Source organism: Eubalaena glacialis, chromosome 9 (genome assembly GCF_028564815.1).
Source record: "Eubalaena glacialis isolate mEubGla1 chromosome 9, mEubGla1.1.hap2.+ XY, whole genome shotgun sequence".
Taxonomy (NCBI): Eukaryota; Metazoa; Chordata; class Mammalia; order Artiodactyla; family Balaenidae; genus Eubalaena; species Eubalaena glacialis.
Window position 1 is genome coordinate 11,896,866 of NC_083724.1, and position 1,005,048 is coordinate 12,901,913.

Sequence of the window (1,005,048 nt, forward strand, 5' to 3'; positions counted from 1 at the left end):
TGGAATAAAGACAGGAGGGAGAAGAGGTGGCATCCCAGCCTGAGCTGCAGCTCCCAGAAGTGGAGAGAGGTCTGGCTTCCCATGGCCCTCAAAGACCTTGCCAATTCATCTCATACACATTGCTAGAAACTTTACAAATTAAAAACAAATTTTTTTAAGTTGGAGTAAATTTGGTTAGCTCAATGAGCTGGTGATACGGTAAACTGATCCTCTGATGAACTAACTCAGTCATGGTGGAGGTTGAGGGGTGAAGGGTAGTCTCTACTCACGGACTCTGGGGTCCCCTGCATCTAAACCCAGAGTAGCTCTGCTCATTTGCATTAGAACTATTGAGCTTCTGAGTGATCTTTGTTAGGTTTAGAGAGAAAATTGAGCTTGGGTGCAAGCCCTGCTGTGCCTCCAGCTTGCTGTGACCCTGGGCCAGCCTCCTGCCTTCCCTGGGCTTCAGCTCTCCAGCTGGCAAAGAAGAGATTGGGTTCTAAGTTCTGTGCATCTCTGCTTCGGGTGGGTGACACATATAGCTGGGGACCAGTAGAGTCCTCTTTGGCCGTCAGTTCCCAGGGCAAGGGAGACAGAAGCCACCTTCCCCATCCTCCCCAGAGAAACAGGTCAGCCGGCTGGGCCTGGGCTTGCAGCCAAGGGGAAGCTGGAGACAATGAGCCGGGTCACTGGACGCTGGGGCAGGTTTATGCAACTTCCGCCCCGCGCCTGCAAACAAGACTTTGGCCCCAGACTTTGAGCTGGGCAGCCCTTCCCCTTCCCCCAGGACCCGGGTCACCCAGCTTAGGGGACAGGGCTGGGGAGGGGACAAGGTGCTTTCTTAGTCCCAAGGGCAGCCAGGTGGCTACTGGTTCCTTGAGGAGGGTCCCACCAAGAGGTGTCAGAACACACGCCGCAGGGAAAGTGGAGGAGGCTCCTTGTGACTGTGTCTGTGCACGTGGGCAGCTGCACCGTGCCTGCGGCTGTGGTCATCCCCACGGTCACCCGCATGGGAGCAATCCTGGAGGGTTGTCTGCTCGCGTGGGGCACGGGGATGAACGCACCAGCCTGCACGGTGTGAAGTGTATCCTGGTGTTTGAGGGCACCTTGGCGAACTGATGTGTGTGTGCGTGTGTGTGTGTGTGTGTGTGTGTGTGAGCTCTTTGCATGCACACATGTTATGGGACGTGTAGCAGATTGCATACATGTGAGACTGTGCATGTGGATATGATTACCTGGGGGTTTGTGTAGGTGTGTGGCTGTGAGTGTGTGCTGATAAGTGTGCATGTGGGTGTAAATCCATGTATGTGTGTGCATTGGGGGTGGGTGTGTCTGCCCATTGGGGTGCACATGTGTGTGTGCATTTATGCATGTGTGAGTCCCCAGATGGCTGAGCCTGTGGCCTCTGTGGGAGTATGACGGTTTGTGGCCTTGTGTGGCCTCTTTGGTACCTGTGAGTGACGTGAAGTATAGATGCTCGTCCAAGTGCTGGTGCAGGACACGTGTCCCTTGGGCCTTGGTCCAGCTTCTCACATGCTTCACCCCTATGGCTCCCCACAACCTGCCGATGACTCTGCAGACTTCCAGCAAGTCTCTATTCTGAGCCCTCATTTCCCCACTTACCACGGAGGGTGAGGTTAGCCTGGAGGAGTTTTCGGGCTCCTCCTACCTTGTGGGGGCCTGTGCAAGCACCCCAGAAACATGCAAATACGGGAAAATTGAGAGCCCAGAAATCCTAGGATTTACATTGGTCCCTGGGTGAGGGGCAGGAGGCTTCATAGTGACAGATGAAGCCAGGGACCCAGAGCCCCAGATGGGACACACCCAGGAAGGGCCTGTGAGACCCACCAGAGCCTGCCATCTGACCAGCCTCTGCTGTGGCCTAGAGGCAGGGGGCTGGCTAAAGTGACCTCTACCCAGGGCTCTGGAAGGGGAGGAGGGAGGGGAGGACCTCTGTGAGCAGCCCCCAGTAGGAGTCCCAGAGGTATGGTTGGGAGGCAGGGCTCCACCCCTCTACTCACTCAAATGAGTCTGTCCCTGCCTCCTTTGCTCTTTGGGGAGTGGGGCCCCGGGGCAGCTGTCCTGGCTTGGAGAAAGCCTTCATTTCCCTTAGGGCTGGTTTTAACATTCAAGGCTTTGGCCTGAGTCCTAGGGACGATCCTGAAGGGGGAGGACAGGATAGGCTTGCTGAATGGCTGCTCTGTCCAGGTCTGCTGCAAGTGTGGCCGGATGGGGCTTCCTTTGCCTCTTTCACCGCTTTCTCCTCTCCCCCGACTTTGTGCAGGCGGGCCTTTGGGAAGCCATAGTGAAGAGGCAGCCTCGCCGCCCATGACACACTCCAGCTGCAGGAGACGGTGTTAGCACCAGACAGCTTTGTTCGCCTTGGAGCAGGTTCACTGCAGAGAGCTAGAAGGAGCTAAAGCCCTGTCTAGTCGCCCTGTCATGTGCCCTCAGGGGTCTAACTCCAACCCTCCAGGATAAAGACTCTGGGCTTGGAGAAGAGGGAGGATGCCTCTCTCTCTCTCTCTCTCTCTCTCTCTATATATATAGATAGATAGATAGATAGATAGATGCCTGCTATAAGAGTCAGGGCCAGTCAGAAAAACAGAAGCCTCTCTAAGTATTTCAAACAGAAGAAGTTTAATACAGGGAATTGATTACACAGGAGAGGGAAGGGCTGAAAAGTCAGACAGCAAATGGTGAGACTATCCCATTCGGACAATGGCAGAAGCGGCTACCGCTCGTGGGCTGGAGGGACAAATGGGGGAGGTGACGATACTGCCTAGCAGTAGTTTGAATCATGGCAGGAGCCACCACCCACCTGAACCACCGAGGAATGGGTGTTTCTGCAGGCGCTAAAGACACAAAAGACAGCAGCCAGTGCTGGAAAAATGACACGCGCCCCCCCCCCGGCCCCCACTAAGCAGAGAAGGTAGGGGGGAATACCCTGGCTTCTCTCACTCCCCAGTCTCCCACCAGAACTTCCCACTGGCTCACCCTGGCAAAGGAGCCTGGGAAAAGCAGTTTGCAGGAGATGGGCAGTCGCATTTGAAAGCAAACGGGCAGTGGCCAGCATGCTTTCCCATGATGTACTCTGCGGAAGACTTGTTGGGAAAAGCAAAGCGATACCTGGCACCAGCCCCAGGACTGTGGATATGATTAACTTTTGATAAGAGTCTGATGGACCGCACACCCTTCCCAGTGCCACATGCTCCCTGAGTGGAGCTTCATGCCGTCCCCACCACAGTCCAGCAAACTCAGGACAAGACTCCCTGGGCCGTAGGTGAGGAAACTGAGGCTTTCGGAAGGGAAGTGGCTTCTCCCAGGCCCCACAGCCGGAAAAGGCAGAACCAGGGCTCACACCCACATCGCTGTGACTTCGTTCTCTGCCTGGCCCCCCAGACTCTTTCCTCTTTGGCCCACAAGCCCACAACCCCTCCCCACTGTCATGTGGATTCTCTCTACTCCTCTCATACTCCACCCTAAGCCACCTCCACCTGCCGGCCTCCATGCTTCCTGCTGTCGCTGATCTCTGGGTGGTGGCAGCATCCCTCTTATAGCATCTCGGCTCTTCTACACTCGAGTATCTAGTCCCTGTATTAACTTCCATCTATTGAAAACTTAGAGTGTTTCAGTTTTCCTGAGGAGACCCTGCCTGATACAATCGTCACCCCCATTGCGGGTCTCCTTGGACCAGGCCCTCTCTGCACACTTTCCATGTGTTCATGTATTTAATCATGTCGCACTAAGCCTAGGTTAGGTACCGTTACCCCACTCTACAGAAGAGGAAGTAGGGGTATGGAGAGGGGAAGCATCTGCCTGAGGTCGTGCAGCTCATGAGGGGCAGAGCTGGGGCTCCAAGTCAGGAGGTTCAAACCCAGAGCCCACGCCTTGACCACTGCACGGTACTGCCTCACTTGCTGTCAGCCATCGTGACTGCCAGGGACCGCTCAGCCTCAGAGCCCTGCCCCGATGGTGGACAGTGGCCTCTGTGACTTCCCTGTCTAGCCCCAAATGCCCTGCAACAGTCCTCAGAGATACAACAGGATGGTGTCTCCCACATGTTCTCTTCTCCAAGCTGAAGACCCCAGGGTCTGGGGAGGGCCAGGAGGTGATTTCAGGCCCTTCCCCTCCAGGCACGCTCCCAGGTCTTCCTCCAGGGTCCTGGGAAGGCTTCCCGCTCTGGCGTCTCTTCCCGTCCAGGCTTTCCCTCCACGCTGCCCCTGGACACTCCCAGGACCCTCGATGACTCACCCGCACAGCACTTTCACTTCCTCCTTGGCTGGAAGAGGCTTTTGACCTGCCGCAGCTGCAGCAATGAGTCCTCCTCACTGGGGGCTTGAAAAGCCATGAGGGGTGTCTGTGGGCCCAGGCCTGAGGGGCTGGAGCGCTGCCTCTACTGAGGGCAGGGTGGTGGGAGACTTCCTGGGCCTCCTGGCCAGACACTGACCTGAGCTGGACTCTGTCCAAATGATCAGTCACCCCCAGCACCTACGCAGGCTGGCACACAGGGAGGTCAACTTAGCATTTTTTAAAAATTATTTATTTATTTATATATTTTGGCTGCGTCATGCGGCATGTGAGATCTTACGTCCCTGACCAGGGATCAAACCCACGCCCCCTGCTGTGGAAGTGCGGACTCTTAACCACTGGACCACCAGCGAAGTTCCCATCCTAGCATTTTGAAGCTGGAATGATGCCACTCATATTTATTGATGACATTGGAGGCACCCATCTTCATTCATTCGTTCATTCCCTCATTTAACAAATCCATCCTAGCCTCCTGTGTACCAAGCAGGCTCTAGCAGACAAAGAACCCAAGGCTTGGTCTCTGCCCGTGAGCAGCTCACAGTTGGCAGGGTGGTGGGTGGGGTTGGCCGGGGGGCAGATCCATAAACAGAAAACCCAACTCAGTAGGAAAGCCTTGGAGCTATTTCTGAGATCTCTTCACACAGTTTACCAGAAATGTTTACACCGAACTGCTTCCTGATTACAACCTGGCTTCCTTTCTCCCCTTAGAGCACACGATAGCTCCCAGCTACTCCAGCGAGCAGGCAAGGGCAGGGTTGAAAGTTAAGCTTCCTTAGCATCTCAGCCCAGCCTCCTGGGTGCAGGTGTGTTGTACTACTCTGGGGGCAACCATTCACATCCTAGTCTAAGTGGATGGCACCTGGAGAAATGACCCAGTTGTGGAGTTACGTTCTTGGCTCGGCCATTGTCTGACCGTGTGATCTCAAGGAAGTTGGTCATCTTCTCTGAGCCTTGGTTTACTCATCTGTAAAATGAAGCTATTGATAGAACCACAGCATTGTGTTTCTTAAGAAGTCAGTAGATCATCCAGGCAGAGCACCTGGCACTCTAAACATGAAGCACTCAATAAATGCCTGCTGTCACAATGAATGCTACTATTTATGATGAGGGTCTGAGTACCTGATCCTGCATGCTTGCGAGTGTGTGCGTGTGTGTCTAGGGGGTGATCAGGGAAGGCTTCCCAGAAGAGGTGATACTGGTGTTGGGTGTTAAAGGAAAAAGTGGGGAAGAGCATTCCAAGCAGAGAAAAGGGCAGACATGGTTGGGGAGTGAGGAGGCTTTGGGGGATCCCAAGAGTGGCCTGAGGTGTTCTCCAGCTTCTGGGCTGAGTTAGGGCTGGGCCTGAGCTCCCCAGGCCCCAAGGCTGCAGGCTGGCTGAGGGCCCCTGTTGTGTCTGGGTGGGTGGGGGCTGCCCCAGCTTGGTGTCTGAGGTGCTGGCAGCAGTTTCAGGCCTCTCACCTTTCTGCCCCCTCCTGTTTCCGGGCCCTCACTTCCTTCCCCTGCACAGACCGCAGAAGCCCTTCAGAGGAAGCTGCTACTTATTTTAGCAGTGATCCCTGGACCCTCCCACCCACAGCTGCCCCTGCGCCCGGGCCCCTTTAGAGGCACCAAGTTATTCTCTGAGCCTCAGCTCAGAGCACTCAGGGGTGAGGAATATTCTACCTGCTTCCCCTCAGCTGAACCAGCCTGATCTTGGAGCTGGGAGACACGACTCAGGCCCAGCCCTGACACTAACTTACAGTACGCTCTCCAAGTTCATCTTCCAAGCCCCCATGTCCCCATCTGTGCTACAGGACCTGACACTAGGCAGGAACTGACCTCTGGGCAGAGAATGGGGTGGGGTAGGGGGTGGATGTACTGCGAGCCAGCCTGGCGTTTGGCTGGAAGGGCTTGAGAGAGTGTCTTGGGGAAGATCAGATTCGGGGGACCTGAAGCTTGTACTTTGAAAGTCCATCTTTAATAAAAAGAAAAGAATCACAAATACAAATTTACTTACGTAAGTGCATTTTTATTTAGAAAGAACCAGTGCAACCGAGGAACCATGAAGCTTCAGCTTTTCCAGCGTAGCGGCAAAACTGCCTCTGGACAGGGCGCCCAAAGTCCTCAGGAGACAATGGGGAAACTGAGGTAAAGGGAGAGGGCATCACCAGCCCAACGGAGTCACACAGCTGGTGAGCGGCAGACAGGGATTTGAACCCAGATTTGTTAAAAATCGATGCTCATGTTTTACCCACTACCCTCGTAGCCTCACTGGGGTGAGGAGGGCATTAGGGAGGAGGGAAGAGAGATGGACAGACAGGGAGCCAGGGCAGCACAGTGCAGAGAGAACACAGGCTCTGCCCCTTTCCAGCTGCATGACCCTTCCTGAGCCTCGGTGTCCTCATGGTAAAATGGGGCGATGTAGGGCAGTTGTGGCCAGGGGCAGCAGCTGGCACATGGCAGTTCTGTTTCTCCTTCCATTCAGGGCTTCTAAGTTCATTCCGAACCACGTTGATGATAGTAAAGGCTAACACTTACCTAGCGCTTACCTCGTGCCAGGCACTGTTCTAAGTACAGTGTCTTAAACCCTCAGTCATCTAATCCTCACAACAATATGATGAAGTAGGTAAGATAATCAACCCCATGCTCCAGATGAGGAAACTGAGGCCTCAGATCCATGCTGGGCTCTGAGTTGGGCACCAGGACTACAGATGTGACACAGACGTGGTCTTTGTTCTTGAGGAGCCCAAAGCTGGTGGGGACAGAGGTGTCAGCATGTGCATTATTAGAACCCCAGATGGATGCTGGTTTGGGGTCCAAGGAAAATCCTCAGGGAACAGAGGGGAGGGAGGGATTCCTTTTAACCAAGTGGCTTGGTGCAGAAGATGGCATTCGAGGAGAGCCCTGATGGATGCCTAGAGGAATTTTCCAGGTTGATCACAGTGGAAAGACGTTCCAGGCAGAGGGAACAGCACATGCAAAGACAAGGAGGCAGAAGAGTGCTTGTGGGGAAGGGAAAGGAGCCAGGAGGTTACGGATCTGGGGGGTGCGGCCAGGAGTAGCACAGATGAGGCTGAAGAATTAGCTTTTTGACTTCTGCTTTCCTTCTTGGGTTCCACCCCCAAGCAGCAGGTTCAATACTGTGGAAGAAATGTCTGTGAGGGGCAGGCCTGCTGTGTGATGGTCAAGGGCAGGACCTGGCGCCTCAGCCAGAGGCAGTCCCTGACACCAGTCTATTGGACTGGCCCAAAAGTTCATTTGGGTTTTTCCATAACGTCTTATGGAAAAACCTGAAAGAACTTTTGGGCCAATCCAATAGAATGGCCCTTTGCTGCCTCCCCTCCTGCTTTTCTAGCTTTGACAATTCAGGAGCCTTTGCCAGTCCTGCAGGGGAAGATGTGGGCCTCAGGGTCACCCCAATGACCAGCTTCCCTCCTCCCCAGTCAGAGAAAGCTCACCGACCTCCACATGTCCATCCATGTGTCTGTTCACCCTCATGTCCATCTGTGAGTCCATACATGCAGTGCTTACCCAGAGCAGATGATCTTCATGCACTGCCAGTATCCCCTTGGTCCACCTTTGAGGTCCCTGCTCTGCAGTGACGGTGTCCCCACCACAGAGGCATCTTCCCATCCCCAGCTCCCACATCTCCACTTCCCTGCCTGGAACTTTCTCTGGTACCACAGGAACCTGACCGTCTTCTTGCAGGACACTCAGAAATACCAGGGCTGGAAATGTCCCCAGAGGGAGCCCTTGCCCAGTGAGGAACAGAGGACACTGCCAAAACACTCCAGCTTGCCCATCACCAACTCTAGGCACATTTCATAAATCATCCTGCGGGATCCCCATGGGACTGAGCCCCAAGGACCCACCCAGTAACCAGCTCACTTGCATACTTCTACTTCCCGAGATCACTGTCTCCCAAACAATCCACCCGCACCCCTCGCCCACCCCATCCCCCCTCCCGTTCATCTGTCCATGCGTTTGCCCAGGCAGCACATGCTCACGGTGTCTGCTCTGCTGGATACTTTGAGAGGTGAGATGGGCACAGCCTCGCCCTCAGGGCCCACAAGCTTGAGCAGGTGCACGTGGCCTCCCGAGGGGTCCCGAGCACCGCAACCCTCACAAGATGAGCTGGGGCAAGAGGAGAGCACGTGCCGCGCTAAGCCACTTCCTCAGCGACTCGTGGTTCCCCACCCTTGGCTTTCTCCTGCATGTAACTTTCCAAGGAAGTTTCCAGCAGCCTGTGCCATGGCCGAAAGGAAGGAAGGAAGGAAGAACAATAGTTAACACTTGTACCCCCTGCACATGAGCTGCTTGACACGTATTAAAACGCATTCATCTTTCCAGCAGCCCTAGGCAGTAGATACTCTTAATCCGAACACCATTTTACAGATGGGGAAAGTAAGGTACCAAGAGTCTTGCCCACAGTGGCTAGGTAATGAGGCATTTCAATCCAGGCAGTCTGACCTCAGAGCCTGTGGTTTAGCATCTGTGCTTTACTGCTTGAGGAAGGAGGGAAGGCAGGAGGGGAATTGATTTGATGCAGAAGAAATGATTCAAATGCACGTGAGGGTCTGGGAGGAGAAGGCAGGTCAGCTTAGAATAACATGCCTGAACCCACACTTCCACACCAGCGTGCTATGTATACACAAAGACAAGTCTATACAAGCATGTGTGTTTTGCCAATGCAGATGTATCACATAAGTGTGCAAATACACACATGCTTTACGCACTCGGGGATGTGTTTATACATAGGTGCATGCAGCGGGGCGTCCAGAGGTTGCCACACAAACACACATCTGCATGTGCGAACAGGCATCAGCACACGTGCATATGCACAGACAGATGCACACGCGTGTACCATACAACTTTATTTGCACCCATGAATGTCTCACCACCCATGGGCACACACACAGGTACCCGCATCCGTGGACCCCTGTGCACAACGACACACACAAATACAAATTAGTGGCCAGTTCGAATTCTTTGCTTAAAGAAAAGTTGTGACTGTATTAAAAATGTAGGACACATCAGCCAAATAATTAAAGTGAGGAGTGTGGCAGTGGGACTTCCCGCCACTCTCTTGGGGCCACCTGTGCTAGGCTGGGCTCAGCGTGGTTTCGTCCTGTGCATTTGAGGGAGAGGCACTTTATTGCAGTAATTTATCACCCCCATAAATGTGGCTCCTCTGTAACGTGGAATAATTTGGGAAGAAATATGTTTTCAAAATTAAAAATGCAGTCGGCATGTGCCCCGTCAGGTCTGCAGGGAGGCATCGCAGCAACTCCGGTAACTGCCCGTGTAGCTCTAATACCTACAACTTCCATTATTTAAAGTGTGATTATATTTTTCCTGCTTGGAGCTTTGTCAGCTATAAATAAAATATAAGGGTGAATTGTTGTGGGGCCTGGTAAGCACTTCCATTATTGGTACTTAAGGGGGCTTGGGGATGGAGGGAACGGGCAGGGAGTGGGGAAAAGAAAGGAGGCCATTTACGGGGTACCAACTGGGCCCGGAAGCTGAGCTTTGGGTGTGGACGGGCCCAGTCCATTTTCTGGTCGAGAATCCTTCGAATCCAGAGCGACATGACCTCAGGAACCTCGGCTCTGTTGCCCGAGTCCACCTCCAAGCATAGCGGGAAAACCACCCACAGCAGTTGCTGTCTGCAACGTCTCCCTACGGGCCTGTCCGTAGGACTCCCCAGGGAGTCCACAGTCATGGGACGCCCAGGGAGAAGGGGTCTGTAAGAGAAAGGGATTCATCAACTAGAAGATGTTTGTTTTTCCACAACCAGGAGTTGTTGGTTCCAATCGAGTCCAGAGCTGTGGCTGGGTGAGAAAGGGAGATTCACAAGGAAGCATGTATATGGATGGGGGCGTGGGTTGCTGGCTTTGAGTCAGAGAGCTATTCCAGAGAGAGAGCCACTAGGAAGGGAAGGACGCTCTTCCAAGAACGACCAGATAGGAAAACAAATATATTTGTTTTGTCAAAAAGAGAAAAGGAGCAAATCAGAGCTGGATGCAAAAGAAAACTGGAAATCATCTCTTTGCCCTTCCTCCTGTGTCTTGCATGTTTCTCTAAACCTGGAAGCTTGGATTGGTGTCCTGGCTCTGCCAGTTCATAGATACATGACCGGGGGCAAGTTTTTTTTCACTTCCTTGAGCCTCAGTTTGCTCGTCTGTAAATTGGGGATAACAGCGCCCGTTTCCAGGGTTACCGTGGCAGTTAAAGAAGATAACATCTGTAGAGAGTTGGGATTGGCTCTTGCCGCACTCCAGGTGCTCAGTCACGTTGATGAAATAAAGTTGAACAGGGGTCCAGCAATCATGCTCCTTGGTATTTATCCAAATGAGTTGAAAATTTAGGTCCACACAAAAACCTGAAAGCAAATGTTTATAGCTGCTTTATTCATGATTGTCAAAACTTGGAAGCAACCAAGATGTCTTTCAATAAGTGAATGGATAAACAAACTGAAATGAGTTGTAGGAACGGGGAGTTATTGTTTAGTGGGGATGGAGTTTCAGTTCGGGAGAAGTAAAAAATTTCTGGAGAGGGGTAGTGGGGATGGCTGCACAACTTAAGGCAAGGGAACTGTACACTTAAAAGTGGTTAAAATGGAAAACTTTTATGTTATGTATATTTTACTACCAAAAAAAAGAAGAGCTATTAAGCCATGAGAAGACTTGGAGGAAACAAATGCATATTGCTAAATGAAAGAAGCCAGAATGAAAAGGCTATATACTGTATGATTCCAACCATATGACATTCTGGAAAATGCAAAACTGTGGAGACAGTAAAAAAGATCAGTGGTTGCCAGGGGTGGGGAGTGGGGGAGGGGAGGGAGGGATGAGTAGATGAAATACAGAGGATTTTTAGGGCAGTGAAACTATTCCACATGATACTATAATGGTGGATACATGTCATATCATGTTTTCCAGAACCCACAGAATGCACAACACAACGAGTGATCCCTAATGTGAACAACGGACTTTAGTTGATAATAATAATGTATTGATATTGTTTCATCAGTTGTAACAAATATACCACAGTAATGCAAGATAGGGAAAATGGGGGGTTATATACGAATTCTGTGTACTTTCTGTTTCTTTGTAAACCTAAAACTGATCAGAAAATCAAAGTCTCTAAAAGTAAAAAATTAAAACAAAACGTCTTGGGCTTCCCTGGTGGTGCAGTGGTTAAGAATCTGCCTGCCAATTCAGGGGACACAGGTTCGAGCCCTGGTCCGGGAAGATCCGACATGCCGCGGAGCAACTAAGCCCGTGCGCCACAACTACTGAGGCTGCGCTCTAGAGCCCGCGAGCCACAACTACTGAAGCCCGCGGGCCTAGAGCCCGTGCTCTGCAACAAGAGAAACTACCGCAGTGAGAAGCCAGTGCCCTCAACGAAGAGTAGCCCCCGCTCGCCGCAGCTAAAGAAAGGCCATGCAGCAACGAAGACCCAACGCAGCCAAAAATAAATAAATAAAAATAAATAAAGTTCCCTTTAAAAAAAAACCAAAAGGTCTAAAAATTAATAATAAAAAACACTGGGCAGAGGTCAGCACTGGCCTTTTCCTTAGATGCCATAAAGAGCAGGGCTAAAAAAGAGTGGATATATGTACAGGTATAAGTGATTCACTTTGCTGTACACCTGAAACTAACACAACATTGCTAATCAACTATACGCCAATAAAGATTATTAAAAAAAAAAAAAAAGAGCAGGACAGGAAGGCACCTTAAGCAATTGTTCCCCTGGTGGTTTCCAAACACTTTTTTTTTTCCCAAGCAAAAATGTATGGGGTTCCCGATTCACTTAAAAAGTTTACTACGACCAGAGCAAACCGGATGGGACCAGCAAACAGGTTTGGACTGGCTCAAGCCACATGCTATGGCGGGGGGGGCGGGGCTCCCTGACCTTACCTGTCCACAGCTCCCCGGGGTGGCCTGCTTTAGCCCTGCTGGATCAGCGGAATTTTTCTGAGCTACATAAACTGATGCAGCTGATTCAAACCTCTTGGAGCTGGCCCTAGCTGGTTGCATTAGTCCTAAACTAGCTCAAACCACTCTGAACTGGCTGAAATTAGGCCCAGATCTAGAGTCAAGGGGTGTGTCCCCAGATGGAGCCCCAAAGGGAAGAGAAGCTGAGATTCCATTTGGGAGATCAAACAGGGCATCTGGATGACTCAAGCTGGATCAGACCAGTGGAGACAGATGAGCACATTGCTGCTGAAGCTGGAGAGAGAGTGGGGGACACAGGCCTCTCGCCTCTGCCTCACCCCCTGCAGCACCTCCCTGGAGGCCCAGGGCTGGGAGGAACAGAGGCCGTTTGGGTTGGGCAATGGAGAGGATCATGGGAGGTGGGGGAGGAGGAGGAGGAGGAGACTCTCCTGAGGAGATGGGAGGCGGGAGGGATGGGATGGGATGGGGCCCGAGGGAGGGCTTTGTAAAGAGGCAAGACTTGGGGCAGGTCTGTGTGCTGATGGGAAAGGACCAGTGAAGAGGGAGGGGCTGATGATGGAGGAGAGAGGAGACAACATGAGGATTCAAGTCCTTGAAAAGGTGAGAAGGAACAGGACCCAGAGCACAAGAGGCAAGATTGGCCTCTGAGAGGAGAGGGGGCATGGCCTTTGGGTTTCGGGAGTGAGGAAGTGAAGACAAAGGCAGATACAACAGGTCCATGCGATGGGGAGAGACTAGGAGCCAGTCATGGCTCCTGGCACGTGCTCTTTGAACCTATGTCTGGGGCAACGTCATCTACTGAGAGCCAGAGGGGTGGCCAGGGGGTGCTAAGTGTGAAAGAGAGAAGGTAGGAAGTGGTCACCCCAGAGAAGAGATACACAGAGGGCTCCGTGGGGCAGTTCGAAGTGCCCATCTGAGGTCTGGGGTGGTGAATTTAGAGTGAAACCTGATTTAGAGTGAAAGCAGGCAACTTGGCTGTGTGATTTTCTCCAGCAATATTTACCGGTGTGAGATGGCATGGGTGTCTGGAGTCACCAGGGGGATATGGTGATGTGGTGACGGGGCTGATCAAGATGAGAAATGAAGCCAGGCGGGGGTCATCGGAGGGGAGCTGTGGTTAATGGGAAGGGAGCTGGGCTAATATGTTGGAAGGCTCCACGAAAATCTGGAAACTACTGTAGTGGTGGCACTTGAGCAAGCGGCTGGATGGCTAGGAGACGCGGGTCTGCGTGGGGTGTTCATAGGGTGGGGAATTGAGGCCACGCCAGGAAGGAGACTTTTCCAAAGTCACACAATTATTGGTAGCTGAGGAAGAAACTCCTAGTCCTTGGTCTCTTCCTAAGTCATTCACTCATTTATTCAATAAGTTCCTGTCAAGTGCCAGCTATGGGCTAAGAGCTCTGAATACTGAAGCCAAAAGATCTTATTCCTGCCCTCAGAGAATTCACTGCACATAGATACAAGATTAATTCATTCATTTAATGTATTAAGTATATATTCAATATTAGCATATACATTATTAAACAAAACCAGACACAGTTATAGCCTGTGTGGAGCATGAAGTACAGTGATTTACAGCTGCAGCATCTGGGGCCAGTGGCTTAATATCTGTGTCTCAGTTCCTCATCTGTAAAATGGGGTTCCTAATAGCAGTCACCTAACAGTGTTACTATGATGAAATGAGTAACAGCATGTAAAGTGCTTAAACATAGTATGCCCTCAGTAATTCAACTGTTTGTATGCTTTAATAATTTCAGTGCATGTGTATCTTGATTCTCAATGGACTGGTTGCAGCAGCCATTGTGGGTGCCCCACCCATATCCCCTAAGCACTTGCTGATGGTGTCTGATGCAGGCACCTGTGATTTTCTGCCCGAGTGCTTCCTCTTTACCCTGCTGCAGAGTTGATTATCAGAGGCCAGAAGCACTGAGCTGTTCACACCTCGAGGGGCGGCAGTCAGCCAAGGGTGCATAGCAGTGGGAAGATAAATACTCCAGCTTCCTTGCCCTTTGGGCAGGACAACTCTAGGGCATGTTCTACTCTGTCAGTCTCCCAGGGAGACTGAGCCTCAGTTGTCCATAGTGGGAATCTCCTTATTAATACACACTTTACTGCCTTTCCTTCTTCGTGTTCCTTCTCCCATTTCCCTACTGCTGTTTCCTGGGATAAACTTTAAAATAAACTAGCTGCTTCTACTCCATCCTTGTCTCGGGATTTGCTTCCGGGGACACCCAACCAAAGACAGTTGGTAATTCAAATGGTCCTAGGAATAGACTCTCAGGATGGGCTTCGGGAATGGAATCACTGACCAGCCAGATGGCAACAAGGACCATATTGTTGGTGGTGAGAGGAGTGGTGCTGACCCCTGGAGTGCCGTAGCCTCACCTTTGCTGAGACTCTCATCTTATTGGGTTAGAGGTGCAGGTGAAAGGGAAGGCACTGATTTATCCAGTAGCTCTAGCACTTGAGAGATGAGGGGGCAATGGTAACTCAAAGGACTGCAGTTGTTTCGCAACTGCCATGACAGCCCTGAAGGAAGAAAATGACAGGCGCAAGTCAGCCCACTATCAACATGGGGCCCAGTGAGAAAGCCAGAAGGCTGCCAGGGCAGCACTTAATTAATAGCCTTTTAATTCCTGAAGCTGGAGGGCAGACTGTGCTGAAAATCAGACCCAAGACCTAACTGAAAGAGTAGTGGAGGAACAAGGGGCTAAATTCACAGCCCCAATGAGTCTCCTAGGCTGATAGAAGAGCTGGTATAGAAAGGCTGGGACCCCGAGACCTGGGATGGGAACCTGAGCCTCAACGTCCCCTGAACCTCTGGATGGTAGAAATGTTTCCTCCTCTTTGCTAGAGCCTCCCGGTGGTGGGAGGTAATGCAAAGGCCTCACCTGGGGTGGCTGCCTCTCAGAATGATGTGGATTCCTCCACGGCATCCCCTACTTCTCCTAATTGCTATGCAGACTGGTAACTAAAATCAGTTCTCAACATGGTCTGAGGGGGTTAGCATTTCCTCTTTAGTAGGAGGAAACAACTTATCTACCAAAAGAACTGCAGGACCTGGCTCATGTGTAGAACACCCCTGGGAGGGGGTCTCGAAGGTCCTATATCAGGGCAGGGAGGATAGAAGGCTGGCTGGGGAGAGGATTGACAGGGGGCACTGTCTAATGACTCAGGAGCCCTGAGCCACTCCTGACACTGCTGGGATGGCTCCATGAGGCTGAGACAGGTAGACATGAGGTTTAGTTGGTCTGCAGGGAGATGGAAATGACAAAACCACCTTGGCAGAGCCCTGAGGAAGGGATCGGGAGGCTCAGAGGGTGGACATGTGAGAATGGATGCATCATGTAAGACCAGAGAATCACCAACATGCCATCCTGGGGTGGACAGAGGCCACAGATGAGTGCCGGCTTAAGTCCATCTCACAGTGGGTCTAATGGGTCCACCCACCTTCCCATGGTCATCTCTCCAGTCCCTGAGTGTGTAATTGGGACGGATGTACTTAACAGTTGGCAGAACTCTCACTTGGCTCCCTGCCCTGTGGTGTAAAAGACTTCATAATAGGGAAGGTGGAGGGGAGGGCCCTAAACTGCCCCCACCCCAGCCAAGATAGTAAATCAGAGCCAGGAATGGCAGAGGTTAGCGCCACCCTCCAAGATGGGAAGGATACAGGAGTGGTGGCTCCTATTATATCCCCATTCGGTTCAGCAGTGGAGCCCCTGTAAAAACCCAGTGGATCAGAGATGACAGTGAATCACCATAAACTCAAGAGCGCAGTAGCCCCCATCACAGGTGCTGCATCAGAACGTCGTAGCCGCTGGCACCTAGCGTGGCTATTGATCTGCAGAATGTTATTTTCCATCCCCATTGGAGAGGAGGGTCAGAAGCAGTTCATATTCACCTGGGCAGAGGGCAGTACATTTTCACTGATTTACCCCAGATGACGTTAACTCTCCTGCTCTCTGTCACAGTGTCGTCTGAAGGGATCTTGAGCATCTGAACTGGGGTGGTTTTGCACTGTGTCAACTTAATTAAGCCAAACCACATTTCCCAGAATGTCTTTTACTGTGTAACTCTGGGGTAGTGGGTCACAGGACTTGCAGAGGGAGATTTGGAAGGTGGAAGTGAACAGCAGCCGTGTTCACTTCACGCCTGGAAGGTGGGTGCACAGGATGGGGCGCTGGGGCAGCCCACGAGCGGCGTCACTGAGCTGCTGACTCCCGGGCCGCCTGTCGAGGGCAGCAGCCGGGTCCGCGGCTTCTCCGCCTCCTGCCTCTTCTGTGTGCCAGGCACTACTGCAGGTGCTGGGATGTGGCAAGACAGGCCAAGTTCCTGCTTTTTGTCATGCTTATAACTCTCTTGGAGGTCAGTGAGGGGGACAGAAAATGCTTCCAAAACCGGTTCTTCACAGCAAGCCTGTATCCTCAACCACTTCCCTGTACAGTGTGATCCCATTGTTGTGGTTACAACAGTCAAGGCCATTCATCTTCCCATCTCTCTCTATTTCCATCTTTGTTTCTACCTCTCTCTTCTGGGTTTGTATCTGCAAAGAGAAGAATCCAGAAGAACACACTGTGAACCATTAGCAGTGGTTATCTCTGAGAAGTAAAATTGGGAAGGAGAGTTTTCCTGTTTGTTTTACATACAACCGAGGCAAAGAGAAATGACATCATGTGCCCAGGATCACACACCTGGTAAGCGGCAGAGCTGAGGCCTTGTGCCCCCTCCGGCTTACACATCCCATTTCCTCCCCGGCTAGGACGCGGTCCCCGGCCTCTCTCACCCCGTCCAGCCTCGCCTGGCCTCTAGATTTCCAACCCAGACTTTCCCCTGAAAGCCCCTTATGCTGTCACTGCCTTTGTCCTGGCTCTGTGGTGAAAGGACAGAATTAGAACTCGCCTCATGGGGGAGGGGGTGGCGATGGCTGCAGGAGAGAAGTGACTTTCAACTTCTAGGAATCGGCTTTGACAATCAGATAGGGCAAGGGGCTGAGTCACTGGCGGGCCCCACCAGCTGGGTTTTAATCAGGTCAGATGGTGGCAGGGCGCGAGGGTGGGTGGAGGTGCAGAGGTTCCAGATCCACTTCCTCTCTCAGAGGCCCAGGCCCCTCGATGCTACTTCTGCCTCATCGGTGGGGAGGACTTGCCCAGCACGTGTCAATCCAGGCCAGCTGGGATGGCCTAAATGTAGGTCCTAGGACGTCAAAGCTTGAGAACCCGAAATGTCATTTTGCAGATGAGGATACTGAGACCAAGTGAGGTCAGGAGACTTGCCTGAGGCCACACAGCAAGTCAAAGTCACAGCTGGAACTCAAACCCAGGCCTCCCCGAAAGCCGCCACTTGCCTCCAGAATGAGTGCTCTTCCCAAACACCTCACTGCCAGCCTGGGGCACTGTCCTGAGGCCAGTTCCCCTGGGGGGGAGGGGAGGGAATAGGGCACTGCATAAAGGATGTTGTCAGATTAAATGTGCAAATGTATACACAATTGCCTAGAACATAGTAGATACTCAATAAATGTGGCTTTTGTTTTTGCTGTACAATGATTTCCTAACTGACTTTGGCAGAATCCTCTGCTCTCTAACCATATCTCAGCGATCCTGGGTGGGAGGGGGTGAAGAAGGAGGCCGAGAAAATGGGGCTTGGGGCTCCCCGCCATTCTTCTCCCTTCCCCCCACTGCCACACACACATATCGCCTACAAACCAGAGTATTTCTGTCTTTATCTGTCTTATGTTTTGGAGTTCTGCTTAATTTTTTTTAATGGTTCTGCTAACACTCTAGCAGTTCACCTCTGCCTTAAGGTTGCAAACATAGAGAGGACCTACTGAGATCACAGAGAAATAAGAATCACCGTGCTGTTTTAACACATGCATTTGTTAATTATGCATTTGACATACGCATTAAGAAACATTACATTTGATTGTCGGTTTCCTGGGGCCACAGGAGACTGTGGCCGCATCTGTGGGTTCCCACTCAGTTGCTGTGAGCCACTTCCTTCCTGGCTAATGGAACCCTCTCAGTTTGGTTGACCACTGGTCACTGCTATGATTCACGGAGCCCCTTCCCCACCGCGAGGAGGGGGGAGATGTTCTCTAATGAACCAATCTCCGTGATTTCATCCCTCGTGCCAGTGATCAGTTAGAGCACAGGCGACAGGCCCGTGACATGGCTTTGCCCATTAGACAGGAGGAGACATGTATCGGGGAGGAGGCTTCCGGGGAATGTGTCCCCTTTGGTGAAAACCAAAAGATACATGAGGAAAAGCTGCTCCCTTCTCCCGCCTCTCCTCGTGGCTGCGTGAAGACATGACTCCTGCCCCTCCAGCAGCCATCTGAGACCTGAGGGGACAGGCCTGGGGAAACTGACCCCACCGCCCAGAGTGCCCGGACTCGTCAGCTGTTGCTATGATAATGCCACAAAACAACCGTCCCCCAAACTCAGTGAGTGACACCTCAAGGTCCCGGGTCAGCACGTTTACTGTGGTTCAGCTAATTCAGGCTGGGCTGGGCACTCCGCTGCGGGCTGCGTTGGGTTCCGGTCTGTTCAGCACGTGTTTATTCTGGGGTCCGGGCTGAAGGGGCCGCAGTGAGCAGGAGACAGCTCCTCTCCTGGCAGATCACAGGGACCTGAAGACAAAGCAACTCGCACAAGCACTTTTAGAGACTTGGCTCACATTCCAATGGCCAAAGAGCCACACCCAGCACCGCGGGTTGGGATATCCACCCTGCCCGCCAGGGGAGAGGGGGCCAGCAAATATCTGCTGACTGACACACTCCAGCCTAGCACAGAGCCGTGGACCTGGGAGCAGCCCTGCCCCCCTTCAGCTTTCTCATCTGTGAGACAGGACATCTGCCAGCAGAGCTGGGGTTTCTGCTGCTTGCAGATGGGAACGGCCAGCAGAAGCCGGGGTACAGGGAGGGGCTGCAGGGCCTCATAGGGAGAATTAATCTTTAGAAAACATGGATTCTGGAGTAAGCAACAGGGCCTGAGCAAAAAGGAGCATTCCAGATTTGAAGCCCCCCTAATTCTACTATCCCAGTGAGGTGTGTGCCACACAGGACAGGGAGAAAGCTGTCGTGTGGTTTGAACTGAAAGAGCAGCTTCGTCAACATCTGTATCACGTTGGGGCTTAAGTGACTCCACTGTAGGCACCTCCAGACTGAGCATAAAGCGATTTGTCACAGACGTAAGAGCGGCCTGGGCTTTGGGCTGGGAGACTTCAATAGGCTCTGAGGCTGGGCCGAGGCCGAGGCAGGGTCTGGGTGGAGGAGACACTGAGTGCTGTGTCTCAGAGGCCAGCCGAGGTGCCCGCAGGGCCGGAGAGGTCCACGGCCCAGTGAGAGAGGCAGAGGCAACAGAGGCCAACACAGCCCAGTCAGGTTCATGGGCCCACGCAGGACGCCGCTGGGGAACAACCGGAACTGTCCCATGGGGGTGGCAGATGGGGGCTTTGAGGTGGACTGGCATTCTGGGACGAGGAGGTGGCCCGGGGCACTGGGTGTGCATCCTCATGGGATATTTTTGCACCCATAGGCTGGTGAGACCTGGACAGCCTTAGGTCATTGGCTGAGCTTCCCAAGTTCAGCACCCACTCGCTGCACCTCCAAATCTCCAGTGCCCAGCCCCCAGCCAGAAGACAATGGGGAACATTTGCTCAATGGATGAGGAAAGAATAGCAACAACAACAAGAAACATAAAGCAATAGCTGCTTCTGTCCAGGGGTTGTGGAGGGTGTCCCAGGAGGCCTTTAGAGGCACCTGGGGCGTTTGATGTCCTATAGACGCTGGGGTTTCCTGCCTCCCTCCCTTCGATGTCTGGTACCCCCTACCTGATTTCAGGCAGGGGGGCTGGGTGGCAAAGGCTGGTCCACAAGGAGCCCATCCAGGCTGGCCATGAGGCTCAGTGACCGAAACGATGGTCAGAGTTTGTGGTTTCAGTAGCTAAGCACGGGCACCCTGGTGTGTGTCCCAAATTAGTGATACGTGTGTGGTGAGGGGGGCCGGTGTGTCTCACTGAGCATGACCACAGGCATCCGGGGACCACACTGGCAGTGGGGGAGGATGGTGATGGCAGGAGAGGAAAAAGGTGGAGAGGGTAGGTGGGTGAAGACCAGGGGAACTTCTGGGACTTTAGGGAACTCAAATGTGTCATGGTCAATGTGACCAACAGGGCCTTGGGTACCCTGCCCACATGATGTCACGTAAGATCTTGAACTGCCTTGCTTGGAGGGGTCGTTGTCACCATTTCACAGATGAGGAAGCTGAGGCTCCAAGACAGGAAGTAGCTTGTGCTGGAATGAAGAGAATGGGGACCCGCCAGCAGCTCAGATGACAATGGCCAAAGGGCCGGGGGATTCAAGCTTGATTCAAGTCAAAACTGATCGCCAAGAGGGTCCACCTGGGCAGGCAGGTGTGGTGAGCATCCTTTGTGCTCCTCCAGCCTCCCACCTCCCTTCTCTGAGACCTGCTCCCCCCGCACCCGCAGGGCAGAGTCCCACAGATCCTGTTAGTACCCCATCTCTCTGCTCCCCTGACAACAGCTGGCTGGACCAGGGCTGGATGCTGACTCAAGCTGAGCCAATCAGCTTCTCTCTCTTGTGACTTTGGCATTGAGATTCAGAAATTCTGGGCTGCCTTTTTGGCTGGTTATTTGAAATGAGTCATAAAGCTGAGTCGGGGGGCCATATTTGGCCACCTGTTCATAAAATAGCAGAGAAAAGACTCAATCATAGAGAGGCTGAAATGTGCTTACGAGACAGAGAGATGAGAGAGAGAGAGAGAAAGATGGGAGAGAGACAGCCATACAGGAGAGACCATGAGACAAGGAGAGAGACAGAGAAAAGAAAGTGAGACAGAAAGACAGTGAGAGGAAGAGAAAGGCAGACAGAGATGTGTTTGTGAGGAAAAAAATGAGGAGGCAAAAATGTAGAAAACCAGCAGTGTGTGGTATGATGGAAGGTGACGGGGGAGAGGGGGTTTTCAAGACGGAACCATTTCTCAGCCTTGAGTGCTGCCAAGAGGGTGAGGGATGCAACCACTGGGCCAGGAGTGGGGCTGGGGGTGGGGGATGAGGTCCTCGGGGGCAGCACCTCTCAAATTATAATGTGCACAAAATCACCTAGGGGTCTTGTCGACCTTTGAATTCCGATTCCTCAGGCCCAGAGTGGGACCAGAGATTCCACATTTCTAACAAGCTCCCAGGGGATGCTGATGCTGCTGGTCCTCGGACCACACTTTGAGTAGCAAGACCCTAGGGCAGTGGTTTTCACATTTGGCTGCATGGTAGCAACACCTGGGGAGCTTGACCAGCATGGAGCACACCTGGGACTAATTGAATCAGAATCTCCAGGGATGGGGCCAAGGCCTTGGGATGTTTTAAATTTCCACTGGTGATTCTAATGTGTAGCTGGGGTCAAGGACTCTTACTAAGGAGTTCAGAGCAAAAGCCAGTGGTTGTAGATAGCTCTTCCTGTTGAATTCTTACATGTGTATTATTATGATATTTATATTATGTATATTTATTATTATCATTATTTAATACTATTGTTCTTAGCATTACTATTTATTGCAGTGCATTGGTTATCATCATCGATTATCATTATTGTTATTTTAAAAATAAGAAGTGCTGATGTTTATTGAAGGATTGCCCTGTACCAGATACCATGCTATGTGGTTTGCATGTGTTATCATATATCACAAATGAAGAGGTTCAGAGAGGTTAAGAATCTTTCCCATGATGACGCAGCTAATACGTGGTGGAGACAGTTTGCAATCTCAGATCTCTCTGAATCAAAATTTTTTTCCATTATTCTATAAAACTGTGTTTCTCAAATTTTAATGTGTCTCACATTTGAGACACATTAAAATACAGATTCCTAGGACCTTCCTCCTGAGAATTTGATTTATTAGCTCTGATTTAGTAACTCAGGTCTCTATGTTTTGATCCCCAGGAGATTTTATTGCCAGGCAAACTTGAGAAACACTGCTATAATAATTAGTGATAGGGTTGTGGAATATTACTTTATTGTTGACAATTATTCATTCTCTTCCCTGTAAGAGGATTATAAACCCCACCCTTGCCATGCCTCCTAGTAGGTGGGTAGAGTTCTCAGCACCACTGCCAGGCTCAGCTGTGTGAGTTTCTCTGACCTTTGGAAAGTGAGTGACGTGACACCCAAATGTCTAGCACAAGACTTGAATACAGTTGCATGGTTCACCTTGCTCTCTTGCCTTTTGCCCTCTGCCATGGGAATGACATATCCCAGGGAGGAACTGATCCTTCTGCCTGGGTTGCAGAACAAGAAGACACATGGGGCAGGGCTAACCTGCAGTCCTTCTTGTGAGAAATAACAATCTGTTGCTGTAAGCCTTTGAGATTTGGGGGGTTGTTTGTTACACAGCACAGCTGACTAATACAATATTTATTTATAATATTATATAATAATAGTAGTCTCGGGCTTCCCTGGTGGTGCAGTGGTTGAGAATCTGCCTGCCAATGCAGGGGACACGGGTTCGAGCCCTGGTCTGGGAAGATCCCACATGCCACGGAGCAACTGGGCCCGTGAGCCACAATTACTGAGCCTGCACGTCTGGAGCCTGTGCTCCGCAACAAGAGAGGCCGCGACAGTGAGAGGCCCGCGCACCGCGATGAAGAGTGGCCCCCGCTTGCCACAACTAGAGAAAGCCCTTGCACAGAAACGAAGACCCAACACAGCCATAAATAAATAAAAAATAAATTAAAAAAAAAAGTCTCTTAAAAAAAAAAAATAGTAGTCTCTGAGTGCTTTTATGTAGGAAGCACTATATATATAAAAATGATCTCTATTCCTAGCAAAGATAAACTGCGTGCTTAGGGATTATTATCTCCATTTTAGTTATGAGGAAACTGAAGCTCAAAGAGGTGAGGTGACTGCCTAAAGTCACACTGCTAGGACTGACAGAGCCACTGTCTGATTCCAAAGCTCTTCACCCCACAACTGAGCTTTCTTCCCTCCTCCCCTTCCCTCTCTTTCCCACCTCTCCCCTCAGCTTTCTGCCAGCATCAGTCCCAAGTGCAACCTGTTGGCAGAAACAGACATATGCAATGTCTAATTCACTTTAATTAAAATATATTTTAGTGGATTTTTTTTCCTGCGGCATAACTCATTTTGATGGGAACCCATTGGATTTTAATGGGAAACCTATTAGAGGAACATATTGTGATCTTTAATGAAGCTGGGCTGTGTGGAGAACCACCTACAGGTAATTAGAAGCCCTCCAGGCTCTTGGGGAATAAGGTGAAATGAACTTCGGTTTGTTTAAGACAATTAGTGCAGACAATGATCTGGGAACGAATTAAATGGTCCTTGATTAGGAGCAGCTGTGCAGGTGGCATCTTCAGGAAAATGGGACATGCAAGTGGGGCTTTTAAGAAAGAGTGATTATTAGTGCTTATCTGTTGGTATTGGCAGCCAGCACTTCCACCAGGCTGTCGATTTGATCAAGTGGCTCCCTCTCCCCACCCCACCTCTCCACGCTGCCTTCCCTCGTTGGTACATGCTCCTTCTGGGTCTGCCAGGTGTCTCAAAGGACCTGCCTGCCTCTGGTGGCAGAGGGGTGCATCCACATTGGCAAGGCTGGGAGCCTCTACACTCCCACCAGGAAATGCTTCCATATTGATGGGCACTTCTGCACTGGTAGGATTGGGAACCTCTGTATTCTCAAGGATCACTGTTTCTACACTAGTTAGAATGGGTACTTCTATGCTTATATGCGTATATGTTTTTATATTTGAAGCTCTAAGAACCACTGTACTCTTAAGAGGAGGCATTGCCCCAGGTCTGGGATGGGCTCACCCCTGCTGGAACCCTTGGCACATCCACACTGGGAGGACTAATAAATAGTGAATTGACCGTGCTAGGAACTTCTATACTGTAGAGATGAGCATGTTTCTCCTTGGCCCTGAATGAGAGCCTCTGCACATGCAGGGAAGAATGGGAAGGCTGCCTGGAAGAATAGACATCTAAATTGAGTCCTGGTGGGAGTTAGCAAGAGGGCACTGCTGTATTGATGAGAATAGAGGGCACAGCTGTGGATGCTTCTACACCAATCAGAACAAAAGCATCTGCAGTGGTTGAGCTGGGAATGATCATCAGAAAGAATGGGTGAATCTGTACTGGCGGGGAAGGGTGCATCATACAAGTAGAGGTGGGCATTTCTACCTGAGTAGGAATCCCTAAATTTGCTAGAATGATGGACACGTCTGTACTAGCAAGGATGGGCACTTCTATGCTGGCAGGGGTATGGTCCTAGAAAAGAATAAAGTTTTTGCACTGAGAGGGAGGGGATTCTCTTCACTGGTGAGAATGAGCGCTTCTACACTGGTCTCTGACATTTCTTAACTCTTGACCAGTAAAACCAGAGTGATTCCTCTGACTTCCTCAGTCCCAGACCATTCCCTGAGCTTACGGTGTCTCAGCTCACAGCACAGAGGTCCTCTGCCCAGAGATGGAGGAGACAGCCATGCTGTGGATGGCATGGGGCAGGAGAGGAAGAAGGACCACAAGCTGTCTACTTGCCCAGGCACAAACTAGGAAGGGAAGAGCCCCCATCCTGGGAGATGCCCAGAGTGGATTCCAAGCAAACTTTCTGATACTCAGAAAGAGTGAGACCAGAGAGGGTGGCAGCCAGGACCCCCCACCAATACCAAGCAGCTCTGAGCCCCTTCCCAATCCCCTCACAGCTCTAGCTTCTGGCAGAGGCTGCTGTGAGATTCCCCGTGCAACCCTGACACGGGGCTGTAGCTAAAACATTGGTCTGGCAGTTTTCCCTCTTTAAGTTGAAGTGTGATGTTGGCAGGCAGTGAGCTGTGGTGGCAGGCTGCCAGAGGGAGCATGTGTTGGAAATCCTTGTTCCACGTTGCAGCAATCTGGGGCTCCCCCACCCACAAACTGCTCCAGAGCCAGCCAGCAGTGGGGGCCGGAGCCTCCCACTGATGCGGAGCAGCCACTGAGATTAGGGGACAGTGAGGCAGAAAGGCTTAGAGAAACCAAGGAGAAAGATGTAAATAGAGAGAGTCAGAACTGAGATGGAGCCAGAGAAAGACATAGAAACAGAACCACAGTCAGAGACAGAGACACAGAGAGAGACAGAGAGGCCGAAGGACAGAGAGTTCCAAGGAAGACAGAGAAGACAGAATTTAAAGAAGATAAGAAGCATGAGAGGTTGGATTAAAATGACAGGTTGGGTCCAGTCCTATCTCCTCAAATCTCTAGTTATAACAGAAAAAATATATGTATTGATGTAAATGTGTTCTATTGTAATAGTTGTATAAATCAAGAAAGAAAGTCCTCAGTGAACCAGAAACTTTGTGGAATTCCAAAAAGATGGAAAGTAGACAGGCTTGGACTGACACAGGAGCCCATAGCCTAAAACACACGAGGAGGGCATCACTGTGCAAGGAGGCGGGGGGGGGGGGGCTGGCTCCAGGAATGCTCCCAGCTCAGAGTCAACAGGACCTCGGGGTACCCAGAGCAGCAGGGGGACCTGGGCAATCATGAGACTGAGCAATTGCGAAGCTGCGTTTAGAGCAGCCAGGCTGCCCCACCTCTACCCAACTGCCCCCCACTACTCCCCCCCCACCACCATTGCTCATGTGAGCAGCTGACAGCAGGGGAGTTTACCCACAAGCCAGAGCAGTGAGTGGATATATTTGGGTCTGAGAGTGAAGGACATGCCCTGGGGAATCCAGTGACACACTAGGAAGTAGGAAGAAGATCAACTTCTATCACATACCATTGGTGGAACTCCTTCACACTGATGATCAGAGACAAGCTTTTGTGGTTGAAACCATCCTTCAGAGACAGGCAAAAAGGGATTCTCAAAGCAAAGGTGAGCAGAAAGCCAAGAATACCCAAGCATTTGAGGAGAATCAACACTCTGCAAGAGAGGCATCAAACTTAACAAAAAGAAGACCTAAGACCAAAGGGAATAGACCTAAGAGAGCCAACACAAACAAAAAGAAGACTTTAAAGTAGTATAATTACCATCCCTAGGGAGATTGGAGAAGATATCATATCCATAAATTGAGAACAGGCTGTTACTAAAATGACTCACTAAGAGATCTTGAAATTTTAAAATAATTGTTCAAATTTAAAACTCAGTAGGTTGGCTGAATAGTAGAATGAATATAGCCAAAGAGAAATTGGAATAAATTTAAATATATGCAGCCCCTATGCCACTTCTAGGTGTATGCTCAGAGAAACTCTTATGTTTGTGTGTAAGGAAACATATATGTTCACTGCAGAACTGTTTGTAATAGCAAAAAATTGGAAACAGCCAATAATCCAACAGACTGGCTAAACACCTTGTGGTCTGGTCACATTATAGAATCCTATACAACAGACAAAATGAATCATCTAGAGCTATATGTATCCAAAGGGATAAATTTCAGAAATATAATGCTGAGTGAAATAAAAAAGCAATGCAGAATGATAAATTGGTATAATACCTATTATATAAAGTTAAAACATGAATATAATAGTGTATATTTTTTGATGCATTCACTATAACATGGATGATTATACTCCAATAAAATTTACATTAAAAAACATATATGAAAAGTGCATATCCAAAGTACATAAAGAACTCTTATGATGTGAGAGTTCTTTATATAGATTTTAATAAAAGATTTTAACAGAAATTCCACAAAAAAAATATGAGAATGGAAATAGTTACGTGAAAACATGCTCAGCTTCACTAGTCATTAGAGAAATACAAATTAAAATAATAATGAGGTACCATTACATACTAAAGTTAAAAAGACTGGCAATACCAAGTGTTGGCAAGGATATAGAGCAACTGGAATTCTCATATACTGCTGGCAGGAATGCAAAATGGCACAGCCACTTTGGAGAACAGTATGTTAGCATCTTATAAAGTTAAACACACACTTAACATATAACATAGCAATTCGACTTCCAGTTATTTACCCAAGACAAATTAGAACATATATCCACACAAAGATTTGTACATAAATGTTCATAGTTGAATATTACTCCGAACAGACCCAAACAGGAAGTAATCTAAATGTTTATCAACTGGGTAATGGATAAATGAATTATTGTATAGCCATACTTGGGAATACTACCCAGCAATAAAAAGTAATTAAACATTAAATAATGCATGCAAAAACATGGCTGAATCTCAAAAGTATTATGCTAAGTGAAAGAGACCAAACTTAAAAGACCATGCACTGTATAATTCAATTTATATGAAATTATAGAAAAGGCAAAGCTATGAGTACAGAAAGCAATTGTTGTCTAGGACCAGGGTTGGCAAAGAGGATCAACTGCAAAGGGGCACAAGGAGGGACTTCCCTGCTGGCGCAGTGGTTAAGAATCTGCCTGCCAGTGCAGGGGACACAGGTTCAAGCCCTGGTCCTGGAAGATCCCACATGCCGCAGAGCAACTAAGCCCATGCACCACAACTACTGAGCCTGTGCTCTAGGGCCCACGAGCCACATCTACTGAGCCTGCATGCCACAACTATTGAAGCCCACTCACCTAGAGCCCAGAGTGGCTCTTAGCAGTTTATATTCCCAGCATCAGCGTAACAGGATTCCCTTTTCTCCACGCCCTCTCCTGCATTTCTTGTTTTTACACTTTTTGAGGACAGTCATTCTGACTGGTGCAAGGTGATACCTCTTTGTAGTGTTGATTTGCATTTCCTGCATGTCTGATTGGCCAAAAAGGGCATCTGCAACAAAAACAAGCCACCTCAATGAGAAGTCTGTGTACCACAAGGAAGAATAGCGCCCACGCGCCTCAACTAGAGAAAGCCCCACGTGCAGCAACGAAGACCCAACACAGCCAAAAATAAATAAATAAATAAATTAATTAATTAATTTAGAAAAAAGGGGGCACAAGGATACTTTTTGGGGTTATGGAATTGTTTTACATCTTGATTGTGATGGTGGTTACACAATTTCACACAAATGCCAAAATTTATCAAATGGCACACTTAAAGTAAGTGAATTATATACTATAGAAATAATACCTTCATAAAAGTATTTAAAAGTTATAAAGACCAAATTCAACATAACTGTTATCCCTAGACAATGAAGGAAGGGAAAGGAATTGGTAAGAGAACAAAAAGAGCTTCAACCGTATTGGCAATATTTTATTTCTTAAAAATAAAAATATGAAAAAAATAAGGCAAAATTGTAATAACTGGCAAAGTTGGGTGGTGTGTACCAGTATGTTTGTTGTATTATTAATTCTTTATACTTTTCTGTATTATTGAAATACTTCAAAGTTGTTTTCAAAAGAACAAATTAGTGGGAATTCCATGGTGGTCCAGTGGTTAGGATTCAGCACTTTCACTGCCATGGCCCAGGTTCAATCCCTGGTTGGAAAAATGAGATCCTGCAAGCCACACAGCGTGAAAAGAAAGAAAAAGACAGACGAAAAGAAAGAAAAGAACAAATCAGTGAGTTAAAAATAAGCTGAGGGATTCTCTCAGACTGTTGTGCAAAATGACTGAGATAAAGACAATGAAAAAAATAGTTAAATGACATAGAGACTAGATACAGAAGTTTCAACATTCATCCAGTATTTTGTAGGTGTTCCATAAGCAGGAGATGGGGAAAAGAAGACAATTAATTAATCAATAAGAGAACATTTCCATTGAAGAAAGGCAAGAGTCTTCAGGGTGAGAGGATCAATCAAGTGCTAAACAGATAAATGGAGGAGGGGGGTTCACCCCTTGGACACACCGTGGTAAAATTTCAAGGAGAAAAGTCTTAAAAGCTGAAGTTAGAGAGATAAAGAGAGAGAGAGAGAACTGCTCATCCAATTGGCAAATAATTTCTCTTTGGAAGACAATGGTAAAAGAGCTTCAAATTTCTGGAGAAAATTGTTTTGATCCTAAGATCCTATACCCAACCCAACTAGCCTTCAAGAGTGAGAGGAAAATGAAAATGTTTGGGACAGATGCTCTGAACAAAATTTATTATTCACAGAATCTGTGAAGGAACTACTCAAGATTGCACTGTCATAAAAGAAAACAAAACTGAACACAAGGCCAAAAAAGACATGGGATACAGGAAACACTGATTTTAAAAAAGAATAGTAGAGCAGAAGCAAGAAGAACTACAATCCTGCAGCCTGTGGAATGAAAACCACATTTACAGAAAGATAGACAAGATGAAAAGGCAGAGGGCTATGTACCAGATGAAGGAACAAGATAAAACCCCAGAAAAACAACTAAATGAAGTGGAGATAGGCAACCTTCCAGAAAAAGAATTCAGAATAATGATAGTGAAGATGATCCAGGACCTCAGAAAAAGAATGGAGGCAAAGATCGAGAAGATGCAAGAAATGTTTAACAAAGACCTAGAAGAATTAAAGAACAAACAAACAGAGATGAACAATACAATAACTGAAATGAAAACTACACTAGAAGGAATCAATAGCAGAATAACTGAGGCAGAAGGACGGATAAGTGACCTGGAAGACAGAATGGTGAAATTCACTGCTGTGGAACAGAATAAAGGAAAAAGAATGAAAAGAAATGAAGACAGCCTAAGAGACCTCTGGGACAACATTAAATGCAACAACATTCTCATTATAGAGAGAAAGGACCTGAAAAAATATTTGAAGAGATTATAGTTGAAAACTTCCCTAACATGGGAAAGGAAATAGCCACCCAAGTCCAGGAAGCACACAGAGTCCCATACAGGATAAACCCAAGGAGAAACACGCCGAGACACATAGTAATCAAATTGGCAAAAATTAAAGACAAAGAAAAATTATTGAAAGCAGAAAGGGAAAAATGACAAATAACATACAAGGGAACTCCCATAAGGTTAACAGCTGATTTCTCAGGAAAAACTCTACAAGCCAGAAGGTAGTGGCATGATATACTTAAAGTGATGAAAGGGAAGAACCTACAACCAAGACTACTCTACCCGGCAAGGATCTCATTCAGATTCCATGGAGAAATCAAAAGCTTTACAGACAAGTAAAAGCTAAGAGAATTCAGCACCACCAAACCAGCTCTACAACAAATGCTAAAGGAACTTCTCTAAGTGGGAAATACAAGAGAAGAAAAGGACCTACAAAAACAAACCCAAAACAATTAAGAAAATGGTAATAGGAACAGGCATATCGATAATTACCTTAAATGTGAATGGATTAAATGCTACAACCAAAAGACACAGGGTTGCTGAATGGATACAAAAACAAGACCCATATATATACTGTCTACAAGAGACCCACTTCAGACCTAGGGACACATACAGACTGAAAGTGAGGGGATGGAAAAAGGTATTCCATGCAAATGGAAATCAAAAGAAAGCTGGAGTACCAATACTCATATAAGATAAAATTGGACTTTAAAATAAAGAATGTTACAAGAGACAAGGAAGGACACTACATAATGATCAAGGGATCAATCCAAGAAGAAGATATAACAATTATAAATATATATGCACCCAACATAGGAGCACCTCAATACGTAAGGTAACTGCTAACAGCTATAAAAGAGGAAATCGACAGTAACACAGTAATAGTGGGGGACTTTAACTCCTCACTTACACCAATGGACAGATCATCCAAACAGAAAATTAATAAGGAAACACAAGCTTTAAATGACACAATAGACCAGATAGATTTAATTGATATTTATAGGACATTCCATCCAAAAACAGCAGATTACACTTTCTTCTCAAGTGCACACAGAACATTCTCCAGGATAGGTCACATCTTGGGTCACAAATCAAGTCTCAGTAAATTTAAGAAAACTGAAATCATATCAAGCATCTTTTCTGACCACAATGCTATGAGATTAGAAATGAATTACAGGGGAAAAAACGTAAAAAACACAAACACATGGAGGCTAAACAGTACGTTACTAAATAACCAAGAGATCACTGAAGAAATCAATGAGGAAATCAAAAAATACCTAGAGACAAAGGACAATGAAAACACGATGATCCACAACCTATGGGATGCAGCAAAAGCAGTTCTGAGAGGGAAGTTTATAGCTATACAAGGTTACCTCAAGAAACAAGAAAAATCACAAATAAAGAATCTAACCTTACACCTAAAGGAACTAGAGAAAGAAGAACAAACAAAACCCAAAGTTAGCAGGAGGAAAGAAATCATAAAGATCAGAGCAGAAATAAATGAAATAGAAACAAAGAAAACAATAGCAAAGATCAATAAAACTAAAACCTGGTTCTTTGAGAAGATAAAATTGATAAACCATTAGCCAGACTCATCAAGAAAAAGAGGGAGAGGACTCAAATCAATAAAATTCGAAATGAAAAAAGAGAAGTTACAACAGACACCGCAGAAATACAAAGCATCCTAAGAGACTACTACAAGCAACTCTATGCCAATAAAATGGACAACATGGAAGAAATGGACAAATTCTTAGAAAGGTATAACCTTGCAAGACTGAGCCAGGAAGAAATAGAAAATATGAACAGACCAATCTCAAGTAATGAAATTGAAACTGTGATTAAAAATCTTCCCACAAACAAAAGTCCAGGACCAGATGGCTTCACAGGTGAATTCTATCAAACATTTAGAGAAGAACTAACACCCATCCTTCTCAAACTCTTGCAAAAAACTGCAGAGGAAGGAACACTCCCAAACTCATTCTATGAGGCCACCATCACCCTGATACCAAAATCAGACAAAGACACTACAAAAAAAGAAAATTACAGACCGATATCACTGATGAATATAGATGCAAAAATCCTCAACAAAATACTAGCAAACAGAATCCAACAACACATTCAAAGGATCATACACCATGATCAAGTGGGATTTATCCCAGGGATGCAAGGATTCTTCAGTATACGCAAATCAATCAATGTGATACACCATATTAACAAATTAAAGAAGAAAAACCATATGATCATCTCAATAGATGCAGAAAAAGCTTTTGACAAAATTCAACACCCGTTTATGACAAAAACTCTCCAGAAAGTGGGCATAGAGGGAACCTACCTCCACATAATAAAGGCCATATATGACAAACCCACAGCAAACATCATTCTCAATGGTGAAAAACTGAAAGCATTTCCTCTAAGATCAGGAACAAGACAAGGATGTCCACTCTCACCACTATAATTCAACAGAGTTTTGAAAGTCCTAGCCACGGCAATCAGAGAAGAAAAAGAAATAAAAGGAATACAAATTGGAATAGAAGAAGTAAAACTGTCACTGTTTGCAGATGACATGATACTATACATAGAGAATCCTAAAGATGCCACCAGAAAACTACTAGAGCTAATCAATGAATTCGGTAAAGTTGCAGGACACAAAATTAATGCACAGAAATCTCTTGCATTCCTATATACTAATGATGAAAAATCTGAAAGAGAAATTAAGGAAACACTCCCATTTACCATGGCAACAAAAAGAATAAAATACCTAGGAATAAACCTACCTAGGGAGACAAAACACCTGTATGCAGAAAACTATAAGACACTGATGAAAGAAATTAAAGATGATACCAACAGATGGAGAGATATACCATGTTCTTGGATTGGAAGAATCAATATTGTGAAAATGACTCTACTACCCAAAGCAATCTACAGATTCAATGCAATCCCTATCAAATTACCAATGGCATTTTTTACAGAACTAGAAAAAAAAAATCTTAAAATTTGTATGGAGACACAAAAGACCCCGAATAACCAAAGCAGTCTTGAGGGAAAAAAGCAGAGATAGAGGAATCAGACTCCCTGACTTCAGACTATACTACAAAGCTACAGTAATCAAGACAATATGGTACTGACACAAAAACAGAAATATAGATCAATGCAACAAGATAGAAAGCCCAGAAATAAACCCACGCACCTATGGTCAACTAATCTATGACAAAGGAGGCAAGGATATACAATGGAGAAAAGACAGTCTCTTCAATAAGTGGTGCTGCGAAAACTGGACAGCTACATGTAAAAGTTTGAAATTAGAACACTCCCTAACACCATACACAAAAATAAACTCAAAATGGATTTGAGACCTAAATGTAAGACCAGACACTATAAAACTCCTAGAGGAAAACATAGGAAGAACACTCTTTGACATAAATCACAGCAAGATCTTTTTTGATCCACCTCCTAGAGTAATGGAAATAAAAACAAAAATAAACAAGTGGGACCTAATGAAACTTCAAAGCTTTTGCACAGCAAAGGAAACCATAAACAAGATGAAAAGACAACCCTCAGAATGGGAGAAAATATTTGCAAATGAATCAATGGACAAAGGATTAATGTACAAAATATATAAACAGCTCATGCAGCTCAATACTAAAAAAAAACCGGGCTTCCCTGGTGGTACAGTGGTTGAGGATCTGCCTGCCAATGCAGGGGACGTGGGTTCGAGCCCTGGTCTGGGAAGATCCCACATGCCGTGGAGCAACTGGGCCCGTGAGCCAAAACTACTGAGCCTGCGCGTCCGGAGCCTGTGCTCCGCAACAAGAGGGGCCGCGATAGTGAGAGGCCCACACACTGCGATGAAGAGTGGCCCCCACTTGCCGCAACTAGAGAAAGCCCTCACACAGAAACGAAGACCCAACACAGCCAAAAATAAATAAATAAATAAATAAATTTATTAAAAAAACAAAACAAAACAAAATAAAAAAAACCCAACCCAAACCAAAAATGGGCAGAAGACCTAAATAGACATTTCTCCAAAGAAGACATACAGATGGCCAAGAAGCACATGAAAAGCTGCTCAACATCACTAATTATTAGAGAAATGCAAATCAAAACTACAATGAGGTATCACCTCACACCAGTTAGAATGGGCATCGTCAGGAAATCTACAAACAACAAATGCTGGAGAGGGGGTGGAGAAAAGGGAACCCTCTTGCACTGTTGGTGGGAATGTAAATTGATACAGCCACTATGGAGAACAGTATGGAGGTTCCTTTAAAAACTAAAAATAGAATTACCATATGACCCAGGAATCCCACTACTGGGCATATACCCAGAGAAAACGATAATTCAAAAAGACATATGCACCCCAACATTCATTGCAGCACTATTTACAATAGCCAGGTCATGGAAGCAACCTAAATACCCATTGACAGATGAATGGATAAATAAGATGTGATACATATATACAATGGAATATTACTCAGCCACAAAAAGGAACGAAATTGGATCATTTGTTGAGCCGTGGATGGATCTAGAGAATGTCATACAGAGTGAAGTAAGTCAGAAAGAGAAAAACAAATATCGTATATTAACACATATATGTGGAAGCTAGAAAAATGGTACAGATGAACCGGTTTGCAGGGCAGAAATTGAGACACAGATGTAGAGAACAAATGTATGGACACCGAGCGGGGAAAGTGGCTGGGGGGTTGGGTGGTGGTGTGATGAATTGGGAGATTGGGATTGACATGTATACACTGATGTGTATAAAATTGATGACCAATAAGAACCTGCTGTATAAAAAAATAAATAAAATTCAAAAATTCAAAAAAAAAAAAAAAGAATGGACAAACAACAAGGTCTTACTGTTTAACACAGGGAACTATATTCAATATCTTGTGATACACCATAATGGAAAAGAATATGAAAAAAATAATGTATATATAGGTATAACTGAATCACCTTGCTGTATACCTGAAACTAACACAACTATATGTCAATAAAATAAAAAGTTTTTAAAGTAAAACAAAATAAAAAAGAACAGCAAAACTTTGTGGCTAAGTCTAATTTTTAATAGATAATAAAACAGCAGCAGTGGCAATGGCAACAACCACCCAGGAACTAAAACCCCAGATGATCTCAATGTGGGGTGTATTCAGGGGTGGGGATGGGGAGTTAAAGTATTCTTAACTTGTTCAAGGAGAGAGTGTAGATACTGAGGAACCCTAGACACATATAGAAAAATGTAAGTTTAAATATGTGTTAAACATTTAAGAGAAGGAGATTTCTCTTTCTGAGTAGGATGTAGTAGGCTATGGCAGGCCAGGCCTCTCACTACATTAACTAGGAATAAAAGAGATAAATTGCAAAATTGTATTATTAAAAATATCACAGAACTATGGTAATGAGGACTAGATGAACTAAAATCCAGAGGAGTAAGAGCCCTTCCCAGATGAGTTGGTGATCAGCCTCGAGAGAATTTTCCGATTCTGGGCTGGACCTGAGGATCTTATTTAGCTCAGGCTGAGGATCTACGTAAGGAAAGAGAAGAGAACAAAACTTTTGATGATCTTGTAGAGCCAGTGGGATGGGTGGAATCTATAGGAGTACACAATGCAATGTGCCCACAGAACATTTTTTGAGTTCTGGGTTATGTGGAAGGATGAGTGGCTGAGCCCAAAACTTCTAAAAAGTGGAGCGAAATCTGTGCTTTAACAGTGCTTTATTGCACTAGAGGGAGGAGACTGCCACATACACTGGTGCTCTCATCATCAAGAGGCTCAAAACTCCAAAGAGAAAAACTGAATCTCTCATAGTCATTTAGAGCTGAGGAGTCAGAGACATTCCAGTCTCTTAATCAAAAGCCCCCAGGGGTTTGGAAAAATCAGAGATAGGCTGAGACTTACTAAAAGTGCAACTCAGCCCTGACCCAGCTCAATCCCTCATTGTATTGAAGTGATCAGCTCCCCCATTCTATCTGCCTAACAGAGGATTGGGGAAACCTTCATCTGGAGCCTCTATGATTCTTTTATATACAATGTGTGGCATTTTTTAAAAAATTGCTAAACATGTATAAGGGCAGGGAAATGTGACCAATAATCAATTTTTTAAAATAGAAGCAAACACTCAGATAAATGAAATATTGGAATTATCAGACAAGGACTTAATAACTATGAGTAATGTGTTAAATTGAATCATGGAAAAGATGGACAAAATGAATGATAAGATGGAGAATTTCAAGATATTTGAAATTTATATAAGCAATCTAAAACAAAATTATGAAAACGAAAATTAGAACTCATTAAATGGGCTTAACAGCAGTTTAGACACAGCTGAACAGGTAATTAGTGAAGTGGAAAATATGTCAGAAGAAAATATTCAGATAAGTCAGCAGCATGGAAAGAGGCAAAGATGGCAATATATAGAAAAGTGACAAAGAGCTATGGGATACAACAAGAACAGGGAGCCTTCCTCTCTTTTCTCTGTTATAATTGTGTAATTGTTGTTCACAAAGCAGAGAAGAGTGGTAATGGGGCAGAAAAGGTATTTTGGGGAGATAATACCTGAGAATTTTTCAAAGCTAGAAAGGCAGTAACCCCAAAATACAGGAAGTTCAGCAAACTGCAAACATATAAAACCAAGAAAAACCACATCTGAGGGCATTATAGGCAAAGAATTGAAGACAAAAAAGAAAGATCATCTTAAAAGGGAAAAGAGACACTGAAGAGGAAGAGACACGTTACCACATTACCTTCAAAGAATTACAGTAGGACTTACAGCTGACTTTTCAATGGAAACCACAGAAGCCAGAGACAGTGGAATGAAATCCTTAAAGTGTAGGAAGAAAAAATCTGGCAACATAGAATGTTATACACGACAAAAATAGCCTTCAAAACCAAAAATGAGATAATGATATTTCATATAAATATAGGTTGAAAAATTCATTGTCAGCACATTGGTGCTATAAGAAATACTAAAGAAAAAATTTCAGACTACAGAAAGCTTTTTCAGATTAGGAAAATGAGCCCAGATGGGCATATGGAACTGCAGGAACGAATAGAGAATGAAGAAAATGGATAAATATAAGGGTAAAAGCCGTTTATAACAGCAATGATGCAAATGTGTTGTGGAGCTTATAAAATATATTAAAGTAAAATATATGACAACAATACTACAAAGGTCTGGAAGTGATAAACAGGGTTAAATTGCTGTAAGATGCTTGCATCCTTCAGAAAATGGTAAAAGGACCTGCAGCTGTGGGACAATATCAAATGGTCTAATATACATGTAACTGGAATTCCAGAAGTAGAAAAGAGAGAAAAATCAGGTCAGAAGAAGTATTTGAAGAGATAATAACTGAGAATTTCCCAAAATTAATGAAAGACACCAAATCACAGATCCAAGAAGCTCAGAGCACACCAAGGAGGATATTTTTTTTTTTTAAGAGAGAGTTACAACATATTCAAACTGCTAAAAATTAAAGATAAAAAAAATCTTAAATCTTATAGGTGCCAGAGATAAAAGGCACATTGCATACAGAGGAACAAAGATGGGAATTATAGCAGACTTCTCACAGAAACTACATAAGCAAAAGCCCTTAGAATGACATCATTAAGGTTTCAAAAGAAAAAAAAAAAAGTCAACCAAGAATTATCTACTTAATGAGAATATCTTTCAAAAATTTAGGGGAAATTAAAATTTTTTAGATGAACAAAAACTGAGAAAATTCACAATCAGCAGATCCACACTAAAGACATGTTGGAAGATTTTTTTAGGTAGAAGGAATAAAATACCAGACAAGAGCTTGGATCTACACTAATAAATGAAGAACAAAGAAAATAGCATAAGTTAAATACAAAATTCAATGTATTGTGTGTTTATAGCATATAAAAAATAAAATGTATGACTAAATAGCACAATGGATGGGAGAGAGAAATTAGAAATGTACTGTTGTATGATCCTTACACTATGCATGAAACAGTATAATATTCAAAAGAAAAAAGAATCATAAACAAATATTGAATACTAATTAAAAATATGCATGCTAAAGTGCTTAAGGATGAGGTGTACTGATGCCTGAAACTTACCTTTAAAGACATAAAATATAAGATAGATTGATGATTTGGTATTAATATTGAAAAGCAAAGACCAACTATCACTGTTTGAAGGCAATAAGTGTAGAAAATCCAAGAGGGAAAATGATGAAAAGCTGTTATAAACTAGTAGGAGAATTTAGTAAAGAGTCTGGATATTAGAACAACATACAAAAATCAATAACTTTCCAAACCATTAGTACTAACCAATTATAACATTTTACACAGAAAATCCCACTCACAATAGTATCAAAAAGTGTAGAGTACTCAGGAATAGACTTAATAAGAAAGGTGTCTAGCCTCTATAAAGAAAAGTGCACAACTTTATTGATGTAAGTAAAAGAATACTTAAAGAAAGATGTACAGTGTTCCTGAAGGAGAAGATTTTTAAACCACAAAAATTCTGTTCTCCCCAGATTAATTTATAAATTCAATGCAATCCCAATTAAAATTCTAATGGAAATTTTCAAGCTGATTCTAAAGTTTCCTGGAGGAGGCAATATATACAAGAAACCTTAAAAAGAGACTTTTTAAAGAGACTTCACTATAATCTATCCAAATGCAAAGTCATAGCTATGAAAGCTTTGTGGTATTGATGAGGGAAGATATGAGTGGACCACCAAAACATATGGGATTTAAAAAAATAACTATAGGGACTTCCCTGGTGGTGCAGTGGTTAAGAATCCACCTGCCAACGCAGGGGACATGGGTTCAATCCCTGGTCCAGGAAGATCTCACATGCCGCAGGGCAACTAAGCCCATGCGCCACAACTACTGAGCCTGTGCTCTAGAACCCATGAGCCACAACTACTGAGCCCACGTGCCACAACTAATGAAGTCCACACATCTAGAGCCGGTGTTCCACAACAAGAGAAGCCACTGCAATGAGAAACCTGCGCACTGCAATGAAGAGTAACCCCCGCTCGACGCAACTAGAGGAAGCCCGCGTGCAGCAACGAAGACCCAACGCAGCCAAAAATGAAAATAAAAAAACTATAAAATGTTTAGGAAAAAAAAGTAAAAGAATATTTTCATAATCTCATGGCAGGAAAACCTTCATTACAAAAAATAAAATAAAATAAAAAGCAAACAGTACCTAAAAGGAAAATATAGACAGATATAGCAAAACATATATAAAATTTCTATATGTACCTTAAGAGCTAGACTAGACAAACGAATAACAAATGAATAACAAACGTTCCGTGGCTTACTCATTTTCCACCTGTGGCAGACATTATTAATCAATCTTAGAACAATTTCCTGTTGAAACTATACAAGGTTTTACAGTTCTCTCCAATAGAACACTTTGGGCAGCCACTACCAGTCCATTATACTTAGCATAAAAGGTGAAACCCTTTGACACCCCAGTGATATACAATTCTTTCCTGTAGATGTGACCTATAGAGGTATTCATGAGCTTCCCAAGATAAAAAACTTTTGTCAGTAGAGATCATCCTGCTCCCTCAGAGCTCTCCTTGGTGCTGAAACTTGGTCTGAATTTCCCTACTATGGATCCTGCCACTTCTCACGCTGCCACCATTGTTCATTAGGACCAAATTTCCCGACGCTACCAGAGATGCATCTTGTAAATAAACAGGACCCAGACTACGCTAAGGGATGAGAACAGAATAGTTTGAAAGTAAATAATTCTGAAAGGGAAGTGTTAGTATTTGTTATGAAGTAGGATCTAACAAGACCAGAACCCAGGCAATTGTGGGAGTCAGAATCAGAGAAGCTGTGATGAACATTAGAGCATCTTGTAAATCATGAGTGAAAGTGTGGGTAGGGGATGGGAATCCAATAATATCAACCTAGGTATCACACCTGGGACAGAGTGAAGATGGGGCAGGTCTTAGAGACAGGAAATCAGACCCAAGTTCAAGCAGTGGGAAAGGGGGGTTAGAAATAATTATATGGACATTGATTAAATTCAAGTGGACAAACTCTTGCTGGCTAATTGATACTTATTTCTTCATGGATACTTTTTTATCATGTGGCTCAAAGCCTCAACCCTCTAATCACATGGTTGGACTTTCTGGCATGGTCAGCCTCCATCCTGAGTCATCCCATTAGCATAAACTTTCTAAGGGCCCACCACAAGTCACCTTACTAGCATAAACTATCATGTGTCATCTGAGGAGCCCATCATGAATAACAAAGATACTCCTATCACTCAGGAAATGCGAAGGATTTGGTGGTTACCTCCCGGGAACCAGAGATAAAGGCCAGCAAAGTTCTTTATTACACACTGCCCATACCTTCATAAATTGCCCCTATGTTTAGCTCTCCCCAGTTTACCCAATTTGAGGATGCCGTCTCTTTCCTGCTGGGACCCTGACTAGTACAAGTGAAACTGAAATTAAACGCATCACTTCTAGCACTTCCTTTGACAAGAATTTAGTCACATGGCCATACCTAGTTGCAAAGGAGCATGGAAATATAGTCTCTAGGTGGGTGTGCATGTGCCCACCTACAACTCTGCTGTGATGGAAGAAAGAAAGGATGTGTTTGAGGGAATAAATGGCAGCCTGTCACACTGTCTTGGCATTTTTAAAAAAATAAATTTATTTATTATTTTTTATTTTCTTGTCTGCGTTGGGTCTTCGTTGTGGTGCACGGGCTTCTTATTGCAGTGGCTTCTCTTGTTGCGGAGCATGGGCTCTAGGCTCGCAGGCTTCAGTAGTTGTGGCACGTGGGCTCCATAGCTGTGGCTTGTGGGCTATCTAGAGCTCAGGCTCAGTAGTTGTGGCGCACGGGCTTAGTTGCTCCGCGGCATGTGGGATCTTCCCAGACCAGGACTCGAACCTGTGTTCCCTGCATTGGCAGGCAGATTCTTAACCACTGTGCCACCAGGGAAGTCCCTGTCTAGGCATTTTTAACATCTTAAAATCCTAGCCAATTTGATAGACAAAAGACGATATTTTGTCTTTTTTTAAATTTATTTTATTGAAGTTAGAAAGGTATTTTGTCATTTTAATTTGCTTTTTTTTTTTTGCTCACTAAAAAGGAAGGCCACATTTCCACTTTTTACTGGCCATTTGTCTTTATTTTAATGTGATTTATCTTTTAGGTCTTTGGTCTACTTTTCCACTGACTTTTTAGAGAGTTTTACTGATCAAATGAGCTCCTTTAGGTTTAAAAATAATAACTTTTTTGTCAAAGGGACTTAAAAAAAACAACAAACCTAGTTGAAAACTGAAAGGAAGAAAGTAAATATAAAAATCACAAAAAAGGGGGACTTCCCTGGTGGAGCAGTGGTTAAGAATCCGCCTGCCAATGCAGGGGACACGGGTTCGAGCCCTGGTCCGGGAAGATCCCACATGTCGCGGAGCAACTAAGCCCGTGTGCCACAACTACTGAGCCCACGTGCCACAACTACTGAAGCCCATGTGCCACAACAAGAGAAGCCACCGCAATGAGAAGCCCAAGCACCGCAAGGAAGAGTAGCCCCTGCTCGCCACAACTAGAGAAAGCCCGCGAGCAGCAACGAAGACCCAACGCAGCCATAAATAAATAAATAAATATCCTTTAAAAAAAACAATCACAAAAAAGGGACTTCCCTGGTGGTCCAGTGGGTAAGACTCTGTGCTCCCAATGCAGGGGGGGCCCTGGTTCGATCCCTGGTCGGGGAATCCCATATGCATGCCACAACTAAGAGTCTGCATGCCACAACTAAGAAGTCTGCATGCTGCAACTAAAAGATCCCACGTGCCGCAACTAAGACCCAGCGCAGCCAAATAAATAAATATTTTCTAAAAAATTACAAAAGAGACAGACTTCACTGAACCTCATGTTGGCCATGTCGGGCCACTTACTCCTGTTGACTCACAGGCACTTTGCCTTCATCTCTCTCCTCTAGTTCGCGTCCCCACATGGTAATTTTATGTGCCATCACCCGGGAATAGGCAAATTAAACACACTGCTATGTTCTCAGAGAAATGACAAGTCTTCTTTGCCACAAGGTTCGAATCTCATGTTCAGATGGGCAGAAGGTGGGCACCTAACTTGCAACCTGTTTCCCAAGCACAGGAGTTATCATCATTATAGAGATCACTGAGTGTCGGCCCCCTTGGTGCGGGTTCTCAAACTGCCCACTTCTGGAGAATTCTGGTTAGCCCAGTCACCAGGCTGTGATTCACAAAATACTACTCTAATGTCTTAGTTAGAGTTCCCCCCAAAACAGAGCCTGAGACAAGACTTGGGGACCAGGAGTTTAACTGTGAGGTCATACCAGGAGACTGAAGCAAGAGAGAAGGAGGAATGAGACAGGGGAGGAGGGAAGGCCAGGGAAAGGTGCACATTGGACCAGGCAAGCAATGGTCAGCCTGCTGGGGAATCCCTAAGGAAAAGTGTAGAATACACCTGAAAACTGTCTCTCTAAAGGACGGTAAACAGAGGCATTTGTCCACTGGTTCCCTCCACACATTCGTTGAAAGTTGACCACAAGACTGTTAAGTCCCCTACATGACTTCCCAGCTGCCTTGGAAAAACCCTAAGTGGCCACCACAGCTGCAAGTGACATTAGAGGTGGCTCCAGAGGATATGGTGTGGGCCACAAATAGCATAAGCTAGTTTGCATTTTTTTCAATATGTAAATGACTCAACCACATACTAAGAAAAAGATACATGTTGTATTTTTGGGGGAGATCATTCCCAAAGCTGCTGGGACCTCAGAAATATGGGCTGTGGGGAAGGACTAGAAACTAGACCACACGGGATGGGTCTCCCCGTGGCAGAGTGAACCAAACTCAGATGGGGAGGTGGGACACAGAGTGCCATGGAGCTCTGGGCAGCAGCCCTGCTTGCAGGTGAGCTGAGGCTGCTGGTACAGCTCTCAAGGCTGGACAGGCTGACCGGAAGGTGACACCACCTTGTTCCCGACTGAGGACAGTTGGGGTAGGGGAGGGTGACAGGCCCCATCAGAACAAGGTAGCCACAAGCACGCAAAGGGGCATAGACAAGGATGTTCATCTTAGTGGTGTTCGTTATAGCAATTCAAAAAAAATAAGCTGGGCAATCCAAAGGCATTGATTACAAATCATGGCACGACCATTAAAAATGAAGACAATTTGCAGGAAGTCCAGCAGACAGAGGACGCGGTGAATTGTACTGAACAAAATCCAGACTGTGAAAACCCTACAGGCCAAATGGGCAGCTTTCCTCAACACATAGATTTTAAGGAAAAGAACAAGATGAAGGGGGAAGCTGTAGATCAAAAGAATTTAGGCATATTGAATTTTTTTAAATGTCCAACTAAACTGTAGTGTCTAAGTGTATCCACTAGAGTGATAAAACTACAAAGAAATGCAAAGGAGTAACTGACATAAAAATCAGGGTAGTGGCTCTTTTGCAGGGAAGGAAGAAGTTGTGACTGGGCAGGGCACCGGGAGGCATTTGGGAAGCTGGCTAAGTTCTCTTTCTTGAACCAGGTGGTGGCCACAAGGGTGTCTGTTTATTATTTCATGAAGCTATACATTGTGCTGTGCAGCTTCTATCTCTCTATTTTATCTTATAATAAAAAGGTTTTTAAAAAGGAAGCTATGTTTCCCTAAAAATAGGGAAAGGTGTTATAGGAGAATGTTAGATAACATGGGAAATGCTCACACATAACGTGAAAAGGCAGATTGAACTTATCAAGTGATGCCTTTTTGTAGATAGATGGATGGATAGATGGATGGGTGGATAAATGATAGATGGATAGATAGGTATGTTGGTAGATAAGACAGATGAATAGACAGATGACAGATGGATAGATAGATAAATACAGTGAAAGAAATGATTATGGATGAAAATATACCAAAATATTGTTATTAGTTAATGTCTGGACATGGGCTTTTTCTGACTTTTGTTTTCTTTCATGTTTCTGTACAATCTGAACCTTGTCCAGTGAATCTTTTTGTTTCCAAGGAATCTTTTAAATAAATACTACTTTTATTTAAAGATGATTTAATTTTCGGGGGAAACAAGAGAATAAGGCACATACAAGACACCAGGCCAACCCCATGCCACCTGTCCCCGACCGGCCCTGCCCTCCTGCCCTTCCCTCTGTTGACTCTGTGGTTCCAGCAGGCACAGCATTTCACAGCGGCCCGCGTTTCTCGAGCCCTCACTCTGGGCCTCACCCTCTGGCGTTGGCTTCTTTATTCCTCTTGTCTATACTTGTCAGGAGCATCAGGGTGCTGGGAGCGTCCTGGAGAGAGCATGGAAGCTCTGGGCTAACCCCATCCCCATACCCTTATGCATCTCTTTCATTTGGCTGTTCTGGGGTTATAGCCTTTATGATAAACCAGAAAATGCAAGTAAAGTATTCTCCTGAGTTCTGTGAGCTGTTCTAGCAAATTATTGAACTGAAATAGGGGTCGTGAGACCACCAATTTATAGCCAGTCGGTCAGAAATACAGATGCATCTGGCATCGGAGGTGGGGGCAGTCCTGTCAGACCTTCAGCTTGTGGGACCTGATGCTAATTCCAGGTAGGTAGTGTCAGAATTGAGTTGAATTGGGACTTCCCTGGTGGCAAAGTGGTTAAGACTCCGTGCTCCCAATGCAGGCGGCCCGGGTTTGATCCCTGGTCCGGGAAGTAGATCCCACATGCATGCCACAGCTAAGAGTTCTCATGCCACAACTAAGGAGCCTGCCTGCCGCAACGAAGGAGCCTGTGAGCCACAACTAAGGAGCCCACCTACTGCACTTGAGACCCCATGCAACCAAATAAATAAATATAAATTGAGTTGAATTATTAGACACCAGTGGGTGTCTGGAGAACTGGAGAATTGGTTGTTGGGGTGAGAAAATACTGCAGAATTCCCATGCCCATTTAGAGGATAAACAAACTGAGGCTCCAACAGATGAAAATAACTTGCCTGTTGTTCAAGATGTGGAAAGACCTAGCAGGAATTCACAACCAGAGCTGTCCGAATTCAAAAGTGGGTCCTTCATCCCTAATTTACACAACCCCACCCACAGGGACTCTTATTTGGTATATTTTGCCTGATTTTTTTCTTTTAAATTTTTTGTGATGGGATTTATAGTAGAAGGCTCAGAAGAAAGAAACATGTGTGGCTAGGCTTTTTCACAAATATATCTATTCTTTCTAAAACACTGAGAAGGTCTTGGCATCCTAAACACTCCCCAAATGACATATTAGGAGGAAATCTTACATTTTTAAAGAAGCTCTTACCTTTCTGGTAGTGGTATTCATGTTGACTCAGGGAGAACACTGGAATCACACAAGGAAAAGACCCCAGTCCTCTAAGTGCACCTGCCCTGCAGGGGCGCCAGGCCCACTCAGCATGGATCGCTGCTGGGAGTCCAGCAGGGGGCTGGGAGTGTCTCTGAGGCTGGATGGGGGACCCCAGATCTGGCGAGGAGACAGCCTCTGGCTGGCCTTGGTGAGACCAGGTCTGTCCCTAGACTCTGCCAAGGACATGGGGCTCTCCTGGGAGACTCAGCTCAGAATAGGTCATTGTCTGAGTGAGGGTCAGGGCCAGGAGGAAGCTCATGGGTCTTCTCCTAGGCTGCAGAGGCAGGTGGAGACTGGGGGGTGGGTGCAGGATTCTCACAGGAGCTGGAGATGCGGTATCCCCGAGTCGAGCTCCTTCTCCTTCCCTGAATCTGCTCATCCTCCAGCCCCCCAAATGAGTGAAGAGCGCTGCCAGCTGCCCAGAGCCCCGCAAGATAGTCAGGACACACCCTCCACTCCTCCCTCCTTGCCCTCCCACCATGTCCCACACACTCCACCCCCTACATCTCTCAAGTCCTCCCCCTTCTCTCCTGCCCAGAGCCACTTTGCCTGCCCAGGCCGAATAGCTCATGGCTGTGGCTCTGTGATGGGCAGCACGTGACACAGTGGGTGATCACTGCCTGCCAGGCTCTGTGCCAAGCCCTTTACATGGATCAGCTCGCTTGATTCTCAAGCCCCCATGAGGTGGACGCTATTACTAACCTCATTTTACAGATGAGGAGACTGAGGCCCAGAGCTCTGTCAGTTGCCAACATGATGTCAGAGTCACATGCTCTAGTGAAGACTGGAACCCAGGCAGCCTGGACCCAGAGCCCATGCACTTCACCCCAGGCTCAGAGACTGAGAATGAGGGCTGTGGCATCAGACGTGTCTGGGTTGCAAGCTGTGTGACCTTAGGAAATTCACTTCGTCTCTCGAGTCCCGGTTTCTTCATCTATAAAACCAGGATGCTGATCTTACCTTGAGTTGTGGAAAAGATAAGGTGAAATAACACACATAAATCAATGAATGTTTGCTATTATTTCATCACTGACAGCCTTCCTGCCTCCCATCTCCTCTCCTGTGTCCCACCCAGCAGGCTGAGTAATCTTTCTAAAATACCATCTTGATCCCATTATTCCCTGATTAAAACCTTCCACATCTCTCCAAGGCTCCTCATTGCTTCAAGATACAATCCTCTCCCTTTACCCTGGAATTCAAGTGCTCCCTGATATGGCCCCTGATGTTCTTTCCCCAAATCCTCTCCTCCCCCAGCCCCTCCTGATCTGGATTCTCCCTCTCACGTCCCACGCTTCATCCCCCTGCCTTTTCCCTTACGTGCCAGGCTCCTCACACCCCTCCCTCTGCAAAGCCTGTTCCAGCCTCCTCAGAACACATTTCCCCTCCATGTCCTCTTGGCACTCTCTGGCTCAGACCTCAAGACTCAAGTTGAAGGTCACCACCTCTGTGGCTCCCTTTCATTTCCTGGGTGAATTGGCCAACACTTTCCCCTCCACCCAGCCTTGTAACGCCTTTACTGTTACTCTTGCCATGTCTTGCGGAGTTGTGGTTTCTGTCTCTGCTACTAGAATATAAGCTCTTTGAGGCAGAGACCGTATGCAGATGAACCATGCCTGGCTTGAGGTTGGGAGTCCCAAGTGGCCCTACCCCCCAGGGTTCTGAGGGCCACTTGGGACTTCCAACCAGCCTTTCCATCTGTTTCCCTGGGGAGACAGAGAAGCACCTGCCCAGGGAGGATGCTCTGGCACCAAGGGTCGGGAGTGCCCCTCATTGGAAGACACCTTTGGAGGGATCTGCCTAGCTCACAATGATCCCCTTCTCCCCAAACTTCTCTCCCACCAGAGGCAGACTTGGACATAGCTGATTAGACTATAGGTGGTGGCCCCAAATGGTCCAATCTCAGCCCAGAATCACATTCAAAGACACAAGAAACAGCCATCCAATAGGATATTAAGAATTCCAGCCTGTACCTGAATTTCAAGACCATTAAAGGGGATCCAGGTTAGAGCTCACACTGTTACTTCTCACCAACCCCTCTGTTCTCCCCAGTCTCTCACACTGCCTTTTCCACACCCAGTCCCCATGGTGCCCCCTCCAGTTTCCCTCTCCTTCTTCTCCCTTCCTCCCAGTTCTTTATCATGTACATCATCTCAGCCTCTTGCCTCTCCTTCCTTCCCTCTGTTCCTGTCTCCTATACCCATTCTTCTGACTCTTCATGACTCAAGATCTGGGAACCAGGTTGGCAAATGGTGGATGGAGGGCAGGGGCAGGGGATGGTAATGCACTTGACACTGGCACATTAATAAATACTGTCCCCAACATGTACACCAGAGACCGGGCATATTAGGGCCTGGCACTTCCTTCTATTATTCTCTTATTCCTCATACAAGTCTCACATGCGATCTGCATAGTATTACCGTATTTATCCTCAGGACTCACCGCAAGCCCGTATCGCCTGTCTTTTCCCACACCCTGTCAGCCTTTTATAGTTCACAAAGCCCTTTTACATTCACTGTTTCCCTAGAACTCCATGGTAACCCTATGAGGGTGCTACTAGTATTGTCCCCATTTTACAGATGGAAAACTAAAGTTCACAGACACTAAATCACCTGCCCAAGGTGCCACCGGCAGAATTTGAACCCAGGCCTTCCTGAGTCCAGGGTAGAGCTCTTCAACACTGCTCTCCACTGTCTTTTAAATGAAATCCTCTCAACAGCTGATGCTGAGACCACCATCTTTATATTAAGACACACACACGTGCACAATCACACCCACCCACATGGAAATGCACCCAGGTTTACACACACATACACTCCAACATGAAAAATGACTTGCAGACACCCACTGGTGCATACATACACAGAACCCCACAGGGGTGAGGACACACACTTGGGTACACGCGTCCGCATGCAAATGTACAGTCTCAGGCAACACACGTGTATGCATCACTAGAAAGTTTCATTAGTATGGACGAGAGTGGGGCCAACCCCACAGGTCCCCCTGTGGTCCTGTATCGCCTTTGATCACTCCCAGATCCCCCAGTACCATGGCCTGCCCTGCCTGAGCCCCTCCACACCCTCTTCCTCCTGTACATTCTTTGTGCCCCTTCCTGAACTCAGCTCTGCCACCAGACTCTGCTGGGACCTTGTTATTTTTACAGCTGCAGGGAGCAAACTCTTAGAGAGAAGGGAAGGCTTTGCTAAGAGGTCGGGTGCCTAAGGCTCTGAGTCACTGCCAGCCTAGCCCCGCGGGGCAAAGTTTCCCCAGCTCAGCTGAGATGAGGCTGTGGTCAGCCTGGACCAGCTCCAGTGTCTGCCAGAGGGACCTTCCCTGGCAAGCTGGCTCAGTGCTCCTGCCAACTCTCCCCTCAGGGCTGGGGACACCCTGGGTTGGCTCTGGGCCTGGAAAGGTCCCTAGACCAGCAGCCAGGGGAAGGGGATTCTGCATCAGTGAGGGTGGAGGCAGATCCCTGGCGTCTCCCTGATTCACTTCCCCTTTGAGGGCAGAGAGCTTCAGGGCTCTGTCCATTTTTGTGGATCAGAGAAACTACAGGGTGGTTCGTAGAAGGGGCCCACCCAGGAGCCTGGAGGGGGGCAAGCTATTTCTGGGTGGGGATCTTTACAAGAGGGAAGGAGAGAGTGGGGAAGAAGGAGAGGGAGAGACTTGGGGCCTGGGGACAAAAGGAGGGAAGCAGAGTGTGTCTTATCATGGGTGCAGTCTCCTGTTGGATGCAGAGACCAGGGAAGACCAGCTCCTGAAGACACTTTCATCTCGCACCCACCTCCATGACCCCTCACCCATCAGCCTGCCAAGACAGTAGAATGACTTTTTGGATTCATATTGATAACTTCTATTCCACTCAGGGCAATCAGTTTAGCCAAAATGATGTCCTTCCTACCAGCCTGACATCTGGCTGGAAAGACCCTCCCAGGGTCCCTTCCTTGCTCTCCCACCTCTGAGACACACACCCAGCCTCCTGGGTCCCAGAACCTCTGCCAAGAGTTGTCTACAAAGTTGGGCACCTCTGAGTCCTTGGCTGTCAAGGAGCAGCTCCCAGGACAGCCTGGGGGCACCTTTTTGGGCCCAGGGTCTGAGAGAGGTCTCTGAGAGTTCCCCCAACACACCCACCCTCTCTCTGCTGCAGAGAGGGGATGTTGTTGATTTCCATGTAGAGACCTCATTATTTCGCTTTCCAGACCAGAAAGCCCCACATGTGGAGTTAATTCCCCATCCTGACATAGGGCTCTTGCCAGCCAGAATTGGGAAATTTGCTGAATACCCACTGGACACCACTGTTTCCATCACAGGGTTAATTAGTCCCCATGAGCCTCAGCCAAGGGAGGCTGCTTGGGCTGGGAGTCCAGAGACCCAGATGCTAAGTCTGCATCTGCTAGTGACTATCTGGGTGAGCTTCATTAGACAAGCCCCTTTTCTTCTCTGGGCTTCAGTTTTACCATCTGCAAAATGAGCAGGTGAACCTGGAACCCAGAGTCTTTTCCAACTGACTGGAACTTTCCATGACATTCTGTGATGCTGACATTCTCTGATGCTGACATTCTGTAACAGCCTACCATGGTCTAGGAGATCTAGGATGACGTTCTAAGTCATTCCATGACATTTACAGCCATCTACAGCATCCTAAGATGACACTGGAAGGCAGTCCTTGACATCCGATGACATTTACAACCATCTACAACATTCTATGACATCTTTTGACATTTACAACAATTTATGACATTTACAAGAATTCACGATATCCTGTGACATTCTCTGACATTCCAGAGCATTTTACGACATTCCTTGACATTCAACAGCACTCTATGGCATTCTAGCCACGATATTCTGTGACATTATGTGACATCCTAAATTTATATCATGTGGGTTTATCTCTCTTCCAAGGGGTCTCCCTGACGTAGCCGGAGAGACCATATCTCCCCTCAAGACCCTCCTCAATTTTCCTCCTGCCCAAGATGCATGACCCCTCTGTGTGGTCAGAGGTCCTTGAACTGGGGCCTATAGAGCCAACTGGCCATTCCAGAATCCTGATCTGGGCTTTGGGGTTGCAGGAGACAATCCCTCCAGCAACAGCCATCTCCTCAGGGTGTTTTGCTCCCAAAGAAATCTTTCTCCCGTCCCCCGCTGCCACCAGAATATTCCAACTAATGACCCCTTCCTTCAGGATAAGAGAGTCTCTTTGGCATAGTATTAAGCTTAAGCATATAATAGCAGATATTTTAAAAACTTTGACCTATGGGAATGGCAATTTTATATGGTTCTACCTAACAGAACAGAAAGAATGTGGGCATCAGACAGCCCCAGGGACAAATATCAGCGCTGCTACTTCTTAGCTGTGAAACTTTGGGCAACCTCATGTGACCTCACTTTCCTCATCCATAAATGGAGATAACAACTTCTTATTTAAGGGGTTGGTAGAGGATTCAATGAAATAATGCAGGTACAGGGTAAGGCCAAAGATCTGAACAGCATAAGAAGGCCTCGAAAATCTTCCTTCTCCTTTTTTCCTTCCCCTAGAACAAGAGTAAAATAGCTCATGCATGAGATGGCACAAGTTGAAAAAGAGAACCCAGGTTTTGGTCTTGGTCCAGCTACCTCCCCACTGTGTACTCCTGGGGTCTTTTCTGTGGACCTCAGCTTTCTCATCTGTTAAATGGGGTGGGAGACACTCAGATCAACTTGAGGACCTTCTGACTCTGATGGTCTGGGCTTCTCTGTCTGGGGAGGGGAGGGTGACAGAACAGGGAATCCTGAAGTCTGGTGGGGTAAGCACGGGTAGCAGTGGGTCACCATAGTCTGTGAGGACAGGACACTGCAAAGCTGGAGAAGCAGGTCAGACCTGAAAAGTGCTTCTTTCTAACCATTGTGAGATTACAGTCTTGGTTATAATGCTGCTCCTCCACAGCGTTCTAGAAGAATGGCCCCAAGATCTCTGGCTGACGGGGTGGACAGGTCCCTCACCCGGTGAGCGGTACCCTCTCCAGCCCTCCAGGGCCCTGAGGAGTGGGAACGACTACGGCTGTTGTGGAAACCTTAAGAGACTGCGCCCCCTGGTGGCCAGGCGCTGTCGTTGCAGTACAGGGCTCCCAGTCCGGGGAGGTGACACTCGCTGACCAGTGGCTTGGTTTTGGCAAATTTCTTTCCAAGAGAATACTGGTAGCAGGGCTTGGAAAGAGGGTGACCCAAGTTGGGGCAAGCCTATAGGGCGGAAGGCTAGTAAGGACCCTTAAGTAACCTCTTCAACAGCACCTACTGTGTGTCAGGCAGCATGTTGGGCTCTCCAGCCCAGTGGTGAAAGTGAGGCATTGCTCTGCGAGGAGCTCACAGCTCAGCGGGCTGAGGACCTACTGTGTGCCCAGTTCTTATCTCCTGGACTCCTCACAACACTCCTGGGAGGTGAGAATGATCGTTCCCATTTTACAGGTGAGGAAACCTAGGTCCAAGGCCACACAGCTCTAAGGGGCAGAGCTGGGATTCATTCTTAGGTCTGGATGATCCCCAAGCTGCCCATCACATGACGTTTGTGTAGTAGGAAAAGCCCACGTGCTGCCAGGCAAGCGACTCACCCCAGGTGGCCTCCTTCGGGAAATGGGGCCTGTGAGGTGCCTGGGGGTTCCACAGGGGGGGAGGGAGTGTCCTGATGCCCACGCCCTGTGCCCAGTGGGACCTCCTCGCACAAGTGGGATGGTCCCCAGAGCCCGGGCATTGTTCTCATTGTCTCGGCCCTCTCTTTGTCTCAGGAACCTCCGGGGCTGGCTTGGCGGAGATGGGGGCCAGCTGCCTGGAGAGTCGGGCCGCACCGGCTGGCCGCTGCCTCTCATTAGAGTCCTCACAAATGCCTTTCTCACGGGACTCCCCACCCCAGGGTCTGAGGGAGTTTGACACGAATCTACAAATAGCCGCTGTTTTGTTCCTTTGTTGGAAGGGAGGAGCAGGCAGAGGGGCTCCAGCTCCCCTTAATGACCTGCCCACAAAGAACAAAGCCTTTTCTCTGCATTCGCTCTGCTTCCGCAGCAGCGCCCTGGCCTCCTCAGCTCACTGAGATGGAGCCTGAATCGTGGTCCTGCTGGCGGAGGCAGGGCCTGGGTCCAGGCCTCCGAGCCGGAAGACCCAGGCCCCAGGCTGGCCTGCGATGCGGCAGTGCCCAAGGTGTAGTGAGGCCTGTGGGCGGGGCTCCGCGGAGGGAGGGGTCTGCCTGTGTCCCCTGACATCGTGTGTGATGTCATACCACGTGGCACAAAAGATGGAGTATGGGACTGCAAGTCGTTATGTGTGGCTGTTTGTGGGCAGGTGACGGTGGGATTGTGTGTCACTGAGCTGGGGACACTGCATGGCTGTGTGCAGATGACGCCATGAGTGAGTGAGCCTCACCGCACACAGGTGACACATAGTTGGTGTGTGTTGGTTTGACACGGGGTGATGGGGCTGACTCTACAGGTGACACTGTGTGTGACTCTGTATTGCTGACCCTGGAGGTGGGGCTAACTGTGCAGGTGACATCGCAAGTGGCATTGGGGAAAAAAAACTGGGCCAGAGGTAAATACACCACACTCCTGCTGAAGCTTGTGCAGGGGAAAGGGGGGAAGAGTGGGACTTGGGAAGTGGTCAGGAGGGTCCCAGCTTCATCTGCAACGTTTGGGTTCATTTCTCAAAGGAAGAACATATGCATATAATACTGTCTAATTTTAAAAAGATTTGAAGCAGATGTGACCAAAAAGTTATTTGTTATTAATCTAGGTGGTGTGATTCTGAGTAATTATTGTACCGTTCTTTGGGTTTTTCTGAATTTTTAACCTCTCAAAATCATTAAAAGCAATACATGCTCACGATGGAGTTTGTTATACACAAAAGTTAACACTGACTTCATGTCAGGCACTGTGCTACATGCTTTACATAGATTATCTCATTGAATATTTACTACAGTCCTAGGAGGGAGGTACTCTTAGCATCCCCCATTTTATAGATGGGGAAACTGAGGCTCAGAGGCCCTCTGGCAGGTCTGCCAGCTCTCACCTCAACTTCCACACCAATGTGGGATTTCAGGAAAGTTCAGAATCTCCCTCTGCTGGATAACCCTGACACTAAGAGGATGAGGCCTGTGTCCCATGTATTAGTTACCTGTGCTGCATAAAATACCATCCCCAAAAGTAGTGGCTTAAAATACAGTAATCATTTAATATCTCTCATGGTTTCTCTGAGTCAGGAATTTAGAGGTGGCTTGACTGGGCAGTTCTGGCTGAATGACTCCTGAGATTTCAGTAAGATGTTGGAGGGCTGCAGAATTTTGACTGGGGCTGAGGATCCCCTTCCAAGTTGGCTCACTCACATTTCTAACAAGCTGGTGAGGGCTGTGTTGCTGTCTATGTGGGCCCCTCCGTGGGGCAACTTGAACTTCCTCACAGCATGGTGACTGGGATCCAAGCGTGAGCATCCCAGGAGAACCAGGCAGAAGCTGTATCATCTCTTATGACTTGGTCTTGAAGTCACATAACATCACTTCCACAGTATTCTATTGGCCACGGGGGTCAGGTCTGATTCAGTGTCGGGAAGGACTGTCAGGAACTGTGCTGGGTCTGAGATTTTACCCTACGTACAAGCTAAGAATCTAGCCTGCTCCTGCTTCTTGATTGCTGGCAGAAGACATGAGGGTCCTGGGTCAGACTCAGAGGACAATTTATTACAACAATAGCAGTAGCCAGAGAATTAGCATTTTTTTTCACCCAATGCCCAATTCCCACAGATCAACATGACGAGGGCTAGAAATCACCTGCACACACAGTGTGTATTGTAGGTGAGGACTCTGAGCTGAGGAAACCCAGGTCTTCTGTAATGGGCAGTAGCATGCCTGCCCTTTGCCATAGAGGGAGATATTTCTTCCTCTGTCTGTCTTCCAAGGAAGTTTGCCACACAAATATCCTTGACAAGAGACCCCAGAACAAATGACAGTCAGTGCCTTGCTCACAAGTCATATAAAATGTGAGAACTCTGTCTTAGTTTGGGCTGCCATAGCACAGTACCACAGACTGAGAGATGTAAACAACAGAAGTTTATTTCTCACAGTTCCAGAGACTAGAAAGTCCATGGTCAAGGTGCTGGCCAGTTTGGTTCCTTTTGAGAGTTCTTTTCTTGGCTTGTAGAAGGCCACCTTCTCACTGTGTCCTCACATGGCAGAGAGACAGACAGACAGAGACACAGAGAGAAACAGAATGAGATCTCTTATAAGAGATCTCTATAAGGCCACCAGTCCTATGGGATTAGGGTTCCACCCTTATGACTTTGGTTAACCTTAATCCTTATCTCCCTGTCTCCACATACAGTCACATTGTGGGTTAGGGCTCTAACATATGAATTTTGGAGGGACACAATTCAGTCCATAGCAAGCTCCAGGAGAATTGGTCCCAACAGGGACTAGCCAAGAAGGTGACCATGAGGGTCATCTCAGAGGCTGGGCACCACAGCCCAGGTTTTTGTTTTTTTTTTTTTAAACATCTTTATTGGAGTATAATTGCTTTACAATGGTGTGTTAGTTTCTGCTTTATAACAAAGTGAATCAGTTATACATATACATATGTTCCCATATCTCTTCCCTCTTGCATCTCCCTCCCTCCCACCCTCCCTATCCCACCCCACAGCCCAGGTTTTGAGGTGGCATCCTCAGATGATCTCTTCCTGAGGCGAAAATGGGGAGTGGAGGCCATAGCCTCTTTGTTATTAATTATAACATCCCTTCACTTACCCCCTTAACCCACTGCCATCCCTCCTCTAAGCCAGGCCCCAAAAGGTGGAAACTGGGGCCCTCCTGTTTCCCTGCCTCACTGCCTTCCTGCCTTTCTCTCTCTGCTCCATCTCTGGGGTAGGATTTCCCCAATGTCACCTCCTCCTTCCCAACTCTAACCACATGGCTAAATTTTTAATTGATAAATAGGAACTACAGGTAGTTGACTATCGTCTAGCTACAAAATCCTATTTTTGAATGTCTGAAGTTGAATGTGCCTTTCTCTTTTTACTTTTATAATGTTCCCAATTCCCCCCAGGCCAATGGATGTTCCCTGACCAACTATTGCAAAGATCAGAATTTTATTTTTAAAGTACATTAATAATTTTCAAACTATTAAGCCCATTTACACACAGAATTGTTCAGAGGCACAAGTAGAATTATCTAACACATGTTGTAAATTTTGCTTTTCATATTAGAAAACATATTAGAGATTCTATATCAGTAATATAGATCTATTTTATTCTTTTTTGTTAGTGCTATAGTATTCCAGAGTTGTAGATATACCACAATTTATTCAACCATAATTCTTCTGAAGGACATTTAAGTTGTTTCAAATATTTTTGTATTACTGGCAATGCTGTAGGGAGTAACCTGATCCTTGCATGTATGTGCTAGTAATTTTGTAGGATAAATGTTTACAGTGGAATTGCTGGCAGATAGAATACACATACTTTTCATTTTGATAGATATTACTAAATTGCCCCCTTAATTAATTACAATTAATGTAAAATTAATTTACATCCCTCTAACAGCATATGAATGTGCTCATTTCCCCACCCCACTCCATCACTGAATATCACCAGTTTTTTAGTTTAGTAAATCTGTTGGGCAAAAAGTGGTTTCCTCACATGTTTTAATTTTCATTGTTACTAATGAGCTCAAGTTTTCTTCATCTATTTACTGACCATTTGTAATATTTCTTTCTGAAAGACTTGACCATATATCTAGCCCATTTTACTATTGGATTGCTGTTGTTTTCTTATTTGTTTGTGGGAACTCTTTATATATTGTAGATATTACTCTTTGTCTACAATATAAATTACAGATACTTATTCCCAGTCAATTTGTTTGTCTTTTAAATTTCTTTGGTGCCTTTCACTGCATAAAATATGTTATTTTTGTGGAGTTGGATCTGCTTATCATTTTCTTTATAACTCCTGGGTTTCATGGATCTGCTTATCATTTTGTTTATAACTCCTGGGTTTCATGTCTTTCTTGCACAAGCCTTTTATGGAGTAAAGATATTAACCCTTTCAGTAAGAAGGGGTCTTGCTCTCTGAACATTGTCTGATGCTGCACCTGATTTGAGGTCCTGAGACTGCAGCCAAAGGAAGTCACCTCCCCCCAGCCTGGCATGGGGGAGGGGGCATCCCAGAGGGTAGTGATGGAGGCACTGAGGGCCCCCAGTGATGTTTGTTGAACAAAACAAGCTGAACTCCTGGGAGCTGGTCCCTTTGGAAGGGCATGGCTTCTTAAGAGGCCCCAAGGGGGACCCTGGGAGGAGCCACTCGTTGATCCTCAGCTGCCTGGGAGCCTGTAGGAGGAGCCCGTGCCTGCCACTGTCAGGCCTCCTTCCCGTTGTGGCTCTGCCAGCCCACATCCATAGCCACTCACAGTCATTCCCACCCCAAAACACCAAACACAGATGACATACACACGGCCATGCAGAAACACAATAAAAAATGCACATGTGTATACCCACATGGGCATCCATGCCACTCCCAGCCAGAGGAACTTTTCTGAAATGTAAATCAAATCATTTTCCTCTCTTGCTTAAGATCCTTCAAAGGCTCTCCACACCCCGTGCCAGATAAAGTCCCAACTCAGCCTCCTCTTGCACCATCTGGTCCCTGACCTCATTCCCAGCCTCAAGGCTCACCAGCTGCCTCCCTGCCCCATCCCATGCTCCCAGTTCTTTAGGTGTGCCAAGCCCTCTCCTTCCCCTGGGCCTTTGCACGTGTTGTTCTCTCTGCTTAAAAGCCTTTACCCCAATACTTCATCTACTGACTCCTCCCAAACTAGAGCTTCTCAAACTAACTGTGGGGTGGAACCAAGCTGGGTTTCTTTTCCCTTTCCATCCCATGATGGAGAGATGTTTTTGTAGAATACAATAAAATAAGTTACTTAAAAAAACTTAAAAACAAAGTGAGGTATAACCACCTTGGAAAATAGTAGTTTTACATAAAGTCAAATAGTCACTTACCATATGACCCAGCAATCCCACTCCTAAATATGTACCCAAGGGAAATGAAAACCTATGTCCACACAAAACCTATATGATAATATTCACAGTGGTTTTATTTACAATCATTGTAAACTGGAAACAACTCAAATGTCCCTCAATGGTGAATAGATAAAGTATGGTACATCTTATGCACTGGAATACTATTCAGCGATAAAAAGCAAAGAACTATCAATACCCATGGGTGAATGTATGGGTGAATTTCAGATGCATTATGCTAAGTGAAAGAATCCAGACTCAAAAGGCTACATTCTGTATGATTCCATTTATATGACATTAAAGAAGAACAAAACTATCGTGACAGAAAACAGATCAGTGGTTGCCAGGGGCTGGGTTTTGGGGAGGGGAGGGCACTGATGACAAAGGATCATGAAGGAACTTTCGAGAGACGGAAATGTTCCGTATCTTGACTGAGGTGGTAGTTACATGACAGTGTTTGTCAAAATTCATAGAAGGATACATTCAAAATGGTGTATTTTAGTGTATGTAAGTTATACCTCCAATAAATCTGACTTTTAAAAAAATGTAAATACAAACTCCATTTTCTTATTGTGGTAAAATCAACATAATGTAAAATTTATCATTTGAACCCTTTTCGAGTGTACAATTGAGTAGCATTAAGTACTTTTGCATGTACAACCATGTTGCATAACCGTCATTGCCCTCTATCTTCAGAACGTTTTTCATCTTACAAAACTGAAACTCTGTCCCCATTAGACAACAGCTCCCCATTCCCCCTCCCTCCGGCTCCTGGCAATCACCATTCTACTTCTTTCTCTTTGAATTTGACTATTCTAGGTACCTCACATCAGTGGAATCAGGCAGTATTGTCCTTTTGTGTCTGGCTTGTTTCACTTGGCATAACAATATTGTATCATGTGTCAGGATCTCCTTCCTTTTTAAGGCTGAATAATATTTCATTGTATGTATAGACCACATTTTGTTTACCCATTCATCCGTCAACAGATATTTTTGTTGTTTCTGCCTTTTGGCTATTGTGGATAGTCAGACTGTTACAAACATTGATGTACAAATACAAGCCCCATTTTAAAATGTATCAGATTCAACAGACATAAAATTACTCTGTCCGTTTTCTCTCAGTTTCATTATCCATCCCCCTAGTCTGCCTTTTGAGTAGCAAAGCCAGCCTGGTCCCTGGGCTGGCTGGACTCTACCTTTCCTGAGCCCCCAGTCATCCCCTACAATCCCCTGGGTGTGTCACACCTGCTGGGATGGTCTATTTGGGATCCAGAGCCTCTTGAGGTAAGACTAGGTCTGAGTCTCCTCTAGCTTCAGTATTGGGGTTGGGGTCAGGCCCAGGCAAAGGGCTCAGAGAAACTGCAGCCAAGTGCAACACTCCTGTGTCTGGGGGCCAATGCAGGAGCGAGGCTTGAACCCGTGTCTATCTGACTTCAGATCCATGCTGTTTGTTGTAAGGTACATGCGGTGGCACTGGCCCTGAACTGGAGGCAGCGTTCAAGGCCTGCCCCTCTCTAGCGGTCATGCTCAGGACTCTTCCCGCTTGCGGGGACTCCTGCTCCCTTCCAAGCTCAAGATGGAATCACTCAGTCAAGGAGTACTAGTTGTTGCCCACCTTGTGCTGGCTCCTGAGCTGCGGGCTGGGCTACACAGGTGAGCCGTGGACGATCATGGACGTTAATATGTGTATATACGTGTGTACTACATACATGCTTCCTAGGTATGGGGCTTTGATATGGTGTGAGTTCCAGATAACTCAAATTTTGACTTTTTGAAAGAACAATCATCTCCTTTCAAAGACTAGGGGTCAGGGAAGGTGGTTTTAAGGCATGTTAGGAATATAAATCTCATTCCTAGTGGTTGCCCTGGCACCTGAGCTTCCAGGGGACCATAGAGAGGTTTTTTTTTAAAGGTGAAATATAGACGCATGTCCACAGTGACGTATGTGCTTACACATAAACACACAATACTATATGACTAACCCCAGACTGGCCCATAAATGCATGCTTAGATATACATGTAAACTCACAGACAACCACACATAATGCAAAGGCTAATTGCCAATATTTATCATTTGCAATGAACCAAGCACTGTGTTAAGTACTTTACATATACTGCTACCTAATCCCTTTGCAAAAATCAGTCAGGATGAGCATTATAATTTTCACCCCCATTTTACAGATGAGGAAAACAAGGCTCAGAGATGTGAAGTGAATTGCTTAAGGTCACAGAACTCGGAAGTGGTTGAACTGGGATTTGAATCCCAGTGGGTGAAAGTCCGAGGCCAGCATGCGCAATCATTAGACTGTTTGCTAACACACAGCTGCATATGTCACAAACCCATGAGTTCACACACAGATCACAGGTACTGACACATTGACGCACACCTATAGGCACACACGTGCACGTGGGCCCCCACACACGGCATACTTGTGTGCAAAGACACACACAGGCACATGAACACTTAGCCGCTTCCCGGTAGGCTCACAGCCACGCAGTTTAATGCAGGCCACATGCTGCTGCACACGCTGGGTTTACTGACTTGAGTTTGTGCAGAGCTAAGTCCAGACTTAGATCTGAGTCCTCCCGTAGATTTCCTCCCTGCCTGCCCCCTCTTGGCAGGTAGGAGCTCGGGGGTTGGGCAGTGCTGCGTTGAGCCCTGCCAGCTGGCGGCCCCGATCCTCTGAGGATGCCTCCCACTCCGATCCGCCAGGTAAGCAGAGCCACCCTTGGGGCCAGCTTCACAAAGCGCTACCCCTGGGAGCCTCCCAGGAGAGGCTGAGCTCAGGAAACCTTCCAGGCGGCTGCCACAGTGGCGCACCCCGGCCCCAGCCCACACCTCCTGCTGCTTGCAGCTCCCTCTCCAGCCACAGGTGTGGATTATGGAGGCAATGACCCCCACCTCTCCTGCCTCATTTTCCATTCAGCCCCCAAGTCACCCCACTCCCCAGTGCACATGGGGCACAGAGCAGTGACACCTACCCCAGCTAGGAGTCAAGGAAGAGGGGTCTAAGCTGAGGTCTTAACCTGAAGGTGTAACAGGAATTAGCCGGTGAGTCGGAGTGGAGGAGAGCTTTAGCCAGAGGGCAGCATGTGCCAAGTCCCAGAAGTGAGAGAAAATGACACCTCTGGGGACTTGCAATTGATTTGTCATGCCCGAAGGGGAACAAAAAGGATTGCAGAGTGATCAAAAGCTTTGGTTATGGGGTGCTTTGAGTCTTATGAGACTGAAACTTCCCAGGGTGGGTAGGGGTGAGCTCAGAACCACAAAGGCCTTGGGCAGCTGCCAGAGTGGCCACTAATTTAGGCCTCCCTTCTTTGGCCGCCAGACCACAGAGCACGGCCACTGATGCTCTCAGACCCAGAGCACTGACTCACTGTCCTGGGGCCACTTGGCAGCCCAGGGCTTGCCCAGCCAACCCGGTGGCCATGTCTCACCCTCATGAGACAGGCCAGTGACACTTCTGGGTGGATATTACTATTCCCACTTTACAAGTGAGGAAACTGAGTCTTGCAGAGGCATCTTTTTAAAGCAAGAGATTGATCTGTCTAGAGCTGGCCATGAGGAGAAAGATCCCTCTGGGCGTGGCCTGGAAGGACTGTGCTTTCACCTGGGAGGGGCGGGAGAGAATTAGTGGGGCTGGGAGCCCTGGGAACAGAGACTCAAAGACTGAGGCTGGATTCCCTTGGATGGGAGTGGGTCTCTGGTCTTTGGAGTGACCTCTAAGGCACTCCTTTGCTTTACTTCATGCCACTCCCAGCTTTAGCCCCCTCCCTGAGAGTCCGGAGACCACCCCCCCCCGATTGCCGTATAGACAGCCCCAAATAAATCTTTTTAAGAATCCTAGAAAATGCCATTAATTTGTATGGTTCCCAAGTAATTTCCCTGTGAACTAGGTTTATGGCTGCAACTGTGGTGACTCCACCCCTAATGAGAGAGACCCTAAATCCCTCTCTGTCCAGCCTCCAGCTCAAGCTTTCTCCTGAGCCCTAGGTCCTTGGCCCTCAGGGGATCAATGTCCCCTGGCCATGAGAGAGTAAGTGCAGAATTAGGAGTTACACAGGCCAGAGGTTTCATCCTGATTCTGCCCCAGAATCAGCTCTGTGACTTCAACAAGTCCCTTCCCCTCTCTGGACCCCAGTTTCATCAAATGTAAGAATCGGGATGATTGTAACTATTTCATGGTAGTTTATTGCAAGATTGTAGTGATGATTTAATGATAAAATGTATAGAAATGGCCAAGCACCATGCGTGGCTCTTAGTAAAGACTTTAAAAATGGATGGTGATTTTTAGGGGGCTCCATATTTTCTGGGTAAAAGAATCTAAATTCTGTAGCTCAGAATTCAAATCTCTTCTAAATCAGACCTCAGCCCAGCCCTTCAGACTTATCTTTCCCACAGAAAGCAGTAGGGCTCAGCAGTGGGGCTCAGGGAGCAGGAGGTCCTAGATGTCCACTGGGCAGCACCCCTTGGGGGAGAGGGGCTGAGACTGCTAAGGCAGCCTTATAACCACTGCTAGTCTGAAAGGGCTCTGAGATGGGGGATCTGAGCCTGTGGGTGGAGATCTCTGTGCCTCCATTTCAGGTGGCCTGCATGACACCTCTTCCCCTTTATCAGCTAGGGCTGCCACTATCTCCTGCTGATCAAAGTTTTGGCCATGTTTGGAAGACTGGTGTGTGGCTCGGAGTGAATAAGACACTCCATTTCCCAGGGGCCCTGTTCCCAGTACTAAAAGACTCACAAATCAGGTCCTCACCAGCCTGAGCCCAAGATCATCTATGTTTGATGATTGCCCTAGAGAGATCCAAGGTGGACTCCCCACCCTGGTGAGAATGGAGAGTGGGAGGTCTTTAGTGTCTGTGGAGGCAGCAGGGAAGAGGGGCTAGAGCAATAGCCAGATACTTGTAGATTCAGATCCCAGCTCTATTATTTGCTGTGTGCATGTGGACAAGATGCTCTCTGTCAGTGATCTTCAATATTTGCATTCGTAAAGTAGGAGAAATGACATCTACATTGCAGACCCATTGGGCATATTATTTATTTATTTATTTATTATTTTTAAATTTTTGGCTGCATTGTGTGTTCGTTGCTGTGCGCGGCTTTCTCTAGTTGTGGCGAGCAGGAGCTATTCTTCGTTGAGGTGTGCGGGCTTCTCATTGCGGTGGCTTCTCTTGTTGCGGAGCTCAGGCTCTAGGCTCATGGGCTTCAGTAGTTGTGGCACACGGGCTCTAGAGCACAGGCTCAGTATTTGTGGCACACGGGCTTCAGTAGTTGTGGCTCACGGGCTCTAGAGAGCAGGCTCAGTAGTTGTGGCTCACGGGCCTAGTTGCTCTGCAGCATGTGGGATCTTCCCGGACCAGGGCTCAAACCCGTGTCCCCTGCATTGGCAGGCGGATTCCCAACCACTGCGCCACAAGGGAAGCCCCCATTGGGCATATTAAATGAGATGACATATGTACAGCATTGGAATAGTGCCTGGCACATAGCCGACTTGATAAATGTCCTCTTCTCCCAGCTGTTAGCACTAGTACCCAGGACAGCTCCCCATCCTTGCCCTCTCGGCTGCTGTCCACGGTGCTGATAAAAGATTACAGTCTCTTCCATTCTCTACCCCTCGCTCCTCGTCCATTGCCCTCTGTGACATTCTCACAGGTCTTAGAGATCAAGGGTAGTGCTTTCACAATTTTCTCTCAAACCATTATCACCAGGCTTAAAACACAGTTGTAGAATGAAAGCTATCATTCCCACGGTGGGCAGATGTGTGTCTTTTTCCTCCTGTACATTCCATTGAATGTCCATTGTGTTGGGTCCAAGAGCTCCAGCTTAATAAGTAGAATTATAATACAAACAAGAACAAAGCACAGTAATGGTTGTTGACCACGGATTGTTAACCAAGACTTCTCATTACTCCAATCTCATAAACCACTGTCCAGAAATCCAAACATTTTCAACAGCACCTAATAATTCTTGCCTCCTCTCTTCCTTTCCAGTCCTGATAATCTGTAGAAAGAAAGCACCAAGGCTCCCAAATCTCTGTTACTACTCATTTCTCCATTCAGGGGTGTGGTCAAAGCCATGATGATTCTCAGCACATCTTCCAGCAGGACGAGTCAGATACAGACAAAACAAGAAAAGGGCACGGGATTTGGAGTAAGCCAGATCTGGGTTCAAGTCCTAGCTCTGTTACTCACTAGCTCCCTGACTTGGTAACTTCTCTGAGCCTCAGTTTTCTTTTCTTTTCTTTTCTTTTTCTTTCTTTCTTTCTTTTTTTTTTTTTTTTTTGAGCCTCAGTTTTCTTATCTATAAAGTGAAGTTAGTAACTGCACCTCCTCCATAGGGTTATTGGGAGGATCAAAGGAGATGTTGCTCCTAAAGTGTTTAGTAGTATCTCAATAAATGCTCCATTAATTGGTAACTATATTTACTTCAGGTATCTGACTCTGAGGCTCAAAGAGGAGATACCAATCACCATGTGTCCCTTCCAGTGAAGTCAGCTTTAGACTCCTTAATGTTGGAGGCTGTCCTGGGGGCTTGGCTTTCCTCCCACTCCCATGGGCTGTTGTACCTCCCAGAGTACCAGTTTACTCCTCTTTCTTTCCCTGTTCAGTATAACACCCCCACCTCCCCACACACACATACTACCTGTCTTGTCAATTTTTATTTAGTACAAGTCCACCTCTTCCGAATCTCATACAGAGTTTGGTTAATATCTATTGGAGACAGACAGGCAAACTTGGGTTTGAATCCTGGCTCAGCATATACTAGATGTGGCACTTTAGACAAGTCACTTAGCCTCTCTAGCCTCAGTTTCCTCATCTGTAAAATGGTGATGATAATATCTCTTTCCTCATGAGAGTCTTACAAGGAGCAAAGGAGAAAATGCATTAAAGTTCTTAGCACAGATGCACATGGCAAGTGCCAAATACCTATTAGCCATTATTGTTGTTCTTCTTGGTTTCCTGATTTTTGTTTCCATCATTCTTTTCAAGGGATGCTCTGCTTTCTCCCTGACAAGTTGGAGAGTAGAGAGTCTTACCTCAAGCTCTTTGGAAGCAGAGTGAACACCTGTATTTGGAGCCCATCTTGTGTACTCTCATCTCTTCAGGAAAGACATGCATGGAGCACAGCCTGAGTTCTCTGGGACTTACTTAGTGTTGGGATCCTAAGTGGAATACTCAGCCTTTGTGGTTGTCTTTGTTATGTTGTGTGTGTATGCGTGCACATGTCAGATTGTGTGTATGTATATCTGTGAGTGTAGGAATAGGTGTGTCATGTGATTGTGTGTGACTTTTATGGAAGTGCACATGTAATAGGGTATGGAAGAACATGTGCAAATGAGAAATGGTTGTGTGTGTAAGGTTACGTGTATGTGTGTGATGGGGGTGCAGCTGTTGGATGCAATGCCAGCTCTTCAGCCATCTGCAGGCTTGAGGGGTCCTGGGCAATTCACAAGGTTGCCGGTTGCCAGCACCTGCCGCTCTGAGCACCATCCCAAGCCTGTCGTTTTGGAATAGCACGCTTCAATGACTCACAATCCTGCTTACTCGGAATTTTTCATCAGCCGACCTAAGTGGGGTATCATGAAAATATTTGCCAAACACACCAATGGTATACTGGGAAGACGGTTAGCTTTTTTAAGAAATTTTTCCAGTGCTTTAAAAATCACTCAGTTTGTACCCTCTTGTTTATAGTGAATGCTTAATTACCCATGATTCTTATCTGTTCATTAAAGCAATGTTCCTAAGGGACATTGTCTTGACAATACAGGGTTAGTCATTAATTCGCATTAATTTGAAAGTAATAAAAATTTTGCAGTGTCCCATAATTCAGACTTATCACTAATTCACAAACACCTTCCCCCCAATTATTCCAAATCAGGAAAGTTCTATTATTTAACAGTAATATATACAATACTCAAGGGAAATAATTTCTATGTCACCATTTAGAATTCAATAACATAAGATGTTCATCTGAATAGAGCTGAATTCTTTTAAGGCACTTAGCCACCTATTGTTTTCTCTGATTCTCATAACAGGTCGGGGTGATGATGCCTGTTTGTCAGAGGGAAACGGATGCTCACGGTGGTGAAGTGAGCTGCAAACCAGGCTCACAAAGTCAGTTAGTGAAGGCAGTCAGAATTAAATCCAAGGAGTCTCAGTGGACTCAGTTTCTCAAAACACAGTGAGTTGACACCCCAAAAATTCAGAAGGAACTCTCACCCTTGACTGTGGGAGCAGGAAAGATGTAGCTCTCAGCAGTTTGTCATTTCATCTGCCCCAGGGCGTTGTTTCAGGAAAGAGTAAGAAGCAGAAATTTTAGCAACAGGAAGAAATTCCTCAAAAACCTGTTTCTCTGTGCCTCCTTCCATTTTTTCTGCCTGTGCTCAGCCATCTCCTAAATACCTACTGTGTGCTGGCCTTGTGCTAAGGTCAAAGGCAGGCTCCCAAGTGGGTCTGTCAGCTGGACTCAAGGACCTCACAGTCTAATGAGGGGAGGTGGAGACATAAAAAACAGTTACTCCAACCTAGCATGCCCTGGGGGGGCAGGGCAGGCAGTTCAAGGGATCACAGAATAGGGTGGCAGATGCCACCCTTCGGGATGTGGAGTCAGGGAAAGGGAGGGATAGGGAGTTGAGTTAGCCAGGCCAAGTGTCAGGGGCTGAACTGTGTTTCCCAGGAATTCATATTGAAATCCTCAGCCCCGGTACCTCACAATGTGACTGTATTTGGAGACAGGGCCTTTGAAGAGGTAATGAAGGTAAAATGAGGTCCTATGGATGGACCCTAATCCAATATGACTGGTGTCCTTATAAGAAGAGGAAATTAGGACACAGACATGTACAGAGGGAAGACAACGTGAAGACACAGGGAGAAGATAGCTGTTCACAGGCCAAGGAGGGAGGCCTGGAACAGTTCCTTCCCTTAACCCTGCCAACACTTGATCTTGGACTTCTAACTGCCAGAACCACGAGAAAATACATCTCCGTTGATTAAGCCATCCGGTTTGTGATACTATGTTATGGCAGCCTGAGCAAACGAATACACGAGGACAGAATCTGGCATGTGAAGGGAGTTGCACGTGCTCAGATGGCTGTGAAGCACCCTTGGTGGGGGTAAGGGTAAGACTAGAGAAGGACTCCAGGATCAGAAGATGGGGGCATTGTGTATGCCAGGCTCAAGATTTTAGATTTTTCCTAAACGCCATGTGGTACCATGAAAATTTTTAAGCTAGAGAGAAATAGGTCTCTAACCATAAGTACCCAAAAGGGGGGAAAAAACCCAACAAGACCATAACAGAACAAAGAAATCTTAGGAGTGGCCCCCTGAGGCTTCTGGCTCATGGAGATAACTATAAAGAAGGCCTTGCAGCAGAGAGGGAAGGCCACAGGCTATGAAATCAAACAGATCTGGATTTGAATTTCAGTTCCACTATTTTGTTCATGCATTCATTGATTCACTTGGCTCACAAATATTTACTGAGCACCTACTATGTGTTCCAGGCACTGGGAATGTATCCATGACCAAAATATGAAGCCCTTGCCTTCAGAGAGCTTACATTCTGCCATACACAATAAACAAATTTATCAGTAAATGTGTAATATGTCAGGCCGTGATAAGAGCTGTGGGGAGAATAAAGCAGAGAAAGGACACAGAGGGGAAGAGGGACACTTTTTTCAACCAGGTGGTCACTGGAGCAGAAACCTGGAGGAAGTGAGGGATTGCGTCGTACAAAGATCTGGGGTATCTAAGAGTATCCCAGGCGGTGGGACTGTGTGGGGCAAAGTCTCGGCAGGTGTGGCAGACAGACTCGTAGCTGCTTTCCAACACTTCTAGAAATATGCAGAAGCCAAAGAGCCAAAGGCCACAGTTCCTGGACTGGGGTGCCTTGACCAGAGTGTCCTCAGGAGTGGTAGGGATGCAGGTCTAATCAGGTAGGCTGAGGAGTGAACGGAAGAGGAAGGGGCAGAAACAGCAGCTCCAGACCACTCTTGCAAGACTTTTTGCTCAAAAAGAGCTCAGCCAAATGGGGTGGTGCCTGGAGGAGGATGCAGGGTCATGGGAAGGTTTTCTTCCAGGAGATATCACAACATGTTTGTGTGATGATGGGATGGATTGAGTGGAGCGGGAAATTGCTGGCTCAGGAAGGAGAGGCAATACTTGCAGGGGTCCGATCCTTGCTGGGTGAGGGGGAGGGCTCTGGGGCATTCCCATGCAGGCACCTGCCTCACGAAGGAGCAGGGGCAGTGGGGAACACTCTGTGAGAGCAGGGAAGGTGGAGAAAGTGCGAATTCACTGGTGCAAGAAGGTTGGAGGGCCTGGGGCAGGTAGTTTCCGCCTGGTGGTGCCCCGGAGCTGGCTTGGAAGAGCTGAAGGTTACATTTTCAGGAACGTTTTGTGAGCTGGTTAGTAAACCATTGGCAGCTTGAAGTAGGCTACAGTGGGAACAGTTACACCATGGAAATTGGCAAGTGCTATAAATCAATGCCTTCTTATCCAGAGAGCCATTGTTTAACATTTTCCAACACATCCAATCCAAGGAGATGGTTCTCTTCCGATTGCCTCATGCTATCAGTGAGCCAGGAAAGCAAGACAGTGAGCTGAGCATGAGGAAGGGGGAAGGGCGTTAGAGATTTGAGGAGAAAGAGAGAGATGTATGACAGTCATCTTGGAGTCATGGAAAAGTCATGTCGACCAGGAAACTCTCTGGCTTGCACAGCAGTGCTGGGAGCCCACTCCCTAGCCTCATGCCCCTGGGCAATTCGCTTGGTCACTTTGAGCCTCACTTTACACATCTGTAAAATTGGAGTTCTGATTCCAGGGTTATCGGAAGCATGAAGTGAGGTCAGGCACATAAAGCATCTTGCCAGAGAAGGGGGCAATGTACTGGCTGAATGGGCTGTGTTCTGGATCTTGGGTTTGCAAAGGAAGGAAAAGCTGAGGACATCTCTTGCTTTTGGCCATTCGAGGAGGGTGCCTGATGCCCCTCCCCCAGCCAACCTCCTCCATGGATTGGGGTGGATGGAGTCCAGCTTCAGGCTCAGAACATATTACCCCAACTTCCCCTGATCTACATATTTATCACAATACTGCAACTGCATAATTTAAAGTGGGTGTTAAAAAATATTCCAATGTGTTATGTGATTTTTGCATTCCTGGGTGAAGAAAAATTGCTGCAAGAAGGTGGTTAATTATTTCAAAAGGCAAATTCCATGAAATAAAATAAAAATAGACTCCCTGTCCAGAGGGAAAGCGAGAAACAAAGGGGGAAACATGAGGAATGGTCCCCTCTAAATAGAATGTGGATGTTTCAAGTAGTGAGTGAGTACATGGGACGGAGGCAGACTCTGGGGACCTGCCACGTGGCCAGGAGAGAAGAGGACAGTGGGCAGAGCGGGTGCCAGCAGGGAGAACAGTGAGGAAGCTGTGATTGCCTGGGGCATGGTGGCACCCTCGACAAGGGAGAAGGGTGTTGGTGGAGTGAAGTGGTTGAGTCTGGCAAGCATTGTGTTGACAAGCATTGGTTAAACTCGAGGCATGGAGGTGAGGGAAGAGGTAAGGTGGACTTTTTATTTAAGGGAAGGGTGGACGGTGGTGCCTTTGCTGGAGGTCTGGATGAAGTCCAGTAAAGAACCACATTCTTCCCCGTCTGAGTTCTGATCAAATTAAGAAATAAGGCCAAGGCTGATGAAGGCCAGCTGTCACCTTAGTTCCTGACGAAAGCATATTTGTGGGTGACAGCCAAACAGACCTGCAAGCCGAGCCTCAGAATAAGGTCCATGTACCCCTGGGAAGTGCTGAACTGGGGAGCCTGCCCAGGAAGCTCTGAGGGCATAGAGGAGCAGAAGTCCTGCCCCCTGTGGGCAGCTTGCTCCCAGGGATAAAAGGGAAGCACTGAGCCCAGTTGATTCTTCCCAAACTCATCAATCAGAAAAGTTACTCTGCCTCCTCTGGGGCAGGAGAGTGAAGGGAGTGAGGGAGCCTAGAGTTACACTCACTAAGGCACAAGGAAGGCGGCGCCTGGCATTACCCCCAAACACCTTGCACACAAATGGGGCAGCCAGAGAGACAAGCAGGCTTTGGGGAGGACAATGGACTCAGTGTTTGCTGCGGGGCGACCCAGGTGCTATGCGACTGGTGGGTGGAGAAGTTTGCCTTGCCGTAGGGTACAGGAGTCCCAGGGTTGAAGCTTCCCTCTCACTTGCTTCTAAATGATTTCTTGAGCAAAAGACAAAGAAGCGGGAATTCCCCGGTGGTCCAGTGGTTAGGACTCGGGCTTTCATTGAAAAAAAAAAAAAAAAAAGGAAGAAGAAGAAGAGGCTTTAGGAAAAGTGGCAGGAACTTTGCATAAAGCCTCCATCTCCTCTCTCCGTCGCTGCACTGAGGTCGGCTGTGTGTCGCTAACCCACCGGCTCGCTGCTTCTGATTCTTTTCTGCCCGCTTCTCCCAGTCCAGAGGAGTCTCCCCATGTCTGTTGAATGAGTGGATCATTGCTGGAGAGGAAGAGGCAAGCCCTTCTCTCTACGGCAGCATGAAATTTCCTTCTGGAAACGGCTGAGTCTGTCACTGAACACAGAGCTGCTTGCCCCCCACTGCAGGTAGGGGTGTGGGTTCATGTCTCACTTTCTTCTCCAACTCAGATGTGGCCTCAGCCAGGTGAGTTAGATCAGCATTGTTGTGTGATGGGTGGCAAGTCCTGTGTCCTGATGCAATGAGATGGCAGAAATTGCTTTTATGGAAGGTGGCAGTGCTGTGAGCTGGCTGGCCTGGGAGGGTGCAGAAACCCTTCTTGGGGAACTCTGCTCCTTTATTAAGGAGGCACCCCTGTGAGCCCATTTGGTCAGGCAAGGCCTCTGGGCAGGGCCCAGGGGGAGGAGGTCAGACAGTGAAGGGTCAAACGGCTCTGCCTGGAAAGGAGTTCAGAATTGCTCAGGGGCACTGAGAAGGAGGGGCTGGGGAAGAGAAGAGTCTAGAGGGGGCCACCACTGTGATGGGGGGAGATGGCATAGGTGGGAGGTGGGAGGGTTTGATGCCTGCCAGCAGGGACCACCTGACTTCCATGCAAAATTGCTTCCTCTGCACGCAACAGCTTTGCATGGGTCACTCTTTGGGGAATGAAGGAAGAGAGCTGGCAGCGCCAGGGCACCTTGCTGTGCCCAGCAGCCTGGGGAGCCATGGCCCATGAGGGAGCTAGGCACGAAAACATGGAGCCATTGGAGAAACAGGCTGCAGTGTGGGCTTGAGACAAGCCCCACCCCCAAATAGAGTGAAGGAAAGTGACAAGGAGACCGTGAGGGGGCAGAGGCAGGAGGGGGGACTAGGTCCTGCTCTTCAAGGAGTCGGGGTGGTCGTTTTGTCTAGATACTAAGGTTAAAGGTGACTCCAGGGTCCTGAAGGCCTCGGAGGCCCATGGGCAGCACTAATAATGAGTCACGTGCCCGACGGTTTAGGGTCACTGCTATGATGACATCGCTTCCGCTCACTGGCTTTCTGTCACGACTTCTTGAGTGTGAGAGAAAGGGTGGGCCTATCAGCCCGTGCCTGCAAGTGCCAGGGTGTGAGCAGGTGGCTCGTGTGAATGTCACATGTCATGTTTGTGACGGTGGAGAAAATGTCGTGTCTCACTGGCGTGGACGTAGACAAGGGACCAGATTGGTGGTGGACGGTGGGCAGGTTTGGCCATCTCGGGGGCTGTGCGGAACACCGCCTCCTCCAGCCCCTGCAGCCGGGCGGTGGTGAGAACGCCAAGAGCTCGCCGGCCCCACCGCAGGCCCGCAAAGAGGCCAACACAGCCCTGCCCTGAGTGAGTGGGCTGGAGGCAGATCTGTAGGGACTATGTCTGGTCTGTGTTAAGAATTGTAAGAGGTGAGCCCGTGAGGGGTTTTGAGGTTGGGCTCATGCTTTACCATGCTTGCGGTTAGTGCAAGTGGCTGTGTGAGGGGGGATGTGGTGTATTCGCGTTTGAGGGGGAATGTATGTAGGTGGTAGATACACCTGTGTGCTTGAGGGGCCCACATTTGCATGTGTGACCATGTGTGTGTGCGTGTGAGCATTGGTTGGGAAGGCAGACGAGTATTTGGGTGTTTTCGTCAAATGTCTGTGAATATCTGTAAGCGGGAGCGTGTGTGGTGTAATTGGAGGAGCAGGCGTGTTCACATCTGTGTGTGTGTGTGTGTGTGTGTGCGTGCATGTCAGTGCACCGGGGACCATGCATTACTCACTGTGAGCCCTCTGTGCCTTAGTCTCCTGGTGGGTGAAATGGGGGTGGTGAGCACCCACCTCCCGGTTTGTTTCAAGGATCTGATGAGATCGTGTGTACAGAGACTTAGCAGAGTGTCTGGCACGCAGTGGGGCTCTACCAGCACTTGCTACTGTTATTGCAAGTGTGGTTTGCATATGCGGATTAGCATCTGCACGTGTGAGTGGGTGTGTGGATGTGAAGGGGTGGAGGTGCCCAGGTCTCAGGTGCGTGATTCCTGGCACAGGGAAATGGAAGACAGATGGATGGGAGACCCGAGGCCTGGGTGAGGCGCTAGCTAAAGCCCGAGAGGCCAGACCCAGGCTCAGCTAGTGTCCCAAAGGCACTGAACCCTTTCCCGCTGCCTCCTGGGAGGACCGAGGGCCTGGCCAGATGAGGGTTCAAGGGGCCACCCGGCCCTCCTGCCTCTGTACCTACCCAAAGATCTGACAGGAGGTAGTGGCTGGGACAGACCAGCCAAGGGACCAATCCCTTCCCTTGCAAACTGACAGCTGTGGCTCAATTAAAATCAACAGTTCACAGGTGTTCCTGGTAATGACTCATGCACAGAAAGCTCCACTCCCTTTAGGGCTCTTCTAAAACATTTTAGAACTCTTTAAATTTTATTCACCCCCAACATCAAACCCAGGGAGGAAGTAATAAAAGAGGCTGGGGGAGGGGCACTGCACACACTTGTGTGCACGCACATGCCTGCTCACTCATAGACACATACATGTACTAGCACACACAGGCACACCCCTTTGCCACTCCCACACACACGGACCCAAACATCCACACACCAAGATGCACACTCAAACACACAAACACACTTTCCAACACATGCCATCCAAATCCACACCCAAGCTCACAAAGCCCCTGAGTGACCCACACCTCAAACACACTCACCTGTATTGGTGTTCTCTTGCTATATAACAAATGCCCACAAACAGTTGCCTAAAACAATGCATATTTATTATCTCACAGTTTCTGTGAGTTGGGAGTCTGGCATGGCTTAACTCCAGGTCTCAGAAGGCAGCAGACAAGGTGGCTGCTGGGCTGCATTCTCATCTGGAGGCTCAAGTGGGTGGAAATCCCTCTCCAAACTCATTCAGGTTGTTGGCAGCATGCATTTCTTTGCGGCCTGTGATGGAGGGCCCCAGCTGTTTGCTGTCTGTTGGCTGAAAGCTGCCTGCAGCTCCTTGTCTCATGGGTTCCCTCAACGTGTCCACTTACCTCATCCAGCCAGCACAGGTTTGTGCTAGCAAGATGGAACAGTGTGTGTGTGGTGTGTATTATATGTATGTACCTAATCATAGGAGCGACATCCCATTACCTTCGCCATGTTCTATTGGTTAGGAGAAAGTCAGAAGTCCCACTTCACTTGCTCACGTACATGTATCTACCCTGGATGCACACACTCAGAGATCACACACCACATAAGACCATCCACCAACCCCTTTACCAGCCCTGTACACGCACACAGCCATATCCAGGCCACCTTGGAAGATCCCACATAGGCTGGTCAGACAGATGAGCACTTGACACGAAAACCACCCTGGTAGCCAGTGACCCTCAGAAACAAGAAGCAAACCCACTGCCCAGCACCTGCTCCCCATGTCACTGCCTCTTGTGGCCTTTTCTGGTTTCCTGGTTCCTGGTCCCACCTCTTCTCCACCCTCTGTTCATACTCCCAGCAACTGCACAGGCCTGATCCCTTGACTCCACCCCCAGATGGACACCCACCACCCCTCCCCACAGCCTTGGTCTTGTCACAGCCTAGACCCCACCCAGTGTGACTGGCAGTTCCTTTTCAAGTAAAATCCATGACACTTTTTAAAGTCCCAGCACTTGCACCATCCCTTCCAGCTTCATGTCAGCACAGATCCATTTTTTTTTGGTGTCTTTGACAAGTCTATTCAATTGTCTGAAAATGTTGGTTAACAATGTAGAGCCCTATAACACATCACTAGAGACCTCTCCAAAGGCTGATACTGTGGGAGGAGATGACAGAGATTTTGCAGCCACAGGAACCTGGGCATCCTTGGGTGAATCACTTCTCTCTGAGCCTCAGTCCCCTTGTTTATAAAATGTGAATAAGAATTTTTCCTAATCAGTATCAATTAAAGCTAAACCTACACCTACCCCATGTCCAGCAACTCCACTTCTAAGTATCTCCCACAGAAATGCATACACGTTTCCATCAAAGCACAATTATAGAATGTCCACAGCACAGCTATTCATAACAGCCCAAACTGGAAACTACACAAACGTCCCTCAGAATAGAACGGATTCCCTCTCTCTCCCCTTTTTCTCCTTCTCTTTCTCTTTCTCGATATACACACACACATACATACTTTTTTTCTGAACTAACACAAGGACATTCTCTTTCATACCTTTTTCTTACTCAAAAAAATTTAATCCCGATTGAACATGGACTGTAGACTAGAAGGGGAAAAAAGACTAGATTGGATACACACATTGTGGTGTATTCACACAGTACAGCAATGGAAAAGAACCGTCTAGAATTGCAGGCACCAGCGTGTATGAGTCTCGCAATATCAAGTGAAAGAAGCCTGACACAAAAGTGAACGTACTTCGTGATTCCATTTACAGGAAGTTCAAAAAGAAGCAGAACCGATCTAGGGCATTAGAAGTCAGGGTAGTGACTCCCCTTGGGGGAGACAGTGACAGGAAAGGGGACAAAACGGGGGCGGGTCACATGGGTGTGTGCAGTTTGCGAGAAGCCGCTGAGCTGTACACTTATTATTTGTGCAGTTTTCTGTATGGATGTGTTACAGCAACAAAAACTCTAAAATAACAAAAGACTGATGCTGGATGCCTGATGCGCGCCTGGTTCATAAGAGCCACTCCCGTTAGGATGAGCTTTTCCTTCTCTCTGAGAACATTCTCCTTCATGAGGGGGCAGGGAAAAAACCAGAATGTTCTGTTTTCCGTTAGCATTATACTCGTACCCAGTAGTGAGTGTCTACCTCACGTCTCTCTCCCCAGACCCAACCCTGAACCTAAACCCTTTGGTTCTGTTCTAAACATTTTTCACAAGCTTTGACTTTTCCCCCCAGCCTTCAGACCTTCAAACCCTCGTTCCTACCCTGTCGTGCTCCTCCGGATCCTTCTTAATTACTCTCCTCCTACCGTCCTGGCTGGGCTGGGTAGCGCGCCCGGGGTGTTCGCGCTGATGTCTCTGGCTGCCCCTCCCCTCCTCGCCCGGCCCTCACAGTCGGATTGTCAGCATTTCCTCTCTGCCATCTCATTCTGCAACTTCATAATCAGCCTCAGCTTTCCTGTGAATTCTTTGACATCCACTCTCCAAGGGAAGAGAAAGCCCAGGGAGCGGTCTGATCCAGGCGCTGCTGGAATGCTGGCACAGCTGGGGACACCGGGCATCCTATTTGTGTGAGGACTCACCAGGCCTCCAGGGATACAACCCAGTAATGACTTCAGAACTGACAGGTGGGCCCTGGTAAACCAGGACTCACACTTTTGAATTAAAAACAGATTTTAATCTGTGCATCTCGGAGGCTGTCTGGGTCTCAATCTGTGGAACAAGAGATTTGTGGTCCTTGGTCTCTGGGGCTGGGTGACAGTGGCAACGAGAGGGAGCTAGGATCAACTGATATGGAACAAGAGTCAGAAAACTTTCTCTGTAACGAGCAGATAGTAAATATCTGGGGCTTTGCAGGCAAAACAATCTGTAAATGAATGAGTGGGGTTGTGTTCAAATAAAACTGTATTGGACTTCCCTGGTGATGCAGTGGTTAAGAATCCGCCTGCCAATGCAGAGGACACGGGTTCGATCCCTGGTCTGGGAAGATTCCACATGCCGCGGAGCAACTAGGCCCGTGAGCCACGACTACCGAAGCCCGCACGCCTAGAGCCCGTGCTCCGCAACAAGAGAAGCCAACACAATGAGAAGCCCGCACACCTCAACGAAGACCCAATGCAGCCGAAAATAAATACAAATAAATAAGTAAATTTTTAAAAAGAAAAAAAAAAATCTAGCAGTAACAACAACAACAAAAAAAACCCAACTGTATTTACAAGAGTTGTTTTCCAGCTCCTGATACAGAAGATATGCAGCCTTTGAGAACTTCCTTGAGCCTCTTGGCTGTGAAAACGTCAGGCCCGTATTCCCTTCGCAAGATTAACAAGATCCATACCAACTGCTTTCTCCTTGTATTGAGGATTAATCTCAGATCTCCTCTTCTCTTTAACCACCCTGGGAAGGGATTCAGGTAGATTCCAAGTGTGAAATATTGGCCTTCACCAGGGTTCAGACCCATCACCCACCACAGGAATGACTCCCAAAAGTCACCGAGACCACAGACAGGATTCATCCTGACTCCCTCCGGTCACTCACTCCCCAGTGATTTCCTGCATCCCACACCTCTTCTTCCTGCTTTGTTACCCTTAATGCAGGTCCTCATCACTTCTGTCCTGGAAAACTGTAGTGGCCTCCACTGGTCCCTATCTACTCCTTCTTCTTCTACATACCTATGAGAATAATCTTTCCTCATTCAGACGGTGCTATGCCTCCAAAACCTTCCATGGCTTCCCATGGCCTATTTACAAAGCCCACATTCCTTAGTTTAGTCTAGTGGACACATTATTTGGCTGCCCAGCCTCTTCCCATTTCGGGGACCCCTGTCCTCTTTTGGAAACCTCCCCTTAATCTCGCGTTCCCAACACACATGCGCATTTCATCCAGAGGATTACAGCATAAGCAGCTATATTAGGCAGCATGACCCTGCCCTGAGCCACAGTTGATTGGTCCAGTGGTGGGCATGTGACTCAAGCTGGATCAATCAGAGGCCGTCCCTGGAATTTGGGCCCTGAAATTGATGAGAGGTCAGGCTCTTTGGATGGCTGAACCTTAGGACACATAAACTTAAGAGGACTTGTTGGCCACGCCCTGCCATGTGGACCCAGGAGAAGGAAAAGTCAGGTGTCAGAGAGAGCAGACAGAGAAGCAAAGAGAGAAGTGGGGCATGAGACAGAGCTCATTTCCTGGGCTGGCTACTAGGGGCTTCAGGCCCTGGTTATGTCTGCACCCAACCCTTGCCCTCAGGGAGCCAGCCAGGTCCTCCAACTCACCTTCACTTGGACTTGAGTCTCCCAGAGGTGCCTTCTGTTGCTAGCAGCCAAAAGTGAGATTCCAAATACGTAACAGTTGGACCATGTGGCCCTGACAATCAGTGACATTGGCCCTGGAGTAGGGTCTCAAAGATCACCTGGTATTCAGGACATTAACCCTTTAGTTGCTTGAGGATTGAAAGATCCAGCAGTTCCAGGGAGAGCCAGGGTGGCCTGGTGTCAGAGGTGGCAGTGGTTGCTGTCCAGGGATTTGGGCCAGCAGCTATTTACCAACCAAACAGAAGTGTTACAGTATCTGAAGAAAATGCCAGCAGAACAAACCAAACCAATACAGCCAGACCCTTCAGACTCCCCCTATCTTAGTCAGCTTGAGTGGCCATAACAAAAGACCGTAAACTGGGTGGCTCAAACAACAGAAATTATTTTTTCACTGTTCCGGAGGCTGGGAAGCCCAAGATCAAGGTGCCAGTTGATTTGGTCCCTCGCGAGAGCTCTCTTCCTGGCTTACAGATGGCTTTCTCACTGTGGCCTCATATAGCCAGGGAAGGGGAGGCGGGAAGGAGGGGAGAGGAGGGAGAAGGAGAGGGAGAGAGAGAGCCCTCTGGTGTCTCTTCTTATAAAGACACTAATCCCTTCATGAGAGCCCCACCCTCATGGCCTCATCTAATCTCAATTACCACCCAAAGGCCCCACCTCCAAATACATTGGGGGTAGGAATTTCAACATATGAATATTGGAGAGACACAAATATTCATTCCATAACACTACTCTACCTTCAATATTCACTCAGCAAACATTTATTGAGTGCCAGGTGCTGGGAATCAGTAGTTGGGCCCTGCCCTCTACTGATGGTCACCAATGGTCACCATTCTGTCAGCATGCCCCACAGCAGTCCTTTTCCTTTCTTCCCTGACCTCGTACCAGCCTCCAAAGCTCCTCCTCCTCTCAGAAGACCTCTCAGAACCTCCCTCTGCCCCTTTTATTCCCATCACTCTTCATACTCCTCTCCCCGAATCTATTGGAATTCACTTTATATTCATGTCCTCTGGGTGTCTGTCTCTCACCACCCCTCACCCTAAACACACACAGGTCGAGAGCTTTCAGCGGATGGGGATGAGGTCAGGGCTATCTTCACCTCGCAGAGCAGCAGCTAGCCCTGAGCTGTGCGCATAGCGGGGCTTTGATTGCCCTCCTCATTGATTGCTGGTAATCCAGTTGTATTCTGCAGAGATGCTTTGCTGATGGGGTTTGGTGAGAAGCTAGAGCCAGTGGGATGATTGATAATTCTACAAGGCAAAGCTGACTGCTCTCTCCCCACCTTAAGCTTTTCACTGCTTTCCCCATCTATTCCTTTTGGATAAAGGTCAAGCCCTTTAACCTTAAGGGTCAGTAAGCTGCTTCCTGATCTGGGCCCTGTTTACAGATCCAGCTTCACCTGGAAATTCCAGTCACCCTGAACCACTAGCCCTTGCTCCCCTCTCTTGCCTCTGACCCTTTGCACACGCTATTCTGTCTGCCTGCATCAGTCTCCCCAGCAACCCTCCTCTTTCTTCTGGCTAACACGTAGCTTGCTCCAGGAAGTCATTCCTGATGCCCTCCCACCCCCACTCCCGGAGACTGATCTGATGGTCCCCTATGCACTCCCACAGGGCCCTGTACTTCTCTTGTTGTAACCTTTATCATAGTCATCGCCTATTTAATTGTCTGTACTCCTCATAAGATCTATGTAAGCAGTAACTACCTCTGCCCAGCCTAACTTGGTACCCACAGGACCTGACAGTGCCTAAACCTTGCTATTCAAGCGTGGCAGCATCAGCATCACCCATGCACTTGTTGGAAATGCGGCTCTTACTGGCCCTGCCCCAGTCCCCCAACCTACTCTACCACAATCTGTATTTTAACAAATCCCAGGGAACTTGTGTGTACATGAAAGTTTGGGAAGCACTTATCTAGGTCAGTGATTCTCAAACACTGGGGAATTTAAAAAGCTGGTGCCAGGGTCCCCTTGCCCTGAGATTCTGACATACTTGATCTGAGGGGGGCCTTGCACGTCTGGCCTGTTTAAAGCTCTTCTCGTGATCTAATATAGAGCAGGCCTTAAGAATCCCTGATCTGCTCAGTAAATACCCCTGAATGAATGAACTAACATCTAATGAGCATTTCATAGACTCCTCACTACAACCCTGTGGGTAGGAAATAATACTGTCCCCATTTCATAGATGAGGAAAGTAAGGCTCAGGCAGGGGGGAAGAATTGCCAAAAGTAGTGGCAGAGTCCAAAGCGCATGATCTTTGCCCTCCTCTGAGCTGCTTTCCAGGACAAGGACGAGGACAGTCCTCAGGAAGGAGACTCAGTTCCATCCTGCCTGTTCTCCCCGCACAGGCAGCAGCCCCTGTAGGCACATGGGAAAACAAGCCCCTGGGGGCACCAGGAGGCAAAAACACACATAAATAAAACTTGAACCTCAGTGCCCGCCATGAAGATGAGGCATATATTTATAAAAACCACCAGAGCCACTGTTCCTCGGTTTCGTGTTTCATTTACGGCGAACACAAATAGCTTCAGCACGAATATCTGGGATCAAAACAGAGCTGCAGGTTCCGGAGCATCTGTGCTATAGGAGGTGCAGTATGCACTGAGATAATTTTAGCCAAATGTGTTATAAACAAGATCTGCAGAACCGCGCGGCGGGCTGAGTTTTGAAAACTTAGGATTCTAAATGTATAAATTGTTTGGAACATTTAACATCTAGTCATTAAGCAGTCACCCCCTTGCCCTTCGTTTTCAGTGAGAAGCTTGCAGCGCGTCAGCCTCCAGCTGACACCCCCTTCCCAAATATTAAATAGGGACCACTAGGCTGTGATACACACACACACACACACACACACACACACACACACACACACAGAGGCATGAGCGCACACACCAGCTGGTCCAGACCATTCCTTGGAAGGCAAAAGCAGCACCGAGGCAAAACATCCGTTCACCGCTGTGCAGTAAAGAATGTTTCTCAGGGACTGAGGCCTTTTTTTTTTTTCTATTGAATTTTTAAAACAGTCTTACACCTCGGGTTCCAAACAGGCCCCTAGGATGTCAGGAGGGAGGAGGGGAGGCAGGGAGGGAAGAAGGAAGGCACAGGGATAGTTATACATCATGATGTAGTCTACACTACCTGACTAGGCAAGGGTATTGTTCCCCTTTTACAGGAGATAAAACTAAGGCTGAGAGAAGTGACATGCCTAAATCACAGAACTGTCAGGAAGCAAAGCTGGGATTTCAACACAAGGGGAAATTGTTTAAATGGCAGCCAGATGGCAGACAGGGAGCCTTGAATCCACTTGAGTTGTTTCTTTTAGAATACCTGGAACCCTTCTTTTTCCTATTAAACAACACTATGCCTACATAGTAACAAATGGTACAGAAGAGGCTGTGATAAAAAGCAAGTCTTCTACCTTTTCCACCCGACCCCAGCCACCCATCCCACCTGGGAAAAACAACTTTTTAAAAAATAGTTTGTCTTTCTGACTCTCTGGTGGGTAACTCGATATGTCTAGCTAATTTGCTTTTCTGTTTCTTGGTTTGTCATCTTTACACAATATCAACCCCATGATCTGAAAGATGGGAATTTAGCTTTCTTAGTCTACCTCTTTTCTTCTTTTTCTTCCAATGTTTGGAACTTAAATAATTATTTTTAAGTCTTCCAACTGTTAACCTTTGAAACTTTAAATGGTATGTAAATAATTTACTTTAAACCATTTCTTGTTCACTACTGTTAAACCATCGTTTTTTTTTAAGAATATTTCTTGACTCCCTACTTTGAAAGCGAGGACTTTGCACTCCTACCCTTTGTTCCTCCTTTCTTCCAGCTACACTTTTATTTTCACATTGTCAAGGTTGCTAGTATTTATATTCTGATCTTCAGTCACAGCTAATACCTCTGTGCTTTGGCCACAGTTTGACTCTAAAAACTGAAATTCAAGAAAGAGCATTTTATTATTGTGACTGTGTAAATATTATCCATTAATGAGTCAAGTAATATCTTAGGATTCCATTTCTTCTCTTAAAATCCAGTGTCAGGACCCCTGGGTCACTGGTAGGAGACTTTTCCTAGCATCACAGTCAAACTGATTCTCTTTTCTAAGCTCTATCAAACACTCAAAACATCGCCACATTTTAGTTTGCTTTGTATTTGGACCATGACTTTCTTACAAATTTTTGCTTTTCCTGGAGTTTTTAATTGCCTTTTTTTCTTTCATACCTTTATTATATCTTCCTTTTTTTTTTTTTTTTCAAATTACTACTAGTCTATCAAATTCCCCATTTCCTCTTTCTGACCCATCCATTCTCCTTCTTCCTTCTGGACAGGTTGCTTTCTAACCCTGCAAACTCATGGTCATCCTGCTGCCTTGGGTAGGGCCCACTCGTCCTGAGTCTCATGTCTTCCTCTTTCTGGGTGTATTTACTTTTTATTGCTAGAATACATCCTAAAAAGGGGTACATGGAATTATGAATTGTTGCGTGTCTAAAAAATCCTCTCCCTTGTGTTTGACTGACAATAAGGATGGATTTAGAATCTAAGTTGAGAATAATTTTCTTTCAGGATGTTAAAAGTATTTCTCCTTTGTCTTAGAACCCAGTGTTGCTGACGGAATGGCTAGTGCTAGTCTGATTCCATTCTTATGTTGTTGGACTGCTTTTTCTCTCTGAAATTTTTTAAGATTTCTCCTTTACCTTGATATTTCATGAATATGTGCCTAGGTATGGGTATTTTCTCATTCATTGTGCTAGGTACCTTGTGGGTCCTCTCACTGTAAAGATTCTCTTTGGGAAATTCTCTATTTCTTTGGCTATTTCCTCCCTTCTGTTTTCTGTTCACTCTTTCTAGGGCTCAAGATGGTCCATATAGAACTCATCTTTATAATATAATATATATTATATAAATTAAACACTTTGACTTTTTGCTCTGTATTCTGGAATGTATCTTCAACCTTATGTTCCAGGCTTTCTGGTGAAGTTTTTCTCTACAATCATAATTTTAGTCCTTCAGAGTTATTTCTTGTCCTCTGATTATTCATTTTTTCATGACAACCTGACTTGGTTTCATGGCTATAATATTTTCTAACCTGAATATATTAATTAAAGGATCTTTAAAAGTTCTCTTCCATTCTCTGAATTAATTCTATTTCCTCCAGATCAATTCTTTTAAATAGTTGAGGACTTTATTTTTTTTTAACTTTTTATTTTATATTGGTGTATAGCTGATTAACAAGGTTGTGACAGTTTCAGGTGCACAGCAAAGTGACTCAGCCATACATATACATGTATCCATTCTCCCCCAAACCCCCTTCCCATCCAGGCTGCCACATAACACTGAGCAGGGTTCCCTGTACTATACAGTAGGTCCTTGTTGGTTATCCATCTTAAATATAGCAATGTGTACATGTCGATCCCAAACTCCCTAACTATCCCTTCCTCCTACCTTTCCCCGCTGGTAAGCATAAGTTCATTCTCTAAGTCTATGGGTCTGTTTCTGTTTTGTAAATGAGTTCATTTGTATCATTTCTGTTTCGATTCCGCATATAAGGGATATCATACGATATTTCTCTTTTTCTGTCTGACTTACTTCACTCAGTATGGCAATCTCTAGGTCCATCCATGTTGCTGCAAATGGCATTATTTCATTCTTTTTAATGGCTGAGTAATATTCCATTGTATATATGTATCACATCTTCTTAATCCATTCCTCTGTCGATGGACATTTAGGTTGCTTCCACGTCTTGGCTATTGTGAACAGTGCTGCAATGAACTCCAGGTCAATTTTTCTGTTTAACTTCATCTTTCTCTTTCATGATGTTGGTTCTCTTCATATGCCTGCTGCTCTTTGGGTGTCTGTTCATATTTATAAAAGGAATGGGTAACTCATGTGGGTTTCCTCTGCTGTCTTGTAAGGAGATTAGCTTTCTCTGAGGCCTCTCACCAACTGAAGATTTTGACTGTGTGTTCTGGTGGGGTAAGGTGGGGGCATGTGACCTGTGGGCTTTGTTTTAAGGCAAATATGTTGAGAGCCAGCTGGAAGACCCCCCAAATGTCAGAATGAGGAGACCTTCACTCTAGATCACCAAAATGCATACCAGGAGCTTTCCCAGACAACATGCTTACTCTCTTTACAAAAGATCTTTCTGCTTTTCAGCCTGGGGTAAATGCTGCAGGCTACTTTCTACACAAGGTTAAAGACAGAGCTGGAGAGACACACAACTGTAATCCCAGGTCCAGACCTACAGGTAATGCACTGCCTTCAGCCCCTCTTCTGCCTTGACTCTAGGGCAGAATCTCTCCCTTGGCGTCCACTGCCACCTCCTCTGTAACCCTCTTGGAGTGTATTCTAGGCTGTGCCCATTCCATCCATCAGCCCACTCCCATCTGTTTTCTACCTTTCACACATTTGTTGAAATTCCTTGTTTCCAGAGAAAGATGGTGAACCCTCCCCCTCTCAACATTTGCTCCTGTGGACTTACTCTTTGTTTAACTTAACTTTTCTCCTTTTATTTTTATTTTGTCAGGATAGGAGATGGGAGACAAAGGCATGGACCCAGTTGTGCATCTTGGACTGGAAGAGCTGAATGCCTGGATTCTACCAGGAGTGACTGATGACTACCATATTTTACAGGTTCTAAATATTAATGACTTTACATTAAAGTTATTTTGTATAATAAGATAATTTAATATTGTAGAGATTACATTAAGTAAATGACCACCCACCACAATGATGATGCCTTTACACATTTGAAGTAGATTTCAGGTAGATTCCAACTGTAAAGGCTGTCAGGAACTACATTTACCAGTTAGCTTTCATTTCCTTACCACGTTGTTTCTCACAATGACCCTGTGAAGCAGGCATCATGGCCCACCCTTTGCAGATGAGGGAACTGAAGCTCAGAGGAGTTGAGTTACTTGCTCATGACCACACAGTCAGGAAGCAGCATCCCCCAGAGAAGTTTACGGGCTTTAGCAAAGCTGAGATCAGGTGGGATCTGGAAGGAGAAACTCCAATTTAAGAGAGAATGAACCCACAAATGGGAAAAAATATTTGCAAATCATATATCTGATAAGGGATTTGTATTCAGAAGATATAAAGAATGCTTACAACTCAATAATAAAAAGACAAATTAAAAAAATTACAAATTGGGCAAAGGATCTGAATAGACATTTCTTCAGAGAAGATATACAATGGCCGATGTGTGAATTATATCTCAATAGAGATGTTTAAAAATAAGAGGAAAAACAGATGGGAAAAAAAAGATGGAATGAAACCAGAATATCATCGTTTAATTAGTGGTGCAGTGCCAGGACAGAGCAGGAAGGGCCCAGGCCAGCTGCGGTAGGGGTGGGGGACAAGTGAGACCTTATTAGGGGTAGAGGGGTAGGTGGCACAAGAAGGAAAAGAGACAAACAGGGCAGGTCAGTGAACATTTTTAACAGTTACTCCTGACCCTTTGGGTGGCTGCACCTGTTTTAAGGTGACAGTAACCCTGTGTTATAGGGTGTAGTCTCCTGCTGGGAAAGCTCCCCCTCCCCTCCTCCACTCCTGTCCTCCCCCCCGCCTTCCAATAACAGGCTCCACTTATAATAACAGTTAACATTAGTGGCAGGCACTGGTATAAAAAACTCTTTTACAATCTTTTATGATAGAAAATTTAAAACATACATAAAAATAGGATGAACTCCCACGTCCTCATGCCCTAGCTTCAGCAGCTATCGATGTTTTGCTAATCTAGCTCCATTTATGCATCCCCCACCAGCATGCTCTAAACTCTCTACTTATACATAGATCATCTTGTTGAATTCTCACAACAAGCCCATGATGTCGATACTCTGATCATCCCCAGTTTTTAGATGAGGAAACTGAGGCTCAGAGAGGTGAAGTCACTTGCCCAAGGAAGTGGCAATGCTAGGATTTGAACCCAGGACCACATGATTCCAGACCCTGTGTTTTATATTAACCCCAGCTGTGTGCAAAAGAGGAGTAGAGAAGGATGCCCCCATCTTCCTGCAAGCAACCCCCAATCTCAACACTTCCTGCCATCTTGGACCCATCTTGGAATGAGTGTTGACCCAGGGAGGTTAAGTGCTGTCAGTGCCAGAGTAGAAATAGCAGAGTCAGAAGCAGGAGCTCTGCTATAGCTGACTCTGTGACCTTGGGTAAGTCACTGCCCCTCTCTTGACCTCAGGTCCCTCGTGTGTCAAATGGGAATAAGACTCCCTACCTTATAGAATTGTTGTCAGTTTTCACTGACACAAATAATAAAAATGCCCAGCATATAGTAGGTGCTCTACAAATAGTAGTCATTCATTATTTTTTTTAGCAGCAGGAAAGTCCTATGGAAGAGAGGGTGGGCAGTACAATCTACAGGCTAGTCTAAGCTGGGGGTCTGGGGTGTCAGGCAAGCAGAAGAAGGAGGGCCAAACCCATCTGGGGTATCCCTTTTTGGTTGGAGTGGAGCCTCTGTAGAAATCAGGGAGCTTTTTCTCTATGTTTTCTTCTAGGAGTTTTATGGTTTCAGGTCTTTAATCCATTTCGAGTTAATTTTGTGACTGGTGGAAGGTAAGGGGTCTAGTTTCATTCTTTTGCATGTGAATATCCAGTTTCCCCAACACCATTTATTGAAGAGATTGTCTTTTCCTATTGAAGAAAAGTATGATTCTTGGCTCCCTTGTCAAATATTAGTTGACCAAATATGTGTGTGTATGTTTCTGGGTGCTTGATTCTGTTCCATTGATCTATGTGTCTATTTTTATGCCAGTACCATACTGTTTTGATTACAGCTTTGTAGTATAGTTTGAAATCAGGAAGTGTGATGCCTCCAGCTTTGTTCTTCTTTCTCAGGATTGCTTTTGGCTATTTGGGATCTTTTATGGTTCCACACAAATTTTAGGATTTTTTTCTATTTCTGTAAAAAATACCATTGGAATCTTGATAGGGATTGCATTGTATCTTTAGGTTGCTTTGGGTAGTATGGACATTTTTAGCAATATTAATTCTTCCAATCCATGAACACAGGATATCTTTCCATGGGTGTCTTCAATTTCTTTCATCAATGTCTTACAGTTTTTATTATATAGATCTTTCACCTTTGTGGTTTAATTTATTCCTGAACATTTTATTGTTTTTGATGCTATTGTCAATGGGATTATTTTCTTTATTTTTCAGATAGCTCATTGTTAGTGTGTAGAAATGCAACTGATGTTTGTATGTTGTTTTTGTATCCTGCAACTCTACTGAATTTGTTTATTAGTTCTAACAATTTTTTTGGTGGAGTCTTTAGGGCTTTCTACACATCCCAATTGTTCTAAACATCCCATTTTAATGATGTGGAAACTGAGGCTCAGAGTAGTTAAAGAACATGCCCAGAGTCACAGCTAGAACTCATGGTCCTGACTCATTTCAAAGTCTACCTAATTCCAAAGTCTTCCTAACACAAGATATTGCCTCTGCTGTTCAGTCCTTGAAACAGTACGAAGGACTAGATGGTATAACACCCATTTTTGAGAAGTAACAGAGAAGGAGAAAGTTCAGATTATGCACCTCAACACCTGTAGCTTCTTCCCCATCCCAACTGCTCTGCCACTACCTGAATGCATATGTGATGAGTGGCTGTCTATACAGAGATTGGGAGTGACCGTGTGCATCTGTATACGCCTCTGGGTGTTTGTGTATCTGTGAACGTGTGGTGCATATGTGTGTGCTCCCATTGTGGCATGTGTTGATATGTGTCTGTATGATGTGTGTTGGGGGAGTATCTGTGGCATGTGTTGGTATGTGTCTGTGTGATGTGTGTGGTGTGTGGCGTGGTTGGTATGTGTCTGTGTGATGTATGGGGGGAGTATGTGTGGTGTGTGGGTGGTGTGGTATGTGTGGAGATCTGTTTGTATGGGGTGGTATGGGTCTTCAAGGCATGTTGTGCTGTGTGCATGTGAGGGAGAGAGGTGGGAGATGAGTGGCGCAGTGTGTGCTCCAGGAGAGGAGATCCAGCGACTGGTCTCGGGCGTGTTTTCTGTCCTCGAGCATCCCAGCATCTTGCTGACACTGATCTGGGTCTGGGAACATCTTTCCTGAATAAACATGATGTCATTTCCATTCCATTCAGCCTGCGCTGGGACAGCTGCTGTCAGCATCACTGAGGGAAATGCCACCTCGGCCCTGACAGCTGCCACTTGGCACACTTTGTAGAGAGCTTCTCCGGGAAGAAAAAAACCAACCAGTCATGCAGATGCTATTTAAAGTATGTTGCATCTTGATGAGAAATGTAGAGGAAGCTAAAGTGTGCTGGAGGGATGGCTCAGGACCCTGGGCTGGGAGGAGGGGGAAACTTGGGTGCCCATATCACACAGGCGCTATGTATCTTGGGCTAAGTCTTGCCCTACCTCCCATTTTACAGATGAGGAAACTGAGGCCTAGAAAGGGGAAGGGGCTTGCCAAAGATCAGAGAGCAAGTCAGAGTCACAGAACATGAGAGCTATAAGTCATGGTCAAAATTCACAATCTAACTCCCACATTGTACCAATGGGGAAACTTTGGCCCAGAAAGAACAAGCAGTTTGCCCAAGTTCATACAGCAAATCAACAGCAGAGCTGTGGCTAGAACCCAGCTCTCAGGCATGAGTATTTGACCTTTGACTTGAGCACACTGATCTTCTCTGTCTTGCATATAGTAGGAGCTAAACAAATATTTGTTAAATGAGATTTGCATTGCTTTGGATGGCTTAGAAATGCATTGGATTATTCTTTTCTCATCCCTGCCTTTCACAACCAGGAATATCATGTGCCTGCCTTATCCAACTACTCTGGAACCTCTAATATCCTGGAATTAGTTTCTACTGCAGCAGGAAGCATATAAGATGCTCCTGGTCAGGCTGGGGACCTCTCACTCTTTTAAGTTGTTGCCTTGAGTATTCAGCAAACCCAGGTTTGAGTCTGACACTTCCCTGACTTCTCCTCCTCATCCAAACTCCTAATAGTGACATTCAAGGTTTTTCACCACCTGATCTCTTTCCACCTTCCCATGCTCATCCCCATCTCTTCCCATTAACCAGTGATCCTGTAATTTCTCATTCTCCCTGAGTAAGCCATGTCCTTTCACACCTCCATACGTGCTTTTCTCTGGAAGGACCTTTCTCTGCCTGTCAAACTCCTACTCATCCTTCAAGACCCTACTCTAATATCACAGAACAGGCAGAGTAGCTGATCTTGGGCTCACAGCCTCTTGGACATCCCTTGGTCATAAATCTTACCACAATGAGTTGAAGCTGATGATCTGACTCCCCTAAAGGATCAAGAGCAATCAAGGGCAAGAATAGAGACTGAGCGATGTCTACATCCCCAACATCCAACTCAGAGCCTGAAATAAAAAATGTTCTGAAGAAATGTTCATTGAATGAATGCCCTGCACAGTGACTTGCTGACAGGCCATGGCAGAAACCCTGGTCCAGAAGGCCAACCTATCCCTGGAGAAGTGAAAGAAAGAATGGTACCAGCATGGCATTGAATTCCAGGCCAAATTAAGAAGTCACTCTCAAACAATTCATAAAATTCAGCCAAATGTGTCTTTAAGATCTTAGCTCAGTCCTTTCTGGGCCACCCCTCCCACTGTCTGACAACTCCACTCTCACACCCAATCCTGCTACCTCACTGATACCTAAAGCATCCACCAGGCTTGCTTTCTCTTTGTGGCCTAAAGCTCTAAAATAACTTATTTCAACCTTAATCTCCAGAAAAATTCCATTACTCTCATTGAGACAGACTGTCTTGGATGTTGGGAAAGCAATCTGACTCATAAAAATGTGTGAAGGAGTAGGACCTCATTCAACTTTCTTAGAGATCTCTGCAAAGGAGAAGAAAGGAGTTGAGAAATATTAGTAATAAAGGGATTTAGCAATAAAACAGAATTGGAAGTGAACTCAGACAAGAAGCACTTTCCTAATGTTTACAAAAGCTTTGAATGGCAGAAATTTACACAATAGATTCTCTACAGTTCCTTTGCTTTTTCTATCATCACCCTGTCTAACTACTTTAGAATATAGCTGATATTGGCATCCTTCTGATAGACACCAGTCTCATTGATACGTAAAATTCAGATAATCTTTGGAATCTTCAAAAGTGCTTACTTTTAACTTATGGAAAACTTATTATCTTTCTTATTTTTCTTTTAACTTATTGAGAGTACAGCATAGGCAATGCTTTTGGACAAGATAGGAATAGAAATCTCTCCTCCTGCCTCTTTTGAAGTCAATTATCATGGTCACAAAAGGGCAGAATTAGGACAAGACTAAAGAATATATTATAAGATTGAGGCTTATAAAATATTTGTCAAAGTATCTCAGAATCAGGTTAGGACTCAGACATCAGTCAGCTCCAACTATCAATGAATTCTCTGTAGATCTGTGAGTCAAACAGCCTCAGACTTAGGTCTCCCTAGGTCTCCCAAATGTGGGAGAGTGGATAAGCGGGAGGACTGATCCTATCGTTTCTAATTAATAGAGTAAAGGAAGGGGTTGATGAACAGCCTTCTTAAAGAAGGGGTCATAGGGGCATAGCTGGAGAAGAAAAGGAAACAACTTGAGTTGAGAACCTACATGATGCCATTTAAATATATGATCACAGTTATTACAACATCTCACTAAATAGGGTCAGCAATTTTCAAGGTGTGATTTGCAGATCCTAGACATCCCCAAGACTCTTTTGGAGGCTTTGCAAGTCAAACATTTTCACAGCAGTACTTGGAAGTTGTTTGCCTCTCTCTTTTTCCTGCAGTTTGACATTAGTGCTGATGGTGAACAAGCAAAGGTGAATCAAGCCAGTGTCATCAAGCTGTACTAATGATCATTATATTCTTTATCACCACACGCTGCGGTATAAAAAATGTCCCTGATGAATCGGTAAAAATTACTAATATTATTAAGTTTCAACCCTGGAGTAAATATCTTTTTAATATGCTGTGTAAAAAAATGGGAAGTACACAGGAAGCCCTTCTGCTGCATATTTCAATACAACATTTGTCTCAAGGAAAAGAACTGTGTGACCGTTTGAATTGCGAGCTCAACTACCCACTTTTTTTTCATAGAATACCATTTTCACCTGAAAGTTCTTTCACATGGTGTATAAATTTTGATTAATCGGACTTGGGCATTTGACAGACATTTCTTCAAAAATGAAAGAAGTGAGCCTGTCACTTCCAGGAAAACAACTCTTGGTGTTTGTTGCCAATGATAAAATTTGAGCTTTCAAGGGAAAACTGAGTTTGCTTCCTTACACTTAAAGATTAATGAGGTGTTGTCAAGTATAATTTTTTGATATTATATATTGAGATGTGTCACTATTTGGAAGATATGCCTAATACAGTCAACCAATATTTTCCAAATGATGCATGATATTACAAAATCATGTGTAGGTAAAAGATCCATTCAAAATGCAAGACAGGCCAATATATTTTTATGAAACAGAATACAAAATGTTTACTGAAATGATTCAGAGTCTACATTGCAACTAACCTTTAAAAAAAATATTTATTTATTTATTTTTGGCTCCATTGGGTCTTCGTTGCTGCGCGTGGGGGCTACTCTTCGTGGCACTGCGTGAGCTTCTCATTGCAATGGCTTCCCTTGTTGTGGAGCACAGGCTCTAGGCATGCGTGCTTCAGTAGTTGTGGCGCACGGGCTTCATTGTTCCACGGCATGTGGGGTCGTTCTGGACCAGTGCTCAAACCCGTATCCCCTGCATTGGCAGGCAGATTCTTAACCACTGCGCCACCAGGGAAGTCCCTGCAACTAACCTTTTAAAAACTACTACTTGTCAAGTTTTGGTGTAGTATCAAAGAAGAATATCCATAATTATCTGAAAAGTCTATTAAAATACTGCTCCCTTTTTCAACTACATACCTGCATGAGATCAGATTTTTTTTCCACATAATTCAACCAAAACAACATATCACAACAGACTAAATGCCAAAGCAAATACGAATCTAGTTTTCTTCTATTAAGCCAAACATTAAAGAGACTTGCAAACTGTAAAAGAATGCCACACTTTTAACAAATTTTTTTTTAATATACTTATTTTTCATAAAAATTTGCTATTTATGTTACTAGGTAATGGATTTTGTGTTGTTCTTTTTCAATAAATTAATGAATATTCTTAACTTTTTACTTTTAATGTTAATATAGTAAATATCAATAAATATAACTAACAAATTAAAACTCTTCTTGTTTATAAAAACAATAATTTTTAAGAGTGTAAAGGAATCCAGAGACCAAAATGAGATCCACTGCATAGAGTTATTATCTCCACTTTATAGAAGAGGAAACTGAGGTCCAGGGAGGTAAAGGGACTTCTCAACAGTCACCCAACTACTGGGTGATAAACCAAGATTTGAGCTCATCTGATTGCAAAGCCCACATTCTTCATCGTTCTCTACTTTATTGCCTTGACATTCAACAAACATCTCAACAAGCACACGAATCCTGCTTTGCAGCTTTCAAAGAGCTTTCACTTTCGTTATCTGCTTTGATTATCACAACATCTTTTCAAGACTGGGATTATTTACATCTTCTCTGAACAGATAGGGATACTGAGGCTCAGAGCGTTGTAATGACTTTGCCCAAGGCCCCAGCTGGAAGGTGCAGAGCTGGGATTTGAGCCAGGATTTTCCAATCATAGAATTTGCCTTCTTTTCACTACTCTCAGGTGAGCCAGTGTACGTGTCCATCTACACAGGTTCTCATACAATCACTTGTTGGAAACACTTTGACTATTTCAAGTCATTCTGTGATATTTACTTTATTTTTATTGAAGTATAGTTGATTTACAACATTGCGTTAATTCTGCTGTAGAGCAAAGTGATTCAGTTAAACATATCTATATATATCTTTTTAATATTCTTTTCCATTATGGTTTATCACAGGATATTGAATATAGTTCCCTGTGCTGTACAACAGGACCTTGCTGTTTATCCATCCTATATATAATAGTTTGCATGTGATATTTACTTTAAAAGTACTTTATCATTTGGAATTAGGCTGGTTCAAGTTTCTCACATACGGAAAAGTTCTAGTACATTTGGAAGATGGGGGGAGATTATAAATGCCAGGATAAAACACTGGAACTATTTTTGTTCCCTAGAACAATGCGTTGATTCGTAACTACTCAAATAAATTAACTTTCTTACATTGAGTGATTCATGTGCTGAAAGACAAAATTTTCATAACGTTTGTCTTAGTTTGGATTCCTCAAGACAATGATTTGGGTGCAAATAATTTATTTGGGATATGATCCCAGGAAACGTGGTGAGGGGGTAGAGAAGTGACAGAGGGAAAGGAAAAAGCTGATAAAGGAAGGGTCCATTTATGCAGGGGTGACCACTGTGGGCAACTGGGTCTTAATCCCACTGAGGATCCTCAAGAGGCTGTATGGAACATGCCTTAAAAGTGTCCAGCTGAGGGGTAAGGAAGCTGGAGTTTTTGTTTTGTTTTGTTTTATTTTGTTTGTCCGAACCGTGCTGCATGTGGGATTTTAGTTCCCTGACCAGGGATCTAACCCATGCCCCCTGCAATGGAAGCACTGAGTCTTAACCACTGGACCACCAGGGAAATCCCAAGCTGGGGTATTTATCCACTGGTTCCCTTCCCTTGTCGTTGAGGATTTCTGCTAGGGCAGTAACTCTCCATCACTTGTGACTACCCACAGGTGGGCTGAGAATGACCGGAGATGCCCTCGGGTGGAGAGATAGAGTAGGCCCCCAGCTTGTAGGGAATTGTCTGCAGGTGACCTTGGGATAAGCTGATGGGACACGGGTAGGGCGCTGGCAACATGTTCCTAATGGCCACACCGTTCATTCCTTTATTCAACAAATCCATATAGGAGCCTCCTCTGTGCCAGGTCCTGTCCCGGGCACTGGAGCTACAGAGGTGATTGACCACCTCAAGCCCCGCCCTCATGAAGTTGCACATGGGCGGGCTCTCATGACTATACTTCATTGAAACAGAAGAGTAGATCATGCTGCTTTCACAATAGCAACAGATGTTGGTTGAGTTAATGGACAACAAACACTTTAGAAGCAGACTTTATTTAATTAATTTATTTATTTAAATGATGCTTCTGTGAGCCTGTGCCTGGGCATTCTGTTTAAAAGACACACTTGTAAAAGATTAAAGGTTCAATTGAAAAAGAAGAAGAAGAGCTCCAGGGAAAGGGTAGAAAGAATGCAACAGATGGATATTTAGAGTGTGTCATGATACTAATGGTAGCTCTTTTTTTTTTTTTTTTGGTAGTTAGGGTGATATTCTTATAAATGTAAGAGAGGCTGATGATGACAATTGTATTGATAAAAGCAATAACTACAATTTTGCTGTCCCTGTTATGAGACACTTTGCACACATTTTGTCATCTAATTCACACAACAACCCTGATGGTTGGAAACTGTTAGCTCCATTTTACAGATGAGGAAACTGAGGCTCAGAGAGGTGCAGTAACTTGACCAAAGATATAGCAGCTTAAAACCAAAGTTGATCTAAATCCAAAGTCCTGACTCTTCCCCAGCCATGTGGTGAAGGAAAGAGTAAAGAAAGGAGAAGAAATGGGCAAGAGTTGGGGAAGGGGGAGGAGGGGGGAAGAGGAAGAAGACAAGGAGAGGAACAAGGCAGAAGAAGGAGAACCCGTGGGAACAGAGCCACCTGTTACCTAACAGTTGTCTTCATCTAAATTAGGAAAAGGCACCCCTCTGAGCCATCACAGCCCTACAAGCTTGGCTGGGAGGAACACATTGTGTGTAAAGAAAATGATGCCTCTTCCTGTTGATGGATGAAACTCTTACCAAGGCATGCAGCTTGGCAAGCAGAATGAGGACTGGATTTCAGACGTTCTTTGTCCCTTGCTTGGCGATATTGAGGGAGGTGAATCAGAAGAGAAAAAAGGTCCAGTGTGAATGGATTCAAGAGAAGTAGGAGAGCTCCCAAGAGAGGCTGTCTTTGGAGGTCCCTCAAGTAGAATCATGAAGATGTTCAGTGTCCAGAAGTGACAGGAGAGCATTTGATGGAGAGAAACCTTCTCTCATCCACACTTCCATCTCCCATCCATCTTATTCATCTACCCACCATCCACAAACTCATCTGTGCTTCCGTCTCCTTCCCACCATCCGTGCACCCATCCTTTCATTGTTCAGTCACTCCAAAAACCCTTGGAACCCACTCTGTGAAAATGTCTCAGTTGGATTCTGGGGGCCCAGAGGTGACTCAGTCAAGGTTCCTGCCCACCTTAAGTCTGAAGCGGGAGACAGAGGTAGTCAAGAATGCAAGTCCTCAGGGCCTTCAAAAGATGCAAACAACAGACGTTAGGAATCAAAGCAGGAAAATAAAGAGAGAGGATGGGAAGGGAAGGAGGAAGACAAAGAGAGAGAGAAAGAGAGGGGGAGAGAGAGAGAGAGAGAGGGAGAGAGAAAGAGAGAGGGAAAGAGGGAGAGAGGAGAGATCACAGTCTAAGAGGAATTGTGTGGAGACAGGAAGATATGGGAAAACTACATGGAGGAGGTAACATCTGGTCTAAGCTTTGAAGAATGGGTAGGATTTATTAGGGAAATGTAAATCAAAACCACAGTGAGATACCACCTCACACCTATTATGATAGCTACTACTAAAAAAAACATACAATAACAGGTGCTGGAGAGGATGTGGAGAAATTGGAACTCTTGTGCACTGTTTGTAGGAATGTAAAATGGCACGGTCGCTGTGGGAAACAGTACAGAGGAGCCTCAAAATATTAAAAATAGAATTACCACATGATCCAGCAATTTCACTCAAATTAATTAAGAGCAGGGTCTCAAAAAGATATTTTTACACTCATGTTTATAGCAGGATTATTGACAACAGCCAAAAGGTAGAAGCAACCCAAGTGTCCACTGATGAACGAATGAATAAAAAAATACAATACTGTATACACATACAATGAAATAGTATTTAGCCTTAGAAAGGAAGAAAATTCTGATGCATGCTACAGCATGAGTGAATCTTGAGGACATTGTGTTAAGTGAAACAAGCCAGCCACAAAAGGACAAATACTGTATGATTGCACTTATATGAGGTACCTAGAGGTGTTAAATTCTTAGAGACAGAGGTAGAATGGTGGTTGTCTGGGAGTGGGTTGGGGGAGGGGGGACAGTAAGTTGTTTATGGGTATAGAGTTTTAGATGTACAAGATGAAAAGAGTTCAGAAGGTTGGTTGCACAACAATGTGAATGTATGTAATACTATTGGACTGTACACTTAAAATGATTAAGACAGTAAATTTTATGTTATGTATATTTAACCACAATTAAAAAAAAAAAAAAAGAATGGGTAGGATTTAGACATATGGAGATAGGGAAGAAGGAAATTCTAGGCAGAGATAATGTTGAGAAAGTCCTGGAGGTGCAAGATGAAACCTGAAGGCAGAGAAACATTCATTTTACCTTCAGCATAGACAAGAAGAAGGAGGCATGGCTAAGACGCAGCTTCCTCAAGGACCTGGGCAGGTGGCAGAAAGAGGGCTTGGATGGAACTGACAAGGATGCAGGCACAGGAACATGTCTTGATAGAGAGAACACAGGATCCATCACTCCTTAGAGACCTCATAAGGTCTTGGAACTTTGACCAAGTCATCCCAGTTGTTTCCTGCAAGATGGAGATGGGGATACCTACATCATGAGTCTGTTTGTGAATATCAATGACGATCATGGCTGGGAAACGGTTTTTTATGCTAGAAATTCCTGAAGAAGAATAGCTATTGCTGTTATTATGTAGCAGCTAAGTCCAAACCAGAAATTAGTCTGGTTGATTATGGAACTACTAAACTAGTCATCCTTAGCATGGGTTGACATCATGGAAGTTTTAGTATTGTGATTGTTGAATAAGAATAAATTATTTTGATGCAGAGGATCCTAGAAAAGAGAGAGTGGATGTTCAAAGACCTTGTAGCAAAAGGGATGGTTTTCAGCCCTCTATTAGTCAGTTATTGCTATAATAAAGCTGTATAACAAACAGCCCCCAAACTCAATGGCAAGTAACAATAAGTATTTACTTTTTACTCATGAGCCTGTGGCTGTGCTAGCTCTGCTGGGCTCTCCTGTTGTTGGCTGGGTTTGGCTCCAGGCTGCAGGTCAAGTTTAAGTCTGCTCTGTGTGTTTCGCATTCTGGGAGCAGCAGCTACCCAGGGTATACTCCTCTCATGATGGATGGCTAAGATCAGGAGGCCAAGCAAACAACACGAGTACCTTTAAATCTCTGCTGGCATCATGACTGCTAACTCTTCATTGGCTGAAGCATGTTACCAGGAGGCCCAACCCCAAAGCAAGCTGGAATATACACCACCTGCTCTACTGGGAGGCACTGCAGAGTTGGATGGGAAAGGGTGTGACTGTGTATTTCACAGAAGCAATGAAGAGCTAGGAGCAATAATCCAGTCTTCTCTAGGCCTCTATGCCAGAAGGATCAGCCGAAGAGACTGAAGGAACTGGGTTTGGGATAGATCCAATGAGGCCCCCAGCCCAGGTAATGCTGCTTCTGGGCCCAGCAGACAAAAAGTGACCCAGAGACCCAGAGGTGGAGAAAGGAGAATCCTGCTCCCCTGCCCACAGCCCCCATTTCTCCTCCACAAACCAGAATGCAACTTGGCTATCTTGAGGGCTCCTGGCAGCAGGGGACAGCAAAGGACATCTTGCTGTGCCTGACAGGGACCATGAGGGGCACCTGCAGCACAGGTGGCTGTTTCTCCCTTGCTGGCTGGTGAATGGCCATGTGGTGCCTGGGGGGGATGTGTTCTGAGCACTTACCGGTCCTCCCATTGCTGGGGACAAACCAAACAGCTGGGGAGACTGGTGGCATGGCTGAAGTCTTGCAGGCGACTAGGCAGAGACCAGGACCAGTTGGGGATTGGGGGCTAATGTCAGTGGGACGGCTTTTGTATTTACAGGCTGGTGAAGTCTGGGGTGGCCAGGCTGCCACTACAGTTCTACTCTAAAGATAGTTATTTAAAAGAAAAAAAAAATGCATATGCTCTTTGACCCAGCAGTGCCACTTTTCAATTTAACCTACAGAAATACAACAGTGACCGAAAATATGTGTATAGAAGGATGTTCATTGTACTATAGCTTGTAACTTGACAAGACTAGAGACAACTTAAACATCCCTCATTAGGGGGTTAAATTCATTCTGGGAATTCACCTAATGGGAGCCTAGGGCATGCCATCTTAGAAGGTCACAAACCTCAGGGACCACCATGGGGGTACCCAGGTGGAATTGTTTGCCCCAACTGCTTCCTTCCTTCCACTCAGGACCTGGGAGCATAGCTCTAGACATGAGGTCAGCTCAGCCCACCACTGCCTGGGCCCACCTGGGCTGTGGGAACTTCCATGGGGCACTCACAGGGGACCTGGAAACTGGGTGTAAAAGGCAGGGTCTTTCTCTGGTTTCCAGAAGGATGTCTGGCAACAGGCAGTGCTGTTGTGCCTCCAACACACTTATGCATGTGTGTTCAATGGTAAAGAGCACGGGCTTTGGAACCAGACACCATATCAAGTCCTGGCACTGGGCTCTGAAGAGACAGAGAAGAAGACCACGCCCTCAAGACGTCCCCACAGTAGGGAGTCAGTCACGAACCCTCACAAGTCAGGGTGACAAGTGCTATGACAAGATATACAAGGGCAGCAGCCAGGGCCACAGGTCACTGAGTGCCCCCATGGGCTGGACCTAAGTTGTTTCTTATGCTCCCAACAGCCTTGTGACACGTGTTCAGTAAAAGTTATCTTAACTGACCTGCATGTAACCAACTTAGCAGGCTATTGGCTGCCCTCCAGTCCCAGGTCAGAAGACACTGACGCTGCCTGCCGGAGCTGACGGCTCCAGCTTCTGGAGCATTCTTCACCTTACCCAAGCTCTGCTCCCACTGGCTGAGTCAGGAGAGTCTGATCCCCAAAAGGTTTGGCCAATTTGTATTTATTGTTGTGATCATATAATTTAGCTAAATAAAACAAAAATCATGAAATCTGACTGCAAAAAAGAGAGAGAGAAAAAGTAATGTTTTGAGAAAAACTAAGTCCAGTGCTTTGGAAATATGCAATAAAGATGAATTGCTAAAAATAAATCTGTTGATTTCGTGTGGGAGAGATTCTGGGAGGGAGGGGATAATAACAATGTGGAATTCCAAATTCAAATTGCTTCATAAGTGGCCTTGCGTTCCATTTAGTGCTGCTTTGCGGGTACAGGCCAAATAGACAAAGCAGAACTCCAGCCAGAGGACTTGAGCTCAAAGCAGCAGCTTTGGCCTATACTGATTGTTCTACGTTAGAACAAAATGCTTAAGGTATTTATGACTCCATTTTTTTTTTTTCCTCTCTTTTTTTTTTTTTCCCCACACACACACACTGTATTTTCTTTTTACAAGAGATAAATAGACTGACACCAAGCATTGTAAATGGATGACCACAAAAAAGCAACAATGATTGCAATTACCAAACACGAAACACACTCATACTATGTATGACTCCATTTTTAATAACTGCCTTTCTTAGCCAACGTTTTGATTATCTAAACAACTACTTGGACCAATCAGGTTACCTGAGAGCTTTCTACTGGACTATTATGCCCATTTTACAGATAAGGAGAGTAAGGCTGGGAGAGACAAAGTGTCTTGTTCTAGGTCACACAGCCAAGAGGTCCTGGTATTGGAAACCAGGCTGAGTGGCTTCCCAGCCAGGATCCTCTGGTGGGCGAGTCTATTGAGTGTGAACTGGAAACTGAGTGTGAGGGTGTGGGTGTGAGAATGAGTGTGTGTGTGTGTGTGTGTATGCACATGCACATGTTTCTGACATGGGCTCAGTGCCAGCTTGGCCCACCTGAAGTTTCCTTTTACAATTGTGCTCAGACACCACCTGTGTGACCTCCATGCAGAGGCAGGTCTAGATAACCCAAGGGAAGAGCCTAAGGGATCTGGGCTCTAAGGAGCAGGCTTGCACATAAACAATCAGGACACAGCCCAGAACGGCCCCCAGCTCGCCTGTCCTCCTGGTCCAATGAAGGCAGAAGGTGGTCAGCCCTACGAACTCCTACACCCTAAGGAGGGGCCCAGCCATGTTGGCAATCTCGAACCCCGCCCCCTCCTCAACCACGATGAGGCTGCCCACATGGGCCCACTAGGGACCAACACCTTCCCAGGTGGCAGCCTCACCCTTTCCCGAAGGCGGTGGGTGTAGCTTCTGCATGGGATACCTCCAAGCTCAAAGGACCCCAATTGGGAGCCCCTAAACTCTGCTATTCTTCCTGAGAGCATGCAGGTCCCACGGCAAATTGGGATGGTTCGGGAAGAAAGCCAGGCAGGCTGGGCTGAACTCACCTCTGTCCACTCAGGGAGGCCTGGGCAACGTGGGCGTTTGTCCTCCCCAAGGCTGTCTTCTCATCTGTTAAATGGGGGTGGCAGCACCCACCTTACGACAGGCAGGAAAGGCTCACACTCAGACTACCTAGGTCGAAACTCGTGTTCTGACACTTGCCAGCTGTGTAAGCTCGGGCAGGTGACTTAGCCACCTAAGTGTGCTTTAGTTTTTCTCCTTTATAAAGTGGGGATGATAACAGTACCAATCTATTGGGCAACTGTGAACATAAAATGAATTAATATGTGGGCTTCCCTGGCGGCGCAGTGATCGAGAATCTGCCTGCCAATGCAGGGGACATGGGTTCGAGCCCTGGTCTGGGAAGATCCCACATGCCGCGGAGCAACTAGGCCCGTGAGCCACAATTACTGAGCCTGCGCGTCTGGAGCCTGTGCTCCGCAACAAGAGAGGCCGCGATAATGAGAGGCCCGCGCACCGCGATGAAGAATGGCCCCCACTTGCCGCAACTAGAGAAAGCCCTCGCACAGAAACGAAGACCCAACACAGCCATAAATAAATAAATAAATAAATAAATAAATAAATAAATAAATAAATAAATAAATAAATAAAAGAAGCAACAGTGATGAAGCTACAAAGCGGTGGCACTGTTTAAAAAAAAACAAAAAATGAATTAATACGTGTAAAAATCTTAGAATAAGGATGCAAGACACATAGAGCTATATCTGTCTGCTATTACCATCATTATAATAATTTTTAACCTTGTGGGTGAGCAGGAAACTAAATGGGTCCAACATGATGCCCATAGGAGCCCAGGACATCTTGGCTACCCCTCCCAGCCTAGGGAGAAGGTGGGGAAGACACAATGATGATAGACCTGGGAACGGCCCAGCCCCTGAACCAGCCTCTACTGTACTTTCTAGGGCATAAATGTCCTTCCCATGCTCCGTACTGCCTGCTGTGAGCTCATTCCATGTCTTCTCCCTCATTTAGTCTAATAGCAGGCCTCAGAAGGATTCTCATTCCCATTTTCCAGACAAGGTAACTGAGAAAGTTTCCAGGGTGTTTTACTGCCACCCAGAAGTTAGGATCCCAGAACATTCAAGTCAGAAAAACCCTGAGGGCGCATCCATGCCAGGGGTGGATTCATCTCCCATGCAGCTGGGGTTGACTGGTCTCAGAGGCCTGCTTGAGAAGGATTTGGAGGCTAGATGGGACCTGAGACAGAAAATGTTCTGTGATTGATTAGTGATGTCTTCCACGGAGGCAGGCGTGTTATGTGGAGATGTGCGCCCTTGGTCAACCTGTTCTCATCCATCCCCCCTACTTAGTGTATGGCTTAGAGATGGGAGCCACTTGCCCATGGTCTCAAAGAAGACAGTGCACGGTGGAGACAGACACTGCCCAGCCCAGGATCTGTCCCCTGCCTGGCACGGGGTCATTTCTGCTTTCTTGGGGAGATATTTACTTGGTGCTTCTACCATCTGTGGTCCTGGCTTCTAGGAATCAAGGAATTCAGAGTGGACTGAGGAGCCAGTGGGAGGCAGCCCCTGCCTCTGCCGCTGCTCCTGCCAAGTCCAGAGGAGTCTCGTGTGTCCCTGTGGGCTCCCACTCGGGAGGTATTTGTTACAGAAAATTCAGGAGCTGCCCCCAGGGAGACTTATGAAGAAAGCAGGTCTCTGATACACCATCCAGCTGTACTCATCACCCAGAGTCACTGGGTGACCCAACAGGGTTGCTCCCACCGTGCTACAAGCACGATGCAAATGTGTACAGCAGAAGATGCTGGCCAGGCAGCCAGAGCAAGCAGGAACACAGGAAATGCACATAAATGCACACACCCTTAAGCAAAGATTTGAAATTCATCTGTGTACACAGATACATATATAGTCACAGATACTCAACAACAGAGAACCCGGAGAATATAAAGTAACAAATACCCACACACACCTACCACTCTGAGTTAACAAATGTAGATGATTCAACATTTTTGCTTTAGACATTTTTGATAAAAGAACAGGTGTTGAAGATTTTTAAATTGAAGCCCTTTTTTATACCCCTCTCCAGTACCATTCCCTTCCTTACACAGAAGCAACGACCACCAAGAATTTGGTATGCACCCTCCCAGTCCTTTTTTTTTTTTAATTTGGTTGCACCAGGTCTTAGTTGCAGCAGGCGGGCTTCTTAGTTGTGGCATGTGAACTCTTGGTTGCGGCATGCATGTGGGATCTAGTTGCCTGACCAGGGATCGAACCCAGGTCCCGCATTCGGAGCATGGAGTCTTAACCACTTCGCCACCAGGAAAGTCCCACAGTCCATTTTTTAAATCCACAAATAATACATAATATGCTTGTCTTTTAAATTTTTACATAAGTGAGGCCATATGTATTAATGATTCATTAATTCATCTCGTTTATTTTTCTGTATGGTGTGAGATAGGGTCTAATTTTATTTTGTTTCCATTTGGAAAGCTTCTCCAAACCCTAATTTTGAATAGTCCATCCTTTTCCCTCACAAATTTGTAATGCTTTTTGATGATACACCAAGGTCCCATATAACTTGGGTCTGTTTCTGGACTCTCTTTTCTGTTCCATAGATTGTCTACCTCTGTGCTAATAACTAAGATGTGTTCATTATCAAAGCTTTATAATAAATCGGGATTTTTAATGATTTATTTTTATTGAGGTAACATTGGTTTATAATGTTATATGTTTCATGTGCACAATGTTACACTGTATATTTGTTTCTGTATCCCCGAAAGTGTGCTCACCCCCCAAAATTTAGTTTTCATCATCACAGTTGATCCCCTTTACCCATTTCACCCTCCCCCCCACCACTTCTCCTCTAATAACCACTACTCTGCTCTCTGTATCCCTGTGTTGGTTTTTGTTTGGTTAGGTTTGTTCATTTATTTTTGTTTTTTGTTTGTTTTTTTTAATTCCACACATGAGTGAAATCATATGGTATTTGTGTTTCTCCATCTGACTTATCTCACTTGGCATAGTACCCTAAAGGTCCATCCATTTTGTCACAAATGGCAAGATTTCATCTTTTTTTTTTTATGATTGAGTAGTATTCCACTGTATAGATATACCACATCTTCTTTATCCATTCACCTGTTGATGGAAACTTAGGCTGTTTCCATATCTTGGCTATTGTAAATAGTGAAAATAGGGGTGCATATATCTTTTCAAATTAGTGTTTTCCTATTCTTTGGATAAATACCCAGAAGTGAGATAGCTGGATCATATGGTAGTTCTGCTCTTAATTTTTTGAGGAATGTCCAGACTGTTTTCCATAGCAGCGGCACCAATTTACATTCCCACCAACAGTGCCTGCGGGGTCTCATTTCTCTACATCCTTGCCAACACTTGTTGTTTCTTGCCTTTTTGATAATAGCCATTCTAAAAGGCATGAGGTGATATCTCACTGTGGTTTTGACTTGCATTTCCCTAATAATTAGTGATGCTGAACATCTTTTCATGTGCCTATTGGCCATCTGTGTGTCTTTGGGAAAATGTCTATCCAGTTCCTTTGCCTATTTTTTAATTGGGTTGTTTGGGTTTTGTTGTTGTTATTGTTGAGTTGTATAAGTTCTTCATCTATTGTAATTTGGATATTTACTCCTGGTCAAATATATCATTTGCAAATATCTTTTCTTATTCAATAGGTTTTCTTTCCATTTTGTTGATAGTTTGCTTTGCTGTGTAGAAGTTTTTAGTTTGATGTAGTCCCATTTGTTTATTTTTGCTTTTGCTTCCCTTGCCTGAGGAGACATATCTAGAGAGATATTGCTAAGACCAATGTCAAAGAGGATACTGTCTGTTTTCTTCAAGGAGTCTTATGGTTTCAGGTCTTACATTCAAGTCTTTAATCCATTTTGAGTTGATTTTTGTGTATGGTATGAGATAGTGGTCAAGTTTCATTTCTTTGCATGTGGCTGTCCAGTTTTCCCAACACCATTTATTGAAGAGACAATCCTTTCTTCATTGTATGTTTTTTTCTCCTTTATTGTAAATTAATTGGCCATATATGCATGGGTTTGTTTCTGGGCTCTCAATTCTGTTCCATTGACCTATATATCTGTTTTTCTGCCAATACCATGCTGTTCTGTAAATCAGGGTACTTGTTAGGGTAGGACCCCTACCTTACTCTATCTCAGATTTGTCTTAGCTATTTGTGTACTTTCACATTTCTGTGTGAATTTTAGAATCAGTTTAACAAGTTTAATGAGAAATCCTATTGAAATTTTAATTAAAATTACATTGATTTTATTAATTAATTTGAAAATTAAAGTATTTATGATATTGAGTCTTCCTTTCCATAAACATAATACATACCTTCATTTATTTCTTATGTGCATGTGTGTGTTCTTCAATAATATTTTGTATTTTCTCCATTGAGAAACATCTTTTGTTAGTTGATTACTAGTGTTTATAGTTTCAAACCTATCTTTTTTCTGTTACATTTACATTTTAATTGGTTATTGCTGATGGATAAGCACACTATGGATATTTTCTATGCTGATCTCATATCCAGCAACATCAATTCCTTTCCAGTTCCAACCAGAAAGATGGGAAGCTTTGGACTTGGTAATTTGCAGGGCCCAAGGCAGGATGCAGTGTAGGCTAGGTGTTTTGCTTTGTTTTGGTTTTTTGGTTTTTTGGCCGTGCTGCATGGCATGTGGGATCTTACTTCCCCGATCAGGGATCGAACCCACACTCCGTGCAGAGTCTTAACCACTGGGCCACCAGGGAAGTCCCTAGGCTAGGTGTTTAGAGTATGGACTCGGCCATCTGACAGGTAAACAGGGTTTGAATCCTAGATCTGCCACTTACTAATTGGGTAAGTTACTTAATCTCTCTGGACTAATGATCACACCCATTCCCTGGGTTATTTCAAGGAATAAGGCAGATAAAATGCATAAAAGTGCCTAGCACAGAGGAAGAACTGATGCTGGTTCTTGTAATTATTACTAACTGGCTTCTCCTGCATAACCAGGGAGATAATTACCCATAGTAAAATAAATCAATTCCCGACTCTATTCATCATGGAGAAGCTACACAGAGTTGCCAGTGTTTGAAGCAGCTTGATCACAAATTAACCCCCATAATCAGTGATGGCCCTAGTTACTGCTGATTTGGAGCTCACATTTGAAACCCATTTGTTTTCTCTGTCTGTGCCATTTTAATACATGGTCTCCCAATCAGACAGCAAATGGCCTGTCATTGACCGTCGATATGAGAAGCCTGGAGGACACCTGCCCATCTTTCTGACCCTGCCCCATGCCCCCACATCCTGAACCACTCTGAGGAATTTGGTGAACATCAAGTGCTATAGACTGAATGTGCCCCCCACCCCGAATTCATATGCTGAAATCCTAACCCCAATGTGATGGTATTTGAAGGTGGGGCCTTTGGGAGGTGATTAGGCCAAAAGGGTGAAGTCTTCATGAATGGGATTAGTGCCCTTATAAAAGAGCTTTCCAGAGAGCTCCCTCACCCCTTCTGCCATGTGACGACACAGTGAGAAGATGGTTATCTTTGACTCAGGAAGAGGTCTTCACCTGACACTGCATCTTCCAGCTCCTTGATCTTGGACTTATGGATTTCCAGAACTGTGAGAAATAAATTTCTGTTGTTTGTTAGCCTAGTATATGTCATTTTTGTTATAACAGCCCAAGTGAGCTAAGAGACCAACTCAGACCATCCCAAATATACCCTCCAAACAATTCATGTAGCTACTTCTTCATAATGTGGAAACAGACAAATGGGCAGACATGCAATAATATCAATTTTACTGATATTATTAGTAGTACCACTGCTCTTCCTAAGACAGTCTAATCGACTATTTACACAGGGTTCAAGTCCAACATCTATGAAGCCCAATGCCCAGAAGAGAGCTGGACATTGGGTATGGTTGACAAAGCAAGAGAAATGCATCTGGGTGTGAGGCAGGGCTTGGTAAACACAGTCAAAGGAGAACAAGAGAGTACACCAAAAAAGGACTCCAGAACGTCCCATACTGTTTCAAGCTGTGGATAACGTTCATGCGCTTTGCTCATAGAATCCCACCCTGACCAAAGCCCCAACTCCCAGGACTGCCCCCCAAGGGCTGTGGGAATTGCAACAATAGGATCTGGTGTATCATTGCTGACGGCACTAAGAGAAGCACTTTGTAGACATTATCCATTTAATCCTCCCAACAAACCACAAAGGAAGTGAATATCCCTGTAGAGAAAGCATACCTCAAGAAGGGGCAGGACTAGGATGTGAACCCAGAGCCACTCTGAGATTCTTAGTTTAGTTTTTGTTTTTTTCCAAATGAGTGATTGCTATCCTGGACTGCTAAGTATTATCCCAAGTTTAGTGAGTGCCTTCAGCTGACCCTGTAAGTAGTGCCGCCGGGCTGCGGAGTTTTCTGCACTGCTGACTGTTTTCACCAGACCGAAGAGTATTTGATTGAGCTGATGAGTATTTCTGCCCAGCTGCTGGGTATGGGGGCAAGTCCTGAGCTCATCTGGGGGTGATCTGATCACCCAGCCATGGCCAGGGCCCTGGCTCTAGCATTTCCCTTGGGGTGCCCCCCTGGCAGAACAACAACTTCCCAAACTCTGCACGGCAGCTGCTCTGACTTCATGGAAATAGCTGAGGCTGGCACACCTCACCCCTTCTTTCCCTGGGTTCCCAGGGAGCCTGAGACACAGCTGAGGCCTGGGTTGAGGTGGGAAGAGGCCTCTGGGGCCCTGATCACAGAGTTCACCCTGGCAGAAGCTTTGGGGCTCAGAGACCTTCCCCCACCCCTTTAAAATCTGCCAGAGTCAATATTGCCACAGACAGCAGCCTTGGCGATCAGAGGAAAGAGGCTGAAAGAGTGAACTGCCAGGCAGATGCTCAAAGACCCCAAAGCCTCAGAAACCATTGAGTCTACCACTCTAGCCCATTGCACAGGTGGGGAGAGTGAAGCCCCAAATCAGCCTCTTTACAGGAATCTTATAGGATCTGCCCTTGGAGACATACATTAGCAGACCTTGTCCTCTCCTCCCTGGGAGGGGGCCTGAGAGGGTCCAGACACAGCTTATGCCCTCCATGCCCCACCCCCAATGCCTGTGCTTGACCTTCCCCTCCGGAATCGAACCACACACCCCAGATGCTAGAACTGGGGCCCCAGAGAACTCTGGATTCACCTCCCATACAACACTCTCTATGTACTCCTTTTAAAGTGATAACAAATCACTTGTCAATCTTTCCAAATTTATAACAAAGGTAGTATATGCTTTGTTAAATATACACCTACCCTATGACCCAGCAATTCCACTCCTGGGTGTATGCCTGAGACATGAGTGCATATATCCACCAAAAGACCTGATACATGTGTTCATAGCATTCTTGTTCATAACAGGCCCAAACTGGAAACAACTAAATACCATCAACAGGAGATTGGATCAATGAGCTGTGGTGTATTTCTGTGACAGGGTACTACACAGCAATGAGACGAGAATGAACGACCGGCACATGCAACATGGATGAATCACATCTTTTTATGTTGTACCAAGGAAGCCAGACGCAAAAGGGTACTTACTTCAAGTATATGAAGTTCAAGAACAAACAAAACTATTTGAGATGATAGAAGATAAGATAGTGACTACCTCTGGAGGTAACTGGGAAAACTGGGAAGGGGCAGAAGGGAACTTCCTGGGACGCTGGAGATGTCCTACACCTTGATCTGGGTGTGGTTATGTGGGTATACATACATATGTTAAAAAGTTATCAAAACATACACTTATATACACACTTTATGTATGTTATGCCACATTCAAAAATAAAAAAATTTAAAGTACATATAAGCTGAAAAAAACACAAAAAGTGCAGAATTCCTGTCAGGGAGTAACAAATAATTCAGTACTGCAGAGTCTAGGCTGTATGTAGAGGAGGCCAGAGAATTAGGCAGTTGAGAAAGAATTTTTTTCCTTAATAAAATAGGAAAATATTTAAATACAATAGAATATACTTATTTCAATGCAAAAGCCAGCATCATGCTTTAAGGGAAAACATTGAAGGCATTCCCATTATAATGAAAAATAGGAGAAGTGTGTGTATTATCAACACTATTATTTAATATAGTTCTGGAGGTACCAGCCCACACAATTACATAAGAAAAAGAAATGAGAAGTATAAAAATCAGAAAAGAGGAGGAAAATTGATCATTACTTACAGAATCAACTTAAAAACCATTATAAATAATAAGAGAACTCAGTCAGGTAGTGGGTGCAAAATTTATAACCTAAAATTAATAGCCTTTATAAATACAAAACAGCCAGTTAGAAGAGATAATGAAAGAGAAGTCCCTGTTTACAATAGCAGCAAAAAGATAGACTATTTAGAAATGAATTTCACAAAAATAAAATGCATAAGATTTATTAGAAACATACTTTAATAAATTGCTGAGGGGGACAAAAGAAGACCTGAACATTATTGTCATATATATATATATATATATATTTTCTGGTAAAATACCAATAGGAATTTTAAAAGAAGCAAGCTGATTCTGAACTCCTATGGCAACATAAGTAAGGAAATTCTGAGAATTCTGAAAAAGAAGAGTAATGAGTGGGGACTAGTCTTAACAGATATTAGAACATAGTATAAACCTACAGTATTTTAAACAGTGTGCTATTGGTGCATTTTAGACAGATGGATCAATAGAACAGAATAGGAAATTTGAAAGCATATTTGTAGTGGGTAAAACTGTGTCCCCTCAAAATATATGCTCAACTCCTAACCCCTAGTAGTGGGAGTATGATCTTATTGGAAATAGGGTCTTTGCAGATGTAATCAAGTTAAAATGAGGTCATACTGAATTAGGGTCATATTGGATTAGGCCTTAATCCAATGGCTGGTATCATTATAAGAAGAGGGAAATTTGGACATAAACACTGAGAGGAGAGGTCATGTAAAGACCAAAATAGAGATTGGAGTTATGCTGCCACAACCCTAGGAATGCCAAGGGTTGCTGGCAACTACCAGAAGCTAGGATAGACCAACTGGATGGTTTGTTCCACCAGAGTCACCAGAGGGAGCCTGGCCCTGCTAACATCTTATTTATTTATTTATTTATTTATTTTTGGCTGCATTAGGTCTTCGTTGCTGCACGCGGGCTTTCTTTAGTTGTGGCGAGCGGGGGCTACTCTTCGTTGCAGTGCGCGGGCTTCTCATGGAGGTGGCTTCTCTTGTGGGCTCTAGGCACGTGGGCTTCAGTAGTTGTGGCACGAGGGCTCTAGAGCACAGGCTCAGTAGTTGTGGCGCACGGGCTTAGTTCCTCTGCGGCATGTGGGATCTTCCCGGACCAGGGCTCGAACCTGTGTCCCCTGCATTGGCAGGCGGATTCTTAACCACTGTGCCACCAGGGAAACCCCCTGCCAACATCTTGATTTTAGACTTCTAGCCTTCAGAACTTTGAGAGAAAAAGTTTCTGCTGCTTTAAGTTACCCAGTTTGTGCTAATTTGTTACAGCAGCCCTAGGAAACTAATACAGTAGCTAAATGCCTACAGGAATTTATATGACAAATGTAACATTGCTAATCAATAACAAAAAGATGAATTATTCAATAAATAGCACTGGGACAACAAGATAGCCATCCAGAGAAACAGCTTAAACCCTACCTCACATCATACACCAAAGCAAATTCTAGAATGAATAAAACCTGGGAGTAATTTCGAAAGGATTTTTAGAGTAAGGAAAGCCTTTAAAAGTATAATTTGAAAAAATGAATCCATAAATGACAAACTTGATAAATTTGGCCGCACAAAAAATTTTAATTCTTCATGGAAAATAATATAAACAAAGTCAAAAGATAGATAGATAGATAGATAGATATAAAATAGACATATCATATGTTATTGACAAGGGCCTGATATTCTTGTTATTTTAAGAGTTCTTACATATCAGGGAGAAAAAAAAAAAAAACCTAATTAAAAATAGGAAAAGTGTATAAACAAACAGTTCCCAGGAAAGGAAATGTAAATGATTCTTAGTCTTACGAAAACACGGTCAACCTCCCTTGTAGCAGGAGAAATGAAATTACAGCTACTAGATATCATTTTATATCTAACAGATTGACAAAGATCAAAAAGTTTGATAACATGCTGTGTTGGCAAGGGTGTGGGAAACAGGCATTCTCATTCATTGCAAGTGGGAGGGCAAATTGGTACAACCTCCCTGAAGAGTGATTTGGCAAAATGTAAGTAAATTAAAAATCTACATACCCTTTAACCCAGCCATTCCATTTCTAGGAATTTACCATACAGATACACTTGTATATGTGCAAGTTGATGTATGGATGTGGCTATTTATTGCAGGTTTGCTTATCATAACAATAGATTGGAAACAGCCTAATTTCCCATCAGCAGGGCACTAGTGAAATGAATTATGCAACATCTATTTGGTGAAATACTATGGACTGTTTTTTGTGGGGGTTTTTGTTTGTTGCTTGTTTTTCACAGAGGTTTTCTGGATCTTAGCTCCCTGACCAGGGATGGAGGCCGGGCTCTGGCAGTGAAAGCGCCGAGTCCTAACCACTGGATTGCCAGAGAATTCCCTGGACTGTTTTTTTTTTTTTTAATTTTTTATTTATTTATTTATTTATTTACTTATGGCCGTGTTGGGTCCTCGTTTCTGTGCGAGGGCTTTCTCTAGTTGCGGCAAGTGGGGGCCACTCTTCATCGCGGTGCGCGGGCCTCTCATTATCGCGGCCTCTCTTGTTGCGGAGCACAGGCTCCAGACGCGCAGGCTCAGTAGTTGTGGCTCACGGGCCTAGTTGCTCCGCGGCATGTGGGATCTTCCCAGACCAGGGCTCGAACCCGTGTCCCCTGCATTGGCAGGCAGATTCTCAACCACTGCGCCACCAGGGAAGCCCTCCCTGGACTGTTTTAAAAGAATGGAACAGTTTCATATTTACAATGTGGAAAAATCTCTGTGATATGTAGTTAAGGGCAGAGAGGAAACAAAGTGCAGAACAATGTGGACAAAACAATACTATCCGTGGGAAAACTAGTTTCTAGATGTGTTTTCATAGGCATAGAATATCTCTGAACAGATACCCATGAAACCGGTAACAAAGACTGCCTTTAAGTGAGGAACTAAGATGCTGAAGTTAGGAAACGGCATACTTAATACCTTCCAATACAATGTGCAAGTGTTAATCATTCCAAAAATTCCAAACATATTAAACACAAGAAAATCATAAAGAAAGCAAAAACAGTGAAAGTTTTCATTTGAGATCTGAGTTTAAATGTCAGCTCCACCACTTTCCTGGACTAGTTATTTCAGCTCTTAAACTTTAGTTTCTCCCATCTGTGAAGTGGGAATAATACATAATATCATCCACCTCAAGGATGTCGGGGGCGGGAGGAGGGGTGGAGAGAGAGAGAGAGAAAGCAAACGTGGCAAAAGGTTAGCAACTGGTGACTCTAGGAAGGTTATATGGGCGTTCATTGTATTATTGTATTACTACTTTTTCCCGTGATTTTGAAATTTTTTCAAAATAAAATTTTTTTGTTTTTATTTTTTGCTGATAGTGTGTCCCACCCCAGACTCTATTAAATCAGAATCTCTAGAGGTAAAGCTGGTGAGCCAACCTCTTCTCCCAAGCCAGCTGTATTCTGAGAACCACTGGACCAGCACAAATCTGGGGTGACTGGGGCACCCCAGCATCTCACTGCAGGCTGCTTTCCTCTCTCCGTGGGGCGCAGGTAAGGTGGGCACGTGCAGGACTGGGAACTGGGAATCGGGGTCTGGGGGCAGAGACTAGCTCCCCCTGGTTATCTTGGGGGAAGGGGGTCCTGCACTTTCCTGCTCTGGGATTGGGGGAGAGGAGGGGAGCCCAGTGCCAAGCCCCGCCTCCCACCCACAGCCAGGGCTCTCTTCTCGTGGCCTGTGCCGGGACACGCAGGGAACCCCGGCCCTGGCAGAGCCCCTATCAGATAAGGCCGCCTCCCCCGCGCTGGCAGCCCTCGGAGCCGGCGAGAAGTTTACGTAAGCCTGTTGCTGATGGAAAACAAATGCACAAGCGGGCATTTCCTGGCCTGCTCAGAGCCGCGGGGGCCCCAGACGCTGGCTCACCCCAGAGCGGCTCAGTCCTGACAGCTCCCCCGGGGCCTCGGGCGAAACTCTGGGGATCCAATGTGCTGGAAGCCCGGCTCTCAGGAGGCCACCCATAGCCCCTGCCCCCAAGCCCAAGCTACCCTGCACAGGAGCCCAACATGCAGGAGGCGTTTAATTAATGCTTGTTCTTAACCTCTCTCCTGCGTGCGGGCCCTAGCATCAGCCTGGGCCTCCCGAGGACCCAACTCCAGCCCTATCCCCGCCCCAGCCTGGAGCCCAGGTGGGGCCCATCCAGGCATCCATCAGCACCACTCCGTTGAGTGCTTGCTTGTTGCATGCCTGGCCCTGTTCTGGGGCTGCTCGGGCAATGGAGGTATGGGAACCAGGAAAGAACTGAGAATGGGCATAGCTAGCAGGAAATTAGGGGGGAAATCTCATCTATACATGGTGCCTCCTCCCTTGCTTTTAAAAGTAAGGAGAGCTGAGGCAGACCTTCACAGAGCTGTTGGAAAAAAGAAATGAGACAGCTGAAGGGGTCTTTTACCCACTCCCCATCCCATCCCCATCTTTGCCTGGAGGGAGGCAGACGACCAAGGTTCAAATCCCAGCTCCATGATCTCATCACCTTATGCCCAAGTCTCTTTATCTATGAAATAGGGCTAATTCTTGTGCCAACGACCCAGTATTGAGAATTAAATGAGACATTTTGAGGATTAAATGTGGTAATGACTATAAAACCTTTTTTTTTTTTTTTTTTGGCCATGCCGCGTGGCTTGCAGGATCTCAGTTCCCCTACCAGGGATTAAATCTGGGTCTCACTTTGTGACCACCTAGAGGGGTGGGATAGGGAGGGTGGGAGGGAGACGCAAGAGGGAGGGGATGTGGGGATATATGTATACGTATAGCTGACTTACTTTGTTATACAGCAGAAACTAACACACCATTGTAAAGCAATTATACTCCAATAAAGATGTTAAAATTAAAAAAAAAAATCTGGGTCTCAGCAGTGAAGGCCCAGAATCCTAACCACTAGGCCACCAGGGAACTCCCTAAAACTTTAAAATCATAACTATTGTAATGTCAGGCACAAAATATCACACAGAAACATGTCACTATAGATATAAATATATTATGCCCACCTTCCCTTTCCATCTCAACATGGATATCTGCCTTTCAAGGTGGGCTTTCCTGACCCCCACCATGGGTCAGGTGCCCCAGTTACATTCCCTTCCAAGTCCCCCTTCATCCACTCCTTCTGGCAGCCCTCCTCACCCATGTCACCACCCAGATGTGTGTCTTCCCCGTCAGACTCTTCACTCATTTTGTGCCAGGCTCTGTGCTGGCCCTGGGCACCCAGAGGTAAATCACATTCTGGCCCTGTCCTCTAAGGGGACTCAGCCTGGAGGGTAGAGATAGATGTTTACAGAGAGCAAGGAATCACTATGAGAATATTATAAGAATTACAAAGGCTTATGTGGGCACAGTGCTGGCATGCTACCTGACACACAGTAGGTACACCCCGAAACCATAATTACATAAAATGATGCTGTTTAACAGTGGAAAGACCTGGAGTCGAATGCTGGCTCTGCCACTTGCTTGCTGTGTAAACCTTGGGCAAGGCACTTTCTCTGGACCACAGTTTCTCCATTTATCAGGGGAGATGCTAACATTAAATCCCCACCTTAAGGCCCTGGTGGAATTCAAACAAGTTGATGCATGTGGAAGCACTTTCTATCAGAGGTTAACCTTATCAGCTACAAACTATCCTGTCAAGGCCAGTATGGGGAATACAGCCTCGGACAAAGGCTTTGGTATCAGGCCTGGTTTCAGGACCCAGCCTGGACACCCCCTTGTTTTGCAACCTATGGCTAACGGCTCAGCCTCAGTTTCCTCATCTGTAAAGCAATGTTAACAGCGTGTACCTCCTAGGATGCCATGAGGAGCTGAGGAGATCACAATGATAAGAGTTAATATTTGTTGCACATTTAATCAATGCCAGACAGGGTTTTTAAGTGATTTTTGTATGTTAACTCATCTACCGTCATTTTACAGCTGGGAAAATTGAGGCAGGGAGATTTTAAGACCTTGCCCAAGGTCACACAGCTGGGAAGTGTTGCTGGGAAATAATCCTGGCAGTCTGGCTGTCACTGGAGCCCAAGGTCCTAACTACCCTGCATCACTGCCTCCCGGGAACCTGTTTAAAGAGCTTAGAAATGCCACACAGTCAGGCCTCAGCAAACAGTAGCCATTATTATGATTCTATTAATATATGTGTTGATATCATCACGATCTTAATTACTCATCAATCCCTCCTCAGAGCAGGGCAAGCTGAAGCGCTTTGGGCCTGAGTGGGTGCCAGCTGAGAGCTGGCGCCATGAGCCCAAAATGTGGGTAAAGCTTTATTTCCTTGTCACACCCAGTGAGAGTCAGCGCATGGGGCGGTGGGGCAGGTGGGTCCAGCACTGGGGCTGGCCCCCGGTAAGCATGGATGTCACAGGTGGCCCTCTTTGCCCAGCCTGGTGCTGGACACCCACCTGGCTCCTGGAACAGGGCAGGGCCTGGCTGGAGAGGCCGGGGCAGACACTGGGCCTTTTGTGTCCTACTCCCCACACAGCCCAGCCCAGCCCAGAAACCCATCCCCACCCCTGCCCCAGGCTGGGCACAAGGTGTGCAGTGCCCTCCTGGGAGAGGAGAGAATTCAGGCTGGAGTTGGGAGTCCAGCCAGTACCCTGGCTCCACTGCCTTCTGGCTGAGGTCCTTGGTCCAGTCCCTCCCTGCTCTAGGCCTGGTTTCCTCATCTCCAAGGGGAGGCATAGAGAGCTGGACTCAGTACAGGTAGGGCTTAGGGAAGGGGGAGGAAAGGAAAGTAGTGGTCCTGAGGGGCTGCAGTAAGGGAACAGGGCAGGGGCCTGGCCACCCCTCTGTTGGGTGCAAACATGGTTAGTTTTTCACCCCCTCCTCAGACAGGCCCAGATCACCCTCAGCCCCCCCACCCCAGTCTGCAGCACACACACACACCACCTTGAACACCTGTGTTCACCTGAGCTCTCATCCCTGTGTGAACACACAGACTTAAACACACCCCTGAACAAAGACACACACACCTGATCTCACACACACACACACACACACCCTTGATCACAGACATATACAGACACACACTCCTAGTCATAGACACACATGGACAAATGCCCCTGAACACAGACTCACACATGGACACACACACCTGATCACAGACACACACATCTCAACAAAGACATAGACAGCCCCAAATTAGCATACACACCAACACGACTACACACACAGATACACTGACATCCAAACACACCTCCCTCCAACCCACACCCACGACACCTCAGTGCACACCCCACACCCTGCCTACCCATCACACACCAGGCAGACAGGCTTCAGTCCTCATTCGTGGAGGCCACTGGCGGGGGGGCGGGGGGGGGGTAGAGTGATCCCCCCAGGGAACCCAGGATGGGTGCCTGGAATTGCACCTGCTCTTCCCTTCCCATACTTGGGGAGTCCCTCAGGCTTGAGCCCAGCACCTCTGCCCAGAGGCCCGCAGGAATGAGCCTAAAGGAAAGGAGGGCATTTGGGGGCACCTACTGTGTGCCGATCCCTGTGCTGTGTGCTTCCATGCTGTCACAGCCCCTTGACTCTGCCTAACGCAGTGCCTGGCACACGTTAGGGACTCCAAAGCAGAAGCTGAGGAAAGCGTCCAGAGCCCCGAATAGAATAGGTATCGGTCTCTGACCTCCCTGCGGGGCATTTCAACAGTGCAGACCCCACCGGGACAATGCCGCGGTGCACCGCCAGGCGGCGCCCTTCGCCCAGCCCCTGCGGGGGCTCCGACTCCCCACACCCGGCGTCCCTCTTCCAATTCCCGCTGTGCCAGGGCGGCTCCCCCGGGAGCTTCGCTAGGTCCCCGCGGGCGCCCCCGCAGGATGTCTCGGCTCCTCACCCTGCCGGATCTGACCTCAGCTCCGGCTTCCGCCCCCTCCCCACTCCCCAGGGGCCTCCTCAGACAGCTCCGGGCTCGCAGCCACCCCCTCTGCCCGGAACCGCCCCGAAGCCCAGCCCCACCCCAGGCTCTGTCTGAGAAATTCTGAGGCCGTCCCACAGTGGAGCCTCCTCCCTCGCCTCTTCTCTTGGAGCAAAGACTCATAAAGGTGCCTGAAGTGAAAGACCGAATAGAATTGAATAAAGAGCAACGGCTCCCTCGAGCAGAGCAGAGCATCCTACGGGCCAGGCACTCTGAGTTGTATCCTTCAGAGTTCACAAAACTCTATGAAGTAGGTGTTACCATTACCTTCAGAGAGGCTAAGTAATCTGCCCGGGAGCCCAGGAGCAGTAAGTAGCAGCAGAGTCTAGGGCCAAAGCTCTAAAGGCAAGATTCTCAGCCACAGTGAAGGTTCATGCTGACATTTATTCTCTTCAGGACCTAGGAAATATTTTTTAAGGACCCACCATCTGCCAGGCACTGTGCTGGGTGTAATATAAAGAAGAACACAGGGATACTGAGTCATAGACTTACAGTGGCAGGAAAGAGAGTAAAATAGTCCCTAAATATGCACCTACAGATTCATCATTAATTTGCACAATTGCTAAAGATATGTTACCAGGGACCCTGTGCCCAGCAGTGTGCTGGCAGTGCTGACCTAGGCAGGAAGAGGCCAGCCTCGGGTGGCCCTGTTGCAGGGTGGAGGTGAGTGGGGACAAACAGACAATTACTGCCCTGTGTGGTGAGTTCACTCTGAAGGACACAGTTACAGCACAGTCAGGAGGGAAGGAGGCTAAGCAGGAAAGGCTCCAAAAAGGAAGGGGCTTCTGAGCAGGAGTTTTTGAGGCGAGAAGGGGGGTAGGACCCCCATGCAGAGGGCCCACCCAGCATATAAATCATGGATGAGTTTGGTGTGCTTGGCTAGCATTGAGCCCAGAGATGGTCCCGAGTCCTGCACCAGAGAGGTGGATGGAGACCAGATTGTGACTGAGTCTCACACACCAGCTTAAGGACCAACTTGCTCAGGAGGGATGGGAAACCCAAAGCAATGAGTAAATGTCTCAGATCCCTTTCATGCCTCCGTCATGTGACTCAGAGGACCCTGATGGGAAGGACGGGCCAGCACTTTGATGTCTTAGAGGCATCAAAAACTTGACAAGTCCAAACCCCAAATCCCTGGTCATTTTCCCCCATCCTCTTCCCAATGACTTTTCCCACTGCATCGAAGGGTCCCACCAGCCACCCAGTTGTGGCTCTGCCCCCTCTTCGCTCTCCCTCCCCATAGCCAGCCCACCTCCTCTGCTCCCATGCAGTCGGGTGCCCCGTAATTTGAGTGACCACATATTTGTCTCTGTCTCCAACTGCCCTGATTCATCTTTTCCAGTTTCCTGGTTCTCTTGGAATAAAGATACAGGCAAGCTGCCTGGAAAGCCCATGGCCATGTCTCCAGCCCCAACTCCCACCATTCTGGCCCTTGCTCTGAAATCTCCAGTCATACTGGCTACCTTTGAGTGCCTTGGACCTACTGGGCTCAGGGCCTTTGCACATGCTGTTACTCTTTCTTCCCCTCCCCCTCCCACTTGCTGAGTTAATTCCCACTCACTTATCTGATCTCTCAGTGACAACTTCCTCCAGGAAGTTGTCCTTTCCCTCACCTGTGTGTATGGTCTCACATACACCTTATCACATACATCATTAGTTACTTTTGAGGCTATTTGACATTTGTATCCCCCACAAGACTCCGAGTTCCATAAGGGCAGGGACTGTCTTATTCACTGGTATCCCCGGTGACCAGCACAGGACATGGCTCTCAATAAATGTCCTTTAGCAAGATGAACTTCTGCTGCTTACTGGCTGGGTACCCTTAGGTTAGTCCCTTCCCCTCTCTGAGCTTACACTGCTCATCCCTAAAATGAAGGGGCCAGGTGGGTAGTCCCCAACTCAGGCTGCCTATCAGAATCCCTGATTTTAAAAAGATGCACAGATAATCATCATCATCATCATCGAATTGGGAGTGGAGAGTGGGTGGAGGTATGGATGTTACAAGAATGAGTGAACACTGATCCCTATAGAAGCTGGGCAATGAGTACATAGGGGTTCATTATACTTTTCTGTTTACTTCATTGATGTTTGAAATTTTCCATAATAAAAAGCTTTGTGTAAGATACACCAACCTGGGCTCCCCCGCAGTGGAGGTATTTTTGAAAAGCTGCTGGTTCTGAGGAAGCTAGTTCTGAAGCACAGGTCTGGCTAGAGGCTCTCCAAGGCAGCTTCCATCTCCAAAGAATTTTCAGTGATTCTCTCCTGCCCACATGAGTGCCGCTCACTGGTGGAAAAAATCCTACACCCCGAGCACCCTCCTGCACTCTCCCTGGATCCCCCTGTGGCCTCAAACACTTCCAGGTCAGTCGCCTGACCTTCCAACTCAGAAAGTTTCCCAAAACATCCACCCCTGTTAGGACACTCTTCTGGGCTCCCCCTGCCTCTTGAACCTCCAGGCCAGCTGCACAAGACCCCAGGACGGGCCGGAATTGTCTAAGTGCCCCCAGCCACAGTGCCTGGCACGGTGGATGGATTGATAGGTGCTAGCTGAATTTCTAGAACCGCAATGAAAATCTCTTTGTGGCCCCCAAGCTGTGTGATCCTGAGCAAATGACCCCTCCTTGGCTTCCTTCTCTGTGAAATGGAATGACACTCCCTGCCTCATGATGCTGCGGAAAGGGCTCAGTGAGATAATGAGCATAAAGGCATGGCAAGTTGCGTAGGACTTCCATCCCATGCAGAGCCGGACTCTCCTTCCTTGGGGCTCCTGTAAGCCCCCGGGCTTCCCTCATGCTGACAGTGTCTGGCTGTTGACACGTCTGTCTCCCAGAAAGCCTGGGAGCCAGAGGGAGGGGCTGTTGGCCAAATTATCTCCACGTCCCCAGACCTCGATGCCCAGCACTGGGCCATGGAGAAAGGGAGGAAGAGAGGAGGGGGAAGATGGAAAGGAAGGTATGAAGGGCCCACTGGCCCTCCTAGAGTCCCCAGGGGCCAGAGGGTTCAGGGCGGCCCCTCCCTGGGGCCTCAGCTGGCGGATGAAGCCTGGAGGTGTTCATTCTTGCCAGCAGAACACACAAGCCGTAGCAGCCAACACTTCCTCTCCAGGAAGCTGGTTCTGCCATGTGGGACTCCGACCTGAGTACAGGGTGGGGAAGGGGGCCTGCTTGGTTGTATCCTGGGCCTGCAGCCCAGGAAAGAACAGGGGGATCAGAGGCATCTCCCCAAGGCCCCCAGGGCCAAGCTCCAGCTGGTATTCAAGGCTGTCCATGAGCTGAACCTGACCCACCTCCACAGGAGCACCCCCAGCCATTAAATTACTCTCCACTCCCCACTGTTCTCTGTATCCTCTTGCCTGTGCCCGGGCTGTGTCCTCGCCAAGAATTCTCACCCTGCTCCCCTCCTCCACCCCGTCACCTTTGGTTCATCCAAGATCCCAACTCACATAACACCTCCTTGGAGTCTCTCCCAACTTCTTGAGACAATTCCTCACCCCTCCCCTGTAGCTCCCCTCATATTTAGTCAAACACGAATATAGCATATATACATTCTCTCATGGAATCCTAACAATCCTCCTACAAGGCGGATAGCGTTGGCCCCATTTTACAGATTAAGATACTGAGGTTCAGAGTGGCTAAGTACCTTGCCAAAATTCTTGCAAGGCAGAGAAGACTGTGGAAGGTCTCTTCCATCTGCCCCAGGCCTCCTCTCTCTAGGGAAAAGGAGACTTCATAGGATGAGACAGGACAGGGGACAGTCACTGTCAAAACCTCAGTCCCTGCAAACTGCTTAATGCCAGGCCTGGGTATAGGTCCCCAGAACCAGGAGGCTCTCCATGTTCACAGCAGGTTGGAGACCAAAAGGTTTTGGTAATGGTCCCTTGGTCCCCTCTGGAGCCAGCATGCAGGGAGGTGGCAACACTGTGCCAGAGTCTCAGGTAGCAATGATGACAGCATCTTCTCCCTCCCTCCCATCACCAGGGGACAGAGCTGGGCTGGCAGCCTAAGCCCAGCCTCAGCCCCTACCTCACCGAGCACCTGCTTTCCAGTCTGAGTCTCTGTTTATTTCTGCTGTCCTTTTGGTGCCACCTTCTCCCTCTCTGAGTGTCACTCTTCACCAGTTCAAAACGACCATCTCTATTCCTCTCGCTCTGTCTCTCTGTCAAGGTCTCTCTCAGCCTCTGAGTCTGTCCCAGGATCTCCCTTTATCTCTGAGTCTTCGCAATCTCCATCTGCTTTTCTCTCCATCTTGTCATCTCTCCACCTGTGACTTTGTCTCTTAACCTGGATCCCTGTCTCTTGTCTCTCTGCCTCTTCACTGCTCTGTGGCTGTTCTCTCTCTTTCCGTCTCCCTTTCCCTGTCTACTGCGGATCTGCCTCTCCGCCCCTCTGCCCTGTATCTTTGTCCCCATTGTCATCTCTGTCTGTCTCTGCGTCTGTGCGTATCTTTGTCGCTGTCCCTTTCTGCCTCTGCGTCTCACTCTTGCTCTGCCTCTCTCCCTGTCTCCCCGTCTCCGTCACTCTCTCTGAGTGTCTCTGTGTGTGGTGCTCTCAGTCTGGACTCAGGGGAGAGCAGTGCCTTCCCCACAGCACCCCCATCCCTGGCCCAACAGCAGGCCCTGCTTCCAAAGTTGCTCCCATGTAGAGGGCGGGGGACCCCTGGGCATCATTCCAGGGCCTGCTCCCTCTGGGTGGCAGCGCTGACAGACAAGATAGGGATCGGACTCAGGTCTGTCCAGGCCTGAGCAAGGGGCACAGCCGGGTTACGTGGGGGCGTCTGGGTGCCTGCAAATGTTTGCACGTGTGCACACCTGGGTTTGTATGCGGGTCTCCCTGTGTGGGGTGCTCTCGGTGTCTGTCTGGGTATATCTGTGAGCGTCTGGGCCTGTATATGTCTGTCTGCTAGATTTGTGCACGTGCGTCTTTGTGTGGGGCTGTCTGGGTGTGAGCACATTAGCCTGTGGGTCTATCCATCCAGGAGAGCCTCAAGAGAGTACCTGTGTGTGTCTGTGGGTCCCTGGGAGTACCTGGAGTCGGGCTGTATCTGTGCGGTTGTCCACGGCCAGGCCCTCTGCTTGCATTCTCTTACCTAGTCATAAAGGAGGTGTAGATTCTGTTACCCTATTTGACAGATAGAAAAGTTGAGGCTCTTAACCCACATGCTTGGATGTGTGACTACAAATGTGTCTGCTTGAGTTTGAGAGCTTGGCCTCTGGAGACAGACCTGGTTCAAACCCTGGCTCCTCTACCACTAGCTGCCTGACCCCAGGCAGCTAGTGGTTAATCTTGGGCAATCCTGAATTCATTCAGCAAAAATGTATCAATCAAAACCAGATAAAACTAATCCATGGTGCTACAAGTCAGAATAGGAGCTACCTTGGGAGGGGTTGACAGGGAGGGGGCCCAAGGGAGACTTCGGGGTGCTGTAAATGTCCTGTATCTTGATCTGGGTGCTGGTTACATGGGTGTGTTCATTTGGAAAACAGCAATCAAGCTGTTCATTTCAGAAATGCGCCCTTTATGCACATTATACATCAATATAAAAGTTTACCAAAAATCTATTGAGCTCCTACTATTTGCCAGGCATTAAATAGCAATAGAAACAATAGTATTTTGTGTGTGTGTGCAACATTTCAGAAAGTGAGTCACTTCAGGCTTTACATACTTTCAACCCATTCCTGCCCTACTCCCTTTCCCCACATGGTCCCAATCATGATGGCAGGAGGAGGAAGGGAGAGGGACCGCAGTTCTGGGCTGGATTGCTGCCCTGCCCAATCTTGCCTGGCTGTTTTCTCCTCAAAGCAGCTATGATCTTCCCTGTGGGTTTTCAAATTGGTGGGCCACTGTGGGGCATTTTGCTAGACAACGGCTGGCATTCGATCAAGCTGGTAACAGAGTACCCTGCAGTAGGGCTCAGGGCAAGAAATGAGGGGTGTAAGATGCTCAGTGGACAGACGTCACACCTGCTTGATGCATCCAGCAATGACAGGCAGTGCCTGGATACACACATTCCTGCTCTCCACCTGCAAGGTCCTGACGTGTCACTTGTCATTCCATAAAATATATTGAGCTCCTACATGCCAGGCCCTCCGCTGGGCCCTTCAACACACCTCACTTCACCCTCACTACAACTGCCATGTAAAGGTCACGACTGTCACCTTCCAGCTGAGGAAACTGGGGCCTGGAGAGGTGAAATGACTTCCTTCAGCTCACACTGCTCAACAGTAGAGATTCCAACCTCATTCTGCCTGGCTCTCATCCTCCATCCTCTCTGGATGCATCTTTTCTCTGGGTTTCTGAGGTTACCTGAAGCTTTAGTAAAGGAACCAAATTCACTTGGTTTTGCCCTCTTGGAAGATTTTGAAACTTTGCGTCTTATATTAGGAAAACTCGAGCTTATGCTGCCCTTTGGTGACAGCGTTCACTCCTCATGGGGAAAGGCCTCCCTCATTGCCTGACATACCCTTCCAGCCCAGAGAAGAGCAGAAGAGGCAGGTGTAATGACCTTTGAGCTTTGTCAAAGGATCCAGCAGGGCGTGCTTATTTAATATTTGAAAGAACACATGCATGAATGAATGGTATTTTGCTTACATGCTCCCCACTTAGCACATAGCACATGTGCTAAGATGATCTCTTGTCTGTCTCTGCCTCCACTCTAAATTCCTTAAGGGCAGGGACTGTGTCTACTTCATCTCTGGATCCCAACAAGCAGCCCAAAGTCTGGCACAAAAGAGGGTCCCCGCAAATATTATAAATATTTGTTATTATAAATAAATATTATAAATAGGGGAAGACCTTGGAATTGATCTCTGGGCTTCAGTAAGACTCTTAAGTCCTGTGAATTTGGCACACCTCTAAACAGCAGTGGCACCAGCTAGTTTCAATAAGTGGTTTTATTACTGGTTAGATTTTACAAATTCTGATATTTGAACAGACTTCCACCTTAAAATTCTAAAACAACAAAGCGACTGTTGGAGGGGGTTTGATTTTTTTCCTTTTTTTTTTTTTTTTCTTTTTTAGGACTATTCAAAGTAACAAACTTTTTTTTTTTTTTTTTTTACATTTTTGCTCTGGTCATAAATATACAGAGAGAAAAAGAGGGAGAGAAAAATGAACAAGTCATCCAAAGTATGGAGATAAAACAGTATTCCTAAGGCACGTGGCAGTCTTTGAAAATACAGAAGCTCTAGCCAACTTAAATTATTTGTTGTTTTTCCTCGCTCAGTCCACAAAACTGTACAGTGACACAAATGTTGTGTTGCAGATAGATCTTCCAAGTAATTCCACTCCACACCGCTGTGTCAGCAAGGGGCGTAGTTATTTTCTTCCTCATTTTCCAGGCGAGATCCTAAAATGTGGTTAGTTAGTTGCTCAAAGCCTCTATTTTAAAATACACTTGGAATTCAACTAAAGATAATTTCTTTTTTAAAGAAATTGTGGGGCGGGGGCGGGGGGCCGAGAATCATTAGAAAAGGTTGGTAAGAGTCGTTTGCGAGGGGCTGTGAGGCTCGTGGCCCTCCAGGTTGCCAGGCACAGAAGTTAAGACGGACGTCACAGTCGGCAGGGTGGGGCTAGTCAAGTCTGTGAGGGTGGTGGGCGTGCTGGAGGGGCTGAGCGAGGCGTTGGACAGCTCCGAGGCCGGTCCCGACGGCGTCCCCGTCTGCAGCGCCGCCTCCGTCGACTTGTCCACGCCAGTGTTTTCCTGCCGTAAAAGGTTGCGCCTGAACTTGGCCCGGGCGTTCTGAAACCAGACCTGCGTTGGGGAGAGGGAAGGGCTGGTCAGAGGAAGGCGGGCAGGACGAGGAGAAGAAGGGCAGAGCATGCCCCCGGACTGTTTAACTCAGAGATGCCAATCGGTGTTCTGCTGGAATGGAGGGGGGGGGGGGCAGGGGGCATGTATTAAAAAGTTAGGCTGGCAATATTTTGTTTTGTATTTTTATTGTTAATACAATAAAAATGTCCTTTCCTCGAATTGCCTGTTACTGGGTTTCCCCTTCTGTTAGAAGGTCCTCAAATATTGTAGCCACTAGCTACATGTGGCCACCCAGCACTTGAAATGTGCCTAGCCCGAAGACAGCTGGTCTATAGGTGAGAACCACATCAGATTTGAAGGAAGCTGAATATCTCGATGGTAATTTTTATTTTGATTACATGTTGAAATGACAATATATTGGACATATTGGGCCAAACAGGATATATCCTTAAAATTAATTTTACAGGTTTCTTTTTGCTTTTTTAATGTGGCTACCGGAAAGTTTTCAATGTAAAATTACATATGCGGCTCACATAGCATTTCTATTCTGTTCCGGGAGATTCACACAAACCAAATCTCCATCATTTTTCACCATGGTTGAGAGGTTCGTTTTTTGGCAGTCGCCTTTAAGCAGGCAAGAGATCCCACAAATTCTTGTGGGTACCATTTTTCAAGTTTTTCATGGCAAGTCTGGGAAATACCAGAACGATGTAAAGAACACACAGGAATCAGTCAATAAAGAGTTACTAAGAGGAAGAAAAAGACGCAGCTCCTAATCCCCACCACTATGTGCTGGAGAAGCCGCCAGCATCCTGGACCACTGGGTTTCAGGTCTCAGGGCAGAGTGGACAGAATGGGAAGAGCTGCCCGATGAAAGATTCCCTCTCCCGACCTGCCATGTCCCAGTATCCTTTACGAGGGAGGTGGGGTGGGGGGCCCAGTTACTGAGTTCGGTGTGAAAAGAATGCCCAAGAGAGAGAATAAGGGTTTGCTTTCATTTTCCCTTGAGCACTGACACACGCACACATCCGCACCCACACCACTGCACACAAGCCTGTACACACGAAGCATCGATACTTATCTACACAGCACCCCCCAGCCAGTATGCCCACCCATCGAACTGCACAGAGAGATCCCGCTGTACCCCGAGGTCCTCAAAGTACTTTGGGAGAAGCCAAGAAAATCTGGGGGGAGGAGGGCTGGGGGCTGGGGTGGGAGGTTGTATCTCCCAGAGAAAAAAGCCCAAAGGGCAGGGCCCCTTCCCTTCCCTTTGCGTGAAGAAAACACTCGCCGGAAGCCTCCCAGTAAAACAGAGGGCCTTGGGGAACTGAACAGATTCTAGGGTGTCCAGCTGCACCTTTCCAGGTACGCCTGCATCTCCTGTCTTCCCAGTGTCTCAGACAGGGATCAGAAGGGCCAGCCCTCGGCCCCACCCTCCCCTGGGGACCACCCCAGCTACAGGGGCCTGCGGCCTCAAATCCTCTTTTTGGTGGCCTGATACAACTTGGGCTCAATTAAAAAGCACAGCCTTGGGGCTTCCCTGGTGGGGCAGTGGTTGAGAATCTGCCTGCCAATGCAGGGGACACGGGTTCGAGCCCTAGTCTGGGAAGATCCCACATGCCGCGGAGCAACTAGGCCCGTGAGCCACAACTACTGAGCCTGCGTGTCTGGAGCCTGTGCTCCGCAACAAGAGAGGCCGCCACAGTGAGAGGCCCGCGCACCACGATGAAGAGTGGCCCCCGCTCGCCGCAACTAGAGAAAGCCCTCGCACAGAAACGAAGACCCAACACAGCCAAAAATAAATAAATAAATAAATTTAGTAAAAAAAAAAAAAAATCCCAGGAGAATTAAAAAAAAAAAAAAAAGCACAGCCTTTAGAATCCTGGAGTAAGGAGGGAGACACAGACCCTGTGAAGTCGGGAAACAAAGCTCTCTCCCGCTGGATCTTTCCAGGAAGAAAGCACATTTTCCCTGGCCTTTGCCCAAAGCAAGCCCATCACCTCTTCTGGGGGCTTGCAAATAAGTACAGTGCTTCTAAGACCAGCCTCGATAGGCACTTCTTGTGATGGGGGCTTCTTCCCTGCCAGGCCTGCAGAAATCTACAGAGGTGGGACTCTGTGTCCGTCTGGCCCAGAGAATGACCGATGGAGAAAATGATGGAGAAAGCCCCGAGAGACCCTCAGAGACAAGAGGCGACTTCCCCAAAGTAACACTGCAGATTGGGGACGAGGAAGGCTGGAGCCGTGACGCTCTTGCCACCGTCCTGTCCTGAGCATGTGTGGCCCTGTGAGCGTCCTGTGGGCCTGACTCTCCAAGTGGTAGCAGGAGCGGGAAGCCCCGGGGGCAGTGCATCGCCCATCGGTCCGGGGCTCCAAGCCCTTGGGAAGGGCTGGAACCAGTTAGTTGCTGGCTGTTTGCTATTTCTCTGGCGTTGCCTCTAACAGAGGTTTGTAAACAATGACACCATCTTCCACAACTGCCTTCTCTGCTTTACTGAATCTGAGGCGCTGGGAATCTGGTGGATAAAAGTCAACAACTCAACTAAAAGCCAGCTGCTGCGGGGGTTTGTGTGGAGTTTGCTTCTCACCTTACGCCAGGCATCACCAGAATTCTCCTGGGTATTTCAAAAAAAAATCCCCTCCCAAGAGGTTGTTGGGACAGGGACCTTGTCTAAGTCATCTTTATATCCCTGGGGATATGGCAGAGGGACTGGCAAAGATTAAGAATCAGTCACATGCATTGAGTTAATAGTAATACTAACAGATAACATTTACAGACCTCTTCATGCCGGGCACCCAGCCATCCTCTAACATGCACGGTCACAGGTTATCTCCATGATAGGCCAAGTAGGGAGGTACTATCATTATCCCCACTTTATAGATTTAAAACCAGAGAGGCTTGGAGAGGCAAAGTCACTTGCCCAAGGTCACACAGAGGCCAAACTGAGATTAGGATCCAGGATTATCTGCCATAAAAAGTCCATGCTTTCCCTACCACATGATCTGGAGTGAGTCAGTGAATGAATAAATGAATGAGTGAATAAACACAGAAGCAACTACGATGTAGTGGAAAGAGCACAGGCCGTAGCTTCCAGCTCTGGTTCTGCCACTGACCAATCAAGTGACCTCTGCTAGTCCCTTACCTCTGGGTCTGCCTCAGTTTCCCTACCTGTACAACAAGGGGGTTGGACCACACCGTATGATCTCTATGGCCTCTTGGGGTGCTGACAGGCTGCGATTCTCTGGCAGCTGCAACAAGGAAGATGATCTGCTCTACCCACCCATCTTCTTAAACTGACAGCCCTCTCTCTTCATCTCCAGGGAGTGCCTCAGTCAGGTGCCCAGGGGATCCCCAGTAGGTCCTGGGTGGAGGAGGAAGCCCACATGGTTACATGGCTCCTCCTCAGACACCCCCTGGCCCTGAAGGCTGAGCTTTGCCTCGCAAATCCCCTTCCCCAGGATTCTTTCATCGAGGGGACCAGGAGGGGCAGTGGGAAACCCACTCTGCCCCACAGATCCCCTCCAGGGCCACTAAGGAAACCAGACAAAAGACAAACGCTTCAAGCCCAAAAATGTCCACTGGCGGTTTCTTTTTATGACATCAAAACCAATGGCTGCATCCAAAGCATCCGACCAGATGGGACAAGTGGAAGTCACAACACAGCCACTCCACGCAGTCGCAGAGGAAATGTCTTGTGATGAATGTTATGTGAGGAAAAAAAAGAATAACAAAATGACATCCTCTGGTATTGCAACTTCATAAAGCAAATAATAACGACGAATATTATTCACTCAGAAGGCAACGTCTAAGCAAAGTTCTAAGGATTTTACACATGTGAACTCCTGTTAGTGCCTTACAAGGTCAGCACTGATATTATCGTCAGGTGAGGAGACTGAGGCCCAGAGCCCAGCCAAAGACGCAGAGATGAGATGTGCATCCCAGCAAGCTGGGCCTACGCCCCTACCCACTACTTAACTTCTAAACTGCACACCTGGATTACTGGTTTCCTGTGTCTTCATATGGGTAATTTTCCCCCCTAGTCTTCTAACCTGCCTGTATGGTGGTTCTATTATTTTATAAACTTTAAAGAAAGTTTTCTTTAAAGAATAAAAAATAATGAGCAGTGGACTGCATATCAGGACCCCTTGGTTCCAGTTCCAGGGCTACAGCTACTTTGCTCTGGGGCCTTGAACAAGTCACTCCACCTCTCTGGGCTTCAGTTTCCTCTCTTCTAAATGGAGAGATTTGGGCCAAATCACCTATGAAATTCCATCCAACTTCAACCATCCGTGACTAGATCAAACACTCTGTACAGCCCTGTGCAAATGACATGCAGAACAATGCTCACTCTCTCCATTTTACAGGTGGGGAAGCTGAGGCTCAATGAACTGAAGTCCTAGTTTAAACCTCACCTCCTCAGGGAAGCCACTCCTGACCACCTCCCTCCCCAGATCAGGTCCCCGTGTTTATGCTCTCGTTGCACCCCTATATTTTTCCATCCTAGCACTTCTTCTATTTTATTTTTGTCAAGAGTTAAATAAGGTTTCTGTGGCCAAATACACTTGGGAAATGTTGGACTAGACAAAGTTGAATCTCTTCAAGATTTCTCAATGCCTGTATTAATGCCAGTGTGCTCTGATCTCTAAGAGAAGGACGCAGTCAATCTTTGGCATTTCCCAAACTTATTTGGCCCTGGAATCATTTAAAGATATTTTTACTATGAGATATTTCAAATATACAGAAAAATATAGAGGTCAATCTTATCACCATTTTAATTATTTATACAATACCTTGCTGGACATTGTCTCCCCTGTGGACTGTACATTCCAGCCGGGCCTGTTCACTGCCAGGGTCACCGCCAGCGTCACCACTGAATCCTCAGTACCTCATGCCCCGCCCAGAACATGGCAGGTCAGTGTATTTGTTGAGGTGAGTGAACGGAGGAAAGCTAGTGTCCTCAGTTCTTGAGTTCTCACATAGGTTAATGATGACTAACTGGTCATCTGAAGAATGCTTTTAAACTGCTGGTTGTTAAAATGTATTTTCCTTCAAAGTCACACCGGGAACCCCTAAGGAGACGTTCACCCATCCAAATCCATCAGCTCACCAGCCCCTTCCCCAGCCTAGGGCACCTTAATATTCTGCTTTCCTAATCCTTCCCCAGGAAGGAAGAGAGGCAAGGCAGAGGCGCATGGATATGCTGAGCAATGCTCTCCAAGAACTGGTAAAGCTTAATGTCTTAATGGACTTCGGTCCAAGGGGCCATTCTGTCTCCCGGTCACCTTGCCCACTGGTGACAAGTGAGTACTGTGATTGTCATGCTGCTGCTGCTGGTGACAATTTTGAGCACTTTTTATGCCCCTAGGGCTTTACAACAGAATTCCTGCTTTCCTACCAAGACATGGCATCTATGACTCACTCCTCCCCTTGTCCCCCATCTGTCCTGCTGCGTTCGGCAGCTAGATCCAAGGGGAGGGGGTGCTGAGAATCACAATCCCTACACTGTGCCATATTGGAAAGAGCTGTGGAATCAGACCAATCTGGGCTTGACTCCTCCCATCATTTATTAGCTGTGAGACTCAGTGCAAGGGTTTTAGCCTCTCTGAACCTCAGTTTCCTCATCTGCAAAATGAAGATAATTAAAAATTTTAAATGTGTGCAAAAGGGGATGGTAGACTGAACCTTTCTAGGTAAATGTGTATGAAATTAATATGTATTGAGTCCCTCATATATACTTTATAAATTACACTTTATGTCATCTTATTTACTCCTTGCAACCACCTAGTGAAGCACTGTTACCATCCTCATTTTATAGCTGAAGCTCAGGGAGGTTAAGTCACTTGCTCATGACCATTCAGAGAGTAAGTGGGAGGGCTGAGTCTGGACCTCGTATCAGCTCCAAATTCCAGCAGGGATACTGCATCCCGGGCCTGCCATGTTGATGCTTATGCATTACAGATTCAGTAACAGCCTAGAATCCCTAGACACACACACACACACACACACACACACACACACACACACACACACACACACCCTACATCATCCACTTCTGGGAACACAGCCTCAACCTCAACCTGCCCCGCCCTGCAGATTCTCTCCGCAGGGTCGAGGTGGACCACAACCTGCAGGGGGCACCCAAGGTCTAGCACAATTAAGCTTGTGTAGCCAGTGATGAGAAGCCATTTCATGGGCACCTACTTTGTCTACTTTGTACCAGCAGGCACCATGCTGGAGCCTTCCCATTCATTGTCTCAATCCTCAGGAATCCTCAAGGTACAAACTATTATTATCTCCACTTCAAAGACAAGGAATTGGGCTCTGAGAGGAGAAGTTAAAGTGCCCAAATCACATTGTTGTTATGTCAGAAAGGACTTTAATCTATATGGTACCTTCCAAAGCCACACCACCAGCTGCCTTGCTCCAAACTGCCCCCATCCCATCTCCCCCAGCTGGCCCATCAGTAGTCAGAACACCTGGGAGAGAGCCCCACCCTGCCAAAGCCTGGCTCCTGTGTCCTCAAGTAAAACACTTCATCTCACTAGTTCTTAAGCTTCTCATCTGTAAAATGGGCAGGAAAATATTAAGGTAAGGAAGATGAGTGGCTGGAAAGACAATGCTTTGCAAACTGCTGCATAATCATGAGCTGCTGTGCTGTTAGGGAACACCAAGCATTTGTGCAGGAGATTGGGAGATCTGGGAGGAGGGAGAACAGGGGTCTGATGTGTCCTGTCGGTATGACTGCCCTCACCCCAACAACGTACAGGCCATAAATGATACTCACTCTCAGAGGCTGCCACTGCTGGGTTGGCTTAGAGGAGAAAGAGCAATGCCCACTGATCAGATGTGCCTGGATTTGGATCCAGCTCTGCTACTTACCAGCAAAGTGTGACTTGGGGCAAGTGGAAATCATTTGGGCCTCAATGTTCTCATCTGTACAGTGGAGGAGAAGGGATCATGATGCCTGATAGTGAGGACTCAATGAGCAAATGTACTTCATGAGTCTTTCAACACATAGTAGACACATAGTAGAGCACTCAAACATTTATTGATTAGTGCTTCTATCAGTGATTCTCTCTCTCAACTAGTCCCATGCCCTGGCTTTTCTGAGTCCCCATGGTGGAGAGGGCATGCAGGTGTGAACAGCCCTGGCTCAGGATTCTAGGGGAGGAAGGGCAAGTCTAGACCCAGGTCACACAGATGAACCCTTCCTCACACACAGGTAGGTAGTTGGTCTCTCCCCTGGTCTCCCATAGAAACTCCCTCCCGACTGATCACACTATGGGGAAACTGATTGTGGGTCTGTCTCGACACCTAATAGGTGAATTTCTTCAGGGCCAGGACTATGGTTCATTCACCTCTGTGTCTCCAGGGCCTGGTGCCAATAGCTATTTGGTCAGATGAAAGAATGAGAGATAACTATGCTGGAAATCCAATGTGTTCCTAAATCAAGCTTCCTGCCTTACCAAGGCCAGCAGAGATCAGCTCCCCACTCCAGATTCAGACCCAACCATGGACATTTACTCTTTATTTCACTTAATCTGGATAATTGGCAAAGTATGTGCCCTAATGGTGCCCATTTTACAGATGAGAAAGCTATGGCTCAGAGACAGTAACTAATTTGTGCAAGACACACTGCCGGTGAGTAGAGGGGCAGAACGGAACCCAGCTCTGCCTGACTTCAAGCTCCTGTTCTTGCCCCTGCCTGCTCTTAGGGCTTTTTTCACGGATCCCTCTCCCCCCACCAACTCACCATAAGTGCATCTAGAGAGAGGAAGGACTACTAACCAGAGAAGAGGCGGCAACCACAGATCCTCTGTCCAAATTCGCCCAGGGCTGAGGAACAGAGGGGACGCCAAGGAGAGTCGCCCGACCTAATCCCCAAAAGGAAAAGTCGGAGGAAAACGGACCAGCGGGATCTGAGACCCCAACGGGCCGCCTCTTCTCGAGCCCTGGTCAGAGGGACCTTGGGCAAAACGGATCCCAAACAGGAGGGGCGGGGCCCGCGCGGAGCTCCAGGGCGGGGGGCGGGCCCAGAGAGGCGCATCGGTGTTTCATTGGCGGGCCCTCAGCTCCCTCCGCTACGTCACTGAGCCCGCGCGAGACCAAGCTGCGCCAGCCCCGTCGCGGGGCGCCGGGCTGGCAGCAGGGCCTAGCCGGCCTGGAGGCCCGGACTCCAGGCTTCCCGGAGATCTGCGGACCCTCGCCCGCGTCACAGTCCCATCCTGCCACCGCTGTCACCTCCAAAATGCTTTTTTTAAAGTTCTAACAGACTCGCAAGAAAACTTAGGGTGGATCCACAGCCTTCGGTGTCGTCACCATCACCCTCACCCACTCGGTGTCGCCGCCCACCCCCGGGCCCTCAGTCCTCAAAGACTTGGGGCTAGGGGGTCGGTCGGACTGGCCTGCACTCAAATCCCAGCACCACTCCTCCTGCTGTGGGACCATAGTCAACTCACTTCATCTCCCGATTTTCTTACCCAAAAATGTGCATTGTTATCCCTACAGTCACACGTTCTGAGGAATAAATTGGTTAAACTAGCTATAAAGGGAGATATTCTCCCACCTTATCATTGTACAGATGGGGAAACTGAAGTCCAGCCACCAGAATAATTGTTTATACTAGTTAATATCAGTTAACTGATTAATCTAGTTAATGTTATCCTAGCTACCATCCACTGAGCGGTTGTCAGCTACTGTGATGGGCACTTACATTATCTCTCAATTGCTCCTCCAATAAGCCTTCAGTGTAATTTCTTGTGCCCATTTCACATATAAGGAAACTGAGGCTCAGAGGAGTTAGGTGACTTGCCCAGGACCATGAAACGAGTAAGAGGAGGAGCTGAAGATTTAAAAAGTGGTGACCCAAGGCTCTGCCACAAGTTTGGGTCATACAGGCAGCTGGGATGCCTGTATCCCCAAGTGGGGTTCTTAACATTTTGGGGGTGGTGGACAGACCCTTAGGAAATCTGGTGAAAGCTCTGGATCCTCTCTATCAAGAAAGCACCCTCACATACAAGTGCAATGCTGCTTGTTTTCAGAGGCACCCGTCTACTTCCACCCAGGGGATCTGCCCTAATCCCTCTCCCTTACAAACCTTGCTTCTGGGAGAGTCTGAGAAACAACAAAGAAACAGAAGGTAAATCTAGAGAGAGACAGGGAAAAAAAAAGAGAGAGAGAGAGAGAAACTAGAGAGAGCAAGTGAGGAGCAAGAAGCAGAAGGAGAAAACGGCTAACAGCAGGTGCCTTGGACGGGCATCCTGGTTTAAGGGGCCAAGGTTGCCGGTGGGGGGGTGGGGGGAAGCTCTGGTTTAACTGAAATGCTTGAACCTTTTACAACATGAACATATTTGAGTGTCACTTGGGTAATAAATAGCAACTAAGAATTGCTTACAAGAAAGAAAAGAGACTGAGTGTGTAGACAAAGAGAACAGAGGGACACACAGACACAAAACAGAAACACTGAGGGACAAAACTTGAAGGAGAGAAGACAAAGTTAGAATGGAAAAAAAAAATATTGAAATACAGCTAGAGATAGACTGAAGAGATGGAGAAAGAGAACAGAGAAAGATAAAGAGATAGGCGGATGTAGAGTGGAAGGTCCTTCCAAGGCCCACGGCCATTGTGGGATTCCACCCCAGGTCCTGACGCCACAGATGCCCCCACCCCTAGCCCCGGCCCGGCTGACCTGGAGGACCCGCTTGGTGAGGCCCGTCTTTTGCGCGAGCTGCTTCAAGTCCTTGGCGTCGGGGTTGTGGTTAATGGCAAAGTAAGACTTCATGGTCCGAAGCTGGTGGTGCTTGAAGGAGGTGCGCATGCGCTTCGTCTTCTGGCTGCTCGGGTACGGCTGGTCGCGGTCCAGGTGCTCCGCATCGTTCTCGTTGCAGCTCAGGGCTGGGGAAGGAACGCAGAGGCAGCAGGTGAACCTCCTGGCCCGGACCCCCACAACACTGCCAAGTCCACACCCACCCCACGCTTCGCCAAATGTTTCTAGCCTCAGGACCACACGGCGGGTGCCGCACCCCGCTGAGATGGAGATATTATCCCATTTTATAGATTTACAGGGGAGTTTGAGGTTGTGAGAGCCATCTGCCCAGGGTCACTCAGCTAGGAAATGCTGGATTCAAACCCAGCTCTAGGAGAATCCAAAAACCATTCTGAGCCATCATGTTACAATAATAATAGTAATAATAACAACAATAACTACAACTTGTCAATGACATTCAACTCCACAAGATGTGCTAAAGGGCTTTACATGCACATTTTCATCCTCAAAACAACCCTTTGAGCCAAGCATTATTTCCCCCTTTTTACAGATATTGAAACTGAGGCTCCGAAAGGGCAGTCACTTGACTGCAGACGGCAGGCCCATGATCTTCCCGTTTCTCCCTGCACTCCCTAAGGAGGAATGCAGTCTCCAGTCTCCCCTGCCCCTTCCCCCCACAAGTGTCTGGGGCAGGCACCTGGAAGTCACAGACTTCAACTCACTTTCCATACTCTCCACTCACTTTCATTTCTCCCTCATCAGTTCCTACAACCAAAGGTACTGCATGATCCCTTAGCCCTGGGCCGCAGGCACTGGGTTGAAGGTTGGAAACTGTATATTGTAGCTTAATCCTCACCACTGCCCTATGAGGCAGTTGTTTCCCAGTTTGACAAATGAGGTGAATGAGGCAGGGAGGTTAAGCGATCTTTGGAAATCTCATGGAGTGGAAGAGTTCTAACCAAAAGGGGAGGAAGCTGGAGGAAGAAATTAACATGTATGCCACACCCAGGGTATGCCTTTGGCTCTACATACATGGGGGAGGGGGGCTTCACTACTGCTCCAAGAGGTGGCTACTGCTATTCACCCCATTTTAGAGATGAGGAAACTAATGCTAAGGGAAATAAAGCCACACCATTGGTTATGGCTGAGCCTAGATTCAACACTGCAGTGCTTGCCTCCTTGCTGTTTCTTTCCCCTACACCACAAAGGCAGGCAAAGATGAAGCATGACTCTTTGGGGAGCCCGTCCCCATCCAGAAGGGGCCCAGCTGGGCCTGCCAATGCCTGGAAGGCACTGGGGTTGGGGACAGGGATGGAAAACTTGGGCCTCAGAAAGTTGCTTAGCAACCTGGTGGCTGATGGGGACACGCAGGACCCCTCTCCAAGATCCCCTCAATACATCCTGAGCCATCCCACACATAAGGTCTTACTTTGGGGAATGCCTCATAGGAGATTAATTCATTCCCCCTAAAGTGGGCAACTGGGAATATATCTCCTGTCTCATCACATGCCCATAATAGAGCTGCAGATTTAGCAAATAAAAATACAGGTTCTCCAGTTAAATTTGAATTTCAGATAAACAATGAACAATTTTTTAGTATGATGTCTCAAATATTGCATGGGACATACCTATACTGAAAACTGATTTGTTGTTTGCCTAAAATTCAAATATTGCATGGTATACACTCATACTAAAAAATTATTCATTGTTTATTTAAAATTCAAATGTTGTATGGGATACACTTACACTAAAAAAATTTACTTGTCGTTTACCCAAAATTCAAATTTAACTGGGAGTCCTGCATTTTATCTGGCAATACTACCTCAGAAGTACTCCTGCTCTCCTGGTGACCTACTCCTCCCCTGCCCAAGTGAGGAGTGGTCCCTTGCAGAAAAAATTCACAAGTTGCTGGTCTTGTCCCTAACCTAGGAGTTGTCAGCAAGTGGCTACACCTCCTAAGGGCTCCTCCCATAGGCACCCAGGCACCCAAGTCCTCCAGCCGGGCTACTCCCACTGAGAGTGCTCAGAGTGAAGAACGGGGATCCAGCAATTTAAAGGGGATCACAGAATGACTCCAAATGGGATCCATGGAAACTGCCCTGCCCCCGCTGTGGGGAGCAACCCTCTTCTTGCCCCTAGTCCCCAGCTCCACAGGAGTGGGGGGGCAGGCCTCCCCACAGGGGATCTCTGGGCCCATTCCTCCGCCCAGCCCCTGCCTGAGCCTTGCTGCTTTTAATGAGCTCCATGGGGACCCTGGCGCCCCACGAACCCAAGGGACATGCCCTGAGTGAGGCCTAGATGGGGGGAGGTGGTTTGGGGGAGGGAGAAAGAAAGGGCAGAGAAAGGAAAGAAAGAGACAGATGTAGAAAGACAGAGAGAATGGAGAGAAAAGGAGAGATGGTAGGGAGGGAAAATGGACAGAGCCAGGAAAAAAGAGAGACGAGGCAGAGGAAAAGAAAGCAGTGGATATGGAGAGAACCAGAGAGAGACAGCTACAAAGACAGAAAGAAACCAGGAGAGACACAGAGAGAGCCTGAGGGGACAGCAAGGCCCGGAAATAGTAGGGATGTTGTGTGGTGGAGGGTCCAGGCCAAGGAACTGAATCCCAGGTCTCAGGGAGACTGGGTCCCTGCGGGGTGGCTTTTTCGAAGCTGTTACAGGCTGGGGAGTGGGGAAAAGGGGAAACGGGGAAAAGGAGAGGAGAGCAGAAAAGGAGTCGGCCCAAGGCAGGGAGGCCGAGGCCGGCCAGCGGCTGGGTCAGGGGGCTGCGCTGGGGGCAAAGAGGCTGTTGAGCCCAGATTTGGTCGGTGCCCCAGGCCCCGCACTCTCGCCCCCAGCTCCCCAGACAGATCGCGGTTCCCCAGGATCGGGTCCGGGGAGGAGCAAGGGGACGAGGGGAGGGGGAGGACCAAGCTTTCTCTCTCCTTTTTTTTTTTTTTCCTCTCAATTAGGCCGATTCAATGGAGCTAAAGAGCTCGTAAAATCATGAATAATTTACTCGTGATCTGTTATTAACCCATCGGGTTTCGAGCTCTTGTCGCTGGGACTGAACCTGTAATCAAATCTGACTTCGCCTCATTTTACTAAAGACTAGATTGTAGGTTCAATTGTCTATATAATGGATTGGAATCAAATCAGTAATTACGCCGCCAGGCACACACACACACAGAAAGCTGGGGCTGGGGGAGGCCCGGGCATCCGGCCGGTCCGCGCGGGACTCCCGTGGCCGCGGCGCGCAAACCCGGGCGCAAAGCGTGCGGCCCGGGCCCTTCACGGTCTCCGGCGGCCTTGTCTGTGACCCCGGCCGGCGGGCAGCCACGCTCCGGGGTGGGGTAGGTTTCAGTTCCGCCTCCGGGACCTGGGCTGCGCTCTCGGACCAGAGGGGCAGCCAGAGGAGGACCGCCGCGGCCATCGCCCCGGAAGGACTTTCCGACCCTGCGGCCCCGCCGCTCTGACTGCCCTTCCCTAAGCAAAGGGCCGGGCGCACCGACGGCGCCCCCTCGCCACTCTGCCCGAGCTCACCGCGCGGTAGTGAGGTGCAGCCGCTCCTCCACCGGACTGTCCCCCACAGCGATGGGCTTTGCAGGGGGTCCGTGTGGCTGGGCCCCTGGGTGCGGGACACTCACACAAACAAGCTCGAGTCCTCACAGTAAGAATCACGCACACAACGCACACACACACTTGCCCGGACACACCTCCGAAATCTCACCCTCCACGGGGCCCTCTTTCCAGTCCCAGCGACCCCGCGGCCCACACTGCGGCCATTTCTCTCCTGCCAGCGCCGGGAGGGGACGGAGGGGGACAGCAGCCAGACCGGGGGAGGCCTGGCCTGGCAGGAGCGGCCAGGGAGGCTCCCCCTTTTCCCAACCTAGTCCCGGGAGTCCCGAGTAAGCGAGCCGCAAAGCCACCGGCGGCACGCAGTGCGCGGTTAAGCCCGGGCCAAGGCCAGAGACGTGAGCGTCGAGAGAGAAAGAAACAGGAACAGAGAAACGGGAGACGCACGCAGAGAGAGAAAGTGGAGCCTAGAGAGCCGAAAGGAAAAAAAAGGAAGAGAGGGACCAAAGAGAAAATGACGAGATGATATGCGTGGAGAAGTCTCGTAGAGATGCCAGTTCCTCTGAAACTCAGCCTCCAGCCACATCTTGCTCGGTGCAGCGCGGCCTCGCCAGGGAAGGCGGCGGAGCAGCAAAAAGCACAAATACACCTCGGTACCTCCCTACCTTTCAGTTGCAAACCCGGCTGCGAACCTGTCTGCCCGGGAAAACATAATCCCGCTCCCAACCACCGCGCGCCCTGTGGCCCAGCCCGCCTGCTGCTTCCTACTGGAGGCCGACCCCACTTGATAAATAGACCGGCTTTGTTTTGGGGGACCTGATCTGGACTCAGTGCGGTCTATTCAGGGTGGTGGGTGACGGGGGATGGAAGTTTTGGAGAGCCGCATCTCTGGTAGAGCCTTCAACAAATATTAAATCCGCCTCGCAGACCTGGCCGCAGCCACCTCACCATTTACCAGACTGGGGGCTGTATTTTCCTCCCAGCTCCGCACACCAAGACACACATGCCCCACCATCACCCAACAAGCAACTTCGTTGGAGCGAACAGGGGATCCCCACCTGCCTCCCATCCCCTCCCCGCCCCCCGCCAGCTCAGATTTTTAAAGATCCAAATAATCCTGACTTCTTCCCCACCACAGCCCTCTCTGCACAGTTCAGTGTTTTTGTTTTGTTTTGTTTCCACTTGTGCATTAGACTAAGGGGAAAAGGAGGAAGAAAACAAAGTCTCCGAATCCAATTCTGTCGCAGACGAAATAAAGAAAGTAATTGCAAATAAACTCTATCAAGTTCAGAAGCCCGGGGAGTCATAAACCTTTCCCGGCCTTGCAGACTTTGGGCAGATGTTAATGGTTCAATGTGCCGGGCCTCAGAACCTCCGCAGCTGTCCTGAGCGCGGAGGGATGCGGGAGGGGGCAGAGCCTCTCCCGGAACAACCCGGGGTTCAAAGATGCCGGAAATGCGAAACAAGCCCTCCACCCTACCCTGGCCCAAGGCCAGGCCTACTGGGTCCCAACCCGGGGCGCCGGCTTTGGAGGGTCGCGGCTCTCATCCCAGCGCCCCGCTGTCACCCGGAACTCGGAGGAAGAACCCCGGAGGAAAACCGAGACCTGGCGGAGCAGGAGGATCGTGTGGGACACTACGACCCGCTTTTTCTCAAAGGCTCCTGGGCCCAAGTTTCCCGAGCCTGCCGCACTCAGGACACTTCGCATGACCCCGGCCGCAGGCCAGGCCAAGCTCGGTGCCCGAGGCCACAGCCTGTCCTTTCTCTTGGGACCCCCGCTGCTCTGCTTCACTCATCCATCGCCCCAGATCCTCTCCCTCAGCCATGACAACCTAGAGCCTGTTTGGTGTCGGCTCTGCCTTGTTTTCTCTATCCTTGCACTTTCTGCACAGCAAAGTGGGTAAAAGGCCCAAACCAAAAAGCTGCTTCTAAAAAATTTCTCAGCGACGTGATCCTGCACCCAGAGCATCAAGACCATTAATGCACCCTCTCCTCCCGCTCCAGCCGAGAGCGCATGGGCTGGAGCCCAGGGAGCTAATGTCCCTTCTGCCAGGTCGTCCGGTGGGCCTGGGGAAGCTAAAGGCTGGAGTACCCAGAGTGCTATAAGTATACATGTATAAGACACTGAAATTCACTCGGTTCTTGGCCACTGACGCAGTGCACTTCCCCTTAACCCGTCGGGGCGCTCGGGGCGCCTCGCACTCACCAGCGTTGTAGGCCGCCAGGTCCGCCCCGGGCCCGGGGCTCTTGCGCTTCCTCGGCCGCCCCTTCTGCACCGTGCCCACGCCATTGTAGTAGGGAAGACCCAGAGGGTTGGCCCCGGCTGCACCCAACCCCGCGCTCTTGGCCGCGGCAGCTGCCGCTGCTGCGGCTGCGACATCCGCGTGGTTGAAGTGCGCGGTGTACTCGCCCTGCAGCAGCGCCTCGAAGTGCAAGCGGCAGTAGACCAGGCTGTCCTTCATGCCGAAGTGGTCTCCCGTGGTCAGCATCTTGTTACACGTAGTGCACGTGAAGCAGTTGAGGTGATAGACCAAGTCCCGAGCTCGCATCACCATCTCCGAGGCCGAGATGCCTAGGTGGCAGCGGGCGCAGCGCTGCACAGAGAACCGCCTGTAGGGACCATCGAGGGAGGGACTGTGGGGACACACGGTTGGGTACCCCCCCATATCCCTCCTCCAAGTGCCACTGCTGCCACTGGCGGAACTCCACTCCTCAAGACTGGCAACCAGGTCTTAACTTGGAGGATGGGGGGAAGATGGAACTAGATTTTGGCCCAGGTCTGGTCCTACCCTGAAATATAGTTTCCCTTAACCGTTTTCATGCCTACAAAGACTTTACCCAGAGTCTGAGCAAACCCTAGGAAAGCCTTTGCTCGGGAGTAAGGGGAACTTCCCAGTTACCCCTTCCTCAACCTCTAATCCTGCCCTCCACAGCAGTGCCTGGGCATCCTACAGACGTTTGTAATTTGTAAGAAACACAGAGACGGGAGAGAGACAGAGAGAGAGAGACAGAGAGAGAGAGACGGAGAGGAAGAAAGAAAGAAAGAGGGAGAGAGAATAAGCAGACCTAACCCTAAACCCAGAGAGGAGAACCAAGGAACGTGGAGTCTGTCAGTGATTCCCGTTCTTCAGTCCTGGCCAGCTTTCACTCCCATCTCCAGGAAAGACCCGGAAATGCACCCAATCCAATCCCCCAGCTCTCCCTCCAACTTTGTTCCACACCAGCCTAGACTGCTTGGGTTTAGGGAGGGGGTGCCTGTTTCTGTTCCCTCTAGTCGACCCAAGAAACTTCAAAGGGAGAAGGGTGCAAGGACCCCCAACCCGAGCTTATTTTTGGTCTAAGCTAAGAAGAGGACACTTTCTGCTTTTCTCTGGGTCCCTACACTTTGCAGATCTTTCCAAGATTTCCCTCAAATTGCTGTTTAAAAAGGATGTCATCCAATTTGTACTGGCTTGGAGAAGGGAGGACCTAGGTAGGGAACCCTCCCTTGGGACTGGAGGGAAGGCAACCGGAGAAGATTGCATCTGAGATGAGGGGTCCTGGGTGCCCAGGGCAGTGGGTCCCGAGGTGGGGGCTACCTGTAGTAGTCTTCCTTGCAGTAGATGTTTCCATCCTTGCTGAAACAGGTGAGCTCCGACTCCAGGTTGAGCTTGCACTCGCAGCACTTGAGGCAGCGCATGTGCCACTGTTTGTCCACCGCCAGCAGGTAGTAGCGGTCGGAGATCTTGCCCCCGCAGCCGGCGCAGAGCGCAGCGCGGTCACTGCTGATGGACGGCATGGTCTGCGGAGGGAGGGAGGCGCGAGTCCGCAGCGCCTGCGTCAGCCTGCGACCCCGCCGCCACGCCACGGGGAACCGGGCACCCGCAGCTCCCTCCGAGGCTCCAGCTAGCCCTAAACGTGGGGGTGGGGGGATGGGGGTGCCTGCCAGGGTGTGCGGTGCTCTTCCTGCACCCCAAAAGGCCCATATCCAGGGGGCTCAGGACCCAGGCCCGCCCATGCAGCCCAAGCCGGCCACAGGCCCAGGACCGGCTGCTGGCCTGGATAGATCTTCCTCCTTACTTCTCCCCCTTCCTGTCCCCTCTGCTCTTTTCCCAGAAAGGCTCGTGCTGTGTTTGGGGACCGGGGGCAGCAGTGGCTACTTCAGCCAAGCCCTCCAAAAGCTTCCACCAAACTGTTTCTTAAAGGAGCCACTCTGCTGGGCCCCAGGAAAAGGGGTAAGATGACCATTAAAAGTCACCCTCCCCACAGACTCCTCTCCAGAGACTCGGTGGAGTTCCTGGCCCCTAATCCCAGTGATCTCTGGATCCTTAAGCCGAAGGTTCAGGCTAGGGCAAATCGCGGGGCAACCTCTGCCCCTCCACCACCTCTGCCACATTGTCTGGGGCCCTCTTGGGTCCTGGGAGACGGTGAGTGGGGTGCATGGGCACCCTCAAAGTCTCTGAGTGCAGGATAGGCCCAATCCAAATCCTCTCCTAACCAAACTGACAGGCTGAGAGGGTTTAACTGGGGAAGAAGAGCTCAGAAGCAGAGGCACTGGGGCTGCTGCTCTTGCTTTCCAAGCAGAGAAGTTTCGCTCATGCTCCCCACCTCCTTGGCCTCTAAAGGTCACTTCTGGGCCCAGCTTGGGCAGCGTCTGCTCATCGGGCCCCCAGGGAGGTCTAAGGCAAGGAACTGGCTATTTGGGGCTGGGCTGGTGGAGCCAGGTATGGAGATCCGAATGGACTCTCCTTCCACAAGAGCCAGGCCAGAGCCTGAACTCCCGGCCCTAACCGAGCCAAGTCGGGCCAGCCAAGAGGCCCAAGATGCGAACAACGAAAAGCGCTAGCCTAGAAGACTTCGACCCCTGAAATTGCGCTGGGACAGGAACCCCGATTGCCAGGAGGCGGGGAGAGGCCCAAGTCGGCTGGAGCCCCAGTACTGCCGGTTTGTTCGCCTTCCCCGCGCCGCAGGCGGCGCCGCCAGCAGCCAGAGCCGAGTGGTGGAGGAGAGCGCGGGGCTGGCGACCAAAGAGCCCGTTGAAGTGAGAAGAGAGCCATCGGGCCGCGGGTAGGACTTCGCTCCCACTTCGGAAGAAATGCTCTCTTCCACCCTCAGCGTCTGAAATTTCGGTTTCAACCTTGTTTCCCTCCTCCGCCAGCAGCCGGGTTTCCCCTGAGCCGGGAGCTACGGGCCTTGCATCCTGTCCGCGGAGCCCCAGCGTCCAGTCCCGTGCGGCACGAAGGACGCTCCCCAAATTGCCCCCAAACTTAGGAGAGCAGAGGAGCAGACCGAGCCGGTCCCGTCCCAGCTTTTGGCCCCGACCCCGCCGCTGTGCGCCTACCGTCTCCGTGTCGCCGCGGTCGATGGCGGAGCTGATGGCGGGAGCCTCGCTCTTGGCCCTGCGGTCCATCTCGTCGATGACCCCGTGCACCTCGGGGCCCGACAGACTGTGGAACAGCATCGCGGCGGGACCGGCGGGGCCGGGGGCGCGGCTCCTCCGAGGGAGGGCTTGCCCCCCGCCTCAGCTGCCTGGCGCTCCCCGCGCTAACGGGCCCGGTGCATAGCCACCACGGCCCCGGCCCCGCCCGAGCTCGGCTGTGCCCCCAGGCCGGGCTCCGGGCCCCGGGCGCCCGCGGGCCAGGACGCCTCCCGCCGAGGCGCAGGGGCAGCTACATCGCGGGGCGCCTGGGCGGCGGCGCCAAAGCCAGGGTCACAAGGGCACGGGGCGGGTGGGGGGGTGGGTGCGGGAGGGGGCGAGAGACCAGGGCAGAGGTCAGCGCCCGCCGCGGGCGCTTTCACGCCGCGGGCATCGCCCGCCCGTCTTCGGCGCCCCCGGCGCAAAGCAGGAGCGCAAACTCTGCCCGAGGCGGCGACGGCTGCGGTCGGGGCTCACCCGGGAGCGACTAGGTGCCCACGGCCGCCCAGCTGCCTGGACCGCTCCCCTCCCCGGGATGTGCCCCCAGCCCAAGGCAACCCGCCTAGGCGCTGGGTCGGCTACTGAAGTAGGGGTTTCTCGGAAGCCGGCGAGCGGAGCAGAGACACCGGGAGAATTGAAGAAGAGGAGGAGGAGGAAGAGGAGGAGGAGGTGGAGGAGGAGGTGGAGGAGGAGGAGAAGGTGGAGGAGGTGGAGGAGGAGGTGGAGGAGGTGGAGGAGGTGGAGGAGGTGGAGGAGGTGGAGGAGGAGAAAAAGGAGGAGGAGCAGAGCGGGAGGAGGAGCCGCCGGCCGCGGGCCCAGCCGCGCGCAATGCTCTCCAAGAGCGCGCCGAGCCCAGCCCCGGCTCTGCAGTCCGCGCCAGCCAAGCGTCCGCGCCTTTTCTACAGCCGCGCCTGACATCACGTCCTGCCGCCGCGCCATTGGCCGCCCGGCACCCCGGGCCCTGGCAGCGCGTGCTCCGGGAAGGCGGGAGACCCGAGAGGGAGGGGAGCAGCAAGAGGAGGAGAGGAGCGATGAGATGGTGGGAGCTGGTGGGCGAGGCTGGAGGGCGGGGGCGGGAGGGAGGAGGGAGAGCGCGGGGTTTAGAGTTTTAAGCTACAGTTTCCTGCGATTGCTTCGGGAAGGAAATTTAAACCCTCTTTCCCCGCCGTCTCCATCCTATGAAAGCGAAGCCGCCAGAGGATGCTTGAGGAGGTCTCACTCTGGTCTCCCCTCTGCCCGGAGCCGCCCCTCGGGCACCGGCTGGGGAGGCCTGGGAAGGCAGGCCTTGGAGCAGAGCTGGGAGAGCCTTCGGCCGCTTCCCGCCGAGTTCTGCCTTCGGCCCAGGCTCCGCGCCGCGGGCTGCGGACTGCCGCGCAGGATTCCCGCGGACCCGGCTGAGCCAGAGAGGCAAGAACCGGTGGGAGCTGTGGCTCCCGGGGAGTGGGGCCAGTCAGCTTATCCTCCCTTCAAGTGAGCTAGGGCCCAATTAATGGTCCAGCGTGCAGCTCCTCGCTCTTCCCGGTCTCTCTCCAGCCTGGAAGAGTGGGTGCGAGCATGGCTGTAGGAACTAGGAAAGGCATGGGTTCGGATCCTAGTTCTGCCATTTACTTGCAGTGTAACCTTAGGCAAGTGACTTAACTTCCCTAAGCCTGTTTCTCATCTTTTAAGTGAGGGACAGGAAAGCCCTCTCCACTTGGATGTGACGAGTGAAAGAGATCACGGATGTAAAATGCCTGGAACATAGTAGGCACTAAGCAAATTCTTTCATCACTTCCTTTTCCCTCTCCTCCTCCCTTTAAAAACTTTCCCACTCCGAGCTACATTAGGCATCAGTGAGGTTCTTAAAAACCACAGGCCCATTCTCTGTCCGCTGGGTGCCTCATGCCACAGACCCAGTTACTGAAGGGCATCCATCCTGCCGCCTGGCAGCACCACTTCTCCACCAACCTGGCCTGCGGCATAAATCCCAACTGCCACCCCAACCCCCAGACTTCAGGCTCAACCAAGAATCTCTTGGGAGAGATATCCGGGTGTGTGGTGAAGCAGGATTTAGGAAATAAAAGGTGATTGTAGAGAAAAACTGAATGAGCTAGTCAGTTATAGAGTCCCATCTCCTGGCTCTGCTTTGGAGGCGGGTTAGTGTGAAGTGACTTGATTGCCAACGGGAGGTAAGGGGCTAGCCAGGATCTGTGTAGTTTATCTTACAGGGCATAGAATTGAGGCAGCACAAAATCATACTTTACACAAATCTTATATAAGTTTCAGACATAAATATACGTGTGCTTGTAATGCCCAAGCACAGTCATGCTCAAGTGTGCAAATGCACGCGTTCATCTTTGTTGGCAAAAACATGGCCAGCAGAAATGTAGAGCTAGCACGTGCACTTCAAGTATAAGTGTACAGTGCCAGGCAGGAGGGTGCATCTATAAACTGGAAAATTGCAGTTATATGTACAGTTGCACACTCAGGCAACTCTACCTAGATCCCTGCGAAAGATCCTCCGAGGCCACACGATTCTCTGAGGACATGTTTTGCATATTTGCAAAACTCTTGAAGTTACAAGTGTGTGTATTCATGCTGCACATGCACAGATGCCCCAAGGCGAGGCAAGGAAAGGACCATAATCCCAAAGGCGCGCGTGCGCGAGTGTTCACACAGACGTGTGCTCTGGCGCCTGCACACGGCCAGCGCCCAGGCACACGGATGCCTACCTGCATACACAAGCATGTTTTACTGACCCATCTGGGGTACTTTCTTTCAAAGAAAGTAGGGGGTGAAAATCTAATCTGGGAGTCAGTGGGGTTCATTGGGAGGCCGCCCAACGGGTAGGAAAAAAATTGTAACAACGCTGGAGCGTTTGTCCTTGGTGCAGCTCTGCGCCCAGGCTGGTGGTTGCAATACGTTTTCGAGAACTCGAGGGGCTGCCTTAGGAGCTGCGGGGCGGGGGGAGGAGCCCTCGGTAACTCTTGCCGCGGGCTTCCCAAGAAACGTGGAAACACACCCTGCGTCTCTTCACTTCCCCCGTATCTGTAAGCGCACGCTTTCTTCGACACCTCACTGACCAGCAGCCCACACCCATCGCTGACCTACCCCAAATTCCCTGGCCGTCAGGATTCCCGCCGGGAGCGCCCGCCTATTTATCCCTCCGTGGCAGGCTGGGACGGGCTCCGGTCTGCAAAAGCCTCAAACCCATTTCCCGCCACGGGATCTGGGGACCCCCTCCCCGGCCCCGGGTTCAGAGGCCGGTAACTTTGCTAATCTCCCCCAGCGGCTGGGGGACGTCGTACAACCGCTGAGCCCTGTCCGCGGAGACTAAACAAGGAGAGGAACAGGCTGTAAACACACACCCTGACACGTGAGTGACATTTACGCGGTGCGAGAAGCCGCAGCCGAGGGGATGGCAGGGGGTGGGGGGCGCAGGCAACCGCGGGTAAATGGAACCTTCTGGGGCGCCAGAAACAGCGGCCCCTCGACGCCCCTCCCCCAGGTAGGGGAAGAAACTCCCTAGGTCCCTTGAACCTGCCTTTTGTGGGAGGTGACAGGTGAACGGAATTCAGGTCTGGCTACTCTCGCCGCTGCCTACCTCCCCACCATCTGCTTCCTCTCAGACAGACAGACCGGGCGCATAATGAGGTAGCAGCCTCCAGCCGGCCACCGTGACTAACTCAGAACAAAAGCGCTCCCTCCACGCCTCTTCCAACAAAGGGGCCACCAGCCCCGGCGCTCCCCGAAGGCTGCGGGGCTCCCGGCTGCCGGCTGCGGAGCTGCGGGCGCGCAAACTTCCCGGGGCTCCCGGGGCTGCCGGCGCCACAGAGCCGGGGCCGCGGAGGGAGGAAGCACATGCCGCCCAGAGAAAGTGAGGCCGGGCCTGGCGGGGGAAGAGGGGGCGGGAGCCCGGCAGCCGCGGAAGGAGGGTGATTGATCAGTGCGCTGTTCCCGGAGCTCCGTCCCGTTATTAGAGGCGGCCAAAGCAGGGCCACGCAATAACCGCCGAATCGCCAACTAATTGACGCTGCAGGCAACTACTTCATTGTGCGCGCTGGTTTTATGTCTTCATAGCCGGTGATTGACAAGGTGTAATTAGTCATCTCACTCGGTGATAAACATGGGCACCCTCCTCCCGCGGCATCAGGCCGTGTGTACCAGCAGAGGAAGCGATAGTTGACGCTGATATACCATTAAATCAAAATGAAGACGTTCAGAAGTGTGTGTTTGCTGTGACGCTCTGATGGTTTATTTCTCAAATACGGCACCAACAGATTTACTTGATTTGCAAGTTAACTACAACATTAACTGGTTTTATTTATTTTGCCTCTTCTTTCCTTTTCCTAGGCAGGGATGTTGCTCTTGGAGAATGTGAAGACAGTTTGCTTCTTGACAAGCGAGCGAACGGGCGCCCAGATTTTTGCAGCCTCTCGAGTCTCCCCCGAGGGAAATGCAGGCAGAGAAAACGCCTGATTTGGGAGCCACCAGGGAAGGATTCCGCGCAGGGAGAGCCGCCCTCTTTGGCCCCAGACCCGCCTGCCTGGGGAGCCCCTTTGGGCACCGCCAATGGATTATCTGAAACACTGAGGATGGTGCCGGGGACTGGGGTGGGGAAAGCCTCTTGGATAATAACTGCAAAGAAGAAAGAGGCAAAGACAACTGTTTCTTCTCTGCCTTGCAGCAGGAAGAACTGTGTTCTTAAAGCTGTTGGCTGCAGTCACAGGGCCAGTTGCCTGCCTCGGTTCCCTGAGTAAAGTGTAATGTCTCCTGCTCTCAGGGTTGCACCCTTCAGCAAATTATACTCCTTGTTCAGCTTCGAAGTGGGTCTTGCTTAGGGAACTCTGTGTGTGTGTGTGTGTGTGTGTGTGTGTGTGTATGTATGGGGGGTGTGTCCCTCTACAGTGAGGCTGCTACTGGAGGTGCTGGTTATTCATTTCAGAAACCTTGTGGTTTAAATCTTTAAAAGGGAGGGAGCACTCCTGGTTGGGCTCCCTAGAACTGCTGTGGTCTGTCTCAACCCTAGTTCTGGTTAGAGAATGGCAAGGACCGAACAAAGCCACCAATATCTGAAAGTCCTCTTCCAGTGTATCACACATGCCCCCAGGAACCCCCCAGGGGGGTAAGCGCCCTACATTTTCCCCTTCTCTCTAACCTCTGTCTCTCATTTGTATAGCAGAGGAATGGTGATTCCTTGCCACCACGCAGGAATGTGGGGTTGTGGACCTCTCCAAAAAGAGATGGGGTGAAGCTGAGTCACAAGGATGGCAGAAAAGCCCCATATCTTCAACAAGGACCCCCCTTCCCAGGCCTGGGGGAGGAGGTGAAGGGGGAAGTGTTTTATATTGATGTGAGAGGCTGTCAGTTAGCAGCAAATCAGCTCAGGCATGGCCACCTCTTCATGAAATCAACTCATTGCCTTGGTCACACCTTACAGAAAATCTGCTGGTTACCACTATTGACAATAAAAATTAGTGGGGCCTTAGCTGTTTCGAAGAAGAACCCCGTGTCTGTGGATAGATAAGTGGCTTGGCCTGACTCTGGCATGGAGGAGCCCAATTCCTCCTCCTCTTCTCCCTGCAGCGATCTGACCGGTTCCGAAACCGCCTCCCAGAGCGTCAGCTGAGCAGGTTGGGGAACTAACCAGGGCCCTCTCTCTAGGGCCCTGTTAAATGCACTGAACTTAAAATGAAACACGAAGTGTGAATTTCAGGTTTGAACATGATGCATCAGGAAACGTGGAGGTTGGCAGCCCTTTCCTCCCTCCTGCCTTTCGGTAGCAGGTATTAATATTGTATTAAATGTTATGAGAAAGTAAGGGCTGCGGAGAGGAATGTGCTCAGATGCAATTTTGTCAAGGTTTTTATCTGTGATTATGATTCCAGATGTAGAAACTCCCGGAGGAGGGAAATGAGGGGCTGCTGGCGTGTGACATGTGTTTTAAGGTGTTTGGCAGTGTTTCTCAAAGTGGTGACAAAATGTTCAATTTTATTACAGGAAATCGGCAGAAGAAACATGATTATACTAAGTCGGAGATTGTTCATCTCAGCAAAAGGATTTACCATTATTGATTAGGGTGGGGAAAGTTTGTCTCTGGGTCTGCTTAAATCACATTGTCAACAATGTAAATCTGTCAGATCAGATTATTCTTAAAGAACAATTGTAACAAAATACACAATAGCCAATTGCATCTCCCCACCTACTAATTTCCATGCAAAGATGTAAACTATTCTGGAAGAAAAAAAAAAAAGTATTGCAACAAGATGTCATTTTTTTTCCAACGGGTGTAACTACCACCATTCCTTGAGGGTAATTCTTCTTAATCTAACCCAGAATACAACCCAGTCCTAGAAGAGCCCCAGTCCTAGAATTCTGCCCATTTTGTTAATCTGGTTGCTTTTTAAATAGAAGCACAACTAACAGCAGTAAATTTCCTCACACTGGGAACCGCATTTTGCTAAGAGGAGAATCAGGAAGATTGTGTGGAAAAGAAGTGGGGATGGGGGAGGAAGCAGCTGAACTCTTGACTAACTGACAACTCTTGTATTGACATGCATTTGAGACTGGAAAAATTCCTACCACGGTCTTTCTCCATTCAAAGGCATCTCTGCCACCCCTTTCTGACAGCAGGACACCCCTAAACTCTATTTCCAAGCAAGGTTTCCTCATAAACATTTTATGAGCTTCACTTAGACTAATCGACAGGGGTACCCAGCCAGCGCTGACTAGACTGGAGGAGGATTTGGTAAACATTTCCACAGAACAAAAAGAGGGGGTTTTGGCTAAAGATGCTGGACTTGGCTCTCCCCTGAGTCCCCAACCAGAGAATCTCTGCACACTCACAGGATATGGATCGCCCCATACCTAGCACACTCCATACGTCTGTCAGCCCATTTCACGAAGCTCACAAGTATTCAGCCCCAGCCTTTCCTTAATCCAGGCTAAAGAATGTTGATTTTGGTTTCCCAGCCACTGGCACTGTTTTACCATCACAAAAACATACTCGCTCCTAGCACAAATCGCACCTTCTTGGGAAGTAAGAAGGTTCCTCTCCTATGAGGTGATGTAGGACGTGGTACATTTCCGAGGGGAACAGTGAGGTTGCAGCGAAGGGAAAATGCTCAGCGTGGTCACCTTCTCTCACCCTGCACTTTCAGCAGAGCCCTTTCTCTACCCCAGCCCAACTTTCCACTGGCTTGATTAGCAAATCTCTACTGCTATTTGGGGAGCTGGCATTGTCTCCTTAGGTGAGGAGTGAGTCATTTCCCACATAAGCTTCAGCCTTAGCCCAACCTCTTGCCCCCTCCCCCATTTTTATTCTTCCATTAATTAAAACAACTAATGTTCCATCGATTATCTTTGCATGAATGAAAATCGTTACGGGCCCTTGCAGGTATATGGGAAATTCTGTTTGCTTAAGTATTCACACTTTGATTTCCAATAGACTCATTTTCTCAGGCATAAAGAAATTCAAACAAAACAAAACAAAAACAATCTCCTGATACTTTGCAGTAAAGCACAAAGACTAGTAGTAATGAGTTTATGCCGATCTCTTGCAGGAAGAAATGTTCAGATGGCCCCATTTTAGAACTGAATTATACTATCTGGTAAAGGCTTCTAGACAGTTAAGGAAAACATTGATAGGTCATCAGACCTAGGTTTTGAATTTGTGCTTGTGTTGAATCAGATGAGCTCATCCAAATTTACTTTTAAGCTACCATCAGTCCTCAAAAGTAAAAAGGCAGGGGACAATCAGCTCTATTTGGAATTTCCCAGCTAGTTGGCCATTTCAGCTTGCATCTCCATTTCTGGGGGCTGCCATAATTAGAGCGATCTATTTTGCATTTACTTCTCTTTGCAAGCACTACATTATTCACTCTTTCCTGTGCTTATTAAACAGTGCCACCTGCACCAAATTCAACAAAGCTCTTCCATCAGTCAGCCCAGTAAGGATCCCAGACCATATATTATCATTAATTGAAGCTCAATTGAATAGTTGACGATAGAGGCATGAGTAAAAGTAACACATTTTCTAGGACCTGCTTATAAGAATGTTTTAAGCTAAAAAAAAAAAATTCCCCAAATTGTCGTTTTTTACATACTCATTTCATTCTCTCTGTACAGTAATTCAAGCAGCAATTAGCAAGTCTTTTAATTAATGAACTATTCCCTGTATGTCACCAAGGTGCCTCCAGCACAAACGTCCTCCTTCATAAGGTACTAGAAAACGCAGTCAATATTTTGTCACCCAAAGCCTTCGAAGCTGACCACCTCGATAGCCCTAATACTATCAAAAGGATCTGAAGAGCCAGGGACAAAGCTGGGAAACAGAGGACAATTTTCAGAAAACTAGCCATGGATAATCTGAATCCAGAGAGAGGGAGTGGCAGGAGGAAGGGAACCAGAGACAGAAAGGAGAGGCAGAAAATGAATGTAGATAGATACCAGTGGTTAAAGAAAAGCACAGAAAGTTTGTAGCAAAGATGGGACCATCTCTGCGTGTCAGCTATAACAAACTCCATCAAAATGTTGATGATTTACACATTTTTAGGAGCCTGAAACCTCACTGTGCATTGTTCTTTAAAAAGCTTTCTGCTTTGTTCAAAATACTGCTTATCTTTGGCATTGTCAACAGCTCTGCATCTGGGAGAGATTAATTAAGTGATAGGTCAGACACAATGAGGTGAAGGGGCATGTCCACCCAATCAGGACTGATTCATCCATTTCTAGGTGAATCAACTTTGTTGAGGGATGCCAATTTCAGTTCCATTTCCAGGGAGGATTTATCAATAGGAATGCCTGAGCTCCCCCAGTGAGGGGCTCTTAGCTGGAAAAGGTATTTCCAGACAGAAAAATCTAAAATCCACACTCTTTTTCAGATGTGAAACCAAAACATAACTATAAATTGTCTGTATGCTTAAGTTTCACTGATCTGGGTGAAGGCTGATTTTCTTGAACATGATCTTTCTACAAAATAGCTAATTGGATGATTACAAATAAGATTGCCATGCAACACAATAAAAAAAATTAAAAGTCTGCTTTCTCTTCTCCCCCTTCCCAACCATTTCTCATTGCCCCTTCCTTTCAAAGTCCACTTTTAATTTCTAGAAGGCAAAGTGAAAGAAAGAGACAGGAAAAAGAGGAGGAGAGGATGAAAGAGAGAAAGAGAATGAAAGAGAAATAGGTTTTCTAACGTGTCAGCTGAATTTTTCCAGACCAATTAGAGGTTATTGTTAAATCTTCACCCCCCCCCATGCACCCCACACCTTTCTAAAAAATCTTTAGATTAGTGAGAAATTAGCTAATCAGGAAAGGCTATGTGGCCAGTTCACCCTATTCTTAACCAGAAGGGTTTTAAGGACCTTAGACCCTACTCCCCAAAATGACACTCTCCCCATCTCTTCAGCAGCATGTCAGTCTGGGTGAAAATTGTGGTTGCCTCTGTGTGTGTGTGTGTGTGTGTGTGTGTGTGTGTGTGTGTGTGTGTGAGAGAGAGAGACAGAGACAGAGACAGAGACAGAGAGAGACAGAGACAGAGAGAGACAGAGAGGGAAGTAAACTCCCAGCCTGTGAATAATGCTCAAGTAAAGTGACTATTCCAAACAAAACACTTGGAATATTTTTACTCTATTCGTGAACACCCCTGCAAATGAAGTTCACCTTTTCCAAGGCGTGTGTGTCTGTGTGTGTGTGTGTGTATGTGGGAGTAAACAATGGTTTGTGTTTTTTGTAACCAATCAGCCATTTCCCTTCTCCAAAGAAATGTAGAATGCCAGTTTCTTAACTATCCAATTCTTTAAATCATCTGGGATCCATCTATATTTATAAAACTGAGCAGAAACACTTAACAGCCTGATCAATAGCCATTGACCAGCAGTGCACCTCACACCCTAACATGCACAGCTTGATCATGTATATTTGATCATCGAAAAATTCAAAGCATCTTGCAGAGTGTATCAAGCTTCCCATAAAATAGTCTATCTTTTTCTGTGGTCTTAAAAAGAGTGCCGGTTTCTCTCTCCCTTGCATTTATCCATCTATCTATCTATTTACACACACACACACACACACACACCCCTCCCTTCCTGGAGAGTTTATTGCTCATATATTTGATGAAGAACAAGGTAATTAACTGCAAGGTTGTACATCTGGGCGGCACTTCATATCCATTGTAATAATAAAACATTTTTTCCCATTTTAGCAGAAGAAAGGCTAGTCCTGCCCACAGATTCAGAGGACCCCAGCATCTCCGTCTGCAAAGCCTCCTTTTTATAAATCCTGCCTCCCTCTTAAGTGATGGCATGCACAATTGCACCAAGGGGCACTAAGTTTATCTGTAAAAAAAGCATAGTTGGAAAAGCTTGTCCCTTCTCAGACCTTCAGCATCAGCTAGTGGGGGTTTGGAATAGACATGGCTGGCTCCTCCGTCCCTAGTCTCCTTGATAGCAAACAGGGACAAGAGTCCAAAGGGCTTGTCCTACGAAGAGCCACAAGCAGAAGAGGTGTATTTTAGGATCTCAAGGGTTGATGTCCTGAGCACATGCCACTAAGTTCCAGTATCCGAAAAAGGACTCAGCCCTGCAGACTTTTCTGATAGTCTGGGGCCAAAAGGCTGGTTCTAAGTTTCTCCATAAAGTATGCCAGATCTGTCCAAACCGCTCCAATCATCTGGCAGGAGGACTACCAGCTGGCAGGCCTGATCCAAGCCTGCAGCACAGTCTTTCTAACCGCAACCCCAGAGACTACCTCCCACCCCCACCCCCAGCCAGCAAAACAAATTACCTGCAGAACCTCCCATTTCTGGAGTCCCCTGCTCTGTATTCCGAATCGTGCCCAGGACAAATTTCTCAGGGCCCTTCCTTCTAAAAGCAGCAGCATCTGGGCTGAGGCTCCCTCCTTTATGTGTGTGTGTGTGGGAGACTTCGTATGATAATACATGTAATATGATATAGAATGACAGAATGCATGACGGTTGCCCATAATACGGAGAAGTCAGTCAAAGGACAGAGGGGACATTTGGATAATTACCATCCATTGGCTAGTCAATCACTCGAACAGAGAGAAACTGCACAAAACCCACAATGGAGTTGGGAAACAAAAGAGACCCGAGCCAGACTCAGGATTAACCGGTCTAAAGCGATCTAAATGCTTTTGTATCTGAAGAACTGAGGCTCCCGGTTGCCCCCCCTTCCCACTCCCAGGGAACTAATTGCGGGGATCAGAGTTAAAGCCCTCTCCCTCCTTTCCCCTTTCTCTTTGTAGACTGCTCACCACGCAGAAAAGAAAAAAAATGATTTCTCTCTCTGTGTTCATTAAACTATTTTAAAGTTAAAGGGATGGGGGAGGGTGGCTCCAGGTGGGCCCTCAGCCCAGAAGCTGGGGTTCTTCAGCCTTGGAAGAGGCTGGGACAGTCTCAGTCGATCTCAATTCTTTGTTTCTGGGTGAAGTCTTCCCTGCTCGCCCCTGGAAACAAATGCCCCATTCACCTGGGCAGCTGCCCTTTGCCTGGAGGCTAACAGGGATGGCTGGTACCCTGCTTTGGATGAGGAGTCCCCATAATTGGCCCCTGCACTAGAAAAACAGAAGGTCCACCCCCTAGTTGAAAACTCAGATGGAGTCAGCACCCTCAGAATTAAACGGCGTAACGCGTAAAAGGGTGACAGAGAAGGGGGTCTAGCCTTCAAAATGGGTAAGAGAGAAGAAGACGGTGGCAAATTGTGAGCAGACAGAATTTGCTTCCCAACTGGGCAGTGAGAAAGAGAAAGAAAATCCTTCTCAATGGGGCAAGGAGAGACTATGCTTATTTGGGGAAAGGGATGAGAAGAGACTCCTTCTGACTGAGAAAGAGAGAGGTAAAGAGGTGATTCCTCAAAAGCGACATAGGAAAATGGTCCCGTAAATGTTTAGAGACTCCGAGATGAAGGTGAGAGAGGAGGAGAATTCCTTAAAAGAGAAAAGATACAGACCGAGATGTCCGTAGCTGAGAGAGAGACCCCCGAGTCCCGGGACAGAAAGATGGGTAACTATCTCACCCAATTCCCACCGGGTCCTCCCGATGCGATTCTAACTCGCCCAGCGCCCTCCCGGCCCGGCGGAACTCGCTTGTCCCCGCTCCGTGACAGCGGCGGCTCCCGGTCCCCGGCCCGCGGGTGCCCGCCGTGCCCCCGTCCGCACGCGCCCCCATCCGCACGCGCCCCCCGCGCAGCCCCCTGCCCCTCAGGGCGGCCTGGGCGCCTTCTTACCTTTCCGAGTCCTCCGCCGCGGGTGTGGCCGGCTCGGCGGGCGGCCCCGGGCCAGGGCCGGGGGGCGGGGGGCAGGGGCGCCGGGCTGGGGGGGAGCGGCAGGGTGAGGGCTGAGGGGGCTGGCACGGTGCCCAAGGGGGGCGAGGGTGCAGCGGGCAGCCCCAGGGCCCGCGGGCGAGCCCGGCCGAGCCGGAGGAGGGGCGGGGGGCGGGGGCCCGAGGAGGGGCGCCAGGGCCCGGGCCGGTGGGCGGGGAGCTCCAGCCTGCGGAACCTGCCGGGGAGCCGGGCGAGGCGTGGGAGGGAGACCCCGAGCCCGGGGAAGCCTAGGACCAGGCGCGCGGATCGGGGGTGGGGGGACGGTTTTGTCGCCTCGGCTGACAAATCAATCAGGGCCCGCCGAGCCGGGGCACTGCCACCGGCGCTGCGGTGCTCGCGGCTCCCCGGCCAGCCCCGCGCCGCCAGCTGCCGGCCGCCTCGGGTCCGCTCGGGCCGGCGTCGCGGGCGGGGCGGCGGTCATTAGGCTGCGGGCGCGTGCGGCCCGGGCGGGGGCGGGGGCCGAGCGGCGCCGCATGCCGGCCTCCTCCCCCGCCCGCCGCTGGCCCGGGCCCTCTGCGCGCTCCCTCCCACCCCCGCTCCCCCGTCACTGTCACTAGCTCTGGCCGTTCCGTCTGTCCGTCTCTGCCCGCCTCCCTCTGTCTCTCTCCGTCTCCCGGTCTCTGTCGCGTTTCTCTGTCTCCCTTCCTTTCTCGGTCCCTCCCGATGTCCCCAGCTCTCTTGCTCACTGCGCCTCTGTATTCTCTCTTTGCAGCCGTGGTGCTCTCTTACCCTCTCTCCTCGGTCGCTCTCACCATTTTCTCCCACTCTCGCTTCTTTCTTGCTTGCTACCTACCCTCACTCTCCACCCCTTGCTCCCTTTGCTCAAGAGGACTATTTATCTCTCCCTCCTTGGAACAGCAGCCCCAGCCCCAGAATCCAACTTAATGCATTTTCTCTGCTCTGAGACCTCGGACAAGTCACTTCCTCCCTGCCAGCTGCAGTTTCCGTGTTGAAAGGAGTTAATAAGCTGCTCTTGGTGATGTGGTTGGGAGGGGCGCCGCAGGGAAGGCATGCGGGAAGTGCTCAAGGACTCTGGTTCTCCCTCTTGGAGTTCATACTTTCCCAAGTGCAGCAACCACTGTGGCAGCTGCCTGAAGACCAGGGCTCACCAGGTGCCAAGTGGGCCCCACAAAACCTCTGTCGCTGGCTTCCTGGGCCAGGACAAGTACCAAAGTCCAGTTCAGCAGGGAAAGTCAAGGGTGGTTTCTTCTGGGGTCTCGAAAGCCTCTCCTGAGGAGCATCTGTGGTCCCCAGAGCTGGATCTGACATCTCAGGCCCTGTCACCTGCTGGTTCCTCCTTCACTGACACCAAGCAGAAGGGCAATACTCTTTCCTGTCCTTAAACCCAAGCGGGAGAAAGCTTATTCCTCCCTGCCTTCACACACACACACACACACACACACACACACACACACACAAAATGAATGACTTTTAAGCTTCAAAGACGTTTCCTGGGTGGAGTGCGGCTTCAGAGTCAGACAGCCTGCCTTGTGAATTGCTGTACCCTAAGTGTAATCCTCATTATGAATTTGTTGAATAAAAGCTAGACAGAATAAATAACCTTCTACAGGCACATGATGAATACCATGGATGATCCCAACCACAATCCTAAAAGGGAGGTAGTTATTGTTCCCATTTCACAGATGACGAAACCAAAACTTAGAGTGACGTGACTTGCCCAAGGCCACACACTAAGTGGCCTTGAACCCACATCTGTCTGCCTTCATGCAATTTGCAGTCTAGCTGGAGAGACAGACTATGAAAAGCAATTCCATTATTCTTTCATGACAAGTGCCATGAAGGAGTAGAGAGTGCAGTTGAGACCAAACATCCAGGGAAACTGACCTGGGCTGGGGGCTCAGGAAGGGCTTTCTCAAGGTGAAACCTGAAGTCAGGTGTGGGGCTTGCAGTTGGCAGGAAGTGGGAAGGTGCTGCTAAAGGGAAAGTGTTCCTGGAAGAGTGACCAGCATGTGCCGGGGGTGAGAGGCAGCAGGGAACCTCGCTAGTAAGGCCAGTGTAGCTGGAACAGAAGGAATGAGAGGGATGAGGCTGGAGAGGTGGGCGGGGCCAGGCCTAGAGGGGGAGGGGCTTATAGATTGACGGGGAGCCTGCGCCTCAGTACATGCTAACCACGAGTCCTGATTTCCCTTTTCTTGACTGGAAGGGGGAAGCCAGATTCAGTCCCCATACATGTCCTCTGCCTGTCATCTGTCTTGGGGGTTGTCATCTCTTGTCCTGTCCTCTGCTCTGTCCCAGCACTGTCCACCCGCAGTGTCATTGCTTGCCTTGGCATCTGTGTTGCCCCGTGAGTGTGACCTCCCCCAGACCATACATCCAGGCTTGGTTCCTTCCTCTCTGTGCCGCTACAGTCAGCCGCACAGGAGTGTCTTCAGCCGGCATTTGTTGTTGGACCGAACAGTCGGGAGCCGTTGAGTGCCAGCTGTGTGCCAGGTTCTGTGCTGGGCATTGTCCCTGCCTTCCCCAAGTGCTTGTTTCATGGGGAAGACACTTTTGAACACACAGGACGGTAATGACCATTATGAAGGGGACTTGAGGTGTGGGACTGGAAGCTCTTTGAGGGGAGGCCTGTTCTGGTCTGTTCACCTTGTACAGTCTTCAGGGTGTGGCACAGGGCCTGGGACAAATGGGCACTCAGTAATGTGCATTGAGAGGATGAAAAAGAAAAGTGAAGTTTAAATGCAGAAGGACTAAGGATAAATCGGAGTTAAGTGATGCAGGAGAAAGGATGGGGAAACGTGTCTGTGAAGATCTAGCTAAGAGCAATACACAGACAGGAGGAGAGAGGAGGATCTGTACAGAGGGAGGGAGCCAATGCTTATTGAGCTCCTCTTCTGGGCCAGGCAGGATTTGGGCACTTTTGCACAGTTATCTTGACTAACCTTCACAGCACCCCTGCCTTGGAGGCCCCGTTGCTCTCCCTTTTCTGAATAAGCATTGGGGTCCAGAGAGGTTAGGTCACTGGTCTGAGGTCACACAGCTAGTAAGAGCCTGCATCTGGACTTGAACCCAGGTCTGCCTGCTCCCCTCCACTAAAAAGAGGAAGCAAAAGAGGAGGAAAAGGAGGAGGAAGGAGATGACTGAGAACAAAAGAAGAGCGGTGGCAAAGGAGTGAACTCTACGAGGAATTTTTCAGCTTAAAAACAATTCCCATTTCCCAGCTCTGCAGAGGCTGGTTCGGTGGATCTGAGGCGAGCCGGCCCTCTGACTTGCAGGAGCCTGCGGAGGGGCCCCAACGAGCTGCTTCAAAGCCGGCCTCTTCAGTACAGGCGCTTTTAAACTTCACACGGGAAACTTTCCAGGGTTGACTTTTTGCACTTTGTTTCCAAATCAAGGGATGGGGAAGTCCCTGTCAGCCCAGCGGGGAGGAGATCTCACTGAGAGTCTGGCTCTGGGTTTCCAGGCTTGGCATCAAGCTCCCCCACCTCCCAAGGGAACCTGGAGGGTGGGGCAAGGGGGAACCTGTCCCCTGCCCTCAGTGGGTTCCCAGGGAGAATTCAGGGTGTGGGCTTGGCAGCCGATCCCTCCTGGGCGGGGTATGAGGCTTCTCTTCCTGTGTTCTTCCAAGCCTGGTTTCTCACTGGGTTCCTGGTGGTGTTTGCTGACAAGGTGTGACCGGCTCACAAGGGTCACATGTGTGCCTTGCTCTTCTCTGCCCAGCAGCCTCCAAACCACAACACACCGTCTGTCATCTGATCACCATTGTGAGAGGTGGCAAGGGTCTTCCTAACCCTCAGCTCCTTCTGATTTTTGGAATTCAGATTTGGATTTTGGATGTACATCAAGAGGCTGGCTCCATGCATTTTAATTAAGCTGTCTTTTTTCGTTTATTACTAATACACTCCTCTTAACTATGATTTATTTGTTAAACAAAGCACCATAAGCCATCACTTATTCATCTTAATTTCAACAAAATTAAAGTAGTCGCTGTTAGATTGCACCTAATTGCGCTTGCAATGAAGAGAATGGAGATGTTAATCAAAATAAATTGAAGATAAACAATAAAATCATTACATCTTTGCGGCGGTAAGTGTAACTAATCAGTTTTGACTCCAAGCGACCAAATAGGAATAATGAATGTGTCACCAAAGGCACACTCATTAAGGAAAGCCACAGCGGCCTGGGTCCTCGGGGCAGCAGACAGCCATCCTGCCCAGGTGGCCCTGAGAGTTCCTGCCCCCCTCCGCTGGGCAGAGGGGCCCTGAGGAGCAAGGGCAGCGGGGAGGAGGCTCAGAGAACAGGAGAGAGTCTCGGCTGGGAAGCCCCGAGGCTGCCCTGCTACAGAAGGTTTCTCTCAAACTGATGAGAAAACTAGAGGTTCCAGGCCCATCTCTGGACATTGCAAATAACCAAGGATGGGGAGAGAGGCCAGGAGAGAAACAGACAGATATACAAGAGACACAGTCAGACACATGCCAGGGGAGACAGAAGAGATGAGTCCAGCAGAAAGAGACAAGGAGAAAGAGAGACAGGCAGACAGAAAGAGACCAGGATGAGAGACAAGGAGATAGAGGGAGAACAAGTCCAGGATGGACAGAGTAAAGAGTCTGTGAGGAAGAGGCAGCTTAAACAGAGTGATGGAGGAGGGATGGGGACTGAGCCCCGGTGGCAGGAGGGAGACGGAAGAGACAGAATCAGGCGGGTCTGCAGAAGTGGAGGCTCACTGGCCTTAATGAAATAATCTTTCCTGTGAGGACAAGACATAAACACATGTTAATTTCAATCCAGTTAGAACTCAGGAGGTTTCAGGTTAGGATTCTGGACAGAGTGGTCTTCAGGAGTCTGTCCAGGTAAGTGACTATCAGGACAGGACCCCTGTACTGGGCTCTGAGAACACAGAGGAAGAGGGTGGCACTGAGGTGGGGGAGGCCCACCCCCACCTCAGGGAAGAACACCTGGGGTGGTCTCCTGGGCTCATCCTCCAGACTGAGGTCCCTTCCTCATGTCACAGGTTTCTGTGCCAGCCCTTGGGTCGCTAGCCTGGCTCCTGATGCAGAGCCAGAGAGATGCCAGCCCAGGCTGCTCTGGCTGAGGCTGTCCAAGCAGCAACCCTTTCCAGGCTGGGAAAACCAAGAATGTGGGCAACTTTGGGAAATGGGAAAATCCGAGGACGTGGCCATCGTGGTAAGATTGGACAACCAGGAGAGACAACCTGAAAGACACATATGTTTTGAATACCTACCATGTGCCTAGCCCTGAGCTGGGCCCGACAAATACAGAGTTGAATCAGATATAGCCTCCCTATCTCAATTTCCCCATCTTTAAAGTAGGATTAATAATAGAGCCTTCTTTATGTGTTTGTTATAAGATTAAATGTCTTAATATTTGTGAAGAGCTTAGAATGGTGGCTGACCCTTGGAAAGGACTTTGTGTTTGTTAAATAAAAATATAATAAATCCCTGCCCTCAGGGAGTGCAGAGTTCAGTGGAGGAGACAGACTCATTCGCATTCAAGTTCAGTCCAGTGGGTTAAGAGCCATTACAGATACACTTCAGGATGCTCTTGGGGGTCCAGAGTGGAGACGAAGCCCCCAGCAGAGCAATCTTGAAGGAGGAATAGGAATCAGTCAGATGAACGGTGTGGGGATAGGGAAAAGGATATTCTGGGTAAATGGGCCATGTGAACAAAAGCATGTGAGCAAGAAATGACAGGATGTACCTGGAGATGTCAAGCAAATTGGAATAGAGGTGAGGCTGGAGACCAGGGACTGAGATCTTGATGTGTCTTTGCAGAACCAGTGAAGAGCATCTGAGTGGACATTTATGCTTTTTCATTGTTGCTGTTTGTTTGTTTGTTGTTGTTTTGGCTGCTCAGCGTTCGTTTACTATACTTGGAGTGGGACTTTTGGGATTGCATCTTCCCCCTTTTTACCCCTTCTTCCCTCCCAGTCCATGTGGTTCTAGTAGAGGCCATGACTCCAGGGGAAGTCACACCATCATGACTCCAGGGGAAGGAGCATGTGACCTAGACCTAAGGCAGTCAGCACATTCCATTCCTGTGGCCACAGTGATTGGTTGAGGGAAGGCTAAGCAGGCCCAATGGGAGCCAATCTAGGACTTTGGCCTGAGGACCTGACAGAGGTCTTTGAACCTTTCTGCTGGTCTCTAATCTAACAGGATGCAGGGTTTGGGGCTGCTGCCACCATCTTACCATCATGTGGAGCTTGAAACCAAAGCCAACAGAACAGAAGGCAGCATGACAGAGCAAAATGAGTCCCAGTGACATCGTTTGAGTCCTGAATCCAGCCAAGATGAATCTAGCCCTAGCTCTTGGCCTTTTTGGTTTCATGAGCCAATAAATTCCTTTTTGTGTAAGCCAGTTTGGGTTGGGTTTTCTGTCACTTGGAACAGACAGTTCTAGCTGATAGGCTTCAAACAGGAGCGCGATGCTGTCGTGTGTTTAAGTAACATCACTCTGGCGGTCACAGTGCAGCAGAGGGACTGACGGGAGTGAGCTTGGAGGCAAGGAGGCCAGAGGGGAGGCTGGAGTGGTCATCCCAAAGAGGACTTATGATGAAGAGCAGGCCGAGCTAGGGACTTCCGTCACCACCAGTGTGTTAGGTTCTTACTGCTGCCGTAACAAATCACCGCAAACTGGGTGGCTTAAAACAGCAGAGAATTATCCTCTTACAGTTCTGGAGGCTAGAAGTCTCAAATTAAGGTGTCAGCAGGGCTGAACTCCCTCTAAAGACTGTAGGGGAGAATTCTTCTTTGCCTCTTCCAGCTGCTGCTGGCTCCAGGCATTCCTTGGTTTGTGGCTGCATATTCCCACCTCTACCTCCATCTTCACATTGCTTTCTCCTCCTCTGCGTCTGTGTCTTTTCCTCTTCTGCCTCTTCTAAGGACACTTGCCATTGGACTTAGGGTCCACCTGTGTAATCCAAGATGACTTCATCTCAAGTTCTTTAACTTAATTACATCTGCAAAGACCCTTTTTTCCAAATAAGGTCACATTCATAGGTTCCTGGACATGTACATATCATTTTGGAGGTCACCATTCAACCCATTACAGCATCCTTAGTGAGGACTGCCTAAAACAGAAAGAAGTGTTTCCAACTCCAGTTCTCGGTGGAGCCCATTTCACTTCTCAGAGCCTCAGTGTCACCATCTGTAAAGTGGGTCAAGATGACCAACACACTGGGTGACAAAATTGTGTGAACACTAACATCCGGTTCAAATACAGGGATTTAAAGAGAAATGAGAAAGCAACTTCCATATTGCTGACTCCTGTTCATGCCCTTTTAGGAGTATTTTTTTTTTAATTTAATTAATTAATTAATTTATTTTATTTAATTAATTTATTTATTTATGGCTGTGTTGGGTCTTCGTTTCTGTGTGATGGCTCTCTCCAATTGCGGCAAGTGGGGGCCACTCTTCATCGCGGTGCGCGGGCCTCTCACTATCGCGGCCTCTCCTGTTGCGGAGCACAGGCTCCAGACGCGCAGGCTCAGCAATTGTGGCTCACGGGCCCAGCTGCTCCGCGGCATGTGGGATCTTCCTAGACCAGGGCTCGAACCCGTGTCCCCTGCATTGGCAGGCAGACTCTCAACCACCGCGCCACCAGGGAAGCCCCTTTTAGGAGTATTTTGATGGCAAAAAACAGGACCAATTTTCTCATAAAAATTCTTCTATTCAGTTAAAGAAAGATGAAATTGTAAGGACTGACACCTTTTCCCTGAGACACAATGAGGCACAACAATGATATTCCATAAATGTGCACTCCCTTCCCCACCTTCAACTCATAATAAGGACAGGGAATTTAAATTAAGATAGACCCATGGGGAGGAGAGGAGTTGGGCTTCACCAACCTGGAATCTCCTTCCAAGTGTCCTCAGCTGGGACCTTGAGGACCCTGCTCAGAAGTGCTTCGCCATCTCAGCTCCCCTCCATCTGGAAGCTCTGCCTCCTTCAGTCTCCTGCCTGAGCAGTGAAGAGCATGGTCATGACAGCTCCATTTACTGACCATTTGCTCTGTGCCAGGCAGAAGGCTCAAGGATTTCCATGCATTAGCTCAGTTTTCCTATTAACAGAGTCTATTACCATCCCCTTTTTATAGAAGAGGAGACTGAGGCTCAGAGGGGGAAGTGGCTTTCTCAAAGTCACACAGCCAGCAACTGCTAGAGCCAGGTCTCCAGCCCAGATCTGTCTGGTGCCAAAGCCCATGCTTGTAACTAGGGCACTAACCTGCCGGGGTGCAGACTCTGCAGGGCCAGTGAGGCTGGGGTCTCCCAGGCTGGCAGCAGGAAGAGGTAATCCCTCTAATGGTGTTGAGCCAAGGCGGCAGTACTTTAGCTTCATCTAGGGAGCTCTATCAAACAGGAAGGGGCCCCTAAATTCCTCTTTGAAGTGGGAGCCAGAGGCAAGAGCTGCCCTACAGGGGATGGCTGGATGCCACATGTCAATGGAGGGCCAGAAACACACCAGCTACACCCACCACAGGAGAAGTCAGCATAACTCAGAGGAGCCTTGAGTTGGGCACCAAAGCCTGGTGGTGGGCAGAGGGAGGACCTGTTTAAGCTGAAGAAATGGAGGCCTTAAAACCCACTATATAAATATTAAACACAGAATTACCGTATGATCTGGCCATTCCACTCCTAGGTATACGTCCAAAAGAATTGAAAGCAGAGATTCAAACAGGTATCTGTACACTCATGTTCATAGCAGCATTATTCACAATGGCCAAAAGGTAGAAGCAACCCAAGTGTCTGAGATAGATGAATGGATAAGCAAAATACGGTATATATATACAGTGGAATGTTATTCAGTCTTTAACGGAAGGAAATGCTGACAAACGCTACAACATGGATGAACCTTGAGGACATTATGCTAAATGATATATGTAAGCCAGTTACAAAGGGACAAATACTGTATGATTCCACTTGTATGAGGCACCTAGAGTAGTCAAATTCCTAAAGACAGAAAATAGAATGGTGGTTGCCAGGGGCTGGGGAGAGAGGGAATTGGGAGTTACTGTTTAATGAGGGCAGAGGAGAAAGATGAGAAAGTGGAGATGGATGACAGGAATGACTGCGCAATAACTTGAATGTACTTAGTGCCATTGAACTGTATACTTAAAAATGGTTAAAATGATCAATTTTATTTTATGCATATTTTACCACAATTTAAAAAACCAAAGCTGGGAATTCCCTGGTGGTCCACTTGTTAGGAATCCGTGCTTTTACTGCCAAGGGCCCGGGGTTCAATCCCTGGTTGGGGAAGTAGGATCCCACAAGCCACACAGCGCAGCCAGAAAATAAAATAAAATAAAATAAAATAATTTTTAAAACAGTTAAAAACACCCCACAAAGCTGACATTTCCCTTACTTCTAATAAAAACTTCCTAAACTAAAAGGCAAAGGCAACCCCCCCCAAAAATATAATCCTTATTGAGCGCTATGTGCCAGGTATTATGCTGAATGCATTCCATTCATCATCTATTTAGCCCTTTGCAACAATCACAGTGGTAATTATTTCTCCCAGTTTCCACGTGAGGAAACTGAATCTCCCAGAGACTCACCCCAGGCCTTACAGCTAGGAAGGACCTTGAACCCATGCCCTTAAACTACTATGCTCAGAGGGTGAAATCGACTTGGCCAGGAACACACATCCAGAAAGTGGCAGCTCCAGGCTTGGAGCTGCACTTCCTTGGTGCAGGGGCAGAGTGAAAAAAAATGGGAAAAAACAGAAGACTTTGGCATGTTTAACCTCTGGGCAGAGTGGAAAAGCAGCCCGGAGGCTGGCAGAGAGGGTCTATAAGAGGCCAGTAGGGAGCCCAGCCTTACAGCAGATATCTTTCATCTTAGAAAGTTCCTGGGACAGCTTTTCCACCCTGTGTTTTACTGCCTGCTGGGAGTTGCAAGGAATCAGAGCATGTCCAATAAATGTTTTATTCCATCCTGAGCTGGCCCTCCTCTTGGGCAAAATAAGTTCCTTTCTCCAGGTGGAAATGAAGGGGCAAGCATTTCTATGGCAACTACATAGGGAATGGTCTCTTTATTTCACACGGAATAACCAGCTCAGAGACGTAAAGCAGCTTGCCCAGGCCCACACAGCAGATCAGCCCCCAAGGTCCAAACCCAGGGTGCCTGGCTTCTGGCCCAGGACCCAGCATATACTATACTCCACTCCGGAGCTGTCTGAGAGTTGGGGCTGCCTCTGTCTCTGCCTCTGGGTCTCCCTTCTCTGTTCTTCTAATGGAGGAACACTCAGCAGGCTGTGGCCACTGAATCGCCAAGTCATCAAAAATCTATGATGGTGGCTTTTCTTGGGAAGGCCCTCCCTGGTGGGACCTTCTGCCTCCTTCTCCAGCCCCATCTCCCACCAGCCTCTGCCCTCCCTCCTCCCCCAATTCCTCCAAACCACTGTCTTCTTTCTCACTCCAGGCCTTCCCCTCTGCTGCTCCCCCTTCTAGAGTCTACCCTACCCCCTGCTTTGCTGACCTAACCACGGCTCATTCTCAGGTCTAAGCTTGAATGTCTTCTGGGAAGCCTCCCCTGATCTTTACCCTGTCAGCACCTGCACCCTCTACCACACATGCACACACACACACTCCTACACACTCATACATATATACTCACTCTCACACACACACATACACACTCACACTCAGACACACACACACACACCTTATCTAGTGTTCATGGCTGTGTCTCCAGTGCCTAAAACGCCACCTGGCACAGAGCAGGCCCTCAGTAAATTTTGACAGATTGAATAAATACATGAAAAGAATGCCATCAGACTCATTTAACAATCCTGGATTTGTCACCAAGCAAATGAAGAGGCCTTGGGCAAGATGTTTAAGCTCTCCAGGACTCAGTTTTCTCATGAGTAAAATGGGTATAAAAAAGAACCTTCCTCACAAGGTGCGTGGAGTCAATGAGTGATTCTATGTAAAGTGCTTGGCCATGACCTAGGTCATAGCAGGGCCTTAGTGAACCTTATGTACTGCTGTGCCTTGAAGCTTGTGCCCTCACCATAGCCCTCAACTACCCTCTGTTGAGGAGAAAAATCATATGTGCAGAGATCAATATCTGCATCCGAAATCTGTGAGCTCTTGAACTGGAAGTTTGAGGCATACAAGCACCTTGGCCTTCAAGGACTTTGTGATTCAGTGGAGGAGAAAGGCCTTAAATAGACAACGACAGAGTGTTAGCGGGCTGTGGTAGAGGGGGTTCTCATGGGATCCCCAAGGATGGCTTCTCAGATGATGTGAGGCTGGAGCTTTGCCGGGAAGGAAAAGTAAGTTTCCCAGGCAGAGATTTAGGTGGAGGGAAGTCCTGTCTGCAGAGGGAAGAACATGGGCAAAGGCCTGAAGGTATTACTGAGAACGGTGAATCAATCAGAAGGACAAAGTGCCTGCTGCGGGCTGGAGGAGGCTCAGGGGAAGGTTGAGGCCAGCCAGTGAGGGGATGTAAGGGAGCCTCCATCCTAAGAGAGCTTTGACCAGTAGGCCAAAGGGAGCCATGGCTAAGTTCCAAGCAGACTGGGGGTGAATATTAGAGGGTGACATCATCAGATTTACTCTCTGGAAAGAGTGTGAACAGAGCTTAGCCTGGCAGAAGAGATTCCTTAGAACATGTTCCCCCTAAGTTCATAGAAATAAAAGTCAATGGGTTTGGGGATCAGGTAGACCTTGCTTCCTCTGGCTCCTCTCTTTAGGGCTTTGTGGCAAGTGGCTGGCCCTTCCTGAGCCTGGAGTCCCCATCTGTAAGTCAGGGACAAGAAAGGTGACTTGCAAGTGTGGCTGAGAGGATTTGGCGAGATTCTGGCTGTGCAAGTGCCCCACGAAGCAGTCACACAACGAAGGCTGGCTCCTTCCTCTTTGCGCCCAAGGAAAAATTTACCCCAATTATCCCAAGGACTCGGGTATGACCAAAGCTCCAGGTCTGTTTTATGCCCATTAGCCAGGCTCATTCCAGAAGCAGCCTCTGGGACTTTCCAGAGCATACCCCTTATTAAAGACATCCTCCAAAGTGGGTGGGGTGTCATCACCCGTGTAGACCTGGCCATCTCAGGCAGAGGCAGGTGGACCTTTGTAGCTGCACATCAAAGCTGCCCATTCCTGGTCCCAGGGTTTAGAGACAGAGCGACACAGACCCTCGTGCTCAGGGAGACGTCCTTGGTGCAAACCTTCCATCCACCTGGCTAGTCCACAATCCAGGACGCAGGGAGATGAGGGCCTTCAAGGAGATTCAAGGCATACTGGGCACAAGCTACGAGTCCAAAGAGTTTACCAGGTAGCTGGGAATACATAACATTCCCTCCCTCCCAGCACTGTAAACACATTAAACATCGCTCTTGTCCCCTAAGAGGTCATGCTTTGTTAATAATAATCACATCGACCATTCGCTGAGCCTTACTATGTACCAGGCACCTTGCTAAGTTTTTCCTTGGACTGTTCCTCTTTAAACATTGTGAACTATATACGGTTGTCAGTCCCATTTCACAGACAAAGAAACTGAGGCTCACAGAGGTTACTTTACTTGCCAAATCAGCCAGCTGGAAATTGGTTGACTGGGACTTGAATCCGGGTCTGCGGGCTCTAGATCCTTTGCTCATAACTGTTTGTTTAAAAAGCCCCTGTCTAGGAAATTCCCTGGCGGTCCAGTGGTTAAGACTCCGTGCTTCCACTTCAGAGGGTGCGGGTTCAATCCCTGGTTGGGGAACAAAGATCCCACATGCCACGTGGCATGGCAAATAAATAAATAAATAAATCATCCTTCTTAAAAAAAAAAAAAAAAAGCCCCTGTCTAGATAAGGAGATGGAGGAAAAGATGCTATCAGCTGGGCAAAGTCTGGGCTCGGTTGGGATCTGGGAGGCAGGTAAGGGGGTCTGTGGGAGGTTGCTAAGCAACATGATGGACAGACTAGAAACAGAGCAGGGACTGGTCTCACTGGGGCTACACTGCCAGACACCGAGGTGGGAAGAGGGGGCTGGGGGACACCTGCCTGATGCTTCTTACAGCCCAAACTCAGCTCTCACCTAACCCATCTTTTGCCCAAACACCTTTTCTGGCTCTCCATTGATGTTAGGACAAAGTCCAAATCCTTCAGTCTGGCACTCAAGGCCCTTCACGAGCTCTCCATGCCTAACCCTCTGGCTCCACCACTGCCCCTCAGCCCACAGGAGAGCCTCACTTCTCTTTCACAATCCTATGCCTTCTCACATGTTGACTCTTCCTGCCTTTTCCATTTGATGAACTCTGGCCCATTCTTCCACACCTAGCTCACATGTCAGGGAAGCCAACTCAGTCTCTCCTATTCGGTACATCTGTGTGTGTGTGTGTGTGTGTGTGAGAGAGAGAGAGAGACTCTCTCTGTGTCTCTCTGTGTTTTTCTATCTCTAGCAGAGACTAGGTCACAAGAAATGTTTGGGAAACAACGAATGAGCCAATGGAATGGACCAAGGCTACAGCTATGCTCATAGGAAGCTCAAAATGCTGTCCCTGGGAAAGAAGAGAAGTGAAAGCCCATGGGAGAGGTCAGGGTGGCTGGAGGGCTAGTCCAGTTCCCTTTGACTGGCTAAATTAAGAGACTCCAAGATTTTTGTCTCAAGAAGTATTTTTAATGGGCTTCGGATGACTCATTCCTTGACAGCCTCACCATACCCATAACTTCCAAAGGAGCCTCATGCCACTGCCTTAACTCAGAAATCTTCCCTCAGCTCCACTCACTCACTCCATTCTGTAAGTCAGGAGAGGTTGGGTTCTGCTGCAGTAACAGCCCCCCCACCAAGAGTCTTGGTGGTTCATCCTATATGCACACTGCAGGTCGGCTGGGGACCTCTGCTCTACATTGTTCCCCTCAGGGACCCACGCTGAGCAAGGCTCTTTTTCTGAGCTTCTGTGATTGCTGAGGCAGGGAAAAGTGAGCACCGCAAATCACTCACCGGCTCTTAAAGCTTCTGTTCAGAAGTGACTCACATCATTTCTGCTCATATTTTACTGGCCAAGGCAAGTCACATAACCACACCTAATTCCACATAAGGCAGAGAGCTGCAATCCTAGCATGTGCCTTGGAAGCTGAGAGATTGAAATATTTAGCAAATTACATTAAATACCACTCCACCCATCACCTTTTACTGGGCACCTACTACTGCGTGGCATGCATGGCAGGAGTTCCAGAACCGGAGGGGGTGAGTGTTCTGCTCACCTGTTACCTCTGGGACGTCACCTATGACCCCCTTCCATGCTGTTTCATGTCACCGAAACTCTGCACACATAGTTTCTTCTGCTTCAAATGCTCTTTCTCTCTTCAGCACTTGGCAAATTCCTACCTTTTCTTCTTCCTTCTCTTCCTCCCTCCCTTCCTTCTTTCACTTAATAAATATATACTGAGCACCTCGATGTGCCAGCATGGTGCTTCGTGTTTCCAAGATCCAGCTCAAGTATATCATGTGTTCTTGGTGTTCTTGGGGGTCTTCCCCAATCCTCCCCTTCAGAAACAAATGCCCTGGGTTCCTAGCACCTTGAACATCCCTCTGTGTGTCCCTTTGGCTTGTAAGTATCTGTGTCCACACTGTCTGCTCACTAGGCTATGAGCTTTGCAAAGGCAAGGCCTGTCTCTCATTCATCTATCTCCCCAGTCCCTGTGCTTTTGTTCAGAGAAGCATTGTTAACTGACTGGCCAACCGGCTGATTGAATGAATGAATGGATGTTCAACAATAACTTGCATACAAAGTAGGAAATGATTTCCCACTGCATGTAAAACAAAATCCAAACCCTTTCCCACAGCCTACCAGGTCCTGCCTGATCTGACCCCGGCCTACCATGTTCCAGTTCTGATCATCTTTCAGACCATCAAACGCCAAGTTCATTCTTGGATCAGGGCCTTTGCACCTGTCATGCCTTCCTCCAGGAATGCTCTGTTTCCAGTTAACCACCGGGCTGGCTCCGTGGCCTCATTCTAGCCCCAGCTCAAATGCTACCTCCTCGGGGAGGCCTTCCCTGACCACCCAGTCTAAAGGCAGTCCCCACTGTTCTCTTGAGCACATTACCTGTTTTATTCTGTTCAAAACACTCTCCATCTGAAGTTATTTAGTTCATTTATTTGCTTGTGTTCCTACAGTCGGCTCCCTCTTAAAATATGAAGTTCAGGGATCTTATCTGGTCTGTTGACAGTGCTGTCGCCGGAGCCCTGAGGCGTGCCTGGCACAGAGCAGCTGCCCAATTCATATTTGTGGAAAGAATGAGTGAAAGATAAATGTGACATATTATCTAAGAGGGGTGCAGCCTAAATGGGGGGATTCAGCTGTTTCCTGCCTGCCAACCAAGCCAGAAGTCTTGAATCCCTTGGCCTTCCATTGCTTCCTTAGATGTTGGGGGCAGATGCCTGCACCTGTGCTTCTAGGACACTTACACTCTTTTTTTAAAAATTAATTTTTTTTGGAGTATAGTTGATTTACAATGTTGTGTTAGTTTCTGCTGTACAGCAAAGCGAATCAGCTATATACCTACATATAGCCACTCTTTTTTAGATTCTTTTCCCAGATAGGTCATTGAGTAGAGTTCCCTGCGCTATACAGTAGGTCCTTATTAGTTAGCTATTTTATATATAGTAGTTAGGACACTCACACTCATGATGCACACATACACGTGAACCCCATGCAGCCATCCCTTACGTCAGAAGAAAGTACTTGGTCCGGAGCAGAGAGGTCCTGCGGGCCATCTCCTTGCTCACCTAATTCCTGGCTTCAGGCCGCGTTTCTGCCCACTGCCTGAGCTCCCAGCCCCGTGAAGCTGTGGCATAATCCCCAGTTTTAAAGCAGGCCTGGGTGTTGCTCCTATTCTGCCTTTGAGGAGAGGGCACGGGGCAGCCATACCAAAGCTGGCAGGGCAGACAGAGACTTCAAAGGTTGCGTCTTTAACTGCTGGTTGCCAGGCAGCTGGGAGACCAAGGGGCTCGAGGCAGGGTGGGGCACAGCGCCCACACGTGCTGAGTTTGGGAAGGGGGCTGTCTCCCCTGCTGAGGCAAAGCAGCTTCATATTTCCTTTCTTCTCTCCGTAGCAGGTGACAGGTGAGAGCTCCTGAAGGGCAGCCTGGGGAAGATTCATCACTGGGTTCTCTGCACCCTATATGGGACAAAATGGAGTACAACTATACTCTCACGTCCTCCCAAAGTGTGTCTTCCTTGCAGTGTGGGGAAACCAGCCCTCTCCTATGCTCACATTGGTTCATTTTTTTTTTTTCAGAGGACAACTTTGCAGCCTGTAAACACACTTCAAAGACGCACAACCCGTGACCTGTAATGTGCCCTGCAGGCACAAACACCAGTAGGCATAGATCCACTCAGTAATGTGCTCCTTTAGTTGTTCACACAAAATGATCTATTGAGGTTCTACTATGTACCAGGCACTGAGCTAGGCACTGAGACATTCTCATGAACACACAGACATGATCCCTTTAGTTTCCCTTAAAAAATCTCAGAGCTTAGTAAGGGAGAGAAACATTGAATAAGCTATTCACAGAAATCCTTAGTTGAGATTATACTAAGTACTGCAAGTGAGAAGTGCAGGGCACGGTGGGACAAGGTTCAAGAATCCTTCCAGACTAATAAGAACCTGCTGTACAAAAAAATAAAATAAAATAAAATTCAAAAAAAAAAAATCCTTCCAGCAATGTTTTTTGTAAGTGAAAAAAGGCAGCAGGCAAAATATGCATCCATAGGGGAGTGGTGAGAAAAATTGTAGATCTATAATTTGAATTACCATGCACCTATGTCTTGGTCAGTTTGGTCTCCTATAACAAAAATACCATAGACTGGGTGACGGGTGACTTATAAAAATAATTTTATAGAAATTTGTTTCTCACAGTTCTGGAAGCAGAGAAGTCCAAGATCAAGGTGCTGGCAGATTTGGTGTCTGGTGAGGGCCTACTTTCTGGTTCACAGATGGCCATCTTCTCACTATAACCTCACATGACAGAAGGAAGCGGGGAGGGAGATCTCTAGAGTATCTTTTATAAGGGCACTAATCCCATTCATTAGGACTCCACCCTCATGATGTAATCACTTCTCAAAGGCCCACCTCCAAATACCCTCACAATGGAGATTCTGTTTCAACATTTGAATTTTGGGGGGACACAAACATTCAGTCTATAGCAACCTATTAAAAAGAGTGAGGGACTTCCCTGGTGGTGCAGTGATTAAGAATTCACCTGCCAATGCAAGGCACATGGGTTCGAGCCCTGGCCCAGGAAGATCCCACATCTACTGAGCCTGCAGTCTAGAGCCCACGAGCCACAGCTGCTGAAGCCTGTGCACCTAGAGCCTGTGTTCCTCAACAAGAGAAGCCACCGCAGTGAGAGGCCCACTCACCACAACGAAGAGTAGCCCCTGCTCGCCACAACTAGAGAAAGCCTGCACGCAGCAACGAAGACCCAGTGCAGCCAAAAATAAAAAATATAAATAAATAAATAAATTTATTTAAAAAAAAAGAATGAGGCACGTTATATGAACTGACAGTGAACAATGTTCTCAATATAGTGTTAACATTTTTTAAAGGTGTATGGTATGCTTTATTTCTGAAATGCTAACAATTATTATGATATTTGTGTGTGTTATTAATATTTGCATGGGGAAAGACTGGAAGAATATGTTCCATATTGTTAACAGCTGTTATTTCGGGGGAGAGGAATACCTGTGACTCACACTTTTTAAATGTTCCAGTGATATTTGAATTGTTAAAAATAGGCATGAAGTACCTTCATAAAGAGAAAAAATAAAGATTTGGGGCAAAACCTGACGCTGATCATTCTTGAGATGATCCAACCAACCAGAATCAAGGGCATTCAGAGAGTAGAATCTTCCTTCTTGAAGACAAATTTCCTTCCACCTAGGATTAAATTTAAAGAAAGAATCACAGTAAATGGGGCATTGAGGGGACTTTACAGGTCAGCATCATGCAGTGAATGGAATGTGAACTTCAAAGTTGGGGAGAACTGGGTTCTAATCCTGGCTCTTCAATTCTCTAGCTGGTTGATCTGGGTAGGTCACTGGGTCTCGGTTTCCTCTCCTGCAGGAAGGTTAGCATAATCTCTTCCTCACTAGGTTGTTTGCAGATTAAATGGAATGCTACATTAGAATTTTCTTGGAAAGCTACAACTCGGTGATTCTAAATAGAGGGAATGCCTTTGCCAGACCTGGAAGCATCATATGGAATTGTTGGAAGAAAAGAAATAATTTTGCTCTTGGCTCTTCTTGCAGGGAAGTGGAATTTGCTTACATCATCCACCTAGGAAATTTCAGTAACATGCCTGCTCGTTGATAAGAAGCAGTGATTTCAGTGTGCTTCCCTCGGCATCCCTCTCTGGCACAGAGAAAGCATCAGAGTTTGCTGACTGAATAAATGAACGACCTACTCCAACCTAGAAGTGACTTACGGCTCACCCAGTGTGAAACTCAGCTGAAAAATTCACTGAACAAAATCCACACCTCATTCCCCAGATAGTCTTGGTAAAATTGTCTGTGAAATGTCTTAAGCATAATCACACCAGGCACACTTCCACAGCTAATACTTTGCTGTATTATATGGAGTCAGGGGGCTACTTGGACCTAAGCTGTGTCTCAGGGCACTATTCAAGGGGTTCTGGCTTCAGTGGTGATCTCCAAATCAGAGGAAAAAATAGAATTCTTATGAGAAACTCAAATAAGATACTATTTTATGTTTACTACATGCTAGGCATTGTCATAAGCCCTTTACCTGGATTAACTCACAATTCCCTACAATACGTACTGGTATTATTCCCATTTTGCAGGTGAAGAAACAGAGTCCTGCTGAGGGTAATTTGCCCAAGGTCACACTACTAGTAAGGACTCCAGCCAGGGCCATCAGAGAATACAAGGATGACAATCACTGTCCCATTCATTTAGTACCCACACGTGTGTGACTTTGGGCACAATGCTTCCAACGTCTCATGCAAATCTCCCAAGTCTCCAAGGGTGAAGACCAGACTCTCATTTTGCAAGTGAGGAAAGTGGCCCAGAGGTGCAGAGGCTTGCCGAAGCACACACAGTCAATGTGTGACAACAGTGCAGGACAGGAGCCCAGGTCCTTCTGGCAGTCTGAATCTAGATTTTGAGGCTTTTCTACAAAGCTGACTCCCAGCCAGCAGGTGGGTGGGTAAAAACCGCAAATAGGGGGGCACCTGGGGCCTCAGAGCTTCACGCAGACACATGGGTACCAGATGGGTAATGGTCAGACTGATCCTGGGCCACACCTGCCCGAGGGGTTGGGCTTCTGTGTCCCTCCCCTCCCCACCCCACTGAAGTCAGGATCAGTCCAGAAGCCTGGCAGGCTGAGGCTATGGCTGGGGCCAGGAAAACCCAGCTTGGGGCTGCCTGTCCTGGCCCAGTCCTGAAGGCCTTCATGGAGAGGGGAATGTAGCTACCCAGGAACAAGCTGCCCTGGCACACAGCCCAAGGTGGAGACAGAGGCTGATGGAAGGGGGGCCCATGGTCCCCAGTGCAGGGGACAGAGGCACCAGAGAGAGGCAGGGACTCCTCTTTAGTCTCCCTGCGTCCCACTACCCCTTTTCCTATTCCTCTTCTACCCTGAAGCCACAGGGATCTTTTGAAAACACAAATGTGACTCTAGCACTCTCTGTTAATGACCTTTGGAGTAAGGTCCTGGCTATTTAGCTTGGCTTCCAAGGTCCTCAGAGTATGACCTGGCCTTTGCCTTCCTCTCTAGCCTCATCGTCTATATATCTTCCATCCCCCCTACACACACACACACACACACACACACACACACACACACACACACTGTCATTCTGAACGTAGTTTCCTGGAGGTACCAGGCTCTCTTAAGCTTCTATATCTTTCTACCTGTTGTTCCTTTTGCGTAGAATGTTCTGTCCTCCTTCCTTGCCCAGCTAACACCTACCTGACCTTGATGTTGATCTTCACAATTCAGCTCTGGCAACACTTCCTCCAGAAAGCCTCAGGGACCCCAAAGCTGTGTTAGGTGCCCCACTTGGTACTCTAGCAACCCCTCCTCCCCCCATCACTGTGTTTATCAGGCTGGATATGAACTGTTTTGCTGTGTGTCTCCCTCCTTATATTATGAATTCCTCTCAGCCCGGACCAGCCTGCCTGCTTCACCTCTACTTCCCCTGAGCCCAGCCAGGCCCCGTGGAGGGCAGGTTAGGGCTGGACCAGTCGTTGCCGGGTGAATGAATAAACAAATGAGGGAACCCCAAAGGCTTTCCCATACTCTTCTCCTTTCTGTCTCTTCTTTCAAGACTGTGTAACCCGCCCCAAGAGGGTGAAAACATGGAGATGCTCCAACATATTAGCAGCGTGAGGACCAGGTGAAAACAAATGGTTACCAGGCTGCCACGCCACATCCACTAGGCTCCTGCATCACATATGGTCTGTACACCTGCCCGGGAGAGGGGCTGAGCCCAGAGGAGTCTGGGGGCTGCAGAGCTCAGAGTGTGTTGTGTTGTGTGTGTGTGTGTTTGTGTGTGTGTGTGTCTGATAGGGGAGGAGGAGGAGGAGAATAGAGGGGAAGCAGAGAGATAAATGAGGAGGGAAAGAAGGGAGGAGAAAGAGAGAGTGATGGAGAATGAAAGAAACAGAGAAGGCAGAGAAAGTTAGATGGAGACGAGAGGAGAGGGGAGGGGAGATGAGGGAAGGGGAGCTGACTATATACCACTTACCCAAAGGAGAAATGGACATGAAGCTGTGACTTCTTATGAGCTTGAAAGCCAGTAGACCAAGAATTCAGCCAGACAATGGGACTCTCGGGAAACACAGAACCCAAAGAAGAAGGAGAAGAAGACAGGAAACTGGACTGTGAAGGTTTGATCAGGGAAGGTCTCCCAGGGTCCCCTGACCTCACTCTGGTGTCACTGTATCCAGAATTACCCTTAGACCCTCCTCCACACCTGCTCCTCAGAGCATCCTCCTGCTTGAAGTGCCTTGAAATTTTCTAAGCCCCCTTCTGGTGGCTGACACTGGCTAAGCTGGCTGTGCCATCTGGGTGGGGTACTCTGAGCTTAGGGCCTTCATGGACCCTAGGATTCATTTCTCCCCTTAATCAGATGACTGAAGAGCTTCCAGACTTGTGCCCACATGGACCAGACACACTCCAGTTCTAGGAAGACAGTCCGGTGAGTAGATAACTCTTTCCTGGTGGCCCATGTGGAATTTTGCAAAATCTTGTGATATTGGGCCACCAGAATGGTGCTGACTTGCTGATTTTGAGTGACTCAAATTGTTTGTATAGACAGGAGGCCTGCAAAATGTATTTTCCCAGTGCCCTGCACACTCTAGGAGGAGCCCTGACTGCACCTTCAGATCAGCCAGGTTGGAGTGGGGAAGGGGTGTCTCTTTGAAGAGCTAAAGAAATGATTGTTTTAAGCCATTAAGTTTTGGGATTTTTTTTAAAAATAAATTTATTAATTTTATTTATTTATTTTTGGCTGCGTTGGGTCTTCGTTGCTGCATGCGGGCTTTCTCTAGTTGCAGTGAACGGGGGCTACTCTTCGTTTCAGTGCGCGGGCTTCTCATTTCAGTGGCTTATCTTGTTGCGGAGCACGGGCTCTAAGTGCGCGGGCTTCAGTAGTTGTGGCGCATGGGCTTAGTTGCTCCGCAGCATGTGGGATCTTCCCGGACCAGGGCTCGAACCCGTGTCCTCTGCATTGGCAGGTGGATTCTTAACCACTGCGCCACCAAGGAAGCCCTGGGATGGTTTTTAATGCAAAAATAGCTAATAGATATATCCACAAGGCCCTGTATGAGCCTCAGCAAGATGGCCTCTCCTCCCTCAAGTTCCCAAGCGCTATGCAGACATCTCTCTTACCTTGACCTCATGTTACAGTGGCAGGGAGATGCATCCTAACTCTCCTCCTAGACTGTGAACCTCTTGAGGGCAGGGGATCTGGCTTGATGTTTTTGCCTGACTCTGGGGCCCTTAGCAGGCACGTAGGCAACTAATGTTGGTGTGTGAACACAGGGGTGGCATCAATCTATGCATTAACATGTGACACAGCCAATCAGGACAGTCTCATCAAGCTCACAGCAGTAAGCATTCCATGCATATGAGTTTCATTCATTCATTCACAGGCAGGGATGGAGCAGCTCCAAGTCCCCACAGCTGAGGAGCTCATGACCAAGTTGGAGAGATAAACTCATAGAGAATAAATTGCAGCAAAATGAGGTAAGTGCCATGATGTGTAAAGAGCAGCAAGGAATTGCAGTGTGGGGTAGTGGCTAAGAGTGTGGGCTTTGGTGTCAGAAGAGCTGTGAGTTCAAGTCTCAGCTCTGTCATTTACTTGGGCAAGTTACTGAACTTCTTGTACCTCATGGTGGCATACGGATGAGATTATGTATGTCTATTGCTTTGCATAATTCTTAGTGAATAGTAAGTGCTTGTATTGGTCCTCAGGATTGTTGTTACAATGGTAGAACAAAAAATGGAATCATAATAATATAGGTCCACAATTTCAAAATCCTAAATGCTCTGAAAAAGAACACCAACATTTTTTTTTCAGAAGTTTAGTGACAAAACCTTGCCTGACCTGACATGAAACTATTTATAATCTTCATTTAGTGTGTGAATATTCATGCATTTCCTGCAGAAACAGTAATGAGTTTTAATGGTGGCCTGCTCCATGTCCTGCTCAAGCTTTTTTTTTTTATAAGGTATGTTATATGAAATTTAGCTATTTTATGAAATCTGAAAAATTCTGAATTTTGAGGCACATCTAGCTCTAAGGCTTACTGTCCTCAGCATTCCACACATAGTAACTGATGTAGTCGATATGTCAATTCTTCCTGATTGGGTGGAGCAGGAGAAGGGGAAAGGTCTGGGAAGTTTTGTGAGGAGGTGAAAGTTCAGCTGAGTCTCAAAGCTGGGTGCAGATCAACCATGGGAACAAGGCAGGGAAGGGCTGGCGGGAAGAGGGCGAGGGGAGAGCACCAGGATGGGAGTTTGGCAGAGACCAGAACACTGAAGGCCTCGTGTGCAGAGTCGAGGGGTTTCCACCCTATCCAGTTTCAGCAGCGGAAGGGCCAGGTCAGAGATGCATTTTAGGAACATCCAGGTGGGCGAAATACTCCTCCAAGTGTCTTGCTAGAACTCAGAATCACTCTGCCTCCAGCCTCCCCCAATCCACCCAGACCACACATGGAAATGAGGCTGCTTTGGCATGGTTTGCCTGGCACAACTCAACTTCTAGAAAACGTATCTGTAAGAATCGATCATGCCATGGCAGGAAACCAACAAGGAAGCAGGCAAGTGTGGCTCTGGGGAGTGGGGAAGCAAGGCTCTGCGGGCAGTCTCCAACCCTGATTCCCCTGCCGCCCCACGGCTTCTGTGGCATCGTGGCTGACCTGGCCCACAGGACAGGCCCAGCCCCGGAAGGGCTCACAGCTCAGCTGCTCCTGGTCTCTGCTCTGTGACGGCTGCCACACACGCGCGACAGCACCCATTTGCAGCCCAAACAGACACTGTTCACTTCTCAATTTGGTTTCAAATTTTGCTCTTTTTGTTCCTGTTTTTCATTTAGATTTTTGGCTGGTTCAATTTCGACAGGCAATTTCGTCACTGAGATTGAGGGGAGAGAATATAGCCTGTAAAAGAGCAGATGATGTGTGTGTCTTGTGATGTTATTAATTTTAGAGGGGCCCTAGGAGGGCCCTTACACAAATCGAGTCTGTCAGCCAGGTCCCCTGGTTTGTGGCGCCCCACTGTCTTCATCTAGCGTGACCCCCCACCCCTAGTTTTTCAGTCCCCTACCCTTAATTCATAACCCTGCTCCTACCCCCCAAGGCATCCATGCTTATGTATTTAATGTGACCTTTCAATCCATCTTCTATATCTTTATTCACATATATGTAAACATATCGCATTGCTTTGAGTGTGCCTTTAAATTTTTATGGAAGTGATATGTTATACATCTAATTCTGTTTCTTACGTTTTCCTTTTGACATTATGTGTAAGTCAACGTAAGTCATTCCTTTCAACTGGTGTAATATTTCATCTCATGCATTTCCCACATTTTATTTATCCATTTCCTAACCAAAGGACGTACAGGTTGCTTCCAATTCTTTGTCACTTTAAGCACCGTTGCCATGAGCATCTTTGTACTTGGCTAGAACACAAGTTTCACAATCAACCAAACCTGGATTGAATTCTGCTTCCGCTGCCCCTTCATTGTGTGACCTTAAGCCGCAGTTCCATCATCCGTTAAAAAAAGGAGAGGGAGAATAATAGTGACTTCTCACACCAGGCCACATGCCCAGTGAGAACAGGCCCTTACCTGCCTTCTTTACTGCTCCAGCCACAGGCCTCTCAGAGCCTGGCATCAAGTAAGTGCTCAATAAATATGCATTGAATAAAATGAGTGTTGTGAGCACCACCTGACATACTACATATGAAAGCGCCTTGGAAATGCTAAATATACCTATACAAATATGAGTTATTTTTTTTAACAGTTCTCTAAATAAAATTAACAATCCATGTATGATTCCAATAAATTGAAACATATGTAAATAACACCACCACCAGGGTTTACATTCTGCAGGTGTCCCGAGTTCTTCTGCCTCTTCTTCCTACCCACCTTCCTTCACATCCGGAAACAGTTTCTGAAGATTAATCGAATGGGCCTGGTTTGGGACTGGGAAATCCTAGACTGGCCTGCCAGACCATCCAAAGGCCTCCCCTGGGCCACCTTGGCCTATAAAACCCAGGTAATGCCATGCACCCACTTCACTAAGGTGTTCTGAAGATTAATTATGGCTCGTAAAGGGCTTTGAAGATGAAACGCACTTGTTATGGAAATAAATGCCTTGAGAGGCAAAGCTTTCTTCAAGTCTTCCTTCATGCCTTCTCTCTTGCTGTTCTTGCCTTTAAAGAGCCCTGGATGAGTTCAGAGGTAAGGGTAACCTCCCCACGACTCCTGTGGGAAGCCGACTTTGAGTATAGACTTCTGCAAACAACATATAGATGTGACCCCTCGCTGCTAGTTTTAAAATTTAAACTCCTGCTCCATTTCCTAAGTAGCCGAACTAAGCTGGTTCAAAATACATTAAACAGATTCAGCAATGGGGTGGTGAAAAGTATTTCCAATACTGAGCTTTTTGCTTCCAAATTTAATTATTCAAATTGGTTTAAAAAAAATTGGGTTCCTTCTCCCCATGTCTTCCCAGATTTAAATATATTTGAAGTGGAGGAAATGTGAGCCAAATGTCTTCCAATGGTGAGGTGGAGAAAGCATAGGTGTTAGTGTCAGATCCCAGCTTGCTATGGGCAAGTTTTGTAACCTTTTTGAACTTCAGTTTCCCAATATGTCAAATGGGGTTTGTAATAACTCATATTAGGGTTATTGCCAGCATTAATTGAGTGAATGTAGGAAATGCAAGTAAAGTTCACGCAATAAATGTGAGCCATTAATAATAACACAACCAAACATGGTGAGAAAGGTGGTATCATCCCCACTTGACAGATATGGAATCCGAGCTCAGAGGGGTGATGTGCCTTGCCATGATCTTGCAGAGGGAAAGTGGGGTGCCAGGATTCAAACCTGCTCTGCCTGACCCCAAAGCCCTGGTCACCAACCAGTGGCCTCATTCCCTGGATGCAAGTTTGTTTCCTAAAACCAGAGCCTGCAGTATATGCCAACCCAAGCAGAGAGAGAAAGAGGGAGCCCAGTGGAGCCACTGAAGCCTGGAGGGTGGCTGCTCCATGCCACTGAGTTGTTTAATCCCAGGTTTCTGCATTATAATGGCATTCCATATGTTCACTCCTCATTTCTCACTATCCTGTTAACACTTGCTTGCCCAAGTGAGAAGTGCTGACTAGAAGCATGTTTTCTCACACACCATGGTGGCTATAACATCCTGGTGGCTTTGAGGGCTCCTGACACTGAGGGGCGCTCCTACAGTGGAGGGTCTTAAGGCTGCCGAACCTTCCCCTCAGTCTAGGCCCGGGGGCCTCATTTTAGCTCAGATTGAAGTCAGCTTGGCCAGATCCCTCATGCAAGCTCACTTTCATTCGTGTCCGTGCACTGGTCTTCCTTCTTTCTTTCAACAGACATTTATAGAGCTCCTACTACATCCTGAAACACTGCTTGGTCACCCTGTTCAATGTTTCCCACCTGTCAGGCACTGCACTTTTTAGGCATCATCTCATTTAAACCTTACAACAGTGCTTTGAGGTAAATGTTAATATCATCACCGTTCTGCAGTTGAAGAAAAAAGGCTCAAGGGCACAAGCGAGTGTCAAAGTAAGGAATGGACCCCAGGTTTCTCTGACTTCACCGTGTGTGCTCTTAACCATGACAACATACTGCCTTCTTGAGGGCAGGCCCAGCATCTCATTCATTTCTTAGCTCCAGGCCCATAGTGCCATATACAGTAGGTGCTCAATAAATGCTTGCTGTTGAATATATACCTGAAGTACTGGGTGATCACTAACACTTGTATGATGCTCTACAGAGTTTGCAAACTGCTTTTCACAGGGAAGGTCGGTTTCATGACCCCACTTTATAGATGCAGTTTGCAGGGTAAATAACGCATTTCAGGGCCATGAATAGATAAGAGGCTGGAGCTTGGATTCGACTCAAATAAACTCACAGTGAAGACACAGCACGCTATGGAGCTGCAGAGCAGAGAAGTATCTATCTGGTTGAAAAATATGGAAATTACAAAGCACTAGAGCTTAAGCTGAAATCATATGCCCAGCACATGTTTTCTGAAAACATTCACATCACTAACATGGTTGGTGTGAGGTTTCGGATATTAAAATTATGAAAGAGCAAAGCAAGATGTGAGAGGCAGAGATGGAAAGAGGACAAAGTAAAGTTCAACCTTGTCACCACCTCCTAGAAACCTCTCAAGGATCCAAGTTTCTGACCCAAATTCATCTTGAATAGTACAGCGTGTGGCTGGCAACCATGCTATAAACAGGCAGATTTGAAGACTTGAAGCCATGTTCAAGTCCAGACTCAGTTACTTTCCAGCTATGTGACCTTGGACAAGCGTCCTTGACCTCTATGTGTGAGTCTGTAAAATGGAGATAAATTATGGCTTGCTGGGATGACGAGTGTGCTTTGTAAATGAACATGTCACGTGTATATACATATAAAATAGTTTAATATATTAATATTATTAATTTATTAATAAACTAATTAATAGTTTAATTAATAAACTATAGTTTATTATTAATAAACTATTAATATATTAATAGTTTACTATAACTGCTATATAGGTTAAACTACATTTTGTTACAATAATAATAAGCAAGCCTAAAACTTCAGTGGCTTAACACAGTAAATGATTTTTTCTCACTCATGATCCATGTCCGTCATGGGTCAAAATGAGGATGCTGTTCATCTGGTTACAAAGGGACTCAGGTTGAGGAGCAGCCATCTTCTTGTTTATGATTATTGTCTCTAAGGGGAAAAAGGGATTTGGAGGTTTTCCCCTGGGTAATCAGGTGTCCTGGCCTGGAAATGACACATATCACTTTTTACTCACAATTCATTGGCCAGAACATGTCACATGGTCCTACCCAATCATCCGGGGTTCAAGAGGTGCAACTCTACTGTGTGCCTATAAGGGGAGAGAATCAGAAATACTTGTTAAATGGTATCTACCGTTCACTGAGCACTTATCTCGTGCCAGGCTGCATTTATCTTGTGCTGAGGGCACCTCTTAATTCCCTCAACAATCATCCAAAGCAGGGACTTTTATCTTCAGTTACTACTTGGGCAACCTGGCACTCAAAGACGTGAAGTAGCTTGTTCAAAGCTGCACAGTGAGTAACTAGCAGCATCAGAGTTGACAGCTAGGTAAGAACCCCTGCTCGATCCCCTGAGTGAGAGGCAGTTGTTCGGACCAGGTGATCAGACATATTGCTGGAGCAAGAACTAGTATTAACTGAGCTTCTCCTATGTATTAGTCTCTTTGCTGGCATCTTAGTTATGCCTGAGAGTTCATTTCCGTGTTAATGACAAAGAATCTGAGGCTCAGAGCGGTGAAACAACTTGCCCAGGGTCCACAGCAGAGGTAGCTCTTGAACCCAAGTCTTTCTGGGTCTAAAATCTGTGCTTGTTTTACACCCCTCTGCCCCACTCCTCCTTATTATTAATCATAGTAATGATCATTACTTATTGTTTATTATAGTAATGATAGCACTCTGGAGCGGGAGGCAGAGTTCGTAAGAGCATGGATGGCAGAGCTAGATTGAACTTGGGTTCTGCCACTTCCTAGCTGTGTGACCTTGGGTAAGTCTGTCACCTCTCTGGGTCTCAGTTTCCAAATCTGTAACATGGGACTAATAATCGTACCTACTTCATGGAGTTGCAAGGAATAAATGAGATTGTCATCATGATGATAGTAATAACCAACATTTTTCAAGAATTTACTGGGTTAGATACTGTGCTCTGTGCTTTACAGGCATTCCTTTTTAACTTTTTATTTGGGAATAATTTTAGGTTTACAGAAAAGTTGCAAAGATAGTACAAAGTGCTCCTGTATCATCTTCACTCACCTTTCTCCTAATGTTAATATCTTACATAACCAAAGTACATTTGTCAAAACTGAGAAATTAGTATCAGTATAACACTATTAACTAAACTACAGACTTTATTCACATTTCATCAGTTTTCCCACTGTTGTCCTTTTGCTGTCTCATGATTCAGTCCAGGATAAAACATTGCATTTAGTCATGTCTCCTTAGTCTCTGCTGATCTTTACATGTGTTCTTTCATCCTCATTTTCTGTTGAGGAAACTGAGGCTCAGGTGATAAAGTCACTGGTCAAGGTCACAGAGCCCCTAATCTAGCCCCATTCCTAGTGGTGGAATTAGAATTCAACCCCAGGCCTGTCTGATTCAAAGCCCAAGCCTTTACCATTCATAAAGAAATTATCAGAAAGAAATCCAATGTTCTGAATCAGATCAGCACACAGAGAATACGAAGCTCAGAGGGAGAAAAAAGACTAAAGCATAGAGAACTGGCTTCACAGCTTTAGAATACTAACTCAGCATGATCACCTCAAACCACGGCCAAACTCTGGGCAGAATGTTCAGTGAGGAAGAGCCTCAGGCTGGTGACTGTGCACCTCGGGAGCTATGCGAAGGAATCAAGCTAAGCTCTGGCTTAGCCACTAGCAGAGGGGGTTCCCCAAAGGGCCAGGCTGCCCACTTCCTGGCAGCAAAGCCTGCTGCAGAGCATCCTGATAGAGGCAGGAAGTCAGCAGGATGGGGGCCAAAGACAGGACCACAGAATTCATTTAACAGATGTTCTGTGGTGGCTCTCACTGCCCAGAGCACAGAAAGGAGTGGCTGCAACCAAACCAGCCACCGCAAATGTGGCCTTATTAATACCTCCCATAAATCATCTCTGCTTGCCTGGCATTTTATGTCTTTAAGCTGCAGGGAGGAAGGAACAAGAGGAGAGTCCTGGTCTTTTGTTTCTTTAGGGGCAAAGAAGGGATCCAGTTGGAACAGTCAGTGCATGTAAATCCAAGGGAGGGCTCTCTGATCCTTCCTGGACCCCCAAGCCCTGGGTGTCAGGCCCAGGTATGGCTGCTCCAACACAGGGCTGGGCAAACAGCAGGTGCCAGTGACTACATGTTGAGCATGTGAGCAAGTGAACTAACTAACTCGCATGTACTCCAGTACCTGGTACAAAACATGGCACCTAGTAGGGACTCGTGGAAAAAAGAAGAAATTAATCAATTTATTTAGATCTGTGCCAACATGCAGGATTCGAATTGGCACTTGAAATCCTTTAAATGTTTGTTGACCCAATGGATGGGCCATGATTAAGGTCTCCAGGGATAGATTTCTCGTCTGTGGATTGCAATCCGTTAGCACAGAGATGCAGTGGGCCAGAGTGGCTGTGAATACAGAATCTAGGGCTCTTAGGGTTGAGTCCCAGCTCTGCCACCTACCAACTGTCTGACCTTGGGCAGGTCACTTAGCCTTATCTGTCTGTAAAATGGGGGATGAAGATGGTGATAATATTATCTACTTCAGAGAGTTGGTATGAGGATTAAGTGAGTCAAAACACACACACATCCCCAAATGTGTGTGTGTGTGTGTGTGTTTTAATCTGTTCATCTGGAACTTAGCTCAGTTAACTGAGCCTGACACATTGTCAGCACTTCACAGGGTTAGCTATCGTAAGAAACCTTCCCTGCTGCCTCTCTCCCCCCAGCCCAATTCTAATTTAAATGCCCCTCTAAATCTGACTTAGATGCACCCTGTGTGTAATCTATTACAGCATCTATTTAAGTCAGCTAATATTAGTGATTGTGCAATGAATGTTTTTAATGCTCAATAAAACCGAAAATCTTAGGGTGCATCACACAGGGCAGGGAGAATCCCTGTTTTGTGTTTCCATTGTAACACATATGCATGTGTGTGTTCAGGGTGGTGATGTAAAATGAATTTCTTCCAGTGGGTCACAGTAGAAAGTTTGAAAGCCATTGCCTCAGCAGGGGAATGCTAAATGGTCTTCCTCAGCAGAGAAGAGGGCTGGCTAGCCCTCAGATGACCTTCGCTGTTCACTTCCTCCTTCTGGCCTCTGTGGCCAAACGACCACTAGGAAGACTTCACTCCTCTTCTCCACACCCCATGTGCTCGCCCAGTGCTATATATGTAGGTCTATGGTTTATACAGAGAATCACTGAGCAAAGCTCAGACAGGCATTGCACTGGGTCTTTCACACACCTTAGCTCGTGTAATCTGCCCCACCAGGCATGAAAGTGGCTCTCAAGATGTGGTCCCCCTGGGAGCTTGTTAGAAATGCAAATTCTCAGGCCTCCCCCAGACCTACTGAATCAGAAACTCTGGGGCTCAGCAACCTGTGTTTTACAAAGACCTCCAGGTGATTCCGATGTAATCTAAAGTTGGCAAGCCACTGCCCAGTGAGGGAACTCTGTTGCCTTTGGGGAAACAGAGGCTCAGAAAGAGGAAGTGACGTCCCCAAGATCACCCAGGGAGGAAATGACCAAATCAGGATTCCAACGCAGTCACCACCAGGTAGGACAATTGTTCATGTGCCCATCCCTCCCACTAGATACTGAGTCCTTCCTGGCAGAGGCCAATACTGATACATTTCTATTTTCCAGCTTTTATATACAAGTGAGTCTGATCTACAAGTGCTCTGTGACCTCCGATGGTTGGATAAAAATCATACACATCCATTAAAAATCAACCCAGGTGGATGCTCTCATCGGGTTCAAATGGGCATAACCGTCCCAGGCTGGAAAAGGAGATACACATGAGGTTGGGGAGGCCTCACCTCTTGATCAGTAAATCTCCCGAGAGCCCCTCATGCAAGTTGTAGCCCAGAGCCGAGTCATGCTCAGCTTTGACTCCACTCTTGAATGGGTATCAGTTCCAAGAGGCTGTGTGTGTCCGGGGTGGAGTGGGGTAGGAGCCAGGAAATGGTTAACAGTTTGATAAAGTAAAAAAAAATTCTCTAGTGGTTGTGAGACTTTCCAATAATGAGAAGTCAACACAATTAGACAAGGCACTAAATTTGTGTGCAGAATGCCAGCTGTCACTCTTCTTGACTAGCTCAGATCAAAGAAACGTATTTTATCTCCTAAGTTATTAGACATGATAAGGCTATTAAGCGGAGATATTGTCATAAGAAATATAAGAACATAAGAAATACGTTGCTTGCTTTCAAAATAAACATCTCACCTTTGCTTCTTTTTCTCTGTGAAAAGCTGAGAGAAATCAAACTATTAACTTGGGCCTTTCTAACATGCTCGCATCCTGTCATCTTTTCCCCCAATCAGATCTGGGCTTTTAGCTGCAGTCCTTCTCCGTCTCATCCCAGAATGTCTGTATATGTTGGAACTATGGGACCAAGAAGCCGGGCAGAGATGCCTGTTAGCTGTAGTCCATCCCTGCTTTCACCAGTCATAACAAAACTTGCCACTGTTCCAAAGCTCTGTTTGCTTTGAAAGGAGTTCATCCTCAGATGTCTTTCCAAGTGCTTTTCCTTATCCTTTCTTCATCTCTAACCTGGATCTGGAAGAGCTCACTCTTTATTTCTCCAAGTAACAAGGCTGATTGTCTGGACCGAGAAGGGCACTTGAGTTGATGATGTTCTTTGCTTCTTTCACTGATTATGTAGGTGCTGAGGAGCTCTAGGGGGAAAAAGACTTTGTATCACTCAGGGTCTGAGATGGAGAGAGGGGACACGTTCAAGAGGGGATACTGAAAAGGAGTTCAATGAAGAGACTATTTGCATGGGTGGGCAGGGCTATGGGATGCTGAAGCACCCCAGGATTAGCAAGAAGAGGGAGCCATTACTATCCTTGGTGTGAGAGGCAAGGAGAGGGGGGGCTTCCTGAATTTGATGAGAGTTGTAGCTGCGGACAGGTGCCACTGATGTGGAGTCGTGGCCATGGAGAGGAGAGGCAGCCTCTGTCAAACCACAGTGTAGGGGGTGTGAGGCTCCATCCCTCTCCCCTCCCGCCCTCCAATCTTCTGCTGGTGTTCCCCATTGGCTGAACCCAACCAGAAGCCAGAGAGTAGCGGAACCGGGGGCACAGAGCAGAGTGACGGAGAGGGGAGAGTGGATCTGGGAAGCACGTGGAGAATACCCAGTAGGCACTGAGCCCTGCCCCCCACAGAGGTTTGGACTTACCCAGAGTTGGGGTGGTGGAGACCCTGCTACACGGCAGGGGAAGGATGAGGGCTCTTAGAGAACTTCCCATCAAGCTGTTTGGTATAATGAGAGAGACTTTAAAAGGAAGGTGAGCAGGGGCACTAATGAAACCCATCCCGTCGTGCCCCAGAGAGCAAAGGGCTACATCCTTGAATTGAAAGAACCTAAATACTTCACTGAATTGTGTGACACTCAGGCCCCAAACAGCCTTGCTGTGGGGACCCGCCCTCGTCCACTGAGCACATGGAGGGGGGCGTTCTCCTCACTTCACAGGGTGATGAGGATCCCCAGCTGGTGGCTCGAGCTGCAGGCCCAGAGGGACCGGAAGTGCCCTCCGTACAGGGCCCCACCCAGTCCTAGTCTGTCCAGGTGAGACAGTGTGCGATGTCCAGGTCTGGGATGTGGACAAATGTAAGCACTCCTGTGAATCCCAGACCTGCTTGGAACTGTGAAAGCCTGGTTTTCTAGAATCCAGAAAGAGAAGACTTTGTACTAATGCACTTGTTCTCACAGGCTGGCAAAGCCTGGGACCTTTTCCCATCCTTATGGCTGACCTTCAAGGTAGGGATTCTGGCCCATTTTTAGAAATGAGGGTTTGGTTCAGAGGAGGTCATGGGCTGCCCCCTTCCGGACTCTCCCTCGTTCCCTCTGCTTCTGTCACACCAGCCTCCTTGCTGGGCTACAACTTGCCAAGCTCATCCTTCCTCCAGCACCTTTGCACCTGCCCTTCCCTCTGCCTGGAACATTCCTCCCCCGCAGATATCCACATCATTCACCCCTTCACCTCACTTAGCTCTTTGTTAAATGTCATCTCTTCAGAGAGCCCTTCCCCAAGCACATGACCAAAAAAATTCCCCTTCCCACTCAGTTTTTCTCCCTACCCTGCTTTAGCTTTATCACAAGCTGCAATCGTCTAGTTTTTGTTTTGTTTTGTTTACTCATTTGTTGACTGCCTGCCCCAGGCTCCATGGAGGCAGGGATTTTGTCTCATTCTTAGAACAAGTGCCTAATTCCCTAAAAATCAAATAAGGATTTTTTTTAGGTGAAATTCACGCAACATAAAATTAACCATTTAAAAATGTACCATTCAGTGGCATTTGGTATATTGACAATGTTGTGCAATCATCACCTTCATCTAGTTCCAAAACATTTTCATCACCCCAAAAGGATACCCTGCACCCATTAAGTAGTTTCTCCTCATTTCCTCTTCTCTTCAGCCCCTGGCAATCAACAATCTGCTTTTTGTCTCTATGGATTTGCCTATTCTGGACATTTCATATCAGTGGAATCATACAATATGTGACCTTTGTGTCTGGCTTCTTTCACTTTGCATAATGTTTTCAAGGATCATCCATGTTGTAGCGTGTATCAGTGCCTCATTCCTTTCCATGGCTGAATAATAGTCCATTGTACGAATATGCCACATTTTGTTCATTCATTTGTTGGTTGATGGACATTTGGGTTGTTTCCACCTTTTGGCTCTTATGAATAAGGCTGATAAGAACATTCATGAACAAGTATTTGCTTGAATACCTGTTTTCAGTTATTTTGGTTGCATACCTAGGAGTAGAACTGCTAGGTCATAAGATAATTCTATGTTTACATATAAGGGTTTTACATAAATATTTGTAGAATGAATCAGCGAGTGAGTGAATGAAAGAAAGAATGAAAAAAAAATCCAGGTCTTTCCAACTCCCAGGCTCCCTCTATTCTGTCACATTACCTCCCTAGGGAATGAAGGGGACTTAACGGCCCTGGGTAACCTGAGGTCTTATCTACTGCAGGACAGTGCCATGCACTGACTGGCACATAGTAAGTGCTCAGTAAAAAACTGAGACATATATAAGTAATGCTGCAGAGACCGTTTTTGTGCATTTATTTTGTCTCCATCATTGATTGTTGATGTCAGATTTTTGAGAAGGGAAATGACTATATCAAAGAGCATAAACTTTTAAAAGTCTTTTGACACATCCACTAAATTGCTTTCTGAAAAGGCTCAAATTTTTTTCATGACCAGTCTGGAGAGTGTTTGGGCCCATTTAGATTGTTCTAACTGGTGGCTGATTGCTTCCTGTTGGAGGAGACTTTCTTCTGGAACTGTCTCTACCATCATCTCTAGCTAGGTAAATGGTAGCTGGGATGATTATTAGTGTTACTTTGTTTTTCCCATCTCTGGGTCTCAGTTTCCCCACCTGTATGATGCACTCCAGCCAATATGTGCTTCTTGGAGTCGATGATCTTCTTTCTCTTGAACACTGGCCCCCACTTGAGCCCAGGATATACCCCGGCCAGTTCGAGTCTCTGTACTTAGAGGCCTCAGGAATACAGCCTGCCGGAAATGAGGCTAAATTAGTTCTTCCAAAGAAAATGCCCATTCGGAAAATGACTTCCCATGTCTGTGCAGCCATGGGCTTGCCTTTCTAGTCGTGTCAGAATGCGTTGTGCTTGGCAGTAAATGAAAGCTGAGTGGTTTATTACAGCTATTAGTGATTATTTGTGTGGGGCTGTAGGTGTACACAGCACCTTACAACGCCCAGAGGAAACTGGAACAGAGGGCAACGTTTCCACCCTCAAGGTACATCCTGCCTTGCCTGATGGTGAGGATGGGCACCCATTGGAACTGGACAGACTCACACAAACCAAGACTGTCTGAATGACTGGGAAGAGTTGGAGGAAGGGAGCAAAAAAGGATTTCTCAAGTGCCTCTATGTGCCCAGTACCTAGCAGACATGATCTCATTTAATCTGCTAAATAATTCTAGGATTCAAGGGTTTTTATCTCCATTATCAAGTGAGGAGATTGAAGTCTAGGCTGGATGCTCTTTTTTTTTTTTTTTTAATTTATTTATTTATTTAGTTAGTTATTTTTGGCTGCGTTGGGTCTTTGTTGCTGCGCGAGGGCTTTCTTTTTTCTAGTTGCGGTGAGTGGGGGCTACTCTTCCTTGCAGTGCGCAGGCCTTTCATTGTGGTGGCTTCTCTTGTTGCGGAGCACAGGCTCTAGGTGCGCGGGCTTCATTAGTTGTGGCATGTGGGCTCAGTAGTTGTGGCTCACGGACTCTAGAGCGCAGGCTCAGTAGTTGTGGCGCACGGGCTTAGTTGCTCTGCGGCATGTGGGATCTTCCCGGACCAGGGCTCGAACCCGTGTCCCTGCATTGGCAGGTGGATTCTTAACCACTGCGCCACCAGGGAAGCCCTAGGCTGGATGCTCTTTTTCCCAACTGTGTCAGGTGTGATGATACCACTGTGGATACATTTCCTGGGTGAGGACTGCAGGAGACAGTAGCATGCACTAGAATCCTGCCTGACTTGGAAGTTGGGGTGAGCATGTGGGCTTTGCAGTCAAACAGACCAGGGTTTAAGATTTTCTCCAACCCAGGAACATGGGATGAGTCACTTCTCTTTCTGAGCTTCAGTTTTCTTCTCTGTAAAATGGGGATAAGAACCACTTCTAGGGCTTCCCTGGTGGCGCAGTGGTTGAGAATCTGCCTGCCAATGCAGGGGACACGGGTTCGAGCCCTGGTCTGGGAAGATCCCACATGCCGCGGAGCAACTGGGCCCGTGAGCCACAATTACTGAGCCTGCGCGTCTGGAGCCTGTGCTCCGCAACAAGAGAGTGAGAGGACCACGATAGTGAGAGGCCCGCGCACCGCAATTAAGAGTGGCCCCCACTTGCCGCAACTAGAGAAAGCCCTCGCACAGAAACGAAGACCCAACACAGCCATAAATAAATAAATAAAAAAAAAAAAAAAAAAAAAGAACCACTTCTACCTGGTGGTTCATGTGAGGATTAAATGAAACCATGTATGTACAGTGTGTGGTACATAGAAGAGATCAACAATTGTTGATCCACCACCAGAAAGAGTTGAGGAGGGACAAGGGGTGGGGGAAGTACAATGGGTGCTGTTATCCACAAGTCACTTAATAGCTTGATGCCTCAGTTTCCTCATCTGTTAAATGGGAATGATCAAGTGTCTTCCTCACAGGGTGAGTGGGAGGATTAAATGCATTAATACAAGTAACTGCACTTAAAACAGTGCCTGGTGTGGGATAATCGCTCAACACATCTCTGCTAATATTTTCCTAACCCTCTTGACTTTGGGTTGGATCAGGAGGCCCTACAGAATAAATCATTTGTTAGGAGGGGGTGGGGAAAGTAAAAGCCAAAAAATGAGGAATGTTTGATCCCCTAGCAAGGAGGGGAAGGATGTTCTGGCTCTTAGGCCCCAGTGTTTTCTGTCCTACCTCTGGGCTCTGGGCATTGGGGTCTGGCTGGATAATTGGTATCACCCATTCTTGAGATAAGAGCTGTGTTAAGAACCTGGTCTGCCAGGGTGAGGAGGGGGCATGAGCAAATTGTGAGTTATCATCATAAAGGAGCAGAAGAACGCTGAATTGGGAATTTCCCTAACTGTGAGGATGGTGACCTAACCTCATTGAGATGCTGCGAATTTGAACTCTGATTATATACAGAGAGCCACTGCAGGTACATGTTTAACAGTATTGTTTATTGATTTATTGTTAACATTAACACGGTGGGGGGTGGGCACATATTGAGGCTCTGCATATGCTGTTCCCTGCATGAAATTCCTACCCGCACCCCCTCCTATTTTCTTTTTTAACTAACAAATGTGTGTATGTGTACTATATGCCAGACCATGGTATTGACTGGGGATTTGCCTCCTAGAGCTTATCTCAAATAGTCAGGCAGGTATCATCTACTTCCCAGGTTCCATGCAAGATTTCCCTCAGACAGAGGAGAAACCCAAAGACTTTCTTTGGTGTCTTGATAAAATCTGAAACCAAACACATAGGCCCATCGCTCCTTGTCACTCTTCGGTTAGATAACTTCTCTTAATTGGGGTGTCAGCTTCAATCTCACTTTTTCTAGAAGATGCCACTGATGGTCCCTGCCAGAGGTCAAGTCTCCCTGTTACGTGTTTTCATCCTGGACTTCTCCCTCATCCAACTCATCATGAATTGCCATTATGTGTCATATAATTTAATATCACTCCCTCCACTAGACTACCAACTCCAAGAGGGCAGGGGCTGTGTCTTTTCTCACTTCCATACCCCTCAGCAACAATTGTCCGGCAATCAGTAAACCGTCAACAGAAACTTATTGAATGAGGAAATGGACAGAAAAGAAAGCATTCTGAGGGCAATCATTTAAAATAAATGAACATACACATTAAGTACCTCGTCTTTCTTCCCGCTTGAGCAACGGAGATGAGAGAGTAGAGCTTTGGCAAACCAGGTTGAGCTCAGCCTTTTGGGGCCAAGACAAGAAGAGAGATAATTATTTTTTATTTTTCTCATCTGCTTCTTGTTGCCGGATGCGCCAAAGGCAGCTGAACGTAGGCTTTGCTGGGTCCACAAGGGAAGCCCCTAAAGGTCTCCCTGTTGAGGCTGGGCCTCCCCCCTGCTAGGTCTGAACCTCTGTCTGGGGTTTCATCTACTCTTTCGTGTCTGGCTCCTTCCCCCACCCGCCTCCCCCCCCGCTTGAAAATCTTTTTCTGTCTACCTTTGTTTTCAGGAAAGTGCCTCATCTTTCTCAGGGGGGCCCAGGGCCCTGTCTCCACTCAGGGCCTGGAGACCCGGGGCTGGACTTGCCAGCAGGCCCCAGCCACTCAGACCCCCGCACGGCCTTGACTTCTTTCCTCAGAAGCTGTGCTGGCTGGGCTGGTTGGGATCCGGCAACAGTTCCCTCCAAACTCCCAAGCTGACTGCAGACATTTGTGCTGTCAACAGAATTGCAGAAAATGCAATTCGTGTTGTTAATGAGCAGCTTGTTTGGGTAAACAAACCAGGTGAGGTGAAAAAAGTGATGCTCTCCAGTAGAAAACACAAGTGAACATTAGCCAGATGGAGAGCTGCACGCTTCCCTTTCGGAAAGGCTCTGGGTGGCTGGAAAGGACGCCCCCTGCGCTGCACAGGAGTTGGGACTCTGCGCACCTCCTGCCTGGCCTGGATTTCCTCCCAAGGGAGCAGAGACACCTTGTACCCTGCACTACCCTGAGCCTGGCACCGGCCCTCCCATCCTGCTAAGTCTTTACCTGTTTTATCATTAGTTCTCATAGCACCATGCCAGGGGTTGTTAGGAAATCCATTTTACAGCTGGGGAAACCGAGGCTCCGAGATGAGGAAGAGGCTTGCCCAAAGTTAGGATGGTGGATTTGAACCCAGGTCAACCTGACTCTTCAAGTCTGTGGTCTCCCCACCTTTCCACACAGTTCTCTGCCCTCAGCCCTGCCTCCCTGGCCCCTCTCAATCTGATGGAGGTGTCTGTGGCTGCCATGAACTACTTCCTCCCTCAGACTGTGAGGTTGAGGAAAATGTTAACTTCCCACAGCGGGGATTCCCTACCTGACTGGTCAGGATGGCATGGATTTCTAAAAGTCGTGCAGGTGGATCTTTGACCAGCTTCTCCATAACAGTGTGCGTGTGTGTGTCTGTGTGTGTGTGTATGTGTGTGCCTGAGTGTGTACGTTTACCCATCCATTCCAAGGACAACCCATGTGGCTTGTCCCTGGAAAATCAATAATTTAGGGGCATTCACATCCTCTCATAAACTGACTGCGTCCTGCGTCCAGGTCATTCAGGGAAACACACACACACACACGCACACGGCTATGGCTATATTTTACAAACCTGAATGATTTCGTTAATTACAATGGCTAAATCTGTCCCCCATACAGACAGGACCAGGAAGAGGGAGGTTCAGATTGCTGGCTCAAGTCTGCATATGTTTCTGACTCTCTCTACATTGCTCAAGAAGAAGAAGAAAAAAACCCACACTACATTCATATGTTATTATGCCATGAGTTATTTTCCCCTTAGCATTCAAGGGTAAAGAGTCCATTAAGCTGTCATCAGCCACATTACCAGCAGGAGAAGTCGGGGCAGACAGTTTGGCTTTAGCTGCCCGGAGCACACATGCTCTGCCCCAGGATGAGCACTCTGTGGTGTCCGTGTGTGCGCTGCCCTAAAAGCAGAAATCAATTACTCCCACTGCTGTCAGAGAGATGATCTGGTTGGGGAGGCTTGCTGTGAATGCAGCCACTGTTCATTACTGAACTCTTTATATATATTATATCTTTTTTACTACAGGAAAACTGAGGCTTGGGGAGAGAAAGAAACTGTGTCACAGAGCCACAGCCTGGTACATGCTGGGGTTTGATATATCATCCCCCTGACTCCAGACCCTGGGCATTTCATCACTAAGCCATCCTGCCTCTCCTGCAAGTGTTGGTTGTTTATTCTATACAGGATGCCTATGTCGTAGAAGCTCCCAGATTTTGAGGGTCTGTATACTAAATGTCAGGCCCCACATATTATCTCATTTAATCTTCACCACAACTCTAAGGCAAGTGCTTCTAAGAGCTCCATTTAACAGCTGAGGAGACTGACTCTTGGGAAATGGGAAGGGACTTCCCCAAAGTCACTCAGCTCAAATGTGGCGGGAGTGTGTGAATGGAAGGTTTGTTTTCCACTCTGCCACGCTGCCATCCAGCTAGGGACACAAGCCTGGAAACAGAGGGGCTTCCCCAGGCAGCTGACTTTTCTGAATTCAGATGTGTTTTCACAGAGCAGCTCAGCTCCTTCCTTCATGTAGGTGGAAGCCTTCCCTTTGAGCCAATTATGTTCAGAAAGCAAAAAATAATGTATGCATATTAGCTAATGAGGATGCTGCTCAGGATATTTTTAGCTGAGCTGAGAGAGACAGAGAGAAGAGAATGAGGATTGGTAGAAGTTGTTTTGGAAGAAGAGGCAGCTTGGGAATCAGACAGCCCTTTAGCACAACTTTCAGCTCCTAAATTGCTTTTGGCTGGGTGACTGTGGGCAAACCACCTCTCCTCTCTGAAAATGTATATCTGAGTACCAACCTTTCAGGGGTGTTGAAAGATTGAAGATAATGTGAGTAAAGCATGTGGTCAGTGGTCACCAATTGTACCTATGATAATTCTTTTTTCAAATACTTACTGCTGAATCTTCAGTATTTATGGATATAATAATTTTATTCTTGTTACCTACCCATGAAACAAGTACTAACAATACCTCCATTTCCCAGATGAGAAAACTAAGTTAAGGTTAAGTAATTTGCTCTAGTAGGGCCAGGATTCAACCCCAGGCACCCTGTGCCCTAACCATCACACGATACTGTCTCTATTGTTCCTAAAGAGATTTGACTTTCACCACTGGAAGCAGAGATCACAAGAGGTTGGGTCATTATTTTCAGGAGGTAGAGCCACCTTTGAGGACCTCAGTAAGTTACCTACAAATTAAAAACAACTCTGTCATTGAACTGGATCAGAGGATCTCCTCCCCAGTGTCATGGCCACTCTGACTGACCAGCAAAAACTCTGCCCAGGCCAAGAGGTCAAAGAACTGTGGTATTAATCTCCACTCAGATGCTAAGGCAAGTATGTTACCGTCACTCACTTTGTGTGCCTTGATTTGTGAAGTGGGAGATATATTAGGATTGAAACTTTAGAATTCCATCAACTATATTTTCTGCTCACAACCAAAATACTAAAATGGTTATGTGAGCCTTAGGAAAAGGGGCAGTTGAAGTAAGTAGGGAAAATAATTTACTTTATATATATTAGCGATATATATAAATACATACGGGGAAAAGTATAAAATAAAGGAAAACTGGCAAAAGAGTCCAAGAGTACAATGGGGCAGAGTCCTACAAACTCTCCAGCTCACTCCCAAAAGGGTGGGGATATATGGTGACCATTTTCAACATGGAAGAGGAGAACAGGACCTCTGGAGTTTAGGCCTGAGTCTTGCCTAAAATACTGGTAAATCAGGTGGAAGTGGAAGCAGCTCTAGAGCAGGGGTCCCTAGAGCAGAATTAATACCCAAGGTGGTTTGAGAAGAGCCAAGGTCGGGGCTGGGTAGACAATGCACGTATAAAATTTAAAATAGAGGTAAAAATAGAGGTGCAGAGAGAAGGAATGTGGAAGAACAAATTGCAAGGTAGTGAGCTGGAAAACCCAGAGATCTGGGCACCAGGGGCAAGGCAAGGGGGTCAGAAGCAAGTTCAGGAACACAGAGATCCTTTTACAGGGTGTCCACTCTGTACTGTGTCTAATCCACAGACCCTCTTATTTATAGAGGTATCCCCGGCAACAAGCATTAGGCACCAAGCACACAGTAAGGCCACTGAAAATGTTTGCTCAATGCTACACTGAGGGGCTGGGGAGACGAATGGGCCTCAGCTGGGAGCAAAAGAAGAGTTCTAAGCACAGGACCTGGCACATAGGAGGGATTCGGTACGTGAGTGAATGGATTGTTGATGACACCTACCTTGGGTCTCTAAGTACTAACAATGTTAAGCCAGATGCACTGATTGTTTTAGGAAGACAGCAGGAGGAATGCAGGATCCAGAGCTGGAGGCTGGTGACACTTGGGAGAGGAGCCGGTGGCCTGTTGAGGCCCTGTAGGTTCTAATGCGAATTCAATTCATGTTGGCATCTGGGTAAAGCTTAAATCAGTGGTTCCCACAGATCCAGTGATTATGGAGCTGTATCACCTGAGGAACTTGTTAAACCCACAGAGTTTCTGATCTTGCTTCTAAATCAGAATATTCAGGATCAGAACCCTGGACTCCATATTACTAACAAGCATCACAGGTGATGCTGATACACATGGCTAATTATGGGAACCAAGGCCTTAAATCATCAATTCTCACTGGCCTTTCTTAGAATTTGGCTTTTATTGGTTGTTTGTTATTAAGAAGACAATAGTTCACATTGAGCCATTACTAAAAGCAAGGTAAATCTGTGTGCTTCACATGAGTTCACACATTTAATTCTCACAGGGTCATTGTGAGGAAGGCACTATTATCCTCATTTTACAAATGAGGACACTGAGTCTGAGAGAGGTTACTAATTTGCCCATGGTCATGCACACAGAGCCCATGCTCTTAGCTTCTATAACAAAAGACATAAGTACATCAATCTCCATTCGTGTATGGCCAGGAGAGGACTACAAAGGAATTACATGTGCTATTTATTCTTGTTTTTTTATTTTTTAACAATATGAAGTTATTATTATCACTAAAGAAAATATCTGATGAATTAATGAATAAATTGGTGAAAGAAAACCATAGTAAAATAAAACATTATATCTTAGGGAACTAACAAATAAACCCACAATAGTAGTTAGGGCATCTGGGCTGAGTCCTGGTTCCATCACTTTCTGGCTGTTTCACCTCAGGTAAGTCGCTTACGCCTGCTGTGTATCAGCATCTTCATTTCTAAAGCAAGGACGATAGCTCTCCCTGATTATCGAGCAGTTGGAAAAATATAAACCATTAAGCATTTACAAGGTATTGAATAGTATTGTTAACAATAATGGAATAATGAATCATACAATCGGAGAGCAGGTGAGCACCCTGGCTGGGGTTACTAACCACGTAAGGGGAAGGGCTCAGGCACACTTTTAGCCCCCAAAGAAAAGAAAGACCTTTCCCTATAGAAAAATTAACTCAAGTTAGATAAAAACCTAGATGTAAGAGCTAAAATTATAAAAACTCTTAGAAGAAAACATAGGGGGAAAGCTTTACAACATTAGATTTAGCAGTGATTTCTTGGATATGACACCAAATGCACAAGTTACAAGAGAAAAAATAGATAAATTGGACTACATCAAAATTTTAAACTTTTCTGTCAATTACACTTCAACAGAGTGAAAAGGGAACCCACAGAATGGGGGAATGTATTTACAAATCATGTAACTGATAAGAGGTTAATATCCAGAATACATAAATAACTCCTACAACTCAACAACGACAACAACAAAACAACCTGATTAAAAAATGAGCAAAGGACTTAGATAGACATTTCTCCAAATAAGGTATACAAATGGCCAATAAGCACATGAAAAGATGCTCAGCATCACTAATTAGGGAAATGCAAATCAAAACCACCTCACACCCATTAGGATGGCTACTATTAAAAAAAAACAAAGAACTGGACTTCCCTGGTGGCACAGTGGTTAAGAATCCGCCTGCCAGTGCAGGGGACATGGGTTTGATCCCTGGTCCGGGAAGATCCCACATGCCGCAGCGCAACTAAGCCCGTGCGCCACAACTACTGAGCATGCGCTCTAGAGCCCTGGAGTCACAACTACTGAAGCCTGCATGCCACAACTACTGAAGCCCACTTGCCTAGAGCCCGTGCTCTGCAACAAGAGAAACCCGCGCACCGCAATGAAGAGTAGCCCAGGCTCGCCGCAACTAGAGAAAGCCCACGCGCAGTAACGAAGACCAAACGCAGCCAGAATAAAAATAAATACATAAAAAAACCAAAAAACAAACACACACACACACACACACAGAAAATAACAAGTGTTGGTGAGGAGGTGGAGAAATTGGAACCCTTATGCCCTGCTGGTGGGAATGTAAGACAGTATGGCGGTTCCTCAAAAAAAATTAAAAATAGAATTACCCCATGATCCAGCAATTTCACTTCTGAGTATACTCAAAAGAACTGAAAGCATGGACACAAACAGTTATCTGTACACCCATGTTCATAGTAGCATTGTTCACAATAGCCAAAAGGTGGAAGCAACCCAAGTGACAGATGACTGGATAAACAATGGAAAGGAAGGAGATTCTGATATATGTTTCACCATGAATGAACCTTGAAGACATTATGCTAAGTGTGATAAGCCAATCACAGAAGGACAAATACTGTATGATTCCACTTATATGAGGTACTTACAGTAGTCAAGTTCATAGAGACAGAAAGTAGGATGTGACTGCCAGGGGCTGGGGGTGGGAGGAATGGGATATATTGTTTAATAGGTAAGTTTCAGTTTAGGACGATTTTGGAGAAAGTTCTGGAGATGGGTGATGGCGATAGTTGCATAATAATGTGAATATACATACTACCACTGAACTATACACTTAAAAATGGTTAAAGTGGTAAATTTTATGTTATGCATATTTTACCACAATGTAAAAAAGAAAATATGAAAAATAGAAGGTAAAGATGTACTAATTCAGTATACTAAGTTCAAATGTAAGAAAAAAATTAGTACCAAATCTTGTTCTGAGGCTTATTATTCCTAGGAAATGTGCCTCGAATGAGTAACTAATTCAATATTTATTAGTCACTGCCTGCATGCCAGGCTCTGTACTAGATGGTGAGGTCTAGATATGGACAAGCCAATATTTTTCCTGTCTTTATCAATAGGACAGTTTAGAAGAATAATAATCTCAGGAATTCCCTGGCGGTCCAGCAGTTAGGACTCAGCACTTTCACTGCTGCGGGCTCTGGTTCAATCCCTGGTCAGTGAACTAAGATCCTGCAAGCCGCACGACAAGGCCAAAAAGAAACAAACAAAAAAACAAAACAAGAACAATAATCTCATTTATTAAATACCAAATATAAAGTAGGAATCTTACATTCTTGATTTCATCTTCATGAGGTGGGTATTATAATCCCCTTATTAAAGATGAGGAAACTAAGGCTCAGAGAGTTTAACTTTCTCCAAGTTCACTCAACTAGCAAGTTGGGTCTGCCTAATTCCAGAGTTGGTTCTCTTAACGACTGGTATGTATTGCCTACGTTCACCTCTTAGGCGATCCACAATGCACTTTGCCAACCTGAAAGTTCACGAGAAGTTCCGTAAAGAAACCCATTTAACTTGGTATGATTCTGCATATCCCAAATTTACCTCATTACATAACCCTCCTTTTTTGGGTGAGGGGAGCAGCACCCCTATTTAATTGAGCTGTGGATTCTTCCTGCAGAATATAACCACAACACCCAAGAGAATTAGAAACATATGTCCACACAAAAATAATCATAGGAATCATAATCGCCAAAAAGTGGAAACAACCCCAATATCCATCAATAACAATTGTGCACAAACAAAATGTGGCCTCTCCACACAATAGAATATTATTACACAATAAAAAAGAATGAAGTACTGATAGATGGTACATGGATGAAGTTTGAAAATATTATATTAAGCACAAGAAGCCAGACAGAAAGGCCATATTATTAAATGATTTCACTTGTATGAATAGGCAAATCCACAGAGGCAGAAAGTAGATTCATGGTTGCCAGGGGCTCGGGGGAGGGCAGGAAAGGTGAGTGACTGCTAATGGGTGCAGGGTTTCTTTTTGGGATGAAGTGTTCTAGAATTAGACATTGGTGCTAGTTGCACAACTTTGTGACTATGCTAACAACCACTGAATTGTACACATTAAAATGGTGAATTTTATGACATGTAAATTATATCTCAATTAAAAAATATATATAATCACAACTAAGTATACTAGGAATAATAGACCACTGGCCCAGCAGTCCTGCCGTTTCATACTGTATCATTAGTGGGGTATTAAAACTCCTTGGGGTTGCTCTTCTCCCCTCAGTAGACACAGTCCTTTAAATCCTAAGCAGAAAAACCAAACAGGTACAGAGGAGTGAGAGCCAGCTTGGAAACCCAGGAGCATCAGTGTCTGCATGGGTGGTATCACACACACTGTTGGACTTCTTATCTGCTAGATGTGCTTAGTTAGCCTATTTTGACAATAGTCTAGAAGGTAAAGTTCCTAAACCCCTTCTCATCACCAGCAGGTTTTAATTCCAACAGTTGATTCTGCCATGTACTTGGCAGAGAGGTCTCTTTTTGTTTGAACGACATCAGATTCACCTAGGTTTAAAGGAATTATAAAACAGTAAGCTACTGATTAGAGAATTTTGGAACTGAAAAGGACTTTGGAGAGAGGTTATCTGGCCTGAATCTCTTACTTTGGATATAGGGAAACTGAGGGCCAGAGAAAGTCAGGGGCTTGTCCAAGGTCACATAGCCAAGCATGGCTTGGCTGAGATTGCAATGTCTGTACTCTCCTTCTTCCTTGGAAACACACCACCCACCCCGGCTTCAGCAGTGCACATGATTTCTGAAATAAAGTCTATATTTCCTAGTGAGATGTGGTTGTATAACTAAGTTCTGACCCATGGAATGTAAATGGAGCAGTAGGTGCAACTCCAGGGAAATGTACTTAAAGATTAGGGCTTGGGGTGGGGCATGACCGTCTTCCTTTCCTTTGGCTTGGTCGCAGATTAGAAGGCGAGGTAGTTCAAGCAGCCATCTTGGACCATGAGGTGGAAGCTGCATCTGGAGAATAGGGGAGCAATAAGGTAGAATTCTGGCTAACCAGCCTCAAAGAGGTCACAGTCTGAGGAACAGAAGACACGTTTACAACCTAATGCAGAATAAACACCAACCAAGACCAAATCAGCTGCCCTGTCCTGTCGATATGCCTTCAAATCTTAGAATGGATTTATGGAATTGTCATGCCAGCTCTGGAATGTTCATCTCCTGACCTTATGTGAAAGAGAAATAACCTTCTATTTTTTTCAGCCACTGTTATTTCAGTCTTCTATCATTCACAGTTGAACTGACTTCTAATTGTTTCAGAATGTAAACAATTACATCCTGGGCTGGGAACTCAGGTCTACTGAATTCAAGTACAGGACTATTTATTATGAAGATTATTACTATTAATAATAGAAGCCAAACTGTGCTAACTGTCTTGCATATAATAGTTGCTGATAATTTTTGAGTGCTTACTATATATTAGTCACTGTTTACGTACATTGTGTCATTAACTCATTTAATTCCCATGCCACCTCAGTAAGATAGAGCCATTACCATAATTTCCATTTTACGGACAAAGAACCTGAGGCACAGAGAAAGGGAATAACTTACCCGAGGGCACATATTTAGTAAGAGACAGAGCTGAGATTTGAACGCAGGCAGTCTGGCTCCAGAGCCTGCCCTCTTAATTCCTCCATCACACTCTCTCTTGTGATGTGAGCTCCTCCTTGAGCTCTCTACCCCATTCTACTGAGGAGGAAACTGAAGCAGACGATTGTCTAACCATTTGCTTAAAATCTCTCTGCTAGTCAGTGATGGAGCTAGCATTAGAAGCTAGGCTCCTAACTCCCAGTTCAATGCGTTTTCCCCAGACCACCCTGCAGTCTCAGAGGCCACCTGGACAGATATATAACCCTCCCTATCCAGTCTCCCCCTCTGTCATACACACACACACCACCACCACCACCACCACCCAGCAGGCACTCAGACATTTTTGTGGCCAGGATGGCTACAACCTCCTTTGAAAAGCAGCCAGCTTTGCCCTCCACCAAATAACTCTGTTTTATTTATAGTCTCCTGCTCAGAGCTTTTGAACTGGCTGCTCATTCCAGGCAAGATCTTGATAACAACTGTTCCTTGGACAGGGTTCATAGGAAACTAGGTGAATAAACACCAAAGAGGCCCTGCCTGTCTAGCAGAGCTTTGCTCCTGGGGTTGTTTATAAGTCACTGTTGGTGTCTGGATGCAAAAGACTTTGAATTCAAAATGGCAGTTTGGACATTTTAAATTTTTGTTTGTTTGTTTGAATTCAAAAAACTTCATTCTATGCCTTCAACAACCTCAGGGCATAGGCAAAAGAGAGACATTATCTTTATCCAGAATGTAACTCCAAAAGGAGTTCTTGCTTTCTTTGCTCCCTGCCTGGCTGGGACTAGTTACTGTAGTGACTGTGGGGTGGGGAGCCACTCCATGAATTTATAAGAGCTAAAATGTTAGAAGAGATGAATGGAATTTCAGAACAGAAAAGTGCAAAAAAGAGAAGAAAAGCCTAATTTCAAAAGTGAACCATGAACCTACAGTGTCTTCTGACTTGTGGCCAAAGGTGCCATCCTAAAGCATAACTATGTCACGTGTCTGGAGTTATTCAGCCCGGATGCTAATCTGCACTCCACCAGTTGCTAGCTATGTAACCTTGAACACATGCCTCAGTTTCCTCTTTGTGAAAAGAGGGGGTAAACTCACAAGATTATTGTGAGCATTGGTGCTAACCATGTAGGGGAAATAGAGTGCCTGCTTCAGAGAGGGCACTCACTCACCCATGCACTGACCAGTAGCTAATGGTAGTGATCATTACTGCTGCCTTTGTGATTCCTCCAGGCCTAGAGGGGATGATATTGGGGCATTCATTAAAATGAGCCCCAAGGGGGAGCAAATTGGTGATCTTGGCTCTCAAGTCCCTTCATTTGCCTTGACTTAGTCTCTATCAGGGACTGTTATGGTGACATGAGATTTCTCTACTGGAGCCCCCCAAATGGCTAACAAAGGGAGGCAGAGATCCTCAAGGGTAGGGCAGAGCAGAGCCACTGAATGGGTCCTATGAAGCCCTCAGGTGGCTTTCCTGTGGGGATATGAGGTCTCCTTAAAGGTCTAAGAGGTTTAAGGTCTAAGGGGGTCTCCATCAAGAACCATGTTGGGGAAGTGGCTGTGTGACACAGAAGAGGGGCTATGGCTCCCTTAAGGAACTTACTGAAAGGTATGGGATTTTCAAAGGAAAAAGTTGTCTTCCTGGAGGCCTGAATGGGAGACAGATTATCTCTACGCCAGAGCCACTGGGTGGGAGGACTCCACAGGAGAGGAATGGGTAAAGGTTTCTTCAGGTGAGCTTGGGGGTCTCTATGGGATGAAGATCTTTTCAGAGGGGTTGTAGGTGTTGGTTTCTGTAGGAGAACAGTGAGAGGGGAGCTCTTTAGGTGTCTGCACCCGGAAAGCACCATGCACCGAGCTCCGGGAGTCCACCCCGGCAGATGCGCGGTTCCCGCCGCCGCAACCGCCCTCAGGCGGCACTGCCTCCCGCGAGCGGACTACACTTCCCGGCAGCCCCCAAGGGCGGCGGCGGTGCGGGCGGGAGGGGGCGGCGGTGTGAGAGGCGGAGGGGGCGGCGCGCGCCGGGCACGCGCGCCGGCGACCATGGCGTTCGCCGGGCTGAAGCGAGTGCATTAACCCCGGGAGGCGGCGGCGGGGGAGCGAGCCTCGAGCGCGCGGGCCCCAGCCTGAGGGAAGGGAGGAAGGGGCGGGGAGAACGCCGGAGGGAGGCCGGTCGGCCGCGGGCGGGCGGGCAGCGCAGCGCCGAGCGGGGCCCGCGGGCCCATGAGGAGGCCCGGGGACCATGGGCTCCAGGATCAAGTGAGTGCGGCCGGGCCGGGCGGAGCCGGGCCGGGCGAGGGGCGGCGAGGCCGGGCAAGGGCTGCAGGGCAAGGGCTGCAGGCCTCGGGCCGCGCGGGGGACTTGTTGCCGGGGCCCAAGGGGCTCCCCGCGTGCCGGCGTCACGCGGGGAGGGGGACGGTTGCCATGACGATCCAGGGAGGCTCGGGGGCGGGGTGCGCGCGGGGTGGAAGGGCGCTGGTGGTCAGTTGTCCCCTCCTCACCTGAGGGCGGGAACAGCTGAGATTACAAGGTGGCCTCCTCCCCGGGGTTACAGAGAGCCTCTGAAAACGGTCACACAACTGTTGGGGGGAGGGCGAGAAATCTCTAGAAGCAACTCCCCAAATGGGTGTTTGGGGCGCCCCTGAGAGTCGGGCAGGTCCTGAGGTGGCAGCCTGGCTGCTTAAGGCCTGCGGGTCCCCATAAAAGTCGCGTGAGATTTTCAGAGGGAGGGGCCACTCAAGGACTGAAGGTCTGGATGGCCTGGGGAGGAAGGCCCTTTTCTCTCTTCTCCTGTTTCCCCCTCCTGTCTATGCAAGTCTCCCCACAGCGAGGGCCAAAGGCTGTGAGGGAAGATACCTCTGTGCTGTAACCGAGCACCTGATCTTGATAATCGTTGGAAAGGTTTTGTAATTCAATCTGGCAAATTCCCTCACTCATTCATTCATCTGGGGTCCCTGGTGAGGGGTTAGTTTTCCCGGGAAAATGTTGATACATCTGACTTGGGAACCCATTGAAACATTGTTGCCCTCTTTCTAGACCTAGAAGTTGACTTTGGAAAGTGCAACTTTTATGCAGTCCCATTTGGGTGTGTTGGTTTGGACTCTATCTCCCCTCCCAGCCAGGTCCTCTTTTGGCCTCTCCCTTCCTCAGTTCCAGAACATGAGATGCCTTATCTCTAATCACGAACAAATGTTCACTTTTTCTCTATGAGTAATAGAATTGTTTAACGGCACTTAAAAACCCAGTTAGCAGCACAGGCTTTTCCTTAAAACAGCTTTCATAGGATACTTTAAACCAGCTTACAAGAAAGTCTGAGACGTGTTTACTTCAGCATTTTGAGAGTTATGCTAGGGAAGTTTGAAAGGGGAAGGGCCTTATGGGTGAAATCTAATAATTATTCAAGCATTGCATCTCTTGTCCCGTCGATGTCCATGCAGTGTGTCCTTTGCCCAGCCTTGTAGTCCCCTGACCGGCTTAGGCCTCCATTCACAAAATGTGTCTTAACAGGCTGCAGCAGCCCGGAGACTAGAAAAGTTTGCTTACGATAATGAAAATGGAAGAGTTGGATGAGTACACTGTTAATTCTTGATTTTTGTGGAAATGAGGGGAAAACGAAGCATGCTCCAAATAAGAGCTTAGGAAGCTTGGGAGGTAAAAAGACGTAGTGTGTGAAGCACTGGGATTAAAGAGGCACTCCAAGTTTAGCTCCTGCTTCCAAGTAAGAGTTGTAAACTTGGGATTTCAATAGCACTTAGAAACACTTCACAAAAGCCACCATAGAGTCGCAGAGTATACTTGTGAGGATGCTTACCTTTCTTGTTACAGAGAAGTTCAGAAACTTGCCAGATATGAGGCAAGTCAGTGTCAGAATCAGCCTGAAGATCCAACAAGTGGAAGTTCGGATGACTAGGCATCAGGTCTCTGTCTTGCTCTTGAACGTTGCAGGTTGACAAATACATTTCTTAAGACTGTTTTGTGGAGCCTATCTCTTTATCTGAGCGCTTGGGCAAGAGAACTTATACTAATGCATGAAATTCTATTAAGCAAATTAGTGTAAAGAATAGCCTTCTTGATCTTGAAACTAGACTGCTCGGTGATAAAAACTTAGACATGGGAATTATGTTAGCTTGTGGTGAGGCTGAAAGAGAGTATGAAGAGAGAAATTCTGAGAAGTAGTTGTGATTTATGGTGACTGTTGACTGTGTAGCTTCTGCCTGCAGGTAGGAATGAGGATGGGCAGGTGGTGAGGAAGCCATCTTCTTAGGCGCTGCCTTAATTTTGGGGGGAAACAGGGCTTTGATTACTACTGACCGTCTGTTCCATCCTGACAGGAAAGAACAGACTGAGCTCAAGGTGTCCACCCGGCTGAGGTGAAGTCTAAGTGTGCGGGCTGTGTTGTGTAGGACAGTCTTGGGGGTGGGGGAGGAGAGCATGGGGTGCCCCTCTGAGCAGCAGAGCGCTCTGGCCGCCTGTGCTTTCTCTCCTCATCTCTGATATTGTGTGGTCCAGTCAGGCTAACAATGTGGAATCAGATTTGGATTCCTATTCCGGTTCTTTTGCCTGCTGACTACGAAACTTTGTACAAAATACCTCTTTCTGCCTCAGTTGCTCTGAGGGTAAAATGGGGAAGACTATATGTTGCAGGGTCATTATGCACAATAAACACAGTATCAACATGACTGCTGGGCCCATATTAAAAAGTCGGTAATTGTTAGTTTCTTTTACACCTTCTCCATCAAAAGACTAAGAAAACTGCTATATTTTATACCAGAAATGTCAGAGAACTGTGAGTTTCAGGTAATGGAGAAAAAGGTTTTGATGATCCAGGAATTAGACTGAACATGCAGAGCAGGACTCAACATTCTCTCATTAAAACATAAAAATTGATTAAAAACAATACTCTGTGTAACTGTGAAGCTGGTGTCTGTTATATGATCAGTAGTAAAGCAGGTGAGTTGCTAGGCACAGGTGTTGAGGTTCAGTGCTTGTTCAGTCTTTCCTTTTAAGCTAAGGCTGGTTGAGCACAATCTCTGTGTCAGGCATGGTGGTAGTGCTTTATGTGAACCATTTTATCAAATCCTCACAACTGTCCAATGATGTAGCTACTGTTAGCTACATTTTTCAAATGAGAGAATGGGGGTTTATAGGCCTTAGATCAGATGCCATCCCGAGGAATCCTACCCTGATGCCAGTGCCCTGCCCCCAACCCTCCTTGGCCTAGGCCAGGTGTCCTTCATCCATGCCCCCTTATTCCCAACCTAGGCCAGTGTCCTTCATCCGTGCGCTCTCTTCCCCAACCTAGGCCAAGTGTCCTTCATCCGTGCCCCCTTATCCCCAACCTAGGCCAGTGTCCTTCATCCGTGCCCCCTCTTCCCCAACCTAGGCCAGGTGTCCTTCATCCGTGCCCCCTTATCCCCAACCTAGGCCAGTGTCCTTCATCCGTGCCCCCTCGTCCCCAACCTAGGCCAGGTGTCCTTCATCCGTGCCCCCTTATCCCCAACCTAGGCCAGTGTCCTTCATCCGTGCCCCCTCTTCCCCAACCTAGGCCAGGTGTCCTTCATCCGTGCCCCCTCTTCCCCAACCTAGGCCAGTGTCCTTCATCCGTGCCCCCTCTTCCCCAACCTAGGCCAGGTGTCTTTCATCCGTGCCCCCTCGTCCCCAACCTAGGCCAGGTGTCCTTCATCTGTGCCCCCTCGTCCCCAACCTAGGCCAGGTGTCCTTCATCTGTGGACCCCCCAGCATAGGCCAGGTGTCCTTCATATGTGCACCCTCACCCCCCACCTAGGCCAGGTGTCCTTCATCTGTGTACCCCCCAGCATAGGCCAGGTGTCCTTCATCTGTGGACCGCCCAGCACAGGCCAGGTGTCCTTCATATGTGCACCCTCTCCCCCCACCTAGGCCAGGTGTCCTTCGTCTGTTTCTGTGGCTCCCTGTGTTTATCACTGTCATAGCACTAAATCCAGTTCCTTGTGCGTCTCCTATTCTAAGCCTGACATAAACTTCTTGAGAGCAGGGACTGTCTTATTTGTCTTTGAGTTCCCTGTGTCAAACCCAGTACCTGACACATAATGTTGTTTAGGAAGAGTTTATGGAATGCTTTTAAGAAATATGTTAGGATCTGAATTAAGTTCCTAACTAAAGGTTCTGGGTTGAATGTACATAGAGCTAAAAAATAACAGTTTGCTATTTGAACTCTTGAGGAGGAAGAGTGTTTAAGTGTTAAGTTTTTAAGCCAAATTGTCCTGGTCTAGGCAGCAGTTCCTTATTTTTTCTGAAGAGTGTTTAGTTCATGTTCATTTTAATAAAGGAAACTTGTCTTGCCTCAGACCAAACATCTACTTGACAAAGGAAAGAAAAGGTCACCAGTATGCAGGTAGCACTCTGGAAAGCTCCTAAACCTTAAACCTGAGCAGACATTTATTTATCTAGAGAGATAAAAGGAGCAATGGTAACTGCCAGTCTTCAACAGGTATGTTTAAATCTTATTTAGTGTTTGAGTGATCCCAGTGGACTGGAATGTGGTTAATACGAAGCAATTTAACTGATAATGTAGACACACAGCAGGAAACTGTGGCAGTTTAATATTGCTTGTGGTGACATCCTAGAAATTGTTTCCAGGCACCAAGGGCAGGAGGTGGATTGTAAGTAATTGAAGGAAGTATTCTAAGTGAGTTTGAAGAGACCTGACATTTGTGGACTTGGAGAAAAGCATACTCAAAGATATGAAGGCATATAGACAGGACAGGGCAGCTGATTTGGCTTTGTGGTGGTGTTTATTCTGCATTAGCCTGTATACCTGTCTTAAGTACTATGTTATGTGCCCGGTAGTATGCTAAGTACTAGGGACACAAAAATGAAAAGATTTTGCTTTAAGGCTCTCCAAAGTAGTAGTGAGACAGGAGTGTAAAACAAAACCAACTCCCTCCAGGTCCCCTCCCCACCAGGAAACCTGAGTGTCGGACAATAAGTTCATTGCTATAGTGGAGATGGAGCCCGTGATGAATAGGTGAATAAGTGAAGGAGAGACTGTCTCCTAAGGAGGGCTTCCAAAGGAAGAGTGCTTCATCAAGATGATGTTTCAGTTGAGACAGGAGAGATGAGTAAGGGTGTGAAAAGGGTAAGAATGGTGGCAGAGGGAGTAGAAGCCATGGTGATGGCTGTGCTGATCATGGTGGTGACGGTGGTGGTGGCAAAGTAGTGGTAGTAGTCTCAAAAGAGGGAGCAGTATGTGTGAAGACAGGACACATTAGGGAAATAAAAATGTTAATTACCACCTAATAGACACTAAAATGCCAGGAATTGTTAGACATTGGGAGTTAATGGGAATAATATTTATTCCTACTTTCATGGAGTTTACAATCTGGTGGACCTGACAGATTAAAAAAAATCAGTTCACGTAAAGCTATGTGGATGTGCTATAAACACAAGATGCTGAGAGGATGATGGGAGCGGCTGTCCTATTTTAGATAAGAGTAGTGAGGGAGGACTTACTGTGGAGATGACATTTGAGCTGAGACTTAAAGGATGAGAAGTCATTAGTCATGTAAAGAAACTCACAAGACTTTTCATTCCAGGCAGAGTGGAGCATATACCGAGGCCTCGAGGCAAGAAAACCCTAGACGGATTTCAGGAACTGATAGTGGGTTTGGGTAGTGACTGATGGCAGGGAGGCTGGGGTGAGGTCAGAGAGAGACTGGAGCCCTGAGCAGAGCCTTGTAGGCTGTGGTAATCTGCAAACAACTTTATTAAATAAACCGTATTATAAAACTTATTCTTTTACAGTATATAATTAAATGGTTTTCAGTATACTCCAAATACCACTATCCAAATCCAGAACATTTTCATCACTCCAGAAAGAAACCCCATACCCATTAGTGGTCACTCCCCATTCCCCCCAAACCCTCTCAGCCCTAGGCAAGCACTAACCTAGTTATTGTTGCTATAGATTTGTCAATTCTGGGCATTTCATATAAATGGAATCATATAAAATATAATCCTTTGTCTTTCCCTAAACATAATGGTTCCCAAGTTTATTCATGATATAGCATATATGAGCATTTCATTACTTTTTATCATTGAATAATATTGTATGGTTAAACCACATTTTATTCATCCATTCATCAGTTGTTAGGTATTTGGGTTGTTTCCACTTTTTCACTGTTAGGAATAATGTTGATGTGAACATTTTGTGTGGACGTATGTTTTCATTTCTCTTGGGTATATACCTAGGAGTGGAATTGCTAGATCATATGGTAACCCTTTATAAGGAACTGTTAAACTGTTTTCCAAAGCAGTTGCACCACTTTGTGTAAAGTGATATCTCATTGTGGTTATGATTTGGCCCACATGAGTTGTGTAGAAAACGAAAGATCAGAGTAGACAGGTTCTCAGAAGAGGGTGAAACTGGAACTGAAAGAAAAGTAAGATTTGGAGAGGGGAGGAGGGATTTCTGGAGGAAGAACAGCAGAAGTTTTATGACTTGGAAATGGGGATAAGCCCATCATTGTTTTCTGATACAGAGAAGCAGCCTTGGCTTTTTAAGATTGCTCTGCTCCAGGCTTTTTTTGGATAGCCCATTAAAGGATTCCATTACCAAAATGCACCACAGGCTGGCTTCTTCTTGAGGCCTGTTGTGTAGCCCAACTGACGTATCTTCCTTCTGTGGGGTGAGAATAGGGAGTTGAAATGTGACTTCCTCTCCAGGGCCCTCCCCTGCCTCTTTTTCCTCTTTCCACCTCGGCGCTCCCCTCCCAGTCTCCATAGAAGAGAGTACAAAGACTTGGGGTGGCGGAACAGAAGTCTTGCTGGAGACTGAGCTCCCCATTATTAGTACCGAGAGTCCCTTGAATTTTCATGACTTTTCTGGGAAATGTTTTGCTGCATCTCCATCATTCTAATCTGAGTCATTGCAGTCAACTTGGAGGGGTTTGCACAGGAGATAGGAAGGTTGAAACAGGGAGGATAAAAACCTGGAGTATTGCTGTAGGAAAACATGTTTTTATTCAGGCTGTTAAATCTGTGTGTAAGTTCCTGGCAGGAATTCTTGTGGGTTCCAAAGGTTCAGCCTTTTACCTGGCCCTAGGGGGAACTAATCTCTGGATTTGAAACATCCTTTTTGCTTAAAAGGATTTTGTTCTAAAATGGAAAGATAAACAAGGAAGTAAACCAAAGGAAACAAAGCAAAGTTGGTCTCCTCTACTTTAATTGAAATCCATACCCATTCTAAGTATTTCTAAGGATGGACTTGAAAAGGAGCCAAATAAAGGAAGTAACAAAATATATGTTCAAAATATATGAGTTCTTGTAGAAAAGGTAGGTTACATCCCAAAAGTTTATTTGTAATTTGGTTATGGCAGTTAGAATGTATTTTTGGGATTTCCTTGGCGGTCCAGTGGTTAAGACATCACGCTTCTAATGCAGGGGGAACAGTTTCGATCCCTGGTTGGGGAACTAAGACCCCACATGTGGCACGGTGCAGCCAAAACCAAAACAAAACAAACAAAAAAAGAATGTATTTTTCTCTTAGAGATACTGTTATGTATGTCAGGCATAAGGACATTCCAGATGAAAGGAACTGTGTGTGTAAAAGAGATAGGGAGATTACAGGTATAGCTGAAATACAGAATATGTGGAAAAAGATTATAGGTGATGAAGTTGAAAAAGCAGGTTTGTGCTACTGGGACCTCATGCCATTGAAGGATTGAGTTGGGAATGAAGTATGATCAGACTTGGGTTTTTAGGAAGATTACTCTGGCAGCAGTAGTTTAGAATAGTGATATCTCTGGGTTGTGCAGCATGATCCACATGCTGGGGGTGTGATAAAAATATGTTAGAACCTCTATTTGTTTCTATATCAATCTTCAAAGTTTGTTTTTGTGTTTTCTAATAATATACTATAGATGACTGTAGTAAGACATTCTTATAATTTATAAATGAAAATACATATATCAGATGTATGCTCAAATTTTTTTACTGATAGAGAGGAATGCATGGGAAAAAATTGGAGACCACTGGTTTATGGAAGTGTTATAGTTTGTACTGCAGAAGATCAAGGTCCAAAGTGAGGTTTTAGTTTTCAAAAGAAAAAGGACGACTTTGAGAGAGATTTTAGGGAGAATTGACAAGACCTGGTGACAAATTACATGTAAGAGGTGAGAGAAGAATCAAAGATGACTTGCCAAGGTTAGCAAAGTTATATTATAAATGAGTGTTTGGAAGGTGAGGACTGGTTATATAGTGTGTTTGCTTTTCTGAGGAAAAATGAAAAGTTATAATTGGGAGAAGGCATTTTAGTCTGTGGTGAGAAAGGAAGAAATCTTTAAGGGCGCCGTAGTGAATGTGTGTGCTTGGTTAGATGAGTAAGATTTCAAGTGGGCTGGGCCGAGTTGCTGAGGGGAAATTTGTCCATGTTAGATTTAGGAAGAGAAAAAATAAACTTCTGAACTCACTTTAGCCACAGGAGAGGTTTCAGGGATGTTGCATTGATCTCGCCTAGACTGTATGAATAAATAGGAGGAAGGAAACCAATCTAGAGAAAGATACTGTTTGACTTCAAGCAAACAGTTCTTGTACTCCAGGGCGTGAGAGGAGCGAGGGGGATGTGGGCCTCGGAGACACTAGGGTTTGAGTCCCCACAAACACGCACGATCCCCATCTGAGTTCTAAGTTTCTGAGCCTCAGTTTTTTAATTTATAAAAGGAAGCTAATAAATTCACCTCTAGTGTTGTTGTGAGGATTAAAAGCAACCTTATGTTTAGCCCTCAGCAGAAAAATGACCATTTAGTAAATGGCAGCTGTCATTAATATTGTTTGGAGTGGATGGGACACTCTTGTCTGAAGAACCTAGAGTTAAAAAAAAAAGTCAAAAGAAAACAAGTGTTCCTTTTTATAGTTTTTTTTTTTTTTTTTTAAAGACAAAGTATTTGCTTTTTCTCTATGAGTATGTTAGGATGATGTGTTGTATATTTTACTGAATTTATTTGAAGATTTGTGATCCTGGTATGTGCAAAGCATTATTTCTCTTACTGGTTGGGAGAAAAGAAGCTTAAAGTCTACTAAGAGAGATAAGATGAGCATGCAAATAATTAAAATGATAATATTTAAGAATATTTTATGCCTCCTCTCTCACCAATAACTAAAAATTTTATTCAGTTTTAGAAAAGATTTACCCCATTTATATTTATCTGTTTAGCTGGTATCAGTGTTCACTTCTTGTCTTTTTAATATAACTTCATTCCTTTTTTTCTGAGTGCTAAAATTATTTAAATTTTTTTATTTTGGAAAAATTTAAACATTATAATAGTAGAGAGAATAGTATAATGAGCCCCCAAATGCCCATCACTCAGTTTCAGCACTTACTAATTTATGGCTTTCTTAGTTCCATATATAGATAACTGACCATAACGCTCCTCTGCCTCCTAGTCCTAGATTATTTTGAAGTAAAGTATGTCTGGTTATCTCTTTTTGATCCATTAATTTATTAGGGGCTATAAAATGGTGATATTTTATTTCCACCATTTCTTCTTGATATTAGCTAGAATACTTCTGTAAAGAAAAACTTCTGCATATCAACTATTTGGTTACTCTAAGGTGCAGTTCATATAGGAAAGGCAGAATAAATATTTGATTCAGTTTATTCGTTTTTCAGACTGAGTTAGTTTCCTAGCATTTTCCCAAGGTGACTGATTCTTTTCTTTCTATCATTTGAAACGCATAGATTTAAACCTGTGTGCTATATTTCACTCTACTGTAGTTATCCTCATTGATGTTAATTTGCCCTATCTTTGTGTAGTGGAAGCTTCTTTAAGTTAATTTCTAGAGTCCTTTTGACAGAATCTCAGTAGTTTTTAGTAGCTCCCTTGCCTTTTGGTATGATGACATGTTGCAGACTCATCTTGCATGTTTCCTGCTCCAGACCTGTTTTCTGCTGTTCCTCTAAGGAGTCTTGCTTCCTTTTGGTGGGAAATGGTGTTAGAGATTAGAGTCTGGGTTTTAGAACTTTTTTTTTTTTTTTTTTGCTACTAGGTTATTTCTAGTAGCAAATATTATTATTTGCTACTAGAAATAACCTAGTAGCATTATTTCTAGGCTTCTCCAGGGGTCAGAACTAGGAAGAGTGTGTGTGTGTGTGTGTGTGTGTTTAAGGTAACTACATCACATGTTCACATTGGTACTTACAATTCAAGACCATGGCATTTTAATTTAACCTCATTATTCTTATATCTGAATCTCTTATCACTCATGTCGAAAGTCCTGATTTCCAATGACACCAACAGAAGTACTCTTTTTGCTTTATCCCACAATATCCAAAAACTCAACAGCAATACCAAAAACTCAACAGCAACCACCAACAGTATGTACTGAAAACAGGTTTTTGGTTTTTTTTTTCAATTTGGCGATTCTTTTTGTCCTTAGAGTATATCACATTAGGAATATATAGTAGTTACTGTTTTAAAACCACTAGAAATAGTTTCTCTGTGGTTGTGTCACCAACTCAATTCATAGTGCTTTTTTTTTTCTCTTTCAATCTTTTGGGATTGCTTTTTAAAAATAATTTTGTTTTATAATTATATAAAAAACTTCTATGGTTTCAAAGCCAAATCTACAAAAAAGGTATATTCAGAAAAGTCTAACTTCTGTCCTTCCCACACCACCCTGTTCCTTCCCTCCTCTGTAGGTAGCTAGTTTAAAAAATTTTTTTTCATTTTTAATTTCATTAGAAAAAAGGTAAACACGTAAGTATATTCACACTTCCCCTCACCAACCCTTCAGACAAATGATAGCATTCTGTGTGCACTTTTCTCTCCTTTACTTTTCTCGTTTTATACCCTCTAAAGAGATCACTTGTAGTAGTACATTGAGGTCATCCTTATTCTCTGTAGCGGTAGCATAGTACTCCATTGGATGGATGGTCCATGGGTTATTCAACCAGTCTCATGCTGATGGTCATTTAGGTTGCTTCCAGTGTTTTATGATGCTACAATGAATAGTCTTGTGTATGTGCCTTTTTTGTATTTATACCATTATATCATGGGGATAGATTTTTAGAAGTGGGATTGCTGGGTCATAGAGTAAATTTATATGTAATTTCACTTTAGTAAAATTGTAAAATAGTAAAGTAAAATTTTACTTTAGTGAATTCTCCTCCACACAGGTTGAGCCAGTTCATATTCCCATATATGATAGTGCCTTGTTGCCTTACAGCTTCACCAACAGAATGTGTTTGTCAAGCGTTAAAAATTATTTTAGTCAAAGCTATAAATGCACGTGTTAACAAATCAAATAGTTGTAAGAGCTCATGATGAGCAGTAATTCTCTACCCTACCCCACACTCATTCAGGAACAGCCTCTACTAACTGATTTTATTTTCAGTTCTTCTGGTGGTTAACCCATAACCCTTAGATACATCTCTATCTTTTAATTTAATTAACTTTAGACAGTATTTGTTGATACCCTGAAATGAAAGATGATGAGTACCTTTATAATACTTCTCTCTTTCCTCTTCCACTGTTTTTTTTTGAATTTTTGAATTTTATTTTATTTATTTTTTTATACAGCAGGTTCTTATTAGTTATCCATTTTATACATATTAGTGTATACATGTCAATCCCAATCGCCCAATTCATCACACCACCACCACTACCCCCCTGCCACTTTCCCCCCTTGGTGTCCATACACTTGTTCTCTACATCTGTGTCTCTATTTCTGCCCTGCAAACTGGTTCATCTGTACCATTTTTCTAGTTTCCACATATATGTGTTAATATACGATATTTGTTTTTCTCTTGCTGACTTACTTCAGTATATGACGGTCTCTAGATCCGTCCACTTCTCTACAAATGACCCAATTTCGTTCCTTTTTATGGCAGAGTAATATTCCGTCGTATATATGTACCACATCTTCTTTATCCATTCGTCTGTCGATGGGCATTTAGGTTGCTTCCATGACCTGGCTATTGTAAATAGTGCTGCAATGAACATTGGGGTGCATGTGTCTTTTTGAATTATGGTTTTCTCTGGGTATATGCCCAGTAGTGGAATTGCTGGGTCATATGGTAATTCTGATTTTAGTTTTTTTAAGGAACCTCCATACTGTTCTCCATAGTGGCTGTATCAATTTCCATTCCCACCAGCAATGCAAGAGGGTTCCCTTTTCTCCACCCCCTCTCCAGCATTTGTTGTTTGTAGATTTTCTGATGATCCCCATTCTAACTGGTGTGAGGTAATACCTCACTGTAGTTTTGATTTGCATTTCTCTAATAATTAGTGATGTTGAGCAGCTTTTCATGTGCTTCTTGGCCATCTGTATGTCTTCTTTGGAGAAATGTCTATTTAGGTCTTCTGCCCATTTTTTGATTGGGTTGTTTTTTTTTGGTATTGAGCTGCATGAGCTGTTTATATATTTTGGAGATTAATCCTTTGTTGATTCGTTTCCAAATATTTTCTCCCATTCTGAGGGTTGTCTTTTCGTCTTGTTTATGGTTTCCTTTGCTGTGCAAAAGCTTTGAAGTTTCATTAGGTCCCATTTGTTTATTTTTGTTTTTATTTCCATTACTCTAGGAGGTGGATCAGAAAAGATCTTGCTGTGATTTATGTCAAAGAGTGTTCTTCCTATGTTTTCCTCTAAGAGTTTTATAGTGTCCGGTCTTAACATTTAGGTCTCTAATCCATTTTGAGTTTATTTTTGTGTATGGTGTTAGGGAGTGTTCTAATTTCATTCTTTTACATGTAGCTGTCCAGTTTTCCCAGCACCACTTATTGAAGAGACTGTCTTTTCTCCGTTGTATATCCTTGCCTCCTTTGTCATAGATTAGTTGACCATAGGTGCGTCGGTTTATCTCTGGGCTTTCTATCCTGTTCCATTGATCTATGTTTCTGTTTCTGTGCCAGTACCATATTGTCTTGATTACTGTAGCTTTGTAGTGTAGTCAGAAGTCAGGGAGTCTGATTCCTCCAGCTCTGTTTTTTTTCCCCTCAAGACTGCTTTGGCTATTCGGGGTCTTTTGTGTCTCCATACAAATTTTAAGATTTTTTGTTCTGGTTCCGTAAAAAATGCCATTGGTAATTTGATAGTGATTGCATTGAATCTGTAGATTGCTTTGGGTAGTATAGTCATTTTCACAATATTGATTCTTCCAATCCAAGAACATGGTATATCTCTCCATCTGTTGGTATCATCTTTAATTTCTTTCATCAGTGTCTTATAGTTTTCTGCATACAGGTCTTTTGTCTCCCTAGATAGGTTTATTCCTAGATATTTTATTCTTTTTGTTGCAGTGGTAAATGGAAGTGTTTCCTTAATTTCTCTTTCAGATTTTTCATCATTAGTGTAGAGGAATGCAAGAGATTTCTGTGCATTAATTTTGTATCCTGAAACTTTACCGAATTCATTGATTAGCTCTAGTAGTTTTCTGGTGGCATCTTTAGGATTCTCTATGTATAGTATCATGTCATCTGCAAACAGTGACAGTTTTACTTCTTCTTTTCCAATTTGTATTCCTTTTATTTCTTTTTCTTCTCTGATTGCCATGACTAGGACTTCCAGAACTATGTTGAATAATTGTGGTGAGAGTGGACATCCTTGTGTTGTTCCTGATCTTAGAGGAAATGCTTTCAGTTTTTCACCATTGAGAATGACGTTTGCTGTGGGTTTGTCATATATGGCCTTTATTATGTTGAGGTAGGTTCCCTCTATGCCCACTTTCTGGAGAGTTTTTTATCATAAATAGGTGTTGAATTTTGTCAAAAGCTTTTTCTGCATCTATTGAGATGGTCATATGGTTTTTATTCTTCAATTTGTTAATATGGTGTATCACATTGATTGATTTGCATATATTGAAGAATCCTTGCATCCCTGGGATAAATCCCACTTGATCATGGTGTATGATCCTTTGAATGTGTTGTTGGATTCTGTTTGCTAGTATTTTGTTGAGGATTTTTGCATCTATATTTATCAGTGATATTGGTCTGTAATTTTCTTTTTTTGTAGTATCTTTGTCTGGTTTTGGTATCAGGGTGATGGTGGCCTCATAGAATGAGTTTGGGAGTGTTCCTTCCTCTGCAATTTTTTGGAAGAGTTTGAGAAGGATGGGTGTTAGCTCTTCTCTAAATGTTTGATAGAGTTCACCTGTGACGCCATCTGGTCCTGGACTTTTGTTTTTTGGAAGATTTTTAAACAGTTTCAATTTCATTACTTGTGATTGATGTGTTCATATTTTTTATTTCTTCCTGGTTTAGTCTTGGAAGGTTACACTTTTCTAAGAATTTGTCCATTTCTTCCAGGTTGTCCATTTTATTGGCATAGAGTTGCTTGTAGTAGTCTCTTAGGATGCTTTGTATTTCTGCGGTGTCTGTTGTAACTTCTCCTTTTTCATTTCGAATTTTATTGATTTGACTCCTCTCCCTCTTTTTCTTTTTTTTTTTTTACACTAGACAAAGTGCATGTGTTATTGTTCTTTTTTTTTTTCTTCCCAAAATTTGGCTTTAATTTTGTTTTTTTATTTGTATTTTTTTATTTGTATTTTTTTCACATACACACACTGTATTTTATTTTTACAAGAGATAAATAGACTGACACCAAGCATTGTACATGGATGACCACAACAAAAGCAACAATGAATGCAATTACCAAACATGAAACACACTCATACTATGTCATAATATTGACATTCAGTCCAGTAATCCTCCACTGTAACAGCTCCTTTACTTTGCAGTGAAAATTGATTTGTATATTCTTTGCCTCTGAGTCCTTGTGGGATTTTTTTTTTTTAATTCAAACAGAAAGTCACAAAAATTATACTCATCCTCATCAGTTCACTCAGTCCCATGTAATTAATTTTTTTTTTGTCTTGATCTTTTGTTAGCACTTTTATGAGTTCATCAGTTTTTCATTAGAGTCCTGAAAATGCTTATTCATTCAGTTCAGCAGTATAGTCAGTTACCAGAAACCTGTACTTGTCAGAGTCTTTTCCATGAATTTCTTGAAGATGAAACCCTTTTATAGGAACACATTTGCAAAAGCATCAGAGTACACCCAGAACTGTCTGTAAATGACAAAAGACTTAAAAATGACCACGGTTAAAGATTTGATGAAAGTTCATAATAATGCAGTTGACAAGAAAATTAGTTATTTCTGAGATATACATTTTAAAGTAATAACTAGGATTATGACTTATAACATTATACCAGAACATATAAGATTCTTAGAAATTTCATGTAATGTCTGAAACATTTATATTAACATATTTCCATACAAATAACCCAATGAAAGTTTAATATTAGTTGTTTTGTTTGTTTGTTTTTTTATACTGCAGGTTCTTATTAGTCATCAATTTCATACACATCAGTGTATACATGTCAATCCCAATCGCCCAATTCAGCACACCACCATCCCCACCCCACCGCAGTTTTCCCCCCTTCTTGTCCATATGTCTGTTCTCTACATCTGTGTCTCAACTTCTGTCCTGCAAACTGGCTCATCTGTACCATTTTTCTAGGTTCCACATACATGCGTTAATATACGATATTTGTTTTTCTCTTTCTGACTTACTTCACTCTGTATGACAGTCTCTAGATCCATCCACGTCTCAACTAATGACTCAATTTCGTTCCTTTTTATGGCTGAGTAATATTCCATTGTATATATGTACCACAACTTCCTTATCCATTCGTCTGTCGATGGGCATTTAGGTTGCTTCCATGACCTGGCTATTGTAAACAGTGCTGCAGTGAACATTGGGGTGCATGTGTCTTTTTGACTTATGGTTTTCTCTGGGTATATGCCCAGTAGTGGGATTGCTGGGTCATATGATAGTTCTATTTTTAGTTTTTTAAGGAACCTCCATACTGTTCTCCATAGTGGCTGTATCAATTTCCATTCCCACCAACAGTGCAAGAGGGTTCCCTTTTCTCCACCCCCTCTCCAGCATTTGTTGTTTGTAGATTTTCTGATGATGCCCATTCTAACTGGTGTGAGGTGATACCTCATTGTAGTTTTGATTTGCATTTCTCTAATAATTAGTGATGTTGAGCATCTTTTCATGTGCTTCGTGGCCGTCTGTATGTCTTCTTTGGAGAAATGTCTATTTAGGTCTTCTGCCCATTTTTGGATTGGGGTGTTTGTTTCTTTAATATTGAGCTGAATGAGCTGTTTATATATTTTGGAGATTAATCCTTTGTCCGTTGATTCATTTGCAAATATTTTCTCCCATTCTGAGGGTTGTCTTTTCGTCTTGTTTATGGTTTCCTTTGCTGTGCAAAAGCTTTGAAGTTTCATTAGGTCCCATTTGTTTATTTTTGTTTTTATTTCCATTACTCTAGGAGGTGGATCAAAAAAGATCTTGCTGTGATTTATGTCAAAGAGTGTTCTTCCTATGTTTTCCTCTAAGAGTTTTATAGTGTCCAGTCTTACATTTAGGTCTCTAATCCATTTTGAGTTTATTTTTGTGTATGGTGTTAGGGAGTATTCTAATTTTATTCTTTTACATGTAGCTGTCCAGTTTTCCCAGCACCACTTATTGAAGAGACTGTCTTTTCTCCATTGTATATCTTTGCCTCCTTTGTCATAGATTAGTTGACCATAGGTGCGTGGGTTTATCTCTGGGCTTTCTATCTTGTTCCATTGATCTATGTTTCTGTTTTTGTGCCAGTACCATATTGTCTTGATTACTGTAGCTTTGTAGTATAGTCTGAAGTCAGGGAGTCTGATTCCTCCAGCTCCATTTTTTCCCCTCAAGACTGCTTTGGCTATTCGGGGTCTTTTGTGTCTCCATACAAATTTTAAGATGATTTGTTCTAGCTCCGTAAAAAATGCCATTGGTAATTTGATAGGGATTGCATTGAATCTGTAGATTGCTTTGGGTAGTATAGTCATTTTCACAATGTTGATTCTTCCAATCCAAGAACATGGTATATCTCTCCATCTGTTGGTATCATCTTTAATTTCTTTCATCAGTGTCTTATAGTTTTCTGCATACAGGTCTTTTGTCTCCCTAGATAGGTTTATTCCTAGGTATTTTATTCTTTTCGTTGCAATGGTAAATGGGAGTGTTTCCATAATTTCTCTTTCAGATTTTTCATCATTAGTGTATAGGAATGCAAGAGATTTCTGTGCATTAATTTTGTATCCTGCAACTATACCATATTCATTAATTAGCTCTAGCAGTTTTCTGGTGGCAGTTTTAGGATTCTCTATGTATCGTATCATGTCATCTGCAAACAGTGACAGTTTTACTTCTTCTTTTCCAATTTGTATTCCTTTTATTTCTTTTTCTTCTGTGATTGCCGTGGCTAGGACTTCCAGAACTATGTTGAATAATAGTGGTGAGAGTGGACATCCTTGTGTTGTTCCTGATCTTAGAGGAAATGCTTTCAGTTTTTCACCATTGAGAATGATGTTTGCTGTGGGTTTGTCATATATGGCCTTTATTATGTTGAGGTAGGTTCCCTCTATGCCCACTTTCTGGAGAGTTTTTATCATAAATGGGTGTTGAATTTTGTCAAAAGCTTTTTCCTGCATCTATTGACTCATCAAGAAAAACAGGGAGAGGACTCAAATCAATAAAATCAGAAATGAAAAAGGAGAAGTTACAACAGACACCGCAGAAATACAAAGCATCCTAAGAGACTATTACAAGCAACTTTATGCCAATAAAATGGACAACCTGGAAGAAATGGACAAATTCTTAGAAAGGTATAACCTTCTCCCTCTTTCTTGATGAGTCTGGCTAATGGTTTATCAATGTTGTTTATCTTCTCAAACAACCAGGTTTTAGTTTTATTGATCTTTGCTATTGTTTTCTTTGTTTCTATTTCATTTATTTCTGCTCTGATCTTTATGATTTCTTTCCTTCTGCTAACTTTGGGTTTTGTTTGTTCTTCTTTCTCTAGTTCCTTTAGGTGTAAGTTTAGATTGTTTATTTGCGATTTTTCTTGTTTCTTGCGGTAGGCTTGTATAGCTAGAAACTTCCCTCTTAGAACTGCTTTTGCTGCATCCCATAGGTTTTGGATCATCGTGTTTTCATTGTCATTTGTCTTTGGGTATTTTTTGATTTCCTCTTTGATTTCTTCAGTGATCTCTTGGTTATTTAGTAACGTGTTGTTTAGCCTCCATGTGTTTGTGTGTTTTACGTTTTTTTCCCTGTAATTCATTTCTAATATCATAGTGTTGTGGTCAGAAAAGATGCTTGATATGATTTAGTTTTCCTAAATTTACTGTGGCTTGATTTGTGACCCAAGATGTGATCTATCCTGGAGAATGTTCCGTGCGCACTTGAGAAGAAAGTGTAATCTGCTGTTTCTGGATGGAATGTCCTATAAATATCAATTAAATCTATCTGGTCTATTGTGTCATTTAAAGCTTCTGTTTCCTTATTTATTTTCATTTTGGATGATCTGTCCATTGGTGTAAGTGAGGTGTTAAAGTCCCCCACTATTATGGTGTTACTGTCGATTTCCTCTTTTATAGCTGTTAACAGTTGCCTTATGTATTGAGGTGCTCCTATGTTGGCTGCATATATATTTATAATTGTTATATCTTCTTCTTGGATTGATCCCTTGATCATTATGTAGTGTCCTTCCTTGTCTCTTGTAACATTCTTTATTTTAAAGTCTCTTTTATCTGATATGAGTATTGCTCCTCCAGCTTTCTTTTGATTTCCATTTGCATGGAATATCTTTTTCCAGCCCATCACTTTCAGTCTGTATGTGTCCCTTGGTCTGAAGTGGGTCTCTTGTAGACAGCGTATATATGGGTCTTGTTTTTGTATCCATTCAGCAAGCCTGTGTCTTCTGGTTGGAGCATTTAATCCATTCACGTTTAAGGTAATTATTGATATGTATGTTCCTATGACCATTTTGTTAATTGTTTTGGGTTTGTTTTTGTAGTTCCTTTTCTTCTCTTGTGTTTCCTACTTAGAGAAGTTCCTTTAGCATTTGTTGTAGACCTGGTTTGGTGGTGCTGAATTCTCTTAGCCTTTGCTTGTCTGTAAAGCTTTTGATTTCTCCATCGAATCTGAATGAGATCCTTGCCGGGTAGAGTAATCTTTGTTGTAGGTTCTTCCCTTTCATCACTTAAATATATCATGCCACTCCGTTCTGGCTTGTAGAGTTTCTGCTGAGAAATCAGCTGTTAACCTTATGGGAGTTCCCTTGTATGTTATTTGTCGTTTTTCCCTTGCTGCTTTCAATAATTTTTCTTTGTCTTTAATTTTTGCCAATTTGATTATTATGTGTCTCGGCGTGTTTCTCCTTGGGTTTATCCTGTATGGGACTCTCTGCCCTCCTGGACTTGGGTGGCTGTTTCCTTTCCCATGTTAGGTAAGTTTTTGACTAAAATCTCTTCAAATATTTTCTCTGGTCCTTTCTCTCTCTCTTCTCCTTCTGGGACCCCTGTAATGCAAACGTTGTTGCATTTAATGTTGTCCCAGAGGTCTCTTAGGCTGTCTTCATTTCTTTTCATTTTTTTTTTCTATATTCTGTTCCACGGCAGTGAATTCCACCATTCTGTCTTCCAGGTCACTTATCCGTTCTGCCTCAGTTACTCTGCTCTTGATTCCTTGTAGTGTAGTTTTCATTTCAGTTATTGTATTGTTCGTCTCTGTTTGTTCTTTAATTCTTCTAGGTCTTTGTTAAACATTTCTTGCATCTTCTCGATCTTAGCCTCTATTCTTTTTCTGAGGTCCTGGATCATCTTCACTATCATTATTCTGAATTCTTTTTCTAGAAGGTTGCCTATCTCCACTTCATTTAGTTGTTTTTCTGGGGTTTTATCTTGTTCCTTCATCTGGTGCATAGCTCTCTGCCTTTTCATCTTGTCTATTTTTCTGTGAATGTGGTTTTTGTTCCACAGGCTACAGGATTGTAGTTCTTCTTGCTTCTGCTGTCTGCCCTCTCCACTGTTTTATACATTTATATTATTTCTAATTTTTATAATGGTTACATTTTTATGTAATATACTTAATACTCTTTATTTCATTAACTTTCTTTTTTTAAAATTTTATTTTATTTATTATTTTTGGCTGCATTGGGTCTTTGTTGCTGCGTGTGGGCTTTCTCTAGTTGTGGAGAGCCGGGGCTACTCTTCGTTGCGGTGTGCGACCTTCTCATTGCGGTGGCTTCTCTTGTTGTGGAACACGGGCTCTAGAGTGCAGTCTCAGTAGTTGTGGCACATGGGCTCAGTAGTTGTGGCGCATGGGCTTAGTTGCTCCGCAGCATGTGGGATCTTCCTGGACCAGGCCTCAAACCCTTGTCCCCTGCCTTGGCAGGTGGATTCTTGACTACTGCGCCACCAGGGCGCAGTTAACTTTCAATAGTGTCTTTGATGCCCCACTTTCTAAGGGAAGGATAGCTCTTCTACTTTCTCTAAGCTTATACTTTTACTTTTATGTGGTCATTTTCATTCTGATCCATGACCAGAACCAAGTTTTCCTTTATTTATCCTTAGGTTAACTCTGAAAATTGTGTTATTATGAATATTTAAATATTGTTTAACAGAGGTCATGTAGGGTGCTAGAATAACATTTTCTTCCTTTTTGGTGCATTGTCATGATCCCATTTGAAGGAGCATGTTCTTAACATCAGGGTCATATAACTTTTTATAATCCATTCAGAATTTAAAATTATGCTAAATTTCTTTTGTTCTGTATCTGGATATGTATCTATATTTTACATTTATATGCACAAAACATCACCGAACAACAGCCTTGTGTAAAGAGCAGCCCAGGGCACCACATGAGTACTTCCATCCTCATGTTGGCAAACTGAAACCTCTACTTTGCAGCCTCTGTGGGGGCTGGGACACCTTTGGGAGCCTGAGCTCTGGCTTTGACTTTGGCCTTGGTAGAAGCCTTAGATCAGCAGAGGAGTGTCATTAGAAGCATGTCTCCCAAGCTTTTAGGACCTTGAGCTTGACAGAGGCCTTGATGGTCTTAGTTTTATTGGTGTGCATCTTCTTTAGACCATTCTTGTGTTTCTTGAAAAAGTTCAAGATCCTTAGGAACTTAGGTTCCTCCTCCTTAAAAGATGTCTTTATGATTAGGGTTTATTGATGCCATTTTGGAAGTAGTTATACGTGGTGTGGTTCTTGGACTTGGCCATACGTGCACTGCTGTTTGTAGCGCAGAAAGTGCTTGAGACTGGAAAAGAGTCATATCTGAATTTTGATTTTTAAAAATCGTATTCTCTCCCTTCTCCCTCCCCTAGTTTTTAAATCCCTTTTTTCTCCCTTGCATTATTTGCTTCACCATATCCTTAATTTTTTCCAAAGTTGCAATCATACTTGCAGTTTTATCGGGGTTTTTTTCTTTTTTTTCCTTTTTCCTGATGATTTCTTCCTAACTTCCTGTTCTGATCTGTATAAAGTCAGCTATATTCTTGTAATTCTGAAATGTCCCTTCACCACTCTCCCATTTCATTATTTCCTGGCCCCTGTGTAATTTTAATTTGTTTGCTGGAGGACAGATTTAAGTTCTTGTAGGAGACGGTCACATCAGTGGATTTGCCTAAAGCGTGCATTTGAGTTCTTGCAAGTCTTTTCATTTCTGAAAAATATCTCCTTTCTCACACTTGATCAATAGTTTGTATGGTCATCGAGTTCTAGGTTGGAAAAATTTCCTGCAGAGCTTTGAAGGTATTTTCCCACTGTCCTTTAGCTGGCTTCCTGTGACACTGCTCTGGAAGGGGAAGGGGGCACTCTGCCTTCGTATTGCCAGGTTGGGGTATATGACTAGGTTCCCTGTTAAGCCTTCCTTCACACCCAGGATGTGGAATTCCCCTTTATTGCAGGGTTGGGATGGGAGTTCTGGTTGCCAGGATATCTCCCTGGCTGGGTGCAGTGGTGCCTTGTTGCTGTTCCCTCCATGGCCTCATTTACTGCCACATGAGAGTGGCAGGCTCTCCACAGCCTACACTGAAACCACATTGAGAGAGTCTTCGTTACTGTGCAGTGGGGATAATGAAAACCGGGGCTCCCTACTTGGCTTCCTCTAACACCAACCTGTCAGGGGGTGGGTGGATGGGATACAGTACAGCCTGGCAAGGGTAGAAATCTAAGTTCCCTCCCTGCTCGTCCTTTGCTGACTTGAGTGGGGTGAGACCACACAGGTTTCTCTGTGGTGTTTGGCTGTATTGTTTGGTGCTTATTTTCTGAAAGTTTTCTGACTTGTTAGGCTGCCCCTTTTCAGATTATTTAGTTAGAGAGAGCTGACTTTTGTTGGAGCTCTTTTTGGTCTTCATCAATTGGTGTTTCAGGTTGCCAGCTGCTGTAGTCATGAATGGATGTTCAATTTTATCAAATGCTTTTTCTCCATCTATTGAGATGATCATATGATTTCTCCCTTTGTTAATGTAGTGAATTACATTTATTTTCAAATGTTTAACTTCGCATTGCTGTGATAAACCCATTTAGTCACGATATCCTTTTTATACATATTGCTGGATTCAATTAACTAATATTTTATTTTTTTGTTTGCATCTATAGTCATAGGATATTTTGGCTATAATTTTTCTTTTTTGTAATGTTCTTGTTAGATTTCGGTATCAAGGTCATACTGGCCTCATGAGAAAGAGGACTATATTAAAAAACTATTAAAAAAATGGTATGATTTTTAGTGTAAAAAGAAGTTATCGGTGGTTACTGATTTTTTGGATAAACAAGGGAGGTGTCTATATTGAATTTAAGAAAATTAAGTATTACTCATAAGTAATGAGAATAGGAAACTGCTTATATGTGTTTCCCTAAAATATGAGGGGATAGGTAATCCCTCCCTTCCCCCTTCCACGTTCACCCTCACTCTCCCTTCTCAGTTTTATTTACACGGATTTATTTTACTTTTTTTGGCTGAACAATTCAATATCAAGTTATGGTCATCATGATGTTTTATCTCTTAGTATTTTAGCATATATCTCCTAAGAACAAGTATATTCTTCTATATAACTACAATTCTTTTATCACCATAAAGAGATTTTACATTCATACAATAATGTTATCTAACAAAATTCATATTTAAATTTTCCTAGTTCCAATAATGTCCTTTGTAGCTGTTGGCTTTTGAGTCTGAGTCCAGTTAGGGATCATATGTTGCTTTTAACTGTCGTGTTTCTAGTTTCCTTTCATCTATAACAGTTCTTCTGCCTTTTTTTTTTGTCTTTGACATTGACTTTTTAAAGAATCCTGATCATTGTTTTGTGTAATGTTCTACATTTAGGATTTGTCTCATCGTTGCCTCGTGCTTAAGTTCATGTTTAAATATTTTGGCAGGAATGCCACATACCATAGGTAATGTGTCTAATACTATGCATTTTTATTCTGCTTGGAAGTCACCATTTTTTCTTTCATCCTTATTTAAAAGGCTCTCATTTGTTGTCTTTTTATCCTCTTCTTTTCTCTCCCTTGTAGCTTTCTGTTGCTGTTTTGTTGAAGTCATGTTTCTGTTCTACTTAAGTATGCCACTTTCCTGACATAATATTAATGTTTTTCAGAAGTATGTTTGTTCTCCAAGAGATGATATTCTCTTTCCCCCATTTGCAATATTTTTAACAGGTCTTTTATTTTCCATATGCTCTTGAACAAGGGGGGCTCTGTCTAGATTTGCTGTTTGCCACAGGTGGGATGAATGGGGTACCATGGGCACTGTTCTTTATTCCCACGGGTGACAGTGAGATCCCCTTCTCAGATCTGTAGTTGAAGAACTCGTTCATGTTCATTGCTCCCAGTTGAATTCCTAGTGACTAGCAGGTGTTTGCACTACTGAGGTAGTAAATACTGATTATCAGCAGAGAAAGACAATTCAGAATGTGCTGGTTTAACTGGAGGATGCAGCCTGGGGTGTCTCACTTGCTGTGACTAGTATATAAAGTTAGTCATTCTAACACTGATCAATGAAAGTTGTTTCTCCTCTGCCTATTAGCTGGTTATTCTCTTTGGTGCCAGAGGATAGGTAGTCATAGCCTGGAATTAAGAAGGAAGAAATTATAGAGTGTTCTGATGGCCTACTTCTTCTTTTTTTTTTTAAATTAATTTTTATTGAAGTATGGTTGCAGCCTACTTCTTAATCTTTTCTCAGGCAAATTGGTCTGACCTTTCCCACCTTGGTCTGACTTCCTCATAGGAAAAGTTCCATATTGCACAGGAAAGAACAATTTAGCAGGAATATGAGTTGCACATTATTAGTTCAGTGGTGCTCAAACATGTTCAGGTGATGGAGTACCTAAAAGTAATGGTATTCTGAGGAATACTATGAAATATTTATGTATTAAATTTCAAACTACATTTTTTTTCCTAAGTCAGATACTGCTTTATATTATATTCTAAAATAGACAGGGAATAGCAGGTGAAAGAGGTTTAAGAAAAATTTATAGTAGGAAAACTTAAAATTATATTACCTTAGTTTTTTCATGCAAATTGGGAAAAGGCCATATTTGGCACCTTAGTCTGTTTCCCAGACCACCAGTGTTTCAGGTAACATAGTTGGAGAACTACTAAATTAATTGAATATGGGGAGACAGGAGAAGCTAAAGTGATAGGTGATAATATCAAGGTTTCCGATTTGGGAGCATCAACATACCACTGACAGAAACTGGTGTGTCAGGATGGAGAACTGGCACTGAGGTCAAGAACGATGAATTGGGTTGAGTGTAAACTAATGATAGGCTGAAGAGTAGTATATGCAGTAGGCATTCAGAAAACAGGCTTAGTGCCTGTCACAGAGTAAGGCCCTCCATAAATGTTGGATGCCACTGTTACCTGAAAGAGAGGGTGGAGATTTGGAAATCATTGGCATGGATAAGAAAGGTGAAGCTATGAGAGTTGTTTTCAAACTGAATATATCAAAGCAAGGTTCAAGGTTTGAACCTAGGGGAAAAGAAGGGACATAAGTAAGCAATGTAGAATGCTGTTGGGAGGTCAGTGGAAAATGGGAATCCAGCACAGATGATTTGGTTTAATGGCGGGTTATGGATGTCGTTTGAGAGGATAGTCTCAGTTTGGTGTTGCATTTATTCATTCATCCAGGGCAGAAATCTAGGAGTTTTTTCTGACTCCTCCCACATCACTTGTCCCACCAATCTATTGATAAAGTGCTGTCAAACTTCTTGAGTAGGACCCAAAAAGCAAACTATGTAAGAATAATTGACTACTGGTTCTGAAAGAGGTATCCTCTATCAGTGAATGACAGCAGTATGTTAAATCTCCTATTATGATAGTGAATTTGTCTATTTTTTCCTTGTAGCTGTATTGCTCTATATAATTTGAAGTTAAGTGCATACAAATTTAAAACTTCCTAGTAAATTGGACTTGTTGATATGAAGTGCCCTTGTTTATTTCTAGTAATGCTTTTGCTTTCAAGTCTACTGTATCTGTTCTTATATAATTTCCTTTTGGTTTATATTTGCACAGTATATCTTTTCCAGTTCTTTTACTTTCAACCTTTTTGTACCATTATGCTTTATTTTTTAAATAAATTAAAAAAATTAATTAATTGAAAAAAAGACTCTGATAGGGCAGTTAATGTTTTATGTACTTTAAAATTTCATTGTTAAGAATGATAACTATTAAATGTTAAATATTTATGGTATTTCAATATTTTAAATGATTTTTATTTGGAATTTATTTTAAGGGACCCTTCTTTTAATATTTTCTGTTATCAAATGTCAACATCAGATAAAAATCCATTTTATATTTTATTGAAATACAAAAAAAAAGAATAATTGAGAAATTGGACTTTATCAAATTTAAAATCTTTTACTTGTCAAAAGACACTTTAAGAAAATGAAAAGACAAGCCACAGACTTCTAAAAACTCACACATTTGACCAGTTCTTTCTATTTCCACTGCTGCCTTCATATAAAACATTTGTCTAACATATATATTTATATATAAACTCAGTATATAGACTTTTACAACTCAGTAAGACAGAATCCAATAGAGAAAAATGGACAAAAGATTTGAACACTTTATCAAAGATGATATACAGATGGCGAATAAACTTGTGAAAAATGCTTAGTATCATTAATCATTAGGAAAATACAAATTAAAACAATATTGAGAATGCCCTAACACACCCAATAGAATGGCTAAAATTAAAAAGACTGACAGTATCAAGTGTTGGTGAGGATTTGGACCAACTGGAACCCTCATACATTGCTGATGGACTCAGAAGTAAGCCTTGAAGTTCAAAGCTAACTTTATGGGGTCATTTTTCTGAGCTTTCCTCTCTCTACTATCTCCCCAGTTCCCTAGGGCTCCCTTTTTGTTCTGCTGGTCAGAAAGTAGGGGCTTTATTAACCCTGTTCTGCTTTGCTCTTCCCATGACTGCATCTATAGTCTGGACCTAGCAGTAGGAGGACTGAGAGGATTAATTGCATTAATTGGGCTTCTTGAATGTGTGAATGTGTATCTGTTGTCAGTTATGGAAAATTTTCAGCTATTTTCAGACCCAGTACTAAGTGAAGAGGGGAACCCAAAAGGGTAAACAGAGTATTAAAACCAGCTTTCTAAAACCTGCTATTGGTTATAACCCATTCTTTTCTCCTCTTCTAGAATATTGACTAGTTTTATATTATATTTTCTGTGTCTATCTTCTGTGTCTTTAGCTTTTATTAAAAAAATATTATCTCTCTTTCTGAATACTGTTCTATATAGTTTCTGTATATTCACTAATTCTCTTTGGTTGTATCTTTTCTGCTCCTAAGGCATCCATTGTGTTACTCTCTCTTATTTTGAGAAATTTTTTGTTCTTTCTCAGTTTTGCTTGATCATGTCATAGTGTCTTACTCTTTATTAATTTTCAATCCCTTTTATTTCTTTAAGTTTATTAAACACATTGCATATCCGGACTTATAATTCAGGTATCTGAAGTCTTTGAAAGTCTGATTCTGCCATTTTTTATTTCTGAAGTTCTTATTTATGGGCTTTGTTTCCCTGAGGGTTTTCAAATTTTTGCCCATGAGCTCATTATTCCTGGAACTTTTTGTGAAAATTATTTTGAGGCCAAGGTTGAAGTGAATTTTTCCAGAGATTATGTAATTCTTTTGTTAGTGTCCTATGGCCACTTTTAGTTTGTGACCATTTCAACTTAAATTCCTGGGTTGAGGTTTTTTTTTTTGACCATTCAGTAGGAATCCCTTGTGAGAGCCAGCTTGTGGTTGAACTTGCAGAAAGATTTTCCTTTTTTTTCAATACCAAGTTTTGAGACTAGTGGTTTTCACTATAGTTCCTGAATGTGTACATGTGTGGGTGGGTTTCTATCTTTATCACCTTTGTAGTTCAAGTTTAAATTATGAGGGAGGGGTATCTATTACACTTTCCACCTTAGGTTGAACCTTAGTTTTGTATTGCATTCCTTGAACCCCATTAGATTGGGAGAATGAAGCTTGCATTGGTCTATGTAAATGCCCTCAAGGAGAAAGCTAGTTTGTGTGTTTTGATTGCCTTCTTGGGTTTCAATCTTCACTTAGTTCTTTATCTGAATCTTCCTTATTTTCTTGTAAGCTCATCAGTGTGTTTATTTGAGGAGATGAAAAAATCCAATATTTATACTTGTTTTCAGTGGAAGTTGAGAAAGGTACTTAGCTTGTCATATTGCCAGAAATGGAATTTGCAGCTGCAATTTTTCCAAGTTTTAATGAGGCACTTTTAGTTGCTATTTTTCAAACTTTACATGAACATTCATACCTCTGTACTTTATGCAGACTGTTCCCCCTGCTTAAAATCTCTCTCCTCCCCAACTAGCTAAATCCTGTTCATCCTGCAGTGTTTGCTTCAGGTTCTACCTCTTTCTGATGCTTCTCTTGAATGCTTTAGCTCAGCAGTTCCCAAATGCTTGGAATGTTTATACCAATAAAATTTTTAAAACAAGTTTTGTGGAACTGCATAAAAATGGTCATCTCCTCTCACCATTATTTTTGAAAAGAAATTACATTTTTACATCAAGAAAGCAGGAGGAACATGATGTCAGATTAGAGACAGTTTTAAAAATTCAATTAAATACCTTTCTATGGAAAACACACTGCAGTGTCCCATTTCCCCCCTCATTTTGCAACTGACTGGAAATAGCCTCAGTGCCTACTGTCCACAGATAATCCGACCCACAGCCTTAGCCCAGAATGTGGTCTTCAACTTGCAAACCCACAGCATTTTTTTGTACCTTTTATGTGACATCTAGTCATGTATTTCCTCATGGTAGCTCATGTTTGACTGTTTGCCTTTATATTTTATTATGTTTTGTCTCCTTGACTAGATTGTAAGCTCCTTAAGAGCCATTATATGTATGTATTTAGATTACTCATAAATGTGTTGAATGAGTTAAATTTAGATGCCTCAGATGATAGCTGAAACCTAGAAATAGGTACAGAGCACACATTCGAGTGTATCACAGCTCTGAATGTTGTTTATTTCCTAAGAAAAAAGAAGTTTTAATAGGAATTGTGAATCTCTTACTCATCTCTCTTTGCCTCCTCAGGGAAATTCGTTCAGTTAACAAACTTAGTGCTTGTTAAAAGCCAAGCCTTTTGTTAGGGGGCTGAGAATAGAACCGAAGTGAACCAAGGTTCCCAGCCTAGTGGATAATATGTACATAAAAGTAGAAAGTGTAGCCTACCTCCTGGGAAGCCTTATAATAGAGCTTTGAAACAAGTCTTGTGACAATGTAGAGAGAGCAACTGAGTTTTGTAAGGGAATCAGAGGAGCCTCCAGAGAGGACGCATTCATTCATTCATTCATTCATTCATTCAGCACATATCTCTTAAATGCCAACTACTTGCCAACCACTGTTCTAGATGCATCTTGAATGAATTGGACATTGTTTGGAAATAGAGCAAATTTAGGCAGGGAAATTGGGATCCAGAGCATGTCCTTTGAAGTAAGAACAGACCTGGGTTTAAGTTCATATACTCAAGATATTTGTCCTTGGGCAAGCTATACAGTTTCTCTGAGACAATTTTGTAAAATTCAGAAATACTCCTTACCTCACAGCATTGTCATGTGGATAAAATGAGGTGTGGTGTATAAAGTGCTTTGTTCAGTGCCCTGCCCTTCTGAAATAGCTCAATAAATGGTAAATGCACATACACGGCATGCGGGGTGATTAAGGCCTGATGAGAAGCGCAATTGTGACTGTAATACTTGTGTGTGTGTGTATGTGTGTTGGTAGGGGGTGGTGGCAGATGAGGCTGCAGGGTCTAGCCAAGGCTGAATTGCAAACAACCTTGCCTGTCATGCTAATGAGTATCTTTTTATTCCTGAATGCATTTGGGAGCCTTGGAGTTTATATTTTTGTCTTTATTTTCTAAACTGTGTTGTGGCATGCTGAGCTGTAGCATAGTAGTTAAGAGCATGGACTTGAGCTAAAATGCCTGGGTTCTAGTCCCAGCGTCCTCATTTCCTACATGCCTGACCTCAGGCAAGTACTTTAACCTCTCTGTACCTTAGCTTCTTCATTGGTAAACTGGATAATAAACATGCCTATCTTATATGTTTGTTTTGTTTGCATGTATTCTCTTTGAGCCACTTTTGTTTTTAAAGCTATGGAACTCTTTGTCAGAGGAAACCTTATTTGAAAGTTAGACATCTAAAACAGTAAAAGTGGTTCTGTGTAGTGGGTCCCTTTCATTTCTCTCCCTTTCCCGGTAAGACATATCTGCCCTACACAGTGAAAACCATCGCCCCAGAGCAAGTGACCGAATGTCTTCCACTTAAGTATTTGTTGAATTGATACTCAGGGCAGAGAACTTTTATAAGTTGGGAACTTGGGAAGTTATCATTTGTATTAATCTAAATCAATATTTTGATACAGAAATTATGAACCTTCATATTAACAACTAAAATATGACTGTATTTTGCAAAAAAGATTGCAAATCTTTTTGATTTAGAATAATAGAGCTACAAGATGTCAGAACTGGAAGAGATGATTCGTAGAGATCTGTTTAGAGATGGGGAAATTGAATTCTAGAGAGAGAAGTCTTTTTTTTTTTTTTAATTTTATTTATTTATTTATTTATTTATGGCTGTATTGGGTCTTCGTTTCTGTGCGAGGGCTTTTCTCTAGTTGCGGCAATTGGGGGCCACTCTTCATCGCGGTGCGCGGGCCTCTCACTATCGCGGCCTCTCTTGTTGCGGAGCACAGGCTCCAGACGCGCAGGCTCAGCAATTGTGGCTCACGGGCCTAGTTGCTCCGCGGCATGTGGGATCTTCCCAGACCAGGGCTCGAACCCGTGTCCCCTGCATCGTCGGCAGGCAGATTCTCACCCACTGCGCCACCAGGGAAGCCCCCGAGAAGTCTTTAAAGCTATGTTACAGCCAGTCCACGTGTGCTCATGTGTTAGTCCTCCTAGCCCACTGTTTTCTCTCATTTCTTGCTCAAAGCTGCACAGTCAGTTCATGGCCAGAACCAGGGCAAGCAGAGAGTTTTCATCACTCTAGGACTCATGTTTCTTTACCTACTGTGAAACAGCAAGAGATTTTCTTGGCTTTAATGTTGACTTTGCTCTGAACGGTTATTTGGTGGTCTATGGATTGTTTTCTGTTCTTCTAGTTGGTCTTGAAGTTCTCTGAAGGACCTTGGACTTGGGCTGCTTAGGTATTCCAAGATGCCTTTCGTTATATCGATAAGTTTTTATGTCTGTGTAAGTGCCGTCTATCAATAAATCTAGAGCATAGGCAAACTATATGAAAAGTTTTAAATTTTTATGTTTTAAGTTTTTTAAATTTTTAAGTTTTAAATTAAAAATGGGCATTTTATTATTTACCTGGCTGAGTAAGCAGGCCAACTGTAGCTGAAAATCTTATGGAAAATTAAAGTTTTCCTGTCTGTCAGTGATCTTTATATTAAGAGAATAGCAGACACTTGAATAGGTGTCCTTGGGAGGTCACATAGAGCCTGGACCTGAACACTTGGGGGAGCTGAGGTTCCACAGTCAGTCTCTCAGGCACTCCCACAGCCTCCAGGCTCTTCTACTCTCTCAAGGACCAAATAGACTCTTGTATTGGGTTTTCTCTATCTCCCTCCTCTCTATGGGCTCTTCCTACTTGTGATCAGTGTTGGCACTATTACTTAAGTAGGTCCCAAACCCACTGGCTATGTACTAGAATCACCTGGGGAAGTTAACACTTTTTTCAGGGACCCCATCATGGACCCTCTGAATGACAATCTCTGGAACCTGGGAATCTGTATTTTCAAAAAGATTCCTCAGGTGATTTTGGTCAGTTAATAGACCTAAGTTCTAGAACAAGTCATATAACTGACTCCAGCTCTGTGACTCAGTGCTGGATTCCAGGGGAGAGAATCTGACTGACTCAGCATGTCAGATATCAATCCTGGTCCCTCCCCACCTTTTTAAAAGGGGAGGGGTGTGTGTGTGTGTATGTGTGTGTGTGTGTGTATATAAATATATATATGTATATATATATACACATGGATATAGCATGTATATATCCACTTCTTAGTGATGGATGAATTAATAGCAGTTTTCAAGGTTGCTGTTAAAATTGAATGTTGCTAGATGTTTTCCCCCAAGTCACAGAAAAAAATAACTAAATGGAGAGAATACTTCAATTTTAAGCAAAATTTTCCTTTTTTGAACAGAAATTCTTAATTTGATGTAATCAAATCCATCAAATTTTCACATTATAGTTTGTGCTTTTGAAGTCTCAAATCCTTAGCTATCCAAGTCTATGGTTTTGACTTCGGACACCATTAGGGAACGGTTACAGAGAGAAATTCCTAGAAGGAGGTCAGCTGGAAATGGAAAAATTGTAGATAGAAAAGGGAGAATGAGATTACCTCTATTGAAATTCCAGATTCTCTTCTACGTAGATGGTTGTGTTGTCTTCAAATAGGAGCAATTTAATTTTTTCCTTTCCAGTTCTTGTGACTTTTCTTTTTCTTGCCTTATTGCCCTGGCTAGGCTCTCTAGTGTTATAGAGAAGTGGTGAGGGTGGACATCCTTGCCCTGTTCCCAATCCTAGAGGGAATATAGTTAGTTTTTCACCACTAAGTATAATGCTAACTGTAGTTTTTTTTGTGGAGGTCCTTTATTAGGTTGAGGAAGCTAGTTTTCTGAACTTTTTTTTTTAAATCATGAATGTGTTGAATTTTATTAAGTGCTTTGCATAAATTGATATAATTATGATTTTTCTTCTTTAGCTTATTAACATGGTGTAGACTTCATTGATTTTTTTCAATATTAAGCCAGCCTTGCATCCCAGGAGTAAACTTTACTTGGTCATGTTGTATATTATTGAATTTCCTAAAATTTTGTTAAGGATTTGCATGTCTATATTTGGGAAGGATATTGGTCTATAGTGTGTGTGTGTAGAATTTATTTTATTTTTTGGTACTGTCTTTGTCTGCTTTTGGTATCAGAGTAGTACAGGCCTTGTAAAATGAGTTGGGAAGTGTTTCTTCCTCTTGTTTTCTGGAAGATATTGTATAGAATTGGTATTAATTCTTTAAATGTTTAGTAGAATTCTCCAGTGAAACTGTCTGCATCTATTGAGATGATCATTTGACTTCAGTTCATGTTGTTACATTTCTGATGTTCTTTATTCCTTGGTACAGGTTTGTATTTCCATCTAGCATCTCTTCTTTCCGCTTGAAGGACTTCTAACATTTCTCGTAGTGCAGGTTTGTTGGTGATGAATTCTTGCAGCATTTGTAATGTCTGAAAAATCTTTATTTTGCCTTCTCTTTTGAAATATTCTCTGGGAATAGAATTCAATGTTGTCAGTTTTTTCTTTCAGTATTTAAAAGATGTTGCTCTGCTGTCTTCTCATTTGCCTTGTTTCTGACAAGAAATCTGCTGTCATTCTATTCTTTGTTCCTCTGAATGTAACACGTGTTTTTTGTTCTGCTTTTAAGATTTTCTCTTTATTACTGGTTTTGAGCAATTTGCTTATCATCTGTCTTAGATTTCTTCATGTTTCTTGTGCTTGGGGTTTGTTGAGCTTTTTGGATTTGTGCATTTATAGTGTTCATCAAATTTAGAAAGTTTTTGGCCATTATTTTTTTTCAAATATCTTTTCTGCTCCTTACCCCCTTTGGGGATTCCAGTTACTGATATTTGAGGCTGCTTTAAGTTGCCCTACAGGTCATGATGCTCTTTTTTGTTTTGTTCTTGAAGGTTTTTTTTCCCTCAGTTTCATCTTGGATAATTTTTAAAACAATGTCTTCAAGTTTACTAATCTTCTGCAGTGTTTACGCTGTAGTTAGTCCCATTTAGTGCATTTTCCACCTAGTATGTTGTAGTTTTTGTCTCTAGAAATTCATTTGGGTCTTTTTAAAATCTCCCATGTCTCTAACTTTTTGAACACATAGAATACAGTTATAACAACTTTGAATGTCCCGACTGCTAATTGTAACATCTATGTAGTTCCAGGTTGGCTTCAATTAACTTTTTTCTCTTCATTATGGGTGTATTTTCCTGATTCTTTGCATGCCTGGTAAATTTTTATTGACTGCCAGACATTGTGTATTGTACCTTGTAAGGTGCTGGGTATTTTTGTATTCTTATAAATATTCTTGGGCTTACTCAGTATAGTAATGTGAGGTAACCATAGGCTCATCTCATTTGTTTTCCATATCTCAAGGGATTGCTGTGCTATGTTGCCTAATGTTTTGAAAACCATTGTTTCATATATTTTGTCAGTTAAGTTACTTTTAAAGAGTTTGATCCTTCTGAGTCTTGCTTTTAAGATTTGTTAGGTGGGACTGAAGCAGTACTTGGTCTGGGGATAATTATTGCCCATTGCTAAGGTAATACCCTACTAGGTACTTTACCCCATGCATTGTGAATCATGAGGGTTTTTTGTTTTTGTTTTTGTTTTTTAACCTTGGTTGGTGGGAACAGGCATTATTTCTGGCCCTTTGTGAGTACCAGGCACTGCTACCTGTAATCTTTTCTGATGATTTTTCTTCTAGCCACAAGTAATTTCCTCACACACATGTACTAATCAATACTTAAGCTATATACTCAAGGGAGGGCTTTTGCAGGTCTCTGGGGTTCTCTTTCTATGCAGCTCTCTCCAGTACTCTGCTGAGAAAAAGCAGATCTACTCTGTCATTCCTGAATACCCTGGAACTTGGGTAATCACCTCTCAGGGAGGCCCAAAGGACTGCCCATGGAGTGCTCAGGACCTTGAGCCCAGTGTTCTGAAGACCTTTTCAGTTGTCCTTAGGTGTTAGCAGTGCACCTGGATTGCTTTTTGAAGGCGGTGGAGGAGGAAAATAAATTGGCTATAGTAAGTTTCATTAAAAAACAACAACAACAACAAAATTCAGCAATGTATAAAAAGAATTATACACCACAGTCAAGTGGGATTTATCCTAGTTATGCAAAGCTCATTTGACATTTGAAAATCAGTTAATGTAATCCATCACATCAACAGGTTAAAGAAGAAAAATCACATGATCATATCAATAGATGCAGAAAAAGCATTTGATAAAATTCAACATCCATTTATTATAAAAACTCTTAGTAAATGAGGAACAGAGGGGAACTTCCTCAACTTGATAAAGAATATCTATGAAAAATCTACAGCTAACATCATACTTAATGTTGAGACAATAGAAGCTTTCTCATTAAGAACAAGGACAAGACAAGGATATCCCCTCTCACCACTCCTTTTCAACATTGTACTGGAAGTACTAGCTAATGCAATAAAACAAGAAAGGGAAATAAAATGTATACAGAATGGGAAGGAAGAAATAAAACTGTCTTTGCAGAAGACATAGTCGTCTATGTAGAAAATCTGAAAGAATTTACCAAAAAAAACAAAAATTGCATAGAACTGGTAAGTGATTATAGCAAAATTGCAGGATACAAGGTTAGTATACAAAAGTTAATTGCTTTCCTATATACTAGAAATGAGCAAGTGGAACTTGAAATTAAAAACACAATACCATTTACATTAGCACCCCCCCCAATGAAACAGGTGTTAATCTAACAAAATATATACCACATCTGTATGAGGAATATTTCAAAACCCTGAATGAAATCAAAGAACTAAATAAATGGAGAGAGATTTCGTGGGTAGGAAGATTCAATATTGTCAAAAATGTCAGTTTTTCCCAACTTGATTTATAGATTCAATGCAGTTGCAGTCAAAATACCAGCAAATTATTATGTGGATATTGACAGACTCTTTCTAAAGTTTATATGGAGAGGCAGAAGACTCAGAATAGCCAACATAATATAGAAGGAAAAGAACAAGATCATATGACTGACACCAGCTGACTTCAAGACTTACTATAAAGCTATAGAGAACAGCAAAGTGAAAGAATAGGCAAATGGATCAATGGATCAACAGAGCGCCCAGAAATAGATCCACAGAATATAGGCAACTGATGTTTGCCAAAGGAGCAAAGGCAATACAATGGAGCAAAAATGATCTTTCCAACAAACAGTGCTGGAACAACTGGATATCCACATGCAAAATACTGAGTCTAGACACAGACCTTTCTTACATCCCTCACAAAAATTAACTCAAAATGGGTCATGACCTAAATGTAAAACACAAAGCTATAGAACTCCTGGAAAATAACATAGGAGAAAATCTACATGATCTTGAGTATGATGATGACTTTTTAGACACAAAATGAAACATGATCCATGAAAGAAAGAATTGATAAGCTGGACTTCATTAAAATTAAAAACTTCTGCTCTGCCAAAGACAATATCAAGAGAATGAGGGAACAAGCTATAGACTGGAAGAAAATACTTACAAAAGATACATTTGATAAAGGACCACTATCCAAAATATACCAAGAACTCTTAAAACTCAAAAATAAGAAAACAACCCAATTAAAAAACTGGGCCAAAGGTCTTAACAGACACCTCACCAAAGAAGATACACAGATGGCAAATAAACATATGAAAAGATGCTCCACATCATATGTAATCAGGGAGATGCAAAGTAAAACAATGGTGTACCACTGTATACCCATTAGAATGGCCAAAATCCAGAATACTGACACCACCAAATGCTGGTGAGGATATGGAGCAGTAGGAACTCTCATTCATTGCTAGCGGGAGTGCAAAATGGTACAGCCACTTTGATTTTTGCTTTTTAATTTTTTTTTAATATTTTTATTTGGTTGCGCTGGGTCTTAGTTGCGGCAGGAGGGCTCCTTAGTTGTGGCATGCAAACTCTTAGTTGCAGCATGCAGGTGGGATCTAGTTCCCTGACCAGGGATCAAACCCAGGCCCCCTGCATTGGGACCGCGGAGTCTTAACCACTGTGCCACCAGGGAAGTCCCAGTACAGCCAATTTGGTGGTTTCTTACAAAACTAAACATACTCTTGCCATACAATCCAGCAATCAGGCTCCTTGGTATTTATTTACCCAAAGGAGTTGCAAACTTATGTCCACACAAACACCTGCACGTGGATGTTTGTAGCAGCTTTATTCATAATAGTTAATACTTGGGAGCAACCAAGATGTCCTTCTGTGGGTGAATGGATAAACTATGACATGTCCAGGCAAATGGAATATGATTCAGCACTAATAGGAAATGAACTCTCAAGCCATGAAAAGACACAGGAATATGAAACGCATATTACTAACTTAAAGAAACCCATCTGAAAAGGCTACGTACTGTATCATTCCAACTATGACATTCTGGAAAAGGCAAAATTATGGAAACAGTAAAAAGATCAGTGTTTGCCAGGGGTTGGGGGGGGTTGGTGGTACATGGAGGGATGAATAGGTGGAGCACAGAGGATTTTTAGGGCAGTGAAAATACTCTGTATACTATAAAGATGGATACATGTCATTAGACATTTGTCCAAACCCATAGAATATAGAACACCTAGAGTGAACTGTAATGTAAACAGTGGACTTTGGGTGATAATGATGTATCAATGTAGGTTCATCAACTGTTATGAATGTACCACTCTGGTGGGAGATGTTGATAATGCAGACGACTGTGCGTGTGTGAAGGCAGTAAGTATGTAGGAAATTAAAAATTTTTCCTTTCAACTTTGTTACAAACCTAAAACTTCTCTTTAAAAAAAAAAAGTCTTAAAAAATCAATGGAGTAGGGACTTCCCTGGTGGCACAGTGGTTAAGAATCTGCCTGCCAGTGCAGGGGACACAGGTTTGAGCCCTGGTCTAGGAAGATCCCACATGCCGTGGAGCAACTAAGCCCGTGCGCCACAACTACTGAGCCTGTGCTCTAGAGCTTGTGAGCCACAACTACTGAGCCCGTGTGCCACAACTACTGAAACCCACACGCCTAGAGCCCGTGCTCCACAACAAGAGAAGCCACTGCAATGAGAAGTCCACGCACCGCAAGGAAGAGTAGCCCCCGCTTGCCACCACTAGAGAAAGCCCGTGCGCAGCAATGAAGACCCAACATAGCCAATCAATCAATCAATCAATCAATAAATTTATTTAAAAAAATCAATAGAGTATAAGTTACATGAATGTATACAGTTGCAAAAACTCCTAGAACTGTACACTTAAATGGGTGCATTTTAGTGTGTATATATTAATATAGATAGAATTGTATATTATATATGTAGAGTTGGTTTAAAAAATAGGAACTCGAGCCACACTGAGTTCATATCCCAGCTTTGTCTCTTACAAGCTGTTGACCTTGGGAAGTTAAGCTTTTATTTTTATTTTATTTCAGTTTCCTCACCTGTAAAATAGGAATGATAATAGTAGCTGTTTCACAGGTTGTTGGGAAGATTAAATGAGATAATACATAAAAAGGTGCTTAGAACAGTATATGACACATAGTTAAGTGTTTAGTAAGTATTAACAAGGTTTAGAAGCTGCTTGCTCTTGTGCAGGGTATCTGCTCTTTTTTGTTTGTTTTTATTTATTTATTTTTGGCTGTGTTGGGTCTTCGTTTCTGTGCGAGGGCTTTCTCTAGTTGTGGCACGCGGGGGCCACTCTTCATCGCGGTGCGTGGGCCTGTCACCGTCGCGGCCTCTCTTGTTGCGGAGCACAGGCTCCAGACGCGCAGGCTCAGTAGTTGTGACTCACGGGCCTAGCCGCTGCGCGGCATGGGGGATCCTCCCAGACCAGGGCTCGAACCCGTGTCCCCTGCATTGGCAGGCAGATTCTCAACCACTGTGCCACCAGGGAAGCCCTACCTGCTCTTTTTAAATGGGGTAATGATATTAACCTTCCTCTCATAGGCTTGGCTTGAAGATTAAATGAGAAAGAACATAAAAACAAGTCATCAGTGATATAAGCTATTTATTTCCATAAGTAGCCTCATGAGCTCCCTGAAAATTATATGTAATTTTCCCTGGGAAGTTAGTGAAGCTTTTCATGAGCTCTTTGGAATGGTCTGTCCCCTCCACCCCTAATCTAGGATTAAGAGTTGCTACTTTAAACAACCTGGGAGTAATTTTTGAAAAGTCATGGAAAAGTTATGGGCTTTGTAATCTGAAAACCAGGAATCAGCTGGAGTATTACCATGTCCTAGCCTCAGTTTCTTTTTCTATTAAACAGGGAGGGTAATACTATCCCACTACCTTGACAAGGTTTTGACAGTCAGGTTCAGAAATGTAGGTGAGAGTTCCACATTAACCATAAAAGTATACAAATAGTCACAGTATTACTGATTGAGAAGTAAAGTTGTATATCAGAGACTCTTGATTTTCATATATTGCATTTGTTCAGTATTTTTTCCCTGTAGAGAGGAGATATTTTTTTAATTCACTTTTTGTTAAGTGTCAACTCTTACCCCTTGTTCTTAAAATTCATTTATTCCCTAGACTAATGTTTCTATTTGGATAGTTCCTTATTTTCTGGATTGCTTTTAGTAACAGTGTTTGAAAGCTTAAGAGTTTTGAATCTTTGAAATACACAATAATGTCTGGATTACTTACAAAGCCTGTGATTTGTAAGGTGAAGCAATTTTATTTTTTTTATAATAAATAATACTCTTTACCTTGGTTTAGTATCTTTTAGTTCACAAAGCACTTGCTTGTTTTTCTTTCATTTGATCCCTAAGACAACTTTTGAGATGAGCAGGACAGATGTTATCTCTTGATGGGGGAGGAAGCTGATGTGTGAAAGGGTAAATGGCTTGTTCTAATCCCATAGTGAGTAAGGGATTTACCTGGGATTGGAACCCAGACTCTCTGATATTTAGTCTGGGGCTCTTTCCATAGAACCACATATTATTTTTGTGAGAACGTCTTGGTAAAAAACAGCTCAGGGAAATTGCTATTAATGGTTGTTTTTGTTTTATTAAATTTTTTAAAAAATCAGAATCTTACAGAAAAGTTGGCAATATAGAGAACTTTTCTAAAAACCAGTTTTAAGTGAGGTGCTGACCTGATGCCTCATCACCCCTGAATACTTCAGTGTGCTTTTCCTACAAACAAGGACATTCTCCTGTATAACCACAATACAACCATCAAAATCAGGAAATTAACATTGATTCATTACTATCTCTAGTCATTAGACCTCGTTCATATTTCAGTCGTTGTCTCAATAACATTCTTTAGAGCAAAACAATCCAGTTCAGAATTATACATTGCATTTATTTGCCATGTCTCTTTAGTTTCCTTCAGTCTGGAAAGATCTTCAGTCTTTCCTTGATTTTCATGACATTGACACTTTTGAAAATTACAGGTCAAATATTTTTTAGATGGTCCCTCAATTTGAGTTTGTCTGATGTTTCCTCAAGATTAGATTCAGGTTAAGCATCTTGGACAGGACTATCGTGGGCGTGATGCTATGCTCTTCTCATTGCATTCTAGTAGTTTGTCCATTCCTGATGGTGATCACTTTAATGACTTGATTAAGGTAGTTTCTGCCAAACTTCTACACTGAAAAGTTACTCTTCGTCATTGCAATTAGTAAAGATTTTGTGGGAAGATACTTTAAAACTACGTAAATACTCCATTTCTCATTAAATTGTCAATTTATTCATTTATATCAATGTGGGCTCACAGTTTTCTGTTTATTTGATGGGTTAATAATCTGTTAATATCATTATTGATTTTGATGCTCACATTACCCAGATTGGCAGTGGGAGCCTTTTTAAGCTGTCTCCTGTATCCTTTTGACATGTCCCCATCATTCTTTGAGCACTTCTTTGCTTGCTGGCACAATAGGATGTTTCAGTCTCATCTTGTACTTTCTCTGCCCCAGCCCTGGAATCAGGTATTTCTCCAAGGACCCCCGGTTCCTTTTAGAGGATGGTTGTATTTAGAAGCCAAGGTCTGGGTCCTAGATATGCTCATTGCTAGTGGGGTGTTGCTCCTGCCAAGGCCCTTTCAGTAGACAGAGCCAGGAAGTATGTGTGTGTTAAAAGTCAGTTCATATTTACAGTTCTCTATTATATATTTACTGAAAACCTTGAATTCACATGAGTATCTCCAATTCAAATTCAACTCCGTAGAACTCATTCTATTATAGTTTTCTGCTAACCTCAACTGTGAGAAAGCAGGTCTTCCTTACTGGTCTTGGGCTTGCGTTAGGCATGCTCCCCCATCACCTTCCACCCCATGTGGATGCTCTACTCATTTACCTTGCTTTCCTGGGATTACAGTGGTTTGACATGCCCCTGCTCTCCCACTGCCCTGTGGATGCCCTGCTTGCCCTCTGATTCCCCATGATGCTAGGCAAGTCTCCTCTCACCCCACATAGTCAGCCTCCTCTTACCTGCCCTGGCTCCCCACCCCACTCTAGGGTCCCTCGTGCTTGCACATGCTCCTTACCCTCTTGGGCTCTGATACCCGTGTTGGGCTGTCCCTCCATGGGGCACCTTTCACACTCCTTGTGTTTCAACATCCTGGTTGTGGCTGCCCTTGAGCATGAATGCTTTTTCCACCCAGCTCAGGTTCTGGCTCCGCATGCCAGGGTGCTTCCCCTCAGTGGATGCCTTCCTCATTCACTCTGATTTGACATCATATTGGCCAGGCCACCTCTTACCGTGGACGTTCTCCTACCTCGCTCATGATCTGACACCTCTTGTCAGGTCACCCCCTCTGAGGGACATTTTCCTCACCCTGCTCAGGCTTTGACATCTCACGCTGAGCCATCGCCGACGTGGGCATCTACCCTGCTCTGCCCACATGATAGTTTTGGGAGTAAATTGTTCAGAAAGAGCAGAGGAAAACTTAGGGAAGGGGAGGCTCTTAAAATTATTTTAAGGACAAAAATATTTATTGACAAGGAAATGGATGCCATCTTTGCAAATGCCATTAATATGACTGGAGAGTCTAGATTTTACAGTGCTGCTCAGCACAGGAGGGAATTTATTAAAAGTGCATGGAGTACCGCACATTGTGGAGGGGTGTGCAGGCTCTGTCTTTCTGCTTGGGATCCAGCTCTGCTTCTTCCAGTTAACTTGCTTTGCACATTGTGGCATAAGAATCTTTCCATAGGAATCTATGGTAAGGTAAAACTTTGTAACTCCTCTCATAGTTGTATCTGTGTATCTTTATTAATCTGATCCTGAGAACAGTATTAGAAATGGAAAGTTAAGTGCAAAATCTTGAAATGACTTGTCTGTATAATTACACAACTAAGTTAATCATTTTCTGACAAGTCTCAACAGTGACAGCGTTCTTCTGTGGAGGTGTTAACTTGTTATGGGTTAGAAAGCACCCTTTGGTACAGCATTTTCAGCCTGGAAAAACGGCTTTAATTTCAGAGTCTACTGAAACAAATGGAGACTTGTTGGAAATATTAACACTACCTTTTTTGCTTGTATATCTAGCTCAAAGGAATCAGTGTTTATTAGGTGATGTTTGCTAGCACATTCTGAAGTGTATACAGTTACTTTTGACCATGTTGTCAACTTTAAGACAGTTCAGTTGGTATGAATTTTGAAATACTATATCTCAGCCCCCTCAGCATATAAGTTTGTAACTAAGGAGACAGTGTGCTGAAGTTTTACCCTAGTCCCTAGAGAATAGGTTGCTATTTTGCTTTAGAATACTAGCTGGTGTGAAGATTTGATAGCTGTGAAATGAGTAAGGGATCCCAGTACTGTGTGTGTCTCAGTTTGTACTTCTAAATAACACTTAAAGGGTTGAGGGCCTAGCATGATGGCATGGTTATCATATGCAGCAGGTTCATTTTGTGAGGAGTTATTGTTACATTTTTCTCCTAATCTCATAATATGTTGTAATTGAAGAAAAGTAGGTCCTAATTGAAAGCTGATGATCCAGCAGAGTGATCAATAGCATGATGCTCTTTAAAAAAAAAATTAGCTTTCCCGCTGCCTGAATATTGTCAAAGCCTTTGTCTGTTTCATGACTTCAAGCTGAGTGTACTTAATCATTTTGAGAACATGGCCCTGAGCACAGAGCATGGCCCTTCCAGTGAATCACTGAGAATTGTGTTCAGAAGAGTGTGGTATTGAATAGAAATGCTCTCTTGCTTTACTCTCAGGCTTCATTCTCCCAGAGGCAAAGAACCGACCAGACCTCCCTTCTTTCAAACACATTTTAACTGCTTGTGTGTCGTTTTTTCGTATTTAAGAGCCAAGGCTGTTGTCAGCAGGTGTGACTTATTGATACCTTTGACTCCAAAGGAAAACATCTTTAAAGAATAACAGTCAGGTGTAAGCAGTGTGTATTCAGTAAGCTACCTCTTGTTAGAGAAAGAGAAACAGTTACTGGGAACTGGAAACTATGTGTCAGATGTTGGAGGAAAACTCATTCATCAAACATTTATTGTGCCAGGTGTAGGACTAGGATATGAGAAGACAGTTGGTGCCCTCAGGGAGCTGCCAGTCTAGTGGGGGAGACATATTTAATTAGAGGGACACGGGTGGTTCTCCACCTTGGCTGCACACTGGAATAAGTTGGGGAGGTTTTAAAAAAAAAAAACAATACCTGGAGATTCTGATTTAATTGTTCTGGGGTGTGGCCTGGGCGTCAGGACTTTTAAAAGCTCCCCAGGTAGTTGTGATTGTGTCAGGGTCGAATGTGGTAAGAGCTGGAAAAGTGGGGAAGTTCAGGGTGCCTTGGGAGCACGGAGGAGGGGCACTTAACCCAGTCTAGGATGTGAGTGTGGGGGATTGAGAAGGCTTCCCAGGGAGGAGGAAATGCCTGAGCTAAGGCTTGATGAAAAAGACTGGACAGATAGTTCCTTCCAGAAGAGCAGCTGAATAAGGTAGAAGAGTAAAGTGGTTAGTGCCTTTGGATGATCCATGCTGATTCTGCCACTTCCTTGCTTTGACTTTGGCTAGTTTATCCTCTGAGTTTCAGTGTCCTCATCTCTAAACTGGGGGTAATAATACTTACAGGGTTGTTGAAGATTAACTGAGATAATGCAGGTACAGTGCTTAGGATCATGCCTGGCACCTAGGAAACAGTAGGTACGGGCAGTGGTATGGTAATGATGTTATCATTAGAGAATCAGAGCATGGTTTGTTCAGAGAGCTACAAGTAGTTCTCTATGGCTGGATCTTAGGGTGCAAGACTGCACGAGGTAAGGGTGGGTGGCAAAAAAGAGCTTGGCAGATGGGCAGAGTTCCAGATCATGGAGGTATAGGAGTGTAAGGCAACTAATAATGGGATATCATGGCAGAACCAGGACATTTCCATGGTAATATGTTAAGATATGATGTGCTCTGGGAAAGCTTGGGTCTGTATTGGAAAATGGCTCGGAATATAGTATTTTTAACTTCATTACATGTACTGAATTAGCAGGAGTGTTAATAGGACAGAAATAGGATTTTCAGTTCCTTTAGCCAAGTAGTTAAAAATATTAAGCATCTTAAAGAGTACTGGAGGAAATAAGTAGTCTCAAGGTATTCAGTAGTTCCAGAGAGTCTCTGGAAATTGTTACAGTATTAGTGGTTTAATAAAAATATTAAGTAAGAGTCGCTTGGCCATTTACATTTAGAGGAGACACTTTAAAACTTATTTTTTGATGTGCAGAGAAATAGAAAATGCTTCCATCTGCATTGGCTTCACTGGCCCTTACGTATATTTGTTGGTATGTTATATAACTTGTCACAATGTCACAACATTAGTCACTACTTCTTCTGTAATGTAACATGTAAATGATCATGGATGAGCATGACTATAACTTGTATAGTCCAGTTTGTTTTTAGGGTTGTAGTCAGCTTTTTGCTTTTTTTTTTTTTTTTCCCTAAAGAGACTGTCATAATCTTTGGCTCCATGTAATAGAGCTCTGGCAGCTATTTGAACTGAGTAAGAAACTTAGGCAGTTTTATTATGCATTACAATGAGGCAGTAACTATGGGTAACACTAGAAGAGAAGTTAGCTTCATTGCTTCCACGAATGCTTATTTTCTTTGAAATCTTTTATTGCAAAAACATTGTTGGAATGATGGATTATTGAGGTATACCTTATGTTTATGTTATATGTACAAATTATTTGGAAGAAGAATTCCATTTAACTAGATCAGTGGTTCTTAAAGTGTGATCACTAGTCCAGCAGCATCACTATTACCTGGGTACTTATTGGAAATGCTAATTCTTGGGTCCTACCCCAGAAGCCCTGGAGGTGGGGCTTCAAATCTATCTTTTAATATGCTAAAGTTTGAGTCATAAAAGTGTATAATCACTCCAGTCATTTATTGAAATCCTTTAGACCCCAGGAAAGCTAGTCTGTACTTCCTTTATTCCTTCTCAATATTTATTTGATTCTGGCTATGTGCCAGGCACTGTTTAGGTACCTGGGAAAAACTCGTGGGTATGACAGACAAAAATCCCTGCTCTCCTGCAGTTTACATTTAGAGGAGGGAAACAGGTTGTGATTGGTGTGATGTGGAGAATTAAAATTTGATGGTAGAGAGTGTGTTGGGGAGGGCCTTTCTGAGGAGGTCAGGCATAAGCCTTATTTTGAATGACAGGAAGGACCACCTATATGAAGATCAATACAAAAGGCTATAAGATAGGAATGAATTAGGTGTGTTGAGGAGCAGACAGAAGGCCAGTATGGCTAGAGTGCAGTGGGCAAGGAGAGAGAGGTATGAAATGAAATTGGAGAGACAGGCAGAGGCCAAATAATGTAGGACCTTGTAAGGACTTTTTTCCTTCTCATTTTTTTAATTATAGTAAAATGCACATAACATAAAATTTACCAGCCTAACCATTTTTCAGTGTATGGTTCAGTGATATTAAGTACACTCATTTTCTTGTGCAACCATCACCACCATCCATCTCCAGAACTGAGTTTGGTGTTTTTGTTTTTTTTTTCCTGCTTAACTGGTGGATATCAGGAAATGCAGGTCTGAGGAAGAAAAGTGCCATTTGTTAAGTTAGAAATGCTTCTTAGAAATCCAGATGGGGATGTTGAACAGGCAGTTGGCTAAGGGAATCTGGGGTCAGGGAAGAAGTCGGGTTGGAGACAGGACTTTGGGGCTCATCAGCATTTGCCTGGTAATTAATGCTGTGAGACTGAATGAGATCATTTAAGTAATGAGTGTAGACAGGGAGAGGTCCAGCACTAAGTTCGAGGGTAGGAGAGCTTATGTGAGAAGGAATCAGCAAAGGAGCAGCCAGTAAGGCAGGAAGAATACCAGTTGAGAGTGATGTCCTGGCAGGCAAGTGAAGAAAGTGTTTGGAGAAGGAGGGCAAATCAATCAGCTGTGTCAAATGCTGCTGAGAGGTTAAGACAAGCATCGAGAATTGACCATTTTGGCACATTTTAGCAATGTGGAGGTCATTGGTGATCATGACAAGTTGTTTTAGTGGTGTGGTGGGTTCAGAAGCTGGTTGAAGTGTGTTAAAGAGAAAGGGAGGAGAAGAAGCAGAGATAATGAGTTTAGACAACATTAGGATGTTCTTCGCTTAGAGAGATAGCAGATCTGTCCAAACCACCTTAATTTAGTGGCACATATTAACATGTCGGAGCTCCAGTGTTAAAAAATTTGGTATGTAACACCTTTGTATGCTCATGTTTTTTCCTTTCAATTTTTTAAATGGGGAAAAATAAACTTAAAAGTGGACATTTGGGTAAAAAATGCATGGAATCTCCATGGAGTCCTAGGGTCCTGCAGAATACATTTTGAAAGCCATTATCTTAATCCAGAGGAATGAAATTCTGAGATGAAATTCAGCCAGTTGCAAAATAGGCTTAAAGATATTTTTAGGTTTTAGAGGGAATCTTCCTGGTACTCTTCAGATGACCTTAGAACATTCCTTTCTTTCAACAAACCCTCTACTTTGAGATTATTTGAATGAAGGGGATGTTCCATATGGTATTTTCCACAAATGTTTTGGTGACCAAATGATGCTGACCTTGTAGGTCTTTTTTTACTCTCTTGCAGGAAAAAAAAAAGCACAAAAACATTTTTAAACAGCTTTCTTAAAACTTGAGTTTACTTTTATTTAGTTAAGTAAGATACTCTGATTTAATGTCTAATTTAAAAATTATATTTGACAAAGGTATATTTAAATTCCTTGATTTTTAGAGCAGCCAACTCTTTTCACTCTAGGTACTTATTTAAAGCACAAGCCCAAATTTCTTCTCAGTGAGGAAGTAATGATCCTTCACATGAAAAATAAGTAGATCCCTGATTGACAGACAACTACCCCTGAGGAAGTAGAGGGAGTATTACCATATTTTACTGAGTCTAAGATGCCATTATTTATAAGATGTACTGTTATTATATGTACTACTAAGAAAGAAAAAAAATGTTGCCATTTAGAATTGTAAGATGCAATAGATTGTAAGACTTGGGAAAATGTGGGGAAAAAACTTCATCTTAGAATCACTGAAACACAGTTTGAGCGCCAGGAGGTCTGAGTTGCAGCTCTGGCTGTGTTTCTAACTAGTTGTGAGACTACTGACGAGTCACTTAGAATCTCTTTGCTTCAGGTTTCTCACCTGTATGGTGAGGGTGATGACTGATCCACATACCTCATAGGATTATAATGAGGATGAAATGAGATAAATGAGATAGTTATTTTGAAAAGTGGAATCTACTGGGCAAATTCAGGATATTTAGTTGATTGAAATTAAGCCTTAGATCTGATTAGGCAACTCAGAAAGTTTCTTCTCTGAGCTTTGTTGTCAGGTTTAAAATAGAATTCAGTCATAGATGTTTGAATGTGTAACATTTTCTTCTACTAAATGATTTTCATGCAATCTGGAAATAATCTTTTTATTGTAGTTTTAGAATCAAAGAGAAAATATGAAGATACTATAACTCCGATGTTCTTATCACTCAGAATGAACAACTGTTAACATTCTCTTAGTGCTATGATCTTTTAAAAACTTAATATAAAATATTTATGACATAAAAAGGTAAAAGGATATAATAATGAACATTCATATACTTGCCATTGCCAGTTTAGGCAAAGCCCCCTATTAGCATCCTATCTTTATTATAGCCTAATGAGATAGGATACTGTTTCTCTTGAGTCTTTAAAACCTGTAAATAAGCAAGTTAACTTCATCTGAATATTTTGTCCTGGTGTATGAGGGAGAAGGTTACTTTGTGCTAGTGTTGCCTTGATTTGAGTTTCCTCAAAATTCTGTTTATGGTTTTGGAGATCCAGCTGTGTAAACTGGAAATATGACATCTGTAAAATCATAATAATGGCTAAGCTATTATGTGCCAAACATTGTATCTAGGCAATTTTTTTTAAATTAATTAATTAATTTATTTTTGGCTTGTGTTGGGTCTTTGTTTCTGTGCGAGGGCTTTCTCTAGTTGTGGCAAGCGGGGGCCACTCTTCATCGCGGTGTGCGGGCCTCTCACTGTCGTGGCCTCTCTTGTTGCGGAGCACAAGCTCCAGACGCGCAGGCTCAGTAGTTGTGGCTCACGGGCCTAGTTGCTCCGTGGCATGTGGGATCTTCCCAGACCAGGGCTCGAACCCGTGTCCCCTGCATCGTCGGCAGGCAGATTCTCAACCACTGCGCCACCAGGGAAGCCCCTAGGCAATTTTTGTGTGTTTTCTTTACGTTTCACAATAATTCTTCTTGTTAGGTATTTTCATTTCATAGATTAGGAGGGCGTGGCTCAGAGAAGTTGAGTAACTTGTCCAAAGTTCCACAGCCATTAAGTTGTGGAGCTAATGATTTTAATCAAGGTCTGCCCTATACCACAGCCTGCATATTCCATACCATGCTCCCTCAATACTTGTCAGTAATCACAATCTGTTTCTTTTATAGGCAAAACCCAGAGACCATGTTTGAAGTGTATGTTGAAGTGGCCTATCCTAGGACAGGTGGCACTGTTTCAGGTATTTGCATGTTCCATTATGATATGGCGTGTTTGTTTATTGTATGAGCTAGCCATGCATATCGGATAATATGTGAATATTCTAAACTGTTACTTATCTTTAAGTATGTTTAAGTGTCTTTCCCTTTTATCTGTGACCACATCATCCTAGGGAATGGAGAATAATTGCAGTGAACAATTTAAATTAAGAGTTTTACTATAACAGCCTTGAAATATAGCTTTATTCATTGTAATCATTGGGTTTTGGTTTGTATCTTTCGGAGATGCCTGGAAGTCAACTGTTTAGTATGAAATATTGTCTCCTTGCTAATAAGGAAGGTTTAAAATTAGGTTACAAAATAATATAAAGGGAAATCTCTGCCACTAAACTGGAAGGAGATGTTTGAAATGGATTTAGTTCAGTAAATTTTGTCAGCTGGTTAAAAAAAGGTTGGAAATTAGTTGAAGGAAACACCTCCTCTGGCTTTAGCTTTTGGACTAATTTGGACATGTATTCCTGAACAACAGGGTCTTGGATAAGGTTAGAGTATCTTGTGCAGGCTGAGTAAATCACTTCTTGACCTAAAATCCTTCTTGGTTAATGAGAAAAGATAACCTTCTGACCTAGTGTTCTTTTTCCTGGTGCCTAAGAGAGTGATGCATTTGCCAAAGGTATGTTAGGGAGCAACTCTCGGTCCACACACCAACAGTTGCATGTATTATTTGGTGTTTATGGAGAATGAATTTATTTGGATTAGAAACTTGGAGTAATCAGGATTCCAATGGTAGTTATGCCCGTAATTGGCTATACAAACCTTGGACATATTTTCTACTTAATTATTTTAATTAGATTGTAATACTCATAAAATAGTTACCTTTTATTGAGTATCTGTTGTTCTGTTGTCCTACATGCTTGACATACATAGTCAGTCCTTACAGTACAACCCTTAAAGATAGTTGGATGGTATCAACATTATGCCTATGAGAAAACAGAATCTGAGAGGTCAAATAACTTACCAAGATTATACAGCTACTGTGTGGAATAGCCAGGGTTTTAGGTTCAAGTCCTCTTCACTCTGCTAAGTTGCCTTCTTGAGGGCAGTGACCATGTTGTACACATCTCTCCATGTCATCTGCAGGGCTTTGCACAATGTCACCAATATTTGTTAAAATGAATGCATTTCTCAATATCAAAAGTGAGAATTGCGTGAGCTCCACTTTCTGGATTATTTCATGAAGGCTGTGAAACATGCTATAAACTTATGGTCATTCTAGAAGTAGAATGTTAATATTCATCTTAAGTTATGCCTCTAATTGTGCAAACCATTGGATTGGGAAGGAAAGTAGCTGATACTAGGTGTGTTCGTGCAGCAGTACCTCTGTGAAGTGACTCGTCAGAGTAACCAGTTGGTGACGCCTGTGATTTGACAGATTTAAGGACAAAAGCTTTTATTTCTACAGTTGCTAATGTTCCCCCTTTCAGTGCTGTAGGATTTTTTCCCCCAAAGTTAAAATGAATTTTCTTGGGGAATGTGAACAAAGTTTGATGAGTACAAATAAGAAAAAGGAACAAAATGAAAAGTCTTTACCTTATCCTCTTCTTTCAGTCATCTAATTCCTCTCCCCGTAGACAACTCTTTTCTTGTTTAACCCTTTAGTTTACTTTTTAAAAAACTTTAAGTTTTGAAAATATTTTAAAAGATAAAAGTTACAAGAATAGTTAAGTGCATACCCCCCTTTCCTTAGATTCATCAGTTGTTACTATTTTGCCACATTTGCTTTATTACTGTGTGTATTTTTTGCTGAACCTTTTGAGAATAAGTTGCAGACATTGTGACCCTTCAACCCTAAATACTTCAGGATATATCTCCTAAGAATAAGGACATTTTCTTAAATAACTCCAATACAGTTACCAAAATAAGAAAGTTAATGTCATTTGTCCATGTTTAATCAGTTGTCCCAATAATATCCTTTATAGCACTTTCGCCTCTGATCCAGAATTCAGGATCATGTAATCCATTTAGTTTTCACATCTGTTTAGTTTTTTTCAGTCTGGAACAGTTTTGCAACCTTGTTTTTTTTTAAACCCTTTATGAAATGTTTTTGAAGAAATTAGGTCTCTTGTTTTGTAGAAAGTCCCTGGGTTTGAATCTGATTGTATCCTCATGATTAGATTAGGTTATGGATTTTGTGTGGGAGTATTTCAAACGTGATATTGTATCCTTCTCAGTGTATCATATCAGCAGGGACATGATGTCCATCCCATTATTTGTGGAAAAATGTGCATAAAACTTTTGTGTACAGTTTAATAATTATAAAATGAGTACCCATGTTACTGCTATTCAGGTTAAGACAAATAATATTGCCTGGTTCTAAGGAAATTCTGGTCCTGGCAAGAAGACCCCTGCCCTAGCCCTATACTTTAGAGGGCCCTGCTTTGGCCCTCTTCTGAAGTGCCCCTTTCAGGCAAGGAGTCTGTGGGGCCTATGGGACATGCCCATTTACAGCCCAAACCCTTCCATCCTAGACAAACTTTGAATACCTAGGATCTAAGAATTTCTTGACCCAATGGCCCCAGGCTTATTTCCAGAGTCTGTGTGAGTCTTCCCTAGGGTTTGTCCTTCTGAGGGTAGACTGGCTACTGGTGTACACACCCTTAGGCCCAAGGGGTGGCCTAAGGGTATCTGTTTGTGGGGAGTAGGATATGCGATGGAGCTTGGGCTTGTGAGTAGAGGTGACTGCATCCCTGTGTGTGAGGTTCCTGGCAGTGTGGGATGGAAAAGGGGGAGATGGACAGTGGGCCAGGGGCCAGTTTTCCCTGAACCATGTTTCTACGTGGAACTCTAAGGAATCCAAGAAGTTTCAGTGTGAATCTGGCCTTCCAAGTAGTTATGATAGGAGGATGGAACGTATTTTATTTAATAGTTTGTTAGCTTATTTCATATCTTGTAAATATTTAGACATATGGTTTGTGGGCCTCTGTTTGTACTCTTGCCAAGGCCCTGTAAATGTTAGAGGTGGGGCTGGCCAGTGCCCCAGAAGTCCCTCCACTCCCCTTCTCCAGAGGTAACTACTATCCTGACTTTTATGATACTCATTTCTTTGTTTTTCTTTGTAGTTTTACCACATAAGTATAGTTCCTTGAAAAATTTAATTTAGTAGTGCCTGTTTCTGAATTTTATAGAATTATTCTGTATGTAGTTTTGCTGCTTGTTTGCTCAAGTCTGTAAGGGTCCTCTGTGTTGTTGTGTGTCATTTATTTTCATTGCAGTGTAATACACTTTAAGATTATATCACAGTTTTATTCATTCTACAGTTAAAGCACTTGAAGTTGTTTGCAGTTTTTGGCTATTACAAGCAATGCTGCTGTGATCTTTATACATAAATCCTGGAGCATGTAAACATACTTTTACATAGGATATATACCATATTTGATTACTGGATGATGCTAAACTGTTTTTCAAAGTTGATTGTGCTTGTCTACACTCCCTCCAGCAGTGTTTGATAGTCTTTATTGTTCAACATCTTCATTAGTCCTTAATACAATTAAATTTGTTGGGTTTGGCCAACCTGATAGTTGTGTGGTAGTATCTCCTTGTTGTTTTTATTTGCATTTTCCTGGTGACTAATGAGATTGAGCACCTTTTCATACGCTTATTGACCTCGTGAATACCTTTCTTTTTAAAGTGCCTGTTCAAAGCTTACTCATTTTTTAATTGTTTTCTATCTTTTCCTTGTTGATTTATAAGAAATTGTTTGTCCTGCTACTATTAATTATCTGGTCAAGTGTGTTGTAGATATTGTCTCCTACTCTATGGTTTGTCTTTCCCTCTCTTTCTGGTATCTTTGGTCAAAACTTCTTGATTTTCATATCTACAGTTTATCAATGTTTTCCTACCCTACAGATATGAAGCTATTATCCTATATTTTCTTCTGAGAAATTTATAGTTTTGTCTTTCACATTCTTTAATATATCAAGGATTTTAATTTTCTATTAGATGATTAATATCCAGAAAAGCTAAACTTAAATTTGATTCCTTATCCATGATTTTTAAAAATTGGGAAACTAAATAAAGCCAAATTACTAAGATATGCTATTCCTCTACATAAAATGTGTTTTTATAAAATGGTCAGGTGCTTCTAAATAATAAATACCTAAAAAATTACCTCACAATGAAAGGATGACAAATGTGAGAAAGGCTGGTAAGAAATACTACTAGACGTTAAAGACAGTTCTTTTTCCCATCGATTACTTTTTTTTTTTTTTTTTAATAAATTTATTTATTTATTTATTTATTTTTGGCTGTGTTGTGTCTTCGTTTCTGTGCGAGGGCTTTCTCTAGTTGCGGCAAGCGGGGGCCACTCTTCATCGCGGTGCGCGGGCCTCTCACTGTCGCGGCCTCTCTTGTTGCGGAGCGCAGGCTCAGTAGTTGTGGCTCACGGGCTTAGTTGCTCCGCGGCATGTGGGATCTTCCCAGACCAGGGCTCGAACCCGTGTCCCCTGCATTAGCAGGCAGATTCTCAACCACTGCGCCACCAGGGAAGCCCCCCCATCGATTACTTTTAACGTCTGAACTAGTGAAGGTATTGTCAACTCTCATGTGTTCTTTGCTCTGAAAGCATTCCATGACATCCATGGAAGGGACATGTATTCTGTCAGTTCTACTTAGATATTGCATCCAGACCTGGGGCACTGAGTGGGACATCTTCCAAAGATTGTGCAAATAAAATTTGGGTACACAAACTGAACTCATGGTGCTGCTTACTTTCTTTGGGAATTCGTAAGATTTCCTAGTTGCTAATACCAGTGAATAAGCTGTCACTTAGTATTTGATTTTAGGTAACTTTTGTCTACTTCTACAACCTTTTTTTTTTTTATACAACTTATTATATCTGCCTTTTTCTGATACTATTTAAGCCTTATTTTTGCCATCTAGATGATTGCAAAGAATGTGTCTTAAAATTAGTCTTTGTTCATTGGATCTGCATCTCTGATCTCTGCCAAAATATCTGAGCAAACTTAAATACAAACCTTACGCTATACAGTACTAGTGTCTGGGCATAATCTTCTCTTTGAAGTTTGTTTGCATCACCCAGAGGGCTTAATTCCCTGCTGTGAGAAGGTGGGTTAGAAAGCACTGAAACTACTTTATGGGTCTTTAATTGGAGGATTTAGTATACATTTTGTTGTATAAATTTCTGTGAGAGTTTCATTCTTATGATTTTTTCTTATACTGTGGTATATTATGTTCTCATTGTAAATAAAAAAAATATACTAAAAATTTTCCAATTATTTGAGTACATATTGGCAGATTATCCCTGGTGTGTATTTTTTTCTATTCATCTTTAAATTTTTTTTTAAAATTTATTTTATTTATTTATTTTTTGGCTGTGTTGGGTCTTCATTGCTTCCCGTGGGCTTTCTCTAATTGAGGTGAGCGGGGGCTACTCTTTGTTGTGGTGCGCGGGCTTCTCATTGTGGTGGCTTCTCTTGTTGCAGAGCATGGGCTCTAGGTGCACGGGCTTCAGTAGTTGTGGCACATGGGCTCAGTAGTTGCGGCTCGCGGGCTCTAGAGTGCAGGCTCAGTAGTTGTGGCGCACGGGCTTAGTTGCTCCGCGGCATGTGGGATCTTCCTGGACCAGGGCTCGAACCCATGTGCCCTGCAATGGCAGGCGGATTCTTAACCACTGAGCCACCAGGGAAGCCCATATTCATCTTTAAATTTTTAGTAGCTTGTTTTCTTACTAGTTTTTGACTATGTATAAATTTTTAGAAATTTTTAAAAATTATAAAGAAGAGAAAAATTATTACTCAGTAATAACTACTGTTAATGTTTTGATTTATTTCCTTGTAGCCTTCTTTTGTGTGTTTATGTGTGTGTGTGTAAATATATAAACTTTTCCCCCCAACTTCTGCTACATGTGTGTGTTTTCCTCGTTTGTTCTCCCTCAAATCATTAAACTTTTCCTAAAATTATTAATATAGCTTTGTAAAAATCATTTTAGTTGCTATAAATTATGACATCATGTTTATGTGCTGTATTTACTCGTAATTACATCTTTAGGTTGTTTCCAGGGTTCTTCTGTTGTAAATAATGCCAGTGAACATCTTTTGTGTATAATCTTGTTATTTACGTACGTGAGTTTAATGTTTTAAAAAGAAGTAGGATCATTTTGAGTAGATCTTTGATCTATCTTGTTCTTACTTTTTTAGTGCTTTCTTTTTTTTTTTGCCAGTTTCATTTTGTGTACTCCAATTTATGTATTTGTTCAAGAACCCACCAGAAAATGAATACAGTCACCTCCAGTTGTGAAAGCTCCCAGAGCTGAGTTCAGCCTGTCTGACTGAAGGTCTCGAAAGAGGGTGCTCTTGCAAGAGGGATGAGCTTGCCCAGTCCAATGATCAGATGGTACTGGCATGCTGAAACTCTGGAATGCATTTCAAATACAAGTGTCTCGTTACAGCTGGCATCTCTGAGCCTGCTGCAGGCACTCTTGGGCAGCCACTTTGCACTGGGAGTGGCAGCATCAGGTTCTCAAGGCTGTTCCCCAGACCAGCCTCCCTCTGTGTCTGCTCTCCTCCCAGTGTGTTTAATACCTTAGTCCAATGGCCACTTTTTAAAAAAGTAGTCAAGTTAAGAAACTATTGTGAGTACCGTGTGAAAAGAACGCTTAAGACATGGTGCTTTGGTTAACTAAGTTTTTTCAGCTACCTCGGAGTTGAGTAGTAACCTTAAAAAAAAAAACAACAAAAAACCACATGGCTTTAAAATCTCTGTTAAGTATCTGTTCACATTTCTGTATTAGCAATTTCATGAAGAAAACTGAGTCTTGGCCAACTTAAGGTATTGAGAGCCTGATTTGTTGCTCTGCATTTAAGCTTACATTTTATAGGACTCAGGTTCTGGGATCTTTGCCTGTGATCAGTGTATGATCAACATCATTAGATATCTTTTAAAAATTGACTTGAAAAATAAACAATTTATGTTTTCTCTTTAAAGATGAAGTGGAGGAGGAAAAAAGCCCTTTTGAGAGTTGTTTTACCTCAGATTAAAATATTCTTAGAGGTATTAACAAAATTTTATCATCTTATTTCTTTTCAGTAATAGGATAATAAATCACAGCAAACTTTTGAAGAATGGTGGTAAAATAGCTAACTTTTATTGAGTCCTTATTATGTCCCAGTCACTTTTCTTTTAGTATTCCTTTTTAAGCCTTGAACAACCCTCTAAGATGGGTCTTATTTTTGAGGAAACTGAGGCTCAAAGAGGTTAATGCAGTTGTCCAAGTTGGACAACCACAAGTGGTAGAAACAGGATTTTAACTTCATTCCTGTGGCATCTTCCCCAAAATAACTGGCTAATATGACCTGCGCATGCAGTAAGAAAAATAAGATAATGTAGGGGAAGAAAAATTAGGCTTATAGAGAAAATTAGGGGAGAGGCAGTTATCATTCATGAAAGGTACAAGGGTTTCTTTTTTTTTTTTTAAATTGAAGTATAGTTGATTTACAATATTGTGTTAGTTTCAGGTGTATAGCAGTGATTCAGTTATACGAATATATATATTTGAATATATATATTTTTTGAGACTATTTTCCATTATAGATTATTACAAGATATTGAATATAGGTCCCTGTGCCATATAGTAAATCCTTATTGCTTATCTGTTTTATATATAGTAGTTTGTATCTGTTAATTGCATACTCCTAATTTATCCCTCCCCCTCCCTCTTTCCCTTTGGTAACCATAAGTTTGTTTTCTATATCCGAGTCTGTTTCTGTTTTGTATATAGATTCATTTGTGCTATTTTTTAGATTCCACATATAAGTGATATTGTATATCGTCTTTCTTTGACTTACTATGATATTCTCTAGGTCCATCCATGTTGCTGCAAATGGCAATATTTCATTCTTTTTTTATGGCTGAGTAGTATTCTACTATATATATATACCACATCTTCCTAAACCAGTCGTCTGTTGATGGGCACTTCGGTTGTCTCCATGTCTTGGCTATTGTAAATAGTGCTGCTATGAACATTGGGGTGCATGTATCTTTTTGAATTAGAGCTTTTGTCTTTTCCTATGTACAAGGGTTTCTTCTAGGGTTTTTTTTTTTTTTTTTTTTATTCAGCACGATTACTTTAGCTTTTGTTTTGCTTCTCCTGACTTTCCAGTGAAATTGAATCCACTTTATGGAGTATTAAGGTATGGATCCCGATTTGTAGTAGTATAGTAGGGACGAATTACCACTCACTCAAAAGACACAGATTATTTAAAAATCTTTGTAATTTCTCTTGACTCTAAGTACCTGATATGCCAGTTAGGAAATATCTTGTTTGGGATAGAGGCGTGGAACCTCATCTCACTGTACTTTTTAAGCTGATTTTAAAAAGTCAGTGGTAGCTTTGAGAATTACAGTGTGCCTTATATCTTAGGATTGTTACAGTGATTATTTCTTTAAACTAGAGGTGAGCCTAGTGAGAGCTCATTGTAATAAAGCTTTTGCCCACCATCTAATGAAGTAAGAAGTATTATCTCAATTGCATGGGTAAGAAAAGTGGGGTTCCATGAGAGCAGAAATTGTTTCTTGTACCTGTATATTCTAACATCTATTGAATAGAACAGTACTTGGCACGTAGTAGACCCTCAGTAAGTATTGAATGATTAAAACTTACAGATAGGAAATGACTTGTTCAGAGTTGGGATTTGAACTCTAGTATGACTGTATTCTTTAAACAAGTTTGTGAAAACTGTGACACAACTTAGAATAAAGATAAATGCATGCACCTACCACTCAAGAAATAAAACATTTTGTATCTCTGAAGCCCTCCTGCATGCCTCTCAAGTTGCTTTTTTCTACTGAAACCACATTTTGAATTTTACCTTAGTTGTATATCCTTGCTTAAAGCTTGTGTTTTTTTATTACACTGTGTTGATGCTCTAAATTGATATTTAGAATGACTTTGAATTGCGGTTCTTACAAAGTAACCAAAAGTGAGCAATATATTTTCTTAATGTTTAGTTATTTGAAGCTGATTCCCAATTTCTTCTTGTTTCTAACGTGTGTGATTTAGGGGCCATCTGGGTCTAAATTGCAAAATAGGGACGCCTCGCAATTTTTGGTTTATTCACAACAGTGTGGTTCTTCTTGCTGTAACTGTGGTTCATCCTGTTAGGGCTATGGCCCTCTAGGTGGAGTAGGAATTCATTGATCCACTAAACAATAAAATCCGTGTGAGCAGCGAGTTTTTTTTTTTTTTAATTGCCACAAAATGCCAATCTCAGAGCCTCATTTTTCTCAACTATAAAATTGGGGTTCTAATAGTACCTACTTCATTCAGTCAAAAGGATTAAAGTAAAATGCACAGTGCGTGGGACATGGAAAGTTCTTAATTAATGGGAGCTGTTGTTATTTATCATTTATTTTGAAAGATTTAATTTTTTTAAGAGAAGATTTAGGTTCACAGCAAAATTGAGAGGATGATACAGAGATTTCCTGTATACGCCTGCCCCACACATGCACAGCCTTCCCTATTATCAATATTCCCCACGAGAGTGGTATGTTTGTTACAATTGATGAACCTACACTGACACGTCATAATCACCCAAAGTCCGTTGTTTATGTCATGGTTCACTCTTGGTGTTGTATATTCTGTGGGTTTGGACGAATGTATAATGACATGTATCCATCATTATAGTATACAGAGTATTTTCACTGCTCTAAAAATTCTCTGTGCTCTACCTGTTTAGCCCCCCTTGCCCTCCACACACTGTCCCCTTCCCACCAACCACTGATCTTTTTACTGTCTCCAGTTTTGCCTTTTCCAGAATGTCATATAGTTGGAATCATACTTGTATGTAGCCTTTTCAGATGGGTTTCTTTCACTTAGTCATATGCATTTAATGTCCCTCCATGTCTTTTCATGGCTTGATGCCTCATTTCTTTTTAGTGCTGAATAATATTCCATTGCCTGGATGTGCCACAGTTTATGTATCCATTTACTTACTAAAGGACATCTTGGTTGCTTCCAGGTATTGGCAATTATGAATAAAGCTGCTAATAAACATTCATGTGCTGGTTTTCATGTGGACATAAGTTTGCAACTCCTTTGGGTAAATACCAAGGAGCCTGATTGCTGGATTGTATGGCGAGAGTATGTTCAGTTTTGTAAGAAACCACCAAACTGTCTTCCAAGGTGGCTGTACCCTTTTACACTCCCACCAGCAATGAATGAGAGTTCCTGCTGCTTCATATCCTCATCAGCACTTGGTGTTGTCTGTGTTCTGGATTTTGGCTTTCTAATAGGTGTATGGTAGTATAACATTGTTTTGATTTGCATCTCCCTGATTACATATGATGTGGAGCATCTTTTCATATGTTTATTTACCATCTGTGTATCTTCTTTGGTGAGGGGGTTTCTGTTAAGACCTTTGGCCCATTTTAAAAATTGGGTTGTTTGTTTTCTTATTTTTGAGCTTTAAGAATTCATTGTATATTTTGGATAACAGTCCTTTATCAAATGTGTCTTTTGTAAATATTTTCTTCCAATCTATAGCTTGTTTTCTCATTGTCCTGATATTCTGTCTTCGGCAGAGCAGAAGTTTTTAATTTTAATGAAATCTGGCTTATCAATTATTTCTTTCTTGGGTCATGTTTGTGGTCATCACCATAACCAAGATCATGTAGGTTTTCTCCTATGTTATCTTCTAGGAGTTCTATAGTTTTGTGTTTTACATTTAGGTCATGATCCATTTTGAGAGAATTTTTGTGAGAGATGTAAGAAAGGTCTGTGTCTAGATTCAGTATTTTGAATGTGGATGTCCAGCTGTTCCAGCACTGTTTGTTGAAGAGACCATTTTTGCTCCGTTGTATTGCCTTTGTTGCTTCGGCAAAGATCAGTTGACTAATTTCTGTGGGTCTATTTCTGGGCTGTCTGTTGATCCATTGATCCATTTGTCTATTCTTTCACCAATGCCATCCTGTGTTGGTTTCTATAGCTTTATGGTCAGTCTTGAAGTCAGTTAGTGTCAGTCTTTGAACTTTGTTCTTTTCCTTCATATTGTGTTGGCTATTCTGGGCCTTTTGCCTTTCTCTGTAAACTTCAGAATTAGTTTGTTGATATCCATAAAGTAACTTGCTGGTATTTTGTTCGTTTTTGTATTGAATCTTTAGATCAAGTTGGGAAGAACTGACATCTTGACAATATTGAGTCGTCTGATCTGTGAACATGGAATATATCTCCATTTATTTAATTCTATGATTTCGTTCATCAGAGTTTTTTGTAGTTCCCCTCATATAGTTCTTGTATGTATTTTTGTTAGATTTATTCCAGAGTAGCTGTTATTTTAAATTACGATGTTATTTTTATTTAAGGCAAGAGTTCCTATCTGTGTAGAACTCTGCTGTCCAACAATTGTTATCAGTCTTAACACAGCTGAAAAATGGGAAGTAAGTAAAAGTAACTAGCCAAAGTAGATTTCTCAGAATCCATGCATTCAAACTTAAATCTTTTATTCATGGGAAAGCACTTAGCTTATGCCCTATGTGCTTTGGTTTGCCCTGAGGATTCTTCTGTACTATATTGATCAGCACAGTTACTGATTATGGTGATGACATTAAATCATTGTATCAGGACTCTTTGTTGTAAGTGGCAGAAACCCAACGAAATCTGGCTTGAGCAAAAAAGGGAATTTGTTGGCTCTCAATACTGAGAAGTTGCAGTGGTAAAACTGGCTTTGGGTTTTGCTGGATCTAGGTGTTCTACATATATTTTCATAGATTTGTCATATCTTTATCTCTTGGTTTTCTGTTGTCTGTGTTTGGTTCATTTCTGGGCAAGTGCTCCCTATATAATGGCAAAGATGGCTACTAGCAAATTGAAGATTATATTCTACCAATTTAGTCACCCAAGTGGAAGAAGAGTGTTTTATGTTTTTCTGAGCCATTAACCCAAGGACCATTGTAATAGGCCTCGTTTGGGTCATAGACTGATCTATGAACCAATCATTATGGTTTTGGGTAGGTGACTCAGATGGTGATTGGGGAATGAGGGAGTATGTATGTGGGAGGCCTATTCAGTGCCACTTGGATTCTCTAGCCTGAGAATGGGGCAGGGTAGTTACTCAGAGGAAAATCTGGTGCTTTTACCAGAGGAAGGGAGAATGGATGCTAGGCAGCCAAAATAAATGTCCATTGCAGTCATCAAGAAAATGTTTTATTCAAAATATTCTTTTCAAAAAAGCAGTGAGATATATAATGTAGTTTGGAATTACAACCAAAAAGTTAAAGTTTCAATGCTGAAAAATGTAGGTCTTCAGCTTTCTCAAACACTGCCACATAAACCTCGTTTCCCCAGGAGTGTACATGACTGAGGTCTTATTATCATACGTCTAATTTTTGGTTAGAGTTCTTTAATCACTTATTCTTTGAGCACTCACTTTAGGTTCAGCACTGTGCTGGACTCTATAGAAAGTGGAATGTGAGCTCCGTAAGACAGGAACTGAACCTCATGTTTTAAATGCTTAGGACACTTTTTTTTTTAACTTTTAGGAAATTATATTCTAGCCTTTGAATTTATTTTGGTATTATTTCACAACACATTTTGCATTTCCTTCTTTATGTTACATTGAAAACATGCAGTCTCCTCAAAGGCTTTCATTAGAAAAAGAAATCTTCAGAAAAGCTATCGCTATAAGCTTGCTTTGCCCAGCAGGAAACTTTAATAAGTCGCTTGATTTAAGACAGTTTTTTTTTTTTTTTAACCTTTAATGTGTTCTTAGGCATTAGAATTTTATGTTATCACAAAGCCTTATTTGAAGAGAAAATAGATGCAGATGAATTGCTGTCTAGATTATCACAATGTCAGTATCTTCATGGATAATTTGTAATAGAAACAATGTAATGGAAAGACTGTAGGCTTTGAAGTCAGATTTCTTCTGCCACCAACTAATTGTTTGACCTTGGGAAAGTTATTTAAACTGATTCTAGTTTGCTTCTTGTTTAAATGGGACTTATATCTATTTCTGAATTAGAGACAATATGTATTAAAATGTCTAACACACAAATAAGTACAAATTAGGCATTCTTGTGATGACTTAATTCAACATCATCCTTAAATGAAAAATAAAACCAAAAACCCAAACTTCAAACCAAAACAAACTCCAAACAATAAAACTTCCTGCAATTGTGATTTTGTTAAGAGATTAAATTTTCCTTCTGATATAATTAATTTAAATTCCTTTTTGAAACGGTTCAGATACTAGAACAATAGTGAGGTGAAGATATTGAACTCACTTGATGAAAAGAAAACTGTCTGAATAACCAGTTTTCTCTTTCAGAAAATGTAGGATTAGTTCTGAGTTCTTTCCAGAAAAGCACACTTTGGACACATGGATAATTCCGAATGATTAACCTACATATTTTTTTCCTCTACTCATGTCACAGTTCAACTTTAACAAGAACCCAGTGATCAGACCTCAGTTACCAGAATTTTTTCTTTTTTTGTTTTGTTTTAACTGTCTAGTTGTGAGAAGAGCCAAATGCCAAGAAAGTAAGCTGGTATCAGAGATTTATTAAAAGAGCCCATTTCTGGAATATGGTCTATAGTTAGTGTATATTTAGCTCAGTTTTCTGTCCTCAGTGGTAATCATCACTGATACTCAGAATGTTGCAGCTGACTTCTAGAACATCACAGGAAAAGGGTTCCATTAGTTTGTTAGGTTGTACTTAGTATGAAAGGAAAATTGACAGAAGTATATGGGAAAGATTTTCTACAAAGACTGAAATGAAAAATATTTTCATCATGGCTCTCAATGAAGTAGAAAATCAGCTCAGCAGAACATTTAATTTATTCCCTCTTCCTGCTAAATATTTTGGTTCGTAGGAGTTCCTGCCCCTCTTCCCCCTAAAACTTCAAAAATATAATTAGCAAAAGTCTAGTTAAGAGCATGGTTTCTAGGATCAGATCATCTGGGTTCAAATTCCAACTCCACCTCTGACTTAATTCCCTGTGTGATTTTGGGCAAATTACTTAGTCCTATCCTTGTCTTATTTAGTTTCCTAAATTGTAAAATGGGGATGATGATGGTAGTACCTCATAGTGTTATTGTAAAGATTAAATGAGAAAAAAAATACTAAAGAATTAAGCACAGGACACAGCACAGAGCACCCCTCAGTTTGAACTATTATTAAAAAAAAGTTGGATTCATTTGTTTTGATCCTTCAAACTAGAAGTTGAGGGTCATCGGGGGTCTGAACTGGGGAAATGTCATCTGTTCCTACTGAAGGCTCATTCCTTCTACACTGCGATAGCAGGGCACTGGGACCAGATCTAAGGCAGTTCTAGGCCCAGGGCATTTGGAAGCCTTCACTAGGTCCTTTCTTGCCTCTAGTAGCCCTAGCAAGTCCGGATTAGGTTTTGAAAAAATTCTTAGTGCTGGGGGTTGGACCCTGGAACAAGCCGACCTAATTTTTCTTGGGTTTGCTGAATGGAGATTGAATTTACTCAGGTTTTATTTGGACTTCTCTGGGTCTGCTGTAGGATGAAAGTTCAGGCCTAGACCCAATTTAAATTGAGATCTAGGTCTGTCCACTACTACATTTCCCCCATTTTGTTTAGAAAGGTGTTTTTGTATCATACTTCACCCATTCAGCAATGTTTATTTTTTTATTTTATTTTTAAAATTTATTTATTTGTTTTTTTTTTTATTTTTGGCTGCATTGGGTCTTTGTTGCGGTGCGCGGGCTTCTCATTGCGGTGGCTTCTCTTGTTGCGGAGCACAGGCTCTAGGCACATGGGCTCAGTAGTTGTGGCTTGCAGGCTCTAGGGCGCAGGCCCAGTAGTTGTGGCGCACGGGCTTAATTGCTCCACGGCATGTGGGATCTTTCCGGACCAGGGCTCGAACCCGTGTCCCCTGCATTGGCAGGTGGATTCTTAACCACTGAGCCACCAGGGAAGTCCCTCAGCAATGTTTATTAAAGCTTGCTGTGTGATAGGTACTGGGGAAGAGAGGAGACATTTCAGACAGGAGACAAAGCATTTGCAAAGCCATGGAGGAATAGTTTATTTCTTTTTATTAATAAGGAATCTGACTTTTAGGCAGATTCTGATCAGCTTGAGGGACCCTGTGTGATCACACTCAGTCTGTCAGTTCCTCGAGGGCAGAGGTCTTTGTTTATTCAGTTCATTGATGTGCGCCCAGCACCTAGAACAGTGAGTGGGATGTGGTAGGCACTCAGTACCTATTTGTTGGACAAATGAATGAACTGACACAATTCCAGCTGTTTACAGTGAACCTTGATATTTTGATTAGTCTCTGCAGTTTTATTGTTGATAAATATCTCACATCCAGTAGGTTGAATGGCTGCTCAATTTGCTATATTTTGTTTTTTAATGGAAATCCTTGGGTAGAACTAGGAGGAGGGCATTTATTTTAGAAGCAAGAGTTATCTTGCAGTTTTCTCTCTAGTGATTTTTCTGGAAGATGTTATTCTGCCTTTTCTTCGAGCAGATGTGCTCAGGATGAGAAGTTTAAAGGAAGGCGCACTTACATTTGTCCCAGTAGGCGAGGAATGCCTTTTCCTCTCCATTTAGTACGTGTCCATCAGACTTCCCAGAGTACAATGAGGCATTTACTCCAGGCCTCGGTGACAGCCCATACTTTTTGCATTTTAGGCTTTTTCTGCCACCCCTGGGAAACTGCCTGGTGGTCCGGCATCATGAGAACTTGTCTTACTAAAAGCTGCCCACCCTCTCCTCTAGCAGAAGCAGCGGGTGCAGTGGAAGGAGCTTTGGAGTTGGGTCTGAATTATGGCTCTGCAACTAATAGCGATCTGACCTTGGGGAAGTTACTCATCTTTTTTGTTTTTGCACTTGCATATATGAGTTTGTTAATGCTTATCTTTTAGAGTTGCTGTGAAGATTAAATAAAACACTACCTATAAAATAATTAACAGTGCCTAGTTTGTTTTCTTTCTTCTGTCAAGTCATTGTTTTCTACTCTTTCAGCCTCCTGACATGAAAGAACACCTATATTATTTTTCATAGCTTGGAGGACTATAGAGTCTTTGAAATGCTTGATAACAATTTTCTGTGTTATTTTTTCTTTTTATTTTGATGAGCAATGTGGAGTTTTGTTAATGTATTTCCAAAGACATGGAAAAACTACTTCACAAAAAGACTTACATACTTAATTTGAAAAACTTATATACATAATTTAAAAGTTTTCCAGATATGAACTTAAACTAAGGGTCTTTCAAGGGTCCTCCTTTGCCTATGGAGGGCATAGCATGGTTTCATGTTTACATGTTGGTGAGTGTGTGAGTGAGAGAGGGAGTGGGGAGGAAGAGAGAGAGGAAAAGAGAATGAAAATATATGTGTGGTGAAAGATATTTTAGCCTGCTTTTGTAACTTTAGCTTTGCTATGCAATGTGCCAAAAGTTATTTCTCCCTAGGGAGTGTCTCTTTCAACAGTTTGTGAAGGCAGCATAAATTCTCACTTGGTGTTCAAGGAAGATGGTAATACAATTTAGTACAACCACAGTATTTTTTTTAACTTGTTAGAAACCAAAATGTGATTGCAGTGGCAAAGTTGTCAGCGCGCTCAAGTTTAACAAGTGTTCGAAGGATTAGTGAAGGAAATGTAGTTTACTCTGCAGCTTTTATGACAAAGAATTTAAAAGGTTTTTGCTCTAAGCCCCACCATGTGTTTCTTCCTTTTCTCCAAAACATACCTCTAAGCTGAAAAGAGAGATGAATCTCTTAGGGAGAAACTATTAACTCTGAGGGAGTTTATCATTGTTTGAGAGGAAGCAGAGCATTTACATTTGAATCGACTCTGAGTGTAGTTTGTGCCCTAATCTCGTTCGTCCTAGAAGTTGGTGAGGAGTTTAAGTACTTCCTACTTTGTGTTCTGATCCTTGTAGTGCCATCCTAATTTTCTCAGGGATCATAAATTTCCTAATTCAAAGTAAGCAAACTTCTGAGACACTGTGCTTTGGCTTTGTATGGAAGTACTTTCTGTAGTTGTCATAGTCATCTAAGTAGGGCCATTGGCCAGAATTGTCTCATTTTCACAGCATTAATGATTGCACTAAAAATACTATAAAAAAGACAAAATATTACAGGAAGTTTGAAAGAGAGAGAATAAAATCACCTCCATTGCAATCCCACTTTCAAGTTTCGAATACTCCCATTTGACAACCTTGCAGTTGGTGTACATTTTAATTAAAAAAATTTTTTTTACTTTATTTATTTATTTTTTGGTGTACATTTTTAAATGAGAGAAAGTAAGACCTTAAGATGGTTATCACAGGAACTTCCCTGGCGGTCCAGTGGTTAAGACTTCGAGCCTCCACTGCAGGGGGCACAGGTTCCATCGCTGGTTGGGGGGAACTAAGATCCCGCATGTCGTGCGACATGGCCAAAAAAAAGATGGTTATCTTCAACATTTCAATTAATTTTTGAAGGGTCCATCAGAGTCTTATAGTTTGATTAACCAGTTGTCTGTTATTATACATATAAATTCAGCCCCTTTTAAAACAAGACAAATTATATCATTCTCAAGTTATAAACATTTGTGACCAAAATTTTGGTATTACCTTTTTAAAATTTTTTTTTGTTTTTGGGCTGGGGGGACAGGGAGAGATCAGGGAGATGGAGAGGCAGATAGAAGAATAGAGAGAGGGCTGAGAAAGGCTGTGTCAAAGATAAACTGTTACAGATGGAAATGTTTTTCTAAGTCCAAAATTTGTAAGAACCCTTAAATTGAGCCATTTTCTGAGATCAAGATAAAGTATTATTATCTTAGTATTTTGCTCTATGGTGAATTAAAGTACCCTTTCTTTTAAAAAATTAGTTATATTTTAGGGATTCTTAGGTGTGCTTTTAGTGCTTTTTTCTGATTATTTTACTTTCTTATTTTACTTGAAGGGCATTCTTCTGATGGTGGATTTAGGTCATTTTAGCCTAAAAAGAATAGAAATCATTTACCTAAAAGACTTGTTGTTGGGAGAAATTCTTTGTATTTGCTCTCATAAATTGTTAGACAGCTGTGTCCTGGACTGGAGTTAGCTTTTGTAGCAGCTGTGGAGTCCTCACCTTACATAAAATGTTCCCAGTGAAAGTTTGTTGCTGTGACTTGGGACTGTCATTCAAACCCACCCCAAAGAAACAAGGTGTGTATAATACTTCATGGGTGTCAGATGAGGAAATCTTGTTGGAGCTATGGTTTAATTAAATCCAATGTTTTTTTTTTTTTTTCCTCTCTCTTTTTCAGAGGAATTAGTAAGTTAGGGGTTGGGGAGGTAGCCTATGCTTGTTCCTTAGAGATTGGGACAAGAATTTTGCCTTTGCTGAAAGAGCTTGTGTGGTAAGGGACTAGCTTGAAAATGATTTGCCTGGCATTTGCACTGGGCATATTTGGAAAGGAAAGCCTCTTTGCATTGTGCGTTTAAAAAAGTGTCTGTAAGCGTGCATAGAAAATGGCAGCATTTGCTGGTCTTGGCTGTCAATGTCTTGCTGCTATGGACTGTGTTTAACCAGAAAGGGAAACTCAGAGTAGAAAAAGTCTCACTCCCAAGACTTTACAAGAAAACCCCTCTTTGTTGATTTATATATATATTTTTTAAAGGAGCTTGACATCTTCATCAAGTTCACAGTGGGCTTGCTTTGTTTGCTTTCTCTTGAATGCTTGATAAGATTTTTCTTCTATTGTTTTGTGCAGCAAGAACAGATCTTTCCACGGCTGGGGTGGGTTTTTTGTAAATCCACAATATGGTCATTGTCTGGTGGTGAATAATTGTGGCTGCTTTTTGTACAACCAGAACTAAGGCTTTGGCTGTGAACAGATTCCTTCTTAGCGTGAAAAGGGACTAATCCATGTAAATACAGCCCCAAAATAAAGCTTTACAGAAAAAGGGGAAGGCCGCTAAGCAGGAGGGCACAGGTCAGCAATTTAACCTTTAACCTAACAAATAAGAAGCATGAAAGTTCCAGAATTGGTTTACAAAAGAAAGCTCCTGTGATCTGTCAGTTTTTCTTTTCAGGAGGGAACTGGGTGAGAGATCTGACTGACAGCTAGTGCCTTTTAACTGCAGACTGAAATTAACTGCCAAATTGAAACTTGAATATTTGAAGGAGAATTTTTCTTAAATAAATTGAGATGTCAGAATAGGCTGCATAAGCATTGGTCAGGTCTTACATAGGATTTTTATCCTTGAAGTGGGGGCATAGGCATGGACTGGACTACCTTTAAGATCCCTTCCAAGTTTAATAGTCTGTGGTCTGACTCTTACCAGTCAAATTAGACATGAACTTTGCAGTTTAAGGCCAGATGAAACTCTTTCTCTTTTCTAGTATTATCACTGATACCCTTTGTAGACTTTTCATGGCTCCATAAATTAATTGCAGCCTTTACTAAAGATTTGTTAAGAACTTTTTGTAAATATAATTAATGTTTTCCACAAAATAGCCGTCTTGAGATTTCATAATATGTACAACTTTTACGACCTGATGCACTATTAGAAACTCTATTGTGCCATGCGGAGCACTGTAAAGCGGAGGACGCAGGCTTTCTTTCATGTGCTGCTGTTTTGTTCAACATGCTTAGGCATTATTAGCAGATACAATTGAGGAAGTTAAAGCAGCAGAAAGTGGAGTATAGGTGTTTATTAGGCAATGCAGTGGGGAAATGGGAAACTGAAAAATGAGGGCTTGCCCTATTTCCTACATGGACTTGAAGAGTTAAGAAAATAAGGTTTGTGCTAAGTGGAAAGTTTTACTTTTATGCTGTTGTACTCATTTACAAACTTTGCAAACAGTTTGTATTTATTTAATCACAACAGGTAATCTTATTAACGAGTGTTAGTTTTTGCTTAAAGCATAATGCATCCGAAGTCAGCTGTTTTATTTCACTATAGAGAATTCTGTAACTGATAAAAACTTTAATGACTGAGAATCATTCAGATTAAAAAGAAACAATGAACTAATGGCTTTAAAGTAGGCTCCCTGTAGATTAATAAGAATAGTAATTATACTGTGTAACTCCATTGCAGAAACAAAGTCCCAGGGATGATTCTGTTTTAGTTTTTCAGTTGTCCATAGTATGACTTGCAGCTTGTTTAAAACTTGTTGTAAGGGCCTATTGGGCTGTCTCAGTTTCCCTTAGGTCTTTAGAGGCCAGAGACAACGTAATGTTACAGATTAAAATTAGCTGAAAGTTAAGTGGCTACCTTCAATTAGCTCACCCTCTTTTTCCTAGCTCATTACTATAGCCTCCTAACTGGCCTTTATGCTTTCCTTCACATCCATATTTAATGTTGTCATCTGAGGGATCTTTCAAAAGCACAGCTGAGACCACAGCACTCCCCTTCTTACATTTTTCTGTGTCCTCTTTTCACCACAAGCTAAAGTCAAGCTCATTAGCAGGGCAAATGAGGTCTTCCGTGATCTGTCCTCTACCTATGCCAGCTTCATCTTGGCACACTCCTCTACTTCTAGATATGCATTTTCCTATATGTCCCAACCAAATTTCATGTGTGTTTTCTATTTCCACATCATATTTAGTTTCCCAAAAATGTATGAAGGGCTGATATCTTTAAAAGGGGGATCTAATGATGATGCTTTGAAAATAGCTACCATTTTTTAGGCTTCATACTTTGTAAACAGTCCCATGTTCTTTTATTTGATCTTCACAGCAACAGTACAGAATAGGCAGTGTTCTCTGAGAGGTGCTCCATAAATATTTGGATGGATGAATAAATGAATGAGTGAACTATGGAGTCAGAAAACTGGAATTATAGTCCAAATTCTCTTATTAGCCATGTAATTTTGGATACGTAATTTAACCTCTTTGAACCTATTTGCTAATCTGTGAAATTAAGTCTGCACCGGTCTTGATTGTCACAGTAGATGGTATGCAGACTGAATGAAATAATGTACAGTAAATACAAATGCTTTTCAAACTGTAAACCCCATGCAAGTGTTCGTTACTGTTGTTAATCTTCTTAATTTATTCCAGGTCCTATAAATGAAGAGAAAGCATTCATGGTTGTAGATAAATTTGTGCGTGTTTTTTTTTTTTTTAATTAATGAATTTATTTATTTATTTATTGCTGCGTTGAGTCTTCGTTGCTGCACGCGGGCTTTCTCTAGTTGTGATGAGCGGTGGCTTCTCTTTGTTGCGGAGCCCGGAGCCCGGGCTCTAGGTGCGCGGGCTTCAGTAGTTGTGGCACGTGGGCTCAGTAATTGTGGCTCGCAGGGTCTAGAGCGCAGGCTCAGTAGCTGTGGCGCAGGGGCTTAGTTGCCCTGTGGCATGTGGGATCTTCCCGGACCAGGGCTCGAACCTGTGTCCCCTGCACTGGCAGGCGGATTCTTAACAACTGCACCACCAGGGAAGTCCAGATTTGTGTTTTAATGACTGAAAAAACATCAGAACTGTTTTATTCATATCATGTTAAAATATAAGCCTATTTTCATAGCAAACAGAAAATGGTACACTGTAGTTTTCTTTCAAAAGGAAAATGTCAGATTTATACTGTTGGTAAATGCTAACAAAAGAAGTGCATACTGTATTGTAAATGGGTGTCCATGCAGCGTTTATGGTCTCTTTGCTGTATGTTCTCTTTGGCCTCTCAGGAACCTTAGGGCTATATTTGCCTTCTAGCTCTGTGAGCTATATGCAACTTTCTTAGTAAGCTATTATTTTTATATGCATTTTTTATTATGCGTTTTTGTATGCTATTATTTTCCCTGGCTTTACTTTTCCCCCTTTTAACCTTCCCTTTGTCCTTCGTCCCTCAGTTTACATGTGTATTTTTTTAATCCTTTTAACTTCATGTATTTTTTAAAAAGTCATCTCAGATTGTTTCTGGAATGTGGTGGAGTTTAAACTCTCCCAGTGTGATCTCAGTCACACCTTGGTTTCTGCTATCACCTACAGACGGATAGTTTCTGTCTGTGTCTTTGACCCAGACTCCTGAGTGCCAGACTTGGCTCCTCTGCCAGCAGCTGCTGCTTCTCAATGTCCCACAGGTTCCTCAAATTGAATATAGCAGCCCTTCCCCCCAATCTTCTACACTCAATCCTGGCCACTCAGCAAAGAAAAACTGAAAAGCCAATCCTAAAACTGTTCCATCTATTCTGAGGTCTTGCTGAATAGCATTAGTACTTGTTCATTTGCTCACTTCCAGAAGCCTGAAAGTAGTACTAGGCTCTCCCTACATCCATTTGAACCACAGTATTTTTTTCCCCCATGTTTTTAAAAAGCTTTGAAAATATTTTAAACAATCTCAAAGTTATAGAAAAGTTGTAATTATACTTCAAGCAAGTCCCTCCCTCCCTCCAACCTGAGCCATTTGAGAATAAGTTGCAGACCTCCCCCTCAAATAATTCAGTATTTGCTGCAAACAGGGCGATTCTCCTGTATATAACCACAATATACACATCAAAATGAGGAAATTAACCTTGATATAGTTCTGCCATCTAATTCCCAGTTTTGCCAGTTTTCCCAGTAATGGTCTTTAAAGCAATAGGATTCAATTCAGAATCACAAATTGCATTTAGTTTTAGGTCTCTTCAGTCTCCCTCAGTCTAGAACAGTTCTCAGTCTTTCCTTGATTTGCATTATCTTGACATTTGAGGATTGTAGGCCTCAATTTGTGTTTGTCTGATGTTTCCTTACGATTAGATTTAAGTTAAGTATCTCTCTTTGGCAGGAAAATCATAAAAGTAATGCTGTGTTCTCATTATGTCAGGTAGTGCACAGTTTTGACTTGTACCATTGCTGAGGGTGATTACTTGATCACTTGATTAGGGTAGTGTTTGCCAGGCTTCTCTATTGAAAAGTTACTCTTTACCTCTTTGTAATAAGTGTTTTGGGGGAAAGTATTTTGAAATGATATAAATATTCCATTCCTCATTACACTTTCAGTTTATTTGTATATTTGACTTTGGATTCATCATTTCCTTTTTTATTCAAGGTTATTATCGAATTACCCAGACTATTTTAATAAATTGCATTATTCAGTTTGTTCCAGCTTTGATCAGTAGGAACCAGCTTGAAGGGGCACTTATGCTCTTTTGACACATCCTCACCATTCCTTGAGTACTTCTTTGCTTTCTGGCACAAGATGTTCCATGCTCATCTTTTACTTTTTTTCTTAGCTCTGAAATCTGCCATATTTCCAAGGAGCTTTGGTTCCTTTTAGTGGAGAATGCTATTTAAAAGCCAAAATCTCGGACTTCCCTGGCAGTCCAGTGGTTAAGTCTCTGTGCTTCCACTGCAGGGGACATGGGTTTGATCCCTGGTCGGGGAAGTAAGATCCCACATGCCACGAGGCACGGCCAAAAAAAAAAAAAAGAAAAAGCCAAAATCTGGATGCTGGGTGTGCTCATTGCTCTTGAGGTGTTGCTGCCCCTAGGCCTTCCTGGTGGACAGAACTAGAGAGTACGTGATGTGTATGTGAACACACATACATTTACATCTACATGTATTTCTGTATCCATCTGTGAATATTAATGTACTTCCAGTACTTCCAATTTCAATCCAACACCCCAAGATTCATTCTGGTTTTCTCCCTTTCCATATTATTAACTTCTTTTTTTGGCAGCAAGCAGCCTGGTTCCCATTATTCTTAATACACTAACTTATTTTATTATTCTCTTGTACATGACCAATCTCTCATCATGGATGCCACCACCTCCTTCCCAGCATGGATGCCCTCCTTACTCCACGAGGGTTCTGATACCATATTGCCACTCTGCCTCTGCCATATGAATGCCTACCTCATCCAGCTTGGGCTTTCATAATGCATGACAGGCTGGCCCTTCATTGTGGATGCCTTGTTCACCTTGGGTTTGGACACCCCATACATGACTGCCACCTTCTTCCATGTTGTTGCCCTCCTCCTCCTGCTCAGGATCTGATCCCCTATATTAGGCGGCCTCTGCTTGGAAGTCCCTTTACCCTGCTTAGGTGCTCTGACACCTCATCAGTTCACCTTTTTGCATGGAAACTCTTTTCAAACTGTTTTGGCTCTGATAACCCGTATCAGCCAGCTGCTCCCTGTGGACTCCTTCTTCTCCCTGGTTGGGCTTTGACTTCCAGTGCTGGGCAACTCCCCTGTGTGTATGCCCTCGTTATTCTTCTTGGGTTCTGACACCACATACTGGATTGCCCCTTACAGTATGGACACTTCTCATATGCTTGGACTCACTCTCTCTGTGTTGGGTGCCCTTCTATGTGGACACTACTCTGGACCACTGTGGTTACTTCTCACCAACTGTGGATGTGTACCTTGGCTTTAGGATTAAACTGTTGATTAGGAAGAGGGGGAGAGAAAGGGGAAGTCTAATTTCTTGATCTCTTTCCTATCTTTCTTCTTCATCATCCAGCTTTGCCTTTGTCTTAGTTCTGGCTCTCCTTATTCCTCCTTGAATTATTGCCACTTAATTGGTTTCCTAGACTGGAGTCTTCCCCCTTCTAACCCATCTTCTGTCCTGCTGTCAGTGAGATGTGTATGTTAAACAGACGTAATCATGATCATATCTTGCTTAAACTCTGTAATGCCTTTCCATTACCTATATGGTAATACTCAAATCCTTAGCATCATACAAGGCCCTTCATGACTTGGTGCCCACTCTTCCCTCTTCTCTCACCACCTGTCATTGACCTTGTGCTCTAGCTGAATCACTTAAATCTCTTCTGCTTCCTCCTTTTTCTGTACCATCTTCTTTCTCCTTTCCCGCTGGTTTACTTGCATTTAAGACTCAGATCAGGTGCCCCCTCTTCCAGAAGACCTTCTTTAATCATCCCTTTTCTCTGTCTACCCTTACCTCTTCTTCTCCCTGACCCCGTTCAAACTTGGTTAGATGACTTTCCTTTTGATACCCTGCATATTGTATCATAACTGTCTTTTCTTTTATTCTTTAGGTCAGGAATGAAGTTGCTTAAATTCTTTCCAAAGGATAACCCTATTCAGTAGGTAGCTACCTAAATGAAGAGACATTTAAAAATATTTGTTTTAGAGAATTTCTCATTCTGTAGAAGTTATTTTGTCCAAATAAGCAAGGCAATGTTAGTATCAGTTGTTTGTGAGGCTTTTGAAATGGCCCCATTTACTCTGAACTAGACATTACAATTGTGTTTTTTAGAGTGGGATTTTACCTGTAGTTACATTTACTTCTAGAATATCTCCAGGGACTTACCCTTGTTTTTCCTAGCAGGGTGGAAAAGAGATTTAGTGTGTATAAAGCATTGGTTCATTATCTTCTATTTCCCATCCACTGCATTTATTACCACTATGTATGCAGTAGGCTGTGCAGTGTCTGATATTATCTAGGTAACTGATAAAGATATGCTTGACCAAGAGACAGAAGAGGAGAGACAGACTTCATTTGGATTGTTAACCATTTGCCTAAATTGATTAAATCACTCAATTTATTTGGTTTTTGGTTTGCTTTCTGGGTTAGTTTGAATTTTATTTTTTTGATATGAGGCAAAGTATTAAACCTCAAGGGTCTCAGTAGTTCTTTAGGAAAGCTATGATTGGGGTCAAGCAACAGTCTTAGGTTCCTGGGCAGAAGAGTTAGCTGAGGGCTGGAATGAATGTTCACTACTTGCCATTTGTTTAAGAGAGACCAGGAGGGTTGATTTGCCAGAAGAGAAGTACTAAGAATGATCAGGCTTAAAATGAGGTACTGCAACAAATTCAAAACTGATTTATAAATATTTTCATCTGACTCAGTTATTGCTGCCCAATATTTATTTCACCCAAGGTTTCCCTTTTCTTGCAAATTACATGCTCAGACAATAGAAGTGACTTTTTGAAGGTGAAGGTATATACTTAATTTTCCCAGAAAGATATCTTAGAAGTTGCTCTTTTAGGTGTACTGCAGTAATTATCTAAAAGAGGTTCTGCTGCTTCTGAGAAATCTTCCAGCCCAGTGAAAGGAACAGTAGTCTTACTGAGAAGCTAGCATCTCAAGACAGAAAGATGTCTCTAAGTGCTGCCCTGGAGTGGTGCTGAATGGTTTCTTTACTCTGTCATTGAGCCCTTATTGTGTCAAAAAAGAAATCTCCTGAAAACGCTCATGGAAGGATTTGTTCCCTCAAACCTGAGTGTTAGCAGAGTAAACTAGCTGGAGCTCATAATTTCAATGTCTTCCATTCAGGAGCCTTTTACGAAAGTGTTGTTTTAAGTGAAATATTTCCTTCCCCTTTCCTTCCCTCCTTTTTTCCCTCCTTCCTCCTCTTTTACACAACAGCTGGGGAGTCAACTCTACTCTTCCCTGTTGATAACCTATCACTTATTATTTACAGTAAAATTAAAAATGAAAAAAAAATCACCTTTGGAAGGTTTTTTTCTTTAACCAGTTGTACTCTGATCAGATAATGCTTTTGAGCTGTGTCGGGCTACTAAAATACAGGTTTAAAGGGTGATGTTTTCAGGATGTTCTTGAGAATCAGTTCTAATTTTCAGTATTCCATACATTGCTATGGTCTATAAAGTGATCATTCTTGTTTTTAACTGCTTAGTGTTCCTGACTGTTTCATTGAGGGCTGTCTCACAAGTGCCCTGGAAACGTGGCCTTGTCTCTATCAGTGTGGATCTGCATGACCTGAATCCCTGACATCCTGGGCTTGCTTCATATACTGATTAATACAAACAAGTAATTTGAGGGACTATTCAATGTTACGGATATAAATAAAATACTTTGTTTTTTAAGGAGTTTAAATTTGGTGAGGGAAACAAATTGTAAACCAGCAACTATAAATATTTGGGATAAATATATTAAAGATAGGCACAAGGTGCTGTGGGAGCTCAGTAGAGGAGTAGCGAGCAATTTTTTACCCAGTTGCTATGGAAATATATGTACACTCAGTCTCCCCCAAGGCATCCCCCAAATTTAATCCCATTACAGCATCAGCTTATACCCCTCAGTCTCCTGAACTATGTATCAGGCCTAGATGAGAATGAGGTGCCTTAGATATAGTTCCTTAACTACAGCTTCTCAAGCGCAGGTCCTCTTAATTTGTGAACTAAAGAGAGAAGTTATTTGTCCCCATCACCCCCACTTCCTCCTTTATTCCTTCCCCAACATATAATGGTGGGACAGGCATAAGACAACTACTGGAGACACCCATCTAATAAAAAGGGGCAGTGGGAAGTACATAGGAGCACACAGGAGGCTGTGCTCCATAGCAGTTCTGAAATACAGCTGGGCAAATGGTGGAAGTTTCTTGATGGAGACTCACTCAGTACTCTCCCTGCCTGAAAACAATTATCCATGGCTCTTAGTTCCACCTTCTAGGCATTTGGGTTTTGAGTCATCTTTTCTTTTTCAATAAAAGGGAACCTGTGCTAGCAACTCAGTAATTTTCTCAGCCTGCTTCAGGCCTGTAGAGTTTGGTGATTCAAATGCATTTTTTTTCCATTTTGTATTTTCTCTGTTCCTTTTAGGCCAAGCTGGCAGTTTTTCTGCCAATACAATTCTCTAAAAATCCTTGGTTCTCCTGTGAATCTATTGGAATTACTCCTTTGTATAATATTCATATCTACAAATGAGATGAGCCCATTTCTACTTTGGGTTTCTAATTAGACCACTGACGAGCTATACTCTTAAACTTCCTAAAAGCCCTGTTTTTGACTGAATGATTCTCTACAGTACCACATTGGATCTTTTGGAGGTCTTACAAAGAATTTTAAAATTATGCCCTCAGCTTCATCTTGAGACAGTGGTATCCTAAGAGTGCCCTGGGTTTGATCTTTACCCAGAAGCTATTTCTTAATTTTTACATCATTTGTTGTTGGGAGAAGCTGGGAATGGATAAACAAATTGCGTTATGTACATACAATGGAATCCTAGTAAGTAATAAAAAGGAACAAATTGTTGAGCGACTTGGATGGATCTCAACATGATTATGCTGAGTGAAAGAAGCCAGACTACAAAAGAGTACATACTCTCTGATTCCGTTTATATAAAATCCTAGAAAGTGAAAACTAATCTATAGTTTGTGACAGAAAGCACCTCTGATTCCATTTATATAAAATCCTAGAAAGTGAAAACTAATCTATAGTTTGTGACAGAAAGCCCATCAGTGATTTCCTAGGGATGGGTGGTGGAGAGTGGAGAGGGAGGGATAGATTTCAAAGGAGCAGGAGGAAACTTTTGGGGGCGACTGATTGTAGTCATGGTTTCATGTGTTAATACATATGTCAAAATTATACATTTCCATTGTTTTATTTTCTTACTTTTTCAGTCTTGTTATTAAGTATGTCTCTTGTAAGCAGCACATAACTGGATCTTTTAAAATGCAGTCTGATATCTGTGTCTTTCACTGGGAATGCTTTTTAAGTTTTCTTCCCCTCTTTGGATTAATCAAGCATTTTTATTCTATTTTTTTCCTCTTATAATTGGAATTTAGATGCTTTTTCTATGCTTTTAATAGTTAAACTAAAAATCATGGTGGCTATGACCTACATAGAACTCACTATGTAACCAGATGTTGTTCTATGTGCTTTACCTGTAACTCATTTAATCCTCACAAAAACCCTAGGAGATACTATTTTTTAAAAATTAATTAATTCAGTAAGTAAGTTTTGGCTGCCTTGGGTCTTTGTTGCTGTGCTTTCTCTAGTTGCGACGAGTGGGGGCTACTCTTCGTTGCGGCGCGTGGGCTTCTCATTGCAGTGGCTTCTCTTGTTGCACAGCACGGGCTCTAGGCATGCGGGCTTCAGTAGTTGTGGCACACGGGCTTAGTTGCTCCGTGGCATGTGGGATCTTCCCAGACCAGAGATCTAACCCGTGTCTCCTGCATTGGCAGGTGTATTCTTAACCACTGCGCCACCAGGGAAGTCCCGGAGATACTATTTTTGTCTCAGTTTTACGTATGGGAAAACTGTGGGATGGAGACATTATTTAACTGCCAAGGCCACATGACTATTAAGTAGTAGAGGCACTACTTTACTACTACACTACTGAGGTAGTGTGCTTTCAGAATCTGTGATATTAACTGATAGAAATATACAGTCTCTCTGAGAAATTTTAGCATGCTTATGTAACCTAGCAAAGTTAATTGGCATCTTTACCCTCCTCCTTAATAATACTTTATATAGTTTAACTTTAATCACTCCTCTCCCAGTTTAAATGCTTTTATATGCTAATATACGATATTTGTTTTTCTCTTGCTGACTTACTTCAGTATATCATGGTCTCTAGATCCATCCAATTCTCTACAAATGACCCAATTTCGTTCCTTTTTATGGCAGAGTGATATTCCGTCGTATATCTGTACCACATCTTCTTTATCCATTCGTCTGTCGATGGGCATTTAGGTTGCTTCCATGACCTGGCTATTGTAAATAGTGCTGCAATGAATACTGGGGTGCATGTGTCTTTTTGAATTATGGTTTTCTCTGGGTATATGCCCAGTAGTGGGATTGCTGGGTCATATGGTAATTCTATTTTTAGTTTTTTAAGGAACCTCCATACTGTTCTCCATAGTGGCTGTATCAATTTCCATTCACCAACAGTGCAAGAGGGTTCCCTTTTCTCCACCCCCTCTCCAGCATTTGTTGTTTGTAGATTTTCTGATGATGCCCATTCTGACTGGTGTGAGGTGATACCTCATTGTAGTTCTGATTTGCATTTCTCTAAAAATTAGTGATGTTGAGCAGCTTTTCATGTGCTTCTTGGCCATCTGTATGTCTTCCTTGGAGAAATGTCTGTTAGGTGTTCTGCCCATTTTTTGATTGGGTTGCTTGCTTTTTTAATATTGAGCTGCATGAGCTGTTTATATATTTTGGAGATTAATCCTTTGTCTGTTGATTCGTTTGCAAATATCTTCTCCCATTCTGAGGGTTACCTTTTTGTCTTGTTTGTAGTTTCCTTAGCTTTGCAAAAGCTTTTAAGTTTCATTAGGTCCCACTTGTTTATTTTTGCTTTTATTTCCGTTACTCTAGGAGGTGGATCAAAAAAAATCTTGCTGTGATTTATGTCAAAGGGTGTTCTTCCTATGTTTTCCTCTAAGAGTTTTATAGTGTCCAGTCTTACGTTTAGGTCTGTAATCCATTTGGAGTTTATTTTTGTGTATGGTGTTAGGGAGTGTTCTAATTTCATTCTTTTACATGTAGCTGTCCAGTTTTCCCAGCACCACTTATTGAAGAGACTGTCTTTTCTCCATTGTATATCCTTGCCTCCTTTGTCATATATTAGTTGACCATAGGTGCGTGGGTTTATCTCTGGGCTTTCTATCTTGTTCCATTGATCTATGTTTCTGTTTTTGTGCCAGTACCATATTGTCTTGATTACTGTAGCTTTGTAGTATAGTCTAAAGTCAGGGAGTCTGATTCCTCCAGCTCTGTTTTTTCCCTCAAGACTGCTTTGGCCATTCGTGGTCTTTAGTGTCTCCATACAAATTTTAAGATTTTTTGTTCTAGTTCCGTAAAAAATGCCATTGGTAATATGATAGGGATTGCATTGAATCTGTAGATTGCTTTGGATAGTATAGTCATTTTCACAATATTGATCCTTCCAATCCAAGAACATGGTATATCTCTCCGTCTGTTGGTATCATCTTTAATTTCATTCATCAGTGTCTTATAGTTTTGTGCATACAGGTCTTTTGTCTCCCTAGGTAGGTTTATTCCTAGATATTTTATTTTTAATATTTTTTAAAATTAATTTATTTATTTTTGGCTGTGTTGGGTCTTCGTTTCTGTGTGAGGGCTTTCTCCAGTTGCAGCAAGCAGGGGCCACTCTTCATTGCGGTGCGCGGGCCTCTCACTATCGTGGCCTCTCTTGTTGCGGAGCACAGGCTCCAGATGCGCAGGCTCAGTAGTTGTGGCCCATGGGTCCAGTCGCTCCGCGGCATGTGGGATCCTCCCAGACCAGGGCTCGAACCCGTGTCCCCTGCATTGGCAGGCAGATTCTCAACCACTGCGCCACCAGGGAAGCCCCCTAGATATTTTATTCTTTTTGTTGCAATGGTAAATGGGAGTGTTACCTTAATTTCTCTTTCAGATTTTTCATCATTAGTGTAGAGGAATGCAAGAGATTTCTTTGCATTAATTTTGTATCCTGAAACTTTACCAAATTCATTGATTAGCTCTAGTAGTTTTCTGGTGGCATCTTTAGGATTCTCTGCGTGTAGTATCATGTCATCTGCAAGCAGTGACAGTTTTACTTCTTCTATTCCAATTTGTATTCCTTTTATTTGTTTTTCTTCTCTGATTCCCGTAGCTGGGACTTCCAAAACTATGTTGAATAATAGTGGTGAGAGTGGACATCCTTGTCTTGGTCCTGATCTTAGAGGAAATGCTTTCAGTTTTTCACCATTGAGAATGATGTTTGCTGTGGGTTTGTCGTATATGGCCTTTATTATGTTGAGGTAGGTTCCCTCTATGCCCACTTTCTGGAGGGTTTTTATCATAAATGGGTGTTGGATTTGTCAAAAGCTTTTTCTGCATCTATTGAGACGGTCATATGGTTTTTAGTCTTCAATTTGTTAATATGGTGTATCACATTGATTGATTTGCATATATTGAAGAATCCTTGCATCCCTGGGATAAATCCCACTTGATCATGGTGTATGGTCCTTTGAATGTGTTGTTGGATTCTGTTTGCTAGTATTTTGTTGAGGCTTTTTGCATCTATATTCATCAGTGATATTGGTCTGTAATTTTCTTTTTTTGTAGTATCTTTGTCTGGTTTTGGTATCAGGTTGATGGTGGCCTCATAGAATGAGTTTGGGAGTGTTCCTTCCTCTGCAATTTTTTGCAAGAGTTTGAGAAGGATGGGTGTTAGCTCTTCTCTAAATGTTTGAAAGCATTCACCTGTGAAGCCATCTAGTCCTGGACTTTTGTTTGTTGGAAGATTTTTAATCACAGTTTCAATTTCATTACTTGTGATTGGTCTGTTCATATTTTCTATTTCTTCCTGGTTCAGTCTTGGAAGGTTATACTTTTCTAAGAATTTGTCCATTTCTTCCAGGTTGTCCATTTTATTGGCATAGAGTTGCTTGTAGTAGTGTCTTAGGACCATATTTCTGCGGTGTCTGTTGTAACTTCTCCTTTTTCATTTTTCATTTTATAGATTTGAGTCCTCTCTTTTTCTTGATGAGTCTGGCTAATGGTTTATCAATTTTGTTTCTCTTCTCAAAGAACCAGCTTTTAGTTTTGATCTTTGCTATTGTTTTCTTTGTTTCTATTTCCTTTATTTCTGCTCTGATCTTTATGATTTCTTTCCTTCTAACTTTGGGTTTTGTTTGTTCTTCTTTCTCTAGTTCCTTTAGATGTAAAGTTAGATTGTTTACTTGAGATTTTTCTTGTTTCTTGAGGTAGACTTGCATAGCTATAAACTTCCCTCTTAGAACTGCTTTTGCTGCATCCCATAGGTTTTGGATTGTTGTGTTTTCATTGTCATTTGTCTTTAGGTATTTTATGAATTCCTCTTTGATTTCTTCAGTGATCTCTTGGTTATTTAGTAACGTATTGTTTAACCCCCATGTGTTTGTGTTTTTTACATTTTTTCCCCGTAATTAATTGCTAATCTCATAGTGTTGTGGTCAGAAAAGATGATTAATATGATTTCAATTTTCTTAAATTTACTGAGGCTTGATTTGTGACCCAAGATGTGATCTATCCTGGAGAATGTTCCGTGCGCACTTGAGAAGAAAGTGTAATGTGCTGTTTTTGGATGGAATGTCCTATAAATATCAATTAAATCTATCTGGTCTTTTGTGTCATTTAAAACTAGTGTTTCCTTATTAATTTTCTGTCTGGATGATCTGTCCATTGGTGTAAGTAAGGTCTTAAAGTCCCCCATTATTATGATGTTACTGTCGATTTCCTCTTTTATAGCTGTTAGCAGTTGCTTTATGTATTGAGGTGCTCCTATGTTGGGTGCATAGATATTTATACTTGTTATATCTTCTTCTTGGATTGATCCCTTGATCATTATGTAGTATCCTTCCTTGTCTCTTATAACATTCTTTATTTTAAAGTCCATTTTATCTGATATGAGTATTGCTCCTCCATCTTTCTTTTGGTTTCCATTTGCATGGAATGTCTTTCCATCCCCTCACTTTCAGTCTGTGTGTGTCCCTAGGTCTGAAATGGGTCCTTGTAGACAGCATATATATGGGTCTCTTTTTTGTATCCATTCAGCGAGCCTGTGTCTTTTGGTTGGGGCATTTAATCCATTCACGTTTAAGGTAATTATCAATATGTATGTTCCTATGACCATTTTCTTAATTGTTATGGGTTTGTTTTTGTAGGTCCTTTTCTTCTCTTGTATTTCCCACGTAGAGAAGTTCCTTTAGCATTTGTTGTAGAGCTGGTTTGGTGGTGCTGAATTCTCTTAGCCTTTGCTTGTCTGTAAAGCTTTTGATTTCTCCATCGAATCTGAATGAGATCCTTGCTGGGTAGAGTAATCTTTGTTGTAGGTTCTTCCCTTTCATCCCTTTAAATATATCATGCCACTCCGTTCTGGCTTGTAGAGTTTCTGCTGAGAAATCAGCTGTTAACCTTATGGGAGTTCCCTTGTATGTTATTTGTCGTTTTTCCCTTGTTGCTTTCAATAATTTTTCTTTGTCTTTAATTTTTGCCAATTTGATTACTATGTGTCTCGGTGTGTCTCTCCTTGGGTTTATGCTGCCTGGGACTCTCTGCCCTTCCTGGACTTGGGTGGCTATTTCCTTTCCCATGTTAGGGAAGTTTTTGACTGTAATGTCTTCAAATATTTTCTTGGGTCCTTTCTCTGTGTCTTCTCCTTCTGGGACCCCTGTAATGTGAATGTTGTTGCGTTTAATGTTGTCCCAGAGGTTTCTTAGGTTGTCTTCATTTCTTTTCATCCTTTTTTCTTTATTCTGTTCTGCGGCAGTGAATTCCACCATTCTATCTTCCAGGCTACTTATCTGTTCTTCTGCCTCAGTTATTGTGCTATTGATTCCTTCTAGTGTATTTTTTATTTCAGTTATTGTATTGTTCATCTCTGTTTGTTTGTTCTTTAATTCTTCTGGGTGTTTGTTCTTTAATTCTTCTAGGTCTTTGTTAAACATTTCTTGCATCTTCTTGATCTTTGCCTCCATTCTTTGTCCGAGGTCCTGTATCAGCGTCACTATCATTATTCTGAATTCTTTTTCTGGAATGTTGCCTATCTCCACTTCATTTAGTTGTTTTTCTGGGGTATTATCTTGTTCCTTCATCTGGTACAAAGTCGTCTGCCTTTTCATTTTGTCTGTGAACAAAATTATCACAGACAAAATTATTAAATTTTAAAAAGATAAAAAGATAACCATATTATCTTTCTGTGAATGTGGTTTTCCTTCCACAGGCTGCAGAACTGTAGTTCTTCTTGCTTCTGCTGTCTGCCGTCTGGTGGATGAGGCTATCTAAGAGCCTGATATATGTTCTGTTCCTATGAATTTGCCTAATCTAGGTTCCTCATATTAGTGGAACAATGCAATATTTATTGTTTTGTGTTTGGTTTATTTCACTTATGGTGTTTTCATGGTTTGTCTATGTTGCAGTATGTATCAGAACTTCGTACCTTTTTGTGACTGAATAATATTCCATTGTATGTATATACTGTATGTTTATCCATTGATGGACATTTGGGTTTTTTCTGCCTTTGGCTATTTTGAATAATGCTGCAGTGAATAGTGGCATCCAAGTATCTGTTTGAGTCTCTGCTTTCAATTCCTTTGGGTATATACCTAGAAGTGGAATTTCTGGATCATATGGTAATTCTGTTTTTAGCTTTTTTGAGGAACTGCCAAGTTGTTTCCAAAGCAGATGCAGCATTTTACATTCTATGAAATAAAAAGAAATATATGTCTCTGCTTCCAGTTTTTGACACAGGGCTCCTTGGAATTTCCTGGGAGACAGGAGTATCTTTTGTTCTAATGAGGCAACTCTGAGTGTGCTCCTGGGTGGCTCCTGGCCATCAGAAAGACCAAGCTATGATTTGAAGCTTAGAATTTTCAGCCCATTCACCAGAGAGGGGAGAGGGACTAGAAATGGAGTTAATAATTGATCATGCCTACATGATGAAGCCTCCATAAAAGTCCCCATACTACAGGATCAGAGAACTTCCAGGTTGGTGAGCACACCTGTGTACTGGGAGCATGATGTACCCGAACTCCATGGGGCCAGAAGCTCCTGCGCTTGGGACCCTCCCAGACCTACATCTGGCTGTTCAGCTGTATCATTTATTACATCCTTTATTAAATAATAAATTGGTAAACATAAGTGTTTCCCTGAGTTCTGTGAGCTGTTCTGGCAAATAACTGAATCCAAGTGGAAGAGGTCATGGGAACCTCTACTTTACAGCCAAGTTGGGCAGAGGGTGTGGATAATCTGGGGACCTACTACTTGTGATTGGCAAATGAGGTGGGTGGCAGTCTTGTTGGGCTGAGTCCTTAACCTGTGGGCTCTCATGCTATCTCCCGGGAGATAGTGTCAGAATTGAGTTAAATTGTAGCTGATATCGTAGAGAATTGCTTGGCGTGGGGAAAAAACACACACATTTGGTGACAGAAGTGTTGTGAGTGTGGTAGTAGTGTGAGAATAAAGGAGAGAGACCTAGGAAGAATGGGTTTTTCCTAAGCGCATTCCCACCAGCAATGTACAGGACTTCCAGTTTCTTCACATCCTCGTCAATAACTTGCTATTCTCTGTGTGTCTTATTATAGTCATCCTAATGGGTGTGAAGTAGTATTTCATAGTGGTTTTTATCTGCGTTGTCTATTGACTAATGGTGAAAAGTATCTTTTCATGTGCTTATTGGGCATTTGTATATGTTCTTATAGTCTTTGTTCTTTAGACCCTTTGCCTATGTATTGGGTTACTTTTTTTGTTGTTGTTATTCTAAGAGTTCTTTGTATATTTTGGATACAAGTCCCCAATCAGATATATGATTTTCAAATACTTTCTTTCATTTTGTAGGTTACCTTTTACCTTTCTTTTTTTTTTTTTTTAACAGGTGTTTTATTAATTAATTATTTTTTATTTATTTATTTTTGGCTGTGTTGGGTCTTCGTTTCTGTGAGAGGGCTTTCTCTAGTTGCGGCAAGCGGGGGCCACTCTTCATCGCGGTGCATGGGCCTCTCACTGTTGCGGCCTCTCTTGCTGCGGAGCACAGGCTCCAGACGCGCAGGCTCAGTAGTTGTGGCTCACGGGCCCAGTTGCTCCGCGGCATGTGGGATCCTCCCAGACCAGGGCTCGAACCCGTGTCCCCTGCATTAGCAGGCAGACTCTCAACCACTGCGCCACCAGGGAAGCCCACCTTTTACCTTTCTTGATAGTGTCCTCTGAAGCACAAAAGTTTTTGATTTCAAAGTCCTATTTACTTTTGTTGTTTGTGCTTAGGTGTTGTATCTAAAATAGTCATTGTCCATCCAAAGGGCAAGAAGATTTACTCATGTTTTCTTCTAAGATGTTAATAGCTTTATTTTATATATTTGGTTCTGTGATCCATTTTGAGTTGATTTTTGTATATGGTATAAGGAAGGAGTCTAACTTCATTTTTTTGCATGTAGATATCCAGTTGTCCTAGCACCGTTTGTTGAAAAGACTGTTCTTTCCCCATTGAATTGTCTTGCCTCCTTTGTTTAAAATCAGTTGACAATTACAATTGTAAATGTTTATTTCTGGACTCTTTTTTTTTTTTTGGTCAATTAATAGAGATTTATTTTATCATGTTGATTCCATCAGATTATCATGTATGACTATGCCATCATTTGTTTAATGCATTGACTACTGATGAGCAATTGGATTACTTTTTAAAAAATTTTTTAATTTATTTTTTTATACAGCAGGTTCTTATTAGTTACCCATTTTATACATATTAGTGTATATATGTCAATCCCAATCTCCCAGTTCATCACACCACCACCCCCTCACCCCGCCACTTTCCCCCCTTGGTGTCCAAATGTTTGTGCTCTACATCTGTGTCTCTATTTCTGCCCTGCAAACCAGTTCATGTGTACCATTTTTCTAGGTTCCACATATATGCGTTAATATACGATATTTGTTTTTCTCTTGCTGACTTACTTAACTCTCTATGATAGTCCCTAGATCCATCCACGTCTCTACAAATGACCCAATTTCGTTCCTTTTTATGGCTGAGTAATATTCCATTGTGTATATGTACCACATCATCTTTATCCATTTGTCTGTCGATGGGCATTTAGGTTGCTTCCATGACCTGGCTATTGTAAACAGTGCTGCAGTGAACATCGGGGTGCATGTGTCTTTTTGAATTATGGTTTTCTCTGGGTATATGCCCAGTAGTGGGATTGCTGGGTCATATGGGTAATTCTATATTTAGCTTTTTAAGGAACCTCCATACTGTTCTCCATAGTGGCTGTATCAATTTCCTTTCCCACCAACAGTGCAAGAGGGTTCCCTTTTCTCCTCCCCCTCTCCAGCATTTGTTGTTTGTAGATTTTCTGATGATGCCCATTCTGACTGGTGTGAGGTGATACCTCATTGTAGTTCTGATTTGCATTTCTCTAAAAATTAGTGATGTTGAGCAGCTTTTCATGTGCTTCTTGGCCATCTGTATGTCTTCCTTGGAGAAATGTCTGTTAGGTGTTCTGCCCATTTTTTGATTGGGTTGCTTGCTATTTTAATATTGAGCTGCATGAGCTGTTTATATATTTTGGAGATTAATCCTTTGTCCGTTGATTCGTTTGCAAATATCTTCTCCCATTCTGAGGGTTGTCTTTTTGTCTTGTTTGTAGTTTCCTTAGCTTTGCAAAAGCTTTTAAGTTTCATTAGGTCCCACTTGTTTATTTATTTATTTATTTATTTATTTATTTTTTTTTTAAAGGAATTCCTTTATTTTTATTATTTATTTATTTATTTATTCATTTTTGGCTGTGTTGGGTCTTCGTTTCTGTGCGAGGGCCTTCTCTAGTTGCGGCAAGCGGGGGCCACTCCTCATCGCGGTGCGTGGGCCTCTCACTATCGCGGCCTCTCTTGTTGCGGAGCACAGGCTCCAGACGCGCAGGCTCAGTAATTGTGGCTCACGGGCCCAGTTGCTCCGCGGCATGCGGGATCTTCCCAGACCAGGGCTCGAACCCGTGTCCCCCGCACTGGCAGGCAGACTCTCAACCACTGTGCCACCAGGGAAGCCCCACTTGTTTATTTTTGCTTTTATTTCCATTACTCTAGGAGGTGGATCAAAAAAAATCTTGCTGTGATTTATGTCAAAGGATGTTCTTCCTATGTTTTCCTCTAAGAGTTTTATAGTATCCAGTCTTACATTTAGGTCTGTAATCCATTTGGAGTTTATTTTTGTGTATGGTGTTAGGGAGTGTTCTAATTTCATTCTTTTACATGTAGCTGTCCAGTTTTCCCAGCACCACTTATTGAAGAGACTGTCTTTTCTCCATTGTATATCCTTGCCTCCTTTGTCATAGATTAGTTGACCATAGGTGCGTTGGTTTACCTTTGTATCCTGTTGCATTGATTTATATTTCTGTTTTTGTAACAGTACCATACTGTATTGATTACTGTAGCTTTGTAGTATAGTCTAAAGTCACGGGGCCTGATTTCTCCAGCTCCGTTTTTCTTTCTCAAGATTGCTTTGGCTATTTGGGGTCTTTTGTGTCTCCATACAAATTTTCAGAGTTTTTTGTTCTAGTTCCGTAAAAAATGCCATTGGTAATTTGGTAGGGATTGCATTGAATCTGTAGATTGCTTTGGGTAGTAGAGTCATTTTCACAATATTGATTCTTCCAATCCAAGAACATGGTATATCTCTCCATCTGTTTGTGTCATCTTTAATTTCTTTCATCAGTGTCTTATAGTTTTCTGAGTACAGGTCTTTTAGCTCCTTAGGTAGGTTTATTCCTAGGTATTTTATTCTTTTTGTTGCAATGGTCAATGGGATTGTTACCTTAATTTGTCTTTCAGATTTTTCATCATTAGTGCAGAGGAATGCAGGAGATTTCTTTGCATGAATTTTGTATCCTGAAACTTTACCAAATTCATTGATTAGCTCTAGTAGTTTTCTGGTGGCATCTTTAGGATTCTCTAGGTATAGTATCATGTCATCTGCAAACAGTGACAGTTTTACTTCTTCTTTTCCAATTTGTATTCCTTTTATTTCTTTTTCTTCCCTGATTGCCGTGGCTAAGACTTCCAAAACTCTGTTGAATAATAGTGGTGAGAGTGGACATCCTTGTCTTGTTCCTGATCTTAGAGGAAATGCTTTCAGTTTTTCACCATTGAGAATGATGTTTGCTGTGGGTTTGTCGTATATGGCCTTTATTATGTTGAGGTAGGTTCCCTCTATGCCCACTTTCTGGAGAGTTTTTATCATAAATGGGTGTTGCATTTTGTCAAAAGCTTTTTCTGCATCTATTGAGACGGTCATATGGTTTTTAGTCTTCAATTTGTTAATATGGTGTATCACATTGATTGATTTGCATATATTGAAGAATCCTTGCATCCCTGGGATAAATCCCACTTGATCATGGTGTATGATCCTTTGAATGTGTTGTTGGATTCTGTTTGCTAGTATTTTGTTGAGGCTTTTTGCATCTATATTCATCAGTGATATTGGTCTGTAATTTTCTTTTTTTGTAGTATCTTTGTCTGGTTTTGGTATCAGGTTGATGGTGGCCTCATAGAATGAGTTTGGGAGTGTTCCTTCCTCTGCAATTTTTTGCAAGAGTTTGAGAAGGATGGGTGTTAGCTCTTCTCTAAATGTTTGAAAGCATTCACCTGTGAAGCCATCTAGTCCTGGACTTTTGTTTGTTGGAAGATTTTTAATCACAGTTTCAATTTCATTACTTGTGATTGGTCTGTTCATATTTTCTATTTCTTCTTGGTTCAGTCTTGGAAGATTATACCTTTCTAAGAATTTGTCCATTTCTTCCAGGTTGTCCATTTTATTGTCATAGAGTTGCTTGTAGTAGCCTCTTAGGATTCTTTGTATTTCTGCGGTGTCTGTTGTAACTTCTCCTTTTTCATTTCGAATTTTATTGATTTGAGTCTTCTCCCTCTTTTTCTTGATGAGTCTGGCTAATGGTTTATCAATTTTGTTTATCTTCTCAAAGAACCAGCTTTTAGTTTTATTGATCTTTGCTATTGTTTTCTTTGTTTCTATTTCATTTATTTCTGCTCTGATCTTTATGATTTCTTTCCTTCTACTAACTTTGGGTTTTGTTTGTTATTCTTTCTCTAGTTCCTTTAGGTGTAAGTTTAGATTGTTTTTTTGAGATTTTTCTTGTTTCTTGAGGTAGGCTTGTATTGCTATAAATCCCTCTTAGAACTTCTTTTGCTGCCTCCCATAGGTTTTGGATCGGTGTGGTTTCGTTGTCATTTGTCTCTAGGTATTTTCTGATTTCCTCTTTGATTTCTTTAGTGCTCTCTTGGTTATTTAGTAACGTATTGTTTAACCCCCATGTGTTTGTGTTTTTTATGTTTTTTTCCCCATAATTCCTTTCTAATCTCAGAGTGTTATGGTCAGAAATGATGATTGATATGATTTCAATTTTCTTAGATTTACTGAGGCTTGATTTGTGACCCAAGATGTGATCTATCCTGGAGAATGTTCCGTGCACACTTGAGAAGAAAGTGTAATGTGCTGTTTTTGGATGGAATGTCCTATAAATATCAATTAAATCTATCTGGTCTTTTGTGTCATTTAAAACTTGTGATTCCTTATTAATTTTCTGTCTGGATGATCTGTCCATTGGTGTAAGTAAGGTCTTAAAGTCCCCCACTATTACGGTGTTACTGTCGATTTCCTCTTTTATAGCTGTTAGCAGTTGCTTTATGTATTGAGGTGCTCCTATGTTAGGTGCATAGATATTTATAATTGTTATATCTTCTTCTTGGATTGATCTCTTGATCATTATGTAGTGTCCTTCCTTGTCTCTTATAACATTCTTTATTTTAAAGTCCATTTTATCTGATGTGAGTATTGCTCCTCCATCTTTCTTTTGGTTTCCATTTGCATGGAATATCTTTTTCCATCCCCTCATTTTCAGTCTGTATGTGTCCCTAGGTCTGAAGTGGGTCCTTGTAGACAGCATATATATGGGTCTCTTTTTTGTATCCATTCAGCAAGCCTGTGTCTTTTGGTTGGAGCATTTAATCCATTCACGTTTAGGGTAATTATCAATATGTATGTTCCTATGACCATTTTCTTAATTGTTATGGGTTTGTTTTTGTAGGTCCTTTTCTTCTTTTGTATTTCCCACGTAGAGAAGTTCCTTTAGCATTTGTTGTAGAGCTGGTTTGGTGGTGCTGAATTCTCTTAGCCTTTGCTTGTCTGTAAAGCTTTTGATTTCTCCATCGAATCTGAATGAGATCCTTGCTGGGTAGAGTAATCTTTGTTGTAGGTTCTTCCCTTTCATCCCTTTAAATATATCATGCCACTCCGTTCTGGCTTGTAGAGTTTCTGCTGAGAAATCAGCTGTTAACCTTATGGGAGTTCACTTGTATGTTATTTGTCATTTTTCCCTTGTTGCTTTCAATAACTTTTATGTCTTCAATTTTTGTTAGTTTGATTACTATGTGTCTTGGTGTGTTTCTCCTTGGGTTTATGCTGCCTGGGACTCTCTGCCCTTCCTGAACTTGGGTGGCTATTTCCTTTCCCATGTTAGGGAAGTTTTTGACTGTAATGTCTTCAAATATTTTCTTGGGTCCTTTCTCTGTGTCTTCTCCTTCTGGGACCCCTGTAATGTGAATGTTGTTGCGTTTAATGTTGTCCCAGAGGTCTCTTAGTTTGTCTTCATTTCTTTTCATCCTTTTTTCTTTATTCTGTTCCACAGCTGTGAATTCTACCATTCTATCTTCCAGGCTACTTATCTGTTCTTCTGCCTCAGTTATTCGGCTATTGTTTCCTTCTAGCATGTTTTTCATTTCAGTTATTGTATTGTTCATCTCTGTTTGTTGTTTAATTTTTCTAGGTCCTTGTTAAACATTTCTTGCATCTTCTCGATCTTTGCCTCCTTTATTTTTTTTTTTAGGGAAATGAATTTACTGATTTAATTTATTTAAAAACTATTCACCACTTTTTTCCACTGCATAGCATCAATAAACTTAAAAAATATAGAAGATGATAATGGTACTGCATTTCAAAACAACTTTCCAAGCCACTACTTTTGGCTATTAGAAGTAATTTTGTTCAACTTTAGAGTGCTCACGATTCAAATAACACTGAAGATAATAGATAAAGGTAGGTAAGGAAATGTCAGGGAAAGACTGACAGAAGAGTTGATAGAAGATATCAAAGGAACAAGAATGGAAATCCATGTTGGGCAGATAACAGTAAACAAGCAGAAGTGGTAACCATACGAAATCAACGTGGACAAAATTGGCAATGGAATGGAATGAACTATTCTTGGCAGAAATCCTCCCCTACCTAAACAATTTCAGTAATGTTGGTGATTTCCTGTGTGGTATCAGGATTATGGAGTAAGAAATGGAATGCTCAGAATAATCAATGAGGAAATTAGTTTATCTAGGCCTCAATCCCTTCATTTGGAAAATGAATAAATGTATATATGACTGCTGCACAAGAGGCAAGATGTGTAACAGTTAAAAGTGCAGGCTGTGACTATCATTATATAAGATGTTACTAATGGAGATAGCTGGGTGATGGGTACATGGAACTTCTTGTAGTATTTTTGCAACTTTCTGAGAGTCTGTAATTATTTCAAAACAAAAGTTTTTAAAAGTATTATACAGGCATGAAAGCAGACCACCAGGGTTTAAATAGGGGCACAACCAATTATTGGCTGTGTGCCCTCAATCAAGTTATTTATTTTCTCATCTGTAAAATGAGGATAAAATCAGTATTTACCTCAGAAGGTGCTGTTTGAATTAAATAAGCTAATACATGTAAACCATTCACAACAGTGCTTGTCACATATTTTTGCCTCCATTCGTTTTCCGAGGTCCTGTATCATCTTCACTATCAGTATTCTGAATTCTTTTTCTGGAAGGTTGCCTATGTCCACTTCATTTAGTTGTTTTTTCTGGGGTTTTATCTTGTTCCTTCATCTGGTACATAGCCCTCTGCCTTTTCATCTTGTCTGTCTTTCTGTGAATGTCGTTTTTGTTCCACAGGCTGCAGGATTGTAGGTCCTCTTTCTTTTGCTGTCTGCCCTCTGGTGGATGAGGCTATCTAAGAGGCTTGTGCAAGTTTCCTGATGGGAGGGACTGGTGGTGGGTAGAGCTGGGTGTTGCTTTGGTGGGCAGAGCTCAGTAAAACTTTAATCCAGTTGTTTGCTGATTGGTGGGTCTGGGTTCCCTCCCTGTTGGTTGTTTGACCTGAGGCGACACCACACTGGAGCCTTCCCGGCTCTTTGGTGGGGTTAATGGCGGACTCTGGGAGGGCTCACGCCAAGGAATACCTCCGATAACTTCTCCTGCCAGTGTCCTTGTCCTCACGTGAGCCACAGCCATCCCCCACCTCTGCAGGAGACCCTCCAACAGTAGCAGGTAGGTCTGGTTTAGTCTCCTATGGGGTTACTGTTCGTTCCTCCGGGTCCTGATGTGTACACTACTTTGTGTGTGCCCTCCAAGAGTGGAGTCTCTGTTTCCCCCAGTCCTGTCGAAGTCCTGCAGTCAAATCCCGCTAGCTTTCGAAGTCTGATTCTGTAGGAATTCCTCTTCCCATTGCTGGACCCCCGGGTTGGGAAGCCTGATGTGGGGCTCAGAACCTTCACTCCAGTGGGTGGACTTCTGTGGTATAAGTGTTATCCAGTTTGTGAGTCACCCACCCAGCAGTTATGGGATTTGATATTATTGTGATTGCACCCCTCATACTGTTTCATTGTGGCTTTTCCTTCATCTTTGGATGTCGGGTATCTTTTTTGGTGAGTTCCAGTGTCTTCCTGTTGATGATTGTTCAGCAGTTAGTTGTGATTCCGGTGCTCTCGCAAGACGGAGTGAGTGCACGTCCTTCTACTCTGCGCCATCTTGAACCAATCTCCTCTATTTCTGGACTCTTAATTCTATTCTTATCCTCTGCTAGTACTGTGCTGTCTGTTTTCTTTCTTTCTTTTTTTTTTCCACACTGTCTTGATTACTGTAGCTTTGTAGGAAATTTCAAAATTGAGAAGTGTGAGTCTCCCAATTTTGTTCTTTTTTTGAAATCGTTTTGGCCCTTCTGGGTCCCTTGCATTTCCATATGAATTTTAGGATCAGCTTATTAATTTCTGCAAGTAAGCCAGCTGAGATTTTGATAGGGAGTGAGTTGAATTTGTAGATCCATTTGGGGAACATTGACACCTTAACAATATTAAGGCTTACAGTCCATGCACATAGAGTGATTTCAAGTTATTTAGGTCTTATTTTCTTCCTATAATGTTTTATAGTTTTCACAGTACAAGTTTTGCAATTCTCTTGTTATATTTATTCCTATGTATCTCATTCTTTTTGATGTTATTCTAAATGGAATTTTCTTAATTTCATTTTCATATTGTTTATTTGTAGTGAATAGAAATAAGAATTTATTCTTGTATAGTGATTATTTTAATCCCGCTGCAACTTTGCTGAAGTAGTTTACTAGTTCTAGTAGTTTTTTAATGGATTTCTTACGATTTTCTTTATATAAGATCATGTCATGTGCAAATACAGTTTTACTTCTTTCATTCCAATCTGGATGACTTCTTTTTCTTGCCTAATTGCCCTGGCTAGCACCTCTAATACAATTTTGAATAGAAGTTGTAGCAGTGAATATCCTTGTCTTGTTCCTTATCTTGAAGGGAAATATTTAGTGTTTCACTCTTAAGTATGGTATCAGATGTAGGTTTTTGTAGATGCCTTTCATCAGTTTGATGAAGTTCTTTTCTATTCCTAGTTTGTTGAATGCTTTTTTATCATGAAATGATGTTGCGTTTTGTTAAATGTGTTTTCTGTGTCTGTTGAGGTGGTCATGTTATTTTGTTCTTTATTCTCTTGATATGATTTATTACATTCATCTATTTTTGGATGTTAAACCAACCTTGCATTTTTGGGATAAATATCAGTTGGTCATGGTGTATGCGTCTTTTTTTTTTTCCCCATCGTTTCTTCAACTGGAATATAGTTGACATACAATATTATGTTAGTTTCAGTTTCACTACATAGTGATTTGACTTATGATTACCATGATAAGTCTAGTAACAATTTGTTCCCATGCAAAGTTATTACAATATTATTGACCATATTCCTTATGCTGTAGATTACATCCCCACAGCTTATTTATTTTATAACTGGAGGCTTGTACCTCTTAATCCCTTTCACCTATTCTGCCCACCCTGTGTATAATTTTTTTTTTTTTTTTTTTTAAATCAGCAGTTTGGCTGTGGCTGCTGTACCTCCAGGTGCGGTAGTCGTGCTGCATCACTGAGTCTGTTAGCCCTCTGCTGGGTGGAGATGGAGCTGCTCAGCCCTGGCTTAATTTTTTTTTTATGTGTTGCTAGATTTGGTTTGCTGATACCTTGTTGATGATTTTTGCGTTTCTATACTTATCTTGTGATGTGTTTGTTTGGTTCTGATATCAGCATTAATTCTGTCCTCATAGAAGAGTTGGAAAGTTTTTCTTCCTATTCTATTTTTTGAAAGACTTTGTGAAGAATTTGTATTAATTATTCTTTAAATGTATGGTAGGATTCATCAGTGAAGTCATGTGAGTCTGGGCTTTTTTGGTTTATTTGGTGGACGTTTTAAAATTAGTAAGTCATTGTCTTTACTTGTTATAGGTCTATTCTGATAATCTGTTTCTTCCTGAGTTTTGGTAGTTTGTGATTTTCTAGGAATTTGTCCATTTCATCTAAATTATCTAATTTGTTTTCATACATTTGTTCATAGGATTCACTTATAATCCTTTTATTTGTGCAAATTTGGTCCTTATGTTTTTTCCTTTTATTACTCACTCACACAGTTTGTACTTGCAGCCACTGCAAACTATCATTTTCAAATGCTTTTCCTCTGTCTAAAATGCCTTTTGCCTTTCTCCATTTGAGAGATTGTTGTTTATCTTTCAAGATAATTTTCTTCATGTAATCTTACCTGATGGTCCAGGCAGACTTTTTTTCTCCTTCCTTTGAATTTCAGTGCACTTCTGCACCTTTGTTATTGTGTTTGTTTCTTTCAAAGAGCAGCTCAGCATCTTGTTCATCTCCTTTTCCTTCATGAGGAGCATGGGGCCTGATACAAATTGTTTCTTAGGAATTGCATGTCGAATAAATGAATGAGGTACGAAATTCTTCCTCTGAGCTCCCATTCCATTTGGATGCCTCAGAGGCATCTGAAATTCAAAATGTCTAAATCCTAACTCATGATCTCCCCACTAACCCTGTTGAAGATCTGGTCTACTTCCAGTGAGCAACACTTTTAAAAATTGTAATCCAGTTCTGCATGCTAGAAACCTACTGCGTTTATGCTGGTCACCTACCTTCCCACTCAGCCTGTTCAATGTATCACAGATATTTGATTGATTTACCTAAATGTCTTTAAAAACTAGTTATTTCTTTCCATCTCAAGCATCACTGTCCTGAAACTTTCTCACCTTTTATTTTTTATTTTTTTAAACTAGGCAACTCCCATTCCTTTAGCTCTTACCTCAGACATTACTTCCTAAGGGAACCCTTTTGAGATCACCAAAGTGAACTTGTTGCATATACTGTATCCTCTTGTAGCATTTATCACAGCTTGTATAATTAAGTTACTTGTGTGGTTATTCGTTTGTTTGAGCTTCTCCACTGGAGCTAAAACTCTGTGAGGGTAGGATTCCCTGCTGTTTTCTTTACCACTGTATGACCAGTGCTCAGTACTAAGAAGATAATAAATGCTTATGGAATGAATGAATCAGTGACAATGAGATAACTTATATGGAAATGCTTTTAAAATGAAATTTGCTAAGGAAACATTGTTTTGATCTCTTAACATTTAGAAAACTGATTAGTTTATTGAATTTACAATTTCTTTGTTTGGATGTAGAGAAATTCTAAATTCTAGTGTTAATTCTAGTGTTATTTAAGGGTGGATCATCTTTGATAGATCCACTTATTGCTGATTAGGTTTTGTTTACTGGGATTATGGAATTGGTATAGCTGTTACAAAGTATATGATAAAGTCTCTCTGGAAAGCACTATAATACTTCTTAAATAACACCTTCTTGGTAATTATCATATTTGGTTTAAGATTTCACTTAGCACAAAATGGGTTGCAGAAAGCCAAATCCTCGTATATATTCAAGTAAAGGTGATGACTTTCTTCACAATAGAGCAGAGATGAAATAGCTCCCACATTTGATATTCTGAATGGAGCCCTGGGATAAAATTCCAAGCAGCAGAATGCCACTTAACATTCTGCATGCTATTTTGCTCTTTAGTAGTATAATTGTAGAATGAGGCAATAAAACCAGAGAGGATATAATATTTATACCTGTGCAGGCACTTCACATGATAAAATGTCACACGGGACTGTTTACTCCATGCTGGTTATTTGGATAATGCCCCACCTGCCTAGAGACAGGAGGTGCTGAGTCTTGCATAAATCTTGAAGAGAAGGTTAGGGTTAATTTAGTGAATTTTTCAGCAAGAAAAAGGAATACATCATGTGTGATAATAATAATGGCTATTCTTTGAGCACTATTTTTGTGCCAGCACCATACTGGGCCTTTGGAGACCAGGGAGGGACAAAAGGGGAGAGAATTAATATCAGTGAGTACCTTCCATGTGTCAGTTACTGTGCTATACACTTTACTTACAATATCTCTAAACTTTATAACAATTCTGCCAGGTAGGTGGTGTTATCCCCATTTGTACATGACTGACTGTTGTTTATCTCATAAAAAAATTCTAATGACCTCACTGGAGTTCTGTTATAATTATCGTATTTAAACTTTGGTATGTATGTATATATATAACTTTTTTTTTTTTTTTAGTTTAAATAGTCGTCTTTTTTTTTTTTCTGAGACAAAAATGATTAATGAGAAGAGACAAAGAAACATCAAAGAGCTTTTTCCTCTGATTGCTGTGTTAGAACTTTTGCCTGAAAATAGGTTACATTCCTTCTGTTTTCAGAATCCTCATTAACTTTACATTTTAATGATGTTCAAGGCAAATTACACCATTTATGGTCAGTGCCATAAAGGGATGCTTAAAGGGGACTTAGAAAAAAAATTTTTTTTGAATGGTGGATGTATTTACTCCAGGAATATAAATTGATGCAGAATTCTTAAGAAGATAAATAGACAAAAATTCTTGAAATGTGGGGTTGGTTTTCCATTTCCGACTATCCTAACAACTTAATTCAGAGGAAATTATTTGCAGCTTAAGGTAAATTAATCATTGAAAAGCATATTTATAATACTCAGGAGCATGTATATGGAACCAGTGTCCTACATTTATTTTCAAAAATAGTTCCAGTTTCTCATTTACTTGGATTTAAATTGAATTTTACTGCTTAGCTTTAGAAATAATTCATAGGTGGTATATGCTCAACAGGAATAAATGAAGACAGCTTCTCCCAGTTACGAAAAAAGCAAAGGTGATTGAAATGCTAATATGTTGATAGACAGATTGTATTTGCACAAGAATGAGGGAATATGCTGTAAGGTGGAACTCTTCACAGGATTCCAAATTATTTAATTTAAAAGAACAATATGAACTGCAGAGCTGTGCTTTCATTGTAAGCTTCGCCTGCTTAATTATTATTGGATGATAAATTAGAATAAATTGTCATGTTGTGTCAAATACTGTTTATTTCCTCAACAATTATTTGGTAAGTGAATTAAGGGAAATTGGCCTGTCTGTTGAGGGAACTGTAATTATGGGACTGCCCATCTAACATCAGGTATTTTATAAGGTTTGTACTCCTGTTTTTAAATGTTTAATTGAATCCCTTTTGTGTGCCAGGCAATGGGCTAATGTCCTTGTTAAGGCTTTTTTGAATGCAAGGAGTGGAATTTCACTAAAACTAGCTCAAGAAGGCAGGGATGGAAGTAGAGGAGTCTATTGTACAGGGAAGAACAGGAAGCAAAATGTAGCTGGGCTTCATGAGGACAAACTAGAACTGGAAAGTCATGGACTGGGGTGATTCCATCTCTTTAATCATGGCTTTGCTCATTCTCCTTTCTTTCACTACTGGCTTCCTTGGTTCACTACTTATCTTGATAATGGTTCAAATTGGCATCCTCAGACTATATGACCTTTCAAGCTTGGCTTCCCATGGCTAACAGACATTTTCTGTGTCTGTTCCCAGCATAGAGCATGTGGCTCAGCCCAGGCCTGGGATGATACCTGTGGTCACCCAGGTGTGTTATGCTACACTGCCTTTTCTGGGGTCCATGGGTGAGCAGAGAGTGAAACATGGCTGGATTGATAAGGCATGACTCTTGCTCATGTGTGCCTTTTGTGGAGATGATATACATGTAAAGATAATTTCTACTTAATGTGCTGAGGACTTCCCTGTAAATAAGTGTTTGAACTCCCTCAGTCATCTGCAGTGTTTGGAAACTGAGGAAATGGTTGGAGGTTTTGGGGTTTACCATTGAGGACAGGTGATGTGATTTTCTTTTGGAATTAGATTTCTAAGGTAGGACTCCCCAAGAGTCCATAGCTGTAATTGGATCCTGCTTGCCACTATGCAAGGAAACTGAGTTTAGAAAGAAAAATAAATTTTCTTAGTTGGGTTTTCTTTCCAGGTGCCACATTGAATGATTGGCAGAAATATCTAATGCAGTTTAAGGAAGTTTTTGCAGTGTTTGGGTTTGGTCCATTGTGGCTAATGACTCTTGATATGGCTACTTCCTTGTCAACATTTCAGTTTTCTGATGACCTGGTTAAAAGTGCTGGTAGGTTCTGCATTTGCTTTTTAACAGTCATCATCATTTTTCTTCTGAGTACTGAAATGGAGCAAACTTAAGAGGTAGATGAGCGTGGATATGACAGCATTTGTTGAGCTTCTATTTGCTATATATATATATATATATATATATATATATATATACACACACACACACATACACATATATACACCCACATATGTGTACACACATGTATATGCACACATGTGTGTATTTATTCTTCCTGGAGCCCATAAGATATGAATTATTGTCTTTATTTTTATATTTGTTCCAAACCAAGGCACAGAGAAATTAACTTACCCTAAGATAATATAGTTAGTAGGTAGTAGATTGGTGATTTGATTCTAGGCCTGCTTCTTCCCACTATACCATGCTGCTTCCAAAAGAATATGCCTATGTCTGCGATATCTCTGTTTAAAGATAATGGTTCAGGTGTGTTCTGAACTTCTCTGTTGGAACAAGGTTTTGCTTTAGTATGGTTCAGTTAAAAACATAAGTTCTAGTTCAGTTACTACCATTTATAAGCTGTGTGATGATAGGCTGGGTGAGTTAGCTTTTTATTTTTTAATATGTAAAATGGGATTATTAATGGGGCCCATCCTAGAGGCTTGGTATGAGGAATAAAGGAGCTAGTACAGTTTTTTGTTACAACATGTATTTCTGTAACGCAAGTTCACTCGTAGGCAATCAGAAAGAGGAATGTGTGAGTGTCGGAATAATGTAGAAGTTGCATTGGTTTGTATGTTTTATGCCTCCAACTTACATTAGCTGAATTCAAAGTAGACTAACAGTTTCTCTTGGTCTTTACATTTGAGCACATTTTCAACTTTCTTTATTTTTGCCTTTTCTTGGAGCTCTTTAGGAAGAGAGATTCTGACCGGGAGGTTTGGGGTGAGATTGGCAATGATAGAGTCAAGGACTCTTGAGTTGTGCTTGCAGCCTTTCCTGATAGAAATTATATAGTCTTGGAAGATAATTTTAAAATAGTTTAGTTTTTCAATTTCCAGAAAAGCTATATATGTCTGTATGTTTGTATCCATATTTTTAACCCTGGATAGAAGAATCTGGTTGCTTCTGGGTTGTGCTGATGCAACAAGACTGTTTTAAAGTTGTGTTTTCTTCTCCTTTAACTTGACCTGGTTTGTTGAAAGATGCTCAGTCCTTTTGAGAGCAGGCAAAGGGGGCTAATTGTGCAGTATCTTTGTTGAGTGATGAGACACTGGTGTCTGTGAAGGCAGTGGGATGGTGTATCTCTTTGATTATTTTAATAACCGAGAAGGTAGAAATATGGGAAAGCAGCCTGCATAGTCTAAGATGCACGGGTTTTTATGCTCAGTTTAGAGTTTAAATCCTGGCCCTTCAATGGTCAGTATACTAATGTGGGTGAGGCACTTAATCTTTTTGGATCTCAGTTTTCTCATCAGTAATACAGAATTATTGCCATCTGCCTCCTAAGGTTGTTTTGAGAATTTAATGTCATAAGACCTTTAATGATATAAGGTATTCAGAGCACCTCACTTACTGTAAGTATTCAATAAATGTTTAGTAAGGGAACTATAGAAGATAATAGAAATATAGTTGTAGCCTGTTTTGTGCAATAAATATCCCAAAGCATTTTATAGTATTAGTGTTTTTTGTAAACTAGCCACTGTTAAATGAAACAGAACTTCTTTTGAAAAAGTAGTGAATTTTGTAATGTGAATAAACAACTATTTTAAAGACAGCATTAAATATTATTTTTAAAAAAGCTTTGTATACCTGTATGGAAAATTGTTATAATGCAATAGTATTTTAGTATTTCCTCAAACTTGAAATAAATAGTGTATGATATTGTCACTTTGAAAGAATTCTATAATATGAAATACTAAAAAACTTAAACCCAAAGTATAATACATTTTACCTACCTACCTACCTTTTGGGCCACTTTTCTTTTGGAAATTTTATGATATATCCTCTCATTTTTTTGAAAACTGTATTCTTTTTTTAACCATATTTTTCTTCATTATAATTTTATTTGAAAAAATAAATTTGTGTTTTTGTTTTTTTTTTTCCTCTTACAGGCAGCCAAGTTTAGTGAATAAAACACCTATAGTCAGGAAATTTACATGAGCTTGGATGCACTGTTAACTCTCTGATTTCCTCAAGTCTTGTTAATTCATATGTGAATTGAATTGATATGCCAGGGGTATCATTGCCTATTATCCTTTCCTCACAGTTATTTTGTAAAAGTGCACGATTGGTGTGAGAGTGCTGTGAACTCTTTGGAAACACAGTGTCTTGGACATACTGGGATAAATTTTGTTCATGACCAGCATGACCTACCATAATCTGCCAGTGCCTTGTTTATGTAATTGTCAATAAAATTTCAGATCCAGCAAAGAATCTGTATTATCCTTGAAACTTTACATACCATATGCCTAGAGCCAAGAAGAAATAATAGTAGTAACTGTTAAACACCTACTTTGTGTCAGACACACTTTTGGATACTTTACAAATAGTATCTTTAATCCTTATACTGCTTCAAGATGGAGCATATTTATCATTTAATTGATGGAGGCTAAGAAAACTGCCCCCAACCATACTGCTTTTGCCAAGCTTCATAGCTGGAGCTCTTCCCCACTTTTATACCATATATTCATAGAAACCCTACTGTAGATAATGGAAATCAGAATGTATTTTGATGGAAAGTAAGTGATTACCTTCTACTTATTTTTTCCCCCCATTGGAATAAATGAAGTGCATTGTGGAGTAGGGAATTTTGAGTTTTTGCTGTAGAAAGGTACTTAGATTTCTCTAACCCTTTAGGGAAATTAAGAGGAAAATTCAGAGATATCCAAGATAGAGTGAGGGCAATTAATAGTTTGTGAGCAGAGTCTAGATTAACTAGACTTGTGGAAGGACCCTTTGATTTTTGAGTTTATTATTTTGATTGGGTATTTGTGTGTGGTGGAGTTGGAGGAGGGATTGTGTTGTATGTGCTTGGCCCTCATAAAACTAGAATTTTTTTTCCCCTCCATGATTGTGTCGTTGGAAGCTTTCTTTTATCATTTTGCTGCCATATGTGTTGTGAAAATCAGTTGCATTGTAAAAATTCTTACTTCCTGGAAACCAGAAACCCATTCAGTAAGTGTCCCTACCCTGACCACTTCCTCTTCGTTATTTCTAAATGATAATGCTGTTCTTGTAGCATTCCAGGCGTTCATCTAGCTAGGATTCCTTTTTCACATTTGCTCTTTGGTGCATTTTCTCCCGTTTTATTTTGTTTCTTTGTCCTGATAGGTCACCAAGTATAATAGAAGAGACATTTGCTTTGTTTTTTTCTCTAAAGCAAGTTATTTTAGAGGGAGAGTTTACCAGTGATAAGAGCTGTTTATGTCCTAAGCGATTGATTTGTAATTAATATTGCCTGGGCTCTCGCATGTTGGCAGAATTGGTAACAGCTTGCAGCATTTTTTTTAATTCACTTTTCTTTTTGGTATTTTGACAATGTCATTCGTATTTAATGAACAAGTACCTCAGACAGGTTAAATGTGTTAAAACACGGAACGAAAAGGATGGAAGGAGACCCAGTGCTGCCTAGAAACCTTGATCTTTTGCCAAAGTATTTAAACAATTTAGTGTTTTGGTTTCCTAGCTCCAAGCTTCTCCTCAAATCCCTTGCTAATTAATCCAGTTAATGCTTTGTAGACTTACTATATGCAGTGCTTTGGCTTGTTCGTCTATAATTGAGAAGTCCATTTTGTTTCTTGGAGCAAACCTAAGCTCTGTTCTGGCGCAGCGCTACACAGCGGGCTTGCAGATGTGAGTAGTTTTTTGTCTTTAAAACCCTTTTGAGTGTGTATGTATGTACATATATTTGCACGTTCCCTGCCCTACATAATACTTAGGCTCAAAATTTCAAGATAAAAAGAATGATACAAAATAGAAAATATAAATAGAAAACTGATCTTTCACGCCAAACTAAAGAACTGATTAAATGCCCCCTCTGCTCCTTACTGTGTACAAATTATTTGACTCTTCTAAGCCTCAATTTCCTCATCTATAAAATGGGAAAAGTAATCCTATCTTTCTCATAGTGGTGTTGTTATGATAAAATAAGTATCTTAAATGCTTAGCAAGTGCCCAGCACATAATAAAACTCAGTAAATGATACTGATTTTTTTTTTATTATTGTTATGCTGTGATCCTTATGTGTTGAATAAATTATTTTGGTGCTTGCTAAATTTTGGAGTAGGTAGATACCTTTCATCTATTTTTCTTTTGGCAAAGGAATTTCAAATGTCTTAATTTGTGTCAAGGATATAAGAATCAAACACGCATTCTTTTAACAGTAGTAATAATAAGAAATAAGCAACTGTATTCTGCTTAAACTGTGGTTTTGAGACCCACTGTTGTGTGTTATCAATACAAATTATCTTTTTAAAGTTTAAAAGATGAATTTCTCTCATTTGCCCACCGGAAAGCTTATGTGCAGAAAAATATATGGTCTGTTTTTTTCCCCCAGTTAAATCAAACATGGAGGCAAATGCAGGAACCTTCACTGCTGGTGAAGCTGATGATGACTTTCTGCTAACCCATTTCTGAAATCCAAATATTATGCCTTTTAAGCTCAGACTATATCCTGTTGATTCAGAATTAATAGGGTCCTCATTTGATCATTATAGGAAATTTCACATTCCCTCCCCCACCCTCAAGGATTTTAGAGAAGAAAATTGGCTGACAAAACATGTTACATTCTAATTTTTTTCCAGCTGATCATTTTTGTTTTTATGTTTAGAAAAAGTTTATTTAAGCACAGAGACAGGAAAGTAAGAAATTATAAGTTAAAAACTTGATTAATTATAACAAAGTTAAACCATCCATGTTACTCTCACCCAGGTAAAGAAAGAGAACATTTACCAGCATCTTGCAAGCCATCTGTATGGGTCCTTCCAATCATCGCCCCCTCCATTTTCCCTAAAGAGAACCGTTATCTTAACTTCTAATAACATTGATCATTTTTGCCTGTTTTTGAACATATATAAGTGAAATCATATAAATAGAGTCATGAGTGTATTTATTTCTTCACTTGACTTCTTTTGCTCACATTACATTTATGAGATTATCCTTGTTGTGTGGTACTATAGTTTGCTCATTTCTTTCCTAGCTATACAGTATTCCATTATATGAATATGCCATAATTGATCCATTCTATTGTCTATAGACTTTAACACTCCTCCCTTGTTTTTGGCTATTTCAAATAATGAAGCATATGTCATCATTTTTTTTTTCTTTAAAAATTTATTTATTATTTATTTTTGGCTGTGTTGGGTCTTCCTTGTTGCACGCGGGCATTCTCTAGTTTCGGCGAGCGGGGGCTGCTCTTTGTTGCAGTGCACGGGCTTCTCACTGCGGTGGCTTCTCTCGTTGAGGAGCACGGGCTCTAGGCGCGCAGGCTTCAGTAGTTGTGGTGCAGGGGCTTAGTTGGTCCGCGGCATGTGGGATCTTCCCTGACCAGGGCTCGAACCCGTGTCCCCTGCCTTGGCAGGCGAATTCTTAACCACTGTGCCACCAGGGAAGCCCCATATGTCATCATTTTGAATATATTTGGTGCTTATGTACTCACATTTCTGTTCTTTTGATATACTTAGGAGTGAAATTGCTAGGTCATAGAGTGTGTGCATATTTAACTTTAGCATAAAATGCCAAGCAGTTTTCCCAAAGTGGTTAAACCAATTTGCTTCTCATCTAACTATGTGTGAGAGTTTCTGTTGCTCCGCATCTTCACCAACACTTAATATCAAAAGTCTTTTCAATTTTAGCCATTCTGGGTGGTTGTATAGTGTATTTCATTATAGTTTAAATTGCATTTTCCTGATTAGTAATGAAGTTGTCCATCTTTTAATATATTTATTGGTTATCTGGGTATCTTGTTTTTCTTTTAGGCGTTTTTTGTATATTCTGATTATAAGTCCTTTGATGGTTGTATTTGTTACAGTTATCTTCTATTCTGTGGCTTATCTTTCCACTCTTTTTTAAAAAATTGAGGTAATATTGGTTTATAACATTAAGTTTCATGTGTATAACATTATATTTCTACTTCTTTATACCCTACAATATGCTCACCATCAAAAATTTGGTTTCCATTCATCACTACAGTTGATCCCCTTTACCCATTTCATACCCCCCACACCTTTCCCCTCTGGTAACCACTACTCTGTTCTTTGTATCTACGTGTTTTGTTTCCATTCATCACTACAGTTGATCCCCTTTACCCATTTCATACCCCCCACACCTTTCCCCTCTGGTAACCACTACTCTGTTCTTTGTATCTACGTGTTTTTGTTTGGTTTGGTTTGTTCATTAACTTTGTTTCTTTGTTTTTAATATTCTACATATGAGAGAGATCATATGGTTTTTGTCTTTCTCCACCTGACTTACTTCACTTAGCTTAATACCCTCAAGGTCCATCCATATTGTCAAAAACAGCAAGATTTCATCTTTTTTTTAAAAAAATTTTTATGACCGAATAGTATTCTATCGTATACATCTACCACATCTTTTTTATCTATCCATCCATGGATGGACACGTAGGTTGTTTCCATATCTTGGCTATTATAAATAATGCTGCAATGAAAATACGGGTGCATATATCTTTTTGAATTAGTGTATTTGTATTCTTTGGATAAATACCCAGAAGTGGAATTGCTGGATTGTATGGTATGTCTATTCTTAATTTTTTGAGGAATCTCCGTACTGGTTTCTATGGGTGGCTGCACCAATTTACATTCCTGCCAACAGTGCATGAGGATTCTCTTTTCTCCATATCCTTGCCTACACTTGTTATTTCTTGCCTTTCTGATAATAGGCATTGTAGCAGGTGTGAGGCAATTGTGGTTGTGATTTGCATTTTTCTAATAATTAGTGCTGTTGAACATCTTTTCATGTGCCTGTTGGCCATCCGTATGTCTTCTTTGAGAAAATGTCTATTCAGTTTCTCTGCCCATTTTTTAAATTGGGGTTTTTGTTTTGTTTTTGAGTTGTATGAGTTCTTTATATATTTTGTATATTACCCCTTTATTAGATATATCATTTGCAAATATCTTCTCCCATTTGGTAGGTTGTCTTTTCACTTTGTTGATGGTTTCCCTTGCTGTACAGAAGCTTTTTAGTTTGATGTAGTCCCATTTGTTTATTTTTGCTTTTGTTTCCCTTGCCTGAGGAGACATATCTAGAAATATATTGATAAAACTGATATCAGTGAGCATATTGTCTATGTTTTCTTCTAGGGGTTTTATAGTTTCAGGTCTTACATTCAAGTGTCTAATCTATTTTGAGTTGAGTTTTGTGTATAGTGTGAGATAGTGATCTAGTTTCATTTTTTTTGCATGTGGCTGTCCAGTTTTCCCAACACCATTTATTGAAGAGATTATCCTTTCTTCATTGTATGTTTTTTGCTCCTTTTTTGTAAATTAATTGTCCATATGTGTATGGGTTTATTTCTGGGCTCTCAGTTCTGCTCATTGATCTATGTATCTGTTTTTCTGCCAATACCATGCTGTTTTGATTACTGTGGTTTTGTAATACAGTTTGAAATCAGGGAGTGTGATACCTCCAGCTTTGTTCTTTTTTCTCAGGGTTGCTTTGGCTGTTTGAGGTCTTTTGTGTTTTCATCTAAATTTTAGAAATTTTTGTTTTATTTCTGTGAAAAATGTCCTTGGGATTTTGATAGGAATTGCATTGAATCTGTAGATTGCTTTAGGTAATATGGACATTTTAACAATGTTAATTCTTTCAATCCATGAGCATGGAATACCTTTCTGGTTATGTGTGTCATCTTCAATTTCTTTCAATAATGTCTTACAGTTTTCAGTGTATTGGTCTTTCATCTCTTTGGTTAAATTCATTTCCTGGGTATTTTATTCTCTTGATATGAGTATAAATGGAATTGTTTTCTTAACTCTGTCTCTGCTAGCTCATTGTTGGCATATAGAAATGCAAATATAGATTTTTGTATGTTGATTTTGTACCCTGCAACTTTACTGTATTCATTTATTCTAATATTTTTGGTGGAGTCTTCAGGGTTTTCTATATATAAAATTATGTCATCTGCAGATAGGACATTTTTACTTCTTCCTTTCCAATTTGCCTTTTATTTCTTCTTGCCTAACTGCTCTGGCTAGGACTTCCAATGTTATGTTGAATAAGAATGGAAAGAGTGGGCTGTCTTTCTACTCTTGATGGGGTCTTTTGCTGAGTAGAAATTTTTACTTTTCATGTAGTCCAATTTATTAATATTTTCTTTATGATTTGTGCTTTTTGTGTCCTATTTTAAAACTCTTTCCCTATTCCAAGATTTAAAAGATTTTCTTCTATATTTACACTAGAAGTTTTAGCATTCAATTTTACCTTTCATATATAGTCTGTAATGCACCTGGAATTGATTTTTTTGGTGGGGGGGAGGGGAGTATGGTATGAGGTGTAGGGCAGCTGTTCCACTGCCTATGCCACCTTTCCCTCCCCCCCCTTGTCTCCCCTATTTTTCATTAATCAAAAGTCCATATATGGATGAGTCTCTTCCTGATGTAGTCATCTTTGCTTGTATGAATATCAACTGAATGAATACTGAAGTTTTAAAATAAGTTGTATTATCTAGTAGAGTAAGTTCTTCCATTCCGTTATTGTTAAACATTTTTCTTGGTTATTGTTGGTCTTTGTAGTTTCATATAAATTTTCAATTGGCTTGTTAATTTCCTTAAAACACCCTGCTAGAATTTTGATTAGGATTTTGTTGAATTGGTAAATTTGGAGCAGGTTGATTATTTACATATTTAGTTTTCACATGGAGAATATGTAATGAACATGACATATTTCTCCATTTAAGTCTTTTGTAAGTTCTCTCAATTATTACAGCTATCTGCATAGGGGTCTTGTTCATCTTTCATTAGACCTGTTCCTGGGTATTTGGTATTCTCTGCTATTCTAAATGGTGTCTTTTAATTAGAATTTTTGACTTTATGGGTTCTATTACAATTCTATTACAACTGTTCACCTCTGCTGCTGTAAAAGGGAAGCAACCATAGACAATATATAAACAAAGGACAGGGCTGTGTTCCAATAAAACTTTATATACAACAACAGATGATGGGCTGGATTTGATTCTGGAACTATAATTTGCCTATCCTGCCTTACATCATTGATTTCCAGCCTTTCTTGCTTTCTGGTAAATCTTTTAAAAAATAAAGGCTACATTTTCCCCTATAATCATGATTTTGGTTGTATCACACAAGATTTATTAATGTTTTAATTTTAAAATTCAGTGTATCTTCTAATTTTTATTTTGACTTTAACCCACATGTTATTTAGAAGTGTATTGTTCAATTTCCAACTATCTAGAGATTTTTCTAATTATTATTTATTTTTTAGCTTGATTTCAATTTGGTCAGAGTACATAGTCTGTTGGGGGTTGGCAAACTATGGCCCAGGGGGTCAGACATCTGTTTTTATAAGTGACATTTTATTGGAATACAGCCATACTCATTTGTTTATGTATTATCTATGACTGCTTTCTTGCTACGACAGCAGAATGAATAGTTATGACATAGGCCATTTAGTCCATGAGCCTAAAATAATTAACTGTGTGGCCCTTTAAGAAAAATGTTACTGATCCCCTGTTCTTTGTGATTTTAATCATGTGAAATTTGTTGCGACCTGGTTTATGGCCCAGAATTTGGTCATTTTTTGTAAATGTTCCATGTGTCCTTTAAAATATATGTATTGTGCAGTTGTGGTTGCAGTGTTTTATCTATGTCAACTAGGTCAAGATCTTTTCAATTCGTCTATGCCCTTACTAATTTTTTGTTGTCTTGTTCTTTTAGTTGAGGAAGAAATGTATATTAACCATAATCATGGAATGATATTTTGTTTTTTCATTTATCCTCGTAGTTCTGTCAACTTTTGCTTTATACATTTTAGGTGGTGGTATTAGGGGTGCATACTAATTGAGAATTATTTCTTCCTTGAAAATTGAACTTTTCATCGTTATGAAAGGACCATTTTCATATCTAGTAATGATTTTTGTCTTAAAGTTTACATCATCTGATATTTTAAAAATTGAGATTTAATTCACATACCATGAAATTCACCATTTTAAAGTGTACTATTCAGTGATTTTTTGCGGGGGGGAGTGTATTCACAAGGTTGTGCAATCATCACCACTATCTAATTCTAGAACGTTTTTATCACCCTTAAAAAGGAACCTCATGCCCATTAGCAGTCACTCTCCATTTCACCTTTCTCCCCATCCCCTGGCAACCATTAATCTACTTTTGTCTCTATGGATTTGCCTATTCTGAACATTTCATATAAATGGAATCATACAGGATATGGCTTTTTGTGTCTGGCTTCTTCTACTTAGCATAATGTTTTCAAGTTTCATCAATATTATAGAATGTATCACCACCACATTCCTTTTTAATGGTTGAAATAATATTCCATGTGGCCCATCCCAATCTTAACTCTCTCCTCCCTTAAAATAACCACTATCCTAACTTTATAGTAATCACTTTCTTGTGTTTCTTTATAACTTTATCACTCAGGTGTGCCTTCCTAGGCAGTGTAGTTTAGTCTCATACATTTAAAGTTTTTTAATGTGTCCCTTTAAATTTCTTTTAAACTAGAAGCTAACCTTACATCCTGTTCATTTTATTGAAATTTATCTGCTGAAGAACACCAGGCATGTGACTTATTAGTTTCCCATAGTCTGTATTTTGCTGATTGCATACTCATGGTGCACTTTAAAATGTTCCTCTCTCCTTCGTATTTTCTGCAAATTGGCTTCTGGGTCCAAAGGCTTGATTAGAATCATGTTTGATCTCTTTGTCAAGACATAGGTGGTGGTGTGTTTTTTTTCGTGGGGAGGCGCAGAATGTCCAGTTGTCTCCCTTTATGTTAACAGCTGTTGTTGTTCACTGCCTAGATCCATTAATTTATTAGTAGGAATACTTGTACAAAGAGATACTATTTGTCTACTATTTGGTCAATGTGTTACTGTTCATAATTAAATGCAAGGTAAATGGTGGTTTCTTCCCCTTTGTTTACCAATTTTCAGGATAATGAATTAGTTTGTATTTTCCTCCTTCTTTGTATGCCTGGTAACCTTTGATTGGATGCCAGAGATAATGAATTTTACCTTGTTGGGTGCTGGATATTTTTGTATTCCTATAAATATTCTTGAGCTTTTTTCTGAGACATAGTTAATTTACTTGGAAACAATTTGATACTTTGGGGTGTTGCTTTTAAGATTTGTTAGTGCCAAAAGCAACATTTAATCTGGGACTAATTATTCCCCATTACTGAGGTAAGACCCTTCTTTGTACTCCACCTAGTGTCCAGTGGATTATGAGTGTTTTTCCAGTCTAGCTGGGAGGAACAGTCACTGTTTTTGGCCTTGTATAAGTGTGGGCATTCTTCCCTTTAAACCTCTTGGATGATTTTTCCCCATCCTTGGATAATTTCCTCACATGCATGTGCAGATCAGCACTGTCCTGAATACTCAAGGGGGACCCTCTGAAGATTTCCAGAGTTTTCTGTGCATTTCTTTCCTCTTTGGTACTCTGCCATGCTAACTGTAGCCACCTTGATTTTCCTTGACTTCCTTAGCTGTGTCTCTTCAACTGAAGGAGTCTGCTGGGATTCTCCTGGCTTTACCTTCCAGTGCCTTGGCCTGGAAACTTTCTTTAGGCAGCAAGCTGGTACAACTGTAGGCTTACTTTGTTTGTCTCTCATTCTCATGGACAACTGTCCTTCACTTCCTGATGTCTAGTGTCTTGAAAACTGTTGTTTCATTCTTTTTGGCTTGTTTTTGTTTTTTGTTTTTTTTGGTTCAGGCTGGAAGTAAATCCTGTCTTTGTAATTATTCCATCTTGACCCAAAGCCAAGTAATTTTACTAGACTATGTCTTGGTGTTAGATGTGCTAGGTCAATATTCTCAGGTACTTGTGCTTATTCAATATGTAATTTCAAATATTTAATTAATTAATTTATTTTACATTTTAAGAAGTTTTCTTGAATTAAATATTTTTGGTATTTTTTCTCTTGCTTTTGTTTTCCTTTTGTCCTTTATTATGCATCTGTTTGATTTTCTTTGTCTCTCTCTTCAACATTTGCTACTTTATTTTGAATTCTTTCTATTTCCTCATTCCTTTGGACTCCCCCCACCTTATGTTTCTCTTCATGCGTTACCTGTTGTTTGAGTTTGTTTTCATGTTTCCTCTAATTAGTTTTCATATCTGAAATGATTTTTTTCTTTTAATTCTAATTCTTTCCTGAGTTCATTACCTCATTTGTACACTTTTATAGTTCTGACTTCCGTTCTTTTGTGTCTTGTACAATTTTCTTTTTTTTTTTTAATGTTGTTTTTAAACTTTATTTATTTATTTTTGGCTGCGTTGGGTCTTTGTTGCCGCATGCGGGCTTTCTTCTAGTTATATGTGAAGTTAATTTTACTGAACTTGTAGAAGGATGAGTGGTTAGGGAGCTTTTATAACTTCACTAAGCTCTGTCTTCTGGTGTTTGCATTTGGTAGTTAAAAGCATGTAATGGTTTTCTACCTAATCTTTCCTGGCTCTGTTCTTCTCTCTCACTTCTCTTTGCTTCCTCTCTAGTTTTTCTGTTCAATTTTAATTTCACCCCCAAGTTTCCCTTCAGTGTAGGGCCTTATCCTGGAAGAAGGCCCTAGATGAATATTCAGAGTTTCAAAAACTGTGCCGCTGTCCCCCAACCTTCTTCCCACAATATCACTTTCTTTTTTTTTTTTTTAATAAATTTATTTATTTATTCTTGGCTGTGTTGAGTCTTCGTTACTGTGTGTGGGCTTTCCTTAGCTGCGGTGAGCGGGGGCTACTCTGCATTGCGGTGTGTGGGCTTCTCATTTTCGTGGCTTCTCTTGTTGCAGAGCACGGGCTCTAGGTGCGCAGGCTTCAGTAGTTGTGGCATGTGGGCTCAGTAGTTGTGGCTTGCAGGCTCTAGAGCTCAGGCTCAGTAGTTGTGGAGCATGGGCTTAGTTGCTCCGCGGCATGTGTGATCTTCTAGGGCCAGGGCTTGAACCTGTGTCCCTTGCATTGGCAGGCAGATTCTTAACCACTGCGCCACCAGGAAAGCTCCAGAATATCACTTTCATCTTTGATATTTTCATTGGGTGTAAAAGTCTAGTTTGGCAGCTAATTTTTTCCAGAATCTTAACAGTATTATCTCATTATCTTCTGGCTTCCATTTCTTCTCCTGGAAAGTCAGTTATAAGTCGTATTGTTATTCCTTTGATGGTAGTTTTTCTTCTTTTTTTCTGGCTGGTTTTAAGATTTTCCTCTTCATCTTTCGTTTTCAACAGTTGTACTGTGCTGTATTTGTATTTGTCCTGCTTGAGGTTTAGAGTGTTTCTTGAATCTAGGATTTGATTTTTCACATTAATTTTCACACAATTCTTACCATTATTTATCTATTGGCCTGTAACCCTATTGCCCCCACCCCCCTGCCCTGGGAATCCAATTACATATAAGTTAGACCTATTCACAGTAGGTCCTATATTTCTTATTCTTTCTTTTCTATATTCCATATTTATATTTTCTATATTGTCTTTTTGGACTTAATGTGAATATTTTCTTCTGGCCTATCTACCATTTTACTGATTTTTCTTTTCAACTAATTGAGTTTTCTGTTAAACCTGTCCATTGAGTTATTACTTAATTATATTTCCAGTTCTGAAATTTCAGTTCTTTATCATCTCTAATTTTCTGCATAATCCTTCCTTTCTTCCTTCCTCCCTCCCTCCCTCCCTCCCTCCCTCCCTCCCTCCCTTCCTCCCTTCCTTCCTTCCTTCTTCCCTCCCTTCCTTCGTCTCTTCCTTTGTCCTTCCCATTTAGGTTAGGAGCACTAGCAATCTCCAGTTCCTTCACCTCATCCTTCTTATCTCCCAGTCAGGGATTTAGATCATTTGACGATGGGCTTCAGTCTCTGAGGATTCATTTATTTCCTTTTCAGTTTTATCATGGGGTATAATTATTTGGGGTTCATGCCTGAAGCCTGAGGTGCTTCCTGAGATGACCTCCCTTTTATGGGCCCTGAATTCCAGTTTCATCCTGTTAACCTGTTGGTGATTTGAAAACTCTGATCACCTTTTAGCCTCTTACTTGCCTTTCCTGGAATCAGCCCACATCTTTAGGAGAAATGTGGCCTCAAAGGTAGAATAATTTTTTTTTTTTTTTAAAAGGATCTCTGGGATCCTGGCTCAATGTAATTTGATACTTTTTTGGTAATTCTTTGATGCCTTTGAACAGTTGTTCTTTTTTATATTTTATTCATCTGTTCTATTTTTTCTGAATAGAAACATAGATCTAAATCCTAGTTCTCCTTAACTGGAGTGGAAATTCAGCTAGCTTTTTTAAAAGGAGCCCTTTATTCAGGCACTGGTTTAAGTTTGTTATAATGTTTCATAATCATAACATTCATTCCTTGAGGAAGATGGTACTATCCCCATTTTCCTTATGAGGAAATAGATGTTTGAATAGGCTAATGAAGTTGTCCAAGATCACAACAAAATCTTTCCCTTGAGGCAGTAAATAATCCTGTTCTAGTCCACCTTCTCTTTCAGAATTTGGACTTAAGGTTAACAAGTACCTTGGTATTAAATGGCAGGTACACAGGAAATCTAAGTGATAGAGAAACAAGTCCAAATAGAATCAGTATTATGTGGGTGTATATATGTAATATAGACTATAGAAACCTGTAATTAATTTTGTATGCATGAATAATTGGATGTGAATCCACCCACACAATTAGTTGAGTTGTATTTCACTATTTTTCAATGGAAAAATACTTTCCAAGTATTTGCCATACATTACAAGCTTTGATTTCTTGTTAAATATCTATGTATGTATAATTTTCAATCCATAATGTATGATTAATTATGGGTTTGTTAGAATTTTAGAAGTTATTTTCCAGCTTTAAGTTAGGTTTAAATTATTATTTCTAGAGTCATACTTTACACTTTTTTTTAATTTTCATTTTGCTTTGGATCATATTCAGTTTGAAAGAGGAATTTTTAAAGTACTTCTTGATAGACCTCCAACTAAGAGAATCTAGTTGGTGTTTGAGCCTCACGTCTGATGAATGAGTGAGATGGTTGTCCACAGAATATGTGCCAAAGTTGGTGGGTTCTGGGACATGACAGATGGGATGGCAGGCCATGGCAGAGAACAGAAATAGATTAGATGGGGATCCAAGGGAAGATGGTATCTTGAATCAAGCCTGAGGAGCAAGATGAAAATGAAAAGAGGAGAGCTAGTAATGAGAAGCTTAGCCAAGAGAATCAAGGAACGTGGTGTGAGGAGTGGTTTGATCCAAGTAGTCTGGAAGTAAGGTGACGAGGGGGAAGTGTGCGCCGCAACGGTGACTGGAGGATCACAGGGGAGGACCCAGTGGCCTAGAGGAGGCTTTCTGGCCCAGACACTTGGAAATAAGTTTTTAGAGTCCATAGTTCATATCAGGAATCTTCTGTTCTAATAAGCTTTCCCTAGGTTCTGCTGCCTTAACAAATTAACAGAAAGGACCCCAGAAATCTCAGTAGCTGAGAAAAACAAGTTTATTACTTTCCCACAGTATGTTTTGGTTGTAGCTCTGCTCCAGGGTCAGCTTTGTATCTCAGTCAGGGACCCAGACTGAAGGAGCAACGTTCAACTGAGACATGCCTTTCTCATGGTGAAAGGAAAAGAGAAACAATGCAGTTGTAATGGCCTGTACAGCTTTGGCTTCGAATTGGCACAGGTCACTTGCATTCGCATTTCTTTGGCCACTACTTCCACAGAGAAGGGCACTGCAAGTCATGTGCCAACAGGCAGGGATGTATAATCTCTCCAGGAAGGAGCAGTGAAAAATTGGGTACAAAATTACAATCAGCCACATCTTCCTTTCCAGGTGAGACTTTTGTGTGATAAGTGTGCCATCTTGTAGAATTAGAGCCAATTTACCTTATTTCATTACTTCTGGAACACATTTTCTCCCATAGTTTAATGTCTGAAATCATGATGCATCTTACAATAGATGGGGTCTTATAATCACTGCAAGCCAGGCAGCTGTCATGATGTCATTGCTGAAGCATGGAAGAACTTAGCTCTTAGTCCTGGTGATATGGTTGGACACCTGCAACTACTGACATTTCAGAACCATTTGAGAAAGGAATATGAATCTAGATTTTCATCTGAAAACTATCTATTGACATCCTCTAGTGAGATCAGCATCCATTGTGGAATGGGTGTCAGCAGCTTGGAAAAAAATCTTGGAGGCAGTAGTGGAACATTAAAAAAAAATTTTTTTTTGTTTTGTTTTGAAAAGCTGCATCACTGAGTGCTCCTGGTAGCACAGGGGATGATACTGTTAGAAAAAGTCTGGATTGAGGACTTTGAGTTGAAAAGTGATTCAGAAGAGTTGCTCTCTGAGTGTGAAGAACTTTTAGAAATACTGTCACTAATTTATTGTGGTTATATTTTACTTATTATGTATGTACAATAGTGTTAGATGAAAAAATCTGTTCTGAAGAAATAAGTTAATTTTACATGGTAAGAAACCATTATACTGTAATTTAATTCCCCCTACTTTTTTTTTTTTTTTGGATAGTAATAGACTGGTGGTGCATCTTACTCTCAGTGGCTTATTAAGGTCTATGGAATGTGGTAAAAATGCTTCCTGCACATTAAAAAAATGCTCAATATTTATTGGGTAAATGGAGCCAAGGTGTCTTTCTTAGAAGGCCTTCTTATAGCACATACCTTGAAATTAACTTTGAACTAATTTTATTCATTCTAGTTGTAAATAAGATTTATATAAGATGTGTAAGTAATACCAATGTTCTTGAACTGAAATTTCACTCCATTGTTTGGGACTACACAGTGAAGTTAACCTTTTTCTCCAAATGGTAAAATTTTGGTAAGGAGAGTTTTGTTTTATTTTCTAAGTATTTAATCTTATACTAGAGTAGGTGGCTAAAACCTTCACTTTTAAAACAAAATAACAGCTTATAGTAGTACCTTAGATATAGATTGTAAGGTGTGCTGGTGTCAGGAAAAAATTGCATAGAATATCTAACTTGTCTGGAAGAGTATTTTTGCCATTTTGACATCTTTCACTTACTTTGTGACCCTCTCAGTTTTGAAGTTACCTAAGTGTTTTTAATTTAAATTATACACATTAGAAAAAAAGTTAATAATATGTCATCTCTTGGTGATTTTCCAAATCTAAAAAAAAAAATAGATTTAACAGCAAATTGAGTACATACTTCTTCACATTGCATTCAGCAAACCACTAATGAGGCATTGTGGTAGAGTTTACAAAGATGAATCAGCACTGCTCTGCCTTCAAAGAACTTTCATTCTCTTGTTGGCAAGTGATTGGGAGTTAAAGGTATTGGTATCCCCATTCTGGATTTGAGAGGCACTGTGGTTTGGAGTTCAAGAGCATAAGTTTTAGAGTCTTTCTAGATCTGAGTTTAAATCTTGGTGTTGCTCCTTTGTCAACTTCTGCGAAGCACTTCACCTTTCTAGGCCTCAGCAGCTTCAATAGAGTGGTTGTGAGTACCTAGAACACAGTAGAAGTTCAATTACTGTTAGCTGATGCTGTATCATATTCATCATTGTCATAATCATAATTCTCATCTTTATTTGGATGTAGTGAAAGAATTTTGATTTTGGTGTTAAATAGCCCTGGCAGGATTCCAGTCTGTCTCTGACATTTTAGGTGTGTAATATCACACTGTCTGTTGAATGGCTTCTCTTGAATTTCTCCTTATAGGCATCTCAAACTGAACTTAGGATCTTTCCCCCAAATTTTGTTCATTCTATAGCTTGCCTATCATAGAGTTGTTTGTACCAGAAACCTGGGAGTCATTCTCTCCCTGTCTCTCTGTCTTGGTCTCTCTGTCTCACTCACTCACTCACTCACTTACTTTTATCTCTCCAATTCTACCTCTTATCTCAAGTCTGCTAACTTCTCTTCACCTCCATTGCCGTGACCTGTGTCAAAGTGAGAAGCAGTATGATCAGACTACTGTTATGGCCACCTAACTAAACTTAGGTTCAACTTTGCCTAATTCTAGTTCATTGTCCATATCTGATCCCCTTCCCTACCTCCCACTCCTTCTTGTTCAGAACTTGTCCGTGCCTTCCTTCTACACCTGAATAAAGTCCGAAGTCCTTAATGTGTCCCGTGAGATCCCACGTGGCTTGGCACCAGACTCCTTCCCTGGCTTCATTTCCCTTCCCCTCAGTGATCATTACATTGGCCTTCTTTATTTCTTCTTTTGACCCAAATTCCTTCCTGACTCAGGTCTTCCCCTAGTCAGTGCTATTTCCTCTGCCGCTACCACTTTCCTTTTCCCTACTTTTGTCTAATTCCTTTGCATCCTTGAAGTCTGTACTCAAGTGATAATTCTTTCGGGAAGCCTTTTGTAATCTCTCAGGGTAAATTGGGTCTGTCTGTTACATGGTCTCATAGCATGCTGTGGTTTTTCTTTGTAACATTTACCTCCCATTTAGTATCTTCCTTCCATGGACTCTAGTTTTTTGAGGGCATAGACTGTATGTTTTGTTCACTGCTCAGTTATTTCCAGAGTTTAGCACAGTACCTGACACACAGTAAGTACTCAGTAAATATTTGTTGAAAGGATGAATATTTGTTGAAATCAATGAACATTACCTGCCTAATAGGGTTGGTGTGAAAATTAAATTAGGACACAAATGATGTCTTATTGCATATTACGTGGTACATAATGGGTTTCTGGTATTAGTTTCTTTCTTTTTTCCCCCTAAGCATTAAGAAAGGCCTACCAGTGGTTTTAAACTATAGGTTATGGCCCACTAGTGGGTAATGAAATCAACTGAGTGGGTCAGGAAGTGAATTTTAAAACATGAAAAGGAGTAGAATAACAATTATCAGAGAAAATAACATAGGGTAAGGAAAAGTAATGTTTCCTGGAACTTGTGGTCTGTGGATGTTATGTATGTACCAGTTGGAGATAAAACATATTTCTTAATATGGATAACAGGTAAAAGGAAAAAGTTTGAAAGCTACTGTTGTAGCTGTAGCACAGTGTAGTGTATTGTAGCCTATAGGCAACAACACTGTGTTTAAGTTAGGGCAGCTAAATGAGGATATATCCAGTTCTTAAAGAAATGTTATTCCCTATGCCTTGCTGACTTGTTACACTGTTCAAGGCCCTAGAATCCTCCTTAGGCATCAATGCCATCATCACCAAAACTTCTGGGATTACTAATTTCCCCCCTTTATATGGAGCCTGTATCTATCTATTTCTAACCTGTGTATTTTTTGAAGTAATTTTTACTTCTCTATATTGTGTACCATGGCCTTTTCCACTGTATTGAAAACATATCTCCAATATTGTTAATATTTATTATGGTGACATCTGTCTTATACAAACTATATAATGATGATGTTAACATATTATGTCTGTCATAATGACATTCTCTAATAGCTCAAATTACTGCTCTTATTAAATTTTATTGCCCTAGTGACTTTATAGGCTGTTATTAAATAGTTTGGTAAAATCTAGTGCTATACAGATGTACAAAAATCCAGATTATATGTAGGGTTATAGAAAGACAGACCCTGATAAAAGGAAACCACAGCATTTAAGGATTAAGATGATAATAGTTATGATTGTGGTAGCTTGGTAAGTGATTTCATTTTTCAATGGACTTTTAAAATACAGGTTTGATAAACATTTGTGTAACTGAATTATGATTTTCTTCCTTAAGGCCAATGGTCAGTTCCAACCTTTGATGCTATTGACTTTCTCAGCATTAATCATTGTTTTATATTCCAGTCTCCAAGGATGCATAAATTATGATAATAGAAGCTAGGGGAGGGCTGAAGCTTGTGGTTGCTGCTGCATTATTGTGTCCACTGGGATGGTATTTTGTGTGCTTGTCCTCTGCAGATTGTTGGGCTGAGGAACTGGATTCCGTACCCCGCAAAGCTAGAGACAACAATGAATTTTAAAAGGCATGAGAAAGCAGTCCTATTAAGAGGTCTGTTTGGAACTTTTACAGACTTGATGGAACAGAATATTCTGGGTATCTTGTAAAATCTCATGCAAGCACAGATTGCCCCCTTCCTTACAGTTAATCTGTTTTGTAGGTATTAGGGGCAAATGCTCAAATAATACAAATTTTTTCCTGTAATCCACCATAAGGAAAGACTGTGGTCAAGTTACAGAGTTCAGTTTTCACATTTTCTTATTACGAATTTCTGTCAGCCGTTGCAGACTGGGGAGCTAGATGCTGTCCTACTCTTAGGACAGGAGCTATACAATGGTTTCTTGTTTATTCTTTACATTCTTTTTCATTTTAAAACTGTGACATTTATTTTGGCAAATTTGGGAGATAAATTTAAATTGCAATATAAAAATTTCCCAACACTCAGAGAGATAATTCCTGTTATTTTATTATATATATATTCAGTCTATTTTCTGTTTATACATGAGAATACTGTGGGGTTTTTTATGAATTTGAGATGAAATGAGTACTTTAGAGGAAAATACATATTACCAAAGTAGAAGAAGAAGAAGAGGTAGAAAAATTACCTGGAACAACATTCATGGAGGAATTTGATAAAGTTGTCAAAACACTACTCCTAAAAAAAAAAAAAAAAAAAAAACACTACTCCTAAAAAGTTGCCAGTTCCAGATGGTTTGGCTAGTCACTCTTCACATCTTTGCACAGATGCCTGTGCTATTTAAACTGTTATAAATGTTTTTCAATGGCATGCTTCTTCATCTTACTACATTGTTGTAATCCAAACACAAAAATATTAGGACAAAAAGATAAGACAAAAGAAAAGTACAGACTAATCTTATTTATGACAAGGAAATTGACATGGATAATCAGGGATAATGCTGTTCTTCCGGCTATTTTTTGAAATCCCACGAGAAAATCAGTTTTGTATATTTTGAATATAAAATGCTATTACATTATTCACTCTGAATATAAACAACTTATGAATTAAAACTTTAATCCTACAAAAGATTAGTTATTACTTGTAAGATATAGAAAACAGCAGTAAACATTTTTTTATTTTCGGTTATCTATTGCTACCTAGAAAAATCACCCCAAAATTTAGCTACTTAACCCAACACTGATTTATTATTTCTCGTGTTTCCGTGAATTGGCTGGGCTCCCCTAGGCAGTTCTGCTGCTCCGCAAGGTATCAGCTGGAGTTGCTCATTCAGCCGGGAGCTCAAATGTCCAAGATGGCTTCACTCCTGTGTCTCATGCTTCACCTGGGTGGCTGGAGCAGCTGGGTCCTGGCTGGGCCTTTCTCTGTCCATGTGCCCTCTCTTCATTCAGAAGTCCAGCCTGAGATAACATGGAAGCCAGATCCCAAAAGGATGAAAGCAGAAACTGCCAAGCTTCTAAAGGCCTAGGCCCCAAAATGGCTGCATAATTTCCACTGCATTCTGTTGTTCAAAGCAAGTCATGAAGTCAGCCCAGTTGAAGGAGAGGGCAAACTGACTCCATGACTTGGTGGAAGAGTGGCATGTGCCAAAGGGATGGTAGTAATTGTTGGTGACATCTTTGGAGACAAACTACCACATTAGCTTAAATAGAACATTGCTAAGGCCTTGAAGCCCTCTGTTTGCTCCTTCCCTGAATCTGCCCTCCTATTGTCCCTCATTCCCACCCTCAGATAACCCCCCCATTTTTTTTCACATTTTCTTGCTTTTCATGATTATTTTACCATGTATGTAGGTATCTCTAAATAATGTATTATTTAGTTTGCATGTTGATATGAATTTATTTCTTAAGATAATCTTTTAAGTTTTAATTTAGAATACCTACATTGAAGATTATTTATGAAACTCAGAAAAGCAAAAGGAAAAAACTAAAATAGCTTCTAATCTCAGTTCCTAGGTATAATCATTGGTAAGGTTCTGGGATATGTTAACATACATGTACACCCCCCCCCCCAATTTATATCAAATATTTCTTGTTCTCTGAATCTCTTTTTTCTTGAGTTTGGATGGCAAGGCTACTGCATTATCTGAATCTATAATATTTGGTTCCTGAATTTTGGATGACAAATAGTAAGAACTTGGATTTTCGAGAGACTCATCCAGACATTTATTTGACTGTTAAGATGGTTAGAGTTTGGATAGTGAAGGCTACCTCTGTACGTGTACATATGTGTGCATGTCGTTGAATGGTGTGTAATTTTAAGCAAAGGAGGCAAAGGATCGATTGTATAGTAATGCTGCTCTTTAAAATTTAGAATGGAGAAATGGTCTCAGTAGATAGTTGTTAAATACTATTCTGCCACAATTCTCAAACTTTAGTGTGCATGATAATCACCTGGAGAGACTGTGAAAGCACAGCTTGCTGGAACCCATGCCCAGAGTTTGATTAAGTAGGTCTGGTGTAGGCCTGAGAACTTGTATTTTTAATAAGTTTCTTTTTCTTTTTTGGGGACTTCCCTGGTGATCCAGTGGTTAAGACTCCACGCTCTCAATGCAGGGGGCCTGGGTTCGATCCCTGGTCAGGGAACTAGATCCCGCGTGCCACAACTAAGACCCAGCGCAGCCAAATAAATAAATAAAAAAAATTTTGTCTACGGCCATACCACCCTGAACGCGCCCGATCTCGTCTTTTTTTTTTTTTTAATTTATTTTTGGCTGCGTCGGGTCTCTTAGTTGCAGTATGTGGGATCTTCGTTGAGGCATGCGGGTTCTTTCGCTGTCGCAGGCTCTTTGCTGCAGTGCGTGGGCTTCTCTCTAGTTGTGGTGTGCAGGCTCCAGGGTGCATGGGTCTGTAGTTTGCTGCATGCAGGCTCTCTCGTTGAGGCGCGTGAGCTCAGTAGTTGTGGCGCATGGGCTTAGTTGCCCGCAGCATGTGGGATCTTAGTTCCCTGACCAGGGATTGAACCCGTGTCCCCTGCACTGTAAGGCGGATTCTTTACCACTGGACCACCTGGGAAGTCCCAATAAGTTCCTAAGTGATGATGATTCTGCTGGTCCAGGGACCACACTTTGAGAACTTCTATTCTACCATATGATTTTTGATGGATGTATTTTAGTTCATCACATAAATGTATCATTATTTAGTCAATCCCTTGTAAGACAGGTTGTCTAGTTTTGCTGTTATAAACAATATGATAATGACCATCATTATGTACATTTATTAACGTTTCCTTTTAATATGTTTCTAGAAGTTGAATTACCTGGTCAAAGAGTTGGCACATTCTTAAGGCCTTTATTATGTAATGCCTAATCATATTCTGACTGTATCCATTATATTCCATCTACGAAGGTATGAGTGATTTAAATGAACATTCTAAAGTCTCTGAGGAAAGTTACTCCCAAAATAATTTAGCACTGAAATAAGTGTTTAGCCTTGTTATTATTTTGTGAGGGTAATAGTCATTTGGATGTAAAAATTCCAGTATATTAAAAAGTTGATCAACTTATATTACAATTATACCTTACATATGGATGATTAGCATTTTTAAGTGTATGTCTTCAGATAAAAGGATCTGTTCTTCCTCAAGCCTCCCAACATGTGGACCAACATGCTATTTATTATTTATAATCTCCTACAGTGAAATCTCTGTAATTTTACATTTCCTATTATAATTTGGTATAAAGATGAGTTATCTTTCAAAGCAGTTATAGAGATGGTAATAATCTCTGATCTTGAAGGCCAAAGATTGGTTCTGAATCTTGTCCCTGCCACTTAGTTTGTGACCTCATTAATAATCTAAGCTCTAAACCTCAACCTTGTCATTTCTGAAAGGATGATAGTAACACCTGGAGTTGTTTATATAGAGAGTTTGGATATTTTTAAAACAGGGCAGTATTCTCTTGCTGTAGCCCATGGAGTTCTGCCAGAAATGACCTGCTCCCTCAGCCTTGAGGGAGGATCACAGGCAAGAGACCAGTTAGCCATCAACAGCTCTTTCCATCCCAGTGGCCGTGTTTTTGCCTCTGAGAAGATGTGGGGATAGAGTTAGTGGGACTGATGAGTACTACTGTCTGCATTTAGAATACCTCTCTTTATTTTCCTCTTTTATGTATCCACTATATTCCTTTAACTTTTTCACTGGATTGTTTTGAGGATTTTATGAATTCTAAAGCTTGTGAAAGCTCTTTGAAAACTGTCCAGTCCTTTGTGAATTCAAAGTAACATGATGTTTTTCTCTATTCAAGGAACTATTGAAATGAATCACTCCGTGGCCCCCAAGGGTAGTTTTAGAGAGATAGGTAGTTATTTATATTCCTCCAAATTGTCTTCTGGTATTTGTTATAGATTTTTGATTCCCAAATTAATGTTCCCAGTTAACAAAGGGTCATGTTGAATAAGTTTGTAAAATACTTATTTGAAATTATAAATCTCCTTAGAAAGAACTTCATCCACAGCATTTAACTTCTCAGCCTAGCGCATAAAGCCTATTTCACCTTCTTCTTCCTTTTTTTTTTTTTTTAATGGGGCTCGATTGGTGCAGATGAAAGTTTGGACTTTGAAGTCATACAAATTTGAGATTAAATCTTAACTCTGTCACTTAATAGCTGCATAACCTTGGGGAAATCAGTTAACCTCTAAGATTTGGTTTCTTCATCTGTAAATTAAGAATGATAGTGCCTATCTCATAGGATTGTTGTGAAGATTAAAAAAGAAAATGTTAAGTCAGTTTGAGGCCTGTTGCCAAATAGGTCCTCAATAATTGTTTCCATTCTCTTTATCCTCTGGATATATTGCTGTAAGTTTTCCTTATTTATTTATTTATGTATGTATGTATGTATGTATGTATTTATTTATGGCTGTGTTGGGTCTTCGTTTCTGTGCGAGGGCTTTCTCTAGTTGCAGCAAGTGGGGACCACTCTTCATCGTGGTGCGCCGGCCTCTCACTATCGCGGCCTCTCTTGTTGCGGAGCACAGGCTCCAGATGCGCAGGCTCAGTAGTTGTGGCTCACGGGCCCAGTTGCTCCGCGGCATGTGGGATCTTCCCAGACCAGGGCTCGAACCCGTGTCCCCTGCATTGGCAGGCGGACTCTCAACCACTGCGCCACCAGGGAAGCCCAAGTTTTCCTTTTGAATTATTACACCAGTTTTGTGTGTGTGTGTGTGTGTGTGTGCAGAGTGCTAGATTGTCCTGAAAGACTAAATTATAGATATGTTTTAGCCTCCCCATATGTTAGATATTAGGTAATAAAGGAGAATAAAGTCAGTTTGGAAGTTAGATAGGTCATAACATTGTGTATCTCTAGGAATTATCTTAGAAAACATGCTTTTAATAAATTAAAACCATTTCCCCCTTTTGTGGTGGTGGGAGTTATTAGAGGTTATCCCTGATCTACAGTACAATGGCTATTTGCAGTAAGTGACTTTCTGATCCTTTTTTTGATTAGACTTGTTCAGTGTGTTGCAATTGTCTGTAGTCATGTGAATTTATTAAAGTAGTTATATGGTCAAATGTATATTTGAGGTGGGTGTCAGACTTTATACATTTGCTGAATATCTAGTTAGGAATACTGCTTATGCTGGTCAGTGGTTCCTGCTGATTTAAAAACAGAAGGTGCATATGTTGACAGTGCTTAGATTGTATAAAATTGGTTGCGTTGGCATCTGACCCTGCAGGAGAGCTAATTATATCTTGAACGAATAATTTTAAAGAATAAAGCTGTTTGTGATATCTTTGTTGTGAAAGTACTGTTTCATTTCCATCATCTTAGTTTTAATAACATTTAATTTCCTACCCAACCACAACACTTCTTTTCTAGTGGGGTTTGGCCTTTATAGATTGAATCATTTTCAGTTTTATATTTTTAATGAAAAAGATTGTCAGCATTAGGATTTCCTTTAAGAAATTGGAATTCATTTGTTTTCAGCTAAAGTTGGAATCATTGCTAGACTCACAAAAATATCATTCAGTGAATGAGATCTAACTGATCAGTTTAAAAAATATTTTATTAGTATTAATATTATTCCAATTATTGCCTCTTTAGTTTTTCTTTAAATATTTTTAGGTAGCATCACTTGGACACAGGAAACTAGTGTGCATTGTTCTGTTAATAAAGAAGTGGTTGTTCTCTGATTTGATTGTTTGAATTGTGTGAATTGGAGAGTAATGTTTTTTTAGCATGACACTTTGGGAACTGCTACTTGGTTAGGATACTTTTGTTTCAAGGTCTCTTTGAGTCAGTTCCTATTAAAAGTGAAATGTGACAACCTGCATAACAATGAGAATATTTGAACAATACAATACTTGTATTATTATTGTATGGCTTTGAGGAGAACCTCATACTGTGTCTAATTGAATTTATTATGCTTAATGAATTTTTAAAACCAAAGAGTACCTTTTTTGTTTTCTTGACCATTGCGTTTACATTTTTAAGTGGATATAAAATATACTATAAAGTATGTAGAATGAAAATGTGCAGCCTAAAAGGTAATTATACAGCAGTTGCAGTTTAGCATTTGCAAAGAAATGCCATTAAACATTATATTCTCAATAAGTTAGGTTTTAATAGATGGCAGGAGAAGGAAGGGGTAAAAATATTGAATTAACATTTGCTTTCATTAACAGTTCCTGTGAATTTTTATAAAAGAATTGATCACAGTGAATTTATTTAGTAAATTATCAATGTTCGTATTACATACCTCCTGAAGAATGCCGTATAGTGTCATATTCAGAAACATATCATTAACTAAGAAGGTGTTCTTTCCCTTTTTCAAGAGAACAAAGAATTCAGATTTAGCTGCTTGATACTAGCTACATTATGTAAATTATTGTGGTAAATGTAACATTATGTAAAAATCTCCAAAGTAGCTACATGAGGATTTATATCGGTGAAATAATTTTTGTTTATGTAAGTATCTCTATGGATGAAGTTTAGAGGTGATTGCAGCAGTGTTAAATGAGCCATTTCTTTTCTCTTAATATTGTAATTTTTGAAATAAGCATTTACCTTGTGGCCTTTTTCTAAACCTAAGCTTTGGAAAGGAGAGGGAAGCTGTGAGATTGTGAAGTTTGAGGGCTAGGTAAAAGTTTGGATTTGTGTCCCCATGAAATGCTCTTAAAACTTGGTATTTCATGATTCATGAAAGAAAGCTGGTAGAAGTATCTTACCACTTTGCTGTTGCCTAGTATTTTCACTTGCTAGGTGGTCCAGTTATCTGTTTGGATTCATTGTGCTTTTGTTGGATAAAGGTGAAACAGGTCTTTCTTTGGGTCTAAGAAAAATTGACCCAATGTATTCTGGTATATTCTGTCCTACCAAATATCACTAGCTATGACTTGTCATATTTAAAGGAATTAAGACATATCAAACTCTCTAAGCATTTTTTGGATGAGGAGGGCTTTGCCAGCTGCCCTTAGGAGTTAAGGAGCAAAATGGCTGTCACCAGGCAGTTCTATTTGAGAGACAACTGGCTGTCCATTTGAAACAAGTTTCCTGCCTGCTCATACCATTCATAAAAATAAATTGCAGCTGGATTAAAGAACTATTTTAAAAGCAAAAGTTCATAACTTTTGAAAGAAAATGTGAGGATATTTTTAAAGGTATGGATAGGAAAGGATTTCTTAAATAAGATACGGAAAAGCACAAATCATGATGTAAAAGACTTGACTACACTAAAATTTAAAATTTTGGTATGGCAAAAGTAACTATAAACAAAACAAAAAGAAAATGATCAGACTGAAGGAAATATTTTGCAAGGCTTGGGATCCAGAATATATAAGAAACTTGAAAGAAATAAGTAGAAAAATAGGCAAAAATATTAAATAGCAAGTCACAAAAGAAGAAATTCAAATGGTTAATAATCATATGAAAAGATTACTTCACTAAAAATCAAGGAAAAATACAAATCAAAACCATGAGATACTATTTCATATGTGAGACTGGCAGAAAATTTTAAAAGTTGAATAATACCAAGTATCAGTGAGCATGTTGGGGAACAAAAATTCTTAAGTGCTTTGGCAATACCTAGTAAAAGTAAGTGGAGGGTTTTCATATACTAGGAACCAGCAGTGTCATTTATATATAGGTAATGTAGAGATATTCTCACATGTGCACAAAGAGACATAATCAAATGTTTATAGCTTTTTTTTTTTGTAGTAGAAAAATATTGAAAACTTAAATGGCCATCAGTAGGGGGAATGGATAAATTATGACTTATTCATAGTTGGAGAATATTATAGCAATTAAAATGAATGAATCCAATCTACTTGAGACAAAATGAACAAACCTCAAAAATATAATTGTGAGTAAAAAAAGCAAGTTGAAAAATATTACATATAGTAAACCAGATATGGAAATGTTAAAAGCACAAAACAACTCTATATTTTGTCATGGGTACATTCGTATGTATTAAAAGTATAAAAGAGTGAAGTGGAAGGCTGCATACCAACCTCAAGACAATGGTGACTTCTGGGAAGGGGAGGAGGAGGAGAATGGGATGAGGGCGGGAGGTGGTGCTTTAGCTATATTTGTAAATAGGAATGTTGCAAAAGTTAATATTTGTGTCCATCAACTGGTGAGTTAATAGACAAAATGTGGTATATTCATATAATGGGAAACTATTCAACTATAAAAAGGAACAAACTACTGATATATGCCATGACGTGGACGAACTTGAAAAACATTATGCTAAGGGAAAGAAGCAAGTTGCAGAGACCACACATTGTATGATCCCATTTAGATGAATGTCCAGAAAAAGCAAATCTAGAGGGGCAGATAGATTAATGGTTGTTTGGAACAGGAGTAGGAAAATAGATTAACAATAAAGGGGCATGAGAGACTTCATTAGGTTGATGAAAATGTTCTAAAACTGACTTAATGATGATGGTTGTACAACTTGGTAAATTTACTAATAATCGTTGAATTATATACTTAAAATGGGTGAATTATGTGATATGTGAAATATACCAAAGTCAAGTTATAAAAAAGTTAATATTTGTTAAATCTCTATGGCAGTCAATATAAGAGTATTTCAGAGGTTCAATTAAAAATTATTGAAAAGGATACCTTTTCATGTCACTTTTACGTGTTCTGATCACTTCATTATTTTAAAAAAGGTATTGCAGTTTACAAAGAGGTAAATCCACAAAGTTAAGTGTACGGCTTGATGTATGTATATACTTGTGTAACCCTTACCAAGATCAAGTTCAGTTATGGTACAGCAGTGCGACTATAGTTAACAGTACTGAATTGTATACCTAGTTGAAATTTGCTGAGAGGGTAGATCTTAAGTGTTCTTACCACACACAAAAAAGGTAACTTTGTTAGTTAATGGATAGATTATTTAGCTTGATTGATTATTTCACAGTGTTTACATATATCAAAACATCAAGTTGTACCTTAAATATATACAATTTTTATTTGTCAATTATACCTCAGTAAAGCTGGGGAAAACACCAGTTGTGGCACCCTAGAAGGTTCCCTTGTGTGTCCTCCTAGTCAGTATCCTCCCTTCTCCTCCTGCCCCCAGAGGCAACTACTGTTTTGATTGTTATCACTCTATATTAGTCTTGGTTTTGAATTTCATATAAATGGGATCATCTCCTGTCTTTTGATCAAAATTCATCCATGTTGTTGCATGTAGTGCATTCTTTCTGATTGCTATATAGTATTCCACTGTAGGAATATACCACAATTTATCCATCCTTCTGTTGATTGACACTTTTGTTTTACCATTAGCAATAAAGCTACCATGAATATTCTTGTATATGTCTTTTGGTAAACATGTACACTTATTTCTCTTGGCTATATGCCAGTGATCTCCCTGAATGCCATGGATGCTTTTCTAGAAGTAAAATTGGTGGTTTAAAAGGCATAGACAGGGCTTCGCTGGTGGCACAGTGGTTAAGAATCCGCCTGCCAATGCAGGGGACACGGGTTCGAGCCCTGGTCTGGGAAGATCCCACATGCTGTGGAGCAACTAAGCCCGTGCACCACAACTACTGAGCCTGCGCTCTAGAGCCCACGAGCCACAACTACTGAGCCCGCGTGCCACAACTACTGAAGCCCGTGCGCCTAGAGCCCGTGCTCGGCAACAAGAGAAGCCACCTCCATGAGAAGCCCGCACACCACAACGTAGAGTAGCCCCCACTCGCCGCAACTAGAGAAAGCCCACGCGCAGCAACGAAGACCCAACACAGCCAAAAATAAATAAATAAAATAAATAAATTAAAAAAATAAATAAATAAAAGGCATAGACATTTAAAATTGATTCTATTTGTGCTGGTGAAAATTATACTAAATTACTTTCCATCCAACCACACTCTTAATTACCAAGTATATGAGAGTGATTATTTCCCCAGATTTTCAATTTCCAGATGTTTCCCATACTTTGAACCTTTGCTAATCTGCTGAGGGGGCGGGGGAAAAGACAGCAGGTAAGAGATTGTAAAACTTCAGCATCTCTTTGCCACCCTCTTCTGGCATCTTTCAGGGTGGTACGGTATGGGGTTTGGTGTCCCATCTCTTTGGGAAATGCTTTCAATTTTGGAAGCTGTGAGGGGAAGGAGAGGCCCAGTTGATTGTTTAACAGGGTCTGGTCAAGGCTTAAGGCAAGAAGGGTGAAAGAATTCAAGTTCAAATTGAAATGTTGGTTACCTAGGTAACTCCAGATTATGTTGATGTGAAAGGAGAGCGAATGCAGTTCTCTAGTAGAGGCTACTACTTTCTTATAATTCACCTACTCACTCTTCCTTTCCAAACTTTAATTTCTGTTGCCATTTTAGGAGAGTATTTGTTGTGTTTTATCAAGGAGAGACTACAAGATCATGTCTCTTGATGCCCTCTTAATGCCTAACACACCACTAGTAGTGAGTGCATAAAAACAATCTTGCAGTGAATGACCCACTAGTGCACTGGACCCCTTTTTTTCACTTGGGAAGGGAAATGTTGTCAGGAAAGTTTGACAACCTCACATTGCTGGTTCTCAAGATTGGACCTTCTTGGATAGGGCCAATGATGGGCAACTGAGGGCAAGGACAGGCTAGGAGCCCAGCATGAATTAGTAAGGGCTCCTGTTAGGTGTAACCAGGATAACAGGACAAATGTAAAAGATAAGACATCTCACTTGGAAAGGAATGGGAGCCGCAAATACTGCAGGGTTGACTGGGAAAGGTCAGGATTTCCAGTACAGCTTGGAAATAAAGCTTTGGTAAAAACTCCAGTGCTACATAAACAGAAAGTCACAGTCAGAGGAACTGTATAGTTGGTTACCTCAGAAGTTGTTTATAGTTTTTATATGCTTTCTACATGTGAGTGGCCTTGGGAGGAAAAAGAGTGTTAGGCATCTACTAGATGCCAGTCATTGTTCAAAGTGCTTCACGTCCATTATTTTACTTAATCCCGAAAATTCTACGAGGCAGACTTAATCCTGTAAGTGCCAGGGGACCCCAGAAAGGAGTGTAGCTGAACTTGGTTTTGTATGTTGAGCTACTGTGGCAGCAGTACATGGGTTGTCTTCCATAGAGTGAGATACTGCCTGGACGTAGAACAGGGCTGTGGTGGTACAGTGGGGTGCAGGGCTGGTTTGTCCCTACTAGGATGTGTAGGGAGAATGTGTGGTCAGTGTCTTGGGAAAGGATTCTCCAATCTGTGTTTGCTGCATCCTGTGAATTCAGTAACCCACAGACTGCAGCTGGGAAGAACCAACCCAGACAAAGCCTCATTCCTATTTTCAGGGATGAGTTGTTTGTTTATTCAAAGGTATCTGTGTGAGGGACTGTGTGAACAAGTCTTTGAGAGGCAATAAGATGACAGCTTTTGCTGTTATACCTTTGTCTCAGTGCACCCTGAGCACAGGCTAGTTCTCTGAGAATCCTAGTGTATTCGGGCTTGGAGAAGAGCTGGAAAAAGTTACTGAAACTTTGACAATGGTTAGCTTTAGGCACCGTGGGGTTTGGATTGTTTTTCTTCCCTCCCCTTCCCCTTGTGTACCAGTCTCTGCTGCCCACTTAACTGCCCTTCTACCCCCGACCTCCAACAACCCACACATCCTGTATGCCCTGCTTATCAAGCCCTGGTTCCTCACCTGGCTCCACTGAGCCATGCCCTTAGCGTGATTGTAGAGCCCAGAAGCTAGGGGAACCTTGATGAATTCAACCCAGGAAGAAATGCCTTGTAACATGAAAGCACACAGGTGATGGTGTTTATAAGACGACTGTGGAAATGCAAATTGCGGAGGAGAGGTATCATAGAATTACTCCAAACCAAGAATCCTGTTATCTCCTACAAGGTTTTATTGGTTCTTGAAATGGAGGCTGGGCCTTTACAGAACGCAAGTTTCATAGTAATGGCAAGAGAGAGGAAACCCCTCCACTTTATGAAGTGAAACCATGGAAGCAAAGTTGTGGAGCCAGTCAGAGAAGATGAGTGGAGTCTTCAAAATTCTCATTGTTATGTCAAGTGTGTAGGTCTGGTTTAGGATAATTATTGAGTTAATTGCTTCTTAACGGGGAATATGTATTTTAGTGTTCAGACTTCCTAAATCCTTAATTTAAAAATCATAAGTAGAATGATATTTAAGTAGCCGTGCTGCTTAAATTTAGAATTTTGCTTCATTGAAAGGACTTTAGAATTGTTTTCTGTCCCTTGTGAGAGTCTTATTTACTCTGTAGGGTGGTTGGCCACAGGGAAAACCAGAAAGAAGTGCTTTCCTCAGGGCCACTCTGCTTTAAAGGTTATTTAAAGACATGGATGTCTTACCAAAGCAATGAGTTGTCTAAGGATTTTAGATCATAGAATCATAGAATTTGAGAGTCAAGAAACATCGTTTAGTAAAAAATTTCAGTTTGTATTTGAGAGAATTCAGGCTCAGAGACTTATTAATGATCACATAGTGGCAGAATCTAGGCCTGCTGATTCCCAGGCCAGCACTTTAATATTCATGCCAAATCTTTCTCATGTTATAATGGCTATTGCAATTGTCTAAAAGCTTACTAAAAAAATGACTGTGTGCTGTGAGTCAGATATTGTTCTAGGTATAGAGGATTCAAAGATAGTTAAAAGTGGTTCCGTCAAGAAAGCTAGGGTTAGGCAGGGAAGGTCAGTAGTAAATGGAAGATTACAGTCCAGTGTGATAAATACAGGACAGAGGTATGCACGAGATGTGTATCAGTCAAAGTCCAGTTGAAGATAAGAGAAACTACTCTATCAGAAAAAGGATTGAATACAGAGAATTCTGTCTTACAGAATAATTGGAAAGGGTGGAAGAACAGGCTTTAGGCTGAATCTCCAGGAATAACTTGCAGAGGAACACTACAGAAGTAACACACCAAGAGAACTACTACCTCTGCCACGTCAGGAAGCTGGGGCAATCTGAAAGCTGTCATCCCAAATGTCAGCCCCAGGATATTCCTACCTTTGCCCTCTGGGCTCAGGAAGTCTCCATCAGGGTTGTGCCTCCAGAGCCATCATGCCATTCCTGCTAGTTCTGCATCAGAAAAGTAGATTCTTCATGTTACCTCCTGGCTCCCCACTTGCCTGTGCTGTATTCAAGTCTCACCAGGTGGATGTGATGGGCAGAACCTGATTCACACCTGGTATCCTAGTTGCAGGCTCCTGTAAGAAATAGTTTTTAGCCCAACAACCTCTCTAATACTGGAGGGCCCATAGAGGGAGATTATAAGAGGTGTCAAAATAGTAATGTAAAAGTAGTAGTAATAATAGTAACAGTAACATAATGTAATAATAACATATATATAATATATAGAACATATATGATGTAAATAATACATTATGTATATATATATATACACACATGCTTTGGAAATATATTACCAAATTATTTGCCAGAAGGAGTAGTTGAATTTTTGTTCCCTTCCTTCATTCCCTCTTTCATTCATTCAGTATTTATTTGCTAGGCTCTATTCCAGGTTCTGGGGATAGAGTAGTGAACAAAAAAGGCAAAAATCCCTTCCCTTTTAAATCATACACAGCAGTAAGGCAAAACATAATAAGAAAGTATATAGTATGTTGGGTGGTAAAATGTGCTAAGGAGAAAAATAACTCAGGAAAAGAGACTATGGTATGGCGGGGGTAGGGAAAAATTATAATTTTAAATAAGGTGATTGGGGAAGACCACACTGGGAAAGTAACTTGTGAATGAAGACTTATAGGACATGCCTCATTCCTTGATGTTTATCTGACAGGGTGAATGGCAAGGGCAAAGGTCATGAAGTGGAAGCATGGCTTGCTTGTTTGAGGACAACAAATAGACCAGCCTGGCTGGAACAGAATTAGGAGGGGAGAGTATGAGGAAGTGAGGTCAGAGAATTGCTGGTGAAGGGAAGACATAAGAGGACCTGGCTTAAGTTTAACAGAATTACTGTGGCTGCTGTTTCGAGAAGAGTCTATAAGGAATCAGAAGCAGAAGCAGGGAAACCTTTCAGGAGACTGTTGTGGTAATCCAAGAGGGAAATGATGGTGACTTAAACCAGAGTGGTAGTGGAGGAGGTAGAGAGAAATGGTCAGAATTTGAATATATTTTGAAGGTTTAGTTGACAGGATTGGCTGACAGATTGGATCTGAATGTGAGGGAAAGATCAGGAGTTCAGTTATGGACATGTTAAATTTGAGATGTCTGTTAGACATCTGAGTGAAGGTGTTGAGTAGACAGTTAAATGAGTCTGGAGTTGGGAGAGGTCTGAGCTGGAGAAATATAAAGTTGACAGTGCCTATTTGTATTTGAAGTGATGAAACTGAAAGAGACCAGCAAAGGAGGACATCAAGAAGAAAAAGTGAAGAAGTCCAAGGACTAAACTGTGGGGCTCTTCAATAGGAAGAGGTCAACGAGAAGCCCAAGGAGCAGCAGTGAGATAGGGAAGTGGGATGCTCTGGAAGCCACATGAAGAAAGTGGTTCAATCCGCCTGCCAATGCAGGGGACACGGGTTCGAGCCCTGGTCCGGGAAGATCCCACATGCCGCGGAACAACTAAGCCCATGCACCACAACTACTGAGCCTGTGCTCTAGAGCCTGCGAGCCACAACTACTGAGCCCGCATGCCACAACTACTGAAACCTGCGCACCTAGAGCCCATGCTCCGCGACAAGAGAAGCCACCACAATGAGAAGCCTGCGCACCACAACGAAGAGTAGCCCTTGCTCGCCACAACTAGAGAAAGCCCACGCACAGCAACGAAGACCCAACGCAGCCAAAAATAAATAAATAAATAAATAAATGAAAATGGTTCAAGGAGGGAGAAGCAATCAAGGGTGTCAATGGTGCTAAAGGTCAAGTAAGATGAGGACTGAGGATTAATAGTTGATGTCAACAGTAAGAAGGTCATTGGTATATGAGTCGTTTCAGAGAAGTGGGGAGTTGAAAGCTTGGTTGGCATGAGTTCCAGAGAGTAGGAGGACAGGAATTGGTGACAGTGAGTATAGATACTGTTTTGAGGAATATAGTTTTAAAGAGAATGAGAGAAATGGGGTGGTAGCCATGGTGGGGAGGTGGGCTTGACCTTTTAAAAAATATTTGTAGAAGTAACAGTTTGTGTGCATGCTGATGGGAAAGATCTAGCAGAGAGGTAAAATTAATAGAACAAGAGAATTGGTAGAGCAATGACTGAGTTGCTGAGAGGAGATGGGATCCTAGTTCACAAGTGGAGGAGGGGCCTTTGCAAGGGGCATGAACGGTTCTTCATGGTAATGGGATGAAGGCAGAGTCTGTGGGGTCAGAGATAATAAGTGGTAGAGTGGCGGAGGAAGCTTGTGAGAGCTCTCTTCTGATTGCTCGGTTTTCTCAGTGAAGGGGCAAATAAGATAAATGGTGGCAGTTGAGGCTGGGGAAAGTTGGAGGTTTGATGGGAGAGGAGAAAGTATGAAATAGTCACTAAGGAGAGTGAGAGAGTAATGACTTAAGGAAAATGTGGTATAATTACTAAGTTGCATTAAAGCTCACTTACAGTGAGTAATCCAGATTTAAAGTTAGATTAGTCAGCACAGTTGTGTGGTTTTCTTCAGCCACAGTCAGGCACAGGGGTGCAGGTAGATAGCTGGATTTAACAAGGATCGTGGTTTTGCCAAGGGAGGATGACAAAGTAAGAGAGGCATGAAGGAGTCAAGGATGTATGTAAAGGAACAGTTACAAAATAGAATTTAAGCTAGGTAAGGAGGATAGTGTAGACCCGAGGTGGATGAAGGACAGAGAAAAGATTGATAGAGTGAATGTCTCTGTGGGATTGAAGAATGAAGTTGGGATGCTATAGGGAATGAACTAGAAGGAAAGGACGTAGGTCATGGTTGGAGACTGAGGTACTTGAAATTGTGATTATTGAGGGGGTTTCAGTTATTGGTAACTGTAGAGTTTGGGTGTGACCATGGTAGTGAGTAGCTGAGATTGGGTAGAGGGCAAGTTCCTTGGTGGGGAGGAGGCCAAGGAATCAAGAATTCCAGGATTTAGAAAGATCATCTATGTGAATATGTAGTAAAATCGGTAGGATGGTGGTGGGAGTAGTGGTAGAGTGAGGGGCAATGCACCAGGATCCATAAGATTCAAGGAATGAGGAGTGACCCTGGGATCAGTAGATGACAGCAGAGTGGGGAGGGGGGTGTAGTCTGGTGACTTGAGGCTGAAATCTGGGGTTTTGGAAAATGAGGGAGAAAGTTCTGGAAGTGTCAGCAAGGAGCAGAGGCCACCTACCCCACCTCCAGGCCAGCCTGAGGAGGGGTGGAGAGGAAACGTTTCACCACTTGAGAGGGCTGCAGAGGAAGCCAGCTTTTGGCCACAGTAAGAATGTGATAATGTGAAGGGAACTTAGAAGAGGTTGAGAATTTTGCTGCCAGCTGAGCATGACTGCTAGAAAGCAAGTAAAGGAGCTTCTTGAGTTGGGGAGCAGTGTAAGTGAATGTGCCAGCTTTGCTGTTCCTTTACCAGCTACATGTAAAATTCATTGCACTTTTGACAGAGGACATGGTTCCTTGTTTTTTTAATTTTTTTAAGTACTAGGGTGATTGAATGTTAATTCATTTAAGAATATATATTTGGCCACATTTATAAATTCTGATGCCTAATAGCATGTTTTGGAAGCATCTGATTTAGATGTGAAAAGAGGAGAAAGATGAGCAAAGCGTGTCAATTTTTGTGGGAAAGTGAATTGATCAGGCAGTCTAGATTTGGGGATTTATTTTTAAGAAATAGAGATGAAATGGGGTGGGTTGGTTTTAATGGCCAGGCTAAGGATTCTAGCTTTTTAATAACATAAAGGTCTTAAAACATATCAGAAGTGATATAGGTCCTCAAAAGAATTAAATGTAGGGCTTCCCTGGTGGCGCAGTGGCTGAGAATCTGCCTGCCAATGCAGGGGACACGGGTTCGAGCCCTGGTCTGGGAAGATCCCACATGCCGCGGAGCAACTAGGCCCGTGAGCCACAACTACTGAGCCTGCACGTCTGGAGCCTGTGCTCCGCAACAAGAGAGGCTGCGATAGTGAGAGGCCCGCGCACCGCGATGAAGAGTGGCCCCCACTTGCCACAACTAGAGAAAGCCCTCGCACAGAAACGAAGACCCAAGACAGCCAAAAAAATAAATAAAATTAAAAAAAATAGTAAAAAAAAAAAAAAAAGAATTAAATGTAGAATTGCCATCTGATCCAGCACTTCCACATCTGGATAAATATCCAAAAGAAGTGAACGCAGGAATTCGAACAAATATCTGTATACCCATGTTCATAGCAACATTATTCACGATAGCAAGAAGATAGAAGAAACTCGTGTCCATAGATAGATGAATGGATAAACAAGATGTGACATGTACATACAATGGAATATTATTCAGCCTTAAAAAGAAAGGAGGGCTTCCCTGGTGGCGCAGTGGTTGAAAATCCGCCTGCCGGTGCAGGGGACGCGGGTTCGAGCCCTGGTCTGGGAAGATCCCACATGCCGCGGAGCGGCTGGGCCCGTGAGCCACAACTACTGAGCTTGCGCGTCTGGAGCCTGTGCTCCGCAACGGGAGAGGCCGCGATGGTGAGAGGCCCGCGCACCACGATGAGGAGTGGCCCCCGCTTGCCACAGCTGGAGAAAGCCCTCGCACAGAAACGAAGACCCAACACAGCCAAAATAAATAAATAAATAAATAATAATTTAAAAAAAAAAAAAAAAAGAAAGGAAATTCTGACACATTCTACAACATGGATGAGCCTTGAAGACATTCTGCCAAGTGAAATAAGCCAGTCACAAAAGGACAAATATTGTATGACTCCACTAACATGATGTACTTCAAGTAGTTAAATTCATGGAGGCAGAAAGAAGCATGGTGGTTACCAGGGGCTGGGGGGAGGGAGGGAACATTGGGGAGTTTTTTAATGGGCTCAGAGTTTCAGCTGGGGAAGATGAAAAAGTTTTGGAAATGGATGGTGGTGATGGTTGTACAATAATGTGAATATGCTTAATGCCACTGAAGTGTACTCTATTTATTTGTTTGTTTATTTTTGGCTGCGTTGGGTCTTCTTTGCTGCGCACGGTCTTTCTCTAGTTGCAGCGAGCGGTGGCTTCTCTTGTTGCGGAGCATGGGCTCTAGAGCGCGGCCGCATGGGCTTAGTTGCTCCGCGGCATGTGGGATCTTCCCGGACCAGGGATTGAACCCATTTCCCCTGCATTGGCAGGTGGATTCTTAACCACTGTGCCACCAGGGAAGTCCCTGAAATATACCCTTAATGGTTAAAATGGCAAATTTTATGTTATGTATATTTTACCATGCACACACACAAAAGTGATAAAGGATGTAGGTACTGCTTCTCTAATGATACAGATAACAACTAGGCAACAATGACTTGTTTCTCCGGGGAAGAGAGGTGGAATTTTGGTATAAGAGTCTTCTGGTTGACGGGCATAGTATGTTTCCCTTGCTGGCGTGTCAGCTTTATCTATACTGTATGTACTAGTTTGGCCTTAGTTCTCAGTGTGGTTTAGAGGTACTTGGAAACGCATTTTCTTACATAGGAAAACATTTTTTTGTGTTCTTATTCATTCTGTTTAACCAATGACTTTTTTCATAGATGATACAAGGATAACCTCTAGCTTTCAAAATTACTCTAAGTTTTTTAATATGAATTTATCTTTGAAATACTGTATTTACTAGTTGAATTGAGTGCTAGTTACTTTGGAGTCATTTTATTTATATCCTGAACTTGACAAATAAATTTAAATAGAGAAATTGGAAAGCTCTCATTCATAATCTGTTAGGCCTGTTTCATGACAACATGTTTTAGTTATTTGTCCAGATGTATTCTTATTGTTGAGTCACAATAATGACTAGAAGACAGATCAACAGGAGGACATAAATAAATAAAGCCGAAAAGGAAAACCAGTGTTGGATTCTTAGGAGTCTGATAATTCTAGGCTGAATCCCAGCTCTGTTACTTAACTCTGAATTTGTTCTTAGTGAGCCTCACTTTTCTTATTTATAAAAAAAGGATACATCTACTTACCTGGTGGAGTTGTTGTTAGGATTAAATAAGATGATAAACTACCTTTGGCAACGACTGGTATACCTAGGCATTCAGTAAGTGGTAGCTGATAGCATTATAATTATTACTACAAAAATCTTTAATGAAACTCTGTTTCTGAAATCCAGAATGCAAGCTTAGAAAGCAAAGGAATTAGCAGAAAGGTCCTTCAATTTATACAAAGATTCACCTCAGGGTTTCGGTAAGTCTGGGAGAGTCCCTAGTGCGTTTGATGTTTACACATCATTAGCAAACAGATGCCAGGAGGCAAATAAACTGTATCTAAAGTATTTTTGAACCACTGATGATGGAGAGAAAATCAGTTTCTGATAAAGTTATAACATTTCTAAGTAAGTAATAGCAGGCCATGGGAAATTTTTAATTGGGCTTATAAAAGTTTATTTCAGGAACACATGTATTTCCAATTTGAGGCACACCTATACATCTGTAGCCATCTAATTTATAGTGCTTGCTTATTTCTCCACTGGGGTTAATAATATTTAACAACTAATATTTATTGTGCGCCTACTATATAAGCCAATGTATCTTTAGGAAGCCTGTAGCATTCAAAGGCTTCTTTTCAATTGGATGTTTTGAAATTGGCCTTTCATCCATTTGGAGAGACAGGGTATTTAATGAATTTATTTTATTCTATTTTATTTATTCTATTATGCCAGCGTATCTGTTGGGTATGTATAATCGGCAAGACATTTTGTAGGAGACAAAGCTAAGTAAAACATGGGCCCTGGACTCACAAAATACTTATTCACTGTCCCCTAGGCTGTTCAGAAGGGGCGTGTGGTGGTATGACATGAACCCTGGTGTAGTCCTGGACTCTACACCTGGCTCTGCCACTTCTTCCCTGAAGCTTTTTCTGTCTTGGCCAGGACTAGGCTCAGTGCCCCTCTGCTAATCCCTACCAGGCCCTGTGATGATTGCTTGTTTAATTCTTTGTATTCTCTTTTAGAGTTAGATTGTAAACTCCCGGAGAGTAAAGACTATGGCTTATTCATCAACTGGGCCAGTCACATCAGAGTATTCGTGCTGTGTATAAATACTAACTTTCTAACTTTGGACTAGTGATAACCTATTGCTTTCTTTAACTATGATAAAATTGATTGTGATAGTCCCAATATCATAGGTTTGTCATGAAGATAAAATCAGATATTTTATGTAAAATGCCTATTATAGTGCCTGGCACATAGTGGGTACTCAGTCAAGAGTTGTATTTGGGTAGGTAATTATCTCTTTTCACCAAATTTGACAAATGTGATATATCTATTAATGAAGACCATATGCAGTGATATCACTTTTGTAGTACATAAAGGGCACAGCTGTCATTCAGGTTAAGTCTGAAGTAATTATTCATATTGGAATAAAAATTTTATACTTACGGTACTTATTCAAAAAGGTGGAGTAAAACTAATCTTAACTCATAGAGAAATTAAATGGAAGCCTGAGATTATAACCATTAAAAACCTTCATCAGTATTTATCAGTTTGATAGATTTTTACAGATTAGTGTTCCAAACTTTGAACCAATGTAAGAAACCCTAAATACTTAAATAATAATGAAAGTTGAAAACTAATATATTCAGTAGGGAAAAAGGTAAGTGTAAGTGAGCATGTTCTTTTGATTTTTTTTCCCTTCCAGCACACCCTCTCTTTTCCATTTAAAATCTCCCTTTGGAATTTGACTTAGGTTTGATTTTTGGGTTTATGCAGCAAAGGTTTGGTTAACGATCAGATGTATATTCCTGTAGGTGAAATTGGTTATGAGAAATATTTCAAATTATCAGTAAGTAGTGGCATTTACTGGTCAAAAGTTATCAGCATTCTCTAGAAAGAAAGATGAAACTCCCTAGATTTTACTGCGTAATGTCAATGGACTCATTATTTGTAGAACAGCTGATGCATTTAGTACTTGTTGATTCACTTAACTGGTAACTGTACTATATTCATAACTCCAACAACTGAAAACAATAGGTCAGTGTCCGCTGTTTATTCATAAATAGTCACATCAGAGCAGGGTGTATCTGAAAGGCAGGATACGTTAGTTAGAGGAGGAATCTGGCACATGAATGGTTCCATTGCTTGCCATACTGAGGTGGGTTGTGCTTTCCTTTACTGAATAATGCTGTTTGGATTTTCATTATAGGTGTAGATGGTGAACTGTTCCTGTGTTTGTCAGGCTGATTGCTGTGAAGTAGTATTTGAATGTATTTTAAATGCCAATGTTGAGGGAAAAGGCTAGAATAGAAACATGGTTTAAAATTGGTGATGACTCAAAGTTTTTATGTCTTACAGTCTTCATGTTTTATAGCAAAAAGGTTATACCTAGAATAGATTTTTAAAGTAAGAAATTCCATTTGTACATGCAGTACTTCATTTAAAGTACTTTGAAATGATTTTTTAAAAATTAGTGAAGTATACTCCTTCGTAATTTCAGAATAAAACCTGCATTTTGGAATCAGTAATTTTTTTTTGAAATGAGTTATTTTCAATTTAAAAAAATTTTAAAAAAAAGACAACATAAACCATTTTGTTTTATTGTCATGGAAAAGGAAAACGTGTTTTTTGTTTGTTTTGTTTTGTTTTTACTATGTGAAACATCCCTTTCAAAAATATTTTTTTAATAAGTGAATTTTAACTATCATAAATGAAATAATTTACTAGAATAATTGTATTAATGGTTCAAGTATTTTATAATATAAAGTAAGTGAAGCTGACTTTTTATAGCTATAACATTTAATAGGTAGTGTCCTTGAAGCTCTTTATTAGTTTAGTGCAGTCCAGTTTGCAATCATACTGTCAAGAAACTTTAATTCTACATTATACAAAAGATTAACTTTTCTTCTTGAAGATGAAAAGAAAGTTTATTTTTAATTGTGTTTGGAGGAAGATTGAGTTTGTCCTCAAAATGTACAACTTCTCGGACTATTTTCTGAGGGTCTACATTTTTAGTATATAAAAACTGAAAATGTCATTAGGGAAAGAGCAGTGTAATGGACTCTTACCCGTTTGCAGCATATTCCCATCTTTTCATCTGGAAAATTAGATCTGATTGCAGCTGGGATTAACATTTATGGTTTTTGGGGAGAGGAAGGATAGTATCTTAAACTCCATGAAACTGAACAATGAAATTATGTTGTTTATAGCTAATTTTATTTTTAAAAGTTTTTTTAGTTTTTAAAAATTTACTATCATAACATTTATCATCATAACCATTTTATTTTATTTTTTAATACATTTATTTATTTATTTTTGGCTGCGTTGGGTCTTCGTTGCTGTGTGCAGGCTTTCTCTAATTGTGGCGAGCAGGGGCTACTCTTCGTTGCGGTGAGTTGGCTTCTCATTGCGGTGGCTTCTCTTTGTTGTGGCGCACGGGCTCTAGGTGCGCGGTCTTCAGTAGTTGCAGCACGCGGGCTCAGTAGTTGTGGCTTGTGGGCTCTGGAGCGCAGGCTCAGTAGTTGTGGCCCACGGGCTTAGTTGCTCTGCAGCATGTGGGATTTTCCCAAACCAGGGCTCAAACCTGTGTCCCCTGCATTGGCAGGCAGATTCTTAACCACTGTGCCACCAGGGAAGTCCTATAGCTAATTTTAAAGTCTCACTTTTAAGGGGCAGATTTTTATCATTGTAAGCTTTAAATGTGTTCAGTATTTTGTCTCTTATTGACTGAAATATCCTAGAGATAATGACTGGATAAATTTAGTAGGCATTAAATGTAATGTTTTCTGCCTTGATACCTAGCATGCTAAAAGTGAAAGCAGTGTAGATTCCCATGTTAATGGCTATATTTGCAGTTTCTCTTATATTTCTTAAAAGAGCTCCAGTTATATAAGACTGTGACATTTGACAGCTTTCACAGAAAATGAAGTCAGTGTATTTTTCAATAATCAGTTAAAGTGTCATGCCTTGACCCTTCAGATGGAGTCAGTCATTGGTGTGACAGAGAACAACAGGAAAATAATTTCGTAAGGTGTGTGTGTTTGTGTGTGTGTATGCTTATTGGTTACCAATCTACAAATGAGTCCTCATGCATAAGCACAGTACTTTTATGAATTATTTTGCATTTCTGTTGTAAAAGATCTGTCTACCACGTTTTCTAGAAACTTTAAGCCTAAGGCAGGACTCAAGGTTTTTTGGATCCTGTGTAAAATAATTTATAGTGCCTTTCCAGTAAGTCTTGCCCAAACTCTTATTCTATTAATTAAACATCCTGTGGCAATCTGGTATATCTTAAAGATTTAAAAGTATGTTATAGTAAAAGACTAGAAAACATGGACTATTGAGATTGAAGAAAATTAGCTTTTCTTTACAAAAAAAAGTAAGGCGTTTGTTCTGAGATCAGTTTTTTTTTTTGGTTTGTTTTTTGTTTTTGTATTTTTTGTTGTGAAGATACAGGCTTTTAAGCATGGTCATGTTCTGCGCCTGAATGAGACTGTGCTGTTGGGGGTCCTGTACTGTGAAATGTCTGTTTTAAGTATGGAAATGCTTTTGTGACCTCCAGTGGAAGTGGTGCACATGTGTCTGTGTGGGGTCAGCCTCTTGCATGGTTGCGGTGCTGGGAGAAGGTACTGGCTGGTCAGATTGACATAATGTGAAACCTTGTTCTAGAGCCAGCTGTCTCTTTTAGCCTTATATGGTTAAGTCATGTGTGGACTTTTCTATACCATACATCTTGCTAGCAAGATATTTTAAATACTTTTCAACAAAAAGATTGTATTTTCCTGGGAGATGATGAAGTTGATTTTTAATTTTGTAAGAAGCTGTTACTTGAACCTGGAGAAAGTTGCTGAGAAAGAAGGGTAATGCATTACTGTATGTTCTTAATTTTCTGTCAGAGGGACAGTTCTTAGAGAGAAAGCTTGACATATGCTGATAACTCTATTCTTACTGCCAATTGCCTAAACAAATTGTTATGTTACTTTTTTCCATGGTAGTACTCTCATCTGCAGATTTTTGTGTTGAAAGTTAGCTGTTTGGTGACACTGTATTTGGCAGTGAGGGTATGAATGTGAGAAGAAGTTTTGGAGCATTAGCAATTATAGTATTGGATAGTGGGTAAAGAAATAGATATATAAATGTTAGATCGATACACAGTTTTCCAGTGTTTTATTTTCCATATAAAGATATAGAACATTTCATAAAATGTTCCCAGACCATTTAAAACTCAAAGAAATGCAGCTGATGCAATGAAATACATAGAGTACTTGTAAAAACATACAGACACGAAAGTGGATTGCTGCCAGACAGAAAATTTAAAGGCGGTTTGCTGAACTGCAGGGTGCTAGGTTTTGTACATGTGCCATGCTGAAACTGTTAGTAAGGCGGGTGTTGTGTTGCTTGAGAAAAGCAGATTGTATTTGGACCTTTTTAACTCAGATGTTTCCAATGTCGATATTTTGGTGACATTATGGCATTATGATCGACTCAATGTGAAACATGATTTCAACCTCCTGTGCAAAATAGACATTTTAAGAAAATTCATACAAATTATTTTTAGTTTTTGTGTTAATTTTTACAAAATGGCTTTCATAGTTTTGTTAACTATCAGACTGGATCTTTGAGCTAATTGAATGGAACTTTATATAGGTTGGGCTTTGGTTTTAAAAAGCATTGCCTTTTTTTTTTTTCATGTTGCTTTTGAGAGTGTTAAAGACCCATGTAGTTTGCTTTTGTAAATCTCAGGGCCTTAAAGAAAGGGAATCAAAAGCTTTATGCTTGAATCATAGTAAATAATAATCCATGTATTATCTTGCAACATGATTTTGTTAAAATCTGGGAATCTCACTCTAGGGGTAGTCTTAGGGCAGTTGAAGGGATTTAGTTGATGAAGGTGTTTAGTTGATGTTGCCTACCACTGAGGCAGTGTTTAGGATGATATGGTTTGAATGACCCCCATCTTGGGGTTCCATGGTCATCTTTACCTTCAGTGTATTAAAACAAGTTGATTTTTCTTTTCACCTATTTTCCTTCTCTTTTTTCAATTCTATGTTGTATATATGAATAAAATACATTTAAAAAATGACAAGTTAATTATTAATGTAGTTTCTTGTTAACAGTTGGTTTAGCTCGTTAAAGAGATTTAAAGACCTTCCCTTTCCCACTTACAAGCAAGAAACATTTTTTTAAATTGGAGAATATACCACAAATTTTGGTTTCTGATATTCATCCCCTCAGAAAATGGTGATAAAAAATAGTCTTTGGTTTTATTCCCTCTTTATTTCCATTGGTATTTTGTGGTTCCCAAGAAGCAAACTATTGCAGGAAAGAGGACCTGATATTAAAGATTTATATGTGAGTCATTTCTGTGTGAAGTTTTCTGGGTAAAGAGTAATTGTTAACCACATGACAACTGGAAGAAAAAGAAAATAAGCCTTAGATTATTTTGTGGCTTTTCCAGCCTCTGTTTTACTGTGTCCCTCAGGGACTTAGAGCTGCATTTTTGTGGGGGGTGGGGGCAGGTCTCAGTACCAAATTTTAAATCCTAAAATACCAGTTATTTTACTGGACAAAGTCATTTACATATGTGTTAGGAATCACAACCACTGCCCTCTTTTTGGATCCTCTACCCCAACCCCACAGCACACTTTTAGAGGTTTGCTGGGCTCGTTGCTGTCTCTTTGCATCCTGCTGGTCCCCCCCACTTCCCCGCCTAGACCTAGTGCTTTTCATGCCACACCATTAGCGCCCTCTGGCCTCCTGTCACAAGAGGACCAAGTCTTTGTGTGTTTTCAGCCCTTTAAGCCAGAGAGAAGCAACAGCTACTTCCTCTGACTTACCAGGGCAACCCTGCAAGGTACTGCAGGGGGGATTACGCCAGAATTCTACTAGTCCCAGTCTAGACATGTCATTGGTCTCTTCCTAGTATTTGAAGATGAGGGTAAAGAAAGTCAACCAGAAGACACTTCAAGAGCCGAAGTAATCTACAGATAGTTTCAACTTTTCTGCACCACCCATTTTGGGAAGCTCTTCATTTGGTGTGACCTTTTGAATATTCCTACTTTTGTTATTAGTCTTGAGTTTTGAAAAATAATATCCATTGACTTCAATGACTTGAAAACTGGTATTTCTAAGATTTAAATGTAGTTTGTGAATAGGCCCATTATTTTCTCCCTTTTTGATTCTTTAATTGCAGAACAGTTAACCGCATTTTTATCTTGTGGCATGGAGGGCTTTAACTTTTACATGGATTCACTTTCATGGAGAAGTAAACTGGTATTTTAAAAGATAGATATGAAAACTGAGTAGTATATATTGTGATCACTGTGGTTGGGGACCTTCAAATATTGTGCTTTTCCACAAGCCTTTTGCATTGATACATGATTTCTCAAATAGATATTATTCTGATCACTCTTCTTAATGTGTCTCTGAGGAACCAGATCTCTCTCTTATTAGAAAAGATTGAATGTTTTCCTAATCAATAGCAAATGGAGTGCTAATAGCTTTTAATTAGTACACTTCTGTATTGACTTACATACGATGGCATTGGATTATCTTGCAATTGTGATTGAAGAATCAAGTGACCCCTTTCCTAATTCCATTTTAAACAGATGGTCATGAAAGATATCTTCACCTATGTATTTTTATAGTTTCTGAGCAAGTCTAATTATGTTAGAACATAATATCTCATATCATGATATTTTGTTAACTCTGACAAGCTAAAAGTGTATTGTTTTCTTTTGAAGAAAACTTCATCTATTTTCAAGAGACCATAAGTATTTTGAGAAGCATATATTTTATTTTTAAAAGCAGGGAGTTTTGCATTTGTTCCTTGAAAGAATTCTTATCTGATCCTTCCCTCCACCCTGCCCTCTCCCCCACCCCACCCCACCCCCCGCCCCGCCCAAACACACACAAGATCTGAAACCGGCCTTTAAGGTGGTTTATCAAGCCCACATCTGTAACTATGAAAAGGAGGCCTCTGATAAGAAAAGTCAAGCAGGTTTCAGACTGACTTTCTCTGGAAAAATATATCGAGGGCAATTTGCAGCTGGCAAAATTTTTTGCATTAGGTAATAGTCTAAAGTTAACAGTAGCATCAGGTCTTTAAATTTTTTCTTTTTTATATTTCTGGAGGAGGGTAATGGGAGTGCCTTGCCGAGTCCTTCCTTGTGCTCATCAACATAGCAGCCTCAGCTGCCCCCCTTGGATCCCCTGCCAGGGCTGCTATCATCTTCTGATCAAATATTAATGTGTGATCCTCTGCTTGCTCACTAATCCAAAGCCAATTAATATTATCTGTCAATTATTTACAGATCCTGAGGTGCAGAGGCAATTCCCGGAGGACTACAGTGACCAGGTTCGGAATGCGTAATTAATTTTTTACATGACAAAATTTATTTCAGAGTCGTTCAACATATTATTACTGTTCTTTTTACTGAAAGAGATAAATGAATTTTTAGAACGGAAGAGAAACAGTAATTAGGAACCCAAGACAAAAAGTAAAACGTATTGAAGTAGGATCGAAAATATTGGTGCTAGATTTGGGGTGTTACCTTCAGGGGAAAAATGCACAGAAAGTAAGGAAGAAAACCTATCACAAATTTTACTTTTTATTTTGCTGCAGTCTGCAGTTCATTAGCAAATCCTTTTTGGATTGCCTGTGAACTTTTTTTTTTTATGCTATTTAAGCAGGCAAGAACCGGCATAACAAAAAGGTAAGGATGGAAGTTTATAACATTTCCTGGAATTGGAAATAGATTATGAAACTGTGTTATGGTAGTCCTTGAAGGAGAAGATACACATGCAGGAATGGTCTTTAGGGTGAGGGTGGTTCTAATGATGGTAGTGAAAGTTGTTTGGCCAGTTGGTCTTGCCATCTTGAATTTCCTGCATTCTGCAAGCATGGAATGAATGGAGTGGAAGGAACTATTTTACTCACAAAATACTGCTGAAGTTCCAAAGCTGCTCTACTCTTTATAATTAGATCCAGGTTATACATTCTGGATTCCAGTTTCTATCTTGAGAAATATTAGTAATGTTTTGTACCTTTTTGGGGAACCTTACATTTTTAGTTCAAACATGCAATTTGGTATGCTTTTTAAAGCAGTTTTGAAATAAAAGCATTCTTGATTACACAATAAAACAACTTTATAAAGCCTTTCACATGTGGCATATTGTACATAATAAAAACATTTTTCTGAAGTACATTCATTTAATTTTGTGTATTAAAAAAATGTCCTTGAATGAGGATAAGTACAATGGAATATAAATATCCAGTACAGTAGTAGTAACACCTTTGCAATGTGGCTTGCTGTATAGAGGGCAAGGCATCTGATACATCTTTAGGAATATAAATGGATAATCAGGATAATGAGATGCTTTGTCATGAGATTTTACTGTACAAGAGCCCAGGAAAACTGGTATGGATTGCTTTGCATGTGATCTCAAGACTTTAAAATGAGATTTAACAAAAATAGTAATTTTCTCACTCTACCCCTTGCCTCATCTTCCAACAGGAGAGTTAGATTTTTATCTTACCCTAAGTTGGTATGGGATTGAGCCCTTTGGATTTAATTTACACAATCCAAAGATTATAGGACCTTTTTATTAATGGTTTTTTTCTTTAGACAATGTTTAAAGGGTGGAAGATCTTAAAGTATTACTTAGAATAGACTTGAGGCCATAGCTCTTAAGAAAATCATTCTTTTAAAATGTTGTTGTCTAGGTAAATAACCTTTGGGGTTTCATGATCTGAATTACCCAATGAGAAAAAATTATGTAGGAGAAAACTTAAAATAACATAGTTAACATCTGGGTTTATTCCTTTAAACATAGTTTCTTGCTATATCTGAAAATTTGTGAGCACCATGATCTTTTTTTTTTTTTTTTTTTGGTGTAACTTAAAAAAAATTGCATGGTAATATGTTCATGAGCAAAAAGCAATTTAGGAAATAAAAATAAAGCAAAAATAAAAGAAAGAATGAAAAGAAAGAAAATACAAGTCATCGAAATTTTACTACTCAGAGATAACTACTGTGACAATTTGGTGTTTATTTTTTCATGTTTAGTTCTTTGAGTATATATATATGTGTTTATGTTTGGGTAGAGTATGTATATATACAGGTACTCCACATACAAACACGTGAAATAGGAGATAGAAATAGAAATATAGATTATCATCAATTCTGTCACTGCATATAGAACCCAGTTAACTGATTAAGTATTGTTGTGTTGTGAACTTAGTTCTCTTTACTTTAGTTAATGGATGATCTTACAAGTATTTTATATACTGAAGTTGGAATTCAATTATAGTAGGAATCTAAAAAATAACTTTTCGCTATTTTAAAGTGCTCTTAGGATAGGCATTTGTTTTCTTTGTCTAGATCAGTGACTTAGTTTTGAAATTTGGAGGATGATGCTCATAGGCTGGATGTAGACTTATGAGGGTATGCACATCACTGCCTTATTTAGCATCTCTTCCAACTTGACACACAGAGTTTCCCTTCTTTACCACATATAACTCAAGAATGAAGGATGAATGAAAGCTCTACTTTGTTTGGAGAAGTTACCTCAAAATTCCAAGAAATTTGAGAGTTGATCTATTAGTAAAGGAAATGAGACCTGCATATTTCTTACTTACCTTTCTATAATTTGGATTCTGATCTTATGTGTTTTCTTTTTAGCATTTGTTGGATTATGCCAAATTATCTTTCCCTTTGGTGTGCTATTATAAAGGAATTCTTAGAAATACTTCTATTACATACAAGCTTTAAATGCTGAATGTGTACTTAATCTAGACAACATTTCTAGTATTAAAAGATTTATGATGCAATCCATAAGGAATATTTGAGATAATTCACCACAAAATATAGCACTTATTACTACACACACACACAACCCCCCCGCCCCCCCAGTTTTTCTCCCCATTCGCTTAAACTACTAGTGCTTGTTTTTACATATAGTGTATTTCCCATGTACCAGCACACTTGATCAGAGACGCTTGCTGCTGCTAGATGTTTTATTCTGTGTGTTCTTTGTACCTTACAGTAAAAGAATCTGTCACAAATTATTGTGGCTCACTGCTTTAGAAACTGAGAAAAAAGGGAGGTTAGATTGACATCTGTGACTGAATAATGATGACCAGCCTTTTGGCTCTCCTTGAGCCACAAAGCTAGCACTGCCTTTAGAGTGGAAAAAGAAGTAAGAAGAAAGGGGAGGGATAAAAGAGAGTTACAAATCTGTGGTCCCAGAGATGTATTACTGTTGGGCCAGTTGTCTGTGTGGTATGATAATCCATTTTGATCTTCTCTGTCTTAATTGTCTGCTAAAGACAAATGGGCAGTAAAAGTTCATCAGTTTCATCTTTTTGCTTCTCGTTTAGAAGCAGAATAAATGATCCATCACTACAGAAGTAGCCTTTCTTTCTGACACGGAAGTAATGCAGACCCAACACGTTTTATTAAAATGTTTTTCCCTCATTATTTCAGTCCTCTCAGCTCTGATAGATCTTACTGTTTCATAAAAAATGTAATCTGAAATGTAAATAAGGGTCTTGATACAGAAGGAAGAAGTAATGAGCAGCCTGAGCCACATTTTAGGACTCTTGATTGTAATTACTGACAAAGTGATTTCTCTGTGCCCCATTTTTTTTTTCTTCCTTAAGTTGTCTGTGACACCCTCAGACTGCAATGACATCTATGGTTTAAAACCATTAAACCACTGTAGCACTCAATATTTCATTTAAAATCTGGTAGGCCTGCTATCTTAAAACCTGAAAGTACAGGCTTTGTTAATTCCTGAAAGATATGCAATGCCTATGTTTTTTAAAAGAGAAAAACAAACAACAACAAAGGCAAAAGCAAGGTCTTTTCATAGTTCATATTATTTATTCATCTGCTTTTGTTTAATGTTTACCTAGTTTAAATACTAAAACATTAACATTGGTAGGATCCTGACTTGGAAAGGATCCTGCATTTAAAAAAAAAGAACGTCTAACAACTTACTTGTGAAATTTAAAAGATTGTATCTCTCATAAGCGTAATCCGAATTAGTCTAAATCATTTTTTTAAGGTTAAGATTACTAAATTACAGACACAATTTTCAAGTTACTTTGGGTTTGGTAGCTTAAACCAGATTCTTTTCATTCTCTTACTACAAGTTTAGATAATGTGGCTCTTAATAAAGCCTGTCTAATAGAAAATTTTTGTTAAAGAAGAACAGAATCACAATAATGTGTTTCTTTCATTTCTAGAAATGGTTTCTCAAAGATACCAACATGTCAATCTAGCATTAAAAATAAGAAAACAAAACATGAATATCTTTCCCTGCTAGAAACAGCCTTGTAATTAATTAAATGGATTTATAATTATTCTATTATGTTTACTGTATTCATTCATAATTATGGAAATAAATGGTAAAACTTTATTCATTGTGATTAGTGCAGTTTTAATGAATATTAATTGAATTAAAGGAGAAAAGGATAAATGAACGTGTTAGCGAATTATGGTCACCACTCTCATCAAAACCCCATCTTTGGCTTCAAAACATATGATTTTTCAGATTAAAAAAAGAGCCTTTAGTAACTATAACATGTAGTATGGGATAATTTAGAATAAAGATATAATAACATATCACAGAGATTTCCATAAATAGCCTTGTAATGTGTCAAGTACAATAGGCATTACACCTACCATTTAAAAATGCATTAGTTATATGATTTTCTTCTTGTACTAAAACATTAAGAATTAATAATTTGTTCTCACAATTGCACTTTTTATAGCCTGTTTGTTCTAAGAGTGGCGATTAGAGTTTGGTGTGCTAGAAGTTGCTTCTCCACTGTGCTCATCTATATTTTGATGAAATATAGCAAGTGTCTTAGAGCTCTTTAACTAGAGGTCTGAACATACCCACCCGTCCCTGTACATGTAGATCACTGTTTAGAGCTGCAGGTAATTTTTCTTTCCACTGGCACTGAAACAGAGGTTATAATGAAACCAACAGTCTTTATGCATTTATAGAAACTATAAAAATTTTATGGAAATCTTTATATAGAAACTAATAGTGTTTCTTGTATAAGCTCTATAAGCAATGTAGAAACATGGTACATTGGGAAAAATAAAAAGGTACCCTTTCTTTTATGGTTATATATGGTCTGTGTGATTTTTAAAATTTCACTATAGGCAGTTAAGCAAAGTGGAAAAACATGCATCACCCATATACTAAAAAGGAACAAAAATATGTTGCATAACTTAGGCTAATTGTGATGGAAATCGGCATTTCTGAGTTGCACGTAATTGCTTAAATATGGAGTTTTCATTTGTTCATGCTTCAGGTATGCTCTAAAAAAAACATTTAAACTCAGTTATTCACAGTGTAACCTATGTAAGTGGATTGAAAGATTCTGATTTGAAAGACAGCGGAGATAATATTTAATCAAGGCTCCCTACTTAAGTGTTGGTGATTGCCTCCTTCTTTTAGTGAGCAGCTGTGTATGGAAACTTCCAAGTTACTTTCTTCAAAATCTTGATAATCCAGAGACTAAACATTTCTATTCAAAACTTGTTCATGTCCTGATGCATTGAAAGAATACTATCTAATAGGAAAATTATAGATAAAATCCACAGCTCCTACATTTTTTTGTTACTGTGAAAGGAAGCTTCATTGCACCAACATTGTGTAATATGACGTACATGTACAATATTTACACAAAATGGAAAACATGATAAAATTTGATTTTCCCATTATTGTTAGGCAGAGAAACATAAGCAGTGGTGTACCTGGTCTGTATAAAATGTGACATTGATTCCACAAAGGTTCCACCAGTCTTTCTATAGTGACTTGTCTAAGCCATAGAATCTTCAAGTTGGAATTGAAAATTTGGGTTTGTGGGTTTTTGGGCCATGCATTCACCAAGCTCACAAAGAATGGAATTGGACCTGGGTGTATCCTGTTCCTCTTGGAAACTTTTGAGCTTTCTTTTTTTTCCCCATTCTTCTCCAAAGTAGGTGCTGTCATGCTTCCAGCCTACTCATGCAGTCCGTTCAGATTTGATCCACTTTAAATGGTGAAGTCAAGTTTGGTCCTGGAAACTTTTCATGACACCATATGACATGGAATAGAATTTGTCATTTCATTTGAATATTATCCAAAGGATTTACTTATATAAGGTTCAAATGGGTCACCATTTAAAATGGCTCCACAACCCAGCCCTAAAAAAGACTAACTTATAAGTGGCTAAACTTTCTGGGTTTTTTTCCCCCTCGTGTCTGTTTTTGGTGGCAGAAACTGTGTTGGAGACGAGATACGATTTAGTGCGTTAATTGCGTGAGAGATTAATAAGTGTAGTGTCTGCAGAGTATGAGCTGGATACCATACCAGGTAAAGATGAAGGAAGATATAGAAGATTTCATCTCCCCCTTGAAAAACCTTACTGTCTACTAGGCTACAAAGGTAACGCATGTTCAGGTTGTCTCAATAGCTTGTAGAACAATGGCAAGGCCAGAAATTGGGGATATCTCTTTGAAAACTAGGACCTTTGGGTAGTGATGCCACAATGTAATCACATTTCTGCAATTTCTTGTTTTTTTTGTTGTGAAGCCATAGAAGTTAGTAAGTTAGCAAGAGTGGTACAGAGAAACCCAAGTGGAAAGTCTTGGGGCTGCCTTTAAAGAAAATCATCTTTTAAGTCTGTTTTAGATGTGTGCTTTTCTAAAAGTCACTGTTGATTCATGGATATTTTTGAAACCTCTTGCTCAAAAAGGTCCGTTTCCATATTTCTTAGTAACTTGTCAGTCTGGGATTGTAGGTAGAAATGTAATTTTCTCATCCACAGATAGAAACTCTTAATTTCTTCAGACCCTAAAACCTGGGAGGTGACTGTTTAGTGTAATGGCAACAAAGCACCCTGCTGAAGCCGCTTTCTTCAAGTAGTGGGTCAGTATCCACAATTGCCACCAAATGCAGCCATTTTGAGGGACCACATTACAGATTCAAAGAGGTTCATTGATAGATTGCAGATGTATAAATGCATCCCAGATTAAATGTCTACTTCTTTTTATATGTTTAAAAGTGTCCCATTCTTGATGATTGGCTTGTTTAAATGTTTTTCAAGTTATAGGCTTATGAATGGGGAAAAATAATCCTAAAAAATAATCTATCACGGGTTGCCTCTTATTTCTCCCCGTGCTGTTACAAGTCAAATTTATCACCTTGGATGAACGCTTTTAAAGTGTTTGCTGAAGAAAAACCACTTTGTATATAATAGATGCTATTCTGTCATATCTATATCTTTCATTCCCCCCCCGCCCCCATTTTCAGAAAAGGGTGAATTTAAGAATGGGATGGGGTTGGACTGGCTTCTTAATGAAACTGTATTTCAAAACCTTAAACATTTAGCCAAACTCAGTTGAAAAAGTGATACATTTTCTGATTTAAGGCTCTTCTTTTGAGTTGAAGATTTCTTCCCAATTTGGTCACTTCCCAGCTGTTACAGTTATATAGAAGGAACCCATTAAAAAGACAAATTCTTTTTGAGCTATTCTTTCTGAAGGCATGCCAGGCTATACAGCTATGTTGTACTACTACTTACTTGGATCTGACTCTAGGAAATGGAAGTAGGCAATCCCTATTTATACATTCTTATTAGAAGTGTTCTCCTGGTTTTATTCTGGCTCCAAAAAAGCCCCGGTAAATTTTAGACATCTCTGACTACTACTGGATGGTCTTATTTCTGGTGAGTTACTCAGTGATGATAACTAAGTGGACTGTGGCTGCTTTTGAGAGCTGTAGTCTGAGTCTTAACTTTAACCTCATTTAATCAGTCGCTGTTGCTTGTTTGGATGGACCTGCAAGTCTGCAGTCATCAAGCCCTGTTCATTATCCCTCCTAAATTGCTCTCTAGTCTGTCCTAGTCTGCTGTTTCCCTCTGCATTCACACTCTCAGCTTCTCTCCTGTGGAGTTTTCCTAATGACCTGCAACCTAATGACCTTGTAATCACTACATTCTATAAGATGGCCAGAGATGTCTTTCTAAAACCTAAATCAAATCACACCATTTCTCTTAAGTCAAAACTCCTGATGGTTCCCTGGTGCCTTCAAGATCTACTACAAATTTCTTTACTTGGATTTAAGGCCCATCACAGTCTGTCCTTACCCCAACCTCCAGCCTGGTTTCCTACTACTTCCCTTCATAACCAGACATAGAATGTCTATTTCCCAGCATGATTAGCTCTCTCCCATCTCTATATTTTTGCCCAAGATGTTTTTTTTCTGTTTGTTTGTTTGTTTTTTTGTGTGTTGCTACTATTCATTTATTTATTTATTTTTCACATCTTTATTGGAGTATAAATGCTTTACAATGTTGTGTTAGTCATCACTAATCATTAGAGAAATGCAAATCAAAACCACAATGAGGTATCACCTCACACTGGTCAGAAAGGCCATCATCAAAAAATCGAGAAACAATAAATGCTGGAGAGGGTGTGGAGAAAAGGGGCCCCTCCTGCACTCTTGGTGGGAATGTAAATTGATACAACCACTATGGAGACCAGTGTGGAGGTTCCATAAAAAACTAAAAATAGAACTACCATATGACCCAGCAAGCTCAAGATGTTTTTATGGTTGAAATGCCTTCCTCAGTTCCCCCTCCCACCCAATATACTTCTTTTCAGCATTAAATGCCCTGCTTATATCACTTCCTCTGTGAAACTTGCCCTGACTGAATTAGTCACTCTATCCTCAGCACTTGGAGAGCACTTGGAGCATTGACTCCTTACATTGTATTGTTTATTTACTATGAACTCTTCAAGTACAGGAATGACTATAGTCAGTGTTACTGGCTCTTCTCAGCAGCTAGGATAAATTAGGGGCCAGTGAATAATTGTGAATATAAAGTATGTAATACACAGACACAATTGCTAAGGAGTTCAGATTCCAGAAAGGATAGTACAGAGCATGGCCTTTGGAGCCAGACTGGGTTTGAATCCCGGCTCTGTCATTCACTGGGGTTTACCTCTTTGGGGTTTCATTTTCTCACCTGTAAACTAGAGATAATCATAGTAAAGATATCATAGGATTCTTGTGAGGTTTAAGTGATTTTAAATGTGCAGAGTGCTCAGAATAATACCTGGCATTTAATAATAACCAATTATTATAGAGTGCCTATTGTTTTTAGGGGGTAGATTCAAGGTAGCAGGGTAGCCTGGTTTTGGTGCTTTTGTTTTGTCAGGTATTAGGATTATGTGTGATAAATTTGCCTCTAGAATTTCAGACTGATCCTAGGAAGAATTCTGAAAAATCTTTTCTTTCTAAGCCCACACTGTTCTACAGCAAAATTTAGAGAAGTCACAAAGGTAAGAGAAATTTGTCAAGTAAAGATGAGGAGATAACCAGAAACAGTTTCTGAATATTTATGTTCTAAAATGTACGGAAAATATGGAAACTCTTTAAATGGTGATGAAGGGATTTTAAATAACTAATTACTTTTATTTCTGTTGTGAAAGCTGTATTGAGACTTTCCATTTTCAAAACCTCAGAATTTAGTAATGGGTCCCACTGTCCTTGTAAATTAGCCTTTTTGGTTGCATGTAGTACTTTTTATTATTGTGTTAACTTTCATTTTAAAAATACTTATATGCAGTAGAGTTAAGATTCCTCTAGCTACGATAATTTCAAGCTGTCTAGCTTTGGTCAGTTTCAGATTTCAAATGTGATATAACATGGAGCCCAGACTTTGAACTATGTATGTATATGTCTGTATGTGTGTGTGGGTAGAAATGGAAAGGATAATTAAGATTGTTTTTAAATAAAATTGAGCTTACCAAAAATCATTTACTTTCATATCAACCTTGTGAAATATATAATATTGTTTCATATTGCTTTTATCCCTGGAATATTTTTATGTAATATTTTATACTTTTATTTATACAGTATTCTAAGTATTATTAAATATTAGATATTTATATAATATTTTAAATATCTAGTCTGCTTGTCTAGTAAATGCTGACCCAGCTCTCAAAAGTCAGCTCAAATGTCACCAGCTCTGAGGAGTCTTTTAATTTTATTTATTTATTTATTTGTTTGTTTGTTTATGGCTGTGTTGGGTCTTCGTTTCTGTGCGAGGGCTTTCTCTAGTTGCGGCAAGCGGGGGCCACTCTTCATCGCGGTGCGCGGGCCTCTCACTGTCGCGGCCTCTCTTGTTGCGGAACACAGGCTCCAGACGCGCAGGCTCAGCAATTGTGGCTCACGGGCCTAGTTGCTCCGTGGCATGTGGGATCTTCCCAGACCAGGGCTCGAACCCGTGTCCCCTGCATTGGCAGGCAGATTCTCAACCACTGCGCCACCAGGGAAGCCCTCTGAGGAGTCTTTGATATCCCCTGGGTAGACCTGACAGTGCCTGCCTTTTTTCCTTGACCATGCTTTCAGAAAACTTAAAACCCTTTATTACACATACTTGTTTATGTATCCTTTCTCTCTCCCAGGCAGAAAGTCAGGGATTCTTGCCTGCTACATGTCCACATCTGTAGGACCTGGTACTGTACATAGATGCTAATAGGCCAAATATTTGATATATAATAATAAACACCCAAATAGTGTTCACACTGTGACCTTTGGGCTCAGAATTTGAACAAAGTAGGACAAACCAAAACATACATTTATTAAATCTCACCTTGCCTAACAGAGAGGAATTTAAGATTCTTATATTTGAATATATTTCAAACATGATGCCTCGTTAGTAACATCTAGTTTTAGAAGTGTCAGCAGTAATTGATAAGAACATTATTTTTATTAGAGAACTCTTCCAACCTGCCAGATGCTTATCATTCCTAGAGATCTAAACCCCTGGTAAATTGAGAAATATTTTTGCATTTTTAAAATGTATCTGTTATAATAAACAGATTTAATGGCAGCTAAAATACTTTTCATTATTCACTTATTTCTTAACAAATATCATCCCCCCTAAAAATTTTAAGTGCCTTGTTTTGGGTATGTTTGGCCCAAAGAAAAGTAGAAGGCAAGTATCCCCATGTTATATGAGATTTGGCTTTGGAAATGTTACTTTGGGGAAAGGCTTTACTTTTTCAGCATCATTTTTTTCCATCTGTAAAACAAGGAAGTAATGCGGATTTTGTAGAATTTGTAGGAGAATTAGGCATGATGCGTACACAATACCTGAATTAGTCTAGTTTAATAAATGTTTTCTAATGTAGCGTGAGGAAAATGAAGCAAAGAGAAGATTTTGCTGTTTCCATGTAATTGTTGATGTCTAGTATTGCACTAAGCCCTAGAATGTAGATAACTCCTTAATGTGGATAAAGAGCCTGGAGTCAAGTGATAAAAACTAACTCTTCTAACACCACTCCCCAGTTTCCCATTACAAGGCAGATGGAACATCTATTTGTTCTTTCAGTACCCTTCAGACAAGCCATGGTTTTCCCTCTCTCTAAGACTAATGACCATAGCGTCCAATCCAGGACACTTGTGAGAGCAAAAGGGGGCACCATGATTACACAGAGATAATGAGCATAACCAGGATGTTCTGGGCAAGCTGGCACGTAACGTTACCCTAACCTAAGACCTTCTGATACAACAACAAAAATCTTTTACTCCACTGCTGCAATTGGAAAGCAAGGTGGGAAGAGCTTGAGCTCCCAGGAGAATGAAGTTGGGTTTGAATCTTAGCTTTTCCATCACTATCTATTTCCAATTAGGCAAGCTACTTCACCATTCTACCTGAAAGTAATTTTACTTGGCTTTCAAGGCCTCAGTTCATGTGTAAGAGGGTGATAATATCAACATCAGATTACTGGTAGGATCACTGAGTATATGTAAAGCTTCTAGCACAGGATGTGACACTTATTAACTGCTTTGTCAGTCTCCTTCCACTTGTCACTTAACCCCCTCCAGAGAGCAGATGACCATTGGTATTTGGGAAACAAAATACAGGCTGAAACAGAAGAAACTTAGGTAAATCAATTGGGTACCTTAAATTGTATACATAATTCTTAGCTTTTAAGTCATAAATGGTAAACCCTTGACAGGAATGACTAATATTACATTTATACAGACTTTAATAGTTTTCTCTATTCCTTTCATTTTCTACATCAAGAATAAATATTGATTCTCTGACAAACTCAGTTCTCCTTTGGTCCATGTGGTCTCACTGCTTTCCTATGAAGATTAAACAAGAAGACATGTAGACTGTTAGGTTCTGAAGAGAGATTTAAGCTGGTCCTATTCAAATCTATTACAGTTCCTATGTTGCTGTCTTCAACCACAACCCCTCTCCCTGCTGCCAGGGTTATTATTAAGGCTCCTGTGTGAGGCTCCTCTTCCATCTCAGTGGCCTGACAGGCATCCAGTTGTGTGTCTGTCCCTTCCTGTGGAAATGGAGGGTCTTGAGATCTATGGACAGTCTGATGATAGGAATGACGGCAATAGGAGTAGCATGGGAATTCAGGAGACAAGAGGAGCTCAGTGAGAATAGCTTCTGAATCCCCCTGGAATCTAGAAGACTTGGGAGTAGATAGAGGGGTTAGGAAATGACATTCAAGTGGGATGCAAAAGATTCAAACCCTCCTAGTGACTTCCAGTGCACAAGAATCAAGTCCAGACTCCTTAACATGCCCTCTAAGGCGCCACGTAATTTGGCCTCTGCCAACCTGTCTAACCCCATCTTCTGCCACTCTCTCCCTTGCCTCCTCTGATCCAACATGCCAGGCTTATTTTAATTCTTTGAATGTGCCAAGGGCTGTTGTTCAGTGGCCCTTGCTCATGCTGTTATTTATTTATTTATTTTTGGCCTTCCTCTCCCTATCCCTCTTGCAATCTTTGGCTGGTAAACACCTGCTCATTCCTCAAGTCTCAGCTCAAAATGTCGCTTCCTGAGATGCCTTTCTTGACCCTTCCATCTAAATTCAGGCCCCTGTCATTTTTTCTTAGAGCACTTTCTTCTGTTCTTTCACAGCTTCTGTCACAGTTCCAACAATGTATTAGCATATTCCTTTGCATAGCATCTGTCTTTCCAACTAGATCAAAAGCTCCGTGCAGACAGGGTCTTTAGCACGTTGTCTGGTACTAAATATATTATCTTGCCTAGGGAAATATATCAGTTTTCTTTTCTAAGATAACTTGGAAATATTCTTGATTTCTGGGGCTCCCTTGTCTCCTTTCTTGTTAATTGACACTTGGGAAGGTTTCTTCAGAGTTATTTTGAAATTCAACAACCACAGCAAATATTTGAATCAAAGTCACATGAGTGGATCATCTGTCCCCCAGCAAGTGTTAGTAGTGAGATTCTTTCTTGTTCTGATGGGGTTGAAAGGGATTAGCAGGCAGGAGCTTACCAAGACCTAGATGGTACGTCTGGATTTTCGACGTGTTGTGCTTGAAGTACCTATGGGACATGGGGCAGAACTGTCAAAAGACAGTTGGAACGGGCGCCTGGAGCTGGAGAGGTAGTTTATAAATGAAGATTTGAATTTGATTCATTTACACAGTGATGGTAATTGAAATTAAAGTATAAGTAGACTATGTTAATGGAGGAGGATACAGAGAGAGAAGAAGGAAGATAAATTCCTGGGAACACATATAAGGGAAAGGAGTTGGGGGGGTGGTAGAAATTGAGAAGTGAGAGAGGCAGGAAGAGGCCCTTCTGCATCTAACAGAATGTTGGGTGTACATATAACATATTTGAGTGAATATGGCGAGGAAAGCACCAGAAAAAGCTTTCTTCTCTTTTAATATTGCTTTTTAAAATATGGTAAACAATGGAATCACTTTGCTGTACAGCAGAAATTAACACAACATTGTAAATCAACTATACTTCAGTAAAATAAATTTTAAAAATATTATAAACAAAATAACTCTCAAATTGAAGAGCTCTTCGGAATCCGGAGAGCATGATTTATCTGTCAAGAAAACTCCTGGACCTAAACTGTAGTAGTGAACTGTTAATATAAGAAGGAATTGTTTCTCTGAAGAGTCCATGCCACAAAACAGCTGTGAATTCTGAGTAGTGGAAATATGTTTTCTTTTTAATTCTTTGTATTTTTTTGTATTTTAAGTAATTTTTCCAAAAGAGAGTATGTTTGTATGCAGTAGACATTTGGCCATTTAGCAATAATCATGTGTGAATTGTTGGATTGCCAGAGAACCAACATGATTGGCATTGGCATTTTACCTTTCAGGAATTTCTAAATTTGAGTTTTGGGGTGTTCGTGAGTTTGTTTGGGTAATGCTGTGTGACCAGCTCCTTGACACTCTAGATCAGAGGTTGGGGCTGGTTTTTTGTGGCCTTTGAGCTAAGATGATTTTTATCTTTTTTGAAGAGTTGGAAAAAAAAAAAACCCAGAAGAATCTGTGACAAAGACCATAAGTGGCCCACAAAGCCTAAAATACTTACTACCTGACCCTTTATAGAAAAAGTTTGCTGAGTCTTTCTTTAGTTTGTAAGTTGTATATGAAATAAACCAAAAATTTCATAAGAAAACCTCAAATGATGACTGCAGTTCCAGAATGTCTTACATGTCTTAAGGCTTTTCTTTTAAATAGTGACTTAGCTGTTAAATTATGAGAGCACATTTTCTTTGGTGATATATGAACTTGATTGATTGAAGACTGCCTTATGTGACTTGACAGTATGGTCAGAGGCCTTCTGTACTGTATGGTTTATCATAGAATAGTTCTGGAAAATGTTTAAACCTATTTCGGTTGTGCTTAGTTTATCCCAGGCAGCCTCAGGTAAACACTAGCATTGACGTGTTGGAGCACGATATGTAAAGTGAAATAAAACATATATGTGGAATTGAATTATTTTCTTTGTATTTTGCTGGCCCTCTGAAGAGACATTTTCTAGTTGCAAAAGAGTAAAATCTTTGAGTATTAGATTTTAGAAAACTATTTGAATTGTATACTTTTTTATATCAATAGTGTTTCATATCACTTGCCTTCTGTCTTTGTAATGAGATGTCGTCGATCTGTTCTGTTCTGAGTATAAATTTCCTCAGTTCTTGAATCCTCCTGATATTGTTCCATCAGAATTTGCAAGTTGTGGGAAATAAAAGTTGATTATGAAACAGTTCTGTAATTGGAAATGACTGTGTACCAAGGCCCTGTCTAATCAATTGCTAAATAATTCCCTCTCAAAAGCGGATTTGATATTTACATTTTGATTTTCATATTCTGCTCACAGTGTTTGTTGACAGTGTCTGACATCCCCTGCCACTGGATAAATAAAGCCTGTTATTTCCTTTTTAACATTTTAGGTGATTACTCTCATACAAGAGCTAAGAAGCAGAAGGTTAAGTATATTATCAAACTATCATTCTGTCTATTTGAAGAAGCTGGGAATCTTGATTAATATGCCTTGTTAACTGATGATTTCAGTTCCATACTGGTAGTGCTAGAATAATTTGTATAAACCAAGCAGTACAGATTCCTTATTTTAGCACTAAGACTTACAAAGGCTTCTTTTAGCAGCCTTTAATTTTGTACCTTTGTATGTGACATAGCCTGTGGCTGTGATAGCTACTGTGAATCTCCAGTTGTTTGGGGATGAAAGGAGGAGGCAGCTGGAAACTCGGTAGCTGCATCTAGCTGTCTACCTAGAGAAGGCCTTGATTTCAAGTTTATCTAAACAAGCTCGACTAATCCCAACTATCTAGGGGGATCCACTGTCAAAACAAGCAGCGTGGCCCTGAGGCAAACACAGCTATACAGAAATGAAGGCTGGGGCTTCCAATACTCCGATGACTGCATACTGGAGGCTTTTTTCCCCCCTGAAAGAGGGTAAGAGAGGTAGAATTTGCATAATGCCTTTTCATTGGAAACTTTTGGAAGGCTGACAGACCTCCAGCTTATAGATCTGTAGCCACAATACATAGTCTATAGGAGAATCCTTGAATGACCTAACCATATTGAAAGAAAATATAAAAGCGTCCAAGTATAGCCAAGTGAGAGAGGAAAAGAGGCTGATGCATTGTCTAACATCTGCTGTACTTCTCGTTAGTTTTGTTCTTTGCTATTCTGTGTGGACTTTGGAGAAGCCTAAGACAGCCTAACATGAATCCTATAATCTTCCTTCTGAATATTTATGTAGCGTGCCAGCTTCTAAGCTGTCCTTTGCGTTTTCCTACTTCCCCCTCATTTTCATGCTCTCAAATGAGGCCAACATTTCAAAAGCTAAATAAATGTTTGTGAATGTTTATAAAAGATTTGCATAAATTTGTCCTTGTCTGACAAAGATCACTTTTTTCTTATGCCAGTTCTGAAAAAATATTTTTTAAGGTTTTGGTGCTTGTCTTGACAACAAAGTCCTGCATCCCAGAACAATGATTGCTGATTAAGTGGGTATGCAATTGTGATTGAATAGGCTTTCAAGATACTGGGTAAAAAGGCCTATCATCTGAAGGCTGAATTATAGAATTTAGAAAATGTTATCAGAAGTACACATTTAAATCTGTTTTTTTGGTACCATATCATTAGGTTAGACAAAGGGTTCTTACAAGTTAAAGTATAACTACCCATGGTTTTAAAAATCCACTGTATAAAATTTAATAGTTAGAATGTTTCAGTAACTCAGAATATCACTTTTCTTTCCTATGGTTGCACATATTTAAAAATAACTGTTAGACCTTTAGGGGCTTTTGGGAAACTGTAAGGCTACCAGTTGTACGTGTTAGTATGGTTATTGGGATGGTAATCAGAGGAAATATACCAGGCAGTCCTTTAAGATATCTGAATGTACAATCATACCTTGAGAAAATATAAACTACATGGAATATGTGTTAAGGCTTAATTATAGGACACACACACACACACACACACACACATACATATGCACAGAGCCCAGATACTCATGCCGCCGATGTGTTTGCTGAATTCATTTATTTTTAAAAATTAGAATGGATTTTGTGGGGTGGCAAGGGATGTTGTGGGTAGAGGTGCTAATTTAGTTCAGAGATATTCGAAGATTGGCAGGAGAGAGAGGTAACAGCCAGTTCTGTTAGTCCTTTGGTTGTATTGGTTTAGAGGTTTAAGTTGTCATTAAGGCACAAACTAGAGCCACTTCTCTGACACAGTTTTTATCACATCTGCTAGGCTTGTGTCCCAAGAGGAGACGTGGAGAGCAGTGAATTCAGCATGGGCCCATTATCGACTGCTTTTTCGCGTGTTGTAAAAGGAGTGAGACCTCAGGGAGGCTTGGAGCCTCCTCCCGTGTAATGTCCAAGTCAGATTTGAAGGACTGGTGGCAGGAAAGCTTTGGCCTTGGGGTGTGAATTCTAAGAAATAGAAGCACAATTAAGTTTAAAAAATTCAAGGACTTTGAGCTTGATAATGAAAGATTTTTTCTAGACAAATGTAAGTAAAAAAGTTGCCCATCTGTGCACATTTTTGTGTGCATTTAAAATATTTAAAAGCTGACAGGTTTTAATATGCTTATAAAATAGTATTTCTATTAGTGCTCTTTTTTTTTTTTTTTTAAATAGTATCTTCCTGAGGGCAAGTTGCTTCTTCAGTGAAATCATGTTTGCAGTTTCACTGTTGGGACTCTATTCCTTTGGTATGTGCTGACTTGTGTGTCCCCCACCAACCATTCCTCCCCCCCGCCCCCGCATTTTCCCCAACCTTTCTTTCTTTTAGATAAATTCATAACATAAATGTTCAGATAATAGGATTTCAAATGTCTAAGGAAATGAACAAAGCAAAATATTGTAGAGTAATACTATTAAGTGCAAGGAATTATATTACCGATACCACTGAATGCTAATTGCAAGAGATTCAAACCAAATCGTTTATTCATTTTGGAAGTATTTGAAACAGTATCACAAAGTTTATTGGTGTTTAACATTGACCTTATAAATATAGCTCTCTCATTTTCAAACCTTTTGCTGTAAGGTTTAAAGTTAATAAAATGAAATCAGAGAATATAGGATGTTATATAATATCGTAATTTGGGGACAACTTTAAGTAATTTTTGAAGAAAGGGAAGGATACAAAAGGATAAAGTGATTGTGTTAAATTAAAAAAATTTTTTTATAAGATTCAGTATTTTTACTTTAGACTTCAAAGGTCATGAAGATTTACACTTAAAAGTAGTTCTAGAGGTGGCTCTTCTACTGTTGTAAGCATTCCACCTATATACTTAGTGTCCTTGATAACTTAGATATAAAGTTTACATGATACATGGTATAGAAAATGGTGAATTTCTATATCTTATTGTAATTTAATTTTTGAATTACAACATTGACTATGCATATTAGATATTACACAAGTTAGCATAATGATAACATATGCATGACTCAAAATTAAAGTTTATAAAAAGTGAACTGAGAGCAAATATTGAAGTATACCAAAGAAAAGAAGCAGACTCTGTAGCATTTGAGCAGCGTTGTTAGAAATTTGACCCGGCTTTTATGTTCGGGTGTTGAAAGGCCTTTCTGTAAATTCCCTTATTCAAAGCCTTTTCTCACTGGAAAAAAAAAAATAAAAGTTTGGTTATACCTATAGTATGGATCTTGGGTTTAATTTGACATTTATAGGGAAGGAGAAAAATTGTATTTCCTGTTTTCATATTTAGGAAATTTCTGATCAACATTGTTGAACTTGGTGCTAATTAAGCTTCTGAGAACTTCTTACCATTCTGTTTTACTCTTCTTAATCATAAGCATTAAAACCTCTGTTAGCTTTCACTTGGAGTCCCTGGTTTTAACTTGAAATGGCTTAAGGTAGAAATTTTGTTAGCTTTTTTTGTATGTTTGGATTTTGTGTGTGTTCTGTTTTTAACTTTCAGCTTGAGTTTTGAGATCATCAATCAAAGCCTTTTCTTTCAAGTCAGTTGCACTGATCTCACTTGCAGGACTTAGAGGGTCAGCATTTACCTCATGCTATTAAAAATTTTTTTTAAACATAGAAATAGAGTATTTTAGGAATTTGGGCTCCACTGATCTTTTCATCACACATCTACATTCTGAAATGAACAAATAAATTAGATATGAGAGACTCAGGAAATGCTCTCCTACTGTCTTCCTGCTTCTTCCTCCTTCACTCCTTTTTGGACAAAGGTGAATTATTGACCGCTATACCAGCAATCTCCAAAGAGGGTGATTGTAGCTTTACATATTTTAAAATACATTAATTTATTCAAGCAGTCTCTTTGCTCTATTTAAATGTTTTCCTGCACACATTTTCTTTTTCCTTTTGAACTACTGAGAACGTGCCTCGTCTCCCAACATTCTGTAACCCCAGTGGACCTTATAATCAGCCTGCACTTTTGTCTTTCAGATGGCATTTATTTGTGGGGTGCGTATGTCTGTGTTTGACTGTCATTTGTTTTCATCTGCCAAATACAACTAATTTTTGTTTGTGGGTTTCAATGAAGTAATGAAAACAAAGTATTTGACATCTGAACTGATGGCTGTTGCAGGATCTCATACACCTTCCCACCCCGCACTCCAAATTCAGGGGGAATTGGTTTAGCCTCTCATTATTAATAAGCCTTGTTAACTACATCAAATTTAGTCTTCGAAGTTTTGCCTCCAGATAGGATTCTATTATGGATAATATTATAAATGTAAAATTTTACCAGGTTTTTAAGGGACTAGCTCGGTTTCATCAGAACATAATCGACTTTGTCCAGATTGGAATAAGTTCCCTTGATGGGCCTTCTGACTGCATGAGAATTCAAATTGGGTGAAATGAATCCAAAGAAGACTGAGATGAATCTTGAATTCATTTCTGATTTTCACTTGCAAATGAATCCAGTGTTAGGGTTGTTGATTTCATATTTTGGTTCACACTCTGAGATTTGGTATCTCCTTGTGGGCAGAGCTTTGTAGATGTTGTTGCTTTTCTACTGCATTGTGCGATCTGCTGCTTAATATACCCATAACTGAAAGGTTAGTGCAACTGCCTGCCCTCCACGCTCCCCCCCTGCCCCTTCTGCTCTTACTTATTCCCACATGAAGTATTGTATATTGTGTTGGGAAGAAAAGCCCTTTTGGAAATTGCCTATTTCATAAATTGTCTGGTGACACAAAGGGGTTGAATGCTGTATTCTTGTCTCATTTATTCTGAAAACTTTGCTACTGAACTCACCTTAATCAATGAGCTCAGTGTTGTCTCCAATAAGTTATGTGTTGGATATATTGATTGGGAGGGATTTTAGAAAACCCGTCTGGGGTTTATAATGTCAGCAGTGTTTTGATTATGAAAAGAGTTGGAACCTGGGGACATGGAACCAGGTGGCAAATGTCCTAAAGCCAGTGGTGACATGGTGGACTGGTTCCCTCCTGGGATCTAGTTCATGCCCTGCACTTTGACTGTGGTGACTGGCTACTATAGATGCACTTTTTGCTCATTAAAATGTTAAAAAATCAAACTGTACATAAAAAGATTTGTGAAAATATAAACTTGGGAATTGATCTGGAGAGCTGGCACAATCTTCCCCACCCACTGCCTTAGCAACGAGGTCATTTACATTTCATCAGCTGTATTGCATCTCCAAGATCCGATTTATGATTTACGTGGCATCTCCAAGATCCGATTTATGATTTACGTGGCCGTTGAGGTTGTACTGAGGCTGGTTGTCTGAAAGAGCTTGTGTAGGCAAGGGAGGGAGGGAGGGAGAAAGAGAGAGAGAGGAGAGAGAGAGAGAGAGAGAGAAGAAAACAGGAGAATTACTTTCTACAAAGAAAGTTCCCTAGCCAAAGACACAGGTTCAAGAGAGAAAAATGGGTTGGTAACTGGCTAGTGACTGTTTTCCCAGTAAAGTTAATATTGAAAGACTGTGGGACACTCTGCTATAAGCATGATGCTCAAAATATGTTTAAATCAGGGTTTTAAAGTCCCCTCTCTCAGAGAGTGGTACTTTTCATATTGAAGTAATTGTGTTTTTCTTTGGAAAGAGAGGATAAGGTAGTTAGTTACCTGTTCATGTATAGGGAAAACATCAGTATTAAGAAAAATTGGTTTATTTCAGCAGTTTTTATTTACAGGAAACATTACTTGTTTTCCCCTCCCTGTTCCTGTCCTCCCCTTCCCAAACTGAGAAGTTTGATTTTTCAGTTCTGATTGAGATAATGTGTGAATTTGCCTAACACAGAGCAATGCTCATTTTTGTTTTCTCCTCTGACAGCACACTACCGTGCTGTTTGACTTAAATTGGAATATCAAACTCTTGTAATATCACAAACATGAAGAAACATATTGTAATGCACAAACATGTGCCTACATTTGCCGATGTTCCCTTCCCTCCTCCCCTCCCCCTGCCCCATTGCTTAATTAGACTTATCACTGCTTTCTTGGGTAAAAAGGAAAGCTCTTGGGAGGTGGGTTATACTCAGCCTACATTGGGTATTTTGATATTTGTTCTAATATTATCTGACAGACAAGTTCATGGTTCCTTATTACTCTTGACATTAGAAAGTGGTAAGTAGTTTCTGTATTGTAGTGAGTAATAAGTTGGGCATATTAGATTTCTCTGACTCTGCTGTAGCCATGGGGGTCCTTTCTTTCAAAAATCTTGAGGGCTTTTGTCAGCTCAACTCCAGCATAGAGTAGAGGAGTACGTCTGCATCTGTAACTTTTGAAGGGTAAAGGATAAATGTCTTTGTAGCTGGTGTTCGCAATGAGTGAGCACTGGGGACTGAGTTTTAAAGAATGCTTGGTACATAAACTAAAGTCAAGCAATGCTTTGTGGTATTTGAAACTTGATGTGAAAGGAATTTGTAAGGAATTTTTTTTGTGTGTAAATCCTAAGAGTTTTGTTTATGGGGGTTATAATATATTTTATAATTAAAACTGCAGACATTAAAATGAATGTGTTGTATGATCTCTTTGCCAATATTTGCCTGATAATAACATTATGCATTGAAAAATTGCTATTGTTCTTCTGATTCCCCATTACCTATTGCAATTTATTTTACTATGAGTTTTAAAACAGTATGTGTATGGTCTTATGAATATGCCACATTATGAAATTAACTAATGTATCAATAATGCCTCAGGATATGCTAAAGTATTCGTACCCACCCTTTTTCATTTTTCACTTTTCTATTCCTTTACTGTATCATGACATGCCTTAACAGTGCTGTGATATACATCCAGCCCAAAATGATATTAAAAAAATAGGATATGCTCAATTGAATTATGTAGGCAGAACATGCTCTGGCAGAGAAAGTCAATGTGCTTTCTGCTTCATTGAGTGGGTTATTAGATTGATGTGGTTTATTTCTTGAGTGATAGAACTGGTTTTAAAAATAAATGAAGCGAGAAGCATCAATTCAGTTAGCATTGATAATTCATTATTATTGGTTAGAAAAGTGCTACATTTGTAAACTGATCTTTAATTTATCACTTGGATTAGGATTTGCTATGGGCAGGTTTGTTTTAATTTGAACCAGCTTCTCAATGACTGAAAAATGTGTTCTTCATTTTGTCTTGAAGTTGGATTTTAAATAAGCAAATTAAATAAGCAAAAGTTAAAAAGCAAATCAAATGCATGAAAGGAATACTTTTTTAAAATTTATAACATTGGTCTATGAACTTATGATAAGCACCAACTGTGGTCTGTCCAAGTCTGCAGTTAAAATTAAGTCAAGTTAGAGGAAATTCTATGAAGGAAGTAATGATTAATTACTTGGGTCTGTGTGTTGCTGTTTGTATATATTCTGTGTACGTGAAATGTATCTATTGGGAAAAGTCACACACCACTGTATGTTATGTCTCACATAGTATTCTTAATGTTAGAAGTTTCTCTTTTATGAATAAGTCTTTGAAATGTCACTCTGGGTTTTTTTTTGTACCCTTTTTGTATACTTCCCCTGAGTAATGTGCTTGGTTTTATGTACCTACATATTTGTAAAAAGACATTTAAACTGGTAGTTTGCTTTGGATTTTTATAAATTACAAGCAGGTAAGTGTGTTCCATTTTGATAATGACGTTTAATGATAATGACTAAAAATACTGCACACTTAAAATTGTTATTGTTTGATTACAAAATAAATTCATGCCAGAAATGGCAACTTCTTTATAAATTAAGTAAATAAAGTTTTAAACTCTAAAAAAATGTAGTTGACAGTGTTCGGGGACAATTATCTTCCAGTTGGTTTTCTATTTTGCTTGTGATTTGGCCTATTGATGTTGGGAAGCGTTGTCTAATCCTGGCCCCCTCTGTTCCTAGGTAACAGGCAAAAGCGGTGCCAGCAACAGCGGCCCTGCCAGGCCAAACCCATGTGGCTCGGTGTTATTCACTCTGATCCATATGGTCAGGCTGGAGATGGTCCCTGGAGGAGTGTTAACACTCAGCAACCCACCCGCCTCCCTCCCTTCAGAGCTTTCCTGCACGGCTCCTGCTGCTTGCCCATGTGTGATTCTTGATTAATTTTTCATTTTTAATGAAGTTTGATCATGTTTATTATTTCTCATGATTGACTGCCTGGTACTCCTCCCATGTAATTGATAAAGCCCATATTTCTTCATCTGTCTCCTCTTTCTTTAGGGTAAAGTTGCTAGGTTGTGTGCCATGGTTAATGTTAGATTTATTGGTCCCATTAGATGTATAAATTATCTCTCTTTCTCTCCACAGGAAGTTCTACAGACTTTGACCAAGTTTTGTTTCCCCTTCTATGTGGACAGGTAGTGTCAGATTTTCAAACTTTACTAGAAAAGAAAGTGTCAATAAACCTGCTATGGAAAATAAAAACCATACCATTCTTAACATTCTGTCTGTTTAACCATGATTTAAAACACCTATGTTCCAAGGAGAGTTGCAGTATTCTCCTTTCCTGGGGATTTTATTGACACTGTCAAAAAGTTTAAAGCCTAGAGCTTTGCATTGATTAGTTTGTGAGATATATTTTGCATGACATTAAATTTTTTATTTTGGTTATCAGACTCAAACCATGATTAAGAATGGTTGGTATTTAATCCAGTGCTATTTAATTTTTATTAAAATAGGAATATATTTGACTTAAGCAAGTAGTATTACATAACTCCATGGCCTTATGAGTATTATATAGACTTTGTTTTTCTTAGACTTCAACTTAAAATTTAAATCAGCATAGGCCCAACTTGTTTAAAGGTGTTCAGCTATTTAAAAAGCACATTGCCAAATAGTGTCTTGCATTTTGTTTAGGTGTCTAAGAATGGTATCTCTGGGGAAATAAGCATTTTCAGTAGATTTCTAGACTAAAAAATAAAAATCATCTAAACATTTCCTTAGCACTTGCATTATGATTAACTGTTTCTTGAAGTGATACGAATATCAGAACTTGAAGATAATTAGTCTGAGGGTCTTTTTTTGTTTTTTTATTTTTAAATAAGCCAATAGCTTATTTTTAAATAGCTTATTTTTTAAAACAATTTTAGAAGAGCTTTTTTAACTTATAAAACTATAATTTACTAATAATGCTAATGAAATGACAAAACAGTCATCTTAATCTTATTTTCAAGGAAGGTCTATTGTATTTTTCATTACAGTTTAAGCATTGTTTTTGCAATCATTTATTTTTTCACTTGATTGCTACCTATTCGTAATGTTGTCTTCATGGAAAATTGAACTATTAGACTGTATAAATGTTAAGTTCCACTTTTAGCGACAGAGGTTTTAGAAAATATCATTATAAATAATAAGTGCCATAATCTGTTCCAAGAAAGCTATGCAATGTGCCCATCTTCAGGAAGGTTCTATCATATATTTTAGTATACCCGGACGAGGCAGGCCTGAAAGAGTTTAGTGATTTAGAGTGCATGTGGGTAGTATACTGTTTGGATCTTTTCTACACTTTGTAGTAGCAGTGTCCTGGTTTATTTGGCATAAACCTAAAAATGGTGTGAGATGAGAACTGGTAGCCAAAGGAGTTTAAAAGAATACTAAAAAGCAAAGGAGTACTAAAAAGCAGCTTTGGAATGTTGCCAGCCACTTATAATCACTGTTTTCTGTGGTTCTAACATGTTATTTTTTAAAGCCAATCAACCATTGTAGTATTTCCAGACTCGGGCCTTTTAAAATCCTGGTACCAGGGCTGTTTTAGTAGCAGGTTGATGCTCAAAACAGAATAGCCTTAATTTTAAGAGGGTCAGCCTTTGTAATGAGAGTCTTCTTGTCTCTTCTTTATCCTATTCCTTCTAAAAATAGCAAGGAAGTAGGGTTTTGTTTAGAGACGTTTAATGCAAACTTCACATTTATATGTATGAATTAGTGATGCATGAAATCTCCTCCAGTTGCTTATAAAATGTATTACAAATTATGGCAAGGGCATATTTATACAAATAAATAAAGCTGAAATGTTTTTAAAATGTGGCTAGGTATTTAACAAAGAAAGATAAGAATATATTTTTACATGACTCCTTCATGAGAGTGGTGATCTGTTTTGGATAGGTATTCCTTAATTGACTTTATAAACTAGTATTAGAAGAAATAAGCAATGAGATTAAATCCCTCCCAACACACACACACACACACACACACACACACACACACACACACACACACACACACACCCCTCCCTATCTCATGCCACACACACATCTTTACTTACCTACCTGTCTGAGTGATTACATTCTGAAATGGAAGAAAAACAGAGTCCTTAAGTTATAGTGCTAAAATCTGTTTTGTCACCAGTAACGGCTGATGTCTTTATTTTGTTAGAAAAACATCTTTCTTCTAAAACGCTTCTCTCCAAATTACCTTCCCCTAATCGTGTTCCTCATTTTTTTTTCACAAAACAATTTGGGACAGAAATGTCTCTTTATGGATAAATTTTAATCTTTACTGTATACAATGGTTCTTTCTTACATTGTATTGTATTATGCACCCTGTAGGCATTGATAACTTTTATTGATACAAAAAAATCACTTTAGTTGGGGGACTATATTTTTTCTCTTCTGTTGCCCCACTTCTAACTGTGGCATACTTCACTGCAGAAGAGATAATAATAATTAAGTTTGTTTACAAAAAATACAAAGGTTCTAATGTCACTGTTTTTTATTAGCTCGCAGTTAGCACTGTCAAATAGATATGCCCAGATTCCGAGGCCCACAAAGCCCCCCAGAGGTATTTATGATGTTGTTTGACTTAGAAAATATGTCGGCATGCGAGATGAGTAATGCCCCGGGTGATTACGTTCAAAAAAGAAAGCTACCTAATCTTTTCAGTATCTGTGCTTTTCTACCTCAAGGAACAGTAAATACAACTTTCTGACATTTCTAGTCTATATCAAGAGTGGGATTTTCACAGTCGTCATCAAATCACCCATTAACATTGACATCTTGCTGTCTCTTCTGTTGTTTTAAGGTTTTTCTTTCTGAAACTAGGACTTATGAAAAATAATAATGCTGGTAGCTCTTCAAAAGAAAGTGCTTTCTCATGTGTTATCTCATTTTATTCTCCTGTCATAAAAGATGAGAACAAGTGCTGTTATCGTCATTGGAAGAAATCTAAGCTGTAGAGAAATTGTGACTTGCCCAAGGTCCGCTTAGGCTGCTAGCACAGTCTAGACATCCATCTCCCAAATGAGTACATTTCTCAGTAGACCACCTTGTGGGAAGACTAGTCACCAAATAGAGGGAGGTAAAGAAGGAAATTAGTATTTCAGTTCTTAATTGATTCTAGTCAACATGCTGGACATTTTTACAGTAATACCTCATTTATTCTTCCCAGCAACTCTAGGAGATAGGTGGTGCTGGTATCTTTTTTACAAAAGAGCAAAGGAAGGTTCAGAATGTGTAGCATTATGTTGGGTGGTATGGAAATTGTATCAGACTTGGAGCTCTGCTGTCCATGCGTTTCTCAGTCTAGTCCAGAATGTATTGTAAAGGCACAGTAAACAATATCTATCCAAAAGGATAATGAGGTTGGGAAAGACTGAGATGGTCAGAGAAAACATCATATAGTGGGTGAGGCTTGTGTTGAGACTGCAAGGACAGCAAGAAGGGGGTAAGTGGAAGGGAGAGCCCAACACCCCACATGCGCTGAAGAGCAAGGTAGAGGAGAAACCGCGAATGAGCCTAGAGATCTAGAGGTCATTTGGCCAGAGCAGATGGAACCTCCTGCTGAGAGGGTACTGTGTGCCTGAGAGCTTGCGCTCTGACTACAGGAGGCCTTGAAAATGTGTGGGAATGAGACCACAGGATTTTAAAGCTGAAATTCATCTGGCTGAAGCATCCCATTTTACAGAAGGGAAAGTAAGATCCATAGAGGCGAAATGACTTCCTTATGTCACAGCTATGTAATTACAGAGCTGGGGGGTGGGGGGACGGATAATCTTATTCCCAAGCCAGAGTTATTTCTACCGTACCCTGTACTTGAAGCACTTGGTGGAAAGGAGCAGTGAAATGACAGTTCTGAGATCCCTGTGTCACTCTCAAAAAGTTTTTCTTATTGATGAAAGCAGTCTCTTCAAAAAAATAAAAAAGATTTGAATGCCATTTCATATTGTGGTGCTACTTACTTGCTCTTGATAGCTGGCAACCTGCTTCAGTTAGTCAAAGCACTCAAGAGACTCACTGGATGATGGAAAAGCTATTCTTCTCCATGTTTGTGCTTATCTTCTTTCAGAACCCAGAAAACCAGCTACGATTCAGTTGTCCTATTAATTATACTAGTACACACAAGTGACATGAGCATGAAGTGAAATGACATCTTTTCAAGGGCAGAGGCGTAGTTTAATGATTTAGGATGTAATCACAGGTGCAAATGTGGTTCAAATGCTATTTACCATTTTATTATGTATCTGTTATGTGCCACGCATTGTGTTGTGTTCTTTTCCTGCATCAAAATCTTACACATTTGCAAGGTTGCCATTATCATAATGCCACATATGAGGAAACAGAGGCTCAGATAGGTTCGCTAATGTGCCCAAGGTCCCACCATTGGTAAGTGGCGGAGCTGCTGTGGGAACCCACGTTTGTCTGACTTCCAGTTCCATCATACTTGTTCTATATCATACTGCCGTTGTTAGATCCATCACACCGCAAAGAAAGTCACCAAGCAAACTCTTAACACTTATTTCAAAGGCAATATGTAGTTATTGTAAAAAAGTAGAAAATTCAGATAACTGAAGACAATGAAACCCATTTTTATTCAGATTATTGAAAGAAAATGAAACTAAGGCGCATGATTAGTGCATCAGTGTGTGTCTGCCCAGACCTCTCCTCTCGCTTCCACTTCTATACATTCATCCTGCTGTGCTTTTCAAAACTGAATCCATTTGGCCACTTGCATCCCTTGTTTTCTACCCTTGGTTTAGTCCCTTGGTTTAGCATAAGCTCTTGGTTAAGCTGTGCCCCATGGTCATTTTCTGTAGCATTTGAGAACGATGAAGCAATTGGGCTTTAGTGGACAAAGCATCGAGGGTATCAACCAGGAGACCTAGGTTACAGTTTTGGTTCTGCCGTTGACTTGCTCTGTGCCGTGAGGCAAGTGGCCTCTCCCATGAGTACCTTAGTTTCTTCATGGATGAAATGAGGGAATTGAACTAGATCTCTGCTGTTCCTTCTAGTTTTGATTCTTTGTTTTGTTTTGATACTTTTTCATTCTCCAGTTATGATTCATTTTTACATTGTCAGGCTCATGTAGATAAGGGAGTGGAGGGATCTCTGTTCTTAGAATTATCCAGTGAGTTTCTCGAGCAGAGTGTGTGACATACTCTTGGTCCCCAGGCATTTTGGGTCAATGCCATTTTTGCCACTTGGATCTTTGAGCAGGGAATGTGAAAAACTCGAGTCTTAGGCAGATGAAAGTTGTGTTTATGGAAAGAAACTTTGAGGCTTATGTAACTAAAGGTTGGGAGATGTGGTAGTTTGATAAAACTTGATTCCTGCCTGATGTCTCATATACAGTGAAGGAAAGGCGAAGCAGCTCTTATGGATGCCTTGCAGTGGATGGCCCAACAGGTAATTGCCAGGAAGCTGTAATAAACAGAACAGCAAAATATTTCTATTCCATCTCTCAAATTTTATAATTTCATAACAATAGTAATTATTTTCATTGTGTACCTATTAGATGCCAGTTACTTTGTATACATTATTTCTAATCCTCAAAACCACTTTGCAAGGTAAGTATTATTCCCATTTTAGAGATGAGGCTCAGAGAGGTGCAGTAACTTGCCTGTGCTCACATCCGTAGTGAGTGGCATATCTGGGATTCTAATCCAAAGTCCACACCTTACTGTTTCATCTTCTTTCTCCTGCATCATAAGTCTCTGCCTCTATTGAATCATTCCCAACAGCTTAAAAACAAGCTCTGGTATTCCTCCATCCTAAAAATAATACCCATCTTTGACTCTTCATTCCCATTCAATTACTGCTTAATTCTCCACTTCTTGGAAGAGTTACCTACACATTTTAATTTATTACTCAGCCCTCTTCAGCTTCATTCTCCTAGAGCTTTTCTTATCAAGACTGTCTAAAACCTCCATGTTGCTCAATTCAATCGACACTTTTTTCTCTTATCTTGATGCCTGTGGATTTGGTCGACCACTCCCTCCTGCTTGTTCTGCCTGGTGGTTCTTCTTTTCTTCTTTGATGGTCTCTTCTCTACCCATCCTCTAAATTGGTATTTCTGTAACTTAGTCCTGGATCCTCTTCTGTTTCTCTCAATTCTCTTCCTAAGTGATGTTATCCTTTACCATGGTGTTAAATACCATCTTTGTATAGATGATTTCCAAATTTATAGCTCCAGCCCAAACTTTTCCCCTGATTTCCTACGTAGTATGTTCAGCTATGTACTGGACATTTCTATTTACAGGTTTCTTAGACTTAACATGTCCCAAATAAAACTCTTGGAACTCTTCCCAAACACGTTAGACTTTCCTACCATTAAATGGTAATATGCTGCCTTTTTACTCCATCTCAGTCCATCTGCTGGCTCTAACTTGGATCTGTCCACCTGATCCATTTTCACTCTCACTACAAGAGTTAAGCCACCATCCAGTCTCACCTGGACTATTGCTCTAGCCTCCTGACTGTTTCCTCTGTTTCTACTTTTGCCTTCTTCCAAACTGTTCTCCACGTAAGAGTCAGATAAAAATTTTAGAACTGTAGACCAGACTGTTATTCTCTTGATTAAAATCATTCAATACCTTTCCATTGCCCTTATTATTCAATCAATCAGCCAATCCTAATTCTTTACCATGGTCTATGGGGCTCTCTTCATGATCTGGTGGTTGCTTTATCTAGCACCTTCTTTTTTTTTTTTTTTAAACAATGAAATCATATCAAATGTTTATAAGAACATGAGTATTTGCAATTTTTTTTTTAATTTATTTTTTTTTATATTTATTTTTGGCTGTGTTGGGTCTTCGTTTATGTGCGAGGGCTTTCTCTAGTTGTGGCAAGCGGGGGCCACTCTTCATCGCGGTGCGCGGGCCTCTCACTATCGCGGCCTCTCTTGTTGCGGAGCACAGGCTCCAGACGCGCAGGCTCAGTAGTTGTGGCTCACGGGCCTAGTTGCTCCGCGGCATGTGGGACCTTCCCAGACCAGGGCTCGAACCCGTGTCCCGTGCATTAGCAGGCAGATTCTCAGCCACTGCGCCACCAGGGAAGCCCAATCTAGCACCTTCTTAAGCCACTTCCTCCATGTCTCTGGGGCCTTAACTGTACTGGTGACCTTTTAGTATCTTGAACATGCCCAGCTCTTTCCAGCTGAAGAATCTCTGTGCAGCTCTTTCTCTGCCTGAAACACCCAGTGCCCTGCTTGTGGAGTGGCTGCTCCATCCCATCCTTTAGGTCAGTATTGTCATCATTTTTGAAAAGCTGTCTCTGACCACATTGTCTCAGTAGGGCTTTTCCTTCTCTTCCATTTTCTTCTGTCTTTGTTCTTTCTTTCGTTTCATATAACACTAACACAAGCTGTATGCTTTGAGTTTATTATGCTTCTCCAACTAGACAGGAAGCTCCACAGCAGGATGGATGTTATGGTGCCCAATATAGTTGCTCAGTTTGTAAGATGGGTAACTAAACTTAAAAGTGAGGCTGTTATAGAAAATCTGATTTCTCACTGGAAGATTGGAATCAAACTATCCACCCACTTGCTTCATGCCATTTATACACTGAACCTATAAATAACTTGAATATTAGGCAAAATGCTGTAGGAGGGGTCTTGAGTGGCTGACAGGCATTTAAGAGGCAGCATGAATTTTAAAGTCTGTGGTTGGAATGGTCATTACTTTTCTCCTCTGTTTTCCGTATTCACCTAGGCATGGGAAGCACAGCTGAGGGTGATTTTGGTCCTGGTCTCCTGGCTTAATTCTGGAAATACTCAAATTTGGTTTCTCCTGCTTAGTGGGAAGTGTAGTTAGTCTGTTTGATGAGACAACTATTTGAATTCCTCACATACCTGATTTCCTTAAACCGAGTTGACAACTTTTTGGGAGGGTTTTCATTGTGTTTGGTGCAGCATGGCAGAATGGAAAGGACTTTGAACCAGAATTGGCCTTGGGTTTTTATTTTGGTCCTGGTTACTTTGAAAAAAGCAAACGCAAACCACCACCACAACAAAACACCCTGAGCCTCAGTTTCCCCATCTATGAAACAAGAGAATTGGACGAGATGGTTTCTAAGATTCCTGCTACCTTTAATCATCATGAAATCTCTGATTCCTGTAAAAAATGCATGGATTCTGATCCTGGAGGTAATCACAAAAACTGCAGCCTTTAAGGAAACCAACCCTTTCCCCAAAGTCATTTTTATGGAGAAATAGTAGAGAGGGAATGACAAATTCCTTGAAGATTCAGACTCCTTTGAGTTAATCTGAACTCAATTTGACTGTTAATTTGAGTGTCCAAGGAAAAAATATTTTAGAGTTTAATGGTCTGGGGCTCTTAATGACTTGTACTTCACCCTACTAGGAATTTAAAAGGTGAATCAACTGAGAATGATGTGTCCCCTTCTAAGTTGTGGCACCCCAAAAAGAATCTTTTTCACTTTAATGCAAGAATGAGTAACTCACTTGGTCACCCAGAGGACTCCCCCTTGCTGAAAAGATGCGATAGAGAGGAAAGAAAGGCAGCCTTCCTTTCTCCACTTACAAGTATTACAAAGCTGAGTCAGTCAGGAAGATTCTAAGCAAATGGATGATTTTAATATGAATTTTAGTTTTCATTCAGATGGTAGCAGCTTGTATCTCTTTTATTAATTGTTCCTACTATGGTCTAGCCTTTATACCAAATGCTTATCTCACTTATTCCTCAAATATGCTTTGGGTTGGGTGGTAGTTTCCAGGAGAAGAAACTGAGCTACTTAGAGGTTAAGTAACTTGCTAAATTAAGGCCCAGTTAGCAAGTGATTGAATTGGGATTTGAACGAAGTAAATGAGTAATGAATCTTTCTTTGAGCCTACAATGTAGCTGAAAGAATTTTCAGCCTTTTTAAAGGTAGTGAAAAGATAATAGAGAAATTAATGACATTCAAATCACAAACCAAGTTGTGTTCCTTCTGTGTCCTTTTCCTAGAAATCCTGGGTGTTTTCTTTTCATCTAGTCCTATCAATACCCTTTCCTTCTAGGATGCTTCTTTTTAAACAGTCTAGAAGTGAAATCAAACCCTGAGTTAAAATAATGAACAGTCATATTTTATATGATCACATAATAGTATTTCATAAAAGCATGACCTTATTTGTAACTTAGAATCATCCTGACCTGTTGGTTTAAATATTTCAGTAATACAGGTTTTCCCCCTCCCCCAATGAGGCCCACTTTTTTCCCCAATCACTTTAATTATGTGAGCTAGAATCCTGTTTCTCACACATCTTTAGTTCTCAACCTTGTTAAAATTAATCATATAATCCCCCTTTAAAACATAGTATTAAATCACCATAGTAACACAGTATCCAAGCTTTATAGATAAAACATAACAGCCATAAGAAGGTAGTTTGGTGTCCCCTTGACAGCTCTATAACTTTTATAGAAATGTGTTCCTTCTCCTGGCTTGTGTAAGGTGGAGGGATAGCATTACTTACTTACACCTGTTTTATTACCACATTGCTTTTAAATTGCTACCTTGTTTTTGTTCACCTTCCTAGTTAAAAAGGAGAGTTGGAACATTCTTTTCTTTCTGAATTATTTTCTTGTACTCTCTAACCACCCCTCGAGGGCTGGAATTGTTTCCTTTAATATGACCAGTAGGGTCCATTGACCTTTTGTCCTGGAATACCTTGAAAGTCTCTTTAATTTTCTTATGTGGCCTGTATAAGGGAGTTTTTAAAAAAAGGCTATCCATATTTGAAAACTTAATTCACATCCTATCAAAAAACTCAATCAGTCTGCCTTTGGAAAAGGCCTGGTGAACCATGATTTTTCATTTCTACTGACAATTTATAGCAGATTATAGGTGAGAGCATCAATTTGAATATTTTATCAATTTGAGTATATTTTGTAAAATATGTTCTGTATAAGATACAATACTAATGAGTTCCTTTGAATAATTCAATGTCACATTCTAAAATATTATGTTAGCATAAATTTGTGTATTAGAATTTGTAATATTTAACTTCTTTTTAAAAAGGAAACTAAGCTAACTGGTAAACTGATTTTAAAAAGTGGATTTTTTAAACATTTTATAACTTTAAGAAAGAGTTTCTAGATTAATGTGATTAGTAATATGCTTTTTAATTTTTTGAAGCAGATGTTTTCTATTTTATGTGTGGTTTGCTGATTTTTGTGTTGATGCAGGAATTTTTAGCTTTTATCTTAAATGTTTTTCTTTAAAACCTTGTTTCCATTTCTTAGAAAATACCTTGCATTGATAAGACATTTGCTATTTCTGTCCTGTAAAATATAAAATATATTCCTCATAAATTTGGAAATTATGAAAGATACAGGAATTTAGGAAAATAACAGCTAACCTTGCCCTCTTGAATTCCAGGTCCTCCCCTTAGTAGCTATGTGAACTTGATTCAGTTATTTACCTATTCAGTTCTGTAGTTTCCTTTTCTGTAAAATGGGAACATCCTCTAAATTCCAGAGTTGCTGGGAGAGTAAATGAGATGGTGTCTAACTTTGTGGCTGGCACTTCAATTCTGCTTTTGCAATCCCTGTTATTTTCTGAACTAGAGGAATGATCAAGTGAGCAGCATTACCAGCGAGCTGGCAGAGAGGGCTTTGGCGTCAGATAGGTCTAGGTTTAAAATTCAGCTTTTTGCAGTTTACCAGCTGGCACCTTAGGCAGTGCCACTCTAGGTTATTTCTTCATCTATAAAATGAGGTTAATAGAATGCACCTTTCAGAACTGGATGCAGTGTTCAACAGGGACACCTGCCTGAGCTCAGTAAGTAGGAGGTTTGGTAGCTGTGATGACGTGGTCACTGCTTGCTGTCTTTTTTTTTTTTTTTTTTAAATACTAGCTCACAGTCTGTTCCCTTGAAGTGTGTAAATTTTAAGTTCATTTATAAAGAATTCCACTGAGAAAGGAAATGTTACAGGTTCAACGACTTGTTGTGATTAGATACTTTATCAGGAAACTTACTGCACATTCATTTTTCCCTTTGTTCTGTCTTTGCCGCAGCCTCACAGTTAGCCAAGTTGGCCAGAACTTCACGTTTGTGCTCACTGACATTGACAGCAAACAGAGATTCGGGTTCTGCCGCTTATCTTCAGGAGCCAAGAGTTGCTTCTGTATCTTAAGGTAAAGAAAATGGCTTTGGCTATTGGCTAGTTCTGTGAAACAGTGTCAGCATTTGCGTTGTTCTTCTGTAATTAAATTTTCCAGCTGTTCTTTTTATTTTCCTATCTGTTTCCCAAAAGTCACTGCACTTGGGGCGAAGGACTTCACAATGTTGTCCTTGCACTTTAAGTTCTACAGATAATTGTATTTATTTATTTGTATCACATCCCTTGGGTGGGAAAAGGGATCATTGCTTCTGGGGAGTGTGTAGAAGCTGGAGAATCAGCATGGCTTCAGTTCCTCCTGCTGTTATCTGGAGCTGTCAGAAATTAGCCTGTTAGGCTTTCCCTTGGACATTTTGTGTATGTAAGATTATTAATAAAGTATGTGTCTGTAGCTCAGGACGTCTTGCAGACACTGATTGTGTCCTTCTCAGAGTAACACCCCTGCCCCCTTTGGGTCAATGAGTGAGTAACTGTTTCCCAACTTGGCTCCCTCTGTAGAGGTTTGAAAAAAGTGCAGAATCCTGTAAGAAGGCTTCTTTAGGTCTTCTAAAACCCCCTTCATACACTAGAATCATACTTGCTTACTGCTCCGTTTCCTCCTGCCAGAGACGTAAGGCATGTTCTGGGGTGCGAGGATGTGTGGAAATCTGATTTTGGAGCTGCTGGCTCTGGGCTCCTGCTGGGGAGGTAAAGGCATCCCACACACCCTCCTCCCCATCTGCCTCGGTTAAGTAGGTGTCAGAGGGGCCTGCCTCCTGTTTCTCTCTGCTCATGTGCAACCGCTCAGGGCAGGACAGCAGGGAGGCGCCCCTGACAAAACCCGGGTCCCCAGGCTTGGGCCTGGGGATAAGAGGCCAGACCCTCTATGAATTCCAGAAAGGGTAGTTCTCTGGTGTACTAGTCTCTGCACTTTCTTCTCCTCCTCACTAAGAAGAGACCCCCCCTGCCCCCCAAACACGCACACCCTCACAGCATGAGGGGGTGAGGGCTGACTTTCAAAGTGCCTGAGCTCGATAACTCTCAGTCAGGACTGCTACTTCTGCATTTCTCTACACAAATCTTATTATCATTATTATTTTTAATCAGTGAAATGAACTTTCTTCTTCATCAAGCATAGCATCTGATTTGGGCGCTAGAGAACAACTGCTGGAAAGACCTTAAGAAGGAGGCGCAAACCCGGCTGCCTTGTGAGGCTGCTGCTCTCAAGCACACCTCGGTAGTCTAGGCCCAGGGATGTAATTTATTACTTACTTTTTTATTTAACAGTGTTTTTTTAAAGAAAATTTTCTCTTCCATTTTTGTCTAATGTTATATTTCAGCCTTGCCTAGGACACTGCATATTTATGTAGTCATTCAGAGGAGATGAGGGTTTAAACCAAGTTCTTGAAGTTTTGCAGAAAGGTTTTTGTCCCATGGTGTTTTGGGTTACGATGTTTCTTTCAAAGCTTGGATGTGTGTGTTGGGGGAAAGGGGACTCTTGAAATGCCATTATTGCATTCTCTCAGCAAATTTCAGAGAGTGGAAAGCTGTTTATTTAAAAATTTAAATTTAAAGATTGCTCGCATCTGATTCTGGCGTTTGACTCTGTGTGTCTACATGTAGGGCCATGGACTTCATGTTTGCGAGAAGCTAGTTGAATAGCCTCTTGCTGTCATCATTTAGAATGAAAAATAACAGCAATTTGTGTGTTTTCTGTCTGTTATACTAGCTTGGAACTATGGAAAAATATTTGGTGGGTTAATTCATTAATTTGTTTGTCAGCCCTTAATTGAATGCCTACTATTAGCCAGTCCCTGTCCTTGAAGAGTTCCCAAGATGAGCTGGGGAGACAGATGATCATGCTATAATATGCTATATATAACACATAGAATGATCCCATGGCATAGTGTCTTCTTACTATTGATAATCTAGTGCCAGAGGATAGTGGCTGTAGTTAAAAATAGTCTTCTGTGAATTCTGGGACATGCATTTCATGGGTATTTAACATGAGGGCGGAAGGCTCTCTTTATCTTATCCAGCTTTTGCTTATATACAGGGCACACAAAATGGCACTTTCCCTGTGCTTGGTTTGGAAACATTGCTGGGTCGAGACTAGCATATGAGTGGAACGGCTTCTGTTAACCCTGGATGACTGGTTGGTGACATGTCCAGTGCAGAGTGGAGAAGTCTGCCAAGAGAACATGGGTGGGATTTGGGTCTGGGTTACATTATAAGTATCATCCTCTTCTGCTGTTTGATCTCCTTCCTTTAGTTAACCTGTGTCTTGAGGTCCAGTCACCTTTCTCAGTGTGCCTAGTACTCTAGCTCAGGTCTGCTCGGAAGCCACCTTTACTTTTGTTTTCCATTTTTTCCCATGAGGGGTGTAGTTCCTAGTGATGGCATCTGTGCAGACATAGCCTCCGCTCTTCTAGGATTTAGCTTCTTAGGGTCACTTTCTGTCCGGCTGCTGTCCCAAGCTCATATGCTTCCTGGCCCATATGAACGACTGGACCTTTCTGCCTTCACACATTTACCCATCCTCCCAGACTCAGCTTGGGCTCTTCTCAGAGTAGCCTTCTCCAGGCAGAGGTAATCATCCCATCCTCTGGATGCACCCAGCATGCTTTGCACACTTCAGTTACACACTCATAAGCCTTGATCTTCCTTTGTCTTTCTCCTATTGAACAGTTAACTCTTTAGGGGTAAAGATTGTGTCTTAAACAACTCTGCATCCCCAGCACTTAGTGTGGGGCTCGACCAAGATATTGTGTGCATGGCTTTCAGAGACAGGGAGATCCATTCCATTCGGTTGGAAGAACAGGAAACGGATACTGAGGGCTCTGAGTGAGAGGACAGGCCACATTGGACACTAGTTCAAAGAGAAAATATGAAATCCAGTTATTGGTTCATATTACCAAACAATTCATGTTAGTCATAAGAGGTGCACCTTTGAGTGTCACAGTGGAGATTCAATGGCACAGTGGACAGACATTATGTCCATAAAGGACTAGGTCATCAGTATTTACAAAATTTGAACTTAATTTCACAATGAAAGGTTCTTAGACATCCTTTATTCAATATAACTTTTTAGGTTCATTGTTAGGGGCATTGTCTGTTCCTCCCCCCTAGAATGTAAGCTCCATGAAGGCTTGGAATTCTTACCTTTGTTTGTTTTGTTCACAAATACACCCAAAGTGTATTTAAGAATGTCTGCATATAGTAGACACTTAGTAATACTTGTTTTATGAAAGGTTGAATCTCTGAGTTTATTTTTAAACATTTTTTCAAAGTTGGTTTGAACTCTTGTCACCAGCTAACCTTGACAGAGATGTAGTTGTACTGAAGTATAAGTCTTGTTAATGAAAGTACCATGGTATATAAAGTCAAATGCACTATTTCTTCCCACAATTGACTGGTTCTCTCTATTAAAGCATTTTAATTTACCTTGAGAGTCACCATTATATTATTTAACTAGCTGCTTGTTAAATAATCTAGTTAATACTAGATTAAAAGCACCAGCTAGGAGAACAGGAGTTACGGGTAAGTTAGTTGTTCTTCATTATAAACCCAGGAATCTGAGAAAGTATTTTAGCATTTTTGGATAGCACCATCTGAGTCTAAGATATAATAAGTATTTACCTCTGAGATCTTTCAAATATCATAAGGCAGAGTGACCTAGATCACTTTTTTCGTGGCTTCTATTTGCCCAAATAACACATGACCCATCAAGGCTAAAACTGTAATGAAATATGCTATTTATAGCCAACTTCTGGTTTTGGATGAACAGAAGGAACGCCAGAGTTCAAAGCCATAACTGTATTGCTTGGGGTTGGGGGGAGTAGATTATGGAAGATAAGCCATACAATATTAAATTTCTTTACTCTTTATAAAGGAACTTTAAAAATATTTGTGTTCTACAATTTTCTCCTGTATATATAGGGATCTTATTTCAGCTCTTGAGAAAGCTTGAGTAACTATCTTTATACCCAAATAGGATTGTTCAGAACCTATTATACATTTTGGGAAGAAATAACTTGTTTCATCAAGATGGTATCTAAAATTTTTTTAGTTTAACATTTAAAGTTTTTATTCAATTAGTATCTTTGTATCTAGTATATACCAGGAATGAGCAATGTATAACACGTGGTCTTTGGCCTTTATTTACCTCGGGGTCCCTTAAAATAGACACAGAGATCTAGCCCCAGCTCCCCATATGAGAACCTTTCAGATGTCATATTCATCCAAGATTTTGGTGAGCTGAATTTTCTGAACTTGGTATTTCAAACTGAAAACAATGTATACTTTTTGTCCTTTACCAAATATAAAGTTGAATATATTTCTGGGTGCACTGTTCCCAGGCCACCTCTGATTTTGATACCCACTTCCCATTTCACTTCTACTACCCTTACTGTCTTAGGAGCCACTTAATCTTTGGGAAGGGACTCTGTAAACAAGTAATTAAAATATAATGTGATAAGTGCTATTTTAAAAAATATGTATGTGTAGGGTTCTTTGGGGTCACAGATTAGGCAGTGCCCATGTCTGACTTGGAGAATTAGAGAAAGTGTTGCTGATGGGTTCCAGTTAAACTGGGTCTTAGAGAATCAATGGGGGCTTGCCTGGAGGAAAAAGGGAGAAAAGCTCTCTGGGCAGTGAGAACTGGTACACAAAGGCCCAGAGAAATGAAAGGTATAGCAAGATGAAAGAATGATGAGAATTCTGATGAGAGGGTGATAGCAAGAGATGATGCCATAAAAGTCTTGGGGCCAGGCTGTGAAAGCCCTTGTGGGACATGCTCAAGATTTTGGATTTATCCCATAGAAAATGGTGTGCCATGCGATGGTCTGGGGCAGGCGTTAGAAATATTGTTTTTACACCAAGGGTAAAGTGGCTTTTGTGCATGAAATTGCTATCTACACAGTCTTGGGATTTTCTGGTTATTGTTAGAGGAATGCTGTACTCACTTTGGGAGTAACACCTGATTTGGATTGGAATTTTCAAGCCTCAACTTTAGTGGGTTTTTTTTTTTTCTTTTTTAATTATACCTTAATGAAATGTGTTCCTTGGCCCTCGTTGGGGAGTTATTGTCCTTCTTTCCATGCAAGTTGGCATGTGGGCTTATGTTTAAACGTTAATTGTGTTAAGTGAGAACCATCCTCCTTCTGGAACACTTTCTGTCTTAATGGCAGGAACAACTGTCGCATCCTTTTTTCATCTGTATTGTACTCATTTCTACTATAAACAGGAAAGCTCAGTTTTCTCAGAGAAAAAGAAGCTAGAAGTAATAGAGTCTGCTTTTGAGAACTTTGGCTTCTCTCTCTGACTGCTCCAACACATACAGTTTAGGAGAAAAATCAAAGGACTCTTTCCTTAGGCAGGTGCAGTGGCAGAAGCCCTTTTGGATTGTGTTTTAGCTGCTTTGGTTTAAAATAAGTCAATGGGGGATGGGGAAGGGAGTTGGGAAGGAAGGCTGTGGGGACAGCTCCCAGATTTTTACCTTGAAAGCAGGTGCTGCTGAAATACTCCAGAAACAGATGGAATCTCCTATTCTTGTTTTAAGCTATTTATGGTTGTCTCGCCTGAGGGTATCCTGCTATACAAAAATGCACACAGCCTGATGTTTGAGGGCAGTTTGGGCATCAAAGCTGGGGCCCCTCTGGGAGAAATCAGCCTTTCTTCCCAATGCCTTAAATGCCATTTGGGAAACCTGGATCTTTCATACTACTTAACAGAAGACTTTCCTCTGGTTTTCGAATGTTTCCATCTCTCTGGGGCTGTTTGGTTTCTTTTTAATTTCCTTCCCTTAAAAGTATGATGGGTACAATGTTGTTTTCTGGATGGTCAGCTGGGAGAAGACCTGGTTGCTATGCAGATTATAATTCCACTCATTGTGGGTCCTGGCACATGGCTTCTGTCAGAAACTGAACCCATGGGATGGGGCTTGCAGAGGCTCTGGTTTACTAGGCCCAGGGCCCTTTCTCAGAGTATTTTGAAAGGCTTGCGGGGGGATGTGCTCATCGGAACATCACTTTGTGGGAGGCTGTAACTTTTTTTTTCTTAATTAAAAAAAAATGAAGTGGTTGGGGAATGTTGCATGTTTTATTGCCACACAGATGCTTTCATGCTTAGAAATGTATAATCCTCTAGGGAGTCACAACTCAACAATAGTAACAAGCTGTACAGTTTTAAGAAAATCATCTTTAAAGAGGAGAAAGGAAAATAAATAAAATTGCCCTTGCTCTCCTAGCACCCTGCTGTTTGATGGCTGGGCAGCTGGACAGTTGGAAGGACAAGTGTGTCTTCTGCACCAGCAGCCAGCCTCAGGGCCGTCCACCATAGGAGAAAGCTTCTTTTCTCCTCCTGGTCCTTTACAAAGGAAACCAGCCTGTGAGTTGTGAGTTGTAAGTATTTGAAAATCCAAGACTTTGGCTGAAAGAAAATTTTCATTTTGAGATTGAATGAGTTGGGCATTACAATAGACATGGTATCTTCTCACTCTGTTTTGAAGGCAGAGCACTTCCTTTTCTTAATGCTCGCGAAGCTTAGTGCAGGGCAGCAAGTGAAACCGCCCTAGGAACTCCAGGAGTGCACTTTTTTGTTGTTTTTTCCCCTCCATAGCCTATTCATCTTGCTGCCTCTAGCAACTGCTGCTGATGGCTAATGTTATACCGTTTTGTAGATGGATAGAGTTAAGTCAGGAGAGCTCACTGTAGAGGATTTGGAAGGGAAGGGAGGAATCAGCATTTATTTAATATGCCAGGTGGTTTACATAATTCTCATTTATTCTTATTGCAACCTTATGAAATTATCTCCCTTGTAGAGATAAAGGGCTGGAGACTGAAAGAGATACAGTGGCTTGGCCAAGATCTCACAAAGAGTAAGTGAAGGAATTTGGTTTGGAACCCAAAATCCAACCCAGAGCTCATAGTCTCAACTGCTTTGGGCTTATTGCCATACCTTTCTTTTGTGTCTGATTCAAAACTTCAAATTTTATTTTCTTGCCACCAAGCAATCTTTACGGGTTTCAAAAGTTTGTTTCTCTTCATATATATTTAGATAAAAGAGCCATGATCGGTTGTTTGCCTTTGCAGAATGATCTCAGAGGTGAGTTTAAAGAGCTCTTAAGAATAATGTACTACAGCCCATCCTCATTCTATATATGATGAAATTGAGACCTGAAGAGGAAAGATTTTTTGTTCCAAGTTCTTTAGCTGGCTAATAGCAATCTTCTGACCCGCAATCCAGAGTCTTGTCCAGGATATGGCAATGATTTTTCCAACTCTGGAGAATAAGCCCAAGACCACCTGTGACTAAGGTTTTTCAGGACTCAGTAACCTCCAGTTAGCATCAAAAAGTCACATCCGCTTTTGGCCAGCGTCATTGCAATCTGTGTGAACAATCCAACCATACTATTATAGAGTAAAGAAAATGATACAGTTTTGTTTAAATCTGATGCAGGGTATGTTTGAATGGAAAACCAGTAAAACTGATCCTGCCTTCTGAGAGAAAGAGAGTCTTAAGAATTCCATATGAGGGACGCTTTCTGGGAGACAGGGAGAACATTGTATAGGAGAGGCCAGTTGGTGCTTTTTGGTTGAGTCTGAGTGTCAGCAATTTTTATTGGACCTCCCTGCAAGCAAACCACTTTCCTACAACAGCAACAATAAGCAGAATGTATTTATTTGAGCCTTATCTTTGCTTCTCACTGGGCAGGGGGTAGAAAGGAAAATAACTCAATATGCTTCACACCTAAAATTGCCCTTTGGATCTAAGCTGCACTCTTATTTTAAGAGCAAGATAGATTTGTGAATACAAAGAAGAGTCTGAATTTAGGTTTTCTGGCCCTTCCAATGATCAGTTTTAGAAGCAGTAGGAGGCCTAACATTTATCCCTCGTGGAAAGGCCCCGGAAGACTGAGATAATAGTGTACCTCTTTACATCATTTCAAGCAGAAAACTCATTATGCCATCTGAAGTTTGAAGAGCCCACAATTCTTACAATCAATTATGAGTCACTTATTTTTAAGCTGTAATTTTTTTTGAGATTATGAAGATATACTTCCTCATTAGAGGACTTTAGAAAATTTCAGAAAAGTAAGAAAAGCAGTCTATCATCTTATGACTCTAATAATGACTAGATGTGTTTCTTTCCTTGAAATGGGATCATGCTGTAGGTATAGTTTTCTACCTAGCTTTTTCATTTATCATATTGTAAGCAAGCATCTTTCCATCTCATTAAATATTCTTTCCTGAGAATCTTATTGACTTTATAACTTATTTTTGTGAGATTGATTTATAAGGGAAGAAGCTCTTAGTTATCTAAAAAAAAAATTTCTTGCTAAGACTTACGTTCTTTTAAAAAATGCATTTGTTCCAGTGAATTTGTCATTCAGCTAATTACTTTGGTATTTTTGTTTAAAAAAAAAAAAGCTCAGCTACTTTTTATCTTAACGTGTGAGCTCTTACCCAATTCTTGACAATGAAGAATAATTATTAACTTCTGAAAACAGTGAACATAAAAGTATGGAAATAGTATCAAAAGTCTTATTTAAATCAAATGACAAATAATGTATTTAGTTTACTTTTCCTTTCCATATTTTCACTTTGACATATCTTCAAAGTAATCCTTTTTATTAGTGTGAGTTGTGTTGTAAATTGCAAAAAATAATGTAGCATAAAGGGAATACTTTTAAAGTTACATAGCAATATAAATTTTGATTTTTAATATATTACATTCTGAATGAAAAGAAAGTATATGCATCTTAAAACTTTATGTAAAAATAACTTAGGGAATTTTTAAACGTTGTAGGTAAAATTAAGTTCTGTGCTGTAGTATGCAATGGAAATTGAATAGGTGTTTATTTCTCATTCATGGGACATGTAACTACCAATAACCTTCAGCAAAACTAAGGGCAGTTATCCTCTAACTCAATTCACAAGTGTTAGACCGCCACTACGGAGATTTTTAATCCCTTATCTATAATATAAAACAATATTTATTACAAAATTAATTCTGAGAGGCATTATTTATGGTTTCTAATCCATTGTATTTCAGATGTCTTTGAAGTAAGGTGGGTGGAGCTTCGTATGTGGGGTTAATTGTCCCATTGTTCATTTATTCAGTCTGGTATTTTAACTAGCTCTTTATATGTATTAATGAGCCCAAAATGCAGCAAAAAATGCTGGGCTCTAAAAAAACTTGACATTTTAAAACTTACTTAAACGTGTGGTGGAAAAAGAAGTTGGGTGAAATTCAGTGCCCTGTAGTTTTTTTGCCTGAGCTCCTAATGACTGGTTTCCTTTAAAAAATTATTTTTTATTTTTTAAATTCTAGCCCATAAGAAAATGAGAAGTCTTTGGGGGGATAAAAAACTAAAAGCCACAAAAAAAAACCCAAGCCAAAAAGACTCTAAAGAAACTATATTTGCTAGTGTCCAGTTTTCTGCTGAGCTAGGATTTTTACCATCATCTGTTTAAAAAAAACCACATATATAGTAATTTTAGTTATCATTTTAAAGAAATTTTTAATTTGTACTTTTTCTTTTTTATTAGTATGTGGAAATATACTAAATGTTGATTATCCTCATTAAGTAAGGGTAGCCATTGTTCCCTAACTACTGGAAACAATACTTGTTTTTATCTTTTTTCTCTTTATTAAAATTCCCCAGAGATTATAATTCCAGGTCTTTTTATTTGAAGAGATAGTTTAACTTTCATACAATGGGACTCCCTGAATTTGTCCTCTCCTCAGATTTAGTACTTAAATTGTAATGGAATGAACATTGGTACTATATTTGATTTTTTTAATCTTCTTAAAAATTGGATTAATAATATAAAATGTTTTCACTTACCCATCATTCATCTTTTTTCTTTTTTTAAAGGAACATCTATTTATTTATTTATTTATTTATTGTCTGCGTTGGGTCTTCGTTGCTGCGCACAGGCTTTCCCTAGCTTGGGTGAGCGGGGGCTACTCTTCGTTGTGGTGCGCGGGCTTCTCGTTGCGGAGCACGGGCTCTAGGTGCGTGGGCTTCAGTAGTTGTGGCACGTGGGCTCAGTAGTTGTGGCTCGCGGGCTCTAGAGCACAGGCTTAGTAGTTGTGGCACAAGGGCTTAGTTGCTCCGCAGCATGTGGGATCTTCCCAGACCAGGGATGGAACCCGCATCCCTTGTGTTGGCAGGCGGATTCTTAACCACTGCACCACTAGGGGAGTCCCCTCATCATTCATCTTTGTCTCAGTTATTTCAATGGTGAATTGAGGATAGTACTAACTGAGAATTTTGTTGTGATGACTAATAAAACAGCACTTGATAAAGTTCTTTGTGTGTTATATCTACTGTGTAAGTGTTTAACTACAACCCTGTGCCTTTCTTTTGTAAACTGTGAACTGTAACCTGCAATAAGAAAGTGCACTGATTTTAACTGTATGTACACACATAAGTATATATACATAAGTGTACATATATATTATATATACTCACATAAGTACACACTTACATAACAAATACTCAAGTAATCACTAAGTTAAGAAATTTCCAGCACCCCAGAATAATTTTTTCGCCTATGTATGTATCCCTGAATAATATGGTATGGTTTTGTCTGGCTTGGAACCTGTACGAATTGAATTATACAATTTGGAATTGTTATTTTAAGTCTTCTTTTGCTTAATTTTTGAGATTTATCTATGCTGTTTCTTTTCTTTGCTATATAGGTGTTCCATATTGTATGACCATACTACAGTTTGTTCCTACATTCAACTGTAGGTAGCCATTTGGGCTGTTTCCAGTTCATGGCATTAATGAACATTTTTGAACAGATATCCTGGTACACAAAGGCACTAGGTTCTTTGGTGTATGAACCTAGGAGTTGAATAGCCAAATGTCTTGGGTACATACATCTTCAACTTTATTGGATAACGCCACATTGTTTTCTAAGGTGGCTGTGCCGTTTTATGGTTCTGCCAGCTGTGTATAAGCGTCCTTATAGTCCTACACTGCTTCCCCGTCTTGCTTTTTAAAGAAGACATGCAGCTTGCTATTCTCCTTTCACAAAGTCTGTGAGATCTAGGTGTTGTCCCTCTTTATTTCCCTAAAGATTAGTCTGGCCTCATTGTCTGAAGAGGCATTGCTAGAGAAAGAGACAGTGCTGGGGTTGGAAGAGGCAAGTTGATCATCTCTGACGTAAAATGAGCTGTAAGGTGGCACGGCATAAAGAGCATGGTCTGGAGTCAGAGCAGGACTTGAATCCTAGTCCAGCTGATGTAGAAGTGTGGTTTTAGGTGCTCCATTTCCTCTTTTTGAGCCTTAATTTCCTCATATCTGCTTTTTTTGGGGTGAGGACTAGAGATAATATAGGCAAAAAATCTTGGTAAGGTAGTCACTGGTACCTTACAACATTACATAGTGCGGGAGTTATCAAAAGAAGGATAGACCAGTTGTAACACATACATGTCATTGTCATAGATGTGATTTGTGTGGGCATGTACATAACCAAGTCTGTGTGAGCCTGGTCGCGTCAACTTGAAGATGATACTTGGTGACCATGAGGTGGGCACTTACACACAGTGGGTCAGGGTGGAAAATGATGCAACATTCCTGGAAAACAATTGGCAATGTATATTCAAAACTTTAAAAATTATTCCCATTTTTGGAATCTTCTAAGGAAAACTCAAATATTTGTGTAGATACATGTATGAGGATGTCTATTATAGCACATAGAATGAAAAATTAGAAACAATTAATGGAGGGAGATAGCTAGGTTAATACCATTAAAATTATGTTTTCGGTGATTAATGACATGGAAAATATCTAGGACATAGTGTTATGCAAAAAAAGCAAGAGATGAATTTTCATATATGATATCTCTATTTTGTAAGAAATTTATAGAAAAAAAACCTGGTGGTTGAATATCAAAGCATTAACAATGAGACTAGTTAGGTAATGGGATCACGGGTGTTTTAAATTTTCTTTTTTGTATTTTTTAATGAAGTGGTTCTTGCAGTTTTATCCTGTCAAGTTCAATCCAAATATTTATTGCACCACAGTTTATGTGTTTTTTAATTTAGAAAAATGATAACTACCTTCATATAGAACATGATTCCCAGTATAGAATGCCACGAATGGTAGTACTTTAACTACCAAAATGACCACTGATGCTCTAGTATGTGTTTTTCTCCTCCTAAGTTTGCAGAATGGACTTGAGCTCTGGAATCAGACCTGTGTTCAAATTTTGGTTCTGCTACTTACTAGCCATAGGAATGGAAGAAAGTCACTTCACCTTTCTGAGCCTCAGTTTCCTCATCCGTAAAACAGAAAATACTTCCCATAGTAGCTGTGAAGATTAAATGAGATTTTTGGTGCTCAATTCCAAGTAATTATTCCCATGTTGCCTTGCAAGATTTAAAAATGCTATCAGCTATAAAGTGTACCATAGAGGTAAAAACAGATTTTCAGGGGCAAAAAAGGGGCTATACTGAATTTTCAGATTGATTTCAAGAAGCATCTTGATTTTAGAAACATTAAAAATGAGTAAGAGTTCATCTTAATTGAGAAATGATTGCATTAATTTCACAGTGGGATATTTAGCACCTATCCTATAGATTATCACTGTTTTATACTCACCTAGTTGACCTTTTAATTTTCTCAGAAATTTCTATCTTATTTGTGTGAAAGCACTAGGAACCTATTCCCAATTCGTGCCTCAAACCTGCTTTTTGTGGCCTCAGGATCTCTGTCATAACCCGTTTTATTCTTTCACAAACTGAGCCCCTGGGGAGCTGTCTGCACTTTTCAGTGTGATCCAGCTGAATTCCTTCCCTTCCCCACTTGAGCCCTTTGATTTGCCAGGTTTTTGTTCATCTACCCTAAGGATGGACTGAGATTGCTGAGCACGGCCTCTCTGTGGTGCAAAGTGAGAATTGTTTCTAATTGAGCAGAAACATGTGGAAGGATCAGGAATATCTCAAGGGATTACAGAAAAATTCCAAATTTGTACTACTTACAGCTTGTGTTTAGAACAGGGTCTGCTGGGAATAAATGTTAGTTAGTGTGGCCTGTGACCTTAAAAACTGTTGACATGGACTTCAGCCAGAAACTAGCCACAGACCTCCTTTGTTAAACTCATTCATAGCTCTTTGAAAACTCTAGTCAGTGAAAGTTGCCAGCTCCAATCTAAGCAGAGCCCCCTTTTTTTTTTTTTCCCATGCTTTGGAAACAGAGGACGCCCCTTAACCAGCAAGGCTTCTTTAATAAGACTACATGGCCTTAAACGCAATTGGAATTGACAACTTCCTGGCTTGGGTTTGCCAACTGGCAGGGCTGTGAAGCCGAGGGGACAAACAGCGTTGGGGCGCTGTGCACTTGTGTTTGTGTATGTGCAGAGGAAACTGAACTCCAGAGCACTGCGATACCCCTTCACTCCAAAAGCAACACTGTGGCCTGAATTGGACACATCTTCCTAGTGTTCTGGCAAGGGTAGACAATTCAGAATTCTCTCTCAGCATAAGGAAAAAGAGAAAATGACTGCACTTTCTTTTTGATGGCAATGATTCTGGCCTTTCCCTTCTTTCCTCAAAACCCTTGTTTTGATCTTTTCATCAGAGTTGTGTTGCTCAAATATAGAACAACACATTTTTGCATGGTACTCAGCATCCACTCTGGAGTTTTACTTAACAAATTTCAGTTTCTATCAAGCTGAAGGGGTAGTCAGGATATCTCTTCATTTCACTGGTTGAGGAAACTGAGGCATGAGGATGTTAAGCAGTTTCTTCTCCCTTGCTCTCTATCAAAAGGAATCATAAGAAAAGGCCTTAAATGATTTGCTGCCCCTGCAAACCAGCATAGTAATTGAGACTAGAGACTAATATTTTCTCTAGTTTTTGTCTTTAATCCAAAGACTACATTATCTGAATTTAAAGACAGGGAGGCAAATAGAATGTTTTGAAAAAATGAATAAGTTAATCAGACTAGAAAGAGAAAGCAGTTATTCTGCTTACAAAGTTGATTTATTTTAATACTGTAACATGTTGATGGTGGCTGGGAAAGCTATCTTGGTTATCAACTGTCATCCTGAGATATACAGTCATATCAGTCTACATCTCTGTCTACTTGACTACTTGTTAAATTTTGGTTGTTGGAATATAATATTTATTTCTAGTTAAGCTGTTGAAGTTGTTATTTTTAACATAAATACTCCAACAAACGCATCACTTCTAAAAGCTGCTGAGGTTTGTTGTGATTTCAGTCAGGCATGTGTGAGGAGAAAAAGGAATGTCACATTGGCCTAAGAATCAATGGCACATAGGCTAGGAATACGGAAACTCTACAAAGAGAAATTATATAATTTCCTAGAGACTTTATAAGAATTTAGATGTGATTAAAAGAGAACGCATAAGAGTACCTGATCTATCGTAGGTGCTCCATAAGTATTTGTTGAATGAATAAAATTGGTAAAGAAAACTTATTTCCCAGTCTCAGTATTTGCCCGTTCACACACACACAAATAATATCTCTTCCTCAAAACCCTTACCTCAGAGCATTTACTACTCCCACAGAAGGTAGATGATGCCCTCGTGTTTTAATTACCTAAAGTTCTAACGCAAAGCTTTTAGATTTAGTCAGAACTAGATTCAAATTCAAATTAGCCACATGACAAATCAAATCACTTAACTTTTTCTGTTCCTCATTTCCCACATCTATAAAATAAAGATAATGAGATCTACTTTGTAAAGTTGTTAACATATAGGTAAAAATGTTCTATGAAACACCTGATTTAGGCGTTAGAAACACAGAATTGTTTTTCAGAAAGGAACTTATTATTTTCATCATTTATTTCTCTCCTACCCTCTATCAGAGGGAGTCGTAAGAAAAGGTCTCAAATACTTTGCTGAGTCTAAGACTCTCCCTGCTCATACAGGGAATGTAGTTACTCTGAAGACCAGCTAAGAGTGCTTGAAAGTGTCCCAAACTCTAAATACAATAGAAAATCTTTACTAGCCTATGGAAATGATGGTTGTTTTCTGTGCCTATGCGCTATACTAAGAGTAGATTAGATTGTTAGAAAATATATTTAGATAAATAGATGATTAAGAAAGCCAGATTCTATTTTTCCTTGCTTTTTGTCAGTTAAGAAGTTGCTAGTAAGTTTAGAACGTTACACAGTACAGAGACTTACGTAGAATTCTTTAAACTTGTGTTGAGTTCCCTTTCACACAGGATTTCACTGTAAGTGCTCCCATTCTTAAACACACTTAAAGGTTGTTTTACAAGTATTAATTCTGAAGCTCTCCCCCATTTGAGCTGATGAATCCGTTGGTTTTTATAACCTCTCTATTTATTTTGAGTCTCAACCTTGGTGTTTTGTGTGAATAGCAAATTATATGAAGCCCTTTTTTCTGTCTCCTACATTCCAGGGGTTTAAGAATGTGCTCTGAACAAGGTGGAGGAGGGTGAACAACTCTCATGTGTAGAAGAGGGAAGATTATTTGTCAGATTTTATTTTAAGGGAATATTTTCCCCTAAGAGTTCATAAAATGAGAGTATGTCATCTTTTCTTCTAAAGATTTTCCCCCTAATGCTACCTCATTTTCTAAACTTTCATTAATAGCTCTTTGCAGCTGAAGCAAATATTTTAGATCTTTCTTGTACTCTCCTCCAGCTGGGAGTGTCTCTCACACATCAAAGGCAGATATGAGCCTCTCATTAAAAGATACTATGAGTTCATCATCTCAGAAGAGTGGGACCTGAAAACCTGAGATAACTTTCAGCTACAAGTCATATCTAAGCTGGAGTGAGATTTTTCCGTGGTTTACCACATTTCTTTTCTCAATTTGTCACTCCCAGATGCTTTAAAGTCTGGTTTTCTCTCTTGGTTTTATTATATCTGAAGATTATCCTTATTCAGAATAGGAACTTAGTTGTAGGGCTTAGGAAAGATAAATGCTTTAAAATTTATTTTTAATAAGAAAATAAAGAATCCTCACACTTAGGAAGGAAGCCCGAAGTTTGCTTGTTATTTTCTCTCCCTCCTCGCCTACATGTGTTTTGTGCTAGGCCTTCTTAGTCCCTCACTGCACTAACTGCTCTAGGGTCTATAAGGTAATTATTTGAAACTTAAGTCAGCTCTGAAAATTCTACAAATCCCTCTTTTCCTACCTTTTGCTAATGAAAAACAACACTGAAATCAGAGTTATTCAACAGATTTCTTGAGAGTATGGCAGAAAACTGGTTACATCCTTCAGATTTTATTTTTGAAAGCATTTCTAGATTAGGGTGAAGGCTGGAATGTTATACTCTAGCTAAAAGACATACTAAATGTTTTTAGCTTCTTTTATATTTATATGTGCACAAGCATACATGCGAACGTGTTATAACAAAATATTGCAGGTTTCATCATTTGAGTAATAGCCACAGCAAATCCAGATTATGTTTTTTCCATAGTATTTACTTTCCTTACTTTGGTCATTTTCAAGCTCTCTGTTAGTGTTTTCTAGCCAAAGGTGAAAGTTGTCCTCAGATAAATATTAGGATGGCCTGCCAGCCAAATCCTAGGCAACCCAGTGAATTACTCTCTTTGATAGTAGAAGGGTCTAGTTCAAGTTGCTCTGAATGGCATTTAACTATAAAACAATAGCCTTAACAAAAGTTGCTGGTGTCCTTCAAATTGTTTCTGTACCAGTAGCCAATTCTTTTGGCACTTTAGGATATGAGGTTTGTTCCATTAATAATTTGGAGTGCAAGTTTTCAGAGCATTACAAAGCCAATGAATGGAGGGGCGGGGGGTGGACAGAAAAGTATATAGATGGATTGAACATGCATGAAGTAAAAACTGAAAAGCAAGCAAACAAAAACATCACTTCCCCCCCGCCCCCCCAACACACGTACACACGCACGCACAAACCCAGAAGCTGTTGACTTGGCAGTTTTTCATTTTTTATGGCTCTAGGGACAGGTTTAAATTGGGAATTTTTTTTTTTTTATTCTCTTGTGCTGTGTTGAACCGGAAGGCAGTGTTTGATGTAATCTGGCCCAGATGTCAGCAGTGTGCAGCTTTGTGATGATTATTTATCTTCAAGTTTTTACTTTGTAAAAGGAGAATCAGCAAACAGTTGTTTAGGGTCGTAAGTTTTATTTAGTGACTGTTTTTGAGATTCTGTGTGTGTGTACAAACTAACGTAGATTAGTTTAAATATGCTTTAAATGTAATTTCATTTTAGCTATTAATCTTAAAATCCTCTTTAACAAATGCTGGTTACGAGTCCCCTGATAAATGTTAATATGTTTAGCGCTTTACATTCTGGATATTGTTCCTCTTATTTCAGTTTCTCGTTCTTCTAGGAAGTTTTCTCAGCTAAGACCATTAAATTAGTGGGCTCTTTTAAATGGTCTTGGAAAAAATTTTCTCAGAATGTTAATTTCCCAGGATATTTGTATTTCTTGGTTACATAATAGCTTAGAATGTAAATGGCAAAACTTCAGTAATAGTTACCAAATAGCAGTCCATTTAGTCACTTGGATTTCAGGTGTATTTGTTTTAAGAGTATTGTTTTCAAAATATTTCCAAAGGATGGGAGTTGCTCAATCCACTGTTTGCCCCCTTTGAAGTGCTATGATGGCTGCTAAATCCCCTGAAGAAAATGGAGTTTGAAATCTCTTCCTGGGACGTCCTGTTATCCTATAATACTATTTTAAAGATCAAGGGATGCACATGAAAAATCTTTGCGTCTGTTATGTTTTTTCCAAACACAACTAGGTTTTCTTAGTAATTTTAATTCAAACTACACAATTACATAGTGACTGATTTCAATTCAAGGATAAATTTTTAAATTTTTATAAATGTTTTCCATATTGATGCCAAGAGTAATTCTAACCTAGTATAATAATAATTCTAACTCAGGCAGGATTAACTACTATACTCCCTTAGCTCACCTCACTGGCTTTAATAAAATTTTTGTCTGTCTTAAAAATGCCAATAAATTACATTGAAATTCTATAACTTTAAGATCAATAGCATCACAGCATTGGTAGTTAATTAAGACAGTCTTCATTGGCAGCAGTGTAGTATATAGGAAAGATTAGTTTTAGGACTTGGGTTCAAGTTTTGTATGCACTTCTGATAGGCCAGGTGACATTGGGCAAGGTGTCTGACCTGTATCAACCACATCTATAAAATGAGGGAGTTGGACTAGATAGTTGTCAACGTCCCTTGAGACTCAAATTTTATGTGGGCTGTTTTTTTTTTTTTTATTCAAGTCGTCTTATTAAATTCCAGTGAGTTCATTAGGGCTTTATTGCTATAATTCATGTTTCTTGGATGATTCTTTCCTTATTCCCCTGAATGCGTTTGAGATGCATGATCAGAGGGATTCTAGAAGTTTCAGTACAGTCTTGCCAATGCATGGAAGTATTTAAAATTTTTTTAAATTGCTTTTGATTCTTAGCATTTTTGTCACTTTTAGATGGAACATTAAATATGAAACCTCTTTCATTCTTAAAGTAGGTAGGGACAGTGGATCTACGCTATTACTGTCTTTCCCCTAATAGCTCTCCCTGGGGAAACTAAGAGGGCAGGGCACTTTTTCCTTGCAACGTTGTAGAATGACCTAGCCTGGAACCCTGGCGTAGTAAGAGAATAACCACTGGATCAGGAGAGGAAAGACCTTGGATCTAGACCCCACTCTGAGACTCATGCACTATGTGCCTTTGGGTAAGGTGCTGGGGTTTTCTCCCTGTTTAAAATGGTAAATGATAATGTTAGCCCTTCTAAGCTCACGGTACAGCTCTTACAGATCATCTGTTCTCAAATACTTACTGAGACGTCCTTTTCAATTTTTTCTTTGTGCTTTTAGCCTCAATAAAGACAAAATTGCTATTAGTATGTATAATTATTATAAGGAATTTTATTTCTCATCAGAACTACATGTCCAGCTATGAGTATAATTGTAGAAAAAGTGTGTTCTAACTGTCTTCAGTGATTTTTGTAAAAGGTCAAAAGGTTGTTTTGCGAATTCAGAATTCTTGGTTAATAATAAAACTTATTAAAAGGAAATATACCTCAACACTTACCATTTTGAAAGGATAATTTATAGAAGTTCAGGTAAATACCGAGTGCTATGTATGCAGTGAGGGTGATGAGAGGAGATCAGGAAGCCAGCTTCTCAAAGTCTGCGGCATCTTAAAGCTTCTGGCAGTGAGTGCTGTGATAGAGTAGAAAGAGAGGAGCTTTGGAATCAGACAGGTTTGGGTTTGCTTGCCAGCTGCCCACTTGCCAGCTTATGATCTTTGTTAAGTTACCTCGCTTCTTGAAACTAAGTTTTTTTTTTTCATCTCTGAAATTCAGATACAAGGACCCACCTCGAAGTGTTGTTGTATGAGATAGTGTTTGCAAATCAGCAGAGTCCTGGTAAACAGTAGGGGCTCTCTGTGAATGGTAATTACTCAATCCTCCCTGGATGAACAGGTTTAGAGCATCTAGAAACAGTTATAGTAGGATTGGAGTATTTTAATTTTCATCAACTGGTTAATATTGGGAAGGTCACTGAGCCCTTAGATGAATGTGTCCTTTGATTTGTCCCTTGATTCTCCTGGGGAAAAAAGCCCAGAATATAAACTCAGAAGGTTCAAGTCCCAGCTCTTATTTTTTCAGCTACATCTCCATGAGTGTATCCTAACTTTTCTGGACTTCTTTTCCTCCATCTATATAATGAGGACAATCACAAGTCCTTCAAAGTATTGTTATGGGGATCAAATAATAACACATGACACTTCTTTGTAAGAATTGAATTGATCCCTATACAAGTTTTACCTGGTGGCCAACTTGAAACCTAATAGGGCTTTTTTTTTTTTTTTAACTTTCTCAAGCTTTGTTCCCAAGCCCTTCCCTTTCTTGGGATGTGTTAACATAAGACAATGAGACAGAGATTTGCCATAGTAGAAGCCCATCACGTTTAGGGAACTGAGTGCTCTGTATATTCACATACATTATCTTAAACAGCTCTGCAAGGGAAACAATATCTTTATTTTATAGAAGAGGAAAGGGAGCCTAGGCAAATAGTTACTAGCTAATAAGTTAATATTAGTTATTAATATTATATTGTCAGTATTTGAACTTAGCTCATCTGATTCTAAAATCCATATTCCTCCCACTTTTATGTGCTGCTTCCATCACATACTTTCTGCCTTATCTGACTTAGGTTACGGAGACATTTATTGGGTGTCTATAGGTGCTGGGTATTGCACTGTAGGCACTGGTGATGCAGTCTTGTACAAGACACTCCCATTCACCATCTTCACATGGCCCAGGGTCTGAAGGCAGACACATAATTAAACAATAAGTTGTAATATTGAGCCCTGCTAAAGAAAGCACAGGATATTAGATGACTATGTAAATGGTTCGTCATCTGTGTATATTGAACAGTTTCCTCTGAATAGTTGACTTCTCTTGGTTTCAGGTATCACAATATAATCTTACCACATTATAATCTTAAAGTAGTTCTGGCTTGGGGGTGAATGTAACATCGTTTATTTCCATAATTTAAAAAAACTTGCTAAAATATGCATAAAAGTAAATAACAGCTCATATTTATTAAATGCTTACAATTTGCTGAGTGCTTTCCATGCATGCTCTCATTAAATCCTCATAATAACCTTGGGAGAGGGCACTATGGTCCCCATGGTACAGATGAAGAAACTGAGGCTTGCAGACATGAAGTTGCTTGCCTAAAGTGATACAACTAAAAAGTGGCAGAATTCTTCTGATTCCAGAGCCTATATTCCTAAACAAATTCAATCAGATAGGTGTATGTATTAGAAAAGTTTAAATCTATTTCTTTTTCAAAATTAAGAGATACCATGACTTTTAATCCTATTTTGTCATTTTTAGTTTACAGAAAATTCACTTTTTGTAACGTACGGTTTTATGAGTTTTGACAAATGCAGGGTCACGTATCTACTACTGCAATCAAACTAGAGTTCCGTTAAGTCCTTGCAAATTCCCTTTGTAGTTAAACCCTCCTCCTATTCCCAGCCCTGGACAATGACTGATCTGTTCTCCATCCCTAGAGTTTTGTCTTTTATAAAATGCCACAAAGTGTAATCATATGATCTGTACCTTTTGGGGCCTGGCTCTTTCACATAGCTAAATGCGATTAAGTTTCACCCATGTTGTGTGTATCAGTGACTCATTCTTTTTATTGTTGAGTAGGTATTCTATTGTATGGCTGTTACCACAGTTTATTTATCTATTCACAAAGGATGTTTGGTTTGTTCCAGTTTTTATGATGGTGAATAAAGTTGTTGTAAACATTTGCATAAAGGTTTTTGTGTGAACACAAGTTTTTGTTTCTCTTGGGATTGCTAGATCATATGCTGAGTATATATTCAGTTTTACCAGAAACTGCCAAACTGGTTCTCAGAGTGGCTGTATCATTTTGCATGTCTACCAGCAACGTATGAGAGTTCCAGTTGCTCCTCATTTTCACTAGTATTTGGTATTATCACTATTTTAAAATTTGGCTATTCTCTTAGGTGTTAGTGGGATCCATTGTGGTTTTAATTTGCATTTCCCTAATGAGTGGTTTATTTTAAGCATCTATTCATGTGCTTATTTGCCATCTGTGTATCATCTTTGGTAAAGTGTCTGTTGAGTTTTAAGAGTTTTTAAAGTATTCTTGATAACAAATCTTTTGTCAGATATGCGATTTGCATATATTTTCTCTGAGTCTGTGGCTTGTCTATTCAAAGATTTTAATTTTGATTAAGTCTTCACACATCAGTCTTTTATGGATCATGCTTTAGGTGTCGTATGTAGGAACTATTGCCTAACTTAAGGCTACAAGATTTTCTCCTATTTTTCTTTTTTGGAAGTTTTATAGTTTTATATTTTACATTTAGGTCTATGATCCATTTTGAGTTATTTTTTTCAAGGTATGAGGTTGAGGTTTTTTTTTTTTTCTTCTTTGCATACAGATGTCTAGTTGTTCCAGCAACATTTGTTGAAAAGTCCATCTTTTTCTCCATTGAATTACCTTTGCACCTTTGTCAAAAATTGACATTATTTGTGGGATCTGTTTCTGAACTCAATCCTGTCTAAGTGTCTATCAACACCAGACTGTCTTGATTACTTTAGCTTTGTAGTAACTCTTGAAATCAGCGTGAGTCTTCCAGCTGTGTTCTTTTCAAAATTGTGTTTGCCATTCTAGTTCCTCTGCCTTACTACATAAATTTTGCTCTTTTAGCTCCTTGGCTTTTGATATCTACAGAAAATCCTACTGGGATTTGGATTAATACTGGGTTGAATATGTAAATCAGTTTGGGGAAAGTTGACATTTTAACAAAATTTTCAGGTCTTTCAATCCATGAAACAGTACATCTTTCTCTTTAGGACTTCTTTAATTGCTTTCTTTTGTGTTTTATAGTTTTCAGTGTACAACTCCCACAATATATTGTTAGCTTTATACCTAAATGTTTCCTTCCTGTTTGTTGTTGTTGCTAATGTAAATGATACAGTGAAAAAATTAAATACTAATTTTTCATGACTTTCACACTAATTTATAGTCTTTGTTTTCTGAAGGTATTTTCCCATCATTTAGGGTCTTTAGCAAGTAAAAGATTGTTTCTTGATGTTTCTTCTTTGAGTCTTCATCTGCTTGTGATCTCATAGCCCTTGCACCATTTTGTAACTATGATGTCAAAGAAGACAGCTTCAAAGGATATATCTGGGAGCATCTGAAAAAGAGGATCTTCTCTGTACAGGTGGATTAATTTTGAGACAGAATCCATGTTTCCTTCTTTCAACAGCTGTCACAGGCATTGCAGAATTTCTTTTGTTTTGCTTTGCGTATGAGAATACAGTTCAACTTCTTTTACTTCAGAAAATCTAGTTTAAAGTATGGATATTAACTTTTAGCGTGATAAAAATGAGGCCCTATAGTAGACACTCTGGAAAAAAGAGGACATTTTCTGGGTTTTTACTCTTTGACAACTAAGCAGTTTCCGGGAAGAAAAAGCAGCTGTTACCTTCATTATATTCCCTTCTGTGGCTCTGTACCATCTCCTGCTCATGTGTTATTGTTGTGTACTATACATACTCAGAGTGCAGCCAGGCAGAGAGAAGGTACCATGCCTAGTACTTTTAACATCCATTATCCCATTTAATTCTTATGATGACTATGTATCAATAAATTACAGATGACAACACTGAGCTTCAGAGTGACAGTGATTGACCAAGGTTCAATGGCTGCTCTGAGGGCATGTCTTGAACACAGGCCCTTGACCACCAGAGTCCCTGGTCTTACCCACTCTGCTCTCCAAAAGGTCCTCTCCATTTTTTTTTTTTTTTAAATAAATTTATTTATTTATTTATTTATTTTTGGCTGAGTTGCCTCTTTGTTGCTGCGCGCGGGCTTTCTCCCGTTGAGGCGAGTGGGAGCCACTCCTCGCCGCGGCGCGTGGGCCTCTCATTGCGGTGGCCTCTCCTGTTGTGGAGCACAGGCTCCAGGTGCGGGGGCCTCAGCAGTTGTGGCACGTGGGCTTAGTAGTTGTGGCTCGCGGGCTCTAGAGCACAACCTCAGTAGTTGTGGCTCACGGGCTTCGTTGCTCCAGGGCATGTGGGATCCTCCCGGACCACGGCTCGAACCCGTGTCCCCTGCACTGGCAGGCAGATTCCCAACCACTGCACCACCAGGGAAGCCCCCTCTCCATTTTTATTACCTCACAGGGCTAACTTTTTTGAGTGATGGGTATCCTTTGAAAATCTGCTGAAAGCTCCAGCAACTATCTTAAAAAAAAAAAAGTTTTTGGATGTCCTTATAAAGTTTTATAGACATTAAGGGTTTTCACAAAACCCTTTCTGTGGTCTCTGGAGCCCAGGTTAAAAATCCATACTCAAGACCTCTTTTATATGCACTAATTCCCCCCCCCACCCCAGTTATCAAAACCACCCAGTTCTGTATTCTCTCCTTTGACACTTGGAGTCAACACTACCTATCCTGGGTGCTTGCATGTGGGCAACAGGTAAAAGCCCGAGGCTCTTCCTTCTACTACTCTTCATTCATTCTTTTCATCCTTTCATGCTGGGTACTGGGGATTCAGCTATGAATAAAGCCCTATCCCTGTCCTCAAGGGCTTCACGGTCCAGTGCATTTCGGAAATAGCCATGCTTGGAATGGCTAAAGTTCGTTCAAATGATGTGGAGAGGCAGCATGGAGTAGTGGAACAATCTGGATTCGTAGTCAGACTTAGATTAAATCTCAGGCAAGTTATTACTGAATTATCCTAGGCCTTTGTGTAGAGGGAATAATGATATTAACACCTGTCTTACATCATTTCTAAATGAGAGCTTTTCTTGGTAAAATGACTTTTTCCAGAAATTTAATACACATAAAGCTTCAGAAGAATGCCTGTTGAAATCTAAGCCTTTAATAAAGTTTAGTCATTATTAGCAATTAAAACTTTTTATTCAACAAATATTTGAGGGTGAGTCAATGCTGTGAGTCGGGACCTGTTAATGGAGACAGACGTAGAAAGAAATGTCATAGTGCAACCCAAACTTTTTAAATTTGAGGTCTAATAAAAATATCCAGCAAGATTTTACTGAAAATTGGTTTAAATAGTGAGTAGAAATTATATTTGGCTGTGCAGTTTTTCTTCCTTGCTAAAAGTTGTGCTTGTTTTTCTTCTGTTGTTTGCTGTTTACCTGTTAGAATCCAGTTTATTAGCGACCGCATAGGTATTTATTTCCTCAGGAAGAAAACTGCCTTAAGATTTCCATGGCATAATTTGTGACAGGATTAAGTTATGCAACCTTTGAAGTCAGTCACAGCCTGAAAGCACAAGAAGTTGTTTACAAAGGAGCCCATCGATTCTCCCTCTTTCTCTGGAAGCATCCGAGCAGTGAGACTCGCACAGTCTGTTTGGCACAGTGGCCGCTCTCAGCTGGCCTGGGGCCCTCCTGCTGCTGGGCAGAGAGGATGTGCCAGAGCTCTGCTTGTAGCTGAGCAGAGCCCACCTGCAGGTCTGCTTGTGGTTAACTGGGGGCTTGCAACTGTGTACCACAGCCTCTGGTTTTGTTGCAATATCTTGTCCTTAATATTTTCCATCTGCCCGACCATGACCTATAAAGACAGACACAAACCAGGGTTTGAATTATGAGGAGTGTGATGCTAAAATGCTTCCAAATCACACTCTAGAACCTGTAGTCATGGGCAGCTGCCTTTGCATGCTGGAGAGAAGGAAACTTTTCTCCAATTGGTTTGCAAAGCATTCAGTCACATCAAAGACCTGAGCCACTCAGCTTTTAAGTGTCTTAAAAGGCTTCGTAAATTCTGTCTCTGAATGTCGCTGAATTTTAGCATTTAACTCACAATTATGCGACTAATATTGAACCTTTTTGAAGAAAAATATAATGAGGGTCATGAGAGAGTTTTATATTCAACTTCTAAATTTTTAGCCATATCAAAATCTTTAACAATTACTGAGGCTTGGGGCATACTTAATTGGTGTCATTGCTCTCTGAATGGTATTACAATTGCAGAGATGTTTTACTATAAACTTAGAACTCATTGAAACTGAGATCTCAGAAATGACTAAGAGTTGCTTTTGAATTTCTCTTTGCTAGGAATTTTCTTGTAGATAGATTTGTTAATGGCTTTTGAGCCAGATTGAAATGGTATACAATAAAGCCAATTTCATGTTTTTGAGTCATTAGAAATCAATTTAGAATATTAGTCAAAATTAGAATGCAAGTTCAGATTTTGACAATTTTGTATCAGCTGTGAAAGCACTGGGAGTTGATTTGTATTTTTACAGCTTGATTCTTATAGGAATTGCTAACCATCTTTTGTCTTTTTATTCTTAGAACATCCTTTAGACTAAGAAAAGTGAGTTGCTCCTCCCTTTTTTAGAGGACAGACCTGTGCTCAGAGAGGTTATGCTCTGGCTTCAGTGGCACAGCCTTGAAGAAAAGGCTCGGGAGGCCTGGCCAGGCATTTTGATGCTCAGACCTCAAGTCCATGCTGCCACCTCCTGTCTGCATCCTAGCTTTCATTTTAAATCAACCAGGCTTTTCTTCTCAAGTGTGCTCAATGGATAGTTTTGCAATTTTATGGTCCTCTGCTTCTCTTCCTGTTCTCTTCTCCTCCCCTTTCCTCCTCCTCACTTCAGGTGGTGAACTCTCAGTGCCAAAGTTGAGGACAGATTTGGCCTGGAGCCAGCATTGAGAATGCAGTGTTTATTTTTCAGTACTTCTAAAGGATGAAGTTCATACTAATGTCTCATTAGGAAAGTTTAGGTATGTGTGATTTTAGAAGTTGATTAGATGTTCCACACGTGTGATCTCTGGGATCCTCCCTCTCTTCTGAGGAGTGGTGCTTGTTTTATATCGTGGCTCTCAGTTTCCAACTCCAGGGGTAAGGATGAGAAATGCAGGTTCAGTGGAAGATCTCAAATGACTTTAAAGATGAGAGTGAGCACCAACTGCTAAGACTACAAAGGCTGGACTAGTTCAAGGAAGGAAGAAGAATGAAGGAAGGAAGGAAAATTTGGAATTTTCTTTTTTAACAATCTGGGCAGCAAGCAAAGGTCATACCAGAGTAGTGTGTGATTGCTGTATAAAATCGATAGTGTGTTATAGTTATATATGCTGTAGCTCGTTATAGTCCTTTCATTTATTCAATAAATATCAGTTCAATAAACATATATTGCATTCTACTATGGACGAGGCAATGCAAAGATGGGGTTCTTGTGGGAGAAGATGGTAAAGCTAACAATTTGAGTGTCATAAACGTACAAAACAACCAAGCCCTAGGGAAGGGCACTTAACTTGATGAAGTCAGGAAGTGAGATGACATGAAAAGGGCAAGTGAGAGTGTTACCCAGGTAGCTGGGGATTGGGGTAGGAACAAAGATTAGAAAGAGCAAGCAGAGGACCGGAACCAGGGGACCACAGTGCTACTGCAGAGCAGCAAGTCACTCAGTGTGCCTGCAGCAGAGTGGCCCTGGGTGGGGAGGAACAGAGAGCAAGGACCTCACATGCCATGTGTGGCTTTTGGACTTGAACCTGACGTCAGTGAAGCGTGACCCGGAGAATCTTGGGGCAGTGGCACAATCAGACGTGTGTGTTGGAAATTCTTTTGGCTCCATTTTAGAGGAATTAGTTAATAGGACAGAAGGGAAGCTCTGGGGGCCTGCATTAGGGCAGAGAGGGAGGGGAAGAGTTGAGGTGCAGAGTAAGTGAGCAAGTGAGTGAGCTTTGCAGTCTAAGGCAGAAGATAGTTCTCACTTAGTTATACGGTTGGAAGGACTATCATTTATAATCTAAATCTTGAAGGCTTATAATCTAAAAGGCCTATTTTTTGTACTTAAATCCCTAGCATTTGCCTTTAAATGCTCATGGGATGTTTTGTTGAATGAATGAATGAATGAATGCCGTTTCTTTTGGGCAAAGGCGACTAATTTAGCCTTTTGATTCCATCTTGCTTAAACTAGTGTTGTTTGTCTTCCCCAAGTGTACACTCACAAACAGCAGGACTGAGGCAGTCCACACGGATACTGAGTGGCAGCAGGAAGCCAGTCCTGGATTTTAAAACTTGCCATAGAAAAGCACGAGTCAGTTGTAAATAACCACGGACCAAACCATTTAAAAAAAAAAAAAAAGTGAAATTAACTCTGCCGTGATTAGTCTGAAAAGGTTTGAATGTATTTTAAATAGCCCTGATAGTTAGAAAAGCGAACATTTGTACTAGTTGCGGGCCAAGTGAAAAGACTGTATTTTGGTGACTGAAAGGATTGGAGGGGCAATTCTTCTGATCTTTTGCTAGACTGAGCTGGTCCTCTACTTTGATGACATTTGAAGTTGCAGGCCCATTAATGAGAGTAACTGGTCTCAACCTTTCTTCCTCCTCTTTTCACCTTTGTTCATCTGCCCCCCAACCCCTCCCACCACCACCTTGGCCCCTCAGCATGCACAGACCTTCCTCCCTTAAAGAATAAGAGCATTTCCCCTAGGACCTCAGGCCATCGGAGACTGCTGCCTCTTCTGGCCCCCCAACCCCTCTTGTTTTCTCTGTTTCCTTCAAGACTTAGCTGTGGGTTGCGGGGAGAAAAACCTTTTTTCCTCTCTTGCCAATCCATTACACCTGCTTTCAGGGACCTTCCCCTGTCTGAATAGGTGGTGATTTTGAGCTATATTCTGGTGTAGGAGGTACACTCTTTAAAGAAACGTTCACATATTTAATTGATGATCATGGCATGGAGGGAACAGAGTAATTGAGTATACTGTCCATTTTCAGGATGGAAATTAGAGCCAGCCCTTAATTAAGAGCTGAGGTAGTGCGGCTCAGTGAAAGGAGAGCGGCTTTGAACCTGCAGACTTGAGTTCAAGTGTTGGCTTCCCCATTTACCAGATTTGTGACTTTGGGCGGATACCTAACTGAGTTCCATTTTCCTTCTCTTTAAAATGGAGATTAATAATTCCAGCAGAATCTCCGTTGCTATAAGGATGAAGATCAAATAAAATAGTAGATGTTAAGTACTAGTTCTGTGTTTGACACCAAGTGAGTACTCTCAGGAGGGCAGTTGTCATCATGATGTCATCCATAGCACTGGCAGCATAGCATGCTGTGGAGAGAATGGGCTTGGGAGTCAGGACAGGGTTTGAATCCTGGCTCAGCCACATTCTGGCAGTGTGTGTGATATTGAGCAAGGTACTTAGTGTCTCAGAGCCTTAGCTTATAAAGTGAGAGTGGCGATTCCTACCTTACAGGGCTGTGGAAAGTAGAGATAATGAATGTAAAGCACTAGTACAGACCCTTGGCAAGTTGTGGACACTCCCATTGTAGTCCTTTGTTACTGTCATCTGAAAAGAACATTTTCGCAACAAAGCCTCTAATTTCAGTGGCATTCAATTTTGACCCCAAATTTTGATTACTCTTAATGTTACTGAAGCAAAAGAGTGCTCAGAAAATAACCATCCCAGTGTTCCTCTGGACCTGGAATGTATGAGGAATCAAATGCAAGCATATAATCCCCGATATGAATCTTTGTAGGAGACTCTTGTTTCAACTGACTTGAGAAATTGCCCTGAGTATGGAATGGATGTCAAAACTTTAGCCAGAGCTGCAACTATAATCACATTATTTTGCTGCTACTCAGTGGAGCTAAGAAAGCTTAAGAGTATTACCATCTGGGCAAAGCCAACCAATGGTGAACTGTGAACTGCTTACCAAGTTAACAGAAACTCTTGCTACCTCATTCATTAATTAGGCCTTTATGGCACACCTTCTCTTGGTAGCCTGGCAACCGTAATAGCAGTCATTAAATTCTGTCATTTTGTATTAACCCTTTGGCCCTGGGTGGATTGGGAGCCCCCACCTTAACACTAATGCATTTTACATTAGTACATCTACCTGGGAAATCCCATTCCCTTGACACATAAGCTGTAAAGAGCAAATAGCCAGATTCCAAAAACAGAAAAATTTTCTTTTTTTTCTTCACATTAGTGTATGTGCTTTTAAGGCTTTGCAAAGTATCTGTCAGGATGGAGGCCATCTCCCAATTTGCTGACAGACAGACATAGCATACACCCAGCAAGATGAAAAGACAGCTAGTTTCCCAGAAAACAGGAGCTGCCTGTGACTTCTGCGGGCTTATGGAGGAAGGAGCCGGTGTGAAAACCAGATGGGAGAGTTGTTAAGAGTTGTATGTTTCCAAATTTGCTTTTGTAGCTGCTTTGCAAAAATTTGGACCATGCATGCTAGAGTGATAGGGCCATTCCAACAGCACAGTGTTTGGCATTTCAGCAATGGATTAGAATGGTAGGAAAGAAACTGTGCACTCTGGCAAAAGCTGGAGGAAATGAAGTGGCCAAAGGGCACCCTGTGGGAGAGTGTGAAAGGCTCTTGCAATGCTCTGTCCATTAGGTTACTCACAACTCCATAAATGTAAGCAAAGTGTAAAAGTCCTAAATTAAAATGGGGTTTAGGAGTTAAAAATGATGTATATATCCTGTTTTCTTGAGTGGACTAAAATGATATGGGACATGTGTGGTATAGGTGAAATAATTCAATTTCACAGAAATACTTACTTTTCTCTTAGTGGAAAAAAAAATGCGAAGTTAGGTTTTGGTGTTAGACAAATCCCCACTCCACTCAGTGGCTGTGTGATCTTGCACAGTTGCCTTTCTTTTTAAACTCCATTTCTTTATCTATGAAATGGGGGTAATCATTTCCCTTCATGGTGTTGTTATAGGGATTAAATGAGTTACACTATATACATCTTGTAGTCAGGATTTGGCCCATGGTATGGACTTGGTTCATTTTTTCAACAAATGAATATTGGGGCTACAGTGGTAATCGAGAAAATCGCCACTCTCATGAAATTTACAGCCGCACTTAGTATCAGAGCCTCTTTGTCCCTCAGTTTCCCAAAGAGACCCAGAGAAGGTGTTACTTGTCCAAGGTTGTTTGATCAGAGCTGAGAGTGGTATCTGGGTCACCTGACTCATCTGATGGTCTCTTAATTAAATCTTATGTAGACTGCCACCAAACACTGCCAAGTTTCTTGGGCTGTAATGTAACTGCATATTTACTCTTTCTTGGTATATTTTACATAGTAACAGCAGGCAAAAGGAAAAGTAAAATAAGAAGTAGCCATATTCACTCACCAAGACAGAGTTATTTGTATCAGACTTAAAAACTAGATTATGGGGGCTTCCCTGGTGGTAAGTGGTTAAGAATCTGCCTGCCAATGCAGGGGACATGGATTCGATCTCTGGTCCGGGAAGATCCCACATGCCGCGGAGCAACTAAGCCCGTGCGCCACAACTACGGAGCCTGTGCTCTAGAGCCTGCGAGCCACAACTACTGAAGGCCGCACACCTAGAGCCTGTGCTCTGCAACAAGAGAAGCCGCTGCAATGAGAAGCCCGCGCACTGCCATGAAGAGTAGCCCCCGCTCACCAAAACTAGAGAAAGCCCGCGCGCAGCAACGGAGACCCAACACAACCAAAAAACAAAAAAAAGCAAAAAACTAGATTATGTATTTGTATTTATGGTTCATGTGGTTATGGTAAGGTGGTCCCCACTTTAAAATGTTGGCATAGTTTATTGAGAACAAAAATTTATTCCTTATTCCTCTGTCCCACCAAGAATATATGTGATACTAACAGCATCTGGGATTTTAAGTGGCTACTGTTTGTAACAAAGCGGTAACTTCCCTGAAGGAGTTTTGTGAGTTGGGAGAACTCACAAAGGCAATTAATTTTGTTCTTCAGAGCAGTGCCTCCACTGACTTAGTTTGCACTTCATGCAAGCTTAAATTATAACCCAGGAGCCAGCCGTACCATGATCCGATTTGATATTTAGTTTTGATTTTATTAGTAGTTGTCTTTAATGGATGTCTTGTCATGTCGGTTTTCTGATTGTTAGTAATTTAAATGGACTCTGAGAATGAAAGGAAACCACGGGCATGAAACTGATGGACTGTGACTCCAGCGGTCTTCCAGCTTTCAAAGCAGCTGCGATGCCCCGGCAGGCTCCCTCCTCCCGCCCTTCTCCCTTTTCAGGCTTTGAACACTCCTTCGTCTAATGCTGAAAATGAGAGCTTAATACTGTTACCGTATGGGAACCTTTAAAACACAAATGAGCATCATAAGTGTTCTTTCCTCTTTGAAGGTAAGTGTTGTCCATGGGTCCACTCTCTACTTGATCAGATCTAATTTGACCCAGGAGTAGAGATCTGTGAAGATGCTAACTGAGAAACAATGATTGCAGGAAAGGTAATTTCCCTTGTTCTTATGCTGTGCCTTTCCATCACTCTCTCGAATTTCTTACGGTGTCTTTGTTAAGAGAATACATGAAAATATGCTTTTCTCTGCTGTGCTTTTGGTAGTGACCAAGATCACCTATATCCTGAAAGAGGCTTCTCCCTAGAGTGGTCCAGGGCAGCACAAGGCGTGCTCTTAAGGGACAGTTGTTGTGGCTTTAAAATCCAGTGTTGGTCGGGCTTCCCTGGTGGCGCAGTGGTTAAGAATCTGCCTGCCAATGCAGGGGACACGGGTTCAAGCCCTGGTCCGGAAGATCCCACATGCCGCGGAGCAGCTAAGCCCGTGTGCCACAACTACTGAGCCTGCGCTCTAGAGCCCTCGAGACACAACTACTGAGCCCATGTGCCACAACTACTGAAGCCCGTGCGCCTAGAGCCCGTGCTCCGCAACAAGAGAAGCCACTGCAATGAGAAGCCCGCGCACCGCAACGAAGAGTAGCCCCCACTCACCGCAACTAGAGACAGCCCGCGCGCAGCAACGAAGACCCAGCGCAGCCAAAAATAAATAAAAAATAATAATGATAATAATAAAATAAATAAATTTTTAAAAAAATCCAGTGTTGGAGCATTAATTTCCCTGAGCTCCAGTCCTGAAGTTGATGGCCCTAGAATCTGGGCACCTTGGGTTAGAATCAGCTGAGTTTAAATCCAGAGAAATGCTGCTTAACCTCTGAAAACCAACCCTAGGTAGTTTGCTAAAGAATTCTCCTCACTCACCCACTAACCAAGCATGTGTTGAACACCTCTTTTGTTCAGGTGTCTCTGTAGGGGAAGGAAGGAAGTTAGTAAAAGGGTGAATGAAGAATGGAGGAACTGTGCTTTCTGTCTTCAGGCAGCTCAGTCTCTGATAGGATCATCTGACCAAGGCAGGTGTTATATGAGTGAATTTTAGAACCTCATGCTAGTGATATACTGCCAACCCAGGGTCTGTAAGCCTCAGAGTTACTTTTTGCAACAATGTTGTATTCTCATTTCTCTTGCTAATCCAGAAAAGTTAAGCTGTGAACAAAACATATATTGGAAGTCAGTGAAAAAATAATTTTTAAGAAGTCAGTGAAATCTGTTACTGAGAAATGTTTGTTCCTGGCAACCAACTTGTGGACTCTAATTAAGAAGAGAGAGCCTAGAGTGGAATCCATTTCAATTTATCTGTTCTCCACAATTTCCCCCGTTGTTTTATAGTTATGGTAATATACAGGCATGTAAAAGTGTGTGAAATTGTGCTGCTTTTTTCATCCCAGACCACTTATGGCGCTCTCTTATGATAGTGCTGGCTCTGAGGGTTTTTGTCCCTCCAAGGCAGTGAACAAGGAGGCTTGGAGGGAGCCACTTGCACACTTTCTCAGCCTCCCCCACCACTGGTGCTAGTATCTGTGACTGAAGCATCGTACAGAAGAGAACACCAGTCCCAGCCCACCAGAATCACTTTTGGGAGTGTTCTAATGAAACAGTGCTGAGGGTGAGTGCTGGTCACCACCACCCAGGCTGATCCAGCCAGCTGTACATTCTCCACCATAAAATGCCACTACTTTGTCCTTCCTTTATTTGATCAATTCCAACATGCCTGCTAGGCAAGAATGCTTCTAATTAAACACATTACTTTCTAAGTAATTTTAAAAGTAAATTCCAGTTTTTAGATGACTTTTGTCTGTAAGCCATTGGTCTAGCTTTATAAAGGGACATCATTTTGTGACTTTTTTTTTCCCTCCTCTCCCTATATGGAAAGGTATAGTGGCAAAGTCAGATAGATCAAGGGTCAAATCTCAGCTCATCTTTTATGAACCGTATGTCCCTGGGCAGGATGTTTCACTTCCGAATGTCAGTTCAGAGATAATAACATTATTAATTAATCAACTAAATAATTATTATCCTCTCATTGTGAGAATTAAATATACTGTATATGAGAATTACTGGCATATTAGGATGTTTTAACATAGTCTAGTTTTTTTAATACTCTCACTCTTTGTCTTAATTTTAAAATTTATTCATTGTATTTACCCTGATTTGTGGGAGAACTATATAGTTTTAAATGCCATAATAAGGAATTTGTGTAAAGCTGTGATGAAAAGCCCGAAGTCCCATAGCCCTACTCGTATGAACAGTTTCTGCGGAGAAATGGAAATGCTATTCTGAATTGACCTAAACCAGTGGTCCTGTGCTCTAATCTCTGATTCCCAGATGATAACAGATGTCTCTTAAGTGATTCCAGGTGTTCTGAACATAGTGAAATCTCTTATCTGCCACCTCCACAGTTACTCCTTAAAGTTCTTTTATATTACCTCTTTAATAGTATTTGAAGGATCGGGATTCCTTGACAGCTGTTGGAACTCTAACTCCCTACTTGAAGGGACGCTGCTTTTAGTCCTCAGGTGATCTCCAGACTTTCATGCTCTACCGTTTGATTCGGGCCCACATGCCAAATAGTTTTAATATGTTCTCCTTTTTTATTAAACAGATTTTGTCATGTCCAGGAGATTTCCTGCTGGTAGCAGCTCTAACTTTTTCTCACCATCAAGGCATTCCCTGCCCCTTGTTAACACTCAGCCAGGGATTTTCTGCATACTTCTGTTCACACACAGTATTCCCCTTGGCATCCTGTAGACTGTGAAGCCTTCTCTGACCACCTTCAGATTCAGTACTCCCTCTTCCATAATTTAGAGTGTTTTATGCATACTTGTAGTTTCAGGCCTTTAAAGGCCCATATTTACTTTGGAGGAAATACTCATTTGTCAGATCTGAGCTTCACTTCTGTAGCAGGAGCTGAAGTATTTAGGGAGAACTTTCTGTCAAATCTGAAGGAAATGTGGAAGGCAGAATGATGTAGTTACAGAGTTGGACTTGATTTCTAATCCCAGCTCTACATTTTAATAGCCTTATGACCTTGGGCTAGTTACTTTTGCCTTTCAAGTCTTCTCACATTAGGCTGTATTTATTTTGGTTTTTATCCTATTCTAAACCCAGTTGAAAGAAAGAGAGTGGAGGTATTGGCCTTAGATAGAGAAGGCACAGACATTTCTTAACGTTGTAACAGAAGGGGAGGAGGAAAGATTGGGTATAGATTTGTATACATCTGGTGCCTGGCCCATGTAGTTGTCATCATGGTGGTAGTAATGGCTAAAATTTATGGCATGCTTACTCTGTGCCAGGCACCATTCTAAAAGCTCTAAATATGCTTCTTATTTAACTTTCACAACTACCCTGTGAAGTTGGTACTATTCTTATCTCCAATTTAGAAATGAATAAACGGAAGCACAGAGAGGTTAAGTGACTTATCCAAAGGACAAAACTAGAATAAGAATGTAGGTGATCTGGTTCCAGAGCCCAGATATCCAGTGGTGTTTAATAAATACTGAGTGAATGAATGACTATTGTTGGAAAGTTGAGGCAACTCCTGTCTGTTAGTTTCTATTTTCTTGATGAAGCAGATGGTGAGATCAGATACTGAGAGTAAGGAGGAGAGTATATGGAGAGTAGATGTTTGAGTGGATAACGGAGAAGATTTAAAATAGTCGTGTAGGCTGACTAGTGAAAAAAGAATTGCTGGGTGGTGTTGAAGGCTTAGTTGATGCTGTAGAATTTTTACATGTAGAATTTTTAGAGGTATAACATTGGTGGGGAATTTTTTCCCAGCTGTGCATATCAGCCTAAATGTAGATAGGTACAGAGAAGGTAGATAGTTGGATTCATTCAGGGATAAGGCATTTCCATGCATACGTGATGAAAGGACAGGAGACATGGACCTTTAGGGTCTTAATGTGATGGACCTCCTGGATAAGGCAGGAGTGAAGAAGATAGGGTCTGATAAAGGGAGAGAATGAAGAGACTATCAGTGATGAGGGTTAAGAATGAGTATAGCAGGAGTTGTAAGGTGAACAAACACCAAGGATAGGAAAGTAGGTTTAGAACTGGGAAGTCTTAATTTGGCAATGGGAAGGTCAAGGGGAGACCAAAGGAATAGATGGCCTGAGGTGCAGTAAAGAAGGTGGTCAGAAAGATGACGGGTCACTGAAATACCTGAAAGGCCAGGGTGTTGGATGTCTGTTTCTGTCAGATGTACAAATGGTATTTCTGCTTTTTGGTGGTATTTCACAGTAGCAGTGGAGTTGGAAGACATAATTTTATTAAATTCATGTATAAATATTGATGGATATTTGTTTATTCCTTTTTGTATAAACATTCTCAAATACCTGTTACTCATCCAAGGTAGATGGGAGAGATAAATTGAAATGATCTCTTTCAAGATTTTTTAGTTATGTTATAATTTTTAGAGGGTGTGAGGACCCTAGCAACATTTTTAAGTTATCAGAATTTCCTAAAAGCACAAACCAAATTTGTATGATGCTGAATTTTCTTTAGATAAATCACCTTTACATGACTTGACAGTAAAACTGCACTTGGGTTATCTTTCCTTGCCTGGTGAATGATCAAAAAGGATTGCCTAGAGTGATAGTTTTGTTGAAATCGGCCTTCAGAATTTGCCATTCAAACTCTGATAGTGATTTCCCAATTGCTTGTTACCTGTAACCAAACAAAAGGCTCTTAATACATGGTGCCTTGTTACGAAATCTGCTTAGCAGTATAAAAAACAAACAGAACAAACTCTTTCATTATATTGTTCTGTAATTACCTTTCCTTCGTTTTTATAATTTTAGATGAATGCTTTTTAGCAAAAATAAACGTACGAATCTGAATATTATTTATATAGCTAAGGAATTATTTATATAGGTAAGGAATTTGGACTTTGAAATCAGAAAGACCTGAGTTCAAAACGTTGTCTACCAGTTGCTGGCAACTTTGAGAAAGTTATTAAACCTTTCTGAGTGTTGGCTTCTTTATCCGTAGTGGTAATTCTTAATTCATTGAATTGTGTCAAGGATTAAATAGCTTGTATAGGTAAATGTCTGGCACATAGTAGTTGCTGAACAAATGTTAATTTTCCCTTTAAAATACCTCTCTCCCCATATTCCATTGAATTTTAGATCATTTGGCTTGAGGAAACCTTGGTTTCAGGTTCCTTAGATTCTAGGTGGAAAATTTGTCATACATTTTCTATCTCTCATGAGTATGGCCAAGTTTTAGGGGAAACTTCAGTAGGTACTATCAGAAATACAGTCCACAATGTAGGTACATTATATCTGGCAGAACTGGCTCCTGCAGAGTTGGTGGGTGGACAGTAGCCATTGTTGAGCAGTAGGTCATGTACCAAGGACATAGTAAGCTTTGATGCTAGCGGAAGGCAGGCCTTTGCAGAAAACTTAATGGGATATGGGAAAGTGCCTGGAGGTGGGGGGCGGAGGGTGGGGCGTAAGAGGCCTCTGGCTTTCTGAGGTCAAGTTCAGAAGTTTAGCAAAACAGAATCAGTGCCAGGCCAGTCATAGAGACCTGAGGGTAATCTAGTCTGGAGAGAATGAGGCAGCAAAGCCTTCAGAGCAGAGCTGATCCCTATATGAGAAATGATGCTTGATGAATACAAGAAATCCATCCCAAAGACACCAGAACAAAGAGCATACCTTCTCACCTGGAAACTGGGGCACTAGTGCTCAGAGAGGGGCCAGAGGCGGGGATAGGGCTGGGGAAAAGAAGTCCCAGGAATTGAGGAGGCCGATATAGAGGGCCCACTGAGCCAACAGGACACTTGTCTGCACCATTTAGGCCTTCTCCCTGGTCTGGTTGCATAAATGCTTGGCATCTTCACTTTTAGACGGAACAGACGTGACCATTTAAAACCTGCTGGTTTGTGGAGTGATAGCTCTTGACATGCTAACCGGGTGGCTTAAGGTCGATTCCAGAGGAACAGAAGGCAACCTACCGATAGCCAAAAGGGCCTGAGGCAGGAGTGGTTATCCCAATGCTGTAAATGAAATTCAAGTCATGTGTTTAACCCAGTGTCACCCATTTAGTAGGTAATACCTGAAAGTGGAGTGCTAGCCAGTGACATCATGAGGAAATCGAGTGATCATTTGTTAAGAGATTAGAATCCAGTTAAAAACAAAATTCAATTTTGGGTACTGAGAATGCTAAAAGAGATGGAAAACAGAGTCTCCAGGAGTTTTCCTTTTTTTAAATTTTATTCCCAATTATGTAATCAGTACATGCTGATTGCTCTTCCTACTGCCCCTGCCAAAGTGAAGGTACTATAAGAAAATAGAAGGGAAAAACCCCCCCACATAACCCTCTACTGTGTGTAACAATTATGGCATATTATTCTTTTAGGGTTTTTTCATATACATACTTACAATATTTTATATATGGTTATTGAAATTTTATTTTTCCAGCCATGAATATATTTAGGCTCTGATGCAAATGTACAGCATACCAGAAAATTGAAGAAAATGACCCATAATGTCATCTACCCAGAAAACTTAGGTGTTCAAAAATGTTATACAAGCAATTTATCAACGTTTTCTTTGTAAATCATTTAAATCATGCATAAATATTTAAATAATATAGACATAAAGCAAGTCTCCTTTGACTACCCTTCAATTCCAGTGCCCTATCCAGAACAGAACTACATAAATAGTTATTGTATGTATTATTTGATGCACAAGAAAGAATAAAATATATAAGGAATGATCAAATGAACACCTGAGAATCTACTGCCTTACTTGAGAACATGACCAACGGCATTAAAAGTACTCCTGTTGATGGACACGTGTCTTTTCCACGTGTGTGTGTGTATGTGTATGTGTGTATGTTTACTAGAATAAACACTGCTGTTACGAACAATCAGAAGATAAATTCTGCGAGCTGCTGCTACCACATCTTCTGACCCACCTGCAAGTTTGTCCATATTTTCTGCTTTCTCTCCTGTTATCACAGATGTACTTTCCAGATTCTCAGCAAGAACAGAACCCTGCATCTGTATACTAGATCCCATCCCCTCTTACCTACTCAAGATATGATTCCATTAACTCTTCTCTTTCTATTCTGGATTGTCATTTTACCCCCTCTCTCCTGTATCTTTCCCATCATTGTTCAGGCATGTGGCTATTTCTCCCGTCTTAGAGGGGGAAGTAGGAAACCACTCTGTTGAACCAATTTTTGATACATTTCATCATATCATCTCCAGGGAACTCTACTTTCCTGTTTTCCTACTATCTCCCAGCCTTTTCTTTCTGTCTCTTTTTCTGGTTCTTCTCTAGGTCCCCAAATCTTTTAACAGTGGTGTGCTCCAGGGCTCAGTCCTTGTTGTCTTTTCTTAAAATATATTTACTCCCTTGATTACATACAGTGTGGTGTCATGGCTATAAATACCATCTGACAATTCCCCAAATTAAATAACAACCTCAAACCTGGGCTTTCCCTTGATCTCCAGTTGTCTGCAGCAGCTCTTGGCTGTCCGAAAGGCAGTTTTACATAACAAAGTTGAGCTTCTGATTTTCTCAGTCTTCCCCATCTCAGTTAATGGCAATGCCATCTTTGCATTCAATCATGCCAAACACCTTGAGCTGTCCTTGACTTCTCTTCAATATGCTGTGTATCAAATCCATTGGCAGAGTCAGCTTTAGCTTATATTCAAGTATATCTAGGACCTGATCACTCTCTTCACCTCCACTGCTACCACCCTAGTCCAAGTCACCACCGTTTCTTGCTGGATTGCTACAGCTATTTTCCCTGATTCCAGTCTTAACCTCCCAGATGCGACTGTTCCAAAAAGCATTCCTCATTTGATCCCAGAACACAGAAAAGGATTTAAATGACTATTTTCTCAGTTCTCCCAAGGTTGGTCATAACTTGTATTATTCTTGATGTATAGAAGAGTAGTTAGTTCATTACATACAAAGGAATACTTAAGGCGTTAAGCTTAACCCCCCCCACCCCCAGTTTATTGAGATATAATTGACTTGTGACACTGTACTGGTTTAAGGTGTACGACATACATAATGATTTGACATATGTATGTATTGTGAAATGATTATCACAGTGCATTGAGGCATAATTCTTTTCTTAAAATCCCGGTTGAGAAAGAATGATAATGTCTGTATTTGGCACAGCATCTAGAGGGGGCCTTTGAAAAGGCTGTCAAATTAGACCACTCCTTGGCCCCACGTCCTCCAGTGGTTTCCTTCTGAAGAAAAAGTCTTCCCATTACAAGGCCCTAGGCAATCTGGCTGCCTATTTACCTCTCCTTACTTCATTTCTATTACTCTTCATCTCACCCATTCTGCTCCAGCCATACTGACCTCTGTGTTGTTCCATCCACTTGGATACTCTTCCGGATACGTGACTCGCTCTCTCCTCTTCTTCAGTTTTGGGTACTGAGAATGCCACCTTCTTAGTGAGGCCTTCTCTGACCCACCTGTTTAAAATTACCCCTTTATAAAAATGCCCCTATCCCCTTGCCCCGATTTATTTGTTTAACGCTATCTTTATTTTCTTTTTCTTTTCCTTTCATTTGCTCTCAATATCCTAGGAAATTTGATTTCCCTGTTACCACTTACCTCTTCACTTAGGGTTGTCTTTCTCCTTCCAGTATTTAACACTCATGTCCATCACCTAGATTTTACAATTGACGTTTTATTATACTTGCTCTATCACATGTCTATCTATCCGTCAATATATCTTTTTTTATGCATTTAAAAGTAAGTTGCAGACATTAGTACACTTCACCTCTAAACACTTCTACTTGAATGTTATTAACTAGAATTCAGTAATTTGTTTCCCATTCTTTTTTCTTTCCCTTCGTAGAGAAAAGTTATATACTGTTTGGTGAGTTGACAATTGCATACACTTGTGTGATCCAAACCCTTATCAAGACATAGAACATTACCATCACCCCAGAAAGTTACTATATGGTCTTTCACAGTCAGTCCCTATGCCTATCCCCTAAAGGAAGCTACTTCTATGATTTTTATTCAGCAGGTGTTTTCCCTGTTCTAGAACTTCATATAACTGAAATCGTATGTACTCTTTTGTGTAAGACTTCTTTCACTCAGTGTTATGTTTTTGAGATTTATGCAGGTTGTTGGTTTATTAATAGTTCTTTGCTTTTTGTTGATGAATATCCATCCATTGTGTGATTATATCACAGTTTGTTTACCCTTTCTCCTATTTGATGGACAGCTGGGCAGTTCCAGTTTTTGGCTATCATGAACAAAGCTGCTATGAACATTCTTGTACAAATCTTTCTGTGACCACATATTTTCATTCTCTTAGGTAAATGCAGGAGTAAAAATGCTTCATCATAGGATAGTTGTATGTTTAGTTTTATAAGAAGTTGCCAGATCTTTTCCCTAAATGATTGTGCCATTTTGCACTGTCACCAACTACGTATGAGAGGTCCAGTTGTTCTATATCTTCACCAATATTTCATGTTGTCAGTCCGTTTATTTTTAGCCATTCTGGTGGGTGTAGCTCATTGTGGTTTTAATTTGCATTTCCCTGGTAACTAATGAGCATTTTTAAAAATTAATTAATTTATTTATTTATTTTCATTTTTGGCTGCATTGGGTCTTCGTTGCTGCGCGTGGGCTTTCTCTAGTTGCGGCGAGCGGGGGCTACTCTTCGTTGTAGTGCACGGGCTTGTCATTGTGGTGGCTTCTCTTATTATGGAGTACGGGCTCTAGGCACGCAGGCTTCAGTAGTTGTGGCATGCTGGCTCAGTAGTTGTGGCTCGCGGGCTCTAGAGCGCAGGCTCAATAGTTGTGGCGCACGGACTTAGCTGCTCCACACATGTGGGATCTTCCTGGGCCAGGACTTGAACCCGTGTCCCCTGCATTGGCAGGCGGATTCTTTTTTTTTTTTTAAACATCTTTATTGGAGTATAATTGCTTTACAATGGTGTGTTAGTTTCTGCTCAGAAGCTAAGCAGGGTCAGGCCTGGTTAGTACTTGGATGGGAGAGGGCAGGCAGATTCTTAACCACTGCGCCACCGGGGAAGTCCTAATGAGCATTTTTTAATGTGTTTATTGGCACATGAAGAAAATGTTTAAATCTTTGATTTTTTTTTTTGAGTTGTAGCAATTCTTTATATATTTTAATGATACTGATCCTTTGTCAGATATATATTTTGCAAATATTTTCTCCCATTCTAGAGCTTGCCTATTTTCTTTCTTTTTTTAAAGCAGAGATGGCAGTTTTAAAAAAAAATATTTATCTATCTATCTATTTATTTATTGGCTGTGTTGGGTCTTAGTTGTGGCACGTGGGCTTCTCTTTAGTTGTGGCACGAGGGCTCTGTAGTTACGGTGTGTGGGCTCTCTAGTTGTGGCACGCAGGCTCAGTAGTAGCGGCGTGCAGGTTTAGTTGACCTGTGGCACATGGGATCTTAGTTCCCTGACCAGGGATGGAACCTGCATCCTCTGCGTTGGAAGGTGGATTCTTAACCACTGGACCACCAGGGAAGTCCCTTGCCTGTTTTCTTAATACTGCCTTTTGGGGAGCAGAAGTTTTTTATGTTGATGAAGTTTATTTATCAATATTTTCCTTTTATGCTTAATGCTTTCGCTGTCCTAAGAAACTTTTGCTTACCCGCAAGTCATGCTCTTATGTTTTTTCTTATTTTCTCATTTAGAACATATGTTCTTTTATGTTTTCATCTAGAAACTTTATAATTTTACCTTTTGCATTTAAGTCTGTGGTCTATATGCAATTCACTTTTGTACATGCTGCAAGGTATGGGGTCAATGTTCATTTTTTTCCCATGTGGTTATCCAGTCATTTTAGCCTCATTCGTTGTGAAGACTTTCTTTCCCCTATTGGATTACTTCAGTGCCTTTGTAGTGATTGTGTTAAGTATGAATCAATTCTATGCCATTGATATATTTATTTATCCTTATGCCATGCTGTCTTGATTATTATCGCTTTTTTTTGAATTTTTGAATTTTATTTATTTTTCTATACAGCAGTTCTTATTAGTCATCAATTTTACACACATCAGTGTATACATTGCAATCCCAATCACCCAATTCATCACACCACCACACCCACCCCCCTGCCACTTTCCACCCTTGGTGTCCATACATTTGTTCTCTGCATCTGTGTCTCAATTTCTGCCCTGCAAACCCGTTCATCTGTACCATTTTTCTAGGTTCCACATATATGTGTTAATATACGATATATGTTTTTCTCTTTCTAACTTACTTCACTCTGTATGATAGTCTCTAGATCCGTCCACGTCTCTACAAATGACCCAATTTCGTTCTTTTTTATGAGTAATATTCGATTGTATATATGTACCGTATCTTCTTTATACATTCGTCTGTCAGTGGGCATTTAGATTGCTTCCATGACCTGGCTATTGTAAATAGTGCTGCAGTGAACAACGGGGTGCATGTGTCTTTTTGAATTATGGTTTTCTCTGGGTATATGCCCAGTAGTGGGATTCCTGGGTCATATGGTAATTCTATTTTTAGTTTTTTAAGGAACCTCCATACAGTTCTCCATAGTGGCTGTATCAATTTCCATTCCCACCAACAGTGCAAGAGGGTTCCCTTTTCTCCACACCCTCTCCAGCATTTATTGTTTGTAGATTTTCTGATGATGCCCATTCTAACTTGTGTGAGATGATACCTCATTGTAGTTTTGATTTGCATTTCTCTAATAATTAGTGATGTTGAGCAGCTTTTCATGTGCTTCTTGGCCATCTGCATGTCTTCTTTGGAGAAATGTCTAATTAGGTCTTCTGCCCATTTTTGGATTGGGTTGTTTGGTATTTTAATATTGAGCTGCATGAGCTGTTTATATATTTTGGAGATTAATCCTTTGTCCGTTGATTCGTTTGCACATATTTTCTTCCATTCTGAGGGTTGTCTTTTCATCTTGTTTATGGTTTCCTTTGCTGTGCAAAAGCTTTGAAGTTTCATTAGGTCCCATTTGTTTATTTTTGTTTTTATTTCCATTACTCTAGGATGTGGATCAAAAAAGATCTTGCTGTGATTTATGTCAAAGAGTGTTCTTCCTATGTTTTCCTCTAGGAGTTTTATAGTGTCCGGTCTTACATTTAGGTCTCTAATCCACTTTGAGTTTATTTTTGTGTATTGTGTCAGGGAGTGTTCTAATTTCATTCTTTTACATGTAGCTGTCCAGTTTTCCCAGCACCACTTATTGAAGAGACTGTCTTTTCTCCCTTGTATATCCTTGACTCCTTTGTCATAGATTAGTTGACTAGGTGCGTGGGTTTATCTCTGGGCTTTCTATCCTGTTCCACTGATCTATGTTTCTGTTTTTGTGCCAGTACCATATTGTCTTGATTACTGTAGCTTTGTAGTATAGTCTAAAGTCAGGGAGTCTGATTCCTCTAGCTCCGCTTTTTTTCCTCAAGACTGCTTTGGCTATTTGGGGTCTTTTGTGTCTCCATACAAATTTAAAAATTTTTTGTTCTAGTTCTGTAACAAATGCCATTGGTAATTTGATAGGGATTGCATTGAATCTGTAGATTGCTTTGGGTAGTAGAGTCATTTTCACAATATTGATTCTTCCAATCCAAGAACATGGTATATCTCTCTATCTGTTGATATCATCTTTAATTTCTTTCATCAGTGTCTTATAGTTTTCTGCATACAGGTCTTTTGTCTCCCTAGGTATGTTTATTCCTAGATATTTTATTCTTTTTGTTGCAGTGGTAAATGGGAGTGTTTTCTTAATTTCTCTTTCAGGTTTTTCATCATTAGTGTAGAGGAATGCAAGAGATTTCTTTGCATTAATTTTGTATCCTGAAACTTTACCAAATTCATTGATTAGCTCTAGTAGTTTTCTGGTGGCACCTTTAGGATTCTCTATGTATAGTGTCATGTCATCTGCAAACAGTGACAGTTTTATTTCTTCTTTTCCAATTTGTATTCCTTTTATTTCTTTTTCTTCTCTGATTGCTGTGGCTAGGACTTCCAAAACTGTGTTGAATAATAGTGGTGAGAGTGGACATCCTTGTCTTGTTCCTGATCTTAAGGAAATGCTTTCAGTTTTTCACCATTGAGAATGATGTTGGCTGTGGGTTTGTCGTATATAGCCTTTATTATGTTGAGGTAGGTTCCCTCTATGCCCACTTTCTGGAGAGTTTTTATCATAAATCGGTGTTGAATTTTGTCAAAAGCTTTTTCTGCATCTATTGAGATGATCATATGGTTTTTATTCTTCAATTTGTTAATATGGTGTATCACATTGATCGATTTGCGTATATTGAAGAATCCTTGCATCCCTGGGATAAATCCCACTTGATCATGGTGTATGATTCTTTGAATGTGTTGTTGGATTCTGTTTGCTAGTATTTTGTTGAGGATTTTTGCATCTATATTAATCAGTGATATTGGTCTGTAATTTTCTTTTTTTTGTAGTATCTTTGTCTGGTTTTGGTATCAGGGTGATGGTGGCCTCATAGAATGAGTTTGGGAGTGTTCCTTCCTCCACAGGTTTTTGCAAGAGTTTGAGAAGGATGGGTGTTAGCTCTTCTCTAAATGTTTGATAGAATTCACCTGTGAAGCCATCTGGTCCTGGACTTCTGTTTGTTGGAAGATTGTTAGTCACAGTTTCAATTTCATTACTTGTGATTGGTCTGTTCATATTTTCTATTTCTTCCTGGTTCAGTCTTGGAAGGTTATACCTTTCTAAGGATTTGTCCATTTCTTCCAGGTTGTCCATTTTATTGTCATAGAGTTGCTTGTAGTAGTCTCTTAGGATGCTTTGTATTTCTGCGGTGTCTGTTGTAACTTCTCCTTTTTCATTTTTAATTTTATTGATTTGAGTCCTCTCTTTTTCTTGATGAGTCTGACTAATGGTTTATCAATTTTGTTTATCTTCTCAAAGAACCAGCTTTTAGTTTTGATCTTTGTTATTGTTTTCTTTGTTTCTATTTCATTTATTTCTGCTCTGATCTTTATGATTTCTTTCCTTCTGCTAACTTCGGGTTTTGTTTGTTCTTCTTTCTCTAGTTCCTTTAGATGTAAAGTTAGATTGTTTACTTGAGGTTTTTCTTGTTTCTTGAGGTAGACTTGTATAGCTATAAACTTCCCTCTTAGAACTGCTTTTGCTGCATCCCATAGGTTTTGGATCGTCGTGTTTTCATTGTCATTTGTCTTTAGGTATTTTTTGATTTCCTCTTTGATTTCTTCAGTGATCTCTTGGTTATTTAGTAACGTATTGTTTAGCCTCCATGTGTTTGTGTGTTTTACGTTTTTTTCCTTGTAATTCATTTCTAATCTCATAGTGTTTTGGTCAGAAAAGATGCTTGATATGATTTCAATTTTCTTAAATTTACTGAGGCATGATTTGTGACCCAAGATGTGATCTATCCTGGAGAACGTTCCATGCGCACTTGAGAAGAAAGTGTACTCTGCTGTTTTTGGATGGAATGTCCTATAAATATCAATTAAATCTATCTGGTCTGTTGTGTCATATAAAGCTTGTGTTTCCTTATAAATTTTCTGTCTGGATGATCTGTCCATTGGTGTAAGTGAGGTGTTAAAGTCCCCCACTATTACTGTGTTACTGTCGATTTCCTCCTTTTTAGCTGTTAGCAGTTACCTTATGTATTGAGGTGCTCCTATGTTGGGTGCATATATATTTATAATTGTTATATCTTCTTCTTGGATTGATCCCTTGATCATTATGTAGTGTCCTTCCTTGTCTCTTGTAACATTCTTTATTTTAAAGTCTATTTTATCTGATATGAGTATTGCTACTCCAGCTTTCTTCTGATTTCCATTTGCATGGAGTACCTTTTTCCATCCCCTCACTTTCAGTCTGTATGTGTCCCTAGGTCTGAAGTGGGTCTCTTGTAGACAGCATATAGATGCGTCTTGTTTTTGTATCCATTCAGCAAGCCTGTGTCTTTTGGTTGGAGCATTTAATCCATTCACGTTTAAGGTAATTATTGATATGTATGTTCCTATGACCATTTTCTTAATTGTTTTGGGTTTGTTTTTGTAGGTTCTTTTCTTCTCTTGTGTTTCCTACTTAGAGAAGTTCCTTTAGCATTTGTTGTAGAGCTGGTTTGGTGTTGCTGAATTCTCTTAGCTTTTGCTTGTGTGTAAAGCTTTTGATTTCTCCATGGAATCTGAATGAGATCCTTGCTGGGTAGGGTAATCTTGGTTGTAGTTTCTTCCCTTTCATCACTTTAAGTATATCATGCCACTCCCTTCTGGCCTGTAGAGTTTCTGCTGAGAAATCAGCTGTTAACATTATGGGAGTTCCCTTGTATGTTATTTGTCGTTTTTCCCTTGCTGCTTTCAATAATTTTTCTTTGTCTTTAATTTTTGCCAATTTGATTATTATGTGTCTCGGCGTGTTTCTCCTCGGGGTTATCCTGTATGGGACTCTCTGCGCTTCCTGGACTTGGGTGGATATTTCCTTTCCCATGTTAGGGAAGTTTTCGACTATAATCTCTTCAAATATTTTCTCAGGTCCTTTCTCTCTCTCTCTTCCTTCTGGGACCCCTATAATGCGAATGTTGTTGCATTTAATGTTGTCCCAGAGGTCTCTTAGGCTGTCTTCATTTCTTTTCATTCTTTTTTCTTTATTCTGTTCTGCAGCAGTGAATTCCACCATTCTGTCTTCCAGGTCACTTATCCATTCTTCTGCCTCAGTTATTCTGCTCTTGATTCCTTCTAGTGTAGTTTTCATTTCAGTTATTGTATTGTTCATCTCTCTTTGTTTGTTCTGTAATTCTTCTAGGTCTTTGTTAAACATTTCTTGCATCTTCTCGACCTTAGCCTCTATTCTTTTTCTGAGGTCCTGGATCATCTTCACTATCATTATTCTGAATTCTTTTTCTGGAAGGTTGCCTATCTCCACTTTGTTTAGTTGTTTTTCTGGTGTTTTATCTTGTTCCTTCATCTGGTATATAGCCCTCTGCCTTTTCATCTTGTCTATCTTTCTGTGAATCTTGATTATTATTATAGCTTTAAAGTGAGTATTAAAGATTGGTAGTAAATATGGTCCAACTGTTGTGGTCTTTTTCTAGATTGCTTTAGATATATTAGATCCTTTGCATTTCCATGTACGTTATAGAATCAGCTTGCCAGTTTCTATAAAAACATCTGGTGGGATTTTGATTAGAATTGTCTTGAATCTGTAGCCCAATTTAGAGAGAAAACATTATAACAGTATTGAATCTTAATCCTTGAACATGGCATATCTTTCCATTTATTTATGTCTTTAATTTCTGTCAGCAGTGTTTTTATTTTTCAGTTTAAAGGGCTTGCTTGTCTTTTGTTACACTTATTCCTATGTATTTTATGTTTTTTTTACAATGCTACAAATAGAATTGTTTATTTTATTGTATTTGCCAATTGTTTGCTGTATATAATACACAATTGACTTTTTGTATATTGAGCCTGTATCCTGTATTCTTATATCCTTTGACCTTGCTAATTTCAGTTATTAGTTCTTATAGTTCTTTTATAGATTCTCTAGGTAAAGTAAACAATCATGTCATCTACATATAGCGACAGTTTTACTTCTTCCTGTTGGATTTTTATGTTTTCCATTTCTATATCTTTCTTTATTACACTGGCTAGGACCTCCTGTGCCATGTGGAATGTTAAACAGAAGTGGTAAGAGAGAATATCTTTGTCTTGTTCTCCGTCTTAGGGGGGAACAGTGTTTTACCATAAAGTAAGAGCTGTAGATTATTTTAGAGATGCCCTTAAATTGAGGAGGTTTCCTTCTATTCGTAGTTTACTGACGGTTTTTGTCATGAATGCATGTTGAGTTTTGTTGTTTATTCTGCATCTATTGCTATAAACATCTCTTTTTTCCTTTATTCTTTTAAAACGGTAACTTACCATTGATTTTTTAATGTTCTACCAATCCACTTGATAATTATATTTTGGTCTTTTTATATATTACTTGTCTTGGTTGGCTAATATTTGATTTAGAATTTTTTTTTTAAATTTATTTTATTTATTTATTTTTGGCTGCGTTGGGTCTTCGTTGCTGCACGCAGGCTTTCTCTAGTTGTGGTGAGTGGGGGCTACTCTTCGTTGCGGTGCGCATGATTCTCACTGCGGCGGCTTCTCTTGTTGCAGAGCACGGGCTCTAGGCACGCGGGCTTCAGTAGCTGTGGCTCACGGGCTCTAGAGCGCAGGCTCAGTAGTCGTGGTACATGGGCTTAGTGGCTCCGTGGCATGTGGGATCTTCCCAGACCAGGGATCGAACCCGTGTCCCCTGCATTGGCACGCGGATTCTTAACCGCTGCGCCACCAGGGAAGTCCCTGATTTAGAATTCTTGTGTCTGTGTTCATGAGAGATATTAGGTTATATGTATTTTTATAATGTCTTTGTTCTGTGTTGTTATCAGAGTTATTTTTCTTCCAAAAGTTTGACATTTCTTCCTTTCACATTTAAATCTTTACTCCACCTGGAATTGCTTTTTACGGATACTATACAGTTGGGATCCATTTTCTTCCCCCCACCGCGTACGCAGTTTGGATATCCAATTGTCCCTGTAACATGTCTTGAATATCCCGTCTTTCCCCTAGTGATTTGCAGTGCCCTGTCATAGGTCAAGTTTTCCTACATGCCTGGTCTTATTTCCGGCTTTTCATTCTGTTCTGTTAGTTAATTTGTCTATCCTTGTGCCAATAACTTGCTGTGTTGATTATGATAGTCTTAATTAATACCTGTCAGGAAAGTTTCCTCTCTTTTCTCAAAAAAATATCCTGCTTTTCTTGTTCCTCTACCCTTCCATGTAAATTTTAGACTGATATTATCAAGTTTCATAAAAAATCCTGGTGATATTTTGATTGGACTTTTCCTTGAATAAAGTCTGGGGTGAATTGACATCGTTCATAATTGAGTCTTCCTACCCAATTTTTGAACATGATGTAAGATTCTTTAGGTCTTATCGTTTAGTAACATTTAAAAGTTTCTTGGGAATACCCTGGCAGTCCAGTGGTTAGGACTTGGCGCTTTCACTGCTGTGGCCCGGGTTCCATCCCTGGTTGGGGAACTAAGATCCTGCAAGCTGCGTGGCACTCCAAAAAAAAGAAAAAAAAATTCTTCCATAATGACCCTGCATATCTTTGTATCATTTTTCCCCTAAGAACTTTTTTTTAATATCTTTTATAAGTGGCATATACCTTTAATTGCATCTTCTGTTCTTCTGTTGTTTAGAAATTTAATTGATTTTTGAATATTGATCTTTTTGCCCAGTTACCTAATTAATTCTAGTAATTTATTATAGTTTCTTTTGGTTTTCTGATAGAAAATCGTGTAACTTATAAATGACTGTTTTGTCTTTTTTTTCCTTTCTATTCTTTATACCCTTTATTTTATTTTCATGTTCAATTGTGGTGCCCTGTATCTCCAGGGCAATGTTGAGGAGAAACAGATAGTGAATATCCTTTTATTGTTCCTGATTTTAAAGGAAGTATTTTAACATTTTTCCAGTAAGATGGGTCTTAAATATTATTCTTTATTAGATTAAGGAGGTCCATTGGTGTTTCTAATTTGCTTTTACTTGTTTGTTTAATTTACTTGCCACAAATGAGTTATATCTAATTGTTGTTCTTAAATGAAATCACTTATTCTCTCATGCTGTTTTTATTTCGAGTTCTGCAGTTTCACAGTGCTTTGCCTCTGGTATGGATTTCTTTTGTCTTGCTTGGGATTTCTGGATCAGCAATTCTGGAATAGCAATTCTGGAATGTTCTCAGCCATTATTTCTTTAACTATTGCCTCTTCTCCATTCTTTTTATTATATCCTTCTGGAAATCTGATTAGAATGTGTTTAACTTTGTCACTCTCTTTCATGTTGTTTATCTTTTTTCTTATTTTTTTCTTCTATTTGTCTATTTAAACCATGTTATGGGTAGTGTATCTCGGTTTATTTTTCACTACACTAATTCTACCTTTACTTGTATCTAATCTTTTCATTTTGTGAAGTTCCATTTCATTCTTTTATAAATCTACATGGCTGTTCATAGTCTTCTGTTTTCTACTCATTTCCATTCTTTCTTTAGTTTTTTAACACATTAAACAGTTTTTTATATGCTGTACCTGATTATTTTAGTTATTCATAAAGCCATATTTGGAGGTTTGTTTTTTTTTTTTTTTTTTTGAGGCCTTGGTTAAATTTTAGTCCCTCTCTTCTGGCTGTCACCTAGGAGTCCTAATGATTACGGTGCTCTATATATTATCTGATTGCCATTTTATCTGACTTTGTAGGTAAATTTGGATTGCAGATCTCTGTGAGAGCATACTTTTAGTTAGAAATTGTCAGTGGAGATGTTTGCCTTCCACCCTGTGAGAGCCTCAAGAATGAAAAATTCTCTACTGGCAGAATGCATTCAAATTTTTTTTATCCTTCCACTAAAGATGTAGACCACAAGCTTTAGGTTGTAGTGTCCTTAGGAGGTTTCTAGGCTTTATCTCCTTTCAATTCTGCCTTCTATCTGTATTATTTGGGAGCTCAAAGTGCCCATAGTTTGGCAAAGAGCTTCAGGGTAAAAGCCAACTTTGTTGCTAATTTTCCTCTCTGAGTTCGAGTTTCCATTTCATTTTTTTTGCTCTCTGGAGCCTTTACTTTTTGCCAGATTAGCAGTGTGTTTAAAGTGTGTGTGTGTGTCTGTGTATATATATAATCTGTAATTTTAATTGTATTGATTGGGAGGGTTTTTCAAAATATCTTCATATGCCAAAATGAAAGATCTAAAGAAATGTAAACACACACACAAACACACACACGCTCTTTCTCTCTCTCTCACCAGTTTTAAGTGTATACTTTAGCGAGTTTGACAAATGTATACAGATGTGTAACCACGACTATAGTCAAGATATACAACATTTCTGTTCCCTCAGAAGTTCCTTGTTCCCCTTTTAGTCACCCCCAGCAACCCTATGCAACCATGGATCTGTTTTCCTTCACTATAGATTTGCTTAGTCTTTCCTAGGATTTCACATAAATGGAATCATACATTATGTTCTCTTTCAGGTCTAGCTTCTTTTGCTCAGCATAACATTTTGTGATTCATCCATGTTACATTTATGAGTAGTTTGTTCTTTTTTATCGCTGAGTAGTATTCTGTTGTGTGGATATATCCCAGTTTATTTACTTCTTGATAGACATTTGTGTTGTTTCCAGGTTTTGGTTGCTGTGCATAAGACTGATGGAAACATTCATGTTTAAGTTTTTGTATGGACATATGATTTTTCTGGGTCTTATGGTATGATAACATTATAGGAAACTGCAGAATTGTTTTCCAACAATATACAAGAGTTTCGGTTACTCCTCTTCTTCACCAACTGTTGATACTGTCAGTCTTTTTCATTTTAGTCATTCTACTGAATTATGGCAGTATCTCATTGTGGCTTTAATTTGCATTTCCCTGATGACTTATTATGTTGAAAGTCTTTTCATGTGCTTATTTACTAAAAGATATTGCATATCATCTTTGGTAAAGCATCTGTTTAAATCTATTGATCATTTTTAAGATTGGGTTCTTTGCCTTATGATTACTGAACTAGGATAGTTTTTTTTTTAATATGTTCTGGCTGTAAGTCTTTTATTAGATATGTGCTTTGCAAATATTTCTGCAGTCTGTGGCTTGCCCTTTCATTTTCTTAACAGCATCTTTCACGTATCGTAAGGTTTTAATTTCAAAGTCCAGTTTATTGATTTTTTTTTTCTTTTATGGTTCATGTTTTTTGTGTCCTGTGAAATCTTTGCATAATACAAGAGCACAAAGATTTTCTCCTATATTTTCTTCTAGACACTTTATAGATTTATCTCATATTTAGGTCTTTGATCCATTTCTATTAATTTTGTATATGATGTGAGTTAAGGAAATTGGTATTAAAAGTATAAATTATAATTAATAAAACTGTGCTTTTATAATAGCATCAAAATAGTAAATACTTAGGGGTAAACTGAACAAAATATTTTCATGACCTGTACACCAAAAAGTATAAAACATTGCTGAGATATGTTAAAAGAAGATCTAAATAAGTAAAGAGATAAACCATGCTCCTGGATTCAAAGACTCACTGTTGTCAGGATGCTGTGATGCCTAATTTGGCTAGGCTCTGGTGCCCAGTTGTTTGGTCTAATACTAGTATGGATGACGCTGTGATTAACGTTTATAATCAGTTGACTTTAAATAAAGGAGAAAACCCTCCATAATGTGGGTGGGCTTCAACCAATCAGTTGAAGGCCTAAGAGCCAAAAACAGGTTTCCCAAAGAAGAAGGAATTCTGCCTCACAATTGTAAGAGAAATCCTGCCTGAGGGACTTCCCTGGTGGCACAGTGGTTAAGAATCTGCCTGCCAATGCAGGGGACATGGGTTCGATCCCTGGTCCGGGAAGATCCCACATGCCGCGGAACAGCTAAGCCCGTGCGCCACAACTACTGAGCCTGTGCTCTAGAGCCTGCGAGCCACAACTGCTGAGCCCGTGCTCTGCAACAAGAGAAGCTACCGCAATGAGAAGCCTGCACACTGCGGTGAAGAGTAGCCCCCACTCGCTGCAACTAGAGAAAGCCCATGCACAGCAATGAAGACCCAATGCAGCCAAAAATAAATAAATAAATTAATTAATTAAAAAAAAAGAAATCCTGCCTCAGTTTCCAGCTTGCTGACTTGCCCAGCATATTTTTGACTTGCTTGAACCAATTCCTTAAAATAAATCTCTTTATTTATATACGTCCTATTGATTCTGTTTCTGTGGAAGACCATTAATGATATAGATGTCAGTTCCCCCAAATTGATCTACAGGGTCAGTGCAATACCACTAGGCTTTTTAAATAGAATTTGACAAGCTGGATTTTAAAATTTGTATGGAAATTCATATGGCAAAGGACTTAGCCAAAATAAGTTTGAAAAAATAGAATAAGTTTGGAAGAACCATATTGCCTGATTTCAAGTCTTATTGTAAAGCTGTAGTAATCAATAGTAGACATTGTGGTATTGGCACAAGGATAGACATATAGATCAATGGAACAGAATAGAGAATCAATTGATTTTTTTTTTTTTTTAATAAAGGTGCCAGGATGATTGAAAGGGATAGGGGAGGATCGTCTATTGGGAGAAAATGTTGATGGAACAGTTGGATATCCACAGGAAAAAAACGCAGCTGACTTTTGAATGAATGTGTTTTTCAGTACAGAAGAAGAAAATATCTTTAATTCCACCATCCAAAAGTAGAAATTGTGGTGTATTTCCTTTTAGTCCTTTACTAATAATATATGTAATATGCATATAATACATATGCACATATTAAAATTTTTTTCCACCTTTATGTGGCTACTAGTAAATTTTAATTGACGTATAGTTGATTTATAATATATTAGTTTCAGGTTGTACAACATAGTGATTCAATATTTTTATAGATTGTACTCCATTTAAAGTTATTATAAGATATTGGCTATATTCCTGTGTTGTACAATACATCCTTGTTTATTATTTATTTTATACATAGTAGTTTGTACCTCTTAATCCTCTATGCCTAACTTGCCCCTTCCTCCACATATTCTAAAATTTACATATTTGAGATCATATACAGTTTTTATTTGATATTCTTTTTACATATTTTTGTAACATTAAAATTTTCTCTCTGAAGGACATTTTAATGGCCACATAATACTAAATCGCAAAGGAGGCCCATACTTAATCTCATGATCTTTACTGTTGGAATTAATAATTATAGTAATAGTAGCTGCCATTTATTGATTACTTTCCATGTGGAAACTGTGCTGAGCATGTCACATGAATTATACTGTTGAATCCTTATGACAACTCTTTCAGGCAGTTAGTTCCATTTTAAAGAAAAGGAAACCAAGGGTTTTTAAGTAACTTGCACATCTCTAATGTGTGAAGCTTGGGTTTATAATCAGATGTCTTTTATTCCAGTCCCTAAGAAAAACACGCTGCTAATTTTTAAGCTCTTTACATTTTTTTGCTGTCATAAGCAGCTCTGAGGTAGATATCATTGCGTAAAAATCATTGTCTGCATTTCAGACATCTGAACTTCTTTTCCCCTGCCAATCCTTCATATATTTTATCCATCCTCATCTAATGAAATATTTTCAAAGCCAGTGTGGTTTCCAACATAGCACGCAGGGCGAAACAGCGTGCAAACTGCAGAGCTGTCCTTTTGGTTGATGAAGGCCGAGGCCAAATAAGCACCAGGCCAGGACAGGCATTTCTGTAGGAATACACATCTGCAGGGGAACGGATCTAACTAAATATTTGGAACTAACTATGTGGTGGTTACTCGTTTTGGAAAACAAAGGGGGAATAATTTTTAGTAGTCTGCCCCCTAGGACATTTAGTTCCACTTTAAAATGGAATTACGTAATGTTGGTCAAGTCACTTAACCCCTCTCTCTCTACCTTGTTTTCTCCACACCAGAGAAGGCCACTAAGTTTATGGCCAAGTGAAATGTACTAAAGAGGTAGTGTAGCCCAGTGGACAGACTCTTCTCTGTGATTTAGAAGTCACTAGGGAGGCAATAAGATCTTGTGGCTTTGGAGGGACTTGGGTTCAAATATTTAACATTTATCAAGTGATCTGAGCCTTTTTGAGCCCCCCTGTTCTAATTACTTAGAATGTAGCTCACAGACACAGTGATCTTTTAGCAAAGGGATCTTTTCTCAAAACTCCTCGGTTTGTTCCCTGGATTCATCCTTATTAGGGCTTTGATTCTGTAGAAGAAGCAGGGTAATCTACCACTCCCACTCATGTGATTCAAGTCTTCTTTCCTCTAAGGAGTTACTGAGTTCCACCTCTTCTGTATGACTTGGTAATGATAGAGTTAAATCATCTTGGTCCTTAATTTCTGTTTTCTGCAGGTCCACCTATCCCTTGCATTCTCTTAACCTGTTGTTGAGAGCACAAGTGACCTGAGATAGGAGGTCATGTCTAAGTTTGTTAAAAGGGTTGTTTTTAAGCAGCCTAAAGATGGTGTTTGTGTTTAGAATGTCCTTTCATTTTCATTTCCAAGTTTAAGGCTTAAGTACCATTGGTGTTAGGGGAGAAAGACGAAGCAGCTTTAATAGTCTCTGTGTTATTCCTTGTGTCACTCTACAACCCCTGGGGCTCTTGGTTTTTATACTGAGTACTGAGACTCCAAGAATCCTGGAAACCCACCATTGAAGAAGAGGAGGAAGACTGATAGATTAAAAGTTGGAGAAAAGTGGTGGGTAGAATAATGTCCATCCAGTTTCTCTCACCTCTGCTAATGGGAAGATGTCCCTTTAAATTTTCTGTCTGTATTGATAGGAACACAGTGAGTTTTGCTTGGAGAAACCTCTGTTAAAATGGCTGTTTTTAAATGCAAGGAAAAAAAAAAAAGTAATATGGAACCTAGGTGGAGATGAAATAAATATGTATGTGTACATATTTATAAATATGCATAATTTTTTTCCTTTTCTCTTCTTAAAATGGCAAGAGGGATATCTGGGGAACAGGATATACTCTGCAAGCAGCTCTTCACTATGATGGAATTTGGGGATTCCTTTTAATGAATGCAAAAGACATGCCTCTTTCATTGTTTGTATAGCTCTGATTTCATTTTAAACTTAACTGGCACTTGTTAAGTTAGTGTAGTAGCAGGTATTTTGTAAGGCGTGCTGTTAACATAGCATCTTACAAAGTTTGTTTGGAGTGAGTCACAACGGGGTGCTGGTCAGTAGAAACCGTTTTAAATTTGTGTTTTTTATTTTTTGTTTTCCTGTGCCCCGCCTAACTAACCTTGGCAGGATATGATATGGATAAGATCTCCATCATAATTTAGAAAGGAACATGCTCGATCCTTGCCTCTTCTCCGTCTAATGAGTTCGTGTAAAAAATATATCAAAAGAAATTCTCATAGCGAATCCTCACATTTCAAAGGGGAGTATATTTATTATAAGAACTGCTGATTCATTAAGAATGCTTCCTAATTCGAACAGCAACAGCTGCTTCTGGTTAGAATAAACTCCATCTCTTTTGTGCCCTCTCTCTCCAAGGAGAAGTTAAATTTTGGTTTAAGATTTTTCTCCTGCATTAGCTTTTCTTCTCCCTTTTTTCACTCTTTCTTAATTATGATGCTTTATCCTCCACAGTATTCACAACCCACTATACCCAGCCCCCACCCTTAAAAATGACTTTCGTTAAGATTATAAATGCTAATAAGACTCTTCTGATAATGTGGGTTTCTTTTGCATTCACAGTGGCAATGGAGTGTATTGTACAGCAGTAAAGAAAAAAGTTGAGACACGTTGTAGTCATGAATTCTAAGTGTAACAATTTAAAGTACAGGGAGCATTTCAGAAACTGCCATTGTCCATTAAATGAAACCACTGTATTAACGTATCATAGCATGCTGTTCTAATCACTTTTCTCCAAATACCAGCTTTTGAAAGAAACATGGCTGTATTTTTTATACAAAATCTGAAATCGTGTAATTGAATGGCTTGGCAGAATAGGTAAATGAATGTAGCAACATGCATTCAAATATGTCCCTTTGGTTTGTAATGAGCTGATTGAAGTTCACAGTTGTAAGACTTGCCATTTTATTTCCTGATTTTACATTCTGGACCCAGACAAAGGTGCCAGTTTTTCTGTATTAAGAGGAAAAGGAAGAAGAAAATTGTTCATAAAAATCAAGTGGCCCTGTTTGGGGGTCACTATTGGATCCTGAGCTCCAGTAGCCTTTGTTCAACTGTTCTCTGTAAAATAAAGGTTCTTCTAATGTGACCATTTCTATTTGATTTTAGAATTATTAAGCCCTGTTAGGATTTAAAGAAATTCTGTCACATATGATGGGGCTGGTCATCTGCTGTGTGTGTGTGTGTACACGCGCGCACGCAAGCTCGTGTGAGAGATAATCGGTGCCTATGCACACTTCTCTCATAGCACTTATCTCAGTAATTACCCTTGTTGATTTATGTGTCTTATTTCCCCTCTAGACACTGAGCTCCTTAAAACTAGAAACTACATCTGATTCACCTGTTAGCCCCAGGACCCAGCAAAGGGCCTCACAGTCAACACATTTTTGATGTCCAAATGAGCCATAGAATACTAAAACCAGAGGTGTGTCAGAACAGATATCAAAATATACAGTAGACAGAAAGATCCTCAGGTTTGGAGCTAAACAGACATTATTTCAAATCCTGGTTAATAAGAGACTGTGGGGGGCTTCCCTGGTGGCACAGTGGTTGAGAATCCGCCTGCCAATGCAGGGGACGTGGGTTCGAGCCCTGGTCTGGGAGGATCCCACATGCCGCGGAGCAACTAGGCCCGTGAGCCACAACTACTGAGCCTGCGCGTCTGGAGCCTGTGCTCCGCAACAAGAGAGGCCGCGACAGTGAGAGGCCCGCGCACCGCGATGAAGAGTGGCCCCCGCTCGCCACAACTAGAGAAAGCCCTCGCACAGAAACGAAGACCCAACACAGCCAAAAATAAATAAATGAATAAATAAATAAATAATTAAAAAAAAAAAAATAAGAGACTGTGGGACTTCTCTGTGGAATCCAATTGAAATTTTGATGTTTCAGGACAATTCCAGATATTGAAGACAGCAACTACACTAGATTCTCTCACACAAGAGAAGCCATGTTCTTTTGCACCCTGGTTGGTAGGAAGTATAGCAGAAAAAGAAAGGAGAGAGTAATACTGAGGGATTGCTAATCCATTCAGTGAGGACAACATTCTGGGTTTGTTGAGATACCCTTTTGATTCTGCAAATGGGTGGCTCTGGGTAAATCCCTTCCACTCTCTGGACTTCCCTTCCTTCTGCTACAAAATGAGAAGGTTGAGCAGTTTAGAGCAACTGGCTGCTCTCACACCCCTTTTGCCTCATCTGGTTGGGCAGGTGGCAGAGAGCTTGGGTTCTGCTTTTTCTGGTCATGGAGCAAACCCTTGGCACTACCCATAGTATTATGGTCAGACCTCCGGGCTGGGCATGGTTTCATAGCTAGGAGAAAGCATGGTGCTACAGAGGTAGGATGTACTACAACCCCAGTGTAGGCAGATTAGTTTCTTTCATTCACATGTGAGATGTGTCTTAAGTAATTTATTAGTATTAAATAACATAGCTAATGAAGTTTGTAGATAACATACTGTTTTAATGCATTAGGTGGACTGAAGGTATTCCTATAACATTTCCTCACTTGGGGCAGAGCAATAGCTCTAGTGCCTAGGTGTTGTGATATATCGGAATGTCCATGGGAATATGTCACTATAAAAATTTGTCTTTCATTGGTCAGCAGTGGGGAAAAGGCTAAAATATACAGTGTGGCTTAAAAGTCATGACAGAAGCCATGATAGATCATGATAGTGACTACATACTATTTCATTTATATGGCATTCTGAAAAAGGCACAATTATAGGAATAGGAAACAGATCAGGTGCTGGGAGTGGGGGAAGTGTTGACTACAAAAGGGCAGCATAAGCAAATTGGGTGGTGTGGGATAGAAGTGTTCTGTGTCTCGATTGTCTGTGGCTGTTACACAACTGTGTGCGTTTGTCAAAATTCATAGAACTATACAACCAAAAGAGTGAATTTTAATTGATGTTAAAAGGAAGTAAATTTTAAAATGGTAATGGTGGGAAGAACAGGTGGTAAAGAGGTGATCTCAGTATAGTGTGGTAGACACCCTGCAGGGGGTGAGGGGGATTGATGGGGGTACAGGGGAGCATTTTGGGGTCCTGGAAATGTATATACTGATCGTGGTGGTGGTTAAACAGATGTATATAGTTATCAAAACTCCTCTAAATGTACACATAGAATGGGTGGGCTTTATTGTATGTAAATTATAATTTGAAGTTGGTTTATGAAAAAGAAAAAGGACCATGAGCTTTGGAACCAGAAGACCTTACTTCAAATGCTGACCGCTGCTTTACTAGCTTGGTGATCTTGAGCAAGTCGCTGTACATCTTTGAGCCTCCATTTCTTCATCTATTAGTTATAGGTGAAGATCCCCATGTCATGTAGCTCAGGTAAGGAGTAGAGATGGGGAGTAGAGATAATGCCCTTGAACTGCTTGGTCACTGCCTGACATAGCTGAGGGACTAGATATTTTCATCCCGTGAATGGCTCAATGTGGAGAACTGATCTTTAAATTAACTGAAGCTGCTCTATTTTAGAATAGAAGTTAAGTTCAAACATTTGTGAAAGGTAAAAATGTTAACATCCATATGTTTAACGACAGCTCTTAGAGTCTTATTACTGTTGCTGTCTTTTATATCATTATAGTATACTAAATCTTCTAGGCTTAAGTCTTATTTAATTAGTCAAGAACAATACGTAATATTCCTTCAGTCAGGAAAGCCTAAGGAACTATTTACAGTGTTATCTTGAGAAGAGTCATTCATTGAGGAAAGATTGAAAAAATACTGGTGACACACATTTATGATCCCTATCTTTTTTTCCTTTGTTTTCTTTCTGTCTTTGAAATGAAATCGTCTTGTATCAAGTGGATAAATATTTTTTTCCTTTTTTGCGGGGGAGGGATAGTGTATTTATTTTTATTGAAGTATAGTTGCTGTATACTACTATATAATTTATAGGTATACAATATAGTGATTCACAGTTTTAAAGGTTATACTCCATTTATAGTCATATTCCCCATGTTGTACAGTATGTCCTTGCAGCTTACTTTGTACCTGGTAATTTGTACCTCTTAATCCCCTATCCTGTTATTGCCCTCCTTTCCCTCTCCCCAGTGGTGACCACTCGTTTGTTCTCTATATCTGTGAGTCTACTTCTTTTTTGTTATATTCACTAGTTTGTTGTGTTTTTTTAGATTCCACTTATAAGTGATATCATACAGTATTTGTCTTTCTCTGTCTGACTTATTTCACTTAGCATAATGACTTCTATGTCCGTCCACATTGCTGCAAGTGGCAAAATTTCATTCTTTTTCATGGCTGAGTAGTATTTCAAGTGGATAAATATTAATAAAATTTCTATTGGCCCTAGTACCCTCTTTTATGACAAATACAGTGTGAAAAGTAATTGTAAGGAATACGCATATGCTTGTGGTGCTCAGCATTTTAAAGGCATTTAAAATAATCCAAAATATGGCTTAGAACCACTCCTTCTCCTGAGAGAGCAGGTAGACATCTCCTACCTAACAATCATAACAGAAGCCATCTGTTTGTGAGTGCCTGGTATGGTCTGTGAACTCTGATGGGCACTCTGTATTATTTGTATTAGAAAGTTATCATTAAATTTGTATTAAGTTGCCTAATTCGTTCCATACCAATGGCCTTGTTAGGTAAATAGGAAGTATTGCCCTTTGGCAGAGGAAAGTGGGCTTGGAGAGATGAAGTCACAGCTCAGGGGGAGCCCTCTGATAGGTTGGGGAAGCACACCTGTTGCTCCGGGCTGTCCTCCTCTCCTACCATATCACACAGTGGATGCTGCTTCTGCAAGAGGCTCACTCTTCAGGCCAGCCTTTGCCTAATAGGAACTCATTTTTTAGTTCTTCTCTTGGAGCCAAATCCTCTTTTTAATTGCATTCAGCAGTCTCTTTAAGTGATTAAAAGAGCATTGACATAAGCCTTCACTATTAGAACCTTCTTCCTAGAGGACTTTGCCAGCTACCTGGGTCTTAGAACCTTTGAGTTTATCTGCTTCCAGACTTCCCCTTTCAGTTCACCTCCCACTCTGCCATTAAAGTGTGCTTCTAAAAAGACAAAACTGATCAAATCCCTCCTCTGCTTAAAACTCTTTTTTGCTTTTAGGAAAAGAGCTAAACTCTCTAGTCTTGCACATAAAACTCCTCACAAGCCGGTCTTTCTGGATTTCTCTAGTCTCATCTTCTTCTGCCAAGAATCCCATCTGCACCCCCAACAGAACCTCCTCCCCAAAAATCACACAGAGAAACATCTTGCCCTTACCTTTAAATGGAAACCAACCACCCCAAGCCATTTGTAGTCCATTGTCTCTATGCCTCTGGAATATTTTGTCCCCTCCAGATGGAAGTGCACTTTTCTTTCATCTAACTTCTCTTCCTCATTTAGCTAATACCCCAGTCTGGTTGAGACGCTTTTCCTCAGTATTCCCACAGCTGTCAGTGCCCCGTTGTATCACAGCAGCCTCACATTGCGTTGAGATTAACCGTTTACATGTTTGTCTTACCCTGAGAGACCTAGGTTCCTTGAGGACAGACAGTGCTGTGTTTCGCTCATGTATTTATCCTGGCGGTCTAGCACAGGCTGGCATGTATTGATGCTTGCTAAATGTTTATATGAACCATCCAGCCTTGAGGATTTGGCCTCAAAATCTAACAGGGATAAAAAAGACTCTGACCCTTTTTTCTTCCCCCTCTCAACTTAGGGTGGCCTTGCACAAGTGAGTGTGTCTCCTTTCTGAGATCCACCAGGGTTTATGGAAGCTGACTGCTCCCACAGTAAGGAAGGTCACTGAAAACCTTATTAACCCACCACCCCTCCCTGGAGCTGAGATCCATGTTAAGCATGGTGCAGTGGAAAGAGCATGAGACTGGTGTGACCAGTTTGTTAAAGAGTGCAAACTTCCATTTCATCTAGAGAACCTCTTTGGGAACTGAGTCATCACAGTTATTAAGCACACTTAAGGAAACAAGAGGATAGGCTTTCGATTCTGCTCTCCCTAACCAATCCACCTCCCTACCACCAAACAAGATGACTTGGAAGTTGGTAGGCAGGGAGGATCACACATGTTGCTTTTTTTTAACTTAAAAGTGCATAAAAATAATACCTATTTATTGTAGAAAGTTTGGAAAATAAAGGAAAACACACAAAATGAAAAATCATCTATATATATTATAGAGCCTGCTTTTATATCTAAATATATAGTAAATATTTTTTTCCATGTTGAAATACTTTTCTGTAGTCTGATTTTAATGAATATATAATATTCCAAGGGGGGAGGGGCAGTATAGGGGTAGGGGATTAAGAGGTACAAACTATTATATACAAAACTACAAGGATATATTGTACAACACAGGGAATATAGCCAGTACTTTATAATAACTATAAATGGAGCATAACCTTAAAAAATTGTGAATCACTATATTGTACACCTGGAACTTATATTGTATATTAACTATACTTCAGTAAAAAACAAATAAAGTAAAAAATAAAATTTTATGCTTATAATTATAAGCTTGTGATTTTTTCTAATAATATCAAACTTTTAAAAAAATAAATTTTACACTTGAAAGTTTTAAAAAATATTCCATTATTTTGATGGTCCAAATTTGTGAACTATTATTGTACCTTTAGCTTGGTTCCAAGTATTTGCAACCATGAATAAGACAAAGTACTTAAAATGCAACACAACCTTTTTCTAATTTTTAAGGCACTGCATGCTCAATACATAAGCCATAGAAAATGTAGAGAAGAATGTAGAAGGAAACAAAGGTTATCTGTAATCCCACAACCTAGAGATAACCACTATTAATTTTTTATCTTCTGATCTTTCTATGAGTGTGTATGATTGCATGTGATACATAATTGCGAACATTGCTTCTTTTCAATCTACAGTTGACCCTTGAACAACATGGGGTTAGGGGTGCAACCCCCATCGCACGTTGAAGATCCACATACTGCTATCTCTGCCTCAAAAACAGAGGAAATGATAAAAGACTCACCCAAGGGCAGGAAGCTGAAACAGTTTGGATAGAAGCAGGATAGAAGCAGGGTTCAAACCCTAGTTCTTTTGATTCCACATACTGTGATCAGTAATTGAACGCAGACTTTTCCCTGCAGTTAGTTAAAGATCTGTAAAATGAAAATACAGGTACTGTATTTATTGGAAAAAATTCATGTATAAATGGACCTGTGCAGTTGAGTCAACTTTATATTATTTCATGGGCATTTTCCTATAGTATTACTAAAAATATTCTAAACCCTAATTTTCTGTTGCCTGGATTTATCATAATTTATTTAGCCATTCTCTTAGTACATACTTAGATGTGAGTACATATGTTTCGCTATTATACACATGGTAAAGAACTTCCATTTACAATATAGTACCAAAAAATTGTTACAGCATTTAATGCTGGTGGAAATAAAGTAAAAATAATTCCTGCATACATTTTTTTAACCTTCATATTCTGCTTTTAAAAAATAATTAATTAATTAATTAATTAATTAATCTTTGGCTGCGTTGGGTCTTCGTTGCTGTGCGCGGGCTTTCTCTAGTTGTGGCGAGCGGGGGCTACTCTTTGTTGTGGTGCACAGGCTTCTCATTGCAGTGGCTTCTCTTGTTGCAGAGCACGGGCTCTAGAGCACAGGCTCAGTAGTTGTGGCTCACGGGCTTAGTTGCTCTGCGGCATGTGGGATCTTCCCGGACCAGGGCTCGAACCCGTGTCCCCTGCATTGGCAGGCGGATTCTTAACCACTGCGCCACCAGGGAAGTCCCCATATTTTGCTTTTAATAGTTACTCACTGAAAGACAATTTTCCTGCTCTCTTTCATATTATATGAGTTTAAGAATTTATGTCAGAGAAACCTGTTTCTGCCAGCTTTGCTGGCCGAGCTTCCTTTCTCTAAAGATTAGTTTTTAGGGTTTCTTTTGAGGGAGACACACAACTGGTGGTGCTACTGGGGACTGATGACTTATGACTTGTTTAACCAAACACTTGACCTTCCTCTAACCTACCATACTTTAAGAGTTAATAACACCAATTTTAGGCTTTTTTAGCATTACGGACTCCTCCTGGATTATAATAAAACAATAAGCCATAAGCACAAAGGTTGTTTTAAAAATAAGGAGTGGCCGAGGGGCAGGATTTTTTGTCAGGGAAACAACAGAGAGTGACTAACAGCGCTTTATGTTTCAAATCTGATCACCTGGTAATGGACCCCCACCTTCTTAGGTTGCTCAGGATTGGGTTCCTCCATCCTGTTGAAGGGCTCAGCTGAGGAAACTACTCCAGGCTCTGGCTGTGTTCTGTGATTATGGTACAGAGAAAAACGCATGCCTTAGCTCCTTGCACGGAGGCCCAGCCATTGCTTCCCACATTTTCCAAGTTTTGTTTTTGTTGCCTCTATCAGATCATTCCTAATGCCATAATGGTTTCACATACAAATTTAAATCAGGGACCTACTTTAGTGGAAGCTATGCCTTAGTCAGCTCTCTGTCCAGTGCCTGGCTTATATCAGGCAATGAATGAATGAAGGAAAGAAGGAACGAACGAACGAGAGCTAGCTATAAAACAAATGAGCATTGTCCCATTTTGACAATTTGAAAACACCTGATCACATGTAAAGTGTATGTGCTGTCTAGTGTGTACTTCACTGATAACTGTTCCCTGAGGAAGATTTTTTTCAGAAAAGTACCTACTGGTATAGCAAGTCGCATAGACCTGTATCCAACCCTGATCTACTCTGTGGCTGTGTGAGTCTGAGCAAGTTATTTACTTTTTCTGTGCTTCAGTTTCCTCATGTTATCTGGGGATGTAATGGTACCTACTTAATAAATTACTATGAGGAGTAAATAAGCAAATGCATGTAAAGCTCCTGGCATTTGGTATTCCAGAATAAATGGTGGTCTCTACTATTATTTTTTTTAATCAGTTTGGTGCATGATGAGTGGTAAAGGTACTTGGTACGAGGTGGATCTTGCAGTTGGACAGATTATACCCTGTTCAGCAGGGTAGCTGTGCCTCTGTGTGTGTAAGAAATTTGCTTCCCTTGTGCTAGCCATGGAGGTTTTCTTTGGAGTAGGAGAATCTGGTGGGCAAGACAGATGCCTGTGGCAGAATGAAGCAAGGAGAAGGGTTGTTTGGCTTATACAAATTCCTGTTTTACCTTCCCTTAAAACCTCAGTCTCATTTCCAAAAACATTTTGGGAGAAACCTCTTGGTGAGAGAGTTGCTCTGTCACGAAAGGTAACTTGAGAGCAGTTTCCTGTCCACCTTTCTTGCCAGCTCTCTAGTCGCAAGATCCTGCTTTGTACCCAAAGGAGGCTTTGAACATCAGCTGTCTTGAGCAATCTCTAGTCTTATCACTTATTTTAATGTTCCTTGCGCAGGTCACTCTTGGATGTGGTGCTCTGGGCAATCTCACCCCAGAATGCTTCCCTTCCTTTATTTAACCTCTGACCTGTGAAAACAGGAGTTAATCAAGAGTTCTAAGGTAGCAAAGAGGAAGGGGAAGTGTTTGGTTACAAATTAAATATGAACAAGTCATAAGTCATAAATCCCCAGTAGTGCTACCAGTTGTGTGTCTCAAGTTGCATATGGTACAGGGTGTTTGGGTTATAAATTCAAGTTCAGGGCTCTCTGATTGCTTGGGGGTAGGTGGTTGGTTAGTTTTCTTTTGGCCTAAAACTCTTTGCCTTCTAAAACATTACTTTTATTGGACCGGCTACATTTATATTCTACTTTCTCTCTATGTGCCCGTCTCTCCTTTTTCCTTTCTTTACCTGCCTGCTTGCTTGTGTTGATTGGTGTGCTGTCCTGTGAATTGAGACAGAACTGCTTTCCTGAAAGAAGTTAAGCATATGGAAAAAGTTGCCAAGGAAAGGCATTGAAGCATAGAGCGTAAATGGTTTTAAGAGACAGCCAGACACTTTTATAGAGAGATTTGTGATTGAATGACATAACAGAGATCTGCAGAGATCTGGGGTGGAAATGAACTTAAATGAGTGCTATTCGTGGAAAACTGATGCCCTGTCTAATCTAGCATTTCCTTAATTGTCACCATAAGCATACATTTAAACCTTTATGCTTTAAATTTTAAAAAAGGCAACAGTCTGTTTAAGAATCTATGACACAGGCCATTGTTTTTTTAGATAAGTTCTTAAAAATACACCTCTAAGGTAGCAGAGGCATTGGGTTTTGACACGCAGCACTGGAAGCTTAAAATATCTCTTTTGCCATGCTTGATTAAAACATTTTAAATTGAGCTATTTATATTTGTGTTTCCGAATATAACATGTACGCTAATTCCTAAAGCAATAAAGAGCTGACACATGACTAGTGTCCCTGGAGCTGGCAAAGTAAGAAAACATGCTGAACTGTTGGGAGGCAGCCAAAGTTGGATTGCTCAGAACGCTTTGAGCTGAGGGACCTTTGGAGGCAAGCTTTCATTTTATCAGGGCATTACAGTGAGAACTGCAAGGTAAGGATTTTAAATCCTAATCTCAGGATTGACTGTTGTACTTGATCAGGTTGTACAACTGATACTGTGTTGTATGGAGTGAATAGGATAGAAATCACATGGGACTAGTTTTGTGTCTGAGCTGTGCTTTTAGTAACTGTGCTGTCCTAGGTAAGTCACTTCACTTCTCTGAGACTCAGTTTTCTCATCTGTAAAATGGAATGATACATCTCATAGAGTTGTTGTAAAGAATAGTAGTTCAAAGCACCTATTGCTTGATAAATTTCCCCCTTTTCCCCATTAGCTTCCACTTCCTAGCTCTGAAATGAGAATAATATCAAATGGTGTCTCAGTGGGACACTTAATTTTGTTGTTTACTACTGAAAGTAGGACAGGACTTCTTGTGTAGCCATTTCTTCCTTTTGTTGTGTTTTTCATTTTCAGTAGAGACAATGTGTTTCTCTTTTAGTCTGTGAAAGCTTCTGTAAGGTGGGCCATGGTTAGACCCTCACTAACCCATTACATTATATTACAGTAGTAATTTAAACCATAAAATAAGATGCTCTGAATGGGGAAAAAAACTTGCAGGTGTGTGAATACAGGAGTGGGCTGCATCATAAACTCTCTTAGGAAAATGATGAAAGGCCTATGTGCTCATCCTCTCTGGGCTCAATGGAAAATATCTGAGAATTACACTGAATTGTCAGTGCAGGTGTCATTACTCCACAGATCTTCTGTTACCAACACTTCACCGGTGATAACAGAAAAGTGCCTCCTTGCTTTCCTCCTGAGCAATCTCCCTCAATCATAGTAATACTGTCATAGAAAAGAAGACGACACATCCGCTGTCTAAAAGCAACAATTATTGAATACCCATCAAGAGAGAAAAGAGCCTTGTTTCCAAAATCAAATCCAAGTGTATGTTTGGGTAGATTTATGTAAGCACAGATGTTTTACGGGAGCTTGTTGGTTTTTTTCCTAATGCAAATTAATATTTCTGCTCATTCAGTGCATATAACATATTTTCCTGCATAGATGTAATAGGTATCACAATGGGATGTTAATTATGGACACAAGTCAGAGATTCTTGAGCTTAACCAGATGCCATAATAAATTTACAATTTGAGATTAGCAACTGTGAGCAAAGCGGAATGCTCAGATTGAGTGAGACTTGCTCTGACTCCCAAAGGGGATTGTTTGGTTTTTTTTTCTTATTTAGGTTCCTCCAACTTTTAATCTTAATGGCAAAAGAGTACAATTTCATCAAGGAAAACCATTGTTTATTCTGTTCCAGGCTCAGCGGTGGGTGCATACGTTTCCCCCTAACAACAGCCACGTGAGTGTAGATAGTACATCCCCATTTCACACGTGGCGTAGAAGAAACCCAGTTCAGGCCACAGCTAGTGACAGAACAGTGGGTCTCCTGACTTTGCAGTCTGTGTAAAGTTGATCAGCGAAGTGTCATTTCCTGTGGGAAGACTTTCCAGAACCTCTCCTATGTTCCCTCTATGAACCTCTGTCATAGCACTGACCCAGTGCTGCTGACAGTACTTGCCAATGTGTCTGCTTCCTTCATGAGACAGTGAGCTCTCCAAATGCTGGGTCCTGGGTCTCATTCCCCATGCATCTTGCAGAGTGCCAGCCATATATTGGATGCGGCTTAATAAATATGGAGGAATATGTGATTTCATGGATGATTGACTGCAACATTTGAAAAGTGAATGATCTGGAAATGTGTGATGTTTGGACTGTAAACGTCACCTCAATTTTAAATTCCAGAGTATGTTCATTGAAGTTTAGTGTGGTTAGCTCAGGAGGATGTGGTATGTTTTTCTCATAGGGAGGAATGTGTGCACATTGGTGCTAAGGCTGTAGTTTGAGAACTGTAGACTAGCATACAAGGGGGGGTTTGTTGGGCTTAAAGATGGGAATGCTTGTTGGCTGAGTGTAATGAGAGAGAAGATAAGTCTTATAGAAGGCAGTGTGGTTGGAGACTAGAGTCTTCCCACTTTCCATCTCCAGTTGGGAGGGAAAGGGGAGGGCATGAGAGGTGTAAGAGTGGGAGAAAGGAAAGCTCATGTTAGAGCTTTTCTCTTCAGTAAGTTTGGAGAGAAGAATATCTTCTGAAGAGCAGGAGAAATGGATTAGAGATGGGAGAAAAAGAATAAGTTTAGAGCAGACTCTGTGGGAACGCGGGGCCTGATACACTAATGGATTAGAGGATTCTGGAGCAGTTTTAGAGGTTCACCTGTGCTTGAAAAATTAAGTTGCCAAACTACAATAATCAGCTTGGTTTTTGACATTTTCCCATATTACATCTTCCCATAGTACTTGAAGTAGAAACAGAAAAAGTAGATAGCAGGGTTTACTTGCGTTGAAGGGATGGACAAGGAGCAAGAAATCTTAAGTTTGTGGGTACTTCTTGATCTACTTTGAATATTTATTTGCTCACTCTATTTTAAATTATTTGTCACTCCAGCAGTCCATTGATAGGAATTGTTTTTGGTTCTGGATCATTTTTCTAACCAAAATGCTGCCTCCTAAATTTGGAGCCCCACCTCCCAATAAGAGTTGGTTGACTGTTTCTCTGTGGCTCTAGTGGTAATGGCCTTAGTAGAAACTATAGGGATGAGTTACATCTGTCAAGGGAAGTTCTGACTTAGTGGATGTCTAACATGTGCCAGGCACACATTAGAGATTAAACAGTCAACACACAGTCATGATCCTTGCTCTCGTGGAGTTGATACTAGTCAAGAACTGAGGTGAGTCTTCATATAGGGTAAGCCCAGGAGGGCCTCATATTCTGGGACTAAAATGCATTTATTTAAGTGGGACCAAAATTTTATAGTAAAAATGGGGGGGGTTATTTAGAATTTTTATCTAGAAAAAATGAAACAAACTTTGAAAATAAATTCATTTTGACAAAATCTAGCTTTTATTCCAACAACACATTAATTCTTAGAATAATGAGTCAAGTGGGTTTTTTGTCAGGGGGGTATGAGTTTTCAGACATAATAACACTTCATGTTTGACTTTCATAGCATAATCATAAAAGGAGTTATTTTTCCAAAAGTTTTTGAGGACGTCATCAATTTCCCCAAGGCCTCTCTTAACCCTTTGATATTGAATTCATTTTCTTTTGATGTGCCACCATCCTTGTTTTTCTTGATTTTTCTCTTCGTCTCTTGTTACCTGGTCTAATGCTGCCAGGTCTTCTATTTAGATCAGTCACTTTGCCTTAGCTCTGTGCGGTTGTCCAGCATCTCTAACAAGGGCTTCATGAAATCCTGCATCCTTTGCAAAGGTTGTACGTTTATTTGCATTTTTTAAAAATAAATTTATTTATTTATTATTTATTTATATTTTTGGCTGTGTTGGGTCTTTGTTGCGGTGCACGGGCTTCTCATTGTCGTGGCTTTTCTTGTTGTGCAGCACAGGCTCTAGGCACACGGGCTTCAATAGTTGTGGCACACGGGCTCAGTAGTTGTGGCTCGTGGGCTCTAGAGCGCAGTCTCAGTAGTTGGGGCGCACAGGCTTAGTTGCTCCACAGAATGTGGGATCTTCCCGGGCCAGGGCTCGAACCTGTGCCCCTGCATTGGCAGGAGGATTCTTAACCACTGCGCCACCAGGGAAGTCCTTTATTTGCATTTTACTGTAGACATTTGACCAACGAGACACTGACAGAGGAGTAGGTATAGATGCTAGTCAAACTGGAAGGGCTAAGTGGGGACTTACTGGTTTAAGCGGTCATATCATTTGTGAGTATCTTCCTCTTATAACAGGTTGTAATTTCCTGTCTGCTCTGGTGACTGCGGGGCATGATGAATTCCTATACAGAGTCCTGGAGGAACCTCTGAAGCAGACACCAGGAATGTTAGGAAGAGAGGGACAGGAAGAGTATTCCAGGCCCGGGGTTGGGTGTCTCTGTATACATCAGTTACATTAGTTAGATGGTGTGTATCTTTTTGTAGAAGAGGAAACTGAGTCTTTGAGAGATTGCTTCCCTGAGGTGTCACAGCTACTAAGTATCAGAACTGAGATTCATACAAGGTTATTCGACTCAAGTCAGTGTTCTCCCGATGTCCCATGCTGCTCTGCTTGTTTAAATTTGGGGGGTGGGGGTTGGTAATACGCCAAGTAGCCTTAGCCAAGGGATGCTTTGTCATCCAATGAATCTTGGCAAAATCTGCTGGCAGGAAGTAAGAAAAGAAGGGATACCTGTCTTAGAGTACCTGCAATGGAGTTTTAAGAGCTTCTGAGGCAGTGGAAATCACAAAGAAAAATTGAAAGACTGTATTGCATGTCACTCTTCTTAGCTTTAAACTCATCATTCCAAACATGAGTAGATGCACATCTGCGGCAAGCCCTCAGGGAGGTACTATTTCATTATATCTTCTAATATAATGGTGCCTGAGTGTTTAAATGTTAAACTTTTTATTATAAAGTACTTTTTCATTTCTCTTTCATACTACAGCCAGAGCATTTTGTTGATCTTTTTCAAATTATGTGTATAACTAGATCATATATATATATATATATATATATATATTTTTTTTTTTTTTTGGCTTTGTTGGGTCTTCATTGCTGCGCACGGGCTTTCTCTAGTCGTGGCGAGCGGGAGCTACTATTCCTTGCGGACTTCTCATTGTGGTGGCTTCTCTTGTTGTGGAGCACAGGCTCTAGGCGTGCGGGCTTCAGTAGTTGTGGCATGCGGGCTTCAGTAGTTGTGGCTCACGGGCTCTAGAGTGCAGGCCCAGTAGTTGTGGCGCACAGGCTTAGTTGCTCCTTGGCATGTGGGATCTTCCCAGGCCAGGGACCGAACCTGTGTCCCCTGCATTGGCAGGCGGATTCTCAACCACTGTGCCACCAGGGAAGCCCATAACTAGATCATATTATCCAAGTTTTTCTTTTTAGGGTAGCAAAGTGGACAGTGGTTCTGGTAAGGCTGAGAAGACCCACTGGGCTATGGTGAGGGGGAGATCATCACTTTCTGCCTGGCTCTAAATACTCATCTTCAGAATGTTACTTCTCTTTAACTGGCCCTTTGGTTCCCCACCGATTCCAGAATAAAAGGGAGGCCCGTGGGTTTGGCATATGAGAGCCCCTCCAGAGCCTGGCCCTTCTGCCCCCTGCCTCATCTTTGTCCTCCTGCAGCCTGCACACCCTACTCTCTGGCTATTCCAACTGCACCAGTGGTTTGTGCCTACAAGCCCTTGCTCATGAGTTTTCCCTGCCTCTAATGCTCTTTATCCCCACCCATTCCAACCTTCTTCCCTTAGGCAGAGAGCAACCTCTTTCAAGACTTAGCTGAAGCCCAACCTTCTCTCTGTGATGCATATTGACTCCCACTCACAGTTGCAACCAGCTCTTCTCTCCATTGCATGCCCCTCCCTATAGCCATGGTTTTAAATTTTTTATTTTATTTTCCCAACTCATGTCATTATTCTGTATACTCTAGTTGGTCTACTGTTTATTTATTTATTTGGCTGCGCTGGGTCTTAGTTGTGGCACATGGGATCTTCTTTGCGGCATGTGGGATTTTATTTTATTTTTTTTGCAGCATGCGGAATCTTTGTTGTGGCATGTGGGATCTAGTTCCCTGACCAGGGATCGAACCCAGGCCCCCTGCATTGGGAGTGCAGAGTCTTAACCACCAGGGAAGTCCCTGCTTATGGTAGTTTTTATGGAAGAAGAGACTCTTTAGATTCTCTCCTCCCCATTTTATTTTAATTTTGAAACAATAACAAACATACAGAAAAGTTGTGCATATAATACAAATGCCCCATTTGGGAGATGTTGCCAAAATAATACCCAGTAACCCTCAAATACTTTAGTATGTGTTAAAAAGATTTTTTTTTTTACATAGCTACATTACAATCATCAAAATCAGAAAATTAGTATTAATTTTGATGCAGTACTACCATGTAATACTTGGACCTCCCATTTGTGTGTGTGTGTGTAAGTGTGAGTGTATATAAAAGATATAGTTCAGAATCACATGTTGCATTTTGTTGTCATGTCTCTTTAGTCTTCTTATTCTGAAATAACTCCTCAATGTTTCCTAGACTTTTATGAACTTGACATTTAGGCTATTAATTTGTAAAAGGTTCTTCAGTTTGGGTTTATCTGATGTTTCCTCAGGAATTAAGTTCTACTCTGTGACAGGAATATAATAGTATTCTGTGTTCTTTTCATTGCATTCTTCCAGGTGGTACACTATTTCAATTAGTCCCACTACTTGATTGAGGACATGTCTCCCAGGATTCTCCATTCTTTTTCCCTTTGTAATTAAGAAGTATACTAGGAATATCCTCATCCTATCCTTACCAAACTTTTAATTTGCTTATTTATTCCAGCATAGACTCATGATTTCCTATTTTAGTTATTATTAAATGATCTCTATCATTATTTGTTTTGATGCTCAAATTGTCACAGATTTGGTCAGTAGGAACCCATCCATACTAGCTTTTGTGTCCCATTGGTATGTCCTAAGCATATGTTGAGCACTGCCTTTTTTCTAGCACAAGGTATTTCCCAGCCCTGGCCCTGGAATCAGACATTTCTTCCAGGAGCCCTGGTTCCTTCTAGTGGAGAATGGTACTTAGAAGCCAGGATTTGGGCATTAAGTGTGCTTATTATAATTGGGATGTCTGTGCCAGGCCCTTCAGTGGCTAGAGCTAGAGAATATATGTATCTGTATATGTAGCTGTAATATCTGTAATAATGTACATACATACATTTGTATTTGTATTTCTTTTATCTCTTTCTCTCCATGATTTCACATAGTTACATCTAATTCCAGTTCAGTGTGGTAGGGTTCATTCTTATTTTCTCCCTATCCATATTTGTAACTCTCTTCTCTAATAGTAATAAGCTTGGTTTTCATTATATATTTACTTACTTGATCAGTCTTGATCTATTCCCCTGTGTGTAACGAATCTCCCTCTGTTGTAGCCCCCCTCCTCTGGGGCTGCCGTCCTCACCCCATTTGAACTCTGACATCGTAGGCAAGGCAGTCACTGCTGTCTCCTCCTGCCATAGACATCCTTCTCAACTGCTTGGACTCTGCCTGGCCATCCTTCATGGAAACCCTCCTGTCCACTTAGGCTCTGGCATCCCACACTGGACTGCCTTCCAGATGCTCTTTTTTAATCCTCTTGGGTTCTAATACTAGTCTAGTCAACTTCTTTCTACGGACATAGATGCTTTCGTTACCCAGTGCCAGGCCTTTCCCCTACTTATACACCCTTCTTACCCCTTTTGAGTTCTGACACTCCAAGCCAGGCCACCTCCTGTGTAGACACCCTCCTTATCCTCCTGGAGCCCTGACTTTTCCTTACCAGGGAACCCTCCTCACCCCACTTAGGCTCCAAAACTCTGTGCCAGTTTGTTCCATCTGGGGGATATCATCCTCTCCATGCTTGTGCTGTGACATCCTGCTCATGACTACTCTTCTCCCAGGTGGTCACCTTTCTCAATTTGGTCTGCTTCTGCCACCATTGCACCCCATCTCGCTGTCTCTGTCTCTCTCTGTCTCTGTCTCTCTGTCTCTCTGTCTGTCTCTCTCTCTCTCTCTCACACACACACACACACACACACACACACACACACACACACACCCCTCTACCTTGCTTGGGCTCATTTAATGGCTTTGAACTGAACTATTAGCAAGTGAAGTGGGAGAGCTTTTTAAAATTTGTAATGGTTTTCTATTTTAGTACTTAAGACACTGGAGTGGAATCCCATCATATACACACTATTCCAGGTCACTCATACATGTGTGGGAATGATTATACTGAAAGTCCATTCAGTGGAGTGAGATTAGAAAAGTGAGTCATCTATCTACCCTCTGTTGGACTCAGTTCCTAAGTTCACCTGGAGGGTAAGCAGCTCACCAAGCTGACAGATTTGAACAGAGGCAGTTTGCATTCAATAGGTCCCCCAAGCTTGGGCCATCTGCTTTGTTTCTATACAAACCAAGTCTGCTGTACATTGGAGTCATCTTAAGGGCATTTTTACAGGTGATTTTGACTGTGAGCCATTTGACTCTATGTGCAATCTCTGGGACCTGCCCCTGCACTTCTCACAAAGGCTTGTGATAGCCCACATTAGTGAGGTCATGTGTGTAGGAATCCTTGAGTGCTGCCTGAGCTGTTCTCAAGTTTAAGAATTTGTATTGCCTCACACAATACAAAAGCCCCTTCATTTGACTGTCAGGTCAGGGAGTAAGGACAGACCCTGGGACAAAGTTACCTGACCCATGATTTGGCAAGAGAAGCTTGGATCAAGGCCGGTGCCTGGGAAGCAGACTTTTCCCATTTTGGCTTTTTCCCATCAAGGCTCTGCTGATTGGGTCATGATAATGCTCCTTTTAATTTAATAATTTGATCCAAAAGCCTACGCTAAATAAAACACTTGGGAAAGAGTTCCAGCTCCACCACCTAAACTATTACTCCTTGTTGTATATGTCTTTTTCCCACGTAGGACCGTGGCCTTCTTAAGTGCAGGGACCCTTTGTGATTGGGATTTTTGGCCCCAGCCTTGGACTGAGCCCACCACATATTGATGCTCTGCATTGCAAACTCGAGCAGTTGCATTAAGGTAGCAAGTTGAGCAGGCGCTGAGATGTTTGGAACTCCTTTAGCTGTCCCGGGAGGAGCAGTGTAATGGAGTGTTTGTTTCCTGTCTCTGGATTGGGAAGTAGTGTTTACTCCATGCTGACAGACAAGTACAGAATGGAGTGGAGGGTCTCCATATCCTCACCTGCACCCTTGCAGGCAGCGTGAAGCTGTTGTGTCCGCACTAATGAAGCAGTACAGGAAACGCCACTGGATAAAGTTCAGCTGTGAACCCTGGCCTCCCAACAGGGGAAAAGAGGGATCCTTTGAAGAAGACAGCTGGGTTTTGGTTTCAGGACCTTAACACTGGCATCACTAGATATTCATCTGTCAGTGCACAGGGGACAACATGTGGGGAACAGTTGTGTCCAGTCAGGCTGAAGGAAGAAAGAGATGGCTGATTTCCAGGGTAACTACAAAACCTCCCATGGCTGAGGGTTCTGCTTAGCGTAGCCAAAAAGAATCGATTTGGTGAGGTCGAGGCTGAGTGTGAGAACCTGGGCACAGTCTGCTGTGGGCTGGGTGGCCGTACCATGTCAACCTCCTGCATCCTCACAGCCCGGGAGGACGCGGAGGTGTGAGGTTCTGGGCCCAAACTATGTTGGTCAGTTGAACCTAGTGGGCAAAACTGCTTCCTGTATACCACAGTCCTAAGTTATCAGAGAAGACAGCCTGTCCCAAGTCACTTGATCAGGACTTACTAAAATAACTTCAGCTTTTCTCTCATTTGCTTGAAGCCATGGTTTCCTTACAAGAAAATATTTTCTCTTCTTGCTTCCCCTCGTCCCCTTCCTGCTGGATTTAACTAGTGGTATTTTTTTCTTTCAGGGAAAAAAAAAAGATATTTGTAATCCCTGGTTGAATTTGTTTACTACCAGCCCTCTAATCTGGGCAGGAGTTTTCTTCTGAGGGGATTTATTGTTCCTTCTATAATGGCTTTTAACTCAGCTGAGGTTTATTTAACAGAATAGGAAGGGAGAAACTTATCTCCTCCCTAATCCCTCTTGAATGTTTACATTACTCTGCCAAAGTAAATGCTGTGTAAAGTGGCAGCAGTCATTTGCTCTGTAATAATCAATATGCAGCTGCCAGAGCTGATTGAAACATATTAACATAAGTGATAATACTGTCATAGAAGTGAAAAGTTAAGTTGCTTATCAGTATATTGTGATAAGCTACTTAAATTTTACAGTAGCATGTGCTGGCTTCAGACAGACGTTAATGACAGAGAACTGTGCGCTTTATCTGTCCTCTCTATTGCCTCTCACTTCATTTATTACCCTCAACGGTACAGCTGGTAATCTGTCCAGGGCGCTGATTTCCCTCTGCTTGGCAGGATGGAGTCAGTGCTCCACTCTATCAGTAACGGATACTGTTAGCGCAGCGGGGCAGATGTGAGCAGGACGGCAAGCGCTTGGTATGACGCTCTTCCCACATGAGTATTTGATATTGCTTTGGAAAAGTTTCTTATGGAGAACAAAGCCATTTAAATTTTAAGTGAAAAAACTTCTTGGGAGTAGGGGTATGTTTCAACAATAATTCTATAGCAACAATGCACCTTCGTTGTTAGTCTTTGTTTGGTTTTGTTTGTTCTGTCAACACTGAGCACTGAGGGTCTGCCAGGCTCCATGCTTGGTCCTGGGAAGACAAAGTAAAGAAAGATGTGATCCTTCCTCTTCGTCATGCTCAGTCTGCTGCGAAGACAGACACGCCATTGAGTGCCACATGGTGTGTGGACTGTTTTAACAGGAGTTTGCACGTGACAGGGCAGCACAGAAAAAAGGGAATTAGGGCATGAGAGGCAGGGATGGGGAGGGGGTGGGGGACTGTTAGGAGGATGAGTAGAAATCAGCTAGACTAGATCATGAAGGTCAGAGGGAGAAAAGTGCCAAGTGTATGCAGTGCAAGCTCAGGCAGGCTTGAGGATGCCTGGACATTCCTCGGAGCGTGGCTGCAATGAGAGGAATATGTATGTGGGGCTGCAGGGCAAGGACAGCCGGAGACACAGTCAAGGACCTGGCAGAGGAGCCTTGAACACTGTCCTAAGAAGTCCCGTAGTGATGGGGCACCACTGCAGGAACTTAATCCAACGTGCTACTTAGATTCACATTTTAGAAAGACCATTCTATGAGCCACACAGAGGGTGGAGTAAGGTCAGGACCAGGCTGTCATCAGAGTTAAGGGACATGATGGTCAGAACCCGGTGGAGGGCAGGGTGGGGTGCAGAGTTAGAGCTCTTTCTGCAGTAAGTACAGGGAAGGGTGCATTGTAATAGAAGGTTTGATGAGTGGTTTCAGGCTCATGGGGCCTTTGGGACACCTTGCACATGGCAGCAGTGGAAGTGCTGTATGTGTGTGTGGCTGTGTGTGTCCAATCATGAGAAACTTGAACAGAAGCTTTCCTGGAAGGGGTGGGTGTGAGGCCTGGGGGGCTATTCAGAGATGGTTCCTGATTGCAGAGTCTGCTCTGAATTTCTTCTCTGTGAACCTGTTCTAGCTCTGAGGCATGGGAATAATTTATAATGGACATTCAATCTTCTGCCTTACACAGGCAATTTTTTAAAATCTCAGAAATAACTAGCATTTTACCAGTCTGTGTTTCCAGCACAGCCTATGACAGGAAGGCTCTTCACAATGTAGAGAGAAACGGAAATGTACCGTCTTGAATTAGCTCCTGGTTAAAGTTTTTGACCTGCGTACTAATATTCCATGTGTTTCCTCTTCTTCCCCCAGCTATCTCCCCTGGTTCGAAGTATTTTATAAGCTGCTTAACATCTTGGCAGATTACACGACAAAAGGACAGGTATTTGCCTTTTATTTTATTCTTTTTAACAAGTAAACTTTAACTTTCATGCCTTGTATTTCACTAAAACATTTACTAAAAAAGTAATGCATTCCCGTTACAGAAAGTTTGGGAAATTCAGAAAGCAGTAGGAAGGAAGAGAAAAAGCACTCCTAATATGTGTCCCTACCCCACCCCCTCCCCCCCAAATAAATATTGCTAGCATTTGGCGATGTTTTCTTCCTTTACTTTTTGAATTAAATAAATAATAAATAGACCCTTAGCATTCAGAGTTAATAGTCACCATCTTACATTCCCAAGCAGCTCCACAAGTTCATCGTATGTATTAAATAATAATTTTGCTGAGGCACAAATTTGAATTGCTGGGATTTGTGAGTAAAACACTTAACTGGCAAGTGACCTAACCAGCTGTCTCAGTTCCCATTTCAGTAGGGCTTTCTTGTGCTTTTACAGTAATTTTTTTTAGGGTCTGAAAATCACTTTAAAAGTTCAGCTCTACCTCACTGTACTTTTGGAAGAAATGGTATGTTGAAGTATCCTCCATGGGCGTCAAGGGGCAACTGGATCTGTATTTAGACTTTTGACGCCCACAGTTTTTAGGTACCATAATAATAGAAGCATTTCCCCCATGCTAATAAAAACATTGTAAATCTTTTTCACGGCTGCATGTCATGTACCATGTACCTTGGTTTACTGAGACATTTCCCTATTACTGGAAATTTTCATTATTTGGGATTTTTTTTCACTATTATAAGTATAGCTATTAGCATCTTTGAGCATAAACATTTTCTTCATTTTGGAATGTTTCCTTAAGAAGAGAATCTCAGATGGGCCATTTTAAGGTTAGTGGACATAAACATTTCAAAAACATTTGCCAAACTGCTTTCCAAAAGAACTGTACTGTTTTCTTAAAAGATAGATACCCTTTACTGGCAAAGTACAAGAGTGCCTGGGTCACCGTACTCTCACCAGTATCATTTGTTGAACTCACTGTGCTCTTGACAAGTGAACAGTTCTCATTGTTTTAATTGCATTTCTTTGATTATTCGTAAGTTGAATATTTGTCCATATATCTAACTTCTTATATTTTCCTTTTTTGTAAATGGGCTAAGATTTTTAATTAAAGAGATATATTATTATTAAATGTTAGAGAATTTTTTTCATCATATTTTCTACAGAACATTAGTTCTAAGAAATGCTCCATTCAAAAAGGGTTACCATAGTTGAGTGATATTGGGGTCAGGGAAAGGGAAAGCTGTTTCTCATTTTTGTCTCCTTAAGATTCATGTAATATAGGCTCTGAAAAGTCCTACAGTGGAGAAATCTGTGTTACCCAAATATTCCCAACTTATTTGGCCCCATATGCTTTCAATTCCATGACAAGTATTAACATTCTGAGACGCCAGTGTTTCCTGGAACACATTTTGGGAAATGCTATTTTTGGAGAAAAGGTGGAAATTGTGTGAATAATGGATAAATCTTTAAGTTAGATTTACTTACTGGCAAATGTATTCCAGAGACCACAGTAAATGGAAGGAATAACTAATAGAAATGGCTCCCTAGATCACTACACTCACTCTGAAAGGATGCTTAGGTATCAGGGAATTCTGTCCTAAAAGAAGTGATGTACTCTTTGATGAATGAGTTAAGAGGCCACCTTGGATCTGTTCACTGATTGCTGATTCACAGTTCACTTTTGTCAAACATTCAGTTTTTCATTCAAAATTGAAAGGAGTCTTTAGTAAATAAAATTATATAGCATGTAGGCTCTTAACAGTCTTAGAACTGGAAGTTAACTCACATTTTTTTCCTCCCATATATAAGCTCCAGTCAGTTAAAAAAAAAACCAAAAACTTACTAGACTTTGGAAAACATGTCTTGGGATACAGGAAAGATTGGGTAGGTACAAACTCTGCATAGGGGAGATAGGATTATTACCCTGTAAAATTGGTGTATCCATCCTCTGTGCTGTTGCCCCAAATAAGGACCCTGCCTCTTGGAGTGTTAAAGACTGAGATCAGTGATGTGTTTTAGTGAAGTCTGTTTCCCTTATACAAGGGACTCTTTTTATTAAATTTCTTCTGGTTAAAGGAATTATGACACACATGATAGGTAGTCTGCCTACAACTGGCTTAATTGTTTGCAAGGTGTGGGTTATCAGATTAGAACATGAGGAAAGAGCTTTCATTAAAAAAAACAGAATCCCTTCCCCAAGTCCAGAAGTCATTGGGAAAGTTGGGCAGGGTAGGTAGGCTTCAGCTGGAGGCGTGGGGAGTGACCATGATGGCTCAGCATGGAGTGCCTGAGCCTAAGCTACATTATAAGAGTGTCTGTTTAATTCATTGACACAACAGGGTTATCAGGCCCTGAATAGGGCAATGATGGCATCCCTGTGGAAGGGATGGCAGAGGGTGAGGCGGGCATCTAAGCCAGAGAGCAACCTGGCTGAGGGTGTTGGAGGCTGAGGAGTGAGGCATTTATTTATGTGGAACAGTGGTGACAGTGGCTTGGCATCATCTGGGCACCAGATATCAGAACTTCAATGGGATCTAGAGGAGCCACGTGGGAAAGAGGACAGCAGCAGTGGCCCAGCACTAGGGTGTTGGAGCCTGGGGTGAGGAGGGCACTTTTTATTGGTGGGAGGTCTGAGGGGGGGAGGCAGAAATTGGTGGCCTAGCATTGGATGTCAGTGTTCGAGCAGGGCAAGGAGGGCATCTAGATGGAGAGGGAGGTAGAGGCAGTGAAAAAAGATTGCTTACATACAAGCAAGTAAATATATTAAGAAAATAGGGGCAGAATTTTTCACTTTTGTTAGATTATTGTTACAAATATGTAAAGGGAGGAAACTAGAATGATTCCCATGTTGGATTAGAATTAGAGCCATTGGTATGAACCCATGGCTTTCAACATATGTGAAATAGAAAACGGAGATGTAACTGTGTATTGTAGGTGTGTGTGTGTGTGTGTGTGTGTGTGTGTGTGTGTGATATTCCCTGTCTCTATCCACGGAAAGGGTCTGGGGTCAACTATACAGAAGTAGCAATGAGCACACCAAAGTGCCCAAATCTTGGTTTCTAAATTCATTTTCTACTAAAAGGAACCAGGACTCCCTGAAGAAATGTCTAGTTCCAGAGCTGAGGCAGGGAAAAGTGTGAGTCTGGAATACCTTTTTGTGCCAAAAGTAATGTAGTGCTCAAAACATGGAGAGAGGGGAGGAGTCAAGATAGCAGAAGAGGAGGACGTAGAATTCACCTCTCCTCATAAGGACATCAAGAATACATCTACAAATGGAACAGTTCTCACAGAGCACCTGCTGAACACTAGTGGAAGACTTCGGACACCTAAAAGGACCAGAAGAATCCCCACGCAACTGGGTAGGACGAAAGAAAGACAAAAAGAAAAGAGGAAACAGAAAGGGACCAGCACCCCTGGTGGGGAGTTGAAGGTGAGGAGAGGTTCCTGCACTCAGAGAAACCCCCTCAGGGCAGGTAACTCAGCTGGGACAGAGAAGGAGCTTCAGGGCATCGGAGGGGAAGGCAGGAGAGGGTAAGATGTGCGTGTGTGGTCTGTGCTGCAGCCCTGCGCACCCCAGCCTGAGTCGTGTGTCTCCTGGTGTGGAGGGGTGCTGGGTGCTGGAAAGTGGGGTTTGGAGAGTGGACCCAGGGAGGGGACACCTGTTGTCTGTGAAGAGACAGCCTGAAGGGACGGGAGTACGGAACTCCACAACGGGGAAAGTTTGCGGAAGCCCAGGCCACCGTAGAAGCAAGGCGCCATTGTTGAGTGGTGCACAAGGGGCGGGGCGGCCAGGGCAACCCCCTTCCCCACCCATCGGCCCCTGCCTCCACGGGCACTGAGAGGGTCACCCATCTGAGCAGGATTGCCCTTCCCTCAAGCCAAGGCCCCCTCTGCCTGCGCAGGCTCCGGGATCCTGAGTGCTGCCTCCACCAAAGCCTCCTCGGGAATCAGCCCTGGGCACCCCAGCCTGAGACAGGAACCGGCCAAGGCAGGCAGGGGCTGAGTGCTAAAGCGTGGGGTTAGGAGAGCGGACCCAGGGTGAGAACTGCTATTGGCTGCATGGAGACGGGCGGAAGGGACTGGAGTGAGGAGCTCAGCTGTGTGGAGACAACCTGAGGGGATGGGAGTGAGGGGCTCCGCGGCCAGGAACACTTCTGAGGAAGAGTGGTCTGCCTTGGAAGCCAGGCGCCATGGTTGAGTGGCACACAATGGGCGGGGCCGCCATTTTCGGACTCTCTCCCCGCACGCCAGCCCTGCCTCCGCAGGAACTGGGAGGGACTCCCACCAGAGCGAGCACGCCCCAGTCTGTTGCAACTTCCTGCCGGTCTCGCCACTGCAGGCACTAGAGGGGGATCCCATTGGAGCAAGCGCATGCACCCCACTTGTACTTATGCCTCCGCGGCCTGAGCAAGCAAGTGTGCCCCAGTCAGCCACTGCTTTCGTCCCCTCTCACCTGGGCGAGGACCGGATGCCTGAGGGTGGCCCACATGCAGAGGCAGAGGTGGGACCAAAACCAAAGCTGACTCCCAGGGGCTGTGCAACGAAGGCAGAGAAACAGAAATCTCTCCCTGCAGCTGCACAAGCTGCAGATTAAATCCCCGCCATCGGCTTGGTAAACCCTGCGTCTGTGGAATATCTGAAGGGACAACGAGTGCTCCCACAACTAGGACTGGTCTAGCTTTAGCAGCTGTGGACTTTGGGGGCAAGTACACGCGGGAGTTGGACCTGGTCAGAGTCTGAGCTGCCCCCACTGTGCCCACAGCGGGCCCAGAGACCTGCCTAAAGGTATTGGAGGGCCTCACTGGAGAGGCGGGGGGTGCTGTGGCTCACTGTGGGGGCAAAGACACTGACCGCAGAGGCCCCAGGAAAATATGTGGTTTTGGTTTCATTTTGTTCTGTTGTTGTTTTATTTATTTTTATTTTTTTAACATCTTTATTGGAGTATAACTGCTTTACAGTGGTGTGTTAGTTTCTACTTTATAACAAAGTGTATCAGCTACACATATACATATATCCCCATATCTCCTCCCTCTTGCATCTCCCTCCCACCCTCCCTATCCCACCCCTCTAGATGGTCACAAAGCACCGAGCTGATCTCCCTGTGCTATGCGGCTGCTTCCCACTAGCTATCTATTTTACATTTGGTAGTGTATATATGTCCATGCCACTCTCTCACTTCGTCCCAGCTACCCTTCCCCCTCCCTGTGTCCTCAAGTCCATTCTCTACGTCTGTGTCTTTATTCCTGTCCTGCCCCTAGGTTAGAACCATTTTTTTTTTTTTTTTTAGATTCCATTTATATGTGTTAGCATACAGTATTTGTTTTTCTCTTTTTGACTTATTTCACTCTGTATGACAGACTCTAGGTCCATCCACCTCACTACAAATAACTCAATTTTGTTTCTTTTTATGGCTGAGTAATATTGCATTGTATATATGTGCCAAATCCATTCATCTGTCGATGGACACTTAGGTTGCTTCCATGTCCTGGCTATTGTAAATAGAGCTGCAGTGAACATTGTGGTACATGACTCTTTTTGAATTATGGTTTTCTCAGGGTATATGCCCAGTAGTGGGATTGATGGGTCGTATGGTAGTTCTATTTTTAGTTTTTTAAGGAACCTCCATACTGTTCTCCATAGTGGCTGTATCAATTTACATTCCCACCAACAGTGCAAGAGGGTTCCCTTTTCTCCACACCCTCTCCAGCATTTATTGTTTGTAGATTTTTTGATGATGGCCATTCTGACTGGTGTGAGGTGATACCTCATTGTCGTTTTGATTTGCATTTCTCTAATGATTAGTGATGTTGCGTATCCTTTCATGTGTTTGTTGGCAATCTGTATATCTTCTTTGGAGAAATGTCTATTTAGGTCTTCTGCCCATTTTTGGATTGGGTTGTTTGTTTTTTTTGATATTGAGCTGCATGAGCTGCTTGTAAATTTGGAGATTAATCCTTTGTCAGTTGCTTCATTTGCAAATATTTTCTCCCATTCTGAGAGCTGTCTTTTCGTCTTGTTTATGGTTTCCTTTGCTGTGCAAAAAGCTTTTAAGTTTAATTAGGTGCCATTTGTTTATTTTTGTTTTTATTTCCATTTCTCTAGGAGGTGGGTCAAAAAGGATCTTGCTGTGATTTATGTCATAGAGTGTTCTGCCTATGTTGTCCTCCAAGAGTTTTATAGTGTCTGGCTTTACATTTAGGTCTTTAATCCATTTTGAGTTTATCTTTGTGTATGGTATTAGGGAGTGTTCTAATTTCATTCTTTTACATGTAGCTGTCCAGTTTTCCCAGCACCACTTATTGAAGAGGCTGTCTTTTCTCCATTGTATATTTTTGCCTCCTTTATCAAAAATAAGGTGACCATATGTGCGTGGGTTTATCTCTGGGCTTTCTATCCTGTTCCATTGATTTATATTTCTGTTTTTGTGCCAGTACCATACTGGCTTGATTACTGTAGCTTTGTAGTACAGTCTGAAGTCAGGGAGCCTGATTCCTCCAGCTCCATTTTTCTTTTTCAAGACTGCTTTGGCTATTCGGGGTCTTTCATGTTTCCATACAAATTGTGACATTTTTTGTTCTAGTTCTGTGAAAAATGCCATTGGTAGTTTGATAGGGATTGCATTGAATCTGTAGATTGCCTTGGGTAGTATAGTCATTTTCACAATGTTGATTCTTCCAATCCAAGAACATGGTAGATCTCTCCATCTGTTTGTATTATCTTTAATTTCTTTCATCAGTGTCTTACAGTTTTCTGCATACAGGTCTTTTCTCTCCTTAGGTAGGTTTATTCCTAGGTATTTTATTCTTTTTGTTGCAGTGGTAAATGGGAGTGTTTCCTTAATTTCTCTTTCAGATTTTTCATCATTAGTGTAGAGGAATGCCAGAGATTTCTGTGCATTAATTTTGTATCCTGCTACTTTACCAAATTCATTGATTAGCTCTAGTAGTTTTCTGGTAGCATCTTTAGGATTCTCTATGTATAGAATCATGTCATCTGCAAACAGTAACAGCTTTACTTCTTCTTTTCTGATTTGGATTCCTTTTATTACTTTTTCTTCTCTGATTGCTGTGGCTAAAACTTCCAAAACTATATTGAATAATAGTGGTGAGAGTGGACAACCTTGTCTTGTTTCTGAGGAAATGGTTTCAGTTTTTCACCATTGAGAATGATGTTGGCTGTGGGTTTGTCATATATGGCCTTTATTATGTTGAGGTAAGTTCCCTCTATGCCTACTTTCTGGAGGGTTTTTATCATAAATGGGTGTTGAATTTTGTCAAAAGCTTTTTCTCCATCTATTGAGTTGATCATATGGTTTTTCTCCTTCAATTTGTTAATATGATTTATCACATTGATTGATTTGCATATATTGAAGAATCCTTTCATTCCTGAGATAAATCCCAGTTGATCACGGTATATGATCCTTTTAATGTGCTCTTGGATTCTGTTTGCTAGTATTTTGTTGAGAATTTTTGCATCTATGTTCATCAGTGATATTGGCCTGTAGTTTTCTTTCTTTGTGACATCTTTGCCTGGTTTTGGTGTCAGAGTGATGGTGGCCTCGTAGAATGAATTTGGGAGTGTTCCTCCCTCTACTATATTTTGGAAGAGTTTGAGAAGGATAGGTGTTAGCTCTTCTCTAAATGTTTGATAGAATTCACCTGTGTAGCCATCAGGTCCTGGGCTTTTGTGTGTTGGAAGATTTTTAGTCACAGTATCAGTTTCAGTGCTTGTGATTGGTCTGTTCAGATTTTCTATTTCTTACTGGTTCAGTCTCAGAAGGTTGTGCTTTTCTAAGAATTTGTCCATTTCTTCGAAGTTGTCCATTTTATTGGCATATAGCGGCTTGTAGTAATCTCTCATGATCCTTTGTATTTCTGCAGTGTCAGTTGTTACTTCTCCTTCTTCATTTCTAATTCTATTGATTTGAGTCTTCTCCCTTTTTTTCTTGATGAGTCTGGCTAATGGTTTATCAATTTTGTTTATCTTCTCAAAGAACCAGCTTTTAGTTTTATTGATCTTTGCTATTGTTTCCTTCATTTCTTTTTCATTTATTTCTGATCTGATCTTCATGATTTCTTTCCTTCTACTAACTTTGGGGTTTTTTCTTCTTTCTCTAATTGCTTTAGGTTTAAGGTTAGGTTGTTTATTTGAGATGTTTCTTGTTTCTTGAGGTAGGATTATATTGCTATAAACTTCCCTCTTAGGACTGCTTTTGCTGCCTCCCATAGGTTTTGGGTCATCATGTTTTCACTGTCATTTGTTTCTAGGTATTTTTTGATTTCCCCTTTGATTTCTTCGGTGATCTCTTGGTTATTTAGTAGTGTATTGTTTAACCTCCATGTGTTTGTATTTTTTACAGATTTTTTTTTCCTGTAGTTGACATCTACTCTCATAACATTGTGGTCGGAAAAGATACTTGATACGGTTTCAATTTTCTTAAATTTACTAAGGCTTGATTTGTGACCCAAGATATGATCTATCCTGGAGAATGTTCCATGAGCACTTGAGAAGAATGTGTATTCTGTTGTTTTTGGGTGGAATGTCCTATAAATATCAATTAAGTCCATCTTGTTTAATGTATCATTTAAAGCTTCTGTTTCCTTATTTATTTTCATTTTGGATGATCTGTCCATTGGTGAAAGTGGGGTGTTAAAGTCCCCTACTATGATTGTGTTACTGTTGATTTCCACTTTAATGGCTGTTAGCATTTGCCTTATGTATTGAGGTGCTCCTATGTTGGGTGCATAAATATTTACAATTGTTATATCTTCTTCTTGGATTGATCCCTTGATCAGTATGTAGTGTCCTTCTTTGTCTCTTGTGATAGTCTTTATTTTAAAGGCTATATTGTCTGATATGAGAATTGCTCCTCCAGCTTTCTTTTGATTTCCATGTGCATGGAATATCTTTTTCCATCCCCTCACTTTCAGTCTGTGTGTGTCCCTAGGTCTGAAGTGGGTCTCTTGTAGACAGCATATATATGGGTCTTGTTTTTGATCCATTCAGCCACTCTATGTCTTTCGTTGGAGCATTTAATGCATTTACATTTAAGGTAGTTATCTATATGTATGTTCCTATTACCATTTTCTTAATTGTTTTGGGTTTGTTATTGTAGGTCTTCTCCTTCTGTTGTGTTTCCTGCCTAGAGAAGTTCCTTTAGCATTTGATGTAAAGCTGGTTTGGTGGTGCTGAATTCTCTTAGCCTTTGCTTGTCTGTAAAGCTTTTGATTTATCCGTTGAAGCTGAATGAGACCCTTGCTGGTTAGAATCATCTTGGTTGTAGGCTTTTCCCTTTCATCACTTTAAATATGTCCTGCTACTCCCTTCTGGCTTGCAGAGTTTCTGCTGAAAGATCAGCTTTTAACCTATGGGGATTCTCTTGTATGTTATTTGTTGTTTTTCCCTTGCTGCTTTTAATATTTTTTTTTGTATTTAGTTTTTGATAGTTTGATTAATATCTCTCTTGGTCTGTTTCTCCTTGGATTTATCCTGTATGGGACTCTCTGCGCTTCCTGGGCTTGACTGACTATTTCCTTTCCCATATTAGGGAAGTTTTGAACTATCATCTGTTGAAATATTATCTCAGTCCCTTTCTTTTTCTCTTCTTCTTCTGGGACCCTTATAATTTGAATGTTGGTGCATTTAATATTATCCCAGAGGTCTCTGAGACTGTTCTCAATTCTTTTCATTCTTTTTTCTTTATTCTGCTCTGCAGTACTTATTTCCACTATTTTGTCTTCCAGGTCACTTATCCGTTCTGACTCAGTTATTCTGCTATTGATTCCTTCTAGAGAATTTTTAATTTCATTTATTATGTTGTTCATCATTGTTTGTTTGCTCTTTAGTTCTTCTAGGTCCTTGTTAAACGTTTCTTGTATTTTCTCCATTCTATTTCCAAGATTTTGGATCATTTTTACTATCATTACTCTAAATTCTTTTTCAGGTAAACTGCTTATTTCTTCTTCATTTGTTTGGTCTGGTGGGTTTTTACCTTGCTCCTTCATCTGCTGTGTGTTTCTGTCTCTTCTCATTTTGCTTAACTTACTGTGTTTGGGGTCTCCTTTTAGCAGGCTGCAGGTTCATAGTTCTTGTTGTTTTTGGTGTCTGCCCCCAGTGGCTAAGGTTGGTTCAGTGGGTTGTGTAGGCTTCCTGGTGGAGGGGACTGGTGCCTGTGTTCTGGTGGATGAGGCTGGATCTTGTCTTTCTGGTGGTCAGGACCGTGTCTGGTGGTGTGTTTTGGGGGTGTCTGTGACCTTATTATGATTTTAGGCAGCCTCTCTGCTAATGGGTGGGGTTGTGTTTCTGTCTTGCTAGTTGTTTGGCATAGGGTGTCCAGCACTGTAGCTTGATGGTTTTTGAGTGGAGCTGGGTCTTAGCGTTGAGATGGAGATCTCTGGGAGAGCTTTTGCCATTTGATAGTACGTGGAGCCGGGAGGTCTCTGGTGGACCAATGTCCTGAACTAGGCTCTCCCACCTCAGAGGCACAGGCCTGACACCCGACAGGAGCATCAAGACCCTGTCAGCCACACGGCTCCAAAGAGAAGGGAGAAAGAAAGAAAGAAAGAAAAAAATAAAATAAAGTTATTAAAATTTAAAAAATTATTAAAAATTAAAAAGTAATTTAAAAAAAGGAAAGAAAAAACAGAAAGAAGAGAGCAACCAAATCAAAAAATAAATCCACCAATGATAACAAGCTCTAAAAACTATACTAAAAAAAAAAAAAAAGAAAGAAAGAACCCTAGGACAAATGGTAAAAGCAAAGCTATACAGACAAAATCACACAAAGAAGCATACACATACTCACTTACAAAAAGAGAAAAAGGAAAAAATATATATCTATATGTAAAAAAAAAAAGAGAGCAACCAAATCAATAAACAAATCTACCAATGATAATAAACTCTAAATACTAAATTAAGATAACCATAAAACCAGAAACAAATTAGATGCAGAAAGCAAACCCCAAGTCTACAGTTGCATCTGAAGTCCACCACCTCAATTTTGGGATGATTCTTTGTCTATTCAGGTATTCCAGATATGCAGGGTACATCAAGTTGATTGTGGAGATATAATCCGCTGCTCCTGAGGCTGCTGGGAGAAATTTCCCTTTCTCTTCTTTGTTCACACAGCTCCTGGGGTTCAGCTTTGGATTTGGCCCCACCTCTGCATGTAGGTCACCTGAGGGCATATATGTTCTTTGCTCAGACAGGCGAGGGTTAAAGTAGCAGCCAATTAGGGGGCTCTGGCTCACTCAGGCCGGAGGGAGGGAGGGGTACGGAATGTGGGGTGAGCGTGCGGCAGCAGAGGCCAACGTGATGTTGCAGCAGCCTGAGGCGCGCCATGTGTTCTCCCGCGGAAGTTGTCCCCGGATCACGGGACCCTGGCAGTGGCAGGGAGCACAGGCTCCCGGGAGGGGAGGTGTGGATAGAGACCTGTGCTTGCACACAGGCTTCTTGGTGGTTGCAGCACCAGCCTTAGTGTTTCATGCCTGTCTCTGGTGTCTGCGCTGATAGCCACGGCTCGTGCCCATCTCTGGAGCTCCTTTACGCGGTTCTCTGTATCCCCTCTCCTCGCACACCCCAAAACAATGGTCTCTTGCCTCTTAGGCAGTTCCAGACTTTTTCCTGGACTTCCTCCCGGCTAGCTGTGGCGCACTAGCCCCTTGAGGCTGTTTTCACGCAGCCAACCCCAGTCCTCTCTCTGGGTTCTGACCTCCAAAGCAGGAGCCTCAGCTCCCAGCCCCCACCTGCCCCAGCGGATGAGCAGACAAGTCTCTCAGGCTGGTGAGTGCTGGTCGGCACCAATCCTTTGTGCGAGAATCTCTCCACTTTGCCCTCTGCACTGCTACTGCTGCACTCTCCTCCATGGCTCTGAAGCTTCCCCCTGCCCACCCTCCATCTCCACCAGTGAAGGGGCTTCCCAGTGTATGAAAACTTTTCCTCCTTCACAGCTCCCTCCCAGAGGTGCAGGTCCTGTTCCTATTCTTCTGTCTCTGTTTTTTCTTTTTTTCTTTTGCCCTACCCAGGTACGTGGGGAGTTTCTTGCCTTTTGGGAAGTCTGAGGTCTTCTGCCAGCATTCAGTAGGTGTTCCATAGGAGTTGTTCCACGTGTAGATGTATTTCTGTTGTATTTGTGGGGAGGAAGGTGATCTCCACTCTTACATTTCTGCCATCTTGAAGGTCTTTCCCTGTTTTTTATTTATGTTTTCTTTAAGAAAAACGTTTTAAAATATATTTTTTATTTTTCTATCTTTATTTTACTTTTTTCTTGTTTTGTGTTTTTCTGGTTTTGTTTTTGTTCTTTGTTTTCTGTTTTTATTAGTTTTGTTTTTATTGTTTTCATTTTTGGGTTCAGTTGTTTGGTTGTTTTCTTGTTTTTGGGGGGGTTTTGGCCTTTTTTTTGCTTGTTTTTGTTTGGTTTTGTTTGTCTGTTTCTCTTCTTTTCCTTTTTTTCTTTTCTTTTCTTTTTTTTATTTTTATTTTTTCTGGCCGTGCCATGCAACTTGCAGGGTCTTAGTTTCCCAGCCAGGGGTCAGGCCTCAGCCCCTAGGGTGGGAGCGCCAAGTCCAGGACTGCCAGAGAATTCCCGGCCCCGGGAAATATTAATTGGCGTGAGCTTTCACGAGGTCTCCACTGAGATCTAAGATCTCACAACTGCCTGCAGGCTCCAGTGCTGGATGCCTCAGGCCAAACAACCACCAAGACAGGAACACAGCCCCACCCATCAGCAGACAGCCTGCTTAAAGTCGTACTAAGCTCACAGACACCCCAAAAAATACCCCCTGACGCAGCCCTGCCCATCAGAGGGACAAGACTCAGCTCCACCCACCAGAGCTCAGGCACCAGTCCCTCTCACGAGGAAGCCTACACAAGCCCCTGGACCAACCTCACCCACCAGAGGGCAGACACCAGAAACAAGAGGAGCTAAGACCCTGCAGCCTGTGGAAAGCAGACCACAAACACAGTAAGTTAGACAAAATGAGACGACAGAGAAATATATTTCAGAGAAAGAAGCAAGGTAAAAACCCACAGGACCAAATAAATGAAGAGGAAATAGGCAATCTACCTGAAAAAGAATTCAGAGTAATGATAGTAAAGATGATCCAAGATCTCAGAAATAGAATGGAGGCAGAGATCGAGAAGATACAAGAAATATTTAACAAGGATCTAGAAAAACTAAAGAACAAACAAACAGTGATGAAGAGCACAATAACTGAAATGAAAAACAGACTAGAAGGAATCAGTAACAGAATAACTGAGGCAGAAGAACGGGTAAGTGAGCTGGAAGATAGAATAGTGGAAATAACTGCCACGGAGCAGAATAAAGAAAAAAGAATGAAAAGAAAGGAGGAAAGTCTCAGAGACCTCTGGGACAACATTAAACAAACGAACATTCAAATTATAGGTGTCCTAGAAGAAGAAGAGAAAGAGAGAGGGTCTGAGAAAATATTTGAAGAGATTATAGTTGAAAACTTCCCTAACATGGGAAAGGAAATAGTCACCCAAATCCAGGAAGCACGGAGAGTCCCAAACAGGATAAACCCAAGAAGAAACACACCAAGACATATTATTCAAACTAACAAAAATTAAATACAAAGAAAAACTAAAAGCAACAAGGGAAAAGCAAAAAATAACGTACAAGGGAATCCCCATAAGGTTATCAGCTGATTTTTCAGCAGAAACTCTGCAGGCCAAAAGGGAGTAGCAGGATATATTTAAAGTGACGAAAGGGAAAAACCTACAACCAAGATGACGCTACCCAGCAAGGATCTCATTCAGATTTGACAGAGAAATCAAAAGCTTTACAGACAAGCAAAAGCTACGAGAATTCAGCACCACCAAACCAGCTTTACAACAAATGCTAAAGGAACTTCTCTAGGCGGGAAACACAAGAGAAGAAAAAGACCTACAAAGACAAACCCAAAACAATTAAGAAAATGGCAACAGGAACGTATATATTGATAATTATGTAAATGGATTAAATGCTCCAACCGAAAGACACAGACTGGCTGAATGGATTAAAAAAAAAAGACGCGTATATATGTTGTCTACAAGAGACCCACTTCAGACCTAGGGACACATACAGACTGAAAGTGAGGGGATGGAAAATGATATTCCATGCAAATGGAAATCAAAAGAAAGCTGGAGTAGCAATACTCATATCTGACAAAATATATTTTAAAATAAAGACTGTTACAAGAGACGAGGAAGGACACTCCACAGTAATCAAGGGATCAATCCAAGAAGATATAACAATTGTAAATATTTATGCACCCAACATAGGAGCACCTCAATACATAAGGCAAATGCTAACAGCCATAAAAGGCAAAATCGACAGTAACTCAGTAATGGTGGGGGACTTTAACACCCCACTCACACCAATGGACAGATCATCCAGACAGAAAGTTAATAAGGAAACACAAGCCTTAAATGACACGGTAGACCAATTACGATAGACTTACTTGATATTTATAGCACATTCCATACAAAAGCAGCAGAATACACATTCTTCTCAAGTGCACATGGGACATTCTCCAGGATCGATCACATCTTGGGTCACAAATCAAGCCTCAGTAAATTTAAGAAAATTGAAATTGTATCAAGCATCTTTTCTGACCAGAACACTGTGAGATTAGAAATCAGTTACAGGAAAAAGAAAAACTGTAAAAAACACAAACATGTGGATGCTAAACAACATGCTACTAAATAACCAATGGATCACTGAAGAAATCAAAGAGGAAATAAAGAAACAAATGACAGTGAAAACATGATGACCCAAAACCTATGGGATGCAGGAAAAGCAGTTCTAAGAGGGAAGTTTATAGCAATACAATACCACCTCAAGAAACAAGAAACATCTCAAATAAACAACCTAACTTTACACCTAAAGCAACTAGAGAAAGAAGAACAAACAAAACCCAAAGGTAGTAGAAGGAAAGAAATCATAAAGATCAGAACAGAAATAAATGAAATAGAAACGAAGAAAACAATAGCAAGGATCAATGAAATTAAAAGCTGTTCTTTGAGAAGATAAACAAAATTGATAAACCGGTAGCCAGACTCACCAAGAAAGAAAGGGAGAGGACTCAAATCAATAAAATTAGAAGTGAAAAAGAAGAAGTTAAAACTGACACCACAGAAATACAAAGTATCATAAGAGAGTACTACAAGCAACTCTGTGCCAGTGAAATGGACAATCTGGAAGAAATGGACAAATTTTTAGAAAGGTACAACTTTCCAAGACTGAACCAGGAAAAAATAGAAAATATGAACAGACCAATCACAAGTAATGAAATTGAAACTGTGATTTAAAAATCTTCCAACAAACAAAAGTCCAGGACCATATGGCTTCACTGGTGAATTCTATCAAACATTTAGAGAAGAGCTAACACCCATCCTTCTCAAACTCTTTCAACAATTGCAGAGGGAGGAACACTCCCAAGCTCATTCTATGAGGCCACCATCACCCTGATACCAAAACCAGAGAAAGATGTCACACACACAAAAAGAAAATCACAGAACATAATTTTCTGATGAACATAGAGGCAAAAATCCTCAACAAAATACTAGCAAACAGAATCCAACAACACATTAAAAGGATCATGCACCATGATCAAGTGGGATTTATCCAAGGGATACAAGGATTCTTCAATATACACAAATCAATCAGTGTGATACATCATATTAGCAAACTGAAGAATAAAAACCATATGATCATCCCAATAGATACAGAAAAATCTTTTGCCAAAGTTCAACACCCATTTATGATAAAAACTCTCCAAAAAGTGGGCATAAAGGGAACCTACCTCAGCATAATAAAGGCCATATATGACAGACCCACAGCAAACATCATTCTCAGTGGTGAAAAACTGAAAGCATTTCCTCTTAGATCAGGAACAAAACAAGGATGTCCACTCTTATTCAATATAGTTTTGGAAGTCCTAGCCACGGCAATCAGGGAAGAAAAAGAAATAAAAGGATTACAAATTGAAAAAGAAGAAGTAAAACTGTCACTGTATGCAGATGACATGATACTATACATAGAGAATCCTAAAGATGCCACCAGAAAACTACTAGAGCTAATCAGTGAATTTAGTAAAGTTGCAGGATACAAAATTACTGCACAGAAATCTCTTGCATTCCTCTACACTAATGATGAAAAATCTGAAAGAGAAATTAAGGAGACACTCCCATTTACCACTGCAACAAAAAGAATAAAATATCTAGGAATAAACCTACCTAGGGAGACAAAAGACCTGTATGCAGAAAACTATAAGACACTGATGAAAGAAATTAAAGATGATACCAACAGATGGAGAGATGTTCTTGGATTGGAAGGATCAATATTGTGAAAATGACTATACTACCCAAAGCAATCTACAGATTCAGTACAATCCCTATCAAATTACCAAGGGCATTTTTCACAGAATTAGAACAAAAAATTTTACAATTTGTATGGAAACACAAAAGACCCAGAATAGCCAAAGCAATCTTGAGAAAGAAAAATGGAGCTGGAGGAATCAGCCTCCCCAACTTTATACTACGAAGCTACAGTAATCAAGACAGTATGGAACTGGCACAAAAACAGAAGTATAGATCAGTGGAACAGGATAGAAAGTCCAGAGATAAACTCACACACTTATGGTCACCTAATCTATGACAAAGGAGGCCAGAATATACAATGAAGCAAAGACAGCCTCTTCAATAAGTGGTGCTGGGAAAACTGGACAGCTACATGTAAAAGAATGAAATTAGAACACTCCCTAACTCCATACACAAAAATAAACCCAAAATGGATTAAAGACCTAAATGTAAGGCCAGAAACTATAAAACTTTTAGAGGAAAACATAGGCAGAACACTCTGACATAAATCGCAGCAAGATCTTTCTTGACCCACCTCCTAGAGTAATGAAGATAAAAACAAAAATAAACAAATGGGACCTAATTAAACTTAAAAGCTTTTGCACAGCAAACGAAACTATGAATAAGACGAAAAGACAACCCTCAGAATAGGAGAAGATATTTGCCAACGAACCAACTGACAGGGATTAATCTCCAAAATTTACAAACAGCTCATGCAGCTCAATATCAAAAACACAAACAACCCAATCAAAAAATGGGCAGAAGACCTAAATACACATTTCTCCAAAGAAGATGTAGAGATGGGCAACAAACACATGAAAAGATGCTTGACATCACTAATTGTTAGAGAATGCAAGTCAAAACTACGAGGGGGCTTCCCTGGTGGCACAGTGGTTAAGAATCTGCCTGCCAATGCAGGAGACATGGGTTCGAGCCCTGGTCCAAGAAGATCCCACATGCCACGGAGCAACTAAGCCCGTGCACCACAACTACTGAGCCTGCGCTCTAGAGCCTTCGAGCCACAGCTGCTGAAGCCCACGCACCTAGAGCCCGTGCTCTGCAACAAAAGAAGACACCTCAATGAGAAGCCTGCACACCGCAACGAAGAGTAGCCCCCGCTCGCCGCAACTAGAGAAAGCCTGCGCACGGCAACAAAGACCCAACACAGCCATAAATAAGTACATACATACGTACATACATACTACAATGAGGTATCACCTCACACCAGTCAGAATGGCCATCATCAAAAAATCTACAAACAGTAAATTGCTGGAGAGGGTTTGGAGAAAAGAGAACTCTCCTACAGTGTTGGTGGGAATGTAAATTGGTACAGCCACTATGGAGAACAGCATGGAGGTTCCTTAAAAAACTAAAAATAGATATATGCACCCCCGTGTTCATTGCAGCACTATTTACAATAGCCAGGACACGGAAGCAACCTAAATGTTCATCAGCAGAGGAATGGATAAAGAAGATGTGACACATATATACAGTGGAATATTAGCCAGAAAAAGGAACGAAATCGTGCCATTTGCAGAGATGTGGATGGACCTAGAGACTCATACAGAGTGAAGTAAGTCAGAAAGAGAAAAACAAATATCATATAACATCGCTTATATGTGGAATCTAGAAAAATGGTACAGATGAACTTATTTGTAAAGAGAATATAGATACACAGATGTAGAGAACAAACATATGGATACCAAGGGGGGAAGGGAGGGTGGGATGAATTGGGAGATTGGGATTGACATATATACACTACTATATATAAAATAGATAACTAATGAGAACCTACGCACAGGGAACTCTACTCAATGCTCTGTGGTGACCTAAATGGGAAGGAAATCCAAAAAAGAGGGGATATATGTATATGTATAGCTGATTCACTTTAGGGAAAATGAGTGATCTCACAATAGAGACCTCAGATGAATTAATCAAATGATTAAAGTGAATATCATCAGAAATGGGATGAATTGAAATCTGAATCAATAGAAAACATCAAACAAGTGAGTGTTATTTTACAAAATGGTTGGTCTCACTGTAAGGTTCATACAAATCTAGGAAAGACTTAGGAACTGTTTCTGACTGATGAAAACTAGAGAGTCACAGCATTTGAAGGCAACATGTGATTCTGAACTGGATAATTTTGCTATCCAAGGACATTATTGGCACAGTTGGCAACACTTGGTGGGATCTGAGGATTAGATGGTGATGTTGTTTCAGTGTTAATTTCCTGATTTTGATGATTAATTGTTGTTATGTAGGAGAATGTCCTTTGTATTTATGGATGTTGTGGCATAATGTTGGTAACTCACTCTCAAATGGAAATAAAGTTTTTTTGTACTGTCATATGATTATTCTGTAAATTTGAGATTGTTTCAGAGCAAAATTAAACTTGTGTACCTGCAAATGTTCATTTCTACCCCCTGAGAAATTTGAGTAACTTATGAATTCAGATTGAAACAGGATTTTGCTTTGGGCCCATCCTCTTTTTCCTCTCCTTTAAATTCACTAACAAAGACAGCTGTGGAACAGCGGAGCGGGCTCTGGGTTTGAACACAGAAAACCTGTGATTAGCTCCTGGCTGTGCAACTTACCAGCTGGATGATTTGAGTCAAGTTCCTTTACCCTTCGGAGCCTTAGTTTTCAACCTGTAAAGTGAGGTAGTTGTGAGGCTCAAACAGCTACCAAATGGGTACAAATGTAAGTTTATTACTATTTTATCAGCACAGAGAATTCCACAGGGTGGGAGACATAGCTTTTGGATAATTCTGTAAACAGTGTTCTTTTGAGCATTTTAAAGGTGAACCTGTTTTCAATCGAAGAATTTGTACTGCTTTGCATTTCATTTTGTGGCTCAATTTCACTAATTAAAATGCACAGCCACCATCCTGTATTGCATGCTGTTGTAGTAGTTCATTTTTAACTTTCCATAATTGGAGGCCGCTGTGTATCCAGTGAACACTCAATAAAATTAATTGAGGGTAATGATGATGAAGACAAGATCTATAGTGTCATCGTTATTTCTCCCTACCACCCCCGCCTTGTAAGCTGGGGTTGTTTGCATTTAAAAGTTGTTGCTATGGAGTTGAGAGGATAGATTTGCTGAGAGCTTATGGTATATGATCCATAAAAGGCGGTCATGGTAGGTGTCTCACTAAGTAGAAAATGTCAAACTTGGTGTGGGCGGATCTGTTTGGCTCTTTTATTGAGCCGTAAGCAGTGTCTTTTGTCCAACCCTACTTGAATATCAAACCTATTTCTGTTGTGTGCCCAGACCTCCCTGCAGGTCTCTGACTAAGGGCTCAGCCCTGCCTTTGTTACTTAGGCCTTTTATTTCTTTCAGGAGAGTCAGTGGAATGAGCTTCTTGAAACTCTGCACAAACTTCCTATCCCTGACCCAGGAGTGTCTGTTCATCTCAGCGTGGTAAGTGGCGGCAGAATATTAGCAATCACTGAGAAACCTTTCCATTATTAACAGTAAGAAAGAGCCAAATGGGATTGTCTTCTGTCATCCGCACCTTCCCCACCTCCAAGTACTCTGAGACCTCAAGACAGGCCAGGGAGATGTATTTCTTTCTTTCTCTGGGATTGCATGAGAAATGGATCGCAAATGCCCCCAGGCTCCTCTCTTCCTGGCTGTCATCCCGTCACTAGCATCTCCTGAATGGCAGATGCTGGGCTTGGAATGGGATGGCTGACCCCTGCCTCCTCAACCCCTGTGGGGCTCCCTGCCTCATGCTTTGCCCCCTAGCACTGCTGTGTCTGCCCCTTCACTGAAGCCCATCCTGCCACCCCCGAACCTTCAACACCGCCTTTCCCCTGTTTACCAGGGTAACCCCCCCTTAGCTAAGGTTTTCATTTTTTGCCCCAAGCATCTTGTACACTTTGCAGTACTTAGTCATAAAACACATTGGAACAACCTGTTTTCCTATCTCCGCCACTGGACTGTACGCCCTCAAGGACAGGGATAGAGACTGTCTAGCACAGTTCCTGGCCAGATTGTTTCCTTGAACTCTTTTATGTACATGCTATGTGGTCTGTAGTGTGCCAGGGTGGAAAAGCCTCTGAATTACAAATTGGGAGATTTCAATCCCCAAGTCATAGTTTTGCCAATGACCTGAGTGATCTTAATCAAAACCTTTAACTTCGTAGGTCTCAATTTCCTCATCTGTCAGATAAGGCATCAGATAAGGAGATCTTTTCCATATTTCAGTTACTGCAATTCTCTGGGTCAAACCCTTGTCACCACCTTCATCAGAATTCTCAGATGGATCCCCTTTGACCAGCTATTGATTATCCAGGGGCTATTTCCCCCATGTTGTGGGGTCTGAATGTTTAAGAAGTTTTGTCTTTCAGCTTCAGTAGAACCAGGTACAGTGTTGGTATTCAGTGGTAATTAACTTGGTATTTTCCCTCTTAAAGAAAATGAACATATAGGTTTTTTTTTTTTCATGATGATCACATTGAAAGCAATATTACTGCCAATAACTAATAATAAATCTGCTATATACTAAGTTCCTAATTTATGCCAAGTATGCATCTCTGATGTTCAAAACAACTCTACAAATAGATATTAGCATTCTCATTTCATAGATGAGGCTTAGAGAGAAAAAGATTCTTGCGCATCCAAGGTCGTGTGGTTAATAAGTGAGATCGGGGCTTTTAAACCCAGGGCTGACTTCCAAGCCTATGTTCTTTCCACTAGGCCATGAGTGTTGAAAGAAAGGGAGGAAAGAAGGAACTGGTAGAGGTTTTTGCTCATTTTAATGGAGCATAGGAAGGAAAGAAACCTTCTTCCAGAAATTTGTGTAAGGAAGAGTGTCTGGAAAAGATGAAGAAATGAACTTTAAACCTGCCCCAGTCATTGCCGCATAGCGAAGCAACTTTGCCTTTGTCTCTGTCCCTTTTCCTAAGCAGCTTGATCTCACCATTTCAGTCTGTAATGACATCTGACAGGTAGCTGGGGAGTAGCCTGGGTGGGTCACCAGCTACTGGGGAGGAAGGGCCTCTCCTTCCTTTGAGTGGCTGCCAGGCCTCAAGGACAAGCCATCGCAGGGGCAGGAAGAACTGTTGCGGGAGGTGGGGGGTGCAGCTGTTTCATGCCAGTGGTTTCTAGGAATGTTTCTGACCTCCTCTGGTCCCAGCATTTCATGGGCGATGGAGCAAGGCAGAATCTCAAAGGACAGCCTGGGGAGTACTTGGTTTTGGAATTGCGTAGGCTCACTATTTACAATCTGTTGCATTTGTAAAGGCAGATATTTTCTTCTTTCCTCTTCACAAGGAATTCCTCTCTCCATGTTGCATTTCTGAAGGGTTAGTCTCAACTGTATCATAGAGCCTGAAAAACTGATAAAATGGCAGTCTTGGACTTTCTGTCTTTAGTCACAAGAGAATGTTTCTGTGTGTCTTCTATAGGTGATTGAGAAAAATAGGAATATAAACTAACAGTTGAGAGAGTTATAATAATTTACTATTAAAATACCATTTATGGAATGCTAGGCACTTCACATATATAACATTTATTCTTCACAACAGTTCTGAAGTAGATATTACAATTCCCATTTACAGGTTAAAAAACTGAGGTTCTGAGCTATTAAGTGAAGTGGCCTAAGATCACATAACGATTAAGTGGCTGACTCTGTGGTCCCTGTCCTTTCTCCTTCACTGTGCCGATCCTTATTCTGTGACTCCATCACCATGTGCACTGCCATTACTGAACATTTCCTGGGACTCCCTTCTAGCCATTTGGTATAGAATTTGGTACCTCATGGCATCAAATTTAACCTTGTATTTTGCTTTTATTATTTTAATCCTCATTGTTGACTTGAATTAATTAACTAGTTTCCAATTAGTTTCCTATAACTGATACGCTACATAATCTCTGTCATAATACTTCATAGATAATGTTTTGGCACAAACCCACAGATTTTGGAATAGCGCACTGCAGGGGGTGTTTTTTAAGTTATCTTTTAATTTTTTTTCTCTTTTTACTTTTCAGTTTATTAGTTTAATTCAAATGGCTTTAGGTATAATTTGCTCATTAAAAAGCACAGGTATAACAGTCTGTTATCGTGGAAAGAGCATAGCTCTAGTTATGCAGACCTGATTTCAATCCTAGTTCTGTCACCTACTAGCTGTATGACCTTAAGTCACTTTACCTCTCTAAGCCTTAATTTATCCATTTGTAATATGGAGATAATATCTATCTTAAATTTTGGTATGGAAATTAGAGATACTATTTATAAAGTACCTGGTATAAAGCCTTCCATGCAGCAGGTGTTCATAAATATCTGCTGAATATTAGACAAATAGCTTATACTGTTATTGTTGCTATTTTCGTTATCGCAATTGTCCCCCACGCCTTTCATTTCAGGAAGCCTGTACAACTCATTTTTCCAGAGACCTACTTATTTTGCAATTATCCAAGAATGAGGAGTGGGGAGAACTTCCTGAAATGTCACTTGGGGGTCTAGGTTTGAACTTTGGCCATGGCTAAGCTGACTTTCTCTGTATGTGACCTTTCCTGGCCTTTGCACAATCCCTTCTTTAATTGGCCAGCACCAGGCTCTTTCCATTCCTGCTTGCCATTGTTCTCTGAGTCTTTAGTAGCACGGAGGAGGTGTCATCAGTTCAGCCTGTTTTCATTTAACTCAGAGACACATGCTTGTTACAAGCATGGAGATGCCTCCTTGAAAGTTCTCTGAACAGGTCAGGTTTTCAACTCCACTGAGTCTCCAGCTCCCTTCACTGGAATTTGCACTGGAAATCAGGAGGCTTATTTGCAGAGCATGCATAGTGGAGAGACTTTCTCCACTGTCAGCCATCTGCAATGTCTCAGTGCAGCAGTCCTTCCCCTGGAGCTGTCCTTAACATCCCTTGGGCCTTCGGGGCAGATTTGGCCTGCAGCTTGTAGATGGATATAATCTCAGATGCTGAAATGAAATGGCCGGTTTGGTTGGTGAAGACCATTCCTGAGTGAACCTAGTGATATTTGGTCCCTAGAGTCCACTTGCCTCACTGAACAATAAATTATGAAGTCTGCAGCTTTCATGTGTTCAGAAACCTGCAAACATCGTAAAAGAATTTAGCCTTTAACTTCTTTGAGCTGTTCTTTTGTATCTCAAAGAAGTTCCTCTCTCATAGAAAAGAACTCCATCTACCAAACCAATGATTTAATGCATCTGGCTTTAATCCAACATTATCCTTAGGAAATATTCCATAGACTATTCTCTATGAGTGAAACTCTGTTTCTTCATCTGAGTGAGGAATTATCTTCAGATCATTTACCTGGTTTCTGAATAATGTGCTTGTTGCATACTTTTGCAGAAATAAATAGCTTTTGTTTTTCTTTTCCAGCATTCTTATTTTACTGTGCCTGACACCAGAGAACTTCCCAGCATCCCTGAGAATGTGAGTACTTGGGCAGGGGTGGATTAAATTTTTATTCCTCTTTGTTTTTTTACTAATTTTGAAAGAAAATAAAAGGATATATTTTCCCATTATAAAAATAATGTATTATGAAAGTAAAACCAAATAGAGAATATTTTAAAAATATAGAAAGTATAAAGACAAGGAAAGATCATTATTCATACTTCTCAAAGGTAATCACCTATTAACATGTTGATGTCTCATTGTAGTCTTTTTAGAATGTATTATTTACATAGTTAGAATCACCTATTACATAAGCATTTTGCCATTTCATTCACAATCATTTTTGTTGGCTGCATAATATTCAATTTGCTATGTAGCTTACTTAGCTATTTCCTCGCTGTTGTGAATTTAGGGGTTTTTAGTTTTTGCTGTTGTAAATAAAATGCTTCTATGTAAAGAACTTCCCATATAAACATTTCTTTATTAGGGTAGATATACTCAAGTAGAATTATGCTCCTACTACATTTCTATATTGACTTTTAAGAAAGTAAATGTATTTGTGGGTAGAAGTGTGAGGACCCCCATCCCCACCTCTTAAAGGCTTAGCAGTGAACTTGAGTCTGAGGGAGCAGAGGGTAATTGCCCTCTGAACAAGCCGAATGATGTATCTAGCCTAGGCTTAAGACGTATTTTCAAACTGTTTTACTCGGATTGTAAATAGTACTATGTAGAATTAAATATAGAATCACCACCACTAAGGCAGTTGGTTGCTTTTTTTTTTTTTTTTAAACATCTTTATTGAAGTATAATTGCTTTACAATGGTGTGTTAGTTTCTGCTTTATAACAAAGTGAATCAGTTATACATATACATATGTTCCCATATCTCTTCCCTCTTGCATCTCCCTCCCTCCCACCCTCCCTATCCCACCCCTCTAGGTGGTCACAAAGCACCGAGCTGATCTCCCTGTGCTATGCGGCTGCTTCCCACTAGCTATCTATTTTACATTTGGTAGTGTATATATGTCCATGACACTCTCTCACCCTGTCACATCTCACCCCTCCCCCTCCCCATATCCTCAAGTCCATTCTCTAGGAGGTCTGTGTCTTTATTCCCATCTTGCCACTAGGTTCTTCATGACCTTTTTTTTTTTCCTTAGATTCCATATATATGTGTTAGCATACTGTATTTGTTTTTCTCTTTCTGACTTACTTCACTCTGTATGACAGACTCTAGCTCCATCCACCTCATTACAAATACCTCCATTTCATTTCTTTTTATGGCTGAGTAATATTCCATTGTATATATGTGCCACATCTTCTTTATCCATTCATCCGATGATGGACACTTAGGTTGCTTCCATGTCCTGGCTATTGTAAATAGAGCTGCAATGAACATTTTGGTACATGACTCTTCTTGAATTATGGTTTTCTCAGGATATATGCCCAGTAGTGGGATTGCTGGGTCGTATGGTAGTTCTATTTGTAGTTTTTTAAGGAACCTCCATACTGTTCTCCATAGTGGCTGTATCAATTTACATTCCCACCAACAGTGCAAGAGTGTTCCCTTTTCTCCACACCCTCTCCAGCATTTATTGTTTCTAGATTTTTTGATGATGGCCATTGTGACCGGTGTGAGATTATACCTCATTGTAGTTTTGATTTGCATTTCTCTAATGATTAATGATGTTGAGCATTCTTTCATGTGTCTGTTGGCAATCTGTATATCTTCTTTGGAGAAATGTCTATTTAGGTCTTCTGCCCATTTTTGGATTGGGTTGTTTGTTTTTTTGTAATTGAGCTGCATGAGCTGCTTGTAAATCTTGGAGATTAATCCTTTGTCAGTTGCTTCATTTGCAAATATTTTCTCCCATTCTGAGGGTTGTCTTTTGGTCTTGTTTATGGTTTCCTTTGCTGTGCAAAAGCTTTTAAGTTTCATTAGGTCCCATTTGTTTATTTGTGTTTTTATTTCCATTTCTCTAGGAGCGGGTCAAAAAGGATCTTGCTGTGATTTATGTCATAGAGTGTTCTGCCTATGTTTTCCTCTAAGAGTTTGATAGTGTCTGGCCTTACACTTAGGTCTTTAATCCATTTTGAGTTTATTTTTGTGTATGGTGTCAGGGAGTGTTCTAATTTCATACTTTTACATGTACCTGTCCAGTTTTCCCAGCACCACTTATTGAAGAGGCTGTCTTTTCTCCACTGTATATGCTTGCCTCCTTTATCAAAGATAAGGTGACCATATGTGCGTGGGTTTATCTCTGGGCTTTCTATCCTGTTCCATTGATCTATATTTCTGTTTTTGTGCCAGTACCAAACTGTCTTGATTACTGTAGCTTTGTAGTATAGTCTGAAGTCAGGGAGCCTGATTCCTCCAGCTCCATTTTTCGTTCTCAAGATTGCTTTGGCTATTCGGGGTCTTTTGTGTTTCCATACAAATTGTGAAATTTTTTGTTCTAGTTCTGTGAAAAATGCCAGTGGTAGTTTGATAGGGATTGCATTGAATCTGTAGATTGCTTTGGGTAGTAGAGTCATTTTCAAAATGTTGATTCTTCCAATCCAAGAACATTGTATATCTCTCCATCTATTTGTGTCATCTTTAATTTCTTTCATCAGTGTCCTATAATTTTCTGCATACAGGTCTTTTGTCTCCTTAGTAGGCTTATTCCTAGATATTTTATTCTTTTTGTTGCAATGGTAAACGGGAGTGTTTTCTTAATTTCACTTTCAGATTTTTCATCATTAGTATATAGGAATTCAAGAGATTTCTGTGCATTAATTTTGTATCCTGCTACTTTACCAAATTCATTGATTAGCTCTAGTAGTTTTCTGGTAGCATCTTTAGGATTCTCTATGTATAGTATCATGTCATCTGCAAACAGTGACAGCTTTACTTCTTCTTTTCCGATTTGGATTCCTTTTATTTCTTTTTCTTCTCTGATTGCTGTGGCTAACACTTCCAAAACTATGTTGAATAATAGTGGTGAGAGTGGGCAACCTTGTCTTGTTCCTGATCTTAGTGGAAATGGTTTCAGTTTTTCACCATTGAGAATGATGTTGGCTGTGGGTTTGTCATATATGGCCTTTATTATGTTGAGGAAAGTTCCCTCTATGCCTATTTTCTGGAGGGTTTTTATCATAAATGGGTGTTGAATTTTGTCGAAAGCTTTCTCTGCATCTATTGAGATGATCATATGGTTTTTCTCCTTCAGTTTGTTAATATGATGTATCACGTTGATTGATTTGCATATATTGAAGAATCCTTGCATTCCTGGAATAAACCCCACTTGATCATGGTGTATAATCCTTTTAATGTGCTGTTGGATTCTGTTTGCTAGTATTTTGTTGAGGATTTTTGCATCTATGTTCATCAGTGATATTGGCCTGTAGTTTTCTTTCTTTGTGACATCTTTGTCTGGTTTTGGTATCAGGGTGATGGTGGCCTCGTAGAATGAGTTGGGGAGTGTTCCTCCCTCTGCAATATTTTGGAAGAGTTTGAGAAGGATAGGTGTTAGCTCTTCTCTAAATGTTTGATAGAATTCGCCTGTGAAGCCATCTGGTCCTGGACTTTTGTTTGTTGGAAGATTTTTAATCACAGTTTCAATTTCAGTGCTTGTGATAGGTCTGTTCATATTTTCTATTTCTTTCTGGTTAAGTCTTGGCAGGTTGTGCATTTCTGAGAATCTGTCCATTTCTTCCAGGTTGTCCATTTTATTGGCATAGAGTTGCTTGTAGTGATCTCTCATGATAGTTTTTATTTCTGCGGTGTCAGTGGTTACTTCTCCTTTTTCATTTCTAATTCTATTGATTTGAGTCTTCTCCCTTTTTCTCTTGATGAGTCTGGCTAATGGTTTATCAATTTTGTTTATCTTCTCAAAGAACCAGCTTTTAGTTTCATTGATTTTTGCTATTGTTGCCTTCATTTCTTTTTCATTTATTTCTGATCTGATCTTTATGATTTCTTTCCTTCTGCTAGCTTTGGGGTTTTTTTGTTCTTCTTTCTCTAATTGCTTTAGGTGCAAGGTTAGGTTGTTTATTCGAGATGTTTCCTGTTTCTTGATGTAGGCTTGTATTGCTATAAACTTCCCTCTTAGAACTGCTTTTGCTGCATCCCATAGGTTTTGGGTCGTCGTGTCTCCATTGTCATTTGTTTCTAGGTATTTTTTGATTTCCCCTTTGATTTCTTCAGTGATCACTTCGTTATTAAGTACTGTATTGTGTAGCCTCCATGTGTTTGTACTTTTTACAGATCTTTTCCTGTAATTGATATCTAGTCTCATAGCGTTGTGGTCAGAAAAGATACTTGATACGATTTCAATTTTCTTAAATTTACCAAGGCTTGATTTGTGACCCAAGATATGACCTATCCTGGAGAATGTTCCATGAGCACTTGAGAAAAATGTGTATTCTGTTGTTTTTGGGTGGAATGTCCTATAAATATCCATTAAGTCCATCTTGTTTAATGTATCATTTAAAGCTTGTGTTTCCTTATTTATTTTCATTTTGGATGATCTGTCCATTGGTGAAAGTGGGGTGTTAAAAGTCCCCTACTATGATTGTGTTACTGTCGATTTCCCCTTTTATGGCTGTTAGTATTTGCCTTATGTATTGAGGTGCTCCTATGTTGGGTGCATAAATATTTACAATTGTTATACCTTCCTCTTGGATCGATCCCTTGATCATTATATAGTGTCCTTCTTTGTCTCTTGTAATAGTCTTTATTTTAAAGTCTATTTTGTCCGATATGAGAATTGCTACTCCAGCTTTCTTTTGATTTCCATTTGCATGGAATATCTTTTTCCATCCCCTCACTTTCAGTCTGTATGTGTCTCTAGGTCTGAAGTGGGTCTCTTGTAGACAGCATATATATGGGTCTTGTTTTTGTATCCATTCAGCCAGTCTGTGTCTTTTGGTGGGAGCATTTAATCCATTTACATTTAAGGTAATTATCGATATGTATGTTCCTATTCCCATTTTCTTAAATGTTTTGGGTTTGTTATTGTAGGTGTTTTCCTTCTCTTGTGTTTCTTGCCTAGAGAAGTTCCTTTAGCATTTGTTGTAAAGCTGGTTTGGTGGTGCTGAACTCTCTCAGCTTTTGCTTGTCTGTAAAGGTTTTAATTTCTCCATCAAATCTGAATGAGATCCTTGCTGGGTAGAGTAACCTTGGTTGTAGGTTTTTCTCCTTCATCACTTTAAGTATATCCTGCCACTCCCTTCTGGCTTGCAGAGTTTCTGCTGAAAGATCAGCTGTTAACCTTATGGGCATTCCCTTGTGTGTTATTTGTTGTTTTTCCCTTGCTGCTTTTAATATGTTTTCTTTATATTTAATTTTTGATAGTTTGATTAATATGTGTCTTGGCGTGTTTCTCCTTGGATTTATCCTGTATGGGACTCTCTGTGCTTCCAGGACTTGATTAACTATTTCCTTTCCCATATTAGGGAAGTTTTCAACTATAATCTCTTCAAATATTTTCTCAGTCCCTTTCTTTTTCTCTTCTTCTTCTGGGACCCCTATGATTCGAATGTTGGTGCGTTTAATGTTGTCCCAGAGGTCTCTGAGACTGTCCTCAGTTCTTTTCATTCTTTTTTCTTTATTCTGCTCTGCAGTAGTTATTTCCACCATTTTATCTTCCAGGTCACTTATCCGTTCTTCTGCCTCAGTTATTCTGCTATTGATCCCGTCTAGAGTATTTTTAATCTCATTTTTTGTGTTTTTCATCATTGCTTGGTTCCTCTTTAGTTCTTCTACGTCCTTGTTAAATGTTTCTTGCATTTTGTCTATTCTATTTCCAAGATTTTGGATCATCTTTACTATCATTATTCTGAATTCTTTTTCAGGTAGACTGCCTATTTCCTCTTCATTTGTTAGGTCTGGTATGTTTTGACCCTGCTCCTTCACCTGCTGTGTGTTTTTTTGTCTTCTCATTTTGCTTATCTTACTGTGTTTGGGGTCTCCTTTTCACAGGCTGCAGGTTCGTAGTTCCCGTTGTTTTTGGTATCTGTCCCCAGTGGCTAAGGTTGGTTCAGTGGGTTTTGTAGGCTTCCTGGTGGAGGGGACTAGTGCCTGTGTTCTGGTGGATGAGGTTGGATCTTGTCTTTCTGGTGGGCACGTCCACGTCTGGTGGTGTGTTTTGGGGTGTCTGTGGCCTTATTATGATTTTAGGCAGCCTCTCTGCTAATGGATGGGGCTGTGTTCTTGTCTTGCTAGTTGTTTGGCATAGGGTGTCCAGCACTGTAGCTTGCTGGTCGTTGAGTGAAGCTGGGTCTTGATGTTGAGATGGAGATCTCTGAGAGATTTTTGCCGTTTGGTATTACGTGGAGCTGGGAGGTCTCTTGTGGACCAGTGTCCTGAAGTTGGCTCTCCCACCTCAGAGGCACAGCCCTGATGCCTGGCTGGAGCACCAAGAGCCTTTCATCCACACGGCTCAGAATAAAAGGGAGAAAAAATAGAAAGAAAGAAAGAAAGAAAGAGAATAAAATAAAATAAAATAAAGCTATTATAATAAAAAAATAAGAAAAAAAATTACTAAGAATAAATTTATTAAGAAAAAAATTTTTTTTAATTTTTAAAAATAAATTTAGTAATTTTTTATAATAAAAAATAAGAAAAAATTAAGTAAAAAATTTTTTAAGAAAAAAATTTTTTTAATTTTTTAAAATAAAAAATATGAAAAAACTTACTAAAAAAATTTTTTTTAATTTTTTAGAAATAGAAAATAAGGAAAAAATTATTAAGAAAACATTTATTAGGGAAAAAAATTTTTTAAGTAAAAAAAAAAAAAAAAAAATGGATGGACCTAACCCTAGGACTAACGGTGAAAGCAAAGCTATACAGACAAAATCTCACCCAGAAGCATACACATATACACTCACAAAAAAAGGAAAAGGAAAAATTAATATACCCTGCTCCCAAAGTCCACCTCCTGAATTTGGGATGATTCGTTGTCTATTCAGGTATTCAACAGATGCAGGCACATCAAGCTGTTTGTGGAGCTTTAATCCGCTGCTTCTGAGGCTGCTGGGAGAGATTTCCCTTTCTCTTCTTTGTTCGTACAGCTCCCGGGGTTCAGCTTTGGATTTGGACCCGCCTCTGCAAGTAGGTCGCCTGAGGGCATCTGTTCCCCACCCAGACAGAACGGGGTTAAAGGAGCAGCTGCTTCGGGGGCTCTGGCTCACTTAGGTCAGGGGGAGGGAGGGGTACGGATGCGGGGCGAGCCTGCGGCGGCAGAAGCCGGCGTGACGTTGCAGCAGCCTGAGGCGCGCCGTGCGTTCTCCCGGAGAAGTTGTCCCCGGATCACGGGACCCTGGCAGTGGCGGGCTGCAGCGGCTCCCGGGAGGGGCGGTGTGGAGAGTGACCTGTGCTCGCACACAGGCTTCTTGGTGGCGGCAGCAGCAGCCTTAGCGTCTCATGCCCATCTCTGGGGTCCGCGCTGATAACCGCGGCTCGCGCCCGTCTCTGGAGTTCGTTTAGGCGGTGCTGTGAATCCCCTCTCCTCGCGCACCGGGTAACAAAGAGGCAAGAAAAAGTCTCTTGCCTCTTCGGCAGCTGCAGACTTTTTCCCGGACTCCCTCCCGGCTAGCTGTGCTGCGCTAACCCCTTCAGGCTGTGTTCACGCCGCCAACCCCAGTCCTCTCCCCGCGATCCGACCGAAGCCCGAGCCTCAGCTCCCAGCCCCCGCCCGCCCCGGCGGGTGAGCAGACAAGCCTCTCGGGATGGTGAGTGCTGCTTGGCGCCGAGCCTCTGTGCGGGAATCTCTCCGCTTTGCCCTCCGCACCCCTGTGGCTGCACTCTCCTCCGTGGCTCCGAAGCTTCCCCCCTCTGCCACCCGCAGTCTCCGCCCACGAAGGGGCTTCCTAGTGTGTGGAAACCTTTCCTCTTTCACAGCTCCCTCCCACTGGTGCAGGTCGCGTCCCTATTCTTTTGTCTCTGTTATTTCTTTTTTCTTTTGCCCTACCCAAGTACGTGGGGATTTTCTTGCCTTTGGGAGGTCTGACGTCTTCTACCAGCGTTCAGTGGGTGTTCTGTAGGAGCAGTTCCACGTGTAGATGTATTTCTACTGTATCTGTGGGAAGGAAGGTGATCTCCGCGTCTTACTCTTCCGCCATCTTGCCTCTGGTTGCTTTTTAAATTGTGGCAAAATGTACATAAAGTAACATTTACTGTTTTAACCATCTTTAAGTATATATTTCATTGGTAAACACATTCACATTGTTGTGCAACTGTCACCAACATCCATCTCCAGCATTTTTTCATCTTTCCCAACTGAAACTCTGTACCCATTAAATAACCCTTTAAACAACAACTCATTTCCCTCCTCCTCCCATCACCTGGCAACCACTATTCTTTCTGTCTCTATGAATTTGATTACTCTAGGCACCTCATTTAAGTAGAATCATACAATATTTGTCCTTTTGTGTTTGGTGTATTTCACTTAGCATAATGCCTGTGTGGTTCATCCATGTTGTAGCATGTGTCAGAATTTCCTTCTTTTTTAAGGCTGAATAATATTTCATTATATATACGTAACATACTACATTTCACTTATCTGTCGATGGACGCTTGTGTTGCTTCCACCTTTAGGCTATTGTGAATAATGCTGCTTTGAACTTTGGTGTACAGATTGAACTTTGTGTTCCATCCTTTTGATTCTTTTGGGTATGTACTTGATTACTTTTTTAAAGTACTGGAATAAGTCAGGTAATCACATTTAATTAATGAAGTTAGGCTATAGTGTTGTGATTAGGTAACAGTCTTAATAAACTGGGATTGTCGAAGATATTCACAAAGTTTACTATCTGTGTGATTAGGCTCTGGTGGAAAATATTGCTTTTTTTTTTGTTTGACATTAAGTAATAAAAAAATCCAGACCACAGTTACCTTTTTAACAACAATAGCTAATGTTCATTGAGTACTAGTGCTTGTCAAATAATGTATTCAGTGCTTTACCTGTATTTTCTCATTTACCTCTCTTAATAAGCTTAGGTAGTCAGTACCCTAATTATTATTTTATATAAGGAAACAGAGGTCCTGAAAACTTAAGTAACATATTCAAGGTCCTACAGCACAGAAATGGTAGAACTGGAATTCAAACATTGATCTTTCTGATACTAGAAACTGAGTTCTCATATATTGTGCTACACTTTGAGCCCATAATTTTACCTTTCATCTCTCAAAAAATGCCGTTGAAATGATAAGAGAACTGTAAAATTAAGGAGAAAAACGTCCACGTAATGGCAGAAGGAGCCACCATGAGCTAGAAAATTTGAGGAATTTCTGCAACATAAAGGAGATGGTTATTGAGCAGTCAATAAGGTGTAGACAATGAAGGAACCCAAAAAGAACTGGAAAAGTCCTGCAGAAAGAGCAGAAGCCAGGGGTGTGGCATGGAACATTTATAAAAATTGATTATGTGCTAGATTGCACTGAAGAATTCAAAATAGGAAAACTGAAACTCTTACAGCCCACTGTCTTTTATTACAATGAAATAAACCTAGAAATTAATGATGAATAAAGATTTTTAAAATATTCATCTACTTGAAGGAGTGGTTGGGTCAAAGAAGATAAAACATTGAAATTGGATATTATTTAGATATTGATGACAGTGAGAACACTGAACAACAAAAACCTAACAGATGTGGCCAAAACTACTCTTGTGAAAATTCATAGCTTTGGATGCTTTCATTATAAATAATAAATTTAGAAAATCATGAACTTGACTTGCAATTCAAGAAGCCAGAAGAAGAATAGCAATAAAAAAAACCCAAACTAGAAGAATAAGTTACAATTTAATTAGTTAGAAAATATTGTTAAAGTAAAACTGAAAAATAGACTTTTTAAAAACTAAATTTCTAAAAAGAACAAAATAATCTTAGACGTATCCAATAAATTTGAAAATTGTGATAATATAAAATTTTCTAGAAAAATGTAACTGATCAAAGTCACCCTAAGAAATAGGAAATATGAGTATAGAATCATAACTTGGAAAGATTAATGAAGTTCTGTTGACCTTCTCCACCCCTCGCTGCTATGAATGTGTCAGGTTTAGGTGGTTATATAGGCATGGTAAGGAATAGATATTATTACTGTTTAAACTGTTCCAAGTCATAGGAATGGTATGTATATATGTGTATTACAAGAAGCAAAAGAAAAATCATTGTAATCCCTGAGAAAGTCACGTTCTGAGTTTTTCTTTTCTTCATTTCTGTGATAGTAGTAGTTTTCAAATTGTTCTGCCTGGAGCCCTGCCTGAGGTCCTTTGGGACATGGGAAGGACTGAGGGGGCTAAATGGCTGACCCACCAGGGCATGGATGCTTCTGCTTTATTCAGAGCAGGTTCATTTCTATCTACTTAAATTGGGAATTTGGTAATATTTTGTTTGAGATAAAAGGGTTCTTTTGTTTTTGTTTTTGTTTTTAAAGCTTGGAAGCTACATTTTAAAAAACACAATGGGGGGGATCATATCAATTATATACCTTTATACCTGCTTTTTCTATGACAATGTATTATGAACATTTACCTGTGTTATGAAAAATTGTTTACAAATATCTTTGTTGTAAAAAAAATTAAACAATTCAGAAGTACATATTAAAAAAAGTGAAAGGTCCCACATTACCACCATCCCAGCCCCACCATCCCTCCCCCACCCCTAATCCCATTCTCCATCCAGAGTTTGATGAGTGTCATTTCAGACCTTTCTCTATGAATTTACATGTTAAATGTATGAACCCCTGTGTGTTGTAGACATTTTTTAGACATAAAACAGTACTATTCATACTGTTTTGCAACTCATTTTTTTAATGTACTCTCAAAACTGTTCATATCTTTCATCTATGTTAAGTGATATTTTTATTTAATGGTATTTTATTCTTATGAAAGTAATACACATTAATGGCTTAAAAAAAATGTAGTATCACATAATTGTTGGTGAAATTTCCAAATTTTCCTTTATTTCCATTCCCCAGAGGCAGCTACCTTCAAGTTTTTAGCAGTTGTAGTATTTCTCTCCATATTTTTAACTGACATGCTCATATTGCTGTTCTTAATTTTTCTGTTTCAGATAACAGTTATTGATTTTCTCATAGAAGATGAATTTAGGTCTTTTATTACCTCTGATCCCCTCTCCCCCAGAAACACACATATACATAAAGTATCTTTTTCTCACTCACTCTCCCCTCCCCCATCCTTTCTCTGTCTTCAGGAAAAAATTTAAATCAAAAGTTAATGTTTATATTTCAATGAGCAAGCTGAATCATATGATAGATTATGATATGTTTTCTTTCTTATACATTTGTCAAGTAAGAGTTCCTGGATTTCACATCTTACTGCTTATCTTATTCCTTTATTTTGGTGAAACATTTTCCAGTAGTTTCCTGACAGTGTTGGAGGCAACATGTTTAGACCTTGCATGACTGCAAATGATTTTATTCTACTCTTGACAGAGTTGGGAATTACCTTCAGAGCTTTGAAGACGTAGCTCCATTGACTTCTAGATTTCACGTTGAAGCTTAGAAGTCTTGATCCATTCTGATTGCTGGGGTTTCTTTTTGTTTTTTATTTTGGGTGGGTTTTTTTTGGATCCTTTATTTGTCTCTAGTATCTTGAAATTGTACAGTGATTTGCCTTGCTCTGGGTCCATTTTCATCTACTGTGCTGGACATTTGGTGGACCCATACAGTCTGAAAATTCATGTCCTTTAGAGCTGGGAAATGTTCTCACATTATTTCTTTGAAAAAATTCTTCTTTATTTTTTTCTCTTTTCTTTCTCTGGGGTCTCTATGGTGGCATGTTAAGCTTCCTAGTGTTGATCCTTTAATTTTCATAACTTTTCTATTTTCCATCTCTCTTTTGGTCTTCTTTCTACTTTCTTCAACTAATCTTTCCACCCTTTTGAATTCTTCTGCCATCATTGTTAATATCCAAGAGCTTTTTGGTGTTGTACAATAGATTACTCATTTTTTAATGGCATCTTGTTTCATGGGTGCAACATTTCTTCTTATTTCTTTGACACTGTTATTCATAAATTTAAAAAATTGTTCTTCTCTATGCATTGTTTTCTTCCTTAGTGGTCCTCTCTTCTGTTTGTTTTGTTCTGTATCTTTGATTGTAGAGGCCTTTCCTCAAATAGCTGCCCAGTCCTATCTGCGTGTGGCCTTAAAAAGCTAATTGAAAGCTCTGTGTTCATGAATGGGGCTTGTTACCTGGTGGGCTTTACTGTAGATCATGGCTTAGAGGCCTGGCTGCTGGGGAGGAGGGGAGGATTTTAAACATCAGTATCAGAATCTTTTCTTTTGGACTAGTCAGTTTTCTCTTGCCAGTGAGTGTAAGCTTTATAACATGTGTTCTGGAAGCTGAGTGGGGTGGTAAGTTATAGAATATGAACATTTAGCATGTATACTTTAAGCTCCCCTCCCATTTTTTATTTAATTCTTTATCCCCTGTCCTCAGCTGTACCCAGTGTTCCCAAACCTTTCTGGTTACTAGAAAGTAAACAGTTTTTCCTCAGGAGGGGTGCCAAAAGGCCAGTTGACTAGCTGAGTGAGCTGGGAGAGGAGAATCTTGGGATCGAATTACTTGGGATCGAGAATCTTGGGATCGAATTTTTATTGGCACCCTTCCCCTAGCCTTTAGAGGTGCTTGGTGTCTCCAGTTCCTGAACTTTTTTGGAGTTTGGTGGTGTGAGTTGGGTTGGATGCTTGCTGCCCTGTGCCCTGGGCCCAGCCTTTTCTGGGCTGCCAAGTCAGTCTTCTTTAGTTTCTCAACTAAAGTTTCGGTTGACACTCTTGACACCTTGGACCAGATCATTCTTTGTTGTGCAGGATTGTTTTGTATGTTGTGGGGTGTTTAACAGCATCCCTGGGCTCTCTCTACCCACTGTAAGATGGTATCCCCCCCACCCCGCTGTGACAACCAAAAATGTCTTCAGACATTGCCAGAAGTCCACTGGGGCGAATGACCCAGGTTGAGAACCATTTCTTTAGTAACATCTGGCTTCCAAAAAATTTGACATCTCTCTTCCATTACTATCTTTTCTCCTGTTCTTTGAGGTTTACATCTTTTAAAATTATTTCGTTGTGACTTTTCCTGGCAGGGGGTGGTGAGGATTGCATGGTATCAGGAGAGAGAAAAGGCAAATACATGTGTTTAATCCACCATATTTTACTGGAAATCCCCACATATTTTAACTATGTTTCACCTACTAACAGACATTTAGATTGTCTCTAATGTTTTGCTATTATAATAATGTTATAATAACAATTATTGCCTAGGTTAAGTTCATCTTTCTATTTTTTAATTTTAAGGACTGAGAATTACTCAAGAACTTTAAGGTACCTGAAAGTCCTGACAGTTTCTCAATTTTCAAAACCACAATTACTGAGATTAGAAATAGTGTAGGAAAAAAATTTTATCTTCTTCATAACCCCACCTCCAATTCCTGTTTGCACTGTGTGCTACCTCCCCTGCCCCCGCCATTTAAAAAAATTTGCATTCCCTCTGCTGGTTTTGCCACTAATGAACCAATTCCCTGTGTATGACCCATTGTCCCCTAAATCTTCCTTTGCAGACCAGTAAAAGGCTGGCCTTGTTTGTTTCTAAGTGAGAATAATAAAAACAATCTGCCAGACTCCTAACATACATGGTTCCATTTAAATCCTTACAGCTATTCTGTGAGAGGTAGACGTGAGCCTCATTTTACATGTGGGGACCCAGGGCTCACAGGCCTGAGGTTATAGCCCAAGGTCTGCTTCCAAATGGGGTGTAGTGACCCAGGTTTGTAAGGAACCAAAACATTTTGTTTCCATTTTACCTCCCTGCCTCCCTACAGTTGACTTTTGATATTCATGAGGAATGGAAAAAGGAAAAGAAATGATTTTTCATATTTCAAGTATGAAATGAAGCAGGAAAGCTTTTCCTCTAAGGAGAATCTGAACTTTTGTAGGACCAATTTGTGTGATTTTTTGACATAGAATCACTATTGAGCTCTAGCCATGTTGAAATTTGCATTTTAATCTCTTGGCAGTTTTTCAAGGATTAATTTAAAATGACTAAATTGCTGCATTGCAAATTGAAACAAGCAATAACGAAGGGGTTGTTAATATGATATAGTCTGCTGTAGTGGAAAGAACATGAGTTTCGGAGACAGCCAGACACTGGGCTCCACCACTCTGGGACCTTGGGATACTTACTTATATTCTCAAGCCTCCTTATCTAATAAAGGAAAGTGGGAAGAACAAGTGAACTATTACATGTAAAGTTCCAAGTTCAATGCCTGGTGCAAAGAGATACTGCTTTTGATGGTCCTTTCTTTCCCTTTGTGCTTCAGCTTTCCTAAAATTCTAGTCTTAACCTCTCTTGAGTTGTGGCCAAGGGCTAGGGAGCATTACTTCTTGGAGCTTATCTTTTCTTGGTTTTTGCTGACATTTTTGGTTGTGAAGAGCAACACTTTTCATGGAGTGTATGTTTGGCCACAAAAGTCTCTTAGCAGCCACCATTGACTGGAAATGGTACAGGAAATAGAGTCCAGGACTCTAGTGCCTGTCATGTGGGAGATGTTGTATACACATTTATTGATTATCTCCTCTTAGGGACTTCTGAACTAAGAGAATAAGCAAAGAAAAGGGTAAAAGGACTTTGGGATATGGAACTTGATTGTGTCAGCAGATAATTATATTCTTCTGGACAGCTTCAGAGAAGGGTTAATGTGAGAGAGAGAAAGGAGGTAGTGTTGACTGAACACCCACCATGGATCAGATCAGGTACTATTTGTTGTATCATGAAATCTTCACAGCAGCCTTACAGTATGGTTGTTATCCGTGCTCTGAAGAGGAGATAGCCCAGAGACGTGAAGTAACTTACCCCTAGCCACCCAGCCAGTAAACGCTAAACCAGCAGTCACACTCAGGTCAGTCTGATTCCAGCACCGAGATGCTGCTGGGTCCTGGGCCTCTGCTCCTTGGCTCCCAGTACCTTCCTAAGAAATCACTCATCCTAAGTGTAAATTATATAATTAATTGTGTGACTGTTTTTATCAGTTCTCCTTCCATAAGGATAGGGATCAGAATTTTTTCATCACTGCATCTCCGTAATTAGCACTGTACCTAGAACAGAGTAGATATTCAGTATTTATGGACTGACTGAATGATTGAATGAATGAATGAATGAATTAGCAATGCAGTCACTCCAGGAGAAGGAAAAATAACAGTTCCTTTCACTTGGCTTTTGGGCCAGTGAGTCTGCAAGATGTTAATGAAAAGCAAATGGAGAAAATTAAGTCTTGCCACTTTCAGATCCCTGTTGAACTTAATTCTCATTATTTCTACAATTTCTGTGTAAAAATATTTTCTTCTTTTTCACTGAAAAACTATCATCACTATATAATTGCTCTTCAGGGTTTTTTCTGTCTATCAAGATAACACATGTAGGAGTGAATTTTATACAGGCAATAATTAAATGAGCATAAATCTTTATACATTTAAACAGTTGACCTGCATTTAAAAACAGTCACAGATCATGAACAGATATGTATTCATAATTACATTGTAAACTGGCTCTATAAGGGATTTTTTTACTGGCCAGGGTTTGAAGTTTACTTTTGATTAATGGATAATCATATAGACCTTCTTTTAGAATATTAAACAAACCTGTCTTAATTATCTGGCCTGTGTCATACCAAGTGGTTAATGATGCGAGGAAAGCATTTAGAATGGACAGTTACATATAACATTGCCCAGACTCCACTTTGTCAAAAGATGCACCATGATATAGAAAAGATTTATGAACTCATCGTGACTTTCAAAAATAAACAAAGTTGAAGTGGTAGTAGAAGACCTATTATCAAGTACTGAGATTATAGAGAATTCCATTGTTGCTGTTAAGAGTTGTCAGGTAATTGTTTATTCTAATGGTTTTTCCATTCATACAGAGGGATAAAAGTTGACCTCCGGGTAAACTCTGCTTTCTTTCCTATAAGATACTTCTCTGATTTGATTGCTTATGTGAGTTTGTGGGATTCTTTCTCAAACAGATTATTTTAGAATCCAAATTTATAATTCCTTTTTAAGAATCCTACACAACTAAAATAACCTAAATTCTTATTTAAAAAAATTAATTGAGGATTTTAAAGGTTTACATTATGGTAAAATAATCTGAGCAAGAGTTATTTCAGGAAATAAGGCCCACGGACAAAACCAGCCTCTTGCCTTAGAAACCTCCTCCAGACACGGTACAGTAAGTCTTTATCATCTATACTGTGTATAAAGCTGAGAGTGACAAAGACTAATAAAATGACAGACCGTGGGGCGGACTAGCATCTGTTTCGAAGGCTCCAAGGAGTACCCAGCTTAGAGTCAGTTCTTTAGTTTGGGGATTATCTCATTTCCCTAAGGTACTGAACCTAAGACCCCTTTTCTCTGAGCCCCACTGTATCCCCTCCCATCCGAGGCCCATTCCACCTCCCATCACCACCCCCACCCCCACCTGCTTCCTCACCCGGGGCGTGGATCGCAGTGAGCCTGAAGTCCCCAGCCACCTGGATCGGCACAGGAGCCAGCAGGGACAACTAGAAGGGAGCAGCCATTATGGGGCTTCTCCTGGGGGAAATGGGGTTTTGCCAAGTGTCTTCCTTTCTTCTTTGTCTGGATTTAGAGCCACAGAGAGTTAGAGCTGGAAGTGTTCTTCCCCGCTGTTGCTTTGTAGAAATGAAAAGCCTGGAGAGCCATGTACGTGCCTCTTCTGAAGCTCAACTTCCGGGCTGCTCTTTGTCTGTTAACCAGAGACCTTCCTCGGACTTGAGCCCTGTTCGGCCTGGGAAGTGGTCAGCTTTGTGTCCCTGCTACCCAGCCCTACAGAGTGGGCCCAAATAATAATTACTAGGCATATAGGAGGATGCTCAGAGGCACATAACTATATGTAACTGAAAATATGCTTAAACTCCATGAATAGAAAAGGAATGTTCTTCCTTAAGCCTAAAAACTTACTAGCACTGAGAAAACAGCCCTTTGGAGCATGGACACTGGGAAGTAGTCCGTCTAAGCAAGGTTTTCCTTTTTAGCAGGTGAGTCAGTCACATGGAGGAGTAATTGCCAGGGAATAAAGGGGGTGGTTATTTAGGCTTAGCCATGATGGCATTATAACCCAGGACACTAGGCCTAAGACTAGGTGGACAGCAATACCATGTTTGACAGGATTGATGGTTCTTTAGAAGAAGGATTGATCCTTCATTAAAAGACTGGACTCTCCCTTTAAAAAAAACTTGTTGGGCAAGTGGACAGATGTGGAGCACAGGAACCTGGAAGTCTGGGCCTTGTCCCAGATCCTTCCTACCCCCTTTCAAAGTCTGACCCATTGTCAAGTCCTGTGATTCCACTTTACAGAGATCTGTGACATTCATATTCAAAGCTTTTATCTGAATAGCTTGTAATCATTCTTTCCCTGAATGTGGCAGTAGCCTGTTAGCTGCTTGCCCTGCCTCCTGCTTTCCCTCTCTTGTGCATCCTCTACAGGACCTCTAGGAAGATCTTTCTGCAACACAGATAGGACCATCCTGATTCTTCAGCAGCTCCCTGTTACCTGTGGAGAAAGTCTAGGCTCCCACAGGATCTGAACCCAGCTCCCCTGCCCTTCACTCCACTGACCTGCATAGAGCTGCTCTCTCCCCCTTGCCTCTGGCTGGGACACGCTTCTCCCCCTGTCCCCTAAGTGAACCCCCTGTTGGGAGGCCCAGAGAAGTATCTTCTCCTCTGTCAAGTCTTCCCCAGCCTTCCCCCCATATCCATCTGGCAAAGTTGAATCTTCCCTTCTCAGCCAGCCCTGGCGCGTGTCTAGCCTGGATCACAGTTCTTGGCATATGAGGTTTCTGGGTCTAACGCTGCTCCTAGAAAATGGGGATCATGTTTAGTTAATCTCTGCAGGCCTAGCTCCCAGGGTGGTACTAAGCACTTAGTAGGAGTCAAACAGGTGTTTGTTGACTGGCTGATTATGGGATACAGAAATGGAAGATTGAAGACTTAGTTCCACTGAAGCCAAGTGCTGGGAGAAAGTGGCATACCTGTGTTTTTTATAAATATAAGCTCACAATATGTTCTGGCTACAGTCTTAACTTAGGACAACTTGCCATGGAAGCCTTCTCTTCTTATTCCTCGTTCCCTGTACTGTGTTCTTGCCTGTCTGAGAAATATGATTGACCTGGCTGTGAAATGGACACCTGCCTCTGTGTACAGTTCTCCCTGCCCCCCTGCCCCAGCTACCTGAAGAACAAACCACCTATTTCTTTACATTTTAAATGAATGTAGGGACTTCCCTGGTGGTGCAGTGGTTAAGACTCCGCACTCCCAATGCAGGGGGCCCGGGTTCGATCCCTGGTCCGGGAACTAGATCCCATATGCATGCCACAACTGAGAGTTTGAATGCTGCAACTAAGGAGCCTGCCTGCTGCAACTAAGACCCAACACAACCAAATAAATAAATAAACAAACAAACAAAAATGAATGTAGCCACTGATACCTTTAACAGCTCCCCCGGGCTTCCCTGGTGGCACAGTGGTTGAGAATCTGCCTGCCAATGCAGGGGACACGGGTTCGAGCCCTGGTCTGGGAAGATCCCACATGCCGCGGAGCAACTAGGCCCGTGAGCCACAACTACTGAGCCTGCGCGTCTGGAGCCTGTGCTCCGCAACAAGAGAGGCCGCGATAGTGAGAGGCCCGCACACCGCGATGAAGAGTGGCCCCCGCTTGCCGCAACTAGAGAAAGCCCTCGCACAGAAACGAAGACCCAACACAGCCAAAAATAAATAAATAAATAAATAAATTTAAAAAGCTCCCCCTCCTCCAGCTACCTTACCTGACTTTGTGAGTCTCCAATGTCAGTTCTTTTCCTGTGGGCCCTTCATCATTACTAAGTAATTGATCACTTCATCCAACTCAGACCCAGGTTTTCTGAAGTCAAGCGGTCCATTCTTCCTAACATACCACGTTGTCCCCCCTTCGAGGCCCTCGTGTTTCTCTTATACCACCCTGCTCACGCCTGAGCTAATGAGCAGTAGTCTTCAGTCAGTTGCTTTCTCCACTCATTGATTCTCTCTTTCATCAAACTGCTAAGATGATGGGATACATCATTTTACCCAAAGGGATCTCAGTCTGGTGGCAAAAACATACTTGTAACTGAGTGATTATAAGATAGAGACAAATTGTCATGGAAGCACAAAGGGCAGCTTGACAAATGAGTTGAGGAAGCCTTTCAGGAGAAGGTGACATTTGAGCTGAGTCATGAAAAGTAAATGGGTGTCCTCAAGGAAGAGAAGAGCCTTCTAGGCAGAGGAAACAGAGGAAGTAAAGGCCTGGCGGTGTGAAAAGCATGGCAGGTCTGAGAAATTGAGGGTGGTTGTAGCTTAAGCCACCGGATTCTTAAAGGCAGGGGGAAGGAGGCCCCTCTCTCTGAGGGGTTTTCTTCTGAGATAAGGCTTGATGGGAGCTGCAAGGGCTCCCTCCAGGTGTTCCCAAGGTCCGTTCTGCCCCACAGGTGCTCCTATGGCTGATCGAGGTTCCCAGTCCATTCCCACCCACTCCCGCTGCCTAGGCGGGTGGCGTCCCAGAAGGAAAGAGGCAGGGAGGAAGCAGATAAGAAAGACAGCTTCTGTTTAGACACAAATATCTTGGTAATCAGCACAGATGGGATGAGAAATACCAAAAAAAGTACATGACAGTTTAGAGAGAATTTGGTTAAATGTTACATATTTTTAACATACCTGTGTAGAGTTTTTGGACCAAGCACCTGAATCCTTCAGAACCTGGTTGGCCTGGGGGTTATGCCTCAACCAAGTGGTGTTTTTATTTCAGAAATGTTCCCTTCCCCATCCACAAAAGTATCCTTGTGATTTTTTTTTTCTCCCACCAAAATAAGGCGCAGGATTTGTCTCTGACGCTGTGTCTCCCTATTTGGACGGCAAGCTGTGTAACATATTTCTACCCAGCGTGAAGCTTCTTGGCAGACTCTTGAGGCCACGTTTTGGTGGCTTCAGAGTTATCTTTGGATCTGTCAAAAGTGCTAATGGGCTTTCTGGCCTTCTTTAAGCTCCTCATTTCTATTTTCTTTTTACTTCCATCCTCTCCTAAAAGAAAAATTCATGTAATTCATCAGCAGTTAAGCATTTTACTGAAATGCTCAGCTGAGGGCCTTGTATTTTTGTTTGCGAGAATAACTCTGCCATGTCACTGTCTTCAGAACAAACCCCACCCTGACTTCATTAGCTCAGCACTCCTCAGTCCACTGGGCCAGAGGTACACTTGTTGACTAATTTATACTGCCTTTCTTGTTTGCTCAGTTTTGTTTTTCAAGTTTGTGTGGCGGTTAGAGCAAGAGTTTGGGGTTCAGGAAACCTGGTTTTGAAACTTGGCCCTTTCCAGCTGGGTGACCTTTGGAAGACTGTTTAACATTCCTGAGCCTCAGTTTTCCCATCTATAAAATGGAGATGATAATGCCTTCCTCAGGGTTGTTGAGAAGATTAGAGAGAACGCAGGTAAAATACCTATTTTCTGGCCCACAAGGATTTCTCAATAAATGGAATAACAATTTTTAACAGAAACACTTTTTCTTCTGCCATACTTTGATCCTGCATGTTCTTTCCAAATACAAGTTTTATCTACTATTTTTAGTGGTGGTTAAAAAAAAGAAAAAAACCCCACAGGTTTAAAGACAAAACCACCCAAGACTGAACAATGCCTTATCCGCTTACTATATGACCTTGGTCAAGTTACTTCTCTGTGCCTCTGTTTTCTTATCTGTATATAGAGATGATAATATTTGTTCAAGGAGTGGCTTCAAGATGAGTGAAATAATATATGTAAAGCCTCATATATTGTAGATATTTAAAAGTATTTAAGAGGGAGAATGTAATGTAAGGGAAAGTATAGGGCTGTGGTGTTGCATCTGTGTCCAAAATCTGACTGTACCAGGTACTGAATCTCTCCCAGACTTAGTTTACCTATATGTTGGAAAGAATAATACCTCATTGGATTTTTGTGAAGATTGCTTAAAATTACACGTTTAAGAGTACCTGGTCCAGTGCCTGGGACTTGGTAGGTAGTCAGTATGCAGACCTATTAATTCACTCATGCTTTATTTATAAAGGTTGATAGTTAACCTGGTTCTCAAATCAAACAATAATAAATCATAAGTGCCCATTCTTATTCCCAACCCATAATATTGTCGAAAAGCACTTTATGCTATTTTGCATATAAAATCAACCTGGTTTACTTGAATTTATGGGTTATGGATCTTTCATCATTATAAACTGCAACCCCTGGCAATAGCGTTCCTTCCCTCTCCAACCCCCTTCATTTTCAGAGGATTATATTGTGTGGCATTGAAAACCTGTAACATTGAAGAAATTAGCATATTCATATGCATTATTAAAGTCAGGTGGGTATAGAAAAGGTTGCAGAAATGAAACACATTACATTTTTTCTGAAATCTGAAGAGTACCAATCTACAGTACTAATTAAAGGAATGAAGCCCAGGCTACACACAAAAGCTAGTTTAAAACACTGCTTTGTCGCAACTTGCTACTGCTTGTCTTCGATGGTTTTTTCCCCCTTTTGAGTGAAATACCTGGAAATTGTAGATCTTGGAAATTGCTTTACTTCCAGCCGAGGCATTTTAGAGAATGTAAACTGTGGAGGAGGGGACCGCAGCAGTGATGACAGGAGAGGAGCATGCCTGGCCTTTGCAGGTGGGGCCTGTTGGACAGAAACAGGCTCTGTGCCAGAAGCATTTTGGTCCCCGGGTACTTTCTTTTGCTTAGACGTATGACACAGTGCATTGGGAAAGTTCTAGGACCCAGGGTCAGAGGATATGAGCTGCAGTCTCATCTTCACTGCTCATTAGGTTTTTTGATCTTGGCATCTCTCTCTTGCCTTGGTTTCCTCATTTTTAAGATTGCAGACTTCTTGTCCTGCTCACCTTTCGGAGCTGACGTGAGGAGCAAGCACAGTGCTGCATGTGACTTCACGTTGCAAACTGTAATCGCCACCCAGAGGTGTGCTTGCTCAGACTCCTTCATCTCTAAGGTCTCTTCCAACTTTACATTTCACGACTTACATGTGAGTGAGATTTGGTCTCCCAGGGAGAAAGCATAGGACTGGGGAAGAGGGGAGTATACTTTCTGATTATTTTCTGTTTCTCGTGCTTCTGTTAGATACCGTTTGTAATAAGAACAAACAAAGTAAGCCCCAAACCTCCCTTCTTCTTTCTCCTAGAGAAATCTGACAGAGTATTTTGTGGCTGTGGATGTAAACAACATGCTGCATCTGTACGCAAGCATGCTCTGCGAGCGCCGGATCCTCATCATCTGCAGCAAACTCAGCACTGTGAGTAGACAGTCGAGGCGGGCTTTTGAATTTTATTTTAATTGAAAGATGTATCGGAAAGATTAAAGAAAAGTTTAGAAAAAGAAATCAGCCACAATCCCCTCAGGTAGTAACATGTCATTTTCATTAATTATTCATGTTCCTTCACATTGTCAATGCACATTTCATTTATTCTTGTAGTTTCACAATCAATTATAAATAGTTTCCCATTTGATCGTGTGTTATGAACACTTTACATATTTCCACATTCTTCCATTATTGTCATTTTGTATATGTCCGTATCATATTCCATTATACTGATGTGTCATCGCTTGGTAAATCTTTCTTCTCTTCATGGCCATTTAGGTAGTTCATAGTTTAATCCTTTAGTAGGTAACACTGCAGTGAACATCTTTTGGCTGCATTTGACTGATACAGTTTGTATTCTAAGCATTGGGACCACTGGGTCAAAGGACTGAATAAGTGCTATGACTTATGGATGCCAAATTGCTTCCCAAACAGGCTATGCTTTTTTATAGTGGATGCTGCCAGCTGTGCATGAGTGTACCATTTGCACTGCAGCCTTGCCAGAATTGTGTGTGTGCTCGTGGACGTGTGCTTTAGTTTTCCTAATAAAATAGGCATAAAATGGTATTGCAGGTTTGCTTTATTTTTAATTTCTTTGGTTAGAGGTAACTGAACATTTTCCATGCATTTTTTTCCCCCCCCATTTGCATTTTGTTAATGTCTTTTCTCATTTATCTTATAGGGCTCTTGATTTAAAAAAAATAAATTGGGATGAGCTCTTTTTAACTTTTACTATATAATATAAATATTTTTCATATTCTTTTTATGTTAGCTTTTTTAACTTGCTAAGTATAGGAGTTTATATTTTTCCCAGTATCTATTATGAAAATTCTCAAACACAGAAAATTGAAATCAGTTTGCAGTGAACATCCACGTAATTCCATCTAGATTCTGCCATTAACATATTTCTGTGCTTGCTTTGGCCCATCTTTATCCATCTATCCATCCCTCATACCATCCATCAAGCCATCTTATTTGTTGATGCATTTCAAAGTAAATCACAGACATCACTATGCTTGTACCCAATAATTGCGTATGTTTGTTCTTAACTAAAGTTCAATATCTGTTTACAGTATTTTTTTTTCTTTTTGAGGTAAAACTTACAAAAAGATATTGACTAGGAGAAGTTGACTGTTTGAGAGGGTAGAAAGACCTTCTTACGGTGGGAATTTCCCTGTTGACATTCCTATGGATAGAATCGTAGGCCTATGATTTACCTATGTGTTTACCCATGAATTCAAGGCACCTAATAATGCAAACTTAGTGAGACCATTAGAGTTTTCTTTATGGTTTTCATTGTAATTTTATTATTTTATTTTTTTGGTATTGTTTGCTTGTCAAGAATGCACAATTTTTTAATTGCCTGCTAGGCGCTAGGCTTACAACGCATAGTAGGTGATAAAAGCACGGCCCTTGCCCTCAAGGGAAAAACAGCCCATAATAGACCTCTTGCTTTGTTTTGCATTTGGTTTTAAACTCGTAAGTGTAGTTCGTAATCTCAGGGCCTGAACACCCAGACTGAGGTTCAGAATGAGAATATTGCCAACCAGATTTATCATTGCCTCTTTATGAGGCTGGATAGATTAAGAGTACATTTGAAAGAGTCTAGTCCATAACCAGTTACTGTTGCTTTGAAGTATTAAACTTAAGTAGAACAAAAATAGGACATCATAACAGTGGAATTGAATTCCCATGATGTTTTTGAGCCTTTAATATGTGCCAGGCACTGTGCTAAGCCCTCTTCATCTATTAACTCATTTAATTGTCACTACAATAGTTTGTAGTAGGTTCTGTTATTTCTCCATATTATAGATAAGGAAGGATGTATCTTCTGTGTGATTTTGTTTAGATAAATGTAGGGGATTAAACACACAAAGTTATTTCTGCTCCTTCCCAAAACTAAAATGAAATAAAGGAGTAAATCAACAAGCACAAAGAGCAGATGCAGCAGAAATCTTAGATATTAAGAAAATGCTGTTATCGATGTTACGCCAACATTCAAAAACTAAGGTGAAATGAACAGAAAAATATAATTTACCAAAATTGAATTAAGAAGATATATAAAAATTGAATTGGTCATTTAATTTACAGAAATTGAATCAATATATAAATTTTTTTTTTTACAAGACACTCAGCCCGGATGGTTTTACAGGTATTATCAAATATCTCAAGGAACAGGTAATTTCAATCTTAGACAAACTCCTTAAGAGTCTAGAAAAAAGAAGGAACACCCCCTGAGCTTTTCTTGTGACACTTGTATAATTTTGACATTCAACTACACGAAGAGACACTACAAGAAAGAAAAGTTATCAGCCAATCTCACTCAGTAACATAGCTGTAGAAATCTTAAACAAAACAGTAGCAAATACATAAAAAATATAATTCATAATAACTGAGTTGACTTTATTCCAGAAATGTAAGGCTGATAATACTAGAAAATCTGTCACTATAGCTCACCACATTAACATATTGAAAGGGAAAATTCAAATGTTCAATATGAATTTTCAATAGAGAAAAAGCATGACCATGTTCATGAATAGGAAGACTCATTATATTAAAGGTATAAATGATGTATATTATAGATTGCATACAATTCCATTCAAAAATCCCAATAGGATTTTACATAGTACTTGGCAACCTGATTCTAAAATTAATATGGAAAGCCAAAGGGAGAGCCAAGATATACTTGAAGAAAAAGAATGGGTGATAAAGCTTGCTTTACCAGACATCAAGACTTTTTATAGACCTCTAGTAACTAAGATGCTAGTAACGGCATAGGGATACACAAATAGACTGATGGAACGGAATAGAGATTGCAAAAACGGACCATGTGTGTGGGTTCTTCATATACAACAGAGGTGGCATTGTAAAATCTGGGGGAACGGATGGACTTTTCAATAATTGATTATCCACATGGGGAAGAAAAGGGAGATAATTTATATCTTATACAACTTGCAAAACTGAATTCCAAATGGATCAAGGACTTAAATGTCAAAGGCAAAATTTTAAAACTTTAGAAGACAAAATAGGAGAATAATCTCTGTGATCTTGGAGTAGAAATGGATTCAGTTAAATAATCCAAAATATGCATTGTATAAAGGAAAAGATTACAATTGTGAATTTTGTTCATTAAAAAATACCATTCAGAGAATGGAAAGACAAGGCACAAGCTGAGATGAGGTATTTGCTATATATAAAACTGACAGAAGATTAATATCTGAAATATATAAAGAACTACTACAGTAAAAACAAAAAAAAGCAGAAGACAAATCTATCAATAGAAACATTGGCAAAAAGCACAAATAGGCATTTCACGGAAGAAACACAAATGGCTAATAAATATATGGAAAGATGCTCAACCACATTAGTAATCACAGAAAAGCAAATTAAAACTACAGTAATTAAAACACTAGGTTTGCAAAAATTAGATGTCTGATAAAGCCAAGTGTTATATTGCAGATGTCTTGGAGAATTTCATGTACTACTATTTGAAGAGTATGTGGCACAGAACTATTTGCATATGCCCAACACTCAGCAGTTCCACTCCTGGGTGGAATTGTGTGTGTGTGTGTGTGTGTGTGTGTGTGTGTCTGTGTGTGTACATACACATACCTACACGCTCTTTTTGGTCATGTATAGTGGGATACATGTGCAAGCATGTTCATAGCAGCATTGTTGTTTTGGGTTTTGTTTTTTAAACCTGGAAAGAGCCCACATGACCATCAACAGAGAACTCATAAATTGTTGCATAGTCATACGGTAGAATACTGTGTAAGTGAAGATGAACTACACTATCAGCATGGTGGGGTCTCTAATACAGAATTCTGAGTAGAAGAAACAAGCTACAGAAGAATATACAGTATGATTTCATTAATATAAAATTCAAGTAAGAAAAACTGAATGGTATATTATTTAGGGATACATACAAACTACGGAGGGGGGAAATGATTAACACAAAATTTAGGTAGTAGTTTCCTCAAAGGGAGTGAAAGGAGTATAGTTGGGAAGAGGCATACGTGGGACATCAGAAGTATTATTTTCTGTCTTGAGCTAGGTTAGGGATCAGCAAACCTTTCTGTAAAGGGTCCAATAGTAAATACAGTCATTATTGCAACTACTGGACTCTGACCTTGTAGTTTACAATCAGTAACTAGTGAGTGTGACTGTGTTACAAGAAGCTTTATTTACAAAAATAGGAGGCACACCAGACTTAGCCTTTGGGCTGTAGTTGGCCAACCCTAAACTGGGTGCTGGGTTTTGGCATCTTAAGTTTTTCTCCTTTAAATGTCACTTATATGATCTACATACTTTTATATGTATATAGTTTTTAGAATTCTTGAAAAGTTAAAAAAGAAGATACCAAGCCCTTTTATCATGAAATTTTACAATACAGGGATAGAGACAAAGTAGTTCTTGTACAAAGGTTAAGAATCAAACTTGCACAAGATTTTGCCATGGCAATTGTAGAAACCAGAAGATAGTGAAGCAGTGTCTAAACTTCTAAGGGAAAATTATTTCTAACCTGAAATTCTATCCTTATCTAACGGAAGTGCTCAAGAGAGAGTGGCACCAGCCCCTACCACACCTGTCAACCTCCTGTCGTCACTAGTCCTCCACTCACCTTCTCTGTTGTGGATGCGCTGTCCATCCTTTCTAGGCCAGCCACTCCGCGTGTCCACCTGACTTCATTCAACAAATATTTTTTGTGGTACTTTCATAGGTACTGGTGATACAACAGTGAACAAAATAGGCAAAAATCCCTGTCCTCACATGAAGCTTACATTCTAGTAGGGTAGATCTTCAATAAATGAGGTGAATTAAATATATGGTACAGTAGCTAGTTCTAAGTACAAGGAGTACAGTAAAGCAGAGGAGGAGAGTGGATAGGGACTGGGGAGGCGGCAGGGATTGCAGTTTAGGTAGATGGCCAAGGAGTGCCACATAGAGAAAGTAACACTTCAGCGTCCTTCCTGTTACCTTACGGAAATTCCTCCAGCATTGCGTTCCTCTCTCCTGCATCATTATTTGTTCTTCTCTACTGGTACATTCTTAGGCACTTGCTAACACGGTATAGTGTCTCCCAAACTTCAAAACAAAACATCCTTAACCACATTCCTTTTATCCCATTTGTTTTCTTCCTTTTAGAATAAAATTCCTCAAGAGAGTTATTTCTGTTTCCTGTCTAATTCCTCTCCTCTCATTCTCTCCTCTGTCTTGTGTTAGGAGTTAGCCCCCACCTCCACTGAAACGGCTTTTGTTCAGTCACCAATGACCTCATGTCAAATAAAACGAGTTGATATTAATACTTGCAAAACTCTTAGAACAGAGTCTGGCATAAGGTGTATGTGTATGTTTTTGATAAATTATTAACATCTGTAATGGGAAGTCAAATGTTAATGTTTAAAAAATTTTTTTAATAAATTTATTTTATTTATTTTTGGCTGCATTGGGTCTTCATTGCTGTCCGCGGCTTTGTCTAGTTGCGGCAAGCGGGGGCTGCTCTTTGTTGCGGTGCGCGGACTTCTCATTGCGGTGGCTTCTCTTGTTGCGGAGCACGGGCTCTAGGTCCCGCGGGCTTCAGTAGTTGTGGCTCACGGGCTTACTTGCTCTGCGGCATGTGGGATCTTCCCGGACTAGGGCCCGAACCCGTGTCCCCTGCATTGGCAGGCAGATTCTTAACCACTGCGCCACCAGGGAAGCCCTAATGTTTAAAATTTTAAATCAAGAAATAGTTATTTAGAAATAAGGAGATAAATACTGTGTTGAATGGGATTACTTTGAATTAAGGGTAAGGAGTATCACGAGATGGACTGCTACTTGCCAGTAGTATAAGCCTTTAGCAGTTTTTGTTTTGTTTTTCAGACTATAAACACATTACTTTGACTCAAAAAATTTTTTTTTAACAAACAGTTGGTTCTTAACTGAGTTCTGAGTTTTACTAACTGATGGTAGAAATCTCTTTAGGGAAGGGGAGGGGGTCTCCTTATGCCTCACATGGGACCAGCAGCATCCTGATGAGTTACGTTCAGTTTCTCTGGGGATAAGTAGCTGAGCAGACATCAGTTTTATCCAAGCCTCTGTACCCCTTCAATTTCAGAATTAAAAAGTTTTCTAATTGTTGTCTTTTACTTCCTTAATAGTGGCTTTTTATTATCTTCTCTATGAAGGAGAATGCAAAGGCTACTTTAGCCTGAAGTTTCTGATGACCCTCTCTTGACAGATCCAGATGTGGCCTGTCATACCTTGACAAACCAGATTTTTCTCAATTTTGTTTGATAAGATGTAGGCTTAATGCTTCTCAGAGCCATCAAGAATCTGAAAGATAAAAGCTGTTGAACACCCCAGAGTGCCGTCTTCCATAAAAATGACTGTGCGTCAATAGAGACAAACCCAGCCATGTTTAGTCCAGAGTCAGGTAATATTCATTTCAGGCTTTCTCGGTCAATAATGTTGTCATATTCTGTATAAGAAAAATGTTAAGTTTTTGTTCTTTTTGTGCAGTTAATGTATATTGATTGTTTTCCTTTATAGATGATAAATAGGGAAGGCTTAACTACATCTTGTTCTCTAATGTAAATACTTCAGTGAGATTTCTTCTAACACAAAGGCCCTATTTTTCTTACAGATTTTCATATCTGAGTTTAACTCATATTGCTTTTTTGATAACTCTTGTGGATAGCAAGTAGGTCTAAAATAAGACCTTTATAGCGATAATATCATCTAATTGCAACAGAAGTCCTAGAAGAGCAATATTATCCCATTTTACAGACTGGCCCATCCACTCAGAGAGATGGGTTAACTTGCCCAAGGTCACGTCCTAGTCACAGAAGAGACAGATATTGCAGGTGGGTTATTATGATGCAGTGTCAGGGGAAGGGAGCCTTTGGCTTCAGGAAAGGGAGAAACAACCAATAATTACACGTACAGATGAGTCTTAGCCCCTTCAAAGTGCTTGCTGTGGGGACCAGGTTATGTTTATTGGGTGCCACCTCTCAAATGAACATCAGAATCCTTGTGTGGGAACTGTCACAAGAACCAGAGACACATTGTTAAGAATATCTGTCACACTTGAGGGAATCTGAAAATTCTCATAAACAGCCAAAAAGATACTCTGAGTCAAAGCTGGTGGATAATGTGGCTGGTGGAGCTGGTAAGGCTGGTTTGGGTAAAAGGTATATCCTGATTGTATAGTATTTAGGGAAGCTTCTTATGTAGCCTGTAAATAGCTCCAAGACTACCAAAGGCGTATTGACAGCATCCGTAGATTAAGCATGTAGGACACCCTTCTTTAGATTTGCTCTATATTTTATATGGCAGGTCCCCAATTATACCCCACACCCGTTAAAAATTCTCTTAAGTTAACATTTTTGAGCCACCTACTATGTGCCAGTCACTGTGCTAATCTTTTTTTTTTTTTTTTTCTCATTTGGTCTTGCAGGAACCCTAAGAACTAGTTGGTTTTATTTTCCTTTTTCAGATGAGAATATTGGCACTTGGAAAGTTGTAGTGCCTTGTCTGAAATGAGCAGCGGAGATGGGATTAAAACCGCCTTCTCTTGGCTCCAAGCCAGCCCCCTTCTTACTCTCTCATACTGCCCCCTTGGTAACTCACTGTTTGTCATTAGTTCCCTTTGACACTTGTACCCAGAGAAATATTTTTGGTATGATTCTGTTGACCATGGATCTGAAATCACAGAAAGAATTTCAGTCTGGATATTGCCTTGGAATGCACACCTAAGCTTTCCACTTCAGATTTAGTGAGCATTTTCTATGTGCCTGGCACCAGGGAAGCAGAAGGCCAATATGTGAATTTCTAACTGGCATACTGACCCTATTGGCCAAAGCCCCATTTCCATGAGTGCCATTCAGATTCAGTCCACTCTGTCTGCATGTTGTTAGACTCTCCCAGCCCCACCTGCGCCGCTCCTCTGCTGTGAGCCCAGCCTTGGTGCTTCCCTGGGGCATGTCTCCCCCAACTCACTGTGGCTTCAGGTTTTGTGTACTGCAGTTCCTTTCAGCCCCCGTGTATCTTGGCCCTAATCGCTCCCTCTATGACATAGGGGTGCTGCAAGAAGTTGTGAAGACTAAGAATATCCAGTTAAATGATGACAAAAGCATATTTACTTTACAAAGGAGTGTGTATTTGTTTTATTCAGCAGATGCTTTTTAAAACAAGTTCTTAGGAAGGAAGCACAGTTTAGTGGCAAGACTGTTACCTAATTAATTGAGCCTCCACACCTAATTATTTGTGTGGTACCCATAACTGTGAAAAGAATTACTACTTTTCTGATAGTACGTCATGTAAGGAAGGAAAAAAAAAAAAAAAAAAAAAACCTAATATCTTCTCCCTGTCAGTGTCTTCCTGTTAGTCCCAGAGAATGTGGGCTTTGGGCAGGTCTTGGACATTGGTGGCCTGGGGAGTGGTGGGTGATACTTCTGTCTCTCCCCCACCCCACCCCACCCCCCGCACCCTCAGGTCTGACCCTTAGTAGACACTTCAGTGTTGGCGTGAAGGGACGGGTAACTTCCCAGCCTTGCTCCAGTCCTGTCCCATCCACTTCCACTGACAGCATCCACTATCTTATCACCACCTGGTCTTGTGACCTAAGAAGGGCCAGCTTGTGGACTAGGGAGTTTTCCAGATTTACCTTCATCGTTACTTCTTTTCTGATGAATTCCACCTGGCCGTGACTACCCCAGCCTGTGTAGTGGGTTGGGTACCTAAATGATGTGTGTAAAGCTTTCCTAGCTCTTCTGGGCTAGAAGTAACTAATCCTGTTTGCTTATCTGCAGCCCTTGAAGCCTAGATGAGAGTGGCAGTTTAAGAAGGTTTGAAATACTGGACTAGAGCCAGGGCCTCTTTGCCTGCGCACTCCACTCTGCGTGTTCCAGCCGTAGGAACAAACGGCATTATTTTGTTTCAAACTGTGCTCAAGGGAAGCCAAGACCTTGTAACTGGAAACTTACCAAACAGAGAATTCTAAGACTAAATTTAGTGTTCCATTTAAAAAATAAAATAAATCGAACATTTTGTCTGTTCATCTTTTATATGTTAAAAAAGAGAGAGATTAACCTAGTTCACACTAACAACCTAAGAAGAGTATTCAAAGAAGTGAGAAGAAAACTAATCCCTTTTGGTGAAGAGGGAAATCCTTAACAAAATGTAATGAAGTGGCATGAAATACAGACTCTGCAGCCAAACTTTCAAATAGCATAGCCTGTCTAATCTCCATCACTTAAAATTTTATTGTGGCTCAGAGAATATTAAAAACTGTTAGAAATAGATGAAAGGAACTTCCATTGGCAGGAAATAGGAGTAGAGATTGGTATGTTTTATTTATGTGGTTTTTCTCTGGTTTTTAAATGTAAATACAATTAACTGCTTTTTGAACTATGTTCTCCATGTAATTATGTGTGAGTTCGTTTTCTCTTGTTCATGTTGAACTATAACTAGAATGAAGAACCTTGATGTTATGGAGACTATATAAACTATGTAGTGTATAGAGTAACAACAGTTTAATTTGCAATACTTTAAAAATTGTTGTGACATCAACCAGCCATGGTCTCCCTACTAGTTCTTACCTTCCTCTCCTGCCTCTTGCTCAACACATTGAGCACATGTTTTGGACTAGCCAGAGGATTCAGAGTGTTAGTGATTCCCAAATTCTGATCCATGGATTAGTTGTGTTAGAAATCACTGAGAGAATTTGTTAAAAATTCAAGTTCTTGGGCACCACCTCCAGACATTCTGATTCAAAAGATCTAACATGGGACCGTGGGATGTCTATTTTTTTAAGGTTCCCCAAATGATTGATACACAAGCAGATTCAGAACCAGTGAATAGACAGTTCTCTAAGACAGTATTTATTCTTTGATTATTTTGCATCATTAGAGTTCTTTTCATTTTGAGACTATGTAATAGAGGCTGATTAAGTTTGTTTAGAAAATATTTGTGAGTACAGATTAGCACTAAAAAATTCTTTGTTTCCATATTTCTCTTTGAGAGAGCTCTGATTTTGACATTGGCTAGGCTAGAACAGGACAGAGCTACGTATAATCTATTTAAGGTCTCAGTAATGTTGGGTGCTGATGTAGTCCACCAGTGTAATTTTAGATGCATGTGTATAAATTGATCTAGAGAGGTGATGTTTCTTTTTAGCCATTGCATTGAGAACACTGGCAGGGTATCTTGTTTATTATTTTAGTAGTGTGGTCAATTTGTGAAACAAATGGTATGTTCTTTAGATTATAAGACTGATAGCTTTTTTATATGACTCTTACGAATCAAATCTCTACTAAAAAACACTAACAGGTAATATTCAAGTCACTGACATCTTAATATACTTGCAAAAGCCCTAAGTGGCACTCACATTGGCAGGCATCTGTGTGGATTTCGTTAAAGACATTGGAGCACCTACTATGTGCTGAGTCAGGGAGAACAAGAACTCAGAATTTCCTATGGCTTCTGCAAGCTGAAAGTGTGGTCACTGGTGAGCAAGTGTCGTGTGATGTGAGGTTAGACTAGGTAGTTAGGGGCTAGTATAGACCTTGTAAAAAGTTCACATTTTTTCTCTTCTGCTATCTCGATATCTATGTGTTCTCCCAGCTAGATGATTCAGACAGCCCTGTTTCTGCTGTCTTTTCCCAAGAAAAAGGGCAGCAGGGCTGAAGGAGAGAGCACCAGACTTCAAGTCAGGATGGTTTTGTTCAGTTTCTACCTGTGTCACTGAATCCTCCCAGCCGTGTCGCCTTGGGCAGTTTACTTAATCCTTCTGAGTCTCTCTGTTCTCTTCTGTAAAAAGAGGGTAGTAGTAATACCCCCTCAGGGTTGTTGAAAGGATTCAGTGGTCATAGATATGAAAGCAGGTAGCCCATTGCTGGGCATGTACTACTCATTTAGTAAATGTTGACTCTGAATCCTACCTTTTCAGGGCAATAAGGTCTGATTTGACTTTCAGAAGCAAAGAAGGCAGTAGAGATCCTGGAAGAGCTCTGAAGATTTAATTAGTACAACTGGTGAGAGTGGATGGTGAATGAATCCAAGCAACAGAGAATAGTCATGGCAACTCGTATGAGATTTTCCATATCCACCCACTTCTCACTAGTCACATAGTCATTGACTAAATTGTCATTTCTTGTTCAAGTCTCCAGTCATCACTATGTAGAGCTGGAGTGGCCTAAGAAGCTGCTGTTCACTTGACCTAGCATTACCACCTGACCAGCCTCCCAGGGAGGAAGACTAACTGCTTCCTCTCTTCATCTTTCCGGGCTCTGCTCTCCTGCCTCTCTCTCTGGGAAGCAGGCCTGATTCTTGCCCCAGGCAGAATTAACGATTCCTTCTTTATATGCTAGCACACTTGAACCTCTGTTACAGCACCTCTTTCATAATGCGTTTGTGTTGAAGTTGATTGTTTGCATTTTGATCTTTTTCTATTTTAAATTGCTTGAGGGCGTGGCATGTACACATAGTGGATACTCAGTAATTGTCGGATTAATACAGATCTTAGCACTGAGGCAGTTTCCTTTGAGCTAAGAGCACGAACTCCAGAGCTAGACTCCCTAGGTTTATAGCCTACTTCTGCCACTACTGTGACCTTACACGAGGTCCTTAACATCTAGGAATCTTAGTTTCCTCATCTGTAAATGGGAACAATAATGCTACCTACCTTTATAGGGTTGCTGTGAAGATTAAGTGAGTTAAGTAGTACATGTAAAGCACTTAGAACAGTGCTTGGCAGATAGTAAATGCTGAGTAAGTGGCTGTGGTGGTGTCTGTTTATAGCTTCAGTCTTTCTGAATTTACTATCACTTTCTGAGGTTGGATTTGTCTGACAAAACTATGCAGGGGAAATTTTTTTTTTTCGCTATGCCTTCAAATCTAGTAACTCCTACCACCTGAAGGTTTCTTAGTTTCTTTTTCACGTGTGGATGCCTGATAGATAGGTTCTCATGATTCTATGTTCAGTTATGCTTTCTTTCTTTTAAAAAATGAGATTCTTTATTAAAGCAATATACAAATTAGCTAAACATAAATTATCTTAGAAATATTTTCAAAGAAATGTCAATATCCACTTATACTAGACTTGGGGACGAAAATAGATTTCTTCTTGAGTGCCAACTTGGATCCACTGCCAATGGTTGCACATTCAGAGGGATCCGCAGGCCATGTCCTCACTCCACAATCAGTTAGAGTATCTGTCATAGGCACAGAATAGAGAAGTAGCTGTCCATGTATTTAAATGAATTGTTATCAATCCCAATGTAATTTTACCTTTTTCTTTTTCATCTTAAAAAAAAAGTCTGCAGTTTCCTCACGTATGGTGCTATAGGCTTATTTACACTGTAGTTTACAATACCATGGTATCTGCCTCTGCTTTGGTAGCTAAAGCTTTTCTCTGGCAGTTTTATTTGCTTTGATGTTTTGAAGTGTCAGATCTTGGCATGAAACTTGTTGCCCTTGTTAATAACTTACTCTGATTACTCTAGTTAGTAGTTAGCTTTAAGAAAAAAGAAGAGAAGGCGGAAAGAGAAGTGATTGAGTAGGCAGGTGATTGCCTGGAAAAGCTTCCTTCTTGCCTGGATGACCTTTCTCTTAGTGTAGGGCACTCGACTTGACTCCATGTTGCTGTGTTGGTTTTTGTGGGAATTTTTTCCTTCCCTTTCCCCAGAGAATAGTGGAGAAGCAAGAGGTATGATGAGTTCCACCCAACTGAATGAAAAACTACTTGAAGATAGATTGCCCTTCCCACCCTACAAAAAATAAATACAGAAGCATTACATTTCAACTTCTAAAAAAAGCAGGACATTCCTTCTTTCTACTCACATGTCCGGCATCTGTCTAGAATAGCTGAAGGCCTTTGATTTCTGAGGCTTTCTAATTTCTCTTCTGCTACGGCATCTTTGATAGTTTCTTAAAAAGCCAACTCTCCCCTCACTAACTATAGTAAACACAATTGGAACCATTTATAATTAAAGGTTTTTCTCATACTCTTCGAAGGGTTGAGTACATTAACTTTCAGAGTCCCTGAAGGTTTTACTTAAAACTTTTTGCTGATCTTATAGTGGGTTTTACATGTACGAATAAATAAAAATCAAAACACTGTTTGAATCACATTGTCTGAATCATGGCACCATTTATTTCCTTATGACCACAAGGGTGGTTTATAATTAAATAGAAGAATCTAGTTCTCAAATTGAGAAAGCTAACAACTTCTCTAAGACACATACGGTTTTCTACAATTGTTCTACATAGGATTATTTTTGGTTGAAATGGGTAGACTGAAAAGTGACCCGTCCTTAAGGTTAATAATGTGGTACTCTTTCTATATTCTTTGTTTTATCAGTTTCCTGATGTTTGTGTTCAGAGGAGAAATCCAAATGGCTCTAACCCTGTGATGAAGCAGGTGTCAGTTTAATCTTTTAACATTCTGAGTTCTTGGATGTGAATAGTGACTCTGACCTCTGATTTTTTTTTTTTTTTCCTCTTTCAACTTTTGGAACTTGGAATCTCATACCTCTTCGGAATTTACAGCTTCTAGTTGTGATCTGTTAAGCAATTGCAATTTGTTAAATGTCTGATAATCTTGTCTACCATTCCTCATGATGTTAAGCTGGAGGCATTCTAACATTCCCCAAACACTCAGCACCTGCTCTGTGTCAAGCATAGTTAGAGATAAGGAGAGAATCAAATGTGGTCTCTGTCCTTGTGGAGCTCACATCTTTAGTCTCATGCCCCTGGTCTCCTGAGATTATCTACCTCTGAGATCTTTAGAGTGTCAGGGGCCAAGCATGGAGGAAGGCTGTGCTCTCCACAGTCAGGTGATGGAGATGGGGTGGCTGAAAGGTGGTGGTTCCTGGATAGCACATGAATTTCAGGTGCGCCCCTGTGACTGCAGAGATGAGAAAGCAAGACCAACTTTGAGACTGAGTCTGTTGTACTTATGCTTAGTCAAGTATGGCTGAGGAAGGGAGCTGGGGCAGGGGAGGAGAATTCTTTACGTCAAAGGATGGCAATTGCTCTAGGTCAAAGTTGTCAAAGCTGGAAGAGGGTGGGGGACAGGGATCATGTAGTCCAGCCTCTTGTTTTCCATACTGAGACCCAGGAGAGGAAGTGACCTGCTCAGATCAAAAAGAGATTTAGTGGAAACTCCATGAAAGTATGTGAAAAGGAACATGACAGAAAGCCCGACTTTCCAGTAGGTGTGCCCACATTGGAATCTAAACCTTTCCTTTTAACACTCGTTACTTCATTGTCTAGAATTTCCTATGGATTAAAGATACTATACCACCTTACTTAAATGTAACTAATCCTCAGGAAGTGATCAGCTCTGTGTTTGTTTTTAAAATGATTATTTTCTGTTAATTGGCATTTTGCTTTAGATGTTTGGTCGTCTAACAGCAAGGCAAATTCTACGTAATTTTCTACATAATTTGGCCATGCCAACAGGGATAATATTTCACCTAGCTCAGAATCCTGAGCATAATGTATTGGCACAGCGCAGGCACTCAACACAATAGTTAACTTATGCATTGTGGAAATGGCCATTATAGTCTGACAGACCTGGCTTACTAGCTGTGTGGCCTTGGGCAAATTATTTCACCTCTGAAACTGTTTCCTTATCTGTGAAATGTGGTGTTGAGTGTATACGTGTGTGTACGTACACACACACACACACACACCTACCTCTAAGATAGTACTTTGCAAGATCCTAAACCCCCAGCATGGTGCATGGCACATACACTGTTGAAATTCCTTTTTTTTTTTTTTCCATGCTAAATTGCAGAGTTACTCTTAGGAATCAGCTGAATTGGTATCTAAGATTGTGACAGTCTGGGCATTATCCCTAAGTAATACCTCAAACTGAAAAAAAAAAAAATGTGTCTTTGTGATTTTTCAAACCCTATCATTGATGGCTCTCCATTCATGTCCTACCTCCACTGCCTTCTCCTTTCTCTCCCTTTGCCTCAAAGGAAACTATGGAGCCATATAGAAAGCTCCAAAATCAGACTGACCTTATGTACCTTTAATTGAGGACAGAATTTGCTAAAAGTGAGTCCAAAAACCCACCAGTGGTTTACTTTACAATTTGTGTCCTGGCTAGACTGGCTGTTGGCTGTGTAATTTGTCTAGTTTTGTCTGGAGTCTTAGACCATTCAGCTGCTTCAGGGCAAAATCTTTTGGGGTGTCATTAAATGGGATTGATAATTGGCTTCTGATGAATATTCATTGTGACTAATGACTTTGGGCAAATTTTACACATACTATCTTTCTATTCTCCCACTGAGTGAGATTTTGATAGGATCATTTTCCTCAACTTGCACTTCAATTAAATATTCACAATACCCCTTTGTTGACTACAATCCAAATTGTATACTTTCATTACTTTTAAATTTTGTATTCTGTAAGGAATGAACATAGGCCTTTAGGACCCTTCTTTTTTCTAATGGGGTTGGTTTTAGAGTTTTGTTTTGTTTTTTTTAAGTAAGTGGCTAATGATAATTTATGGGATGTATGTTATTTCTGATTAAGCATAGATATGTCATGACACTTTTCTGTGGTCCACTTAGCCACTATTTCTAAGAAATGATGCACATTGTTTGTGCCATTTAGTATTTTGGAAAAGAGCCAAACAGCTCCTTGTTTGTTTTCTTAATCAAATGGGTAAAAGCATTTTACTCCAATTGCAGAGATTTGGCCCTCAGAAAACCCCACAATGGAAATGATGATCAGACATCTTAAAAGTTTGATTTTTATGAGGGATAAGTAATTTTAAAACCTTGTCATTTAGCTTGCTACGTTTTTTTTTTGAGGCTAAGGAGACATGAAAAGAACATTGTCTGAAGATAAGATCTCTGCCACTGTGTCGCTTGAAATAGGATTTTGACTCAAACCGATTTAAGCTAAAAAGAGGCAGGTATTCAAGTTCTGTCTCAACCAGGAACATTCTATTGAATGACTTTTTCAAAGAGAATTACCAATGAATACATGTGATGATGATACCTTACATTTGTATGGCACCATATAGATTTTTAAGTGCTTTTATTTATTTATTTGTTGTGTTGTAGAGTTACAGAGTAGGCATATTATTGAGTAAATGGACGGATGAATCCATTGACTTGATTTTCCAGAAGTGGCATATTTGTATGTCTAAGCTTGCTGTTATTGTGTTGGAATTTGAGTCATATATATATATACCCTACTCTGTGAGACTCATGAAAATGTTGGTCCAGTACTATGAAAAGCCAAGCCACTAACTATCTTTATATTGTGAATATATTCTAAGTGTGAATTGTTTTTTATTTATTCAAGAAACATTGCATTATCTAGCACATATACATACATGCATATGTATATATACATTGTGCCACTGAGCAAAAGAGAGACAGGGTCTTTCTGTACTTTACAGTGAGAGGACAAACATACAGTCATAGTCCCATTAATAATGGGGGCACATGCCCAGTGGAACCATGCAAGGCTTTGCAGAGGAAGGTAGTGCACAGAGACCCGGGGCAGGAGGAGTTCGCTAGGGGCGCAGATCTGGGCCAGTGGGAATACAGAAGGGAGGAAAAGGAGTACATAACTACTCCTAAATCTGCAAATGATTTATTCCAAGGATAAACTTGGAGGAAGTAGTAGAGATTGTGGCTGGAGATGCTTCTCTACAGGTAGACAGGGAGCTGGTGAAGACATGAAGACATGCCTGTTCCAGGTGTGCCCCCAAGTACATTTCCGAGCAGGATGTTACATGACTGGACCTGCACTTTAGTAAGAGTACTTTGGCCGTTGGTTAATGGATAGGGAGGAAGAGCTGGGGCCAAAGGCCAGTGTAACCCTCCAGCCTGACTTGAGGGTGGAGTTGGAGTAAAGTTGGTTCATTTTCCATTCACTCAATACCAGCAAAGATTTTTTATCTCTTCTAAGCCCAAAGAGATTAGTCATGTATACTATGACAGACAGCCTCCGTTATGCTGTAACCTACTGAAATGGGTTGAGAAAAAATGGATTAAACCTACAAGCCTTGGCAGAGTCACTGGGAACTGCTCTTGCGAGCTTGTTGGATAAGCTCCTGTTCATGGCATGTACCTGATTTAAAGAACAGGGTCTGGAGGGAAAAGGAGGGGGAAAATTAGGCCCTGGATTTAATACACAGCTCTCACAACTGTGAACCATCAGCAGAATATCCAATTTAAAGCTGTTCATGTTACACTAACCTCTGGGATTCTTTTAACTGGGCCTTGGCGCGTCACTCTTTTGCCACGTAAATGTCCTTCTGTCAGCAAAGGCCAGTTAACAGCTTCCAAAAGAAGCAAAGTCCTCAGGGGAACAGGCTTCCCAGAAACCAAAGAAACATTAAAGAAAAAAGGCAGAAAGAAACATGTGTTGTTGACTTTTGTCACTTCATAGTCCTATCTCCAAAGGTGTTGGTTTTTTTCCTTCTTTCACTATATTGAATTTTGTAGCAATTTTATTCCATTGTATCTTTGTTTCCTAATTTTTCTGTTATATCAAATACTGATTGTATGATGTGTCTAGCTCTTAAGAAAAAAAAGAAATATGAAATAGGGACAAGTCAAAAGAGGAGGGAGTGGAAGGATTAGTCAGTAAACAGTGCTGGAGCAATTGATTAGCTGTGCGGAAAAAATAAATTCTCACCTCAGTCCTCAAACCTAAATTAATTCCAGCTGGATTAAAGAGTTAAATGCTGAGGAAAAATTTGGAGGACTTTCTTAGTATAAAAGCAGTGGAAACCATCATGAAGGAAAATATTTGCCCATGTAATTATTTAAGCCTTCTCTTTACCCAAAAATTCAAAGAAAATTAAATAAGGATAAGTTATTTTCAAAAACATTGCAAAGGATTACTATCCTTTGCATATCCGGTATTTGCTTTTAAATCAATTTAAAAATGCTAATTCTCATTAGAAAAAGTGGACTAAGAATATGAACAGACCATTTACTTAAGAAATATAGTTTAGAACATATAACAAGATGTTCAGCTTCAGTCATGATCAGAGAAATAAAAATAAAATGAAGATAGGTACAGTGAGGTACAGGGAGGCCAGCATTCCAGTACATGGGTGGGGGGGTAGAAAGAGCCTCAATCCTTCATCTATTTATTATATTAATACATTTATTATATTTATTAAGTGCCTTAAAATATTTATAACCTTTGTCTTTAAATTCTGCATCTAGGAACCATATATAAAAATTATTGACCTGATCCGATTATATGAATTAATGATGGAAGAGTGGTTAAATATAGTATGGGAAATTCATTGAGTGGCATGAAAAGATGTTTTCTAAGAATGTTTAAAGATATGGGGAAAATGCCAGCAAATAATGTTAACTTAAGGGCAAATCAACACTGTATTTACAGTAATCCTGATTTTTATTAGAAAAATCCATATGCATGTAATACCCCAAAATGTTAAATTATTTTCAGATGGTGAAGACTTTCCTTTATTTTTTTTTTATAGGGAGCATTTTCTTTTTTTTTTTTAATTTTATTTATTTATTTTATTTATGGCTGTGTTGGGTCTTCGCTTCTGTGCGAGGGCTTTCTCTAGTTGTGGCAAGCGGGGGCCACTCTTCATCGCGGTGCGCAGGCCTCTCACTATTGCGGCCTCTCTTCTTGCGGAGCACAGGCTCCAGACGCGCAGGCTCAGTAATTGTGGCTCACGGGCCCAGTTGCTCCGCGGCATGTGGGATCTTCCCAGACCAGGGCTCGAACCCATGTCCCCTGCATTGGCAGGCAGATTCTCAACCACTGCGCCACCAGGGAAGCCCGAAGACTTTCCTTTTATCCCTTTCTCCATTTTCTAGATTTTTCTACCGTCATTGTTAATTAGCTTCATAATCATGAAAAAAATACATTTTTTGGAAAAGGAAGCTCTTATTAAATCTGAATTAGGGTTACTGAGTTAACTTATAATTTTAAATATGTTGATAAGTATATATTTAGTTTTATTGCTGAACTCAAATGATAGTGTCTCCTGACTTTAATTGTTTAGCTCTGAATCTCTAATTTGCTTCCGTTGCAGTTGACTGCCTGCATCCACGGGTCTGCTGCGATGCTGTACCCCATGTTCTGGCAGCACGTGTACATCCCCGTCCTGCCTCCACATCTGCTGGACTACTGCTGGTAAGGCCACTGCTTACCCTGTCCTCTGCTTTTCCTTCTCCAGAGAATGACCAGGCAAGTTAGGTCTATAACTTGTAATGCAGTTGGTGACTCTAAATTAAAAATACTAACTTCAAAGTGATCTGAATTTTAGATCACCTGATTGCGTGGCCTGTTTGTTTCCAAACAGCTTTTCATATATGTCATGGCATTCTTAAGAGTTCAAGTGGGTAGATAATACCTTCTGCGTTCCTCAGTGTAGGGAAACCAAAGCACCAAGCAGTTGTGTGATTTTTTTTTTCTCCTAAGACACGATGGAAACTGGTGTCAAGAACAATTGAGATCCCCAAGGTCTTCAAGTTTCAGCCGTTTTCAGCCTGGCACGTTTTGTAAGACTTGCCCTCAGCTGTGGTTTGGGAGCACAAACCAGCCTTCAAAACTCTCTGAAGTCTTTTGAGGGGAATTTCACTGTTCAGTGAAATGTGTTTTAGTGGAAGGAGGGAGGGAAGGAAGAGAGGGGAGGAGGGAGGGAGGGAGGCTGACTTGCTTTAGAGTCAGCTAACCACTTGGGCAAGTCACTTGGCTAAAAGCTTTGTTTTCTCATCTGCAAAATAAAGTTGTTCTATACATAATTATGTAAAGATGGAATGAAATAACATGAAAAGATAGCATGTAGAAAAGCTGGCTCATAGTAGATGCTCAGTAAATGTTTCTGCAGAAGCATCATCTTCATCACTATCTGTCTCCAATAGATTAACAAAAAAGACTGTGTGATCTAATGTCCTTATAAATGATTTCTTTCTCCAGTGTATTATGATTAAAGACATTATCTCCATACAGCTCAAGTCAGCAGAAGTTGATAAGGGAGCGATACACATGTATAGAAAAGGCTCTGCACTGTCTGCCAGCAATTGAGAGCTTCAGGACAAAGGGCCCCATTTGAGGGGTCACAGCCCTGTCACTTAAGAACAGATGATTCAGGACATTTACCATTGGTTCAGAGAGATCGAGTCCAGGTCAGTCATAATTTTTGCCGGTATCTCCAGCCCGTTTTGCAGTCCTCTCAGTGAAAAGGTTCACCCAGGTAGCCAAATTATCCTGGGAATTTAAAGGTATTCAGGAGTCCTTCTCATGTTATGTGTTGGGCTCATCCTCATCCCAAGAAGCCATGGGTTCAGCAAAGATGTAGCTCAGGGCCGTGAAGTGAAGATCAGCGGTCCTCTCTAGTGCATAGCACTAAGTGAATTGGCTCATTTCTCTCTTTAGTGTGTATCTTTCTTATCAAGGTGGATCTCTTTATCCATGCCTTTCTCCTACCTCTCATGAGATTAAAGGGCAATTTCTCTGCATAGATTTGTTGCTTCTTTTGAGCTTCTGAACCAACTCTATTGGTTTTTTCTGCTGTCACGTATCTCAAAGGAAAGGACCGTGTTCTCTATCCAGTTCGCTGTTTGAATGAAAGATTGGGGGGCTGGGCAGAGGCAGACACAGCCGCCAGAGAGGAGGAAAGAGGCAAGGGGAGAGAAAGAACAGGCACACCCAGGGAAGGTGGAAGGGAGATAGAAAGAAAAGGTGGGAAAGGGGACATATGTCCCCTTAGACAGACTCACACAGTGACACCCCGTCCCCTTAAGCACAGAGGATCTGCTGACACAGTGCCCCGGCCCTGACATACAGCACCCTTCACAGGCACGCACCGCCCTCCCGCCCCAGTACATGGCCCCATACTCACACACACAGACAGAGGTCCCTTCCCTACAGACATGTGCCTCAGGGTCCCCCACACACCTCACCCCAGACGTGTGCTCTACAGGGAAACCTTAGAGTTCTCCCTGGAAGAGACTCACCTGTGTGTCTCGATGCTTCAGGTAGGAACACCCAGGGGCTTTTGTGTGCAGGGATTGGTGGAGCTGAGAAAGTCATTGGAGTCCCTCTGCCTCCCTAATGGTACAGCTTTCACTTTCCATTATTTGGAAAGTTTCAGTTGCCAAATTGTTAGCTAGTTGAAAACCAGCAGCTTAGAGCCCCAAAACTATGGAGAAGAAAATGCTCTGTCAGTAACATCAGTGATAACAATAGTTGCCACTGCTGAATCTCTCCTTTGGCCCCCACTCGTTGGACCAGCTCCTTACATCTGTGATCTCATTTAATTCTTCCAGCAACCCTGTAAGGCAGGTATTATTAGCTCCATTTCATAGGTCAGTAAACTGAGGCCCCTAGAGGCTTAATAACGTACCCTAAAATAGATGTTATATATGTATAATTCCATTTTTACAAAAACAAATGAAAATTATGTGTATATATAACACAAAAATTAGATACACACACACACACACATACATACATACGTATAGAGAGGCAGAAATCTGAAAGGAAATACACCAAAATGTTAACAGTGATTTGTGTTGGGGAGGAGGGGAGGAATTCCGCATGATCTTTATTTTCCATGCTTTCAAATATTTCTATCGACACAATGAAAAAGTATAGTTTTTTTATAATTGAAAAGTTTCATTTAAGAAAAAAATCAATGTTTATTCTGTCCAGTTGTTCTTTCCAGCTGCCATCTCAGGTCGCAGCCCTCCTTTTTTGTTTGCTTAGAGGATTTATTAGCTGTTTCACTCTTTCCCGTGGAAGCTGACCCGAGATCCTCTTTTCAACTTCCTCTCAAACTCTAACCCTTTCAAGAACTGTCACCAGCCTGACCGAGGGCAACGGTGCTGACAGCTCTAACGGAGAAGGGGAGACTTGGCAAGGACGGCTGTGAAGCCCTTGTCACCCCAAACTTTCACTCCGGAAACTCAGAGTTAAGGCTGGTAATTTTTGGAGCCTGAGTGGGTTTTGTGATTAGGCTCCATATTGGAAGTTTCTGTTTGTGTGATAGCAGTCTCTCTCCTGATCTCTTGTTTTCATGAAAGGACTTTTTGACATCTGACCTAAGGATGATTACAGGCCTGTGGAGATTGATATCTGTTTATTAACTGCAAGATATAGGAATGATGAAATAAAAGACCCCAAGAGAAAAAACAGATCCTCTATTCAAGGCTTGATTTGATCACCTTCAGCCTGCTACCACTGCTTTGGTCAGAAACTACAAATGTCATGAAATTTGAGTCAATGCTAATAACTTTATTCTATTGTGCTCGGTGACTTTCACCACCGTAGAGTTTAATCTTTGGTGGTAAGAGCCAGCAGGAATAACTAGCATTTTAAATAATGTGCTAGGAGCCTGAAACATGTAGATTTGAAGGAGGTTTGTTCCTCTGCAGATGATTTAAATGTTAAGTACGTCCCCATGCAGGGGATACACGAAATGGAATCTGAAAACTATTATCTCCTGTAGAAATGAACTCTCAATTTACTCACTGCACAGGAAGGGCAGATTCTAGTCATTTTCACTGCCAGCAGGTGCCCTTTCTATGCATAATAGACTTCGCAAGTGTAATTAACACATGAAGACCACTGCTGCCAGTTTTTCTTCAGGTACATGCTGCTAGGAGTTTTCAGGACAACAGTGTAGGTTGTAAGAGCTTTCTACATTGCAATTGAAGATGAGGTGTTCATTGACTTTTGGACAAAGACATGCTAAATGGGGCTGAGCCTAGACCCTACTATGGGTGTCATAGGTCACGGTCCTTGGACCCAGAGACCCTGAGAGCTGTAATGTGGCCTTTGGTAGAACAGAAGTCAGTGTAGCAAAGCTCTGGGATGCAGTGAATAAATGGAAAGTATGATGCTGAAACCCTGCAATTATGTGGAAGACTAATTGCACATTCACAAATACAACAACCAGTTATTTAAGTTAACTTTAATTAGAGCTATAATCACAGATTTTAATTATCTGAATAAATCCATTAAATACAAATAGTCTGCCCTAAATATTTCCCAAATTAATTTTTTTTCATGTTCCTTCCCATTTTTGGGGAGAGTGGTCAAGAAAGTGCCTGGGCTTTGTATTCAGACACACCCAAGTTCAAATCTGTTTCATCTCTTATTAGCTGTGTAACCATTAAAAGTCTGTTTTACCTCTCTGATCTGCCATTTTGTTTTCTGTGAAATGGGTTCGATTTACCTACTTTGAAGAGTGGCTTTAGGAATTAGAGATACTGATCATCAAGTGGCACATAGGGGCCATTTAATAAATGGTGGTTGCTCTTATGGTTATTATAAACATGGGGCATGGATTTTGGTTTCCAGAAGGTCTAACTCACATCAAACGTTCTTCTTGCTTCTGCTGCCTTGTGAACTCAAGGGAAAACTTTATAATTCATCTTCTCTTTTTACCCATCAGATTGTTTTTATTTTGATTTTTTTTTTATTTAACTTGGGTTATTGTATGGTTGTTTTCATTTGCAGCTGTGGCATAAGAATGAAAAGAAAAGAAACAAAAGCAGATGGCAGAGAAAACGAAAGGAGTAAGACATTTCCAGCCCTTATGAATATTTAAAAACATGTGCTGCTGGTTCCTTTCTACTTAGATCTGTGCCATTCTCTTGATTTTGAAAGTGAAAATGAGAATTTTCCCTACCTTGGCTGATGGCAGCCCTGACCTTGGCCAGTGTTGGAAGAGCTTTCCCATTTCTGGGACAAAAGGATTAACTTGCTGATGAAAATCAGTGTTCCCTTTCATAATAATAATCACCATCTATCGAGTACAGCCTGCAAGTCAAGCTCTTTATAAACATTATTGCAAATCTTTAAAATCAAACTGTAAGGTAAATACTAGCTCCATTGTATAGGTTAGAAAATTGAAGCTCAGAGGGGTTTAGTGACTTACCCACCATGACACAACTAAGAAATGGTAGAGCCTGCGCTTGAAATCCAAGGCCATCTCATATTAAAGCGTTCCTTAGTAATATCCTTTAAAGAATTATGGAATAAGTTGTACCTATCACCAAGATTTTGTGAAAAAAATCCTTTACATAGGCTTTTTGATGACTTGCTAATAATTGTGGACTTATGTTATCATTCATTATTATTCATTCGTTCAGCAAATATTTATAGAGCACTTAATATGTACCAGGCTCTATGCTATGCTATGCTAATTAAATGTTGCTAATAAAAGGTCCCAGTAGAAGCCATATGGTATTTCCCATGTAAATACCTTTTTCTCCCTACTCCTTCAGAAGTAGTCCTAAATGAGGACCACAAATCAGTTCCCAAATTGAATTGCATATTTGGGTTATTCTGGACACCTGTTAACATATTTCCAAATATGTGATAAAATATTTCCAAAGCAGATCAGGACAAGTTCATATTTTACCCCAAAAAAGGCAGCCAGGCCAAGAGCTAAGTTAGTAGCTAACTCCTGATGTTCTCTGAGGGCATGGTTGAACCGAAAAGTTAAATCAAGTGTGTACAATTAAGGTTTGGATTTTGTATGTGACTTTGTAAAATACTTCATATTTTCCGACATTTCTAGGTGCCTCTGGAATCCATTCTTCCACCCAGAGTGGAAGATTCTCTGTGAGACAGATTCTCTGTGAGACGTACTAGTTCTAGGCTCTTTATCTGTGCTGTATGTGGGGTTCTGAATCAACCCCCACAGGCTGCATCATGTATTCCATCTAGGATTTTTAGCAAACAGTCTTAATATGCCTTTTCACAGGGTGTGTAGTCCATGTGGGTGATGGGGCATCAGTCCAGACACAGCTGTGAAGTGACAGCTGGATGATCAGAGCTGGGTCCATTCTAATCTGTCTTCATTGATGCCATGAAATTTTGCACAGGGAATAGATTGCTGCTAAAGTAAGTGGGATTGTTGATATTCTTGGTGGCAGTGATAGAAATCAACGAAGTGTGGTGTGGTAGAAACAGAAAAACCCGGCTTTGGTTCTGGCTTCCCCATTTACTAGTTTTGAGGTCGCTGAACACCTCTGAGCCTGTTTTCTCTTCTGTTGAATGTGAATGGTAATAGCTACTGATAAAAAGCAGGTGTTCCATAAATAGTAGGTACTATTTTTGTTATTACTGACTATGTGTATGTATTTGTAGTCAATATATATTAACGTGTATGTGTTTGTATATGTGTATATATATAAATGATCCAACAATCCAATTCAAGTTCACAAGACCTAGGTAGGATAGAAGTGGATTAGGTAGACAGGTATGACCGAAATTCTTTTCTATTTATCAAACTCTGGGCTGTGCAAGTTTTGTTCAAGATTGAATTCTAACACATAAGTAAAAACTGTGTCGTTTCCATTTTGCAGCAAGTATTTGAGTGCCTTGTATGTTCCTGGCATTGGGCATAGGGAGATAGGAGCTTATAGATGGTTCTGGATCTGAGGAAACACTGCTTCACAAAAGAACTCAGGTGTCCAGGCAAGAGTTGGGAGGTGTTTTTTTTTAAGCTAGGAGGCATCAAGGGGCCATGATAGGTCCATTGCTCTGGGGGTACAACCACTGCAACAGGAACTCATCTGGGAAGGTAGGAGGGGATAAGGACCAGGATTTCGGTTTCAGACGGAAGGAGGAGGGAAGTTGGGTCTGTGCTGGGCCTGATGGTTAGAAAGTGCACAATGTGTGTTGGTTGAACAAAGTGAAATTATAGATTCCTGGGTAAATCCCTTAGTAAGAGTTGGCTGAACTTGACCTTGAGGTTTGAGCAGAGAGGGTAAGGAGTAGAAAATAATTCAGGCTTGGAAGTCAAAGCTCTGGGTCCAAATGCTGGTTCTGGTCCTACTGAATTTATGTCTTTGGGTGAATCACACAGTCTCTCTTTCCTCATCCACAGAATATAGCTAAAAATATAGTTCTCCGTAAAGAGCCTGGCATCAAGTAGGCACCTAAAAAGAAGTTGTTAGGTGATGACAGTCACTGAGCCCTATATTGAGATACACCTTCATTTCCTTCAGCAGCACCTAAAACTGAAAATGCCAAGAGCCTTTGGAGGAAGCTTTGGACAATTTCTGAGTAAACTGTCTCCCTGGTAGAAAAATGGGAGAGAGAAGAGATGGCTCTTTGCATTATCTATGCTGTGGATTCTGTAGGAATCTATATCTATACTGTATAGGTTCTATAGGAAAACTGCCTTTTCAAGTTCTCCATTTGATTTTTAAAAATTGAAATGTAATTCATATACCATAAAATTCATCCTTTTAAAAGTGTACAATTCAGTGGTTTTTAGTATATTCACAAGGTTGTGCAGCCATCACCACTATCTAATTCCAGATCCATTAGGTTTTTAATACCTAATTTTTATTGTTGTTAATAAGGTAATCCACCCTTATTAGTTAAAATAATACTTTTTAACCTTTCAGAAGTATATATAGCAAAAAGCAAATGTTCTATAAAAGTGAGTAGTCTATGTAGATGGTTGGCATCAGACCCTTAATCTGATCCCTCCAAGGTGCCCCTGCTGGCACAGATGCTAGGAGTAGAGTGTGTGACAGCTCTCATCCAGCCTCAGCATTGACATTCCTGTGAGGGTGCTGAGGCTTGCAGGGTTAGAGAAGACATAGTGTCTCTTTCCCATGGGAGTGACCCTTCCGCAGTTGGGGATGGTGGTTGTTGGCTTGCCCACCCACCCTTCAGGGAGCTCTCCCGACTGCAGCCCACCGCCCCATGGTCCTTCACATCCTTTGCTGCAGCATCTACATCTGAGTGTCTGGACCCACCCTGCCAGTCCCACCTTCCCAGTCCCCTTTCTGCTGCCTGATGTGGTAAGGGGCAGCAGCCTGCCTCCCTTGCCCCAGTTTCTGCCTGGCCTCCATGGGACATAGCTGGCTCTTATCTGTACTTATATCAAGCCTTGGCCTGATTTTCCATTTCTTGTGACACATCCTGTATGTAATTCCTCACTCCTCCCTGACCTGGAGCCTGTCTTGAATCCAACACTTAGAAAACTCTGGAATTTCTAAGACATAGTTTAGTGGTCTCTGCAGCAAAGACATTCTACATATGTTCATGGTCACCAGTAGAGCAGGAGCCACAGACCATGTAATGTCATCCTCAGAGAAGCTTCAGCTCTGGAGGAGGTTACCTTGTGGCAGGGATTTGGGGATGTGTCGCTACCTCTCCCACAACGAGAATCCATGAAGCACCAGCGTAGTGCTAGGCTCAGAGTTATCTCTCAACAAATGTGGGTTTGTCTTCCCTGTGAATATTTGAAAGACTGAGAGACTAGGCTAAGAAGGTAATTGGACGCTATGCACCTTGGCATGTGACGTATCTTAGTCCTGGAAAAACAAGAAAATTTTTTCCCCCTTGTTACCACTTGGGTTTTCAACGTTTACACTCTTTTTTGGGGTTACTTTCTCTTGGTTTATTTATCCATAAACCTCTTTTTCTCTTCTTATTTCTTCTGTACATCATTCTTTCCTGGATTTCTACGAGGGTCTCATGGGTTGCTGGTGGCTCAAACCTGAGACTTCCTTTTGCGACCTGGCTCTGGCTGTTAACGGTTCTCACTGAACTCTCTGGGGCGATAGGTCTCCTGACCTTTCCTCTGTGATTAACTTCTCCTGCTGCAGTGGTCTTAGCCATGGAGCCCTTCCTGATGTTTTCCAAGTCTGTCTCCTTCCGGTAGACTGAGGAGGCATAAAAGGGAGGACTACTCTAGGCTTTGATGTTGACCTCTCTGGGTTTTCGTCCAGGCGTTATCTTTATAACTTTTGTGTTTGTTTCGGTTGGGTTTGGTGGCTTGGAGCGCTCTCCCTACCCCCAAGGTTACCCCAGGAAGCCACAGGGCCACACTCAGGAGGGCATCGTCCCCCCTCCCCACTTTCACCATCAGCTCAGATACACACGTGTCTCGCATTAGCAGGCCATTCCCAGTGACCAGCACCGCACGCCCAGTTCCTCCACTGCTGTGAGCCCCATGCTCTGGCTGCCGAAACCACAGATGGAAATGAGGCAGTCTGTGCCGCCTCTCCTAATCGGGGGTTGCTCCTGTCCTCATACGTAGGGATCCTCATCCTCTGCTATCGCTCATAAATCAGGGAGGGCCGGTTGGAAACCAGGCAAGAACTTAAATACTTTTTCCCCTAAGAAAACCTCGATTAACTAATGGCATTCGCACCCCTTCTACCTTTCAAGTCATATTTTCTGCCTCTTACCAGCTGTGACCTTTGTCAAGTCACTTAACCTCTTGGAGCCATGGGTTCCTCTGTGAATTACGGAGATCAGCCTTTCAAGATTGCTGTGGGAATGAGATGAGGTCATCTTAGGTCCGCCCCACAGCACTTTGTAAGTCTCCTCGCGGCAGCCTACACACATACAAGAACATGCTTATTGGCTGTCCGCTATTAATTGTAATCTCCAAACAGGTAGGGATCAGAACTAGTTTTTCTCTCCTCTATCCTCAGCCCAAGGTGGTGCCCAACACATAGTAATATTTACTGACTGACTGACCGGCACACGGAAAACACTGAGCACGTAGTAAATGCACCATAAGTTGTTAGTTTTCTCTCTTTCCCCTCCCTGGTTGCCTTTTTAAAATGGAAGCTCCTGAGTGACTAGTTTATTTCTCTCTATGGACACCGTGAATCACATTGCAATCCTGTTTCCCTCTTTGGGTTGGCAGCTGGAGGACTCAGAGCCAAACTTGCGACCATCCCAGCAGGTGTGCAGAACCTCACAACACACATTGAAGTACTCACCTCACTCCGGCTTATGTTTTTTCCCTTTGCCCCTATTTTTGTTCCTATTTTTGCTGCTGTATTGAACATATTTCTATAAACTGCCTTAAATTCTATTTAGAACAAGAAAGGGTGTCAATTCATTTAAGCTAGTTGGCAAATGTAGTTTTATTCTGGCTACAAAATGTCCACTTGCTATTTTATTTTTCAGCTGTAATTATCAAATACCCATTTTTTTTCTTAAGTGTAACATAATGGTTAAGTGTAACATAATGGTTTAAAAAAGTTAATGTAGAGCAACAGTAGTATAAGAGACTCTGAAGTAGGAGGATGTGGGCTGGAATCACCGTTAACTGTGACCATGGGCAAGTTTCTGAGAATCCCTTTTTTAATCTATAAAATGGATGGTATAAGTTGGATTATTTGAGGATTAAGTGAGATAAGGGCTCCCGCACAGCCCTTGGTACTTGGTGAGCACTCAGCACATACCCGCCTCTTTATTCCTCCAGCTCTGCACACAGCCCCGCCATAGACTCTAGGGAATCAGAAACAAAGTTTGGTTCTCCTGTGACTGACAGTCTGGAATAACCATACAAATTAGCGCGTGCTTTATGCCAAATGGGCAACCCAGACAAAAGCCTCTGAATAGGGAGGTGTTAGCAACCCCGGGGTGATCTGAGAAGTGGTGCTTGGCGGACAGCACAGGTTCAGTAGGACTTAGAGGAGGCGTGGACTGGGGCCCACAGGGACACTCGTGGCTCGGCTCAGAGGCAAGTTGGGGTTCCTGTGGTGAGGGGCTGGCCGGAGTCTCGGACAGAACGTGGAGGGGCCCGGGACTTGGCACAGCTGCTGGCGGGCCCCCAGGGAGCAGGTTAGAGAAAACCTCCGAACCTCCTTCCACTTTTCTTCCACAGCCGGGCACGTGCTGGGCTCCTGGGAAGCAGTGAGCTTGCTCTCTCTCAGTGTGACAGACTTGGGTTCTAGTCTCAGGGCTGCTGTGCGACCTCAGTGAGTTGTTTAGCTTCCCAGCCCTCGTTTCCTCATCTGTATGGAGGGCGGTGGTGGTACCTACCTCATACCGTGGTCCTGAGGGTCCAGTGAGAAAGTGCCTGTCAAGCCCTTAGCCTAGTGCTGGCTATGGCAAGTGCACCATGGACAGCACTGGCTCTTCCTGGCTCCCTGTGCGGCACTGGCCATCGCATTAGCCTGCGGCCCATCTGTCTGGTCACTTTCAGGAAGATGAAGACTAGGATTATCTGTGTTCTCCAACAAGGTGTGTTGTATGGTCTTTGTTCGCTTTCTTTCCCCTGTTCTGTTGTCCTTTAACCTCTCTAGCCATGCCGGGCTTCGTTATTTCAGAGCAGAATTTTAAACTGTAAGACAAACTGTGTTTACACGTTTGTTTCTTTTCAAAAAAGAAGGAGGGGCAGGAGGGAGGGAGAGAGGAGGGAGGAAGGAAGGAAGGAAGGAAGAAAAGCTCAAATGAGTAAGACCAAGAGTTTTCCTTTCCTTTAAAGACAGTGAACTGAGGAAGGACTTGTGGGCTTCCTTTGCAGATCTGGGTATTTGGCTAAAAAGGTGGAGTGCCTCTGAGAGGCGAGATGGGTGCTGTGATGTGTACACTGTAATGCTCACTATGCTTTAATATGGGAAAAGAAAAAGAGTAGACCTTCCAAACCCCTGGGTAGCTCTATGCTATATCCTTGCTGAGGTCAAAGAGGTGTTGCTCCTGGGGAGGCGGGGGTGGGGGCCCTCCTACCTCTCTCCACATCTCATCTCTCCTCCCCTCCCCTCCTCTCCCTCTTTGTCTTGGGAAGCTGCCTTTTATATATTTGAGCAGCCAGTGTTCCTTTATTTCACCTGACTCTTTTCCAATTAGTAGCCGCTCACCTCAGGGGAACATAATTAAAAGGGCTCTAGTTATCTGGGGGAAAGGAATTAACAAATTGAGAAAGTGCAGTAATAATGAACGGGGACTATAGGATCATTAATAAGTCTGCAGTATCCATATTCATGCCTGTCCATTGCTAGGAATGAGCTCATGCTGCAGGACTTACCTATAAGAGCCGTGCTCTGCATTGCAGGTCTGGAGTTGGTGAGAGGATTGGGCAAATAGCCCCCTTGGTTTTCCAGCACTCCTTTTCTTTTGGCTTAAGTACTGAGTATGTGCTGTGGGACAGTGTAGGCTTTCAGTCCAACAGCCCTGACTTTGAATTACAGCTTCACTACTTACTAGCTTTGTGACCCTGGGGCAAGTTACTTCACCTTTCCAAGCCTGTTTCCCAATCTGAAAATGTGGATAGTAGTGATACCTTGCAGAGTTGCCTTGAGAATTATGTATAAGTGATGCACAAAAGCACCCAGGTTATAGTAGCTCAATTGATACTAGTTCCTTTTCCCCTTAAGAGGATTCAAAGTAAACATACCTTTCAGGTTAAGGTCATTATATTGTCACTGCCTTGACACTAGCAATGTAACCCCTCTCCTTTTCAGGGGAGAAGGAAGAAAGAATAGCTTTTACTCTTCCAAGATGACAGTGATGAAGTCAGATAGTGCCATAATTCCCAGAGAACAAAGGCCTAGGGCAGATACACTCTATCCCGCTACTCAGAGATGTACAGTGGCATCCCACAATCGCCGTCAGCCATAGGGCAGTTGTGACACAGTTGTGATGGCCCGCCTATGCATGAACTTGGTCATAGCTGTTAATATTATCACCCCTTTAATTTAATTATGTGCACTGTTGGTTCTGCACATGTTGTGTCTAATTGCCATTTGAAATGTCTTCCAAATTGCAGTCAGATTCAGCATTGAAATGTAAAGTCAGTGTGAATGTTGAAAGGCACCAGAGCAGAGAAGCATGGTGTTCATTTACTATTGGTGAAACAGATATTTGCGTTGATATTTTCTTGATAAGCAATAAACAAGTTCTTTCTGGGACCTAACAAATGAAGATAGCATCTAGATAAAGTATTATGTTTTGTTACTGAGATACCTTGGAAAAAACATGGGCATTGATGACTCTGAATCAGAAAATGATTCAGAAGAGTCAGGTTCTGAATGTGAAGTTTTTTAGGACTAGCTTAACCAATTTTTTGCTATATTTTCTTTTTAAGAAAGCGTGATGAGTGGTTTTACAAATTTGTCATTCTGTGTGATAAGCAAGTAATGAGTCATAGTTTACTTGGTGGTTTTTGCATTTTGGGTGGTACATAAAATCGAGTTTAAATGTTACCCTCTGAAGAAAGTGATAAACAACCCTACTGAACTCAGTAAGTAGACAAGTGACAAGGGAGTGTGCTTGGGGTCAGAAACTCATGTATAGAGGTGATGCCTGTCAAACACCTCACACTCATCACGGAGTCTCGACTGTCCTCACCAACACTGTGCCAGGTGTCCTTCAGAACCAGGGAAGGAACAAGAAACCATTCTTTGGGCACTAAGAGAATGGGTCCAGTCATACCAGCCATGCCAGGGCTGTGAAGAGAACCCCCTTGGACATAATAGCTTACTGAGCCTACCATGTGCTGCTCCTGTGCTAGGCACTTCATGGGTTCTCTCTAATCCTTGCAACAATCTTGAAAGATTTCCACTGGGGCTGGTACTGCCCTTTTAAAAGACACTTTGCCAAGATATAACAAAAGATATCAAAAACAGTCCTGCCCTTTGACTTGGTAATTCCATATTGGGGAATTCACACACATGAAGTTGTTCATTTTCATTACGATGTTACTTATGGTGAAAAGTTGGAAGTGACTTAACGTCTAACTCTAGCAATAGGGTTCAGCAAATTAAGGGACATCCATACTTGGTTGAGTATTACATAGTCTTTAAAATAATCACAAAGGTTACAGTATAATATGGGAAATGTTAATGTAGCCAATGAGAAAACAGTAAAATATATGCACTCTATAATTTCAAAGATATTTTTAAATATTAATGTTAATATTGGAGGAGAATAATACAAAAATAAAAGTAGTTGTGATAAGATGACTTGATCATGGGTGAGTGTCCCCCCCCCCAAAATTTCTCTTTACAACAACAACAAAAAGCAAACAAAAGAGAATGATTCAGTAGCTGCAAAAACTATTGAGGTATATTGAGAATACAAATTGTTTTCAGAATGCAGGTAGAATTACCCAGTTACATATTTGCTACATTGAGATGTTAAGGAGTCTCTGGGGTTTCTTTTTTCCTCTCTCCTTCTCCCCACTTGAAATTTGTAATCAGTATATTTGCAGAGCAAAAAAGCAGTAGATTCAGGGACACATTTGAGGTTTTGTAAGCAAATGATGACACAGTAAAAGGTATTTGTCCAAATTTGCATTCACACAAAACGTGGCGTGCTGTGATTTCAGAATAAATGTGTTTTAAATATTTTCTAAATACAGAGCTGTTGCAGCCCTAAGTTGGCTAAGAAACTACATTTCTATGACAGGCCATAATTACTCTTTGGTAAATTATTGGGCTTAAAAAAAAAGAAAAAAGCCTACCTAATGGTACCTGAAGAGTGAGTCTCACTTTGTCCCTTTCTACATCTGCCATCACTTCTAAGACTCCTTTTTACTCTCTTTCATTGATTTTTATTGCAGGACAAAAGGGCATGGCATTAAAACCTACATATTTAAAATTCTAGAAATTTTTTTTTTCAGATAAGAGCCTATAATCTCAGATAAGAGCCTAAATTATACAGAGGCTTTTGCTGTAGGTATTTATTTTTACCTTTTTCTCACAGTTGTTTGAATGTCCTTTTCTATACATTAATTCATTTGTTGGAATTTCAGTTCTGAAATTCTAATTAAAACTCAGGGTCATTTGTCACTTGCATGACAGTGCTGGTAGGAGCTGGGAAAGTTTATAAGATTTGGTTAAATATTATGGATTTGAGTTTTCTCCCTTCTATGTGTTTGGCTGTACTTCTGGGCACATTAATAAGTGGCCATTTTTCTGGAATTCTGCACTCTTCCTGCTTCCTTTCATTACATTAGGCAAGGTTCCACTAGATGAGGCATTTGCAGTCTTAAGACTTCCTGCCAGGGTTCAGACTTTGTATTTTTGACATTGAAGCTGTCGTGTTCCTGAAGCTACTTAATTAGAAACACATTCATTTCAGTGTACACTGGAGAAAGCTTGGACAGCAACGCCAGGCACACTGGGAAGTTTGAGCATTTGTGTAGCTGGCAGCTAAACTAATGGTTTACAGTTTAAGGGGAAAAAATATCGTAGGACATTTCCTTGCCCCTAGAAGCGAAGGGAAGCTGAATGTGCACAGCAGATACCTTTTTTTAAAAGGAGAGAAGAAGAAGAAAGGAAAGACAACTCCACTTTCACTGCAGTTTTGTGTCTAATTCTTTCTTTGGCTATTATCAAATACAAAAGTCTTCTAGAAGAATAGTTCCCAAACTGTGCTGCTAATATTCAAGACTGGTTTACAGGCTCCCAAGATATATTACTGCAGCAGCAGAGGTCTGTAGTAAGGAGAACATTTTATATTCTGGGGAAGGATTTTTGCTTGAAGAATTTTATTTGTTGAATGGTAATGAGGGAATTGTGCTCTTTCTTATTTTTAAATGTTTGAGCAATTTTAAAATGCACATATGATGTTTAAAAAACCTTCGTTGCCCATCCATTGCTTTCAGGATAAAGCCTAAACTCCTCAGCATTCTGTGGAAAGCAAACCTCTCCTTTTTCATTTCTTACCACTCCTCGTTTCCCTACCCTGTCCCCAAGAAAGCCACCCTCCTAGGTCCACTTCCATGCCACCAGCTGCCCCGGAGGAAAGGTACCTGGGCACCTCAAGTCTGAGCCAGGTATCTTTCCACTGGGCTCATAAAATACCTTTTTGCACCTTTCTCAGGATGTGTCCCATGCTGGAGAGACAGATGGAAACATTGTCAATGTCTCGCTTCCTCTCTACTCCTTGACCTCCCTACCTGCAGGAAAAACACTGGGTGGGAGGCGGGCCTGGGGATTTTAGGTCCAATATTACAAAGTCAGTGTGGCACAGAGGAAGAAGGTTTGGAGTCAAATCCTAGGGTTGCCGCTTGTTTTATGGCATTAGAGAAGTGATTTAAGCTCTCTGGGCCTATTTCCTCCTCTGTAAAATGGGTATAATACCTACCTTGTGAGGTTGTGTGGGTTAGGAAAGATGAATTTCAAGTTCCTTGTATAATGGCTAGCCCATTTGTCGTTGGTAAGTAGCATCATAATGATAATGTATGTGTGTGCCCCTGAAACCAAAGGAAGTCAATCCATAATGCCCAGGTTTTAAAGCCCCTGGAGTCGGGTTCTCATCTCCTGCTCAGTCACTAACTAAGGGAACCCATTGCTCTGGGAATGAAGCAGTTGGAAGGGGCTTTTTGAATTACAGTGTCATCAGATGGCATGTGTGCAATTGGGGTGGAGATGCTTGCTGGCTTTGATGCACTTTGTCCAATCAGAATGGAGTTAGATCACATCTCTTGATGGCAGGAGGAAACAGCAAATAAAAAATCATTCCTCTTTGAAGCACATCATGCCCTCCGTCTGACATTGTTAACTGCTTTTTCTGTTGTAATCATGGCAACAGTGGTTCCCATTTGTACCAGAAACTGTACTAATCACTCGACGTGTATTTTCTCATTCTGATAGCAAGCTGCCAGTTAGATTCCAAAGTGCCATTTTAAAGATAAGGCAACTGAGGCTATGCAATCGCATGGCTGCTATTTAGGGACTAACGCCAGGGTCAGTGCTCTTCCCGCCACCCATGCTTTTAAGGCTGCCCGCATTTTGAAATTCTGCCGAAGTTTCTAAGCTTGGGAACAAAATGTCACATTAGGATTTTTGTTGTGAAAGGAAATGTAACTGTGCATACGTTTATTAAAACAGTTTTTCTCCAAATAGTGAACCATCTGTAATTTTCTGTCAGAAGCAACAGACATTAAAGCAGCTGTGTGTCTCTGTTTCTCTTCACAGTGCTCCCATGCCCTACCTCATAGGAATCCATTTAAGTTTAATGGAGGTAAGTTGGCTCCTCTCCTCCCCAGATATCTCTACTTGCGGTTGTGTTTTGCTATGTGGCAGTGGAAAAGATGCAGTCTCTGGATTCACAGCTCTACACACGGGAGCGTGTCAGAGCAACACCTCATGCACAGAGCTGAGCGTTCAGCTTAGACCCTTTCCACTGGGCTCCTGTTTCCAGTGTTTTTCCACTTTGTTTGGAGATTGTCAATTTTCATGGGTGAGGGAGTGAGGTTCAAAGAGGCAGGAGGAAAGGGTTCTTTAAGGGTTTGAACGAGGGAAGGGAAATGATTCACTTTTCAAAATGATGTTTATTCTAAAACACTGCAACAATATTATATTACATTTTTTCTCTGTAGAAAATGTGGTATAGGAAATATACAGAAGTATAAATAGGAAAATTAAAATTATCCACAATACCATTATTCCAGATTCAACCACTGTTAGCATTTTATTTTTCTTCATCCTCGTCTTTATTCTGTGAATATATATTTTGTATAAATGTACTTCACTGATATGGTATAGAATTTTATGTCTTTATTTCATTTAATATTATGGCATGGGGATTTCTACATGTTTTTGTCTACTCTCAGTAATAATTTTTAATTTGCTACCGGTCCTTCCACTGTTTGGATATGCCACAACTTAGCCATTTTCCTATTACTGTTGGACACTTAACGCTGTTTATAATTTTTCACTATTATAAATAGCATTTCAGTGAACATCTTTATGCATAAGGCTTAATCTGCATCTTGACTTACTTCCTTAGTGTAGAACCCCTAAAGTAGAAATGCTTGGTCAAAGCTATGAATCTAAGGCCAGATTGCTTTCTGCATGGCTGTACTGGTTAGATAGCAATTCTTTTAAAGGACTTTTCTGTGCTTTTGTAAGTGCCACTGGTTTGTAGACATGAACCCTAGGCTTTTCCCTCCTCAGGAGAGAGCTGAAATTTGCACTAGAGCAAAATGGGGCAGGAGGTAGGGGACTTGCCTGTTTTGCACAGGAGATAAGCTCTCAGAGGGAAAAGCTAAAGCCATGTCCGTCTGTGATGATGCTTTGCATGTCTTAAAGGAAGTGCTACTTCTCTTCTTCTGTTGCCTTCATTTCACGTCGACGAGGACCACCTGCTTCTTCACTGTTGCACACTGTGCTATTGTGCTTACGAAAATGAAACAAGTTGGTTATCGAAAAACCTGTTTGTTTGACATTGAGAATCTTGATCAAAATAGACCACAGAAATCTGCTCAAATTTCTAATTTGACAGGACGGCCATGTGGCTCCTACATTCTGTTAACAGTTCCTCCTTGTCATCACCCAGCCCTGAGCACATACAGTACACAGTTTATGGACTATCTTGGATGGTGTATTTAGATCAGCTTGAAGAGATTTCTTCTGTGTTTTACCTTTGTTTGTCAAGTTTGGGGGTGTATTCAAAGCTCCTGTGTGAAAAATTGAAAGTGAGTACTTGCTAATAGAACTTTCATGTCAATTGTTGTACAGTTGGAAACTCTAATCTAAAGACCATTTGGTCTCTCGGCATCCACAGCTCTTTCCTGCCTCTTCTGCCTTCCAGGCTGTTCCAGCACGGGTTTTTTCAGACTCCTTTTCACAGCCCTTTACCTTGAGCATTGTCCAGGATTCTAGTCTTGGCTTGCTTTTCTTTTCTATATGCCCTCTGGCCATCTTTTTTAAGGCTTTTTGCTTTTGCCACCAAGGTAATGTCAGTGACTCACGACTGTGATTCTAACACTGGCATGCCTCTCTCTGAACTTAAGGCCCAGAGTTGCAAATACCAGTTGAAGGTCACCAAGATGTACTGTCGATGTCTCAAACTCAGTCTCCCCCAAACCCCTTATTATCTGTACACACACACCCGTCAAGTTACTCCACTCCCCTTCCGCTGTTCCCGGTCCCTGTGAGTGGCACCACTGCCTGAAAAGGCACCAAAGTGGGTCACGCTGAGCATGGCTGAGTGTCCTCTTTCTCTTTTCTTTCTCTCTAAATAGTCACCAAGTCTCTGACATGTCTCTCGCCCTGTTCCTTCCTCGCTGCCTTCGTTGACATTTTACCTTGCTTTCTTAGATTTTTGCAAAGTCTTATTCGTTCATTCGAGAAGCAATATCAAGGCCTCTTATTTTCCAAACATTTTGCTAGGTCATGGAGGTATGACGATGAGTATGAAATTCAGTCCCTGGTTCCAGCATTTAGGGGTTGCCTTCTGCCTGGTCACTCTGCCTTTAATAGCCTGCCTTCCAGCCTCCTCTGCCCTACCCCCGAGTTCTGCTCAGTCTCCCTGCTGCTGTCAAACCTTCTGTCCTCTCACTGTCCCTTGTTAGCCAGTGCTCTGGCTGGTCTCTAAAACACCCCCATCCCCACGCCCCTGCGTGGCTAAACCTTCTCTTCCCCAGCTGTTTGAGGAAGTCCTCCCGTTGGCCGTTGTCTTTGCTTACTGTACCTCTTGCTCAGGATGACAGCTGTTTGCTTCCCTGTCCTCTCCATCAGCCCTAGGAGCAGGAGCTCTTTGGGAACAAGGACTAGGCTTCATTCACTGTGGTGTCCTCAGCACCTCGCAGGATGCCCAGCAGGTGCTTTCTGAAAAGAAGGATTGAGTGAGTGCTTGGAAAGCTGGAATTTGGAACACATTTAGAGCCCACCAGTAGGCATTGCTGTTGTCAGGGAACCCAGCACCATAATTTTACTTAAAGGTGGAGGGAGTAAATTTTTTTACTTTTTATGTGATTGTAAGTAATTTAAAACAAGGGTTTTTTGTAGTAAAACATGCAGTGCACAACAGGCATAAATTTTGAAGCTAAAACTTGAGACAGAGTTTTGCACTTAGGTGAATGGGTGCAAGTCCGCTCTCCTTGGCCTTTGAAGGGTTTTAAATGAGAAGGTTCGGGAAGCACTGGCCAAGGTAATTCTTAGCCCTGCTGATTTAAATTAGGGAGGGTTTGCCATGCTGAACTACTATGTGGTCAGCACTAAAAGAAAAACAAAAATAGTAGTTGCCCCACTCTTGAAGCCAGCTAAGACACTTTCCAAACAAAATAGTGTTTCCTGCATGTGTGAGGCAGCTGTGAACTACCAAGTCATGAAATACAGTCTCCTGATCTCCTCCCGTGGATTTCAGCCCAGACTCGGAGTGCTCCAGTCATGCTTTTTGATTGGGCTTATCTGGTTCTATTATACCTTCAAGTGAGAGAGATGGTTCCCTGAGATTTCTTCCAGGAACCATGGGCTATAATGCTTGGGGGTGGAGCTCATACCTGGGGCCAAAGGAAAGCTCTTTAGGGAAGGAGCTTGGGAAGGCCCATCTCCTCTCGCACACTAGTTTTCTTACTGGCAATTCAGCAAAAGGCTTATTTTTGACTGTCTTGTTATTTTTTCTTGAAAGCTATAGGCACCTTATTATGCCTTTGCATATGTGCCAGAATTTTTTAAACTTCAAATGAATGTGGCAGATGTTCATAAAAGTTTAGAAAAAGCTACCATAGGAAGACTTTTTAACCATTTTTATGACACTCAAATTTGTTGCACAAAAAGAAATATAAATTATAACCTACTGTTCTCATTTGAAAGAAGGTTATTTGGGGGGAGGATCTAATTCTAGCCTTCAAGCTCTTACAGGCTGTCCTGTTTGTTAAGTGGTGACCTAGTCACCTAGAAGAGTCCACCTTCCTTCTAAAGTGACAAGTTTCTAGCTGATCGTCATTCTTATACCTCCACTGCCTTTTTATATCCTTTCTCTCATTTAAGCAAACACTAATTTGAGGCTGATGGTAAGTTAGCAGGATAGCCAAGGGTTTTGGCATAGACCTAGTTTCTTCTTAGAGAGAATGATCATGTTAGCTGGCAGCTAGGAAACACCAAAACGCGGCCAGATTACACAGTGACTGTTTCCTTTCATTCCCTCCACCTCAGTTGAGTTCAGGAGATGCTCTGCAGCTCCTCTGCTGTGCCATGTCTGGTAGCAGGTGCCAGGTCAGTTCTGGTAGATGGGTTCCTTCTCCTTTTTGATAAATGAAGACCTTCCTTTCCAAGCCTCACAAATAATGCTTTGTGTACAGACCTCAGAGCCACATGAGGGATGCATGCAGAAGGTGTTTTGTATCATTCCTGGTGATGGAATGGTCAGGAAGGAGGAAGGAAAGGTGATAGCAGTGACACAGTGCAGACAGAGGCTCAGGTTAGACTGCAAATGAAGCTCCACCTATATACAGAGGCAGTAAAGTGTGGTGGTTAGAATGTGGGCTCTGGGTTCTGGCTCCCCTACTTCCTGCTTGTTTGATCTTGGGCAAGGTCATGGACCTCTGCACCTCTGTTTTCTCACCTGTAAAATAAGGGCCATAAAATAAGGCCATAGCTCCCCGCTATAGTATCATTGAGGGATCAAGTGAGATAATGCTTATCAGGTACCCAGCACAGTGCCTGGCACATAAAGAGTTCAACAGAGGTCAGCAACCATTGCCATTTTTATTTCCTCAGTGGCCTTAAAGCCATTTACATTGTTAAGTTGATGCCTTTGAAATTGTGTTTTAGGGACTCTTGGGTTCCAGGGATCATCATCTTCATTCCCTAGGGAAAGAATTTCACTAGAATTGGCTTGTGCCTGCGCTGTTTTCTTCTGGTTGACAATGCTGGGGGCACTGTGTCAGGGATGGGAGTGGCACTTTTAAGGAACTTGATAAATGCACTTCCAGTTCCCTGCTTGACCACTCCCCTGCAGTAGTAATTTCAGGTGTGGTACTTTGTCTCTGTATCTTACTTTCTTCATCTATAGGAGTGGTTAGTCCCCATCTCTTAAGATTGTGGTAAAGATTAAATAAATGAGTCCTGTATATGTCCAGCATATCCCAGTGTCTGGCCTGTGGTCGGTACACAATACACATCTCCTTCTATAGTAATGTTTTGGTAGCCTTCTGTGTACCAGGCATTGTATCACACTAGGGGTTCTATATAAAATGGTGAATGTGACATAATCTGTGCCTTCAGAGTTCTGTCTAGAACATATGCAGACAAGGAGAAAGTAATTGCAGGGAATTTGAGAGGCTATAGGCTCTGGTAGGGAAGACAGTGAACTGAGCCTTGTGGGCTCTGCTTCTCAGAGGAGAGGAATGCCTAAATGGAAACCTAGCAGATAAATTTGAGTTCCACCAGGAGGACAGGGAACAGCATCTACAAAGACTTACGGTGTAGACCGTGGTGTTTCCCAGGAAGTATGAGCAGTTCAGTGTCTGACAGGAGCGCGGGGCTAAAGGGGGAGAGGAGCACGGAGGCAGGCAGGCAAGCGCCAGGCCATCCAGGGCCTTGTAAGCCGTGTTAAAGAGTTTCAACTTTATAGGGCAATGGAGAGCCACTGAAGGGTGTAAATAGGGGAGGGTCAGGCCTCCTCCTCCTGGGCCGTTAGAAACACGGTCCTTCCATATAAAATGCTTCGAAACTGCTTAACCATGTTAATAAAGTAAATTGTTGTTTGTAAGGATCAAGGTAATTCTTAAGTAAATTACACACCACAACCATGTACATAAAATTCAGATGTGTTAGCGTCCCAAACCCAAGCTTCCGAATGGTTTCCTTGCTACCAAACTACCAAACTGTGGCAGAGGTGTTTGTAGTGATGACTTACTTTGAGGTTTCAAGCACCATTTTTACTAGATTTTTGTTTCCTCTCTGTTTCCAAGTACTTTTTATGAATTAGATAATCTTTTTACAGTGCAGTTTGAGAGGATAAATTTAGGTTATATACTAAGTGCTAAGTTCCAGGCAGTAGGAACAGGGGAGTGAGACCCAGGTACCAAGTTCACAGGCCTCTACCTACCTCTCCCACCAATGCAATTTCAAGAGACATGTGATGGGAGCATGAGAAGACAGGCCCAGCTCACAGCTTTCCTCTCTTCCTCACCATCCTTCATGTAGGAAGGCTTAGCTGGAGCGCCTGGAAGCCTGCTTTTACAAATGCACCAAGTGCTTGGGGCAGCGCTGAGCCACCACTCCAGGGGCACATCCCTGTCTACACTGAAGCACCTCTCCGTCTCTGGGATCCAGAGGCCATATTTGTCTGTGTCTGCAGTGGTTTAACTGTGGAGCTTTTACACAAAATAACAGCATTGACTTATTTATAGACAAAGAAAAATAACTTTTTTTTTTCCCTTTACCTCTCAAAGAACCTGAATTGCTGTCAACTGAACTGGTGCCATTTTAACTAGTTTTTTCTTTTCATTTTTCTCTGGCATAGGAAGTCTTTAATCCCTTGTTCATTTTTTTATGTTTATTTTTTTAAAGTTTCATGGTCAGTGTAGAAGAGTGTTTCTTGTTTACCATTGTACCATTTTGCTTCTTCACAGGACTCCACAGGTAGACAGTATAAGATGTAGTTTGCCCTTGTTAATACTGTGATTCATGCAAAACTCTCAGCCATAATTATATGCAGGTATAGGTGGTGACTTGTGCATGTGCTCTCACGAGAACTGAGAAACTCCATGTGAGATCTCTTTGTTAGTGATAAGTAATCAAAGTCCTGCTTTGTAAGAAGGTGATATTTGCATGAAAAATTCCACCTGGTAGTTTCAGTCATAGGTTCATGGGAAGAGATTTAGCAAGAAAGGGAGAGGGTTGGGAAGAAACTGCCGTCCCTCTTCTGTGTCCTTGTTCAATGCCAGACACAGTGCCCGGTGCTGTACCTGTTCTCACTTTTGCACATCCTAAGAATCTCTCTGCCAAGGAGGAGACATCCATATTTGCAAATGGGGAAGCTGAGGCTCAGAGAGAGAGAGTAATTTGCATCTGGTCCCTCTGCTGTGCTGGGTTTGTCAGACCCCAGAGCCCCTGGATCAGGCTGTGTGGGTTACGCCTAACCCTGCCGCAGTCCCGGCAGAGGTTCCCAGGACCTTTGCCTGAGCTCTTCCTTCTCGGCGCGGCCTCCAGGCCATGCCCTGAGCACTGTGGTGAGGGGACGGAGGGCTCACGTCTGGCAGCCTCATATTTCTCCAGAGGAAAGCTCTGAGTACACTTGCGCCTGGGGCTGGGTTACTGAGCCTCTCCGCGGCTCCATTCTCTCATCAGAGAAACTAAGGTAATATTATCCATCTCAGAGAGTTGTGAGAACTAACTGATATAATGGATGTGAAGAGCTTTTTAAAAAACTCTACCAAACATCATTCTTCATAGTGAGTAGTAAAAACAAGAGGCAAAGTTTAGATCAATGAAACCCTGACGCTTGCTTAATTATATAAAGAGAAAAGTAATTGGACAGTAGCTTGGTCTTGCTGGAATTTCCTTAGCGTGCTGTTGTCAAGTGATATCATCACATGTGAATCTGTCACATCCAGTGCATTCAGAGTGAAAATTCAGCAGCTCTGTTCAACTTAGGGCCTGAAGAATGTTCTGGATTTCACCTGATGGATTTCCCCTGGAAGCTCTCTCCTCCTCATGTGGCGTCTGCTTTTAAAATGAGTGTGGTTCTTAAATGCCACTTATCCTAATGTTGGAATTAGTTAATATGAAACAACTTAAAGCCCTAGTAGTAATTTATGTTATCAAAGGGAACAAGTACTTCTGGCTGATTTAAGTATCTCTTGCAGTCAGTACATTTTCAGTCTAATTTGTCATGACTGAAATGTTCTCTTGTGAGATGAGATAGCCCTCTGTTATAGATTAGAAAAATTGAGTAATTTATGAGGGAGAATCCCAGTAGAAAATGTGAAACCATCATTGATGCTTTTGTTTTCCAGTTTTCCTATCATCACTTAGCCAGTCAATTTAGCAACGTTAAAACTGACTTCAAAGAAGACCCAAAGTTTCTAAATTGTTACTAAGAGAAGCTTAAACTAACCAAATTCCTGTCAGGTTAACACAAGGAGCAGCATACAGGAGGCTGTGGAGCAGAGTGGAAAGAACTCTTGAGCTCTAGAGTTGTGGGGACCTGGATTCCAATTCCAGCTCCACCACCACTAGAAGACTTTAAACAAGCTCCTTTGTTTAAAGAAGAAATCAGTTTAGCAGGGGGAAAGGTACGGTTACTACATCTCACAGTTCGACCACTCTGTACAAAACTACTATTATGTTATCCTCTGAAGAGATGCCTATTGGAAATATTTAATAATAATATCAACCATTGAATGAGCTTCTACCAATACACATGGCACTTGAGCTATATAATTTTTAATTGTCACGCCTTTGTGAGGGGTGCTCCTGTTTTGCAGATGGGGATATAAAGGTGTCTCTTTGAGCTTCAGACTCCTTGGATAGATTCTCCACTTCATAGGAGTTTTTTAATGAGGAGTAAATGAGAAAATTGGTACCTGACACGTTGTAGGCGCCAAGTAAATGGAAGTGATTATCAGTATTATGTGTGTGTAGAACTGGTAAATTTTCTTTAAAATAAGCTGAGACATCTACCTAAAATTGGCTCTGCCCTTTTTTTCAGCCTCCTTTTGTAGTTTTTATTGAATGACTTTTTCTAAATCAACATTAGCTTAAAGGCACTCTCAACTGAATACAGCCACATGGGACTGGTGACTTCTTTTCATAAACTCCTTGCAAGTGATTAGGGGCGGGGCCGTTGTGGGCTCTCAGAGACCAGCAGCATGATGATTGAAAAGCGGCGCCCTTGGCCTAGTCAAATCCCACTTGGAATCAGGGCACATGTGGTTTTGTTTAACACCATGCTCAGCAGACTCATGGTACAGGTTTGTGACCATGAGACATTTGTTGTTGATATGTGAGGTCACCACAGTAGGGGTGTTTGTCAACCAAATTAAACTTCCTCTTAATGACCTAAAATAATTGATTCGGAAGGCCTTTAAATGGGCCGTGGCAATGTGTAAGCAAGCTGAAATCTGGCATTTTCTGCACAAATTATTGCATGTTGTTGTTTTGTTTTGTTTGTTTTGCTTTTGTTGGGAAAAATGTGGATGGACCAAGGGCTGAGAAGGCAGGCAGTGATCCTGAGTTTGAATCCCAGCTCCACTATTTGTCCCTCTGTAACTTGGGCAAGTCACTGAGCATCTGTGCGTGTATGCCTTAACATCTCCATCTGCAAAATGGGGTCACCTGCCTCAAAGTGATGACAATTAGAAATAATATGGCTAAAGTTCCGTGCACATTAGTAGGCCCTCACGCAATGGTAGCTATTATTATTAATAAAGTATTTCCAACAGGCATCTCTGAAGAAGAGAGCTTACTAATAATTTTATACAAAGTGGTCAAACTGTGATATAGTAACTATTCCTTTTTTTTCCCTTTACTAAACTGATTTCTCCATAAACTGCTCTCTGTGCTAAACTTAAACATCCATAGAGAAAAGTGTGACTAAAATTGGAGCCTATAAACCTCTCTCTACATACTGTCTGATTCTCAGCTGATTTCAAAATGAATTTAAAGTTGAATATTTAAAATATATGCCATTTAGGCTACAAAAGAAGTGGGTTTTTTCTTTGCCCATTGGGTTCAGACATTTATGACCTAAGCTCAGGCCATTGCAGGTAAGGAATGGGACCACCGTACTATTTTTGTTTAGAAACAAAGGCATGGGCTCAGGGCTTTTCCTAAGTATGATCAACAGTGGCAATTAAGTTGGACGTTATCAACATCCCACAGAATGGTTTATGTGCCCTGCCTAAAATCCTTTCCTCCATAAACCCAAATATCTGACAAAATTAAAAGCTTCAGACTGGGGCTACCAAGACTCCTGGACACGTCCTTAACCAAACAGAATATCTGTTAAACCCTGGTGCCTGGGAGTCAATTGTTTTAAAAGATGCAGTGGTAATAAATTTATATCCTGCCTCTTCAGCATTTTATTGAAAGTATTTTGTACTGACCGAATGGGTTAAATTATGAAGCTTGATAAGTACATATGCACATTACCCATCCTTAGCTTTAGAAGAAAAAAAAAGGAAGAAAAAGATAGCTATGATTTTGGAAGTCATCCCAATTTTTAAAAATAAGAGAATTTGGACATTTTGGCATATGGGGTTTTTTAAATGAAATTTCATGGAACTGAAAACAGTCAATTTTAGGTTTCCAAAAATTGTTTTGATTTTCATTGGTATAAATTTGCTGCACATGGTTTTAGGGAAGTTCTGAGAGATGCATTTGGGACTTCGGGGTTGATTTTTTTTTTTTTTTTTTTTTTTTTTGAGATTTGCGATTTATTTTTAAAAGGTGATTTTTTTTCTAACTCAAAGTATAAATCGGAGGAGACCAGAGTTCCATTTCTAGGACAGTTTTTGGTAATGACATCGTTAAGCATTTCCAAACAACTGGACTTGGGGCTGAACTATTGGGTATCATTTCAGCACCGTTTGGACACTGCACAGCAGATCCCTCTCCCCCTCATCTCGGAGTTAGAATCTCGAGGCCAAGTGATTTGGGCCATTCCATTAGCAGCAGCTGCTGGTGATAAGCACTGTGAGAGTCACCTGTGTAGGGTCAGGCTTATTGCACATCAAGGTTCAGCAGTGTCGGAAGAGAGGGAAGATGCCCAGGAGGGGGCTCCAGGCCACCTGCTGTGTGAGGATCAAAGGGTTGAAAGGTCAGAAGGCACAGCTTCCTTAACCATATCTGTCTGTGCAATAGCTATTTCAGATTGTAAATCTTGGCGATTTCATTAAGTCCTCCTGGCTGCTACTGGGGCATTGAAATAATAAAATTTTATATCTGTTGCCTTTCCTGCCTCTGGCAGCCAGGCTGATACATTCTCTGCAAAATGGGGCATCTTTATGAAAACCTTTCCTGGAATGATCAGAGCAGCCTTAATGAAGCCTCCCTCAAATTAGGAAGTTGGGGTTCCTAGGACCTCATCCTCATGTTTTTTAAAAAGAAAAAAAAAATCACACAAACTGTTTAGCAGCCTTTGGGATTTGTGTAGCACCTCTCTTCTGAAAAGCTGGTCCCAAAATATTGCCTATTGCTAAATGCTTAATCGTACAAACAGGATGAGAGGTGAGCTTTCCCAGTGCTGCTGCTTATTAAACAGCCCCTGTTCTAATGACCACAGGGTCCTTTCTTCTGGGCAGCCCCAAGCAACTATACAGATATTACTTCCCACTCAGCAGACCTTTCGGGTGTTTTGAGAGACATGTCTCCTGAATATGATTTTCCAAATATTTTTCCTAGATCTTAAAGTTGTTATGGACCTTTAGGGCTCCTTGGCTCTCGGGCAAGACAAGTCACAGTAATGGCTGCCCCTTTACTGCCCATATGTTTAAGACCCCCTGTAGTTTGTTTGAAAAGTTAAGAGATTTTCACAATGAAGGTGCCATTTCTGAAATTTAAAGTGTTCCTTTTCACTGGGAGATAAGTTCACTCTGATTAAGTCCGTAATTCTCACTAAGCCATGTTTATGGGGGCAATAAACAATGTTTCAGCATGCTTGTTAAATTGGGTTTCCAACCTCTCCACTCTTTAAAAATTGACATTTCAAATAAAAGGCAGGTGGAGATGGGAGTCCAGGTTTGCTGTGCTTAGTGATGAATGAATGAATGATGGCAAGTGGCAGTTGTGGGGGAAGAAGGAAGGCCCTATTTTATGAGAGGGTGACTCCAAACCATTTTGGGACTAGGGAATCAACATCCCCTTAAACCCCAAGTGAAACTCTTAAATTCAAGTTTCGTTATTTCATATTGGATGGATACTATTTTTGAAATACTGCTGGACGCACTACACTCATGATTTAATTTTCACAACAAGTCTCTGCTATAGAAGTGGTGGCTTTGCTTTACAGATGATGAAATTTGGGCACAGAAAGGTTAAGTAACTTGTCCAAAGTCACACAGCTAATAATTAGCAGGACCAGGATTCAAACCCAGTTATTTTGTTGTCTGAAGTATTTTAGTGTGTACAAAAAATAATAATAATAATAATACTGGCCCTGCCTTTAGGGTCTTTTTGTTATTATATATCTAGCCTATGATAAGTCTATGTATGGAGGTTACAAAAGAAATATGTGATCTGGTCACTGTCCTCAGTATTTGCTAAACCAGGAAAGTAGACGGGGCTCCACAGAGAGGAGAAGGGGCCCAGGCTTTGGGGACTGGCAGTCCAAACAAAGCTCAAATCCTGGCTCTGTTATTACTCTGGACCTGGAACAAGAGCTTCATTTTTCTCTTCTGTGAAATGAGAATAATAATGCCTATTCCATGAGGATCAAATGAAATCAGGTATTTAAAAATATAGTGTTTTCAAACTCGATATTTTATAGATGACAGTGGTGAGTGTTATTGCAGTATATGTAAATATAGTACGGTTAAACCAGTTACTTTAAGGGAAAAGTGACAGGTACACATGAAACAATTAGAAACATCACTAATCAGGTTTTAATTGAGGACCCAAGTATGTGTTGCCCGCTGTACTTGCTTAGGACCAAAGCAGGCCGCTTGCTGTGGGAGCAGGAATAGTCAGGAAGGTTTCGTAGAAGAGCAGGGTTTTGCAGGATGGAGATAATCATGGTGATCCATGTCTGGGCCATCTTCACATCTTACCAAGTGCTCTGCCACCTCATCTCTCGTTTGCATTTTGCAGCAGTGGTGAAAGGTGTTGACACCTTCCTTGTCCTCTTTTTACACATGAGGAAACTGAATCTCTAGCAGTAGGAAAGGTGTTTCAATTTGGGGCAAAACCCCAGCAGTGTCAGGTGTGTACATGGGCTCACCCTTCCATTTCGGGGGCCAGAGTGGAGGCCAGAGTGGATGGTGGTGCTGTGTTGGGTGGACTTGTAGAGTGAGCCCCAGAGCTGGCAGAGCCAAAATCTCAGAGGGAGACTGGCTGGCACTGACTGAGCTGCTGCCCTGTGGCTGGCCCTTTATGAAGCACATGTCCTACCGTAACTCCTTTTAATCTTCTCAACAATCCTGAAGGTGGGGATCAAGACCCAGTCTCCCAGAGAAGGAAACTGATGCTAGAGGAGGCAAAGGGCCTTGCCTAAAGCTACCTGGTGAGTAAGTGAGTGAGCCAGGACACCAACCTTGGGACTCTGCAGCTCTGGGCCATGACCATCCTGAGGAGGCAGCTAGGCAAGCTCTGTGTGAATGGAGATGTTCCACCAGATTGAGATCTTTTCCACTCCATATGACTATTCCTTTTCTTATTGATTATAATTTATTGATTTATAATTTCTTATTGATTATAATTTACCCCACCCTGCCCTGCCCACACTCCCACACACAAGTAGGCCGGAAGCCCCTTGAGTTTAGAGATCATGTTTTAGTCATCCATCAGTTTGACATGACTAACCAAATGGGTGAATGAATGAATGTCCAATGTATGGATGGTCAGGAAAGGAGGGAAAGCACATTGAAGAAATAGCCCCTTTGCTGACCTGGATTGAAAATCTCTGGACCTGTTAATGAGAGTCAGTGCTTACTACCTTGTGAGGAGTGGATTTGGCCTGACCTGTGAGGTGCTTACACCACTTCCCTCCCCTGCCAAGCTTCTGTTTCTGTTTAAAGCACACTGGGAAATTCCAGCAGTGTTTTCAGGGGTCCTCTGAACTGTCAGGCTTAGATTTTTAATTTTGCAGAGCAGGAAGGAGCAAATCAGTGACTCCTGGCTCCAAAGAAAAGCCACTACGTTTATCAACTGCTTGGCAGCTCAGTGACCTTTGCGGCCAGAGGAGGGGAAGGAAAATATCACTCTTCCCTCTGTGTGTATCTGAGATTTCAGGAGGGAATAGAGAGTTTAGACTACCTGCATATTTGCCTTTCCTCTTCTTGTCCTTTCCACTTTCCTTCTGATTTCTCTTTCCCTTCCTCCTAGGAGGCCAGCAGCTCCCCATGCTGTTCTTTGTTATGTTCTCATATACATGCGCATGCATTTGAGTACATTTGATGTGGGCTGTATAGTGGAAAGAACGTTGGCAAGGAGAACCCAGATTCAGATCCTTTCTCTCACAAACATGTGAGAACATGGGCAAACTGTTTAATCTCTTTAGCCTCAGTGTCCTCATCCATCCAATGGGTACAATATTCCATAGGAAACCCTCTCCCTTGAGAATTTTAATGGAGTCTGGACCAACCATCAAGCTACTTGCTATGTCCCTGACAAACATCTATTAAATTACAGTTGCTCAGTATGTTTGTGATGGAAACAACGTGTCAGAGCAATTAGTAAGGTGCACTGGGTAATACAGAGTTTTTGGTGTCCATCTGGGTTCAACATTAGCTCCACTGCTGCTAAGCCATAGGACTTTGGACAAGTTATTTCACCTCTCTGCCCCTGCATTTCCTTGTCTCTTCACAAGGGTGTCGTGAGGATTGCGTTAAATGGTACGGCGTGTAAGGGCTGGGCCGCAGGAGGAGCACATCAGCTAGCAGCTCTCATTTTGTTACTGTGGGCGTCAGACATGTGATGGATGCGGAGCGTGTAACACAGTTCCAGGCCGTGCAGGCCCCTGGGAAGTTAGCTGTACCTCAGCTCACACGTAACCAGGAGTATAGGCAGCCTAAGAGGTGACTGTGTGAAGGCCAGCAATAGTCGTTTAGGGTAAAGTTTAGATGGACGAACTATTAAGATGTAATTTTTGGTTTTGTTTTAACCATATTCCCTACCTTTCAAAACTTTAAAAAAAAAAACTGCCAAGAAGTCATACTTACGTGAGACATAAACTATAATGCCAGGAGCCATATTAGTGTGCCTTTTTCAGAGAGAAACGAACACTGGACTTTCTCTGAGCCAAAGCAAAGCACTCTGTGGGCTTCGTAATGCTCTGATTTAAGAGGATGATGCATCCCCTTGAAGCAAAGTGTCTTTGCAGGAAGTCGGTGTAGACCCGTCCCCTTTGCTTGGTGGTCTAGATGCTGGTGTCAGAGGTGCTGTCTCAGGTGCTGGCGTGGCCATAGGAGAGGAGACTCCTTACAGGCCTCCGGGGTCACTCCAGCAAGGAGAAGGCCTGCCTGTATAAAATGAAGAGCAAGGATTTGTGCTGGTGATGTAATCCAGGGGATCCAAAGAATGGTCAGGAGCATGTGCTGTCTCCCTGGCTGAGCACGGGCCTGCCTGTAGCCAAGACCAGTACCCTGGGCAGATGGGAACATGGCCATGTAGGTATAAAATAAATTTTTCCATTTTTTTTCTTTTTACTTAATCCTGTCACAACCCTATGTAGCACGTGGTCATAGCCCCATTTTATAGAGGAAGAAACTGAGGTTCAACTGTGTTTAAATAACCTGCCCTGGGTCCTGTAAGTAGGTCGGCATTAAAGAAGATAAAGCTCAAAGCCCAATCTGACTCCTACGCAGTTCTGCTGCTCTCCCAAAGCAGGCTGACTCAGGACTGCAAATGTCCCTCGGAAGGTACCCAATAATATTGCTGCTTTGCTCCTCACTGGAGAAGGGGACAGGACTGATTGGAGAAGCAATAGGTGTCCAGGAAGTGTCTACCTTTGCAAACAAATTTTCTGACAGTGAGATATATTCTAGATTGAATCCTTTTTATCCATAGAATTATTGCTATGTTGTTTTCATAATAGTAATAGTCAATAGCCAGTGCTTATTATATGCCAGGCACTATTCTAAGTACTATACATATATTAACTCATTTAACCACCATAACAATCCAGTGAAATCCATATTATTTGCTTTTCCTAAACATTTCACTGAAGTATGAGATTTATGGGAAAGGTACACTCATCCAAAGTATAGAGCAGGATGAGTTCTTACAAGGCAGGCATGCCATGTAACCGCCACCCGATCAAGAAACAAAATGTCACCAGCCCCCGGAAGCCCCTCTTGTGCCTCCTTGTAGTCATTCTCCCTCTGACCCAAGAGTAACCGTTATCCTGGGTGTCAGTACTATGTTAATCTCATCAGACACATGCGGAAACTGAGGCACAAAGAGGTTAAAGGGTTTGCCCAAAGTAGCACAATTATAACTGGCGGAGTTGGGATTCGGACTCGGGCAGTCTGGCTCCAGAGAGTGTGCTCATGCTCATGTCCCCGAGACATAGCCAGGAAAAAACAATAGGTTGGTGGTAGTTTTTAATGGCACAGAATCATAATAGTGGAGTCATTAGCCTTTGCCTTTGGTCTGAAAATCAGTTGTTCAAATTCGTATAGTCTTGGAACTCTAATCCTACTTTCAAATCGCAAGGCTAGAAACTCACTTTTCAGAGCCTCCCATTCATTGTACTTACTGCAATCAGGTACTGTGTCAAATTCTTTACAAGTATTATCCCACTTAAACCTCCAAACACAGCTGGACAGTAGGTAGTATTATCCCCATTTTATAGATGAGAAAACTGAGGCTCGAAAGTGAAGAACTAACTGAAGGATACTCTGTGGCAGAGGCAAGGCTTGAATCTGGCTGTCTCATTCCAGAACCCACGTCTTAAGCTACCATGGTAATGCCTATCTTACTTTCTGTGTCAACTGTGAATTAATTCTACACACATTAATCATGATAATTTTATGTGATTATTGTCACTGTCATTATTATTGTTATTCCCATCACACTTCCTTGTGCAGACTCTTACATTGGGCTTACATTGTCTATTTGGGCTCACATGGACATCTGTGCCAGGCCTGCCTCCCAGTAGAGTGAGAGGCCACAATATTTAATTCATTCTCCAATTAATGAGCCTTTGCCCTGTGTCAGGCACTGTGCTGGGCACTGGGGATGCAGAGACAAATAAGACATAGCTCTGCCCTGACGATGGTCCTGGTGAAAGGACAACAGAAAAGATTCACCGTGTGCTGGCTCATTTATTCCATGCATGCCACCTCACGGACACCCCCACAACAACTCCCATACAAGATAAGGACCCCCGTTCTCAGCTGAGGCAGCAGAGGTGGATCTGGGCCCCTGCTCCTCAAGGTCCAGGACCAGCTTCTTTCCTCCACCTCCAGCCCCTGGCTTCCTCAGCCAGGGAGACAGCACCTGCTCCTGACCATTCTTTGGATCCCCTGGATTACATCACCAGCGCAAATCCTTGCTCTTCATTTTATGACCTGGTTCTAAGTCCTGTCTTTGTCACTAGCTGCCCAATCCCCTCCCTAGATAGGCAGGGTGAGCCCCATCTGTGTAGAGGACTGGTGTGGTTTGAGCAAGTGCAGCTGATACTTTATATTTTAGCGCAGGAGTTGAGGGGACCCATTGTTTTCATACAACCAACTTTAGAAAGTAAGGTTCAGTAGAATCTTCTTGACTCGAGAAGATACACCGAAGGTACAGGGATCCTCAAGTGGACCCCACTTTTACGTAGGGTTGTATATCATGGGCATTGGATTCTATATTTATCCTAGGAGGGTATGGGTAGAAAAAAAAAGTTTTAAAAACCCTAGGCTAGACAAAAAAGGAAGGAGGCAGGGAGCCAAACACAGCTGCAAATCAGAATGTACATTGGTGATGGTTCAGGGCAGAATTACCCTATCGTGTAGCATTTGGTCACCATCATTCATGCGTTGTTATTTTTCACTGTCTGTTATGACTTTATTCTGTGTTCTGGACATAACACTAATATGTTTATCAACTCATTGTGTTGTAATTTATACACAGCAAACCATCCATTTAAAGTGTACGATTCAATGAATTCTGAGTTTTATACATTCATGAAACCACTACCAATAATGATATAGAATATTTCCATCACCCTCAAAAGACCATTCTTTTTTTTAAAAAATATTTTGTTGCAGTGTTTTGGGTTTTTTTAAATACATTTATTTATTTTATTTTATTTTTTGGCTGCTTTGGGTCTCCGTTGCTGTGCGTGGGCTTTCTCTAGTTGCGGCGAGTGGGGGCTCCTCTTCGTTGCGGTGCGCGGGCTTCTCTTTGCGGCGGCTTCTCTTGTTGCGGAGCACGGGCTCTAGGCACGCAGGCTTCAGTAGTTGTGGCTCGCGGGCTCTAGAGCGCAGGCTCAGTAGCTGTGGCGCACGGGCTTAGGTGCTCCGCGGCATGTGGGATCTTCCCGGACCAGGGCTCGAACCCGTGTCCCCTGCATTGGCAGGCAGATTCTTAACCACTGCGCCACCAGGGAAGCCCCATTCATTTTTGTTTAAATTTTATTTTATCTTGAGCTTCTCATGTGCCAATCACTAGTCTACGTGCTTTAAAAATGTTAACCCATGTAATCCTCATCACACGCATGAAATGTAAGCACTGTTTACAGAGGAGAAAACTGAGGCACAGAGAGATGAAGTGAAGTGCCCAAGTTTACACAGCTGGTGAGTGGCGGAGCTAAGTGAGAACTCAGACAGACTGGCTTCCGGATCCTGTGCGCTTCCTCTGTAGGCTCTACTGTCTCTCGTTCATTCATGCATTCATTCAGAAATTGCCTGCTGTGGGCCAAATATTGAGGTAGGAGCTGAGAATACAGAGATCTGTCTTGGTGACCCCAAGAAGCCCACAGACCAGGGAAGGAATCAAATGCCTGTATTAATGACTCTAGATTGACGTATTTTTCTGGTTGTGGGAGTAAACCATAGGCTACCATGGGGAAAGGCACACTTTCTGCTCCCGCGGGTCCTTTGGGGTAAGGTTAGCCAGACTCCACTGAGGTTCCAAGAAACATTGAGGGAGACGGGACAGATGGGCAAGAGAGCTGCTGTTGGTTGAACGCCTCTTATGGATGTCCTGGCAGTCTTGCTAACTCTTCTACGTACATTCACTTATCTAATCCTCACGACAACTCTATGAGGTGGGTACTACCGTGATCCCCATTTTACAGATGAAAACCTGGAGGATTTATGAGGTTGAGCCTGTATCCACTCAGCCACCCTGACCACCTCCCATATTCTGATTTTTCCCTTTCTTGTCCCGAAAGGCAGAGGTCAGACTAAGTCTGTCCGTGACAAAGTATAAAGGGAAAGACATTTTTGATTAATAATATTTATGGGAAGATGCCATTTTTGTGTGTTTCTCTGTGTAAGAAATGCCATTTGGAAAGCCGGTGTGCATGTCAGTATCATTTTTTTTTTTTTTTTCATTCTGAGAAAAAGCCTATAGAGTCTGGTGGGGGGAGGGTTTGCAGCTGGCAGGAGCTTTGGCATATGTTGTAACTAAAAAGAGAGGGAATGTGTTGGTGGGACGAGCTACCGGAGAGCTGTCTCGGTGTGCTGCGGTACTAGTAAGTGTTTTAATTGGGTAGGGTTTTTGGAGGACTATTTTGACATCTGCTCGTGTCTTTGCTGATTTTTCTTCACTTAGAGTAGGAAACACAAGCTGTGGATAAAATGACTTTAAAATAATTGGAAGTAAAGATATCTCTCTCAAAGTCGAATTTGAGAGGGACACTCTTTAAGAAGTGGAAAGGAAATTCTACTTCTAGGAATCCATCCTAAAGCACAAGGCTTTATGCCTACAGATTTCACAACAATATTATTGTTGTGAAAGGGGCGTGATTGGGTTTGTTTCTATGAAGTGCAACATTTTGTAGCAATTAGCAATGATCTTTACGAAGCTTTTAATGAAGTGAAATATTGCTTATATTGTAATAAGTGAGAAAATCAGAAAGAAACATTACGAATTGTTTCAACTGTGTTTTAAAAAGTAGGGATTGGGGCAGAGGGTTGTGGAAGGAAATACACTGAAACATTATCTCCAGGTAGAGGGATTAGGATAACCACAATTTTCTTCTTTGAACTTTTTTGTCTTTTCCATTTTCTTTTACATTTGTAATTTTTATGATACAAAAGACATGTCATTTTGCGTAAGAGAAAGCAAGCCCTCAGAGTGCTGGTGTAGCTGCATGCCCTATGTAGATACTTGTTCTGAAGTCTGAGCAGCTGGTTTGAGGACGTCTTCAGAAGAGTCAGACTGGGTTCAAAAGTCAACTCTGCCACTCCCTAGCTGTGTGATTTGGACCAGTTTCTTTGACCTCTCTGAGCCTCCTCCGTACCACAGAGCTGGTGATACCTCCCTCATAGCACGGTCAGGGTTAAATGCGGTCACCCAGTACTGGCCCAGTTTCCTTCTCCATCAGCACCGCCCACTCCATCCCGCAGTTTGAGGGGTTTTGTTTTGTTTTTTGCCTTTCTTCATTCCTCTTGTTTCCTTGAGCCTTTCAGGGATAGGGCACCATCCGGCCAAGCTGGCCTCCGATTCTTTCCCTGGGAACATGAGCTTCAGGAAGGCCCTTGAGTCCACGCCAGCCCCTTTGGAAGAGGCCTTACCACCAGGAGGGCAGCATTGTCCTATGAGAGGAAACTGTGCCGACCCAGCTCCTCCTGGAGCCTGGTGCACGGGCATTTTGGTTACTAAGGGGACCCTGGCCTGCTAAGTCAGAAGAAAGAGCCAGGTTTTTTCCTCTTCTTCAGCCTGCTGCCATTGTTCAAAAAGTAAACACTCCACACAGCTTAAGCGGCAAGTCCTCCAACCAGGAGTGGGAAGAAATCAAAAGCCCATTCCAGCCCAGCCGTGGAGAGCCCACAAGGGCTGGTCTGTGTCACTGGGCCCCCACTGGGAACGCAGAAACAACACCCAATTCTGGTCCAGAATCAACAGCCCTGTCGCTGGGCCTTTCAGCCCGAGGCTTCTCTCCAGTGGCCGGGCCCCTTGCCCCCATCTGTTAGGGGCTCTCTGGAGCTCTTTGGAGGTCAGATGAGGCAAAATTGGCAGTTGTGGGCTACAGCGACCCTCAGCTCAGTCCTCAAGGCCTGGAGTCACCGGCTGAGTTCCGGAGCCCCTCGTGGCCCCTTCTCCGATTCCGTGTCCAGTGCCAGTCTCAGCCTTTGAAGTGAGAGCCCAGCAGTTACCAAGAGGGGCCAGAGGATTTTTGCCCTTAGGCCACTGCCACTACAGTTTCCAGACTGGCCGTGGGTGACGTGTATATTGTAAAAGCAATAATAATAGCGACTGTAAGGCCTACTGTGTGCCCAGTGCTGTGCACACACCACCTCTAATTCGCACAGCAGCCCCGGGGAAGAGGGCTGGGGTGGGGTGAGCAGTCACAGTTATCTTCTCGATTTTACAGATGAAGAGGCCAGTTAGTAGCCACATAACCTTGGGCAAGCCACTTCATCTCTCTGAGCCTCAGTTTTTCGTCTCTGAAATGGTGATCCCTCACCTCCAGCTACTGTTGAAAATGAAAGAATCTGTGTGAAAGTACTTTGAGAGCTCTGAAGTGTGATGTAAGTGAAAAAGTTTCTTGTTGAGGCTGTTTTGTAACTTCCTGCTCGTGCACTGCGAAGTATTTAACCTGTTGGACTGCAAAGTGAGGCAGCTAAGGAGCCCTGGACAATTCACCATGAGTCTTAATGTTCTCAACTGTAAAATGGGATTGTGCTTTGTAAAACACTAGTTATCAGTGCTGTTTGCTGATAGCTTTTTACCCTGTGAATAAAGCAGTCAGTTAATATCAGTTTTGGGGTTTGGAGGAAAGAATAAACTTCTAAGTAGGCAAACCTGTCCCTCCCCTGCGGCTCTCAGCCCACAGGAAGCATTTAGTAAATGTATGAATTGATTGATAGTTTTGTGGACTGACTAGCCGCTGGAAAAGTCAACAGCAGAAGAAATTTGAGGCTCCTGGTCTTGTTGAGCAGATGGGTTCCAGGATCCTGCCCTCTGGGAGTGTCATTTCAACCCTGACCAGCATGGTTCCAACCCGCCTGCTGGGAAGAATCTCAAAATGTTTGCTTAGGTACGAAATTCTGTCCTAGAGGCTGGGATTTGAGACAACAAACATCAACCAATATTAATGAGCCCTTACCAAGTGCCAATCATTTTGTTGGGTGCTGGTTATTATGCAGTGCTGAACCAAACTGATGAGCCCCTGAGGGAACCCACACCCCAGCAGGGGGAGGCAGGCAGGCAAAGGGGTGCTAGGGCTCAGAGCGACAAGGGTGGCAGAGGTCAGTTTCACTGGGGGTGTCTGATGACGAAGAGGTTGAGGTGCAGTGCAAGAACATGAGCTGTGGAGGTGGCCGGTGCTGTGTTACCTCTGCCTCTCACCTCCCCTCTCTGAACCTCATTTTCCTCAAGTTACCTAAAAGGAAGGTAATGGTGTGTACCTTGCAGGATTTGATAAGCATTAAATGAGAATTAGTAAGTAAAACATAGAGCAAGCACTAGTAGGCATCTACTACACTTTAATTGTTGCCCATTTCCAGGGCATTAGCAAACTTAGGCTTAAGCAGCCATTGGGACGTCCAGCTCCATCGCTAACCTATACAGTGCTCTTGGATGAATTAGGAAAAGGCGTCCTCATTCCCTCCCTCCACCAGCACCCACCCCCGCCTTCAACTGTTGCCACTCAGCAAGCACATGGGTTGGCCGATCTCAGCCTCACCTTGGCTGGCTGGGCGTGCTTAGGCAGTGCACACCTGCACAGTCGTACCCAGTAGCTCAGAGGGTGGCTAACAATGAAACTGACCCCTTCTACATAGGGTCACCACTTAGCCTGTCTTATGCTGCTGCCCTGGTGTAATATGCTCTTTCACATCCACAAGTGTCCCAGTTTGGACCACAAATTATAGGGTCTTTCTGCTTAATCAGGACAAAATGAAAGTTCTAGACTCTAAAGAAATGAGCTTTGATATATGATGGGGTAAGAGGATTGAATGAGATTGGAAGTGGTAGGTAGGCAGGAGGAAAGTAGAGATGGATTCTAGCGGTGGGTAAACAGTGTGATTGAAAACTAGCTTACATACAGTCTTATACTTCTACAGACAATGGACAGTTGCTGCCAGATGGTGGGTTCTTCTTTTCTCCATACTGTACCTTCATCCTCTCACCAAACACGAACACCTAGTAGGCACAAGTCTCCCTTACCCTTCCTATTACTGTACCAGTAGAATAACGGGTTATGGCCAGAGCCTCGGAGCCATGATTCACTAGCTGGATTTCTATGGAAAATGGAACCAATTTGAAAGTGTGACCTTTCTACTTAATGTTAAAGAGAAATGTTAATGTGTTAACACTAGGCTGTACACGTATTCCATACCCAAAAATGCCAAGATCCGACAGAGATGGGCAGGTGGTCTTTGGTAAATGAGAGGGGATGGATTGAATGGGGCTGTCATAAGACCCTATTGCTGTACATCAGAGTTCCTGGAGCCAGAGGTTTAGACTTCAGCTTCTTCTTCTTCTTTTTTTTTTCTTTAATTTGAAAATATAGGGAAAGAAATAATGTTGGGGTATAAACATCTCTCCCCCTAGCTGTGTGACCTAGGGCATGTTAACTTAGTCTCTGAAACCCTTTCCACTCCTGGGGCTTGGGGATGACCATACAAGCTCTCAGAGTTTTTGTGACAGTTAAATGGCCTCACACATGTGAACTGCCTGGCATTGAGCCTGCCACGGAGTATACCTTTGTCAAATGTCACTTTTCTTCCTTACTCCCCTTTCCCAGAGAAAGCCAGAGAAGTATCTGTGTCTTCGTGGGGCTTCAATGATTTTCTCTTCTGGATTTTTTTCTTACTTGCAGAAAGTCAGAAACATGGCCCTGGATGATGTCGTGATTCTGAATGTGGACACCAACACCCTGGAAACCCCCTTTGATGACCTCCAGAGCCTCCCAAATGATGTGGTGGGTAATGAGCTCTTGAGTTCTGACTCCCGGGAGCTCATGCAGTGGACGGGAACATGCCTTTGGGGAGGAGGAGGGATGGATACAGCTGTGGTTTTCCTGTGGCCTAAGAACTGCGGTTGGTTTCTGTTACCTCTGGAACCTTTGTCTCAGTGAAGCAAGTTGGGAGGTGGTTCATTTTTTTAGTCTTGTTTTGCTCTCATAACCCTCATCTGAAGTGGCCCCAGGGTCTAGACGGCCCCTCTTTCTGTGGAGCCTGGGGGTCTTGCCATCCTCATTGCCATTGCCGTGTCCAGAGAGCAGGACAGCCTCCCGGGGTAACCCCACTGAAGGCAGGTGGAAGGGCTTCAGTGTGAGCAATTTGGGGCACTTCAGACCTACATTTTTCTTCCTGTGCCATCATCAAACGCAGCTGTTTCCCACGCAGCAGGGTATCTGCTGCCAGTGCTCTGAATGTGGCTCCGCGTGCCCTAGATCTTTCTTAGTTACCTCAGGTCTAGACAGAAGGTGGGCCTATTTAGCGAAAAGCAACTGGCTGCCACATTTGCCACACTGACATCTGACCACACACCTGTCTCATGTTGCCACTCAGAGCTGCCTTGTGGGTGGCTATTCGAAGTAGACCCAGCCTCCCCCATTGTTCATACGAATGAGGGGGGTCGGGGTTCCCTGGGAAGTACAGTTCTGATGTTTGTGGTTTGGCCTCCATAACTCTGCTTGCGAGAAAGTCTGTAAAGTCACACTGGCTTCCAGACTGGAAGGAGTGGGTGTTCCTGGCCGTGTGTGCCGATGTGGGGCTGGGCTTGCATGGTGGCAGGTGGCCACTGCCGCTGCATTACTGCCAGGAGTCCCAGTGGCACTTGGGGGTTAGCTGTCTGGGAGAGATCGCTGCTTGTTGGTGAATGGTTTGCAGCAGGGTTTCAGACTCCTCTGCTCTTAACTCACTGTGAGATTTTGGGGGGTCCTTTGTGTTCTGTAAGGATGTGTCATTTGTGCCATGATTAAACAGTGGCTACAATTCATTGACTTCTATGTGCTAAACACTCATCACTGACTTCCCATTTACTCTTCACACAACTCTGAGGAAGGTGTTTTTCTTATCCTCTCTTTACCCACAGAGCTAAAAAGAGGGGGAGCCAAGAAGTGAACCCAACTCTGTCACTCCACAGACCCCCCGAGCCCCACTGCCCCCTAGGTGCCTTCTGCATTCGGGGTCTCATTCAGTTGGCATCCTAACCCCATGGAGTAGGTGAGGGAGAAAAGAACCTCAGGGAGCACATGTCTTGCCACAGATCATACGGCTGGTGGGGGCAGAGCTGTGATTGGAGCCTAGTCTGGATGACACCCAGCCCGTGCTGTCTCCAATCCGTGTACACGGTCCCACTCTGAGGCAGAGAGAGATGACAGCGTAGGAGAAATAAAAGTGCCAGACCCTATGAGGTTTGCTGTTGATCATGTCAGGACAGGGTATGTGGTTGGTGTCTCAGGGCCTCTGGGCTGTAATTTGAGTTCTTTTTGGTCCAAGGAGTTTGAGCTTCCTATTCCGGTTCCCTTTCAGTGGAAAAGTTCTCCCTTTAAGTCATGGGTGTCTTAGGTATGGACCTTGCAAGTGCTGAATATATGTGGCAAGTGAGCCTGGGGTACTTGAAGTACAAGGAATGGCCAGGGGCCCCAGGCAGCCCAAGATGAGTGACTGATGGCTCAGAAACCATGGAATGGACTGACTATCCCATATGCAGTGCTCTGAGCCAGGGCTGGGCATCGAACAGCGAAGATGAAGCAGATCTAGTCCTTTCCTTCAAAGAGCATATTCCAGTGGGGGAAACAGTCATGTGAATCACGTATATCTCAGGGTATAGCATAACAGGGGCCACAAAGAAAATAGGAATCAGGCACAGAGGAGCCCAGGGAGAGGGTAATGAAGGCTTCCTGAAGATGGCACATTCCAAGATGCCTTTCAAACCATCGGTGAGGTAGCCTCAGGGAACCAAGGAAACTTGAGCAAGTTATTTTCCCTCTCTGAGCTTCAGTTTCCCATCCTCAAAAGAGGACTGCTAAGCCTGTCATTAGATCGTTGTGGCAGGTAAATGAGATGGGGGTGTTCATCAGATGCTTGACACCGTGCTCACTTGTTGTCAGTGTTTGATAAATGGTGCTACATTTGTTCTTAATAAAATCATTGTCAATAATTACAGCCAGAGTTAGAGGACGGTTGGTTCCCTCCATGTCCTAACAGTTCTCAGCCCACATGAAAAGGACCTCCCATTTGCAAGCTGGTTTGTGGAGGGTTGAGAATGTTCCACAGCAGTTGTTTCCAGAATGGGGCTTTAGACTCATCAAAGATTCCAAGATAGTAGTGAGGAGGGAATATGGTCAATATAGTACTTACTGTGTTTCAGTGGAATTCATAGATTTGATTTTTTTTAGCTCAGAAAACCAATTTTTTATTTTTAAAGCTCTGCCATATATTTCTAGTGGGTGTCGATGGTCACCTGCCACACTTGTTCCAGGTTGTCCGTGTAGCCAGCAAACAGAGTCTGGCCAACAGCAGACGAAGCCAGAGAGTCACACTGGGGCGGCCGTGCCTTGCTGCTGGTACTGATAACTTGTTGCTTCAGTTCATCTACAATGACCTTGCCCTTCAAGTCCCAGATCTGGATGCTGGGCCTGTGGCAGCAGAGCCAGTATCTGTTGGGGCTGAAGCACAGGGCGCTGATGATGTCCACACCATCTAGTGTTGAAAGGTGCTTGCCTTCATTGAGGCTACATGAGCTGTCAAGTCCTTGAGAGGGGAAATCTTGTCCGGTACACCTTTGCATCCTCTACTCGTGGTACAGGACCAGGTCCTTTCAGTGTATCAGCATGTCCACAATTGACCTCACAATCTCCCCTTTTGCCAAAGCTACTTGTTTACTGCATCTGACAGATTCTGCTTCTTAAACTTTCCCAAATCCTTGTCTCCATCCCTCCTAAACACCGCCTAATCCAAGCTCTTATTTCTCTCCTGTACTGTTTCCAGCAGCCTCTGAACTGGTTCTTCAGACTCCAGCCCTTCTTCCTCATATACTAGAGAGCCCTTTCTAAAACATAAATTTAACTTTATTTCTTCCTACTGAAAACCATTTCATCAATGAATATGATTTTAAAAACAAAAAACAAGTTCTGAAGACAAAAACATCCTTCTATAACTTCCCAGTGCCTATAGATTAGAGGCAGGTTCCTTTTGTTGGCTTTGGAATCAGACCTTTGTTTAAATTCTGGCTTCTTCACTTACTAATCATGTGATCTTGGGCAAAATTATGTAAGCTCTCTGAGCCTTAGTTTCCTTATAAGATGTGGTTGTGAGAATTAAATGTAATGAATATAATATGTATAAAGCAGTTATCCTATGAGCTCTGTAGGTGGTAGTCAATGATGATGAATTACGGATGCAAATGATGGTTAGCATGGCATGCAGGGCCCTCCTTTATGATAGGATCCTCCCATTTTTTTCTCATAACTTTAGCTCTTTTCTGTTCCTGCTTCAAACCCTATGTTATAGGTGTTTGGAATCAATAGTTCTCCCAAGCTTACATGTTGTTTCATAACTTTATACTTCGCATACAGTTTCTTTTGTCCCAAATGTCCTACCCCATCTGTCAATCACTAATGAAAAGTGAAACTCATTTTTCAAAACTTAGGCTAAACCTAAGTCTGTAAAAACCTTCCCTGACCTCTCCAAGTAGATTTGACCGTACCTTTCTCTTTGTCCTCACAAACCTTTATATTGCTTATAAAATTATACTTACCATCCAGCGGTATAATTTATTACACATTTCCGGCTTTCTCTTTTAATTGTGAGTTCTTTGAGGGCAGGAATCAAGTTTTATTCATCTTTGTTTCCGAGGGATGTAGCAGCCACTGAATAGATAGATGGAAGGATGGAAGGGACATATGGATTGGGTTATTTTGGTAGATGAAATCTTGCAAAACATGGCATCCATGCTGGAAATTTTATTAAAAGAGGCCTTTGTTCTGCTACTAGCCATGATGGAATAATTGGAACTGAATTTCTCCTCCCTCCATTTACAAATAAAACTCTGGGCAAATATGAAAACAGCTGTTTTCACATATTGGACAACAAGCAGTGCGGGAATATAATCCCTGAGAGAAAGGAAGCAACTGAGATGAGGCCCAGGATCCCCCTGGCTTTCTGCCTTGAGGCATTTTCTGGACCCTGTTGCCAGAGGGGACTCCCCAGCAAAGCACACAATCTTGCTGAATCAAGGGGGTAGAGATCTGGGTTTGAGGGAGAGGTGGTTTAAATCTGTGGGTCAGAGCACCAGATAGGAGGGAGCTACTCAGCAAAAATCTGAATTGAGTCCTCTTCACTAATCTTCTGTAGGCTGATCTGCCCATGTGTAGAGGGGAGCTCCTAAGAGTAGGAGTCATTCAGGCTCCAGCCAGCCAGAGTAAGATCTTGTTGATCACTCAGGCAATCGTTAGAGACCCCAGGAGGCCATGCCTTGGTGTAGTAGTCTAAATTAGCTCTAGAGTAAAGATGATTTTAGCCCTGCCCTCACACAGCTTAAAATCAAGCCTTGAGGAACACAAGACAGAGCTTCTGTGATGCTGGTAATGTGCTGGCTTTTGATCTGAGTGCCAAGTACATGGGCAAGAATTTATCAAGCTGTACACAAATGATAATGTGTACTTTTATGTATGTATGTATGTATGTTAAACTTCAGTAAAAACTTTTAAACAAAACCATTTCTTTTTAAGCCTTATCAGGATCAACCTGATATACAGGAAAATTAACCTGTCAAAGTAAACTTCAACCCTCTTTTAAAAAAGACAACAAAATCTGACACCCAACAATGTAACATTCACAGTATCTAGCATCCTATCAAAAAAAATACTAGGCAGGTGGGAATGTAAATTGATACAGCCACTATGGAGAACAGTATGGAGGTTCCTTAAAAAACTAAAAATAGAACTACCATACGACCCAGCAATCCCACTACTGGACATATACCCTGAGAAAACCATAATTCAAAAAGAGTCATGTACCAAAATGTTCATTGCAGCTCTATTTACAATAGCCAGGACATGGAAGCAACCTAAGTGTCCATCAACAGATGAATGGATAAAGAAGATGTGGCACATATATACAATGGAATATTACTCAGCCATAAAAAGGAACGAAATTGAGTTATTTGTAGTGAGGTGGATGGACCTAGAGACTGTCATACAGGGTGAAGTAAGTCAGAAAGAGAAAAACAAATACCATATGCTAACACATATATATGGAATCTTAAAAAAAAAAAAAAAAAGGTCAGAAAAACCTAGGGGCAAGATGGGAATAAAGATGCAGACCTACTAGAGAATGGACTTGAGGATACGGGGAGGGGGAAGGGTAAGCTGGGACAAAGTGAGAGAGTGGCATGGACATATATACACTACCAAACGTAAAATAGATAGCTAGTGGGAAGCAGCCACATAGCAGCAGGAGATCAGTTCGGTGCTTTGTGACCACCTAGAGGGGTGGGATAGGGAGGGTGGGAGGGAGGGAGATGCAAGAGGGAAGAGATATGGGAACATATGTATATGTATAACTGATTCACTTTGTTATAAAGCAGAAACTAACACACCATTGTAAAGCAATTATACTCTAATAAAGATGTTAAAAAAAAAATACTAGACATGTTGAGAATCAGGAAAAATGTAACCCGTAACAAAGAGAAAAATTAGTTAACAGAAACAAACTCAAAAATGACAGATATGATGGAATTAGCAGATGAGAACCTTAAGACAGACATTATAAAAGTTATAAGTATGCTCATGAATTTAAAGGAAGACTTGAACTACATGAGGAGAGAAATGGAAGATATAAAAAGAATGAATGAAAGGGAATATCTAGAAGTGAAAGATATAATCCCTGGAATGAAAATTTCACTGATAGGATTAAAAGGATATTAGACACTACAGCATAAATGATCAATGAACTCAAAGACATAGCAATAAAAACTATCCATTATGAAGCATAGAAAGGAAAAAGACTGAAAAAAGGTTAACAGAACCTGGAGGACCCATAGCACAATATCAAGAGGACTAACATACATGTAATTAGAATCCTAGAAGGAGAGGAGGGTGGAGAGAGACAGAAAAAATATTTAATGAGATTATAGCCAATTTTTTTTTCAGTTTTGATGAAAACAATAAACTCAGAGTTCCAGGAAGCTCAATGACCGTCGAGCATAATAGACCCAAACAAAACCACACAAAGGTGCATCATGATAATTACTCAAAACAAGTGATACAAAGAAAAGTTTAAAATTAGCTAAAGAAGAAAGACACATTATGTAAAAGAAAAAAGTGATTGCGGAAGACTTCTTGTAAGAAACAACATGAACCAGAAGATACTGGAATGACATTTTTAAAGTAATGAAGAAAATTTTTCTTCAACCTCGAAATCTATATCCAGTGAAAATATCCTTCAAAAATAAAGGCAAAATTAAAATTTCTTCAGACAAATAAAAAGTGAAAGAAGTCATTGTCAACAGACCTGCACTGCAAGAAGTGTTAAAGGAGGTTCTTCACGTGGCAGAAAAATACCATAGAGAAACTTGGACAATAAGGGAGTGAAGAGTGCCAGGAGTAGTAAATATGTGGGTAAATGTAAGAGACTTCTTTTCTCATTTTTAATTTCTATAAAAGATAATTGAGAATTTAAATAATATCAGTGTATTATGTGCTGTACGTAGAAGTAAAATGTGTGACAACAGTAGGACAAAGGACAGGGGGAGAATGGAAGTATACTGTTTTAAGGTTCTTAAATTACATGTAAACTGGTATAATATAATTTGAAAGTAGACTATTAAGTTAAAAATGTATATTGTAGGACTTCCCTCGTGTCACAGTGGTTAAGAATCCGCCTGCCAACGCAGGGGACACAGATTCGAGCCCTGGTCTGGGAAGATCCCACATGCCACAGAGCAGCTAAGCCCGTGTGCCACAACTACTGAGCCTGCACTCTAGAGCCCACGAGCCACAACTACTGAGCCTGCGCGCCTAGAGCCTGTGCTCTGCAACAAGAGAAGCCACCACAATGAGAAGCCCGCACACTGCAACAAAGAACAGCCCCCGCTCGACACAACTAGAGAAAGCCCATGCACAGCAATGAAGACCCAACGCAGCCAAAAATAAATAAATAAAAATTTAAAAAATGTATATTGTAAACCTTAGAAGAGCCGCTAAGGAAAAAAAAATAAGACAGTGATATATAGCTAATAAGCCAATATTGAAGATCCAAAAGATTTTGGAGGCGGGAAGGATAAAGGAACCAAACACAGATGGAACAAATAGAAAAGTTAGCAAGATGATAGAGTTACCCAGCTATAGTGATTATTACATTAAATGTACATGGCCTAAATACTCCACTTATTGGAGATTATTAAATTATATTTTAAAAGTAAGACCCAATTATATGCTGTCTACAAGAATTCCACTTTAAAGAGTCAGATGAAAAGTAAAAGGGTAGAGAAGATATACCATACAAACACTAATGAAGAGAATTGGTAGGGGAGAAGAGACAAATCTTCCTTATAGAAGAATTTCAAATTAATATCTGTAGATATTGTCCTGTCTAGGAGAAGGAGCTTAATCTCTGTGTCCGTACCACACACACACGCACACGCACACACACACACCCCACACTTGAGTGTGGGCTGGACTTAGTGACTCACTTCCAAAACTAGTGTATATAAAGGGAAAAAGAGTAACTTTAGTGGAGAAACGGCAGAAACTACCTTAACCAAGTGATGTCATGTGAATATCATTGTAAACTTGATATGATGTGATGAGGAGGATATGTCACCTTTGTGTTATTCTTTCCAGAAACCCAGTAAAATCATGACAGAACCTTCAGATAAACTCAAATTGAAGGACGTTCTATCAAATACCTGACCAGTACTTCTCAAAACTGTCAAGGTCAGGGACTTCCCTGGCGGTCCAGTGGTTAAGACTCCGTGCTTCCACTGCAGGGGGCACGGATTCAATCCCTGGTCGGGGAACTAAGATACCGCATGCCGCGCAGTGCAGCCAAAATAAAAAAAAAAAATTTTTTTTTAATTTTTAAAGAAATCTATCAAGGTCATAAAAAACATAGACTGAGGAACTGTCACAGACCAGAGGGGACTAAGGAGACATGACAACTAAATGCAGTGTGGAATTCTGGATTGGATTCTAGGATAGAAAAGACGCATTAATGGAAAAACTGGTGAAATCACAATAAAGTTTGGAGTTTAGTTAATAATAATGTACCAATGTCAGTTTCTTAGTTTTGACAAATGCACCATGGTAATGTAAGATATGGGAAACTGAAACTGCGTGAGGAGTATCTGGGCGCTCTCTCTACTATCTTTGCAACTTTTCTGTGAATCTAAGAATATTCCAAAATGTATATTTTTTGAAAAAGAGAAACAGAAAAAAAGAATGAAGAGAGTATTAGGAACAATTTGATGCCTATAATTTTGACAAATTGGATGAAATGAACAAATGCCTTGAAATACACAAATTACATAAAGTGACTGAAGAAGGAATAGAAAATTGAAAAATAGTAGTGTTTCTATTAAAGAAATTTGAATTTGTAATTAAAACTTTCCCACAAAGAAAACTCCAGGCCCAGATAGCTTCACTGATTAATTCTATCATATATTTTAGGATACATCTTACACTAACTTTTTCAGAAAATAGAGAGGAAAGGAACACCTTCCACCTTATTTTAGGAGGTCAGCATTACCCTGACATGAAAATCAAACAAAGAATTTACAAGAAAAAAAAATATTGACCAATATACCTAATAAATATAGATGTAAAAACCTTTAACAAAATATTAGCAAATTGAATCCAGCAATATATAAAAAGGATAATATATCATGATCAAGTGTGTACAGATTGGTTAAATATTTGAAAATAAATCAGTGTAATTTACCATATCAACAGACTAAAAAAGGAAAACTATATCAAAACATAAGCCAAAAAAGTATTTTAGGAAAAATTCAACATCTGTCCTTGATAAAAGCTCTTAGCAAACCTAGGTATCCTCATAGTGATAAAGAGCATCTAGGAAGAACTTACAGCTAACATCATACTTCATGGTGAAAGACTGAATGCATTCCCCTTGAGAACGAGAACAAAAAAAGGATGTTTGCTCTTCCCATTTCTATTCAGCATTGTACTGGAGGTTCTAACCACTCAATAAGACAAGGAAAAGAAATAAAAGCCCTAAAGGTTAGAAAAAAGGAAGAAAAATTGTCTTTATTCAGACAACATGATCATGTATATGGAAAATCCAAAGGGGGTCTCATAAACAAATTTAGCAAAGGTACAGGATAAGGTTAGTATACAAAAATCAAATGTACTTCTATATACTAGTAATGAGCAATTGAAAAATGGAATATTTTAAAGTACCATTTTAAATAGCATACAAAACACAGAATACTTAGGAATACATTTAACAAAATATGTGCAAGATTTGTATACTGAAAGCTATAAAACATTTCTCAGAAAATAATTTAAAAGACCTAAACAAATGGAGAGATACTCCACTTTTTGGATTGGAAGACTCAATATTTTTAAGATGTTAATTTTTCCTAAATTGATCTATAGATTCAATATAATCCCAGCCCAAATTCCAGATGGCTTTAAAAAAAAAACAACTTGAGCTGATTCTAAAATGCACATGAATATGCGAAAGATCTAGAATAGCCAAAACAATGTTTATAAAGAACAAAGTTGTAGGACTTATATTACCTACTTTTAAGACTTCCAATAAAGTTATAGTAAATGTAGATCAACATTGTTGGTAAACATAGAGTTCAGTAGAACAGAATAAATAGTTCAGAATTAGGCCCACACATAAATGGTTAATTGATCTTCAACAAACATGCCAAAGTAATTCAATTGAGAAAGGATAGTTTGCTTCAACAAATGCTACTGGAAGAACTGGGTATCTATATGGAAAAAAATGAGTGTTGACTTTTACCTCCTGCAAATATTAGCCCAAAATGGATTATAGACCTAAACTTAGAGGCAAAAACTATAAAATGAATAGAAGAAAAGATAGGAGAAAATCTTCATGAACTTAAGGTAGGCAAAGTTTTCTTAGCTAAGACATAAAACACAGGGACTTCCCTGGTGGCGCAGTGGTTAAGAATCTGCCTGCCAATGCAAGGGGCATGGGTTCGAGCCCTGGTCCGGGAAGATCCCACATGCTGCGGAGCATCTAAGCCCATGCACCACACCTACTGAGCCTGCGCTCTAGAGCCCTCGAGACACAACTACTGAGCCCATGTGCCACAGCTACTGAAGCTTGCGCGCCTAGAGCCTGTGCTCCACAACAAGAGAGGCCACCGCAATGAGAAGCCCGCGCACCGCAACAGAGAGTAGCCCCCACTCACCGCAACTAGAGAAAGCCCGCGCACAGCAACGAAGACCCAATGCAGCCAAAAAAAAAGTCGCCATTTTAAAAATGAAGGAGCAAGCCACAGACTGAGAGAAAATATTCTCGATATTTATATCTGCAAAAGGACTTTTTCCCCAGAATATATAAAGAACCCTTGAACTGAATAATAAGACAGCAGCCCAATTAAAAAGTAGGCAAAAGACTTGAAGAGACACTCAACAATAAAAGATATTCAAATGGCCAATAAGGCTGTGGTAGGAGGGGCCGTGAGGAAGATAAGTCTGGTGTTTCTTAAGATGGCCTGATATTAAGGCTTCATGCCTCCTGCCACCCCAAGCCTCCAGAGCTGCCCTGTGGCTGCCTTGTCCTTCAAGTGCAGGGGCCAGTTGAAATGTCAGGAATGGAGGCCAATGTGACCATCCCAATCTGGCAAAACAAGCCGCATGGAGCTGCTCGAAGTGTAGTGAGAAGAATCGGGACCAACCTGCCCCTGAAGCCATGTCCCCGGGCAACCTTTGAGACCCTGCCCAACATCTCTGACCTGTGTCTGAGGGATGTACCCCCAGTCCCTACTCTGGCTGACATCGCCTGGATTGCTGCAGATGTAGAGGAGACTTATGCCCTGGTCAGGAGCGATACACGCCCCCTGAGGCACACCTGGAAGCCCAGCCCTCTGATCGTCATTCAGCGCAATGCCTCAGTGCCCAAACTGCGTGGGTTGGAGGAGAGGCTTCTGGCCTTGAAGAAGCCAGCCCTGCCAGCCCTTAGCTGCACCAAAGAGCTGCAGGATGAGCTGAGCCACCGGCGCAGCCAGATTGCTAAAATAGTGGCAGCTGATGCAGGAAGTTCAAATGTCTCTTCTCCCTTACCTTGTTTTGGATCCTCATTCCACTCTACAACTTCCTTTGTCATTAGTGACATCACCGAGGAGACCAAGGTACAGGTCCCTGAGCTTCCATCAGTCCCCCTGCTTTGTTCTGCCAGCCCTGAATGTTGCAAACCGGAACACAAAGCTACCTGCCGCTCGTCTGAAGAAGATGACTGCGTCTCTCTGTCCAAGGCCAGCAGCTTTGCAGACATGATGGGTATCCTAAAGGACTTCCACCGGGTGAAGCAGAGCCAAGACCTGAACTGGAGTTTATTGAGGGAGGAAGACCCTGCCGTGCTTATCTCTGAGGTCCTAAAGAGGAAGTTTGCTCTGAAGGAAGAAGATGCCAGTAGAAAAGGAAACTGATAGCCCTCAGCTCTGCAAACTCAGTCTCAGGCTCCTGGAATTCCTTCAATAGCTGCCTTCCTCACCGCAGATGCTTCTGCCTCTCAATTAGAAATCTTCTGCAACAGTCTTGCCAAAAGCTAGAGCTTGGACCAAGAGAAGAGCCGCACTGTATGTTTTCCATACTTCAAACCTTAGCAGAAGCTAAGGCCTGTTTTGAGCTGAGACACGTTACAGGTAATTGTGTAGGTTGGAATGTCCCAGTTTAAAGGGTGAGATAGAAGTTTCTGGTTTTTCCTTGCCCCTGTGTGAAAATAGGTCCTAAATGAATGACTGACTTCACTGCACTAGACCCCATAACTGGTCTTAACTGAACACTTCGTGCCCAGCTGTCACTTACTCTGAGTGGCTTCCTTGCAGCAGAGCAGGGCTGAGGGCAGGGGGCTATGTTTATGTACACGTTCACAGGGCGGGGAAAATCTTATGCTGCTCCATCGTGAACTGACACCAGTGCCCAGCAATCACTCTCTCCCCTTCCCTGTCCAACACCTACATGTAGAGGTCGGGCCGCTGGACCAGCTGACACTTGGGCTGCTGGGAGGCCTGGGCTGTTTTTTTCTTAAATATATTTTGTAATACTGTACAAGCAAATCTACCCTCCAAGGCCCTGGGGCCTCATTGGTTCCACTAATTGAAAGCTCTTTCTCTTCCACAAACTTTAGTTTAAGCCCAGTAGGAAAGAGAAATGGAGAGGGGAAAGAGAGTACCATCCTTCTTCCAGGCCCTTGACTGCTCCTTTGCATTGGGCCAAGGTTTTTACCTACCACACCGTGCATGACTCGGATGCCCTCAGGTCCGTTTTCTCTACAGTATGTATCCTGTGTGTGTTTAGGTTGAAGCACTACCTGACATTAAAGGAAGGATTTGGAGAGAAAAAAAAACAAAAAATGGCCAATAAGCACAGGGAAAGATGCTCCATGAGGGTGTAAATTGGTACCACAAGGAAGGTACTGCTATATACCCAGTGGTATGGCTAAAATAAAAAGACTGTGCATTTCTTATAAATGAGTATCTTAAACAAATGTTTACTATGTGACCAAGTAATTGCAGTCTTAGGTATGCACCCAAGAAGATGAAAACTTATGTACACACAAACACATGTACGTGAATGTTTTTAGCAGCTTTGTTCATAATTGCCAAAAACTGGAAACATTCCAGATGTCCTTCAACTGGTGAAGGACAGTGGTATGCCTGTAAAATGGAGTACTACTTGGCAATCAAAAGAAACTAAGTACTGATCTATCCAACAAAATGGATGAATCTCACATTATGCTAAGTGAAATAATCCATTTATTTGACATTTTGGAATAGGCAAAACTGTTGCGAGAGAAATCGGATGAGTGGTTGTCAGGAGCAGGGGGTGGGAGGAGCACTGACTATAAAGGGGTACAAGGGAAATTGGGGGGATGATGGAACTGTTCTATATCTTGATTGTGGGGATGGTTACATGGCTATATGCATCTTTCAGAATTCATAAAACTAGCCACCAAAAGTGGTAAATTTTACTGTGTGTAAGTCATACCTGACTTAAAAAAATTTTTTTAAAGACTGACAATAACAAGTGTTAGGAAGGATGTGGAACAACCGATCTGAAACTTTCATCACTGGTAATGGGAGCATAAAACAGTACAACCACTTTGGAAAACAGTTTGGCAGTTTTCTCTGAAGTTAAATGTACACCAGCAATATAACCCTATAACCCCACTCCTAGGTATTTATCCAAGAGAAATGAAAATATATATCCAAACAGGTTTGTACATGAGTGTTTATAGCAGCTTTATTCGCAGTAAACAATACCTGGTAATAATCCTAATGTCCATCAGCTGATAGATGGATAAACAATATGTTTTATCCCTACTTTTTACTACATGAGTCATTATACATTGTAACATACTTGTGATACACAAAACAACATGGATGAATCTTGAATATATTACACTGAGCAAAAAAAGCCAGACACATGAGAATGTACTATATGATTTCATGTATTTAAAATCTAAAAGAGAGAAAACTACTCTACAGTGGGTGAAAGCAGGCCAGTGGTTGCCTCGGCCTGGGATGGAGAAGGCAGGAACTGATTGAAAAGGGCAGGAAGGAACATTTTGAGGTGAAGGAAATGTTCTATTTCTTGATTGTGGTGATGGTTACACAGATGTATATATTTGTCAAAACTCATTGAACTGTGCTTTTTAAATATATGCATTCTATTGTATATTAGTTTTGACTTGATAAAGTAAATTTTAAAAAGGAAGAGGACTTGGAAATTAATTTTAAAAAGGAAGTTCTAATATTGATTAGCTTTCAGAACAGCTGATTTTCACATGATTTATGAACATGGGTTAAGGGGTAACTTTGGAGGCAGGGTGGCTCTGGCTTTCTACTAGTTACCTAGACAATTTAGTCTTAAATTTTGTAATCTTATCTCAGTTAGCTTTTTGTACCATTAAAAAAAAAAAAAAAAAAGGGAGTTGGCAAGGTTAATACTGTTGTACTTTGCTGGGTTCCATGAAACTTGCAAATGTATTGCTTTCACTGACAATATTGTATTGTTCCCTAGCTATGGATTTGGGGGAAGGAATATGGCAAGAATAGTCCATCATTTATTGGTGTAAAGGCCTGTTTACATACTTCATTTTTTTTTAATAAATTTATTTATTATTTATTTATTTTGGGCTGCATTGGGTCTTCGTTGCTGATGTTTATCTCAAGCCCATGTGGATGCTTTGAACAGAAACATAATGTCCCTCCCTCCGCAGCCATTTAACCAAGCACTCTTCATCTGTTTCTCTCTTAAAATTTAAAGAACATCTCTTGTTCCTTCAAGAGTGTTAAGTATACACTGTTTAGCCAACGGGTAAGATTTGTAGGGCTTTTTAAAAGCTTGGCGAAAGAGAGCTCAGACGCTTCCAGGCTTCCAGTGAGGTGAACATACCACACCTCATCACTGATTTCCCAGAGCTCAGTCGGGGCCCTTTCTAATATTCTTTGGCCTGAAACTCACAGGTTTTTGTGTATGCACATGTAAGCGGAGACCTTTACCATCTGCTTACACTCTCCTTTCTTTTACTTCATGCTTTCTGTAACCTGATTGATGCTCTTCTAAATCAGCCTTTCTTATGTGGTGATATATGTAATAGGACATTAAAATACGTATTCCCTTTTGACTCAATAATTCTACTTTTAAGGTTTTTTTTCTGGCAAAAACTTCTAAATGGAGAAAGCCACCTAACCAAATAACATTGTTTATGTTAACTGAAGTTGGAAACAACCTTAATATCCAAAATTAAGGGGAGCGTTTAAGGTGATCTGTTCCACTGCTATTCAATGGACTGTACCATACAGTCACTAAAAATGATGGTTATGAAGAATGTGGGCAACACAGGAAATGCTAAGGATACAATTCAGTGGAAAAAGCAGAATATTGAATGATATATCTACCATGACTATAATTAAGGAAAACAGCCAGATACTCAGAAGTAAGATTTTTAAAAGAACTTCCAAATTATCAACAGTGGTATATTAGGATAGTAAAGTTATGAGTTAACATTTTTTTCTCTCATTTTCTAAATTTTCTGTGATATGATTATTACTAGTTTTATGATGGAAAAATCATCTTTCCTCCTCTCTCCTGAAACACTTGAATCTTGGCTTTTGGCTTTATGGTTTGTATGTCTTCAGGACTGTAGTTTCTCTTTCTTCTCCATATTCTTTGGATAAAAAGATCACAAATGACTTAATGATGCATTTTAAATCACTTAAACTTCTTGTTCTTCCTTGGTGGAATTTTTGAGGGATATCCAAGAGGTTTCTAAGCATGTGAAGAGAGAGAAACCATCTTGAGCAGTCTTCATTGGTGTGAGAAGGGGGAGACGGTAAGGGGAGAAAGATACTGTATACAGAGCACCTACAGTGCCCCAGGCCAGAGTAGTTTCCAGTCCTTCTGTGCTGCATCCAAGCTTCTTCACAAGCTGGACGCTGACCCCAGGCAACCTCTCAGCCTCATCTTGCATCACTTCACTACTCATACCCCGTTTCCCAGCCACTAGGAGAGTGATCCCATTCCCCAAGGCCTCATGCTCTTTCACATCTCTATGCTTCTTTCCATGCTATTCCCTCTGGTTAGGATACCGTTCCTTCTCTGCTTGGCTAAACCTATTTGCTCTATAGGGCACTCCTCAAATGTCACTTCTGTGATGCTTCCACAGCTTGGCACTGGGATTTCATAACATTTTTCCCATACTTCTTTTATACCACGTACTATATCATAACTCTTTCCCCTCCTAAGCATTTGGGCTCTACATGGTTGTGAACACAGCCCTGACACAATGCATGACTCACAGGGGCATTCAATGAATGTTTGTGGAATGAGTGAATGAATGAAAGAGTGAGCAAAATATGCAATCTGCTTTGAACTCTAGATCTTGGAAAACTCATTTATTCAACATTTGACTCTTCACTTTGTACAGGTATCTGGAAAAGCAAAGATCTGCAAAGATCAGAGTTCCCTTTTTAAAAGAGACAGGAGAAATTCAGTGTACATTACAGCTACAATTTACTGGGTAAATTGAGTGCCAAGCATTTTGACTCTTTGGTCATGATTACTAAATGCCATTGGGATTTTACTTTACACCCTAAAAATGGATTTCTTCAAATTGCAAGTAGTTACCCATTAGTGAAACCATAAAATCAACTTAGTGGGTCACAGCAAGCATTTTTTTAAATGGAGTTGAACAAGGAATATCAGAGTATATCTCAAATAATATGGGTAAGCATCAATTCATGAAACTCTTAAATATACATAATATACATATAATACTGGTTTACAAAGTATGATACATTCATTACTCTGCAACACAGTAAAAAAAAAAAAAAAAAAGGAAAACCATTGATATTATTGTGACCATTTTAATCATTAAAATTCATACCTTTTAATGTGTGAACTACCATTTCATTGTATGGATATATACCATAATATATTTGACCTGATAATTTCAAGTTTTGCATTCTTTTTTTTTTTTTTAATATATTTATTTATTTATTTGTTTTTGGCTGTGTTGGGTCTTCGTTGCTGCTCACAGGCTTTCTCTAGTTGCAGCGAGCGGGCGCTACTCTTTGTTGCGGTGTGCAGGCTTCTCATTGCGGTGGCTTCTCTTGTTGCGGAGCACGGCTCTAGGCACATGGACTTCAGTAGTTGTGGCTCGTGGGCTCCAGAGCGCAGGCTCAGTAGTTGTGGCGCATGGGCTTAGTTGCTCTGCGGCATATGGGATCTTCCCAGACCAGGGCTTGAACCCATGTCCCCTGCATTAGCAGGGAGATTCTTAACCACTGAGTCACCGGAGAAGTCCCCCAAGTTTTGTATTCTTTTAAACAGCAGTATGATGGACATATTTGTAGCTAAATCTCTATATCATTTACTTGAATTCCATGAATTGCTAGAAGTAGAATTTCTGAATCATATAAAAATTTATATAAAAATTTAAGGCTTTTGATACATACTTTTTAATACCACCACCTCTGCCAAAAGATTATACCAGTTTTCACTTTTATCAGTAACATGAAAGTTAGCACCTACTTTTGAAAAATTGTTTAAAATTCATATAATTTTTTTTTGGTGGAAACTATATGCATGTGTAGCTATCCCAGTCACCTGTGTGAGGCCCAGCAGTCATTTGGACCCTGTACTTCTCTTCTGTGCTGTGACACTGGGAAATGGACAATGGCTTCCTAATTACATTCCTGTCTTCAGTCTCTTCTAACTCCAATCAGTTTTCTGGTCTTTCTAGAGTAAAGTCTTCCTTGACCCTCCCTCAGTAGTTGATTGCTCTATCCTTTGTATTCTCAAAGCACATGACACATCCTTCTGTTACAGCACTCGTCATGTTATATCGGAATTATTTTTGTCTTCTTGTGTCCTCTCTTCCAACCCCTCTAGGGTAGGGACTAAAAACTCTTCCTTCTTTACGTTTATATCTGCCCCAGAGTTAAATATATAGCATGTACTCAGTAAATTTTCACTGAGTGAATGACAGCATCTTGTTTAATTGCGACCTCAGGACTGGTTCAAATCACATTAAAATTGGGCTATACCATGTAGCTGACTGTCTGTGGGAGTCCAAAGGCGAAACTGGTTCGGGAGGGCCCAGATTCAAGTTAAGCCCAGAGCCTGCTTGCTGCCTCTCCTCTGGAGTACCCCCGCTTAGCATGCTGGTTGGAGAGAGAGCAGTCTGCTCAGAGATGGCCTTGCTTTGTTAGGCCATTGCTAACAGCTTTGTTGGCTGGACCTTCTCTATGCCATGTTTTTTCCAAGGCCCGGAAACCTCAGACTCTAGAGATGCTGCTCCAGGGCCTCCTAGGTGCTGGTGTGCCATCCTACCTTGTGAGTCAACAATGCATTTAATCCCAGAAGCAAGGGACCAGACATCACAGGCTGTCTGGCTTAGTAGTCTGGCCCGGGAAATGTCTGAGCTAATAGTAAACCTTGCAAAAAACCCATTCTTAAAATCCCAATAGGAAGAAAAATGCCGAGTGGGGAGATGGGCGGGCTGTGACTGTCTTGAGTATCTTATGTAACTCTTTATGTGTATAGGCCTTGTAGACTTAGTACCCTTGTGGAATTGATCCTTCTGCCACGTTAAAACATATATTGTTAGTATTCTCTAATAGAATGTTTATTCATTCAACAGGTATTTCCTATGGGGAAATGTTGGTCAAAGGTTACAAACTATAACATGAATAAGTTCCAAGGATCTAATGTACATTATGGTGACTGTAGTTAGTAATACTCTATTGCATACTTGAAATTTGCTAAGAGAGTAGATCTTAAGTGTCCTTATCACATACAAAGAAAAAGTAACTGTGTGAAGTGATGAATATGTTAATTAACTTAATTGTGATGATTATTTCAGAATATATACATTTATCAAATCATCACCTTGTGCACTTCAAATATGTATAATTTTATTTGTCAGTTAGACCTCAGTAAAGCCAGAAAAGACAAAAGAAACCAAAACAGGCATTCCCTGAGCACCTACTATGTGTCAGGCTTTGTATTGGGTATAATGGATGCAGAGATGATTAAGACATGCACCTTATTCCCAGTGAGGTCACTGGCTGGTTAGTAGAAGAGGTAACAGAAGGCTGGGCTGCCAGTATTGCCCCCACTTCTCCAATCACAGACCATTCTCTATTGCTGTAAATGAAGGCATAATCTGGAACATGAATGTCACTCTTCAACTTAAAACCCTTTAATGGTTCCTCATTTTCCTCTGGGTAAAATTCAAGTTCCATAATATGGCCTTTTATAATCTAGTTTCTGCCTGCCTCTCCTGGCACATCTCTTGCCGCTCTCCTACCCACTTATACCAGCAACTTTGTTTCTATCCACAGGAACCATTCAGAGTGTCCCAAAGGGCAGACGCTTCTGGTTCAGAGTGTCCCAAAAGGGCAAATCAATAGCCAGTTCAGGATTGGAGATTATTTATCCAGCCAAAGTTTCTGGATGTGTGCTCAGTGTGTTGGACCATAGGAACATAAAGATGTACAAAAAACAGTCACTGTTCCTGGAAAAGGAGAGATGAGCATACTGGGAGGCGGGAATGGAATGCATTGAGGCTGGAGGTGTGAACAAAAGTATAATGCGTTTGGGCAGGGAATAATAGTTTAGTCCAGCTGGAGCACAGGGTGTGTGTTTGGGAGGGACAAAAGATGAGACCAAAGAAGTAGATGGGAAGGACCAGATGGGAAATGGTCTTCTGTCATAAAAACAAGTCTGGACTTCATATTTTGGGCAGTGGGTAATCAACTAAGGTAGTTAGGTCAGGTAATGACTAGACTAAGGGTGGAATGTTGGACCCAACCTCTTGTTGCTTCTCTGGTTCCTAGAATCTAGCCAAGCTCTCCCCACCCCAAATCTGATATTGGACTTGGGTCAGGGGACAGTTTGCTGAAGAGAATTCTTATCAGTATCACCTATCATCATTATCCAGTCATTCGTCCCTCATGCTTTAGGGGATTGTCTGTTGGTCTCTCTTCTGTGTTGGACCACTCTCCATGACAGTGTCCACTCCGTGACTTCTAAATTTCATGTAGGAAAGAAAGGATCATCGTGATCCAGTGGGCCTTGCCCTGAGTGTGTGTGTGTATGATTTGTCAACAGTCGAGTATTTTATGGGAGTTTATGGGACTTAATTAAAGATGCTGGAGCAGGAGCGCTGTGGGACATCAGCAGAGACCTCAGCAATAAACCGCAACTCCAGGCTCTGGAATGCAGTAAATGTTTAAGAGACTTCCTTCCTTTCATTACTGAATTTTACTTTACTTTTATACCAGTAAAGAGTTGTGTTTTATTGGTTGAAATTTCTTGATTCCGTTTTCCCCAGGTCTGTTTAAAAGCTACATTTTATCCTTGAGGATGTTTGGCTCGTGATAGGGGAAGTGCTGCCAGCGAATTCAATTAACTGGCAGAGCTCACAGATATTATACACGGATTTCTTTTTTTCCTTCTTTTTCACAACTGCTACATAAACACAGCTGGGTTTAATATTTGTCGTAACAAAGATTTAACTTGAATCGTTTTACTCTGGGTAATTAATGCTTGGAATCTCGGCTACTTCTTCGTTCATTTGTGATCTGCATTTTTGACTCTGGCTATCTAGATAATGAAGTGTGCTCCTCTAGGTCTTTGCCCTGCCTTAAAACTGCTTAATATTTGGCCGTTCCCACTAGAGAGCAGATGCTTTTCTTTGCAAGAATTGAATTTCTGTCAGCTCTTTTATGCATCATGTGTTTGGAACTGTAAGTGGATCAAGTTGTTCATCACAGCAGGGACACTGTGAAACACATCTATTATACACACTTCCCACCACCCCCCTTCCTGTTTTGTTTTGTTTTTTTTTCTCCCCTGAGGAGGTGGAGATGCCCAGATCCCCTTGGGAGATATCTCACTCTGTGTGGATGTATCCATGTGATCCACCATGGATCCGGCCTGGCTACATCCCTAAGCATGGAAATCTATATCCATTCAGCCCAGGATTGTTGCTGAGACGAATCCTGCTTTTTATCTTTGTAAACACCAAGCACTTCATTAACTCCCAAATACACATAAGTTTGGGTCACTAGATAAACCCACTAGGCTTAGCATAATGAGTGACATTTCAGTCATTGATGCCCCAGAAAATGTTAATTGTGAGCCCATTATTCTTTTTTATGCTAAAATAATGGCTTGGGTAGTTTTGGCTTTGGAGTTGGGTTAATGTGGAAGAATAGTCAGCATCTATTAGGCTCCTGCTGTGTGCCAGGTACTGTGTGAGAGGCTTTGAAAATCTTGACATTTAATCTACATAATAATCCTTAGGGGAAGGGGAGGTACTTTACCCCTTTTTTGTTAAATGAAGAGAAGAAAATAAGATGCCTAAAGACATCCAGCTAATAGCAAGCAGCTGAGTCAGAATCTGAACTCAGAGTTTGCTAGACATACATTCATTGGTTGATCAATGCATGGATTTATTATACATGTTCATTACATGCAGCCATTGCTCCATTTGGGTTGTCCCATTCCACGTCAAGTCTCAGGCCAGCTGATTGGCTTTTATGAACACCTTTGTATCCATCTAAATCTGAACTATTGGTGGTGATTGGAATCATTTATTTAGTTTTGCTTTTTCCATCAAGCTCAATGCAAATACAATCCAACTTCCCAAAGCAACCTACCATTTTCTTGCAGTTTTCATCTGTGAATTTCAATCCCTAGATTCAGCTTTGAGCTGACAGCTGAGAATTCCAAATCTAAATAGTTTAGTTTGTCAACACAGCTTTGAAAAGCAGGAGTCTTGATGATGTTCCTACTGTGATATGCTCATCGTTTGGGCCTCAGATAATGCTAAAGGCAAAAGTGTATTCTGGTGCATTTTTCATCGATATCATTCAATTTGCAGGAGTCATTATGGGACATTCACATGTCTGAGTGAAAGACCGCTGATCTGTAGGATTAATTATAGTTAAATGGAAAGGTGGCTTTTGCTCATGAAGAAAGTCAGTCTCTTGGTAAACATTTTTAGTTATGAATAACTTTAGTCTTCCTCCAAATACTTTTCATTAGAAGCAAGCATTAGTGTCCTGGTTCATTAGCAATAGAGTAACTGCTTTATTGTTGATCTGCAGTCCATTTTGTTGTTGAAAGATGTTGGTATTTTTTTTTAAAAAATTGAAGTATATGTTGTAAAAAAACATGCATTATAACTTTCCTTTTACAAGTGTGTATCTGTCTTTTCAAAGGTAACTTACATTTGTATTTTGTGCCTTGTGTTTGCAAGAGACTGGTTCTTGGTTTATTCATGTTGACAACTGAAAAGCCTTAGACCTAATTAAAAGAATTTCCACGAGCACCTTTACTGAACCATTTCATTACGCGGCACTGCACAGATTGCATTGTGAAACATGGTGATAGTTTAAATCTGACCTTTAAACCTAAACTGCCAGAAGTAAGGGGGAGAAAACCCTTCTTTGAAAATACTCCATGGATACATACATACACAGGCATACGTGCATGAACATATATGGATAGAAATAATCTTTTTATTGAATGACCACCTAATATTATAAATACACATTTACTTTGAGCTCAAGTCTTGTAACCTTCTTTAGTGTTCAGCTGCATTAATTGTGTGTGTGTGTGTGTGTGTGTGTGTGTGTGTGTGTGTGTGTGGTGTGTTAAAACTAAATTGTTTTTTAGGGAAAACAAAGACAATTTCACTTCGGGCAAAAAAATAAAAATGTGTTTGGAGGCAGATGAGTATTACAAATAGATAGAAAAATGCGAAAATCTTTGCTCCTGTGTGTTTCCATTTACAATGCTGAGGTGCTGGGATTAACCAGGCAGGGAGGGGGCTGGAGTGCACTGTGAGTGCAAGACTCCTCCTGAGCTTTATTTGGCAGAGAGTAGAAATGGACCTTTTTGTTTTAAAATTGTACTTTTTTACTCCAAGAATGTCATCCTGAGAACTTGATAGTTTGTTCTCAGGATGCTCAACAAAGCCATTATAACATGTAGTGAAGTAGCCGCTCACATAATGAAAATTGATCCTTTTGTCTGACAAAAAGCTGCTTAGAATTGTAATGCTCACCTCTTAACTTTCTGACTTAATACTCGGCCCACAAGATGTCAGGAGAGACAGAGGGAGCAAAGACCTGGGCCCCTGGGGTCATAGCCAGCCCCAGCTTGGAGCTCCGCATAACCAGCACAGCCCCCACTCCCCCATGGAGAACCAGGCTCTTTGAGGGGAAAATCGGATGCAGAAGAAGCAATTAAAGCCAACCGAGGTCAAGGTACAACCATGTTCTCGAGTAAGAAACAGAAAAGCAAGGAATGAAAGGAGGCAATAATGGAGATATATTAAGTTGTGGAAAAAAATAAACCAGTATCGTGGACAAATCTAATTTGCTGGTCTAAGAAATCCTGGCAGCAGTAAGAATTAATGGAATAGCACAGACTTTGGAGTAAGACAGACTTGTGCTTGACTTTAGCCTCTGCCCCTTGCTGTACTATCTGTGTGAGATGGGGCTGAGGCTCACTTTTCTCATCTGTATAGTGGGGATAACTGTCCCTGCCTGGCCCACTTGTTCTGAAATTTTAATACAGTGCTGGGCATGAAAACACCTACCATGGCTTTTGGTACCTAGTAAAGTGCTTGATAAATACTAGTTCCTGTTCCTTTTTCCTGATGCATTCCTGGTTTTCTCCGAAACTATTCCTGGGAATGAGAGTGGGGTGAGATTGCCTTTACATATCAAGACTTTTTGCTTCAAATTTAGGCAAGAACTAACTAAGGCACAGAGAGATGCACCGTGCCATTTCATTGCCCACGTGAAGGTAGCAGAGGAGCCAATATACACATGCCCCTGAGGATGGGAAAACAAGGCAATAGTTCCTCCTCCCCTCTCCAGACCCAGACGTTCCCCAGGAGATCTTATAACAAAGCCTTGATGTCTAGTTTATTCAGGAAAGGAAGAATCAATTTGCCTTAGTCCTTAAGGGCTATTTTTTAAACAGGGAGAGAAAGTAATTCTATTGCCCCCCTTCCAGCTGCTGCAGGTGTCTGATTTGTCAAAAAAAAACTTTTAACTTCAGTTCTGACACTGAGCAGTTAATGCAAGCGGACCCCCTGCCCAGGCTGACTTGAGTCAGAGTTTGAGAAGAGCTATATCTCTACTTGCAGTGTTGTGCCAGCACTGAGGGTGGCCATGGTCCCTGCCTCCCTAGAACCTTCAGTCTAATGGAAGAGACAGACGTTAATGGACTGTCACATAATACATCATCACTTTGCTGTTTGTCTCTGAAGGAAAGGTACAGGGAGAGTATATGACAAGGGAACCTTGGCCTAATCTGAGTGGGTCAGACCGAGGCAGTGGTATTTGAGCTGAGATCTAAAGGATGAATAGTAGTTGATCTAGGGCCTTGGGTTGTCCAGTATGGTAGCTACTATCCACATGTGGCTATTTAAATTTAAATTGATTAAAATGAAATAAAATTCAGTTCCTCAGTCGAAGCAGCTACATTTCAAGTGCTCAATAGCAGCTACCACACTGGACAACACAGGTGACCGATTATCTGTGGAAAGGCCTGTTGCACGGTGCTGAATGCTAGGCAAGGGGATGATGGTGGAGAGAGCACTCCAAACAGAGGAGTTAGCCTATCCAAAGGTCCTGGAGTATAAGAGAGGCCAGGGCAACTGGAACCCAGTTGGTGTGGCCGAAGCCATGGAGGGGGTGCAGGAGCCTCGGATCTGAAAAAGGCTGGAGCCTTGCAGGCCAGGCTAGGACTGTCTTTATCCTCAGAGCAATAGGGAAGCTGCTGAAAGATCTTAAGGTGCCAGCACTGATGGAAAGAGGTGGATAGGAGTGTCTCAGAGGTGGCTAGGTGAATAGCATGCCGTCCTTATTCTCCTCTCCCCCTACAAATTGCAACCAAGTGATGAAGAAATAATCTTATTCTTGTTGAGTGGTATAAATTGTAAGGGTTATCTTCATCGTAGCGGGAAGGAAGATATGTAAGCTGCTGGTTATACAAAAAAAGCTAAATATGATGATGAATACAATGGGAGAGCCCCTTTTGAAGTAGTAATAAGCTAACTTGCGGCTGGTCTGGGGGAGCTTGACTGCAAGCCCTCGGGAGCTGGGCCCTGATCATATGCAGCTCTGTTCCCAGCACATCTCCAGCATGGGGCCTGCAAAGATTAGGCCTCAACCAAAGTAACAGACTAATGTGTCCGGAGAAAGAGCTATTTGTTCTGACAGGGCATCACAGAAAGTCAGCAGCTTTTTAAAATTTTTTTAATAGAAGAGTTTTGTTAGAGAATGAGAGAAAGAGTATCCCAGGCTTAGGGATAGTTTTGAGGCCTCTGAGATTGAGTAGAAGATAAAGTTGGAAACAGAGCTGGAGCCAAACCCATAGAAGGCCTTGAATATTGTGCTAAGGAACTTGGACTTTATATGTTAGCACCATGGAGTCACTGAAAATTTTAGAAGAAGGAAGTGATATGATTCAACCTCTCGTTTTAGAAAGATAATTCAAAGTGCAAAGGATGGATTAGACCAGGAAGAAAATAGGAGAAGGGCCACCAGTTGAAAGACTGGTGCAGTAGTCCAGGTACTAATTAAACAAAACACAAAGCCAGGCAGTTTGTTATGTCTGTTCTCCATTTACATCCATTATATTTTAATCCTCACAATGTATGTATGTTACAAATACCTCATTTTACAGCAAAGGAAACTGAAGCTCAGAAAGGTTAAGAAAGTAAGGAAGACTGATTTCTAATCTTAGACTTGGCTTTTGTGACTCAAGCTCTACACTCTACTGCCTGAGGAGTGCACGGGGATAGAGGAGCAAGTGAAGCCAAGAGACCCCAGAGGCAGAGCCTGCAGTGACCAGGGCAAACAGGAAGAGGGTGCAGGACGGGGTGGGGAACGCTGCATATGTTACTGGACATGTGGCACGTGCAGTGTTGTGTAAGACTGGCCCCGTTGTCCACTTTAATTCATTCAGCGACCAGGGCTTCATTTGCCTTGCAATTTTGGGTGCATCTTAGTGATGACCTTCTGCAAAAGGGAAATGGATGAGTATCAGTTTCTCCCCCAATCCTTCCCAACTGAGACCATTTCTTCCAATGATCATTCACTGAAGAATGTGATCCTAGACTTTCCTCCAAGCACGGAGGCTCGGCCATTGGAAATGCCTTTTAAGATGTCAAAACACTCGCTCGTCTGTTCTTTTATTTAGCAAAAAGTGCTGAATGATGACACTGGGCCAAGTACTGCTGGACCACTGCTGGCCCTTCTAGGAACTCACAGTCTAGCAGGAAAGGTAGTAGACACTACAATTCACTGACAACTCGCAGTCCAAGGGGGCCCAGGCAGGGCGTCATTAAGCCTGTCTTAGTGGTCAGGGAAGGCTTCACAAAGGAGGGGACATTTGGATTCCCTCTTTCCCTTAACCCAAGGCAATGTTTAATTTGACTATTGAAGAAAAATACCTCATTTAAATTCTTTATTATAAAAGTAACATGCTTTTTTATAAAGCATAATCAAAACAATCAGAAGTGCATAAAATAGAAAGTGAAAGCATCCCTACATGGTTAAAGTTTGATACGTGGCATTTTAGATTCTTACTACATATATGTAAACATCCATATATATAAATGATTTTTATACATATATATATATTTTTTTAATGATTTATGTTGTATACATTGCTCTGTAACTTGTGTTTTCTCCCCATTTGGGTGTAGTTTGTGGACATCTTTTCATGTTAGTTCACAGAGTACTGCCACTTTTTTTTTTTTTTTTTTTTAGTAGCTATGCAATATTTCAAGGATGTGGTGTAATTTACTTAATAGGCGCCTACTCATGGACACTTGGATGGTCTTTCAAAGGGTAAATAGATGTTCACAAGTAGGACAGAAAGGGACAAGGGACAACTCCATCTGAGTTGTCAGCATGTGTTTGGGCTGGAGGGTAGTATATGCTCCTAGATAGCAATTCAGTATCAGTCAAATACCCATTAAGGGGGGCCAAGGGAAGCGAGACCAGCTGAGGAAAGCGTCACAGACTACTCTGAGGAGTTGGGATGTTTTCCTGCAGGTGGTGATGGCCAAGGGTGGGGGCACTGAAGGATTTTGATAGAGATCAGATTCATATATTTCCAAGAATACTAGGACAGCTATGGGTGGATGACATTGAAGGAAAACTAAAGACAGAGAGCCCATCTGATCTGGGAAACTACTCCACTGATCTGGGCCAGAGAAGATGGGCAGCACAGGGCCAAGGTCATGGGCACTGAGAGATTCAGGAAATATTGGCAAGAGGGTGGTAAGATGTGGAGAATGGTTGTGGGAAGGGAAGGAGAAGAATGGAATCTAACATCTGAATCTAGCCTAGGAGACTGGCTGGATGATGCTGCGGTATCCAAGATGGGAAAAGAGGAGGAGGAGGGAAGTTAAGATGCTGACAAGTTCGATTTTGTACTCTCTTCCCTTTGTTTTCTATCTCCCTCCTGATACCTCATTAAAGGAGGAAGCCACCCTCGCTGGCTTTTCTGTCCCCCCAAATTATGCCTGATGATCCCTGATGTTAATGATTTGACCAGCACCCCCAGGAGCACTCAGAGCAAGTTGGGTTTTAGACGTATGACTGGGGGTTATTTAGCCTTAGATTTTCCTTCCTCACTTTTATTTAAAGGACAGTATGCTATCACCAGTTATCAGTTGTGCATATACTTGAAGTTTCAAAGTTTGAAGTGCTGACAAAAGCTTCTCCTTGTTGTAGGGTGAGGAGAGGTCTTCAGAAGTCTTGGCCTGAGTGGTCACAGGGGCACCAAGAGCCCAGGACCACTTGGCTGGTTTCAGAGCAGCTGGGGCGGGCAGGAAGGCACACACTCCTATTTGCTTAGTTACAATCAGCAACGACTTCTTTGTGTAAAATGGTAATGAGGCCATTAGGAGAGGCTCACCTGAAGTGCAGCCTTGTGAGTCCAAGGTAATTAAACACCTCCCGAACGAAAGCAAAAGGCCAGGGAAGGTTAAGTGAGGAATAATCTGCGGCACAGGTGGCCCAAGGGCTTTGAGGAGACAAAAGAGAGACACTGGCTTGTACTGTTTCAAAGGATGGAAATGTCACCCTCGTCCCCGGGAAAGGCAGGACTTTTATTGTTTGGAGGGTGGGAAGTGGGCAATATTTTTAACATTTTAATAAAGCATATTTCTTTTCACATTGCTATTTCAAGTTGGAGGTCCATGACAGACTGCCGGGGCACTGAGTGGCCTGCGTTGCTTCTCGTGGGCTCTCACCACTGCGATGCTGGGGCGCATGTGTGCCAGAATGGGGTGGGGGGGGGTGGTCACGATAAAACGAATATTTCCACCCAGGTGTCATGACAGACTCCAAGCTGCTTCCAGAGGAAAATTGTTTTCCTTGGCCCACCTCTGAGTGGAGATGGGGTGGCTGCCCGCTCAACGCATGTTCCCGTCCCTTCTGACTTAGCTGAGAAGTAGATCATCCCACCTTCACTCACTAGATTGTCCAAGCATGTGGCACGCCCCTTGAGCAGCAGCACAGGATTTCTTCCCCTACGCTCAGTAAACACGGATTATTTTTATTTTAAAAGATCTGGCAAAAGAGGATTTTTGCCATTCGGTTTCTTGCCTCAAAATCTCTGCTGTCTCCACATAAAAGCTTATACATGAATGTTTTTAGCAGCGTTAATAATAATAGCCAAAAAGTAGAAACAACCCAGGTGCCCGTCAACTGATGAAGAGATAAAATCTGGTCTTTCCATACGATGAAATATTATTCAACTGTGAAAAAGAAGGAAGTACTAATAAGTGCTACAATGTGGATGAAACATGTTTATAATGAGCAGTATGCTAAGTGAAAGAAGCCAGTCACAAAAAAAAGACCACCTATTGTATGATTCCATTTGTAAGAAATGTCCAGAATAGGCAAATTCATAGAGACAGAAAGTGGATCAATGGTTACCTAGGACCGGGGTGAGGGAGGAGGGAGCAGGATTAGTGGGGAGTGAGAAGTACCTGCCAATAAGATGCGTTTTCTTTTTGGGGTGATGAAAGTGTTCTGGAATTAGATAATAGTGATAGTTCTACAACATTGTCACTGTACTAAACTACTGAATTATATATTTTAAATGAATGAATTTTATAATATGTAAAATATATCTTAATAAGCTATTACAAACCCCTTATCAGAAGCTTGGTAATAAGAAATAATGTCCATGGAGCATTTCAAGAGTGTATGTAATCCATCCCAGATTCTTAATATTTTTAGGTTCACAGGCACCTTTAGGAACCTGAGGATAGCTATACAGCCTGTACCCAGAAAAATGATCATTACTCATTCATATTAAAAATTTGTAGATGATTCATGGACCACCTGCATCTAATTTCCTATTTCATCTTTAAATTTTACCCTAAATTTTATCCTTAAATAGTGTCAGGCCGTTAGGTAGTCCTATATCTAAGCCCCATACAGATTCCTGAAATGTGCTCTTCATATGTCACCTACATGCTTAAAAACAGTCATTAGCTTTACATTTATCTCAAAATGAAGGAAAAAATTTCTTAATGTATTCACAGCTCTTGACCCCTGCCTTTCCCTCTATCCTCATTCTAAGCCATATTCTCCATTCTCTCCACTGAAGCCACAGTTCTCCCTAGTCTCTGAACTCCTCCTCACTACAGTGTCTTTGCAAATGCTGATCCCCGTGTTTGGTACACTGTTCCTTTCCCTCTTCGCGAGTTAACTACTTCAGCTCATCCTTCAGATCTCAGTCTAAGCCTGTTTCTCTCCGGGAAGCCTTCCTTGACCTCCTTGGTGAGCTCTATCACAGGCTTGTCATGGTAGCAATGTCATATGTATTGGTATTTTCTTCATGAGAATATAAGTTTAATGAGGGGAGGGCCCTTGTCTGGTTTTGCTCACCGTTGTATCACCATTGACTCAAGGCTACCAAGTTGCACAATTCCAGGGACACTTTTCACATGGAACATAGTGTGAGTGGTGTGCCCAGAAGTTGTGCAACATGGCTTCCTGAGATGGATGGCATATTGGAAACAGACCAGGAAACTTAATGTTGTCTCTGATGTTGAGGGCAACAACCGTCATGTCACACAATCTTTCCTACATTGAGGACTCATAGGAAAAAATCTCTTTTCATTCTCACTTTCAGGAAATGCATGTGTTCATGTGTGCAACTGCTTTGGACCCAAAGAATCTCACAACTTCTCATGTTTCCCTTTTTGCTTTGCCATGACTTTCTTGTCTATTTTGTTTTAATCTGTTGGGTGCCTATCTATAAGCTATATAAGTGTGTTTCTGTAAGTCTATATAATGACTATTCCTTTAGAATATGAGGTTTATAATAATATACATATTATATATACTTTATATATATTTAATAAATATATAATTTATAGTACATTTAATAAATATATATTTAGAGTATGAGGTATATGATAATATATAATCTGTTATAAATAAGCCATTTATTTCTAATATTTGTAAGTAATCTGAAGAGGAAATGGAATTGGAACTAAAAAAATTTGTGTATCTTGGGCTCAGATTATAAGACTTCAATTAATATTCCAACTTGGTCACTTCTTGGGTTTGTTACTAGGCATGTAATATAACCTCTCTGAGACTGTTTCACCCTTGTAAGATGGGAGCACAATCCCTTTCCTACAGGATTGTTGAAAGAATTAAGTAAGAAAATTTATGTGAAAGCAATTAACCTGGCACATTGAAACTGCTTAGAAAGTGGTTTTGTTTTTGTTTTTATTAGATACTCTCTAATAGGAGCAAGATTTATTTAAATTTCAAAAACCTGCCCTAATACTGAATGTGTGTTTGTTCTCCCAGCAGTTGATGTGTCAAATCCATCTCCATCCCGGGGGTTTTCTAGAGCTCTGTGTGTGTTGGGCGTAGCCAGCCATCCTCCTCCGACCCTGCCCTCAGCCTCTGTCTCCTTTGTGTCACCAGATCTCTTCACTGAAGAACCGGCTGAAGAAGGTCTCCACAACAACTGGCGATGGTGTGGCCAGAGCCTTCCTCAAGGCCCAGGCCGCTTTCTTCGGCAGCTACCGAAACGCTCTGAAAATAGAGCCGGTGAGTAGCTTCTTGGCATGTCACGAATCTATGTTTGGTCGGGGCCACAGGAAACCTGCTATTCATCTGGTTGTTGAATTCACCAAAAGAAGTTGTGTGTGTGTGTGTGTGTGTGTGTGTGTGTGTGTGTGTGTTGGAGGGCTGGGGGAGTGTCCTCCCCTCGCGCTACCTCTTAGCACGAGGAAGCCGAGCTGCCCTGTGTGACGCACTCTGCTCCTGTGGATGTTAGGGCCCCTCCCCTCCCTGGTCAGTAGCAGCCTCTGCGGGTCACAGTGCTCAGCACTGCACGCACACCTGCTCTCACTGAGGAGTCCCAGTAAGCCTGAGAGGTAGCAGTGATCATCTCCACTTGACAGATGGGGAAACCGAGGCTCACAGAAGCAATGACTTGCTGACCAGTGGAGGGGCCAGGTAGGTCGGCCCAGTGCCCATGCTTTCCCACTGTGCCTCACCGCCCTTTTCCTGCACGGGGACCTCTACTCCACACTTGAGAAAGCAAGGCATCCAGGGGGCTCAGTTCTTAGAGGTTCCCAGAGTGGTCTTGATGTATTGACTACAAAGTATACTGAGGACTGGGGAATAATGTCTTCTGCCTCCATGGCCCTTCAACCTTTCTGAGCTTCTGTTGCCTCATCCGTGAGGTGATTAGTTATTGTGCGGATATGAAGACACCAGGTCATCCCTAAAACCAAAGAAGCTACTAGCTCTCCCAGCTTCAGTGAGAAGTTTTCATCGGATATCTGCCTCCTCGTAGCCTCTTGGCCAAGGAGAATGGAGAAATTGGCCCAGGGACCTGGGTCGCTGCATACGAGAGGACATTGGAGGGGACCTTGCTGGCAGCCCTTTTCTCTAGGGAGCACGGAGCTCCCTTCATCCTGAACAGGCGGAGATGGCAGCCACACCCAGCCTAGTCAGAGTGGCTGTGAGGGACCAGCCCAGGTCACACCGCCTGTAGGTCAGGATGTTTGTTTTTGTTTTAACCCGTAGCATTTTATTAGATTAAATGACGGAAGATGAGTAGATATCAGGCAGTGCATTTCATGTGCAAACTCTGACAGTGAATCTTGACCATGCTTCCTCATAAGCCACAGTTATACCTTGCTAAGTACTTTTTCACTATTATGACTCCATTGCGTGTGTAAGTGAAGCACAGAGTGATAGCAAACACCTTGTTTTCCCTTCACCCAGGGCGCATGCTCTGTGAAGTGGCTGGGGCGATGGGTGCTCAGGGAGCAGCAGCCTGATGCCACCTTGTTCCTTGTCTTCCATCCAGCACTTGGACCTGACTCGCTAGGCTGCCTCAGCTTCAGGCAATGTCATGGTCACGTAATAGAAGGGATGCACTCTTTTTCCTTCCAAAGAAATACTTCCCTTAGGTCCTAAAAAGCCCTTCAGCTTAAAGCAAGTTTCTCACGTCCTGCTTGTCTCCAAGACAGATGGCTCTGATTCTTTGTCCTGACCTTGGGCCCGTCCAAACCAGTCAGGTTCAGTGCTGTTTTGAGAGCTGGTATAATTCAAGGAAAAGTCTGTCTTCTTCCCATCTTTAAAGTGAGAATGGGACAACTGGCCCAGTCCTTTCCTTAGGCTGCTGGGAACTGATAGACATGAAGTATTTCCACTCTTACAATGACATCATTGTTGTCATGTATACGTCTAGAATCCAGAGGCTGTTGAGTCTGGTACATATTGCTGGGTATATGATCTGGGCAAAAGTTGCTCCTCCAGAGAAGTTTATGGTTGTACTTGCACTTGGCTCTCAAAGGCATCGGATTTAAGGATGGAAGTCCTGGAGTTTAAAGCCTGGCTCTGTACTTGGGCACTTAATCTCTCTAAACTTCAGTTTCTTCACTGTGAAATGAGAATAAGCATACCTATCATTCTACATTTCCAGATGGTTATAAGGAGCAAGTGAGCCATAAAACCTCTCATAGGAAAGGTGAAACTTGCAAAAAGAAAGACAGCAGCATCCTTTCCTGTGGTGGGCGTGGAGTTATCTGAGTGAGCAAAGGCTTGGAGGCAGGACCCGTCATGGCCCCTTTGTCTGGAGTCATGGGTTTGGGTGGGGAGATGGGGCTGCAGGAAAGGTTGGAGCCAGATTTGACAGAGCCTTGGATGGTAGGTTAGGAGTGTGAGCAGAGGTGAGATGTGACTGAAGTCATGTTTGACCAGTAATCCAGTGCTGGACTGAAAAGGAAACTGGAAGCAGAGACCAGGGGACAGTTGGGGAACTCAGAAGAAAGCCCTCCAGTGGTTACACCAGGAAAAGGTACCACGAAGAAGAAATGACTAGATGAGTCTAGAAATAGAAAAAATATGGGCGATGAGGGGAAAGAAATGTCATAATGTCTCCCAAGATTTGGATCAGGGAGAGAATGATGATGCCCATAGTAGAAAAAGGGAAAGCTTGAAGTAAAGGTGTCCCCAGTAGCAGATTAATAATGGTAAAAACATGGAATGGACTAAGTGTCCATAATGATAAACAACTGGTTAAGTAAATTAAAATATATCCATATGATAGAATATTATATAGCCATTAAAAGTAGCATTTTGAGGATAGGCTGATGAGTTTGGTTGTAAACATGGTACATTTCATTGAATTTTAGCTGTCATTCCATCATAAGATGTACCACTATTGCATGTATCATTAAGAAAGGGTGCTGCCAATTATAATTGAAGGATGCCGTCAGTTGTAAGACATCCAGATTTCAGAGATGTTAAGATGTGAAGAAATTTGTGTCTTAGAATCAATGAAATAAGGCAGACTTGTCGTGCTTTTGGTCTGATTTATCTGTACTAGAATGGCTTTTTTCTGTAAGGCCAAGAGGGAAGCCAGAGGGCCTGAAAGTTTCTGACCAAGCCTCATCATGTTATCTAGATGGTTTTTAAACCATAGATTTAATTATAGCCAATTTTCCTCACCTAAAAAATGGAATAACAACACTTCCAATGCCAGATTGTTTGTGAGATTAATTAAAATAATGACTGCAGAGTGCATGTGAGCTCAAGAAGGGGTCAGGGGTTTTAGAGTCAGGCCACATGGTGGGGGTGGTGCATGGGGAACGGTGACTGGGTGAGCCTGCTTGGGTGACAGGCAGCACAGTGCTGAGGGGATAGGGTGTCTTTCATGGGGCCACTTGTCTTTAGTTGTTTCTCTGATTATTTTAAAAAACAAAAAACAAAAAAACCCTGCTCTTGGTTTAAAAAAAAAAAAAAGGTTTAAAGTAACAGGACTAGGGACTTCCCTGGTGGCGCAGTGGATAAGAATCCACCTGCAGTGCAGGGGACACGGGTTTGAGCCCTGGTCCGGGAAGATCCCACATGCCACAGAGCAGCTAACAACTACTGAGCCTGCACTCTAGAGCCCGCAAGCCACAACTACTGAGCCCGCGTGCCACAACTACTGAAGCCCGCGCACCTAGAGCCCGTGCTCTGCAACAAGAGAAGCCACCGCAATGAGAAGCCCGTGCACTGCAACGAAGAGTAGCCCCCGCTCGCCACAACTAGAGAAAGCCTGCGCGCAGCAACGAAGACCCAACACAGCCAAAAATAAAATTAAATCTTTTAAAAAATAAAATAAAGTAACAGGCCTAGAAATGAGAAAATACCCATAATCCTATCATCTGGAGTTGAGATAACATGTTAACATGTTTCCACCAAGGTTCTAGGGTTTGGGGGGTTTTTTGTTTTGTTTTGTTTTGTCTATTTGTTTTTGAGCCTGTTTGCCTCATCTTTTTTTTAAAATTTTTATTGGTGTATAGTTGATTTATAATGTTGTGTTAGTTTCAGGTGTACAGCAAAGTGACTCAGTTATACATATACATATATCCACTCTTTTTAGATTCTTTTCCCATATAGGCCATTACAGAGTATCGTGTAGAGTTCCCTGTGCTATACAGTAGGTCCTTATTAGTTATCTCTTCTATATATAAGGGGGAGGGGGGATAAGTTGGAAGATTGGGGTTGTTTTTGTTTCATTTCGGTTTGGGGTTTTGATTTTTTACTTTTAGATAGTTGAGATATTCCTGGCAAAGCAATCCAGTTCCCTGTTATTTAGTTTTGTCTTTTAGTGTATCGTAAGCATTTTTTCATATCATATAAAAACTCTTAAACATTGGCTGCACATCTCCCATCAGGTGACGCCAGTCGGTCTCAACCCTGGCTGTGGATCAGAATCACCTGTGGGGCTCTTAAAAAGGCAGATGTCTGGGCCCTACTCACAGAGATTTTTATCAGGTTCTTGCCATCTGAAACCAGTGCTGAGGCCCCCCACATTATCCCAGCACTGGTCCTTTTGATTGTCAGTAACCTTTCACCATCTTAAACCACACTGTGGTGAACATCTTTATATAAACCTTCATTCCATGGTCTGAATTATTTCCCTTGGCGGCATCCCCAACGTGGTTTTACTGGGTCAAAGGACCCGAATACATTTAAGGCCTTCGATTCATAAAGTGAAGGAGAAAGCTGGTGGCCAGAAGTGGTTGGTAGCCTCGAGGGGAGACTCTGGGACAGGTCAAGTGGAGAACGGTCCGTGGCTGAGGACGAAGACTGCCTGCAGGGGCGGGCTGGGAGGAGCGTGCGGGGCACAGAGGCTGCCCACGGGGCACCCCGCACAGTGCAGCCTGGGGGCTTTTCCCACCTGGGCCCGCGGCTGCCATCATGGGACTTGGGTCACTGAAAAGTCACAGGGTTTGGGTTTTTTAAAACATGAAACATCACAGACTCGACGGTGCTCCTTTCTGCTCGGCTCCCGCAGGACCCCTCAGGAGGGGCCAACCCCAGACCAAGAAGCAGAGATGGGCCACAGCTCCTCTGCGGCCCAGAGCTTACTTGAGATTTTCAACTCCTTGGCCTTTTTTTTCTCTCCTACTGGAAAAAATTTAAAACGCAGCTGGCTGGGGAGTCTCAAGCTTCATTTTCTTTCCCCTGCCTGGAAGGGAAGAGGACGGTGGCCCCCTTGCTGAGGCCCGGCCACGTGCCAGGTGCCAGGCTGCTCTTCTCCGTCCGTGCCTTCTGCCGTGTGCCTGTTCCAGAGCCAGAGGGCCTTTGTGGGCTCCCCGGTAGGGTCTCTCTTCAGGGCCAAGTGACTTATTCCTCCCGAGTATCAGAAAGTGAGACGCCAGGGTGTCCAGCTACAGCCAAGTCTCCTACCTGCTCAGCGGCCTCCAACAGGCTTCATCCCTGAGTTGCTTTGCATCCGTGGTCTCAGTAATTCCCCGTGACTGCCCCTTGCTGTCCACGTTACAGATTGGGGAGAGGGGCTGAGGTTGCCTTGACTTCCTGGCAAGTAGCAGAGGCCAGGAATCGGACTCAGGTCGGCCTGACTCAAAAACCCAGGTTTCTTCCACCCCACCCTCTCGCCTGCCTTTGTTCTGGTTTCCTGGTGTTCCACGTTAACAACTCTTTCTCTGCATTTCCAGCGCCGGGCATGGGTCATAGCATAGCAGAGGCATCAATGCATGTATTTTGGAACAGTGGTTGGAAGGATGGGTGAAAGAAATGGAAGAACAGAGAAGTGTGTGGGGCCGGGGTTGGCCCTTGACCCCTGTTCAGTGCATACACATTGCTCCTGCCCTGTCTTTAGGCTTTGGAGATTGGTGCTGCCTGGCAGAGGGGAGAGTGTAGGCAAATCACAAGGGCATGTGACCCATTTTTCAATCACTCAGAATATCAGGTGCAAAGCCCAAGGTATTTAACAATATCGGCCAAGCCAACTTGTTCTTCTCCACTTAAATGACAGAACCACAGGCAGCCAGGCAGCTCCATTTGGAAAAACCCCCTTTATCCGTGTCAAGCGACAGCCCAGGCTCCAGCTCATTTATTTAGGCCTTTCTTGCTCTCTGACACGCCTCCTAGCAGTTGCCAGGCAACTCTGGGAGTAGCAGTGTGTGTTAGGGATTAACTAGTTAGGGCTGGGGTCCTTTTTGGCAGGAAGGGGATAAAAGACAAATGATTTTAATTGCTAGGCCAAGCATCCTTTCTCTGCTGGGTAGAAGATTGCAACTTTGGGAGGATGTGTATAGCAGTGTGGGTCTTGAATTTGCCTCGAGTCCCCTTTTCTCCCTCCTAGGGAGAACGAATGAATTTTAAAAAGAATCTTACTTTACCTCACTCCTTTGTTTAAAATTATATCATCTTGAAATCTGAATAAGACTAAACCACCACCCTCTCTTTGGAAGACACAGTGCCCTCAGTTTTAAAGAACTTTCAAAAATAGAATTGTGTGCTTTAATTGCATCCTTTTTTCTGCCCATAGTTTCTTATTTCATAGCTCATGGCTACGTGGAATCATCTTAAGGCAGTGCATGTGAAGGTGCTTTTCCCATGCCTGGCCCATTGCAGGTCCCTGGTGAATGTTAGATCAAAGAGCAAAACTGATGGGAATTGGTGCTTTAAGATGCGTTCTGTTCTGTGCCAGTAGCTGCGGAAAGGCCAGTATAGATGGAGCACTGTGAGAGTTGTTTATTCAACAAGCTCGTGTGGCTCTCTCTGGGCCAGTGTGCTGGCTGGGCTTCCCCAGGATGAATGGAGCCCAGCCCTGCCCACAGGGAGCGATGGCCGAGGTGGGGACAGTAAACTGACAGTCAGCGTCAGTAGCGCGAAGGAGGCTGTGAAGGCAGCAGCCAGCTCCTCCAGTGCTGCTTGCTTAGTCCTTCCCAAGAGGCCCGGCTTCCAGATTCAGCTGTGGGTACACTGGCCTCATCCACCATACAGCCCCTGATTTTGCACGTGATTCTGCTGAGTCATATTTATCCACCCGAAACTGTTGAAGACAGAGAAGTTAAGATAAAAGCAGATTGATAGCCTGGCTTGCAAGCATGAATGGACAGGGTTATGTTGGAGCAGGTCAGAAAAATACTATGTATATCTCTCTCCTGGTTGAGTAACACCATTGATCTCATGGTTAAAAAAAAACCCCCAAACTGTATTTATATGCTTTTAGTGTAACAGAAGTAGAAAAATATGTACAAACTAGAAAAATTAAAATATCACTGTAGTTCCACTGAACTAACGCAGCTACCTCAACTACAGTTTGTATATTCTTATTATTTTTCATTATGCCAAGTGTTTACAAAGTTACTTTCAAATCTAAGTTAAAAGTTTTTTTCTCCTCCATTTAACATTATTACATCCTAGGCTTTTTTACATGGCTGCAGAATAGTCTATCAAGTACAGCTACCTTAATTTCTGTAAACACTCTCTCACATCGGACATTTAGATTGTTCCCAGTTTTTTGAGATTATCATTAATATTCCACCAAACATCTTTGTGAATAAAGCTTTGATATGCTTTATTTCGATGTCTTCTGAGTAGAAGAAATACAAGTCTGCATGCAAGAGCCTGACTTTGGGTGCTAACTTGTCACAACATGGTAAGGAAGCAGATTTCTGTTGACTCAGCCTAGGAGCAGCTCAAAATGGAAAGAATTAAGAATGCTTCGTGGTGTGTGATCCCTGCCCTCCACAGAGGCAAGCAGAGTATACCCAGAACATATATAAAGGATGTTACTAATTTGTCTGTGCCTCTATCTTGTGCTAAAAAAGAAAAAGCTTGAGGAACCTTAAAGCAATATGTACAGTACAAGATGAGATAAGGAAGTGACCAAGGGAAAGGAGAAATTAGATGAAGCCTGGAAGGGGCTGATATGCATGCCTCTGGGCTGGCTCTGAGATTCTCCACACAGCTTGGCAATGGTAAAGCTGGGAGTCAAATCCATGTCTGTCTCCAGAGCCCTTGCTTTTTTTCTTTTTTTAAATTGTGGTAAAACATAAATAACATAAAATTTGCCATTTTAACCGTTGTTAAGTTACAATTCAGTGACATTAATTACATTAACAATGTTGTACAACCACCAATCACTATGTATTTTCAAAATTTTTCGTCACCGCAAACAGAAACTCTGAATCATTAAGCAGTAACTCTCAATTCCCCCATTCCACCAGCCCTTGGTAACCTCTAATCTACTTTCTGTCTCTCTGAATTTGCCTATTCTAGATATTTCATATAAAGGAAATTATATTTGTCCTTCTGTGTTTGGCTTATTTCAGCTAGCATAATGTTTTCAAGGCTCATCCACATTGTAGCATGTGTCAGAACTTCATCCCCTTTTACAGCTGAATAATATTCTACCGTATGTATGTATATATCCACACTTTGTGTATGCATTCATCTGTTAATAGACACTGGGTTGTTTTTACCTTTTGGCTATTAGGAATAATGCTATTGGCTATTTGGCTATTAAGAATCTGAACCCCTGTTTTCAGTTCTTTGGGGAATATACTTAGGAGTGGAATTGCTGGGTAATATAGTAATTTTATGTTTACCTTTTTGAGGAACCACCAAATTGTTTTCCACACAGAGCCCGTGCTGTTTGTAAGTGGACACTGGTATGTTTGTGAAGCGTGGATAGGTACCCATGAATGTTCTGTAGGAAAAGTTGGTGAAAGATTTTCTTATTTCCCGGTTTGTTTTAGGCAAGTAGGTAGGGTATTATAGCCAAAACCTACAGGCCTCAGCTAAATAGATGCATTGACACAGGAGTCTATGGTGGACTAGAGAAGGGGCTGGTGAATTACTGGTTACCATTTTTTCTCATTTCATTGTTCATCCCAAGTCAAGATCATGTGCTGGGAATGAAGCAGCGTTAAGGGGAGGGGCTCCCAACACCAGGGCTCCGGGGACCAGCACTGTAGCTCTGTGACTCTGAGTGGCTAAGAAGGCTCCTGCGTGTGATGGAAAGAGTGTGGTCTTTGGAGTCACCTGAGTTTTAATCCTGGCTCAGTCATCTGCCAGAAGATGACCTGAGTCTCAATTTTCTCATCTGTAAAATGGAAATAATGCCTACCTTGTAGGACTATTGAGAAAAATAGCAATAATGTAGCTTTTTGTTGATAGCAGATTTTAACTAAATGAGGATGACCTTTCCTGGGTGACAAAAAGGTAAAGGAGGAAGGGGAGGAGATGAGACTGCCACATTCTAGAACAGTGGTGGTGGCCATAGTTGTTCAGCAGGTGTCAGGCTACCTGGAACCAGTGGAAACACGAGATTCTGGCCCGTTTATTCCTGTCTTTTGAAGTAACTATGAAAGTTCAGCTTTTATCTCAAATAATGCATAAAGGATTTGTAAGAAATCCCATTTAATTATTTCCTTCAGCATTTATTTGATATTTATTCATTCATGTTACTACTCACCAGCACTTACAGGCAAATGGGAGTGGTGGTACCAAGGTTTTAAAATTCAGAAATGCATTAATTTCTAAAATGCATAAGAGAAAATATAATTGAGAATCTTTTTTCCTATTTCATCAAAACATTTTTTGCCTATTGGGAGATGACCCTTGTTCGATATTGGCACGAAATCTCCACTGTCCACTTCCCAGGGACACTGATGTGGCTTGGGAACACAATTTGGGAGTACTGGCACCTTGAGCCCCACAGTGAATGCTCACTGAACTAAGAGCTGTTGTTCTAGAAGTAGACTGCCCAAGTAAAAAGTTGGTCCTTAAGTGAGAGAAGATGAGAACTGGCAGAAAATCCGCTTAAACACAATGATCAAGCTTAACTGTATGATTTCAAAGAGCATCACTGAATATGATCAAAATGAAATCCCCATATGTGCTAAAATACTTGAAAAATAAAACACAGCTAGTGTATCTTAGACTATCCAGGAGGAATTCCAGACTTTAACTTGATCTCATTTAATAATCCTGGCTCCTTTCATACTTTGTTCCTATAGGAAGGGACCATGTTTGGTACTCCTTGGTGTCCTTTACATAGTCTAATATTTAGTAAGTGCTCATTAAATGTTTGTTGAATAAATGGATGAACAGACGAATGAATGATACCCTTTTCCGCCATACTATGCATCAGAAAGACTGGTGGTCATATTTCAGTGTTGCACAATATAGATGCTTAGTTTTAAAAAATTATCCATCCACAGCTTCATCTTAGAGCATGAGAAGAAGAAGCTGACACAAACGCCACACCGTGAACATGTAAATGTAAAACAAGGGCACAGCCAGCATCTGCATGGTAGCTAACCCCAGGCAGTTAGGATCTGGAGAGGATCATCCTCTGAAATCACCACATGCAGTAAATATTCAGTTCTAGTTAGGAAAATACATGAGGCGAGTATATTAATGGAGTAAGCTGAATCCATGGTGGCAGTTTTATTTTTTTTAACATAGTTTTTATATTTATTTATTTATTTATTTATTTGGTTGGTTGGTTGCGCCAGGTCTTCATTGCAGCAGGCGGGCTCCTTAGTTGTGGCAGGCGGGCTCCTTAGTTGCAGCATGTGAACTCTTAGTTGTGGCATGCATGTGGGATCTAGTTCCCTGACCAGGGATCGAACCCAGGCCCCCTGCATCAGGAGCACGGAGTCTTAACCACTGTGCCAGATACAGTTTTAAATACTGTATCTTTGTGGAAGCAGTGGCAAAGAGAAATGGTTATTGTTACCAGTGTTTTAAGTCAAATGATCTCGCTTTAGGGTCTCTTACTTTTTCAGTGAGACTCTGAAAAAGAAACCTTTCTGATCCATTTTCAAGCAGTTACAACATTTGACAATTTAGAGCCTGAAGCAGTGTTATATGACTTCACGTACATAGCTAGACTGTGAGCTTCTTGAGAACAGGATTTTGTCTTATTCCTTCTTATACCCCCAGCACACAGTAGAGGTTCAGTAACGTAAGGAGGAGTGATAGTGGGTTTTTTTCTGTGGAGGACATTATGGTATTTATGATGATTAGAGGATAAAATTGTAGATTTCCTTCCCCCACCACGCAACCCCTCAGACATGCATCCACACTGATCTTCTATGAGGTGTGGGTATAGTCTCAGAAATAGACAGTCACACTCAGCCTTATGCTACCCTTTCACAAAGGAATGGAAGCCACAGTGGAGTGTCGTGATTACTCATGTATCCCTGGCACAGAGCCTGGTACATAGAAGGTGCTTGATAATTCTCTGTGGAGTGAATGAAATTAGAATAGTCCCTAGTTACAGTGTCCTTAGTAGTTTGGGAGCTGAAATACAGTTTTGTTAAATAAATCATTGAGACTTGAAATACTAAGAAAAAGAAAATAATATGAAGCATCTGTTCTATGCTACATTCTTTATATATATGTTCCCTTATTTGATTTTTACAGTCCTCGTATGGAGGAAGTGGTGTGGTCCCATTTTACTGATGAGAAACCAAGGCTAGGAAAGATTATGTCACTTTTTTAAGAAGTGGCAGAGCCAAGATTCGGACCTTCCATCTGTCTGATTCTAGCAACAATGCTCTTTCCTCTGACCACTCACCCCAATGGTGATTGCCATATGGTCTGTGTTATGTACAATTTGAGGTCATTTCAGAAGAATACTGAGCTGGTCTCCTCTTAGGAGTCATTGTCTCTAATCTGTGCAAATGTTTCTTGAAAATACAGGTAAACTAAAACCATTTATAAACAATTTTGCAAAGGGGAAATTTCAAAATTTTAGATATATTCTTAAAAACATCGCTTTAATAGATAATTTTAGTTGCCTAATATTTTGTTGTTTAAATATTTGATATTTATGGCGATAATTGGATGAAAAAGTAACACTTTTAGGTACAGCCCTTCCTCCTCTTTTCCTTGGCTGACACCTAGTGGCGAGCTTTCTGGTAGCAGTGTTAATCCAGGTGCTAAATATTCCTGATGGTAGTTGTTTTTCAATTGATATTAGGATTTTTAAGAAAATCAATTATTTTCATCATAATAAAGGCTACATTAATATAAGGTTAATTTTTTATGGGTCATCATAACAATGGAACTTTTATTTGATTTAACATGAATTTTAAGTCAATTATAAGCAAACCTTAGCAGGAAGTGGTTACAAGTATTTAAAATCTTGGTGTACTTGTTCCCCCCACAAACCTGACCTGGAGACCACCTGCCCAGGGCACTGGCTAGCGCACACTGACAAGTGAGACTCGGTCCTGTTCTTAAGGGCCGTGAGGGGCAGAGACAGAAGGTAAGCAGAGAGTTGCGCTAAGTGTGGTAACTGCTATAGTGGAACGTTGTACAAGGTGGTAGACATCCAAAGGCACGACCAGTCTCTTCCGCCTGGATGCTGAAGGCAAGCTTCCCAGGGAAGGATGCACCTGGGATGGTGCCTTGCAGGAGGAATAGCAGTTCCCCAGGAGCAGGGGCAGAAAGTAGCCCTTGCAAAGGCAAGGGGCATTGAAACTACATGGCATGGTCAGGTATTGTGAGCAGTCGTGTGTCTGGAGCATAGGCAGGAAGGAGCATGGCTGAGGTCAAAGTGAAGAAGGGGTCAGCTCTAGTCCATGAAAGACCTTGAAGGCCACAAAGGGGTTTAGCATTAATACCATAAACCAGCATTTCTAGAAGAGTGGTCCTTGCAATATTAGATTCACAAGATATTGATATGTTTTCTGATCACATAAAATTTGTGATCGTCACATATTGCATACTATAACTTTCTTTTAAAAGATATTTACAATGTACATTACTACAGCCCTGCTGTAAAGAAATCAGGTTAACTTTGCTTAACCCAGCATTTTTCAAAACCCTTTTCCCCACAGACTACCTATTAACATTCCATGCATCTACTACTTCTCACCACAGTTTGGGAAACACTGCTGTAGCTAAAGATTGATGATGAATTTTTCTTGCTATTAGGCCATGGAATTAGGATACCAAATGCGTTCATTTCACCCCAGTTTCATTGCTATGAGCCTCAGGGAAAAAATGCATGTTCCTTTTCCAAAGCATTTCTTGTCTAGTCAGACAGAGGATTGTGGCCAACAGGTGGTCTTGCGACATAGAGCCCAGCCATCACTCAGCTTTCTCAGCACAGGGCCGCAGGCCACCGGTCCCTGTCCCCTCAGTCCAGCTACTTGATCCGTGTATCAGTCAGGATCTAACCAGGACGACAGGAACCCCTTCATATGTTTACAGGAGGGAAAACAAGGAAATGGTTATCCAGCTGACAGGGAGCAGAGAGGTAATCCAGAGATTAGCAACAGCAGAGGCGGTGGCCTGTGTCCAGGGCCAGGGTCACCTGATGAAAGCTGGGACCTGTGGGTCTGTGTCGTGGGCGCTTGGGTCAGAGAGGAGGTGAGCCACTGCTGGACAGCCCACCCCAGCAGGGTAGAGAGGAGAAGCACTCCGCCTCTCCCTCTCTTCTTCCTCCTCCTCCTCCTCCTCCTCCTCCTCCTCCTCATCTCCCACCAGCACCTCACATGTGCCAAACCAAGCAGGAAGCCAGCTGACTCGGGAGCCCAGGGAACTCAGCCTGCTCTCTGTACAGAATAGAGAAGAGTGGAGAGTGGGTCTGAGGTCAGACGGGCTCAGAACCAGCACTCCCAGATCCCAGATATTAAGGCTAGTTGGTGACACCCCCCACCCCTGGCAAATAATAAACAACATGGTGAAGTTAAAAAAAACACCTGATTTATAGTTAGACCTGGTACCAACCTGGACTCTGCCTCCTCCCAGCCGTGTGACTCTAGGCAAGTTACTATCCTTTCATGAACCTTAGTTCTTGAATTGTGAAATAGGAAGGAGAATCTCTACATAATGATACCTTCACAGGGCATCTTTGACATATGTCTGGCTGGTTCCTATTTTATAGTGAAACAAGAACAAGGTATTTAAAACTTTTGGGGCTTAGCCTGGAACTAACAGGAGTATTAGAAATCCACATATGTTGATTGACTACTCCAGACTTCAGTGAATTGGCTGATGTTTTATTAGTTAGCAACTATTATCTAGTAGATGTCTAATTTCTTAATATATTCACTTCCTAGGGGCTTTGGAGCGGGGGGCAGCTTCTAAAGTGTGCAGTGGAATATTCCAGTGTTGGCGAGGTACCCCGCATACATTGTAGTTACCAGTTCAGTACAGGCTAAAGAAAGTTGCAATTCCAGGAAAGCCACCACTTAAGAGATGTGAAACCTCTGGAAGCCCTTCCCTGCTGAACCACAGGTTTTTAATTTGTTTTATGGGGATAAAAATGCCACCCTCCTAAAATTACTTTCAGAATTAAATGAGATGGTGGATGTAAAGCACTTGTTCTCTATTAATCCACCCCCCCCCCCCCACCCTCCACAACAGACTACGGAGGCAGCTTCCCTTTTATCCAGTGAATGCCCAATTCACCAGCAGTCACATTCCATGGAAGTGTGGCAGGAATTTTGGAAAGCCTTTAACCGGAGATTATTTATGTTTGGTTTGCTAGTCCCTGTTAGTGATGTGATCTGGCAGATCTCCACTCACCCTGCTCTCCTCAGTCACAGCTCATTGGCATTATTCATGAGCCATTTGCTTGAGACTTTCTCTGCCCATATTCCTACTGTGATGCACTTTTACTCTCATCTTCAACAGCATTAAAAATGGTCTGTGGGTTTGAGGGTGTCCTGAGCAAGTCAGTTGCCAGCTTAAAAGGTCATTATCCCTTTGAAGGGAACTTTTATCCTGAGTTGATTAGTTTTATCCTCCGTTTTGGAATGTTAGGCAAAAGAAATATGGGAGGGAATACCCGCTATCTACTGAACCCCTACTTCTTGCCCTTTACTTATATTTTCTTGGTTAAATGTGCATGGTATGTATCCCCGGTTTGATAGGGAACTTAAAGCATAGAGAGTTGAAATAATTTAAACCAACAACTTTGAACAAACATTTAACAAGACGCTACTATGCCAGACACTGTTCTAGGTGCTCGGAGATGCAGCAGTGAACAAAATAAAGTTCCAGCCCTCATATCTCTTATATTCTAGGCAGACACAGACAGGAAACAAAGGTGAAAGTCAATATATACTGTATCAGGTGGTGATAAGTGTTGTTCAGAAAAAGAAAGCCAAGGAAAGGGATAAAGAGAGCTCCCAGGTGAGGCGGATGCTGGTGGGAGACGGAGCCAGGACTGGGGGCCCTGGCTGGCTGCCTCTAGAACTCCCAGGTGAGGTGGATGCTGGTGGGAGATGGAGCCAGGACTGGGGGCCCTGGCTGGCTGCCTCTAGAACTCACGTTTTTCCACTGGTCCCATGCTGCTTCTGATCCTCTTTGGTGATGGTTTCCAGCATCTAGTGAAGAAACGTGAACTCTAACATCTCGCCTCTTAGTCTGGAGTTGATAATTCAATGTCTCAGGGTGGTGACTTTGCATTCCTAGGGTACAGAAAACATTTTTGCTGCACTCCCTGCTGTCAGCAGCATGGAGCTGTTTCTTTCATCTCTCTGGTTTCCCAAACACATTTAATCTTGATGCAGAAAGCATCTTGCCAGCTTGGACTCAAGCCCTCGTGCTGGGGAGATCAGTCTGTCCTAGAAGAGGGTCTCTGTGACTACCGGCCTCAAAGGAACTCATGCCTCTTTTCTCTCTACTTCCAAGAGGTGATGCTATAGGTAGTAGCTTATGTAACCTTAATATCTGTTTCCTGATCTTTAGTATTCAGTAAGTCAGTTTAATTCTAAAAGTAGAGACTGGGCACCAAGAGATGGATCAAATATGGAACCTGCCCACAGGAGTCAGATAGACCTGGGTTCTACTTTTCTATTGATGTAATTCTGAGCAAGTTTATTAACCCCTTTGTGCTTTAGTTTCCTCATCTGTAAAAGGGGGAGAACAAATGTAATCTGTCTCATAGGATTGTTGTGAAGATTAAATGAGATAATACAGCATGGGGCCTGGCACGTGAAAAGAACTTAATATTAGGTGGGTTTTTTAAAAAAAATAAACTTTGTATTTTAGAGCAGTTTTAGGTTCACAAAAAAATTAAGTGGAAGGTACAGAGATTTCCCATATAACCTCCGGTCCCCACTCATGCAGAGCTTCCTCCATTATCAACAATATTAGTTTTTAAGTAGACAAAAATAACTCTTTAATTTATAGCTGAGTTTTCTCTACATTCTATCCTATGAGGAAACAGTGGAGTTGATATGAAGGTTTCTTTTTCAGAGACAAGATAGTGTATTTTAATGAAAAAGATAGTAAGAATTCTCATCATGATGACACTATTTACAAAGAAATGTTGACGTTCAATCATTACAATATTTCCCACTAGATAGGTATCATTATACATTTAAAAAAATCTTTCTATTGTAAAACAAATTGTAAAACAGATAAAGAAAACTGCCTTAATCAAATAAACGACTAAAGACCAGCACTACCCAGGACAAGAAGTGGAGTTTTACCACCCACTCTGGAAACCCCTTCAATCAAAATCCTTTTCCTCCTGCCAAAAGTAACCACCATCCTGACTTTAGAATTTTTTAAAAATAGTTTTATTACCCAAATGTGTATCCCTAGATGCTATAGTTTAGACTTGTCCATTTTTTAAAAAGTATATGGCTTTTAAAATTCTCTTTTAACTTATAGTTTCCTCCTCCACCCTTTCTGGCTGATTGCCTGATCTCGGTGTTCTTCACCATGTTCCTCTGTCCTCTGTATTTCCTGCTGATTGGCGACTGGGTTTTGAGATTGGATAGACTAAGGTTCAGTCTTTTTGGTGAGATTGCAAGTGGTATTTGGCACGTCTATGTGAGACATATTAAGTCTGGTTGCATTTTTTTTTTGGTGATTTTTAGTAGCCAGTGATGCTTAATACCTATATCTCTTTATTCATTGGGAGTTATAAAATGATGTTCTCAGTTTATTGTTTATTTTTCCTTTATTGGTTGGAATATTTTTATAAAGAGACACTTTCCTTCATTTACTATTATATGTTCTTACCCAGTGTCACAGTTCATATAGCAAAGACAAGATAAATGCTTGATTCTTTCCTATATTTACCAGTTTTTAGTATAAGAATTAGTTCCCTAACACCCTCAACACATGACAATTCTTTTGTATGTGTATTATTGTAACCTGGTGGATTTAAACATATTTTATGGGTTTGGGTTCATTGCAATTATTATTGTTATTGAAACTCACACTGTACCATTTTGGCCAGTGAGAATTTCTTCAGTTTGGCCCTGAGTATTTTTTTTTTTTTTAACATGACCCTAGCTCCCTTGTTATCTGAAATTACAAGATGCTCCAGGCCTATCTTGTGCCTTTCCTGCCCCCAAACCTAGAATCAGACAATTCTTCAGGAAGCACTGGTTTATTTCAGTGAGAAGTAATGTCTCGAGACCAAAACCTGGGTGCTTAGGATACTCACTGCTACTGGGTTGGTCATTGTTTCCAGGCCTTTTCAGTGGACAGAGGAGGGAGCTACACACACATATACATGTATACATGTGCATATGTGTATATATATAGTTACCTCCAGTCCAAATTCAAAACTACAGACCTTTTGCTTAACCTCTTCCCTATTACATTTGTACTTCCTTTCTTCTATGCTGAGAATTCTGGTTCTAAAGGGCACAAGGGATAATAGAATTACAATATCCCATAATTACTAATTTATTTTCATATACAGCAGCTTCAGTAAACACTGCAAATGTTACCACCAGCATGATTACAGATTATCTTTTAACTTTGTTTTGCATATTCTCTCCCTATTCTCCCAGCAGATTTTGGCTAGTTGAACTGGATTTACTTTGCTAGAACACACAGCCATTACACACTAGACTCTCTCCCTCTCAGCCCTCATTTAGTCTCAGGCTTCAGGTAACTGTAACCAGTTCTAATGATGATAACTCTTTGGCCATTTCTGGTTGTCTGAAACTGGCTCCCTAGTAGATTCCTCAGGAAGGCTCATGAGAACAATATTCCCTCTATAGTTAAAGGTTGATAACAATTTTTCTGTGCCCTTTCTAGATGAGCCAGTTTTGCTGGATATAAAATCCTTGGCTTATACTTTCTTTCTTTGAATATCTTAAATGTATTACTACATTTTCTTTTGGCAAAGAGTGTTGCTGTCAAAGTCTGATGATAATCTTAATTTTCTTTCTTTAATAAATCACATGTTCTTTTTTATATTAGAGCCTAAGTATTTTTTTCTCTTCTGAAGTCCAGTAATTTTATTAGACTGTCTTGGATGGTCATTTTGGGTCTGCCATCTCAGGTTTATAATGTGGTCTTTCAACATATATGAAACATACAATTTCAAGTCTTTTTTTCAATACCAAGAAAATTTTCTTGAATGATAGGTTCTAGCATTGGTTCCGTTCTTTTGCTTTATTTTTCTTCTTCAGGGCCTCCAATTATTTGTGTATTTGATCTTCTTTGCCTATCTTCAATATTTTTCACTTTCTTTAAAATCTTTTTATCTCAATTGCTTCTTAAACTTTATATTATTATTGAGATGGAATTCATCTTTATTTTTTATTTTTAAAGTTTTTCTCTTTTTATTTTGTTTTTCTTAAAGCATCATCTTTTGAGTTGATATGCTCTTGTATTCCCTCTAGTTTAGTCTTCATTTCAGAAAAGTTTTTCTTTTGTTTCTAATTCTTTCCTGAGTTCTATCCCCTCATTTCTAAGTTTTTATAATTCGTATGTACGTTGTTCTTTCATACTTTGTATAATCTTATTAACGTCTTTAGCTCATTTTGAAATAGTAGATTGCAGGGGTTTTTTTATAGCTCAATTTTTATTTTATTTTATTTTATTTTTAATTTTTGAATTTTATTTTATTTATTTTTTTATACAGCAGGTTCTTATTAGCCATCAGTTTTACACACATCAGTGTATACATGTCAATCCCAGTCTCCCAATTCATCACACCACCACCCCCGCCCCCCCGCCGCTTTCCCCGCTTGGTGTCCATACGTTTGTTCTCTACATCTGTGTCTCTATTTCTGCCCTGCAAACCGGTTCATCTGTACCATTTTTCTAGGTTCCACATATATGCGTTAATATACGATATTTGTTTTTCTCTTTCTGACTTACTTCACTCTGTATGACAGTCTCTAGAGCCATCCACGTCTCTACAAATGACCTAATTTCGTTCCTTTTTATGGCTGAGTAATATTCCATTGTATATATGTACCACATCTTCTTTATCCATTCGTCTGTTGATGGGCATTTAGGTTGCTTCCATGACCTGGCTATTGTAAATAGGGCTGCAGTGAACATTGGGGTGCATGTGTCTTTTTGAATTATGGTTTTCTCTGTGTATATGCCCAGTAGTGGGATTGCTGGATCATATGGTAATTCTATTTTTAGTTTTTTAAGGAACCTTCATACTGTTCTCCATAGTGGCTGTATCAATTTACATTCCCAGCAACAATGCAAGAGGGTTCCCTTTTCTCCACACCCTCTCCAGCATTTGTTGTTTGTAGATTTTCTGATGATGCCCATTCTAACTGGTGTGAGGTGATACCTCATTGTAGTTTTGATTTGCATTTCTCTAATAATTAGTGATGTTGAGCAGCTTTTCATGTGCTTCTTGGCCATCTGTATGTCTTCTTTGGAGAAATGTCTATTTAGGTCCTCTGCCGATTTTTGGATTGGGTTGTTTGTTTATTTAATATTGAGCTGCATGAGCTGTTTATATATTTTGGAGATTAATCCTTTGTTGATTCATTTGCAAATATTTTAATCTATTTTTTGAAGTTTTAATCTATTTGTGGGCATATCTTTCAGGATATATTTTTGTGGACATATCTTTCCCCTTTTTTTCTTATAACTTTGTGGAGGATGTTACCTCAATGCCTTTATGTAGGATTTTACCTCAATACCTCCTGCCTTTAGGCAAGAGTTCATATCTAGGCTCGGTTTCCTTATCTGTAAAACTGGAACATTAATACCAATTTCACGGAGCTGTTATGAGGATTAAATGCATATTACCATAATGTGTATAATTACCACGTTGTAGATACTCAAAAAAATGTTAGTTCCCAACCTTCCTCCTCCAGTCACAATAGCCTTCCTAAAATATTAGTGTGAATGTCAGACTTCTAAAAATGACTGTTCGGTGAGTGACATGTACTTCCGTACTTTGGAGTATGGTAAGCCAATTACCTTCTGTGGTAGATGGGCTTTCTGTGTGTCTTTTAGTTTTTAATTCTCTTAAAAGAAGGGATTTTTATTTTAAGGACAGTTAGGTAACTGCCATTTTCTAGGTTTCCCAATGCAGATTTTACTTGATTTTTCAAAGGGAGCTATGATAAAAGACGCAGACCCTACCTCCACACTTGAATTGCATTCAGGAAGATTTCAGACGTTAATAGTGCTTCAGCTAACAGTGATAGATTGAAGTAAGAGTAGAGGGTTTGACCTGAATTGAGGAACATTCTACAAAATAGTTGGCCTGTATTCTTCAAAAATGTTAATGTCTTACAACAAAGAAAGACCCAAGAACTATTCTAGATTAAAGGAGACTAAGAGACAGGACAACTGCATGCAGTATATGAGCCAGGATTTTCTTTTGCTGTAAAAAGACATTATTGAGACAATTGGTTAATTCCGAGTAAAGTCTGTAGATTAGATTTTTACTGTACCATTGTTAATTTCCTGATTTTGATCATTATACTGTGGTTATATAAGACACTTCTTGATTTTAGGAAATACAGTTTGCTGTAATGCCTGTTTGTTTTTTTTATAAATTTATTTTTTTATCTTTATTTTATTTTTGGCTGCATTGGGTCTTCGTTGCTGCACACGGGCTTTCTCTAGTTGCGGTGAGTGGGGGTTACTCTTCGTTGTGGTGTGTGGGCTCCTCATCGCGGTGGCTTCTTTTGTTGCGGAGCATGGGCTCTAGGTGCGCAGGCTTCAGTAGTTGTGGCTCGCAGGCTCAGTAGTTGTGGCGCACGGGCTTAGTTGCTCCGCGGCATGTGGGATCTTCCCAGACCAGGGCTCGAATACGTGTCCCCTGCATTGGCAGGCGGATTCTTAACCACTGCACCACCAGGGAAGCCCTGTAATGCCTGTTTTAACAACACAAGATTGTTCGAATGCAATTGATATATTAGGGAACAATTTGAGCATAACGTGTTCAATTATGTTTGATTATGCATGATATCCATGAGAAATAGTAGGTGAATGCAGAAAACTCCACCCAAATTAACCAAAATTTCAAATTAACCAAGACATGTAGCAATACACAGAATGCACACATGCACACACCTCTAACAGCTACCTCAGTTCACCATGTGTGTGACGAGCCACACACTTCCTGTCCACAGTGGTCTTTCAGTTCTTCATCCTTCTTCCACCACTTCAGAATCTACCCACATGCTGCAGTCCTTCTGATGCCCACTTCCACAGCAAATTTCAGGTTTTTTAAAGGTAAAGATGACATTTATTGTAGTATTTATATATTTCTTACCCACTGAACATGTATAAAATGGTGTACTGTTCTTATCAGGTTTCTGTCTTATTTCTGGCATATCACTGATGAAGTTTTTGAGCATTGTGCCCCAAGCATGGTGAGTTTTAGGAAGATATATGTCACATTATAGCAGAACTGACTATACTTAAGTATGTAGGGGTAAAGGGACATCATGTCTTAAATTTATTCTCAAATGGTTCAGAAAAACATTTTATGCAGATAAAACATACATGTAATATAATAATATGTGTGTGGGAAGAGAGAGAAGGTAAAGCCATTGTGGTAAAATGTTGACATTTGGGGAATCTAGGTGATGGGTAAATAGGAGTTCTTTATACACTGTTCTTGCAACTTTTCTATAAATCTGAAATTATGTCAAAATAAAAAGTTGAAAAAGAAAAAAAGAGTAGAGGGTTGGGGAAGCTTTTTTTTTTAATTGAAGTTCAAATGTGAAAAATGAAGGAAGTTAAAAGGGAAGGGAAATGACTCAGCTGGGAAAAAGACCAAAGCAGAGGGGGAGAGAGATCCTAGACAAAACTTCTACAGAGTAGCTTGAAACATGAGCTTAGTTTAAGGCAAGCTGTTTACAAAATATGATAGGAAGACTACATCTACAAAATGGAAAAGGGAGACATTTTGCTTTTCCAGGAAGATTTTTTTGGGAGTCTAGCCCAGAATACTGAAAAACCTACATATATGGAAGTTACATAAATTAACAATTCTAAATTATTTACCATCTTTTTTCTCTTCCTAAACAATATAAGGATTTTAATATACTTTAACTACTCATTGTGCACCTGTATCTACAAATCTTAACATTATTAGAATATTAACTTTTTTTTAAAAAACACTAACAATAAAACAGACTGTAGTTGTACAATTTATCAGCATCTGTGTTTACCATTGTTTCCTTGTGGGTTCACTTTTCTTCTTGCTGAATTGTATCTTTAATACTTTGTTCAGTGAGGATCTACAAACCCCTTTCATCTTTGTATGCCTGAAGTATCTTTATTTTGCTATGACTCTTAAAGGATAGTTTATCTGGATATGAAACTGTACATTGACAATTTTCCTTCTTCCTTTGAAAAATTTGTCTTTTCTCATCTCTTGTTATTGGTGAAAAGTCTGTGATCAATCACTTGTCATTCTTTTATAAAAATCCATCTCTTCTCTCTGGGAACTTCTTTCGCCTTATATTCTGCAATTTTACTATCATGTATCTAGGGATGGGTTTATTCATGTTCCTTGGTACTCACAGTTTTCAGTCTGAGGGCTCATCTTTCTTCAATTCTGGAATATTCTCAGCCCTTATCTTTTTAAATATTACTTCTCTGCCAAACCTAGGGTTTGTTTGTTTGGTTTTGGTTTTTATTCTGGAAACTCCTATATAAATATGTTGGTACTTTTCAATCTATTATCCAACTACTCTTTCATCTTCTTTTACTCTTGATCTCTCTCTGCTTTGTTCTACTGAACTCTTCAGTATTATCTCCAGAATAGGGGATATTCTCCTAATTTTGTGGATTTTTTTTTAAAAAACTGAGATTGGAATTTGCCCTAGGTAAAATAGCTAATAAGAGGTAAGAGCGTGGATTTGAACCCAGATCTACCTAACTTCTGACCTCAGTTCAATCATTTGTGAATTAATGAGTTCATCCCAGAAGTTAAAACCCCAGAACAGTGAAATAGCTTCAGATCACTGCATTATCCTGTCATGTGGGTGGATGTAAGTGGGAGGATGAATATGACTTCAGCCTCAGCCTGTGCAAGATGCCACATGCTAGAAGACCTGAGAAGTGTCAAGAGTTATATTTGGCCTCTTTTCCATTTCCATCCTATGTTGTTTCTGAGAAAGGAAACTTTAGTTCCTTTTTATCTTTCATGGTGCACAAAATTTTCCATCTTTCCCATTCTTTTGGCTGTCTAAATAGACTGTTCACCAAGGTTTGTTTGTGTACCACTTATCTCTTCTCAGTAGCAGAATTTTGGTTTTGTTTTACTGGGCAGATGTTGTTAAACTTAGAATTTTTCAGCCACAGGGAAGTGCTGAAATGTTTACAATGTTATTCTATAAGTAAGAAAAGTCTATTGTTATTATTCAACATTTGTTAAGCACCCACAGAATGCTGGGTGTTGAGTATCACTATGGTGGGGGGAGGAAGGATCCAAACTCACACAGATTCTTTTGTGTGCAAATCACATCACTTGTAATTTCTTTGTAATATTGTATCTGCTGTTTATCTCGAGTAGCTCAGTAACATTTTGTAGGAGCTCACACCACCCAGCTTGGGCATTACAGCCAAAGATGAGGGTGACACATACATTATTTTGTCATTCATTCATTCATTTTAAAAATATTATATTGATCATGTTATTTGACAGGGGAACTCAAAGGTCCATGAGGGAAACAAACATGAAAAACAGTTGTAATGCAGTAAGATGAAGGAAAGTTCTAGATAAGGGAATGGCACAAAAGAGGATGTGATTAACTCTGCCAGGATACGTTAAGAGTGGCTTCCCAGGGGAGTAGATTACTCACTTGAAATGGATCTTGAAAGAGTTTTCCAGAAAGCAAAAGATTACTTTAAATAGGTGGAACAGCGAGAGTAGTAACCCTTTAGAAAAGACTCATTTGTTCCACATGACCCATGGGAACGCATGGGTTCGCCATGGTGCATAGGCTGGGTTATAGGGTGTGTCTTTGAATGATAACACTAGGAGGCAGGGGCCAGTTTGTGGAATCCTTTAACTGCTTCACTTGAGGTTTGGGTGTCCTCCTGCAGTCAGTCAGTCAGTGGAGCCACCTAAGGATTTGAAGTAGGGAACATTTGCATTTCTGAAGGCATCAAGAAAGTTGGTTGGAAGGAAATGAGACCAAAGCAGAGGCTAGTGAGAAGGCTGTTAATAGTTCTGGGAAGAAAAACTGAACTCAGAACTCTAAAGCAGTGGAAATGGAGCAAAGAGAACAAATCTGAGAGAGAGTTAAGAGATAGAATCAGTGAGTCGAAAAAATGTAGGGCTGGGACTTCCCTGGCAGTCCAGTGGTTAAGACTTCGCCTTCCAATGCAGGGGATGCGGGTTTGATCCCTGCTCGGGAAGCTAAGATTCCCCATGCCTCCTGGCCAAATAACCAAAACACACACAAAAAAGAAGCAATATTGTAACAAATTCAATAAAGACTTAAAAAAAAAATGTAGGGCTAGCTGGAAGGGGAGTGATCTAGGGTGACTTCTAGGCTCCCAGCTTGGGAGCCTGTGTGGAGAGTTTTTTCACACCATCAGGCTCCAGCAATGAATATGGCAAATACTTCTTTTCATCTTGGTTTCTGTCAAGCAACCCCCAGTCCTGGAGGAAATCAACAACATTGGTTTTCTGCAAGAACAGTGTACTAGAGAAGCTGCCCAAGAAAAATGGCTTCACGTTCTCAGCAGCTTGCTAGGAAAGTAATGAGAACAACGTGTGGAAACTTAGTTCTAATTTAACGTCTTTGGAGGAATCCTCTCCTTTGCACAGAATAGCTTTGATATTGAGTTCGTGACTCCTGCCTTTAGCTCTCTTTCATCATTGCAGATAGAGTGCTGGTCATGTGTCTTACCAGCCAGCTCTATTGTCATATACCTCGAAATGTTCTTTTTGAATAATTAGACTTATTCACTTAATTTTAAAAAACATTTCTGATGCCTATTATGCACCCTGCATGGTGGCAGGTGCTTTTACATGTCATCTCATTTAATACAGCAACCTGAGAGATAGGTGGTAACATCAGTTTTACAGATGAGGAACTGAGATTCCAAGACATTAAACAATCAATCCAGGTCACAAAGCAAGTCACTTGCAGAATCAAGGTTAGAAGCTGATTCATACCAGAAATCTGGTGTTTTTTTCCCTACCATCCTATGGCCATCCACTCTTTTTTTTTTTTTTCCATTTATTTTTAAATTTTTATTTATTTATTTTTGGCTGCATTGGGTCTTCGTTGCTGCACACGGGCTTTCTCTAGTTGCGGCAAGCAGGGGCTACCCTTCATTGAGGTGTGTGGGCTTCTCATTGTGGTGGCTTCTCATTGCGGAGCACAGGCTCTAGGCACGCGGGCTTCAGTAGTTGTGGCATGCGGGCTCAGTAGTTGTGGCTCGTGGGCTCTAGAGTGCAGGCTCATTCGTTGTGGCGCAGGGGCTTAGTTGCTCCGCGGTATGTGGGATCTTCCCAGACCAGGGCTCGAACCCGTGTCTCCTGCATTGGCAGGCAGATTCTTAACCACTGCGCCACCAGGGAAGCCCCGTCCACTCTTACAGCATAAACTTTTTTTTAAAACAAATGCACCTTTCTTTGAGCTCTCTATTCACTCATCCGTTCATCGTTTTAACCACAAATAGCCCCTCCTATGTCTCAGTAATCACACTGGGCACTGGGTTAGCAACAGGAAATGAGACAGACCAGTGGCAAGAATGACAAGCAAATAGGCAATTATAATACAGTTTAATGAGTGCTCCAAAGGGGAAGTAGAGGATGAGGTTGGGCCCTAGGAGAGGCACCCAACTGGGAACTAGGGCTCAGTGAAGGTGCCCCCGGAGAAGTGATATCCAAGCTGAGACTTGAGACGTGAGAGTTAGCCAGGGAAAGGAGAGAGGAAGGCATCCTCTGAGGGTAACAGACTTTGGCACAGGGAGCGACGTGGTGAGAAGTGAAATTTAAAGGCAGGTTTGGGCCAGATCAGGGAGGACCTTATAAGCCATGTCAGGAAGCTTAAAATGAATTCTGATATCATTGGGGCAGCTATGGAAGAGTTGTTAAAGCAAGGAAGCTGCATGAATATGCAGGCATTTTTTAAAGGCAACTGTGGTGGTAGTGTGAAAAGAGAACCGATTAATAGGAAGGCAAGCTTGAAGGCAGAGACCACCCAGGAGGCTGTTACCATAACCCAGGGGAAAGATGATGGTGACCTGGACTGGGGAAGGGACTGAAGGGGTGGAGAGAAGTGGATGGGCTTGAGAAACATGATGAGATAGAATCCCCAGGTCTCGGTAATTGAGTGAATGGAGAGAAGAGAGAAGAAAAGCAAGACTGAGCCAGGTGACTGGGTAGGGCTATTCCTGTTCCCTCGGATGAAGGAAGAACCAGTTTGGGAAGGAAAATGAGTTTAATTCTATACATGTTGAGTTTGACTTGTCAGTGGACATCCATCCAAGAAATGTCCATGAGATGAGAAGAGAGGGGTGGGATGGAGATAGAGATTTGAGAGATGTCAATATATGGGTGGTAAATATTTAACCAGGGGAAGTATATGACATAAGAGATAAAGAAAGCATGAGACAAAGAACGTCTGTATGTAAGAGGCTAGCAAAAAAAGGGGAGCCAGTGAAGGAGCCAGAGAAGGCGCATCCAGAGAGATGAGAATAAAACCGGGCTAACACAGCAAAGCCCAGAGATGAGAGTGCTTAGTAAACGTGTGTAGCCACTGAAGAGAAGTTAATTAGATAAAGACAGAGACTCTCCTGTGGGTTTTAGCCACAAGAAGGTCTTGGGAATCTTGGGTGAGATTAGACAACTCCTCTGGACAGTTTGGCTGGTAGGAAGTGGAGAGAGGGGATCGTGATAGCCAGGCGGCTCTATAGGAAGGAGGGAAAACTGGGGACAAGGAGGAGAGTATTTGTTTGTTTTCACATCGGAAGAAACATGAGCACATTGAAATGCTGATGAGAAAGAAAGGGGAGGTAAGGGTATTTGACAGAACCAAGGCCCTGAAAAGGAAGGAATTTGGCAAAGCAGGGTGGTTAGATTGGCCTTGGAGCAGAGAACAGGCCCTCTGCCTGAGTATCAGTGGGGAAGGAAGCCTGAAGGGTGGGGATTCTGGTGAAGGAAGAGGGGGAGGGGAAGGGGGTCCATCTGATGGTTTTAACGTTCTCTGCGATGTTCTCTCTGCAATGTTCAGGCAGGCGTGGGTGTGTGTGTGTGTGTGTGTGTGTGTGTGTGTGTTGGGCAGCGGTTGGGGACAAGAGGGACAGATCAGCAGCTGGAGAGAGGAGAGAAGGTTTGACTAGAGAATGATGGAGAGCACTCACTGGGTGAACCTGGAAGGTGTATGGTTTTCTTTGACCTAATGCTGGGGGATTTGCCCATTAATGAGGAGGAATTGGACTTTCCATGGCCTGCCTGTTTTGTCCTGTGTTTGGAGGATGTTCTTAAATTCTTTTCCGCTGTGACTCCTGTGGAGAAGGGTCAGAATGCCAGCTGATTATTGTGCAGTGAGTTATCGATCAGAAAGAGAGGGATCCGGTTAAAGCAGTCTTCTCTCTGCCCCCGGCTTGTGGCATTTGTCTGCCACCCACCTACGTACACAGGCGATTGAGGCAAGCTCTCAAATAGTGTCTTCTCTCCTGGAATTTAGATGGTTAGCACATATTTCAAGGAAGGCCTCAAAAAAGGAGGCTGGAATCCTTGCTATGCTCCTTCCTGTAGTCACCTTCCCACTCGCCAGTGAGGGTGCATTGAACCCAGCAGGCCGGATTGTGCCTAACAGCGGCCCTGAGAGCAGGAGAAGAACCCCTTCTACACAGACTCTCTCTGAAGAGACTGCTCCACTTGTCTAGGTTCCAGTACCAACCTCTACTATTCCACGAACTAGCTGTGAACTTTCCAACTAGTGACCTGTCAATCTGAATCTATTCAGCATGCCAAGTAAACAGGACAGGTTTTCTAATCAGGATGGCTTGGGTTCCCATCTCTAACTTATTAGCTGTATGACCCTAAAAGCAAGTCACAGCTAGCTGAGCTCTGGTTCCACATCTTACTGTACACATGAAGTTGGACTTACCACTTCCCATGGTTCTTGTTGGGTGAGGAAGAGCACGTGGCGTGCAGTCGGGGATCAGCCTGTCATGTAAGGGGGTTGTAATATTGTCCATGTGTAACGTAGCTAAGGGACCTAGCCCATCAGCTGTCAGGAGGCAGCTCTCCCTAAACGTTCAACCTTCCCCACACACCTCTCCTGAAATCTGTTTTGTTTTGTCAAGTAAATTACTGAATGTGATCTCCTAACTCCAGATGTAAGCAATTAGATGTGGCCTCACATTAATGCTTTACCTCCATATTTCTCCCCCACACTAGATTGTGAGCTTTTTGAAGAAAAAGAGAGTTTCTTATTCATCTCTATATCCCTAGCACATAGAGTGGCCACTGAGTGTTCATTCAAGACTTGGCTCAGATGCCACCCCAACTCATAAACAAATTTGCATATGGCTCCATCTCACTTGCAGGCGGGGACAATGTCCAGGACATCTCACGTCCCCAGTGCAGATATAGTGTGCACTCAGTAAATGCCAGTTGCTAGAATTATTAGGTGAAGTTTTCATCAGCCCAGGGCCCAGGACATAGTAGGAGATCATTAAAAGGTAGCTGCTGTTATTAACACAAAAAAAAAAAAAAAAGAGGAAGAAGAAGAAGAAGAAAGATGGGCACCTAGTCACCCACTTTGGCATGAAGTATGGACATCGATTGGAAGACTATTTTAGAGAAACAAGATGGCCCTTTATTCATTTTGGGGAGGGGAGGAGGGTTAACAAGAGAGTCTTTTTCAAGTGTTTGCTCCGTCTTGCTGCTCCTTTACTATGTGTGGCTGCTGTTGCTATGGCAATTCTTTAAGCAGTCGAATAGAACAGCCCTGAGTTGTTGCAAACCTGCTCTAATTGTTCCCATGCACCAGGCCTGCCCACACGACCACTCTCTGCACAGCATTCCCTTTTTCAGATGCGTATTTTCATAAATCTCTGGGCATTGTGCAGCTCCCTTGCTCCTGTGACATTGCCATCCTCGGGTAGAGGGCAGAAGAAGCAGCTCTGGGTGGGGGAGAGCAGTCTGCCAATTTTCCCCGTGTGAGTGAGCCGTAGAGACCCCTGTGTTCAAGGGGGTAGTGGGATGCAGGCACAGCAGGGCCTTAAAACCAAACAAAACATTTGTGGGATAGGTTTATTATATGTATGTGCCATTGTTGGGCAATTTAGTCATCTTTTTAAAGCCAACTTACCAGTCCTGCGCCCTCCTGCCAGGGGGGCCCAGTTCATTGTGTAGTGAGAACTTCTGGTTTCAACCTGAATTTGATTAGGAAGAGCTGATACTAAAAGACATGGAAGGGAGTTAGTGTGTATTGTGTCCCTCCTGTGTGCCAGGTACAGGACAATTTCTATGTGCTCTGTCACTCAGTCCACAAAGACGTTGGGCAGGAGGTAGGGATGGGAATAGTAGGACCCCAGTTACAGATGAGGAAACTGAAGAGTGGAGATTTCATGTCAGACCTAAGGTCATAGCCATTGAGTGCATGGCTGGGACTAGAGCCCAGTTCTCACTGATTCCAAGGCCTGTGCTCTTTTCAGTGGGCCACACTGTCTCCCAGGAAGGTGGCCAGCCTTTGGCAACCCTGGAAAGCCAGATCTCAATTGACTTGTGGCACATGGCATTTAGGCAACACCTGTGTCCTTCAACATGAAAGGCGCTTCTTTAAGGAATCATAAAACTTAAGGACTATCATAGGAACAATTTCATCATAACTATAACTAATTTTGAGCATTAACAATATATTAAACTCCAAGCTAAGGTCCATATGAGTATCACATTTAATCTTACCAAAAATCAAACTATGAATTAGGTATTATTCCCATTTTATAGATGGGGAAGTTGAAGCTCAGAGACGGTAAGTGACTTGCACAAGGTCACACAACTAGGGGTGGCAGAGCCAGGATTCAAATCCAGGTCTGACTCCAAAGCCTCTTAACCACTAGGCTGCTTATTTGGAAATGGATGTTCCATATACATTAAAAACTTTTCCTGTGAATATTCCAGGAAGCTTAATAGACAATGGAAATTTTTTCTTTCTATTCCTAAGAAATGTAAAAAAAATTTAAACTCATACTGCACTAGTGCCTAAAGGAACTGGGGAACTGCATCTCTTCGAGCTGCCTCGGTGCAAGAAGTCCGTGTTTACGGTAGGAACCCTTTACTATAACGGCTCAATCCTATACTACATTAGGATGGTAGAATTGTATTTTAAATTTTTTCTTTGTCTCTTTTTTCTTTTTTTCTTTTAATGTAGTTTGTTTAATTAAAAAAAAAACGTGGGAGAGGGAAGAAACAAAAACAACACATTTATCATAGAAATGGTATGAATCCTACTGCAGAAGTGAGTTTTTTTTTCTTAATACTTTACAACAAACACTCTCATTCATTCATTCAAATAAGTTTTATTGAGGGCCTACTATGTGCTAAACACTACACTGGATTGCGGGCGGGAGAGAACAGATTAATGTACCAGGAAGTTTTCAGCTGCTGGTGGCAGAAATCTGGCTGAAATAATAACTTTATTATCAATCATAGAAAGGTCAGAGGTAGGCAGTTCTGTGACTGGCTTATTGAGCAACTCACTGATGATATCAAGAACCCCATTCTTTCATTCTTGAGGCTGCTGATTCCAGCCTACTGGCCATGCCACCAGATGGCTTCCCTCATGGTCTCAAGATGACTGTGTCACTTGCAGGCATTACATCCTCACAACAATCTCAAAAGGCAGCAAAAGGACCTTCTCTTCCTGGTATCTCTTAAGATTCAGAAAACCTTTGCCAGAAGCTCTCCTGGTGACTTCTCATGCATCATTGAACAGAATTGAGTCACATGCCCATACCCTAACCAATCACTGATAAGGAAATTGAGACCACTGGGATTGGCTTAAATGTGAGGACCCACCCCCTGCCTCTGGGATGGGGCCTGAAACACTTATCCTCATGGAGGAGGATGGGGGCATGAACAAATTGGGTTTGTGTTAGAAAAGAGAGAAGAGGGAATGAGGCAACCAATAGTAGTGACTAGAGATAGATATCCTCAAGAAGCTTACAGTCTAGTGAAATAGACACAGTAAACAAGGAGATGGACATCTATGTCATTTAAAATGTTTCCTCTGAGTTATACTTCAGTGCTTCTACTTCACATGGAGTAGTTGAGGAAGTCTTCTTGGAGCTGACCTTTCACCTGAGAGGTGAAGGGTGAGAATCAGCCAACCAGGTTGAGTGGGGGCAAGAAAATGTTCCAGGCACAGGGAAAGGGTTAACACTGCACCAAACCAGAAGGAACTAGGGAGCCCAGGATGTAGCACTGGAGGAGGCACGTGGCCTGAGTTGAAGCTGAAGATTTAGGCAGGGCCAGATCACACAGGTCTTGGAGGCCATGGAAAGGAGTTTGGATTTTATTTAAAGTCAGTGGAAATCCAGTGAAGGGTTTTTAAGATAGGTGTGACACAATCAATCTTTTTTTTTTTTTTTTTTTTCAAATCATGCTGGCTGCTGGGAGGGGGACCTTAACGGAAGCACAGAGAGCAATTAGAAGGTCACTGTGATCGCCCAGGCAGGAGATGGGGGTGACTTGGACTTGCATGGTGGCAGTAGGAACGGAGGGGAATGAGTTCTTTTGAGATGGGATCAGTGTTACTTACCAGGCAGTGTGCTAGGTGCGTCCCCATGCCTCTTGTTCAGTCTTCTCTGTACTCCTATACAATAAATTTTTTTTGTAGAGTAGATTATTATACCCACTTTATAAATAAGAAAGTTCCAAAAAGTGGCCTGCACTGGGTCATAGCGTTCAGACCGAGCCAGAGCGGGGAGGAAGAGAGCTGGATTCTGAGAGAAGTAGGCAGGACCAACTGAATTAGCATTGCACTGGGATTGTTTTCCTAGATGAAGCTTTTGTTTTTGAGGGTGATATTTTGAGAACTGCTGTCTCCGTGGGAATATCTTAGTTGTGTACAGCAGAGCCATCTCTGCATCTAACATTTTCTTGTTTAACCCATGGCTGTCTTTATAATGAGTGCCTTCTTTATATGGGGTTATCAGAGTAACTCTGAATCTGTTTTACAACTAAATTAATGATATCCAGCAAACATTTATTTGGCTCCTTTTCTATTTATAATATTGTTACCAGCTAATTGCCTTTGAATGTTCCTACTTATAGGGTCCTTTGTGCTAGATAAAATCCAACCCATGAAGGTGAATCCCTAATGCCACTCAGGGCTACCCAGTCACGATGTTTCTCTTCTTGTTGTAATAACAGTAGCAACCATAAAAATTTACACCAGGGCAAAGGGCCAGGTTGAAACAACATCCAAAAAATAATAATGTATATTGTTTTTTCTGATTGTCAATGTAATGTATTTTCATTGTAGAAAATTTGGAAAAAACAGAAAAACATGAGGGAAAAATGTCACTCACATTCCCACCACCCTAAGGCAACCAGCGTTAAATTTTGGTGCATTTCTTTCCCGGTGTTTTTATGCGTTTTTACATAATTGAGCTCATATAGTCAGTACATTTTTTTTCTTCTTTTTTCATGTGATCCTCATCATACCGATTTTCCTCAGGCCATGAGATAGTGTCTTTATAAATGGCTGTATAATTCCTTTGCTTAGATTTGCCACAGTTTACTTAACTGTGCCCCTCTGGAGGGAAATTTAAATCTTTGTTGGTGGTGGTAGTTTGATGTGAACAACTTTATATAGAGAGATTCATTGGCATTTGAGTTTTTCCTAAACTAAATTCCCAGCAATTTCAATGCCAGATTAAAGGATATGCATATTTTTAAGGTTCTTGATATACTTGTCAAATTACTTTTCATAAATGTTTTACTGTTGTCCATTCTTATCTACACTCTACCCTGGGCTACAACTAGGAGTCTTTATTTTTTATCTTTGTTAATTTAATGTGTGAAAATAATTGAATTCTGTTTTAATTTTCATTTCTTTTGATTACTAGTGACATTGAACTTCTTCTCATGTGTATGAACCAGATACTTACTTTTCTGCTACGAAACCTGCCTTTTGCCCATTTATCTGCTGGGCTCTCATTGTTTTTTATTTTTTATTTACGTGAGCTCTTTATGTAAAGATTTCCAAATATACACAGAAGTACAGAGTACAGATCCCTCATCTATCCATCACACAGCTTCAACAGCCATCAACATTTTGTCTTATTTTTTTCACTTATTTCCTCTTTTACTCTGCCCACTTTTTTTGCTGAACTATCTTAAGGCAAATTCAGGTATTGTATTTCATTTTACCCTTAAGTTATATTAGTAAGCACTGTAAAAAAAAATAAGAATTTGACATTTTCTTTTTCCTTCAACTTTTTTATTTAAAAGAAATTCAATCCTATGGGAAAGCTGAAAGAACAGTACAACGAGTACCCATTTAACCCTTCACCTAAGTTCACCAACACTTAATGTTTTACACATTTACATTGCCTTTCTAAATATGTATACACACCTCACTTCTTGTTTATTTTTTGCTGAATCATTTGAAAGTAAGTTGCAGATGTCATGATACTTCACTCCTAAATATTTTAGCCTCTGTCTCCTCAGAAGCAGTACATTCTCTACCATAACTACAAAGCCATTATTACTCTCAAGAAATGTGACATTGATATAAAAATATTATCAAATTTACAGTCTGTATTCAGTTTTCCCAGTTGGCACCAAAATCTTTTATAACTATCTTTCTTTTTTTATATACCTGAGCTCAAAACAAGGTTGATACACTGTATTTGGTTGTTATTGTCTCTTTAGTGACCTTGAATCTAGTAGGGTCCCCTTGCTTTTTGTTTGTTTATTTTGGTCTTCAGTGACATTGACATTTTTGAAGATTCCAGGCCACTTGTCTTATAGAATGTCCCATAATGTGGATTTTCTGATTGTTAACTCATGACTATATGCCAGCATGACAAGATGCCTCAGGTTCATCTTGTAAATTTCCTGTCCCAGATCTGGAATCAGTCCTTTCTTCAGTGAGCCCTGGTTCTTATTAGTGGGGAGTGGCATTTAGAGACCATTTTCTGAATACTGGGGGTAGTCATTGCTACTGGTCTGTCATTACTTCTAGAGCTTTTCAGTGGACAGAGTCTAGATGTATATATATATACATATATATATATATATATGTATATATATATATGTATATATATATATATTTTGTTTTTTATGGTTTTTTTTTCTTTTGGTTTTTTGGCCGTGAGGCATGTGGGATCTTAGCTCCCCGACCAGAGATCGAACCCGCATCCCCTGCACCGGAAGGCGAAGTCTTAACCACTGAACTGCCAGGGAACTCCCTAGATGTATATTTTTAAAAGAAGGAAGAATAATGAGTTCATACTGATTTTCTTTTCAAATTTAAAATTTCATAAGTTTTACTTTTTAAATTTTATACTTATATGTTTATTCTATCTTGAAATTCTTGGTTCCTAAAAAATGTTCATACAATGTAATTATTTGTTTTATCAATATTTATGTAATAGTTTTAAAACTAAAACATCAAATTTATTGCTGCCAGTAATTTTCAAATTATGATTTTTTTTTTTTGGTTCTTATTGTCATTAAAGAATGCCCCTTGAAGATATACAGTTAGAATATTGTCTGTAGGGTCTGTTGTAGTAATTCTTTTCTCCAAGTGGTTATGTCACCAATGTAATATATAGTTAGGTTCATTTGTTTCAGTATCTTTTCAATTCTTAGGAATTCTTTAAAATTTAATTTTTTTTTTTTTATCTTATGAGCTCTTTACATAATTTAGAATATATAACAAGATTCATTCAGAGACATCAGGCTTTCATCCCCATTCCTTCAACCCTTATACTTCCCTCCCCCATAACCTCTATTTGTTACTTAAAAAAAAGTAACTGCTGCATACATTGTTCTGCATCTTACCTTTTTTGCACTTAATCTTTTCTGGAAATCAGTCCATCACAGTGTATAAGGATCGTCATCATTCTTTTTTCACCACTACCTAATGCTTCATAGAATGGATGAGTCACAGTTTTTTTCAGCCAGTACCACGTTGATGTTCTTTGGATGTTGCTATTAGATGTCACAGTGAATTACCTTGTACATATATCATTTCGTATTTTTCTAAGTATATCTTTGGGTTAGGTCCTAGAAGTGAGGTTGTTGGGTCAAATGGTAATTGCATATGTAATTTTGCTAGATATTGCCAAATTCCTCTCCATAGGGGTTGCATTTTTTCCTGTTCCTATCCTGTTATCCCACAGCTTCACCAGTAGACTATATTGCTAACTTATGGATTATTTCCAATCTGGTGGGTAAGAAGTGATACCTCAGTGAAATTTTATATACATCCCTATTATACAAGTGAGGTTGAATATCTTTTCTTACATTTAAGAGTAATTTGTGGGGGGGGGGTTCTATAAACTATATGACTCTGTCTATTTTCTATTGGGTAATTATTCTTTTTCTCCTTGATTTTTTTTAGGAACATTTTATATATTGGGTTGAATAAGCCTTTTGTTTATGATATACGTTACAAATATTTTTTTCAGACCCGGGAATCTTTTAGATGATTGTTGACATTTCGTTTCTTGAGTGTCATGTATACTCTTTGTCCCCAGCTGATTCCTTCCTATCTTTTTCATCCTAGAGAATAGAGGCTTTGGGAATAGGTGTTGGGCAAGGCTGCAATGAGATGAGGAAGGTTTTGAGTTTTCATCTAAGATATATCTCAAGCAGACACCCTAGTGGGTAGTGCAGGCAATTATCAACAGGGGTGTGTCCCGCTCTTCTGTAGTCATTTGCCTTCCAGGCAGCAGCAGGCTCGGCTGTACTGACCAACGCATCCTGCCCATGAAGCAGCCAGCTAGTCCCTTCTTACCAGTGGTCAAGGGCAACGCTCTATGTGTTGACTTCGGAGCCAGCTCAGGGCGGCACCAACCCAAAGCAGTACTTCCAGATCCTTGTGTAACCTGGGTGCAAATTGCCTAGTCCTTTTGGGCCTCCGTTTCTCCAACAGTAAAAGGAAGAGATTGACTGGATGTAGCCCAGAGACTCTTCCAGCTCTGATGTCCTCAGACCCTGGGCCTTAGTTGGCTTCCTGGCAAGCAGGGAAAAACGTGGAGATCTTGACAGAAAATTACAGTGTAGCACTGAGGTGTATAAAGAATCTTCCATTTGCATCAGTTCTGTTGAATCTCACTTGTCCCATTGGGACTGACCCTAAAAAAAAAATGTATTTCCTTCTTGAAATTTCCAGTAACACAGGCATACAAGGTGTATAGACAACTTAGAAACACCTTTACCACTGAGTCAGTGGTAGACTTGGGCTTCCCACCTGAGTCTCTGACCCCAAAGCCTGAGCTTTTTCCCCTGTGCCAGGCTCATTCTGGGTGTGGAGTAAACAAGGAGGCCTGGGCTGCAATGAGAATCAGAGTCAACAGAGAAGCGAGCCCTGAGCTCTTCCATCCCAGAGTTCAGGCCAGGCCGCCTCACAGGTCACCAGAGAAGAAAGGCCAAAGGTAAACAGGCCTCAGAGTGACATTTCAATGGTTGTAAACTTGAATGATCCAAGTTCCTGTAGCCCATTCAGAGAAGAGCCACAAGTTATATGTAGCTCATTCTCTAGTTTCCAGAATACCAGACATGTTTTAAAATATGGCAGCATGTCTTCTTCAGATTACGTAAATTGCACAACAGTGAGGCAAACACACTTCCAGGCATCTTCACATCTCGTTTAATTTAATCCTCACAGCATCCCTTAAGGTGTGTATCATTCATTATCCCCATTTTCCAGTTTAAGAAACCGAGTCTCAGAGAGATGAGGTAATTTGGCCAAGATCACATAACCATTAATGGCAAAGCTAGTATTAGAACCAACATCTGCTGGCTCCAAATCTGCTGCTCCTTCCACTGTTCCAAGCTGCCTACATTTCTTTATTGTTGCCAACCAAACTTACATACACCCTTTCTGGGGCCACCCCACACATTTGGGAGTCTTCCAGTTGCATCATTTCTGCTAAGTTTCTGGCTTCTGCTTTGTAGAGATTTGCAGCGCTCTGTCATTGCCGGCTGCCGGAGTAACCAGTGGGCCCGTGCAGCAAGGAAGGAGCGCTGAAAAGAGAAGCGAAGGAACTCTAGTCCCCATGGTGCTAAGAAGGACACTCACCTTTCCTCATTTGAATCTATAAGTCCACGTCCCAGGATGCTGTTCTTGCCCGAGATCTGCGTCTATAGAGGCCTCCGAGCTTTCAAGTGAAGTGAGCCGAGTGCTGGCCCATTCACTCGCACCCCACTCCCGTGGCCAGGGGCCACGCTCCCCCTCGAAGCCAGCACAAGGCGAGGTCCTCATGGGGCCGGGCCCTCTGCGTTCACAGAGGAAAAATGAAAGTTGCTTTATTCCCCGGTTTCTTCATAGCTCCCATTATGCCGAGAGGGCTCCACAGTGAGGAGCCTGGGCTGTGATATTTCTGCTTCAGCGTGAGAGATTCATATGTTTGACTAATCAATTCTTTGGCACTGACTTCCCGGCCTGCATTTTGTTCTCTTGCTTTTGATCGTCTGTTTGCCTTTTTGCTATTCTGCTGGCTCTTGTTTGGAGCTTTTATTTTCCAGGAACACTTTGACCTCCTCGATCTTCTGTATTCTTCTCTCTCTCTCCCTTTGTCATTTTCCTCTCTGATTTTGGTTTCCCGTGTGATTGACCGCACACAGCTTCCACATACGAGCAAAGCAGAGACCCTCGAGTCACGAGGCCCCAGTAACTGCTGAGTTTTGTTGTGAGAGCCAAGGACCCCAAACCACAGCCAGCCCCCAGCCCCCCAGCCCAGCTGCACTGCAGCTCTTCTGCCTCTCCTGTCCCCATCCCAGCCTCACCCTGCAGCATCCATCACTGGTGTTGGCTTGGGCTCTGTGGTTCACAAAGCCCTCCTAACACATGCAGCCGACTGTCAGGGAGGAGGCGCAAGTACCAGTATTGGTCACATTCCTCAATTGAAGAAACTGGGGATTGGACGTAAGAGGTGACTTTCCCAGTGTTCAGAGCTAGTAAGCGGCCAAGCAGGGACCAGACCCAGGTCTGCGCTGAAGCCGGGCCTCATTCTGCTGCGCTGCTGCTACTTCTACAGTCGTCGGTTGCAGCTGGGGGCACTCTCCTCTGAATTCTTCTGGTTTCAGTGTTTTCTTCAAGTTTGAGAATGTGCTAGGAATAAGACAACATTATGATAATTGGAAATTCAGTCTTTTTTCTCTATTCTTTTATACTTTTTTAGATACAGTTTAACACTTCACACTTCACCTGGTTCCACCTTCGTTACCTTTGACCCTTCCTTGACATTTATTTAGATGTTCATGGCACCTTCGCTTTGAACTCTGGTTAAGAGAATCAATAACTTTTAAAATAAGCATTTTCCCTCACTGAAGATGTGCAATTAGTGAATTACATACATGTGGATGTCCACTTATCTTTTTTTATTTGTCGAAAGATTGTGGCACAATTATATGAAAATAGTAAAGGAAAGTGATTTGCCATCAAATTAAATTACCTGCTGTGAAGTTGCAGAAACAGCTCATCTTATTACATTTTCCAGAACAGAGCATTTCACAGAAGATGGGAAATGTAGAGCGAGAACTTCATAGGTGTCGTCTTAGAATTTATGAACCATGAATGATGCATTTAATTTGAAATGGCTGTATTTTCTGTAAGCATGTGTGAATGCAAATTTCAAAGACATACTGGAATTTGACTCGCTCCTATCAGGTGCAGACACTGAAAATGAAAGTAAAAAATGTGCCTTTTGCCAAACTTTGCTACTTTCATTTTAGGAGCCTTGTCGAGTGTAACATTGGCTCTGGACTTGCCAAGTCTAGCTGAGGCAGTATTTTCTTGATTAGTTCCATCTCTCTGCCTGTGTTATTTGGGAGCTGTCAGATAATGTCATCATTAACCCATTGCCAATGTGCTTGAAAAAGAATCCTGAAACTCTAGCTGGATTTCTGTGCTAGAAGTTAAAAGATGAAAAGCAAGTTGTTTTCTGAGTGAATATATTTTATGGGGAACTGAGTAAAGCCAAATGAAACTTCACAGGGGAAATGGAAACTGTCTTTTGACTCTCTGAACACTATTATTTTAAGTTATTTTAAGACAAGAAGTAGTATTTCTATATTAATATTTTCCTGCCTTAATCCATTTGGGGGGAGGGAAATCATAATCTCACAGAATCAACTTGAATGGCTCTCAGCCTAGAACCTTGCACATAAACACATAATGAATGAGTTAATATACTTAATCATAAGTAATGTTATCCTCAGTTATAATAAAGATGCCAATTTTTAAATTTGAATCATTTACTGTATTAGATGACGTAGGTCATCTTTTTGTAGATAATAAGATCTATTTAGAATTCCCTTTGGGACACAAGTTATAAGAAAAAATGGTAGTGGTTACAAATTTGTTCTCCTCTTCCCGGTTACCCATGCAGAAATGTTATGTGTTTCTTTTCAAAGAGTATATAGAAATTTCGAGCCATCTCTGGGTTCTAAAGTTCGAACGTGTGTTTATTCTGTTTGTCCTGAAAGCAACATCTCTTTGTGGAAAGAGCCTTGAACTTAAGACAAGCCTGGGTTGAAGTGGCTATGTGACCCTGGACAAATAACTTACCCTCTCTGAGCCTGTTTCCTCGTTTGTGAAAGGGCCTTGCTTACCCTTACCTCAGTAAGTTGTTATGAGGGCAAATGTGGAAATATTTATTAACAGTAATCATAATAATACTCTGTGTCAGGCACTCTTAAAGCACTTGACACATGTTACTCATTTATCCTCACAACAACCCTGTAAGGTGAATACTATTCTTTTTCCTTTTGTACAGATGAGAGAACTGAAGCATGGAAAGCCTAAATGACTTGCCCAAGGTCACACAGTATTAGTGTCTAGCTCCAGAGTCCTTGCTCTTAATCACCATAGTGTGCTGTCTCTCAGAGCCTGGCATACAGTACGTGTTTGATAAATGCTCGTTGATAAATCTGGAACCTGTCCGCTCAGGTGCCTGAAGGGCACACACTCATTCATGCTGAGGGGCAGTGGCACAGTGATGGCTTCCTAGCCTACTCTTCTCCACCACAGGGCCCTTGTCTAAGGGAAGCCACGTTGCTAGATAGAAGAACTAGCACCTCTGACCCAAGGCCATCTGGGATCATCATGTTGCTGGGGAATCTTTAAGTATTCTATTTCTAAATTTCAAAGCAAGCTTAGGCTATATTTACAGCATTTAACATATGAAAAATCGTTGGGAAAGTGGGCTTTTAAGTGGAACGGTTGTGTAATGGAATATTTCACATTCCGGTTCAGCCATAAAGCTCAGGGCTGATAAACAAAGCATCTGAAGCCAAATGGCTCCTCATCTGACCCCAATTAAAATAAAGATTTCATTCCATTCTGTCCTGACAAAGAGGAACATATTGTTGCCTTTAAGGGAGTTTGGTTTAGTTAATGAAAGAATTTTATTTCATTTTTCCCCCCAAATACATTATCTAATTAAATAAGATTCAATTTGTTAAGACTTCTGGTAGAGACATGTTAACTCTTTTAAAGCTGTGTTGCTTACATGCCTCACGATGTAGAGGATACTTGTAAATCCCACTTCACAATCCGTTGTTTAAAGAAATAAGCCCAAGTCATGCTGAAGACAAACATTATCTTCTCCAACGTATGTCTGTTTACACATCTATTACAGCAACCTGTGTATGTAGGTAACATGGATTCTGTATAAAATATCACATATTTACATAAAGTTCTGTTTCCTTAGAGGCATTTGTACTTGTACATATTGTAATTTACCAATCACCATACATCTGTCCATATAGAATATCTCATGCAAGGAGTTGTAGCTCTTAAAATATGTTAGGTAACATAAGTTGGATATTGATGCCAAATTATCACGAAGTTCCTTCAGAGTTACATTGAAGAAATATGTGACTGCCATCATTTAACATTAAGAGTGAACACCAGCCAACGCTTTTGGGTGTGCGGAGTCGGGGGTGGGGGGTGGCTTTTCTTGTGTCATGCTGTCACTGCTTTTTTGTAGCCATTTCTGTGTGTGCCACAGCTCATCATGACTGTTGAGTCCGTAATTACCAGGCAGCACATTTTGGTGTCATTACAGAGAAGTTCTCTTCAGCTCAGCTAGGCATGAGGAGGCAGTTGGATTGCGAGACCCTGATTGGTCACCTCCATACCCCCAAGGAATTGCCTGTATAGTCCACGGAGCTGCAGGGAAAGAGGGCTGGCCTGGGCATCAGGAGAGCTGCCCCTGGGAGAGCCCCTCCCTTCTCTGGGCTTCGGTTTCTTCATCTTTAAAATGACAGAGCAGAGTCAGCAGATCTCTGAAGGCCCCTTGGCTCTGCCTTTCTCAGATTCTGTATTCAGTAGAGCAGAAAGTACATGATGCTTTTAAATCCACTAAGAATTTATAGTCAGATGCTAAGGATTTATGTTCTGAGAAATAAAAAGTCTAAGTCTATAAAACCTAAGGCATTTAAACCACATTAAAAAAAATTCTGTTACTTTGCATGCAATGGCTCCTTCTGACTGAATAGCAAGTATTTACTCAGCATAATTGAGCACCTATCCTGTGTAGGCCTGGCACCAGGTGTTCAAAGCTGTATCATTCATGGCCCTGCCCTGCAGGAGCTTATCTCCTTTGGTGGGAGGCTGGGGGTTGTATGAAAAGCAAGTAAAGAGGTCATCCCTTTGTTAAAAGGGATCCCTATAGCATACTCTGTGGGGAGGGGCAGGGGTCACAGAGGAGGGGATATTTCGGCTGGACCTTGAAAGGCAAGTGCAGTTTCACCAAATGGAGAAGGGGTACTCTTTCTAGGAGGGAAGGGAGGGTGCAACATATTGGAGCAAAGCAATGGGTTCTGCAGTATTGAAACATGGCGGTGGGCTGAGGAAGGGCCAGAGGGAGGGATAAAACTAGAAAGGAAGGTTTGTGAAAAGTCTCAGACCCTTAGCAGTTCCATTCCAAGGAGTATGCCCAGTGTTTTTCAAACTGGTGGTAATGGGTGTTCTTGCAATAAAAAGGGTTCTGTGGCCAAGAGACTCTGGGACTACAGTTGACTTGATTCACCTCTTGGAAGTACACCGTGTACAATAAAGACTCTATGTGTGCTCAGCAATGACCCATACTGAATTTGGTTTAACCCAGTATTTCTCAAACTTTTAACCATCAAACCCTTCTGAGGCAGAAGTCCTGTTGATGCTGTGGAGCTAACTTTAGGACATAGAGCTTGAGATGGGAAGTCCCACTGGAGAGCTGCAGTCGGGAGAAATACAAGATCTGGTCAGCATTTTAGAAAGATCACTCTGGCCTGGAGGAGGGACTGGCGCTGGGGGAGAATGGCAGGGGAGCATCACCAGTATCTGATTAGACACCTGGTTACACCTGGAGGTGTTCAAGGTGCATTTCAAGGAGAGCCCCCTCTGGATACAATCCACACCTTCTCCACGGATGTGGGCCTTCCAGGAGTCCTACAGGCAGGAGGCTGGCCAGATGGTGATAGTCAAAGTCATCTGCCTGGCAGCCTTGCCAGAGCCCGCAGATAGAGTTGGTGACCGACACAGGATGGCCTCAGGGTTAGGACGTTGGAGGCAGAAGATGAAGACTTCTGCTAAAGACTGATGCTAAAGGTTTCCCTGGTCCCCTGAAGCCATTTGTTGGGGGCCTACTGTGTGCCAGGGACTGCGCCAGGTACTTTTACATACACTCCCGACTATTCCTTGAAACCATCTGACAGGTATTGCTGTTGTTTCACTTTGATGAGTAAGGAGAAAGAAGCAGAGAGAGGGTGGTTGACTCTCCCGATGTCACGTGGCTGATAGGCCTCAAACCCATCCAGTTGACTCCCAAGTCCATGATCTTAACACTGAGCTGTACTGCCTGCCCCAGAAAGCCTCCATTTAAGAGCCCTGACCAACTGCCAGGCACTGTGCAAATCACCTTGCATGCATTATTTAATTTACTCTCCCCAGCAGCGCTACAAGGTAAGTGGTGTTATCCCTGCTTAATCGATGAGCAAACTAAGGCTTTGCTTAGTAGCCAAGGTCACAACTAGATGTTGCAAAGCCAGGTACTGAACTTCAGTCAGCCTGCTCACTACTCCTCCTTAATAATTCTGAGGAGGTTGTTCAAGAAATTGCTCAGAAATATTTCTCTGTAGACATATTAGAAAGTTGGTGGGCTTTATTTTTGGTGCAACAGTACTCTGGCTCTGAGCTGAGTTGAGCCCAATGGTTAGATCCTGACCTTGACGCTGGAGATGAGAAACCCAGATCTGAGTGAAGACTTTTTACATTAAATTCAGCATATGTTATCAAGTCCCTACTCTAGTCCTGCCACTGAGCTCAGAGCTGGAGACTGGGACATGAGCAGAACCCTGCCTTTGCCCTCACTGTCATGTGGGAGAGACATGTGGAGAACTCTCAGTGCGGCATACGTGTGGTTATTGAAGCCTATTCAGGGAACCCAGAAGAGGGGTTAGGGCAGGCTTCACAGGAGGTGTGTCTACAGTGGGTTTTAAAGGATAAATAGGAGTTTGCCAAACTGTGAAGGGGAAACATGTCTGAGCTTATTTTTCTCTCTTGGATTGAATGTTGATGATCCACTGAGGAACAGCAGCAGAATTCATGGAGAGCTTGAAACTGGTACTCTTGGTGCTCTTGGTGCCTTGATTTGCTTTTAAGGAAATCTAATCCCACCCTGCCTGCCAACCTGACATGATTGGAATCCTGAGATGTAGGAACCTGCAGAGGCCTTCTGCCTCTGTCTTCTCTGAGTGGCATTTACAAATGTTTATTCATTCAGAGACCATGGTGTATCCAGGTGACCTGCTTCATTTAAAATCATACAAATGGTGAAACCTAAGGGGAAAAAATAAGTAAATTTTCAGGCTTTCTGCTTTTTTATTAAACTTTCCCCTCCCATGTAGGCTGAGTGGCTGATATAAGCGTGGGGCTTTTGTTTGCCCAGGTGTGAAGGGAGGATGCTTGCTCTGTGCTGGGCTCTGAGGGTGCAGAGAAGGGAGGACCCAGGTCATGCTTGCCTGGTGCTCAGAGATGAGTAGAGGAGTCAGAGGTGTTTACTGTGGGCAAGAAGTGCCCTGAGGCACTTTCCTGAGGAGGTGACAGAGCTGAGCCTTGAAGGATGAATTACCACCATCCATCAACCTGTAAGCAGGAGAAAGTGGTTGGATAAAATTATAGGGATCCCCTTATGATACGTGCTTTTATGCCATAATTCAGGTGCGGAAACGAAGTACTGGAGACAGCTAAGTGATTTGCCCAAGACCATGCATCTAGTAAGTGAATGAGCTGGGAATTGAACGCCAACCTGTTGGGCCTCAAAGCCCTGGCCTCCTTCGTTACACCTTCTGCTCACATCTTTACTGTGTACCTTCTTCTTCCAAGCTCCTGGATATTTTGAGTAGTATTTTTGCTTTAATGGTGGTTAAAACTCTTTTCACAAAAGAAAAATCGTTGACCTTTGCTAAGATATGGCATGGAGAGAAAGGATGGGCTAGAACAAGGGAGACCTGGGTTCAAATCCCAGCTCTGCTCCTGACTAGCACACTGGTGATCTTGAACAAGACACTTTACTTCCTTGAGCCTCGTCAGTAAAACAGGGACAATCATTCCTGCCTCACAGGGATGGTTTTGGAGACTGACTGAGAGATGCGTGTAAAGTGAGCCTGTGCAGAATCACCTAGTGGCCGCTCTGTAAACGGTGTGTTCTCCTTCCCCACCCTCCTGTGTTGTACAGAACTCTTCTTTATAATCAGAACTTCCCAGCAGTTATTTCACCCAAGGCTTTGCATATTTAAACCATCTCTTAGTTGTCAGCATTTAAATTCTTCTATTAAAAGTGTCTTTCTGACATGAACCCTAAAATTGCACACATCTTGTTTCATACCCTGTTTCATACCACGTCCACTCTTAAGGCTCCTTGCACAGTAATTACCACCTTTCCCTCTCCCAGCGTGGGGTCTGGGTTGATGTGGCAACTGCTACTTTTTTGGTGTTGCTTATAAAACCAATGTCCCATTTCCCAAGGTTTGGGTGGGACTTAACTTGAGAGGTGGAGTTTGTGTGTGTGTTTGTTTTCGGTGGAAGGGAGATGGGTCTATGGAAATAAAACTAGAAACAGCCAGTATTTGTGAGGTGAGCCACAGAAGATAGAATCAGCACACCCAGTTTTTAACAACTGAAATAATTCCTACAAGGCACTCTCCTATGCTGCTGAGAGGAGTGTGGAAGCAGCGTGGCAGTTTACATCAAGAGCTTTAAAGATACTCAGGCTCTGTTGGATTCAGCAAGCTTTTCCTGAGTCACTGCTGCGTGCCGGGCCCTACGCTAGGTGGTCATCTCTACGCTGTAGCTGCGCACGCTCAGGTAAAGGAAGTCAGCCTGGGACCAGGCACTTCCCACACAGTGTTGGTAGGTGCTGTGCTAGCGGGAAGCGTGGGGGTCACGGAGCCCCACAGAAAGCTTACCAACCCCGGCTCGAGAAAGGGATGCCGGGGCTCAGTGTTGAAGGTTGTCACTCAAAGAAAATTGGTAGAGGGACCCACCATGGAGGTGAGCAGCACTGGGTGCTGTGTGTCTGGAACATACCAGAGGAGGCGGGGGAGTGCTGGGGGATGCACGTTCCGGTCCTCAACCCAAAAATGAGCTTGATCTCAGCATGGTGCAGTCAGCCCCACCAAGACGGTTCTCGTCAAGGGCACGGGCAATACATAGGCTGCAGTCTCATCTCTGCGTGCTCTAGCACATCAATAACAGCGTCCTAACAGCAGCTTCTAATTAAATTTTATCACAGTCCTGAATGCACCAGTGACCTGCACACTCTTCCAAGTAGGTCTGATTCATAGGACATTTGTGCAATTCTGCAGATTTGAAGAGGTATTTATTCTCATTTTTGCCTTCCCAGTCTGGCAGAAGTTCTAATGTGTGTAAGGCAGCTTTGATCATTAACAAAGTGTGTTGTGGGGACTGAAGCAGGAGAACTCAGGACTGGGCCATCTCGCACTGTGTACTTATGCATTTAAGCTGTGAATACTAGTGAAATCCTTAAAATGAAGACCTGTTTGCATTAAAAGTAAAAAAGAATCCATGCCAAACGTGTCTTGTTCAAAATCACTTGATGAAGCTGAGCTTTTCGAACTCTGACTAGTACTTAATTTTAGCTACTTTTTTGTTAAACATACCAGGGAAAGCAGTGAGGCTTTCAGATCTTTAAATTTCCTTTTTTGGGAGAGATGACAGTGCTTCTCTAAAGTTTGTTTCTTACCTTTCCACCTTTGAACAATTGATTTTGATTAGAAACATTACACCCAGCATTTACTTTGACATCCCAGAGTACAAACAGTCATTTTAATGATTTTTTTTTAAAACAAAATCATGACAGGGACATCAATCCTTTGCCTGGTGTATGAAGGCCTGGTATATTAATTGGCTGTCAGATTCTGAAGAAATATTGGATTAATGTGCTTGATCGTAGCGCTCTGTTCTGAGTCTGAAGTTTGATCCTGATGTCCCAGTCTCTCTGCTTAATGCAATTACAGATATGCATTCAGGACATTTGAGTGGATTGCATTTCATTAATGTGATTTGAGGGGACAGCACGAGGCTGCTGTTGGGTCCTCTCTGACAGCTAATTATAGAATGAAGCGTGTATTCCGCTAAGGAACAGTGGTGCCCTTAGTGGGGCCATTAAAACAATAGAAACATAGTGCTTAAAAACTCTCAGAGAGTTACTTTCCATACTTGTCATGGGCCAGCAAGATGGCTCAGAGGGGGAAGTTAGAAGGAAAGAAATGGATGGGAACTGGAGGGCTCTCTGATAGCAGGACTTTTGCTTGTCTTTGAAAGAATCCAAAAGTCTAACCTATTGTCCTTCTGTTGGGACATTGCTTGCTTAATATTGGTCAGGGGTTCTTTCAGGGTAAGTAAAAATCATGATCTTTGACCACACAGACCTGATATTTTGCCCCTCCCCTTTGCCTCCTCCCCAACACCCCTCCTCAAGGTGTCTTTCATAAAGTGGAGAAAGTGACCATTTGGAGCACCCATATTTTATTAAATTATTCCTTTGAGGAGAAAAAGGGGCCTTGTCTTGTAGGGTTGTGACTCAGCCACATGGGCCATTCAAATGTCTACCCGTGGAGGGAAGAGCTGCGGGGTATTAATGAAAGTGTGTCCTCCTAGGGCTATTTCCAGCTCCCGGAACCCCGGCCTAACTAAGACCGTCCATTCGAGAAGCATTCAGTTGACTCCCACTGTGTGTCACCACTGCTGGCTGTTGGCAGTAAAAAGATGAATAGGGTGTAGCCCCTTGTCCCTGAGCTCAAGTCCTGTGAGGGAAACAGACATTTTTAAAAAATACATGAATGAGACAGTGATGGGTTGGAGTAGATGGATGTATAGAAGAAGTACAAAAAAAAAAAGGAAGTCTGAAGAGAAGGTAACACATGAGGCGGGCCTTAAAAGTTAAGTAGAAGTTTGCTAACAAGTTAGGAGGTGAGGTGGAGCTTCTAGAGAGAGGGCAGCTATGCAGAGGCTAGAAAGTGGGATTGTCAGACTGTGTGTCCTTAATAGAGAGGATCTGGCTTGATGACCTGTCCAAGGACCAAACTGAAATAGTATTCTTAGCTGCTCTCTTGAGGGTGTGTTCTTCAACCTTGAGTCACCTTTGCCAAGGCTCCCCAGAGGCTATGGAAAAATCTTGAACTCAGTATCAAGAGTCTTGGATTCTAGCCCTAAATCTACCCCTAAAAGCTGTGTATATCCCCCAAAAGTCACTTGGCCTGTTTTCTCATCAATGGAACTGAGATTCCACCAACTCTGCCAGCCTCCTGGGTGGATCAGGTTTGATTAAGGAGGGTGCAGTTACCTGCCCGGGCCCCCCCAGCTGCTGGGGAGCGTCAGAACCAAGAGCCACACTCAGATGAGGCCAGCTGCAGGGCCCGCCTCCGCCATGCTGCTCCAGCTTCCTTTGGAGCAGCGGTAAAAAGTTGGTATTATTGGCTAAGTAGGAAGCTTTAGGGTATCTAGCCTCATATTTGGAACTGCTTCCAGCAGTACAAGGTGACACGAAAATTCCTGGCACTGAAGCAGCTGTCAGCTAAGAGACCCTCAGGCCTGGCCCACTCAGAAATGTGCTCTACCATCCCACCAGGAAAGGGGAAGAGCGCCTGGCTGCATGTCCAGATCCCCGTTTTCCCGGGATACAGCACCCTCAGCGGAGGGGATTTCCCCAGCAACCTTTGCAGAATGTTTTTAGAGTCCCAGAGACAGATTATCCCAACTACCCGCCCCCCCAACCCCCTGCCAAGATGTCTGCTTCTCTTTCAGACTGCTATCAGGAGAGAGAAGCGAAGTGTTCATGAAGTGATGGTGGTGCAAGCAGTCACCCTGCAGTCCCCCGGCCTTTACTCTCTCCCCACAAGCTGTTCTCCACGCCCTGTCCTCCTCCCACCTGTAACCCTTAAGCAGTTCCTCATCACCCAGCAGTGCTTCTCAGAAGGCAGTGCATCCCTAAGGCAGAATGCCCAACTTCGACCCCCCAGGACTCAGACCCCTGGCCCCGGCTGAATTCCTTCAGGGATGCATACCCCTGTTAGAAGCGCCGGACTGGACTGTACGGCGTAGGGCAGCGGCTGTGACTCTTCTCTGGCTCCTGGCTTGTCACACAGGCACTCCATGAAATCTTGGGTGAAGGAGTATCTGAAACCTAAGAGAATTAGGAAGGGAAGAGAGTTATCACTGTGATGGCACCACCCTCTGGGTCACCCCTCTTTGCCATGAAAACTGAGGGTTGGCAGCTCCAACCCTCAGTTTTCATTCTGACCAGTGAGTCACCTCCCCTTTTTTACGCTCTTGGTATTCTGAGTGATCGCTTCGACAAGAGGAACTTGGGGCTCAGCAAAGTGGCAGGGAACGGATGCATGACTAACCCGAGTCCCTCCCTCCCTACTGCCCACAGTGGTGGAATGGGGATGACAGGCCCGCCCTGCCTCCCTCAAGGCTCAAATGCCACCACATCGGGGAGTGTTAGCTTCCTGGGTCATCACACCATCCCTGGTGCATCACCTGGTGGCTGGGAGAGTGGTTCGGGGGTGAAAGGCCAACCCTTGAGAGGGGCCTGGGGATCGCGGCCCTGCCTGGGAAGTCTGCTTCTGCCCACCTGAAGCCTGCTGCAGAATGCCGGACAAGTCTTCGGTCTCATCAAGAGTTCGTCGGATGGCAGTGCTGTTATTCCCCAAGAAACTCAATGGGCAAGCACAGAAGCCCCTGCCTTCTCTGAATTTTATTTGCTAATTTCTCCGTGGGTAACACAGCCCTACCAAGACCTGTTTCCCTCCTATTACCTGGCTGGTGTTTTTCTAATGGCTCCTTTCCTAATGATGCTCAAACAAAGAGACTATGGCGGAGGGTAATGCACCACCCCTGCCTCTCACTCCCTGGTCATTCTTGCTAACAGGCTCAGCCTCCTTCACAGTCATTATCACATGTCGCACTGTCTTTGGGATGCAGAGATGATTTGCCAGCTCCATAATGCTTCATTTTTACTAAAATGAAGGCAGAGCAAAAAAAATTCTTGCATTAAAAAAAATGTACACTTACTCCTGACAGATCTGATCTTAAAACCCTCCTGTGCCCCCCAGTCTGTGGAGGATAGCATCTCAACTCCTTGGCCTGGCATCTAAGACCTTCACGATCTGGCCGGTGATTGCCTCTTTTCACTTCCCTTCACATTCTCCTCTCTCCCGCACATCCTCTTGTGGAGAGACTTGCTCCTTGGGGCCCTGGGCCCCGGGCTACTCTGCTCCATGCTCTGGCTCGTGCACTCTTTGCCTGGAACACCCTCCAGACTCCATCCGACCAGGTTCAAGGCTCAGCATGAGCATCCCACCCTCTGTTCCTCTGTGTCGCTTTTCCACGACAGCCCGGGTGGGATCCACCCCTTCCTCTTTCAGGCCTTCTTTATGCCCAGGCAAGCCTCTGTCCTCTCACCTAAACCCTTTATCGCCCTTATTTGTGTGCCCGTCCCTCCCAGGAGGCTGCAGGCGCCTCAAGGGCAGAAGCCCCATCAGAGTCCTTGGCGGCCCCCAGTGTCCAGTACACAGCTGACAGACGTTCCCCTATGAACGTCAGGGGAAGGAAAGGAAGCCCTCTCTTCCAGCCAGTTTTCTTTATATTAGAGTTACGTGTGCCTCTCCCACCAGGTTGTGAGAGCCAGTACCCAGGTCAGAGACAGCCGACTGGCTCAGCAGAGAACTCAGCCAAATCCGGGCTCACAGAGGAACAGGGTGCGGGTTGGGGTAGGAGATAAAGGGTTGAGTTGGGGACATGTTGATGTTGGGGTGTCCGCGGTACATGCAGGTAGAGGCGACCGGTGGGTAGTGAGACGTCCAAAGCAGAGCTCTGGGCTTCCCAGGATCTTCCATGGGCTGGAGGCCTCTCTAGCCTTGGCATCCACGGGGAACTGGAGGTGTCCTTTTCCCATGACATGGCAGATGGAGTGCTCACACAGAGACCCTTCTGGCGGTACTTCTGTTCACCATAGTCAGCTGGGAGCCAGCAAGTTGACAACATTAACGAGGAATGTTCACTGCACACCCTCACTTGTAAGCTCCTTGATGGCAGGGGCCATGCGAATTCAGGCCCCCCAGTGCCTTTATCTGACAACCAGAACCACACGGGCAGCCCATGAGGGTCAGTCAGAATAAATCTATACCCGCAAGAAGACTGCTCAACGGAGAAAACAGCTTTGGAAGTGTACGTTCTGGGTTGTCAGCTAGACAGACAGCCATTCTACTTGATGGTCACACTTAGATCTCGGAGTTGACAGGGACCTTAGAGGACATCCACTTCTACGTACATCCTCTTCTGCAGGTCAGCTGGCTTGTGCTTACACACTCCTGGTGCGAGAAAAACTCGCTCTTAAAGAGCCAGATCTTCTCATCACAGTTTTCATCCTCTAGTCCTAGTTTTGTGCTCTGTAGCCACATAACACTAGTATCACTTGGTTGTGATTTTCCTACCAGTCCTAGAAGTCCTTCTGCACTCAGCCTTCTCATCCCAGTTCTTCAGCTAGTCTCTGGAGGGCTCTAGTTTGTCATTGTCCCTCCTAAATGCCTAAAATACCAGATATTCCACACGCGGTCTGATGAGAAGAGAACTTGGTGGACCTGTCCCCACTCTTACTCAAGACATGTGATGTCCAATACAGTAGCCACTGGCTACAGGCGGCCCTCGGACACTTGAAATGTGACTAGCCCGAACGGAGATGGGCTGTAAGGGCAAAATATACACCAGATTTCTAAGACTTAGTAAGAAAAAAGAATGTAAAACTCAATTTTACGTATTGGTTACGTGTTGAAATTATAATTACTTTATTTATTGGGTAAAATATAACACATTATTAGAATTAATTTCCCCTGTTTCTTTTTTTACTCTTTAAATGTGCTACTAGAGAATTTTTTTTTTCTTTTCAATTGTTTATTTCTCTTGTCTGTACAGGGTGAGGCAGAAATTTGCCCCAGAACCAAATTAGAGAATTTTAAATTTCATATATGACTGGCATTATATCTCTATTGGACTCTATTGCCCTGAGTGCAGCTCTAGATTTTCTACTTCTGTGAATGTAGCAGGTTGCATTATTCTTTTTTTGAACCATATCAACCATTGCTGAACATGTACTGAACATAAAATTCTGCCACTTTTACACCTGCCATATAAATTTCTTTTAAAACGGGTCAGCCTTGACTAGTACTTGTAGAGTTGATTTTTTGAACTTAAGTGTCGGAAATTACATTTGTCCCAAATACATCTCAACTTGTTAGTTTCAGCCCATTGTTCCTGTCTCCTGAGAATTTTTTTTAATCCTTGCTGTCACCATGTCCCTTACAGATTTGATCAGCGTTTTCTATGCTTCTATCTAAGTCGCTATTGATGATGTTGGTTGGCATCAGAACAAAGTAGAGAGTTCTACCGCACACAAAGCACATTGGCCAACAGTTTTGACAACAGCTACAAACCCACCATTTAGCTGTGGTTGTTCAGCCCATGTTTCTCCATTTTGCCCACATGGAGACTAATTTTTTCCAAATGTCTCACTAACAGCAGCCTGTATTGTGCCTAAAGTAGCCACCTCCCCTTCCGCCCCAGCCTTACCCCCAAGCTACCTCACCACCTATTAGGAAAAGAAACACAAAATCTGATAGGACTTATTCTCCTGCTTTTAGACACCAAATGGATTAACTAATTTTCACTAAAGTGTTAGCGACTAATAGGGGCTGAACATGACTTTTGTCTTTTAAAAGAGAGCATACAACATTTAACTGGGACCTTCAGTACTACAGGCAGACAGAGAACTTTATTTGGAGCCATACTGCTGAGGCAGAGTCAATAGGGAAGAAGTTTGGGGCCTTAGGTGAGGAGGAATGGGGCCTTGTCCAGTGCCCCTCAAGACCTTCCTCATTAGTTGTTACTGAAGAATGGTCTTTCCTACAGTTGGTAATGAAGACCCAGTCAATGCAATCTAGTGAGTGCTAGGATCTGTAGGTGTGTATGCCCACTGCTGTGCTAGCAGTTCATGTGGAGTGCCTCTTCCCACACTCTCTCTTAATCTCCTTTAGTCCTAGTAAGTTTCAGAAATAGGACTTGAACCTCTCACTTTAGATCACGTGCTTTTGGCATGACTTTCATCTATGGTCTCAAACCCAATCCCCTCCTTTCTAGCAAGGTGTGTAGTTTTGGTTTTCTCCTGTAGCTCTGTGTGTGTGTGTGTGTGTGTGTGTGTGTGTGTGTGTGTGTGTGTGTGTCAGAGGGAACAGAAAGATATTCTCTTGGCTGGCATAGGGCAGAGGGGAAATCTTTTTTCCCCTTTCTACCTTTGAAGCCCTCACTGTAGGAAATGTTTTGAGTGTGGGAGGCTAGAGGGGAGTGTTTGCAGACCTCCTGCCTGCCTGAATTGTAAGCATTAGCTGTCTTTCCTGGGTGGCTCGCCAGGCCCTTTCTCCCTTTCTTTGGGCTGACAGATGAAGGCAGGCACCACACGAAGGTGCCTGTTTTCAGGTGCACTGCATGAGGGATATTCACTTTATTTCTGGTTTATGGAGCATTTTCCCCCCAGAGGACAGAGTTTACTTTGTGTAATGTTAACATCTTGCTGTAACACTGTCTCTTTAAGAGAATTAACATCCTCCACTTTGCAGATTTTGAGATTCCTGACCAGAGAGTCTCTAGTTCAGAGACATCCGGTGGCGAGACCTCTCAGGGACCAAAAGGAGGATCTTTTACAGAACTGAAACTGAGATGGGGTGGGGGATGATCCCTTGGACACAAAATTAGTGGAGGATGGAGAGCCTCGTGGATACCTTGCCCATCAAGAAGAGAATGATTTCTTAAGTCGGAGCAAACAATTCTGGTCCACCCCTCCGGCCGGAAACCAGACTCCTTCATTTGGGTCTGTCTCAGAGGATGTGGTGTCTTTCGCATTTGGAATTAGCTGGATGTAATGAATTCTGGGTTTTACATATTTATTACCATTGTCCATGCTCCCTCTGGTCTTGTAACCACTTCTCCTACCCAGCCTGACTCCCTCCAGGGAGAACAAGAGGCAGTCACGGAGGCAGCTGGGGGAGGGGAAGCTCTGTCTGGCTTACAGTTGAACAGGCGGGGTTCAAATCACGACTCCTTCAGCCATTCATTTACTCCAGCAAAGATTTATTTCAGTCGTGCCCAGGGCCAGGCCCTGTGCTGATGCACAGAGTGTGGAGATGAATGAAAAGGTCTCTGCCTCGAGATCTCGCCTACTGTGGAGGCCCACCTGTAACCATGAGGAGGACACCCCATGGTAACTGCTGGATGGAGGGCTGTGGGAGCTCTGCTGGAGACGCCAGGAAGAATGCTTCAGGTCACAGGGCAGACGACACTCGAGCTGGGCCTTAAACGGGGAGAAGTAGGCATTTGCCAAGCTGTGTGATGGGAAGCAACTTACTTCACCCTCTCTGAGCCTCAGTTTCTTCATCTGTGAAATGGGGATTATAATATGTACATAAAGCACCGGAGCTCCAGACATACCAGCACCCCTTTCAGAGTGCTTCATACTGTTACTGGGGACAGGATTTGGGCTCCTCTGCTCCCCTTTTTAATTCCAATTATTTTAAAGCTATTGATTTTACAGGACATTGTGTATATTGATATTTTCGTGATTTTTGTTGTTCAGACCGAGAAAATGGTGGAAAACATTCTAAGGGATCTCAGGAAAAAACTCTGAGAAGCAAACAGTGGTGGTTTTTTGTTTGTTTGTTTGTTTTTTAAACCTCTTGAACAGATGATTAATTGTCAGAGGAGATGAGCAAAGATGGCTTCCCACAGAGGATGATATCTCAACTGGGTTTTTTTGGTTTTTTGGGTTTTTTTTAACTTTTTGGGTTTATTTATTTATTTATTTATTTATTTATTTATTTATTTATGGCTGTGTTGGGTCTTCGTTTCTGTGCGAGGGCTTTCCTTAGTTGCGGCAAGCGGGGGCCACTCTTCATCGTGGTGCGCGGGCCTCTCATTATCACGGCCTCTCTTGTTGCGGAGCACAGGCTCCAGACGCGCAGGCTCAGTAGTTGTGGCTCACGGGCCTAGTTGCTCCGCGGCATGTGGGATCTTCCCAGACCAGGGCTCGAACCCGTGTCCCCTGCACTGGCAGGCTGATTCTCAACCACTGAGCCACCAGGGAAGCCCCCAAACAGTGGTTTTTATAAGGAGCATGTGGCGCCAGAAGATGTCCACAGGACAGCTACAACCAGGAGAGCCATTTGGAGGCTGCAGGCATTGGTCTGAGAGCAGCCTCGGGTCCTGCCATGTCTTTGCTTGTCTCTGGTCTAGAACTGTGATCTTGCCTCATAACTAAAAGGCAAGAGGGAGAGAAATGAATATGGAGTCTGTTCTAGTTAGGACAATAGCAGCAATAATATTGGGGAGGAAAAAAACCCTGCAGGCTGACTAAAACGGCCCTAGACCTGGTTAAACCCTGGCTTGGCCTCTCTTGGTTGTAGATGGTAGAACTTTAACTTGGGCAAAAAAGTCAGGAGGGAGAATTTCTTGGCTCACATAGCTGAGAACCCCAAGTCTTCCCTTGCTACAGCCATGGCTGGATTCAGGAGCTCAGATGATGTTATCTCATCTCTCATCGATCACTCTTTGGCTTGGCTTGGCCTGGCCTGGCTTGGCTTTGCCTGTTAGTTTTTATTTCAAACGTTCTCTTGCTTTGCAATAGAGGCATAAGGGCCTGTGTGGTCCTTAGAGCTTGAAGTGAGTCTCCACCCCTTGTGTCTGTGCATCAACTCTCAGAGGAGACTGCTTAGCCCAGCTTGGCTACATCTGGGCCACCCTAAGCCAATCACTGACCAGAGGATGGGGGCCTCCAGTTGGCCAGACACAGGTCACATGCCTGCCCTTTGGCTGGTTGGAGGTTGGCAAGATCAGCTCCATTAGGAAGAAGGAGTTTTCTTACTTCCCATTCACGATGGAATGGGAGAGAAAAACATGGGAACAAGTGGTCAGTGGTGGGGTGGAGGGTGCCCAGAAGATGGAAGGACTACACAGGATTGGTGGGGGGAGGGATGGAGTTGGATATCAGGGGAGACTTCACCAAGGTGCTCATGGCAGAGCTGAGGCTCTAAGGGCAAGGAGGGTGTCACCAGCAAACTGACCCTCAGGGTGTGTTGGCTGGACACTTGCGGCTTGGTTGGCGCCGGCTTTGAGGGTTCCTGTTGGACACGGCTGCAGGTGTAGAAGGTTGAAGGGGGGCTGTGTGGAGTGGGTCTCATGGGGGAGACAAGGAGCCAAGCTGCTTCCTTCCCTGCTTCCCAGGAGTCTCTGAGGGCACGTCACTGAGATGGAGAGCCTCCTGGGAGGCTGGCAGCCGGGCCGAAGCCGGTGAGAGCTCTGTAAACAGTGCAGACACTCCTCTGCGCCAGCATCCAAGAGCCCAGTTTTCCAGGTGCGAGCCTCTGTGCCCTTGTGGCCCTGCCCAGGGATGCCCTGCCCTTTGGCGAGCTCAAGCCCAGAGTGGGGACTTTATTGGAATTATTTTCCCACTCCCCTGATGATCAGCCTCTCTCTTCTTTTACCGAAATTTTAAACACACAATAATTATATGTGAACTACTTTTATACGTGGTTTATACTTTTGAAAATGCTCTTGCGCCCATGATCTTCTTACGCTCCTTTCACAGATGAGGGAATTAGGGCTCAGGGCTGTGACTTGACCAAAGCCACAGAGCTGAGAAAAGTGGCAGTGCCACAATCCATCCATCTGTTCTCTCCCCACTGCCCTCCCTGCCGTCCATCCCACCACGCATCCAATGTATCCATGACATCTTGGGATGCCAGCCACTGAAGATCCCAGGGAACCAGCCCCTGGCCCACAGGTCACTGAGCTCACAGGCCAGCAAGGAGAAGGATACAGAAAGAGAAATCCTCCCAGTGCCAGCTAAACATTAATGGTGGCTAGAAAATCTGGAATTCTAGGCATGAGAGTTTCATCTTCCACATGTGGAGGCCAAGAAGGAGATTCTTTGATCCATTCCTTATATCCAGGAAAACTTGTAAAACCCAAGGCACAACTTCCCAGCACATGCTCTTCAGGGGTGAGGGAACACTGAAAGAAAAGCCTCTTCTTGGATGAGCTGGCCCCTTTCCCTGGAAGCTGACCCCACGGGGGCGGGGGTGGGGTGGGGTGTGTGTGTGTGTGTGTGCATGTGCGTGCGTGTGCGTGTGTGTGTGTGTGTGATCTCCTGGTGGAGCACGGCAGGGGGAGAGGTAAGGCCTTTCAGCCTCTCCAAAGGCCATGGTCAGGTACTCAGGTGGGGGAGCCTGCTCACAGCCCCTGAGCCTGATCTGCTTGTGTTCAGTGGAGGAGATTACAGAGCTTAATGATTAGCTCCCGCAAGCTGCAGCTGATGCCAGCCTCTACCCCCTTTACACCTAATTAGTCTCATTAATGAGCTCCTCTGCTCTCCATAGAGAGAGTTTCCTCTTTGGAATAAGAGGCAAAAATACCTTGCCCAGGTAGATTGCTGAAGCCTTTAATTATTGCCCACACCTGCTTAGCCTTGTGACTCACACCCAGTGATAGTGCTGAGCTGAAGTGGGGCTTGTTTATAAGCATGAGCAGATTTTAACTCCTTCAACACCAAAGAGGCTTTTGATTTCAAGAGACGCATTTCCCCAAGACTTGTCACTTGCTCATTTCAAGTGCGCCAGACTCTGCCCCTCACAAGGAGTGTCCCGAGATGGCAGAGGCACAGCTCCTGCCCTCAGGAAGCTCAGAGTTTAGAGTGACAGGCAAGAAACTGCGGAGACAGTTACAATGGCTGCCATTTACCACACCCCTACCACGGGTCTCCTGTAATCCTTGAAATGAAACTTTGAGGCAGACATTACCACCTCTGTGTTACAGAAGAGGAGATTGGGGGCAGAGTGGTGATGTCACGTGCCCCAGGTGCCACAGGTGGGAAGGTATGGAGCTGAGTAGGACCAGGTCTGCCGGCCGCTATGGCCAGCGGACTCCCCGCGCTTGCCCAGGGTCTCCCTTTCGTGCCATACCGTTCACTGAGGGCCCCGGAGGGGGCAAGAGTCACAGTCAGGCAGGTGGATGTTGTGTGCAAGGACCATCCAAGCAGAAGGAACCTGGCAGAGACTCAGTGGTGAGAGCACACCCTGTGTGCATTCCCCGACCCGAAGGCACTTAGTACGGCCGCGGAGTAGGGAACGAGGGGCAGCAAGGCAGGAAGGGCAGGAATGGGCCAGAGCGGGAGGCCCTCAAATGCAGGGTGAAGACTTCGGACTTCCTGACACTGCACCCTCCCTGGGACCTAGATAGCACCCAGTACGTAGTAGGCTGTCAATCAGTGTTGGTGAATGGAGGGACCTAGATAGCACCCAGTACGTAGTAGGCTGTCAATCAGTGTTGGTGAATGGAGGGACAGTCACCATGAAGGCGGGACAATCACTGTAAGTTAAAGGCAGGGAAGGGACAGTATCAGAGGGCTGGCTGGAAGAATCCCTGGGTGGCGCTGTCTGCACATGCTCTGATGGGTCAGATGACACTGGGATCCGAGGGTCAAGTCCTCATCACTGCCCTTTGCCTCCACGTGAGAGATTTGCTCTAAGCTGCCCAGGCGCTAGGGAGTCGAGGTGGGATTCAAACCCAGATCCATCTGTCTCCAGAAACCAAGCCCCCTCCCTTCACCATGTGGCCCGCTAGATAGAAGTTTACTAAATGAATGGGGACACGAAGAGTTTCCTGGCGTGGGCTCCTTGGATTCTGAATAGGGAACTTTTAGGATAGACACTCGGGCTTCCCAAAGACCAGAGCTGCCAACTCAACATAACCAAGTCACTCTGACCAGATTTAGACAAATTTTTAAATGAATAAAGTAATATTTAATAGCTTATATTGGATGACCACAGTTACTAGGAGATAACCCGTTTACTATGCAGTCCTAGGAGACTGGGAATGAATAGGACATTAATAACAACTACCAACCATGAGTCTCCATTACATGTCTGGCCCTGAGTCAAGTACTTTGACATAAAATCTGTCTGTTCCCCATGACAACGCTGTGAGGTAGGTTGCATTGTTTCCGTTTTACAAACGACAAACTGAGGCTTGGTTAGTTTGAAAACGTTCCCCCAGCCACATGAATAGTGAGTGACAGAGCCGGGATGCCCCGCCCAGCCCAGCCCACTGCGGAGCCTGAACCACCCCAGAACACACCCTCCCTCAGAGGCCATCAGAGTGGAGCTTCAGTCAACACAGGGCACTTCCTTCATGATAGATGGAGCGCAGGACAGACTCTGACAAACACCAATTTTCAAACATCGGGTCGACTAAAAGCTGGGGAACCCACAGAGCCCCGGGCCTGGGCTGGGAATCCTCAGCTTTCCAGATAGAGAGTCTGCACGCAGAAGCAAGCATTGCACGGCCCAGGCTTTGCTTGCTGAGTTCCTGGAGGCCGCCGTGGGGGGTCATCAGCAGCCAGGTGGAGGGGCTGAGGAGCCCCTCAGCCATGCATTCACCGGCAGCTCTGGAGCACCTTCCATGTGCCATGCCCTGCCCTTGGGGTTGGGGATTCAGTGGTGAACAAAACGTAGTCCTGACTCAAGGCCTCTGCGGGACTCTCAGAATGGAGGGGGCACCGTGCAAATTTGGGACAGGCTTCTTTTTTTTTTTTTTTAATAACATCTTTATTGGAGTATAATTGCTTTACAGTGGTGTGGGACAGGCTTCTTAAAGGCATAGTTTCCTGAGCTGGGTCCTGATGGATGAGTACACAATTGCCATGTCAAGGGAACAATCGAAAACGTGTATAATGTTTGTGTTAAAAAGGAAAAATAGTGTTCACAGTGGATTCCAACCACGCGCTAGTGCTTTCATCCTCACGGCATCCCCATGAGGCTGGCGGCATCAGCTCCATCTTCTTGGGGAGGTAGCTGGGCTCAGACTGGCCCAAGTTCACTTGGCTTAAAGGTACAAGAGCCAGGATGCAGAGTACCTGCTGGCTGGCTCAGCAGGGGCACAGAATTTGCCGTGGAGGACAGGTACCTCACACACCCCAGGGTGGGGGTCCACTCAGGAGGCTTTGCTGAGGTCCGGCTCACTTTCCTAAGCTGACAGCTCTCTTCTGAGCAGCAACAAAGAAGCATAATCAGCTTCAGCTAAAGTGTTCCCCCTCCAGGAAGCCCTCCCTGATCACCCTCCTCTGGCAAATAGCAGGGACAGTGATGCCTACTGCAAACTTGTCTTAGTCACTAGCTGGTGGCAGGGTGGCTGGTAGACACTGACACACACACCCCCACTTCCTTATTTGGGTTTCTTCATCTCTCGGAAGCTCAGCATCTTCACCTTTACAACAGGAATAATGTAGCTAGTGGGCAAAGGCTGAACAAGCAAGGCCACCTTGCACAGTACCTGGCACAGGTGGGCATCAGTAAACGTGCGCTTCCTTCCTGTTGCTTAGACTCCCCCCCCATTTCATTCTCCCACTCCCTCAGCCCTGTTTCCACTTCTTCCTGTGCATCCTCGCTGTTCTGGTAGGTTTCTAGGTAGTTGCTGTCCTGCCTTCACCATTTCCACCAACTAATAGCTGCTGTTTAGCTCACCCGTGCATATTTTAGCCTCATAATTTTTCCTCCTGAATCAGCCTGTGCAGATTCTAATCACCTCCCGTTCTCTTCCCTGAATTCCCTCCAATTTAGAGCTTCAAAAGAGGTGCTTCTCTGCATGAACATGCTGTGATTCAATTTGAAAATAAATTTCTCCTGGCAGCAGCCATCTTTCTGAAAAGTGACATTTAAGACTGACAGTGGACAAGATTGTAAACAGGTTTCCAATAAGAAAAAAAAAGTCAGTGTTAAGTGCATTCTATGAATTTTTTTAAACAATGTGTGCTCGTGTGTGTGTGCGTGTCTATAATTGCAGCCTTGCTGTGCGGCCGTCTGCTCCAGGAAGAATTCTGGGATGGTGTGGGTCTGTTTCGAACTATCTTGGTATTCTTTTACTTTTTGGAAAGCGGCTTCATTTCATGGGACTCACTCCCGTGTAGGATTGTAGACGGTTCATTCATTCGTTCATTCATTTATTCATTCATTCAACACACAGGTATTCAGTGCCACTTGTGTGCCAGGCTGTGTGCTCGCTAAGGGAACTGTGGGCCAATAAGACAGTTCACTCCCTACCCATAAGGAGCTCACGTCCCCAAGGGGGAGGCCGGTGGGTGAGCAGGGAACTGTATGAGGTGATAGAGGTCGGCTCGGGGTGCCATGGGAGCCCACGGAAGTTCCAGAGAGGGGGGCCCTGGGGACAGGGGCTGCTCCTGCAGGCCATGACACCTGAGTTTGGCCTTGTAGGATGAGTAGCCGTTAGCCTGATGAAGAAGGGAGGAGAGAGAAGAGCAGGGGGGTCCAAAACAGTATGGTCGGTGCAGGGGAGCTGCAGGTAGCTTGCAGTGACTGAGACTTCTGGTCTGCAGGGGGAAGCATCAGGATGTGTGGCTGGAGGTGCCTTTGGGCACATGCCCAATTGAGGGGAGCCTCGGAGCCCTCACAGAGGCAGCCGGAGCCGGGCAGTGCTTTCAGCGGGTGTGATGTGATCAGATGGTGGGAGTGGTGCATTAGTGGTGCACCTCCGGGTGGTGGTCAGCAGGATGGGATGTTTAGGAAGTAAAGCCCTGCAGCAGAAAGTCTGTTATCTTGTGTTTCTCTTAACACAACTTTGTTCATAAGTACCTCAGATTACCAGCTCTCTTTCCCCCCCGCCCCGTCTATCCTGACACGGGGAATGTATTGCTAGTAAAATGAACTCAGCTGACATTTGCTTTCCCCATTCATCATTACCAAATAAAAGCTCTTTCCAGGGGTTCTTGGGATAGTCTTTTAACAGTCCCCCTGTCTGGAACCACACATGACCCTGCAGTTATCTTCTAAAGGAAGCAAGAAGTGAGAGGCTCCCAGTGTACCACCAGAGCAAGAGGGAGAATCGTTTGTTCCCTGTGAAGAGGTTATTGGCAAAATGCCTTTGGGGTCCTGAAGGGGCAGACAGGCCAGTGGGCAGTGAAAGGCCTGGAACAGTCCAGTCAAAACTCTGTCAACCACGTGCTCTCTTTGGGCAGCTTCTCTTTTCCTTCTGCCAAACTCACCAGCCCCCACTAACGCTGGGACAGAGGGAAGGGAGGGCTGAGCAGACAGCCTGTCGCAGGTCAGACGGAATTCCAGAGTCATCTTTCGGGGTCACATAAGCATTAAATAAGGTAACGATTGGGAAGCCACCTTAAAAGCCGAAAGAATTCCCAAGTGAAGAGAATTAAAAGTTGGTTGCTGGTAATCTGGGACCCAGTCTGATGAGGGGCAGGGTTGAAAAGAATAATTGGAATGAAACTTGTACGTGATCTTGGAATGTCAGTTTTCTGTGTAGCTCCTCTCATCAAGAGCAGATGAGATTCGATGATGTTAGCGACCTTTTGAAAGGTGGCAGAAGCAACCGAGCCTTTACACTTAGACGTGCCTAGATGTGAGTCCTCACCCACCACCTACTTGTTACATGGTCTTGGGCAAGTCGCTTGACCTTTCAGAGCTTTATTTCCAGATCTGTAAAAAGAGGGGGGGGGGGTGCCTTCAAGTGCCTGTCACGTACACGTCTGTGTGCGGGGGGGGGAGGGGCAGGGAGGGGGTGACCTCCCCACACTCTCCGAGGGGAGAGAGACCGACCAGTCTAATCATTACTCTTCCAGTGCCTGGCTCATAGTAGATGTGCAATAAATAGTTAGTTTTTCATTTATAACTCACTTTTAATACTTCCCTGTCACTAGATCAGCAATAAATTGGATAACCCAATGTCATGTTTGGTGTCCCCTCAAGACTAGTTGATTGTGGAATAATACATCCTGCCTGCCACCACCCTTGCCCCTCTGAAGTCTAATATTTCACGTCCCCCTATGGGGTTTTTTTCCCCAACATTTTGTTGCAAAATGTTTCAAGCATACAGAAAAATCGAAAGAATTTTACAGTGAATACCTACATACCTACCAACTAGGTTGTACCATTAACATTCTACTATGCTTGCTTTATCACGTATCTGTCCATCTATCACTGCATCTGTTTTTTGATGCATTTTCAGAGTAAGTTGCGGATATCAGTACAATTTCCCCTAAACAATTCAGCATGTTAATCGCTAACTAGAATAAATACTGTTTGTGAAGAGCAGACAGTAAGTGGTTACTGCTATTACTATTATTATTATTATTATTATTATTATTATTATTATTATTATTATTCAGGAAAGAAGGACAGTCATGGTGATTTGATATTCCCGAAGATAAGACACCTGCTAGCCACACGTTGGGAGGGGCCTGCCATTTCCTGGGAACCAAACTGTCCTTATTTTGTGGACTGGTCTCAGGCAGGGAAATGGCTGGAAGTCACAGCCACCATGGTGCCCCTGGCACAGACTTCAGCCCATGCCCTGGATGCTCATCCCTTTGACAACCTCCAAAAGCCTTTGGAAGACTTAATAACCCAACTGTGACAATGGAGGTTGAGACTGGGCACTGAGGACAGAGTGGTGATGAAGAGAAGCAGAGCTACTGTTCCCTTAGCACTTACAGTCTAGGTCAAGCACAGACCCGAGCCAGACCACCTGGGTCAGATCCTGCCTGTGCGAACCTAGAAAAGTTAACTCACATTTCTGTGCCTCCATTTCCCAACTGTAAAACAGGACAGCAGCAATATCTACCTCATGGGGTTGTTATGAGGATTAAATGAGTGCATACATGTAAAACGCCTACAAAGGTACCTGGCACCTGGTAAGCAAGTGTAAGTGTCTACTACTCTTGTTACTGCTACTCCCCCCACCCAGGTTCCCAAATGCGTTAGAATCATCTGAGCAGCTTTGTAAAGGTCTGAGCCACAGCCCAGGAATGTGCATTAAAAAGACCCTCCCTAGGTGACTCTCCTTGCAATACCGGATGTAGGAACCATTGATCAAAGTGATCACCAAATGTTAGCTTCCCATACAGGTGATGAAACTGAGACTCAGAGAGGGAAGGAGCATGCCCAAGGGGACACAGGTAGTAAAGCACTAGAACCAGAACACCATCTCAGACTGGTGACCCCACCTCCAGGCTCTTGGGCAGATACTTGCCCCAGATCGGCTGGCCAGTGCTGGGCCTTGAACCAAATGTGGGTTCTCCACACCACTGTGACAATTTTTCATGGTAAAGGGTCCGGTAGAACTGAATCAGCTATTTGGTCTGGAGAAGATCATCTCTCAAATAGGAAAATCCCTATATATCACATATTAAGACATTTCCCAAATCTTTTAACCAGGAATCGCCCAAATATTTAGAGTCCTCCCATCATTAAATAACTCCTTGGAGGAGGTGTGTAAGAAGTTATCTCCCCACATGGGCTCTTCACCTGCATATGTAGATGCAGAAATATTCATGCCACTCCAGCACTCTATCTGGGTGACTCTTACAATTAATATTTACTTAAAACAATCATTAGTCTCTGCTGGGCGACATTAAACCCACGTTAGCAATATTTTTAGCCGGGCCTTCCCCACACCTGCGATGGCAGGCAAGTGTGGCAGCGGGAAGCCCTGCAGTGCTTTATAAATAAGCCTCCACGCACCTGGACAAGCCCGCCCCACACGCCACTCAGGCAGCAGGCTGGGCCGGGACGCCATCCTGATGGGAGCCCGAAGCAGCCCACACCTCCAGTCTGGGTCCTCACTTCACTTTATGCCCCGTCCACCAAAAAGGAAACTCATTTCTCTTGAGATAGCATGGCAATATGGGCCCCAGGCTAGACCCACATGAAAGGTGTAATTTTTCCCAAAAGGGTTGAGAATTTCGCCAGTAAGAGTGAGGAGGATCATGACGACCTTTATTGGATACTAACTGCTTTATGTTCATTGTTCCTTTAAACCACACAACAGCGTGACAGGTATGTCCTGTTCTCCTCCTTTTCCGGAAGAGGAAACTGAGGCTCAGAAAAGATGACTGCTTCCCCAAGGCCACACAGCCAGGAGGTGGGACTCCAGCCTGCTCTAACTGAACCCACGCTTTTCACTACACTCTTTCTCACCCTCAGTCTTACTTGATTCTGTTAAATGATCAGGAAGAAGGGAAACATTTATTGAGTGCCTACTATGTGCCTACATATATTGTCCCAACTGGAATTAGCTCGTAGGCGGTAAAAATGATTATTCCCATTTAATGGATAAAGAAACCGAGCCTCTAGAGAATTCTCAGTTGCTTCCTAAAGATCACACTGCTAGTAAGCATCAGAGCCAGAATTCAAACCCAACCTGATTCTCCAACACTAGGTGCTTTCCCACCTTGCCAAAGGCATAAATGAGAAATTTGCCATATACATGGGTAATGAAGCGTCATATAGAACCTAAGATTTTGTCATTTTTCTACTCCTCAGATGATAATGAGCTTTCTGCCTAAAATGTTTGAAGTTTATAAAGAACTTTTATCCTGGTAAAAATTTTATATAAGATTCTATTATCTTCAGGGATCTTCCATAATTATTTAATTTAATCCTTGAAATAACTCTGTGAAAGTAGGTGTTACAAAGCCCACTTTAAAGAGAAGTAAACCGAGCTTGGAGAGGCCCAGTGCTTCCCCCAGGTGAGTACCGGCCCAGCAGGAGCTCAGCCACAAAGCCCCTGTTCTCCCCACACTTGCTCAGCATTGCTCCCAAGCCAGGATCCGTTTAGTGGGGCCTAAAGAGTGAGGAATTTAGACACTTTTCATTAAGAAAGAGATTGGAAGGGGGAGGAGCCTTGTGGCAGTGGAGCCCAACGTAGAGGACCCCTTCATTAAAGGTGGTGACATTTCCTCACCCACAGGAGCGGGCTGGAAGTTGTGATGGTCGTAGAACTACAGAAATAGCAGCTTTCACACTGATTCCTACATGGGAGGAACTGGTGGTTCCAGGGCAGATAAGAATGACTTTACAAGATGAAAATGATCAGTGAGGGCACACAGGTCTGGAGGGGAGCGGAGTTGGCATTTTTTGGCCCTGCAAATAGCTGCCCATCTGCTCTCTGTCAGAATATGTTAGGAGTGCATCTGGATTGCTGCCCCTGAGTCTCAGCTCCAGGCTGGTCATGTGGTTGTCTCCACGACAACTCCAGGAGCGGTGTAAACTGCTGCGCTTTGAGCCAGATGCTGCTCTGCACATGTGGTCTAATTAGATGGTGTTCCCGGCCTCCTGCCTCCCTCCGCTACCCCTCCCAACATACACACCACGTTCCCTCTTCCCTTCCTCCTGCTAACCCTCATCCTCGCATCCTCAGTCTGTCTTGCTCTCCACCCCGTTGGCGTCTTTCTCAGAAATGTTCCTGTTGCCTTATCTGCAGTGAATAATTCATTCAACAAGCATCACAGTGCCTGAGCTGACCCAGGCACTGTGCTAGGAACTGGAGATGCAGAGCCAGGTAAGACTCTGCCTGTACCCACGCGGAGTCCACATCTAGCGAGGGAACGCCCGGGCAGCCGGGAGTGCAAAACTGGCAGGAAGGGCTATAGTAGAGGTGAGCACAGGAGCTGCGGAACCCCGAGCAGGGACACCCAACCCAACCAAGGCAGGAAGCAGGAAGGCGAGGGGGAGTGTCCCAGGGCAGCTGTCCCCCAGTTAATCCTTGAAAGGCGAGGGGGGGACTTCTGCAGCCTGGCGTGTAGGGGGTGGATTCGAAGGTGAGGCTCTGAGAAAATGAAGGCCTTTGTCCCTGTGAATGAAGTCTGCTCCTCGGACATGGGAAGCTCAGCTCAGGGCCGGGTGGGTGGCTCAGGGGCGAGCCACCAGCATGTGCTGAGTAATTATTTTTTGCACCTTTCTTGGCAGTTGTGTATTCTAGGGGTCCAGCATTCACCACTCCTCAGATCTCTGGCTCTCAGGGAAGTTGCCCCCAAATGAGGAAGGAGAGAGTCAGCATCCCTCTCACTCACACCATCTGTGACGTGCCCCTTGAACCCCAGGGGCATCACCTCCTCACTGGGCACCGCCTCGTCGCGCCCCGCTCCTCTGCTCATGGCCGCCTCCGCGTTTCCGTCTAGCTAGTGCCTGCTCCTCCTTGGAGCCTGGTTTTTATATCAGCGCCGCGCCCCACTCCACAACCCGTATAGCCTTTCTTGGAGCCCGCCCAGCCCCAGCATAGGCACCCTGTCTGTGCTCTCCCAGCACCCCGTCAAAGGTATTTGTTGAGGGAAAGATGTAGAAGGTCCCGCACAAGACGAAACACCCAGCTCTCAAAGGGCATCTGGAAAGTGCTGTTGGGACCTGATCTGCCATTGTGCACCTGCTGTGTGCCCCTCAGAATTGGCACCTGGACAAATATTGTACCATTTCAAACCTCTTGATATAGAGTAGGTAATATCCCCAATTCACAGATGAGGAAACGGGGCTCAAAGAGGCTCACTTGCTTCCCTATTCATGGAGCTCTGGGCTGCACTGAGCCTCTTTTGAATCCCCGGGCAGTACATAACCCCCATCTAGAGACTCCAGACTCTTTGGACTGGGGCTGCAGTACGTGGGAAAGGATTTTTGTTGTGTGAGAAATCATCTTCTGTATCTCAAATTCCCCCAGAAACCCAGAGGGGAAAAAAAAAAGTTCAGGCAACTGAGCATGCTCAGAGTGCCCCGGGGTGTTGTAGGAAGAGCCTGCCCGGGCTTTGGGGACAGGCAGAAGGGGCTTCAAGTACAGCTCTGGCACTTTGCAGCACTGTGGCCTTGGGCAAGTCATGTCCCTCTGTAAGATGAGGACAAAGAGCTTCTCTTAATAGGGTTGTTACGCAGATCCAGCCTTCAGCCAGGCAGGGGCGCCGTCCGCAGAGACAGCTGGGGTGGGGGGGGGGGTGATCCCTTTTCTCCTCGCTCCACGTCGTGGTCCTGACTCCACTGACCCGACACATGTCCTGGGCAGGTAGTGCACGTCACGTGCCTTGAAGTTAATCACGGAAAGCATGCTCTGGGCAGAGAACTACCATTATTTGGGGTAGAAGACCAGGGGTTTTTTGCCCCTCTAGGAGTCAAGCCCTGAGCTAACTGTTGTACGCGAATCACCTATTGATCCCCACATAGCCCCGGGAGGTAAGAAGTATGTCTTACATTTTGGGAATAAGAAAACTGTCTCAGAGGGCTCAGGGCCTTCCACCGTGCTCTCGATGTAGTAAGTGGCAGAGCGGTCATTCCCACTCGAGTTCATTCCCTGTTCCCAACTCTGCACCGAGGGCTGTGCACACATTCTCTGTGAGGGGCTGTTGGGGACCTCATAGAGAAAGGCCCTTTTTAGAAAGGCCTAGTTGGGTGTCTAGAAACAGCACGTGTTAGCTCAGCACCTTCCCATCTTACAGATGAAGAAATTGAGGCCCAGACAAGGAAAAGGAATCAAGGCCAAGTCGAGTGTTTCAACTCTTCTCCTTGTGCCCTTTCCCCTTCACAATGCTGCCATTTATTCATGACTAAAAACTTGCTGCCAAAGCCTCCTGGGCAGCACACCCCATCCAGACACCGGAGGTTGGCCCTGAATAAGTGATGTTCGAGAGAGGGCTGGTCATAAATCAGTGGCCCAGTAAGTGAGCCCGATAACCCAGCGTGTGGACAGTGCTGTGACGAGCTCCTCGGAGCCGTGTCGCCAAGCCCTGGCAGACTGCGCATCTTACGTGAGGTCCGTCTGTTTTCCCCTCCCTTAACTCAGCTAGGGGGTTGGGATTTTTCCTCTCTACACACTAATTTGTGTTCCTCCAGTTTTATCTCCATGTCCTTTAAAAACCTTTCCATCCGTGAGTCCCATGTTCCCATTGCCACAGCTAACGTTGGTTCTCCTGCTGGTCACTCTTCAGATTGATTTATGTTTCTCAAAGGGGCCCACCAGGCCCTCCAAACCCACCCGCTCTCCAGTACGCGCTCTCGAACTGTCTTCTCCTCACTCTCAGGAAACGAAATCCTCTTCTCTAGTCAGTTTGGCACATCCTTTCCTGGGATTTGGAATGCACGGGTCATTGTGTTAAAACCCAGAATCTGGCTCTCAGTGACAGCAAGGCACGCTCTGGTGGCCAAGCAGAAGGTTGTTTGACACAGAGATCTCAGCCTGTCCCTGTTTGGTGTCCTGCTGGGGAGAGCACGGCGCTCCGCTGCAGTGAGGGGTGGTCACCAGCTCTCACTGACCCAGCCGCTGCTCCTTGGACCTGCCAGCATCATGATGTGAATGCTCGGAGGATGACGATAGGGATTATTTCTGGCATATTGGTAAGAAAACGGAGGCTCCAGGGTGGATGGCCCCTGCAAGCATGGAGTGGAGCCCCGACTCACTCATCTCTCCAGAGACCGCTCTCTTCATTGCCACCTTCTACTCCATCTCCGAATTGCTAGGGCAGCCCCAGGGGCGGCTGATAGGTCAAATACTATCTCGTGGTTATTTATTTTAAATAACATTGTGTCGCATGAGCCCCAGGGGCCAGTCAGACTTGGCTTCAAAGTCTGGCTGTGTCAGTGACCAGCTCTGCAGCCTAAGGCTGGTGACTTCCCCTTTCTGAGCCTCAGTAGCATATCTGTAAAATGGAGGTCGCGGCGACACCTACCTCACAGGTTGCCTTGAGTCAGCGAGATAATGCACGCGACAGCACCCAGGGCAGGTGGCGCTCAGTGAGCGGCCTCTGTTTTAATCGCCGCACCTGCTTTCCCCATCGAGCCGCCCCCATCTGCATTCTTATGGGAAGGAAATCTTCAACGGGTATGCACGAGAACCTGCTTCATTTTGTCTCCTCGGCTGGCTTCTGCAGGCCTCCCCGCTCGTCTGCCATCCCGCACTAATCAGGATTTCCTGACTTCCCCCCGTTTGTCTCGGTTAATGCAGAAGGAAGGGGCTGCTGGCCCAGAGGAGCCGGGCGTGGGCCGCTGCGCCTGTGATTTGAATGTCTTTACTGTAATCTAGTGAGTGTGGGGGGGGGCTTCTGTCAATACCGAGCGGCTGGCCCGCCTCAATGGGCGAGTACTGTCAGCCCGGCTGTCCCTGCCCCTGCAAATCATCCGAGCAGCTCCCGTCGGGCACCCACATTTCCCCCGACTTAAATCATCCCAACAGTGAGCCGCCTTCACAGTGACACATTGATTCTTTGTTTAGGGCTTATTATAGTCACAGGGGCCCAGGCTGAGAGGCTGTCCCCGGTGTACCTGGACTACCACAACCGTGGTTCAGAAGGCCATCTTGGCCCTGTCATCCCCAAACATGGCGCAGCACAACCCAGCCAGAGCCATGACCGTGGCTGTGCAGGGACCACCTTCCAGTACCCCTGGCGGCCCTCGAGCACATACCACAGCGTGCCTCTGAAGCTGGGGGAGAGCGCGCTTGCACTTGGGAGTCATTCAGACCCACCAGCTCTGGAACCATGGGCAAAACATTTCACTTGCATGGGCATCCTTTCCTCATCTGTAAAATGGGAGTCATTTATGGATGCCCCCAGCTCTGGTGAGGGTTCAGGGAAGGGAAGGTACACATTGGTCCAGAGCAAGTGCTCAGCTGACATCGGCTCCCTCTCCCTAAACTCGTGCCTGCTTCTGGCTAACATGAAGTGATTGGATCCTGCTAATCCTGCTGTCCCAGCTCTCCCACCCTCCTTCCCTGCTTTCCAGTAAGTAAGAATTTGGCATTCTCTAGGCTGTATATCACGCTAAGCCTTTTCCGTGTTGCCTGGGAGCTCACCCAGGTTTCTTGGCCCCCACCACAGCTGACCCCATGAGGAGCAGCCCTTCAGACCCAGCTCTGGGAGTGGTGCTGAGGCCCGGAGCAGGGGCCAGTAGGGAGGTACTGGCTGCCCAGGGGAGGCTACAGAAGCACCCTTCAGACTTCAGAGCAAGGTTTTGGCTATGCTGCACTTTGGCCAATGACTTGGGTATTTTATTAGGAATTTGGAGGTATTTAAACAAAATGCAGAGAGGGCAGACAGCAGAAGCAAGAAGAACTACAATCCTGCAGCCTGTGGAACAAAAACCACATTCACAGAAATATAGACAAGATGAAAAGGCAGAGGACTATGTACCAGATGAAGGAACAAAATAAAACCCCAGAAAAACAACTAAATGAAGTGGAGATAGGCAACCTTCCAGAAAAAGAATTCAGAATAATGATAGTGAAGATGATCCAGGACCTCGGAAAAAGAATGGAGGCAAAGATCGAGAAGATGCAAGAAATGTTTAACAAAGACCTAGAAGAATTAAAGAACAAACAAACAGAGATGAACAATACAATAACTGAAATGAAAATTACACTAGAAGGAATCAGTAGCAGAATAACTGAGGCAGAAGGACGGATAAGTGACCTGGAAGACAGAATGGTGGAATTCACTGCCGCAGAACAGAATAAAGAAAAAAGAATGAAAAGAAATGAAGACAGCCTAAGAGACCTCTGGGACAACATTAAATGCAACAACATTCGCATTATAGGGGTCCCAGAAGAAGAGAGAGAGGAAGGACCTGAGAAAATATTTGAAGAGATTATAGTTGAAAACTTCCCTAACATGGGAAAGGAAATAGCCACCCAAGTCCAGGAAGCGCAGAGAGTCCCAGGCAGGATAAACCCAAGGAGAAGCACACCGAGACACATAGTAATCAAATTGACAAAAAATAAAGGCAAAGAAAAATTATTGAAAGCAACAAGGGAAAAACAACAAATAACATACAAGGGAACTCCCATAAGGTTAACAGCTGATGTCTCAGCAGAAACTACAAGCCAGAAGGGAGTGGCATGATATATTTAAAGTGATGAACGGGAAGAACACACAACCAAGATTACTCTACCCGGCAAGGATCTCATTCAGATTCGATGGAGAAATCAAAAGCTTTACAGACAAGCAAAAGCTAAGAGAATTCAGCACCACCAAACCAGCTCTCCAACAAATGCTAAAGGAAGTTCTCTAAGTGCGAAGCACAAGAGAAGAAAAGGACCTACAAAAACAAAGTCTTAAAATTTGTATGGAGACACAAAAGACCCTGAATAGCCAAAGCAGTCTTGAGGGAAAAAAATGGAGCTGGAGGAATCAGACTCCCTGACTTCAGACTATACTACAAAGCTACAGTAATCAAGACAATATGGTACTGGCACAAAAACAGAAATATAGATCAATGGGACAGTATAGAAAGCCCAGAGATAAACCCACACACCTGTGGTCAACTAATCTATGACAAAGGAGGCAAGCATATGCAATGGAGAAAAGACAGTCTCTTCAATAAGTGGTGCTGAGAAAACTGGACAGCTACATGTAAAAGAATGAAATTAGAACACTCCCTAACACCATACACAAAAATAAACTCAAAATGGATTAGAGACCTAAATGTAAGACAGGACACTATAAAACTCTTAGAGGAAAAAATAGGAAGAACACTCTTTGATATAAATCACAGCAAGATCTTTTTTGACCCACCTCCTTGAGTAATGGAAATAAGAACAAAAAATAAACAAATGGGACCTAATGAAACTTAAAAGCTTTTGCAAAGCAAAGGAAACTACAAACAAGACGAAAAGACAACCCTCAGAATGCGAGAAAATATTTGCAAACGAATCAATGGACAAAGGATTAATCTCTAAAATATATAAATAGCTCATGCAGCTCAATACTAAAAAAACAAACAACCCAATGAAAAAATGGGCAGAAAACCTAAATAGACATTTCTCCAAAGAAGACATACAGATGGCCAAGAAGCACATGAAAAGCTGCGCAACATCACTATTAGAGAAATGCAAATCAAAACTACAGTGAGGTATCACCGCACACCAGTAAGAATGGGCATCATCAGAAAATCTACAAACAACAAATACTGGAGAGGGTGTGGAGAAAAGGGAACCCTTTTGCACTGTTGTTGGGAATGTAAATTGATACAGCCACTATGGAGAACCGTATGGAGGTTCCTTAAAAAACTAAAAATAGAATTACCATATGACCCAGCAATCCCACTACTGGGCATATACCCAGAGAAAACCGTAATTCAAAGACCCATGCACCCCAGTGTTCATTGCAGCACTATTTACAATAGCCAGGTCATGGAAGCAACCTAAATGCCCATCGACAGACAAATGTATAAAGAAGATACGGTACATATATACAATGGAATATTACTCAGCCATAAAAAGGAACGAAATTGGGTCATTTGTAGAGACGTGGATGGATCTAGAGACTATCATACAGAGTGAAGTAAGTCAGAAAGAGAAAAACAAATATCGTATATTAACACATATATGTGGAACCTAGAAAAATGGTACAGATGTACTGGTTTGCACGGCAGAAATAGAGACACAGATGTAGAGAACAAACGTATGGACATCAAGGGGGGAGAGTGGCTGGGGGGGTGGTGGTGGTGGTGGGATGAATTGGGAGATTGGGATTGACATGTATACACTGATGTGTATAAAATGGATAACTAATAAGAACCTGCTGTATAAAAAAAAATAAACAAAATGCAATTGGGTTGGGACTGCTGGTGATAAATGGGGTCAGATTCTGTGGCTTTCTTTATAATATTTCTTTATTCTTAAATTTTTAAAAATGAGTGTTGATTGGTCTGGCTGCTGTGCTGGTCACTTTCACCTACACCCGTGGTTCTCAACCTTGGCTACATTAGAGTCACCTGGGGAGTTTTAGAAACTACTGAAAAAGTGCCCCGGGTGATTCTAATGCATGGCCAAGGTTGAGCATTGCTAAATACACTATCACATTCATCCCTGTTTAACCCCCCAGCTATCCCCATGTGACAGGTGGTGAGAAGGGGGATCTGAGAGGTGCAGCCGTTTGCACACAGGGGCAGAGCTGGGACTGGAGCCCAGCTCTGTGTCCCACTCCCCCATCTGCCTCTTCCTGGAGTGACTCAGCTGTTGTCCGTTGCATGCCAGCCGCGGGGAGTAGATCAGAGCCTCCAGGAGCCTGCAGTGGGCTGGGAGTGGCCGGTAGGCACAGGTGGTGTTGGTGTGGAGGATTGGAGGAGGAACGGGGGGCCCTCTTCACCTGAAGGGTTCTCACAGGAAGTAACGTGAAGAAGGAAGCCAGAGGAGTGAGAGTGTGTAAAGTGGTTGGGGGGTGGTCAACAGTCCAGAATTTCTGGAAGGGAATGAGTTATGTGGAGAAAGGTGGACAGCGTCGTAAGCAAAAAAACATCAGCTGGGGAAGGTCACAAAGAGCCTTGAGTGTCATGCTCAGGAGTTTAGAAACCCCACCTCCATCAACCCACAAACTTGCCTGAAGCTGTGCTATGCTGCCCAGTCAGATGGCAAACAGAGTCAATAACCAGAGTCCCTATGGGGTATTAGCCTCTGAAGGGAGAGAGGAGAAGAGAAATGTGAGATCAGCTGGGCCTCACTGGTGTATGGTGTGGGACTGGGGCCCCGCGCTCAGAAAGGCCCGTGCCTGGTTTGCGCTCTGCTGTCACCGTCTCGAAATTCTTAGTAATTTTACCTTCAAACTTGTGCTTTGTGAATGGAGTCCGATGGGACAGTGGAGCATGTGCAGGAACAGAGGAGATCTGCACAGACACCCTCCTAAGAGCCTTGCCTTCCTACTCTCACAGAGCTGCTCCAGCCCACCCAGCGTGAGTGGAGCTCACTTGCAGGGTAAGCGCGTCAGTGTCTGCGGCGGAGGCACGGGGCACTGACAGCCCCCGGAGGCCGCACTCTGCGTCAGAACTAGAACTTCTTCACACTGAGAGAAGGCAGTGGTGTTCTAGGAAGCACCAATGACCACGGAAACCTATCACATTCCTTACTCATCCGTGTGTTAGCCAACCGCTTCTTGCGAAAATGATGACATGGAAGGAGAGGAAAAGGTGGGGCAACCATGGTCCCTTTTCCTTTCTCATCAGTAAGCCGAAGACAGAGAATGTTAATAAAATGTGCGTATATCAAGAACTGAAATAAAAACAGTTGAGTTAGTTTTGCGCAGCATTTCCACTGTCTGGTAAGAGCAAAATACAAATGCATATATGATTTACAAAATACGATTCCACATATGTTAGCATTCAGAACTGGCATTGCACGATACAAAGCTGAACAATAAAAGCTATGCTAATAATTTAAATTCTTATTTTTTCTTTACATGGAATGACATTAAATAGCAAACTTAAAAAACACCATAAAGGGTCTAGAAAGAGACCATAAAAAAAGAAAAAAGCTTCATATTTTAGTACTCAACAGTGCTTTTTTCCTGCATATTCATTTTGCACTGGGTCCCCTAAATTATGTTACCAGCCTCAGTAAAACTCAATCTCTGCCCTCAAGAAATGGTTATTTGTGCAAAATTTACTTGCTGTCATCTGTCTTAATCTTCTAAGCAGCCCTAAGAGATGGGCCAGCCTTGAGTAATTGTCGCAGGTGAGGGAAGACAAGTCACTTGAGACCACGTGGCCAGTATCATCAGAGTCCAGGTTCAAGTCCAGGTCTTTCTGACCCCAAGACATGTTCTCTCCCCACCATGTTGTGTTACCTCAAATGGATCAGAGTTTCTTTTTTAATTTTTTTAAGTTTTTTTAAAGATGGCTTTACCCAAAAAAAACCAAAACCAGCCCTCTGGTGTGCCAGTTGTCACGCTGTACTGTACTTATTTGTTCCCTGAAGTAGGCAAGATTCCTTGGTAACAGGAGCTTTTCTTTTTGTTACGGAAAATTCAAATATATACAAAATAAATAAACTCCTATGTATCCACTGCCCAGCTTCTACAACTATAAACATTCTATCATTTAAAAATTTTTTAATTATGGTAAAATATATATAACATAAATTTTACCACTTTAACCATTTTTAGGCGGACAGCTCAGTGGCATGAAGTCCATTCGCACTGTTGTGCAACCATCACCACCATCCATCTCTAGAACTTTTTTCATCTTGCAAAACTGAAAGTCTATACCCTTTAAGCAACAGCTCCCCGTCTCTCCCGCCAGCCCCTGGCAACCACCATTCTACTTTCGGCCCCTATGAAGTTGACAACTCTAGAGATAAGTGGAATCAGACAGTATTTGCCCTTTTGTTACTGGCTTATTTCACTTAGCGTAATGCCTTCAAGTTTCATTCATATTGTAGCATGTACCATAAATTCCTTCCTTTTGAAGGCTGAATAATATTTCATTATATGTATATTTTGTTTATGCATTCATCTGTAGACATTTGGATTGCATCCATCATTTGGCTTTTGTGAATAATGCTGCTATAAACATAACATTCTGCCATTCTTGTATCATCTACACATACCTTCATCTACTCCCCACCCCTCATTTGATTATTCGTATTACTTGTAGGAACTGTGTTTTATTCATCTTTGTATTCCCCTAACTCAGAGCCTGGCACACAGTAGGTGTTTTAAAAATGTTTGGATGGATGAATCTTCCAAAATTATCATTTTTTAAAAATTTAAGCAGGGTCCATAAAGAGTGGACACCTCCTCTTTTCCTTAGAATTTCCGGGTAAATGTGCGCATAAAATTTTGATAAAAATTACATTTGTGAAGGAAAATAAGAATTTGATACTTTGAGTATGGATCAGCAGAACAAGGAAAGAAGCTAAAGAATCTGAGGGGAGATTTTATTTTTATGCCCGGACCCGCAATGCTGTGGATAAAAGCCATTTATTTCTGGAAGTATCAGAAACCTTTGGAATCACCAACTTCACCTGTTAACATAGATGGACTCATTAATAATGGAATTTCCAATTGATTCCATGTGTCAAGAAGATAATCCAAGAGTAAAACTTGTCTTTCCATAACAAAGTCCTTGATAGGGTTAAGCAGCTGTGTTTAACTGTCCTTCGGGTCATAGATGGAAAACTCTACTAATGCGATCTGAGCTTGAACGCTCACGGCCTGACTTGCCTGAATTAACGTCGCTATCAGTCAGTAACCCCAGCGCCTAGCGTGTCGCCCAAGAAGACAAAAGGTTTGATCAGCCTAACAGGAGAACTAAATCGGCACTTCTTGTAAAGGAGGGAGTTAACGAGACACCTTGCCTTCTCCCCTCCGCTGCAGAGAGCAGAGTGGGGGCAGCCGTTTCAACCGCAGGAGGAGCTGGACAAGTGGGTGCAAATGGTTAGGTGCTGAGTTGGTTCCATGGCAGAAGGAGCCTTCACAGCGGCTCGCCCACTCCCTCCCGGGAGTTGTTTGTCTCTGAGGGGCTGGTGCTCTGAGTGTCCACTAGGAGAACATGAGGGGCTCCCACTTTAAAGAGAACGCTTGTGCTCCCCAGCAGGTGTCACAGAGCAAGCAAAACTGAGGCCTCAGAGAAAACCCAAGTCTATAGCAGACCATGCATGAGATGGCTGAGCTTTGGAGGCCACCTTGTATTAAACCCCAACTCTGCCATGTGTGGGTCATGTGACCTCAGGCAAGGTACCCTACCTGCTGTTCTGTAAGGATCAGGTGAACCGCGATTATCATCATTTCCTTAGAAGATGAGTAGTGCAGGGGAATGCGCCCTCTGTGCCTGCTGCCGGTCAGACCTTTGTCCATGACTCTGAGTGACAGTGCAGGGTTAGGGTAGAACACTTGCCCTGAATGGGTGGGAAACGGCTCACCTAACTTATTCACCCTTCCAGACTCCACTGAACGTGCCGACTTCTCTTCATATGTTCGCACCTGCTGCCCTGCAAGGACCAGCCTTTTCCTCTCTGACTCCAGTGCATGTTTTGCCACCCACCCCAGCAGCACGACACTGTGGGCAGTACTTGTTTCCACGTCCAGCTGACACTGCTGATGTTGTTCTTTAAGCTGTCTGCGGAAAAAGCCCCCGTTGTCAGCATTTCCCCTGAGTCTTTCCCATCCGTGCCCATGTCCTTCTGTTCGTTTTTATGGCACAGACATCTGACCAGGGGATGTCATCTCCAATAAGTAGACAATGGGCCCCAAAATGTTCTTGTCTCCCCAAAGATGAGATTCTTTCTGCTCTCCTACAGCTAAAGCCTGCCTCAGGCTACTCTTCCATGCAAATTTGGTTGCAAACTCTCTTGAATTTATTGGTCCCTCGGCAGATTTCTCCTTCCTGGCAACACTGGACCAAAGCTCCAGGAGTGAATGCTAACAGCTCCAATGAGCATTTCCTCTGAGCAGCTCTAAGCTCCCTGGACATAAGCATCACTCAGCCTGGCCTCGTACTCTGAGACCTCTCCACCATCAGACTAAGCGGTGTCTCAGCCACACGGAGATCGCAGGGCTCCTGTGACAGGAACCAGGCCAAGCACATTCTGCGGTTCTTTAACCAACATCCTCGAGCTTCTACCTGGGGGCTGGGCGCTGCACTGTCCCCAGGGAGTATAGTGATGCATCCAGCAGGGCCTCTGCCCTCTCGAGCTTCTGGTCACAGGGACACCAGTGACGATTACCCAGCACCCAGGGTGCACAAGGCACTGTGGGAGCACTGAGCAGGGGTAAGTGACTGCCGCACACAGGCCTGTGTTTAAAGGATGATAGTCCAGGTGGAAGGAGTAGAACTGGCAAAAGCACGGAAGAAAGTGGGAAAGGACATGGCCTGTGATTAGGAGATACCTCTGAAGCATAAGGTGTTCGGGGGAGCATAGGAAAGTGACACAAAAGGACTCTGGAAAAACAAGGACTCTCTCAGCTTAGGAAAGGTTTGTTTGCCTGACTAAGGAGCAAGGACTTGTTCTTTCCTCCCCCACACAGGAGCTCGCGTGTGTGACACATGCTGTTAGACAAACGGGGACTGTTCCTGCCCCCATGAAGCTTATAGTCTAGTGCAAGAATTAAATAATCACACAAATGTAACATCTCCACAAACAAAGTTCTTGAGTAGGATAAGGACATGATCCAATTTGCATTTTAGAAATCACTCTGGCCAGAAGGATTGAAGTGGACGGGGAGGAACGAAACAAGAGAGGGACATAAAGTTGAACATCCACCATGGCAGTCAGGCCCGTGCCAAGGGATAGAGAGCAGGGGACAGACAGATGAGACGTTGCAGTGGGAAAATGGGAAAGACTAGGGAATTGATAGGTCTGCTGTGAGTAGCTATGGATAATGACAACTTCAGAAAGAAAAAAAGATTTAGAGTGCAGTCCAGATGGGAGAGTAATTGGGAGTTTTGGCCATTCTGAGTTTGAGGTTCTAGTGGGCCATCCAGGTGGGGATTGAGACAGATGGGTTTGGAACAAGAGACGTCTGAGCTGACAGTGTTTATTAGGAGTGATCAGTGTATGGGTGACACTGTGCTGGTGGATGAGACCTCCTGGAGAGAGAATTAATTGCCCTGCTGTGGTTCCGAGGGTGAGGAGCAAAACCTCCAGGCCACAGGAATGCAGTTCCCGGTGGGCTTCTGTTGGTTCTCACCAACAGCTGATCTTTCCAGTGTTCAGCAAGGAAGGTATAAATCCATGCCAAAGTAATAAATGTCATGAAAACTCTTTTTCCTGAGGAACTGGTGCGTGTTTTTTCCTCATAGACAGTGTAACATTTGCATTGTTCCCTGCTTGCTTCGGTGGCAGCCAGGAAGCTCAGAGCTAATTTTGTAACTGAATTTTAGAAGCCGTGTAGGACCTGCATATCCAGATACTATTTTCCCAAATAAATACGTTTTACATATTTATGTATTCTCCAGCGCTGATTTTTTTCTTTGTTTTAGGTGCTCATGTAAGCTGCCTCAGATCCGTTGTAAAATTAGGTGTGGTGTGACTGTATAAAAATAAATATTCCCCTCACCCTAGTATTTTAGGGTCATCCTTATCACCCTGGAGCAGTAGGTCTGCCCAGTTGCTGAGCTAATATTGGCTGGATTTAAGCAGGAGGGACTCTTGGAATTTACAGCCGCTACACAGGAACTTTAACACTCACCTAACTCATTAAAGCAGGATAGAAGTAGAGCTTCAAACATCTGTGTTTGCCACCAAGTCTGTGAAGGGAGAGGTACCTTTAATTTAGTTCAACATGTAAAAGTCTGATCTTTCAGAACTGAGAATACACGGTTGAAATTAAAGACTCGTCTGTGTAGACGAGTACTCCAAATACCTTCAAAGGAGGAGTGAGGAGCTCACTACAAAGATGGGTGGTTTTTAAGCTTAGGGTGTCTTTTCTCGACTCATAAGATGTAGTCCTCATCAAGCAGCATAAGCACAAAGCTGACTGGATGATAAATCTTACTTTTGATCATCCCTGGTTTTTAATATAATTAATTATTTTAAAATGATAACTCGCTACTGGTTAAGCTCACTCTGTAAACGGTTTCCACGCTGTGTTCCACGGCTGGTGCCTTAGGGACTGCAAAGGTGCAAGTGGGGGGCGGGGGGACCGCCCAGCAAGGAGAGCCCAGCCTCCATCCCTGCCCCCAGCCCTCCCAGAGCAGCTGGGCTGTTGAAGGCGGCAGGGCTCCTTCTGCCTAAGGTGCTGTCCAAAGAAAGGGTTCCTCTCCTAAAAGTGAAAAGAAGACTTTGGAAATCCTCCCCCGGAAGGGCACATCCCACTAACTTGCGGTTGGGGTGTGCCTGTGGCTAATATGGAAGGGGCCGGGGCGGGGTTTGGAATCCTGCCTTTGGTTCCCACCCTGCCTCTTACCCTGCGACCTTGGGAGATGTCTTTTCCTCTCTGAAATAACTTCCTCATCCATAGAGTAGAATGCCATCGAGCATAACAGCCACTTCACAGGTAAGTGAGGATTAGATAAATCAGCAGATATAGAAGCGCCACCTAGCAGAGTTCAAGCACTGATCTCTCTCACTCCATCCCTTTAACCCTCCTCTCCCCGTCTCATCTCTGTCTCCCAGGAGGAGCCAATCACCTTTTGCGAGGAAGCCTTCGTGTCCCACTATCGCTCCGGAGCCATGAGGCAGTTCCTGCAGAACGCCACACAGCTGCAGCTCTTCAAACAGGTGCCCGGCACCCTCGCCTGTTCTGCACCTGGGTCCCTGGTGGGGTTTCTGCAGCTGCCTCCACTCTGAGCACTGAGGCTGCAGGCATGGGTGGAACTCAGGCCTCAGCCCAGAGAGGCCCAGAGTCTGGGGAGGGAGATTGGGTGAGAAGGGAGCTCAGCCACCAGACGGAGCCTTTGCAAATATGCCGTGCAGTTTTATAAGTTATAAACACGCGGCGAGTTTTTCAGAAACTCGCCTTTTTAAGCTCACAAATCCAAAGACCCTTTCCTGTCTTGGTTCTTTGGTCATATACTGAGGAGCCCAGCTGAACGGCCTTTCCCCGTTCCTTTGTACTAGCTGTTATGCTTTTGTTCTTTCTTTGTATAGTTTATCGATGGTAGATTAGACCTTCTCAATTCCGGTGAGGGCTTCAGTGATGTTTTTGAAGAGGAGATCAACATGGGCGAGGATGCTGGTGAGGGCATTTCGTTTTTCTTTCTGAGCTGTGGGCTGTCTGTGGGATTGGGGTGTGTTCGCTAGGAGTGGCAATGACTTCTTTTTTCCTTCACTGGGGATTAGAGAGACTGATTTCAACCTTGGCCTTGAAGTGTTGGAATTCCTCTTCACGTTCTGATGAGATGCACATTGGCGCATCTGAAGTCCTCTGTCCTGGGGTCACTTGCTTCTCCTGGGTGGGCGAAGTCTAGGTAACGTAGTGGCCTGCACGATGCAGTGGAAAGCACATGAGGAATCGAATTAGGAGACCTGGATTCACTGCCCAGCAGTGAGAACTTGGTCGAGTCATTTCACCTTTTTCAGCTGAAGTGTTCTTATCTGTGCACGGAGTGTAACAATGCCTACCTCACAGGAGTCCTGTTGAGATTAAATCAGAGACCCCAAGGAAAGGTTTGTGCAGTCGCCCAGGACAGACCCTGGCAGAGGATCGCGGCTTAGTAGATGTTTCTTTAAAATGTGAAGATCATCGCGGGTGCCCTGTCTCTGCAGGCCTTTAGAACCAGAGGAATCATCCTCTCATTTTTCAAAGGAGGCATCTGAGGCCCAGAGAAATGTTAGTGGCTGACCCTGCCTCCTGAATCCCAATCTGGCTGCCTTTCCAAGACCCAAAGCCTCAGTCTCTGTCAGCAAAGTAAAACTAAATGCAAAACAGTAATAATCACGCTACTAGCCCCCTCTTATTGCTGGGCGTGTGTCTGGTCTCGACTGTGCTGATAATCCAACTGGCAGTCCATAAACTCATAGAGCCAGGTGTGATCTCACCTACAGACCCCTTTGTCAGGCCCTACCAGCCTGTGCTGCATGGAGAGCACAGTAATCAATAAAACCGGTGTGTGAGTCGTCGATGAGCATTTCCTGGACGTTTGCTGTGTCCACAGCCCTGTACAGTAAGAATGGGGGGCCCAGTTCTGCCCTCAGGGAACTTTTAGACTGATAGGAGAAAGCTCATAACTAAAGACAAATACAGACTAAGCCACTGCAGGAAAAGGAGGAGACACAGGTTTTTGTGCAGGTAGAATAGGGCTCTATTAATGCTCACTCTGTAACATGAGAGCTTCACAAAGGAGGCGGGTTTTGAGTAGCGTTCTAACAGTTGAATATGGGTTCTGGGGAGAAGACAGGCTATATGTGTTGCTAAACTAAGTCTAGTCATTCGGACTCCTAGAAAAGCTGTCTGCTGCTAAGACCTCCTTATCCCACCAGATAAAATGAATCAGTTGCCCACAGCACCTCCTTTTTCTTTCCCTGTCACTGTTTAAGCGTAAGAAGGGCTGAGTGTGTGTCCAGCAGTGTGCTTATGCTGGACACACGGCCCTGTGGTTCCTGCCCTGGCGTGGCTCACAGAACTTTAGAGAACGTGGACCTCTGAATGGGTGTTACCTATTCTAGAGGGCTGTTGAGAGGAAGGAGTAAGAGAAACTTACAGAGGAAATGACTGAGCTGGTCCCTGAGTGTGCGCAGCAGAGAGAGCAGGGAACGGTGGCCAGGCAAGGGGAACAGCATTTGCGAGGGCATGGACGGCTTGGAGGAGGTGTGGTCAGGGAGCCTGAGGTTGTGCAGGATGGTAGCACAGGTTGGAGAGGCAGAGGGTGGGCAGTGCCAAGACAGGACAGGGGAAGAGAGGCAGGGTTGCTAAGGGGCCTGACCTCTATCCAGTAGGCGAGGAGGAGGATTTGGGTTTGTACTCGGGGCACTGATAGGATCAGATCTCACTTTGAGAAAGAAAACCTGTGGCAGCAACTCCTTCAGGGAGTGGTGCATGGGAGCCTCCACGTGATTCTCCAGATTTTGAACTTTCCAAGTCCTGCATGCTGAAAGCAACTTGAGGAACTCCTGAGGGCATACACGTGACTTCTTTAAATACCAGCTTCTCTGCTTCCTCTTTCCCCAGGGAGCGATAAACTGTACCACCAGTGGCTCTCCACAGTCCGGGTAAGTGTCACCCCCGCAGAGCCACCTGGGCCCCTCCTTAGCCTCCTGGCAGCCCTCCTCTTCCCCTGCCACCCACAAGGCTGTCATTTGGCCCAGGGCACTCTGTTCTCCCAGCTGAAGATGCTTCTGTTTGTAAAGCCAGGCCGTTCTCGTGCCAGGTGGAGACTCGCAGGATGAGACTGTCCAAGGCCATCCCTCAGTGAGGATGATGAGAGCCAGGAGAAGCTTCCTTGTCTCAGGAAGCAGGCCAAGGCGTGTTGAAAGGATGTGGCCGTCTTAGAGCATTTCGGGGGGTCTCCTTCTAGGGCCAGACCAATTGGGAACTCTCCATGGGAAAACCAAAAATTCGTCCCTCTTGCTGCTCTGAATATGTTTCACAGCAAAGGCTCCTGAGAGAATGGAAAATGCATCACTGAGAGTTTTCATCCCCTCGCTGTTGTTGTGAACAGTTTTTTATTGTGTTGGAAGCCAGGTGCTTAGGGCTTCAGAAGCCACTAAAGAATTCAGATGCTTGCCTTTCCTTTACGTGGGTTCATTAGTGAGTATGTACCAAAGGCCTTCTGTGTGCCGGGCGCCACGCTGGGTACTGGGGAGGCAGTGGGGAGCAGGACGCAGGCCCTGCCCTGGGGGAGCTCCCGGTCTTACTGGGGAGGCAGGCACATAAATGGGCAACTCCAACAGACTGTGATAAGTGTTCTCTCCTGCTTGTGGGCCAAGTGCGCTACTGCCAAGGCGGGTCCCTTGGAAGTGGCTGCAGTTGGCCGAGAGTAAGCAATTCCTCAATGAAAGGGTTCTTTTGTTCTTCTCGTATGGCCAAACACGGCACTTGGCAAATCACAGACAAGCAATAAGGACTTGTTGATTGATTGATAAAGGGAGTTTTAATACTCTAAAGGACCATTGAAATAGGATACTGAGTAATTTTGGAAAGCAGTGTGGAATATATGCGTGGGTGAAAATTTCCTATTATCCTACAACAGAGAATGCTTTCTAGGTCAAATTTTGAAGTTTTTAATTAAAGCTCAAATTTTCTAATACAGGCAGTTACCAAAAATTGTGCTAAAAGTTAATCCTAATAATTACATAGCGTATCTTACTCTGTTGTATATGCACTGGATCAGGTCTCTCTCTCCATTCACATCAGTTGGAATTACCACAGATCTGATTATGTGATGCATTTGGTTAAAAATCTTCTGGAGCTTGGACTCCTTGTGCTGGCCCTCCGTGGGCTGACCCTGTCTGGCTCTCAGCCCCACTTGCCAGTCCTCCCGTGATGCACGGCCCTTGTTACTCGCAGAACACACCATGGCTTTGCAGCTTCTGCACTTATTTATGTGCTGTTTCCTGTCCCTAGAATGTTCTTATCCTTCCTCTCCCCACCATGAGCTCCTACTCATCCTTCATGGACCAAATATTTCATCCTCTAAAGCCTTCTCCGCCCTTCCACACAGTGAGCTGCCACCACCCTCCTTGTGCACATGGCCAGTGCGGCTCTCACCATCTTGGGTTGCACTTGTTTACCCCCCAGACTGGAGGTCTTTGAAGGCAGAGACCGGTCCTCTGGTGGCTCGGTACCCTCAGAGCCTAAGCCAGGACGTCCCCACAGTGAGCCCTCACAAAACGTCTAGAGCCTGTGCGCTTCATATACATTCATTGCCTCCTCTGTGTACTGGGAAAGCCTTCCCTCCTCCTTTTGCTCCCCTGCTCTCCTGAAAAAACAGAGCCAAAGAATCGGTATGTTGGACTTATACTAAAGTAAAAACGATGAACATCTATGGCTATTCATTCTTTCCCTTTGTCAAGATGTACATGTTAGGGAGGCAGCCTACCAGAGTGATTTTTAAAAAACAACGCAGAAAACCAGGGCGAGGAAAGGAGGGTTCATGGCTTAAGGTAGCCACAGTAGCCCGATAATCTTGCCTAAGTGGGCCCCCAGTCTCCTGCCCTGGCTCGGTGTTAGTTATCTAGAGTCCACTGTTATTAAACTTACCTGAATGTTGTCCATGGTAACTGGAATTTCTTGAGAAGCTGTAGATTACTCTGAGGAAACCCTTGCCTCAGAGAGCCTGTGATGAGCTTTCCTCCCAGCCAGCAGACAGGTGCCAAGCAAAATACTGAGCCTGGGGTCCCCCCGCTCAGCTAGTTTATCGCCATCCTCATTCCCCACCCGCTCCCATACCCCCCCAGAGGGATTCTGCCGTGGCCATAACTTAATTGCCTGGGACCAGTCACCATCTAGGGCTGTTTCTCTAATTGTTACACACTTTTGAAATGTGGCTTAACTTGATTAAAGAGAAGAGGTCTTTGTTGGTGTTGCCCTACTATATCTTCAGTCCAAATTGCTAACTGCCGTTTTTATTATAGAAAGGAAGTGGAGCAATTCTGAATACTGTAAAAACGAAAGCAAACCCGGCCATGAAGACTGTCTATAAGTTCGTAAGTACTGGTCTTGGTCTCAGGATCCAAACAAATCTGTTCCTTAGCATGATGAAACTCTTATATAGCCCTGATCCTATGTTGCAGAGATGATTCGGGAGCTGCTGTGTTATTTCCTAAAGCTCTCAATGCTCTTAGAATTATTTGGCGTTGATGTTTTATGACCAGGTCAGTGACATTTTTAATTTAAAATGTTTCTGCACACAGTTGCTGCAATAGAGAAATGGGAGGCTACTGGTCTTAGCTTTTAAAATGTAGACAGGGTGGCTAAAATTCAGGCTGCTCCACGCCTGCATCCCTGAGAACCAGAGGTGGTGGTCTGTCAGGTGTTCTGGCAGACCTTTCCTGCGCGTATCCTTGTTATAATGTTAGAATAAAGCAGCTCCTTTACAAGTTACTGAAGAGTGCTCGTGGTGGGACACACCCCTGAATTTTTGTCCCAAATTCTTCATCATCTCTCTCATCACTGCCCTATAGGAAATGCATTGTTTGTGAAACTCGTGCCCACAGCAGAGTGAAAATAAGAGAACACACCAGTTCCCGATGCTGCATCTTTTACGGGCCTCAAGTATTTTTTCTCATGATTTCTCTTGCTTGCTAATTTGACTCTGAGCCACTTAACTGGGGTGGTTTTGTTTTATTTCCATTTTTAATTTTGTTAGTCCTTTCTGTGCTTAAATTGTAGCTATTTTAATGGGGCGGGTGGCTGCCAAGAGAACCACACAGGTCTTAGAATGACAGAAAATAAAAGCCAGGGTGTCTGCCGAAATGAGATTTAAGAAATGGCACCAGAGAAACCCAGCGATGTGTCTCTTCAGCCTGGGCAGAAAATTGGTCCTGAGGCCCTGCCCTGGTGAAGTGTAATAGATATTCTGAATCTTGCAGCTGAAGAAGCTGCTGCTCTCCTCTTACTGGTAGCTGTCACCAGGCTGCGGAGATAAATAATTACAGAGAGCAGAAGAAGGGCTTCGGAGGGGAAAAAAAATCAGTCCCATCAAAATGCAGAAAATAAAATCTGTGTAGCCTCTTTAAGGGATTTTTTTTTTTTTAACCTTTCAACATTGTATTTGTTTTCATAGCCATTATGTTTTCAACTTGATGATCCCATTTTTCCTTCCTTTTTCTAGTAATCAGAGAAGGTGAATCACGATGGACTGAAATCAAGCATAGTCCCTGCTGGAAACAGAGAGGGAATCTTAACTTAAATTAATTTTTCATGCAGGCAAAAGATCATGCAAAAATGGGAATAAAAGAGGTGAAAAACCGCTTGAAGCAAAAGGTACTTGAAGTTCTTATTCAAAATGTATAAGCACCATGTATGAAATGCGTGGCCACAGAAAAGTACGATGTGATCAATAGAGGCTGTTTGATACAGTGTTGTTAGCACACTTCAAAATGCATTACCAGCTGTCCGGGAGTTTTCACACTGTTATAAATATTCACAGACAAAAAACTGTCTTCAAATAACATTAAGACTGGCTTAAACCCACAAAGGCAAGCAAGTTCAGAGTTAACCACTGTCAGTCTGTCCCCTGCCCGCCCCACCGGGCCTGAGCTTCACCAGGGTCCATACAGATTAGCTCGGCCTCCCCATCCCGGCACCCCCACCTCCTACAGCTGACCTCTGCCCTGGGGCTGATTGTAACCAAAACCAAGAAGCATCTGCAGGGAAATGACTGCCGTGGTTCTGGCATGCACGTGGCCACCACACAGAACAGGGCACAGAGGGTGGGTGTGAGGAGGACACTTCGGGCTCTGCTCACCGTTCACGTGTGAGACTCAGGGGGGCAGGGAGAGGCTCTGCTTGTCTTCTTGGACCATCAGTAAAATCGTATGAAATCATACAAACTACGTCCTGACTAAGAGTCCCCCTACCTGATTCTCTGGACTTGTACAGAGAGGTTCATATAACAGAGAGGACATCTTTATATTGTTATGAATATCATCATCATTAATAGCATTGCCAACCTTCGTTAAGCACTTTCTAAGGATGGTCCAGGCCAGGAGCTTTCACATTTAATCTATAGAACAACACTGGGGGGTATTATTCTCGTTTCATGTGTAAGGGGACCACGGTTCAAAGGTGGAGTAATTTGCCCAAGGTCATGCTGTTCGAGCCTGGCAGAGCCGGGATTCGATACCAGATCCATCTACCTCAGTGTTTGCTCTTACCACTATAGTATTTCATACTGCCTTCCTGAAACAAGTGTTTTGTTTTCCAAAAGGTGTTTGAGATCACTTATTTCATTATTCCCACACCCCCGAAATTTACCAGGCTAATAAGGGCCTTTGTCTATCTCGGCAGTTTTTTAAAAATTGAAAGCAGTTTTAATTTTAGGAAGTCAGAAAGGACCTCTCATTAACTTGAAATGGTCAAAGGAATTGATTCCTTAACTTTAATTGCAAAGTAATTTGTTCTGACTAAGCATTCAAATGCTTAGTTTCAGCTGAGAGTGAATTTTTAGCAGCTGAGATTCAAGTCCTGAAATTAAAATCTTGCTGATGTAAATTCACATAGACCTTAACTGTGGTCTGTTGCACCCTGCCAGAGACTGGCAGGTGGAATTCTTTACTTGGATGTTATTTAAGGCCCTAAATATACCTTTTTATCTCCTATCCCAGTCACATGTGACTGAATTGGACTACTGATATAAAATGGAGGGGCAGGGAGGGCGGAGCTCTCACCAGGTTTTCCCTCCTTGATAACTGCATCGGACTAGTATTAGTATTAGAATATTACCTGAAGTAAGCAAAGAAAGGGTCCCTCCTCAGGCAGAGGACACGTGTGCCTCCTTGGTCAGATCCGCTCTCTGCAGGCCATTGCCTCCCTCCTCGTATGCGTAAGCATCGGGCCTTAAGAAAATCCCCTTTTTATGATACGTAACATTTCTGCAAATAACCAGTTAAGCTCAGGTTTTTGATGTTGTTCAAAGGTTCACTTAAACAATCTAGATCACTCTCCTTCACGCCATCTCCCTTTCCTTTCCTTGATGGTATCTGAGGCAGAGCCTTTTCTCCCCTTCTCCTCTTCCCCCTGCCAGTCTTTTCAAGAATAGCTTCAGGAGATAATGTTCTATAGAGAGTGTCAGTACATTTCAGGTGACACAAATGGTGAAGGCATTTCATAGAAATGTGGCTTGTCACCATTGGACTGTTGACAGATCTATTAGTGCACCCTTTTCAATTTTCACTTCCCCCCCCCGCTTCGGTTTTACAGATTTCTTCAGACTTGATATTTTGCAGTTGTTCTTGGAAGAGCTATTTTGTAATTGAAACTCTAGCATTGTTGGGACAGATGGGACCAGGTCTTCCATAGTGCTGCAGCTCCCTTCCCTGAGCTAATTTAGGATTTGGCTTTGTCTGACCTCTCTCACTGCGGTAGAAAATATTTCCTTGGCTTTTTTGTTCCCCTCCTCTGCCCCTTCCCCTTTACGTGGCAACATATCTGTGTGGCTCCCTAGATGCGTCCAATACAGACATCTCAAGTTTGGTTTCTGCTATGAAATTGAGGCAATTCCCAACAAAGACCCAATTTTCAAATGTACTGGGTTGCCACCTGGCCTCCTCTAACTGCATAGCAATGGTGACCCCTCAGGTATAATCAAGAACCCAACCTTGCCCTCTTCACTCTCGCCTTGGGTTTGAATTGCAAATAGAAAATGTGGGGCTGACCTGTGGAGAGGTCACCATGGTGTGTGGAGGGTCCATCTCTAATACGACTGAGCAGGGCCCCTTCTCCATCCCTCGTTCATTTGTGCTGCAGACTTTCAAAGCATCTGAAAGAGGCGCTTTCAGGGTATCCGTGTGACCATTGGCAAATAATTGTTAATAGAGACTGTAGTGTGGCTTTATTCCATACCTGCTCTGCTTCAGCCCAACAACAAAAAAAGAAGGAGGGATAACACATTTCTCTGGATAAATGGAACAAGGTGGTCAAGTTCTTCTATAGCTTGGCCTTCTTTGAAGTTTAACTTGCTCAAAATTAGGAAGAAGAAGAAATGGCAAAGAATGCTACCCAGCCGTCGCTTTCTAAAGTGAGAATACAGTGCTTTTGTCCAGAGCACCTCCCTGCCAGACCTGGCCTGCAGGAGGATGCTGTGTGGCTGGGCTTGCGGCTCTCAACAAATCACATTCTATCGCAGTGCCGTACGCAGCTGGCACCAGAATGCCCTGTTTTAAAAGCGGTGGCTGCACACACATTTCTTTCTCACCTACAGGAAACGTTAAGATATTTACATAAGGATGTCATTTTTTTGCCTGTTGGGGAACCCCTAAAAAATTATCTTTTTTCTTCAGTATCAAAATCAAAATGACTGAATCAACTGTGTCCATTTCACAGCCCCTTTTTTTTTTGGCCGCGCCACGCAGCTTGCAGTATCTCAGTTGCCGGACCAGGGATTGAACCTGGGCCACAGCAGTGAACGGGCTGGCCGAGTCTTAACCATTGGACCACTAGGGAATTCCCTCACAGCCCTTTTTAAATCTTTGATCTTTTAAAGATAAATCGAGCTTGTTGATTTACAGTCTGTGTGATTGAAAGGAGCAAATTCACAGTTGGGTTAGTGAAGGCTTGAGTTTCTGGCTAAACATTTCCTAGTGTATTGAAGAGAGTGAGGAAGCACGTGTAGCGCAGGGAGATCCAGGTAGACTCTTGTAGAACAGACGTTTTCACACCGTATCACACAACTGTCAGCTCCCTGTCTCCGCTGCAACCTCAATCACAGAAATTCCAACTCTGGATACTATTTCGATATCAATATTCATATTTTAATTTGCATTTGCTGTAGTGTGACGTAGACTGGAAAAGAAGGGCACTGCACAAATCCGAACATGGAGACCAGCAAGCTGAGTCAGAGATGGGAGGCCTCGGCCTCACACCCACAGGAGGCTTTAAAGCTCCCCCCTGCAATGTGGAGTGGTGTTTAGGCTTCTGAGGCAGATGGATGAACCGAGTTCAGTGCTGGTTGTGTAAGATATTAACTGTGTGACCTTGAGTAAGTTACTAGACCTCTCTGAACTTAGTTTTTCTCATTTATAAAGTAGGAGAAATAGAGATTTTTACTGGATTGTTGTAAGGATTAGAAGAGGTAATGGATTTAAACAGCAACACATAGTAGCCACTCGGCAAATGGGAGTTGCCATCCCATCTGTCCTCTCACATCCCACACCTGGAGCAACCAATCTGCCCACACACCTGTGGGCACAAACCCTGAGAACATGGCTGGCGTGGGATCCTCTCCCTTTTGGTCCTCCACACAGCCACCGGAGTAGTCTTCCAGGCACCCTGCTCCCTACCTCCCCTGGGCCAGGAATGTTCTCCTCGAATCTCTGCCTCATGAAGTCACATCCTCAGCTCCTTCACCCCAGCTCCCACCCAAGGCCACACAGAGCCCCCTTCCTTCTCTGGGTTCCTGCCTCCAGACTTCTCCTGGGGACACTTGGCCCTGCCTTCTCCGCAGACAGGTGGAAATTAGATCCCAGTCATGATTTTTTATTCCAGCTTGGGGAAGGTGATACGAATTGGATTATTTTCTGACTCCTTTGCTTTACCAAGGGATGGGAACTAATAGTGTCCCAGCTCTGAGCCGAGCTGTGGAGGCTTCTGGGAAGAAATCGGCCGCCCTGCAGTGGCCTCTGATCTGCAGCTCTGTCTAGTGTCTTCCTCCTGTGTGACTCTTCAGGAAGGAACAGATTTACCCTTCCCACCAGATTCATGATTTTGGTGTTTTTTTTTAATGACATTTTAAACATTTATAAATGAAAAACATGTTTATTGGAGAAAATTCAACAAATCAGGCAAGCAAAAAGAAAATAACCTCATTTTATAAACTGCATTTTCACTAACTGTATCCTGACCATTTCTCAGACCACTAAATGTTTCCTGCACATGTTGTTGTTTTAAATGGCTACATATAATTTTATCTGATGGACATACATACATTCATTAATCCCATTATTGGACACTTTAGTTCCCATTTTTTCTAGGCAAACGTCCTCATAGGTAAATCCATGCGGGAATTCTTAATTATTTCATCCAGATAAATTTCTGGAAGTGGAATTAGTGGGCCAAAGGCCCTTTACCTCTTTTAGGGTTTTGATAGGAATTGCAGTTTGTGTTCCCACCAGAAGGGTGTGAGAGTGCCCGTTTTCCCGTACTCTTTGCTGATGGCATCTTAGTTCATTCTTAGAACACAGTTTCTTTAATCATGAGTACCAAGAGTTGTGTTTTTGGATCCCTACAGTGTGTAAGGTCTCTACTGGCACCTACAGCAGAGGACGTAAACAGGCCCTATTTCTTTCCTGACTAGGGCTCCTCCCGCTCTGCTCTCTAGGACCCTGGGAGGAAGCAGCTATCCTTCCCCAGGTGGAGGAAATAGTGAAGAAGTTAACAGACTGGTGGGGCGAGCCACAGGACTTTGTAAGAAGCCTTGGGCACCTTTGGCTCTTCTAACTAAAGAAAATTAGCGTGCAGCACTGCTTACTGATGCACAAGCACATGTGTATATTGGACACATTTGCCTTCCAAATGTTCAATTCAACAAAGATTCGTCAGAAAGCGTGCACTATATTCCAGGCTCTGGGGCAGAGAACCCAAACCCCAAGGCATTCAGTCTATAGGGATAAGATAAGTGCACAGATAGCACACAGCATGGCAGCTTAGGATCAGTGTGACAAAGGGGTTTCTGAGGATGAGGTCACATCTGATGATTTGCTGAGCACCTCCTCAACTCAGAATACCTTCTCTTGTGCTATTGTCATGGGTCGATATGGTATAAATGCCAGAAATCACATCGCTCTGGGCTCCTCCACTTTCTAGCCATGTAGCCTTGGGTAACTTGCCCTCTCTGAGCCCTGTTTCGTCACCTATAAAAGAGCGATAATCCTATTTACCTTGTGGTTCTTCTGGAAACTAAGTGTGATAGTGAAGGTCAAGGGTCTGGGGAAGTGACTTCAGGTAGTAGACACTCAGCACAGGGAAGCTCTTCCTTTTAGATGGTGCTTTTTCCATTTTGCAGGGAATAAGGCTCTAACGTTCAATTTGTGCAGGACTTTGACGTTTTTCAAAGCTTCCTCACATCTCATCTCATTTAACCCATTCTCTTAGTAGCTTTGAAGTTCGCCAAGCAGATGGTGGTCTCTCCGTTGCAAAAATAAAGAAATAGGTGCAGAGAGGTTGAATGAATTGGAAAGATCAGACAGCTAGTTAATGGTAAAAACAAAACCTAAGAAATTTTTACTTAAAATTTTAACTTAAAAACTTAAGACATTTTTCCCAAAGCTACCACAGACATTTTCAAAAATAGTTATCATCTTATAGTTTTCATTACTATCAATATTTTCTTTCTAGATTACCCTACTGCGTCATGTCTTTATTTTTCTCCCCAACCAATCACACACACATGCAATATTTTTCCTGAACTAAAAGTGAATTTTTTTTTTTTTTGCTGTTTGGCTTTACTCAATCTCTTATGTCTGTCCTCTCGGTAACCCCACTGGATCCAAAATGCCTCTTTTGCCCTTTGTTACTTTCTGACACAGAAGGAGCCCCTCCCCCTCTTTGTTCCACTTGACCTGAGCACCTTAGGGCAGCCCCTTTCCAAGAGAGCTGTTTCTAATTGGCTGGCGGCAACTTCTCTCATCACTGAGCCTCAGCCAGGCTAAGACTCGGGGGCCACTTGATGCAACCCCTCCCCGCAAAACCAAGAGGTCACCATCTCCCTGTGTTGTTACCAAGCAGTGCAGAGACTCAGCTGGGTGTGTGGAGTTGAACATATAGAGAAGAGGGGTGGGGGAGGGACCCCTATTGTTTATTTATTTTTATTATTAAAGTGTAGTTGATTTACTCCCTATAGTTTATTGAATACCTTATTAGTAGGTACTCAGTTATTATTATTGAGTACTGTATATAGGACACTATTGAGTAAAAATGTTCAAGACACATATGTTGCTTAATCTCCTTTACTCCTCATAGCTGCCATAGCTCCATCTTACAGATGAGGAGACTGAGGCTCAAAGATGTTACATGTGTTTCTTCCTTAATGCATTATTATTTAGTAAGGGATCACTTTCCTCCATGTGTCACCGTTCTATTTGACTGAGTAAGAACAACCAATTGTCTTTTATGTGCAGAATTTAGTGAGTACTAAGGGTGTGTGTTTTGTTGACCAAAATGTGTATTTGTTTTTGCAATGAAAATAATTGGAAACTGTATTTATTATTTTATTCTAGCTGTTATTTTTACTTAGAAAAAAACAATGATTTAAATGTTTTTTACTTGTACATTTAATCTCTGCCTTGCTTAAATGAAGATGTAAGCAACTTTCATGACTTGAATAAAGCCATATGATCCATATTGCACAACTCGGCACCATCCATGTCCCAGAGAACCCATGGGTATAGTCAGCTGCCAGCGTTAGGCAAAGGAGCCGTTACCTGCCTTTTGCACATTGGGATTTTTCTTTACCTTAAAATTTGACTTCATTCATCACAAGCACAAATTAAATGTAAATTTCTGATTTTAAAAAAATGACATTGGCTCCCTAAATACTCTCCAGGTCATAGAATCCTAACTTAGACTTCAGTCTCTTTCTTCACTCTCTTCCAGAAAGACTAGGGCTAAGAAAGAGGGAGCAGAAACACATCGTTTTCACAAATAGTAACATCATCAGTAGACAAATGTGGAGAAAGTGTCCACGCTCACAAATAATCAAAGTAATGCAAATTAAAACAACAATGAGGTCTAATTTTTCACCTCTTAAATTAGCAATACATTTTTAAAACGATGAGGCTAACACGCACGGTGAAACTGATAACACATCCATTGCTGGTAGTTGGTGTAAATTGGAAAGCAGTTTGGTAGAATGAATAAAAAGCCTTAAAAATGTTTATATCTTTTGATCAAGCAGTTTCATTCCTAGGGATTTCTGTAAAAGAAATAATCCAAAAGAAAGAAAGACTGCAGTGCTTATCACTGTGATGTTTAGAAAGTTAAAAAAAAAAAAAATTAGGAACAATCTAAATGCCCAATAGTAGTAAGAATGGTTTATTAAATTATTGAGTATCTGCTCAGTGAAATATTATGCATCCATTAAAATTATCATTCTAATGACTATGGAGCACCATGGAGATGCTTATAGTAGAAAAAAACAGAATGTAAAACTATGCACGAGCTATGATTGCAAGTAATTTTTAAATGTCTGCATGTGGACAGAGTGAATATTTAAAAATTAAAATAGCCATGTAAGGTAGTAGGATGAAAGATTTCCCCCCCACACACTATTGTGAATTATTATGTTATCTTCGTAATTTAATATGCGTGATTTTGGTTTCTCTACTCCTTAAAAGTCAAAGGGCCAAGTTAGCCTTCCGTTTCCTCCATCTTTAGCAGCGGGATAGGCTCAGAATGTCCCAGAGGGAGTTCCCTGGCAGGCCTCTTAGCGATGGGGTTGGATGGAGCCCCTGTGCTCATGGCAGGGGTCATGACCCTGACACCAACCCCCCGACCGGGCTTCTCCCTGCAGGACATCACCGAGAATGGCTGTGTCCCCACCACAGAAGAGCAGCTGCCAAAGACTGCGCCGTCCCCACTGGTGGAGGCCAAGGACCCCAAGTTCCGAGAAGACCGGAGGCCAATCACGGTCCACTTTGGACAGGTATGTACCCTGGCCCTTCCGTCTGGGCTTTTTGTTATGTTTCAGCAGACGATATAGCACATGTAACAGTTTTTCATTTCGGCTCTCTCTGGCAAAACAAAACAACTCCATGGAGTTTTGCACGTCTCAAAGGTTCGCTTGGTGCAAACATGTTTCAAAAAGGTGAATTTTCAGAAATTTTGAGGAGACAGCATGGCTCTGGTCATAAACCAGCTGAACTGTTGAATGAAGTCATTAAATGCAGCTGCTGCCTCCCCACTCCAAGGCACTCCGTTTAAGGTGCCTCTGTTAGCTAAGCATCTCATTAGAACACTTTAGCATCCCAGGCCCTTCTTTGCACCTTCAAATAAAAGGTAACAAGCAAAGTCTTAAAAAAAATCAATTAGGAGTTCTTTATTAATGTACTTCCTGAAAATCAATTCTGGGGGTCGTGCTTCTCAGAGTAAACACTCACGCTACGATTCTCATGGTCCGATTCTGTAACCAACTGTTTTCGACCTGAGCGTTTAAAAATTGTCCAGTTGTTTGATTTTTTTCTCTTAAGTAAAACATACAGAAACTGAAAATTTTCTTATCCATTTCCTATCAGTGGTTATATTTTTGGTTGAAAAAGGTTGTATACCCTTCTCTACTCTTGAATTAACTCTCTTGATTAGCAAAAGTCATAATTTTTTTATTTGTGAGAAATGGCTCTGTTAGCAAGCTATGACTGTAACAAGAATTTTGCAAGGTTATTCATTCTTAAATCACCTGATTCTTTAACCATTTATTAGATGAAGCATGATTAAAATAATCTTCATGATTTTATCTTAAATATGATGCTATTTTATCACCTAAATGATCTAGAAGCATGCATTTAAAACGTTCCTGCTTTTAGCAGACATTTATCAAGTGCCTGCTATGTACCAGGCTTTGAGCTATTCAGAAATGAAGGGAACTAATGAAATTGTTACTGTGGGTTATTATTGTGAGGGATGAGTTTGTTGAAACATAAGAATCTTCCTCTGTAATCGATATTTTTAGATAATACATTCATACATCTTAAACTTGGGGACATCCATCCCCCTTTTCTGATTTCACACTTAAAAGGGATGTTATAAAAATGGAAAGAAACGTCCACAGGGCAGTGCTCATCTGATTAATGATTATCTTCAAATTGCGTCAGTGTTTGCACCCCTGAGGAGCTGCCTCCTCCCGGGGCTCAGGCCCTGCTGGAGAAATCTGCGCCCCAGTTCCCTGGCTGTGTTTGCTGAAAGCACAGCCTCGGTCGTCGCCAGCATGGCATTCCAGAGCCAGCTTCCTGCTTTCCTTTGTCCTCATTCCTGCACACACTAACCTTCCCATGAAAAGAGCCCCTCTCTGGAGTTTGGAGCCCATTACAGAGAAAGAGGGGGCGGGGGGGGGGAGGGATTTCATGGTGTTAAACATTCCGTTTTCGAAACACAAAAAAGGAGGCCCTATTTGAAATGGAGAAAGACCTTCTTTCCATTTCAGCGAGAAGTAGAGATGCTTTAATGTCATTCCCAGCTAAATGCAGAATAAGAGCGTGTGTGCGCACGGGTGGGGGATAAACAATTAAAAAAGCCACCCCAAACTCTGTTGAAATAAGAGCTGTCTGTGCCTTCACAGGTCTGTAAACTGGAGAGGATGAAAGTGGCTTTTTCTCCCCAGTTTGTCACTTCCCTCACGTGGCTGCCAGCATTATGCAAGTGTACAGGAAGGCAGGGTTTTTTTAATGCATGCATGCGGATTAAGGTCAAGCCCCAAGTATCAGCCATGCAGCGGGCTCTCCCTTACAGCTGCAGCCTCAGAGCCTCCCCACAGCCGCGAGATGCCTTAATTGAGACGTGCTGTCAAAGTGACAAACACATTTGCATACAGTCTACACTCTATTTATTTTCTCTGGAAAGGTCTACAGTCTGCTGTTGGTTGAACATTCTTAATCAGTTTGCTGTAAGTGAACTGCCAGCCAGCTCACTTGTGCCGGCCGCTTCTTCATTAGGTGACAGATTAGCTGCAGGGGGGATGGGCCACAGAAACCGCAGACCTCTTTCTTTTAACTCTTTCCAGCTTTGCCCTGGTACTAGCTTGTCCTTCAGTCCTTCCCTGGGCGCCTGCTTTGATGGGCCATTGACCGGAACACGTAGCGTTTCTAGAGCACCTACTACCGGCAGACATGAGTTTTAGGGGCTAGGTATTCTCAAAGAAGTCCTTCGAGTTCCATTTCAGAATTTTTTGCCACACTCTCCTCTGTACTCCATCTGTACCATTTTTTTTTTACTTGATATTTTTCTTTAAACAGACTCCAACCTGACATTTATACCAACTTTACCCTCATCTTATGCAATGATTGTTGATAAAACCATAGTCTGATGTACTGGTCCAGTTTTTTTCAAAGGTGTATCCAAAAAAAAATTTTTAAGTGTCCATCCATGTATCACCTAAACTACTCATGTAGCCCCAACAGTACATATTCTCCTCTTGGAAAACATGTGTCATCTCTGCCATAGTCCTTTGAGGAAAGGATCATTAGCTGTATTTTATGGACCCAGAGCCAGAGCTCAGGGACCTTCCCAGGGCCACATTGCCAGCACAGAAACCCAGGACGGTTCAACTTCAGAACCCATTTCAGGTCCGTCACCAAGCAGAGACATCAGCTTCTGTTTGAAATGTCTAGTAAAACTAATGTGTCCTGGAAAAATAATTTAAGCTAGCCACAGTGCACACTAACCTCAGAAAAACCCTTGCCTTGAGTCTGTGTTCCTATGGATTTCATTCTTTAAGAACAGTTAGCTTTCCACTGGGGGCAGAGACTGTTGAGATCTTTATTACATTAATCCCTCCACCTTGCAAAGCTAGTGCCCATGGAGCCAGCCAGGGGACTCCATGAAGACGTTTGGCAGGGTGGCAGGGAGCCCGGGGGAGGCCTTTACAGACCCCCTGGGGGAGAAAAGGTGCTCTCTTGCCTCTGCTGCACCAGAGCTTCCTCTTTCAAGGCTATGACCATTCCTCCCTTTAATTCTGCATCTATTCATCCATGTATTGAGACCTACCATGTGCTTAAAAAAAAAAAAAAAAAGTACTTGTGGGGCGTTATAAGGGTGACAGAACAGCAAGTGGTCAGCCCAACTCAGAGTGATGAGAACAGTGGGAGAGGTGAGCTCAGGGCACTCTGAGGGTCCCACAGGGGCAGCCGCTTCACCTGCAGGGCCACTGTCTGTAGACCTAAGCTGAACCCTATAACTAAAAGATATTTTGTCAACAAGCTGAACTCACTAGCATTTCATTTGTTTTCTAAAGCAGACATACATAACGCCCCTCAGAGCTCATCATGAGCCATGTCAGTGGTTCCAGACAAGGGCAAATCAAGGGATTTTTAGTTGGCCTCTCCATCCATATCATGTCTAATTTCTTTAAAGAGTTCAAAAGTCTGTGACTTGAGGGACTTCCCTGGTGGTCCAGTGGTTAAGACTCTGCACTCCCAATGCAGGGGGCCCGGGTTTGATCCCTGGTCAGAGAACTAGATCCCACATGTCACAGCTAAAGATCCCACATGCTGCAACTAAAAGATCCTGCGTGCTGCAACTAAGACCCGGCACAGCCAAATAAATAAATTTTTTTTTTTAAAAAAAGTCTCTGACTTGAGAATACCTATTCCTACCTTGGAAAATGTTTAGGTTTAGGGAGGCTGTAAATAGCTTTCCTTTGTTATTTTTTTAGCAGTATTTTTGGTTTTTTTTAAATATTATTTATTTTTGGGTGCGTTGGGTCTTCGTTGCTGCACGCGGGCTTTCTCTAGTTGCGGTGAGCGGGGCTACTCTTGGTTGAGGTGCTTGGGCTTTTCATTGCGGTGGCTTCTCTTGTTGTGGAGCAGGGGCTCTAGGTGCACGGGCTTCAGTAGCTGTGGCGCTCGCGGGCTCTAGAGCGCAGGCTCAGTAGTTGTGGCGCACGGGCTTAGTTGCTCCGCGGCATGTGGGATCTTCCCGGACCAGGGATCAAACCTGTGTCCCCTGCATTGGCAGGCGGATTCTTAACCACCGCGCCACCAGGGAAGCCCCCTATAAATAACTTTTTTTATTCTCCCAAGTTCAGAATCAAATGAGAAATAAGGCCCAGGAGACAGTCAAATGAGATAAAAATGCCAGCTTTTTTACCAATAGGCTAAAAGGAGAATACTGCTTTAGACCTGAGGCCAAATGGGCTTGCTGAAACCTCACCTCCGAATTGAAAAGACTGAGCTACTCCCCACAGTAGACGTGGGCAATTGCAGGCAGCACCCAGGGTGCCTGTGGACCGACTGCTGGGCGGGGGCGGGGGCACCGGGAGCACAGAGCATGCTCAGTTCCTTCTCCCAAACTCAGAGGGAAGCACTCCTCCTCCCCTGGGCAGCCGAGAGCCAGAGGGCGCAGAGAGAAGCTAAGGGCTCCCCCACGCTTTTCTCTCCTGGGCAGGGAAGTGGACATTCTCTCTTTTCTGTGGCTGGGGAAAGAGTGAGGAAGCCCTGCCCTCCCCAGGAGGGTCTGGGCGCCCCTCAGCCAGACATCTTGGCTTGACCCTTCCCCATCTGAGAAATCAGAAGAGGCAGCACCCCCATGGAACCTGCCCTGCTGCCTGCGTTTAATAAGTGGACAGGCCAGGCGCTTTCACTTCTGTACTCATTTAATCGAATCGACGTTAGCTGGTAAGGAAGAAGGCCTCATACCCATTGTACGGCTGGGGAAACAGGCCCAGAAGACGTTTACTTGAATTAGGAGCTAATTCATACTCCACCACCAGCAGCACCCCTGCTTCTCTCGGCTGAGTGCAGCTCTCCCTCCCTGGCTTGAGGAACTGGACTGGCAGTGGCACCCAGTGACACAGGGTTCTCGTCCTGCACACGTGCTGCCACATGCTGTGGGCCTCGGCCAGGGACTGGGCCTTCCCAGGAGGTGGGAGGACAGGGCAAACCCGCTCCAACGCCCCCTTCGTTGTGTTCCCCCCCAGTTGATCCTACAAACAAAGTAATTGCCTGCCTTCCAATCTGCTAGATTCCAAAAAGTGTGCATTGAAACGTGTCTATTCTTCCGGTTGAGCAAAGCTCTCTAAACCTCTTTAACATAAAGTTTGAAAAGCCAGTTAAACCAAAGCTCAAACTAAGCGCTACCAGGCTTCCAGAGACCTGGGACGGAGTGGTTTGGATACACCCCCAGAAGCAGCTCTTGGAATGCGGTTGCCTGCTTATCTGTGCATACGGAGAGTTCTGGCTTTATAAGCGTGAGCTGGGTCATTTAGTGCCAGTCTCATGCTGCTTTGGAGAGGCTGCCCAGCCAGCGAATGCCTTCTCAGCACCCTCAGCTCTGAGCGCCCTGAGAAACCCCTTCTGTCCCAGTGAGTCTGGAAGTCACACACGATTCCCTTCAACTCAGCCGTTGCCTCCCAAACACGTCGGACAGATGTTCGCATGTTTCCAGACACCTCACACCACAGGCCTGCAGTCTGAATGTGCACTCCCGCCACAGTCGCCCTCCTCCTCCATCTCCCACCACAGCGAGGTCCATCCACAAGCCCAGGTCCACTCCCCACCCCCCAGAGCCTCTCCCTTCTGCCCTCTGCCACTGCCCAGTCCCCCTCCTCTCCAGCGCCTCTGTGACAGCTTTGGTTCAGGCTGCATTATCGCTCACCTGGACCGCTCCGCAGCTTCCTAACTGGCCTCCGGGCCTCCAGACTCCCCCGCACTGCATTCCCCACACAGCCTCACACACAAGTGGCCGTGCCACCTCCCTGCGCCTCGTCTCCCCTGAAGATTCCACCTTCACCCTTGGCAGAGCCCGCGAGGCCCGGGGTGATCTGCCTGTCCGCCCTCAGAGCATGTCCCTTTGGTAAATCCTCCCAACTGATTTGGTCGCTCCTGTGTTTGTGCTGCCCCAGAACTTGGCACATGCAGTGCATCTCACGCAGCCATGTAATTATACCGTTAGGCCCATGAGAATGTGAGCCTGGAACATCCATCATAGGGCTCGGCACTGACCTGGCAGTCAGTAGATGTCTTGAGGTTTTATTATTGATGTGGATTTTCAAATTGATTAATAATTGATTGATTATTGTTTAAGTACTTGTTGTGTGTCCAGGTTATTTGGTTTTATTTCTGTTGCTATGCTTGTAATTCCATTCATTTGAAAAAGGAAAATGAATATTCCATTAGTGGTCAAAAACTACTTCCAAATCACTTTCCATAAATAAGGGTTCTGTTTCCAAGTAGAAACAGATTTGTATTATAGGAATTTAGATACTGTCTCATTATATTTTGTGTTTTTATGAGCTCCTAAGGTCTAGTCCTAAATGCCCCAGGAATGGAGGGGAGGGGAGAGAGGCGGGCACTGGGACACCCCCAGACTTCCAGGATGGGTCGACCTGGAAAGGAAGAAAGCTGGGGAGAGAGCAGGCAAGGGAAGGAAAGGCCCGGTGTCCCTTGAATTCTATCAAAAAAGCAAAGATTTTATCTGTAAAAAAGACTGAGCTGTATAACCAAATGCAAAGTATGAACTTGGATTTTTTTTTTTTAAAAGCTTCCAAGATATTCTTGGGAAAGTTGGAAGATCTGAAGATGGGCTGGGATGTTAGGTGATACGTTAGAGCTGTTGTTGACGTCATGGTTTTTAGGGGCTTATCTTTATGCCTCAGGGGTACACACTGCAGTATTTAGGTGATGTCTGAAACTTGCTTTCAAATGGTATGGCCAAAAAATTACACACATGCACATGCACGGGCACGCACATATGTAACAGCCATTCACAGAGAGAGAAAGCAAATACAGCCCCCATCCCCCCAAGTATGTAGCTGCTGAAAGGCAGAGGCTGATCAGCTGATGAAAGCAGTGTGGTTGAGGGTAAAGCACAGATTTTATCATCAGGCAGCTGTGGACTTAAATTTCAGTTCTGGCCTAAAAAGCTGGTAACCTTCACTACGTAACTTAACCTCAGTGAAATCAGTTTTCTCAGCTTTAGGGTGGGGATAATAATACTCACGTCATAGGTCTTTATACGGATTGAGTGAGGTACTGTCTGCCTGGATCAGCGCTACACGTGGGCGCTCGGTAAACATCAGTCTCTTTCTCCAGTGCAGCAAAAGCAGAGCCAGACGTCAGTCACCCACTGACATGGCCTCCCAGTCAGCCTGTCTTCCCAGCGCCCATCACACCGCGGCTCTCAGAACACACACCCCTCAGTGGCAGCCCCCCTGCACGTGCACACGTGTAACTGACCCTCGTGCCTACAGCTCTTGTGGGAAAGTCAACACCTAAACCGAGGAGGGCTGGCATCGTGGGGCAGGGGGAGGGCTGGGGGTATGGCAGGGAGATGGTGCCCAAGTCTGCCTCACACACGTGAGGGGAAGGGGCCAGGGGGCAGGTTGGGGCACCAGGCGTGAGTGAGCAGAGGAGTGTCGTGGTCTGCCATCCAAAGTCGTTTTCTTGGCCTAACTTATCAGCTGTGCCTTCACAGACCACAAGGCAGAGCTCTCTGCACGATGCTCCTTCAAACCCTGTTGTTTTCAAATCGTTATTTCCCCCTCTTCCATTGCCCCTTTTTCCACTCTTTCAACCAGATTTTTGCGTGAGAAAGCGAGCACCACTGGGGTGGCCTCCTGCTCCATTCCCTCCAGCTCCTGCGTGCCGTCTACAGGGTGACCAGAAGGCAGCTCTGCCTTCAGTGCAGGCTGGTGGCTGTGCAGAGTTGTTCTGACTCATCCCCTGCCATTACCGAAGCAGTGTGGTCCCTAACTGGTAGTGGGTTTGTCAGGTCTTCTGGCGAGGGTGGCTGGCTGGGCCTGTCTTTCCATGTGGCCTCACTTTCTCATAGCCCAGGTAGCCCAGAGACAGCTTTCTGATGCAAGGTTAACAAGGCCAGGCTTTGCTCCGCAGAGCAGACATGTTCGATTTCAAGAGGAAAAACTTGCCAGTCAAAAAAGAGAAATCAGATTCTGGAAGTTCATAAGGATTGGGTTGAAAATCCAGGCGATTTCTGATTAAGCGTGTGATGTTGCCTTCTCAGCTAGTATGCCACAGGTAGCTCAGGGGCTCCCGATGTGCCACGGAAGGGCTGAGAAATGTCAGCGGCCAAATGAAAATCCAGGTTCAAAATAGCAATTTGCTTTCTAAGCTCCACCACCGGACCTCCATTCAGCACAAGTTAAGGAGGACTGCAAAGGGCCAACGACCATAGTCCACGCCCCTCCTGCTAGGTCTTGGGCACTTTCACAGCAGTTTGAGCACTTCTCATGGTCGAAGAGCAGTGAGGGAGGGGAGGGGGGCCATGAGGCTGAATTGCTCGCCACATCCCAGGCACCGTGCTGAGACCTGGAAAAGGGGGTCTGTGTTCCAACTCCAGTTCCTACGAGTTAGTCCACTGAGTCCTTTTAACCAGCCTACTGGGTCTCAGGTATCATCTCCTCTTGCAGAGGAGACAGGCTCAGAGAGATTGGGGGCTTAGCCAAGGTTTACAGCTCAGAAGCAACAGTCAGGATTCAAAGCCATGTTGTCTGTTACTAGACCTCAGGTTCACGCTCCAGCTCTGTGCTAAGAACATGGCAGTTTCCTGCTGAGTTTGTAGTGATGGGGCCAGTGCAGCAGCCTCGGCAGGTGGCCCAGGATCCCAGGATGTTGGACCACAGGTAAGGCCTTGTTCCTGGTTTCCTTCCAGATCCCAGGCCTTCCTTACTGTTTCTGGGCCTCGGTTGGCACCAAGACAAGAAAGTTAGTATTCTGCACCCAGCGTAGACTCTGCACACCAAACCCATCACTAGACACCAGAGGCACGCTGGGTGCTTTCTTCGTATGTGTGAGGGATTAGAATGCAGGATAGAAACTGGGCATGTGTAGGAGTTAGTATTGGGGTGTCAGGGGCCAGCCCAGCCCCCAAAGACCAGGGGCAGGGCTTATACTGGGAATCTCCATCAGATAGGTTACTTTGGGTTGCAAGAGACAAAACCCCAAAAGAAAAATTGTTCATTCATAACAGCTTCAAGTATGACTTGATCCAGGCATTAAATCATGTCAATCAGACCCAGTTTTTTGCTGCATTCTCCCGCCTTGGCCTCCTCTGCTGGTACCATTCTCAGGGAGGCTTTCCCTGGCTGCAGCAGCTCCAGACTGTATCCTTCCAGGGGCAAGACGAGCAGGAGGGTGTCACTTCCTAGTGACTACCACACAAGGCATGGGTTCACTCATTGAACCAACTTTGATCATATGCCTGTCTTAGAACCCATCATTGTGGCCAGGGGTTTTCTGTTGGCCACAAGTAAGGCTCTACCTGAAATACATACCTAAGAAGTACAGGAGGGGTAGTTCCTGGAAAGGAAATCAGGGGGCTATTATCAAAAGAAGGGAAAACAGGTTAAATTAATAAATGTGCACAGAAGCCAAACAGGAGACATTGTCCCAGGCCCTTGTCCTCTTGTCTGATGGCAGAGAAAGGTTCACACCCAGAGTGGTGGGGATCTTGAAATCAAGAGTATACATGGTGGAGAGCCAAGGTCAGAGGTCACCCAGGGCACCAGATGGAGAGGGGACAGGTGAGTGCATGGCAGGGAGGTATGAATCAGGGCTTGCAGGTTACAGAGATGGGCACAGTTGCCTGTGACAGCTTCTGGGGAGTGGAGTGTGCCAAGTCAGCTGCAACCCAGGGCCCAGAGGTGGAGAAAGAGCCAAGAACCTAGGTCACTTGTTCAGCAGATAATCACGGATACCTATTCTGTGCCACATCTGTGAAAACAGGGTGCTGATCGCAAGGCCCCTGCCTTCAGGGAGACCACGGTGTCACAGTGAGTGGTTCAGCTTAATCCTGGTGGACAGAATCCATCTGGTGGTTTTGAAAGGCACAGACCTGTGCTGTATGATCATGCCACAGAGCATCTCAAAGTCCCTTTTCGTTTGTTTTAAACTCCAACCAGTTTGGTCCTCGGGGTGATTCCCCACCAGCATGCTCAGGAGGTGCCCATCACCTCATCACTGCTGACTTGCTGGAGATCACTGCAGAGTAGATGCAATGTTTAATTATTGCCCTTGCTCTCCATCAGCTTCAAGGACTAGGCAGAGAGCTCCTTGTCCTCGTTTAGGTGGGAGCAGCCTCTCCAGGCTGTGTCTCAGATACCTGATGATGGTTCTGAACCTGAGAGACCAAACAGAGCTGCTGTTCTAGCCTGTTCTAGGATGGGGTGGCAACTGACTTCAGGTGGAATTCCCTGCACCTTGCCCCATGGCTTTCTCTGGCTGGTTGCAGTAGAGAATTCTTGCCTTTTAAATCAGTCCTTTGGCCCAAGGTAGAGTCTCCAGAAAGGTCCAAGTAAAATACACCGAGGCATGGAAATTGGGCTGGCCGGCAGGAGCCTGGTGGATGGATGAAGTGTCGAGTCCAGCAGGGCAGGAGGTCTGAACTGGACTTTGCACCAAGGGAGCTGTCTTTGGTCCTCCTTCCCTTGGACAGAGCTCTTCCCCAGCTCTGGCCTGTCCCCTCTGACTCTCCACTCAGTGGGGAGCTCGGCTACCCCTGTGGTTTCCAGCACCACCTTTGCTCTGGCAGCTCCAGTGTCCGCTTTTCATCCATCCCTGCCTCACGAGCTCCACTTGCTGCAATGTCTTAGTCTGTCCTTGGCCTTCCCCAGACTTGCGCCACCCCAGTTGCCCTTGGATGTCAGCCCCACCGCACCCATACATCCCTCATATTCCTGGGGTCACCCGTCGCTCTCCTCCACTGGTCTGTGAGGCACAAGGGGCATCAGAAAACATCAGCAAGTAGTGAGATAGGAGGGCCCGTCAGCCCTCCACAATGTGGGTCCCTCTCCAGGATTCTCTCCCCGGGGCACAGACTTGCTGGATGATCAGGAGAACTTACCCAGCCACCAGGGCCCCCTCCCAGCCCCCTGCCCACGGCTGGGCCTGCTGGGCTGGAGGTACCTGCAGTCCTTGACGTTTGGCCAGTTCCTTCTCACCCTGCGAGACTCTGCTAAGTGCCCCCACCCCAGGCAGAGTCCCTTCCTCTCCTCTAGTGCGCAGCACAATTCCGTGTTCACTCCTTCACCAGCTCTTCATGGGCGTCTGCTCCGGGCCAGGCCTCGTGCTGGGTGCTGGGGGAACCCAGAGATGAATGGGCTCCTACTGTCTCCAGTGCCAGGAATGGCCTTCCTCTTCTGCTCCAGCTGACAAAATGCCATCAGCCTTTCAGGGCCCGCTCAAGCGCCTCTTGCCCCACGAGCCCTCCCTGACTCCTCCAAGCAGAGCCATCCCTCCCTGCTCTGGGCCACCACTGTCCCGCGCCTGACACACTGTCCCCAGACAGGGATAGTGTCAGCCTCATCTCCATGACCTTAGCACCCTTGCAGGGCCTGGTGCAGATGAGTTGCCCAGTGAGTCTGGGGAGTGACTGAGTGGTGAGCGGTGAATACACGGAAGGCGGTGGGTCATAGGAGGTAAGGGCAGCTCTGTGCATTCCCCATGCCCTTGAGCCACCAGTCAGTTCAGCAGAGCAGGAGAAATCAAACAAGGGAGGTGACTCTTGGTCTGCAGGCCTGAGTTCACTTGAGGACCCCTGCATGCAGTGCCGTGTGTGCGTGACAGGCCTCCTGCGTCCCCCAAGCCTGTCTACGTTCAGCAGTGTGACAGCAGGGTCTCTTTGCCAGAGGACTGACCAGAGCCTAAAAACAGAATTTCTTTTAAGGTCTGTGCTGGAGCAGCTGGGAATGCAGCTCCCTGCCAGGGAGAGATTGAGCCCAGCGGGACAAGAGCAGGAAATCTGATTCAGCGAGACCAGAGGAGGCATTTTCTCAGATTAGAATTCTATGTGCCAAAGGTGGAGAGTTTATCCCAGTAGGGAAGGGGAAATAGAACATAAAATATTGAAAATAAATTCTATCCCACAAGCACGATCCTCCGGGAGAATCAGCTCAGTGTCACTGCCGGTGTGGGGAGTCCCCGCCCTGTGGCCACGGGAGCGCTGTGCCCGGAGCTGCCTGTCACATTGTCCCCCATCAATCCCTGAGCCCTGCTGTGGACGAGGTAAATGATTAACCTGGCCGTGCCTGGGGGAAGGGGTGTCAAGGACTACCTGAGAAGTGGCAGGCTGAGGAGGGGTCGGATGGGTCGGGTCGGTTTTCATTCTAATGCAAACCCCTCCACAAGTATCATCTCACTGCATCTTCTCAACAACCCTGTGAGATTGATACGGTTATTATTATCCCCAGAAAGCTGATGCTCAGAGAAGTTAAGCAACTTGCCCAAGGTCACACAGTAAGTGGCAGAGCAAGATTTCCAAACCAGGTCTACCTGATGCTGGACCCCAGGCCCTCCCCTCACTGTACCCCTCTCATCGAGCCTTCTGCCTCAGTTCCTTCTGGTTCCTGGGGTATCTGGCTGTGGCTGCCAGTGGTTTGGGGCACGCTTAGACTCCAGCAGTGTGGCTTAGGGTGGCTAGGGAGGTCAAGGTCACTATTATGCTTCTCCCCCACTCCTGGCTAAGGTTGATGGCTGCTTCCTGGATTTGAGACTTTGCTTCCTCCCCAGAGCAAACCTAACAGAGCCCTGGATTCCTTAACACAGGGGTGAGAACAACAGTGGTGCTGCCCTTCTGAGTGCCTGCTGGGCGCCGTGCAGCATGCTCAGCAGGTGTCTGCACCTTCTCACGTCGTCTTCCCCACACGGACGCAGGAGGCACCACGAGTGCCCCGCTTTTCACGAGCGTCCGGCGTAGTCCCCTGGCTGGTAGGATGGATTCAGATTCAAGACCCTGGCTTCTTCCATCATACTGCCCAGCTCACCTGACCTGGGACAGCTTGGTGGTGACGGCAGCTCCCTGGCAGCCAAGGCTGCTTGCCAGCCTCCTGCACACTGGATCTGAGATGGCACTGACCGTGTCCCTAATTTAGGTCATTGTTTTTGCCAGCTTAGTTTTATTGTCAGTCTGCTTAGTTCCATGTCTTCTGGAATATTGAATCACATTTAGTTTATACTGCAAAGAATTTTAAAATGTAATAAAAGTACTAAAAGAGAATGTATAAAAGGGACCTCTCCCAAGGGATCGCTGATTATATCCCACTTAACATGCAAAATGTGATGGGGGATTAACATTGCCTGGCAGCAGTTTAAACTGAATTTCTGAGATGTTACTGCCCATCAGCCGTATGGTTCCATGGTTACAGCTACCTCTCAGCCCTCCTTGGGATGCCCTACTCCCTAACGCGTTCTAGATGGATCCCTGTTCGCACTTTCTGGAGAGGTTGATAGAGAGTGTTTCCAGAGGGGCAGTAAATTGAGCCTTGGCAAGATGGTGCCTCGGGAGGCCAGATGGAGTGAAGCGGTCAGCAGAGATGGGGGCTCTCCAGGTGTGCTGACCAGGGGATAGTTCTCTCCACAGAGACAGGGCAGGACAGAGGGCCACTTTCACCCCAGAGCTATCTACCAAACACTTTCCATTGCCCAAACCATGATGACCAGCTAAGAATTCTTCCCCTGCTGCCCTCCTATCTTTGTGATTAAAAATCCTGATGCCTTGGAGTTTTTTGCCAGGCAGAACTCTGAGTTACTTTTTTACGCCTTCATTAATTCCTTCCTTCAGTTATCCAACATATTATGAGGCACGTCAAACTCCAAGCCCTGTCCAAGTCCCCAGGGTTGCGAAGGAATGAGATGTGTGCCTTGCCTTCATGGCACTCTTTGTCTGGGAGAGACAGTGAAGAAACCATACAGAAAGAGAAATGCTAGTAGAGGTAGCTGGTGAGGGCCAGGAGCTAAACTGCGGAGGTAGGCAGGGGCCAGGCCCTGGGGGAGCTTGAATCATATCTTGTGGGTGTCAGGAGCCAGTGAGGGATTATACTCAAGAGAATGGCATCTGGGAACATTCACTGTGGGCCACTGCTAGAAGGGGTGGAAGCAGGTGAGGCCAGGAGACCACTAACAATGCTGCCAGCATTCAGACGAGAGCTCGTGGGATGTGAGGATGAGGGAACGATGGGAGAGAAGTCCAGGAGACCAAAGGGACAGAGCGCCGTGGTCCGCTGGATGCCCTCCGTGGGAGCTGTTGAGGTTCACCTTGGAATGGCACAGGGCTGGACGCAGGCTGAATTTCTCTTCCTCTAGCCAGCATGCTCTAATGAGATTTGAGGCACAGCCCATGATGAAAGGAGTGTCTGTTGGGATATACGGGGTCAATGTGGAAAGGCTCTGCAGAAGGACAAAATGGCCAGCTGAGAGGAACAGGGCACCTCCACCCTCACTGTCCTGCTTTTGCCCTGGGGCTGTCTATCCTCCTTCCTTTCCCCCCTTGCTCTGGGACCTGTAACCAGGGTACCCATGGCTTACTCTACCCCATGCCCCATCCCAGGGTAGGAAAGGTTAGGGCTCCTTCTCGCTGGGTTGCCAGCTCTTCAGCATCCCAGGGCATTTCTGCCAAGGATGATGTACAGTATTACGCTAAACCAGCTTTACAGACAGCCCCTTAAAATGCAAGCCTCTGTCTATGATGGATGGAGAACATCCAGTTGTTTAGCCAACCACGTACGGTTTGTTGCAAACCTGCAAGAACCACACATGGGCATCTTGTTAGGCCCGTTATGCCAAGGACCCCATAAATAAATAGCAGAGTATGTCTTGGTGCATCAGGGCTGGAGTATGGAAATAGAGGCACTGCATAAATAATACATGTTTACAAGGTAAATACATCAGTACGTTAGCGTGTGCAGCCATAACCAAACCACCCCACGTAACAACCACGATAAGCTCCAAGGTCTACCATGTGATTGGCTTCCATCCATCAGGGTGCATCCGGATTCAAAATGACCGCTGAAGGGAGGGGTCCCCCTGCACACTGATCTTGAGGCCTTGGAATCGAGGCGAGTGGTGAGATTGCAGGTGGGCACCCTGACACACAGCTTTGCTGCCGAGGTGTGAAACCTACCACGGCCATGTGTTCCTGCAGATGTCTTAAGGTCTGCCGCCAAGCAGCAGGCTGATTAGCACCAAGGTGCAGGATGCGATGGGTTGCACCTACAGGAAGACGGCCGGCTGGGGGAAACGGATTTTCTCATTATGCAGATTCGCTCAGACTTAGGAGGGAGCCAGTGGATCGACTTCCCAAGTTTAAGTGACTCTCACCAGAGCCCTGTAACTTTCAGCCTTTCACCCTGAAGGTTGGGCTGGGTTTTCAGAAAGTCAGTTTCCCATCTCGGCCACCCCTTTTTCAGCCCTGAACCCCACTGGGCATCTGGAGCTCCGAAGAGGCAGCTGAGAGAATGGCCGCTGGAGTGGGTGCCCCTCCCCTCGGTTGTAATGGCACAATGCTGGATTTCAGTATTTTAAATGAAAAATATATGCAGTTAGCTGTGCACTGACAATGTCCTTGAGGATTTGACAGTGAGATTTTCCAGCAGTTGGTCTTCGTTAGGATCCTGGCGGTGTTTAATAAGGCAGTCGAACTGCTGGCACCTTGGGTTCCTGTTTGTTCTCCGAGGGCTCTGGGGCTGCTGCGGTAAGCACATCGACCAGAGCTGATCATTACAAGGGCGTACGCCACCATGAATAAAAATGTCACACGTTTTCCCATCTCACAGCGGTACAGAATGTCAGTCCTGTCAAACACACGTTGCAGGGAGCTGTGTGCAGTCCGTACAAATTGGAGAGCTGCATTCCCCCCCAGCCTTCTGATATTCTTCATTTGAAGCTGAAGAAAAACAGTTGTTAACCTATTAGCTAGGATTTTAAACTCTGCTGAGGCGGTGGAGGGCTAGACTTTGACACAGATAGAAATGTATGCCAGGGTCCAGGAATTTTAAAAACAGGTTCTCCATCCATTTGTTCTGAGGGAAGGAAAAAAAAAAAAAAAAACCTCTGTCTGGCGAACCTGACTGTCTGTCTTTAACAGACACTGGGGAAATTTGGGGATATTTCACATCTAAGCTTCCCACCTTTGCATTCTCCTCGAAAAGTCTCTTGCTCTTCAGGGTGGCCTTGGGCTCAACCTGTTAGACCAGGATATCTCTAGGTTGGGAGTTTTTCCTGATCAGAAACATTGCCAGCCTTGTGGACAGTGCGACTCAGTGATAGGATGACAACTAGTTGGTCCACGTTAGTCAAATGCTGGGCAACGGCCTTACTGACCATTTGAGGCTAGTCCCACAGTCTTGGGTGAGCATTTACTTTGCACTCACCGTGTGCAGGCCTTGTGCCTAGAGCCCAGGATCCAGATGTGACCAGGATCCAGATGTGACCAAGATGCCACGGCACTCTCGAGGAACCCCTCGTCTTTAGGGGAGGGACAGAAGAAAGAAGCCAGGCTCTATCCAGCCAGGAAGAGAGGGATAGCTTCCAGGGAAGGGATGGAGGCTTGAGGGATGAGCTGAATCCACCAGGTAGGCAGGTGCAGGAAGGGCACCCAGGACGAGCACGTGCGTTGTGAAGGGCTGTGGCACATGAGTGGCTGGGCAGGTCTTCGCAGGGCTGGAAAAATGGGCTGCTTGTGGTGAGGTGGAATATGGGGTGGGTGGGCCAGGGACTGGGTCTCGAATGGCCTGCCGAGAACCATCTGCAGGACATGACCAGCTCCCCGAGCTGCGGGTGGACTGGGGCGGGGGGAGCTGGTGGCAGGGAGAACAGCGCGGAAGCTGTCGTAATCACCAGACTCCCTTTCCGGAAGATGCTATGCGATCCTATCCGTACTACTGCAAAATCGGGAGAAGATCTTTATTTTAATTTCCTAGTGGTAGTACTGCTTGGGGTGGACACCATTCCAGAGATAATAAATTAGCCTTGGTTTTGCTGAGCTGGCCCGGCCCTTAAATGCACCGAGCAAACCCTCCCCAAGTCAGGACACAGGCCTGGTGAAATGTAGGCGGCTGCAAAGACAAACCTTTCTGTGTGGTCAGAATGGACTTAGCAAGACAAAAAACTCAGAGGATATTGGGGGGAAGAACTCCCCAGGGAGAGGGAAGCGCCCCCATTCTCAAGGGGATAAGATTCAGCATCTTCCTTCTGCCGTTTGTGTATCGGGTCTGATGGAAGGAGCGTGGGCTTCTTTGGGGTCAGACTTACCTGGGTCTGGAGCCTGGTTCGGCCACCTGTTAGCGGTGAGGCGTGGGCAAGTCACTGAGCCATGCAGACTCAGTTTCTTCATCTGCCAAATGGGGATTTTACCTTCTCTGCAGGGTTGTTGGGTTCATTAGAGACCTTACAGGTAGAGCTTCTAGTACAGAACCTGGAACATAGCAAGTGCCTCAAAACAGCCCCCCTGCCTCTGTCAGAGGGGGATTCTCTCTCCCAACATCTGGAAGCCCCTCCTGGCATCCCCAACCTCCTGGGAATGTCACCCAGGCACCCTTGTTGGCATCCCAGATGGCTGCCCCCATGTAGGTAGCAGTGAAGCCCCCGCGTCCTGTTTCTGTCTGGGCAGAGAATGGCACGCGTCAGCACGGCTCCCTGCCCCTGCCCAGCCACAGCCCGCATCTGCTGCCTGACCTCGGGCCGCCAATGGGATGCCACCTATTCAGACCGAGCAGCTGCACCTGACTAAAAACAAAGGGCTCCCCTCCCCCGCCCCACTGCTGGCCCCCTCCCTCCCCCGCCTCTGTCCCCCAAGCGGCCTGGGGTCACCCGGCCCCCTCGCAGCCTTCCCTCACAGCTGCCTCGCTGCTTTTGTTCAGCATGTGAACTTCCCCATCAGCCGAGCTCCTTGCACGGGAAGTAATCAGGGATCTTGACAAGGCTTCAAACCACAAATGCCACTACAAATTAACCAGCACCACTACAAAATACTACTCCTGTCAACATCGGGGAAGAATGCACTGCTCTCAGGACCAGGAGGAGCCGCCTCTCAGCTCAGCTCTCACTCGCCGCAGCGTGCCGGGGCCCAGCAGAGAGAATGGCCTCGCAAGGTGACTTGTTGGGGCGGCTGAGTCCCCGGCAGCCCCTCTCCAGAGACGACAGCAGGTGCTACAGCTTTTCTTCGAGGGCCACCTTCAGCCCCCAGCACCCCTGCAGAGGGTGCCTCAGGACGGCGAGTTGCAGACACGTGGGAACCTCCCCCCGGAGTCCGACAACCAGCTTCCTAACGTATTGTGCAAATTGGGGCCGGAGGGATTATGGCAGGGCTTCTATGCAGAGTTTTAGGACTGACTGAGATATACTGGGTAGCACCTGGCCCGTTGAGGGTGCTCCAGGATGAGGCCCCTCCCAGCCTCCCTTTCCCATGAAGAAGCACCTTGTCATCATGTACGAGCAGGATGGAAACTTCTTCCTCAGCTCTGATGCAGAGGTCCATCCTGTGCAGTGTCTTTCCATGAGCATCCCTCCCAGATTAGAGCCTGGAGCTGAGAGTTACCTCTGCGGATGCTGCAGGGCCCGAGGACCCCAGGGTCCCCGGTGGGGGCCCAGGGCCTGCCCAGTGCTGTTGGCACAGAGCGAGTGCTGTAGGACACCAGCGCTCAGTCTTCTCCAGCATCCTTGCTGACACTCTGAAGCGAAGGCAAGCATTTGATCCTCCCCAACAAGCAGGATCAGCTCTATCAAGTGCGGACGAGAGGATTCAAGATAATGACAGGAGTTGGGGGACAGGCGAGAGCTGTGCCTGAGTGAGCTGGTTGGGCATTTCAAAGGAGACACTCCACACAAATATAGCTTCAATACACTCCTTTTTGGAGGCCTATCAAAAGAAGCCCTCTTTTATTTTCATACCTTGCATAATAGCGGCTCTCCCTTCCCGAGGAGTAGAGGAGCCTTGCTCTCAGCCCAGAGGCCTTTTGTAAAGCCACAGAAAGCTTTGTCTTCCTCTCCCAACCAGGGCCATTTCATGCACAGGTCAGAGCATTGATGTGGCTACTAGCCAGGAAAATTAACCAGGTGAACTCTTCCCTCGTTAAACAGTAACAGGGTTTAGTTGTGAATTTTCTCTTTCACCCTCTCCATTCCTGGAAGCGTATCTGGTTGGGCACATCCCTGGCACAGAGAAGCCCCCAGCATCTACCCAGCCTCCCCTTTGGGGATGCCAGGGCCTCTTCCAGGTGAGCTAGATGGGAGTCTGACAGAAAAGAGACAGTTCAGAACACCATTCAGACCCAAAGGACCTGAGACCCCCTTTGAGGCTGACCTTGGAGGCCACCGTTCTCATGCCTCCAGCTGCCATGGGGCACGCCCCACCTTCTCTGGCCCTCAGAAAGGGTCACGGCGGGGTCTCTTGCTGCCACCTCAAGCAGGTTGCCTCCCCACCCCAAGCTTTGCACGCATAGACCTCGGCCTTCAATGAAGCTGCTTGATCCCTGAGGCCTCGGGTATCTCTGATCTTCTGCCCCCTTCCCCACACCACCGGTCCCCGCTTGGGGTCTGGCCTGTCCGCCCACTGACTTTGACATTTCACCTTCTGTGTGGCCTTAGGTAGCGCCTGTTTGCCCTCCCTGAGTCTGCTCTACCAGCTGTGAAAACGGGAGGCTGATTCTGACCTTAAAGGGATGTTAAAGGGATAGTCCAAGGTGTGTCCTCCATGGGGACTGAGGAAATCTGTGCACCGGTTCCCAAACAGCCGGCCCCTCCCAAATCCATCACAGGACTCCTGCCCCAGTGCGCAATTAACTTGAGACGAGCTCTTTGATCCTCTTCCGAAGGCCTGTCATCCACCGCTCGGTGTGACCCTGGGCAAGTCTTTGCCTCCCCTCATCTGTGAAATGGAATAATGACCCTCATTCCCGGGACAGCAAATGCGCTGGTTAGGTGTTAGAACACAGCGGGCCACCAGAGCTTCGGTTCTGCCCACCTCGCAGGCTGCCCCCGCTTCACTGTCTGCCCCAAGTCCACGCCTGGCAGTGAAGCATTTTCCACCCTGCAGCCCCGTGTAGGGCGCCCGCTCATCCATGCCACCCAGGTAATTAAGTTGATATTCCAACACGGCTTCCCCTCCTGACCTTTTGGAAACAATGTGTTTTGCTGCATCAACAAATTAACTGCAAATCAGATGCTGTCCTCATAAATGTGGGTTTCATATCCAATGAGCATACTCACCTGGCCCACACGGCTGACAGATATAAACGCCAAGGGTCAGGCAGAGACCGTCAGAGGCCAAAAGAGTTCCTCTCTTCTCTGGGACTTCCATGTCAATCACACTTTGGAGCTTACCCTCTCATGTTCACATCTCCCAGCAGTCACATGCCAGCTGGCGAGTTGACAACATGGAGGTCTGGGCAGGCCCCCTTGGCCGGAAGGGAGTGTCTGTCCTTAGGAGCCCACCCATCCTCCTCCCATCCATCTTTGACACCAAGGCCTCTGATATGTCCGTCCCTGCCTAAATCCCTCCCACTGCGCTCAGTAGGAAATCCACACTTCTTAGGCTGACGTTCAAGGCCTTGTATTATGTGACCCCACTCACCCACCCACCCACCAGCCGTTCCTCCTGGCCTGCCCCATCCTCATATTCACCCTCACTTGGTTTTGTTGGATCACTGGGGTTCCCATCTCATGCACCTAAATTCTGTACCACCCCCATCGGGTAGAAGAGCCCCTCCTTGGTACCTCCACAGACCTCAGCACCCCTCTTTCCACCTGTATTATAACCCCACCATCAGAGTGGGAGCCCTTTGAGGGCAGGACTGGGTCTTATTCACTGGTGTGCCCCTTGCCTGTACAAAGTATACTGCATTGTTTGTTGAATGAATCAACACGTGAATCTCCTTTGGAAAGCACTGGAAAGAGATGCTCAAATAAGGAAGGAAGGGGAGGATGTCAGTCATTCTCTCACCAGCCTTTTCTCTAAGGCACAGATCTCTTTTTTTTTTTTTTTTTAATTTATTTATTTATCTATTTATGGCTGTGTTGGGTCTTTGTTTCTGTGCGAGGGCTTTCTCTAGTTGTGGCAAGCGGGGGCCACTCTTCATCGCGGTGCGCGGGCCTCTCACTATCGCGGCCTCTCTTGTTGCGGAGCACAGGCTCCAGACACGCAGGCTCAGTAATTGTGGCTCACAGGCCCAGTTGCTCCACAGCATGTGGGATCTTCCCAGACCAGGGCTCGAACCCGTGTCCCCTGCATTGGCAGACAGATTCTCAACCACTGCGCCACCAGGGAAGCCCGGCACAGATCTCTTAACAACACCGTCCAACTTCGGAAGGGATAAGGGTTAGAAAAACCGAATCAGAAAGGATTCCAGATGACTTTGGAAGTTTTGGTTGACAAGGATAGCACAACGGACTAAGGATACCTGCTTGTTTTAGTTCCTGCTACTAGCTCTGTGACCTCATACTAGTCACTTAACCTCTCTGGGCCTCCTGTTTCTTGCCTCTATTGCAGGGAAATAACCCTCCTCTAACTTGCCTCACCAGGGAATGTGAGGCTCAAAGGAAAGAAGGGAAGTAGAAATGCTTTGAAAGGAAAACGCACCATGTAAATAGAAGAGATTAGTAAAATCCAGTCCGTTTCAACAGCGCCTTGCTCACAGCACACTCCCTTGAAAAACCAAGGTCCTCACATTCACAGGACTCTTCTGGGAAGACTGATGGGTTTAAGGGAAGGACAGAGGATTGGATGGTCTCGTTTCATCAGCAGGTTGCCAGACCAGAGCCTCCCACAGCTGTAATGCACTCGTGTAGCACCCTCACACCAGTGCTTGTGACTCAGGAGTTATTTCCATTTTACAGAAGAGTTAACTGAGGCTTAGATTAAATAACTTGCCAAATGGCAGAGCCAGTATTGAACTCAACTAAAAAATGACAGAGCCAAGACATGCACGTGAGTCTTTCCACCCAAAGTATGTTTCTTGGGGTTTTAGCCCAAATGCTCTTTGTACTCTAAGAAAGGTATTTTTCCGTGATGTGGGTCAAATTCCATTAGACCATACACTCCTTAAGGACAGACTGTGTCTTAGTCTCCTGAATCCCCAGGCCCTGGCCCCAGGTAGTTTTTCCATCACTGTGCATGGGAGAGTGAATCTGCTTCCCGACTACACGTGACCTTCAGGAAGGCAGGTGCCAGCACCCCCATCCCTCCTGCCACAGCTCAGCTCAGGAAGTGCCAGATGAACTGTTGAACAGAACTCTTCTTAGCCAAAGATTGCCAAAGGCCCAGCCTTTTTGAACTCGCTTAAGAAGCAGCAGTCAGTGTATCTAGGGTACTGAGGATCACATGTGACATGATTTCTCTGCAAAAGTGCCCAGACCTCTTGATTTCTCAGCTCCAAGGCTCCTCTGGTTTTGCCTCCTCTTCCTCCAGCAGTGGGAGGAGCCCTGGGTTGGCAGTCAGGCGGCCTGGGAGCAGGTCACTTTCCCCTCCTCCAGTCTGTCTCCTTGTCCGTGGAAGGATAAGCTCCTGGCACCAGAGCCGTGGGAAGAGACAGACAAGCGCGCACTGGCCCTGGCCCTCAGGGAGTGTGGTTGAGGGTGGGGACCCCGGCTCACGGAAATGACTTTCACTGTGTCTGGCTGGCTCCGCAGTCGTGTCGGACCTCACCCTGTTATAGCCCCACATTCAGTTACTCCCTGATTCAGCTTCCCCAGCACTGGAGCCACGTTCTAGAAAACGGTATGTTGAGTTGATTCTCCCCTAGCTTCTCTCTTCACCCCCTCCTCCCGCCAAGTCACCACCACCCCACCTTATGGGCTGTTCTAACTGTCCCCAGAGTACTCAGCTCTCCCCAACCTGTGTCCCCCACTGTCATGCCACCCAGCATATTTGGGAAACTGCAACCACCATGACCCAACAGCCCTACTACTTCCTCCCCTCCAAGAAGCAGAAGCCTCTTAGCAGCGCATGCACTGTGTGCCTTGCCCTGAGGGAGCTGCCGTGATACACCCGGCATCCCTGCAGTGGGTCCTCACGGCCACACTCAGGACATTTGTACCACGTTACCATTTCTTGGTGTCTATAAATTCCCCTGGTTTACTAGCTTCTAGGTTAGGTGTGGTCAAGAGGCTGCTTTCCTCCCACCGTTTATGAATTCAGTTGCAAAAGAAGTAGCACTTCCTGATGACAATCAAAGCAAAATAAATTAATCACAGAATCTAGAGAACTAACATGTGTTGAGTTTCTACATGTGCCAGGAAGCTTCAGCCAAAAATCTTTGCTGAGCACCTATTTAGCCAGTACCATACTAGATAAACAGAGAAATGAGATGAGTGAGCTGATAATTACAACCTTTGTGCTGTGAATACATGGGGGGCAGAGCACCTGACCCATGCTCCTCAGGGAAGGGCAGGGAGGGCCTCCTGGGGGAGGCAGTGCTTGAGCCAGACAGTGAAGGACAAATAAGAGGCACAGTGAAGGCACAAATAAGAGTGAGACAAAAGGAGATGCAAGGTGTTTCAAGAACACCTGAGGGACTCCCGTGGTGGCGCAGTGGTTAAGAATCTGCCTGCCAATGCAGGGGACACGGGTTCGAGCCCTGGTCTGGGAAGATCCCACATGCCGCAGAGCAACTAAGCCCGTGCGCCACAACTACTCAGCCTGCGCTCTAGAGCCCGCGAGCCACAACTACTGAGCCCACGCACCACAACTACTGAGGCCCGCACGCTCTAGGGCTCGCGTGCTGCAACTACTGAAGCCCTTGCGCCTAGAGCCCGTGCTCTGCAACAAGAGAAGCCACCACAGTGAGAAGCCCACGCTCCGCAACGAAGAGTAGCCCCCGCTCGCCGCAACTAGAGAAAGCCCGCGCGCAGCAACGAGGACCCATTGCAGCCAAAAATAAAAAAAATAAAAAATAAAAAAAAAACACCTGAGCTTTCAGGGAGAGCAAGGGGCTGAGCGGGGCGGGGTTGGTAGGGGAGATGCACCAGAGATGAGATTGCAGAGGCTTATGGGTGGGGCCCAGAATCCGGAGGGCTTTGAGCACTTCAGTTAACATTTTCCAGGGGATATTAACAGGTGTTATAGGGGAAGTGAGTCTATATTCAAATAAATGTGGGAAACAGGACTTTTACAAAAAAAAAAAAAGGAGTTAATAGTGTTTTGCCTGTTTACAGTAGGGTGTTTTATTGCAAGGGTTGGCAGCCTTTGCTGTGCTAACCAGCCTTGTGAATCCCCAAATGGAGCAAGACACAGCACTTCCCAGACTTGTCTGGCTGGGGAACCCCCTTTTCTTCTTTCATACAATGCATCTCCCAGGATGGTTTCTCAGAAGACACCTTGGGAGATGCCGGCCTTCCACTGAGATGCTTTAGGCTAGCAAATGACATAATTGGGCGTGTATTTTTTTAAGTCCACTCTGGAATAAGCATGGAAGATAGATTGGGAAGGGGAGAGGCTGGAGGCAGGGAAACCTGATAATGGTGATAGTTGCTGGCGTCTACGGGCTAAAGATCTTGGCGAGCATCTTCTCATTGAAACTTCCTAACAGCCCCCTTGGGTAGGTAGTGCCATTACCTGCATTTACAAATGAGGAAAGTAAGACTTGATGGTTAAATCTTGGGCCACAGGATGAGTGGAGGGATGGGGTTCAGTCTGAGATTGGCTGACCCCAGAGGTGACCTCCTGAATGCTGCCACCCCCGCCAGCAGGGACAGAAATGCAGGTCAGAGGTGACTAGTGGTGAGGGCTCTGGGGCTAGAGAAGGAGGTCACCCAGAAGCAGAGTGGCCGAGGACAAGGGAAGCTGAGGGTGATGGGGGAAGTGGGGGTTGTGTGTGAGAGTCAGGGGGTTGGGACGAGGGCAGCAGCCTATGCACTTGTGGGTGGCCATGCTCATCTCGTTGGGTGGCATCCTAACCCCAGATAGCCTCCAACTGAAGAAGGGTCACCGAGCATGGGTTGGCCTACACTCCTAACAGCACAGGATCTGGGAAACCAGACTTTATTTCCATCCATATATGCTCTCGATGTGCCATGAGGGACCCCAATTCTCCACCAAGTCTGTCAGCCAGTTTTCTCCATAGGCCACTCTGACAGGCCCTGTGCTGACACCAGGGGTCCAGGGACGCCTGAAACATGACCCCTCTCTCCGGGAGTCGGTTGTAGAGAATGAGTTCTGAGGCAAGTTTACTACCTGGAGGACCACTCCAACCAAGTGAAGCTCTGAAGTGATGTCCACGAGAAACCTAACAGGAGCCACACATGCAAGTCACATATGGAATTCCAAATGTTTTAGTAACTGCATTAAAAAAGTAAAAAGAAACAGATGAGATTAATTTTCATAATATATTTAACTGAAATATCCAAAACATTTTCATTTCAACATATAATCAATATAAAAAATTATTGAGATATTTTACATTCTCTTTTCAAACTAAGTCTCTGAAATCCAGCGTGCATTTTACACTTACAGCGCGTCTTAATTTGGACTCGCCACATGTGGCCATTGGCTCCTGTAGTGGGCGGTGCAGGTCTGGACTTTGTGGCGTACTGATGGACCTCTGTGAACCGCGAGGTTGATGGAGGAACCAACTGGAAGCCTCCCAGGGCTCACCGAGTGTCCGTGACCTTGGTCTAGTGTGGACCTTTACTCTCCTTACTCTGTCTGCCCATCCGCCCCACTGTCCAGGGCATCTAGATGGGCAGGCCATTGACAGAACAAAGCTTGACTTTCAAGTTAAAGGGTTTGAGGAGGGAGCTAAGAGGTCTGTGCTCTATTGATTTTTATTCAAGTCCTGAGTTCAAAAGTCAAGCATTTTGTGCAAATTTTATTTGTTCATCAGACATTTACTGAGCAGATATTTTTTCCCGAGGCACAGGGATGAATCCCTTAAGGAAATGAACATTTGAAGGAGAATGGGGGGTGGGGAGGGGAAGATACGTGGTGGTAGTGAGTGATAAGTCAGAGCACTGAAGGCAGCATCTGACCTGGGCGAATTCTTGAAGGACAAGTAAAGGTTTGCCAGGCAAATCAGGATGGGGTTGGTCATTCCACCTGCTGGGCAGGCAGGAAGCAGGCATGAGAGCCTCAGGCCATTCGAGGGTCTGCTGGTGAGCACAGGTTGGGAGGGGTCTGGGTGGGGCACGGCAGAACCCAGGTCTCGGAGGATTTGGAATGCCAGCCCAGGGCCTTGTTGAACTGTGGCCCCAGGACAGGCGGGGACAGCAGAGGTCTCGAAGCTGGGGTGTGGCAGGGTCACATTGCATTTTAGAAGATCCCCCTTGGCCTGTATGGAGAATGGCTGAGGAGATCCAGGTGGGGGCCCTGTTGGGAGGTGATTACAGTGATCCAGGCTCGAAGTGGAGAGGAGGGCCTCAGACATGGGATGTGCAGGAGCCGGTGACCAGCCGAGGGAGCAGGAGGCGTCGAGGATGGCCCTTGGGCTCCCGCTTGGGTGGCTGAATGCTTGGAGCCGTGTGTGGAAATGCATCAAACCATCTTCGTGTGTACTGATTCCTTAAGTTTCCGCTTTAATGCAGCCACAGAGACTCCATCCCACTCGCCCGCCGCCTCCCAAGATACAGCGCTCAAGGCCCGTGAGTAGCTGGTGGTACTACCCTCCCGCCTAACACTGCCTGAGCCATCTCCCCGCCTGACTAAACCTCGGGGGTCTGAACTCAGCTGCCTTGCCAAAGAAAACCATGAAGTGGGTTATTCAGCTTCCCTCTGTGTGGCATGTCCCTGGACTTGCATTTTCTGGGCTTCTCTCTCCTTTTTCTGAATCAGTTTGGTGACTCGCAGGTCAGAGCTGTAGGCAGCAGGGTCGCTGTGTGGTGTGCTTGCCGTGTGTGCATCGTTTGAGCGCATCTCCTGGGTTGAGCCACGTTGCTAACCAATGAGCTTTAAAGGCTGCAGCTGCCTCTTCCTCACAAAGGAAGCAGAAATCTGGCAGCAGGGGTCTGTTCCGCCAGATCTCGGTTTGCAGATGCATTTGATACCCCTTCCTGGGGGGTGGAGGCTACGCCCAGAGAATATTGAGCCAGCTCAGATGGAGACCGGGTTGCCTCATCTCCTGGGCCTCACGTGGGGCTCCACCTTCCCAAGCGAAGCTCCAAGTAAGGGCAGAAAAGCAGGATGAGATGTGATAAACCCACCAACACCTGGGATTGGGTGGGCGAGGGAAAGAGACCCATCCGTGTTTTCTCAAGAGAAATACCTTGGGAACATATAGGGTGTGGGTCCCATGTTTAGCATCGGTGAAGTCCTTTTTCTTGTGGGCTCAGACTTTGGTCATGCTGAGAGGCCTGATAACTTTAGCAGGTTCCCTTAAAGTGGGAAGGAAACTTGCCGGGACCATTGAGTGAGGGCTGTTTACCAAGAGAAGAGTCTCTCTGTTTCTTGTTCAAAGCGGCCACCACTCTTGCAGTCAAGCAAAAGCAGCCCTCAGAGTTCCCCACGAACCCGAGTCCCAGCCCCTCCCGCTCTCCCCACTGCGGTGTCCACATCCATCTCGAAAGGTGTGGCAGCCCAGGGGTGCAGGTGACTAGGCTGAACTGCATCTGTTTCTTTTTTTTTTTAATTTAAGAGTTTATTTGAGCAAAAATTGATTCGAATCGGGCAGCACCAAACTGGAAGTGGTTAGGAGCGCTCTCGAACTGTGTCTGTTTTGAATCCTAGGCGCACGTACCCAGCATCGGTTGGGTGGCCGCTCTCTGCGCGGATATTGGAAAGTTCTGTGGCACTGTTTCCCTTCCCTTCCCTACCGCATGCGGGAGTTAGAGGGCTGGGGTGGAGGCAGCCGTGTCACTGCAGTTCCAACCACGTGTGACAGATCCATCCTGTACCCCAGTCAAACCGTGATCAGCACTGCTGTCGAGGGGCTGGAATGTTTCTGCTCACCGTCTTTGGAAGGAAGTCACAAACGGCAAAAAGAAACCGCTTTGGGGGACAGGAAGCCAACTTCTGGGTCAAAGCTTGTGTGATTTAGTGAGAATTTCAGTACAGTCATTAGCAACATGGCTTTGGGGAGTAGACAGAGCCAGGCTTGAGACCAAAGTTGTGTGACTCTGGGCAGGTCCTGAAGCTCTCTGAGCCTCTCTCCTCTCTCTCTAATACACCCTCATTCATGGAGGATTTTGTGAGCATGATATAGATGACATTTGTAAAGCACCTAGCACAGTGCCTGGCACACAGTAGCAGTTCTTACTCTACTTAACAGGTTTCTAAATCTTACAGCTTCTAAGGAATGACCCAGTTTCTTAATAACCATCATTCACCTAGGATTTTCATAGTCGGCAAATCATTCTTGGCCACCTCAACCCAGCTGAGCCTCACAGTAACGCTATGAAGTAGGCATTGCCTCCACCTGTTTTAGAGATGAGACAACCAAAGCCCAGTAACTTAACCCAAGTCCCTCAACTACACAAAGGGGTCACCAGACTCTAGAACCCATGGTCTTTTCAGCATACCAAGCTCCCCGGACCCTTCATCTCCATTTCCACAGAGTACAAAGGACTGGGGCAGAGCCTTCAGGTGAGAAAAAATTCATCAGCAGCCGGCTGGGCTTCCTGTGGAATCTCTACGGCAGTGTTAGATCCTGGCAGGCATGCAGAGGTGAAGAGAACTGACATTTACTGAGCACCTTTTATGTGCCTAGACTGTGCTCCTTTGTCCTTACAACAGCCTGGAGGAGGCAGATGCTGTTTCCCCAAATGGCAGCTGAGACCACAGAGATGATAAGAGGCCACGCTGGCCTTTGAGCCCAGGCCTGCCTCTCTGCCCTGCCTCTCCCCACTCCTCACCAAGCAGCCTCTCCCAAGCCAAAGTCATCCAGAGGGTAGCTCTCAGAAGTCCTTGGAGAGACCTAGGATCCAAGACAGTCAGGGAATCTCTTAGAAAGTGTGATCCGGGGCAGGATTGCTCCCCTTGGAAGAACTCAGGTACTGGAGACAGCTACTGTGGGCTCCACGTTGTGTCACCAGTGTGGGGACCCGTACAGATTGGGGGGCGAGGGGCTGGAATTCAGCCACATCCGTTGGCGACTGAGGACTTGGGAAGGCAAGTATTGCCCTGAGCAAAGCCTGAGCAGCAGCTGCCTCTGCCACCGCCCTGGTGCAGGAGGTGACCAGCCCGGCACACGGGGCTGCACCCCCCTTGGGTTATGAGACTTTGAAGAGGCAGGTACCTAGCAGAACTGATTCTCCTGGGCCTGGAAGTCAGAGAGGCCTGTCCTGGTTTGAATCACAGCTTGGACACTTCTTGACTGTGTGATGTTAGGCCAGACGCATACCTTCTCTGAGCCTTAGTTTCATGATCTGTAGAATGGCTTGCTACACCTACCTGGTGGGGTATGAGGTCATATATGTGTAGCACCTAGCACAGTCCCTGGCAAGAGGTGGGTACATGTACCCCAGTTCTGCCAACCCAAACACCTTCTGCCAAGCAGGGTCACTATGGGACTAATTTGGGAGCCTTAGAAGTTTTGTGCTTTCTTGGCCTTGCGTTCCCCAGTGCCCCAGGGTCTGTTCACTCCGAGTGCATTCATGCAAGCATTTCCAATGGGCACCACTGCACACTAGGGGTGAACCTGGGGCACATGGGCTATGGAAACCCTCAAGGGCCTCAAAGAAGATGGCCTGACAAGCTCCCATGTCAGGAGCCACTGGCCCATAGCCACGCTTTGCCGGGTCACTTAGCTGCAGACATTCTGGGCAGAAGTGTGGCCATCGGCCCAGGGTAGTGGGAGCATGGGGGCTAGCCATTCAGCCTTTCTGGAAGGAGCTTTGTAGCCTGGCACCTGTGGCTGGAGTTCAGATGTGACCAGAGGGTTTAGATTTTCTTTTTAAAAAGAAGAAAAAGGAAAAAGCAGAAGAAAGCCTTGCCAGTGTCTGGTGGGCTCAGGGGAGTGGGCCGGGGCGTGCAGGGGAGAGGCAGGCTGTGGTCGGCTGCATGTGAAGCGCTTTATAAGCTCTGTATTTATTATTTCTTGCTCACCATTAAAATCAAATGTACTCGGTGCTTTTGTATTCAATACACATTTAACCCTGCCGACTTAGATTTCTCAGGTTTTAAATCCAGTGGGGAATTGGCTGGTTTCCCAACTTTCCCCTCAAGTCCCCCTTGAACAGAGCTCCAAATCCCTGTTTAGCATTTTCTCCCCCAGCGCTGCTGGGATCCTAGCACTGGTGGGGCCGGTCGTAGTTGTGTGTGCATGTGGTTTCTTCCCTCATCCCCAGCCCCCACCCTTCCTAAGCACCCCGGAAAGACGGATGTGATCGCTGAAATATGACAGGCCAGTTGTCTGTATCGTCTTGTGATTCAGGCTTAATTAAACCATTTTGTCTGTGTGTGTCTGTGCCTGGTTACGGCTCTAGCTGTACGTCTGCGGCCGTGTGTGTGTGTGTGTGTGTGTGTGTGTGAGAGAGAGAGAGATTTGTGCATGTGCCTTCTCCTCCTGTGTGTGCCTCTGTGAGTGTGTATTTGTGAAACTGGGTATGTTGGTATCTCGAGGCCTGTGCGTGTCTCTGGGTGGTTGTCTGTCCATGAGTACAATTTTGTGTCTGCTGTTTTGTGTCTGCTTTGTCCACACCAGTCAGATGTGTGTGTGACTCTGGGTGTGTCTGCAGCCACGCGGGTGACTGTCTCTGGGTCCGCCGTGCCTTTCTCCCTCCCCCGCTTTTCTGCCTCCCTCCCCCCCCGCCCCCCCCCCTTCCTCCTCTGTCTGGTTTATCATCCCTAATGAAGCAGTCTTCTCCATCGATCCTGCTGATTGCCAACCCATTCCTTTTGTTTGCTGGCGCTGAGCCATTCAGCGGCACTCTGACAGCTCAGCTCGTCTAATTAGCTCTGTTGTTCTTTTTCCCCATGTTTCACCACGTTGCAAGTTCAGTTGAAGTTGCCACAAACTTAATCCCCCCATTTCAGCCACAAGTTCACATTCCTAACCTGCCTCTATTGTACGAGGAGCAGCTGTGGGCGAGGACAGGCGAATGGGCCTTAATGTCTGACCTTCCCAAAGCCCCACCCTGGGACCTCCGGGGCAGGGCAGCGCTGCCCTGACTGCACCCCGCCTTTGTGGTGCAAAGTCAGGTGCAAACCAGGTGATCCTGTGTACCAGCTGCAAGAGGAGTCCGGTTCTAGGCCGGGAAACCAGTTCAGGGTTCGCACGAGTGGGGGACGGATCCACTCGTTTATTCAGCAGCCAGTGACTGGATGTCTGCTTTGTGGCAGGCACTGTTATAATAACAGTGATCATAATAGCAACATTATTATACACTTCTTAGGTTCCAAGCAGCAGCATCCATTTCTAAAAATCTTGCTGAGGGGTCACTGTAAACCAGGCAGTGAGCACGGTGCTAGGCAAGGGTAGGACCATCACAGATCCATCTTCTAATTTGGAGACACCCACACCCCGTCTTCTTTTTGTTACTGATAAGGTCACAGAGAAACAAGGTGAGCGTTTATTGAGCCCCCACTGTGTGCCAGGCCCCGCGCCGGCACTTTCCCCGCATCATCTCATTGGATCTTCACAGTAATCCCAGAGCAGACAGCAAGTTTGGTGGAACGCACTTGGCTCTTACCACGTCTCTGATTTGCCAAACCAGGCTGAGATCAGGCCGTTCCACAGGAGAAACTCTGGTTAGGTCAGATGTGTGGGGACGTGAGGACTTGATGAGACTCTTAAAGACTTGCCTCTTATACAGCCAACTTCTGTAACCTGTGTTACGAAGCCATTGTGTTGTGTCGCCCACCAGTGCTGGGTTGGGGGCTGGTGGGAGGGTGGGTTCAGGGAAGAGGGCGGCAGGGATTGGAGCGTGTATGTGCTCTTCTTCCCTGTCTTGCCTGCTAAGCTCAGCGTCCGTGGCGTTTCCTGCCATGGTCCCTCATCTGCAGAGAGAAAGCGGCCCCCGCACTGGGCTGCTCATTCATTCTTACTGGCAACAAAATTCACAGATAGGCTTTCTTCGCTTTCTCCAGTCCCTCTCTGGTGTTGTTCAGATGATGGTGCCAGATTTAAAGCCAGGTAATGTTGATTGGACCAAATGAGTATCCTTCTAAGGACGCCTAGAAATTCTTAGCCTAACTCTCATCACGGGCTCTGGTGGGAGAAGGGGGTGTCTTTTTATATGATCCCTCATCTTGGCTTTCAGAGGCCTCAGGTCAGAAAAAAAACTACCTTGCCGCTGCAGCCTGGTTGTGGACAAGGCAGCTGTGTACTTCACTGTCAATATGCCCACCTCCAGCCCTTGAGCTAGGCCCGCGTGGTGCGTGCAGTGCCCACACAGGCTGTGTGACTTCCAGGCCGAGCCCTGCTCAGGAGGACTGCACAGGGATGCCCAGGGGAGCAGAAAGACGACTTTTCTTGGCGCTCTAAAGCTGTTAGTATTTGCTTCTCCCCACTCCCACTTAGAGAGGAAAATAGGCCTCCTGTAATTCAGTTGTAAAAAGAACAAAATAGGCATATGTACCCCAAAAACAAAGTCTGAGTGAAACCTTTTTGTTCTACCAAACTGGTTTCCGGGTTCCAGGAGAAGGCAAGAGGGACTCATCATTAATGAGAGCCTCTTTGTTCCGGGTCCTGCCCAAACAATGTCTCACTGAACCCTCGCGGCAGCCCTGAGAGGAGGCAGGTGGTACCACCCCCGACCTGCAGACGAGGACACCCAGCCCTGCAGAAGAGCCTTTCCCCTTTGAGTAGGCCACAGAATTCCAGTTCACGGGTCGGCTGCAAATTCAACGGCCGTGTCTCCACGATAAGCAGAGCCTTTGAACCTATGCTGTGAAAATTCCTCAGCGTTTGTTTTAGGGCCACTTATCTGCATCTTGAGAATGTTCCTGTACGGCTTTTCCAACTGAGCCCTTCTTGGGGATTTCCCCCTGTGCCCATTCCAGGTGCGCCCTCCCCGGCCACACGTCAGTAAGAGACCGAAGAGCAACATGGCAGTGGAAGGCCGGAGGATGTCCGTCTCGAGCCCCGAACAGTGAGTAGTACCCTGCTCTCCCCTCCCCTGTGTCTGCAGGAGCCCAGCGGGGCCAGCGCTTTGTGGAGACCATGTGGCAGCCCCGGCCTTTGAAAGGCCTCCCTGGAGCCCCAAGCGGGTGTTTCACAAAGAGGTCAGTCGGGGAACACGGCTTGATCTTCAGTGTCAGTTCTGTTGGCAGTTGTCACAGCAGCAGGAGGCCCCAGAGGCCAGGGAGCCGGGCACCCGGGCTGGGTTTTGAGTGGTGACGCCCAAGGGGTACTCAAACAAGCTCGGAAAAGGATTCTAGGCCTTTTCTTATGCTGAAGATAGCTGGTCAGAAAAAGAGAGTTAGGAACCTGGTCGAGGAGGCAACCTATTTAACGAGGGCCACCACCTTCCTAGGCCTGGGCTGCTCCAGGTCTCCAGAGCTCCGATTTATACACAGGACTGTCCTCATCCACTGCCCCTCCCCCACCAGTACCTTTGCTCACCTGTGCCTTAGCATTTATTTTATTATGACTTTGCTTTCCTACCTCCCCTTGGGCCCAGAGCTCCACAGGACAGGCGCTGGGTTTTATGCCCAGTGCCAAGCATAGGACCCGGCTTAGAGTCCCTTGCTGGGTAGACATTGGGTAGATGAGGGGAATGACGAGGCAGGCGGACAAGCAGTGGCCAGAGGCTGAGCCATCTGAATGCGGGAGGCTTAAAGCTGCTCACGGCCCCGACTTCAGAGCCATCTGGAGAAGGTAGCACTGCTTCCATCGGAGGAGTGCAGTGCTTCCCTCCGTCCCCAAGGCACACGGCCGGTGGTTTCTGCCCAGACAGCTCAGCAGCTACACACTGGATTCCAGTGATGCCCTGAAAAAGTGCATGAAACCATCTTGGTCTGGGGTTGTTGGGGGAACCAAAAAAAAAATTGCCCCTGGGACCCTGAGGTCCCGTGGGTGAAGAGGGGAATGCTCCTCGTGTCGGCCTCATTTTCAGAAAAGTTCTCAGGGAAGGAAGTTAAGGGAGACGGGAGACGGCACGTCCTAGCCAGAAAAGGAGCCCAAAGGAAGAAATAATTCCCAGATGTCGGGCTGTGGCCTCGCTCGGGCTGCAGTCCACTTCAGCTCTTCCAGGATTCTCTGGTTTATAGGATGGTATCACTTGAGACTCTCATGTTGTTACAGAACCAGCCCACCTAGACAGCCCTCAAACCTGTGTGTGTCTGTGTGTCTGTGTGTCTTGGGAGATGCTTGGTGACGCAGAATTTGGAAGTAGGACTCCAGAAGTTGGGTGTAGGTTTAACTTTTGCTGTGCACAATAGGACGGTGGGAATCTTGAGGACTATTTCCCTGCCATGGATTATGATTGCCCCCTTGTGGAGAAAATGCTGCATGTCTTCAGAGTGCCTCAGACCCCAAAGATTTCTCCTTAGGGGAATGAAATTAGTCACTTTTCTTTAGAGCCATCTCTTTAAAACTGGACTAAATATTTTAGACACTGTACTGGGATACAGGGTCATGGTCCTGTAGATATTGAAATGCAAATCCAGAATATCCTTGCTTTGCACCAAAAACACCCTGGACCAACAACACTTCCCATTCTACAGAAAAGCATTACCCATTTTGTGGCCGGGTTCCCGATTAGAGCTCGGACTTCATCACCACATTTATTTACACTGTTGCTTTTCCAGCCCAGTGATAGGGGATAGCTTCGTCAGTATATGCAAAGAGCCAGTGTCTGGTAACCCCATCATTCTGGAGATTACCAGAACTATGTCAGTACCACTTTTTGTGGGTTTTTTTGTTTTTGGGGGGTTTTTTTTTGCAGTACGCCTTGTTTTAGATTTCTTTTGGGGAAACATTTGGGGTTGAAATGAACCAGTGGGAGCAGGGGTGGCTAGTTTAGTGGGTTGGCAAACTGGCAGTGATAGAAAACAAATGACAGGTTCTCTGTGATTGTACGTAACGGTGACCTGGGTCCGCCAGGAGATAGGGAGGTATGTTTTAGAACATCATTCCGAGAGTTTCTGTTCACATTTTTTTAATGTGATTGGGGGGGGGCATGGGGGACCGGCAGAGCTGTTCTCCCATAATGCCAGTGACATTTCTGGTGCAACGCGGGTGTTTTCCTGCGTCTCTTCCCATGCTGCCTTCTCCCCCCACCCCACCCCCCGTTGTGCTCCTCCACTTCCAAATGCCATGTCACAACAGCACTTGGATGTGTTTTTCTCAACTGTCATCAGCTGCAGCTGGCAAGACCAACTTCTTGAAACACAGGAAGCATCCAGCGGAAAATATTTTAATAAAACCGACTCCTCGTAAAATATTGTTTTGGGGAGGAAGGAACCAGCCCCACCGATCTGTCAGCATTGTGTCGGGAGACACAAGAAGACAAGCTGGCGGGCAGGAGCCACATCCTAATGGGCCTTTGTTGCTGGTGGTTCAGTGTTGGGCACACGGACTCGGTGCCTGGCCCTTTAATCTGGCCTGGATTTTCTTGAATCACAGATCTCTGTCTCCACTGGGAATATCAAAGCGCGTCGGAAACTTAGAGGATTTGGGCGGCAGAAAGAGACACAGGATCTTTGAAGTTGAGGGAAGGATTCAGTCCTCCCGACTTCTTGCCCCAACTCTCACTTCCAAAGAAGCACATTAAGTAATTAACTTTGTGGACAGCAAAATGGAGCTGATTAAGAATCAGACAGTCTCCACGGCCTCCTGCAGCAGCTCAGCATCTGGAGTTCGTCGAGGCCCAGTAGCGTCGCCAGCAGCTCTAAGGCCACTCCATCCGCTTAGGTCCGTTTTTTGCTTTCTAGCTCACGTCCATTCTTGCATCCATTCATTCAGCAAATATCTTCAAAAACCTACTAGGTGTGAGCTTCTTAGGACTTTTAAAGGAGGCCCCAAAGGGAATCCCAGTGCCGACTTCTTTTGACTTGCATTTTCCCAAAAAAAAATTTTTCCCATATCAAATTTTCTTCCCCAGTGGAAGGTAGGTGTCCTAGCCCCTCAAAACCATGTGATAGCAATTGGAAGAACAATTTACAAAGACTTCTGGGGAAAACATTCCCTCTGTTTTTCTGTTAACATTAGCTAATTAATATTCAGTGACTACTTCTCTTCAAGAAGTATTAGCTACTTACATTATTATTCAGAACAGGGCTGATGGTATGCCCCGAGGATCCCCTAGGGTAAGAGTTGGGGTTAGGAGGAATCAGACAGCTCAGGCTGTGGGTCAGAAGCCAGTTGGCAGTGAGTACAGTGGAGCACCTCATGTGTTCTAGGTCCTCTTAGGCGTCCCTTCCACAGAACAGGAACGCTGGCTCTGAAAATGTATTGACCAGTGTTCCAGGGTCATCCAGTTAGAAAGCGGCATGGCCAGGACTCCAAATGCTGCTCAATTTCATTCTCTCCATTGCACTCTGCTGTCCATGGGGGTCCGTTGTTCTCCTGGCTTTGCCCAGAGAGACAGCTTTGTGTCCTGAGATGACTTGCCCCGCACACCACCTTCCTCTCTGCTTGCCTGGGGTTGGGAACCAGAGCTGTTCAGTCCTCTTCCTGCCAAGGAGGCAGTGTTCCCTGGTGCCTGAGTGTTCCTATCTGGGGAAGGAAAGAGAAGTAACATTTACTGAACATCGCTTAAGATCGTGAAGGGTAGGTGGTAGCTTTACCATTTAACAGATGGGGAAACTGAGGCTCAGAGAGAGACTTTCCATAACTTGCCCAAGGTCTCAGGACTGGAAAGTGGGGAGGGCCTGGCCCTTTCTTCTTCAGCATCCAGGCTTTTTGTTAAGAAGCTAATTATGACTGTGAGCTACTCTGAGTGGTGAGGATGATGGTGGCTGCAGCGGGCACGGTGAGGTCCCAGCTCCCCACCTGTTAAAGGTGGGCTTTGGTTATTTCAGCGGGAGCGTGCATGGCTGCCAGGCCCCAGCTTATCTTCCCTTCGGCTTGTTAGATATAGGGCAATTTCCCATCGAATGTGAGACTTTGAAAGAGCTGACAGCAAGCCCTAAAAGGCAGTGCTGTGCTAAGTACTGCCCGCCCCTCAGGACCACACACAGCGAGCAGACAGAGGCCAAAGGCGGGGGGTGACCTACTGGTCCCCAGGCGCCTCTCTCTTTCACTCTTTTTCACTCTTTCACTGCTATGAGAGTTGGGAGGGAGATAGTCACAAGCAGCCTCCACCTTCTTTAATCTTCGCAATAACCCAGAAGGGTAGGGCTGTCTTCCAAGTCCTAATGGTGACGGGGCTCGTGCTCAGTGTGGACCTGAGGCGTGCCCAGTCCCAGGCAGCTGCAGAGCCCGACCTCTTCCAACGCGCACCTTGTCCGCTAAAGGTGGCACACAGAACACCCTCCAGTCGCCCGTGTCTTGACTGGCTGCAGGCTGGTTATTTGGAGTTCCATTGTACTAAGTGAGAATGGTCCAGATTCAGCCACCAGGGGCCCATAAGCCACTGCTCTGTCACCTCCCTGGCCAGATCCATGCAAAAACCTGCTGTTTTCCAGTAATTTTGTTTGTTTGTAAAAATAACCCAATAGCCTTATAGGCAGGCTGGAAGTTAGGGAGAAGAGACAAGTTCATTCTGAATCCCACTACTTCAGCTCACCTATGTACTAGCATTTCTGCAGATTCCTGTCCAGTCTTTTTTCTAGATATATTTTGCAGAGCTGCCAGCTTCCTTGCAATATCCCATAGTACAGACTTGCCTCATGTCCTTGTAAGCCCCATTGGTGGTGACCACGGAAGCTCTCACTGTGTGTATGTGTGTGGTCTGCCTGACCACGCTCCTCTTACGGGATTTGTAGATTGTTTCAGGTTTTCACAAATGTGAAAAATGCCAAAGTGAATGTCCTTGTTCTCCAAGTTTTTTCTAGTTTTATATCATTATAAGAACAACTACCATTAACTGAGCACTTTACGTATGTTGTTTCATTAAATCCTCACAAGAACTCTGGGGGCGGGGATAGGTGTCATTAGCTCTATTTTATAGAAGTAGCTGCCACTCTGAGAGGTGGTCACTGCCCTTGGTCACACAACTAGTTAGTGGCAGAGCTGAGCTTCAAACGTCTCTAACGCCAAAGCCCAACCCTTAACCAGTCTTACAGGCAGATTTCTGCTCCGTGTTACTAAATAACTTTCTGAAAGAGTTGTACCACTTCACACTCCCATCAGAACTGTGGACTCCCTGGGAATCTGGGTCTGGGAGACCCAGAGGAACGTGTGGCTGGCGTTAGAAATCCTTCTGGCCAAGGAGAACTTCTGCAGGTTGCGCTGCCTGGGCAGGCTGTGTGTGCACCAAACGACCAGCCCAGACTTCTCAGGAATTGGAGAATCTGCTCGTCTGAATTGCACTGCGTGACCCCAGCACCCAAAGCCCCAGAAGATTAAAATAAGATCAGAAGAAGCTGCCAGAAGCGTTTAGTGGGAGCTCTGCCCAGAGACCAGGTCTCAGAACACTTTGCAATTGTATCTCTTCATGCTGGTTGCACACATGCGCTGGCAGGAGATGACATGCTGTTCCACCCCCACTTCCCCCAGCCCCGGCCTCCTCGAGACCTGGGCTCAGCACAGCCCCCTGGCTGAGGGTCACAGCCGGACCCCTCTCCCTCCTGCACAGACCCAGAGCTGCCCGAGGGTGGGGTCCTGGTGCACAGGCCTGGCTGGGCGTCCGCAGACCCGGGCAGCATCCTGGCCCACCAGCTGCCAGTCTGAGACCGTGGGCAAGTCTCTTTGCCTTCCTTTTTTTTTTTTAACGCAATGCCTGTTAACATCTCAAAGAACACAATTTGGGAAACTGCCCACAGGAGCCACACTAGCATCCTCAGCAGCAGTGACTGCTGCGGCCTCACCAATCTGACACTCCCCCCAACACCTCCCCCACGAGCTGCACGCTCCCTCCTCCCAAGGTCACCATGCCTGGGAATTCTGGTGTAGCCGTGACCTGCCACATTGTACGTCACCCGCACGCACCCACACACGCTTGCACACCCCGGTAGCCTATGAGCAGGGCAGGGTTGTGTGACCTTCAGCTTTGACTCTTCAACTCCCCGACCAGAGCCTGGCCCAGCTCTGCTCAGGGATATTTACAGAATGAGTGAACAAAGGAATCACTGAGGGCAGCTTACAGCCCAGCATCCTGGAGATGGGGGAGGGTATCAGTTAACAACCGCAAGTATGTAAAGAGCACCTACTATGAGCCAAGTGTGATCAGGATGTGAATCTGAAGCTACCAGCACCTGCCCAGCCTGGCGCTCTAAGAGCCAGAAACTGATCAGCCCCGGGAGCAAATCTCCAAGATGCCAGCTGGGCCCTGAGCCCCAGGGGGAGGGGCAGCTGTCTGGGCACTACCCCCCGGCAAGCCGCCAGGACACCAAGCAGAAGGGCGCAGACCCAGTTAGCAAGGTGAGAGGCTCCTGACCTGACTCGGGCCCCCTCCCCTCTCCAACGGTGGGTTTTGGGCCCCGGAGACAAAGCCAAGCCAGAGGCCAGGCATGGAGCCTGAGCTCAGACTGGAAAAGCAGGAGCTGCCGCAGAGCCTCCGGGGATGTGCAGGGCCCAGGAAAACACAGGACCCCCTTGTCTCCACCACTTCTGCCTGCTGCTTGGAAGGAGGGACTCTCCCAGGAGCTGTCACAGTAGGGCGAGTTAGTTCCAGCTGAAAAGCCAAGCCTTTAGGAAGCCCTCAGAAGAGGTGCCCCATCCTCAAGGTGTCACTGAGCTCAGTCTCCTCCGAAAGCCTTCGCCACCCCAACAAGCACCCTCCCCATTCCAGATTTCACGTCACTATTTCCCAAGTGCCTGTTTCAGGCCCGGTACTTCGATATATGTCATCTTGGTGAACCACCCCTGCTCCCCAAAAGTCTTCATAGTGAAGGCACTGTTAGCCCTTCAGCCACGGGGGAACCAAGGCTCTGACAGGTGCCGTGACCTGCCCTGGGTCCAGCACATATACCAGGGTCTTCTGGGTCCCACATCCATGTCCACTGCTTTCTCACCAGCCGCCCCCCACCAACTGCTGCCACGGTCCCTAGAAAAGACTCGGGCTCTCAGCAGGCAGAGACTGTCCTCGGGGCGAGGGGCAGTTGTTCCTCACAATCTACACAATTGCTCTTCCAGGTAGGGAAAGTGCCCCCAACATGTCCCCTTCCCCGTCTTCCCTCCAGCAAAGAGCATGAAGGGTGGGAAAGTGAAGGCAGACCTCTGCGCCTACGTGAGTGTCCACCCAGCTCCTGGGAAAGGCTTCTCAGCCTGCTGGGCGTGGGTGTGGACAGGGGAAGTCGACACTAGTGATCTCTGTGGAAGGAAGGAAGGAAGGAAGGAAGATAGACAGACAGAGACGGGTTGATAAATAAATGGATGGATGAACGAAGGTTGCAAAGGCAAAGGGCACCACCAATCCAAGAGACGGAGATCAGGGCAGCTGAGCCCCCCATCACCCCCTGACCTCGCACATGGCCTTCAGCCCTCACGCTGGGGGGAGGCCCTCCTCCAGCTGGTCCCTGCCAACCCTGCCTGCCTCTTCTCTTGAAACCCCACCCCAGCCTCAAGCCCCTGTGCCCCCTCCTCCACAGAGACACCTCCAGGCCATTGTGCGGCCTCTACTGGACTCAGATTAAAAGCCTCATGTCACCTCCCAAATGGAGGCTTGTCCAGCAGCCCCTGAGCCAGGCACGCCCACCACTGCATTCTGGCAGAGCAAGTCCCTAAAGGGTGGGCAGGACCTGGCCTCACACTCATCCGTCCCCTCTGGACCAGTCCGTGTGACAGGAAGACACCTTCTCATTGGTGATCACGACTCATTACAGCAGTGAGTCTCTCATTACTGTTCTTAAGTAGATATTCACATACTGCTGAGTACAAAGATCCCATGTCCAACAGGTTCCCATATCTGTCATCAGTCCTTCCTCCCTGGGAACAATCCCAGCCTGGCCCCAGGCCACACAGGGAATAGCTCCAGTGCAAGTTCCGGAGCGTCCCCCGTGGGTCCTGCACCAAGCTTGTTTCCCCCAGAGACCCCTCTGACTTGCTTCAGAGGCTTTTTCTCTGTTTTTAACCCATGCACGTGCTAAGGTGTGCTCTAGAGTGTCGGCCCTGTGTAATGGTGCTGGAGGTGAGGCATGGCGGCATCTCTAGGCGGTGGGTGCTCTCAGATCATTCTGATGTGCTGTGACATGCCCAGCTGGGCACCGGTGACTTTGACCAGGAAGGTCTTTGAAAGCAGGGACCACCCTATTTGTCCTTTAACACCTAGGGGAGACTCTGCTCAGGGTGAAGAGGCCCAGAATTTATTTGTTGGCAGGTGAGTGTGGCATCTGGGTAGTAACTGAACATGCACTGGGCACTGTGCGAAGCCCTTTACGAATATTTTCATTCAACTTTTGTGGTAAGACTAACAGGAGGGCTATAGAATCCCCATTTTGCAGCTAAGAAACTGAGGTTCAGGGAGGCACAATGACTTTCCTGAGGTCATCTGGCTGGCACGTGGGGATTGGTGGAAGGCTGGACAGACGGGCCTCGTCCAGGGGCCTGTCCCTGCCTGTCAGCCCCACAGGAGCCTTGTAATCAGGGATGCCAGAGCGGCCAAGACATTTAAAAGTAAAGATCCTTTGTGCAGGAGTGAAATGATCCTTTAAAAAATGATCACCAGCTCCCCTCGTTACCTCTGGAGACCAAGTCCTTGCTGACTTTTTCCCCTTCTTTATCTCAAGTACATTTAAATGTCAATTAAATTTGAAATATCTACATTTGTCAGCATTTCATTTTGGGCCAGCGTGACGTGCTGCTGATTTGTCCACGCGATGTGACACATGAAAAAAACTCTCGAGATGCAGATCTTCCTCATTAAAAAATAAGCCTGTACGATCCCGGCACGGCAGAGAGCCACAGAGCACGTCCCCGCTTCCTGACGCCGTGTCTCTGACATGGTATTTAAAAAGGAACAGCCGCGCCTGTCACCACTGTCACATGCACGCGCTAGCCAGCGACACGTTAAACCAAGCATTAGAAAGGGTTCGGGGAGTCATCTGCATGGGAACTCCGTGCCGAGATGAGGTGGGCAGAGGCGGGAGCAGCCGTGGGAGGTGATGGGGTCTGAACGTGATGGACAGCGGGCCTTTCTTTCTCGCCAAGACTCCGGCAGTCCTTGCTGGGTAGCCAAGTTCGCCACGACCTGCCTTTTCACAGACAGCTCTTTGTGTATAATAAAATCCAGGCAAGTGGTGGGTGGCAGACTGCAGGGTAGTAGCTGAATTGGGTTAATGAGGGAAGAGGTACGCGCTTTTTTTTTCATATTCTGCCTTAAGCTAATAAAAAATTTAAACCTGGACATATTCGACGGTTCGTCCTTTATCTCTGACAAATATCTAACTGTATGTTTCATGGGAGAACATGAGCAGCTGAATTTAAATAAGTTTATTTTGAAATCTCACCTTTTATCAAAAGCAGAAGGGGAAACACCCTACCCCTTATTTCACCGTTTCAGGTCCACAGAACTGAAGAGGCAGGATCACAGAGTGGTTCAGAGTTAGGCATATCTGGATTCCATGCTCTACCCTTAACTTCTGTGTGACACTGGGCAAGTGACCTCCCCTCTCTGAGCCTTGGCTGCTTTATCTGCCAAATGAGGATGAGATGAGTAATTAATCAGAAACTGTACGGACAGCATTTAGCCCAACACTTGTAAATACTGCTAGTGTCATCATCCTTATCCATGTGGCCCAAAGCCTGGACCTGAAGAAACTGATCAAACCACATGGCAGAGTTCTCATCTGGGTGTTCCATCACTCTTGAGAGACAGATGGTGTGTCCAGGAGACACCCTGGACCTCTTGTTGACGTCAAGACTGCCCGACCAGCCTGGCCTGGCCAGAAGAGCTGGCTGGAGAGGAAAATGGTGAGCTGTAAAGTGAGGCTCCCTGTCTCCCCCCACCTCACCCCCATGCGCCCTCCGTGATCTCGCGTGTGGGAGGCACTGGATTTTGACAGTGATGGGAGGTGCAGCAGCCTGAGCTGATGAAGCCAAGGTCCAGTCCAGCACAAAGGCTCTTTGCTCTTGTGTGAATCCAGACATTCCTGGCATTCAGCTAACGTGCCAAGCTGTGCTCTCTGCTTACTTGTCAAAGCCAGAGGAGGGGGCTGTGCTTGGATGGGTGTTGGAAAGGCATTCAAGATGGATTTGAGGGCCACCCAGAGCCTCATTCAGTTTGACCCAAGCAGAGGTGTGGGTCCCCCTCATACACATCTACCACCAGCCCAGGGGACAGGAAAGAGAGGGCCCCGGACTGGAATCCCTGCTCATCACTTCCTGGCTGGTGGCTTGCTCGCGCCTCTCCCCTTCAGCGTGGAGTGCTCAGCTGGGACTGGGTCTGCTCGCTACAAGCACTCGGGAGGTGCCTCTCGGTTGGGTGCGTGGATGAACGGACGGACAGATGGATGGATGGACTAATGACAGTCTCATCCTCTGCAAAATCTGTACAGCGACGCCTTCCTGCTTCCTGCTGGGGGGAGTGGTAGAAATAACCTATGTAAAGCCCGTGGCACAGTGCCTACTTGTGGATATTATTTTAAGCATTTTTCTGAGACTCCCACCTGCCCCAATATACCTAACACGCTCACCCCCAAACGTGGTCCCGTTCTACAGGTCTATATTCTTTTTCATATTCTTTTCCATTATGGTTTATTACAAGATATTAAATATAGTTCCCTGTGCTATACAGTAAGACCTTGTTGTTTATCTATTTTATATATAGTAGTTTGTATCTGCTGATTCCCAAACTCCTGATTTATCCCCCCCCCTTCCCCTTTGGTAACCATAAGTTTTTCTATGTCTGTGAGTCTGTTTCTGTTTTGTAAATAAGTTCATTTTTATCATATTTTAGGTTCCACATATAAGTGATATCATGTGATATTTGTCTTTCTCTGTCTGATTTACTTCCCTTAGTACGATAATCTCTAGGTCCATCCATGTTGCTGCAAATGGCATTATTTCATTCCTTCTTATGGCTGAGTAGTATTCCATTGTATATATGTACCACATCTTCTTTATCCATTCATTTATCGATGGACATCTAGGTTGCTTCCATGTCTTGGGCTATTGTGAATAGTGCTGCTATGAACATTGGGGTGCATGTGTCCTTTCACATTAGCGTTTTCTCTGGATATATGCCCAGGAGTGGGATTGCAGGATCACGTGACAACTCTAGTTTTTTAAGGAACCTCCATAACATTCTCCATAATGGCTGCACCAATTTACATTCCCACCAACAGTGTAGGAGTGTTCCCTTTTTTCCACACCAGAGAGGGGACCCTCTTATACTGCAGCCACGAGCTGAAAAAAGGGGCATGCGCCTGACGGGGATCCAGAAGAGGGGTGAAGCGGGTGTGTGCGGGGCCTTGTTTCTCCAGTACGCTGGCTTCCGCTCATTCCCTCAGCAAACTTCCCTCTGCACTAACGCTGTGCCATGGGTGGGGAGAGAAAGAAGAACGTGCCAGGGCCCCTGCCCTTGAGGACCTCCACTCAGAAATAGAATTGCAAGAGGTTCAACTGTATTAACGAAGCGCTAAACCACACAGCCCAAGGAGAAGCCAGCTCTATCTAGGGAGAAGACTCTGCTGGGAGCTCCAGGAAAGCTTTGTAGGAGTGCGGTTTGAGCTGAGTCTTGCAGGCCAAGGGCAATCAGTGCACCAGGCAAAGGCAAGGGCAGGTGGCAGGAGGTGGCAGGGAAGGCGCGCAGAGGTGGGCGGGGCCAGGCACAAAGCACGGTGTCTGCCCTGCTTGGAGCTTGGACTTGGCGGCCCTCACCCCGCCCACCCAGTGTGTTCCATGAGCTCCCCAGAATGCAGCCTGAGGCAGGGTGCCTGCCCCCCTGCTCGGGAGAACAGTCCAGTGCTGGCAAGTGAGAGCGGGTCCCCCGAACTTTTAAACTTTTAAACAGTCATTCCAGACACACCTAAACATTAGTATTGCTGACATTTTACCCACCGCATGAAATCGCAGCTCAGAGCAGCAGGTTTGCAGGTGTGAAGCGGGAGAGTGATGAGGTCAGGGCTGTGATCCAGTGGCCATGTGGAAAGTGGCCCTTCTGCTGGGCCTTGTTTTATGTCCCGGTGGACGAGGCAGGAACTGGGCAGCCTAGCCCCTGTGCTGGCCAGGGCACATTTCTGCAGGTCAGGTCTTCCCCCCTGTCTGCTGAGTTCAGAGGAGAATGAGCCTCCTGGGCCATGCGGCCACCAGTCCAGGACAGACTGAGATGCGTCTTGTCCCTGACACCCAGCAAGGCAGCCTGGGAGAGGACGGGAGCGCTGTGACCTCCCTGTGCAACCCCGGGCAAGTGGCTTCCCCTCTCTGAGCCTCAACCTCCCCTTCAGTAAGAGGACAAAAGTCTTTGCCTGGCTAACTTCCAGGGACAATGCGAGGAAATGAAGGGTTCAGGTGTGACAGTGCTGGGGAACTCACAGCCCTGGGCGCCAGCTTTGGTTCCACTTTTAAAAGGGCAGCATATATTTGGGTAACAACTGGCTTATGACTGGTGATGGTGGATCATAGCAGCAGCCGGTCACAATCCACTCTCCCAGTCCCCCCAGGGATAGCTGCTGTCCCTCACTTACCCTCCAGCCCTGGTTCCCATGCACTTTTTTGGACATGTTTCCTCTTCCTGAAATGAAACCGGAAAGGAATTGTGTCATATAAGGCAAAGAAAGGAGACTGCTCTGGCTGGAGGTGGAGGGGAGAGGAGATAGCTCCCCATCAGGTACCCCTGTGTCTCCTACGCCACCCACCTCCCCAAAGTTCATCATTGCCCCTGGGATCCTCGGTGCACGTCCAGCCCGCTATACAGGGCAGAGGCGTGGGCTGCCCGCTCCCCAGCCGCGTCCCGGAGCAGCAGCCGTGGGGCCGGGATTTGAACCAAGGGCTGCGGGGTCCAGCTCCCCTCTCCCGAGCACACGCCTCTCGCAGGCCCTGGTCAGTGTATAATTCATAAAAGCCGGCGTGGAGTTTCTCTGGGCTGTGTATGTGTTTGTGTTTATAGAGGTAGAGCTCACAGGTGGCTGACAAGGGAGATGTATTTTTTATAACAATGAATATTTAATTTCCACATCACAGATGAAAAAGACTCTGAAGAGGCATCTGAGGGAGACTCCAGAGAGCGGCCGCTAATCAGAAAAGGGCCTTCTCGCGAGTGCTCTTCCACATGGCTCACTTTCTTCTTTAGTTTTTTTATTTTTTATTTTTTCCTGATTATTGAAGTAGATATGCACATTGGAGAAAACGTAGAAGACACAAAAATAAAATTTGGCAGAGGGGAAAAAATCATCCATAATCCACTAGCTTTTTAAATTTTTTATTTATTTATTTTTGGGGGCTGCTTTGGGTCTTCGTTGCTGCGCGTGGACTTTCCCTAGTTGCGGCGAGCGGGGGCTACTCTTCGTTGTGGTGCGTGGGCTCCTCACTGCAGTGGCTTCTCCGATGCAGGGGACATGGGCCCCCTAGCTTTTGTTGACATTTAGACACATACCTTTCCAGTCTTTTTTCTGTGCATTTTTCCATAAGCAGATGAGAGAGAATGCAGTATAACTGCAATTCTGCATCCTGATTTTTAGATTTTTCTTTATAAACATTATAGTTAATGGGAGGATACTCTTCAGCCAACCATACCATAATTCACCTCACCAGATTCCTACTGCGGAAATTTAGGTTGTGTCATGTTTTATAAACATAGCAGTAATGAACATCTTTGTGCATAATTTGTTGCTACATTGGGGTTATCTAAATGGAAGTGGAATCACGAGGCCAGAGATGCATTTAAGGCTCTTGACACAGGTGGCAAACCCACAGTTTCTTTTCTGTTTGGGACCAGCTTCCTCACTGTGGGGCCCATCTCGGGCCTTCTCCAGGCAGCCTCCTCCCCGGCCGGCAGAGGGAGGCCAGGGTCAGGTGCTGAGCCTTAGGCCTCCTTCCCACTCCGCCATGTGGAGTCCTGAGGTGCCTCCTAACTGTTTTCTCTCTTGTCTTCCTCCGCCCCAGCCTCGTAAAGCCCTTGCGACACTATGCTGTCTTCCTCTCCGAAGACTCCTCTGACGATGAATGCCAGCGGGAAGAGGGCCCGAGCTCTGGCTTCACTGAAAGCTTTTTCTTCTCCACTCCCTTTGAATGGTCTCTCCTTCCTTCTTCCATTTCCCTGAGCTCGGCTTGGTGACTCTCCGGGGCCACTTGGAGGGCTGGGGGTGGCCAGCTTGCGCTTGTGTGTGGGGAGGGGGTCTGGGGCTGCTGCCTTCCGGTGCCAGCTTGCAGGATGGACGCCCCCTCTGTGTGCCTCCTCTCAGGGCGTCATTCTGCCAGCCCCATGGGGGCTGTGGCCATGGGGTGAGGTGACAAGAGTGGCTGGGCTCTGGAGGTGTGAGACAGGAGCATGGGTCTCATTCCTTTGGGGAATATGCACTTGACTGTGTAAATGGAATTGGTGGCTGCGGTTTCAGCTACAGTTGGCCTGGTTGTTGCCGCCCGAGTCTTCCTTTATCTCAGCACATCTTGGAAAGCCATGGAGATGGAGCGTCAGATTTTAAGTTTTCAAACAACGTTACCAATGAGGAATGTATATATTAATGCTGGCATATCCAAAGGTTTTACTGACCTGCCTGACTTTAAGATAATTTTTATCATTATTATTTATAGCCTAAGCCTTCTTCTAATTACAAATTGCAATAAAGAAAGAAAGAGAAAAAGAAGGTTCACCACGATCCAGCCACCCCTGGAATTGGGCTTTGGTGGCTGCCCTTTCTTTGCCAATTCTTCCCTCTCCACACACAGGCTTTTCAGAGCTGGGATTGAGCAAAGGGACAGCTTTGGTTTTGTGTGTATTTGTTTGCATGGTGTTTTTAATGGAAGCCTCTAGGAGAAGGGAACTGCCCATTGCTGAACACCCACAGCAACCCTTCGAGGCGTAAACCGTTACAGCCAGATTACAGAAGAAGGACTCTTCCCCCACCTTCCCCCTCCCAGCCCCCTTCACCATCTCCCTGCTCCCGGTCCCTCCCCCGAGGCTGGGCCTGTGAGTTCCTCGGGGCACCTGATAAACCCAACAGCTCTGCTCCTGCCACTGCCCCCCCAGGGGAGGAGGGTTCTGGCCCTTTCTGCCACCAGCTCACCTGTGACCACGGGCAAGTCAGTCCCCTCCTGATGTCCTCACCTAGAGCAGTGGCCTAAGCCAGTGTTGCCCAAGCTTGGCATGCCGCCTGGTCTGTACAGTGAATCTTCTTGTTTAACACTAGAAGAAAAGCCTTGTCCTAAGCAATAATATTCATGATATCATAGGCTTAATATATGTTATTTCTATTATTAATTAAAGTAAAGATAGCATCATTGGAATAAGAAATGTTCATCCATGTATCAACTTAAAATCACCTTGCAGGTAAAGGCACCCACACAGGTGATGTCCAAGGACTCTCCCACCACGGAGTCCAGCAGGTCACGTTCTTTTTAAATTAATTGATGCCTTAATTATTTAAAATAATCCTCACTTCCTGAGCCATGATCTATGAAAAGCATAGGCTTTTGTGTGTGTTTAAATGGGAAGTGGCCATCTTAACTCAAAACAAAATGGGTTCCTTCTAAAAAACTCTACTTCCTTAACTACGAAGCACACTGGCTTTTCTTTATCTCCTTCACTGTGTTCAAACTTGGTTAAAGGAGCTTGGTCAGATGGCTTAGTCAGAACAAGTGAGGGACTTTAGAAGTCTCTCATACTTGTCTTCCATTTCCACCTCTTGCCAGGTGCTGTGTGACACACGTTCCGTTACTTAGCCTCTCTGAGCTTCAGTTTCCTCATCTATAAAGTGGGGGTTGTGAGTCCTACTTCATGGGCTGCCTGTGTGGCTTCAGGGAGTTAGTACAGTCTGATGCAGTCCTTGCCAAGAGTCAGGGCTATTAGTTGAGCCCCTTCCCTCTGCCGACTGTTCCCAGCCCAGGTTCGTGCAAGTGGGCCTCCAGGACCAGCAGGTGGCACCCTTCCCCCACTTCACCAGAGCCATGGGCAGTTTCTGCCTGACCCAGGAGCCAGAGCCTCATGTTTGGAGGAGGTGGGATGCTGCTCTGGCCCGGGCTCCACTAGAGGTCTGGGCACCATTCTCCAGGTACCCCGGGGCTCAGGCTTGTGAGAAAGGATAGCAAGAGGCACCCTGTGTCACCTGCACCTGGGTCGGCTGCAAGGTTTTGGTGCATGAATGCTGTTAACAGCCTCAGCTTGCCTGCTGGGCACCAGGCACTGTATTTGCTCATGTAGTCTCCACCACCAGCTGCAAGGGAGTGCACTCTGGAATGGGGGAGCGGCTGAGGCTCAGAGAGGTTAAGTGACTTGCCCAAGGTCCCACAGGAAAAGATGGCACCAGGGCTGGAACCGAGGTCTGCACAGGCTGAGGCCCAGATGGTTCCCCACTGAGGATCCTGGGGTGCACTGGGCAGCTCCCTGGGGAGAGTTCTCCCAGCTCAGTTCCCACGAGCTGTTCCCAGGACGTGCTGCAGGGGTGGGAGTGCAGACAGTGGGCTCAGGATTGAGTCTTCCTGCCTGTTCCCTCTCCAGACGTGTCCTGTTCCTCACGCCTTGTGTGAATGGCGTGTGAGCCCACTAGCCAGTTCTACGGTGGGTCCTGTGGTTTGGAGGAAACTAAGTGGGCCCCCCAGTGCAAGCTAGAGCCAGAGCAACTTGCCCAAGGTCCCTGAGTGAGCAGAAGCCATGTTCAGCCCAGGTCTGTCAGAGAGCCGCTGCCCAGACGCCTACACTCTCAGGGGCCCGGGACAGCTCTCCTCTCCCAAGGCTCCCGGGGGGGCTCCCGAGGCCTGGAGGTTCTCGGGGTGAGGGCTGCTTGCTCCTCCCGGGGAGGCTCTGAGTAGGAGAATCCAGCCTGCTCTGCCTCCTCCCAGGCCGCAGCCGTATCGGACACTCAAGGAGTCAGACAGCGCGGGAGACGAGGCGGAGAGCCCGGAGCAGCGAGCGCGGGAGCCCGTGGGCCCCACCCCAGCTCAGCCCGACCGGGCTGCCAGCATCGACCTCCTGGAGGACGTCTTCAGCAGCCTCGACATGGAGGCCCCACTGCAGCCGCTGGGCCAGGCCAAAAGCTTGGAGGACCTTCGGCCCCCCAAAGACCTGAGGGAGCAGCCGGGGACCTTTGACTATCAGGTATGGTGGGGGGGGCGGGGGGGTGCAGGCTGGGGGCACTTTCTGCACATGAGGCAGGTTTCCCCACGTGACAGTAAAAGACACCAAGGGAGAAACAGCGACTTTTCTGAGGTCCTCAGCCAACACTCAGAGTCACTCTGACTGCAAATCTTGCCAGGCCGGCCAACGGCCAGACCCCCCCCTCACAGGGATCACTGGAGAAGATGCTGGAGCCTGATGGAAATCTGGCTGGAGCTTGGCCGGGCGGGCAGTGGGGGGCGGGGGCACTTCCTGCCTGAAATAAACTTCTGTTTATGCATCAGAGGTGGGCAGGGCTATGACCCCTGGTGGAACTGGGATTAATTATCCCAACCCCACCAAGGCTCCTTGGAGAGCCTGTGAATCAAAGTTCCTGGGCTCTGGATATTAGCGTGTGACCCCTGATCTTCCTTGTGACTTTCAGTCAGGCACACCTCCTCTCTGTGCCTCGGTTTCCTCACTTGTGACTGGGGGCTGCTGACTCTGCAGTCCTTGGGTCACAGTGTGGAATTCACAAAGCTCCCACGTATCTGATGATTCACGCTTGCCGCTCTGCAGGGAATTGCTATTCCCAGGCTGCCCACGAGGGAGCTCAGGCCAGGAGAAGGGATGTGACGCCCAGGTCGTGGGCCCTGTAGGTGGCAGAGCTGGGACTTGAGCCCAGCCCTCCTATTTCCTTCCCAGCCAGTGTGCCTTCACCCAGGCCCCGAGCCTCACTTGCCCTCTTGGGCTCATGGGTGGTTGAAAGTGCCCGCACGCTTTGAAAAGTAAAATGGACCACCCCAGTAGAGGGTCAGTAGGTGGAGTCCTTTTCCTAAAATTACTTGGCAGCGCTGGTTTGAAAAGACAGAGCTTTCTCTGGAGGCCCTTTGTGCCACCCAGTGAGAGAATCCCGGCCTCGAGTGCAGACAGACCTGGGCTTGCTTTCTGCCGCTGACCTGGGCCGAGCCTCCAACTGCTCTGGGTCCCAGGGGCTAGTCAGCCACACTCTCGGGACCACAGTCCCAGTGTCCACCTGGCACACAGGAGGGCGGAGGGGGAGGGGCACATGCTGCCTGCCAGTCTGTCCCAGGTCAGCCTGTGGTCATTGCCTCCCTCGTTCCCTCTAACAGAGGCTGGACCTGGGCAGGAGTGAGAGGAGCCGTGGGACGCCAGGAGCCTTGAAGCTCGCCCACCCGCACAACAAGCTCTGGAGCCTGGGCCAGGACGACATGGCCATCCCCAGCAAGCCTCCTGCCACCTCCCCCGAGAAGCCCTCGGCCCTGCTTGGGAAATCCCCGGCCCTGCCCAGCAGGCCCCAGAACCGGGACGGCATCCTGAACCCCACCGACAAGGAGGAGGTGCCCACCCCTACTCTGGGCAGCATCACCATCCCCCGGCCCCAGGGCAGGAAGACCCCGGAGCTGGGCATCGTGCCCCCACCCCCCACTGCCCGCCCGGCCAAGCTCCAGGCTGCTGGCACTGCCCTCGGTGACTTCTCCTCAGAGCGGCTGCAGGCGGGGCAGGAAAGGCGGGCTGCCCTGGGCTCAGCCGCGATCCCCGGGCTCCACCCCAGTGCTGCCCCCCAAGACCCCACCGAACTGCTCCAGCCGCTCAGCCTGGCCCCGGGGGCTGCAGGCACAGGCAGTGATGCCCTGCTGGCCCTCCTGGACCCACTTAGCACAGCCTGGTCAGGCAGTACCCTTCCACCAGGTCCTACAGCCCCAAATGTAGCCACCCCATTTACTCCCCAATTTAGCTTCCCCCCCATGGGGACCCCCACCCCATTTCCACAGCCATCACTCAACCCCTTTGTCCCATCTGTGCCAGCGACACTGCCTGCCATGCCCCTGGTCTCCACACCAGCGGGGCCTTTTGGGGCCCCTCCTGCTTCCCTGGGGCCAGCTTTTGCCCCCAGCCTCCTGCTGTCCAGTTCTGGCTTCTGTGCCCCACAGAGATCTCAGCCCAACCTGTCTGCCCTCTCCATGCCCAACCTCTTTGGCCAGATGCCCATGGGTGCCCACTCCCTGCAGCCCCTGGGTCCCCCAGCAGTCGCCCCTTCAAGGATCCGAACATTGCCCCTGGCCCGCGCAAGTGCCAGGGCTGCCGAGGCCAAGCAAGGGCTGGCGCTAAGGCCTGGAGACGCCCCACTCCTTCCTCCCAGAGCCCCCCAGGGCCTGGAGCCAGCACTGCAGCCATCTGCTCCACGAGAGGCCAGAGACCCCTTTGAGGATTTGTTACGGAAAACCAAGCAAGATGTGAGCCCGGCCCCAGCCCCCGGCTCAGTGGAGCAGCTCAGGAAGCAGTGGGAGACCTTCGAGTGAGCAGGCGCTGAGTGCTGGGGGCGAGCTGAGGCCCGGCTGCCTGCCGCGGCAGCTCTGCGGCTGGCCAGCCCTGCTTCCCCTGCTGCTCTGTTTCTGTTCAGGTTCTACTGGTGGGAAGGGTTGGGAGCCCTCTCTACTGCCCCTCCTCCTCTCCACACTGCCCATCTCTGGAGAATGGCACCAGTTCCAGCCTGGGAATCAACCCAGCTCCTGGGCACCTGTCCCACCCTGCCACCACCCCTCCCCTGCACCCCTGATTGGGTTTTGCACTAGAGAGGTCATCTGGGCCGATGATTGCCCCAGACCCCATCCTACCCACCTTCCCTCTGGAAACCGCCCACCAGGAGCCCCACGCCTCCTCAGGATGCCTCTCTCCTCCTGAGCCCTGTTCTCCTGCCCCAACTGCAGCCCAGCCCTGCACACGCCACCTTGATGGGCGCAGGCGTTGGCAGTACCCTCGGCATGAGCTCATCTGCACGAGACGCACGTGGTTTGGAGTTTGAAGTAAGGAACCCCCCTCCCAGGCTGGAGGAGCTACCTGGCAAGGCATTTCCAAACCCTCTCTAGCAATATGCACACTCGGTTCTTTCCTGAGTCTTCACCCCAACCCCCGAACTTCCGTTTTTCTGGCTTGGTAGGGATTTGGGGGCCGAGGCATCCTTGCAATCCCTCCTGGTAGCCAAACCAAGCCCCAGACAGCCCTGCGTGGGGCCCGGGAGCACCAGCAACTCTGATCTGTAGACGACAAGATGGCAACAGGTAAATCTGAGAGCAGCAGGAGGAGTCAGGCTGCCGCCCCGCACTCTCCCTCTGGTCCCCACAGGTTCTCCTAGTCTTGAGTCACTGTCAAGTGGGACTCGGCCTCTTGTTGAGTGGGTCTAAGGGGGCAGAGCTGAGGAGCAGACACCCAGATTCCCACTGGAAGACCAAGCTTAACACCACAGAGATGCAGGAGTCCCAGCTGCCTGGCAGCTTGGGGCAGGAGGGGCACCGAGCCCCTCTCCAGGCCCCTGGGGAGTGGGCGGGCCTGGCCTCTTGCACTTCTTGCAGCCTGGAGGCAGGAGAAGGGCTTGGAGCCGACCCGGAGGCCAGCATCCCCAAAGCTAAATTGAAACGTTTTGTTATTGTTTCTTTTATCTTTGTTTTCCTTTTTACTTTATTGATTTGATGAATCTTGAAATTGACTAGTTTCAATAAACCAAGTTAAAATGTGGCCCAACCATTTAAGAAAACAACCATCTGAGACATGCAGGAAATTGTGAGCATTTTGACCTGATTTCTCATTTCCTATTTGTGAATGGTCAGACATACAGTCTCAGGGGTGTCTGGCGGGTCAGGGGAGTTCCTGGAGACCTCGTAACCCCAGGGAGCCTGGTCAGCATCTGAGGGGCTAGGAGACCACCCACACGGGAGTGACTGAGGCCTGGAGGGTGGCCCTCAGGTTTGCTCTGACGTGGGGTGTGAAGAGCTGCTGGCCCAGCACGCAGCCCCTTCCTCAGTCAGTCATAGCCCCTCAGGCAAGTCTTCTGTCTAAATCTCGGCAATGTTCTCTGGCTGCTGGAAGGGGGGGGAGCCGTGTCATGTCTGGGCCATGTGGGCACCTCCAGGACACTCAGGTGTTTCAGTAGAGATTCCAGATCCACCCACCCTGGGAAGACCCCTGAGCCCCATCAGGTATAGGGTAGCCCACCCAGTGGGCAGAGTCTAAGGCACGAGGTACCAGGTGGCCCCAGGGAAGCGGAGCCCACCCCCTGGTCTCCCTGGCTGTGCTGGGGCCTGGTGGCAAGTGCTCCATGTTCACATGAGCACTGCTGTCTCTTCACTGGCTGGATTGAATGTGAAAATCCAAGGATGAATTGTGTGTGTGCGTTCAATAAAATCTTCTTGGGGAGAAGGCTGGTATCCCTGTGTCCTGAGGAAGCTCTGCGGGGAGGCGAGGCCTCAGGCATCTTCAGCATCCCTGTTTGTAGAGGTAGAGGCCAGGCTTGGAGCAGTCAGGGAAGGCTTTGACGCCTGGCCCACTCCTAAGCCTGTTCCCATTCGGGCCTCTGAGCCCAGCTTAGCCCCTTCTCCTTACAAGCAGGACCCAGAGGCTGGACTGGTCACAGGTGTGCACAGGCCTGCCGGGTCCACGGAGCAGGGCTGCAGGTCACCAATGCTGTTGAAGGCACCCAGGGTCCAGGAAAGAACAAGTTCAAGGGGACACCTGGAGCTTTACCCCCACAGACCTCTCAGTAGCAAGGGCAGAGCCTGGGAATCTGCATCTCTGTTGGCTGTGTTGGGGAGGGACACCTGGACCAAGCACCCAGAGAGGGTGTTAGACACACCCCGTCCCCCCATCTGCCCTTCATTCGGCTCCCTGGGCTGTGTCCCCCTCCCTGGGCTGCGCTTAAAAATGACAGGTACCCAGAACCCTTAGAAGCAAGAGGAGGACAAAAAAGAACAGCCCAGCTTTTATATATTGGGGCTCCACCCAGAATGTCTTGTCTTAGGAGTCTGCAAGAACACAGGTTTGCCAAATCTCTGACTTAATAAACTAACCAAGGCACCAGCTGGGGCTAAGTTGTTGCTACCAGATGTTTTCTCCCCCACTTTTCCAGGAGTCAGGGAGAAAGTTGGGGGAAAAGGTGGTCCCACCTCCTACAGGATAAGGACCAAGCAAGCCCCCTAACCTAGTGTTCAGGGCCCTTCCCATCCCAGTCTCAGCCCGCTCCCTTGCCTCCATCACCACGTCTCCACCTCACATTTGACTCCTGTGCCTCTGGAAGCTGGCTGAGACCCCCTAGGGGAGATGGGTAAAGTCCATCTCCAGTCAAGAAGTGGAAAGGGGTCTCCTGGCCTTGGCACAGGGGGCGCTGGCCTGGGAAATGGGAAAGACCAAAGGGCACATCTCCAGGTCAGGGACCAAGGGACTGAAGCTCAGAGGCCAGGCCCTCAGGCAAGTGCCCCTCAGAGATCAGAGAGCCCAGTGTGATGGCATCACCAGGGAAGGGACTGGAGGCAAAGCGGCCAGTTCTTCCCTTCATCTGTGTCTGTCCGCAGGACCAGCCCCGACACAGAGACAGTGCCAACATTTGCCGAGCACCTGCCTCAGCAAACAACCCTGAGGGCTTCCTGCGAGTCCCTGCTCGAATCCTCCCAGCGGCCATTAGCGAGGTGACTGGTCTGCAGGTGAAAGAGCGGACTCGCCAGGCAGCCTGGAGAGGAGAGCGCTGACGCCGGAGGGGCTGGAGAACCACAAGGTGGGCAGGGAGGGTCGCTCCTCTGTCCTCATCGCCACCCCCTCAGGGAGGCCCCTTCCCCGCTCTCTCCCTCTCCCTTCCCGACACCTTGGGATGACCCGGGCAGCCCTCACAGCGGACTGGACTTTAACGAATTCCAGAGCGCCTTCCTCACTGTTGCCCTGCCCATCCTCACAGCAGCCCCGTGAGGTAGGCAAGGGCTGCTTCCCCCATTCTATAAGTGACAGGCCTGCAGGAGGAAGGCTGCAGTGGCCCAGGACCCTCCCCCCGCCCCCACCCCGGCTCCTCAGGTCTGCCCCTCAGTCTGCATCCCGGCGGGTACCTGGCTGCCAGAGGGCAGAGACAGACCTGCCTCAGGGAGCATTTGTTTGGGGAGCCAGGAGCTCACACATTACTCTCTGGCTCATGCCCCCCACCCCACTGATTTCCAGCTGCCTCCAGGGCCGGGGCAGCCTCCGGAGGTGGGAGAAGTTGCCGGAGCTGGGGCTTTGGTCCTTGGGCAAGCCCTGGCCTGGCCTCCAGGAGAACTCATGGCCCTGGGCTGCCCCTGCCCCGGGGCTGAGAAGGTGGTCTCCACTGCCCAGCTGCCCCTCCATGGGGTCACCTGTACCCACTACACAGTCACGTGCACAAACAGCAAAGACGTGGACATGCCCATGAGCCCCATCCGTAACACTCACACTGGTATCTGCAGACCAACAGTCCCAGGTACAAACACACATGTGCACGCGCACACTCACACACACTCCTGAACACATTGTGTGCACCCACAGGTGCTCCTCCCGGCACAGCCGTGTGCCTGCCAAGGCAAGACCGGGCGGCTGGATGGAGAATGTCCACAACCTCGCCAGGCCTCTCTGCTTCCCTGAGCGCGCCCCTTCCCCTCGGTCCAGGACGGGGCAGGGGCTCCCAGCAAAGGGGACACTTCCCCAGCAGGTATCCTGGGCCCTGCAGCAGCTCCGCAAGGCCCGGAAGGCTCCCGGAAGTGGCCTCCTTGGGTCTCCAGGTAGAAGTTGAGGACCTCACAGGTGCTGGAGCCACAGCCAGGTGGGCCTAGATGAGTCTCTCCTCAGGTGGCACCTTGAGGACACTGTCCATCTCCAGCCGGGCTCCGGCCACCTCCTGCTGGCTCGGGCTGTAGGTGCCCTCTGACTGGCGGCGCTTTCTGGCCGCCAGGATCCCTGAGAGGAGGCCCAAGAGGAGGAGGAGGAGGCAGGCGCAGGCCGCAGGCACTGCCACCTCCAGCAGCGGGAACGGCAGCGGCAGCGATAGGCCCTTCTGGAAGAGATGCGATAACACGCCTAAGACCATGGAGGCGGGAAGACCCCCCAGTTCCTTCAGAGGACAGGAAAAAAGCATCGCTGGGCGGAGGCTTCCCTGGGAGGTAGTGAGAGACCTGGCCCCAGAGGTATGCGAGCAAGTGCCTGGGAGCCACCTATTGGAGGCACCGCTAGGGGATTCCTGTACAACAAAAGGTTTCTGGCTAGGAGGAGAGAAAACACATTTATTGAATGCCTACTAGGAGCTCAGCACCATGTGTGGGATTTCATGTAAACCTTACAATGATCTGATGAAGCGGGAGCGAGGACACCCCCTTTCTTCCGTGAGGACAGGAATCTTTGGTTTATTTTGTTTACCCGTGTATCCCACAACGCACAGCAGAGCCTGCTCAGTCGGCACTCGATAAATATTAGAGGAGAAAACAGAGGCTTTGCCCAGATCCCCCCAGATACATGACTAGTGGGTGTCAAGCCAGGACTGGCACTGCCCTCCATCCGCCCCCAACGCCATGCCCATGCCCAGCTCACACCACCATTCTTCAGTCTCGAATTCCAGCCGAAGGTCCTTCCTTCAACTGGCCAAGGTGGGCCTCAGTGCCCAGCCCTGCCACCCTGCCTCTCTCAATAAACACCCAATCTGAAGTGATGGGACTTGATCCCTCCCGAACCCAAAGGGCAGTCTGGGTTTTTAAGTGTCTGTGGAGACCATGCTCAACCCCCAAGTGGGAGGCATCTCAGGCAGCAGCAGGAGAGGCTCCCCAGCCAGGGGGCCCGTGCAGGGCATGAGCTGCAGCAGGCTGACCTGGCTGCTGGCGGGCTCAGAATCCACCAGGGCCGGCCCCCACCCCCAGGAGACTCAGACCAGGCTCTGGGGGCCCAGGAAACCACATCTCTGTCTCGTCACAGACACCGGGATGCCCCCATCAAAGATTCTACAGACCTGGAGTTCTGAAGCTCCAGAATCACAGATTTCCAGGGGGCAGAGGCCCAGGGCCTCAGATTCACCGGCCCTCCCTCTGTCCCATGAGACGTCTCAGCCCACTGTGACCTGGGTCCCAAGTCTCAGCCCCCAGCCCTAAAGAAGGTGCCCAAGACTGTAGAGAAAAATTCATCCCAGCCCTGAATGGGCCCTCCCCAGGCTCCAGCCCTGGGCACTTCAGGAGGAGCCGTAAAGCCATTTCCTCCCTAGGAGGAGGGGGGGGGGAGCCAGAGGCTGTAAAGTTCAACTTGAAAGGAAACATTCCCCAGAAGCAGAGAGATTTGGGGTTTATGACCCAGGCCGCCAGAAGCCTGTGGAGATCAAGGCTCCTCCCCAGGCTTCGTCCCTCGCTGCTGTGCCCACTCTGGGCTTACTTCCCGCTGGGCCTGCAGAGTCTGTGCTGCCCCTTAGTGGGGGAGGGGGCCAGAGGGAGGTTCAAGCTCAAGCTTCCTGCTGGCCTCCATCTATTCGGACCCCTCCTCAGCTGAGCCTCCCTGGGGTCAGGGGCTGCCTTCACAGCAGCCAAGCCTTCCCAAGCCTTCTCTGGCTCAGAATCCCGGGCTCCCCACATCTTCCTACTCCAGAATTCTGGCTCAGAAACCACCAGAGATTACAGGCTCTCGTATTCACCAACGTAAATCCCAGAATTCCAAGATCCTGTGGGCCCTGAATCCTGGCCCAGATCAGACTTGGCAAAGCCCAGCTGTTTCACTGCAGCCCCCAGAGGGATGTTGGGGGCCCCTCCTGTGTGGGCGTGTGGAAGCGGCCTGAGTCTCCTTTCCCTGCTCCTCCCCACCCCATGACAGGGTTGGCCCAGGAACAGCTCCACAGGTGCTGTATACGCTCCCCCGTAACATCATCTCACTAAAGTCCAAAACAGGGCACCCACCCCCTCGGGCATCACTCACCACCACTTCGCAGAACTGGCCTGAGAAGCTTGCACTGCAGATACATTCATATACCCCACCAGCTGTCCGGCAGGTGCCGCCATTCAAGCAAGGGTTGGCTTCACAGGGGATCTGACACCTGGGAGGCAGGGACAAGGGTGGGGCTGAGAAAGCTGCTCCCTCCCAGGCTGCCTCTTGATCCCCCAGCTCCTTTACTTCCTCAAACCCTCCCCCACCCCCTACACACACAGGCATCAAAGCTCATTCATCCACTGTCCCCAGCACTGTCCCTACCTGGCTGGGCCCTGCCAGGTGACTGAAGCTGAATGTGATCTCCATCACCTACCATGCCCCTTCACCCCAGCATTCATGACAGAATGACTGTCACTCCATCAGAAGCACAGGGGAAGCCTGTGTAAAGGCACCTGCCCAGGGATGCTGACTCTGTCTGGAGTGGGCCCAGAACCTGCATTTTTACAGTCTCCCCAGGTGGAGGAGTGGGAGGTGGGCTGAGCACGGAGCTCTAAGGAACACCACCAGGCAACTACTTCCCAGCAGGTGTCTGCATAACAGAGGATGGTCTTGGAAGCCCCAGAGGGAAAGAATTCAAGCAAGAGAGGTACACTGTCTGGCACTGGGACCACAGTGAGGGCTGAGAAGGTGAGCAAGGATCCATACCCCACTTCACCTGCCCCGGCTGGAGGGGATCCAGAGGCCCGCCCTGCCCGACTCTCCACACTCAGCAGCCCACCTCCCAGGCCCCTGGACCCCAGACCCACCTCTGGCCAGCAAAGCTCTCCTGGCAGCTGCAGTTGGCACCCTGGGGCCCACCCTCACACGGGCCACCACTGAGGCAGGTGACATTCAGGCTGCACTCCTCTGGCAGGACAGGCAACCTGAGGAGAAAGCACAGAGGCTGGCCTGGGGACAGGACACCTAGGACCTGGCCCACCCCCACGCCCGTGGGTCACTCAGGTGACCTGAGCCTCTGCACTGTCATCCAAGGAATTCAGAGCCACCTCCCGGAGACCCTGCCGTCAGTCATGGAAGCTGTTTGTAGGGTGGAAGGGGTGGGACATAGGGCTGCCACTCTGCGACTCCAGCCCCACCCCCAACAAGGCGTACAACATCAGGCTGAACCCTTCGAGGCTGAGTCCTCCGAGGAGCTGATGAAATGTAAGTAGTCTCTCGGGGCAAGAGCAGGCTCCTAGACATAGAGCTTGGGCCTGACATTCTTTGCGTAGAGAGGGGGATTCAGGCCTCTGCCAGATACCACTCCGTAAGCTTGGCTCCAAAAGGAGTGGGGAGTCATAGCCAGACTGAATAAGGGAAGCGGCCAAGACTCGGACCATCTCTGCCTGCCCCTGTCCCACGGGACTGACAAAGGCGGGCATCCGTGGTGGGCAGCTCGGCAGGAGAGCCTCTAGGTTTTCTTCCGACACTAGCTCGGGGTTCCCCCACGCCGACTCCCAGACGACAGCGTTGTTTATCTCAAATTCAAATTTACCCGGGTGTCCTGTATTTTTTCTGGCAACTCTAGGGGGCTGTTGTTCCCAAGTTACAGATAACAGCGCGGTGGCTCAGAGAAGGGGCGTGGCTGGCTCACGGAACCAGCGCATCCACACCCGGGCTTCCGGACTAGTCTGCCCCACCCACCGCCCCCGGGGTCCCCACCCCTGCCCCGTAACCGCCGGACCCCTCGGACCCAGACCGCCCCCGGCTGGCCGTGCGCACCGGCAGCGCGGGCCCGCGAAGCCAGGCGGGCAGCGGCACTCGAAGCGGCCGTCTGGGCGCGCGTGGCAGCGGCCGCGGGCACAGGGCGCTGAGCGACACGGGTCGGCGCGGGCCTCGCAGCGCGGACCCTCCCAGCCCAGGCCGCAGGCGCAGGCGAAGGCATCGAAGAGGTCGCGGCAGACGCCGCCGTGCAGGCAGGGCGAAGGGACACACACGGGCGCACCGCGGCAGCCGAGGCGCGGAAGCGGCGCGCCGGGCCAGGCCGAGAAGGGCTCCCGGGAGCCGGGGGCCGCGTCGGGCCGCGGGCCTGCCAGGGGCAGCGGGAGGCCGCCGAGCGCCACGCGGCCCAGGCAGCCCGTGAAGTTCTCGGCCAGCAGGACGCGCGCGCCGCCCGGGCCGCGCAGGAAGTCCAGGTCGCCGGCCAGGCCCCGCAGCGCCACGGGCGTCGCCGCGCCGTCCAGCCACAGCAGCCAGCGCGACGCGGAGGCCGCGGGGCGCTCCATGGTCAGGCGCACGCGGTGCCAGGCGCCGTCGGCCACGCGCGGCCCGGGCGCCGGCAGCACCGCGCCGGGCAGGCCGGGGCCACTGCGCACGCCGGCCGCCAGCGAGCCGTTGCGCACGGCCAGCCAGACGGTGTCGGGGGTGTCCGCGGCGCGCAACAGCCCGGCCTCGGGGTCGCGCGTGCGGAAGGCCAGAGAGAGGCCGCTGAGCGCGCGCCCGGATGACGCGTTGTGCCCGCTGAATTCCGCCGGGGGTCCCTCGCGGAACGTGGCCTCAGCCACACCTGCAGGGAGAGAGAGCGTCGGAAGACGGCCTATCGGCACCCAGCCCAGCCCAAGCACACCTGGGTGATGCGGGGACCAGCCCGCCGCCCCCACTCCCCGCACCCCCGCGGTCTGGGGGCGGGGGCACGCACACACACCCACCTATCATCTAATCCCAGGAACTGTTCCCCCCACCTCATAACTCTCTACCTCCAAAGAACCAGCTCTGGGCTGGGGAGACCTACCCTACTGTGCCCACCCTGCCCTCCAGGTCACAGACCAGGCAATAATAACACCTTGGAAAATCTGCCTCCTTCTCTCCTTAGTGAAGTGGCCCTGTGTCATCACTGTGGCTCACTCTTCACTGAAATCATTTTAATATTATAACACCGTCATCTTTTAAAATTGCTGACCATGGCCTTCTCCTGCTGGTCCTCCCATGGCTCCCCATTGCCCTTGGCAAAAAGTCCCAAGCTGCCTGGCCTAGCATTCAAGGACCCTAGCAACGCTGATACCTCTACTTGTGTTTCAGTTCTTATAAACCTCATGCCTTTGCACATGCTTTGCCCCCTTCCTGAAATGTCCTTCCCTGTGCCCGGTCAGTCTTATTTGCCCTTGAAAACCTAGCAAGTGCTCTCTTCCTCCAAAAAGCCTGTCCTTCTGGATGCAGTGGCCCAACCACACTGGGCTGGGGCTGTTGGCATCCTGGTCCACTGTCTCCGAATCCTGAAGGCAGGGGTGGGACCTAACCCAGCTTGGGTGTCCAGCACCCAGCATGTGGGCTGTCCAGGACAGGCACTCACAGACAAAGCCATCAGGGACCTCCTCACAGGTGGCAGGCGGGAGACAGGGCTGGCCAGGACACCACAGCTGCTGGGCACATGTGGGCCCAGTGAAGTTAGCAGGGCAGGCGCAATGGAAGTCATTCCAGGAGACAAGGCAAGTCCCACCATTGAGACAGGGCTGAGGCTGCAGGAGAATCAGGGCAGGGACTGGCTCAGGCCTGGGGTTAGCATCGCCCCACCATAACCATCCTTGCAGTGATTCTTCATTGAGCATCTAGTACAGATACATTACCTCCTCACAAACAAACAGAAAAGTAACTAGCGTTCCCATTTTACAGATGAGGAAACTGAGGCTCAGAAAGGAGAAACCACTTGCTGAATCACCTAGCCAGTAAATAGAGGAGCCAGAGTTCACACCCAGGCTATTCCAATCCTAGAGCTGGTGCTTTGTTCATGAACTTGGGTGTCCCTGTGCCCCAAGCAACTCCCGCAGAAAGGCTTGGGCAGCCCTCTGCCTGGGTCAGGGTGTCTGTCTCAGATTAGGACTGAGAGGGGAGGTATGGGGACTACCATAGGGCAAGAGCAGCTGGCCAGAGAGGAGATGAAAGTGAACCCTGCTCTGTCTCTCTCCAGCACTGGGACCTTGGGCGGGCGCTCCACCTCCTGGTGCTGACCTGACCAGTAGAAGGACATGCTAACCCCCAGCGAAGCAGGGTGGATCCCAGAAAAAGGACCCACCCTTTCCCCCTGGCACTCACACTGCACGTGTCCTCGGAGACACAGCCCATGGTGAGGTTCCAGGACTGCCTGCTGCCCGGCATACTGGGCAGGCTGGAGTTCTCCAGCAGCGGTGGAAAGAAGGGGAGGTGGAGGCTGTTGAGTCGCAGGTCCTGAATGCAGCCTCGGAAGGGCCCACCCCAGGGCTGGGCGTCAGCAGGGAGGAGCCTCCCACCCACGTGCACCTGCTGCCCCAAGCCCTGCAGCTGATCAGGCCCAAAGCTGAGCGTCACCAGGTGGCGAAGCCCATCATCCCAGCGCCCGGGAAGCACCAGGGCAGGACTGCCCAGCACCTCAGCCCGGATCTGGCCCTCGCGCAGGAACACTGTCAGGCCAGCTACTGAATCGTTGGCAAGTTGGAGCAGAAGGCCAGCACGTTCCCGGGTGCGGAGGAGGAAGGACATGGTGAGGTTGGGGCCTGGCAGCTGGTCGAGCAGGAAGGAGGCAGAGCTCAGGGTGCCCCCCAAGCCAAAGGTGGCAGCAGGAGCCTCTGCAGGGAGAGAGGGTGCCGGGCATGAGGCCTGTGGGCTGGGGGCAGGCACAGCCCCTGCCCTGGGGCCCACCTGGCTCGTTCCTCACCATCAGCACATGTGGGACCGCTATAGGGCCGGAGGCAGTCACAACGGAAGTGAGTCCACAGGTCCACGCAGACCCCTGCGTGGGCACAAGGCGGAGGCTGACACTGCTCCTGGCGCCCGCAGCCCAGGAGGACATTCTCGCCGAGATCCTCAGGCAGCAGGAGGTGCCCGTCCACGTGCACGTCCTGGAGGCAGCCCGTAAAGGCCACGCCACCCAGCTGCGTGGAGCAGAACCCAGCAGGCTTCGGGGCCGGGGAAGCCGTAGGAAGCGGGGCCACAGGACTGGAGGCCACACAGAGGTGGGCAGGGCAGCCCTCGTGCCAGAGCCGCATCTCCAGGACCCCAAGGCGGAGCATCACCTCCACTCGGTGCCAGTGGCCGTCATTTAGGGGCAGATCCAGCAGCCTCAGGATGCACACACTGTTGCTGTGGCTCCAGAGTGTGGCCTGAAGCGTGGCCTCCACCAGTGCCAGCTCCAAGCTGCCCTGAGTATCAGAGCGAGTGGCCAAGGCACCAGCAGGTATCGTAGTACGAAACCTCAGTGCCAGACTCAGGGAGCCACCAGCTGGCACCGAAGCCCGCACAGGGTTCCCAGCCACAACGGAGAAGGTGGTATTCTGGCCACAAAAAGGTCCATGGGTACCAGGTGGGCAGCGGCAAGCATAACTGTGGACCCCTGACTGGAAGGTGGGGATGCAGGTGGCAGCCAGCGGACAAGTGTGGCCCTGGCAGCCAGTGAGCTGCACGGAACAGTCACGTCCACCCCAGGCCTCTGGGCACCAACAGATGTAGCCCGCCACGGTGTCTTCGCAGGTCCCGCCATGGAGGCAGGGCTCCGACAGGCATTCGTCCACATCTTCCTGACATGTCAGGCCTTTAGGAGAGACCAGGCCAAGGCTCAGCACCCAAGGCCAGAACCACAGTCTTGACCCAGAGCTTAGCTGCCTCTTGGGACGGGGACCTCAGTATCTATCAACCAAACCCATTCCCAATTTCCAAAGGATTTCTCAAGGTCCCCTGAAGTCCCCAGAGGCTGAAATCCAAGGTACTCCTTCCTTTACCATATCTTGTGAGTCAATTCAATCCCCTAAATACTCTCCAATGCCCCCTTTCCTCCCACCTCACCTCCCCTGCCTCACCAGCTCTCCAGGCCATAGTCTAGTGTCCTCTAGTTCACCAGCCTCCATCATCCATCTCTACAAGTAGCCAGAGATCTCTTTCTAAAGCATCACTTGGCCAGGTTCCTCTGCTACTTAAGGTCCGATCACTCACCCTGGCATTCGAGATTCCTCGTGGCCTGGGTCCTACCAGGAGTTCATATCTCAACCCTGCTCCCTGCAAACCTTGAGCTGCCTGTTCCTCCAAACATTTCCTGGGAAGTCCTGCCTCTGGGGCTTTGCCCATGTTGCTCTCTCTGGAATGCCTCGTTCTCCCTAACCCTGCCTTTCAAACTCCGACTCATCCAGCAAAGCCCAAATTCAAATGGCCAGTACCCTAGGAGGCTTTCTCTGACTCCCAACTCCAAGCTGCTGTGTCACTCCCAACTCCTTGCCCACTCCCAGGCACAGCTCCCCAGAACCCAGTATTGAAAATATCTGTTTACTCAGCTGAGATCTCCTCCAGGGGCCTGGACATGTCACTGGTGCCCAGCAAAGGACTTGGCATGGCCTTTGTGGCAGAGAGATGAAATGGGAGGAGGGAGTGGGGATGGATGTATGCATCTGTGGCACTCGAGTAGCCCCTGGTTCTAACCCCCCACCCCCGTCCCTCTGCCCTAGGGCCCTGGCACTGGCTGTGAGGTCACCCTCCCCTCCAGGGGCTCCCATGCCAGGTGCTCTGGCCCCAGCGTGGGTCAAGAGGCCACTGCCCAACCCCTGCTCAGCCAGAGCCTCCACAAAACCACTGAGGCCAGCCCTGCCCACGGAACCCAGCCAGCGGAACCCAAGCCCGGAGAAGCCGCCAGGATTTGAATCCTGGCCCCATTCAGCCCACAAACACCACTGCCTCCTTCTAGGGACGGCCAGTCCCACCTCCCCCTGCCCAAGGCCCCAGCCCTGCATACCTGCCAGGAGCCACAACACCCCCAGGAAGGTCCGCAGAGCCCGCAGCCCCATTGCATTTCCCCACAGACAGGCTGAGAGTGGTGGGCAGGCACCAAGGCTGGGGAGCAGAGCTCCCCGCCTGGCCAGCCGCCTCCTTCAGAGCTGGCTCAGGAATGCCAGGCACTGGCCTCCCCCACGCCCAGCACAACCCCAAGGGAGGATGGGGGCGGACCAGCCCCACAGCCGGGGTTCCCCCTCCCGGTCCTTGACCTCAGAGGTCTGACCACCCTGTCACCCATCAGCTGAGCTCAGCTTGGGGAGGAGCTGGGCTCCCGCTAACACTGTCGAACCTGGGGGGATGACATGCTCTCTCTAAAGCCTCTATGGCTTCATCTGTAAGATGGGGATTTAGAACCCTACCTCGTGGGGCTTTGGTGAGGAGGAAAACAATGCAGAGAATACTCTTCAGATGCAAGGCATGCTGCAGTGGGCCCACCGTGTGCCAGGCACCCACGAGGCCACTGTTTCTGGGGCAGGACTCAGGGAACCTCAGCCCATGGGGGCAGGAGATGGGTTTTCAGGGTGCCCAGAGGTTTTGGCCACCCAGAAGTAGGATGCTGAACCCCCAGCACATTTGGGGGGTGAGAATGGAAGGGACGGTGGTGATCACCACCTCCTTCCCCCAGGCAGGGGAGCCTGTGCCCAGGAGCCGTGCCAGGGAGAGGAGGCAGCTTGTCGGAGCAGGAATGCGGGCGGGTGTGGGGGAAGCGTCACAGGCATTCCAGAGGGGGCAGGGACACTCCCTGCTGTGTGAGGAGTTCCTCAGGTTCATCAGTATCCGCAGGGAAGGGTGTCTGTGTGTCTCCGCATCCTCTGTACCCAAGGCAGGGAGAGGCTTTCTGCAGGCCCAGCTCCTGCCCAACACGCCACAGCTCTCCAAAGGTCAAGCTCATCCTTCTCCAGACACTGCCCGCAGCTTTCCGTAACAGCCCCCGCCGTCCACCACACTCCCCCCACCTCCACCACACACACCCCCACCACACTCCCCCCACCTCCACAAGACACACTCCCTCCACCACACACCCAACCACACACACACACCCCCCACCTCCACCACACACACCCCTACCTTTTTTACCTCCTCTGTCCTGGCCGAACTGCCCTGTCCTCCCTGCAGGCCCCTCGGCCTCTGCCCAGCCCCTTGATGTCAGGTGTCTAGGGCTCTCTCTGCCCAACACTCCACACTTTCTCCTGGATAACCTTGGCTGCCTGAGACTCCAGCTGCCAGGACCCCCAGTCTCAGGCCCCTCTCCTGGGCCACAGACCCCAGATCACCAGCGCCCACCCAGGCTCCTCCCTGTAGGTGCTCCACAGACACTCAGACTCAGTATGGACAAGGCTGAACTCACCATCCTCTACCCAATGTCACCCAGGGCAGAAACTCGGCTGGCATCCCTGCCACCTCCCACTCACACCTGGAAAAACCCTCAGGGCCTGTAGCGTGCCCCTCATAAATATTTCTCAATCTCCACTCCAGAATGTTTTCCCTCCACTCCCACCTCCAAAGCCCAGGTCCCAGCTCAGCCCTCTTACCTGTCGCCTGGGCCACCACACCCACCTCCTCCCTAATGTCCTTGACCCCATCAATCCAGCCTCCACACATCAGCCAGAAGGAACCTTCTCACCCCAGGTCCACCAACTCTGACCTTGCCCTGCCCCAGTGCCCACCGCACCCCAGGCACCTGTGTAGCCATCTGAACAGTGGCACTGGAAGCCATTGGGCAGGTCCTGGCAGAGGCCTCCACTGAGGCATGGCCGTGAGGCACACTCGTCCACGTCCACACCGCAGTCGTCCCCTGCAAGAAGCCCAGCTGTGGTTCCCACAGCTCCCTCAGAGCCAGACTGGAACTGGAAAGGGCCCATTTTATAGCTAGGGAGACTGAGGCCAGAGAGAGGTGCTTGAACCCAGCTTCGGCATCCCTCCCGTGCATCTGGACACTACAGACCTGCTTCCCTGGAAGGGGGCTCACCCTCAAAGCCCGGAGGGCAGCGGCACAAGAAGCCAGCGGCATGGCGGAAGCTGAAGGCACCTGGGAAGGCGGCCTGGATGCCCCCATAGAGGGTTGGGTCGGAGCGCTGAAGGCACTGGCCCCCGTGCTGACAGGGGCCCACTGCACATTCATCCTCATCCACCTCGCACCGCTCGCCGCTGTAGCCTGGGGACACACACAGGTGGGCGTCAGGTCACAGGGGGTCACCAAGCAGCACCCCTCCACTGCTGCCAGGCCAGCCCAGGGCCAGGCGGGGACAACAGCTCAGAATATGGTCACGGATATTCCAAGGGAGGGACACGCGGAGGGGGTAGAAATGACCAGTGCAGCCTTCACCAGCATCAGCATCATGTTACTATTATTACTAGTATTACTGAGCACTCTGCACGTGCGGGGCCCTGTACCGAGGCTTGATGGGCGCTACACCTTTACTCTCCTCAGAACAGCCCAGGAGCAGGTGCTGTGATTAGCCCTGTTTAGCAGATCAGGAAACTGAGGCTCAGAGAAGTTGCAGTCACAGGCACACAGTGGGCTTAGTCCACTCAGGGTGTGTGCGCACCGCCAGGTTGTCCCAGGGCGGTCCTCCCCGGCCTGCGCCGCCGCCCCGCTGGGCGTGCGAGCGCGCACGCGCACACGCTCTCGCGCACGCGCACACACACCTGGCCAGCAGAGGCAGCGGAAGCTCCCGAGGCCCTCGAGGCAGGACGCGTTGTGCGCGCAGGGCGCCGACGCGCACTCCAGCACCTCCTGCTCGCAGCGCGCGCCCTCGTAGCCCGTGTCCGCGCAGTCGCACCGGAACCTGCGGGGGGGCGCGTGACCGGAGCTGAGCACGCGCCCGAACCTCCAGCTCCCCCTGTGTCCATCGCGCCCCCCACCCCGCCGCCCACCGCGCAGCCTCCCCGCTTGAAGGCACCCGGCCGCCCGCTCACCCGTTGACCAGGTCGTGGCATACGCCCCCGTGCACGCACGGCTGGCTCTGGCACTCGTCCAGGTCCAGCTGGCAGCTGGCGCCCCCGAAGCCCGGCGCGCACACGCAGCGGTAGGAGCCCAAGCCATCCAGGCACGAGCCCCCGTGCAGGCAGGGCGCCGAGGCACACTCGTCCACCTCCGCCTCGCAGGTCACGCCTGGACAGGGCCCGAGACAGACAGAGAGATGGCCGCCCAGAGGGAGAGCGAATGAGGCCGAGCCAGGCTGACCCGAAACCTGCTCCAGACAGTGACCAGAAGCTGAACGTCAGGATCCAAAGAGAGAATCCGTTGTTCCATTCATCCAGAGCAGGTGTTTCTTGCGCGAGCAGTAACAGTGGGGTTGGAACAACACAGACATCCCTGCCCCCTTGAGCTCATACCAGTCTAGCCCAGGAGACGGGGATTAGGTCAATATTACATAAATGAGGACTGATTTTTACTTTTGATAAGCTCAACAGTGGGTACGTGCTAGATCCTGTGACAGCAAGAGGCAGGGTCTTAGCCTGGGGAATTGAGAGTCAGGGAAGGCTTCTTGGAAGAAGAGACTTGAAGGATGAGGGGGCATTCGCTAGACTAGGATAGGGGGCTCTGTGAGCAGTTGGGTTCCAGAGAGACTGTAGGTCTCTCCAGAGAGACTATTGCTGAAGACCTGCTTGGGGCAGGGGCCTGATGCCCTAGGGCAGGGGCGCATGGAGGGTCGGGAGCAAAGGGGAGAGTGAAGGAGGTGGGGCAGGAGTGGGGAGAGTGAAGGAGGTGGGGCAGGAGTGGGGAGAGTGAAGGAGGTGGGGCAGGAGTGGGGAGTGTCAGGCCTTGGGGGCCAAGTAACACAATCCGAGCTTATCCTAAAAGTTTTAAGCAGCTGATATATAGCCCTCTCTACATTTCGCTCTGCTGGCTTTTTGTGGAGGGTGTAAGGAGGGACCCCAGCAAGGAGGGGCATACCCGGTGGGAGATGCTGGACCAAAGTAGCCAGCTCCTTCAGGCTTTCCCTGCACTGTCTTGCTTTTAAAACTGGAAGTCCTGTGTCTTGGGAACCCTCTCAATCCTGGATAAAACCAAGACGGTTGGGAGGCTCTCAGGGGAGGGGCTGTGGAGATGAAGGGAGATGGAGGATCTCAGGGTTTGGAAATGTACTGCCCGAGCTCATCGTGGAGCCCGCTTGTCATTGTACACTCCAGTGGCCCTGCCTCTGCCCCTCCAAGTGGGATTGGTCGTGGGGGGCTGGGGACCCAGCTGGCTCCAGCTGGAACCTTCCCCCCTTCGTGGCTCAGTGAGCACAAAACAGGGCCCCTCCTTCCTGTGACCCAGCACCACTCCCACCCTCTGTGCCAGGGGGAGCCAGGCCCAGGCCGCCTGGAATCCCAACCTCCCCCGCCTGGCCGGGAAGAGAAGGAGGAGGAAATGAATCACAGCGGACGCTGCGCCCACTCACATCCACAACTCACCCAGAAAGCATTACCCAAAGTGTCTGAGCACCACACATCTGGGCGCGCACACACCTGCTGGCACCCACACACAGACTTTCCCACAAACGCATTCAGGGATCCCAGACACCCGTGGATACTGGCAGACACAGAGGCCTTTACATGACCTACTCACACAACCACAACTAATCTATCCAGACACCTGAACTCTCAAATGATGAGAAAGGTACATGGAACCTGTTTCCAAAGTTCATGTTCATCTGTGTGCTGAGATCCATCTCTCCATTGTATGCCCCGTCTCCCGGAGCCCAGCCCCCAAGTCTGTGCCCCTTACTCTGAGGTGACCTCAAACTGCCCTCTGCCCTCAGAGAGAGTCATCTGAATTCAGGGTTGAATAGAACCCGGAGTGTCCACACTGCAGGCTCCCAGCTGCCCTAGACCTAGCCTCGCTCCCAGACCTGTCCCTAGCTGCGCCCTCCTTCCCGACTTCCAGGCAGTTGCTCCAGGATGCTCTCGCCGTGGAGGGTGGATGGGACTGGGACAGGGCCATACTCTGGAGGAGGGAACTGTCCCCCTCAAGACAGCAGAGATCCCTGGGGGTACATCTACATTACAGTTTGAGCAAGACCACCAGTGTCTCTATGCAGGAACTCTGGGGGCTCCCGCCCCCAGGGGAGAGGGTCCACATGACAACCTGAACCATAGCGGGGTGTCGTGCTCCAGAACCATCAGACGAGCCACCAGAGGATGTCTGTGCTACAGCCTGACGGGTCTGGAGTGAGTCGATGCTAGAAGCACTGTCTAGATGTGTCCTCATTAAAGCCAAGCCAGGCATATCTGCACTCTAGTCCCAGAGATGCCTGAGGGGTGTCTCCACTACCAGCACCACCTGAACCCTACAAGGGACTGAAATAACATTTGTCCAGTGTCTGTAGTGTGCCAGGCACCGTGCCAGCGCTCACTCATCACACTCTCATCCAGAGCTGCCAGGTTAGCCCGAGAAGCATTAATTCCGCAGCATGACCAAGAGTGGGTACACCCTAGAGCTGCCAGGATGCCTGGGGGTGTCTCTCCGCTAAGGTCAAAGCTGAATTTGTGATTTGACAACTCTTGAGTCGCTGTTGGGGTCGACATTACACACGCCTCCGGAAACAGTTGGGGCCATTACCTGCATAGCCGAGGGGGCAGTGGCACTCGTAGCGATCGGCCAGGTTGTGGCAGGTGGCCCCGTGGTGGCAGGGCCGGGACGCACACTCATCGATGTCCAGCTCACAGCGTGGGCCCTGGAATCCAGGCACACAGTAGCAGCGGAAGCCACTGGGGTCTGGACCCTGGGGCACACACAGAGCGCCGTGGTGGCATGGCTGACTGGCACAGCCCCGGGGCTCCAGGGGCCCACAGGTATAGCCACCATTCTCTGTAGCCTGGCACTCGGTCCCTGGAGCACATGGGTCTGAGGCACAGGCACCCGGGGGGTCCGAAGGCGCTGTTCCTGTAGAGAGAGGAAACTGGCTGGGCAGGGTGGACAGGGGCTACCAGGACACTCCCCTCCCCACACCCAGGCCCATCCCCCGATCCCAGAGTCAGTACACAGGAGGATGGAGGGAGTGCCGGGGGTCTACACACCAGGTCCCAGCAGGCTGCACGCATCTGCACCCAGAACTGGGAATGGTTTCAGGGGTGCCTCCATAGCAGGGAAATAGGATGCCTGGCTCCCCGGGCAGGATTAGTGAGCAGACGCCCACTAACCCTGTGAGCTTTTCGCTCCACTGTGTCAGTGCATCCCCGCAGCGCCCCTTGGAAGCAGGCCCTGTCAGGCCCGTTTTACAAGAGAGCGGATCCAGGCTCGGGAGTGAAAGTGAGGACTCTTGCCTGAGGTCACACAGCAAGTTAGTGCTGGCTTAGCCCTCAGGGTCTGTCCCTGTGCTCCAGCCCCACCCGGGGAGGGCATCCCCGGCCTGCTCCCTCCCAGGAGGGCGTCTCCTCCCACTGCCCACTCCACTGCTCCTGCTGGGGGTCTGGGAACTCCATCCCTGCGTGAAACTGGAGATGGAGGACTTCAAAGGCCCCTCTCCCCCCTCCACCCCTCCTCCCCTCCTGGCCCTGCCGGCCTGGGAACTCAGAGGATCCCTGGCCCTCACTGTATCTACCGCCATCAGCAAGTGTGAGTGGCCAGACTGGCCGAGGTCACAGGGTTCAGGGCAGGTATTGAGACGAGCTGACTGAACTCCCAGCTCCGGCCACTGCGACATCTCCACAAGGCAGAGCTCCCTCAGTTAGAGGGTCACCTCCTGATCTGGAGCCTGCCTCCCTCCCACCCTCCCTTCCTAAGAGCCTGTCAGTGTCATGCCGGTGTAAGAACTTTTGAAGCTTTGAAGTCAAACAGCCCTGGGTTCAAATCTCCACTCGGCCAACAAGCTATGAGACCTTGGGCAAGTCATTTCTCCTACTGAGCCTTCGTTCCCCAATCTGAAGAGGGTTGATAACAGTACGTGCCTCATAGGATATGGAAGGATTGAAAGCCTCAGGGACGGCAGTCAAGTGCCCACTCGGGGTAGGAACTCAGTAAGTGATGGAGGAACGGGAGCCGCCCGCAAGAAGAAGGCACCTCGGACGGACCTGGGGCTCCGAGAGGCGCCCCTCCCCCACCCAGGTTGTCATCCAGACACTAACCAGGCCCCGGAACAGCTTCGGGCCCTGTGCCTCCCCTCCCCCACCCAGCGAAGACCCCCAGATAAGGCTCGACAGCCTCTCAGGCGTCATCCACATTCCACCAGGCAGGGCTGTCCACCAGCCAGCCCCCACCCTTGCCAGCCAGGGCCAAGCAGGATGGGGGACAGGGAGACAGAGGTACCGACCAGCCGATGGACCCAGGGAGAGAGCCCAGCTGTCAGCCCCACCGCCCAGCTCCCAAAGCACCTGGTACAGCTCAACATGGGCTCGCTCTCCAAGATTCTCACCAAGAGGGGCTAGGGGCAAGCACCCACCCAGGGCCAGGTGTGTGGCAAGGGGGACAGAGGGTCTGAAACACTGTCAGGCCAAGATGACCTTTTAGGGCTCTGGGTTCCACAGACCCTCTCTGCCCACAGCTCCCCTCCCCAAAGCCTGGTCTCATCAGTGAGGGCAGGGGCCATCTGGGCCTCTCTGAGGGGCTTATGGGCAGCTTGTCTTTCTTCTTCCCACCCTGAGCCGTGGTGGCGGATCAGTATAGAGCCTGGCCCTCCAGGGCTAAATAGTCTGATGGGGGTGGGAAGATGGTCTAATTGGGAGGGGGAGAGGCTCTGATGGGGGTGAGTGGATCAGGCTTCCTTGGGAAAGGACACAGGTTTGGGCATCAGACCCGGCTTGTATCTGGGGTGTGAACAGTGCCCACCTTGTGAGTGTTGTGAGGAGCCACTGAGGGAACGTGAGTGAAGCCCTGGCACCAGCGAGCCTTCAGTGAGGGCTCTGGCCATTACAGTCAGGGTCCCTGGACCCAGCACACACAGGAGGAGCAGCACAGTGGTCACAGCTCCCACTTGAAGGGCCCTGGCTGTTGGGGCCTATGCCAACAGGCCCTTCGTTTAATCCCGGCAAGCGCCACCCCTCATCTGTGTGACCCAAGGGACTCCACCCCAATCTGGAGCTTTGCCCCTGATTCAGAGCAGGCTGAGGAGGCAGCACCTGGGGGGACAGGGGAAGGTGCTTCATCACTGTGGGAACAGGTGGACCATGACCCTATATGACGGAGCCCCAAGGAGACAGAGCCCAGCCCCACTGGAGGAAGGAGTTCCTGCAGGCAGAGAGGGAGGGAGCTGTCTGTCCTAGGAGGCCTGCGGTGGTGCCAGAAGGCTGCATGTGAGGCACAGCCATCTCTCTTGTGTAATCTCTGTCTTCACAGTTACCTTAGGGGGTGGATAGTGCTATCATTCATTTTTTACAGTTGAGGAAAGTGAGGCTCAGAGATAAGCGACTTCACAGTTCCCTAGGAGGGGGCTGGCATCCAAACCCAGGTCTCACTGCTCCAGAGCCTCCACTCTGGGGGTTCCAGAATCACCCCAGGGCCTATATAAAGAATACGGATTCCTGGGCCCCACTCCAGACCCAGAGATGCAGAACTCTTGGGCCTGGGGCCCAAGAATCTGCATTGCAACATGCTCCCTGGGGACTCCTTTGCACATTGAAACCTGGGAACAAGCACTGACGTTGGGCTCTCTGCCTCCAGGGAGTGAGCCCAGGAGGCCTGGCTAGCCCAGGGCTGAGAGGAGGAGAGGTGAGGATGGCGGGACGGAGAAGGGGCCTTCCCAGCCTGGCTGGAGGGGCGTGGCCTGTTGCCAGGGTGACGAGGGGCCTGTGCTTATCTTTACAAATCCGTCCTGACCTCTCAGGCTGCCTGGGACGACCTGGCGGGGGAAGGATTAACGGACACCCGCCCCTCCCCTTGGACCTGCTGCCCTGCCCTGGGAAGGCCCAGAACCCACCTCTGGGAAGAGAATTTTCTTCATGGAAAGGACAAGATTATAATAACAGGAACCATTTCGTGAGTGCACGTGTAGCTGTGCTACACATCTTGCATCTATTATTACATTATTGTGTTTGATTCAAACTGGAAAAGGTGGAAAGAAAGAAAGTAAGAAAACTGTTTCTCTAACTCAGAGAGGTTGATAAACTTGCCCAGGATCATTCCTCAAAAAACTCAGAAGCAGATTATTTCCAGACTTCTGTGAAGTCCAAATCTCCCAATGCATGTGAAATTCCCACTTTGCAAACTCTAAATTGCCACCCATGTTTTGTCATTTTAGAGCATTCTAGCCCAGCCTCCCCCAGGCACTGAAAGAGTCTCGGAAGGCTTGCCTGAGAGTGAAGGTTCCAATATCAGCCTGGGCAGAGCGGGCAGTCTTCCCTGTCTATCCAGAACCCAGCTGCTAGCAATTGCATGGTGCTTCAGGCTTCACTCAGTGCCTAGTTACTCCTACTTTATTTGCACTTGTAACAGGCCTAATGAGAACTGCCAACGACTAATGAGAAGTGTTTGCTGAGGGTGGGTTTTGTACAGCTTCGCATCTTGACAAGGCAAAAAAGAGAATATATCTGAGAAGCCACCCAAGATCCCGTAAGATGTGCTTCTGGCATAGGGAAAAAACTGCCCATCTAATAGCACGAGGCCCCAAGGGTGGGACTGAATAACAGTGCAGCGCAGCTGAGGCAGAGCCATCGGGAAAGAGCTAAATGCCTCTAACAAGGCAGGAGAGTTTGGAATAGTCTTTTACAAAAATGTTTATCACCTGAGGTTAAAAGACATAATTTTGATAATCCCCACAACAGCTGTCACGGATCCACTGCCTACCCTTTGCCTGGCGTTGGCAAATTCCAGTGTTTCCAGACCATGGTCTCAGAGGGCTGGGGCCATGGAGGCACTTCCTGGAACGGTCTCCATGAGACCCGGCAGATGGGTTCCCAGGCCTGCCATCCCAACAGGCCACTTTTAACTATTAGTGGCTTCCGGCTCCTTTCTAAAATTTCCTTTGAAATGGGATTCCATGCCAAACCTAAGTTGGAGAACTGCTGCATTTTCTTATTGGATTCTTGTAGCAGCCCTGAGAGTGAGCTGGTTTGCCCCCTTTAGACAGAAGCACAGAGAGGAGATGTGACTTTACATAGACTAGTCCCATAGGCGCCTGTGAAATCCTGGCCCTGCCACACACAAGCTGTGACTCTGGGCAAGTTACTGACCCTCTCTGGGCCTCGCTTTCCTCCTCGGTAAGCTGGGGGTATCAGAGTCGACTTCATAGGGCTGTTGTGAGAATTAAATTCGATCCTGTTAGTCCAGGAGCAGCACGTACAGGCTGATGGTATTATTTATTCACTTGCCAACAAATCTTTACTTGGGGCAAACACTGACTATCCAACAAATCCTGACGTTAGAGCATTTGTGTGTGGCTCCCTGCTCCCTGCCTCTGTCCTGCAAGCCCCCACCCAGCTCTGGCTGGAGGAGGGGCCGGACTTGGGGGCTGGACTTGCTGCCCCTTTGTCAGCTGGTCTCCCTGGTGTGCAGGCAGCCGGGAAGGATGTGAGAGCCCGATGTGCCCCATTGTGCTCCAAGATGCTTGGTGCTCTCCTAGCAACCAGCCGGGCCTTTGTGGCAGAGTAGGCCCAGGAGGGAGGGGCCCCGCTCAGGGCCTGGCAGGGGTGGGCAGCAGAGCCAGGGGCCCAGGGCATCCAGAACCCCCATCCCCTCTGGAATGGAAATTACTTTTCAAGTGACATCATCCCTGGCCCCTCTCCTCCTGGCAGTCAGGCCTTGGGTCCTGGCATCCAGAAATGTTCATGCCCATAGCACTGCACCCCAGCTTTCGGGGATCCCCAGGGAGGGGGCTCCCTGTGCCGAAATTGCAGGGGGAAAGGCTGGTCCTGGGAATCCCAGCAGGGCTGCGTGCGGGTGAGTGTATATATCAGCGTCCGCTCCCTTCTGTAGCATCCATCTATTTAGTGTTCACTCTGCCACAAGGTTCATGTGATGGTACATCTGAGTGTGAGTGTACACCTGTGTGCAGGCATGTGTCACGTACAGGTAGGTGTGTGTGCTCGAGTGCATGTGTGGTGGATCTACACGTGCCTCTGTGTGCCCTTGTACATGCCATACCACTGTGCTGGTGTGGGGGCAGTGCACGTGTGTGTGTGCAGGTGCATTTGTGCGATCTGTGCGTGCACGTGCCTGTGCGTGTGTGCGCTGTACGGTAGGGGACAGACCAGGATTTCATGCCCCTTGTGCAGAGAGCAGGCCCCCAGCTCCTCTTCAATTTGCCTCAGGGGCCCAGCTTGCCAGCCCCCATCCTTCCCTGAGCCTCAGTTTCCTCCCTTGCAAAACAGGGGCCTTGTCCTCCGCAAGGGCCCTGCGGAGAGGAGAGGAGACGAAGGTTTTGTGAGCCGGGCCCTGCGAGAGGCTGAGGAAGGCCCCAGGGAGGGGCCTGGGGGGGGTTGGACCCACATCCTGGGACTCTGAGGAGGTGGGAGCTCCCCCACTGCAGCGGAGCCCAGGCCACCCTCCTGCACAGGACTTCCCAGGCCTGGCCCGGTAGCTATAGTGACCAAGACAAAGCATCCCCAGACCCCCCAGGAAGAATTCCAGGCCGGCGCACACACACGTGAATCCACTTGGACAAAAGCAAAAACCTCTTGGTGAACGGTGTCTGGCTTCACGAAGCCCTTTCAGCTTGATCTGGGAACGCTGGGGGGAGGGGAGGGGGCAGCAGTGGACACATGTGTTCCCAGATGCCCAGCCACTCCCCAGGGACGCCAGAGCACCCCCAGCCCCGCAGTGCAGGCAGGGCGATCACCAAATGGAGGGGATGCAGGCAGAAGCCCTGGGTCTCCTTCCCTCTTCTCCACCCCAATCCACTGGGCTGGGGTCTGCTGCCCCCACCCCATGTCCCCGTGTCGAGAGCAAGGACACAGTTCAACCCACTCAGTAACTTGCACCCCGCAACTCGCGCTGGGATATAGCCCACCACACGCACAGAGCCTCAGACACAACTCCTGGCTCGCGCGGGACAGCTGCCCCGCCTCACAGCTTAGACGCACCCACAGCCCACAGCCCATAACCTGCGCACAACTCACATGAGAGCCCCCAGACTCGGGCCTCACAGGCCAGAACACCCCAGCCCAACACCCCTCCCTTACAGGGTACAGCACCCCTCCAAGGCACACGGCCCACCCGTTACCCGGACCCCGGCCGGTGGCGATCCCCCCACGAAGTCCGCCGTGACCACGCGAGCTCCAGTGGCCCCCACCTGCGCATCCCCCTGCACCCTGCAATCGGGCCCGGCACCCACACGGACACCCCACGGCCTGGGGTGCTGCTTTGTGGACAGACCCAGCCCTGGGTCCCCCAAGGCTCGGCCCCCAACTCACCGGCCGGGAGGGCGAGGGCAGACCCCCCAGGCAGCAGCAGCAGCAGCAGCAGGAGAGGGGCCAGGGGCCTGGGGTCCCGGGTCCCAGGCCGGGCCAGCGCCATGGCAGCGCTTTGCTCGGCGGCTGTGGGAACGGGCGGCCTGGCTGGCTCCACACCCCCGTCTCCCTCCAACCAGCACTAATGCCGTGGACAGAGGCCCGGCCCCTCCCGCCTGCCCCTCCCCCCTCCTCCCCCTCCCCTGCCCTCCCTGGCGGCTCCACCTTGAGTAGGGTCTAGAGGAGGGGTCTGACCCACCCCGCTCCCCAAGCCCAGGGCTCCAGACTCCAGAGGAGGCCTCGGGGGCCCCCATGGGTCTGACCTTGTCCAAGGGCCCACCCTTCTCTCCCTCCCGACCTCCCCCCCCCTTCTCCTCCCACCTCTCAGGTCCTGCTGCCTCAGCCTCCTCAGAGACATTTCTGTTCTGGGGGCTGTTATTCTCACCAGATGATACCAGCTACTCCCAAGTCCTCAGTGATCCCACCCTGCCCACCCCCATCTTCTCTTAGCCCGGGCCTCCCTCCCCAGCCCAGCTCAAGCTCCCCTCCCGACCTCCTCTCTGCTGGAAGCCCCAGCCCCTCCCACTCAGCTTGTTCCTCCCAGCCTGCACCCTCCCAGGGCTGCCCACCTGAGAGGCATCCCGCCTCCCCCCCACCCCTCCAGCACCCCCTGCAGCTGACGCCTCCCTCTCCACTCCCCACGTTCAATCCACCACAGCTCCTGGCCGCTCCTTCTCCTCCATGTCCCTCGGTCCCACCCCACCTCTTCACTCCCATGGGCCCCACAGTGCCACACACAGCCCCTCTCACCTCCGCCCTCAGGATGAGGGCCCCGGCTCCCCCGACCCTCACCATCCCTTCAACCGCCAAACTGAGTCTTTTCTATTTCTCCCCTTTGGCCTAGATCTTCCGCCTTTGCTGTTTACAACTCCAAAAACCTCATAACGATCCAAGGCAGCCCATTCTACGGAACTGGCAGCTCTAACTAAGCAGCAAGCTTTCCCTCTCCACTGGCTGGGAAGTCCTTCTTGTTGTCTAACCTTACAGTCTCCTGCTGCACTTGATGTTTGCTTGCTCCAGGCTGGAGAGGGGAATGTTGTTTGGGTGGAGAGGAGGAGTTCTTGCGGGGACCTGGACCCAGGAATCTAGGTCATCTCAAAGGCACTACAACATCAAAAAACAGCCCATTCTTCCACTGCCCTCAGCTCCAGTGAAAGGAGAATCCCCTTGCTGAAAGGACTTCCTGAAATGAGCAACTGGCCCCTGCCAACTCATCCCTGTTTGGCCCAATTCAGTGACCATGGACTCAGGCCACCCAGGCCCTATGCTGGGCTCTGGATGTGTCCCTGACACCTCGAGGGCACAGTCTGGAGAGACAGAACTGAGTAAATTGATGGAGCTCCAGGCTGAGCTCGAGGGATGGGCAATGGCCCGTGGAAGTTCCAGGAAGGGAAGAGTGGGCATCACACAGGGCATAGGCAAGGCAGCGGTGCTGGTTCTCCAGTGCTGGGGAAGTGCTCAGAGAGGACACCAAAGGCCTGGGTGGACCCCTTGTCCTCATCCCTGCTCCATCTCCACCCTCCAGTCTTGGTCCTCTGGGGTAGGAGTTGCTCCTTGGTTTCTGGAGCTCCCCGCACTCCCAAATCACCTTTAATTCCCGGCCTCTCACATATACCAGGAGCCCCTCCCCCTCCACGTGGCGGCCCCTCTCCACTCTGTTGGGAAAAGCACAGTGTCGTCAGCCGAATAGATCCAGGTTTGAGCTCAGCTCCACCACTGACTAGGGAGTGACCCCAGCACGTGAATCCCTTTTCTGGCCTCACTTTCCTCATCTGTAACATGGGGGTGATAATGAGTTGAAGCAGCAGTGCAAGTTCTCTTTATTCTGCTTCTCAGAGATCCAGGCAGCCCCAAGCAGAGAACAGGAGGACCACGAGGCTCCCACAGCCCCCTGGGTCTCTGGATACACAGACACAAACACCCACGTTTTTACAAGGAGCTCCGAGGTCAGAAGGGCGCCTGAGCTCTCATTCCAAGCCCCGCCCCCTGCCCCCCGCCCGGGTCCTGCAGCCGCCACGCGCCACCTTGTGGCCAGAACTGGGAGTGTCCTGCGAGGTCTGTGGGGCACCCTGGCGAGCGATGAGGACGCTGAGGGAGGGATGCGGGAACTAAACTGCATCCGCAGAAGGAAACGGGTGAGCGGGAAGGAGGGGCCCGGGAGGCAGGTGGGCGGCAGGCAGGACTGAGGTTAGACAGGGCCGATCATCCTGACGCACTTCCCGTCCTGGATCTGGAGAAGAGACAGTAAGAGTGGGCCAGCCCCTCTGAGAAGATGGTCCCTCAGGAGAGTCCACTTTCCCCATCGTCCCGACCTGGGGGTGGGACTGAGGAAGGGGAAAGGAAGCCAACATAATCTCATCTTACCTCCTCAACGACACTGGAAGGTCAGCATTGACCCCATTTTACAGATGAGGAAACTGAGGTTGGGGGAGGTGAGATTGGCCTCTCAGGGTCCCACAGCTAATCAGTGCAGGGGCGGGATTCGAACTGGGGGCTGCCCAATGCCACCCCTTTTCCCTCCCCAACCTCTGACTGTAGGTTGACCAACTGTGCTCCATTCAACTCAGGAATTATTTGCTGCCTGCTCCCTGGTCAAGGGCACCCAGTCCTGGGGCAGGTGCCCACCAGCCTTATGGAGATGTGACAGTAAAGTTTAGTGGTTTGGTAATGCCTGCTTTGGTACCAGGCCCCTTGATTTGAATCCTAATTCTGCCCTGTGCCCTTAGGCAAGGTTTTGTTGGTCTGTCTTTACTTTTCTGAACCTTAGTTTCCCCATCTGTAAATTGGGGTAATACCAGTATCAACCTCAGAGTTCTGTGACGAGTGGGCTGCTGCCCGCAGGGCCCAGGTGGGGGAGGGGATGGTGGGGGAGGGGATGGTGACGCGGGGCTGCTTCCCACTCAGGAGAGGCCTCCAGACTCTTCCAAGGTGACCTCTGCCCTGGATGCCCCCACCAGGGTCCTGCATCTCCCTTCTCAGGGGCTGTGTGATTATTCTGTCTGTCGCCCACTCCCCATCCAGATCCACCCTCTTCCCTCTCTGCCCTGCTGATCCCCTGGCCTTCCTCACGGCTCCCTTCCCCCCCACCCACCCCACCCCGGGAGGCAGCAGGAGCAGGGAGGGCTCCCGCCGCTCTTTCTTCCTGCACTGGGTGCACCGCTGACTACAGGGGAGGCCCCTCTGCTGCTTCAGCTCTCACTGCTCAGGTAATGCTGTTCTCTCTGTGGCCAGCTGCGGGGCCACCTTCAGGCCTGACCTGACCGGGTCTCTCCAAAGCCTTCCCCACTGTCATCCACTCTCTCCCTCTGGGAATCCTCTCCCCTGGCTTCCCTCCTACCTGCCTGGCTGTTCCTTGCTCCCTTTCCCCCCAGAATGTTGGGGTGTGTCCAGGTCTGCTCCCAGCCCCCTGCCCTTCTCAAATGACCCTCCCTGGGTGAACTTCCTGACCAACCCAGCTCTCTCACGAGCCCTCTACCTGTGGTTCTTAACCCTGTTTCAACTCCCCCTTGGTAACAAATATCTTGTATCACTCCTTATTACCCTGAAATGAAATGATGTGCATATGCATACAATTCCCCAACAGAAAACGATCCCAATGCCCGGACTGAAATATCAGAGCGAGCCATTGTAGGCTAGCGGTGAAGTGCACAGACACTGGTTCAAATCCTGGCTTCTCTACTTCCCAGCTGTGTGACCTTAGGTAAGTTACTTAACTTCTCTGTGCTCAGTTAGCGCCCCAGTCAAAAAGGTTTTTTTTTCCTCTATGCAGCACTTTACTGCATAGAGTTGTTATCAGGATTAAATGAGTAATTATTCATGAAGCATTTAGAACAGTGCCTGGCGTATGTTACAAGCTGAATGAGTGTTGGTTAAATTTAAGATGATAGGTCTTTCAAGTTGTAAATACTCTTATTGACTACACTAGAAGACATGATAAAATAATGAGAAGCTTGCACCTATTCATAGAACCCCCCTGAATGCAACAGCCCCAAATGCAGACCTATGCAGAGTGATGTATTGGCAACTCAAATACCACAAGCACTGTTGAAATTAAGTAGGTAATTTTCCCAAATGGTGGCAACTCTGGGTAAGGTTCTGAACAAAATAAAGAGCAATCTTCCTTCAATTTACATGGAAGTTGTATTTCTGGCAAATTCAGTGTATGTTAAAGCTCAGAGCATTCATGCAAAAGTGCTCTTATTTCTATGCAAACCAGACCTGGGTTCTGGGCTCAGACACAAGTGTTTTTCCTTCATGTGAATGTCTGGCAGGACATTCAAAAGTCAAAAGGCATGTGGAACTTCTTCCTCCATGGTGTGGAATGTCCTGCACGTTGCAGGGCAGCCAGCATCCAGGGCCCACCCACTAAATGCCAGTGGGGCCCCCAGTCATCATGAAAACTGAAGGCACCCTCACAAATTCCCAAAACAGCACCCAGGAGGCTCCTGGGTTCTACACCAACTGCCAGAGGGACTTTTCCAAATCCCAGACTGTCGACTCCCAGTTACCCTCAGGCCAAGTCCAAATTCCTGAACCTGATGCCCAAATCCTCGTCATGCAGCTGCCGGCTTACCTCCACAGATGCGGACCCATACTACCAGCATACCACCCATACCACCCTACACCCAGCTGTGCCGTGTCCCCAACCCCAACTGAACACACACATGCACACACACATGCACACGCACATGCACACACACACGTGCACACACACACTCCCTGGCTGGTTTCTGGCTGACTAGTCTTTGCTCTTGGGGTCTGCTCCCTGGAAAGCCCACCCTGGCTGAATTCTGTGCTGACATCTGGCTGATCCTTTAAGACCCGGTTCTGACATCACTTCCTCAGAGCAGCCTTGGTCACCCACAGGCTTGGTTAGGGCCTCTTCTGTGCTCCCACATACCCCACAGCTTCGATCAAAGCCCCCAGGACTGATTGACCATGCGCTGTTCTAGTTGCCAGTATAGATGTCTGTACCCTCCTGAGCAAGGGCACGTAGTAGGTGATTAATACGCAAACAAGGTCCATTGAGCCCTTGCCCTTGGGGAGCTCACATCTAGTAGAAAGACAGACGCACAGACAGTGCTGGGAGGCGGTTGCTCAGAGCCTGGTGAGAGCCCTAAGGACAGAGAGGCCAGCTGTCGGAGGGCAACTTCCCAGAGGAGGTAGGAGTTTTCCAGGTAGAGGGGAGGCAGAAGACATATCTGGCTGGAGACCCAGCGTGGGCAAAGGTCAGGTGTGGGAGAAGGCATTGTGCCATTGTACCTTCAGGACGGCAGACGGGTGAATCTTGCCCAAGGTCAGATGTGGAGGGCCTGTGGTCAGAGGTGAGGCTGGTGAGTCAGCAGAGGACAGCTCATGAAGAGCTTGTAAGGTACCAAGAAGGTTGGGCTTTGTGCCGGGGGTACCGGGGAGCCATAGAAGGGGTTAAAGCAGGGGGGTGACATGATCAGGTTTGCATGTGGCAGAGTGTCCTCTGGGAGGAGTGTGGAAGATGCACTGCAGGAGGGCAAGGGTAGAAATATTCCAGGGAAAGGTCACGGGGTCTGAATTAGGACAGGGAGGAAAGTAGAGGACAAGGATGAGGGTGGGCATTTGAGTGGCAGAAAAAACAGAATATGGTGTCTTCTGGGGCTGAGAAAGAGGGAGAAGGCTGGAGTGTACCCCGGCATCCCAGTGGTGGATAAGGGTGGAGACGAGCTGGCAGGATGCCTCGGGGAGGGTGATCCAGACAAACCCCGTCCTCTCCACTCTAAAGGACAGGCTGCAGGCCCCTCTGGAGACACTAGAGGGAGCTCCAGGATAGGCCAGGCCCCTCTCCCACCAGCCGCCAGCCTCCACCCGCTTCTCAGAGGGGGACTGGACCCGCCCCACGGCTCAGATGCAGGCTCTGGGGTTCCTGCCAGGGCCTGGCCCAAGTCCAGTGGCTCACAGTCTCGGGGCCGCCTCGTCCTCCAGCCACTGGCTTGCAGGGGTGGGGGGCCATCTTGTGAGGGTAGGCAGGTGGGGACAGAGGTTGGGGATTGCAGGCAAGAAGGACTGACAGCCTGTCCCGTCTCACTCTGTGCCCCATCTCCTTCTCCCCGCGGGAGTAGGGGAGCGACCCACCCAAGGTCACACCACTGTCACAGCAGTTGGGGGATGGGAATGGACCAGAGCTCCCCAGGTCAGAGCAGCTCGGGAACTAGAAGAGTACAAGCCACTTGTCTACCCCCCACCCTTCCTACAAAATGCTGGGGTTGGAGGAGGGTCCTGTGAGCCACCTCCCACATCACCTGGGACCCCCAGAGGCAGGGGAGATAGCATTCCAGGCAGAGGGGGTCCATGGGCAGAGGCATGGAGGCAGGGGGAGGCTGGCAGTTTCCAGGAGTGGGGCAGAAGGCAATGTGGCAGAATTGCAGGGAGTAGGGGTGGCCCAGAGGCGACCGGGAGGATGGGGCACCATTAGGGAGGCTGGGTGCCGCCAGGGAGCAGGGGGTAGCCTCGGTGGCAATGCCAGGACAGCTGGGCATTTGTGATGGGTGGAAGGATCGTTCTGGCTGCAGGCAAGGGTGTGGCAGAATTACAATGTTTGGAAAAGTGATCAGCCTCTCCAGTTGAGTCTAAATAGTACAATCTTTTAAACTTTTATGAAAACAAAGAATGAATAACAAATGGAGACACTGAAACAGGAAATCCATTTACTTTTGAATCTGATGGAAAGAGCAAATCCAAGCCCAAAATAATGCTAACAGGATTTTAATAACCTGTAACAAAACCTGCCCACAACACCATCAGAGCTCACTTCCAGCTGCCTCCTCGGCTGAACCAGGAGCCCGGAATCCGGAATCCGAGGCCTAATGAACAACAAAGCTTCACAAGGGGAGACTGAGGCTTAGATGGGGCGGGGTCTATATGAGGTCACACAACAGAGCTGGACCTGGAACAAAGACTCCCGACTCCCAAGCTTGGGGCTCTCTCTGTACACTCCTGTGTGTCTGCACACATCACACACCAAGCACACACACCCCACAGGAAATGCTCTACAAACTCAGATATGCAAATACCTGGACGGATGCAAGATTCCACAGGCTCACAGATTCGCTCACATAGACCTACACCTGCCTGGATAGAAGTGCAGACGTCCCCATAGTGCCCCCCAAGAGCACCCCGATACATACAGGAACATGCTCACATTCATACACAGGTGCTCACACACGTACATCTGATCATTCCAAATTAAAGCTCAGATATGTACAGACAGACACGCACATGGAACACACCCCCCCCCCCCCCCCGCAGATAGCTACACATAGACACAAGATTCAGAAATATCCTTCAACGCACATCTACAAACACACCACTCACACATCACAGACACACAGACTCCCATTCGTTCACAGACACACACAGTCCTATGGCCACAGGCCGGCACTCTGGGCTAAACAGCCATATCCCCATGCTCACATCAGGGTCAGCGTGGAGTGTCCAGAGACCACGCCTTGCCTCGGCAAGGGCCTGGGAAACTGAGCTGGGCAAACTGCTGCCCCCTGTGGGAGCCCAAGGACCACACCCTTCGGAAGAGCCAGGGTGGTTCATTGCAAGTGTGCAGGCAGCTCTGTCCCCCCGCCCCAGCTCCGCCCCCACCCCCTCCTCACCCCAAAGGAGTGCGTGAGCGGGTGTGTTCCAGTGTGTCCTATGGGGGCGGGGCAGGGCAATGTAACAGTGGAAGGAGAGAGCTCATCTACCACCTGGGTTTAGGATTCCTTCCCTCCCTCTCTCCCTCTCTCCCTCCCTCTCTCCCTCTCTCCCTCCCTCTCTCCCTCCCTCCCTTCCTTCCTTCCTCCATCTGATATTTAATGAGGACCTTCTGTGAATCAGGCAAAAACAAGACGTAGCCTCTGCACCCAGGAGTGCTGTCCAGGGGTGAGCAGGCACACCCAGAGCTGACCTGTTACATTACAATTGTGATGATGGCTGTGAGGCCTCAGAGAGACCTGGGTTCCACCTGGGGCTGTGGGACACTGAGTGATTCACATCCTTCTCTGAGCCTCAGATTCCTCATCTGAGAAATGGGGACCACGATCTCCCTGACCACCTGTTGGATTTGTTATTAGAATCAAATTCAATAGTGGACGTGGGGAGAAAGGGGAAGTTTCAGTAAAATAAGAGTTGGATGTTTATTAGACACCAGCTGTGTGCCGGGCCCATGATATGGGAATGTGGATAAGTGCGCAGGCCCTGGAGTCAGAGAGGCCTGGCTGGGTTCAAATCCCTGCTTTTCAAGGACTAGCTCTGTGAGCTTGAGCAGGTTACTTAACCTCTCTGAGCTCCTACTTTCTCACCTGTAACATAGGTATAATAAGAATGCCCACTTTATATGAGTGCTGTGGGATAGTGCCTGTAAAGTTTTTGGCATGAGGCCTGGCACAAAACAGGTGGTCATTAAGTTAGTTCCTATTATTATGTATAAGCTTTCCTTTATTTGGTCACCTACTAGCACCTACTATGAGCCAGATATGATTTGAAGCACTCTCCAAATTCTGCCTCATTTAATCCTTCTAACAACTCTATTATCCCTGTTTTACAACTGAGGAAACTGAGGCACAGAGAGGTCAAGTCACTTATTCAAGGTCACACAGCTGGTAGGAGGCAGAACTGGAATTGGAAGCCAGGTCTGTAGGCCTCTCTAAATCTATCTACAAGGCATGCACTTTCCTCTTATAGTTCAAAGTCCTCCTCCCCTCTCCCCAGCAGCAGCCCCTGGTAAATAAATCATCCATTAACAGTTTCTAATTCCCAGACTTGGCTGCAAATGAATTATTCACATTGTAAGGCCTGCAAACCGCTGGCTGGGCCTTATTACCCAAGAAGGGCCACCCACCCACAAGATGCCACTCCCTCCCCTGGGCATGGGTCCTGGTGGGCCAGCCAGAGGTCGCCAGAGTTGGCGAACGCCGGGGCACTGCACCAAGAACTGGGCAGAGTGTCTTTCCTCCTCCCATTCCCAGTCTTTGCTTTCTAATAAGCTCATAGCTTGGTGTTGTCAAGAGAACAGAAGCTCTGGACTCAGGCAGTCCTGGATTCCAGGCCTGGCTCTGCCCTAAGCAGCTGTGTGACCTCAGGCAGGTGGCCTACCCTCTCTGAGCCTCTGGGGAAGGCTGACCAGCTGGCCCCCCTTCACACTTTCTCTTCTCCCTGCATTTGTGAGCTGAGGCCTGTGCTGCTCAGCCAGGCCCTATGCTGGAGGCTGGGGACAGAGATCCTGTCCTGTGGGGATGTCCAATCTCCATGTGTCATTCTTCTACTCCCAGTATCCGGCTGAGACCCTGGTCTGACCCAGAGCCCTGAGGCGGGTTGTAGGGGATCCTGGGGGCTCCAGAGTCCCCTTCAGGGCCGATTACCCACCCCAGCTGCTGATGGCTCACGGGGTTATGCCCCCTGCCCGGGGCAGCTGGAGGCCAGTGCCTGACTGATGTGAGGGTACAAAGGCCCAGCTCCCAGTTGAGACTGGGACAACTGTGAAGGGTTGTCACAGCACCAGGGAACCCTGCAGGGGCCTCTGTTGTAACCTCATCGCCGGTCAGCCTATCTCTCTGCCCGGTCCTGCCTTCCCATTTCCTTCCAGGTGGGCACGCCCCAGTAAACCTGCACACAATCCTCCAGCTCAGAGTCGCTTTCCAGGAACCCAGCCTACGGTACTTGTCACAGACAGGGCCCAACCTCAGCACTGAATGAGACCCAATCCAGGTCACCAATACTCAGTACTGCTTCAAGGCTGAGCCTGTGTCCTGCCCCGGTCCACGCTCTGACCCTGGTCCCACGCTGAGCCCTGCTGTCAGTCGCAGGCTGAGCCCTGACTTTAACCACAGACCTGGTCCCAGGCTGAGCCCTGATCCTGGTTCCAGATTCCGCCCTGAGCCTGAACGGAGGCTGAGCCCAAGTAGCCCATGGAAATCAGAGGACACTTAAGACAGAGCTACGGGACAGTAAGTTGGAGGTAGGAAGAAACTGGAGTCTGGCTGAGACCGAGGGTAGGACCAGAGTAAACCTCACCAGAGGAGACCGACTGACAACCCCGTCAGCCATGACGGCGGAGTCACAGAATCTCACTTCCCAGAGAGGTATTTTCAGAAACAGCTAACCAGGATCTTCTTCGTGGAACAAAAATATGAACCAGGAATAATAAGAATCATCAGTCACTGCCCTTTCTCAAGCAGGGAGTGTCCTGGGCACCACAGAATCATACATCATGGCCCTGCTGTCTCCTCAGGACAACCACGTGGGGTTCTCTTGTCACCCATTTGACAGATGAGGAAGCCTCAGCTGTGGCAGAACCGGCATTCAAACCCTGGACCATTCTGTGCTTCTGTGGGATCTAGGCTCAGGCAGAAACTGGTCTCCCAGAGAAAGGCCCCCATATCCCCGAGCCTGCCCAGGGCAGCAGTGGGGTGAGGAACAGAGTGGTGGGCAGTCCGTCAATCTGTGTTACTGCAATCAGCCCCAACTGCAGGCAGGCCGCTCCTCCTCTCAGGGCCCTCCGATTCACCTGCTCTGATTCCCACACCCATCTCCTTGAGGTAGGCACGATGGTTATAGGCATGGCACAGATGAGGAAACAGGCTCAGGGAGGGGACACCGCTTGCCCAGGTTTGCAGAGCTGGGATTCACTTTGAGAATTCCTGACCGAGGTCTTCCATCCTCTGTTCATCTATATGGAAGAACAAAGGCCATAGCTAACAGAGTGAATGTTTGGATCCTCCAAAATTCATATGCTGAAACCTAACCCCCAATGTGAGGGTATTTAGAGGTGGGACTTTTGGGAGGTGATGAGGTCTTAAGAGTGGAGCCCTCAGGAATGGGATTAGTGCTCTTATAAAAGAAGCCCCAGAGAGATCCCTGGCTCCTTCCATCTGTGAGGTTATAGCAAAAAGATGGCTGAACCAGGAAGTGGGCTCTTACCACACACTGAATCTGGTACCACCTTGATCTTGGACTTCTCAGCTTCCAGAACTATGAGAAAAAGTTATGCTGTTTAAAGCCACTCAATCTGTGGTATTTTTTTTATAGCTGCCTGAATGGGCTAAGTGGCTAAGGCAGTCACTTTCCCCATCTGTTCCACACTGTTGATTCTTCCATCCATCTATCCACCCATCCATGCATCCCTCCATCCATCCGTGCATCTATCCATCTCTCTATCCATGCATCCACCCATCCATGCATCTATCTACCTCTCTATCCATGCATCCACCTATCCATCCACAGCTGTGCAGTGATCATCCTCTATGTACCAGGTCTGGGCTGGGTATGGGGACAGGGTGGGCAGAGCCTACCCTTTGTGGCATGTACAGGCTGGCAAAGGAGCCACATATTAAACAAACACACTCACAAAAAACGAATGCATCACCATTGTGCTAAGTGCTGGGAAGAAGCAGCCCAGGACGCTGTGAGTGGGTGTAACAGGGACCATCTCTCCTGGGAGTGTTCCCTGGGCCTCAGGGAGCTGGTAGGCAGGAAACCTGCCGAGATGGCCCTGTAGCCTTGGCCTCAGGGGACAGAAGCTCCCAGAAAAGCGTGAATAATGCCCCAGCTGAGCCAGCTGGCTTGGTGAGGCTGCAGCCAGCCCACCTGGCTCCTCCAGCAGGTAGGGTCCTGGGGGCTTGGCTGCAGCAGGAAGTAAGTCAGGAGGTGAATGGTGGGTGGGGGCCTTTTGAAAATCTCCCCCCCAGATTTGCTTTGCAAACCACGCCAGCTGGGGCCTGAAGCCCCCAAGAACTGTATCAGAGCTTTAGGAGACAGGAGAAAGGTTATTTCAGGAGGAAGGAACGGCATGAGCGTCTGAATGGAGGTGGGAAACAGTAGGCAGACCTGGGACAGTGGAGCAAGGAGAGGAAAGGGGGGTGGGAAACTGGGTCTTGGCCCTCGGGGATTTCATAGCACCCTGGGGAGCCTCGGGTCCCACAGGACACCAGTAGCAGTAACTGCTGCTGTTGTTGAAAGCTGACTACTGTGTGCCCCAGGAGGGTCACGCTTGATCTCATTTCCTCCTCACTAGATCCAGTAAGATGGTTACTGCTAGGTCCCTTTTTACAGATGGAAAAACTGAGGTCATGGTGAATTCCCTGGCGGTCCAGTGGTTAGGACTCTGCACTTCCAATGCAGGGGGCGCAGGTTTGATCCCTGGTCGGGGAACTAAGATCCCACATGCCGCACCTCACAGCCGAAAAATAAAGATAAATAAATAAATTAATTTAATTAAATTTTAAAAAGAAAAAAGAAAAACTGAGGTCAGGAGGGGTGCAATCTGTCACCTAAGAGCACAGAGTTAGCAAGTAAAGGATCAGCCCGTGCTCTTAACCCTCACCTGTCGTGCCCTGGAAACAAAGGGAGGAAATCCACACACAGGGTGGGCAAGGCCCACGCTGGCTCCACCTGTGGTCTTGTCCGTCTCTCACCCTAAACAGAGAGCTTCTTTACCTCTGTCACCACATGACACGAGGAACAGAATTGGTGCTTAGAAAGTACTGTGAATGAATAATCATCCTAAGAGCAGACACTCATAAAGTGCTCACCATGTGCCATGTGACCACAAGCCTTTGAGGTAGGTACTATTATTACCCCCATTTCACAGATAGGGAAACTGAGACACAGCTGGGAAGTGATGAAGCTGTGATTCACCAGGCAGCAAGTAAATGCATAAATTAACGAACTAATTGATAAATAAATGAGCGTGAGCCAGGATGAGGGAATAAAGGAGAGAAAAGGTGAGTAAGCATGTGAGGTTTTGAAGGAGGGACGGAGCAGCCAGGGTGAGAGGTTGGTCTTGCAGATTGGAGCAGAAGTGGAGGCCATCACCGCTGTTCCACCTCCAGCTCCCAGGAAAAGGCCCCTTTCCCCTCCTCTCAGGGAGGCTTGAAGCCTTTCCACGCTGTTGCCCAGCAACAGTGCCCTCATTACCGACCCCCCCCGGGCCCCACCCCACTTCAGTCAGCCAGAGCTGGGGGGCTGGGGCCCTGGCAGGTGGGGTTCCGGGCTGGGGGAAGGAAGCTCAGAGGCCGGAGAGGTGGGCCTGGGTGGGCTTCAAGACCGGGAGAAGAGCCCCGAGTCCTGTGGGGAAGGGCTGTTTAGACCAACCTTTATTCTGAGGGCATCTGCCTGGCACAGGGCAGGTGGAGATGCCCAAGACTGCTCATGGCAATGACCACGGGCCTCAAGTTTGAAGTCCTGATTGGAGGAGATCTTGGATGACTCACTTTCCCTCCTGAATCCACTTCCTCATCTGCAGAATGGGGATACGTACCTGCTTCCCAGAGGGATGGTGCGAGGATAGGACCGGCACGGGAAGGCTTTGCACTGGGAGGGGACAGGCTATTTTTATAAGCAAGGCGTGTGTAAACTACCTCTAGAAGACAAAGAATACTGGGGCAAAGAACTCTCAGAGTTCCTCTCCAAGAGAGGATGGGTTGCCCTGCGGGAACCCTGGAGGGCTCCCTGAAGAGGCGGGCCCTGAAAGACTTTTCCAAGTGGAGATGGGGGTCAGAAGGAGGAGAGAATTCCTGGCAGGGAGGGGGGCGGGAGAACAGCCCGGTGCAAAGGCCTGGAGGCACGAGACCTGAGCCCATTCAATGACAGCTACTGTTCATTCACGTTTGCCTTTAACCCTCACAGCAGCTCCACGAGGCTGAGAGTACTGCTCCCATTTCACAGGACAGGAAACTTGGCTCAGAGAGGGTAAGGCACTTGCTCCAGGTGGCACAGCTGGTGAATGGCAGAGCTAAGTCCAGCGCACTTTCTCCTGCATCGTGCACTTCCAGGGAAGCAAGCGGCTCAGAGGAGTGGAGCAAAGAGGGCAAGGGGAGAGAAATGCCGTGGGGCCCGGGGGCCTCCTCACGCCACAGGGAAGGGGCTGACTCTGTGCAGAGGGTGCTGGGGAGCCATTGATGGTTTCTAAGCTGGAGAGAAATGACCCAGGCTAGGTCCTCGGGTGCCCAGGTGCTGTCCAGGCCATCTGTCTCCACCTCCTACACCTCCACCCTGTGTATCCATCCACCCCCACTGTTTCTCAGCCACGTTGAGAAACCATGTGTGATGGAGGAGAATGTAAAAATATATATGCAACCGAAAAACAACGAGCTGACAGAACACAGCTATAAATACTCTGACGGGTGCGGAAACGTTCCTGCAATCCTGCTTCCTGCTGCCTGAGGAGCGGGGGCACGGAGTTTGACAGGTGGGGTGGGAACTCAGGGAAGGGAACGGGAAAGGGGACAACCATGTGTGGACCTACTTTGTGCCAAGCGCTTCACAAGTGGCACATCTCTGGGTCTTCACAAAAACCGTCTCAGAGAATCACCACTGTCATCCCGATTCACAGATAAGGAAACTGAAGCGCAGAGAGGTACGTCATCTGGCCAAGGTCACACAGTAGTGGACCTTGGGAAGCAGTGGAGCTGGGATTCCAACAAGCCCTGCAAAAGGGCCAACTTCTGAAGAAGAGAGAGCCAGCTTCAGGCTCCGCCTCCCTTGATCCTCGCCCAGGGCCAGAGAAAGCTTCAGGCTTCCAGGAACTCCCCTGCTTACATACCTTCCATGGCTCCCCAGAGCCCTCCAGATAAAGACCAAATTCAAGGCCTTTAAGGCCCTGTGATCTGGCCTCTGCCCACTCCCAGAGCCCACCTCCCGCCACTGCCCCGGATTTCTGAGCCACAGTCAGGCCACGCTGACCTGCTCTCAGGACCCCTTCAGGGCCCAGCACTCTCAGCCTTGGCACCTCCTGCTCCCTGAAGTTCCATCTACCTACACCGGGGCCTCAGCTCAAGTGCTGCCTCCTGCTGGCCGCCTCCACTGGTCAGATCCTCCTGTGCTTTCCCTGCAAGGCCTGAAGTTCAACTGTAATCAGGTGGGTCATTACAGGTGATGGGCCGCAGCTGTGAGGACAGGGCCAGGCCCGGGCGCAGGCGGTGTGGCCACAGAGGGTTTGCCCCCAAGGGCTCAGCTGCTCAGGAGGGCCTGTGAGAGGTGAAGTAGGTGCCTACCATGTAGGTACTCCTCTCTGATGGCCTTGCAGCTGCTGGGGAGCCTAGATGTGGTGATGTGAAATGGGACTGAAGGGGAGCTGGCCTCAGGCTCTGGGAGGAGAAGGAAAAACGGGAGGAAGAAAGATGAAAGGGACTCCTGGGGCCCCCAGGAGAAGAAGAACTGAGAAGAACTGGAGATAAGTTGGCCCCGTCTCTCGGACCTTCATCGTGTCCCGGGTCAGCTTTCCACGAGTGGACTGAGCCTGTTTGCACCTCTGGCCAGTGTGAGCATAAAGGTAAGGCTGCCAAAGGGGTTATTTGCTCCTTTTCAGACTTTCCCTATAGGCCAGCGCTGCCCAATAGGAACATAATATGAGCCACTTATGTAATTTTTAATTTTAATTTTCTAGTAGCCACTTAAAAAAAAGAAGCAGCTGAAGTTAATTTTAATGTTTTATTTCACCCAAAATATCCCAAATATCATTTTTACATGTAATCAAGATAATTACTGAGATTGTTTTTTTTTTAATTTTATTTATTTATTTATTTTATGGCTGTATTGGGTCTTCGTTTCTGTGCGAGGGCTTTCTCTAGTTGCGGCAAGCGGGGGCCACTCTTCATCGCGGTGCGCGGGCCTCTCACTATCGCGGCCTCTCTTGTTGTGGAGCACAGGCTCCAGACGCGCAGGCTTAGTAATTGTGGCTCATGGACCTAGTTGCTCCGCGGCATGTGGGATCTTCCCAGACCAGGGCTAGAACCCGTGTCCCCTGCATTGGCAGGCAGACTCTCAACCACTGCACCACCAGGGAAGCCCCACTGAGATTGTTTTTTAAACTTTTTTTTTTTCTACTAAATCTTCAAAATCCAGTGTGTCTTTTACACTTACATTTTGGACAGGCTGCATTTCAAGTGCCTAAGAGAGCTCGGCTCTAGACTGTAAACTCCATGAGAGTTGGGACCATGATTGTACCCGCCGCTATTATTTCCAGGGTCTGGCATGTAATGGAGACTAAGGGAATGTTTGTTGAATGACTGGCTGACTGATTGGCTGAATGAATGAATGAATAAATGCCTGAGGCCTTGTTAGATCAAAAGCCAAGTCCCCTCATGGGCCATGGAAGAGCCTAGAAATAAATTCTAGTCCCACCTCTGCGTCCAGTCCTCTGCATGACCGTAAATGGGTCCCTTGCCTCTTGGGCCTCAGTTTCCCCATCTGTACAATGGGTTGGGGGATTGGACTGTATGATTTTTTTTTTCCCCCAGGCTCTCAGTACAGTTTCTCCAAGGGAGCCCACTCTCCTCTCTGCAGCTCCCTTCCCTGAGTCAGGCCTCCAGAGAAGTTCCCTGCTCCCTCCACCCCCCTCACCCTTCCCTCCCTCCTCCTGTGGGTGAGACAGGAGGTCTCGTGACAGGCCTCCAGGTGACCTTCTGTGCAGAGCAGAGCCGAGCCCTAGAGGGGGAAACCAAGGTAGGGCTCCTGCCACACGGCAGCCACACAGGGAGCAAGGCCAAGGTGGGTGCTCAGGCCTGGCCCTGCTCCAGCTGCCCCTGTCACTGCCGAGCCTGACATCTGTTCAGAGCGGGGAAGAGACCGGGGCAGGCTTAACCCTTTGATTCTGCAGAGAAGGAAAAGGGAAGCCAAGAGATGTTCCAAGACACAGTGAGCGGGGCAGAGCTGGGCCTTTGTTTTCCTCATCTGAAATATGGACACAAAACCTGCCTTCATCCCATCAAACATCAATGCCTCAAATCCAGGCTCTGCTACTTAACAGCCCTGTGACCTTGGGCAAGCCGCTTTACCTCACTGTACCCCAGAGTCCTTATTTGTAAACAGGGATGAGAAGGATGCCAGCTTCACCAGTTGTTGTGCCCATGAAGTGTGTTAACGGACAGAAAGCTTTCATATGGCTGCCAGGCACACTCTAAGTGCTGTACAAGGGGTAGATATTATTAGCCTTCACCATGGTGCTAATTCTACAGTTCAGATGAGGCGATGGGTGTGACCAGGGTTTGCAAACTATAAAGGTTTCTCCGGAGAGGCAAACATTTTGGGGTTGCAAAGGACGATGCAAACTATAGAACACGTTGTGACTTGCAAAGTGTTTTGTAAATGTTGCCGCATTAAGGAGGCTACTGTGGATTAGCTTTTTATAATCCAAAAAGCACTTCAGAATCATAAACCACTTTAGAGGCCGTGGAACTCTTTGTAAGGGCTTTCTAGACTGTTGAGTGCTGTGAAGTCTGAAACAAATGGCCTTTCAAAGGCATGGGCGAGTCGCAGGGTGGGAGTGGGTAGAGAGACCAACCAGAACTAGAGGAGAAGAACAGCAGCCCGTTTCCCCTTGTTCTCCCGTTTCCCCTTGTTCTCATCACCGTCACCACCCCTGCCTTTGCTGGTCATGCTGAGAAACTCCAGCCTATCTGCAGATCCCTGCGATTCTGTTCTGAGGCCAGGGAGGCCTCTCGGCATTGCTGACTCAGCCAGACAGGAGGAGTTCGGCAGGAATCAGCCCCATCTTCCTTGCGTTCCTGCCTTGTCTTTTTTCTTTTTTCTACCACAAAGGCAATGAACCTGATGCCCTGTAAAGATTTCCCTGGGGTGACTGGGAAGGTGGCAGGCTCCCGGGCGGCCCGATGACCTTGCTCTGAGGCCCAGACTGGGGCCTGTTCCGGAGACCCAGGCCGAGCACCTGCTGCCTCATCGCTGGCAGAGCAGCAGGGGTTCATGGGCTGAGGACAGGTGAGGGCTGCCGCCTTCCGACAGCTGTGGGGGCAGAGCGAAGGCCTGGCCTGTGACTTCCTGGGTTCCCATCCCAGCTCAGCCACTTTCTCATGGGTGACCGTGGGCAAGTTCTCTCACTTCTCTGAGCCAGAGTTCCTCAGCCATAACGTGGACCGATACCCCTCTTTGTGTGTATGTCACCGGGTGGCCTGGTGTGCATGCAAGTTCTGTCCCTTCTTTTGTCCATAGGCCTGTGGGCCTTCTAATGAAAGAGAAATAGAAGGTGAGGCAGCTTCAACAGGGTAGGAGTGATGAGCATGGGTTTTCAAATCACAAAGACCTGGATTCAGGGAATTCCCTGGTGGTGCAGTGGTTAGGACTCTGCGCTTTCACTGCTGAGGGCCCAGGTTCAATCCCCAGTCGGGGAACTAAGATCCCACAAGCCACATGGTGCAGCCAAAACAAACAAACAAGCAAACAAAAAAGACCTGGATTCAAATCCTGACCCTGCCACATACCAGCTGTGTGCCTTTAGGCCTGTCACATCACCTCTCTGAGCCTCCATTTCCTCGTCTATAAAATGGGCATAATGATAGTTGCTACCGCATAAAAAGTTGGTGAGGATTCAAAGACGTGATGTGTATGGCACGCAATCTGCAAGATCCAGAGCACAAGACCTTCTCAGTCAGTGGTGACTGCGATCTCCCCTCCCCAGATTATTCTGTACTCCATAACGCCACACTGCTCCTTCACGGGCCTCCTCACATTTGCAATTACTTGACAAAAAGCCCACCTTCCCCTGTCATCCTGATGGCAGCTGGGGCCCTGGGCCCTCTGGATCCAGCTAAAGTCTTCCATTCCTGGACTTTCTTCAGAGTAACTTCTTTTTTCCCAGCCCCTCTCCTTCTTGTCCCTCGGCTGGGTGGTGTTGACCCCAAAGTGCCACTCAGCTCTCTGAGACCCCCACACAAACCATGCGCGAGCAACGCGCCCTTTGCCCTAGATTTCCTAGACCAGAGAGGGTCTGCACCGCAGCTACGTGTGTGAGTTGAACAGATGCTTTCGGAACCCTGCTCCTGCAGAGGCCTGGCTCTGATCGCCCTGCCCCTGAGCTCAACCCAGGCTCTCTCCCTCCTGCCCTACCTTCTTCTCTTCCTCTCCTTCCTTTTCAGAAGCAAGACATCAACATTGCCCTCCTGCCTCCTGCAGTGTAATTCATTTTTCTGAACAAAGCCAGAAAATTCCTAGCAATTGTGAATACAGGTTTCTTCCTCTGGTTGCATGCACTGGTCTGTACATTCCTCGAGGGCCAGTACTGTGCCCCTTGGTCACCGTTGTACCCCAGCACTCAACCCAGTGTTTGACCCTATGAACATGTGCTGAGTAAATGAATAAATGAGTGCGGTGGGCTACAGAGTCAGGGGGAGAATGGAAACTGCCCTGTATGCTAGTCCAGTGCCTGCAGCTCTCAGAGGTCAGTTCTCTGACAAGAGGACTAATTCAGGAAGAGGCTGAAGCTGGTGTGTGTCCATTTAAGACCCAGAACAATCCTCCACCGACACATCCTTGGCATCTTCGAAAGCCATGGGAGTTTTGGCACTTGAGGTCCTTCTCTAGGGTCTGACGCTTCCCCGTTAGCCACTGCCTCTTCCGAGGGGCACCGGGGGTGACAGAGAAATAGGACCGTGGTTCCCAGGACCAGCTGCACGTCAGAATCCCCTGGAAAGCTTTTAAACACCAGGGCCACTTGGTTCTCGTTCCTCTTCCGGGAGGTTCTGATTCAAATGATCCAACAGGGGTCCTGATGATTAATTTCTTTAAAATCCTAGTTGATTCAAATCTACACCACTGAGACAGAGCAAGAGAGTGAGTTTTGGAAACAAATGGGTCTATGAATGCCCATGGGGTTCCCACATGGATCCCTCCATGGATCAGGCAGTCTGGGGACTGGTGTCCAGGGGGAAGGTCTGGCCGGATGGTGGAGAGGAAGTTACGTGGGCTTTATAGTCATTGGAGGCCTGGGTTCAATTTCCCAATTCTACTTCGTTCCAGCGCTGTTGCCTTGGACAAGTCACTTCACCCATCTAAGCTCGTTTCCTTCCTCCATTAATTGGCGATCAGAATTCCTGCCTCACAGGCTGTTGGCTTCAAGCAGTAAGAGAATGTCCTCTCTAATTACCTGGCACAGGGCACAGCTTGGAGCCGGTGCTCCGTGAAGTGTGGTTCTCTTGGCTTCCTGAACAAGCTTTGGGGTGGAAGGGGGGGACAAGGTGGCCCCAACGCTGGCCTGAGTACCTGATGGGAGGAGCACTGGACTGGGAGAAAGGAGGTGTGGACTGTCCTGGTTCTGGCCCATCATGATGAGTGACCTGGGCCAAGTCATTCAACCTCTCTGAGCCTCAGTTTCCTCATCTGTAAATAGAGATCCAGTGGTGCCTACATCTCATTGTAACTCTGTTCAGTGACATCATGCTGGCAGTCGGCCATGGTGGGAGTATTTACATTAGGAAAATTGGCAAACATTACAAATCAGGACTCCCCTGCCCCACTCCCACCAGTCAGTTTACCAGCAAGCCACTGGGACTCAGATAATAATACCTTTCACCACAGCTGTTGGTAGATTCTGAGAGCTAGTGCCTGTTAAGCCCTTAGCATAGTACCTGGGACTTAGCACAGCACCTGGGCACTAGTACATGATAGTTAAACACACTTAACACTTATCAGCCTTCCCTTTGTCTCTGGCCTGGTATAAGGTGATCACATCTGTCATCTCATTTACCTTTAACAACCCTAGGAAATTTCTAGAGGAGGAAATTCAGTTTTAGAGAGGCTTGCTGACTTTATTTATTGTATTTTATTTTATTTTTATAAATTTATTTATTTTATTTATATATTTTTGGCTGCATTGGGTCTTCGTTGCTGTGCGCAGGCTTTCTCTAGTTGTGGCGAGCGGGGGCTACTCTTCATTGCAGTGCACAGGCTTCTCATTGCAGTGGCTTCTCTTGTTGCAGAGCATGGGCTCTAGGCGTGCGGGCTTCAGTAGTTGTGGCACGTGGGCTCAGTAGTTGTGACTCAAGGGCTCTAGAGCGCAGGCTCAGTAGTTGCGGTGCACGGGCTTAGTTGCTCCGTGGCACGTGGGATCTTCCCGGACCAGGGCTCGAACCCGTGTCCCCTGCATTGGCAGGCGGATTCTTAACCACTGTGCCAGGGAAGCCCAGAGGCTTGCTGACTTTAAATGCAGTTAAATTTTGCAGGCCTACTATGTGCTACGTTTATTCTTCTATATCCATTTCATTTCAGCCTCACAACCCCCTTTTTCTCATTACGGTTGAGGAATCAAAGGCCCAGAATGGGCAAGTGACCTGCCCAAGGTCACACAGTGAGCCCGAGGCCTTGGTATCTGTCTTGAATGCTCATGTGCTGGCCTCCCTTCCCACCACACCCAGCTGCATCCCCTTCTGGATGAGGGCGAGCTTTGCTGATATGATCTCTCTGGCTCTTTCCAGCTCTGACATCCTCGGTATTTAAATCAGCACATGAATATTTCATGAGCATCCCCGGCACAAATAACCCCCTGCCTGGTTATGTCAGGCTGCAGCCCCAGTCGCTAGGCCAGGGTACACCTGCTCTTTGCGAGACAGGCAATTCCGCGAGGCCTCCCAGCAGCAGCCAAGGAATCAATAGCCTTTAAATAAGTAATTAGAGGAGCTAAGCCGTCGGCACATCCAGGAGCAATCAGGGAAATATAAACTCCTAACTCTCCCAGGCTCACTGGGAAGGGCCTGGTTCTGTTTCTTGGTCAAGAAATGTGACAGGGCCTGGGACGGGTGAGGATGCAGAGGTGCAGGGAAGAATAAGATGGAGACAACAAGAGTTGGCATTTATTGAGCACTTCCTATGTGTCAGGCTTTGTCTTGTTAAATACACTACCCAACAGTCTCCTAAAGACATTGAGGCTCAGAGAGAGTGAGCCAGTTGCCCAGGGCCACACAGCTAGGAAGTGGCCCAGGTCTCAGGCCTGCCTGACCTCAGAGCAGTGTTTCTCAACTTAGGTGCTGTTGACATTTGGGGCTGGATAATTCTTTGTTGGGGGCTGGGGCTGTCCAGGGCATTGTAGGATGTTTAGCAGCCCTGGCCTCTACCCTCTAGATGTCAGCAGCCCATCCTCCCGACTTGTGACAACCAAAAATGTCTCCAGACATTGCCAAATGTCCCCTGGGGGCAAAATTGCCCCCAGCAGAGAATCTGTGTTCACTTTACTACTCCTTTCCTCTGCTTCTGGTGGCTTTTATGATAAGGATCAGAATCTTTCTCCCAACCTAGAGAGGCAGCTCTGGAGCCAGAGCTGGCTAGGTGAGAATATCAACTTGTTTACTCACTGGCTGTGTGACCTTGGACAAGTTCTCAACCTCTCTGTGCCTCAGTTTCCCTATCTGTAAAATGCCCCCCCGGCAAAAGTAATATCTCATGAGGTTTAAATGAGTTCCTACTATATGCAAAGCACATAGAGCAGTGCCTGGCCGATAAGTGTGAGCCATCGTTACCATCCAAGGGCCTTTGTGACTAAGGGCCAGCCCAAGACCGCAGCCTCACTGGTACCGCTCTCTCCGTAAGAAAAGGGAGAAGGGCCATAGCTGGAGCCTGGGAAGAAATCATCTTCGACAGCATTTGCTCTTCTTCCCTTCCTGCCATACCCCTCCTCCCACCAGCCCTGGAGGAGTCAGAGAAAACAGCCAACAAGGATGGCCATTTAGTCCCCACAGGATCACGAGGTTATAAGAACAAAAGCTGCCACTTCCTCTCTCCCTGCAGTGCTGTCTGTGCATGGACACCATCTGATGAGAATATAATTCCTTTTATGATCCAGGAAGGTACGAAAATACATATAAACAAACACATTTTATCACTGGAGTTGGTCATCGCATTTTATTGGTCTACAGCATGTGTTTTTGTTATACTGATACTTGTTAGAAATGAGGTTCCGGAATGCTGTCCTCATTTGGGTGCTTGAGAGAAATAGTATCAAGAAGCCATTCCAGGGCCTATCCTTACAGACACAGCCCCCAGTGCAAGGAGTGTGTGTGCATGTGTGTGTGTGTGTGTGTGAGCAAGTGAGTAGCTAAAATTCTCCCTTGCCCCAGAAGGAAGGGTCCCTAGAGGCTACCTGGTCCAGGCTGTCATATAGTCAAGGAATCTTGTGTGTGCGTGTGTGTGTGACTTTTTTTTTCATTGGAGTATAATTGATTTACAATGTTGTGTTAGTTTCAGGTGTACAGCATAGTGCTTCAGTTATACATGTATTCATTCTTTTTCAGATTCTTTCCCCATATAGGTTATTATAGAATATTGAGTAGAGTTCCCTGCGCTATACAGTAGGTCCTTGTTGGTAGCCAAGGAATCTGAGGCCCAGGACAGGGCAGTGCTTTGTCCAGGATCATGGAGCAGCTTGGTTCAGCAGCCATCTGCAGAGCGTATCAGTGATTCCCCAGCTGCTGCTATAGCTAGGCCCCCAGTCTCTGTGGTGCAGTGGAGTTGTCTTTCTGGCTCACATGGCAGGTATTGTGGTGGATGATGGGTGGATGGGCCTTCCACGTGGTGATTCAGGGACCCAGGCTCCCTCCTTCTTGTGGCTACACCCTCCCCTAGAGCCTCAGAAGCACCTGCTTTCGGCTGGATGGGGGAAGAATTCGGAGGCTTGCAGGGTTTTATGGATTTTTATGGAGACTTTTATGTTGGGCCTGGAAGTGTCTCAGACCACTTCTGTCCATGTTCCATCAGCCGACCCAAGGTCACATTCGATACCTAACTGCAAGGAAGGTTGGGAAGTATAGCCTAGCTGTGTGCCCAGGAGGAAGAGGAGACAGACGGGTGAACAGCTAGCCGGGTCTCGGTGCCGGGCCCTGGGCTGGAAGCTGCCTGGGCAGAGATGGCTGAGATGGGGACACAGGTGACCCCCAGTTTGAGGTTCTGAGTAAGGACTCATCTTTCTGAGCCCCGTCCATTGATCACTGGAAGCCCATGACTTCTCTCTAGAGAGACCCCACCCCATGATAAGTCTAAGACTCCCGGGGTCCTTGCTAACTCATTCCAAACGGTGTCAGCAACCCTTGTTCCTAAAGGGTTGCAGAGAAGAAATGGGGAAACCAGTTTCATTTCCTGAAAGGCCCTATTCTCTGCCTCAGGCCTCAGTATTTCCTTTTCTGGGGAGGCGGGAGCCTCTCTCCCCAGGGTTACATGTCACTTCACACCACCCCAGGTCTGGGCTCTCAACAGAACAGCACTGAAGAGATGACCCAGCACCTCAGTTCACACACACACACGCATGCATGCACATCTCAGAACCAGCCATAGCAGACATTTGTTGCTTTGGGGAACCAGTATCTATTTGGGGGATCCCAAGATGGTGAAAGAACCCCACCACCACCACAGACGCTGACCGGGGCACGTATTCTGCACCCCCAGCAACTAGAATATGACCTAAAGTGTGGCGAAGTGACACACGCTCCCGGGACTTTGAATCGTTACAGTGACACAGAGGCCCAGTGTCAGGCAGAACTTTAAAGGCCACTGCAGCAGAATGGCACTGTCTCCGGGTGCCAGCAGGAGCCATGGTGACCAGCTGGTAGGCGTGGCCTTTAGCGTGGCACCTTGGCTGGGCCTTCACTCTCTGGGTTCCCGTCGAGCCTGTTTGTCAAGTCCCCCCCGCCCCGCCCCCTTCAGTTGCACACGCCACCTGACACTTTCCCAGACACCTCCTTTAGGTTAACCAGAGTCAGTCTCCGCTGATGGCTGCCAAGAACCCTGCCTGCTGTAGCCTCAGCGCTGCATCTGGTCACCGACCCACTCCCTGCAAGGATCTCCTTTGCTACCAGCTTCCTCCAGGGCCATCCCAGGCCCCAGACAGGTCTAACAGCTTCCACCCTCAAGGGAAAGGCCAAGGTTCCCATCTCTTCCCTCCAGGAGATTTCAGAGCAAATTTCTAATGTGTTTTTACACTCCTTCCACAGTTAAGGTCCTCAAGAGGGCTGTGGACAGAACCAGCATAATTGGTGTTCTTTGTAATCCCATGTATTTTATTTTATGCATCTAAAACAATTATTCTGAGAAGAGGCCTACAGTCTTCATTTGATGCCAGTGGGGTCCAGGGCCCCAAGAAGGTGAGGATCTCTCTGGACTGTTGACCCCAAACTGCTGGTACCAGGATTCCTTCCTCCACAACATGGGGCTCCTTTGCCTTATGAGACCCCTACTGGTTTGAGGACCAACCCATCCTCCCTGCATGGTTCCTACTGGAAAAAGATCCCTACTTTTTTGGGGGGGCCAGCTGCTCTCCCCACCCTAAAGAGCTTGGTGGGCCCAGCAAGAGTTGCCACATTGTCACATGACCTCACTCTCTAGCTTTGGCTGATTGGTTAAGGAGGGGTGGGCTCCTGACCCAAACCTGGCCAACCAGCTCCTTCTCTGCAGTTGTCTTTTTAAAACCGGAACTGGGGGAAATAGTTATACCCTCCCTGGTGGGGATTCGGGAGCTAAGAGCAGTTCTGTTTTCCACAAAGTAGGGGAAGCCAATTTGAGTAGGAAGGGAAGCTGAAGAGAGAGAGACAGAGACAGAGAGACAGAGGAGAGGAGAAAGAGAAGAGAAGGGGAGGGGAGGGGGCTGGCAGCATCCTAGCCCCTGGTCCAGCTGTGACCCTGCCCCCCTGGCAATCTGGTTATTCATTGCCTCCTTGAGTTGCCCCCTTTTTGCCTTGGCTAGTTGGAAATGGAGTATGTCACTATCTGTCTTGTTCCCACTGAATCCCCAGGGTCCTCACAGAGCCTGGCACATAGTAGGTGTACAGTCAACACCTATCAATGAATGAATGAACACATGCAAAAGAAGAAAGGATGTCCAAGGTACAGAGGGGAGAGGGATTAACTCTACGTGGGCAGATGTCAGGAACTGCCTGGGGTGGAAGGTGATATTTGAAGTGGGATTTGAAGGGCGAATAGGAGTTTTCCAGATGACGATTGTGGGGGGAAGAGGCTAGAGAAGACAACAGGGACTAGGTTGGAAAAGGATTAAGTATCAGACAAAAAATTAGGACTTGTACAAGTAGGGGCTGATCTAGGTCTAAATCCTCAGTGGTCCTGATGATGCCAGAGCTGCCTCCGGGTATCACCCACGTAAGTGAGTGCCTGGGCACCCTTAAGCTCCCCTGTGGCCCTGTTTCTATCAGGAAAATCGGGTTCCCTCACCCACCCAACAACTCTCCTACAGCTACCCTCACAGGGGGAACGCATAAGCCCCCTAGATCCGGAAGACAGACCCCTTTCAGTCCTGATCCTCCCTGACCTCTGAGCAGCTTTCCACATTCTGACCTTGCCCCACACTGCTCCTCCCCAGCAGCTCCTTCTCTGTCCCCCCGGGGTCTCCTCTCCCTGGGCCCATCGCTGTTCCTTAACTGTAAGTGGCCTCCCAGTCGCCTTGCTCTACACTCACCCTGGACACTCTCATCCACTCCTGTGGCTTTGGGAACCACTTAGAGGTGGGGACTCCTGAAGTTCCACCTCCCATCAGCTCCAGACCCAATTACCCAGTGACTGGACCTTCTTTGCCCGGCTGTGCGGCAGGCACCTCAGACTCAAACACCTCCCAGATCAGACTCTTCATCCTCCCCCTCCCACCCACTGTTTGTATCTGCGTTCTGATTACGGGCACTTTCCTGTTCTACCTGCCGGTGAGGAGCAGATGCCTGGTCCCACAGAAGAGAAGGAAACAGGCTGGCAGAAGGGCAGGACTGAGCACACAGACGGGTCTGCCTGACTCCATTCACACTGCTTGGTTAGGACTCAGGACCTTGGTTAGGGTCAGTTTCTCACCTCTGACCCCCAGGCCTCCCGGGGCTGGGGCAGTAAATGTCGACCTGATCGATTTCCACCATGCTTGGAAGTAGCGGTCAGCTGCTGACCACACTGTCAATTATTCAGGCTCCCTGGGACTCCAGCAAGAGCGACGGTTTAACTAAAACACAGCTCTGTTGTCCTCACACCCCCCACTTGCCCTCAGAGGCCTGGGCAGGGATGGCCAGCCAGCCCAGGGCATCTCCCCAGGCCCTTGCTCCACTGCCCAACACGCACCTCTGTCCAGGATTTGCAAGCTTCTCTGTCCTCAAATCTCTTGCAGGTATTCTCAGGCCCAGGCCTAAAGGACAGAACTGGGACCAGTGGCAGGAAGTGACCTGAGGCACATTTCAGTTCAGTTCCATGGGACACAGACTTTTCTTGTAACCAGAAACAGATACTCTGGGAGGGAGGGAGCCCCAGTGCCAGTGGGTGCTTGCCAGTCCGTAGCAGGCTATGACTGGGAGGGATGGTTATCCATGAGGAGAGAGCAGGGCTGCCAAAGAGAAATGAGTAACATTTTAAGCTTGTTTTAAAACTTGCAAAACTCTCAGTAACATATGTCATCATGTGGCCTTAAGTCTTTTTTTGGAACCAGGTGGTACATAAATAAAAATGCGTTCGTTTGATAAACAAGCCAGGCATTTTATTAGGGGCTACAGGGTGAGGCAAGAATATCAATTCAGCCCTGCCCTCAAGTAATAGTAGTACTGAATGCTAATAATAAGGGGACTTACAATGTGTCTGGGAAGGTTCTAGACATGCGACCTGCTTCAAAGCACACTACCGTCATAACCACCCAGCAAGGTGGCTGCTGGAACTGTCTCCATTTTATAGGCGAGGAAAGATTTTACAGATGAGGCACAGAGCGATGCAGCCCAAGGCCACACAGCTGGAATTTGAGCCCAGGTGCCTGACTTCAAGCCGTCTGACCAACGTTGTATGAGGGGCTTTGGTCAAGGTTAGTCAGACGATCGCATAAGTAATGATCTAAGGACAGAGCCATGGAGGAGAGATCAGAACCAATCTATCCAGGTAGGGGGAAGGGGCGATGGGTCAGAGAAGGCTTTCTAGAAGTGTCCTTGGAGCTGAGAACTTCCAGAAGGGGAGTTGGATAGGGAAAGAGTCCAGGGAAGGAGGGACCTTCTGAGCTGGGAACACTACCAGAGTGAAGACCCTGGGGCACCAGTGCTCCCGCCAGGACACCCTCAGGGCAGCAGGCAGTGCAGAACAATAGCTGTGCCTCAGCCGCCCCGGCACTTCCTCTTTGTCTGCCGGCTGTATTTTTAGATCTCTTACTTTCCCTCGGTCAGTTTTTTATAGTCTCCCACCATGGTGTCTCTGTCTCTGCCTCTCCCCACAAGGACCTGAGTTGCGGGGCTGATGGGAAGACCCGGCTTCCTCTGAGGCAGGTACTGACTGGTTCCCTGGGGTCCCAGGGCCCCCACTCCAACGCCAATCAACACCGGCTTTCTCCACCTCTCACCCTGCCCTCTGCTTTCTCTCTTTCTTCCTGCCAGTTCAGTTCCACTCCAGTCCAAGACCCCTCTCTGGGCACTGGCAAGACAGACCTAAAAATGACACAGGCACCTTTAGCATCATATGTGCTAGAGTCAGGGTGAGCATACTTGATTCATAGTGCAGACTGGGACATGCATGAGAGTAAAGGGATTCTGCTAATAATTATGATGGGGGCACAGCATAGACCTGAGCAAACCAAGATTTAAGGTCACCCCAGTTAAATAGAAAGACAGAAAAGTGAGGGGCGACTTGACAGATGGAGGACCCATAGAGGGGAGTCTCGCCAGGGGTAATGGCGTGTGCAAGGGTGGGGACAAGTGGAGAGTTTACGGTGGCAATAACGCAGTATATGTGCTGTGGCGAGTCCAGGGTGGACTGCAGGTGGGAAAAGGTGCACAGTTTGGAACAACTAGAACAGGGTGGCAGAAACCCTGCAGCTCTGCCAACCCTGGGCCCGTGGCAGGCATCACTAATTGATCACAGCCCTCAACACAGATCCAGGGGCCGGTCACTACCAGTTGTCAAGCTGTGCACTAGATGAAGCCACCAGGGGCTAAGCAGTGGGTACGAGTGTGGATTTAGCTGGAGCTGAGGCTGGACTTCAAATTGAGAGAGGCCTAGAATATTCTCTAGGTATTAGGGAACCATCAGAGGATGTTAGGGGGAGGGATATAACTAGACTAACATTTTAAGAGTTTTAGGAAGGTCACTGCCATTGATGGAAGGAACTGGGGCAGGGGAAGCATTGAGGGGCCTGTCCAGGTGAGAATGGGTGGGGCCCCGATTGAATGGGGAGCAGAGAAGTGGGTCTGATGGCTGAGGAGAGTTTGTCATGGGGCAGCAAAAAGAAGAGGAAGGTGGTTAGGATGACTCCTGGGCCTCTGGGGTCCCAGCCCAGCGTGGGCAGACGCTGTCAGCCAGGCAGGTGTAACAGCACAGTAGGAGGTCCTGATAGGAATCTTCGTCCCAGAGATCACCCCGAGACTCTGAGCCTCCAGAGGGAGAGAGGCCCAACAGATTTGGTGGGTTTTACCGTGGAGAGCATCAGAGCCTGGAGAAACTCCTCGCCTTTTGAGGGAATGACCAATCACAAAATGCCCTCCTCCCCAACTCAGGGCCCTGCAGGGGAGAGGAAGTGCCGTGGTGGCTCTCCTCCCCCAAGTGGAGAAATGGGAGCCCAAGGGTACTGCCTGTAAAGTCTGGGGGTGACTGCGAGAGGGGAGATTGACACGTCATTCCCCGGTTGGATGTCTGCTTAGCCATGGGCTGCCACCTGCCCCAGGGCCACCAGAGGGGGATGTGGTGGCACAATGCCAGGGTGAAGTCCTTTGGGTTCTGGCTCCTGGGAGGCAGAGAGGTTGAGCAGAGCACAGGAGTGGAGGTTGAAGGGGCTGGAGGCGGCAGGCTCCCTGGAACCTTCTCAGCTTGGGGCTGGAGTCTTGGCACTGGAGAGATGTGGCTGAGGGGTCCCTGGAAGGTGTAGTTTGTCTGGGGAGGGACCACCAGTGCCTGGGGGAGGGGCTGGAAATTGAGTCCCTGGTCAGTGGGACCCTGGGGGCCTCCACCTACTACCAGCAGACCTGCAGGCATTGAACTAATTCCACCACAGACACGACTCACAAAAGGGGAACCGCAGCCTGGCCAGGTGCCACTGGAGGGACAGCCATTTCCCTCCTTCTTCTCCCCTAACCCCAGCCCTGGGGGTGAGCCCAGAGGAAGGGTGTGTGTGTGTGTGTTTGTGTGTGTGTGTTTGGGTGACAGACCACACATTCACGTGCACACACACTCACACCTCAAGCCCCCAGAGCTACCAGCTTACCTTACCTTGTGGAGGAAGAAGCAAGTTTAGAATAAAATCTGAGCCCAAAGTTTTAAAACGACCCGATCTTAACCAGAATGAGATTGCTTTTATAACCAAAAGTGTCTGAATGTTAGAAACTGGATCAAATACTGTCAAAGGTGCATAACTCCCCACTGGTGGAGGGGTTCACAGAGTCCAGCTGGTAGCCTTTATTAGAAAAATAAAACTGTGCCATAATTGTAACCCAATGACCTAAAAGTCCTTAATAAACCATTTACAAGGGGAACACAAAAAGGGAATCGGATTTGAAGGGGAAAGACTGTTAGAAATCAGGATGGAATGAGACGTTACTGAATGTGTCAGACAGAGGGACCCAGGAAGGACACCTGTCTCTCCTCCACTCACCCATCCATGCACGGTCTGGGAGAGCTGTATCACAGGAAACGCGGGGTCACTGTGTTATTGGTTGGGCTTCTGCCCTCAACCCAATGCCAAGCACCCTCACCCAGGTCAGTTTAAGGCCCAAGGAGACCTCTCCCTCCAAGGCCAAGCCCAAAGTGGGACAGGCCTGAAGCAGCAAAGTCATGCCAATGACCTTCCAGAGAGGAAGGAGCCTGCAGCAGCGAGCTTGGGCCACACTTAGCCAACCACCTCTGCAGCAGGGATGGGAAGGCAGCAGAGGGAGAGCACAGATTCGAAGGCACAGGAAGAGGAACGCTTCAGCCAAGTGGGGGACACGGCCTAGTGTGGGATTGGATTCCCCCAGCGCCCACCCACTGATAAACGTGGCTCTATCGGGGGACCTGACCCCGAGGTCTAGCTCTCTCCTGGCGGGGTGGGGGCTAAGGAAAGGAAGGGGCTGAAGAAAGGAGTCCTGCTCCCAATGCCTAGAGCTGCAGAGAGGAGTGTGGATCGGGGCCTCTGGTGTGAGGGGTGTGTGGCAATCCGGGAGAGGGGGGTGGACACGAGGTCGGGGACTCTCAGGAGGTGGACACCTGGGCGTCATCAGGTAGAGGGGATGCTGCAGCCTTGGAGGGAAAGCAGAGGACGGGAAGAGGCAGCGAGGAGAAGGGAGCCTCGGAGAAGCCAACATAACATTTAGAAGAGGAAGGAAAAGCTGCAGGAACTCGCCTAAGAGCCCTGCAGCGGCCAGATCCTGGCCGTGCTCCGGGCCCCTCTGGCAGCTGACAAGATGCGTCTCTCAGCTGCTCTGGGAAACCTAGTGGCCTTGAGTCTGCCCAGGTGGGCAGCGGGACAAGTTTACCTCCCTGCTCCCTGCATCCCCCTCCTCTGGCTCTGGCTGCTGCTGAGGGCCGCCTCTGAGACAGCCCCTGCCCCGGCCAGCGGTGCCCTCCCCCGGGGGGCCCAGCGTTCCAGAGTTTCTCCTCATTAGAGTTTACTAGGCAGGTCTGAATCTCTCTCTTAAGTCCCTGGCCAAGTTCAGCCTGGCTCCCTGCCCCTCTCCTCTCCTTATAGCAGGAGCCATTTGAGGCCCGTCTACAGGTATAGCCACATGCCAGGCCCTGGGACCCTTCCCACCTAAGGCAGCAATGTATGTATGTAACCGATTCGTCAGCTGGAGCCTCCCATCCCTTATGATTTCAAAAATATCAGTTCAAATCTGGGACTTCCCTGGTGGTCCAGTGGTTAAGACTCTGCACTTCCAATGTAGGGGACACGGGTTTCATCCCTGGTCAGGGAACTAGGATCCCACATGCGGTGCAGCCAAAAAAAAAAAAAAAAAAATCAGTTCAAATCTATATTCCATACCCTGTGGAAATGCAAAGATATCCCCAATGCTTTGGAACGTTCTGGAATGATTTACATTTTGATACACTCCCCTCTGCATCAGAGTGGCGACTTCTGCTAAATTCGTTTAGTGTCTGGATTGGGCCTCTGACCCAGGTCTGCTGTTTTGTTTCCACACAGCTCTGACTGAGACGTGGAATGTGGCCGTCGCCTCCTGCTATTTCTACCAGAAACCCACCACAGAAGGTATTTGTGTGTAAGGCCGGCAGAGGGAGATTTAAGGAAGTCAGAGGGATGGTTTCAAGTGCTACGATATAAACAACTTCAAACGGACATTGGACAATCCTGTTCTTAAAAGTTCTTTGGTCAACCTACCCCTGAGAAGCTTTCATGGGCCCCTTTACCTCACCCAGTTCCCCGGTCTCATCCTGGCTCTTGTAGTGTTTTTTTTTTTTTTTAATCGAAGTATAGTTGATGTACAATATTATATGTTACAGGTGTACAATATAGTGATTCACAATTTTTAAAGGTTATACTTCATTTATAGTTACTATAAAATATTGGCTATATTCCCTGTGTTGTACAATAGTTCTGGCTCTTTTCTTCATCTTCCTTTTCACATCTCTCTTCCTTGAGAGTCAAAATAGTCCAGTAGTTAAATGCAAGAGTTCTGTTCCCAGATGGCCTGGCTCTGTGAGCCTGGCTTTGCATCTTGTCAGCTGTGTGATAAGATGGGAGTTACCTAACCTCTTTGAACTTCAATTTCATCTGTTAATGAGGATAATAAAAGCTGAATAGGCTTAGTGGTGAGGATTTCATAAAGCAGTCCATGGGAAGCACTTAGAAGAGTGTTAATAATGTCAGCTGCTATTATTATTATTATTATTATTTACCCCCCCCCAAATTCTTCTACTCTCCTAGGCAGAACAATTCAACCTTCTCAGGCCCTGTCCCAAACCCAGCCTGTCTTTGCATATTCAAGCCCAGGAAGTCTCAGGCACAGGAAGGAGCCTTCTTTGAACAGGATAGGCCCTCCTCTAGGCAGTCAGCTGAGGCTGTGAATGGACTCCACCACAGGTAAATGAGCTGAACAGTGACCCCCCACGTTGGTAGATACTAAACAAATGCTATGCCCTTTCTTCCTCTTTCTCTCCTCCTCCCCTCCCTCCCCCAGCCCCATTAGGCTGAAAGTAAACAGCAGTGACAGCAGTGGCAGATCCAAGGCCTAATGGGAATCTGTCTCCAACCTTACTGAACTATTGGGAAAGAGCTGCTGTCTTTCAGGGGTCTCTACACAGCCTGGAGTTGCTGGGGCCATTTTATCTACCTCATTGGAAAACCTACCTAACAAGGAAGACAACACAAAGAAAGAGACAGCTTCTTGGTGTGTCATTTGAGAATTTGAGGTCCTAAATTTCACCATACCTGGATTTATCCCTTGAGTTTTCCAATTTTGTGAGCCCGGAAATCCCCTTTTTCTTGTTTAAACTAATTTGATTTGAGCTTCTGTTGTGTAAAATTGAATGAATCTTGACTAATCAAGAATTTCAACTAGGGGCTTCCCTGGTGGTGCAGTGGTTAAGAATCCGCCTGCCAATGCGGGGGACACGGGTTTGAGCCCTGGTCCGGGAAGATCCCACATGCCGCGGAGCACCTAAGCCCGTGCGCCACAGCTACTGAGCCTGCGCTCTAGAGCCCGAGAGCCACAACTACTGAGCACGCATGACACAACTACTGAAGCCCACGCGCCTAGAGCCTGTGCTCTGCAACAAGAGAAGCCACGGCAATGAGAAGCCCGCGCACCGCAATGAAGAGTAGCCCCCACTCACTGCAACTAGAGAAAGCCTGCGCACAGCAACGAAGACCCAATGCAGCCAAAAATATAAAAATAAATAAATAAATTTATTTTTTAAAAAAATTCAACTAAAAATGGGGTGTATTATAAAATGGCGGGGGGAGCTTCCCTGGTGGCGCAGTGGTTAAGAATCCACCTGCCAATGCAGGAAACATGGGTTCGAGCCCTGGTCCAGGAAGACCCCGCATGCCGCGGAGCAACGAAGCCCGTGCGCCACAACTACTGAGCCTGCGCTTTACAGCCTGCAAGCCACAACTACTGAGCCCGTGTGCCACAACTACTGAAGCCCGTGCGCCTAGAGCCCGTGCTCCCAACAAGAGAAGCCACCGCAATGAGAAGCCCGCGCACCATAATGAAGAGTAGCCCCTGCTCACCACAACCAGAGAAAAGCCCGAGTGCAGCAACAAAGACCCAACGCAGCCAAAAATAAAATAAATAAATTTATAAAAAAAAAAGGGGGGGAATGTCATAGAATCCACTGCAGAAAGCATAACCAGAAACCACAGGAATGAAAAGGCTGCCTCTGACTCCATGTCTCTCTATGGATCTCTTTCCCTGAAGCCAATCTCCCATTTCTGCTTTTTCTCTGCATATCCCCTTCTTTTTCTTCCCCTCTGAAGACCAGTGTTTCTGCTGACTCATTTGCTCATCTAGAAAAGGTCCCAGGGCTGATTATCACTGGCCCAGATTGGGTCATGTGACCACCCTGAACCATTCACTGTGATTGGCCAAACAGGGGCCATTACCTCTGGATGGGTCCAGGCCCACCTAAACCAAATAGACTAAGAGAGGGTGAAGAATGGATTTTCTTTAAAAAAATCAAAGTGCTGTTTTTGGAACAATGGAGAATGAGTGCCAAATACCACCCCCCCACTCCCCAAAAGTCTCTAACATGGTGCTGAGTGAATTTCTGTTTTACAGACCAATCAAGCCCTGAGTAAGCTCAGGCCCAGCCCCCTGTCCCAGAGGAACAGCTCTAATGGAAGCTTTCACCTGTGACAGCAGCTTCTGGAGAGCTGGTTTGCTTGGGCTTTGTCTAATCTCTGTTCAAATCATACCACATGCCAGAGGGGAACTGGTTCTGACTCTGGCCCCAGCATGAGGCCCTTCCATGGCATCATTTGAGTTTTATAAAGGCCCCATTACATGGAATCATAAGGAGGTGGGGGAGTTCCAAGGCAAGAAGCCAGGGAGTAAGGAGGGGATCGTGGAAGAGGTGGCCTCAGAACGAGGCCTTTGAGGATGGACAGTAAGAACTTCTCAAGGCTGCAATCAAGAAGACAAATAATTGCAAGTGTTGGTGAGGATGTGGAGAACTTGGAGCCCTCGTACACTGCTGGTGGGAAAGCAAAATGACACATCTGCTGTGGAAAACAGTCTGGCAGGTCGTCAAAAAGTTGAACGTAGAGCTACTGTATGACCCATTCATTCCACTCCTAGCTATATACCCAAGAGAAATGAAAACATGTGTCCACACAAAAACTTGTACATGAATCTTCACAGCAGCATTATTCATAACTGCCAAAAAGTAGAAACAACCCAAATGTCTACCAGCTGCTGAATGGATAAATAAAATGCGGTTTGTCCATACAATGGGATATTATTCCACCATAAGAAGAAATCAAGTACTGATATCTGCTACAATGTGGATGAACCTTGAAAATCTTAAGTGAAAGAAGCCAGTCACAAAAGACCGTATATTGTATGATTCCATTTACCTGAAATATTAGGCATAGACAAATACATAGAGACAGAATGTAGGGACTTCCCTGGTGGTCCAGTGGTAAAGAATCCACCTTCCAATGCAGGGGACGTGGGTTCAATCCCTGGTCGGGGAACTAAGATCCCACATGCTGTGGGGCAACTAAGCCCGTGTGACACAGCTACTGAGCTCGTGCGCCTCAACTAGAGAGCCCACGTGCCACAAACTACAGAGCCCACGTGCCCTGGAGCCCGTGCACCACAACTAGAGAGAGAAAACCCTCACGCCACAACTAGAGAGAATCCTGCGCACCGCAACTAGAGAGAAGCCTGAGCACTGCCACGAAGACCCAACGCAGCCAAAAAAAAAAAATTGAAAAAAAAAAAAAAGAGAGACAGAATGTAGATTAGGGATTGTCTATAGCTGCGGGGGAAGGAATTGGGGTGAATAAAGGGAATGATGCTAATGGGGATTTGGAGGGAGATGCTGCAAATTGACTGTAGTGATGGTTTCATAATTTTGAATACAAATTATGCAACAAAACATTGAATTGTATACTTTAAACAGGTGAATTGTATTGTACGTGAATTATATCTCAGGACAGCTATTACCAAAAAAGAAGAAAAAAGAATATACTGGAAGTAGGAGAAGGGGGTCTAAGCCGCATAGCAGCCTGGGAACCCTGGGATGTCAGGGCCAACTGTCTGATAAACTGGCTGCCCTTCCTGCCCCTCACCCCTTGGATTCCAAAACACGTGAAGGGAATTTGGGGCCTGAGAGTCCAGCCCTGGAGTGTAAAGAATAGCCCTCAAACGAAAAAGGGGAGAGAAGAAAGTCTGTCTCCAAGGCCCGAGGTGGGCAGGACGCTCCAGGAGGAAGCAGAGAATCCAGGTGACTGCTGCCAGCTTGGGTCACTGGCTCAAGTGCCGGGGAGAGATCAGAGACCTGGTGGCACAGGGCAGCATGGTGACATGTGCCGGGTTCCTTGGTGTGAAGGCTTGGCCCTGGATGACCCCCTCCACTCTTCCCCAGTCCCTGTCTATGGAGATGGTTATGACACGGCCCTTGGCTGTAGCTGATCGTGCAGGTATGGACCTCTGACCCCAGCTGAACCAGTCATGGTCCTTTCTCTGGAATTTGGGATCTTGACAGAGGACGAGGCCTTCTCTCCAAAGGGCTAGAATATGTGAGCTAGAAGGTTACGAACGGCCATAGCCGGCCTGACCAACTCCCTGTGGGCGGGGCTCAAAAGAAGAGGAAGCTGGTTCCCCAGCTGATGGGAATGTTCCAAGTTCCCAGCAGCAGGAGCTCTAAAGTGAAAGCACCTGGGAGCACTTAGGCAGCGTGGGGATCTGCGTGCCTTGTCGGGAGAGCCCTGAGCAGCCAGAGCGGCAGCAGAGAAGCAGGTAAGGAGGATTCTTGGTGAAGCAGCGCTAAGGGGAGGAGGTGGAGGGAGGCTGGGTGTCCCAGCAACTTCCCTGGAGAGGGGTTTGGAAATCAAAGACCAGGCCATTGATAACCACTGCCCTTGGCCAAGAAGTTCTAGGGAAGGAAAGCTTCCATGAGTAGTGACATCATGGCCTTGTTAATGTTGTAAATAATAAATATATTGTGCCAGCAGGCCCATTATACTTTTCAATGCACATTCACCTCCGCACTCTCATTTGCTCCTTCCCCATGTATACTGGAGAAAGATGTATCATGCTCTGGGAGCTGCCAGGCCCACAGCCCCTTCTAGAATAAAGCTACCTGGGTGACCCACCCTTGCATACTGGATTAAGGTGTGTACCTGACACAAGGGCAGCCAGTGGCCTGGGAGCCCAGTACCCAGCATGGATAACAGTGACCAAATGAGCCAACATGCCTCTCTCTCGGGGTTTGAGAGGGAGCCTCTGGAGAGAGGCAGAGCTCTGTTTTTGCAAGGCAAGAAGCCAAGAGACACAGAAAGAAAGCAGAGGGCAGAAGCCGAGAATGAATAAGAAGTGGTGGTGGCAGCCAGGAGGGGGGATGAAGGTAGGAGAGAGACTTTAGTGGGGCAGGGCAGGGAGCAGGATGGCTGAGATGGAGGACCCAGTGCAGGGGCCCTAGAACACACCAGCTTTGGCAGGCGGCAACCCATGGCCTGGCACCAGAACTGCACTGGACCCTCAAGGGTGTTCCTGGCCCTGTCTGCACAAAATGGAGTCAGGAGGCTTCGATTCCGGTCTTCCTTGTTGTCCTGGGCATCCTCATGAGGAACCCTCAACAGGTACCACCTGAGTCATCGCTAGTCCTTAAGGCAGCCACACACCCCCTGGTTAATCTCTGACCTAGCAGGAGGAGGCCATTCCTGGCCAATGTCAACACATCTTGGCAGGGTCCTTCCTCTTGTCTGCCCCTGAACCCTCTGTTCCTCAAAGGGGTTCCTGTCAGGGGCAGACCACAGGAAAGACCCTCTGTGATGTGGTGACATCAGTCAGGCCTTCAGCCTGGACAGTTCAGGGATAAGTCTCAGGAGAGGTACCCAAAGCCTGGGTTAGTAGCTGATCAAATTAAGTCAAGGCATTAAGAAATCTTCCCTTCCTTCCTTCCTACATTCCTTCCTTCCTTCCTTCCTTCCTTCCTTCCTCCCTCCCTCCCATTCTCCCTCATTCTCTCCCTTTCTCCCTCCCTTCCTTTGTTTCCTCAAGCAAACTTGACTCTCAAATGTGTCACTTGCTGGCTCAAGCACCCAGCAGAGTCTGACTGGTGTCTCTTGCCCCAATTCCAAATTCAATCTGATTGGCCCAGTTTGGGTCAGGGGACCACCTTGGTCCAATCAGCTATGACCAAGGGAACAGGGTTATGTAATATTCATATGGCTGCTGGGGTTCAACCCTGGTGCTAGGGCTTCTCAGAGGAAAAGGGAACATGGTGCAGATTAAGACCTAAAATATGTGCACTAAACAGAGAGAAATAAGATCAGGGGATGGGAATTAACATTTTCAAAAACTGACATAGGTTGAGTGCCCTACATACAGTTTTTAGTTTACCTAAATCCTCACAACAACTCTATGAGATAAGCGTTAATAACCTTATTGTGCAGTGACGGAAATTAGACTTGGGAAGTTAAGGCACTTGCCCAAGACATTGGGTCTAGGGAGGGCTGTGTCTGTACGAGAGTCCAGGACGGTGTGAGTCCCGGGATTATGCTCTTTTCCTCTTTCCTCTGTCCCGCACTGCCTGGCACGAATTTGAAATGATATTTCTGCCCCTGCTTTGCTGAGTCTCAAGACTCCACCAACTCAGTTTCACTGAAGGGCCTTTGAAACTTTCAAGCTCATCATACAGACAAGGAAGTAGAGTCCAGAGAGGGTTAGTGTCTAGCCCATAGTTACACAGGGATTCAAACGCAGAAAAGGGACAAGCACCTAGGTCTCCTAAGTCCCAGGCCAGGGCCCTCCCCAGACAGCATGCCACCTTGAGGGTGTCCTATTTCATGGCTTCTTTTTCCCTGCAGAGCTAAGGGGTGAGGCTACCTCAGACTGGTTCCTGCCTATCTCTCTGATTCCACCTTCTCCTCCAGTTCCTCCTTCTCTGTCCATCCCTAAATGTAACCATTGGTTCCTCCCCTGGGAAGTACCCTAGCAGCAAGAGTAATGTAGCTCCACAGCTGACCCTTTGCTCTGTACTTAGGACTGCAAACTCCCCAGGGGGCATGCTGTGTCTTTCATCTTTGACGTTCCCTAAGTTCCTGACCCAAACATCAAGGGTGTGCTCCATAAAGACTGAGATAAGTGTTGGATACGATAAGATAATTAGGTTATGTGTGCCTATGTTGCCACTGCATCCATACACCCACCATCCATTCATCCACCATCTATCTATTCACCCATCCATCCACCCGTCCGTTCATCCATCTGTCCATTCATCTGTCTAACAATCATCTATCAAGCCCTGGATCCAGGCAGACTGGGCCCAGGAGGGGAGCTCTGGGGATGCCATGCTTATTCATACCTCCATATCTTTATTCACACTGTTCCCTCTGCCTGGAATACCCTTTCCATCTTCCTTCATTTGACATTTAACTCATCTTTCAGCCATGACCATAGCATCATCTGGACAGCCTTTCCCAAAGCCCAGACTTGACTAAGAGACTTCTTCTGTGTCTCAAAACACCTTTTACACTTATCACATTTTAAAAAGTAATAACCTTATTGAGATATAATTCACATACTGTTACCGAGTCCAAGTTCGTACTGCTGGTTGCACGACAGGCCAGTAAATCTAGGGACTAGTTGTTGGGGCAGGGAATAGCGACTTTATTTGGAAAGCCAGCAGACCGAGAAGATGCTGGACCAGTGTCCCAAAGAATCATCTTCTCTGAGTTAGAATTCAGGCTTCTAAAAGGGGAAGAGGTAAAGTCCTGGTTCCAGTCAGACTCCGAAGGGGATATGTTGATTTCTTCCTTCCTGCAGCCATTCACATGTGGGCCTGGTAAGGGGGTTTCCTGTGAGCTAAACAAAGGTATTTTATCTTAATGCTCATTACATGGGTGGCAGGGTTCCCAGAGATGGGCCATTATGTATAATTTAAGCTTATAGGCAACATCCCTTTGGTGATTAACTTGTAGCAAAAGCAATAGAATACAAAGATTAAAGTAAAAGAAACATCCAATATGGAGTCAGATTTGTTCTTCCCTATTACAGTACCACAAAACTCATCCTTTTAAAGTGTCTAGTTCAGTGGTATATTCAAAGTTGTGCACTAATTTCAGAATACTTTCCTCGCTCCATGAAGAAACCCTGTATGTATTAGCAGTCATTCACCATTTCCCCTCAACTCCTCCAAACCTTGGCAGTCAGGAATCTACTTTCTGTCTCTATAGATTTACCTACTCTGGAGATTTCATATAAATGGAATCATACATCATGTGGCCTTTCATTCAGCATAATGTTTTCAAGGTTCACCCATGTTGTAGCATGTGTCAAGACACTTCCACATTTTTAATAAGGGTTGAGAACCTAGATCCCTTTTTGGTAGCTCTGGCCCTTTCTGGTCCTCAGGGGAGCTAAATTAAAAAAAAAAAAATCCATATGGTTGCAGAGTCTTAAGAGTCCTAGAAAAATTATTGGAAAACCAAAGACAGAAAGAAGCCATTTCTGGCTTTGAAGATGGAGGAAGGGGCCACGAGCAAAGGAACACAGGCAGCCTGCAGAGAGAGATTGGACATGAGAAAATGGATTCTCTCACCGAGCCTCCAGAAAGAATGCAGCTCTGCCCAGCTCACATTTTTCATTTTAGCCTTGTAAGACCCTCTGGAGACTCTGACCTCCAGAACCATAAGATAATTAGTTTGTGCTGTTTTAAGTTTGTGTGTAACTAAGTTTGCATTAATTTGTTACAGCACCAATAGGAAACTAATACAGATTTTGGTACCTGGAAATGGAGAGCAGGACCGCACCTAATTCATCTCTGAAGCATAGGGAGGCACTATATACCAAGTAAGCATTTAGATTCTGCCTCAGATGATCAGCGTTTATATTACAGTGTTTGCATGTGTGTGTCCTTGAGCAAGTGATTTGTCCTCTCAACAGAACTTCCTCATTGGTGAGATGGAAATGATAACTATATTCCTTCATAAGATTGTTGTAAAGATTAATAAAGAGCATATGTGTCAGTGCTGAGCACCGTGCCAGGCCCATGGGGAGCACTGAACAAATAAATGTTAACCAGTATTACCACTATCACCATGCATCATTAACTGTTTCTTGAACTGACCTTAATCAGGGCTAACTCCTCCTCCCCTTGCAGTATCTAAAGGGATGGGGTACTTGGGCTTAATGTGGGCTGGACTCTGTAGCCAAGAATATTGGTTCCTAACACCTGAGGCTTCAGACAACAACCATATTCCTCAGGCAGTTGGCTGTACTTGGTTCTAGATGTTTGCCTAGTTGGGAGTGGGACCGCCACCAAGGGCACGGAGACAAGGGTGTCTCAGTGCATAAGAAGGTGAGGGATGGAGCCAGGAGAAGGATGAGGCATGCTAGGTGTAAGCAGAGTTGGCTGAGATGGGGCAATATGGTGAAGGATGGGCGACAGGGAGGCTGGGTGGACTCCTGAGTACCCAACATTTACCCCAGACACCACAATGAATATTATGTGCTACCTCTGCTAGGATGGCTAAAACAAAAAAGACAGACAATAACAAGTGCTGATAAGGATGTGGAGAAATTAGAACCCTCCTACATTGCTGTTGGGAATGTAAAATGCTACAACCACTTTTTTTTTGGCCACACCGTGTGGCTGGTGGGATCTTAGTTCCCGACTAGGGATTGAACCCGAGCCCTCGGCAGTGAAAGCTCAGAGTCCTAACCACTGGGCCGCCAGGGAATTCCCAACTAAAACCACTTTTGAAAACAGTTTGGCATTTCCTCAGCTAGTAAAATATACAGTTACCATATGACCCAGCAATTCTACTACTATTATATGCCCACATCCACACATTTGTCCACACAAAAACTTGTACATGAGTGTTCACAGAAGCATTTTTCATGATAGCCAAAAAGCAGAAACAACCCAATGTCCATCAAATGAGGAATGGATAGAAACAGAATGTGATATATCCATACAATAGAATATTATTGGCAATAGAAAGGAATGAATTACTGAGACATGCTACAACATGGATGAACCTTGAAAACATGTTGCTAAATTAAAGAACACAGACACAAAAGACCCCATGTTGTATGATATTTTTTAATATGAAATGTCCAGAATAGGCAAATCCATAGAGACAGAAAGCAGGTTAGTGGTTACCAGGGACTGGAGAGAGGGCAGAAAGGAGAGGGGACTGCTAATGCCTACAGGGTTTTTTTTGGGGTGATAAAAATGTTCTGAAAAACAGGTAATGGTAATTGTTGCACAACTCAATATATCACTGAATTGCACACTTTAAAGGGGTGAATTTTGTGGTGTGTGAATTATAATCTCGGTAAAACTGTTATTAAATAAATCTTTGAGCACTTACAGTGTGCCAGCAAATGAGCTGAGTACACGTTTGAGCTCATTTCATTACCAGGTTTTGGGGACAGGGCTGACCTATTGATGAGCCTGAGCTGGACCCATGTGAATCCTACCTTCTTGGAGGGAGGTGAGGAGGAAAGAGGGAGAGAGGCCCAGTTTGGCTGACAGGTGCCCCCAGATGGATAAGGGATCACTCACCCAAGGGAGTGACGCTGAAATCATGCGGATGAGCATCCCTGAGACATGAGGCCACCTGGAGAAAAGTCAAATCACCTAAGTCAGAGAGCGGGTCAGATGTCTCCATCTGTGGCTGCCTAAAGTCAGGTCTCCAGAACAGGGAGCCTGGCCGTCTCTCACTCTATGGCCCTCTCTACCCCAGAGGAAACACTGATGTCTTTAAGCAGGAGAATGACACACCCAATTGGTGGAAAATGGATTGGGGAGGAGGCAAAAGCAGAACCAGAGAGATGAATTAGGAGGCTGGAGCCATCACCTGAAGTGAGGTGAGATAGCTTACACTCCAGTAGGGGAGATGGGAATATAGTAGGTTTCCCCAGAGAAACAGAACCAATGGGATATATACCTATATCTACACCTCTATCTCTATCTCTATCATCTGTATTTATATCTCTATCTATATCAAGAGATTTAGTATAAGGAATTGGCTCGTGCAATTTACGGAGGCTAAGAACTCCCCAAATCTGCATTTGTCAAGCTGGAGACCCAGGAAAGCCCGTGATATAATTCCAGTCTGAGTCCAAAGTCCTGAAATTCAGGAGAGTCCATGGTGTAAGTTCCAGTCTGAGGGCAGAAAAAAAGCAATGTCCCAGCTCAAACAATCAAGAAGGCAAAGTTCCCACTTCCTTGGTCTTTTTCTTCTACTCGTCTCTTCATTGACTGGATGAGGGCCACCCACATTAGGGAGAACAACCTGCTTTACTCAGTCCATTGATTCAAATGTTCATCTCATCCAAAAACACTCTTACAGACACCCCCAGAACAATGTTTGACCAAATGTCTGGGCACTCTGTGGCCCAGTCAAGTTGACACATAAAATTAACCATCACAGGTAAATATAATATATGCTCAGGGAGCAATAAGAAAGAAAAAAATGAAGCAAGGTGAGAAACTCGAGAACAGTGGGGACAGACAGGCAGAGAGAGTGTCAAAAATAAATATTTGTTAAATGAAAGACTGAATCTTGCACTCCTCCAAATGCTACTTTTTTCTTTATGCCCCAAATCACTTTGCCTTCTGTTAGGTTTTAACTGTAGTGAATGCTATGGTCACTGGGAAATAAGGTATTTTCTATTTTTTTTAAAGAATCAGCAGCTTGAAAGATACCACGTTCACACATTCTGGAGGAATGTCACATTTGATATGGCCACTGGACACGCTTGACTTTTTCTTTATTTATGATTTCTGGCGCTTTTCCTTTGAGGCCGCTCAGAATAGCTTCTGATCCTGCTCGCTCACAGAAACGGTGAAATCAAATCTTCCTGCGCTCACCCCATCAGAGGCCAGTTTGCTTATGTAAGCTGCTCCCGCCCTCACTGAGTAACTGGATGGTGAGAGCAGAGCCCCATACAGATTTCAAATGCGGCTCTCTTCACATAAACATCTTTGACTTGCATACTATTCTTCTGGTAAATTGCATTTGGTCGCAATCAATAGAAGTTGTGTGCGCCCTACGGGAGACCACATTCGAGCCATTTGCTCTTCACTAACCTCTTTATACCCCTTTAAATGTTTTTGGTCTTTCCCTCAGTGATATTCAAATCAATGTCCTGACTTATTTATCCTTTGGACATCTCAGTATCTCCCTCAGTATCGCACCACTTCTGTTTGATTGCTTTTGTTGAACTTCTGCACCCTGGGCAAAACAACAGGCTCAAAGAACTATCTGTCGTGCAGGTGTGACGTGTGTAAGTGTGAACGAGTTTGCATGAATGTGAGTGTGTATAGCCTAATAGAGTTGAAAGACCTTTGAGTTTGAAATCAAACAGTTCTAAGTTGGAGGGGCAGTTCTTCCATGCTCTAGCTGGTAACCTTGGGCAAGTCGTCTCATAGGGGCTCAGTTTCCGCAGCTGGAAAAGAGAAATATAGGTCTATACCCAAGAGAAATGAAAACCTATGTCCATATAAAAACTTGTACATGAATGTTCATAGCAGCATTTTTCGTAATAGCAAATAAGACCCAAATTACATCAATGGATGAATGGATAAATAAAATGTGGTATATATCCATACAATAAAATCCATACAATAGAATATGATTTGGTCTTCAAAGGAATAAAGTACTGATACATGCTACAACATGGATGAACCTTGAAAACATGATGCTACATGAAAGAAGCTAGCCACTAAAGACCCTGTGTATTAGAGTGCCAGGGCTGCCATAACAAAGTACCATAGACTAGGTGGCTTAACTAACAGAAATTTATTGTCTCCTAGTTCTGGAGGCTAGAAGCCCAAGATGAAGGTGTCGGCAGCATTGCTTTCTTCTCAGGAAATCTGTTCATGCCTCTTGTAGCTTTTGGTGGTTTGCTGGCAATCTTCGGTGTTCCTGGGCTTGTAGAAACATCACCTCAATCTCTGCCTTCATCTTCACATTGCGTTCTCCCTGTGTCCAAATTTCCCCTTTTTATAAGGACACCAGTCATTGGATTACGGTCCACCCTAAGACCTCATTTTAACTAATTACGTCTGCAACACAACCCTATTTCTAAACAGGGTCACATTCTGAGGTACTGAGGGTTAGGACTTCAACATATGAATTTTGTGGGGAGGAGACACAATTCAGCCCGTTAATACCACATATTCTATGATTCCATTAATATGAAATGTCTGGAATAGGTAAGCCCATAGAGACAGAAAGTAGATTAGTGGTTGCCAGGGGCTGAGAGAAAGAAGGAATTTGGAATGACCGCTAATGGATACAGGGTTTATTTTTGAAAGTGTTCTGAAATTAGATAGCGGTGGTGATTGCACAACTCTGTGAATATACTAAAAACTAATGAACTGTACCCTTTACATGGGTGAACTGTATGGCATGTGGATTATATCTCAAAAAAGCTGTTTTTGTTTTGTTTTGTTTTGTTTTGTTTAAAGAAAACGTGTAATGCTGGCCACTCTTTCCTGCCCTGTTAGGGTTCTGCAGATCATGTGATTTAATGCAAGTGAGAGTGTTTGGGAAACTCTCCAAAGATAAAATACAACTGTAACCTTTGGTCTTCAATTTTTAAATGCCTTTGGCATTTGTTAAGTGCATTCCACCCTGCATGGTGGATTCCCTATTAATTCCAAACCTTTCTAATGTAATAAGGAGAATTCCAGCTCTCCTTAACAGCCAACTTGAACAGTTGCTGCAAGCTCACTGTCATATTACTGAGAAAAACATCTTTCCTAAACCTGTGATTCCCACGAGACGGTCATCCCTTCCGAACGGATGTCTCTTTTACCACTGAATTTATCTCAGTGCCATCTCTGGAAAGCACCTTCAAGCCTTCGCATTTTGAGAGACTAGTTTTTTTTCCTGCAGCTGCATTTTTGCCCTTGTTGGATCACAGCTAGTTCTTTCCCCAGAGGCCAAATAAAATTTCATGAAACAGTTGGGATTTCAGCGGCTAGCAAAGTCCTTTCTTGTCCTCTGAGACGCCTTCATGCGTCTGCCCCTCCCTAACCCCCAGGGGTTGCTGCACAGAGCCTAGCACCTCTTAAGGCTCAAGCCTTAGGGACCACTATGTAGGCAGCCAGCCTGTTCAGCTGCCTCTGGCCACAGGAGCAGTGGGTATCCTCCTCTTACTCATGACCTTGGCTGTATGCTTCATGCCTGCTGCAAGGTGAATTGTCTGAGTTGCAGGTCTCTCAGGCAGCCTGTCTCCCGTTCTGTGGTGTGAGGGATCTCTGGAATGAAGTGCATATAGATTAATAGGTTGTAGGTAAACAGTGCAGTTGCCGAATCCAATTTGGCAAAACTTAATTTACAATCCCTCCAATGTCCTCTTCTCCTATCTACCTGCTAGATTTTATGCTTTGGGGCCATTTCAAATTGGCCCCCTCCTAGCTCTCCGCTCCCATGCTGTGTGACTTTGGCTGAGCTGCTTAACCTCTCTGGGCCTCAGTTTCTTCAACTTTCAAAGGGGGTAATGATCTTTTTCTCATAAGGCTGTGAAGAGAATGGAATGAGGTTTTTCTGGTACGTACTGAGAGCCTGACTTAATGTTGGCTCTCTCTCTCTCTCTCTCTCTCCCTCCCCCTTCTCTCTCGCCAGCCCTGAGGGAAAGCAAGGTTGCTCTGCATCCTGACTGAGGACTGAGACACAGTGGAAAGAGCACTGCCCTCAGGGTCACACACACCTAATTTGAAGTCCCAGCTCTGTTGTGACCCTGGGCAGACTCGTCTCTTCCCATGTCACTGGGGTTGGGGAAGGGACCATGAGAGGCACATGGGATCACGGATAAGAAGCTGCTTAGAAGCCTGTAAGGAGCTGTCTGGCTGGGAGAGTCTGTTGTCACAACTGCCCTTCCAGAAATCATGTGACCTGACACCCTTCACACCCACCCAGGCTGCTCCTCACAGGACCCCACATTCAGCTCCACTTATCTAAGACCTGGGCAGGTTTCCCGGCTCGCAGGAGGGCAGCCTCCAGGTCCCTCTCTGCAGCCTCGTTTCTCACCACCCTCTCAGCAGATGGCTTCCTAGCCCAAGGTGGCTTGGAGGAGCCCTGGGCCAGCTGAGCCTCCATTTTCGCCTGGTTTATGGGGGCGTGGCGCTCCTGAGGGACCAGGGTAGGTCCTCTCGATCATTCCCCACTCGGCCACTTAGAGCAGTGAGGCCCTGGGCACGTTCCTGAAGTCCTCTCTGCTTTGGATGCCTCCTCTGTATGTTGCAGATAATGATAGCGCCTCCCTCGTGGGTGGCCGTGTAGATTAAATGTCATCATGCGTAAAGAATTTAGATCAGAGTCTGGCACATAGTAAGCAGTCAACAAATATTTGAGATTACTGTTGCTTATTCACTCAATTATTCATTCACTGGACACCACTCTGCTGGGTGCTAGGCACACAGATGAACCAGATGGAGACCTCGCCTTCACGGGGCTCCCAGGCCAGAGGGGCAGGCAGACAAAACCCCGGGGCCACTAGTGGGTGCAGTGATAGCACAGGGTCGGTGCAGTGGGAACTCCTGCACAAGTGATAAGGAGAGTGGGTGGTATGGGGCCGCTGGGAGAGGCACGGACTCTTCCGGGGTGGGTCAGGAGAAGCCTCTGGAGAGAGACCATGTGGCTGGGCCATGTAGGGGTGTAGGAAGTCACCTCCTGGTGGGAAAGGCCCGGAAGAGGGTGGTCCAGGAATGGGAACAGCACAGGCAAAGGTGCAGAGGCTAGGAGAGCGGGGCCCACATTTGGAGGTGAAGCCTGTGAAGGTGAAGCTGCACACCCTCACCCCTCCTACTCATCTGGAACCTGCCCGTGGGGTCCTGCTGTGAGCAGCTGTGTGGCCAGGAGCAGGCCACAGGTGCCCAGGAGTAAACCCCCCAGAACTGCCCTCAGCCAAGACGAAAGGGCGATGGCAGGGAAATACCCTGGAGTCCTTGCCCCTTGCAGTGGCAGCAACTCAAACTGGTGTTTCATCCCACTTCCTAGAAGTCCCCAGAGGGACGGAGCCCCAGTTGCTAGGAATGTGACCTGCTTATGAAAGCACGCTATACTGACGCTCACCTCCAAAATGCACCGTTTGGATCCCAGTCCTTTTCTCAGAGGCTGCTTCCCGGGAACCCCAGCCTAAGACATCCAGCTACGAAAGAGCTGACCAGACAGGTGGATTGTCCAGAACCCTCTCCACCGTTCTGGCTACTTGATTAGTTCTTCTGGCAATTACTGAGGATTTGGTGCATGGCCAGCACCAGACTAGACCCTGAGGGAGAGTTAAGCCGTGGAGAAAAGAGTCCCTCGAGATGCTCTTTGAGGGGGTAAGACATAGCTGTGAAGAAGAAAAAATACAAAGACTGGGAAAGGTAGAGATCATTTAGGGAAGAGCATGCAGTTGGGTGCATTAGATCCCAGCCTGGTGCCACAGAGAGAGGGGGCAACGAAAAGCTGAAAGGACACGGAGGGCTGGGGCCGGTGTGTGGACACAGAAGCCTGGAACGCTTCATCTGGATGGTTCTCTAAATGATAGGCAATAGCGAGCCCCGGAAGGATTTTGAGCAGCGGGGGGATGGGGCAATCTCTCTGTTAGAAGGAACCCTTGGGACCCAGTGCAGGATGGCAAGGAGGGGGCAGCTTGGGAGGCGGCTGCTGGAGCAGGGTGGGCTCGGTGCTGTCTCAGCCAGCCCGGCTCCAAACGGATCTCCCCCCAGACTCAGAAGGGCCATCTTTTCATAAAAGCTCGGAAAGCTTCCTGCTTTCCCACCCTTCCTTTCAGACCTGTTTCCTGCTTGGCCTCCAAACCTATTCCCATTCCTCCTACCTTCTCCCATTATCTCTGACTTCAGAATGTTTGCTTTGGCTCCCACTGTCTCCTGCCCGCTCTCTCCTGCGGTTCGTGGTGGATACTCAGCAAAAAAACGCTCCTTCCTGCAAGCCGGCTCAGACTCATTGGGGCGGGATTGTCTTCTTTCTACTTTAAGTAAACAGAATTGGAGCAACCTTGGCCTTGGAAGACAGACTTTGTCTTCTAACGACTTTCGTTCAAAACCACAAATGCATTTTGTCTCGATTTGAGGTGGTTCTTGCCTATCGGCTCAGCAACCTCAGGGCGAGTGCGAAGCGGCAACTGGCAGCCTTAAGATTTCACAGCGGATGCTGTGCTTTTGTGAGAAGTCGATTTCTCTGTGAACAAGCCGAGAGGGCAAAGATAGCACAATTCTCTGTCCATTCAATAAACGTCTAAGAACCAGGCCTTGAGCTGGGTGTCCGAGAATGAGACATCTCCTCTCCAGGTGCCCATGGCCTTGTCGGGGAGATGGACAGAGAGACTGGTCACAGGGAAAGGTACAAAGTACCGCAGGGTCCACACTGACCTTGCACCTGCACTGCAAGGATCTGTACAACCTCGGGCGAGTTATTGAACTTCCCTCTGCCTCAGTTTCCTCATCTACAAAAAAGGAATAATGAGAGTCCTTCCCTTAGAGGGCTGTTGGGAGGATTAAGGTAAGATGCAGGAAGGGCTTAGCACAGAGCTGGGAGGAGTAAGCACCAAGTCAGTGCCAGTTCTTCCTCTTCTTTTTAATTCTCATACCATAAAATTCTCCCTTTTAAAGTGTACAGTGGTTTTTAGTATATTCTCAAGGTTGTGCACCCATCACCACTATTTCCAGAACATTCTCATTATCCCAAAGAAACCCTGTACCCATTAGCAATCACTCCCCCCAATTTCCCCTGCCCCAGGCAACCACTAGTCTACTTTCTGTCTCTATGGACTTGCCTATTCTGGATACATATATACTTTTTAATATTTATTTATTTGGTTGCACTGGGTCTTAGTTGTGGCAGGTGGGCCCCTTAGTTGTGGCACACAGGCTCCTTAGTTGTGGCATGCGAACTCTTAGTTGCGGCACGCATGTGGGCTCTACTTCCCTGGCCAGGGATCGAACCTGGCCCCCTGCATTGGGAGCACGGAGTGCCAACCACTGCGCCACCTGGGAAGTCACTATTGCGGATATTTTATATAAATGGAATCATATATATGTGGCCTTTTGTGCCTGACTTCTTTCACTTATAATGTTTTCAAGTTTCATCCATTTTTGTAGCATGTAGGCAGTACTTTATTCTTTTTTATGGCTGAATAATATTCTACTATTTTAAGGATATTTTGTTTATTCGTTCATCAGCTGATGGACATTTGGGTTATTTCCGCTTTGGGGCTGAGTAATGCTGCTATGAATGTTCGTGTACCAGTTTTTGTGTGGATATCTGTTTTTGTTTCTTTCGGGTGTGTACCTAGGGGTGTGATGCTGGGTCACATGGCAACTCTATGTTTAACTTTTTGAGGAACTGCCAGGCTGTTTTCCAGAACGGCTGCACCAGCTATTCTTGACTCCACATCTCAAAACACTTTCCCACACACCATCATGCCACAGCCTAAAGGGGAGCTATTATAGCACCAGCGGGGAAAGTAATAAGCTCAAAGCCCCAGGGAAAGTTAGTGACAGAGCCAGGAGCTGAACCAAGAACTTTGGGGCCCAGATTTACCGTGTCACCCTTGGCACCCAGGATCCATCACCTGGATTTTTTATTATGCCCCCAGTGGGTGAGAAGTGGTATGAGGCATGGCCTCTGTTCGTGGCAGCTCGCTTTCTAGCAGGTCAACAGTGACAGCCCTAGCTTATCTGAGCTCCCCCAGATGCCAGAAGGCCCTGAGCACCCCACCTCCATCCCTCTCAGCAGACCCCTGAGCCCAAGGCCAAGGGGAACAGTGGCAGGTATGACCTAAGAATAGCTTTGCTGTACCAGACAGGTAGGTGGTGTTTCTGTGGTGGAGGGGAGCCCTGGGAAGCTCCCCTTCCCAGCTTTTACTTCTCTTGCCAAGATTGGAGCCCAGCACTGGATCTGAGCCTTCCTGGTGGGGACCTTAGCCCCATTCCTCACCCCCACCAGACTCTCCCCTTTTGTGACCTTCCTATTCATCCAGTGCCTCACCAAGACCAGACCTGGGCTAAACTCCCAGGCCCCTCTGATGCTTTGCTGAAATGACCTTGAACCGTAACTTAACCTTATCAAAACTCAGTTTGCTCATCTCTCACACCTATCTCAGAGGGTAGCTGTAGGAGCAGCAAAGGGTACCAGTTAAGGGGATGAATTTGGTGCCCAGACAAGGATTGGTTTGAGATGGGGCACAGCCCCTTCCTTACTAGCTCTGTGACCTTGGGCAACTCACCCTACCTCTCTGAGACTCTCTTTCATGCTTGGGAGAATGGGGGTGCCTGTAAAGAGTTGAGCAAGGACTCAGTAAAGGACAGCTATAGTTATTATTATTATGCAGATTAAAGGAGATTGGCCAGAGAAGCACCTGGCAGAGTGCCTGGCACATAGTAAATATTTGGTACATGAAAGCTATGGTCATTATCCACCCCTGACTTTGTGCAAGTGATTGGTGAAGGGCTTGAGGACCAGAAGGAAGGTGGCCTTGCTTATTACCCAGACATCACTGCAACCGGAAGGTGAACTCCAAAGCATGGGCAGACAAGTGGTCAGAGCAAGGCAAGCCCACAGGGTGCTGGGAGTTTGGGGACAGAACCAAGAGATTAGTGAGCTGAGCATGAAGAACAGAGTGAGGCTGGTTGAGTGGGAGAGCCGCTGATGAAAGCCCGTGGAGGGACTTTGAGGGCTGCTGGGCTTTAAGGTACCCAAATGCCTGATGTGTAAGCCAGATCTATTTAAAGGACCGGGGACTGAGTGCCTGCTTTGGAGATGCCTTAAGCTTCCTGGGCTGATGAGCCACTTCCCAGCGTACTTTGGCGGTGTCACATGACACTGTGTCTCATGAAAGAAGAACAGAAAGCTGAGTGTGAGCTAGGGAGCCCAGAAGCCAGCAGAGATCATGGCAGGCTTCCTGGAGGAGCTGGCCTTGCAGAATGAGCAGTGTTTGCCAGGAGTAGAGAGGGCAGGGATCTGGGAGGGAGGAAGGCACAAAGGCAGGACCACAAAAGTTGCTGCAGGGGGAAGAGCAAGGAGATGAATCTCCTTTAAAAAATGTAATACAATTCAAAATGATGCACTTTCATTGTAGGACATTTAGCAAGGGGGAGTTATAAAAATACAATTATGAAAAGGAGTCAAGTAAACAATCTTCAGTAGTCTCACTTCCCGGAGGTAACTAGTACTAACATTTTGGTATGCTTTTTTCCACCTTTTCTCTATGTGTGTATATTACATATGTTCCTTTTTTCTTTCTTTTTTTAAAAGCAAAAATAGACTCATGTAATACATACTGTTTGTGACCCATTTTTAAAAATGCATCATGAACTCTGTTCCCTGTCATTAAACATTCTTCTTCACCACTATTTAATGAACTTATAATATTCTCTCATATGAAGGGAACATAATTTATTCAAGTAATTTTCTATTCTTGGGTATTTAAGTGGTTTCTAATTTTTCAGTATCATAAGCATCTTCTAAATGAACATCCTTGTGGCTGAAACTCTGTGCATGTCCTTAATTATATCCTTGGGATAAATTTCTAGAAAAGGAATTGCTAAGATAAAGGGATGTAGGTTTAAAAAAATTTTAATACATATTGTCAAATTGCTCCCCGGAAAGCTTGTACCGACTTACACTCCTGCTAGCAGAATACAGGGAGCCCATTCTATCATTTCCACTAGCATTGTATAATTTTTTTTCTTTGTGAATTTGATAAATTCAAGACACTCATGAATCCAAGTTTCCTGAGATGTAAGATGGTGGTGATAATAAAGATGTCTATCATGGGTTTGTTGTGACAATCAAAACACATAGCAGCAGGTAGGATACGCTTGAAAAGAAAACATAACTGACAGTTGTTAGTGATTATTCTAACTCGATTATCCCTGGAATGGGGAAGCCCTGTGAGTCAAGACTGAGAAGATACTTGGAAGCCAGCTTGGTAAAGGGCTTTATCTTCCCTTTAACTACAAAATTAATATATGCTTGTAAAAATGGAAACCACCCACAGCTGGGATGGTAAAAAAGTGAACGTACTCCTTCCCTCCCCCACAATTCTCTCCTCAGAGATTAGATGTGTAGCCTGCTACATCTTCTCTAATACCTTTACAAACTCTGTATGTGTGTGTGTACACCCATGTATATAATTTACTGTTGTTGTTGTTTTGCAAAATGGAACCCTATATAGGATTTCACTCCCATCTCATGACAGACAGATCTACCTTACTTTTTTAAACATCTGTTTGGATTCTACGGCTGGATAAGGCATGATTTGCTTATCTTTCCCCCTAACAACGCAGTAAGAGCTCATCCTCACATGCGTGTCCTTGCTCAATGAGCTGGTATCTCTCTAGTTTGGGTTCCTAGCAGTGGGATGCGAGGTCAAAGTGGTTAGACATTGTCATACTGTCAAATTGCTCTTTTAACTCTAAAAGTTCTGAAAGAAACCTGAAGCGAAGCTGGGATCTGTCTCCAGCACCAGCTTCTGGCTGCCCTCCGCTTTGAAGCAAACCACAAAGGAATCTTTTTCTTGTTAATTAACTGGGGTTTTTATTAAACACCTTAACAGCTAGCCAACCGCTCTGACCCAGCCATTCCTGGGAGACATCTTGATGAGAAGTTTTGTGTTTTAATTTATACATCTTTGATGACAGCTTTTGTGTCAGAGTGCGTGCTCTATAATCAAATATTAAATTATCAGAGAAACACTGTTCTTCAACAGAAAACATGTATGAAGCCCTTACTCTCTGCCAGGGGAGGGAGATGTAGGCACTAAGTTTCTGCCCCTAAGGATGCAGAGTGCAGTGGAGGAGCTGGGGACTCATGCAGAGAATGATGACAAGGCGTGATCATTGTATTACGGGGGCACTGGGACGGGACCAAAGCTCTCTCTCTTTCGGGAATCAGGAAAGTGGATGTTCAGCTAGATCGCAAAGGCTCAGGAGGGCTTTGCCAGGTGAGGAAGGGAGAAGGGATTCCGGGCAAGGAGAACAGTGTGGGTGAATGCCCTCCGTTTGAATGGGAAGCAGCAAGTTGGAGTCCCGTGTGGCTGAGAGATTAGCTGTGGGGTCGGGGAGGTAAGGTCTGGGGGAAGTCCATAGGAGATGAGACTAGAAAGGGAGGTTGAGGTAAAACCATAGGGGCCACAAATGTCAGGTCGAGGAGCTTACACTTTATCCAGTAGGGGATAGCGAGCCATTGAAGGTTTTAGAAAGAGGTGACACCATCAGACCTATGTTTTTGAAAGATCGCGCTGATGATATTCGGAGAGTGACTCACAAGAGGGCAAAACTAGAGGCAGAAAAGACCCATAATTTTTTTTAAATAAATTTATTTATTTTATTTATTTATTTTTGCCTGTGTTGGGTCTTCGTTGCTATGCGTGGACGCATACTCTTCGTTGCGGTGCATGGGCTTCTTACTGCTGTGGCTTCTCTCGTTGTGGAGCACGGTCTCTAGGCGTGCGGGTTTCAGTAGTTGCGGCACATGAGCTCAGTAGTTGTGGCTCATGGGCTCCAGAGCGCAGGCTCAGTAGTTGTAGCGCACAGGCTTAGTTGCTCCGCAGCATGTGGGATCTTCCCAGACCAGGGATCAAACCCGTGTCCCCAGCATTGGCAGGAGGATTCTCAACCACTGCGCCACCAGGGAAGCCCCGACCCATATGTTTTTAACTAAAGCTATTAATATTACTAAAATTGTATAAAAATGCGAATTAAACAACAAAGACCGTTTAAAAAGCTGTGCCTAGTTCTATGATAAAAGGTGGAGGAGACCCCAAGCCTAGAGAACGCAGTTCCTCCAGACCCCATCACCGCCAGCTGGACTGGAAAAATAAGACACACCATCAGTTCATGACACGGGCTCATTTGTAATCAAAAGAACAAAACTGAAAATAACAATGAGATGCCTTATTTCACTTAGTATTTCAATACCCAGTTTGGCAAGAGTGTCAAGAAACAGGCACTTTTTTATATGGTAATGGCAGTGTACGTTGAAACAGAGTTTAAGTTATGGAAAACCTTAAAAAAAATTATTTGTGGGAATTCCCTGGTGGTCCAGTGGTTAGGACTCTGCACTCTCACTGCCAAGGGGTTTGATCCTTAGTCAAGGAACTAAAATCCCACAAGCCGTGCAGTGCGGGCAAAAAAAAAAAAAAAACCAGAAAAGTATTTGTGCCTTTTTATCTAGAAATTTTGCCTCCAGGAGTTTATGCTAAACATAATAATAAAAAAATGAAAAAAACTTGAGGATAAAGATGTTTATTACTCTGTTATTTATGACAGCAAAAGATTGGAAGGACTTAAATGTCTCAGTTAGGGCAATTATTAAGTAAATTATGGTATAACTACATTTTTGCACATATTAAAATCATCGTTTTTTAAAATTAATTAATTAATTTATTTATTTATTTTGGCTGTGTTGGGTCTTCGTTTCTGTGCGAGGGCTTTCTTTAGTTGCGGCGAGCGGGGGCCACTCTTCATCGCGGTGCGCGTGCCTCTCACTGTCGTGGCCTCTCTTGTTGCGAAGCACAGGCTCCAGACGCACAGGCTCAGTAGTTGTGGCTCACGGGCTCCAGACGCACAGGCTCAGTAGTTGTGGCTCACGGGCTCCAGACGCACAGGCTCAGTAGTTGTGGCTCATGGGCCTAGTTGCTCCGAGGCATGTGGGATCGTCCCAGACCAGGGCTCGAACCCGTGTCCTCTGCATTGGCAGGCAGATTCTCAACCACTGCGCCACCAGGGAAGCCCTAAAATCATGTTTTTAAAACAATACCTAATAGCATAGGAAAATGACTGCTCTATAATGCATTTAAAAGCAGTATATAAAGCTATATAGAGCATGATCCTATTTTGGTTTTCTAAATATGTGATCTGTTTCTAACCCTCTCTATCTGGAAAAAATCCACAATATGGTTAATTGTGGGTATCTGACTAAATTTTATTTTCTTCTTTATAGTTATTATTTTCTAAATTTTCTGTAGTCAGAATGTAGTGCTTTAATAATTAGAAAAAGCAATGAAATTTTTTCTTACATTAAAAAAAGGCAAAGGAAGTCCATGCAAGTAGAAATGATACAAATGACTAATAAACATGAAAAATGCTCAATCTTGCTAGCTATTAAAAATGCACATTAAAGCAGCTTTGTGATGCCATGTTTTAACTGACCAACTTTAGAAGAAAAACCTGCTAGTACACAATATGCATTGGCAACAGTTTGGTAAGAGAAACACTCATATACTGAAAATTTGAGTCAGGCTTTCTGAAGAGCAGTTTGGCAATATATATCAAAATCATTAAAAATGTGTAATTTTTCAAAAAAGTTGATTTTAAAGATGTATAACTGTGTTCCTTGGATATCTTAAGGAAATAATTAAGGAATTGTGTACAGGTGTATAAGCAAGAAAGCTTATCACAGCACTTTTTAAAAATACAATAATAAAGAGTTGTTTGTTATAGAACTGTATTTATAGACATGGAAATGTGTATAACATATCGTTAAATTTTAAAATATGGATAAAAACCTGCCCTTGGTGTTATCCGTTAAAAAATTATATATATATACAAAATACATACTCTCTCTCTCTCTCTCTCTCTCTCTCTCTCTCTCTCTATATATATATATATATATATAATAATTAGGTATGGAAAAGGGTCTGGAAGAATATATGCCTAAATGCTAATATTGGTCATATCTGGGTAGGTGGGATTATGGCTATTTTTAAATATCTTCAAAATAAGAACTTCAAAACCAATTTAAAAACGTTTACAGATTTTGAAATACAGATTAAAAATTCAAAAACCTACCAGTTAACACGCAGGCTGAGTGCTCAGAGCTAAGTGTTACCATGGGTTCTGCAGGGTTAGCCTCTAGAAATAGGCTACAGGAGCCTCCCTGGCTGAGAGAGGGCCCTGCTCTCGGTCCACGGAGAAAACGTTTCCAATTTGCCTTCCTCCTTGGGACCAACCCGACCTGGAGCAGGATGAGGAGGCTGGGAGAGGCCTAGCACAGGGCGGGGCCAGTGCAGGCGCTTGTAATCTGACCCCTTGGAAGTGCTCCTGCCCCCTTTTCTCTGCTCCCTACCCCCCAACACTGCACTCCAGCAATTCGGAGCTTCTTTGTGTTTCTCAGCTGAAACTTGCTTTTTCTTTCCAAAGGACCTTAGCTGGAAGAGTCCCTTCTCCCTGAAGTATTCTTCCCTTCCCCTTCCCACTCCTCCATCACCTGGGCAACTTCTGCTTCCTGTTTCATCTTAAAAGTTATCTTGGGCTTCCCTGGTGGCACAGTGGTTAAGAATCCCCCTGCCAATGCAGGGGACACAGGTTGGAGCCCTGGCCTGGGAAGATCCCACATGCCTCGGAGCAACTAAGCCCGTGCACCACAACTACTGAGCCTGTGCTCTAGAGCCCGAGAGCCACAACTACTGAGCCCGTGTGCCACAACTACTGAAGCCCACACGCCTAGAGCCCGTGCTCTGCAACAAGAGAAGCCACGACAATGAGAAGCCCGTGCACCGCAACGAAGGGTAGCCCCCGCTCGCCGCAACTAGAGAAAGCCGGCACACAGCAACGAAGACCCAATGCAGCCAAAAATAAATAAATAAATTTATTAAAAAAAATATTTATCTCCTTCTTTTGGAGATGATGGTTATGTTTATTATCTTGAGTGTGGTGATGGTTTATGGGCATCGATATATGTCAAAACACACCGAATTGTACACCTTCAATATATGTGTAGTTTATTGCATATTAATTATACTTCAACAAAGCTGGAAAAAAAGGTCACTTCCCCAGTAAGGCAGGTCTTGAACTCCCTCTGTCCCCACGTGCAATCCCCCAAACCACATTAACCTTCTTTAGTCTGTACCGTGAATAGGAGTAAATGGCTCATGTTTTGCATGGTGATGAACGAGTGAATGAGGGCAAAGGAGGTCCAGCCTGTGTTTAGAGGGCAGTGGAGCAGCGGGGACTCCAGGGGGGAGGAGGGGGCGTAGTAGGAAGTCTGGAAATGACAAGTCCAGAGAGGTACTCAGAAGTTGGAGGTCAAGCCAGAATCTGGGTGTCCCATCATTTGTGGGGTCAGGTGGGCAGGTAGTCTGCCCCAGTCTGAAAATTGAGGAGAATAATAATATTAGTAACTATCATATTAATGTTAAGCATTATTTTTGTTGAAAATTAAATGATTTAATCCACGTACAGGGCTGAGAACAGTGCCTGACCTATTGGAGATGCTAAGTGTTCATATTGAGCCTTGTTTGGCTGTGAATAGCCCTGGTGATCGATAAGTCTGGGAGATCCTGGCATAAACCTTTGGTCAATTTGGATTCAGGTTGATGGTGGGTGACTTCAGGGGTCATCTCCTCTCCCTAAGAGACCCGTCTCATCCTCTGTCCTCTTTCACCCAGCTGCTGGACAACCCCCATCCCTTCAACCCTCTCTGCAGTGCTTGGAACCCCTGCCAGTTTCCCTACATTATTTTGCAAAGCTGTCTTTCTAAAGCCTCCTCTCTCCTAACGACAGGGAAGCACATATGTTGCAGCTTATGCTTCTATTTAGAGTTGGGAATTTGAAAAGAGAGTGCACGCACACATGGACAAGCATTTGTGTGCATTCTCGTGTGGGCTTGTGGTTGTGAACACGTGTGTGCCTGTGCACGCACATGTGCTTGCATGTAGCCACATGGTTGTGGGTTTACCCATGTTCATGGGCACATGAGCTTCTGAATGACTGCATGAGCACGTGGATGAGTATGCGTTTGGAGTACGTACACACATACTTGTGAGCAAACAAAGGTACCCACGACCATGTGCTTTTCTGTGTGTGGTGTGGTAGGGTGTATCCCATGTGCATCTGGGTTTGTGTGCATGTTTGCACATATGTGGTTTTGTGTATCTGTGTGCATATGGTGTGAGTTTGCCTCTCCTTATGCCCCAGGAGGCACGGAGGCAAGTGCAAACTACAAGAAGCAAAGGAATAATCTGCATAATTTAGCCTTTGATCTCTGCCACCCCCAATCCTCCTTTGCTCTCACTCAGCTGCCAAGCTGTTTCCCCAGCCCTGCGGGCTCCATCTTTGAGCTTTGTCTTCTAGAAACCTTAGCCTCTCCTTGCCACCCCATGAGAGAAACAGGGCTAGAGAAAGGTAATGAGCATTCATTGAGCGCCTATAGTGCACCAGGCACCTGTACCAGATGCTTGACATACATTCTCAAATCTCTGCAGCAATCCTGCAAAGTATAACCATTTTCCTCACTTGACGTTTGAAGAAGCTGAGAATCAGGGGAATGAAGCCATTTCTCTATGTGCTGGAGCTACAATTTGAACTCAGGACTTCAAAGCCTACACTCTTTCCACTCCACCAAGTTGTCTCCCTGGAGCATGCCTAGCGGCCAGGTACTGAGAAGTCAAAGCTGCAGCCAGAGCTCCTGAGGGAGGAGATGTCCTGGGAGACACAGTCTGATGCGGAGGGAAAGGGAGCATAAGCCGGGAATCAGTAGGGGCCCCAAAGGCTGGCACTTACTCAGTTTTCATAAGGAGGGCAGAGTGGAGAAATCCCAGGTGTCTGAGTGGTCCACGGACGGAGTGGGGAGAGCAAGGGATGGACCAATAACAGAAAGAGCAAAGATGAAAAAGCATCACCTTTTCCACTGCTATCTTCAGGACCCTGGATAAGCTACATCAAATTTCTCCATTTTCTCAGCTGGAAAATGTGTGTGGGAGATGGGCTTTAGGTTTTTACAAGCTCTTGTTAAAACTAGTATTTGTTGATCTCTTATTGGGCTAACTCATGCAATCTCATAATCATTTCATAAGATAGTTACTATTATTGTTCCCATTTTATGGATGAGAATATTGAGGCTCAGAGGGGTTACATTGCTTGCCCAAGTGGCAGGGCAGGACACAAACCTGGGGGCTGTCTGACCCCAAAACCCTCACTAGGCTTCCCTGTTTTAACGTTCATAGGTATAAAATACCAGTGACATAGCAGGCACTCAACAAATAGTAGCTAAAAGTAATCACGGTAATGATGATGATGATGAAAGTGTGTTTTGCTGAGAGTTGAAGCGGCATTAAATTCCTCAGGTGTCAAATTTTCTGAAAAATCCCACACTATTAGTGATCTTTTTTAGAACAAAGGCTTCTTTCCTTTCTGTTCCTGTGACAGCCAGACCAGACTCAAAGCCCAGCCACCACTTTTAAGCCTTGTAGCTCTGAGTGCCCTAACCAATCTGGGCACCATTTTCTTATCTATAGTGTGAGGATAATAATAGCCCTGGACAGTTCCTCAAAAGTTTAAACGTAGAGTTAGCATATAACCCAGTCATTCCATTCCTAGGCGTTTACCCAAGACAAATGAAAATAGATGTCCACACAAAAACTTGTACATGAATCTTCCCAGCAGTGTTATTCATAATTGCCAAAAAGTGCAAACAGCTCAAATCTTCATCAGCTGATGACTAGATAAACAAAATGCAGTATATCCATACAATGGACTATTATTCAGCAATAAAAGGGAGTGAAGTATTAATATGTGCTGCAGCGTGTATGAACCTTGAAGACATTATGCTAAGTGAAGGAAGCCAGTCATAAGAGATCGCATATCGTATGATTCCACTGATATGAAATGTCCAGAATAGGCAAATCCTTAGAGACAGAAAGTAGATTAGTGGTTGCCAGAGAGAAGAATGGAGAATGACTGCTAATGGGTACGGGATTTCCTTTCTGGGTGACGAAAATGTTCTGGAATGAGATCGTGGTGATAGGTATACCACTTTGTGAATATACTAAAAACCACTGAAATATACACTTTAAAAGAAGGAATTCTGTGGCATGTGAATTATATCTCAATTAAAAAACCCAGCTTGATCTCATAGGGGGGTTGTGAAGTTTGAATGAGATAATTTATGTAGATCATTTAGCACAGAGCCTGCTTTGTAGCAAGCACTCATTAAATGGTAAATATTTTTTTTAAATGCTAGCTACTGTGACTTTTGTTGTTATTACTAAATAATAGGCGTTGCTTTTAGTTGCCTAACCTCCTCAGGGCTTCAGAATCCTCACCTACAAGCAGAAGCAATACTCCTTTAATTGGTTAGGGTTTCTTAGTCATATACACCTACTCTGGCTCACGAGTAAAAAGGGAATTTATTGGAAGGCTGCAGTGTGGGTGACTTTGAGGCAAGGACAAAGAGCCAGGCTCAGAAAGAAAAGGCCCAAGGGAGGGAATCTAAAGAAGAGTACAACTGAGAAGCAATGGAGTTACTGGTGAAGCCTGGGGTCCCACAGTCAGGCTGTCCGGGTTCGAATCTAGCTCTGCCCAGAAAGGCTGTGCAGCCTCTCTTTGTTGCCTCGGTTTGTTCAGCTGCTAGACAAGGAAGACAGGGAGTGTATCAGGGCCTCCTTTGTAGGATCCTTGTGAGGGTTCAATGAATTAATGTCCGTACAACACTTATCTTAGTGCCTTGCACTCTAAACACTCAAATATTTTTGGTATTGACGGGGCCTTGTCACTGGGATGATTCAACTTGACCCAGTTTTTCTGACCGTGCCTGGCTCTGTTCAAGGCTCAGGTCCCTAGAGAGGGTGATGGGTCTACCTTGGGTCACTCACCTACTCTTTGGCCAGGGGAGGGTGGGGCATCTTGATTGACAGCCCCACTAAGACTACAAGCTATGGGACAGAGGTGATACCCAAAGGAGTATCTGGCACATAGGGGCTCTTAATTACTGGGATTCTTCTCAGCTGATGATTGTTCTCTACCCAAGGGCTCTGGATTTTTCATTACCATTGAAATATAAGTTTGGGATGGATTATAAAAGGCCTTGAATGCTGTGTCAAGGCATTTGCCCTTTATTCTAAGAAATAATCAGGGAGGACCATCTCCTGAAAACCCCACAGCATGCTCAGAGCCCCTGTGGGCTGTGGTCCACATTCCCCAAGCCTTTCAGCTGTGTGACCCCTAAACAACTTACTTAACATCTTCAGCCTTCTGTTTCCCTGGGCATAAAAGGTGGTCACATTTTGGGTCACTGTGGGGCTTAAATGAGATAGTATATTCGCAAAATACTTGGAGAAGTGTCTGGCCCAAGGGAGATGCTCAAAAAATCATAGCAGTTATTTATATATAAAACATAATTAAAAACTCTGCCGCACCAGGTTGGTGGGAAAATCAACTGGGATCAAAGAAGTTATAGCACTTTGCACATGTACAGCGCTGTGTCCCGGAAAGAGGTTTCCTTGATTGGGATCACCACTGGCAATAAGACATACCGTCAGGGACTTCTCTGGTGGTGCGGTGGTTAAGAATCCTCCTGCCAATGCAAGGGACACAGATTCGAGCCCTGGTCCGGGAAGATCCCACATGTCGCAGAGCAACTAAGCCCGTGCGCCACAACTACTGAGCCTGTGCTCTAGAGCCCGCGAGCCACAACTGCTGAGCCCATGTGCCACAACTACTGAGCCCATGCACTGCAACTACTGAAACCTGCGAGACTAGAGCCCGTGCTCTGCAACAAGAGAAGCCACCGCGATGAGAAGCCCACGCATCGCAACGAAGAGTAGTCCCCACTCGCCGCAACTAGAGAAAGCCCGCATGCAGCAACAAAGACCCAACACAGCCAAAAGTAAATAAATAAAATAAATAAATTTATTCAAAAAAAAGACACACCTTTAGTCTAATTATGGTTTTTTGGTAAAATAAAGTAACATTAAATGTACACATTAATGATAAGATGGAGCCTGATTTCAGAAATATTAAACTATGAAAAGGGTGTGTCTTAGAATGGAGGAAATGAAGTATTGATAATTCAATGTTTCAAATAATTAAAGAATGTTCTCATAGAGTCTATTACCAATTTCCCAAAACTTAGAACACAATATTGCTTACTTAATGCTAAAAGGACACTGAGCATAATTTAATCTTTCCTTGAAGCTTCTGAATTTCCTTGAAGGCAAGATCAGCAATTTTAAAATACACTTTTAGATCCTCTAGCTCAATGGTTCTCAACTCTGACTGCACATTAGTATCCCCCTGGGAGCTTTTAAAAAATACTGTTGCCTGGGTCCCATTTCAGACCAATTAAATCTGAGTCTCTGGGGGAGGAGCCTGAGCCCTGGAATTTCTCGAAGCTCCCTGAGTAATTCTGAGGCATAGAGAGTCTGAGAACTGCTCTTCCCAGCAGAGGTTGCCGTTGTGTTTGGAGATGAGGCTGAAGAGGTCTGTGGAGGCTGGATCACAGAGGGTTTCACACACTGCAACACAGAGGCTTGGGGCTTCCCTGGTGGCGCAGTGGTTAAGAATCCGCCTGCCAATGCAGGGGACACGGGTTCGAGCCCTGGTCCGGGAAGATCCCACATGCCACGGAGCAACTAAGCCCATGCGCCACAACTACTGAGCCTGCGCTCTAGAGCCCACGAGCCACAACTACTGAGCCCAAGTGCCACAACTACTGCAGCCCGCACGGCTAGAGCCCATGCTCTGCAACAAGAGAAGCCACTGCAGTGAGAAGCCCACACACCACAAAGAAGAGTAGTCCCCACTCGCCGCAACTAGAGAAAGCCCGCGTGCAGCAACAAAGACCCAACACAGCCAAAATAAATAAATAAAATTAAATTAAATAAAAATTAAAAAACAAAAACAAAAACACAGAGGCTCACTGTTACCCTGTAAGATGGGGAGTTACTGAAGACTTAACAAAATTGTTCATCCAGTGTGAGTTCAAGTTAGAATGACCACTCTAGTGACCTGTGGGGCTGAACTGGAGTTGATAAGTTTGGAGGAAGAGAACCTAGAGTAAAGGCCACTGTAACTATCCAGACTGTATCAGTTATCTATTGCTGTGTAACAAAACAGCCCCCAAATCTAGTGGCTTAAAGCAATGATTTGTTATTTCTTATGATTCCGTGGATTGGCTGGGCAGTTCTTCTGCAGGTCTCACCTATGCTCCCTCATGCAGCTGCATTCAGTTGGTGGGTTGGTTGGGAGCCAGGCTGGCTGGAGCAGCTGAACCTCTCTCCAAATGGTCTTTCATCCTTGACTTCTTCTCAGCATGGTGCTCTCAGGGCAGTGTTTTAAGAGAGTGGAGATAGAAACTGCAAAGTCTCTTAAGGCCTAGCCTTGGCAGTCATACAACAATACTTCTGCTTGATTCCGTCGGCCAAAACAATTCACAAGGCCAGCCCGGATTCAAAGGGTAGGGAAAGAGGCTCCACCCCTTGATGGGAGGCAGGGCAAAGTCACATTGCAAAGGGGTGTGTGTGTGATAAGAGGAATTTGTAGCCATATTTCACAGTCTACCATACAGATGGAAGATGCTGAAGCCTGGCCTATGGCAGGGCAGTAAAAAGAAGTGAATACATTCATTCAGTCAGTCAGGTAGCCGTTCATTCAATAAGTATTTATTGAACACCTCCTGTATATCAGGCTCTTTTCTAGGCACTGAGGGGGATAAAGCTGTAGCTGATGATGGTAGAGTACTACTCTTATGGAGCTTACAGTCTAGGGGTAGGGGAGACATACAATAATACTATGGTACAAGGTGAAACTGAAAAGTGCTGTGAAGAAATATAAAGTGGGATAAAGGATGAGAGAGAACTATTTTAGATGGGGTAGTCCAGGAAAGCCTCTTTAAGTAAGTAAAATCTGAGCAGAAACCTGAATGAAGTGAGGGGGAGAACCACGCATATGTTTACAGGTTGGGAGGAGACCAGCAAGTGCAAAGACCCTGAGGCAGGAGCATTCTTCATCTGTTTGAGAAATGGCAAAGAGTCCCATGTGGCTGGGACACAGTGAGTGAGGGAGAGATTGAAAGACTGAGATGGGAGAGGCAGGTAGGGGTCAGAGGGTGTGGGACTCTGTAGGACATGATAAAGACTTTTGGTAAAGGGAGAAGCCATTGGAATTGTATGTAAGACTGAGCATAATCCTTTGTTCCCAGAGGCTGATTCTAGCTACTGGGTTGAAAAGACTGAAATCAGGGTGACCAATTAAGAGGTTATCGCTGGGCTTCCCTGGTGGCGCAGTGGTTGAGAATCTGCCTGCCAATGCAGGGGACACGGGTTCGAGCCCTGGTCTGGGAAGATCCCACATGCCACGGAGCAACTGGGCCCGTGAGCCACAGTTACTGAGCCTGCACATCTGGAGCCTGTGCTCCGCAACAAGAGAGGCTGCCATAGTGAGAGGTCTGCGCACCGCGATGAAGAGTGGCCCCCACTTGCCGCAACTAGAGAAAGCCCTCGCACAGAAACGAAGACCCAACACAACCATAAATTAAAAAAAATAAAATAATTAAAAAAAAAAAAGAGATTATTGCTTGGGCAACAGTTGTAGTGGAGAAAGTGGTGAATAAACATCAGTCTCCAGGTATATTTTGAAGACGGAGCCAACAGAATTTTCTGAACTATTGGATATGGGGTGTGGGAGAAGGAGGAATTAAAGAGCAGTCCAAAGATTTTGGCTTGAGCAGCTGGGTGAACTGTGGTGTCATTTACTTTACCGTGATGTGGGGATCCCTGGGGGAAGAATAGATGAGTTGATGGGAATCACAAGTTTGGCTTTATATTTTTAATTTTAATTTTTTAAACATTTCTTTATTTTTATTTTATTATTTTTGTTGTTGTTGCTTGGCCACACCACACGGCTTGCGGGATCTTAGTTCCCTGACCAGGGATCGAACCCTGGGTCCCCTGCAGTGGAAGGGCAGAATCCTAACCACTGGCCCGCCAGGGAATTCCCACAAGTTTGGTTTTAGATGTCTGAAGCTTGAGATGCCTTTGAGATGTCCAAGTGAAGTTACTGAGTAGGCAGTTAGCCCTCGAGTCTGGAGTCCAAGTTGGGGTTGCAGATGGCAATCTGAGCGTTCTACGTCAGACCTTGAGACTGGATGGATCACTTAGGGAGTAGGTTTGATAGTGAGGAGATCTAAAGACTGAGCCCTAGGGCACTCCAACATTTAGAAGTAGGGTTGAGGGGAAGGATGCAGCCCAATGAGATTGCGAAGGAGTGGCCAGTGAGGTGGAAAGATAAGGAAGGCGTGTGGAGTCCTGGAAGCCCAGGAAGAAAATGTTTCTAGAAAAGAGCAGGAACAATGGTGTTGAATGCTGCTGCGGCCTGGCAGAGTCACAGTGCCAAGATAGGATAGGTGCATTAGATAGGAGGTAAACTGAGGCAGAGAAAAAACTGACCATTGGGATTTGACAACATGGAAGCCACAGATGACCTTTTTTTTTTTAACTTTTTTTTTTGTTGGCTGCACCGCACAGCATGTGGGATCTTAGCTCCCTAGCCAGGGATCAAACCCGTGTCCCCTGCAGGGGAAGCATGGGGTCTTAACCATTGGACCACCGGGGAAGTCCCAAGCCACAGATGACCTTGATAAGATTAAGTGGAACAGAATGCAGTGGAATGAGGAGGGAATAGGGTAATTGCAGAGAAAGGCGTCTCTGTGTGTGTGTGTGTGTGTGTGTTTAGCTGAGAAAAAGTGGAGTATTTGTGTGTTGGTGGAATAATTTACCAGAAAGGGAAAGTTATCAATGATGCAGGAGAAAGGGGGTCGATTGCAGAAACAAAGGGCACGTGATCCAGTGGTCACGGGCAGCAGCTGGCCTTAGGTAGCAGCGAGGACAGTTGCTCCTTTGTATCCAGAATGAGGGCAGAGCTCAGAAAGGGCTCAGAGGCAGGTAGATTGAAAGATCTGGCATTAGGAGGGTGTGGAGAGTCAGGAGGCATTTGAAAAGTGGAACGAGGAATGAAAGCAGTGACTTTAGGATTGAAGGCGGCTCCCAGCAAGACCATCTCTTATCAACAACCTCTCCCAACACCCCATCCGTGCCAGGCCTGGTGCCAGGCAGAGGGGGTCATGGATGACTCACCCAGTGTCCCTGCTGATGAGACGATCACAGTCTAAGGGAGACAGACCTGTAAACTGACAACTTCAGTACAACGTGCTAATAATAAAGACACGTTCAAAGTGTTTTGAGAACAAAGAGGGAGGGAGTAACTCTGCCTGGAGGGGTCAGAGAAGGCTTCACAGAGGTGAAATTTAAATGAGGTTTCAAGGAGGATGAGAATATTATCAGGCCGGCTGGAGGAGGAAGGTCGTTCAAGGTGGAAGGAACGGCACGTGAAAGCCGCCTTCACATGATGAGAAAGATCCTTTTACTGCTTTTCTCCCTGCTCCACCTGTCTGTCTCTTTTCTTCTTGCCGCTCCCCCCTCCCCACTCCCAAGCTGTTGTCTCTCAGGCTTTCTCGGTTCAAGAGGAAATTTTTCTTTTTGGAAAGTTTAATAAACTTCCGTTCAGCCTGTACTGAGTCATGACAAAGGTGTGTTTCACACTTAAACAAACGTCTCAGATGTTATTTTTTGCACTTGAAGAACAAGCTATTTTTAAAGAAATCCAAACTCACTGGGACTCAGCAAGGACGATTTCTGTGACCTGTTTTTAAGAAGTGAGCTTTGGAAAGGAACATAGTGGCCAGCGGTGGCAGCATCAGAGGACCTCCTGGCAATTCTTTCCTTTAAATGTTTCAGTGAGCCAGTGAGTAGTTTCACCTTACTAAGGTGCTCATTTTATCTTGGCTATCTGGTCTTCTGGAAAAGTCTCAGGGAGTATGCAACAATTATTGAATAACAGAATGAGGGGAGATGAGGCCACCACCCTCTTAGAGGTAGTGGTGGGGAGAGATGGAGAGAAGAGGGTGGATTTGAGAGAAGTTTAAACAGAGCAAGGAACAAGGGGCAAGGCCATTTCCCCATGCTTTGGAAGTGTCACTGTACTCAGATCTGTACTGGTAGCCTGTCGTGGCCGTCAGTTTCTTCCCTCTTTGAACATGCATACAACCCTCCCCCACCATGGAGTCTATACCTCCACCCACCTTGAATCTGGTCAGGCCTGTGACTACTGTGATCCATTGAACACAGGGAAAGTGACGCTGGGCCAGTCCTGGGACTAGCTTTAAAAGCAACTGCTGTGAGAAGCTTGAGACATATGAAGAGGCTACATATAGGTAGTCCAGTTAACAATTCAGTTGAGCTCCCTAGCCAACAGCATGAGTGCACCATCTTGGACTTTGAGCCCCATTGAACCTTCAGATGAATCCAGCCCCAGCTGACCTCTGACTGCAACTGCATGAGAGACCCCAAGTGAGAACCACTCAGTTAAGCCCAGTCAACCTACAGGGCCATGAGAGATAATAATTACCAATATGTTTTATTCCATGATAGACATATTTTAAAATAGCAACACTAATATCATTACTAACAATAAGATTATTGAGAGGAATTTAAGATTTGTTATTGGTTTTTTCCCTTTATCCTTAGAATATATCTCATGGAAGATGTATGGTTGAAAGTACTTTGTTTTAAGGTCAATTGGGGTAATTCTTTTCTTTATCTGGGCATGTTAGCAACCTCATATAAAGTTATGTTCATGTTTTGGCTTGTTTTTCATTTTAGGGATTATTTAAAAATTTATATCACTTAATGATTTAAATATTTACATGAATCATTTATGAGATTTCAAAGTCAAAGCTATCTAACAAGGCTCATTCAGAGAAGCCTCACTTCCAATCCTTTCCCCTCTACTCTGTTCTCTTTCGTCCCTGTAAAACTCCATTTATTTTTTATTTTTAAAAATTTATTTATTTATTTATTTATGGCTGTGTTGGGTCTTCGTTGCTGCACGCGGGCTTTCTCTAGTTGTGGCGAGCGGGGGCTACTCTTCGTTGTAGTGCGCGGGCTTCTCATTGTCGTGGCTTCTCTTGTTGCGGAGCACGGGCTCTAGGCACGCGGGCTTCAGTAGTTGTGGCACGCGGGCTCAGTAGTTGTGGCTCGCGGGCTCAGTAGTTGTGGCTCGCGGGCTCAGTAGTTGTGGCTCGCGGGCTCTAGAGCACAGGCTCAGTAGTCGTGGCGCACGGGCTTAGTTGCTCCGCGGCATGTGGAATCTTCCCGGATCAGGGCTCGAACCCATGTCCCCTGCATTGGCAGGCGGATTCTTAACCACTGCGCCACCAGGGAAGTCCCAGAACTGCTTTTAAAGCTTGGTTTCTCACCCTTGGCACCACGACATTTTGGGCTGGATTATCCTTTGTTATGGGGGCCGGAGCCTATCCTGTGTATTGTGGGATATTTAGCAACATTCTTGGATCCTACCCACTAGATGCCAGTTGTTATAACAACCAAAAAATGTCTCCAGACATTGCTAAATGTCCTAAAGGAGGGGTTGGGGGGATGGGGAGGGAATTACACCTAGCTGAGAATCTCTGTTTTAAGGGAAACGATTTCTTGCTGGCTTGAAAATTTGACCTCTAGTCTAAGATATCTGCATTTAATGTTAAACTCATCATTTTAGGCAATACCTTTGCACCAACATGAGCACTAAATTTGGGGCATCAGGAATCATTTACAGGATGGCTGTCCCAGTGATCCAGAATATGCTTTTATTATTATTATTTGTAGATTATATTTGAAGCCAAGACACGCATTTAGAAACTTCTCTTAGAACTTGTGGACCCTAAAAATGTGTCCATTCAGAGATCCAGACAGCTCAGTGCTTTCCCTGGTTTGCAAAGTACACGGGTTGGGTGATTTCTTACGGCCTTCCTGCTGTCTGAAAGTATTCTTGTTCTAAAAGTCTAGAAACTTGCTTTTCAAACTGGGGTGGACAGCACAGTGATTGAGGACAGCAAGTTGAATCCCAGGTCTTCATCAGCTCTGTGACATAGTGCAGGTTACTTACTTTCCGGGAGCCTTAAATTAAGATGAAAATTGTGCCTACTTTATAGGATAGTTGCAAGGACTAAAGACATAATGCATGTTAAGTGCTTAATGTACTGCCTGGCATATAGTAAGTGCTTAATAAATGTTGGCTGTTAGTATAATTACCATCAGGGCTAGATGGTGATGTGCCAGGGAATATTCAGAGCCACCTGATAGATAAGGAACATCTTCCTAGAGTGTGAATTTCTTTTTGAAGTGTTGGAAAAATGGGCTTTGAATTTTTCTCCTAAAGGGAAGTAATTTAAAATGTTATTTTCATGTTAAAACAAACATGGGAATAAAAAGTGAAATGTGCATGAATTTAAAAGATAAAATGTGAGACTTCAAAGAAATTTTATGCTTGAGGCTGATGAATTTGGGCTTCATCCTCAAACCTCCAGGGAGGCTGTCTTTCCCTCCTTTGGTGGGAAAGTTTCAGCAGTAGATGTGGGCTGTTTTGCATCTTTCACTGATATAAGCATCAGGGATATTAGAAGACATTCTGTAAGACGTGGGGACTTTCTGACCAGGAATCACTGGTATCTTCATGTCTTCTTTGAGGTTTGTTACCTGAGGAAGGGGACTGGGAAAATTTGCTGCGCACACATTCAGTAAATATTTAAGTGACTACTCTATGCCTGGCACTATTCTAAGGCATACAAAGAGAACAAATCAAAGAAACATTCTACCCCTGTGAAACCTTCAGTCTACTGGTCATTCAATATCAATAGCTATCATAGCCTCAACAAGAGAGCTGAAATGGGGAACAGTAGGGGCAATAAGTTTGGGTTTTAGGGGAAAGATCCATCACTTATGGACAGTTGAGTAGCATGTGAGACATCCAAATAGAGATCCTGAATAGGCTGTTGAATGAGAGTCTAGAGCCATAGTTCTCACTTGGAGCTTTTAGACATTTGTGGTGGAGTTTGGGTAGGCATAATGGCATTTATTGGGGGGAAGCTCAGAATGCTAGATGCCCTGCAATGTATGGACAATTACACATCTTGAATTTTTGTATTGATTTTTTTTTTTTTTTTTTTTTGGTGCACTGCGGCATGTGGGATCTTAGTTCCCTGACCAGGGATCGAACCCGTGCCCCCTGCAGTGGATGCGTGGAGTCCTAACCACTGGACCACCAGGGAATTCCCTGCATCATGATTTTTTGAATGTCACACTGAACATTTACATAGGTGAAAGTCCTGTGTACAATTATCTGAGCCTAACAACTAACTCCCTTTTTCAAACAGAGTATATTCTAGCATGATTTTAATATTCCAGGGAGGCAAATACTATGCAAAGTGAATGAAGATTACACCATTGTTGTGTTCAGACTCTACCAAGAGTTATTCACCATTTCAGAAAACCGTGTCAGCAATGGCAATTTTGCTGTGATAGTCGAGTCTCCTCCAATTGACACCTGAAGCTGTTGATTTTGGGTCAGTTGTTCTCAAACTACAAGGTGCATGTGATCACCTGGGGATCTAGTTTCTTTTCTTCTTCTTTTTTTTAAGAATAGAAGAGACTGTTTGGATAATAATGGAAGGAATCCAGGAGAGAAGGAGAGGCTGACCACAGCAGAGAGGGGCACATTAAGGCATGAAGTTCCTTAGAGGGTAGGTAAGGAGGGCGTCCAGACGCAGGGGAAGGACCTGGCCTTGGTTGAGAAGAGCCCGTTTTTGTAAAAGGAGGGAAGGAGGAGAGAATGGCTGGAGATACATGTAGATTTAGAAACATGATGGCACAAAGTTGAGAGATGTCACATCCCCTAGGTCCCACCCCACCCCCCCCCCCCGACCTAGGGCACAACTAGCCACCTTTCTGTCTTCAGCTTCTTTCTATAGAACTGGCCTATGGTGGGGAAATGAAGAAGAGGGAGACCAGACTGACCTGTACCTCCCAGGGCAAGTGCTTTGGAAAATAATATACAAGTTAGATATTACTATTACTACGAATATATTATTATTGTTCCTCTAGGTCAGCCCTGACCGATAGGACTTTCTACAATGATGGAAAAGTTTTATATCAGAGCCATTCAATATGGGAGCCACTAGCCACATGTAGCTATGGAGCACTTAAAATATATCTAATGCAGGAGAGAAATTGAATATTAAATTATTGGCTATTGTATTGGATAGTGCGGCTCCATGTGTTTTCTGCCTCTGTCTCAATGTGGTCCTTCAAATATGAGCGCCCTCTCTAGAGGCTAGTGTCCTTTGGGACCAAGAGCACTGGGCTAGGAGTCAGACCAGAGTCTAATTTCAGCTGTGCCCTTCTTTCCTGGCCTGGTGACTTGGGGCAATTCACTTCCTTCTCTGGGCCTCGATGTCCTCTGTTTTCTTCTCTTCCATGGGGAGATGAGAGGGTCAAATGAGCTAAGAATGTGAAAGCACCAGGAACTGTGAAGGGCTGCACATCGCTCAGGCAGGGCAGCCGATCCACCTCCCTTTCTTAGGTGCCTTCTGGAAGAATAGCACAGCGCTATGCCAAGGATATGCTCCAAAGACGCCTCCTCAGAGGACCCTACTTCTCCCCTCCCCTCCCCATTGCCCGGAGGCTCCCCTCTCTGCGGGCCATTCAGTGTTATTATTTGATTAAAGTACGTCTCTCTCCCACTGGCCTTGAGCCCCATGAGGGTAGGGCTGGGTAGCTGTTTGCTTGCTTTTGTGTTCCTAGGGACTAGCACATAGTAGGTTCCCAGTATATATTTGCGCAGCCAATGGATGAAACAAGAAGTGCTAGTATTTGAACTTAGGTGTGACATCAAAGCTCACTGAGCTCTAGAACTTTACAACATCTATTACCTTCCCCTGTTTATAACAGTGAAAATACTGGAAAAGACCCAAATACCCAACATAGAGATTTGGTTTAATGAAATCATTCTTAAGATACAACATTATGCCAAAGAGTATTCAGTGACACAAAGAGAGGTGTAATTACTTTATATTAAGTGAAAAAAAACCCCAGAAGGTATACTATAATCTCACTTCATAAAAGTTATATATTTTTATACATAGGAAAAGCTTGGAACAACAGATACAAATATTAACAGTGATTACTATCACCGGGTGGGCTTAGGAGGTGATACTTTTATTCTTTTTTTTTTTCCTAAAACATCTATTTGATTAAAAAATGTACCTAGTATAGCTAGAAAAGCAAAAATAGAGCGACAGAGTAGACTAGTCATTGCCTGTGGCTAAGGGTGGGAATGCGGATTAACAGTAAATGGGAATGAAGGGTTTATGGGGAATCTAAAATGATCTGAAACTGATTTATATTGACGTTGCACCACTTGGTAAAGTTACTAAAAATCCCTGATTTGTATACCTGAGATGCATGAATTTTATGTGTAAATATACCTCAGTAAAATTTTTAAAATGTGCTTTATGTATAATGTATATGTACTCTTAAGAAATTAAAACAATGCAGAAGTATTTAGTCCCCCAACTCCACGCCCAATTCTACTTTCCAGGCATAACAGTAGTAACTGCTGTTTAATCCTTTCCAACCTTTTTCTATGCAGAATACAAGTATACATACACATTATAAGTACATAATTTTCTGCAATCTTCTTCTTTCTCTGGACATACATTATAGGACATGGAAAACTTAAAAGTAGCTGCCTTGGAAGGTGGGATTAGGGGTAAAGGGAGTGGAGGGGGGACAGGAAGGAAGAGGCATACTTGAAAAATTTTACTTTCTTTACTGTGGTTTCATTTGCATGTTTTTGTCAGGAATGTTTGGAATTCTAAATCCAATAAAGATATTGGAATAAGAGAAAACAGAAACAGACTCACAGACACAGAAAACAAACTTTTGGTTACTAAAGGGGAGGGGAGAAGGGAGGGATAAATTGGGAGTATAGGTTTAACAGATACATACTACCATATATAAAATAGATAAACAACAAGGATTTACTGTATAGCACAGGGAACTACATTCAATATCTTGTAATAAATTACAACAAAAAAGAATTAATCACTTTGCTGTACACCTGAACCTAACATAATATTGTAAATCAGCTATACTTCAACTAAAAAAGATATTGGAGGGGACTTCCCTGGTGGTCCAGTGGCTAAAACTCCGCGCTCCCAATGCAGGGGCCCGGGTTTGATCCCTGGTCAGGGAACTAGATCCCACATGCCACAACTAAGACTTCGCATGTCGCAATGAAGATCCCGCACACAGCAACGAAGATCCTGCCTGCCGCAGCTAAGACCAGGCACAGCCAAATAAATAAATAAATATTTTGAAAAATATTGGACTAAGAGATACCATTAAATGCTTAACGCTGTCCAATCCTCCTATTTAAAAAAAATTTAAAATTTTACCAAGTGCCAAGCACCATACTTAGTGCCTGAGATATATTTCTCATTGGATCCTTAGGACAACCTTTTGCAGATTGTTAGGTATGAAATATTATTATCTCACTTGACCCCAGACTTTTTTAGTGCAGCTTGTCTCTCCTCCCCCAACAGACTCATGTCCTTCCTGCAAAGCCCAGCTTTAATGATCTCATCTCATGTCCTTCCTACCCGATGAAGGTAGAGAGATGACGCTGTCCTCAAGGTACTTACAGTCCAGGGAGGTGACAGACAGCAAAAAAACTACAATCTAGTGTTATAAGAATTCATGGTTTCATGGGGCTACGTGCAAAGCAGAGGGAGTTTAGGCAATGTGTTGAAGGCAGCCAAGGAGTTCTGCAGAGAATACATTCTGAGCTGACTGATAAGAACACCAAGGAGTTTTTCAGGAGGATAAAGAAAGGTATGGTGGTTGGAGGTGGGGAGAGGGTATAGAAAAGGATTTGGGGCCTAGCACTGGACTCAGGAGGCTCAGAAGTGCCATACTATGTCAACCACAGTTCTCAAGTTCAGTGTAACTGGAGGGTCAAGTTGGCCTGAAGGAGGGGGCAAAGGCAAGGGTGTGTAACTTGAAACTTAAGGCCAGATCGTCAAAGCCCTTTTTTAAAAAAAAATGTAATTAATTAATTAATTAATTAATATATTTATTTATGGCTGCATTGGGTCTTCGTTGCTGCGCGTGGGCTTTCTCTAGTTGCAGTGCGCAGGCTTCTCATTGTGGTGGCTTCTTTTGTTGTGGAGCACAGGCTCTAGGTGTGTGGGCTTCAGTAGCTGTGGCGTGTGGACTCAGTAGTTGTGGCGCATGGGCTTTGTTGCTCTGCATCATGTGGGATCTTCCCAGACCAGGGCTCTAACCCGTGTCCCTCGCATTGGCAGGCAGATTCTTAACCACTGAGCCACCAGGGAAGCCCATCAAAGCCTTTTAAGTTGAGTTAGGGTGTTTACACTTTACCCTGTGAATGAAGCAAAGCTGTTAAAATATTTGAGCCTACTATGTTAGAAAGATGGAAAGGCCCTGGATGGAGCCGCTGTGGGAGATCCCTCCCGTACCCCCAGCTCTCCAAGCCTTGGCTCTGTGTGGTCAGGTCATTTCCACCCTAGGCTGGGAATTCCTTTAAGGTAAGGACCTGTCTCATTCACCGGTGCATCCCAGCCCCCAGTACAGCCCCTGTCATGCATGAGGTACTCAGTAGTAGGGGCCCACCTCGCTGGCAGAATTCTGGGTACCAAGAAGGTGCCGGCTAGTGAACTTAAGTAAAAAGCAAACCTTCATTTCTTCCCCAGCACAGGCTGGGCAGGGGTTCAGCCAAAGTCTGACCTAACTCTAAGGAGGTCAGAGAGGTCCTGGCCCCAACTCAGTCCCAGGGAGGTCCATGAAGAGTGGGAGAAGGAGAGGCACTGGCCTCCCCCTCCTCCACCTGGAGAGGCATTATGGCACCTACTCCGTTTGCGTAACTGCTTGAGTTGGCGGATACCGAGCACTGGGGCGCTGGGCGGGAAAGGCCGGCTCGCCCCGGCGGCGGCCGGGAGCCGCTCCCAGATTCGGAAGTTACGAAGTTTCCGTGCATTTCGCTCGCCTCCCTGCGCAGCTCGTCCCCGCTCCGCAGCAGTTACGCCGCTAGCGCAGCGGGGCTCAGGTGCTGCAGCAGGAGGGGGCCTGGCGCTGGGAGGAAGGCGGGGACGCAGTTTACGTAAGCGTCCGCTCGCAGGTGCATGCGGCCGCCACCAGCGTGTGCTCCCTGCGCGCTCCCAGGTGCGCAGTTGGCGCAGGCGGTGGCGCGACACGGCGGCGCCGGGCGCTGGCAGGCGCTCTCAGGTGCGGCAGAGCGCGCGTGGAGGGGGCGCGCGGCGAGCGAGGGGGCGGGCTTTCCGTTTCCCAGCAGCCGCGGGGCCCGCCCCCCGGCCCGGCCAATGGGCGCGCTCGGAGGCGTCACGTGCTCGCTGCCGCCGCCGCCGCCGCCGCCGCCGCCGCCGAAGGGGAGACCGGAGCCGCGAGCGCCACCAGGGCAGCAACCGCCGCAGCCGCCGCCGCTGGGCTGAGGAGTCGGAGACGCAGGCGGACGAGGTGGCGGCGGCGGCGGAGCGGGAGCGGGGACCGGGCGCGGGCAGAGCGCGGCGGCGCGGGTAGGCTGCGGCGGAGGGGCAGGCGCCTGCGCGGCTGGCCGTCCCGGGCGGGCGGCGGTTAAGGCGGCGGTTGAGGCGGTTGGCGGTGCCGGCCCGGGCCCCGCATTGTTTGTTGTGCGTCCTTAGCAGCGGCGGCGGTGGCGGCAGCGGCGGCCGGGGCGGAGAGCAGGGAGCAATCCCGGCCCCCGTGGCTCCGGCATTGTGGCGGCCGCCGCCGCCGCCGCAGCAGTTGCGGTGCCCCGGCCGCTTCGGGCAAGGGCAGCGGGCAGCCTTCCTCACCTTCGGGGGGCACAGCGTCCCGGCCCCGAGCGAAGGGAGGGCGTGGGCAGTGTGGGGGGACCCGGCACCGGGGGCTCTGGGTGGGATGGAGGGCGAAGGGTTCTGGGCAGGTGTTGGAGGACGTTGGGGGCAGGGGCTGGGGGAGAGGCTGCGCGGGGGCGGGCGGAGGGTGTGGGCAGATTTGGGGGAGAAGGAAGGGTGAGGGATCCGGCCCAGTGGAGGCTGAGGGCCTTCGGGCAGGTTCTGGGGACCCATGGGGGCCGGGTCGAGCGCGGAAGGGCTGGAGGGCAGTCGGGCGAGTGGGGGGCAGCCCGTGGGGGTTCGGGAGGGTGTGAGGGAGGCTTGGGGAGGGCAGGGGCGAGTGTGATGGGAATGGAAGGAGAAGACTGGGGACTCGAGGGAGTCGCGGAAGAGACGATGTCCCGGCCAGGGCTGCGTGCGAGGGGCAGGGACTGGGGGCAAGATAATCAGGAAGACCGCGGACAAATGTGAAGGGAAATGCGGAGGTGTCCGGCTCGGGGGCAGTGTGGCAGGGTGAGCCTGGAAAGGGTTGGGGGGGGAAGGAGGGTGTCGGGGGGGGTCTCTGGAGTGATGGTGAGGTGTTCAGGCAGGAGGTGCGGCCCAGAGACTTCAAGAGACCTGTGAGAGGTGTGAGGGCAGTGTCTGGCCAGGAGGGAGGCAGGAGGGTGTTGAGCCTGGATAGATAGGCCCTGCCAGGGGAAAGCATGTGAGGGCAGAAGGCAGGTAGCTCTCTGGTAGCCGTGCTCAGGGGAGATGAGTAGAGGGTAGAAGGGGGAGGGCGTTTGGAGCAGGGTCTGAGTTTGAGGGGTTTGACAGAGAAGTGGGGACAGTGGGAGAGAGTGTTGGGGATGGAGAGGAGATGTCTGGGCAGGAGATGCCGGGGCATTTAGCGAAGAACAGGACAAGTGAGTGAAATAATGGAAGGTGTTCTTTTTTTTTTTTTTTTTGGGCCATGCCACATGGCATATGGGATCTTAGTTCCCCCACCAGGGATCAGACCCGTGTCCCCTGCATTGCAAGTGTGGAGTCTTACCCCCTGGACCACCAGGGAAGTCCCTGGAGGGTGTTCTTGAAGGAAGTATGGATGAAGATGGGGGAGCAGCGAGAGAGGGGACTTTGGGGTTGGGGAGACCTTGGAGGGGGCAGATGGAGTGGAGTGTGTGTGAGGTGAAGGGCCAGAGGTGCGGGGGAAGGGAGATGTTCTTGGAGTGGCAGGTGAGGCGGGGAGGGGGAGCAGATGGAAGGAAATGTTTCTGGGGCAGGACGTGTGGAGGGAAGCTGGGGACAAGGAAAGAGAGGTGGGTGGAGTGTGTGGGAGGGAAATCAGTAGAGGGGATGCAGTAGGGAATAGGTTTGAAGACAAGTATGCAATATGTGCAGGGAGGGAAGCATGGGTTTGGGGGGCTAGATTTTGTCTGGTAAAGGGAAGGGGGTAGGTAGGGAACAAAGGGAAGGAAAGGGGGAAGACAGGATATCTTTGGGTAGAGGATGTGGAAGAATGCGTAGTGCCTGTAGTGGGGTAACGAAAGGGTAAGGTGGGGATGTGCGTGGACACGTCTGTTACTAGAAAGGGGTAGGTTGTATATTGGATTGGGGCAATGGTGGGGGAAGTAGGAGGCCCAGGTTTAGAGCAGGAAGTGAGCATTCAGGCAGGAGAGAATTAGGAAATCAGGTTGCTTTAAAAGAGTATGGAAAGAGCGGGGTCCTGAAGTGTGGAGACAGGTGGGAAAACTTGGGGTCTTGAGAGATTAAAAGGGCCACAGTTTTTTAGGTCACTGTAAGTATATAGAAGGACGGAGTGTAGAAGTTGGAAAAAAAAAAGAAACTAAAGAGGAGGGGATTAAATTCTGACCTTCAGAGGAACTGGAGAGTGTGTGGGGTTGTGTGTGTGGATCCTGGAATGATGGTACTGGAAAATGGAGAACATTAAGACCTTTACCATATATGAAAGTTCATGCTTCTAGGATCAGAGAGATCGTGAAGCCTGATTTTAGTTCCAGAACCCAGTGAATGGGGAAGGGATAAGGGAGAGCTGAGTACACACTCCCAAATTGGAAGTTGTGTGGTGGAGTATCATCCTAGCGCATTGGCCAGATGAGTGGGCAAATAGAAGAGCCATACAGAGTCAAGAGGAGTACACCAGGAGTGAACAGAAACAGAATTGCAGCAGGTGCAGGGCAGATGTCTTTGTGAAGATACTGCAAGGGAGCAGGGCCCAGCGTGTTTGAGGGCTGTGTATCAGAGGGAGGAAGGGATACCTTGGTGCAGTGTCTCAGATAACCTGGTGCTTTCTGGGTAATAGGGCAGTTTTCAGGCATTTGAGTGATGTAATATCTGAGTCCCATGCTAGAGGCAGACAGAGGTAATGTACATTCAGCTTCTGAAAGTGTTAAGAATGGAGCTTTATGGCTCTTCAAGGTGCAGATAACAGATCCTTTGTTGTCAGCTTTTATCCCCAAATAGTTCATGTAAAATTTAGTTAGAGGCTTTTGGATTTTCTGGTATTTTAATTTAAGTTGGGGAGTGCAGTGTTAGCTTTATTTAGGAAAGACTGGGGGTTGTGTGGACATATGAAATAACCTTTAGGGGTTTGAGCACAGACATTTCAGCAGGTCTCATTCAGTGTTCTGTGGCTTGTGTTAGATTCTTTGGGATTTGGAAGGATTAAGGAAACTGCTTTGAGACTGCCTCGGTAAGCAGGGTTTTCTCCAATCTTGGAAAACGATTTCCCTTTTGACAGTTGAAAATTCAGTCTTGTCAGATTTTGCAAAAAAAATAATTTCATAATGTTGCAGAGATAACTTCAATTATTGCTTTGTGGGCTTCATGTATTGTATAATGTGGTACCTAGTATGATCTCAAATAAAAGGTCCTCTTTGGTACCTTGGGAAGCTTTCTGGGTTGATTAGTTTTCTTCTTTTGTCCATTTAGGAAGTATCTAAATTGTAAGTTTGAATAATGCAGCCATTGTAAGTTCAAATAATAAGTTTGAGTGGAAGTGGGAATCTTGCCTAAACATAATGAGGGCTGAGCAGAACACCACATTTTAAGTAATCTGTATCTAAATATAAATATTTAAAAAATAAACTGGAAGCTAATCATTTTTAAAATTCAAATTTGAAGTGTATACTGAAGCATATCATGAAGGCAGCAAAGTAACGCTCTAAAGACATTGCTATAAGATTTTATTTTTGGAGGGCAAAGTTTTAAAAATATAAATGGCTTTGATTGAAACTCTTAGCAGTATTTTGAGATTTGATATATGTGTTGAATATAATTATAAGGATCATGCTTGACCCCTTTGGCTTCCTGGCAGAGAATTTGAGCAGTCAGATATAAGATGAATAGAGTGACCTTTGAAAATTCTCTCCCATATAACTATTGTTTCCTCCTTGTATTTTTAAAGTCCATTGTGTTGGTTCATTTCATTGATTTGGGGCAAGCAGTACTTTCTTGTTCAGAATACTCAATTCTGGCATAGTGTTCTGATTATATGTATTGTTCCGTGAAGTTCTATGGTTTGGGATAATTTGTAGGCACTTTAAAATATTACGAACCAAGGAAAGCAGGTTGTTTAGACTTTGTAGGCTAAATAATTGGGTCTGGTTTTATTTTCACTGGTGACTTGCTGGACAAGATACTTAATCCCTTTGTGCTTGTTTCTCCTCCAGAAACCTGACTCTTTATCTATCTCCCATGAGAATTGAGATGGTTTATATAAAACAAGTTTAAACCTTTCAGGAAGATTAGGACTATGTAAATAGGGGTAATAGATATTATTTCTTTGGTTCTTTTTTTCCTTTTAGCCTGGTCAAATAATAATTAGTACTTCAGAGTTTGGCATTAGGTAGGTTAATTTGTAATGAGAAACTTGGATAGAGATGAAACTTCTGTGAATATCAGAGATATCTGCAAATTGAAGTTTGTTCATTCTTTACTCTACTGTCTACATATCTTTCCTGGCTCATTTCTGCAGCTGAGTGTTGGTGCTGATTTGAATTCTTGAGTCAAGCAGAAACTTGTGAGAGACATTCTGAGTTCTAAGCATGACTTTCCAGAGACAGAGTACTTTTCTCACTCAGTGAATTCAATTTTTAAATCAGGAATAATAAATATAATACATTTCCCTATGTTTTTTGCAGAAAATTGATTAATTCTGAGTGACTTGAACAGAAACATGGAGCTATCCCTTCTAGTGGCATTGAGCCTCCTTTTTCAGATTTATTGCATACTTTTTCCTTTTTTAAGTTTTAGTTAGCAAATAATTACCTATCCATTTCACATTTCCAAGCCCATTGACAGGTTATGCTCTATTTGAGGGGAAATGATTTTCATTTTATTTTTATTTATTTATTTTTAAAATTTATTTGTTTATTTTTGGCTGCATTGGGTCTTCGTTGCTGCACGCGGGCTTTCTCTAGTTGCAGCGAGTGGGGGCTACTCTTCGTTGCGGTGCGAGGGCTTCTCATTTTGGTGGCTTCTGTTGTTGCGGAGCACGGGCTCTAGGCGCGTGGGCTTCAGTAGTTGTGGCACATGGGCTCAGTAGTTGTGGCTCACGGCCTCTTGAGCTCAGGCTCAGTAGTTGTGACGCATGGGCTTAGTTGCTCTGCGGCATGTGGGGATCTTCCTGGACCAGGGCTCGAACCCATGTCCCCTGCATTGGCAGGCAGATTCTTAACCACTGCGCCACCAGAGAAGTCCCAGGAATGATTTTTAAATGTTTATTTAATGTTGTGTTTGGTTTATTAGTTGTAAAAAGCCTCCAGATCTGGTCCTGATTGACATTGCAAAAATGTAAATAGTAAGTTGATTTATTAGGCATTAATTTGCTTGAGCTTGGTAATACCCAGCCCTGATAGTCTTTCTATGCTAGCCGATCTATTCTTAATAGTTTACTCTCTTTTATAACATGTTTGGACACCATTACCCATCTTACTGCTCTTCTGCTTTCATTTGTTTTGCATAGACCCTTTTATTGGAAAATTGGTTGTTTTTAAAATTCTGTTCAGGTGTAGAAAAACTTTCTTACAGGTAATTATGAGAGGCTTCATAATTCAGTTTAATTTTAGAAAACTGTTTATTGAGAGATGTAAGTTAAATTTATACGTCAGTTAAAACAGAAAGGAATAAAGTAATGAGACCAGATTAATGGTGAGCTGAATATTTAAATGGTTTGAGCCTGAAAGATCTGCAAATCTTTAACTTTTAGGTCTTGCATTAAATAGTGAGGTGACCAAATGACCTGATCTCTCACCTTCATGTCTTTTATTTCTTGTCCTGAGGGTCCTTTAAGTGTATCATTTTTGAGAAGTATGGTGTCTGTCTCAACAATATGTGTGTTGTGGAGTGAATGAAGCAGTCCTAAATTTTAGTTATTTGATATTCAAATTCTCTTAACTTCTGACATAACTAACACTATGTAGAACATCTGCTTTCTTTAGTTAACTTTAGCACAACTCAAAAGGGTGCAGTTGATTATATCAATAACAAAATCGCAGCTTTGCGTTGGGTGACTTCATGGTTCATTTCCATTTGAAAAGTGAGAATTCTGCAGCACGTTGTGTGACAAATTCTAAGGCATTTCTGGGTCATGGATAAGATGTAGTTTCTTACTGCACCTGCAGAATTTCCTGTTCTTTGCAGTTTTCCAGGTGCCAGGGCTTTTCATGATATCCAGTTGGTTAGATCAGCATTTTGTTTATGAGTTGAATTTAACGATATTAATACCATTAACCTAAACCACAAAGTAATTGTCCTAAATACTCTATTTAGATTTTTATTTATTTTTTTATGATGCTTACCTGTTTTGTCAGTTTACGTCAGCAAACATGTGCTGGCTTTAGGCTCAAAGGCATGTTTTGTGCCAGACCTGAGATTTCTTAGTAGGGCTCAATAATATTGTGGTTTTTTTTAAATTTATTTATTTATTTTATTTATTTATTTTTGGCTGCGTTGGCTCTTCCTTGCTGCGTGTGTGCTTCCTCCAGTTGCGGCGAACGGGGGCTACTCTTAGTTGCAGTGTGTGGGCTTCTCATTGCAGTGGCTTCTCTTGTTGCGGAGCACGGGCTCTAGGCATGCGGGCGGCCGTAGTTGTGGCTCGCGGGCTCTGGAGCACAGGCTCAGTAGTTGTGGCGCACGGGCTTCGTTGCTCCGCGGCGTGTGGGAACTTCCTGGACCAGGGCTTGAACCCTTGTCACCTGCATTGGCAGGCGGATTCTTAACCACTGCGCCACCAGGGAAGCCCAATAATATTGTTTTGAGTAAAGAACAAGTCCTTCCCTAGATAGATTGGCCCTTAATGTGAAAATGGAGTCCGTAACTTTGGTTACCTGTGTTCAGTCAGCCTAACTGAAAATCAGTACATTTTAAGACAGCTGGGTAGTGTTTTGTTTCTAAAAGGTAAGATGAAGGCAGTTCATTCTTTTTTTTAAAAATTATTTATTTATTTATTTAGTTTTGGCTGCGTTGGGTCTTCGTTGCTGCGCGTGGGCTTTCTCTAGTTGTGGCGAGCGGTAGCTACTCTTCGTTGCGATGTGCAGGCTTCTCATTGCAGTGGCTTCTCATTGTTGCGGAGCGCGGGCTCTAGGCGCGCGGGCTTCAGTAGTTGTGGCGCGCAGGCTCAGTAGTTGTGGTGCGAGGGCTTGGTTGCTCCGTGGCATGTGGGATCTTCCCGGACCAGGGCTCGAACCCGTGTGTCCTGCATTAGCAGGCGGATTCTTAACCACTCCGCCACCAGGGAAGTCCCAAGGCAGTTCATTCTTATGATGTTTATAATTCCAAGTAAGTCTGAAACTCCTCAAACATTGCATCTAATCATGCAGTGATTAGGCTTTTATAGAGCTTAGGCAACCTACATTTTAACCTAATGGAACTATTGGATACTGGGTGGCTCTTGACTTAACTCTGGACAGCTCAGTTTTAGTTAGCAAAGTTAATGAACTAGAGGGAAAAGGTGTTGCAATTTTGGTAGTGTAGGTTAGCAGCTGGAGAGAATAAACATGTGGTGCCCTTGGTATACATATTTTCGGTTGTTTTTGTTTTTAAAAATGTATTTATTTACTTATTTGGCTGCATTGGGCCCTAGTTGTGGCACGTGGGATCTTTGTTGCAGCACGCAGGATCTTCGTTGGGACATGCGGGATCTTTCATTGTGGCGCGCGGGCTCTTTTTTGTGGCGTGGGCTTCTCTCTAGTGGCGTGTGCTTCTCTCTAGTGGCGTGTGGGCTCTGTAGTTTGCGGCGCTCGGGCTCAGTAGTTGCCACACGTGGGCTTAGTTGCCCCATGGCATGTGGCATCTTAGTTCGCCAACCAGGGCTCGAACCCGCGTCCCCTGCATTGGAAGGCGGATTCTTAACCACTGGAGCACCAGGGAAGTCCCTTTTGGTTGTTTTTAAAGTAAGCTATAAATACGCTTATAATGTGAAGTTTAGCATGGGAGGACAGATATCAAAAATAGTAGTGATGAGGCTTTTTAAAAGATGGTATCTTAAAAATAAGTATCAACTGTGATGCTTTCTGATAAGCCAGCTTTGTGGTAAATGTTGTGGAGTTACACAAAATTGGCTTTTGAAATTGGTCAGTATTGTTTAGTAGTGTCATTTATTTTTAGAGCTCAGGGTTCACATACCTGGACTTTGGTCCCTATGATAGTTGTGTAGGTGAACAGCAGAGTATTACATTTGAAGAAGTGGAGGCACAAAGAGTTGACCCTAGAGCAGAGATAAGCAGGCTTTCAGAACACCCTTTCAGAAGTTGTATATCAAATTCCTGATAGTCCCCAAATTTGGCAAGGAAGGTTGATGGCTGGGGAAATTTGAAACCTGCCTCCTGCCTCTTTTAGTCAAGCACCTGAGTACAAGTCTTTTTAAGGCTACCTGGAATAATGCTTGTCTTTCTTAGGAAACTCAGGGTCCTAGGATTATGCAGTAGCAATGAATCTGAGGGAAAGGGCTAGCACTTGGGTGAACTCTCCTTATAGGTATGCCCAGAGGTGACCCTGGTGCAACATCGATTGCTGTATTGGGTAGTAGAAGAATGTTTTTGACACAAAAAGACTTGGCTCAGAGGTCTGATCCTGCTATTTACTAGTCATAGATCTCTTTCCTCGTGTATAAAATTGGAATAAGACCCCTCATTTACAGATTTATAGTGAGGATTAAAGAAGATAAGAAAATTGTTTGTAAGCTGTGAAGCACATAACTTTTTTTGAAAGGAGGTTTGAGCAGAAATTAAGGACAGGCTTTGAAGTAATGAGCAATTTAACTCAGAGGACCTGGATTTTTTTTTTTTTTCTTTTTTAATCATGGCATTTTCAGATGTACATAAAAGGGAACAGTACGGTGAACGTCCATGTACCCATCATGTAGCTTCAACAGTTACCAGCATCTTGTTGCTCTTGTCTCATCTGTCCCTCATTCACAATTTTTGTTGTTGTTTTTGCTGGAGTATTTACAGCAGATCTTAGACATCATACGCTTTCATCCATAAATACTTCAGTGTGTATTTCTAACAGAGAAGAACCTCAAAAAAAACCCCACAAAACTATTTTAACCCTCTAAATTAACAATAATTCCTTATCTAATACTTAGAAGGAGCTGAATTTGAAACATAGCTCTACCACTCACCAGCTTTGTGTGTTAATCAAATTACTAGCTCTCTCTGAGCTTCTGGTTCCTTATCTGTAACATAAAGATAATACCTCATGAAGTTATTTTGAGCTTAAATGAAATAACGTATAAAATGCCTAACATGAAGTTTCTCAGTAAATGGCCCAGCCTCTCTCTCTTCTGAGCCTCCTATGGCATGTGAATTAGAATTATGGGTTGCCCTCCTCCCTTCTTGAATATCCCAAAGAATAACAGTACTCTGAAATTATTGCCCACTAACCTAGTGAAATTTCTCGTCATTGAGCTATTTGACTTTTCTGGTGAAATTCTGTTAGCAGTTGAAATCATGTCTGTTCTTCCTTCTTTCGTGCAACATCATTATTCTCCTGTCTACAGGCTCATTCCAGTCAGCATATATATGCTATTATTTAATCTATTATTTTTTTGAATGACCTTTTCTTGACCACACTGTCTCTTCTAGCTACAACCCAATTTCTCAACTTCTTGAAAAAGTTGTTTCTACTCATCTACAGTTTTCCTGTCCTCTCCTGAACCTACTGCAGTGAGACTTTAACTCCATCACCGTACTGAAACTGCTGTTGTCAAAACTACCAAGTTTAATTCTTACTTGATCTTTTAGCAGCATTTGGTGCAGTAGATGCCTCCTTCCTTGAAATACCTTATGCTCTGCTTTCTAGGACACCACACTCTGCTGGTTTTCCTTCTACCTCCTTGGCTTCTTCTCAGTCTCCTTTGTTGGTTCTTCCTCATAACTCCTGCCTCTTAATATTGGACTGCCCCATGGGATCTCTGCTCTTTATTCTCATTCTCTTGGTGATCTCATTCAACCTCACGACTTTAAATACCATATATGTGCTGATGACTCCCAAATTTTTATCTGAAACTGCAGGTTACTGCCTATTTTGATACCTCCACTTACATATTTCATTGGCATCTCAGACTGAACTTGTCCTAAATCAGACTCCCTATTTCCTCTGCCCCTCTTGTCGTCTTCCACATCTTAGTAAATAGCAATTTCCTCCGTCTTTTCAGTTGCTCAGGCCAAAACTTGGAGTCATCCTTGACTCTCTTCCTCTCACGCACATCTGACCCACCAGGAAATCTTGCCAGTCCTTTCTTCAGAATATATCCAGACTCTGACCGCTTTTCATCACCTCTACTGAGTTAAGTCTACATCAGCTCCTCTGAATTACTGCAGTAGCTCTTTTTGCTTTTGCCCCCTTATAGTCTGCTTGCAATACCGTAGCAAGAATGATCCTTTTAAAAATGTAAGTCAGGTTTTGTCTCCTTCTGGTCAGAACCCTCAGTGATTCCCCATCTTTTTCAGAGTAAAAGGTCAAGTCCTATCAAGGCTGTAAGTGATCGGATCCCTTCTTTCCTCTTTGTTTGTTTGTTTATTTATTTATGGCTGCATTGGGTCTTCGTTGCTGCGCGTGGGCTTTCTCTAGTTGTGGTGAGCGACGGCTTCTCATTGTGGTGGCTTCTCTTGTTGTGGAGCACGGACTCTAGGCACGCGGGCTTCAGTAGTTGTGGTGCACGGGCTTACTTGCTTTGCGGCATGTGGGATCTTCCCGGACCAGGGATCGAACCTGTGTTCCCAGCATTGGCAGGCGGATTCTTAACCATTGCGCCGCCACGGAAGTCCCCCTTCTTTCCTCTCTGACCTATTACTTTTCTTTTTGCTTACTCCATTCTGGCCACAATGGCCTTCTTCTTGTTCCTTTAACGTGCCAGGCATATTCCTGTCTCAGGTCCTTTGCATTTGCTGTTTGCCCTGCCTAGAATGCTGTTTCTCAGATATATGCGTGGCTCCATCCTTTTCAGGTCTTTGTGCATATCTCCCCTTTCCAGTGAGGCCTTCCCTTCCCACTCTGTTAAAATGGCAGTTCGTCCATTTCTGGCCCTCCCTAGCCTCCTTTTCCCAGCCTCTTTTTCTGCATACCACTTAAACCATTTAACTTATAGTATATTTTGCTTGCTTATTTTGTTTATTGCCTTTTCCCCTTCACTAGTGTATAAGCTCCATAAAGGCAAGGATTAATGTTGGTTTTGTGTTCTGTAGATTCTAAAGCATCTAGAATAGTGCCTGGCACTAAGTAGGCACTTGAGTATTTGTTCAGTGAACTATTCTTTTATTAGTTGTAGTCTATTACTTTGGTAAAGGATATTATAGTTATAGTGTGTAGTTGGAATTCTGGTTTTTCCTATGGAATACTGTGCACCTTGACGTCTTTATGATGTATTTCTGATTCTTCTTCTGAATATCCTTTCTTGAGACTGCTAATAGGGTTTATTATTTATTCGTTATAATTTTGAGTACTTGTTATGTACTATGCTAGTTGCATTGGGGGATACAAAGATAAAACATAGACGCTGAACTTTAAGAGCTTACGGTCTATGAGGGGAGGTGATGGTATGATTTTGAGATATCTATAAAATTTTTTTTAAAGTAAGTACTTAAAATGGTCCAGAAATTTAGAAGAGCAAGGAATTATTTCTGCTAAGGGGAATAAGGGAGATACTTCAGAGAGGATGTGGTATGTGGTACCTGTGCTGAGTCACAGGAAGAAGTGGGATTAGATTATGAGGTAATGCAGAAGAGAATTCCATACGGAGGGAACTGTGTAGGCAAAATAAGAATGCTCAACATTTCTATGGAAAAGAACAAGTGGTTCACTTAATTAAAGATAAGGGAATATGAAGGGAATTGGTAGAGTGTAAGTTTGGAGTGGAATATTGGAGTCACTGATACAGGCCTTGAATGTAAGAATGAGGAATTCAGACTTTTTTCTGTCGACAGTGAGGCTTCAGTGAAAGGTTTTGATTGAGCAAGAGTGGAGGGATGACATTATTAGAGCTACCTTTATGAATTTGACAACTTTATGTGAAAAGAGGCTGGAACACATATACTGATTAAGACCAGATGATTATTGTTCTGATAGAAAGAAAATCAGGAATCTTTTTGCAAAGGATGTGCATCTGTGGCTTTATGCCTTCATTTTGATACAACTAATGGCAGAAAAGAAGTAAGATTCAATTCTGAATCTATTATTGAGGTCTGAATCTAGATAATTGATTTGGGAAACTTCTGATAAGTCATCCAAACTTTTCTTTTGATTTGTAAGTGGCTCCACTTGTTTCACTAAGTTTGTTAGATAAGCTGCTTTACGTCGTAAAGCACTTCAGCTGCTTGATACAACCTAAATGTTATCCTTTGAGTGTCCCTTTACTGCTGATTCATTGGCTGTGGATATCTAAGGAGTGTCTGTCTTACCCCTTTGAAAACAACAGAATGAGAGTTCTGAACTAGTTAACCTCGATCACTTTGTTGAGATCACTTTGAGTTAAAAGGTTTGCATGATCATGCCATAGCCCTCTTTTTTCCCTTAGGACTTAGAGGTGTATTGGAGGAAGACAAGCCCTCTATGCTAATTAATGGCAGTTAAGGTGTTAGTTGCCAAAACATTTCTTTAACAACCTACACTTAACAAAATACCAGAAGATATCAGAGGATTTAGCTTCTATTCCAGGCAAATTCAAGAACAGAATAAAGTCCTTTTAGATTTATATCCTTTTCAAGAGCCTTGTAGCAGGAGGAGTTTTTAACCCCAAGGTTATTTATAGGAAAAAAGAATTATTTGCAAAATACTGTTGATTAATGTATACGATTTTTATTTATAGGCTATCTAATGATGCATGATATTTATATTTCTATACTTAATGCATTTTTATATTTTTTTAAAATAAATTTATTTTATCTATTTATTTTTGGCTGCGTTGGGTCTTCGTTGCTGCACGTGGGCTTTCTCTAGTTGCGGTGAGTGGGGGCTACTCTTCATTGCGGTGCGTGGGCTTCTCATTGCGGTGGCTTCTCTTTGTTGCGGAGCACGGGCTCTAGACACGCGGGCTTCAGTAGTTGTGGCACGTGGGCTCAGTAGTTGTGGCTCGAGGGCTCTTGAGCGCAGGCTCAGTAGTTGTGGCGCACGGGCTTAGTTGCTCCACAGCATGTGGGATCTTCCCGGACCAGGGCTCGAACTCATGTCCCCTGCATTGGCAGGAGGATTCTTAACCACTGCGTCACCAGGGAAGTCCTCTTAATGCATTTTTAAATAGTTGAATAAAAAGACATCATTGAGTTTGTTAGTTGAAAACTTGCAGTTCACCAGCTTGGTTTAGAATGACCTTGAGCTTACCACATTAGTCATCTCTGAATTCTCTTCCTTTATGCTTAGATCATCGTGTCAGTGAATATGATTTTGGCAATATCCTTATGGAGCTTGTTCTTGTTTTCCAGTAAATAGGAGTCAACAGGACCCAATTACCCTGAAATGAGAAAGTTTTCCTATTTAGGATAACTTACATTTTTCAGTCCAATGGAGGTGTGGAGGCTTTTAGTTTGTATTATATATGTTGTAGTTAATTTTGCAGATGTAGCATATATTGTAATTTTTTTTTATCTAGGCAATTTTATTTCACATAATTTGTTTGCCAGGACTGTAACGTGTAACATCTTAATCTTGTGAGGAACCTGTGAGATTCTTTTAGTCTTGCTTTGTTCTTTGACAGATGTAGAACTCAAGATACATCCAGAGTGGTTAAGGCACTTGTCCAAAATCACACACCTCACTGGTGGCAGAGTTGGGATGAGAAGTGGATTTCTTGACCTCCAGGCTTGGGCTCCTTCCACCGTGTCAGGCTGCTGCATTAGAAATGTAGACCAGAAAACTTTGAATAAACTTAGTTCAACTTGTCACATTGCTGGCACCTAATGACGTTCAGTAGGAACAATTAGGGTATTTTTTTTCCTTGTTCCTTCTGAAAATTAACATTTTTAGATTAATCATTTTAAAGTGAACAGTTTGGTGACATTTAGTACATTCACAGTGTTGAGCAACCACTACCCTACCTAGTTCAAAACATTTCCATCACTTCAAAGTGAAACTCCTGACCCATTAAGCAGTTTGAAAATTTTTTAAGTGATTACAATAAAAATCTTTAAACAATTAAAATAAAAATCTTTACTATGACCAGGTCAACGATAGCAGGTTTGTATTAGAGGTCACCCATCTCTGATTTGCCAGTGAGAAATGAAGAGAATCATCTTTAATGATATTTAGTAGTGGATGTTATTATACTTACAAACAACAGCATTACAAAGAAAGTGTCAGGCACATAATAATTAACAGTACTAATAGCAGACAAGCATTATGCATATTATCTCTAATCTTTACACTGGCCTTTCAGAAAGGTTCCTCTATTTCAGATAAGAAAACTAAGGCTTCGTTCAGTAACTCTGAAATCACTTAACTGTTAAGTTTGGACTTGGGATTTGAATCCATGTCTATTTGGTTCCAAAAGTTTGCAAAAAGCAGCAAATGGAAGGGATCATCTTCCCTGGTCCTAGGGGACCAAGACTGTTTTAGCAGGACAGCATACAAGGGAAGGGGAGTTGAGTTTGCTGGTCTTGTTAGTGTCTGCAGTAATAACCACTTTCTCCTGACCAATTGATATCCATATTCCATAGGGGAAAAGCGAAATAGGAAATAACCTTTGGAACTTTTTAATGGACATTATTATAAACAATTAGAAGAAATTGCATTGTAGCTACTGAGATGTGTTCTTAGAAATTCTGTATTTCTTTTTTTCCTTTCCATTTATTTTTAGTGAATTGTTATTTGATTTTAAAATCATAAGTTGATTTGCTTGAGTAATTAGTGATTAGTCATAACAATATTGGAACTTGATTGACTTTCCATTTTAAGATACTTTAAAAAAGTGGTCGTTCACTTCCAAAGAAGGATAACTCAAATTGTGTGTGTTGAAGGATTTTGTAATTACACTTTTGCCCCTGTTGAAAAAAACCCTAATTGTATCTTTTTTAAAGTTTGAAAGAACTTTAGTAGGCCCGTTTTCAGTTATTCCCCTGGAAGTGGCAAGTCACCTCATAAACCTTGTCACTTTTTACTGTGTTTTGAATGACGTGACTTCTCCTAAGTAATAGGCACTGGAGTAATTTGCTTCGATATGCTGGATTTTGGGTAAAAAGGATGTAAAAGATAGCTTCCTGGCTACTTTGGACAAAAGAGTTTTCTTTTTAGGTTATGTGAGCATAAAAAGAATATAAGCTGTAGCAACAGCAGCCATCTCAAACATCCTGAGTTTAAGTGTATTGATAGATGTCCAAAGAAGTATAGATTTTTGACAGTGACCTTGTGACTTTTGCTAATATCTAAACAGTAGGTACTTACATAAATGGATTTCAAGCTTTTAAAAACTTTTTATTTAAAATTTTTAAAATGCCCTTTTAACTTGGCTCAAATATTACACATCATTTTTCTCCTTTGACCAAGGGATGAGTTTTTTTCTCTCTGGAACCAGCAAAAACATGTCATAAAGAGTACAGGCTTTGGAATTGGTCAGATTTCAAATCCTTTCTCTGCCACTTACTAGCTGTAATACCTTCTCTCACCTTTTAAAATGAATATAATACCTCACAACTCTGCAGAGTAGGATTAGAGGGTGATGTCTCTAAAGGGCTCAGCACAGTGTCTGGCACACATTAAACTGTGTTCAAATTGTAGTTTTTGTAGAAAGAAGTCTAAATTTTGCTAGCCTAGACAAATATCAATGCAATGCAAATACAGTAAAACCTCGTAACGTATACTGTTCTGCAATCAATACATTTCTTCTTGGTTTTCTTTTTTTTTAATGTTGAAGTGCCATGTGTCAGTTTTCACAGCTTCCTGCAGCTTGCCCTCCTTTTCTCAGAAATGCTTGGCCAATATCTCCATTGATTATTGTATGATTTACCTCACAGAAGAGATGGTGCTCCCTATACAAGCTAACGATGAGGTATTTGCTCCTCATAGCAATCCTTCACTGAGGTGTTCGTGTGTTACATGCTGACAGGTTCTTACCACCTTCAGAGATGTCTGCTGGCTAAATGCCCAAGCTTATGTCAGAGAAGGAAGCTCTGGTTGCTTGGAATGAAAGAGGTACACAGTGCCTGCTTAGTGTTTATAGTATATTTTATGATGATTGTTAGTATTAAAGCATGAAAATCTATATCCTAGTCTATTAATTTTACTCATTACTTCCCCATTACTTGTTTCGCTTCTCTTGTTCTGTTCAGAAAAGCGTACAAAAGGCCTTTTACTCTAAACTGTAGGCTTGAGGTTGTGATGAATTATAATCTAAGAATATTAGTTATGGAGGGGACTTTGGAGATCAGCTCGACTTACTCTTTTATCTTGTAGATGAGAAAACTGGCTGAGAGAAGTTGTGACTTGCTCAAGGACGAAGAGAGCAGGCGACAGGTCTGATTGCCAGTCTAGTGTTATGAGCTAACCTGGTAGAGTGGGGAGAACACTGGACTTTGAGTCACACAGTCCTGATTTTGAGCCCCGGTTCCACCATTTATTAACAGTATGACCTTTGTCAAGTGCATCCGAGTCTCTTTCCTGCCCTGTTATACTTTGTTTGCAGGGTTGTGAGGATTATGAAGTAATGTAAGTAAAGCACAGTGCCCGGCATAGGCTATGGACTCAATAAGTACTGTATGCTATGTTGTACTGTTTTTCTTGATTACTTAAAACAGGTCATATGGCTAAGTGATTATTCTTAATGAAATGGGAATCAGTGAGAATGGTTGATGTTTTTGCCAAATCCTTTCACTGAAAATCTAAGTAGTAGTTCATTGTAAGAGGACTGCTTACTGCAAAATGAGAGCAAAATTCATTTTGCGCTCAAGAGCTGCTCCGAGTCGTACAGTGTTGATATGGTTCCTTCCTGGGAAATGTCTTCATTTCCCAGGGACAATGGGCATAGTATGGGAACACGAAAATCAGCCTACATGTAGTTAGGCTAGCAGTTCTCAAACTTACTAAACTTAAGATTCCTTTACACACTTAAAAATTGTTGAGGACCCCAAAGATCTCTTGTTTATGTGAGTTACATCTGTTGAAGTTTATATTATTAGAAATTATATCAGCTAAAAATGTATATATTTATTAATTCATTTAAAAGTAATAACAAATGTTAAATTATATATGTGTAAATATATTTTTTAAAATTTTAGGTTTTAAATTTTTGTTTCAAATTACAAAAGTAATACATGCAAATTAAAGTAATATAGAATCAAAATAAAAATGAAATTATTTAATTACTGTCATATACAGACTGCAACCCCTGTGGTCAAGAGTTTAGCATGTATTCTTCCAGAACTATTACTGTGCAGTTATAAATTCTCTCTCTCTCTCATACTACAAATGTTGATTGGTGACTTTGTTTAAAATAAAAATTGTATATATTTAAGGTGCACAACATGATGTTTTGATAAACATATACCTATTGAAATGATTATTGTAGTCGAGCTAATTACCATATCCATCTTTGGTATAGTTACCTTTTTTTTCTTTTGGTGGTGCGACCACCTGAAATCTACTGTCTTAGCAAATTTCTAGTATCCAGTACAGTATTATTAGCTATAGCCATCAGGCTTGACATTAAATTACTAGGTTTATTCATCCTACATAACTATAACTTTGTACCCTTTGACTGACATCTACCCATTTCCCCCACTTCCCGCGAATGATACATTTTAAGTGAAAAATAACTCTTTCCCAAAACACAAAATAATTTAGCAAGAAGAGTGGCATTGCTTTTACATTTTTGCAAATCTCATTAATGTGTAGCTTAATAGAAGACAGCTGGGTTCTGATAGCTGCTTCTGCATTTAGTCTGTTGTGGTATGTTGTTCTGGTTGAATTTGGCTTCACACAGATTTGAATTTGAAACAGGGAGGTGTATTTTAATAGCCTTTTCTGATAATTGTGGATATTCTTCTATAATACTATACCAGTCCCTCTTCGGACTTCCCTAGTGGTGCAGTGGTTAAGAATCCACCTGCCAATGCAGGGGACATGGGTTCGAGCCCTGGTCCGGAAGATCGCACATGCCTTGGAGCAACTAAGCCCATGAGACACAACTCCTGAAGCCCACACGCCTAGAGCCCGTGCTCCGCAACAAGAGAAGCCCGCGCAGCGAAGACCCAACTCAGCCAAAAATAAATAAATTAAATAAATAAATTTATTAACAAAAAAAAAAATACCAAAACTTGACAAATGGTCGTTTCTTAATGGAATTTGAAACCAGATCAGTGAGCTTTTCATATTTTGTCACATTAAAATTTATTGATCTGTTGCATTAAAAAAAAAAATTATTATATTTCTGCTGCATCTGGTCTTACTCGCGGCACGCGGGCTCTTAATTGCAGTGCACAGCTTCTCTCTGGTTGTGTCGCGCGGGCTTATTTGCCCTGCAGCATGTGGGATCTTAGTTCCCCGACCAGGGATCGAACTTGCATCCCCTGCATTGCAAGATGGATTCTTAACCACTGGACCACCAGGGAAGTACCTGATCTGTTGCATTTTGAATGGATCTTTATCCATACATAGTTCTGTAACATTGTTACATTGGTCATTTGGAAAATGTTGGTTCACTGAGTTATGTTGAGCTTCAAAATGTGATGCATTTCATTTTGTTATATCTCTGTACATTATGTAGCCTCTGGAAAACTCTACATTTGTGAGAGAATGAGAGTTAAAAAGGCATGTAATGCCTTAGTACTACTGTGAAAATACTTTTGGCCTTGTAGACCCCTGAAAGGGTCTTTAAGACCTCCAGGGGTCCCTGGATCACAGTTAGAGAACTGTAAAGTTAGACAAATTGGTAAATTAAAGATAGTGACTAGATTTGCAGACTGCTGCTTAATAATGGGTAATCTGGAAATTAAGATGGAATGGATTGTTGTATAAGTCTTAGAAACTATCTTTTTCCTTGAAATAAGAAGTGGCTTAATTTTGAAATGCAGCGAATTGGTCATTGAATATTTAAGTGCTTTTTATAGATAAGACTTTGTGTTAAGGTACTACTAAAGTGTGCATTATGAAAATGGATTCCTTCTCTTCAGTAGTTTATAGTCTAACTAGAGAGGTTAGACATACAATTTCATGACAAGATAACTAATGCAGTGTTCTCTGTAACAAGGGTGACATACAGTGTTGGGTAGAATGAGTTTTAAATAGGTGAGGGAGGGACTTCCCTGACAGTCCAGTGGTTAAGACTTTGCCTTCCAATGCAGGGGGTTGCAGGTTCGATCCCTGGTCGGGGAGCTGGGATCCCATATGCCTCATGGCCAAAAAACCAAGACACAAAAAACAGAAGCAATATTATAATATTGCTACAAATTTAATAAAGACTTAAAAAATGGTCCACATCAAAAAAAAAAAAAATCTAAAAATAGGTGAGGGAAAGAGGAGGCCATTGTCTTTATGGGGGAAAAGTGTAGTGCTTATTCAGATAGTCGTAATGTCAGGCTAGACTGGAGAATTCATATAGAATAATTAGGCTTGCAAAATTAAATTGCAGTTTATATTTTTATTCTCACATTGTTACCCTATTTTTTTAGGATTGTATGTTTTCCAGTATTTTTATAGCTTCTTATTTGTCTTTTTTAAAAAAAACTAATTCACTGTGATGTGGGACTAGTTATCTATCAAACATCTATTGAAAAGTTGTAACTATTTGATAAATAAGAAAACAAGATGAAGTAAAATGTGCCAAGAACACTAGATATGAGTAATATGTTATTGACACATATTAGAATGTATATATATATATTATATATTCTCAGAATAGAATGAAAAATATTCAGATCCCTTTCTTTGGGGCAAAAGTATGTATGTATGGGTATACACAGTAAATATCTCCACTCAAGACGTTCCAGGAATATTTTAGTGCTGCCTAAAGTACCTTGTGTACACCTTGTGCTTGGTTCTTCCCTTATTAGGTGTTAACAAAGATTTTTTAAAAATTTATAAAATGCCTAGCACGAGAAGGCACTCATATGGCAGCTATTATTATTGTTGTTGTTGTTATTACAGCTTTTTCAATTCAGAGTTATCTCTAATGTACCCCTTAGATAAGACGTCAGACTTCTCAATAGTGTGAGTGTTCTGACTAGTCCCTTTGTTTGAATATAGTAATTAAACTATGTTGGCCTCCATTTATGGAGTGCTCATCACTTTTTCAGGCACTGTGCTAAGCACTTTTACATGTGTTGCTTCTTTAGATCTTTATAACAGTTTCACTGTGAGGTGAATAGTGGTGTTTCCATTTTATAAATGAAAAAAGTGAGGCCTGGAATGGTTAATTGAGCAAGGTACTTACTAGCTAAGAAGTTGTGTGGCTGGGATTTGAACCCTCGTCTGTCTCCAAAGTGAATTTTACATTTCTATTTGGGCAGTAACTTTTAAGGAAATATTTTTAGATTGTAGTGGGAATTTTGCTATTTTTCAATGGACAACTATTAATAAGGGGGAGGATGGTAGTTGGATGGTGGTTATTCTCCTCCTTTAAAGGTATTGATTGGTATTTGGATTCCAAACTTAAAAAATTATTTTTACTTAGTTGCGTGATGAAATTATGGTAAAATAGTAATGAATTGAAATTTTTCAAGGTGACGTTTTGCTGTGTTGGTGAACAGTTTGTGGATTTTTACAGCTTGTTTTAGGCCAACAATTAACTTACCTTTATTGTCTAATAATTACTCTTTGATTGAATAGTATGGTTATAGTCACATTTGAAAGAGTATTGTGGCTTACAAAACTGGTTTGAGGGAAAAAAATTCATTTGTACTGGCAGTCAGCCAGTATATTATAAGCTACAATTTTCTTTTGAACAGCTGGTGGTTTGTAGCTCCATAATTTGTGGTTCTTCTGAACTTGTAAAAAGATTACACATACTTAAAAATGACCTTATCACTTTAATGTTTTAAGCAACATACAGCTGTCGAATTCTGTTATGGTATAGGGTTCTTGTGTTTTTACTTAATTTACCTGGGCTGAGAATCTGTTTTAAATTAATAATTTATACAGTGGAATTCCCTGCCCCCGCCCCCCGGCCCCCAAACCTCCAAACAAACCTAAAACCAAAAGCTATTCGGGTAATGTAACAGGCAGTTAAAGGCGAAGGAAATGTAAATCTCTGTACATCAGTCTGCCAAATTCTTGCAGTATCTATGCTATTCCATTTCCTAGACACTGCTACTTGGATGTGTTAAATCATGTGGTATGTGGGTTTGTTTGGGTGTGTTTAGTGTTCCTGCATGACATTTAGTTTTAAATCGTTTTTTTTTGTGATGCTGCCACTGCTGCTTTTCCACATGCAGGTGGAAAAGAGCACTTCATTTGAAATGCTTCGTGTTCTGTGCCTTGTTCTCATGGTTTGTGTGTAGGTAGTTAAATTTATGAAAGTCATGAGATTGTTTCAAATCCTTCCTATTGATTTTAGGTTAAATCTTAAATGGAATATGGTAACCTTTTTTGCTTGAAAGATTTTGGAAAGCCAGATTAATAGTTCCATTTTTACATCTGTAGAAGTTTCACAGATGAAAATGAATCTAGAATTCAACTTCTGACTCAAACTCCATTACCAAGGAAGGACGTTATTTAAAAATATACCATAATGAACTGTTGTCTTTCTTGGGCTAATTCTTTGAGTCTTCTGTTTTTGGAAGGTGGGTGAGATTTGGGTTAAAGTTTCCATTTATCAGTGGAATGATTTTTGTAGCTAAGATTTTAACAAATTGTTAATGGCCAGATCCTTAACACTTGTTAATAATCTTGGCATGCTAATAAGGGTTGCTTTTGAAAAGACTCTCTTACTCTGGCAGATACTGGTGCTCAATCTTAACTGCACATTGGAATTATCTGAGAGCTTAAAAAAATGCAGATGCCTGGGTTTCACCTTGAGGGAGTCTAATTGAGTTGGTCTAGGATACTGCCTAAGCATCGGAACTTTTAGAGGTGATTCTTATGTGCACCTGAGGCTGAGACCCACTGCTCTGGGAAATTTGTCAGCCCACCCAAGGGGAAATACTTGATTTTGGAGAGTATATCTTTTTCTTTGGAGCATAAAAAACTTCTTTTTTTGAGATAATTGTAGATTCACTTGCTGTCGTAAGAAATAAAAAATTCATTAATAATCCATCAGTATAATTTGGTCATTTCAAGAATGTTATAAAAGTGGAATCATATACTATGTAATCTTTTCAGATTGGCTTTTTTTACTTAGCATAATTCCATTGAGATCCATCCAGGTTGTTTCAATAGTATCCATAGTTTGTTCATTTTTATAGCTGAGTGGTATTCCATGGTAGGTAGGTGTGTCTCAGTTTGTTTAATTGGGGGACATTTAGATTGTTTCCAGTTTTTGGCTGTTACCAATAAAGCTGATGTGAACATTTGTATACAGGTTTTTGTGTATACATTTTCATTTATCTGGGATTAACGCCCAAGAGTGCAATTGCTTTGTTGTGTGGTAAATATAATAGTTTTGTAAGACACTGCTGTACTTTTTCAGAGAGGCTGTAGCATTACATTTCCACCAGGAAATGTATGAGTGGCTCAGTTTCTCTACACCTTTACCAGTATTTGATGTTATTCCTGTTTTTTAAGGAAAATTAATAGACTTTATTATTTAGGGCAGCTGTAGGTTTACAGAAAGTTGAACAGATAATACAGAGTTCCCATATGTATCTTCCTTCCTCACTGGTTCCCCCTTTTATTAATATCTTGCAGTAGTTAAATTGATGGACCAATATTGGTACATTATTAACTAAAGTCCATAGTTTACATTAGGGTTCACTATTTGTGTTGTTCATTTTATGGGTTTTCACAAGTACATATACATCCACCATATCATACAGAATAGTTTCACTGTCCTAAAAAAATCTCCTGTGTTCTATCTATTCATCCCTCCCCAACCCCCAGCCCCTGGCAACCACTGATCTTTTTCCTGTCTCTATAGTTTTCCCTTTTCTAGAATATCATATATTTGTGGGTTATTAACCTTGGAATTTCAATCTTCAGTTGGTTGAATCCACAGATGTGGAACCCAACGGGCTTAAGCATAGTGGATACCAAGGGATGACTGTAATTGGAATTATATGTTTATATAGCCTTTTCAGATTGGCTTCTTTCACTTAGCAATATGCATTTAAGGTTCCTCCATGTCTTTTGGTGGTTTGATAGCTCATCTTTTTAATTGCTGAATAATATTCCACTGGGTGGATATATCACAGTTTGTTTACTTATTCACCTATTGAGAGACATCTTATTTCCAGTTTTTGAAAATTATGAATAAAGCTGCTATAAACATTTGTGTCCAGGTATTTGTGTGGACATAAATTTTCAACTCATTTGGGTAAATATCTAGCAGCGCGATTCCTGGATTGTATGAGACTGTACTTAGCTTTGTAAGAAACTACCAAATGGTTTTCCAAAGTGGCTGTACTATTTTGCATTCCCACTATTTTGCAATGAATTATTTTTTATTTTAGCAATTCAGATCAATATGTAGTGATATCTCATTGTGGCTTTAATTTGTATTTCTCTGATGGCTAATGTTATTGAACATCTTTTTATGTGCTTATTTGCCATCTATATGTCCTTTCTAGTGAAATGTCTTTTACTCATTTTCTAATTGGATTGCTTGTTTTTGTTTTTTTACTGTTGAGTTTTGAGCATTCTTTGTATATTTTAGATAGAAGTCTTGTTGGATATATGGTTTGCAAATATTTTCTCCCAGTCTTTAGCTTTCTTTTTTTTTTGTTTAAATCTTCTTAACCGGGTCTTTCATAGAACAAAGGTTTTTAGTTTTGATGAGGTCCGGTTCAGGTTTCCTTTTACACGTCTTGCTTTTGGTGTCAAATCTGAGAACTATAGGCCTAGCTCTATGTCCTGAAGATTTTCTATAGTTTTACATTTAAGTCTGTGATCCATTTGAATTAGTTTTTTTGTATAAGATGTGAGATTTAGATCAAAGTTCTTTTTTTTTTTTTTTTTTTTTTTGCCTATGAATGTCCAGTTCCTCCAGCATCATTTGTTGAAAAGGCTATCCTTCCTCCATTGAATTACTTTTGCACCTTTTTCAAAACTCAGTTGGACATGTTTGTGTGGTTCTAATACTGGGTCTCTATTCTGTTCCATTGATCTATGTGTATCCTTCTGCCAATACCATACAGTCTTTTTTTTTTTTTAATATTTATTTATTTGGCTGCATCCGGTCTTTTGGCGCAGTTGTGGCACGCGGGATCTTTCATTGCAGGGCGCGGGCTCTTTGTTGCGGCACGTGGGCTTCTCTCTAGTTGTGGTGTGTGGGCTCTGTAGTTGTGGCACATGGGCTCCAGAGCGTGGCTCAGTAGTTGCGGCACGTGGGCTCTGTAGTTGTGGCTCGCGTGCTCAGTAGTTGCAGCGTGTGGGCTTAGTTGCTCATGGCATGTGGGATCCTAGTTCCCCGACCAGGGATCAAACTGTGTCCCTTGCATTGGAAGGTGGATTCTTAACCACTGGACCATCAGGGAAGTCCTCCCCATGCAGTCTTCATTACTGTAACTATATAATAAATCTCTAAATTGGGTGGAGTGACTCCTCACCTTTTATTCTTTTTCAAAATTGTTGTAGCAATTCTAGATCTTGTGCTTTTCCATACAAATTTTAGAATAAGTTTGTCTGTGTCTAAGAAAAATCTTGATAGGAATTTAATTAAATCTACAGATTAGTTTGGGGAAAATTGACAGCTTTACTATGGTGCATCTTTACCATTCGTTTTATTTATTTTTTAATAAATTTATTTATTTATTTATTTATTTTTGGCTGAGTTGGGTCTTTGTTATTGCACGTGGGCTTTCTCTAGTTGCGGTGAGTGGGGGCTACTCTTTGTTGCGGTACGCGGGCTTCTCATTGCTGTGGCTTCTCTTGTTGCAGAGCATGGGCTCTAGGCACACGGGCTTCAGTAGTTGTGGTGCAAGGGCTCAGTAGTTGTGGCTCGCGGGTTCTAGAGAGCAGGCTCAGTAGTTGTGGTGTGAAGGCTTAGGTGCTCCGCGGCATGTGGGATCTTCCTGGATCAGGGCTCGGACCCGTGTTCCATGCATTGGCAGGCGGATTCTTAACCACTGTGCCACCAGGGAAGTCCCACTATTCATTTTAAATAGATTGGAATGAGATTAGAGAGAAGGAGTTCTGTAGAAAAAGTACTCACACTACTTCAATTGGGTGGAGAGATTTGTTTATAACTAGCAAAATGTTAACTTTTTAAGCCCCCCCCCCTTTTGGTGCTAAAAAACACCATTAATAGAGTGATGGAAATAGAAGTAATTGTTAATTTACTCATAAATATATTCACTCAACACCTTTATGAATATCTATTGTGGGCCAGGCACTGTTTTAGGCTCTGCAATACAGTGGTAAATAAGACAGGCAAGGTCCCTACTTTTGTTGACCTTGTGTTCCTGTGTGGAAATAGAAAGCAAATAATCAAGAAGTACACCAGTTAAGTGCTATGCAGAGAATTAAAATACAGGTTGATATTAAGATAGGAGAGTGATGGGGTGGCTAGTTGATTGGATGATTAGGGAAGGCCTCTGAAGAGATCCCGTTTATGGTTAGATCTGAAGGTTAAGAAACAGTAAGCCTTAAAAAGAAAAGGAAGACTCTTCCAGTCAGAGGGGACTGCTAGTGCAGTGCAGGGACACAATTGGTATGTGGGAGGAACCAAAAAGGAGGACAGAGTAATTGAAGTGTAATAACCAAGAAGAAGAGAGAGGAAGAGCGAGAGAGCGAGATACAGATGAGAGTTTGGTGAGGTAGGCAGGGCCCAGATCAGCTGAGACTTTATAAACCTGGGTGAGGAGTAAGTATGATTTTTATTCTAAGGATGATGAGAAACCATTGGAAGATTTTGAATAGGGGAATGAACAGGTGTGACGTTTTAGACAATGACTCAGTTGTTTGGAGAAAGGATTGTACATTGGGGCCAGAATAAAAGCAGGAAGATGATAAGGAGCCTATTTCAATTTAGGTGAAAGATGATGCTAGAAAAAGGATTCAGGATATATTTTAGAAGTTGAGTTATGAGATATATTGATAATCTACGTCAGGACTGAATTTTTCCCTTTTAGAGCTTGCGTGGATGGTTATTACTGTTTAGTGAGATGGTTAAGACTTGGGAGAGGAGTAGGTTTTTGGAGGAAAAATTACAGTGTTTTTCAGTGCTTGTCAGGCATCAATTGGTTAGAGAAGTCTAGTTCATGTAGAGGCCAGGATTATAGGTATAGTGTGCTGATCTGTATATAGACATTATTTAGAGTCATGAAACTGGGGTAGGCCACTGAGAAGAAAGTATGATGAAAGACAAGGGGGCCAGGACAGAGCCTTGGAGCACTGGAACATTATGAGGTCTGGAAGAGGTGGAAGCAGAGCCAGCAAAGACTAAGAAGGTTTAGTCATTGGTGCCTGGCTCTTTAGTTTGCTCCCTTGAATTCATAGACTTGATAACATTAAAGAAAATGCAATATCCCTAGATTTTGGTGTGGTGGGCAGGCAATGCTTAGAATTTTTATATGTAACAGTATAACAGTTTCATCAAGAAAGCATCATGTATGTATACAGTGTGTATATATATTCACATATATATGACAATTTTATATATACATATATAAAACAATTAAGTAACTGCTCCGGGTCTAGTGTTGTGCTAAAATTAGGGGCGACAACAAAGGAAGTGTAAAATATAGACCTTGCTTTCATTGAACTCTGATGAAAAGAGAAGTAAAAAAAGGTAATTAAGTGTAAGCTATGGTAGTTGGAGAGGATTTCTTAGAGGAGTTGGGGCTTAAAGAGTAAGTAGGACTTAAGTAGGGAGAGGAGAAGAGCAAATCCAGGTAATAGAATAGATATGGTGGAAAGAAAATTGGCTTTTTAGACAGAAGACTTGGTTTGAATGTTGGCTCTATCACTTAATAGCTTTGAGACTTTGGTTTAGTCCCTTTGAGCCTGTGTCCCCCTTGGGGGCATAACTGCCTCCTCAGGGCTGCTGTGAAGATGAAGACTGTATAGGTTACTTCCACTGTAATAGTAATGCATTAGTTCTGTTGTTGGATGGCTGGTTCACAGATGCTTTTTTTATTAACATGCTTCATAAATTCAAATGTGTCATTTAGTAATTTGTATTTATCAAATATTTTATAACTTTCAATTAAAAATTATTTAGGGGGCTTCCCTGGTGGTGCAGTGGTTAGGAATCCGCCTGCCAGTGCAGGGGACACGGGTTTGAGCCTTGGTCCGGGAAGATCCCACATGCCACAGAGCAGCTAAGCCCGTGAGCCACAACTACTGAGCCTGCACTCTAGAGCCTGAGAGCCAAAACTACTGAGCCTACGCACCACAACTACTGAAGCCCAGTACCTAGAGCCCACGCTCTGCAACAAGCGAAGCCACCGCAGTGAGAAGCCCGCACACCGCAACAAAGAGTAGCCTCCGCTCGCTGCAACTAGAGAAAGCCTGTGCACAGCAACAAAGACCCAACGCAGCCAAAAATAAATAAATAAAAATAAATAAATTTAAAAATTATTTAGAGTGCCTAGCTCAGTGTGAGGCATTCAGTAAATTGTAGGTGATAATCATTATTGTTACTCAGCTCAGGCTGTAAGAATAGCATGGCAAAACAAGATGACAGTCCCTGCCATTCAGGAGTTTTGCTCTTGTTATTAAGTCATACTCATATGAATGCAAGGCATTAAATGCCCTGGAGTCTAAATTTGTGGTACAGGTACAGATAAAGAGGTCAGGATAAGCATCTTCCCTAGGCCTCATTGTGGCGGTGACACTAAATGTGGCCGAGGAAAAAAATTAAGATTTGGATAGGCAGAGAGGGCAGGGTAGGCATTCTATATACTAAGAGGGCTTTTATTTTATTTTATTTTATTTATTTTATTTCATGTATTTATATTTAGGGGTAGCAAAGCATAAGTGTTACTGCCACTGCTGAGGAAATCATTAGTAACACTTAAAAGATTCTCGTTCTGAAAGTTGTGTAATGTTTTAATTGAATTTACCTTTTTCCTTATACAGTTTATTGAATTTGTGCCTGCTCTCCAGATGGCATTATAGTGTAGAATTTATTTTTGGAGTGTCCTTTTTAAAAATACGGAATTGCTTTTATGATATACCTAGGTTTAATGTCTGTTACCAGTTTTTGCTTGTATGTGTATAAAAAACAAAACTCTATTTTTTGCTGTAAGATTTATTGTTACAAAGGCAGGGCAGATTTCTGAAGTTTCCTTGGTAATCTCCCTTCACATCTTTGGATTATTTGTTTCTCAACTGTTTATAAATTCATGTGCATATGTGGGCTGCTAGTATGACTCTGTTTTGCAAGACAGTGCCATTAGAGTCCCTGTACAGCCTGTCCTGAAATTGGGTTGTCTTAATACAATTCACTGTTCTCTCTCGGTCACTGTAATGGTTTGCAAATTGCCAGACCCCAGGTCATGCTTCTTGAATGCAGCTGTCTTTCTTGATTTCTGGAAGTGAAATGAATGGCATCCTACCTCCTAGTCAGCAAGGAGCTCTTAATTTGCCTTTCAGAGAATCTAGGTTTAATTGCATATCTACTAGAATACTTTGCACCACTAACTAGACTGTAGAGAATCTTTGATAGCATTCCAGTAACCTTCCTTACTGATACGTGATCAGCTCAGTGAAATTGTACAGAATCATGATTTTTATAGTTTTAATAATAAAAGCTGACATTTACTGAGTGTTCTTGTGCCATGCACTCTGCTAAGCAGCTTTAAAACATGGAATTTTTTTTTCACTTAAACATCACCACACGTATTGAGGTGAGTACCGTTTTTATTCCCACTCTACATGTGAGACAGAGAGGTTAATTTCCTGTCCCAACGTTATACACTTAGCAAGTGGTAGAGCAGGGATTTGAACCCAGGCAGTCCGATTTCAGGGCCAATTCTCTTATGCACCGTGCTTTACAGTCTTCTCAGATAATGTCCATCTGGGAAACTGTCATATTGGGAATTTTATCTTTTATGTGTTACTTTGTGGGAAGGCATTGGAAGCTTGTTAAGTTCTTGTTAGGGATTTTTTAGTTGCACCCATCACCTTGTGTGAGGGGTTGGCCATTGTATTAGTTAAGGAACCCCAGCTGCTGAATTAGAGCCCTGAAATACGTTGGCTAAAATGCCAAAATACAGTGCATAATAGCCCAGAGCAGGTGTCCACCTCAGCATGTGGCTCTCCTTTATATAGGTATTTAAGGACCTCAGACATTAGGGCTGATGGGGATTCTACCATCTTTAGTGCCTGGCTTCCAAGGCTGTTTTTGTTGGAAGCATTCTCTAAGTAAGTGAGTTGGACGTTGCAAATATAATTTCTGCCCACTTTGATTGCTGAGGGCTTAATCTCATTGCCTTATCTAGCTGCAGAGGGATTGGGAAATGTCACATCCTTTCTCCTTGCTGACTAGGAGGTAGGATGCCATTCTGTAGTATTTTGAGTATTTCGTCAGTGTTGAAATGTTCTTGGGAGGAACTCATTTTCAGCTACAGAATGTGAAGGTGGGGAACCTTTTCCCAGCTACAACTCTCTTACTTTGGAAGAAACAGTGGATTTTGGTGGATAGTTAGCAGTCTCCTCCACGGTTGTAATGCTGTAGATTTCAATAGGAATGCCAGAGCAGCCTGGTGCTAACGTTTACAAAGTATGCTTGCACACATACAACTCTTGCTTCTTGGACCAGCTCTGTGAGGTAAGTAGATAAAGTAAATAGTGGTATTCCCATTGCAAATGAGAGAACTGAGACTCGGGTGATTAACATTGAAGGAAACCAGCTAGGAAGTTGTAGAACTGGGACTTAAATCCAGATCTCATGGCTTCAAAGTCAGTGCAGTTTGTATAACACACCATTTTGGGGGCAGAAAATGCTATCCAACATTTTTTATGCTTACTGCTATCACTGTTCTTACATCTTTCCTTAACAGTGTGTCCAATATAATATTACTGATGTCCAGTATAATATACTGACAAATTACTGGTACAATTTGGTCTTATTTTGAAGATTCAGAAAGTACATCAAGAACTTGCATTGCTTCATTGTCATCATTACATTCATAAATGACATCATACTTTAGGTATGCCAGTTAATGAAATACCAGGCAGCAGAGGTTTTACTCTCTTTAGAAGTTACATTTTATAGCCTTGCTTCTGGTAGATAAAATGATGTGTAAAATGAGCAAAGGAAATAAAAAAGAAAATAAAAAACAAAATAATTGAGGCAGTTACATTTTCTCTCAGTAGGAAAAATATATTCCTTTTGAAACACAGTGCTTATCTGTGTAATTTCACAGATAATTCTGCTGTACTTACTATGTGGTAAAAAACATTTTAGTACATGCTACTCAAGAAATTGGGAACATTTTCTGCTTTGTAGCAGTGAGGGCCTTTTCCCTTGCTGACACACTACAGGTAAGATGCCATTCTGTAGTATTTTGAGTTTTTCATCAGTGTTGAGATGTTCTTGGTGAGGTGATTTCAGCAGCAGCGCTTGTGGGAGTCTGATTTAGGGGTTGGAAGCTGTGGACTACGATAGAATGTTAAGTATTTGTACAGATGGATTATTAATCAGAGAGTAAGCTGGAGACTTCTACACATCCCCATTTTAATATAACAGAGACAGCAAGCTTATTCTGGTTGACTTATTTTTGGTTATTTTTCTTGAAACCCTTGGAATTATTTCAGAGGAGGTGACTTTAGTACAGCTGAATTTTAATAAATAGAAGTAACATGATTTAAATTTATTTTACATATAGCAAACTACCCTTTCAGCATTCCTTACAGCTTTAGTTTTGTTATGAAAGGGACAGAGATCAGACAAAGAAACACCATTCTGTTTGCATCTGACTGGTGATCTGTAGCTCTACGGGATAAAGTGTATTTTGCTGAAGTTGTACCTTAGGGATCCAGTCTTTGCTTAGATTTTCAGTTGTCTGACAAAATATGAATAGAAATATAGTAATTGCATCATAATTCACTGAAGCCTAACTGCAGTCTTTATACAGTACAGACTAGCATTCCTTGAATGCTTTTGTAAGAATAAATGGTTATCCAGATCTGTAACCCATTATTTTAGTGTATACACTCTGAATAAAAAGATAGACTAAAAAATAGGATGAATTAAGGCTTATCCTCCAACTTCTGTAGCTTTGAGTTATTCACTTTTGGGGAAAGTACATGTTAAACTTTGACCTTCTACCACAGGCAAGGAATGCAGGCAAATGTACTGCTAAAATTCTGTCAGTGCCACTTTATTTGCCTAAAATGGTGGGACAGCACTTTCAGGCCATTTTAATGAAGTTCAGTTATAGTGAATGACACGGTATGTCATTTGAATCCTGGTCATAATATGATTCTTGTATTCACTTGTATTTATAATGTGAATGTGTAGTACAAAAAAATTAAGCCAGTTGGACAAATACAAAATATTTAAGCTGAGATGAGGCACTTCATGTAATATTACTCTTTGAAAAAAAAGATCTAAGACTACAAAGGAGGCTGGAAGGAGCACTGGGCTCTTAGTCATGAGTCCAGGGTTTGAGTCTGAGCCTTGCTAAAAAGTTGTTTGGTGACTTCGGGCAAGATACTTCACCTCTTTGGGTCTTAGTTTTCTCTTTGAGAAATAAGGATCTTGTATTAGTCTTTTTGACCATTTTCAGCAGTTTGTGATTTTATGATTCTTATCTCCTTATTCTCCTAGTGTGTTTTTCTGTCTTGTCAAGAGAAGGTTTACGGTATAAAGCTGCTAGCTCTTTTTCTTTTGTCTTGATGAATGGTCTTGATAGTAGAAAACATGATTTGAATTTTCCCATCTAGCTTTATTGTATTTTCTAAAACTAGTTTTAAAGGAGGCATGAAATTAGAAGTATTTAGTTTTACATTTTAATTGTGCCTCACTGTCATAAAACAAGCATGTGAACTGGAAGGACAAAACACTTTTAAAACCTCTTAATCAGTGAAAGGAAAACACCTAGGTACCTATTGTATCTATTAAAGTCCTTTGAAATTTCATTTCAAGGCAGAGAGCAATACAATCAGTTAATGTGAGTATATGTATAGACTTTGTCTGTATAAGTCATTGCAGATGTATTGCTGAAAAATGTTTTTCTCTAAGCATTTTGTTATTAAAGTTTAAACATGCAAAAAAGTTGAAGGAATTGTACGGTGAACACCTATATATTCTACAGTTAGCTCAACCTCAGCAATTAACATTTTCTTTTATTTGCTTTATCATGTTATCTGTCTATCAATCCATCTTATTTTTGATGTATTTCAAAATAAGTTGCAGACATTCTTACAGTTTATTCCTAAGCACTTTGACATACATGTAACTAGCTGGACTTCAAACTTGTTACACTTTTTTAAAAGTTAAAATTTACATATGTAAAAATGCACAACTCTGCCATGGATGGCATTTATTAATTGAGCACCTGACATTTCCAGGGCCTGTGCTAGGCTGGCAGATAGATAGAAGAAACAGCCTCTGCCTTCATGGTGCTAATAGGAGAGATATGTGTAAGAAAGTAAATTCAGTATTTCTTGGACCTTTTAGTTGCAAGTGATAGAAATCTGTAGGATCTCAATATATAGGTCTTGCTTTCAAAACTCAAGGGCAGGAATCAGAGGGGCTTCTAGGAATAACTGGAACCAAGAACTGGAAGGCCGATAGGACTGTCACTTCTTACCTCTGCTTTACTCTGCCCATCTGTTCCTTTCTGTTTGGAGATCTGCTCTCTTCTCTTTTTAGTACATATGGTAGAATATGGCTTCTTCCATAGCCTTTCTTTTAAAACTAACAGTTCTCAGCCACACAGACACCAATTTTCTACTTTAATTTCAATTCCAAATTCCTGGGAGGGGGAATCTGATTGGCCCAATCTGGTTCACCTATGCTTGAGCGCAGAGTTTTGAAGTACATATCTCCTGTTGGAAGCCTACCTTTGTGTAAGGAGCTAAGTAATGGGGATAGAAGAGACTGTTCCCGGAGCGAGCGTGGGGCTATTGTAAGGAGGCTGACATTGAAAAATGTTTCTAACTACAAGTGTGATAAGTAATTCTACAGACAAGCACAGCATACAGAAATAGCATAGAGGGGGAATGAATCACTATTTAGGGATGGAGTGGTGGTCTGAGACAGCTTCCTGAAGAAATTGGTGGCTGAGTTGGGTTTTGACAGATAAATTCAAGTACAACAGTGGGAAAGAAGGATATGTGCTACAGAAGAACAGCAGTAGAAAGATAGGAAATGGCATAGCGTGTTTAGGTAATTGTAAGCACATTAGTACATTTGTAGTATACTTTTTGAAGTGGGGCAGGTTTGTTAGCGGCAGGGGAGAGAGAGAGGTAGGTAGGGAGATAGATAGATATTTAGGTATTTAGATAGATCAGGGCCAGTTCAAAGGAGAATCTTACCTTGCTAAGATGGGAAACCAGGAGGAGTAGATGACGATCAGATTTATTTTCTTAAGCGATCATTTCATTGGCTAAACTGGAGGCAAGTTCATCCTCATGAGAGCCTGTACTAAGAAAATGGCAGTGAAAAAGAAGAGGGGAGATATTTAGGCAGTAAAATCTTCAGTACTTGGGATTTATTGAATGTAGGGGGAGAAGGAGAAATCTTAAGATGATGCCCCCTGGTCTTCTGATGGTGACTGGACGAATTGGGATACCAGCCAAGATAAGAAATACAGGATACTGAGGTGCTGTTCGTTGTGCATTTCTTGATCTGGCTGATAATTACAGGCGTAGTTTTTTAGGACTGTTAAATTGTGCATATATGTTTTATGCATTTTTCCGTACATAAGTTATATTTCATAATCTAAAATGTTACAGAATAAAAAGAAACAGAAAATATGCTTTGGGAAAAAGATGCTGACTTTAGGAGTGGACATTTGCATTTGGGATGTCCATGCGACCTTCCAGATGGAGATGTGTAGAAGGCAGTTGGATATGAAATTTGAAGTATGGGAGAGAAGTATGGGCTGCCAATGAAACGATTAGATTAGGTTTGTAGTTCGCCTGCCTGGCTGTGAGTTAGGATCTCCTGGAGAGTTAAAAAAAAAATACTGACAACCTAGATCCCACCCCAGCCCAATTAAATCAGTCCTTGGTGATTTATGGTGGTATGAGGGCACAACATCTAGCTTACAAAGCTCCCTGTGCTGCTTATTCTAATGCACAGAGATGAGAGCCACTGGGTTGCAGGGAAATTACTTATTTCCTATGTTTTGTGATGGGGAGGTAGAGTTGAGCAGAGAGGATTTTGTAATTGCTTTAGACTTCAATATAGGTTTATATTTTGGGGGACATAATTCTTAAGCCTTGTGCTTTCCCGCCATTATTACCTGAAGTTAAAAAAGGTATGCTTTTTGTTAAAATAATGATGCACATGTGTTCTTGAAGAAAAACATGTGGAAGATGCAAGCTGTTTTAGTTAAAACAGTTTTAAAACAGATTTCCTTTGATGAAGTGGCTATGTCTTCTCTAATTTTAATTATTAATAATGTATAGTCTTTGCAGCCAAACACAGAAAATCGCCTCATCAGCTGCAGTGTCTTTGAATAGTAAATATGAAGGACAATGATTGTTAAATGAGTTGTGTGTGTGATGTAGTCTGAAAGGCAGACAGCTGTAAATCCTGAGAAACTGTCTCTGATATATGTGATATGGAAAGGACAATTGTTCACTGGTTTGTCTTTTCATTTTCTCACTGCATAGCTTTGTAACTCATCAGGGTCCTGTATCCATCAATAAGTATTTATTAGCACATGGAATATGCCACGGGTATATTAGGAAATTTATGTAAGTTACTAAATAAGTAGATAAATAGATAAAAATGCATGGGACTTGCACCAGGCATGCCAGTGTTTGAGTTTTGGATGGCATATAAAGGGCTGCAGAGTGCAAAATTATTTGATAGTTACAAGAATCCATTTGCTATTCAGAAACTGGAATGATTTCTTGGGTTTGAGCATTTAGGTATGACTTAACACATAGACGATTCTTCTAACTCACTGGCCTCTAGTCCCTTGAACTCTCCTCCTCTAGTGATTTTGTTTTCTATGGACCTCCTTCAGACCATGGACCTCAGGTCCATGATCTTACCACTTTTTTCATTGTGTTTTATCTTCTTGATGTTCTCACTCTCTTCCTCACCCAGTGTAAATTCCATAGCCAGTCATCATACAAACTGTTCTGCATATACCCTCAATTCCCATGCCCTTCTTGCTTTACATATTATCATAAATTTGGCAAAATTTATAATCCTGGTGAAGTCTGACTCTCCTACTCTGTACCTGTACTTGTGCATCTGAACATAGCTGGAAAAAGCATGTGTGCACATGCATGCGTGCACACACACACTCCCATAACTGTGTTGACTGATCTTAAAATTCATGCCCTTGAACCTCAAGGGGTCCTTAATGCTGCCAGGCAGTCATATGTACGTAGTCCATTCACTCTGTCACTCTTCTAGACAACTCTTTTACACTATCACCTTTCTCTTTACACCCATAACACATTCTCTCCCATTCATCTGATGATCTTACTTCCTAAGAAACTTCCTACTTCATTAAGAAAACTCAAGCACTCTGTGCATATGCATTCTGCCCTCACTCCTGTTAACATAGATAAACTATCTGTGCATCTATCAAAGGTAATTCCTTTACTTGTGTACCAAATACCATCCGCTCTCAACTACTCAAGGATATTGCTCCAAGAATCACCGCCCCCCTCCAATTTCCTGCATCACTATTTTGCTTTCTATTAGGTCATTCATCAGCATATAAACATGTTATTTTTCCCAGTTTAAATAATACTTTTTCTTGACCCCACTTTCATTGCCAGGTACTGTCCCACATATTTGCCCTCCTTTGTAGCAGAACTTCTAGAAAGTTGTCTCTATTCAACTGTTTCTAATTTCTTTCCTCCCATTCTCTCCTATTTTTTTTTGTTGAGATATAATTCACATACCATAAAATTCACCACTTTACGTGTACAGTTCAGTGGGTTTTAGTATATTCACAAAGTTGTGCCTCTGTCACCACTGTCTAATTACAGAACATTTTCATCATCCTATAAGAAACCCTACACCACTTAACAGTCACTCACTATTCCTTCTGTTCCCCAGTCTGTGGCTCTGCCTATTCTGTTGGAATCTGCCTATGTCTCTATGGATCTGCCTATCCTGGAAATTTCACATAAAGGGAATCATTTATGTGACCTTTTGTGTCTGGCTTCTTTTACTTAGCATGTTTTCAAGGTTCACCATGTTGTAACATCTATCAGTACTACATTCCTTTTTATGGCCTAGTAACATTCCATTGTATGGATGAATACCACGTCTTGTTTATCTATGAGTTTTTGGACATTTGGGTTGTTTCCACTTTTGGGCTCCTATGAAATACACTGATATGAACATTCATATTCAGGTTTTTGTGTGAATGTGTTTTCAGTTCTCTTGGGTGCATACCTAATTGCTAGATTATATGGGTAACCTTATGTTTAACATTTTGAGGAACTATCACACTGTTTTCCAAAAGGACTGCATTTTACATTCCCACCAGCAATGTATGAGGGTTCCAGTTTCTCCATTTCATTCTCACTTAAGCCAACTTGATTCAATCAGGCCTTTCTCCTACTTCTTGACTGAAACTGCCTTTGGCAAGGTCATCGGGAACATCAGAGTACCAAAATTCAGAGTATGTTCTCAGTCATCATTGTGTTTGACCTATAAACAGCATTTGACACAGTTGATTACTCATTCCTCCTTGGTACATTTTTTTTACTTTTGGCTTCCAGAATACCACACACATTCTTTTCCCTCCCTCTTACCCCCCATTTTATTGGCCAGTCCTTCTCAGTTTCTTTTTTTTTTTTTTTTTTAATTAATAGCTACTCTATTTATTTATTTATTTATTTATGTATTTTTAGCTGTGTTGGGTCTTCGTTTCGTGCGAGGGCTTTCTCTAGTTGCGGCAAGCGGGGGCCACTCTTCATCGCGGTGCGCAGGCCTCTCACCATCACGGCCCCTCCCGTTGCGGGGCACAGGCTCCAGACGCGCAGGCTCAGCAGTTGTGGCTCACGGGCCCAGTTGCTCTGCGGCATGTGGGATCTTCCCAGACCAGGGCTCGAACCCGTGTCCCCTGCATTAGCAGGCAGATTCTCAACCACTGCGCCACCAGGGAAGCCCTCTCAGTTTCTTTTGTTGTTTCCTCCTTTCTCCCTGCTTTTTAAAATGGAGTTTCCATTGGGGATCCTGTCTATACTTATACATCTTTTAATACTGTCCTACACTTGCTCCCAAGTTGATAACTCTGAAATCTCTTTTTTTGTATTTCAGAGCCAAATATCCAACTGCCTCCTCAGCCTCACCAGGATGTCTAATAAACATCTTAAATGGAACATGTCTAAAGCCAAACCCCTTTCCTGCTGTGTCTAATATGCTCCACCTACAGGTCTCTCTGTCTTTGATGAAGACAATTTCGTCCTTCAGTTGTTCAGGCCAAACACCACGGCATTAACTTTGCTCCTCCTTTCTCACATGCCACATTCAGTCACATGCTAGGAAGTCCTTTTGGCCTTACCTTCAAAGTATACGCAGAGTTGGAACACTTCTCCCCACCTCCACTGTTGCCATCTTCTTGGTCCCATCATCATCTCTCACCTGGAATTTTGTAAAAAGATTCCTCATCAGACCCTCTGCTATATGTATCTTTGCCTCCAACAGGCTAGCTCAACACAGTAGCTGGAAGAATCCTTCAGGAGTATGTCAGAACATAATCATTTTCTGTCCAAACACTACTTTGGCTGCCCACTTCACTCAGTAATAGCCAAACAAGGCCCTGTTTCATCTGACCCCATTATTTGTCCAGCCCCATCTACTATTGTTCTCCCTGGTTCACTCTGTTCACCTTCTTGCTACTTTTCAAGCAGGCCAGGCATGTTTTAGATTTAGGGCCTTTGCATTTGCTGTTCCTTCCACTTGAAATATTCTTCACTTCTTTCAGATCTGCTCAAAACTTATCTTGTCAATTAAGCTTACTCTAATTTTTAATTCCATAACTTGCTTTTCCTATACTTTGGGTTCCTCTTACTCTGCCTTTTTTTTTTTTTTTTGCATAGCACTTGACGGTAATATTGACTGCCTTATTGACTTATTTATGATGGTTATGATATATTGCTCTCCCTCCCAACCCCTCTGCTAGGATGAAGCTCTATGTGGGCAGGGATTTTTGTTTTGTTCACTGATGTGTCTTAAGTGTTTAGAACAGGGGATGGCACATACTAGCCATTCAAGAAATATTTGTGGAATGAGCAAATAATGGATAGCTTTATGAGGGAGGTGGTATCAGAGGCAGGCCTTGAAAATTTTTGATAAGCAAAGTTTTGGGGAGAAGAGAACAGCTTGGAATATAATTTTTCCCACTCCCTTCTTTGTGTCTTTAGCAAAATCTCCTTATCTTTCAAGGCATGGGCATGTGAATTAGCACCTGAGTTTGAATCTGCTTCTTACTGTATATGACCTTGAGCAGGATTTGTGGCCACTCTTGAGTCTTTTTTAAAGTCATTTTTATTGAGGTATACTTTACAGAGAGTAAAATTCACCCTTTTTGGGTATACAATTCTATGAATTTTGACAGATTTTTTCAGTCATGTAACCACCACCACAATCAAGATATGAAATACTTCCATCACTGCAAGAAGTTCCTTGGGTTCCTTTGTAGTCGGTTCCCTTCCTTTATCTCATGCCCCTGACAACCTGATGTAATTTCTGTCCCTATAGTTATCTTTTTTTCCAGAATGTCATATACACGGAGTCATTTAAGTATGACTTCTGTTTTTTTTTTGTCTGTGCCACGTGGCATGTGGGATCCTAGTTCCCCGATCAGGGATCGAACCTCTTTCCCCTGCAGTGGAAGCATGCAGTCTTAACCACTGGACCACCAGGGAAGTCCCAAGTATGACTTCTTTTGAGTCAAGCCTCTTTCATTTAGCCTAATGCTTTTGAGGTTCATACATGTTATGGCATGTTTCAGGAGTTGATTTTTTAAAAATTTTATTTACAATGATTTACAGTGTTGTGTTAATTTCTGCCGTATGGCAAAGTGATTCAGTTGTACATATATATTCTTTTTCATATTCTTTTCCATTATGGTTTATTACAGGATATTGAATATAGTTCCCTGTGCTATACAGTTAGGACCTTGTTGTTTATCCATCCTATATATACTAGTTTGCCCATCTGCTAATCCCAAACTCCCAATTTATCCGCCCCCTACCAGCCACTTTGGCAACCACAAGTCTGTACTCTATGTCTGTGAGTTTGTTTCTGTTTCGTAGAATAGTTCATTTGTGTCCCATTTTAGATTCCACATATAAGTGATAGGCATTGATATCTTTTTACTGCTGAGTAGTATTCTAGTGTATGGTTATACTGCAATTTGTTTATTCATTCACCAGTTGATGGACTTTTCAGTTTCTAGTTTTTAGTCATTATTAGTAAAGTTGCTCTAAACATTTTCATGTATCATCTATCTATCTATCTATCTATCTATCATCTCTATATTTATGTCTGTGCTGAACCTGTATATATATAGTATACATATATTTTTTGCGGTGGGGGGGAGTTGCGGACATACATCTTCATTTCTCATGGGTAAATACCTGGGAGTGGGATTGCTGGGCTGTATGGTAAGTGACTTTAACTTTATGAAAACTACCAAACTGTTTTTCAAAGTGGTGAATCTTTTTTCACTTTTATCAAATGAGACTATTTGGGACTAGTTAGGACTCGTAGTTGGAAACAACAGAAATTGACTCTGGCAAGGAAACTTCTGAATAGAATATTTTTAGGTGGCTCATAGATTCCCTTGGAGGGCTGGAGAGACAGGCTCAGAAGTTCTGTATCCCACAGTGTTATCCTAGGCACAGATACTGGAGTTTCAACTGCCAATACTGTTGGGGAATGCTGGACGCTGTAAGTAGAACTGTGGTCTCTAGAAACCAGATGAAGCTGCTCTGCTGCTAGCACTTGCCAGAATGGATTCTCTGAGGACCCAGCTTCTTTGAGTCATTATTTTTGCATCACCTTCTGGAGGTGGGCTCTGTCTCATGAGGTGGGAGACTCCCTAAACATGGAAAGGGGGTTCAGATGTGGGGCTGCTAAAAGTAATGACACACATATACCCCAAATACCTAACTCCAGAGGTGGTTGTGATTGGATAAAATAATGTCTGTACAGTGTCTAGTACTAGATGCTTCCTACTTAGTAGGTTGCAAATGTTAGTCTGCTTTCCTGTCTGCTTCTTTCCCATCTGTCTTTTTTAGGTAAATTTTTAGTTGAGCTTTAATAAAACAAAGTACATAAATTGTAAGCATATACAGCTTGATGCATTATCATGAAGTGAATTCATCCTGTTAACATCCAGAAGAAGAAATAGAACATTACCAGCACCCCAGAAATCTCTCATGTTGCCCCTCCTGGAAACTGCCCACTCCCTCCCAACCCCCTGCCCTGTCAGGTAACCACTATCCTAACTTTGACTAGTTTGCCTGTTTTCAAACTTTATATAATCAAAGCTGTATGTTGTGTTTTGTGTGTGTGATTTCTTTCAGTATTTGTGAGCTACATCCATGTTCTTGTGCATGGCAGGAGTTGATTTCACATTGTCCCGTTGTATGAATGTAACAGTCTATTGATGGACATATGGGTTACTTCCAGTTTTTGACTAATACATGTAAGTGCTGCTATGAATATGAACATTCTTGCACATGTCTTTTGGTTTACATATGTGCACATTTCTGTGGGTGTGTAACATGGAGTGGAGTTACTGGGTCATGGGTTCTGTGTATGTTCAGCTTTAGGAGAGAATGCCAAAAAGTTTTCTAAAGTAGTTTTCCCACTCCGCACTCCTGTTAGCAGTACATGTGAGTTTCAGTTGGTCACATCTATCTTTTTGACGTGTCCCTTCAGTAAGAGTTTTTACCCCAGTGTAATATTTGTTTGATTCTACCTAATCTTATGCTTCTATTATGTTACTGACTCTTTGATGTGAGATTCCATGTTTCATTTATATCTGTCTTCTTAGTATTAAGTACAGAGTATAAGATATACATAGTAGATGCTCAGTGAAAGTTTCATGAAAAAAGTGAAAAAATAATATGTCTGTAGGCTGGAATAATCCTGGCATTTTTGGTGGGAGAGAGACTTCAGTGATCTGACTGGAATTAGAAATGGATGGTATATTGGAAACAGTGGTGGGATAGGGTGGAATTAAGTCAGGCGGAATCTGATTGGATTCTGTAGGTAATAAATAGCCCTTTTTGGTTCCTGAACTGGGAGAGAATTAAAGCTGTTTTGTTCTGTGAATGAAGAATTGTGTTTTTCTTCAAAGGTGTGCCCAGCTTTTAGGAAACAGTTACAAAAAAAGATTTGGACCTGTGATTGGACACAGATTAGACAAGGCATGGGTTGGTGTTTGTTTAGCTTTATCTCTTAGATCTTAGTTTCTTTATAAATGGAGCTCACATCTTTCTTACAAAGATTATAACTAATATAAAAATATGAGTAGATTTTTTTTCTTATTCTCTGCATATTATGTGGCAGTCCAAGATTCAGAACTTTTATTTTTTTTTAATTAAAAAAATTCTTTTACTTTCAGATTGAGTTCTTTTTTTCTTATCTTAAAAAAAATTTTTTTTATTGAAATATAGTTGATTTACAATGTTGTGTTAGTTTCAGGTATACAGCAAAGTGATTCAGTTACACATAACTATCTGTCTGTTCTTTTTTAGATTCTTTTCCAGTATAGGTTACTATAATATATTGAGTATAGTTCCCTGTGCTATACAGTAGGTCCTTTCAGAACTTTTAAAATGTATGTTGTAGAGTATAACTTATGACAGAGGAAATTCAGCTTCTGCCAGTGTAAATCCATTTGGAATTTTGACTGACTGTAGTTATCTCCAGAGTGGCTTGCCCACCTTCTCTTCTGCCTTGTTGTTGTTCTTCTACACTAGCACCTTTGTTTTTTTGTGTGTGTCAGAAATCAAAAATAAAACATTTATAAAGTGGCTTGAAGCTTCTTCCCTCTGAAGGCTTATACCACAGAAGGGAGGGGAAGGGGAAGTGGGGGAGGAAAGTCTTCTTTGGATAAGAAGGGAAAATAACTACATGGGCTAAGAAGGGAAACTCTTTACAGAAGGGAAAAATAACCTTACAATATGGCTAGCATTCACCACCTTAACCAAGTGATTAAACTTAGGATCACTATCAGGTACTCCCTCACTTGGTACAGTAGAACTACATAACATCACCTCTGGTTGTATTATTGCCAGAAATGAGGAAATAATCAGAGAAGTTGTAATGTGGGGTATTTGATAAGACACTTGGCCTGGACTCCTAAAAAAATACTGACATGAAAAACAAAAACAAAGATGAGACTGGAATTTTTTAAAATAAATTTATTTATTTATTTATTTATTTATTTTTGGCTGCATTGGGTCTTTGTTACTGTGTGCAGGTTTTTCTCTAGTTGCGGCGAGCGGGGGCTATTCTTTGTTCCGGAGCACGGGCTCTAGGCGCGCAGGCTTCAGTAGTTGTGGCTTGCGGGCTCTAGAGCGCAGGCTCAGTAGTTGTGGCGCACGGGCTTACTTGCTCCGCGGCATGTGGGATCTTCCCCGACCAGGGCTTGAACCCGGAACCCCTGCATTGGCAGGCGGATTCTCAACCACTGCGCCACCAGGGGAGCCCAAGACCGGAATATTTTTATAAATCATTTTAAAATTTTATTTATTTATTTATTTTATTTATGGCTGTGCTGGGTCTTCGCCTCTGTGCGAGGGCTCTCTCCAGCTGCGGCAAGCGGGGGCCACTCCTCATTGCGATGCGCGGGCCTCCCACTGTCGCGGCCTCTCCCGTTGCGGAGCACAGGCTCCAGACGCGCAGGCCCAGCAATTGTGGCCCACGGGCCCAGTCGCTCCGCGGCATGTGGGATCCTCCCAGACCAGGGCTCGAACCCGCGTCCCCTACATCGGCAGGCAGACTCCCAACCACTGCGCCACCAGGGAAGCCCTATAAATCATTTTTTCCTCTCAGTTACTTTGGAAGTTATACAGTCTTTTCCAGTTCTTTTGTGGGTTTTCTTAGAAAATTCAGTCATACGTCTTTGACTTATTAGAGTCTATCATTAGTTGATACCATTACCCTTTATACTGGCAATGTATGCGTCTTAGAACACTTTAACTTTCTTTACCCTCATCTCAACTTTTATGCTATTATAGCTGTATACTTTATTCTGTATATTAAAGCCCCACAAGTCAGTAACTGTTAATACTCATTTGGGTTTACCCATATATATTTATCACTTTCTTTGCTCTTTTCCTGTCTGGATCTCTGATCTTGTGTCTCTGATAATTTTCTTTCTGCTTTAAAGAACAGCCTTTAGAGTTTCTTTTAGTATATAGGTCTGCTGGTAGCAAACTCTGTCAGTGTTTGTTTTTCTGAAAGTGCCTGTATTTGCATTCATTCCTGAAGGATACATTCCTTGGGTATAGAATTCTGTATTGGAAGTTATTTTCTTTAAGCATATTGAAGATACCATTCCCTGGTTTTCTGGTTTCCATTATAAATATTGAGAGCTGTTAGTCTGTCTCTCCTTTGAAGGTGATCTGTCTTTTTTTTTTTCCTCTCATTTAAGTTTTTTAACAACCCTGTGAGATGAAGGTTTTATTTTTGTTTGTACAGATGAGACTAGAAACTCAGGACAACTTGCTAGTATCAAACAGCTAGCAAACGGTGGATTAAAATCCAGGTCTGTTGGACATAAACACCTGTACTTTTCCCACTTTGTTTTACTGCCTCTCACTAAATAAAAGTACATGTTCATCTATTCAGTGGTATTTATTGAGTTTCTGTTATATGTATTGCATATAATACTGTGCTATGGACCGAGGTGGATACCAGATTTTGAGACACATTTCTGACCCTTAATTTATAGTTCGGAGAAAAGCATGCCAAAAACATTCAGGTTGCAGTATAAGATAGTGTATGATTAATAGCTAAAATGGTGATATCCTGCAGTAATTACTGAAAGAGTTTATGCAAAGGGAATTTCACAATTGGCTGGAAGTGTGTCAGAGAGTGTCCTGTGAAGGGGGTGGATTTGTCTGAACTCTGGGCAGAGGGTGAACTTTGTTGAGGGTGGAGATTGTAGAGGCTGTTTTAGGCAGGGGTAAATCACATGAAAAGAGGCATGGAAGGATGAAAGATGGGTTGGGGAAATAGCAGCAAGGTTGATTTGGCTCTAGCTGAAGTTTATAAATGTTGTTGGAGATACGGTTGTATGTAAATGGTGCCTCATTGGGGAGAACTATGAGGGAGTCACAGTCATAGTCACAGGGAGTCTTTGAAGAGTTGTTTGGGGTGGGGTGATACAATGAAAGTGGAAAGTATTACTTAGAGGGTAAGAGCTCGGCTTGACTCCATATTCTAACCTAAATTTCAGTTATGACTCTATCACTTCCTCACTTGTACTTGTGAATAAGTTAACTTTTTAAAGGCTGTTTCCTGTGAATTTGAAATAATAATAGTACTTACCTCATAGAGTTGTTGTGAGGATTAAATAAAGTAATATGTGCAATGTACTTAGGACAGTATCTGGAACATAGTAAACACAATTTAAGTGTTAGGTGTGATTTTATTATTATTGTTATTATTAAATAAAGTTATGCATGTTAGTAACCAGTTCCTGGCACAGGGTTAATTGCAATTCTAGTCACCAGTAGAATGTGTATAGGATAAATGTTATTAACCAAGTTGTATTTTTATATCTCTGCACCTAGGTATAGGGAACATAAAACCTTTGAAGTTGTATTAATGTATGTAGATGAGCTATATAATTCACTTAGGTCTTTTCCCCATTGTATCATTTTTGATGACATATTATATATCATTCCTAATCCACTCCTCAGTTAATTCATTTTGTCATTAAAAATAAGAATGAAGAAGACATTCTGTGTTAAGAATCTGTAGTCAGAAGAGAGGGAAGGAGGTAGTGTTAGTTAAATCTCTGATGAAACAGCATATCATAGAAGGAAGCTATAAAGATGCCATAGGAAAGATGCAGGAATTGTGCTGGTTGCTGAATTTAGAAACATTGTTTAACTTAGTTTCTTCAGGAAATTGTGTGCAACCTGAGGATGCTAACTAAGCTTCCGCCACAGGTGTAAAGAATAAAAAAACTGCCTTCTCTGTTAAAATTTTATTCCGAGGGAAATTGTAAAGCCATTGAAGCATCAGGACTGACAGACTAGAAATGCATTCAAGTGAAGGCTCATTAATCTTTAAGAAGAAGAAAAGCAAACATGTGTCAGAGAAGCAGTGTGGATTTGCAGTATTAAAATGCCAGTGTCTTCAATTATTGTCATAAAGGACAATGGGAAATAATTTAAGAATGGACATCACTTACACATTTCTTTTAAGGTTAGAATAGTTACGCATTAAATCAGATGTTTTTAGTGACGATAACCTAACAAGTAGCTAATTGTAATTTTAAGTGAGGCTTAACTTTAGTGACTTTATTAAAAATTATGTAGCTATGCATTGATTGGATTGATTTCACTAGAGAAATTGTTCTACAGGTGCTTACAAGTGCTGTTACTAGTGCTAATTAATAATGATTTGAACCTTTTTCTTTTAATTGGCTTTTTTTTTTAATAAAAAGAGAATTCCTGTAAAAACTCTTACATTTTCCCTATTTTCTGTATTCTTTGTGTTTCTTATAAATTGGCAAGGGACTGACTTTGCATATGGTCTGTTATTTTTGGAATAAGAGACTTTTTTTTCCTCTCTTCTTTCTGGTCTGCTTCCCTAACCTTTAACCACCCTGTTAACAGATGTTCATTTTATCCTTCTGCTCCGTCGTTTTGAATAACTGTTTTTGAAAAAGGCCACCTTCTAACAGTGACTTAAATTTTCTTATGACAGCATCATTTAGGATTGTATAACTCTTATTCATCATGACAATTTTGATTCTTGAAGTTCCTTTTATCTTTTTGGTTGAGTTCGTATCTGTATATAATACTGCATGGAAAGCCTGTCCTTACATTTTAAGTTATTGGATGATCATCTCTTCCAGACTGCTTAGCTTAATTTTTAGTTGGTTGACAATACCTTATGAAGCAGATAAAGCAGGTGTCTTTTACTTGAGGGATCTTTAGTGTAGGGATCCACAGATTTAGGTGCACTTAACAGATTTGGGTGCAAACTATAGATTTGCCTTGTGGTGCTGTTGGACAATTTACTTAACCATCTGAGTCTCAGTTCCTCAACCTTAAAATGGAGACTGATCATATGCTTTTTTTTTTTACCTTGTAGGGCTGATGTAAATATTAAAGTAGATGATTAGTGTAAAATGTCTTGTACAGTCTGTGGAACATAGGGGTCAAAAATAGAGGCATAACTGCCAAGGTGATCATTTTACACGATTGGTCGTGTAATTGTGTATGATATAGCAGCAGTGTTTACAATTTATATGAGCAGTTTCCTTAAATGAATTATCTGGGAATAAAGCACCTTTAGGATGAATTGTGGTCAGCATTTCAGTTGAAGCACACTCTTAAGAGCTTGAATTTGATTCTCAGCAACCAAAGGGTACACAGTAGCTGTGATCTTAGCACCTCCTTGCCTATAGCCTGGTAGAGAGATAGCCCTATGGCAGGTTGTCTGTTATAAGTTATGCGTCTAGCTGTGCTGCAGCTATGGAGAATGATGAGGAGCTGTTCATATGGCCTACTAGAAGCACCAAGACAGAGTCATAATTGAGTCGTTAGTCATTTATTCATTTGACAAACGTTTGAGAGCTTACTGTCCAGGCACTGTGATATGCACTAGGAATACAGCAGAGGACAAAACACGGTATCTGCCTTCAAGGAACATGTAGTTACAAAACTGGTAAGTGGTGAAACATAAGGCAAAACTGGTGTAATGTAGTGTACTGTAATCAGCCCAAGCTTGGCAAAGGGTTGAGAAGGAGTAGAGGTGGAGGTCAAGATTGGGGAAGGCTTCCTACCGGAGGTGCTGTTTAAGCTGAGTGCCTAGTGAGGGTAGAGGGTTTAAGAAGTTAAGGATGGTATTTTGAAAATTTCATTCCACGAGTTCAGCATCTTATTTCTGAGAATAGGTTATTGATTAAGCATGCTTGAATCTAATTTCTAGCAGAAAAGTGGGAAATCAGATTTCAGAGAGCCTTTGTTTCTCTCCATATTATTGGGCATGGGGAGTAGACCTAACTTTTTGCTCTGGAAAGACAAGAGCCCAGGATCACTCTTGGAAGCTGACGGCCTTCTCTCTCATGGAGTTTTAGAACATTACCAGCAATGTATGTATTGAGTTTTTAAAATTCGGTTACAGTAAATATTTGTTGACTGAGTAGCAAATGGGATTGGCATGGTTCTGGTCTGTAGCCCAACTTCAGCCTTATGATCTGAGAGGCTCAGAGATTGGGTGAGCTGGTAGACAGTACTTAGAACATTGGGCTTTGGAATCAGTCAGCTGACTTAGTAACATTGGTTATTAAACATAAATAAACATGAATTCATATCTTGGCTCTGTCACTCACCCTATGGTATTGGGCAGTTAACTTAATGTCTCTGTTAAGCACTTTAAAGACATTCTTATTTAGTTTGAAAACAATTCTCGTTGAAGCAGATGGTTCCTCAGGGATGAGAAACCCAAGACTCAGATGAGTTACATGCTTATTCTTTTATACATATATATGTGTGTGTGTGTGTGTGTATGTATAAATGTGTATATATACAAATATATGTATGCGTATGAGGGAGAATTAGTTTTACACTTTGGTTAGGATGAAGGAAGCCTTCCTGGAGAGGTAGCTTTTGAGATCGGTGGGCCTTTTTGGCAGATGCTTTATAGCATAGTGAGTCACAAAGAGCTCCAGTTCTGTAGACAGGTGGTCTGGTTTGAATCCTGGCTTTGCCACTGACTAGCTGCTTGATCTCAGATAAGTTATTTCACTCCTTTGGACTGTTGTTTCCTCTGTAAAATTGATATAGTCACATCTCCCGCAGAGGGTTTTTTTTTTTTTTAACATCTTTATTGGAGTATAACTGCTTTACAATGGTGTGTTAGTTTCTGCTGTATAACACAGTGAATCAGCTATACATATACTTACATCCCCTTATCTCCTCCCTCTTGCGTCTCCCTCCCACCCTCCCTATCCCACCCCTCTAGGTGGTCACAAAGCACCAAGCTGATCTCCCTGTGCTGCGGCAGAGGGTTTTTGAGGATTAAATGAAGTGATGCATGTAAGATGCTTAGCCAAGTGCTTGGCATACAGCAAGCACTTGCTATTATTACTGTGGCAACAAGCTCATGGTACTGTATTGCTGTCTCTTGAGTTCAGGACTCACTGTCATTGGTTCGATTGGAAGGGTAAACTCCCCTGTTTATATAACACTGTGCTTTTCAGAGTACTTCTGCAACTGTTAGTCAGTTGATCCTCACAGTAGCCTTGTGAGGCAGGCATATAGGGCAAGAGGTATTATTTTTCAGGAAGCAGAATCCACAGGGCCAGGGGAAAGGCCTTTATGGCTGTTAGTGGCCATTCCAACATTATAGCCCTGGTCTCCTGACTTACACTCTGCTTCTTTTTCTTTAGTTTTCTGTGAATAGAAGTCATTCAGCAGACCTGAGTTTGCATTTAATCACTGACATTTACTGGTTACATGATCTTGTCAGAGTTATTTAATTTGAGTCTGTTTTACCGTCTGTCAAGTGATGAAACTTTGAACCACGCAGGATTGTCTGTCATGCTAAATTTACTTTGCGTAATGCTTTATAAGAATTGCTTTGTGCAAACTACTATATATAAAATAGATAAACAACGAGGTCTTACTGTATAGCACGGGGAACTATGTTCCATATCTTGTAATAACCTATAATGGAAAAGAATATGAAAAAAATATGTATGTATAACTGAATCACTTTGCTGTATACCAGAAACTAACACAACATTGTAAGTCAACTATACTTCAATTAAAAAAAAAAAAAGAATTGCTTTGTGTAATGTTGTAGGGGAATGTGTATTAAGATGCAAGTTTATTCACTAATTGGTGTCTTATTTGCCTAGTGATAATGCCGGTAAGAAATATTCCTATTTCAGTATTGCCTTTAATGTTCTTATCCTGCTTATTTAAGGGTTATATCTTTGATAGTGATGTGAGGACTCCATCTTGGAAAAACCTAGGAGACCTAGGAGTGTTTTGATGGGTTTATAATAACACTTCACAAAGTAATTGAATTCATTTTTCACATTATTACTTGCATTGCTTGGTCTTTCCCTTTTGTGTGTCTCTGTCTCTCTGTTTCCCTTTCTCTTTCTCTCTCTCTCAGCTTAATATTACTCAGATGGTTGAACACTTTAAAGCTTTTCAGCTAATAATAAAGTACATCATTTTAGAAGCTTGAAGTTTGTTTCCCACTGGAAATTCACACAAGGGGATGCTTTTTACATATGAAGATCATTCTTCATGAGTGTTTATCAGTTGTTTATTACTGTCTTCCTTGTGAACCTCTGTCAGAGGTAGGTGAATATGTAGTTTTGTAAATACCATATTAACTGGAAATTATGAAATGTAGAAATTAAGTAGAACAAATTGTTTTTATATTCTTAATTTTTTCTTGAAATATTAAATATATACATATGCATTTGTCTATGAAGTGGTTGAGTTAGTTGTTATGAAACCCCCAATTTTAAGTTTTCTAATAACAGAATATCTGCATTAAGGAAGAAATGTTGCATTTTACTTGTTCTTTTTCTGTACAGAAGGTTGGGGAAAATTGCTGAGGTTAACTTGAAAGTGTCACTTAAGAGTAAGAAGACTCTTTTGAGTTGGCATCTATATTTTAAGAGCTGGTGAGAAACAAGTCATCCTGTGAAAAGTAAGGATGTTTTCTGTGGATCATGGAAGTTTTTGTTCCCTTTCCAGTATGTAGCAAGCTAAGAGCACTTACTACATTGCAGTTTCATGAATACTGTTGTACTGAATATACCATGAGTTGAGTCATAGTATGTGACTTTTACATAATAATAGGCATAATATCTTAGGATACTATATCAGAAATTCATATTTTTTGTTATCCACATTAGGAAAATAGCTTAATAACTGTTTATAGCTGAGTGGGTTTGATTTAAATAAAAAAATTGTACCCCAATCAGGAAGATCAAAACTCAGTTTAGTAAAAAATTTAACATAGGCTAAGAAGCTTTTTAAAAAATTGGATAATGTGCACAGAATTGGATAATGGATTAGACATAAACATTGTTTATGACATGCTCTCATTTGCCCATGGATTGTCTGTTTTTATGTTATTTTAAAAAATTTAATAAGCTCCTGTAAACCCACCATCAGAACAGAAGCTAGCCCTTAATAACCTACATCTTACTTTATAGGTTCCCCCAACCATCCTTATCCCAGTTCCTACCCCCAACAGAATTCACAGCTGGAATTCTGTATTCATCATTCCCTTGCTTTCTGGTTTTGTATGTACCTTTATCATATCTTTATGGATTCTTAGACAGTATATCTTCTTATTCTGGTTTTAATTTTACAAAAAAGATATCATTCTATATGTAATCATTTGGGACATAGTATTTTCACTTAATATTGTACTGCTAAGATTTATCCATATTGCTGCATGTCACTGTAGTTCCTTCACTTTGCTGAATAATAATCCACTGCATTAATATACCATAGTGTATTCATTTATTCTCCTGTGAATGGGCATTTTGCATGTATTCCAGGATTTTGCTGTTTTGAACAGTTTTGCTGTGAACATGCTAATGTACATGTCTTGTCGCTTGTGCGTGTGTAAGTTTCTCTTCATGTATGCTTAGGAGTAAAATCCCTGAGTAACAGAGTATGGGATTATTCGATTTGTGGAAATTATGCCAAACATTTTTTCCCCAACATCCATCATAAAAGTCCCTATGGATCTGTACCCTTTCCAACACTTGGTATTGCCAGACTTCTTAATTTTTGCAGCTTTAATGGGTATAAAGTGGTTGTCATTTTTATTGGTCTTGCGGTGTTTTTTTTTTTCCCCCCTGTGAAATGCTTGTTTATGACTTTTTTCTGTCCACCCTCCTTTAAAAAAAAGTATTTATTTATTTAGCTGCGCCAGGTCTTAGTTACAGCACACGGGATATTCGTTGCAGCATGAGGGATCTTTTAGTTGCAGCATGCGGGCTCTTAGTTGAGGTGTGTGGGATCTAGTTCCCTGACCAGAGATTGAACCCGGGCCCCCTGCTGCATTGGGAATCTTAGCCACTGGATTGCCAGGGAAATCCCTCCCCACTTCTTCTGTGTTGTCTGTGCTTTTCATTTGGATTTTAAGTCGTCTTGGTATATTTTTGCTACTTTTGTTGTATGTATGTTTTCCAGAAGTCTTTTCAGTTTGTAACTTGTTCTTTTTTTTTTTTTAATGTCTTTATTGGAGTATAATTGCTTTACAATGTTGTGTTAATTTCTGCTGTATAACAAAGTGAATCACCTATACGTACACATGTATCCCCATATCCCCTCCCTCTCGTGTCTCCCTCCCACCCTCCCTATCCCGCCCCTCTAGGTGGTCACAAAGCACTGAGCTGATCTCCCTATGCTATGCGGCTGCTTCCCACTAGCTATCTGTTTTCCATTTGGTAGTGTGTATATGTCAGTGCCACTCTCTCACTTTGTCCCAGCTTACCCTTCCCCCTCCGCGTGTCCTCAAGTCCATTCTCTATGTCCGCGTCTTTTTTTTTTTTTTTTAAACATCTTTATTGAAGTATAATTGCTTTACAATGGTGTGTTAGCTTCTGCTTTATAACAAAGTGAATCAGTTATACATATACATATGTTCCCATATCTCTTCCCTCTTGCATCTCCCTCCCTCCCACCCTCCCTATCCCACCCCTCTAGGTGGTCACAAAGCACTGAGCTGATCTCCCTGTGCTATGCGGCTGCTTCCCACTAGCTATCTATTTTACATTTGGTAGTGTATATATGTCCATGACACTCTCTCACCCTGTCACATCTCACCCCTCCCCCTCCCCATATCCTCAAGTCCATTCTCTAGTAGGTCTGTGTCTTTATTCCCATCTTGCCACTAGGTTCTTCATGACCTTTTTTTTTTTTCCTTAGATTCCATATATATGTGTTAGCATACTGTATTTGTTTTTCTCTTTCTGACTTACTTCACTCTGTATGACAGACTCTAACTCCATCCACCTCATTACAAACACCTCCATTTCATTTCTTTTTATGGCTGAGTAATATTCCATTGTATATATGTGCCACATCTTCTTTATCCATTCATCCGATGATGGACACCTAGGTTGCTTCCATGGCCTGGCTATCGTAAACAGAGCTGCAATGAATATTTTGGTACATGACTCTTTCTGAATTATGGTTTTCTCAGGGTATATGCCCAGTAGTGGGATTGCTGGGTCGTATGGTAGTTCTATTTTTAGTTTTTTAAGGAACCTCCATACTGTTCTCCATAGTGGCTGTATCAATTTACATTCCCACCAACAGTGCAAGAGTGTTCCCTTTTCTCCACACCCTCTCCAGCATTTATTGTTTCTAGATTTTTTGATGATGGCCATTCTGACCGGTGTGAGATGATACCTCATTGTAGTTTTGATGTGCATTTCTCTAATGATTAATGATGTTGAGCATTCTTTCATGTGTCTGTTGGCAATCTGTATATCTTCTTTGGAGAAATGTCTATTTAGGTCTTCTTTTTTTTTTTTTTTTTTAAACATCTTTATTGAAGTATAATTGCTTTACAATGGTGTGCTAGCTTCTGCTTTACAACAAAGTGAATCAGTTACACATATACATATGTTGCCATATCTCTTCCCTCTTGCATCTCCCTCCCTCCCACCCTCCCTATCCCACCCCTCTAGGTGGTCACAAAGCACCGAGCTGATCTCCCTGTGCTATGCGGCTGCTTCCCACTAGTTATCTATTTTACATTTGGTAGTGTATATATGTCCATGACACTCTCTCACCCTGTCACATCTCACCCCTCCCCCTCCCCATATCCTCAAGTCCATTCTCTAGTAGGTCTGTGTCTTTATTCCCATCTTGCCACTAGGTTCTTCATGACCTCTTTTTTTTTTTTTTTTTTTTCCCTTAGATTCCATATATATGTGTTAGCATACTGTATTTGTTTTTCTCTTTCTGACTTACTTCACTCTGTATGACAGACTCTAACTCCATCCACCTCATTACAAACACCTCCATTTCATTTCTTTTTATGGCTGAGTAATATTCCATTGTATATATGTGCCACATCTTCTTTATCCATTCATCCGATGATGGACACCTAGGTTGCTTCCATGTCCTGGCTATTGTAAACAGAGCTGCAATGAATATTTTGGTACATGACTCTTTCTGAATTATGGTTTTCTCAGGGTATATGCCCAGTAGTGGGATTGCTGGGTCATATGGTAGTTCTATTTTTAGTTTTTTAAGGAACCTCCATACTGTTCTCCATAGTGGCTGTATCAATTTACATTCCCACCAACAGTGCAAGAGTGTTCCCTTTTCTCCACACCCTCTCCAGCATTTATTGTTTCTAGATTTTTTGATGATGGCCATTCTGACCGGTGTGAGATGATACCTCATTGTAGTTTTGATTTGCATTTCTCTAATGATTAATGATGTTGAGCATTCTTTCATGTGTCTGTTGGCAATCTGTATCTCTTCTTTGGAGAAATGTCTATTTAGGTCTTCTGCCCATTTTTGGATTGGGTTGTTTGTTTTTTTGTTATTGAGCTGCATGAGCTGCTTGTAAATCTTGGAGATTAATCCTTTGTCCGTTGCTTCATTTGCAAATATTTTCTCCCATTCTGAGGGTTGTCTTTTGGTCTTGTTTATGGTTTCCTTTGCTGTGCAAAAGCTTTTAAGTTTCATTAGGTCCCATTTGTTTATTTGTGTTTTTATTTCCATTTCTCTAGGAGCTGGGTCAAAAAGGATCTTGCTGTGATTTATGTCATAGAGTGTTCTGCCTATGTTTTCCTCTAAGAGTTTGATAGTGTCTGGCCTTACACTTAGGTCTTTAATCCATTTTGAGTTTATTTTTGTGTATGGTGTCAGGGAGTGTTCTAATTTCATACTTTTACATGTACCTGTCCAATTTTCCCAGCACCACTTATTGAAGAGGCTGTCTTTTCTCCACTGTATATGCTTGCCTCCTTTATCAAAGATAAGGTGACCATATGTGCGTGGGCTTATCTCTGGGCTTTCTATCCTGTTCCATTGATCTATATTTCTGTTTTTGTGCCAGTACCAAACTGTCTTAATTACTGTAGCTTTGTAATATAGTCTGAAGTCAGGGAGCCTGATTCCTCCAGCTCCATTTTTCTTTCTCAAGATTGCTTTGGCTATTCGGGGTCTTTTGTGTTTCCATACAAATTGTGAAATTTTTTGTTCTAGTTCTGTGAAAAATGCCAGTGGTAGTTTGATAGGGATTGCATTGAATCTGTAGATTGCTTTGGGTAGCAGAGTCATTTTCACAATGTTGATTCTTCCAATCCAAGAACATGGTATATCTCTCCATCTATTTGTATCATCTTTAATTTCTTTCATCAGTGTCCTATAATTTTCTGCATACAGGTCTTTTGTCTCCCTAGGTAGGTTTATTCCTAGATATTTTATTCTTTTTGTTGCAATGGTAAACGGGAGTGTTTTCTTAATTTCACTTTCAGATTTTTCATCATTAGTATACAGGAATGCAAGAGATTTCTGTGCATTAATTTTGTATCCTGCTACTTTACCAAATTCATTGATTAGCTCTAGTAGTTTTCTGGTAGCATCTTTTGGATTCTCTATGTATAGTATCATGTCATCTGCAAACAGTGACAGCTTTACTTCTTCTTTTCCGATTTGGATTCCTTTTATTTCTTTTTCTTCTTTGATTGCTGTGGCTAAAACTTCCAAAACTCTGTTGAATAATAGTGGTGAGAGTGGGCAACCTTGTCTTGTTCCTGATCTTAGTGGAAATGGTTTCAGTTTTTCACCATTGAGGACAATGTTGGCTGTGGGTTTGTCATATACGGCCTTTATTATGTTGAGGAAAGTTCCCTCTATGCCTACTTTCTGCAGGACTTTTATCATAAATGGGTGTTGAATTTTGTCGAAAGCTTTCTCTGCATCTATTGAGATGATCATATGGTTTTTCTCCTTCAATTTGTTAATATGATGTATCACGTTGATTGATTTGCGTATATTGAAGAATCCTTGCATTCCTGGAATAAACCCCACTTGATCATAATGTATAATCCTTTTAATGTGCTGTTGGATTCTGTTTGCTAGTATTTTGTTGAGGATTTTTGCATCTATGTTCATCAGTGATATTGGCCTGTAGTTTTCTTTCCTTGTGACATCTTTGTCTGGTTTTGGTATCAGGGTGATGGTGGCCTCGTAGAATGAGTTGGGGAGTGTTCCTCCCTCTGCAATATTTTGGAAGAGTTTGAGAAGGATAGGTGTTAGCTCTTCTCTAAATGTTTGATAGAATTCTCCTGTGAAGCCATCTGGTCCTGGGCTTTTGTGTGTTGGAAGATCTTTAATCACAGTTTCAATTTCAGTGCTTGTGATTGGTCTGTTCATATTTTCTATTCCTGGTTCAGTCTTGGCAGGTTGTGCATTTCTAAGAATCTGTCCATTTCTTCCAGGTTGTCCATTTTATTGGCATAGAGTTGCTTGTAGTAATCTCTCATGATCGTTTGTATTTCTGCAGTGTCAGTGGTTACTTCTCCTTTTTCATTTCTAATTCTATTAATTTGAGTCTTCTCCCTTTTTCTCTTGATGAGTCTGGCTAATGGTTTATCAATTTTGTTTATCTTCTCAAAGAACCAGCTTTTAGTTTCATTGATTTTTGCTATTGTTGCCTTCATTTCTTTTTCATTTATTTCTGATCTGATCTTTATGATTTCTTTCCTTCTGCTAGCTTTGGGGTTTTTTTGTTCTTCTTTCTCTAATTGCTTAAGGTGCAAGGTTAGGTTGTTTATTCGAGATGTTTCCTGTTTCTTGATGTAGGCTTGTATTGCTATAAACTTCCCTCTTAGAACTGCTTTTGCTGCATCCCATAGGTTTTGGGTCGTCGTGTCTCCATTGTCATTTGTTTCTAGGTATTTTTTGATTTCCCCTTTGATTTCTTCAGTGATCACTTCGTTATTAAGTAGTGTATTGTGTAGCCTCCACGTGTTTGTATTTTTTACAGATCTTTTCCTGTAATTGATATCTAGTCTCATAGCGTTGTGGTCAGAAAAAGATACTTGATACGATTTCAATTTTCTTATATTTACCAAGGCTTGATTTGTGACCCAAGATATGATCTATCCTGGAGAATGTTCCATGAGCACTTGAGAAAAATGTGTATTCTGTTGTTTTTGGGTGGAATGTCCTATGAATATCAATTAAGTCCATCTTGTTTAATGTATCATTTAAAGCTTGTGTTTTCTTATTTATTTTCATTTTGGATGATCTGTCCATTGGTGAAAGTGGGGTGTTAAAGTCCCCTACTATGATTGTGTTACTGTCGATTTCCCCTTTTATGGCTGTTAGTATTTGCCTTATGTATTGAGGTGCTCCTCTTTTGGGTGCATAAATATTTACAATTGTTATACCTTCCTCTTGGATCGATCCCTTGATCATTATATAGTGTCCTTCTTTGTCTCTTGTAATAGTCTTTATTTTAAAGTCTATTTTGTCTGATATGAGAATTGCTACTCCAGCTTTCTTTTGATTTCCATTTGCATGGAATATCTTTTTCCATCCCCTCACTTTCAGTCTGTATGTGTCTCTAGGTCTGAAGTGGGTCTCTTGTAGACAGCATATATATGGGTCTTGTTTTTGTATCCATTCAGCCAGTCTGTGTCTTTTGGTGGGAGCATTTAATCCATTTACATTTAAGGTAATTATCGATATGTATGTTCCTATTCCCATTTTCTTAAATGTTTTGGGTTTGTTATTGTAGGTGTTTTCCTTCACTTGTGTTTCTTGCCTAGAGAAGTTCCTTTAGCATTTGTTGTAAAGCTGGTTTGGTGGTGCTGAACTCTCTCAGCTTTTGCTTGTCTGTAAAGGTTTTAATTTCTCCATCAAATCTGAATGAGATCCTTGCTGGGTAGAGTAACCTTGGTTGTAGGTTTTTCTCCTTCATCACTTTAAGTATATCCTGCCACTCCCTTCTGGCTTGCAGAGTTTCTGCTGAAAGATCAGCTGTTAACCTTATGGGGATTCCCTTGTGTGTTATTTGTTGTTTTTCCCTTGCTGCTTTTAATATGTTTTCTTTATATTTAATTTTTGCTAGTTTGATTAATATGTGTCTTGGTGTGTTTCTCCTTGGATTTATCCTGTATGGGACTCTCTGTGCTTCCAGGACTTGATTAACTATTTCCTTTCCCATATTAGGGAAGTTTTCAACTATAATCTCTTCAAATATTTTCTCAGTCCCTTTCTTTTTCTCTTCTTCTTCTGGGACCCCTATAATTCGAATGTTGGTGCGTTTAATGTTGTCCCAGAGGTCTCTGAGACTGTCCTCAGTTCTTTTCATTCTTTTTTCTTTATTCTGGTCTGCAGTAGTTATTTCCACCATTTTATCTTCCAGGTCACTTATCCGTTATTCTGCCTCAGTTATTCTGCTATTGATGCCATCTAGAGTATTTTTAATTTCGTTTATTGTGCTTTTCATCATTGCTTGGTTCCTCTTTAGTTCTTCTACATCCTTGTTAAATGTTTCTTGCATTTTGTCTATTCTATTTCCAAGATTTTGGATCATCCTTACTATCATTATTCTGAATTCTTATTCAGGTAGACTACCTATTTCCTCTTCATTTGTTACGTCTGGTGTGTTTTGACCCTGCTCCTTCATCTGCTGTGTGTTTTTCTGTCTTCTCATTTTGCTTATCTTACTGTGTTTGGGGTCTCCTTTTCACAGGCTACAGGTTCGTAGTTCCCATTGTTTTTGGTATCTGTCCCCAGTGGCTAAGGTTGGTTCAGTGGGTTGTGTAAGTTTCCTGGTGGAGGGAACTAGTGCCTGTGTTCTGGTGGATGAGGCTGGATGTTGTCTTTCTGGTGGGCTCGTCCACGTCTGGTGGTGTGTTTTGGGGTGTCTGTGGCCTTATTATGATTTTAGGCAGCCTCTCTGCTAATGGATGGGGCTGTGTTCCTGTTTTGCTAGTTGTTTGGCATAGGGTGTCCAGCACTGTAGCTTGCTGGTCATTGAGTGAAGCTGGGTCTTGATGTTGAGATGGAGATCTCTGAGAGATTTTCGCCGTTTGGTATTACGTGGAGCTGGGAGGTCTCTTGTGGACCAGTGTCCTGAAGTTGGCTCTCCCACCTCAGAGGCACAGTCCTGATGCCTGGCTGGAGCACCAAGAGCCTTTCATCCACACGGCTCAGAATAAAAGGGAGAAAAAATGGAAAGAAAGAAAGAAAGAGGATAAAATAAAATAAAATAAAGCAATTATAAAAAATAAGAAAAAAAATTATTAAGAATAAATTTATTAAGAAAAAATTTTTTTTTAATTTTTAAAAATAGATTTATTAATTTTTTATACTAAAAATAAGAAAAAAATGATTAAGAAAAAATTTATTAAGAAAAAATTTTTTAATTTTTTAAAATAAAAAATATGAAAAAACTTATTAAAAAATTTTTTTTAAATTTTTTAAAAATAGAAAATAAGGAAAAAATTATTAAGAAAACATTTATTAGGGAAAAAAAAATTTTTTTAAGCAAAAAAAACAAAAAAACAAAAAAAACGGACGGACCTAACCCTAGGACTAACGGTGAGAGCAAAGCTATACAGACAAAATCTCACCCAGAAGCATACACATATACACTCACAAAAAAAGGAAAAGGGGAAAAGTTAATATATCCTGCTCCCAAAGTCCACCTCCTAAATTTGGGATGATTCGTTGTCTATTCAGGTATTCAACAGATGCAGGCACATCAAGTTGTTTGTGGAGCTTTAATCCGCTGCTTCTGAGGCTGCTGGGAGAGATTTCCCTTTCTCTTCTTTGTTCGTACAGCTCCCGGGGTTCAGCTTTGGATTTGGACCCGCCTCTGCATGTAGGTCGCCTGAGGGCGTCTGTTCCCCGCCCAGACAGAACGGGGTTAAAGGAGCAGCTGATTCGGGGGCTCTGGCTCAGTCAGGCCCGGGGGAGGGAGCGGTACGGAGGAGGCGGGGCGAGCCTGCAGCGGCAGAAGCCAGCGTGACGTTGCAGCAGCCTGAGGCGCACCGTGCGCTCTCCCGGGGAAGTTGTCCCCAGATTACGGGAGCCTGGCCGTGGCGGGCTGCACAGGCTCCCGGGAGGGGCGGTGTGGAGAATGACCTGTGCTCGCCCACAGGCTTTTTGGTGGCGGCAGCAGCAGCAGCCTTAGCGTCTCATGCCCGTCTCTGGGGTCCGCGCTGATAGCCGCGGCTCGCGCCCGTCTCTGGAGTTCGTTTAAGTGGCGCTCTGAATCCCCTCTCCTTGCGCGCCGCGAAACAAAGAGGCAAGAAAAAGTCTCTTGCCTCTTCGGCAGCTGCAGTCTTTTTCCCGGACTCCCTCCCGGCTAGCACCGAAGCCCGAGCTCCAGCTCCCAGCCCCCGCCCGCCCCGGCGGCTGAGCAGACAAGCCTCTCGGGCTGGTGAGTGCTGGTCGGCACCGCTCCTCTGTGCGGGAATCTCTCCGCTTTGCCCTCCGCACCAATGTGGCTGCGCTCTCCTCCGTGGCTCTGAAGCTTCCCCCCTCTGCTACCCGCAGTCTCTGCCCACGAAGGGGCTTCCTAGTGTGTGGAAACCTTTCCTCCTTCACAGCTCCCTCCCACTGGTGCAGGTCCCGTTCCCTATTCTTTTGTCTCTGTTATTTCTTTTTTCTTTTGCCCTACCCAAGTACGTGGGGATTTTCTTGCCTTTTGGGAGGTCTGACGTCTTCTGCCAGCGTTCAGTGGGTGTTCTGTAGGAGCAGTTCCACGCGTAGATGTATTTCTCATGTATCTGTGGGGAGGAAGGTGATCTCTGCGTCTTACTCTTCCGCCATCTTGCCCCTCCCCTGTCCGCGTCTTTATTCCTGTCTTGCCCCTAGGTTCTTCAGAACCTTTTTTTTTTTTAGATTCCGTATATATGTGTTAGCATACGGTATTTGTTTTTTTCTTTCTAACTTACTTCACTCTGTATGACAGACTCTCGGTCCATCCACTTCACTACAGATAACTCCATTTCATTTCTTTTTATGGCTGAGTAATATTCCATTGTATATATGTGCCACATCTTCTTTATCCATTCATCTGTTGATGGACACTTAGGTTGCTTCCATGTCCTGGCTATTGTAAATAGTGCTGCAGTGAACATTGTGGTACATGACTCTTTGAATTATGGTTTTCTCAGGGTATATGCCCACTAGTGGGATTGCTGGGTCGTATGGTAGTTCTGTTTTTAGTTTTTTAAGGAACCTCCATACTGTTCTCCATAGTGGCTGTACCAATTTGCATTCCCATCAACAGTGCAGGAGGGTTCCCTTTTCTCCACACCCTCTCCACCATTTATTGTTTGTAGGTTTTTTGATGATGGCCATTCTGACTGGTGTGAGGTGATACCTCATTGTAGTTTTGATTTGCATTTCTCTAACGATTAGTGATGTTGAGCATCCTTTCTTTTTTTTGAATTTTATTATTATTTTTTTTTGTACAGCAGGTTCTATTATCCATTTTATACATATCCATTTTATCCATTTTATACATATTAGTGTATATATGTCAATCCCAATCTCCCAATTCATCCCACCACCCCCACCACCACCACCACCACCACCACTTTCCCCCCTTGGTGTCCATACGATTGTTCCCTGCATCTGTGTCTCAATTTCTCCCCTGCAAACCGGTTCATCTGTACCATTTTTCTAGATTCCACATATATGCGTTAATATATGATATTTGTTTTTCTCTTTCTGACTTACTTCACTCTGTATGACAGTCTCTAGGTTCATCCACATCTCTACAAATGACCCAATTTCGTTCCTTTTTATGGCTGAGTAATATTCCATTGTATGTATGTACCGTGATGTTGAGCATCCTTTCATGTGTTTGTTGGCAATCTGTATGTCTTCTTTGGAGAAATGCCTATTTAGGTCTTCTGCCCATTTTTGGATTGGGTTGTTTGTTTTTTTGATATTGAGCTGCATGAACTGCTTGTATATTTTGGAGATTAGTCCTTTGTCAGTTGCTTCGTTTGCAAATATTTTCACCCATTCTGAGGATTGTCTTTTCGTCTTCTTTATGGTTTCTTTTGCTGTGCGAAAGCTTTTAAGTTTCATTAGGTCCCATTTGTTTATTTTTGTTTTTATTTCCATTTCTGTAGGAGGTGGGTCAAAAAGGCTCTTGCTGTGATTTATGTCATAGAGTGTTCTGCGCATGTTTTCCTCTAAGACTTTTAGAGTGTCTGGCCTTACATTTAGGTCTTTAATCCATTTTGAGTTTATTTTTGTGTATGGTGTTAGGGACTGTTCTAATTTCATTCTTTTACATGTACCTGTCCACTTTTCCCAGCACCACTTATTGAAGAGGCTGTCTTTTCTCCACTGTATATTCTTGCCTCCTTTATCAAAGATAAGGTGACCATATGTGCGTGGGTTTATCTCTGGGCTTTCTATCCTGTTCCATTGATCTATATTTCTGTTTTTGTGCCAGTACCATACTGTCTTGATTACTGTAGCTGTGTAGTATAGTCTGAAGTCAGGGAGCCTGATTCCTCCAGCTCCGTTTTTCTTCCTCAAGATTGCTTTGGCTATTCGGGGTCTTTTGCCTTTCCATACAAATTGTGAAATTTTTTGTTCTAGTTCTGTGAAAAATGCCAGTGGTAGTTTGATAGGGATTGCATTGAATCTGTAGATTGCTTTGGGTAGTAGAGTCATTTTCACAATGTTGATTCTTCCAATCCAAGAACATGGTATATCTCTCCATCTATTTGTATCACCTTTCATTTCTTTCATCAGTGTCTTATAGTTTTCTGCATACAGGTGTTTTTTTCTCCTTAGGTAGGTTTATTCCTAGATTTTTTTTTTTTTTTTAAATAAATTTATTTATTTATTTATGGCTGTGTTGGGTCTTCGTTGCTGCTCATGGGCTTTCTCTAGTTGCGGAGAGCAGGAGCTACTCTTCATTGCAGTGCGCGGGCTTCTCATTGCGGTGGCTTCTCTTGTTGCAGAGCACGAGCTCTAGGCACGCAGTCTTCAGTAGTTGTGGCACGCGGGCTCTAGAGCGCAGGCTCAGTAGTTGTGGCGCATTGGCTTAGGTGCTCCGCGGCATGTGGGATCTTCCGGGACCAGGGCTCGAACCCGTGTCGCCTGCATTGGCAGGTGGATTCTTAACCACTGCGCCACCAGAGAAGTCCCTATTCCTAGGTATTTTATTCTTTTTGTTGCAGTGGTAAATGGGAGTGTTTCCTTAATTTCTCTTTCAGATTTTTCATCATTAGTGTGTAGGAATGCGAGAGATTTCTGTGCATTCATTTTGTATCTTGCTACTTTACCAGATTCATTGATTAGCTCTAGTAGTTTTCTGTTAGCATCTTTAGGATTCTCTATGTATAGTATCATGTCATCTGCAAACAGTGACAGTTTTACTTCTACTTTTCCAATTTGGATTCCTTTTATTTCTTTTTCTTCTCTGATTGCTGTGGCTAACACTTCCAAAACTATGTTGAATAATAGCGGTGAGAATGGGCAACCTTGTCTTGTTCCTGATCTTAGTAGAAATGGTTTCAGTTTTTCACCATTGGGAACGATGTTGGCTGTGGGTTTGTCCTATATGGCCTTTATTATGTTGAGGAAAGTTCCCTCTATGCCTACTTTCCGGAGGGTTTTTATCATAAATGGGTGTTGAATTTTGTCAAAACCTTTTTTTGCATTTATTGAGATGATCATATGGTTTTTATTCTTCAATTTGGTAATATGGTATATCACATTGATTGATTTGTGTATATTGAAGAATCCTTGCATCCCTGGGATAAATCCCACTTGATCATGGTGTATGATCCTTTTAATGTGCTGTTGGATTCTGTTTGCTAGTATTTTGTTGAGGATTTTTGCATCTATGTTCATCAGTGATATTGGCCTGTAGTTTTCTTTTTTTGTAGTACCTCTGTCTGGTTTTGGTATCAGGGTGATGGTGGCCTTGTAGAATGAGTTTGGGAGTGTTCCTCCCTCTGCTGTATTTTGGAAGAGTTTGAGAGGGATAGGTGTTAGCTCTTCTCTAAATGTCTGATAGAATTCACCTGTGAAGCCATCTGGTCCTGGGCTTTTGTTTGTTGGAAGATTTTTAATCACAGTTTCAATTTCAGTGCTTGTGATTGGTTGGTTCATACTTTCTCTTTCTTCCTGGTTCAGTGTCGAAAGGTTGTGCTTTTCTAAGAATTTGTCCATTTCTTACAGGTTGTCCATTTTATTGGCATATAGATGCTTGTAGTAATCTCTCATGATCCTTTGTATTTCTGCAGTGTCAGTTGTTACTTCTCCTTTTCGTTTCTAATTCTGTTGATGTGAGACTTCTCCCTTTTTTTCTTGATGAGTCTGGCTAATGGTTTATCAATTTTGTTTATCTTCTCAAAGAACCAGCTTTTAGTATTATTGATCTTTGCTCTCGTTTCCTTCATTTCTTTTCATTTATTTCTGATCTGATCTTTATAATTTCTTTCCTTCTGCTAACTTTGGGCTTTTTTTTGTTTTTCTTTCTCTAATTGCTTTAGGTGTACAGCTAGGTTGTTTATTTGAGATTTTTTTTAGTTCCTTGAGGTGGGATTGTATTTCTGTAAACTTCCCTCTTAGAACTGCTTTTGCTGCATCCCATAGGTCTTGGGTCATTGTGTTTTCATTGTCATTTGTTTCTAGGTATTTTTTGATTTCCTCAGTGATTTCTTGGTTATTTAGTAGTGTATTGTTTAGCCTCCATGTGTTTGTATTTTTTACAGTTTTTTTCCTGTAATTGATATCTAGTCTCATAGCGTTGTGGTCAGAAAAGATACTTGATACGATTTCAGTTTTCTTAAATTTACCAAGGCTTGATTTGTGACCCAAGATATGATTTATCCTGGAGAATGTTCCATGAGCACTTGAGAAGAAAGTGTATTCCGTTGTTTTTGGATGGAATGTCCTATAAATATCAATTAAGTCCATCTTGTCTAATGTGTCATTTAAAGCTTGTGTTTTCTTATTTATTTTCATTTTGGATGATCTGTCCATTGGTGAAAGTGAGTTGTTAGCATCCCCTACTCTTATTGTGTTACTGTCAATTTCCCCTTTTATGGCTGTTAGCGTTTGCCTTATGTATTGAGGTGGTCCTCTTTTGGGTGCATAAATATTTACAATTGTTATATCTTCTTCTTGGATTGATCCCTTGATGATTATGTAGGGTCCTCTTTGCCTCTTGTAATAGTCTTTATTTTAAAGTTTGTTTTGTCTGATACGAGAATTGTTACTCCAGCTTTCTTTTGATTTCCATTTGCATGGAATATCTTTTTCCATCCCCTAACTTTCAGTTTGTATGTGTTCCTAAGTCTGAAGTGGGTCTCTTGTAGACAGCATATATACGGGTCTTGTTTTTATATCCATTCAGCCAGTCTATGTCTTTTGGTTGGAACATTTAGTCCATTTGCACTTAAGGTAATTATTGATATGTATATTCCTATTACCATTATCTTAATTGTTTTGCATTTGTTATTGTAAGTCTTTTCCTTCTGTTGTGTTTCCTGCCTAGAGAAGTTCCTTTAGCATTTGTTGTAAAGCTGGTTTGGTGGTGCTGAATTCTCTTAGCTTTTGCTTGTCTGTAAAGATTTTAATTTCTCTGTCGAATCTGAATGAGATCCTTCCTGGGTAGAGTCATCTTGGTTGTAGGTTTTTCCCTTTCATCACTGTAAATTCGTCCTGCCACTCCCTTTTGGCTTTCAGAGTTTCTGCTGAAAGGTCAGCTGTTAACCTTATGGGGATTCGCTTGTATGTTATTGTTGCTTTTCCCTTGCTGCTTTTAATATTTTTTCTTCGTATTTAATTTTTGCTAGTTTGATTAATATGTGTCTTGGTGTGTTTCTCCTTGGATTTATCCTGTATGGGAATCTGCGCTTCCTGGACTTGATTGACTGTTTCCTTTCCCATGTTGGGAGGTTTTCAACTATAATCTCTTCATATATTTTCTCAGTCCCTTTCTTTTTCTCTTTATCTTCTTGGACCCCTATAATTCGAATGTTGGTGCGTTTAATGTTGTCCCAGAGGTCTCTGAGACTGTCCTCAATTCTTTTCATTGTTTTTTCTTTATTCTGCTCTGTGGTAGTTATTTCCACTATTTTATCATCCAGGTCACTTATTCGTTCTTCTGCCTCAGTTATTCTGCTATTGATTCCTTCTAGAGCATTTTAAATTTCATTTATTGTGTTGTTCATCATGTTTGTTTGCTCTTTAGTTCTTCTAGGTCTTTGTTAAACGTTTCTTGTATTTTCCCCATTCTATTTCCAAGATTTTGGATCATCTTTACTATCATTACGCTGAATTCTTTTTCAGGTAGGCTGCCTATTTCTTCTTCATTTGTTTGGTCTGGTGGGTTTTTACTTTGCTCCTTCATCTGCTGCGTATTTCTCTGTCTTCTCATTTTGCTTAACTTACTGTGTTTGCGGTCTCCTTTTCGCAGGCTGCAGGTTCAGAGTTCCTGTGTTTTTGGTGTCTGTCCCCAGTGGGTAAGGTTGGTTCAGTGGGTTGTGGAGGGGACTGGTGCCTGTGTTCTGGTGGATGAAGCTGAATCTTGTCTTTCTGGTGGCCAGGACAGCATCTGGTAGTGTATTTTGGGGTGTCTGTGAACTTATGGTTTTAGGCAGCCTGTCTGCTAATGGGTGGGGTTGTGTTCCTGTCTTGCTAGTTGTTTGGCATGGGGTGTCCAGCCCCGGAGCTTGCTGGTTGTTGAGTGGAGCTGAGTCTTAGCGTTGGGACAGAGATCTCTGGGAGAGCTCTTGCCGATTGATATTATGTGGGGCCGGGATGTCTCTGGTGGTCCAGTGTCCTGAACTCAGCTCTTCCACCTCAGAGTCTCAGGCCTGACAGCCGGCCGGAGCACCAAGACCCTGTCAGCCACACAGCTGCTAGTGTTGGAGGGTCTCCTGCAGAGCTGGGGGGTGGCTGTCACTCACCGCGAGGACAAGGACACTGGCAACAGAAGTTCTGGGAAGTACTCCTTGGCGTGAGCCCTCCTAGAGTCCTCTGTAACTTGTTCTTTCAACTTTCTTTAGGGTTTTTTTTGATGAACAGAAGTTCTAGGTTTTAATATACTCAACTATATTTTATTTTATGGTCAACACTTTTGTGTCTTTAAGGAATCGTTTGCTTTTCTTTTTTTCATTTTATATGCCAATATCTGTTAACATTAAAGCTGACATTTATTTAAAGTGCTGAGATTGCGGTGGTAGAATAACAGTGAAGGAAGAAGATAGTTTAGGAAAATGAAAGCAGAATGAGAAGGATTTTGGAATATACCCATGTGTATAACTAGTCATTGCTCATTCCCAACCCCCAATAGAAAATAAGTCATTTTTAAAAAGCTGAATTCACGTTTGTGCTTTAAACTCAGGTACCTATGTAGGGATCACAGGTCTACTAGTCAGCATGACTTTTCCCTAAACTCTCACCAGCCTATGTTTCTTGAATGATTTACCCTTTCTCTGGACTTTATTATATATTTCAGTTTTTTTTTTTTTGTGTAATGACGGTGAGAAAATGATTATGACCTTTGTGATTCATTTAGACAAATATTAAAAGGATGTTACATGAATGTATTATTTATATTAGAAATTATTTCTATTCTTGAATTTGAAAATGGTTGGAATAAAGCTTAACCTAAAGAAATTTGTGGTAAAGCATTCTATAGTAAAACATTTTCAAAAATTATTTTTTCTATACCCTGATTTTAAATTTCAGAAAAGTGCTTCACTTAAATGCTATTCTGCTCCTCGTTCAGCTTATCAGAAGCATTGTATGACAGATACCCATATCTCCTGTCACTTCTATAAATGTGCTCTGTTTTCTAGCAGATTTGAATTCTGGAATCCCTTCACCTCCAGGGAATGTCTGCGCAAGCATACACACGGACACACACACACTCATAATAGACACCATATTCTTTCACAGCTATCCTTTTACATGCAGTTTCTGCTGCTGGGAGAACTTCTTGTGCCTTATTAATAAGGGTATAGTTGTTGCCATCACAGAAATAACCTGTATTCGTGTAGTGCTTTACCAAGTGCTTTTATGTACATTTTCTCAACTTTAACCCTTACCTAAAGCCTATGTGTTTGGCAGGGCAAGTTTTAGTCCTACTTTGGGCTGGGCTAATACTAAGGCTCAAAGACATAAAGTCAGCACTTTCCTGGTACAGTAAGATGCTTAGTAAGTATTTATTGGATGGAGGAATGGATGAATGAATGAATGGCCATTCTCACCCTCATGCCCTTTGGATTACATCATGGCTGCAGATTTAGTTATACCCCAGCAGAGAACTTGGTATATAGTAGAAACTAGAATGTTTATTGACTACAACTTCCGCTTCTGGCTATGTTGGAGTAACTGGTTCTGGACTAGCCTTCTTGCCATAAAAAAACTGTAAAACTGGACAGAATATATGAGGCAGCTCTTTTAGCCTTTGGGCAACAGGCCTGTGATCTTGAAATTCATAGAATGAGCCCCATGATTGACCCTGATTTCTACCTGAAAATTTCCTGAGCTGGAGTCCAGGCAGAGCATAGTGGCCTTACTGTTCTGAGCTCAGAATTTGGGACAGCTAAAATGTCTAGCATCTTCAGGGCAGGACCTTGGAGAAGAGGAAGATGTGTAGGAGGGGCGCTCAGATGTTTGTGTGTGGGTCCCTTGTGAATTCTTGGCAGAGGGTTGGGCGTCCATGAATGAGAAAGACCAGAAGGGTGCCTTAGGGTTGGGAATGGAACAGAGATACTAGAGGTTGTACAGGTGGGGGATATTGGAGCTCTGGCCCAGACGGATTTGAGAGACATGATGGACACCCCAGGCAACTGATGAAACACTGGAAAGAACATGAGATAAAGCAGGGATTGGCAAACCGTGTCTGTAAAGTTTTGTTAAAACATATCCACGCCCATCATTTACATATTGTCTGGTTGCTTTCACTCTACAATGGCAAAGTTCAGTATTTGCCACAGAGACATTAGGGCCGGCAAGGCCACAATATTTACTATTTGGCTCTTTAAGAAAAAGTTTTCTGACTACTGCCCTAGAGTTAAAGCCTATTCTAGACCTTCCCATAACAAAGCCTATGACCAAATCTAGATCTTCCTGTAACAAAGCCTATAAGGCAAAATCTGCAGGGGAGACAGAACTTGGAGGTTGAGTTCTGCCAGGTTAGAGAAACTTGGGAAGCATCTTGAACTTTCCATAGGTACCCTAACAAAAGTATTACTTGACTTTTTGTTTAAAATTAGAATGTTCCTGAGCAGTATTGCCTCCTGTAGTGCTTTGGGACCTTTCTAACAGTGACAGTGGCTTTAGCCTACACTCTGATACTTTGAAAGTCTTTGGTTACTCCCCTGGACAAATTCTATGTAAGAATATGTCTCATTCCACTTTAAAAGAAAAACCCTGTAATCTTTCTTGATGATGGAACTTTCTAGGATCTTCTATCCAATGTCAGTATTTAGTTTAAATTGAAAAAGTTGCTAATCCCCAAAGGCTAGAACCAGAGCTAAAGTAGCTTCCTGTTTAAGAGGAACAAGCAAGGTTCCTTTTGTTTCTAAATATTTTAAATTTAAAAAATATTTTGAACTTACAAATTGTTTCATGCATATAGACAAAACAGAATGTAACAAAAAACTGGATGCTCACCACACATAGCTTTTTTTACATGTTAATGTTTTGCCAAATTTGCTTCACATTATTTTTCTAAGAAATAGTATCTCAGATACATACTGTGTGTGTATCCTCCCTGATCCTGTTCTGTCCCTTCTTTTCCCAGTGATAACTACTCTTGAATCTTTTGCTTGTCATTACGTTAGATGTTTTTATACCAACAAAGTGTGTGTGTTTGTATCTATAAATTATATGTAATATTTTATGCATTTTCAAGTTTAAATAAAAGCCATCATTTTGTACCTATTATTCTGCAACTACTAGCTTTTCCACTCAACCTTGTTTTGAATTTAGACATGGTAAAATGTATCATTGTAATTCATTTACTACATGATTTGTATCTTCATTCTTTTGTTGATGGACATTTAGGTTTCCAGTATTTTATGATTATAAACAGTGCTGAAGTGAATATTGGTGTTTTCTGTCTTACTGTGTTTATGTATTGGAGTTTCTCTAGATAATGTAACCAGAAGTAGTATTGTTGCTTGTAGTATATCCACATCTTTGACTATCAGTTATTACTGAATTGCTTCCCAAAATGGTTTTATCCTTTTATAATTTCACCTGCTTTGGTTTGCACAATTACATCCTGGGTACTCTAAAGCAGACACGTTGTACCTGAAGAAAATATGACATATGACAATCTCATTTTACTACAGATAAATTGAAAGTTGATTGTTTAGATTCTTGATAAATTTATTCCTGTTTAAAAACCTTCTTATGGAAATGTTCAAACCTGTACAAGTAGAGAGAACCCCTGTGAACCATAGAGAAAACCTCCATCATCAATTTTCAGTAATTATTAACATATGGCAGGCCTTATTTCATTCTCCCTCATCCCCTCAACTAGATTATTTTAGAGATCACAGATTTTCATTTAATTTCATCTGTAAATACTTTAGTGTATATACTAATCTTTATATAGTATATATCTCCTACCCCCCCCAAAAGAAACCCACAATACCATTGTCACCACACAATACCATTATCACCCTCCAGAAATAATTCCATAATGTTATCAAATATTCAGCATTCAAATTTTCCCAATTATCTGTTTTCTCGTTTTTTCTACACTATTTAAAATAACGATTACATTGTGAAAATATATACTTTTAAGGAATATATTTAAGCAGTGTCATATAAAATGTACTCTTAAATTTCTGGTTTTTCATAGAATCATGTTTAAACAGATGGTACCTATAAAGTAATCTAGGTGTAGTCTAACCGTTTTACTTTATAAATGAAAGAATTGAGGCTCAGAGAGGTTGAAATTTATTTAAAATTGGCCAGCTCACTGTAGCAGAGTTGGAATTAGAAGGCAGATCTTCTGACCCTAAATCCATTGCTCTTACACTAATTACATTGTGTTGCCTGTCTCATGTTTTTCATCAGTTTTCTAAATCTGGCATTTAAGTATTTTTTCCAGTGGCTTTTTATAAATATCAGACTACTGTACTGTCTGTACAGTACTAATCTTGTGATTTACAACAGGTTGTATTTTAAAAGGAGTTTGTGAAAGGGTTGAATTATAATATCAACACTTGTGCCAAAGATACTGAGCTGTTCTGAAAAGCTGCTTGTCTTTTCTGACCTAGATACACAGTTTCCAACTGTGGCAGAGGATGCCAGAAAGGGAGAATGAGTGCTGGCAAGAGGCTAGAAATTAAATAATTATATTACTGAGGAATCTAATATAGTTCTTCATTTTTAGCACTGTTGTATGTGAAATATTTTCTGTATTGCTGTAATACTTGGTGAATCTGTGTACTTTTTTGGCATACAAGACCTATTGTTTATTTTGCTAAGGTGAAAACAAAATGACTTCTTTTTGTTTTAAAGTTGGTGGTTTTTAACATTACTCCTTGTTTATTACTAGATTGCAGGTTCTGAGGTCATTTTGCAAACCTAACTAATTAAGAGAAATAATCTTGTCCTTTCTATCTCCAGATATGGTTTCTTTGTGATGCTCTGTCCTGTAGAATAACAACAAAAAGTCTTTTGGGAACCAAAGACAATGTTTGAACCTTGTTTACCAAGGTGCTGGTTTTCCCTTCAGTGTTAAGTGTGCTGCAGCGGGCACAGTAGGGCAGAGAATACTGTTTCTTGCTACATTCATTACCACTTTTTTCTTTTGATCAGAATTGTCACCAGATCTGTAAATTCTAAAGATACTCTGATGACCTCTATCACAGCCATTTAGTGAGAAGGCAATTAATAGGTACTGAGGCACATGTAGTTCAGGTACTACTTCATGTTTGATTGTGATTTAAAGGACTAGATCTTTTAAAGATCACTGTGCAAAATTAAATATATACCTGCTCTTTGATTTGCTTGTGGACACGGTGATATGAATCGTAAAGATGCCGGAGACCCAACCCGAGTTTTAGGGATAGCTCTGCCAATGTGTGATCATAGACAAATCATTTAACATCTTTGTATATTTGTGCTTTCACATTTTAAAAGTTTAAAAAACGAAATTTATACCATTCTGTTTTTTACTACTTTTCAGGGCTGTTGTAAGCACTGAATGTGATGCTATGTAAGAAAATATTTTGAGAAATTCATTTGAGTTTCTCCTTTGTGCCAGGTATTGTTCTATGTATACAAAACAAAAAGTAAGCAAAGTAAAGATATCATATGGCAATAGTAAATCCTATGGAGAGAACAGGGTCAGAAGTGTGCTGGAGGAGGGCCTGCTATTTTATATAGGGTAATCAGGGATGGGCTTATGATAAGTTGACATTTGAGCAGACACCTGAAGAAGTAAGAGGAGTTGTGTGGATGTCAGGGGTAAACTAGCTAGGTTCCAAGGGTGGGGAATTGTGTGCCTTGTTTGAGAAATAGCAAGATACCAGTGTGGGTGGAACACAGTGAGTGAGGAGGGGAGTGATGGGGGATGAGGCCAAGAAGTTAATGGGAATCAGATTATTGGAGATGTATAGGCCATTATGAGGTGTTTACTCAGAGACCAGAAGCATTGGAAGGTTCTGAGCAGAGGAATGACATGACCTTTTTTTTTTTTTAATTTTAATTTTATATTGGGATATAGTTGATTTACAATGTTGTGTTAGTTTCAGGTGTACAGCAAAGTGATTAAGTTTTATTAATACATATATATCTATTCTTTTTCAGATTCTTTTCCCATATAGGTTATTATAAAGTATTGAGTAGAGTTCCCTGTGCTATACAGTAGGTCCTTGTTGACTAATTTTTTAAAAAAATATTTTATTTATTTGGTTGCGCCAGGTCTTAGTTGCAGCCAGTGGGCTCATTAGTTGTGGCTTGCCAGCTCCCCACTTGTGGCATGCGAACTCTAAGTTGCAGCATGCATGTGGGATCTAGTTCCCTGACCAGGGATTGAACCTGGGCCCCCTGCATTGGGAGCGTGGAGTCTCAACCACTGTGCCACCAGGGAAGTCCCTGGTTATCTATTTCATATATAGTAGTGTGTATATGTTAATCTCAACTCCTAATTTATCCCTCCCCCCCCAACCATTCCCCTTTGGTGACCATAAGTTTTTCTATGTCTGTGAGTCTGTTTCTATTTTGTAAATATGTTCATTTGTTTCATTTTTTAGATTCCACAATATAAGTGATATCATATGATATTTATCTTTCTGTGTCTGACTTACTTCACTTAGTATGATAATCTCTAGGTCCATCCATGTTGCTGCAAATGGCATTATTTCATTCTTTTTTATGGCTGAGTAATATTCCATTGTATATATGTACCACATCTTCTTTATCCATTTGTCTATTGGTGGACATTTAGGTTGCTTTCATGTCTTGGCTGTGACATGACATAATTTAAATTTTAAAGGGAACACTGTGGTTACTCTTGCTGAGAATAAACTCTAGGTGGGGAAGCAAGAGAAGAAGGTAAAAGTGAAGGAGTTGGTGATGGATCAGATGTGGATGTGAGAGGAAGAGAGGTGTCAAGGATGACTCCCCCAAGTTTTTGGCATGAGCTGTTGTAGGATGGGGTATTTGCCCTCTTTTGAGAGAGGGAAGACTGGGAGTGAGTAGCAAAGCTCGTTTTAGTTTTGTTTTTTTGAGGGAGGAGGTCACTAGTTGGTTTGGGACATATTAAGTTTAAGATGTTTATTAGACATCTAGGTGGGTATGTTGATTGTGTACTTGAGTGTGAGTCTGAAACTCAGGGTGATATAAATTTGGGAGTCCTCAGTGTATACATGGTATTTTAAAGCATCAAGCCTGGATGATATTGCCAAGGGAGTGTGTGTAGGATAGTAAAGAGATTAAGAGTGAGGTGTGTGTCCAGAGGCACTCCAGCATTTAGGTTGTGGATATCAGAAAGAAGGGAGACGGCAGAGTAATTTATGAAGTAGGGGGAGAACAAAGAGGGTAGTGTACTGGATGGGAGCCAAGGGAAGTTAAATGGTTTAGCAGGGAGCAGTCAGCTGTGTCACCTGTTGCTGAGAGGTCGACTAAAATGAGGGCTGAGAATTGTTCAAAGCATTAAACTCCATGGAAGTCCTATGGGACTTGACAAGAGCTGTTTCAGTGGAGCATTGGGTTGAGAGGCTGATTGGGGTGAATTTAAAGAGAGAATGGGAGGAGAGGAAATGGAAAACAAAAGTGTGAACTCAAAGAATTATGCCTTGAGAGGGGCAGAGAATCCGGCCGTGGGGAGGCAAGAGGTCAAGGAAAGTTATTCAAGAGAGAGGAGGGGGGTGATTACTGGAGTGATATTCTTGAGGGGATAGGATCTAGAGGATTTGAGTGGAAAGATTTCCATTAGATAGGAATAGGGACAGTTCATTTGTAAAACAGGAAAGAAGGAAGACTATATGGGAAAAGATGCAGCAAGGTTGATATTTTGCATGAAATAGGAAGCAGGATGATGACCAGTTGAATGCGAGGATATGGGAAGAAAATACAGATGTGATGAGACAAGAGAAGATGTGAAATAATCATTAGGAAAGTGGGAAGTGAATGAATATTTGTTTTTTTTCAATGGGGCTCCTTGGACGTTGCAGGTGTTTAGCATTCCAGGGTACCAAATGCCAGGATTACCCACCTAGTCATTGTGACAACCAGAAAACTTTACCTCATGTTTTTAAATCCCCCAGGGTTGCAGTACCACTCCTGTTTGGGAACTGTTGATTATTGGGCCTTTTGAGGTTAAATCATGAATTTAGAGAAAGAACTGGGACTTCCCTGGCGGTCCAGTGGTTAAGACTTTGCCTTCCAATGCAGAGGGTGTGGGTTTGATCCCTTGTCAGGGAGCTAAGCTCCCACATGCCTCGCGGCCAAAAAAACCAAAACATAAAACAGAAGCAATTCTGTAACAAATTCAATAAGGACTTTAAAAATGGTCCACATCAAAAAAAAAAAAAAAACCTTAAAAAAAAGAAAGAACCAATTAGCACTATTGTGTGATTTCCCCCTCACCCCCCTGCCACATTCCAGGGTTACTGGTGGGGTATAGTTAAGAGTGTTGGGTATGATCAGGGTTGGGATTTTGCCAGGGTAGGATAACAAAGGCAATTGCTGGTGAAAGGCAGTGATAGATGATGGATTGTGTAATTTCAGTTGGATAAGGACAGAAGTGAGGGCATGCAAAGGGTGAGGGACTCTGAAAGGTGGTTGGGTTAGTAGATTATGGGCCCTGGTGGGGAGTGGGTACCTAGGGTAGGAAAGGAGATGAGAACATTGGAGGAAAAGAATACAAGGATTTTAGAATTTTAGAAGGATCATCTATGCGATTCTGGAAATTACTAAGAATTATGCCAGGAATTAGAGATGAGCTAAGTATTAAAGTCCTGAAGGAGTGGAAGGGAGTTTCGGGGATTAATCCAAGATGGGTGAAATAAGGCAAATAAACAGTGGAAATTGTGCTTATGGAAGAAGAGTCAGAAATTGCCTGTAAGTCACTATGATGATGACAGCCATGGAAATATATGGGAAGAGATGGTGACATTTCAGATGGAGCCTTCTTGGATTCTACAGTTAATGGCACTCTCTAAGGAAAGAGAAATCTAGGGTTGAATTCAGATTTTTATTGAGCCTCTCCTGAGTGCAGGGCATGGTAGTAGGTGCTGTGGAGATAAAGATAAGTAATTTCATTAAGGAGCTTGTGATAAAAATAACTAAAACTGAGTAATAGAAATGTCATAAAGGAAGTTGAAAAAGGACTGGATGGCTCAAAGAAAGAAGAAATTATATTAACCTCAAGTATTAGGTAAGGCCTCCTGGAAGGGTAGATTTGAGATGGACATTTGATGAGTAGAACAAGGGCAAATCATAGTGGAGTAGAGGTTGCAGTCCAGGTAAGGGAAAGGTTTAACTTGGAGCTTAGCGGTAGCACATTGTATGGTATTCTGGGGAAGATTCATTATTCTCTTTTTGGCTGGAACTACAGTGATGAGAGAAATGACAGGGACAGAATTGCATTCGTGTTGTATTATGGAGGGCCTTGGTGACACCCAGTATTTGAGTGGAATGCCAGTTGTTTAGCTATTGAGTAGTCAAAATTTTTCTAAAATTTTATTTATTTATTATTTTATTTTATTTCATTAATTAATTTGCACTGGTCTTAGTTGCGGCAGGTGGGCTCCTTAGTTGCAGCTCGCTGGCTCCTTAGTTGTGGCACGCGGGCTTAGTTCAGGCATTCATGTGGGATATGGTTCCCTGACCAGGGATCGAACCCAGGCCCCCTGCATTGGGAGCGCGGAGTCTTAACCCCTGCGCCACCAGGGAAGTCCCCATCATTGAAGGTTTTGAAGGGGAGCTTGATGTTCTCAAAGTAAAATTTTCTCCAAAGATGGGCTGAAGTGGGGATAGAATAGTTTAGGAGAGGGTAAATTCCTGTAAATAGTAAAACATGGCAAAACTATTCACAGTAGTATACAAGACTTCCATATCTTTGAATTATAAACCTCTTTAGTAGTAAAACAAGGACTGAAACTCAGGATTTCCATTCTCATGCTGTATCTCTTTTCCTGTTTTGAATTCAGAGAGCTTGCCTCATTTATGTTTTCTTTACGTGGCTCTCAGAACAGCACAGTCTTCGTTTTCCTAGTATCTCTCAGGCACTTCTCTGGCTAGTTGTGCCTCTTTTTCCCGTTCATTGGTACACCTACTCCCTTGGTGATCTTGTGGCTTTGCATACTACCTATATGCTGAAAAGTACCAAATTTATATCCTAATCCAGATCTCTCTTCTAAACTATAGGTTCATATGCTATAGTTGCCTACTTCTATATCTAATAATTATCTCAAGCTCAACATGTCCAAAACTGAATTCCTGTTCTTAATCCCCAAACCGCCTCTCCCTGCACCTTCCCTAACTCAGTTGCTCAGGCCAAAAACCTTGAAGTCAATCCTGACGCCTCCACCTCGCTCCCACTCCACACCCATTCTACTAGGAAGACATGCCATCTTTCCCTTCAGAATATATCTATACTCTGATTGCTAAACTTTCTTAGTGGTCTCCTTCCTTCCACCCTTGCCCTCTCTACAATGTATTTCAACATAGCAAGCATAGTGATCTTTTAAAAACATGAGCCAGATACTGTCAGTGCTCTGCTCAAAACCTTCTAAGGGCTCCGTGTCTCACTCAGAGTAAAAGCTATAGTCCTTAAGATGACTGGAAGGACCTCCTATATTAGGAATTGACAAACGGTGGCCCCTGGACCACATTTGGATCCATTGCCTGTTTTTGTGTGACCTGTGGGCTAAGAATGATTTTTGCATTTTTAACTGGTTAAAAAAAAAAACTAATACTTTGTGACATGAACATTATATGAAGTTGAAATTTCAGTGCCCATAAATAAAGTTGTATTGGAATACAGCCATACCCATTTGTTTGCACACTGTGTTATGGCTACATTTGCACTACAAAGGCAGAGTTGAGTAGTAGAGAGAGACCTTATGGCTCGAAAGCCTAAAGAACTTTTTATCTGGTCCTTTAAAGAAAAAGTTTGCCAACCTCTGCCCTGTATGATCTGGTTCCTCACTCCCACCCTCAGTCCTCATTGCCCTTCTCTCCCCACCCAGCCTACTCCAGCCATCCAGTCACAATGGCCTCCTGTGCCTCTGTCTGACCAGGCACAGTCTTCGTCCCCTGCCAGGAATGCTCGTTCCTGAGATCTCTGCGTGGCTCACTCCCTCACCCCATCAGGGTTTGCTCAGGCATCACCTTCTCCATGAGGACTGACCATCTATTTAAAATCGCACCCTCCTCTGTATAGTACCTGCATGTACTTGTGCTGTCCCCTGCTCTTTCTTTTCCATAACACCTCACACCTTCTCACATACTGTTTAAATTACTTGTTTTTACATTTACTGTTTTTTGGTTGTTTCCCCCACTCTGGACTTAAACACAAGGACAGGGATTTTTGTCTGTTTTGTTCACTGATGCATCCTAAGTGCCTAGAACAGTGGCTGGCTTATTATAGGTGCTCAATAAAGACTTGTTGAGATGCACTGAATTTTGGTTCTTTAACCAAATGAGTCGTCTAACTGGTGGATAGAGTTCTTTCACTTCTGTCACTATTCCATCAGGAATGGGGAAGGGCTAGCGTGTGTGCTTTCAGTGAGGAGATGTGTTTTCCTGTCACCACTTCCTTGGATTGGTTACTTGATAACATCTTTTTCATCCTGCTCACTGACAGTAAGTGTTCAGAAAGCATTCTGATAGACCTAGCCAGCTTGTACAGTGCATTTTATGTTAGGGCTGCAGCCGTTGTGCCATCCTTGTTTAAACTGTTAATTGAGCAGGGACCTTTTGGCCTGAGCCCAGTGTTGCAAGGCTTCAAGTGATGTGGTGGGATTGAGCTTTTCCATCATTATAGGTGTTTTGGGGTAGGGATGAAGAGCTGGATTTTTGGAGTAGGTATATGTAATTTATAGGTTTTTCAGTTTAGCATTCCCCTAGTACTGTTTTAATATAGAAAATAAAAGGAAATTTTCAGAGGAAAGTACGGAAATTCAGTATTCTTTTCACATTAGTATCGTACAGAAACTGAATGCCACCACGTAGGGAAAGTTTAGTTTATTTGAAGGGATTTGGAGGAAGTATTGAATTTATATGTATTTGCTCTTTTCTTAATGTACCTGAATTGGTTCATTTTCATATGCCCTGTGCTATCAAGCACAGTACCAAGTACAGAACAGGCAATTAGTAAGTATGTATTTACTGGTAAATCTCTTTATCTTAAAGTAATCCTCTTGGCGTATCAGTGAGGTATCTTTTTCTAATTTTATTTGCCCATCTTTAATATAGTGGACATGTGATTGTTCTTTTGTAATGGAGAAGTAGAGCCTGGATATTTGATTTTCACATAGCTCCTTCTGGAGAGGTTGCAGATGTTATTAGTATTAGCAAAATTTAAAGTTTTCTATTCAGTTATTATTTTGAGAGTAAATAATTTCTTGGATTCTGTGTCACACTGTTTACAAGACATTATTTGGAATCTTTTAAGAAAGTAAGTATATTTAAATATTTTTTGCCTTAATTTTTAATATTTTCTCCTAATTTCATTTCAGAAAAATTCCTAAATATTTGACTAAATTTTATATTTTGAATATAGAAAGCATCGTCATTCTCCAGTTTTGAGATTTGCTCCTAAGAAAAGGGTCTAATATTCATACATACAAAAACCTAGCTTTGTGGGCTGGGTAGCCTGACAACTAAAGCTTTCACCTTTAAAGGTCAGTTAAAAAGGACATACAATGCCACCAAAAATATGATCCATGAAAGAAAAATTTGATAAGCTGGGATTTATTAAAACTAAAAACTTCTGCTTTTTGAAAGACACTCTTAAGAGGATGAGAAGACAAGTACCAGATTGGGAGAAAATCTTTGCAAAACACATATCAGATAAAGGACTGGTATCCAAAATATACAAAGAAGTCATAAAATTAAACAGACAACCCAATTAAAAAAAGGGTAGAAGACCTGAACAGATACCTCACTAAAGAAGATATACACATGGCAAATAAGCATATGAAAAGATGCTCAACATCATACGTCATCAAGGAATTTCAATTTCAGATGATAGTGAGATACCATTACACACCTATTAGAATGGCTGAAGACCCAAACTTTGACAGCACCAAATGCTGATGAGGATGTGGAGCAGCAGGAACTCTCATTCTTTCCCGGTGGGAATGCAAAATGGTACAGCTACTTTGGATGAAAGACAGTCTGGAAGTTTCTTACAAAACTAAACATGGTTTCACCATATGATCCTGTGGTCAAAGTCCTTGGTATTTACCCAAATGGGTTGAAAACCTGCACACGAATGTTTACAGCAGCTTTATTCATAATTGCCAAAACTTGGTAGGTGAATGGATAAACAAACTGTGGTATATCCAGACAGTGGAATATTTTTCAGTGATAAAAAGAAATGACATGGAGGAATCTTTTTAAAAAATATTTATTTATTTATTTAATTTATGGCTGCATTGGGTCTTCGTTGCTGCGCGCGGGCTTTCTCTGGTTGTGGTGAGCGGGGGCTACTCTTCGTTGCGGTGCGGAGGCTTCTCATTGCGGTGGTTTCTCTTGTTGCTGAGCACAGGCTCTAAGCACATGGGCTTCAGTAGTTGTGGCACGTGGGCTCTAGAGCGCGAGATCTAGATCGCAGGCTCAGTAGTTGTGGCTCACGAGCTTAGTTGCCCTGCAGCATGTGGGATCTTCCCGGACCAGGGCTCGAACCCGTGTCCCCTGCCTTTGGCAGGCAGATTCTTAACCACTGCTCTACCAAGGAAGTCCTGGCATGGAGGAATCTTAAGTGCATATGGCTTAGTGAAAAGACTACATACTGTATGATTTCAACTATGTGACATTTGGAAGAGGGAGGGTCAAATAGGTGGAGCCTGGGATTTTTAGGGCAGTGAAAGTGTTCTGGATGATTCTGTAATGGTGGGTGCATGTCATAATCCTTTTGTCAAGACTCAGAGAACGTATAACACAAAGAATGAACCCTGATGTAAACTGTGGTCTTTAGTTAATAATATTGTATTAACATTGGTTCATTAATTGTAACAAATGTACCACACTAATGCAAGATGTTAATAATAGGGGAAACTGTGTGTGTGTGTGTGTGTTAGGGAGAAGTGGTATATGGGATTCTTTCTATTTCCTGCTCAGTTTTTCTGTAAACCTAAGGCTGCTCTAAAAAAACAATGTCTATTAATTGAAAAAATAGTAGTTAATAGAAAAAGTGATACACAGGCACACACGTGCCCATATATACACACTCCACCCTCTGCATACAACTACTCTTACTTAGTAAGTAGAACACAGCTAATGTTTTTCTGAGCTCTGTTTTTCAGAGAAATATATATCTGAGATATATATCAGAGAACGTATATCTGATATATAAGCAAAACATTTTATTTGATACTTGAGGTTTTTTCCCTTCTGAAGCCATATATTGAGCATGTACTATATGCCAGATACTTTTAAGTATTTTTAATAACCTGTCTCATTTAGTTTGAAGTAAATACTGTTCACCTCATTGCACAGGTGAGAAAGCTCTGGCTAAGAGAAGTTGGTAGTTGAATCTAGACCTGACTCCAAAGCCTGTGTCCTATATGGCCTTTGTAATTCACATAGACATATTTTTTTGAAAGAGCTAAAGTTTATCCACTAACATAAGTGTAAGTGCCTTTAGAGCAAAAATATTATGGAAAGGGATTGTCTTGGTTTGAATCTTAGCTCTGCTATGTACTTTTGCTTTGTGATTTTAATTAGATTATATTGTCTCTTTACGCTCTAGCTTCCTTATATATATATTTTTTTTTAATAAATTTATTTTATTATTTATTTTTGGCTTCACTGGGTCTCTGTTGCTGCGCGTGGCTCTCTCTAGTTGCGGCGAGCGGGGGCCACTCTTCGTTGCGGTGCGCGGGCTTCTTTTGTTGCGGTGGCTTCTCTTGTAGCGGAGCACGGGCTCTAGGCATGCGGGCTTCAGTAGTTGTGGCTTGCGGGCTCCAGAGCGCAGGCTCAGTAGTTGTGGCGCACAGGCTTAGTTGCTCCGTGGCATGTGGGATGCTCCTGGACCAGGGCTCGAACCCGTGTCCCCTGCATTGGCAGGCGGACTCCCAACCACTGTGCCACCAGGGAAGTCCCTTCCTTATATTTTAAGTGGAGATATTAAGATTGTTGTGGGACTTCCCTGGTGGTCCAGTGGTTAAGAATCTACCTTCCAATGTAGGGGACTCGGGTTCAATCCCTCATTGGGGAACTAAGATCCCACATGCCACAGGACGTCTAAGCCCGCGCGCCACAGCTACTGAGCCTGTGCGCTCTGGAGCCCACGCACCGCAACCTGCATGCTGCAATGAAGATCCCGCGTGCCGCAGCTGGGACCCGATACAGGCAAATAAATTTTAAAAAAAAGATTGTTGTGAGGATTAAATGAATTAATATATCAAAAGCTCTTAGAACAGTGCCTGGTACAGAATGTGAGTCCCATAACTGTTAGCTGTTAATTAGTAGTGGAATATTTTCTCACTGTTTAGGTTAAGGAAACTGAGACCCAAGGAAATTAAGTGATTTTGAGTCACATAACTTTCTAAGGTCACAGAGCTATTAAATGGTGAAGTTGAGTCTTTTTTTAAATTTCAAGGCCAGAATTTTATCTACTAAGTTAATCATTTTTTTAGAGAGAAACTCTTCAAAAATGTGTTGCAGTTTCTATCAGCTCACAGTCTACCAAATATAACTTTTTTTTTTTCAATCAGATATCGTAGGGAAAAGTCACTGGGCTATGACTTAGGTTTTGGACAACACTTTGTCCCTGATTAGTTGTGTGACTTCTTTGGTATCTCTGATTGTAGTTCACTTTAAACTGAGGGGTGGGTGGAATTGGACCAGATGATTTCTAAGTTCCTTTTACAGCATCGACAGAATATGATTCTGAGGTGATATCATGAATTATTGCACTATGCTATAATACCCTGAAGTTCCCAGAGCTGCTTTTTAAGAAAAAATTTTTAATTTTTAATTTTTTATACAATTTTAAAAGGCTACACTCCATTTACAGTTATTACAAAATATTGGCTATATTCCCCGTGTTGTACAGTACATCCTTGTGGCCTATCTTATACCCAATAGCTTGTATCTCCTACTCCCCTACCACTGTTTTGTCCCCCCACCCACTGCCAGTAACCACTAGTTTATTCTCTGTATCTGTGAGTCTGCTTCTTGTTGTGTTATGTTCACTAGTTTGTTGTATTTTTTAGATTCCACATATAAGTGATATCATACAGTATTTGTCTTTCTCTTTCTGACTTATTTCACTTAGCATAATGCCCTCTAAGTCCATCCATGTTGCAATAAAGGGCAAAATTTTGTTCTTTTTTATGGCTGAGTAGTATTCCATTGTATTGGGTTGGCCAAAAAGTTCCTTTGATTTTTAAGTAAAATAATAGACACATTTTTCACTTTCACCAAGAACTTTATTGAACAACATATTCACCATTTTGTTCCACTACCTTTGCCATTTTTCAGGCAAATTCATAATTCCATCTTCCCAAAACTTTTTATATTTTTGAGCAAAGAACTGTTCCAGGTGCCTTTACAGTCTTCCAGGGAATTGAAATTTTTTCCATTAAGAGAATTTTGTGAAGACCAAAATAAATGGAAATCCGAAGATTCAATGTCTGTATATGGCGGATGAATCAGAACTTCCCAGCCAAACAGTAACAGTTTTTGCCTGGTCATGAAAGAAACATGCAGTCTTGTGTTATCCTGATGGAAGATTATGTGTTTTCTGTTGACTAATTCTGGACACTTCGTCAAGTGCCGCTTTCAGTTGGTCTGATTGGGAGCAGTACTTGTTGGAATTAATCATTTGGTTTTCCAGAAGGAGCTCATAATAGAGGACTCCCTTCCAGTCCCACCATATACACAACATCACCTTCTTTGGTGTGGTTGGTGGTGGTTCATCTCGCTTGCCCCATGATCTCTTCCATTCCACATTATTGTACAGTATCCACTTTTCATCATCCATCACAATTTGTTTTAAAAACGGAACGTTTTCATTATGTTTAAGTAGAGAATTGCTGCAGAAATACGGTCAAGAAGGTTTTTTTCGCTTAACCTATGTGGAACGCAAACATCAAAGTGATGAGCATAACCAAGCTGGTGCAAATGATTTTCAGCGCTTGATTTGGGTACTTTGAGTATGTCCGCTATCTCCCATGTGGTATAACGTTCACTTCTCAAGTATTGTTTCAGTTTGATCGCTATCAACTTCAGCTGGTCTACCTGACCGTGGAGCATCGTCCAGCAAGAAATCTCCAGCACGAAACTTCGCAAACCACTCTGACACGTTTGATCAGTCACAGCACCTTCTCCATACAGTGCACAAATCTTTTTTTTTTGCGTTTCAGTGCGTTTTTACCTTTCTTGAAATAATAAAGCACAATATGCGAAAATGTTGCTTTTTTCTTCCATCTTCAGTATTAAAATGGCTACACAAAAATTCACCCATTTTGATAAGTCTTTATTTATTTATTTAAAACTCCCAAGTGTTTTTAATTTTTTTATTTTTAAAATTATTTATTTATTGGCTGTGTTGGGTCTTCATTGCTGCGTGTGGGCTTTCTCTAGTTGTGGAGAGCGGGGGCTACTCTTTGTTGTGGTGCGTGAGCTTCTCAGAGTGTAGTCTCAGTAGTTGTGGCTCACGGGCTTAGTTGCTCTGCGGCATGTGGGATCCTCTGGGACCAGGGCTCAAACCTGTGTCCCCTTAAGTCTTTTTTTAAATGCACGCTGATATGACAGCTGTCACATACAATCTAACAAAATTGTTCTGAATGAAGTTAAAGACAACTAAGTGCTACTAGAGCCGTCTTACGGGAAAAAACCAGATGAACCTTTTGGCCAACCCAATACATATATACCACATCTTCTTTATCCATTCATCTGTTGGTGGACACTTATGTTGCTTCCATATCTTGGCAATTGTAAATAATTCTGCTGTGAACATTCGGGTGTGTGTATCTTTTCGAATTAGTGTTTTTGGTTTTTTTTTAGATGTATTCCCAGGACTGGAATTGCTGGGTCATAAGGTAGTTCTATTTTTAGTTTTTTGAGAAACCTCTACACTGTTTTCCACAGTGGCTGCACCAGTTTACATTCCCTCCAACGGTGTTTGAGGGGTCCCTTTTCTCAGGGGTCCCTTTTCTCAACCTCCTCACCAACATTTGTTATTTGTGTTCTTTGTGATGATAGCCATTCTAACAGGTGTGAGATGATATCTCATTGTGGTTTTGATTTGCATTTCACTGATGATTAGCTATGTTGAGCATCTTTTCATGTGCCTGTTGGCCATCTGCATTTCCTCTTTAGAAAAATGTCTATTCATTTCTTCTGCCACTTTTAAATTGGGTTGTCTGTTTATTTGATACTGAGTTGTGTGAGCCATTTACATATGTTGGTTATTAACCCCTTATCCATCATATGGTTTGCAAATATTCTCTGCCATTCAGTAGGTTGTCTTTTTGTTTTGTCGATGGTTTCCTTTGCTATGCAAAAGCTTTTAAGTTTAACTAGGTCCCATTTGTTTATTTTTGCTTTTATTTCCTTTACTTTAGAAGACGGATCCAAAAAAACATTGCTGCAGTTTATGTCAAAGAGTGTTCTGCCTATGTTTTTCTCTAGGAGTTTTATAGTATCCAGTCTTATATACAGGTCTTTAATCCATTTTGAGTTTATTTTTGTGTATGGTGTTAGAGAATGTTCTAATTTTATTCTTTTACATGCAGCTGTCCAGTTTTCCCAGCACCACTTATTGAAGAGACTGTCTTTTCTCCATTGAATATTCTTGCCTCCTTTGTCATACATTAACTGACCATAAGTGCATGGGTTTATTTCTGGGCTCTCTACCCTGTTCCATTGATCTATGTGTCTGTTTTTGTGGCAGTACCATACTGTTTTGATTACTGTAGCTTTGTAGCATAGTCTGAAGCCAGGGAGCTTGATTCCTCCAGCTCTGTTCTTTCTCAAGATTATTTTGGCTATTCGGGGTCTTTTGTGTTTCCATACAAATTAAAAAATTTTTTGTTCTAGTTCTGTGGAAAATGCCATTGGTAATTTGATAGGAATTGTATTGAGTCTGTAGATTGCCTTGGGTAGTATGGCCATTTTAATAGTATTGATTCTTCCAATCCAAGAACATGGTATATCTTTCTATCTGTTTGTGTCATCTTCAGTTTCTGTCATCAGTGTCTTGTAGTTTTCAGAGTACAGGTCTTCTGCCTTCTTAGGTAGATTTATTCCTAGGTATTTTATTCTTTTTGATGCGATAGTAAATGGGGTTGTTTCCTTAATTTCTCTTTTTGATACTTCATTGTTAGTGTATAGAAATGCAACAGATTTCCATATTAATTTTGTATCCTGCAACTTTACCAAATTCACTGATGAGCTCTAGTAGTTTTCTGGTGATATCTTTAGGGTTTTCCATGTATAGTATCATGTCATCTGCAAACAGTGATGGTTTTACTTCCTTTCTAGTTTGGATTCCTTTTATTTCTTTTTCTTCACTGATTGCTGTGGCTAGGACTTCCAAAACTATGTTGAATAAAAGCGGCAAGAATGAGCCCAGAGCTTCTTGATGTATAGGTAGGGTGGTTACTCTCCATACTGATGACTGAAAAGTGCTATTGGTGATCCACAATTTCTCCACTACATCAGCTTTTACTTAACATTCTTCCCTCTTTTTCTGCTTTCAGTTAACTTTCTTAATATGCTTGACTTATTGGTTTTACCTTTTTATAGCGAGCAGCTTGTGGACTTTGTTTTCAGTTCTCACCTGTGAGCAGTTCAGTTCAGTTCTCATCAGTGCAGCAATCTTTGGCTGCAGGATTCACAGCTAAGTACTGAATGGTTGAATCTTCTAGAATGGAGTAGGGTTGGGAGTGGGAAGTGCCAAAGACTCTAAATTGTATAGTACGATCTTTATACAAAAGGTATAATTTTAGTGACAGGAGGATCTTTGAGATATCTCTTACCATGGGATCATGTTTTAGTTTGTTTCTTAACTTTGTTGTATAAAAGGACCCTATGAATTGCAGCATTATGTGTTCCCTCCTTACCTTGGTTTGATATGTGTAGTAATCAAAGTAAGTTCTGTCTATTAGTTGTTACATAATTAAAAAAAAATCAATCTTCACTAGCTTATTTCAGGTGGATTTTGTAAGTCAGAGTCAGGGAAGTTGGTTATAAGATATGAATAGTGTTGCATGTAGGTCACAACTGAGTATCATTTGACTATAAATGTGGGTCTGTTTTTTCATTTGTAGTGTTGGGGAGAGTTAAATGTCACCTTTAACTTTCCTGGTCCCAAGAATTCAAAAAGGATTTTTTTCCTTAAGAGAGCAACTGATAGGAAATTATTGTAGATAAAAGTAAAAGGGGGTTTCATTATTTAAGGGAAAATTTAAAGGAAAGATATTGAGATGAAGAGGGAGCTCTTTCTTTGTGGGTGTTTACATATCCTTTGGTGTGTGTTACTCCTGATAACCATGTAAAGCATATGTTCTATTTTAGTGGTCTCTCTCTAGTTTTTTTGTTTTTTACCACTGGGCTTATATAAAGACTTCAGTGCTCAGAAAAGCTTATTTTTTACCTTATCTGGAATAAAATCTTATAAAAGTGGAACAAAGGGTTAATAGAATGGTGTTTAGGCCTCTGGGCAGAAATATACTGTGGGATTCTGGTGAGAGTCATCCATGGGTAATGAAATCAGGATTTAGTGAATATTCAGGAGTCTGGCATAACAGTGCATATAGGTTGAGAGGGAAGTAGGGTCTCTTGGGGGTTAGGGGAGCAGAGCCAAAAAAGCATTCTGAATTTTAGGCCTAAAATGATTAAAGATGAAACATGGTTCCAACATTTGCTGTAAATCTGATGGCAGTATCAAATGGAAAAGCTTCATGGTTACAATCAACAGTGTTATATTTTCAGGTGTCTTATCTACTTTTCAGATAGGTCTGACTAATGCCAATTTCTGTTGAAAATCTCATGGTTAATTGCAACATTTTTGCCACCAGTAGTAGTATTACTTTTTCAGGTTGTACTTCTTTAATGAATCTATGTCTGTTAATGTATTCATCTCATTGAGTGCAAGTCAGCCAGCTGCCACATTGTGGCTACCAGGGGGGTTATTTTTCTGGCCATATCACTTAGGCTCTTAGGCCCGGGCCCTCAAAGGATGTATTAGCTTTTTGTTTAAAATGAAGTAATTTTCCTCTATAAAGATTGTTTCATTTTAGTCAATAACATGTTTATGGGTTCCGCACTCTGATATGAAACTAATTGTAAATAAGCATTTTTGAAAAGTTGTTTTTCTTTTTCTCTTGCAGGTGTATTCTACAGAACAATTCTTCAAACACCTTTGCCATATTGACTCTGAGCTGTCAGGGGACTCAGGCTTATGAGGAGGTACTGTCACAGAAAACAGTGTCTAGTGAAGACGACAAGAAAGAGGGAAAAGGATCGGAAGAAGAAGCTAAAATACTGTAGAAAACCATGGTAGGTTATTATTTATGTTTCCTTAATTTAGTTACCAGAGATCTCAATCGCTTAAAGTTGGAACCGTTAACAGTGAGGGCAAGTGAAAAACAGTGGTGGTAATTTTTTGCTCCAGTGTATCAGCTAAAGATGGCATTCTACTATTTAAGCAAAGCAAATGAGTTCAGATTTATTACGAGCCCTTTAAACCACAAGATGGAGCCCCATGAGCCTGCAGGCCGTAAATTATTAAATACAAAGGAGGGAATGCTCATAAATAATATTTTCTAATAAAACTGGCATTAGCAAACATACACATGGCTAAGGTGACCTTGAACTTGAAATTATGTAATTTTTCTCTAGCTTTCTGCCTGAAACTCAGTTTTTTTCCCATGGAAATTAAAAATCCTGAACCAGTCCTTTAAGTAATGATATGTAGGGTTTGGAGTTTATAAAATGTGTGAGTATTTAACTCAAAAAGACACCTTTTTTCACATGCTTTTAATTTTAAAATAATAGAGTCAGGTGTTGAGTGTATTGGGGGCACTGAACTGAATATCATGGAAACCTTGCTTTTTGTGGAAAGTTAATACTTAAATTGAATTTGAGATGTTACATGAGGTCATAACATCTGGTGCCTAACTTTTTAATTGGTAAAATGTGCTGAATATTTTTCTCCTCGTATTTTGGTTCTGGAGGATGCTGTGTGAATTTTTCCATAAGTGAGAAAAGGCTTAAAAAAGATGTTGTAAGTGGGAAAAAGCACAAAAATATTAATCATCAGTATGTTTGAAATATGTTGTTCAGCAAGTCTGATGGTATTTCTTTAAATGACATTTGATTTTTTAAAAATTTGTTTTAGAGGTTATAACTTAGTTGACTTACTCTTTAAAGAAGGAATTCTACTAATATTTTAGTTCTGGATGGTGCGGAAAAATGTTAACTTGGGATTTTCTCTGTCATTTACTTTTATGGTGAGATGTGAAAAATGACAGTGTAACTTGTGTTTCTTCCCATATGAATTATTTGCCTTTTCAGCTTATTTATCTACTGTAGTCTTGATATTCTTAGAACTTAAAGAAATGCTTTATATGTATTACTTGTCATAATTGATGAAAATTCCTTTCCTAGTTTATTCATTTTAAATGTAGCTTTAGATGTCTGGTGTAGAAATTTTGTGTTTACGTAGTTTAATTGGTCAGTAGGTATTTTCCAGTTTCTCCTGTTCCTTTGCCTTAGATCTCAGGTATGAAAGAGAACTTTCTGTTTCTGCATAGTTCTTCCAATTTAATTTTTTAATACTTAAAATCAATATGGAGCTTATTTGGGTAAATATAAGGTAGCTTTCTTTTTTGGGGGTGGTAATACCATTCATTCAGTTCTTTCATCACTGTTTCATGATGTTTGTCCTATCACATCCAGTAGATTCTTGGATTTAACATTGGCAGTCTTATGTTTTTTGTGAGAGAAAGGCCAAAGGTTTGTGTTAGGTAGCAGTATGTAATTGTCCTAAGGTGTGGCCAGTGTGCAGGACTGAGTAACTTAATTTAGTAACTTAGTAACTCAACATAAAACTAAATGACAGAGAAAATCTCAAGTTAACATTTTTTCCCCCACCATCCAGAACTAAAATATTAGTGGAATTTTTTCTTTAAAGAGCAAGTTAACTATCAATAAGTTATAATCCCTAGAACAACCTAGCATCTCCAATTTGTTACATGGCTCTTTTGTTTTCTTGTTAACTTATTTTGGGATATATAAGTAAATCTCATGAAGTGGTTAAAAAGTTTTTTTCTTTGTAGCAAAAGACTTCTCCAGTTGGAAAACTGGTCATGGACTTTGAGAGCAAGAAAGAAATCTAGACAGAGATGGCTTTTATCTAGAAAAAAAGAAAGCTTCATGATTGATTTTAGTACTTTTATTAAGTAATAATTGAGGGTTTCAAAGGATTACTTACCTTTTTAGTTATAGCTTGTTTCATTTTGTAGGGAACAGTGATACTGTGGTATTAATTTACTAGTGTCCAAATTAATCTGATTTTAAAACATTGACATTCAAACAAAAACAAAAGAGACAAGACTGATAAAGCGTTGCAAGTATTTTATTTTGCAGTAAAGACTTTAAAACATAATATTTACTGTCTGCTAGCACATAATTTCATGTAAGTTAGGGCACTGTAGCCACCCTTTAAGTCAAATACTTTTGGCTTTATGGAAACTCACCAAGTTTTCCTTGTTCATTTTGCTCTGTACTGGTACAAGTGTCTTTATGGTATTTGTAAATTTGGAAATATTCAAAGGTTTTTGGATGTGTGACTCATGAGTGTGAAGGACCTACTCTATTAAATTTTCATGAAATTCATTCTGTTTCTAGGCTGTAATCTGTTCCACTGATTTCTGGGCTAGCATGTCATTTTAATTATTGCTTTTAAAATTTTTGATATTTTATTTTAGCATAATGGTACCACCCATCCACCTTTGTAGAATAGTTCTTGATACACTCATGACTTCCCTCCCCGCCCCCCCAAAATGAGCTTTAAAATTATTTTTGATGAGTATTAAAGTAAATCTATCTTGAGGGGATTTTGATTGAGAATGTGAATACATTTGTAAATTAGTTTGGGAAATTAATTCTTTTACAATATGTATTTTCCCCATTCTGGAATTTGGAATATCTCCTACTAATCTATTTAAAAAATTAAAGCTTCACACCAAAGTTTGAATGCCAAATAATAAATAATATTCTAATGTGGTCCATAGTTTTACTATCTTGTTCACACATAACTTTGTATTTTGTGTTATTACTATATTACAAAATCTCAATTTTTCTAGATGCAGAAGTGTCCAGGAGTTTGGAAAGGAGTGACTGGGTATCATGAGTCACCCATATGCATTTCTAGATACTCTGTCGAAGCTAGGAAGTATCTTGTTTCTTGCAGATGATGTGTGATATGGATGACCTTTTTTGACGTGGTATTGAAAACACATAGATTGAGCTAAAATGTGGCATATACATAATACTGAATGTAACTTGGGTGAACTCTTCCAAAATATGAATGAAAGGTCTCTAATTTTCTGGTGTGGAGTTTGGTAGGATGGGGTTTTACTTCCTTTCTTGAGCAGTTTTTCATTGTCTCGGTGTTAACTGTTTCACAACAGTTTGACAATTAATGCTATGACTTGATTTAAAAATATTTGGAAGTCATCCTTTTCAGGTAATATTTCTTTTATTGAAGTAATAGTTTCCTTTCACCTTCTGACAGAGATCTATTAGATCTTTTGCCAATGATGATCGCCATGTTATGGTGAAACATTCAACAATTTATCCATCTCCGGAGGAACTTGAAGCTGTTCAGAATATGGTGTCTACTGTTGAGTGTGCTCTTAAACATGTCTCGGATTGGCTGGATGAAACAAATAAAGGCACAAAAGCAGAGGGTGAGACAGAAGTGAAGAAGGATGAGGCTGTAGACTCCTATTCCAAGTGAGTGTGACCTGACATTTGTGGTGCTGTCCTATAATGCCCAGGGTCCCGTCCTACTGGGTTACATTTGCTATTTGGTGTTCTTTGGGTTCTCTCATTTATATGACTGTAAACAAGGAAGTAAATGTTTGTGGAATTTTTCTGAGTTAAATTTGCAGGGAAAGCAAGAAAGGAATAATGATTAGACCAGAAAAAGAAGATAGACCTGTTCAGGATGCCTTTTGAGGGAGCAAGCACCAAGCCCTTTTAAAAAAACTTCTCTTTTTTGGAGGTTATGATATGTCATCTTTTTCATGTGTTGGTTCAGCCTCCTAAATTCAGAAATAAATAGTAGTGTTTTTGGTCTCTGGGAAAATCATAGAATGTCATTTTTGTCCGGTATTTAAAAATCCTGGTGTAGAAGAAAGAGTGCAGGAGAATATACTCTAAAGGTTTTTATGACTGTATCTGCCTTGTTGATTTCCAGGATCCAGTACAGTATCTTGCATATAGTAAATGCTCATTGGGTATTTGTGGAATGAATGAAGGCCTAATGGGAGCCAGACCCTTCAACAATTATAGCACAGTATTCCCAGTGCTGCAACAACAGTAAGAGATTAATGAGATGAAGCTGAATGATAACTAGGAAACTTTTTATGCCTTGCTAAGCTTAGAGTTATTGTTTTGAGCAATGTCACTATGATTGGAATAATTGTATGGTTTATTTCGAAAAATATAGCTCAGTTGACTCTATTGTATTAATAGGATTAAGAACATTACTTTGGCTGCAACTGGTAAATTGAGGATAGAAGTTACAGAATTTTTTCTCAGGCTTTCAATTCTAAATCTGTGATAAGTAGATAATAGTGGGAAAGTAGTAATAAATTGATATCTTTAACTGAAAGATAGTGTAACCTTTCCATCTTCAGATGAAAGAAAATCAGTATCAGTTTTTAGCTGAAGAATGTATTTTCTTGACTTTGTTAGCTTTTTACAGGTAATATATACATTGTGTCTAGTCAGGGACTTGTCAGCTAGAAGTTTCTTGGCAGTAATTCACTTTTTCTTGCATATGATGGCTTTAAAAAAGATACTGTCAAATTTGGGGGTTCATGGTAATTAATAGTATCATCCAGTAATCTAGCCCAGTCCCAGTGCAAGTTAAATCCCAGTCCCTGTGCAAGTTAAATAGTCATGCATTCCTTATTTATTGATTGACTGATTGGCGACGCTGTGTGGTTTTCGTGGTCTTAGTTCGTGGACCAGGGATTGAACTCCGGCCATGGCAGTGAACATGCTGAATCCTAACCACTGGACCGCCAGGGAGTTACCACATTACATATTTAAATTGCATGTTGGAATGTGTTTATACCCTTTTAAAAACTTTTTTTTATTGTGGTAAAATACATATAACATAAAATTTGCTATTTTTACTATTTCTAAGTGGAGTTTTATTTTTCAGTGAAGTTCAGGCCTTCTAATACATCTTCTGTTTGCTGTCAAGGCTGAGCAGACCTTTGGAAAGTGCTCCAGTAGACTTTTGCTTAACTGGATCAGGTCACTGAGTTTTCAAGGTTTTTAAAAGATAACATACTCCTGTGCTTTGTTTGGATCTTTAAACAGAGTGCTCTGTGTGCATGCTATTGATTGTCTCTGTAAAGTGTTTCCAGTTTGCGAAATATTCCGGGGTTGAGCACTTGTGTATGGTTCTTCCCATGTGGTAGAACTCAAGGAGTGCAGAACGATTGTGTCCTTATTTTATATAAAACATAAGCAGGAACGGCGTCCAAGAACAGAGCTGTGTTCTGGTCATAGATACGTATTATGCTGCTGAAGTATGCTAAGCACTACAGAGGGCATAGAGATGGGGAAGGCTAGCTTATATTTATTAAGCACCTTCTATTGCCAGAGACCGTTAGGTAGCTTTTACCTGTGTGCTGTTATTTTACCTCTTTACAAGCTGACTCACAAGTCAAATAAATTGAATAAGTTCATACTATTTGTATTTTAGGAATTTTAGCTTAGTTTTAATTAGTTTCCTGTATCTGGGTCACTTGCGTTATAATACGTCATATTCAAATTCATTATTAAAATTCAGAACTGAATTAGGACTTAAGCTTCTCTGCTCAGTCATGCTGTCTTGTACATGGTAAGACCAAGTATATCATAATTATGATATAGAATTTAATAAGCCAGCTAATAATGGCTAGTTAAGAATATTTACCATTTATTGAGTGCTAATTACTGTACCAGATTACTTTTCACATTATTTTACAACACACCTGCTAGTCTCTGTTATTGTTATCCCCCTTCTCCACCCCCATTTTACTTAAGAGATTTCCACTGCTTATGAAAAAAGAGGAACTCAGAATCATTAACAAACTTTAACTTGCTTAAGGTCAGTGAATGAGTGTGTGGTGGAGTCAGGATTCACATTCAAGTCTGTCGGACTCCTGATCCAGTTTTCTTAGCATCTTTACTTCACGTATCCGTGACAAAAATGTGAAAATACAGAGCAGGGAGAGACTATATGCTGGTTCGGGGGATCAGAAAAAACTTTATGAAGGAGGTAGCGTTTGCAGTAGGTCCAGAGGATGAGTAGGGTTTTGTCAGGCAGTGGAAGTGGAAGAAGAAATAAATCTCAGCAAAGATCTAGGTGTGAGAAAGTATAGGGACTGTTTAAGGAATAATAGCTATTGTTTATTGAGCTATTAATATATGCCAGGCTCTGGGCTAAGTTCATTACTTACACTAATTAAATGGTATTCTCAGTACCACTCTGAGGAAGGTATTATTTCTTTTTTACAAATGAGAAGGCAGGCTCAAAAGAGTCAAGTAATTTGTAGTTTGTCCAATGTCACACAGTAAGTGGCAGAGCTGGGATTCGAAGCAGGAAGTCATGCTGTCTCCTCAATTGCCTCCCAATATGCTCATGTCTAAGTGTTAGTGGGATACCAGGAAACAGGCAGAGTTCCATCCATGTGGTGCTTTTGGAAGACTGTTCTGGTTGCAACATACTGTATACATACAGTAGCTGAGATAGATGGACATACAGTAGCTGAGATAGATGGTAGGGGTTAGTTTTAGTAAGGCCAGTGGAGAGGAAGTTATTGAGGTGGTCTAGGTGAGAGGTAGTAAGAGCCTGAAAAGAAACTAGTTTGAAGGCAGGGGTTCGAGGGTGATTACAGAGGGGGAATTTAAAAACTGTTAATAGATTTGGGAGAATGAGAAGATGAAAGAACAGGGATATAGAAGAAAAAAGAATCAAAGATGAGACTCTATTCTTAATATCAAATAATTCCATACTTGGTTCACTTCCTTCAAAATGCTTTTTCTTTCTTTCTATACTTGTACCACCCTTATAGTTTTTCATTGATTTAACGTTTACTGAATCTCTAAGGAGTGTCAGGCACTGAGCCGTGGCTGGGTTATTTATAACTTCCTGTCTTGTTTCCACTGCCACAATTTCCTTCTCTCCCTTCTCCTTTCTCTAGTTCATTCCACACTCTGCTGACTTGGGCCAAACTCTGCTGATTCTTTGCCTCCAGCTAGAATGACCTTTTTTCCTATTTAACCAAATCACGACTCTGCTGAAGTCACACTTGCAGGTTGCCTTGCTTGACCTCTCTAATTTTGACCTCTCTCTTTTCTGAAATTGGGAAGCAGCTGTAATTATATAAAGAACTTGAGTGTTATGGTCAGACCAACTTGAGTTTGAATCTCGGCTTTGCCATTTTACTCTCTCTGTGAACTTGAGCAATTAATCACTTTTTCTGAGAGTCGCATTCCTTGTCTTTCAAATGCAGGGCTCTCTTTGTAAGGTTTAATGAGATCTGTGGCACTCAGTTTATTCTCAGATGTCACCTTTCTCTTCCCTTTTAAGCAGGTTTTAAACAGCTTTTGTACTTAATCTGCAGTGTGAGCCTCAGGAGCAGGAGAGTTTGGAGCTCCTTTAGTATGTTTTCTATACTCAAAACAGTTGCTTGCTTGTTGAATGACTGCTCAGTTCAGTTACATTTTCACTTGTGATTGAGGGAAATGAACCAATAAGAAACTTTTGGTATTAAAATCAAGGATAGATGTTAACAGTATTCTTACGCACTATTCATGACTTGATGTTCTTTGAATGTTTGTTCTTTTAGCTACCACTGGATATGGAATGCCTGTGTTGGCAGATCATCTTTGGGTTCCTCAGCTCTTTACTTTTATCACATTATTCTGCTTTCCCCAGAAACTTTTATGGATTCCTAGAATGCTACAGCTAGAAGGGATGAGCTAAGGCTTATCTAGCGGATAGCCATTTTACAGTTACATATACTGAGCCAGCAGGCACCACCAGGAGTAGAGTTCAGGTCTTTTAATTTCCACCCTGATGCTCTTTCTTAGTATACCACGGTGTTCATGTTTCTCACAATTCTTTAATTACTTAATTAAAAGACAGAAGGAGGAAGTTAGAAAAATTGAAAAGATATTTAAGGGGATTTCCTAAACAATATAGATTTAATAAAGTATTGAAAGATCTATAGTCTGCAATATTCTCCCTATTGATTCTTTGTGGTAGATAGTTTATGAGCCTTAAATCTGAGATGTACTTTTGCGGAATTTTGGATATTTGGATTTATGTTCTCCCTTATCAATTCATATGGATAGCCAGAAAGCCAAGTGATGATGAAGTTATAGTTTGGGAAATAGGTTGTGAAAGTAATCATTCAGACTTTTATTTTTAGGGATCAAGGTGGTCGGACATTATGTGGTGTAATGAGGATTGGCCTGGTTGCAAAAGGCTTGCTGATTAAAGATGATATGGACTTGGAGCTGGTTTTAATGTGCAAAGACAAACCCACAGAGACCCTGTTAAATACAGTCAAAGATAATCTTCCTATTCAGATTCAGGTGAGTACAGTTTAATTGTACCTCTAGAAGAATTTGTAAAAAGGTAAAAATAGGTAGTGACCTTGATAAATTTAATAAGAAATTGGTAATAGTAAAGGGTAGGTACAGACAACAGGAATACTGCTACTCTGGGTCAGTGACTCATCCATCACATCTAAGGCAAACTTCTGGTGATTAGTATTCAGGATATATTTACCAAATTAAGATGGCTCTTAAAGTACAGTCTTAAATTTTTCAGATGTGTCTTGGTGAGAGTCTTCATGTTTTCCAGACTAGGCCTCTCAGCATTATAAAACTCTTAAAAAGGTTGGTATAATGCAGAAAAGAATTGAAAGATCAAAAAGAGCCTAGACAACTGGAGACTTTCATAGATGATAATTTTTTAAATTGAAGACTGTTAATTTAACTTCACTCATTCATTCTGTTAATGGAAAGTCACTATTAATTCCTTGTTTCCAAACCTTTTTCACATTGGGATGCATTTAGAAAATTTTAATGTTGGCATGCTTCCTGGAGGATGCTGCTGGAGGCTGAGGGCTCCTCAGGGCTAAAGTCAACCGGTTCACCTTAGGACCTGCTCTGCCAGCCTGCTCCAAGGGCTAGTTGCATCACTAATTGGGAAGCAGTGATCACCTTTCAATTTCAGATGTGTTAACTGTGGTATAATTAGATTATAGCTTTTTGATGATTTCATATCAGTTAGTCCTTACATCCATGTCACATAAATAGATACCAGTACACAAGGTCAAACTGTTGAGTTGTTGAATGCTCTCTTTTTTTGTTGTAGGTTTCCTGTATTTGTATTTCTTCTAAAGAGACTTTTTCCCCCCAAGTAATATGAATTCTAAATTTGGTTTTATTAGCTTTGTTACTGGATCATTTTCTTTCATATTCACCAATTGATCTTCAAAACCATCTTCCTGATTTTTTAATCTACCGTTCCTGACACTCAAATTTGTGTCACTTGTTGACACATTCTCCTGTATTAATTTCTGGAGCACTGTTTTATCATTTTTAGATCTTAAGGTTTTCTAAGAGACTGAACAAACATTTGGCTTTTCCATTTTCAATTCTGATTGAAGAAAGGTTTCTGTTCTTTCAAGGGTTAAATTCATTTCTTTTAAAAAATTATTTTAAATCCTTATGTGATCATTTGGGGAGGGAAAGTGGTAAGCAACATGGAGCACAATAAAGCTTTAAGAAATGGAAAGCTCAGTAACAGGGGTTTCTGATTAACTATACTTTTTGTTATCAGAATGTTAACAAAATTCGTCTTTTTTCCATTATTTTTTATATTGTTTTAAAATTTAATCTTTATTTCTGCTTTTATTGTAGTGAACATTGTTACTCTTAGATCTATGCTAAAGCAGTGATCAAAGGGTTGGACATAGAGGCTTTTCCAACCATCTCACCCCCTTTTCTGTTCCCCTTAGTGAGTCCTGTTTATGAGAGTGGTCATATTTTCAGGTATGTCAGGATGGAAAAAGGGTTGAGAACCAGTGCACTAAGAAACTGAAGTTCTTTTCCTGACAATCTGTCATATTTCTTGAGTATTGAAGATAGAGGGGATTGGAGCTTCAGTTGCATTAATAGAACTTTCTCTGGGTAGATCACAACTGTGTGAACTCTGCATTTTCTCTCCTGAGTGAGGGTCTTTATTTCTGGGCCCCACAGTTTTAAAATGTTCTTGTCGAGCTAGCAGGTGTTCAAGGGAGGGACCCAGGAGAGAGTGTGGGCTGTGTAAACTGTTTCAAAGTTGAAGAGACTAGGGCTTTTTAGCCTAGAGAAGCCAAAAAAAGACACAAATATCTTTAGATCTTTGAAGAGCTTCTTGGAAAAGGTAAAAGTGGCCTGAACTCTTAAGACCAGTGGTGGACATTATAAGAAACAACAGAAACTAACACAGCATTGTGAAGCAATTATACTCCAATAAAGATGTATTAAAAAAAATTTTTTTTTTTAAAAACCGCTGGAAAAAAAAAAAAAAAGAAACATATTTGAATTTAACACAGCCAATAGAGTTATCCGGCAGTGAAACCGGCTGCTTTGTGTGATGGTTAGATCCATGACCATAGGTGTTTGGGTAAAGGTCCCCAAATAAAATGGGGATGTAATTGTACACCCATTTTATATTAAATTGTATACATGTACACACATATATACACCCACATATGTACACATAAGCACAGACATAGTTTTATTACTAATAATATTTCAGAAAATCATTTTAAATGTGATTTTTACCTTTACTTCCTACCTCCCCCTTGTTTTCTTGGTGTTTGTTTGGAAAATCAATCTCTGATATGATATGATCTTATTTTCTTGTGAATTAAAAATCTTTTTCCTGAGCACTTATTATAGCAAAACTTTCAGTTATCAAAGTACCTTAATTAATTGGGGTTGTACTATACCTTTTCTCTACATACTCTTTTCTAGGGTGATTTTAGTACTTCCTTGAGCAAGGGAGAAGGATGACCAAAACCAGAATCACTTAGAATTAGTCTAGCCCAAAACTCATACCATATGTTTATTACTTTGGATGTGTCTTATGGAGATCTGCACGTATAATTTTTTTTAAAGACATATACGTGAGACCTATTTATTATTTTTATTTTATTTTATTTAAAATTTTATCATTTAAAATATTTTATCTATCTATCTATCTGGCTGCATCGGGTCTTAGTTGCAGTGCGCGGGCTCTTCATTGTGTCACGTGGGCTTCTCTCTAGTTGTGGCGCATGGGCTCAGTAGTTGCAGCACGTGGGCTCTCTAGTTGTGGCTGTGGGCTCTCTAGTTGTGGCACGTGGGCTCAGTAGTTGTGGCGTGCGGACTGTCTAGTTGTGGCGTGCAGGCTCTAGAGCGTGCAGGCTTAGTTGCCCCGCGGTATGTGGGATCTTAGTTCCCCGACCAGGGATCGAACCCGTGTCCCCTGCATTGGAAGGTGGATTCTTAATCACTGGACCATTGAAATTTAGTTTCAGTTTCAAACTAAATTGAAAAATTTAGTTTGCTTTTTCTCTGAGACATCTTTAATGCTCTTATAGTGGCAAAATGAATGTGAGCAGTTTTCTGCTTTTTCTCTATATTCTAGTTTTGGTTTTTCTAGCCACTGTGTGGCTTTTCCCTTCCTTGGTTTCCTCTGTTCAAAATTAGGGTAATGAATCTTCTATTCTCTGTCTTTTTTGGGATGTTTAATGGTAAAATGCTATTTTTGTATAAATGGCTTTGAGTTCCTTCAATGCTCAGTGATGAGCAGAGACCCAGGAGTGTTTCCGTTCAGCTATTTATGTCAGATAATAGATACTGAATTTCACCACCAAGAACGGCCCTGCACAACTTACTAAACTATTAACTTTTTAATGATGCATTAAATATAACTTAATATATGATTCTAATTGGTGATTATTTTTTGTATGTGTATAATTGTATGTTAAAAGAAGCAATGTACATTTCCCTGTGGATGTCAGATGACTTGCCCTGAAGAAGGTCTCACTTGAATGATCTCTGAGACTGTTGTTAGGAAGTTAGTTACTTGTTTATATTAGCTTTTTTTTGCTGATGAGTGACTGTGCAGAGATCCTTTTTCATTCATTCTTACTTGATTTTCTTTAAAAATCTACATAATCTTATATAAAAACCTATCTAATCTTATATTTATAAGTTCTTAGCAAGTAGGAGTTCCTGTTTAGGCTGTCCTATCAAAAAATTATTGGTTTAGAGCAGCGGTCCCCAACCTTTTTGGCACCAGGGACCGGTTTCTTGGAAGACAGTTTTTCCATGGGGGTGCATGGGGGGGAATGGTTTAGGCAGTAATGTGAGTGATGGGGGGGAGCAGATGAAGCTTCCCTTGCTTGCCCGCCGCTTACCTCCTGCTGTACGGCCTCGTTCTTAACAGGCCACGGACCGGTACAGAGGAGCAATTATAGAATAATAAACTGCTGGGAATGCTCTCTAAACTGGGGGTTTATTATTCTATAATTGTCCTCTGTAATAATTTCAAGAACAGTAATTTACCTTTTCTCATATAATGATGCTTTTGGTAACTTTCACTTTCAAATATTAGAAAGAATGGTTTTAAATGTTGTTTAATAATTGTATAGATGATTGACATTGTGGTTGCTATTTGAGGGATGGAGAAAGAGGATTTGCTGGTAAGTTGGGAGAAGAGAAAAATGTTACCTCTACACTAAAGAACTAGTTAAAGACTATTTGCTCTTTTAGCACAGTAATACTAATCGTTAATAACATTTAAAAACTAAGGGGCAATCATTCATTTTTTGAAATTTTAATTAATTGGGTATTTTTGAAATCTCTGTGACTTTCAGAAACTCACAGAAGAAAAATACCAAGTGGAACAATGTGTAGATGAGGCATCTATTATAATTCGGAATACAAAAGAACCCACGCTAACTTTGAAGGTGATACTTACTTCCCCTCTAATTAGGGACGAATTGGAGAAGAAGGACGGAGGTACACATGTGTATATATGTATATATAGATATAGATATAGATAGATAGATGTATATATATAAATATATATTTGTTTTGTTCACGTAAGCGCTCTCTTGAATGCTATGTTAATTATGTTTTATGGATTTAAGAAATACCTGTCTTCATTTGTTTTATGCCACTTACAGTATTTTAAGCAGCTTTATTTACACAATCACTGTATTTTGCAAAAATGTTTATATTGGAAATATAAGATACGTTAATTAATTCAAAAACCTGTGCTTATCACGTTGGTCTTAAATCCACTTTAATTTTTATACTGTTTTGGTGTTCTGTTTTACTTTGTCTAATATTGCATTGCTATTGGTATCAGCCAACCTATTCTGTGTAGCTTGGTTATTAGGTCTGATTTTAGGGTTAAATGTGGTTCAAAACAGTATTATTTTCAAATTTACTCACTTATTGTGTCAAGTTACTCATTTGCACATCGCTCTTGACTTCTAATAACTATATAACCTTTTAAGAATTATGCTGTATCTAATTGCCTAAGTGTAAATGTTTTATAATGTAAGAGATATAAATTGGGGGGCTGATTTTTTTTTTTTAATAAATAATCTTTAGTAAATTTCTTTTCTAGGAGGTTTGTGATCCTGTTAACATTTAAAATTTTATATGTGTGGGAATCATGCTTTAAACTAACTTTCTTCTGAAGTTAAAAAGAATTTCTGCATGGCAATGCCATTGTATAAAAGTAGAGTGATAAATCTCTTCAGTTTTGAGAAGTAATGATGGAGCTGGGTTTCTTTTTTGATATTTTTATCCTTTCACATTAGCTTGTTACTACCTCTCAGTCCTGTCCCTAGAAACTTGCCATGTGGTATTTCCCCTGTGTCAGACCTTTGACCAACTGGCCCCTCCCTATCATGACAATTTAGAGGCAATGCGGCCTAACTGGACCAACGGGGGGGGGGGGCACTCCCTGTTGCTGTTTTTTCATCACTAGACATTCAGCAAGTTCCATTGCTTACTCCCCTACCTGAAATACCAGTGCAGCAAGAAGTATTGGTCAGTGTCTTAATTTATTTCAAGTTGATGATAAAGGAAGAAAAAGACACATTTACCAGAGATGTTAGAATTTCGAGTTTTGGCAGACATGACTCAGGATTTCTTAAAGTAAAAGTGATAGACTCCTTTTGTAAAAAGTCTTCTGGGGTAACTAAAATCAGCTATACCATACCCGACGGATATAAACTAGACACATTTATGAGTCATAGTTTAAAATTAAAATGCATCCAATCTATAATTAGGTTTATGCCTGTACTTTTTTTATTTTTGGCTGCATATAGTATCTCTAACACCTCTGAAGAACCAATCTTAAATGGCTTAATTTCTTTAACAGCTTTACAGTTCACCATTAACTGTAGAACTATAAAATGATTTCTGAAGTATCAAGATAATTCTGTTAATTCTGGTAAGCTGTGTTCTCTTGACCCTCTAGTGTAAAACTAACCATTTCTAAGTATAGTTATAATTATAGATATTATTAAAAATTCTTTGAGTATAGAGAGATGAAAGAAGATTGAAGTTGCCAAAGGCTAGATTTGTCTAGATTTGAAATTGCCGAAGACTATATAATGTTTGCTTGTAGCTGTAGACATCCCTTCCATTACTTTAAAAGTATTGAGAATATCAGGCTTCTTTTTCCCTATGGCTTTGTGCACTTACATGGGATTTTATCAGTTTTCAGTGATGCCCTTAAGCTTAGTCTGCTGCCTTTATAACTTTATGTTCAGAGAACCTGAAAACAGATTCTTAGAATATTGCACCCTTACTAGAAGACTAGTTATTACAGAATGGAATTTGTAGGAGAGTAGGAGAGTTATAGTCTCTATTCAAGGTGTTTGGGTTACTAAAGGATCCCAAGACCTCTTTATAATATGAATCTCATCAGGTGATGTTAGCATAATTGTGTGGGATCAGGTTAAGATGAAAGAATCAGCTTGGATCTTATGTTTTACACGTTACTTCCTCTCCTTTTAAATGGCAGAAAGATTTGCTTTGCCGTTTTCCTTAACCTCACTGCCCTGTTGACTCACTTGTTATCTCTTATAATTTGCTCATTTTGTCTAATTTGGACTTTGTCAAAGTTTTGTTTTTTTTAATTCTTAATTTATTTTTGGCTGCGCGTGGGCTTTCTTTAGTTGTGGCAGGTGGGGGCTACTCTTCATTGCAGTGCGCGGGCTTCTCATTGCAGTGGCTTCTCTTGTTGCAGAGCACAGGCTTTAGGCGCGTGGGCTTCAGCAGTTGCAGCACGCGGGCTCAGTAGTTGCGGCACGCGGGCTCAGTAGTTGCGGCACACGGGCTCAGTAGTTGCGGCGCGCAGGCTCTAGGGTGTGCGGGGTTCGGTAGTGGTGGCTCACAGGCTCTAGAGCGCAGGCTCAGTAGTTGTGGCACGGGCTTAGTTGCTCCCCAGCATGTGGGATCTTCCTGGACCAGGGATCGAACCCGTGTCCCCTGCATTGGTAGGCAGATTCTTAACCACTGCGCCACTGGCGAAGTCCCTGTCAGAGGTTTTTGATCTGCACTAGCAGTTTTTTGTATTCCTGGGCGACTTTGAGGATCCAGTATAACTAAGCATTTGAGACCTGGGCTATACAATTCTGTAGGATTTGTTTTATCACACCAGATGGCTCCTCTCGCCTTGATGCAGTTCTTTTCAGCTGCATGGGGTGAAAGCACAAGATTCATTTGGGTTCCAGGAATTTCTAAGTTTAAGAGAGATCTCTTTAAAAAAATCTGCACTCATTTTCTTTCTCAAAGTTTAAAAAAATAGGCATTGTAACTTTTTGGGAGACATTTTCCTATAGAATTTCAATTTCTCCCCTCCCATAAAACAAACAGGCTGTTCACAGTACATACCTTATGTCTTTCTCTTCCCTCTCTTCACTTGCCACATATTTGCGTAAAATCAAAAAAGGGAAAAAAAGTCTGAGAGCAGGCAGAACTGGAGGACTGGGGCAGGTGAAGAGCATCACACTTATCTCCTCAGGGTTGTCTCTGCAGAAGTGGATCTATCTAACTGCTCGTTTCAAATCACTGTTTAGATTTTCAGTGGCCAGAGTACATAGTGAATCTCTTTGGTATGGTTTACTGTTTCACAGGTAAGAGTTCTCCTGTGCCGTCAGTCTTTTTTCCATATTCTAACCCTTTACTTGAAGGCCCTGTAGAAAAACCATTCCCCATAACTACATGCTTCCTGCTAAAGAAGGCACAGGAGAAAAAGCACAGACCTTGCTGCCTGGCAGCCAAGTGTTTGATTCTTAACTCCATTAACTATTACTCTGTGACCTTGGACAGGTTTCTTTATTTTAAAATGTGGGTAATGAATACTTTAGAAAGTTGTTTCATGAGAGAATTTATGTAATGTAACCTGTACAATGCTCAGCACAAAGTGATTGCTTAGTAAATAGTAGTAGTTACTCAGTTTACTAAAATATGTCACAGCACAAACTCATCTACTCAAAGTGCCTTGAGTTCACAGTGAGAATAATGTGTACATGATAGGTCTGAAGAAGTGAACATAAACACAGTTAAACTCATAAATAGCCATTGAAGTGTAGTATTGGAATCAGTGTAGTGTATTTGCTGCAGTGCTAATAATGAGCTGTCTTACTATAAAGTTTATGATTCATTGAGACAGGTATCTTTTTCCCTACCTCTGTCCTTTATCCCTAGCACCCGGAGTGGTACCTGATACTTAGTAGGCAATCAAAAGAAAATCTGTTAAATGAATTTTTGTAGCTAGCATATTATCTGATCAAATAGAACTGTCTGGTATGCAAGAAGCATTAACAGTGGACATCTCAGAATTCAAGTAATATATATTGAAGATTTAGCTTTGCTAAGGTATTTTATAACTTACTGTGTTATAAGCACTTTCTCATATATGATTTATTTGAACCCTCACAACAGTTCAATGAGGTAGATAATTGTCCTGTTGTATAAATGAAGAAAATCTCACGTTTTACCCGTCTCCTCTGACTCTTAAGTCCAGTTACTATCTAAGATGATCGTAGGAGCATCTTAGCTGATTTAGTTATTCTGAGCATCACATAGTCTAAGCTTCTTTTGGTGCTTGTGATTTTAAACCAGAAGTATATTTGCTATGAGGCTGATAAATCCAGCTGCTTATTGTATTTATAGTGCAATTTGAAACCAGGTGGATAGGGAAACTACAGAGGCACTTGTGGCTAAGGCTAAGATAAACTGCAGCCCTCAGTATGAAGGTAGATTCTCAGGGGTTCACAGAGAAGTTGCCCAAGAGTCCCTTTTCCGTATTGGTGCCAGTGTGAACTTCTGACGCTTTTTGGCAGAAGTTCGCTAGCATGAGTCCTGCTAGGTGGAAGACCAGTCCAGAGATCACACCTAGGATTTATAACAATGCTGCAGGCTTTATTTTCCTGCCTTCCCCAGCTGCTAGACCTACATTATCCAGTGCAAACCTGTAGCCACTATCTTTCCAGTGGCCCACTGCCTACTGAGGCACTGAAGAAAAGTGATATCTAGTGATGTTTCTACCATAAATTAGGAGAACAGTGCTCTGTTTTACCTTAGTGCTACATTTACCTGTTCACATTATTGTGGCCTGAGATTTCGCATGGGCAGTGACTTGAAGCATAATGTCTGCTCTCTGCAGAGCCTCAAGGAATTGGGAGAAGGGACTGCCTGGGGATCTTCAGGCTACCCTGGAAATGCTGTCAGCGTGAACTCAGTAGCTCAGCTTCATTCAGCTTCATTCCAGCTTTGAAATGTTAAGGAGGCCTTCGTGATAACCCAGCTTGGTTATTTTACCTTTGAAGAGCCCAGGTTCCAGGCACATAAATCCTATTTAACACAGTCATGTTCTGGCTTTTCCCCACCGCATCTCCAGGCTAGTGTTTTTGTGAACGGGCAAAGAGTTAGCTTGCATGTAAGGGATGGAGGGAAACTGACGAGCATTTCCTGCCATACGGTGTGTTTCTGGTCACTGATCTAACCTCTAACCAAATAAATGAGGTTAGGCATAATAGACTTCTTTTCAGTGCTTCCATTGTTCAGAATGTTTTATGTACCTTCATGCCCTGATACCAGGTTACTGAGCAGTGAATTTTTTAAAAAGCTCTTTTCTTTGCTTTTGTCATTTTTGTTGCTATCCCCTATCTGTTTTACTGGTCACTGTAGGAAAAAATGAAATGGCTCACAGTTCCATTGTTTCTAATTTAAAGACTCCAAGATGCCTTTTTATCAGAAAAGCTTTGCTTCCCCGCAAAATTGAAACACCTATGTTAAAGTTCACACAGAAATGTTAAACTTGAGGTTCTTCTTTGAGAAGTAGCAGTGTTTTTCCAGAAACAATTCTGTGATTGCCACATTAAGTAATTTTTTTTAATGAATGAAAATATAAAAAACTGTATGTAATTAATTATATAAAGGAAATAGGCAAGCAGGGCTTATAAGTAACACTGCAGTGCCATATAAATTTATATAGTTTTAAAATAAGAAACTTTGAAGAAGATAAAATGAGATAAATTATTACATCTCCTCTGCTGTTTCCCACCTCATGAATATTGAAACATTTTGGATCTTTTGACTTTTTGACTGTCAGAGCATGAAGAAAAGAAACATGGCCATTGTGATGGTGATATAAAAAGGAATCCGGTGGAAGTCTTCTGTTCACTGCCTGTCCCTTTCATCTCTTTTTAGTAGAATCTGCTGCCTCCAAATGTTGACTGTCTGTAGCAAGCAGATGTCAGTATTTTTATTTTTATTTTTTAATAAGAATTAATGGATATAATCTGACTTTGGGAATGAAAGAATTTGTCTAAACATTTTTGCCATTAAATAAAAATGTCTCTGTGGTGATGAGCAGATGTTAATTACAAGCTCTGTTCACTGGACGAAAGTATCAGAAAGTTCAAAAAGAGTTGTTTTGCCTTGTCTTTTCCTATCCAAACTTCCTCTGACTCACTCCCCTCTTCCATTGACCCTCCGCTTCCAAGTACTCCTACTTGATACAATGATAGAATAAAACTTAGTTTGCTTTACTCTTAACTTAAAGATTGAAGTCCTAAAAAATAAGCACGGTCCATACCTTTTCTTGGGATTACATTATTTAGCAGTCAGTCAACCTTTGTCATGTCTAACTTTTAAGAGATTCTAATTGTTCATTTACAGTAGTTTGTGCTACCTTGTACGTGAGCTTTACACAGATGCTTGTATTGACCACAGTTAAACATTTTCACATATAAACATGAAAATGAGTGAGTTGTATGCTTTGTGTCATTAAAAAGACATAATTAAGCAAGGCCAGGAACTAGATCACCTATGAAATAAGTACCCATAGTATGTTTGCTTATGTTTATAAATAAAAACATATTAACAGTTCTTTTTGAGGCTTTCCATTTTATGAGTAAAAAGGGGTGATGAAATGAGACCCTGTGTTTTGAATTTGTTGGCAGAGATTAATGTGAAACAATGCAAGTATCTGCTGCAGAGCTCGCCTGGTCAAAAAATAAGTGTGTAGCACTTCAGCCTTTACATGTTGCAGCCAATAAGGAAAGCCCACATAGACATACTGCTGAGTTTGTGACTGCCATGATTGTACCAGGAAGGAGTGTTGGTGGACTTGCTAAGAGGGTTCTTAAAAGAGAATGGTGAATATGACTTAATTGGATTAGTCAAAGAATTGTTCTCCAAGAAGCATTTGTATGTTGTATGCATTTAAGTAATGCACCAAGTCTTCAAAAGTTTAAAAACCCACTTCCTGGTGGCTTAGAGGAAATAAATTTGGCTATCTAAACGTGGATTTAGTATCTTGTGACATCTTCTCGAATATGGATATTTGTCACTGATCACACATTTGAGTTCTTAATTTTGCTGCTCTGGGCCATCTAATCCAACTTTGAAATGTTAAGGCAAGTCAAATAGTTGTACTTAGATAGTATTCTTTGCTGCTTTTTGAAAAAAAAGCTATGTAAAACTTGAAGTATATTTCAGTGTTTTTCATATTTGTAGTTTTAATAATTTTGGTTTAGAAAAGAAATAATTAGAAAACTCCAAGGTAACACTGGCAGAGTTCTCATCAGTGGGGTAAAGTTTCTATTAATGGTTATCTTGTTGGATGAGTTTATTCAGTTGTAAAAAAATAAAATTGCCATGCTCAGTGTATTCTTAGTATATCTCAAATTGATGACCTAAGAGAGCCCTAATTTTCCTTAAGAATTGATTAGTGATTAAAATCCCTTCTATAGCGAAAAATTGTTATTGCTAGTGGTCCCAGATTTCCACTCTTTGTCCCCTGCCAAAGGAAAAAGTGCCATGTACCTATTTTGTGCCCTGTGGTGTTACATACATGCTTAATAAGATCCCAGATTGTATGTAGCAGTGGTCATTGATTTGTTTACTGAACAAATGCCTTTGTGCTCCTGTTGTACTTGTGTGCAGAATGGCTCTGTTGACTGTTTACTTAAGTAATCATAGTGCACATAATTTAAAAAAAGCAACAAAGCCAAAACCTGAAATCTTCTGGGAGTCTTATTAGTTCACTCAAAGGCTGCTCTTCTTTTTATTTTTATTGTTTGGTAATTTGACAGGAACCCCTTGGTCAAACTGTATCTGTCTCTCTTTATCCCATTTTCCCATTAGAAAAGGTTGCGATGAAAGATCCTCCGGACTTATTGGACAGGCAGAAATGCCTGAACGCCTTGGCGTCTCTTCGACATGCCAAATGGTTTCAGGTTGGCTCTTTGTTATTATCTTATTGTTATTGTAGCCTTGTGCAGGTTTCATTTGGAACACCTGCCTCTTAATGGTTTCTGTGTAATATATAAAACGGGGGTGCTCTCTGCCTCTTAGGGTTATTGTAGGAGTAAATGCTTTAATTTAGGTAAAGTGCCCAGTATAGCTTCTCCTGTAGTTAATGATATTTAATTATCACATAATCCTTTTTGGCTTAGTACTCTGAATTTCAAATGATAGCTTATAAAATCCAAACATGGGGTGAGAAAAGCTAAAAGTTCAGAGAGTTGCCTGGAAATGGGGTTGCCCTGAGGCTATAAAAGTGACTTTAATAATATGCTTCCTTTACTTTAAAACCTGCCTTTCTAAACCATAATTTTACTACTCTTAAGAACTTGATTTTTTTGTTTACTTGACAACTTATGAATGACTAACTAATTAGTATTCATTTTAAAGAACCTATCCGTGATCAGTGTCCTTAAAATGAAGGGTGGATTTCAACAGGGATATTGGAACCATTTCGTTTGTTTTAGGCAAGGGCAAATGGATTAAAATCATGCGTAATTGTCCTCCGAATTCTGCGTGATTTGTGCAACAGAGTCCCCACATGGGCACCATTAAAAGGATGGGTAAGTACTTAAACATGATTAAAAGCAAATTCTGAAGCTATAGTTAGAGGAAATCCTGTAGAAATTATATGTTACTGTAAAACGGCTATATTCTGAGTTAGCTAAGGTGTGCATTATCTATTTTTGTTCTGGAAAAAAATTATGGATCTTTTTATATGAATTCTTTTTTATGAATATAACTTGTCTCTTCTACTTCATCATATTCATACTATAGAGACTGAGCTATTTTTTCTGACAAAAAGTTTCTATACCTGTTAAAAGTGCGTGTCTTCCTGTACTTTACTCTCCACTGATGGTTGATTATTATTCACCTACTGCCCAGGAAAGCCTCCTTGACTGGCACATTTCTCTTTCAGTGCTACTTCCATTTAAAGAAAAAATTACCTGGTATACCAGTATAAGGCTCCCTTACCCTCTTTTTCTTTCTCTTTGAGTATAGACACTTAAAAATAAGTTCATATTAGTAATTGAAGTCAGGTGAATAGTACACTTAACTGTAGTTTATAATGTATATTGCCAAACTTACTTAATTTGGAAATTATTATGCTTGAACCAATTAAGACCTAATAAAGAACATTATAAAACAAATAAAGCTATAAAAGGGTCATTTTAAATTAATTTAGCAATTATTATTTTGATATTGGCATTGTGAGTTTTTAGTTTATTAAATATGGAGATTTGGTCCTTCTTTAATTCCAATTGTAATAGTTGGGGCAAGATGTCTGAAATGAAGTCTTACTGTGGTTTGAGTGCTTCCTAGGTTAAGTGGGAGATGGGTGGGCTGGGTTTGAACACTGATTATTTATTGGCTATTACTAACCTATATGAAGGCTTGTTAAAACTTTGTTAAGTCAATTAGATGACTGCAGTTTCTTAAGTAATCCTTTCAGAGTAACTAAAAATAAAGTTTTGGTGACAAAATGTCTTCTGAATATATAATCTTGAAAATGGTTGATTTAAAGACTCTGGCCGGGGTAAAAGTTGATAATCAAGTGGGAAAAGTTAATTGGGCCCTAAATGTTAAATGGACTTTAACCTTTTTGGCCTCCATTGTAGATAGAAATGTCAGCTCACATTTAACTGGAATCCTTTTAACACTTGGTGCATGTACTAATTTGTAATTTAATATCTTCTAGCCACTAGAGCTTATATGTGAAAAGTCTATAGGTACTTGTAATAGACCTTTGGGCGCTGGGGAGGCCTTGAGACGAGTAATGGAGTGTTTGGCATCTGGAATTCTACTTCCTGGTAAGGGTTTCAAACTCTGGAGGCAGAAGAATCAGAAAAATTTCATTTTAGTTTAGTTTTCTATTATGTGCTAAGTTTGTCCTCTGCCCAGGGAAATGATGTATAGGAGTTGTTTTGCTTGGAATTTTAGCAACTAGAATGCTTGAATGTTGGAGAAGTGCCATAAAACTCTCTCTCAATAATTGTAATTTATGTTTCATATGTACTAACATAAAAGGTACTAATAAGATATTGTGTCTGCTATGAATTTGCTTCACCTAGAGCTTTGAATTTGAAAATGTTTATGTTGAGTTAAAATGTATGAAGTTCATTCTGTTTGCAGTCCGGTGATTAATTTGGAAAAATTAAGTTTGGTCTTATTTTCCATATGTAATCCCTTTAAAGATTTGGGATGATTCATCATGCCGTTTATGAATTCTCAGAGTTAAAACCCAATTTTGACCTTAGATATACAAGCGACTTCTAGTAAAATAAGGACATTTATATGCTAACATACTGAAAATGAGTGTCCTTTTTACTCTATTTAAATTGAGCAGATTTTTAACCTCGTTCCTTAGTTTTTTTTTTCTTTTTCTTTTTCTCTCCATTCTTTTCTTTCTATTTTGTGTTAGTTTATTGAATTCTAAACTCAGTTCTGAATGATACTTGAGTTTTTCTTTTGCCTTTGCCAAAGGGGGTCCTGGTCTTCATGATCCTTGTGAGAGGGACCCAACAGATGCTCTGAGCTATATGACCATCCAACAAAAAGAAGATATTACCCACAGTGCACAGGTATGAGATGGGCCATATCACTGTGGTCTATTAGAGGGATATCATGTAATTTATTTAAACACTTTATTCTTGCCTGCTGTTAGGGACTTTTGTCATCATAATAATAGTATTTGATGAATGTGTTTTTAGCTAGATGTTCTAAGGGCTTTATGAATGAAACATTTGAAATTTGAATAAATACAATCTTTTGTTCTTTAGCATGCACTCAGACTATCAGCCTTTGGCCAGATTTATAAAGTGCTGGAAATGGACCCCCTTCCATCTAGTAAGCCTTTTCAGAAATATTCCTGGTCAGTTACTGATAAAGAAGGTGAGTGTGCAAGTTTTTTATTGGGGTTGGATGTGGGCAGTGATGGAGATGGCCATGGGATGCGTCTCTTGTTAGAGCTGAGAGAACTTAATTTTTAACCCAAGTCATATAAGAACGTTTATTGATTTTCTTCCGTCCCATTAGTGACATCAGCTTGCTGTCATTTATTCTTTTTTTTAAATTTATTTATTTATGGCTGTGTTGGGTCTTCATTTATGTGCGAGGGCCTTCTCTAGTTGTGGCAAGTGGGGGCCACTCTTCATCACGGTGCGCGGGCCTCTCACTATCGCGGCCTCCCTTGTTGCGGAGCACAGGCTCCAGACGCGCAAGCTCAGCAATTGTGGCTCACGGGCCCAGTCACTCCGCGGCATGTGGGATCCTCCCAGACCAGGGCTCGAACCCGTGTCCCCTGCATTGGCAGGCAGATTCTCAACCACTGCGCCACCAGGGAAGCCCTCATTTATTCTTATTAGTGACGAACTCATTTGGCTTTGTTGATCAGATTCCATTACTGCATAGACTTAGGGACAACACTTTGAGAACCGCTGGTCTGAGGCGAAGAGAAAAGTCACAAACGAGGAGGAGACGTTGTCACGGTCACTCATCAGTTTGATGATCTTGTCATAATTGGAAGTGTTATGTAACCAAGAAAGAGAAAACAAAAACATAGAGGAGGAGAAAAGTGTATTGGAAAATTCAGGACTGTCTTCCATTTGTACTAGTCTGTGTGAACTCAGATTAGAGTTTCAGCAGGAAGAGCACAGGCGTTAGCGTCAGTGCGACCTGGTTCCAGTCATAGCCCCCCTGCTTACTAGCTTTAGCTCTTGAGCGATTAGTTCATCACTTTATGTACTGATATTATTCCAACCTTATTGGCTGTTGTCAGATTAAAATGCTCAATTCAGTGCCTGGAAACAGTAGATACTCAAATGCAAATCCACTTACTCTTCTCATTATGCCACAAAAAACATTCCTCCCTCCCTCCCTTCCTTCCTTCCTTCCTTCCTTCCTTCCTTCCTTCATCTCTATTTATACTAGAAGGTGGGATGTTTAACACCATATTTTCACCTGGGACAACCCACCTACCACAAATGATATTATTCTGATAATTTTTATGTGACAAAAATAGTGCAATGGCCCAATCTATTTATTTAAACACTGGAATTCCAGTGGGTCTAAAGACTTTTCAGGGAGTCCACCAGATCAAAATTATTTCATAATAATACTAAGGCTTTGTTTTTTCACCCTTTCCACTCTGTCTTTCATGAGTGTACAGTTGTCAAGAAGCTGTATATGACCTGTGATGGCATCGTCACTCTGATGGCTAATGAAATTTTTTGTATATTGCATTAAAATTTTTTTGTTTTAATTTCTAATATGCTAAATATTGATAGATATTACCCACAAAACAAAGTTTTTTGGGTGCTCAATAATTTTTTAAGAGGGTAAAGTGGTCCTGATACTGAAAAGTTTGAGAATCACTGCCTTACACTGTAAACTCCTCAAGGGTAAGGAATCCTCCAGACCTCACCACATAACTATTATAAAACCAATGCTCAAGAAATGTTGTGGAATGAAAGCTATTTTCTTCCAGAGGGTGCTCACACAGCAGCAAAGAATTTTTGAAAGAGATTCACATAGCCATGTCTCTGGATTGAATGACTGAATAAATATATAATAAATGATTGAATAAATGTATTTCAAATATATGTGTAGATTCTTATGGTTAATAATGAAAAATTTTATTTCAGTCACTGAATTCATAGCAGTTCTTTTGGTTTTGTATTTTTTCTTTCTCTAGATAGTAAAAGTATATCTATTGTTAACGTGACTTAGTTTTTTTTTTTTTTTTAACATCAACAGTCTTTCTCAAGAGTTTGGGAACTGCTGGTCTGTCAATTTATAGCTTAAAATAGAACCAGACAGTTGGTGTTTCCATTTGAGCCCTGTCAGTTACTAGCTGCATGACTTGGGCAGGTTACCTACCCATTCTGTGCCTTAGCTATAAGATGAGGGAGCCAAGGTCATTGCCTCCAGACACTTGCTGCAGTCTTCCTCATACTTTCATGTTTTTACCACCTAGCCTCCTGACATTTGCTTTTAAACTTTATTCTTAGAATTCTTGGTGATTTCAATATGCATTTAGATGATTTTTTTTTTTTTCAGAATTTTGACTTCTTAATTCCTTGACTTCCTCTCCCACAAATACCTTGTCTTCTACCTTACCTCAGGTGCCCATTCTGTGGACATATCCTAGACCTTGTCTTCAGTAACTGTACCTGTGCCTTCTCCCTAATTCATTCTCAAGAATCCCACTTTGTAAACCACCTCTCATCATCATACTGTCAGGAGCAGTACTCCTGCTCCAATTCTTGAACCTCACCACTGATTCTGTTAAATTTCATAGTCCCTCTCCTTCCTCATGTTCTCACTTCTGTCCCTTTTCTGCTTATATTCACGTGGTCCGTCATTAATGATCACGTCCTAGCATATACCTTCACTTTGTTGATCCTCTCCTCCTGGCAACTCTGGTTGAAATCCAACTGTGTGCCTACACCAGGTTGTTGGACATCATTGGAGAAAAAAATACATAGTCATCTTAACTGTTTTCCCTTTAAGTTTCAGACATTAACCTTAAGTAGACTGTTTGTGTTGGCTGGAAATCATCCTGTAAAGTCTAGAGTTGCCCAGTTTTCCTAGACAACTGTTGCAAATCTTGTGTCATTTCACACTTCCCTCCCCAGCCTTCCCTCTCATCTGATGACCTTATTTGCTGGAAGTACTCATGTGCTTTGCTTTCCCTCCCTTGACTGAATAAAGACCAGCCGTTCTACTTGTCCACTATATCACATTCCCTTTTGTCTACAAATGGACATTATTCTAGCAGTTCTTTCTTTTCTCATCAGCATCATTTCCTCCTTTTCTGCTTTTCTACTGGATCATTCTCATCAGCATAAAAACCTGCTATAATGCCTCGCATTTGAAAGACAAAGCTTAACTCCCCCTTGATTCTGCAGCTTCCTCCAACAGGGTCCCATTTCTCTGCTCCCCTTTATAGCAGTACTTTCAGAAAGAGTGGCCTATTGTTTCTTTCTCCTTTTGCACACTTCCTTTAAAGCTTATTCTAGGGGCTTCCCTGGCGGCGCAGTTGTTAAGAATCTGCCTGCCAGTGCAGGGGACACGGGTTTGAGCCCTGGTCCGGGAAGATCCCACATGCCGCAGAGCAACTAAGCCCGTGCGCCACAACTACTGAGCCTGCGCTCTAGAGCCCACGAGCCACAACTGTTGAGCCCACATGCCGCAACTACTGAAGCCCTCACTCCTAGATCCTGTGCTCCGCAACAAGAGAAGCCACCACAGTGAGAAGCCCGCGCACCGCAACGGAGAGTGGCCCCCACTCACCGCAACTAGAGAAAGCCCGCGCACGGCAACGAAGACCCAACGCAGCCAAAAATAAATAAATTAATTAATTAAAAAAAAAAACTTATTCTAATCAGCCTTTCTTCCTCGTCACTCTACCTAAGTCTCTCCTGTGACCTTCACGTTATTACGTTCAGTGGTTAGCTTTCAGTACTCATCTTAGGCAGCTTTTCAGCAACATTGGACACAGATGAACACTTATTTCTGCTATATTTAGTTATGAGATATAGCACATATATAGAAAAGTATAAAATATGTATCATTTAAAAAGTATTTATTTTGGGCTTCCCTGGTGGCACAGTGGTTAAGAATTCACCTGACAATGCAGGGGACATTGGTTTGAGCCCTGGTCCGGGAAGATCTCACATGCCACGGAGCAACTAAGCCTGTGCACCACAACTGCTGAGCCTGTGCTTTACAGCCCGCGAGCCGCAACTACTGAAGCCTGCACGCCTAGAGCCCGTGCTCCACAACAAGAGAAGCCACCGCAATGAGAAGCCCGCGCACCTCAACGAAGAGTAGCCCCTGCTCGCCGCAACTAGAGAAAACCCCCACGCAGCAACAAAGACCCGACACAGCCAAAAATAAATAAATAAATTTAAAAACAAGTAATTATTTAACAATTCCATATAATCACCATCCTAGTTAAGAAACGGAACATTGTCACCTTCTCAGAAGCCATTTATTTATCCTGTACATCACCTCCCTGCCCCATGAACTACGATTCCTGATTTTTTGATAATCGTTTCCTTGATTTTCTTTAAAGCTTTTCCACCTTTGTGTGCTTTTTTAAACAATTTAATTGGATATTGCCTAGAACTTTATAGAAATGGAATCATACTGAGTTTAATCTTTTGTGACTGACGTCTGTCCAGCATTGTTTGGGATATATTCATGTTACTGCATATAGCTATAGTGCATTTTTACACCTATATAGTATCCATTATGAATATACTACAACTTATCCTTTGTGCTTTTTTTTTTTTTTTTTAAGCAGAGGTTCTTTTTTAAAAAAATTAATTAATTAATTTATTTATTTTTGGCTGTGTTGGGTCTTCGTTTCTGTGCGAGGGCTTTCTCCAGTTGTGGCAAGCGGGGGCCACTCTTCATCGCGGTGCGCGGGCCTCTCACTATCGCGGCCTCTCTTGTTGCGGAGCGCAGGCTCAGTAGTTGTGGCTCACGGGCCTAGTTGCTCCGCGGCATGTGGGATCTTCCCAGACCAGGGCTCGAACCTGTGTCCGCTGCGTTAGCAGGCAGATTCTCAACCACTGCGCCACCAGGGAAGCCCTCCTTTGTGCTTTTGAAGGACATTAGGATTCTTTTTATTTTTTGGCAGCCACCCACAAGAAGGGTGGGAGCCTTCTTATTCATGCCTCTTGGAGTATAGGTCCAGGAGTTACTTTGGGCCAGTATATGACCTAGGAAGTGGTATATATAGCAATTTATATTCCCACCAGCAGTGTATGAAAGTTCCTGTTGTTCTGTATCCTCAACAACATTTGGTACTGTCAGACACTTTTTCTTTCTTTTTTTTTAAAATAAATTTATGTATTTATTTATTTCTGGCTGTGTTGGGTCTTCGTTGCTGTGCACAGGCTTTCTCTAGTTGCGGCGAGCAGGGGCTACGCTTCGTTGCGGTGCGTGGGCGTCTCACTGCGGTGGCTTCTCTTGTTGCGGAGCACGAGCTCTAGGCGCGCCAGCTTCAGTAGTTGTGGCACGCGTGCTCAGTAGTTGTGGCTCGCGTGCTCAGTAGTTGTGGCTCGCGGGCCCTAGAGTGCAGGCTCAGTAGTTGTGGTGCATGTGCTTAGTTGCTCTGCGGCACGTGGGATCTTCCCGGACCAGGGCTCGAACCCGTGTCCCCTGCATTGGCAGGCAGATTCTTAACCACTGCGCCACCAGGGAAGTCCGTAAGACACTTCTTCTGGCGTGAAATACTACTTTTTTTTGACCTCTAGGTCATTACTTTATCTTGGGTCTGCTATCCCACTGCCCTTTCCTCAGCTGTCTTTGTTTTTCCTCATCTTCCTGATATCTGAATATTAGTATCCCAGGGTACAGGCCTCAGACCATTTCTCTTTATTTACACCCATTTAGACTCTTTAGGAGATCTTATCTAGTCTCTTGTCTTGAAGTACCTTCTATTCAGTGAAGATTCCCAAATGTATGTCTTCACTCTAGACTCCCAGCCCTTGACCTCAGCCCCAGCTATCCAAGTGCCTCCTCACTGTCTCCACACGGATGTCTAACAGACATCTCAAACTTAAGATGTCCTGTCCTTACTCTACTTCTCATCTGTTCTTTCCATAGTTATCACCATCCCAGTCTTTGGAAACTCTATGCATCTCTGTGCTCAGGCCAAAAACCTTCACCCTTGAATCTTCTCTTTCTTTCATCCATATCCAAACCATCAGCAAATCCTGGCTGTTTTACTTTCAAAGTGTGTCCAGTATTCAGCTATTTGTTTAATTTCTTCACTGCTACCATCCTGGCCTAAACTACTGTCATCTCTTACCCTTGTTATTGCAGTATCTTCCCTATCTGGTCTTCCTTGCCCCTCTTGTCTGTTCTCAACAAAGCAGCAGTCTCTTTTTGTTCCCCTTAACATTTTATCTATAATTACAGATTCATAGGAAGTTGCAAAGATAGTACAGAGAGGTCCCGTGGACCCTTCGCCTGGTTTCTCCCAATGGTTACATCTTATGCAACTATAGGAGAACATGGAAACCAAGAAATTGACGTTTATACAATGTGTGTATAGGTTTTATGCCATTTTATCACATGTGTAGGTTTGTGTAACCACCATAGCAATCAAGACACAGAACTATTTCATCACCACAAAGATCTCATTTATGCTGCCCCTTTATAGTAACACCATTCCTCTTCCCACAGTCATCCCCAAGCCTTGGAAACCACTAACTTCTCTCCATCTCTATAATTTTGTTATTTCAAGGATTTTATGTCAATGAAGTTATCATTATGTGATCTTTTGAGATCCTCATCCCCCCACTCAGCATAATGCCCTTGTGGCCCATCCAAGTTGTTGGCATGTGTCAATAGTTTTGTTCCTTTTTGCTGTTAAGTAGGATTCCGTGGCATGAATGAGTCAGAGTTTGGTTTAACCATACACCTATTGTAGGACATTTTGTTTGTCTCCAGTTTTGGGCTATTACAAATAAAGGTGCTGTGAACAATCTTGTGTAGGTTTTTGTGAGCAATACACAAAAACGTAGATTTTTGTGTGTTAGATTAGCCAGCAGTTTTCCTTTGTTGAAATGTTTCATCAAGTTTTGGTTCTAAGGTTATGCGGGTCTTATGAGTTGGGAAGTGTCCATCCTTCTTTTTCTGTTCCTTGGAAGAGTGTGTGTAAGATTGATGTTATTTCTTCCTTAAATGTTTGGAAGAATTTATCAGTGAAGCCATTTGGTCATGAGGTTTTCTTTAAGGGAAGGTTTTAAATTATGGATCTAATTTCCTTAATAGGCATCGAACTATCTTCTTATGAGAGTTTTGGTAAATTGTGTTTTCTAGGAATTTGTCCATTTAATCTAAATTTAAAAATAAACTAATTTATAAGATCCTTTTATCTTTTTATTGTCTGCAGTATTGATGTCCTCTCTTATACGTTTTGTACCTCCTTTTTTTCTGATCGCTCTCACTAGAGGTTTATCAGTTTGTTTAGTCTTTAAAAAGAAATCAACTTTTGATTTTGTTGATTGTCTCCTGGTATATGCTTGTATTTTATTTCATTGATTTCTGCTCTTATCCTTTGTTTTTCCTCACTACCTTTTTTGGGTTTAATTTGCTGTTCTTTTTTAAATGTTTTGAAATAGATGAATACATGATTGGCGTTTTTTTTAAGCCTCTTATGTTATCATATATACTATTAAGACTAAGTTTTCCTTTATGCCCAGATTTATGTGCTTTATACTCTTTTTACATTAGCATTTTCATTATCAGTTAGTTAAAACTATTTTTTAATTTTCCTGTTATCAGTTCTTTGACATGTAAGCCATTTCGATGTCATTGCTTAATTTCCAGGCAAATGAGGATTTTTTAGTTATCTCTTTATTTTTTTTATTTTTTAAATTAATTTATTTTTCTATTTTTGGCTGCGTTGGGTCTTTGTTGCTGCACGCGGGCTTTCTAGTTGTGGTGAGCAGGGACTACCCTTTGTCGCGGTGCACGGACTTCTTATGGCAGTGGCTTCTCGTTGCGGAGCAAGTGCTCTAGGCGCACAGGCTTCAAAAGTTGTGGCACGCAGGCTCAGTAGTTGTGGCTTGTGGGCTCTAGAGCGCAGGCTCAGTAGTTGCGGCTCACAGGCTTAGTTGCTCTGTGGCATGTGGGATCTTCCCGGACCAGGGCTCGAACCCGTGTCCCCTGCATTGGCAGGCGGATTCTTAACCACTGCGCCACCAGGGAAGTCTGTTATCTCCTTATTTTTGAGCTCATTTATTCTACTGTGATCTGAGAACATGCTTTGTGTGATTTTTTTCCTTTGGTGGTTCTTGAAACTTCATTTATGGCTCAGCACATGGTCAGTTTTTATAAATGATTCATACTTTGAAAAGTATGTATATTCTGTAGGTGGTAGAGCCAGAATATTCTTTACATGTCAGGTCACATTTGTTCATTGTGTTGTTCAAATCTTATATACCTGTATACACACAGACACAGACACACACACACACACATTTTTTTTTTTTTTTTAACTTGTTCTCTTAATTGCTGAGAGAGGTATGCCAATTCCCCTCTATTGTGGATCGTCTGTTTCCCCTTGCAGGTCTGCCAGTTTTTAATTTCTACAATTTTGGCTCTTTTATAGTTTCAGATTTTCTGCCACAAATTCTTCTTGATTTTTTCTTTTCTTTTTGAGCATCCTAATCATTCTTTTTAATAAAGTTTGTTTCTGAAAGAATGCTTCATCATCTGGGTCTCTTTGGGATCTGTTTCTGTTTTCTGCTGCTTCTCATGATTTTTGATCACAGTATCTTGTCTTCTCATGTACCTGTGTTTTGTTTTTGTTTTGAGTGATGGAGACTTAAATTTAAAAATTTTGGAGGGAATTAAAGCCTAGAGTAATGATATAGTGCTCCAGGGAGGATTTGTATTTGTTTCTGGGAGATGACTAGTGGAATTGGCAATCTGGATCATATTAATGCAATCAGGGATTAAGGTGATTTGAAGGTGGGTTTCAGTCCTTGTGAGATCCAGACTATTTCTACTTCATTTACTTCTAGCATGTGGCATTGCAGAGGCCCAACCCACAGCGTGGGGAATTCACCAGGCCTTCCCCTTTTGAAGGTCCTTAAAGTCCAGTTTTTGACCCCTGAGACCTGGGTGCCTGAGGTGCTCTGTTCAGTTCTTAGTGGCTTTTTCTGGATGTGGAAGATACCCCCAGGGGAAATGTGGCCCCCAGAGCAGGGTTTCCTTTGTCTCTCGGATCTTGGCTCTATAATTCTTTGTTGCCCAGGAACAGACATTTGGTCCACCTATTCTGGTTGCTCTCATCTATTTCAATTGACTTACTTTCTCATACCAGAAGTGGAACTTGTGTATTTTGCAGAAGTTCCTCTGGTGAATCAGTGGCAGCTAAGGTTGAGAGCTACTGCTCCTGCTCATCTTCTGCTCCTGTCCCGTCCTTGTCACGCCACTCCAACCACTCAGGCCTGTATGCTATGTCTTAGCATGTTCCTGCCTTAAGACCTTTGTACTTGATGTTCTCTCTTCCTGGGGCTCTTTCCCCAAATAGCGGAATAGCTTACTCTTTTACTTTCTTTAGATCTTCTTCAGAAAGCTACCTTATCTATAAGTGATACTTTTCTGATGGGCATCACATGTAAAAAAAATAGCAACACATCCTCCTCCTTAAGCCTCTTATTTTTCTCCATTGTGCTCGGGACCATATGACATGTTGGGCTTAGTCTCCACCACCAGATGCAAACTCTTTAAGAACAGGGACGTTGTTTTGTTCTCTGTTATATGTCCAGCACCTAAAATTGTCCTGAACATAGAAAAACTATTAATATTTGTTGCTGGATGAATACATGAATGAAATTGTAATGAGGATGATGAAAGTACAGGCTTCATAGGGTGCTTGTGAGGCTTAAATAAATTAATTCATATAAGGTATTAAGAACAGTGCCAGGCATATGGTAAGCCTTCACCTATTGTTTTTAAGAATTGTTGCCTCTGAAATGGTCACTTCTTGTTTCTAGATACTGTAGATGTTGAAAACAACTTGCTTTTTGTAACACAAGCCCATCCCCCCACCCCCCCGCTCCCCCCCATTACTATTATGATTAGCTCCAGATTTTACAGCCCTTATCCAAGGGCAGGGATGGTAGAAGGAAGCTTAATCCATGAAGCTCTATTCACGTAGCTGGAGGATTTAGAGAATAGATCCATATGTCTAAGCCATCTGGTGAATTCCAGGCAATCAGGGAGCAGCTTTTAATGTAACTTAATGAGTGGGAGAGTGATTGAATAGATGTTGTTCCTTTTTAACTTTATCTCTTAAAGACTGCATTCTGGGAGACTGGCAAACTCACAGTTTTATGTAATGCAAATGAAATACAATACTAAGCAGATATAAGCAGATATTGCCTTCTGTTGAAGAGAGCACATCAAGATTGATTGACCTGAGTGGTAAGTATTGACTCAAGCAAATGCTGAAGTCAGTGTTTACCCCAAGGGACAATAAATCTTGATGATCAGAGAATATGTAGTTAATCTCAGTGTTATTACAAGGTTTCACTAAGAAGTATCTGGAAATCTTATGGCATGAATCTTTTGAGCATAACTTTCCTTTAGGAAAAACCCAACAACCAACTTTTACGCTGAAAACACAGAGTTCTTTAAAGTAGTACTTGGACAGGTTGATGAGCGTTTCTCTGATTGTTTTTATCTTGGACAGCAAAGCTCCTGCCTTATGTCTTGATGGCATTATTAACTAGCTGCTTTATCTAAGAAACAGATTAATATTAGTTCAGTTAGTTTTTGTTCCATACCCATTATGTTGTTTCTGAGTCTTATGTTAGATAGTTTATAAGATACAGACAAGGAGAAAATATCTTTGACCTTCATAGAACACTAAGGAAACACAAGGTCTCTGTATATGAAATAGGCAATGACACAAGACTACGTATGACACTTTATATTTCTGATACCATAGAAACTCTTCTAAAAAGTTGAGATGAGAGGGAAACTGAAGAAAACTTCATGGGGAAGATGAACTGTAAATAAAACCTTGAATAGAAATTTGAACAGGCAGACAGAAGAATATGTCATAGTATGAGAAATAATCATATTTCCGTAAGCATAAGATTTAACATGTGGACTTTAAAAATTAATAGTGTAGGGGCTTCCCTGGTGGCGCAGTGGTTGAGAATCTGCCTGCCAATGCAGGGGACACGGGTTCGAGCCCTGGTCTGGGAGGATCCCACATGCCGCGGAGCAACTAGGCCCGTGAGCCGCAATTGCTGAGCCTGCGCGTCTGGAGCCTGTGCTCCGCAACAAGAGAGGCCGCGATAATGAGAGGCCCGCGCACTGCGATGAAGAGTGGCCCACACTTGCCGCAACTAGAGAAAGCCCTCGCACAGAAACGAAGACCCAACACAACCATAAATAAATAAATAAATAAACCCAAAGTTAAAAACAAAACAAAACAAGCAACAAATCCTTACACCACCCCAGTCTAAGGGGCTGGTGAAAAGGTACATTTGGTGGATACAACCTGGTGCACAACCCTTTAAAAAAAAAAAAAAAAAAATTAATAGTATAATAAATGTGAACTTATAGAAATATTTGAAGAGACATAAGTGAAAATAAATCTTACTGCCAGAGATAACCACCTTTAACATTTTGATACATATCTTTCCAGACTTTTTTCTGTTTGTGCATATACAGATCTGAATATTATGCATAGATATTTGTATGTGTATATGTGAATAAATGGGAAAATAAATATTTATAAAAAGGGATAATATTGTTTCATAAAGATTCACTTAAAACTTTTTGCTATTACAAGATTATAAATATTTAATTGATCAGTGAAAGGGTCTTATGGTCCTTGTGATTCCTAAGATTTTTCCTTCCTGAATATATTAGTCACATTTGGTAGAGTAAGTAGAATCATTGTTTTGACTGATAATGAATCTCTTGTAATTGTTCAGGTGCTGGGTCTTCAGCTCTGAAGAGGCCATTTGAAGATGGATTAGGGGATGATAAAGATCCCAATAAGAAGATGAAACGAAACTTAAGGAAAAGTGTGTAAAATCTTTATTCTTATAGATGTCAACTAGAAAGGATTTATGTCTCAGGAAAATAAAAATTAAAGAGTGAAGAATTTGATTGATTTGAATTGGAGTTTTAAGAAACTGATTGAATAACTTTTGTTTCCAAGCATCATTTGCTTAAAATATACTGACAAACTAAAATTAACATATAGCTATGGTAATGCATATTACTTTTACAATGATGTTAGCATAATTATTTAAGCAGTAATTTTAGAATTACTTACGAAGTGAAGTTAATTTATATGTGCGTTTTGAAATTCTTTTTAAAATCTGAATTTATAGTGGTCACTAGGAACCTACAGAAACATAGATTAAAGCAAAATGGTCTAACTTCTGATCTTACTCCTCTTTCTCTTACAGTTCTGGATAGCAAAGCAATAGACCTTATGAATGCACTAATGAGGCTAAATCAGATCAGGCCTGGGCTTCAATATAAGCTCTTATCTCAGTCTGGCCCTGTCCATGCCCCAGTCTTCACAATGTCTGTAGATGTGGATGGTACAACATATGAAGCCTCAGGACCATCCAAGAAAACAGCAAAACTTCACGTAGCAGTGAAGGTACAGTATTTCTTTTACTCAACAGTGCTTTGTTATTTTATGTTGTAAATAAGGTGCTTGTTTATCTATAATAAATTAACAGAATTTTTCAAGATTTTAATGACAATAACATACAGTCTTTTGTCACCTCTGGATCACAAAACTCTTCTTTTTTTGGTTATAAAATGTGTTGATCATATAAAATTTGCAAAACACAAAAAAGTAAAAAAATAAAAACTGTGTTGGTTGCTTATCTCTGAGGCAGTTCATTAATATTTGTATATAGTATATACTTCCAGTCTTTTTCTGTTTCTTTTTTTTAGGTTGAGCTCACAGTGTATATGTAGTTTTATGCTCTGATTTTGTTTTTTTTTTTTTTCATTTCACATGTCATCAGTGTTTTTCTATGTTATTAAAATCTTCATAAATAATTTTTAATGGCTGTATGATTAACATGATATAGATGTACTATTGTTTGTTTAAACATTCCCCTATCATTGGATATTTTGCTGTTTGCAGATTTTTTCTGTCATAAATAAATTTAATGTGTTTTTTTTGCCTGTGGTGCCTTTTCTGTATTTCAGAATATTTCCATAGAGAATAAGATCCACGATTGAACCAGTCAATTATGCATATAGGTTTATAGAAAATTCTTAAATATTGGAATCTCTCCATGACTACATTTGACCTCTTGCAGACAAATGCGAAAATGTCAAAGATCAAGTAGATGGAAGATCACTTTTCACTAAAGAAAAGTTCTGTTATGTTACAGTATGACATAAGATGTAATTGGTCTGTTTTCATAGTCATTCCAGTTTGCAAGTATTATTAATGTAGATGCAAACATTATCCTAGATGCTAAGGATACAGCAGTGATCAAAATAAAGTCCTTGCCCTCCTGGAGCTTGCATTCTAGTGAGGATAGAATGGGGAGAAAGACAGCGGGATATACAAATGGGTCAGTTATTTGTCAGGTAGTAATAAGCACAATGCAGAAAAATAATAACTCAGCTGTAAAATTATAGGACAGAATGTTATGTTGTTTACAAAAGGGGTACTTTTTAAGTATGTTGCAATAGTATGAGTTTAAAATGAGGCAGAAAAAGAAAACTAAGAATGAGGGAAAAAGTGAATTTAGGAATAAGGCTAAAAATACAGTTTAATAACTTAGCTGTAAAGTATGCTGAGAATGAGTCACAAATTTGGATATAAGTTCTCTAGCATCTGACCCAGAAAGCTTTTGAAATATCAATATCAATTCACTGTCTATGACATAAGAACAGAAGGAGGAGCGTGGCTGCCCAGCAGCACGTACCCTAAAATGATGAAGATTAGTGGCCAGTCTTCCCTTTCCTCCTCTAGTCCTTTTTCCTGACTGTCCCTCACAAAGGACACCTTTAAGGACATAATCAGCCATATTCCATGAAAAGAATCTTAATCATTGTGGGGAAAAGATCGGCTGAAGGGGACAAGGGGTAAAGCCCCTCTGCAGAGGTTCCGGAGCCATTGGCTCTCTACTGTGCGGAAGCCACGAATATGACTTTCTCCTGAGTGGAGAGCCATGGGGTAGGGTGTGCTGCATGTTTTCACTCTTGGCCCCTTGTCTTTGAGGGTATCAACTTTCTCAGCCTCGACCCCTGTCCAGGAGAAAACAGGCATGGTTACCCTGGATTTTCCAGTCACCTTGTTTCCAAGAATCATTTTGTGATTTTTCAGCTCAATTGATGCGTTTATTAGGTTTGATTTGTTTGCCAGACATTTGAAACTCACTTTTCTTTGGTATACCAGTTTTTTTGGCCTTAATATATGTTTTTTAAACTTTTTATTACGAGAATTTTCAAACATGAAGTAGAATAATGCAGTACACATCCATGTGCCCATTACAGAACTTCATCAATTGTCATCATTTTGCTAATCTTGCAGAAACAAGTGTTAATTATAATCAGAGATAAAACAGGATTCAAACTTCGTGGAAAAGAGTAAAATACACTTTTTTACCAACAGTCAAATGGTGAAGGTGGGCAGAAACATTGCATGGTGCAACATGGTAAAGTAAATAGAGGGTTATGGTCCTTAATAGAAGGATGCATCTTGCATGAAAGGAGGTGAGACATATTTTATAGGCCCCTCTTCATGCTGCAGGAAGAATCATGGCCTTAATATTGATTCCAAACAAGCTGGATCTAGAGGTCCAAAAACTCCATATTTTTTTCTTTTTACTTCTGTAGCATATGTTAGTTAATAATCTTAGAATATGTGTTCATAGAAAAATAATTTGAAAAGTTTTTGTTAGTTGTGCTGTATTGCAAGTGCACTTCTAATATCCTTTGAGATTATCCATCAGTTATATAAAATATTTATAGATGTATCGAAATATGTTGCTACAAAAACAATAAATGAATCTGATATGTGAGAAAAGGGCAGAGAGAAGTGGTGTTAAATAATTCACATTAGACTTTTAACTGTCTGTATTAAATTGGGAAACTGTGTGTCTTTAGTTTTTTTTGGAGTAAACAAATCAAATTTCTTTGGGACTCTTGGCTTTTGACTTGCAGCCTGTGTTAGCCTGGTGTTAACTCCAGACTGATAACTATTCCTTCTGAGACGCGATTTCTTAGGGAGAGCATATTTGCGGGACTCAGGCAGTGGAGAAGGTGTTTTCTTTATAAATATTGACAAGGGTATAAGCAAACGATGTTAGTGTACTTAGTGTGAAGTCCTACCTGAGTACTCTTAGAACTTACGATGTTACAGAAGTATTCTTGGCCTTACTCCCAATGAATATAAGGAATTTATTTACGATTTGAAACGTTCAACAGAATGCCAAGTTCTCCATATGAATTGGGTGAATTAATTTCAAGTTCTCTAGGTACAGAAGTCTACTTCTGCCCATTTTTTGTTTAGAGTAATATTTTATTTATATTGGCAGAATCCTTTGCACAGAATGCCATTGTTTATAAAGGCTAGGCTGTTTGGCTTCTCATTTGTGTGGCAGCCGTAACAGTTTTTTGAGACACCTATTGGGTATAGTTGGGCTTATAAAGAAATATGCTGTTGCTTTTACACTCCAGCAACTTTAAACATTAGTCAAAAGCTAAAACAAATATAGGGATCTTTAGGAACCTAGTTCTGGTACAGACCTTTAAGTCAGTAACTGACAATGCAATGTCAACCAGTTTGATAGAGGCTTATAAAAATGCTAGTGCACATATTCTTCTGCAAACATCTAAAAAGCAGTTTAACCTGGAAGGAGATATTAAAAGGTGTACAAAACACACAAACACACACACTGTTCTGAAAACTGTATTTTAAAAAAGATGAGAAACGCCAGGCATGAGTAGAAATATAAGAAGAGTGAACATTGGGGGAAGCCATAATGTAACCGGGCCTTGAGAGGCAGGGATGGAGATACAAACCTAAACTTGTTCCTGGTTCACTTAGTGGTAGAGAATAAACCTGGAGACTGAATCTTTTCTTTCAGGTCTCGATTATGGTTTAAGTGGAAAGCCAAAGGGATGGATAGTAGAAAGCTTCAGATGTAATTTTGTAATTAACAGGCATATTGGCTCCAAGGTAAAGAAAACTCCTTGATTTCCCTTCTGTGCTAATTTCCCCTATTGGATTGAGTCATAGAACTTAGAGGTCAATTAATCAGTCTTCCTGTTTTGCAAATTGAAAAACTGAGGACCAGAGGAGAAATAAAGAGTTAGACCATCAGGTGTTTTCCTTTCTAGCCTAGTGTACTTTTCATAGTGTGCAATTTTACTTTCCCCCTCATCTCACTGGTTGAACTTGGCTATTCTGTTTCTCTACCTCTCATCTCCAAATTAAATGAACCCAGAGTAGCCTCAGGTTTGCATTTCTGTTATCCGTTATTTAAACCTAATTACTCTGAGGAGGTTTCCCCCATTTTCCATGGTGACACTCTGGTAGGTAAAACTTTTTTAACCAAGGATTTATAGATTTAGCACCATCTTTCTCTTTCTGCAGGGTGTTTCATGGTTTCAAATGTTGTGGGTTTGAAACTGTTGTTCTCAATATTTCATCTATTCTCTGTGGTGTCTGGTGTTTGAATAAAACTGAATCTTAATGTAATTTGTACAGGTACTGCAGGCAATGGGATACCCAACGGGCTTTGATGCAGATATTGAATGTATGAGTTCCGATGAAAAGTCAGATAATGAAGGCAAAAATGAAACAGTGTCTTCAAACTCAAGCAATAATACTGGAAATTCTACAACTGAAACCTCCAGTACCTTAGAGGTATACTTACATTTTTTTTCCTTGGAAGAAAAGTAATGTATGTTCATTGTCAAAAATTTGAGAGGTATGGAGAAGTATAAATGAGACAATCAAAAGCATATACAAGTATATGTATTCCAGAGGCAGCCATTATTAATATTTTGCTTTATTTATATCCAGCCTTTTTTCTATGTGTATTTTTTATGAAGGCAATCATATTTTCATACAGTTTTACATCTTGTTTTTTCACTTAACTCTAAAAATCGCTGTAAACATAACTGTATACTGTACAACACATGGATGTATCCTAATTTAACTAGCATTTCTCCTTTGCTGGCCATGGGAGTTGCTTCCAGCATTTCACAATCATAATGTATCAGGAACGTCAACAATAACTGAAGAGTGAAAAACAAAAAGATCTAGGGACTTCCCTGGCGGTCCAGTGGTTAGGACCCCATGCTTCCACTGCAGGGGGCCCCGGTTCCATCCCTGGTCGGGGAACTAAGATCCCACAAGCTGCTGTGCTATAAACGAATGAATGAATGAATGAATGAATATGTGTATGTATGTATGTTTGCAAACTTAAAAAAAAAAATCTAATGGGGAAATTTAGGATTATTCGAAATTTGTGCTAAGCTGTGGGAGTCAGTGGGGTCATCATTGAGTTGGTCCAGCCCTAAAGAGGGCGTCTGATTTAATATGTTCCTCAGACTCTTGAGCAAGTCCTGACCTATGACGTATTGTCACAGATAATAGAATGAGACAAAAATCCAAGTACTGAGTATACATGGCTTATTTGGGAATTCATGGGGCCCTTGCTTATTGCATTCTACATAAGAAAAATTGGCTTTAAAGTAACCGCAGGAGCTTACAGTAAATTTTAAAAAGTGTCATTTGTAAGAATGAGTATCTATCAAGGACTTAGTGGACTATAATTTTTTCCCCTTTTAGTACCTGCTTACTGCTAGATGCTGCAGAAATTGTGTCCAGAGCCTTAAGATGTTCTCAGGATAGAAGGGCAAAAGATACGCTCATAATTATGATGTAATGTGATAAGCACCGTGATTGCAAAATGAATATAATGTAAAATCTCAAAGGAGGATGTGACTACGAAATGTACACACATGTAAAATCAAAGGGAGTGAACTGTGAGCTTGGTTTGAGATGATGAGTAGGATTTTGCTATGTGGGGAAGAGGTGGAAAGAAGGCATTCTGGGCCAAGGAATAGGAGGTATAACACCTGGAGTTGTGAAAGTAAATGTTTGAGAAGTACCAGGTGGGCCTGTATGGTGGGGACTGATGGAGCTGAGGCCTGTGAAAGCCATGCCTGACTCCTCATGTGATGTTGTGGAGGATAGAAGACATGGCACCTGGCTTTAGAGAGGACCAGTCATTCATAAGTGGTTGTCACAGGCAGGCCAAGATGGTTTGCTGGCAGTGTTATAAATAGTAAGAGAAAAAGAGCGCATTAATTATGAGGTACAGACTGTTAAGTTCAAAGGGAATTAAGAGAGCAGTGTGGGCTAAACTAATAGCAGTTATGAGAGTATGTGGAGGTTCTGGTTGTGAATCCATCTCTGCTTTGCTTCTGTATAATCTAGTAATGGGGAGGGGAGAAAGCTCTTTTTCTTCATTTAAAATAGTAATAATTGATTAGAACTGCAAATATTTTTATCTTGACTCATTTTTATAAAAGTGATTTCAGATTTGGAAAGCAGGGAGTGATTACCATAGGGTAGTTTCAGAAATTACTCATTACCTTTTAAAGATGGACTCCAGAAATTTGCCTTGAAATTAAAAAGATGTAGATTATTAAAAACTCTTCAAGAAGTGGTTTATTGCAAAAGACCCAGGAATGTTTATTAAAATTGTCTTTAAAAATTGTCCGATGTTTCACTTTTATAGCATCAACCACTTATTAAATCAGTGTAGAGTATTTTAAGAGAATCTTGCTGTCCATTAGGTTTACATACATGAAAATCCTATTATATGTAATAATTCATTTTCGTTCAGCATTTCTTGAGCAATTACTGGGATAGAATTACAGACATGCCCTCTAACCTCAAAAAGTGCTCAGTCGTTGGGTCTTTCCTTTCTAAAATTATAGTTTTGTGGTGTTTTGTGGTTTGTTTTATTTTTGGTGCTAGCCTCTCTCTTCGTTTGAGCCTTCACACTCTTACGTGAATTACTTCTCTTCCTCACCTCTAGTCTTATCCTTATGTCAGTTCTTTCCACCACTCCTAGAGCAGTTTTCTAGTCTAATTGTGAATTTACCCAGATTTAAGTCTTTCAGTGGCTCCCCATTGTCCATGATAAAGTTGAAGCTCATTTGCATGACATTTGAAGTCCTTTATGATTTGGCTCCATCAAGAGTGTTTCTAATCTGGTTCTGCTTTCCTCTCCTCACTCGCTTAATACAGCCAAATGGAACTTCTTGCCATTTCCCAAACAAATGGTCTTTCTTTCTCCTGGGCCTTTGCATGGCTGTTTCTTCTGTCCAGAATGCCCTTCTCCTTCGTTTCCTCCTTCTCATGGTCTGGTACTTACCTTTTAAGGTCAGGTTTGCATGTCACTTCCTGGAAAACTATCCTGTTTGCCCTAGAAAATGATTCCTTGTACTGTGTTTCCATAATATACATGGGCTCTATAATGTACATTGTTTTACAGTGATTGGATCAATCCTTCCTTCTATACTCTAGCTCCTTGAGGGCAGGGAATGACTGCTTTTATTATTTTTAAATTTCAGAATTCATAGTCTGTAGCCTACTGTTTTTACTCTAGGTGCCGTTAAATCTCTTTAGAGAGACTGAGAGGTGTGTAGGCACATTTTCTTTCCGTTTCCCAAATTGAGAGTTATTTCTTCCTAATCCTAAAGATGAAAAACAATGAATGCTCAGGTGTCATGTGAATCTCAGCTGTTTTACCTACATTGTCAGTCATTTAGAGTATTGTTCTTAGATCTTGAACACCCCAGATCAGACCCTGGAGTGCCATGTGATGGCAAGGCTACACTGCTCTTGAATACTGATCTGTTGAGACAGCCTGCTTCCACGGCAGGCTGGCCAGATGACTTACTGTGATGTTTACTGCTTGTAGAATTTCTATACCTTTAAAGATATTTTGCCATTTGTATACAGAAGTGATCATGCATCCTAGCCCCTGAATGCTTTAAAGTACAATTCTTGAGCCTCTTTTTCAACAGAGACGTAGTATAATTGTATTAATAAGAAATCTAATACTCTAAAAATTTACTTGATTGAACCTCCTTTTAGGTAAGAACTCAGGGCCCTATCCTCACAGCAAGTGGCAAAAATCCTGTAATGGAGCTCAATGAAAAAAGAAGAGGTCTTAAGTATGAACTCATCTCGGAGACTGGTGGAAGCCATGACAAACGCTTTGTAATGGAGGTGTGTACCTAGATACAAGCCAACCTTATCTTTCCCCTCAAAGATATAGGATATCCTGAGCTTATATATAAAAAAGCTTTAGAGTGAGTCAAATCTTATGGTACTGTTTGACTTTTGGTGTTTTCTGTGTTGTGATACATTTAAATTACAACTACGTAGAGGAATTGCATGGGATAATTGCAGAGTGTTGTTCTTGATTTTAGGTAGAAGTAGATGGACAGAAATTCAGAGGTGCAGGTCCAAATAAGAAAGTGGCAAAGGCAAGTGCAGCTTTAGCTGCCCTGGAGAAGCTGTTTTCTGGACCCAATGCAGCAAATAATAAGAAAAAGAAGATTATCCCTCAGGTATGAGTTAAGCATTAAACCTTTGAAAGATATTACCAGAATTAAATTTCCTTTCCTGTCTTTGTGCCACTTCAGGTTTTTCTAAAGTTACTTCTTTTTCTTGGATTTGGCAACCTTTTCTTTGGGTTTGATCATGAATAATAGAAATATGATTAGTGGTTCTCTGTTCTGTGGTCTTTTAGGCAAATTATATATTAAAAAGAGACTATTAGCATTATTTGGGGGCTTTAGGTCATTCTTGAAGAGGTAGAGTGTTGGAGGGTTGGGACTTTAATGAGATACTAGCATTTGTTTAGGGAAGCTGCCAAGAGTATTTGGGGCTTACTCTCATCACAGTCTGCAGGTGCTCTTCCATTTCCTTTCCAGTTTTGTCCTTTTGCATTATTTATTTTGGGTTTTCCTTTGAGGGCGTCACAGTAGAACTTGACCCTTTGTTGCTTCTGTTCATTACCGACATTGGAAATGTCAGAGCTGCTAAAGGCCCAGGATTGTAACAAGGGTTGCAGTAAGAAAAGATGGCCTCCTAATTGCACGCTTTTGAATAACAGATTCTTCTATCCATTCATTTACGTATTCAAAAATATTTTCTAGACATATACCATGTGCACGATTGTGAGGGAAAAGGAGATACGTTAACTATAAGACACATTCTCTCCCTTGTGGAGAATACTGGTGTAATAATGTCTGAATATATTATGTGATAGGAACAAGTCAAGAAAAATGTTTAGACTAATAGAAGGAAGCTTAGATTATTTAAGATTCTGTGTTAAATATGCATATGCGAAGTCCATTATAAGAGGTTAGAATAGCTCTCATTTTATAGATGAGGAAATGAGGCTTGAACACATTAAGATACCGCTTGTAGTAACATAGCTAATTGTTGGTAAGGGTTCCCTTTGAAACCTGGTTCTTCTCCTTCCAAAGACCATTGGCATGCTCCTATTGTATATTATATCCATCTTAGAAATTTGTTTTGTGTTAATTTAAACTTCTTGTATTTACTATAATAAACACTGCTTATATTCTAGAATTCAAAATATACACAAAAAACGAACTTTTACTGAGATGAAATACAAATAAAGCGTTTAAATTGCAGTGGTACACATGTAGAGAGAGGATAAGTGGATTTTCTTTTTCTAAAATCTTCTAGAATATGTTCTAAATTAGTAGAAGGATAATTGTTACCTTGTTTGTTTTGGTGTGTTTTTCTCATGCGTTACATCTTGTATATGGGTCAGTTAATTTTAGTGTTTAAAAAAGCCTATGCTATGTGCAGATACTTATTAGGTAGTTAGGTTTGGTTCTAGGAGACATGAGCTTGATTTGTGTGGAGTCACTCTGCCGCTGCCAGATTACTACTTTCTGACTACATTTGACTAAGCTGTGTTTAAAAAAACAAAATGCCCGCATGAAGTTCACTCGTTTTTAGAAATTTTCCATACTAAAAGCTGTAAAACTCACGTGTTCAATGTGCTTGACAGCCAAGAAGCAGTCTATTTTGGTTGGATTTTTTTCAGCCAAAAGGAAAAAATGGCTGTTCTCTGTGCACGATACATTCGACCTTGAAACTGTCTTCTACCCAGTTATTATAGAGGCTATCCTAGGATTTTTCAATGAGAGATAAATGTGTGTATGCACTGACTATTTAAGCTGTCTGAGATGCTGTTGACTTGATCGTACAATGCTTTTGAGGCTCTGCACCTCCTTCCCTGCAGTTTGGTTATAGCAGGGAGTATTAGTAGTTTTTTGAGCTTGAGTTTTTATTGCATCTTTATATTAAAAAGTAAATATAATATGTAATTTAAAACTAGATATTTTCTTATTTCTTAAATTTTCAGTTTTGGAAAGGAATGTTCTAGCAGCCTTGTGTACCGTTACTCTTTGTCCTTATCTATTCTACTTTTCAGAGTTTTGTATCTATTTTCTCAGTTGCTCTTTCTACTCTGAAGTAAGGAAAACAAAGTGGGTATCATAATTGTCATTTTGCAATTAGTGGGGAGACTCCCATAGAGATTATGTGACTTTACCAGAGTCCCATAGCATTTTAGAGCAAGAAGAGACTTCAGAGGTGATTGATACACACACACACACACACAGCAGAATTGATACACACACACACACACACACACACACACACACACAGCAGAATTGCATGACCTTCCTGAGTTACTTACATCAGGAACTGGCATCCACACCTTTGGTCTTCCTGTCTTAGTTCCTTTTTTTTTAAACCCCATTCAGGTTCACAGCTAACTCCAGGTGGTTTGTTGTGGTATTTTTTTGTTTGCTGGGGGAGAATTCAGTAAATTTTGAACCTAGGTATCAAGTGTGTGTAATTGCTTTAGTCAGGCCTAAAATGACTTTGGATGTAATTTGACTGCTGAAATTTGTGTGCAGAAAACGAACTCTTTCTGGGTAACCCTCAAGTGAAAGGAAGAATTTATTTGCATACTTCTCTGTGCCAGCATCTTCTCCAGAACAACTCTGTAAGATAGATGTCATTTTCATTTTACAGATTATAAATTGAAGGTTCAAGGTCATAGACGACTAATCTCATGTACAGGCTCAAGTTTCTCATAGAGTAATTATACATTACAAAGTTGATGAGATGATCTTATTTCTCTCAGTAATGAAATGTGTTATTTTTAACAGGCAAAGGGTGTTGTGAATACAACTGTGTCCGCAGCAGTCCAAGCTGTTCGGGGCAGAGGAAGAGGAACTCTAACAAGGGGAGCTTTTGTTGGGGCCACAGCTGCTCCTGGCTACATAGCTCCAGGTATAGTGCACCCTGTGAGACATCTGCCTCCTTTTCTGGGCCAGAGTTCCAAGAACAGCCTCTCCTTTATTTTCCAGGGTTATACAGGGTTTCTGGAAACATAATATGGGTATAGGATGGGTGTGCACCGAATTTCAAAAGAAGAGAATCTACAGAATGTTACAGGTTTTCTCCTGGAATCTGCTGAGTGACTAGAGGCTTTCTGGAGGGAGGTGACAGATGAGGAGTACTGTGCTTGGTTGAGGGGACATATTTTGACAATGAGGAAGCTCAAAGATATTCCACAGATTGGGGAGTTTTGATACCAGAGCAGAGTGTATTCGGTGGGGACATAGACGACAGATTGGGTATCACAGGTGAGAAAAATGGCTGGTAAGAGCTACTTAATTGGGGTGAAGCCCGGCGATGTTAGCATTTCTTTAACTCTATGTTGGGGAACCATCAGGGGCTAAAGAAGTACAAAAAGAGGAAAGGGGGAACTTACTTATCTAGAGCTGAGTATACACTAGATACTTTCATATAAATGATTTCACTTAATTGTTTTTTATCTTCACAGTGTTTCCTCAGGTAGAAATTATTTCCATTTTTCCGTGTGAGGAAACTAAGTTTTAGGGAGGTAAGGCAACTAGCTCAGTGTGAGACATCTTGTAAATAGCAGAGCAAAGATTTGAGTGTAGGTGTTTCTAGTTCCAAAGTTTATATTCTTTCCATTTCACCACATGGCTTGAGGAAGATGGGAAAAGATGCCCTCTGCTTGCCTTCTGTTCTGATCCTTGTATCATCTTAGCAGTAGCTGTACCTCTGTCTCATTAAAATCAAATTCTCTGTAATATTGCAAGTATGGAACTTTGAACTTGACAACTAAACCAGTAGTAGTTGTTGATCAAGATGAAATTGTCATAAAGATTGGGTCTTATCCCGTCATTATTTTTTTGCATAACACTCTTAAGAAGTTCACTTAGGTTGTGTTTTTTTTTTCTAAGAAAGAATAGACTTTTTGGGAAGTTCTGTGGATGATGTGGCTTTGGAATTAAGCTTCTAGAAGTTGATCCCAGTAGGGGCATAGCTCAAAGATGTGTCATATAAACAATGTGTACTCTTATTCAAATATTGTGTGCCTGCTTTGACACACAGCAGACATGGATTTTGTTCTCCTGCAGTGTTTGGTCTAAAGGTGAGACATACTAATGGAATACTCACGATTGACTGAGTTGCTATGATGAAGGAGAGGGGCACGATGCTGTGAGGGGACGTGACAGAGAAACCTGGTCTAGTCTGTCGGAGACTCGAAGGTTTCCCTGAAGATGTGACACTTGAACTGAGCTTTGAAGAATGAGTAGGAGTTAACTCAGAGAAGATTGGGACGGAAGAACACCGCACACAGAGGGAATAGCACATCAGCACCCTATGGTGCTGGTAGGAGGGAACTTGGCTCATTTGAAGAATTAGGAGGAGGCCAACATGTCTGTAGTGTGGAGAGCACTGTGTGTGGGTGAAGCGGGGGGGGGGGGGAGTTTGAGCTAAAGTGGGTGCTCAGTCCCGTCCTGGAGGCTGTGGTTTGGATTTTGGTCTTAGCACCTAAGTACGGGGGGAGTCATGAAGGGTTCTAAGAGGAGTAAGGAGATAAGACTTTCAGACTTTATTTGTAAAGATCACTCTCTGTAGCGTGAAGAATGGCTTGTAGGGACAGAAGTCGGCATGCCAAGACAAAGTAGAAGGTTTTTGTAAGCTCAGAGACTAGACTAGAGGCCGTGGAGGGATCTCCAGGGGGTGCAGGGAAGTAGATGGGGGTCAAGAAGCGAGCAGATGGAAGAACCTCAGAAGCAGAATCGATGGATTGAATGTGGAGAACGAAACAGAGTGAGGTTTCAGGTCCCTCCCAGGATCTCATGCTGGAGGAAGTAGATTGGATGGTGGCACCATTGAAGGAGACAGAGAGCGCTGAAAGACAGCGTGAGAGGGTAGTTACAGTTTGATATTTTTTGTGTGTCCAAAATTAAGACATTTTTCTGTGCATCTCACTATTTCTATGGAAATTTAATTTTTTTTTTTTTTTTGCCTCATTTAATGTCTTATTTAAAGGAAGCAGCTTTCATTAAACAGTAGTAGGCAGGTTATTGAGGTGAACTCTCTTGCCTTTGGTGACGTGCTCATCCAGTTTTGTCCAGCTGCTGGGTCATGGGACGTTTCCCTCACGCGCGAGGGGTCGGCAGCCATCAGCTAGTGGCAGTGATTGTGAGAGGAATCCTGCTGTCTGCCTCTCTGCTCTGTAGTAGCTCCTCTTTTACATCATTGCACTGACCTCTGTGAAAGGCCTGTCTTCTGAAGCTTTTAAAAAGGAAGTTCTTTTATAGCCTAGAGAAGATTCAGATTAGGTCAGTTTGGATTATGAATAGGTTATATGCCATTTGCAGAGTGTATTTTGTGCAGCAGGGAGTATAGTAAGTATTTTTACATATGTTATTTAATTACATTCCTCTGCCATCAGTTTCTGCAGAAGACTGAGGCTCAGAGAGGTTAAATAGCAGGTGCAATTCAGAGTCACCTTAGTGAGACGTGAAGTCAGGATTAGAACCCCAGTGGCCTCATTAGTGGCCAGCTTAGTTGTTACAGTTTCATCTCTTTAAGGAGGTTTTAGTAAAACCTTTGAAACTGTAGCCTTAGCCAACCAGCTACCTTTTCCTGGAATAGATTTGATATACAGCCTTCTTTATTAAGCATTAATCTTTTTTTTTTTTTTTTTGGCTTCTGATACTTTTCCTACTGTGTATTTCCTACTGCTTATTTCAACTGCCTTGTGTCCTCTTGAAATATATGATTTAGTGAGCACTAAAGACTAAGTTGTACAACCCCCAGTTTTATATGACTTAAGTATAGACTAAAAAGTGAAAAACTTTATCTCTAAGAAAATGTTTCAGTTAGTCCCCAAAAGCAGTTTACTTATTCAACATATATTTGAATGTTTTATCTCAAACAAGAGATTTAGATCTGAGCATTCAAAGATGACCAACACGTAGCGTCTGCCCCTGTGAATGCTTGGGGTCGCATTGGGTAGGAACAGACACTTGAGAAAGTACCGTGTAATATGATGCAAGCTGTGACGTGGGGTGGGCAAAGTGAACAGCAAGCCTGGGGGACTTTACAGAGGAGGTCATAGATACCTAAAGGATGAGTTGCAGTTGGTCAGCTAGAGAAGAAGAAAAAAAAATCATTCTAGCAGCAGAAATGATTATAGAAAAAGGGGCTGTAAAGTAAAAAAGCTTGATTTGTTTTGGGTACAATGTGAAGGGCCCATGTAGATTTTGTGCCCTTGTTCTATTTTAGAAACCAGTTTTTCCTAGAGATTTACCCAAGTGATTTAGTATTTATATTTTTTAAAGTCATTTTACTGAAAAATTAAAGATTGTCATTTCTATTAACGTAGTATTTCTAATCCCTATAAAACTATAAAGTAGCTTGGAGGGTTTCCCATTTTATAGATGAAAGTGGCAACTCAGAGGTTACATATCTAAGGACATATAAGAAACTAGTGCCAGAACTAAATGGTTCAAAAACTTTTGTGTTCTTTGTACTTTATTGATAATATGAGCCTTCTTCATAGGCACCAGATGCTAATGTCAATTTTAACAGCATTTACTGAAAGACCCTGTGCTGGGGCCCAGAATTCGGATTTGAACAAGACATGGACCTTGCCCTCGAGCCCACAGCCTGATCTGTGCGCCCTCTTCAGTGGCAGTTGAGGCTTTAGCCTGCTCTGTCACTGCTTTCTGAAAAAAGACTTGGAAATTCCTATTTTCCAACTGTGAGAAATTGGTAATTTGAGTGGTTCTAAGTATTCTTTTGTTGAACAAATTAAATTTGTGAGTGGTTACTATATGCCAGACATTCTGCTAGGTTCAAGTGATGCAAAGATGTATAAGAGTTGAGTCTCTGCCATTCTAGGGGGGAACACAGACAAAGAGTTGATAATTATAATACAATGTGGTAAGTGTAGTGAGAAAGAAACAGGATATTCTGGTAGGTCAGGAGAGCTTGGTAGGCCATAGTAAAAAGCTTCCACTCTACATAGGCATGGAGGAATCAGTAGACTCGGGCCTTTCTGGGAAGGGTTCTGGTTCAGCCAGCACCTGGAAGAAGTCCTTGGGGCCCAAGGTGCCGGGCCAGGTGGTCCTTGTGAATCGGGCCAGTGCTGACTGCCCTTTTTCCTGGACTGATGTGCTTTCTCCTTCTTTGCACCAGGCTATGGAACACCATATGGTTACAGCACAGCTGCCCCTGCCTATGGTATGTACACCATCTTACTGATTTCTCCTCTTAAGCCACTCTGCACAGCAATCCAAAGCACAGTTTGTATCTAGGGTTTCTTTAAATGAATTGGAGGATCTCAGACCTACTTATTCTAGTGACCCAACTTAAATTCCCTTTGAAAATGCCACAACCTTGTGGTTCTTGGTTTCGTTGGAGTTGCTCTTCTCTCTGCTTTGCCTGATTGAAGGACTGCTTGTTCTAATTGCCTGTTTCTGACCATATTGAAATTAAATATTTTAAGTAGTTCTTCTTACAGCCAACTTATACTCCATTCAAAGGCTACTGAAGGGCCATACCCAGTTTCTAGCTTGGCTGCCTGCCAGTTATAGAGCTACATTTAAGTTTCTGGTTTGAAACTGTGTGAACTGTAGGTGATTTGAGTTAGAGATAGGAAGTACTCACTTCAAATTTGTAGCTGTCATCCTTTTTCATGAATTTTGCTGTAGAGGTGGAGTGAACAAGTCCTAGAGAGTGATGAGGGGGTATCTACAGCAGTTACTGAAGTGCTTACTGCAGAAGGTCTGTGTAGTACAGTGAGAAAAATCATAGGAATAGCTCCTCTCCCTCCAAAAATAAAAAACAAAGGCAGATGCGGAAATGAACCTCAGTGGCCCTTTGGATAACTTTTGAATGAGGTTTATGTGGCAATGGAGGCAGTAGGTTTGGAGTCAGTGATATGCTTTCTTAGGCCATTTTTCCTAACTCGGGTGCTATGTGGTATAGGGTTGGCCATCTGTAGGATGTTTGTCATTGAGAGAAAAAAGAGCGCGAGTGTGTGTGCACACATGTGAGAGAATGCATGTGAGTGTAAGAGTGTGTGGGTGCACACGTGTGTGCACCAGTGCGACCCCAGGCTGGGCCTGTGTGCACACAGAAGAGAAGGCCCTTGACTGTGTTGCTACTTGTGGCATTAGTCCTCCACACGAGCCTCAGACCTTTCATTATGCTTTTTCTCTTCATGTATCAGCTTTCCCATTTTTGTTTGGATGAAAATTATGGGTCTTTAAGACACTGCTAAACTGAAGCTTCATCTGATTTCCTAGCTGTAGAAATAAGTAGAAAGTGAACAGTTTGACCGCTTTCCCTATTAAGATAGATAATTTACATCCTGGAAAGATGTGGAGAAGCTGGAAGGCTCAGACGTTTGGGGTGAGTTTCCTCGAAGGCTGAGAGCAGAGTCTGGAGTTTCTTCCTTAACTGAATGTCTCCACTGACACATTCAGGTTAGGCCAGGGCCTCCCCATACAAGAATATGCTGTCACTTAGAATTTCTTCTGAATTCAAGCTCTCTAGCTCCTTTTGATTTGGCAGTTTGCTTTTACCATTCAGCCAACTTCTGGATACCCTGACCACCTCATCCTTCCTGTGAATTAGGTCTGGTCAGTTTACAAATACATTTTGACTCACTAGACTCATTGTAATATGTCTTGTGTGAGAGCCAAAGCGTCTGCCTCCTAGGGTAGGTCCTTAAGTCTGTGTCTTTCTTTTAGACATAGTAAGTCCCATGTTGTTTAGTACAGGTTTGCTAGAGCTTAATTTTTTTCTTTAAAACACTTGTATATCTAGGCTCTAAGGCACATTCACGTTTTTCCTCAGTCTTTTTAGTTTTCCTCTCTTGTTCTTCCCTTTCCTCTAACATTATACTTTCACCCTGAGGCCTCTGAGCCCCCTCTTCAGAAGGCTCCTCACTCCCATGTGCCATATAACTGACTTCCAAAGCTGGTGAAATTTAATGCCCCCATTTTTCACATAAAAGATTTGGTTTTTAAATGTTACTGTGATGCCAACCTACTAAAACGATGCTTTATTTTGGCTGTAAGGTAAATATGTCTTTTGGCCTTTGTAAAGCTGTTGCATGTGGGGTAATTTCCCTCTGATCATCTGGTGCTCTCGAATACCTGCTGTTGCTGCTTTGTGATTTCTCCGTAGCTTAAATATTAGAATAGAAATAAGGATCAGATTTCAAATCGTGCTTGAGTATGCAGAAGTTTGTGAGGCCACAAGAACTCATTAATTACAAAATTAAGAAAGTAATTAATCTTTCCAGATTTGCCATGCCAATATTGGCAGTAGCCGTTAAGATAAACACCTGGTCACGACTCCAGTTGGAACTGTCTTTCTGGGGATCTGAGGCCTGCACAGAAAGCTGTGCTGTGAATCTTGACCATCCCTGTTTCTCCTGTAATATGTGATGTGCCAAATTGAGAGTCACTTCAGAATATTAATCAATAGCATTGCTTTTGAGCTTTATAATTCACGACAGTTCACTCCGATGAAATCCCTTTTTGAATATCCTTCTTCCTATGATGTAGCCATCTTAATTTTGAGTGAAAAATATTATTAAAATATTAAGAGTAACTTCAAAGTTTGTGGGCCTCTTCCATAATGCTACATGTTGACTGACTAATCTGGAAAAGGTTAATGATAATTACTGTAAGATTCTTTTTTTTTTTTTAACCTGAAATTTTTATTGGATTATTAAACTTATTTGGAGTCCTCTCCGTTTCTTTTCTCTGTAGGTTTACCCAAGAGAATGGTTCTGTTACCCGTTATGAAATTCCCAACATATCCTGTTCCCCACTACTCATTCTTTTAGCAAATGACAGAAGCTAATTCCTATTGAACAATACAGTACATACAGAATGTTAGAGAAAAAGCCTTTTTATCCTGCTTTCTTTGAACACATACTTGATCAAAATTATTTGTAAAGAACATCTTTCCTACTTTTTGATTTTAACAAATGCAAATTTAGTTCTCTAAAACTTGAAAACAAACAAACAAAAAGAAACTAGTTCTGTGAAACGGTACCTCATTTCCGGAAAATAACTTATACCAGCCCTTCTGTTCTAGGGAAATAAGTCTAGCAGTTCAAAGTTTAAGTTTTAAGAGGAGTATCAGATTATGTAAAATTAAATTCGTGAAGGATGTATAGAGTCTCAAACACTGATCACAAATAAACTGCTTTGTTGTAACACAGAGTACTGCCTGGTTCCTGATGCAGTCACTGATGCTTAGCTGATTGATATGTATTTTGCCCCAGGGCACTTTAATTCGGGCTGTAGTTATTTTTTTTAATACAATAGAGACTTTTCATTTAAACTTTAACTTTGTAAATATTGAAGTGTGTAATTAAAGCCAATAAAATATGGGTTTGAATATTGTTTTAGCTTATTATTTTTGATATGTTTTGGTATCAAATTATAAAGAATTGAAAACTAATAATAACTTAGCCCTAGAAACCCATTCATTTGTAACCAAACTGATAAAACAAAGCAAAGGCGATTGTTAGTTTCAGCCAGTCTATTTACTTTTGTAAGCCCTTTGTACTCCTGCTGTACAAGGGCATCCCCATGATAAAGGTTTACTCTGTTATCTGAGCATTGCTTATTAAAATGATGGCACTACCCAGAGATGGGGAAGGAGGAATGTGATTATTTTAGTTTCCGAATTTCCAAGTTTTAAAAAATAATAAATTAATTGATCAATCACCCTCTCTTGTTCTTGTGGCCTTCTTCACTCTGTAAGATACTGTGTTCACTCCCTGGCTTTTTTCATGCAGAGAGAAGATTAGCGATTTTTCTGGGATTCTTTGAAGGGTCTCTTATCCTCTTCAATTACATCAGAATCTAAAGCAGCAACAGGGTCCCCATAAAAACTTGCTCTTCGATTGTCCCAGTTCTTGTTGAGTGCTGCTGTGAAAAGTGACAGGTTTCAGCCATGGGTCAGCATTTATTTTCTAAGACACCTGATTAAGCTGGTGAAAAATGATCAGTCGGTAACATTGTGCTGTTCTGTAAAGGGTGCAGACCTAAGTCTTCCACTTGGATTCTCACCTTGTTTGGAAGCCTATGATGTTACTAGAAGGTAATGGTTTCATTAAGGTACTCACCCCCATGAAGGCAACAGTGTGGTCCCATGTTGAGATTTACAAGTTGCTGTGTCCTAAAAATGTCCATTTTTAGTATGAATTAGCTTTCCTCGTCTTTCTTCATTTCTGTTTTTTGGAGCTGAACAGTACCCATCGCTGAGAATGGGCTTCACAAAATACGGCAAATTTATGTACCAGATTTCTTTGGGACCGCTAAATGAGAATGAAACAGATAGTTTAAAACAAATGTTAGTGTTACTTATCAGAAATAAAATTTTTACACTATGCTTGTTACTTCTGCTCCTTGACCTTTTGTCTTTATTAGTGGTGGGTGATACTTTAATAAAACCTCATCACTTGCTGGAAGTAGCTGTGAACTTACCATTCTCATCCTGTGCATTAGTGGCTAGACGTACACAAGAGGGCCCATCTCAGCTGGGAGTTTTCATGTTTCATTGATTTGTTTTGCTGACCTATGGATGAAACAGAGCCATCACTGAGAAGAAAAAGCATGGCTGGTAGTGTCCATTTTTTATTAATTAAATATTTACAAACAGTCCTCTTTGTTTTTGGAATACTATTAATTGGCAGCTGCAGCTGTATTGTTATTTGAAATTGATTGTCAAATTTGCATTCCAAGTTGGAATCTCTTTGGAGATTTCTCTTTAGAAAATTCTTTTGAAGTAGCTGACTCAGCTTCATAACTCAACCCCTCTATAATGGTGAAAATGGAGCTGTGCTGTTTTCCAACATGATGGCAGTCATTTCAAATGGTTTCTACCAAGTCTTTTTTTTTTTTTTTTTTTTTTGTTGTTTGTTGGAAGTTACTAACCATGTTGTAAACCTGCCCAGTTGCTGCAAACTTTTACATTTCTCTGCTTTACTTAAAATAATTGAGCTGTCAGTCCTTTGTTAGAAGTGGTAACCATGCAAGTTCAACTGTTTAAATCTTGTAATGAATTAAGTGTCCTCCCACTACCCCCACCCCCTTTACCCTTCCCACCCCTTCATTTTGTAATGAAAATTCCACTTACAGCTGAAAGAGCAGAGAAATATAAATGAAGCTTTTGGCTTCACCAAATTCTGTGAAATTAACATAAAGTTTTGCTTCTCTGCTCTTTTCTCCACTGTAGGTGGTTTTTTCATTGACAGCCCCTATTGCCAGCCTCTGAGCGTCGCACCATTTATTATTCACTTGGGCCCTCAAGATTTCTTCTCTGACTTCTAGAACCATCAGGTTGTCTGGCTTGAAATGGCAATTTCTATGTCTTAGTCTTAAGAGCAATGTGACCCCCTGAGGCTTTCTAGCTTTCAGACACAGCACTCTGACACCTCCTTTTGGAAAGCAGTGAATGAGCATTTTAAAGAAGAGCAATACTTTATTCAGAGCCACGGTGTCTGTTTGAAAACTTTTCCTTTGGAAACCTAGCAATATCTGGATATACTTAGCCCCTCCTAGCCTAGTCTCTTGTCGGGGAGTCTACAGACCAATGTAGAACTTAGAATTAGTGTATGAGCTGTGCTATCTTCTGACAGTTTTTAAACTTTTTTAGCACATAAATTGAATAGTTGCATTCCTGACTGCGTCAGTTAGCGCTATTAAAATTCCTCAGAGATAGGGGTCCTCCTTGAAGCCATATTCTTTGCATGGGGGCTGGCACCCAGCCAGGGAGGTGGCCTGCAGCCGTGTTTCTTGAGGCTGTGGGAGCACCCCATCTCTTGTGCAAGGTAATTGGTCCAATAGATTCCCGACATACCTCATGCTGACTAGATGCAGTGCATGGTGCGGGGAAGCCAGGGCTCCTGGAGTCGTTTGTAGTCTCTCTCAAATTGTTAACCTGGGGAACAAACCACTGATAGATTTTGCTGGTGTTAGCCTTTTCTTCTTTTTTAAAATTTGGGTGAATGTTTGAAAATCATGAATCAGTCATTCACCATTATTAATTGAAGAGCTGGGAATACCTCGTTAATGTATTTTTAAAACTGGTGTTGGATCCTCTGTGTATTTCAGGTTAATACTTTTAAGCAGTTTTCAGCACGTTTATCTCACTTTATTCTCGTTCTCCTTGGACCTTCGTAGCCATATCACTTGTATAAAATAGGCTGAGATATAGTGACTGTAAGCTGTGGTCTCAGTATACAAAGGTAAGCTCTTTTATTTTCTGATTAAAGAGAAAATTAAAAATCGATGAACACAACATGCATATATGACAATCATATATGATGTATTTGATCTCTTAGGTCTTATATCATCACATTACTTTAAAATTTTTTATGATCTAAATGTGAAATAGTTATTTTCAGCATTTTGTTTTTAATACCCTTATAATTCCTTTCTATTTGAGAGACATTTCACTTTTAAGTGTGTGTATGTGTATAGAAACTTATAATGTATATGTGAATTACACACACCTGTTTAAATAAAAGAATTCGGTGGTGGGAAGTGTTCACCTAAGAAGATTTTTACGTCAGGGCACTCTTTTGGCCAAAGTGCTGGAATTTCATAAGCAGCAAGATTGGTAACAGTGCCGGTAGGACCCATTTATATGTAGCTGTTACATAAGCTGAGGATCAAAGTGCCAATTTCTCAAGGAGAGAGACTTCTCTGAGAAATGAATATCTCTGATCTGTGTTGTATGCCCTAATACAACAGCAGCAAGAAGCCATAAAAAAAAAAAAAAAAAAGCAATAGAAAATGAAAAAAACCAAAATATTAAGGTAACTATGGAAAAATATATAATTGACTGAGTTAAGCTAAGTATTTGCAGAACCAATTATGGCAAGACTCAGAATGGTAAATACCTGGTGTGCAGAGACCAAATAGATGTAAGGCAATTCATCTGTCTTTTCCAGGTTAGGTAGATGATTTATTTCCCACCTGATTCAACCGTCATGGAGTTCATTTAAAAGATATGAGGGTTAGGCCAAATATTTTTAAAAGGATTTGCTTCTTCGTTATGTGTATTCATTCCATAAATGCATTTCATATGTGTTAGATGTTTTGTGCTAAGGTTGTACTTGAGATATATATATATATAGATAGATAGATTAAAATGAAGTTTATGTTTTATATTTGTCTCTAAGTAGTAGTTTTCTTTTTATTGCTAACTTTGAAGGTTGCTGGAACAACTTTTTTCCCATACAGAATCTGTATGTACATTGAATGTGGCTTCGGCATCTATAAAAGGTTGAGTGAGGTCTAGTTGACTAGTACCAAGTACATTCCAGTCCTGATCAAACAGCCAAGTGCCCCTTACGGGACAGGTTCTTCTCTGGGTACTAGCGAAACAGGCTCCGCCCAGTGGAAACCTTTTAAGTCGGAGAGTCTCCTTGTTGGTGGAATTGGGCCTGTTGTAAATACCCTAGGTTGGGAGCCAAATAATGCATTAGCAGTGTCAGAAGATAATTTACTTAGTTAATAGTTTATTTATAAATTATTTAATAATGTGGGCCCTCTGACATCACTGAAAATGGGCATCATTTGGAAATTCACTCATTTTAAATTTCCCTGGCAGTTTTGAGAGCCTGAAACCAACTCTGGTTTATGTTCATGGACCTCTGTCCACGTAAGTGCAGTGAATGAAATGAATAACAAAGAGCCCAGTCCTTTAAAACCAGTTTTTATAGTGTAGCAAAGAACAAAAGTGGTTCATTTAAACACTGACCACATTTTTTGATGACAAATGAGGGAAATTTTACTCTTACAATCAATCATTCATTATCACTTCCCTGTTTCTTGGGTTTCATTAATAACTGCAGTGGAGGTAAATCTTCAGTAGTGAGTTAGAGGAGTGAACTAAGGAGATCTGCCCCCTTCCCCCCAACCCCAACAGTTAGATTTCTAGCAATCTAGAGCCCTAAAAATCAGGGACATTGAGAGCAGTTAAAGCGGAAAGGAACCTGCTCTGTGAGTGGTCTTCCTTCAACTCCCATTCAGCGTATGCCAGTGCCTCCCTGGTGGTGCTGGGATGGGGGTGGTCCCTCTGAAGTCACCCAGAACAAGAAAGGTTCTGTTGTATTCAGACTCGTACTCTGAAACCATCTGAGGCCATGCCATCCATTGACCAGAGATTTCTCAGTGTTACTAGGAGGCCGGGAAGGGAGATGGGTGGTAAATGAATAACCTGCAGAGCCAGGAAGCTGTCTACCACTGAGGTGAGTTCAATATTGACGTGTTTCTCTCTAGCAGTTACTTACAGAGCACAGAGCTAGTACTTCTTATGTAAGTTCCTTCCTTTCCTAATAGTATCTTCCAGAAAGTCTGTTTTAAGTCAAGAATTGAAGTTGACTTAGTTGTAAGAATAGATATCCTTTCCCACATTATCATTTTAGGTAAGAGCTAACAGCTTCCATTGATGCTTGAAGCAGTGATCTTTGGAGATTTTTTTTAAATAGCAGCATAATGCAAATTAGGTTATGTAAGCTTTATAGCACAGCTAGAAATAGGAATTAGAAACCATGTGGGACTCTGGGCCAGAGTATATTTCTCTCCCTCCAGCAAATTCCTTTGGGGCCTGGGAATTAGATTCTGAGTTAATACACAGAGTGCTTTGAATAGTACCTGGTACAGAGTAAGTGCTCAGTAAATGCTGACCGTTCTTACCATGGTTCGCTGAGGTGACAAAATACGTGCGGGAGGCTGGGCTGGGCTGGCAGGTAGTGGAGAAGCAGGTGCATGGCCTGCTCGGGGGGAGCGGCGTGGGTTCTTTAGTGTTGACAGGTTTGGGATACTCCAGGCTTTGGGAGAGGACTCCTAGCATCTTGGGGTCAGACAGGAGATACAAAACAAACACTGGGTGAGACCTGGTGTGGGAGGCTGCTGCAGATCCGTGCTGGATGAAGACGCTCATGTTTCTGTGTGGTAGTTCATCATCGGGCAGTCTGTTGCCAGGGGTTCGTAATACTTGCTTTGGGATTTAGGTGTGCTTGGAACTTCAAAGGGGCTGAGCTTATCAACCTGCTGATTCTAAGTTTCCTGCCAGTGCATTAGTAAGAAAAGAGTGTGTGTTTGATTACAGCTAGCCCCAGAACCTGACATTGAGCTCACCATTTATTTGGCAGGTAGAAAGCAAGTTACTGTAAACCACAGAAAAGAAAGAGGAGACCGGGTGGCATGCTTAGAAGGCTGTTGACTCGGATGCTTCTCTCTTCCAGTTTGCTGCAACACCTTGGGAAAAAAAAATCTGTACTTAACACCACTCGAGGCCTCCCTCTTGCCTGTTAATCCTAGAAAAAAACATACCTGTCTATCCATCCCTCTCTCTCTGTCCATCTACCCATTTATCTGTCTGGACACAGTTGGGAAGTTGCTTTTCAGCAGAAAGAAGAATGAGTAGATGGTTGGTCTGAATAAAGGGTGAGCATCTTCCGGTCCGTCTCTGGCTTGCACGTGTCTACGTGGACCTCCGGAACCTCTGGAAGAAAGCGTGCAGCGGCATCCCTCTCTGCTGGTAGAGGTGAGCTGAGTGGGGAATACAGATCGAGTTCTGTGATGCTCTAAGGTCATAAAAACTGTGTAGACAGGATCAGTGTTACTTTTAAAGGCAAATAAGGTAGATTTGCATTATAGTCAAGAGGCTTTTCTTCAATCCAGGAGATATTTGTGTCAGTGATGTCCTGGCAGAAGTGACCCCATTCCTCAGCTGTAGCCGTCTGGGTGGAATCCTTGCCTCAGTAACGAACACTGAGGGAAGGCCTCGGGGGTTCTTTTGTTTGTTTTGCCTTGATCAGTCAGTTGTTAACACCTTAATTACCTGGTCCTTCTAAGGAGGGTCTTAGGGTCTTTCTTGGCAGAACTTTGCTATTTCTGCAAACAAACTATGCTGTCTCTGCTGGTGGGTAGTGTGGAGATTGCCACCATCTGCCCAGGCAGTTTAAGAGTCAGATTAGCATATCCTAGCTGGAGATGTGGTCCTAAGTCATCTTTTTGCTGCTTATGGCCCCCAGGAGGTAACAAGATTAGCCTGCTGCAGTGAGGGCATTCTCTTTGCGCTGCCTAGGAGCCTAGTCTCTCTCTGCTTTGTTTCAGTTTCTACCTTGATCTTTTTGTGTGGTTTGGAAGAACAGTCTCTGCATTCACATGTCAGCTGAATGTCCCAGGTAGTTAACAGTGGCCCTCAGTTTAGGTCATTTTGGGCTGTGGGCAGCAGTGGATGGAAGAAAGGAGAGCGGGAAGAAAGATGCTAAAATTGGTACCTTGTGTGTGCCAGGCACTTGGACATTTTTCTTATTTCTCAGCCTTCTTGAAGGTGGTATTATTCTTATTTTACAGATGAAAAAACTGAGGCTCAGAGTTAAGTGCTAGAGTCAAGAATGAAATCCAGCTCTGTTCAGTGCCAGAGCCTTTTTCTGCTGTACCATGCTATGGATTAAAAGTCTGGAAAGAAGGTGAGGAAGCACATCGGGGGACAGGAAGGTGGTGTGTGGGCAGTGAGGCAAGGCCGAATGGAGCTTAAAAAGGGCCTGAACACAAGCCAGGGGCCTCACTGTCACAGGATCTTTGGAGCACACCGACTCAAGCCAGTCCCAGGCTCCCGTGCTAGAATCTAGGCTTTGACTTGAGGTCATTTTAGACCAGATATCCTGGCCTAAAATAGGGCTGTTTTCTTTTAGAGCAGTTGGAAAAGATTAACAAACTGGAAAGATAGACTGGAGGGCTGAGGTGTGGCTGTATAAACAGAGGAAGCTTTTGTATTTGAAGCTTGTTTTTCTGTTTGAATATCAATGAGAAATTGAGGTGTGCGTTTTCATTTAGCGAATGCTTTCTGAGTACACGCTATCTGGCCTGAGATTGGTGATGGGGATGTCGTAAAAGATTTGAGCCAGACTCTGAAGGAGAGCTGGTGAGGCTGGGCTCATTGGGTCAAAGGAAGAGGGGTGGTCCAGGGTTGGGGTGTGAGTGCAGAGAGGTGGCCCTGGGCAAGTGTTGAGCAGAGACGGGGGTGAGGGGCAGATTGCAGTGGCCTGTTCTGCTTGCCAGGAGTGTCCCCTGGACTCGGCTTCACGGAAGGCTGTGTGTGGTCCCCTCGCCAGCTCCTCGGCAGATTAGTGCTGGCTGGGTCTCTGCTTAGGGTTAGGTGGGCGTGGAGGTGGATGCAGAATCCTCTTCAGGGAAAGATATTCTTCCCTAACCCCAAGTCACCACCAGCCTTGGCAGTTGCCGTTTTTCTGAGCCCCCTGCCATAATCCTGGAGCGGAACAGGAAGAAGGAACCTCTTGTAAAGCCAGGTTGTAGGAGTTCTTGAGCCTCGGCTTGTGGAGGTAATGGCACCTGCGTGTGTAGCGTGCCAGCAGAGCTCTCTCCGGGCCGTGACTGTGTTCCCTGCCCTGATGGTCCCACTCAGAGAAGCTGCAGCGCAGGGGTGGTTGTTCCCACTGCACAGACAAGAAAATTGAAGCTAAGAGGCCTCTGCAAACCACCAGCTTATTTGTGGTAAAACACTGTGGCTCCTAATAAGTGAGTTTTTAATCACACAGAAGAAGTGGCATTTCTCCTGTTTTTAGAGTTAACAGAAGCCCTTTCTTAGGGATGAGATTTGAGCTCCACCACAACTGTGGGATCTAGAAATTTTCTCCTTTTACAGATGAGGAAATAGAGGCTTAGACAAGATGACTTGCCCAAAATTACACAGCTAGTAAGTGGCCGAGCCCACCCATTCTGCTGGCGCTGTGCTCACCACTGGTGGTTGGTGTTCACAGTCTAGGCTGCTGCCTATCCTGTTTTCTAAAACCGTTTGGCAAGTTTCCTCTCCTCTTTATGAGGCATTCATTCTACTTACCTTTCTTCCAGACTTACCTTTCTTCCAGACTTCTGGGATGTATCCTGTGTGGTTTGAGACAAAACACCTCTCTCTCCCTGACCCCCCTCTTCTCCCCCCCCCCCCCCGTGGGAAAAAAGAAACCAGACTTCGGGCTCATTCTTCTCCGGCTAACCTGGCTCCTGGGCAAGGTTACTGACTGGCCAGCCTTGGGCCAGGTGGCCTGTTTGTTGTTTTCTTTGCCAGCTGCACAGTTGGGTCTGTTTCCACAGACCATCTTTTTGTGCTGTAACTGAACCCTGTAATAAAGTGCAAACCAGTAATTGCCATCGGAGAGATCCCCAGGCCAGGCGTTGTATGGAGGGAAGGGATGTGCTGTTGGGAGTATGCTTTTCCACTGAGCTTCATCCACGTTTTGGTTGTCAGCTGTCATGTTTCTGGCTAGGCCTTCCTTGTGTGCTCCAACCAAAGGGGTCGCCCTCACAAGTCGCCTTCCCAGAGCGCTGGTGCCAGGGTCTCACTGGGCCCTTCCGTGATGTAGACGGTCTCAGAAGATGCTCAGCTCTCTGACGTCCTTCAGGCCCTTGGAGGCTGCATTATGGGAGGTATGGCGGCCATCATCCTGGAGGGGATCACTCCTTCCACATCATCTGGAAGGTGGCACCTGAGGAACTCAGGAAAGCTGAAAACACCTCAAGATGGGATAGGTTGAGGCTGCTGAAGGACAGACCTGGAGAGATCATGGACCTTTCCATCAGCTGTTTTAAAGGGTTGTATTTACTTGTCGTATGTGGTTCCAGAAGGGGAAAAGATAGTTACGGTAAAGCCAGTTGGGCAGTTTGAGCTAAAGTGTGCCTCTCATGAGGTGTGGTGAGAAGTGGGCCCCGTGTTACCAGGAGTGCTTAGGCAGGAAGCCCACTGTTTGGATACTGCAGAGGAAGGTCTTCCATGGGGTGTCAGTTTGCACAGAATGCTGATGTGGCTGGTGACACTGTCAAGACCGCTTCTCCCCTCTTGGGCACATGGATTTACTGGAAACATTCACTGTCACCTCCTACTACTAACCAGGCTGTGCTGGGGGAGAAGGAGCACTTGAGGAAAACGTCAGGATTTTCAGCTTAGAAGGTGAAACCCCTGACCAAGAAGGAGCACAGGAAGGGGGAGGGGACTGCTTGGGGCCTTGAACAGAACGAGAGCCATCTTCTGTGCTTGGGAGGAGGGCTCCCACTCAGTCCAGGAGCGGAGCCAGGCCTGTGAAGAGACTTAAGAGCTGCGTGACTTAGAGAGTGAGAGGGGCTCCAGTAGATGTGGCCACGGCTTCCGCAGAGCCTGGCATCCAGCTGGCTAGGAGGTCTCAAGGAGGGGCACCTGGTGTGCGCAGAAGGGCACGGCTTCTCAGGACAGCGTGGAGGTGCTTGTTAATGGGAACCTGGGAACTGGGATGGTTAGGAGGGTGAAGTAGCAGACGGCATGTGCAGTTGGGGGCCACTTCGTGAAAGGCCTTGGGTGCCGTGCCCTGCAGTGCTTACCATCTTCCAGAATGGTGAGAGAATTCTGGAGGATCAGTTTGGACAGCTGGATGGGGAAGGACCAAAGGCAGGAGTCAGAGGCTGTTGCAGATGCCCGGCTGAAGGATGAAGGAGGCTGGCTGAGGGCGTCAGAGGCAGGAATGGCATCTCTTCATAGTCCAGGCTCCTTGCCTGGGCCCAGCAGGAGGTTATGGGGCCAGGGAACCACAGGAACCCCACGTGCAGCCAGGGAACTGGGGGCCACTGTTCAGTAGGTGCCTGGGACCAAGACAGGAAAGGCGGGTGGTGGCGGGGAGAGGCGTTGCGGTGTAGCAAGGGCCATCTCCACTGGCCGGGAAGCGGGGATTTGGTGGGCCCGACTTTCTCGTGGGTGCGGGGGCTCTGAGCTCCCTTCTTGTGCTCTCTGGGAAGCGTCTCCTTTGGCAAAGGACAGAGAGGTTTATGGGCTGGTCAGTCAGAATCTTACCCTTTCCCTGAGTTTCTGCTCTGCTGAGTTTGCCAGTCAAAGGGAGTGGATGTTCGTTGGTACAGAGGCTTCTGCTTTTAAAAAAAGTAATGTTTTGGCTTCTTTACCTGGGCAAGGGTTGGAGTTCATTGGATTCAACATTTGTAGAACAGGGTCTTTAGCCGGGGGAAGGTACACACTTGCTCTACAGAGTACTTTAGGGAAGGGAAAAAGGCGAAATTGTAAGATTACTAGAGAATTTGCTTTGGGCCTGTTTTGTGTCTGTCCTGCCATCTCTGGCTCGTTCTGCACAGGTGGGCAGGGAGACCTGAAGAGGAGTCGGGGTGGGTTTCTGCACTTCTGTGTTTCTATACCTCTGTTGGGGACAGGGGCTAAAAAGGCGGTGGTGGTTTTGAGCCTTTAGGTCAGAGCTCTGAAAGGTTAGGGTTCACTGAGACACTGATTGCATCGGCCTTTGGGGTGACCAGGTGTCTCTAACTACGAGTGGCCTTGTTTGTTTAGCCCAGTGGGCCACAGAAAAATCACCTTTTTGCGTGTCACAGTGTGGAAATCGATGGGAACGCTGCCTTAGGCCTGGTGTTGACAAACTTTCTGGAAAGGTCCAGGGAGTAACTCTTTCAGGCTTGTGGCCCATTCGCTCTGTCACAGCTACTCAGCCCTGCCGTTCCAGCAGCACCCGCGCAGCCAGAGGCAGAGTGTAGACAGACAGGCGTGGCTGCAGGCCACACTTCACCAATCCCTGCCTTGGACTGTGACGGTTACTCACCCTCTGGCTTAATGATGACTGGAAGCTTCCTCCCGTCTGCTGCCTGGACCCATCTATCTTCCCATGAAGGCTTCCTGCGCATCTGTTAGGTGTGCAGCTCTTGCGCAGAAGGACCTCAGATTTTGAGTGAGAGATGGGCCCTTTCGGGGGAGCGGGTGCTGCAGAGCGAAATACAGAACGGGGCTCAGGGAGAGAAGGCCGAGGGTGAACCCGGAGAGTCTGAGGAGGGAGGGAGGCAGCTCCGCAGAGGAGGACGGCTGGGGCCCAGCCTGTGAATAAAGGGCGCTGGGGAGCCCGTGGGAGGTTGTGCTCAGGAAGGTGAAGTGATCACAGATGCACTTCGGAAAGATCCTCTGGTTGGGGAAGACCACGTTTGTGGTTACAAGTAGTATCTTTCAGTTTAGTTGGACTCTTTCGCCCAGAGTCTGGTTACTGTTGGTACCCGAGTGGGAAGGAGAGACTCCCGAGTTGGGTAGCTTTTCTGGCCGCCGGCTGTAGGGGGCCAGTGAGTGGCACAGTTTTTGACACGGCAGAGCTTGACACGGTCTGCCGCCTTCAGGCTTCTTCTCTCTCACTATCCAGAGATAGCTTAAACGGCAAGACAAATGTGAAACGCTCTGTCTCATGTCTAATTTTGGATTGGGGCCTTGGTGTATGAGGGTGAACAAATGCTAGGGATGGGCTTCCCCTCGCTTCAGAACGGAGCTACCTTGGCACGAAAGCCTTATGGAGCTGGTGCCTGTAACCCGAGGCAAGATGCACAGGCCGGAGCAGGTGCTGCTCAGGGGCATCCCAGACGCTCTAGGCCAGGACTGATGTCGGGCTGGGGGAGACTGCAGATCGGACACGGCGCCTGCCCCAAGGTGCTGCACGTAGTTGGGGCAAGGAGAAAACTCTTATATAGTGCTTTCTACTCTCCACAGTGTTTTCCCTCAGAGATGTGTCTAGGCAGGTGAAGGGAACTGCTGTTGACTGAGCACCATGAGGTGAGGTTCCAGGGGCACGAGCTGCCAGCGTCCTCCCTTGACGTGGACAGAAGTCTGGAGGGGTGCTGGCCTCACGAGCCCACGGAGAGGCCTGCGCAGATGCTGGTTCCCTGAAACCCGCACGGGCCTGTAGGAGTGGGTGAGGATCACGCGCGGCTCAGCGGAGGGAAGGCGCTGGCCCAAGGCCCCGCAGCGGGGACCTGGCGGTGCTGGCTCCAGTGGGGCCCTCCCAGCACGGCTCCGGCAGCGCCGCACCGTGGACCGGTTTCATGTGGCTGTGGATCCTCTGGGGACTGAGCCATTAGGTGAGGGGTTTGGTGCTGCCCTGAGCCGCTGGGCAGACGTGGGCAGGGCCTCAGGCAGGTGGGTGGTGGGCTGCCTGAGGGCACTGCTGCTGCCTGCTCTGAGTGAAGGCACGGCTTGTCATCGCCCAGGTCAGGTGAGGGTTGTGGAAGGAAGAGTCGCGGAGAAGCCATGGCTCCAGGGCACGCGGGCTGCTGCCGTGGGGCTCCTCAGGCTCCGGGGGGCGGTGCTCTCAGCATGGCAGTGGGTGCATAACTTCCCATCTCTAAGGAGCACGGCCTGGGTCTTCCAGAGGTGTTTCTGGGGTCCTGGAATGGCAAGGATAGAGGCAAGCCTGGCCCAGCCGGATGTGCCTCCAGCTGTGGTCTTTCATCGGGCAGCTCAGCCTGCGCTGCAGCTCTGGCCTCACGGGGAGGCTTGTGTCTGGGGCACCCTAGACCCTCGTGGAGCTTGAGCCTGGCCCCTGCCCCATCCTGGCCCACGGCCATAAGCTAGATGCCATCTGTCTTCATTTTCCTGCTTGGGGAAACAGATGATGGTCTGAAAGTTCTTTTTTTGATTCTCACCTAAATATTTCTGCTGTTCTGGGAAGACTTTTTAAAATTTTTGTTCATGAAGATGAATCATGGATAAGGATAGGAGTTTAGATAGCTAAGAAGAAAGACTGTCTTCTCCACTTGTAGCTCATAATCAAGAAAGCTGCACCTTCAGTGTCCAGCCTCTTGCCCCACCCACTTCCGGCCGGCGTGAGCTCCTCTCCTCACAGACACCCTCCGGCTTAAGTTGTGGTTAAGCTTACGCGCCTTTCCTTTCCTTCCTTGACGTGTTCCTGTCGCTCTGTGGGCCTCCTCGACTCTTCCCCTCACTGGCTCCCTCGGCTGCGGCCCTGACGCCCAGCTTGTGACGATGGCCCACGTGAGGCATGGTGTGGAGTTCAGTCAGGTTCCTGAAATACCTCTTCTCTCACCTGCCAGGCCGGCAGTGCTGGTGTTTGATGCGTCCCTTTCCCTGCCCATGGCGGTGTCTCCTGCTCAGGCCAGCCCTGTGCGGTCATGTGGGGTTCACACTGCACCCCTACTTTGCAGAGGGGACACTGAGTACCGCTTGTCCCCTCGTTCACTTACTGTGGTGGCTTCTCAGACAACAGGCATCCTCAAGGTTCCTGACCAGGGGCCTTACTTTCCGCATCTCCCGGGAATCAAGGGCGGCTCTGCGTGTCTTGTGAGCTGTCGCCAACCTCCACACGGACTTCCTTTCCCAGGGGCTTGAGGCGGCAAAGGGAATGCTTGGTCAAGGTGGGACTCCTCCTCTGCCTCTGTCCCTCTTGATGTCTTCTAATGAGTCATGAGCCACCTGCCTTGGGCAGACTTCATTTACTTCAGCTCTTAGCAGTGTTGATCCTCTTTTCCCCAAAGTTATCTGTCAACTCAGGCCTCTGACTAGGGACCATCTGGCCTGTTGTGCTGAACCTCTGGTCTAAATGGCTGGCTGGGGCCCAGTCACACCTTCAGGAAAAGGCAGGTCTCCAGAGGGAGCCCTAATCGGGGCCAGGGCACTTCCAGGAACAGTGAGGCAGGAGGGCCAGGGAAGGGTCTGGCCTGGGGCCTGGCTCTGCCTGTTAAGCCCCACAGTGCGGGCACCCGGGTCTCCCTGCCGTGTAGGGTTCCCGGAGAGCGGCCTCTGAGACTCGCCTCTCACCCATTCCGAGCAGAACTCACTGTCTGTGGAGGAGACAGGAGGCAGCCAGTCTAGACCTGAAGCCCCGAGCTGTTCAAGAAGGGGCTTCCCTCACAAAGGAGGAAGGGGTCCTGCTCACTCGTAGCCCTTCCTTGGCCCCAGGATGGGGGGTTCAGGAGGCAAGGAGAAGGCTGTGTGTAGTTGTGGGTAGAAAACCTTTCCCGGTTTACTTGCACAGTCACACACATGACATCGGACTCCTGGCTATATACAGCTTGCTCTCTCTCTGGTCTGGTGATGGCCAAGGTAGTTTTTAAGAAATTTATTTAAAATACCTATCTGTATCTATTTACTGTGTTTTTTCTGAATATACAAGTGTACATAGTATAATTACAGTGCAGAGTCCCTGGCAATAACTTCATGTTGTGTATTATGTTAAAAAAAAAACATTGGAGAATGCGACCACCCTGGATTGTCCTCCCTCTCTGGGGCAGTGACTACACGTAGGACTCTGAACTTTGAACCTGCGGCGTGGTTGAAGCAGCAGCCTGCACGTGTGGCCTGTCACCAGTGCCTCGCCCAGAGACGCCTGGCCTTCACCCAAAGGGACTCTGCACCCCGACTCCCACAGGCGGCACCCACGCTGCGGCTCCTGCGCACTGACTGTGTTGGACTCTGCCGTAGACTGACCCTCTTGTCTGGCTGCTGCAGCTTGTCTGTAATGCCCTGACATGTTGCATTTTCCCCATACGGATGAATAAAAATAAAAGCTTCTGTCTTCAACAGCAATGGGCTGCACTGTTCTGTGCAGGACGGACTGACTCTGGCTTTGACTGATGAAAGGGTCAAGTGCAGAACCGCTTTCCTGGCCCTGACTCTCCAGCTCAGCACATGTGGAAGGATCTTCCCTTCATGCAGAGGGCTAGGCCTCATTCCTATTCCTGTTTACGGTCCTTGAAAACGCTGCCTCTCTGCTAATGGTGCCAAATGTTTACTCAACCTGAACCTCTGACCCGGGCCCCTGGTGCAGCGAGTGGTGCGAGTGTCCCCGCCTCAGCTCAGCGTTCACCGGGTGCCCCTCACACACCTGCCTCCCTCTTAATCCTGACCCCTGTCCCCAGAGCTGGCAGATATTTATTACACATCGGGACACTAAGGCTCAAAGATAAAGGGACTTGCCCGAGGGAACAGGACTTCTAAATGGCAGCAGCGATTTGAAAACAAAGCCAAAGCTCTTCCTACTGCTCCCTCTGTGAGGTTCCTGCAATCGACCTACCCCAGTAACTCCAAGACTACAGTAAGGTCTCCGCCCACCCCAGGAAGAAGGACAAAGGCGGCCCAGGCAGGGGGTCTTAGAGGGAGCCAGGCCGGGCCTGTCGCTGCCCTCCAGGTAAGTGGACGAAGGCACCGGGTGTGTTGTAACTCAGGCCGCCTTCGCCCTGCACGCTGTCCACTGGGCTTTACAACCACAGCGCACTGATGGAAAGAAGAGCTGGCCAGGCTGGCCCGCTGCTGCTTCCTCCCAGGGGCCCCACTCCCACCCTCTGGCCCGTGACGGGCACAGGGAACAGCCAGATGAGTTGAAAATGGGGTGTGGAGGGAGGAGCGTTGTCTTCCTTGCTTTGGGGCCCTGGAAGAGAAGGTGGAGGCGGTGGTACCTGGTACAAAGCATTGACATCCCAGATCTCGTCATCACGGGCCTTTCACCTTCACTTTCAAATCTGGGGGTAACGTCACTTAACTCACAGGGGTGTTGCGACAACTGGGGGGAGAACACAGGAGAAGGGTCAGGAGCTTAACAGTAGGTCAGCAACCCGTGTGAAACCGAGATGGGCACCGAAGCCACGGCACACACAGAACTCGGGAGGGTGAAGTGACCTATCCACGTGACGTGAGCATCCAAGGTCATGGCCCGGCCTTGAACTCGGGGTTTTTGGTCCAGGTACGCTGCTTGTAGTGAAGTGCTGTGAGAGTTTACACCCACCTACTGCCCACGTGGTCATCTTAAAGCAGCTGCCCTGCTGGTCACTGGGAGTTAGTTAGAGATGGGGATTAACGTCCTAGCCGTGTGGTCTGGGCCAGGAACAGCTCTATGGGCCCGATTTCTTCGCCTATAAAAGTGGGGGAAGGGTAGGGAAACGGAGTGCTCGGTCCTCTTGTTCTGGGAGCGAGCACCTCAGCCATTCTGAGCTCACTTGTCTCATCAGCCCCCAAATGAAGCTTAGGAGAGGATCTGCATCCCAGGGTCAGAATCAGGCATCTCTCTGAGGAAGTGAAGCACTACAGACAGCCTTTTAAACACCCATCAGCCAGATGAAGAAACAGCCTCTGAGAGGCCAAATGACTCTCCTGTCACCTGCCTACTCCCCCTGCATAGATGTCTTGGTTTTCACAACTGCTGGGTCAGTTCAGAGCTGAGAGTGGTGTTCTGGACTAAGTTTTAGCTCCCATGGAGTTTTCTTTCCTTCACTCCTCTCGTGGCTCACTCCTGCCCCCGGGACTTGGGGTTCAGAACAGACAGGGCGGCAGATGCCTCTTGCCTTTCATTCCGAGCTGCCTCCTTCCCCCTGAGTGATCATAACCAGCCCCTGCAGATCCGCTCAGGTTCAACAGGGCCTGCTAGATGGTCTACTCAGCCTGTCACGCAGAAATACGTGACAGGCTGAGCAGGCTTCTTGAAATCTACACTCACCTGCTTCTGCTTCCCACCCTCCCACCTCTCAACCCGCTTGGGTCTGGCCCCTCCGCTGCACCCCACCCACCTCTGCTCTACTTCCCTCCTGAGCGCCAGCAGATTCCCAGTCACCAAGCCCATGAGCCTTCGTCCAGTCCCGCCCTCACCCAAGGCGGAGCTTGCTCGTTCTCTCCGGATGTCCCGGAGTCACTTTAGGCCCGTGTGCCAAGGCTGACTGGCTAGGGGCGCCTTTCTCCTGGCAGGGCACAGCTGCTGGGATGAGGATTTCTGCAGAGTCCCTACACTCCGGAACACTGGGACCC

At 43.4% G+C, this 1,005,048-nt stretch overlaps 5 protein-coding genes and 1 pseudogene across 16 annotated transcripts; 3 read left to right on the forward strand and 3 right to left on the reverse strand.

The window, feature by feature from the left end:
• Window positions 1–122,591: 122,591 nt before the first annotated feature.
• On the reverse strand, window positions 122,592–141,640 carry LHX2 (LIM homeobox 2). Of its 2 annotated transcripts, none has more exons than XM_061200976.1 (5): window positions 141,521–141,640; window positions 139,779–139,981; window positions 138,407–138,810; window positions 132,568–132,773; window positions 122,592–122,879 (listed from the first exon to the last, which is right to left on the reverse strand). In XM_061200976.1, exons 1-5 carry the CDS (start codon window positions 141,638–141,640, stop codon window positions 122,592–122,594), a joined length of 1,221 nt encoding a protein of 406 aa, XP_061056959.1. The 2 variants fall into 2 exon arrangements, with proteins under 2 accessions (XP_061056959.1, XP_061056960.1); XM_061200977.1 differs by having other exon boundaries at window positions 132,568–132,766; window positions 138,403–138,810.
• Window positions 141,641–203,517: 61,877 nt separating this feature from the next.
• On the forward strand, window positions 203,518–746,138 carry DENND1A (DENN domain containing 1A). Of its 4 annotated transcripts, XM_061199955.1 has the most exons (24): window positions 203,518–203,603; window positions 251,409–251,479; window positions 349,037–349,080; window positions 372,308–372,357; window positions 383,224–383,343; window positions 461,419–461,488; window positions 481,209–481,289; window positions 485,222–485,275; window positions 507,484–507,594; window positions 526,700–526,800; window positions 543,312–543,357; window positions 566,710–566,811; window positions 597,570–597,695; window positions 678,065–678,169; window positions 678,539–678,626; window positions 680,559–680,599; window positions 682,964–683,035; window positions 684,258–684,314; window positions 692,557–692,688; window positions 718,997–719,053; window positions 725,349–725,437; window positions 739,435–739,563; window positions 742,327–742,582; window positions 743,713–746,138. In XM_061199955.1, exons 1-24 carry the CDS (start codon window positions 203,587–203,589, stop codon window positions 744,901–744,903), a joined length of 3,210 nt encoding a protein of 1,069 aa, XP_061055938.1. In that variant the 5' UTR covers window positions 203,518–203,586; the 3' UTR covers window positions 744,904–746,138. The 4 variants fall into 4 exon arrangements, with proteins under 4 accessions (XP_061055938.1, XP_061055935.1, XP_061055936.1 ...); XM_061199952.1 differs by lacking the exon at window positions 739,435–739,563; XM_061199953.1 differs by lacking the exons at window positions 718,997–719,053; window positions 739,435–739,563.
• LOC133098232 (mitochondrial fission regulator 1-like) lies at window positions 577,647–578,629 on the forward strand. Of its 2 annotated transcripts, XM_061200979.1 has the most exons (2): window positions 577,647–578,100; window positions 578,171–578,337. In XM_061200979.1, the coding sequence occupies exons 1-2, from the start codon at window positions 577,647–577,649 to the stop codon at window positions 578,335–578,337; spliced, it is 621 nt and encodes a 206-aa protein (XP_061056962.1). The 2 variants fall into 2 exon arrangements, with proteins under 2 accessions (XP_061056962.1, XP_061056961.1); XM_061200978.1 differs by having other exon boundaries at window positions 577,647–578,629.
• A 1,206-nt stretch (window positions 746,139–747,344) lies between the features above and the next one.
• Window positions 747,345–749,195, reverse strand: LOC133097767 (uncharacterized; annotated as a pseudogene).
• CRB2 (crumbs cell polarity complex component 2) lies at window positions 749,108–770,468 on the reverse strand. Of its 3 annotated transcripts, none has more exons than XM_061199951.1 (13): window positions 770,306–770,468; window positions 763,584–763,907; window positions 760,952–761,147; window positions 760,682–760,821; window positions 760,002–760,187; window positions 759,714–759,827; window positions 755,931–756,803; window positions 755,645–755,841; window positions 754,593–754,758; window positions 753,026–753,809; window positions 752,071–752,187; window positions 751,313–751,430; window positions 749,108–749,423 (listed from the first exon to the last, which is right to left on the reverse strand). In XM_061199951.1, the coding sequence occupies exons 1-13, from the start codon at window positions 770,406–770,408 to the stop codon at window positions 749,199–749,201; spliced, it is 3,543 nt and encodes a 1,180-aa protein (XP_061055934.1). In that variant the 5' UTR covers window positions 770,409–770,468; the 3' UTR covers window positions 749,108–749,198. The 3 variants fall into 3 exon arrangements, with proteins under 3 accessions (XP_061055934.1, XP_061055931.1, XP_061055933.1); XM_061199948.1 differs by having other exon boundaries at window positions 755,333–755,841; XM_061199950.1 differs by lacking the exon at window positions 759,714–759,827 and having other exon boundaries at window positions 755,333–755,841.
• A 36,486-nt stretch (window positions 770,469–806,954) lies between these two features.
• Window positions 806,955–990,681, forward strand: STRBP (spermatid perinuclear RNA binding protein). 5 transcript variants are annotated; one of them, XM_061199958.1, is made up of 18 exons: window positions 806,955–807,033; window positions 933,683–933,851; window positions 937,093–937,313; window positions 942,020–942,185; window positions 946,511–946,655; window positions 954,318–954,409; window positions 954,944–955,039; window positions 956,176–956,287; window positions 956,961–957,058; window positions 957,257–957,368; window positions 968,960–969,052; window positions 969,443–969,642; window positions 973,726–973,884; window positions 977,137–977,271; window positions 977,475–977,615; window positions 980,268–980,391; window positions 984,631–984,675; window positions 987,219–988,208. In XM_061199958.1, exons 2-18 carry the CDS (start codon window positions 933,849–933,851, stop codon window positions 987,293–987,295), a joined length of 2,019 nt encoding a protein of 672 aa, XP_061055941.1. In that variant the 5' UTR covers window positions 806,955–807,033; window positions 933,683–933,848; the 3' UTR covers window positions 987,296–988,208. The 5 variants fall into 5 exon arrangements, with proteins under 5 accessions (XP_061055941.1, XP_061055943.1, XP_061055939.1 ...); XM_061199960.1 differs by lacking the exons at window positions 806,955–807,033; window positions 987,219–988,208 and adding exons at window positions 846,321–846,491; window positions 990,579–990,681; XM_061199956.1 differs by lacking the exon at window positions 806,955–807,033 and adding an exon at window positions 846,322–846,491.
• Window positions 990,682–1,005,048: the final 14,367 nt, after the last annotated feature.

Bases quoted from the DNA above. Each gene is read 5' to 3' on its own strand.
- STRBP (XM_061199958.1), top strand. The intron at 956,288-956,960 runs GTAAGGGTTTCA...CCTTTGCCAAAG, and splicing joins ATCTGGAATTCTACTTCCTG to GGGGTCCTGGTCTTCATGAT. The intron at 969,643-973,725 runs GTACAGTATTTC...TAATTTGTACAG, and splicing joins AACTTCACGTAGCAGTGAAG to GTACTGCAGGCAATGGGATA.
- LHX2 (XM_061200976.1), bottom strand. From the start codon at position 141,640: ATGCTGTTCCACAGTCTGTCGGGCCCCGAGGTGCACGGGGTCATCGAC. The intron at 132,774-138,406 runs GTGAGTGCGAGG...TTCCTTCCCCAG, and splicing joins CCTGGCGGCCTACAACGCTG to CCCTGAGCTGCAACGAGAAC. The intron at 122,880-132,567 runs GTCAGCCGGGCC...TCCCCAACGCAG, and splicing joins TCACCAAGCGGGTCCTCCAG to GTCTGGTTTCAGAACGCCCG.
- DENND1A (XM_061199955.1), top strand. The intron at 251,480-349,036 runs GTATTTGCATGT...AATTATTTACAG, and splicing joins GACAGGTGGCACTGTTTCAG to ATCCTGAGGTGCAGAGGCAA. The intron at 543,358-566,709 runs GTAAGTTGGCTC...TCTTACTTGCAG, and splicing joins TCCATTTAAGTTTAATGGAG to AAAGTCAGAAACATGGCCCT.
- CRB2 (XM_061199948.1), bottom strand. From the start codon at position 770,408: ATGGCGCTGGCCCGGCCTGGGACCCGGGACCCCAGGCCCCTGGCCCCT. The intron at 754,759-755,332 runs GTGAGTGCCAGG...ATTCTCCTGCAG, and splicing joins TCTCCGAGGACACGTGCAGT to CCTCAGCCCTGTCTCAATGG. The intron at 753,810-754,592 runs GTGAGTGCCTGT...CTCTCCCTGCAG, and splicing joins GGTCCCTGATGGCTTTGTCT to GTGTGGCTGAGGCCACGTTC.
- LOC133098232 (XM_061200978.1), top strand. From the start codon at position 577,647: ATGTCAGGAATGGAGGCCAATGTGACCATCCCAATCTGGCAAAACAAG.